Source organism: Aspergillus sclerotioniger (assembly GCF_003184525.1).
Source record: "Aspergillus sclerotioniger CBS 115572 chromosome Unknown BO94scaffold_1, whole genome shotgun sequence".
Taxonomy (NCBI): Eukaryota; Fungi; Ascomycota; class Eurotiomycetes; order Eurotiales; family Aspergillaceae; genus Aspergillus; species Aspergillus sclerotioniger.
Genome location: NW_020290991.1, coordinates 841,003 through 1,872,004, shown reverse-complemented (window position 1 = coordinate 1,872,004; position 1,031,002 = coordinate 841,003). Strand labels below are relative to the sequence as shown.

Genomic DNA, 1,031,002 nt, shown 5'->3' with positions numbered 1-1,031,002 from the left:
AGCGCGTGTAATCACAAGATCTGATTATATAAGTAAACCATTTTTTATACAGCCTGATAACCGCGAATGGGTGATCTTAATTAAATATATCAACACCGCCGGTGTGGTGTTGATGCTGTACTTAATTCTTAAGAGAAAGATTCATATAAGGATATGATATCAAGACCTTATTTTATCTGATTAGTATATTAATCTATCACTAAATAATTAGACTTTTAATAAGATTGGTTTACATTGGCTTCGTGAACACTTTATTCCTTCTACTAAGGACTGACGGATTAGACAATATAGTTTTCTAATTCTTGACAGACACGACTCCCATTTGACTCCGGAATTTGATAATATATATAGCTAAAATAATATTAATCTTATCTGCATGCCTCCGCATTCTTCATATCTTTATTAACTACTTAATATTGCTTACTTTATACTATTAAAATAAGTATATAGAAGTTTAATAAAACAGCTGATTTACCAGAGCACCCACTATATTAATAAGATTGATTTCTTGGATATATTTCTAGATATATATTCTCTTACTTTTAAAGAATTAACTATATATAACGTCTTTAAGGCTTCAGGATTGGTTCCATTCTAGCCAGATGAGGTTCTTGATAGGCTGGTTATATAGCTCCATGAGCCTACTCTAACCGGTAGTATTTCTACTATATTAACAGTGCTAAAAATATCTAAGAATACAAGGCAGTTGCGGAGGCATGAAACTACTATTAAAAGGCTTCTTCGTGAACGTACAATTAGCCCATCTTCACAGATGAAAGCAGTGTTATTCTATGTTATAAAAGGATGCGAAATCGCCTTTAACTGGGCTACTTTGCTTGAGCAGAAAGTCGACGAATTACGGGCTGGATTAGAGAGGCAAAACACTAAGAAGAAGAGGTCTTATCGCTAAATGGCCGGCCTTAACGGCCTCACTGTTGAAGAGGCTAAAATCGCGTTCAAACAGACTTGTGAGGCTGATTAAGTTGGAAGTCAGCTTGTAGAATCAGCTACAGGCGAGGAACAGCCTCGCCGCCGGGCACCATCTCGCTGCAGCGAGTGTGGAACAATTGGGCATATAAGAACAAGATGTCCAACACGTCAAAACACCAGTTAAACACGTTATTTTGTTGATATAGTGGACTATATAAGCTTCATCTTTTCATGGAGGCATGTTTGGCCGGGCGCGCCGGCCCACTCGCTTGTGCGGCCCACTCGCTTGTGGATTACGTTACTGCTAACGTAATCGGACACCGAGCCGGCGCGACACCGAGCCGCGTCTTGCACCCTCAACATCTTGAAGTCGAAGAACTCTTCCAAATTGCCCTATTCGCGATATATCGTGATTTCTTTAATATTTCTTTTCGTATATCAATATAGCTGATATAAATGAACGCTTAAATCTCGCCGTTAAAGTCTTTAAGAGTGGGAAGTTCTCTACAAAGGTTGCCTGCGCTGCCGCGTTTGACATCAAGATAAGCACTTTTAAAGATTGTTTAAATAGCATTAAATCACATATAGAAAAAGATGCCAATAGTAGAAAGCTATCTATAATTAAGAAAAACACGTTAAAGCAGTGGCTTCTTATTATGGCTTACCGTAGACTGTCTCTTAAAATCTGTGATATTTAATTCTCCGTCTAGCTGCTATATCAAGTAAAGTTAAAGCCAAATCAACACAGTATTATATTAGAATGTTAGATTACTTGTTATATTAAACATCATCCGGAACTAATATCTAAATTCATATCAAAGTATGATTATCAACATGCTAAATATAAGGATCCTTATCTTATTCAGAGATGGTTCGACCTCATTCATAATACAGTCTAAAGATATAATATTCTTGATAAAGATATATGGAATATGGATGAGATTAGATTTCAGATAGGAGTTACTTTAACTGCTTGTATAATCTGTGGCTTAGAAATATAAAAATCACGTGCAAAGTGTATATAGCTAAGAAACTGCGAATAAGTGACTTTAATTATTATAATATCAGCCTTAAAAACAGTTCTGCCACTGCAGATTATCTTTACAGTATAGAATCATCAATCAACATAATACAAAGTCTGTCCAAGATCATATTATCTGAGTATCAGCAAGAATGGCTGGACTATTAATAAGCTTGGTTTTGACTGGCTTCAGAACGTGTTTAACCAGTATACGGCTTCAAAAACTGTTGGCGAGTATCATATATTGATTCTTAACAGTCATAGCAGTCATGCAACTCAGCAGTTTGATCAGTTCTGTACAGCACGGAAAATTATTCCTTTATATATGCCTGCCCACTCATCCCATAAACTGCAGCCACTTAACATCACTTGTTTTAGACCATTAAAAAAGTTATATAGCCAGCGTGTATCTGAGACTATTTATTATAGAGAAGAATCAATTACTAAACTTGATTTCTTACAGTTATATCAGTGTCCACGCCAAGGCCTTCTCTAATATCAATATACTCAGTAGATTCCGTGCCACCGGCCTCGTTCCTTTAAATCCTCAAAAGGTGCTTTTAATGCTACAGATTCAATTAAAAACACTAACTCCGCTAACATCCTCGCATTCTAATCAGTCTTTCTATCTTGGAAAAACGCTTGCAAATTTATATAAACTCAGAAAACAGAGACAAGAAATACAAGAACTTGCAGATCAAGGCCTAGCATCAATAATTTCACACAAAGTTATTAAAAAGATGATTAAGGCTGCGGAACAGTCTATGCAGAACACAGTCCTGCTTCAACAACAAGTTAAGCAATTCCAGTCTATACAAGCAAGTAAAAAAGAAAAGGGAAAGGCCTCACGTCGTTATATACAGCAGGGAGGCACTTTGACAGGCCAAGAGGGCTTTAATATAGCTCAGATGCGAGAAAATGAAGCAATTCAGGCCGCAGCACCAAGGCCGGCCAGGGCACGCCGGCCAGCCCGCTGCAGTATATGTGGAAGTGAAGGACACAATCGTTTAAAATGCCCTCATGAAAACAACAAGAATTGATGTATACAGCCTTTTCTTGGTGGCTGAATAGCCTTAGGAAGCGGCCAGCGAGGCAGTCAGCGAGGCGGCGGCAGACCGCCGCCGGCTCGGTGTCCGATTACGTTATGATGGCTTCCTTACATAATCACCATCCTCTCACCTCGTTCATCTCCGCCTCACTTCAGCCGTCACCTCTGACCTCTACACGGTGTTTGTCACTGGTCTATGGATCGAAGTCACTCATGTGTTTCAAAAAAGATCTGAGCGTCTTTTCATAAATTCCCTCTTGAGTCTTGAGAAGGTCTCCCAGGATCTCAAACGACAAACACTAAGCGGCTATCATGACCACCCCTACGAATGACCAACCACTGCAGGCCCCAACGGGGTCAAATGGTCCCCCGCCTTTGAGGATTCGTCGCCCAAAAGTGGCGGATCCTCTCGTGCGACCGAAGAGAAGACCGGCAGTGAAACCTCCGATCCCAACATCAGCGGCAAATAGCGCATCAAGATTGCCATCCTCCAGGCCCGTCACTTCCAATGTACTCTCCGGGAATCGGCCCGAGAGAACTGGACCTGCGCATCCAAGGCATGATTTCGCGACGAACGGATTCAGTGGCCCATTGTTGTCCGAAAATTATGTTGATTACCCTATTGTGACTACAAGACGAGCATTGCGCGAAGGCCTGAAGCATCATATTGCAAGGTTCACGTCTAAGAAATCTGTTGATCCTCGCGATGAATCTCAATTTACTCGTCCCGTTAGACTCCAGCGCCGAGATCCACGAGCACGGTCGCATGAATCACATGTTGAAAGAGGCCAATTCAATTCAAAACACGGTTTCGAACAAAGCACTCAGATGGATGAACTTGAACGGGAGGAACTTGAGGCGAGGAAGGCAGCTCGCGAAAAAGAGCGTGCGGAAAACATGGCTCAAATAGCCCCCTCTGTCGGATCGGCGCCGAAAAGACATAACGCACCTAAGCAGAAAACTCAGCAGGTGGCTAAGACGGACATGACACCCGAAGAGATAGCCAGGACTCGGATCAAGTACGAGGAGGCCCTACCATGGCACTTGGAGGATTTTGACAACAAGAATATCTGGGTGGGAAATTACGAAGCCGCCTTGTCAGAGACGCATGCGGTATTTGTGCTTGAGAATACAGGGAGAATGAGAATGATTCCAGTGGAAAAGTGGTATCGCTTCAGTGCGAAGAACCAATTCAAGGCCTTGACCATAGAAGAGGCCGAAAGATTCATGGCTAAAAAGGTCAAAGACCCACGGTGGTTCATGGAGAAGCAGCAAGAATTGGCTCAGCGGAAGGAGCTTGAGCAGTTTGCTAAGCAGCAAAAAGTGTACGCCGGCAAACAGGGTACTCCAGGCGGAGTTGAAGGGTTAGAAGGAGACGAGATGGACTTCGAAGAGGATAGGTTTGCGGACGACGAGGAGCACGATGATCTTTTCAACGAGGACGAGGAAGCAAAAGCGGCTGAAAAGCGAATCAAGAAAGACCAGCTGAAGGCGAATGTGTTCGATCTGAAAATGGAAAAGGACTATGAAGAGGAGGAAATAAGAGAGAAAAGAGAAAAAGAAGCCCGTCGGGTGCTCGGAAAGAAAGTACGAAAGGCCCTTCAGAAGAGAGAAAAGAACTTCGACTATAGCAGTGGCTCGGATGCGAATCCTTATTCCGATGACGAGGTATGTTTTCTGAAACTTTCCACCTTCTTTCGGTTTTCTGTGTCTATGCGCCCATGTATAGCAGCCATCGCTGATCAGATATTCATCAACAGAGCTCGGATGAAAGTGATGCTGAACGGCCGAAGGAGGAGGAAGAGGTAAAAGTCGAAGAGGACAAGAGCAAGAAAGAGCCCTCTAAGGGTAACCTTACGCCATCAGGTCGCTCAAGACATACGGATTTGTTGAAGAAAGGAACCGCCACAGCACCTCGGAAGCGGCTTGGATCTCCGTCTGATGCAAGTGGGACAGATACTTCTCGTAAGAAGGGGAAGAGCAAGCACCCATCTTCCCAGCCTACACCCCAGCCATCTTCTCGACCCATGTCTCCAAACGCGTCATCATCGTTGCCAGTAAGCTTACTTTAACTCATTTTGGATCTGCTCTAGTCACTTATTCAGCCTAGGTCAGCAAAAAGCGCGTTAGGAATATGCTAGGGGGAGGTGCGGGATCTATCAGTGATGTTGACGGTGGTGCAGGATCAGGAGGGGAGATGAGCGAAAGTGGGAAGACCAAGAAATTGAAACTCAATCCTCCCTCCGTAGCATCCCAGAGTGTGACACCTCAAGGATCTAGGGCTGGAAGCCCGGTTCCCCTGGGTAGCAAGAGCTTCTCAGGAAGTCGTGCTAGCAGTCCAGAGTCATTGAGAGGTAAGTTGCTCGATTATATTGTGATGCCCCCAATGGTCTACAAATCGGCTTACTGATTGACCGTACACATATAGGTCCGACGCGCATTTCGACACCAGGGCCATCTAGTAATACCCAAAGCTTCCCGACACCCGCGGAAATTCATGCCGCCATCCCGCAATCCGGTATCTTAAGTAGCGACTTGCTAAAAATCTTCCGTCCTCGTATCGGGGAATCCAAAGAGAACCACCGAAGGTTTATCGCTATCGTCAAAGACGTGGGAGTTTACGGGAAAGAGGATCGGCTTTTACGACCTGGTTCACTGAAGGGGCCATGATCCTATCTATGTGACGCCCCATCAAACAGGGTTATATGCTACACATGTCTTGCAGCAATCGTTGAATAGATACGAGCAAGTAATGGAAGCCTAGAGCAGCTTTTGCAGCGGCTCTGTTATAATCGATTTTCTCTAGGCTGGACTAGCAGCCGCTGAACTTGTACGCCACGCTTTTACTAGATCAGGAAGCAAATGAAAATGCATTTACACATTCATAAGGCCGCTTGCCCACCCAGAGGTAAATTTCTGAAGTAAGCAATGAAAGCTGTCTAGTTTTCACTTATAATCTATGTTTACCTTGTCTCCCTTACTCTTTCCACTCTTCCTGCGAGTCTAATTGATATCCGCACTTCTACACCAATAGCTAAAGGCTCGACCGATTGAACAGTAAGATTGAAGGGTTTCTAAACACCAGCGCTAGAACAAGGCAACTCGAATTTTTAAAACAAGAACAGAGACGACAGGGTCACCATATATACTGAAAAATCTAGTCCTAGACACTAGTGGCCCCAGTAGGGCGTGAGCCTTCCCCGCCTTCCTCATACTTTTCCCAGTTTGCTAGAATGTGCGCAATTCTAGGGGAGTTGGTCAGTCTGTAAACATCCTCGAAGTACTCCTTTGTGATCTCGAACGGTCTAGCTGTGACGTTCGGAATGTATTTGCCGACCAATTTACTGGGGTCAATGGTGGTCTTGTTGATCTTCTTCAATAAGAATGAGCGGAAAGGCTTGACACCAGAACGAAGAAAGGTGCTGTGGAAAGGCACATCGATTCCTCTCAGAGGAATGGTGGCGAAGCCACGTTCAAGAGAAATTGGCCTAGGTTTCGACTCTGTTTGTTTAACACACTCCTGGATGATATTGACGAGGTGTGCCTTGACATCGTCCAAGGACATGCTTTGCATGAGCGCGGGGATGTCAATGTTTTGAGCTTTGAGATAGTTGAGCAAATTCGTAAGGCAGTCAAGTGCCCGGAGCTACAACAAGATTAGCACAGGACGCGCGGTAACTAAATAATGATGCAAGCACTCACATCACCAGCGGCAACATATTGCATGTTTGCAACGTTATAGTTGACAATCTCCAGTAGCCAGCCCGTTTGCTCAGAAATAACCTCAACCACATACTGTAGGGCTTGTTCATTGAAGGTCTTCGAGATACGGCTGGGGTTGACAGCACACATAGAGTAGTTCGAGCGACCCTGCTCGTCTCGCTCCACAGCAACCTGCATTGTCAAACCACGATAGAAAACAACGGAAACCAAGCTTTCGATGGGCATGACGTCGGCAAGTGCTGCAAGTGCTGAATACTCACCCAGTGAGTGACCCGCAAAGCTGCTGTCTCTCTGGACCAGACCCTTAGAGCGCATGTCCTCAAAGCTTGCCTTCTCCATCAATGTTAGAGCCGGCTGTGTGAACTGGGTTGCAGAAAGAAGTCCAGATGGCGAACGGTAAGTATAAGATGCCGTGTTCTCGTCAATCTCTTTGAATATCTTCTCTGATTTGATGGTCCCATCTGCATTGACAGTTTCAAAGGTCATTGACATGTAGTTCTGCCGGATAGCCTTTCCACGTGGACCGCCAAAATAGACGGTCAGCTCCTTGGGATTGTTCTTCACAATGTCAATGATTGAGAGACCGTAATTCTCAATGAAATGGCGGTCTGCCCGATCCCAAACCTCCCTGGCAACTGGACTGCTCGCGTAAAGTTCCATGCCCATGCCCTGCTCCTGGGATCCCTGACCGGTGAAGACATATGACGTGACGGGCTGTTCCACCTCAGCTTCACCCAGGAGGACTTTATCTTCGGTGTCTTTGTTGATAGCCTCGACCTTGATAATCTTACGACCGGCGATCATACCAACGTGCTGCAACTTGACAGTAATGACATCATTGGGCAAAACCATGCCGACCAACGACACATGGAAGCCTCGGACGCGGCCAACATTGTTTTCAGCTGCCCAAGTTTCGACGTAGCTGCGAACGGCAGCGCTTGTGTACATTCCATGAGTGATGGTACCGGGTAGGTTGGCGTAGCTTGAGAAGACGCGAGACACATGAATCGGATTATAATCGCCAGAAACCCGAGCGTACGTCTCATTGGAGGCAGGAGCGCGCAATTCTAATGCCGTCTTGCCGCTAAGGGGGATGGGGTTTTCGAAATAGACAGGCTGCTCAATAGATGTTCCATTCCGTTGGAGGTAGTCGATCACCGGGTTTCCATGAGAAGTGCCAGCTTCATAGTCCACAGAGGCCACTTGGATGATCTCCTTGGTGGGTAGTTCCAGGAGGACTTGGCCAATGGTCTGCACATTGCTGAACACGGACTTATTCTTAAATCGAATCAAGCTCTGAAGACGGAAGGTCAAGGTCTGACCCAATAGCTCAACTTCGGACTCATCCATTCGGAACCATTCTTTCGAGCGAAGGATGGCGACATCTCGGCTAGAAGCAAGGTGGACCTGCATGGGTACTTCATCCTTGCGCTGGAAAGTATTCTCAAAGTCCAGATATGCTCCACGGTACAGGAATTGGCTGGTGACATGCATGATGGGTTGACCATCTCTTTCAATCGTACCGCATACTTCAACCATTTTCCCAGACTCTTGGTTGATAACTGAGTTGATCTGAGCGGTGGTATCCAGGACATCGCCGACCTTGAGGGGTTGGGCTCCAGGAACCATCTTGAAACCATTTGACAGATGAACCAGCTTCAGCAGGTCACCATCGATCGTGCGTGGGAAGATGGGCTTAGTGATTGCCTGCCAACCTGCCACGATAGCGAAATCCATGGGAGCAAAGACCTCTTTGCCGGGGCGGTCAACAAAAGCTTCGCCAGTGTTACCGACAGCATGGACGAAGTCGGCAACCGCTTGGGATGTGATGGTGGTACGTCCGCCGTTGAAAGTTGCGGTAGTAGGAGTTTCAAACGGAACATCCTTGTTGCCAAACCACACGCGGTAGTAAAACTCCTTAATACGATCGTTACGGCTGTCCATGACCTCACGGATTGGTGCATAGCCTGCGTCAGGATGGTATGTGAACAAGAAAGACAGAGGCACAACAGCGGCTTCCGCCGTTCTTCCTTCATACATGGTGAGACTTATCTGGCTCTGCTCGTTCATCTTCACCTCAACCGTCTTGACAAGTTTGCCAGACTGATAAGGTTCCCTCACGATGATGGTTGTCTTGGAAGGATCTTCCGGAAACGAGATTTCCACATACATACCAGGAACCGGAGAAACAATCCGTTTCATAGGATTAGTCTGGAAACGATGGTCTTGAACGAACACATCGGCCAAAAACATGGCATGCCTCCAGGAATATGATGGCCCAGCAAGAAGACGCAACCAACGGTCCAGGTCAGGCAGGTCAGCAGACGGAGACGATGACAAGCGGTAGCTGACCTTGTTAGTGTCTTCCGAAATCGTAAGGCCGTCAATATCTGAATCATCATCAACCTGATGGAAACGTCCCCCAAAGTATTCGATGACAGGAATATCGCTATTCTCGCCGCCATAAACATCCTTGATCAAGCTTTCAATATGACCGTCATGAATACCGTTCAGAATATCCGCGATAGGCTCATCAATGACATTAGAGAACTTTGCAGCCATCGGGCCTTGCAGAATACATGTCCTGCCAACATCCTGGCCCACAACTGCCTCGAGGTCTTCGCTCTGCCAAAGGGAGTCCTTTTTAAACCAGTACTCGAAGTTTTCATCCAGCGAAGGGACAAATGGAACTGGTTTCTGACCGCGTCGTTGGCAGAGCAACAGGAAGTGCTGTACGTCTTGAGCATTAATCAACTGAGTAGAAGCTTCCGGATACGAAGCCAAGATGTTGTCAATGGCCGGGTACGGTGTGTTAAGCTCAGAATAATTTTGTAGTAGAGACGCTTGGCCTTCGGCAGTGGTGAATCTCTCTTCGACTCGACGAATGAAATCACCGGTCAATTTCTTCAGAGAATCATCGATCCATCTACTCTCATGTTTGACATACATGAGGTCCACCATGCGGTGCACCACTTCTGTGTAAGTCATATCTTCCAGGTCGACGGTCTCTCCAGATGCATTGCGACCGAACCAGACTTTATGGAAGTCATCATTGAGCTTCTGGATGATGTAGTTCCGGAGCTTCTTGAGCTCAGGAACACGCTTTGCCTTATCAAGCTTGAAGATTTTTTGATCCATTTCATGCCAGAACAGGACGCCTCTAGTAGCCAACTTGTGAATAGGCTCGCCCATCTCTGAAAGCACAGTGACAACCCCACCTGCGGAGCCTTTGTATGTCTTTTCCCAATCTTTGTCGTCAAGACCAGGAGCATCGGCAATGGCCTTCTTGGCGTTCTTTGATGTATGCGCTTCCTTGGAAATCATCATGCGACTACCAAATAGGCACCCATCAAAAGGCATTGGTGGGTAACCGAAGCTGGAAGACCATGTGCCCGAGAGGTAAGGATAGGTATCCTCGGAACCGCCGAAACCACTGCCGGCGACCAGCACAATATTATCACAGCGTCTGATGCGGCTGTACATTTGCAGAATCGGCTGGTGGAAGTCTTCAAAGGAATGGTGTCCCCCACCACGCCCTCCAGTCCATTGCAGAATAACAGGAAACTTGGGGTTAGCCTTAGCAACGTTGATGACTTGCTGGATCGCATCAACGGAACCTGGCTTGAAGGCAATATGCTTGATGCCAAGTGTTTCAATGTACTCGTTGGCCACCTCAATAGATGGCACACCAGCACCGATAGTCAAACCTTCAATTGGCACGCCATCGGCCCTTAATCTTCCAATAAGTGGAATTTGCCACGCCATGGCGCGAGGGTTGACGTAGATCAGGTTGATTGTGATACCGCGGCCCGGTGGAATGGCTTTTTCAATCTTGCTGATGGCCTCTGTCATCGACTTGGCATTGTAATAACCGCCACCAGCAAGTTCAATATGGTAGCCTGCATTCATCGTTGCAGCAATGAAATCCCATGGGACTGTAGTTGGTGTCATTCCAGCGACCATGATGGGAGGGATGCCTAGCAACCGGCTCATCTTGGTATCGACAAAGGTTTGCCCAATGGCATTCTTGACCAGACGCGGTCCATATTCCTTGACCCAATCAATGGCATACTTGACGGAGTGTTCGTCTCGATCAAACAGCTCAGGCTTGTATCCAACTTCGGCATTGGTGCCATCCATAGCCCCAGCGAGGACAACACGTACACCTGTACCATCCTTGTTGCGGTTTGTAAGTACACCGAGACCAGAGATCCCGCCAGGGCCGAAATCAACAACATGTGTTGCACCCGCGAAGACAGTTGCCTGTTCCCAATTAACAGCGTCGTGAGTGATCATACGAACCAGTGCTGGAACGACGTTAGATTCCCCAGTCTTGCTCAGATCGCTTCCAGATTTCGTGTCATAAACGGGAATGACAAGGGATTCAGCAGGGATCTCGATGTCCTCCAGATCCTCCAAAATTCGGTCATATGCTGGGTACAAGTACTGGCTGTGAAATGGAGCAGTGATAGGAAGAAAACGGTTGACAAAGCGAACTTTACGCTGAGTAAACGGCACCCGGTTTTGATCCAAGCCAGTCGGAGCTTTGACCTTGCGCAAGCGCAAGTTAAGACCGTAAAGAGATAGAGGGGGTCCAGTGACAACGAAATTGCGAGCACTGTTGACTAGCGATATGGAGATGTGGCGGTCTTCAGGCAGGTGTTGATTCGTAGTATCAATGTGTTCCTGAACCGCAGATCTCGGAAGGTCTCGAATAGACAGCATAGGCGTAGGTGTACCTTCTCCGTTCTCGATCGAATCCTGGAGGACAGATGGGGCGATGGATGTGCGAGGATAGGCTTGCTGACTACGGAGGCCAATCCAGAAAAGCATAGTCAAGGCATTCTTGGCAGCCTTCTCGAAGCTCTCCCAGGTACTTGCAGAGGCAATTGCCGCAGCCGTTATGACACCCTGAGAATGGCCAGTAGTTCCACTCAACCTCTCCAGCACCTCACCGGGTGTTTTGCCCAGAACCTTGCAGGTAACGACAAAGTGCGCCAACTGCACCAAGCCTATCAGCGGTAGGCTCACTGGAGCCGACACGAGGTAGTCAGTGTCTGGCTGAGAATCGCGATCCTGAAGCCAGTGGATAATATCCAAGCCTTTGGGATAGAGCTTGTTGGCTTCAGGCTCATGAGACAGAGCCTGCAGCAATTCGGCAGAAGAGGTGATAAGATCATCAACGAAGGAAGGGTAGGTGGTGTAGATTTCTCTCAATTCGTCAAAGTACTCCTCGATGTTTCCTTGCCCTCCGAAGACTGAGTAAATGCTCGCCTTCTCGTCCGAGGCATCTCGGAACAAGGCGGAGTCATACGGTTTAAGGGGACGGCCAACGGCTGTTCTCCCGGCATAATAAGCCTTTACAACCATGACTTTTTTGGCAGTGATTCCAGGAAGACTGGCAGCAACAGCATGAACATCATTGCCCCTCATAAAGGCGCGTTCAAATTCGTTGAGAGCCAGCTTTAGAACCTCCAAGTATGTTCCATGCGCATCATCCTCGCCTTCTTCAACTTCATATGCAACATGCCCGATATATCTAGCGACAAGCTCAGGGACCGAAGAAGGCTCATCGTCTTGAGCGAGCTCGTCCGTCGGCTGTGGTAACGAGGCTGTAAAGTTATCCTTCAATTGCGACGCATGGAAATGAAGAGAGGTCGGCACAAGGAAGGAGAACTCAAGTGACCCATGTGTGAGAATAAGGGGTCTCAATGACTGTGACGAGCGAGGGGTATTAATGCCCGTCTGAGGGCCAGTGGACGCTCCGTACATCTCGTGGATTCGTTTCTATCTCTATGTGGTGATTTGGGATAGCACAATTGGAAGCTAAGAGGATCGCGAGGTGATTATCAAAGAGGATGTATCGAGGGACTCTGTTACGAGTAAGTGTCATGCAAGATCCTTAACAGCAATTGAAAGGAGACGGATTGCAATGGCAAAGCTTTATCCATGAGGATATTTGCGGGGAAGAAACCCGGAGCAAAGGACAAGGTTTGCCGGCAGGGGGAGGGGTCGAGCGAGAATTGCGAAAAACGATCTGACTGCTCCGGGGGTAGCCTACCTAGTTCTATCAGGATGGGTCTTTTCAAACAATACTTGATCAAGCCTGGCCGAGAGTCATCGGCTGGTCCACCGTCCAACGAAGATGAGAGATGACGGTAGAAAATATGGGCAAGATTTAGAGGGGGAAATATTACAATATGAAAATCAGTAAATAGTTATAAAGAACAGATTGGACAAGGGTCAAACGAGGAGAAAGAGAAGGTGGGCTGGGTATGAATGGAGTGGACAGGGTGAACCAGGCCTTAATTGGCAAAAAAAGGTGTTCACCACATCCAGGTGATATTTTATTATTACACGTGCAGAGATAGGTCTGGCACCGCACACAACACTCTGTTGAACCGGCCGAGCGGAGGCAGAATTCCGTAGGTTTGGGCTGGTTGAATGGGAACTGACCGGATTAGGTATGGTGGGCAGGAGGATCTCCCCAAAGGTCCAAAATGGTTGGGCTGGGCCTAGGGCTCGATATGACAATACCTGACCACCTACCGGGTACTTCCATAGGCGCCCTCCAACTATGTAGTGCTAACATGGAGTACTAACTACAAGTAGGATACGGATTGTGGTAGTAAGTACCTATGCACCTATCTACTACCTACTAGTAATACCTGCATCTTTTCCGAACCTGCCTCCTCGTTCCAGATACTTTCAGATTTTTTCTGAAACGGTTACTTGAGATAGTCCTTGGAATTAATATTATACCAGTGAAGTCATTTCAAACCAAATCCATTTTTCATAAACAAGCATCTAGAAGAAGATAAATACCCAGGATCTATGTAGATGCTAGACAGCATGGGATTACCTCGATGGCGGATATAAGATAGATTGAAGTACTTCCGTGGTACTACTTACTAGATACTACTAGAAGTTACTATGCTCGATGTGTTCCAATTGATGCCTGCTTAGTGTATGCCTGTGGATATGATGTAGTCAGTCTAGGGTCCGATGGAGTACATATTTCCCAACTGTATCCATCCATATAGCCTAATTTGGATTTCTGACAGGACATTTGGGCAATGGTGAGAGCCAGGTCACGGGTGGCTCTATCCGTAGATAGTATCTATCTACTTACAGGGTAGATACTAGATAAGTCGGATACCTAAGTACCCTACTTCTCTATCCCATGATCCAATCCAAATTACTCCGTACAGATGAATAAATTACCGAGCATGTCTAGCTCAACCGTGCTTTAATCCGATTTTCCTTTCCTTTCCTTTCCTTTTTTTTTTTTTTTTCTGGAGGGGGGGGATCTTCCTCCCTGTTATGGCTGTTTCCATGGGTGTCTACTAAGAGTACTGGAGTAACCCATACTCCGTACTCCGTACCGCACGAAAGTAATCTCCCGCCCCAACACTCACCAAAAGTTCTTAGTCAAAATCCCATCCACCCATACTCTGTAGCCTTCTTCCCTGTGCATAGTATCTCCCAATCTCCTTTTTTGTTTATTATTTTATTTTATTTTATTTCATTTTTCTTTGTTCCCAAACTTCATCCGCTTTTTCTTTGGGACATCTCGGTTCCAGGACATCGGCGAATTCCCCCCACCGCCAGTGGTCCTAGGCTGGGGTGAGTGCTCATAATTCCTACCCTACGTTAACACTTTTTCCCTTCCCTGTCCAGCATCTTTTTTTTCCCCACCGGCTGTTTGTATGTGCGATTGATTGAAACGAGAAGCATAACCAACATGTTCTTCCAGTAAATTATATTATACTAACAGATATCTGTTCACTTAGGATTGAAATTGTTCAGCCATCCATCAACTATATTATCAGTTTAATTATTATTTTTCTCTTACCCTAAACCTCACTACCATCACTTCATCTTTAGCACTGGCCGCCACTGTCCCTGGACCACCTCTCACAAAGCCAATTCAAAAGTTGAACTTTGCCCCCATTGCATCCTTCGCAACTGTCTGATCGTCATACACGTACCCCATTGGGCTTTTACACGTTGCCGTTTTGTCAACTTGCCTCCAACATGCGGCCCGAAATCGAACAGGAGCTGGCTCATACTTTGCTGGTTGAACTTCTGGCCTACCAGTTTGCATCACCGGTAAGATGGATTGAGACCCAGGATGTCATACTCGCAGAGAAGAGAACAGAACGTATTGTGGAAATTGGTCCTGCAGATACGTTGGGTGGGATGGCAAGACGGACCCTTGCGTCTAAATATGAAGCATATGATGCTGCTACTTCCGTGCAGCGTCAAATACTTTGCTACAATAAGGATGCAAAGGAGATCTATTACGATGTGGATCCCGTGGAAGAAGAAGCAGCGGCTTCGCCAGGAGAGGCAGCGGCCAGCCCTCCAGCGGCCAGTGCCCCTGCAGCTGTGGCAGCTCCAGTGACAGCAGCTCCACCTAGTGCTGGACCTGCAGCAGCAATCGAGGATGCCCCGGTTACAGCTGTGGACGTCTTGAGGACACTAGTTGCGCAGAAGCTGAAGAAGAGCTTGTCGGATGTCCCCTTGAGTAAAGCTATCAAAGATCTAGTTGGAGGTATATCCTATCTTGCCTGACAATTCGCACATTGAATTGCTGCTAACTAGTATACTTCCAGGTAAATCTACTCTGCAGAATGAAATCCTGGGAGATTTGGGAAAGGAATTTGGTTCAACTCCCGAGAAACCAGAGGATACACCTTTGGACGAACTAGGTGCATCTATGCAGGCGACTTTCAATGGACAACTGGGCAAACAATCTTCCTCCCTCATCGCCCGCCTGGTCTCATCAAAAATGCCCGGAGGTTTTAATATTACCGCTGTTCGCAAATACCTAGAGACGAGATGGGGCTTGGGATCTGGCCGTCAAGATGGCGTCCTTCTTCTTGCTCTCACTATGGAGCCGCCCTCTCGTATCGGATCCGAGGCCGAGGCCAAATCCTACCTTGACGATGTCACCAACAAATACGCTGCCAGTGCGGGAATCAGCCTTTCGGCCCCTACAGCTGGTGGTGATGGTGGAGCGGGCGCTGGAGGCATGCTTATGGACCCGGCAGCGATAGATGCCTTGACCAAGGATCAGCGGGCATTGTTCAAGCAGCAGCTGGAGATCATTGCGCGCTACTTGAAGATGGATCTACGTGCTGGTCAAAAGGCATATATCACATCACAAGAGTCCCAGAAGACTTTGCAAGCACAGCTAGATCTTTGGCAGGCTGAGCATGGCGATTTCTACGCTTCTGGTATCGAGCCAGCTTTCGATCCTCTGAAAGCCCGCGTGTATGATTCCTCCTGGAATTGGGCGCGCCAGGATGCTCTGAGCATGTACTACGACATCATTTTCGGCAGACTCAAGGTTGTTGATCGTGAAATTGTGAGCCAGTGCATTCGTATCATGAACCGGTCGAACCCGCTGCTTCTCGAGTTCATGCAGTACCACATTGATAACTGCCCCACTGACAGGGGTGAGACATATCAACTGGCCAAGGAACTTGGCCAACAGCTCATCGAAAACTGCAATGAAGTTCTAGACGTTGCCCCTGTTTACAAGGATGTCGCTGTGCCTACAGGGCCTCAGACGACGGTCGACGCTAGAGGAAACGTCGGATACAAAGAGGTTCCGCGGGCCAGCGCTCGCAAATTGGAACACTACGTCAAGCAGATGGCGGAGGGCGGCCCGATTTCTGAGTACAGTAACCGTACGAAGGTGCAGAATGATCTTCGCAGCGTCTACAAGTTGATTCGCAGACAACACCGCTTGTCTAAGTCTTCCCAACTTCAGTTCAATGCCTTGTACAAGGAAGTTATCCGTGCTCTTAGCATGAATGAAAACCAAATCATGCCACAAGAGAATGGTTCTGGAAAGAAGTCAGCTAGGAACGGTGTTAAGCGCAATGGCAGTCCCCGCACGGGCAAAGTGGAGACAATTCCTTTTCTGCATCTCAAAAAGAAGTCTGAACATGGCTGGGATTATAGCAAGAAGCTTACGGGTGCTTACCTCGACGTACTGGAATCTGCTGCACAGGCAGGTCTAACCTTCCAGGGCAAAAACGTTTTGATGACTGGTGCTGGTGCTGGCTCTATCGGAGCAGAAGTGCTGCAAGGTCTGATCAGCGGTGGCGCTAAGGTCGTTGTTACCACAAGCCGATACTCACGGGAGGTCACTGAGTACTACCAGGCGATGTATGCCCGCTACGGTGCTCGTGGTTCTCAGCTTGTTGTGGTACCTTTCAACCAGGGTAGCAAGCAAGATGTGGAAGCACTTGTAAATTATATTTACGACACCAAGAAAGGGCTTGGCTGGGACCTGGACTTCGTTGTTCCATTTGCCGCAATTCCCGAGAACGGGCGTGAAATCGACTCTATCGACTCAAAGTCTGAACTGGCTCACCGCATTATGTTGACGAATCTCCTTCGGCTCTTGGGCTGCATCAAGACACAGAAGCAGAGCAACGGTTTTGAAACACGTCCAGCTCAGGTCATCCTCCCTCTATCCCCTAACCATGGTACCTTCGGAAATGATGGCCTTTACTCTGAGTCCAAACTCGGGTTGGAGACGCTTTTCAACCGCTGGTACTCCGAAAATTGGAACAATTACCTTACCATTTGTGGCGCTGTTATCGGATGGACCCGGGGCACAGGTCTAATGAGCGGCAACAACATGGTTGCTGAAGGGGTTGAAAAGCTCGGCGTCCGCACATTCTCCCAGCAAGAGATGGCCTTTAACTTGCTTGGTCTCATGGCGCCTGCGATTGTCAATCTTTGCCAACTGGACCCTGTCTGGGCCGATCTTAACGGTGGTCTACAGTTCATTCCTGACCTGAAAGACCTCATGACGAAGCTCCGCACCGAGATAATGGAGAAAAGCGATGTTCGCCAGGCAGTGATCAAGGAAACCGCAATCGAAAATAAGGTCGTCAATGGCGAGGACAGTGAAGTCCTTTATAAACGGGTGATCGCTGAGCCTCGTGCCAATATCAAGTTCCAGTTCCCTAGTTTACCCACCTGGGAAGAGGACGTGAAACCGCTCAATGAGAACCTCAAGGGCATGGTTAACCTGGACAAGGTCGTTGTCGTCACCGGCTTTTCGGAGGTTGGACCCTGGGGTAATTCTCGCACGCGCTGGGAAATGGAAGCCTATGGCAAGTTTTCTCTGGAAGGTTGCGTGGAGATGGCATGGATCATGGGCCTTATAAAACATCATAACGGCCCATTAAAGGGGAAGGCCTACTCGGGATGGGTCGATGCAAAGTCCGGAGAGCCTGTAGATGACAAGGATATCAAGCCGAAGTACGAAAAGTTCATTCTCGAACATTCTGGTATCCGGCTCATCGAACCTGAGCTATTCAAGGGCTATGACCCCAAGAAGAAGCAATTGCTCCAAGAAATCGTCATCCAGGAGGACTTGGATCCTTTTGAAGCATCGAAAGAGACCGCAGAGGAGTTTAAGCGTGAACACGGTGAAAAGGTGGAGATTTTCGAATTGCCGGAGTCCGGCGAATTCACCGTGCGCCTTAAGAAAGGGGCTAGTCTCCTGATCCCGAAGGCCCTTCAGTTCGATCGTCTGGTTGCTGGTCAAATTCCTACTGGGTGGGATGCCAAGAGATACGGCATTCCCGATGATATCATTGAACAAGTTGATCCAGTCACTTTGTTCGTCCTTGTCTGCACTGCCGAGTCAATGCTTTCAGCTGGCATCACTGATCCTTACGAGTTTTATAAGTATGTTCACTTATCCGAAGTCGGAAACTGCATTGGTTCTGGTATCGGAGGTACCCATGCATTGCGAGGAATGTATAAGGATCGCTATCTGGACAAGCCCCTGCAAAAGGATATTTTGCAGGAATCCTTTATCAACACAATGAGTGCCTGGGTCAACATGCTACTCTTGTCCTCTACGGGCCCAATCAAGACACCAGTGGGTGCTTGCGCCACGGCAGTCGAATCCGTTGACATTGGCTATGAGACGATTGTGGAAGGAAAGGCCCGCGTCTGCTTTGTTGGAGGTTTTGATGACTTCCAGGAAGAAGGGTCTTACGAGTTTGCCAACATGAAGGCTACCAGCAATGCTGAAGATGAGTTTGCCCACGGCCGCACCCCACAAGAAATGTCACGACCCACAACTACCACTCGTGCTGGGTTCATGGAGTCCCAGGGTTGCGGTATGCAGCTCATCATGAGCGCCCAGCTTGCGCTGGATATGGGCGTACCGATCTACGGTATCATTGCGCTGACGACCACGGCTACTGACAAGATTGGTCGCTCCGTTCCCGCTCCCGGGCAAGGAGTTCTCACCACAGCACGAGAGAACCCTGGCAAGTTCCCTTCTCCATTGCTAGACATCAAGTATCGCCGCAGGCAGCTTGATCTACGTAAGAAGCAGATCAAGGAATGGCAGGAATCCGAGCTACTGTACCTTCAGGAAGAAGTCGAGGCTATGAAAGCCCAAGCCTCCGAGTCTTTCGACGTCTCCAGTTACATGCAGGAGCGGGCTCAGCACATCGAACGCGAGGCTGTTCGACAGGAGAGGGATGCTCAATTCAGCTTTGGAAACAACTTCTGGAAGCAGGATTCGCGCATTGCTCCTCTCCGTGGTGCTCTTGCCACTTGGGGTCTCACCGTTGATGACATCGGCGTTGCCTCCTTCCACGGTACCTCTACAGTTGCCAACGACAAGAACGAATCCGACGTCATTTGCCAGCAGATGAAGCATTTGGGTCGTAAGAAAGGCAACGCCCTTCTGGGAATTTTCCAGAAGTACCTCACTGGACACCCTAAGGGCGCTGCTGGCGCCTGGATGTTCAACGGCTGTCTACAGGTTCTTGAAAGTGGATTGGTCCCCGGCAACCGAAACGCCGATAACGTGGACAAGGTGATGGAGAAGTTCGATCACATTGTTTACCCGAGCCGCAGCATCCAGACGGATGGCATCAAAGCCTTCTCTGTCACGTCGTTCGGTTTTGGTCAAAAGGGTGCACAGGTTATTGGTATCCATCCTAAGTACCTCTTCGCTACATTGGACCGGGCTCAGTACCAGGCCTACAAGGCCAAGGTAGAGGCCAGACAAAAGAAGGCATACCGCTTCTTCCATAATGGCCTGATCAACAATAGCATCTTCGTCGCTAAAGACAAAGCTCCTTACGAAGATGACCTTCAAAGCAAGGTCTTCCTCAACCCTGATTATCGGGTTGCTGTTGATAAGAAGACCTCGCAACTCAAGTTTCCTACCCAGCCTCCAAAGGCCAGCGACAAAGGAGTTGAGAGCACAAGGACAGTGGTCGAGTCGCTCGCAAAGGCCAATACTTCTGACGACTCGAAGGTCGGCGTCGACGTGGAGAACATTGAAAGTTTCAACATCGAGAATGAAACTTTCATTGAACGGAACTTTACTGCAAGCGAACAAGAATACTGCCAAAAGGCCGCGTCTCCTCGGTCATCCTTCGCAGGACGTTGGAGTGCCAAAGAGGCAGTTTTCAAGTCCTTGGGTGTTAGTAGCAAGGGCGCAGGTGCTCCACTGAAAGATATTGAGATTTCAAGCGATTCGACTGGGGCGCCCGTTGTCAGCGTAAGTTCTTCCATGTCGCTGTTCAAATAACCGAGTATCTTTACTGACGTGTGATGTAGCTTCACGGTGCTGCAGCTGAAGCCGCCAAGCAGGCTGGTGTCAAGCAAGTCAGCGTCAGCATCAGCCACAGTGATACCCAGGCAGTCGCCGTCGCCGTCTCCAAGTTTTAATGTGCTGATGAGGATTAATGGCCTGGATTTTTGTCAGGTACCTTGATTGTAATTTATCATGTCTCCTTGACAACTTCTTTAGACAGCATTAGATTGTCAATACAACAGGTGTGTAGTTTCAACAATCCTGGTACCCCTTTCATCTTCAATAGGTCGGGCTTTCGCGCCGCTTCGAGATGCCTGCAGTTCATGTACGAAACACCAGGCTCAATATTCCAGTGCCTTGTACGTCAATTACGCAGAATCGCACTGCAGGGATGTATGAAGATAGTAAAACTCTGGTTATACAGGGGGCGCCTGTCGATTAATGTGTCTGTAGACTGGGTAGGTCTGGCATGATGGTTTATTATAGGGGGGGCGCTACAGGCATACTGGCCAGGCTAACTGCACATTTTTTTCGTTCTCTGTCTACTTTGTCATGAATGGTTCGCTTTTAGAAACTTACTGTCTTGAATATAATGATATTCAAGTCTATACAAGAAGTCTCAGGCTGTTAAGTACAGAATTTATGTAGAAATGTATATAAGAATTTATGCAGAGACTTGCGTAGAGACTAATATAAGTCTTTATTTAGCTCTTATTCAGAGACTCATATAGGGATATATATAGAAGTTTATACAGACTCTTATTCAAGATTCTATTTAGAGATTTATTTAAAGATCTTGTAAATATATCAGTCTTTTCTGAGTCTTTACATAAATTTCTATATAATTTAGAGCCTATTTAAAATCTTGAAGAACTATAGAATATGATATTCTTCCTGGTAACTTCCTAAAGTAGTAGGCAGAGAGTCAAAAAAGCGTGCGGTTAGGTTAGCCTGGCCAGTGTGTAGCACCTCCCTATTATAACTAACATGCCTCCCCTTTCACTCCAATGGCACTACGGGACGGTCAGCCTGAACATGAGTACCTGAAGGCTGCTGCTACTAGTAATAAATGCTAGATGATTGCCTGCAGATGGTGAGTGGTACACCAGAACTTATAGTGCATTCGCAGAAGTCTAAGATAAGCGGCGTCTATATTGAGTTTTTTTATTGTAGACCAACCAAATCCATCAGTCATTATCTGCTTCCGGACGCTCGGCTTAAAGGACCCCAGTTCTCACGAGGATTGATTTGATAACGTACCAGTCGCTTCTTGGTCGTCTCCTTACCCAAAGCCTCATCGAATACAACCTCTAGCGTGCTGGGGGCAACTCTAGGACCGTGGAAAGGCTTTGTGTCCTGAGCATCCTTCTGCATTCCAGGTTTGTTGAGCTGAGGACCCGACACGGTTTTCCCTCCTAATGCTTGGTGGGCACGGGAGCGATATAACGCAGCCTCGATTTTGGTGATCATGTCTGTAGCGTCCTTTGCCTCCTCGGTGGCAGCCTCAATTTCCGATTTGAGATGAGCTAGGGAGGTATCTTCCTCACGCTCTTGAATGCTCTCTCGACACTTGGACATAATAACGGCACCGGGGCTCCCGGGCTTCAGGACGCCTTCTTTGATGGGAGATTTCTGCCTCACCCATTCCCTCATGATTTCCCAGGTCACCTCCCAAGGAGCATCCGTGCGAATTGTATTCGGCCTCGCATGACTGCGAGTTGACCGATAGCCTAGGTGTCGAAGAGCTCCACGCATGGCGTCAATGGAGACGGTTGATGTATGCAAGACCTTGGACAGGGCGCTGAGGCTGAAATAGAAAGGGTACTCATCACGGACGGCCGGATCCAGCCGCGGGATTATGGCAGAAGGATCACCGAGTTGGATATCTCCACCAGCTGCGCCGGTAAGTTCCGGGTCTACATCTTTCCTAGAAACTTCTAGGGTTAGATCTTCCTCTAGTGCGGTGGTCAACATGCCCTCAATCCTGTCAATGGTCTGGTACACATCTTTATCTGCGTGGGGGAGCATATCAAGGACCCTCCGAATAAAGTGAGCATTATGAAGGGGACCGGCCCACATAGGGCCACTTAGATGAGTCTTAGAACCGCAATGGGCACAGCGACTATCTGCTGCTGGCCCCTGAGCAAAGCCAAAATGGTAGAAAGGGTCACCCTTCTTGTCCAGCTTCTGTTTCGTCTGAGTTATAGGCTGAGTCGACCATGCTCCACAGCCAGAATCGCAATTATAAACCATCATCATATTTCCAGAAGAAAACTTGACTTCAGCCGGAGAGCGATGGACACGAACAAACACTCGAGCATAAAAATCAATCGATAGAGATAAGAGTGGCTCAATTGCAAGGCCATATTTCGCTGCAGACATTGCAAGCCCGTGTAAGATAAGACGCAGCCCGCCTTCATGGCAATGTGGTCCTTTGATGGGAATTCCACCATACAGGGCGAATGATTTCTCGGGATACCCATACGAGGCCCAGACGCCCGCATCAGTACAGGTCACACAAAGAAGGCCACCGTCTTTGACTCCTTGGACCGCAGCGTCCATGAATGGCGCAGCAGTGCCATAAGGGTCCAGATCGATCACATCGAACTTTCCAGTGTGGGGTTCGGCGATTGGAGTGGTTCCCTGGTGCTGGAGGCTGTACATGTAAGCGCGCGCATCCCCGGTATTGGGTCGAATATGGTCGCCGAGATTATTATATTTAATGTTCAACTTCATGGATTGAATTGCCGAGGGTGACAGGTCATTGGCGACAACATAGGAAGTGAATGGTATCTCCGATGCATATCGCAGCGCACGCAGACCCGTGGCAGAGAGGGCGTCTAAAATGGTAAAAGATGGCGCCGCGTCCTGCTCTGCGTGCTGCGAAGGAGCCTGGGAGCACCTGCTCTTTGCTGTGGCCTCGTCTTCTTGGGTTGATTCTTTGCCACGCCCCTCTTCCCGCTTGCGCTTCTTGCCTTTTGCGGAACACTCCGCGGCCTTTTGTTTCTTACGTTCGGCCTTTTGTTTCTTCAAAGCTAGCACATGCTCCCCATATGCGCGAATTGCAAGGACACTAAGGTCGCGGTTGAACTGCTGGATAGGATTGTAGAAGACTGATTGGGATTGGTCGTCAGCTTTGAGATCCTTTTTCGTGGCCTTTGAGGCGGCAGCTTGGGCAGGGGGGTTCAGAATGTACGCCAACCCTTCCTTCACTGCCCTGTATTCAGTGCCGTCGTACTGTATCAATTGCTCAGACATATCCTTGGCCGGGGATGGGGTAAAGTAGGATCGGCGGAGTGGCGAGCGGTTGAAGAGACAGGTGCAGCGGGCAATCGCGCGACGGGGGCTGAATCGAGGGTGGATGGGGAGGGTACGGTAAAGGGCACACAGGCGTGAGCGCATCGACCCCGTCTTGAGTGAAGACGGTTGACTTGGATCGGGTGTGGGGGGAGGGAGCGAGAGACCGAGAGGGTTCGAAACTTTTTTTTACTTTTCCAACCCCCGAAAGCACGGACCACAGCAGATCTGCGCTATCATCCATTTACATTAATCTTGTTATTATAATACATAATGTCGGCCGTGACTTCCATCGGTACATTAGTCGGTCAGAGCCAGCTCCCAATGACAGGGACCTGACTGTATATCTCATTCCACCCACTGGCCTCCCAGCCATAGCCCTGCCCGGCCCGGCCGATGATTACCAGGGCGCCAGCCAGCCAGACTGACGCGCCCACCGCAGCGATCCCGTTGACAGTCCACCACATCTTTTTCTGTCTGCGGACTCGTTGCTCGCTTTCAGAGTGTCCCAGGTATCCCTCTAATGAGCCTTTCTTTCGGGCTTGTTCCTTCCGGGCCGTGGTCACTCTCCAGCCCATCCAGGAGGCCCAGCCCCCAATGAAATGCCACACTCCGACGGTGACAAACATCATATAATAAAGATTCCAAAGGACGGGGGCTCGTGAAAATCCTTGGGCCACATAACCTAAACCAACTCCTGAGCTTCCTCCATCAACCATCAGTGGGGTGATGCGATTGACGAGGATATGGGAACCCAGTAGTGGGGCGAGAGTATATCCTAACCGGGCCTGCAGGCTCATTCGAGGCCAAAAATTCAACGAAGACCTTTGTGACCTTGTCTCAGCGCCGTACAGTCGCGCCCGCCGTGCAGCGCGAATGTTGCGCAAGGCAATTCCGGACGCAATGTGGATCAGAATGGGAACGGTCAGGACTAGGTGTTCGAGTGATGGAGACTGGTAGACGGGTCTCGTGAAAAGCAGAAAGTTTTCGCTATCGGGCACGGACCGAGTCGCGAGAGGAATGAGAGATGTGTTGGCCCAATGCAATGCAAGGAATAGGCTGGGTGGATATGTCGAGTAGCGTTGGAAAGCAGACACTGAGGGACACGTAAGGGTCATTGTTAGCTACCGCGGGAGATATTCTTGCCATATTAATCAATGTATGGAGATACTTAGCCGTACACCAGGAATCCCAGCTGTGCCCGCGAAGACCTAACTTGAGCGATGAGAACGTTCCCCCGGCCGTAGTCTGGGGTACCGCCGGGCGACTCTGTTTGTTGGGGAAGTATTCGCCAGATTCGAGGTCTGGAAATTCATCATCTACCGGCGACGGGTCCAGTTCTTGCATGGAGAATATGGAATTTGTGTTGATGTCATCCGGTCTGTGTGCCAGGCTTTCTTTAGGGGCTGCCATGGCGCGACAACGGCACTAGACGGCCAGGTTGTTGGAGTCTACAAGGGACTTTGTATGTGTTCGGTACCAGGTGCCAATTACCCCGATAAAAGAAAGCGTTGCGATGGGTTCTTGGAATCAGCATATGATCAGTGACCAGCGAGTACTGATTTAGATTCTCGGAAGCTGTTTTTCTTGGAAGTAGTATTGATTGATCGATCGATACTTCAGGTTTAGTCCTACTAAGCGATCTACCACGTTCGTGCGCTGGTGATTGGCCCGTCACTAACATTGTACGGTACCGCACCAGTATTAACAATAGTACTTGACCCTCCAGGGCGGTAGGTTTCCTCCAGCAGAAAGTAAACTTTAGTTAATTGGTCATCTCCCAAGGAAACATCCCGTAGACAAATCACAACCACTGGCACAGATCTTATTTGCCTAGCGAGCAATCGGCAGACTCTGGTCCTGTCTTGGTGCTTGCTCTGACTGACCATTCAAAGCGCTGTCTGCGCGCTTTCCCTCATAACGATGGCGCCTGCAAGTGCATGCATTCCGTATCTCTTTGAGCTACATGTCTTCCGACTAATCCTTGGCTGACGAGTGCATTATATAGCGAGGCTTCACCAACCCCACTCCTAAGGTGCGATTCGGTGCTAAAAGCAGATCAACACCTTTATGCTAATTCAGGATCCCTTCCTATCTTCTAGACCGAATCTGCGCGTTCCGCTCTGAGCTCTTTCACCTGCACTCTTTGCAACAAGTCCTATTCTCGCCATCCAGAATATGAAGCTCATATTTCTTCTTATGATCACCAGCATCGCAAGCGCTTACAAGATCTCAAACAATTATCACGGGATCCAAATGCTGCAGAGAAGGCCAGGCGAGCAGAAAGAAAGGCTGATGCAGAGGCCGGGTTAAGGGTACTCGATTCTTCCAAATCCATCCCAGCATCGACGGCTGGGACTGGATTTGGATCTGGGGGTAGTACTGGGGGTGGAGCCGGATTCAAGAAAGGGGGGTTCAAGAGTTCGTTTACCACCGTCAAAGGACCTGTCGCCCCAGCTGCGCCCACGAAGAAAAATGTTCTAGGTGGTGACGATGAAGACAATGGTGTTGCAGAAGCAGATGATGCAAGCCTGTACAATCGAAGCCAACCCACCAGACACGAAAGTGCCCAGCTTGATCAGGCAGAGAGCGATACTGATGAGGAATATGCCCATGATGTAATAGGTGGGATGTATTACAATCCACGGAATCCTACAAGTTGCCCCCCTGAGTGTGTTGGAGCCAGGAATGCCCCATCACAAACTTCCATCTTCTGACGAATTGGCCGTCACGAGGTGTGACATCAAATAGGCGATAAATGTCTTCTCTTTTTTGGGGGGGGGAGCCTTGGTCGATGATTTGGCAATAAAAAACCTACTCGATACGAGCAGCCCCATGGCTACATACGGGCTTTTTGATGGGATCCCATCAGTCAAGAACAGGGCTACCCGGTAAACGCCATTATGAAGACATGTCACATAATATATGGTCATGAAAAGGCATTTGGTTTCTAAAATGCAGATTGATGTTGATTGCGTTGTATAGTCGTACAAATTCCAGGAAATCGGGTGATGAGGCAGAATGGGAGAATAGGAGGAAATGGCTGGGACAATAAGAGGGTACTAGACACATAATTTTATTACTTCAGTTTTCCTTAAGACACCGTCGGTTCATGTACAGCAACCCACTTCACAGCCGCAGCAGCTTGGCAGCCTGGGTGACAATGGTGTCCTCCTGGGGGAAGCTCATTTGCTCAAGGCCGGCGGCGTAAGGGGTAGGCACCTCGGCACCAGTCACACGAACCGCAGGAGCAGTCAGGTAGTCAAAGCCGTACTCCATAGACAGCGCAAGAATCTCGGAAGAGACGCCGAACATGGGGAAACCAGACTCGACACACATGAGACGGCCAGTCTTCTTGAGCGACTGAATGATGGTCTCCACATCGAGGGGCTTGACGGACCGAAGGTTGATCACCTCCGCGTCAACACCGTACTTCTGCTTGAGCTCGGCAGCAGCATTGAGTGACTGTCCAACGCAGCGGGAAAGGGTAACAATAGTCAAGTCCTTGCCGGGGCGTTCAATCTTGGCCTTTCCAATAGGGAGGACGAAGTCGTTCTTCTGAGCGGCCTCGCTCATCGGGAAAGCCTGGCCGTACAACAGCCTACAGCGCTTTGTCAGACTCGATATGTTCCAAGATATTGCGATTATCACAGGGAACCTACTCGTTCTCAAGGACGACGACGGGGTTGGGGTCGCGGATGGCAGCCTTCAACAGACCCTTGGCATCCTCGGCGCTCCAAGGCGCAACAACCTTCAACCCAGGGATGCTGCCGTACCAAGCGGAGTAGTCCTGGGAGTGCTGGGCGGCAACACCAGCCGCGAATCCGTTCGGTCCACGGAAAGTGATGTTACAGGGCTGAATACCACCGGACATGTAATGCGTCTTGGCAGCGGAGTTGATGATCTGATCGATGGCCTGCATGGCAAAGTTGAAGGTCATGAACTCGCACTAGGCGATCAAATAATTCTTAGTATACCTTGCGTTTGCCTGATGAATGTTGCATAGTCAAAGATGGCAAGCCGGGGAACTCACAATGGGGTGCAGTCCGGCAAGAGCAGCACCGACGGCGAGACCACAAAAACCGGCTTCCGTGATGGGGGTATCGATGACCCGCTTGGGACCAAAGCGGTCCAACAGACCTCTCGTCACCTTGTACCTATACGAAGAGCTTGTTCAGAGATGCTATCCAATGACAACGGCCAATCCACGGGGAACGGGGTGGCATACGCTCCGTTGTACTGCGCAACCTCCTCTCCCAAAATGAAAGTTTTCTGGTTGCCCTCCAGCTCCTCGGCGAGCGCCTCGTTCAGTGCATCGCGGACCGTGACCTCCTTAGTACCGGTCTCGGTAGCGTATCCCCGGAAACGCAGAATTGAGGGCGCGCATGCGTTCTGGGAGAAAGCAGGGCGAAGAGGAGCCGAAGAAAGGCGCGAAGAAAGCAGACGAGCTGCCGGGCGGAAAAGTCGGGGAGCAGCCATGGTAGGAACTGTAGGGTATAGAAAGCAGGGAGAAGGGAACGAGAAGATCTTGACGGAATTACCGGACGGTTGGCAATTAGAGTCAAAGGAGTCAAAGGGGAACGGACAGCCGAAAGGGCCTCGTAACTCTTCCGGGTCGGGGAATCTTTTTCGTCGACGAGGTTCGGGGAAGATGGTTTTTGGTGAGAGCTTCGAAGGGACTGTTGGGTTAAGCGCTGACTAAGCCCGTCGCGGTTTCCTCACGTTCTCACCGGGCGCCTTCTTCCGTAGCCTCCGTTCCCTCCTGACTTCCTCCGGGACAGCCGATAAGCGATCCTGTTCCTATCGAGAGATAAGCCCGGAGTAGATATGCGTTGACGGCTCCCAAGGTGCTCTGTCGGTCAGTAAGTACTCCGTACTTGAATCACCACTCTCACTCCCCCAGCGCCTGTTTACTAACCGGAGGCCCTTCTACCCATAGGAAAATTGCTCTGTGTCGCTCGTTTTTTTGTCATCAACCATCCCTACCTTAGTTATCTGCTATCGTTTCTTACTATCCCGGAGGGGACGTGACCATGCTCCGCAGCAATTTGCTATCTTCCGCGTCCGTAGTCTTCCTCCTTTCCTCCCTGTCCTCGTGCGTCCGAGCTGTACAGCCGTCTGCGCCCGATCCTGTCGTGGCACCATTGCGCGATCTGAAATGGGGGCAGCTCAATTTCCTTCATACCACAGACACGCATGGCTGGCTAGCTGGTCATCTGCAAGAGTATGGCGCTGAAGTCTCCTCCGAGGCCATTTCCGGGCCTTACTGATTCGAGTCCACTATAGACCCTCGTACTCGGCGGATTGGGGTGACTATGTTTCCTTTGCCTCCCGCATGCGCGAGAAGGCAGAGTCCGTGGGTTCGGATCTATTAGTGATCGATACCGGTGACAGGGTGGAAGGAAATGGGCTTTACGACTCGTCGGAACCTAAGGGCATCTATGTCTCTGAGATCTTGCGACAGCAACACATTGACCTGATCTCGTCAGGCAATCATGAGCTGTATAAGCAGTCAACGTCAGAAGCCGAGTTTTACACCACGGTGGCCAATTTTCGTGGAAACTATTTAGCCTCAAATATTGACATCTTTCACCCGGTCCTCAAGGTCTTTGTACCCTTGGCACCGCGCTTCAAGAAGTTCACCACCAAGCAACAGGGCATACGTATTATTGCATTTGGATTTCTTTTCGACTTCAAAAAGAACAACAATAACACTGTTGTCCGGCCCGTGCAGAAGACAATCAAGGAGGAATGGTTCCAGGATGCCATTAGGGACAAAGAGGTGGACCTCTTTCTGGTGATTGGACATGCCCCCGTACGCTCGGATGAGTTTCATGACATATACTGGGAAATAAGATCTATTCGTTGGGATACACCAATTCAGTTCTTCGGCGGCCATTACCACATCCGAGACTACGTCCGATTCGATTCCAAGGCCTACGGCCTTGCCAGTGGCCGGTTCATGGAAACAATTGGATTCATGTCAATCGACGGTCTTTCTACTGGCACTCACCACATGCAGTCCGCCTTAGCAGCTCCCCGTTTCAATCGAAAATACATCGATAATAATCTCCTGTCTTTCTATCATCACACAGGTCTCAATGAGGACACATTCCCCACGGAGCAGGGAACAAATGTTTCCCTGATTATTCAAGATTCCCGAAGCGCCCTTCAGCTGGATAAGGTGCTCGGATGTGCCCCACGAGACCTCTGGATGTCCCGAGTCAAATATCCGGATGATGATAGTATCTATACCTGGCTAGAGAAAGAAGTGCTGCCTGCGTCATTGGGAGATGATTCTCGTGCTGGGAAGCCAGCACTCGCTATAGTCAACACCGGTGCTATTCGCTTTGATATATTCAAGGGCCCCTTCACCCAGGATACTACATACATTGTTTCTCCATTCACAAGCGGTTTTCGTTACGTGAAAGACATCCCATACAAAAAAGCCAGTTTTGTCAGCGAGGTGCTAAACAAGCTACCCGGGATCTTGATGCAAAACCATCAAGTTGACTTTCCAGCAGAGCAACTTGCACCCCCCGAGCAGTCAGCGTATACCCATGATGACGTTGGCGGTAATGGTGGTCGATCAGACACCAGTTTTCTTGCCAATCAAGCCTCATCCCTAAATAGTGGCTATGCTGAGCCTAATCTTATTCCCGGGTACACTACCAAAGACGATGGAGGCGCCGATGGTGATGACACTGTCCACTCGCGTATCCCCTTTTACCACGTGCCGAATTGTATCCAGGCATTGGCTTCCTCAGATACACCTGCAACTCCGGATACGGTGGACCTTGTCTATATCGATTTCATAGAGTCCGACGTGGCTATGGCGGCTACGTTCGCGGGACTGACTGTTGATTTCACGCATGATAGTGACGTCTATATGCCGTCTACAACGTTAACTACTTTGATATCGGACTGGATAAAAGATAACTGGGCATGTGATGAGGCTTGAGACGGCCCGTTCCAATTGCCTCACACTTCGTAACTGGTATATGGGCTTGGATCGTCTGATGGGGGGTCACTGGATTTTATTCTCTTAGACGAGTTGTTTGGTCTTTCGCACACAGCAAGATGGCAATGGTCTATGCTTAGATAGTTAGATGTTAGGTCTCTTCTCTAACTGGTGAGAAGGACTATGGGTAAGTAGGTAATAGATATCCATCAGCCAAGCTTTTCACATCCTTTTTGAGGGTTACTGTACTGGCATGGACTTTCCGAGTCGGAAGTCTAGTCTCAACGCCGCTCAATCCTGGCCCTCGTACTTGAGTAGGCCCTTGCCGCCCCGGTAACCGCTAAGGGTTTCCTGCACACCGGCTGTAAGCTCCGAACCCTCCGTGTCCCAGCTCCATTCCAATTCCTCAACGGGAATATCCTTGAATCTACCAGCCCGTGTCAACTGCAGCACATCATTGATGGTATTCTCCTTTAGCTGTGGGTTTTTATCCCCCCATTTGCTAACCCAGAAGCCATCGAAGACAAGGTTCTTGAAAATCAACAGTCCCGACGGCAGGGAAACCGGCTGCTTTGACATGGCGCCATAGGTGACCAGATGCGAGCCTGGGGCAAGAGTTTTGGCCAGAGCTGTGGCACTTTTCCCACCAACGCAATTTAGTGCCAGTCGAATGGGCTCCTTCCCCTTGCGTGTGAGTTCGTGCACGATGTTTCTGAATTCGCCCGACAGCAACTCGGTCTCCGTGACCACCGCGGTTGCACCTAGATCTCGGAGTTCCTCCTTCAGGGCTTCCGTCTCTTCCGGAGTCTTCCGTTCCCGAACAACGTTGATGGTCTTGATACCCCACTCTCGCGCAAGTTGAATAGTAGCGCGTCCAACGCCGCTGTTTGCTCCGTTTTGGATCAACCATTCCTCTCCTGCACGCATCCAGTCCCAGTTGCAAAAGTCTTTAATCATGCGGTAAGCTGTTACTGGATTGACGCTAACAGTACTGATTTGAAGCGGAGTCAGCCCCTCTTTGTTCTCAACCTTGATCAACTGCGACTCGTCCATCTGAGCGTGTGTGCGCCAAGTGCCTTGCCCAGTTTGTTTCATGACAACCCAGTCACCCTTGCTGAGGTTTTTGGCTCCAGAGCCCGTAGCAATGACTTCGAAAGCGCCCTCATTTCCGGCGACAGCGGATGGTTCCTGCGTACCGAGGGTTGTTTGAAAGGGTGGCTTGCTCGGGTATACACCCTGGATCTGGTTTACATCGGCAGGATTTAGCGGCGCAGCAAGAAGGCGAAGATTGACCTGAGTGCCATGAGGGGGGGAAATAGAGTGCTTGTGAAGCCTGCATGTCCGTCAGTTGTTTCGTCCACATTTGTAATAGCAATAACGACAGGTGGAAATTAACGCGGTCCGGAAACTTACTGCAGAACGTCCTTCGGTTCTCCGTATCGTGAGTAGATAAGTGCCTTAGATTGCGTATAGCCGTAGACTGAAATCCACCTTCTACTCCCAATCAGGGTACGAGGGCATGCTCCTCTCCATTGGTGCTTGCTCGCTGAGACCAACCGCGATGCAGCGTCAGTCTTCAGAAGGGACGTGGCTTGACTTCTGGAGGTCCCAACCGCGGACCGGATCAGGCTACCTGAAAACATTATTATCGCTAAGAGGTGAGGTAGTCAATAATGAGACTGGTGGATAGGGGGCGAGACGAGGACTAACAATTGTTGTTTCGCGAGGAAATTCCTGATGACGTCGTTCCTCCAGCCCTCGGGCCGACGGAGGTGAAGGTGCCGAGTCGGGTATTCTTTTTGGCCTTTCAGCGATGACAAAAACGAAGGGTTGCCCCCCCAAAGTTATGAGCATTGGAGACCACATGAAGCAGCGCATCCCACCAATGCCATCCTAGAGGTGTGGTGGTGAGCTCGACCCAGACAGCTCTCAAGGAGCCCCAGAGGAGTGAGTGGTCTGGTACCGTACAAAATGGTACAGTAAGGTACTGACATGACAGGGATTATGTACTGACCGCCCGCGATGCTCTCACCGCCCCGGGGATCCGCTGCATGCAATCAATCGACCATCCCCTCAATTGTCTGCCTTTAACACCCCATTGAGCTGTCATTGGTCTCAATGTCACTTCTGCGCGAAGCCGAGAGATGTTTCGCTAACCAAGGCTCTTATGCGGCTCTGAATGCGCTAATTGCCACCCTACATCAGTCAGGGCAATGGTTGGAACGAGTGAGAGATGCGGATGCGCGGCGCACCCGGGGTAAGCATGAAGGCTGCGTTGAGAGGATCCCCATCCTACTCGGAGCTGACCAGCTTACTTCTCTGAACAGGTGCACCTAAGTCCAAGGTGGATGGTCGATTGATTGCCTTCAAGGATAATATATGCACGCGGGACCTTCCAACTACATGTGCTTCAAACGCTCTGGACAAATTTATCAGTCCGTTTAATGCGACAGTGGTTCAGCAACTGGAGGATGCAGGGGCCATCGTGGCCGGAAAAGCTAACCTAGATGAATTCGGGATGGGCTCCCATTCTGTTCACTCGAACTTTGGGCCTGTCAGAAGCTTGCGCCGTAACCACGATGCGGAGAGTCTTTCAGCTGGTGGTAGCTCTGGCGGAAGTGCGGTTGCTGTTGCTACGGCCCAATGTTATGCGTATGTAGCTCTCCGGATCGGTCTTGAATCAAATTACGGGCAATTGTTTGGCCTAACATCGCTGGAACACTTGTAGGTCATTGGGAACTGATACAGGCGGTTCAGTACGGCTTCCCGCCGCCTATACTGGAACGGTTGGCTTCAAGCCTTCTTACGGGCTGATTTCCCGCTGGGGGGTGATTGCATATGCTAACTCATTAGATACGGTCGGAATTATGGGAAGCGATGTGTCTACCGTTCGCAGTGTCTTCGGTATGTCCTATATCTTACCATTCAGCCTCGGTCTTGCTACGTCTTGATTTGCTGATATGCTTTCGCACAGACATTGTGAACCAGCATGATCCACGCGACCCGACTAACCTTTCTCCCCCTACTCGGTCGCGCATCGACTCACATCTGAGCATGCTCACTCTGGCATCTCGGCGGACTTCTTCCCTCAAGATTGGCGTTCCCCTTGAGTACAATTTATCCGAATTGACCCCTTCCGCGCTCCGCGCGTGGTCTCGCTCTCTAGCCTATTTGCGGCAACAGGGTCATACTCTTCACACGGTCTCTCTTCCCACGACTAAACTTGCCCTGTCGGCGTACTATGTACTCGCACCTGCTGAGGCATCTTCGAATTTAGCGAAATATGATGGTGTCAGGTATGGGAATCGCCCTGAAGGGCCCGATAATACCACTTCAACAGAAGGCTACCTATATGCGAACACACGAGGTGAAGGGTTCGGTTCCGAAGTCAAGAGACGCATCTTGCTCGGGGCATTTAGCCTAAGCGCTGATGCTATGGATAATTACTTTATCCAGGCGCAGCGGATTCGCCGCCTTGTTCAACACGATTTTAACACCGTGTTCAGAGCATGTCAACCATTGGATTCTCCGGATCTGGGAACGAAATTAGATTCCGAGGAAGCTGGAGTAGACGTTCTTGTTTGCCCAACTGCTCCGTCGCCGCCTCCACGCATCTCAAGTCTTATGGGTCACGGTACAGTAACTTCATCCCTGGAAGCATATATGAACGATGTTTTTACTGTGCCCGCCAGTCTGGCGGGTCTTCCAGCCATATCCGTTCCGGTCACTACGGATGATGCCCAGAACCCTGAAAATAGCGACTTGGCTGGAATTCAGGTCATTGGCCAATACGGCGATGATGGGCTCGTGTTAAAGGTCGCGGAACTGCTCGAGGGCAAACATTTATAGAATATGGCCTCAATATACGTGGATGCCCCCAATCCGATTGTAGAAACGCATATACGACCGAATAGTGCATCAATATAAAAAGAATCGCGTGCCATTTCCTCAAGTACTTATGCTTACGACTGTTGAGAAAGGCTCAGATTAAGAACCCCACCCCCAAGATTGCAATGAAGACTAGGATGTTCCATGGATTTTTAGGGATGCTTTCATGCCAACACATGCTTACTAGCCATGTATGACACCTCTATCCCAAGATGTCGCAACACGGCCCACGAGGCCGAGGATCAAGGACCCGAATAAGCGAGCACAGAACGAGACTTCTGCGGTACGGCAGTCAAGACATTTCAATGTCCACATCTCCGATTACCGCCTCAGGTACAGTAGTCGGGGCCGCTTCTACCACAGATGTACCTGCTGCCTCGGCGCCCATGGCGTCCTCGAACGTGGTGTGGCCTGCATCGAGGTCCATGACGTTCACTGTTTCGTTTCCAGTGGGATTGGCAGCGGCCACACTCTGATTCTCTGAAACCGGAAGCGTGGCAGACTCATAAGCCGCACTAACACCACCTTTCAACACCTCGGAGCCACCAACCACCCCAGTACCGGAACCATCGATCTCCGCATTGTTGACAACGTTGCCGTCTACTCCACCCCAGACACACATCGCTTCAACCTCATCAACGATGTCAGCAACAACATCCTCAACTATTTGCTCATTGAAGCGTTCGCCTATTCCCCGGACTGGCTCGCCATTGTCTCCATGAGAAGGCGGACCTACCCACCATGGCCCTTCAAAGCGGCATTCAACAGCGCCTCCGCCGTAGCAGCTGACAGCAGGGTAATAACCGATCATCCCGTCATCTGCATTCTCGCGTTCGCCAATTCCCAAATTATTTGTGCCATTGGCGAGCCGGCTAGCTGGTGGTAGAAATGCATACAGTTCTTTGAAAGGGACCCCCATTTTGACACCGTTCTTGTATATTGTGATACTTGAACCGGGCAAGGTCCGCAAAGATGCATCTTCGCCGTTTAATGGAGATGGCGGTCCAAATGTAGGCGTCTCTTTGAGATTGAACGCATAGTCGCGAAGCTGTTTTGTTGAAAACACATTTGATTGTTGCCAACAGAAATCAGACTTGTAATGGAAAGGAATGCGATCACGAATAATATTCGGGGCTGACAAGACTTCTGAGCCCGGTGTTGAAACATCACCGTCTGCATTCGGATCATATGTTCCCTCAACAACTCTTTTGTGAAGCGAAAGTGGCGGGAGGGTAATAAGGAGGCCGATAACATCATCCTCGCGAATAGATTCGCCTTTGGGGAAGAAGTATTCGCAACGCATTCGGTTGACAACCTCGCCATTCACGTCACGAACACCGTAACCGTAACAATCAACACCAACATTGACATCGAGGTCTGCCTCCCTTCGTGCGAACCCAAGGCGTACATGACCTCTAGACGGCAAGCTTGTATTGCTATTGGAAGAGGCTGCTAGTGGACCATTCGTGACACCACTAACAATGCGCGCCTCGTAGTAATAGGATCCTTCTCGAGCGCAGACATTGGCGCGTGCAGTATGCCAAGGCTCATTAGAAGTGACTGCAAGAGCATCTTTGGTGAAGAAAATAGCAGCTGGAGAGTCTTCGAAGCTGAACCGAGCGTGGTAGGGGGAAACGTCAGTCTGGCGGTACTTGATATGTGGGAAACCCGGGTCAGCTATGGCATAGCTATAGCGGAAACCATTCTTGTTCGTGAGTTTGTCGACAATCTCGAAGAAGTCCCATCGTTGGCCGATAATATCCGACGCTTTCCGATTCACAAAGTTCAACTGACGAGGTTGTGGAGGTAATAGATCGGACGCACGAGGCTCGGCCAGCAATAATGGCCGTAGTATGCTGAGTTCTGCACTCGGAAGCGCAGTGTTCTGGACCGCAACTGTTCTCTTCTTGGGTGGCATGTTTTCCTGATCCAGGCCCTTGGCCTCACGCTTTTTGCGGCTATCACGTTTGGTGCGCTTTGACTTCGATCCATCAGCTTGCGTTGGGGCATGATTAGCCGGCACAGGAGAGGACCTTGCGTTGCTGTCTGGCAAGGAACCGACGAAAAACGGGGTAGCTCCAGGAGGCAAGATCGGAGAATTCAGGTTAGACGAGGGCGCAGAAGACCCAGTCGGTTGCGTAGAAGCCATTGTTAGAGTAGTCTCACTGTTCCAGAAATAGATACTACAGGAGATGATTCTGAGCACAGTCTTAAATTAGACGTTCTTCAATTTGAAGACCCTGGTCGCGGAATCCCGACAGCATCCGCTAGCTGTTGCGCATATGATTTTCTACCAGCAACGACGCCGCAAGCCGGTCTGTACCTCCCTGTGTTAGAGCCTTTTCTTTCAACGGTCAGCACTCGGGCTAGATCCACTTAGCCCAGAGCATCCAGAAAGCCTTGACGATTGATACGTGGAGTATGATACTAAAAATCAAGGATAAACCGTGGGTTGCAGACAACGCCTGTGGGAATAAATGTATCGCGAGGTCAGAATCAGGTACGAAACTAGTAGCTCAAAGACTCGTTCTATTTCCTCACGTGCGGATTCCAATGCTTATGAATATATCAATGGTAGCAGGTGCACCGTAACTCAAAGCACTGTGTACTTGGATGGAAAACGAGGAACAATTGGATGTGAGTGCCTTTCGACTTACCGAACGTGCTACTTGTCGACACGGCTCGAATTAGCCAGTAAGGGGTGAGAAAAATTCCACAGGTGACTTATAAAAGTGCGCATATAAGCACGGTCTCCTCGATTGAGCTCTTTGTATAAGTTGAGAAACCCCGCGTTCATCACATGGCTATTATTTATTCCTTAGATCCATGCGAAGAGCGGAAAGTAGTCTTGTCAGCGAATCGAGGCGGTCAGTTGGAGTAATGCCGGCAGGCATCGAAAGCGCAGTGCTCGGAGGGGGTAAAAGCGGTACATATTTGAGCCAACTAAAGACCTCTCTCTACCTCAGGCGGTGAGAAATGACTCCGCTTTTGCGGCACAAAAAAAGCTCAACAGAAAAGTTTAGGTCACATGATCTAGAAATTTACACACATTTTCCTGAGGTCGATACCCGTCGTTCTCGGTCCTTTCATGCTGGTGACTACATGGCACAGGTTCTAGTCACCATCTCCTGATTCGATATAAGACCCAGATCATTAACATACCCACGTCCAAAGGGGGAAAGTTACGATGCCCAAGGCCACATCCTCTCGCTCCGCTGCTGCCCGCCGGCATAATCCTCTAGCTGAGGATTATCTGACTGCCGGCCATCTGAGGACCCAATCGAGCAAGAAGACCAGTCGGAAGTCTCACCGGGAGGAAGATCAAGAAGATGGAGAGCGCTTTATTGATGCAAAGATGTCCCGGAAGATCTTGCAAATCGGGCAGGAATTGGCTGAAGAAGATGCCGCAGAGCAAAGAGTCGCAACAGGGGCGGCGACCGACAAGATTAATTCAGCCTTCAATTTTGAGTCTCGCTTGGAAGATGACGAGGTTTTATCGGATGATGAAAAATTTCAAGATGATCAATGGGACGACGATGAAGAGGAAAATGATGAAGTGGTTTGTCACCTGCTTCTAGTGGAGAAAATACTTGGGAGCTTACAGGCTGATATATATTAAACAGGAGGTCGATCCGGACGACCTTGATATGTTCCACAAATTTGTTCCTGGGGGCGACGAAGACCCGATATTTAACCCTAGTGGATCGGATGCTGAGGGTCAGACCAAGAACCTAGCCGATCTTATCCTGGAAAAAATTGCGGAACATGAAGCAAAGCAGGCTGGGGATGGCGCACCGTTTATTCAGGGTGGAGGTCTGCCGGAAGATGCTGTCCAGATACCAGCGAAAGCGGTGGAAGTGTACGAAAAGTGAGTGTGTGATTGTCCTATGCTCTACTCGCGCAAGGCTAATTTGAAAAAGGGTCGGCATGATTCTTTCTCGCTACAAATCTGGGCCTCTTCCCAAACCTTTCAAGATCCTTCCTTCCGTACCCAACTGGCCCACTCTTCTTCATATCACGCGACCAGAGACTTGGACAGCCAACGCTGTTTACGCCGGTACCAGGATTTTCATATCATCAAAGCCAGCAGTTGCGCAAGAATTTATCTCGACAGTGTTGCTTGACCGTGTCCGGGAGGAAATTCATGAAACCAAAAAGCTCAATGTCCACACATACAACGCATTGAAGAAAGCACTATACAAGCCCGCCTGTTTTTTCAAGGGCCTACTCTTCCCATTGGTTTCAAGTGGAACCTGCACCTTGCGAGAAGCTCACATTGTCTCGTCGGTTATTGCACGTGTCTCAATTCCTGTCTTGCACTCTGCTGCCGCCTTACTTCGCATGTGTGATCTTGCTGCTGAACAGTCACTGCGCTCACTGGAAAGCACTGGTGCAGTGAACATGTTCATTCGCATCTTCCTAGAGAAGAAGTACGCCCTTCCTTATAAGGTAATCGACGCTCTCGTTTTCCATTTCCTTCGCTTTCGTGCTAGCGATGGCGCTGAGGATTCCATGATGACCGATGAACCTTCTCGTGAAGCCAACAAGGCTTATAAACTTCCTGTTCTCTGGCACCAGTCCCTACTGGTCTTTGCACAACGCTACCGCAATGACATCACTGAGGATCAGCGGGAGGCACTCTTGGACCTGCTTTTAGTCCGCGGCCACAAGGATATTGGACCCGAGGTCAGACGGGAATTGCTAGCAGGCAGAGGGAGAGGTGTGGTTGCACCGGATCCAGAGAACCAAGGGGCTATTGATGCCGGCGATGATACCATGGATTTCACGTTATAAATGAATTGCTGCGAGACCAGTCTGAAGGTGTCTCGGGTGAGTTCAAAATTTTGCATCTTGCTATGATTCAATCACGACTCGTGACTGGAATGGGCGTTAATGTCGGGCTCTTGATTTGTCACTCCTATTTTCTTTTTCCTTCTCAGGCATATATTATTCCCACGGTTACACCTTAGTTTGGCGAGTTGTCCTCAGTTAATGGGCATGTTATGTGAGAAAGATGAACCCAATCAGATTTGGATGAGGATAAAAGCGGGTTATCATTTTACACCAAGCGCACAAGCTCGCATGTTGTACCCCACTCCTACGTTCCCGGTATCTAACAGTACCTTCTCCGTAGTCCGTACGTCCAGCAACAATAATGAAAAAGGGGGCCGCCCCAATCTGACAAGGGGGCTGGGCGCACCCAACTACGACCGCTTTTATCTTTAAGGGGAGGAGGTCCGTTTTACTATGTCACAGTAATTAGCAACATGCCATCCATATCATGGATAAGAAAATCACTGTGATATTAAAAGAGGGGTATACTCCATACTCTGTATAATCGGAGTAGTGGACATGCGACTCAAATGATTCTCGTACATTCCACCTGCTACCTAGATAGGCCAGCCAGGGCGGGAATGCGGGAATAACAGTTCCAGACCTCAAGGATTCACAAGGCTCCGGGCTCTCAGTCAACGAGTCAACGGCCGAGTCAAAGGAATGGCGCCACGGTGGATCGGTTCCACAAATCACTTCACTGCCACCAATGATGGCGCAATGCCCTTGGAAGTTGGAACCTCACTTCAATCTTCATAGGCTCATGGGCGGCTACTAAAAGTAGTGCACAATAGGAGCTTAGGCTGATTACGGACTCTGGAGTCTGGACACCCTACAATAATGAATAATCTAATAATATCTACCTACACTCACAGATAGGCTATCAGGGAAGTAGATAAGCTGAATGGTACTGAGCTCAGCTTACAGGAAGTACGGACGGAGTAAGTCAGGTAGGACGCCTGTCAGAGAGGCGGGGTGGTGACAAGACTGGTTGATAAAAATGGCATAGGCTGCATTATAAAAGTACGGGAATAACGGCACGGAGTAGGTGAATAGGTGCCTGATCCGCAAGGTTACAATTTATTACAAGACCATAGAACTCAGAAGAGGGATAAGGACTGAGATGGGGGAGGGTCCCAGGGGGGGAGTGTCGCAGGTATAGAGCTTGAGACGTGAAGAGGGGGGAAGGGGGATCTCCTGGGGCCAGTCCAGTCACCGTTACTTTGTTAGTACCACGGTGCTGACAGTATTTACCATACCATTATCGGGGCGGAAAGGGGTTCACCCACCCAACCGAACCATGAAGGGGCCCAGATGCCGTGTACGAACCCCGTAAGGTACCGGTACTTGGCTGACGACGATGACTCCGCCCCCTTACTGAAGGAGGCGGCCCTGAACAGACCACGTTGGCCTTTTAAAGAGTCGCTCTCTCCCATCCCAGAGCCGAGCAGAAAATCATCCTCAGCCCTTCCTTTTTATTATCCTTTGGTCCTTGAGGACACTTGTCCTTTTCTCGCCTGGCCATTTCCGTTTTCTGGTACACTTGACCCCAGCACCGCTTGGCCAGAGTCTGGCCCCCCAGCTTCTACCGTTATGACACCGTGGCCTGTGTTCCTGTGACGTGGGCAAGCAGACGTGATCAACCAAGCTACCCCTTCCACACCAAGCTGTGTCCACCTACATTACCGTCTCCCATAGGTTCAGTGTCATCTGATCGACTTGTTCTATTATATAGAAGATCACTGTCTGTCACGCTTGCAGGATGGAAGGCGGTTTTTCCCCAGCCAATTCTCTCGCCGGTTCGCCGGCACCGGAGATCCCAATGCTGACAGTGTCCCCGGCGGACACTTCATTCAACGACCCATCTATGAAGGTAGGGGATAGCAAAGCGGAAGAGAAGAAGCCGGTCAAGAAGAGAAAGTCCTGGGGTCAGGAGTTGCCAGTCCCGAAGACTAACTTGCCCCCAAGGTACGTCATATCCATAATGGTATGCACGCATGGTACTAACATAGGATGAAGGAAACGGGCCAAGACTGAAGATGAGAAAGAGCAGCGCCGTATTGAACGTGTTCTTCGGAATCGTGCTGCGGCACAAACCTCACGCGAGCGCAAGAGGCTCGAAATGGAGAAGTTAGAGAACGAGAAGATTCAAATGGAGCAACAGAACCAGTTTCTTCTCCAGCGGCTATCCCAGATGGAAGCCGAAAACAATCGCTTAAACCAGCAAATCGCCCAACTATCTGCTGAGGTCCGAGGTTCCCGCGGCAACACCCCAAATCCCGGCTCCCCCGCAACAGCTTCTCCCACACTCACCCCGACTCTGTTCAAACAAGAGCGCGACGAAATTCCCCTCGAAAGAATACCTTTCCCCACACCGTCTCTTACCGATTACTCCCCTACCTTGAGGCCTTCCACTCTGGCTGAGTCCTCCGACGTGACACAACATCCTGCAGCGGTGTTGTGTGACCTGCAGTGTCAGTCGTCGGACTCGAAGGAGAAGGAAGCGCCCTCACACTTTTTGACCTCGGACCAAACGCTGAACCTCACGCTGCCGATGATATTGCAGCTCCTCTTTCTGACGATGACTTCCACCGCCTATTCAACGTTGATTCACCCGTTGGGTCAGATTCTTCAGTCCTTGAAGATGGGTTCGCCTTTGACGTTCTCGACGGAGGAGATCTATCAGCATTTCCATTTGATTCTATGGTTGATTTCGGCCCCGAATCTGTCGGCTTCGAAGGCATCGAGCCGCCCCACGGTCTTCCGGATGAGACTTCTCGCCAGACTTCTAGCGTGCAACCCAGCCTTGGCGCGTCCACTTCGCGATGCGACGGGCAGGGCATTGCAACTGGCTGTTAGCGAGAAATTTCTTAAGGAAGACCCTTCGGCTATCGATGTTGGCGGAGTCCAATGGAGCTGGGAGTCCCTGTTGACCTTGGCGTGGACGATAGACCTACTCGAAAAGCCAGGACGACGCAAACGAATCTTGAGCGGTTTGAAATCAGCGCAAAACGGACGGCGAAGTAATATCGGGAAGTCTCTAAGGAGTACACGGAGTTCAGGGAGTTCACAAAGCACCCGAGAGGCGTTGACGTCTCTCCTTATGGGCAAGCATAGTTGAGGATCTGGCTGTAAATTATCATAAATCTTTTAATCCACTTCACAATCAAAGACGGCAGTCAATTACCTGCTCATATTTCTATACTCGTCCGGAGTTCATTCGAACTCACCCTCAGGGTGCATCGTGCTATAGTTGTAACTCGTGTTTTTAGGCATCAGCAACAAGGCTCAACCTTGCTGGTGTCATGTGCTCATAGGGGTAGTGGTACTTCGATACGGCGATCGGGATGACGTTGCCACGCAGTCCCCTCCAATCTATCTAGAATCTCATCGGCGCTGGATGTTGCCTCCCGCTCGCTATCTTTTTGAGCCCAACGTTTCCTGATTAACAGAAACCAACCTTTTGTCTAGATCTCCCTTGCGTGCCCCTTATCTCCTGTCTTTGGCCTGCACAATTTTTGACAAGATGGTTCGGAAGGATCCTATATTTGAGGCCCGTACAAATGTCAAGGTAGGTGGTGCTCCTTCGCCCCCCTTCCATCCCTCGCTCTTTCTCTCTGGCAACACGTTGCCTCAACATGGACTTCCAGCGCACCATTAGTTCGGTCAAATGTATACTGACAATCTCTATTGTTTCTTTGCTATATAGTTACACTCCAATCGATTGAAAAAGGAGGCCGCCCGCGCCGAAGCAACGTTCAAATCCGAGAAAGCAAAGGCGGACAAGGCCATGAAAAATCGTGAATTTCAGATCGCCCGCATTCATGCTGCCTCTGCTGTACGTGAGAAACGCAGACAAGTGACACTTAAAGCGGAGGCTGCCCGAGCGGATGTCATCATCAACGAGCTCAAGGCTGCGCAGAGCACTCGGGACACCTCGCGGACGCTTGCATTGGCATCACGGGGCTTGGATGCGGCGTCCAAGAGCGTGAACCTTGAAAGCTTGGTCTCTCATGCAAATAATTTTCTGGCACGCTCTGAAGATTTTAAGATCGCTAGCAATGCGATCGAGGATGTTGCACAAGGCGTCTCTTTGCGGGAAAACGGGGCGGAGGGTGAAGCCGATGTGGATCGCCTGATGGAGCAACTTGCTGATGACGCCGGTGTAGACCTACGGATGGCTTTGGAGCAGGATACTGTCCCTAAGGAGGACGTTAAGGTTCCAAAACAGGCCGATTCTGAGCTCGAGGATGGCTTGGATGCTAGGCTACGGGCGCTCAGGGCGACCAACTGAAATCTACCCTGCATCTCTCTCTCTCTCTTTTATACTTTCGCATTGCCGTGTTCGTTTTTATTCTTCCATCTCAGGCGAACTACAGGAGTAATGAACAGTGCTTTGGGAATGCTTGGTTGAAGTTTATTTGCTTTACATTCTGGGTGTGGCCCATGGGTGCCCTGGTGTGGGGCTACTCTATGGACGTTTACGATGTTATCCCCCATTGTAATTATACTCTATATACTCTTTGTGATCCTCCCTGTCATTATGTTTCTAGTAGCATTGCACTTTACGCGGGTCATCTCTGGGCATGCGTGTGAGAAATACCAAACAGTCAATCTTATAGCAAGTCCCCTGGCAGTTTGAACGGATGCTTTGTGTGCTGCAGGGTTACTTCTCATCCAGTTTGCCCTTGATCCTGCTATCTTTCATCTTCCCCTACATGTTTTGTGCTCCAGTCCGGCCTTTCTGTACAGGCGACTATTGACGCAGATCCAAACTATATGTATAGTAGTATACCGAGGTGTACTCAAACACCTGGTACAGCCTTTATGGGTCCTGGTTTCACCCCAGCTGGCGACAGTATCTGTGGGGGTGATCACATATAAAAAGAATAGAAATCCGTGTCAAGAACATAGTAGCCAGATGTTAATATGCCAGTGGGAATGGTAATATATAATATCAAGGAAATTGTCATCACCTGTCATCACCTAATGGTATGCTCTATGCCTCAAGGTTGGTTCGGTACATACATAGTACTATGCGTACGGAGTAATGCAGAATTTTACTTAACATTAAAGCATTTCTTTTGGCTTATATATTTAAAGTTATGAGCTGGATCCAATCAATCAGCCGGGCTAGCTCAATCGGCAGAGCGTGAGACTCTTAATCTCAAGGTTGCGGGTTCAACCCCCGCGTTCGGCTTTTTTTTTGGCATTTTTCCACCATCACCATTACTTTACCACTTTTCATGTCGAGCTTCCATCCCCCCTCTTCTCTTCATGTATGTCATTTTCATTATTTCTTCGCCGGGCCTTTGGTTGTGGCCCCATAAGGTCCTATAAGTAACAGTCGAGCCCTTTTGTCGGAGGTAATGCCGCTTTCTTCCGGGTTTGTTCCGGCGACGATATGTTTCCGAGTCCATCCACCAACCACTCTGAATTCTAGCCGCATTGTTTTCATGACCAGGTCCGTTCTAGGCTCAACCCTGAACAGTAATAGTGAGACATTCCTCAGCCGAAACATAAAGGCTGCGCCTGAATTTAACAGGCGATGGATAGTTCCACTGCATTGGACCCGAGAGCATCCCATGGTCGACAAGCTGCCTGCTTGAATTGCAGAAAAAGCAAGGTCCGCTGCAACCGAAGCCAGGGTGATGCATACTGCGGTAGATGCAAGCAAGCCAATGTAGAATGCGTCATACCTAATCACCATGTCGGTAGACAGAAAGGCGTCAAAAAGTACGCGCTAAATGCTTCGACAGTCCGACGACCTTGCAAGCTGACTTTTCGCAAAATAGCAAACGCAAGGGCCTTGAAAAAGCGATTCACCAGATTGAGCAAGCCATCAAGCGACCCAGGAATGACACTTCAGGGGCCGAGACTGCTCACAAACTCATATCAGACCTCCAAGACTTGCTCAGCAATACGCGAGAAAAACAACTCGACAGCGAGGTAGATGATCGATCCGAGGACCTCAACCGACCTTATACGTATCCTTCTCCCCAGGATAACAATGCCGGGGAAAACTTGTCCTTAGATGATGCAGAGAATCCTTTGCAGCTACTTGCACGTGCCTCGGATCTTCAGTTATCGCCAACTGAGGTGCGTGACGCATACAGATGGCCACCGTCAACGTACCCACAGCACACAGAGGTGCCGCAGAGTAATATCAATGGAAGCGTACCTGCTGCACAAGCGTACTTCGTCCCTATCCGGGCAAGCTTGGACATTGGCTTGGATATAGACCCCATCGACATTGGTCTCATCACCCTGAATGAAGCCGAATCGCTTTTTTCTTTGTATGCCTAATGACGCTTTTATAAGGTTCGTGGCTTACCACTGATGTTAGCTTTTACCAGAATCTCGCACATACTCGATGGGGCTTAGACCCCCTAGTTCACACCGTGTCATTTGTACGCTCCCAATCCGCATTCCTGTTTACATCTATCATGTCTGCGACTGCCTTGTTTTTACCATCTGCTACAGCACTTTCGAAGCGGCTTTCCAGGCATTGCAAGGCCTTGGCACAGAATGTCATTGCCCGACGCCACAGATCAGTCGAGATTGTTCTAGCCTTCATGGTGAATGTCCCATGGATGGAGCCAGGTAGTTGCCTAGGAGATGATGATACATGTTCCTATATTGCAATGGCTCTAGCTGTTGCGTTGGACCTATCATTGAACAAGATTGTGCTACCATCCACAAGCTTTGACCATGGTCTACTCAAAAGGCTTGCCAAAGCCGAGTCCATCGATGCAAAGAGAGCCCTGTATGTGGATGGATTTGATGGCATAGATCCAGACTCCGACTGGGGCCGGAGACTACTTCGGAGGCGAGAGAGGACCTGGATAGCACTCTTCGTTCTTGAAAGAGGGTGGGCGTCATTCCCGAAGCTCGGTTCATCCACATGAATTTGCAGCCATCTAATTCTTTCTCTAGCGTATGCCTGGCCCGCGGGCGAAGCTACACAGTGCCCTCGACCGCTCTTGTTGATCATTGTGATAAGTGGCACGTGTCTGACTTCGCAGACTCTCGTGATGGTCCGATGAATTCAATGGCTGTACTCCGACGGAACCTGGTAATTCATACCCACCTTTATCTTTCGCATTGATGGCGTACAAAAAACTCTCCTAATTTACGTCTTATAGGACGGCCTCTTCCAAAGGGTAAAGGCCAACTGCGATAGCCACCAGATCACTGATGTCGGGTCTGAAGTAGCCCACTCGTACGTGTGCATCCCATGATATGTTGATATGTCAATGGCTTACGAGGGATATAGAATCAAGAACATGATAGAAAGCTTCTATGACCAATGGTCTGAGGTATGGGCACCTGAGATTGGAGAAGGCCAATGTAAGTCAATTGCAAAATCGAGATAGGTCCCGATCTTCATACAATAGACGTAGCTGATTCTAAAAAGCATACTCTCTTCCGCCCTATGTTGAGATCCTGGTAACGCATACGAGGCTATCGACATACAGCGGTGTGATCAATCATCCTACAGCACCGGTCGAAGTTAAGCGTTTCTTCCGTGCCGCCGGTCTTTCTTCAGCACTGAATGTCCTGAGAGCAGCTATCCAAGGCGAGTCGCGATTGAAGTCTATGCCTAACAATACTGTTATCATGATATCCTTTGCTGCATGTTCCGCGCTTAGTCTCAGTATGATGCCAGCAGACTGCCGGTCCAGCCTGGCTCCGAGTGTTCACAATCTGATTGAAGAAACTGCCGGTGTCCTCGAACGGATCGGAGATACTCCCCGCCATAGAAATGGCGCGTCTGTCCTCTATGGGCGCTTCCTGAGAGCGCTTGTTAGACGCTTCCCGGTAAGCTCGGGCTCCCAGAATCCCAATGGGCCGCGAACGTTGGCCGACACGGGAACCCTACACCCTCCGTCGGACATGGATGGATATTGTCCCGTAAGTTCGGGGGCGCAAGCATCGTCGATCTCGCCCTCAATTATTTGGCCTGAGCCGCTCCGGTTTTCCACCATGTCCGATGACCAAATCATTGACGCAGTAAACCGAGCTGGCACTGCGTTCGGGACAAATGTACCCGATGTCCCACTCGACGATCTGATGAGTTGGGATTGGTTCGACGTCGGAAATGCGGCAGACTTTGGCTTCTGAATGATGGGAGGGGTCTTCTACGTGGGCTGGGTGGCTATCTACATGGTCACCCATGGGTCTCATGAACTAAGCGTAACCGATCGCATTCTGGTTCCGGACCGAAAGGCCCTGGGAGCTCCGGTCGGCGTCTAGAAGTAGCGCCGAGTGCCGAGGGTGCCGTAACCCCCAGCTTCCCATATTAACCAGCTCGACACCATGGTTTTCACAGCTCGGTCACTTTCTGTACTACTTTTCGACGGCGAATATTTGCCTCCATAGTCGCGAGAAAAATGGCAACGGTTCGACTGGCTGCGTTAGTCTCGTCGCGAAGGTTAATTGCTCAGCCGCGGCCTCATCTAGCAGTGCCGCAACTTTCCATAAGCCTGTTCCCTTCCTCTACGAGAGTTGTTGCTCGCGCCAGATCCACGACTTCTACAAGTGAGCAACCTCCGAGGGCTCCAAAAATTGACAGGAGTGCTTCAAAATTGTTCAAGAATGCGGACGCTGCCGTTGCTGACCTGAAGAGCGGGTCAACCATCTTGAGTTCAGGCTTTGGTTTATGTGGTGTTGCAGGTATGAACTCACCGTGTACACCGTACACTGTCAACTTATGCTGCAACATTATCGGCTAACCTATTGGCTGTAGAAACGTTAATTTCTGCACTCCACCGCAGAGGAGCGGCCGATCTGCATTCTTTGACGGCAGTTTCGAACAATGCTGGCGCTGCCGGGAAAGGCGGGCTTTCTAGTTTAACTGAGGCCGGACAGGTCAATAGGCTGATCCTCTCCTACCTTGGGAACAACAAGGCGCTGGAGAAGAAGTACTTGACAGGAAATATTGCCATTGAACTGTGCCCTCAAGGGACATTGGCCGAGCGCTTACGTGCCGGAGGGGCCGGAATCCCCGCGTTTTTCACTCCCACGGGGGCTCGTAAGTCTTAATCATCATCTACAGATTCATCGTTTTGATTATAGCTTTGCGGATCTTTCTGATTGGGTTGTTTTTTGCAGATACCTTGCTACAGGATGGAGAGATTCCGGTCCGCCTAGACACATCTGGGAAGGTGATCGAGCGTGGCAAGTCCAGAGAGACGAGGGTTTTCAATGGCAAAACATACCTGATGGAGACTGCACTTAATGGAGATGTGGCAATTCTCAGAGCCTGGAAAGCAGACGCGGCAGGAAACTGTGTTTTCCGGTGGGCATTTCCATGCCTTTTGTTAATGTAGGCCGACATGCTAATATTCTATGATGAAAGTTACACCACGAAGGCGTTTGGCCCTATCATGGCCAAGGCGGCAACACTTACCATTGTTGAGGCTGAGAACATCGTCCCTGTCGGCTCAATCGACCCCAACGACGTCGATTTACCGGGGATATTTGTTGACAGGATCGTCCCTGCAACCGACAAGAAGAGCATCGAAGTCAAGAAACTACGGTCTGATGGTGATGACAAGGCGATCAAGGCGGCGGAGGATGCTGCGACAGTCCTTCGAAACCGAATCGCTAAAAGAGCTGCTAGAGAACTCAAGCAGGGCTTCTATGTTAACCTGGGTGTTGGTACGTTAATCATCAAAAGCATGAGCGCTGGATGCTGAATGACTTGACAGGAATTCCCACACTCGCCCCCTCATTTCTGCCTGAAGAGGTAAAGGTTTGGATACAATCCGAGAATGGTATTCTGGGAATGGTAAACCAATCCCTCGGCTACGCAGGAGGAAGGAGACTGACAGTCATCCAAGGGGCCTTATCCGACAGAAGAGCAAGTCGATCCGTAAGTACCTCGGTGCCATCGAAACCTCACCAATAGCCTGTGTGTTGGCTTAACCGGTTCTGACAGGGATATCATCAATGCTGGCAAAGAAACTGTCACTCTTGTCCCCGGCGCTGCAACCTTTGACAGCAGTGAGTCGTTCGGCATGATCAGAGGGGGCCATGTAGATGTCTCGATTTTGGGGGTACGAGATACGCCTACGTTTCCAATATTGTTTTGGGTGACTGAAACTGACTGGGCGAGTAACACAGGCTTTACAAGTAAGTGCGAACGGCGACCTGGCGAACTACATGATCCCCGGAAAGGTCTTCAAAGGGATGGGGGGGGCCATGGACTTGATCTCCAACCCCGAGAAGACCAAGATTGTGGTAGCTACCAGCCATACGGCTAAGGATGGGTCTCCAAAAATCGTGGCCGAATGCAGCCTTCCTCTGACTGGGGCAAACTGTGTCAGCACCATCATCACCGAGCTCGTGAGTGGAATACCTGGGGATGACGGCGATGGTGAACATGCCGAAGGCTGACTCTGGGCTCTAGTGCGTATTCCAGGTAGACCGGATGAGGGGCGAGCTTCTGTTGACGGAGCTTGCTCCAGGCGTGGAGGTTGAGGATATCCAGAACAAAACTGGAGCGAAATTCACGGTTGCAGAACACCTGGAGCTAATGGAATAATGTGGGGTAGCTAGATGTACCTATACGAACCGAGTTCTACCTGTCAATACTAATGATCTTCCGAAATAAATACATCAATATGTCTTTTCAGTCGTACATACGCCAAGCGTTGGGGCCAAAATCAGGGATCGATCAATCTCCTTCATTCCTTCACTCCTTTATCCTCATTGCTTTGCGGGTAGCAGAATCACCCGGCTGCCTTTGGTCATAGACGTTGTGAAGCCTCATAATGGGAAATTTAATAATATACGGTAGGATCTTTATGAACTCGCTGATGGCCACAATTCTCCCCGCAGACTGGCATGAAGCATCTTGCTCGGGTTGGATATCAGGTAAGGCATCAATCATATCTGCTAGTAGATACAACCGGGTTAACTAACGTAATCGGTAAGCGAGCGGATCACGCAAGCGAGCGGATCACCTCTTACCATGGTTAAAATTTAAAAGCGATCTAAAGCCACCAAAACATGTATTTCTAGATAAAAACTAAATACGATCACGATTTAGACACTGGAACCTTCTATGCCCAATAACATGGTAATCACTACATCGTGGGGGCGCCCGTACGCGAGGCTGTAATATATCTAGTGTATCTGGTTCTTGTATAACAAGCCTGGTCTATATAACCTCTTCTATCTAATTCCTGCTTTGTACGAGAGCATGCCCTTCTTTAATTAAGAGGCCTTCTGTAGAAGCAATCTGTGTTTTTAATTATTTTCTTTTTTAAAGCTTTTTTTTTTATATATAGTCCATAAATCCTGGTTTTTCTTTACAAGAATAGTAGCTCCATTAAAAGCTATTTCAAACTTCTTAATAAGCTGATTTTATATTATTTTTATTAGATTAGAAGAACTTTATATATAATTTCACAAGAGTTTTTCAATTATAGATACTTACTTATCTAACTACTTAAGATTATACGGTGTTTTAGATGCAAAGATAGTTAATCAATTTAGAAATAGTGTAAGAATCTTTAAACATATATTCAGCTATGATAGTACATGTTCTAGCTATAAAGGAACTAGTCTAGTTACTGCAAAGCTATTCTGAATATTCTTTAGCTTAAAGTCTTCTGTACGGGTGTTAAAATAAACTTTAAGAAAGTTAAGCTTGTTAATATAGTTAAAATCAAGCTATATCTGATTTTTAACTAGTTGCCTGTACGCATGCTTTAAAGGTACAAAATATCTAATATTAAGAGACTATAAAAGATATAATGAGTATATTAATATATAGATTAATATGATATCATGTTTTATATATATCTAGTTAAATTAGAGAGTTAAATAACTTCTATAATCATTAAGAATTAATAACCAATATCTACCAGTTATATGGCTAGTAGTTACTAGGATACAGAGTTTTTAAAGCCATTTGTCAAACCCTAGGATCGCTTCTCCCTGTTCCTGTTAGCTTAGCTCCCGTTCCAATACGTACCTTCGAACTGAATCGAGGCAAGTCAGGCTAATGACTATCTAAGGTGACTGGTCCTGAACAAGAGAAGAGAAGTAAGGCCAGATAGTGCCGCGTAGCTATCCGTAAGTAAGTACAGATGAGTATTATTATTAAGCTTTACCAAAATATATGGTTACTTAAAGACAGTGTTATTGAGCACGAAGAACAGAACTAGCTAAGTATATGAAAGAGTGTTCTTATATCCTATTTTTTATATACTATATCATATATTATTCAGGATAGATTAAGGATTAATCTAATCATGTTTCTAGATTCCAGTATACCTTCCATATACTCTTGATAATAGATCTGATAGTAGATGATTATATAATACAGTGCTACTCCGGACGTTACTCAGACCGGGATTCTACTTGATAAGAGCTGTTGATTGCCTGAGTCCTGTCTTATTATCACTTTTCTGCTTATCCAGTCTGTTCTACTAGTAATCTGGCTAACAGGGATCTGTAACATCACTCTTCCTTCTTCAAGGTTTCTTATTCTTAAGAGATATAAAGATACATGTCTCTTTTATATATTGGTTAAGTTTTCTCAGTCTTTCTTTTCTTATGATGAACCAATATATCTTATTATTATACTAATCATGATCGGGTGAAGGAGTGTATTTGCTAGTTTAATAAGATCTATAAGAATAGTTTCATTATTAAGAGTTTCTATAAATATTATTTTCTAAAAATTATTTCTTATATTATAGATTTAAAGAGTTGAAATTATACTATCTATACTCATCGCGGTCAAAAATATAAAAAGCAATTTTATAATAATAGAGAATAAGATTAGTAAAAATAAAATTAATTAAATATATAAAATAAACTTGCTAAAGCTTTTACTAAACCGGCCTATATTATTATCAAAATAGCTTATTTATTTAAGTAACAACAGTTCCTAAAAGATCATGATAAATAGATATTAGATCATAACTTAAATATATTAGAGTAATTAGATAAGAAGGATTCTCCAAGCACTGAGAATCTTTAAGAGCTAGAGTGTCTGATTAATAAGTATGATACTACTTAACTTGCTGCTGTGTCAGACAATTCTAGCCTAACTTAGTTAGTTAGTTTCCCTTCTTTCTGGACAAACTTTAACCTGTTTATTAATAATATTACTCCATAAACTGATAATAGCCTGTCAAATTCTTGATAGGTTTCTACATGTTTTCTGAGATATTATATCCTTTTTATTTTACTAAGTATTATAATCTGCCACTAATCTTCTTGTGATTTAGGATCTTTTTAACTTTATATTCTTATTCTGTATTGTTGTTAATCTTCATATTTTCTGTAATTCTAGCATTCTTTAGTACAGGTTTTAATAATGAAATATAAAATACTAGATGAATTTTATTTATTAATTTTAGTAATCTTAACTTATAGTTGACCAGTCTCTTCTTATCTTTAATAAAAATAGTCCTAGCTTGTGATAGTCAAGTTTCTGACTTGATTATGTTATCTTAATATTTCTGTAAAGTAAGAATACTTTCTTTCTCTTTTTTAGATCAGGTTTCTGTCAAACCCTAGGATCGCTTCTCCCTGTTCCTGTTAGCTTAGCTCCCGTTCCGATACGTACCTTTGAACTGAATCAAGGTAAGTCAGGTATTGACTATCTAAAGGTGACTTGATCTGAACAAGAGAAGAGAAGTAAGGCCAGATAGTACCGCGCAGCTATCCGTAAGTAAGTACGGACAAGTGTTATCACTAAGCTTTACCAAAACATATAGTTACTTAAAGACAGTTATATTGAGCATGAAGAACAGAACTAACTAAGTATGCGAAGGAGTGTCCTTATATATCCGTTCCCTGTATACCTTTCTATATACCATCAGGTTTATCGTATACCCACTTAGTAGTTATAGATCATGATGGTATGTTATATATTACATACTTGTCTGTATACTATGGTCACATGATCCGTGTCATCTGATAGTTTGGGTCAGGATTTTCTTTGATAAGAGCCCCCTTCTGTCTAGATATGGCCTTCTGCCTGATATACCCGCCTTACTAGTTGTTCAGCTAGCAGGGGTCTGTAACACCATCTTCCCTTCTTCAAGGTTCTTATCCTTAAGAATATAAAGGTACGTGTCCTTCATCCAGGTCAACTGAGTCCTTTGGTTTTCTTTTTTCTCAAGATAGATCATTATATCTCTGTATAATTATTATAAGAAGTACTGTTATTAGACTGACTGGATTATTTGTAACAGTATCCAGGTCAGCTTTTCTTATACTTAATATAATTTCTACAGTCTTTCTTATTTTATAGATTCTAAAAACCGAAATTATGCAGCCTGCACTCGTCATGGCTGAAAATATAAAAAGTAATTTCACAATGATTCTGAGTGGGATAAGCTTTAATATAATAAAGAAAAGATAGCTCAAGAGATTGAAGAGATCAAAGAGTAGATTAAGCTATTATTTACAAAAATGAAGCGGTTGCGAGAACATTACAGATTTCTGAAGGATTATGGTAATTAGATGTTAGATCATGACTTGAATGTGTTAGAGTAACTAGATAATGAGGATTCTCCAAGCACTGAGGACCTCTAAGAGCTAGAGTGTCTGACTAATGAATATAATGTTACTTAACTTACCGCTGCGTCAGACACTCCTAGTCTAACTTAGTTAGTTAGTTCCCCTTCTTTCTAGACGAACTTTGACTTGTTTGTCAGTGGTACTGCTTTATAAGCTAGTAATAGCCTGTCAAATTCTTGATAGGTTTTTATGTGTTTTCTGAGGTATCATATTCTTCTTATTTTACTAGATATTATGATTTATTACTAATCTTTCTATAGTCTAGGATCTTTTTAACTTTATATTCTTGTTCTGTGTTGTTGTCAATCTCTATATTTTCTGTGATTCTAGTATTCTTTGGTATGGGTTCCAATAATAAGATATAAAATACTAGATAAATCTTGTTTATTAATTTTGGTAATCTCAACTTGTAGTTAACCAGTCTCTTCTTGTTTTTAATAATAAATGATTCTAGCTTGTGATGATCAAGTTTCTGATTTAGTTGTTTTATCTTGATGTTTCTGCGGAGTAGAAACACTTTCTTTCTTTTTTTTAAATCAGATTTTCTTTTATATTTATAATTATAGTATATCTTACTATACAAGTTTATAAACTTAATATTTTAGAATAACTGTAGATATATATTTCCTGTAAATATAACAATATCTTTAGCTATATCAGTAACTTGCTACTTCTCTAATGGCGTTTCTAGAAATCTTGGATGATATCTGTAATTAGTATAAAATAATAAGACCCTAAAAATTAAGTAACTAGTATTATTATATAAAAATTGTGTTATTAATAATAGATTTATTTAATTATCTTACTGATAGTTTATATAATGCTTCAGATATTGCTTAATTATCTGATTAATTCTTTCTATTTATCTATTTATCTGTAGATGATAAGCTGTTATTATTTATTCTTTAATTTTCATAAGATCTGCGAGTGATCTCCAGAACTTCAAGATAAATAACTTGTCTTAATTTAATATGATGTACTTTGATATCTTATAATATATAATAATATTTTCTAGAAATAGTTCTGTCATCTGTATTACTGTTATTATTATCTTACTCAGTATAAGATAGATGTATTTAGTAAGATAATTAATGATGACTGTAATAGTATTAAACCCTTCTAATTCTGGTAGTGGACTGATAAAGTCAATTATTATCTATTTTCAGAATTATTATAACGCCTTCTATACTTGTATTTGTCTGTAAGGTTAGTACTTTGTAGACTTATTTCTAATATAAGTCTTGTATTGTTTTATATAATCATATACTTTCTATCTGAGGTTTGGAATATAGTAATTTCTTATGATTAGTTTAATTATTTTTTCCATTTTTAAGTAATCCTTGAGTGATCTATCATAATATTTAGTTATAATCTTTATTCTTATTACAGTTAGTATAAAGATTAATCTATAAAAGTATGCTAGTTTATTTTTGTTAATAATAATCTTGTCTAATGAGTCCTTACTTATTTCTTAAAGTATTTTATTATTTTTCATGTCTTTAGCTAATCATTTGATTAGGTTATTATCTATTTTCAATATTGCTGCTAGATTAGTCTTATTATAGCTGATCAATCCATCCGTGTTCTGCTTCAGAATGGCTGGTTTAATAGCCTTTTTATTTAATTTATAGTCTGGCCTACGGCTCAGTGTATTTATATATTTATTCTCTATTTCTTTATAGTGTATGATTCTGAAGTTATATTATAACAGAATCTTAATTTATCGTGTCTATCTTCTAGTCAACTCTTTAGTTATTGTAAAGTAAATCAGGTTCTTATAGTCTGTCTTTATAATAATAATATGCTTTGTTTTTTTAAGATAGATTCTTTATTATTTAAATATTATTATTATAACTAGCAATTTCTTATCATGAATGTCATAGTTAAGTTCTACTTGAACTAACTTTCTTAAGTGAAATATAATCAGTCTTAGTTTTCTATCTTCTCCAGGTTGTGTTATACGCATACCAACAGCGTAGTCTGATACATTGGTTTTAATGGTTATTTCTTTTTCTAGATTATGTTATATAAGTATTAATAATATGATAAGTTACTGCTTGATGTTTTTAAACATGCTCTGCTGTGGTTCTTTTTACTGATACTTCTTTAATTTCTTTATAAGCTTGAAGAGTGGTATTATATGGATAGCGTATCCGTCTATAAATTATTAATAGTAGTTAACTAATCTAATAAACTGCTGTAGCTCTTTCAGATTCCTAGATTGAGGCTAATCCTGTATAACTTATACTTTAGCTTACTTAATATAAATTCTCTTTATGAATATCCAGTGTCTCAGAAACTCTGTTTTTTATATATGGAATTCACACTTTTTTAACTTATATTATAACTGATATAAATATAATTTATATAGAACTAGTCTTACATGTCTTATATATTCTTTCTCAGTCTTTAAGAAGATTAATATATTATCTAAGTAAGTAATTATAAATCTATCAAGATATTCTCTAAAAACTTTATTAATATATTACTAGAATGACGCTGGTGCATTAGTAAGTCTAAATAATATAATTAAGTATTTAAAATATCTATATTTTATTTTAAATACAGTTTTCTATTCTTCACTTTTTATGATGTATATATGATAATATGTATTTATAATATTAAGCTTAATAAACTATCTTATTCCTTATATCTTGTCTTGAATTTCCAAAATCAAAGATAATGGATGTTAATCTTTAATCATAATAATATTCAGTGACTGATAATCTATATATAACTGTAAACTACTGTTCTTTTTCAGTATAAATAGGACTCCATGTTTTACTGGTAACTTTAAAGGCCTGATATTATCTTTAGCTAGCTAGTTATTAATATATTCTTGTAGTATTTATAATTTCTTTTTAAATTTTAGATAAATCTTTTTATATATTAGTAACTTTTCTTTCTTTATAAGAATAATATGGTCATGCTTTCCGTGCTAAGATAATTTAGATTATTCTAGCTATTTAAATAAATCCTTAAATCTTTTATACTGTGGTAAAATCTGTATGTTATTCTTAACCATAGCTAGAAGTTCCTATAAATCTTCTAGTCTCTGGATAGTTGTCTTGATCTTTATATTAAAATTATTAATATTATACTTACAGTATTCTTTTATTATTATTAGTATCTATCCTGATAATTTTATAAGTTAATCTTTCTGTGATAACTTGATTACTGCTATTACTTATATAACTATACTTAAGATATTATTTTTCTTTAAGTTATCTCTAATACCTGGCACGTTAGGCTTTTATAGCAATCTTAATCTTTTTTTACTAGATTACTTAATCCTTGCTTCAGCTCCTTGCTGAGTAGCAGGCTATACAGATCCAGATCCTATATCTAGTTCTTACTAGTATTATCTTGGACAATCATAATTCATGAATTAAAGATTCTTAGTCTTTTAATTAATCTACAGATTATGATTCCTGAGTCATAGAATCCTTAATATAATATTATACTATCTTAAAGATATTATATTAAAGTTTATATACTTATAATGACTCTTTACAGTTATAAATATAGTTCCTAACTTGATTATTAATATAAGAATTTTCAAATTCTCTTTATTTAGTTCTGTGATTAGTTTAGATTCTTCTTTCTATTATCTAAGTATCTTAAGTTATTATATAAATCACGGGTTCATGAAGTTTCTAGTCATTCCAAAATCTACCAGTACTTGGGCTGGTTAATCTAATATGATTATTTAGATCTTCAGATATGGTCCTGACTCTATAACTACTAATTACTATTCTAGCCAGTTAGGTTCTAACTGCTGTGGATATCTTCTTAAAAATCTTAAGCCTTCTATTTTTATCATGTAATATATTATACACTGATTATTAAAACATGCTAGTCAATATATTGATCTGTGATAAGAATGTTTTTAGTATTTTTTATACATACAACCAAAGATAGAATATAAATAATAGCTTATTTTAGTCTTAACTACTTTCAGTATTTTAGATTGATAGTTAATAATATACTTTTAATCATGATATATTAAGCATGTATTTATATAATATATAAGTCAAGAGAGTTTATTATATTTTTAGTAATCTCTACTTTCTTTAAAATAAATATATAGATATGGTTTATTATATTAAGACTTTATTCCAGTAATGTTTATCTTCTAATTAATCTTTAATAATTGATAATAATAGTCTATATTATCTTATCCACATGTTAAATAAACTTCTAGGTAATAAGGATATCTCTATAAATATTATTTTTAAGTCTTATTCCATGATTTCCAATATTTTAAATCCTAATATAGGCAATGCTGTATAATTATCTTAAGCTCTGGGCAAAATCATGCTGGATTCTCTGAGATCTTTTTCAAGATACGGTCTAACTAATAAATAATATTTTTTTGATTATTTTTCTGGTTCTCCTTGTCCTTATCTTACTGTAATAAACAAAGTTTATTAATTTCTGATAAAGGTTTTTCAGGGATATTAGATATCTTACTAAGTCTCTTCTTACTAGATTTAAAGTCTTTAAGTAATATACTGTATTCTTTATTTAATAATTCATCTTTATTCCAAACTATACTAGGATAGTCGTTTCTTAAAACTGGCTTATAACTGTTATTATTAACTTCTATGGTCTAAACTAATAATACAGATAATCATCAATCCTCTTATTGATTAGATAGTACTATTAACTTATCCAGAATAATTTATTATCTTAACTAATTACAGTATATTCTATTCTCTGATAACTGATCATGCTGAATAATATATAGCTTCTTATTATCTAATATCTGTATTGCAGATTCCGTCCAAACTTCGTGCTGAATAGTAATAATATTATAGACTTCTCTGTCTTGATCTTGGTTTGTAGTGCTCAATTGCTTTTAAGACTGTTTCTAACTATAATTTTTTAATTAGTGACCTGCTTTGCCGCAGCTGAAGCACAAGTAGTCTTGTTTACACTGTTTGAGTTCCTTTTTAGACACTTGAGTCTGTTAAGTCTAATACTGTGCTACATCCAGCTCCATGGGTTTCAGCCTATAGGGATCTTCGTATCCCAAGCTTCTAGATTATACTGATCTTCTGTTGTTAGCTTAGTAATCTAGATGATTATTATATCAAGATATAGACCTGCTGGTTCACTGACCTTCTTATCATTTCATATTAAAGTTGTACAACTTATTATCAATCTTAATAACTGTTTTAATTATCTTAGCTAACATGTCTAGTCATTCTTGCTAAATGATCTTTTCTTGGATCTTTATCTTAAGTCCTTCTTTAAATTATAAGATATAAGTATTATCATCCCAGTCTAGATAATTAATAATTTACTAAAACTTTAAAATATATGCAGATATTGATCTTATCTATTTAAATTATTATAACTTTTATTTAATATTCTATACCACATTAATATCTCCAAACATCTGTTCAAGATATTATTTAAATCTGGCATAACTGGTGAAAAGTTGTTTTATATTATTATTCTAGTTACTTACTAACTTTTCTTATCACTCACGGATATACAGTTTAAACTAATTAAATATTATTCCAGTAAGATAAGTAGATATAAAAAAGATCTTATTCTTCTTATTCTTGAGTCTTTCTTTATTCATGTTAAGATACAGATTTAACTGGGTCAAGAAAGCTCTGAGCCGCGCTCATTTGCTGTCAAATAGCTCGGGTAGTCAGACCTTAATAGATTTAACTAATAAGCAACCTTCAAGTAACTGGTTCTATTGTTTTAAGACAGTGACGCTTTCTTATAACTGACTAACCATGTCCATCAGTTCCTTGGTCATCAGGCCCTGCTGCTGAGGCGCTCGCGATGTGTTTAATGCAGTCAACATAATGACTGGTTATTACTAGATAACACTCGTACTGACTGGTGCTCAATGTGTCAAACCCTAGGATCGCTTCTCCCTGTTCCTGTTAGCTTAGCTCCCGTTCCGATACGTACCTTTGAACTGAATCAAGGTAAGTCAGGTATTGACTATCTAAAGGTGACTTGATCTGAACAAGAGAAGAGAAGTAAGGCCAGATAGTACCGCGCAGCTATCCGTAAGTAAGTACGGACAAGTGTTATCACTAAGCTTTACCAAAACATATAGTTACTTAAAGACAGTTATATTGAGCATGAAGAACAGAACTAACTAAGTATGCGAAGGAGTGTCCTTATATATCCGTTCCCTGTATACCTTTCTATATACCATCAGGTTTATCGTATACCCACTTAGTAGTTATAGATCATGATGGTATGTTGTATATTACATACTTGTCTGTATACTATGGTCACATGATCCGTGTCATCTGATAGTTTGGGTCAGGATTTTCTTTGATAAGAGCCCCCTTCTGTCTAGATATGGCCTTCTGCCTGATATACCCGCCTTACTAGTTGTTCAGCTAGCAGGGGTCCGTAACAGTTTCTTTCTATATCTATAATTATAATACATCTTACTGCACAAGTTCATAAACTTAATATCTTAGAATAACTAGATATATATGTTTCCTGTAAATATAACAATATTTTCAGCTATATTAATAATTAGCTGCTTTTCTGATAGTGTTTCTAGAAATCTTGGGTAGTAACTGTAATTAGTATAGAACAGTAAGACTCTAATTATTAAGTAATTAGTATTGTTATATAAAATCTGTATTATTAATAATAAATTTATTTAATTATTTTTACTAATAGTTTATATAATATCTCAGATATTGCTTAATCATCTGGTTAACCCTTTTCATCTACTCATTTATTTATAGATAGTAAGCTATTATTATTTATTCTTTAATTTTTATAAGATCTACAAGTAATCTCTAGAACTTCAAGATAAATAATTTATCTCTATCTGACATGATATACTTTGATATCCTATAATTTATAACAATATTTTTAAGAAACAGTTCTATTATTTATATTACTATCATTATTATCTTACTTAATACAAGATAGATATATTTAATAAAACAATCAGTGATAATCATGATAGCATTAAATTCTTTTAATTTAGATAATAAATTAATAAAGTTAATTATTATTTATTTTTATAATTATTATGGCACCTCCTGTACTTATATTTATCCATAAGGCTAGTATATTACAGACTTATTTCTAATATAAGTCTTATATTATCTAATATAATTACATATCTTTTATCTGAGATTTGGAATGTAGTAATTCCTTATAATTAGTTTTATAGTCTTTTCAATTTTTAAGTAATCCTTAAATAATTTATCATAATGTCTAGCCACAATCTCTATTCTTAAAGTAGTTAATACAAAGATTAATCCGTGAAAATACACTAGTCCTTCTTTATTAATAATAACCTTGTCTGGTAAATCCTTGCTTATTTCTTAGAATATATTATTCTTTTTAATAGCTTCAGCTAATTATTTAATTAGATTACTACTTATTTTTAATATTACTGCTAGATTAGCCTTGTTATAGCTGATTAATCTATCTGCATTCTGCTTTAAGATAGCTAGTTCAATAATCTTCTTATCTAATTTATAGTCTGGCCTGCGGCTCAGCATATCTATATATTTATTTTCTGTTTTTTTACAGTATACAATTCTGAAATCATACTGTAACAAAATCTTAACCTATCTTCTGGTCAATTCTTTAATTGTCATAAAATAAGTTAAGTTCTTATAGTCTGTTTTTATAATAATAATGTGCTTTACTCTTTCAAGATAGATCCTTCATTACTTAAATATTATCACAATAATCAGTAATTCTTTATTATAGATATTATAGTTAAGTTCCGCTTAAACCAATTTTCTTAAATAAAATATAATCAGTCTCAGCTTTCTGTTTTTTCCTGGTTATGTCATATGCATTCTAACAGCATAGTCTAATATATTAATCTTAATAATGATTTCTTTTTTTAGATTGTGCTATATAAGTACTAGTAACATGGTAAGTTACTGCTTAATATCTTTAAATATGTTCTGCTGTGGTTCTTCTTACTTATACTTCTTTAACCTCTTTATAAGCTTGAAGAGTAATATTATATAAATAGTATATTTATCCATGAATTATTAATAGTAATTGACTAATCCGATAAACTGCTGTAGTTCTTTCAGATTCTTAAGTTAAGGCTAATCCTGTATAACTTGTACTTTAACTTGCTCAGTATAGACTCTCTCTATAAATATCTAATATCTCAGGAACTCTGTCTTCTATATATAGAATTTACACTTCTTCAGCTTATATTATAACTAATATAGATATAGTTTATATAGAACTAATCTTACATACCTAGTATATTCTTTCTCAGTCTTTAAAAAGATTAATATATTATCTAGATAAACAATCACAAATCTGTCAAGATATTCTTCCAGAACCTTATTAATATATTACTAAAATAATGCTGGTATGTTGGTAAGCCTAAATAGTATAATCAAGTATTTAAAATATCTGTACTTTATTTTAAATATGGTCTTCCATTCTTTACCCTTCATAATGTATATATAATAATATATATCTATAATATTGAGCTTAATAAACTACTTTATTCCTTGTATCTTATCTTGGATTTCTGAAATCAAAGATAACGAGTATTAATCTTTAATTATAATAATATTTAATAGTTAATAATTCATGTATAACTGTAAACTGCTGTTCTTTTTTAATATAAATAAGACTCTATGTTCTGCTGGTGACTTCAAAGTCTTAATATTATCTTTTATTAATTAATTATTAATATATCCTTATAGTGCCTGTAATTTCTTCTTAAATATTAGATAAATCTTTTTATATATTAGTAACTTTCTTTCCTCTATAAGAATAGTATGGTTATACTTTCTATATTAAGATAATTCAGGTTATTCTAGCTGTTTAAACAAGTCTTTAAATCTCTTATACTATAGCGGGATCTGTATATTACTCTTGACCATAGCTAGAAGTTCTTATAAATCCTCTAGTCTCTGTTTTAATATCTTGATCTCTATGTTAGAACTGTTAATACTATACTTTTAATACTTTTCTATTATTATTAGTACCCATCCCGATAATTTCATGAGCCAATCTTGTTATAATGACTTAGTTACTGTTATTATTTATATAACTATACTTAAGATGCTATTTTCCTCTAAGTTATTTCTAATATCTGGCATATTAGGCTTTTATAGTGATCTTAATCTCTTTATAGATTACTTAGTCCTTGCTTCAGCTCCTTATTAAATAATAGGCTATACAGATCCAGACCCCATACCTGGTCCTTGCTAGTATTATCTTAGATAATCATAATTCGTGAACTAAAGACTCTCAGTCTTTTAATTAATCTATAGATTATGATTCTTAAGCTATAGAATCCTTAATATAATATCATATTATTCTAAAGATGTTATATTAAAGTCTATATACTTATAATAATTCTTTACAGTTATAAATATGATTCCTGACTTAACTATTAATACAAGAGTTCCCAAATTCTTTCTATTCAGTCCTATAATTGGTTCAGATTCTGCTTTCTATTATCTAAATATCTTAAGTTATTATATAAATTGCGGGTTCATAAAGTTCCTAATTATTCTAAAGTTTATCAATACTTAGACTGATTAATCTAATATAATTACTTAAATCTTTAGATATGGCCCTGACTCAGTGGCTGCTAATTACTGTTCTGGCTAATTAAGTTCTAACTATCTTAAATATCTTCTTAGAAACCTTGAGCCTTCTATTCTTATTATGTAGTATATTATATACTAATTATCAAAACATACTAGCCAATATATTAATCTATAGTAAGAGTATCTCTGGTACTCTTTACATACATAATCAAAGATAAGATATAGATAGTGACTTATCTTAGTCCTAACTACTTCCAGTATTCTAGATTGGTAGTTGGTGATGTACTTCCAATCATGATATGTTAAACACATGTTTATATAATATATAAGCTAAGAAAGTTTATCATGTTTTTAATAATCTTTACTTTCTTTAAAATACACGTACAGATATGGCTTATTATATTAAGATTTTATTTTAACAATATGTATCTTCTGACTAATCTCTAATAATTAGTAATAATAATCTATATTATCTTATCCATATATTTAACAAACTTTCAGATAATAGAAGTATCTCTGTAAATATTATTTCTAAATCTTATTTCATGATTTTCAACATCTTAAGTCTTAATGTAGGCAATGCTGCATGATCTTTTTAAGCTTTAGACAGAATCATGCTAGATTCTTCAAGACCTTTTTTAAAATATGGTCTAACTAATAAGTAATATCTTCCTGATCATCTTTCTAATTCTTTTTATTCTTATCTCACTATATCAGACAAGATTTATTAATTTCTGATAAAGGTTTTTCCAGAGTATTAGATATCTTGCTAAGTCTCTTCTTACTGGATCTAAGATCTTTAAGCTAAGTACTGTACTCTTTATTTAACAGATTAAATTTATCCTAAACTATACTGGGATAGTTATTCCTTGGAACTGGCTTACTACTATTATCAATTTTTATGGTCTAAGCTAATAATACAGATAATCATCAATCTTCTGATTAACTTAGTAATGCTGTTAGCTCATCTATAATAGTCTGTTATCTTAATTAATCATAGTACGTCTTGTTCTCTGATAGTTATCCATACTAAATAATATATAACTTCTTATTATCTAGTGTCTGTGTTACAGATTCTGTTTAAACTTTATGCTGAATAGTAGTGACATTATAGGCTTCTCTGTCCTGATCTTGCTTTATAGCTCTTAACTACTTTTAAGACTATTTCTGACTATAGTTCTTTAACTAGTAACCTGCTTTGCTGCAGCTAAAGTACAAGTAGTCTTGTTTACACTGTTTGAGTTCCTTCTTGGATATTCTACTCTATTAAGTCTGATACTATGCTGTATCCAGCTCCATTACTTTTAGTCTATAAAGATCTTCATATTCCAAGCTTCTAGGTTATGCCAATCTTTCATTGTTGGCTCGGTAACCTGACTAGCTATTTTATTAAGATATAGACCTGCTAGTCTATTAATCCTCTTATTATTTTATATTATATTTATATAACTTATTATTAATTTTAATTATTACTTTAATTATCTTAAACAATATATTTAATTATTTCTGTTAGATAAGTTTTTCTTGAATCTCTATCTCGAATCCTTCTTTAAATTGTGTAATGTAGGCGTTATCATCCTAATCTAAATAATTAATAACTTATAAAACTCTAAAGCATACTTAAATATTGATCTAGTTTATTTAAATCATTATAACTTTTACTCAGCATTCCGTGCTATATTAATGTTTTTAAATATCTATTCAAGATACTGCTTAAATCTGGTATAACTAGTAAAGATTTGTTTTATATTATTATTCTGGTTATTTACTGACTTTTCTTAATACTCGTGGATATATGGTTTAAACTAATTAAATATTGTTTCAGTTAGGTAGATAGACATGAAAAGAATCTTATTAATCTTGTTTTTAAGCTTTTCTCTGTTTATGCTGAGATATAAGTCTAACTAGGTCAAGAAAGTCCTGAGCTTTGCTTGATTGCTGTTAAATGGTTCCGATAGTCAGACTTTAACAGATTTAATTATTAAGCAATCTTCGAGTAACTGGTTTTATTATTTTAAGATAGTGATGCTTTCTTGCAACTGACTAACCATACTTATTAGTTTTTATATCATCAGGCTCTGCTACTGTAGGGTGCATGATAAGTTCAAAGTAGTTAACATAATGAATAGTTATTACTGGATAATACTCATACTGACTGATGCTTAATGTATCAAACCCTAGGATTGCTTCTCCCTGTTCCTGTTAGCTTAGCTCCCGTTCTAATACGTACCTTCGAACTGAATTGAGACAAGTCAGGCTGATAACTATCTAAGATGACTGGTCCTGAACAAGAGAAGAGAAGTAAGGCTAGATAGTGCTGTGCAGCTATCCGTAAAGTAAGTACAGATAAGTATTATTATTAAGCTTTATCAAAATATATAGTTACTTAAAAACAGTATTATTAAGCATGAAGAACAGAACTAGCTAAGTATATAAAAGAATATTCTTATAACCTATTCTTTATATACTATATCATATACCATTTAGAGTAGATTGAGAGTCAATCTAATCATATTCCTGGATTCCAGTATACCTTCTATATACCCTTGATGGTAGATCTGATGGTAGATGATTATGTAACACAGCGCCGCTCTGGACGTTACTCAGACCAGGATTCTACTTGATAAGAGCTGCTGATTGCCCGTCCTGCCTTGTCGTCACTTTTCTGCCTATCCAGTCCGCTCCGCTAGTAACCTGGCTAGCAGGGGTCTGTAACACCATTATAGTCTAATTTTATCAGTTATCCAATTATTAGTATTAACTTTAATCTTCTAGTTATATGGTAAGACATTATCTTCATACCATTTCTTAATATGGATCTTATCTTTAAAGATAATATATAATAAAAGTGCCTATTCTGTATAATTAGAATACTTAATAAATATAATCTATTCATGATTGTCTGGTTATATAAGAAATAGCTAACCAACTATCTTAATTCTTATAACTACTTTTATAGTAATTATAAGGCTTATAGTAAAGCCAGTCTTATTAAAGTTATAGATATTTTTATCAGTAATTCCATACTGTATTCTAATAATTCATACACAGTTAAACTGTTACAGACCCCTGCTAGCTGAACAAACTAGTAAGGCGGATACGTTAGGCAGAAGGCCACGTCCGGAAGGCAAGGACTCTTATCGAGTAGAATCCCGATCAGAGCAACCTACAAACCGGGACGGTTACACAACACGTGACCACGACGGACATGTCACCGACACGCTATAACATGGCAGCGCTACGACAGGACATGGCAGCGCTACGACAGGACATGGCAGCGCTACGACATAACATATCGACGACATGACATATCATGGCGACGCCATGACGAAGGATAGGATATAAGGACACTCTTTCATGTACTTAGCTAGTTCTGTTCTTCGTGCTCAATCCAATTGTCTTTAAGTAACCATACGTTTGGTAAAGCTTAGCGACAACACTCGTCCGCACTTACTTACGGATAGCTGCGCGGCACTATCTGGCCTTACTTCTCTTCTTCTGTTCAGATCAAGTCACCTTTAGATAGTCAACAACCTGACTACCTTTGATTCAGTTCACAAGGTACGTATCGGAACGGGAGCTAAGCTAACAGGAACAGGGAGAAGCGATCCTAGGGTTTGACATAAACCACTTAGAAATTATCTTAGAATCCTTATACTTTGTATGCTGATAATTATACCAGCAAGAGAAGCAAGTTTTAAGTTTATTTTAATATTAAATAAAGTTATATGCCCATTTTTCTCTAACAGTCTAGATAAAAGTTATATTATACTTTATTAATAAAATATTAGCTATTTTTCATATATGAGATAGTCAGGGACCTGTACTATATTAATCTAGAAAAAGAATCTATTATATAAGTAATTTCTCTTTATTTTAAATTAGCTTATAGAAATTAGTATGTGTCTTAACACGAGAGGTAACTCCATTAAACCGCTGTTAAAGAATTATAAAGGGAATATTATAGACACGTACTGCTTTACAGATACTAGAGATTTGTTTCTTTTATAAAACAGAAATTATAAGTAAAAGCCGGCCCTCCTGCTCAATAGATTCTTTTGAATTCGTACGCGCTTTTGGTGGCATGGTTTCTGGTTAAATTTAGGTGTGTAATACAATCGCGACCAGAACGCGTGAGGTGATCCGCTCGCTTGCGTGATCCGCTCGCTTACCGATTACGTTAACTAATTAACTAGTTAATCGACAGAAATTCAATAGGATCCTTCCTATTTTGTCAGTTCTCTTCCTTTGCTCCTTTCTGGATCGGACCAAGGTAAGGGCTGCTTAGATCATCGGTCGCGAGGATAATCTCCCTATCACCAGCCATCAGTTTAGAATAGGCCTAAGTGTATTCTACCCCAGGTCGAGCGGAGCTAGCAATACTGGAGCAGAGACCTTCAAGGACACCATCTTGGGCGGCCCGGCCATAGATCCATAACAATCAACCCGCCAGTCACGCGGTGGAATATTGGTGCCAGGGAAGGATGGATAGCGGCGTGAATATCTACATATTTACGACCACCAACATCGAATTAGGGAGTCAAGGCTAATAAGCCACGATTTTGTACGACCGAGAAGGTCCTTAATGCCCATATTGGATCCGGACACCTGAACCTGTCTTATCCGCAGGGGATGTCTGGACCTCGATGTTCCAATTAGTTTCCAGCTCCTGCTGTCTTTGTTCGGGCGCCAGAACAACGCTGCCTATTGGGCTGCATTCCGGCCCCAAAATCCGTATTGACTTGTATGTGCACCTCATTCTTACTTCTAATACAGGCGGAAACCCTGCCAGTTTCTATGTATGTACATAGGGTTTATATAGCAGATGATCTATATAAGCCGGGGCTTCAGTGGTGGCCCCAAGTTGGAAAGCCTCGTATTGCCGATGGGCTAGCTCCAACGGCGCCTGGGACATCTAAGCAGTCTCTTCCCCTTGATCTGCAGGTGCCGGCCGCCTGGCCTGCTTCTCCTTCCCAGCAAAACTGAGCAGCATGCCAATATCATAGACGGCCTTCAAGATACCCGCAATAGTGAATGAAAGCCCGAAGTAGCCTCGATCGGCTAAAACACCGGTCAGAAGGGGCCCGAGACTCTGAGCGCAGGTTTTAACGACATTTATAGAGCCCATTATGGCTGTACGGCGGTCAGAAGGCAGTGCTGCGGCCAGGAAAGCCGATCGCGGCGCCACTTCCATAGTCTGACTGCAGGAGCGGAGGACCAAGAAAGTCAGGGCTAGGGGGAGAGCTGCAGGGACAGGAATGAGCGCCAGACACACGGCGGAGGGGAGATGAGTGAAGACCATCGTCTATTGGAGTCAGCTCGACTGGTATGGCGAGGGCCAGAGGGTTGATTGGATAAACAGACCTTGACATTGCCGATGCGCTTGGCAATAGACGAGGCAACTAGCACAGACGCCGCCGAGATGAGGCTTGTTGTGAAGAATATGGACCCGAGGGTCCCTTCAGGAAGGGAAAACTTGCGCTTGAAGAAGTATGTCATCCACGACCTGTCACGTGTGTCAGTATCAACGGACCATAACCCCCCAATCTGGTTGGAGTAAAAAAGCTGCTGCCCTTTCGAGGGGTGGTACATACAAAGATGCCAACCCAGAGGCGAACGAGTCCAGGCCAAACAGAATCGCAAGTCTAATGACCAAGGAAACGAGCTCTGCGTCGCCCACAAAGGAAAGTAGTGATTTCTTCGGACGTCGCTGGTCTGGGCTTGTGGGGTTGCTCGCTCCATTGGACAGCAGAGGTCGTGTCTCGCCCTCGCTAGTCTGTTGAGCACACGTAGGTTTCTTTTGCTTCTCTTCAGCTTCAACTGCCGAACTCAGTGCGATAGACAGAAGAAGCTTGAGTGCGCCAATAGCAGCGTAAGCGAAAAAGATGACTCTACACGCGGGAATGTAGGGCCATTCCCAGATGACCTGGAGAAGATTGATGGCCCACCCCCCGGTCATCATGCCCAGGGCAGTGCCCGCATTGCCGATTAGCGAGTACCAGGCGAAAATATCGCTCAGGATGTCATGGGGGGTCAGATGGGCCAGGGTCGATTCCTCAACGGCCCGGAAGGGACCAATTTCGTTTCCACTGCGAAGTCAATTTTGTAAGCGTACCGCGGCCGGTGGTGATGAGGAGCTATTTATAGCCGGACGTTTCTCTCGGAGGTCGGAGCACCCACCTCGGACTTATCACGCCAAAGACGGCGGCAGCCAGAAGAACCCAGTAATTGCCGACCGTGGCGAAGAGGATGCCGCTCCCGACCATCAAGGCTGAGCCCAGGGCCAGGACGGCCCGACGACCCATGGCATCGGCAGACAAGGTAAGGAGAAAGCTGATGGCGACATCCCCCACCAAGGTCAAGGTCATAAACAGGCCGATGCGGTTGTCGGCGATGCCCAATGCCGAGAGATAGGATGCTAGAATCAAGGTTGAGCCCCCGTAAGCAAAGAGCCGGACAAAGCGCTGGGCACAGAGCAGTTTCACATCGCGAGGGGATTGCCAGACCGAACTGAGGCCGAGTTCGGCGAGGATCTTGTGGTGCAGACGCGTTTCTCGCGGAGACGGGGGAGAAGCACGCGATGGGTCAGATGGGTCCATTGGGTCCATTGGCAATGGCGCGGTGGAAAGAACGGGGAAAAGAAGGAAGGGAAGGAGGGAGGGAAAGAAGGAGGAGAAGAAAAAGAGAGAATGAAGAGGAGGAGGTAGAAGAGGAGGTAGAAGAGAAAGGGAAAAGGCGGAGTTGATTTCCTGCTTCAGGCAGCGAGGCCGCAGCGACCCTCCCTCTCTCACAGTCTTTCTCACAATCTCATCTCACACTCACTCCCGCTTCATATAACAAATTGGGCGGAGAGAGGAAAAAAGGGTCATCAACCACCAAACCGAGGATCTCGTTCTTATGCCCATGTCCTGCTCACCCTCAATCCCATGGTTGGCCACCCTCATCATCATGTTCAGTCCATTCGGCCAACATGACATGGCCATGCCCTAATCATCCATCCTTTCCTTCCACATTCCCTGCATTTTTTCTTTCTCCCCTCCCTCAATGTCCCTCCCTCTCTTGCCTCCCCTTCTCTTGCCTCCTTCTCCTCTCCATACCTCTTGCCAAACTCCTAATCCCTCCCATATCCTTACATGACCTGCTTATTCCTTACCATGGTGCGCCTCCTCTCATTGCTTCCACTGGCACTTGCCACCATCCCACCACTCCCCAACCTCATCGTCCCCGAAGTCAGCCATACCTTCTACGGCTACCCGGACAACGACCCTCCAGGCCCGGCCATCTCCTATGACTGCGGTCGTGGCCTAACCGCGGCTGGCACCGGCACCTACGCCGATCCGTTGACCTTCGCCTCTGCTCCAGACGAGTTCGACTACTGCGAGATCATCTATGACCCCTACCTACGCAAGTACCTCCGTCATGAGGACTACTGCGTCCAGTGCGTTGCAGACTGGGAAACCAAGAAGTACCACATCGATGTCTGGACGGGCAGCAACTGGCTCAGTGGCGATGATGATCAGATCGATTGCGAAAAGAGCCTGACTCCTCAGGCAGAGTCGCAGAGTGTTATGCGATATCCTAGTTCGAACCTAACGGTGGACGGTAAGTCTTTCTCCACTCAATGCAAGGTAACCGCCGTGAGCATTATGTTGATACAAAGTCGGCAGTCACGCCTCTCTACACCGTGTCTGTCGACGACTCTTGCGAGGTGATTGCTCTATGCAATGTGGACCATGTTTATCCGGACTACGACCTAGACAATTAGTTTTAACATTGAGGACCCCAATTTGCTGCGACCTTCTTGAATCTTCCTGTTCTTCCGTTCATTTTTTCGTGACTAGTCTTTCCTATCCTTGTTTGTAGAACTAATGTTGTAGACTGAATGTAGATACTTACTAACCTCGCTGCAGTTCCCCCGGTTGTAGCTTCCACATTTCAGCCAGGTCATATGCACCAATTTAGTCACCCATCAGTACCCGAACGCTGAAATCAGGCTTAGAGTACCCATTCGTAGAGGTGTCCTATTTACTGGTATATCTACCTTTTTGTAGCCTCCGCGTCCTATTTTTCGTTCCCCTGCAACTGTGGAGCTAGTACTAAGTACATCGATAGGACTAGTAACGGTGGCCCACAAATAGGGCTGATACCCCCAACCAACCATGGACTAATCCATGAACCAAAGCCAAGCAGCACACACTTCCGTCTCCTTGACACCTCACTCTAAAACTTATCCCATGATGGGTATAGTAGCTGGCGTAATAGTCTATCTACCAAAGAGTCAAAATTTTAGCCTGTTCCCCACATAACCCACCCTCAGCCTTCTCCTTAATCTTTTTTGTTCTAATCTTTTGATTTTGTTTTTGGCGCGTTTAGGTAGATTCGCGTAAACCGGTTTCGCCAACTTTAAAAAGTCAACTGAGCCGGCGTCTGTTTCCATGACCTAATAACACGTCAGAGTAATACAAACTCTGAAACGGCGATATCATATTACATCCTCGATGGTCTAACGGTCATGATTTCCGCTTGTCAATCCCATTCGGAAACAAGCGCGGGAGACCTGGGTTCGACTCCCAGTCGGGGAGGTTTCTTTTTGGCTTTTTTTCTTTGCTTCCTCACTTTTTGGTGTTCATTTGGAGGTAGGCATTTCGCAGGCAGTGCTGATGGGGATAGATAGATATCCTAGGAAGTGATTGGGAAGAAGACGGCGGGAGGAAACCTTTGATCCCTGCCATCCTTATTATACCCAAGGTGAACCCAGCGAAGAATAAGAGGAATTGTGATCATAATATGGAACAGAATAAACGCAGATTTATTTACAAGGACCGACGCACTCAACTAGGCCCCCATCGCTGCCTACGGTACTTTAATTCCCGTCTATAGTGACGCCGTCGACATGGGACCTTCCGTCTTTGGGGGCCATTTGACGCGCCGCTCGGCGCGGACATACAGGTTGTTCGGCCGGATCAGCTGGAACATGGGATCGTACTCGATCGGGCCCTCGGTCTCCTTGATGAACTTGTATCGGTAGACGAGTTTTGGCAAAAACACCTTAACTTCCTGCAGAGCAAAGTTGAAGCCGATACACATCCGAGGACCGGCTGCAAAGGGAATGTAGGCCGACTTGTGTCGGTTCTTGACCTCTTCGGTATCCCACCGGTCAGGGTTAAACCGCGTCGGGTTATCCCAGACGTTGGGGTTGTTGTGAAGGTGGTGAAGCGCTCCAATGACAACAGAATCTTCAGGCAGCTTGTAGCCACCGGGCAGGATCATGTCCACTTTGGCCGTACGCCCAGGCTGGTAGGACGGGTTGTGTCTGCGCTGGGTTTCTTTGATGAATTTATCCATGAACGTAAGACGGTCCGTCAAATCAGCAGTGATCTGCGTGTCCGCGTCGATGTCATTGTCCACAAGCTCCTGCAGTAGTCTATCCTGTACTCCAGGGTAGGAGACAAGACTATAGATCAGCCACGACAGTAAGGAGCTGGTGGTGGTAAAGCCGGCTCCAGTAGCCACCACCAGAGCCTGGATCAAACTGGTTTTGGGCAACTTTTCGCCTTTGTTATCCGTCGCTCGGATGGCGTAATCTGCCCAGGTTAGTGAAAGTTTGGTAGAGCGTAATAGCCACCGTGGGGATTTACATACCAATCATGTTATGCGCTTTCAATGCGGCATCCTGAAGTGGAAGATCCTCGATGCCACCTCGGCTAGCATTTTGAATGGATTCATCGACAATGGCCCATACCTGGCCTCTGATATCTTTGAGACGTTTGGGGTCTCCAAAGGGCAATTTGGCATACCAATCACCCCTGGCAGTGATCTTTTTATTCAGCTCAAGTGACTCGGCGATCAGAAGAATCAATTTATGCGGGGGGGCGTTCATGGTCGAAAAGTGTTGGAAATCAATGCCCAGAACGAGCTTTCCAACTGCTTGTGACCCGAGCTTCAACATGTATTGATAGACATTCCACGCCTCACCTTGCTCGTCGAATGCATCGAATACCTTGAATGCATCCTCCACCGTCTGCTGCATGACTGGGGCATAATGACGGACGGCCTTTGGACCGAACGCAGGCGGGAGGAACTTGTGCGCAGTTCTCCATTCAGGCGTGTCGGTATCGCCAAGGAACACGCCCGCTTCTTTGTTTTTGATTGCGTGGAGAGGATGGGACTCATTGATTTTCTTGGTGAAGAAGTCGCTTTCTGAGAAAATGATCGCACTGAGCTCTGGGTCGTTGGTGTGGTATACAGTACGGCCATAATTGGTGGTCTTGAAGATGGGACCATATTGCTCAAAAAGGCGTTGATGATTTCCCAAGTGGTCGGGATAGATCTCAAAAAAGTTTCCCAGTATCGGGAGTCCCTTTGGGCCAGGAACCTCTTTCACCGGGTTCCCATCGATCGTAATGCTGATGGGTTCTGCCGAAGCGGCAATTTCGGCCACATTGGTGAAGATGGTGTACTCAGACTGGAACCCAATGCCTATGAAGGACATGCTGTCAGACCCCAAGAGATAATAGAGACAGAAGGAGGGGGAAACAATGCTTCGTACCATTGGGGTCGACTATCGCAAAATGCGCAGCAATCAGGTGTTTGAGCGCATCACAGTCCAGCGCCAGATCTACTTCGATCTCCCGTGCAGTCGCAACAGGTTCGCCTAAGAGATAGAAAAGCTTAGCCGGCATGGTAGCAACGATGTGTGAAACTTGATTGCCGGATAGATGGGGACATGGTGATTGCTAAGGGCCATTGTACAGCTTTATACGTGCCATCTGTAACAGAGCCAGGACGACGCGACAGACAAATCAGGGCGAGTGGCCATGTTGACGACGAACCCACATCAAGTGGTCGTGGATTCCACGTAGCGATAAATGGTATGGCTTGGGGTTTCAGTGATAGTGCACGAATCGCGTTCATTTCAAAGCCGTTATGTGCATAGAGGTGGAAAGCCTCGGTGCCTACCTCGGCTGTCTCGTAGAAAAACTCGAACTAGCTGCAGGGAAGACAACGATCGCCACCCCTCCCGACCCACTGGCTAGAACGTTTCTGCGGAAAGGGGGATGGCTTGGGTACTCCATATAGCCTGTCACTCGGTGGAAGTGGTCGCCGAGCAATAATCTTGAGCTTTTGTCGGATACGCCGTGCCGACCTTCCAGTCGGGCCGTTAGGTTTTAGCGTCAAACCTGGCCAATCTCCGAGGCGATTCTGCCAAGCCTTGCAAGCCTTTTAGCAACAACGCAACTGTGGATATCATGTTGACGTTTATGTCTCGTTTCATTAGGCGCATATCGTAGTTGTACCTCGGAGCACAAAAAAGAAGCAGTTATAATGCAACGGTTCAGGGTAGTTTTGTGTTTCCCGGGAATACGGTTATCCTCCACAACCATCTCAACCAGATTTCCTTCAGCAAACAATGGCCCAGACTATGCTCTCAGAGTCAAAATTCGACATAGGAGCTGACGCTCAACTTGCTGAGTATACATTAGCCGATGTTGCAAAGCATAACCGCAAAGGCGATCTTTGGGTTGCCATCCACGGGCAAGGTAGGACATCTTGCGGCCTTTAAGTGGTAGAAATCGGATACTAAGACTGTTGAATAGTTTTTGATATCACGGATTATCTGCAAGACCACCCAGGAGGTGCAGATGTTCTTATTGAGACCGCAGGCTCGGATGCCACTGCAGACTTTGAGGATGTTGGGCATTCCGAGGACTCCCGCGAGATTTTGCAGGAGTACTTGATCGGGACCCTGAAGGATGCAAAAGAATACGTTGCTCCAAAAGCAGTCCGTGTGATTGCCCAGAAGTCTGAGAAGACTGAACAGCCGACAGCCAATCGTTCAATCCCAGCGATCACCGGGGCCCTGGGAGCGGTGGCAACGCTGCTCTACGTTCTGAACCGGGGAATTCCCGGCGTGTTGGACATTAGAAGGATTCTCAAGGGAGTTACGCCACGAGAGTTCGGTGAATTCAGACTGGCGGGTGGGGGTTTCGCCAATGGATTCCTTGCAGCTACTCTCATCTCTTGCGCTATCGGTAGTGTCGTAGCGCGTCAAGCCTCCAAGTTGATGAATATCGAATCTGGGTTCATGCGCTACCCTCCGCACGTCAAGGCGCGAAAAGTGACCCGGGCAGACCCTCACATGGCCAAAGGGTTCCTTGACTCCAAAGAATACCAGCATCTACCTCTGGTTCAGAAGGTTATGTTGTCGCCAAGTGTGTACCGATTTGTGTTCGCTTTGCCTGATATGAAGGGGGTGATCGGTCTTCCTATCGGACAGCATGTTGCCATTCGCGCCAACATCAATGGCAACAGCGTGAGCCGATCCTATACCCCAGTGTCGAACAACCTGGACTTGGGTCGACTCGAATTGGTCATCAAGTGTTACCCGGACGGTTTATTGAGCGGCCAGTACCTTGCCAACCTGACTGTGGGTGACGAGGTGGAGTTTCGGGGACCCAAGGGGGCCATGCGCTACAGCCGAGGGCTCTGTGCCAAGATAGGGATGGTGGCTGGGGGAACAGGCATCACACCCATGTACCAACTCATTCGCGCCATTTGCGAGGACGAGCGGGATACAACCGAGATTAGCCTGATTTACGCTAGCCGGGCGGAGGGAGACATCCTGTTGCGCGAAGAGCTGGAGGCCTTTGCACGCAAATATCCCAAGAACTTCAAGCTCTGGTATATGCTCGACACGGCTCCCGAAGGGTGGATGTACGGGACAGGCCACGTGAACCCAACTGTGCTCGGCGAGCGGTTGCCTGCCCCATCGGCGGACACGAAGGTCCTGCTTTGTGGGCCCCCGGGCATGGTGAACGCGTGCAAAAAGGCCTTGGCTGGAATGGGATTCCAGGCGCCAGGGTCGATCTCCAAGATGAGCGACCAGATCTTTTGTTTCTAGGCAGTAGACAGTATTATTGTTAGCCCTAATCTATGTTTATTCATATTGCCCCGTACAGAAGAGGACCATTGGATTACCGTGGAAAGATCTGCCAGTTACTATCACTTTTACAGTATGGTGTACCGACTACCGGATACGCTGCTAGGAAATGATATATGATTGGTGCAGATGAAACTAGTGGATAGGAAGTACTACTAGGTAGGTACTCAGTGTTATGATTTATCAAGGGTCGAAACTCGAAAGGGGTTCAGGTCTCAACGTCCAACGGTCCACCTCTGATGTGACCGACTGACCGTGTGAGGTGTCAGTGTCAGTGAGGTCGTGGTTGGAAAAAGGCAAGCGCGGTCCGCGGTGGAGGCCGCACTTGCCCAGTCGGGACTGGCGACTCCCTCGGGGTTCCACTCCTTTTCTAGGAATTCCCATCCTTGATCCATCCTGGATTTCTGGACCTCGGCTGTTCACCCTTTCCCTTCGGATTAGTAGTTGGCTAATTTATTCAAACATCACCCGTTATAACGGGAATCCATTCACAATCGTTCATAAAAGCTATCTGTCACCACTTCAATATATCTGATTACTACTCCGTATCTACACCGAATTGGTTGCATCTCCACCAGCGATAATGCACCAATCAGCCGAGGTTCAAGACCCCCTTCCTTAATGCCTCAAATCAAATTGGAGCCCTTTTTCCGGGCTTACGACTCCCGGCCGGGTACTCGCTGTATCGCATCCACCACCACTGAAGCCCCAGACGGTTTGTGTGCGATGAGTCGGGATCATACTAAACAGCGGTCAGCGGGCCCCTGATTGAGTGTACCACCTCGGTGCATGCTTGAGTCGATAGTGTCGTTTGTCTATTGATGGACTAGTCTACCACCTGCAAACCACGTATTTGACGGGTATCAGCCATGGAAGCCACGATTTTCCAGGCCGCCTCTGGCAAGTCAAAAATATTCACGGGTTGGCCCAAATTTTGATGTGGAGTACCCGGAGTCTGGCAGAGGCTTGCCCAATTGCCACTCGTTTCCCGGGAGGTCAAGATGCGCGCAGAGATGTATCCTCGTTTTTGCGTTAGTCTCTGCAAGTTCGAGTGCGTTACTTAATGTTCTTCGGACTCATTGAACTGTCATGCTGCGTTAGTTATATACCAATGTATGCTCTCAACGTTCGGTTGCTTCCTTAGGGATGCCTGTGTCAGGCGACAAATCAACATTTCGGTCTTCTCAAGCCCTCTCTTGAACGACGACCAAAAAGCTGTAAGTATGGGGGAAGAGAGGCCCGTTTGTTGCTTCGAGGATTATCAAGGACCCCAAGTTGGCCTCACCCGTCAATCTCTTAGTGGCAGCAAGCGCGACTCGGCCAGCCTCAGAGGATAACAGTAGATATATGAATCTGGGGAAGAGCACTGGCAGTCCGCTCTGGCAGTCCGCTCTGGCCGCCCCTGGGACAAGCAAGCAATCGCCGTCGGGGGCGCATAAGCTTATGCGGCTTGGCGGACCCACCTCCCTTCAAGCGTTCAAGGTGGTCGCGTCGGACTTCTTACCTGCTTACACAGTACCTTCATCGCATGATCTCAAATTGTTACCCCTACCATCATCACATTGGAGACGAGTGTACAGCATTCTACTCGGTCGCTTTTTCTTCGGCGCAAACGATAACAATCAAGGGACCTAGGTAGCCAGCGATCGAGCGGGTCATAATGAATGCCAATGAAATGACACCGAGACCAACCAATTCTCCCTCATCACTTCATTTCCATATCCGCAGTTGTTCTTCCTGTCGACAACGAAAGGTGAAATGTGACCGGCAGCAGCCTTGTACCAACTGCATTCGCTCCGGCGTGGAATGTGTATATCCGCCTGGGCGGGGTAGGGCCCCCAAGCGACCCCGCGGTGCTTTGAATGCGCAGCTGTCGCAACGGTTGTCCAGGTTGGAAACTATTATCAGAAGCTTTGAGACCTCGGAAAACCAGAGAGGCTCCGCGCCCAACTCTATGGAGCCAACCTTGCGATCGTCAACGACGGAAAGTGGAGCGTCACAAGATCACCGACTCCGGCCTGGTCCCTACACGAGCAGTTTGGATGCGGAACTATCCATCGAGCAGCGCCTAGGGCGCCTACTTATCAATGAAACGCAAAGCTATTATGTCAGTAACGTGCTCTGGGCGAATCTGGGGGACGAGGTATGTCGGTGGCTCCGTGCGCCCACCAGAGGGCCCATCGAAAATCTCATTGTATAGCCTTTCAGTTAACGATGGTTCGTATAGATTGCCGAACTACGAGATCTGTTACATGAACCCGAACTGGAGGAAGACGACAATGCCCTTTCAGAGGGGTCCGTTCTGGAGCGACCTTTACCCTCTGGATCCAATGCCGCCATATTGGGGTTTCGGGCTCTTGCTCATTCGCTTCGTCCCTACCATCCACCGTTAGCGCAGTCAGTCAAGCTCTTTGAATTGTTCAGAGAGAATGTTGCGCCGATGGTGCGTATCTTCCACATGCCCACGTTGGCTCAGGGCCATTGGGATGCCATTGCATCTCTGGAGTCACTTGGTAGGGAGACCGAAGCCCTGTTGTTCGCAATATATTACTCCACGGTGATAAGCATGGACTCTGAGCAAAGTATGAGCACTTTAGGTGTCTCCAAGGCATATGCATCCGAGACCTATCTCTTCGCCACTGAACAAGCTCTGGCCCGTGCCGACCTGCTGAATACGCAAAGCGTAACGTTATTGCAAGCCGCCGTGCTTTTTCTATTTGCATTACGCAACGAAGACGATTCCCGGACTGTCTGGTCTCTAACGTCCCTCATCTTTCACATCGCACAGGCTATGGGTCTCCATCGTGATGGCATCGTGTTTGGGCTGAAACCCATGGAAACAGAACTACGGCGCCGGCTATGGTGGCATATTTGTCTGCTAGATGCCCGCTCGTCTGAGTATCATGGATGTGAGCCAATCGTGCGCGACTCCGCGTTTGATACGAAATTGCCGCTGAATATCGAAGATTCCGACCTGACTGCCGAAATGACTGAGCCCCCAGTTGAGCGGGAGGGGGCAACTGACATGTACTTTTGTCTCATTAGGTGTGAAGTCATGCGGACGATGTGGAAGCTTAGTTGTGTTTCTCTAAGCATGGGTAGTCCGGGGCTCTCGACTGGCAGACTGTCCCTGGAAGAACGAGAAGCCTTAGTCCAAAAGCTGCACGATCGGCTTGAGACACGATATCTGAAGAACTGCGATATCTCCAAGCCCTTCTTCTTGGCTTCGACCTTTGTTGCACGTCTAATGGTTGCGCGTGCGTGGCTCATTGCACGATACCCCCTGGGCGAAAAGGAATGTGGTGTTAACCTATCGGGTCCTGTGCGCGATCATCTGTTCTCGTCCTCCGTTGAGGTTTTGAAGTTATCCAGCCTGGTGCTCACAAATGAGCAGATTGCCCATTGGAGTTGGCACTCAAAGACCCACATCCAATGGCATGCAGTTGCTTTTGTGCTGTCTGAAATCTGCACCCGACCCCCTTCGACAGACTGTGACCGCGCATGGGAGTATGTCAACATCATATACAACAACTGGAAGATGAAAGAGAGTGGGAGAAAGGGTACCCTATGGCGGCCTATCAGGCGGCTGATGGCCAAGGCGCAGTACGTGCGAGAGATGCAAAAGCTCGACCCGCTCGGCCGATGGAAGCGGAGAGTGGCCCCAACTGATGAGATAATACAAGCAGTCCCAGGCCCCGAGACATCCTCGGGCACGGGCATGGTATACGACCTAGCCTGCCCCGGGATGGGGGATCTTCCAAGTAGTCTCCTGATGGAATCACTGGACCCCTTGCAGGAGCTTTTTCCCGGCGTTCCGCATACAGAGGGCTCTGTAGATGAACGAGAAAACATTGTCGGGTCAATGCTGCATCTCGATGCTTATTCCCAGATTCCTGGGTGGCTGGTACCAGAGTGGATTAGCGAACCACCAGGGGACCAGGCGTAGATCAAGCAGGGGACAGCGCTTCCCTTGATCACATAGTTAAGTCACAAGGTGGTTTCGCACCTTTTCCAGAGAAGTGCCACCATCAGTAGACTCCCAGTCCAATTTACTGGGAGGGGTCGGGGTCGGGTAAGCCTATGCGAGCGGAGCCAAATCTCCCTCAACTCTCCGGCCCGGCCATCGCTTGCGCATAAGTCAGGCTGGCCGAGCATCGGGCAGCATGGACACCTTTTAAATGAGGAGCTCCAATTTATTCATGGCAAGGCTTCTTACTATGTTCCTATCGCCGACTACCATCTTCAATCTCTGCCATGTCTCAACCCCACGGCCCAGAGATCACCAAAAGCGACGCAGGTTTTACGCACCCCCTGCTCTATGAAGCAACCTCGCCAGATACTTTGGTCGACTTTGATGGTCAGGATGACCCATACCGTCCCATCAACTGGCCCTTTCGAAAGAAGGCCAAAACTACGATTCTATACGGAATGACAACATGTTGGATCACCTTTGCGTCGGCCGTCTATTCAGCGGGGATGCAGCAGATTGCACAAGAATTCCACGTCGCTACAGAAGTATCCACTGCAGGAATCAGCTTGCTCGTGTTTGGCCTTGGGCTGGGCCCATTGATCTGGGCACCATTGAGCGAGGTCTATGGGCGGAAAATGGTCGCCATCGTGGTAGGCTTCTTCTCATGCGCCTGCTGGGCAGGCCCAGTGACTTGGCCGAGCTAATGAGGAATCCAGCCTTATTTTATAGCCGCAATCTTTTCGTTTGGGACAGCAACGGCCAAGGACATCCAGACCCTGTTGATAACCCGGTTCTTCTCTGGATTTTTCGGTAGCTCTAGTGTGGCGATAACGGGCGGTGCTATGGCGGACATTTGGAAGCCAGAGCACCGCGGTGTAGCTATCGTCGTCTATTCGCTCACTCTCGTCGGCGGGCCATGTCTAGGGCCCATCATTGGTGGCGCGATGGCATCCAGCTATCTTCGTTGGCGCTGGACGGAATACCTGACGGGCATCATGATGATGACTCAGTTTGTGCTGGACTTATTCCTGCTGGAGGAGAGCTATGCGCCCGCCTTGTTGGTTCACAAGGCACGCCAACTGCGACTGGAAGGCAAGAACTGGGCTTTGCATGCGAAGGTAAGCAAATGCGAATACGAGAAGACACCAGGCTGCGTCAGGCTAACAGCGGCATGATACCGATAGCACGAGGAATGGGACGTGTCCATCTCCGAGATGTCGCAGAAATATCTCATTCGCCCTTTCCAGACATTGGGCACCCCCATTGGCCTGCTCATGTCGTCCTACGGGGCGTTCGTTTACGGTTGGTAGTCACTACAGTTGCCGGGTTCTTCAATCGACAAGTATTAACTGCCTGCCAGCGATTCTTTATGTGAACCTTGAAAGCTTCGCGATTGAATTTCAAGAGATCCGCGGCTGGGGACCGGTTACCGGGAACCTCCCTTTCATTGCGCTCCTCATCGGAATCTTCTTCGCCGCCTTGTTCAACGTCTACAACAACAAATTCTACTTCAAAAAGCTCCGTGAGAACGATGGCAAGCCCGTACCCGAAGCCAGACTGCCTCCGATGATGGTTGGCGGGTTAGTATTCACTGGAGGCTTATTTCTCTTCGGATGTCAGTTCAGGCACGTTCCTCAGTCTCGTTCCTCCACTGACTATTTCAGGGACCTCATCGCCCAAAACCAACTACTGGCCATCCCTAATTGGCATCGCATTCACTGGGTTCGGGTTCACCACCATCTTCCAAAGCTCGCTGAACTACCTGGTCGACACTTTCCTCCGCTTCAGCGCCAGCGCTATCGCAGCCACCACTCTACTGCGATCCATCCTGGCAGGCGCCTTCCCGCTTTTTGTGGAGCCGATGTTCCGCAACATTGGGGTAGACTGGGGCATCACGGTGTTTGGCTGCATTGCCGCGGTCTTGATTCCAGTTCCGTTTCTCTTCTACGCGTGGGGACGGAGGATCCGCGCAAAGAGTCGATGGAGCAGCCATGCTGTATGATGTAGATCCTTGAGCCATGCCCATCTGGCAGCAGAAACATGGCTTGGGAGCATCTGCGGCTAGTCACAGTTATGCCTCCATACTCTTGCAAGTTGCGACTTCATAAATCCTAGACATACTAATCCGCTTCGGTTCATCTTTATTCATGTTCCCTGCTCTGTAGATGACTAATAAGTCACGGTCATTAATAATTGTTGGGGCCAACCACCAGGTACTTATTTAGCCACAAACCCATGAGTTTATAACCATATCTATAACTCACTAAGTATAGATGTCATTCAATCTTGCTCATGAAACAGCAATGAATCAGAAAGGAAAAAATTTTTTAAAAAAAAAAGGCAATCAGCGGTTGTTTCTGCGGGCAGATCCGCGTTGAATATACTGTAATACATGTCATAAAGATTGTAAGTAGGCCTCAGATAGCAATTCTAGGCACCCCTTCCGCCTTTATACCGCTTCCCCTAATAATAAGGATCTGAAACCATACATATCATGTCATCATGTTTAACGTAATCCACAAGCGAGTGGGCCCCACAAGCGAGTGGGCCGGCGCGCCCGGCCAAACATGCCTCCATGAAAAGATGAAGCTTATATAGTCCACTATATCAACAAAATAACGTGTTTAACTGGTGTTTTGATGTGTTAGACATCTTTGTCAAACCCTAGGATCGCTTCCCTGTTCCTGTTAGCTTAGCTTCACTGGTATACGTACCTTCGAACTGGGTCGAGGTAGTGTCAGACTGATGACTATCTAAGGACAACTGGTCTTGAACAAAGGAAGAGAAGTAAGGCCAGATAGTGCCGCGCAGCTATCTGTAAGTAAGTATAGACGAGTGTTGTTGCTAAGCTTTTCAAATATATGGTTACTTAAAGATAATTATATTAAGCACGAAGAACAGAACTAGCTAAGTATATAAAAGAGTGTCCTTATATCCTATCCTCTATTATAACATCATCATAATATATTATACTACTAATATATTATTTCATATCACTGCCATGTCCTGTTATAATGCTGATATGTTATAGTATGTTGGTAACATGTCTACTGTGGTCACGTGCTGTGTAACCATTCCAGGCGTTGATTACTTAGATCAGGATTTTACTTGATAAGAGTCCTTGTCTTTCCAGACGTGGCCTTCTGCCTAATAAGTCCGCCTCACTAGTTATTCAGCTAGCAGGGGTCCGTAACACTACTTCTCCTCCTTCAAGAGTTCTTGTCCTCAAGGAACATAAATCTGCGGTGCCTCTCTTTAAGATAAGTGTCTGGTATTATCTTTCTCAAAATTCTATCCAGATCATTAATCATGTCATCTAGTTCTTCTGTTCATAAGAAGAGCCTTTGCTGACGGATCGAGAATAAGGATTTTCTTGTGATTTTCCCTTACGAGCGCTGCATTCGTCTATACAAGGTGTGTATCAAATCTGAGAGTTCTGATCACTGTAGTGAGTGTGTTAAAACAAACAGTGTTTATTATAAGATGCCTAATCTTTCCTTCTCTGATGCTGAGTGGAAGCGCTTGGTTAAGGCTCAAAATTCTATTAAAGAAGAGGAGGAAGTTATTCTGGTGAAACTTCTTCAATTGCAGAAAAAAAAGTGGTTATTATAAAGATAAGCTGGCAATTTCATAGCACGTGATATAAAGGAAATTGAAGAGCTAGAAGAGCTTAAGAAGTAAGAGTAAAAGAAATATGAGATGTAAGAAAGATTGCATGATTAAAAAGCTACAATATCCGAGGCTGAGACTAGTACTGTTATGAGTGATAATGTTAAACTAGTTGCTATGTCCGAGCTTGATCTTAGTTTGTCCTAACTGATTAGCTCTCCTTCTTTCTGGGCAAATTTTGACTTGCCTGCTGATAGTATTGCTTCATAAGCTAGTAACAGCCTGTCAAATTCTTGATAAGTTCTTATATATTTTCTGAGGTATTATATTTCTCCTATTTTACTAAGTAATATAACTTACTGCTAATCTTCTTATAATCCAGGATCTTTTTAACTCTATATTCTTATTCTATATTATTATTGATCTTTATATTCTTTATAATTCTAGTATTCTTTGGTACAGGTTCCAGCAATGAGATATAAAATACTGGATGAATTTTGTTTATTGATTTTGATAGCCTCAACTTGTAGTTAACCAGCCTCTTCTTATCTTTGATAATAAATAGTCCTAGTTTGTGATGGTTAAGTTTCTAGCTTGATCATTTTATCTTGATGTTTCTGTAGAGTAGAAATACTTTCTTTCCTCTTTTTAAATCAGGTTTCTTCCTGTGTTAGTAATTATAATATATCTTGCTTTGTAAGTTCATAAACTTGATATCTTAAGATAACTAGATATATATGTTTCCTATGAATATAATAATATTCTTAGCTATATTAATAACTAATTACTTTTTTAATAGTATTTTTAAGAATCTGGGATGATAACCATAATTTACATAGAATAATAAGACTCTAATAATTAAGTAACTGGTATTATTATATAAAAACTGTGTTATTAATAGTAGATTTATCCAGTTATTTTGTTAGTAATTAATATAATATCTCAGATATTGCTTAATTATCTGATTAACCCTTTCTGTCTGTCTATTTGTCTGCAGGTAGTAAGCTATTATTATTTATTCTTTAATTTTTATAAGATCTGCGAGTGATCTCTAGAACTTTAAGATAAATAACTTATCTTAATCTGATATAATATACTTTAACATCCTATAATATATGACAATATTTCTTAAAAACAGTTTTATTATCTGTATTACTGTTATTGTCATTTTACTTGGTATAAGATAGATGTATTTAGTAAGATGATTAATAATAACTATAATAGTATTAAATCCTTCTGATTCAGGTAGTGAACTAATAAAGTTAATTATTATCTATTCTTATAGTTATTATAGTGCCTTTTGTATTTATATTTATTTATAAGATTAATATCTTACAGGCTTATTTCTGATACATGTCTTATATTATCTAATATAATCATATATTTTCTATCTAAGGTTTAGAATGTAATAATTCCTTATAATTAGTTTTATAGTTTTTTCAACTCTTAAATAACCCTTGGGTAGTTTATCATGATGTTTAGCTATAATCTTTATTCTTATAATAGTAGATATAAAGATTAATCCGTAAAAGTAGGCTAGTCTATCTTTATTAATAATAACCTTATCCAGTGAGCCCTTACTTATCTTTTAAAGTATCTTGTCTTTTTTAATAGCTTTAGCTAATCATCTAGTTAGATTACTGCCTATTTCCAATATTACTGCTAGATTGGTTTTATTGTAACTGATCAATCTATCTGTATTCTGTTTCAAGATGGCTGGTTTAATAGTCTTTTTATCTAGTTTATAGTCTGGCCTGCGGCTCAGTATATCTGCATGTTTGTTTTCTGTTTTTTTATAATATATAATATAAAAGTTATACTGTAACAGAATCTCAGCCCATCTTGCCTGTCTTTTAGTCAACTCTTTGATTATTATAAAGTAGGTCAAGTTCCTATAGTCTATTTTTATGATAATAGTGTGTTTTATCTCTTTAAAATAGACTCTTTACTGCTTGAATGTTATTATAATAGCCAGTAATTCCTTATTATGAATTTTATAGTTAAATTCCGCCTGAACCAACTTTCTTAAGTAAAATGTAATTAATCTAGGTCTTCCATCTTTTTCTGGTTGCGTTATATACATTCTAACAGTATAGTCTAATATATTAGTCTTAATAATGGTTTCTTTCTCCGGGTCGTGTTATATAAGTACTGGTAATATAATAAGTTACTGTTTAATATCTTTAAACGCGTGCTGCTGTGGTTCTTGTTACGGACCCCTGCTAGCTGAACGAACTAGTGAGGCGGACTCATCAGGCAGAAGACCACGTCCGGAAAAAGCAAGGACTCTTATCGAGTAGAATCCTGATCTGAGCAACCGATGACTGGAGCAGTTACACAGCACGTGACCACGTGGACATGTCACCGACACGCTATAATATGTTAGCGCTACGATAGAACATGGCAGTGACATGAAATAATATATTAGTGGCATGATATATCATGACAACGCCATGACAAAGGATAGGATATAAGGACACTCTTTCATATACTTAGCTAGTTCTGTTCTTCGTGTTTAATAATACTGTTTTTAAGTAACCATATGTTTTGGTAAAGCTTAGCGACAATACTCGTCTGCACTTACTTACGGATAGCTGCGCGGCACTATCTGGCCTTACTTCTCTTCTTCTGTTCAGGACCAGTCGCCTTTAGATAGTCATCAGTCTGACTTGCCTCGATTCAGTTCGCAGGTACGTATTGGAACGGAAGCTAAGCTAACAGGAACAGGGAGAAGCGATCCTAGGGTTTGACAGTTCTTTCTACTTATACTTCTTTAACTTTTTTATAAACTTGAAGAGTGATATTATGTGGATAGCATATCCATCTATAAATTATTAATAATAATTAACTAATCTAATAAACTATTATAGCTCTTTCAGATTCTTGAGTTAAGGTTAGTCTCGTATAGCTTGTACTTTAGCTTGCTCAGTATAGACTCTTTTTATAGATATCTAATATCTCAGAAACTCTGTTTTCTGTATATAGAATTTATACTTTTTCAGCTTGTATTATAACTGATATAAGTATAGTTTGTACAGAACTAGTCTTATATGCTTAATATATTCTTCCTCAATCTTTAAGAAGATTAATATATTGTTTAGATAGGCGATCATGAATCTGTTAAGATATTCTTTTAAGACCTTATTAAAGTATTACTAAAATAATGCTAATATGTTGGTGAGTCTGAATAGTATAATCAAGTACTTAAAGTATCTGTATTTTATTCTGAATACGGTTTTCTATTTTTTATCTTTTATGATGTGTATATAATAATATATATTTATAATATTAAGCTTGATAAACTACTTTATTTCTTGTATTTTGTCTTAGGTTTCCGAGATTAAAGGCAACAGATATTAATTCTTAATTATGATAATATTAAGTGATTGATAATCCATGTATAGCTGTAAACTATTATATTTTTTTAGTATAAATAGGACTCTATATTCTGCTAGTGACTTTGAAGATCTGATATTATCTTTTATTAGTTAATTATTAATGTACTTTTATAGTATCTGTGACTCTTTCTTAGATATTAGGTAAATCTTTCTATATATTAATGATTTTTCTTCTTTAATAGAAATAGTATAGTCATGCTTTTTATGCTGAGATAATTTAGATTATTTTAGCTGTTTAAACAAGTTCTTGAATCTCTTATACTGTGATAAGATATATATATTATTTTTGACTATAGCTAGAAGTTTTTATAAATCTTCTAGTCCCTGTTCTGGCATCTTGATCTCTGTATTAGTATTGTTAATACTATATTTTTTAATATTTTTCTATTATTGTTAATATCTATCCTGATAGTTTTATAAGCTAATATTACTGTAATAACTTAGTTACTGCTATTACTTGTATAACTATACTTAAGATATTATTTTCTTTTAAGTTACTTCTAATGCCTGATATATTAGGCTTTTATAATGTTCTCAACCTTTTTATAAGTTATTTAGTCCTTACTTCAGCTTCTTGCTGAGTAGCGGGCTGTATAGATCCAGACTCTATATCTGGTTCTTGCTAGTGTTGTCTTGGGTAATCATAATTCATGAATTAAAGATTCTCAGTCTTTTAATTAATCTGTAAATTATGATTCCTGAGCTATAGAATTCTTAATATAATATTATATTATCCTAGTAGTGTTATATCAAAATCTATGTATTTATAATAATCTTTTATAATTATAAGTATAGTTCCTGACTCAACTGTCAACGCGAGAGTTTCTAAATTCTCTTTATTTAGTTCTGTAATAGATTCAGATTCTGCTTTCTATTTTCTAAATATTTTAAGTTACTATATAAATTATAGGTTCATGAAGTTTCTGGTTGCTCTAGAGTTTATCAGTACTTGGACTGATAAATCTAATATAATTATTTAGATCTTTAGATATGGTCCTGATTCGGTGACTGCTAACTGCTATTCTGGCTAGTTAGGTTCTAATTATCTTGGATATCTTTTTAAAAATCTTGAGCCTTTTATTTTTACCACGTAATGTATTATATACTGATTATTAAAATATGCTAGTTAATATATTAATCTATGGTAAGGATATTATTAATATTCTTTATATATATAATTAAAGATAGAATATAGATAGTAACTTATCTTAGTCCTTACTACTTCCGGTACTCTAGATCAGTAGTTAATAATATATTTCTGGTTATGGTATATAGAGCACGTGTTTATATAGTATATAAGTTAAAAAAGTTTATTATATCTTTAATAATCCCTGTTTTTTTTTTAAATATATATACAGATATGGTTTGTTATATCAAGGCTTTGTTCCAGCTATATATATCTTCTAGCTAATCTTTAATAACTGATGATAGTAGTCTGTGTTATCTTGTCTATATATTAAACAAACTTCTGGATAATTAGGACATCTCTGTAAATACTGTTTCTAAGTCTTATTTTATGATTCTCAATATCTTAAGTCTTAATATAGGCAATGTTGTATGATTTTCTTAAGTTCTGGATAAAATCATGCTGGATTCTCCAAGAATTCTTTTAAAATACAGTCTAATTAATAAGTAATATTGTTTTTATCATTCTTCTAGTTTTCTTTATCCTTGTCTTACTATATTAGACAGGATTTATTAATTTCTGATAAGGGTTTTTTCAGGGTATCAGGTATCTTATTAAGTTTCTTCTTACTAGGTCTAAGATCTTTAAGCTGAGTACTATACTCTTTATTTAAAAGATTGAATTTATCCTAAATTATACTGGGATAGTTGTTTCTCGGAACTGGCTCACTACTGTTATCAACTTCCATGGTTTAATCTAATAGTATAAACAGTTAGTGGTCTTCTTATTAACTTGGTGGTGCTGTTGGCTCATCTATAGTAATCTGTTATCTTAATTAATCACAGTATGCCCTGTTCTCTGATAGTTGTCTATATTGAATAATATGTAGTTTCTTGCTATCTAATATCTGCGTCGCAGATTCTGTTTAAACTTTATATTGAATAGTAGTAATATTATAGACTCCTCTGTCTTGATCTTGGTATGTAGCTCTTAACTGCTTTTAAGACTGTTATTATTTCTGATTATAGTTCTTTAATTAGTGATCTGCTTTGTTACAGCTAAAGTATAAGTAGTATTTTTTATACTGTTCAAGTTCCTTCTTAGATATTCTGCTTTATTGAGTCTGATGCTGTACTACATCTAGCTCCATTAGTTTTAATCTATAGAGATCTTCGTATCCCAAACTCTGAGATTATGCCGACCTTTTATTATTAGCTCGGTAATCTAGTTGGTTGTTTTATCAAGATATAGATCTACTGGTCTACCAGCCCTCTCTTTATTTTGTATTATATTTATATAACTTGTTTTTAATCTTGATTATTACTTCAATTATCTATAATAATATATTTAATTATTCTTATTAGATAAGTTTTTCTTAGATCTTTATCTTAAGTCCTTCTTTAAATCATGTAATATAGGCGTCGTCATCCTAATCTAAGTAATTAGTGATTTGTAAAAACTTGGAAATATACTTAGATATTAATCTAATCTACTTAAGTTATTATAATTTTTATTTAATATTATATACTACATCAATATCTCTAAATATCTATTTAAGATACTGCTTAAATCTAGTATAACTAGTAAAGATTTATTTTATATTATTATCCTGATTATTTATTAACTTTTCTTGATATTTACAGATATATGGTTTAAATTAATTAAACACTATTCTGATCAGATAGGTGGATATAAAAAGAATCTTATTAATCTTGTTTTTAAGCTTTTTTCTATTCATGCTGAGATACAAGTCTAACTAAGTTAAGAAAGCCCTGAGCTTTGCTTAATTACTGTTAAATAGTTCCAGTGGTAAGATCTTAACAGATTTGACTATTAAATAATCTTTGAATAACTGGTTCTGTTGTTTTAAGGCGGTGATACTTTTTTATAACTAATTAATCATACTCATCAGTTCTTATATTATCAGGCCCTGCTACTGTGGGGCACGTGATGAGTTCAAAGTAGTTAATATAATGAATAATTATTACTGAGTAACACTTATACTGTATAGTACTTAATATATTAAATCCTAGGATCACTTCCCTGTTCCTGTTAGCTGTTACGGACCCCTGCTAGCTGAACGACTAGTGAGGCGGGTACTGTCAAACCCTAGGATCGCTTCTCCCTGTTCCTGTTAGCTTAGCTCCCGTTCTAATACGTATCTGTGAACTGAATCACGGTAGTCAGGTCATTGACTATCTAAAGGTGACTTGATCTGAACAAGAGAAGAGAAGTAAGGCCAGATAGTGCCGCGCAGCTATCCGTAAGTAAGTGTGGATGAGTGTTGTCACTAAGCTTTACCAAAATATATAGTTACTTAAAGATAATTTGATTGAGCATGAAGAACAGAACTAGCTAAGTATATGAAAGAGTGTCCTTATATCCTATCCCTTGTCATGGCGTCGCCATGATATATTATATTATCGATATGTTATATTATAGTGCTGCCATGTTCTGTTATAGCGCTGCCATGTCTTGTTGTAGCGCTATTATGTTATAGTGTGTTAGTAACATGTCCGTCGTGGTCACGTGTTGTATAACCGTCCTGGTTTGTAGGTTACTCAGATCAGGATTTTACTTGATAAGAGTCTTTGTCTTCCGGACGTAGTCTTCTGCTTAATGAGTCTATCTTACTAGTTCATTCAGCTAGTAGGGGTCCGTAACACTACTTCCCCTCTTTCAAGGTTTCTTGTCCCTAAGGAACATAAATCTGCAGTGTCTCCCTCCTGAGGTGAGTGTTTAGTATCATTTCTCAAAACTTTGTTCGGATTGTTGATTATGTTGTCTAGTTCTTCTGTTTGTAAGAAGAGCCTCTACTGGTGGATTAAGGATGAAGGTTTCCTTGTGGTTTTTCCTTATGAGTGCTGCATTCGCCTTTACAAGGTTTGCATCAAATCTGAAAATTCTGATCACTGTAGTGAGTGTGTTAAAATAAACAGTGTTTATTATAAAATACCTGATTCTTTCTTCTCTGACACTGAATGGAAGCGTTTAGTCAAGGCTTAAAATTCTATTAAAGAAGAGGAGGAAGTCATCCTGGTGAAGTTTCTTTGATTACGGAAATAAAAACAACTATTATAAAAACAAGCTGGCGATTTCATAACTCGTGATATAAAGAAAATTAAGGAGCTGGAAGAGTTTGAAAAGTAAGAGTAAAAAAAATATAAGATACAAGCGAGGCTGCGCGATCAACGAGCTGTGATATCCGAGGTTAAGGCTAATACTGTCACGGATAATATTGAACTAGCCGCCGCATCTGAGCTTAATCTTAGTTTGTCCTAACTTATTGATTTTTCTTCTTTCTGGATGAGCTTTGACTTGCTTGCTAGTAATACTGTTTCATAAGCTGATAACAGTCTATCAAATTCTTGATAGGTTTCTACGTGTTCTCTGAGATATCATATTCTATCTATTTTATTAGATACTTTGACCTGCCGCTAATCTTCTTGTGGTTCAGGATCTTTTTGACTTTATATTCTTCTTCTATATCATTATCAATCTCTATATTTTCTGCGATTCTAGCGTTCTTTGGTATAGGTTCCAATAATAAGATATAAAATACTGGATGTATTCTGTTCATTAATTTTAGTAATCTTAATTTATAATTAACCAGTCTTTTCTTATTTTCAATGATAAATGGTCCTAGCTTGTAATGGTCAAGCTTTTGATTTAGTTATTTTATCTTGATGTTTCTGCGGAGTAAGAATACTTTCTTTCTTTTTTTAAGATTAGGTTTCCTTCTATATCTATGATTATAGTATATCTTACTGTACAAGTTTATAAACTCAATGTTTCAGAATAACTGTAGGTATATGTTTTCTGTGAATATAATAATATTTTCAGCTATATTAGTAACTTACTGCTTTTTTAATAATATTTTCAGAAACCTCAGGTGGTATCCATAATTAGTATAGAATAGTGAGACTCTAATGGTTAAGTAACTGATATTATTATATGAGAACTGTATTATTAGTAATAGATTTATTTAATCATCTTACTGGTAGTTTATATAGTGTTTCAGGTATTGTTTAATTATCTAGTTAACTTTTTCTGTTTATTTATTTGTCTGTGGGTGGTAAGTCATTATTATTTGTTCTTTTATTTTCATAAGATCTGCGAGTGATTTCTAGAACTTCAAGATAAATAACTTATCTTAATCTGATATGATATACTTTGATATTTTATGGTATGCGACAATATTTTTTAAAAATAGTTCTACTATCTGTATTACTATTATTGTTGTCTTACTTGGTATAAGATAGATGTATTTAGTAAGGCGATCGGTGATGATTGTGATAGTATTAAACTTTTCTGATTCTAATAGTAGACTAATAAAGTTAATTGTTATCTATTTCTATGATCATTATAATGCCTTCTGTACTTGTATTTGTCTGTAGGGTTAGTATCTTACAGACTTGTTCCTGATATAAGTCTTGTATTGTTTAATATAATCACATATTTTCTGTCTGAAGTTCAGAATGTAGTAATTTCTTATGATTAGTTCAGTTATCTTTTCAACTTCTAGATACTCCTTGAGTAGTTTATTATAGTGTCTAGCCATAATCTCTGTCCTCATCTCGGTCAGTATAAAGATTAATCTATAAAAGTATGCTAGTCTATTTTTATTAATAATAATCTTATCCGGTAAGTCCTTGCTTATTTTCTGGAGTGTTTTATTATTTTTTATATCTTCAGTTAATTACTTAATTAGGTTATTACTTATTTTTAATATTGCTATTAGGTTGGCCTTGTTATAGCTGATCAACCTATCCGTGTTTCGCTTCAGGATGGCCGGTTTGATAGTCTTTTTATCTAATTCATAGTCTGGCCTGCGGCTCAGCATATCTGTATATTTATTCTCTACTTCTTTACAGTATATAATTCTGAAGTTATATTATGACAGAATCTCAGCCTATTGTGCCTGCCTTCTGGTCAACTCTTTGGTTGTTGTGAAGTAAGTCAAGTTCTTATGATCTGTTTTTATAATAATAGTATGCTTCGCTTTTTCAAGGTAGATCCTTTATTACTTAAATATTATTATTATAGCTAGCAATTCCTTGTCGTGAATGTCGTAGTTGAGTTCTGCTTGAACTAACTTTCTTGAGTAAAATATAATTAGTCTTGGCTTTCTATCTTCTCCGGGTTGCGTCATACGCATATTAACAGTATAGTTCAATATGTTGGTTTTAATGGTGGTTTCTTTCTCTGGATTGTGCTGTACTAGTACTGGTAATGTGGTAAGTTATTACTTAATATCTTTAAACACGCTCTGCTGTGGTTCTTTCTACCAGTATTTCTTTAACTTTTTTATAAGCTTAAAGAGTGGTATTATATAGATAGTATATCTGTTCATGAATCATTAATAATAGTTAACTAATCTAATAAACTGCTGTAGTTCTTTCAAATTCCTAGGTTAAGACTAATCTTATATGGCTTATATTTTAGCTTACTCAGTATAGATTTTTTCTGTAGATATCCAGTGTTCCAGAAACTCTGTTTTCTATATATAGAATTCATACTTTTTTAACTTGTATTATAACTAATATAAATATAGTTTATATAGAACTAGTCTTACATGTCTTATATATTCTTTCTTAGTCTTCAAGAAGATTAATATATTATCTAAATAAGTGATTATAAATCTATCAAGGTATTCTTTAAGAATCTTATTAATATATTGCTAGAATGATGCTGGTGTATTAGTAAGTCTAAATAGCATAATTAAGTATTCAAAATATTCATACTTTATTTTAAACACGGTTTTCTATTCTTCATCTTCTGTAATGTGTATATGATAATATATATTCATAATATTAAGTTTAGTAAACCACTTCGTTCCTTATATCTTGTCTTGGATTTCTGAAATTAAAGATAACGGGTGTCAATCCTTGATCATAATAGTATTTAGTGGCTGATAATCCATGTATAGCTATAAACTTTTATTCTTTTTTGGTATAAATAAGACTCCATGTCCTGTTAGTGACTTTAAAGACCTGATATTATCTTTAACCAGCTGGTTATTAATATATTCTTATAATATCTATGATTTTTTTTTTAGATATTAGATAAATCTTTTTACATACTAGTGACTTTCCTTTCTTTATAGGAATAGTATGATCATGTTTTCTATGCTGAGATAATTCAGATTATTCTAGCTGCTTGAACAAGTCTTTAAATCTCTTATACTATGATAGAATCTGTGTGTTACTCTTGACCACAGCTAGAAGTTCCCATGAATTGTTACGGACCCCTGCTAGCTGAACAACTAGTAAGGCGGGTATGTCAGGCAGAAGGCCACATCCGGACGGAAGGGGGCTCTTATCAAGGAGGATCCTGACCCAAACCGTCAGGCGACACGGATCACGTGATCATGGTATACGGACAAGCATGTGGTATATAACATACCATCATGGTTTATAACTACCAAGTGGGTATATGATAGACCTGATGATATATAGAAAGATATACAGGGAACAGATATATAAGAACATTTCTTCGCGTACTTAGTTAGTTCTGTTCTTCATGCTTAATATAACTATCTTTAAGTAACCATATGTTTTGGTAAAGCTTAATAATAACACTCATCCGTACTTACTTACAGATAGCTGTACGGCACTATCTGGCCTTACTTCTCTTCTCTTGTTCAGATCAAGTCATCTTTAGATAGTCAATACCTGACTTACCTTGATTCAGTTCAAAGGTACGTATCGGAACGGGAGCTAAGCTAACAGGAACAGGGAGAAGCGATCCTAGGGTTTGACATGAATCTTCTAGTTCCTGGATAGTTATCTCAATCTTTATATTAGTACTGTTAATACTGTACTCGCAGTACTCTTTTATTATTGTTAGTACCTATCCTGATAATTCCATAAGCTAATCTTTCTATAATGGTTTAGTTACTGCTATTACTTGTGCGACTATATTTAAAATATTATTTTTCTTTAAGTTACCTCTGATGCCTGGCGCGTTAGGCTTTTGTGGCAATCTCAACCTTCTCTTACTAGATTACTTAATCCTTGTTTCAGCCTTTTACTAAGTAACAGGCTGTATAGATCCAGACCCTATATCTGGTCCTTGCTGGTATCATCTTAAGTAATCACAATTCATGAATTAGAGACTCTCAGTCTTTTAATTAATCTGTGGATTATGATTCCTGAGTTATAGAATCCCTAATATAATATTATACTATTTTAAAGATATTATATTAAAGTCTATATACTTATAGTGATTCTTTACAGTCATAAGTACAGTTCCTGACTTGACTATTAATGTGAGAGTTTCCAAGTTCTCTCTATTCAGTTCTATAATCAGTTTAGGTTCTGTTTTCTATTATTTAAGTATTTTAAGTTATTACATGAATCGCGGGTTCATAAAGTTTCTAGTTACTCCAGAATCTACCAGTACTTGGACTAATCAATCTAATATAACTGCTTAGATCTTTAGGTGTGGCCCTAACTCTGTAATTATTAATTACTATTTCAGCTAGTTAGATACTAACTACCGTGGGTATCTTCTTGGAAATCTCGAGCCTTCTATCTTTATTATATAATATATTATATACTAATTGTCAAAACATGCTAGTCAATATATTAATCTATGGTGAGAGTGTCTCTGGTATCCTTTATATATGTAATCAAAGATAAAGTATAAATAATAACTTATCTTAGTCCTAACCATTTCCGGTATCTTAGATTGGTAGTTAATAATATATTTTTAATTATAATATATTAAGCATATGTTTATGTAATACACAAGCCAAGAGAGTTTATCATGTCTTTAATAATCTTTACTTTCTTTAAAATAAATGTACAGACATGATTTATCATATCAAGATTCCATTCCTGCAATATTTACTTTTTAACTAACTTTTAATAGCTGGTAATAATAGTCCGTGTTATCTTGTCCACATGTTAAGCAAACTTTTAGATAATAAGAACATCTCTGTAGATATTGCTCTTAAGTCTTATTTCATGATTTTCAATATTTTAAATCTTAATATGGGCAATACTGCATAATTATCTTGAACTCTGGGCAGAATTATGCTAGATTCTCTGAGATCTCTTTTAAGATATGGTCTAATCAATAAATAACATTTTCTTGATTGTTCTTCTGGTTCTTCTTGTCCTTATCTTACTGTAATAAATAAAGTTTACTAATTTTTAATAAGGGTTTTTCAGGGATATCAGGTATCTTGCTGAGTCTCTTCTTACTAGATTTAAGATCTTTAAATAATATATTATACTCTTTATTTAACAGTTTGTTTTCATTCCAAACTATACTGGGATAATTGTTTCTCAAAACTAACTTATAACTATTATTATTAACTTCTATAATCCAAATTAATGGTACAGATAATCATTAATCCTCTTATTAACTGGATGGTACTGTTAACTTATCTAGAATAGTCTGTTATCTTAACTAATCATAATATATTCTGTTCTTTAATAGCTGATCATACTGAATAATATGTAGCTTCTTATTATCTAATATCTATATTATAGATTCTGTTTAAACTTCATGCTGAATGGTGGTAATATTATAGACTTCTCTGTCTTGATCTTGGTTTATAATACTCAATTATTTTTAAGGCTGTTACTGTTTCTGACTACAGTTCTTTAACTAGTGACCTGCTTTGCTGCAGCTAAAGTACAAGCAGTCTTATTTACACTGTTTAAGTTTCTCCTTAGATACTTGAATCTGTTGAGTCTGATGCTGTGCTGCATCCAGCTCCATTGGTTTCAGTCTATAAGGATCTTCGTATCCTAAGCTCCTAGGTTATGCTGACCTTCTGTTATTGGCTCAGTAACCTGGCTGGTTATTGTATTAAGATATAGACCCGCTGGTCTACTAATCCTCTTATTACTTTATATTAAAATTATATAATTTATTATTAATCTTAACTACTGTTTTAATCATCTTAGTCAATGTGTCCGGTCATTCTTACTAAATGATCTTCTCTTGGATCTCTATCTTGAGTCCTTCTTTAAATCATAAAATATAGGTGTTATCATTCCAGTCTAAATAATTAATAACTTACTGAAACTCTGAAGTATATATAAATATTAATCTTATTTATTTAAGTTATTATAACTTTTACTTAGTGTTCTATATTATATTAATATCTTTGAATATCTGTTTAAGACGCTGTTTGAATCTGGTATAACTAATAAAAAATTGTTTTATATTATTATTTTAATTATTTACTAACTTCTCTTATCACTCGCAGATATATGGTTTAAACTAATTAAATATTGCTTTAGTTAGGTAAGTAGATGTAAAAAAGATCTTGTTCTTCTTATTCTTAAGCTTTTCCTTGTTCATGTTAAGATATAGATCTAACTGGATCAAGAAAGCTCTGAGCCTCACTCATTTGCTGTTAAATAGCTCGGGTAGTCAGATCTTAATAGATTTAACTAATAAACAATTTTTAAATAACTGGTTCTATTGTTCTAAGACAGTGATGCTTTCTTGTAGCTGACCAACCATATCTATCAGTTCCTTGATTATCAGGCCCTGCTGCTGAGGCGCACGCGATATGTTTAATGTAGTTAACATGATGACTGGTTATCACTGGATAATACTCGTACTGACTGGTGCTTAATGTATCAAACCCTAGGATTGCTTCTCCCTGTTCCTGTTAGCTTAGCTCCCGTTCTAATACGTACCTGTGAACTGAATCACGGTAGTCAGGTTATTGATTATCTAAAGATGACTTAATCTGAATAAGAGAAGAGAAGTAAGGCTAGATAGTGCTGTGTAGCTATCCGTAAGTAAGTGTAGATAAGTATTATTACTAAGCTTTATCAAAACATATGGTTACTTAAAGATAATTTGATTGAGTATGAAGAACAGAACTAGCTAAGTATATGAAAGAATGTTCTTATATCCTATCCCTTATCATGGCGTCACCATGATATGTTATATTGCCAATATGTTATGTCGTAGCGCTGCCATGTCCTGTTGTAGCACTGCCATGTCCTGTCATAGCGCTGCCATGTTATAGCGTGTCAGTGACATGTCCGTCGTGGTCACGTGTTGTGTAACCGTCCTGGTTTATAGGTTACTCAGATCAGGATTCTACTCGATAAGAGTCCTCGCCTTCCGGACGTAGCCTTCTGCCTAACGAGTCCGCCTTACTAGTTCGTTCAGCTAGCAGGGGTCCGTAACAGGTACGTCAGGCAGAAGGCAACGCCCGGACGGACGACCACTCTTATCGGGTAAAGTCCCGAGCTGAGTCATCACGTATCACATGTCATGTGACCATGGTATACGGACAAGCATGTGGTATACAACATACCACTATGGTCTATAACTACCAAACGGGTATACGGTAGACCCAATGGTATATAGAATGGTATACGAGGAATAGGATATATAAGGACGCTCCTTCTTATACTTAGCTAGTTCTGTTCTTCATGCTTAATAACACTGTCTTTAAGTAACTATATATTTTGGAAAAGCTTAGCAACAATACTCATCTGTACTTACTTACGGATAGCTGCACGGTACTATCTGGCCTTACTTCTCTTCTTCTATTCAGGACCAGTCATCTCTTAGATAGTCATTAATCTGACTTACCTTGATTCAGTTCACAGATACGCATTGGAACGGGAGCTAAGCTAACAGGAACAGAGAGAAGCGATCCTAGGGTTTGATACATTGAGCACCAGTCAGTATGAGTGTTACTTAGTGATAATTATTCATTATATTAACTATATCAAACTCATCATGCATCCCATAGCAACAGGGCCTAATAATACAAGAACTGATAGGTATGGTTAGTCAGTTGTAAAAAAGCATTACTATCTTAAAATAATAAAATCAGTTACTTGAAGATTGCTTAACAGTTAAATTTATTAAGGTCTGACTATCTGAGTCATTTAACAACAATTGAGCAAAGCTCAGGACTTTCTTGACTCAGTTAGATTTATATCTTGACATAAATAGAGAAAGGCTCAAGAATAAGATAAATAAGATTCTTTTTATATCTATCTATCTGACTAGATTAGTATTTAATTAATTTAAGCCATATATTTATAAGTATTAAGAGAAGTTAGTAAATAATTAGGATAATAATATAAAGTAAATCTTCACTAGTTATACTAGATTTAAGCAGTATTTTGAATAGATATTTAGAGATATTAATATAGTATAAAATATTAAATAAAAATTATAATAATTTAAATAAACTAGATTAATATTTAAATATGCTTTAGAGTTTTTACAAGTTATTAATTACTTAGATTAGAATAATGATATCTACATCGCACGATTTGAAGAAGGACTCAAGATAGAGATTTAAGAGAAACTTATCTAGTAAAAATAATTAAATATGTTGTTAAAGATGATTAAAATAGTAGTTAAGATTGATAATAAGTTATATGAATATAACATAAAATAATAAGAGGGTTGATAGACTAGTGGGTCTATATCTTGATAAAATAATTAATCAGGTTACTGAGTCAATAACGGAAGGTTAGTATAATCTAGAAGCTTGGGATATGAAGATCTCTACAGATTGAAACTAATGGAGCTGGATATAATACAGTATTAGACTTAACAGACTTAAATATCTAAGAAAGAACTTGAATAATATAAATAAGACTGCTTGTACTTTAGCTGTGGCAAAGCAGATCACCAGTTAAAAGACTATAGTTAAAAACAGTAATAGTCTTAAAAGTAATTGAGAGCTATGAATCAAGATTAAGGCAGAGAAGTCTATGATATTATCACTATTTAATATAAAGTTTAGACAGAATCCATAATATAGATAATAAGTAATAAGAAGTTATATATTATTTAATATAGTTAGTTGTTAGAGAACAGGATATATTATGATTAGTTAAGATAACAGGCCATCCCGGATGAGCTAACAGTATTATTAAGTTAATAAAAGAATTAATGATTATCTGTACTATTAGTTTGGATTATAGAAGTTAATAATAATAATTATAAGCTAGTTTCAAGAAATGACTATCCTGGAAAAACCTCTATCAGAAATTAGTAAATCCTGTTCATCGTAGTGAGATGAGGATAAGAAAAACTAAAAGAATGATAAAGAAGATGTTGTTTATTAGTTAGACTGTATCTTGAAGAAGATTTTGGAGAATCTAGTATAATTCTATCTAGAGCTTAAGATAATCATACAGTATTATCTATATTAGGATTTGAGATGTTAAGAATCATAGAATAAGACTTAAAAATAATATTTATAGAGATATTTCTGTTATCTAGAAGTTTATTTAATATATAAATAAGATAATATAGATTATTATTATCAGTTATTAAAGATTAGCTAGAAGATAAATGTTGCTGGAATGGAATCTTGATATAATAAACCATGTCTATATACTTATTTTAAAGAAAGTAGAGATTATTAGAGATATAATAAACTTCTTTGGCTTGTGTGTTATATAAATATATGCTTAATATATTATAATTAGAAATATATTATTAATTACTGATTTAAGATACTGGAAATGGTTAGAGTAAAGATAAGCTATTATCTATACTTTATCTTTAATTACGTGTGTAAAGAGTATTAGAGACACTCTCACCATAGATTAATATATTGGCTAGCATGTTTTAATGATTAGTATATGATATATTACACAGTAAAGATAGAAGGCTTAAGATTTTCAAGAAGATATTTATAGTAGTTAAAACTTAATTAACTAGAACAGTAGTTAGCAGTTACTGAGTTAGGACTATATCTAAAGATTTAAACAGTTATATTAGATTAATTAACTCAAGTATTGATAAACTTTGAAGTAACTGGAAACTTTATAAACCCGCGATTTATATAACAGCTTAAGATATTTAGATAATAGAAAACAGAATCTGAACTAATTGCAGGACTAAACAGAGAGAATTTAAAAACTCTTATATTAATAGTTGAGTCAGGAATCGTATCTATAATTATAAAGGATTATTATAAGTGTATAGACTTTAATATGATATCTTTAAGACAGTATAATATTATATTAAGGATTTTATGATTCAGAAATCATAATCTATAGATAGATTAGAAGACTAAGAATCTTTAATTTATGAATTATGATTATTTAAGATGATATCAGTAAGGACTAAATATAGGATCTGGATCTACACGGCCTGCTAATTAGCAAGAAGCTGAAGCAAGGACTAAGTAATCTATTATAGGAAGGTTGAGAATGTCATAAAAGCTTAACACGCCAGGTATTAAAGATAACTTAAAAAAAATAGTATTTTAAATATAGTTATATAAGTAATAGCAGTAACTAAGTTATTATAGAAAGATTAGCTTATAGAATTATCAGAATAAGTACTAATAATAATAGAAAAGTACTGAGAGTATAGTATTAATAGTACTAATATAGAGATTGAGATGACTATCCAGGGAATAGAAGATTTATAGGAACTTCTAGCTGTAGTTAAGAATAATATACAAATTCTATTATAATATAAAAGATTTAAGAACTTGTTTAAGTAGTTAAAATAATCTGAATTATCTCAGCATGGAAAGTATGACCATACTATTCTTATAAAAGAAGAAAAGTTACTAGTATATAAAAAGATTTATCCAATATCTGAGAAGAAATTGCAGATATTATAAGAATATATTAATAATCAGCTGGTTAAAGATAATATCAAGTCTTTAAAGTCACTAGCAGGACATGGAGTCTTATTTATATTAAAAAAGGACAGTAGTTTATAATTATACGTGGATTATCAGTTACTAAATATTATTATAATTAAGGATTGATATCTGTTATCTTTAATTTTAGAAATCTAAGATAAGATATAAGAAATAAAGTGGTTTACTAAGCTTGATATTATAAATATATATTATTATATACGCATTGCAGAAGGTAAAGAATAGAAAACTGTATTCAGAATAAAGTATGAATACTTTAAGTACTTGATTATACTATTCAGACTAATTAATATATCAGCATCATTTTAATAATATATTAACAAGGTTCTTGAAGAATACCTTGACAGATTTATGATTACTTATTTAGATAATATATTAATTTTCTTAAAGACTAAGAAAGAATATGTGAGGTATATAAGACTAGTTTTATATAAATTATATCTATATTAGTTATAATATAAGCTAAAGAAGTGTAAATTCTATATACAGGAAACAGAGCTTTTAGAATACTGGATATTTATAGAGAGAATCTATATTAAGTAAGCTAAAGTATAAGCCATACAGGATTAGTCTTAATCTAGAAATCTGAAAGAACTATAGTAGTTTATTAGATTAGTTAATTATTATTAATGATTTATAGACGGATATACTATCTATATAATACTACTCTTCAAGCTTATAAAGAAGTTGAAGAAGTATTAGTAGAGAGAATCACAGTAGAGCATGTTTAAAGATATTAAGTAATGATTTATTATATCACCAGTGCTTGTACAGCATGATCTGGAAAAAGAAATTATTATTAAGACTAATATATCGGATTATACTGTTAATATGTGTATGATGCAATCTGGAGAAGATAAAAAGTCAAGACTGATTATATTTTATTTAAGAAAGTTAGTTTAAATAGAACTTAATTATGATATTCATGATAAGAAATTGCTAGTTATAGTAGTAGTATTTAAGTAGTGGAGGGTCTATCTTGAAGAGATAAAATATACTGTTATTATAAAGATAGATTATAAGAATTTAACTTATTTTATGATAACTAAAGAGTTGACCAGGAGACAGGTAAGATAGGCTGAGATTCTGTTATAATATAATTTTAGAATTATATACTGTAAAGAAGTAGAGAATAGATATGTAGATACACTGAGCTGCAGGTCAGACTATAAACTAGATAAAAAGATTATTGAACCAGCCATTCTGAAGCGGAACACGGATAGGTTGATCAGTTATAATAAAGCTAATTTAGCAGTAATGTTAAAAATAGATAATAATTTAATTAGATGATTAGCTGATGATACAGAAAATAATAAAATACTTTAAAAGATGAGTAAGGACTTACCAGATAAGATCACTATTGATGGAAATGGACTAGCCTATTTTCATGGGTTAATTGTTACAGACCCCTGCTAGCCAGGTTACTAGCGGAGCGGACTCGTCAGGCAGAAAGTGATGACCAGGCAGGACTCGGGCAACCGGCAACTCTTATTGAGTAGAATCCCGGTTGGAGTAATGTCCGAGGCAGCGCTGTGTCACGTGACTATCTACTATCAGATCTACCATTGAGGATATATAATATGGTATACGGGATCCAGGAACGTGATTAGCTTGACCCTTGATCTACCCTGAATGGTATATGAAATGGTATATGAAGAATAGGATATGAGGATACTCTTTTATATATTTAGTTAGTTCTGTTCTTCGTGCTCAATATAACTGTCTTTAAGTAATCATATGTTTGATAAAGCTTAGTGACAATACTTGTCTGTACTTACTTACGGATAGCTGCGCGGCACTATCTGGCCTTACTTCTTTTTTTCTGTTCAGGACCAGCCATCTTTTAGATAGTTATTAGTCTGATCTATCTTGACTCAGTTCAAGGTGCGTATTAGAACAGGAGCTAAGTTAATAGGAACAGGGAGAAGCGATCCTAGGGTTTGACACATTGAGCATTGTCAGTATGAGTGTTATCTAGTAATAATTATTCATTATATTGACTATATTGAACTTATCGCGCGCCTTACAGCAGCAAGGCCTAATAATACAAGAACTGATAGATATGGTTAGTTAGTTATAAGAAAGCATCACTACCTTAGAATAATAAAACCAGTTACTCGAAGGTTGCTTAGTAATTAAATCTGTTAAGGTCTGACCATCCAAGCCATTTAACGGCAATTGAGCGAAGCTCAGGGCTTTCTTGACCCAGTTAGATCTATATCTTAACATGAATAAAGAAAAGCTTAAGAATAAGGAGAACAAGATCTTCTTCACGTCCACTTATCTGATTGGAACAGTATTTAATTAGTTTAAACCATATATCTGTAAATGACAGAAGAAGTCGGTAAATAATCAAGATAATAATATAAAACAAATCTTCACCAGTTATACCAGATTTAAGCAGTGTTTTAAATAAATGTTTAAAGATATTAATATAACACAGAACACTAAGCAGAAATTATAATAATTTAAGCAGACTGGATCAGTATCTAAATATGCTTTAGAGTTTTTATAAGTTATTAATTACTTAGATTAGGATGATAATGCCTACATGTCAAACCCTAGGATCGCTTCTCCCTGTTCCTGTTAGCTTAGCTCCCGTTCCGATACGTACCTTGTGAACTGAATCAAAGGTAGTCAGGTTGTTGACTATCTAAAGGTGACTTGATCTGAACAGAAGAAGAGAAGTAAGGCCAGATAGTGCCGCGCAGCTATCCGTAAGTAAGTGCGGACGAGTGTTGTCGCTAAGCTTTACCAAACGTATGGTTACTTAAAGACAATTGGATTGAGCACGAAGAACAGAACTAGCTAAGTACATGAAAGAGTGTCCTTATATCCTATCCTTCATCATGGCGTCGCCATGATATGTCATGTCGCCGATATATTATGTTGTAGCGCTGCCATGTCCTGTCGTAGCGCTGCCATGTCCTGTCGTAGCGCTGCCATGTTATAGCGTGTCGGTGACATGTCCGTCGTGGTCACGTGTTGTGTAACCGTCCCGGTTTGTAGGTTGCTCTGATCAGGATTCTACTCGATAAGAGTCCTTGCCTTCCGGACATGGCCTTCTGCCTAACGTATCCGCCTTACTAGTTTGTTCAGCTAGCAGGGGTCTGTAACACCACATCACACAATTTGAAGAAGAACTCAAGATAAAGATCTAAGAGAAACTCATCTGGTAAGAATGACTGAATATATTGTTAAAGATAATTAAAACAGTAGTCAAGATTAATAATAAGTTGTATAAATATAATATAAAATAATAAGAGAATTGATAGACTAGCAGGTCTATATCTTGACAAAATAGCTAATCAGGTTACCAAGCTAATAACAGAAGATCAGTATAATCTAGAAGCTTAGGATATAAAGATCTTTATAGACTAAAACTAATAGAGCTGGATGCAGTACAGCATTAGACTCAATAAACTCAAGTATCTAAGAAGAAACTTAAATAATGTAAACAAGACTGCTTGTACTTCAGCTGTGATAAAGTAGATCACTAGTTAAAAAACTGTAGTCAAAAATAGTAACAGTCTTAGAAATAGTTAAAAGCTACAAACCAAGATCAAGACAGAGAAGTCTATAATATTATTACTATTTAGTATAAAGTTTAGACAGATACTGTAACACAGATACTAGATAATAAAAAATTACATGTTATTTAGTATAGTTAGCTATTAAAGAACAGGATATATTATAATTAATTAAGATAATAGATTATTACAGATAAGCCAACAGTACTACTAAATTAATAAGAGAATTAATAATTATCTGTACTATTAATTTAGACTATAAAAGTTAATAATAATAGTTATAAGCCAGTTTTAAGGAATAACTATCCCAGTATAATTTAAAACAAATTTAAACTATTAAATAAAGAGTATAATACTTTATTTAAAGATCTTAAACCCAGTAAGAAAAGACTTAGTAAGATACCTAATATCCTGGAAAAATCCTTATTAAAAGTTAATAAACCCTATCCATTACAGCGAGACAAGGATAAGAAAAACTAAAAAAATAATAAGAAAGATATTACTTATTAATTAGACCATATTTTAAAAAAGATCTTAGAGAATCTAGCATAATTTTACTTAAAGCTCAAGATAATCATACAGCATTGTCCATATTAAGATTTAAGATGTTAGAAATCATAAAATAAGATTTAGAAACAATATCTACAAAGATATTCTTATTATTTAGAAATTTATTTAATATATAAACAAGATAATACAGACTATTATTATTAGTTATTAAAGATTAACTAGAAGATAAATATTGCAGGAACAGAATCTTGATATAATAAACCATATCTGTATATTTATTTTAAAGAAAGTAGAGATTATTAAATATATAATAAACTTCTTTGGCTTATATATTATACGAATATATATTTAATATATTATAATTAAAAATATATTATTAACTACTAATCTAAGATACTGGAAGTAATTAGAACTAAGATAAGTCACTATCTATACTCTATCTTCGGTTACGCGTGTAAAGAGTACTAGTAATATTCTTATTATAGATTAATATATTAATTAATATGTTTTAATAATTAGTATATAATATATTACATAATAAAGATAAAAGGCTTAAGATTTTTAAGAAGACACCCACAGCAGTTAGAACCTAACTGGCCGAAATAATAGTTAGCAGTCACTGAGTTAGGACCACATCTAAAGATTTAAGCAGTTATATTAAATTAACTAGTTCAAATACTGGTAGACTCTGGAATAACCAGAAACTTTATAAACCCGTGATTTATATAATAGCTTAGGATACTCAGACAATAGAAAGCAGAATCTGAACTAATTATAAGACTAAATAGAAAGAATTTAGGAACTCTCATGTTAATAGTTAAGTTAAGAACTATATTTATAACTGTAAAGAGTTATTACAAGTATATAGACTTTAACATGATACTTTTAAAACAGTATAATATTATATTAGAGATTTTATAACTTAGAAATCATAATGTACAGATTAATTAAAAGACTGAAAATCTCTAATTCATAAATTATGATTGCCTAAAACAATACTAGCAAGGACTAGATATAGGGTCTGGATCTATACAGCCTGCTATACAGCAAGAAGCTAAAGCAAGGATTAAGTAACTTATTAAAGGGAGGTTGAGATCACCATGAAAGCCTAATATACTAGATATTAAAAGTAACTTAGAGAAAAATAGCATTTCAAGTATAATTATATAAGTAATAACAGTAATCAAGCCATTATAGAAAGATTGGCTTATGGAATCATCAGGATGGATACTAATAATAATAAACAAGTATTAAGAATATAGTATTAATAGTATTAATATAGAGGTCGAGATGACTGTCTAGAGAATAAAAGATTTATAAGAACTTCTGGCTGTAATCAAGAATAATACACAGATTTTATTATAGTATAAAAGATTTGAAGACTTGTTTAAGTAGCTAAAGCAATCTAAATTATCTCAGCATGGAAAGTATGACTATACTATTCTTATAAAGAAAGAAAAGTCACTGATATACAGAAAGATTTATCTAATACCTAAGAAAAAATTACAGATATTACAAGAATATATTAATGACTAGCTGGTTAAAGACAATATCAGGCCTTCAAAGTCACTAGTAAGATATAGAATCCTATTTATATTAAAAAAGAATAGCAGCTTACAGCTATACATGGATTATCAGTCACTGAATATTATCATAATTAAGAATCAATATCTGTTATCTTTAATTTCAGAAATCTAAGATAAGATATAAGAAATAAAGTAATTTATTAAGCTTGATATCACGGATGTATATTATTATATATATATCATGGAAAATAAAGAATGGAAAACCGTATTCAGAATAAAGTACAGATATTTTAAGTATTTGATTATATTATTTAGACTTACTAATACACCAGCATCATTTCAGTAATATATTAATAAGGTTCTTGAAGAATATCTTAACAGATTTATAATTACTTATCTAGATAATATATTAATCTTCTTAAAAACTAAGAAAAAATATATAAGATATGTAAGATTAATTTTATATAAATTATATTTATATTAGTTATAATATAAGCTAAAGAAGTATAAATTCTATATATAGAAAACAGAGTTTCTGGAATATTAGATATCTATAGAAAGAATCCATACTGAATAAGCTAAAGTATAAGCCATACAGGATTAGCCTTAATCTAGAAATCTGAAAGAACTATAACAGTTCATCAAATTAATTAATTATTATTAATAATTTATAGACGGATATATTATTTATATAATACCACTCTTTAAGTTTATAAAAAAATTAAAAAAGTATTAGTAGAGAGAACCACAGTAAAGCATATTTAAAGATATTAAGCAGTAACTTACTATATTATTAATACTTATATAACATAATCTAGAAAAAGAAATAATTATTAAGACTGATATATTAGATTATATTATTAATATGCGTATGATGCAACCCGGAAAAGACAGAAAGTCAAGACTGATTATATTTTACTCAAGAAAGTTAGTTTAAGTAGAACTCAACTACAATATTTATAATAAGGAATTGTTAATTATAATAGTAATGTTTAAGCAGTAAAAGATCTATCTTAAAAAAGTAAGACATACCATTATTATAAAGACAGACCATAAGAATCTGACTTATTTTATAATAACTAAAGAGTTGACCAGAAGGCAGGCATGATAGGCTAAGATTCTGTTATAATATAATTTCAGAATTATATACTGTAAGAGAGTAGAAAATGAATATGTAGATATGCTGAGCTATAGGCTAGACTATAAACTAAGTAAAAAAGCTATTAAACTAGCCATCCTGAAGCGGAACACAGATGGATTAATCAGTTATAATAAAGCTAATCTAGCAGTAATACTGGAGATAGATAGTAACCTAATCAGATAATTAACTAAAGTTATTAAGAATAATAAAATACTTTAAGAAATGAGTAAAGGCTCACCAGACAAGATCATTATTAATAAAAATAGACTAGCCTATTTTCATGGATTAATCTTTATACTAACCACAATGAAAACAGAGATTATGGCTAGACATTATGATAAACCACTCAAGGGTCACTTAGAAGTGGAAAAGATGACTGAACTAATCATAAGAAACTACTACATTCTGAACCTCAGACAAAAAGTACATGATTATATTAAGCAATATGAGACTTATATTAAAAATAAGTCTATAAGATACTAATCCTATAGATAAATACAAGTACAGGAGGTGCCTGTCAAACCCTAGGATCGCTTCTCCCTGTTCCTGTTAGCTTAGCTCCCGTTCCGATACGTACCTTGTGAACTGAATCAAAGGTAGTCAGGTTGTTGACTATCTAAAGATGACTTGATCTGAACAGAAGAAGAGAAGTAAGGCCAGATAGTGCCGCGCAGCTATCTGTAAGTAAGTGCGGACGAGTGTTGTCGCTAAGCTTTATCAAAACATAGGTTACTTAAAGATAATTGTAATTAAGCATGAAGAACAGAACTAGCTAAATACATGAAAGAGTGTCCTTATATCCTATCCTTCGTCATGGCGTCGCCATGATATATTATGTCATCAATATGTTATGTCATAGCACTGCTATGTCCTGTTGTAGCGCTGCTATGTCCTATTATAGCACTGCCATGTTATAGCGTGTCGGTGACATGTCCGTCGTGGTCACGTGTTGTGTAACCGTCCCGGTTTGTAGGTTGCTCTGATCAGGATTCTACTCGATAAGAGTCCTTGCCTTCCGGACGTGGCCTTCTGCCTAACGTATCCGCCTTACTAGTTCGTTCAGCTAGCAGGGGTCTGTAACACCACTCCCCCTCTTTCAAGGTTTCTTGTCTGGTGAGCCCTTGCTCATTTCTTGGAGTGTTTTATCATTTTTCGTGCCTTCAGCCAATCGCTTGGTTAGGTTGCTCCCTATTTCCAATGTTGCTGCTAGGTTGGCCTTGTTGTAGCTGATTGACCCATCCGTGTTCTGCTTCAGGATGGCCGGTTTGATAGCTTTTTTATCTAATTTATAGTCTGGCCTGTGGTTCAGTGTATCTGTGTATCTATTCTCTACTTTCTTGCAGTATATAATTCTGAAGTCATATTGTGACAAAATCTCAGCCCATTGTGCCTGTCTTTTAGTCAACTCTTTGGTTATTGTGAAGTAGGTTAAGTTCTTATGGTCTGTCTTCACAATGACGGTGTGCTTTGCTCCTTCAAGGTAGATTCTCTACTGTTTGAATACTATTACTATAGCTAGTAATTCCTTGTTGTGAATGTCGTAGTTGAGTTCTGCTTGAACCAACTTTCTTGAGTAAAATATAATCAGTCTTGGCTTTCTGTCTTCTCCGGGTTGTGTCATACGCATATTAATAGCATAGTCTAATATATTAGTTTCAATAGTTGTTTCTTTCTCTAGATTGTGCTGTATAAGTACTGGTGATGTGGTAAGTTGTTACTTGATATCTTCAAACATGTTTTGCTGTGGTTCTTTCTACAGATACTTCTTCAACTTCTTTATAAGCTCGAAGAGTGGTGTTATATAGATAGTGTATCTGTCCACGAATCGTCGATAATAGTTAACTAATCTGATGAACTGCTGTAGTTCTTTCAGATTCCTAGGTTAAGACTAATCCTGTATGGCTTATACTTTAGCTTACTCAGTATGGATTCTCTCTGTGGATATCCAGTATCCCAGAAACTCTGTTTTCTATATATGAAATTCATACTTCTTCAGCTTGCATTATAACTGATATAGATATAGTTTATACAGAACTAGTCTTACATGTCTCTTATATTCTTTCTCAGTCTTCAAGAAGATTAATATATTATCTAAGTAAGTAATTACAAACTTATCAAGATGTTTTTCAAGAACTTTGTTGATATATTGCTAAAATGACGCTGGTGTGTTGGTAAGTCTAAATAATATAATCAAGTATTTAAAATATCTATATTTTATTTTAAATATAGTTTTCTATTCTTCACCTTCCACGATGCGTATACAATAATAAGTATCTATAATATTAAGTTTAGTAAACTACTTTATTTCTTGTATCTTATCTTGGATTTCCAAAATCAAAGATAACAGGTGTTAATCCTTAATCATGATAGCATTCAGTAACTAATAATTCATATATAGCTGTAAACTACTGTCCTTTTTTAGTACAAATAGGACTCCATATTCTACTAGTGACTTTAAAGGCCTGATATTATCTTTAACTAACTGGTTATTAATATATTCTCGTAGTGTTTATAATTTCTTTTTAAATATCAGATAAATCTTTCTATATACTGGTGACTTTTCTTCCTCTATAGGAATAATATAGTCATGCTTTCTATACTGAGATAATTCAGATTGTTCTAACTACTTAAACAAGTTCTTAAATCTCTTATACTATGATGGAATCTGCGCGTCACTCTTGACCGTAGCTAGAAATTCCTATAAATCTTCTAGTCCTTAGACAGTCATCTCAATCTCTGTGTTGGAACTGTTAATATTATACTCGCAGTACTTTTTTATTATTATTAGTATCCATTCTGATAATTCTATGAGCTAATCTCTCTGTAATGACTTGATTACTACTATTATTTATATAACTATACTTGAGATGTTATTTTCCTCTAAGTTATCTCTGATACCTGGCGCGTTAGGCTTTCATAGCAATCTCAACCTCCCTTTACTAGGTTGTTTAGTCCTCGCTTCAGCTCCTTGCTGAGTAGCGGGCTGTACGGATCCAGACCCCATACCTGGTCCTTGTTGGTGTTGTCTTGGACAATCATAATTTATGAATTAGAGACTCTTAGTCTTCTAATCAATCTGCAGATTATGATTCCTGAGTCATGAAATCTCTAACATAATATTATACTATCTTAAAGATATCATGTTAAAGTCTATATATTTATAGTGATTCTTTACAATTATAGACATGATTCCTGACTTAACTGTTAATATAAGAGTTCCCAAATTCTCTCTATTTAGTTCTATGATTAGTTCAGATTCTTCTTTCTATTATCTAAGTATCCCAAGCTGTTATATGAATTATGGGTGCATGAAGTTCCCAGTTATTCTAGAGTCTATCAATACTTGGGCTGGTTGATCTAATACGACTGCTTGGATTTTTAGATATGGTCCTGATTCTGTGGCTGTTAATTATTATTCCGGCTAGTTAGGTTCTAACTGCTGTGAGTATCTTCTTAGAAATCTCAAGCCTTCTATCTTTACTGTGTAATATATTATACACTAATTATTAAAACATATTAATCAATGTATTAATCTATAATAAGAATGTTTCTGGTATCCTTTACACGCATAATCAAAGATATTGCATAGACAGTGACTTATCTTAGCCCTAACTATTTCCAGTATCCTAGATCAATAATTAGCAATGTACTTCTAATTATAATATATTAAGCATGTGTTCGTGTAGTACACAAGCTAAGAGAGTTTATCATGTCTTTAATAATCTCTACTTTCTTTAAAATAAATGTATAAACATGGTTTATCACACCAAGGCTCTGTTCCTGTAATATTTATCTTCTAGCTAATCTTTAATAGCTGGTAATAATAGTCTGTGTTGTCTCATCCATATATTAAACAAACTTCCGGGTGATAAAGGCATCTTTATAAATATTATTTCCAAGTCTTATTTTATAATTTTCAATATTTTAAATCCTAATGTGGGCAATGCTGCATGATCATTTTAAGCTCTGGGCAGAATCATACTAGATTTTTTAAGATCTTCTTTAAGATACGGTCTAACTAATAAATAATATCCTCTTAATTATTCTTCTAGTTCTCCTTGTCCTCGTCTCGCTGTGATGGACAGAGTTTATTAATTTTTGATAAGGGTTTTTCAGAGATATTGGGTATCTTACTGAGTCTCTTCTTGCTGGGTTCAAGATCTTTAAGCAGTGTACTATACTCTTCATCCAACAGTTCATCTTTATTCTAAACTATATTAGGATAGTCGTTCCTTAAAACTGGCTTATAATTATTATTATTAACTTCTATAGTCTAAACTAATAGTACAGATAATCATCAATCCTCTTATTAATTAAATAGTACTGTTGACTCATCCGAGATGGTCTGTTATCTTAATTAATCACAGTATATCCTGTTCTCTGACAGCCAACCATGTTGAATAGTATGTAATTTCTTATTATCTAATATCTGCATTGCAGATTCCGTCTAAACTTCGTGCTGAATGGCGGTGATATCATAGACTCCTCTGCCTTAATTCTGGTGCATAGCCCTTAATTACTTCTAAGGCTGTTACTGTTTCTGACTACAATTCTTTGACTAGTGACCTGCTTTGCTGCAGCTAAAGCATAAGCAGTCTTGTTTACGCTGTTCGAGTTCCTTCTTAGATATTTAAGTCTCTTGAGTCTGATACTGTACTGTATCCAGCTCCATTAGTTTTAATTTATAGGGATCTTTATATCCCAAGCTTCTAGATTGTACCGACCTTTTGTTGTTGGCTCGGTAATCTGGCTGGTTATTATATTAAGATATAGATCTATTAGTCTACTGACCCTCTCATCGTTTCATATTAAAGTTATATAACTTATTATTAATCTTCACGGCTGCTTTGATTATCTTGGCCAAGATATCCGGTTGTTCTTACTAAATGATCTTTTCTTGGATCTCTATCTTGAGTCCTTCTTTGAATTATGAGATATAAGTATTATCATTCTAATCTAGGTAACTAATGACTTACTAAAACTCTGAAGCATACACAGATACTGATCCTATCTATTTAAGTTATCATAACTTTTATTTAGTATTCTGTACTGTATTAATGTCTCTGAATGTCTATTTAAGACGCTGTTTAAATCTGGCGTAATTAGTAAAAAATTGTTTTATATTATTATTCTGATTACTTACTGACTTTTCTTGTTACTCGTGGATATATGATTTAAACCAATTAAATACCACTCTGGTAAGGTAAGTAGATATGAAAAAGATCTTATTCTTCTTATTCTTGAGCTTTTCCTTGTTCATGTTAAGGTACAAGTCTAACTAGGTCAAGAAAGCTCTGAGCTTCGCTCATTTACCATCAAATGGCTCAGGTAGTCGGACCTTAACAGATTTAACTGATAGACGACCTTCGAGTAACTGGTTCTTTTGTTCTAAGGCAGTGACGCTTTCTTGTAGCTGACTAATCATGTCCATTAGTTTCTTGGTTGTCGGGCCCTGCTGCTGAGGCGCTCACGATATGTTTAATATAGTCGACATGATGACTGGTTATTACTGGGTAACACTCATACTGACTGATGCTCAATGTGTCAAACCCTAGGATCACTTCTCCCTGTTCCTGTTAGCTTAGCTCCCGTTCCGATATGTACCTTGTGAACTGAATCAAAGGTAGTCAGGTTGTTAACTATCTAAAGATGACTTGATCTGAACAGAAAAAGAGAAGTAAGGCCAGATAGTGCCACGCAGCTATCCGTAAGTAAGTGCGGATAAGTATTGTCACTAAGCTTTACCAAAACATAGGTTACTTAAAGACAATTATAATTAAGCACGAAGAACAGAACTAGCTAAGTATATAAAAGAGTGTCCTTATATCCTATCCTTTATCATAGCATCACCATGATATGTCATGTCACTGATATGTTATATCATAGCGCTGCCATGTCCTGTCATAGCGCTGCCATGTCCTGTCATAGCGCTGCCATGTCCTGTCATAGCGCTGCCATGTTATAACATGTCAGTGACATGTCCGTCGTGGTCACGTGTTGTGTAACCGTCCCGGTTTGTAGGTTGCTCTGATCAGGATTCTACTCGATAAGAGTCCTTGCCTTCCGGACGTGGCCTTCTGCCTAACGTATCCGCCTTACTAGTTCGTTCAGCTAGCAGGGGTCTGTAACAGTGCCACAGCAACTATAGAAATAGATAATAATTAACTTTATTAGTTTACTATCTAAATTAAAGAAATATAAGATTATCACAGTCATTACTAATCATCTTATTAAATACATCCATCTTGTATCAAATAAGATAATAATAATAGTAATACAGATAGTAGAACTATTCCTAGAAAATATTATTATATATTATAGAATGTTAAAATACATTATATTAGATCAAGACAAACTATTTATCTTAAAGTTCTAAAGATTACTTGCAGATCTCATAGAAATTAAAGAATAAATAATAATGGCTTACTACCCGTAGATAAATAAATAAATAAAAAGGATTAACTAGATAATTAAACAATATCTGAAACACTACATAAACTACTAGCAGAATGATTAAGTAAATCTGTTACTAATAATACAGTTCTTATACAATAATACCAGTCATTTAATTATTAAAGTCTCACTGTTCTATACTAATTACGGTTACCACCCCAGGTTTCTGGAAATATTACTAAAAAAATAACAAGTTACTAATATAGCTGAGGATATTGTCATGTTTATAGAAAACATGTATCTATAGTTATTTTAAGATATCAAGTTTATAAACTTATATAGCAAGATATACTATGATTATAAATACAGAAAGAAACCTGATTTAAAAAGAAGGAAAAAAGTGTTCCTACTCTGTAGAAACATTAAAATAAAATAGTTAAGTTAGAAGCTTGATCATTATAAGCTAGGATTATTTATTATCAAAAACAAGAAGAGACTAGTCAACTATAAGTTAAGGTTGCTAAAATTGATGAGCAAAATTTATCCAGTGTTTTATATCTTATTATTGGAACCCGCACCAAAAAATACTGGAATTATAGAAAATATGGAGATTAATAACAATACAGAGAAAGAATATAAAGTTAAAAGGATCTTAGACTACAGGAAGATTAGTAATAGATCATAATATCTAGTAAAATAAAAAGAATATAATATCTCAGAAAATACATGGAAACCTATCAAGAATTTGACAGGCTATCACCAGCTTATGGAGTAATACTATTAACAGACAGGTCAAAGTTCGCCCAGAAGGAAGAGAAACTAACTAACTAAGTCAGGCTAGGATTGTCTGATACAGTGGTAAGTTGAGCAGCATCATGTTTATTAACCAGACACTCCAGCTCCCGGAGATCCTCAGCACTTGAAGGATCCTCCTTATCTAACTGCTCCAAAATAGTTAAGTCGTGATCCAACATCCGCTCGCCACAGTCTTTTAGGAACTGCTGTTGCTTAAACAAACAAGTCATCTTGGCAGCAATACAGGCCTGTTCAGCAAGGGCCTTAGCAAGTTCATTTTGTATATCTAATTGATTATGTTTTAACTTATTCCACTCCCTATCACTGTGAAATTGTTTTTCATATTTTTAACTACAACAAGTATAGGTAGCATAATTTTGGCTCTTCGAATCCATAATGTAAGGAATACCTCTCAGAAAATAATATTTACAGGAACTCTCAATAATAAAGCTATTATCACGGATCTTGTTAAACTAATAAATATATTTCTTTACCCGATCATGATTAGCGCAATAACAAGACATGATAGGCCATCATAAGGAAAAGAGAAATTAAGAAAACTCAATCAATACAGAAGAAACACGCACCTTTATATCTCTTGAGAACAAGAAACCTTGAAGGAGGGGGAGTGATGTTACAGACCCCTGCTAGCCAGGTTACTAGCGGAGCGGACTCGTCAGGTAGAAAGTGATGACCAAGCAGGACTCGGGCAACCGGCAACTCTTATTGAGTAGAATCCCAGTCAGAGTAATGTCTGAGGCAGCGCTGTGTTACGTGATCATCTACTATCAGATCTACTATTGAGAGTATATAATATAGTATACGGGATCCAGGAACATGATTAGCTCGACCCTTGATCTATCCTGAATGGTATACGAAATGGTATATGAAGAATAGGATATAAGGACACTCTCTCATGTACTTAGTTAGTTCTGTTCTTCGTGCTTAATATAACTGTCTTTAAGTAACCATATGTTTAGTAAAGCTTAGTGATAATACTTGTCTGTACTTACGGATAGCTGTGCGGCACTATCTGGCCTTACTTCTCTTCTTCTGTCCAGGACTAGCCACCTCTTGGATAGTCATCAGTCTGACCTATCTTGACTCAGTTCAAGGTGCGTATTAGAACGGGAGCTAAGCTAATAGGAACAGGGAGAAGCGATCCTAGGGTTTGACATTAATCTTTATATTAACCATAATAAGGACAGAGATTATGGCTAGATATTATAATGAACCACTCAAAGATCACTTAGGAGTAGAAAAGATAATTGAATTAATTACAAGGAATTATTACATTCTAAACCTTAGATAGAAAGTACGCGATTATATTAGATAACATAAGACTTGTATTAGAAACAAGCCTGTGAGGTACCAATCTTATAGATAAATGTAAGTATAAGAGGCGCCATAATAATTATAGAAATAGATAATATTTAACTTTATTAATCTATTATCTAAATTAGAAAAATATAATATTATTATAGTTATCACTGATCGCCTTACCAAATATATCTATCTTATATTAAGTAAGATGATAATAACAGTAATATAGATAGTAGAATTGTTTTTAAGAAATATTGTTGCATATTATAGGATGCTAAAATACATTATATTAGACTGAGACAAGTTATTTATCTTAAAGTTCTGGAGATCACTTGCAGATCTTATAGAAATTAAAGAATAAATAATAATAACTTACTACCTGCAGATAAATGGGTAAATAAAAAGGATTAACTAGATAATTAAGTAATACCTGAGACACTATATAAACTACTAGTAAAATGATTAGATAAATCTATTATTAATAGTGTAGTTCTTATATAATAATGCTAGTTACTTGACTATTGGAGTCTTATTGTTCTATGTTAATTACAGATACCACCTCAGGTTTCTGGAAACATTATTAGAAAAGTAGTAAATTGTTAATATAGTTGAGAATATTGTTATATTTACAGGAAACATGTATCTCTAGTTATTTTAAGACATTGAGTTCATGAACTTGTATAGTAAGATGTATTATAATTATAGATACAGGAAGAAACCTGACTTAAAAAAAGGGGAGAAAGTGTTCTTACTCTGTAAAAATATTAAGATAAAATAATCAAGTCAGAAACTTAACTATTACAAGCTAGGACCATTTGTCATTGAAGATAAGAAGAAACCAGTTAACTACAAGTTAAGGTTGTTAAAATCAATGAACAAAATTCATTCAGTGTTTCATATCTCATTATTGAAACCTGTACCTAAGAACGCTAGAATCGCGGAAAATATGGAGATCGATGATAATATAAAGAAAGAATATGAAGTTAAAAAGATCCTGGACTATAAGAAGATCAGCAGCAGATCACAATATCTGGTAAAATAAGAAGAATATAATATTTTAGAAAATATATAAAAACTTATTGAGAATTTGACAGGCTGTTACCAGCTTGTAAAGTAGTATTATTGATAGACAGGTCAAAGTTCGCCCAGAAGAAAGGGAAACTAACTAATTAAGTTAGACTAGAATCATCTGACACAGCGGCAAGCTGAGCAGTGTTGTGCTTGTCAGCTAGACACCCTAGTTTCCAGAGATCCTCAGTGCTTGGAGGATCCTCATTATCCAACAGATCTAATATATTTAAGTCGTGATCTAACATCCGATCACTACAGTCCTCAAGGAATTTTTGATGTTTTCGTAAATGTTTTACTTTCGCGAATAACTGCTCAATCTGCTCTTTAGTTTTTTTAATCTCTTAAGCTATCTTTTCTTTATCACATTGAAGCTTATCCCACTCGGAGTCACTGTGAAATTGTTTTTCATATTTTTGGCCATGATGAGTACAGGCCGCACAATTTCAGTTCTTGGAATCCATGAAGTAAGAAAGACTGTGGAAATCATACCAGGTGTAAGGAGAATCAACCTGGACACTGCTGTGAATGATTCAGTCAGCCTAGTGATAATGCTCTTTGTAGTGATTACGCGGAGGCATGATGACTTATTCTAGAAGAAAAAGGAACTGAAGAACCTAGGTCAACGCACACGGGGACACGCATCTTTATGTTCTTGAGAACAAGAACCTTGAAGGAAGGGAGGTGGTGTTACGGACCCCTGCTAGCTGAATAACTAGTGAGACGGGTATGTCAGGCAGAAGGCAACGCCCGGACGGACGACCACTCTTATTGGGTAAAGTCCCGAGCTGAGTCATCATGTATCACATGTTAACGTATTCCACAAGCGAGTCGGCACCACAAGCGAGTCGGCACCCCAACGCGTTTTCACCGCGATCAAAAACCTCACTCAATTCAACCACTAACCATGCCTCCAAAAGCGCGTCAAAAATCAAGAAATTCAGCCGAGCAGGAGGGGAGAATTTTATTAGCAATCTCTGCTATAGAAAATAAACAAATTACCCAAATTACTAAAGCTGCACGTCATTATAATGTGCCTCGTTCTACTCTACAAGATCGACTACGCGGAAAAACAAATCGCTCAGAAACACGTGCCAATAATCATAAAATGACTCAAAATGAAGAGGAATCGCTTGTACAATGGATTCTATCGCTAGATCAACGTGGAGCGCCTCCCCGACCATCTCATATATAAGAAATGGCTAATATTCTTCTTGCTGCGCGCGATACTACCCCAGTTCAATCAGTCGGAGAGAACTGGGTCTTTAACTTCATTAAACGACAAGATCGCTTGAAAACTCGCTATACTCGACGCTATGATTATCGGCGCGCTAAATGTGAAGACCCCAAGATTATCAGAGAGTGGTTTAATCGCGTATAAATCACTATAATACAACATAGGATTGCACAGGAAGATATCTACAATTTTAATGAGACTGGCTTCGTTATAGGCTTAGTAGCTACTGCTCAAGTAGTTACTAGAGCTGACTACTATGGAAAGGCCTCTCTTGTACAGCCAGGTAATCGAGAATGGGTTACTTCGATTGAGTGTATTAACTCTACCGGTTGGGCGCTTCCTCCATGTGTGATCTTTAAAGGCAAGGTCCATATAGAGGGTTGGTATCAAGATATCAAACTCCCACGCGATAGTAGGATTGAGGTTAGTCCTAATGGATGGACTACAGATGAGATAGGCCTTCGCTGGCTTCAAAATCTCTTCATTCCTACTACTACTAGCTGTACAACTGGAAGATATCATCTTCTTATTCTTGACGGCCATGGCAGCCATCTTATGCCTTAATTCGATCAGATATGCAGTGAGAATAATATCATTCCTATCTGCATGCCAGCTCATTCTTCTCACAAACTTCAACCTTTGGATGTGGGTTGCTTTGCACCTCTAAAGCGAGCATACAGCAGCTTAGTAGAGGAACAGGCACGTTTAGGAATCAATCATATCGACAAACTTGATTTCTTAGAGGCCTTTCCACAAGCTCGTGAACGCGCTTTTTAAGCAGATACTATTCGAAATAGCTTCGCAGGCGCTGGCCTAGTTCCATTCAATCCAGATAGGGTACTCAGTCAGCTGAATATTCAATTAAAGACCCCTACACCACCAGGCAGCCGGTCAACTAATTTAGCGCCAAAAACGCCTTATACAACTAGGCAGCTTGACAAGCAGGTATCTACAGCAAAGAAGCTGCTTAAAGCGCGTACGCAGAGCCCTTCATCTTCACTAGAAATATGATTTGATAAGCTTATTAAAGGTCATGAATTACATCTTAATGAGCTTATTCTTGCACGCGAAGAAATCCGCAAATTACGCGCTTCTCATGAAAAGAAGCTTCAAAAAAAGAAACGCTCTACTAGACAGCTAGCTATTACAGAGGGATCAGCTATTAAAGAAGGCCTAGAGCGATTTCAGCGCGAGAATGAGGTTGATGAAGCTCAAAATACGCTTCCTATAGATCCTGCACTTTCTGCAGTTGAGCCACGCGTACGAGCGCCACCACGCTGCAGTAATTGTCATATTCTAGGACATAGACGGCTACAATGTCCTACTCGAGTTCCTAATTAGTTTTTATATAGAAATGCAATTATTTTGTTGATAAAGCCTTTAGTATTTGGCCCGCGGGCAGAAATTGGAGCGGGGGTGCCGGCTCGCTTGTGGTGCCGACTCGCTTGTGGAATACGTTATGTGACCATGGTATACAGACAAGCATGTGGTATATGACATACTATTATGGTCTATAACTATTAAACAGGTATACGGTAGACCCAATGGTATATGGAATGGTATACAAGGAATAGGATATATAAGGACGCTCCTTCTTATACTTAGCTAGTTCTGTTCTTCGTGCTCAATAATACTGTCTTTAAGTAACCATATGTTTTAGAAAAGCTTAGCAACAATACTTGTCTGTACTTACTTACGGATAGCTGCGCGGCACTATCTGGCCTTACTTCTCTTCTTCTGTTCAGGACCAGTCATCTCTTAGATAGTCATCAGTCTGACTTACCTTGATTCAGTTCACAGGTACGCATTGGAACGGGAGCTAAGCTAACAGGAACAGGGAGAAGCGATCCTAGGGTTTGACATTAGCTTAGCTTTACTGGTATACATACCTTTGAACTGGGTCAAGGTAGTGTCAGACTGATGACTATCTAAGGATAACTAGTCTTGAACAAAGAAAGAGAAGTAAGGCCAGATAGTGCCGTGCAGTTATCTGTAAGTAAATATAGATAAGTATTATTATTAAGCTTTCTGAATATATGATTACTTAAAGATGATTGTATTGAGCATGAAGAACAGAACTAGCTAAGTATATGAAAGAGTATCCTTATATCCTATCCTCTGTTATGGCATTGCCATGATATATTATATTATTAATATATTATTTTATATCGCTGTTATATTCTATTATAGCGCCGATATATTATAGCGTGTCGGTGACATGTCCACCGTGGTCACGTGCTGTGTAACCGTTCCGGACATTGGTTACTCAGATTAGGATTCTACTTGATAAGAGTCCTTGTCTTTCCGGACGTGGCCTTCTGCCTAACGAGTCCGCCTCACTAGTTGTTCAGCTAGCAGGGGTCCGTAACAATGGTGTCCAGTAGTAAGACTGTTCCTTACCTGTAGCTGATTCTATAAGCTGACTTTTATTAACTTAATTAGTCTTATAAGTCTATTTGAACACGATTTTAGTCTCTTTAATAGTGAGGCCGTTAAGGCCGGCCATTTAACAATAAGTCCTTTTTTTCTTAGTATTTTGTCTTTCTAATCTAGCCTGTAATTTATTAACTTCCTGCTCAAGCAAAGCAGCCTGGTTGAAAGTGATTTCATATTCTTTTATAACATAAAATAATATTGCTTTTATCTATAAAGATAGACTAATTATATATTTATAAAGAAGTCTTTTAATAATAGTTTCATGTCTCCGCAACTATCTTATATTTTTAAATATTTTTAATATTATTAATATAATAGAGATACTGCTAGTTAGAATAGGCTTATGGAGCTATATAACCAGCTTACTAAGAATCTTATCTAGCTAGAATAGAACCAATCCTAAAGTCTTAAAGATATTGTATATAGTTGATTTTTTAAAAACAAGAAAACATGTATCTGGATATATATTTAAAAAATCAATCTTATTAATATAATAAATACTCTAATAAATTAATTCTTCTATTAAACTTCTGTATATTTATTTTAATAATATAAAGTAAGTAATATCAAGTAATTAATAAAGATATAAAGAATATAGAGACATATAGATAAAAATAATATTATTTTAGCTATATATATTTTTAAAATTCTGGAGTTAAATAAGAGTTATGTTTATCAAAAATTAGAAGACTATATTATCCAATCCACCAGTCCTTAATAAAAGAAATAAAGTATTTATAAAGCTAATATAAACTAATCTTATTAAAAATTTAATTATTTAGTAATAAATTGATATGTTAATCAGATAGAATAAGATCTTAATATTATATCTTTATATGAATCTTTTTCTTAAAAATCAAGTACAGTACTAATATCATACTAACAGTATTAATATATTTAATTAAGATCATCTATTCGCGGTTGCTAGATTATATAAGAAACAGTTTATCTATACAGTCAGATCTTATGATTACATATACTGTAACTACTATATCTATAATAAAGCCTGTTTTATCAAAGTTTCAGATATCTTTATTAAAAATACTGTATTTCTTTCTTATAGCTTTAACCTGATCAAACCACTTATCTAAGAACATAGAATCTTTATATTTTATACGTTAGATATGATATCTTCAAGAGAATTAACTCTTTAAAACCAGTATATGCTTAACAAAGTTATATATCCAGTTTTCGCTGACAGAGACTGCGTAAGTTGAGGCACGTTTTTAAAGAAGAATAAATACTATATTCTAAATATATAACAGCCGAGGATGAAGCCTATACTTAATAAGTAAGAATATCCAGTCCTTTAAAGCCTCTTCTTCAAGAAGAGTCAGTTTTATAGACTTGACCCGTATATCTAAACATGATTTGACTCCTTTAATATATCGTTACAGAGTTAAACGCGGAACATTATAAGCGCTCACAGCTTTATTTATATATAAAATTCTGCCACTTTGAATAGCCTCAACAACTAGGCAGATACGGCCTTCTTGTTCCACCAAAGATTTTGACGATTGAGGCATGTCTGGTAGAGTTGTTGGTGGTTGAATAGCTTCAAGTTGAAGAACGCGAGAATAACGCGCGCGCCGGCCCACTCGCTTGTGGATTACGTTAACTTGACTTCCTTGAATAGCTAACGTAATTCCCAACCGAGTCGACCGCCCGGTCGACCCGCTCACCTCTTCCAAAATTCATCGCTTGTTCAACGCGTGACTATTCAAACAACCACCATACCACCAGTATCGCGTCATCTAAACCAAAACTCAGTAGAACAAGAGAGAAGGATTCAAATCGCTATATCCGCATTAAAAAAACTTGAAATCTCGTCAATTCATCACGCGGCAGAGGTTTTTAATATACCTTACTCAATATTACACAATCGAATGAAGGAAAAGCAATATCGACTCAAGCAGCATGCAAATAGCCACAAGCTCTCTAAAAATGAGGAAGCATCTCTGGTTAAGTGGATATTATCAAGAAATACACGTGGAGTTCCTCCTAGACCATCTTATATGACAGAGATGGCTAATATTCTACTTGATTCCGCAGCTCAACCTCTTAAAAAGAACTGGGTCTCTAGCTTTATTAATCAAAATCCTGAAGTTAAAGCCTGATTTGCTCGGCAATATAACTATTCACGCACAAAATATAAAGATCCAGAGATTATAAAGAGCTGGTTTCAGCAACTGCAGAAGGTTCGGTCAGAATAGAGGATCCTTGACCAAGATATCTATAATTTTGATGAGACAGGCTTTGCTATAGGTCTTATAGTAACTACTAAGATAGTTACTAGGGCTGATATACCTGGAAAGCCTTATCTTATTTAACCAGGCAACCGTGAATGAGTTACAACAATTAAATACATAAATTCAAGTGGTTGGATGGTCCCTTCATATATTATCTTTAAAAGTAAGCACTATATTAAGGGCTGGTTTGAAGAATACAGTATACAACCTGACTAGTGAATTAAATTAAGCGCAAACAATTGGACTACTGATGAGATAAGTCTCCGGTGGCTTTTAAAGGTCTTTATTCCTGTAACTACTTCTCAAATGATTGGCCAATATTGATTACTAGTCCTTGATGGCCATGGAAGCCATCTTACACCTTGATTTAACAAGCTTTGTAAGTAGAATAATATAATTCCTATCTACATGCCTCTTCACTCATCTCATCTTCTACAACTGTTAGATATTGGTTACTTTGGCCCGTTAAAGCGCGCGTACGGAGAACTAGTAGAGACAAAGATATACTTAGGATTCAATCATATTAATAAGTTTAACTTTCTCAGTGCTTATCCTAACACTCACCACAAAGTCTTTACAGTACAGAATATTCAAAGCGGCTTTGCTGCCGCTGGGATACTTCCATTCAGCCCTCAGCGTGTGCTTGATAAGTTGAATATCTTACTATCAACACTGACACCCCCCCAGAGCCCTGGTGGGAACTTATCTAGTTCCTCTATATTAATAACGCCTCAAACAGCTCACGAACTCTTTAAAAAAGCATCCTCTGTTAAGAAGATGCTTTGAAAACACTCTTAAAGTCCTTTAACACCTTCAAAAAAAACTTACAATGAGTTGCTTAAAGGTTGCAAATTAATAATGCACCAAGCAGCCTTCATAATAAAGGAACTACATGATCTCCGCGCAGAACATGAGAAAGTGAAGCAGAAGAGGAGACGTTCTAAGCGCCAGATAACTCCTAATAATGGACTATCAATACAAGAAGCGAGAGACTTAATTACGCAGAGGAATGAGCGATTGAATCAGGAAGGTGGTAGTAGTAGTAAGCCAAGTATTTCTACTTCAAATACTTTAGTTCCTCAAAAACGTGCTCCACCAAGATGTTCTGACTGTCATATCTTGGGGCATACTAGAACTAGATGTCCTAATCGCCATATTGCTTAGTTTTATTAATTTAATAAAGGTTTTAGTTGTTGGCGATAGCTTCAAGTTTAATGAGTATTGTCCGAATGGATGGGGTGTGAGCGGGTCGACCGGGCGGTCGACTCGGTTGGGAATTACGTTATATAAGAGCGGACTCTGATATTGTAAGAACGGCAGAAGCATGATTATATAAGTTGACTTACTTACAATCTTTTTGATATGTATCACAGTAATGGTGAATCTGTAATATCAGCTAGTATGCTTATCCACCCACCCACCCCACCAAATCCAAATACTTATATATCATTGTTGAATGCTGCTCTAACCCGATCCCATGATTTCCCGCTATCTAGGGATTATACCACTATCTTGATTGTTGCAAGCCAACCGGGGTACCTTATATGTATATCTATATTAGTAAAAGCACCCGATCTGAATATTTCGGGCGGTAGTCGGCCAAAACAGCAGACAGTAGAAGTAATATGAGGAATTATTTTCTGTCCGGACTGTGGTGCGTATCATCCTGTATATTTTATGTTATATATTTGGGAAGACGGAATGGAATCAATCTCTGGTATAGTACTTCAGATAATAGGTACGCCGCTTTTTGGACGGAAAATTAAATGTATTGAATGGGGAGAATCGAGGAGATTACTACTATGTTTTGTCCGGGCGGGGATCTTTGATGATGTTCGGATTTTGAATGATTGGAAACCGGTCGCGGGGTTGTTTGTATACATAGTACATAGTACTGGTAGACGGTTAAAATGGGTGGGTCCTGTGAAGGGGGCGGGGCAATTTAGGGGTATGTTGCCGCTGTCGAGATCGATGTCTTGACTCTTGAGGTTCTTGTATGGGGTCGGAAGATGGGAGTTGAGCAGATGCTGAATTGGGTGTGGAAGGTTACCACCAAGATAAACCGAATTTATCTTACTACTATGTTGTACTATGTAAGGTGCTCTTGTCGACCACTGTCCGAGATGGCATTCATCAAGCCGACATTCAAGCCGAACAAATGGTGCTGCATTTGGTTGATAGGTCCGAGGAAATGGTTCCTTTTTTCTTTTCTGGTAGCCTTGTGGGGAACAGATGTTGTCATAACCCCAACGGTGGCAGGGCTCGGCCGGATTTGCGTATCCGGAACTCTCCTGCCCCATCGATAGAGTGTGGCGGGTGGCTGTTCGGAACCAGTAGTTTGGGAGTATGGGTACACAGGATGGGGATGGGAATGGGGATTATTAATAGATCCCAGGGGTCTCGGAACTAAGTATCACTTAGTGCACATCGTTGAATGATGGGGGGTGCATGTTGAAGATGTAACCGGATGAAAAATCAGTCGGTTATGTCACAGCCAGGTGATGACGTTACTGGGCCAAATGCAGTGGGAATCTCCCCTCGGGATGCCGATCGGATCCAATCTTATCCGCGGCTCTCGATCAATCATACTCGTTGAAGTCTGAACTCTGAAGATGCCCTGGGAGGTCAACTCCACCCCAACCCCCCGGGGAATGGGATCCACCGCCCCGGCTGGTCGGCAGTGATCGCATCATTGCCGGTTCTCAGAGCCCTTCCAACTCAGGTACGTCATTGGAATCCGTCCGGTCTCGCCTCGCCACGGCTTCCCCTCTTCCTCCCCGAAGATATTTCACCAAGCCCATATCCGCCTGGCTCGGCTGTCGCCATCTGTACATCATCATCACCCTCAATCGGTCCCTAACCCATCCACTAAACCTCAGCCAAAAATGTCCACCGGTGCCACGACGAGAAAAATTGTCTGCTTCTCAGGTAGGGATTTCCGGTGGATCGCCCTCCACTGCGGCCGCTGCTAATCAACGACCTACAGACTTCGACGGTACCATCTTCATGCAAGATTCGGGCCATGTCCTCTTCGACAATCTGGGATGTGGCGCCAAACGCCGCCAAGTCCTCGACGAGCAGATCAAATCCGGCGAGCGCTCATTCCGAGAAGTCTCCGAGGAGATGTGGGGGTCGCTACGGATACCCTTCGAGGATGGCTTTGATGTGATGAAAGAGGAGCTAGACATTGATCCGGGATTTCAAGAATTTCACAAATTCTGTATAGATAATGGCATTGTTTTTAATGTCATCAGTGCAGGGCTGAAGCCAGTCTTACGTAAAGTGCTGGACACTTTCCTCGGGGAGCAAGAGGTACAGTTGCATCTTTCTCGTGGGGGAATCCACTCACCAGTGGTCATTCACTAATCATTTATTTGTAGGCTTCGCGCATTCAAATTGTCGCCAACGATGCGGAAATCAAGTCCGATGGGTCAGAATGGAAGCCAATCTGGAGGCACGAAACAGAACTAGGCCATGACAAGGCGCTATCCATTCAGGAGGGCCGCGCGCAGGCAGCCGAAGAAGCCTTGGAGAGCGAGATTCCCCTTATTATCTTCATTGGCGACGGTGTGTCGGACCTTCCGGCTGCCCGTGAAGCGGATGTCCTCTTCGCGCGCAAGGGGTTGCGGTTGGAGCAATACTGCATTGAGCACAAGATTTCCTACATTGGCTTTGACTCATTCTCCGACGTCAAGCGGGAAGTACAAGCCATCATGAAGGAGGATCAGCAGAAGACCGGGGGCGTGGGCAAACCCGCCCGGTTCAATCCCCGAGCCAATATGTGGCGGCGGATTTCCAGCAGGCAAGCTGTAAGTCGGCGGTCCGGTGTTGCAGAGAGATATCCTCAGAGCTGACATGATGATCCCAGGTTCCCAAATTTGTTGCGGCGACCCCATCAAGGGAAGACAGGATATTCCTCTGGCCAGAGAGCTTTTCCGATTACCAACCCCGGGGTGCGTCGGGAAATATTTCGGCTTGAAAGACGGGGTAGTGATGTATGAATGAATCATTTTCAGGCGTTTGGGGGCAGCGAGCTGGATACATAGATCTAGGAAGTGTTCGATGAATGTATAGGGTTTCAGGATGACTTCATGCGTGTCAGCTTATGCGCTAGGATTGCGACGGTGTCGGGCTAGGCGTATCTAAAATCTGTAGGTTTGTGCAGCATTGAATCTAGTTAAGAAGAGGGCAGTGGCCGAATAAGAATTCACAATGATAGGCAACCGATTGATGGTCGCGCCTGATCGCGCGACCGGGCAACTTCTCAGAGTTCAGTTCGCAGAGCTTGCTCCACGTGGAATGCTGGGTTCGGGATTTAAACAATTGCCAAGGACTAATAAGCTTGTCCATGGATGGCAGAGGTAAAGGGAAACAACATGGGCAGGTGATTAGCCCATCTGGGTGGAGTAGGGACAATCACCATTCTTCTATATACTGGCTTAAGAGAAGCAGTTCTGCTTCAGACGGTCAAGAACCATGCCCTCCAGGTTGTGTTTCGAGGTGATGCATACCTTGAGAGGTCGGTATATATTTGATGAGATGAGTGCTGTACCTCGGGCTCTATTTTGTGGATTCAGACCAACTCAGGCGGGCCTAGTCACGAGTTCTTCGGGTTAGTGGCCAGAGTCGGTAGATAGGAGACAACGCTATAGGGAAGTGGTCATATAGTATGGGGAGGAAGAATTCGCCGTTCTGTCGCAGATGAGTACTACATGGAAAGTGAAAATAAAAATAAACAGGGTATGGAAGAGTGGCTCAGCAAGGAAAATAGACAAAAAGCAAAAAGGAAATCTCCCCGACTGGGAGTCGAACCCAGGTCTCCCGCGCTTGTTCCCAATTGGGATTGACAAGCGGAAATCATGACCGTTAGACCATCGAGGATTGGATATTATGTGGGTTTGATGTTTTGCTCTATGTTCTAGACAAGGAAAGTAGTGGTTGAATGGCCGCTCTTATATGTTTTCATGTTGTTGGCCTCTTTTAGATGCGAATGTTTGATTTGCGTTGATATTTTATACAGACCAGGTGGTTTTGCTTGCGTAGATTTTCCAATATTGTGTGCTTCTCAGTCTTATCCCTTGCTTTTTTCTTTTCTTTCTTACTATCGCTGTCGGCTATCAGTATATATTTATTGTAACTATTTGCATCGGGCTGTTATAGTGGAACTACTAATACCAGAACCGCACAGGATCGAAATGTAGATAGAGTATCGAAGTATCTGACCGAAGTCTCGGCCACCATGCTATATGAAGACAAAGAAATATTCTCATAGACAGGGAAACAGTATAGACAGTGACCTGGTCACATGTTTGAGGAACTCTCTACTACTAGGACCCCTCCAAAGGTAGATTCATCACTCAAACAATGAATCGTACTATCAAGACTCAAATGCCATTGTATATGCCACATCAATTAACAGGCAGTTTATCTGACCATAAAGCATCGTGTTCTGGCTGATAGAAAAATGATGGTTGCGCCTGGGCGGATTCGAACCGCGACCCTCTCCTAAGAATATCGAGTACTACGGAGTACTCTGTGGCCCACAAACGACCCACTTAGCATACTGCGCTTCTTCCCAATGTATGCCTCAGGCCCCAAGCCTCAATTTCAAGTGAAGGCGTGCTGCCCAGCCATTGCACTGTTTCTCTTCATCGCATCGATGCATACCTCATCCTAGCTGGTCGACTAAATCCCACCGAGGACGCCCATACAAAGTCGTAATCTACCTTTAATAAATATTAGCTGTCTGATCGCTCTTCTTGTCTAGAAAGCGGACTAATCTCTCACTCTCACCTGGTTTTCAAGGTTCTTCAGGCCGCTAGGAATCAATGGTATTTACTCTGGACTTCTAGTTGCATTCTAGTCTAGACCAATTGCGTGAGTTGTACCTTACAGATTGGGCTTCTAAACATCGGTACACGCATGTCTCAGTACATCTATGATCTTGCACAGCACCATGAACTGACTGACAGTCCTGGACAGTTCCTGCATGCCTCTCATCGCCAGGGGTCTCGATTCACCCAACATACGTCAGCCTGCATTCACTGTCTCGGATAACCTCCGGAATTAGGCGGCCAAATTTTCCGAGTTGTCCAAGGCAGAAAGTAATCAGAGGTAAGATACCCGACCGCACGGCCTGCTTCAGACTGTGTTGAGTAAGACCAAGAAAATCGGGATAGCGGTCGGTTCTGCCCGCTCGCTGAAGAACCATAATTGTGCAGCCCAGTTTAGATGGTGGTAGAATCTACTCAAAGTTTGGGGTAACCACGGAACCACGACGGGTCAGGTACATGCCTGCCAATCTGCCATGCATGCAAGGTTCCAGGGGCTGACACGACTGAATCAAGAACACTCGTTCATCCGGGGATCCTCAGGGTCCCGCCGGGGTTTTCCCTGCTCGGGCCTTTGATGCGGAGTAACAAAGAGGGGAAGCGCACGGACAACGTCACAGCCTCGCCTGGTGGATCTTGAATCTCGAGACCACCCACCAAGCTAAGGATCTAAAGTTGGGCTGGCACATGGATGATGGTGCCAATTGGCAGCTGCGTGCAGTCGATGGGTTGACTCGGACTCGGGTGCGGACTCGACCATCAGTTGACGACTGCCTGATCTGACATCTCTCAAGCACACCACACACCCAAGTCCTCCAGTAGATTGCTGGCGGGACACTGGCGAGAGAGTCAATACTCAATAGCCACGAAGCTTGTCACATTCCACCAGTCTACCCAGGCACATGAGAAACGTGACTCAGTATGCCAGAGAAACACTGTTTTTGCCGACAGAATGGTGGGAATCTTCGAAGGACCAAAATTTCCCCCCCCCCACTGCCTCACAGAGGAATGGAACGGATCGGCATGTCGTACGACCGGACAAGAGTCCTAAATCTGGGTGGCCCGGGGAATAATGCTGGGGAAGCCCAGTCGAGGAATGTGTGATGCCGGTTAAAACGTGGGGTGGACAAGCCGGAGGTGGGAGGTCCCAAGACATCCGCGCAGCCACGCTCCCCTTCTCCCATCTCTCTCGTTCGACTCTCCTGCCCTCCCTCGGTGGTTGTTGTAGAGACCCACCCTTATCCTGCCTTTGAAGGCCAATTGATCGGTTAATTCCAAATGGATCCCCATTATAAAAGGCCTCGAATCCTTCCGTGGTGACAATGGCATCAATACCAGCCTCCTCGAGTGAGCCTGCAACATGGTGGCCTTCTCGACCCTTTCGGGCATCAGCGCCCTCCCTTTATTGCTCTCCTTAGTCCAACATGTCCACGGTATCTCGTTGGAGGTATCTACCCAGGGGGGCAATTCATCCAGCTCGCTACTATATGGGTTCATGTTTGAGGTATGCGCATGGCCACGACATCATCAGTCATTGGCCTTCCAGTAATTGACAGTGAGCCAGGACATCAACCACTCGGGAGATGGCGGTATCTACGGCCAGATGCTGCAAAACCCTGGTCTTCAGGGAACAACACCTAATCTGACTGCCTGGGCTGCTGTCGGGGACGCCACTATCGCCATTGATGGGGACAACCCGCTGACCTCAGCTATTCCGAGTACCATAAAGCTGAAGGTGTCTAAAGACGCCACCGGTGCAGTTGGGCTCACCAACGAGGGTTACTGGGGTATCCCGGTTGACGGGAGCGAATTCCAGAGCTCTTTTTGGATCAAGGGTGATTACTCTGGCAACATTACGATTCGGCTGGTTGGAAACTCCACGGGCACAGAATACGGATCTACGACCTTCACCCATACATCTACCGCAGACAGCTTTACCGAAGCCACCGCCAAGTTTCCTACGACCAAGGCTCCAGACGGCAACGTTCTGTACGAGCTCACGGTCGACGGCAGCGTGGCCGCTGGTTCCCCGTTGAACTTTGGGTATTTGACGCTTTTTGGCGAGACCTACAAGTCAAGGTTGGTTCTGCCGGTACCATGTAAAGGGGAATATGTACTGATTGTGTAGAGAAAATGGCCTGAAGCCCCAGATCGCCAACGTTTTGGCTGATGTCAAAGGATCCTTCCTGCGATTCCCTGGTGGCAACAATATGTAAGTCCTGGCCGGTGCTTATGTAGAACGGGTGCTCACTAGAAACAGCGAGGGATACAGTCCAGAAAACCGCTGGAAGTGGAACGAGACCATTGGCCCTCTTGAAGATCGTCCTGGACGCGAAGGTACATTTTATTTCTCTAAAAAACAATACCGTTTGCTGATCAGATATAGGCACTTGGACTTACTACAACACCGATGGATTAGGTAAGAACGGAATCTGATATCGAGAGCCTCGGTCTAACATATGCAGGTCTTGCCGAATACTTTTATTGGTGTGAGGATCTGGGACTTGCACCGGTGCTGGGTGTCTGGGATGGGTTCGCTCTTGACTCGCGTGGCGGTACTCCCCTGACGGGCGATGCGCTGACCCCTTACGTCGATGATGTCTTGAATGAACTCGAGGTATGTCGATTCCAAACGATGAAGAACTGCAGCTAAACCGATCCTAGTACATTTTGGGTGATACGAGCACCACCTATGGAGCAATGCGCGCCGCAAACGGACAGGAGGAGCCCTGGAAGCTCACCATGGTTGAGATTGGCAACGAGGACCACCTGGGTGGAGGCTGCGATACCTATCCCGAGCGCTTCACCCAGTTCTACGATGCGATTCACGCTGCCTACCCTGACCTCATCCTCATTGCCAGCACCAGTGAAACGGATTGCTTGCCCGACTCGATGCCCGAGGGAAGCTGGGTGGATTACCACGACTACAACACTGCCGATGGGCTCGTCGACCAATTCAACTACTTTGACAATCTCAACCGCTCTGTCCCGTACTTCATTGGCGAGTATTCTCGCTGGGAGATTGACTGGCCCAACATGCAGGGCTCGGTTGCCGAGGCAGTGTTCATGATTGGATTCGAGAGAAACAGCGATCTGGTCAAGATGGCAGCCTACGCTCCATTGCTTCAGCTGGTGAACTCGACTCAGTGGGTGGTGAGTCCCGGTGAGAGGGTGGATTTGAAGGCGAAGATAAGCTGACGTGTCGTAGCCGGACCTCATTGGATTTACGCAGTCGCCCGACATGACCTTTCTGTCGACCAGCTACTACGTCCAAGAGATGTTCTCAACCCACCGTGGTGATACCATCAAGGAGGTTACCTCCGATTCCGACTTCGGCCCTGTGTACTGGGTTGCCTCGAGCGCCGGGGACGCGTACTACGTGAAACTGGCCAACTACGGCTCCGAATCCCAGGACCTGACCGTGAGCATCCCGGGAACAACGACCGGAAAGTTGACTATCCTTGCGGACAGTGATCTCGAGGCATACGACTCGGACACGCAGACGCTGGTTATACCGTCCGAGTCCACCGTGCAGGCCAGCAATGGGACGTTTACGTTCAGCCTGCCTGCATGGGCCGTGGCCGTTCTTGCTGTGAATAGGGTTGAGCATTAGTGGTGTGAATGGATCTGACGTATCTGTTGGCTTTTAGATATTTGAATGAATTGCCCCTTTTTTTTTGTTGTTGTGGTCAGCATCCAGGACCTGACATAGCTTTAACAGTGAGGTATAGATCCAGGCTGATGCATCTCCCACGTATGGATGCACTGGTCCGCCAATGAGAGCGAACGCCACACCACGTGGGGAGCCCGGGTTGGAATCAGCCTGGAAGAACTGAGCGCCCCCAAGTGATATCTAATTTGTGTTCGCCACGTATAATGCGTAGGGATTTCCTTGCACTCGCACGATGCGCAGTGCCTCAGGCAGCGGGGCGTGTTTGTGCGGGCGGGCATGGAAGGTGTTCCTCAATCCATTTCTTTTGGTTGGTTGTGCTTGGATCCTCAACAGCTCACGAAAATTTTTGCAGCAAGTCGAGGAATTCTGGTACGTACCACGACCTGGCTAGCACTGTGTAGCTCCAACGGCGGTGGCCCCACCAGCAAGGCACGCGAAGGGAAAAAAAAATGGCCGCCAAGTTTGACAGACGACGGCCGTGCACGTTTTCGGGCGGCTTCCGCCTGCAGCTCCCCACGCATGGTTGGGCGTCGAGGAGGGAATATATTCAGGACCTTGGCTTGGATGGACCGGTCCCTGGTGATGTGCAGGCCTTTGTTGATTCTGTCCGGGTCGAGTATGAGGAGTATCAAGAATGAAATTCTGGTTAGGTGGAAACTGGAAAGAGGATCGGGGATCCCCGCCCGGTCGGGATGCAGATGGCTGGCGGCGTTGCGATTGGCTGCGGCGGCCCACTCCGGCGATAAGTTGATATCCAAGTTTTCCCCCGTTTGGTCTGGCCTCGTCCGGCCTTAAATTCCCCTCTCTTCCTGCCACCCGTGCTCTGCTTTATCTTTTTCTTTTTTTCTTCTTTGCGCCCTTTGGTCTTAGCAGTGAGCGACTTTGGAGCTTTGCGCTCACTTTTGCTGGCGAAAAGCTCTATTTGATACCCTTAATCTGCAGTATCTTGCGTCCTCGTCTCTTACAGCTTCCCCGCCATGTCAGCCGAGAATGAAAAGACCTCGGCGGTCGCCGACGTGCAGCCTCAGCCTCAGCCCCAGATCCAGGGCGAGAAGAACGAGCAGGTGCATACCGTGACGGAATCGCCCGATAATGTCAGCCAGGCGCAAGAGCAGCAGCAGCAGCAGCCGGCACAGAGTCGCGCGGCGAGGCTGTTCGCCTATATGAAGACCCGCGATTTCTGGATCGTCCTGATCTTGGGGTGAGTGAGACCCTTGCGGCAGAGATAGGCACGATGCTAACCAGATACCAGTCAAATCATTGCGCTGGCCGATATCAGTTCCTCCACCTTCTCTTCCCTCTTGTCCAACGCGGGAAACAGTATCCCGGCCTTTCAAACCCTGTGGAACTACATCCTGCTCAATCTGGTCTACACGAGCATCACCATCTACAAGTACGGCTTCAAGAAGTGGTTCCGGATGCTGTACCGGGACTGCTGGAAGTATTTCATCCTGTCCTTTCTCGATGTCGAGGGCAACTACTTCATGGTGCTGGCCTACCGCTACACCTCGCTGCTGAGCGCCGAACTCTTCAGTTTCTGGACCATCATCTGCGTCGCCATCATCTCTTTCGTCTTCCTACGCGTCCGCTACCACATCACCCAATACATTGGCATCTTCCTCGCATGCGGTGGACTGGGCATGCTGATCGCCTCGGATTACCTGCGCGGTGCCAACTACCCCGCCGAGGACCAGGTGAAGGGTGATCTGTTTGCGCTCCTGGCCTGCACCATCTACGCCTTCAGCAACCTGTTCGAGGAGTTCATGGTGTCGAAGCGCCCGATGTATGAGGTCATCGGCCAGATGGGTTTCTGGGGCATGTTCATCAACGGCGTGCAGTGCGCCATCTTCGACCGGGGCTCCTTCCACGGCGCCACCTGGAACAACAAGGTCGGTGGCTACATCGCCGGGTACACCATCGTGCTGTTCATCTTCTACACGCTGGCTCCCATCATGCTGCGGGTGTCGTCGGCCATGTTCTTCAACATCTCGCTGCTGACGATGAACTTCTGGGGCTTGATCATCGGTATCCAGGTGTTCCATTACTCGGTGCAGTTCCTGTATCCGATTGCCTTTGTGCTGATTGTGATTGGGCTGCTGGTGTACTTTGTCATGGAGGGCGAGATGGGCGAGGCCGCCAAGCCATGGCTGGGTGCTAACCAGGAGGCCGGTGTCGATGGCGTGGGTACTGGTCGTCGGGCGCAACAAACGGGACATGCGATTGTCTAGAGGGTGTGGTGGATATGATATGATATGAAGCAATATGGGCATGAGAGTAATGTGTACGAGGACAAAAGTTATTCCTTTATCTTAGATCTTAATATATATTAGACCGGCTGCAGTGCAAGACTGGTGGAATTAATCTATTATCTATGTGCAGTTTTGAGTAGTGCTATCTAAGCATTCACACGACTTACCACTGGTCAGTCAGTCCTTGTATGTCAACACTTAATAGTACTTTGTCTCTTTTACTCAAGTAACAGCGACATACAGTATCAAAGAAAACAGACCCCACAAAATCCCAACCCCAACCCCGACCCAAAAATAACACCGCAGAATAATCCAATCCCATCCCATCCCTCGTGAATGAACCCAGAAAACCAAGAACTCGCCAATCAATTTACTAGAGCCATAGTGTTTCCCTAATAAAACAAAATATTTACTCATCTTTCATCAAATGGGGCTGTGGTTTAGTGGTATAATATTCCCTTAGCATGGGAGAGGTCCGGGGTTCGATTCCCCGCAGCTCCATTTTTTGGGGTTTTTTTTCATCTTTGCTTTGTAGATGGGGGTAGGGGTGTGGGTTCCACTTGGTTTCTTTTTTACCCGTACTGTTATGTTGCTGTGTCCTATGGTCGATATAGTCTAGTGCATACTAGTACTACTATCTTCGTTTCATATATATAGTTTTAGTCATGCAGGCTTTAGCAGGGGCATGTTAGTTGTATTGTATTAAGTTTGGAAAAAGTATGAGAATGTGTGTGTTGGCTAATAACGGGTAAATTAATAAATAAGAATGTCACTTATACTTGCAGGACAAGATACCTAGATACATCGACCGTTTACAACTCTGTCCTTTCCTCCCCTCTCACCCAAGAGAAATCAGCCCTGATAGGTGTCTCCTCCACACCAAGAGGATGTACATCAGTCTCACACTGCGTCCCGGGTGTCGGGAGAGTACCGGTTTGGAAGTACTTCCGGATATGGTTCTCTGTGCAAATCGAACGGGATGCAAAAGAGCAGTGCTATTTCAGCCAGCCCTGTTAGAAGAGATACTACCGAGTAGGATAAGATAGGCAGGAAGGGAGGGGTAGACATACGCCTTCAGCGAGTTGTTCCAGAACCACGGACCCATTGAACAAGGCAGACATGGCGTGGGCGCTGATTGCTGTTGTTAGTATATAGGTCCCACGTGTATGAGGTGTATGGAATAAGTAGGCTTGAAACATACTCTGCAAGAGGGGTTACCGGATCTAGAGAATTACTGACGAATAAGATCGGCGTGGACATGCTCTCCGCTCCGATGGGTCCATTATCTAATTAGTATTCCAGAGCCAAGAGACAAAGAGGGAGAATATAATATAGATAGGAACCTACCATCAAAAGAGCCAGGCCCCCTCCCCTCCCAACTAGCACACGGCATAGCAAAATCCGCAAACGCATCCCCTACCCAATGGGTACTTTGCACCACGGGACGGAGATACTCCTCCCAGTATGTCTCCTTCGCGACATTAAGCAGTTTCTGATTCAGATCTAAGCATGCAATACCCGCAGTGACTTCAATTCGGAAGATATATTGACAGGATTCGCGACATGCTGGCTGGGATTGACATTCAGGATGGAGACAGTGAGGGGGTTGCATTTCGTTACGTAGCATGGATTTCCATTCCGCCATGCTGGTTGCGCTTCCCTGCTCGAGGTCGGAGAGGATGGTGGCGAGGATGGGGAAGAGGTCGATGGGGGCATATAGGGCGACTTTGAGGAGGCGTTTAACGTCCGAGTAGGTGATTATTTCGGGGCTTGGGTAGCCAGTTGAAAGAGGGGTGGTTTTGAGGTCGGTGAGAATGTTGGTAAGGCGTTGTTTGAGGTGGGTGGTTGCTTGGGTGTTGGTTTCGTCGACGGGGGCGGGATGGCTGGCGAAGGCGCAAGTGGGATAGCCTATTTGATGGCAGTAGTGGAAGAAACTGTCGACTACGCGATCGGCGTCGCGGAATGAGGTAGAGAGATCACTCAAGTACCATCCTGGTGCATCTACTACCCCGTCTAGTACCATGCGTTGGACTTGGTCGGGGAAGAGGCTTGCGTAGGTCATGCTGAGGAGGGTTCCATACGAGTAGCCCCAGTATTGTAGCTTCGTGTCTCTATGGGAATCCGGTCGGAGTAACTGGGTAAGATGGCGCAGATCATGTGCCGTGCTCCAGGTATTCATATACGGACCGATATCAGCACCCTGCTTGTGGGAATCCGTACACGCGGTGCCTAGGGCCTGCATGCGAGACCAGAGGTGATCGCCCGCACGGTCCGAGCTATCCACTAGACCTTCGGCCTGCACGGCTTCGTCCCAGAGGTAACTGGAAAGCAGATCCGGGAAGCATGTCAGTGGGGGGTGGGTATTTCCCACACCCCGGGGATCAAAGGACACGATATCGAAAAAGCGGGCTTGGTGCGCATCATTGGGGCTGTCAATGATTTTCTGGACTTCTTTACCTCGGACGAGTAGGTCCTGCACGCCGGAATCACCGGGGCCACCTGTTTGACGAGTGAGTAATCATGGGGGATGATAGCGATAGTACTGCAGTACCTGGGTTGATGATGATGGAGCCCCCGTAGCGCTCGTCGGTAGGATCAACCTGCGCGGACAGTTTGATGATGGCCAGGATGGCCGTGTCATTGGCATCGTTGGGTATTGGGGAGGCTGACCAGTCCAGGGGTACCTCGAGGCGTGCGCATTGATAGTCCTGGTAGCAGGGGACAAAGTTCAGGGTGGAGGCCGAGACGGTCTGGGGGAAGCTGGTTAGATTAATCCCGACAAATGACAGGAGGATGAAGAGGAACCCATACATTGCTCTAGGAGAAGTCTCCAGCTTGTACCACGGCGGGAAACATGGTGGATGGGCTTCCTGGAGGGAGAAAAAGAGGGTAGAAAGGAAGTTGGACAGAGAGGCGTAAGACCGGAGGATATCAGGACTCCGAGCCACGGCCGATTTAGCGTCATCCATGACCAGGATGGCATGCAGTATCAAGCCAATCGGCGGCTACAATAAGGGCCGAGGCTAGGCTGGAACGTGGCTACCTAGGGTTAGCGGAGATAGATAAAATATTTGAACAAAGGAGACGCGCAATGAACGGACGTCGGAAAAATCAAATGGGCAGTCAAGAGCGTGCGACAATCACAGTCAAGGGCGACGGATGCCTGTGTCTATGGGCTTTCGAAAGGGACCGTCTACCATATCCAACAACTCACTTGGAGGGGGTGAGGAGCTGGGTTCGAATAGAATGGCGGGTGAAGCCTGTAATGTATTCATTCCCAACGGTCACGATGCCCTGTTGGATGTCTAAGCCACGAAGTAGCGTTCTTAAGAGAACAAACTTGCCACTGTAAAGCAACATCTGCGATCAGTCATTTGCAACAGCTTTCTCGATTGGAAGGTCGGCTTCAATGGCTTACCTGCAACTTCGGCCACATGCCACTTCCTGTCCTGCCTGGATAGTGAAGCTGACAATTTTTCCGCATCGTGCTAGCACCTGGCCCAGAAAGGAGAAAGAGCTGTCTGTGCTCTAGCTTCTGGGGTTCCCAGGATATGCAAATGAAGGATGGGTCCAGATCCTAGTGACAATTCATTGCCGCTGTCTGCCGCTCAAGGTTGAGCCTTCATAGCTCACCACCGTCTGGTCTCTCGCCGACAGGGCATCGAGATCGGGAAGCAGAAGTGCGGTCTCCAGCACCTGACCATACTACTCTGGTTCCATTGCCTGACCACCGAGGATATTATTGTGGATGAACTCGTTGAGAAGCTAATGCTTCGGGGCACAATAGCCCATGCGTAGATGGAAACGGATATGGGTGCTCCCCGACACCAAGCAGAGCTCGCCAAGGATGGCTTTTAACAACGAAGACTTCGCCGAGCCCAGTACTGCAAAATTACGAGTCAACGTTTTATACACTGCGGATATGCGCACCACGAAACTGACCTTCCTTGTATGATGACCGCGCTGGCCGGTTGGATCTCGAGTGTGACATCGGACAGTATGGCTTCCTCCTGGGTACCCGCCCACACATCGCGAATATTGATGGCTGAGGTTCTCTAATTTGCATCCCCTGGTGTAGTCCCATTCGAGACGCGAAAGCAATTGAGCTCAGCCATGCCCTTGTCGGGGACATTATCCCTCTCGCAGAAAAAGCAGTTCAAGGCACCTACCCGGCGAAAACCCTGGTAAACTAAGCCTGGGATGCAGTATTCTACCACATTCCTGTAACCACGACGATGAACACCTTGTATCTTGATCTCTGGGCTGATGAAATGGCCGCCGCTACCTTAATGGACGTATATGCCCGATACGGGGCGAGTCTCACTCTGGAAAATATCCTTCAACATCTACCAAGAACCTGCAAGCGATGCTGTACTTGAAGATCCTCGCAGATGGACCAGGTAGTGGCGATGGTGGCACCGCATCCTTCCTCCTGCAGAAGACCGCTGTCGACGATGGTTCTTTCGATCCCTCGGTGGAGAGGATTACTCCAGCCACCTCCATGAATCATTGTTGGGGCCGGCCCAGAAGAAATCTCGCTGCTTTGGATGTACCGAGGAACTGAATTTCTATTCGTGAGTATCCTAATGGAATGGCGCTTCATGCTTGGTGAACTATGCAGCAACGGATCTCCAGCCGTTCAAAAGGGTATTCTTCATCTGTTTATGCTTCTTATATTTCCTTCTGCTCTTCCTTTGCGCTCTCGTTCTTATTTCTGACTTGCTCTGTAAAATCAAACCTGTTAGATCTCCAAATGCCAGTTAACCTCTGTACAATACCCTCACCTCGTATGGACGCACCTCACCTCTCAGTCTCTAGCCTGTAAGATGAACAGAATAGTCAGAAAAGACAAGCATCATAACATCCAGACACTGTTGCATTAACTCAAGGACGACACCAAGTGAGATGAACGAATCCCACCATGGATGATAATGACAGCAAAAGTGAAGCAGAAGATGGAGGATCTCAGCAAGAGACAAAGCCGACGGCATGCGATCACATGACTAGAGGCGATAGTGACCATCAGGCAAACAACAATCAGATCAATTGACGCTCAACGAGAGGAAAATTATGGAAATCAAACCATGAACGTCATTTAAATACCCAATAAGTTTAGTCAGGATGCAATGCCTAAACTTAATCCAGCAAATCACAGCAGGAGAATATCATATGGGTTTGTTTTGTGAGGGGTTATGCGATTAACTTGCGAGCAATAACGCAGTCTATGGGAATTTTATTTACTCTCTTGAGTATGCATAGACAGAAAAGTAGCCGCAGTTTATCTAGCTGAGAGTGTTGAAGGGGGAAGAGAGAGAAGAGAAGGACGGAGGAGGGGGGGGGTGGTGTGAGATATAATTTGGCGCCCTGCACGGGGATTGATAGAAAAAGACTCCAAGGTGAAGGAGGGAAGACCACCGAGAGCAAATCGACTCATCTGATAAATCATGTGCTCAGGAGACGACAAGTGGCCGTACAAGCACAAGTGAATAGCGAGGAGAAAATGAAGGAAGCTTGAAATCACAGAATTTCATGGTATAAGGCGTAATAAGACATAGCATATGCCACCTGCCTCGACAAACATTCCTTTCTCGCGTCTAGACCTTGGCAAATGACCAATTCCGCCTGGATTAACCACTGAAGCAGCTTTCACTGGAGCGGGGGGTAAAAAAATGGCAAGAACGGGGTTCGAACCCGTGCATCTCACGATAATGGATCTTAAGACCATCGCCTTAACCACTCGGCCATCTTGCCTTGTTTCCCTTGCTAGAGGAGTATTTTCCTCTCGCAAGGTTGCAATAGATTGGAGCTGAAGACACCTGGGAGGAAAGTGCGGTGTAAGGAAGCTCTACTTCTCGACGAGAGGGCCAGTGTATGAGCCATTTACGAGCATGTGCGGGAGGGATAATGTAGTTGGTGTCGGGGTCAGCTGCGGGGATCCTGCAGACTCGTGGATGGTGTTATGAGAGGTATCTAACAATCCGGGCATGGAGATAGGATCAGTCTACGGATAAGCTGGAAAATCACTCAATTGTTCCGACCTGTCTTGTCTGGGGTCACTATTCAAGCCATAGAACCGGGGCAACCCCGCTTAGGGCCGGGCCGCCTGGAGGAGGGAAGGCAACAATCGGAGATGAAATAATGGCAATGGGATACCTAAGGAATAGGACACTGCGTAATCGGCTGATAAGAAGGCAACAGGGACGGATCGGCGGACCAATGGGCCATTGGCGGTGGCAGTGACCAAGCCTCGGGAAGCGCAGCCAAGCTCGCCGATCCGCAGCGAAGGCAGCTTAGCACTTTGCAGAGAGGGGATGAATGATGATGTGATCCGTGCCTAGCGTGGCGCCGGCATTGACAGGTCGTACGACCTCGCCACTTGACAGACTGCCGGCATCCAATTCTGGCCAGCCGAGAAGATAAGTCTCGTGGGTCTCTTTGGGTCCGTCTGCTTTATCGCCCGTCTAGCCTGGAGAGCGACCGCGTACTTCGCGTCATCGCGCCGATCTCGCGATCAGCTGGGGCCAATCACCCGACATGCCTCACGACCCTACGCGCTGAAGAGGGTCAGGGCCAGCTGAAATGGTCGTCTGCCGGGCCGCAGGTGGGGACCTGGTAGATAGGCATGACGTCTCAGCTTCAGGTTCACTGGCAGTCTTAAAAGCCGGGGTCGTGCCCTCGTTCCTCTCTCCCCAGTTCTTCTCGGAACATCTTCAGGAATCTCACTTACCCATTGAACACTCACTGCTTCACTTGCCCATCATGGCTACCAAGATCAAGCTCATCCCAAACCTGAACTTTAAGCGGTCGGGGACCAAGTCCTATGTGCACATGATGCGCAAGTACCGCTTCAAGCCAACCAAGCCCGGTCCCTATACCCTCAGCAGCACGCTCCAGCAGACTGGTCGGCCATACACTGACAAGGCAGTTGGTGGACGGGCCCATATTCGCCAGGTGATGCGAAAGACGACCTCGGCCAGCGGCGAAGTCGGCGAGGTCCCTGCTGAAGACGTGCAGAACGACTCCGAGTACCTGGCGACAGTCGGGATCGGAACGCCTGCGCAGAACCTGAAGTTGGATTTTGACACAGGATCTGCTGATCTCTGGGTAAGAGCATTGATATTTCCTAGATAGATTCGGGGTAGCTGACATGCGGACAGGTCTGGTCGACAAAGCTCCCGTCGACAATCTTGTCGGAGAACAAGACTCACGCGGTCTTTAACCCGTCTGACTCCAGCACCTTCAAGACCCAGGAGGGTGAATCATGGCAGATCTCGTACGGGGACGGATCGTCTGCCTCCGGTAGCGTTGGAACCGATGATGTCAACATTGGTGGACTGGTCGTCAAGAACCAAGCCGTCGAGTTGGCAGAGAAGATGTCGACGGCGTTTGCTCAGGGCGAGGGTGATGGGCTGCTCGGACTTGCATTCAGCAACATCAACACCGTTCAGCCCAAGTCGGTGAAGACCCCGGTCGAAAACATGATTTTGCAGGATGACATTCCCAAGTCTGCGGAGCTGTTCACAGCGAAGCTGGACACCTGGCGGGACACCGACGAGGAGTCGTTCTATACTTTCGGATACATTGACCAAGACCTTGTCACGGCGGCCGGCGAAGACATCTCCTACACCCCGATCGACAATAGCCAGGGCTTCTGGCTGTTCAACTCCACCTCGGCGATGGTAAACGGCCAGACCATCAACCGGTCCGGCAACACGGCGATCGCCGACACCGGTACCACCCTTGCGCTGGTTGACGATGAGACCTGCGAGGCCATCTATGGTGCCATTGAGGGAGCTTATTATGACGAGGAAGTGCAGGGATACATCTACCCATCCTCAACATCATCCGACAACCTGCCCGTTGTCTCATTTGCCGTAGGAGATAAGCAATTTGTCGTGCAGAAGGAGGATCTGGCCTACACCGAGGCCAAGACCGGATATGTGTACGGTGGAATTCAGAGCCGTGGCAGCATGGACATGGATATTCTAGGCGATACCTTCCTGAAGAGCATTTATGCGGTAAGCCAATGCCCCCGAGGTAATGAAGTGGACACCTACTGACTGGATTGTCTCAGGTCTTCGATGTCGGTAACTTGCGGTTTGGAGCTGTGCAGCGAGAGGAGCTGCGCCAGAGCCTTGCGCAGTAAGTGGGCTGGCTCACCATGATGGTTGATGACTTATGTGACTTTATGTACTTTCAGTGGGTTATCTTGTCAGTTAATTCGGTCTGAAATACGATGCAACTTATAACGTAACCCATCTTGCTATTGGGAGAGTACAATGAGGAGCCATCTGATGGACGGGAATGTAAATGTTGGATAGACTTTGGATGACGTTCACGACACGACATACGGATACAATTCAGTTTAGCATTCATCTCGTTATATCAGATAATACAAATGATATTACAAGGAACAACTCCCTAGGCAGTCAAAATCCTCCTCCAAGAGACCGAGAAATTGACCAAAACAAAGCCATTGACAAGATCTAACAAGGTCGAGATAATGCCAAAGCAAAAGTCAATTTCTTGCCCGTGACAAGATCACATGATACTGTTCTCCTTACTATGAATGAAGCAGCTAGAATTCGCTCGCGACCAATCTCAATCTCGCCTCTCGAGTCCTACAAATAAGACAAGCTTAAGCCCTTTCACCAGACAATCGTGCACCGGGTAATAGAAACTAGGGCTGTACCTATTGACGCCACACTTGGCGGAACCTATTAGTTTCGTGGCTTATTTCTACTTCATATAGGGTGAGGAGAGAAGTCGAGCCCGTATATCGAATCTTTTGATCTTTTGTGTATTACTGGGCTATATTTACTGCCTCTATGACACCGGCTTTGTACGATGGCGAGGAGCCAAGGTATAGATAGGTATGTCGTACAGGCAGTGGGGATTCCAGAACCATGGATAGTTGGGATGGCTTGTAACCGTGAGACAGGGGGGTTGGTCGAGCGGTGGTATCGCGAGTAATGGTTCGATTTTTTCTTTGTGAGATTCATAGCAGAGGCCAGGACATAATGGTTCACTTCTCCAAGGCTTTGGGAGCAGATGACTCTAGTCAGTAAGTCTTCTCGGGTTGCTGTCTTGCTCCTCGCTCCGTTCGCAACACCGGTTTGCGTAACGTTTGGCGAAGGCTATGGACTGGGGCTCCATGCGATACTGATGAGAGACTGGAGAAGCACGTGAAGGATATCGAGAGATTATTGGAGGAATTCCAGGTCTCAAGCGACTGCTAGCAAAAGGATGTTCGGACGAAGGTGAAAGTGATTTGGGAGCAAGGCTAGGAAGTGTAAAGCGACACGCAATGTGCCAAGCAGCAACACATTAATGCCTTGCGTTTTAGCCTCTCGTTGCAGATGGCCATGCTGAATATGCAAGAGTATCTTGAGCTCTTTGGGAAACAAAAAGGTTGACCTGGGTCAGGATCTGCTTGCGCGATGGACATCACCTTGCTGATCTCGGATTTCCTGGAACACCTTCCAAATATAATAGGGAATCCACAGACCAACTTTTAACCTGAAGGTTCAAGTGGAGGACCAAGCTGTTTGGTTTCACAAAATTTCGTCTTTGGTGCGGAGCACGGTTCAGGAATACTTTCCAATGCCATGAAGGACAGTTACCAAGCCGGAGTACGACAGGAAGGCCCGGATTCTGTGAGACTTCGCAATGATAGTGCGCATGACCATGGCTCATCCATGCGAACCAGGCCTTGTTGCGTAACATGTCCGCATCCAAGACCAACTCCGCGCTATTTCTGAGACCTTGATCTACCGAGTAGCCTGACAAGATTATGTACGTCCTGGCTTTAATCAGATGGACACCCTCGATTGTTCCGATGTGGTGATCTATACCAAATAATTGCAAGCTCTGACTTCATGGTGTGACAAGGCAAACACGGAGATCCAGCGCTTGGTAGATTAAGTACGTTATATTTGGAGATCCGGTCATCGTATGTCATACTAATTCTTCCAATATGGCACCAGAGACATTGAAGTGAGCAATGATACCAGCATCAGTGCTATTGTGAACGCTGCGATCGAACAAAAAGTCTTCTGGCTTTCGCCGTCGCGGCAGGAAACAGATAGAAAGGAGGTGATGGACTGTGCGGTTTCCACACCACACAGATATTGCTCTATTGTTCCGGGAATCCCTAGTCTGTTCGTCTGTGATTTCCTTCGGTTGGAGCCAACAATACATAGATGGCTTCTTCGGCGCTTGTGTTATCTTTTCAAGCGCGTAACTTTGTCCAATAGGCCCTTTCTCTTGCGACTATGCATGTATCTATCCGCATCATGTGCGATGCTTGGCTTCCTGGCAAGGGTTGTTCAATTGCAATACACATTTCTGCAATCTGGTTAGCGCCGGGTGAGAGGAGATCAGAGCCTCAGACACCGATGACAGTCGTGGGACGTCAGGCACCGATATGATGGTTTCAGCAGTCGGATTGGCGACATGCGACCGAGGAAATGAAACGTGGGGAAAGGAGGGAAAAAATGAAAAGTTTCTGCGGCCGCCACGGACGGCCGCTGCCGAGCCGTTGATCGGTCGGTCGCGGGTTCGGCCATCGGCATCGGGCCCTGCAAGATGCAAGTTGCAACAGTGCAACTGGTCCGTATCCGTATCGAAACGCACAATCCTAGCAGGAAGTTGAACCTCCAAAATTCATTTCGCCCTCGGAATCCTTTCGGACCCACTGAAGCTGTTAGACCGCCGTGGGTCTATACTAGTTGACTTGATGCCTCCAACTGGTCCAAAGATGTCGTGATTTTGGTGGGATTCCATGATAGACATCAAGAAATTCTCATCTATCGCGTAAATAGTTGGAGTCTAGTCACCCTCTCATGTAATACGAGCCATTTTCGCGTGGTTACACATACAGCCCGAAGATGCCATGGATTCTGTTTAGGGGCTTGGAAGTTGGAGTAGCACCCAGGGTTATTGATTTCGATCGACACCCCAAGGACGAAGACAACGACTGAGAAAGTCCCTGCATGTCCGAAAGATATCCCTGCAGGGTGAGCAGGACACCGGCAGACTACCGAGTCTCTAGATACCCACCGGGGTGACGGGCTACTGCATGAGAATGTCCACCACTGAAAAGGAGTGAGTCACAGCTCACGGGGAATGATCCGGTCGCATTCGGTTTCGCATTCAATGAACAGGACCCGCTTAATTGGTGAGAGCTTTTCCTAGTCAGATCCGCTAGTGGAATGATAACGGAGGATCAATATTCCTTGACACTGGTCCTCTTCAGCAAGAGTAAAGGCTTCGGGCGATGCCCAAGGCTACCCGGGATGATATGAGTCGCGCATGGAGAGATCAGTTGGCCTCGAAGACCGATCCAACTGAAGGACGTCCTCCATCTCCATCCCGAGAAGGATGAGTCAATTCTAGAACAATGGCCGACTGGGATCGATTACGAAGTTTGGCCAGGCCTTCGGGGATAGGGTTGGGACCCCATCCTCAGGCGAATCCACATCCGGGCCTGGAAGAGTCGGCCCCAAATCTACAGACGGTTGACGTCCTCATTTCGGCGGTCAATGACCCAACCGTGTCATCCTCCCATTCGCGTGATATGGGCATTCCTGATTCTGGAGGGTGCCCTCGTCCGGTGATGTTGGGCCAGGCACGTGGGTGTGGCCACGCCTATCACAGCAGCAGGAATTTCTCCAGGTACCGCCGTAGACCGGTCATTATCACAGGGAAATTCTAGACCAGTCAATCGAACATTGATGCCTACTGTTGTCTGGGTATGCCGGAGTGGTTATGGCAAACACACACCCAGTCGGTCCGATAAAGTTTTCTTACCCGACACCTCCGGCTGGGAAGCATCCACGCAGCAGTGGCAAGATAGCATCCGGATGCCGGACAGGACGCCATGTAAACACCAATGGCAATCAAAGCGAATTAGCTCAATGAAAAGGATTGGTGGACTCGGAAACCTTGAGGTTATTTCTCCCCCGAGGTTGAGAGAGGGGCAAAGGAAAAGGGGAGAGGGGCAAGGATGGCGACCAGAAGGGAAAATGGCAAACAAAGAAGAACCTTGGAATCCCACTCACTATTGCACCCCCAGCCACTTCCCTAGAGTTTTTGCCCCTTTTTTGTCCATGGTCCGGGCGCATTGGCAGGAAACTACACAAGAGAACTCAGAATGAAATAAACGTGGTCCGTGGGAGGGGGATGATTTGGCCAGAGGAGTGTCAATTTGAAACTGGCATGGGAAAATGGACGATAGCTCTGGAAAATGGAGAGCGATGAATGCCCGACCAGGAGCTATGGCCTCTGGTCGCGTCGCGACAGCATCATGTGCAGCGAGTGGGTAGCTCTGTCCATCGATAACCACATTGGAAGGTTCTAATTGGCGAGGGCGATCCCGACATCCAGGTGATGGCCAGTGGATCCTCTGCAGAGCAGGGATGCGACGCATTGACGGTGTCCCTCGCCAGCTGCCCGAATGAGTAGTAGCAAGTAGATAGCTACATCATCATATCTATACCCATTACCTAGGGGATACGGTGTACTCCTATACTCCCACCGCTCTCTGCGACCGAGTGATAACAGGGATTGTCAGGGTATTGGATCAACCCCGTTAGCGTCTTATCACGCAAGATAAGAGCGTCAGCGCATTTGCCACAGATGTGACGGGATCTGCAGATAGCACCGGCAGTGGTTGGAACGATCGTCACCAGTGTACGTACGATGAGCGAAGCACGTCATGGGTAATGCAATGGTACGAAATGGATGTGTCACTCGAGCCACTTTTTTGAGGGGAATGATGATGAGTGAGGACAATCGATGGAGGGGGGAGAGTACGAGTCCCTGGGGGGGGAAGAGGGGAAGTCGGCTGTGTGAGTGTGACAGATGAGAAAATCCCCCCCACCGACCAAGAATAGAAAAATCCCAAACATATTCCCAAACCGGCGAGCTTATCAATTCCACGTGCCCGTGCACGGACTGCCGTCAGCTTCTCGAACGTCGCCGCCCTCCAGGTTTATTCAATCTCTGGAACGTCTCAACACTTTTAATTTACTTTGATTGTCTGATTTTCCAGAGGAACCACCCAGGTGGCCAATGGGAGGCGGCGAGGACCTTGTCCAACGCGTCTCAGGAACTGCAAAGCTAAGTTCGTCAGGACGGACCCGCGATTGGGCTGTGTCTGACTGTTTGTCGGCCTGAATCCCGGGCTGGACCAGCCGGTCTCCACCGGTCGATCCACCCCGACGGCGATTTGGCTTTTCAGGCCGGTTCTAGAGCGTTCGCCAACAAAGTTCTGCGCATCCCATGACCTTCTGGCTATCATGGTCTTTGCTCGCCTTCCTCCCGTATATAGACCAGCTCTCCGACAGATTTCAGACATGACGGCCAGACACAAACCAGCCAGTTCTCTATATTCCCCTCGGACTTCTCGCTCTCGCCCTCTCCCATCCTGGGAAGGCATTCTGCAGCTGCCCTTCCAATAGCTCGCGCAGAACCCACACCATACAATGTCCTACACTTCCTCCTCCCGCTTTTCCAAATCGACTTCTCCCGCCCCTCGTACCCGACGACCCTCCCCGTTGGAAAGAACCTCGTTGCATCTCCGCCTCAGTCTGCTCTCCGGCGAGAAATATGAACAGGAAAGCAGTGCCAAGGAACCCGATCTCCGTCGCTGCCTCAGTCATGCCCACATCCACGCCAAGTCCATGGCCATGGTCAAGCGCGACATCCGAGTCCACATCCGCTCCATGGGCATGCCCATGGACGATGACAGCGACGAGGAGACCATTGACCACGAGATTCTCCCTCCACCCCCTCGCCGATCGACGCGCAGCTCTTCCAAGTCCGCGCCTGCCCCACGGGTGACGGCGTCATCCCCCAACTCCAGCGAGAAATCGAGCCTGCTTGACAAGGGCCGCAAGTGCTTGGAGAAGATCTTTCCCCGCCGGAACGGCGCGCACTTGGCTCAGTCCCGAGTCACGGTCGTCGCCTGATCCCAGCCTTGATCGCTTGCTTGTCTCTCTCGGTTAGACATATCCACACCACTACTCATCGGTTTCGTCACCAACACCAATTACCAATGGTTCTTATCCAACCTCGGGGTAATCACGCCATGTCGCGTACCCGCACCCATCCATCCTCTTGGAGTTTGGCCACGTTCCAGACTGCGTCAGAGTCTCCCATCATCCTCCCGCCAGTCCGTCCGCGACTAGCGCGCTCTCCTCCGGTCGAGAGTCTGACCTGACGCGTCTGGGATCCCGAATTCCATCATCCACCATCCACTACTCTTCACATTCTTCCATTTGTGTCCTTGAAGCAGGCTTTGATGATCATATTCGGAAGTTGATATGTGCCTGTCTTTATCTTTGTGTTTTCTTTTGTCTGGGGTTATTTAGCATGCTGGGTTTCTGCAACAGCGATACCAATTTAGAATTTAGAACTTATAGATTAGAATCTTCTCGGCCCGGGGCCTACATTATGAGAATATCATCCAAGCCTCAAATCTATTCCCTTCCAGTGACGTTCATTGCTTATTTCTTAGAACTGCGGACTTCACATTCTCCACCAATCATATTAGCGCGATTCGTTCGGAAACAGAACCATCCAATAACCGCCCACCACTCGGGCATGCGATCAACGGTCGCACTCCTCACCGGCCGGACCTTCATGCCCAATGCGTGTGTTTGATCCTCCAATTCATCACACTGCAAACAACCCGCCGATCTTTGACACCATTGGTGCGCCACCTGGCGCCGACCAACTCAACGGACTCGGGCCGGGGGGGATTATTGAGGTGCTCTTGCAGCGGCTACGCGATATTCACCCGGATGGCGATAGGCCGAGGGTTCCTATCGATGGATGCCGGCACAGCTGCATCATGCATGCAACCCCCTCCTGGCCTGCGTTAACCGAGACGACTGTCGGTCAGAATGATGACTGCCTTTCCCGGAACACGTTGCGGTCGGACCGACATTCTCGGTGCAGGTCTCGCGAGAGTCGATGAGTATCAAAGCGCTGGTTAGGGAAGATGCCACTTCCCTTCATATGACGCGTCTATAGCGGAATTGTTTATTTCCGTGGACCAATAACTCCCAGCAGATAACATTGCCTACACACATAAAATAAACGCTAATCTGAAGGATACATCCAAATATCAACATCCAAGGCAAATGAAATGTCACGGACTGATTGATAGGGCTGTTTGAAAAGTATGGTATAGCATTTGGATGACTCCGCGCTATCCGCCAGCGGTCGCGCGGTGTGAAACATCAGTCGGTCGCATGCTACCATGGTTATATGACATCTTGGAGTTCGATAAAAGGTCCGTCAATGAAAACGACGAGCCAACCGGAGAAGTGAAGTGTGGCATGGGCGGTTATGAGTAGTACATCAAGAGCATCCTCGGTTTGTCTTCAGAGGTGGGGAAGAAACGTCCAATCCACAGTGCGATAAGCGCTCGCGTCGAGGGCTCTCAACCCGACAAAGGCCTCGACAATCAAATAAAGTCTTGCAGCCGCATATGTGCAAGCGAGGGGAAAGATGCTCCAGAACTCAGCTTTCAGCGGCAGTTCTTTAGGAGTCTTGACTGACTCTCTGGCCAGTCGTGCTTGCTCCACGTCCGCCAACTTGGACTTCCAGAATATCATACAGAAGAAGCGCTGCCAGCGTCCTATGCGGTACCAGGCAGCCGACGTTTCAAAGACCCAAAAAGCGACCGTGTTTCCGAACAAGAACATGCTGCTTACCCTCCACAGGATGAGCTCGATCGGTGTTGGGAATTCAAAATTCCAGCCAATGAGATGGATGGACGCATACAGCAAGGTTGCCACGCAGAGGATTATTTCCTGATAGCCCTTGAGGTCAGGAAGTCGGTCGTTTCCAAGTCGTGGGATCGGTCGCTCGAAGGGTGCGACGGGCATCTTCATGAAGGGCTGGACATTCAAAGACCAACTCGGAAGCAGGTCATCAATGAAGTCCAGTGGTGTCTGTTTGTACGGTCTCATGGCAAGCTCACCGGCTTCTCTGCGTATCTCCTCTAGGCTAAAGTGAAGCTCCAGCCTAATCGGCGTCCGCACATCGCTGGGCTTATGGAGCCAACAGAGACTCGTCATAATCGAACAGACCACAATGGCAAGAGCCGACAATTCTAGTGTTGTGATGGTGAGACCCTGAGCTGAGCGACCCAAACACTGAAGAAGCATCCAGCTGGTCTGCATACAGCTAACTACTTTCGCAACTGTATCTTGCTTGGACCGATCGGTTATTTCTTCTGAGGTGACCTCTGGGAAAGGGAGGTAACCATGGACTACCAGCCAATGTATGTGCTTGGCGGTTATCGGAAATGGAGGGCTGTCCGGCGACACGAGATAGAAACCACCCATGTCGGCAAAAAGCCCATGTCGCATTGTCCATTGATGGTATCCGGAAGCCTTGAAGGCCCGAACCGAGTCTCTGGCCCTGCCCCATTGCGCACTGGCATAGGTAAGGACAAACTCGGGACCAGATATCGCTACTGCCATCCAGAACAGGCGCCGACGAATGATATCCCACGGCTTCTCATTTTGTGCAGGCACGTTGAGACACAACATTGTGTAAGTGCAGATGAAGATGGTGAACAAGCCCGACCATATGATATCAATAGTTCCCCGACAGTCCGGTTGATAGACCCATCCATAAATGAGTCTATGGTTGGTTGCAGTCACAGTAGTAGAAGTCGTGACGCATGTTGTGTTGTTTGACATCGGACCCACCTTTGCATGGAGAAGGGCCCCTTGTCATGTGATATCCTTGGACTAAGAGACAAAGCAAGAGGAGAGATAGCACGAGAGCATGAGATATATTTCGAAATGTGTCTCCGAGTATAACGCAGGCGATTGAATAGGACGCCGTGTCAAAGCAGCTGAGAAGTCGCTGTTTGGAGATCTTTGCATCCATGTCTGGGGCGCCGGTTGGAAGGACTTGATATAACCACATGGTAGGGTCGCATGTCCAATATGTTGTCGCAGCTGAGAATCCATCCTTGCCAGGCATGAATCGTTCCCCTCCATGGCGCACCTATGGCCGGTGCAGCTGGTGTATGATCCCGAGCCTTAGATACAGATGCGCTACGTGGGAAGCACCTGTTTGGTGCCAACGACAAGGGGAAGGATAAATTTAGCTGAAACCGAGCACCCCAGAGAGTTCTGTCGACAAACACGACCTCCTTTAGCGCCTGTGGGACAGGAAAATGAATCCCATATAGGGCTGGATGTTGTAGAGGGGGGTTGACCCCCCAACAAGTGGCTCGGAACGGCCAGGCAAGCCCGTGCACTAACCCCGGTTGAGCTCCTCCAGGCGGGGGCTCGATCGCCAATTCGCCAGCCTCAGCGGCTAACTTGCTCAGGGACCCCTGTCGGTTCCCGTCCCTGGCGATGCGTGATAGGCCAATGGTTCTCATCCTTGGGCGGCAAAGCTGCCCTCATGCATGCAACCCCCAAAGCCCCTCTTCGTGGGCGCGGTGGACACAGCTCGATCATTCCGGTCAGACAAGTCTCCCCAGAATCACATCTCCCCAAGCATTCAGTACATCTGAACAACAACCACCCCCCATTCTGTTCCCATCATCCCAAGCAGGAAACACCCAATATTCAACATGCAATCATCTTTTGCCGAAAGTCCATCAATAGCGGAAGTATTGCCGCGGCATCGGAAAACGTCCCCATTCCCACCGGTAGCGGTGGTGGAAGAGCCAGCAACACCGGAGAAGATCCGGTTCGGGGACAGTGACCCAGTCCTGCTATCTTATGAGGAGATCCCCGAATGGTACCAAGACAATGAGTCCATCCAGCATGGCTATCGCCCCGTCTCCAATTCGACCCATGCATGCTTCGCCAGCTGGCTGTACCTGCACAATGAAACGGTGAATATCTATACCCATTTAGTCCCGGCCGCTTTTTTCCTCGCAGCGGAAGGCATGTTCTATCAATACCTCCAAGCCAGGCACCCCGAAGCCACATTGGGCGATCATGCGGTCTTTGCCTTCTTTCTTTTGACAGCCGTTATATGCCTTGGCATGTCGGCGACGTATCATACCTTGATGAACCACTCCCTCCATGTCTCCGACTTGTGGTTGAGACTCGATTTCGTTGGGATTATTGTACTCACTATGGGGGACTTCGTCTCCGGAATCTATATGGTATTTTACTGCGAGCCTATGCTAAGACATATCTACTGGGGCATGGTATGTTATTATCGCGGCTCTGACACATCGGCGCTAACCGATCCTTGCGAAGATCATCACCCTCAGCTGTGTGACCATCTTGATCCTTGTGAATCCAAAGTTCCAAGGTCTTCGTTGGCGTACCTTTCGTGTCTGCACGTTTGTTGGTACGGGACTGTCAGGTTTTGCGCCTCTCATCCACGGTATCAGCGTCTTTGGGTTTGCCAAAATGATGGAGCAGTCCGGCATGCCATATTACCTCGGTGAAGGGGTCCTTCTTATATTAGGTGCATTTTTCTATGCGGTCAGTACTTCACTCATGAAATTAGATACATCTAGGACAAGATACTCATGTTATCTTGCAGATGCGAATTCCTGAATCTCTGAGGCCTGGGAAATTCGATATCTTTGGCTCTTCTCATCAGATCTTTCACATTCTCGTCGTCCTCGCTACTGCGGTGCAGCTGATTGGTATTCTGTCCGCATTTGACTACAACTATAGGCACCGAGAATGTAGACACCCGTAAAGTGGTGCGTGTTGTACCCCAGGGTACCGTTGACTTTTAGGTCATGCTTTATGGTGGTTTGTATGTTTTGGAGTGCCTCAAGGCCATGCTATCATTTTCTATGTGACTTTTTTGTGCCTTTATATCCTGCTAGATCTCTCAGTACTGTCTAGATGTTTGATTCTGATGCAAGCCAGGCTAGCTCTGATATGTTCGTCCCTGTTTACTTCGGCTAGATGATGGCATACAAATAGAACAGTCAGTCATACAATTAGCCTCTCTGATCTGCTACACATATATACCAAGACTAGACAATCTATCCCACGAAGTGATTAGTCCCGCAAGAATCTACCAATAACTCATGCGCAGCGCATACTCAAAATCCAACGTCGCAAACCCATTCCTCGTCTCCCTTTCAAACTCCTTCAACGTTCGCGGCCCGAAATACAAATCCAACTGATCTTGGATGCCCCCCTTAAACTGCACCGCCTGTTCACGTATTTTCTCTAAATCAAACCGCTCCGGCGGCACTGAGCCCCCCGAATGAGCTCCATCCAGCAGAATAACATGAGAAATCACATTCTTCAAACTTGAATAAATTTCAAATGCCATAAAGATGCCCATGCTGTGTGCGTAGACTACCTTTTCGGTCTGATCGTGCTGCAGACCAAAGCAATCGAGAACCTCGGCGCATAGTCGGAGGATGAGCTTGGGGATCCCGCCTTTTTCGGGTTCCGGGAGAGCTGATTTGGGGGATTGGCCATGTCCGGGGAGGTCGATGGCGATGTACAGGTCTCCGGGGGTCTCGGGGGTGAGGCTGTGGGTAGTGAGATGGGTGATTAAGGGGATGTAGTGGGTTGCCTGGCAGCCCCAGCCGTGGATCATGAGGGAGAGGCGCTTGATCGGGGCATTGTGAGAGGGGATGGGAATGTTGGTGAGATAGGAGAGGTGGGTGGAGGGGATACGGTGCGATGGATTGCCATGGTTAGGATTGAAGTGCGTGCCTGTAGGCTAGTTTGTTGAACTGGATGGATTAAATGTAGGACAGATTGGCTAGTTCATTACTAGCTTAGCTGCCTGGTGGAAATCACTTGATCTCGGCCGCCGGAGATCCGCCGGTCGCCATCTTTCATATCATTCGGCTTCCATCCATCAACTCAGACGCAACTTCATCACGCGCAGAAAGGTATACAATCAGAGCACCATTTGCCATTTCACTTTCTTCTCCTTTACCATGCCCAACACCCCCACGGGCAAGAACTTCTTGTCCACCAGGTTGATGCCTCCCAGACTGTCCATCACCTCGCCCGCATACAGTTGCAGATTCCACCACTCTTCCTCGTCCAAGTCATCGATCTGCTCATAGGTAAGGTTCTCGCCGATGGCACTCCTGATTTCTCGTGTTGGGCAGATTCCCTGGAGGCGCGGGACTTGCATCAACCTCTCATATAACTGTTGGAGACGACCACTCCTGGATTCGCGAAACTGAACGAATTCCTCAAATGACATAAATGTGCTGATTTCCCTCTCCGTTACCAAGGGTGGGTTGAAATCCCTCTCGGCAATGCATATTTTCAGGGTCTGACGGCGTTTCTTGTCGTTGAGCCCTTCGAATTCTTTTTTCCTCTCCGCGTACGAGATCCGCTCTTCCGCCAGAAATTGTTCGGTCCTCTTGCGTGGCGGGTCACTCATGATATTCTGCACCAGGAAAACGGATACAAATGGGTTGCGTAGGCCGAGGCCACCCAGTTCTTCGGGGAAGAAAAAGAACGCATCCGGGATGTTGATCGCCCCAAATCGCGACGTGATCATGGTCCGCAGGTGCTCGGGAATACTGGTGCCCCCTGTTTCTGGGTTCCCGAATATTGTCTCTTGAATCTTTCTATAGGTGGTGAGAATGGCCCGAACATGGGGCTCCCCGAAACAGTAGGCGGGCTGGCCGAAGGTGTTCTTGAAGAACCGTCCGATGCAGCTATTCCAGGTGCGCACCCAGGAGATCACGCTATCGCAGCGCTCGAGCTGCTGCCTGAGTTGTTGGACGTGTGCATCGACGGGGCCCTCGTCGATCACCCAGGTTTCAGTGTCGGCGTCGAGTTTCAGAAACCCAAACGTAACCGCACCCTTGGGTAGTCGAGCAGCAATTTTGGGGTCTCTTGACTTCGCCAGATAGGCCGATCCTGTCTTGCTGTGGTTGAACTCCAGCCTTGTTACTTGGGCAAACTCATTCATCACCTCCCAGGCTTGCACACACTGCGCCGGCTCACCACACAGCCACAGGTCGTCATGCAGACGGTATAGGAGCATCCCCGTGTTGCGATTTACTGCCAGGTCCATGAAAAAGAGAATCAACTCACCAAGTAGCTTTTCAGAAGCATGAGAGAAGGGGATGCCTCGCTTCCGGATGCGCGGTCCGACCGGTTCACGTCCTTCGCAGGAGCTGTCCATGTTCAGGGGTGCTTCCAGGTAACGGTGATAGAAGTCGATCCACTCTTGTGGAAACCAAATATACTTCATAACCGCGATAATCGTGCTGTGAGGGAGACAGGTAGCGTACCACTTCATGTCCGACTGGACCACCGCGGCTGCCCCGTGCATATGTCGATGGAGAAGCGCCTCCGTGGCGATTTTGCGCAACAGCAACTGTCGAAAATTATCTGGCCTGGATCCCGCTGGACGGCTCCCAGTGTCTTCATCGTGGTCGTCATACGAATTACCCTTCTCACTTAACGTTGTCTCAGACGTTGGAAGCTGAGACAGGAAATATTTCTGCAGATAATCCTCTTTTCGCGTTCTCTCAACCGTTGTCCGGGGTATATCAGAGGGCACATAGTATATCCGTCGAAAGTGATCGCGCGCCGTCGGCTGAGCCTCGGGCCTCCAATTCCACACCGATTCCAGTTCAATAAATCCCGTCAAAAGTTCCTTCAGGCGGTTACAGAGTCGTGTACCAATGTACTGCAGGAAGATCAGCTGCAGGAGATCCTCATCCATCCAAATTCGATATTTGCCATTTGCCTGCTGCCGGGGTACCACGGGAATACCTTCCTCGCGGGCATGCCAGGCCCAGTTTTCCAAGTCCCCATATCTCATATTCAACACATCAGCAATCTCGGTCAAGGCGACGGGTGTCTTGAGGAATGACTTCATGATGGCACGCTTTTGCTCGCTGAGGAGGTCTGCGTTCAACAGCCCGCGCACACAGTTCGCCACCGCGCCCGGGCTGAACGGTTCCTCCTCTCGCCAGAATGTCAGGGTATCATCCGTGACCTGCTTGCGAAGCTCATTCAAGGCGTTCATACTCTCCTCATCCGGGAAGAGCTGGTCGAGGAACGTCCGAATCTGCGACTCGCTCGTCTCCAGCGGCTCAAATACGGATGCATCGAATGGATCGCACAGTTGCTGCAATCGCTGCTTTTGTCGCTCATCAACGACCAAGTAGTCATCGTCGATTGCCACGTCTGGCCCTTCTTGGCTGGGTGCAGTGGGGTCCACCCATTCTGTCAATAAGCGCGAGTATAAGTCGGCGAGGTCTAGCTTCCGGCTTTGAGCATTGAAGTCTATTGAGGAGCTGAGTCTCGAACTCCTGAAGTTTGGTTGGTGGGATTGACGAGTCATAGGTGGACTGATGAATCCAGCGCTCAATGTTGGCTATCGTTAAGTCGGTGGATGCTGACGGGTATAGCTCCTTTGCTCCGTCGAGGAGGCGTTGGAGTCGCTGCTGGGGGTTCTGGGTGACATGGGCAGCCTCCAGGACGGCTAATTTGCGGGTTTCAATGTTTCGGCGCCGCTTGTCGAGCTCACGAATTTTGCTCTCAGTCAGGGACTGCAGGGTCTTCGAGAGAGCGGAAACAGCGGGGGCCATGATCGATTGCACGGAGTATTTTCAGAGGATTGGTTCAACTTGAGAAAGGCTGTTTGTTGGCTGTGTCCATGTCATTTGGACGGCCACTATATATTTCTCCCCACGGCTTGGCAAACACTTCTGCCGCGCTTCTGCCTGCGCTTCTGCCTGGCGATCGGCATGCCGCTTGGACCTGCAGCGCATTCTATTCCATCTCTCCCCCCCATTGGTCGGTCTGCAAGGGATGGTAGCATCGATTGGGTTTACTTTTAGTTGATAAAGAAAGATTTGAGGACCTGGAAAAAGACGACATCCATAATGACGACTGCAACGAGGATCCTACCCTACTTCTCGATACTATACTTGGCCAGTCCCTCTACCCATTCCTGATGCCCCAATAGCATCGGATTCGGTTTCTTCCCTGCCAAACCAGCCGCCGGTTTCCCCGCCTGCACCTCCTGGGTCAAGATGCGCACCACCCCCCACTCCATATCCTCGATAATCCACGCATGATAGACCTCCAGTGCTGTCTCCTCGTCACCCTCCTGCCACGCGCGCCACGCCAACCGACCCGGTGAATTGGATGTCGGCGCCACCGATTCACACACTTCTGCTTGGAGCGGCGGGAAGCCGAATGTAGCGAAAGTGAATCTGTCGCCCTTGTTTTGAATGGTTGGGCCAGAGGAAGGGGGTGTTATTTGGTCCACGTTGGAGTAGTAGGATGTCCAGCGCGCGGGGTCGACGAGGTTTGGCCAGACGCGGGCGGCTGTTAGCTGGGGGACGAAGATTTCGTTGGACACGAAGTTTTCGGTGGTGCCGGGGAGGAAGCGATGGGGCCAGGTGATGGTGGACATGTTGATGGTGCAATCCGTACAGTGGTGTGCTATGCGGGTCGATGATTCTTTGGTGTTGGTGGAACGATGAGGTGGTAAAGGCGCGGATAACCAGAAGACTGAACTTGCCAGCCCGCTAAACTTGCATGGTTTGATGAGGACGGGGGAAGGGGGATAATATATGTTGGTGGAGGATATTGCGTCATGATGGTTTAACCCGGTGGCTGGCTGACTGTCATGGATGCGATCAATCCGAGGCTGCCGATCCGTGGATCTGCCACGGCACCAGAGCTTAACAGTGGCACCATACTGTCTGTTCAACTATATTATTGACAACTAAGTTAACATGCTAACACAGGTATAATACATTCATCATCGGTCATGCCAAAATTATACCAAGAACTGCTTAATCAACACATTCAGCTGCGCCGTCATGCCAGCATACATCTCCTGGCGCTTGGGCTCAAAGGCATCAAAGATCTCCTTGGCCGACCCGACGGCAATCTGCTCCTCGCCCTGCTGCAGCTGTCCCCAGACCTCTCCAACAAACTCGTTTAAGGGCATACCAATCAAGTGGCCGTCCTTCAGGTCGGGCTGGTGCTTCGCATCATGCAGCTCCGTCTGCACCGCCGGAGGGAAAATCTCAAACACCTTGACGTTTCCGGGTCCCTCGCTAACCTGGGTGCGCAGCGCAAGGATGAAGTGGTGCAGGGCCGACTTGGAGGCGCCGTAGTTGGGGCAACGCATCATGGGGACCAGCGCCATCTGCGAGGTGGTGAACATGAGGCCGGTCGGCTTGTTCTGGGCCTGGAGGTGAGGCAAGAAAGCCTTGCTGAGGTAGACGGGGGCGGTGTAGTTGGTGACGAGCTCTTGGTCGAAGATGCTGAGGTCGACGGTGGCGGGCTGGGAGAAGTCAAAGGGGCGCTGGATACCCGAATTGACGAAGACGAAGTCGATCTGGGGGTTTTCGGCAAGGACTTCGGAGGCAAATTGGGGGATCTGTGGGATTAGTTGGATCAATAATTATGGAGGTAAAGTGGGAGTTACCTTCTCCAAGTTTGTCACGTCAAACACCTTGGTCTTGACCTTATCCGGGCCGTACTGGGCGGCGAACTCGTTCAGGTTGGCGTCGCGCCGGCCGGCGATAACGACAGGGATGTTGTTTTGCACGAGAATGGTAGCCAGGGCATGTCCAATGCCGGAGGTGGCGCCGATGATGAGGACTTGGGAGTAGTTGAAAGGCATGTTGAGATGAATTGAAGGAGGATGAGAAGGGTTGGAGGTAATGGGGTGGAAGATGAAGGAGATGGAGGCTGATGGATGCAAGGAGACTGACTATTTAGCCGGTCCTATGGCCATATTTATGTCCGAGAGACCTGTGAGAGATTTCTGGATGGGGGCGTTCTGAATAATCGCCATCGGATGAGACTTTCGGGAATCTTCTCGGACCCTGCCTCAGGCGGCCCCAAGCGATGGGACTCGTTCCGCTCCGGGTTTAGTCTCCGTCAGTTGCTCAACTTTAAATCCGCCAGCGGACACTAGTCCTATTCAGGCTAACTGGTACTGGTCGATCAGGGCTTGCCAATGTGACATCATGGTCAGGCAACCCCGAGTCGACATGAAAAGGTGAGCTGCATGAGCATTGGCTGTTTTATCGCTTATTAGCTAACTATAGAAAACCAATTAATGTATTCTGCGGCTATACGACAAGTCTTAAATGGGACGTTTGAATGACAGCAAATTGGAGCACTCACCACCGATATGCCGAGCGGCCCTGACAAGATCCCCATACTCCACCTTCCCCGACCACTTCTCCATCAAGCTCAGTCCTGATAATCAATTCCGTGGTTTCCGACAGGCTTTTTTTGCATTATTCAGCCGAATTAATCATCGGCTTTGGCTTTTCGAAGATGCGGTCCTCCACAGCGCGCAGAACGGGCTGTCCAAATGTGGTTTAGCCTCCGCTCGGGAAAGCTTGGGCGGACTCTAAACTCTTTCCGGCCGGGCTGGCGGACGCTCATTTGTCATCGGTGTCTGCCTTATATCCATCATCTCGAACAGCATATAAATACTGGTAGACTATCATTCACTTCAATCCTCATCAATTCTTCACCTTGAAGCTCTATCCACCATCTTCCCACATACCACCCCTTCACTTCATCCTCCACAATGGCTCCTCAACTCGCATGGCTTGGCCTCGGCAACATGGGCAGAGTACATCCCCCTCTCCCATCTCCTCCATCGAATCCATACTAACCACCCATGAACAGGGCATGGCCAAGAACCTTGCAGCAAAGGGCACCCCCAGCCTCCCCCTAATCATCTACAACCGCAGCGTGGCCCGCGCACAAGACTTCCAAGCTGCCACCCCCAACACGATGGTCGCTCCCACCATCTCCGAAGCCGTCACCAAATCGGACATCATCTTCACCTGTGTCGGTGATGACGCTGCCATTCAATCCATCGTCGACGCCAGCATCGCTAGCGGCTCCCTCCAGAACAAGCTCTTCGTCGACCTCTCCACCGTCCACCCGGACACCACCACCTCCATCTCCACCAAGCTCCAATCCCACGGCGCCTCCTTCGTGGCCAGCCCCGTCTTCGGCGCTCCTCCCATGGCCGCCGCCGGCCTCGTCATCGCCGTCCTCGCAGGCCCCCGCTCCGCCGTCGACCAAGTCAAACCCTACACAACGGGCGTCATCGCCAAATCCATCGTCGACTTCAGCGACCAGCCCCCCGCCAAGGCCTCCCAGCTCAAGATCCTCGGCAACACCTTCGTGCTAGGCATGGTGGAGAGCATTGCGGAGGGTCTGGTCGTGGCCGATAAATGTGGTTTGGGAACCGACGCCCTGCACCAGTTCTTCGAGGCCGTGTTCCCCGGTCCGTACGTGGCTTATTCGGCCCGTATGCGCTCCGGCGATTACCATGAGCGTGCGGAGCCGCTCTTTGCAGTGGACTTGGCCAGAAAGGATGCTCGTCATGCACTCGACTTGGCTGCGAAGTCGGGTGCTACCATGAAGGGCGTGGAATTGGCGGATACGTATATGGCCAAGGTCAAGGAGCATATGGGTACCCGGGGTGATGTGGCGGGGATGTACGGAGCTGTGAGACAGGAGGCGGGATTGAAGTTTGAAAATAAGGAGTAGACATAGATACCATGACTATGGTAGGTTAGATTCGGTTATGAGTTATGTTTGAATTAGATTAATTCTTTGAGATGTACCTATCTACCACTTCCCTTTCCATAGGGACATTCTCCACAACAGCAACTATGCTCAAACAACAAGCACAACCCCCTACTTAATCCATCTACCAAAACAAACCGACACCCTAGATATCAAACCACATACAGAATGTTAAAAGCACATCCCTAAATCCTACTCCCAAGTTCTGCGCATAGTTATTAACCATATACCAGACCCACAGTACGCGACCTACCTACCCACCTACATCCATCCTTACGAACCGAATCAAATCAATTCAAGCGGCGAATGATAACAATGAAATAAATAACCTATCTATCCATTCTATCAAACATGCAAAACCAAAAAAAGGAAAAAGAAAAAAGAAATCTCCCCGACTGGGAGTCGAACCCAGGTCTCCCGCGCTTGTTCCTGTTAAGGATTGACAAGCGGAAATCATGACCGTTAGACCATCGAGGATTAGATATTATTAGGGCAGTATATTGTGATATATTACAGGGGAGGAGTGTTTATAGAATATAGAAAGGACATTAATGGAACTGTGGGTTTGGATTGTTTGGATTGGGATTGTCATGGGTTCGGTTGTGTAAGTAGTGTTAGGAGGGGTCTCTCGCTTTCTTTGTATCTACTTATTTTTTATAAAGTGGGTAGGGGTTTGGTTTTTATTATTTGGTTGTAAAAGGTGATTGGGTTGGGGAGATGATAATTATGGGATATTATGTAGATGATTTCACTGAATGCATTCTCTGTGAAGTATGTAGAATGGAAAATCAAATAAGAGTGATAATCACCATATCTCAACCATCTCCTCATCGTACAACTCCAACCCCAAAGAGCGGAACCACGCATGCATCATAAAACTATTTGCGACTTTGCCATTGAGCTCCGGTGGCAGAGTAAGTCCCCATAGCCGCTCTCTCATTCGGAGGTGGGTCTCGAATTCTTGAACGTCCCAGTGGCAGGATTCATCAAGGGATGGTCTCTGATCCAATCCATTTTGCGGCGAACCCATCCTCACAGCATCGCAGAAGTTGTTGTAATGAGTGGTCCACCTCCCAGCCAGTTGGCTACCCGGAAACGATGTCCAGCATCCCCTAAACACAGAGTCAGTGTATTCGAACATCCTCAATAACTGCTCTGTTGTCTGTGCCCATTTTAGGATATCTGGGAGATGCGCCAGTATCTGATTGAGAATAGGAGACCAATGGGGCGAGGGTGGTGTGTGTTCGGGGTTGATGCGATGCAGAAATGACCAGCAGAATTGACGTAGATCCCATGTATATGTGGATGGGAAATCTCTGCCGCAGTATTTTATGAGTAAGTTTCCATATCTTCTCATAATGGATTCGCCTTGTCGGTCGGTGGCATCCAATCTATTGACTTCTTGGAGAAGTTGCCAGATGGCTTCCTGATCGCGAAACATCCAGCCGAGTTCGCGGCTCAGTGTGTTCCATGTTTCTCTTAGTTTAGCTTCATGCAATACTAGAGGTGATAGCGATATCATTGAGAAGCTCAGGACCCGGTCCCGAATGGTCGAGAAGACAGGGGGTGTGTGATCGGCCGAAGCTTCCTGGATAGCTTGTTGTAGGATTAGGTGAAACTCCTGGATCAAATTATTCTCTTCCAGGGAGAGCGGCGAGACGGTATGATGTATATCATTCGAATTAGGCCATGGCACTAACAGACTCCGAGTAGGAGGCGCCCCGAGCGAGAGAGTGCATGCCGTTACAAGAGTATACCCCCCCGAGACAGGATTGTTTCTGAGAATGATGGGACTGCCACACCCACCCAGGATAAACAATCCGTCCTCCTCAGGCTGGTATTCCGGATCCGGAACAGTGATTATCAGGTTTGTTCTTTGTTCAAGTAATGAACTGACATGCGCATAGCGCTTGAATCGCTGGACTGTTCCCTGGATATTGCAGAGTCTGATGGCCCGTGTCCGCAGGACTGACGTATTCGTGCTCTTATGAACATCACATTCATGGTCAAGTAAGCCAGTAAAGAGCACATGCATTAAACCCGGTAGCACATTATCTTCCTCATCGAGCAAATCTTCGGATTGTGTGAGTATATCCGGGGTGCATGCTTGAGACCAGTCCGGAACCCAGGATGGAAGGTCGAACAACTTCTTCCGCCCAGCTAACCTGAGCACGTCCATGGCGTCACAGTATTTGACAAGGTATTCAGTGAGTCCAGTATATACCCTCTCAATAGGAACCGTATAGTCAGGGACGAGTCCACTTTCCGCTATCAAGCCAAGTACGGCAAAGATTTTGTCACGCGGGTCGAGGCACTTGTATGGTAATGCCTGGATTAGTATCCCTGAAAGGTCTCGATCAGTAAGCCCATACCACTTCTGATCTCGGAACAGCCAGTTTGGTATAGAAAGGTCTGGAGAGGCTTGTGTAAAAGGCATCTTGGGCCATGGCGCAAATTGCCTGCCACAGACTACTTCAAACTCCCGAGCTAACAGGACTTCTTGAACGGCCCATATCCTGAAAAAATATGGCCGGTTTAGAAGGCTTTTCAAGGCGCTTTGAAGATCCTTGTCAATATGCATTTGACCAACTGTCACGCCTGGTCCAGCCATTGCAGTGCTCTTGAGAAAACCCATGGCTTCGGCACTGTCTGCTGTTTCATCCCCTAAATAGGCTATGACGCTGGTCGCTCTTTGATAAATATGGCTTATCAAAGAGACTTGCTGGCTCTTCTCTTGCAGGTCTGCTGGGTTGATACATAATGAGTCCACCCAGAGTAGTCGGTCCACCGCCTCATCCCGAATGGATCGCAGCGCTTGCTCGCAAGTGTACGGCACGTAGACAACGTCCCAGTAGGTGCCCACAAACACCGGACGAAACTCGTCTCTGTCCCCCGTTTCGTTGACAGACGTGTACGATAAAGCCTCATATAACGGCACTGGAGAATGATTAATGCGCACAACTTCCAGCTCGGCATGCAGAGGACTGTCAAAAGTGCCAGCCTTCAGCCGTATTAGGCGTATACCGTCTTTAGACGTGATCTTTGGGAACCCCAGTCCTCGTAAGTCCGAGCTTGGCGAACCATTTTGGTGCTCAGTCTGGCCTTGCTTCGAACTTCCCTCGGGTATTTGGCCCTTCTGGCTAACGACTGATGGCCAGGCTAGATCGTAACTGTAACTTTCCAGTGGAGAAGAAGTAGGCAGCGTCGGACTTTCTTCAAATGTGGGGACAGCGAAGCAGTAGTTACAGCATATTATGCCGCTAGCGGCACTGACGTCTGGTCGTCGGCATCCGGACTCGTGCCATCGGTTCATTATGCATTTGATCAGGGAGGCAGAGGTGAAGGAAGGAAGTTGAGGCTGAGGACGTGGGGAATGGAGGGGTATGGAGGGGCGGATCTTTCACGCGCCCGCTAGTGTCAACATGTGACGCGTCAGCCTTGTGGCTCTTCATCGGATCAATGCGAAGCTTACAGCTCTCTATTGGATCAGTCCGAGGCAATGAGCCATGTCATAGGCAAACCACTATGCAATGAGACCGTTCACGATTAAATCGTCTCTCAGTAGACCTCGAGCAATCTGCACCCCTCCCACCTATAGGAAGAAACACCAATAATACTACGTCCGGTAAGGTCACACAAAAGCCCGCCATCTCAGCAGACTAATTCGCAGCTAATTCGACTCGACTGACCTCTGTGAAGAGATCAGCAGCTCAATGATTACAGTTGGTGCATTCCTAACTGTTGTAGACGAAGGTGAACCCAAGTGGATCTCTCGCTATTTTCTCGTCCACGGTAGTACTCCTTCTACCGTATATAGATAAAGAGAAGCCTCCAGTGACGGGGGATCATCTCAGTTTAGGAACGCAAGTTCTGTTCAGTGTTTGCTGGTTTCAAGTTGCTTCTGTAGTGCCGACCAATTAATCCTTCCAGATAGAATACCTTCCACACCGACTAATTGCTCATGTGGACTTTCACTCACCGTCCTCTGATCTTCAGCTGCACTGTCGATCCTCGTCATTCAGAACAGCAGATTGCCCTCCTCAGACAGGAGTCTCGGTAGAGAGAGCGTGGAATCTCAAGCCGGCAATAGTACCTTGAGCTTTGAGTTGTTTAAGATATGTACTCCGGGGCCCCGAGAAGCGCCGCCCGCGGAACCCAGACCTCGGAAGCGGCAGGCACGCTATATGGATATATAGAACGGTCATGCCCTAATTATTATTATAGTGTACACTTGAGTTGGTTTTACGTCGTCTTGTATCATATCAAGTAGACACATTTGTCGAAGATTATCGTTGATACAAGGTCGCGGTTCTTATCATAGTAAGAAGCTATGGCTCGCCCCAATGGAAGATCCATTGGTGTCATCTTGTTGCGATATACATGCTGTACAGACATCGAGTCAGGATTGGCCTGTGGGAAGCGATATCTTGAGAGCAATCAGGACCACCCTCTGAGTGATGGTAGATATGCAAAACCATCACCACTGGGTAGTCGAATACTTAGCAAACGACCATGGCTTGACAGGAAAATGGAATTCTCTCGCTGCTTCCCCATGCAATTGATTCCCACACAGCCCAAAAAGTTGGCCAATGAGTGTACTAGTACTGCCACCCGTCTAAATCGACTGTCATCAAAGCCGTCAATCTCAAAAAGCCTGAGACGCGCCGCCGGGTCGACACTTCGAACAGTATGGAAGTTGTAGCGGGGTATTGGGCGGTTGGACCAGCAGTTTAATATCGGAAACCCCCGCTACTGGCGGTCTAAGTATGCTTTGCCCCACACTTATGGACACTAGTATGGGTCAGATTCGTTTTCAGTACTGTGTATTATCGCCGTAAGAAGTGGGTGGCTAACTGGGTTATGGCATGTTGGTTATGGGAGACTGTTTTACTATCAACAAGAGTTAGCTTTTGTCCGGGTCAGCAGAGAGCAAGGCATGGGGTAACCGAGATTGTAAGGGACAATCAACGAAGGCCTGCTAAGTGCTAGCCAGTCATACCATCCGAGCCGATTTTCCAGATTGAGCAGTGGGCCCCATCGGATTCGAGGCCAAGATAGTCCGCATTGGCCTGGCAACTATCCCTGCAAGTCCACGTAGAAATTTACCCCAACCGATCTAGACCCGACATCGTGTCAAACAATCTACTTTGGCGGCTAAATCGGGGAAGCATTTTGTGACCCGCGCATAGAAGTTGGTTGTTGGTCGATTCGTCAGGGCTGTATAAATAGCCGCCACAGTACCTTTTCTTTGTCCAAAGCGGGCTTCTGACTATCTATTTCTAAAAGTGGGCCAGGTAGTGACCATGAAGGGATACTTGTCTTTAGGCCTAGCCACCTCGCTGGTGGCATCGGGCACGTCTGCACAGAGTGCCTCGAGTGTTGGAATCTCGTCAAGTGCAGCAGCGGCGACTGTTACGAGTCCCTCTGCTGCACCACCCTTATTCCCGGGTGAATCGGTCCAACTGACCGATGATGTCTTGACTAAGGCTACTACCGCCCTGAACAATGAGACTCTGTCGAGGACGTTTAGTTTCGGGGTGTCCAACACGACTAGCGTCAACGGAACTCGCGGCCATGTTTGCAAGGTCATGCCAGGCGATGCGGCGTGGCCTACTGAATCTACCTGGGAAGTTTTCGATCAGTTGCTCGGTGGAAGTCTGATCAAGCCTGTGCCTTTGGCAGCCTACTGCTACCCAGACTGGCCGGAGTATGATGTGGAAAAGTGCTCTGAGGTAGTATCAGATTGGCTTGATTCTTATCTGCAGGAAGTTGATCAGTTCCAAACCCCACATCAAGGCATAGTCACGTTAAGATGCACCAAGCTACGATGACCCTACCTCTATCATGCTACCCCTGTATGAGGGCCGCTCATGCATGCCCACTGGGTACAATTACACCAGTACATGTACGCAGGGTGCGTACCCAACGTACGTTGTCAATGTGTCCACCGTTGCCGAGATTCAGCTGGCCGTGAATTTTGCCCGCAACCAAAACCTTCGCCTGGTGGTCAAGAACACTGGTCATGATTTCAACGGGAAGTCGTCTGGTAAAGGAGCTCTGTCCATCTGGACACACTGGTTCAAGGACAAGGCATTTTACCCTGTATTCAAGGCTGACAATGGCTATTCTGGGCCCGCCATGAAGCTCGGTACCGGTATTCAAGCCTGGGAAGCGTATGAGTTCGCAAAAGTTTCCAATGTGACCGTCATCGGAGGTGAAGGTGCTACCGTTGGTGTTGCTGGTGGCTACACATTTGGCGGAGGGCATTCGCCACTAAGCAGCATGTATGGCATGGCAGCAGATCAGGTCTTGGCGATGGAAGGTTTCTTGCCCTTTGACTCAGACCTCACCCACCAGGATCAAACGCTGATAATTGATAGTTGTTTTGGCTGATGGTCGCTTTGTCACTGCAACTTCCAAGCAGAACTCGGATATTTTCTGGATGCTTCGTGGTGGTGGAGGCAGCACAATCGGTGTTGTGACGTCTCTGACGATCAAGGTATATCCGAAACTTCCCACGACAACAGTAACTTTCAATTGGACGATAAGTGACACGCCCAATGCAGATGCGTTCTGGGCATCTTTTCGGTCCTATCTGGACAACCTTGAGGCCTTTGTCGATGCCGGAACATACGGATACTATTATCTGGGTGCTTCTTCTCTCGAGATGGGGACAGCCTATGCTGGCGACACTGACTATTATTTCCGCATGGAGTCCTTTATTGCGCCAAATATGACAATTCCTGAGACGAAGAAGCTCCTCAAACCTTGATTTGATGTTCTCGATAGCCTAAACGTCAGCTATACTCCGTGGTACAACCACGCGGATAACTTGTATGATTCGTCGTTCACTTAATCATACGTGGATAAATCTGCTGACTTTACTAGCCACGACGTCTGGAAGGTCGCTTTCCCTCTAGAGGCTGGGGGATCAGACGTGGTCAAGACGGATTCGCGTCTGCTGCCTCGGAAGGTATTCCGCAGCCAGGACCTCCGGCACCGGAACTTCCTTGCCCAGAAAGATGCCATCGAGAAGGTATGTAAAAATGCAACACATTTATCCTATTATGAAACGACTAATCGATGTAGGGGCTGTTCATTGCAGGCTTCCACATCAGTGGCACAGGCATCGCTGTCGAGCCGCCGACCGACAACGCTGTCTTGCCAGCCTGGCGTGACGCTCTTCCTCACGTCATCGTCGGATCCGAATGGAACTTTACCTCCAGCTGGGGGACCGTCCATAATTCGTCCCTCTTTGTGACGAACTGGATGAATGCCCTGCGGGAAATCTCCCCCGACTCTGGTGCATATATGAGCGAAGCTGACTTGCTGGAGCCTAATCTCCAGGAGGCCTTTTATGGGGCCAACTACCCCCGCCTTTATGAACTGAAGCAGAAGTACGACCCGACTGGGTTGTTCTTTGCTCTTACTGTTGTGGGAGCTGAGGACTGGGAGGTCCAAGTCACCGACCCGTTGCCTTATTCGTGGAATAACAATGGGCGGTTGTGTCCGAAATCTTCCTGAGAGAAATGAGGTCAGTGCACAGAGCCCGTGTATATAGATGTCGAATACATCGGAATTGTTGAAGTCACGGCTTCAATGAGCCATTCCTCAACCAAGACAAAGTAGAGTACATCTTGGGTGTGTTAACAAGGAATGAGTAGACCAAATAGAAACCGAAACAAAGCAAAACCTACCACGACTGAAGGTGATTTGAGGATAAAGCTGCTACCAGGAAGAGGCAGGGAATGGGCGAGGGGAAGGAAGAACATCGCCGGGACAACATCGGGTGATGGAGGCTGCAAACCAAGAGCGTGACTTCTCAATGCAGCTAGCCCCGATCTCCACGAACTTCATCTTAGGCTTCAATTACAGTAAAGGCATTCCTCCAATCGAAAATCGCATGAAACCCCATTACTTACTCATCCTCAAACCCCATGATGACTCGATAATTGAAAAACCTGCACAGGCAATGCAGCCCATGCAGCGCCATCCCAAGCCCACCATGAGACGAGAGGCAAGTAACATTAAACCCCGGCGCGTACTTTTGCACCACCAGATAAATGACTCACTCTCCACGACGACCGAATAGATCTGCAGCCGCGACAATCGCGAAAATCCACATCTCCCCAGAAAACCACCTCCAACAAAAAACCAACGCGCCGACGCGAATTATGGTGGCCCGCAGACCAGCCCGACTAGTCAAGAGTCGCCAATCTGCGGTGCATCTGCCCTGCGTGTCAGCAACCTCGGCAGATCGATCATCCGGCGAGTAACTGGTGACTTGCTGACCTCGATCTAGAGCAACTAAACCAGTCACTAGATCGATTTTAGCGCAGACATGTTGCATCATCAGTCATATGAGCAGGGGGGAAAAAAGAAAGAAAAGAAAAAGAACATGCAGGAATTGCAGGACTTGCCAAGCAACAGACCTCCGAAACCAGTTACTGGTCGGCGTACTTTATCCCAAGACCGCACGGTACTTTTGTCAACGGATCGGATTTGACGACTACCGGGAAGGGAGGGGGGGGAGAAGATCGGCATGGCTCATCTCTGGTACGGAGGTCTCCGTGGCGAACGGCACTGCAATCGTACTTTTGGGCGCAGCAGATCGGGAACTCCCGGTCGAGCTAATGTTTCCATTCCCATGGGGTCGAGGTGACTCGTCATAGGGTTTGGTTGGGTCGATCTGGTCCTACGTGTCGAAACTCGAAAGACTGGTACTGGGCTGCCCAGTGGGACAGTTATTGATTTTTGTTTCTGTTTATATACGTATAGGTTATATTGGACCTGCCTGTGCGGTTTGTACGGTATTCATGCGACTGGTCGAGGGTGGCGAGAGTAAGACATTCGAACATTCCATCGGGGATGAGGAACTATCGAGCTGGGTTCCGTGGTGCTGGTTCGATAGGGGCAGACGTCATTGTACAGATCATCCTGGCCTTGCGACGCCGAACACCAGCTGAGCTCTCGTATGATTAGGTGAAGAAAGGGACAGCGGCGGCGGTGACGTCAGGGGGTAATATAAGTTATGGCGCATGGACAATGTCCCCCCACGCTATTCTCTTAGCACAACAACGGCTGGGATTAGGGGGTTGAAGGATCGACCACAGCCCACACGTAAAAGACAAAGTAAATAGTTCATCCTGGCATTCACCTGGGTCGGGTAAATGCATGTTAACCACTTTTGAGGTATCAACAATCAATAAAAGGTATATGATGAAGCAACGCTGGAAGCAAATCTATTGGCAAAACAAAGGCCATGAGAATAGAAGGGAAAATCAAGTAATGGCCAAAGAAAGTAAAAGAAGTGACACAGTTCCGATAAACACCCGATATCGCCATTCTTCCGATTGCTCATCACTGCTAGCTCGATGGGGATTGCTTGGACCGGGTGGCTATGCGCTTCTTTTCTTGTTCTAGAAAAGCCAAAGCGTTAGGGCCAAGGACTAGAGGAACTCTTCTAGAAATACACACCTCTAGCTTCATTGATCTGGCGAACGGTATCGTCATGGATTTTGGCCCATTGTGCTTGGTATGTAGCCAGGTCTGGTAATTCAGAGGCAGAGTGGTTGCTGCCATGGCTATTGGTTCCAGTAGTCCTGGTGGAGGTATTCCGGTCCATTGTGAGTCTTGTACAGTGGAAGCTCAGAGGCAAGGAAGAGGAAGAGTGATGTGTAAGGCAGGAATAAGCTTCACAGGTGAGGGATGGACGCGAGATAAGCTCCAACTGAAGGGCGGTTGTTGAAGACAACTTCTAGCAGGCCGTCGAGCATATTTATAGACTACTGGGCCTCAACATCGACCTGGGTCATCCATCCGATTCCATCGACCTGATAATTCACTCCGTGCCATGTGGCCGCCCCTCGATGAAGAGTCGACGGCTTGTGTATCGGCCTTGTTCGCCAATTCCCTTGCATTCCGTGGGATGAGCGAAATTCCGGAATCAAAGAAAACGAATGAATGACCCGCTGCAGATGGGGGAGCTTCCCCGTCGCAACGGAGTGGACGGGCGATGGAGATGCAGGTTAGGTTCGTTGGATACCACCGTCCGACGGAGGTGCGCCAGGTCCTTTTTCCTAAAGTGAACCAGTCGTAGCCGACGCGGCCTTGGGACTTCAGATCGCTCGACCCCCGATTGGCCGGGGAAGGCCAGAAACCAACATCGGAACAAAGTCGAAGGGCGGGACGGAACACGTAGTTCGCAGGGTGAGGGTTTGTGTGACGGACTGTCGGGATCAACGGTTTTGGTGTGATTGGCCTCTTACTCTCCGATCCGCTCACGCGGATGGCCTTCCGGGCTCGCTAGTTTGATCCGGGTATTGGGCACCGATGGGCCGGTTAGGCTATAGCAATGAATTCGATTGTGTGACGAGTGACGATGATGGTGTTGGATTTGGAAGGGTGGGCCTGCTGCGATGGCCGCGGAATGGGTTTTTGGTGAGTAAGAAGAAGGGAGGACGAGAGCGAGTGACAAAGAAGACGCCAGACGGCCGAAAGAAAAAATAAAATAAGAAAAGAAAAAAGCAAAGAAATGCAGATCGACACATCGATCCCATATGGAAGTTTCGCCCTTTCTTCTTCCAGTTGCCCCGTTTGCACTTGCAGACTCCACCGTGGATCCGTTTGCGAAGAAGTCAAACATGTTTAATTTGGTGGGTATCGTGATTGATCGTGTTCCGATCGGCTGGACCGCCGCGGATGGAGTCCGTCAGCCCGTCTATTGACCCATCCGCGCCAAAATGGCTGGGAATGGCTTCAGGCGATCAATAGTCCAATCGGGGAACGGGTTCCGCTGCCATCTTGCAGGACCCTGAGATCCACTGCTCATGGCTTCATGGAGTCCAGAGAAAAAAAAAGAGCACCATTGGTAGGTTAATTACGGGACTCTTCTAGGCCTTTCTTTTCACCGCCACTTCCGCAGCCCATTAATTAGCCCTCCAGCCTCAGAGGGGAACAAAGACGGCTTGTGTCTGCCTGTGAGGATCGGGTTCACCGCTAGACGAGTCAGCACCAACGGGCGCTGATAACCTTCTGGTTTCGGTGGATGGCCATTGGATCTGGCACTGGTGGAACCCTGCTGGGTTCGAACAGCTTCCCAGACGAACACAAGGTAGACATCGGTCGGAAACCATGGCAGACCAACAGGCATTACCTGATTCCAGGTACCAGCTGTCGTCGCATGCAGTCCCATCATATGACAGGATACATATCATTTTCGTTTCACCCGAAAATCCAGAGCGCAAATTTGATACGCTAGACGTGGCCTGTCATGTCGGTTTGCCTAGTGACGAGTGCCCTGTTTCGTTATAAGCTCTGCTTCCCACAGATACAGACAGGTATGTTATGCTGCTGTGTCACAGCAATGCTATAAGGCAGCGGGCCCTATTCGCATATTTTCCTTGGCTTTGGCTTCCTTTGTCTTCCTTCGTCACTTGCTAATTATAGGCAGTGTCGAGCCCACGAATCCCGTGTCTCAGCCTCCTTTTTTCTGGCTCTTCCCTGTCATCTCTTCCTCTGCCCTGGCCTACCTGTACGACCCCAGCCATTCCCTGAGGTGCTTCATGGCTCTCCCGTCCATACCCCTGTTGAGCCTGCAGTAGTTCCCACATCACAGCATCGCCAGCAGAACCTTGATCGAGTGAGGCATCCATTGTCCTTCTTGGGATCGTATCGAAAGTGTTGGACAAATCCGGCCTGTCGAGCAGCCCAACGAGCCACTGGCGCTCGGTACCAATGTTTCCATGGTCTGGACTAGGTCGGTAGTTGTAACCCACTTGTAGTGGGGCAAGGACAAAGAATGTCTTCAAGCGCGCAAAGTCTATTAAGATCTAATCGGGAGGACGTCAATCAGAGTGGGCCATTGGATGTAGCAACTAGCAAGGGGCGTACATACGCGTTCCACTGGAATTGGAAATGAGGCTGTAGGGAAGAAAATCAGTAGGCACAATGCTTACCTTGGTAGCCTAGACTGTGTCTTGGGAATTGCTCGACAAAACCCAGGTATGAAGGAACAGCAACCGGTCTAGGACTTTGGCACACGTCAACCACTGGAAATGGGTCCCGTGACCCCGGGCACCTGATCTCGGCTTAGAACCTCCTCTGTTTACACTGCCTGCCACTACAATACGCTCAACAATCGATTGTTCGGTGGCATCAATACTGTAATAGTGTCAAGACCATATCTGATGGGTTCTGATTTATAACATTATGTACGTAACATGCGTCCTATATTCATCATTTCCAAAAACTTACACAGGGAGGGACCGACTACAGCAATCCCACCTTCGTCCCATTCCTCGAACAAAGCGTCAACGTCAGACCCTCCTCCCATGGCCCGGGGTCCCTGCTTTCAAGCACGGAATACTTCTGGGCAAGTCGCACAGTGACATATCCCGCCTCCGTGAGGGCATACTGTTGGCCAACGCAAATACGCGGTCCCCCGTTGAACGGAAGATACTCCCATCCCGGACGAATGTCGGCCCAACGCTCGGGTCGAAACTCATTGGCATCCGGGCCGAAAAACTCCTCGCGACGATGCATCGCATAGACATGGTATGCAACGGTGCAGCCTTTGGGTACGAAGACAGGCGACTTGCCGTCGGGTCCGCCACCAACGGGAAGGATTGTGTCAGTATTGGCAAAGCGTGCGTTTGCCGGGACAACAGGGTGCAAGCGAAGAGCTAGATACCAGTCAGTATGGTTCCTGAAGTCGACTTTCTGTCTCTGGATGACTTACATTCGTTAAGGCAGAATTTCAGGTACTTCAGGTTACGCAGTTGCTCGTACGATGGCGCGCGACCTTCCAGGCTGGCAACCTCCTCGCGCAACTTGTTCCAAATCCGGGGGTTCTTCGCCAACATGAAGAATAGGTTGCTCAACAAAGAGGCGGTGGTATCCCGTCCAGCCAGAAGGACATTCATGAGCTCGTCGCGGATACGCCTTCGGTCACCTGTCTGTTGGGCTAGCCCGTGGAGGAAGAGGTATTTTCTCTTTTCTTTCGCACCGTGGCTATCCCCTGCCGTGAGCGCCTTCTCCTCGTCATACCGCCCTCGCACCCTTAGTGCGCTATCAACGAATTGCTCCACCAAGTTATGACAGATACGATTGCACTCCTCAGCCTTGCGGTCGCGACGGAAATGTCTGAGCTTACCCAGGCGTAGGTTCGTTGCAATGGCCTCTTGTGCATAGTTGAATGCCCCCGCGAAGTCCTGTTCCGTGCTGTCGCGGATCCCAGCGCGTCGCTTTTTGAGACTATGCACGCTGTGCCCAAAGAGGAACTCCGTCGCAGAGTCAATGGTGAACTCAAAAAATAGCTCTTGCAAATCAACGGTTCCCCCGTCGGTGGGGATAAGCGGGAGCAGATCGTCCATGAGTTCCTCAAAGATATCCAGATGTGCAACTTGGTCCTTCACAAAGTTCGGACGCACCATAGCACGCGATTGCGCCCAATGCTCACCGTCAGTTGTAAAGATGCCATGGCCCAAAAGCGGACCGGCCGCATTGATGCGACCAGCTAGGCCATAGTCTTTGAAGCGGAGTGACAGGATCGTCTTCACATTCTCTGGCTCGCACGTTATGATGATGGGGGTGGTGAGTCGTCGTCCTTGGTAGGTGTTGCCATTCTCCTTGAAACGCTCGACGATGCGCTCGAGAAGCTTGTGCTTCCTGGCGTACGTCAGCTGCTCGTGTATATTGTCGAGGGCAAAAAAGGGGTCCTTCCGAGGGTAGGTGGGTGGCGGTTGACAGTTGTTTGCTTTGGCGATGCGGCGCTGGGTCCATTTTCGTTGCAGGTAGGTCGCAGTATACCAGAGAAGGAGGACGGCGCTGGCAAGCGCCACGACTGGATAATGAGATTTGCCGGGATCCATGGTGACTTGTGATCTTGTCTGACTGTCAAAGGGTCCCTGAAGCTATGTCCACAGGGGAGCACCGACTCCTTTTAAGCTGTGCGTGGGGGGTGGATCAGATGATGGCATGCCGCGGTTCAGACGGAGTCCGGAGGGATTGGCACCGACGATGAATGGCGTCTCATGGCAAAAGGCTGAGATCATTGGCGAGCAGGGGTGGAGTACAGCCTCGGCGGCAGGGTTGCTGGGCTTGACACCAACCGCTCGTTCTCTTGTTTGCGGATCCCTTGCTTGATCCAAACAACGCGAACATGCTTGCAGGAAGAGCGGCCCGATTAGGGCACCCCGAGCTGCAGAAGATCCATCTCTCGAGTACGGTATTTCGACCCATGCATGGCGACCACACGACGAAGGACGATGGTATACCGTTCCAGCGTGATGCACCGATGATGGTCGTGGCCAAGTTCTCAACCATATCTGCCAAGGCACTGGTGAGGTTGCTTTTTCTCCCCTGTTTTACTCTATTTTTTCTTTTTCAATCGCGACGATCATGTTCCGATCGTGAAGATGACTTGAGTCCGTGACGCATAATTCGGGTACTTACCAAACCAGCCAAGCTAGTTACTCAGCGCGAGGGTGGTCCGGGACTGCGTCATCCCCGCACAACCGTGCACTCTCTGATCTGTACGTACATAATGCGGCATAAGAATGCGTCCAACGGACGAGTTGGTGTAACCGTCGAAGCTTGCTCGTGGAGGTGGCCTTGAACAGCCGCCCGTGCTGGCCAGCACTAGCCTCGGGTGCTGGCCATGTGTATCTTGCTGCCTGTCCTTTCCCACGTACGGAGGACGAGTGCCGACTACCGACTACCGGTATACGTTCACAGAGGACTGAATGCCGGGAGTAAAAATAGCCTAAGAGAAGCCACCCAATCCGACGCAACTCCACCACGAGCTCAACAAACCCACGACCCACAACCGAGGCAGGAGATCACCGCCAGTGCCTATGATCGTTAATCATTCTGCAAGATCGCAGCCTAGGTAGCTGAGCACTTCGTACTCCGTAGAATTGATCAAACACCGAACATACCTCTTCAAAAGGTTAAAAAAACCATGATCAAGTCACCACAAACTGATCATCCCTGGCCTCCAAACAAGCATCGGTCATCTTATCGATCGCCTCCGCCCTCTCCTCCTCGGTCACCCAGCCTCTTTCAACCAATCTCCCCAACGCATCCCCCACCCAGTGCTGACAGTTCCACTCCAGATCCAAATAACCATTTCGCACCGGGGTTCGCGCCACCGTCTCCCGAATTGCCTCCTCCTCTGCTTCGACGGACCCCGACAAGTCCGTCACCGGCACCACACGCACCAAATCCCCAAGTTCCATCGGATCGGCCCCCACGTATTCCACATACCGGAAGAGTCCCTGGGTGCCTATAATATGCAGGACGCTGCGGCCTTGCGCGGCAAATTGCACGTATAATGCGGTGTGGCGGTATTCGCTGTAATCAAGGGGATCGCCACGATAGACGAGGATGAAAAGTTTGTGGGACATGTTTATTTTTTTTTCGTCTTAGATTTGGGAAGGGACAGGTTGGTGTGATTTGAGCTAGAAAATTTCTGGAATATGGAGGGGGTGGTTGGTGAGGGGGTGGACGGGCGAGGTTAAGATGGGCTAGTAAGTGGTTTCCCGGTCGGTCGCGCTAATCGCTTCGGGTCGGGTTGTGCCTTGGAGCCTTGGGGTACCTGACGACGCCCGAGGGGGTGGTATATGTCACGCAGCCAGAGGGCGTGTGACCAATCAGTTTCTTCATTCATTACTCAGATTAATCCATCGAATATAGGTAGCTAGGTGGTGGTTTGTAGGTAGATAGCTATTGTTGAGAATTGTGGCGTTTAGACTTTGTTCTATTTAGTTATGTGTGAAGTGCATGCCATTGTTACCTACCTAGTAGGTTTGGATTACGGAGTATAGGTTTGGACTATTAGCTATTTATCCCGATTTTGGAGTTAATTTGATATATATTGAGGTAATATAACGCCATGGATGTGGCGAATTGCAATATATGCCTAGGCAGGTAGGTAGATTCCTTATCTATATGGCATGGCAGCTGTGATATCATCAAGGAGTGACCCCATCTGAGTTGTCGATGATTACCTAGTATATACATAGTACTACGGAGTACGGAGTAGATACTGTCTATGATATCAACATAGCCACCAATCCCCCCCTCCAACCACCCAAACAACAACATCCCACGGCCAAATCCACCCCGCCAAGCCCAGCCCAGCCCATTCCCACTCCGCCCCCAAAAGCAACTAAGTACCAACCTCAGACCCTGAAAATAGGAAGTATCCACAATCGCAAACTCAATCGCTTTCCTCGGGGAGAAAAGATACCCCGATCTGAATTTCATACTATCATATATTAATAGAAACTTAAAATGAACTTAAACTCAAAGCTCCCTGCTGCCTTGCTGCCCTGCACAGCCACGGATTGCGACGCGTTGCGGTCGTGATGTTTCGGGTCGGGTAGATCTTGATAGTAGTGGGTAGGGTTTGGTATGGTTTGTTGGGATGGGTGGGTGGTAGTGGTGTTGGTGGGGGGTGGGGGGTGGGGCTCATTGGAAGGAGGGGTGAGGGGGGTGTAGGATGTGTGTCTATGTCGTGTCTGGAGGTGCCGTTGAGGGGATATTAGAACTGTACTGGGATTGGGTTTGATGGGTTGGGGATGGGAGGCTGGGTGGGTTATTGGAGGTGCGAGGGGTGGACTGTTGTTTGTGGGCGGGGAGTAGTGGTTTTTGAGAGTGTATGAGGGTGGAAGTTGAGAGTTTGTTGATTTGAATGATGGCCGCGATTATCGAGGGACGTATGCTAGTGAGGTAAACACCAGTATACATTTCCGTTCGATGAATGCAATGGACAAAGTTGGATGTAATCCCGAATACACACTTCTAACTATGGAACTGTCATCCAATCCATCTACTCAGCTACATCTAGATCGATCTACCTTTCTCTTATGCATAGCTTATCGCAAAGTATGTCAGAGACTACGGTGAACTTGGCAAGAAGCACTGATCAACGGAATGTAATTGATTCTCCTCCGGGGAGACTACATCCCCTTAATGGTATGGAAGCTTCAAGTGTGACAGCATTCCATTACCGATGCACCTAGGCATTAACTACCCAGCAGATGTGCCTTGCAACCCACGATCACCTCCATGCTCAGACAACATTGTGCACATGCTGCTTACTTCTTACCACCCGAGGCCGAGGGAGGGGTGTGGGTGGAGCCACCATTGCCATTGTTGTGGTAGGTGCTTCCATTGGGGTTGGAGTAATAGTACGAGCCGTCACTGAAGACCGTTAGCTTGATCCAGGCTTATTCTAACTCCGGGACATATGACGAACCTGTTCGAGTAGTGGTAGGAGTTTGGGTTGGCAGCACCGCTGCCATAGTCGCGGGAGCACCAGTGATTGCCCTAGAATCTATTGTTAGTTGGTTCTGATGAGGCTAGGTGCTAGGTTTATTTGGCTGTTGGTGCCAGAGCCCTTGTAGCTATAGTCCTTTCCAGAGCTAGACATGATTGTTGTGATGAGTGATGTTGTTGAAGAGATTGGTAGATGGAAACGTCAAGACTGGATGGATGCAGTTGATGATGATGGATGGTGGGAGGAGGGGAAATACGAGTGGGAACGTGGTTTATATAGTGGGGTTGTACGGGATGGCGGAAGTCACTGTGTGGCTCCCTTCAAGAAAAGGTGCGAATTCCCAGTGGGTTCGAGGGATGGACCTTTCCATGTATCAGATTCTCTACTCTGGAGTGTTCATTAGCTTAGTTGACGTGTGCTATCGCGGGGTACATCGACTGATAGCATCTGGATTCCCGAGACACTAAGATGTGGATCTTTTCTCTTTGTCCGAGTCTGTCAGCATTTGGGCAGAGTTGAAAGTGACGAAATAGTCTTCGTCTACCACAGGCTCGAGTAATCAAATCTGGGACATTCAATCAGATAGGCTTAGAGCTAACTTTATTCAGTCAGACATACGAGCTACTATGATGTCGGCATTCCATGTATCTCTAATACATCTATGACTTCCCATACAAGTTAGTGAATTGAAATAACGACCAGGAAGAGGTAAAATGCCATGCCTGGCCTCAATTACTAGCACCTTACCAGATCAGGAGGCATCATGCCTCAGGCTGCTTCATCAAGCTGACTGAATAAGCTCTTACGTCAGCTATTTTCATGACGCCATACACACCTTCCTTTTTGGCATGGCCATTGAAGTAAGGCATGGCCTTTACTCCTATGCACGACAGTATCTCAACCAGATTGGTCCCATTTTCCTGCATTGGCGTCTACTATTTCAAAGGTTTAATTGAATAAGCTCGCTGTTACTAGTAGTGACCATGTTGTGATTGCAAGAACCTTGTCAGCCAATCATAGGCTTTTGTCTAGTGGATTGTTTCGCTTCAGATGGCTTACATATTGCAACTTCTGTGTGCCTAATAAAGTTCGATATTATGGTATTTATCGCATGTCGCATTGGAAGGCCTCCGATTATCCTGTTCCCTAAGTATGTACCAGAAATAAGAGGTAAGTTGCTCTCATCGGCGGCAATAAAGACTGATGGACACCCGGGTGCTTCCGGTTTCGATGTGGGTTATACGGAGAAATACGGAAAACTCCAAGTAAAAATTATCTCCTACTGGAAATTGTAGCAGAGGTAGGACAAATCCAAGCCAACCATTTCGAGTTAGCACCGTAATCGCACCACCGCCAGGAGAACCTTGCCACTCGAACTATCTCCGAACAGAGGTTCTGTCATGAAACTAACTATTCATAGTCATGGCAGGGTTCGCATTCTATCTTGACAGCCAGTCAGAGTCAAAAAGGACAAATCTGCAATCGCAAGAGTGGGCCCAAGATCTCTGGCAGGCCAGATTTCCCCTGAATGGCACACAAGGAGTACGGTGGGTCTGATCAGCACTAAGCTATCCAGCATATCTGATTGGTGTTGAGGTCTCACTCATCATGAGTCATGTTGCACTCATTCGCACCGCCTCACCACCATGTGGGTCATAGATATACCCGATCGGGTAATCACTTCAGAACCATTTTGTATAAAAGAAGTACATTTCTCGAAGATTTACACCAGCATCAATTCAATATCTACAACTTGACGAGGAAAGATTTTCTCTCTTTAATTTCTCTAATTCGCCATCACCTTATTAATGCCACTTGCACACACAACCACATCCTCAACACACAACAATATGAAATCTATCAGCCAATATCCTCTCCCAGCAGGTGCACACATCATCCCAGAACACCTCCTGGACCTTCGCTCTGACTCCGAAGTTGACAATGACCTCCTCCACCCCCGACCCATTACCGACGAGAAAAACATTTGGCTCTTTTGGCACAGCGGCTACTCCACCATGCATCCATATACCAAGCGCAACGTGCGTGCTTGGCACCGTCGCTTCTCCAAATCAGGCTGGGCTGTCCGTGTCATTGACTGCCTGCCATCCTCTCCGCTTAACATCTCCAATTACTTCGACATCAATGACCCGGAATACTTTCCTCGCGCATTCGCTGAAGGTACCATCACCGGTACCTACGCAAAGCAGCACACATCCGATCTCGTCCGATTACCCCTCCTACTCAAGTACGGTGGAATCTACGCCGATGTCGGACTCATCCAAATCGGCGATGTGGATTGGCTGTGGCGCGAGACAGTCGGAAACCCGGACTCCCGGTTCGAGGTGCTCTCCTACAATGCCGGCGACGTCAATGAACGCAGTCTCACCAACTACTTTCTCATGGCGCGGCCGAATAACCCGCTGTTTGAGCGGTCTCATCGACTACTGCTGAAGTTATGGGAGGGAAAGACCTGCACGGAGGGGATGCACCGCAGCCCACTGTTAAAAGATCTCCCGTTCATAGAAGGGTCGGGAAATCTGACGGAGCAGCAGTGCAGGGAGTTGACGGATTATATCATCCAGGGACAGGTGATGACGCTAGTCATGGGGTTGGTGGATGAAAAGGATAATTGGGATGGACCGAAATATATCGCGGAGCATCTTTACGGTATTGAGTTCATGCAAGGATCGCAACTGATCAATGCCATGACTGCGTGGGATGGTCAGAAGGCGTTTGAGCTGATCTCGTTGTCGTTGCCGAAGGAGGGCGAGGAAGAAAGCCCGGAGCAGAAGCAAGCGCGGGAGATTGTCGAGGGGTGTCTGACGAAGAGTTTCGGGTTCAAACTGGCGCACGGATACATCTTGGAGGTGATGAGTGTGACCCTGGGGTCGCTGTGGAGGGCGAACGACGGATCGGACAATGTGCCGGGGACGTATGCGCATTGGCTGCGACATGGGATTGTGTACTGGAGTCAGGATGTGCTTCCACCGACGCAGCCATACACGGTGCTTGAGCCGGTCAAGAGGGGGGGGCTATTGAAAGAGTGATACTACATAGATAGACTTTATACTACCCTTTTATCAGCAACAACCCGATAATCCAAAGAAGACAAAGAAATACCCACCAGCCACACCACGTGCAACCATTTCACCAGCCATATTATATAATCCACAGCCACAGCACCGGCCGCGGCACCGCCATCCAAACAAGGCCACCTTACCATCCATACAATCAATAAATCAATCAACGTCACTCACTCACCACCACGCCCATCGCGACCATGCTCTCCGGGATTCAAAATGTGCGGCAAACCGCCATTCAGCTACTCAACTTCGGGCTGGTCCTGAGCACCGCATTCATGGTACGTCCCCGTCCCCTTCCCCGAATCCAATTCCCCAACAACCAAACACACAGCCCACCAACCACCAACTAACAACAATGAACAATGAATAGATGTGGAAAGGTCTCTCCGTACTCACCAACTCCCCCAGCCCTATCGTGGTTGTTCTCAGCGGCTCCATGGAACCCGCTTTCCAGCGCGGCGATCTCCTCTTCCTCCGGAATACCCAACCGTCGTTAAACGTCGGCGAGATTGTCGTCTATCAGGTCAAAGATAAAGATATTCCGATTGTGCATAGGGTAGTGAGGCAGTTTGGCGAGGGGTGCGTATACCCACACCTACACCTATACCCAATCCCAATCCCAATCCCAATCCCTGCAATAACCCACCCACCTGAAAGAAATCACCAAACTTGACTAGAGCAATAATACTAACTATGAATATATTTATATCCGATAGGGAATCTTCGAAACTCCTCACAAAAGGCGACAACAACATCGCCGACGACACGGAACTCTACGCCCGAGGACAAGATTATCTCGATCGGGAGGATGTCGTGGGAAGTGTGTTTGGGTATATTCCCTTTGTGGGGTACGTGACGATTTTGTTGAGTGAGCATCCGTGGTTGAAGACGGTGATGTTGGGGGTTATGGGTGTGTTGGTGCTTTTGCAGAGGGAGTAATTGTTTATTTGTTTAATGAAAATTGGGTTTGTTTGTGGGTCTTTTTTACTGTTTGGTTGGGTTGGTATGGGTTGGGAATTTCATCTTTTTATATGTGATTGTTGTTTTTAGGGGTTTGGGGGGTGGTGTGGGGGTTGTGTAGTGCTGGAATACGTAGTATGATGGTAGTATTAGATGAGGTGAGATGGTGGTAGTGGGGATAGTTGAGTGATTTGGGGATTGGTAGTAGCTGGCAATTATTTGGATGTGTAATGTAATCGGGCAGAGGGGATTCAAGATATGCTCTCTGGTATATCTTTACTGTACTCCGTATGGGGAGCAGTATCACTTTCCTAGCCCTTAATTTCCCAAGAAAGATGGATACCTATCAGTTACTACTACATCCCAACAACACAACCAACTCTAACAAAATCAATTCTATACATCTCATCTCCCCCATCTAATCTATATACCCCACCACCATCATCAGAAAATCAACCACTATAATCCAAAACACTCTTAATCCTAACCGCCCCAGCCGAAATATTCCCACCAATACCCCCCTCATCCTCCTCCGCCTCAGTATACGCATTATCCACACTCCCCGCATCAGCCGTAATACTCGAGCAAGTCCCGCCCAAAACATCACACATCTGCAACCCCTGCACGGTAGCGCTATTCTTCTGGGCCTGAATAGCCGAAACATCAAACCCACTCCAGTCATCATTCACCGTGGATCCGAAATCAAACTCGCCCCAGGTACAATCATAGATACCGCTGGAGCCCGTGGGCAGGGAACTTCCCTCGGCGGCACCAAACGCCCCCTGGGTGTCTTCGTCAAAGGCAACGTATTTGGTGTCTCCTGGGGACATGGTGAAGGAGAGGGCGGAGTAGCCGTAGAAGCCGTCCATTTTGCCGTCTGGACCGTATTTGTTCCAGAAGACGACGGTCCAGGAGTCTGAGGAGGAGGAGGTGGAGGGGAGGGTGAGTTCCATGACGTATTTGTAGCTGGATGCGGAGGAGGAGGAGACTTCGAGCATGTTGGAACCCCAGGGGGAGCCGACGTTGCCGATGTAGGTGTCTCCGCTGCCGGTGGAGTTGGTTTGCGTGCCGAAGCCGGAGGTGGATTCGCTGCCGGAGGAGGGGGTGGAGGTCCAGTCGCTGGAGGAGCCGGAGGAGGTGCTGGTGGAGGAGGCGGAGGGGATGGAGATGGAGATGGAGGCGCTGGCGCCGATGGAGATTTGGCGGCGGGAGTGGCCGTGGGTGTGGCCGTGTTGGGGTTTGGTGGGGGTTGGGGAGGAGAAGGTAGGGGTGATGAGGGCTGCTGCGAGCAGGAGGGGAGTGGTGAAGTGCATGTTGATGTGAGGGATGTCGCGTCGAGCGATGTATGTATATATGAAAGATAGTGAATGTATGTGTGTATGTATGTATGTAGGATGAAAGAATGGATGTAACCTGTCAAAGGTACAACAGTTCTAGTAAAGACTGTGGGTAGTTGGGACACAACTGGTGGTTGAGAGGATAGACAGAGGAGGAATAAGAGGAAGAAGAACAAGGATTATATATCCATCCCTCTGGTGACCGTGCCATGGCTGCCTCTGTTCTGGAACCTGCAATCGATGCGTCGAGAACAGGGAGGGGCAGGGTGCGTCAGCTACATGCCATGGATTGACATGGTGGGGGACCGTTGAGGTGGAGGATGCAAGTCAACCAAGCAAAGTATGCCGATTGACTGGGACATGTAGAGCATCCACTGGGCTTTTGGACTGTGCAGTGGATGGTGTAGGGGTTAGGGTTTGTGTGGGTGGGATCTGGAAGTACCTGTTTCAGGCAGCGGCAGTGTAGGGTGCTGTTTCAAGTCGGCCATTATTGACAACTAAAAAACTGGCAGAGGATGTCTTCATTGTCTGTCATGATGGGTTGTTTCAGATTCAAGAGAATGTCAGTGAGATCGTTGGCCAGCGGGTCAGGGGTCAAAGAATAGCCGATCTGGACTGACTGTTGAACGCGTATTGAGCTGAGTGGAGCACTGTCTAGTGCGTGTACTAGACTAGGTAGTAGTAAATGGCTCACGGCTAGAACTTTACTGTTGTGTTGACTGTGGTTGCTCTGCATCCCTCCAATACCCTATACCCTAGATACATTTTGATTTTACCATACCCCATTCCCCTCACTTAGAGACTCACTCTTCACAGACAACCACGACAGCCATACAAAGCAGGATGAAACCAACAAGAAAGAAAACCACAAAATAAACCATCCACGCATCCCTCCCCCCGAACCACGGTTCTATTCTCTGGTCCAGGGGCTCGAACCCAAGAGTGGTCCGGCTAAACCATCCCCTCCACTCCTATTGGGCGATGCTTTAAATAAATCCAGGAGAATTTCCGCGTCCACCAATCACATTACAATGAGCCTACAATCCAAGCACGGGCAACGCCCATTGGACACCCGAACCATGGATCTACCACACCTATATTTCCTAACCCGGCCACGCAAGTGACTCTTGGCGGGGCCGCACACGTTTTTCGGGCTCGGCCTGTGCGCGCGTTCCTGGTGACCCGGCTGGTGTTTCCGTGGGAGAGGAAAGAATTTTCTTTATGTTACGATTGTGGGTGGAGGGATGTCGTTTGTTTATCCTAGAAGGAGTAGGTGGAGTTGCTGCTGTAGGGTGGGTGTTGTATGCGGGAATTCTGGTCTCCACTTGACACATCCAATGTTGGAATCGAGCTGGCTGGCTGGGATTGAGTTCAGCCACGGAGTCATGGCAGGCTTGGAGTCAGGATTGTTGTCGCGGCCATGGGGGGTTAGTGATTACGCGGTATACTACGCAGCACAGTGAAGGATCATCATATACTTCCCCCATACGCAGGTGCAGTCGTCATGCGAAACATATAATGGTGATCTCCAGACTCTGAGTCAAACCTTGTATGGTGGCGAGAGAAGCTCTAGCAGACTACCTGTTGTAGAAAACCTGGAGAAAGCTGGTCGAATCGAGATTGACTCAAAGTCTGAGCATGTGCCGAGTCTGGTTCCGCTGTATCCGGGCTGCTGCTCTGGAAGTCTGTTATTCAGCGGTGAGTGATTTTATGCGTAGGTTGAGTGTTGATATCATTGATGTCGGTTATCTGTTGGAATCTATTCACCTTGGGATAGTCACACTAGCAAAGAGGTATCTCTTTTGGTCTAGTTGGAAGATTTTGTCATTGTCTACTGCGTCTTCGCTGCAGGTGTTAAATGTGAGGTTACTTCTGCAAGTGGTAATAACCCTGGCACAACCTGCCAAGTGGGATTAAACCACAGCTGGTTGATAATGCATCGTTGTCTATCAACCGGGCTACAATGTATGATGTGTGTTGCCGAGATAGATATCTTATCGGGGCTGATTGAGGGCGAGTGCTATGACCTGAGGCTAAAGACGCCACCACCACTCGTCGATCCGTCGATCGTAGTAATCAGGACCGCTGTGTAAAACGACTTCATCTCTGAAATGTAGTATGGTTGGGGCTTCCTCGGTAGTATTCCTGTGGCAGAAAACCAGGCGACGATGGTAGCTACTCAGTCAGTATCCAGCCAACAGCACTCACTCACCTATCACCGGAGTGCCCCGAATTGACCAGCTCTCCATTGCCATCGCGGTGTTTGCGATGTCTTTATCATCTTCCTGTAGAATGCCTCCGCGTATGACCAGTATTGTAGGAGAGAAGCTGAAGAGCTGAATCGAAATCACGGTAATCCCATCTATGAGAATCGACGTATTAGTACAACCCCAAAACATTGCCGGACACAGTCAATACCTCGTGACTGTCCCGTCCCATTGCCAGTTCAGACTGACTTTTGTAGCAACTCACCAAGACCTTCCAACAAAACTTCAAAACCACCAACAAACCGTGCCAATCCTCTCCCTTCACGGTCGCAAGACACAAGGTTGGCACTCCATGTCCACAGACAACCACGGTGCGCTGATCAACTCTGTAAGGCTCTCCTCACTCCTCACTTACTCCTCACCCCCCACGCCTGACTCAATCCCAACTCCACCAGGATTCTCCCCCCTGTCCATCCGAACCGACCTTCCCAGTCTGCAACACTCTGCACAGCACAGCACTGCAGAAGCAAACTCAATTCCCGAATCCTCCATCAAGGCCGGTCTTCCGCAGCCCGGCAAACAACGCGGAGACCCACGGAACCCCGTCCTACACATGCCAAACGTTATCAAGCACAAACAACGCATACCTAGAACCAGTACCTCCAGCATGATCCATGATTTCTCCGGGATATCGAAGCTGTTTCATCGGAGCACCGACCCAACTCCAAATTATCATTAATTGCAATGATAGCTATCACCCTGTCAGCATCTAGTGCCGGGTAACTGCCTCGGTAATCCGAAGACCTAGACTAGACCGATCGTCTACCTTCCTTGGTCAAGCTGCAGAAATCAGCCCAGGACTGCGTTGGACTTCGTGTTTTGCCACACAGATTATGGATATTGGATATGGTAAGGTATAATACTGATAGCAAGGATTAACTTGCATATCCGGCGCATACCGCGTATAGCCAACCCATGCCCCATGTACCTTGCATCTCCGATGGGATGACCCTACCCCTCAGGGCGATTCGTATACGGGATATCCGGCCACCTTAGTCAGAAGGATTCGCTGCCGTTCCCTGACACATGCATTGGATTATCGGGATTCGGACCATCATGATAAGTGTGGGGTGTGCATGGGAGATAGCCCCCTCCCTACGGAGTAGCAAGCTGGCTGCTGAGTACACCGCAGGTCCCGGAGAACCCCTGAAAGAGCATAACTCCCAGATGATCACTTTCCGAACTCGGAGACTTGGAGCGATTCAGTGTTGGGATCAGCCAGATGTTGGCTGGTGCCTGCAGAATGGGGCCCGGCTGGGAGATAAATTCGCCGACCAGCCAGCCAATCACCGTCTGTTATATGGTTGTCTGCTCGATGAAGAAGGGATCGGCCCGACGGCGATCCTGATTGGATCCCACAACAACATCCTTCACTGCGTTGGGGGGCTCTGATTGGCCAGTCCCCTGTCACCGGCATTATCTCTGCAGAATTAGACTTGCGGGTTTAATATACCTTCATTGTCCATCGCCCAGGAGGTACTAGAGTATCGAGGATTCCCCACCACGGCGTATAGGTAGGGAGGTTACATCCGACGTCGGCCAAGAAGGCTGGAATCAATTCGGACTGGATAATACTAACATGGTACTAGTAGCAGGGCATGATAGCTGGTATCCCCGGCCAATGGACGAGCACCCCCGCACACACCCCCTCAATCTGAATCCCGTCCAGTGCTTATCATTCGCCCACAAGGCTTATACGAAGCTTGTTGTGCCTGCGCCGGCGCCCATCCCCTCCCGCCGGCTGGCCCTAGTCGGCGCCACCCTTGTCATTCATCCGTGCACAATGCCATAGTTATCTCCCATACCTCCTGTGCCAGATAAGCCCGCGCAAGCCAAGCCGTCGGACTTCCGTTCCTCCTCCACTGGTGGAATGATGCTCGCCAGATCGAGGAGGGAGGCGCGCGCTTTTGTCCGGAAGGCGTCCGTAAGGCGCCCGTACTATTGCTTGTTCGTCTGGATCTCACCCGTCCCTCATCCGTCCCTTGCCGTGTTAGGCCTTGCCTTACCAGAGTGTCTTACCGGAAAGGGGCTTGAACAATGAGGGGGGAGCGGATATGGCTGGCGAGCCGGAGCTGTACGGCTTGGAGGGGAGCCACTACTGCAACACAATCTTGGCTGGTGCTGAAGCGGTGCTGGCTGAATGGCATGGCTCCACTGGATCCTCCCCGGGCCATTCGTGATTCTGCAGCTATGCACGAACTGCACCGACGGGGAACGACTCTGCACCCCCGTTGATACGACGTTAGTAGCGGACTTGGAGATTAAACTCCGTCGGACTAGCTGAGCTGTGGTGTCATAGTCCGGAGATTGCATGCTATCGGCAGAGCAGTGCGGATGGCTTCCATGAAGTTGATACCAGCTGCGAAGACATAAATAGAGGTTGGAATCCTCCTCAAACTGTTTCTTCTTCATCCAGCATCGCACAGTCTCAAGCATCGCCTGGCTCAATCTTCTCACTCAACCCAACTCGTCAATCAATCTTCTTGAAGATCCTCTTTCAGTCAAAATGAAGTTCTCCACCCTTCTCACCGGCTCCCTCTTTGCCACTGCTGCTCTGGCTGCTCCTCTCACCGAGAAGCGCCGCGCTGCTCGTGCCGCCAAGAGCCGCCACAGCAACCCTCCCTACAAGGCCGGTACCGACAAGGAGATCCTCAAGCTGACCAACACCACCAACGTTGAGTACTCCTCCAACTGGGCCGGTGCCGTCCTCATCGGAACCGGCTACACCAAGGTCACTGGCGAGTTCACCGTCCCCAGTGTCTCCGCTGGCTCTTCCTCCTCCTCCAGCGGCTACGGCGACTACGGCTACGGCTACTACAAGAACAAGCGCCAGTCCACCGAGTACTGCGCCTCCGCCTGGGTCGGTATCGACGGTGACACCTGCGAGACCGCTATCCTCCAGACCGGTCTCGACTTCTGCTACGAGGATGGCGAGGTCTCCTACGACGCCTGGTACGAGTGGTACCCCGACTACGCCTACGACTTCGACAGCATCTCCTTCTCCGAGGGTGACTCTGTCAAGGTCACCGTCGAGGCCTCCAGCGACAGCACCGGTACCGCCACCGTCGAGAACCTGACCACTGGCGAGTCCGTCACCCACTCCTTCTCCGGCAACGTCGAGGGTGACCTCTGCGAGTACAACGCCGAGTGGATCGTTGAGGACTTCGAGTCCGGTGACTCTCTCGTTGCTTTCGCTGACTTCGGCACCGTTACCTTCACCAACGCTGAGGCTACCAGCGACGGTTCCACCGTTGGCCCCTCCGATGCCACCATCATGGACATTGAGCAGGACAGCACCGTTCTGACCTCCACCTCCGTTGACGGTGACACTGTTACCATCACCTACGTCTAAGTGCATCTTTCGGGATGATGCTTGCCATGCCATCTTGGCACCGACCTGACCAACCCTGGGGATGAAGCAAAATGAGTGATGAGTTATCCGGATGATCTGATCTTGTTTGAGTTAGTTTGATTCTTTGATGCTGATGCTTTTGTTGAGTGATTGTATCTACTTTAGGTAGAAGAAAATAAGTGCGCGCTTGCTGAATTGCTTTCCAGTAACATGTAGATCAATCTCTTCTGGACACATTGCCAAGTAAACCCTTATCCTTCATCCACAGTCCCTTCCTTTCCCTTTCATTCCCTCCCTCCAAACACATTCCCATCCATCTAAACAACGCAACTCAACATCCCATATATATCCCAAAAACCAATACCCCGAACCCACCACACCCTCTATAAAAAGCCAAGACAGAACTTCAAACCAAACCCATACATACATACACTTTCAAGATAGATAATTAGAAATAAACCCCCTTTCCACTCCATTACTTCCCAAACTCAGTTTATACCCCACCACAACAACCTAATCCAGTGCAGTACATACAGTACAATGCATTAACCGACCACATAAGTAACAATAACATAGTGAATACCCCCCCACATTACGCATCACCACAGCACGTCCCTACTGGACCAGGACTAAAAGTGAAGTTTTGTGATTTCTTTGACATCTCGGTTAAGCAGGGCGGCTGATTGGTCTGTTGGTGTCGTATCTGATTGATATCACCGGGGGGTTCAACCGGGGAGTAGGTAGTTGGGTCTAGAATCTGCTCATTCATTACTATGTGTGGGAACTTGCATCGCTCATTGATCTAGTTTCTTTGAGGCTTTGTTTTGCGGGGTATAGGGGCTTGTGGTGCATGGGTATTCTACTTTATCGTTGTATGAGACCGGGGGACGGCACGGTTTGTTGGTTCTATTAAGAGTGGTGTGTAGTGGATGACGCTTGTGGTGTTTATGATATAGTGAGTATCATGGTGTCGTTCCAGGCACTGGGTATCCTATGCTAGTGCTGGAAATATTTTCTCTTGGTTTAAGTGATAAATGACCTAAGTAGACTGACACAGAAACACACCCGCTTCCAATATATATTTACCCACACAATACAGAATAACAATGCCACAACCACTAACCAAGCCAACTCCCCTTCCCCTTCCCCTAAAAAGCAAGACCCATATCCCAACACACCAAATAATCCAAACAACCCCCCCAAAACCCCCAGAACCCCCCTCTCCACCATCCAACAACCAAAGTCACATGACCCAACCCCCAACCCGAACCCAAATCCACCCCCCTAAGCTTTACCTTATAGCACCACAAATCCTCCCCGTTCCCACCAAGCAAGCCCGGCTAGCTCAATCGGTAGAGCGTGAGACTCTTAATCTCAAGGCTGCGGGTTCGAGCCCCGCGTTGGGCTTCAATGGCGAGTTGTCCTTTAGCCCGGCTAGCTCAATCGGTAGAGCGTGAGACTCTTAATCTCAAGGCTGCGGGTTCGAGCCCCGCGTTGGGCTAACTATCTCCCATATCTTTTTGCCTAGCTCAAAGATTCCTCCTGTGTTGTGCTGGATCATGGTGTTCTTTTTTTTTTGCTATGTGTGGTGGGTAGGTGCTGCGGGCGGTGAGAATCTGCCTGGTCGGTTGGCGCAATGGTATTGTCCCGGAGCACGTGACTAGAATAGGTCATCTGCATCGGCATATTCTATAGGGGCCAACCGGGATTGCCACTCGGAGAAATCCCGAAGTCCGTAGGCGTTATTATAAACCTAGATGAGAATCTGACCAGTATCTGTGCATCTCACCCAGCCCCAAAAATGCCTCCACTTGATATCTGAGTCACTCATACCCAATCAAGCTCTCTGCTTAGAAGAAGAGTAATAATATTACTCGCATCTCGCTCTCGGCCTCGGCCTTCGGACATGGCTTACCCGAAATACTCAAACCAAAACCCCATACGGATATACCACCCAGAACAAAATCCTATATAAGGAATCCATCCCGTCCCATTACTACTGTAGCACTCGTACAACCCACCACCATCATCACCCATCACAAAGACTGGCAACCACAATCATACAATACAATGACCCCCTCAATCGGCCTCATCACCTGCAGTCAGCGGTCCCCCCGCGCCGGACCCCAAATAACCACCTTCATCCAATCCACTATTCTACAGTCCCATCCTACCGCAAACCTCACTGTCATCGATCTCGCGGAATGGAATCTACCCATGTACAATGAGCCCGGGATGCCCTCGTACATTACCTCAGCGGATGAATATGTCCACGAGCACACGAAAGCTTGGTCGAGGGAAATCGCCCGTCACGATGCGTTTATTTTCATCACTCCGCAGTATAACTGGGGGTATCCGGCCAGTGTGAAGAATGCGATTGATTATTTGTTCCACGAGTGGAAGGGGAAGCCGGCGTTGGTGGTGAGTTATGGGGGTCATGGGGGTGGGAAGGCGGCGGGGCAGTTGAGGGAGGTGTTGGAGGGGGTGAGGATGAGGCCGTTGGCTTCGGAGAAGATGGTTCAGTTGAGGTTTCCGAGTAGGGATGAGGTGGTGAGGGCGGCGGGGGCGCGGAGTTGGGGTTGGAAGGGGAGGGGGATTCTGGGCGGGTGAGAGGGAGGGGATTAGGGTTGCTTTTGGGGAATTGGTGGATGCTGTTGGTGTGGTTGGAGAATAGAATAGAATAGATTGGTGTGGATGGCTGGAAGATGCGATATGTAATGAATGAGGTTATGGAATTCGACTTACTGTGTGTCACGGTACCAGGAATCGCCGTGTGATCCAACACAGCCTACATCAGATGCTCATGTATAAGCACAATAGGTAGCACAAATCGGCCCATCCTGACATGCAGTAAAGTCCCGCGATGGCAGATTGGCTCATGCCCCCAGAAGAATGAGATGCCACTGTGATGGAATCTGCCCCGCAAGAGGGCTCACGAGGCAGATAGATGCAGGTACCAGGTACCAGGCACCCCTGTATATTCATGTTTCACAACAGACAGTGATCATACGAGGGATGCATGTGATTCCATGCTAGTCATCGGATGCCGGGATATACTACCATCCTAGATGATTGCATGTCAGTATATAAGCCATACGAAAGCTGTGGAAGGCTGCACGTACTTCCAGCCAATATCTTATCTGCAGCCATATCAGCCATCGAACTTCAACATTCACCCAAAAGCATACACTGCATACCCTGCATCCACAGCAATCACTCTGATGGTCTGCTTCCCTATATTCCCTTTCGTAGGCTTGATAACAGCCGCCGCTCTCCCCTCAACCCCCCTCCACTCGAGACGATCACCTGCGACATCTGCATTCTCGGGGGCGGAAGCTCAGGGACATACAGCGCCGTGAGACTAAAAGACGCAGGCAAACACGTAGTAGTGGTGGAGCCCAACAACCGCCTGGGAGGTCACACAGAAACACTCTACCTCCCAGACGATCACTATGTCGACTACGGCGTCGAAGGCGTCTTCAGTGACGAGTTATCCAAGAACTATCTCAGACGACTTGGAGTAGAATGGAAGAGTCTGCTTCCGTCAAATAAAAAAACCGAATATGTTGATTTCACGACCGGTGAACGTGTGGACCCACCGGCAGGCGTTGTCAATATACTTTTGTCCACATTCCATTACCGCTCGGCTATCAAGCACTGGACAGGTCTCTTGAAAGGGGTATACGACCTCCCTGACCCCGTGCCCGAAGAACTCCTCCGGCCATTTGGCGAATTCGTCGAGAAACATTCCCTTGATGCCGCCCTGCAGTTGATATTTTTATTCGCCCATACTGTGGGAAACATCCTCGAGTTACCCACCCTCTATGCCATCCAATTCTTCGGAGTTCCACATGTCGATGCCCTTCTGAGGGGATATATCACGCCCCGGAACGGCATGGATGAGCTATACCAAGAGGCAGGGAAGGAACTGGGCCGCGACGTGCTGCTTCAGACGACGGCAGTTGAGACGAAGCGGTCTGATTCCGGGGTGGACGTGACAGTGCAGCATGCGAACGGCACTCGCAAGCTCATCAAGGCGCGAAATCTCCTGATAACATTCCCGCCGATCATGGAAAAGCTCCGAGGCTTTGATCTGGATGCGGTGGAAACGGAGATGTTCGAAAAGTGGGTTTGGAGGAACTATTACGTGGCGGTGCTCAACAATACCGGGATCCCGGACCAGATCTCAGTCATCAATACAGACCCCAAAGCCGGCCCTGGGGATCTGCCTCACATGCCCTTTGATTACCTGCTGCAGTATATGGGGGCGCCCGGACATCTCACCAGCAAGCTATTGGGTGATATGGATTTCACTGCAGAGGACGCGAAGAATCTCATGGCGTCAGATTTTGCTCGCATGAAGGCCAAGGGCACATATCCGATCGAGAATCCTCATATTGTGGCGTTTGGCGATCATTCGCCATCAGCGCCGATAGTGTCGCCAGAGGAAATTCGCAATGGTTTTTATCGGAAGTTGTATGCGTTGCAGGGCAGGCGGAGCACGTATTATACGGGCTTGACGTTTTGTTCAGATTATTCGTCATTGCTATGGGCGTATTCCGACACGGTAATCGAGAAGATGAAATGGGGGATGTAGTACATAAAACTCTGATGTGAAGAAAGCCTGCTGGACGAGTCATTTTATTTCACGGAGCATCCCCGTCAAACTTAATATTCTAAAGTGAGCAGCATCTTGGAAGCTTCCAAACTCTCGCCCATCCGTAGCGGACCACAGCAACTTTGGAGAGTCTGGCTCAAGCCATGAACAGCATCTACGCGTAGCAGTTAGCCTAGCTTAAGCAAGACCCACAGCCAAAGGATCAATTAACTCAACGAGTCAAAAACATGCCATTTTTAGATTAAACAACCCCGCGAAAAGCTCCGAAGCTTGTGTGTGACACTGGCTATCACCCAGTAGAGTTTTTAATGCAGTAGCATAGCCGTAACACCCAGTATAGTAACTCCGGTGATACAGATAGCATTGAAATGTGGTGGCCGAGACATAGCTGGCTGGCTGTCACCATCCTAATGGAGTTAGTGCGAGCAGCCATAGAATAATGCAGTTGCCCCAAGACCAGATGACAGGTCATTTAATTCAGTGGATGCCGACAGTATTGTGGCTGGTTTTGGAGGGGAGTGGCCCATACCCTGGTTTGAGGAGACATCACATCAGTGAGCAGTGTAAGGACGGAGGAAATAATTGAATTCAGGCTCGTTGCTCAAGCCCTTCAATGACGTCGATGAAGGAGTACGCGTTATGATTAAGAGGCAATCATATAGCCCACCACCATCGCATAACATGCCGCTATTTGTAGACAGCATGACCAAAGTGCATCAATGTGACCAGTGGCCTGACACATAAGCCTGACACATCAATCTCCCCATCCAAAAAGAAGCCTAGGCCAGCTGAAATGACGCACTACGTCAGCGCAATCAAGTCACAGCCGGGCGTCGCCGATCAAGGAGCCAAGTGCCGATGCACCTTCCAATGAACGAGCCCAGCACAGACGGGATCGATAGGTGACGATAGCCGGTGGGCGGCTAAGAAACGCTAAGCATTGAGAATTAGGGCTGGTTGGTTGCGGCGATGGGATCCCGCCCGCCATCGGCCTTGACGGCCTCTCCCGTGAAGGGCACGTGGGGCAAACCATTCTCCCGCTTGGCTTATCGCTGGCTTGAGAGCGTCGCTCGATTTGTTGATGCATCTGACATCGCTTATCTTCCGACGCGGCTGGTGTGACGATCATGGAGCCGGCGGGGTTTATAAGGGGGTCGCCGTTACCCCTCGGAGTTTGGCTATTGTCATTGTTAAGCTGCTGACTGCATTCCCACCCCATTTCATCAGTCTCTTCCACAGCATTCAAAAGCAATTCTCATCAAAATGACTATCCCCCACTATGGCGTCTGGATTGCCCAGCCAACCCGCTACACCGCTCAAACCGAGCAGGAGGATCCCAAGTCTCCTCACATCTACCTCTATTTCAAGGATGATTCCTCATCCCGCAGGAACCTCGAGGCCGCCATCAATGTCAAGTCCACGGGCCAGGATTCTCGCCTGGTGTACTGGTTTGACCAGAGCTTCACCCACCCGATCACCGAGAAGTTGACCAACTTGAACGAGGGCTTCCACCTCCTCAAGTCTTATGCCCACCGCCGGTATCGTCGCCAGGAATCTGATCTTAGCGGTCTTGACTTCATCCGCACACAGGGTCTCGTGGATATTGAGGCGGGGACTGTCCTTTCCGAGGCCGACACTGGGCCGAACAATGCTGTTTTGCAGAAGTTGGAGCCTATCCTTAACGAGGCGATCAGCCGAGAAGCGACGGTGTACATCTTTGGATCATCCTACGGTTCGGGTATTCATGATATCCATATGAACCAGGGCAGTTCACCGTCGTATGAGAATGGGATCTATGAGGATGGCGCGTTGCTGTTCCGCTTCGACGATGGGCATTGGGAGGCGGTGTTCTTGGCTTTTGCGTCGCAGGAGATCCCAACGAATGACAAGGGTGAGGCAGAGGAGGGTAGCAAATCCTTGGCAAGCATTCTTGGGCAGTAATGTACCGGCGTTGACATTGGAATGATGTACGGTCATGTCTGTGATGAACCGTCATACCTGGAAAGTAACGATTAGTACAATGTGATTTTGAAGAGACACTTACGATACCTCAAATTCTGTTCCTGGGCTCATCGTCCATTATTTCTGGCACAACACCCTCACACTTGTTCAAGTCAAACGGCTCCCATTTAACCTTGACGGAATCGCGGCTGCGACTGTGAATTCTTTCTCCGTCTTTATTCCAAAGCTCAAATCGAAGGTCCGTAGGGCTCACGACAATCTTCACCATGAAGGTTGCCAACAGATATACTGGGCCTCGGTTGTACCAATGTATGTTTCTCGGTTGTTTGTCAACACTAGTCATGTCAACCTCCAGGTTGCAAACCAGCTTGGCCCCGGTATGCGACATGCTGTGGGGAAGCTTCTGCTTCGGGAGCGTTGACATGACGATCTGAGCCTTCCATGGTTCTGTTATATCTCGGGGGTAAACCTTTCGCTGGAATTGCTTGGATACTCCTGTTCGAGGGACTGGGTCACCCTGGTACCAGATGACGGGTTAGGTGATTATTAATGCAAACCCAGGAACTGCAGGTACCTGAAGAATAAGCCAATCAATTTGCTTTACCGCATATGTCCGTTTGTCGCGCTCATCATAGCGGACAGGTTCCCCTGTATGTTGCCTGGCGTCATACACCTTGTCGCAGATGACGCCGTAACTCACCCGGCTGCAGAGGGTTTGAATAGGAACGGCTCCCTGCTTCAGCTCCTGGATCCTATTCATCACCTGGCCTTGAACCACTGCTAGCTGACTGTAATCTTCGAATTAACGTGAGCGGCTTTGTAACCCAGGAGGGGCTCTTACGGTTCATCTACTGTGAGTACTTCGATGATGTTTGGGACAACACCTGGGGTAGAATATCTCTCTTTAAGCTTTGCTCTCAAGTATGGAGAGCTTCCAAAACCTCCAGACAGTACCAGAAAAGACTAGATCGAGGGTTAGTGTTAAACAAGCAACCCTGCTGGAGATACTCACGATCTGTTCTAGTGGATGAGTAATTTTCAAACGACCAATCTGCTCGTCCAGCAGTTCATACGTATCCCGGACTCTCTCATCGAAGATTTGCTGGATTTCGTCCCTGGATTGATCAGTTGTGTGGCTTCTCCAGCATGTAAGAGTTCAGACCTGCTTATACACATATCACCGCCTATGATACCAGCCTTAGGAAATTGCGAATCGCGGCCAAGAGAAGGCACTTCGAGCATTAAGCCCGTCGGCTCCATCCCCGGGGCCCCGAAACCGCATTTGTACCGCTCAAACCGACGGCCAGCCATCATATCCCAAGCGATGTCATTAGGCTCACCTGGGAGAATGTCGCGAATTTGCTCCAGCCTATCACAAATTACCCGGTGAACGTTCATATCGATCAAGACTGACCAGATCGGTTTCCCTGTTCCCAGTCAATTCAGAACGTAACAGTGTCTGATTCCAAGTAGTCTACCTTCAACAAATCCAAGTGGTACGAACTTGGTAGGTTCACCTTCGGATGAGACTAATTTGAGGACATTGACATCCTGCGACAGGACAGTCAGTGCTGTATCAGTATAGTGGCAGTGTGAGTCTACCATTGTACCTCCTCCCGCATCGCATACCAGAATCACATCCCCCCTCTGTCATACCCCGTTAGCATAACCGTGGCTCGATTCGCAAGGATACGCACGCACCTGATAGAGCTGTGCGCTGGCATATACGGCTGCCGCTTCTGCTTCTGTTAGCCCGATAATGGCTCTATGGTTCGGAGACTGGAGCTCGATGGACTCTTTCAGTTGAGCCACCATCCGCGGATCTTTCCAGGTTGTCGGAATGCTGAAAACAAATTCCACCTGACGGGACGAGAATCGGGGGAAAGAAACAGCAAAGTGCGATAAAGTGTATTCGTATACGCATCTGATATAATCTCGGAACCAACCGACCGCCTCCTCACGACTAGGTGAATCGGGACGGCTGTCGAAGAAGTCGGGATCGAGGTTTAATTTGAAGTATTCCTTGATATCTCCATTATCGCCATCGTTGGCTAAACAATTCTCGCAGAGAAACCCCCAGCTCTTCACTATTTCTGACCCAGCGACATATCGGATTTGGCTTGGGACTTTGTTGGCGAGCTCAGCGCCCAAGATACCTGGCCAGCGTTGGATGGGTTTGGGAAATGACCAGTCTGGGGCGGAGGAATAGGCAATTCCTGATTGAGGTGACCGTTAGCTTTTCACAAGCAAAACCCAGAAACGGGCACAAGGTGAGAAATAATGTGAGGAATACCAGTGCAGGTCATGCCAAAGTCGACGCCGACCACAATGTCCGGGGTCCAATTGTCCAGCTCCATCGCTATTATTCCAGTCTTCCTGTTGAGGATTGCGAATGAGACTTCCGGGCCGACAGACCTAGTTGAGCAACAGTGTGACTTATTGTCCATTCCGTGTGATGAGACTCCTTTCAAGAAGTTGGAGAGGCTGGAAGGTTGGGGCCAACAGGAAGAGGGTGATACGGTATGGTCAAGGGTCCGTTTGTTCGGTAAATTACCGGTCGCTGTCACCCCCGCCAAGATTGGGTCGCTTCGACACCATTATTTCACCGAGCAAACCCGTGGGAGGAGAGTCATGGGCACACAAACAAAACAGCATAGACCAGTCCAGTTCAATGAGATTTTCATTCCCACTCTCTGGCTGAAATGGTAATGCGCTCTTCCCATCTGCCATCCTTGCACCGTCATTCTAACTCCGCCGCCTCCCCATTTTCTTTCACATCGTGGTGGAACTTTTGCTTACTCTGCCTCCAGGATAGCATCTGACTTAGCTCAGTACTGGAGAGTCTGGGAGTGTGGCGTTTTGCGTCATGCATGACCTGCTGATCCCTGAGGACAGCCTTGTCGGAAACACGGTCGATTGTGGCCTCACGGCTATGGAGGAAGGTGATAACAGTGACGAGGCTCTGGTGGCAGACAACCAGGCGTGAGTGATGTGCTCGCACTCGCTGCGCATCCTTCAAGGCCCAAAGCAAACGCTTTCCCACACTAAGCGTGCTTTTTCCAGCCCCAGTCTCGAGCCCAACCCGGCAAGGCTCCAGCAGCCGAACCACCGACTTGAGGGCGTCTTCCACATCCGTGACCGTATAATCAACCCAAATCCGCTCCTCCGGTTCTAACAGTGCATCCTTGATGTCGCGCAGACGTCGGGCTTCTTGGATCTCTCTGTCAATGTGCTGGGTGGTCGCGAGCATGTCCCGGGCTTCTTCGCCTGTGGGATCTAGCCGAAAGGAGGTTTCCATGAGGAAGGCAACCAATACGGTGTCTTTTGAATGTGCTTAGAGGGCTTGAAGACGGGCCAGAGGGTGACCTAAGAAGGTTGAAGCGTATATATCATGTTCTCTCACATCGCTAGCAAGGTCGCATCAAACGGAAAAAGTGGAATTACGATACGATACAGCAGGTCAGATCAGCTGCATGACGGCGAACGAGATTCCTTTCTGATCCGAAGGCCAGGCCAAAGCATACAAGCTAATGCAAGGCTGACAGAAGAGAGTTGGCTGAGCCACGCGTTTGCCTTTAACCGGCGAAGATGACTGCAATGCGTTCTCCGACTGGTTCTGAATTAGGGGTTGCATTTCAAAGGCAGGAGGTACTGTGCAGAGTGATTTGCTGGATGCTCTCTTATCATCTGGCTCAGCCGACGCAGTCCCCGCTCTCTGGGCTGAGGCTACTTTCACTACTTTTGCTTACATGCCCAGAGGCTCTCGGCGTGACTGGCGTCTTAGACTTCTTTGCGAAGGAACTCCAGTCTCTGATGCTTTATCCTACTGCCATCTCACTCGTCCTGATGCCCATGATCCAGTGATACCCAGATCAAAGTATTAGGGCAAGATATACAATTAATGCCGGGCTCCTGCAGGAACCACAAAGAGTCCATTAATATCCATGCCGCTTATTTGTCTCTTAAACTAAGATCCGACCGAAATTGAAGCGGCGAGCATGGCTACAAAAACAGCCGATAACACTGCAGAGGGCTCGAAGACGTCTGTGGTCACTGTCACCAGAATTGTCGAAAGTGTACAGTTTCGACGCGCAGGATATTATCAGGCTTAAAGCGCAGGCAAGTGAAGCTCTTAACTAATTGACTAGTGGGTCTGATGATTGACTAGAGATGCAATAGTGCAATTTGCAACGTGCGAAGGAAACCTTGGGTTTACGACGTCAGGGGCATATGCAGCCTGCTGTCCGACTTCAACGTCTGCAAGCTGTCTCTACGCGACAGAGTGTGCAACTAATGGAGACACAGTTTTCAATTGGTGAGAAAACTTTGTCCTAGAAGATAACGTCAATTTTTTAACAATCAATAATGCCGCAGCTCTTCAGATCGCGTATGCCAACCCATCACAATTAAGAAAGGTTCTACAGCCACCAATGACTGGAACGTCACTGGATACTGGTGCCTGCAGTCCAGTGCTCCGAATATCCTTTACCGAACCCTCGTCGGAACAATGGTGCAAGACGCAACCCCCCTGGAAACCATCGTTTTGAGCGCCCCAACCCGCACAGTCCACAACACAACCACAGGTACGACCTCGGGCATAGAACCAAGTTATACCTCAACGAGCTTTTCTCCCACCATAACTTCCGCGATAACTTCCGCCGTAACTTCCGCTGAAGGGACTACAGGAGGGTCCCCAGGAAGCCACAGCAACACTGGAGCGATAGCGGGAGGAGTGGTGGGCGGCGTTGTCGGTGCAGCATTTCTTGTTGCGGCCGGATTGTTTGTTATGAAAAGACGCAAGAAGAAGGAAGCTGAGATGCGGGAGATTGGAACCGAATACCGAGAGCTGGGCAATAGGTGAGCTGGTATCAGACTTGCTTACAAGTAAGTGAAAACTGTAGATTAATGCTCATATAAGGAGCTGGTTAATAATATCGCTTATTCTAGACAATCTATTGATATCCCACTAAAAAAAGCATTCGGTCCGATATACGGTAACTTCCTTTCTGATGACCTGACATTTTCGGATGTTGCATATGAAGTGGCAGGGATATATACCCCAGAATTCTGGCCACCCGAGTTATACCCACAGTTTTAACCCTGATAGCTGGTTATCCCCACTCAGGTACCTATAGCCCAAACCTTCTTATTTACATCATCTACGATAACCCACATCTATCTTTCTTAGATCAGTCCCCAACATGGCTGATCTGCAATGCATGCATCTCCCCAGGGGGAGATTCGTCAATACTCGAAGCATAGCCAGTGCCGGACAACCTTCAACCCACCAGAAAGCCACAAGGGAACCCGATGAACAAACATCAACCACTAAAACCTTCAAATTCATCACTCTACCCGTAAAGATCCGTCACCTCATCTGGGAGGCAACATTCCCCGAGCCCCGCATAATAGGACACCGCACAGCTGCAGTCGAGAACAACACAGCACGAGAACTAATCCACTACCTTGGCGTATTAGGGAGCGTGGAAACCTACTCCCACGCAAACTACCTTGACATCCTCAATCACTCCGTCATAGAGCGTTGTTCCAACCCCATCACGCTCCAAATCTGCCGCGAATCCCGACTTTTCACCCTAAGAACCTACATCCCCATGATGAATGGCATATATACCTATGGATCATTCTACTTCGACCCCAGACGCGATATACTTCTTCTATGTTGGGACTTCGAACACCACAGACCCACTCTGGAGTCATGCTACGGGACCCAGATGCGCTATTTCGAGAATGTCATGGTGGATGGCCATTTTTGGGTTCAAAGTTATTCTACATATTATGAGAGGGCAGTTGCGACCATTCGGCCAAATCCCGAAGGTGGTATTTCTTGGTTGTTTGAAGCGATGTATGATGCCTGGGGAGTTCATCTGGATGCCTGTCGGGTTACGGCCGCGGTGAAGTTTGTTTCGGTGATTCTGAGCCGCGTTGAAGTCTTTACTAGACTGCATGGACGGCCGATGTTGGTGGAAAATACTAGGAAGATGGTGGTTCAGGAGTTCTTTGAGGATGTAGAGTCGGAGGATGGTGTGAAGAAGGTCAGTCTTGGGATTAGGGGTAGAGAGATGGCTTTTTACATCTATCTTAGCTTTGTGGAGATGAATTTCTGGGATGATGGGGATGATTGCACGATTGATGCTGTTCATCTTTGTGATTGTGATAGGCATTCTATAGAGGATTGATGGTGGTTTGCTGGCCTGGAGGGTTGGTCTGATGATTTACAATGATGATTTACAATGATGATAATGGTATGATATTTGTGCAATGGGATTTATGACAAACGTTCATGGATGACAATATTATGTATTTATTGATTCAATCTAGCGTAGATTCATGAAGAGTGTATGTTGCATTTGAATCCGGATCAAAACCCCAGTATCCTCAATTAATGCATCCTAATTCAAGCCAATTCTACCAGTACTCTCCACGAAGCAAATAGAACGAGAACCTGTTTCCTCCCATAACATTAACATGCCACTTAAAACCAGACGAATCCCACACCACCGCAACCATCTCGTCCGTGAAGTTGAAAGCGCTCAACATATATTTAAAGGACCGTTCAATGAAATCGAGCCTCACTACACAACCAGGAGAATAACAAACCTAACACGTGGTTTTATCGCTAAAAGAGGGAACAATTCACCCATCTTTAAAAGACGGCTGTAAGCTTCACTGACTTCTCTGTCAGTTGTATCATACAAAACTGGTTGCTTGTATTATGTATCTCTGATTTGGGGGTACATGGATTCTTCATACGTGCAGTATCTGTAGAGATAAACTTCAACCTGTAACAAGTGATAGCAAGGGGATAATGTGAATGGTTAGGGAAAGATCCTTGGAAGACACCATCTCAGGCATATTCACCTTGTACATATAACAATGAAAGAAGTCTCGAGAAAAGAAGCAAGCGTGTTGTATTACTATTGGACATGACTGCTGGATCTTGGTGATAGGTAGTCACGAAGACGTGGCTGATTTTTCGGGAAAACTGGAGGCAATTAATGAGGCGAGTTGCTCAATTCCCGAGCTGTAGTTCCAGAACGTGATCTAATGAGCTTGTCACTTAATATCAGTGTCTTAGAAGAGTATGTCAAAGGAAACCATAAAAATTCATACCCAGATCAATCATCCGTGTACATGTATTGGCGTGTAAGGAAGGACATGAGATACCTCATTGACACTAGATGTTTGTGTTGTATGTCCAGGAATCACTTCCCGGCAATTGTCAAGGTGGATCTCCAACCAGCCGAATAAAGACGGGAATTTCCAGTCTCGAGACACAAATCTCTTTGTGAGACAATTGCAGACCATCATTTGGTTGATATGTTGTCCCCATATATCAATACAAGTCCTGGCGTTTTGGCAATATATGTGTGCTTATATCATGTTCGTTGTATAGGATTCTGCTATAAGTCCATGTATTTTAGGCTATAGCTAAGCTCTGGGTCCCTCATCTTACCCTCTCGCCATTGTCATCATCTGGACGGAACTCGGCGTTGGTGGAGGAAGGCGACAAGAGCGATCAAGGCGCTCAGAATGCTGAAAGTCAACCTAATAACCTCTTCATTGTTCATAAAGATAGAATGACAAATCAAGTAATTGAGTAAGGCCAACTAGCCAATCGGTAAATAATCTCCGCATAAGGAGACACATATATGGTAGACCACGGGCATGAAAGGTCGATATCAGATTTATGTAGACCGGGAGATGAATGTACCATCTCAACAATCAACATAAAGAGTCAAGTCAGTAGTTCTATACGGTCCATACGTATGTTTCTCCAAGAACCGGGTAGTTCGATCTGTATCTCCGTACTCGAGATAATGCCGATCTAGGGTAACAAAATACTCGTCTCTATTCTTAGAGACAATAAAAGGCTTTTGCAAAGTAATCGAACTTGTGCATTAGCAAGGATGGCACTGTATATGCTGGACTTGGTTGTTTGAGCCCGAATTTTGTAAATTTACCCAGTTAGATGAACTAAATATATGGTGACATTATTCCTGAGCTGGATGATCGGGCTTTCGTATGACTGGCTGCCACTGGTATCTTCTAGTAATAAAGATATCCAGAGACTATCGCACTGATGCATTGCAAGCGGGTTTTGGTCGCACACCCGTATTTCAATACCTTCGATGTTGTATGCGAAGATCAACTCTGTGTCGTAATAGTGTCATGACAGCCGGTTACTTAAAGCATAATGCTATATTTCTTGCTGAGAGAGTAGATATCAATTGATATCAATAATATGGGAAGATTTCTCTGGGATGATGCAACGAAAGCTGATGATGAAGTTGGTCTAGGAGACATCAGAGAAAGATTTCGGGTAGCAAAGGACATATTTATAGGCGAAGAGGATAGACGTGAATAGAGACCACGAATAGTAACACACCTGATTTCACAGGAAGATGTCCATTCCATATCCCAGTATGCAAAACCTAATATACTCATTCCCCATATAAACCTTATGACTGAAGCGATGAGTAAGCATCTGCAATTCATCAGCACTACTATTCCTTCACCTTGACCATTCCCATTTCCAAGGTCTAGAAGAAGATGACGCAGCTGGCCATAGGAACCGAATTTAATGATTATTTACCTGAAAAGAGTGATGTTGTAACGGCAATACATAGGCTCAGAAAGGTGGTCAATGACCATGCCCCTTGATGCAGCTTCCGGATATTGGCAAAGTACGCCGCAGTGGATGATATAAGGTAAAATCAAAAGGGCTGTAAAGATTTGTTAGTCCTTTATCTGCGGCGTAGACACGAATTAGTTCTTATGATTGCAGAACTTTCTCGCGCAGGGTTGTTAATGCAAAGTTCGTCAAGATAGAAAGCCCCTTAAAGTGCGGTAGTGTTCCAACCGGATTAATATCATAATAAGCTTCACAAGGCCGGGCAAAAAGGATAGCTCTTAGCTCTAGCAGCACGGGCCTCGCAATATAGTTGTAGGTGCATTCCACCTGCAGCATCCCTGCTCTAGTCTTACGTATGCTGCAGGAGAGAACACTTAGTGGTGTGATATGTCTTGCACAGTCATGTACGTCAATGTAGTCTATTGGTGTACCTGAGTCTTTTGCTTTCGAATAGGTAAGGACTACCTAGTAGTATACACTACGCGGTGAAAACCTAAGTTGAATTGTTGACTATCTAAAAGATGCTCGCTCACATACGAAAATTCGAAGTCCTCATGGATTCCCAAACGAAACTCCTGTGGCTACATATCTGTCTGGCTTTCCAGCGCATCTTTGAACAACTTTATCAGCTGCAGTGTGATGTGTGAGCAAGAGTAACAGGACATTGGCAATGTATGAGAAAGAAGAACACTCACATATGAAGAGTACTGACGATCTTTTCCGGCTTTACGAAACACCTCCCGTCGCTCATCCAGCTGGTCTGGACAGCAATACAAGGTCTCTTCTAGGTTCTTATTCATCATAAGGTTACTGAGAAATGTCTCTGCACCGGGGTCATTGCCAACCCGTGAGATGAGGAATACAGCGCCCGCGGAACCCCCGGAGTGTTCATCCAGCCTTCTCTTGCAGCCCAGAACAATTTCTTCAAGACAGGATGCGTCTTCACCTTGGGGCTTAAGCTCAGCTCGGGTTAGTATCTGCATTGAGAATCTTGGATAGAATTACAGGAATACCCACATCTCCATCAGTTATGATGATCGTGATCAGAGGCTTCTCGAGCTGGTCAGATTCGAGTTTATCGAGAATGAGAGGCTTGACGATCTTGCTGCTAAGCACAGTCCCCAGTCGAGTCAATCCGGAATATTTGACAGTGTTCATCTTGGTTCGGATTCCCTCACTGGTCAGTTTGGTAAAGGTTTCGTTCTCTGGAGTGTTTAGGAAGCGAAGATATACGCCCTGTTCCTGAATACAGCAGCCAATTTCAGCGACATTTTGGCAAGTATCTTCGAGAGCCTGGATGCGTATACCCCTCCCTCTCTTCATTGAAGTGCTGTTATCTGGCGCGAGAGGTCAGCATTACGCCGTGTATCTTGGGGAAGGGAAGAAGCATACCACAGAGTATCGCAAAGTCATACAAGGCCATGAGGGCCAATTTTGGTGTGACTTCGGGTTCCAACTCGTATTTCTGGGTGAGATTCTTAGTTCGGGCAGCTGCATTCTTCACCAATTCCTCCACGTATGGGTCTCCCGGCTGATAGTAGGCCTGTAGGTTTTGCTCGATGAACTGCCAGACGTATCTTCGATAGTCCTCTTCGGTCTCTGGTATCTTGGCTTCGGGGAAAGGAGGCAACGGCATGTCTTCTGGGTGCGGAATCCCGAGTCGTCGGCTGAACTCCATGAGAAATTGATCGACAACATGAGCGACAATGTCATTTATGGCATCGTCTTCCTCATCACCAACGCTTGAGAGCTCATCGTGCTCATCGTCGAATTCCGAAGCCATAACTAGTTATCCGATCGGCACGAGGAACTGTTGCAGTAGTCGCTGTGAAAGTGATGACGAATGGATAGGATGCGTGTTCTCTATGCTTTTGATCTGGCACATCGCCACCCCAAGCCGGACAGCGCATCACTGCGATAGACCCTGCTGGGGTGCATGACTCTTCACTTTCCAGGAGAGTTTAGAAGCCCAATATCCAGATATCTGTCCCCAAGTTGGTACTGAAAACGTAAGGCGTCAGTCATGAAGAGGTGATGAAGATTGTTTGTTGAACTGGCAAAGTGTCGAAGAGGCTGGCTGACAGGTGGGGTTGGGCGGGGCAGCTATGTATCATGGTATCGATGGCCTGTACTCGGTCCGGTATTCTATACTAGCTCCGTTTTCAATGTTGCGCGGCAACCGCGGCGGGCGAACCTCCCTCCCATCTTGAAACATCCTGGACCATCTAAACCATCTAAACCATCTAAACCATCCGGAGAAACTACATCCCTCGTAGGGCGGGCTTACAATCCAACGGTTCATCCCAAAAGATATCCAGGACGACAAGCTTATCTCCTAAAAGTCTGCCTAAATGTTGTGATATGATGCCTAATGTTCGGTTGTACCAGCGACGGGCACCCAGATCAGCCACCATGTACCTTTCTCCTTACGGATGAGGGAAGGGTACCAGAAACCACCCGAGAAAATCACCCATTTGACGATTCAAATACATATGCAGCTGATACCGTCGATATGCAGAACCACAAACAAGCATAACGATGGGCTGAATGGATGACATCACCGTCCTGCCCGAGCACTGCCAAGTCAAGCCAATGGGTGTTGTTGTCTAATGCATGTACAGGGATGCTATACCAGAGGACAAAGTCTCCGTGACCAGAGAGGCCCGAGACACGTCACTTGGTCGGCTGGCCATTCTTCGTTATTTCTCCGGTGCACGCGCAACATGCTTCCCCAACGTGCAACTTACCACCTGCATATGCCTGGCGTGAGGTCCAGTAAAGGGCTTCGCTTGCAGAACTCTTTCAATGAACTATACTGATCTACATTTTCCCTTCGATCACCTGTTACCCCCTCGCGTTTCATATTATTCACATTTTTTTACACGCCCGATGCCTAAGCCCCCCCTGCAAGGTGGAGAATATTGCTGACGAGCTAGAATGTTACAGAGAGATTTGTGCCCTAAGTCCCCCTCTTTACTGTCTACTTTGGAAATTAAGATGATTAGAGCCCAGTTCGGGTGAAGGAATCCGATATTCGGTCTGATAGTATGGATAATGATCCTGATGAGCCCCGTACACGCTGTCCGGTTGTTGGGCGCTCCTGCTTTGCTGGGCTGCTTTATCTGGCGATGAGGCTACTTCAGTATAAACCAGCTTCCCGTGTATACCCCATACTGTGAAGTGTATCTCCGATGGTAATGGCTATATAAATCTGGATATACTCGCACTCAGCAATCCGTATAGGCGTACAACAAAGCGACAACATCTACTCGCAGCTTCTTCTTAAATCAGTTTTCGAAACACCACTTCACCCTCCCTACCGAAGACACAATGGCCCCGAACACACCTGCCGCCCCATCCCCACCCCCTGGAAATGGGACCGTTGCCCAGAAATCTGAGGACAAACTCATCCAGGACATTGTCAAGGAGATTGGCAATGCATCCACCAACGAGAGCCTCAGAGCCCTTTTTCGGAGTCACCTCACAACAATCTGCAAGGGGAAACTGGATGAACTCAAAAGCGAGGGTCCTAAATACCAGCGACTTATGTTGTCACACGTTGCCTATAAAATGGTCACATATGTGTTTGAAAAATTCCCCCATGAATTGGTCGCCGAAATGGACAAGTAAGGCAATCTCATGTATTACCTGATAATCAATCAGTCGAGGTAAGTCCTTATGAGCAAGCAGATTTTGTGTGATGGTGACAATGACTGATCTGGCTGTCGCCTTAGGGATTGTGTAGGGCAGGGCCTGGTTAGCTGGGAAACTGGGCGGTGGATTGGATGGACGAAGTTTGGTCATACCCGCTTATTTGTTCAACGTTCTGCATGTTTTGAAACGGAAGCTTTGGATCTCCTTGTCATTTGATAGCTTGAGAATGGTTATCACCTCACGTCACTGCATCACAGCTTGCCAAGCCGCTAGAAATTCTGGTAGATCGCTTAGATGTTCGTCGCTACGTGATTCGTAGGTGGTAAAAGCCATCTTACAGCATGAGATAACAACCAAAAGAGACAGGTGGGCTGGCCTGCCAGTGAAAAGCCGAGGTCTGAAAGGCTTCGGCATGGCTTTGCAAGAGATTATTCGGGATCCCCTCACTTGGATCGCGTCAACCATTGGCTCAAAAAACCAGTGTTCCGTCAGTCGTTCCACGTATCTCAGGGTGTGCTAACAACATGGTTCCTACGCTACCATGGGACAGTTAATAGCAATGCAAAGGCCACGCTGCCCAACGTTCGGGGTAAAGTCCAATCCTGTCAATCGGTAGCTGACATTCAGTACTTTACGGGGTGTCTTGGATGGCTTTGCGGCCCAACAGCCGGGACAGAGAAACAGTCAAATAGTCAAAAGATGGTAGCCCCCCTCTGCTCTAGTCGAGAAGCATAATTTTCTTTCTGTTCCTCAACAAACACCTTCGTCCTCATATATTCTATCCCCATTGTTCTTTACTGGATAGTCATGGATGGATATGGCTCTGGGCAGCCGCTCCAATGCGCCGACTATCGAGTAGGCTGGGTCTGCGCTCTGTCACTCGAACTAGTGGCAGCGGCCGCCATGTTGGATGTTGAACATGGCCAGCCATCCGACTTCATCTGGCAACCAAGACTGGACCACAATCAATACGTCTTTGGTCAAATTGGTAGCCACAATGTCGTTTTGGTGGTGCTTCCCGAGGGTGTATATGGACTTACCCATGCTGCACTTACCACCAAATTGATGGCAAATGCCTTTCCTTCGTTAGGCTTCGCTTTGATGGTAGGAATAGGGGGTGGGGTACCGAGTACGACCAACGATATTCGACTTGGGGATGTGGTGGTCAGCACGCCGGTTCCGGGGCATCCTGGAGTGTTGCAGTACGACTTTGGCAAGACAGGCCCGGACGGCGAGTTGGCCACCACCCGCGCCCTCAACAGGCCACCGCTCGAGGCCTTGGCAGCCATTTCCGCTATGAAAAGGAGGTATTATATGAAGAGGAGTGTCTTGACGAATCTCATCCAGGACGTTCTTCTGAAAAATCCAGTAATGAGCGAGGAATTCTCCCATCAAGGTGTGGACAGTGATGTTTTATTTCCTGTGGATCATGATCATGTTGCTGGGAATGATTGTGCAAATTGCAACCGGGGCATGGCTACGGTTCGCCCACCACGGCTAACGAACGAACCAAAAATTCACTACGGACTTATTGGCTCAGGAAACCAAGTCATTAAGAATGGAAGGTTTCGGGAAAAACTGAGGGAGAGGCATGGCATCTTGTGTTTTGAGATGGAGGGGGCAGGCGCAGTGGTAAGTCGTGGAACCAGCACCATTGTGAATCTAGCTCTAACACCAGGTAATTAGGAGGCGTTCCCATCTCTTGTTATTCGGGGAATATGCGATTATGCAGACTCGCACAAGAATGACTCGTGGCAGGGATACGCAGCACTTACAGCAGCTGCTTACGCCAGGGATCTTCTGCTCTTAATGGGACCTCCACCTGTGCCTGGTCGTGAGTGCTATCCCGTCCTGGTATCTATTGCGCTTTAGGATTGTTCTGATAATGAATGTTTCTCTCTATATAGCACCCCCAGCATATGTTGCCGAGACAACATATGTCACAGCGCATGTTAGAATGGCCTCGCCACCCCGCAGAGAGAACTCGGAAGCAAGACCATCTTCCCGAAGCCCACCCATCCCCGAGATTCGGTCCAAGCAGCAGCCTATAGAAGCCCAGGTCCAGGGCAATGATGCAAAAACACGGCTTTACTCGGACAGTCCACCCATCGCAGATGAGAAGCCCATCCGGCAGACAACAGACCCTCGACCTCAGAGAAACGATGAAAAGGCACAGCATCAGTCGGGCAATCCACCCGTCCCAGATGAAAGGCCTACTCGCTGGACAACAAACCCTCCACCCTCGAGGAACTGTTCAGGACCAAACTCTTCTCCTCCTAGACCACAGGCCCCAAATCCACCATCCAATCATCGGCAAACCGATCCCCATCTTCGCGCGGACTATGGAAGAAGACTTCTCCAAGCAGCCAAAGCTGGCAATATGCCAGTCGTTAAGAGGTTTCTCGACAGAGGAGGTGACCCAAACATGACTACCGAAGATTGGAACCTCACGGCGTTGCATTATACCGCCGGAACAGGCCACAATGGAACAACCCAACTGCTGCTCAAAGCGGGAGCCAATCCGAATGCACAGGCCAAGTTCACAAAAAACACACCTCTGTATGAAGCGGCTTCCAACGGCCACGTGAAGGTCATTCAATGTTTACTAAGGCATGGGGCTGACCTTATGAAGCGTTGCAAGTGGGAGAGAACCGCGTTGCATGCAGCCGCAGAGAAAGGACATATGGCATGTGTCGAGATTCTCGTGCGGAACCGGGCCGAACAGGACGTTACCGACAGTAACGGATCTACACCTTTGGACTTGGCGAAGAAAGAAGGCCATTTGGACGTAGTGAAGTACTTACAGCAGGTTTAGAATTTGCTGCTCTTCTGTCTATTTCTTTCTTGGGAGGTTGCGATATAGTTTGATTACCATGCAGCACCAGAATGAGTTTATGAATTGGATTGATAGTTATGATGCAACGCTATAACCGCAGTCAAAAAAAAAAGAAAAAAAAAATAGATCGAGCTGTCTAGGAAAAAGGGGCCATGTTCAGAGATACCACATGCATCAGGTGACCGGGGTTTGTGCCTCTTCCGATCCCTGTTGTGGGATCTCAATCCCTCTCTTCCTTCATCCGCAGGATCATCCAGATCATCAAAATTCATCATGTCTATCATCAGGTAGAAATCTTCGAGGCAACATTGTGCTATGGAGGTAGTCTACTTCCATAACAGCACGGCCTTTAACGTCTTCCCACTCTTCATGTCGGTGATTGCTTGGTTATACTGATCAATCGGATAGGTCGTAATGAGTTCCTCGATTGGATAGTTCCCCAGGGAGTGCTGTTCAATGAGGTAGGGCAGGAACTAGATTTCTTTAGTAATGCTGACTTCGTTGTCTTCGATAGGGCGGTCCTTACCTTCTCAGCCTGCCCATCTCCCTCGCAACACCCTACATATTGACGACCAAAGACCAACTGTGCGAATATATCCACCTTGGCTGTCTTCCCGGGGGTTGGAGCACCGACAGTGGCCAGTTTTCCTCTTGCCCCAAGTGCCTGGATTGCCTTCTCGACAACCGCTGGAACACCGGTGCAGTCAACTGCATACTGCACCCCAAGCGGTGGATAAATTGTTTGGATCTGCTGGATGATGTCCTCATCAGACCCGATGATCGTATGTGTTGCTCCCAGCTTCTTCGCCAACTCGAGACGTTCCTGATTCAAGTCCACTGCAATAATACATTTCGCTCCGCGCATTTTCCCGGCCATAATAGCACTCATGCCGACCGATCCAGCTCCAAATACCGCCAAGCTGGATCCGGGTTGCACATCAAGTGTGTTTATCACAGCCCCAGCCCCGGTTTGGAATCCACAACCCAATGGTGCAAATCGATCCAGGGGCAACTCGGGTGCCACCTTTACGACACATGAGACATGGACAACGGCTAAGCTGGCAAATGAACTTTGTCCAAAGAAGTTCCCTCGCAGGGGATCTCCGTTCTCAAAAGATAAGGTGAAGCTTCCATCGGGTCTTTGCTGGCCAAAATTGCTCGGCACAAATTGATAGCAGTAAGCCGGATGACCGCTAACGCATTGATCACAGGTCCCGCAAGATGCGTAGCTTAATAACACTTTGTCGTTTGCGTGGAGATGTGTGACACTCGCTCCGGTTTTCACGATGGTACCGGCTCCTATATGGGACTTAGCAGGGTTTCATGGAGATAAGCTTCGTTCACCATACCTTCGTGCCCGAATACGCATGGAGCAGTGGCAGGAAGTTGTCCGTTCATGCAGGATATATCCGTGTGGCATATCCCTGTTGCATAGATGTCGACAAGCACTTCATCGGCTCTTAGTTCACCGAGCTGGACACTCTCCATACTGAGAGGGCCATTGACCTCTCTCATAACTAATGCTGTGGCGGTCGCTGCCATGGTTTCGGCTGTTCAGATAAGATCTAAAGAAGGGATAAGTGGTTTGCATGAGGAGTCTCCCACGTTGAAGAGCAAGATAACGAAGGCTTCCGCCCCTATTTAAGTCCCAAGTCTGTTGGAGTTCTACCCCATGGCCCAAATTAGGGTTGAACGGAGATGGCAGTGATGTTGATCGGTCATAGCTCCTAATCTGCCGTGATCTGGACCCGACGTTCGGCTATGCATACCAGGCAGCAACCCCAGGTTTTGACCTGCGGGGGACGCCGGGGAGAGCAAAATTAAACTTTAATAAGCACTCCACTAGCGTTCAGGAGCGAAGTTAATCAGTCGGGTAATTTACCAGACTTGTGTCACCAATTATGAGTTGATGGTTCATAATTATCCGGTGGCCAAAGCCCACGCCAACGCTCAATCGTGTTGTAATTGGGTAGGTAAATATGATTTGGATACCCATGCCACTGATTACTTACAGAAGTTTTTGATTGATTCATCACATCCTCGAGCATACTCGATTTGATCAATCATCGCCCTTCTCAACAGGCTCATTTGCAGCCGTGGCAACCCCGAGTGTGGGTCCCGTGGAGAGGGCCAAGCCTCTGTGACGGCGATCAGTTCGCAGATCGGAGGCGGGGGTTCACACAGGTCACAACAAACTTTCGGGCGTAAGGCAATGTAACTCCCGGTTTAATCTGCCGTCGACGATCCACCAAGCCGAATCCCATCCCGACAGCAGTTCATTGGAGTTGTCAGCCGCGGGGCCCCGCGAATCCCACCCCGATGTTTCTCCTTGATGGAATGCGGGGATGGCACCAATCCGGACAATGAGAAAGTGCCCATTATTCAGTCAACCTAGCCGGGCCAAAATGACTCCGGGACATGCTCAGGCCGTCACACGCGTCACACCTCTCGTATTTGTTATAGTGGGATGGGGCACGTTCCCACCTTCAGTGGGGAATATACGAGGGGTAAGACGCTCGCTTAGGGTATAAATATGGGGCTATGGAGGCACAGTTGGAATGCAGCATTGAACCAGAATTGGATCAATACCCATGTGCTTTCGTACTGCTTCACAATCGTATCTCCCGACACTTGATTGAGCTACTTTATTCCGCCAACATGGGCTCCCTTAACAAGATCGACTTCACTGTGCGTTCCATTCTCTTCTCATCACCCTTCAAACAGAATACCTGTCTAACATCTGTATAGACCTTCTACAACACTATCAACAATGAACTCACAACCACCTCCACAACCCGCCACAGCCTCAACCCAGCTACGCGCAAGCCCAATCCCCCGGTGCCCATCTCCACTGCATCAGACCTGGACCATGCCGTAACCAGCGCCCGCACCGCCTTCAAGAGTTGGTCCAAACTCTCCCCATCTGATCGACGTGCCAGAGTCATCGCCTTCGGGGAAGCCATTTCTCTCCACGCGGGGGAATTTGCCGACCTCCTAGTCCAGGAACAAGGTAAAGCGCGCACCCAAGCCGCCATCGAAGTAAACATGTCCGGAACATGGTGTAAACAGATCCCGCAATTAGAACTCAACGATGAGATCCTTCAAGATACTGCTGACCAACGTGTTATTCAACGCTTTACACCCATGGGTGTAGTCGCGGGCATTGTACCCTGGAACTTTCCGCTGCTGTTGGCAGTGGGGAAGATCGCCCCGGCGGTGTATACAGGCAACTGTATTATTATCAAGCCGTCGCCTTTCACACCATACTGTGCCTTGAAGCTCGGAGAGCTGGCAGCGAAGGTTTTCCCACCCGGAGTGGTGCAGGTGCTGAGCGATGATGGGAACATTGGGCCGTTGATGACGACGCATCCCGGAATCAATAAGATTAGTTTCACTGGGTCAACGGGAACCGGAAAGCGGATCATGAGAGATTGTGCGGAGACTTTAAAGTCGGTTACATTGGAGCTTGGAGGCAATGATCCGGCCGTTGTCTGCGAGGATGTTGATATCGACGAGGTTGTTCCACAGGTATGTCCACCAGCCTGCCATCAGACTAAATTTCCTGCGGCAAAGATTCAGGTACTAACCTTCTCCAGATCGCAACCCTAAGCTTCCTCGTCTCCGCCCAAGTCTGTATGATGATCAAGCGCCTCTACGTGCACGAATCAATCTACGACAAATTCCTCTCAGCCTTTGTCAACTTCACGAAGTCTCTCAAGACAGGCAACGGCGCCGAACCCGACGTATTCTTCGGTCCTGTACAAAACGAAATGCAGTACGAGAAAGTCAAAGATCTCTTCACCTCCATTCAGACCGAGAACCTAAACCCCGCTCTCGGCGGAACCATCACTGACTCCGAGGGCTACTTCGTCACACCCACACTCATCGACAACCCCCCGGATAATTCTCGAGTAGTGAAGGAGGAAGCCTTCGGTCCGATTCTCCCGTTGATGAAATGGTCTACTGAAGATGAGGTTATCGCGCGCGCTAATGACTCCGAATCGGGACTTGGTGCCTCGGTGTGGAGCAAGGACGTGGACCGGGCGCAGCGGATGGGCGCGCAGTTGGAGTCTGGGTCCGTGTGGATTAATTCGCATTTCCAAGTTGCGCCAAATATTCCTTTCGGTGGCGTGAAGAGCAGTGGGATTGGGAGGGAGTGGGGAATCGAGGGGTTGAAGAGTTATACGCAGTCGCAGATGATGTGGGTGAAGAAGGCTTGAATTATTTACTCTTGAGCGAGATTTCTTGTTTGAACCAGAAGTATACACCGACTGTAATTATGGAATTGATAAGTTCATCAGGTTCCATTTGTGGTGAGCACCGCAGTATTTGGTTTTAGATACTACGAACGTGGGTAGAACAACAGACCATGGAATTTTAATGTCTTCTAATATCCTTCTATCTAGTCCTTATGATTCTCATAAATCCCCGTAAAAGATAGGCAAGACCAGTAGCTTCCTAGAAATATATAGATAGGAAATGCGACCAAACTACCCCACATTCCACACCAACCACACTCCTAGCTTTCGGCTAAGAGATTTGTATCTTCAAACCTACATAAACCACGAGACAGATAAAAAAAAAGGATAAGAAAGCCAAAAAAAAGCATCGTTTATATATGGCTGCGGGCGGTATCTGACTAATCATCACCACTGTCACCCACGATTTTCTAGCCACCCACAGACATCCATCCCTACAACCCTTCAATCCCTAGCCATCCCCACACTTAATCAACATGTCACTAACCATCCATTCAAAAATAGTAGACCTCGATCATCTAATACCAAAAGTAGTAGACAGCGAACAAGTAGGTACCTACACCCCCGTCATCATCTCCACCCAACTAACCAACTCATCCCAGAATCCGACATCTCAAATCTCATCCCTTGGGTATACCAACATTCCGACACCGCAGACGAAGACAATGCACTCAATTGGCCGACTGAGCACAATAAGTTTAACTTATTCTTCACTGAACTAGTATCTTACCGCGCCGAGCTAGAAGCCTATACCGCCTCTAGCGATGATGATACTGGCACCGGTACTGGCACCGGTACTGGTACTAAAGTCTCAAAAACCATAAACCCAATCGAAACAATCACCTTGCCCTGCAAAAGCTGAAAAAAAGCAGGAAGAGATCGATACCGATATTTTATCCATTCGCAGTGTCTTTTGTTGAGGAAGTTAGTGGAGGAGGTTTATTTGGGTTTGGATATGGAAGGTCAGAAACGTAAAGTTAAGTACGTTGGTATCCTTTCTCGATTTGGATTTTATTCGGTGGGTGTGATCTAATATTCTAGTCTAGATTTACTACCTCAGCGCAAGATATCAAATACACCATCGGTGGAACCCGCTACGTCAGTAGACTAGAAGGTGCCGCGAATATTATCGATCCTGGAGGTCACTCTCTCCCGATTATTGCGTTTACAGGGGTATGTATATATACAGTATCTCTTTGTATACACATCAACAAACTAATCTATCACTACTTCTATGCAGTCCTTCCCAAACCAAACACGGGCTGAGTTCTTAATCGAAACATTCAGTTCCATGCTAGCCCAGCTTACTCAGAAGCTGGAGCAGAAGACTGAGTTCCACGATCAAGAAGTCTTCGTAGTTGTGTTTAATGGGTTTGATTTTCATATAGCGCGGGGATTCTTTCCCAAGGATGTTATTGGTAGGGTCCGTGCGGAGGGGTTTTCGGGGAATGAGATTCAGTTGGAGTTTACTCGGGGGTTTAGGTTGTGGGAGAAGGGGAATTGGAGTGATGCGGCGAGGGGGGTGGGGAGGTTAGTGAGGTATCTTTTGGGGAAGTAATGGGTAAATTTTTTTTTTCTTTTCTGGGGGTGTTCGGTGTTGTTGCTATTAATATGCTAGGCGCGTGGCTATTCCCGGCAGTTCCCGTCTACCCCCGGCCCGCTGCTATTTATATACCAGCTAGATGGATCGATTGGCTCAAAGCGCATGATAGGATCTTATCTGTAGGGTCGCTGAAACATAGCCCCGCGTCGTGTGAAAGGGACTATTGGGTATTGGTGGTTCCATTGCCGACGTGGCAGGAGAGAATAAGGACAAGGCTGAGACGGCGAGACTCTCGACCCTTTGTCTTTTAAACGGGACTAAGGTAAACCTCTCCCCCAAATGATGTTTCTATGGGGTATTTCCGACTGCCAAAAAAGACAATCAACATGAGCGACAACGGGATATTCAACGATGAAGGTAAAAATGGCGTCTTCAATGCCAATAAACGCCACGCGCAAGAGGACACGGACACAAACAAGAGAGAAAAGAAGCGAGCTCGCATTATCAACACCCAAGAAAACATCCAGCTTTCGGGTCTCTGGACAGCAGGAACCGAATGGGTCGTGTGCAATTCAATTCTTCAAGCACGATCAGTCATTTCCGAACCGAATGTTTTGTCTGCGGGTGTTCCTGTGACGTCCAATATGTACCCTAACGGTATAGGGGCGCCTGTCCAGCTGAGTGGTGGTTTTGTGTATCCGGGGATTCCCAACATTGTCCATCATCCACAATCTCCGGTCCCCAGTACTCCAAGGAGGAAGACTATGGACTTGGTGCCTCGGGTAGTGCATGGCCGACTGAAGTTTTACAGGGAGAGTATGTTGAGTCTTATCGTTCCTGTCTGGGATAAAGGCTGATATGGATTAGAGAAACGGTGGGTGAAAAGGGCGGAGGTCGATACTCCGCGAAGTGCAGTGAAGTCGCAGTCGGGGGTGAATTGCCAGAACGGGGGTTTGCAAAGTAAGTCGGTAGCGCCGCTATCGTATCCTGTCTATCCTGTTCAGCCTGTGCCTATGGTTGAACCAAGTTCCCCATTCGGCGATGAGGACAACTCCTGGTCTTCAGGTCGGGATATGGAGCTTGAGGAAAGCCATTCAATCGAACCCCCAGACGAGATAGAGGATGAACTCCCTCAGAAAGAGCATGGGATTGAGGAGGACATACAAGAACTGAAAGAGGCGCAATGCGACACTTGCTTTGGAGAGGTAGGTTACCGCGCTGTTCAAGCTGGCGCATGCTAACTTTTGAAGATCGTCAGTACAGCAGTCTCCGCCTCCAAGGGAAACAATGACAAGCAGCCAGACCTTGTTAGCATAGAGCCTCTGGGACATGTGCTCAAATTATCATTCAGGAACTCGGGCGTTTACGCCGGCATCGTCCCCATGCCCGTACTTGTGAATCTTCTCGAGCAGTATACCCTCAAGCTCGTGGGAGCCTTGTCTGTCCCGAGTTCACGAAAAGGAGTTGTGTCTCAGGATAATCAGGGTCCGACCATTCGGATAATTCTTTATGGCCGTGAAGATGAGATGAAAGCCGTTGGTGCTGGTTTATCCGAGGCAGGTGTCTTTCTGCAGCACCCAACAGTCGCAGATTATCAACAACTTTTGCCATATATGAACCCGCAATATCTCCTACGGCCGGGTAATCAGATGCCAAAGCTGGAGTATCTCGACCTTTCGGATGGTGGACAGCCTTCCAAAGTTTTGGAGCCATTGGCTGAGGATGAGAAGAGTAAAATAATGCAGATCTTCGACTCCGCCAATTTAGTCCCTGATACCTGTCAGGCCAAGTCTAGTCCCAGATTAAAGTCCATCCTAGAGGAGTGAGTATTTCTCCGGTTTAAGCATTTAATGCTAATAAGGATACTTACTAGGCATCAGAAAGTGGCGCTCTCTATGATGGTAGAGAGGGAGATTGGCAGGTTCGAGGAGTTAAAATTCCCGTCTCTCTGGGTAAAAGATCGCGATCAAAGGTAATTTTGTCGATAAATCCTGAAGGTCGTATTATAACCGATAATTAGGTATCGAAATAAAATCACAGGGAAAGTTGAAGTAGAACCTAGACCGCTGTGCGGTGGTATTCTTGCCGATGTGAGCCCCCATTCCCGTGACCAAGTGGGCTGGACTGATTGTGAACTAGGACATGGGTCTGGGCAAAACTCTGAGCCTTCTTGCATTGGTTTGCTCATCACTCGATAGATTGGATGAGGAGAAGCAGCTGGGTAGTAGCCCTCGGGCAACCCTGATCGTTACGCCAAAGTCCAGTAAGTGAACCATGATCAATTCCAAGACGAAGTTAGATGTTGATTGCTTAAGCCATCCCTGGGTGGGAGAAGCAGATTAAGACGTAAGGTGAGATCGAGCCCAGCTATAGACGTATATCTAATGTGAATCTAGACATATTCGCCCGGGTCAGGTGCGTTATCTGGTATACCATGGTTCCAAAAGACGGCAAGCAGAAGAAGTGTTGTCGCAGCATTATGACATAGTAATCACCACGTATGATACCTTGCGACTGGACTGACTCGCGGGTCGTGGTCTAAACAGTGAAACTTGGTACAGACTCGTCCTATATGAAGGTAAGTGTAAATGTGGAATGGGGTCAGCCTAAGTGTAGCTATGGTCATTGATATTCGTGTTTAGCACATCACATCCGGAGCCGATCATCCCAAGTGTTCAGAGCGGTCACTTCTCTGAAAGCGTACTTTCGATGGTGCTTGACCGGGACACCCATTCAAAATTCGCTTGATGATTATGGTGCTCTTTTGAGCTTCATTGGCGTGCCTGTGCTTAAGGAAAAGTCCGCATTTGACTATTGGATCGCCAATCCAATGAAGGCAGATCCGAGCAACAATCTCCAAACTCTTCAGTATCTGGTGGCTGCTACTGCTTTTCGCCGTACCAAAAACATGGTTAAGGCGGTGGTTGAGCTACCAGCGAAAGTAGAGAGGATCGAGTCGGTCCAACTTGCTGACGCAGATCGGGAGCTGTATGAATTCTTCAAGGTCAAGGCAGCCAAGACAGCAAGTCAATTTTCCAGATCAAGGAAAAACCCCTTCAAGAGCCTGGACAGCAAAGCAGAGAACAACCTGGTTTTCATCAATTTCCTGCGACTCATATGCAATCACGGTGAACATCTTTTGCCTGCATCGGTAGTAAATGCGTGGCGAAACCGAGAGAAAGAACAAGCGGCAGACTTTAGAGCTTCGAGTGAAGGAGTCATGCTTTTCGGGGGCCGTTCCGGATCCACTGAACCAGGCATACATAAGAGTGGAAACATTCCAGATCGCGAGGGGAATAGCGACACAGACAGTGCCTGGTCTTTCCCCAATAGTCCAAGCAGTCTGCATGGGGAATCTGTCACAAGTGCCTCTTCTGGGATATCTTTTTCCCCATCAGCCAAGATGAGGGCCTTATTGAACAATCTGGAGAAAGAGCAGAGGGGCTCTTCGGGTAAAATTCTGAAGCCGATAAAGAGGCATGCATACTTGGTTTATCAGTGTGCTGGCAGTACATGGCTAACGTGAAATAGTGTAATCTTCAGTCAATGGACTAAGATGCTCGATCTAGTCGCCGAATTCCTGCAACAAGATCATTACGGGTATGCATGCATTGATGGCCAGTCGAGTCTGGCAGAACGTCAGTCGGCAATCCAGAGGTTCAATGAAGATAGTAACTGCACAGTAATGCTTGCCAGTATCAGCAGTGCTGGAGAAGGGTATCTATTGCGGCTCTTTGGTCAGTGAGCGACAATTGTAGCTAACATTCCTTCAATAGGATCGACCTTACTGCAGCAAACAATATTCACCTCCTAGAGCCCCATTGGAATCCAATGATAGAGGCACAGGCAATTGACCGGGTCCATCGAATCGGTCAATCACGCGATGTTTCTGTCACCAGGTACCTTGTTACAAACTCAATCGAAAGTGTACGAGATAAGCAGGCGATTCAGTTTGGAATCAGGCTAACCCGATTGCAGTACGTTCGCTGGATTCAGGAAGACAAACTGCAAGTCATCAGCCAATCTCTGGGCTCCGTGCCAATTTCACAAGCAGAGCTCGATCGTCGGCGGTTAAATGTAAGTCACTCCAAGTTTACCATTGTACGCCCAGTAGACTAAATCGAGTATAGAAGCTGCAGAAGTTCTTAGGCCCATCGAGTAAAGTTTAGGCCTCTACTGTTCTCAGCCACATGTTATAGCAAGAGATCAATATGTCTTTTAAGCTTGTTATGGGTGTGAGAATGTGTATGGCAATATTTTCGCATTGCTCGATAGTCTTCCAATTTATTCTGCATGAGAATCTCGAATAGATGTAGCCGATTACCAATGCTTCGTGAATACTGGACCACCACTGGCATAAGGGTATCTCGGGGGCCTGATAAAAGAACAACCAAACCGGTGAAACTGGTAAGCATTAAGCTTCTACAAAGAGAATGTACCGACGGGGAGAAAAGATTAAACATACCCTTTCAGCCGTTGGGTTGATCAAACAATCAGGCCTCTCCTATGGTTTCTTGTCTGTGCTACCAGCTCGCCCCAAGATATCCCGAGCCACCTGGAGATCCCCTGGGCGTCTATATCATCGGATGGCTTTCGTTTGCGAGAAACTCTGTCTGGATCTGCACCCGCAAAGAGGGGGAACTTCATGAACTCCGCGTTCTCCGCCGAGGATTTTCGCGCAGCATAATGGAGTGGTGAAATAGCTGAGGGGCTCTTCGATCCTTTGACATCTGCTCCGTGCTGTATGAGACCTGCTGCGAGGCAAATTGAGCATGACGATCTTGCGATAGAGCTCAACGCGAGTGTGAGTCTTGTCGGCTTCAGCTCTCTGCCTAGTCCCATGAAATTCCATAGTGATGTTAGGAATTTCTCCCGGCTCAGGATCTTGTTTGTTGCATTCAATGCTTTGTATCCAACAAGAGCCTAATGCAAAGATCTAGTCTCATCGAACTGCTCTTTTGGAGAAGCTGCTACCGCCGCCGTATATCTCTCACACAGTCTGTACATCTCTTCCGAGTCGGTCTTCACGAAAGTTGCGATATAAAACCCATGATCATACTCGGGAGTGTTTCCTGAGTCGATGAGCCATTTGACAAGCTCAATATTCTGAGCTGTTATAGCTCTACTCATTACCTCATAGCGCTTGGCACGCTCAAAGACCACCTGTGCCATTTGAATCGACCCATATCGTCCCACTACATCTGCCAAGAAGTATGAGTCGCTATCGTGGAGGCCCGGAAGGAGAAGCTCGACCATCCCGAGTTCATTTTGCTTGATTAGATCATGCAAAAGTGATCTCAGCTCCCGCCATTCCACAATGTCCTTTGTGATCAGCCATTCGGGCATCTTGTCTCTGTGGGCCTTCTTCATATGCTGATCTCTCATTCATCGGGAGAGGAACCCCGTGGTCTCATATTCACACCCCGAAACGCTGCATTTCCATGGCAGGGTGTGCTTACTTTCATGGCGGTCTCGCTCTGCTCTGGATTCGAAGCCATATTGTTGAAACGAACAGTTCAAGAAGCCACATCTGAACGGACGCTTGCCAAAGTCACGTTCGATGAGATGGCAGTCGCATTGCCGTTTATGACGACTATAATTACACAAAATCCGGTTCATCTGCTGGTAAATCATCTACGATACGTGGAATATGGAGAGTGGATCCAGATTGATCCATAATTTTCCTACTCTCGTCAGACATTTCATGCGATAATACTGAGCAGAGGCACATACCGTCACTGATACGATACCCTGTTTCTAGGCACCTTTGGCGAAACTGAGCTACATCAGAAAGGAAGTCGTATATATCCGGGTATTCCTTTTTGATAGACTGCAGGTATCCAGGAGTAGTGAAAGTGTCCCGATCTGCTGCAAATTCAACATTGCTTCGTTTTGTCATAAGTGACCTTAGACACTCTGCAAGCTGCGTCGGCAGTACCTCATCCCGTGACAGCTTTAAGTAGTCTCGTATCAGATCAAACCAGCAATTGACTGCGAGGTAATGCAGTCTGTAGCTTCCGTTTAGCAGGACACTGGTGATACCGTTGCTTCGAACATCGACATCGTATTGTCTTTGACAAAGGTAAGTAGTGCAACATACAGCTAGATCCAAGGTTCCATTGACCAGGTCGATATGTCCGTCCACGCTCGGACTGAAGAAATATCTACTCTCGTTAGTCGGTCGTGTTATACTCGAATGTCTTACTGCTTACTCCTTGACTTTGAAATGCACGAATTGTATGTACCCGTCCACCACCTCAATGATTGGTCCACATAGCTTGTTAAGATTCGGACTGACATAATCCCTTTCCAGAAGTTCAAGACTGCAAGGCTGGATCGTTAAGGCTTGTTCAAGTTCTGGTAGTGTTAGCGGCGTGGGCGAGCAACCGACCCATGCCAGTATTCTTCTGGCCTTGTCCCGCACGGATGGTCGCAGCTTGTTAATTCGTAGCAGTACTCGGGAGTATCTGCAACAGAGGTTGTCAGCCCTGTCCACAATATCTATCATAGAGCTCCTACGCATCATCCAAATCCTCCGGCAGTGTGCTCAGCTCTTCGCAAATCTCGGTGGCATCGTCGACGAGTTCAATACTGCTCAAGACAACTGTTGCATACAAGAACATTCCTACATGAGTGTGTAAGAAACAGGATCAACTAAGGGTATTCCATTACATACCTTTTGCTTTCGATGCAAGCAGTGTTAGGGAATCACTTATCTTATCCTGCATACTGGGAGGAAAGCTTCGGCTCTCGAATAGTTGCTCCAGCTGATGATTGACGTAAATCTGAATGCTTTCTTCATTCCTGTCATCAACTCGAATAACCTCTGATGTGGGTTGGAGAATAGCCGTTATATCTACCTCCTGTCTACTGCTGATTAGTATGCGGGTCTCCTGGCACTCTTGGGATAGAAGTAGAAGCTGCTTCAGAAGCACCCCCCGCTCTATTTCATCTATCTCATCCACACCGTCAATAACCAGAAAGGCGGTGCCAGCACAACCCAAAACTTCCTTGAGCAAGGCAACTGCCACAGTTACATTGCTCTTAATGTGTTCATGAGCCGAGTGGCAGAGTACATCCTGGAGGTCATCGTGTTGGGAGGCTAGTTGGAATATAAGCGAATGCAAAACAGAGAGCGCCGAAGTATTGCTTCGGAAAGTGTGACTCAAGAATGCGAAGGCAGTATGACTGGCTGTGCGTGCGATATCTACCACAGTACCGGCAAGAAATGTCTTGCCTAGGCATCCATCTCCGTTAATGGTAGTCGAGGAGTAGATTGGGATGCACGAACCTGCGCCTGGAATTCCCTGAAGCCAAAGAACCCTTGATGTCCGGTTGCCTGTATCAAGCCATCGCTTGAAGGTGTCGTCCTGGCGCAGCCATCCCCCAGTCCCTTTACAGACACGACCGTGATACCAATTGAGCTTATCATCATAGGTCCTGGGATTTATTTCTGTTTTGAGCGCTTGATATTTTTGTAAGCGATCTGCTCGTTCGGATTTCTTATAGTGCTCCAGGGCCCTCAGCCTGGCATCATGTTCCTCTCGAATATGTTCCAGACGCACTTCATTCCGCATCAGTGACGTGTGTCTTTGTATGTGAGCTTTTACCATGTCGATGTGGTCTCGTTTTCGTGGCCATAGCGACTCGAAAAAGTATTTCCAGCCTGCACCAATAGCGATTCACAGTCAGCTCAGACCATAACTTTGGCTCCCACAAGGTCTCTGGTAAATACATACGTGGCATGATAAAGAACTGCAAGCAAATCTGATAAAAATCGAGGATATCCCTGAAGAACAAGACCAGAACGTCGTAGATTTTATCGTTTCGTGAGAACAACACCGCAACTTCCTGGAACTCCGGCAACAATAACCCGATATCTGCCGTGGTATTCAAGATTGCGTCAAACGACTGAGTCGGAACACTAGTCCATTGTAGAAGCAGCTTGATCGGGCCCCAAATGAGTGCCATAATCTCGGGTTCGATCTGCACGAAAAGTTCAATAGCGGCGGTATACTCTCGCAGACGGTTGAGGTAAGGTTCAATCTTCGCCAAATGCCGAAGGTGTCCTTTCCTACCTTGTTCGGCTTGAAGCTTGTCAGTGAGGTCGTAAACGCCCTCGATAGATGTTACTAAGAGAATTTGGGCATGAATCTCATCGTTGTTCAGGTTCATTTTGAAGTCATGCATGGCCGTCTGGAACGCTTTCTGGATGACACTCTGTACAGCAGCCATGTTGCACAAATTGTCGCTTTATCTATGTCGCACACGGTTCTCTCTCTTCTGGGCGTCGTCCTTGACAGTATGATGAGCCACGGAAGGATTTTGCTCTTGTAGGGGGGTGTTGAAACCAGAGAGCTCCGTAAGGCTGGCGCCAACGATGATGTGCCTGTGTTTCGTGCCATGCTTGATCCTGCACTTTTCATCCAATCATGAGCACCCCGCCAGGAAACAGGCGCTTCTTATGTTGTCCACGGCCAGCTATGTTCTGAGGTTTACCAGGATTCTCCCATCATCGTGTCAGAGAAAACTCCAGACTGGCGGGAAATGGACGGTCGGGTACGGCGGACGATAGAGGCCATCGGGCAAGGCTGTACGGTTTTCGCTTTGGCCCTTTACCGCAGTGGCAGGCGCCCACACAGAAGCCCCGGGGAAGTCGTCCCAGTTCCGTCGAAATTGACCCTGCTCTGGTGCCTATCGCCAGGGACAAAGAATACTGTATGCTGTCCACGGTTACACTGAAGCCTCCATGACATAACATCCAAGTCACATAATGACCGAAGCAACTAGCTAGACCGAAAGAGATAATTCCCGGCTAAGGGAAGAATCACAAAGGTGGATGGATAGGTGCTAACATATAAGCCATGCCGCGCCAAACAAAAGAAAGTTCATGTTAGTGGATTGGAAGAAAAAAAGCTCAACGACCCAGCCTATGAATCTTTATCTCACACGGCTTGCAATATCCCTAGCCACATAGATCTGCCCATATAGATCTGTGACATCCACGAACGTCTTGACGATTTTTGCTGTCCGCTCATCGAGCCCTGTTTCATTCACCAATTTCATTAAGCCCTGGAAACAACACTCCCTCTCGTACTCTGCAAGCCACATCAGATCCTCTTTGACGGCATGTTCGGACCGGTCCTCGCTTGCCTGACCAGCGGGCCTAGTCGCATCCTCCCAAAATTCCGGGAAGTCCACACTGTTCAGGGTCCCTTCTTCCACATCACGCAAAATGCTCCCGTAGTCATTGTACTGCCTGCACATCGTGGCCAGGTGGCGACAGACACCTTCGGCGAGGTATCGCTGACGGGGACCTTGGAAAGCCCCGGGACAGGACCCGGATTTGTCCCGATGGTGGTAGTAGGTGATAAGGCATCCCAGGAACTGGAATGAGTATGGACAGCTGGTATGATCAGCGGAAGTTGATCGCACCCAGCTGAAATATGACGTAGGTGGATCCAGGAATGGAGTTGCACGAAGGGAGGAATATGTGGACTGTGATCGGAATCGCTGCGCAGTCTCGAGGTCGGCGAGGTGAGCCAGTAGAAATGTCTTGAGCTCGCGGGTTAGGGAGACTCGCGTTCTCGGGGATGAGTGCAGTACAGCTGGATGAGTGAGGATGTATGCCGTAAACTGGCGAAGAATGCCATCGATATAGGCGAGATTGAAATGCTGATGGCCTTGCTTGAGGGCGTCCAGGGTGGTTGGGAATGATTCCTTAGGGACGACTGAATGTGTGGCCTTCTCATTACAAAGTTGGTGAATGACGACACGAACATTGTTCAGTTCGTCCTTAGTGCATCCACCAATGACAGATTCCAGGAATTCGTCGACCTGGTAATTGAGCATTGACAACATCATCATCTCCCACATCAAGTCCGTTTCTAGTGGATTACCATTGCGTGCATTGCAGGCTGTCCATGTTTGCGGTATATATTCTAGATAGTTATCTGCGGACATATTATGTCGGGGAAAGATGATGTGTCTCTGGGAAACAAGCAGTGGAAACCACAGCCGGGCTTCAACCAAAGCCATGGTAAGATTCCAGCGAGGTTCATTCGCAAACAAGGGCAAACGGGAATAGAATCCGGAAAATCTGTGAATCGCCTCGATGGAAATGTCGACAACCTCAGTGTATGCTTGCTGGAATTCCGTGGTAAATATCGGGGCTTGGATGGCCGCAATGCAATAAGAGCTAGAAAGAAGTGAAGACTTGTACGAGACTTTCTCGATCCAAATAGTTTCTCCTTCTGCCCACCTGTGGAAGTTCGCCTCGAGGAATGCTCGGCCGTAAATAATACCGGTGCGGAGCTTCTCACCCACGTACCTAGATAGTGGGCTGTTGGATGCTGATACCAGGGTGAGAAGAGCATAGGCTGTGACTTCGGGGGATCCATTATGCCATGAGCCGTTCTCCGAGTTCTGTTGCTGCAGCGTTCTATGGAGGATTTCGCACAGTAAGATAGGTGCCATTTGAATGCAGTCTTTCGGCAGGTTGCGGAGGGGGCCTTCTTCCCAGAGGCGCAGGACATTGACGAGGGCGTTGGCCAGTAGCATCCGGGGGTATATTTGGCTTGTATTCTGGAAAGATCAGTTTAGCGACAAGTCGGTGTTTAGTCGTGATGGGCAACAGATTATAAGCCTACCCATTTATCCCGTAATGTCCCTCTATTGTGTTGCTTGTAGAGGAACATGAGCGTCATCTCAATCTCTGAAGCATAAGCCCCTGGATCTGGTGTGCGAAGCAGCGCACAGAGTACGTTGCAATTTGCACTGATACTCGGATCTCTCTCGTCAGGGTAGGTCCGAAAATGGTCGTCATCCCTAAAATGCTCGATCAGGCGATCAGGTAGCAAATGATAGCCTGATAGATTTAATGTCAAAAGAGTCTTTGCCGTATCGTCTGCGTCGGCCATCAGGGTGGGAGCTGTGAGCAAACCATTGTCAGATCGCCCACAATAAGCAAACAGGAAGTTTTCGTCTCCTCACCAAATCCGACGACTCCATTCTGGCTGTTGAAAAGGTCTTTCAAGTAGCGTGTGATTTTTCCAAGACATTGCTGGCCCGTTTCACTGAGGACGACATTATGTTCGAGAAGAGTCGAGGCCACCTACGAAGGGTCAATATCATGTGCGCTTCTTGGCTGCCACGGAGATAAGGCATTACCCAGGCCAACTCGAAAATGGTAGTTGGAAACGCACTGGGGACCGCTCCCGATCCCTTCCCCGTCCCCAACTCCACGGCAGCCCGAACATACGCTTCGGCATCGTCATCCCAGTGCGCGGCATGGATCAGATACGCTGAAGTGGACGATGGGGATGCCAACATGCTACCGAAGTCCAACCGATGTCGGAGTCGATCGAAGTCAATCAATCCGATAAATGCCTCCAGAGAATGCGTCAGCGTGGTGGCAACGCCCCCGTACAGAAGCTCGGGGGAGAATCGACGCAGCTTCGCTGAGTTTAACCTGCTCAGGTACTTCTGACCGGGAAAATCAAAAACAATCCCTTCATTCGCCAGATAGCGCTGATGTGCGGGGATGAGCAACTCGAGTCCCACGCGGTCTGTGGCTGCAACATTCAAAACCTGCAACTTGGTTCGAAGGAAGTCTGTGGCACGGGCAATGCACTCGTCCGGGTCATGGGTATGCTTCTCAGCGATAACGCCATATGTGGGATTGGATCGATGCTTTACCAAGGAAAGCAAGGCTGCCATCGTGTTGAGAATCTGATCGATATCTGATTCGGAGTTGCTTTCCCATCCCCCTTCCGGGGTCTGGGTCTCCAGCAGATGATTGAACGAAGACGGAAATAGCCATTGATGCGAATCATCGGTAGTTTTGGCTATCATAGAGACCCAGGCTGTGTCGTAGATTGAGCATGAGATGGAGCTCATGCCATAAGGATGGGTGCAGCTGTTGGCTAGCCTCTGTAGGAGGGCATCACAGCTCTGTTGGAGCTGATCACGAAAAGAAGCAATGGTCATTGTGACACACTGTGAGTGTTTCTCTCCTCTATTCCGATTGAATCTACTGGTTCTTTCTGGCGTCTGGCGACTTATAGCAGCTACACATACATCTATGATTTGGACCACCTCTTCCGGTTCGGTCGGGATAATGCGGCTCTGCAGATTAAGATACTTCAATCAAACTGCACGCTCGAGATATCCAGCTTGATTGACAACCTGATCAGGACGAGATATCACCAAGCAATTGATGCGGTGTCGCATGTGAAGGCTTGTTTGTGTTGAGAAATTAATTCACGATAGCATGCACACATCTGTCCGCACAGGCTTAGCAGCTCCCTTCTCAATATGCATGTTTGCTATCGCAGGAATGACAGGACATGCTATAGGTGGATTTACTCGGCAAATGCTTAGCCTCTGTCAATGGAATAACCGATCGACATATACCCCAGACAAGACCCACGCACTATCTATGTATCGCATTCCCTGAATTTGTGACGTGGGATTCGATAGGGAACTTGAAAGCAAACATGCTGACCTACCGTCCTATTAAACCCAAGTAACTTCTCCTCCAGACCAGTCTAGATTCCACTCAATCTCAGCCTTGTCTCTTTTGGCAGCACGGATCGCAACACATCATACCGCCCCAACCGATCACCGAACAAAGCCTCCCCTTCTCCGAGCGAGTGCTAACGAAGACATTGCCCCCAACTCAAGATGAGCCCACCCCAGCGCCTTATTCGGTTTGACACCTATGTCAAGCGCCATCCTTCCCTGTCAGCGGAGGAGTTTCATGAGTCAGTACTCTCTCGTAGCATAGCCTCTCCTTTTCCTTTCTATCTTTTTTTTTTCCAATTTTTCTATTCTTTCTTTTTTGTGGGAGGGGGGGGTGCTTGTGTGTTGATTTTTTCTCCCCCTTTCGCTGTCACTCTTGAATTCATAGTATTCATGGTGTATCATCCCGAGAAAATTACTAAGCCAGGCAGAATATGGACAAATGAACATGCTCAACTGCTCAAGAAATGGCTTGAACGCCACGGCGTCTACCGCTATACTCTGGTTGGTCCACACCACATGCCCTCCCGCCCGCAGGTACCCATGCTTGTGTCGCAAAACCAAAAAAGGGGGAATAAGAGCTCTCCATCTGGCTGATAAGCAACGCGAGAGAAAAATCGCTCACATGCTGACGATCCAACAGTTTCACACCCCACCCGCAATGGCAAGTGAATACCTTGGTGGCGGCGATCAGGGCTTAGAATTTGACGGCCACGCGGAGGTTCTGTTGGAGAGCTGGGATATCCTGGCTCGACTGAGAGCCGACCCCTATTACCAGGAGGTGGTTGAGCCGAGTGAGAATAAGCTGATTGACAAGGGTAGTGTGAAGCGCAGGGTCGGATACGAGGAGATCTGGGTCACGGAGGGGAAGGCGGTTTGAGTTGTTTGTGTCATACGAATGCTAGACTAGAGGTGGGAGTTGATTAGTCTGGCTCTGGACGTAGTGCGGGTTGCCTTTATCGGTAACCCGAAGATGATAGGTAGAGGCATGGAATGGAACCATGGACACAACTCCGGATCAGCCTACTCCGTACCTCTATGTAGGAAAGGCACATGGTTTACCCCAGCTATAGACACGTCACATTTTCATTTACTTCTGTCACATGTATTGTCTTTATTGCGAATTGGACAATGTTCCTAGCTGTTTAAGGCGCTCGCGTTCCTTCTCTTTCCCGGCTTATCGGCGATAACGCAGATGGTCTTATCACCTGGGAACTAATGAGAATTCGTACAGGGAAGCGGGCACACAGAATCACACAGCCCAGTCTAGCACCTTGCAAGGCTACATTGAACCAAGAAATCCGGGCAGCTTGAAAATGTGGGCATCCTGCATGATTCTACCATCTGCATGTGCTCTCAGCGACATATCCCGCTACACTGGAGTCCCAAGATCAGACCCCTTGGAGCTGCTGGGGCGAGCGGTACTACGCAAACGGGTTGTACTGAGCAGCAAGCTCGTAAGCTGGTAGAAGCCGTCCATACGGACCCGGCGGAAGAAGTACGGAATCGATGGTAGACAAGAGCATATTGAGGCAAGTAGGGGCTCAAGAGCGTTGAAGATGAGAGCCGGTGCCACGGAATCTGTTCCCCAAAGGGGAAGAGTCAATCAGAGGCTGGGGGGAGGTGGTGGATATGGGATACAGTGGTTTGTACTCACAGGTATCAGATTTGTGCGAGGTACCTGGTGCGCCTTCGATGTAGGCAATTTTCAAGAGCCCCATGAGGGTGGCCCTATTCAAGGATATCAGTTGGGCTGTATGTCGCTGGGATATCCGAATTAAGTGCGGAGCACTCACACAAAGCTGATAAAAAAGGTCAGGCTGACGGCAAACTTTTTTCGGGTTCGCATATGGAGTCTCCAGATCGTGGGCTGTGGTAGGAGGAAGAGCATGACATCGTGGACTGCATTGAGGATGCTAGCAGAGTACTCCAGCCGGAGACTCGACCGACAAGAATTTGTGAGACTCCACATGCTCGAGAAAGGCCGACATTGGAGGGAGTAAGCAAACAATAACGCAACGGCCCATAGGATCATCCAGAGGGACAGGATCCAGATGCAGATGTGGAATCCGCGGGCGGTGCTGGCGAAAATGCGGGATAGAAGAGCCAGGATGGACAGTTTGATGACAGTGATACAGATAGTATAGGCGTAGAGGTTGACCACCTCCCACTTGGAGTTTGAGGTCAGTGTGGGCACGAATGTACTGGAGGGGATGCTCGCTTGCCTTGGCTTGCATGATCAGCTCTTCCGGGGTCAGGCTAATGATATGCCTGCCGATGCCGTTGCGTATCTCTATGGGCCTCTATTAGCTGGGTGACTGCGATTATCAGACCAGGGTGCTCCCACCTCCAAGACTGGCGGCCATGAAGGGAATCAATAGTATGGCGCCTGCGATGGCTAGATAGTCATCTAGCGCCAGAGACAATCGTTGCATGCGTCTGGATATCACGCGGAGACTGATACAGCAAATGGCTAGAATAAAAAAGGTGATTGTGACAGCATAGCACGCTGCTTGCCGACTCTGGTGAATGTGGGCTTTCTCGTATTCTACATCACTGGGAGATAGGCCGGACATGTCTGATGGGTCACTGAGAATAAGAATGCAGATGATAGATTGAGAGATATAACTGTGGTTTGCATGATAGAAGACATTTGGTATGCCCTGGGAAAAAGGCGCCTGAATTATATGGAATCTTTGAGCAAGCAGTAAGGTAAGAGGGGCGAGGAGGTGGGGGGGGAGGGGGGGAGAAGTGAGGAGGTGTGTCAATTCCAGAGCAGCTGCATATGCAGCCTTCCCCTGTGTCTGCGGCGACATGCGTTATACCGCTCAAACCGCCCCGATGAACGTCTCGCTTATGACTGTTTGATATTTGCCATGTTGGGGGCTGTGACCGGTCGGAATCCCAATTTCTTTCTTTTCCAGTGCTGCTTGCCGGTGGTCACACGGGGACCCCACCCCTGCAGGTGCTAGTTCAGACTATCTCAATGGAGTAGGTACTCTCTTGGTCCAATTGCCCCTGGCTGGTGAGCCTCCATTACTTTTCTTTTGCTGTCGGTGAAATAAGCTTTCATTTCAAGACTCACGCTCGCGATTCTATCTTTTGCTCCCCCGATACGTACAGCATCATGGCTGACCTTGAGACCTCTGGGATGGCAGACGATATCAGCAGCACTGTGGCTGGAGAAAAAAAGACAATGACCAAAAAGACAATGACCACATTTCAGTATGCGATCACCATTGTGTCTCTTCTACTGGGCATGTTTCTGGTATGTACATTATCATTCATCCCTTGCTGCCCACCATCTCTCCACGATTTACTAACCTGATCGCAGACAGCTTTAGATCTGGTAGGCAACAAATAAACGATGCTCCCAACTTCATGAATTCCTAATAATCGATACCAAAGACTATCATTTCAACAGCTCTCCCCCGAATAACGCACGACTTTCACAGCCTGAATGATGTGGGCTGGTACGGCTCGGCCTTCTTCCTCACCATGTGTGTCTTCCAGACACTCTGGGGAAAGTTGTACAAACATTGTCCCATAAAGTACACGTTCGTGAGTGCGATTGTTAGCTTCGAGCTGGGAACCCTCGGCTGTGGTACGTTCACTGCACCCTAAATCGGCTGATCTTCAACACTCATCATTCCTTCAGCGGTGTCATCCAACAGTGCTGGCTTCATTGCCGGGCGGGCAGTCGCTGGATTTGGTGGTGCTGGCATTATCTCTGGCACTTATATCATTCTGGCACACATCGTACCCCCCGAGAAGGTTCCTATTTTCTACGGCTTGAACGGAATTATTTTCACTGTTGCTAGTATTGCAGGGCCACTTATTGGCGGCGCTTTTACATCCGATGTGACCTGGAGATGGTGGTAAGTAGCACCCTCTATCCATCCTACACAGACGACATAATTAATTAGTCGTCCTTAAAGCTTCTACATCAATCTACCCCTTGGGGGCATCGCTGTCGCTGCACTGCTTCTTACCCTCAACCTTCCCCGTTCTGCGCAGCCAGTGAAAGCATCGCCACTCGAAATTCTCTCGAAACTTGATATCCCAGGTTGCGTGGTCATCACCGGCGCTCTGATATGTTACCTTCTGGCACTCCAATCTGGCGGGATCACGAAGCCCTGGGATTCCGCGGAACCCATCGGACTATTAATTGGATGGCTAGTGTTAACTCTACTATTCGCGATCGTCGAATGGATCCAGAAAGACGACGCATTAGTTGCTTCACGATACCTGCGCAACAGGGGGGTGCTCAGCTGCTGCGTGTTTGTCTTCTTGTATGTCAACCCATCGCTCCCCAAGACAATCAAATGAAGGACCTAACCCGCAATAGTCTAAACGCAGCCAACTACATTCGGGTATACTATCTCCCCTTATACTTCCAAGCCATCGACAACGCCTCACCCGTCCGCAGCGGGGTTCTCCTCCTCGCCTACATTGTTCCAACCTGTACGCCTTCCTTCAATTCCCACACATCCCCATCCCCCACACTAACCACCTACCCACCATATCAGCTGTATTCACCATGCTTGCCGGAGCCCTCCTTAGCAAAACCGGCTACTACCAGCCCTTCCTGCTCGTCGGAGCCGCAATCGTCACCGTCGGATCCGGACTCATCTGGACCCTCAACATTGATATCACCTCCGCAAAAGCAATTGGGTACCAAATCCTGGCAGGCGCAGGCGACGGCATATGCGTCCAGGTCCCCGTCACCGCTGTCCAAGCCTTCGTAGACCAAGCCGACATTGCAACCGTGACGGCCCTAGTTCTATGTACCGTACCCACCACAACCCCCCCCCTCTCATATCATAGTCCAACACTGACCCAAGCAAAAGTCTTCCAACTAGGCAGCGGAGTTATTGGCGTCGCAGCCGGCGAAAGCGTCTTCTCCAACCAATTAATAAAAAATCTGCCCCGGGATGCACCAGGAATATCTGCATCCCGGGTTCTTGCCGCCGGGGCGTCACAGCTGGAGAACGTCTTCGGGGCAGAAGCAGTGAAGGGGGCTCGGAAGGCGTATATGGCAGGGATGAAGGATGCGTGGATTTTGACCCTGGGGTTATGCGGAGTAGCATTTGTGGTGGCGTTGCTAGCACCGTCGGTGTCAATTTTCGGGAAGACGGGGGTAAGGAGTGGAGATCTGTCTGAGGGGGAGGAAGGAGAAGAAGAAGAAAAAGGGAAAAATGGGGAGGTGGTGGATGTGGTGATCAAGGCGTGAGATGAGCAGGGAGCTGCAAGGTGATTTTTCTCCCCTCCATATATAGAGTTGGTATGTTGGTCAGGGATAACATATGTAGATTTAGATCGTAATAAAATACTAGGCAGAGTTTACTGGTTGTGGTGGTGAATACTATGGTCGGACTACTTTGCTCCCCTATCATTGATAGGCAAGGATTTGTATTGTGTGGGAAGGGAAAGAAAGGGCCAAGAAAATGAAGACTGGATTGGTGCTGAAGTTTTTTTCTTCTTGTCACTGAAAACCGAGTACGGTACTTCGAAGCCTAGAGGGACTTGAGAAAATCTGGCTACCTATCTCGGGAGATTCTGTAGACGTGAATGTTCAGAGGGGGGGGGTAACACCGGCCAGGCTATAGCCACACTTTCTACCTACTCGATCCTTGTATCTTAAGCAGTCTGTTCTATGTAAAATGAAATGGTGAAGGTTTTGCTGACTATTGAAAGTAGAAAAGTAGGCATTACATATCATGGTAGGCAGAGTAAGCGGAAAGTGTGGTTATAACGGACGCCGGTCTGTGTGACTGTAACGCTTCCCCCTTACCGCCCCTTCTATTTTTTGTATAGAGACCAAATCTGTCTTAACTAGTCACTTGATTCTTAAAGAACGTTGTGTTGTGTCATATCTCGCATATCATAATTCCACGAGCAGATATCATGTAATCAGCAGCAAGTATGAAAGTAAAGAACAAGATATTCCCGAAAGTCATTACGGTAAAATTCAGATGAATTCATCAAAGGTCAGTCGGTCCATCCGGCGAAGGTGCTTTCTTCTTCTTTTTTCGGAGCAACACGCGCGCTGTGGGGTTGGGAAAATTGTATTCAAATGCAGAAATCCCGTCTGGTCGTACCGTCTGGTCTAATTTGAAGTCGTACTCGGTTAACAAAGTACCGAGGACCATTTTGATGACATTCGAGGCCATGAATCGGCCCGGACACGAGTTCTGGCCATGGCCAAAGTGCAGAACTGAATTGCTGGTCGTTGCGAATTGATGTCGGTGTGCTTCCGCTGGAGTTTGTCGCATGCGGTAGTAGCGGAGACCGTCAAACCGCGTAGGGTCAGCCACACTGTCGTGCTGGATGGGGACAATTGCAAACTCGACGTGCGCGCCGGCTGGTAGATGAAGACCGTCGCTGAGCTGGGTAGCCTCGATGATCTTTCGCTTGTATCCCACTGAGATTATTAGCGGTTTACGAGTAAATTATATATGGCATGGGTTAGTTACTCACTGAGACTCGGCGGATGCATTCTCTGTGACTCCTTCATGAAACTGTCTAGTCTGCGCATGCGGAGCAGAGTTGTTTTTCGCCATCCCCCATCGGCTTCTATTGCGTCCTGGACCTCCTGTCGGAGCTCGTCCTGGTACTCCGGGTGGGCGCATAGGTCATACAGGCACTCGGTTAGTGCCATGGCGGTGGTGTGGTTAGATGCTAGAGAAAGTGATAGGACCATGGCTGCCAAACTCAGTGGCTCTGCATCGCGCCCTTCGGCTTGCTCGATAAGATACTGTAAGACATCGGGGAACTCGGACTTGCCCATGCGCGATATCTCATCGGCTCTCTGGGCGATAATACGTTTTCTGTATCGGATATATGGAAGCAAGATGCGCTTGGCTTTCCAAAAATTCCACGAAATTTCCCACGAGCAGGGAAGAAACCAAGAGGCCAGTGTTTTAAACCCATAGGGAACCAGTCGGATGGAGATGGCTGTGGCGAAGATGTTGTTTAGGTAGCCTTCGGCCGCGTTGAGCCAATGTTCATCGTCACGCAGCTCCCTACCACCGAAAATTCGGGCAGAAATCCGACCGACGATTTTGTGTAGAGTGTGGAAAGCTTCAACACTCGTCCATTCATCCTCGCTGATGGACTGTGGGATTTCTTTGGTAAAGGCGGCGTCCAGTTCCCTGCGCACGGTCGGGATTAGGATAGCCAGTTGCGGGTTGAGCTTCCGCTTCAGCACGTGAACGAATAAACGGGTGGAGTTCAGAATTTCCAAGTGAGTGAATTTGCTCTGCATGTTATCGAGATTGGCTTTCATGGCGTTGGCCCGTTGGACGGGAAGCTTCCGGATCTCATCTAGGTACTTATGCGGCAGGACGACGACGTCATTGCCGGTCAGTTTCCATGGCTGGTCCTTGTATTGGGAATAACCCTTCTGGAGAACGAGCTGGGCGGATTGGAAGAACTCCCATCGGGCCAGCCATGCGTGGCGGGATCCGACGAACGGCGCTGTCACGGCCGCATTGCCGGTGGTGGTGGTTGTCAGGAAGGTGGGGCGCATCAAAAGGTGGAGGAGTGAAGTTGTTGTCCCAACTAGTAATAGTAATAGTATTAGTACTATCAGTAGGGCTAAACCGATCGGCCATGGAAGTGATGGCACAGCCTTGCTCAGGTGGGTCGGCAGCGACTGGAGTTGAGTCGGATGGAAGCCGTCCATCCTGGATGGTCAGTCAAATTGAACAACTCAGATCAAGAGAGGCAGAGGAGGACTTATACCGTGGGCAACGACTGTGCTTTTCCCCAACGCTCTATCTCTCAATCTGTCGTGGCAAGCAAACATTTTGGTCGGGGGTGATGGACAAGGCTGCGTGCAGGACGTCCAGGATAGCATCGATTTTAGACCCCTGTTGCTGGTGGGCCCAAGACAAAGCGAGCTGGCCATCCATCCATCTGTAAGTTTGTTTGTCCATGGGTTGGTTAATCGGCTTGCTTATGTCGAGCCTCAGAGCCTTGCTCACCGTCACGAGAAACAAATCATCCAAACCAGCTCCCGCCCGCCTTTCTTCCCCTCCCCTCTTTCCTCTCCCTCTTTCTCTCTCTCTCTCTCACACACACACACATCCATTCGACTTTCCATCCATCCATCGCCATGACATTTGGTATCTCTCTGTGCGCAGCTGTCATAACAGCTCTACTGGTAGGCTAAATACGCAGTTCGTGTGTCTTTTACTCAATGCCTACTAATTGCGTCCTGACTGACAGCTGCCGGTCCTCGGGGCCATCCGTCGGCTCTACTTCCACCCGCTGTCCCGCTATAACGGCCCGCGTCTCTGGGCCTTAACCCGCCTCCCTTACATGTTCGCCTTCCGATCGGGCCAGTTAGCGCACAAAATCAAATCCTTCCATGAGATTTACGGTGACACTGTCCGCGTGGCCCCTAATGAGGTGTCATTCATCGATCCCAGTGCCGTAAAGGATATCTACAACCGTCGTCCCAATTCACACTACAAATCCCTCCCCAAGGACCCAGTCCGTCAGCCACCCCCGCGACCCGGGCAGCCCATCAACATCCTCGAGGCAGGCGATGAAGACCATACGCGACTACGAAAAGCCTATGCGGTCTCCTTTAGTACCCAGGCATTGACCGCTCAGGAACCACTGGTCACTTCGTACGTTCGCAAAATGATCGCCCAGATGAAGTCCTGGGCAAGCAGCGCAGCAATTGTCGACCTCCAAGACTGGGTCAGCTACTGTACATTCGATATCATCTGCTCACTCAGCCTTGGGGAAGACTTTGGCTGTCTGGACCAGGATCGATACCATGAATGGGTTGGGATGCTTGTCCACTCCCTGAAAGGCAAAGTCCAACTTGCGTCGTGCCGCTTCTATCCCTGGCTCTTCAACTATCTGGTCAAGAGGCTGCCTAAAAGCGCCATGCTTATGGCGGCAAAGCACCAGGCGACCACAAAAGAGAAGGTTCAAAAGCGCTTGCACACGAATGTAGACCGACCAGACTTCCTATCGCACCTTCAACGTTCCAAACACGAGCTCACGGACGGGGAAATGGAAATCAACGCGGCTACCTTGATCTTCGCAGGGAGTCATACGCTTCAGACTGGCATAACGGGTATCCTATTCCGCCTCCTACAAAACCCCGACGCGCTGTCTCGGGTGACGGAAGAGGTTCGGAGTAGCTTCGCAACGGCGGAGGACATCGATTACAGGAAGCTGTCGAAGCTACCCATCCTAGAAGCAGCCATCAAAGAAGGTATCCGACTAACCTCTCCCGTGCCACTGGGCCTTACTCGCCTCGTCCCCGCCGGAGGCCACACCATCTGCGACGAATTCTTCCCCGAAGGCGTAAGTACCCTCCCCTCTCCCCGTCCTATCACCCCCACCCACCACCAGACTAACCCAACCACAGACCATAGTCTCCTACATGCAATGGGCTGCCAACGTCTCCCCCCAAAACTACACCAAGCCAAACGAATTCCATTTAGACCGCTGGCTCAACTCCAACGAAGGCCCCTTCGCCAACGACCAGCGATCCGCCACACAGCCTTTCCTCCAGGGCCCACGGGATTGCATCGGACAGAATCTAGCTCGGATGGAGATCTCCCTCATCCTCGGGCATATTCTCTATAATTTTGATCTGGACTTGCCTCAGGGAAACAAAGGTCTAGGTAAATGGGAAGATCAAGAGACGTATGCAGTTTGGTTGAAATCGCCTCTCCCGGTGAAGTTAACGGCACGTTGATCGGGTCCTGCTGCTCCCTACTAAGAGACACCGGACGAATTCACAATACCATCTTCCAAGCTCAACGCTACGCTCCGGCACATATGAACGGAAACAATACGACAATAGATTCCCACAGCGACTTTCATATACACATATGGATAATATAGACGATCGATCTAGTATATAAAAAAACGCACATACACCAGTAAACAAGTCTCACCATTACACCCTTCATTCAGAATATCTCAACACATACTGCTACACATCATCCTCATCCGAGAAAAAAACAACCTCTCGAATAGTGCATCGTAACAACACACCCACCATGTTATTTCTTTTTTCTTTTCATAAAAATAGGAAGATACCAAATCCAATTCCACAAATATCTATCCATCTGTAACAACCGAGTTGATCTACGTAGATCAAGAATACCAAGCTTTCACCCGCAGAAATTACACATCCTATCCATGTCCATGTCCATGTCCTGACGTACCGGATTAATTCAAGTACTCCATACTGTACCATGTACTATGTATTATGCACTATGTAGTGCTGCATTCCATTCCTAAATATATCCCGCATAATCACATGCGGGGAACTAATCGTCAAGGAATCAAGAAAGGAGGCGGGGAAACACCAAATCTTGATTCCAACCTTCCAACCTGCCCATCTAGACCCTAACTATACCCGCAAGGGGCTAATTTACGCTCGGACCAAGAATGAACGGATACAACACATAATTCTCATTTTATGCCAGCCAAGTAGGAAACATCCCGAAAGAATCCCATTTCCATCTACCTACCTAAGGTAAACTTAAGGGATGAATCTATATCTATCCGAAATGCTTCTCAAAGTATTCCCTGACAGTAATCAGCTCAGGATCTGATTTCTCGCCCTTAGCTTCCAGAGCTGCTTTCTTCAGCGCCTGACTGGGTTTGATATCGTTAGGGGGGCCGAAGAAATTGCCGTTCGTGTATTGGGTGAATGTGAAGATGTCTCGGATTTCTTCCAGTGCTGGGACGCCGTAGGTGGGGAAGTCGGCGGGGGTGGTTTGGGGGACGAAGCGGGCTTTTTTGCCGGTTACTAGGTGGATGTCAGCCATGGTTTGATTTGGTTTGGTGATGGGGGCTATGGAGTAACAGGGGGGATACCGTCGGTAAAGGTCTGGGCCATGTCCTGGAAGGTGATTGTATCGCTGAAACACTGTACGGTTTGTCGATGGTAAGGTAGTGGGTCCAGGAACATGCCGTGAATCATATCGCCAAAGTCATCGGTGATGGAAATCCAAGGCACCTCGCCAGGACCGCCCAGGTAAGGGCTCGCGAAATTCAGATAGCCCTCTGGGTCTGGCTGCGTCGGAAACCCGCCAAAGCATGCGGCATATTCCGGGGAGAGAAAGTTTTCCATGTACCAGCCTGGGATTGCTCCGATGACGGCGTCGAATCCTGGCTGGCGCAGCGCGTGTTGGAAGACATTGTGTTTCTCTTCGTATCCCTTTACTAGAACTTTGCCGTTGGTGTAGTTGGCAGAGCGCTCGCACGTGCTGTAGATCATGACCTTGACGCCTAGGTCGGCGGCCAGAGAGATCAGGTTGCACCCGAAGATGGTATCATCGATTCCCTCGGGGGTTGGGAAGGCCTGGTGAGGTGGACCGGGTCAGCTTGTGATTGTCGGAGGGTCCGGGTGGGAGGAGCTACGTACCGGATCATGGTGGTTGGTGTTCAACCAGAAGCCCCAGGCACCGGTCAAGGCTTGACGCATTTCCTCTTGATTGAAGCCATCGGCCTTGATGACCTCGGCGCCGAGACTGGCGAGTTTCTGGGCTGGGGGCGAGGAAGGGTTGCGCGTCAAAGCGCGAACATGGAAGCCCGCGGTGCTTTGCAGCAGGGACCGAGCGACGGCACCGCCTTGGGCACCTGCGAGGGCATTCCCATTAGCCGGGAAACAAGGCCGGTAGAGAAGCTCACTCACCGGTGGCACCGTATACGACAACGGTCTTGGTCAGAGGGGCCATGGTTGTTTGTTGTCTTGTCCTCGTGGTCGAAGATGTGGTTGAAGGTGGCCTTGGGTGGTAAGGGGCTGTTCTGGCCCGTATTTATGCAGTCATTCCCGGGGCATGTGATAGCCGTCAACTGGCTACACCTCGAACAGCGGTGAACGATGGTGTTCATTCCACCTGCAGTCGATCGGTTCTAGTGCTGATATTGCCGCACTGACATCGATGGCGTACCACCATCCTCAACTTCCGAGGTGCCGATTTGCCGAGTTGCTCAAAAGACAGAAAGCTTCATCGGTCAGGCCTTGCGTTGGTTTCCACACGGGACGGCAGATTTGGATGTCTCTCTGCCGTCGTCATCATCTCATCCCTTGAATAGTCGGTGTGTGAGCCGCTCGTGCATGTACTCCTTACCGGAATTGTGGCATCAATTTTCCGGTTTCAACGGGCGCTGTCATGTTAATCCCCGTGTCCCGAAGAACTGGAACGGTCGATTTGAATCGGCCAATATGCATTCAATATGATGATAGATGTTTCTGATGGCGATCAGATGCAGAGGGATTAAAGATCAGGTATTCTATGCAACGTCACACAAGCAAGGGACACACTCCTTGGTGTCGTTATGCTAGAACGTCCATGAAGTGCGAGACTCCTAGTAACCGAGGCGTAGGAGATAGACCACTGAAGCGCACTGGTGGAAGAGCACAAGGTTGGGGTTTTCCTTGATTTCTCACTGCCATTGTTCATACCGCACGTAGCATCATGGAAGGAGATGGCTGCAGGTCAACCATGACGAATGGTAACATCGCGGCCAGGGAGAGAATGAGACCGAGGTCGAGGCCTTCCTTGATTCCTCACTGGGGTGGAATATGCCGCACGTAATCTTGTGGACGAAGAAGACTGCAGACCAAACGCGATCATGGTAACATCCGTGGCCCGGGAGAAGATGAGATCGAGATCGAGACCTTCCCAGATTGCTCGCTGCGCTAATTTGTGCCGCACATAACACCTTAGTCACTCACTATCCTCAGACGTAGAGACTGAATCTGCAATCAGGTACTCGGCAGGGCCTCATAGAGGGGGGATGCTGCACGTCATACTCGAGGAATGGTAACATTGTTGGTCGGGGAGAGGACGAGGTCGTAGACTATAAATCGAACCAAAGAGCCTGCAAACTGATCTGCCGGCTTCAACCCCAATAGTGCGACGCCGCCCTCATACCCATCTTCGATCCCGAGTATCACATATCTTGTCTTGCACGATGGGCTCGTGGGCATCGGAGGGCCTTGCCCACGCGTTGCAACGCCAGGTGGAGCTGTCTGAGGCCACTGTAGCCATTCGGAGTGGCGACCACGCGTTGACCTTCAAAGAACTACACAACCGGGCGCTTCATCTGGCCGAGCAAATCGATCGAAAACGACTAGGCACCGAGTTTCCCGTCTCCATTCTGGCTCCTCGGGGCATCAATCATGTGCTTGCCCAGGTTGCCGTGATCTATGCGGGAGGAAGCTGTGTCCCCTTAGATGTGAAGCAGCCTGACGACTATCTGGACGGCCTGCTCGCCCATCTCCACTGCAGCCTGGTCATCACCGATCCAGAGCACCAAGGCCGGCTCGTGGCATACGATCATCTGGTGGCCGATCATGAGGCCAGTACGCCGCGGATCCGCGCCGTGGATGATGATGCTTGGAGGCCATACCCCTCGGTCGAGGGGGCATGCTCACACATCTTCCACACCTCGGGGACCACGGGAAAGCCCAAGGCAGTCCAGGTCCTGGGGCAGGGCATCCTCAATTTAGCCTCCAGTGGGACGTATTTAGCAGAACGAGGGCAGCGATTTGCCCATGTGGGCAATGTCTCCTTCGATGCTGCGCTGTTTGAGATCTGGGTTTCGCTACTGAGTGGCTGCTCCCTGGTAGTCATTCCCCAGGAGGTGGTGTTGGAGCCCGTGGCCTTCTCGGATCGTCTTCGCTCGGAGAAGATCGACGTGATGCTTCTTACCCCGGCGTTGCTGACCTCCACCGCCAACGCCATTCCCAATGCCTTTGCCACTTTGCACACGCTCTATACTGGTGGAGAGGCGATCAACGTCCCGGCGGTGCGGACCATCTTCGAAAATGGTGCCCCGCAAAGACTGGTCAATCTATACGGCCCAACAGAGTGCACAGTGTACTGCCTCTGTCATAAAGTGTCGGCCGCCGATGTGGAGGACAACCACATTCCCCTTGGTCACCCTATTGACAACATGGATGCCTTCGTGGTCGATGACGATCTGAATCCAGTCAATCCGGGCGAGGTTGGGGAGCTGCTTGTGCGCGGGACTGGGGTTTCCCGGGGATACTATGGCGAGGAGGAGAAGACCGCAAAGGCCTTTGTGCGCGCTGCCCATCTCGCCGGATCAGAGAGCGCCAGCAGCCACTGCTACCGAACGGGAGACCTGGTGCGACGCAACGCAGCGGGCTCGTATGATTTCATCGGCCGGAAGGACAACCAGGTCAAAATCCGGGGCCAGCGAATCGAGCTGGAGGCCGTGGAGCTCCTATTGCTGGAAACCGGTCTTGTCCGCGCCGCCACTGTACTGAAGGTGCAACCGGAGGATTCCACCCTACCAGCCCTGTTGCTGGCCTACGTGATCCCCGCCTCGTCGACAGTGGATGCCAACGCAATCATCCGGGAGTTCATCCGGCGGACGCCACATATGGTGCCGCGAATCGAGTTTCTCGAGGAATTTCCCCTGCGTCTCACGGGCAAGGTCGATCGTAAGTTATTGGAACATCAATACCTCGACAAGATGCGTAAGGCTCGCCGCAGCCTCGTATCTTCCGGCAAGAAAGGCCCTCGCGGCCAATCTTTTCCTGCCCTGCTGGAGTACTTGGAGGTGCTCTGGCGTGAGATCTTATGTCTGCCCGTCGACCGATTGCACAACTCGGACGATTTCTTCCACATCGGCGGAACCTCGTTGCAGGCCGCCACCTTGGTCGCTCGGGTGCGACAGGCACTTGCCGTGGAGTTGCCATCTGCCGCGCTATATGAGCATTCCACGCTCGAGGGCCTAGCCCGCCTGGTGCAGAGTCTCCAAGCTGGGACGGTGCATGATGCCCACCGGCAGACCGAGGAGGTCTGGCGGGAAGACTGTGAGTTGGGCAAGGATGTCACGCCCCTCCCCGGTGCCCTCCCCGACTGGAAAAGCCCGGACGAGGGCCGAGTGTTCTTGACGGGGGCCACAGGATTCGTCGGGGCGTTTTTGCTGTATGAACTTCTCCAGATGCCGGCCGTCCGCAGGGTCGCCTGTCTGATCCGGGCCAAGGATGTGGTGACGGGCATGGCTCGGCTGCGACAGAATCTTGCAAAATATCAGATTCGCCTTGAGCCGGGAATGGAGGACAGGATTTTCATCGTGCCAGGGGACTTTGGGCAGCCCAATATTGGGTTGGACCCGTACCTGTACGAGCTCCTGGCGGCCTGGTCGAGTGTGGTCTTCCACTTGGGAGCCCACGTCAACTACGTGCAACCGTACTCCAGCCACCGCGCAGCCAATGTGCACGGCACGCTCCGCATGATCGAGTTCGCCAATTCGCAGCGGCCCAAGATGCTCCATTATTCCTCCAGCATTGCCGCCTACGGCCCGTCGGGTTTCGTGCTCGGGGCGCGGGCAATCCCAGAGGATGCGCGCCCGCGGGAGTACATGCGCGCTCTGGAATATGACACGGGGTACTCGCAGAGCCAGATGGTGGCCGAGACGGTCATCTGGAATGCCATTGACAACGGGCTCCCTGTCGCCATCTACCGGCCTGGCTTCGTGCTGGGGCACACGCAGAGCGGAATCAGCAATCCAGACGACTTCGCTGGACGACTCTTCAAGAGTTGTCTCGAGATGGGCTGCTATCCCATCCTTCCCGCCCAGCGCAAGGAATTTATTCCCGTCGATTTCGTTGTGGGCGCCTTGCTGCATATCGCTGCCTCTCCAGCAAAGCTCCGCAAGGCTTACAATCTCATCCAGCCTCGACACGAGGCAGCTATCGACATGGTCACAACCTTCAAGATCCTCAACGATCTATCACCCACCCCAATGCAGGGGATGCCGTATGCCGACTGGGTCCGACGCTTCTCGCTGGAGCTGCGAGACCCGTTACATCCCCTGATCCCCATGCTACAGGAGAAGGTCCTCGGGGACCTGACACGGTGGGAGATCCAGGAGCACATGGCTGTTTACGGCACGGACAATCTCCGGCAGGCGCTCGCCGATGCTCCGGGGCTGTTATACTGTGAGCCGATGTCGGCGCTGTTTAAGCGGTATGTCACGCAGTGGATGCCGTCCCAGTTACCGCAGAAATAATCTTCAATCTCCCGGTGGGTACGAGACCTCTATAATGTCCCTAATCTTTCTGTATTATTCCCTCGAAAGCGAAATTGAACCTTTTTCTTGCTCTTTGGCGTGTTTGGCATATAGGTGGTAGCAGACAGACACATAATGAGCTGCTAGGTCACAGAAAGGCTCTGTCAGCTGGCGCCAGTCGGGAAGGTCTTGTCCTCCTGCGATGGTCGTGGTACCAGGAGATAGATAAATAAATAGATTGTGAGGTCTTTCGCTTGTTCCGCCATCTCCACCTTGTAATCAAGGCCCGGTCAGATGGTTGTCGATGACCTCTCCTGTCATTTAGTATCTCTCTTTATGTTGGTCCAACTGTTGTGAGCCCTCCTGTTCCACTCAAGGCGAGTCCAGCTCATTCGTAACGGTGTTTCAAGCACTTTGGGACGACTGTTCGGGTATCGCGCTCCCAACCCCAGCCTTGAGGTCCGCCGCGTCACCCACAAGGCGCAAAAGCTGGGGCAATTTGGGGGTGCTGGTGAGAACCAATCGGTTTGACGCAGCGCAGATTGTTATTGTGAAGAGCAAGGCCGGTGAACTAGAGCTGTCAGCCTAGTGATACGTGCTTGCACATGATAAATTGTCTTGAGCTGGAAGAATGATATCTTTGCATATTAAACAAGCCTTGCAACAACGGCTCTGTCTATGATATGAGCATGTTCTTCATTTCGGCTCTAGGACCCGGAGTATACCTGTCGGAGATGACCAAGTGTAGAACCCTATTTCAGGTAGATAGATCACCATGACCTGGAGCACACTTCTTTGCGTCGAATGGAAAGATTGTTTGAGTTTAATCCGTTTCATGGTCTTTTCGTGAGCACCAGAAACACACCATGCGTGCAAGTCGTCAAATCAGATACTTTTTTCATCTGTCGACTGCGACACAAAGGGGGGATGACCCATGATAACACGCGGGATCCTCCCCGTTAATAGCTTTCTGCGCCCATGCAAGCTCTGGGCCAGATTTTGATCCCAGCCGATCCGAGGAAAGGTTAACCAAGAATATACCCCAGCCATCCGTCCACCAGCTCTCGGTCATCATATCAAGTGCAACACCATAATAGGCGAGGAGTACGAGGGCATTGGTATTATCTTCCATCAAAAGATCCAAGAATCCCAAGTCTACCACAGCAGGCCACCTCAAGATAGTTGAAGCGGGATTCTCCACCGTGGTTGACAGTTGCAACAATTCAAGTAGCTTCTGAGTAGCAAATTCAACCACTGAGCCGGTGCGATCATGGTAGTCTGCCTCAGCAGATCGCGCCTGGCCGTTCTTTATACTTTGTATCCGAGCATACAGCTCCCAGACATGCGTCGTCTTCGATGTTTGACGTGGCTGCCGATCAACTTGCAGTAGATCTCTCATGCCTCCTGCTTCAATCCATGGACGGGCCTCCGCCACAATAGACGCCACTCCCCGAACCAGCTTGAACACTTCAAGAACAGCCGAGACACTCTGGGCTCTCAGATTGACCTTAGGGCCATGCGCAGCAAAAGAGAACATGGCGACAAAGCAGGGCAAATGCGAACAAAGCATGGCAGTTTCCTGTGTCACATTTTTCAGCAGAGGGGTGCATAAAGATAGCGAAATGTTGTTGTGAGTCATAGCGACCTCAGTATACCGATGTCGTCGCTCAACAGGACCATGGTGACTGAGGTGGAGGGCCGATAAAGCCAACAAACTGTGCATCAGAAACGGGTATGAAAGAGCCACCTGCGGAACAAACTCCCGCAGTACCTTCTCCGTCGATATTTCGTGAACCAGTGTCTGTACGGTCGCCACATGCCAGTGGTTCAAGAGCTCCAGGTCGAGGAGGTGGAGCTGGGAGCTTTCATATGCAAGGAACTCCACCCGCCTATCTGACCTACCGGCCCTGTGATGTGCTGCTGTTAGTACGTCATGGCTGTTGAAGGAGCATCTTATCTTCTTCTTCTGGCAAGAGGCGCACATAGGCCGAGCCTCATTGCATTTGATCCTGCGTTGTTTGCATTGGGCGCAGCCGTGATGGGAGTTGGCATGAGTGCGTCGCGATGGCATATCCTGTATCCACTATGTATTGACACAAAGCCCTACGGACAACAAGTCGCTGTGAAATGTGGAATACCATGGGCGGGCAGGTTGAATGTGCGGCTGTTGAATGCAAGAGAATCCCGGGGGAAATCGCGATCTCGGCGAGGTGGACCCGAGACCTGAGGCAGCAAAGACACGGGGTGTCGTAAACTATCCCCTTTAAGGAATGGTTTGCGAAATCCCATAGTGGAGACCCGAGATCGGTTATGCTCGGCCAATCAGCAATTGCCTCGCTCTATTCTTATCACCACCGGCACCCAGTGAGCATCATGAACATCGCGTTGCCTCGACTGTCGGCCAATAAACTTCCACAAGCTCCATTGAATTCTTTTGAAATAGCCACACAGGGGTTAAGCTCCTAAATCTAGGCCCCTCTCGGATAATATTACGGCCTTCGCTATAATCCACAATGGCGTTCCTCTTTCTCAAAGGGCATGGTTTCGCCAGACGTGATCAGAGCCATGTGTCTACTTACTTAAATTTGGCTTATCTTGTGCCCCAGACTTCGTCAAGCGTGAAATATAAAGCCTGCGCGATTCTTCCAGGGGGGACACTACGAGAAGATAAGGGAGAGCGAGGTGAAAATAGAAATCACAATGGAACTTACAACTCGCTCAGGTTTTGAATACTACCGTTACGATCCCTCCCTTGCGGCAGCAGTGATATTCATCATCTGTTTTCTGCTCACGACTGCCTTGCACACATTCCAGCTCATTCGGACGAAGACATTGTTTTTCATCCCTTCTCTCGTTGGGGGATACTGTAAGTTGAGAAGACTCATGCTCTATACTCTATGCATATTCTAATATTCCTGTAGTTGAATGGATCGGCTACTGCGCCCGCGCCGTATCATCTAACCAATCTCCCAATTGGACCCTGGGCCCATACATCGTCCAGTCTCTACTCCCTCTTGTTGCACCGGCTCTCTTTGCTGCCAGTATTTACATGGAGCTGGGGAGATTAATTGTCGTTCTTCATGCCGAGAAGCATAGCCTTATCAGGGTGAAGTGGTTAACGAAAATCTTCGTTACAGGTGATGTTCTGTCGTTCCTCCTTCAAGCAGGAGGTAAGTACAATTTGACTTCATGATGATATCTTCTCAACACCAACTCACGAATTGTCTATAGGAGCCGGTCTCATGGCTAGCCACTCTCAAAGCAGCGCCACAAATGGTTCGCACATCATTACTGGCGGCCTCGTCATCCAGATCCTCTTTTTCGGATTTTTCATCATATCTACCGCCATATTCCACCACCGCATGGATTCGAGTCCGACGCCATATTCACTCAGCTCTGGCATAGATTGGAGAAGGCTTATCTGGGTGTTGTATTCCGTTAGTGTGCTCATTCTTGTGCGGTCCATCTATCGTCTTATTGAGTATATTCAGGGTTTCAGTGGGTATCTGATCTCCCATGAAGCGTATCTTTATGTCTTTGATGCACTGCTCATGTTTGTGGTCATGCTATTGTTTCATGTTGTTCATCCGAGCGAGCTCAATGCTTGGTTGAAATCAGGCGGGCTGGTCAGCAAGGGATTTCGATTTGAAAGACTACAGGGTGCTACGGGCAACCTCGCAGAAACAGCATAGACTAGATATTCTGAAGATAGTATGTATTGTAATTGGAGGGAACAAATTAGCATTCCATCCGGTGACAAAAACTTTGATACATAATGGGCAGTTATATAATCAGGTGACCCGGGCAACTTGGAATCCCTCCCCGCCTAGTAGTTGGTTCTCCTCACCCAGGCAACACACCACTTTCTCTGTTTGAGCATAACAGACGGTCTTTCATGGCTGCGTATCCCTTCTCTCTGTCATCGAGACCTGGTCCTGTTCTTGGGAACCTTCTGCTAATTACTCGTGCGTTCTGATCCAGAGCTTTGATGACATCTCTGATATCGTTATCTGTGGTTCGTGGGTTAATGGTACACATCCGAAGGCATACTACCCCATTGATGCATGTGGTAAACGCGACTGCGATGTTTTGATCGGACATCTCCTTCGATACAAGTTCGTTGATCTTATTGACATTGTCTGCATTCATGCCCTTTGGATTAAACCGAAAGTTGAGGACCGCCAGAGCATTAGGCGTTACTATTTCCCAGTCCGCTAGCTTCCTTATTTCACTCTCGACGAGGTCGGCGAGTTCGAACCCGCGCGAGATCATCTGATCAATCATGTCTGTTCCCAGAATTTGCAGCGAAAACCAGAGCTTCATATGCCGAGCGGGTCGGGACAGTTCTATCCCATAATTATAAGGGTTTTGGTTTCCACCATCTTCGAGGTCGCGCAGGAAATGTGCTCCCGCCGCAAAGCTCTTGGCTGGAAGGCTTTTCTCCTTGAAAACGACAAGGCTGCATCCAAGAAGCTGAAACAGCCATTTGTGTGGGTCCCAGGCAATGCTGTCAGCGCGACCCAGGCCTTGCAGAAGGTTTCTCTTGGATTCGCAAAAAGCAACTGAGCCTCCGTAGGCGGCATCAACGTGCATCCACATGTTGTGCTCCTTGGCTATATCTGCGATTGTATCCATGGGATCGATACTTCCGGTACTCGTTGTTCCACAGGTTGCAACGACCACATAAGGCTTTAGGCCATCTTTTATATCCTGAGCGATGGTACTGCGAAGATTATCCGGGTCCATTTGAAATTTTGCATTGCAAGGCACAGTCCGTATTTGGTGCTCGAGAAGTCCAGTAATACGAAGTCCCTTTGCAACACAAAAGTGCGTCTCATCTGACAAATATGCCACCGCCTTTGTACGCATGTCATCTTCCACAAGCTGATCGCGAGCGACAATCAATGCGGTTAAGCAGGCAATTGAGGCACCAGAAACAAATTGCCCTCCAGCTGAGGGGGGCATTCCAAATCTCTCAGCCACCCAGCGGATGATGGAGTTTTCAATCGCACTAACGCCAGCTCCCGATTCGGAACTCCCTGCGTAGATGTTGAAGGCGGTGGTAATAGCATCGCCGAGCCATGATAGTGGCGATGCTGGTGCTGGCACAAAGGAGAAAAACCTCGGGTGGCCAGTACTAAATCGATAGGACAGAATCTCTTCGGTATCCTGAATGACGTCTTCCAATGACCTCCCTTTATCTGGTGGGGATGAATTTGACAGATTGCCCTGCTGCTCTTTAGTCGGGCGCTTGATAATATTATCTTGGTCACGAAAAAGTTTGCACTTTTCGACAATTCCTGGAAGCTCTTGAAATGTGTTCCACGCTATCTTTTCCATTGTGAAGGGGTACTAAGACGGTAAACCCTGGATACAATTGTCGCTGTGATCCCCAGGGTCCCGGAGTCGAAAGATTGCCGCGAATGCAATTCTCAAAACTAAAGAGAATGCAGACATTTCTCTTGTATTTATAGCGCGAGCTTTTGTTCAGGGCTCGCCATTCATCCTACTGGCGAAATCGGCGCGGAAAACTGCACCTGGAAACTCGATTCGAGTCCACCGGTACGTTCCAGCCACATGACCTGCTGAACTCTGGACAGCCGGGGAATGGCCAAGCTTCCTCAAGGTGGAATACATCTCTTGGACTGGCTCTGGCATACTGATCAAGTTTGCCTATGGCTGTTGGACCCGGCATAATGAGGACCGTTAAGGTTTAGCTGGGGCAGCTTTCTTGGTATATGGATCCCAAGTCCTGTCTTACTAATATCGTCACTGTCTGGTTCAAGCTTATCCGGCTACCCGGTACGAGAATCAAGGAAACGATCGGGAAATTGAATGCTGATTGCAAACCAGACTTTTGCTGACTGAGGCTCGCAGCTGCCCTCGGGCCTAGATGGCACTATATCCGCCCTCTGTCCCTCACACAACATCAATAGTCTGGCAGTTTTGTATGAGCTCTGAGAGACCTTCTACAATGATCACCCAAGAAACTAACAGCGGTCTAACCAGTTCTGTATTGAATGAGAGGTATGAGGCCGGATGGCACAGGTAGAAGGATCTGCACACACCCGTCATTTCTACGACTGGTACTTACACGGGATTAGTATCTTGGTGTAAACCCACTAGTCGAACTCTTTCTATGGCATTTTGGCTAATATCCTGACCCTTTCGCTCTATGAGGGTTTTACGTTGCATATTGTCTGAGTCGCTATGCTATTTATGCCACATTAACCCGGTCGGTTGACCTGGCGTCACAATATATATCATCACCCACCAGGCTCAATGACGAAGACTCAAAATCCTGCGATTCCACAATATTGAAACTAAAAACATAGTAAGATATTCCTACAAACAGATGGGCCAAGCATCACATGAGTAAAACCCTGCTCAGGCAAGTAACGACAAACGACGACATTGATGAGATCAGGCCAAGTTGAGCATCTTGACAGCGTTGAAAAACCTAGGCATAGGTTCATAAAGCAAAATTTGGAGCATTTCCTTCATTAAGAGCTGATAGCTCAATGGCATCATTGGTCTAGTGGTAGAATTCATCGTTGCCATCGATGAGGCCCGTGTTCGATTCACGGATGATGCACAGCAATTCATTTTTTTCTGGTCTGCCCGCAGCACGGGCGGATCAGTCGCGTTTTACCTGCCCTATGGAGTACTCCACCTTTGTCTTTTTGGTTCACACAAACTCGAACCTGCTCAATTAATGATATACGAAGTTCTCAGAAAGACTTGCAGGTTGCGTTGCTATATAGTTGCGGGTTGTCTGGTCGGGTCAGCCAGACAGACAACTGGTGCCGAGGTTCAACTCCAACGCGACCTGATTTGGCCCGACCGTAGCCTGACCTGAGCTGACCTGAGCTGACCTGAGCTGACCTGAGCTGACCTGAGCTGACCTGAGCTGACCTGGGCCTGACCTGGGCCTGACCTGGCCCACGCTAATTTCTCGCCTAACCAGACCAACCCCTTTGGGACTAGGCTCATCTGACCAGGCCTGCGCCCCAGATGATCCCACCAGACCGCCCTTGTGGCAGTTGAACCCCAGTGGGACCCCCAAGCTACCAGGTATCTCATAGTATGTACTCCGTAGATTAACAGAATGTAGCAAAGGAGTTTCCTCTTGGATAATGAATCCATAGAACAGTAAGCACTTCCCGGATACAGAAGCTACCAGTATCGTTCCACCCACACCTCGTGCACATGAAATTAATTCTCCGAGATTAAAATTGACTGTGCCGGAACGGGCCGTAAAGGCGTGACTGAACGGCGGAGGATAACTGAGTTGTTTTATTGCTTGCACAGTATGGGGTACGTAGGACCAGTAAATCCCCGAGGTATTATTATGTAGATCGTCGACCTGGGGGGAATGCAAGGGGGATCTTCAGGACCGGAATGAATGCTATTACGTAGGCCGGCCCTTGCATTTGGCAGTGGAGAGATCATACCGACGAGGAATGTAAGCCAAGACTGCCTGCGTCATCATTGTCTGATAATCGTATCAATCAGATTTAATCATATTTAGCAAAATATCTCAGTCTCCTTCGGAGTTCCGGTTATGTGGTCGTCTGGGGAGTTGAAGATAGGAATGACTGTACGATGGGGATGTAGTTCCAGGGTGTCCTAGATCTGAAGCTTCTGCTTGGAGGAATTGGTGATCATATACTCTAGATTGCTTTGAACTACCATCCAGTAGTATGTGGTTGGGGAAATGGTGGAACGAAGTGGAGGAGTTGGGAAGGGGTGGAGGGTTCGGTGGTCTGTTCATCTGGAATAAACTCGACTGGACTTGTTAGATTTCATTCTCTCAACATAGTGATTTTGGAGAAGGAAGGCTAGAACTCATGCGTGCTTCTAGGATGATGTGTTGAAGTGTATGATCGGAAGTTGGCTTTGCGGTGGTGGTGGAATGCAGTAGAAAGAAGATGATGAAGTCTGACGGACTGGTGATGGTGCTTGTGTCAGGTGATTGGGCTCTCCTGTAACTGCCAGTAGTACCTACTATTCGGAGGATAGAATCCTTCACCATGCATCATGCAAGTCTCATCGACGAGACAGCTCTCAAATGCTCAAATGAGTCAAGTAATCGAAAGGATTCCTCATGTTGTATAGGATCTATCCACCATGATATCTTTTCTACGAAAAATCCCCTCAGTGAGGACAGCCCATCACAGTCCAAGCCAGCCTTCTTCTCTCTTGGCATAAGCAAATTTCATAACCGTCCGGTATGAAGTGTTTAACTCACGCATCTCAACCACGGTAAGCCTGGCAGGAATTATCTGATTAAGCTAAGGCCCCATTCTAGACCTTGACCTGTTCCATCAGATAAGATTTGTAGGGACTTGTGATGCAGTCTGGGCTTTCTTCCCGTTAGCAAGGTACGGCCTGATGCCGGGATGACGTTTTTGTTGTTTGCCCACACTTTTCCCCCTCAAAATCTCATCGTCTCCCTTCCTGCTGCTGTGATCCACCCTGGAGATTATTCTCGGATACTTCACAAGAGCAAGAGGTTTGATTAACCATGGTCAGTTCTAAAGAGACCCCAACTGCTCATGTTGCAGTCCAGGGCCCGCAAGGTCCGGGCGCACCGCCTGAATTAGACAGCCCGGGAGTCAAGCGGATTGAAGTTCTCTCATCTTACCTATGGAACATCGACCGTGTGTTTCTATTTTCTGGGATCTTTCTCGTCGCTTACGTCTACGGACTCGACGGTCAAGTGCGGGGCACCTACCAGGTAAACCTGCACTGCTTTCTCGATGGTCAATGTTGGACAAACCGCGCTGACTACTTGTAGCCATATGCCACCGCCTCTTACGGCTCGCACAGCTTACTATCGAGTATCGATATCCTCCGAGCGGTTATTGCAGCTGCAGCACAGGTAAATGGCCTTCCTCATCGTGTCGTCTAAACTACTAACAGGCCCTGCACTGCAGCCAACTGCAGCCAAGGTTGCAGATGTTTTCGGGAGGGTTGAACTGATTCTGGTCTCAATCGTTTTTTATACCATTGGTACTATGCTGCATCCATTTTGGCTGGTTGTGTGCTGACTTGCCAGGTACTATTGTTGAGGCGTCCTCAAATACGGTCGAGCAGTTTGCTGCAGGTGCTGTTCTATATCAGGTGAGTTTTGAACTTGTTTAGAATCAACATCCACTGTTCAATTTCGCTGACAATGAACCGTGAATAGATCGGATACACCGCTATCATACTGCTGGTGGAGGTTTTGGTTGCGGATATCACCTCGCTTCGCTCGCGCTTACTCTTCTCCTATATCCCAGCACTGCCGTTTTTGGTGAGGTCGACCGAATATAGAGCGGAGCCTCGAAGCTGATGTTCTTAGGTCAACACTTGGATCAGTGGTAATGTCACTGGAGCTGTTCTGGGAACGACCACATGGCGGTGGGGCGTAGGCATGTTTGCCATAATCTATCCCAGTAGGTATATGCCCGCATGCCATAGACAATGACTGAGGTTCCTAGTTTGCACAATTCCTTTGCTCGTCACTCTCTGCATCGTTCATCGCAGAGCGAAGAGTAGTGGCGCGTTGGATGATATTCGAAGTTCTTTCCGTACACTGGGTGCTTACCGGCTGGCAAAAGAATTGTTTTGGTACTTGGACGTGATTGGCATCGTCCTATTGATCGCCTTTCTTGCCCTGATCCTCGTGCCATTTACAATAGCGGGAGGCTTGGCTTCACAATGGAAGACAGCCAAGATTATCGCTCCTCTCGTTGTAGGGTTGTGCTGTATTCCGGTGTGGGTTATCTGGGAAAAGACATGCAAACACCCGATGGTCCCTTTCAAGGTAGCACCAGCTATTTTTTATCGATGCTCTGAGGCTAACATATCTTGTAGCTGCTCAAGGATAGAGCAGTCTGGGGAGCATTAGGGATTGCACTCATGTTGAACACAGGTACGAACGAGGTCTTTTTCATCATTCTGTCTGACGGGGAACAGCGTGGGTTCTGCAGGGCGAATATCTCTACACTGTTCTTATTGTTAGCTTTGATGAGAGTATCACGAGCGCAACGAGGATTCGATCTTTGTATAGGTGAGCTGATCGTACAACTCTATTGTCAAAGATTAACTCTTGCCAGCTTTGCCTCCGTGATCACCGGATTCCTGTTGGGATTTGTCGTCTTCAAGGTTAGACGACTAAAGCCATTCATCGTCGGAGGGACACTGTTATTCATGGTGGCGTTTGGTATCCTGATCTATTATCGCGGAGGGCCCACTTCGTCCAGTCACTCGGGCATAATTGGTGGCCAGGTGCTTCTGGGGATTGGTAGGCTCACACCTATAGCTCTCAGCGCCAACTGACACTATCTAGCTGGAGGGCTTTTCCCTTACCCTGCCCAGGCCAGCATCCAGGCTGCCACCAAGCATGAGCGTAAGTTTGAAGCACATCTCCCAGGGACTGTTCTAACGGCATAAAGATTTGGCGGTGGTCACGGGCCTGTTCTTAGCGTGCTATAATGTCGGTAGTGCTCTGGGAGGAAGTATTTCTGGGGCAATCTGGACCCAGGTTCTTCCGGGAGAGCTGAACAGTCGACTTGGTAACGCTACGCTGGCTGCTCAAGCATATGCGGATCCCTTCACTTTCAGCGCCACCTATCCCATGGGTACCCCGGATCGGGATGCGGTCGTTGCTGCGTACAAGTCCACTCAACGGCTGTTGTGCATTACCGGGATATGCTTGACCGTGCCGCTGGTCGCATTCTCTCTGTGTACCCGGAACATGGTTCTAACCAAAGAGCAAAGCTTTACGAACGCCGAGGAGGATAGTGACGGGGCTTGATCCTCGATCGATTATTAGGTGGGGTTAGATACAATGATCTTTCGGTCCACTGGGAGACTGGTTTGCTTAGAGGAATAGTGTGATTTCTACTCTGTTTTCCCGATCGCTTAGTGAAATGAACTGTTTGCTTGGGAATGATCCTGCTGAACCTATTATCTTGATATGTAGTTCATCTTCCCACATAAATAAAGATTGACTTTACCCCTTGCTGGGTGACAGGGGCATGGAAATTCCAGCACGTGGCTGTTGGGATGGCTTCAGAGTTCAGAGTTCTGACAGGTTCATGTGCGGGATAAGCGCTAGGATGCCCCGCGGGGGAAGCGATAGGCAGCATCCCCAGGCAAGTTGATTGGAACACCTAGCATCACATGACGCGGCTGTGTTGAGATGACGAAGGCAACTGTCCTTCAGCCCATCTCACATCCACCTGTCCTCTTACCGTTCCTCTTCCTACCCTTCCCTTCTCAGCCTGTCTCTGAAGCCGTCAGCTTCAGCCAACTATTCGAGCTCGTCCCCATGGAACAGTCGGCAAAACCTCCAACCCCACAAGACATACAAGGATTTGTGTGACTTGCACACGACAGCCTTGACTCACGCTGTGACACCTGGACGGTCGTAACCTTGCCGATCGAATCCTCCCGATGATGGCCAGCCTACTGCGGCCGCGCAAATCCCTTAGAGATTTTGACGACAAAATTCTCACCAATTTGGCGAGCGCCATGCAGAACAAAGCCACACCATCAGAGACATTCGTTGCGCGGGAAAGGCTTGCAGCTCTTTGGACCCAGGAACTTCTCAAGGACTTTATCCGTCTCAAAAAGCCGGGGTTCCGCGACGACGACATCGACGTTATCCAGCGTGACTTCCTGCAGATAATCTCGATCCTTTGTTATATCGGGTGGCCAGAATGGACACAGTTCGGAAGGATATTTTTTGGACACTATGGCATTGATGGGGAGAGAGACCGTACAGATGCAAGCATCGGCAAGTTCAGACTGGAGGATTTGGAGAACAACGCCTTTTTGGGCAGCCCGTGGGCACACAAATTCCTCTCAGACCAATACATCTTTCCCCAATCATCTTGAGAGAGGGAGAGAGTCTGGAGTTTGGCCGAGAATGGAGACTGCCTTTCATCAACGAGGAGTCCAAGAAAATTCTCCAGGGCGGATATGGGAGTGTCACCGAGGAAATCATTCCAGGAGGCTACTATCAACGGTCGCATGGCCTCCCATCATATGTATGCGTTTCTTTCGTTAGGACATTCCATGCGGAGGCGCTGACTTGTGTAGAAACAAGTCCGTATTGCCCGAAAACGCTTTGCTATCGGCCAGTATTTCCGTTTCGAAGTCAAGAATCTGAAGCACCTTCGCTCGGCCCTCGCACATCACGATCGTATCCTTCCTTATCTCGCCACGGTAACGGTCGGCAATGATTTCAATATTATCTCACCTTTGGCCGACATGGATCTAGAACAGTTTCTCAGTGGTGGACATGGCAGACATCCGAACAACCGTTGCCACACAATGAAGGACCTGGTGACAGAGGCAGCAAATGTGGCCGATGCTCTCAATTTTCTGCACGAAGACCTTCGATCCCCGGAGCTAGGACTAACGTGTTGCCATCGAGATCTCAAGCCAGCGAATATTCTCGTTTTTTTTGAAGGAAACTCGTTACCGACAGGAAAATGGAAGATAACCGATTTTGGGATATCCAGCATCCGGCAAACAGAAGGCACAAACACCTCGGTCAGACACACTTCGGTGCCACTCCTAGGACCATATCAAGCCCCGGAGGTATGCAGTGGCCGAGAATCTGGCCGCAGGAGCGATGTCTGGTCTTTTGGGTGCATCCTTGTCCGGGTCCTCTCACTAGGCCTTCAAGGCCAGCAAGGATTGAGTGATCTTGATACCAGAAGGGGGAAGGCTGCCGATGGCATCTTACCTTATGACCATGATTACTTTCACCGTGATGTCCCTGCCGTTCTTAACCCACATATCCAGGCCTGGGTGGAAGGCCTTCCAAATGCGCACAGTGAATACACGAGAGAATTTCTACTAGAGTGCCAGGCGGTCCTTTCCGACGTTCTTGCACTCGACTTTGAGAGGCGACCGTATGCAAGAACGGTCTGCACAAGGCTAACGAGGATCCAAAGTCTTGCACAACCAAGGAATGAGACCATATCGCCCGAGTTAGACCCAACGCCTCCAAGATCGTCTTCTGGGATGACTCCTAGCATCTCTGACGGCAGCACTCGTGACTCGACTAGTACAATATCTACCACGCCAGGTCTCGGGAAGTTTCTCATTCAAGCAATCAAAGAACAGAACATCATAGAATTACGAGCACTTCTGGATGCCAGAGCGGATGCCGAAGAGGTCTATGATAAGGACAGACCTCTGATACATGCTATATTGACCGGTAATGTCTATGTGCTCGATGAGATCTTCAGCCGGTGGCCCAATCTTGACCTCGAAGGGCTCAGCTCTGAAGGCAGTACGCCTCTCAAGCTGGCTGCCGAAACCGGGAAGGTAGAGCTGGTTGAGCTGCTACTCCGCAAGGGGGTCAACCTCGACGCTCCCTCAGCAAGTAACATGACGCCACTAATGGCCGCAGTGAGGCACGGCCATAAGCCAGTTGTTCAGAGCCTGCTGAATCACAGAGCCAACCCCATGGCCAGCTCGACAGAAGGAATGACCAGTCTTCATTACGCAGCCTGGGCAAATGTGTCGGCAGACATCATCCGACTCCTAATGGACAACATGGACGAAGTCAATGTACACGGTCTGGGCAGCGAGACGCCTCTTTTTACGCTTGTAAAAAGCTATGTTCCTTCTGATGAGGTCTGGCGGCAGAAGTTCACCGCTATGCTGGAACGGGGGGCTGATGTCAACGCAAAGGACGACAATGGGAATACTCCTCTTTCGTATGCAGTGAAAGAGAACTACGTTTCCGTTGCCCGGAGACTCCTTCGTGCAGGTGCGATATACGAGGACGACGTTGGTCACCAATATCCATCACAGGATATGAAGAAACTTCTCAGGGAACACAGAAATCCAAATACACGCCGAAACAGCTCTGATACTTTTGCATCTTCCGCATCGAGATAGCCTCGTGTGCTTAGACAAAGGAACCGAAATTAACTGCAGACAGATACCTTCATGACTGATACCCTTGTTGATATACAATTACTCTGACCTCGCCATGAATGTTAATGTAACTACCATCTACCCCTATCTTTCCTAGTTCTTGACTCCATCTTTATGGTATCCTAACCCCTCATACTTTACATACTTAATCAACTTATCAACCCAAGAAAATAATCCAAGTCCAAAGACAGACAGACAAACTCTTAAACTAATTCATGACCCAAAAGTAATATGAAAAGTAAACTAAGAATTAAAACCAGTAGTAGTATTTACTAATAAATATCCGTGGTGCTCCACCCCTCCCGAGAGACAAAAAAAAAGAAAAGAAAGAAAAAAAAAGACATTCCCCCGAACCAGAATCGAACTGGTGACTTTCTGATCACAATACAATATTACAGTCAGACGCCATGAACCAACTAGACCATCGGGGGTTTGCATGTGATGAGCATACAAATTTTAGATCTTATAGTAAGTAATTTGTAGTGGGCAGGTACAACTTCGCTTATGTTTAATGGATTGATTGAGTTGGGAATAACTGTACAGGTTGACTTTTGTGGTAACGCTGATGGTTAGGAAGATGGGCAGGGGATGGGAATGATCCTGTTTAAAAGATGGGGAGGCGGTTTGGTTTATTTTGAGTTGGCTTACAGGGCAGTGCAGTAGTGCATATATTTTGGAGGGGTGGGATATATATTTGGGAAGGGTGGGACATGTTTCATCGTGAGAGGTGGGAATTTTTTCTTGTCTCTCTTTTTGTTCATGCGTTCTCCTCCGCGTGGGTTTCCTCTTTCTTTAAGATCCTATGAACATTTTATAGTCTATGAATGGGTATATTCTATACAAAAAAAAAAAAAAAAAAAAAAAAAAAAATGAAATAGTACATCAAGCATCCGTCGTCAATCCAAAACAGCACCAGACCCCCACCCACATCAACTAATATATACAATCCAACCCACCATCAAAACAACAACCTACCTCCCCTCCGACCAAACCCGTATTGTCGCCCCCCACCACCAAAAACACACCGGCACAGGCACCAAAGCAACACACACGGCGCCCAGCACCGAAGTGGCCTCAGCGACCCCCAGTCCCACAAACATCTGAGTCGCGAACAACGGAAACGAAGCACCGAAGATACTCCGCATGGCGCCGTTCACTCCCATAGCACTATTTGCCATCCCCGTGTAGCAATCCACAATGTAACTGAACCCTTGGATGAAGAGGAGATACATGCCGCTACCGATGAGGAGGTTGGCGCAGACGGGACTCGCCCAGTAGATGCCTGGGGAGGCGGTCCAGGCGTACCAGAACATGCCGGTGGGGATGAGACATCCGCCGAGGATCATGGGGGGGAGACGGGCTTCGGGACAAAATTTGCCTGTGTCTGGGTCGTGACAGTGGAATCGGAAGTAGAGGTGGTTGTAGACGATGATTCCTACTGTGCCGAGGAATATGCCGACGATGATGCCGAGGAGGGGGAGGGTATTGAGGCCGGTGTGCCAGCCGCGGAGAGTGCCAAAGGTGTAGGGGTAGGATTGGTAGAAGAGGTAGAGGATGCCGTAGAGGAGGGATTGGTAGAGGGTTAGGAGGAAGAGGATTGGTTGGGTGGAGATTAGCCCTGTGGTTTGGAGAGTGTAAGTAGTGGGACTTTGAACGGGATGTTGAGGGAGATTGGGGGAGGTACGTACAAAAAGGACGAATGAGGTAGAGTCTCGCGACCTGCGCGAGATTACTTGAATTGCTGCTCTCTTCCTCTTTCTCGGGAGACTGGAGGCTTGGGGTTTTGTGCTGCTTGCGAGCTTGCAGAATGATCGGGGTATAGGTCTCTGGGAAGAACACCACGCCGAGGAGCGCAAGGCCCAGGCCGCAGATAATCATCACCCACATGGTCCAGCGCCAGTGCAAGGGGGAAGCGACGATGAAGCCGCCGAATACGGGCCCGAACGTCGGCCCAGAGAACATCAGTGCCACGGCGATCGCCATTGCATTGCCGCGCTGTTCTGTGGCGAAACAGTCGCTGACGACCCCCCCCATTACCGCAACGGGTGAGATACCGGACAAGCCCGCGAAGAAGCGTCCCACGAGGACGGTGGTGAGGTTGGTACCCAGGGCGGGCATCAGTTCGAAGAGTGAGGAGATGATAACCCCGATCATCAGCGGCCATTTGCGGCCGAACTTTTCGGACAACGGTCCCAAGGTGAGGAAGCCGAAGATGTAGCCCTAAGACGTAGATGAGTTTCCCGGACGTATGCAAAGTAGCTAGCCCTGAGGGTCAATACCACTAAGAATAATGTGGTCGTGAGAATAGCCACTTCCTTTTCGATGTTGAACTCTTGCATAATCTCGGTTTGTCCAGCACTCAAGATGCTGCTGGCCACCGTGGCTAAAATGTTCATGAGGCCAAGAATGATGATCGTCCGGACCTTTTTGGCTATTGGCCAGTTATGTGGGTGCTTAGGGTCGGCATTCTCGAGGTCAGCCAAAAGAATATCCGCTCCTTCGACATCTTTTTCAGCTACGGCTATTGCCGTCGAGGGTCCCATTGTGACGCCGATCAATGTGTCAAAGCACGCTTGTGACCACTACACCGGAAGATCAACACTCCACCAGGAATGTGAGCGAGCAAGTGGACCTGACGTTCTAGACCAAACTTAAATAGCTTCTAAGAACTTTGAATGCATTGACCTGATTGGCAAGTCAGGCAAGTATGAAAAAATGGATGGAACTTTTGATTGTATATCCAGGGTGCGGGGAGGCTCTGCTGAGCCCCAGTATATATTTGCGAATGGCAGACATGTCGACCCCAACTCTACACCCCAATTTGCACAATTTTCCGTGAGGGGAAATGTATTGCGTGAGGGGAAGAATTCATCTGCCGTCACTGTGTGAGGGCCAAGTGGGGCTCAAAATGAGGCTAGACCCGAGAATTGAACTCACAGAAACGTGGTTGAAGCTCCACCTCAGCCTTGCCATTGGCTCAGTCCAGCCCAGAACCCGGGCAAAGCCCGGAATAGAGTCATGCCAGCCGTCTGCGGAGATGGTTCGGTGATGGGTCGGGACGGAGAATCCTCCCACTAATTCTCCTGGATTTCAGGAATGTCACTCCAGGTACTTCTTGCGCAGACCGTCCTTCCATTCACTCAAAGAAATGACCGTGGGCTCCGTTGGAACCAGAGTGTTTACCAGTGGCGTGACGTACATCTCTGGGATGAACAAGAACTGATGCCCGTGACAAGGCTGTGCATGTGGACCTAGCTTTCGCCACTCTTCATAGCATTTGCCATGCAGAGAGACAGTTCCGGCACAGTCCACACATAAGTAACAGCTTCTAAGATCGAGGACGCTGGTGTTGTTTGCATCTTCTCCACACCAGGTGCAGGTATAGGGAGCGATGACCGCGCTGGCATCGACTTTCATATCGGCAGCCTCTTTCTCACTCGCTGTCCACCAGGAGAGACGAATCAGGTGGAATATTCGGCCAATCACCTTGGTGTTCTCCAGGTCCCCGAATGTGACCATAATGCGGGAAAGGAAGGAGAACGCTAGCCCGTCATTACATGGGTCTTTATCTGATAGCATCTCTAAAGCCATCTTCAGCAATTCTTGCACAGCTGCCTTGGCTTGTGGGACACCACGCGTCATGTATACGTATCTAGCAAAACAGCATGACACCACCCTAGACTTTGTATGGTTGGAGCGTTGCATGAACTGCTCGAACCTCTGACCCCAATCCTGATTCGAGTTGTTGGCAATTGCCTGTCTCAGATACAATTCGGCAAGTATGTCATCGGCTTCATTAGCCTCCCGAGGCTTGAGCGTGTACTGGGGCTGGGCAGCGTTGAGCTGCAACGATCTTTCCAGATTGTCGATGATATTCGCCGTAGCCTCCGCATCCGAAGGGAATCGCCTGAGAGCGGTCAAATAAATGGACGCACAGCAAAGTGTGAATTCACAGCGTATAAGGACATCGCCTTGCGCTGCCGCCGATTCCCAAGCTTGACGAAGAAGGTCCACAAGAAGACCAAGGCTCCCCTTTTGTAGAACCGCTTTTCTGGCGAGATTCTTGAAAGCTTCCGTACCGAAAATCCCAAGCCAAGCCTGAGCGACATGACGCTTCCATTTCTCAAATGACGAATTCATTTGGCGGATGAGATCCCAGAAAACCCCGCTGGGTTCATTTAATTTGTAGATGTTATTCATCATGGTCTCTGGGTCGGGTTCTAGTGGGAAGCCGTACTTCCACATATCATTATACGCCGCGATCGCTCGATTATGATATTCCGGCCCCAATTCCCAGTACCTGTTCCCCTTTTCAAGCACAAGGGACGCAATGATAGCGTTGCCAGCCTCCAAGCCCCCATCTACCTCCTTCTTGACCGACGAAATCAGACGGTCGATCAATTCGAGAGCCTTTGTGGAGTTCCTTTCGTGACGGAACTGGATCCTCAAAGCCAGGATACACTCGGGCATGATGTTCAAGGCCTCGCTGAGACGCTCATCTCTGATTCGAATCGCTTCCGTCATTTCCATCTCGCCTATATTCTTGAACTCGATCAGAAGATCGATGCTAGCTGCGATGCGAGCATGATATACTGCTTTGAAGTTCATCAATTCCACGGAAGGAGGATTAGTGGAATCTATTGTCCTTATGTAAGGCTGATAGTACTCATCAACCATCAGCCATTCTGTCAGCGTGGGAAGACGGGCCTCGCTCTCTTGATTGCTGGGTTTGGTGTTTAAAGGAAGCTGAGGCTCGGACGAGTCAGTTGATGACTATAGTTGCGACGTGCGAATCAGAAGCAGACGCACCTTGCTGATCCTGCGAATGAAGGCAGTTAAATATTCCATCCCGGTAAGAATGGCTTCATGGCTCTGCGCTATACACAATTCTAACATGATGTTTTCCGAGATCGCTTTGAATAAGAGCTCATATCGCGTGTCGCTTGAGTTGCAGAAGGCAGAGACGAGGTTCATCTGCTTCTGCTCAACAATGTCGGCCGTAACAACCGGGTCTTTGAACCAGGATGCAAGTAAATTGCCGCCCCTGTCGCTGTTAAGCCAGTCATCGCAGATAGCACGGAGCCACTGTTGCTGGCCCCTACCCTCCCCCATTATCCACCCCAATAGGCCGACCATCTTTTCTTCTGGATTGATCCAGAACATGGTCTTGATCCCCTTGGAGCTGGTGAAGAGTTCTGCTAGCAAGCGGCCAGCTTGTCGTTTTAGATCGGGTGCGACCTGAGATAGACCAGTGCATTTCAGATGACGCAGGAGGTTCTTGCCAGCGTACTGGATGAGCGAGTCGGCCGCCTGCTGGGTCGTAAGGATCTGTAGACAAATCAAAGCCATTCGGATGTGCGCGTTTGATTCGTCCTTGCATATCATCAGGTGATCCGGATTCATGGTTCCAATGCGCTTTCCTTCCAGAAAGGTATCAAATTCGAGCTTCCGAAATAAGGCCTCAGGACACACCTGGCGCAGGAAATGGTGAACAATGTCAATCTCTGCCGAACGAACGTCTCGTTCCAGCTCTAGCTCGCTTCTCTTGGGGATGCCTTCCGGGATGTCTGGTGATTGCCATGTGACATATCCCGCAGGGTTCAAATCTAATAAGGGATACCATCTCATTCTTTCCCGGAAGCTGCAGAACCAATCCTTCTGGTACCCGAGGCGTAAAATCTCGTCCATCTCTTCGGGGGTCCAAAGACGGAATCCATGCGTGATACAAACGATTGCCGCGTTTAGCTCGCGGATCTGGTCGCTGTCCAATTGGCGATTGAGTTCCGCGATGAGATTGACAGTCGTGGTTTCCCGACTATTCGTCAGGCCATTAAGGATCTCATCAATTTTGCCTGGGTTGGTCTCCATTCGGGCGATGTAATCCAACGTAGTCGTCACTTTCAACCAATCACCTCCACTCTTCTCTTGTAGCTCCTTCAAAATCTTTTTTCTATAAAGCTGGACGGTTGGATTTGTTTCCCTCCCAAGAGACGCCATTTGGTTCATCCGAGAAGTCGCATAAACAGCAATGTCTGGCTTGCTGTGATGGCCCAAGTCCACCTTTGCCACGCTTGGATTATCCCCTTGGGACAATGTCAGGAGATCATCTGGGCTCGCGGTAAGCATCAGTCTGATCTTGTGGTCCCGGGACCTGTTCAAGGTCCGTATCAGTGGAAGAAACGCCGCAATCCCAATCGATGAGCAATCTATAAGCACAAAGATTACGTGATCCATTCGCTTTCTTTCGTCGTTGTCGACCAGCAGCCTCGTCCAAAGTTCAATCGGGTCCCTCTGCTCGGGGCTACCGTACTCCTGGATAAGTGGCGCCATTGATTTTAACAAAGGAGAATAGTCCACCGCACACTGCCAAATGATACTGCGGACTGCTTGGCGGACCAAGCCGGCCGAATCGACCATGGAAGGAGTCAGGTCCATCTTTTCATGAAAATAGAAGGCCACCAAGCCCCGGGCCTTGGACGGAGGCAGGCGGTTGGTCAGGTTGGCCATCAGATACGATTTGCCATATCCCGCCGGGGCGACCAGGAGGCAAATGGTCGTTTGGCTGCCGTCCAGCCATGCCTGGAACGATTCGTTGCTGTCAATCCACTTGCCAGTGTTCTCAAATGGAGGCCGGTAGAGCATGCCTAAACTGCTTTTCATCGGCTCTTCGTTCGGGCCCAGTTCTCCCGGATGAAAGTCCAAGGCTTTCACCAAGCTGCGGCGCCACTTTCTCTCGGCATCCGTGGAGAAGGTGACTCGATGGAGATCATTGACCACCGATTCCACTTGATCCTCTCGCAGCTCACTCAGCTCGTCCATCAACGCTTTGATCTTATCATCCCCAAAGGTCTTTTCCACCGCACGTTTGAGGCGATATTTTCGACTCTGAGTCGCGTTGGCACATTCGCAGCAGATCTGCACTATCAGAGCAAAACGCCGGTGAATTTTGATCGCCAGCCCCGCGTTCACATACATGCCTTGGATATTCTCGAGTCCGCGCATGCAAGCATCCGCCAGCTTGCCAAGTTCCTCGGGAAGATTGGCATAATTTTGGATCCCAGCGACCAGGATTGCCAGACCTTTGAAACAAGCCGATGCGCCAGGAAATGCCTAGAAGCCAAATTCCAACGGTCGTCGAGTCAGCAAAAGCAATATTTGCCCCATTTTTCAGTCCTTCAGAAACGAAACATAACGAGGTCGTGGGACGTACACCAGAGGCGCTGTCGCCTGCGATCGAGTTCAGCGTTTCTAATACCTTCACAAAGCGCATCACAACTTTTTGCGATCGGGGATGATTCTTCGTCTGTTCCTCGCAGTGGGTTTTCAGCCTGCCCAGGGTGGCCCCTCGATTACCCTCGATATCTGACAAGTGCGACGAAAGTTTACTGATTTGACAATCAATGTCTGTCCACAAATTTGCCAATTCTTCTTCAGCCTCAGGGTTCATGTCTGTGTTGCCCAGGAAGGCCCGCAGGCTCTTGATCGCCGTTTCGGCCTCCATCGGAATTGCTGGACGGGTAGATAGTATCGAATACAAGATTACAAAGCTGGGGAAATCACGACAATTCAGCTGGCTTGAGAGAGAGGATGGGACGGGTACGCTTTATGAGATGGAGGGGAGAAATTTCAATGAAAGGCCCATTTTGTCCCCCAGCTGTGTTGGAGGGAAATGTGGTCAACAAATGCGGAAATATGGGAGCGGACAGTGTTTTCAGTGTATCACTGGCTACTTGAGGTGCCCTAGGCGAGGCTAGATCCTTGATCGCTGCAATAGCGCGATGCAGTATAGGCACCGGGCCTGTTGTTGGCGTGTATGTGGGTACCAAAGCTACCGGCCCGAATCAGATCTCTTTTGCGACAGTCACTACAGACCTCTGTGCATGGTCGTACAACGGGATAGAATAACGTGATGCGCAGATGTTGACAGAGCTGGGGCTCCGGGCAAGATGCGGCTCAATTTTGACCATGCGGAAGATTTTACAATAGTACTGATAGAAATTTGTCCGTGATTGGCGTGGAATCCGTACCAGGAGATTTCCCGGACGCAAGTCAACATCGCCGAGATACCGGATGAGATCAATGGCGAAGAAACGTTCAACGATATTGTCGGCAATAATTTGGTCCCAGGGGTCCCGGTTACTATTAGATGGTACCGAGAGGTGAAACGAAGCCACCGATGAGCTGCCGAACAATCTCCCGGCCAGAGTGGTATCCAAGTGGAATGTGTTTGATGACATTGTCAAGATCCGCAATAATTATCTGGCATTGGAATTGTTGTAATGACTTTCAGGTACTTCCGGCCCCTTCTTCATGATGCGACGGAGAACTGCAAAGCACTAATTGGGCAATTTGGCGAGATTGAAACAGATTAACGACTGATGGAGACGGCATCAACACCATCGTGGTACTATCGCAAATGCATTCCGCGAGCCTAGACATTGTCGATGTGGGCGAAACCGTTGGACTCTACACGATCACCGGGGTGTTTTCCACGCGCTGTCCTTTTTGGGGCCGCTTGGTCGTTCTAGGCATCATAATGATGTTGGCTAACTCGTTCGTGGAGAGGGTTGCAAACTTGAATTGACACTGCACCCCCACCGAAATTGGACTGCACCATCTCCAGCGTCACTTTTTGTCCGACAAGGTCGAGGTTTCTCTATCAAGAAAAGCAGTGGCGACGACGAGGTCTGCCCGTTCAGCACGGACGAGCTTGAATTGGCTGCGCACGGACCCGGCTCAGGATTCCGTTGGTCATGTTGGTGACTCCGGGCGGCAAAGCAGAGAGACTTTGTCCTCTAGCGTGAGTGCCATGAAACCGATCTCGTAATTGGATAAGAAGAAGGCCGAGAACAGTCTGCACAAATTAGTGTCGAAGTCAAGATAGGAAAATCAATCAATCAACCCGGTCGGAGTGATGTCGATGTGATTGAAAATCCTGTTCAGTTACGATACCGTGAACCTGAGCGTCCGGGCATCCAGCAAACTGCGATCATCACCAGAACTTTCGCATATCTTCTGATTAAATCGATAATGACTCCCTCATTTGACAACCGACATGCCGCGGCGCCTAATGAAATGTCCGCCTGAGCTGCAAAAATTTTCAGCATCGTGACAAAACCCCGAGGACGGGTTGGATGTGCCGAGTGAGCAAAGCAGACGGCAAGACGGCGAGGCGGGCGGTGTTGTGTTGTGTTGTGTTGCGTGACCGAAACCCAACCACGCTGGCCGTGAAGCGCACGCGCAATAACAAGGCTGACAGGCCAGACCAGACCAGACCACCTCAAGCAACTAGCAAGTTGCCGCTCAGCGCATCGCATTGCGCGATCGGGGCGCACAAGCCTCGCGCAGGAAGATAAGCACACCAATCAACTCCCCAGCCCTGATCATCTCCGACTTCTAGAACGTATGGACTTGAGCCCAAGTAAATTGGTCGGACACCACACTGCCTATCAGGGGGAGGGGAAGAAAGGAAGAAAGGAAGGGAAAGACGGGGCGGGTAGTACCCGTGACAAGCAGATTGTGGCGGGCACCTGACCTGTCGGTCGTGCCATGACCATCTATCTATCTGCCCACTAGCGAGTAGTAGATAGCTACACAGTACGTATCAGGGGTTATCCTTATCCTTGACGATCATGGTTACAAAACTGAATTGGAAAATCAAGTTTTTTATATGGGATGGATAGAATGTATTCATTTCCCTAATTGTTTTATTGTACGGTTACTACCTAGGTACCTATTGGGAAGGGTGTACGTATACGTATGTAGACCAAGAAAAGAAAAAGAACATGGAATGGAAGACGCGTTCAATAGTTAGCTAAGTAATAAGTAGGTATAATGTAGATCGTGACTATTTTGATAGCCATACTATGTCCACTGTACTACGTTGAGCGGTGTGGTGAGGGATTTCCATGTATACCTACCTACCTATACTCAGTATGGATGTCGGTAGGCTGGGTAACTACCTACCTACGGAGTATTCCTCGGAGTTGTACGTAGGAAGAAAAACTAACAGGAAAATTAAAACAAGAAACCGGAAGTTTCATCCTGATAGCGAGTAGACAGGAAGCAAGATATCCTACTCCGTATCAAATGATGCACACACAAACTCACACGGTCGGGATCACCACATTCCACACACTCCAGGGGTGGCTGGCTCTTACGTACCCCCCAACCCCTCACACAATCTAGATACTATCTACCATAGCCTCAATCGCCTCCTACAATAACCATTACATGTCAAAAACTACCATAGATCGGTTAACTCGGCGTCGGGTGAGTCAACGAGAAAGAAAAATTTAGTATGCGTGATTTTGATAAGGGTGGCGATGGGGGGCACGACGGGGACCCGAACCCGAAGAGTGGAGCTTAGAGCCACGTTCTAGTCCTGGTCCATCGCCCATCGGATCGAACGTGCCGATTAATTATTTTTGGAATGGGAGCGGGGGGTTTTTTTTTTCTCATGGAGGTAAGTAGGTAGGTGTGGTATATGGTGTTGGAAAGTTATATAAACGGGTGTAAATCCTCTGGGAAAATTGGATATCATCAGCATCAATTCAATCAATTCCTCTACTGTCTATTACCTCAAGAGCGCATTGCATTGCATACCAAACCTGCAATCAATCGTCATCCTCCACAAAACCATCTATCCACTCCGGAAAAAAAAAGCCACATTCCACAATGACTATCCCTTACCCCTTGATCGGCCCTGAATCCTACGGCCTCGGTGCCTCGTCTCGTCGTCGCAGCAGCAGTCCCAGAAGTCTCGATCAGAGTCACGTTGAAGCTGCGTTTAAGGATATGAAGAACGGATCCGAGGAGCATTTGGATTCTTGCAGCAAGTCGTCGACTAGTGGACATGGTTGGAGAGCTAAGTTTTCGCGGAAGTATGTTCCCTTCTTTTCTTTCTCTTTTCGTACTTGGTTTAGTTGTAGGGGCAGTGTGCTAATGGATGATGAATAGGTTCTTTCACTTCTAAGCGACACTACACCACACAACACGACATGACATATAATATTCTATCTACTGTTGTCGTCTGACGAAATGCAAAAAAGGGTGTTTGGATAGGTGAATAGGTGGAGAGCATGGAAGCATGGGTTGGAGTTCTGTTTTCTGTTTCCATTATAATGATTATGATTGGGATAATTTAGATTAGATAATACTTAATTAATCGCGGGTTATGTACGCTTATTACTACTCTACTACCATCTTTCTTGTCTTGAGTAGTATACATAGTAAAAGTAACTTGCTTGTTAATTCTACATTGCAATCACACAATAAAATATCCTAATCTATAACCCAACCCGAAAACAGCCCACACAATAGATAGATACTATGTAAATATTCTGTTGTCACATAGACATCATCACCTATCCCCTATTCCACAAAAACAAGTTTTTTCTACCCGTACGGAACGGATAACGGGTACGGGTACGATATCACACTAGCGCGAAAAAAAATTAAAAAACTTTTCCCGACACGGAAACACGGCTAACTAAAATAGACTACTCGGATAGAACGGCGATCATCCATCGGTAATAGCGGCATTGAGGCGTGGATTGGGCCAATCAGGGTACTTGGTGGGATTAGTATGGGTGTGTTAAGAGGGTGAGGATTAGGTAGTTAGTTAGTGAGGTGTTGGTGTCGGTGCTGCAGACTCCACTTGTTTATGTTTATGTTTATGGTTATGTTGACATGGGTCGGGGTCTTGCTATGGGGGCTTGGGGATGTTGGATTTGGAAGGGGGTTGGGGATGGTGGTGTGGTTGGGATTAATGATGTCAAGGGTGGAAGAAGGGGATTGTAAGTATGATAGCCCTATTGTGTGTACAAAGTAGGTGGGATGGATAGGCTGACTAACACCTATGTTTCAATGCTGAGTTTCAGGTTAGTTCTATGGCGTCACCTCAGCTTCCTTACCTACCAGCTAACAGCTACATGTCATATCTACTCCTACACATTACTTATGATGAGACAAATTGTTGTGTACCTCACGGTAAAGATTTTTTTTTATTTCCTCAATAGGATAAAGCATCAAAGTCAATTGCGAACTCAAAACGAACGCGTCCATCACCTCCATCATCCCCATCCACAAACCCATTGTGTCCCACCTCTTAACATCCCCCCCAACGCCCTATAAATAGTAACCAAAAGTCCATGATGCCAATGTGGAGCCATCACCCGCCATCATGATCGTATTGTTATCATCACACTCAAGCATTTTGACAGTAGCAGCTCAAGCTTTCCGATCAGTGCGTAGGGCGAGTGGGTCTCTTATGATAACCATGGCATCAAAAAACTTAATCCTAAGGCGTTAGTCTTCACCACCACCCTCCGTCAAAACACCCCAAACATCCCCCATAAAAAGAAGCAGGATCTCATCCTTTACTTCGACTCGGCCGCCTTCTTCTTGTTCTCCTCCCTCTTAGCCTTAGCCGACTTGGCAGCCTCATCCATCTGCTTCAAGGACATGAGAGGGGCCTTAATGCCGACCATGGCCTCCTTGACCTGAGTCTGATCAGTAGACTGCTGAGGAGTAGACATTGTTGCAGACAATGTTCTTGAGACTATAATTTAGGTGAAAGGGATGGGTATATGGATTCAAGGACAACTTCTCTTCGTCACTTCTCTTCTCTTTACTTTCTAACGCAGCTGGAGGAGTTGAGCTAGATGAGCAGTGGAGTTGAAGGATGAGAGGATGTTGATGAGAATTGATCTGGATAGCAGGCCATTTGGGGGCTTTTATAGACGATTTGCTCTTCAGAAGTGTCTTTCGACAAGGCATATTAGGTTGTACGATGAGGAAGATTCCATCTCCAGATTGCTACATTTCGGGTGCGGGATATCGGGGAGTGTTGGATATTGTGAGACATTGATAACGAGGGTCTGGGATATTAGCTTTGGGTTTCGGAAGTTTGATGGCATGTCCTAGAGGAGAGGAGATAATGGGAGACGCTTTGTTGGAATTTGTGTAGTGTGTTGGAGGTTGTATGGTTTGTAGAGGCAGTTGATCTTGGTGTCGCCGTTAGAATGGGCGATTTATGCCGACATTGGGCATATTTTGTAAAAGCAGGGCGGATGGCTTGGATCTAGATCAATCGACAAGTGAGATTCTCGTTGGTTAGGTATATTCGTGCAGGGAGGTCCCTGTAGTAAATGGAATCAAGAGTGAAGATTAAGGAGGTGGCATTGTGGCGTACATTGGGGTGAAGAATGGCTTTGTGAGTTGTAGACAAAGGTAACAAGCATAAAGGAGATAGACAATAGAATAGGTGGTTCTTGCCGGCATCAGGCATATTTTGTAAAAACAGGGCGAGTTGTTTGGGTCTAGATCGAGCGAAGGTTGAATTTCGCGTTGTTTGGGTATAATCGTGAAGGGAGATTCCTGTATAGAATGGAGCTGAGAGTGAGAAATGAGGAAATAGCATTGTGGCGTTCATTGACATAGAGAATGGCTTTGTGGGTTGTGGATAAAGTATGGAGAGTATAAAGGAAATGGACGATAGATGGCGATGGTTGAAGGGGAACGATGAAAGTGAAGAAGGGAACAAAGAGAGATGGAGGAACAAATCCGATAAAATGTAAACATCACAGAAATTAATGTGTCTGATTATCGGTGAGTCCAGTTGGAAGATACCTATGTTTAGGAAATCGTTGACTGGACTGGGCATATCCAGTTATGATCAATAATTGTGTACATAAAGTGCCTCCATGTGTAGCTGCTGATTCTTCGGTAGGTATGCTGGCATGCTGTATGTATATGATGCCGATCTAATGTCTATAGTATTGCCAGTAGCAACTAGTCTCCTCTCGGCTTCCCTCCACGTCCACCACGCCCACGCCCACGTCCTCGTCCTCCACGACCACCACCACGGTTCTTCTCAACTCCACCCCGTCGTTCTCCTCCGCCAGGGCTGAGCACATCGCGAGGCTTGCCTGGAGTACGACCCTGGGGTCTAGAGCTGCGAACCGAGTCACTTCCGGTCGCATAGTTAAATCCAGGCACGCCCTTCAGTCCCATCTTGCCAATAATCTTCTTGTCCATCGGCGGGGGTTCGGGGCAGGCCATACCGTTGATAGCCAGGTCGTTGGCGAGCTGAACAAGGCCGGGCTTATCCATACGAAGCTGCTTCATAAGACCCGATCCAGCAAAGAAACCAATGAAAGACGAGTAAGCACGTTGCTTCTTCTCTTCATCAATGGTGTACATGGCCTCTGTGACAGCCTCGGCGCAAGACGCAGCGCCCGCATTGATGGCGTCGGTCTGGGGATGAGGCTGGATGGGCAGGTGGCGATTGGCCTTGAGGAAGAAAGATTCGGCTTCGGTGAGGAGAATGATGGCGCGACCGTCATTGCCGGCACGGGCGGTACGACCGACACGATGAACGTACTGTTCGCCGTTCGATGGCAAGCCGACCTGAATCACCAAGTCGACATTGGGGAAATCCATGCCACGACCAATGACATCCGAGGCGAACAAGATACCGGCAGCCGCTTGCTTGAATTGCTCCGTGGTCTTCGTGCGAGCGCTCTGACTGAGTCGGGAATGGATCTCAAACACGCTCAACGGCGTCAAGCCCCGAGAAAAGGCAGCGGCGAAGAGAGCAACCATGTTGGCAGTGACGCCGAAGACGATGATTTTCGAGCTGGTCTTGCTCTCCAGCTGGATCAGGGATGCAAGAGTCGTAAAGGTCTCTGCCACAGACGGCATCAGCACATGGTACTGGGGAACTCTCTCATGCGTGGGGGCCTCATTCTTTTCAATGGTGGAAATGCTACTGTAGCCTGGCTTCAACACCACGTTGACCACATCCTTGACCTTGGGAGGAACGGTGGCGGAGAAGCACATGCCCTGCCAGCCAGTGCTCTTGGGGGGAATTAGTCGGAGGATTTGCTTCACATCAGCGAGGAAGCCAGCCTCGAGCATCGTATCAGCCTCGTCCAGAACCAGGGTCTGAATGTTCGACATCTTCTCGGCGGCAGATGGGTCAGACAGGTAGTCCTTCAGACGTCCTGGAGTTGCTACAAGAACAGACGGGGCTTCCTTCATGAAGCGGGAAAAGGCAGATGCCCGAGCCGTTCCACCAACCGCAATGTCGCATCTCAGACGGGTCGCCAGTTGCGAGGTCAGTTGGTCACACGACTTGGCAATTTGCTGAGCTAGTTCTCGCGTAGGAGTAATGATCAGGATGGCGACCTGACCTCTTGGTGGGGCCGAAAAGCCTTGAAGCAGACAGTGCAATGCAGGCAGCAGAAAGGCGAGGGTCTTTCCAGTACCAGTCTTGGCCTGGACAAGGCAGTCACTGCGCCAGTTGGGCAGCACGGTCAACACCCGGTGCTGGACAGGCGTCATATGCGTGAACCCCATTACATCAAGGGCCTGCAGGAGCTTGGAGTCCAGCTTCCCAGCCATGGTTGCATAAGGCTGCGCGCCATCGTTGATCCCGGGACCTTGCATGATGAGGCTCTATATTTCAAGATACCTGGATATCACAGGAGGAAATTCAAGGTCGTATGCACCTGGGTAAGTGACTTGTTACCTGCAGAAAGCAAGGTAGTAGGATTGTAAGTGAGTGAACTCTCTTCTCATTTCATTCTGGCTTTGATATGGGATGCTGGGCGTCAGTTGGGAAACAATCGGGATCTGGCTTTGTCGGCAGGTAGAGATTGTTGCCAAGCCTCAATGGGACCCACTCCCCTGACTAAGCTCACGTTGATTGGCCGTGGTGATCCCACACAGTCTCGGAATAGAGCGCAACATTCCATTACTCGGATAAGCTTAATTTCGAATGTCCGTCAGTAGTAGATTAAATTTGGACAGTGGACTTCTCACGAGATACGGGGAGGAAAAGCCCCCAGCCGGAACCAAGAACTTTCTAATTACATTACACATTACAGGCACCACGACTAGCCCATTCACTATGGCCCATGTACATCATCCATCGAGTATACCGAGCTTGCACGCCGTTTCTCCCCGCCACAAGCCCCTTTCAGCCCGTCTAGATGCTCCTTCATATGGTTTGATGTTTTCGTATTGACTAAAAATGTTAGCACTCCTGCCGTTCTTGTTTACCTGGGGACGCACAGATAAAGTTCATTTCCTCAAGGTTGACCCTTGCTAGACCGCTAGGGACCTGAAAGTGTCAGCAGTCTCCACTTCATTTGTAGATAGAACCTACAAATAAAAATACCAGCACAAACGCAAGAACATTCAATCCCCTAATAGTGATTGTCAGCAATGTTCAGGCAAAAAGGGAAATACTCACGTGAATAAGAACAGCAGGTTCGATTGTCCAGTAGCATCATTTAGGTTCTCTCCACCAAATGCAGTAGTCAACTTTGGAACGAAGAGAACTAGGAGCCCGAGTCTGAGGAAGTTGACCATGACACTAAAGGACATGCCGACTTCTATAGGGTCGTTAGTATTCAATGACGAAAGAAAGAAAGATAGTGAATGGTGGGGAAACACATACCGCGGAAAGCAAGTGGAAACACCTCTGCAGAAAGAGTAAACGGAACCGGTCCGGCCCCAATCCCGTAGAAAAAGGTAAAGAAACCAATCGTGAAGGTGGCGACGAGCCCAAGGCGGACACTGGTATCGTGGATGCGGAGGAACAGGCTAATGGCCAAGAGGGAGAAAAACATCCCCCCTAGGGAGATCAGGAGAAGGAATCGACGACCACGCCAGTCAATGTATCTATAGGCCGGAAGTGTGAAGAGGAAGTTCGCGAGACCAAATCCTGCTGATCGTTAGCTTTGAAACTGACAGAAGTGAGGCTAGTACCGAAGTTCAGCCATGCCGTTTGCGTATCTTCTGCTGTGAAATTGGGCACTCTCGAGGAACACGAGTCTCCATCACTACCCGTGGACAATTTACCAAAGAGCATAGACGAGTAGAAAGAAACCACATTTATCTGTAGACTCGTTTAGTCGATGAAGATCTGACGCAGGACTATGCTCACCCCACAAAACTGTTGTGCCGCCATGACCAGAAACGCAGTCAGACAAGCTCTGCGGTTTCGTGGCTTAGTCCAGAGAGCTTTCACTCGCTGAAAGAAGCCCATGTTCTTCAAAACCTCTTGGTAAGCCTCTTGATTGTACCAGTTCCCCGGAGGCGTATCCAGAAGCAGTTCTGTCTCTGTCTGCAGTTGACTATGTATATAGTATAGGTCACGCGCGGATTGGATGTCACTTCCACGGAGATGACGGAGGCTTTCGTAGGCTTTTTTGTAGTTGTTGGTTCGCATGAGGAATCGAGGGAACTCAGGACAGGCAAATACGAGGAACAAGAGGACGATGGCGGGAATCGCAGCTGATCCTAAGATAATCCGCCAGTTGTGGTCAACGATCCAAACAACAGCAAAGCCGAGAAAAATTCCACTGAACTACATTAGCTCTATAGCAGGTACACATCTGTTGGGGCTTACAAAGTATCAAAGACTTGCCACATCATTAGCAGCCGTCCTCTAAGATGGTCAACTGCTGCCTCAGCAGCAAATACAGGGGCGATTGACGCTTTTGCTCCGATCTAATCAACTTAGTGTCTATCAACTGTAAGTCTATTGGATAGAACTCACCCCAATTCCCAGAAGCAACCGACACACCAGCAGTTGCTGCCATGTTTCGCAGCGAGCGCTTCCTGTCTATCAATCAGCGTGGCCGAATCGAGGACATGACAGTCATACCAAGCACACAGACAGCGCAGAACACAGCAGAAACGAAAAGCGCAGGCCGCCGACCGTATTTTCCCTCTTGCAGGGGATCGCTCAACCAGGCCCCTCTAAAGCATCAGTCAATAAATAAATCTGCTATCAACGTGAGGGCACCCACACTAGACTTCCAGATAGCCATGGTGCCGCATCAATCAGTCCAGCCAGTAACTCATTATGCTGTAGATCAAAGGCGCATTTCCAGAATTTTGAGCTGGCATTTATGGATGACTGCTGCCATCCCCTGAATATGTCAGTCAATGGAACACACACCTTGTTGAGCCGACTCACTGGGTAATTGCAGCACACGCAGTTGTCAGGATTGTGACCTTGAGATCCTTGGATTGCTGAAAGAACTCAGAGTTCTTTTCGGCAAACAGAGCTTTCTTTTCTGCTTTAGTTAGACCGGGAATGGCAAGATTCGTCGGATTTTGAGCTATGCGTGCTCCTCGAATAAGCAGATCAACGTCTACGACATCCTCTAGTTCAACGCGATCGTGGAACCCGCGCACGTCCCTCTCAAGCTCGTCTGGCATTCGACTCCATAGTGGATTTCGGTGCCTGAGGTCGCCCAAAGTGAGTTAGATAGACGTGCGGTTAAGAATGTCCTGCCTGTGGATCGAGACGCAGGGAATATCTTACCGTCTGCCATTCGCTGTGGGGGTAGAATTGTCCATCTTGCTGACGAGTGGAATGCTGCACCTGCCGAGAAGCCAATAATTGCTGGGATATGCGAGTATTCAGGACATTGGCAAGTGTAAATGTACAACAAGGTGCTGTCGACTATTCGATTCAGGGGAAGAGTATTGATGCCAGAGAAGGAGGTAACAGGGAACCAATTCACCCAATAAAGGAATTCTCTTGAGTCATTGGATGCCAACCCATATTGAGACTCCCAAGGCAAGATATGAGGCTCAGGAGGCCCGGGGACGAGGCTGTGAGGGTCTCAAATCGAGCAACACCTCGTATTTCGAACGATATTGGCATTGATCAGCCTCGTGGCCATAAATCAACTGTGTATCCGTTTGTAACGCGCACGTCACATTACTCGCTTTCAGAGCGAGGAGCCGGGCTGGCCTTACTCTGGAAATCGTCTTAGTTCTGTCGGGCGCATAACGTCCTTTTCGGATACTAAGTCTTGATGCAAAGGACTTTTAGATTAATCAGTGGCCTGTGTCCATCGGAAGAAGTCGTAATGAACATACAACTCACAGAAAGATGTGTAATGACGGAGATAGGTGGCCGGGGACGGAGGGGTCGCAGCGCTCTGATTGGCGGCATTTCTCCAGGAAAATACAAATCTATGTATTTCTTGGTGTCCTCGGTGTGCCTCGTACATCTCAGACATATTGCTTTTCTTCACATTGGCTTATCCTTTGCCACGACATGCTTCGAGATCGTCTAACCTGGCGGAAAGAGCGGTAGTGATAATGCCCGTGTCGATGCCCCTCACAAGCTGCAAGTGATAATTATGCACAGTTGAATAGAATAATTTCCCACATTGTCTGCCCTGTGGCGTACAATGGGGAAGAAGGCTCCGCACGTCCGAGGCCTAACGAGATCTGAGGCTTCCCCGCACTCAACAGCCAATGGCTGGCGACTCACCGCGAGGCTGAGTCCTGTGGGATTTCAATCATCAGCAGACTCTTTCATTAAGGAATCAATGCATGGCGGTCCGAAGGAGCTCGCGATGGTCCAACTTCCGGGGCATCTCACCCATTCAGCCTCAACAGCCTGGTACAAATCCGTCATCCACGCCCGGTCATCCTACCCCCACACCTCCTCAGCCTCGTGCCCAGAGCGTTTGTGCTCGTACTATCTTCCTTAGTGCTTTTCGCCTAAGGGAACGCCCTGAACTCAGAAAGCCGCCGTCCGTCCGTTCACGTAATCTATCGATAACTTGTATTGCCTTGCCTCGTGGTCGCCATGGCTCAGCTTATCGAAAATATCATCAACCCGGACATCGTGGGGTACATCAGGAAGGAAAAGTTGGAAGCGAGGCTCAGAATCGTCTTTGGTTACGACATCAGAGTTCGCGTAAGCACAATTTTACCGATTCGTGGTCACAAGTAAGCTTATGGCTGACGGTTGCAATAAGCATGTCAACGAGCGCTTTGTATTTGACGCTCCAAGGCTTGTCACTAGGGTAAGTTGTAATCTACCGGTCTTTTGTTCGCTGAAATCACCGATTACTAACCCCAGCAGGATGAAATCGAGTAAGCGCGATCGACAGGTGCCACAGTAATCGATGCTGACGAGGCGATGGCATAGTGATCTGCGCGAAATTGACCGGGTGAACTGACGGAGTGAGACTATCCTCCTACCGAGGTCTCAATTACATGGAAACTCTTTCGGGAATATTATATTTGTCTGTTTTCTGCCGAGCGCTTTAAAAATAGGAGGCTGTGCGTCCAACAATATTGCTGTGAGGGCTGTGCCACCATGTATAGGTGAATATTGCACCTTATTGTTAGTGTCCTTGTTATATGGACACACGTAATTCTGTCTTGTAACCCAGTGTCATGTTGATTAGAGTCCATGGTGGGAAGGGGAGGGTATATTTGACCTTGCTAGGTAACCTTGGTCTCCGCTGTCATCGACCGCGGTTTGACGGTTATATGGTCAGACTTCAGTGAATATGTCAGCATCCAGTGCCAGAGACATTGATGGAGGACATTATGAATCAGTCCTACCTTACCTGCGCTACCCCCCTTTGATTGACCCATCCGAGAGATCCGAAATTCGACTAGTAGATTTCGCGTGTTAGTTATCCCATACCACTCTAAAACGCAGGGGTTCACTGACGGCAACAGCGGAGGATGCATCAAGGCATGATAAACAATTTACTGATAGCGAGAGATTTGAGTGCCATATATCAACGAAAGCCAAGCCACATGCACGCATTGTGTAAGTAATACGGGACAATCGAATCGGCATAGACTGAGCATGCCAGATCAATATGTTCTCGGAGCTCAATCACTCCATTGCAAATCACGGAACGAGCCTTGCGTTGGCTCATGAAACTATACGAGATAGATGCAGACTTCTTTGATATTGTCGTCTCGTTCGGTGATAAGCCGCGAAACTCGGATGCTGGACTGGGGGAAATGAAGGTGAAACAGAGAGCGGATGGATCATACGGTACCACTAAATGATGTGTGAACGAAAATCCAATTACTGATGATTAAAGACATGCAATATCTACTTACCCATGCTGACGAGTACAAAATCCATGGAAGTACAAAGTGGACAATACGCCAGATAGGCGTGTTCCACCGGTACAATCCGTCCGGGGATGGCAATATCTGGATATTTCTCCACGCTAAACCTAGTTCCAAGCTGCAGCTGCAACTTGAGGCAAGGTTGTCTGAGTATACAAGCGCTCTGTGGCAGGATTGGTTCTCGTTGCATTCTCTCGTTTTGTCTTCATACCTGGTGAACTGGAGATGGTGTATCCGAGGTCTAGGCGATCAACTAGAGAATTCTGCAAGTGGACCCCTGATACAACCTGACCAAAGATGCTAATATTGAAAAATAGGCAGATATTGCACTCACGCGCGATCTCTCAAAGTCGGAAGGTATTGATCAGAATGTCCTTCTCGAACTTCTCAAACCCCAGCATTTGGGAGACGTTATCCTACCATTGTCATCATGGATGGGTGTCGCACAGGCGACAGTAAGCAAGATGCAGGAGATAAACACCCTATTATACTCCAAAAATGTCTCGACCGAAGACAATTATGACAGGGTTACCGGCGATCTTGCATCGTACAAAGTAAATCTGGAGGGACACCTAAGAAGTGTGAGGGTATTGGAGAGAAAGGCGCAGGGAATTTCCGATTTGGTAGGTCCGATGGTGGCCTTCGATACAGGGTGTGACTAATGAGTCCATCATAGTTAGCTGTTGCTCTAAGTCAGAGAAACCAGGCAGTGATCATCGATATAAACCAATCGATGCTGAAGCTTACCGACGAGGGATTCGATGACAATGCTACAGTGAAGGTAGTGACACTTGTCACATTGATATACCTTCCTGCGAGCTTCGTCTCTGTATGTCAAGTCGGTGACTACTAATGGTAGCCTGGATAAGATGACTGACTTCCGAGCAGACGATACTTGGTATGAATCTGTTCGACTTTGGAAATGGAAAACTCTCGATATCACGCCAGTTTTGGATATTCATTGTGCTGGCAGTGCCATTGACTCTGCTAACACTGGCCATGTGGTACTTCGTTACTCAGCGTCAGTTGAGGAATAGACAAAAGATGAAGTCGAAGAGAAAGGAAGAGGAGTTGATGGTGTGAGTGTGAGGCAACATTTCGATGGGCGGTCACAGGGTTTGTTTCCGTGACAGAGAGCGGTACCTCTTTTTCAGAGCTTTATTCTTCACCTTCGCTATCTTTTCACATCTCCAGCAATTTTAATTCTCTTTTTCTCTTTCATCTACTGATTTTAATTTATCCCGGTTGCAGCATATAGCAAGCAAAACAGTACTGTACCGCATCCAAAATTCTCAGAAGACGAGTATATTCACACTAAACGTGGGGAAAACGAACAACATATCCGAGCAGTAGAGACAGATTCCTTTCTCGATCTTCTACCCCCGTACGGCACGTTATCTCATGGCCCGATGTTTTACCCAACAGTAATATCCGAAGACCCACTGCTCTCATAACCCTCCGTAGCCACAATCTGGTAATTATGAGTACCCAAGTCCATTCCCAACTCAGCCCACGCATTGAAATGGTTCTCAGTCGTCACGGTTCCTCCAACCCGCTTGGACTGCCGAACAGACCAGTACTGCGTAAATGTGGCGGTTCCCTCGATCGAAGCGGCGTCGGTCCGGGTAGCAGTGTAAATATCGTACGTTGCTCCGTCTGAGGTGACAGTGCCCTGGTATGTACCTCCACTCCCAGGATTATAGTCGCCGTAGGATTCCACGATGTAATACTCGATCAGAGGGTCGGTGGTCCAACCGTAGACGGAGAGGTAGCCGTTGCCATCGGGGGTGAAGGTACCGCTGTAGGTGATGTTCCTGAACTGATGTGAGTACGCAGTGTGCGGAGTTGGATGTCTAATTGGAATAATCCACTTACTGGGCACTTCCGGGGTTCCACCCTTTTCCACCGACGAAGTTGCTCACGTCGGACCACTCAACGGTATATGATCCGGCGTCACCGTTCGTGTAGGTCACATCGCCACCTCCATCGGTCCAGAAGGAGTAGTAGTAACCGTTGCTGTAGCCGGTAGAGCTGGTAGTGGATCGCTCGGAGAGCTCAGTTGAATGTTCCTCGACGGGGACTGCCAAGGCCTTTGCCGCTGCCAAGCAGGCGAGGATTTTGTAAGAAAGAACCATGATCAATCAACTAGATGGGAGTATGGTGCTTCCATCGATTTTTCGATGCTCATAGCAGGAATTAACGAGGGAAGAACCACGTCTATATACCCATAGCTCTGCAGAAGCCATTTAGCCGTGACGATGAGAGGTCCTGCCGAGATATTAAAGTGAAACTCATTCGTACCTGGAATCTTCAATTTGAAACGAGTTTAGGCTGGGCGGTGATCGTCCCTTGGCAGATGGGGAAATCGGCATCAGCACCCGATCAGCCTAAATTGCATCTAATCCTCGTGCTTGGTGAGAATAGGCAATGGTCTGGACATTGTGTTCTTATTATTGTGGAATGATATTTGCCTGCGGATGCATTGGCTCATTCCGTACCAGTCTGGCGCCATCAAGACCTCGATCACTATTAAGAATACTAAATTCGTACTCTACATATCTTCCACTGTAGTATAGTACCCTCAACTCAACTAATCAGTCAACTATTTTTTCCACTATCAATCTGATTTACTATCGCCATCGCCTCAGTGTAGTCAAGCTTGTTCATCGACTAAATCTTATAAGATTGCATACAAAATCAAGAAAAGCCCATTCTGTGTCATCGCCTGTTGTGCATTGTAGATGCTCAGGTTGCTGGTAATCCTCAAAAAGTCAGGCCCAGACTGCCTGCCAGAAGTCCATGACAAAATCCCCACCTTCAGCCAGCAACTCTTGAAAATCATCATTTTCACCAATTTGGCCAAGCACTGATACAATATAGGTCGTAACCAACATCCTCAGAGTATCATGAGGCCGTGTGCCTCGATAAGAACATCGAACCAGTTCAGCCATGTCACTTACATTGTCCTCACACACTCTGAATTCTGTTAGCGTTGTCGCCAGCTTATACAAAACTAGGTCCGTGAGTGGCAGGATCCCATATGTATCAGCCAAAATGTATAGGTTTGCATGCCCAAGAAAGACGGGTGTGAAGTCCTCTTGAGGGTGAGAGTTCCGCCTTGGAGCGAACTTTGCTTTCTGCCTTGATAAAAAATCGTCATGCGACTGTGTAAATCGCACACTGAGACTCGCAAACTTGTCCCGAAGGTGCCCGCTCCATATACTCTTTTCCCTGTATGGTAAAGTATAGCCGGCAAAAAAAGAGGGCTGCGCTGCCTCTACCAACTCTACAGACTCGGACGTTTCCTCTGCTGGCGCGTTGTCATCCTCGTAAGGGATTTGTTTCGTCTCGCTCGCTGGTACGACGCTCGAGTAGAACCTTTTACCCTTGCGCTTCTTCCTAGATCCTTTCTTCAGCACGGAGGTCCGTGCACTCAAAATACTTTCAGGTTGTGTCTCTGGTGTCTCTGGTGTCTCTAGATCTGCTTCGGGGTTCTGAGGCCCTAGCAGGCTGGCGCTCACAGTGGGGGCCAGGTAGGTGCCCGGCGCCTCGCTGTTGCAGGTGGGCGTTGGCACTGGCGCTGCCTCATCATCTGAGCAAGACGGCGGCGTATAATCGCCTACGTAGGCGAACTCGCAAAGACGAACGAACGTATCTTCCTCGACTACAGCCGACCAGTCGACTTGATGAAGCTTTGCCTCCAGCATTGTGCCATTCATAAGCTTGTCGAGCGCGGGCGACAGGCTGGCCAGGGGCGCGGAGTGCACGACGATTTCCTTTTTCTCCTGGCCGACTATAAAGGTAAAAAGGGATGACGAGATGTGTCTGCTGCATATAAGCCTCTTTTGAGCAGCTTGGGATCGTTATTCCGGGGCACTTACTTTCCAAAGTCGCTGTCCATGGCTGTGGTTATTACTGGATTTTGGATGGAACGAAAGAGTTGATGAGTAGTAGTAGTTGGGAGACGGTTGGAATAGGCCCACAGATTGACATTGCGAAACCCCGCTCCTTCTGTTGTTCAGAGTGACTCGACTGCGACGTCATTTATGTGGATAGTGCCATAGTAGACAGCCGTGTACAGTTACAATAGTAAATGGTAGGCTGTTCTTTTACTGTTTACTCCTCTCTTACTGGCAGTTATCATAAACTCGTGAGATTGCAGAAAAGAACATATCAACAAGGATGAAAGGATAATTCCACGTAGCTATCAACAGACAGAAGATATTCGTAGCGTATATACAGAAGCGGGTTAATGTATGTCGGATCATGTTTCCGACACTTGCACCATCCTGCAGCCAGTTGTTTGTGGGGCTCTCGTATTAATATATGGTGGCACCAAAAGAGGATATCAAGTCCTCAATTTCAGAGAGCAAGTGCTGCATTGTCTGTCTAGGCAGCTAAGCAAGATTATATCACATTGACAGTACCCAAATGACATGAGTAAAACCCATGAACAACAAAGCAAGAAACAGCCACACACAATTTCAAACAACAGATGAGAGAAATAATCCAAGCAAGTCTCGTCCCAAGATTTAGATCAATTACAAACATCCGCATCTCAACAATAATCCTTCGTCTCATAGTCCAGATAAATATGGTCGTGGCTGCAAGCCGAGTTGCCCCCCAAATAAAACGACGTAACTATGATCCCACAATCAGTATGTGTCACAAAATCCTGATGGTAGAGACTTACGATCAACAGGAAGGTTTTTGCTCGGATTCTTAATCACAACCTGACTTTCCTCTTCCGAGGTCAAACTGTTCTCGCACTTCAGCTGCTCTTTGTCGTAGGTCGTCGAGTTTCCTCCCAGCCACACATCGACATGCCAGATGTGGCTCGTCCAATCTCTATTGCACTGTTCGCAATAGTCTTCGTTGATTATATACTTTTGCAGGTACGGCGAGTAGACGATCTCGCATCTGTCGAACTCGCCTGGAGCCGTAGCGAAGGTGAGTGGGTTTTCGTGGGTGCCGATGCCACCAGCAGACATGCCGCGGCCACAGTCTTCCGAGATATCTGCTCCCGGAGGGTCGTTGTCGGGGTATCCGTAGAAGGTGTAGGATACTTTGCTGACGACATGGCATTCTCCATCGTGGGGAATGATTTGGTCGGTGCCGTTGCCTGGCTGGCTTCCTAGTCCGGGTTGAATGTTAGTTTCGTTGGAAGTGCCACCCCAGTGGGGGGTATCATCTCCGTTAGGAGAATCACCTCCGTGGGGGATATCGTCTCCGTTAGAAGAATCACCTCCGTGATAGGTATCTCCTCCGGTTTGAGTATTGCTCCCATGGTGAGTCTCACCGTCATTGTGATGGCCGCCACCGTGGTGGCTCTTATCGTGGTGGAGCTTCGGTGGAATCAGGACTGCAAGACAGATAACAACAGTGGCGAGAACGACGAGGATAAAGCACGAAATAAAGATGATCACAAGACGCTTGCGTCTAGCGCGTGGGTTCTCTGGCGCCGGCATATTGTTGATAGTCGGGAGCTCGTCTCTAGCCATGATCAGATATAGAGGTGGTAGTGTTAAGGTTGTAGCTTGAGGGTGTAGTATGGAGTTCGTAGAAACGTGTATAGAACTTGGAGAATAGAGAGGATTTGTTGTAGTGTGCAGGATGGAAACTGTGTCGAGGGAAATGGAGGGGTTAAATACCTGGAGCCATCTATGATATACTCATCGCTACGTCTCCTGGTTGAGTCACAACGTATTGTCAGCCATGGTTCGGACCCTTGCTATGAGGAAAGCTCGCGGTCAGCCTCTCAAGAACTATACAGAATCTATGTAGGAGCGTTGCTGTGCGAGCGAGATGCTTACGTTCAGGAAATCCCATCATGATGACTTTTTTGCTTATGACTCAGGGTAGGTGATGGTAGGATGACATATGTACGGACTCACCCTATGTGCTTCATTTCGTAGGATGTGTGTAGGATAATTTCAGACGACATGCGGAGAGCAGAAAGGAGTCTCTTATAGGATTGGGTGACAAAGAAACCTTCGGTAAGATTAAAATCAAACCCCTTGCTGCGGTTGGGTGCCAGGGTCTATCCAGTCAAAACAAAGATAATGAGGTCAATGCGTTAACAGCAGTCAGTTGGCATCCATGATGCATTTGATTATCAACCGCCTCGAAAATACATTTCACCTTGGTCTTTAGCATACTGCAACTGTCAGAATAAGAAAATAACAGCACAACACTATTCAGTCACAAGCGCGGAAACAGCCCATTTGAAAATCGCAGAAGGAAATGAATAAAGAGCCTTGTACACTTGAGTATGGCAAACTATCAACAAATGACACCACTTCCCATCATTGATCAGCTTGTTTCTACTATTTTGGGCCAAAAATTGTCACTGTAGGCCAGTAAATATTGGTCCGATGAAGCCAAACTCGACTTACTCTTCGATACCCTATCTGGAACTCGGGAGACAGCTTTGCTCACGAGTCGACCGGGCGCCCTCTTCTTCGATACGCCTTGCTATTACAAGAAGCCTGACCAGTTCTCCGCGAGCAATTGCCAAAATTGTGGGCAGGCCGGAGTCGACTGCATGGTGGATGTAGATCAATATACCCCATGAGTGGGGGGAAAGGAACGGCACGTATTGGTAGATGGCGTAATGCAAATTGTCGGCGTCGTGAATGGCGCTTTCCAGTCGCTCGACATATGTCCGGTATCCTCGAAAACACGGAAAGTAGAACCAGGTGGTGGACAGCTGCCACTGACTGACCTCGGGGTAATCGTCCGACATGTTGCGGTGCTTTTCGCAGGTTTGTTCAGATTAAGATGAGATGCTCGGGAAAGGAACTTGTACGAACAGGATTATCAGAAGTCATAACGATTCCTCACTTTTTGAACTGTCGAACATACCTGTAAATGCAAGTCCATGAAAGGAAAGAGAGTCTTTGATCCGGAGAGCTGGGTGCCTGAAATGGAAAAGACGGTGCTGGTATTCACGTAGCTCCAGGAGAGACATGCCCATACAGCAGCCATCTCAATTCACGGAACGCTCCTTGCCGACCGTTCTAAGTCATGACAAGATGTGGTACTATCAGGGAACGGGCAAATCCCAAAAAAAATCAAAAAACACTCTAGCTTGCACTACAAGAACTCATTTTCACACTGAGTAGCTAATGATGCTAGATCATATTAAGACTAGTAGTACTTGTAGTATTCTCCTTGACCCTTCTTGGGCAGACGACAGTACTGACAGTGTAACGATAAAAAACAGGGTCCGCGCCCTTGGTTTCCTGTGTTGAATTTATCAGCCTCGGTCCCTGTTCGCAAGGATGGATTCACATAAAACCAACAGCATACCAACTGATTAGATCGAGCTCTGATTGCACACACACGAGACCATAAAGAATATAATTGGTGATGTTATAATATAACTCTTCCAGTTGAGAAACGGGATGCGTGCCATACAGACAAAAACATTCCTGGTGGAGGAATAAAGAGGCATGGATAACTTCACCCTGTACAACTCGTGAATGTAATTTGACAAGACCCGACAGAAACCAACATCTATTAAATCGGATGAATGACTTGCTTAGATGGGCCTTCATGAAGCAAGAGCGCTCAATCATTCTTATAGAAATGGAGGTGTGGCCTAGATTACCTGAATTCCGAGAAATTTCCCTACGATTTGGTGGCATCTTCCACGTGGTATGACCCACAACTTTTACTATAAGACCCAAAAATTCTGTACCAGGCTTTTCAGGGAGATCCCAGAATTTAAGACTATGATTTCCAGGGGAAAAAAAAAGCAAACACGAGATAAATTCAGGGGAACTTATGCTACAAAGCACATTGAAATGATGAAACATAAGAAGCAGGCACTGTAAGCCGCGACTGATTTCTCGTCCAGGAGCATGGAAAGCTTCACCAACTCTAAAGAATCCTGGTAGAAGCTAAAATTAAGCATCGTGGGCGTAACCGGAGATTCTTCCGATGGTGGGGGGTCGAGGGTACCTAGGTTGAGGTCACCTGAGACCCCCGTCCGTCACCTGTCAAATCCGTGGGGTCCTTCGACTCGCCACGGCTTCTCCTGCAAGCTGCCCACTTCCTATCGCGACGCGCGTTCGCTCGCCAACCACAAGGCCGAGCGGGCTGCAGATGGCCACTAGTCATCACCTCATCCATCAGCACGAAGGCGTCAGCACCAAGCTTCCTCAGAGTCCACTCAGGCGGCCTGATGTGTCGTTGGAGCACCGTCCGTGCATCGGCTCTCGTCTACGATGACAATTTGGGTCCGTCGAACCAGCGGCTTTCGCTCACACTTGGTTGGGCATTTAGCGTCATATGAAGACCATGGGCTGATATAAAACTGAATACTGCCAGTATAGATCAAAGGAAATTGCGCACTCGCAGGGCACTCAGCACGCAATTGACGCTAGTAGCATGTTCCACCCGCACATAATGGCCACCCAGCGAAGGATCACTCGAAGTCATGGAGGCCCCGAGCGACGAGGTCTTTTATATCCTTGGGCTGAGCCGTCTGTTGGTTTATTCTGATGCCCTGCAGTTTTTCTTATTTGTCTCTCCACCTGTGGATAACCCAAGAGAAGCGTTACCATGGCACTTTGGGTGTTACCTAAACTCAATTCGCGACTCGGAACATTGCGAGCGTATCATTTGGCCGCCATCGTGTTGTAAGAGAGTCTTCCAATACCCGTTATTCACAGCTAATCCTGAGGACTCTGCTCAGCATCTCCTCTTTCTTGTCGGGTTATGACTCCGGTATCGCGGGCGGAATCCTCAGCTACAGTACCTTTGAGAAAGATTTTCGCTACACCAGCGCCCATGAATCCAAGGTCTCTTCCTTGACAGTGGGTCTTGAACAGTTGGGGTCTTTTGTCGCAGCTCTTGTCGCCTATTACCTTACCGATAAGTTCGGGCGCAAATATGTCATCATTGGCTCAACTGCTATATTCTGTGTCGGGGTCATCATCCAGGTTATCAACACCCACTCGCTTGGTGCCTGGTACACGGCTCGGATAATTGCTGGTATTGGAATGGGAGGCCAAAGCGTTGTCGTCCCTATGTACTCGGCGGAAATGACGCCAAAGGAAATCAGAGGACGCTGCGGTTCTTTCTATCAATGGCTATACACATGGGGTATCCTCGCAGCTTACTGGATAGACTATGTATGTTACTCGATGGATGTCTTCCAATTCTGGGCTAACATCAAGATACACAGGGTGTCGCTGAAAGTGCATCTATCTCGAAAACCTCGCGAGAATGGCAGATTCCTGTGTGTCTACAGCTTGTATCTGGAGGAATAATGGTGATCGGAGCATTCACACTTCCCGAATCCGTACGTTGGCTGTTGAGCCAGAATAGGGCCGACGAGGCTTGGAAATCACTGACTTGGATTCGCGGTGATGATGGAGAGAAAACCATTGAGGAGTTCCACGAAACACAGCTCGGCTTGAAGGCTGAAAGTGCAGCCAAGAAGAACTTCTCTCTTCGCGAATTGTGGGAACCGGCTAACCGTCTTCGCTTTTTCGTTGGGCCCATGCTTTTCGTGTTCCAAAATGCGACAGGAAGCAGTGCTCTGGCCGTCTTTGCACCCGAGTATTTCAAACTCCTTGTTGGCAGCGGTGGTAATCGCGACCTTCTACTTACCGGTCTCTTCGGCGCTGTAAAGTTCATCGCTTGCACATTCTTCATCCTATTCCTTGCGGAACGGTTCGGTCGCCGAATGTTGCTTACAGGCGGATCGGCCCTCATGGCTGTCTGTATGTTGATCACTGCATTGATCGTCAAGTGTATTCCGACCGAGTCGAATACATCAGTCACACCCGCCGGTCGAGCCACCGTCGCCATGCTCTATTTGGATATTATGGTATGCAGAGATTGCTTTTTCCAAAAGGCTCAAGTCTGACATAGAATTCTCTCTAGGTATACAATTGCTCATGGGGCCCGGTTCCCTGGGCGTATGTGCCAGAGATCTTCCCTACACGAATCCGAGCCCTGGGACTGGCATGCAGCATGCTAGCCCATTGGGCCACTTCGTTCTGCTTCTCTTTCGCCAGTCCCTACATGATTGACAATATTGGGGCAAACACATTCCTTCTATTCATGGCCTTCGACATCGCCGCTACAGTATTTTGTTTCGTCTTTGTGCGAGAAACACGCGGTCAGAACTTGGAAATCGCTGCAGGGACAGAATGGGACGTGGTCGAGAAGAGCCCTGATGGCTTGGTGTCGGCAAGCGAGAGGGGCGAACTGGACACCGGTGCGCCTGCAGGAAATACCGGGATTGCCGTGGCACCTGGGGCCGGCAAGCAGCTGGAGGTGGTTGCAGTGCATGACACTTATAGTTCAAACTTTAAGCGTCGGTCGTAAGGCTCGTATATAATTAGTGGTCAGTACCAGTATGAGAGAGTACCGTGCACATTAGAAGGGAATTCTGGAGATGCCAATAGCTTGCCATCTGCTATAGGGGTTCGAAACGTTTCGTCCACGGACAGTATGAGCATATAACGCTATTCCACCAAATCTATCCCATAATAGAGAATAAAGTCAGTCTTTAATGCGATAGTCTTGACATTGCTATAGCTTTTGCTAAAGGCCTGGGTTCGCTGGAGAAAAAGAGCAAATTATTTATCTGGGTAAGTTGTATGAGGAGAATCGCTGGTGCTTATCTTCCCCTTATCGGGTGGTGGGGCGGTGAGATCACGTGGATAGGTTAGTATCCGCCAATTGTTCACGCCCCCCATCCTTGGTGATCGGTCTCATTGTCTATCGCGTTTTCACATCCAAGGCACAAATTCATTACCTCACTATCTATGGGAGCCTGCCGATGGCATTCTAATAGATCTTGAGGGTAGACACACCCATCTTCCATGTATCTGGGCTTATGTCGAGTCAGACACTCGCGGGTCAAGAGCGGCAGCGCTCCCGCCAAGCGTGTGTTCCGTGCCGTCAGCGCAAACGAAAATGCGACGGGTCGCTTCCATGTAACACCTGCTCGGGTTATGGATACGACTGCGAGTACCAAGATGTCGCACAGCAAAGGTCCTCAAAACGCAGGGCTACCTCCGAAGGGTCTTTGCCACAGACAAAGTCTGTCCGTCTTTCCACTGAACCTGGCGATAACCCGGCAGTCCCGTCTCAGCAGGGCATCCTGGAGCCGTCGAAACAACGCTATGTCGGTAGGCAGTCATCGGTCGCATTCCCGCTATTTGTCGGGCTGGATGTGCAGGCGGCGGATCCCCCTCGTCTGCATTCCTTTGCGTACAATGCGGGCATCAGAAGGGAGCCTGAGTGTGCAGTGAACTTCCAGGTAGTTAATCACGTCTCGTGGGATACGGTTAAGAGTCTTATTGAAGTCTACATCTCGACAATCCACCCCGTCTTCAAATTTCTCGATGGGGACCGACTTTATAATCAAGGAGATGATCATTGGCACGGAAAACCGCAGGGATCGAGTTTCGAGGCTGTCATCAGTGGTGTTATTGGGCTAGCATCTCTGTTCAAAGGCACACTGGGCCAGGAAATAGAGATGCGGATTGTACGACATGCAAAGGATATATTGGAAGATTACTACGTTGCTCGTTCTCCCTCGATCGAACAAGTGGCAGCGTGGATCCTGCGGACGATCTATGTCCGGACAACCAGTCGGCCACATATCGCATGGCTCTGTAGCTGTACCATGATGCATCTGGTTGAGGCAACCGGCATACAGCACGAGCCAGGTTCCATCGTCCTACCCGGAACCGGGACATCTGGCTCAAGTAGCCAGCAAGGCTATGTCAAACGGATAGGACAGGTCGCAGAATGCTTGCATGTGCTGATTGCCTACGATTATGGCAGATCTGTCATGGACCTCAGCCTACATACCCAGGAACCGGTGTGCTTTTCCACGCCTGAAAATGATTTTACCCCTCAACTGTGCCAATTGGTTCAAGCCATGCCGGTGAGCAACATGACTCGGGACTCCGTTGTCGGGTCTCAGCTATTAGTGCTCGCTTTAGAGAAGGTGGCATCCATCCACGTTGACCATGATTTCCTGATGTTAGTACGGACCGATCTAGTTTTCTGCTTATATCGTCGTCTTCGGCTGGTGAATTTCCGTTTCCAACACGAGCAGCTGGATCAGGTGATTGGCAGCGGAATGGCTGCCCTGGAAGCAGCGCATAGGCTTCTCGATCATGGTCAGCCCTGGTGGAATGTTTTGGGCACCGTGTTCCAGTTCGTTTGCGTTCTCCTTGTGATAGACACACCGGTGAGCCTTACAAAACTTCCCGAGTCCACGAAAGTCTTGGAGGTGATTGCGGACCGTCTAAACACGCATCTGGCGAACGAGGCTCTTACAACTGCGAGAAAGTTGATACGTGCCTCGATGGATAAGAAGCGAAAGGGCCTGATGTGCCTTGAAAGGGCTCTGGGAGGTGGTAGCGAGCTTGCCACGGATAATTCAGCATATCCTTCCGTGCTGGCTGATGCACCTTTCGATCCATTTTCACAGCCTTTACAAGGTCCTTTAATTGATCTGGACTTTCTGCTTGACATGGACTTGATGCATTAACCGAGATCTACTCAACTCTAGGAAGGAATATCTACAATCTGTAGGATAGGGATTATGGTACATGATAACGGCTGGTCGTCTCAAGACTTAAACAGCCTGCTTTGGTTGACATCTCTTCTGAACACAGTTGCCTCGCCTGAACCGAGTGACCAGCATAAAACATGTTGCGAGAAGCACACCCAAGCCAGCCAGGCCGACACCCATATACGAGGCACCCCGATACCCTTTCAAAGTGTTCCTGCCGCCATCGTTGACGTATGACTCTACAGTTCCGGCAAATCCAAGACCCAGTGAGATGGAATAGCTGACCACAGTGTTCACAAGCGAGCCTGCCACGCCCTGGTGTTCCCGGGGCATGGCATTGCTCATGATCACTGTCCCAGATGGGAACGACATATCCCTGCACCAATCAGAGATGTTTTAGTGTGAAGCAATGGATACTTACATTCCCCATGGGGTGATCAGCATGACCAGAAATGCCTGTGACCAGTATATTTGGTTTACCGGAATCGTGGCGAGCAGTACTTGTCCGACCATGAAAGCGAGCATTGCGATGAAGATAATGATGCTGGGTGGAACACGTCCTAAGAGAAACCCGGTGACCACTGCGGCACACGCGCCCGAAGCCGAGGCGCCCGACCATTTTGCTGTTGTTAAAAGGGGGGAGTTGCCATCAATCACTTCAAGGAACTGGTAGTAGTAATATACCAGAATACCGAAGCTGGACCACCCGGCAGCAATGCAGCCCAAGACCCAGGCGACTTCACTTTTGAAAAATGACTTAGGGAGGAGTGGACAGGGCACCTTGCGCTCAATAATTAGGAAACCGACGAGCATCAGGACTCCCACGATAAGCAAGGCATACGTGTATGGCACGTTCCATCCGACAACTGGGCCCTGATTCCATGCGAACTTGATGAGTACAAGAGCAGCGATGCCCGTTGCGGCACCCATCACATCCAGTCGAGCAAATACCGAGATTCCGTCGTCTTGGGATTTTTCACGCGGCGTGGGAGGAATGATGAGGGTGCCAAGACCGGCGAAGATAAAGCAAGCTATTCCCATGATCCAATATCCCCAAGGCCACCACACCCGCTGGGCGAGCAATGATGAGAAGGTCGCACCGACAGTGTATCCGCCCGGAGCAGTCGCCCCAAAGAGGCTGAACACCATGTCTTTCCGAGGACCGGGAGGATACGTGCGGCCTAAGATAGCCACAGCATTAGGAAGAAGAAACGCTGGCCCTATGCCTTGGAATGCCCGGCAGCAGTTGAAGAATGCCAGGTTTGACCAAACAGAGAAACCTGCCAGAAGGGACCACAGACCGAACCAAGAAAAGCCGATGATGAAGAGCAATCGGTGGCCGTAGACGTCCCCCAGCCGCCCTGCTACGAGGATGAATGTCCCCACTGTCAAGCTATAAGCAGCAGAGGCCCAGGTGAGGTCTTTGGGGCTGGCACCAAAGCTATCGCTGATGATATGCAACGGCGCGATTGCGAGCGAGAGTCCGGCCTGGGTCATGAACTGAGCGGCGCAAACAACACCGATAAATGCGATTTCTTTGCCTAGCGACTTGGGCGGACCCTGTTGCGTAGGGTCTTTGAGTTCTGTTGAAGCGTCGTGCTTTTCTTCCTCCTTGGCCATTATGCAACTAGGATCTCCTGTGCCACTGACAAGTCGCACACTTCGGGAAAGTCTCGGAAGGCGATTCAAGGGGTATGGATTCCGCTAACATTTGAGGTCGCAAAGTCGTTGAAGAAGTCGAGCCTGAAACAACGAGCATCTTTAAAGAAGCGATGGGAATTTGTTAAGGGCTTGTTGATTGCCAACAAATCGCAGATGCGTCATGGTCGGGCGGGCCGTTCTGGATGAGGACGGCCCGCGCGGCTCGCAGCAGCCGCCGCCACACACCGATGGCCCGATATCGAACATTTCGATATCATCACGGTGGAGGTCACGAAATGAAGCCTATAAATACGACGGCATTATGGGCATATACTCCAACGCAGGGCATTTGTCTATCTGAAATCACATTCGAGCCCAGATAAAACAAACGACCAGGACGCGGCGAAAATGGAGGCCCTCCAACTGACTCGATCGTCTCCCAGCGGCGATCCTACGCTGTTGCTCGTTTCCCTTCCAATTCCAACTGTCAAACATGGACATGCTCTTGTCAAAATCCATTATTCTTACATTCACCCATCCGACCGACTCAACGCCAAAGGCGGGTTTCCGTCGACCGTCTTCCCTTGCATTCCAGGACGGGATTTTTCCGGCGTCGTTGTCGACATAGCAAGTGACGATGAAGCCAAGAGCTGGATTGGCAAGGAAGTCTACGGAAGCAGTGGATCAGCTCTGGGCTTTACGGTCGACGGGCCTCATGCGAGGTACTGCCTTATTCCGGAAGAAGCACTCGTCGAGAAGCCCTCATCTTTGAGTTTACTCCAAGCTTCCACCGTTGGAGTGCCGTTTGCCACTGCACTTCTCTGTCTGCGCCGAGCCCAAACCCGCAAGGACGACATTGTGCTCGTCCTAGGGGCCACCGGAGCAGTCGGCTCGGCAGCCGTGCAAATCGCCAAGGCAATGGGCTGTCGAACTGTGCTGACAGCCGCACGACGTGCGGACTCCAATCCTGATATTCTTCTTGAAGATGTCGACAATCTTCAATCCCGGATCCCAGGTTTGACCAAGAAGCATGGCGTGGATGTTGTGATTGATGCGGTGGGCAGCATCGAGTTGATGAGTGCTGCGATCAAGCAGCTGGCCGTGAATGGACGCTATGCCTGGATTGCAGCACCGCGAGGGACTGCGAGCAAAGAGTTGACGTTTGATATCTTCCAGGCGTATCGAAAGGCTATCCACCTTGAGGGCTGTAACACCGGTCTGACCACGATGGCCGAGGTGATGGATGATTTGCGTCTGTTGCGGCAGTGGTTCGACGAAGGATTGTTGAAGGTGGAGGATGACGGAGCGTTTCACCGGGTACCATTAGCGGCGGCGGTTGAGAAGGGGTATCTGACTGCCGGGGAAAGAGTGGTGATTGAGATGTGAGACTATCCGGATAAGTCATTTCCCTGTCTCTATTGCATTGCCTCTTTTATTGTAATTAGCTCTTATTTTTAGATCCACTCCAGAAACACGAGACTCCCAGAATTTTCTTTGTCTCCAGAACAGGTGCTTCCCCGCCTCGAAGCAATACCCTGGTCAGGGTCATGGAGGAATCCTTCGCAATAGCCATTAGCCAGTCGAGCTGGCTGCTTGGAGAGGGCAATTTAATAGAGTTCGCGTGCTGCCGACGGCCGACAGCCGATGAGGGCCCAGACTCGCCCGCACGGCCCGCAACCCACAATCCAGGCCGATGATTGGCTGTGCAGCTCGCTTCCTTTCACCCCGATTGCGAGATCTCAAGCTGCAATCCAATCCCAAATGACCCAAGGCAACACGACTTGACAACAACGCTAAGCTCATGCACGTGAATGATGACGCGCCACGTGGATCTCTCGGTTCTTCCGACTATCGCAATGTCGTTGGCTCATGCTGTTCCCAGCTTCCCCAGATCCCCGGCCATCGCCATCGCCATAGGGCAGGAAGCAGGGCAACTTTCAGGACCCTTCGCTGCAACGCTGACATGCCCCGTCTGACTCCGACCCTCGCTCTCAATCATTGTCTCCCTTTTCTCCGCGATATCCACGTGCTGCTGACCACTATGTCCGAGCGCTCCAATCGATTTGGCCACCACGAAGCTAACGATCCCCGTGTCCTATTTCCGGGGTATTACCCCGGGGCCACTGGGCCCATGGGGTGACTATGTGTCACGGGCGGCTAAACTAAAGACTAGCAGCCGAAATTTTTTTGGTGGCGTTTTACCACGCCCTCGACTGGTCATTTCTTCGTGGAATGAGAGTCAGAGCCAGCACGCCGGCCCCTTACCACTGGATGAACGAGAACAGCCAGCGTGTTGTCCCGATAATTGCCCGTTCTGGCCTTTCTTGGCTGTTGGGCGTCAATTCGTAACCGAGCCCTAAGCAGACGCCACAGTGCTTTGCGCGGGATGGTGAGAATCGAGGGAGAAAATGTGCTTATATATCTATTCCAAGGTTTCCCCCTCGTATGCTGCGTCGCTTGGCAAGGCTTGACTTTGATTTTGTGTGAGGTCTCGTTCTCGGCATCATGGTGGTCAGTCAGTCAGTCGTTGGTCGTGCCAACGCCGAGAAGCCTCATGGCTTGGCGGGTATGCTCAAGAATCCGTACGTTTTTGGTACGTGTGCGTTTGCCTCTCTTGGCTGCATCATGTATGGCTATGATCAGGGTGTCATGAGTCCGGTCCTGGTCATGGAGAACTTTGAGAACCATTTCCCGTACTTTATGGGCTCCACTATTCAGGGTTGGTTGGTGTCGGCTTTGGAATTGGGTGCTTGGGCGGGGGCCCTCTTCAATGGGTATCTTGCCGATAGGATCTCGAGGAAGTATTCTATGATGGTGGCGGTGGTGATCTTCACGTTGGGATCGGGGCTGCAGGCTGGGGCTCAGAAGCCGTCGTATTTCTTTGCGGGGAGAATTATTGGTGGTATTGGGATTGGGATGTTTAGTCAGGTATGCCCCTTCACCTTTTTCTAATGGAGATCGGTGTATGCTAATGGTGAGATACAGGTCATTCCTCTGTATCAAGCAGAAATCGCACCTCCCGAGCTTCGAGGCTCTCTGGTATCTCTACAGCAGCTATCCATCACGATCGGCACATCGATCGCCTTCTGGCTCGACTATGGTACATTCCCCCCTCCCTCCCATATCTTCCCCCTCACTCATCATATCAGGAATGCAATACGTCGGCGGCACGACCTGCAACCCCGAAGGCATCGACAACCCCTACCTCTCCGACGGCACCTACAACGCAGCCCAAAACCACGGCCACACCTGTCTCGGACAGAAAACCATCGCATGGCGTCTACCCCTAGCCCTGCAGATCCTATTTGCCTGGATCCTCTTCTTCGGAATGTTCTTCTTCCCCTTCTCCCCTCGCTGGCTGATGTCCAAACACCGCGAAGAAGAAGCCACCGCCGCGCTGTCCAAACTCCGAAGACTGCCCCCGAATGATCCCCTTCTGCGGGCAGAGATCCTGGAAATCAAAGCCGCTGTGCTCTTCGACGAGGAATCCGAAGAAGAAGCCATTCGTTCAGGTGGAAAACTTGCCCCCTGGAAGGCACTTTTCGCTCCGAATATGCTGAAACGTTTGGTTTTGGGATGCGGTATGCCCTCCTCCCCAACTCCCCCAACAAAACCCCCAGCTAATCTGGAAAATGAATAGGAACAATGATCTGCCAACAATTCACCGGCATCAACGCAGTCCTCTACTACGCGCCCCAAATCTTCGCCTCCTTCGGCTTCTCCTCCACCAAACAAACCCTCCTCGCCACCGGCGTCACCGGCATCCTCCAAATCATCTTCACCTTGCCTGCTGTCCTCCTACTCGACAAATTCGGTCGCAAGACATTCCTCATCGCCGGCGCTACGGGCATGTTCTTATGCCATATTGTCGTCGCTATCGTGGAGGGCTTGTACGAAGATAACTGGAACAAGAATGAAGGGTTGGATAAACCCCAGGGTTGGGTCGCTATTACCTTCATTTGGCTGTTTGCGGTCAATTTTGCTTATTCGTGGGGTATGTCCATCCCTCCTCCTTTTTTTATCCCCTAACAGAACTAGCTACTAACCAAAGTTCGAACAATAGGTCCGGTAGCATGGGTTCTCGCGCAAGAAATCTTCCCCAACAGTACCCGCTCCCGAGGCGTCTCCATCGTGGCATCCACAAACTGGATGTTTAATTTTGTGATTGGACTCACTACCAAAGACATGCTTAACTCGATGAAATACGGGACGTATATCTTCTTTGCAATTTTCAGTGCCCTGGGAGGATTGTTTATTTGGAGGTTTGCGCCTGAGACCAAGGATAAGACGCTCGAGGAGTTGGATATTTTCTTTGGCGGCGGGATGGATAGTATTGCGGAGAAGGATCGGGTCAGGATGCAGAGGATTAATGAGAGGTTGGGTCTTGCGGGGATGCAGGAGGTGGGGGACTTGGATGTGGGGGAGAAGGGGGATGTTAAGGGGGAGGTTGTTGAGATGTAGGTTTTTTCTTAGGGGGGAGGTTTTGGTGGGGATGGGGAGATGGGGAGGGTGGTGGTAATATTTCGGGTCTTTCTGTAGTGAGGTAGTGGTAGTATTAATTGATTGCTTACGTGCATTTTAATTTGTCTCTCTCTTGCTATATGATATAGTATTTGGATATGATGCTATATTTATTGAGTTGTGAATGTGATCCCTACTCTCTCCTAGGCTTGCACACACAGATAAAAGCAGCCTTATCTGGTAGCAGTAAAGAAATACAATTGCCACTCATATTCAACCATGAACTATTCTACCATTCTCTGGATTTAATTTCCCTTGAATTATATACTATATACTCTTTTATCTTTCCCTCAACCTCTACATATGTACCTGTACTTGTGCTGTACCTGTACCTGTATCGCACGTGCCCAAACGGCCCGAACCGCCGAGTCGGACAGCCGCCCCACCAGTCAGTGTTCCAGCTTGAGAGGCAGTTGGTGCCTGAGGCATAGATCCCTTGCGGCATGCGATAGTGTTGGGTGTTTAGGCATTACTCAGCAACAACCAGGATACACCAGGTTGCGTTATTGGGTTTGATGTTGTAGTTCAGATGGAGGATGGAGGTTTGGGGATTGTTGTTTGTGTTGTGTTGAAGGGTTGAGGTTGGTGTGGTGGGTGTGGTGGTTGTGGTCAAAAATGGTAGCTTAGGATGAAGGTTTGGTTTACTGTAAAGGATAATTAGAAGAATTGTGGATTGATCTGGAGGGGAATGTTGGAAGTGGTATGTTTGTAAGCGTTTAAGTGCCTGATTCTAGATCGGATAGATGGAGTGATGTTATGTTTTTTGCTATGGTTTAATTTGTGGTTGATTAGACATTATGTTCATTAAGGATATACCCAGAGGAATAGAATGGGCTATGTACATTGTGTCAAGTTGTGCTACAGCTGATCCAGGATTGACGATTCACTCAAATTCGATTGGCCATACCCATGAGCCAGAAGCCACGTTGCACCAGGATCGCCGTCGGCCAGTAAGTCCACTGAGCTCTGCCAATAGTCGCTCAGCTCGCTGGTGAAGTTATCTCCAATCGCGTGGTTGGCATGTAGTGGGGGAGGATGCTGTTGATGTAAGAACGTATCCTCTGGTGTGTGCACAGTTTGAAATAGTATGGATTGGATAGGACATACCTCATTTCTATTCATAGTCGATTGTTCCTCCTTGCGGAAGGAATGTAGCCTACCCGGAGACAAGCAGCTCCCATCATCCGAAGCAGTTATTGTCTCCAAAGAACCAGCCCCCAGAACTAGGCCAGGCTGGCTGAAAGGAGAAAGACTTTGCAGTTGCGGAATGCTAGGTTTACCATGAGACCGGCAACTCACCTTCCCTGGATCGTCAAACTCAGGAACAAGACCTCGAAAGTCAGGATACTCGCTGAGAAACCCCGAGTCGACAGCAAACGGACATGACACGGAATTTGGAGCAAAATGCTGCTGAAACTGCGCACTAACAGTCAATCTGCGGTCAAGGCCGATCTCGTACGCATCTTGGAAGTTGATTTGCGGCGAAAAGTGGAGATTTCGAAGAGCATTGACTGCAAATGTCTCACATGGTTCTGTATTCGTGCTTACAGCAGTTTTTACCTGGGTAGAAAGCAAATGAACGCGTAACTGTGGCCTTGGACTGTTAGATAATTCGGCCCGCGGATATGCACATACCATGGAAGCATGTCGATCGAAATATTATGAGGGGTGTTCATCTGAGCTGGTCTTGTCGAGTCAGAAAAAGTAATCGTTCGCGGCGACGCACTTACGTTGGACGTAGCCAGCCTGGAATCGACACCCACGACTGGCGACCTCCGTGCTGAGCGAGCAGAAACTAACTCATTAGCCATGTACATAACATGTAGCGATAAACTTACCAAAAAAGACATCTGCACAAGATATAGCAGAGCCAGCTGATCAATTGGTCTTGCCAAGGGTCGCTCGAGCATGAACCGGCGATGCAGGTGAGCCATGAGGCGCTGGATGGGTTCTTCCTCCCTACTAACAGGACCGTTCCAACCATTCAGTATTCCATTGAGTATAACATGCGTGTCACTGAGAGGCGATAAAGGGGTAGATCCAACCGTCCTAAGCGCTTCGTAGTCGCGGAAGATGTAGCTGATGAGACCAACATTGTCACTCTCTCCATGTATCGGTGCTTGAACAGGAGCAGCGCTGCCTAATTTTGACTTCATTTCCCCCGCAATCGCCATCAAATGGTCGGCCATGGTGCGCAACTCATTGCGCTCTTTGCGCATTTGCTCGAGCTCATCCGAAAGCTTCTTGTCAACGCCGCCTTGCAGCTGCGAGACCTGGAGCTCCAGCAGTGCAAGACGGTCCTTGTTGCGTTGTCGAGCGGCGCGCTGCGCATTTCGATCTTGGGCTCGCTTTTTCTCGAGTTTGGAGATTGTCTGCGACATTGTGTGAGTGGGTTGATGAGGAGCGGTGCAGCCAGCTGTCGTTGGTTTCTTGGAACACGTGCCCTGCTTAGTGAGCGGCAGGGATTCTTTGTCTACGCGGGCCCTTGTCCCGATACCGGTGGTGGTAAATCCATTTAACATTAATTATCTAGGTACATCAGATATGCTTCTCATGTCCCCCCTTTTTGTCCGCCCACTTAAGTACAGCATATGGTACCTCGTAGAGATCGGGGTTAAGTTCCGGCACTAAAGCGTTATCGACCGTCGCTTGCACGCGAGATTCTCCGCCCAATATACGGCCAATATTCTGCAAAGTACTATACATGGCGCCCATCGAAAGGGATGTATGACTATCAGAGTCCTGGGTGCTATCGGGTTTACCTGAATCACGGCTAGTCCAGTTCCATCTTCCAATCAACGATGGGTAAGAGGAGTAACACTCGAGCGAGCCATTGCGACAAAGCTGACTGAGTAGACCTTCGAACTTTACAGCCCGCTTGTCCGTGGACAATGTCAAAGTAGCAAGGATCTTTTGTGATGCCCTATAGGTGATAGCGTAGGCCCCGCTGCATGCTGCTTCTTCCATCTTGCAGGTCATTCTAACATGGTTTCCGGCGCCGTTGGGAGCATCATACGAATATGGTGGAAGGAACTGAGGAGGAATCGCCGTTATGTCATGAGGCATGACTTGGACCGGGGACGAGGCGTTGCATTTCACACCGCAATGACCGAGCCAGAGAAGGTCCCAGCTATCTCCATATGGTGAATATGAAGCATTGCCATTTTGGATTTTCAGAGCACCTTGTGCAAATCCCCTGAGTTGCGTCTTCAAATTGGCATCCCAATCAACATCGTCTTCGAATATCAGTGCACTTTCATGTCTATCTGCGACAATCCTAGAGTATATTAGATACTGTAGAAAGACTGGGTACCATAGGCCTACCTCTGCACGACATTTATGTGCGATCGGAAAGCAGCAATCTCATCACGGTCCGTCGGCCCTTTTTCCTATCTAAAGCATAAGTAGACCTACTTTGTGAGCCCATAGCGACAAACCTTGATGTTATCTTCGTTGTAAACTATCTCGTCAATGAAGTCGACATGGAAGCCTGTGGCCGACGAGCCAAGAACAATCGCATCGCGTCTGTCAGGACGTTGAGGGGAATCAATCACAAAAATCTTTTCAAACTAGTCATTGTCAGTATCGAGCAGATGACTAATGACTGGTGACTCGCATACCCCCAAGGTATCATTTTTGATCGCGTCCAAAGGGTCTATGACAGCTTCGCGTGCAACAGGTTGGCTCGTTGTATTGCTCCACTGAACCGATAACCAGAGCAGAACAAGGATAACGAAGAATGGAATGAGCACAGCTGAAGATCTCCGACGTGATGGAGGGATCAACCTAACAAGGGATCCGGAAGAGACCATAGTGCCAGATACAATCTGGAGATATTCAGAATGCGACCATGGACCCCGCGTTTTAACAGAAAGGTGAAGGAGAGCTCCGCCGGCTGCACGGGGATTCAATGCACGGTGACTGGATTGGCGTGATGGAACAACAACCGCCAGTCAAGTGCCTCGGCTAGGCGCCGTCTCAGACACTCTTAGCCTAATCCAGTAACAAGCGAACCGGTAAGCACTAGTCGGTATTCATTCCTGCGGTCGCACCACCCATAAATAGGAGATATGAGAGATTGCCTTAGCATCTGCGATTCTTCCCTGAACCTTGCTTATGAATACAAAGACCCTATCTATTGAATTCTATTTATTAGGGAGTTAAACATATAAGCGTAGAAAATTTGTCAGGGGTAGTCTTCACTAGCATCCAATCCGAAATCAGGATTCTTCCAATGTCTCCGTTGACAAGATAGAACCCGATGTATATGATGGCGGGGAGTGCTCCACAGAGCTTTGTATCTTGTCTGGTTCTCCAAAGTCCGCAAATATAGTGATGGGGATATCCGTAACATCAAATGTCCTCATATTTCCCGCACATTCAAAAACAAAGGTTGCACACAATCGATACGTTCGGCTGATGTTGAATGTGCCAAAGGATACCTCCGTATGCCGGAATATCAGAGGACCAAACACCTGCGCCAAGTCCACTGTCCCCGAGACAGGCATACCGAGGGAAGTCTTGGATAATATCTCGATCCGCTCGTCTACTTGGCCTGATAGGGCTCCCATCAAAGACGGTGCAGCTCGAGCGGCAGTCTGGCTGAGCACAGTAATAGACAAAGATTGCATCAGGATTTCTGGAGGGGAAGTGACGGAAGAGTCTTCCAGAAGAGGCGTAATCTCTAGAAAACATGGAAGTGGCGTAGATTGGATGACCCGATAAGCGCAGGTAAAAGACGCTTTGAAGCTGAACCGGGGCAATTGACTGGATGAAAGCCAGGACTGAATCTTTTCCTGCAGTTTCAAGCTCCTCCCTCTGTTCTCCGGGAGAAGAAGCATGCTTCGGAGGTTGAACACTTGCTCCTTTTGTTGCTGATATAGTGCCGAGGAGTTGTTGTTTCGCTTCATGTCCAATCTCGCGGAGAAGGGCATGAAGTTCAATCGCACGACTTCAGAGAATAGTGGCGGCTTCTTGCCCAGAAATCCCCGCTGTGGCGAGAATACTTGCGCCTGAATTTGGTAGTCGATGTTGCAAGTAAGCTTCCGTAAAACATCTGCAGTCTCTGCTGCAAAGGTCGGCGGCAGCGGATGATTGGCATCGCTGCGGAAAGGGAGCGTCTCGGGCCATTTCGACGACCCGAGAACCTGCGACGGGAAGACAAATTCAAACGGCCATTCATATGTGCCGGGGACGACCGTTTCGCCGTTCGGGTGCCAGAGAATTGCATCCTTTTCGAAAAGCATACATTTACTGCGATAGCTAGTTGTCGGGGCTGCAGACCCTTTGACTTTCTGTACCTTCGCTTTGGCGCATCCGGAAAACGTCACTCGAACATCCTGAATATCGATCGGCTTGGAAGTCTCAAAGGTAATGCGACCTCGGATGGTTTCGTTTCCAGAATAGCATGGCTGTTGGTCGTTTACACAGACTGTGAGAGGCATTTGGAATTGACCTCGAGCCAGGGATGGTAGGCTTCAACTGCGAGAGGAACTGATGGTGAAGCCAAACGGGGTTTCGGGGTGGGCGGTCATCTTTTATGGCGAGTGGTTCCAGGCCTTTGGTGGATATTAATGGTAGGTTTGGAGATGATCAGCAAATGATGTACGGATCCGTAACGAATACGCAAAGATTGCCTCTTCTGGAAGTGGCGGGAGCATCCCGTCGTCCCACTGGAAAATCCACTCCGATCCACTTATCTACTACTTGGGTTCCACCGTGATGATACACTATGCTTGATTAGTGATCAGTTATGCACATTGTTGTTTCTGTAATAATTTGTCACATGCTAGACTATTTGCTGGAAAAATATTAATTAGGGATAATCAGCAGTATCTCAACCATCAAGCTTTGCGCACAGGCCAGCTCGTGTTGGGGAGTTTCTGGGCTTGTCAGGTGCCGCAGTCTATACGCCGGGGGGATATCCAGGCTATTGGAATAACACCGATGGTGTCTCATTTTGGAAACGGAACCTTCCTTTGTTGTATGACTCACAAATCTTCGGATTCGTCCAATTCCTATGATAATAATGCAAATTGTTACTTTTAGGTTCCAAAAATCTCATCATTAGCTGCACCAGCCGTGGTAGATAATGAGCATCTCTCCAAGAATCCGGGAGATGCCTCTCACATGACTTCAAAAAGTGAATCAGTTAGATTAAGTCCACTAAATTAAATCATAATCTTTGTATCCCGAATAAACCACAACACAATCAGGCAGGTACAAAGGATCTATAAAATGTAACAATGAGAATGCCGACGTCAACAGAAGTGTTGCCAGACCTTTGTTCCCTGGGCTCCCCCCGCCTGACTTGCACTCCTCCGTCAGTCGCGGAAATCACCTCCGAATCACTGCTTCTCCACGCCCACAACTTCTATCTCTTGCCATTGGCGTGTTGCACAAAGGCCTACTTATATCTCTGGTATCCAGCATTCTCTCGTGATCTCACATATCCACGCACATCATGCCTCTAGGTGATAGTATGCCCCGTCACAATCTCCACTCCGAAGTCTTGGAGGCATCCCTGCCTGGGAAATTTCCTCGCCTCAGTCGAATCCGTCTCGATGGAGGTAGTACCATCGTTTTTACCTACAGCTCGCCGCTCAATAATGAGCCTATTGTATTCAACGTTCCCATTCTAAGTACTTCAACCCCATCGCATGATTCATTGGAATGATTTGCTGACTGCCTTGGAAGATGTCGCAGAATACCCCAACAAGCACAGCTACTTTGCGTTCGCAACCACCGACAACATCTCCAAGCCGGTTTCCACCTTTCTAGACACCGTGCAGAAAAAGTTCGACCGTTGCAAGCTGGAAACTTTCCTAGAAGGTTTTTGCGACTGCATCGATGACGCTTTCCTGGAAGACTCTCTGGAAGATTCGGACGAGGGTGACGATTATGATCCCAAACATGACGCCGCGGCCTCGGACGATTTCGATCCCAGCAGTGACGATGAAGATGTGGACTGGGGCGGATTGACCGATCCTCCAGTGATATCCCATTCAACAGATAAGAAGCAACTCCGGGCTGATCTTCGCGCAGCCAAAGCTGCAGGGTTTAAAGTTGGATATCTGGAAGATCCGGATAGCGCTTTTGTGGTATCGATTTCCTGCCGCGTCTCTAAGCTGGGGATTTCACAGGATGCCATGCAAATGTGGAATGTTTCTCCCGAGCAGTTTTTGGCAGTGCTTCTTCGCTATCCTAGGGGTTATCGTGGGATGAACCAGATCCTGTCACAGCCACAGACAGGCCCAGCTCTCCTCCAAATGCACATTGGCCTTTGCGATACATATAAACCTACTGTGCTGTCGGTTCCGGACACGGCAAACCCCGCCAAAGTTCATGATATATTATGCCCCAGCGTGTCAGAATCTACGCCAAAATCTGCCATTAAATCAACCTTCATCACGGAGCCAATGGAGACATTGCTCAATACCCGCTTCTTGGGCTTTATACGAAACCGACTGGAACATGGCTTTTCGTGGACAGGAGCGGAGCTGTACTACAATGATGCTCAGGGCAAGAAGAAACTAAAAGCCAATGATGTTCTTCTTGCCAAATATCGTGTTCCTGAGGAATGGAACAACTCCACGCCAAGCTTCGTCAAAGGGGACGAGCTCCGACAGACGAAGAAATCATCCCGACTATCCCTGCCTCTGATTGCTATGCAGTATGCCCTTCGTCGGTTTGTGAAGTGTACGGAATTCTGTCTTACTTGCCACTGCAAGATAGACGCCGGCTATGAGGCACTGAAGCCGTACGTTTGTTCCAAGCCGTTGTGTCTGTACCAATACATGCAACTTGGCATGGGCCCAAGGCTGGAATGGGAAATCACCTCCCAACCGTACGTGGTCGATATGCTCGTTAGCTTTGCTTATGCGAGAGCTTGGGCGGGGAAGCTATCCGATTTCCCCCAAGGACTCGACTTGAAGGTCCCCTGGGGGGCCCCGATGAGCCGAGGGACGAAGCCTCGGAATGCGACATTGGATCCTGACAAGATGACGCTGTCCATCCGAGCAAGACACGACCTCAAGGTTGGGGAATGGGTTGCCATCAAGGCGGGCAATGATTCATTCTCCTCGATCAACACTCCATCGCTCAGTTGTACAGTGCTGAGTACACAGAACAACCTGATACAGCTTTCGCAGCCAATTTCCACAGGCTTTGGCGACCAAAGTAATCATCGGCAATGGGAGAAAGTGCAATTTATGCCTTACCGTGCTAATTTTGATGACTTGTCAGCCCAGCTGAAGCAGCATGCTGTCACGGCGCTCCTCGACACGCTTCCCGATGTTATCTTAATGAAGTCATTCATTACAAGCGGTCCAAGGCCTGAGCAAAATAAACCTCTTGCATCCTGGACCGAGAGAATTTGTCCATCCGCGCTCTCTGTACTGCGGTGGATTGTTGCCTCCAACCAATCATGCATTGTACACGATGATGACCCCAATTATCAGGTGACAGGCATGGGTAACTACATGCAGTTCAGGCTCGCGCAGGGTTCTCCAGATAAAGAAGCCCGGTTCATCCAAGCAGTCAAGAGCAGCCCGGCGAAGCAATTTCCCACCATTTTTGCTTGGCATGGAAGTCCGGTTTATAACTGGCATAGCATCGTGAGACAGGGATTGAATTTCGATGAAATGTTGCATGGTCGCTCGATGGGAAATGGGGTCTATATGGCAAAGACCATGGCTGAATCACAGGGTTACACTGCCTCCAACACATCCGTGGCAAACTGGCCGCAAAGCCTGTTGGGCATCAGGTCCGCCGTTTCGTTGAATGAGGTAGTCAACTCGCCCCAATCATTTGTATGCTGCAATCCCTGTTACGTTGTTTCTCAGCTGGACTGGATCCAGCCACGGTACCTTTTTATCTCAGGCGAGGATCTCCCATCTCAAGGGGGAAAGAAGTCCAAACCATCAAAGGTCTACGAACAGGACCCACAACATACCCCCATGGGCATCAGCCATACTCCCGTTTCTATTCCTATATCGGCCCTGAGCTCCCGTGAAAAAAAAACCAACAAGCAAGCACCAACTCGTGCCAGCAAAAAGAGGAAGGTGTCGCCAAACTCGGGGTCCAAGACGTCGGACACAAGTGACGATTGCGATAGCGTGGCGACCCTGGCTGATGACCTACGTTTGCTCCAATCCGATTCGGAAAATGAAGCCGCTGAGCCGGACCGTGCGGTCGTGAAGAGAAAGACCCGAGCAGATTCTAAGCCCAAAACTGACTTCCGGCCTGGAACCCTGCAAACAAGTTCCCTAAAGCTCCTGGGGGCACCAAGTTACGCGACCACAACCGCGACCCAGTCACTACAGCGACATCTTAAGGATGTATTAAAGGTCCAGGATCGAGAGCCCCTACATGAACTCGGGTGGTACGTTGATCCGACGCTGGTCAACACCGTCTACCAATGGATTGTCGAGTTCCATAGCTTTGACCCTTCTTTGCCCTTAGCTCAAGATCTCAAACAAAACGAGCTCACAAGTATCGTCATGGAGATTCGCTTCCCGCCTGAGTTTCCCCACTCTCCACCGTTTTTCCGGGTCATTCGTCCGCACTTCGTCCCGTTTATGAACGGTGGTGGTGGCCATGTGACCATTGGCGGAGCCATGTGCATGGAGCTGCTCACGAGCTCAGGCTGGATGCCGACCCTGTCCATGGAGAGTGTACTTTTGCAGGTGCGCCTGGCGCTTTGCTCGGTAGATCCCAGACCTGCACGGCTTGACAATGTTGGAGATTACAACTTTGGCGAGTCGGTGATTGCCTACAGGCGAGCATGCCAGAGTCATGGTTGGAGGGTACCTGAGGATTTCAATCGCATTGAGCAGGCATGATGTGCTGCGGAGTTTGATGATTGAATGACATCTTATGGAATTTGCTCTTAAGTATTTCTGCGTTGGGATTTCAAGGGTTTAGTTAGGACTTAGGAGAGAATGCACTATTCAATTCCATAGCTTCATCTATTAACAGTATACCGGGTAACAGTAGCTCGTATGCTTCCATCAAGTTTGTAATAGTATCCGACGGTTATATTATCGTTTACTTTAATTCTAGCCCCTTCCTTTCACTTCCATAGCACATGCTTGGTCTGTTGTCTCATCCAAATAAGTATCCATCGTAATCCCGCCATGTCCTCCGTATGAGTTGTGAGATGAATTTAAGATGGAAATAAGACTATACCAGGCATATCCTGGCTCTTTTGTGCTCTTTATTTAAGAGATAGTATGTTGACAAACAACATAAAGAGCGAACTGCAGGACTAAATATGCAAGTAGTGCATTCCCAATCCACCTGCCCAGAGCCGTTTGCACAGCTCCAGTGCAGTCCAGAACAATCCAATCACCATAGCCAACACCATTAGAAGATTGACACAAGATGAATACCGTAAGCATTCACCAAGCGCTGACAAACTCACAAGCCCGGCGGCACCTGTAAACAGCCCACTTCCTTCAGGACCGGAATAGCCTTGTCAACCACCCACTCTGGGCACTTCATCAACGGCCCTCTTTCCTCACCATTTTCATAAAACACCAATGGCGATAAACTTTTGAATGGCTCTGTTTGCATTCGCTTGATGTTGAATGCCTTTTGCTGTGGTGGAGGTGGCACCGCTTTCAATACCGTGTCCCATGTCTCTGGATATCCGGCTGCGGGTGTGTGACCAAGCAGTGTTCGAGAGAAGAATGTGTCAGAGGTCTCTGGACGAGGAGCAGATCTGCTATGATAGTGCATCCCTTCTCTTGAGGTGATATCGCCGTCGACTTCGTGGATGTGACCGGACCCGGTGATGGGGTCTGTTTCGACGAAGATCGTGGTATGATAGCGTGGAGACGGCAGGTCGGGGTCTTGTATAGCCAGGTGGGTTTTGATGAGGTAGACGGAGTATTCTGCCATGCTGGACACTGTCTTTTCGTTGATGGTTGTTGAGAGATGTGGTTGGGATAAAGTGGCAGCCGCCGAGAGGCGATTGGCTGGCGGCTACGGCGTTGTTGGCCTGAGGATATGGAATATCGGCACGACTTCTCTTCCCAGAATCACTACTTTTCTGCTTCTGTTTCGTCAAGTTGGAGACTTCAACTTGTGGCTGCTTCCTTGGCAACAGGCAGATACCTCTCACGCCATGGCATCGCCCAAATCACGCCATATACCATATGGCATGGAATTGCACTGGACTCAGACCAGATTAACGGGAAACTTCACCGAGTGCAAAACAACATACATACTACTGTATCGGACAGACGTCACCGCCTTCAGACTACGTGAATACGTTGTACTTCTGTGTTGATGGCTGGCAGAAAAGAGTGAATCAGAATGGCTGTAGAAATTCTCCAGCTTTCTCTTTCTATAATCTATCACCTCAACTGCCATACTTCCTCTACTTCTTCACAATATCTCACATCATGGAGACACCTACTCCCGTGCAGTTCTTGAGAGCAGCACAAGACCGTGACTTCCCTCTCATCAATAAGCTCATCCTCTCTGGAAAGAGCGTCAACGAATACGATAAAGATGGCTACTCTGCACTGCACAGAGCCGTCATTCACGATCCCGATGACCTAAACACCATCTCCATTCTCATCTCCTACGGAGCAAACCAAGACATTGTCCGTGAAGACGAAAAGGCTTCTCGCTGGAAAACCCCTCTCCACTACGCCGCCATCCAAGGAAACGCCGAGCTCGTCGCCCTCCTCATCAACACGGGGGCTGACCCGGCTCCCCAGCACATTAGAGACTGGCGAACCCCTCTCGAAGACGCCATCAGCAACGGCCATCTAGCAGTCGTCGAGAAAATGCTCGAGTGTTTCCTATACGGACCCCAGGACCACAGACCCTCCAAGGGACTCCCCGAAGCCATCATCCTCGCCTCCAGACTATGGTACTCGGACGTCTTGGTCCTACTCCTGGAATACAAACGCCTCTGGCTCCCCATAAACACCATCCCCCAGAAATCCCTCAAACAAGCCTTCTGCGAGGCTATCCAATCTGAAGCCTGCGGGTTCAGCATGAAGCCATTCGACGAACGTATCGGCGGTCCAGGCGACACCACCCCCACCAAAGTGGCCGAGCTGCTCCTCAACGCCGGCATCAATTTCAGAGAAGAAGAGCTCGACCGACTCCTCTCTATCACCTGTCGAAACTCCAACTTAATCGACGTCACCTGTTTACTCCTCATCCGCGAACCAAATGTCACCAACTACCACATTGTCCGCGCCATCGACAGCCAGAGCCTCGACATGTTCAAACTCCTAATCACCCCCTTCCTCGCCACCGGCGGCAGACCCTCTGATGATAACGGCTCCGAACCAGACCTCGTCCAATACGCCGCCGGCCACGGCACCCTAGAAATCTTCAAACACATCTACACCTCCTTCCCCCCGACACCCTCCCCAACCCCAGACTCACTCCCCTAATCCACTACGCCGCCTGGGGCCTCCAAAAACCCATCCTCCAATACCTGCTCGACACGGGACTCTCCCACGTCCACGAAGTCGACCAATACGCCCACACCCCGCTCATGTACGCCTTCGACGAAGTCGACTCCACAAAGGAACCCCTCCGTCTCCCGGTCCTGCAATACCTCATCGAACAAGGCAGCGACGTGACCGCGGCTTCCATCGACGGCGTCACAGCCCTGCACCTCGCCGTCCGAACCGGCTCGATCGACGTCGTCAAATTCCTTCTCATCAAGGGCAGTAACCTGAACGTGAAATCCACTACCGCTGACAACGTGTATCTGAAGCGAAACCCCAACTCTGCCACTAGCAATACTACCCTCCACTCCACAACCCCACTGCACTGGGCCGTTGACGGACTAGCCACTGTATCCGTGGACGTGGTTGTGGCTTTATTGCGTTTCGGGGCTGATGTGAACGAGCCGGATGGAAACGGGGCTACGGCGTTGAATATTCTCCTTACGAAGGGATGGGGGTTTAATGAGGCTTGGGAGAGTAGGGCTGCGGTGGTGGATGTGTTGATGATGTATGGGGCCGATGTGGATGTTGAGGATAATTCGGGGATGACGGCTAGGAAGAGGGCGGAGGAGAAGCATGTTTTTCTGAAGATTAGGGGGTGATGAGCTGAGCTGAGCTGAGCTGAGCTGAGCTACCCTTGTTTCTCGATACGTTTCAAAAGTTGTTGTTATGGATGATGGTGATGATGGATTTGCGGAGAAGTTAGTTGTGGAACATGAAGGAACTGGGTGGGTGGTTTTTAATGGTGAGGGATTTATGTTTATCTGCTGGGCGAAGAGGGAGGTTGTATCTAACTGGGTTGAGATGGATGGGATGGGACGGATGGAATTTCGCAGATGGTGGTGTTAATGGAGGGAAAAGTACTCTGAACCATGAATGTCATGTAGTTTTATGAATGACAGTTAATTTAATTGAGTCTTCATCAGTATGTATGTAGTAGATTTAGATTATCTGTAAGGGGTTCATCAGTGTAGCCAGACATAGCAGTATGGTAGATAGAATAGTACCCAAAGGTATGATACATTGCTTGTGATCTCTAGTAATTGTATCAGTGTCATCCTCATCCGTTCATATCATCGACATCAACCCTCTGATCGTCGTGAGTGGTGCCCAACGTGATGGTCCGCATTCGACCACACGGGCATGTAGCCATCCAAACGTCTCCCTGGGACCACTCGGCCCTTTACTGAGCGTCAGATAAAGGCGGCACCCAGGAGAACCTCAGTCTATCTCCGGAAGACCCGTCGGGCCTATAGCCCTCTCGAAGCCCGATGCCGTATCGTCTGCATCCTGAAGCGTCGTGGCCACTCGCATCTCAGCGTAGCGCCCATACATCATCTATCCCAAATCCAAACTAACCTCTTCAATCACTCTCCCCTTCTTCTTCAGCCTCCCCCTCCTCACCATCAATCTCAACATCCAACTCCGGCAACTCAACCCGCGTACTCGACCCCGGATTCGCATTCGTAGCCCTCCTACTCCTCTGCGCCTGCTGCTCCCTCGTAATCGCCCGTTCACCCACAAACCTATCCCCGGGCCAAGGAATCCTACAAACCGGACAAACCTGGGCTTTCTGCATCCGAAAGAAATTCCGCATGCAATGATCGTGTAACCGTCCCGGACAATCCCTCTCTGCGCATCGTTGACCCTACCACCACCACATTAGCCAACACACCCACCCCATTCACCCCTCCCAAAAAAGATAAAAGAAAACTCACAGAAGTAATAACATCCCCACAAGCCTCACACCTCTTAATCCTCTTCCCCCTCACACCCACCCCCTCATCATTATACGTCGCCACCAACCACCCCTTCAACTCCATCAACCCCCTCGGACTCAACCCATAATACCCCCTTCTACTTTTCTCCAACCACCCTTCCTCAATTAACTGTCTAAGGACGGTTTCCGCTTGCGTCATGGTCAGGGACTGCGCTGCCCCTGCACCTCCACCTTGTGTTGACTCCCGTCTCGCCTCCCCAGATACCTTCGCCAACTGCAACGCCTGCATACTACTTATCACCATTGCCTCTTGCCTCCTCGTGTTGTAGGTCTCGAACATCGCATCCAGAAGCCGTTTCACGAAGGCGATTTCATCTACGGAGTGGGTTGTTGCTAGTTGGGTGAGGGCGTCGCTGGTTGTGTTGACTAATGCGTAGACTCGTTCTGGGGGTGCGGGGGTATTGTCTTGTTGTATGTTATCGAGTTCGATTTGGGGTAGTAGGCTCCGGATTTCAAGGTCGAAGGGGGATATGGCGCTGTTGGCGGAGGCGATGTAGGTTTCTAGGTCGTCGGGGGTGATGGTCTCGGGAGGGGTGGGTTCGTTGTCTGTTTTTTTGAAGAGAGGTTAGTTTTGGGTTAGGGGTGAGGAGGAGGAGGGGGGTGTAGGGGCACTTTTTATGGAGTATATGGTTGCCAGAATGGGTTTTGCTTCGGAGAAGGTTAGGGTGGATCGGGCCATGAAGGCTTGCAGGAATGCGCGGTTGCTGTCGTCGTAGTCCATTTTATTCTCTGTGTATAGGGTTGGGGGATGGGGATTGGTGTAGGGCGAGGAATGAGAATCTTATAGTTGGGGATGTGCGGGGATGGATCTGGTCTGGACAAAGAAATGATGCGACGGGCGACGACGCGATTGACACGCCGCGGACAGGCCAGGCCCCGCGTTATTGGTTCAGGGTGCCAAGACTGTGTGTGTTCTTACTTCTTTGTCGGAATCTACTTACTTTCATTGATACTCCAACTCCATACTCATACTGTAACCACAATATGCCATTCCAATCATTAATACACTCTTAGCAAGATACCAAGCCATAATTACCTCTCGAATAAACGCATTCAGTTGATATCACAACATATACTAATAAAACAAGCGGAATGAATACATCTGACTGATCAGTTAATTCTCCCCAACGCCGCATACATAACAACAACAAAGCAACAACCCAATCCCACTCCAATTAGAACCTCCTCCGAGTAGGCTCCGGACTAGGACTGCGACTAACACTTCTCGCATCCCTACCACGCTCCTTGAGCCACTTCTTCGTACTAAGCCTCAAATCCCGATCCAACTCATTACTGGGATCCTTCCGATGAATGAAATTGCAGAACCCGCCACGTACACATCCCTCCCCACTATTTAACCGACAACACGCTTCTCGGAAATCCGTCACCGGTGATAGTTCACAGTATATGGGCCGGGCCGCGTACCAACGCGAATTCAAAGCATCGCAGGCTGCCTGAGCGTCTTCTTCGTATTTGAATCGTGCGTAGACGTTTCCGATAAGATCTGCACAAACAAACATATACCCATTAGCCATGTTGTTCTCTTCCTTCCCCCCCCCCCGAACGAACCGAGGGATAGTATAGTATGGTATAGGTAAACTCACGATCATTATTATTATCACAAACCACCAATTCCTCCAATTCACCATACTTGCACATCTCGCACCACACGTCCTCATAAAACGCATCGAAATGGTTCTGTAGCTGACTCGGATTCATCTTGTTCTTCGGGTCGTACGCCGGGTTCTGGTACATGTTTGGCATCAAGATCGTCTGGGAGTATGAAGGCTTGACGTGCTTTCGGGAGCAGCGGTCGCCGTGTCGACACGCGCCGATCTTGTAGTAGAACGAGCAGTTGACTTTGTCTTGCTCTGTGCCGAAGATGGACGCGAGGTAGTTGGCCATGGTTGGTGATGTGTTGCGCGTGTTCGGTTGAAAGGAATGGGGGTTGGTAGGTGAGAGGGAGATGGAGATTGAGGTGAAGGGGATTCGGGGGGCGGAGAGGTAAATGGCGCAGGCGGATTGTTCGTACAACGAGTTTCCCCAGCTCTTGATTGCAGATTCTGGAGAGCTTCGATCTCGTGGCGGCTGCGATGACTAAGCTCGGAGAAGCTTCTGGTTGGTGCCTGAGGCGACGAGGGCTAGCTCCGTTGCTTTGTAGAGCACTACTTGATTGGATTGTTGGATTTATGGGTGTTTATTTTGAATCATTACGCTCGTATTGTGTTGTCATGAGGCTGTGCTTGTCAAGTCTGTATATGCTCTATAACCGACTCCGGACGTCGGTCACGTCCAAACCTAGCCCACTGACATCTGCTGCTGGTTGCACTCCCCTAACCATATCTGCAATGACCTTTCCAGTTCCCAGTGAAAGCGAGATTCCCCAAGGACCATGGCCCGAGGCGACAAACACGCCGCCTTTGCCGGCCATGCCATCTCCCACCAATTTGTCGTCGACTCTCGCGACATAAGGTGTGCCGCGCTCCGAAGCAGGACGGAAACACAGGCCTTCGCGGGTTATCTTCAAGTCGTCAACGCTCGGAGCTTCGTCAGATGCTCCGGCAGTGCCCTCTGCAATCCTTCCAAGCAGACGGACAGCCGCCCCCTTCAGTCTGTCCATCTCTTTCTGATCCATTGACTTGTGGAAGTCGTCTGGTCGTTCTGGGAGCGGGAGTGTCCTGGTATTCAATCCCGCAATGTAGATTTCACCTCCTTCACGAGAGAAGATCTCAGGACTGAAGCCGCAAGATGGGGGTAATGTCGTGAAGACAGAATGGCTCCCGCCGCCGTACGTTTTCTGCTCATGCTCCAGGGTGTGTCTAGGCGAGCGAAGAACAAGAGAATATCCGGCCAGCGAATATATAGGAAGAGAGATCTGGGACGATGGGAACAGGTCACGGAACACCTGTGGTGTCCATGGTCCTGCGCAAACCACGAGATTTGTACAGGGAATCGTGGATTCGACTTTCGTGTCCAAGTTGACGATCTTGACGCCGGTGATAGCACCGCTCTTATCTCTAACGAGAGACGAGGCTCTAGTAGGATGGTGTAGCTTGACTCCGCGTGACGTGCAAGCGTCCATCAGGAATCTGCACAGCCGCAAGGGATCACTAATTATCGTCAGCATCATCCTTCGTTGACGGATTCTCCAAGCTTACACCTGGGCAGTTGTTTCCGCATCGCTAATCTGCTCCACCACTGCGCCTTGCTGCTGGGTCAACCACTCTGGGACGTCGGGGTCGGGATACTGAGTTGTCCCTGCAGCCGTCTCTGCGCGGCTGGTGCCCGCACGAAGCCAATCGTCGCCCCGAGCACCACCTTTGTTGCTGGCCGATCCTAGACTCAACGCCACACCCTTCATATATCCCCATTTCTGTGCGCCTCCGTGCTCAGCAGCAAGGGACTCGTGTAGTTTGAAAGAGAGCTCTCCTAATGGCGCGAGCGTAGGGGCGAACCAATCCTTGGCCATGAACCCAGCGGCATAGCCAGAGGCGGAGCAGAAAAGTGTGGATGATGACTCAATGACATGGATATCGTCAGCTGGTTGGATTTGGGAGAGATAGTAGGCGATTGAGGATCCAATGATACCTCCGCCGAGAATCACGGTTGACATTTTGATGATGCTATTTGGAAATCTTGGTCAAGAATTCAATCAGCGCTTGGTCTCAGAGAAGACTCGAGAAGAGAATATGTGCGAGCACACCATCCGGATGCTGCAGCTTATATGGACGGAGCGGTTATGTCGGAAATGCCTACCGAAAATGGCGGTCTCGATCCAGGAACCAGAGTGGATCACGCCCTTCGAATGACCTCCTTGGGTCCTCCACGGTGTCATTGGCAGATCGCCGGATTTCTTCCGACCGGCCCGGTCTCTCTAGCCTTCGAGTATATCATACTTCTATAATCGATAGATAAGGGTGGGTATGTGGTAAATCCAGATGATTAGCGGGGTAAACCCATACTTAACCACGCGATAACGAGTGGATCGATCTCATCCTTTGATGATTCCTCGACAGGTTCTAGTATCTGGCACATCATCAGCCGGTTCCTCTGACCGGGCCGGTTGTTCCTCCATCTCAGCTGCATTCAAGTGAGCAGTTCTGCTCCGTTTACGGAGTCACAAGAGGTGCTGTTGTTGAGCTCAGCTGGGGTTCCGAAGCTCGGGTAGCTCGGGCCCACCAGCCGAGCAAATCCCGGAGTCCCCAGATCCAACTCTCATGCTACCCCGACTTGTTCGCAACATATTCTCCTCCGTTATCGGGCAATTCCTTTACTGAAGCAAGGAGTGGACAGTGTATCGACACGTGCTAATCAAGGTACAGCGGAAAAGGTTCCCGCGGATTCTTCGAGACTGCGGCAAACTCATGAATCCATTCTCTACAATCGGACTTCGGGTGTCAGCAAATCGAGAATGTAAATATACGCAAAGAGGTTTCCTTCTGGAAGGTACTTGGAATGCCTCGAGTGGTGCAACTTGAGAGACATGAGTAGGTGGAAGTATGATGCTTACTGCGTGGGTGCTGGATCCCTGGTAGGTGGAAGGCAATCTGTAACCAATGGCACCGCGCTCAAAATGCATATACTAAGCGGTTATGCCAGGTACGTCAATTATGATTAGAATATTGGTAAACTACACAGGGTTGTAGATCAAAGTAGCAAGCCCTGCCATGAGGTTGGGATATATACGCCAAGAACATGCAACAATACGACAATTTCATCACAGCTTTCTGAGTCGTTCATAGTCAATATAGAATAAAACCCGGAGAAGAATCTAGAGCGCCTTCAAGTCCCACCATCGACCACGTACATACTAGTAGTACTAGGCAAACGTTCTGTGCATGGCGGATAAGCGGAGGAATCGGCAGAACCCCACGTTCCCCTCATTACATCACCGCCAAAGCCCGCGATTTTCTCAAATGTCTTGCAGCATCTGGCCACGATCGTGAAACCAGCTCAATTCCTGTCCCACCACCCATCTTTCCCCGTTGCACAACACAAGCACCATGTCGAAGACCATCATTGTCACCGGTGCCTCCAGAGGTAATCTCCCCCATCTGCCCAAGTCCTCCAATTGCAGCACTAACACAATCACAGGAATCGGTCTCGCCATCGCAAAATACCTCCTCACCGCGCCCCAATCCCACAATGTCATCGTGATCGCCCGCAGCCGCGAACCTCTCCAGCAGCTCAAGGAACAATACAGCAAGCAAGTGGAGGTTCTAAATGGCGACCTGTCCGACTTTTCCCTCGGTCAGAAGGCCGTCGACCTAGCCCTCAAGTCCTTCGGTCGTCTGGACGGCATGGTCCTGAACCACGGCATCCTCGGCCAAGTGGGAAAAGTGATTGATGCGGATCCGCAAGAATGGAAGTCCGGGTTCGATGTGAACTTTATCAGTCTCGTTGCGTTTGTAAGTCTGATTGAGTTTTCAATGCGGCAGAGAAAGCTAGCTAACGCTGGATGTGGATAGATCAAAGCCGGTCTTCCCGCGCTTCGCGAATCTAAGGGAAAAATCATCTTCACATCGTCGGGTGCGGCAGTTACGGCATACAGGGGTTGGGCTCTTTACGGTGCGACCAAGGCGGCCATGAACCATCTTGCTTTGAGCCTGGGTGACGAGGAGCCTGAGGTCACGACGATTTCTATTCGGCCCGGCATGGTCGATACCGAGATGCAGCGGGAGTTGCGCGAGGTTCATGTTACGAATTTGGAGCCGCAGATGCATGCCAAGTTTACGACGGTGCATAAGGAGGGCAAGCTTCTCAAGCCAGAGCAGCCGGGCCATGTTATGGCTAAGCTGGTTCTAGATGCTCCTAACGAGCTGAGTGGAAAGTTCTTCACGTGAGTAGGAAAATTTCTTCTCATTATGACAAGCTAACGAAACTAGATGGAACGACAAGACTCTTGAGGCTTTCCAGTGATTACGGCTAGCTATTCTGATGAAGACAGTCAGTATATACCGTCGACAAACTCAATAGAACGTAATGAAGAATAGAATACAAGTCAGTCGAAAGATGAAAAGCAGGTTACATTTTAGAAGCATTAGGCGTGAGCCTTCATGTTTAGCATGGAATGTAAGGTGATCATCATGTAAAAAAGTAGACCACAGAAAAAATTGTATTTGCATACCTAAAATGAAAGTGTGGTTGTGGTATTTGCCGAGATGGTTATCCACTTGTGGATTGCAGAATCTGCACCTAAATCTTTTCCAAAGTCAGCAAAGCACAAAAAATTGTGTAAATGACAATTTTGGATTGAGAATGTATATCAGTGGTCCGTTTGGCTAGGACAGTGTAATCACCATTTTATGGTATGATAGGGGCGACAACAAGGTTCATCATGATAGTAAAAAGGAAGCAAAAAAAAGTGAAATACATACCATTGAGTTAGTCCTCAAAAATGTCGAAATTTGAGCAATTGACAAGAGTAAATCATTTCAACTCTTGTGCGAGAGCACTGGATGAGTGAAGAAACTGGAGAGAAAAAAAGGTTGCGAACCGAAAATATAAACCCATGAAAGCGGTGTGTTTCTGCCGCGCGGTTCTTCCGTTCCGTGACAAGTCCCTCCGCGCCGGGATTTAATCGCAGCTATTTATACCAGTTGCTCCCCGCGCACCGTCACAATACATACTTTCTACTGCGAACGGCCACCAAGTGTGCGGACACGCGTTTTGTTTATTTCCTTGCTTGTCGCCCATCATGTCGGATCGAGAGTTTATGTGTATGTTTTTTTTTGTTTAGTTATTTGCGCGATAGGATTTAAGCTGACTCGCGATTTTACAGCGAACGACGACTTGTCGCTTCCTAAAGGTGTGTATGATGGCGGCCTCTTCCGTGTCGCATCCACCACCCACGTTCAATATCAACGAGCTTTTGCTAGTTGTTGCTCGCGTCGGTAATTACAATAAATTGGGTAAATAACTAATCGCGATACAGCGACGGTCCAGAAGATCATCACCGAGATCCTACCTCCATCCTCCGGCCAGACGTTTTCCAAAGACGCCCGCGACCTGCTCATGGAATGCTGCGTTGAATTTATCACCCTGATCTCCTCCGAAGCCAACGACATCAGCGAGAAAGAAGCCAAGAAGACGATCGCCTGCGAACATGTCGAGCGCGCCCTGCGTGATCTCGGGTTCGGCGACTACATTCCCGATGTTCTTGCTATCGCGGAGGAACACAAAGAGCAGCTGAAGGTATGTGGCCAGGTTCTGCTCGCGAATACCGGCTGACAGTTGGACAGAATCGTGAGAAGAAGCAAAGCAAAATGGAACAGAGCGGATTGTCCGAGGAGGAGCTACTCCGACAGCAACAGGAGCTGTTCCGTTCCGCCACGGAGAAATATCACGCCGCTCCAGAGTGAAGGTTACGAGCTATACATATGGGTAATGCGGTTGGTCTCATGCTGGTCATAGAAGATCTGGGTTTGGAGTTCGAGACGTTACGACGGTGATTGGAGTTTGGGATCTGCTTGATATCTATATGGAGGGATTCAGTGGCTATATATTTACTTCTCTTTAGTCGATCGGTATGCTTGCATTAAAGTGCATGATTCTCAGGTGCATGTATCGGTCGGGTGTATCATCCCGCTTATAATAACTATACCCATGGTAATGATTAAATTTGATTTCAGAATACAACAGCATTGAGTATTGCCTGGCCTGTCGCTTGCGATGTCGTCACGTTCCTGTGGCGTAGCAGGTACCCCAAGCATTCTGTAGTAGTACAAGTACAAGTAGACAGCACGGACCGTGACCGCGGCGCGCTTAACCCGATCGGGCTGCCCGCCCAACCTCCAGCGCGCAAAGATCGCTGTTGCAAACACCGCGGAGCATAGCTTGCTACTGCGACATCTTCACATCCGATCAGAATGCCGCCCTTCAAAGATGAGCATGTTCTCGTACGTGATTCCTCTACCATCGATTTTCATAATCTTTCCAAGGTATATTCTGACTGACCATCCAGATAATTGCGCTAGGCTCGCAAGTGACCCTGGCGCAACTGGGTCTCCCAGAGTCATTCACGCCCGCCCGCTTTCGCTTCCCCACGCGTATGTTCCCCGCCGAGAAGAAGGGCGAATTTGAACCGTACAAGATCCGCGAGCGCCGACAGGAAGTCAAGGGCAGCAATGGCACCACCGCGCCTGATGTGGAGATGAAGGATGCTGAGTCGACACAAGACGGGACTGAGCAACCCGGAGACGCGCCAAAGAGCGAGGGCCAGGATACCAACGGGGCAGTCAAGCAGGGAACGACAACCGAGATCTTTTATGACGAGGACGTGACAACCGATGAGGGAGCTGTCTATCCGCTCCAGAACGGTCATATAGTCGACTGGCCGTGCTTCTTTGCTCTCCTTACGCACGTTTACAACCACTTGAGTCCGCCTTTCCATACCCCGATCATGCTCATCTCCGAACCGGCATGGTCCGCTCGCGATCGGGAGACCATCACACAGTTTGTCTTTGAGAAGTTCAAGACGCCCGCCTTTTGCATGATGGATTCCGCCCTTGCCGTGTGCTATGGATATGGTACCTCGACGGCTACGGTGGTTGATGTTGGCAAGGGGAAGGTCAACGTCACGGCTGTTACTGACTTTCTTGTGAACGAACACGGACGGGGCATCGCGCTGGAAGGCTGTGGTGGAGACTACATGACGGATAGATTGGTGGAGCTTCTGGGCTCGAAGGGATTCTCGAGGGAGATGTGCGAGCAGTTGAAACGGAGCAATATTACTGAGCTGTTGCCTCCTGGGACTCCTCTTCCCGGTGCCGCTGCAACCGCACGGCAGGGTGCTAACCCGGCATCTACCTCGAAGGATGCGTCGAATGAAGGGTCAGGAGCTACTCAGGGTGAAGGCAATGGCGACGGAGACGAAGATGAGGGTGTTCTAGATGTCGCAGCCATTGTCAGTGGTAACACGAGTGAGTTCCTTGCCAATCGGGAGAAGGAAAAGGCCGAAAAGGCGTCGGCCAAGAAGGGCGGGACGGACCAGTCCGGCAAGCCCCTTCGTCTTCCCAACTCCAAGAAAGAAAAGGCTTCATTCCAATTCGAGGAGTATGTGAGGATAGCACCAGAGACGGATACACCGAACGGGCCTGGGCGGTATATGCGTCAGTCCCGCGAGATCGAGGTCGGTGTCGAACGCTTCCTCGCTGCCACCCCAAAGCAGTACTTGGCGGACCGTCTGACCGGCGGCCTGCTGGAGGATATCGCGACTCAGATCCACCACACAATTCTTGCAGTGCCCGACGCGACGAAGCGAAGTGAACTCTGGGATTCGCTCGTCATTGTCGGCAATGGCAGCAAAATCAAGGGTATGCCGCTCTGTCATTGTGAAGATCTTTACTGATAATCTAGGATTTACGCAATCTCTGCTCGGCACCATTTCCCAAAAATACATCCTCTCCCCATCCGCTACTATGTTCACCTCGGAGATCCCGTCCAATTTCTCTACTCCTCTTCCCACCGGAGGAACCAACACCCCAGCACCCTCCGGCCAGCCTGGTCCGATGAATCACCCTGCGGCCCACGGTGTGAACCCACTGCTGGTGGCAGCCACACATGCCAACAACCCCATGCCAGGCACACCGTCGATGGACCCCGCGATGTCGCATCACCGGTCGACCGGGCATTCGCAAACTCCCACATCGGTCAAGACTCTGCGACCTCCAGAATACTTTCCGGAGTGGAAGGAACAGAGCAACACCAACGCCCCTGGCGCAGCTACCACTGGTGGGCCCGGTGCCCCGAGCAGTGGCCACGGCATGGAGGAGGCGGTGTTCTTGGGAGCACAGGTTGCGTCGAAGGTTGTTTTTGTGCTGGACCAGGGACTTTCCAAGGGGTTCATGAGCCGGGTGGAATATAATGAGAACGGACCATCGGCGATCCATGAATACACCATGTGATTATGATTGGAATCATTTTGAACTGATGCGTGTTTATTTATCAACTGAAAGCGGATTTTGACGGCCTGGTTATCTACTTAAAATGGTTAATTTTGTTCTCGGATAATGTACTTTACGTTGTCTAAGCAGTCTTCCTGCGACCACAGTTGGATGTTGGTCAGTCTGACTCGATGCTAGGATAGTGGATTTAGTGGGATGCTACCACATACTAAGTACTAGGTATATCCAGTAATCGCCCAACTGCTCACAATTGGCCAGACATCAACCGATAACCCTCAGCCTCATCACTGCAAGAACCCACCAATCACCACTTCAATCCCACAATCTAATTCACGGGCTCGATACTACTAGTAGTAGTTTACCTAGTAGCCTCACGTCAGCTCGCCGACAAATCAAGTTTCCCAGACTTAGTGAGCCGCTAATAGTCGTTATCCCAGATCTAGGTAATACCAGGCTACCATGGCGCCATGGTCTGTCTCAGCCAGCCTTGTTCCATGGTTAGGTGTCAATAATCCCACTGCCTTGTTAAAGGAATACATATCCCTGTTCTATACGGAATGGAGATAACACTACCTACACACGAGGCTTAAATGACGATCCCCTCCTTCCTACTCCTTCTCCCAGTATCCAATTCACCCCAATCCAAATTCCTATCCCCTACTCACCCCCAATCCAACCGTCACAACACAATGGGCGACAACACCACACCCACCCCCCCAACAGAAACAGGAACCGGAACCGCAACATTCCACCTCGCCTCCAGCGAATCCTACGCCCTGCAACATAACCACCTCGCCGCCTGCCGTCTCAACCTCCAACATTACCTCTGGCGCGAAGTCTTCCGCTTCAACATCCACCCCTCAATCCCCACCACCACCACCCCCTTAGCCATCGCCGACATAGCCTGCGGCACCTCCCTCTGGCTCATCGACACCGCCCGAGACCTCCCCCACGCACACCTCGACGGCTACGACATCGACCTCACCCAATCCCCGCCCCCGCAATGGCTCCCCAAAAACATCTCCCTGCATGAATGGGACGCTCTAACCCCAGCCCCGGCCCATCTGCATGGGAAATACGATATTATTCATGTCCGTCTCGTGGTCTTGTTCCTCACGGGTATCGATCCCACCGTATTCATCCGCAACATTTACACAATGCTAAAACCGGGGGGGTGGGTGCAGTGGGATGAGCTCGATTGTGCGAATATCTCTGTTAAAACTACCACCCCGGGTGTATCTGTCCCTGCGTTGGAAGAGCTAAAGGTTGCTTGTTCTGCAGACGGCAGGCATGATTGGTCAATTGAGTTAGCGGAGATATTAGCCAACCATGGATTCGAAGACACGAAGTTACAGTTCTTCGATGAGAAAGATGAGCTGGTCCGCGCATTTGGAGACCAGCATTTATTAACGATGGGGGAATTTGCGAATAAATTGGCAGGGAGGGGGGAGAAACTCGCTGCGGGGAGGTTTAATCTTCTTGTTGAGAGGGCGTATGGCGAGATGGTGGAGCGGGGTGCCGCGTTGGCGATTCCGAGGGTTGTTGCTTTGGGCAGACGGCCTTTATCATCATCATCATCATCATAGTCTACTATTTCATATTTGGCTTTGATTTTATATATAGAGTCATGTCTTCTTTCTCTGTAGGCTATCCAACCCAGCCATGTAATAATCTAATCCCCCAAATAAACATCAACCTCCACCTCCAAATTCTGCCCCTCAAACGGCAACGCCTCAATCCCCAACATAGTCCACGTAGGCTGATGATCCGGACACCACTTCTTCACATTCTCCACCATCAACCCGATCATCATCTCCCTGGTTGCGGGTAAATTCACATGGTAGGTGCGGATTTTCACGACGCGGTCCCAGCCGTGGGTGACGGATGCGCGGAGATCGGGTCTCGCTTGTTCGAGAGCGTAGAGGATGACTTCGTTGATGTTGGTGAAGGCTTGGGCGACTTCTTCTTCGATGGTCGGGGGGATGGTGGTTGAGGTGGGGGACATGCCCGCTGGGAGAGGTTAGTGGTGGTGGGTTGGGAGGGGGTGTTAGGGTAGGAGGGGATACTCTGGCCGGCGATTTCCATGCGGTCTCCGGCTATGCAGGCTTCGGAGAATCCGTAGGTTTCTTGGAAGTGTTGCCCGCGGCCGGGGCGGGAGAAGCTGGGGATGGGGGGCATGATGATTATGGTGTGGTGGTGTGTGGGTGGGTGGGTGTGTGTGTTGGAGAGGAAGAATGGATAGTAGTAGAATGTTTGGTATGTAGTAGGGGACGGTATCTATTTATGTGTCAATGGCGTGGTGTGAGTGAGGCTGTACCCTTGTTCACTTTGGACACTAGTCGCTTCGATAAGCAAGACACAGTACCTAGTGCTTACAGCCTTACAGTAGTCGGGCTGCTTGAATGCTTTCTATTGGTATATTGGTAGCCTTTTACATAGTATAGCGTCAAAACTTTCATATCCACATAATCCATAATGCCATCAATCTTCCGTAGAATATTCCATCGGTAACTCGGGCGTCGTGTTGAATGCCTTCAAATCCTCCCCCGTGCTATCCATCCCACTGGTAATATCCGACAAAGCGAGCTCGTTCTGCGGCACATACACCGACGACGGCATTCCGACGTAGCTGCTTCGGTAGCGATTGGTATTCTTGGTGCGACGGTAGACGGTAGCAAAGGCTGGGAGAGACCCGACAATGACGGCTAAGCAGCTATTAGCGTTCCGTACCAACTAGCAAGCAGCAAGCAACGGTCCCACCAATTCCCGCCTCGATCATTCCCCAGAATGCCAGCCAGGAACTACTCGGAGTGCTGTCGTTGTTGGCCCGAGTGCCGATCTGGACGACTCGCACCACAGCCATCACCACGCAGATGGTTCCCAGGGCAAACACGGCTGCGACACTGATCTTCTGGCCTAGCGGGAGGTGAAGCGACACCACCAGTCGCAGAGGCAGCACCATGACTATTCTGTCAGTAACGATTTCAACAGCAGATAATACGGAGTACATACTCATGATATCACTCAGAGCGTCAACTGCAAATGCATAGTACAGACTGGCAATCTCGGCCACGGCATCGCGATGCGTATCGCACGCCCCTATGAACTGTCAGTCTCCACTATTCAGGCACCACAGACAGCACTGACCAACAGTGAACCATGCATGCATGCTCTGACAGGAAGTAAAATTGGACACGATTGCCCCGATAAAGGTCCAAACAGACGTCAGCGAGGAATTTCACGATAGCTCGAGCGGACACACCACGAGGCAGAAGCCCATGACCATATACCACCACTTCATCTGACCCGGCAGATCTCGAAGAAGTCGGCGATAGAGAAACAGAAATGCAAGCTTGACCGACCACAAGGCCCCCCACAGCAACATGGTATTCGCAAAAAACACCTTGATCATGAACAAGGCATCCGACACCATGGTCGCCCAAGGAGCAATGTCGCCCGCTTCATACGCACTGATCTTGTATATGACCGGGGTGACGATAATATACGCAATACTCATGGCCAGGAAACAAGCCCAGGCCAGCAGAATGCAGCCATCTTCAATCTGCAGCGACCGTAGCTTCCAGACAATCAAACTAAACCGAGCCATGACCACCGCCGACGACAGGGCAATCATGGTATACCCGGTGGCCTGCACCTGACCAGCCGAGACATAGTTTCGCTCCATCGGGACTGATTCGGGAGCGATCGACCAGGAGATCTGAGGCCCGTTGACAGCAGGGATTCTTCTTCATATTCGACCCATGGTCGGGGGGCCACTGCGACCGATGACAGGATCCATTTACGAGGGCCCCGAACTAAGCTCCTGTCAGCCGCCATCAAGCGAGCCGGGCTGCCGCTAGGGGCAAGCCCGAAGCTATAGCGTTTGCAGCTGCCGTTGCGGGCTATAAAGGAATGAGCCCCCTGCGCAAGTCAACGCCTCCTGAAACCTCTCCGACTCCTGCTCCATTCCTTATCTGCGCTGGTTCCTGCCAAGCACCATGCTGACCGGAGCCCTGTTGATCGCCGCTCTGGCCGCCCGCGCGACCGCGCTGGACAACACCACCAGTCACATTGTGGCCAAATTGGCCTCGTATGGTGTTGACGCCTACGAGTATTTCAACTCGAGTGTGCTGTCGGACTCCTCGCTGCACTCGCGGTCATTGGGATTCTGCTCGGAGCTGGTGAGTGATTTTCCCCTTCCTTCGGACTAGAACCGGACGGTGTCACCCGAACCCTGGCTAGTCGCGAGGCTAATGCAAAGGAACAAATTGGCCAATTTCACTAACGGCGACAGTGTTCCGCGCTTCCCCGGCTCTATCCCGGACACGTGCTGCAACGCTCCACCTCCGCTTACTCGACCTGGGACGCCAGTTTCTGGTCGCAGCAGCAGGAGGAGGTCGATCCCGCTTGCGTTTTCCAACCGGCCACTGCCGTCGAGGTCGCCGTTGGCCTGCTGCTGACAGAGCTGACGCTGTGTCCGTTTGCTGTCAAGAGTGGTGGTCATGCTGCCTTTGCCGGTGCCTCCAACATTCAGGATGGCCTGACAATCGATCTGGTCTCGCTGAACTCCACGGTCTTATCCAAAGACTCCACCATTGCCTCGGTTGGCCCGGGCAACCGCTGGGTGGATGTCTATGACTGGCTTGAACCGAAGAACTTGTCGGTCATTGGTGGCCGCGTGTCCGACATTGGCGTGGGTGGCCTAACTTTGGGAGGTATGGATCGATCGGATACGAAAGCAAGCAGAACTAATCAGACTCAGGCGGCATTTCCTTCTTCTCTGGTATCCATGGTTGGGCCTGTGACAATGTGGCCGACTACGAGGTAATTTGCATTATTATCTATCCTTGATGGTGTCTGACTGGAGCAGGTTGTTTTGGCTGATGGCAGCATCGTTAATGTCAATCTGGACACCCTCCCCGATCTTTACTGGGCCTTGCGTGGCGGAGGCAACAACTTTGGTATTGTCACCCGCTTCGACCTGACAACGCACACCCAAGGCCTCATGTGGGGAGGCTCACGCGTCTGGTTGGAGAACTACCAGGCCGACATCTTGCAGTCGCTGGTTAACTTTGGCAATGATTCGCCCTCGGACCCCAACGCGGCGCTGATCGTGTCGGTGGCCTACGCAGAAGGTCTGTACCTGTTCGTCGCAGACCTGGAGTACGCCAAGCCGGTGGCCAATCCGCCAATCTTCGACGGCTTCAACAGCACCGGGGCTCTGGAAGACACCATGGCCATCCGCAGTCTTTCTAACATCACTCTCCTGTTCAAGGAAGACAATCCTAACGGTCTGCGCGAGAGCTACTGGACCGGCACCGTCCAGCTCGACTACGACCTGGCAACCAACATCACCAACATGTTCAAGCAGGAAATCGTTCCCATTCAGAACGTGACTGGCCTCGTGCCCGCTCTCGTCTGGCAGGTGATCAGCACCAACACCATGGAGCACATGACCAAGAACGGGGGCAACGCGCTCGGACTCGATGCGACGGACGGACCCTTGCTTCTGATCAACCTCGCCTTCATGTGGGATGATGAGTCTGATGATGCAGCAGTGATGGCCGTCCTGGGCTCGATCACGGCAAAGGCCCTCTCGGCAGCCAAGGCTCGGGGATTGGACAATGACTATCTGTACATGAACTACGCCAGTCAGTACCAGTCTGTCGTGCCGTCTTATGGAAAGACCAACCAGGCGCGCTTGCAGTCCATCTCGCGCAAGTATGATCCTTTGCAGGTGTTTGAGAATTTGCAGCCGGGATACTTTAAGCTTGATGGGGGGTTGGCTCTGTAATGCTGTGTCTTTCTTTGGCGGTGAATTAACATCACGGTTTACTATGTACAATAGAGAAAAGCAGGCGCTCAGTGCGGTTTCTGTGGAGGCTTGAGGCTTAATTCTCGGTATAATATGTCGTATTTTATTCAGCATATACTAGAAGTAGAGTAGAGAATAATATAATGCAATTCAGTGATACAGTCAAGTTATTGACTTGAACAATCAGTTTCTTACCGCTACTCAGAGATCTTCATCCCAGGATTCCATCTCAGCGCTAATCACCATCAAACAAATTCCTAGACACGCTACGATCCTTGGGCTCGGAGTAGACGGTCGATAATACAGTCTAGACCAGTACCAATAAATTACCCGTCTACTCATCTTGCTAAAGAGTCTATACTCCTCATGCGCGTGCTATCTATCTCCAGGCGATATTTCAGTACAACATGCAAGTATACACCTACTCGCCCATCAAGTGCCGCGAAACACTACCTTCTTCCCTATCAGCCTTCAAAGAAATCTGATCCCAGCTTCGCCAAGAAAAAGCTTGAACAAAAGAGTTGATACAAATACTCGAATAATTGCTTCCATAACTCACACCTCTCACACCTTGCCAGACACCAAAACGCCATCATATGTTCTCTGCTTTGAAGATGTCATAGGAGGCACTCATATTCGCTTGCATACATATATCAGGAATGACTTTAAGCCTTCTCGATAACCCGCTGACGCCTGCCATAGCCATATGGTAGCAGCCTTTGGAAGAATTCCTTCCATATCTTGTACTTTGTCCCTGTTTACCAATCAGTCCTCTAATACAAGCCTGAATAAATTGCAAACCACGACAATTCTCACCTTGCAGATCCCAAAGACTGTAATTAATGCTCGACAACCCAGTCTCAAGCATTCCCTTGACCTGTGCCAACTCGCCACGAACCTCTTTGACTGCACCAAAACCATTAGCAAGAGCATCCTCAAGCACAAATAACCACCTACCTAGATCCACCACTTGCCCAACCTCCCGGTCCAACTGCCGCGGCCCCTCTTCAGGCGGGATATGCAAAATCAACGCCTTTGCATAGCTCACCGCAGCAGCAATAGCCCTTGGCCTCCACTCATCATTCTTATGCGCATCCGCATAATCACTAATGCCCCTCACAACCAAACAAGGCAAGCAATTGACCAACCCGGCCGCCTCCATCTCAAAACACAAAACCGACCCTTTATATCTCTCGCAGATCCTATCCCTAGTCACTCCATCCCCAATGACCGTATTCCCCGACGCTATCGTCCCCACATGCACCACCGGTAACGTACTCGTCCTCTCCTTTCTATATATCTCCCCACCTGCATCTCCACAAGCCAAACACCCCCGACCCTCAACCCCATGATAAACCCCGGAACAAAACAACCGATCCTCACCCCAACGGGATACCTATACTCCTCACCCAACTCCTCCAAAATCCCCCCAAAACCTCCCCCCTCCTCTTCCCACGCGCACTCCCCATCAAACAATTAACCATCGTCACACACCCCAACAACTTCTGCGGCGGGGAATCCAATTGCACCCGTCCCTCACAATCATACGATACTATACCTCCGTACCCACCACTCGGCACCCCCACAACCACATCCCCTAATCGAATATCTGATTCTGCCCCCTCCGTATAGCGGGGAACCCCGCCCCCAATCCCAACTAACACCGCATACTTCACCCCCGGGAACGTCCGCCGGAGATTCTCCCCCACTGTTGCGGCGGCCGCGGTGCCCATTCTTCCCGCCGGAAGACATACCATCACGATGTTGTGGGGTCCGATTGCCCCGAGGATGTAGGCGTTGGGGTCCTCAGCGGGTTGGGATTGGGGAATGCCGTGCAGGGTGTCGAGGAGGGTGAGCGCGGCGGTGAGTTCGGATGGGAGGGCGGTTATGTAGGCGAGGTGGTAGGTGGGGTTGGGGTGGGGGGAGAGGGGCATTTTGTTTGCTGGTGGTGGGTTCGAGGATAGGTTAGGTTGTTGGGTGTTTGTTATGTGTGTAGAGATTGGAGTTGGGGGAATGGATGTTATATATGGATGGCTAGATGGGCGCTGAAGCGCAAGGCTGAAGAGGGAGGGGTTCGGCGGCTATGGCAAGTACATTGTATATTGGGCGCGTATGGAGGATCTATCTACCTATGCGTGTTGGTCAATTATACACTACCACTTGTATCAGCCTAGCTCTAACTGCATACCTGGTCTGTGCGTTTGGAGTTTAGCTGACCTGACCGGAGGTTCATCTGAAGTCATTTGAACCCGTGGGCCTGATCGGTTGAAGTGGGTTGGGCGCACAGACCAGGTAGGTACACTTTGAGCTGTAGCCGTCATCTGCGTATCTTGCAGGCTCCACTGGTACACTGTTTATAGGAGAAATGTTTGGCGGGCTTCAGAGCAGCATCTGGCGTGGGTGAGAAAGTGAAGCAGCTCACGGTGACAAGTCAGCCCAGCCGTGAACCCCCGCCTAGCCCCCGTATGAAGACTTCCAAAAAGAAATTCCGGCTTATGAGAAGGAGGGAAAGGATAAAGCAGAGGGGGGACAATTGTTCTCCTGTTGGGTCACATGTTCGAGCGACAGCTGCGTAGCGTGGGCCCGAAGCCAGTGGGTGACCTGACCTGACCTGACCCGACCTGACCTGGGTTTACATTGAAGGGTTCAACAGCTCGGCGCACCTTGGTTGAACCCCGAAAGCTCGAGCCTATCTTATCTCTTACCAATCTAACCAATGTGGGTAAGGTGTGTACTTATGTAATAACTTAGTAATTGATCTGTTTCCGCCACCCGCTCCGCATCTTCATCTCCGAGTCTCTGCGCAACATCGTGTCTGTGCTCCACTCCGTCCATCTTCTTTGATTCTCGAATAACCCTTTCAGGCGTTATACCCAGTACGCATCATGCCGCGCGCAGAAGCTGGAAGCACCAAGGCCATTGGCAACAAAATCAAGGCTGTATGTTTCCCTGTCCCGTTCTCCGCATAGGTTTGACAGCAACTGACATCGAACAGAAAGGCTTGGGCAGACTCAGATGGTATTGTCAAGCCTGTTCCAGGCAGATGCGAGATGAGAACGGCTACAAATGGTGAGGATTGCCTTGCTCTGGATTTGCGTTGTTTATGACATGTGCTGATCGTTACCAGTCACGTCCAGAGTGAAAGCCATGTGCGCCAAGTACTCCTAATCGGCGAAGACCCCAAGAGATACATCGAAGACTTCAGCAAAGAGTTTCTTAGCAACTTCTTGAACCTGCTAAGGACCGGTCATGGCGAGAAGAAGGTTCACATCAACCAGTTCTACCAGCAAGTCATTGCCGATAAGGAGGTTAGTGGTCTAGAGAGGTCTTACAGCGAGCTTGTTGCTGACGGCATGGATAGCATATTCACATGAACGCCACGAAATGGAAGAGTCTTACACAATTCGCTGCATACTTGGGTCGGGAAGGTCTTTGTCGCGTCGAGGAAACCGAGAAGGGTCTGTTTGTTTCGTATATCGACCGGAGCCCTGAGGCTATGAGACGGCAGGAAGCCCTTCTCAAAAAGGAACGTCAGGATCGAGGAGACGAGGAATTGGAGCAGCGACAACTCCAGGAACAGATCAAGCGCGCTCAGGAGAATGCTAAGGAGGAGGAAGTGGACCCCGAGGCTCGGATCCTGCAACGCAAGGAGGGTGAAAAGGTCAAGCTAAACATCGGGTTCGGGTCAAAGACTGGTGATTCTAAAAGCGAGTCGCCAAAGCCTGCGTCGTCGGATGAGAAGGATAGTGGCGCGTCGACTACGCCCGAGACGGCTTCCGCTTCGTCTGCTCCTGCTCCTGCTTCTGCCTCTGCTCCCGCTCAACCACAAGCAGCACCGAAGGTATCTTTGTCATTTGGCGGTGGTTCCAACAAGCCAAAGAACGTTTTCGCTGCCGCTGCGAAGAAGAACCCGCTTGCTGGGAAGAAGGGGTCGGTTCTGGAGCAACCTAAGAAGATGACGGAGCAAGAACGTATCATGAAGCAGGAGATGGAAGCCATGGAGCGGAAGCGTATGCGTGGTCCATCTGGGTTTCCTGATGCTAAGCGTCCGAGGGTGTCCTGAATGATTCTTCTGGGATAACAGCTTCGAGTGGGGTATCAGACTCCACAACCATCATCCGCTTCGGTGTCGCTCCGCCCAGTGATGTCGATCTTATGTTCTCGTCAGCCGCGTTTCTGACAACCACTAGAGAACCATATGCTGTCTTGTAACCGGGCTCTGACCTTTACGCCATGCTTTGGGCGGTATTTCCATTATTCCTTGGACAGTGCGTTGCGGTGGTGCATTTGATCTGAGGCACATATATTCTATGTCCAGGAAAGGCTTTCGCGTCAGTATGTTTCAGCGGCTACTGTCGTCTGCTTTGGTTACCTTGCTAGGCCGTCTCGATAGATTTGTGACTAGATATCGCTAGCTATTGTTGTTAGCTATAATTAAAATATTCGACATTTTCCATGTGTTTGTTTCTACCACGAATCTTACTTATCAGTCTGCCGTATGTATGTAAATGAGTTGTCGCATGAGTCAACTCCGATGTTGTATATCCGCGTGCGGCTACACAGGACATTGAAGTAGGATCTCTCAACACAAATAGGTTAGAGGCATACCAAATGATGAGTTAAATCATCTGTATATTGCAGACCCCTTCGCTTGTGTTCGTCTGGTTGTGTACACCCTAGAGATTACTATTTCCTGGTGCTGTTGCCGGTCAGTAGCTTCAATTTATTTCAGTATTGGCTGGGTCAAATATATATCGACACCCTCGCCCTTCACATCAGAAAAATGTTTGAGTAGAACTTCCCCAATTCCAATCAAATCCTGCACAAGACATACGGAAATGTGTTATTATCATCAAGAAGTGGACCATACAAGCATAGGAGGACATATGCTCAACTCTCTTCACTACACAACGGAGTAAGTCAATGAATGGTAGCTGCCAAGGGGTGGCTCAACTGGCTGGCTACTCATAGCTGCAAAGTTGCAGACACTTATCATAACAAGCCCGGGTGGTCTAGTGGTATGATTCTCGCTTAGGGATGGCATCTCGCCTACAAACCCAAGCATATCTGCGAGAGGTCCCGCGTTCGATCCGCGGCTCGGGCCTTGTATATCCATTCTTTTTTTGCACGGGAGGAGGTCTCAGTCTAATTTTGTTTTTGGATTGAGCCTAACTAACTAACTAATCAACTAACTATCTTCAGTAATTTCCATCATCCTTATCTCCCTCTCTATCGCTCCCGTACATACAGAGAGCACCACGACCACACCTTTCCCCCCCAGCTTAAAACCCAAGTCTAGACAGTCTACCTACCATCCACTGCTACTGACTGCTGCCTACCAGCCACGCCAAGCACACTCTGCATTACCCCACCAAGAACGTAACACAGCTTGACCTAACCAGCATACGAACTGACACCTAAAAGCAAGGGTCTATCAGCAACTGCCAATAACTGCGTTGTCACTTGTCACCGACTGATCCACCCACCCCGCAGTTCCTCGGGATCCTTGCCCGAAGTCCGGCATATCGCACCGCAGCTTTTCCTCCACCGACGGAGATCCATCCCTGATTGACTCACCTTCACTTTTACACCTACACATCACAATAGAATAACAGGTTACACACACTTACCTACACCGAACACACTACACAAACACAACACAATGGTTACACAATTGCCCTCCCCGGCGGGGAAACAAGTCACCCTTGCGTTCATAGGATGCGGTATGTTACGTTCCTTCTCCCCGGCCGTCGTAGCCAGCCCCCCTCTGTACTATATACTAATCCCAGCAGGAAACATGGGCTCCGCGATCCTAAGTGGCCTCCTGGACGCAACCCGCACCAGCGACGGCAAAATCAACCATTTCATGGTGAGCACCAAAACCGCCTCATCCGCGGAGCGTCTCCGAACTCAATACTCGTCCGACTTATCTCGGATCGAGATCGCGCACGAATCCAACCTCTCCGCTATGCGCAAAGCAGACATCATCCTTCTCGCCTGCAAACCCTTTCTAGCGAAGGGGATTCTCTCCGCGCCGGGCGTCGGCGAAGCCCTTTCAGGGAAACTAGTCATTAGTATCATGGCTGGGATGACACCAAAGGATATCCTTTCTTGTCTGAGTGATGTCGACCCAGGGAGTGTGAAGATCGTGCGGGCGATGCCGAATGTCGCGGCGAGGTTGAGGAAGAGTATGACTATTGTGGAGGTGGCGGAGGGATCCGGGCTAGGGGAGGAGGATCTGGAGATTGTGACGTGGGTGTTTGAGGCTATTGGGAAGGTCAAGTTCCTTGCCCCGGAGTTGTTTGATGTGGGGACGATGTTGGTGGGTGCGTCGATGGGGGTGATGACGGTGCCGGTGGAGGGGGTGTTGGATGGGTGTGTGGTTGAGGGATTGAGGAGGGGAGAGGCGTTGGAGATGATGGCGCAGACATTGGAGGGGATGGCGGCGTTGTTGAGGGAGGGGGAGCATCCGGCGATTCTGAGGGAGAGTATTTCGTCCCCGAGGGGATGTACGATCCAGGGAGTGATGACCGTGGAGAGGGCGGGAGTGAGGGCGACGTTTGCGGATGCGATGATTGATGGAACGAGGCATCTGGGGGGTAAGAAGTAGGCTTTGTTCGAGTGGATTAGATTTGATGTATAGATAGAGATAGACAGATAGATAGATACTTACTTATAGAATCCTGCTGATAGATACATGATAAGAATATCCCCCGACAACAACCCGCGGTAACCCTAACCGAGCTGACCGGAAACCACCTCCGACTGCATCAGACACCAGCTGTATCTACCTCATGCACGACTCAGCGATCCTTCCCCTCGCATCCAATCGGTCAGAAAACCGGCCGTCTAATCTACAGTACTGCGCTGGCAACCCCTCACGCCTACTACACAGCAGGGATGATAAATAAGACAGGGAACCAACGCCCTGCATACAACCTAGAAACTATACCTACCTACCTACCTCACTTACAAGTCACATTTCCATGAAATCAACCCTCTTACTCCGGCCTAAACGGCCCAGTCCTCTCTTCTACCAACTCCTCCACCCACCCACCCACGCCTCATCAAGTACAGCCCGCCATGTTCCATTTCCCCCTCCATCCGGCCCCAAAACTCCCCTCCGTTATCCGCCCTCCCGACAAAAACCTTCCTCCGTTCGCTACTATTCACTTCCGTAATGGCCTCTCCCCTCCTCCGCCCCTGCCTCTCACTCTTGAAATACATGGTCGACTCCCAGTCCATACTCTTCAGCCCCGGCAGAAACCCAGTGGTGAATTATCTCCTCAGACGAACAATCTACGATCATTTCTGCGCCGGGATCAATGAAAACGAGGTGCGGAATACCGTCCAGGAGATGAGGACGTTGGGTTTCAAAGGAGTGATTCTGGGTTATGCGAGGGAGTCGATCGCCAAAGTGGAGGATATTGATCAGACTCAGTCGGCGGAAGAGAAGCAGGAGGTGCTGGATCGGGCGGTGGAGGAATGGAAGCAGGGAACTTTGAGGACGTTGAGGATGTTGGGGAGGGGGAATTATTTGGCTGTTAAGTATGTCCCCCCCCCTCTTTTTCTGCGGGTTTGCTTTGTGGTATGGGAGATGTTGAAGATATACGTACTAGATTTACCGGCGCCGGACCCGCAGCCGTGGAGGCGCTCTCACGCGGTGACCCCGTCCCTCCGCCCCGGATCTACGAAGCCATTACGGAGATCTGCGATGCCGTTGCGGCGCAAGGCTCACGGGTATGGATCGACGCGGAGCAACAAATCTTCCAGTCTGCGATTGATGCGTGGGCGGTGGATTTGATGCGGAAGTATAACCGGGATAATGTGAATGCGGATGCTCCTGTGGTTTTGAATACGTATCAGGCGTATCTGAAGTCGTCGACGGCTACGTTGAATGCGCATCTTCAGCTCGCTGAGAGAGAAGGTTGGGCGATGGGAGTCAAGTTGGTACGGGGAGCGTATATTGCACATGATCATCGGGACCGGATTCATGATACCAAGGCCGATACGGATAAGAACTACAATCATATTGTGGAGAGTTTGATTACGAGACGGTATCCGTTGGGAGGGGAGCCAGGACAGTCGTTTCCCAAGGTGCGTCTGTTTGTGGCATCGCATAATGGGGAGAGTGTGCGGAAGGCGTGTGCGTTGTATAGGCAGCGGATGGTTAGTGGGTTGCCGTCGATCCCGGTGGAAATGGGACAGCTGCAGGGTATGGCGGATGAGGTCAGCTTGGGGATGGTGGGAGGGTCGAGTGAGGGGGAGGTGCCCGGTGTGTTCAAGTGTTTGGCGTGGGGGTCGACAGAGGAGTGTCTGCATTTCTTGTTGCGGAGGGCCGTGGAGAATCAGTCGGCTATGGAGAGGACGAGAGATACGGCGAGGGCGTTGAGAGGAGAGGCTTGGAGGAGATTGGGTGGAGGGGCTGTGTTGTGATGGATTGTGACCTGGTTAGCTGATATGATGACGACGATGATGATTTGATGAGCATCAATGGATAAGCATTCAGAGATAACCTGTTCTATACTTTCGGCTCGTGCATCCGACCTCGGGAGGAGTTCCGGACTAATATCTTTCTACCCATTAATTCCCATTAAATTATAGTCGGGCATCTTATCGATACACACGGATTACACACCCCATAGCTTATCTGCAGATCTAAAGGATCGGCCCCCGTCTACTCCGCAGGATCTCCATCGCCTCTACATAATCGGGGTCGTCCTTATCCAACACGGCCTCTTCCTCACACCCCTCCAGAATATCCAGCACAGTCTTGACAGTCCCACTCGAGAGTCTCATTGTCCACCAGCGTGGCGTTGACGACGGTCTTGACGGTCGGAATATCAGGCCTGCCGATCTGGCACACAAACACTGATTCGATGAACCCCAAGTTATCGGAGGGGAGCCCGCGGGACACGACTTTCTGAAAGGAGGGATGTTCGCCATCGACTTCGAAAATGAGATCCTCGGTGTCCGAGTGGAGGTGAAGGGCCCAGTGTTGGAAGTTGCCGTAGCGGGGGTGGTAGATGGCCACGGTGAGAAAGGGGGGTTTCATGGTTTTGGTATGACTGGTTGGAAGGGTGTAGTGTAAGTGGATGCTTAAGAGATAGAGTTTAAGTTAAGCGTAAAAAGCACGCGTATGTAGTGGATGGTTGTTGTGGAAGGCATCGGCATCTACATCCAGGATGGGGATGCAGGCAACAGCCTTGCCTCAGGCTGCAAGGCTGCCAGGCACGGATGTTTGGAATGGTTGCACCAGCTTTCCTCCGCCACCATCATTCATCTTTCACCTTTCACCATCTCCTCCATCGTCACTCGCTCATCGCATTCATCCCGTGTCTAACCTTGGGTATCTTTCTTGGGTTCCATTCCCTTTCTTTGTTCCCTCACCGACCATGCATTCACCCAATCAAACCCCCCCGCCCTGGCTTGCCCGTGGCACCGACCCCTTGGGCCCCTCGCGGAATCCCCGGACTTTCCGGCAGCCAGCAGTCCAGGGCCTTCGGTACCCCACAAAATGACGCTGTCGAGTCAGAATACCCGGCCCTGAGCACGGTGCCCAGCCATGACGAGGTTTCTCGGTTCCTTCCATCGTCACCCGCGGGGTAATCCGTCACCCGAGAGACACAATTTTCCAAGGGGTAGTGTATTTAATCTCCTGCTGTCGACCTGTCTCTCCTTCATTTCCCCGATCGCCCTTGGCATTCCCTGTCTTGGACACGAGGTGGACCGGCTACTGCAGCTCAAAACTCCGATCGGATCTCGCCTCGCACGCAAATCTTATTTATATCTCCTATTCTCCCCCGTCTTCCATTTCCTCGAGCGGAAAGGATTACCGCATAGCTTGTCGTTCGGCCATTGCAAGATGCAAGTCAAGGTATGTTTGCTGTCACGACTATGGGTCACAGCTTATTCTTGGTAGTTTTTGGCAACCTTGTTGCCGCTTTTGCTGCATCTTCCCGCGGCTGTGGACGCGTCCGCAGGGATAAATGAGCGCATTTCGGCGTCCCTGCGGAGACACCTTGGAAGAGATGTGCAGACAGACTCCAATTCGACTAACGTCTACCCGACCCGATTCTCTGGCGTGACCTGGGATGATGATCACTGGTTGCTTACCACCACCACACCCGACCAGGGCCATTACCAGTCGCGTGGCTCGGTTGCAAATGGTTACATGGGAATTAATGTCGCCAGCATTGGTCCTTTCTTTGAGCTCGATGACCCAGTAAACGGTGATGTCATTTCTGGGTGGCCCCTGTACTCCCGACGCCAGAGTTTCGCAACCCTCTCTGGATTCTGGGATAGACAGCCCAAGACTAACTCGTCAAACTTCCCTTGGCTCTCTGAATACGGTGATGACAGTGTCATCAGTGGTGTTCCGCACTGGAGTGGTCTGATCCTTGACCTCGGAGATGACACATACCTCGACGCCGAAGTGGATAACCGTACAATCTCGGATTTTGAGTCTACCTACGACTTCAAGTCGGGCGTGCTGTCCTGGTCGTATACCTGGACACCCGAAGGCAACAAAGGCTCTTATGCAATCGTCTATCGACTCTTCGCGCACAAGCTTTTCGTGAACCGAGCCGTGGTGGATATGGAAATCACCCCCTTGACGAACGGCAATGCTACGGTGGTCAACGCTCTGGACGGCTATGCGGCTGTCCGTACGGATTTTGTCGCATCTGGAGAAGATGACGGCGCGATCTTTACCGCTGTGCGCCCTTGGGGTGTGAACAACGTTACGGCCTACGTCTATGCGGGTTTGAGTGGCTCTTACAATGTCGACTTGTCGTCGCGTAGGATCGTCACAGACAAGCCGTATGTGCACACCAACGACTCGTCTATCGCACAGGCAGTCGACGTCAAGTTTACTGCAAACGAGACTGTCCGGATTACCAAGTTCGTCGGTGCCGCTACAACGGATTACTTTCTCCTCACACAGGAAACAGCCAGGGCCGCATATCTTGCTGGACTGGCTGAAGGCTACACCGTCTCGCTGCAGTCGCACGTTACAGAGTGGGCTGGGATCTTGCACGAGTCCTCGGTCGACCGCTTCATGGACCCGGCAACCGGCAAGCTGCCCGATGACAGCCACATCATCGACTCGGCGATCATTGCTGTCACAAACACCTACTTCCTTCTGCAGAACACTGCGGGAAACAATGCGGTCATCGCGGCTGGAATTCCTGTGAACGTTGACAGTTGCGCTGTCGGTGGACTTACATCCGATTCGTATGCTGGGCAGATCTTCTGGGATGCGGATCTCTGGATGCAGCCTGGTCTTGTCGCGTCCCACCCAGAGTCTGCTATGCGGTTCACCAACTACCGCATCGCTTTGCATTACCAAGCTCAGGCAAACATCGACACTGCATTCACAAGCTCGAAGAACGAGACTTCGTTTAGTTCTTCGGCGGCGATCTACCCCTGGACCAGCGGCAGATTCGGGAACTGCACTGCAACCGGACCGTGCTGGGACTATCAATATCACTTGAACGGTGACATCGGACTGGCGCTGGTCAACCAATGGGTTGCAAGCGGTGACACGTTATGGTTCCAGAACTATCTGTTCCCAATTTACGATTCAGTAGCCATTCTTTACTCGGAACTGGTTGAGCGTAATGGATCGTCCTGGACGCTGACCAACATGACCGATCCGGTAGGTAAACTGCGCCAGTCAAATGATCTTGCTGACTTCTGTAGGACGAGTATGCCAATGCGATCGATGGCGGCGCTTACACGATGCCGCTGATTGCCGAAACTCTGCAGAATGCCAACAAGTTCCGCAAGCAGTTTGGCCTGGAGCCGAATGAAACTTGGGAGGAGATTGCAGATAACATCCTCATTCTCCGCGAAAACGGCGTGACTCTGGAGTATACAACGATGAATGGGTCCACTGTTGTCAAGCAGGCCGATGTTGTGCTCGACACGTTTCCCTTGAATTTCGAGTCGGACAACTACACGGCTGAGAATTCGCTGACCGACTTGGACTACGTAAGTGATCATCCTGTGTGAATTACGTTTCTAATAATTGCAGTATGCAAACAAGCAATCCCCAGATGGACCAGCCATGACATATGCTATCTTCTCAATTATCGCCAGTGATGTCTCCCCGTCCGGCTGCTCTGCCTACACCTACCATCAGTACTCCTACGCCCCATACGCACGCGGCCCATGGTACCAGCTATCCGAGCAGCTGATCGACGATGCCAGCATCAATGGTGGAACCCACCCGGCGTTCCCGTTCTTGACCGGCCACGGCGGTGCAAACCAGGTGGCCCTCTATGGGTACCTCGGTCTCCGTCTCCACCCTGATGACACCCTCTACATCGACCCTAACCTCCCGCCTCAAATTCCCCACATTACTTACCGGACATTCTACTGGCGTGGCTGGCCAATCTCCGCGTGGTCCAACTACACGCACACCACACTCCAGCGGGTGTCATCTCCTGCACCACTGGTGAGCGCAGACCTCCTTTATGCCGCTACCAGCATCAAGGTCCAGGTCGGCCAGTCCACCGCCAGTGCAAACGAGACAACCACATACGAGCTTCCCGTTTCAGGAACACTGACCGTTCCCAATCGCATGATCGGGTCCGTCAACACAACTCCCGGTAACCAAGTCCAGTGTCATCCCGTCTACTCGCCGGATGACTACGAACCAGGCCAGTTCCCCATCTCTGCCGTTGACGGCGCCACATCCACCAAGTGGCAGCCGTCGACATCAAACCTGTCTTCATTGACAGTCACCTTGTCCACCACAACCAACCCGCAAGCAGAGGCAGTCTCTGGCTTCTACTTCGACTGGTCTCAGGCCCCGCCTCAGAATCTAACCATCATCTTCCACGATTCTCCCATCTCAAACCCCTCAACGCTATTCGCTGCCTCTACCTCAAACTCAACCGAATACCAAGTGGTGACATCCCTGTCCAATATCGTCCCATCCAAGCCATACGACACCATCTCCGCCGAGGAACTAAACACCGTCTCCATCCCCACCGGCAACACCACAACCATCACTCTGGATACCCCCATCCAAAAAGCCCAGTACGCCACGCTTCTGATCGCAGGTAACCAAGGCGACAATGAATCCGGTGTCGGTGCTACCGTAGCCGAGTGGGTCATTCTGGGACCGTCGTTGAACAGCACTTCCAGTTCCAGCTCGGCGGCACTGGCTCGGCGGAAGATGAGTGCCAGAAGCAAGGCCACCTTGGCTCGATACAGCTAATCGAATCGACTCTTTCCAGCTTACTCTATTAGTTTCTATATCCATGAGGATAATTCCTGTATCATAATTATTCTTATTGCAATCTCTGTTGCAGAGGTACATACATAATCAATTAATTAGTATTTTGATTTCATGTTCGATCATTCCTCGTTACTAGTCACCAACCAGTCCAGTCCAGTCCAGTCAGTCGAGACTGGTCCGGTCCGGTCCGATGTACCAGCTTCGCGAAGCAATGTATGTATGCTAAGTAATAATTACAAGAAGACAACCCACCAATCCTCCTTCCTCTCCAGGTTATCATCACGCTGTCCATCACTCACGTGGACCAAATCAACCCAACCATAATAGAAAACCCAACGAATGGATCAATTGTCATCATCCAGTGCAAACCGATCCAAGAACTTGAATGTTTTCAACCCCTCTCTCACGTCATCTACGAACTCTCCATCGACACTCTGTCCCACCACCACACCTTCCCGGGTACTTTCAATACCTGCGTTGCGTAGCGCGACCTTTCCAGTACCCACTGCACCGACTGTCTTTCCGAATCGGAATGCGTCGACTAGAATTTGCAGTGGCCGGCCAGCTGGGTATAGTGTGCTCACTATCGTTGAGTTCGCGGGGCACTGGGGCGCGGTCAAAGAGCCAGAGGCGAAGAGGCCCTCTGCGCCCGGGGCGATGATCACGGCGTCGAATTGGATCGCGTCGGAAGCGGAGTATGTCTGGTCGACGCCGTCGGTGAGACGTTCTGCGACGACGAGCACGTCGACTTCGTCATCGGTGAGGTCTGATGCGAGGGTCTTTGCGGCGGTGATGGAAGTAGGGGTTTGGACGGAGGCGAGGAAGCCGATTTTCAAGCCCGAGAGTTTCTTGAGTTTGGTTCCGAAGGTGCCGACGTCGGTTGTTTTGTTGTTGTGGTAGTAGGTTGGGTCTGGGGAGGGGAGGGGGATGTCGATGGCGCGGGCGACGCGACGGGCTAGGTCGTTGGAGATGCGGTTGAGTTGAAGGATGACGTTCTGGCGGACGATGGTGGATTTGACGTTGCTGGTTTCGAAGCGGATGGCGTCGATGAGGAATTGTTGTTCCGCTGGGACGAGGGAGTTGTAGAAGAGGCGGGGCTGGGACCAGACGTCTTGGAAGGTGGATGAAGTGCTACGCAGGAGGTGGCCGGCGGTGGTGCGTCCGGGGGTGGTGAAGAAGCCGTTGCCTGTTGTTTGGTTGGCTTGCTTGGGAGAGGCCGAGTTGAGGGTGTTGGGACTGTAGGCGTTTGGATTGAGTGGGATGTACATTTGGCCTGGGAGGTTAGTTGGTGGTGGATAGTGAGGGAGACAGGGAAGGGGGTGTTACCTGCGCCGTCGCGGTTGTTGTTGTGGACAGGTACACGAGGTTGGTTGATGGGCAGCTGCTCGAAGTTGGGTCCACCGTGGCGGTTCAACTGTGTATCAAGGTAGGAGAAGAGACGGCCTTGTAGGAGAGGATCGTCGGTGAAGTCGACGCCGCGGACGATGTGACCGGGTTGGAACTGGGGAGGTCAGCTTGATGCGGTGTATAGGGCTCCCACAGAGACAAGTGGGGAGGAGGATGGAGGAATCTCACCATGACCTGCTCAGTCTCCGCAAAGTAGTTGCGCGGGTTGCGGTTCAGAGTCATCTTGCCCAGCTTCGTGATCGGGACGTACTCCTCCGGCACGATCTTGGTGGGATCCAACAGGTCAAATCCGTAGCGCAGCTGGTCTTCTTCGTTCATGATTTGCACACCGAGCTGCATATGTTAGCTTCCATACCGCGCAAAGAGGTGTGTAGCACATACCTCCCACTCAGGGTACCGTTCCGCTTCAATCGCCTCCCACAGATCCTGGCGCATAAAGTCTGCGTTTTTGCCTGACACCTGCTGAGCCTCTTCCCAGACCATGCTGGCCTTGCCCTGCAGCGACTTCCAGTGGAACTTGACCAGTTTCGACGCGCCACTGTCCGTCACAAGCCGGTACGTATGTACACCAAAGCCATCAACATGGCGGAAAGAGCGCGGGATGCCGTGTCCAGCCATGGCCCAGAACAGAGTATGCATGGAGCTAGGCTGCTGGCTGAAGAAGTCCCAGGCCGAGTCGTGGGCTGTAGCAGCTTGAGGGATCTCATTATTGCCACTGGGCTTGACGGCGTGGATCAGATCGGGGAATTGGATGGCATCCTGGATGAAGAACACGGGAATGTTGTTTCCGACGAGGTCTAACACATTAGCACCATTTCGCGTGAGTAGAGAGGGGGGGCTCACCAAAGTTACCCTCATCCGTGTAGAAACGAGCTGCAAAACCGTGCACATCACGGGCCAAATCGGTACTGCCACGACTACCTGCAACAGTCGAGAAGCGCACAAACATGGGGGTTTCTTTGCCTTCTTTGGCTAGGAAAGAGGCGGCCGTGATGTTGGAGAAGTCACTGTAGGAAACGAAAACACCATGAGCACCGGCACCACGTGCGTGTACGGCACGTTCGGGAACCTGCATTGTTAGTGGAGCCAGTGGAGCCAGTGGCGTAAAGGACAAAGGCATACCCGTTCATGATCAAAGCGCTGGATCTTCTGGCGGAAGATGAAATCCTCAAGGAGAGTAGGACCACGTTCTCCGGCGCTCAGACTGTTCTGGTCCTCGATGGGGCCGCCCACGTCGGAGGTCAGGTAGGAGTTGTTGTCATTGAGGTAGTACTGCGAGAGGAATTCTTCGGTGGATTCAGAGGCATCGGAGGAGTCGCGACGAGAGAGCTCGCCGGTCATGTAGGGGCAGAACGCATTGGCGAGGCCAACGAGGCCGACAAGACCGATGAGACGCATGGTCGCGCGGGTGGGGAAAGGGATGAGAGAATTGAACTCGACAGTGAGGCAATTGAGAGGGAGGAAGAAGAGAGGGGAGGGGGGAAGGGAGGTTATAAGGCGAGGTGGGCAGTAACTGTTTGTCTTACCTGGTATCGTGTCGCTGACAGGGGCCGGTATGTACATTCACCACCCACGGCGGAGTACGGGCGTATACATCGAAGATACCCATGTTTCGGTAAGGAACCGCGGCGCTGTATCGGCCTGCAGAAAACGCGGCCAATCATTGGCGGGGGGATTCAGACCCATGCCGGGTTAGGCTTGGCGGGGGAGAGGCGGGCGCTGACTGGCGGGAGGCTTGGTAATCCGGGGGTCTGGATGGCTGCGACGCCCTTGGCAGCTCTTGTCTGAGGGTCGCGCAACGAGCGATCGACAGTCTCCTGATGACGTGATGTCTTCTATTCGAGGCAGTTTACAGTTTGAGAGACCGAGACGGGATCAAGGTTCCCACTAGCAACAACTCGGTTTTTCCCCTTGCTGTTCCGCAGAAGGGACCGGGATCAAGCTTGCGGGTGGTACTTGGGTGGGTGCCAAGTCCGACCAGGCCTCCTGCATAGTGACCTATCATCCCACGCGCATTGGCTAACCAGCACAAGTACCTCGTACAGTTTACACCAGTATGCACGCCACCAGACTCTTTATAAATAACCTCCAACGGTTCCTTACAGCATCGCTGGGATCACTCACCAGACCAGAAAGCCAAGGCCACCCCCGCAGCCGGTGTCTTGGTCCTGCAGCTACCGAGAATCCATCACACCGACGCGTCGTCGCCCAGCCCGAGTCCAAACGAAGGACGAGAACCACACAATAACAGTCTATTTTATATCCATCTAGTCGCTCGGACCTAGTTAATAAGAAATTAAGACGTGGGCCATACAGGATCCTGCCAGGTCCTTCCCCCCTTGATCAGCTTCCCATCCACCCCTTCGTCGCCCGAAGAAACATACAACACCTTTGCATACGCCGCCTCGTTCCAATACTGATACACCACTCCCGCCGGCACAAACGCCACATCACCCGTCTCCAGCCTCGCTGTCGGATATTCTCCGATCTGCACCCGCACCGCTCCCTCCAGTACTTCGAACGCCACGGGTCCGGACGTTGCATTCCATGTTGGGGCTGTCGTGCCCGTCTGCCGACTCAAGATGATGGTGGATATGGTATAAGTCAGATCTTGTGCCTGGGTGGTTGTTACCAGTGGCTGCACGATCTGGTACGCCCCATATTGTGAGTTCAGGTACTTGGGGCCGTAGTTGTTGGCGATGAAGTACGACTTGGTGGGTTCCCCCAGGGTGTTGGATTCTGTGTGCCAGCCTGAGTCAGAGGGGGCGGAGCCGTTGATCAGATCCCGACGGGGGTTGAAGTCTAATTGTGCGTAGACGTCGTATTGTTGCAGGTGGGAGATGGTGCTGCTGCCGGGGCCGGTGGCAGAGGAGGAAGAGGAGTTGCTGGAGCCAGGTACGTAGGGGGTGTCGGTGCCAGAGGTGTAGTTTGTCCCGAGGGCGTAGAAGAGGTCCCTATTCCTTATGGTTATTATGGCTAATATGTCAGATGGGGGGAAGACATACTCGAATCCACCGGGGACGATGACCCCGACCATCTCAGTATCGGGGTCTAAGATCTGAAAGGTGTGCGTTGTGTTTCGAGGCACAGACCCGAAATCGCCCTGTGTCAGGAGACGGCCCTCCTGCTCGTCATCCCCGTGTTGGGCCCATAGCTGGAACCGTCCTTTGAAGTTGAAGAAGTTCTCATAATGCTTTTGGTGGATGTGTGGGAGGACACCAAGGGAGCCACTAGAGGGCGCGTTGGTGTTCATCAACGTAAAGGCATTGCCGGATGATGGGCCAGTGACACTGAAGCGGTACAGCTGGGAGCCAATAGTCACTGCGTGGGAGTTCTCATAATGTGGAAGGATATAGGGGCGCGGGGAGGAGGGGGCCTCGGAGACATAGAGGTCCTCGAGGGAGAGGGCAGAGGTGAGGGTCAAAAGAGAGGAGAGGAGAAGAGAGCGCATGATGAGATGCTTTAGATCCTGATTAGATCTTTGCTGACTGCTGATAGGGCTATTCTCTGGCATTATTCTCCCATTTTATACCCTTTGCTGGGCCAACGGCGTCCGACGACCCGGAATGCCCGGATCGTCAAACAAGACTTCTGCGGATGGACAGAAAGGTTCCGACATATCGCTGCCTACTATTGCCGGGGTTGCAGCGAACCGGACAACCAGGTTGAAGCCACAGGGCAGAATGCCCGAAGCCTGTCACCAGCCAAGAGTCACCGGCCATGACGAACGCCGTGGGTCGGATATCCCGAGAGGAGGGTTGGGATCACCGGTCCACTGCAGGAACTATTCAGGCTAAGAGGTGCAATCCTTGGCAAGAGCCGTCACGATATTCCAGCTGTCTGTCATCTGTTCGATGGGTGTTGCGTATCTCATATCTCAAAGGCACTCAGCAAGAACTTCATCACGAATAGCGTCCTTAAGTACTCACCTCCTCACAAACCCCCGCCAAAAAAGTGAGCAAGAAACCTGAAGAACCCACGACCTCCGATGTCGATCACTGTCGATCTTCCAGGGCCGAAAGCACCGGGTCGTCAATTCGGCATTCAAACGTGCAACCCAAATGAGTAAGCGGAAAACTGCACGTTTCCCCGTTTAGCGTCACCGACAGCACGCTATCTCAAATAGGACTTGACGACATGGATGCCTACTTGGTCCCTGCATTGTCTTTGCGCGAGGGACATTCCCCCCGAGGATCGAGAGGGGTAGATACCACATAGTAGACTGACAAGATAAGTTTGCTAAGCAGAAGCCAGTAGACCTGAACCTTTTATTAGAATCTTCTTACCACAAGACTACATTTTGAGACTGTTTTCCCGTCCAGCTAAATCCTAGTTTCTCCGTAGCGTAGGTAGGTAGCCTGCCGCCAAGCCCGCCTTGACGTGAAACGGCCGCCGGTTTCCTTTTCTCTCAATTAGTACGGAGTAAATAATCATCAGTATTAAATTACCCAAGTAGAAAGCCGTTTGCTTTTATTCATACCCTCAACTTATCCTCGAACAAAAGAAAAACAACCCGTGGTCGAAGAAGGTGCGGCAGGGAAAAAGAAAAAATACAAAAAGAAGAATGTCCCTGGGCGGGGTCGAACCGCCGATCTCAGTGATTCCTGTATGATAGAACCATAAGCACTATGCCTTAACCACTTGGCCACAGGGACAGCTGTTACATGTGGGGATCTTCTTACTATGGTTTATAACAGACAATTTTATTTTTACCTACCCTACGCCAGCCAGCCAGCCCGGTGGAGTTTGTTGTTGGGGATTAAGGTCTGTCTTTGTGTTACTTGGGTAGGGGTTGTTTGTTTAGTATTAGTGTTATTATTAGTATTGTGGGTTTTGCTAGTGTACACATATTAATTAGAGTGAGGTACGTAGGTAAACTTCTCACTGTGGTAATAAGAAAAAGAAAAAAGGAGGTCCGTCTCCGACCATAATACATATCCGAGCGACGCCTTAATTTCAACAGCGTTGATCTTGCTGTGAATACCCATCCACCACCATTCATCAGCTCGCGTCGGTGAAAGAAAAAGTCGAACACTACTACTCAGCTTTCCCACAGTGAGTAGACCGAGTCAATATTCTTTAGTCAAACCAAGTGTTAGTCTTCAAGTCAGTTTTGACAGGACGGGGGCCATCTACTTACCGAACACCTTCTGCTTTGCTAGCTAGCAAGCAAGCTAGGTAGCCAGCCGGGTAGTCTTGTACTGCACTTACTACGCAGGTCTACTCAATTCTCGGCACCTTATCAAGCAACTCGTTCATTGCTGCCACTCTGAAGTGGACCTGGTTCGCGTACTGTCCGATACCTCGCACCGTGACGAGAGTCTCCAAGTCCCTTCTCTCATACTCCTCGGCAGGGACGTCGCCACCAACGCAGCGCAAATAAAGCCCCATCACCCCGAAGTTTCTGCTATCGTGGGGGAACACGTAAGTGTCATAGTGACGGTTGATCGTGCGGTGAATTGATAGATCCCAGGGGTCGGTGCTATAGATTGTTAGCATTTCGTCTCGTCTCTTCCAAGTCAACTGCAACAACAACAACAACAACAACACAAACAAACAACAACAACACCAAAGACAGTCAGTGGGTGGGTGGGAGGGGGGGTACACACATGTTAAAGATCGCCGTCTCCGCCAAGACCTTATTCCAGACCATACCCACCGGCTTCACCATATCAAGGACGATTTGGCGCACGGGGACATTGGGACTGCAAGAAAACACAAAAGTCTCCTCATCGACTTCCAGAAATCCAACGGGATCTTCCACAACGACAATATTGAACTCCTTCAGCAGCTCCACGTCACTCTCCGTATACGCCGGGTCCTGGACCAAGATTTTAATGTCCGAGTTCCCGGTCTTTCTACGCAGGACATCGCGAAGCGTCAGGAGAAAGCCATGTTGGAAAGAAATCCTCTGCTTCTCAGGTAGACAGCCCTGGGGATTGACAATGCTATTGCACGCAAATCCAACTATCTTGGTCACGGGCCCGAAGAACTCGGGAAGAGACTCCAGAGTAGCACGGATGTGCCTGCAAGAGTTGGTGCTTTCCCAAGCATACAGAAAAGAGAGGAACTCTGCAAGGTTCGTCGTTAGCGGAGGATTGATGGTTTCATGGATGTACTGGCCGGTTTGGAGGGACCGGTATCGCAGACGGTGGTAGATGCGCATGTTGAGGTAGCCGAGGTGGGGGAAGTGGCCAGCAACGCCGTCGAGGCATTGAATGGGGAGATAGTCGATATAAGGCTTGCCTCTGGAGAGTGAAATGGTTAGTATGAGGATTATTAGGAGGATGAGAAAGGGGAAGGGGATGAGTACGCAACCAACGCCACGCCATCACGAATTTCCACGACTTCTCCAGTGCGGACCTTGAAGTCAACGAGCGAGCCATCGATACCCTTGATGGTGATGACTTCACCCGCCTTACGTTCTTGGATCTGCTTATACACGTTGCTGATTAGTTCCTTCTCAAAGAACGGCTTCCCGTCATCTTGAAGGTCGTGATAGAGAGACAAGCAGTCGACTGGCTCATCGGTCTCAGCAGCTGGAGACTCAGGAGACAATGCACTTTCGCACATTATCGCTTGAGGAAGTGAGTTCTGTGCCATGATTAATGACACTGTCGGGATACGGAAGTCGTGATCTGGAACAAGTGGAAAGAAGCTTGAACTTGAATGAGAAAAGTGTTTCGATAACACGGGAACAAATCATGGAAGATGTGTATGGCAGAAGAAGAGAAGTGAAAGGAGCGCGTGAAGGAAGAACTGGAAGGGAGAACTGTAAACAAGCTCGAGGACCATGTGGTTGTTTGCTCTTCTCGCTTATACAGGTCGAGTGAATCACGAAAAGCCTCGCTTTTGGTGACTTGACAAACAGGCCATAGTGAGTGTTCATCACGTGCCCGAGCTTGTTCATACAGGATGGTTTGCACCGGATGGGATGGTTTGATTGTGTGCACGTGCTGCTTCTTTAGAGAATTGTTCTGTAACTACCGCTAAATTGATACTGTTCCTCAGCGTGCTGCGATAGTCAAGATAAGTCCATTGCAGAGTAATATCTATGAGATATCTATATCTAGACGATTAATCACAGAGCCCAAGTACCGCATGAAGCAGATACATGAAAGACTGACTGTTCTCCTAAGACAATAGATCCCATCCCATCGACCACTGCTCCACCACGAATCAAGCAACATACTCCTCCACCACCTCCGCCCACGGACTCTGCTTCTCCCCATACATTATATCCGACAGCCACTTCTGCAGCACAAATGCATACGGCACCGCATCAACCGGAACATCCACCTCATGTGTACCATAAGTAATGCAAGAGACCGGGGCAATGAAACACGCAGTCCCTGCAGAGAACGCCCCACGGAGTCTTCCCTGATTAGCTGCATCAACGATATCATGAATAGTGAACCATTCCTCCAGCACCTCCAGAGGCTCCACAACCTGGCTCGACTCGTCTGGCATATTTACCTGAAGCGGACCATTGGAGAGCCTCTCCCGAGCCAGCTCCAAGATACTGCGGCGTGTCACACCAGGAAGAACCATTTGATCCTCGAGAGGCGCAGTGACCATCTGTAGTCCTCCATCCATGGTCTCCCAGATGACGAAGAAATTGGCAGCCCCTGCCTCTGTGACCTGGCAATCGGGACCAAAGAGCCACAAGACTTGGTCGTAGCCCAGCTTCTGGGCTTTGTTCTGCGCTTGCAGAGATGGGCCGTAGTTGGAGCCAACCTTCACATGGCCGGTCCCTCCAGGCCAGGCCCGGACCATATCCTCGGTGCTGGACCAGAGGCGCAGATTCTTTGGTTTACGGGATGGTTTGGCAGATGTGCTGAGCGCATATGATAGGACGATGTATAGAAGAGCTTCCTGTGGGGTGTTTATGCCCAAGCCCTCGCTCGTGCCGAGTAACGTTGGTCGGATGTACATGCACTGACCTCTTCGGTCTTTCGATAGCCATTTTGGAGCTTCAACGGCACAGATTGCGCGGATCAAGTGGAGTAGCTCGTTAGAATCGAATTGCGGCAAGCCGATACGCTTAGCAGAAGATAACATGCGTTCGCAGTTGAGATCTGGTCGGAAAAGTCGCAGTTTTCCGTCAAAGCCCCGGTAGATCTTCAGGCCTTCGAAGCATTGCGTAGAGTAGTGGAGTGTGTTTGCAATGGGCGGTATAGAAAGAGGGCCGTAGGGGACGAGACCTGGGCTTCCCCAGCCTTTCTCTGCAGTCCACCGTGCTTGTATCATATGGTCCGTACAGGTTTTGAAAGACGTAACACCAGGGGCATCTGGAGCTGGCAGTGGCTTGGGGTCCGATGAGAGGGTGATCTTAATGCGTGAAGCGAGAAGGTCCTTCCCATCCTTGTCTCCGTCGCACCCATTCGATGAAGGGATAAGGGGCCTCTTAGGACCTTTCGGGATGCTTTCGTCGGAGACGTCTGTGGTTCCATTTTCAGCGCCATGGGTTAGGCCATTGCTCGGGTCAGCCTTGACTTCCTTGACTGGTTTTGTGTCAGGACTTTTTGATTGTGTTTGCTCTTCCGTAGAATTCTTTGCAATCATGCTTCCAAGGAGTTGAAGCTCCTCAGTCCTGTCATCAGGCTGTGTGCAAATTTCAAGAAAGGCAAGCTTGTCAGGCTCTTCATCAACCCTGTTCAGGGCTGACTTGAGATCTCCCTGCGTCTTGACTTGCACAGAGAACATTGCTGGATTGCCCTCCAGGTCTTCCTCTTCCTTTCTAGCATAGGGATTATGAGACAAGGAATGAGGCTTTGCAGAAAAGACACTAGCCAATTTAGCATAATCCCAGTTGGCAATGTAGTTGTACGGTCCTTCATGTACGGCAGTCTAAGTCTGTTGTAAGCAAGGGTTCTGGAAATGTCTTCAAGACATACCTACCTCAATCTTGTACCCCAGATTATTAAACACAAAAATGACTGGATTGACCTTCTGACGAATCATGGTACTGAGCTCTTGTGCTGTCATCTGAAACCCTCCATCGCCGATGAGGATTATAGATCGACCACGCGTGCGACCAAGCTGAGATCCAAAACCAGCCGGCAAAGCCCATCCAATTGCGCAATACGGAAATTGCATTTGACAGTCTGCTCCAGGAGGGAGTAAAATGTGATTGGCAACAAACCAGGATTCTCCCGCGTCGCAGAACAAGGTATCATGCTCCTTGATAAGCTCCTGAATACCGCTCATGGTGCTCTTCAAAGTCACGGGTGCCTCTGGTGTCTCTGGCCCGTCAGGAGGCAAACAACCGAGCAGCGGCTTCGGTCGAGGAACAGATTCGCTCTTGGAATCCATGTCGGACTCGATCAAATGCGCTACCAATGTATGGATTTTCACTGGCTCAATGCGCTTTCCTTCGGGGAGTCTAACCCAATCTTTATCGACGCTGATAATGCGGTGTTTTTCCTGGTGAATGTCCACCCTAAAGGCATGAAGGTCGGACCAGTTGCCGCCAATAACTAGCCAAAGGTCTGAGTTCATGACGAAATGCTCGCCTTCCGGGTTGGTCATTCCAGACCAGAACTGACCACAGTACTGTGGATGGGACTCGTTGATGCAACGTCCGTCCGGTTGACAAAGAACCGCACACCCTAGCTTATCTGCTAGAAGCTCGACATGATCATGATGGAGAGACCGACGTGCAAGGCTTCCAAGTATAAGAACGGGATTGCGAGACGAGTTCCAAATGTCCGTAATTGTGTTCACAGCCTCATTTAGTATGTATGGGTCACCCCTCGCGGCAACCTTCCTGCTTAGTGGTGACGGGTGAGCACATGCAGCAGAAACAAGGTTATTGGGAACCTCAATATAGACTGGCAAGGACGAGTCAAGGCATTTGCCTATAGTGTCATCCAACAAATCCACAGCAGTCTCTGCGGAGTCCAAGCGGACAGATGCAGCTGTAACCCCCCGGAATGCGTCGAGGCCTTGGTCTTTGTTCCTCGTAGTAGGCGCGTGATGCAAAAAGCTGCCGCTATCTAGCATACTAGTCCCTGGGCAACCGGCGAGGACAATCAATTTGATATTTTGCGAACAGGCGCCTGACACGGCATTGAGAACGGACAAACTGCCTACAATGTAGGGCACCACGACAGCTGCAATACGGGTTGGTGAAAGGCGAGCGTATCCGTCTGCGGCATAGCCGGTGTTTAGCTCGTTGCAACATCCCACCATGCGAAGATTGGGATTCTTCAGAAGGCCATCCAAAAGAGAAAGATTGGAATCCCCTGGGGCTATTAGTGAACCATATTAGAAGATGCGGAGTCGAATATCTACCTGGTACAACGAAGTACTCGCGGATGCCCAACTCCTCCAACCGGTAGGCCAGGAATGTACCAATGTTGTAGTTATTTTGGTAGAAGGTTGGTTGAGGATTTGGTGGATTGACTGGCCTTTGATGCACGGAATTTGGAATTTTGATGACCGCCTCACCGAGCAATTGATCCCCATAGGATAAGGCTGCCTCAGGGGATATCTCCTTAGGGTTATCCCTCCGCACGGCTTTGAGGAATTGAGGAAGCTGATCAAGACCCAGGACATGGCATGGCTGGTAGAACCTCTTATTCACAAAAATACGCATGGCCTCTTCTATTTGTTCCCGAGTTTCCCCACAAGGAGACGCTTTTATTTGCGCCATCCTCGACATCAGATTTGAAACATCCACACCGACTGGGGCGCCTGGAGGCAAACCCATAACAACAATCGTTCCTCTTGGTCGCACATACTGATTTTGTCAGATACCCTTTCACTGAAAATCCATAGGTAACCAACCTGAAGTGCTCCTTTGAGAAGCGTTTCGGTTCCCTCGATCAAAATGACGGCATCAGTACCACAACCGGTAATCCTTTGGACTTCAACGGCGACATCCTTCGAGCTTCGGTAATCCAGGTAGAAATCGACGCCAATCTTCTGCTTGTATAGGAGCTCACTATTCTCTCCGCTAGATATGGCCAGGACTCGACAGCCACGGGCTTTGGCATATTGGCATGTCAAAGATCCTAGCCCACCCGGGGGTCCGACGATAGCTTGCGCCGGGTTAAAGCGATCCATATTATCTTGGCTTTGATGAACTTACCCACGATATCATCCGTCTTTGCATCACTTTCCTGCACAGCCCTGAAGCATGTAGTTCCAGCGCAAATAATCTGACTTAATCAGCGAGGCTCCACATATTCGACAAGCATGCCTTCACTTACCGGGGCTACAGTATCAAGAGGAAACTGTTTCGGGATGCGCACAGCATGACAGGCTTGAGTGATACAGTATTCACCAAATGTTCCATCAACTGAGTACCCGGTCATCCGAGCGTGTGGGCATGAGGCAAAGTCCAACCGTTTATCTGCGTCACAAATTCCGCAGGTTTTGTTGATCCACTGAGAGTCTTAAAAGAGATATTTATAGAGGGAGAATGGCTGAATTACCTGAACCCCAACATGATCACCCTTCTTAATATCATTGACGTCGTTTCCGATGGCTGTAACAACTCCTGTGCCCTCGTGGCCATCTTTCGTTGTTCGAAGTCAGCATACCAGGGGTATAATCTCAACGGATTGCAGGCCTATATACCAACGCGATGTCGTTTCCTAGTAGACGAGTTCCCTATGCTAGTTAAAATCGGGTGTACGTGTGCTCAGCCTGGATGAGGCCCACCTTTCCATGAATGAAGGGAAGAGTGACAGAGGCCAGAGAATTTCAGGTTGACCAACACCTCGTCCGGACCGGGAGACAAAGCGGTATGGGCTCTGTGGTCTCGATCTAAGCTTTCAGAAGATGCGCTTAGACGATCGGTACTCAAAGAGAGGACAAAGCTCACTGGATATTTGATGTTGTTCGAGTGCCTGACTGTAAAGCATCGTTTGTGTTTGGGCCATGGTTGCTCGGGCATTCACTTATGCCTCTGAAGAAAAGCGTGTGGTAGAGAGATGAAACGAAAGCCAGGTATACAAAATCGTGAATGCTAATTCCACTTAACCAAACATGCTGAAATATCTTCGACCTATCGTTTCCCCGACGGTAGGCGCGCTTTTATAAACCCAGCAGAGACATGGGTGCTGCCCACCAACCGCATACTGCTTGTACTTTACTTAAACTCAAAGCGACGATTTCGTCCCAGAACTTTATGCTTCTCAGGAACCTGGCACTCGTAGAGCATGTGAATAAAATGAGGAAAGAGTCTACCGACCGAAGAGACCAGAGACCAGAGACCATGGGTACGCCTGGTTACATCATCAGCGAGAATTAAAGTCACAAACGATGAGTGGATGGGAGAGATCCCACGTGCCAGATACAGGATGGGCATCAACCCAATCGGATAGACCTAAACTTCAACCTCATATAGCAAGAATATAACTATCCGAAGGATATTTTTCGGTGATTCTAAAGGCATAATGTGCCTTATAGCAGGCTGTCTGGTCACACTTCATTGGACCTTGACCAAGAAAATTTGATTAGATCGCGCCTGGGCCTAGATCGTCGTCTTGTGGAGCCTTTTCATGGGGTGCCTGGGCCAGTCGTCTGACACACTGACGTCTATTTCTCCAAAACAGAAACTACTCCATTGCTGAATAGTGACGTATTGCCACAAAGCTGAATATTATTCCGAGTTTAACACATGCTCATGCATCATGTGACAATAATAGCCACTGTTGATGAAAGCTCTAGACTGGTGTGCAGCATCGTTCTCTAAAAATGTAAGTACTGCAGGTAGTTGTCATCGCAAGAGACATGCGGTGACCCATCTGTTTGTTCCATGTTGGCACAAGAAAAGTCCGCCAACCAGATCGGGAAACTTAATCTGAATGCAAAGTTGGACTCCTGATTCAGGCTTTACCTGCTACGTGTCAGCCACCAGGAGGAAAGTTCGTACCCCTTGGCACGCGAAAGCTTTTCCCTCCAAATGGGTTACCGCTGGGACAATCACCAGCTGGGCACGGGAGATCTTGCGAAAGATTTACAAGCATGTCTGTTGCCAATTTTGCCTTTAATACGAGAGTAGAGATGTCTGGTATCACTTTCGCCAGAGGTGATTGACGTGAATGGTACCAACGGCAAGTAGATTTTACTTTCATATGCCATGGTAATTGTGGTCGACTCATCGACTACCATGGGTAGTTGTTCAATCCGATGACTGGTTCCCAGCCAACTTCTCCCGCGTGGAAGCCAAGGAATTGAGCTGTCAGAACCCGAATATCTGGAAGACCTTGCGTCACCGACAAAGTCTATGCCCGAACAGTGATTCTCTCTGCAGCTTATCTAGATATAGCTAATCTGGAAGCACAGGGACATACAACCCACCAAATATTGGCATGAGAAGCACACAAATGCCTCAGTCGAAGACTCAGGTATAGATGCAGGCAATTGCATATCCGTGACTAACATCGATGAGGGCTTTTGGCATGATTAGGCTGCCCTGCAGGGCGGCATGGGATGACTCAACGATCTACAGCACCAGAGAGCAAGTCAGTTTGTGAGACGTAACAAGGCGGAATTCGCACTTAACTCTAGCCCAGTAACAGAAGTGTTGAGACAGGGATCCTCCTGGCATCAAGTTATAGGCCTGCGATCGCGGAGGTGCGGGGACCGACGTGGTACGACTGCTCCATTCTTGGGGTCTCGGAGCGCCCTCCGGCGATTAGTGACTTGCGGCACTTGCCGACTACCGAGAAAGGGAGCCCCAGAGTGAGCCAATCATGCGCCAGAGATCCACTGCGGATCTCCACTATCCGAGATGTGCTCTTTTTTTTTCTGCAGCACGCCAAACCCTCAGATACCCAATATGCAGTGCTTGGTAATCGGTTTGGGCTGTAGGACTTTCCTATGTCCCCCTTGGCTTCCCTTTATACCCCTGCGATATAATCTGTACTCTAGAGAGGCTTTCCCTATACCCCTTTGTGGCCTGTAACGCAGCTCGCTGAACATACCATCCACGCACAGGGAATGGCGGATATTGAACCTCATGCTCGCCCCAGCCTTGACCGGGGGGCGCAAACAACTCTCGAGAAGTCGGCCTCCCAAGTAATAGAAAGAGAAGAGCAAGATGATTTCCTCGACGAGAAATTCCCAGAGGGAGGCCTTCGCGCTTGGCTTGTGGTTCTGGGATCATGGTGTGCAATGGTTCCATCCATGGGCCTTTTGAATACCATTTCGGTCCTTCACGCGTGGACCTCGACACACCAGCTCGCGAATTATTCCGATTCCAGTGTTGGGTGGATCTTTGGCGTCTTCAGCTTCTTCCTGTATTTTGCGGGGGCCCAAGTGGGTATGTCATCCATCCGCGATATTTTTATAGACAGCAGCTTATACTTTGGTATCAATAGGTCCGATTTTTGATAGCCGTGGCCCGCTGCCAGTGGTAGTTCCCGGATCTATCGGCTTGGTGGTCGCTGTTTTCTGTTTCAGTGCAAGCACAGGTAAGCCTTATCCACAAGCATTATCGAAGAATTCCACTAACGTATAGAAGAATACTACCAAATCATGCTCTCATTCAGTGTGCTTGGCGGCCTCTCATCTTGCTGCCTCTTCACACCTGCTATCGCCGCTATTGGTCACTGGTTCAATGTCCGCCGTGGCCTCGCCACCGGAATCGCTTGTACGGCCGGCGGACTCGGGGGCGTTTTCTTCCCCCTAATCATACTCTATATCGCCCCGAAACTCGGATTTGCCTGGGCCCTGCGCATTATCGGAATTATCTGTTTCGTCCTTTGCGGCTTTGCGTGCCTCTTATTGAAGACACGTCTTAAACCCGACGCGAAGCGCGGCATGGCGATCGACCTTCACGCCCTCCGAGAGCCCAACTACGCACTGACCACACTCGCTGTCTGGCTGGTCGAATTCGCAGTATTCGTCCCATACACCTATATCTGCTCATACGGACTGTATGCCAACATCGGCGAGTCCCTCTCATACAAGCTAGGTATCTTCCTCAACGTCGGAGCCATCCCAGGACGTGCATTCCCTGGACTCCTCGCGGATCGAATTGGGCGGTTCAACGTCATGGCATTGACAGCGCTAGTATGCGGCATTATGACTCTTGCATTGTGGTACAAGGCTGGTACAAGTGATGCCGCCATCATCGCATATGCGGTTCTGTTCGGCTTCTGGAGTGGTGCGGCCATCAGCTTGACGCCTGTGTGTATCGCGCAGGTGTGTCGGACGGAGGATATCGGCAAGAGGAATGGGACGACCTTTACGCTGGTTAGCTTTGGAACCCTGACTGCTATTCCCATCGCAGGAGCGATTCAAGAGAGCAATGGGGGAGAGTTCTGGGGGTTGATCATCTTTGGAGGGGTGTTGTACCTTGCGGCGTGTGCTGCGTTTGTGGTTGCGAGGGGAGTTGCAGGGGGTTGGGGGATGAGGGTCAAATTTTAGAAGATAATAGAGAGGGAATATAGACACCTGATATAGGCTACCCATGATGGCAGAGATGGCGACTGTGGGTCTTGATTGTCGATGCCGAAATTTTTGCTGCCGGTGTGAGGTTGAGAGGATTCCACCGCTCCCTAGCACAGTCTCGTGACGTTGGTTTCTGCCTTAACAATTCAATGACTACTCCCCGTGATACGTCCACTCAGCTATCTAAATTTCTGTGGTAAGTTATGACTACACATGAGATCACCTTTTCATCGAAGCAAACAATCGAGAATCATCTCTCAAACTTTCCCGACAAAGATGCAACCAGGACATAATCAATGCCCTGTGAGGCAAAAAGTCCTCGAAAAACGACAAGAGGTACCCACAAGCCAAGTGGGTATAGTCTACATTAGGATGATATGAGACGTTACCTTGTGGCATCCTAAACTATTTGCCCAGAATCACTACAGGTGTAGCTATATCTCGATCAGTTATATCGTTTCGGCTGCATTCCACCAGCTTCTCCTTTTCTCATAGCGGGATTCTGATAACTTTCCCCCTATATTCATATTGTTTGATTGGTTGATGAGCTGGCATAGCACGATCGAAAGTCCGACAAAGCTTGGCAATTGCCGTCGTGTTCGTAGAGGATAGGGCCTGTGCAACTGGCGCATTGCTTCATCTTGCTTTCTTTGTTAGCATGACGCCTCCATTGGTCACAGCTTCACTTACGAAGAGATACCACTGCTCACCGCTTCATCGGTTCCAGCCGACTGGGGAACTAGGGTTAAGTCCGAGGAGAGCATGATTGGTAAGCCATAAATCGAACAAAGAACTGTATGTTTGACAACACACGACGTCAGAGTAAGGGGAATAGCCAAAGTCCAGACCAGGCCCCGTAAAGCATATAAGCCCTCCCGTACTACCTGGCATCGAATTCTCTACCATCCCAACAGCAATCGCATCCAATTCCTTACCGTACCATACTCACCACCACGATGTCCACCCCTTCACAAAAGACCATCACCATAATCGGCGCCACCGGCACGCAAGGCTCCTCTGTGGCGCGGACATTCCTCTCTCTCTCCAACTGGCGCGTCCGCTGCATCACCCGTACCACCACCTCTCCGCGTGCAACCGCTCTCTCCGCTCTCGGCGCGACCCTCATCCAAGCGGACCTGAACGACCTCTTCTCCCTCAAAACTGCCTTCGCCAACACGCACGCCATCTTCGTAAACACTGATTTCTGGGGCCTTTATCGCGCAACCTCCCCATCCAAGGACGCCAGCCACTCCGCCTACGCCAAAGAAATCCAACAAGGAAAAAACGCGGCCCTTGCTGCATCCACTATCCCAACCCTGGAACGATACATTTATTCTGCTCTCGGGCCGATGAAGAAGCATTCGGGGGGAAAGTATCCGCACTCGTATCATTGGGACGCAAAGGCAGAGATTGTAGAATTCATTGAGAGGAAACTGCCCGGATTGGCGGAACGGACTTCGTGTATTTGGGTGTGTATGTCTCGAATCCGCTGTTTATGCCGAGGGTGGATGCTCAGGGGAAGTTGAAGTTTGTGATTCCGTTGGGGAGGGGTGTGAAGGTGCCGGTTGTGGATGCGGGGAGGGTGACGGGGGGTTTTGTGAGGACATTGGTGGAGGAGGAAAGGCCGGGGTGAAGTTGTTGGCGTGTTGTGCGTGGTTGGAGGTGAAAGAGATGGTAAATGTTTGGACGAGGGTGACGGGGGGGGAGGCCGAGGTGGTAGAGGTGACGCCGGAGTGGATGAACAAAGAGCTGGGGGTTCCGATGGAGGTCTTGGATGCGCCGGCTTTCATTGAAGAGATGAGGTATATGGGGGGTGTGAAGGGATGGATTGAGCCCGGAGAGTTGAGTGAGAGATGGCAAAAGTGGTCGTTTGAGGAGTGGTTGAGAGGTGAAGATTGGGAGGGTATTTTGAGGGCTGGAATGGAGGAGTTGGAAGGGGTGAGCAGGAGCTGAGGGCTGTGTGAGACTGGATAGAAATTGGGCTCTTGTCTTTTGGAAATAATAAAGGACATATACCTAGAGAATGCCATATCAGGAAGCAAAAAGCGTTCTTCCAAGTTTGGTTGGTCAACAGATCAATACTTCTTATGACTAGTCCAGAATTAGGATGGTGACGACCCCAAGACAGACTATCCGCCCTTGCACTCGAACCAGGAAAGATCTTGGATGTGACACAGAAAACCGCAATTGAGGTAGAATGGGCTCATCAGTACACTCGTCACTCTCTGCTTATTCCGGTTTGTAGATATCCAAGCCAGTGGGTCAAAAGATACCAAGTTTGGTCAAGTTATAGATAGTAGCGACACATGATATACGATCGGAGGTACTCCCCAGGAGTCCATACCAGTTCTCTGTTTGCTGCCTTAGGCATAACAGTTGGTCGCGCTGCTCGGCTCCGCACATTACTTGGAATGTTGTTGTTTGGAAGCATAATAAGGCAATAATCCGTAGGACGCATTAGTAACAGCTCCTCGTTTGCTGATTATGGACACATATGCCCACCATGAGGCTTTTTTCCGACGATAAGCTGGCAGTCGTATACTGACTCGTGTTGTTTGAAGGACTGGGCGTGATGCACCAGGTAGACAGAGGCAAATTTCATAGTGCAGAGGCAGTGTAGCCGGGTATTTCCGGAAACGCGCTGTAGCCGAAGCAATTTACTTACTGCAGTAGCAAGTTTCCATAAAATTGTCTTCGAAGGAAGGATCACCGGCCCAGTCCTTTCCTGAGTCTGGGAAGACATCAATAGAGGCGTGATAGGAACCGTCGAAGGGCCTCCGGAGCTTGTAGTTTTCATACGGTGTTTCCTCTTCTAGACCGGAGTTTCTCGATTCAGAGAGGCACAGTTCACTCTGCTGCACGGGATGTGAGTCCACGCGCTAGTCCAGTGGCGCAGGACTGCACGTCCGAATCGTTGACTAATGCAAGCGCAAATGCAGCCCATTTTCCTCGTTTCACCTGCCCGCCTATGCAGACAGCCACATTGGATAAGTTACACCCGGAGTACCCGTTCGTCCCAGGCGCACCCTCGAATATGGAGTATTGGAAGCCTGGCGTCAGGAAAAGGTGCATCGGCCCATGACACATCCCGGAGAGCATCTGACAGTCCTATATCGTGGACTTAACTCTCGAACTGGACAAACGAGACACCCGCAGGCGGTGGGTGGAGCATCGTAACCGTATGACTCGAATATCTTTACCATAACAAACGTAATGCCGCTTGTATCCAGGTTTTCGGTGGCCCCGATTGGTGGATAGGAGTAAACCGGGAGCATCGCAAGTGGGTGTCTCTTCCTGACCGGGAGAAAAAGAAACGAGCGCAAACAGTGCTACCAGCCTCGTAAGCTGCAATAGGCTTCATTCTATGGGTGGGGGCAGATATCAACCCGCTGCCTGACCTCCCATGCCGACGAATTCATTGTTGGTGTTGAGCTCGACTGTGATACGTGCGCAAGGGTCTAATGGTGGGTAAGCAGTACGGGCAGAACCTGTAGCGTTGAGTTTGTGAGTACCCTGTTATCCGGATTGGGGGTCTGCTCATGCAAATCTCGAGAGCGAAAACTCTTACCTGCACTAGTGATCGAGGGCGAGGGTTCTGGTCACTAGAGAGTAGACGCTGGGGCGTCTCAGGCCGCCAGAGGTGTAGGAACAGCGTGGCCGAGCAGTCTGAGGACCTTGAGTGACGGCCGGACATGTGAGTGCCACCAAGGTGCTCATGCTCTCAAGGTGCTCATTCCCCTCTTATATTTTAAGGATCCCATCTTGAGCACGCGCAAAATAATTTCTCTTGACCTTCCCTTCCCTTTGGTCATGAATGCTGCTTTTCGCCCCCCTGGAAGGTGTCCCCAAGATGACGGGGATGAAGGAGGATGATCAGCACTCGTCGACCCGTGATGAGAACCCGCTCCAGATGGCGGCCGCCTGGCCTTTAGCGTGCTCCGGTCTGGCCGGTGGTGGGGAAGCGAGGTCAGGCAACGATACCTAGTCAAGGTCTACTAACACCTGCTACGAGATGGAATTACTACTCGTTCTGTAACTCGCCGCCCAGCTGCCTCCCCCCACAGCCACCCGAGCTAAGTGAGGGGTCATCGTCATGCTCGATGCGCTGTGGGATGGTCAGGACGCGCGGAAAGCGCAAGAAAATGGGACGACTGATCAAACTGGTTGCTCAGAAAAGACATAAATAGGGCTTCTTTCCTCCTGGTTACTGATTTTTCTACCATCATCAAGCTCCAGTTCCTCAAGCGAAAGCAAAGTCTACAAATCTCAAACCACTTTTGTACCTCTTACCGGTTTCAACCAATCTCTGCCAAAATGTCTCCCTGCTCCTGCAACTGCTGCTCTGGCAACTGCGCCAGCTGCTCTTGCTCCTCCTGCAGCGTGAGTCTCCCGTATCCCAGTCTCGTTTGCTGCTCTGAAGCGTGCCAATCTGACATGGTGATTAGCACTAAGGGCTGCCATTCCTCGCTCCCCGGCCGAATTACCACCGTGCCCCGGCCATCTATGCCAACACCACCGATTTCAGGTTGCATCTCGGGCCTGGAGACAATGTTCTAGGGTATATTGGGAAGGTTGATCGAGATGGAAGGTCCGTTAAGGGGGAGTAATTTGTAATGTGAATGAGATTATGGGTCTATTAGTCTTTTTATCACGTCACCTACGGTAATGATCAAGGTGCTGTACGCTCAATAGAAGACTTTTTGGAGGAAAGCTTGGCTATGCATCGATCTGTAGGGAATCAGCATACGTAGGAATCTTCCGAACAGAACCAAAGCCACACGCACGGTGGAGATGCACATGTCGGATGCATGCAGTGGAACGTTGTATAGAACTCCACATGCCATGATGTCAATCTTATTTTAACCTTCATAAGATGAAAGTTCAGGAATCTCATGGCCATTGTCTCCACCCTTTCCAGCTTCGCGTATTTTTTTCTCCAAACCAAGAGCCTAGCAATTGAAACCCTTCGAGGCGCCGCTACCCATAGGACAAGAAATAAGCGCAATGTGGAGCGCGAACCAACAGATGTTCCACTTCCATCTCCCGATCATTATATTGCAATCTTGGCAGGCAGTCTCTCGATCGCTTACGAGATGAACTGCACGCTGTCGGTCACATCCGCGTCAGCACTTTTCCCTAAGGGAAAGCTACAGTGCGACTGGCATTGACGGTTCCATGGAGGCTAGTATTCCTGTGAGATTGAAATAGGGGTCTAGCGACAGTGGGTTCTTTGCAGCATACATCTGCCGGTGGCGCACTTGATTAGGCTAGATTTGGCTCGATCTGATATGATGATATTGCGTGGTTATACCAGACAACGTCAAATGTTGCACAGTCCATCATGTTTCTCATAGCAGCTCCTGGTCACGTTATATGCGACGATGGATACCTGTTGAGCACATGGTAAGCTATGGTGGTGGAGCAAGAACCACTTGGTTCAAATTACCTGGCTGCTGTACCAGAGGGGCTAGTCAAGAAAGAAACGAACCTTGCTGTGAGACATGGGGCTAAAATGGTGGCAATATTATCAAGGAAGAGTAACTAGCAAGGAGGAGAACAGGTGCCCACTAGATATTGGTAGTAGGACTGATAATACAGATTTCCGAGCGATCTATTGGTCTGTCGCGCTTGACGGGCATCCGCGAAGTGTTTCGGTTCCTGGCCGGTAAAGCTACTTACTTAGTACATGACAAGCGCCGGAAAACGTCCATTATTGACAAGATCGGGTACTCTTGCCAGGTCCTCGTAGAATTAAATTTACGTTATCCTGAACAGAATCTTGAGTACCTGCTGGTCACAGGGAGCTGAAAGGATGGGATCCGTTATCACGGCGGAATCCGGGCATGGGCAGCAAACAGGCACACCAAACATGCGGCTAGAGGGGGGAGAAATGGATCGGGCCAACCGGTGGCGTGAACGGCGTGGGCGAGGGACCTTAGTGGAGGGGCTAGACTCCGTTTCGTCTCCTCCGCCGCCGAGCCGGTCCTGTCTTCCCCACTGCTATCCACGTCTGCCACTGCCACTGCCATCCTCTCCTCATCATTACCAACATGCTGTATCCACTGTTTTCCATCAAGGTCCCTGTCTCTTCGTTTCCCTCTCCTGATGCGGTTTCCAGCCTGGGGACGATGATGGTGTGATGTGCTGCAATTTGGTGATGCTCGTACGTGGTTCTCTTCCGAGGCGACGGGAAACACTGCTTTCTTCACTCAGGTCGCAAAATAACTTCGCTGGGGGATGTTGCAGGACGTGGAGGGTGCATTGCCATGGATTCATCAATTGGCTATCACTGGCAAAAGCAACCAAGAATCCCTGGTGAAAGAACGAGTCAGCGGCGAGCTATGGCTTAGTGTCGGAAGCCGTCTGCGCGCGCTCTCAAGGTCCTCACTGGGAAAATCTCTGACCTTCCCCTCAATTATATAAGACCCTGACGCAACGATGTGCCAAACAAAGGAATTGATCAGAGCCATCTACATCACTTCTAACTTCTTCCTCTTTTCTCCCGACTAATTCTTGCCCCAAGTTCAAAATGTCGTTCAACCCTAACGATGTCGACCTCGATACAGCCGACCCGACTCAGATCATCTGCTATCTCAACAAGTCGGAAAATGAGTACAACGGCCACCTGGGCGCCCGTATCTCGGCCATCTTCGTCATCTTTGTCGTTTCAACTGCAGTGACCTTCTTCCCAGTCATCGCCAAGCGGATTCCCAGGCTTCACATCCCACTCTACGTCTACCTCTTCGCTCGTTACTTCGGTGCAGGTGTCATTATCGCAACCGCCTTCATCCACCTTCTGGACCCCGCATATTCCGAGATCGGCCCGCAGACATGTGTCGGCATGACCGGGAACTGGGCCATTTACTCCTGGTGCCCTGCGATCGTCCTGACCTCGCTCATGTGCATCTTCCTTTTGGACTTTGGTGCCGAGCGTTATGTTGAAGTCAAGTATGGCCTCTGCAGGGAGGACCCGGAACCGATCATGACGAGCGCAGTCGACAACTCTACAGTGGAAAAGTCGTCGGCGGGAAATACCCGGAAGGGCGAAACGGACGTGGAGGAGTTGTCGCAGAGTGACACCTTGATCGAGAGATCTTTCAGGCAGCAGATCACCGCTTTCCTCATTCTCGAGTTCGGTGTCATCTTCCACTCCGTCATCATCGGTCTGAACCTGGGAGTTACGGGTAGTGAGTTCGCAACACTCTACCCGGTCCTTGTCTTCCACCAGTCGTTCGAGGGTCTGGGTATCGGAGCTCGTATGTCAGCCATCCCTTTCCGCAAGGGCAGCTGGCTGCCCTGGGTCCTCTGTGCGCTGTACGGCTTGACCACGCCCATCTCGGTCGCTATTGGTTTGGGTGTTAGAACCACGTACAACTCTGGCTCGTTCACAGCCAACGTGGTCTCCGGTGTCCTGGACTCTGTCTCCGCCGGTATTCTGATCTACACTGGTCTAGTCGAGCTGTTGGCCAGAGATTTTATCTTCGACCCTCACCGCACCCAAGACAACAAGCGACTGGCCTTTATGGTCATCACCATGCTCTGGGGTGCCGGTATCATGGCGCTTCTCGGCAAGTGGGCCTAAGCTGGTGGTGTCGTTACAAAACCATGTACTGTGTATAGATGTCTACCCTTGTGGCTTCCTTGCGGTGCTACCTGGTCCTGCTGTTCTCAAGATATCCATTGCTTCCGACTTTGCTTTTTATGCTCATAACACATCGCTTTGCTGTTCGAATACCCTTCTCATTCTGTGATCACATTTTCATCTACGCACATACCATAATACAGATTAGCTGAACAAATTGCTGAATATTGCTATACAAAACATCTTTCTATTCCAATGATTTTAAACCCTGCACATGTATACTGTACGACGGAACATGACGCGATACTTTTTAGGACCATCTCACTACTCGACCCCAACAGTATCCAAAGAACCTTAAGCAGGGCGATCGCGTATACTTTTTCTCTTAACGAATAAGCTATCCACTGAACACATGACAGTTCAACGTACCCTAAACTCCAACACATAAACCTAGAAGAAAAGGAAATGATTCACCAACCCATAAAAATCCACCCCTTGGTCGAAGCCCAAAATGACACCGGTGTCTGCTACAACCATACCTCCATCTACCCTACCGCTTAATTAAACAGCCTACTATACAAAACCCAAATCTTTATCTACAGGCTATGCTATAAAAACAACTTCGAAGCATTCACAAAGTATCTCACAGAACCTCACGCAGGGTCTTACGCAGGTTCACACGGGGTAAGATAGAAGTCCATAGAGAGAAAGTTAGTGGCCTAAGGCACACACAACCTTTCCCGCCTTAGGTATAAACATAATGCCTTAGACATCTATCTTAAGCGGTGAAGATTCATTTTATACCTTTCCTAATATGGTAAGCGGGGTAAGCAGAAATGGATCCATACTATAAACATCCTACCCTTTGTTATGAAGGAGACGTCTTATATAAGTACATCTATGAGTACAAAAGAGAGTCGAGCACTTATCATAATCATCTCATAAAACAAACCACTTCATCAGATTAAACACAAAACAAAACCAACCCTTCCTTAGACAATGGCAGCATATCTCTCCCTACCCGCATTCGAAGTCCTGATCGACTCGGTAGAAAATGACCCCACATGCACAAACGCAATCAAAGCTCTAACCAACGGCATCCTAAATTACTATTTCCCCATCACGGACGGGTGGATCGTGGCCCCCGAGGCCAAAAAAGATACGATCGGGGAGTTTATGGTGTTTCGCGTCAAGCGGCGATATCCTGGTGGTCGGAGCTTTGTTGATCATATTGTCGCTGAAGCAAGGAAGGCGGTTGATGGTTCTTTCGATCAGATGAGATTAGCTCTGGAGAAGTCTAGCCCTGAAGCTGGGCGGTGCTGGGGTGTTTATTTCCACGGTGTCAATGTTGAGTTTTTTGAATATCATAGGGATATTCAGGGGCTGATTCCATGGTGTCTGGCGCAGCCAACGAGGAAGGTATTTCATGTGCGAAATGATAGTCGGGTAGTTGATGAAATGATGCGATGTATGAGTCAACAAGCTCGTGAGTCTACTATGTCACTAGTATTTTAGAATGAGGTTGTTAGGAGGAAGAGGTGGGGGGAGGTAATTGCTTTTATTTGATTTTGTATGTTAGAGAGTAATGTAACCCGAAATTATGCACACTGTATTTTCTGTTTTCTCCTTCCTCACTTTTCCCGGCTGTGCATGTTGAGATCCCAGTCCTCGTCTGCTTCATCCAGAGACCGTCAAAAGCATTGAGGCCATTCATCGTTAAAACCCATAAGCCAGTCCAGAGAAAGCGTCCCCGAACGAAAGGGTGTATCTTATTTGCCAGATTGGACCTCCAACTTGAGATGTATCCTCTACATCACGGCCCGAAGTAAATAATTGGAGGCTCCTATTAACACCATTGATGGTGATGTTGCAGGATGGTCTGCTAAAGCCATAAGCTATAGAGACCATTCCTGTCATTGGAATGCCACCTGGCTTAGGATGTTCGCAAGTGTAACAGACGTACTTAGTACTAGACGCTTGGAGACTTAGACCAAGACACGTTCTGTGATACCACTTATAGCAAGTCGAGCAAAAAAAGCCTTCTGTATCAGGTTGGTCCCAAATGCCACAGCATGGTATTGATCGGTCGAAGTCTCGAACTCGCAAGTTACTGGAATGCCTTCCAGGCGAGTAGTACGATTCAGTTAGATACGAAAATGCCTGGGCGGCCGATACAATATCTCTCTGCGATAAGTGTTCAAGTATCATATCAAGAATTTCGTTCGGGAGGTGGGGGAGCCTTGACTTAGGCAGTGGCTTCCAAGCGGCCGAAGATAGAATTGATGTTAAAACTCGAGACCCAGGCTTAGGATAGTCTGGTGCACAGTTGCGAATGAGAGGGATAACAGGGGTCAATTTAACAGGTCCAGAGGATATTTCGATGAGCCTTATATCATAGTAAACCATGAGGATCATATGCGTAACATGGCTCCTGTGCGGGTTACGGGGCAAGTACCATTGCGCCTTTTTGATGGCCACACCAATAGCATTAATATCCTCATGTAGGACGATGAGGAAGCCATGGAACCAGAACACGTCGGATGAGGGAGCTGGCCATGTCGGGTGGTGAACAATGGTCACTTCTTTACCCTTGAGGTTGTAATTGGGCACCTGCACTTCGACATCCCATGCTGCGATGCGTAGGACAACAATAGATAGGGAACGATACAGAGGGGTTACTCTTTTCTTTCTCGGCGCTTCGTTCCAATTCTGCCCCCACTTGGCGATGAAGTCATTCATAAACAATAACTGCAGCTCGTTCAAAGACGTGGGCTTTCTCATATTGATTGTTAGATGTTCGTATATCAGTGTTTGGGTTCCGTTGTCGTCGTCGAAGTTCTGGGGGAAGAAAACACCATGGAAAGACTCAAGAGCCAATTCTGGTGTAAATGTATCGCCCGTTGGAAGATTTGTCAAGGTAGTTCGTCGAAACAGGGTTGAATCCCCGCCTTCATCCACATCCACAGCCCATCGGTCAACCGTGAAGAGTCCCAGATCCTTGTCAACGAGGTATGCGGAGCCTAGGTTGATATCAAGAGGACTGGGATAAGGTACACATTCCCATCCATCATAAATTGTTAGACAAATAAGTTCCCTGATGTTTTCCTTAACCTCGGGACGTCCTGGTTGGGCTAAGGTGTTCTGATATGAACGGTACCATTTCCCTACGGATGTTAACCAGGTGAAGTAGGTGCTGAGTTCCTTTTGATCTGATTCTTACCATCCTCACGTATGTTCAACACATGCCTTCAAGACATCGTAATAAGGCACACTGAGCACGACGAAGGCAGAGAAAGGCAGAATATCTCCGCTACCTAGGTAGTCTGAATGAGATGAGGTGGTGAGGTTGTGATGGAGGGGCTTGTATAACCCCGGAACAGGTTCATCCGGTCCGATGGCGTCATGCTCTATACCATCTTATGGTGATTGGCCTTAGGCTATAAGAATCAGGTAAGCATTACATTGCATGGGTTCTCCGCTTTCAGTGTAGACTGTCCCGAGTTTACCCCAGAGTGAGTGACAGCAACACAAACTAGTATATGGCTCAACGGAGCAAACCATCATCTAGCAAAGAGCCGCATCCAGGAAACTCCGAGTGGCTCTTCAGCCAAGCCGGCGGTTCCAGCGCTAGTCTCGGCTAATCCGTATGCAGTTGGTCGGCGTACGTATACCTTGGGTTATACGAGTCATAGAACAACAGGATCAAGGCATCTGGCCCACTATTGGATCTTTTTGGACCCCAAAGCTCCAGGAATCTAGAATGAGGCAGTAGCCTGTGGTGGGGCGAACTATGGATGAATGAACTTCCATAACTAAGGACTTGGATTATAAAAGGTGGATCGTTCCTCGCAATCTCAGTTCCCAATTACTCACTCAATATCCCTGGAGAGTTTGAAAATGAAGTCGTCTATTGTCTCCGCTTTGGCTCTTGCCCTTGGTGCCTTTGCCACCCCGTCTGCCAAGGTCGATTCTAGTCTGGAGAAGCGTAATCCTACCGGATCTTTCAGTTTGTATGCCTGGGGTGTGGCCTCTCGCGGACTGAAGTTCTTCTACTCTGATGGTATTTTTTTCTCTGCTCCAAAGGAATACTGCTAACTTGAGCATAGGTCTTGCGTATGCCGGTGATTCATCCCTCTGGCCTTATGGATCTGTCACTACCGATGTCACCTGTTAGTCTATTTCTCTCGAATTCAAATAATTTCTAACCGCACTCACAGTTGTGATCACCGACACTGAGTTGGTAACCACTGCCACCACTGATGGCGTCACTCTCGACTCCGATACTCTGTTCTATATCCGCCCGACCGCAGACGAGATCCTGCCTGTTGGTTTCACCGGCTACGGAATTGACACTCCCTCTGATGCTGCTACGGATAGCTTCATCTTCTATGGTTCCTATCTCATGTGGGAGGAGTCGTCGGGCGAGTTGTCTGATGTTTTCCGTCTGAAGGAAACGAACGTCTCGGACGTGTATCAAGTTTACTGGGATACTTCAAGTTTGGATGAGAGTGGATACTACTATCCTACTGTCAAGGATACTGCTCCTTCTGATTAGATGCTGGGTTAGCTAGAGTGAACTGTGTCTGGGTTTTGTTCTCTATGACATGTGCAGTAATACACCATAGTCTGTGAAGGCTCTGATGATAATTTAACTCCTGTCATGATGTTGAGGAATTATTCCAGGGTAGAATGGATAGATATGAATCGATCTAATAGAACTTTTGAGACATTAATATCCCCACATGCTAATGAATACCAACGGCAATTTACAAAAACTGGCGTATCCTATATGACTTCAGTCACTATATTTCTCCAATGATCAACGATGCAATTTTTTATCAGACACCTCAATAAAACAAAACCAATCTTTCTATTTTAAGAACTAGACAAAACCTTATACGCCCACCATGCAACCAATTGCACCCTCACTTCGCCAAAGCCTTCTCAACAGCCCTCAAACTAAGAACCGTATCTACCACACTCTCCTTCAACGACCGATACTTCAGTCCCAACCCCTCAATCGACGCCGAGTTATCAAATCCATACTTCGGCCCCCCACTTGGAAACCTCCCATTCGCCAACGCCTCACCCTCAGGCAAACCCTCCCTCGACTCGGGAAACTCCACCCCAAGCACCTCCACCACCTCCGCATTACAAAAGCTCCCCGCCGTCAAAAAGTACCTCTTCCCCGCCGTCTCCTCCTTTTCCACCGCGACCGCATGAGCCAGCGCCGCATCCCTGACATCCACCCAAAACTGACTCCCCGTGGGCGGACACTTCTCCTTAAACTTCCCATCCACAAAATCCCTAATCCTCTGATTCGAGGTATTCACCTCCCCCAACGACTTCAACGACGACGGCACCGGCCCAAAAATCAACGACGGATTCATCACCGTCAAACTAAACTCAGGCTTCTCCTTCTCCATGAACCCCCATGCCTCCTTCTCGGCTAACGCCTTACTCGTCCGATATCCCGCCTGACCTTGTGCATTTCCCGCACTTTCAGCATCCTCCCACGTGACGGGGTTCCAGTCCGCCTCGGAGTATTTTGACCTCGCTGGTTTCGAGGCGTTGAACATGGCTGCGAACGACGAGGTGATGACGACTCGCTTTACTGTGGGGGCATACTTGTGCACGGATTGGAGGATTCCCACGGTGCCGTTGACTGCTGGATCGAGCATGTCTTTTTTGACATTGTCGATGCTGTAGTGGAAGGGGCTGGCGGTGTGGATGACGGCTGTGAAAGGGGGGTCGCTAACCACGGCTTGGTCGAAGGCGTTGAGTTGGGAGATGTCCTCGACGATTTGGAAGGAGAGGCGCGAAGAGGGGATCTCGGGACGTTGGGATTGGAGTCGTTGGGCCTTTTCGGGGCTGCGGACGGTGGTTACCACCGAGTGGCCGCGGGCCAGGAGTGTGTCGATGAGAGCGTTGGCGAGGAAGCCGCTGCCGCCGGTGACGAGGATACGAGACATTGTTCTTTCTTTGGTAGGTTGGATGCTTTAGATATATGGAATGGAATGTAGTGAGGATAGATTTGACCTGATGAGAACAAGGATGGAAGGTTATATACCTATTCTCGATATTTGATAACGCCGATATTATCGCCGCGTAGGTCCGATCGCGGGTCCGGGCATGCGGTTAACACCGTGATTGGTAAGAGTTGGGGTAGTCTCCCGGGGCTAGTTCTGCTCGGGGCGGGACAATAGCACCCCGTTTGTTGGTTTAAAGCGGTAGACCTTGCGATATCAGCAGGATTGCTTGAAGGAGCGGCTAGTCAGCCGCTATCTCCATTGGGTGGAGATTTGCACGACGGGTTTAGGTTTTAAGATGTGAGTTGCTAATGATGATGGATCATCTATGGAGTATCTTGTGAGTCATTGATAATAGGATGATGTTCTAGATCTGGCTGATGAGCAGCAATTTATGACATCACCCTATCTGATGTACCCTTCCTCTATTCCGCTTTTCGTTCTTTCTTCTCAATACAGTTCATGCGAGTATGATGTTTTGTAACTGCTTCCTACAACATGTCTTCAAGTAAATACTTTTTGCACCCTATTACCCTGAACAAATGATACAAAATTATGATTTACCGGAAAAAATAATTTCACTGCAGCAGCTGGTTCGGCAAGCGGCCCGACCCGACTGAGGGGCATGCATAATTGCATATAGTAGAAGACAATCATCCCGAAGAAACAGATCAAGAGACACCTAACAATTCCAACTTGAAGCCATAGTACACAGCTACTATACATATACTCCCTTCCACCCTCAGACATCTCTCCAAACCAATACCCCCTCCCCCACATACACACCCAGCAAAAAGAAAAAAAAAAACCTCACATCCTAACAGCCCTCACCAACCGAACCTCAAACCCCTCCTTCTCCCTCCACCCATCCCTCAACACCTTCGCAATTCCCTCACAAACCTCCCCTAACCTCTCATACAACCTCGTCTCCTCCTCCCCACCCCCTCCCCATCCCTCCCCCTAAACTCAAACAACCCCCCTCCCTATCCCACCCAAACACCCCCAACCCCTTCCCTCCCCCACCCCCTCCACCCCCACCACCTCTGCACCCCCACCCCACTGACACTCCACCCCGGCTGCCCCCCCAAAACCACGTACACCACCTCCGGCATAACCCCCATCTCCAACACCTCACCCACCAACGCCGGATCCTCCCAAACCACATCCTCACTAATAGCCAAAAACCTGAGTTCGAAATCCAACCGAGCTCCCTTCCCACTTAAATCTGGCTCGTCAAGACGGTCGAACGGGCCGAGAATTAAGTCGAGGATGTTAGAGGAGGTGGTGTAGAGGATATCGATATGGGGGTTGAAAGGGCGGGTGTAGATTTCTGTTTGTGTTTGGTTCGATGGGATCTGGCGAACAGAGAGGTTTTGGGCTTGAGCCCAGGAATGTGCAATTGCGCGAGCCTCCCTATTCACAGCGAATAAAGGCGTAGTGACTTGGATGTGGTCGAGGAGGGAGAATTCGAAACGGACTTCGAGGTTGTCGGGGTCGGTGGGTTGGTAGAGTTCTGAGGTGGGGGGGATGGGGTAGGGGATCCAGGTTTTGGGTTTATGGGGGATGAGGGCGGGGGAGTTGAGGGGATGGGGGAGGGTATGGTGCCAGATTTGGTGGCGGAGTTCGGGGGGAGGTGGGGGAAGGGGTGGAATGTAGTTAGTGTTGGTTTTGGGTTTGGTGGTGGCATGGTTTGGATGGGTGGGTGGGTTAGTAGAGGAGGAATGGTTGAGAATAGAATCTAGGGAGTGATTAAGTGAGTGAGATTAAGAAGGAGATCATACAAGGCTGAATTGTGGCGGTGGTGAGGCTGTTCAATCTCACCAGTGCTGTCAGCCACAATTTGCGACGCTAGTTGGCTGTGAGTGGCAGAGTGGGGCGGTATGGCTGAGTGGACATTGGGGCTTGCCTAGTAGTTGGTTACGGATGGGCACCTTTTACTCGATATTTTGCTCGTGAGGATTGGGGTCCTTACATGGTTCAACGCAGTGGATCTATGTGTGTAATGTTTATAACTATGCGTGTTCTGAGCTACTGTGCTCGGAAATCTAGCCTTTTGTTAGATAGCTGAATTGGTAAGCTAGCTCGTTGCTGGTAGGATTCAATTTGGAAGGACACTCAGGGTGGCTGTTGACACTCGTCTGGCACACCCGCTAAAATAGCAGTATTTAATTGTCTGTTTTGTATAGTAAAGTATGAATTAACAATACCTCTCTTCAAAGCTTCAAAATTGAAGTTCTTGGAACAATTAGGTTGATTAGAGTCACTAGAATGATTGGCGTGGTTAGGGTATTTAGGTACCTTAAAGATCTTAGAAGTATTCTGATATGCAGCTTATTATGACATATTACTCACACAACGGAGAACAATGATCATCACCGCCTAAAAGGCATGGGTCAGAGTGCCCGCAAGATGAAAGCTCTTGCACGATGAATGATTCGCGGACCAGGGAACCCGCCGATAGGATCAGTCGTTCGATGCAGTAAACTTAGGCGCCAAGTCTTGCTCACAGACGCTGATCCCCACACAAGCGAGGAATTTGATTCCGAGCGCTTGACGTGGCGCGTCCCGCGGCCAAATTCTTCTGTGCATTTATTGAGCTTCAGGACGCCCAACACACAGCTACCCAGGAAAATCTGATGGCAATGTGTGTTGAAAAAGATTGAGGTAATGAAATGTTGTCAACACTTTCTGTTCTACGTCTGCAAATGAGCACCTACAGCGGAAGATTGAGAAAGGCATACCATGGAGATGCGGGGATGCTCGTATATGCCAAGAGGATCCAGTAGAGATCCGCTCAGCCAATTGATAGACATTTTGGATAAAACCCCGAAAGTAGCACGGACAGTCCTCCAACTGGGTAAATAAAGTGATTTGGCTACAACCCCCACTTCAGGAAAAGTCTCAATGAACCTATCCGAGTTCCTCAGACCATAAGTTCCTTACCATGATGACGCGCTAAACCCAGAATACTACATTGCAACGGCTACCACCCTACAACCCAGGGAAATTCCCTGTCATGACCGAAAGCGATCATGACGCTTTCTAATCGTGGATACTCCGCACGAGTACGGATGATAGATCCCCTTCATCACACCCAACGACCAGATCCTATCCGCCAAGAATAGATCATCTACCACCCAAGGAATAAACCCCTCACATTCCCAAGCCACGTCAACACAGGTATGGCTTAGCTGAACTTCCGGGCGCGGCCAGTCGAGATCTCAATCTATGGTCCCACCTGATGGATAGTCTCCACTATGGTACAGATCCCTCGAGGTGATAGGCCTGGGCGGGATCTCGGGATCTGAGCATCGATGAACTATGTCTGATGGGGTATAGATCACCGGAACGGGCCAGAATAGCTTTTCAGAGGGGTAACGAGATGTGATAGATCTGTATCATGGCGCAATTGTTGCTCGAGAGGCACGAGGGGTATTCCTCTGATCTGGTGAGGGGCAAGGCGAAAGTCTCCTATAAATACGTCAGTGCATCCTCACTTTCTGGAGATCAAACCAACATCCGTTTATATTTCTCTACTGTCAAGACACACTCTTCAAACCTTTCATCATGACTACTCGGCTGGTATTTCCCCCCAGCTATAATGCCCTTCTATAACAGTTGGACCTGACAATACCGCTTTAGAGTGTTAACATTCAGTTTACTCCGGATGGTTTTGGCTCACACCATCAAGAGGTCGATACGTAGGTTGTTCAGAGCGCTTTCCAAAAAGGACAACCTTGCTGAAGATTGATATAGCATTATCAGGGAAGATACTGGGTCTAACCAGTGGATTGCTACACCTACCATTCCGCCTGTGTATTTCGTTCCGTGAGTTGCCATGTTTCTATTCTCCTCTACGCTTCTTTTTTTTCCTTTGCTTTCCGGGTGGGGGTCTGGAACTGGCTAATAAGAGCTGTTGAATTAGGGGTTTGACCGAAGTGGCTATCAATAAACTACGGGTTATTCAGGGGGTTCTTGTTAATGTTCAGGAATAAGGATGATGGAGGGATATGTAATGTTCATAGTTTAGGAGTTGACAATGGATATTTTCCTCATCGATTTGACTTTTCCTTTTTTGATCAATTTTCTGTCTGGGGGAGCCCTTTTGCCCCGCTACAGACTCAGGTTAAGCTTCTAGAGATCGAAACCATGCGTAGGGGAAAAACACAAAATTTAACTATGATCAGATACAGTCTTTATACTAGTATCTCAACAAGGAGGATTCCCCCCGAGTCAGAAGAAATCCGACTGTACAAGGCGAGGTCACCAAAGGCTAGCTAGCCAGTAGGCGAAAATTCCTTATAAAACATGGTGATCCTAGGATCTTTCAGTGGAGGCAGCCCTTGTGTCGCCCACCACGTGTTGCATAAGAGGCTGGATGACTTGGATGTGATAGGCCATTTTGAGACAGTGGAGGAGTACACGTTTGCGATTTAATAGATATAGTCGATGGTAAGCAGCGGATGCGTGCACAAGCGCTCTCATTTCGTTATATTCCAGGTGTGAAAGAATCTCGAGCTTGAGCTCGGGTGGAAGAGTTGCAAGCCGTTCATTATTTGGCTCGGGGTTGTGGAATGCTTTTGACGCCATGGAAGTTTGATTATTGTGATGAGGCAAGATGTTCGGATATATGAGCAAAGCACATAATGCGATAATGGCAGAGTTTATAAAGATCTGTTGACTGAGTACAAGTCTGCAATATATGTAAAGATGCCGATATCTCGGACGATGTCTGCATATCGTATAGTAAACATCCTGCCAAGATTATATAAGTTAGTATTGTACGATTCCAAGCGATTAGTCTGTTCAATATGACCAGTCCATGTCTTATATCACCTATAAGGCTGAGAGTTTGCTCGGATTTAGTCTAGATGGAAGTTACATCCCCTCTGGCAAACGGCTACTCAGCGGAATGTCCGCATTATTGCCCTCTTATCATAACTTTTTTTGTCTTTGTCTTGATGATTTTGTCTGTTCTTTCAATTTCGATCTCTTTGTTAGGTAGGGGCCAATCATACGTTCTGCTTACTTCGTTTACCATGTTAGCCAAGCTTACTTCTTATAGCTTAATTATGATAAGATCTTGTGTCAGATACGTGAGGTGATTTAATAACTCATGTATATTTATCAATCTGTAATATAGAACAGACTGCTTAATTATGCAGGTTGAGTGGGTAGAAGGTGTGGTTTAGTAGCGGATGCCAGTGTAGCTTCAGCGCCTTCCTTTGTCTATCTAGCTATTTTCTTCGACTATTATACTTTTGCAACCATCCTGCCCTACTCCCCCTTCATCCAGCAAAATCATCCCATATAATCCACTATCCTAACAAATCATCCCGAACCCAACAAACAACCATCTACTCAACTCCCCATTCTATCCCTCTGTAACCAGTCCTCTCATGCTATACCCACTTCCCCACTTCATAGTCCCGTTACGATACCTTGGTACATACCGTACCATACCCAATCCCTTTCCTTCCCACCGCTCACCAATCTTCACATCCGCAAGACCAACCTATAAACCATAGGTCATTTCAGCTCACACTCGCCGGAGTTCGATTATCTACATCCTCTCCTCTTCATTAGCGTTGTTGACGCCCGCGATGATAGACCCACATTCCATATCCCTATGATATACTCAATGACCATGGCCGGGCAATTTCGCAAAGAACCCTTTCCCAATCCCCCAATGCACCAAACATATAGTATGAGAAATGCAGTGGTAGTTATTTGTCTGATAAGTTCATGGAGATCTGCTTGTAGAGGTAGGTACAAGTTGACAAGGTGGGAGCTTGATGCTGAAGACAGCGTGAAAGAGATATGCGGTTGAAGAAGGTGGGGGACTCGTCTCTTCCGCAGCGGATAGACGCAGGGTAATTTGCTGCGTCCGAACGCGTATATTTTCCTCTTGGCAAGGCTTCGGCAGGATGTTTTGAGGGAGATATTGAGAAGGAAGGACCGAAGCGAGGATGTCAGTTCAATAGAAGGTATGGTGTCTGCTTCCCCGGTTGTTACTGTTATAAGTACTGAAGGTTGTCTTTTTGGTGAGGATTGGTCTTTTGCCAAATGTGATGGGGTGTAATCTGATGCTGGCATTTGGACGGTAGGGAATATCCTGGGTGCCATCGTTGATTTTTAGTGGGAGTATTTTAGCGCTGGTATGCTAGGAGGTATACCCAGTTCTGGTTCTCCGTCATGATTGCGATCGGAATTATGTCCTTCCCTATTTACCCTCCGCAACGTGGAACTGACAGAAATGGCGCATTAACTTCACATGTCTGGGAATGAGCCATGTTGAGGGAATTAGACGAGTAATCATGTCGAGGGATCGAAGGGAATGGATTCTGTTCTGGAAAGACAATTGCGTGGTCTGATTGCCTTGACCGAGTTCTGTAGGTGAAGTGCAGGACCTAGTTTGGATGTATGTCTGCAGATCTGTAGGGACGTAGCCCGATAGTAAAGACATAAGAGTAGAGAAAGGTAGATCATTCCAGTTGAGAAGAGAAGGGGAAGACTAACAACACCCTTGAGATTGTTGATCGCTCGAGTCACTCGAATCTGCAGCATGCTTTATGGTATCTGTATTCAGCCCTCTACCGCCCTCTTCTGGCGTTATTGCGCTAATTCCTGAGGAACAAGGTAGGCGTTATCTTCAAACGTCCTGGGCCTTCTTCCTGAGTTTCTGCCCTCTGCACTACTAAGAACCGACCACTGTGGGTCTGCTGGCTTCGTTCAAGTGTCGATATTCAAGGCCCCCTCCAATGAACAGTGAATGTGCGCGAGGTGATGCCAGAGAGAGCAACAAATAGATTCGAAGTCTTGCATGGGACAAACACTATCCTGTTGGCCTTTATCGTAATGTTTATTTACCTCGGGCGTCGGTCTTCCGTGGTATCCTCGTTGAGGCGATGAAGGTGATTAGGCGCGAGGATGTGAGTGCTGATACTGTGGGATGCGATGTACTACTGAGTAAGATATTTGGCTCAGGTGTTTGGTTGAAGATGCGATGTCTTCGAAAGGGTATTGATTATGATATGAACCATTGCATCGTATTAGACGCGTCCTGCTCGACATTGTTCTTTGTTTTTCTTCAAACCCCCCATTCTCCTTCGTGTACACTCTGGTTCGATTGTCCATACCAATGGGGAAGAGGCGGAAGCATGAGGTGCACAGATTTTGAGAATAACTTGTTCTGGCAAACCCATTGTCTTAGAGAAGTACACCGCAGTAGGGTTCAGAAAGGCAGTACGGGACTATTGAAGCTGATAATCAAGGTAATTCTCAGGCGATGATGTATACCGGGTATAGATTTCCAGAGACGAGCCAATGTCATTAAAGTGTGAGCTGACTGGGCTAATTAATTCTGCTGAATATAGAAGAACAGAGGATATTTAGCGAAAGCACATGGGATAACATGTCATGAATGGACTGCTTCGGTTTGCGTATCCTCGGTTGTTATTTATCTGTGTTAGAGGCGGCCCAGGATATGATATGTTGAGTCGTACGAGCGCGTCATAAGTCATTGTAGTGAGGCTTCTATGACTGGCCATATTGCGTGTCAGTATGTAACTGCTGCAATATATAGATCCATGCTTTGGATTTGGAATTGGGTAGAAGCTTCGTTGACATATGAAACCGCATCCCAAGCATTGTAGTATCATAGTACTTCGGATCAATTGATTGATCTTTTTCTTTGCTTTAAATGTTGGACTCAGCGGACGAGTCTCGCCACGTCCCTTCTCATTATACTCAGCAATGAAATGTTGCTGATTGACAATTTGGCGTCCTCAAGGACAGAGTTCCTGGGACGAGTGGTTTCTGTATGTACTCCGCTGTGGTGGGACATGGGAGATGGTATTGGAGACAACATGTCCGATGGAGGTTCTGTAAGTATACCCGATATCCGTGATGAGATATTCGCATCTGGAATTACTTGCAACCCGCAAGCAAATTATTCTTCAACATAGCAATTGGCCCATGATGATCTTATTGTCTCCGTGACAACCATGATGACACCCAACAATCATGTATTGGTAGCGCCATTAATTCCATAGCCTGGAATGACGTCCTAGCATTGTGATGTTTTGCTAACCATCTTAACGAAACCAAAACCAGAGACATGAGGAAGACAGCTAGTTCGTGCTTTGTGTATGCACTAGTGTTGGTATACTCCTTAGTTTAAGCCATGATTCACACTCTCATAACAGTACCTTGGACGGGACATGGAGGTGCACACACGCGACCTACCCGTGGGCCCATCTCCACACTGGCATTTCAGCTTTAAGCCACCTTGGGTGACGAAGAGCTAACAAGGAAGTTGATTCTCTTACCGACCACCCAGGATTGTAGCAGATATCGATGATCTTAACACTTTCCCGATGGAGATATCAAGGCATCGGTGAGGATGGTCAAGCACCACTATTTCTGGATCCAGGCATGGATTCCACTGCTGGATTTGATCTATCTTGACTCTCTAGCAATGCGGACATATATTTCCAGGTGCACGGTCATAGCTGTCAATTGTGCTCTGTACAATCAACCGAGACATGTGCAATCTCGTTCAGGATAACTTTGAATAGGGACCTCGCTGTTCAGTCCCTTACCCTGTAAGAATTGGATGCTCGATGCTTGAATGAACATCGCAACAGGTAGTCGAGGAGTGCATCGGCGATGTCAGGACATGCAGTGAAGATTCTGGTGAAGTGCTATCTGCAGGGCTTTGTTATCGGAGAACATGGGGGTTGGTGTGTACGGTTCTCCCATCAGTCCGGAGCTCCTCTTCCTTCCAAGGATAAAGAGCCGGGGGCAAGGTATGTAGTGAGGCTTCAGAAGGAGTGCTCTGTATATAGATCCAGTTTCATCCGAATCAGACAGTAAACCGGAGAGATTTGAGACGATATGCGGCAACAAGTGAAGGTAAATATAGCCTCATGGTTAATGTTATATATATTTTCAAAGATGCATTTTGATCATAGATGTCTGAGATGGAAAGAAGGAGAACAAGTCGAGAGTCAAAGGGGTTTATATAGATTTCTGGTGGGGCAGTTGGGTAACGGAACCTGCATTTCAGGGGTAGGAATGTATCCTCATCATCTACAGTTACAGATCTGGGGCATGTGGCTGTCCGGAAGTTGTCGATGGATTAGAGGAACGTGGAGACTAATTGGCTTGGGTGGGGTATGTCAACTAGGGAATCAGTACTAAATTTATCATGGGGCTTGGCTATTTTTAGCGGAGATGCCATTTATAGGTATTGAATTTACGTGTGGCCATTAGATTGTATCTACAGATTATACAGCTTAGCTGTGAAGCCATTAACGTAGATATCATCAAATACATGAATAGTGTATAAACAAATCGTATCCTATGCTTATGATCAACACCCACTTCTCAACCAGCATTGCATGAAAACGGACGATTAATAGATCCCGTCCGAAACTTGGAAATCTACAAAAATTAGTCTCCATCATTAACACGCTCCAATGGGATAAACTTACCACCTCAGTCACACTTGCATACATCCCACAACCAAGCACAGTAACTCCCACAACAAACACAATCAGATTCAAGATTGCAAGACGAATATTCCGCTTCTCTAGCCAGGATCCTTCTTTGATAAGAAAGAACCACATCACAGGAGGCAGATAAAAAGAGAATCCAGAGACAAGCAAACAACCACAGATAGAGAGTAACTCAGAAAAGAAGGGAATGGCCTCGGCCACAATCCACGCGAGAACAATAATAAATGCCACGACTCCTAGCCAGGTCATCCATCCCTTAGCCGTATTGATATAACGAACAGTGGAGTCTTGATATATCCGGCCATGAATGAAGCGAGAGGCGACAGTGGCGTTGATCGAGCCCGAGATAAAAATAACAGGCAATGCCACACCAAAGGCAACCTTAGCAATAAGAGGACTAGCGGACAGCAGTGCTGGGGACTGGACATCCTGACCCACGAACGCGTAGACGAGTGCTCCCGTGATAGTGTATATCGTCATTTGCGTTAGGGCTAGAGCAGTGATAGACTTGGTAAAGTCTTTCGGGGTGTGCATTTCATCCATGAAGGATGGCTGGGCCGAGGAGAAAGCATAAGCGAATGCGATATTCGAGATAGCGACGAAAGCCTCGCTGAATGTTAGATTTTCTTTGGGCCATGCGGACCACGTTGTTGAGACATCGTGGCTTTGAATCCCAGTTGCGATCATGACGATCCCAATTGCCACTATGATGGAGGCAAAGTCGATGTACCCTAAGATGGAGATCTCGGCGAAGGACGGAGGTACGGCCAAGGCGAAAAGAATGATGGCGGATACAATGCTGAATACGAGAGCGCATACACTACTCTCGGTGATGGTCGCCAGGGCAAGTTTCCCCGTCAGACAATGGGATCCTACTGTCAGGGTCATGAGGGCCACAAATGCGACCGCAAAGATTTTGTCCCCAATGCCTCCCATGAGAAGGCGACCAAAGTCAACGTAATGTGGGAGATGTGGATACTTGAGCTTCACCAGACCGACGATGTAGCTAGCGTAAATTGTGATGACTCCCAATCCCACGGTCAGTATGACACCGGCAACCATTCCCATTGTTGCGAATGCCGCTGGAAGACTCAAGCTGCCTAGTGCAATTGATTGAACAATTAGCACTATTGTAAGGCGTTTCCAACCAAGACGATGGAAATGTTGTTCGCCTTGGATGGCTCGCTCGTGATCTTCCTGTAGGTAACCCTTCCCAATGACTTCTCCTTCGGATTGATCGAGATCGATCATATTGTCCACTTTTGTTTTGCCATTGCCGATATTATCGGCGGGGAATGTACCCGATACCATATTTTGACCAGGATGGGTATTGGAAAGAAACAAATAAATAAAATCCTCCCTTGTCTGAATATCGATTTATGAATTTGTAAAACTTCCCCTGGGATGATGCCTCTAATGAAGCACAGAATGTGAGTCAATGAAAGTACTTTTATTCGGACCAACAAATAAGGTTAAACTAACAAGATACAAAATGTTAAATAGTGTAATCAGCTTTATCAAAGTACTTATTGTAATCTGATAACGCGTCATCTTGGCACTGCATGTCTCTGACGCTGTAAGAACGCTAAAATTACAGTGGGGCAATTGCAAGGAAGGAGATAGACTGATTACAATAATAACTAAAAGACATGTGTAAGGGCGTCTCCCTTTCTTGAAAGGCGTCTGTGAGGGGTCCCATCATGTAACCCTGGCAAGGCCGATCATGACCAGCTGCCTCCAATGGCTCCCATCTCAGCCTGGATAGATAGTTCTCTAGTGACCATCCAGTGCTTGATAAAGAGACGGACTTTGCCGTGCCAAACTGATCATGTCACTATCCTTAAATTGGGGCTATTACCCCATCACGAATCAAGTATACTTGCATGTTACTTAGATCCCCTAATGCTCTCTATCTAATAAATAAGCCCCTTCTTTCAAGTCGATTAGAGACCAGCTCACTTAAGCAACCAACCCAACTCCAACCCCAGAATCCACAATACCCAAATATCCCTGATTCCAATCCACCTATCCCCTCTTCCAATACACATGCCTTTTACTATCTCTGACCCACCTCGATAACATCAGACTGCCCTAACTGACCCAGGTGTACCCCGCTCCGCGATCGGAGCTGTAGGGCCCAGAAATAAGATACGTATTTATGTGGCGATGGGACACGCCGTCTAGCCCTACCAGGAGACTGCTACTAGTACGTATTAGTAGCCGGCCAAGACTATGGATTCCCCACTCCGCCCTACGGTACCTAATCCACCGCGTAATCAGAGTGGGAGTACATTATGACTAGTAATCGAATCAAATATCAGTTATAAATAGGATACAATGTTGGATGGTGGCTAAGTTGGGTAGTTTGGAAGGTACATGCGAATAGGTTCTTATTATGGTTGGTTTGGTTATAATTGGGTTTTGGGATGATGGCTCTGTCTATATATGGGTATTTAGAATTGGGGTTTGTTTTCTTCTTAGTAGGTATATTGTTGTGCTACTGAGAATTTCTCTTGGTTAAAAACCTGTCAGGATCTGAGTACCTATGTGAATGAATAAAAGTGTCTGTCTACTGGTAGGCTCGGTGTTGAAATTAAGCCCGAGAGTGGGGCGATTACCAAGCGCAGTGCTCCGTACTGCGTATTGATTGATCGTATGTTGTGAGAGGAGATTGTAGATTACTATGAATAACTAATTCAGTTATAAATAAGATGCTGATACCCCCACGTTGAGGACCTTGATCTTTGGTTTTTGTGGTTGGGAGGTAGTTGGGTGACACAGCTAGTCATGTCACAGGGCGTGCTTCAACTGCTACTTGATCTGTAAATGGTAGGTCCATGCTTTGGGGGCTGTTGGAGTGGAGCTTATCTAAACAACTGGAGATGGAATTCAGTCATGATCACTCGGATGGATGTGTAGTATCTTGCTGGTACCATCGCTGTAATGGGGCGACTGGCCACAGGGTATCTCACTCTGGGAATCATCTGACATGATTGAGTGTACAGGATCTGAATCAATGCAGGCCTGAGACAATAATAATCATCCTTACCAATTGACTGGTATCTGCATCCTGGTATAGTGTGTTTGTGTGCGATCTCGGCGTCTAGTGATTCTGTGTAGTTCACCAGAGTCTTCATTCTATCACAATTGGACTTTATAAGTACGAGATGTTGCTCCAAATATCCCTTCTCTTGCGGAATCACTATACTGTGGCACAGCTTCACTTTCACAATGGCAAACAAAACAACCATCAACCTCCTTAACGCCAGCATCACCGACCTCAAACACCTCCTCGACACTCGATCCATCACAAGCGTCGAGCTTATCTCTCTCTACCTCCATCGCATCGGCCAATACGATCACCGAGGACCACAACTCAACTCTATCTCTCTCCTCAACTCCAATGTCTTCGCCGAAGCCCAAGCCTCAGATGACTACCGCGCGGCTGGAAACCCACCCCGTCCTCTAGAAGGCATCCCATTTACCGTCAAAGACTGCTACAAAGTCCAAGGCATGACTGTCGCTGCCGGGTCACCTGCTTTCGCCGACCTAGAAGCGTCCTCCGATGCAGCTATTGTGGAATCCCTTCGCAAGGCTGGAGCAATCGTCTTAGGAAAGACCAACATGCCGCCCATGGCAGACGGGGGTTGTCAGCGCGGTCTGTACGGGCGTTCCGAGAGTCCTTACAACCAGAAGTATATGAGCACTGCGTATGCCTCGGGTTCGTCGTACGGCTGTGGAGTCTCCACTGCGGCTGGCTTCGCTGCCTTTGGGTTTGCAGGGGAAACCGTCACATCGGGTCGCTCGCCAGCGTCTAATAATGCGTTGGTTGCGTACACGTCTTCGCGCAGTGTCATCCCGCCTCGTGGCATGTGGCCGTTGTATCCCACTTGTGATCAAGCTGTTCCTCATACTAGGACTATGGTGGATTTGTTTGACGTGCTTAATGTTGTTGTGGCGGATGATCACGTTGCCGGTGATGCGGATTTCTGGCGTGAGCAGCCGTATGTGTCCCTTCCGAAGGCTAGTGAAATTCGCCCGGTGGATTATCACTCCTTGGAGGATCCAGACGCGCTTCGGGGCAAACGAGTCGCTGTCCCGCGGTGTTTTATTGGGGTTGAGGGTGCTACCCCAAAGAATGCTTGCTCTGCTGGGGTCCGGGCTCTTTGGGACAGAGCACGGAAAGATCTCGAGTCGCTAAGAGCAACTGTCATTGAGACGGACTTTCCCCTGTTTGAGAATTACACCAGACAAGATGTCCCGGGACAGGCTATGAACGTCCCTGGTCTTCCGAAGGATTGGCCGGCTCTTGAGCGATGTGACATGATTGCCCTGGGTTGGGACAACTTCCTTCGCAGCAATGGCGATGAGAAGATCCCGAGTCTCACCTTTGCCGACGTTAACAAGATCCATCCGCATACTGCCCCCATGGATGATCCCTCTCAACACACCGAGTCGCAGAACCAGGTCCGCTATGAAGATATGGTCGAGGTGGTGAAGCGACGGGGTCAAACTGGTCCTGTTGATCTTCCGGGGTGTGAGGATGCTCTCAGGGCATTGGAAGCGATGCGGAAGAAAGACTTGGAGGACTGGATGACTGAGAATGATTACGATGTAGTGGTGTTCCCGACCAATGGCGATGTCCCCTTGGCTGACTCGGATGAGAACTATGAATCGATGCTTGACGCACTGAGAGACGGAGTCAAATATTCCAACGGCGGTCGCTCTTTGAAGCATCTAGGGGTTCCGTGTATCACTGTTCCAATGGGAAATTTGGAGGAGGAAAAGATGCCAGTCGGACTGTCCTTCTGTGGCAAGGCGTACCAGGACTCGGATCTCCTGCGATATGCCTTTGCCTATGAGACTGAGTCGAAGCGCAGGGAGAATCCACCGTTGGCACCATTACTGCTGACTGATGAGATGGTTCTTCCTAGTACCAGTCCGTCGTCTTCATATTCCGTCAAGCCAGACTTGAAGATTGCATCGACGGAGTCAATCCACGAGGACGACGAGAACTTGGACATTCGTGTGGTGACCGTGACTGGAACCTGCCATGTGGAAGGCTCTGGGGCAATAAGCTCACTTCGGGTCTTCACAAACGGTGAGCCATCATCTCCCGTATCCTGGGAGGGTGATAACTGGACATGGACGGCTCGTCTCAGACGGCCCAAGAGGGAAGACCGATACCCGCCACTAGGGAAAGTACCGAGGGATCAATTCATGGTGGTGGTGGTCGCCAAAGCTGACAGTGGTCGGTCATCTGGCTCGTTGATCTTGTTTGATTGAATCAGTCATGTCATGATAGTTGATTAATTGGTAAAATTGGCATACCCTCGATATATAGACTGCAATATAATATAAACTGCACCGAGAACCCCTCTGTATAGTGTATTGATGGACCACATAGCTCCACTTTGGATTGCCGGGAAAGCAGACGCGGATCTGTCCGAGCGAGGCGTCCTTAAAAGGTGGGCCATCTAATTTTGCATGTTGGGATCCGCACAACGGCAGATTGATCTGGTGCAGTTTGCCATTGATCGTGAGGCTGCTCGGTGAGAGAACGATATGGCTGAGATTAATATTATGGGATCTGTGGACAGGAACAAAAAATGGAATTACTTGCTCGGCCCAATGGAGGAGAGGGGGGAGGGAGGATACGAGCAGGCATGACGATGACGAAACTCGCGAACATAGTCAAGACGTAAAATTCTATGGCCCGATCCGTAGCAGTAAAAGAAAAAGGGAGAAGGAATAAAAAGAAAAAGTGAAAGCCCAACGCGGGGCTCGAACCCGCAGCCTTGAGATTAAGAGTCTCACGCTCTACCGATTGAGCTAGCCGGGCTAGTTCATATCTACCACGCTGTACTAATGTTAAATAAGGCTAAACAAAGCTATTGCAGTGCATTCCAGGCCAGGTGAAACCATGCTTGATTGGGAGCTCCAGCAGAGCGTGGAAGGTATACGAAGGGAGAATTTCAATCGCCGGGAGGAGGAGATATTCGCTGCTCTTGACTAAGAGATTGAAAGAGTCTTGACGGAAGTTGGACAGAACTGAGTTTGTGATTGAATGTTGGTGTGGTCTTATACTATAACTATATCTTCGCGATGAGTAAGGTAGGATCTCGATGCTTTAATTCCGTCACATCATCCTAAGCTCATACGTTGGATCTTCCTGCATGAATCCGTGGCGGTTTGAATTCACATCATCTAGTATCCACTACATCGAGCACGAAGGTGGTATTTCTCCCCCCCTGAAACTTGCATGCAAGACAGGACGCGGGCGCAACGGAAAGAGTTGCTGCCATACAATTCAGGCCCACTACGGCCGTTCAAATGCAAACACATTGACATTGATTCGTTTCATATTAGTTCTTCCCGCTAAGCAAGCACTCCCATCGGATCCCATCGAGGCAATACCTTTGGACTCTGGTCCAAAATGGCCCGTATCTCACTCGAGACAAAATCAGAGTCCACCACAGCCTGGAAGGTATATTCGTCCATCCACCGGTCGGTCATCACAAACCAGCCCTTATCTCCAGCACCCTCACCCCAGGAGTTCTCCACGCGCCAGCGCACCGGCTTGTCGCCTTCGATATGGACGCCGGTAATGACCATGGCGTGTGTCATCGATGACTCCCCACTCGCCAGCCTCTCGGCCTTGCTCATTCCCAGCGAGATGTTGAACCCGAGGGTAAGATCCACGATGTCGAGATCCATGGTTCCCCCAACGGAATCGGAGAATTTACCCACGTCACATCCGAAGAAAACGGGGTGTCCGGCTTTGAGCATGGCGATGACTGCATTCTTGAGGGTCTGAATACGTCAGTAACATGTTGACAATATAATTGCCTGTGTACACACCTTCATCTCCACGTTGACGTATGTCAGCGGCCGCCCTTCCAGGATATTACCCAACCGGTCCACCGTCAACAACCGGTTATACTCATTCCGGGGATCGTTGACCAGACTGAACATGCGAGAGGGGGTAACGGTAGCCTTGCGAGCAGCTGTCGAAGTCGTCGCTTGTCGAGCAAACTCACGCGGAGTGAGTTGAATCTCCTTGGATTTTCCATCCGCATCGTAATACTGCCACACAAACTCTTTGTCCGGGCTAGGGGGCGGGCCCAGGAGCAGCGTGACTAGACCATGGATTTCACGAAGAAACCGTTCCTTAGTCTCAGCCAAACCAGCACCACCGCCACGCACCAACCGACGAAGCACGAGGGCCTGCTCGCGCAACTTGGCTGTCAGCAACCAGTTCATCTTGGAGCTGTTCTGCGCATGGTAGGCATCCGGATACACATCGTGCGGCACGAGACCATACTTGTCGACCAGGTTGGCGACCATGTCCCACTGTCCGCCATCAGTGACGGGGTCTTGGAAGAGCTTTTGCACCAGCCGACCGGAGAGGTCTTCGTCAGCGGTGGAGATGATCTGCTCGAAGAACCAGTTTGACTTTTCCAGCTTGTCCCAGTAGAAGAGGTAAGCCTGGCTTAGCTCAAAATCCTTCAAGTTGTATGTCTTGATCAAGGGAACGCGGAAGATGTTGGTCGAGGCGAACAGCCAGCAACGGCCGGAGGAGCGTTGATTCGTGATCGGTGATCCTTCAACGGGCACCTTGAGGTTGAAGATGTGGCGATCGAATTGGAGAGCAGAGTGGTTTGCTAGGACATTGGTGTAGGGTTGAGTGGCGAGGCTGGAGATGGCGAGCCGGTTCTATCGCTCGGACGGTTAGCACGGCCGGGTTGAGACAGGAGATAAGAGAGCACTCACTTTGGCATCGCCCAGCAACGTCTCATTCCAGTCTTCTATGCGCTGAAGTGTGAGAGAGGGGGCGCGTTCTCGCTCCTCATATTGTGGTGCTGCGATTGTTAGCCTCTCTCTTATCCAACATGAGGAATCCATACGAGATTGCTTCAACTCAATGTAGACCTGCGAAGCATGAGAAACTCCATCTTCGATCACCCTCCTAGGGTAAGTCTTCTCATCCCGAATGGGCTCTGGTTTGGAATAGTTGGCTCCCATGATGAAAGTAGCGTTGGTGAGCAAAGTCAGGATGGGGGAATCCGTGGGATGGGGGAAGATAAGTGATAAGCACCACAGCAAAGGACCCGGGGAGCCAGAGCGGGGAACAGAACAGGATTAGGATAGCTTCGGAGGTTGCGATTGGCTTGTCGGGTCACTTATCGGTCTGGTGACCGTTGGTTGGCTGCTGACGGGTTGCAGGCGGCTAAGCAAGGCGAAGGAATGATCCCATGCCGAGCTTCTATCTCGACATCCTTGCGAATGCCAGGCGGCAGCCATTGCATCTAAAGCACTAATATTATTGAGCTATGAGTCATCCAGAAAGTGAGTGAACCTCACCCCAGACTAAGGAAATATGCAGGGTTTTGTGTCTCTTCCTGGATTCTATTTACCAATACCTTAACTTGATGTTAATCTGGTCCAACCCACAAATGTATCATTCATTATCCATGCGATATACTATTCAAGGCAATATAACGGATAAATTAATAATCTTACAAAGTCCAACTCGTCACAGATTCCCTCGGCCAAGCGCTGTCAAAAATTCTCAAGGCATCTTCACTCTTCCAGCCACACCGTTTTCTGCGTCCTTCGTCTAATATCTCCACCGTTAATCCACGGGAATTACGATCAACAAAACCGGTGTGAGCCATCTCCACGGGAATGTCCGGGTAAGAATCCACCTCGCACCAAGGCTGTCCGCGTGCTGTATATTGATACTGCTGGCCATACAAAGGGTGCAGGCTCAGATGCTGAAGCTGTCTGGTAGGTTGGCGGCGGGCGATGTAACCATATATTGCCTCGGCCAGTCTCTCATCAAGAGCACAGTTGATCATGCAATCGCGATGGTACCAGACCGGCATCTCATCCGGTACTTCCTCATCCCAACCCCGGGCTTCCCAGATCTTGATCTTTTCGAACCCGAGTAAGCTCCGCGGTGGGACAGGTTGCTCATTGGCGTGTATAAGGATAGACAGTTTAGAGCGAGGTGGAGAGTGTCGAGGGATGAAAATCAGGCCAACGCGGCGTAAGCGTCCGTTTCAAGCCCGCAGAATCGTTGGATACAGATGGTCAGCTCCCGCAGTGACGGGCACTGGCTGCAATGGGTGAGATATTCTCCGCAGGGAATATCGGGCCAATGGCTCCCTTTTTTGCAAGTCTTGCGAAGTCATGGTGATATCCGCGGCTATTTGGGTAACCCTCTGCAGATTTAGCACGTGTAATGTCGCTCCATGCTTGCCAAGGACCGCAGTGTGAAGAAAGCTAGCATCATATGTCAAGCGTTGAGCATCACTGATCAATTCCGGTTGCAAGAGTCAATCGTCTCACATGTGCCAGGATCCGTGTTTGGGTTGGCAGCGGAGTATCGTCGTACCAGGGAATGACGAGATGCCGATATAGAAATTTTCCGGCAATCCCATTCCAGCGCCGACTTACCTGGGACAGGGAAGTTTGCAGCGGGAAGGTTTCTGATTGGCTTTATATTTTACTTATAACATGACTTGCTATATTGTTATTATTCACTGCTTCGCCCTCCCAAGGAGAGCGGGTTGATATGGAAAATTGATGTGTGAATGTCGTCATACTTGCTCGTTTAATCCACGATACTGGGAGTGAAGTTTTGACGAAGAAAAACCCTAGAAGTATGAGAAATTACTCTCCTCGGAGATTGGCAGGGTATGGAAGGAAAGCCCATCCTCCTGAAGGATGATGCCTTGGAACATAGTATATCAAGCCATGGAATATTCCTGGACAGACTGTATATCTTTGATTGAGTCTCTCAAAGGAAATACATCGATTCACTCTATGTAGGGTAGTAGCTACCTACCATACTAAGCTACGAGATATCCTATAATTCTCAGTATATTTTTCGTCACTCATATATGATATAGCACATGATTGTATTCCCATTAACCACTATGCATATTCTCATTTTCAACCTCATCCATCATCCGGTACGCTCGGCCAGCCACATCCCGATACTCCTCCTTAAACCTCTCATCCCCATGCACAAAACCAAACTGCTTCTTCCACTCCCTCCACCTCTCCATACTCCACATCGCCCGATACACCTCCGGAATCCTCTCCCTCTTGCTACACTCCCGATACACAAACCGACACTCATCCACCCGAACCACCCACTCCGCCGCCGCAAGCATATAATTCCCCAACTTATTCGGCCCATCGATCGGCCGTTTCATCAAATCAGGATACTCGTAATCCCCAGGCAAAAGGTGCCGCAACGCCGCCATCCACCCACAATTCACAAGACCGAGGGTTGTGAGGCGCGCCATGGCAGAGTTATAATTCCGTAAACGATAGGGAGCGAGAACATCTACCCCTCATCCCTTCTGATTAACACTCGATCTCATCACCAACCAGACAAAAAAAAAAAAAAAAAAAAGGTGAGAGGGGGAAACATACAAACAATCTCAAAGTCAAAATAATCCGCCGACTCTTCCCAATTGCCATCATTTTCCTCAAGCGCCCACATCGTGACAGTGCTATACTTCTTCGCCGGGTCAATCGGCGGCCGCCCATACAACACCTCATGTCTTTCCATCCCGTGCAGTATCTGGAACATTTCCACAAGGGCATTCTGGCCTGCGTGGTAGGGCGGGAACGCTGAACAGAGTTTTGTGATTGCTTTGAAAAACATCTCCATCCAGACTTTGGGGTTCGGGGCTATTTGGTACATGGTCAGGTTTTGGGCTTCTTCTTCGGGAGTGAGGTTTCGTGGGTCGGGACGGGCCATTAGGGCTGTGTGTCTGGTGGCGCAGTCGGTGGTTATGTGGGTGTCGATGGTGGTGGCTGCTTCTTGGGGGGTGATTTGGCCGGTGACGAGGAATTCGAGGGTGTGTTTGATGAAGAGGGCGTCATTGTCGTCGTCCCAGGGCTGGTCGTAGAGTTTGAGGGCGAGGGGGGAGGTACGGGCTGAGGGGACGTAGTCGGGGTTTTGGATTAGGGTTGACATAGTGGGTTTCTGGTTGGGGGGATTGAGGGGAGGAGAGTAGTTTTGTATATGGGTGATATACTGTTGGACCCTGAACCCCGCAGAGGCTCAGTTGTTGGCATTCGGAGTGACTCAATTAGCACTGCCAGTTACAGCATGCTGTAGTCCACTTTGGGGCTGAAGCCAGTCAATGACTGTACTCAGCTGCTGTAAGGTCAGCCGTGTAGCGCTTACTGATGCGTGAGTATGTTGGACTTCGGGCATCTGATTGGCTCGTTCGGTTAGAAGAATCTGATCTTATGGAATTGATATTGGTTATTCATTCTGACCCTTTGTTTTACCTATGTGCATCGATTACACACATCCATCATTGGATCATTATTCGAGACTATGCTCCTGATGTTAAGACCGACATAGCTCCGAGCCTTAAATCAACGATCCAGCCTAGTGGAACCATCTGGCGCTAGAACCTGGGCTCCATGGTTTGCCAAGGATTGCATTGTGGGCACTGAGATGTTTCTGGAAGCCGGTGCTGCTTTATTCAAGAGCCGCTTTGTTTCTATATCGCGTTATCTCTGAGGCATTATCTTCAGGTATACCGCCGATCCGCGGACGGCTGGCTCTTGAGTTATACCTTGACACATAGTTGGCTGTGCTAGATCAAAGCAGGTTTTTTGCTGCCTGGGTCAGCCAGAACTTTCTTTCTACGACTATCTGGACAATCTAAGCTACTTTGGCACCAGTTCGACTGCGATATGATGTCTCCACTTCGGCTGAGGCGATGCGAGTTAGTCACTGCTTGGTACTCATGTCGGACTGTTATTGGAGGCTTTAACGCAGCTTCCGAGCTATCCGTGAGCTACTCGTAGTTGAGCTTTGACGAACATTGGATGGTAGATATGAACATGGCAATCCGATCTTATATCTGGTGGTGAATCGAGCATTGCTCAAATGCAATGGCATGCTAACAATTACAATTCCTATATTTCCTCACAACACTGAACATTCAAATCTTACCACCTACATCCTGTGGCGAAGCTCATCCTGCTGGATCAGCTCAGCGGGGCTGAGGAGCTAAATCAGCCCTAGTCCGCGTTAGTCTCGGCTAAGCCTTTGCCTCCACCACGAGTAGCGGTCAAAAGCCACTACCAACACACTACCAACACACTAGAGACAGCTAGACCAGCTAGAGCAGGTAAAGAACACTAATCAGTGTTGAATGCGGCCTGACCCGAACCCCTCCTTGTCAGTTCCGCACTCGCATGACGCGATTGGCACCTCGGAGCAAGACATGATCGTCCTGCCAATGATTAGCTTCACCCTAATGAAGAAATCTGAGTGATTGGCCATCGTGATAATGCAGTTACCTAACAGCCTACCATCTCCGATAAGGGTCCTCCGCATGCCCTAGATAGTCTACACGACGATGCAACCCCGACCGGAGTATACGGAGGTAAGCCGGTCTCCATTATAAATACGCTGAAGGAGCCGGATATTTTCAACAGAGCAGCAGCAACTCAGAGCAACTGCAACTGCACGCAAGATGAGGCTCTTCTCCACCCTCTGCAGCTTGTCCCTCGCGGTCTCTTCCCTGGCCCTGCCCACGTCCGACCATGTCGTGCACGAGAGGCGTACCACCACCCCGGCCAGATGGCAAAAGACCCGTCGGGTCACTGGACACGAGCATGTCTTGGTCCGCATCGGATTGACTCAGAGCAATCTCGATAATGCCTACGAGTATTTGATGAACGTGTATGTGCACCCCCCCCCACACCCCCCTCCAACCATCCTCCATACTAACCAGACAGGTCTGACTCTGTTTCTCCTAACTACGGCAAGTTCTGGACGGCCGAAGAGGTGGCCAACACCTTTGCCCCGTCGGATGAGACCGTCAAGGCAGTTCGCAGCTGGCTGGTCGGAGCCGGTGTGGATGAGTCCCGTCTGGCTCAGACCAAGAACCAGGGCTGGATCGTCTTTGGCGCATCGGCCAAGGAGGCCGAAGCCCTGCTGCACACCAAGTACTACCACTACACCGACAAGATCTCCGGCACCAAGGCCATTGCTGCTGAAGAGTATGTCTTTCCTACTTGACTCTGACACTAGATGCATACTGACCAACAGGTACCGCGTTCCTCAACACATTCAACAACATATCGACTTTGTCAAGCCCGGCGTGCTGCTGCCTCTGACCTCCAAGGGCCCATCTGCCAAACACACCAGCAAGTCCAGACCTCTTGGTAAGACCAGCGTCAATGCTTCCTCCCTCGCTACTTGCGACGAGGTCATCACTCCTGCCTGTGTCGCCGCCCTCTACAAGATCCCCCATGCCAGCGCCAATGTCAGCGCCAACAACTCCCTCGGCATCTTCGAAGAAGGCGACTACTACGCCCAGGAAGACCTGAACCTGTTCTTCCGCAACTTCACCCCCTACATTCCCCAAGGCACTCACCCCAAGCCCGCCTTCATCGATGGTGCCGACGCCCCTGTCAACACCAGTGACGCCGGAGCCGAATCCGACCTGGACTTCCAGCTCGCCTACCCAATCGTCTACCCCCAGACCATCACTCTCTACCAAACCGACGACATCAACTACGCCAGCGGAGAGATCGAAACTGACGGTTTCTTCAACACCTTCCTCGACGCCGTCGACGGAGTAAGCCCCCTCCCCCTCCTCCCCCCTCTACCTCCACCCCAATCTAACAACCCAGTCCTACTGCACCTACTGCGCCTACGGCGAATGCGGCGACAGCCCAACCCTCGACCCCGTCTACCCGGACAACTACACCGACGGGTACAAAGGCCAGCTCATGTGCGGCGTATACAAGCCCACCAACGTAATCTCCGTGTCCTACGGCGGCCAAGAATACGACCTCCCAGCCTACTACCAACAACGCCAATGCAACGAATTCCTGAAACTTGGCCTCCAAGGCACCTCGATCCTCTTCGCCTCCGGTGACGACGGCGTAGCCGGCCCCCCCGGCGACGACAACGACAACGGCTGTCTCGGTAACGGCACCATCTTCAGCCCTGCCTTCCCCAACTCCTGCCCCTACGTCACCAACGTCGGCGCCACCAAGCTCTACCCAAACCACACGATCGCAGACGGCGAAAGCGCCGTCGTCGACCCCGTCGGCCACCCCTACTCCATCGCCTTCTCCTCCGGCGGCGGCTTCAGCAACATCTACACCGTCCCGGATTACCAGGCCGCCGCGGTGGCAGAGTACTTCAAGAACCATAACCCGCCGTACCCCTACTACGAGGGCAATGCCAGCTTCGGGAAGAACGGCGGCATCTATAACCGTCTGGGCCGCGGATACCCGGATGTTTCTGCCAACGGCGACAACATCGCTGAGTTCAATGCCGGGGAGTTCATTCTTGAGGGTGGTACTAGTGCTAGTACGCCGATCTTCTCCTCTGTGATTAACCGGATCATCGAGAGACGGATTGCGGCGGGTAAGGGCCCGTTGGGATTCTTGAACCCGGTCCTGTATCGGAATCCGTCGGCCTTGAATGATATCACGAATGGGTCGAACCCCGGTTGTGGAACTGAGGGGTTCTATACTGCTCCTGGGTATGTCCCTATCTCTTCCTCCTTATTTGAAAAGTACTAATAAGATGAATTATAGATGGGATCCCGTCTCCGGTCTAGGAACCCCCAACTACCCCAAATTGTTGGATGTGTTTTTGAACTTGCCCTAAACGATTACGGATTATGATTAGATGGGGTAGTGGTGCAAGATAGATTAATGATGAGAAATATGAGACATTGTTTAGGAGACCCGCAGGAGTACCTAGGTAGCTTTTTATCACATTATGACTACTACTAGATAGTAGGTAGGCTGCAGGCTCATCACACGGGCGTCCGGCGGAGAACCGTCGGGATGAGCGGGTTTCTTATCTGGTGGTTGAAGACACGGGAGGGAATTGATCCCGTGTTCGGGACCAGGTACCTACATGCTACTACCTACATGCGGAATAAGTAGATAGGAACTAGAAAGATGAATTCTGCAAGCTGCATGTAGGTAATTATGCAGGTTTAGATTTCCCATCACCAACACCACCCCGAAAGTACTAGTTCTCCGTACCCCGAAGTTAGAAGATAAGTGGGTCACTCCCTCAACCACCCACCAACCATAGATAACCATAATGATCAATAATAATCCCGCATTCCGGAGAAAAGAAAAAGAAAAAGTGGAGAAAACGGAAAAAATCCAACCAGCACCACCAGCACCACCAGCCACAGTACGGAGTATCATTCATTCCACCTAACACCTCATTATCATCATCATCATTATTATTACAATTCCCATTCAGGAAATAAGAATATTACTCCTCATCCAAAATGTCTGCCGCGGTTAGTTCTACCCACCACCCAACTTCTCGGACAATTATGCATGCATGCATGCATGCATACAATTAAACCCGACGACTTACTCACCTACATAACCAACAACTCAACTAATCAACTAAACTAACTCAAATACCCATGATATAAAATATTAGGACTCAAAAGGAACCCAAGGTTTCTACGACGAGCTTAAAGCTCTTTTCCAGCAGGCTGTATATTCCCCATCCTACCCTACCCCATAAACATCTCATATCTCATCTAGAATAAAGAATAATAAGTACTAACAACGATAGGATAAATCCGGCGAGGGCAAACTCGCTCTCCCTGAATTCACCTCCGCCGTGAAGGGAAGTTCGAGTGGGAGTCAACTTAGTGATGCGCAGTTGGAGGCCATGTTTAGTTTTTATGATGAGGAGAAGACTGGGTTTGTTTCTTTTGAGAGTTAGTATACCTTTCTCTCTTTCTCTATCTCTTTTTTTTATTTTTTTAAAAAAAGGGGTTGTGGCTAATTGGGGTTGGTAGGTGTGTGGAAGAAGATGAATAGTATGATGAAATAGAGGTTCACTCTACCTTTTGGTTCTGGAATGGGGTATAGGGGATAGGTGAGAATGTGGGAGGGGGTGGGATGGGGATGGGGATAGGTTTAGCAGTCAATAGAAAAGGAAATTGTTTGTGTGTGGTTTGGTGATTGGTGAGGGTGTTGGATTGTAGGGTATGTTGTTTAGTATAGGATTAAGGCCGAGGGAGTAGGTGGGGTAGGGATAGGTGGTTGGGTGGATGGTATCCATGTGTTGAGTGGATATGTCAAATGGGTTGGTTAATAAATTCGATCTGCGTATGTTCCTTTCACTACTTTGGTACAAATCAAAACGATGATTGCCCTACTCAAATACAAACTCTTTCCGAGTCATAATCAAACAGAGTAATCAGTTACAACCAATCCAACTCGGCAAATCAAACAATCTATTGAATAAAGAAAGACATATCTATCGTAATCTATGAAATAATCATGATTCTATATACCGACTCCCAGAGCCATCACAACATTATCTACTCATCCAGAACAAACCGATCCAAGAAGCGGAAAGTGTAAAGACCCTTGATCACCTCCTTGGCAATCTCCGAGGTATCATTAGAGCCAGTGTACACTCCCGGCCGGGTAAGCGAGATACCCGCGTTCATCAAAGCCTGGCTACCACTACCCAGAGCGGCCACGGGCTTTCCGTAGCGGAACGAATCAACCAGGATCTGGAAAGGCCGGCCAGGGGGATACAAAGCGGACAGAGACGAGGTGGCATTGGCCTGGTTGGACCAGCTGGGTGTGGCAAAGATGCTCTGAACGCCGTCGGCGATGACCAAGGCGTCAAAAGCAATAGAGTCGGAGATGGAGTAAGTGGCGTTGACGCCGTCGGCATAAGCTTCGGTGACGATGTTCAGGTCGACGCCGGCGGCGGCGAACTGGGCGGCCAGGGCCTGGCCCTGCTTGATGGACTCGGGGTGGGAGTTGGAGGCGAGGAAGCCAACTTGGAGACCTTCGACGCTGAGGAGGGGCTTGCCGAAGGTGCCGACGTTGGAGGTCTTGTTGGTGGTGTAGTAGGTCGGGTCCGGGGTGGGTTCGTCGAGACCGAGACCACGGGCGACGCGCTTGGCGAGGTTGTTGTTGACCCTGTTGAGCTGGGTGACGACGTTCTGGCGGACGTGAGGACTGGCGACCTTGGAGTTTTCAAAGACAATGGCGTTGACGAGGAACTGCTGCTCGGCTGGGACGAGCGAGTTCCAGAACATGGCGGGCTGGGACCAGTGGTCATTGAAGGTTGGGCTAACCTCGCGGACGAGGTGACCGCTGGCGTAGCGGTACGGGGCAGTGAAGAAGCCGTGGCCGTGAGTCTGGTTGGCTTGCATGGGGTAGCCGTTGCTCATGCTGTTGGGAGTGTAGGCCCAGTTGTTGGTGGGAATCTGCTGCTGGCCGAAGCCGTCGCGGTTGTTGTTGTGGACGGGCTTGCGAGGACGGTTGACGGGGATCTGCTCGAAGTTGGGACCGCCGTGACGGTTGATCTGGGTGTCCAGGTAGGAGAAGAGGCGGCCCTGCAGCAGGGGGTCATCGGTGAAATCGATACCGGGGACGACGTGGCCAGGTTGGAACTGACAGGTTAGTTTCGTCAAGTGCACCGAGGGGATGGGGGATGGACATACTCCGACTTGTTCGACTTCAGCAAAGTAGTTGGTAGGGTTGGCGTTGAGCTCCATCACTCCGAGAGGGGTGTAGGGGACAACTTCCTCGGGGACAATCTTGGTGGGATCCAGGAGATCGAATCCAAAGCGGAGCATGTCAGACTCGTCCATGATTTGGGCCCCGAGCTAGATAATTAGCATAGTTAGATAACAAGGGGAAGGTCTTACCTCGTATCTAGGATAGCGGCCGTTGGCAATGGCGTTGTAGAGATCCTGACGATGGTAGTCGCTGTTCTTACCAGCAGCAGCCTGAGCCTCATCCCACACCAGACTGGCAACACCCTGCAGGGACTTCCAGCGGTAACGGACCACCTTGGAGGTACCGTTGGCAGCCACGAAGCGGAAGCTGTGCACACCGTAGCCGTTCATATGGCGGAACGAACGGGGAATACCATTGCCAGACATCAGCCACAGGGCGGTGTGAAGGGCTGAGCTCTGCTGGCTGAAAAAGTCCCATGCAGAAGTGTGAGCAGTGGCGGCCTGGGGGATCTCATTGTTGGGCATGGGCTTGATGGCGTGCACAAGGTCGGGGAATTGAATGGCATCTTGAATGAAGAAGGGGGCCATGTTGATTCCAACGATGTCTGTGATGATTAGCTGACTAGCAGTGACTATCACAACATAAGGTATTACCGTAGTTGCCCTCGTCCGTGTAGAAGCGACAGGCGTGACCGTGGACATCACGCGCAGTATCCACACTGCCTCGGAAGCCGACCACGGTGGAAAAGCGACAGAACATGGGGGTCTCCTTGTCACCCGCACTCAGGAAATCGGCTGCAGTGACGTTGGACCAGTCGGCATAAGACTTGAAGGTGCCGTATGCTCCAGCACCACGGGCGTGGACGACTCTCTCGGGAACCTACCACAGTTAGTGGATGTATTGATGGATTGTCTGGTGGTGGCATACACGCTCATGGTCAAACCGTTGCAGCTTCTGACGGAAGATAAAGTCCTCCAGAAGGGTAGGACCCCGAGCACCAGCCTTGAGACTGGTCTGATCCGAGATGGGAGTACCAAAGTCGGTGGTCATGTAGCTGTCAGTGTCATTGACATACAAGGTATTGTCAATGGCCTGTTCCACGACCTTGATGGTATCGGTCGGGTTGTCTGCCTCCTCGGTGAAGCTCATTTCACCCGACAGATAGGGACATTGAGCCCCGGCGAGGCCAGCAACGGCCGGCAAAAGCCAGAATTGACGCATGGCGAGGAGACTGAAGATCTTCTTGGGTCGTGGTCGTCTGGATGTCACTGGAGGTGCCTTCAGGGATCTTATGTAGCCATGCGGCCGATCATAGCCTTAGTTAAGCTGGGAATCCAGAATCTGGTTCGATGCAGGCACAGGCACGGAATTTGGTAATCCGGACACTCCTGTTGGGACCAAAGGATCCACCTGGGTCATGCAATCTCGCGACCGATGCTGATCACTTGCAGGCGATATACAGCTTCGGTCACGGTGAGAGACATCGTCCAAGGTCCCCATGTTCATGCAGGAGGTTCATCCGCTAAGCAGCTTGAGCAAACTCAAAGAGGCACATGGCATGGTGATAGGCTGCGGATGGCTTCACGTCATGCCATGTTGGGCCAAGTATAGCTGGTGAGCTGCAACCCGACTGGTGCGTTCCGACAGGATCCCGACCTGCCAAGGCCGGTCTGGGCATTATTCCGTTACTTCAGCAGCGTTCTGGACGCCGGATGCTTGGTAAGAGGCGGACGATCGAGTTGGCGACTCCACTGGTGGCCCGATTGGCGCGGCTGCTTGGTAATCCCCGGAATCTGGATCGTTCCGTTGATGATTCGTCCTCTGCCACTCTCGACTTTCTACGCACTCGGTCGCTGTGAATTCAATGACGTTGGCCACGCTCGCTGTCCCGCTCGCTGTCCGGCAGATGCTCGGTAATATTTCTGGCCAGTTTATCTCTGTTTACCTCATGAAGTGTCTGGACCACGTGTTAATCAGTCGAGTGAATAAGCCGGTCCAGTCCGGTCATGTGACCTGGCCAGCAATGCTCAGTCGGCCTTGTTATCAACGCCATGCTTGCTAATTCTCGAATTCTAGAGGTGCCTGATGACCATGGATCTGATCCGATCCTTTAACGGCTAATCATCCGCATCTCCAATCCTTAAGCGCCGTTACTAAGATTCAATACTGACCCCGCACTTGCCACCTTAGTCACCTGCTTCACCACCACTGTTGTATGCGAGTCTAGTTCGTGTTCCTCTCACAGTGACTCAGCATCATGACCAAGCACCCCGGATTGGACCCTGTTCAAGCAGATGCGGGGTGCGTCATCGGCAAATTTGCAGCCGTCCGTGCCCTTGCGCGTGTGACCGGCCCATTTTGGCCACGGGGGGTCGTATAAGATGGCCTGCCATCATCCGAAGGGTATGGCATGATCATTGTCTGATCACGTATCAGACAACTGCAAATATATTGAATTTCATCAACACCAATGACCGAGTCCAAGTGTCCATTCCACCAGCGCGGATCCAACGCCAACATCGGCGGTGGAGGCACTCGCAATACCGACTGGTGGCCTGATCAGTTGAGATTGGATATTCTTCGCCAGCACTCGGCTGCTTCGAACCCTCTCGCTCCGGACTTTGATTACACTGCCGCCTTCAATAGCCTCGACTACTATGCCGTGAAGAAAGACCTCAATGATTTGATGACCGACTCTCAAGACTGGTGGCCTGCGGATTTCGGTCACTATGGAGGTTTGTTCATCCGGATGGCGTGGCACAGTGCCGGAACCTACCGGGTCTTTGATGGCCGTGGGGGTGGTGGTCAAGGTCAGCAACGGTTCGCTCCTCTCAACAGCTGGCCCGACAATGCGAGTCTGGACAAGGCCCGTCGTCTGCTGTGGCCCATAAAGCAGAAGTACGGCGCCAAGATTTCCTGGGCAGACTTGATGCTGCTGGCAGGCAATGTGGCCCTCGAGTCTATGGGCTTCAAGACCTTTGGCTTCTCGGGTGGTCGTGCCGATACATGGGAGGCCGATGAGTCGGTATACTGGGGTGGAGAGAGAACTTGGATGGGTAACGACGTCCGCTATGCCGATGGCTTTCCAGGAGTCACCAAGCACGGTGCCATCGACACGGACGAGCCACCCCATCTCAACATCCATACCCGCGAGCTAGAGAAGCCGCTGGCTGCATCGCACATGGGTTTGATCTATGTCAACCCCGAAGGCCCGGATGGCAACCCGGATCCGGTCGCAGCGGCGCGAGATATTCGCACCACCTTTGGTCGCATGGGCATGAACGACGAGGAGACAGTCGCTTTGATTGCTGGTGGCCACAGCTTCGGCAAGACACACGGCGCTGCCCCTTCTGACAATGTCGACGCCGAACCTGCTGCGGCTGATCTAGAGGCCCAAGGATTGGGCTGGAACAACAACTACGAGAGCGGCAGGGGTCGTCATGCTATTACCAGTGGTCTGGAAGTCACCTGGACCAAGACTCCCACCCAGTGGAGTCATGGATTCCTCGAGTATCTGTTCCGCTTTGACTGGGAACTGACCAAGAGTCCGGCGGGGGCCAATCAGTGGCAGGCCAAGGAGGCAGATGATATCATTCCCGATGCTTATGACTCTTCGAAGCGACACAAGCCCAAGATGCTGACCACCGATCTCTCTCTGCGTTACGATCCGATCTACGAGAAGATCTCGCGCCGCTTCCTGGAACATCCGGATCAATTTGCCGACGCCTTTTCCCGCGCGTGGTTCAAGCTCCTTCATCGCGACATGGGACCTCGGACTCGATACATTGGCCCGGAGGCGCCATCTGAGGACTTGTTGTGGCAGGATCCCATTCCGGCAGTCGATCATCCTCTGGTGGATGAAGCCGACATTGCCAACCTGAAGCGCACCATCCTGGCCACCGGGGTGGATGGGTCCAAGTTTGTGTCCACTGCCTGGGCATCTGCATCGACCTTCCGCGGGACCGACAAACGAGGCGGTGCCAACGGGGCTCGCATTCGCTTGGCGCCACAGCGCCAGTGGGAGATTAACAATCAGCCGTGGCTGGAAGAGACTTTGTCGATTCTCGGAGCTATCCAGAAGGACTTTAACAATGCCTCGGCGGGAAAGAAGATTTCTCTGGCCGATCTGATCGTCCTGGCTGGTTGCGCTGCGGTGGAAAAGGCTGCTCAGGATGCCGGCCACTCCATCACCGTTCCGTTCACACCCGGCCGAATGGACGCTTCGCAAGAGCAGACCGACGTGGAATCCGCCTCTCACCTGGAACCGGTAGCTGATGGGTTCCGGAGCTATGGATGTTCCACGGCACGGGTGCGCGCGGAGAAATATCTCGTGGACAAGGCGCACCTGTTGACATTGACTGCGCCCGAGATGACTGTCCTGGTGGGTGGTCTGCGCGTGCTGAACACCAACTACGATGGGTCGTCTCATGGTGTATTCACCTCCACCCCTGGACGTCTGACCAATGACTTTTTCGTGAACCTTCTGGACATGCGCACGGCTTGGAAGGCGAAGGATGGAGACCGCGATGTATACGAGGGAACCGATCGTAAGACGGGCGAGAAGAAGTGGACGGCGACACGCGCGGACCTGGTCTTTGGATCTCACGCAGAGCTGCGTGCGGTCGCAGAGGTTTATGGCAGTGTTGATGGGCAGGAAAGGTTTGTCCAGGACTTTGTGGCGGCGTGGGATAAGGTGATGAACTTGGATCGGTTTGATCTGAAGGCTTGATGGTGTTTGCATGATTTTAGTGATGTATATTTTTAATGATGTAATCAATGAATTTCAACAATGATCAAGGTGGTGCCAGGGTTACCTGGCTAACGACATGTTCCTTCGGTCGAGTGGCTTGACAATTCACGAGCAGAGATAATACGAGCAGAACTTCCAACAGGCTCTGAAGTTGCACAGAAATGCAACTTCCCGAGGAGTGACTTGTCTCCGGCAGGTTTTCATCCGTCTTATATGCCATCTCTCGTGAGACGACATACCCACGATCCACTGCTCTTATCCCAATGACAACCTCATCATGCGTCTTCAGGGTATTCTCCTCTCGGCTGCCCTCGCAGCAGCCTCACTCGCCGACGTGGACGTCGCCATCATCGGCGCCGGCTTATCCGGCCTGTCAGCCGCCAAAGACCTCGCCGCGGCCGGCAAATCCTTTGCCATTCTTGAAGCCCGCGATCGCGTTGGAGGTCGAGTCCTAAATGTCGAGTTGCCCGGGGGTATTGTCGAGGAGGTAGGGGCAGAATTCGTCGGTCCGACCCAGGATCGTGTCCTGGCACTTGCAGCCGAGCTCGGGTTGACCACGTATCCCACTTACAACACGGGGAATTGCACCTTGCTGCGAAATGACACGGTGACCAACTATCCTTGCGATCTGGGGAGTGGTGGATTGCCTCCTGTGGACATGGAGGCGTTGATCGAGCTGGTCACTCTCCAGCAACGGCTCAACACCCTGGCTGCTGAACTTGATGTGCAGTCACCATGGAACCACATCAACGCTTCAATATTGGATAGCATGACGGTGGCTACCTTCTTTGCATCACAGCTTACTCTGTCGGATGCGCAATTTCTCATCGATACCGCCGTCACCGGGATTCTCTCCACCGAGACCAACGAGCCGTCCTTGCTTTATATGCTGGCTTATATCGCGGCCAGTGGGAATGAAACCACACTCGGAACACTGGATCGTCTTATCGGGGTGGCTGGTGGGGCACAAGAAAGTCGCATCAACGGAGGGACACAGCTGATCGCGTTAAAGTTGGCAGACAGACTGGGTGCAGAGAATATCTACCTCCAAAGTCCTGTCCGCAGGATTCAGCGCCACGATGAGGGATACCTCGTCGTCTCAGACCAGGTACAAATCACAGCCAAGAGAGTCGTCGTGGCAATGTCTCCTCCTCTGGCCGCACGGATTGTATACGACCCACCCCTCCCCCCAGGACGAGACCATCTCACCCAGCGCATGCCCATGGGCTCCATCGGCAAGGCAATCGCCATCTATCCGACCCCATGGTGGCGCAACCTGGGCCTCAACGCACAGGCCCTCGCCGATACGGGCGTCATTCGCATCACCTACGACAACACACCAGTCGATGAATCCTTCGGTGCACTCATGGGCTTCATCGTCGCCGACGAAATGCGACGCTTAGACAAGATGAACCAGACAGAAATGGCCGCCCTCGTCACCCAAAGCTTCGTGAACATGTTCGGCCCAAACGCCGCGACCCCAATCCATGTGATCATCCAACGCTGGGACCTGGAAGAGTACTCGCGCGGTGGCCCAGTAGCATACGCCCCTCCCGGCCTCCTCACCGACTACGGCGACTCTCTCCGCGATCCCGTCAAAGGAATCCACTTTGCCGGAACCGAAACATCAACCTACTGGATTGGATACATGGACGGGGCCATCCGATCGGGGGAACGAGTCGCAGCCGAGATTCTTCAAACCATCTAACCCCCAAATCAAAAAATCAATCAAATTCCTTCCTCATATACGTCGCCTTCAACATCACCACCCCCTCCAAATCCCTCACCTCATACCGATCAACCTCTTTAAACCCCACATACCCCAACCTCTCATACCACTCCTGATTACAATACGGCGGTCCCCCAGGCCCAAATCTATCCCGAATATGTTTCTCCTCGTACCAATACCGTTTACTCAACGACGTTAATGTAATTGCCTGACAGTGTGCATCCCCGTGGGGTTCTCTCCGCGCCATTCCCTCCACTACCTCCATTACTTGTCGTCCGAGACCCCGCGATTGATACTCGGGGAGGATGAAGAAGTTTTGAATCGTGAGGAGGGATTTGTCGGATCGAGCGAGGTCGGGATCTGCGGGGTCGGTGTATGCGTCCAGGGAGATGTGCCCGGCGTTTATCAGGGTTTCTTTATCTTCGGTGGGAATCATAATCCAAAAGAATCCTTTCAGACCTTCGACTTGTTTCTGTTTCCATCCGTCGAGATCGGAGATGGAACTGTCCCAGCCGCAGAGGATACGTTGGTGGTGGAGTGTAGTGTATTGGTTTTGTTCGTGGAGGTTGATGGGTGTGAGGTGGCATTGGGTTATTTTGGTGGTAGTCATTTTGAGCATGAGGGTATCTTTATTTGAGGAAGTAAAGAGAGGGGCAGGGGGGGGGGGGGGGATTTATATAACCCATGCTTAGTTTATTTCTATTTTATTCTGTTTAGTTTACGTGGGGTAGTTCATAAACCCGACCGTATCTATTCGTATTTCTCGACCCGCAATTTAGTAGTCTCTGACTCACATCCGCACGTAAGCACTAAATAATCTCAGGATCACATTATTGCGCGCACATTCTTTTACCTGAGTAGTAGCTTAGAATAGATATTACATCCCCTCCCGATATGTCCAACGAATCAAAAAAGCAAACGCACAAGAATAGAGTAAAGAAAAGTATTCACATATCTGCCTGATGATGCCACAGTTTTAATGCTTTAGTTGAATAGTACCACCCACCACATACGATATATGAAAATAGATAAAGGAGACCCGAGAAAAGGCAAGCTAAATGCTGGATAAATATTAATACCTACACCCGCGTGTATTTTTTCTCTAGCTTATTGTTTACAATTATGTTGTACTTGGCTTGATTTAAGAGCAAGTAGCTTGTTGTACCTAAGATGGGGTAGATAACTTGCATTCTGTGTATAGTATAAATCCCTCACTACCCATATCACCATGTTACCATCCATCCATTTACCCGAGTGCTCTGTAGTAAGTAAGTAGTTGTGATCATCCCAACCCGGAATATATTTCCCTCATCCCACCCAAACCCCAACCCAAAACTAAAGACCATCACTAAGCGGGAATCTCCCCTCACCGATCCTACACCCTAAACCCACGGTTCCTATCCCAAGCTAGCTATATAGTAGAATTGTATCCATGGTTCACCACCCGGGGAAATATACCCGCTCCCGGGCTAGACCCTACTGATCGACATGGGATCTTCGGGTGGGGGGATACGAACGTGTTTGTTACTTACTTACTACTGAAAAGAGTTGGGAGAGGGGTTTGGTGGGGATTTGTGGGGTGGAAAGGATAGTATACGAAGAGGTTATTGGAGAATTGGTTGGAGAATCGGTACTACGAGGATTATCTAAATGGAAGGTTATTTGGTGAGGTCGTGAGGTCGTGAGGGAGGAAGTGATCGGCGGATGTCTTAGTTGGGATTCTCCTATTTGGTGAGGGTGAAGAGGGATCCATGATAATACTAGGTAGGTACTAGTAGTAAGTAAGTTAGGTTAAGAGGTGGTTGTCTTGTTGTGACTGGGTTGGTGGGTAGATTCAAGATAGAAAAGAGGGAGGTAACGGAGTCAATGAACATCATCAAGTGTTGTATCACAAGGAATCTAATTCCGATCTACAAAGAGGTAAAGTGGCAAACTATACACCCTCCTTCCCGTAGTCCTTCATCTCCACTATACTCCCCCTCACCCCCAACAAATCCCTCTCGGTATCATTCGACCGTCTATTCTCCTGTTCTCCGTCCGTCCGCTTCCTCCCAACGGCAGCAACATGAACACTCGTTTCCTTCTTCCAACTCCAACTCCGACTCCGTCCCTGACTATGCCACGTGCGACTTTTCCCAGTCGAACTCTCCGTACTTCCATGCTGACTGCCCACAGACTGAAAGAATACCTTAACAGCAGGTAAACTCGAACAAGTAACCGCAATGTTAATCTCCATCATGGCCAGGATCCAACAATACCAGACTTCCCAACTCGCGTCATAAGATTCGTAAAACATGCGGTAGACGAAGTAGATTCTAATCCCGGCGACCACGGCAGCGAGATATCCCAGACCAAAGACCACGTTTAGGAGAAGTTTCTGCTTGATGGACATTTGTAATCTCCAGCAGAGGACGGCAGGGAGAGTCGTGCTGATGATGTCTTGGGTGAGACTGATGGCGGTGGCGGCGATGAGGTGCGCGGGTTCGTCGTAGCAGTGGTAATTCTGGGTGAGGGCGTAGGTGGGGTCGATTTGCATCCAGTAGGCGGACCAGGGACGACAGGAGAGGAAGATGACGATGAGAAAGGCGATGTTGTAGGCTACGACGGAGCCGATGCTCACGTAGATGATGGTGAGGAAGCTGCGGGAGATGGTGGTGCGATGGCCCATGCGGCGGTAGAAGAGAAGGACGGATACTTTGACGAAACAGGAGGCGAAGACGTAGAAGAGCTCTTCGGCGATGGCGAGTTTGCGTTCACCCAGGAGGAGAGTGAGGGAGTTGTCCCATGTGTGATGGTTTTCGCCGTAGACGTAGGCGCCTATACAAGTTAGGGTGGGTCATGATAAATGAATAAGGGCATACCTAGAGGAACAGCAATGCTGAGGCCGATAGTAGGAATCAGACATAACGCGATAAAAATATCGTCAAGACCGGCCTGTCGCTGGATCACACAGCGGGCCCACAGTCGAAGACTAACGGTGGCGACCGCAATGCCTCCAAAGATTGCGGAGAGAATGAGAGCTGCCGGACTATGGGATTCCGGGTCGATGGTATTAGGCGCAGGCCACGACTCGATGACCGAGAGTGGCGGATGGAGGCCCCCAGACATGATGAGAGATGAGTGAATTGAAGGTGGTGCTGATGCAGACAGCAGCGAGGGATGCCCTTACATACTGGTCGTGGCAAGGGTGTCTGGTTAGGGGCAAGTAGGTTTCTTCGGATCCTGCAAGCCACGACCTTATTGTGATAGACAGCAGGCAAACCGTAATCTACCCATGACACCCAGACTGTTGAACCGCCAATCAGCCGACGGAACCCAAAAATGAGATGGCGGCAGGTGGGCCCAACCCTAAAAGCGTGCCGATCAGGAGCGTTTCACCGTGAAACGCCCGCACGAACGCTTCCGGTGGTCCTGGCACCTGTCAACTCGAATGCACGGTGAGAGGATGTACTTGATGTATCCAATGCCGACCGACGTCAAGTCCCGGATTGATTGCACGGGTAACTCGGCTCGACTTTCGGCCGGATCTAATCCTGTGGAGGCTGGTTGTCAAACTTGTTCTGGCTGCTGCCGCAAAGTCCCCCGATCATATAATTCGACATCTGAAAATCCATCCAATCGTTGCGTCATCTGGCCGCGTGAACCCAGATCCTTCCATCGCCTCAGTTCGATCGCAGAAGCCAATCAGCAGTGACACACCCTCAGACCCATGGAAACGGGCAGAGTTACCGCCCAAAAACTGTGCCCCTGTGGAGGTTCCGTTGTCGGACGTTGATGAAAAGCTTGTCAAGACTGTCCCAGTGGACATTTGCCATGTTATACTTCTCATACCTCGACAGGTCTCTTTGGTAGTTAGTGATTGGTTCGCTTCGCTGACTCTTCAACAGACTCCAACTTGATCCGACAACGATTATTTTATCTGGCTCAAGGTTAAGCACCGCCTTGGTGTTGTCGCTCGGAACAGTTAGACTCAGCGTTGTAGAGATTGTTGAAAGCGAGAGTTGCTTATCATGACAGCCTCAATGCAAGTTCCATACTCTGAGCAGCGGTGGTGGATCTGGTATCGCTGCTGGCATGCCAATGTAAAACATTTCGATCGCAATTCATAGCTGTAGCTAACAATGTTTCAGTTCCTCCGTGTACGTCATGAGGAAATCCGTGTTTAGCTTCGTCATCGCAGCTCAGCTACGACAGGCTCTGGCTTGAGTACAAAATGAGGTCCTTGGTATCGAGAGATGACCGTGAAAATTATTCGTAGGAGATAATCGTGCTGAGATCAACAATCCAAGTGAATTGGGCAGACTGATCCGCTGGTAAAGTCGACTCGGCTATCTTCAACCCTTTGGGAACAAGAAATATTCGGTCGCTGAATTTTCATCTTGCTCGTTTGCGTCTTCGATCTTTCTCATTGTCATATGCTGGGGTCTTTGATGAATCTCACGGGGCAGACTTCATGTCAGCAACTTGGAATTCCAGCATAGTGCTGGGTGTAGATTCTTGTGCAGAAGACTTTTCCGAGTCTCTCATGGATGAGCCCCCTAAATGAAGCGAAGTGGATCTGCAGTCACTCACCTGATGTCATAGCTACGACAAATAACGCATCGAGGTCGGAGAGCGATGCGATGGTACTATTCATTCGCAGAAGTGATAATGTCTCCTACTCGACGACAACTATCGGATAATAGCATAGTTGGCTCACCGTTCCAGAGACCTTCGTGGAACCATGGCATAGATGGGTTGGATGAAGCTGCGATTCCCGGGCGGGTCATATGTGATGCAGCCATGTCAGCAAGCTGAGGAGGTGGAATACTATGTTGCAGTTCGCAGGATGACTTGCATCATCAGTTATTGGTAAGACTCAATACCCCTGACCTGGCATTGGTATTTCCACCAATCACGGGCTGACTGATCCTCACAACTGATAGCCAGAACAGGTACCTGAACATACACTGGATTGAGACATACGACCGGATCCCGCGGATCAATTAAACCCACATGCAGTGAATATGCCGAGTTCTCACCACCATTGATGGGTACGGAGGTGTCTCCGTGTTGGATCAGTCACGCATTCATCACCCGAAATTAATCTATCGCTTGGCCAATGTACTGAGAGCTCACCTCATCTGCAGTAATTTCAAACCATGAGGGGTCAATCCATCTGACATGCGTTCCGTTCCCCTTCAGGCATGGCAGTCTAATGCAGGGCGGAATCATGTCACGCATGAGCATACTTGATCTGCAGCGGAGCACTGTCTGAGCCATTCATTATTTAAACACTATCATGTCCATCCAGTCCAGTCCATCCAAACATCAGATTATCAACATGCGGCATACAGCAGCCTTTGTTGCTATCAGCTCCCTCGTGGACTTGGTCCAGGGTGCCGCCTCTCAGGCTTATACCTGGAAAAATGTGGTCACAGGAGGTACGTTCATCCCCCCATGCAGAACCTGCTAACAATTCAGGCGGCGGAGGCTTCACTCCAGGCATCGTGTTCAATCCCTCGGCCAAAGGTGTTGCGTATGCTCGCACCGACATTGGTGGTGCCTACCGGCTTAACTCGGACGATACCTGGACTCCATTGATGGACTGGGCCAACAACTCCAACTGGTAAGCTATTCATCCGGCTAGGAACACGGCTAAGAATATGCTCATTTCAGGCACGACTGGGGCATCGATGCCATTGCCACCGATCCCGTCGATACCGACCGGGTGTATGTGGCCGTGGGTATGTACACCAACGACTGGGATCCCAACGACGGATCCATTCTCCGCTCCACCGACCAGGGCGATACCTGGGCGGAGACCAAACTCCCTTTCAAGGTTGGAGGAAACATGCCCGGTCGTGGAGTTGGCGAGGTACGCTCTTCTTCGCTCTTCTTCGCATTTCTTTGATCGATTTGCTCATACTGACTATCCAGCGGCTGGCGGTGGACCCCAACGACAACAGCATTCTGTACTTTGGAGCCCGCAGTGGCCACGGCTTGTGGAAGAGCACCGACTATGGCGAGACCTGGTCGAATGTAACCGCCTTCAAATGGACCGGCACCTATTTCCAAGACTCCAGCTCCAGCTACACGTCCGACCCGGTAGGCATCGCCTGGGTGACATTTGATTCGACCTCTGGCACCTCTGGCTCTGCGACTCCGCGCATCTTCGTCGGTGAGTTCACCCCATACCACCTATACTCCAATCTAACCAACCAGGCGTGGTCGACACTGGCGAGTCCGTCTTTGTATCCGAAGATGCCGGTGAAACCTGTACGTCCCCCATCCACCCACCCATCCTCTTCCCACTAACTCCTCAGGGTCTTGGGTATCCGGCGAGCCCTTGTACGGCTTCCTCCCCCACAAAGGCATCCTTTCTCCCTCCGAACACACCCTCTACATCTCCTACGCCAACGGTGCCGGTCCCTACGACGGCACCAACGGCACTGTACACAAATACAACATCACCAGCGGCATCTGGACCGACATCAGCCCTACCTCCATGGCCTCCACCTACTACGGCTACGGCGGACTGGCCGTGGACCTCCAAGTGCCCGGCACCATCATGGTGGCCGCCCTCAACTGCTGGTGGCCCGACGAGCTGATCTTCCGCAGCACCGACTCGGGCGCCACCTGGTCCCCCATCTGGGCGTGGAACGGCTACCCCAGCATCGACTACTACTACACGTACGACATCACCAACGCGCCCTGGCTGCAAGACTCCACCTCGACCGACCAATTCCCCGTGCGCGTCGGCTGGATGGTCGAAGCCCTCGCCATCGACCCCTTCGACTCCAACCACTGGCTCTACGGCACCGGCGAGACCATCTACGGCGGCCACGACCTCCAAACCTGGGACACTTCCCACAACGTCACCGTCAAATCCCTCGCCGTTGGCATCGAAGAAATGGCCGTCCTCGGCCTGATAACTCCCCCTGGTGGTCCCGCCCTCCTCTCCGCCGTCGGCGACGACTGCGGCTTCTACCACTCCTCCCTCACCACCGCTCCATCCCAATACTTCCACACCCCGACCTACAGCAGCACCAACGGCATCGACTACGCAGGTAACAAACCCTCCAACATTGTCCGCTCCGGCTCCAGCGACACCGATCCCACTCTCGCCTTGTCCTCCAACTTTGGCCAATCCTGGTACGCCGACTACGCCGCCACCTCCTCCACCCCCACCGGCCAAGTCGCTCTCTCCGCCGACGCAGACACCATCCTCCTCTCCACCACATCCGGTGTCCTCCGTTCCCAAAACTCCGCCACCTTATCCACCATCTCCTCCCTCCCCTCCTCTGCAATCATCGCCTCCGATAAATCCAACAACACCTTCTTCTACGCCGCCTCGGGCTCATCCTTCTACCTCTCCTCCGACACAGCAGCCACATTCACCAAAACCACCACCCTCGGCTCCAGCACCACAGTCAACGCCCTCCGCGCCCACCCCTCCACCGCAGGCGACATCTGGGCCTCCACTGACGTCGGCCTCTTCCATTCCACCGACTTTGGGAAATCCTTCACCCAGATTGGAAGTGGATGTACCGAGGGATGGAGTTTCGGGTTCGGGAAACCGGAATCTGATACTTCATACCCCGTTCTGTTTGGTTTCTTTACTGTGGATGGCGTCACTGGATTGTTCAAGACGGAGGATGAGGGTGTAAACTGGCAGTTGATTTCCGATGAGAGTCATGGGTTCGGGGCTGCGGATGCGAATGTGGTGAATGGGGATTTGGCGACGTATGGGAGGGTTTTTGTGGGGACGAATGGGAGGGGGATTTTTTATGGGGATGCGAGTGGGACTCTTCCGAGTGCGACTGCGACTGCTACTGCCAGTGTGAGTGTGAGTGCGACGGGGGTTAAGGTGGGCTCGAGTACGAGTTCAGTGTCGACTGTAGGGTCGGTGACGAGTAGTACTGTTGGTTCTACTACTAAGTCGACGACTCTGACCACGACGACAAAGACGGGTGCGGCGAGTACTTCTACTACTACTGCAGCTACAGCTACAGCTACAGCAACAGCAACTGGAACAAGTACTGCATACGGTCAGTGTGGAGGGAGTGGGTATACGGGCCCGACGACGTGTCCGAGTGGGTATACCTGCACGTATGAGAATGAGTTTTATTCGCAGTGTGAGTGATTCTTTTCTTTCTCTTGATTCTTTAGTATGATACTAACGGGAGTAGGTTTGTCAAGTTGATGAGATAGGGCAAGACGGGATGAGACTTATAGTGTTGGTATTTGCATTGATAGTAGTCAATTGCTATGAATGAAATCTATCAGTATATACCTCCCTCCTCTATCTATATCCAAATCTATATCCATCAAGGATAGATTACTCCCTCCTCAAACACCCCCTATTCAAATCCTCCCTCTTCACCGACGGCAACCCCGCCAAATGCAACGTCAACTGAATCTCCCCCAACAAACTCCTCAACACATGTCTCACTCCCTCCTCCCCCGCAATCGCCAACCCATACACATACGGCCTTCCCACAAGCACCATCTTCGCCCCAGCGCCAACGCCTTAACCACATCCGCACCACACCTCACCCCCGAATCAAACAACACCTCAATCTCCCCTCCCACCTCATCCACAATCTCCGGTAACATCGTCAACGACCCCACCCCCCCATCCTGCTGTCTACCCCCATGATTCGAAACCACAATGCCCTGCATCCCATACCGCACAGCCAACCTCGCATCCCTCACCGACTGAATCCCCTTCAACACAATCGGCCCATCCCAATTCTCCTTTAGAAACTCCAAATCCTCCCACCCATGCGACCTCCCGGGAAAAATAATCCTCGCCCACTCCGCCGCCGCAGCACCCACATCCTCCTCAACCTCCATCCCATACCTCTTCACAAAATGTTCCCTAAACACCGGATCCGAAAACCCCGCCTCCACCCCAATCTCATCCGCCCTCAGAAACGGATTATACCCATTATCCAAATCACTCGGTCTCCACCCCAGAATGTACGTATCCAACGTAACCACCAAAACCGTATACCCGGCCCTCTTCGCCCTCTGCAACAAACTCCCCGTGATCTCATTATGTTCATTCCCCGGCCAATACAACTGATACCACCGCGGCCCGGTCCCATTCGCCCCCGCCACATCCTCAAGACTGGTTGCGGTGGCCGTACTCAACGTATACGGAACCCGTAGGGCGTTCGCGGCCCTCGCAACGGCTTTTTCGCCCTCCGGGTGGAAAATAGTCTGTACGCCTACGGGCGCGATCGCTATCGGGGAAGCGTATTCTTCTCCGAAGAGCGTGGTGGATAGGGATGGGAATGAGGCGGGAATGAGCCGGGTAGGGATTATGGACCATTGGCGGAAGGCAGAGCGGTTTTTGTCGTCGGTTTCGCGGGTGCCGGCGGAGCCGTGGACGTAGTTGAAACTGGTTGCTGGGAGGTGGGATTTGGCGAGGGGTTCCCATTCGTGGGGGTGGAAGGTTATGGGGGGGCGTTGGTTGTGGAGACCGTGCGTGTAGGTTTCGGTTTGGTAGGTGTAGGGTTGCATTTTCATATATTTCAGAGATTGTTGTTAGGTGGGAGGGTGGTTTGAGGAAGGGGGAATGGGGTGTGTGTTATGTGTAGGTGTTGAGGTAGGTGGTAAACCGGTTTGCTGTTATATCATTCAGGTGAGGGTATGACGACATGTAGATGGGTGGGGCGGCGGAGTTAGGGCGGAGCCAATTAGGTGGTTGGGTTTTGGTCAAGCTTCTACTTTGTCGGATTGGGGTCTCGGCCGAGTTTCTACCGTGTATGGGGGTTGTGACGTTGTAGCTCGTCTGGTTTGATCTCTTGCAAGTAATGCGACAGGGTTCGTAGTTGAATGTTTCTCTGTATGTATGGGATGGTCCTCGAAGGGAGTCATGGCCGCACTCTAGCGGGGTTCTATAGATGAAGGAATGATAGCTGCATTTACTGGTAGGTTAGTTGGAGGGATCTAAATTACTATGTAGGTGTCTCTGCATCTTTGGATAACAGAAAAACGAGACAGCAATCAGTTCGATAGGAGTGAATATGACGCGCCAATTCCATAGAGAATTTGGCCAGCCACGCTCGACAGTTTAGATGCTAAGTGGAATGTCTTTAATCCGGTGGGTGTTTTTCATAGGTGACTGATAGTCTAGTTGTATAGCAAAATTAGTATATTCAAGACGCCCTTGACATAAACCATAACCTATTATAATGATATCTGCAAAAATAGTATCAGCTTGTGTGGCTTCCTCCACCCCATCCATCTTATCTACCAACATTCCCCTGATTCTACTAATATCTAACTAATAATCATATCTAAATCATTAACAAATTGGAATCCAACCCTTATTTTCATCCCCACCCCCACAAGACCCTCCACGATGGACAATATCAATCCGATCACCCTAACCCCACCGATTATCTCATCCGAGAGGTCATGGGGTATGATGAAGTGGATACGAGATTTATTAGTGGAAGAACAGCCGGATCGGTGGGTGGATTATCAATTGGTGTGAGGGAGATTTTTATTAACAGGAGGAAGAGATAAAACGGCGGGCGGAAGAGGAGGTTATTAGAGTTGTGGAAGAGCAGGTGTTGAGATTTCTAGATTTGGAGTGGGATGCAAGTATGGATAGTAGTGACTTGTGGATGGTTTGGGGGATGAGTTTCTAGATGATTATGAAGGGTATCAGGTTGGGGGAAGATAACTTGGGTTGATGTATCGGCTGAATATTGTTATACATCCAGGAATAAGACTGGTTCATGTAGACTTCATCTTCAGTCTATTCCCTCAGTGATGGTATCTCCACTTGATCCGCCGCCAAGTTGCCCACCAGTCGATCAGGTCCGTGGCGTGGCCACAGTGGGTCGACGAGATGTGGATCGCGAGCCAAGTCATGATAACGCCACTGCTTGCCATCAATAGTTGTAGATCAACTTGCTGTATGGAGTAGACTAGACATATCTACTAGTACTTGTATCTTATGAACAGAACAAAACAAAACAATCATACATGGAACCGCTGCATTTCCCGACTCACCATCACACTTCACTCACCCCTCCAATCTCAACTCCAACTCACCACGGGCATTATCGCCACCATCCCAGAGTCAAACACTATTTATGCTCCCCATTGCCCCGCTCCAGCATCGCCTTCTCCGAATGCATCCACCTCGCCCCTGTTGTTCCAGACCACCCTTCCGCCATCCCGACTACCCCATCACAGCTTCATGTGAATACCACGTTTGCGGAGATATCACAGTACAGCTAATGGCCAATCATTTCCAAAAGAGTGACCACTGCTGTTCAAATGCTTCTACCCGAGCATTACCGCCAGTTGCCAAACAGCGCAAATCCACGGTCGCTACATCCCACGCTGGACACGCGTTAACCACCCAACGCGTAAGCGCGTGCCTGTGAAACATAGATAGCACGCACGGGATGAATCAATCAGCAGCCTGTCAATCAAGTGATTTAGAATAATATAACCCCGATCCGCATATCCGGTGCAGGGTTGATGTCACGGAGCTGATGCATTGACCAAAGGATATCTCTCAATCCCAGCGACTACTAGATATGGTATCTGGGGGTGGAGATTGTGATACACCAGATGGGATTATTGCTCCCTCGCGTTGGAATCCTGGTGCCTGTGGATTTGATTCAAGGGAATCTGAGACATGACAATCTTAGATCAACACACTTCTGCTTGGGAGTATACGTCATTGATTGGATAGCTGCTGGGGTTTGCTAAGGTATGAAATGTGAGAAGTATGGGTTGGTGTGTTGCTACTATTGCGGTGGCCACGCATCCACCGTTATCAACGCTGCAACGATCCATGAGTCATTGATCATCGGCTATCGGTTAAGTGGACTTTCTGTCTACTGTGTCTCTGTACTGTTAATGCTATGTAGATCTCCAGCCTGCTCATGACAACCGCCCTTGCGGACTCAACGGTGATCCGGATGATCATGACGAAGCTCTGCATACCTCCTACCCCTGAGTACGCAATGCGCGGAAATTAACGCCGCCGCATCAAAAAGCGGTCGCGAAGCCATTCCTTGGTCTCAGGGTGTAGTGCAGGACCTGATTTTCTCGGGCCGATAGTTTCGGCATTGAAGTGTACTATTTGTCGATCCGCAGCGGGAACAACGGTTACAGGGTCGGACTCGAGACAAGCAAGCTCCCGCCACGGGTTGATCCGGGTGGCTACAACGCCCTCGGTCGGTCCAGGGGATCACGCAAGATTAGAGTGCAGCTGGAGATTCCAAATTTTAGTGCTCTTCCAGACCCAATCGACTTGCCGATCGGGTCACACAAGCTCCAGCCCCTTCACAGACCACATGTCAGATACCGACCGAGTAGTCATGGTGGAGCGAGCAATCATTGCAGTTGCATTGTCAATAGCACGATCCACCGTGGCGAGCATGTGAACTTGACTGGATTCTATGATGGTTATTCAGCAGGGAGGCGAATCCACGTCGGATGATCCTGCGACAGGTGCTGCGAGCCTGCGACAGGGTCGCATACCGCAGGGAGATCATCCGCGACAGATAAGCTGAATAACTATTAATACACTAACCAGCAGCCAAGCGGCAGGGTGAAGGGAGTGACGCTGGACGCGCAATCGATGAAGACATGCTGCAACACCAGAAATTAGGGCATGGGGGTGCCTGCGGAGCGCGACCGAAAAGTCCGGACGACCAGAAAGTCTATCGCAGGCTCCAACAAACCCACTTTTCCTCAGATTCTTTACAGACTTTTCCTTGCGCCCCGCTATCTACTATTTAAAAATGGCTCGTCTTGCCAGTCCTTGTGGTTTCTTTCAGACAAACCATGGCTATTCTTGACGTTTTTCGAGGCCGTCAGCAGCAGCCGTCCCCCGACGGTGATGCCCCGGCCAAGTTTCCCCAGTTTACCATCTTTTCTCGTCCTGGCTCGTCGTTAGGGAACAGTACTCCCTCGTCCGGTCTAGCCACCCCGACCGAAGAAAAGGGTCTCACGGAATTAGGTCCATGTCCGGAGATCGGTCGTCTGGCTTCGTGGAAAGGTGCCCTGATTCTGCTGGTCACATCGGGCTCCCAATTCCTCGACAATGTCTTCATGACGAGTGCCAACGTCGCCTTGTCGTCCATTCAAGACGCCTTTGACGTGTCTGACACCAATCTCCAGTGGATGATCTCCGCATATACCCTTACCTTTGGTGGATTCCTGCTCCTTGCCGGCGTCCTCTCCGACCGGTGAGTATCCCTTCACCACTTAGACCCACCTATTCTAAACCATCCCAGCTATGGCCGCAAGATGATCCTCTGCCTGGGATTGACCTGGCTATCCATCTGGACCCTAGCCATCGGCTTCGGCCAATCCTTCATCCAACTCACCGTCTTCCGCGGTCTCCAAGGCATCGGGGCGGCACTCACAGTCCCGTCCGCGATCGGAATCATCAGCGCCTACTTCAGCGGACTCGATCGGACTCGCGCACTCTCCATCTACGCCTCCTCCGGCACGGTAGGGTTCTGCGTGGGTCTGATCTTCGGGGGTTCCTAACCTCCTCCCTGGGCTGGCGATACATCTTCTACTTTATCGTGATCATCACCGGGTCACTCGGGATCCTCGGTGCGGTCGTTCTCCCCAAGGATAACCTCGCTGGCAAGGAGAAGCCCAAGATGGATTACGTAGGGGCCATGCTCTCCACTGCGGGTCTGATTCTCCTCCAGTTCGTCCTGTCTAGCGGTGGAGTCTACGGCTGGGGAACACCCTTTATCATTGTCTTGTTGATCCTAGCCGTGGCTTTACTGGTGGCCTTTACTCTCTGGGAGAAATACATTTCCTACCCCTTGATGCCACTGGGACTATGGAAACTCCCTAACTTTGCTGGTCTCTGGATAGCCGGATTCAGTGAGCCTCCCCCTACCTCATCACTCTCATTCTATACAGCCCCACTAACCATGAAATCAGCCTGCTACGGCAGCTACCAAAACGTAATCTACTACATCGTGCTAATGGCCCAAGAAGTCGACAAGCTATCAGCCGGCCAAACTGCCATCCGATTCCTACCCATGGGCGCAATCGGTTTCATTGCGTCCATGGGCACCGGAAAGGCCCTCGAATATGTCAATGGGAAATATACCCTTCTTGCGGGGTTGGTGTTGACAGTGGTAGCTCCAATTCCTAGCGCTATTACCTCTAGTCCAGAGAATAGCTTGTAAGCCCCCCCCCCCCCCCCCCCCCCCTCCGCTTTCACCAGCAAACCCAAACTAACATGATAAATACAGCTGGCTCAACGTCCTCCCCACAAGCCTAATCAGCATAACAGCCGTCTCCCTAATCTTCGTAACCACCAGCACCGCCATTCTGACGACCGTACCCGTGAACGTGAAATCCCTCTGCGGGGGGATGCTCAACACGGCCTTTCAAATCGGGTCCGGCGTCGCACTCGCCATATCAGCAGCCGTCACAGAAGCAGTAGATATCAAAAAGGGACATGATCTGGCGCATCAGTATTCTACGGGATTGTGGTGTTCGGCGGGGTTGGCGGGGTTGGGGTTACTGATTGCGATGTTTTCGGTGAGACGGAGGGGGATTGGGCCGGGGGATAGGGATGATAGTGTTTGTGCTATTTGATTTCCTTCCTATTCCTTTACTCTTTGTCTTTTTCTTATTTGGGTTGGGATGGTTGGGTTGGGTGCTGGATACCCCGGTTTGCTTGATGGGAATGGAATGGAATGGAATGGAATGGGCGTTATGATAGATCATGATTCGATATGACATGATATGATATGTACAGAGCGATAGAATAGATAGATAGATATATATGCATGCATACATGCACTTATTCCTTGTTTTGAGTTGATTCCTTTCCCTACTCTAGTCTCACAGTGAATACACTGAATAAGAACACCAATTTCCTTTACAGAACCAAAAACGCATAGAACTGGGGTTGTAGCTCAGTGGTAGAGCGCTCGCTTTGCATGCGAGAGGTCAAGGGTTCGATCCCCTTCAGCTCCATTTCTTTTTCTTCCCCTGCCTCTTTTTTTTTCCCCTGTACGGAGGGGGGGGAAGAGTATGCGGGTTATCTTATCGCTTATCCATCCTGTTTATACTTTTTTTTTTTTTCTTAGTCCAATTCCTTAAAATTAACTTTTTGACGAACTTAAACATACCTACCACCTATGTACGTAGTAGGCTACTTACTTAGATGGTTGTTTATGTTAGTGGCAGGGATCTATCGATCGGCTTATTGAGAATATGCAATAAACCAGAACGATTATTTGAGGAAAAACAGGTTTCGGGATAGGGATGGGAATAAAAATAGTGTACGGAGGGTCAATCCTATGGCTGTATGAGAAAAAAGTTTGATTTACTGCGGGATCCACTTGCCTGTCCTGTCCTGTCCGGAGAATATTATCCTTACTCCCTTCCAGTACAGACACATGTAGAAATTATTAGACAAGCCCATAGATAGATAGATAGATGAATAGATAGTATCGAGTACATTCACCTACATAGATCATCCTCAACAAATAGAAAACTATCTGCATGGTCGGTGATTCTTCCACCACCTTCACTCTACTCTATTCTACCTTGTCTACTATCCTATCCTTTAATCACACTTCTACAAACAACCCATCCCCCACTACCCAAATATCTATCTACACTCCCCACAACTTAACATCCCTCAACCCCCCACAAATCCCCCCTCCCCCTCCCCGATGCCCCCTCCGAATCCCCCACCGGCGCCTCCACCGCAATAGGCCCCCAAACCAATCTCTCACCATTAACGCCCAACCTCGCCAGAAACTCCATCTCCATACCCCCATTCACAGAAAGTAGTGTCCGATTCCCCCTTCCCATCAACTTTACATCCGTCCATACTCCCACAGGGAGACTATAATTCAACGAGTACGGGTTCCCACCGCTCACTAGGGTAATATTCGATATGGATCCGTTGCCGTTGAGAAGGGTGGAGTCGAGACCGGAGAAGAGGATCCCTGGGTGGGAAGTGGAGGGGTTTATGGAGAAAGAGAGGGTATAGTTTCGGCCTTTGCTCTGGAGTGGGGTGGTGAGGTGGCAGGTTTCATTGAGGAAGAGGGTGTGGTTGGTGAGGGTGCAGCCAGCGCCGTGGAGGTGCGCGTGGTAGTTGTTTCCCGAGGTGTCGGGGATTAAACACTGGGTTGAAGTTGTATTGGTGGTGGTGCAAGGGTAATGGAAGATGAGATCTGAGGTAGAGGGAATAGATCTGTCGAGGTTCTGGGCTGGGATTGTGGCGTGGAGGGAGTTAAAGACGTAGTCGTATTCGGCTTCGAGGAGGTCACCGCCCCATTGTTTGTCCGCGAGAGCGGGGAGGACGTTACGGAAGGAGTAGTATGCCTCGAGGTAGGTGGTTGCATTTGGCCCGTAATCGTTCCAGAGGGCGGCAAGGTGGCCGAGAACGTTGGGGTTATCTCTTGGAGGATTATTGGTGGCGTTGTTGGTGTCGAAGATGTTAGGGGCGTAGGGTCCGTGGTTGGCTGGATTACCGTGGAAGACCCGTGTTTTGTTCAAGTGTTGGGGGTAGCTTCCGGACCACTTTCCCACGATGTAAAAGGCGTCGTCGGAGTTGAGGACTGAGTAGTTGTTTTTGATATAGTCGAAGTAGGGGTTATCTTCGAAGAATTCCCAGTGTTGGATGGTGACGGCGGTGGAGACGTTGGCGCCTTCGGAGGGGGTGAATGTGCCCCAGATGCGGGTGTTTTTGGTCGATTCCTGGCCGATGTAGGTGTGCATTTCGTTGACAAAGTGGGTGTAGTCGGATACGTAGGACGAGGAGTATTCGTCTGCCCCGAGGTGGACGGTTTTGCTGTGGAACCAAGGGAGGAAGGTCTTCCAGATGGTTTTCATCGTGGGGATAGTGTCGGGATGGCTGATGTTGAGCATGCTGAGGTCGGTGAGACCTAATTCTGGACGCCACTGCACGATAGAGAGGGCGTGGCCCGGGGCTTCGATCTCCGGGATGATGGTCACGCCGCGATGGGCGCATTGGTGTTGGATATGGTCGAATTGGGTTCTGGTGTAGGATTCGTTGGCGCGTTTGTTGAGGCCTGCGACGGTGGGATCGTCGGACCAGGGGCGGAATGCGGCATACAGGTTCATGGATTGTTCGGTGGAGTAGAGGTCGACGTTGTTGTAGAGGTTGTCGCTGAGGTGGAGATGGAAGACGTTTTGTTTGAAGAAGGAGAGGTATGAACACATCTCGATCAAGAAGTAGGGGGGGTAGTAGTGACGCCCGACGTCCAACTAATCGGTCAGCTTAGAAGGTGGCACGGGGTTGAGTCTTACCATGATGCCTCGAGTGCCCCATCCTGGGGCATCGACTGCCGAGCCCTGAGGAAGAGAGTGGTCACTGATGACGGCAGCCTGGATCAACGAGCGCGATCCCCACCAGACACCTAAGGGACTCGCTCCAGCGATGGTGATCCCGTTGCTGTGGACGTCCAAGGCGTATGCCTCCGAGGTAAAACGTCCTGCGACATCGTGGAAGCCAGTGTTGTTAACGAGAGTTAGGAAGATACTGTGGTTACCAGGTCCGCTGCCGGAGATGAGCGGCAGGTCAATGCCTAGAGAAGACCGGAGATCGTCTTGGAACGTTGCAGCAAATTCCTGCAACGTCGGTATTGATGTCTGGCCTTGGTTGTCCACAGCGTCGGCATAGCGGGCGTCCACGACAATGCCAGTAAGTTGGGATAGTGAATATGTATCATTTCGTTCGACAAAAGGAATAGTTGGAACTGTTACCAGCCGACCGAGCCCTATGACTATAAGAAGCTGCCATGGTTCGGAATGAAGAACATACCACAAGTGGCGAGGCCCAGGACAAGCCCCGATTTATAAAAATTGCAATGCATTTTCTGTGGAGTGTTCTAACGGTCGTGCTGCGGTATAAATATTGGTGATTGCACCATGTAACCTGCACGTACCCTGCCATTGCATGCAGCTAGATAACAAGGTTGCAATTGGCAAGGAATCTCGGCCGTCGGACTGCAAAGGAATCTGTTATCTATACTCCGTATATTAGAGGCCCAAACCCCGCACGGAACTACTATGAGGTCAGAGAATTATCGGAGTCCGATGTCGATCACCGGAGCATACTAGCAGTGTCACCTTCCTCATGTAACATGGTGCTATACCCACTATGATAGGTTGCAGGGATTAGATATTGCATTTATATGGATCTAGCGGAGTATGTAAGGAAACTAATTTAGCCCTCACTGCCGGCATGGCCCAATTAATTATTAACAGGATCATACTCTAATCAATTCAAGCTGAATCACCGTATATACGAATACTGACAAGCCAATAGGATACATATCCAAGCCTGTCTGAGCCAAGTAAGAGCAATGCGCCCAGCAATTGCAACGCCAGCCCTGCAATATAAAGCACATCTATAGTGAAAGACCCAGTGATAACACCATAATGACAACGACTAGTCGCTATCGCTGTCACTGTCACTACCACTCGGCAAACTGCCCGCCAAACTGGTCCTCGAACTCCCCCCTTTGACACCGAGACTGCTGCTCGAAGAACAGCTCTCTGACACGCTCGACGCCTTCGCATGTTCGCCCTTGCTCTTTGAACAAGTGCTCGAAGAACAACACACCGAACCACTGTCCGAAAAGGTACTTGCATAATCATCCAATTCATCATGCTTAGTACCAATCATCTCAGAGATCCCAGGCGACGAACTCCGCTCCGAATCCGCCTCAAAGCCACTTTCCCCAGCCATGCGACTTGATTCCATCGGTTCGCGTTGTCCCCCCTCCAAAACCACAAACCGCTCGAGCTGGGTCTCCAATACGTCCAAGCGATTCTGAAGGTCCTTTATCTGCGACTGACCCCTTCTGATATGCGATCGGAGAACCCGCAACGAAGTGGTGATTGCATCGAAATTCTCGTTCATGAGGGTGGATGTGGAGGGTTGTGGTGGCTCTGGGGCGGACAATTTGCGGCGTTTGGCGACCGGTTGGCTCATGCTGTGCAGGAGGGTTCTTTTCAGACGAGGGATTCTGTATTGGATGGGAGGGGACTTTCTCGGGGTTAATGCTCGGGGACTCATGTGAGGCAGTCGTGAGAAAGCTCACTGAGAAGAGGTCAGCGAGTTGCTGGGATTAACCAAGTAGAATACGGTATGGGTCAAGGATAAATATGATAATGGTGGATGAGTCCAGTGATATTCCTAGGATAGAAGGAAAGGGAAAGTGACGGAGGGAGAGAGGCGGGCTTTAAATAGGCGTGGGTGCCTCAGGAAACAGGCAACTGCCGTTTGGGGCAGGTGGCCGGTCGGGAGGACGCTGAATTTGCCATGAGAAGGTCATGTCGAGAGCACATCACAACACCTCGTATGTGGGGGAGATTGCTGGACTTGGTGCGTAGGTGTGAACCTAGATGTGGGGGTTCAGTCAAGTGCTAAAGTAGATTTATGGTAACTTCCTGGCTGGGGATGTGTTAGCACGACTCTAGAAATTTGAAGACAAAGTTCATTCTTTGCAGCAATCGGCAGGGGGGTGCCTCTTATAAACCTTTGTGAACCGGGACATTCCCTTTTTTTTATGGTCTGTGAAGGAAACTTCCTACAATGTATTATTCGGGAATAGTAGATGGGGCTAGAATGTTCGATAGACGATCTGTCAACCAATAACCATGTTCACCGTAAACCCAATAATATTATCATAGCGTATTATTCTTTTTATATCCAGGTCATTCAAAGCTATTTAACAGCAATCCACAGCAATTCACAGCAAGATCTACCCATACAATCATATCTCTAAGCAAATTCCTCACAACAACTATAAAAGCTCTCTGCATCACTATCCTCCTCCTCCTTCCCCTCCTCCCTCTCCTCCACCACCCCATTAATCGCATCACTCAACTCCAACTCCAACTCCAAATCCCTCTTCTCCTCCTCCATCTTCCCAATCTTCCCTTCCTCATCAGTCCCCAAAGAAACCACCCTACACTACAAACACTCACATTCCATCTCCTCCTCATTCTTCTCATCAAACACCCCTGAGGGATCCTCAACAGGAAATCCCAATGTCCTCGCAGTAGAATGAAAGTCCCACTCAAGAAGTTCCCGGTCCTCGACATCTTCGGGAATATAGCCCGGTTTATCGACCATGATGAAGTCGGTGTCGGGATCTATGATATCTTGGTCTTGGGTGTTGAGGGGAGACCAATCTGGGAAGGGGTTGAGGAGGGGCATTGTTCTTGTTTTTTGCTTGGGTCTTGGTGAGGAGGGTATAGGGTTTGTTCTGTAGTCGATATGAGAAAGTAGGTTATAGTAAAGCAGTAAAGATGTAAACAACCGACTAGTATAAGATACCTAGTAGAGTGTCTGTGGCTTGAGTTTGCAGAAAGATGGAAACATCTCAGGGAATACTAAGTTGATATAGACACAGTGAAGCGAGACAGGTGGCAAACTGCGACTCATACGTACGGAATTCTGACGGCGACGGAGACGTCAGTACCTTTATTGCTGTGCTCATGTTAGAAGAAAATTTCACAAGATATGCTCAAGATTACCTCACCAATCCTCCACCCACCAACAGTACAACCAAACATCCAGCAAAACAATAAATTCCAACAACCTATCTTAATCCATACACAACCCTAATAACCACCCCATCCAAGCACTGCCCTCCGATACCCCAATCCAACCAACTCCCGATCAATCCAATCCACCCAGAGTTCAGGAGAAGTATTACGCCAATACATCAAGTAATCCCATTCATGAAAACGTAGATCTTCTTCCACATCACGACAAACACATTCCCGGGGTGGACCAACGTCATCGTCATCGTCTTCATCGTCGCCGTAATAGTCGTACTCGGAATCGTCAATGTCGAAGTATTCGCTGTCGTTATCGTCGCTGATAGATGCGGTCTCAGGTAGGCTGTCGTCATCGTCCATGTCCGAGTATTCGCTTTGGCTGGAGGATGCAGTTGCGGTATGGGAGAATATGTCGAGGGAGGCGAGGGTTGAGGAGTCGGAAGAGTCCCCATCATTGTCATCATTATGATGATCGTGATCGTCAATGACTGTGCCGTGTGGACTGGGAGTGGTAACTGGCGAGATGCTCAAACCATCCACGGCAGTACTGTCACCATCACCAATAGTACCGGTGACAAGATGCGTTTCAGGCAAGTCTGTCTCAGTCGTAGACACATCGCAAATGAAGCACCCCGAACATGCCTCCACACTATCAGTCTCAGATGGATCTCTTTCTTGGTTGGTCTGGGGAGGCTGCGTCTGTGTCTGGGTCTCTGCGGTTCTGGTTTCCGGTTCTAGATGGGCATGGGGCATCTCAACTTGAGAGTCCGTGCTGGATATGTCGTTCTCTATCTGTATGACTTCTTCTCCCCGGACTCGAGTGCCAGACTCTGCGCTGTCCATCTCGTAGCTTGGCGAGCCAGATTGGGACGCCCGAGGAGCTTGGATTAACCGTGCGTAGGGAAATAGCTCGCTTCCGTCATCCATAGTTGGATGCGCTATTCCCCTGTTGGGAAGGATGGTGTTCTCTGAATGGGATATGAAGTCTTAAGAGGGTAAAGTTCCTTGCTTTGTATAGCAGGGGTTATTGTGTGACTGGAGGATGTTTTGGGGTCGTGAAGTCGTGGATGGTGATTAACAAGATGGAGGAATGGAAGGGGATGGCTGAAATGAAGGCGGGGTGTATACGACACCCTGATGAATGTTTTGGCGGATTAAGACGTCAGGGGTACCTTTTCCTGTACCTACCTGGAAGTTCGAATAAGGAAATGGAGAGATATACTTAATCTTAGTCTAAAACTTTCTATAACTGTATATAGCCGAGAGAAAATCTGGCAAGATGACGACGGTAATATGGCATGCATCGTCAGGTATCCTTCCAATGACGACAGATATACGTCCAGGGAGAATCCACATCTTCTTCATCGTACTTACGGTTCTCGCTGTGGATGGTATCTGGAAAGTCTTCCATGTTATCAACAGTTCAAGTACTGGAGAATCAAAGAATACCCAACATATAACATGATACGATGATTAAGATTGTTCAATGCGTCGATCAAGCAATTTCTCAACCTCAAGCCAATCCAAATGATCCACACTGGTCAACGGGAGCATAGGATAATAAAAGCTAGTGTAGACGCTTTCCGCATCCACCGAGAGGTCCATATCCCATTGTTGGGGCATATTGAATGCCACGGTCCCAGGGCCTGTTTCTAGCAGTGCGCTTTCATCCCAATCCCTATGCTCGGTCGTGGATTGTGGGAGAAGTGCGAGCCGTGAGCCCGTAGACTGAGGCCCGACCAAACTCAAGGCAAGGGCATCCTCTATTGGGAAATGATTCGGTCATACGTGAAGACAGGATTGTGTTATATGAGTCGTCGCTCGGCAGCAGGGTACCGGCGCGTATGAGGAATCGTAAAACGGTAAAAGCTTGGTTGAGGGCTGGGCTGGGGGAGGTTGGCTCTCCTGGCTGGGATTGACAAAACCCACCATAACCAGAACAAAGGCGGTGGAGAAAGTGGCATCTATATCGAAGAAGCCGTATCGTGCTGGATTGTCATATTAAAGACGGGGTGGATGATCAGGCAGGAATGCATTCGGATTTGGGCCTGGAGGGTGTATAAAACTGCTAGGCTTTTGACCGCGGCTTTGTTGCAAGTCTCACACAGTCGGGTTCAGACTGTGGAAACGGACTTTGGAGAACTTTTTGGTCTCAACGCCCTGTCGCATGTAGGAGGATGGGTCGGATGCATAGAATAATCGACTATATTTTTCTAGGTGTGAGAGCGTAGAACATGTACCATCGAGAAACGTACCTGGAATAGCATCAGATAAAGCGAGGCACCGGCTCGGGTCATGATTTGGAGAGGTCGGCTGAAATGGAGAGCCAATGCAGGAAGAAAGCATTGTCCAATGTCGTAGAGATCGTGTAGCGCTTTTTGAACTTGAGACACCAGTTCTGTCTGCCTGATGGATGCATTCCAGTACAAAGCTGCATCACGTTAATACCAGTGAATGAAAATCGAGAAAGGTAAGGATCATACATGACATGATAGGATCTGTGGTACGCGCAATACGGATATTGATAGTCAAGGCCAATGGGGATTGGAACCCAATCGCTGGTCGAGGGAGCTCTGCGCGTAACTGTCTCTCATCCGCGCCAGCTGCGAATCCTAGTCCAGAGGAAAGGCGACTGGTTATGTGACATCAGTCGGCTGAGTCGACCTTGCAGTCAGAGAACATACCGATTTAGCATATATAGTCCACCACAGTCGCACTCGATGGGCATTTTGTAAAGGTATACATGCCTGCTCTTTCGAGGGCTTGTCATAGCCCAAAGCTATTGCCAATCGCATGACAAATCCTATCTTTCGATCAGTCGTCAATGTCATTCAACGCTCACGTTCAGAATGGCAACGAATATATAGATGTGCGTCATGCTTCCGATCCCACCACTGCAAATACGTTGCAACAAGAGTCAGAATCTCCACGGCAATTACCCCCTCCTCCCCGAGTTGGTGTAGCGGAGGAAGCCGTTTCATGGATTCGGCAAAGGAACTCGCTCCAGGTGGTTGGGATGAAGGGTCCTCAACATTCATCAGCTGTGCCATCGCCATAACGAGGAGATACTCTGTACTGAGTTGCTTTTCGTAGCATCTGACCTTGCCCAACAGACCTTGGACATGCCTACACCGCAGTCAATGGGGATTCGCACAAGGCGTAAGCACCACATACGCCTCATTATACCGTCGGCGACCAGCATGGCCAAAGGTACATTTCCAGTTATGTCTGAGGCAGCTACGGGAGAATTTAACCTTGCGTCGGCGACAGGACTCGCATCTATTCCCAGTTAGCAATGGCAGTCACCGGAAGGAGATGCGAAGGGCCCGAGATTCACATACGCGTTGCTGGCACGAGTTTTCGGGGTTACCATGCTAGGCGTGTGTCAAGTTGAGGTTAGCGTTCATCGAAAACACTCGTTTTAGATAATTGGATCAGAGCTGCGCCCTTTGAGGGGACTCCGATGTCTCTCGATGTCATCGGCGAATGCTCGAAGGATCCACCGTGATTATATGATCCAATCAGAAAGTAGCACATTCCGCATAACGAAATAACCAAAACAGATAGTTCATTAAAGAAAATGAGTTGTACTTTCCGTATATAGATAAAAGCCTACACTATCATTGATTGTATTTCGATATAGACTGGTGACTACTCACAAGCTGAATGAGCTTTCTGTAAATCCACTATGGGTCCAGCAATGAGAGGCTCACTTGATGTCTGATATGTGCTTTGTTTTGGGGAAAAAAGCGACATGCCACGAGTTCCCTATCATTCTCATATGTGATTTTAACCGGCATAATATTATCGGCCGATAACCCTTATAAAGATGTGGCAATAGAAATAATTCAACTTGAGAAAAGAGGATATAAATATAGTATACAATCTCGCTGATGCCCAGAGCTCGGCGACTGAATCAGGGATTTTCGTGAGACACTGCAATAGATCGTTGTGGCACGAGGGTTGAAACCGAAGCCACTCATAAGGAAACGATAGCGAAAAGATTCCCCTGATCTGCAGTGTAACCACCATTTCTCCCACAAGGGTATCGGTGTAGATCGAACGTGACCGGTTGAATGGTCGGGATGTCAAGAGTTCAAGGTTGGATAAGGTGTTGATGATCATCGTCGTATAGTGGTTGGGTATCAAGACAGTGGCTTCGGCGCATTGGAAGAATCCGGTGTCGCGTTGGGTCGTGAGCATCATAACTTCAAGCAAACAAACATGGCCATGACAACACCACCTTGACCAGTGAACAGGTTGACAGAAACACTAAGGAAATTTTCACAATATATACAGACAACACAAACAAGTCTCCTACCACACTGACTGCATATCCTACATCGGCCATCACTGATTGCGGGGCTTCCATGTCGCAAGGGATTCGAATGCATTGGGCTTCGATGGTCGCTACAGGGCTTCAATGGCATTGTCGCAGGGGTCGTGGTTTTCGTTGGGTATTCGTATCAAACCGATAATGGCGCTGGGGAATCGAACACTCGCTGGGCAGGTAGCTGTTGCTAGGGATCGGGCTTGGGCTTGGTGTAGGGCAATGACAATCGAGGGATCTAACAGTCGCTGGTCCAGTTGCTGCAGGGCTCGTGGTATACGTGTCGCTCGGGATGTCACAGGGCTTGCCGCAAGGGTTCGGGTATCATGTCGCTGGGGGTGTGGGATTGGTGAGGCTGTCAGTTCGCGGGTCCATCTTTATCCTTCTCGCCGGCTTGGTTGCTTTCGGAGGCGGAATCTGCTACAACTGCTTCGGTGACGGGGCCATGGTAAAAGCGCTTGCCGCTGATGAACCAGTACACCAGGGCAAACAGCAAGACAAATACCAAGAACACACAGGCGTAGTTCATCTGAGATGGTCAGCCAAGAGAGCACAGGATGCAACAGATATCACTTACGTTGTCAGGAGTGACGGGGCGCTCCGTAGGCAGAACGAAGATAATGCTGACAAACAGTGTCCACAGACAGGCCCAGGCGTTGACCGCGTTGCTGAAGATGCCCATATGCCAGGGTCCGGGCTTGAACTTGCCAAACACGAGCTTACACAGAACAGGAATGCAGTAACTCCAGTCGAGGGCAATGGAGCAAAGGGTAAAAACGGCGTCGACTGCAGTGTATGAACCAAGAGCAATCAGGTTGATCGCAATGCAGAAAACCACCGAAATCCACACGGCATACAGGGGCGTTCCAGTGTAGGGGGATACCTTGACCCAGACGTTGGAAAAGGGCAGCATGCGGTCACGAGAGAAGGCAAAGACGGTTCGACCCAGCGACTGCATGGCCGTGAAGCAAACGAATTTGATAATGATCAGGGCGGAAATTGTGAAGAAGATTGCACCACCCTTGCCAAGGCTGTTGTAGAAGATCTGTGCAACTGGCTGCTCCATTGAAGAGTTGAGGATCTCGGTGGGGTTGCCCATGCAGAAGCACAGAACGATGTTGAACAAGAATCCAGCGAGATACGTAAACAGCATAGCCAGAGAAATCGCCCACGGGGCCTTGATCTCGGGGTTGCTGATTTCCTCGGTGATGTGCGCCGTAGCATCGTAGTCCGTCATGGTCCAGCTAACAGATAGGAAACCAAACAGAAAACTGAACCCAATGGGCTTCCAACCCGTCGTCGCCTCGACATGAGTGAAGACGTACGAAGCATCATGCTTATCGTCAGTCATGACAAGAAGGGCAATCGAACACGCGACAAGAATGCAGACGTGGAAGATGACATAGAACTTGGTCATCTTCTCCATCCAGTATGTCGACAGCGAATTGACCAGGCCGGTGAGGACAGTCAAAGCAGCCATCACACCCACCGTCGTACTGGTCTTGATCTCGTAATCGGGGCCCTTGCACATGGCAACAATGGCGAGGAGCATCTGCGCTCCACCATACTCCGACGAGGCAACACCGCATATTTGGCCGAGGAAATTTAACCAACCAGTCACCCTGCACAACATCAGTATTCATTGGTGACAAGATAGGAACGAGAGTGGATGTATGTACCAACTGATCGAAGGAACCCAATCGTGCGGAGCGAGTCTCGAAATTGTAAAGTACCTGAAACCAGTCAGTCATTAGTCATTCCTAACGATCGGGACACTCACAAGCCTCCAGAGGTCGGATAGGCGGACACAAGCTCAGCGACCGAGCACTGCATTGGGTTCGTCAGTCGTCTGTACCATCAATGCGAATGTTACATTGAATCACCCACCGCGATACACATGCAGCCGGCACCCGAGATCAGCCAACACCAAACCACCGCACTACTTCCTCCCGCTTCGAGAGGATATGACATGGTGGTCATGACTGTCGAAAACAGACCACTGATACTGACGGCGAACGAAAAGGTGGACAGGTAACCGAATTCTCGCTTGAAGACAGGCTTGTAGCCGAACTCTGCAACGAGCTGGGCATCGGCTTGATTCGATCCTGCGAGACGGGACTTTTCGAGCTCGGCCGGATCAGCCATGGCCGGATGGGCGGCGGCTTTGATGTCTGCCATAATTGCTGGACTGTTACGCACAGTGAGGGGACAGATGAGCGAGGGGTGAAGACGAGCAAAAAGAGAGGGCAAAATCTTTTTCTTAAGAGGAAAAAGATTTTAGCATCCTTGCGCGCAGTGAGACAAAATTCGGCCTAAGATAGAAGCGGTATAGTGACACCACGGCAGGACAATTATCAAGTTGCGCGTCGGTGGGACGAACGATCAAGAAGCTCAGTGGCTGCAGTCGTGGAAATTACCACTATGGGGCCCGTATTCCTGTCCCGGCCGTGCTCTACTCCATGGGACTGGAGTACGGAGAATCAAGGGGAAGTGGGCTCCGGTGGATCATCATGACATGCTGTCAGCCTTTCCTAGGCCTTCCGCGGGACTGCTTTTCTACACCCAGTTTAGTGGGAATACCGGAGGCTCGCTAACTGCCCCGTCCACGCCGGCGTTCTTTTCCCAGAGGCTACTGTCGCCTATCGCCGGCTTTGATTGGTTTGGCCGATTCAGCCACGACGCCACGTGGAACTTTCGGCGCTGTTGATGTCATGGGAGGGGAGGGATCTCGGCTAACATGCCTAGTCAGTCGAGGGGCACAACTGTTGGGGCTTGCAGATAGGTTGTGCTCGACGTTGAGAAGAATTGCAGAGGTGTTCTCCAACAATAACCCCGGTGAGAATGGGAGGAAGCCGGAGGACGAGCTAAGGTTGCATTCCCTGATTCCCAGGGCAATTGGTGGGGGCCACCGGCTTACTTAACGGCTTATCTTGCAGGTTACAACCCGACAGCCATTGGCGGATTGCCCGATAGCAGTGCGTCTTGGCTGCAGCCACGGGAAGGCTTGTCTCACAGCGATAAGCCAGTCACTGAGTTGACGATGGGCTGTTCGTCCAGACTGCTGCTCATTACTCACACGTGCGAGGGTGCCTGAACAGGCAAGGTTTTCCAGGGATGCAAGCCGGTATCGGCCGATCGACCATCCGCGACTTTTGGCGTTGAAGTATCTTTGCACGAGTTGACACTATCCTAACACGGGATGGCTCATGCCAAAAGTACCACTGGCAACAGGAAAAGCGCACTTGATCTGGAAATGGCCGAGTTCATCTCACGATTGGAGCGGAGCTTATCTTGGTCCTGCCGTGTGCGATCGGACCTCGGACCCTCTCGAGAGCTAGTCAGTTGGCGATAAGGTGATAACAACCCACTTGGGGCCAATGTCATTATCGGCTTTCCCAATCACCGTGTCGAAATAGACTGATAAGCTGCAGCTATTTTCTTAAAGAAGCATCGCTATGACTTGAATATGGATCTAGCGCCGTCTTTATGGCGCCGTGGAGGCGGTCCGGCGACCCCGAGGAGTCGGCCGGGAGAGCTTCCGGAATGGAGTTGTCGCTCTGAATTAGTGTATTGATTGATAGATGATCAGATGATTAGACTATCAGTCAGGGATGCTGGGGATATGATAGCATGATGATTAATCTCCTGACGATTGATGACTTGCGGTGGTTGATAAGACAAGATGGGGTGGAGACTGGAAGAACAACCGGAGACCATGGCGAAACACGCCTCGATCACCTGATGCAACTTGACAAACTGTTCAAACTCATATCTACCTCACATACAGGTGCTCTGTCCAGGGATTACTCTGATGATATCATGTCGGATTCTTCCAGGTGAAGGGTATATACTCAACCCCTACAGCAGCTGCAACCGCTTCGCAACCCAACAAGCGACCGATACAAATGCAAGCATACATCCCACAATCGAAAAGAACCACGCCAGGTTGTGAGTATCGTCTTGCCCCGGAACCTGCACATTCATGCCAAACAACCCCGTCACCATATTCAACGGTACAAAGATGGTCGCCAGAACTGTCACCTTGCTGAGCACCGCGTTGATATCAAAGCTCAATCGGATGTTGTTCACACTCAGCTGCGCCAGGAAATTCGACTGCGACCGTCCCACAATCTCATCGAAGTGCGACAGGCTGGTCAACGTGGTCACCAGGTGATCCTGCACATCGCCCAGGTAGACGATGAGATCACCGTCCGGGAACATCGGGTTCCTATTCTTCGCCTGACAACGCTTGACGAAGCCGTTCAGGACATCGTATTTCCCGCTCAGACAGCGGGTGAGCTGGGTGATGTTCTTGCGGAGGCTATCCACTTGGGGGATGAGCGATTTGACGTCGTCGACTCGTACGATGAAAACTTGGTCTTCGATGGCGTCGGCTTCGCGCTCTGCGGCGCGCATATACGGCTCGAAGCTGTCAATAATGTCGTCGCTTATTGTGGCTTAGTTAGTAAACTGGGGAATGGGAGTGTAGTGACATACATCAAAGCGTAGCAGATCCAGTCACTCGATACCATTTGCGTGTCTTGGGTCCTGCGGATCCTGTCCCGGACATGGGATATATGGCCACGTCCACTGGGCGAGAAAGTTACCGTGGCATTTTTGAACACCAGTATGTAGAACCCCGTGGAGCCGGGAATAGACGATGATGATTTAGTTATTCGCGAACTATCGTTATCGTTGCTAGAAAGCAGGGTCTGAAAAGAGATCAGATAGTAGTTCCGAAACGCTTCGATCTTCTCACGGGACTCCCGGGTCGCAATGTCCTCTGCTGTCAGAGGATGAAAAGACAGCGCCTGACAGACGGTGGCGACCTCCTCCTCAGTAGCATCACAGATGTCAATCCACCAAGTGTCATTTTCTGATCCTTTGGTGTCGGAGGACTGGGCAGATTGGTTAAGGAGAAGCCCATCCCATGTGGAGGAAGTGACGACCTTCTGGGTTCGACAGGAAAAGTGGGAGAAACGCGGAGTTTCCCCGGATGGCATGGTGAGATCCAGCTTGCACCGGCAAAGAGCTCAGGGGTCGGATAAAGAATTCATTCAAGAAAGACACATCAAAAAGCCGGACAAGCGCAAAAAAGAAACAAATTCAGCCCATCCTACGATAGTAACGCTCGGATTGAACAAGCACAACGTCAAGAGCGGACACGGTTGCATCCGTAGAATGTGGAGTCAAGAGAGCAGAAAAAGTGCACAGCCTAGCTTTCAGAAGAAGGAAAAGGAGAAAGAACATCCACGTTGCAGGCCGGGGTCAAGTGATATTTCACAGATTTCCGCAACAGCCTTGTAGGGCTGAAGGGCCTGTCCCGCCCGAGCAGCCAATGGTGGAGCCCATGCAGCCAGTCAGTGTTCGACTCTTGCGCAAACTGACCCAGTCCAGGGTTCTGGTTGGTCCGCTGATGAGGACCCCATGGGTACTTTCGGAATTTCGGAAGAGAGGATTTGGTAGGATCGGCGCATTCAGGCAGCCTTTGCGACCGGCCTGCCTGAAGGGGATTAGACGATACTATCTAAAGAATTAACGCCATTGGAAGGTCAGAATATTTACCCCGTCCGAGTGGTGTGGCTCGGAGAAAACCCGTTTCGTATGACGATACCAGGCTGCTACCTTGGCAATGGCGCAGCTGTCGAATATAACCAGGAGACATTGCTTTCCACCTGGAAGCACGTCTATCCTCATGTTTGAAACCTATTTGGAATTCCTGGTTGCTGCTGGAAGCTATATATTATACCAATATGTCCGCCACTATCGTGTAAGCTGCAGCACATCATTCAAATACGGCAGCCGAGCTGACCGTTGAAACAGATCAACCCTGACGGTCGTGTGGAGATACGCCTGGTTCATTGCGCTTCGTCCATTGGCTGTCCTCATGCTGACGGGGGCTGCCGTCTCCCTTGTTCGATCCGGGCTGTCAATTTGCAAGGATATCCCTTCCATGGCCTATGAGATGTGAGTACTGGCTCCTTTTCTCCTTGATTAACTCTGACCAGATCGGCAGATTTATGTGGTTCACGTCGTAGGGTGTATCTCACATCTGTACTTGTCTGTATTGGTACTGGAGTCTTGTGTTGGCATTTATTCTCTTAACTGCATGGTGGCGTAGCGAGGTCTTGCATTTTATAATCATTCCGCCCACTCGTACTCAAATCCACCAAATCCTATTCCTTCAAACCCTCGCATAAAAGTTGAGGCGTATTTCTCAATCGTAGGTGAACGTACCATGTTCGACAGCATATCTGCACCATCATCATCATGATGCTCGTGAAAGCCGTCCAAAGTTTAGGTCCTCTGTCAACGGTCGTTTTCTCTGGAAACAAAACACATCGAGCTTCCACATGGAGCTGTAGAGATATTTAAACAAACGCTAGCCTATGAGCTTCTTTATGTTGTCCGAGAAAACAATCAAAAAGACCGAAACTCGATTTGGTGGTTCTTGTTATATCTCATAGATACATGATATAAAGTGGGGTAATGGCCTAAAAGCCCAAGATAATAATGCCCATTTCACATGACCCAAACGCCCATACCGACAGTGAATATATATCCGGTACTGAAGGACAGGATCCTCAGCAAAACAACCACGTGCCTTACAACCCGAACTATCGGTGCCATATCACTATGGTACAGCAAACATATTCCACATAATTCATAAAATGCCTTTAAGACTACGTATTGTAGAAAATATGAGCTACAATCAAGGCAAACTGGATAATTCGCCGACCAATCAGAGGTATTTCGTCACACTTATCCACTTTTTCAATCCGACCAATCAAAATCTCCCGGTTGTAGGGTGCCTTGCAGCCTGAGGCGGGACGATTCTTTGAGGACGGCGGTTGCGCCCGTCAAAGCACTCAACATCCGTCTGCTCCAATGGATAACCTCATCTTCCCCGAACACGATCGCGTCTTTTTAGAACCCCATCTGCCACCCAAAGATGGAGATGGCGAATCCAAGTCGAGATCTCTCCCCTTCACCACCCTCACGTTTGCCACCTCCCTCGACTCATCATTGGCTCTCTCCCCCGGCACCCGGACGGTCCTGTCCGGGCCGCAGTCAAAAGCCATGACGCATTATCTCCGCTCCCGCCATGACGCCATCCTCATCGGCGTAGGCACCGCCGTGGCCGATAACCCGGGCCTGAACTGTCGAGTGGCGGGGGTGGGTGGCTACGGTAGCGAGGGTCTGGCCGGCCAGCCACGACCCATCATCATCGACCCCTCCGCGCGATGGGAATTTACAGCGGAGTCGAAGATCTTCGAGCTCGCTCGGAATGGGCGTGGACGAGCGCCGTTTATCATCACCGCTGCGGATACGGTTCCTCTGTCGGCTCAAAAGGAGGTCCTTGAACAACACGGCGGGAAGTTTATTGCGCTCCCGGTGGGGACTACCGCCGATGGAACGCATCGTATTGACTGGACCGCGCTGCTGGAGTGTCTTGTGCATGAGGGATTGAAGAGCGTCATGATTGAGGGAGGGGGTTCCATCATCAATTCGCTGCTTGAGCCCAGCTACCAGTCTTTGATTGATTCGGTGATTGTTACTATTGCCCCGACTTGGCTGGGACAGGGAGGAGTGGTGGTCTCTCCGCAGAGGAGGGTCGAGAATGGGGTGGTGGTTCCGGCCTCACGGTTGACGGGGGTCAAATGGTATCCGTTTGGGGAGGATGTGGTTCTTTGTGGGAGGATTAAAGGGTCTGCTTAAAGATGTTCTTTGTGGCTTTGGACAAAGCAAAGTTTTGGACAGAACAATGGGCCTGGTCAGTCCATAAAGATCCAAGGACAATAATACGGTAACCAGTTTGCGACTAGGGCGTGGCCAGAGGTTTCGTCTGCATTGATGCCGGCTGGCTCGATTGCTGGGTTCCTTGAGCGGAACAGTCCGAGGAAGGTATACCTGGGGTGATGTGAGGGCCAGGTCAAATGCATGAAATTTCAATCATACCGTGGTTTTAGGAGTATAGTGCCGATGCAGCGCGGTAGTTGCTATTCTCAAAGCGGAGCTTCGTAGCCATGACAAACCAGGATGGCAGACAAGTACCGGGGCTTTGACGGAAGTTGCATGATTCTTCCTTAAACAAGGAATTTGACACAATCAACACAGGCAACATGCCACAAAGGACTTCTTTGTTGACCCCCGAAATAATTAAATCATGATCCCGTTGAGAGGCATTCTTTAAATACTCAGCCGGTAACCCCCCGTCAGACTGACATTGAGGGAAATCCCAAGTCATGACTGTCTGCGACACTGCAACTATGGCTTTGGAGCTCCCCGATGAGATCTGGGTCAGCGTCTTTGATTACCTCGAGCCAAAGAGTGTCGCCAATCTTTCCTTAACCTCGTTTAGGTGGCACAAACTCTCCCGGGCACACTTATACCGAGAGCTCCACTGGCACTGGGGCAGTATTCCCCGCTATAGAATTGCGCAACATATGATAACCTTATTCCGCTACCCACATCTCCTGAAGTACGTTCAGGAAGTGGAGATTTACTCGAAGGAGAGCAGGCTTGGGGCCAACCATTCTCACGTTATAAGCTGGCCCAAGGAGCAACTGGACTATAAGCTTCTGAAGAGAGCTCTTTTGGATACCGTGAAGGGTACAGGCGTTCCAGACCAACGGGCATGGCAGGAAGCAATCGAAAATAAAGATCCATACGCTTATGTGGCTCTTCTTCTGCCCAATCCCCCAAATCTCAGGTCTCTCAAGCTCGACTACTCCTTTGTGGCCATGGGTGGGTGGCCGGGCCTGATGCTTACCCACCTCACCTCTAGTCAAATTGTCGACTCGCGCTTTGAGGGCGCATTCAACCGTCTCGAAGTACTCGACTATGGATCGAACGTGCCGGATTTGATTTACGACCACTTTAAGAGGGACCTTAACTTATTGCCAGATCCGCGTCCAGAGGAGTTCCTCGGACTCTTCCGGCTAAAGGGCCTCAAGCACCTTGGCGTCTGGCTACGATGGTCAAATGTTATGTTTGAAGCCTCCCCAGGGACACACTGGAACTTGGCGCAACTCCAAACTCTGGTCCTAGTCCGGTCCAGAATGGGCGAAGCCGCTGTTCCAAAGATTCTACAGCTGACGAAAAGCCTCCGCAGCCTCCACTTAGGTCTCGTGTATCGAAATGACGATCTAGTCTTCGATAATCCGGTTCAATATGTGCGGGATGGCTTGATGATGCTGATAGGTCAACTCGAACATCTATCAATCGACTTCCACTACCCTTCAAGATTTGATGGGGACTATGGGACTGCCGACGAATGGCAAAAACGGTTCGACCACTTGCATGCATTCTTGAAATCTTTCACTAAACTGAAAACGCTCGAGTTACCGATAGAGATGCTTTTGGGCTTCAAAGATCTGAGTCAGCAGAACATGTCCGGGCTCTTGCCGAAAAGTCTAGAGAAGCTCGCACTGCGGGATGACCTCATGGCCCTTGTCCCTGAGTCCTTTGATAGCACCGAGTTCGGAGAATGGAAGGAGAATAGCATGTTCGAATGTGTGCAGAGGTTTCTTAAACTGCCCGATCAGGCATTACAGGTTCCTCATTTGAAGCAGATCGTCATCCGGTTAGGTAAAGGATATGGCCCTTTGCTCTTCCAGCATTTCGAGATAGAGCTGCTCTCATGCACTGAATTGACCAAAGATTACGGTATACTGGTGCAAGGCCGGGCTGGCCACATGACACCAGGATACTGGACAAATCACGCTTTGAGGGATATCGATGAAGAAGCCGGTGATTATGATAAGAATGGCTGGGATGAGTTCTATTGTGTGGGATCGTCTACTCACACTCCTCGTTGGTTTGACCTCTTCGGATGTTCTTGATCAGGAGAAGCTTTTTTATATGGTGTACTAGAGTTTAGAACAGTTTCTCGAGGTCTTCAAAAGGTGCTCTAAAAGTCTTCCATATTCCCAGCCCAGTAAAGGAAAAATGCACACACGCGCAGGATTCCATCAGTCTTAGACAGCAGTAATCTCCTTGGCGTGTATATTCAGCAGTCGTGCATTACTTCCACCTACTCTCTTCCATCTGAAGCCATCGCACTTACAGAAAAATTACTATCTCACGAGAATTATCATTCCTAAACCCCACTGTTCCAATAACATCATACCCCTTCAAACCCACTCAGGCGTAGCCTCGTGTTCGATAGCATAGTTCCGTACCCAGCCTTCCCTCCTCTGCCCTTCTCCTACCTACCGAACCCAGCATCTTATAGCCATTCTACATGCACTTCCCGGCAGCCTTCCGAGAAACGTGCCCAATCCAACTACAGAAAATTATTAAAAACCAAATAACACGCTCAACATATACATACGCGTGTATTCCCAACCTGCACAGGGTTTCTCTTCTATACGAGGACACCTCCCGCGTGGCACCCAATCCCGAGGCTGAGCAATCCCACCTGACATACCATGCAGCCTCATGTCATCAACGAGGCTGAGATCAGAGGTATAATAACCCTGTCTCACCCCTTGACCGATCTACTTTACCTCATTCACCTTTCGTACTAATATCATAAACAATCCTCGGATCGGTTACAGTGTATATCCACCCATTTTCCACCTCCAAGATCATCAAGATAAAACATATTACACCCTACCTATCTACCAAACAACACATATAAATACCCACCATCTACCGAGAAAAAAAATAAGAAAGGGAGAGATGTGCTTCACATCCTCCACCAACGAACCCGTTACGCCGGCACGTCCGCGAACATACACCCCCTCTTCAACTTCCCGACCGGGACAAGGACAGACAACATCGGGATATAATGGGTCAAGAAGACGAAGGGGAAGAGGACGAAATTATGGATATTCTGGTCCTGGGGGAGCTGCTTGTGGGGGTGGTGGCGGTGGTGGAGGATGCGGTGGAGGAGGCGGCGGAGGGGGAGGCGGGTGTGGTGGAGGAGGAGGGGGGAGCTGAACATGTTTGCTCATTGGCGTCTATTTGCGTTTAGTGAAGAGTATACCTGAGCGGGGAAAGGGTTGTTGTTGATTGAGAATAGATGGATATTGTTTGTTTTGAGCGGGTAAATACGGTAGGGACGGGGGAATGATTGAACTTGATGGGAGTTTTGGTCAAGTCTGACTTCAAGTAACATGATTCATTGCACGAAGAGGCAAAAGACGCACTTCACAGTGTATGACGCAGAGTAGAGGATGATGTGAGCACCTGACATGAAGAACCTTAAGAGTTGAGGCTGTGGAGGAATGAGGTGAGATTCAATGCTGTGGGCGGAGCATCTCGGAAGTCGGAATTCACATTCTACACAATATTCATGGCCGGAAGGTCGGGTTTTGACATGACGCTGTTTGTACAGAGCACTGTACTGCCAAAGCTGAGCCACTTAGTCATGAATATGATTATCTCGCAGAAAACGAGGAGACCAAGTCACCAGGTATCTATCTAATCAATTTTCTTGAATACACAGACTACCTGATAGGTCTCTGCTGGTTCTCGGAATACAGGACAACACAACTACCCGGCAAATATCCGTCGCTTTCCGGAATACCCGCCAATATCCTGTCCCTGATCCTTTACCAACCTCTCCGATATTAAGTACAAGCAATACCGATAATCCTTGGCTACTAAATCATGCTGCAATTGGACAGGAGAGCAGCAACACGCCCTCCCAATGACATCTCGGAACGCAGCTCGGAACCGCCCTGAGCCCCGCCGGCTTAGCTTATCGATAAAAGAAATCCAGCTCCTCTCTTCTCTTCTTCTTCTTCCTCCCACTTTCCACTTCCTCCTCAAACTCGACCTCAATCCCTTCTCAATCCCCTCAATTCTCTCCCCTACACAGGGACCACCGTTCCAATGGACCGCGAACAATTCCGCGCCGCGGCCTACTCGGCCATCGACGAGAGTCCGTCCCCCCCATTCCCCCTCCCCACCATTTCCCCATCACCAACCTAACAACCCCCGCAGTCATAACCTACAACGACACTCTCCCCTCCCAACGCGTCCTCCCCACCGTCGAACCCGGCTACCTCCGCCCTCTAATCCCCTCCTCTCCCCCCGAAGACCCCGAACCATGGTCCGCCATCCAATCCGACATCGAAACCAAGATCAAACCCGGCATCACCCATTGGCAACACCCCAACTTCATGGCCTTCTTCCCGGCCGGCGTCACCTACCCCAGCATCCTGGGTGAAATGTACAGCGCCGCATTCACCGCCCCGGCCTTCAACTGGCTCTGTTCCCCAGCCTGCACCGAACTCGAAACCATCGTCATGGACTGGCTCGCCCAAGCCCTCGCCCTCCCCGAGTGCTTCCTCAGCACATCCTCGAACCGCGGCGGCGGCGTCATCCAAGTCACTGCCTCTGACACAGTCGCGACAATGATGATTGCTGCGCGCGAGCGGCGCGTCACGGAACTTGTTCTCGCTGAGGGTCTCAAGCCAGACACGGTCGAATACGAAGATCGGATGATGGACATCCGACCGAGGTTGGTCGCCCTGGCGAGTAACCAGGCGCATAGTAGTACGGCTAAGGCTGCGTTGTTGGCTGGGACTCGGTTCCGGAGCGTGCAGGCCCGATTGGAAGATAATTTGGAGATGACCGGGGAACGGTTACGGGAGGTGTTGGAGCAGGCAGATCGGGATGGATTGACGCCGTACTTCATTACCCTGGGTATGGGAACGACGAACTCATGTGCGCTGGATCGGTTCACGGAGATTAAGGCCGTGTTGGCGGAGAAGGAACATTGGAAGAGGATTTGGGTGCATATTGATGCGGCGTATGCGGGGGCCGCGTTGGTGGCGGATGAGTGGCAGTATATTGCGAAGGAGTTTGCGGAGGGAGTGGATAGTTTTAATGTCAATATGCATAAGTGGTTGTTGGTTAACTTTGATGCCAGGTTTGTGGGACCCCTCCCCCCCCCTCCACTGGCTTCCTGACAATTGAAAAAGTAACTAACGACTATGATGGATGATAGCTGCCTCTTCATCCGCAACCGCGAAGATCTCACCAACGCCCTAGACATAACCCCCGCCTATCTCCGCAACCACTACTCCGACTCCGGCAAAGTAACCGACTACCGCAACTGGTCCATGTCCCTTGGCCGACGATTCCGCGCCCTCAAGATCTGGTTCGTCATGCGCAGCTACGGTCTCAGCGGCATGAAAGCCTACATCCGCAAAACGATCGGACTCGGCGAAACATTCGCCAATCTAGTGCGTAGTCGCACCGATCTCTTCGAGATCATCACCAAACCCGCATTCGCGTTGACCGTGTTCCGGGTGAAGAGTCCCAAGTCTGCGATCGCGGAAGGAGGAGTCGCGCAGCCAGACGAAGCATCGAACGAGTTAACCAAGGAAGTCTACGAATTGGTCAACTCCCGAGGCGAGATCTTTATTACTTCGACGGTGGTGGCGGGCGTGTATGCTATTCGGGTGGTGAGTGCCAATCCGGCGGCTGAGGAGAAGTATATCCGGAGGGCATTTGAGATTTTGGTGGAGACGGCGGAGGAGGTTATTAAACGGGGGAATTAGAGATTGGGTGTATAGTATAGGATTTGTTTGGGTTGTCTAGACGGTACTTACGGTGTTGGGATCTAGATAGAGTTGGTTTTGTAGAATATGAAGATACGATATAATTTGTTGAACATTAGGATGCTAAGGAAGGAGAATTATACCTTAGTGGATGTACCACGTATACCTATTACCTCAAACCAAGGGAGGAATGAAAACCAGATGATATCATATATGTATGAATGAAAAAGAGGTGAACGGATAAGCAGGAAAGTCTGCACAATTTCCCAGTGGCTTAAAGCACATCACCAGCTACTTAAGGCTAGATGAAACCCCAGTAGGACAAAGTGATCAATCCACCAAGTTACAAAAATGACTGCTAGTGTTTCATTCATAGCACAGAGCATACAATCAGCAAGAAAACTAACAACATCACATTCCCAGATAGAATACAGGGTATGACTATGTAAAGCCAGTAAATGAGAAATTGGGGGGGTGGGGGCTAAGTACATGACCCGCCAGGATGAATCACACACACACACGCACACATAATCATCAGACATGGCTAGGCAAGGAGACACTGATCAATCCGCCAAGTCGCAAAATAACTACTCGTGATTTATTTATAGCACAGAACATATAATCAGGAAGAAAAGTAAACAATATTATTCCCAGATAGAAGACAGAGTAGGCCAGACCAGACCAGACCACGCATTAGACAAACTGCGGTAGGATAAGCCGCAACAGCGATTGCCTGTAATCCGTAGCAGGGAAAATGGTACCAACTCAATTCTATGCTATGGTAATATTTCATGTATGTAACAGTGAGCTACGGACTAGTGTACTTGAGCATATAGCTGGTCGTTGAGAGGACTAGTCGTGTTTTTTTTTTTTTTCTTTGATCAACGGCCTCGGATCTGCGCTTGGAGCATGGTATTCATCTGGAAGTGTGTATATCTAAGTATATAAAAGGAAAGGAAGGAAAGGAAAGGAAAGGAAAAAGACAAGATGCTTTAACAGACCATTCATGCGGCACCAACATGCTCCGGACCATGTATAGCCAAGTCAACCCGTGAACGCCGGTTGCTCTAATAATAGTCACAGTCATTAAATGTACCAGCATTGCACTATCATTGCCCAATCATTGCTAGGACGGTTGATAGCAGCAGGTCATTAAATGCACAATCATTGCACAGTCATTGCCAGGACCATTGCTATATAAACCTGGTCCCTTTCCTTCTCACATTCGTGAACATGGACCTTCCTACATCCCACTTCTGTCTTTCTTGAAAGCATCTATCTGTCTGCGTATCGATACATCAGAAAAATGTTTGACAAACTACCCAACTAAAACAGTTTCCTGGGGGACATCAGGCTCGATGAGAGTGATCTCCTGCCCGTTGCATCATCTGACATAGGGGAGTACTCTGATATTCACGACAGTTATATCAGCGATTCAGAGCCGCTCGCCGGCGCATCTCTCCTCAAAGGATTTGATGCAGACCATGTCTATAAACTGGCCAAAGATGGAGATGTGATGTTCGTTATCACGACCAAGGATCCTCCCACTCGGATCCGGGTGTCGTCCGAGGTGCTGATGCAAAAGTCCCATTTCTATGCGGCGCTATTGGGGCCGCATTTTCGAGAAGGCGGGATACTTCGAGAAACTGGCCGGTTCACAAAAACGTATGACAATATTAACCCTGCGGCATGAAAATAATGCACGGCTTAGCCTGGGAGGTCCCCGATCGCATGGATATCGAACTTCTCAAATACATTGCGGTCATAGTTGACACTTTCTGTCTTTTTGAAGTCGTTAAAGATTTTGTGGAAAGGTGGATAAAGAACGCATGGCAAGGGAACATTCCGACGCCACCCAGTCAAGATCTCGTAGACTGGGTGCCGTATGTCGCGTGGGTCTTTCGCCGATCTCCAGAATTCCAGCATGCAACTCGTTCCATCATTATGGAGCAGAGCGTAACTTTTAACCCCAAGCACGCCTATACCCCAGAAGAGCTGCACGTCGCCATGTGCAAAGTCCGGCGTCATCTTCTTTCTAGGATGAGACGTTGTATACGAGACCATCTCAAAGAGCTGGACGATGCGCATCACGACCCTGTGCCTGAAGGACGATGCCCATGTCCGCATAGCTTCATGCGAGAATGGAAGCGTGTTCTTCAAGTGGCCCGCTATCCACATCAGCACAAACTCTCCCCAGCCTCGATGCTCACGATGATCTATGAGATCGTAGGGAAGTTTGACATAGTGGTGGGATATAGTATCCCTGTATGCAGGGTAAATATCCACAGGGTCCTGGAGGCCTGTCGACAAGAGATGCGATACTGTCAAGGCATCAACTTCAATGGCCACCCCGTTCGATGCCCAGATCCACCACCAGAGATGGACTTCCGGGCAATTAACTGGCCCTACAACGCTTGGGTGGGGAAAGAGGGTTCGAGAACCGGCAAGCGAGATATCTGGAAACACCAGAGACGTCTGCTTGCTTCTACAGCAGCGACGCCGGGGTATGGAAGGGACCCAAACGTGGACTGGCGTTTGCTTCGTTTGGTTCTTCCCCGCACCTGACTGACTGACTGACTCGTGTCAGCATGACCGGTTCCCCTCTTTCCTCTTTCCTCTTCCCTCTTCCCTCTTCTTTGCTTCCTTGCATCCCCCCTCAACAAAGACACCACTATGCCTCTTGCCAAAGCTATCATTGATGATATCGTCCTGGCTGAATCTTCCGCCTGGGAAACGGTCGAGGGCAATGTCTATGTAAGTCCGCCATCTGGTAGACTGGCATGCCACTGACAGCTCAGTTTCCTCCCTCGGCCATTCGGGATCCCTCACTTCTGGTGCCGACAGACCTGGCAACCTTTTGTCCGTGGAAAGGAGACGCTTCGTATTATTCTCTCATGATTGGTAGTGAGTGTCCCATTCTAGAGAATAGAGTCATCCTGCTCGGGCGGAGATGGACAACGCAAGCGTGGCTAACACGTCGATCCAGACAAGACGGTTCCTAACGCAGCCTGGTATTATCCCAACCCATATGCCGCTGCCAGCAACATTAAGGATCACGTCGCTTTCTGTGCGTCCTATCCCCCAGCTATTATGTATCGGATAACAGGCTAATGACGCACCATGTTAGACACAAACAAGGTTAATGTCACGATCGAATAAGGGATCTGGGCAATGTGCTTTTCTATCATGTTTCTCTAATGACATTCCAGATTTTGCTTCCGAGCCCTCCACATTTCCTTCAAAGACCTTTTCGTAGATTTGTGTAAGAGTGTTCTACACCTTCCTCGTGATGCAGCTTGGCGTAGGCCTAGCAGCCGACCAGAGGTCCCGAGCACCGCTTATGAACATTGCATCATCCACGAGGCAGATCAGGGTCGGTCAACTCATTCAGCAACTCTGTCCAATCTGCCGCCTCCAGGGTGAGATCATTCCCAGTGTTGAGCATTTCCGACCAGATATCCTCCAACTGCTTACCGCCGATGCTGTCAAAAGTAGCCGCTGGGAGCTCTGGCGCGTCATCATTCAATGCAGCCGTCGAGTCGGCAAGGAAAGCCTGTGAAGTACCTTGGAGAGAAGGAGCTGCTTCTATTGCACTATTTGACGGGTTTTCTCCCCGCGGAACTAAAGAGTGCTTCCAATGCTTTTGGAGGACGCTCATCATCCCGTTGATTCCCTCTCTTACCAGAGAAGACGACTCTTGCGCCTTGCTCAGCATGCGACAGGCATCAAGCACTTCTTCCTTCCGCTTCTCGGCCAGAATATCATCCCAATTGAAACAAACATCTAACAACAGGATCACGGCGGCCGCGAACACATGATGCATCACAGACCAGACCACAGAGTTGGGAGGAGTATGGTTTGGTTCGTTTCCGTCCATGATCCGCTTGATTTCGAGCACCTTACGGGCGGACTGGAGGCAGATGACATGGGAATAAGAATACGCCGGTTCGCGAGCCCCCCGAATGAAAAAGTCTCGATGCAGACGACACAACCGGGAATAGAAGCCCTGCTGCAGGAGACAGCACTGCCATGCAATGGTCGGACGCTCTTCGTAGACGGAAGCAAACCGTCGTCTGGAAGCTGCATCGAGACGAAAAAATTCAGGGATTTCCGCGAGCGCTTCATGGAATTTTCGGTCCAGCTCCAGGATTTTGTCATAGCTTATCTCCAAACCATGTAGATGCTCATATGAAGTTGCATCTACTACATCCCGACTGACGAAAGCCAGCTTGAGACGTTGGAGAAAAAACGACATATCGGTTGGCGTCGAGCTTGGCAGCGTGACCACTCCATGCGTTCCAATCGCATCGTCATCGATGTTAGTAGGTTTGTTGACGTTCATGTGTTCTGGATGTATGAGATATGTCCATTCTTGAGGACCGGTAAGAAATCCCATTAGCCTGTGCAGAGTCAGTCATAAGCTATATGGAGAGGTTGGCGATCTTACCAATCGTAGGACGCCAGATCCCACCAGAGACGTCTCTTCAATTCCAGCTCTACTGCATCGTATGTACTCCCATCCCTTTCGTTCCGAAAACTTGGCGAGTCGACGCAATGAAGCATGAGACTTTTTGCCTGACTCACAATTGCACCGTGAACAAAGAGACCATTGACTAATGAAGGAATCTTCCAGTTAGAGACATTGTGCATCACGACCATGGTGGCCTGTAGGCCCTCCAATGTTGGTGATGCAGTGTAGTGGCTCTGGATTAAGGCTGCTCCTGTCAAGTAGACAAATTCCTGGCTACGGGCTTCCGCATCACCGGGAGCCTCCAAAGCCATCTGTAGACAGAGAGAACTGGCCAGAATGCTGAACAGCAGCGCCAGGTGGTTGAGCTCCACGGGCGAACCGTTGTCGATACAGTGGTAGATTCCATTCATAAGGCCCTCGACGCGTTTCGGAATTAAAATATGATAAAGGTAGTCCACATAGTGGTGATAATATCGGAAGAGGCCCAATGCCTCTGCCTTTGTGGGAAGAAACGAGACCAGGTTGACTGATGCTGGATTCTCATCGATGGCGGAGCGGCTCATGTATGGCATTGAAAGCAGTGGCTTTGGACCGGCCTCTAGATTCACGCTGGAGCTGCGTCTTCTCGCCGGATCACCCAGCCCATCTCGAAGCCATTTCGGGGTTGCTGTTGAGACCCGTTCAGCCAGGTGGATATTTTCCAGCCAGTCTGCGGTCCGTAGTGACTCTCTATTGTATGGAGCCGATGGGCTTGCGTGAGGCCGAGAGGACCTGTCCGTAGTCACCACTGGGCTATCAAGATTTGGGTGCATGCCACGTTCTACGACAGCTGGGGGCCTAGGTTGCGGCGCCCTCGCGATTGCTGGTCTGCCATAAATGCAGTCCAATTGGCGCGCCAAGCAACTGCTGCATGGCTGTTGACGGTCGCATTTGATCTTCTTGAGGCGGCAAGACTCGCACGACACGGGGTCTTGTCTGGGGGTGCGTTTGGGGAACCTGGAGGAATCGAGCAAATGTGAGTTCACTTTCCGCTTCATGGCGCGGATCAATCAGGAGGGTCCCAATCTTAGCGGACAAACAGAAGCAAGCAAGAGGGGATGTTGTTGTCAGGAGCGAAAGGCGGATTCTCCAGCCGGCGCCAAGCACGGCCCCCTCGGACTCTCCGCGGACTCTCCGGGCCGCATCTATACAGCAAATGCATGGCCATATATATCCAGGTTGCTTTGATACAACTTGATTCGTCTGGACAGAGCAACCCATGGATATTCAGTCTCAAGCTGGAACTTACTCTAATTCACTTGGAATTCGACACTTGACCCCTTTACTCACAATGGGTGCTCACGAAGATCCATCTAGCTCAACGCCCTCCGAATACACGTATGTCTACCTCCATTCCAATAGGACTATAGAGCTAACAACTCAGACCTCGAGCATGTCTGACCCTCCTAGGTTCTTTCTGCGGCATGTTCTGCACTGTCGGCTTCATGAACTCTTTTGGCGTCTTCCTCGAGTACTACAAAACAGCACAGCTCTCCGACCAGTCCGAATCCACCATCGCATGGATAGCAGCGATTGTGATCTTCTTCATCTTCGGCGTGTCTGTCATTTCCGGGCCTCTCCTTGACACCTTTGGTCCAAAGGTCTGTATACACATCTGTTCCAGCCATTTTTAATCTAACAACCCTCAGCTCCTCCTCTGTATAGGCTCCCTCGGAACCGTCTTCGCCATCATGATGACCTCCCTCTGCAAAGAATTCTACCAATTCATCCTCGCCCAAGGCATCCTCCTCGGAATCTCCTTATCCCTCCTCACCTGCCCCATGATAGCCCTAGTTGGCCAACACATCAAGATCAAACGCGGCGCCGCAATCGGCATCGTCGTCGCCGGTTCGTCCCTTGGAGGCGTCGTCTGGCCCATCGTCGTCAACGAGCTCCTCCAAAAGCCCTCCATCGGCTTCGGATGGACTATGCGAATCGTCGGCTTTATCATGCTCCCTCTTCTCATTATCACCTGTCTATGTTGCCTGCCACCACCATCACCACCATCAATAATACCCCCAAACACTCTCCCTCAAACCCCCGAATCCACCTCCACAACAACCACAACCACAACAACCACTATAAAAGAACCCTCCCTCCTCCGCTCCCCACCCCTCCAACTAACCTGCCTCGCCTTCTTCTTCATCTACTTCGGTATGTTCTCCCCCTTCTTCTACACCACCTCCTACGCCATCTCCCACGGTTTCTCCTCCAATCTCTCCTTCTACACCGTTTCCATCATCAACGGCGCATCCCTCTTCGGACGTATCTTCGCCGGCGTCATCGCAGATAAATACGGTCGTTTCAACTGCTGTGTTATATTCACGCTTCTGTCGGGCATTATTGCCCTCTGCTGGACGAAGGCTACGACTGTTGGAGGCCTCGTGGTGTATTCAGCTGCTTATGGGTTTACTTCTGGGGTGTGTATACCCCACTCCTTTCCCCTTTTCTTCCATGGATCATGCAGACGAAATGCTAACAATATGGGAAATGGAAACAGGCAATCCTCTCCCTCCAACAAGCCTGCGCTTTCCAACTCGCAACCCCAAGGACGGTTGGGTTGGCGGTGGGAGTGGTTATGGCTTCGACGGCGCTCTCGTATGTATACACCCACGCCCACACCCACAAGCCCATCCATGCAAAGAAAACTAAATAATTAACTAACTATGTATCTGTATTTGGGTAGTGCCATGGCCGGAATCCCAATTAGTGGTGAACTCAGCCAGAAGTACGGGTATCTGGCGCTGTCGATTTATGCGGGGGTGAGTTTGTTACTTGGGGGGTTGGTGTTGGGTGTTGCGAGGGGATGCAGAGTTGGAGGGTTGGGGTTGTTGTTTAATTAATCGCTTCTTTTTTTGGGGTGGGAGCTGGGGGTATTTATGGAGGGGAAGAAGGAAGGGGTTCATTTGTGGGTTTCTTGGGTAGTAGATGGTTGATACTTATACTACACATAGGGTGGAAGTAGAGGGTTATTTTGTCCATTTTAGATACTTGTAATAAGCTAGTCAGTCCTCCATGTAATCACCACTCCACTCTGAACCAACTCATCCGCAACCTCCAATCCTAAAAACCTAACAAACACCAACTGGAATATCCGTACTCCCAATCCGACGAGACCGATGATAAACAGCCCCAAATCCTAACCTCCGCTTCGCGAATCCCGTCCATATCTCACATTTATTCTTTCCCCCCGTTAAAGCAACATCAGCATCTAGGATAGCGTCCCGAGCTTGGATGAAATTCGGGTTACATGGTTGTCTGTACGGGTATTAGATAAGTTCGACCAGATGATGATGTGACTTACAATGCCATCCCATCCATCACCAGCTTCATGGACAGATATTTCCCATCCGTGGGCACGCCGTTACGCAACTCCGGTTTAGGACCATCATTCTTCCCGTGTTTGTCGATCAGGTTCCACATTACTTCGTACAACATCGTGGCCCAGACGGTGCCGATGTCGTGGACGCCGTCGAGGTAGTTCACGGTGCTATAGGTGAGGGGGTTTTCCGTGAGGGAGGTGGAGTATGGGTAGAGGCGAACGCCGTCGTCGTCGTTGGCGGACCACGCACCCACGGTGTAGGATGTCTCGCGCGTGTCGTCGGGCTTGAGCCGGATCGCTAGGCCCATGAAGTCGCCCCAGCCTTCGCCCATGCCGCCTGATTCCATGGAGTTGAGGCAGCCGGAGTTGTAGGGTCCGCCGGTGAGGCGTGTAGATACTTGGTGGATTAGAGTTAGGGTGGGGTGTTGGGGGTAAGTGAGGATGTGACTTACAGCCGTGGGTATATTCATGGATGACAATGGCGGCTTCGAAACTTCCGTCGCGGGGCCAATTGGCTTCGGTCCATATGTACATGCGCATGCGGCCGGGGATACCGTCCGGGGGAGTTGCAAAGTTCGCGTTGTTGACCCCAGAGCCATCCTGCGCATTGAGGATCACGTAGTCTCGGCCTCGACCGCCATGATTGCCGTTGTTGTATTCGAAGTTTCCGGCTGTTTCGGTGAAGCCTAGTGTGTATAGGAGGTCGTGGTAGGTGTTTACTGTGTAGAACAGCTGAACGATGGAGGCGTTTATGTACGACGATGGCTGGGTCATGTTGATTGAGTACGGCCATTGGAAGTTTAGTTTGGCATCGGACGGGCGATAGTTGAATAGGTAGGAACTGCCGCCGCTGGGATTCCACTGCGCGATAGCATTGTTTCCTTTAGTGGTGGTGTATTGCCTCCATCCATCGCCGATCCAGGTGAATTGCGAAGTAGCTAGGTCCCAGGGATCGGTGATAATGGTGCGATTTCCATCTGTCGGATCGGTTACGCCCCAGGGAATGTGTCTTGTCAGCTTCGTTCCTTGGTTGGAGACTCACACTCACTATACTTGATATGTTGCCTCGGCCACGTAGTCGATAACACCGTGGACCTCACTGGTAGTCTCTGCATCTATATACGTCAAGAACCAATGCTCGTCGACGTCCGTTTCTATTCTCCATGTGAGTGCGAGGCTCCCATCAGGCTTGACAAAATACACCAATTTCGCCATTGGATCGGATACTGCGCCTGATGTGTCTCTGAAAACGTAGGAATTCTGCTCGTCAGTAGCCTCTGTGGAAACGTTGCTGATAGCTACCGGAAGCCGCAAAGCGTCTTTTGCTCCTCTGAGAGCAGCCACTGGAGCTGAGAACTTGTGATCGCCCAATGGGTTGGTCTGAGGCAAGACTCCTGTAAAGAAAGAATTGCCAAATGAGAAGACCTTTCCGTCTTTCCCGATCTGAAAAGGTCAGTCCTGGTCAATCAAAGTGTATTGAGACGTACGTTGACGTTGAAATCCGCATTGTCAATGTCTATATCATGAACCGTCTGACGGAAATATACATGAGCAATCCCGTTGTCGCCAATATAATGATCATCGACGAGACGAAAGGTTGCCCCAGGAGCAATTTCTTGAACTAGTCGAGCTGCCGTCTCGGTATAATCTCCTTCGTATGCGGCGACTGTCAGGTTTTCCGTCGTCACAGCAAGTGAATTGACATAGTCAGTATTAGAAACAAAGCGGAAGGCGTTCAGATCGACGGCCACTTTGTCTGCATGTGCTACCTGAGCTGTAGGTAACCCAGCTGCAAGTAGAGGCAAGACCGATATGCCCCCTATCATTTGGATTCCATACATCGCTGGCCAGTGTCTCGAAGCTTGAGGTTCAGATATGATGGGCTTGAAAAGGTTGAAGATTCTCCATCTCTCTATGAAGACAGCAAGCCCGGAATTGCTCATATTAGTATTCATGCTTCTCCATGGTCTACCCCTATCAATGTACCACGCCTGTCCAACATTCCTGTAGATGTTTAGCACGGCGACGATACTACATTCCTATTTGGTCGACAGTTGCATAGCCTCCTAGTTCAGTCTCACAGATCGACGTACTGGGTCTGGAGAAGATACCAATGGTAGGCAAGTAGCATTCGTCAGCCAGAACCGAGATCAACTGCATGGTTGCATGCAGGGCCAAAGTAGCACAGCTCGCTCAGATGAAAAGGCAACTCGTACGACAGCTACTTTCAGTACCCTACCTAGACTTATGATTTGCTGTACCACGAGGGAAGCTGCCAGTAGCCGAGACGAGTACACCAGTCGACCAGCCATGCGACCTTTCCAGTAAAGGTCCGAGTACATCCAGTCATGTTCAAAAGCAATCCCACATTGCATAGACCGCATAATCCACTTGGCTCGACAAACAAGGACCTGGTGGCGAAAGGGTGTTCATTGTTCAAATCTATCTGTAAAATGTAGAACCTATATCTTTGCTGATTGCTCCAGTTTCTGTGCCCGATCCTTTGCGATGTCACACATGGCCTGAACCAAATGTTAGCGATATTCCATGTAAGAATAATTGACCTCCCACCTGGATAATTTCGTCCACCTCACGGTCGGCATCACCCCTGTCAATCCTCTGGCGCATCTCCTCCATGATGACATCCCTGTTGCGTCCATTTACAAATGTCCTAGATCGGAGAGATACGTCAGAACAAGCCCAACCAGCGAACGAGGCCCGACGTACACAAATCGCAAACCAGGGAACTTTTGCTCGTATTCCGCATTCATGACCTTCAATTTCTCCGCTTGTTCCTCTGCTCCACTGTTAAGGTTTGCTTGTTCCTTCTTACTTAATTCGCTCAAATGCTCCGTCGGGGCTCCCTTGGGCTGTCCCAGGCGGGGGTGCGACCCCAGAATGCCCACCAGGACTTCTCTGTCCTTGGACGAGTTGGCGGCGGACAGGGCTGACATGCGACCTCCAACGGCATCGATCAATCTGGAGTAGGAAGAGAACGTCTGGTTGGCCAGGACGGGGGCCATGAGGGTATGGAGTTCAGGCGACGACTCGAAGAGTGTATCCAGAACCTGGAATTGTTGCTCCTGCGGGAGTGATGTAATCGACGATAGTGGGGGGAGTGCGGAGGGCATGATGGCGCGGTGGAGCGATAGATGTGATTAGACAGTCACGTAGAAATTGCTGTAACGGGCTTATATGAAGAAGAAACCCGTCAACCGTGCGTTGGGGATGGTTGGATATATGGCGTCTCCAATTGTCCCCGCTTCGGCAGTCTCCGAGCGTTTGTCCCAGCGGGACGGAGACCTCCAGATACGGTCAGTCCCATCGTAGGCGGAGTCTCCGAGGGGATCCTGGGGATCGCAACGAGGGTGTCACAGACCTCTGGACTGAGCCTGAAGGTGCATTTCCTCATCATTCACCACTGAATCCCATGACAGTTCAATGACAGGGTCCGTTTGGCATTCCAATGGCGTTCTAGACCAACCACGGCTGGAATTTACTAGAGACCGAAATCTGGGGCGATGACAAGAATCGGATTGTCCATCGATAGTAAAGTGGGATTAAGTTTTGTGGGCAATGGCAACGAGTAAGAGTCCATCAGGGGAATTTCAACCATCGAGGTGGATGAGGATCGCCCATCACCCCGACCGATTTTGAGCCTAGCGGGGGGAAAGGGCAATACCGTCGCGTACGGCCGGCGTAATGCGAATAATTGCTTCACCTCCCTTGGATGTAGTACCACCGCCCTGGCAGCAACAGGGAAGGACCTGCAGATATCTAAGCCTTGACCCCTGCATCTCCAGTTTGCCCCGGCTGCCTTGTCTCCAATTGAACCAAAGAGACCACGAGAGGCATGAGTTTGTCAAAACCGGGCTGGGAGGTGATAGATCACACCGGCTGGGACCTGACGGATGGGGTGAACGCCATTGTTGAATGTTCATCTCCGATTCCAATAGTCCCACGGTCGGACGCTCCTCCTAGACTTCATTATTGGATTGGTCCCCCTCCGGCCCAGGTACACTCGGTCCCCGTTGCGCCCACTTGTCAATGGCCTGATTAATGGGAGAAGCACACACGATCCTATCATCCTACATTAATCTACTTCAACCCAGGATTACTTCCCCTTTGTGAACGTGGGGACCGACCGCCGAGTTCCGTCCCAATCAGCTGCGAGTGGAGGCGCCCAAGCAGCATCCACTGAGAGGAGCCCCTGAACGGTTCAACGCAACTCCTGAGAGGTTCGTGGGCAGACATTCAACCCGTCTTGGTTATGGATCAGCCTGATTTTATGAATAATAGAGAGTATTGGCCTAGCGTCCTGCCCAGAAGATCTTGGTCCGCCTTCTCACTTTGAGGAGTTGAGGCCCTCAGGCTCCATCGGATCACTGGCCTTCCCTATCGAGACCGCTTGGCTTCCTTACATCCTCAACCTCCGCTAGACCCTTCCTTTCCCCTCTTCCCCCTCTCGCCCCTCCTTTCCTCCCCAGGGCGCTCCTCGTCACCACTTCTCCGTGGTCTCTTGCGGTCCAGGGCATCTGCCTCCAATGCAGTTCCCGTCATGTCGCTTAATGGGCTAGATAATCCCGCTGTCATCGAAGTCTACCAGACTGCTCTGGCCGAAGCGGGAGGATGGTGAGTTCGTGACCTCGGCATGCTCTGCGCCAGGATCTCCGGTTGCAAGGGCGCCCGCCGCAAACCAATCGCATCCACAGTAACTAATGCGCATTGTTTGTGTTGTCTAGGTTTCTTCTCCGGTATGTATCAAGGGATGAGGTCGCTCTCCTTGATCGCGGGACTGGCGGGGTGCCCGACGTGCGCAACGCGATCGACAACTACGAAGAGAAGTCCCCGCTCTATGGCTTCCTCCAGTATCGGCGACGGAAGGTGGTACTCAGCTATCTACCAGAGGGCATGTCCCGGCTCCTGCAAGGTCTGTCGCTCCCTCGTCCATGGTGAATCCTACTGACCGGGTTTCATCCGCCTGCAGCCCGAACAACGGTACAATTCCAATCGGTTCTCGACAAATTCTCCCCGCATGACACGGTTTTCTCGGTGGCGCAGCCAACAGACCTCACGGAAAGCGCATTGTCCTCCGCATGTCTGCTGCATACTGCTTCCGGTTCAATCACCTCCTCCTCAAGCTCTCTCCGCCGTCGTCGATTGAAGGAGATCGCAGAAGATGCGGAGGAAAATACCGTAGGCAAGGACGAGGCGCAGATGCAGTCCCCGACCGATGGCATGCGGCAGAGATCATTCAGCCAACTCTCCGAGGCCACAGTTGTCCCACCATCGGCGGTGTCAAGCGTACAACAACCACCTGTTGCCGACGAGCCGAGCTCCAAGACCTCCGAGAGTGTCTCCCTTCGAGAACGGTCTCCCTCAGTAGCCAGGTCGGAGCGTGCTCCTTCCCATAAGAGCTTTCACGACGACGCATCTTATGCTTCGTCGGAGCCCCGAAAATCGTCGCAGTCCGCCCGACCCTTCGTCCGTGAGATCGAACGTGCAGGAGGACGCACAACGAAAGTCAAGCTGGGTCCCCGGCCTTCGGTAGACGGAAGTGGACGGCCACGGACTGCGGGCAATCTATCTCGAAGCGCCGAACGGCGGCCGGTCGCATCCTTACCTGCGGGCGTTCGGTCATCGTCGTTGCGCAGGGCGAATCCCAGTCCTTCTCGGCCTCGATCCCAGGGAGGCAACGGAGTGCCCGTGTCCAGCAAAGTGCCCGCTGTGCCTCCGTTGTTGGTACCCCCCTTGTCAATGCCTATCTCCCGACCCAAAGTTTCGCCCGGTGCCAAGTCGCTGAGTGCGCTCTCGTCCTCCACGACGTCACAGGAGAAGGAGCGGCTGATGAAAGCCCTTCAGATGCGGAAGACGCAGATGGAGAAGAGAGCGAAAGAGGGGAAGAACAGCCCGAAAATCGAAAAGGGAGATGTTGCCCAGCTGGATGCGACCGAGAATAAGGAGAACATCAGTCATATACAAGTTAAAATGAAGCACGACGGGGCCGAGGATCGAGCGGTCCACTTGGCAGGGCCGGACAAGGAACCCCTTTCCGAGACACAACCGACGGTGGTTCGCGATCAGGGGGCCGACGAGCAGCCGTCGCCTCCTAATCCTCCCGACGATACCTGCGCGGTGGATGAGACCGGCAGTGGTTCCCCTGAGCAGACGCACGACGACCCCTCAATAGATGGCGATGAGTTTCAGGCGGGAGCCCCTCGGTCGGAACCTGAAACGCAGACTGGCGACAGGGACTTGGGCGTGTCCAATTCCGGCGGCGCTACGGGTGGCCCCAGCTCCCCTAGGCTGCCTAGCGTCATCGCCGCTCCACTTGAGAACAATTCTGGAATGGCTCCGGTCGAAGAAATTGCTGGCCCCTCGCCACCAAAACCAGTCCACCACCCTCTTGTTCCTGGCGAACAAGAGGTTCAAATCATTGATCAAGACAACACCACCCAGTCGGAGGCTGATCGCTTCGACTCGATTTCTCGGTCCGACTCCCCACTCGAGAGTTTGCCCTCGACTTCCACCCCCATTGCCTCGTCGATCGCCGCTCCCCCTCCGCCGGAGCCGCAGCATGACTTGACCCCTGAATCCTGGAATGTGGAGCGACAGCACAGCACTCGAAAGGAGAAACGCAAACCTTACCTCGAGCCTATTCAAGTCCCTACCCCCGACTACTCTGATGACGAGAACCTTCTCTCAGACGACTCCTTCATGGAAGAATTGAAAAGTGCCACGGTAGAGGAGGCCAAGCCGATCTCGGTTGGCGTGTCCCCCCTCTCCCCAGGCTACTCCAACAGCAGCAACGGCAAGGTGTCTCCAGATGCTTGGAGGAATTCCCGCGCGGTTTCAAATCCTAGCGCCATTGGACACCAACCCCCCAGCATGCCGACCGCCATGGGCAGATCCGTGTCGACGACGGCCGCTGAGGCAAGTGCTACTCAGAATGCCCCGGTCCTGGTGGCGAGGAAGATCAACGTGTCCTCGGGCATCTCAAGCCGGATCAAGGCATTGGAGAAATTCTCAAGCACTCGCGACGCACCATCCACTACCAATAGCCTTGCCCCTTCTGCCGCCTCCTTCGAATCCCTACGCAAAGGCTACTCGGATGCCTCGTCCCGGCCTTTGTCCTCATACATCCCTGAAACCTTTTCGCGGGCGTCGAGCGTAAGACGACCCAATTCGCAGGCGGGTCCTGGCCTCACGCGCAGCGCCAGCTCCGTCTCGGTGACTGCTCGGATAGTCCGCGATCCAATTGCGGCTGAAGGCGACTCGACCGATCCTTCCGAGCCGGCCATCCTTAATCTACAACCCAGCCAGATCACCGTTGAACATGAAACCACCGAGGTTCATGTCTTGCCGAGCCTAGATACAGAGCCGGCCATTCAGTCGGAAGATGATACCTTGCCTCCATCCACTGCCGGGTCTGACCAGCAATCCTCCGAGTCGGTGCAGCGCCCCGAGAGCAGAATCTCCATCTCCCCCTCCATCAAAGAAGAAGAGGCATCGCCAGCCAAGTCGGACGATGCACCCTCCACCCCTGAAAGTCAGAAGCAGTCCCGTGCTACGCGGCTGCTGCGGCGCATGTCCTCCATCACCTCCCGTAAAAGCGTCGTCGGAGTGCTGAACCCGATCGTCAAAGGAGAGGGGAGTAATATCTCCGTCAAGATCGAAGAGCCTGAGAGGGTTGCCCCCAGCGTGACGGAGGCGGCCCCGGCGATCGATATCGGCGAGGTCAACGTGCAGTTTCCCGACACCCTCCTTTGGAAGCGGCGCTTTGTCCGGATCGATGACCAGGGGTATCTGGTGCTGACCCCTGGGAATGTGGATTCCAGTAACCGCAACTTGGTCAAGCGGTATCACATGTCCGAGTTCCGGACACCTTGCCTGCCCGATGAGGACCGACAGGAGCTCCCCAACAGCATCCTGCTGGACTTCCTGGACGGCAACACTCTGCAATGCGCCTGCGAATCGAGACAGGGACAAACCTTTGTGCTTCAAAGTAAGTCAACCTTTCAACCCAACCAAGACGGATCACTAACTCGAAATAGCACTGGTCGACGCTCACAGTACCTACCACACTGCCCCCCAGTAGCCTTCTGCCTGCTGAGCTGTGCCTTTCTCTCATTTTGACCTGCATATATTGCGCGTTCCTTCACCATTTCCTTCCTCACCCGGTGTTTTCAGCGGTATACCCCTCAAAAACGGTTTTCTTCTGTACCAACTGTTTTTGTATCCACAATTCTTCTCTCCCCGACCTTTTCTTTGTTCGACTTGATGAGGTGCATGATGTATGGCTTGTGCCTGCAAGGTTAGGATCTGGCTTGATATTGGCAGCATTCGGCGGTTGTTTCCTTGGTGTGGCGCCTTATTTAGGCAGCCTTGGATCTGTGTCCGGTGCCGTGGAACCTTTTTCGCATGCTGTTTGATCTAAGAATTGTAAACTTGGCATGTTGGCAGTTTGCATTTACGTACTTCTACTCCATTCACTGTACGCTGTTCCGACCAGGAGTCGATGGCATGTACTCATTATTTTGAGATGATCACAGGTGTTTAATTCCATATCCCAACGCCAGACTAGATATATACATATTTAAGAACGAGGAGGCGACCGGGCGAGTCTCTTCTCCTCCCAGTCTTCGAGGAACCGCTGAACCTTGGGGCCCCAGACCTCTTCGCCGGCCTCGAGATCCTTGTATTCGAGCACCTTCTCGGGGTCCAGCTCGAACTGGGCCTGGCGGGACCGAACCAGCGAGCTCATGAGCCCACAGCTGCCAACCGCCTTGCCTAGATCGTGCGCCAACGAGCGAACATAGAATCCAGACGACACCGTCATGGTGATCTTCACGGCAGCCGGCTGAGGCTGAGGCTGGGCCTCTGAGTCCTTCTCTGCAGTCTCCGAGGCGTCCTTTGCGGTCTCCGGGGCAGTCTCTGGAGCAGCTTCCGCCTGCTCAGTCTGTACAACAGGCGCGGCCTCCCCGTCAGCCACCTTTTGCTTCTTGGCCGGGGCCTCCGCCTCAGCAGTGTCCTCCTTCACATCTTCCTCCGCCGGGCGCTTCGCCGACGCTTCCTCAGCCTCAACCTTCTCGTCCCTCTCCACAACGGGCAGCTTATCCTCCTTCTCCAACAACTTTTCCGCAACAATCTTCTCATCCCCCTCCGCCTCCACCGTCGGCCACTTCCACTCATGTGTCCCGGGCTCAAACCACTCCACAACCCTGAGATCATGGACCTCCACGGGCCTGGACTTGATCTCAACCGGCGGCTCCTTACCCTCCCTCGCATACTCATACAACTTCTTTCCCTGCACTCTCAAAGCAGAGAAAATCGGCGGCCTCTGCATAATCTGTCCCCGGAACTGTTCCAGCGCCTTCTCGACCATCTCCCGCGTGATATGTTCATAGGGAGCCTTCTTCACCACCTTTCCCATCCGATCATAGGTATCCGTCTCCGCCCCGAATAGCACCACCGTCTCGTACTGCTTCGTGCAGGCCAGAAACTCGTTCAGGTGTTTCGTGCCCTTTCCGACGCCGGCCACGAGGACACCGGTAGCGAGGGGGTCAAGGGTACCTCCATGGCCGATTTTGACGTCCAGGCGTTGCGTGCGACGGCGTTTGCGCTGGTAGGTGCTTTCGCGCTCGCGACGGGCGCGCTCGTCGGCGAGCCAGGGACGGAAGGTCTCGGAGGGGTTGAAGTGGTGTTGGAGGTGGCGGACGACGTCGGCGGAGCTGACGCCTTGGGGTTTGTGGACGGCTGGATTAATCGGTCGTTAGATTCGCTGTTTCCGAGGGCATGAAAACAGTAAAGGGATAGTAAAGAGGGGCAATACCGAAAATGCCTTCGTAAATCTTTTCACCAGACATGGTGCGGCGGAAGGGTCTGAGAGCGCGACGGAAGCTCATCGGCGAGGACGAGCGGGTGAAAGCAAGATCAACTAACAAGATGACTGGCAGAAGGGAGAAAGAATGAATTGACCAGTCTAAACACAGCAACAGACTCAATGGAGAAAAAGTTGACCAACACCGCGTAGATGAATCCAACCAAGTGCCAACGGAAAGTTGAAGTTAAACCAAATTCCAGAAATATATTTTCGGCTGGGCGATAGCTCCGCGCCGTTGCAGCGAATCTCGTCGTAAATTACGGCGTAAAAACCCGGAATCCGGCCGCTGCGCACTAAGCCCAACGCAGCTGAGTCTTTGTAACGGTCGGTACGGGGCTGGCCTGGCCCTCTCCCCTCCGCCTTGCTCTGCCTCTGCTGCGGCCATCCATCCTCCCTCATCCTTCATCTTCTCCTCAGCTTCCCTTAACCCCTCCGCAGCGTTTATTTTCATAGTTATCACTGTTGTTAGCGCTATTGTTTACGCAAATCGGGAACCCCGCACTGTGACACCGAGCACACCATGCTGCCCCCACCGCCATGACCTCGCGAGAAGATAGTGTCCTGGCCGCCAGAGACTCGTCTCTCTTCGACGAGAACGACTGGGAGGAGTTCAGCCTGTCGGAGGTGCGCGTCCTGGTTCCGGGCAAATCCCGCTATGCGAATCTGTTGACGGCCTCGCCGGACAATCCGGTCCAGGTGACGGGGTGTTTGGATGAGGTGGAAGAGGAGCAGGAGAGTTTGGGTACCTCCCTTTTTTCTTGTCTATCTGTCTGTCCAGTGGGGAGATCAGTGGGGGTTGAATGCTTGTGCTAATGAATGTAGTCCTCGACCCAGAATACCTAAGCAAACGCATTGTCCTTGATAACGTGACGCATTTCGCCTACGGGCAGCATAATGATGGCGAGGTTGGGTTCTGGGTTGCTGGGCGGGCGGGCTGGTTTTCCATTTCCCCCGCTAAGGGATACAAGCCGATGTTTAATGATGTGGTGGAGGCCATTGATTTGTTGTATTTCTTGGCCGATCGACATCAGTCGAAGCGGAAAAGAAGGAATTGGAACCCTAGTGTGGAGTATTTATGTGAAGAGGTAAGTTTTCTTCATTGATCAAGGACGGTGTAGGGGAGTGGGGCTGATTTGGTAGTATGTGAGCCATACGCACGGCATCTGCGAGGATGCGGATGATTCCGCGGAGGTGTTTTATAAACATCATCATTTTCTCTTATCGCGGATGCTGAAGGGAGAGGAGAATCCCCAGTGGACGAGTACTAATATTTTTGAGCATCTGTGTGAGAAGTTTTCGGTATGTGGATAGTCTCGCTGGGTGGGTGTTTGCTGATGAGTGTAGGACGATTACGAGCAAATTAAAGCGCAGTATGAAGGGGTGAAGGAAGTCGAGTCGGAGGAGGAGGCCGAAGCCCAAGAAGAGGAGGAGGCAGAGGAGAAAGAGGAAGAGACATCCCATGAATCTGATCAAACTGGGTTGTCCAAGGGCCAGGCGGATGCCATCTACCAGGTGATTCTTGATCTGAAGGAAGCAGGATACCTGGCCAAGCGTCAACTGACTCTCGAGCTCCTCACCTCTACTCTGGTTGATCGCTTCGAGATCGATAGTGCCGAGTATGCACACGACCTGGTTGCCTCGCGGGCCGATGCCATTCTCGAACTGATGGACGAAGCAAAGACGTACAACTTTGACTGGTCCCGCAAGGTCGTCTATCGAGAGCTGAAAGCGGCAGGTAGGAAGAGTCGAGTTCAGCAAGTCACTCTTACCCCGCTTCGGCCTCGTCCGTCTGAAAATGACGGTTCATCTGGGGAAGAGAGCGAGCATGAAGACCATCCCCGCCTGCTCAGACGTCGGGTCCGCAAGTCCGTTCTGCGGCCGAAGAGCTCCGTTGCTACCAAACAGACTGGCAAACGGACGCGGAGCGCGGCTGCTGATATGGACGATGACTCGGACGAGAACGCTGATGCAATGGATGAGTTTGAGACCCCAAGCAAGGTCCGCGGCCATGATCTCGTTCGTGATCCCTTGTCAACTCGCGCAAAGCGCCGGACTCGGTCAATCCTATCCGAGTCGGTTTCTACGTATCAGAAGACGCCTTTACAGGAGACTCTTCAAAGCCGGAATACGTCTGTCTCTGTGGCGGATCACGATACCAATGCGGACGCCTCCGAGCTGGAAATCCCTCATGGCGATGGCGTGTTACCGGACACCTGGGTATGTCAGGTCCGCGGCTGCGAAAAGGTCATCCATAAGAGCAATTCCAAACGAGGCAAGGAGATGATCCAGGATCATTCTTTGGCGCATGCGGACGATACCAAGGCCAAGATTGATCTGGTGTTTGCCGAGCAGAAGCTCAACATTGGACTCCCGGTGGATAACCTCCTCACCCGCATCCGAGAGATGGGCGCGTTCGATGCGGAGCTTCCCGTGGATGCAGCTAATGGAACGAATGGCATTAGTACTTGACAGCGATAGATGATGGATATGAGATATGATAGACAGCATTGCTGAAGATGATGAGCGTGTGCAGAGATCTGGTCAGGTATGTGGTGCTGGACCCAAGTTCGACTGACAGGTGCTTACCAGGTGCAACCTTCCTAGCCACATCACCATAAAGCCAGTGGCACGCCTGAATGGAGACGGTATCAGAGGATTAATGACTCAGAGATGGCTCGGGATGCGGCGTTGAGTGATGATTGAAACAATAGGGCGGCGGTTTCGATTTACTGGCATGATGTGATACCACGATACCACTACAGATAGACAGTCACCATCCATGATTATCAATATACAAATAACTGTCTATGCTTTTATGACCCAACCAAACCGTACCGAGCAGCTAACAATAAACCATGAAACATCAGGCGCGGCCCTTGGCAGCAGCTCTCCTGCTCTTCCCGGGCCTCTTCGCACCTCCCTTGGCACCACCCTTCATCTTCTTGACGGAGAAGTCGCGCATGTCACCACTCGAGGCGGCGTCACCGCTCTTGGAGAAACGCTTCTTGCCACCGAAACCGAACCGCTCGTTCTTCTTCTGGCGCTTCATGGAGGGACCGTTTTCGCTGTCGCGGCCGCGCTTGCGGCTGGGCTGGGCGGCGGCGTCCTCGATGGCGACATCGAACAGGTTGTCCTTGTCCTCGGTGGGACCGGAGGTATCAGACTTGCGCTCTACAATAATTAGCACCTCACAACATCCCAAGCCACAAACAAAAAGACGGAGGACTCACTCTTCTTCAACGCATTAATCTTGTCCAACGTCTCCCGCTTCTCCTTAGCCCTCTGCTGCAACTTGGCCACCTGGACCTGTTTTCCGAACTTCTTCAGATCGCGTTGCTTCCTGGCATCTGCAGCCGCCTTCTTGGCCGCGGCCTCATCGTACAGCTTCTTCTTGATCTTGCCCATGTGCTCATCCGTCTTCACCATCTCGGCAAAGTAATCGCCCGGTCGTGTGAACATAACGCCCTCCTTCTTGAGTAGTCCGCGCGCCGTCGTAGCCGCCGCCTGGCACACCTTGTAGAAAGCCAATTCGCGGTTGAGATCATCGTTCGGGTCGGTCACCTCGATCGGCTCCTGGCTGACGAGACTGTTGTGCTCCGAGAAGGGTGTGGCGGAGGACAGGAATGAGATGCGCTTCAGGGAGGATGTGATGGCGGCCGAGTTGTTGATTGTGAGGCGTTGGTGAGTGACGACGTCTTCGCGTTCATCATCGGAGAGGTCGGAGAGCGGGATATCTTCTTCTTCCTCCTCCTCGTCTTCCTCCTCTTCCTGGGCTTCTTCGGCGTCGCTGTCGGGGGTCTCTTCTTCTTCCTCCTCCTCCTCAGACTCTTCCTTCTCTTCCTTCTCTTCCTTCTCTTCCTTCTCTTCATTCTCTTCCTTCTCTTCCTCCTTCTTCTCCTCAACCGGCTTCACATCACCCTTGCGCTTCCGCGCAGCCTTGACCAACTTCTTCTGCTTCTCGGCCTCATAGTCCCGGCCACGGTGCTCATCAAGAGCCTGAAGAAGTTTGCTCCGCTTGACCATGGTGACTGTTCGCGTGTGATGGAGAGTTGGGGAGAAGATGGGAGTGCGAGCTGCGGCTGGAACTTTTACTTGGAGCAACGGCGGGAATTTTTTTGGGATGGCGCTAGACTGGATATGGTTAGAGGTGGGCGCGGTGGGTGGAGTGGAGGAAGGTTGTTCCGTTATCGTTATCGCTATCGCTTAGTGTATTCCCCACGCTGATACGAGACGCTGTTGGGAATGTGAATGATACACTGTCGAGGGATTTCTTGTATTCCGAGTGAATATCCACGGATATCTCTGTTTCTGTGTCGCCCAGGCCATCCTATGACGACAATGATTTTGGAACGAGGACTCGGACCTGAAGTGGAGGGGCGTAGGAACGGACCTTAAAGTTCGTGGGTTCAGGAACAAGCAGCTAAACACCGAATCGTGGCACCAATAGCTCTGCTAGCATCACGTGGATACTCCTACCTGGATACAGAAGGATGAGCATAAAGTACAGGTCATTTCCTCTTTACTTCCCTTCAGCTACACCCTTTACTTCCCCCACCAATCCATACCATCCAACCCAGCACAGCAACAAACCCACACCATGGCCGCAACCGAATACTCAATCGACCAAGAAATCCAAAACCTCTTCGACCAAACCACCGCAACCCGCTCAGCATGCGATACCTTCGCCAGGGAGCAACTAGGTGGTGACATCGTCCCCGTAACCATCCAAGGCGTATGCAGCTATACCGTGATTGCCGGACCAAAAGGGGAATTCATCGCTCAATTCCGCCTTGAATGTTTCCAACTCAACATAGACATCATGAAACTAGCCGAGACCATCTACGGCAATCTTGTTCCCAAAGTTACCTATAGAGGACAGATAGGGGAAGATACTACCGCCACTGCCACCGAGACCAAACGCCCCCTACACATCTACATCATGTCCCGAATCCAAGGAATCAGTTACTTGGATTTCATCCTTGCACATAACGGCCAATTCTCCGAGAACTCACCCGAGTTCTTTGCATGGCGCAGGAATTTTGTCGCTGATGTCGCGAGGTATATACATCCACACCCTCCCACCCCGGTTCACACAAACATGCATACATACTAACCACACCACCCAGATTCTTCGCCCGTTCATGGAAAGCCCCTCAGGAAAATACCGTGGACGAAACATACAAGCAAACCCTCCACCAATCCTACAAAAAAGACCTAGACCTCCTCCTCACCTCCCTCCCCCCGCGCTTCACCCCCATAATCCAATCCACTCTGACCGCCTTCCCCTCCATCCCCTCCATCCCCTCCCTCCCCCTAGTCCTCGTCCACAAAGACTTCGGCGCGTGCAACATCCTAGTCACCGAAACGACCTGCAATCTAGTAGGTGTAGTCGACTGGGCTGAGGCCGAGATCGCGCCGTTCGGGATAAACCTCTATTCCCACCAGCGATTAATCAGTAAAGTGGATTTCAGAACCGGGTGGGTGAGATTCGATGATTATGCTGAATGTGAGGATGTATTCTGGGGGACGTTTAGGGAGGAAGTTGGGGGGGGGGGGGATGAGGTTATTGGGGCTATTATGGCTGCGAGGGTTTTGGGAGCGTTGTTGGATTGTGGGTTTACGAGTCGACTGGGGAATGTGTCTGAGCCGGTGCCGATTCGGGAGGATGATGAGGTGGGGAGGTATAATGTGCGGGATTTGGATGGGTTGTTGGTTAATACTGGGACGAGGTTTTTGGGGTTGGTTTAGGGGGGGGGGTTGGATTATGTGGTGGATTTATTGGGGATTGGAGGGGGGGTGACGATGGGTTTGGATTTACATTGATCAGTTCTTCTTGCAATTTCTCTTTGAAAAAATGTGTATGTATATTTAAGAGACTAGTATATCACTCCTGCATGTAATATATATAAAGGCGATCATCTAAATCCATTGACCCGACACAATCGCCCATCCTCCAACTCTGTCCACCGCTCACTTCCCACCCCGGTCCGGGCATAGAATATCTCATTCGGATCATATTTATCCTTGATATCAGACAAGGTTGCATAATTGTCCCGATAAAATACCCACTGCCAGTTCGGTTGATGAATATCCGCTTCGTTGAGATAGGCTCCGCTATCAGGGGATAATGCCTCTAGGAGGGGAAGAAGGACGTTTGTCATGAGGCGTTGGTTCAGGAGGTCGGCGGTGCGGTTGTAGTAATTGAATGTGCTACTCATATTGTTAGTATGGAATGACTATAGGAAGGAATAAGAGAAGGAACATACGTTCCCAGAACAATGTCGATCGCGATACCCCTCCAGGCCGGATTGACTGCATTATCGGGGATTGCGTTGCGCGAGGCATTCATTGATACTCCAGAGATAGCAGCGCCATAGTTTGCTATTGTCCTGAATGCGGTTATCAAGGCACTGGAGTTGTTCTCCACCGTTGATCGAGGAATCATGCGCCCCCCGATTTGTGCTTCTGTGACATTGCTCATTGGGTTCATGGCCACATAGCTTTCCCAGTAGGTTGGGAATTCACCAATATTGTATGCTGCCCGCACCATTAGCTTTTTCATACGAGGGTGTAGACAAAGAACGTACTATACGATATGTTATATCTCTTCAACAACTCAATTGTCGGCGACAACCACCCCTCCAGCTGTCCCTTTGTCCCCCCAGGGATCGTCGCCGGCGTCACGGTAAACATCTCACTCGTAGCCTCCCAAATAACCACGCCCCCGGCATCCGTGAGCGGTAATAACCCCTTCACAAACCTCTCCACGATCCCCCAATACACACCCTCCTTCACCCCCTCTGCACTGAAACTCAAATTCGCCGTCGTCGTCCTCAACTCAGGATACACCTTGCTCGTCATCGACAACACAGCCCCATAAGTACCCCCTCCACCCCCACACAACGCCCAATACAAGTCCCTATTCTCTGTCTCCGATGCAGTTAGCAGCTCCCCATCCGCAGTAACAACCTCCCACTCCAATACCTGATCCGCAGCGAGCCCAAACTTGGATGCTAGTTGTCCGTGTCCCCCGCCTTGCGTATATCCGCCTGCATAGCCAACAGATTGACAATTTCCGCCTACCAGGACAAAGTCTTGCTTATGGGCAGCGGCCATGGCTTCGAAGAACTGCACCCCGGCACCGACTTTGATGGCAGGTCCAGTATAGAAGGCTGAGTTGTAGTTGGATATGATCTGAATGTCCTTTAGATGGTGTGTCCAGAGGGCGAGGGCTCCCGCCCCGGTGGACTTGCCGAGGTAGTCATGACCGGTGTTGCGGATTACTAGGCGGATGTTGTGAGTTTGCGTGAAGTTGAGGGTCTTTTGGTAGTCGGATGCGGAGGTGGCGTTGACGGCATAGCGGATGAGAGGGCCGATGGTGCAGGGGGTGTTGCTGTGGAAGAAGGGGTTGCAGGAGAAGTTGGTGAACCAGGGGGCCATGGGGGAGGAGGAGGTTGTGTAGTGGGTGGAAGGGTAGTCCCAGATGGAGCGCAGGGAGGCACAGGCGGAGGCGTCATAGGAGGTGAAGGTGTTGTTGGTATGGCAGACACTACCTAAGGGAGTGGTGGCGATGAGTCTGCCGGAGATGGTGGTGTTGAAATCGTCCCATTGTTGAGGAGTAGGCCAACATGGGTCGGAAGGGAAGCAGCGACAAACAGTTGAGGCTGCTGAGGAGGACAGTAGAAGGAAAAATGATAGGAGAGAGAGAAGTAGGCCAACCATGGTGGTTGATGAAGATGATACAGCGATGGTGGGCTGATGGGTGATCCCAGCTGGCTTATTATGAGAAAAGAAAGAGGGGCGCATCTATGCGACAGGATAGTCGCGAATACGATGCCATGAGGGTCAGGTACGAGGGGCCCACTGGCGGCATGAAGCTTCAACTCTTACATTGTTCTCGAAGGAGTCGACGTTTCATCAGGGCGTCGCTAAGACTGCCCAGACCTGGATTGCCGTCAAGACATGCAAAGTCGGGGTAATATAGATGGAATGGAAGCCATCCAGATCCTGGTTTGACTGCCACGAGGTTCCACGTGGCTTTGAGCGATCCATCAACGGTGATGAGCCAGAATGGTCCTATGAGAGGTCAGAGATGAATCCACAACCAAGCCACATCTCCAGCCTACCTCGGATCAGTCAACTAATCATCCGTCAATCACTGCTCACTTTCTCCCTCTCAACAGCCACAGATATCATCCCATGGTGTCAGCGGAGACTATCGGGCCGATCCACGTGCGCTGAGCTATTCTCGCAGTCTTCTACATCGTATCAAAGCTTGGCTGCTGTCCTGCTGACCTGCAACGGAGATGGTTTGTCTGACCCTCCGCTTGATGTGAGACGAGCTGTTCCTCCGGTCATTCCGAAGCAGGCCTCCCTGTCGGACCGGGATAACCTGGAAGAAAGTCTTGGGTAGCATTGGCATGACCATACTAATAGACGCCAAGATCCCTCTGCTGGACTGCAACCTACTATCACTATACAGTATTCTGTGTCACCTGGCTGCACTGCGAGATGCATCGCCCGGCCCAGACCTGCTTTCACCCCGCTTCGGATCCGATGACAGATCTAGACGCGGGCATTTCTCCGTCGATCGTCCCGCCAATCGGACTGAGTTGACATCATATTATCACTGACACCTGCACGTCTGGCCAGACTGATTCTATCTGTATGGGGCGGTCAGGAGTTTCTTTGTTCGTTGTGTTGCCAAGAGACGGGGGAGAAATTGAGTTAAGTATCGAGTGGTAGCATTGAGTCTTTGAGTTTGTTTCTTTGTTCCTGATGTGATAATAGCCTGCTGATAGTGCTACTATAGGGACTCTATGATGTGATAATTAAAGCATGACCCCTAAACACACAGATAAGCCCCCAGTGTACGTATATTTGTCGCCTCCACTAACCACAGAGAAGCCCGTATGCGCATGCCTGCCCAACCTGCCAGACGATCCCTGTCACTCCAGCGCCAACCTTAATCGGTGGAACCTCTCCCCGTGCTATAGCATCCCCTTTTATATGCACCTCCACGAAAAGTCAACACGACATCCCTACCTCAAGCCACTCCCCGCAAACACGGCAACAGATACAACCCAACCAACCACGCACACCACACTCTCCACGCCAAGGCATCTCTCTCGACCGACCGACTGCGCAGTACCAGAACCACCACCATGCCTCCCACCCCCCCGACCAGCAAGTAACACCATCCCGGCAACGCCCAGAACCACACACAGACACCACTCCACCCCACCACAAATCCCCCAATCAACCCTCTCGACCACTGCTCCCCCAGCACCAGCGGGATCGTCTGCCTTGCACGTGCCCGATCCCCGGCCTGGTCCTTGAGGTCCTGGATCTGCATCGTCGTCAAAATCACCCCACTCACCATTCCTATCCACACATATCCCTGCTCTGAGGGTTGACTCTCGCCGCCGCACGCAATCCGTAACGACCCGGTATTATACAATCCGTACGCCACGGCGATGATTGCGTCGCGGATGATCTCGTCGCCGCCTTTAAGGTCGTTATACAGCCAAGTGAGCAGAAGAATGGGGGTGGCTTCATGCCATACACCGAGGGTGTAATTTAGGGCTAGCACGGCAGGGATGGCAGCCAGCATAAGACGGCGGGTTTGGGTGGCGCTGATGCGGTGGGTAGGCAGGGGGCGCCAGGGTTTGTTGAGCTGATCCTCGAGAATCGACTCGGGGAGACGCTGGTTGGCGAGGTCGAAGATGAAGACGGTGGCCCAGTTGAACAGGATGATGAGGGGGAGGCGGCAGAGGAGGGGGACAAACGAGGGGGGTGAGGGGGCAGTGGTCAGCGCTGACCCCGAGAGGGCTCCTAGAAAGCCAAAGAGAGAATTGGGGATCACGAAGGTTGGAAAGTTGCTCTCGGTAAAGTGCCAGATCAGTATGGGGAGGTGGTGCAGACGAAGAGAGGGTTCTTCCTTGGTGGGCTTCATCTTGAGCTGATCAGAGCAGGATACCTATCTGAGGATTGATGTAGCAACCGAGGCATAATGTCGACTGTATGACTCTATATACCATGAGGCTATCCTGATCGACGACGCAGTTGAGGCTGAACTGTTTTGATCCTGGGTGAGGCCAGGCTTTGGCACCTGCTTCATGCAGCAGGGTGATTCGGGATGGCCGGTGACAGCTCATCATCGCTGTGATGTGACAAACGCATCACAAGCCTCATCCAGGTGTCAAGTACTTGACTGGTCCATGATCACTGAATTACTGCACACTGCAGCAGTGATATCAGCAATGTGACACTGGTGCATATAGCACTTCGGTAAGCGCGGATGTAATATGGTAGGTAGATGACAGTAGTAGAAGAAGACAGACATATGAAGCGTGTCTCCTCCACTTACAAACATCATCATACTCAGGATGGATAGCTTACTCGCTCTGGGTGGTGGAGCCTTGGTGGGGATTGCCATCCACCACGGCCTCTTCATTCACGGAGAATGGCACGTCCAGGCTCCTAACATCCTCCTGGGTCATCTTCTTGCCTTTGCCCTGCTTCATGCCTTCCTTGACTCTGTGATATTCCTCTCCATCATCACAGGCTATCTCTCTGCTCTAATATCCAGCATCACAATCTACCGTGTATTCTTCCACCCTCTACGCCGTTTCCCCGGTCCCCTCGGTGCACGCATCACCAAATTATGGCACGTCTGGCAGGTCAGAGACTCCAGGAACTATCGAGTCCTAGACGACCTCCACACCCAATACGGCGACTTTGTCCGCACAGGTACCCCCATCCCCTCCATCCAAATCAGCATTCCCTCCCCCATAACATCATCAAATATCTAACAATCAACAGGCCCCAACGAACTCACCATCTTCCACCCAGACATCTTCCTAACCATCGACGGTCCCAAAAGCACCTGCATCAAAGCCGAATGGTACGACCTCCTCCACCCAAAACTATCTCTCGTGACAAGCCGAGATAAATCCACCCACGCTGCTCGTCGACGCCAATGGAACCGTGGCTTCACATCAAAATGTACCCCTCCACCCCCTTCCCCGTCCCCCAAGAGCAACACTTACTAAATAAAATAGCATTGGACCAATACATCACCAAAATCCTCCCCTACATCACCCAACTCGAGCACCGCATCAACCACGACATCCAAAACAACCACATCTCCAACGTCACCGACCTCTTCTACTGGTTCGGATTCGACACGATGGGCGACTTCGTCTTCAATAAATCCTTTGACATGCTGCATCGCAACGAATGGCATTTCGTAGTGGTGTTGCTCCGTCGTGCCATGTCCATCTTAGGTCCGTTGAGTCCGGTCCCGTGGTTCGTGCAGATTGCATTCAAGCTCTTTCCCAGGGTATGGATCCTAGGTGATTGGTTCCGTATGGTAGCTTGGTGTGAAGGGCAGATGAGGGAACGGATGGAGGTATCCCTATCCCTTTCTTATTCCCTTCCTTCCCTTCTACTTACCAGTTCGGTCTGATTCTAACCCAACCAAAACCCCCCAGCTCCCCGAAGACAAAACCCCAATCCCCGACGTAGCCCACCACCTCCTCCTCGCCGCAAAATCCACCCCCGAAGACTTCCCCTGGCTCTCCGGCGACAGCATCCTCGCCATCGTAGCGGGGAGCGAACCCACCGCCACAACTCTAATCGGTATATTCTGTGAATTGGCCCGTTCGCCACATCTCGCTGAGACAATCTACCACGAGCTTGAAACCGTGGATATCTGTGATCCGAGGGCAATAGCGAAGGAATGTCCGTTCCTGGAGGCTGTTATTTCGGAAGCGTTGAGGTTATATCCTGCCCTGCCGACGGGCGGGAATCGGAAGACTTGTGAGGAGGTGTTTGTGGGGGATGTGGTCGTGCCGAGGGGGACGACAGTTGTGGCGCCGAGGTGGTCGGTTTTTAGACGTATGCCCTAACCCCTCTTTCTTTGTATTGGGGATTGGGTTTGGGGGTGTGGGAATGGGCTAATAGTATGTATTGGTGGTGATAGGTGAGGATTGCTTCGAACGCCCTGACGAATTCATCCCTGAGAGATGGTACGGGAGGACAGAGATGGTTAGGAATAAAGCTGCGTATGCGCCGTTTGGGACTGGTATGTTCTTCTTTTCCTTTCATCCCACTGTATTTCGTTTGGATAGGTGTGGGTGTGGGTGTGGTGTTAATGAGTGCAGGCCATCATAGTTGTGTAGGACGGTTTCTGGCCATGGATGATATGAGACTTGTTACGGCGAGGCTGGTCAAGAAGTATCATTTGCGGTTGCCGGAGGGGGAGACCGGGGAGTGTGTGTTGGGGGATTTGAGAGATCAGTTTACGGCGACGCCGGGGAGGTTGAGGGTTAGGTTTGAGGTGAGGGGGGGGTGATTGTTTGAGATGGTTGAGTAGAAGATAAGATGGATTAGAGGTAGTTCCGTGGAGAAGGAATTAGGAGCGAGAGTTGGATGCGTTGAATAAACAATACAATCTGAGTATCCCGTCCTCATAAATTAGGCTTCATACGGTACCGGTCAGGCATGAAACGGCCATCCATAAACCCCCGCCATCAACTCCATCCCATTCTTTATCTCCTCCCCCTTGGCCTTCAACTCCTCCACATCCCAATTCGCCCACACCTGTCTGCCATTTAGGAATGCGGCCTCGGGACTCGCCAGCCAGACCGTGAAGTCCGCTGGGAGGTTCACTGTATCATTCATTAGTACAACAATAATCCAAAGTAATACCAGGGGAGAAAGAAATACCCGAATCCATAGGCAACTTCTCCTTATCACCCCCACTCTTCTTAAACACATCCGTCTCAATCATCCCCGGATGCAACGCCGCCGCAAAGACAGTCTGATTCTCAGCCGCAACAAATTCAAGCACCTTGTGCAGAGCGAGCTTCGAACTCAAATACGCAGAGAGACCCGGGACCATAGTCGCCGGGAAGGTTGTTGCGGCGGTGATGGCGATGATGGTGGCGTGGGTGGTGTTGGCGGTGGGGAGGAGGTGTTTGATGGGGAGGTAAGCGCCTTTGACGTTTGTCTTTATCCTGATTAGTATTTTGCAGTGTATAGGAGGATGAGGGTAAAAGATAGGAAGGGGATGTACCTCGAAACTTAACCACCAGTCCTCAGGAACCGACGATGCAATGGATGATGGACCAGAGAGGTATCCTGCGCCTAGGATAAGGATATCCCAGGGTCCGATTGTAGCAGCCAGTTCGGCAAGGCCCGACTCGTCTGTGACACCGAGAGCGTGGACGGAGCTGTCGCAGGTGAGAGCATCTTGGGTGGCTTTGAGGTTGGATTCGTTTCGACCGACGAGGATGATCTTGCTGGCGCCAGCGCGACAGAAGGAGAGGGCGGTTGCGCGGCCGATGCTGCCGCCCTGTACTGTGTCAGTGAGGGAGATGGGATGGGGAGGGACGGGACATACTGCGCCGGTGATGATGATGGTCTTTCCCGCGGCAGTTAGTTCCGGGCGCGAGGGAGAGATGGAGGGGTAGGTGTCATTGTGCCAGGTTGGAGTGAGGGAGGGAAGAGGGGGGTTCATTTTGATTGACTGTCTGTGTGTGGGGTCGGGTATATTGTGAGGTATGTGGATGAAGTAGGGAGTGAGTGATGCTGAAGTATGGAGAGGGTCTCGTATAGCTTACTCAGACCTGTCCAACAAGGGTAGAAAAGACCCGGGGGAAAGCAGCAGAGAAGCGGGAAGCCCCCCTGCCCTTTGGTAGGTTCGTCCCCTGTCACCTTTTCGCTCAGGCCAATCGCCACCCAACATAAAAGCAATAGTTATAAGCCGGGGGGATCCACTGCTCGTGTCAGTCCAGCCTGCTGCAGTCATGCCCTGCACTGTAACCCCGACAGCCACTGGCAGTCCACCCGACGTCGTACATGCCGCGGAGGGTATTGGTTTGCTGTGTGCCTCCTAGTTAAGGGTCCGGTCCCCGCCCGGCAACTTGCAGCATCTCCATCCAACTCGAGGCTATTTTCACCATGTACGGCTGAGGGTATTTCTGGCACTCACGCCTCTCCATCCATTCATTCATTCATTCCAAGTCGACCCAAGCAACATGGTCGGGCTCAGTGCCAACGGGATCAAGCTCCTAATATGGATAGTAGTATTCACCGTCCTGACCACCCTGGTGCTCGCCCTGCGATTCTGGGCCATCCGCCTCAAGCGCCGCTCCTTGAAACTGCACGATTATTTGGTCCTCCTCGCATATGTGAGGCTCCGATCCCCTTTTTATCCCCCACAACCACTGATCGGTTCAGATCAGCACCTGCTGCATGGCCGGTCTAACCTGGTGGGCCATTGCCAACGGTCTAGGCGCACATACTGAGGATCTCTCGACGTACGAACGGGGCGTGCAGTTTCAGGTACCATGCCTCCTTCCTACATAACCACCAAACTCCGAAAATTGACGCAGTATATAGTTAATAGTAGGCAGCAGCGTAACCTGGCTCGTCGGCACCGTGGCATGCAAACTATCCATGATATCCCTCTACAATACCCTGTTCCCCTCTCGACGCTTCACATGGGCCATCTGGGCCGTGACCGTCCTGGTGATCGCCTACTTCATCGCCTTCATATGTATCTTCCTGACGCAATGCCATCCGGTCTCCTACGGCTGGCATCCTGTTGAAGGAGGGAGCTGTCGCTCGCTCTTCATCCAGGAAATTCTCTCCATCACCCTCAACATGGTCATCGATACGTTGATCGCCGTGTTACCGATCCCTGCTCTCTGGAGATTGAAAATGGCTATTCGGAATAAGATTACTATTAGTGTCATGTTTGCGATGGGCTTGATGTACCCACCCAATCTCTTCTCCCTTTTGTGGTTAGCCGAGCGATGTACTAATTGCATTGTGTGGGTAGTGTGGTAGCCGTCATGGCCTTCCGGCTCGAAATCACCCTCAACCCAGCCACCAACGCCGATTTCGTCCAAGGTCTCTACCTCGTCGGATTAGTAAGTTTCCTCGAACTCTGGTTGAGCATCATCGTGGTGAGTCTTCCAACCCTGGCACCACTATTCCGGATGTATGTCGAGCCGGTGCTTGTACGAGTTTTGGGATCCAAAGGGACCGGGAGTAACCAACCGCGGCGGCTACGGGAAGCGCAGCATACCATTGGAAGTGATCCGCCCAGTCGGAGGAAGTACGCCATGCAGGATAGTTTTTTAGAAGAGGGGTATGAGTTCGGGATGGTGGGGCCGGAAACGAGGGTGAAAGTTTGTGGAGAGGGCGGGGCAGGAGAGAATAGTCAGGATTCGTTGGCCGAGTTGGTGGGGAAGGGAATCAGTGTTCGGCATGACATTCAGATTGAGAGGGAGGGATAGCATAGATTTTGTAATGGTGTTGGTGGTTATTGTATGTTTAGCATTCAATATAATGTCATCTTTCTCACCTCAGTTCCGAAAACTCGTCCCCGGATCTTCCCAGAATCAGTCCAAATACGATCCTGTGTGCTGAACAATGCATGAGTAAATACAAAGCAACAATAAGTGTTATGTGCCAAGATGCTTTGTCCTCGTTGTATCAGAGCCAAAAGCTTTTGCGCACCACACAAGGGAAAATAACAACTATTGTAAGGCCTACCGTAGAGCTACCTACGCGATCCTTCAATAACTTGGCAACGGTAATACATGTATGCCTCAGGCATAGTACAGGTATATTACTAAGCGGTCGGATGATGCATTGCAGCAAAGCGAGGGTTTTACGTTCCATATACCACCAATATTGCGCTCCTAGGCATCTGCAACTAGCTGATAGGTTCATTCCTACAACTTGGTAGTAACCACAAGTACAAGCAGTGCTTTGACACGTCTTTTTTATTAGGGAAGACGATCGACTCGGATGCAGAAATCGTGGGGCACGGCCGCGGCAGGCACCGAGCGAACAACCAAATGAGGGGATCGCTTTGCAACTAACCATCAAACCCAACGCCAGCCTCAAAACCGCGTGAATAGCTTCAAATTGTTTGGCTCTCCTTGAGATCTCAGCTTACATGTTACTGCCACCCTCGAAGCTCTGAACGTACCAAATTGGGCACACAGTTCCGACAGGGTCAGAAAATCCCTCTTCAGACCGGAGATGGAAAAACACATCGGCCAATTTCAGAGATTTCATGGACCCTGCAGCAATCCACAATTTGGTGGATCCTCGAGTGGGCCTTCAAGTACTAGCGGAGTCTAACCAGTAATCACACCTGGACAGCGATGGGGGATTAAAGGTAGGGTCTCAGCTATTCCCTCTCCCAGTTTTCTATCCATCAGTTCCTACCGACCAATTCCTAAGTCTCCTGTCACTTGTCTTTGGCAATGGAATCTGAAGCGGCATCTGGCATTAGTAGCTGCCCGACAGAAATATTGTACCTGGTGTTTCAATTCCTATCACCGGCCGACCTCCGAGCACTATGTCTTGTCAACAAGGCTTTTCAGAACTACGTCGAGCCACTGATCTACTCGAAAATTCAGTGGACTTGTTTAAGGCCGAGTTTCCTCCCCCAATCGCTCTTTTCTTACGGACAATACTATGCAGGCCTCAGCTGGCTACCTACATTACAAGTCTCCACTTTGATTGCGAGTACTTCCGCCGATGGGGCTTGGGAGGGGATCCTAAGATTGCCATTTCCGGTGAACTAGAGGAACCCATTGCATTCATCCGGGCGACTGGGGTCACCTATGGCGATCTTTGGATACAGGAATTACGCCAGGGTACATTAGATGCTTGGCTTGCTCTTCTATTGGCGCAATTATCAAATCTGAAAGGCTTTTTTCTCAGCCCCAATTTTACTCAGTAGAGTAAACTTGTCGGTATGTGCTCAGATCAGCCATACAGCCTATGGATGATAGGCTACCCGACTTTCATCATCTCCGAGATGTGTCTTATCATATCCATGCCGACGACACGTCACGCAAGAAGAGGGCCAAGAATACATCCGATGTCTTGCCATTTTTTTATCTACCGACTGTCCAACGCATTTCGGCCTTAATTGAGAACCCGGTTACGTGTATGTGGCCTGCAGCGCACTTACCTGTCTCGAATCTCACATCACTTGATTTGACCATTATACGGGAAACCTATCTTGGCGAAGTGCTATCCGTCACTAAAGAACTTGAAACCCTCCGTTGGGCCTGGTATTTTGATATTGATGTCCAAGATCAATTCATTACACCAATTGTCAACCTTGATCAGCTTGATACTGCGTTATCTCATGTTCGGGGTACTCTAGCGGATTTGACCATCTTAGCTGAGTGTGGCAGGGGATTCGATCCATTCCATCCTTCTATAAAGACAGTGGGATCCTTGAACATGGCCAATTTCAACAAGCTTAAAAATCTTCAAATTCCGCTGCCTTTTCTCGTGGGATTCGCACACGATACAACAAAACGATTACAGGATGTGGTCCCAAGGAATATCGAATATTTACTCATCACAGATAACTTGAGGCAACAGAATATGGATGTAGCTGATAGAACAGGTTGGCCTTTATGGGAATGGGACGACTTTGCCATTACGGACTTGATTCGATCATGGTTGGAGGATTGGAGGGCTTACACACCTCATCTTCGTGGTATTACTGTGCGACTAGAATGTTCGGATTGGGATATTGGGGAATGGCCCCCTGAGATGATACAGCAGTTCAGGGACCTTGGTGCTCAAGCAGGGGTTGAAGTTGAGATAATTGACCTGACATCTATAGAACCCTTATGTACATGGCTTAGTTGACAGATGATATATAATCACACTTGCTCATCCTTGGCCACTTTTAATAGTCAATGGTCCAACATAATCCATGACCGATCCCTGATAACCTAAGAGGTACATAACTGAATCTGGTCCTTGATTGATAGCCCCCCTGCGATAGTGCTCAGATCGTATGACTCTGGCGTAATGTTGATGTTCAACTCTGCCATTCCATATGTCTTAGCAAACAAGTCGCATCCCCAGATTTTCTAGACCATATATGTTAGTCCTGCCGCTACACTCTGCAAAGCAAAATAGCAGTCACAACCACTCACATTCTGAGGATTTCCACAAGGATCAACTTGCTTGAGCTTAGCTTCCACGCTGTCCCACATAACCGTAGCAACTCTTGCCTTCTGATCAACCAGCGGAGCGTTATGTATCGTATAATACATATGCGCAGCCATTACCTCACCAAATTTTTCTTCTCGTCTATGCTGCAAATCCTCTCCTGTATCATCCTTCCACATAATCTGGCAAAGCTGAAGAGTCTTGAGAACCTCTGTGTTGGCAAAGTTATACGAAAAAGAAGTCTCTCCCCTCTGCGAAGACGCTATGATAATTTCGTCCTCGAAAGCGAGGACTGTCAAGGCGTTGGGCTTGTTATTCCTTCCGGTAATGCTGTACAGGTCCATATCATCTTGGATCTCGTTGTACCCATCGAGTGCCATTTGCCAGAGTTGTGCGTCGGTGATGGTGCTGACTGGGCTGTTGAATGTGAGGTGGCTACTCCATAACCAATTCCGGCGGGTCTTTCGGCCGGGGATGGCGTTGATTGATGTCGGCCAGTTGGTTGCGAAGGCGTAATCGAGTCTCACGCCTAAAGGACCTTGCGGGTCGCGTCGTATAGACAGGTCGTATGGTTCTCGGGCGCTGGTGAATGCGCACCATATTACCAGGAGGAGGTGGAAGAGTTGGGATATAATCATGGTCTAAAGCCTCAGTTTTTTACTATTATCACTGATGATTTTAAAATGTCTGCACCCGTAGGAGAGGGATTCTTACCAAGAGGAACAGTGAGAATAGTGGACTTAAAACCACTGGTCATCTAAGATCCAGCAATCCGTGCCATTTTAAACACCGTAGCCTCGCTACACTTTCCATGTCGTATAGTACGGGTACACGCTACTATCATGGCCTACATCCATAGACTGAGACCCTTCGCCTATCAACCACACTATCCGATAGCTGCTGGGTCTGATGAGGGATTATTCTGTTTACTGTAGTCTATATCATAGTTGTCAACGTGGCTAACATGAGATATCTGTACTTGTATGGAGCCAACACACCCAATGAATAGCACAACGGTATCGATGATAGTACGATAGAGTGGTTGGTAGCATTGGCACGGAGATATCCGGTGCCATACTCACGAGTATTTACATAATGTGACTCACATCGGAGATTACTATCATGAACAGACTATTCCCTAGACATGAAATGGAGCCATCTAGTGATGAAGATAGAGAATTGGACTGGTAGTGTTGTTGTTCGGAGATGTTCGGATCTTCGCGATTGCTGCCAAGAACGCGCTTGTTGTGAACTGCTGGCTTGCTATGGGGTTGTTATCAGTCAGTATAGCTAGTGATTATGATCAAGTTTTTCATCGGAGTGGTTGCGCGAACTTTAATAATCAAACTGATTTCTTTCTTACAGCTATTCTTCATACTTACATACTTCGCATAGAAATCCCGCTACAAACCTATCACAGAGCTGTTACTTGAACCTCAAATAAGAGATATAAAGAAACCCCTGATAACGACTCTGAAATAATCTCAATAATCCCGAATTTTTCCTAATCTACCCTATGTGCAATACCAAAAGGATGTGTATTAAGTAATACCAAAAAGAACCCTTCCAAAGTACGGACCCTTGACATGGATCCAACGGATCAATGTTAAATCTCTGCACCCTAAGGCTATCAACTCAGCGCTAAGGAATTGACTGAGACCCTACCTCTACATTCTGCGCCTATTATAGCCAATCATTCCATGCATCGGATCACGGATGGCGGATTGTTAATCTCCCGAGCCCCAGGGTCCAGTTTAGCGCGCCTTGTGGGTCGGCTACACTTCGGCGGTTACGCGATGAGAACCACTTCTTTCCTCAACGGCATCCGTTGGCATTTGACATTTAAGATTATGTCTCACTCCCGTACCTGACTTCAACAACTTTTGGAACTGCTAATCTGTGAGCAGACACTACTGAAGTCATGAACCAATATCCGCTGTCAATAAAGCATCTCATAGGAACTATCACAATGGGTGGACCGATAATCCTCGGTCATGTCTCGCCAGACCTTCCAAAACGCGAGGGGAGCAGTGAGGAAGGAGCAGTAGCGCTCTTATGGATGGAGATGGCAGGCGGAGCTATACAGTACACTACCAGTGTCGGTTTCTCTGCATGGATATAAGAAGGCCATGATGTCGTTGGGATTTTGGATAGTATTGCATTCGCAAAGCCCTGTTTTTCCCTCCTCTCCTCCTCATCCTTTCGCTATGTACTCGCAACTATGGAACGGCCTAGCGGTCATTGCTACCCTTGGGAGTTGCGTCCTTGCGGATCATCGTCTACATCGGCATGTGCGAGGAAACTCAAGCGTGGAATGGGACCACTTGATGATGAGAGATGATGATACGACCGAATTCGATCCGACAGATCTTTCTTACATCCAGAGTATGGCCGCTATTGGTGACTCGTACTCGGCAGGAATTGGTGCTGGTGAGCGCCTGGGTGCTATTACCCAAGCGCTACAGCCGGAAAGTGGTAAGTGCTCTCCCTCACAAGACTGTAGCCTATGGACTGATAATCAATTCTCTTTCTGTATAGACTGGGCTTGTAGTCGTTACGATCACGCGTATCCTTATCTCATACATACTGATGAGCGCCTGGGCAATCAGGCATCACGGACCTTTCAGTTCGAGTCTTGCTCTGGTGCAGTCATAGCCGATGTTATCAACAACCAGATCCCTAGCATCAATGGGAACCAGCAAGTGATTATGCTATCTGCCGGTATGTGTGCCCAAAGCCTCTTTCTGAACTGGTCTAACGTGTCTAGGTGGCAATGATGTCGAGCTCTCAAACATCCTTAACCAGTGTATCTTTCAATGGGCCGTATTGAACTCCAACCAAGTAGCCGTGACCAAGGCAGCAGCTCTTGCAGATCCTGATTATACTTGGGCAGGGAGTTATGACTGGGACTCGTTAGGTCTTGGCTGCGATGGGCAGTTGGCTCGCACAAGAAACCTCATTGCTGGGGATGCCTTTAGCAAGAGCTTGGATTCTGTTATCGAGGCGGCCAAGGCAAAGCTAGGGTCAAAGTGAGTACAGTCGCTTTATTGGTATCTAAAAGCTAATTAATATAGGGGTATGATATATTACACTGGGTAAGTGCCATGCCGTCTATCACTTTGGCATCGTTGACAGGTTTATCAGGTATGCCAAATTTTGGGCCGAAGATCTATCATCTGCGTGTGATAGTGTTAGCTGGGCAACATGGATATATGTGAGTAGCATGACTGCAATACAGTATAATACTAACGTTTGTCAGAAATTCTACAACATCTTTCAGAACTCGCAGAAGCTTACGACAGATCATCGGAGAACAATGAATGAGCTTGTCGATTCTGTCAACGCGCAAATTGTTCGTCTCCTTACATTCCTTCACTGGAAGTTGTAACTAACATGGTTGCTCAGTCGGCTGCAGTAGATGGAGCCGGATCCCAGGTCAAGTTTGTCAATTATGACTCCTATGTAGGCTATTTCAATGGCCGCTTTTGTGAGACTGGTGTAGACGAATCAACAGCAGAAAGCAACACAAGGTTAGTGAAACGAACTGCAGTACCTAATATACTAACAATATTAGAACCGGCCTCATGTTCTACGAGCTCAATACTTGGGGATCCTCTCGGCCGCAATCCCTATAAACGAAGCCAAGACAACCCCTTGAATGGAACATTTGAGGGCTCCGTGAACCAACTCGCGCAGATTACACTGCTTATGGACCCAGATGCCACGTTGTCTGACCAGGCCTTTGTCTCGGACGCTGCTACTGTGGATGCCACTACTGCCATTCTTGGAGAATCGAAGATATCCCTCAGTGCCGAATCTTCGGATCTAGAAGTTCCGAATATCCTACCAGACGGGTACGTCTTTGGTTGTCATGACGGACGTTGATCTTTTGCTAATCAATGGATATGAACAGATACTGGCGTGTTTTCCATCCCCAGATGTTGCTTCATGAACTGATTGCCGAGTTGGTCATCTATGAAATGGTCAACTTTAACGAGCAAGATAACGGATACCCAGCAATTCCAGAGCAATTCACCTTTGACTCGTGCCCTTACTATCCTCCAACAAACGGTTCAAATGGGACTACAGACGGCCGTACGTATCACTGTCATATAACGTTAATGCCACTACTGACCTGATATCCCTTGGTTAGAGCAAATCGCTTTAGCATCATACATCAATCCCCTCTCTGACCCAGCTGCTTGGAACCGGATCATTGACTATCCAGGAGACAAGGTCACCGTTCTGGTCGCCAACATCCTCAACGTCCCGGACACGACGGTGGATGTGGACTGGCAGAAGGTCATCAACCGGGCTTATTCCGCAGGAAAACGCGTCCTCGGCTATGTACGGACAGGATATCTCGGTGTGAGCCAGGATCACTTCCAGACCCGGCTGGGTTCGAGCGACCTTGCTGACTGGGTCTCGCAAATCCAAACCGACGTCGACTAGTGGTACAAGTTATACCCCGGCGTGATTGGGGGCATCTTCTTCGACGAGGGCTGGAACGATTGTGGAACAGACAACCAATATTCAGAGCTGTATCGTTTCATCACCGATACTAAGAAGCGCAAACACCCTGGCGCCTTTACCGTCCTCAACCCAGGTGCTACCATGCCGCAGTGCTTTGAGCATAGGTCCGTCCAGCAATAGCTTGTCTGACGTCTGAAATAGAGACTAACAGAATACCAGTGCCGACACGCTCATGACCTTCAAAAACAGCTACGACACATACATGAACCACTACGTCGCCAACCCCGACTGGACCCCCAGCGACTCGCGCAAGCTCTGGCACATTATCTATAACGTCCCAGCGGACAAAGCCGGAGACGTTGCCGCGCTGGCCCGCGAGCGCGGAGCCGGCCTCATCCACATCACCGACGACAACCTCCCCAACCCATACGACACCCTCCCCGACGACACTTACATGCAAACCATTATGAGCGCCCTTGATGGTGGTGGACCAGCCATTGCAGACCCTTCAGCGTATTCAGATCCCGGCGATTCTGCATCCCAGCCCAGCTCGTTATCGGTTACCTTTTCCGACTATTCCTCCGTGACTCTAAGCTGGGATGCCAACTCCAAAACCCCCTACGCATACGCCGTCTGCCGTGACGGAACCGAAGTCGTCCGTCTCCCTGGCACAATGACCAAAGTCATCGTCGGCAACATCGACTCCGGATCCTCCATGACCTTCACCGTCCGGGCTCGAGGCACAGACGGCACCGAGACAAGCGATTCCAACTCCGTATCAGCCACCACCCTCAGCCTCCCCGACAACCAAGCCGTGACCAACGTCAAATCCCTCTCAACCGCAACCTCCACCACCGTCCAAGCCGACATCCTCGTCCCATTCGCCTTCGTCCGCGTCTTTCTCACCGACCCCGACACCCGCTGCTCCATGCCCTCCTGGCCCATCAACTACAATACCGGCAACTTCATTTGCACCCACTACATGGTCGAAGGCTCCGCCCTCTACCAATACACTGGCGCCAACCTCACCGACGGCCAAACCAACTACCCCTGGACCTGGACCTCCATCAACACGGCCCCCGTCTCCCGCAACGGCTACACCTACACCTGGACTCTCCCCATCGGCTCCTCCACCACAGACCCAAACTACTTCGTCGTCGAAGCCCAAGGCTACAACCCCATCACCAACGTCTTCCACCCCTGCCCCAGCACCGGCGCCTCCTGCACCGGCAAAGCTCCTTACGACTGCAAAGGCGAAACCCTCTGCAGCACCCTAAATGTCAAATGGTGCGACAAGGCCGTCAACTAAATGAATCGCGGCGTCACCCTCTACACATCCAACGCCGAAGCCCTATCCCTCTCCAGTAACTGCTGGGCCAACTGGGAGCAGTACGGATGTTCAGTACAAGTGCGCGGCAAAGACCAAAACATGAATAACTGTCAAATCACGGGCGATGAGATGTGGGAGGCATATCAGGATATCAGAAACATCGGGGGATGTAAGAAATGCGGTACTAAGCATTTTGGAAATGGGTGTTTGGTTAGTGTGGATTATTATTATGGATGTGATAATAGGGATAATGGGGTGAATTCGTTGGATACTTGATTTTCGTTTTGGTTTGGGTGGATGTTTGGGGGGCGTTTGGTTGGTTGTTTGATTAGTTTCTTGGGAAGAGGTACAGATTTCCTTTTATTATTTTGGCTTCATATTGAGAATAATTTTATTAGAAGATAAGCGCGAGATTTATGCGGCATGAAGTTATGGGTGATTGGCGGGCGATAGTGGCCATCGGGTATGTAAATAATTGCAATGCAATGCGATGCGGTGGAGTTTGGGCACACCCAGTGGGGCTCGGTGGGTTTCTGTCAATCTGGACCCACTACCCTGTGATGTGGGTGCGGGGTGGAGATGATCTGAATTACGGAGTACGGATATTGACATTTGACAGCCTTGATGTGGATCTAACACTTTTTATTGGGGTTAAGGGTGGATATACATTATATACAAAATAAAGATAGTGTTAAATTATCTGTATGGAAGTTGTAGAGGGTACGCTCAGTAAATGAACATTCGATTCCGTATGCTTAACTAGTGCAATGTAATGAAACATCAATTATGCAAAGACTAGTATGAAATCTCCTTCCTGATCATCGACTAGAATGGACAGAAGACCCAGCCTTGATAATATCCGCTGCCCTCTCCGCAACCGCATACACCGTCGCCACCGGGTTTCCATGCGGTGTCAACGGAAATACGCTCGCATCCACGACACGCAGGTTCTTCGTCCCGTATACCAACAATTCCTGGTCCACTACGCCGCCCGCCTCGCGAGGGAGCATTGCGGCTGTGCCGCATGCGTGGTGTGCGATCTGTGCAGTCTCGTGCAGCAATGCTTTGGTGGTCTCTAGATCAGTCGGGGCAGCAGGGGGCTGGAAAAAGTGCTGCAATGCTGGGAGAGCGGGGATCTGCTGCAGTTTCTGCACGTGTCGGGCCATGAGTTCCACGTCGAGTGGATGGGAGAAGAAGCATGCGTCAATTTTGGGAGGTACATCTGGATCCGTGGAGGTGATGTGGATGTTGCCGCGGGATGCAGGGAAGCATGGGATCAGGACGAGGATACCCACGGTGGCACCGGGCAAGATACCCAGGAGGATAAATGCGGATGCCTCGTTGGGGCTCTCCAGGATGCCGCGGAGAACTTTGTCGGGTCCTTGTTCACCAGACAAGAATCTGGCCGCAAGGTCAGCCTGCACCTCCTCGTCCAGCCTGACAAACGCCAGCGCTTTAACCCCGGATGCAACGTCTTCCAGTTCCGGGACCTTGTTCAGCGGACAAGGCAGAACACTCATGAGATGATTCTGCAGATTCCTCCCCACCCCGGAATTCTCAACCACCACCGGAATCCCCAAACTAGACAGCACCTCCCTATCACCAATACCAGAAAGCTCCAGCAGCTGCGGCGTATGAAAGACACCAGCGGAAAGAATCACCTCCCTAGTTGCCTTGATCGTCACAACCTCCCCATCACCCAACGCCACCTCAACCCCTGTAGCAACAACAAGATCAGAACCCTCCTCAAACAGAATCCGCCTCACCTTTACGCCCGTCAAAATAGTAACATTCTCCCTCTTCGCCGCCCCCACCCCAAACCGTCGATCTGCACCACTCCGCAACCCAGACCGCGCATCCACCGTCGCCGCATACGCCCTCGTCCCAACGCTCCTCTTCTGCACCAACAACTCCTTCGTAAACTCATACCCCTCTCCCTGAAACGCCTCCCCCCACGCCCTCAACAACGGATGATTCTTCTCCTCCTCAAGAACCGGATACGTCACCTGGATCGGCCCCTTTTCTCCAAACCCCTCCACCTCAACGCCAGCCGCACGACAAACCTCCACGTCTGGCGTGGACACATTCACCGACTTCTGCAAATACAGCTCCAAAGTCTCCCACTTCCAGTTTGTATTTCCTAGCTTCGCCCACGCGTCTATTCCTGCCGGCGAGGGAGGCACGTACACCGTTCCGTTGATGACGGATGATCCGCCGAGGACTTTTCCGGCGGGGTGTTCTGGTTCGCGGTTGTTGAGACCAGCCTGTATCCTATTAGCCTGTTTTCGGTCTGGCTAAGAAATGGATGGGAGTTGGGGGGGGGGGGGGATCATACCTGAGGCGCAAACTTCATATTCCAGTCCATCTCCGACCCCACCAGCCCATGCCAGGCATCTGGATCCTGGATTTCTGTATCTGAGCTTCGATCCGGACCGGCTTCGAGAACAAGGACATTCACGTCGGGGTTCTCGGAGAGACGGTTCGCGATGACGAGGCCGGCGGTGCCGCCGCCTATGATGAGGTAGTGAGTTGAAGAGGGGGGAGTAGTTGAAGTCATGGTTATATTCAGATCCACTCTGAGAAACGATCTTGTTGATATTAGTGTTGGAGATAGATGAAGAAGAAGTAGAAGATACTCTGCTGGCAGCTCAACGTCCTACTTATATGACAGACTGTCAGAGGGAAAGGAGTAAAAAGAGGGGCAAGATGGGTGGGTGGTACAGGGGTCGACCCGTCCAGAGCGAGTGAAAGAATGGCCCTTAAGGCATGTCAGCTTCCTTCGGGACTTTCCTCCCACTAGGATGAATAGTCAGCGCTAATTGCCGCTAAGGCATGTCTGGTGAGCCTAATTTCACCCCTAAAAGGATCAGGAGGTGGTCCCGGGTCAGATTTCTCGAGTGGGCGAATTGGAGTGGCTGTTGATTAGAAATGAAGGATGCAGGGTCCAGCCTTGTCTTTCATGATGTAGTTCCATGTCAGCATTCTGTAGTTTTTGCATCTGGCTGTGCATAGGTCTAGGACTCAGACACCTTCTTGATGTCAGCGTGTATTTTATACCTGTGTCACCGTTTGGCTGACAATATTAGCCGAAACGACACCCTAGTAATCCCCACTGTTTTACTCGTTTTACAGGCGGGACCTGTCATTCCCGCATCCAGACTAGTCTATGCGGCCCCACCCGACCCACCTGACAGTGTTGCCTTGACACCTGAAATCGAGTTCCACTTGTCTATCATTTGTAGGATACGGGGAAAGGGAAAGATAAAACCACTACAGAGATCCGAACCGCCATCTTCTCCTAACAATATTCCTAAGAAAAGTGGAGCACTCTACCCGCTCAGCAACAATAGGCAGTCAGTATTGGGAAATCCAGTACTAGTAGATATCAAGCATTTGGGTATACTGAAGGGGAGCACAGAAAGAGGTGAATTAAATTGGGAGAATAATCCATAAGACTTCTCCCAAGCGCAGCTTAGAGAATTTTACTCCTCAGCCACAGAATAGTCTATCCCAGATATCCCACAAATTACCACCCACACCCAACCCACAAATCAATCAAACCAACCCTTAATAAAATCCCAATTCCAACTACTCCTTCCCTCCTTCTCCCCTAGAACCCTCACTGCCTCCTTAAGCCCCATCCCCATAAACTCCTTCTCCTTCTCCCTCCCATTCTCCTCCAACCACTCCCTCCACTCATCCCCCAACCCAGACAACAAAAACTGCACTTTCATTGCCTCCGGCACACGCTGATCCCCCGGCGCAATCGCCCTATCGATCTTCCTTAGCGCATGTTGCATCTTCAACGCATAGCTCAAGACAGACTTTCCATTGTCATATCGAAGCGCCATTGCGGCTTTTATCCCATCCAACGGGTTCACAATATAGTACTTCCTGTCCAGGTACGTCCAGATGTCCTTTGCCGATGACATGTGTTCTACTTCGGCTAGGATCTGCGGGGAGAGGGTTTCCAGGATCATTATTCGAGCCCGGTCGTTGAGCGAGTTATGTGGTGGTCGGGGACATCGGTAGGAGGGGGAGAAGCGGAGGGGGAGGCTGAGTTCGAATTGGGGGAGTTTGAGTTCGAGTTGGGGGGTGCCGGGGGGAGGAGGATAGCGGGGTTCATCGAGGATGGGATCGGTGGTGATGGGCCTCGGGTCGGAGATGATGGGCCAGTAGCCGATTGAGCGCAGGTCAGCTGCAAGGGCTTCGCACCAGAGCTCGTAGTCGACTGGGCCGGTTAGGTGGGGGAGACTGGCGGTGCTGCTGGCGGTGATTTCGATCATGATGTCGTCGATCATGGTAGGATGATTTGGAGGTGTTTTGAGAGGTCCGATATCTTCGGGAGGTATGGTATCATCGAGAACCATGGTTTCATCGGGAGATAGTAACATTTTGTAGTTGATGAGTGTGAGAGAGACGGGGATAGAGAGAATATCAGCGACGATGGTGAGTACAATTCAGATGATAATGCTATGTAGGAGGAGGAAGAAGCGTCTTATATGCCGCTCTCAGGGAGCTTGGAAAGTCCACTGCTTGCATGCAACAAAGAATATCGGGGATTTCCTCTAAAGGCAGGCAGTCACCTCCTTCCATCTCTGCCAACCACATACTTCATCAGAACTACTAATTCCGATAATATTGATGGAAGTTCCACTGATATCTATATTCTGATGGGCTAGAGCGTATACTTGAAACCCGCCAACCCTTCAATAGGCTTTCCTCCGTTATCAACCCGCTTGTTCGCCTTCTGAAACTTCCAGATAAGCCCCCCAACAATCAATATAATCAGGGCATTAGCTATCATAGTCGTCAACAATCCGGGCCGGTAATTGGGGGCATCCTGCGCCCTGAAGACTGTCGTCCCGATGATTCCTCCAATGCTACCACCGCCGATCAATGTAGCGGATGTGAAGGCACGTTTCCATTGCCCACGAACGTTATTACTATTGAAGTGTTAGTATAATTGTATCATGAAGATTGAAACAAGAAACACATCACCTTTGCCATGATACCAAAGCCGGACAATTCGCGTTGGCTATAGTTGTCAACATCACTGCCATGAGCAGCCGAGCCAATTCACTCACCAGCGATAGTAGCCAGAAAAACGCCAAAGTAGCGTGGTCCCGATTCACTGAGATAGCCCAAAAGAGCCAATCCAAGCAGCCCCATCGCGGCATTTGCCGCAATAATGGGTCCTCGCAGGTGCCATTTGTCCGCGTAAATTGCCTCCACATACATCACAACTGCAGCAGCAACATATGGAGGTGCCACAAGACATTGGGCCTTTGCTACCGAGAACCCCATACTATCTTCCAAAATGATCGGAAGAAAGTACGCAATCGAGTAACTATTAGCGGTGGTTAGCATATACAAGGCGGCATACGCCCATAACTTACTATCCCCTGCGTTGCGGAGATAGCCTTTCAAGGTAAATGGCTCTGTGTAAACATCCGATCGATCATTCTCAATGGTAGCCACCACAAAGGCTGCCTCGGCCTCATTCAGGAAGTGCCATGACTTGGGCGACTGTTCAGGAAAGTCAACCAGGATAGCATAGGATCCAATTCCCATGACACATGTCAGGATCCCTTCAATCTATCCCATCGAACCTGTTAGTGATATGTATCAATAGCTTTCCATGAACGGAACACTTACGATGAAAATCCACCTCCAGCCGGCTCTTCCCGCAATCCCATTCATTTGCATCAACCCATAAGCCAGGATGCCACCAAACCCAGACGCCGTGCTCCCAATCAGATAGAACAGGGCATTCCGCTTCTGTAGCTCGTATCGCGTGTACCAGGTACTCAGAAGATAAACGCAACCCGGATAAAACCCCGCCTCTAGGGCACCAAGAATCACCCTTAGCCCAGCCAAGACCGGCCAAGTAGGCGACATGCCGAAACCCTATTCACATACAGTCAACACCACCACCCCACATCACCGTATCCTCGCAACCCATACTTACAATCATAACCACCCCCCACAGCAAAACAATGGCCGAAAGAAACAACCTCGGCCCCAACTTCCGAATAATCACCGTGGCAGGCGCCTGGAACACCGTATAGGTAATGAAGAACACCAACGAGCTAATACTGTATCCATTATTCTTGGCATTCATGTCCAAGTCCGTCTGCATCCTATCATAGAGTTAGCCAACTCTTGGCCCTGAAGCGGGGTTGGATTTCCATACCCGGCAACCGAGGCAGCCCCGAGGTTGGTTCTATCCAGCAAGCTGATACAATAGAGGCAGCCGAGTGTGACGACGAGACGGGCATCAATGCGTCTCATGAGTCGTTTTTGTTCTTTGGGGGTGAGGTAGTCGAGGGATTCGCCTTGGTGGATACTGTTGGATGAGGCGTCCTCGATGTGGGAGGCGTCGCCGGAGGTCTTTTCTGGGTCCATTGTTGTGCGTTGGGTTGGTTTCGAGGGATTGGGAAAGATACTGCAGGGGTGTAGTGGCCATGGGGATAATTTTCACAGGCATTATATAGCTCATGAAACATGATAGCTTCCCCGCATGACCCCGCAAATTGAGATCCCCAGATTATGCCGTCTCGAGCTAGCAGGGGTGAGTTGTTGGTTGATTGGACACGAAGCATCCGGTGCATGCAAGTGGTCGGGGAGTTGTCATCCCCGCTGCTGCTGCTGCTGCTGCTGCTGCTCCATGGTGGACGATAACTGAAAAAGAAGACATAAGAACCGACTTGAGGTGTTCGAATAAAGCTTTCATGCACTGTTACCGGTGAAGTATGAGAGAGGTGTGAGATTCTGTTGAAACCAAAAGTCAATATCCCATGAACCATGTGGATCAAAAGGTTGCAGGTTCGTCTTCTCTGCTCCAAGACGGGCCTCACATGATCTCGTTGATTTCCCAAACTCAATGAGAACTGTACCGCTGTTCATAAGCTGAGCAGTTGGGTACACCCATTCCAATGCATCTAGGTATATCGTGGAGCCAATGGAGTTTGCGAGTAACTGGATTATAAGGACCAAGCTATCTCCAGAAAGCCTTCACAGAAACTCTGCGCATCTCATCATAGTGGGGATGTCACGATCGAGTATAGGCTAGATAGAGTATATCGTAGATAGATAATATCGTACAGCATGCCGATACACATACAAAGAAACGAACACAACTCTAATGGTATCTAAAAGACAATCTCCTCCCGACATCACGCCAAACAATCAACCCCAACGCCAGTGACAATTTCCACCAGTCTAAAACCCTCCGTATGGATACTGATTGAGAGAACGATGCGGAGCAACATAATAGTCCCGATAGGGATGGTTCTCCATCGAAAAGTCCGCACTAGCCATGACCGGATTGATCACTCCAGCCGGCATTTTGGGACGAACAGGCGCATGGGCTGCGTCTAAAGAATGGTCGCCGTTTAACAACGCCAGAATATCTTCCGACATATGCATCGGGGGACCATGAGGATCACTCCAGCCCCAGGCTTCCTGGAGTTCCTTTTTCACGTGCTCGGCTTTCCAGCCGGTTTGCTTTATAATATTTTCGAGTATCTCGAAGGCTTCCTGTTGGGCCTCCCTTGTTGCTAGACATTCTGCAGCAATGGCTAGGAAGCGGATGGACAGACTCGCGACTCCGCTATGAGGGGTCAGCTTGGGCTTCTAGTGCTCGCATGGACTGGCGTTCGACTTACCGATCCCTTGAGTGTGCCACGAGGCCGCAAATGTCTCGTGCATGGCTTTGCTGCATGGTCTGCATCTCAGCACTGAATTCTGGCTCGACAGGGTTTGTTTTCGTTAAAAGAATTCGTGCGGTATGATATAACAGTCGAGCGATGATCGTAGAGCGCTTGATGAGCCTAGAAAATGTCAACAACCTTGTTTGCAGGAATTACTTGGATGCTCACCAGATCTCTGGAAAGACAGATTTCGAAGTTGTTTGCCATGAATGAAGATAGCCGAGAGGCATCATAGACCGGGGTACAGCTCTAGCCCACTGATCACACCAGTCATTGTAAGTACACCATTCCTGATAGCGCTGGCTGATCCGCATGTCATTGGCCGATGCCTCTAGTGATGGCGGCTGCGCTAAGGATCTGAAGTTCGCAATTTTTGCGCAGATAAAGACCATCTGGTGCGTCCATGCTTCTTCGTTGCCTGCAACACTAGGCTGGGCATGATTCAGGTCCAGTTCAACACCCCATCTGTCCGGGTCCCAGGAGAGTGTCCAATTGAAGTGCAGACAGTTAAGTAATTCCATGCTTACATTCAGCCAGAAACAAGCACCGCCAAGACCCGGTGTCTTCGCATTCCAGTGACACTCCTTGATCAAAGCTCTTGCACCAGCAATGTGACTCATACCTTGGATTGGTCTACCGGACATCAACTCGTATATATTTAGTAGGATCGCCGTTGTAGCACACAAGGCAGAGTCACGATCAGGATCTTGCAACGAGTGAAGAAGATATTGCGAGGCGACATTATGCAACTCCGCGGCCTTTTCCTCGCCATATGAGGCATCCACATGGAAAAGGTGCCGCGCACCGCATGCCAGGAGAGCTTTGAGGAGCATGGGCTCCTCTAATGCATGAAAAGGCAGTATATGCGTGAACTATCGAATAAGCTACTGAGCAAGCCTCATCGCAAGGGATAGTACTTACATGCTTCACTGCATCCATTGAGTCCATCCACAACCCAACCTCTTCGACAAAGACCTGTAGCAGATAAACCTCTTCTGGATTATTGAGACACGTATGGTTTGTGGCGTTGATATGACCCTGTTTCGTCGACCGAAAAGGAGCAAACGATGCAGTTGGGTCATAATATGGCGTGTTTGTCAACTGCGACAAACTGTTGAATGCGCCGCCCAAGTTCCCAGACTGGGGCGTCCCAAATCCTTGTCCAAAGGAAGCTTTCTGTGTGCTAGGGTTAGGGGTCAAAGAAGACCCTGTCGCAGTTCCCTTCTCCGGCGATGCCTCCGCTACCAAGGGAGGATATCTCTCAATCCCGCCCACATACTCCGACGCTATAAGTCGCGACTCATCCCGAAACGTCACGCCACTCGCTGGGATACGAACTACACAGTGCGGAGGTGTGGATTTCTGAATATCTATAAAGTTTAAGCGAATTCCGCGCCTGCATACTCTGCCCGACTTCCGGCAGTTCTGGCATCGATGCAGAGCCTCATCACATTTCAGGTGGCGTTCCCGACATGTTAAACAGCCTGTCCGAACCCGCCTGGGCTTCGTAACGACGATCTTGCCTTTGCGCTTGGCAACCGACGTGCGTGGTGTTTCCAAAGATGTGCTGTTCGGAGTGGATACCCCGCCCTCATCCGACGGACTCGTTCCTTGGGTATTGGCTTCGGTTGTAACAGCTGCACTGTTTTCATCGAGGTCGAACTCGAGTATATCGGTAATATGTCCGGATGCTGTCAGATCCAGTGTAAGGTCCAGATCCGACGGTGCAGAGACATGGTCGCTGATAGCTGAAGCCATATCAGGCTGTGCAATCAGAATCTATCCGTCGAGCCTCGACCGCAATAGATCCGTCCCAGTCTTCGGATATGGTCATCAGCAAGCCCCAGATTCAGCCCCCAAAAGTGTCACTCCCGGGCATTCTGGCCAACCACGAGATCGATAGTGCCGTAGGGCTTTCCTTCCAGTACCACTTCACATAAGTATCAGGGGCGGTTGGAGTAGACGAGGGTAGCCGAAGGCGACTAGGACCGATCGAAAGTTGTACGCAAATCTAGAGTGACACCGAAACGTGAATGCATAGGCACCGATACCTCGAAGCGGTTTCACAATCGCAGATCTGCGCAAACATACGGTTAGCATCGGTAAAGCAAAGAGCGACATCACACAGTCATAGACAGACCTGATGGTCGAGGGCAAAAGGAGCACAGTACAAATAACGGCGCAAATCCACAGCATCTGCCGCAACAAAGAGAGATGCCAGGGTCTCAAAAGATCCGCGGGGAGTCGTGAGTCCGGGACGGAGAGCTAATCCTAAAATGGTCTAGGGCAATCTGATCAATGCCGAGGCAGATTCGCCGATCTTCAACAGTCCAACTCATTTAATTGTATTTTGTGCTATATTTACCACTCAATGAGGGATGTCTATTGCGTTTTCCTATATGAACTAATTCCCTGATAAAAAATGTCTCGCCTTATAATCATAGCGCTATCATAGCGCTCTCAGTTTGTACCTAACATTACCTTTATCCAAAACTTTTGAAGCAATCAATCGTACTTTTAGATTCAACCCTCTTACGGCCAAGGATGGCTTTATCAAATGTTTATGTCATGGTCGTTTACTTTCGTTGGTCAACCGTCACGCACTGTGGCATATCAGCACCGTTGCATCCTCATGCTTTGGTTCCCAGTTTAGGGATCCGGGCTCGAAGGTGCAGAATAAGCATAAGAGCACCCCAGATAGCAGCAGAGAAGAAGGTAGCACGGAGGGCTGCAGCATACGCTCCAATCACTATACATCATGTTAGTATGGCTCGCTGCATTAGAGTGTGGACATACCTTGGTGCTGGTGCATCGGATCGAGTTTGGCGACAGCGTGGACAGATTTGCGGACGAGAAGGATAACATCCTCCTTATTTGGTCCTGTAACCATCTCTTCGAGGCGGTACAGGAGAGAATTCTGGAAAATCCAGCTGCTCGTTGCCACACCCATCACTGAGCCCAGATTTCTCCACAAACCCAAGGTTGTGGTGGCCACGGCTTGATCACCCTGATCAGTGGAGGCAAGAATCCCTACCATGATTGAAGGAAATGAGCACCCTTGTCCAAGGTTTGACAGCGAAACGCAAATCATCGCCAGCCAATCAGGCGTGTTAACACCCATTGAAGCGGCAGCGCAACCTCCCAAAACTAGAAAAATATCGCCGAACACGATAGTTGGCTTGAGCTTTTTGGTCCAAGTGATGATGAAGCCTGTCGAAACACTGGCAACGGTCACCGCAAGGGTTGAACCAATCAGTCTGAGACCCGAGTCAGTCGGACTAGCTAGCTTGACTGCCTGGAAATACAGCGGAGCGTTGAAGACCATGGTGTTGATGGAGATGGCCCCGAAAAAGTTTCCAAAGATGAGGCTGGCACGAGGCTCTTGTACCAGCAAGGATATCGGCATAACTCCGCGCTCCACGGTTCGCTCATATCGAACAAAAACAATGGCAAAGATAAAGGCTGAGATCAAGGACGTGATGACAATTGGATGAGACCAGCTGAACACATTGCCACCCAAATTGAGTCCCATGATCAATGAAGTCACACCAAGGACCAGTATAAGCGATCCCACGAGGTCAATGCTCCTGATAAGCTGCAGCAGAGACTTTCGTTCTGTCTTCGCTTTTTTCACGCCCAGGTCGGCAGGGGTTGTCCAGGCAGCCACCAGGAAATAGACAAAGATGAAAGGTAATTGCACAAGGAACGCACCTCTCCATCCAACCCGGTCGCACAAGAACCCGCCGAACGCCAGCCCCATGCAGCCTCCTGTGCCTAAGCAAAGGTTGATGTAGGACTGGTAGACGCCTCTGTATTCGAGGCGGACCAAATCACTGGAGAGAATCATGCCCATGGAGAAGACACCACCAGCTCCAAGACCGCAGAAGGCCCTGGCAGCGATGAAGCTGTATATGCTTTGGGCGGCTGCACACCATGCTGTCGTGATGAAAAAGACGGCGATCGCGAAAAGGTAGACCGGCTTCCTTCCAAATGTGTCAGATATGCGTCCAAACAACGGGAGGAAAGCAGTGGAGGTCAATAGGAATGCGGTCGATAGCCACGACGCGGAGTTTGAGGCCTCAAAGTAGGATGTTATAACGGGATGACTGGAAGCCATCAAGGTAGAATCGAAGAAGCCAATCAAATATCCCATCAGGATACCAGAGAAGATAAGCCAAAATCTCATTGGCGACACATTGATAAATCGTGAAGCATAGCCGGTGGGCTCACCTGGAGAGCCATCTTCAGAATCTCGGACTTGTTTGTGGCTCACAGGAGCAGAAGGGAGGCGTTCGAGATTAGGTTCGATGTCAAGCCCCTGGGGAATTGAAGTAACCCGGGAGAGACTAAGCAAGGCAGGGTCCTCTTCAGGAGCAAAGACAGTTGATGACAGACTAGGATCGACATCCTTATCTACATCTGTATCGGCCTCACTTGTGTATGAGTGTTGATGGGAGGATTCATTCAGCAACGGTGTAGACTCGGTTGCATCAAGGAATGGTGGCTTTCCATCTGCCGCATGGGGCAAAGTCATAATCGGCAGATGCGGTGTGGAAAACTGTACCAAAAGAAATCACTCTAGAATAAGCGTTTGTAGGGTAAAATATATTTAGATGTCATAAAGAAACCAAAATTGGAGTGGAGAGTTTATTCAGGGGGGGAAAGTTTTAGGAAAGAAGAAAGCTACAGCGAGAGGTGCGACTCACCTTGATACACTGGCAGGCCGAATTTTATAGAGGGATTTCTAGGGAACGGCACTAAGAATGCACGATGCAGCCGGGTCCATCCCGCATGGACCTACGGATGACTCGATACGGTCAGCCTTTGTCTCCATCATTTTATTGCACGAAAGACAAGCCGATTCTCCACAAAATTGGACGGCTGCATTGGTTGGTCCAAGGCACGAGGACCTGAAATTTTGACCTGCGCAAAGAATCTACTTTCAGGTTCCAGGATTGAGTCAAGTGAACTCAACAAGACATGGAAGATGTTTGGTAATCCGGACCAGCCGCATAGCTGAATCCAACCCCTCATCCCTTATGCACGGGACAGGATCCCTCTGAATCCACGCAAATGATGTCTTGCTCAGCCTGCGATTTCGGCCCACCCACGACATCACGTGTATTCCCGCATGCTGATTGGTTCAATCTCAGTCATCGGATCACAGACTGTGTATGCGACGCTGCATAGTCTAACCCGGATGGGAATAGTGGTCTTGCAGCGTATCCCGTATCTACTATCTAGTACTATCGATGTATTCCGGTAAGGCATCAATACCGAAGATGGGGGCGCGGCTCCCTTTGTCATTGTCTGGGGCGATTGCGTGACTGCTATATTGCGATTGATCAAGTATGTATTGATAATAAATATGATATTCCTCGGACAGAAAGCCGATCTCTGTCGTCGTCAGAGCAGCGTCTGCAAAGGCGAAACCTTTTTGATGTGAGTCGAATATGGAGAAAGGCATGTCGTCCAACTCGACGGGTCAGCCGAATGCTGTATCAAGTCACACATGATTATGCATGCAAGCCGGCATATCCAGCAAATAATACATTATGGACCCTATCACAGCTCTCCTACCGACATGGTTCAATCACAACTGCATCTTATATGCAACATGAAATACATCTCAGCCCAAAGCTAAGCAAAACCTACAAACCGAACAGCCAATTACCTCTGGTCCAAAAAGCAAGAGCCATCCCGTGGCCATTGTATGACATCTTCCCCGCATACGGGATGCATGAACAACCACCAGATAGCCTTCAGGCCGCCCTATCAGGCATCTCGAGTGTATTCCTTATCAAGGCGGCTGCGTCGTTTTTGAGAGATTTAGGAGATAGGGAACCCCTCCGCGGGATTTGGTGGATTCGGTCCGAACGGGATGCACTTCCGAGCCTCGAGGCAAAGCGGTGACAACTATGATTCATACGGTCACAGGCCACCTTTCCTACATAGTTCTAACCAACGGAATATCGTTCCGCAAGCTGTGCAAGCCTACATCTTTCTGGCTCCCTCCTGCAGCTGCTCCCTTCTCGGCCCCTATCTTCGAATCACTGAATTGCCCCTCCCTCCACCACAATGGCCCCACTTCGTATCGCCGTCCTTGAATGCGACACCCCGGTTGAAAAAGTAAACATCAAGTATGGAGGCTATCGCGGCGTTTTCTCACTGCTGCTCCGTGAAAGTGCCGCAGCTCTAGGCCAATCCGAAAAGCTAGACCCTGAGACTGGTCTGGAAATCTCAGGGTGGGACGTCGTGACTGCTCAAGAGTACCCTAACCTGGAGGATGTAGATGCGATTGTTTTGTCTGGGTCAAGTAAGTCCCTCAATTCCGTGGTGCATCTGCACTCTGCAAGGCGCGCGCAACCTGTGACTCATATGTCCTAGAACACGATTCGTTTGAGGACCACCCATGGATTCTCAAATTGGTGGAATACACCAAGAAAGCTTTTGAGGACAAGCGGGTCAAGATTTTTGCAATCTGCTTCGGACATCAGATCATGGCACGTGCCCTTGGCGCCAGGGTTGGCCGTAACACTGCAGGATGGGAGCTTGCAGTCTGTGAGGTGGACTTGACTGAGACCGGGAAGCAGCTGTTCGGGAGGGATAAGCTTGTATGTGTACTTCCCTTTGTTGTCGGCACTACCCTGCCAACACACTCACATCCATATTATTCTGTTTGGGAGGATTATGCTCTACTGCTAACGAATCATCTTGCAGCGCATCCATCAGATGCACCAAGATGTCGCCTACGGATACCCGTCGGAGGTTGTTTCCCTGGGCGCATCGCCAAAGTGCGCAGTGCAAGGCATGTATGTCCCCGGAAAATTGATCACTGTCCAGGGCCACCCTGAGTTCAGAGGAGACATTATGACGGAACTTATCACTCTGCGAACTGCGACTGGCCTTTTCTCGAAAGAACAATCAGAAGATGCTCTGGGTCGCGCTGGTATCCCACATGACGGGATTGCTATTACCATGGCGTTCCTGAAGTTCTTCCTTGAATAGAGTAGCCATCCAATTAAATAGACTGGGAAGAGTGCAGGCTGGTTAACGATGACTTCAACTCCAATAGCTATGCGCGAAACACATATAGAGAATCAAGATTGGATATCCTATCCATTAAAATGATGCAAATGGTTAGAACCTCCAACCAAGCGCGTCTAGCCAAATGACCGTAACGATGGTATAGAGCAACCAAAAGTTGGACACCAAATTCGCAAACCCATTTATAGCAAACCCCAAACGCTCAAAATCACAAATCCTCCGAAACACGAACATCCCAACCCCACTGCCAGAAAAAAAAGTATGCCAAATCACCCCGTAGCCGAAGGATCCTCCCTCTCCAAGAAAGTCGGATCCATCTCCACCTTCCTCTCAAACTTCGTCCACCAATCCCTGAAAGTCTTCAGCGGAACAACCTCCTGCCCCTTATTACTCGGATCCGACGACGCAAAACTAGCCAAGAAGTTGAACGCATTCCCAATAATCCGCTGTGCCAACACCTTGGTGGTAATCTCCTTCTGTTGCCGTGTGTGTCGCACCAACGCCCCCGGGCCAACCTGTTCCGCCTCCAACGCAGCGACCTGCGGTGCAACGGTTTGAACAGGCTCCAGCGAGATCCCCAACGTCACCATGGGCGTTGCGCCCATCATTCCCTCCCCATTTTGTAGCCCGGGGATTTGCGGTGGCTGAACTTTAAGTATCGCAGACGGTCGCTCGTTGGCTAGAGCTCCGATGAAGCGGAACTGAGGGGCGTTGTTGGGATCGGGGAATTGGATGTAGATTGCTGCGGCGGTGTCGGGGGGAAGGACGGTGCCGGGGAGGAAGAAGACGACAAGTTCGGATAATGATGGCGGAAGAGGGAAGTTGAAGGCGAACTTGGTGGTTTGGCCGTTTGGTTGTGTCTCGACTGCGACGATGTCGGTCAGACACGGCCGGTCTGGTATGATGACGGAGAACATGGCGGGGACGAATCAAGAGTGATGTATTGTATAGTATGTAGATGAGGTGTATGTGATGGGTTGGTAGGGTTATATGTACAGCTGGATTAGAGTAGTGAGGTGGAATTGCGATGCATCATTAAGGTATTGGAGCTCCCGAGCGGAGAAATAGATAGCTTTAGAAGAAATTCCTGGCGCGTTCCATGATGGAACCTCAAAGAAAGACTGGTGACGAAATGGTCGGCTTTTGCCCTTATCGATAAGGGCAGTCCCGCGCGCCCGGTCTTCGGAAGACGCAGGGCGGTGCTGCTGCTGGCAGCCCCTGTCGGTGACTAGTGACTCCTGTTGAGTAACAAGGCTGCAGTCGTTGTACATAGCTGTCATTTGTTAATATTTCTGTTCTGGCATCATGGGCAAGTCATACCTTGATCTGGTTAATGAGTGCGATAGGTGAGTCTCTCTTTGACTGCCTCGGCGGCTTTGCATCTAACTGAAAGATCTTGGTGCTAGATTTCCGTACTACGAAGATAACCCCGCAGTGTATCTCGAACATCTGAAGAACTATCACATTTTCAAAGTTGCCGGTTGCGATGCTGCTCTCGGATACATCCTGAACTCTACTGTAGAGAAGTTCTTCTCACTTTCGGACTGCTGGTCAATCGACACCGCGAACCGGACTGTCACCCTCGTCGCTCCTGCTGACGCTACACCTGAACAGCGCAGTCAACTGGTGGCCAAGTCCCTCGATAAGGCTGTGGAACTGGGAACGTTTGATATCCTGAAAGGATGGCGCAACGAAATGTACCCAGTCTACGGACCAGGCGGTGAATTCCTGCTGGAGATGGAACGGTCTGCTACTCCTTTGTTTGGTGTCGTCTCATACGGTGTCCATTCCACCTGTTACGTCGACGACGCGGATGGTCTTCGCATTTGGGTTCCCAGACGCTCGAGAACGAAGCAGACATATCCCGGTATGCTGGATAACTCTGTGGCGGGTGGAATGAGCACCACGGAGCATCCGTTTGAATGTCTCGTTCGTGAAGCCATGGAGGAAGCGTCCCTTCCGGAGGACGTTGTCAGGGCTAACGCTACTGCGGCTGGCTGTGTTACGTACACCTATGTCCGGAGCTCGAAAGCTGGGGGTGAGACTGATATGGTGCAGCCAGAGGTCGAGTATGTCTTCGATATCAAGGTTGGGGCTGACATTGTCCCTAAGCCCTGTGACACCGAAGTAGAGGAATTCAATCTCTACACGGTTGAAGAAACAAAGGCGGCAATGGCCAATGGGGAATTCAAGCCCAACTGTGCTGTTGTCTTGATTGACTTCTTCATCAGACACGGTATCATTACGCCAGAGAACGAGCCAGACTACCTGGAAATCGTCGCAAGGGTGCACCGCCGCTTTGAATTCCCAACCGCGTCCCACGTGATGAAGTGAGCTACAACTGACTCGAGAATAAGAATCAGACAATTGTTGTAGAGAAATGTTTAATGTTCTATTTGATATACCCAATCACCAATCAAACGCCGGCGCTGCAACCGAAGTACCCCAATCAATGCAAAGACTTTTCTGACTATCCGGACAGAACGGGCATATGCCCCATACTTCTGGAGACAAAATTCGACGGTCGCGGAAATTTATCTATTTCTTCAGGAGCAGATACACGTGGTCGATTCTCAAAGGTGCCAGCTTCTTGTAAGGACCTTCAAGGTAAAGCAACAGTCCACCGAAGGAGATGAAGACGGCCCTAAACGTATTCTTGGTCAGTCATTGTTCAAAAGGCCTCGGCCATGTCACAGGTTGAATCACGCGACTGCGCGATTAAGCGTGGGATCTTACATGTTTCCCTGGCTGGAACCCTCCTCGAAGCGGTAGACCTTTCCGTGGCAAACGTAATCGTAGTCGTTGGCCAAGGTGTTCTCGCCCATTCCAACCTCCCTCCAGCCCTTCGATCCAGAGTCTTCCTTGCCATCCAGAGACAGCGTCGACGCCAGGGCCATGGAAACGGATTCACCGACGGCACAGGGGTAAAGCTCGGAGTTCACATCGAGAGTGAAGTGGGTGAAGTTGTCGGTGGAGTTGCAGCTCAGACGCGAGACACGGTCATATTTCTGCGAGTTGATGGAGGTGATCGTGAAAGTGTCTTCGAAGAGTAATGGGTCGGACATAGTTGCGGCGGTGGCTTTGAGCCTTCAATCGATGCGCAAGTTTTCGCGAAAGGGTGAGAAGTCGACGATTTTGCGAATCTCAGAAGCCGAAGATGCAGGGATGTGCGCGGGTGACAGGAGGCGTGGTGGTAACAGCGGACGTGAAAGTGAGGGTTGAGAGCGGACAGCTTTTTTGCTCGACTTTTAGCGCGCCGCCGCTTTTACTTTCCGGAAGCTGCCCCGCAGCAAATCTTCAAAGTATCTGTCGGTCCACAGCTTTCATTACTCAACCAAATCACACAATGTCTTTTCGCAAAAGAAATATAGGACTCTCGGCAGGTGTTGATCGCAACGGTGCCGTCAATTCGAACGCGCAGCCACAACAGGCACCTGCAACGCCGGAATCGACACCCGGAGTTCGCCCCTCCCCCGACGATGGACGACCGACTACTTCAACAGGAACTCCATCGCTTGATAATCTCTTGGCTGGGCACGGAGGACTTCCCCTAGGAAAGATACTACTGGTGGAGGAGAATGGCACTACAGATTTTGCCGGTGCATTGCTACGGTACTACGCGGCGGAAGGTGTTGTGCAGGACCAGAAGGTCCATGTCGTCGGAATGCCCGAACAATGGGGCAGAAGTCTACCGGGGCTGCTTGGTCCTGCTGATGCTGTCGATGAGAAGCAGGACAAACGGAAAGGCGAGCGCATGAAGATTGCCTGGCGGTACGAGCGTCTGGGCGAGTTTGGCGCAGGAGTCGCTGGATCAAGAGGTAACTCGCATTCTATCCCAATATTATTTCAGAGCGGTTGCATTAACAAACTCAGCCTCCGCAACACCTTCAGGAGACCAGAGCCAATCCGCTACCGATGCAAATGTGGATAAGCGACCAGCATTCTGCCACGCCTTTGACCTCACGAAACGTCTCACCCACCCTTCCATAACCAACCTGAACTATATACCACTTGCGCCGTCGAACGAGCCTTTGCTCGTGTCGATTCAAAAGCGTCTCCAGGCCGCAATTGCATCATGTCCACAAAATACGGTCCACCGCATCGTTATCCCTTCTTTGTTGAACCCCACCATATACCCACCCGAAACCAGCCAGCCCGATAACCTTTTGCCATTCCTGCATTCCCTCAGGGCCATGATGAGCGCACAGGGAGCACGGATCACAGCAATGGTCACGTTGCCGCTATCTCTCTTCCCCCGTTCAACAGGCCTCGTGCGATGGATGGAAATATTGAGCGATGGGGTCATTGAGCTATGTCCCTTCCCGCACTCCTCCGACGCCCTCGCCACCTCCGGTGCCGCTACATCTCACGAAGAACCACCACAAGGCATGCTGAAAGTCCATCGGCTACCAGTGCTGCACGAACGTGGCGGTGGCAGTGATCAGAACATCGGATTGGATTGGGCGTTTACGCTTAGCCGGAAGAGGTTCGAGATTAAGCCATTCAGTCTACCACCAGACGAAGGAGACAAGGAAGGACAGGATGCCGCAGTGACGGGTGGAATGCCTAAAAAGGCAGATCTTGAGTTCTAGACCGCACGTGGGTTCAGACTAAGAACAACTACCCAGATCATTCCTCATGATCTGAGTTCCCCAGCATATTCTCCAGCTCGATCTGCTCAGACATGGCGGAGCCAGTGTTGCCCATCGATCGGAAGTAATGCCTCCCATATGAGTCAAGCCCCGGTTCTGATGAGAAATGAGATCGAAGACGAGAGAACCCAAGCCATGCTTCGTGGTGTCAGCAGGTATCATCGAGGATGGAAGAGCGGCGTTACCTAGGAGTAGCAGAAAGGGTGCGAAGAACACCAAGAATAGTAGGAAGAGGAAGTTCATTGCGAATGAAGCGGCAACAGCCACTGGATGAGCTTTAAACAATGATAAACCCCTTACGCGGGGATAGCTCTAAGAATCTCTGGGCAGCACAACCGTTGGCCATATTGTATGACTAATCAGTACTTTGCACTAGCTGGAATAGGCAAAGCGCCATTCGGGCAGCTGTTTAAGAGCTCCCCCACCGAATATTTTTTCTCGCTTCTGTTCTCATCACTCATTCAACGACACCGGGATTTGCTGGTCAAGTCCACGAGCATCATTCTTTCAATTCAATACTCTAATGCTGAGTTTTATTGATGGTAAGCAGTTGTCCCTTTCGCGTTAATTGTTTGCTTGCATGATTATATAAATACTATAATCTGTCAATCCCCTGAAGCTCAAAAATAATCTCATTAAACGAGCATATGTGATTGAGAAACGTATCGAAAATGATTAGCTTTCTCTTGCCGCTATTATTTCATCAGTCTTTGAGAAAGCCGAACGCTAACGTTCAATCAGTCGCAGCAGATACTTGATAATTGCCCTAGCCGCTAAAATGGACATCGAACCCACCCTTCCTATTCCGATCTCGTATATCGCGGGTAGCTACTTTCTCTTCTCTATTGATGCCGTTACGTATCTGAGACGCGAGTATCACATATGCGGCGTGTTAAGCGGCACATTGCCCCAAATCCCACAACAGAATGTCTTCCTGGGCTTGCCATTGAAGCTGATGCCTGAAGAGGCGCGGCTGCTCGTGGAGAAAGGTGTAGCGTGCATTGTAGACGAGGTAAAAGTCCAAAAGGATGGAATGCGATCCCTCATGGAAGAGGACCGAAAGAAGTATCTCCGTGAGCTAGAATCCCAGGGCCAGCATGCCATGCGGCTGCAGAACGATCGAAAGGAGCAGCAACGCGAGAAAGCTTTAAAGAAAATAGAAGAAAAGAAGGCCGCAAAGGCGAGAAAGTCGGAGCAGCCGCCTGTTGCTAATAGTCCTGGTGAGGGCTCGGTTGTTGATTTGTTCGCAAACGATCAGGGATCTGACCAGGCATCACGTCGTTCTTCGACTGCTGCTCCGTATGGCACGGCTATGGGAGTCACGCCTGCTACATCCTATCCGCCTCTTCCGTATGAGTCGTCTGCTGAGCAACGGCTGCCTCTTCCTGATGTGCCTGCCTCATACCCATTGTTCGCTCACCTGCACTCCGAGGGTTACTTTTTGTCGCCTGGATTGCGGTTCGGCTGCCAGTATCTCGTCTATCCTGGTGATCCCTTGCGGTTCCATTCCCACTTCCTGGGTGTCGCTGCTGATTGGGATGAGGAGTTTGATTTGATGAAGATAGTTGCTGGTGGTCGACTAGGTACGGGTGTGAAGAAGGGGTTTCTTATTGGAGGAGCTGAGGGCTCCGATGGGGATCCCAGTAGCGTGAGGACTTTCAGCATTGAATGGGGTGGAATGTGATGCTCATGTCCTCTACGCTTTATGGCTATTGATCATCTTGATCTGCTGCAGGTCGCAGCATACCGTATACCTGCGTTCAAGCAGAATCGCAGGGTCAGAGGACGTCACGCTGTACATCTACACCTAATCCAGCAGAGATGCACATGGACTTGATACAACCCGGTGTTGGCTTGTACGGCTCATGGTCCTCGTCCAACAAGTTCAGGAAGCGCTTCAGCTACTGGATCAGGATTCCGGAAGCATGTTTGTGCAGAACTTCGGACTTAACCAGAATTGAGAATTCATACCATGATCCTAAGACCTACAATCAGACAAAAATGAACTTGGACTTGTCTATTCCATTGATTCTCATGCACACTTCTCGTAGTTTCGAGTATACGAAGCTCTAATGCACTATGGCATGCCTCGTACCATTGTCGCCAACTTGCCGAACCAGGGCCCTGTCGACCTCGACTCTTCACTGGACAGCAAGGCTCTTCTTTGTAGTCATCGCTCCTCCGTTGACTCATATTGACGCGGATATTGCGATGCGTCATCCATGTGGTATGCTTCCCGTCACTGGTAAGAGCTGTATCAAAGCAAGCCAGCTTGATACACAAACTCATACCAGACGCGCAGACTGCAGGATGCGACGGTGCATTTCACAACGCACATCCACCTTATTGAGATGGCTCGTCTGGGTGTAGACTCGGCTTCTGGAGGATAGTCTCCCAGACTATTCCTTGCAATGCCAATATAAAATGATCATCACACCTGGTGATAAATTTCCCTCGGCAGTTCAAATATAATCCACATTCCGCCACTTGAACTTCTTATTCGCCCTATCAACCGGCCGATTCTGAAACTGACTGCCATGAAGCTCAAACACGAGCTCCTTTCCCTTGCCAGCACCAGCATCACCCACCTCCGTCGACGATGTCCCAGCCCCATCCACATCCATCGCCGCCTCAGACACAGGCAACGGCACCCAAAATCGAAAAATCGTCTGCTCCTTCGGAATAGCTACACAACCACAGTCAGCACAACCCCACCCCCAGAAACAAATCAGAAAAAAAAGGACAGACGTACTCTTAACCTCATCCCCCCTCGTAACAACCACAAACGTAAACTTCGTATCCCTAACCACAATCCCCCTAACCCCTACCCTCCCCTCACACCTACTCCTCACGACCTCCACCTCCGCACCATGAAAATCCGCACTTACAAGTTTACTTCCATGCGCGGTGGGATTCATCGGCGGCTTGAATTTCTTCTCCCCTAATTCTAACATCTCCTGCATATACCGCACCCACATCCCATGCAGTTCTTGGAATATGGCATATTTGCATTCTTCCTTGGGGAGGGCGTGGAGGCCGGTGGCGCGCTTCTCGCGCGCGGAGAGCGGTTGGGGCTTTTGTTTGCGTAGGAAGTAGGTCTTTTTGCGGATGCGGTGGAGGCGTCGGCGGGAACGGTTGTCGGAGGGGGTTGGGGAGGTGGGACGGATGTAGAGAGGTTTTTGTTTTATGCGTTCGGTGAAGAGCGTTTGCGCGGTGTCGGGGGAGTGTGCGCGGGTTAGGAGGGTGTGGGCGATGTGGGGTTTGGATGTCATTTTTGGGGGTTGGTTGGGTTGGGTTGGTTGATGCTAGGGGTCGTTGGTTGGAGGGGTGTTGGATTGGGGGGTGGTGGTGTAGGTGGTGGTGGTGGTGATGATGGTGATGGTGATGGTGATGGAGAGTTGGAGGTGTGGAAAAAAGATGTGGTTATCGGCCGCTGATAAGATCACATGCCGATTGGCTAACTACCATACTTCTGAGGTGTGCTTATGCTTTATGCATTGGGTTGTCAATGTCAATCTTCATTTCTTTTATTTTATCTCTTTGTTTTAAATCTATGACCAGTTACTGTACATGCTTGCTGAACATTGGAGGCTGTCTGAGAACAAAATTTCCGCTAGGACATATTTTGAGGCACGGTAGCCACGCAGATTCCTTTGACAAAAACATACTGTCCAGAAAAGCATAAAAAACTATCTGCAGGGCTTCATAATACTGAAGGTGATTCATTCATTTCTAGTTCTCGTCTTCTCAAATTATATAACTTGGGGAACTCTGTAATACTCGTTAGCCAATTGTTCCCTTACTATTTAGGCTCCCACCAGAGTTTAGGCTCCTACTCCAACCAATCTAGATATAACAGCATCAAGAATGAAAATATCCTTCACCTGAACCAAAAGCCTCACCATGTTAACCAACACTCTACCTCGCTTCCCCTCAGACATCCCCACAGCACCTCTCCTCCGCCTATCTCTATCGAAACTCCAATCCCACGACATCACCGAAACCCACCGTCTCCTCCAAGCATGCGAAGAAATCGGATTCTTCTACCTCGACCTCCAGGACACAAACATAGGCAACAATCTCCTCACCCTCTCTGACGAGCTCTTCTCCACCACCGAGAACCTGTTCTCACTCAGTCTCGACGAGAAACGGAAATATGTCTTTACCTACCCGAACTGCCATCACGGATACAGAATACACAGTGCTGGTGTAGTAGATCGTGAGGGTATCTTCGATGTTAATGAACTCTATAATGTGAACACATCCTCTACCCACTATTCCATATATGTCAAACTAATAACTCATCAGATCTCCAAAACCGACATCTTAAACCTCACACCACCCCTCCCCGCCCCTCCCCTGTTGCACTTGATCCGCCCAACCCTCAAATCCTTTATTCATACCTCCCACAGCATCATCACTCTTCTCCTAACCCTCCTCAATTCCAGCCTCTCTCTTCCCGATGCTACCCTTCCTAAGCTGCATAGCTTAACAGCCCTCAACGATGACCAAGTCCGCTTCGTCAAATCTTCCTCTCTATCCCAACCCTCCTCCACGCCTAAGATAGGCCGACAGACTGACTTCAGCTCCCTGGCTATCCTTTTCAGTCGTCCTGGTGGACTCCAAGTTCTCCCTCCCGGACAGGGTGCGGAATGGGCCTACGTGGAACCTCTCCCTGGTCATGTGATCGTTAATCTGGGTGATGCAATGGCGAAGTTCACGAAGGGAATGCTGTTGCCGAGTGTGTATCGGGTCGTGAGGCTACCGGGGGAGCCGGAGGGGTATAGTTTGGGGTATTGTGTGGGGGTAGAGGATGAGATTATTTCTAGGAAGAAGAGAGAGTTAAGGGAAAGGAAAGAGAAAAAGAAGAAGAGGGAGAATAGGGAAAGAGAAGAAAGACAGAGGCGGGAAAAGGAGAGTAGGGTGAGTATAGAGAGACAAAGAAAAGAGAGGAGAGAAAGAAGAGAAAGAAGAGAGAAGATGAGCTAATTCCTCCTTCGACGACACTCTACTATGATCTTATTTGAAGATACCAGTATAAATATTGCCCAATATCAAGATAAAAACTAATTCCCGATGACAAAGACACCCATTCTTCAGAACCAAAACATTTAAGCATAGATCCCTAAATAACCACCAATTCCACACTCGACATGTCACCTATTTCAACAGAATACACATACACACATCCAATTACATACCCACCTACAATACCACCAAAACCACCAAACCAAATCAAAACCCTCACACATCAGCATCCCCACCAACTACTACCTAAGCAAATAAGCACATTACATACTCCTAGGTGCGTAAGTAAAGCAGCCCGAAACAGTAACCCACAATCCTCGTAAAAAAATCCTTCCATGCAGCCATCCACCCATCCATTGCCCCATCCATCACCCAACCAGCCGCCTAATAATCTAAACAAAGTGAATGGAAGCATGGCTGCCTCCCCGCCAAGAAGGCAACGATGCATGATGCCTGGATGCATGCATGAATGAGTCAAACAGACCCATATATTCGTCCTCAGGGCGACATCCTATTCGGTTCCGGTGTGTTGGGTCAGCTTACACATTACCTTTACCTGCTTGTGACATATTTGTTTTTTTAGGATTGTTTGCTTTCGTATTTGTGGGGAGCTGAAGGGGAGGGTGTAAAATTGACTTGGTTTGTAAGGTATTGTTTTCGTGGGATTATACTTATTTATTATTATTTTTTTTCATTCATCTATCTTAATATGTTATAAGTATAATCCACAATCCATTAAATCACAGGTACGTAGCCCCCCCGTACAAAAAACAAGGACCCACCATCCCAAGCACCTCCCACCCGACATATGTACATACCAACCCAGTTCTAGAAAACCAGCATGCATGCATGGATTGTCCTTGTCTAGTGGCAACCGGGCAACCCACGTCCTGCAGTAGAATCCCACCGAAGCGAGGACAGTAAGCAAGACAAGAAAGCCAAGGCAGACAAACGAGCGGGCGAATGGGGGAAAAGTAACCATGCAAGTGACGCAACTAATGACGGGGGGTTTTGCAAGTTGGTTGGATGTTTTTCTTTTTTTTTTACGAATCTGTTTTTGGGTCTTTGGGGTTGGGGATTGTATTTTTTATTCCGTAGAAGTGATTATTATTGATGGGGTTATATCATAGTTATAATATACGTGCAATCTTATCAGGCACGGAGTACAAGTCTGCTATATAGTAATATGATGGATGGAATGAATCCAAGGTAGATAGTAGTTAACCGGCAGGCATTTCTCCGGCGGGTCGTGAACGGACAGACGGACGGATCGGACCGCCAGTGGGCAAACAGTCAAGTCCCAGTCTCATGATGGATAGTACACCTGGTGATAATGATGACAGAGATCAGCAGGATGATGGTGCTCAGTATTCGGAAGACCGGCTAAGTCAATACAGCCAGCCAGTCAGCCCTGTGTACTCCGTACGGAGTACCGTAGGTACTGAATCAGTCAGTTCTTCTTGATCGGCGTAAGGGGTATTCAGTAGCATGATAGCATCGTGATGATAAGGCTGTGGTAATGTTACACAAGATAACACTCATCGCTATCCTTCTCTAAACCAGTCCGGATCTCGGGCGTTATCCCAAATCCAACAGAAGACACAAATTCATGACCAAAGTACCCAACCCCCCCGATCACCACTACCCACTCTTCTACTACAATAAATTCGGTACTTTGTATTTTGTACTCAACCCCACCCAGCCACCCGCCTTGTCTCGCACACTCAACAGGTACCTATCTACCTACCTATCTATCTATCTATCAGCTGATCACCACAACGGCCACCCACCAACCCAAAACAGGAAGGAGACTCGCATGCAAAATTGTGGCCCGACTTACCAAATAAGGATTGAGATGCGCGTCGATCGCGAAACTATTTGTCGGGACTTGTTCGTTTGTCGGAAGGATCTTCATTCCGGGTTGGGGTAAGCGTAACGGCTGGGAGGTGGGTTGTGGAGATATGACAGCTGGTTGGGTGGGTTTTTGTGCTGTGTACTGTGTACTGTGTTGGATTTGGATCGCTGGGGGTATATTAGTGGCTTGCAATGGGAGGAGATAAAGTACTATTTTCATTTTTGTATGGAGTACACAGTAGATAGTGTGGTACAGAGATGTTTGGATGTAGGAAGGGATTACACAGTAGGGAGAGATGCTCGGCACCACCCCGGGTTATACTATGTGTAATACTGGGTTTGGGAGGTGGCTACTATCCTACGGAGTACTTTCATCTTGTAAATAATAGCATGAAATATAATAACCAGGACTGGTAGCCTCAGTGCCAACAACTCAACCCAAAGTAGCGGGTCGGATTATTCACTCTTCTGCATTGGAATTCTGCATTGATATTCCGTATTGGGACCTTGGCACGTCACCAAGTGCCCACATAGTATTTATCAAGGTGGGGTGATCATGCATTCAAAGGTACATTTGAGTAAAAAGGTAGAGGTAATAGAGACAAGACTGCATAAGATGTGTATAATCGCTCAAGATATTATCGAATATTCTTACGATTACCATGTAAACTGAATACCTCACGAGTAGTGGCAACCGTATCGTATATCATAAGCACCTAACACCCAGTTAGCATCGCACTACTGACCACCAGCACGATCTATTCAGATCCGTGCATGAACATCCGTCTTCCGGCCGAATCCTTGTCTCGCGGGATTTGGTCGGTGTTTGGGAAAGCCCTGCGAGTCAGGGGCTATTGACCTCCTCACTTCGGGGGAGATTTATTTTAGGAGTCCTCCGTAGTACGGGAACTATTTATTCTAATAAATTGCGGTGGTACCGGGAGATTGGTTAGCTGATAGGCTAAATCCCAATCGCAGGGAAAGTGGGCGCGTAGCGCTGTCGGTGCTTGGACTATTGCACAGTGGATAGATATCAGGTAGTCGGGTTGGACAGAAAGGAGTGTCCGTTACGAGGTTCCAGTTAGAGGATGAGAATTCCCCGTCGTGCATCATGCGACGCGCTATCCCTCCGTCTGAGAAACACCCAAGCGTCGGGAGCTGGTCCGCCAACATCGTCTTGCGGGGCAGTGGAGCCCGCGGTACCCTGGTCTGGATCCCTCCAGACCACCAATGCCTGGCGTAGCTTCGGACACACCAGTCTGTCGGATCTTCCGCCATAACATCCCGGCTAATTAGACTCCCTAGTTGTACTACCTGGTGGTCATGTAATATACGCAGCGGGGCGCGGGTTTAGGTTGGGACCACAGTGACTCCTGGACAAGTGGCTCTGCTGGCTAGTGAATTCGCCATTGTGCCACCTCGACGTGTTGGCCACGGCGTACAAACTAAGCAACTAGTAAGAGATTACACGGCCAGAGTATCAGCCGGAATCAGGTGTCACAGAGTAACATCATGGTTAGAACGATGCCAACTACCGTTGCATGTCAGTCTTGTGGCACTGGACGGCAGTGGATGCAAGCACATAGGTGAACAGACGCAACGTTGGCACTCAGTCCCAGTCCTGAGTCCACTTCGCTGCACATCGTTGTAGATTCATTGTAACCCAGCCAACTATCTACCCAGTGATCCTTACTTTTGCCAATCGCTCTTCAACCCGTCGAACAAGTTCAGGATCCGGTTTCGGCTTGTCTCGGCGGGGTCTGCGATCATCAGTATCTGCGTATACAGTAGTTACGAGCAAAAACTTACGGGTCTCGTATTGTTTCGGGTCCCTTTTCTTGCCCACAATTAGAGCACTCCCTCTCGCCCGATCGGTACAAAGTCGAACACTTGTGGCATGTATACCGTATGCGCTGCCGGGGCTTCTTCCACGTCCGTGCGGGAGGTTCTGCGGGAGCCACAACATCTCCAGGATAGCCATGCGGGTATTTGTCAAGTTTGGATCTGGGATCATTAGTTACATCGCCAGGGAGAACACAATGGGCTGGGATGACAAACGGTTCGCGAGGGCAGATCGTGCACCGAATATGCTGACAAGTAGTGCATTCCGTAGCATCCGGACCGAACACAGTACTACATCGATGGCATGTACGTCGAACTCTTTGTCGGCGTGGATGATGGACGACATCCTGGCCGCCGGTGCGCGAAGGCATGGTCAGAGGTGCCTTTGCTTTGGGCGGTACAGGGACCGTTTTGTGCACTCCCTGGGCGACAATGGCCTGAAGCGCAGCTTTCGTGTTGTCCCGGTGGTCGCAAGACTTTGCAGGGGGATGCTGGGGGCAGCTCTTGCAGCGGACGTGTTGGCAGTTGACACAGACTTTGTCGGGGCCGAAGGTGGTCTGGCAGCGATGGCAGGTCCGGCGCACTCGCATACGAATCGGTCTGACGACACGCTGCACGGTGGTGCCGTTGGGCGATCTCCATTCTCCAGGTTCAAGTTTCAATCCGTATTTGGCGAATAAAGCCCGCGCCTTCTCTTCCTGAAAGGCGCTCCAGTTGGTGAAAACGGTCGCGTCGGGCGTAGCTTTGCTGATGGCAATCTGCGGGGTAGCTTCGGGACTGTACACATGTCAGCGCCACCAGGACAATGATCTTGAAAGTAGACGTACGCAAGGGGGCTGCTGGACTCGGGTTCTCTAGATTGGTGCATGACTGGTGTAGAGGGGGCCCTGGCCATCGAGGTTCTCCTCAACACCATCTTCATGCGCTTGACATATTTGGACAACCCCTCTGGCTTGTCCTCTTTGGGGGGATCCCGCTGGGCGGACATTTTCTGGTCGGATCTGTCGGGGTTTGATGCTAGCAAGTCGGATAATTGTGACGTAGGACGATGAGACCGACAGTGGTTGTTTGGTGAAGCGCTATTTAAATCATCCCAGCTAAGTCGTGGTCGAAGTGTTTGAGAAAATAGGCGGTGTTGAGCCTAGATGGGGTACCGACAAGGTGGGTGGAAAACGAGGGAGCCACCGGTTAAGTATGGCAGGTCGCACGGGCGTGGACCGAAACCGTAGGCTTGGGACACCCGACGAGACGGTGAGATGAAAAACCCAACAGGAAGGGTCGCAGGGAATGGAACTGGAACAGCCGGGGGCAAATGCAACGGGTGATTGGTTGAATGGCGGTCAGATCCTGTGGACCGGGCGTGGATGTAAAGTGTAAAGAGACGTGACGTTGATTAGTTAGATAGGTGGTGGAGGGGAAAGCTTGAGAGAAGCCACAGGCCAACAAGCCAAAGGATGACGGAGAGGAGAGGAAGATAAAAGAAGGCAACGACAGCGCGAGCCGAATGTCAAATAGAAGCCGAACAGACTTTCTGGGGACTGAACGAGAGGGGGTGGGTAAGGAAGTGTATGTAAAGTCAGGTCGGAGTGGCAGGCGACTAACCTCACTAAGGGGAGTGGCACATGGCTGAGCCGATGCTCTTTTGATTCGTTCTTTTTCTTTTTTTATTTCTGTTTTTTGACTTTTATTTTATTTCATTTAATTTTACCTTCTCCCCTCCTACCTCCTTGATAAGAGCCCTCTTAATAATTCCCCTCCGATATTAAGGACAGCATTGAACCGATATTGAAATAATATCCAAATTAGGGAGCAGTGCTAACAAAGTCAATTCTGGAACCACTCCAGTGACCATCTCCTCGATAGTACCAAACCACAGCTGTAGCTAACTAGCTATCTACCTTGACCAAGTGAATTCCATGGAACTTGGAGAAGCTCCTCCGGAACAAAGGGAACAGGCGAAGCCAGGAAAGTCAGGTACGAAAACAAGGCCTCTGCATTGCCGATAGGCCAGCCTAGTTAGTAGCTGGTTGGTTGATATACGCCTCTTAATCCTCATGCAGCATGATTACCAGCGACTAGCGGGTGAACCGATGCGACGGGGCGCTTGGGGGACGCTGGGATGGAGTCTAATGCCGTGGCACCCTACCCACTCTGGAACAATGCCCGAACCCAGTGTCTCGCCGCGGTTTGAGTGGGTAGTGCTCTGTCTCCTGGCCATGGTCGGGGATGAGAAGCCATCCAGTGTTTGCTGAACATAGATGAAAGTAAACTGATATGAATGGGCATTGAATCTATCTGCACGGTCGGAGTCGGAGAGGAAGTTGATGTCAGCCGTATCGAACTTACCCCGTATTAGCCGATATGCTTAGGCTGCCAAAGACGGTGTATTTTATTTCGTCAGATACGCCGACAGCCGAAGCATGAAGACGATCGCGATGCTCCGTACTCTGAATAGTTGATCATGGCCCAGGGCTGACCGGACCGTTGCTATGCGTTATCAGACCCTTGAAAAACAAACTGACTTGACCAGACAGACGTTAATCAAATCGGAAGACATTTGACGTGCCGCCTCCGTAACAATAGCTGCCTAGCCTGAAGAAACCAGGACCATGAGATCATTGGCAGATTGCGAGGGATCCTTTTCCCTGGCTTCCTTCATTTGGCGCCGGGATAGCGATGCAACCTTCCATTCAGGACCGTGAAGAAACCTCCTGAGAAGAGTTTCGGCCGAAGGATAGGAGGAAAAACCTAATAATTTATAATAGATTAATAGAGGAGCCTATCCTGGACCTGTTCTAGAGCAGTTGCAGTCAGCGCCTCAGCAATGCCATTATCAACTATTTATCCGTGCATAAATCATGACAATAGCCCGGACAACCCCAAACAAGGAAAAGAAAGAAAAAGCCATTCCAACTCCCTCAGCTACAATAATAAACCAAGCTAAGCCCAAACCGCCCGAATTCTAGACTCACCCGCGCTGAAACCCGCCTCAGCTACCTACGGTATACTAGTACGTCTCCATACCGAGTTAATCCGAAGACCTTCTCTCCAACAGCCCGGGTACGTAAAGTAACCAACCAACCCGACCATTCAATCCCCGACCGCGCGCGACCGCAGCATTCCAACCATCCATCCATCGAGTTAGTCCATGCATGATGCATGACACAACCGACCAGCAGACGCCAGACGGTCAAGACCTGGCCCTTCGAATAAATTAGAAACGGCAACGGCTTCATGCAGGTTGGCGCCAACTCAACTCGCTACCGGGCTTCTCTTCGCTTCTAGATACGTCCAACCCCGACGGTGCATCCAGTAGATAGATAATTTGTCAGAAGCACCCGAAGAACCTTAACTTGCAGTCTGACGGGGGTATATATCGGAGAAATTTCACCCTACCGGGTTGGAAAGCCTTGGTCTCCACCGGTTGGTGGTTGGTTTGAAGAATCGCCTTGGGTTGGGTTGGGTGCCTTGTTCTTTTTGCCTGGGTGGTGAAGGGACACATGGCCTGATGGATGTACCACTCGGACGGTGTACTTGTATAGAGTAGGTGTCATTTTGCGTTCACCCATTATTGATTCCTTGACTGTGACCGCGACCGAGAGATTCATTCAATATAATTCACCGAATATTAGCCAGTACCTACCAGACTCTCCTCCCTCTCCCCTAACTAACCAATCTATACCAATACCAGAGACTTTGAAAATAGAATAAACTAAACCCATGGAACACCACCACCACCACCACCACCCACCGAACTAGCTACAACCAGTCCAATTAACAAAGAACCCCCCGAGCCAAACAATCGGGTATTACAGGGCTGAATCCAATCCAACCCAAGCATCCATCCATCACCTTGCACCCCCTCAGCATCCGTCAGCTTCACATCTGACCACCGATCTCCGCGATCCAAAAGGCGAGCTTGGGCCCAATCACCTCCGTCTTTTCTGGCTGGGATAACCAGTCCCGGCGGCGCGGAGAGAGGACCGAAAGGAAGCCGGCAGTGCCAGGTGTCAGAACTCCTGCCTGATGGGGTATGGTGAGGTGCTTTGCTTAATCTCCACTGTGGGGCGGGGAGGGAGAGATGTATGGTGCTAGTATTGGGGTTTTAGGTTTTACGGGGGGTTAAGTACTGCTTGGTTATATGACGGTGTATTGTGAATTGGTGTCCTGAGATAGAATGGGAGGGATGGTTATATTTGGATATGTTCTTTTTCGTCGGATGAGATGGGTATAGATGAGTAGATAGATAGTAATGATCATAAGTCTGCTCAGATAATATGTTATGATAATCACTAACTTACTGCCTGCCTATATCTAGATACCTACATAGGTGAGTGAGAGTCCACTTCTTCCAATACCATCACTCAATCAATCATCCCCATCATCTAGCACCTCTGTACAACCTACCATCCCCCATTGAGAATGACATCGATATCCATCCCCGCAAAGAACGAATCGGAACGACCGACCGACCGACCAAGCTTTCATTCCATCTACCTATCCTTCCATCCATCCATCCATCCCCAAGTACATTTCTCAGCTACCAGCATGAGAACAACCCATACTCCACCCATGTCGGAAACCTTCTCCCTCTTCCAATACTAATCCTCTCTCTCATACTCAGTATAATCAAGCCACTACTTCGGAGTAGTCACTCCCACGTAAACACCATTATCTACACCCCTCCCAGCCATCTCCTCACCCATCCACCCCAGTCCCGTCCCGCCTACCTAGTACCTCCCCATACATCTAGACAAGCAAACACCCGGACACAAACAAAGTTCAGGGCGCCCGAGTGGATCCTCGGTTACTTACAGCCAAATAGACCAGGCATGTCATGTCATGTCATCATAACCTGGAAAAAATTCCGCCGCATGCGGATTGTATTCCGGAAGAGGGAAGAAGAGGTGGGGTCGAACCTAGGTAGGGATATGATCAAGTTTCTATGTAGGTAAGTGATGATGATGATGCTGTTAGTTGATGATATGATGAGGTTATTTCTGTCGATCGGATGCAAGGGATCTGGGGATTTTGTAGTTTGGGGTATGTATGACAAATTGTGTGGGTGGGTTTAACCGGGGGTGGAGATGATGATGTGGTGTTTCTGATAGAGGTGGGTTATATGGCGGCTAATTGATTCCACCGATTGTTCAGCTTCATAGGAGGTATATGCAACTCATTGGAATAAATCTAGGTTGAGATGTACACAATGCCAGCACCGTCATTAAAGATGAATCTGTCGTCAAGACCTATATAAACCTGAACAAGGCCTGCAATCCAACTGTCTCACGTCGGAGGCTGCTGAAGCTAGTCCTCACTTTGCAGCTTCGATTCGATAGAGATAATATCATCCTCTTCGTACACTTCGATGACGCGGTTGACCTCCGCCGTGTTGCGCATCAACTCAACTGCACCAGCATACATCATGCGCATCGACGGGTTGCAGTTCTCGGGGAGGTAGTAAAGGAGGACGTAAGGAACCGTAAGGCGACCGGATGCCTAATACCAAAATCATCAGTATATCGTAACGAAGATCTAATGAGGGCTTGGAATCGCCTACCAAGGTAAGGGGGTAGCTGAGGAGGATAAACCGAGGGGACGATTCAGGAAGCTCGTCGGCTAAATCCACCATCTTGGTATAAACCTCGCCATCTTCTGGCCGGATCTCCTGACTCTTATTATCGATCACATCTGTGAACCTATTGTCAACCACCCACTGTTCCGAGATAACCAACGTAAACGAACACTGCGCGCCTTGCGATGACGGTTGTGCTTATGACAGATAGCGGGGCTATGAAGCAACGACAGGAGACGGGATCCTACAAATGATGGCCTGCGGGTCCTTGGCGCGGGAAGTTCCCAAGCGGAACTTGCGAAGTTTCTCTTTGGTCTCGGGGGAAAAGGAGTATAGGCGTGATTCAGACTGTAGGCATGATTTCAGGTTAGCAGGGGGATCGTCAAGACGGGCACGCGATGCGGGGCAAGTCTCCTCACCATGTTGGAAAAGGGGATGTAGTAAGAACACGGGGGAGAAACAAGACAGTCGAAGCGCTAAGAGCAAGAGAGAAAAACGGTGCCCCAGACGGGATGCGAGCGGGGATGAGAGCAGCTGGTTGGCGATGGTCTTGACCGAAGTCCAGGAGCAAGCAGGTGCTCCGCGTTTTCGGGCCGGTGGGATGAAGTTCCCCACCCGCTGCTGCTCGCTCCTCTTCTTCTCCTTCAATCTTCTCCCCGCCCGCGCTTGATCGTTACTCCGCCATCCATTTTCTTCCTCCTTTTCCTCATGTTCAGTCGTCTCGGTCAACTCACCCGCCATCTCTCGCGACCATCTCTCAATCTTCATCCCACCCCTGCGATCGCATCGCCATCTCTGATCTCGCCCGTGCTTCGTGCGCCCTCCCCCAAAATGACATCATCCGTCCTCCCGAAGAACAAGAGGACCATTCATACGGCGGCATGTCTTATCATTGGTGACGAGGTCCTTGGTGGAAAGGTAAGAAAGTACTGAGCCGGACTGGTAATCACTGTTCCGTCGCGTTCTTTAATTTGGAATTGTCGCGCATGCGCAGCGCACAATTTCCTGGCATGAACCAAGACTGACGTGTCCCGACTTGGACAGACAATCGACACCAACTCCGCTTTCTTCGCCAAATACTGCTTCTCTTTGGGTATCCAGCTGAAGCGAATTGAAGTCATTGCAGATGATGAAAGCGAAATCATTGAGGCAGTCCAACGTATGAGCGACCGTTATGATTTCGTCGTCACCAGCGGAGGCATTGGTCCAACGTCCGTACACCCCACATACTCTGAGAACCACGCGAATATGAATACTGCATGTGTCTTGAGAGCTGACTTGTATATGTCATGAAACCCAAAGCCATGACGATATCACTTATGAATCGATAGCCAAGGCGTTCGGACTGAAGCTGAAACTTCACCAAGCCGCCTTCGAACGTATGAAGCAGCTGTCCAAGCCTCACCCCATGCAGCCAAACTTCGACTGGGACACTCCATCGCCTAGTCTGACCGCGAAGTTGCGTATGGTCGAGATCCCCCACGACGAAGCTCTGCCGCTGGAGGAACAAGCGATTTTTGTTGCGGATGACATGTGGGTTCCGATCGCTATTGTCAACGGCAACGTCCATATCCTACCGGGTGTTCCTCGTCTATTTGAAAGGCTGCTCGAACACCTCAAGCCTAACCTGCTGCCTCGGTTGGTCAACCCCGAGGGAAAGGGCATTTACCGCTACCTGTTCAGCACGCCACTTCCGGAGAGCACAGTCGCCCCATACCTGACGGAGCTTGCTACTCGAGTTGCTTCCAAGAACGTCAAAGTTGGCAGCTACCCGCGGTGGGGAAATAAGCGCAACACCGTCACCCTTGTTGGCACTGATAAAGAGCTTATGGACTCGTTGATTTCGGAGGTTGAGCAGAACGTGGAAGGCAAGAAGGTCACCCGAGAGGATGAGCTTGACCCTCCATCTGACACGGAAGAAGGCAAATAAGTGAGACACCGGCTGTCACATACCTTACGTATACTATAGTTGATATGTAGACAATGGCACCCCGTTTTGACAGTATGGTTCATTCCCAATTGTATGGACGTTAAGGTTCCGCCCCGCGACGATGTTGCTCATTCTCCACTTCCACCTCGTAGCTAGAACTCGGTGAAGTCAGCATACCCATTTGAAGCATTCAACTGATAACATAGGAAACCGGCCACTAGGTCGCCAAACCCATGGAATCTCTAAAGTAACCCACCGATTGAGGCGATAACCGTAAAGCCCTAGAAACAATCAAGCCACGGCCTATAGGTTATGCCCCGTGGATTCAGTCTCCGAAAGAACAGTGCTTGAGCTTATTTTCACAGGTGTCAAGAATCCAGAACCAATAGGATTATCCAATATTCAAGTGTATACATGAAGAGAGAGAAAAAAAGACCAAGGTAGATATGCTTATTGGGCGCCGCTGTTGAGTGCAAGATAGGAAACACGGGAATCGAGGAGACGAAGAGGGAGGAACGTGGAAAGAGCAAGACCAAATTTGCCGAAGCGGCCGCCGCTCATACTTTCGACAGAATGCAGGATTGATTCCGAATCCATCTGAGCACCAGCAAGCAGTTAATACCGCCGTATAGCATTCAACAAGTGACAAGAATCACGGTTGAGAACAAAGTAATAATCAAAGAGAACAGAAGATGGAGGATATGCTCGATGCATATAAGGGTCAACGACGGATGAAAGTAGGCGATTAGAAAGCAGATTATCGGTGACTGCTGAATGTGCGTAGTTCAGTGCAATCGATGAGACATATGAAACGACGATTCTGCAGCCCAAGTATCACAGCGAACCGCGACAATAGCGTACCTATATTAATGCACAGATCTATTGACAGGTCCCGTTCTCGTCCTTTCAAAGATCGAGAAATCGTCAAGAAAACAATCTTTCAAAAAATAATAAACAAAATAGAGGAACAAAGGGGGAATCGAACGTTCATGGAGACGATGGCGGCATTAGGGTGGGAACAGACATCATCTGATAGCGAGGCTCGTATGGTATAATGATCAATCCAAAAAAAGCGTCGACACGCCACATTTCGCAGCGAGACAGTGGCCCGTATTTGTCGCTGATCTCTTTTCAGCCGGGGGTAAATGTAAGTGTTTTGTTTCCTTCCGTATCTCGACCTGTATGTATTCTTTTAGATCCAACGCCTGTCCCATTACATAATAATACATTTTCCACAGCAACCTGCGTCATCGCCAGGCTCGCTGACGTCCATCTTGCCTTCCGGAGCGCGTGAGCCCGCGCCCGCACCAGATGGATACGACGACATCTCCTTGTTGTACCGACGGATCTCGCGCACGAGGTCGTAGAAGGCGTTTTCGACGTTGATGCGGGACTTGGCGGATGTTTCGATGAACTTGCAGCCGAACTGCCGTGCGAGCGCCTCACCCTCTGTCGAAAGATAATTGTCAGCCACACCCTCCATGGGAAGCAGATGTCGGGTCAGGAAACCCACCTTCTTCGGAGACAGCTCTCTCCTTTTCCAAATCGCACTTGTTACCAACCACGATGATGGGGAAGTAATCCTTGTCCTTCACTCGTAGGATCTGCTGTTGGAAGGTCATGATTTCTTCGAAAGATTGGCGCGACGTTATCGAGTAGACTAGGAGAAAGCCTTCGCCGGTTCGCATGTATTGTTCACGCATCGCCGAGTACTCCTCTTGTCCGGCAGTATCTAACACATCCAACAATGCCACCTCCTCGTCAATGACGCACTGCTTGCGGTATGAATCTGTTCAAAAGACGAATCGGAATAAGCCACACGGTCGGTAAGCTATAGCAGAGCTCAGCGCCCACCTTCAATTGTCGGGTCATATTCATCCACGAAGTGGCTCTGAATCAATTGAATTGTCAAGCATGACTTTCCGACGCCACCACCACCGACAACTACCAGTTTATATTCTCTTAAAAACTATACGCGATTGATGTGTGAGCCATCCGTCACGTTGCTGAAGCGAGGAGTGGGAAGATCATCAGGGAAAACTGGGAAGGGAGGTGGTAGGAAGCACATGGAAGCCAATGACGGAAACTGGAAGCGCAGCGACAAGGCTTACCTTTGAAGCCATTTTGGTATGTTCTGGCCTGAATTATGCTGGGAGGGAGGAAGGGAAGGGGGGGGGAAGAGAAGCGGTGATCGAAGCTATCCCAACAGGAGCTGTGACAGCGGGTCGAAGGAGCAGCAACACAATTTTCTTTTGCAGAAGGGGACAAGAGTCGGGGCCCAGGTCGTCGGGAGTTTCGCGCAAAGCAGAGGCGCCTAAAGGGCAGTCCACAGCAACGGCGGGTCTAGTGATTACTAGGCCAAGCTTAAAGCAGCAGACGGGGGGGGGGGGGGGGGTGTAAAGTGGTGTGGAAGGAGGATCAGGGGGGGGTTCGTGGAACTTTGCAGCAGGCGGAATTGAAGGCGAGGCGGCAGGGTGCTGCTTGACTGCAGTTCGTCTTGTCCCAAATCGTCCAGATGGAAAGGGAAAAAACGAAAGAGAAGGGTACTAGAAACACCTTCGAGAACCAGGGTGGATTCAAGGAGGGAAAAAGAAGGAAGGGAAGAGACTGGGTGGAGAGACTGGGAGGGGAAAGGGGAGAGAGAGGATGATGATTAAGGAGAGTTAGGCCAACTGAGGAACGGAGGTGGGGATAGCAGACCAGCCCAGAAAGGAGTCTAGATAGAGAGCGAACCACCCAGGGAAAGGAGGTTCAGACTTCACAGACGCCAGCCAGAAAAAGGAAAAAATGGACGTCGTGATTGGTGTGGGATAACTATCCCTACTTATGATCTAAAAGAGCCTTCTTCCGCCTGTCGACCATCTGGATCGTGGATAAATTGATATGGTGCGGCTGCTGATTGGAAGGAGGGCGAGAAAAACTAGGGACTCGAGAGGCATAATCTCACCACCAGACCTAATCAATAATCCTAATATAATAATAATCTTCCTACTGCAGTACCTAGGCTTACTACTAGTAATAGGATCAATGCTACGACGACTCGGGCGATGGAGATTATTGGCGACAGAATGAAAGGGGGGAAGCGAGAAGGCGCGAGAGTCCGACAGACGGACAGCAAGTGGACAGACAAGTGGAGTGGATGTGGCATTAACCGGCGACGCGTGTGGATTCGGCCACCCAGCCAACTGTTTAATTTCACTGGTACCGCGGCTTGGCCCACCCGCCGATAATAATTAACCTCCATCGTCCGATCGTGAGATATGGACGGACAGCCTGGCCTTGAAGCCGTGCCAGCTACCCCAGAAACCACCAGAGCATGGTTCTATCAAATCCCTGGCGGGCTGGATCATCTTTGATCGGGAACAACGGTGCGTGAGTGGAGGCCAGGACAGGGAAAAAAATGAGTCAGTCCGGGGGGGGGGAGGAAGAAAAATGGTTGCATGGTGAGGTAGCCTGAAAAAAGGGGCCGGGGAATCATATTTCATCCCAGGGCACACAGATTAATGATCCATTGGGTTTAGCTCCTGCCAGCCTCCAAACTCCAAGTCCAAAGGATTATTATTATAATTATTGACCCAGCAAATACCACCGCAGCAGTCCGTAGTGACTTTAGTCTTTGCACAATCCGACTCTAGCAGTTGACGCCGACTCCGACAGGCCATTGATCGTATCGCCCACAGATTAATCTTCACCAGCTCCACCGCTTAGCGCCGGTCGTTAATGCTTCCAGCGTCTCCATCCGAACCCCCCCCCCCTGAGGGTCTTTTCCCCTGCTCACCTTAGTGACCTTACGCAACACAGTAAACGAACAAATAGCTCCCGGAATTCAAGCCAATCGCTGGGACGCCTGCTCGGTGGATTTGGTCGTTTCTTGCCTCTGCGTCCCGCTCCGGTTCCTTGAAAGTTGAACAGTTCAACTCCTTCGGACCCAGGGTGCAGTCGCCTTACTTACGCAAGCACTGTAAGAGAGACAGACAAGTGACAACCGACGAACACCCATTGATAATGACTTTCCCGTCCGGGCAGTTCAAAACTCGGAACGATCCATTGTACTAAGGGCCCTGGACGTTACAATTTAATAAGGAGGGGAACCCCCGATGGGAAGTTGTGCCGGGCATTCATCATTCCATCATCTCATCATTCCATCATTTGTGTGTTCCTTTCCCGCGACCGTTTGCTTCTAGAACGGTAGAACCATTCTCAGCCTTAACAGATGCAACGTGACAGCTCCGATTTGACACACCGACTTACATCATAAATCGAAATATTGAGTCTGGGTTTCTTTTAGCCTTCGTTCTGGCTGTCCCTGAGAGACGGAGGACAATGGATCCAGAAGGCGCCTAAAATAGGCCAAGGCCGAGGTCAGAAAGTTCTCCACGCCTCCACTTGCCCAAGGTGATATATTGGTCTGTGAGACCGTCCGATCCCATAATCCAGCGACGCTCAATCACGATTGGCGGATGAGGCAGCGGCCTCGACACTCCTTGCTCATTCGGTGATGGGCGGAGTCATCGGCATGGATAATACCCTCGAGTGTCAAAAGATGACGTCCCCCAAATTTAAACCCTACAAGTCCGAACACTTTTTGCATCCTTGCATCCAGCTGCAGGCTTGGGACGCTCTGCCTTGCTCTCATATCACTTTCTGCAATGTCGCTCGTTGATCTTCTTTAACACTGACCCCTACGGAGTAGAGCCGACTGAACCCACCCGTGTTCCGAGCCATGATCCATCACCTCATTGCCTGATTTTACGGACAAATGCTGATCGCGGAAATCTCTTCCATCCTTGCCGACACATCACATTGACAGCGCCATGGGCTCACTGTGGATGTCCTTGGCACCAGTCTGGGTATCTGATCCCCTCAGGTACAAAGTACAGTACCTGCACCGTCTCTGCGGGGTTGTCGTCGGGACATGCGACCGAGATCAGTACCTGTCAACTGCTTAGTCTACTGTACCAGTCACACTCTAGACCTTGTCCATGTGCCGAATGCCCGAATCACTGGCCTAGCAAACAGTTGCCTGCGTCAGTGATCAAACGGCAGAGCATTAGTGTCTGTGTCTCTGCGACGCTACCTGAAGTGCATACCCGCTGTAAACGCCGTTCTAAATCGCCCCCCAATGTTGGAAGTTTAGTTTATCTTCGAACAAAGTCAATCAATCAATCATCAAAAATTTCCACCATGACGTGGTCAGACAGAACCAACATACAGAGTGGGGTAATTTACTTTCCATCTATCATTCTCTCAAATCTCAAATCTCAAGTCTAAACTCTCAACTCGAGTCTCTCGCGCCGCTGATCCCCTCATGACGCATCCATCCCTCAACGCCATCCCGTGTGGGACACTGAACAAGACAGATGTCAACAATAACTTTGTTCCCTGACTGGTGCATATTCAAATGATCTGCAGAGTATCTACTCCGTACTTGACTTTGGCTGACACAACCTCTGAGCCACAAAGGGGTCATAGCTGCTGCTGCTGCTACTGCCCCTTTTCGGGTCCCTAGTACTACCTACTTAGATACTCAACGTACTAAACAAAACCACCACCAGGAACTAGTACCTACCTACCTACCTACCTACCTATCTATTTATCTATCCCATAATTTAAATTAAATAGTCCAACACTATTTACCTACATTGTCGCCAATGTCTTATAACCCCCACGTTAAGCACAGATAGATAGATAAATACTTAATCTTCACATGCTAAAGATAAATAACTCACTCGTTCCTTGGCCCCATGTCATATGCAGGGGCAGATAAAGCTTGGGAGGGAGGGGGGGGCAGCCCGGCCGGGGTTCTCCGCTTGCCGGCACGTCAAGCTCCGGGTCATGATGATACATACCTATCTATCTCGGGCCTCTATTTCCTTCTTGGAGGAAGTAGGTAAATTGGCATTAGATCGGACCTGGATGTTTTTTTTCTTTTGGGTTAGTGCCACTAGGTAGCTAACTAGTGTTATCGAAGTGTGGGAATGGATGGATGGTCCCTGGGTTTCTGGGCCCGTTGTTCAACTACGTAGAACTAACTAGCAGTTATTTGGTGCTGTAATTGAGTCATTATTGATATAGACTTATCGTCACTTAGTCCTTTGGGTACTTGTATATATCTACGAAATCTACGGCGCAAGAGATAAAGTACATATTTCTTCATTATCTGTTTCAAATAACAGTAAATACATGCCAGCGCAATTGCTAAGCTAGCTAGCTACCCAGAACTCCGAAACCAGTTCTTCGTAAAGAGTAAAAAAAAAAAGCCCAGCATTGCAGTGATGGAAGGTCCCAACAACAAACCGGGGCACTGTGGACATGTTTCACATATCGAAGATAAAGGAAAAAGAGAAGAGAGAAGAAAAGATCATATCTTCTTTACAGAGACACCGAGTGAAATGGTACAGGGGAATGTTAAAAGGGAAAAAACAAGGGAGAAGATCAGGTCACGACGCAAATAAAACAGCTCAATCCAAGTCATCAACATCATCGTTTTCTTCCTCCACTAGGGTAGAAGCATCATCAAAGGTGAACTGTCCAAGTGCGATAATAGTATCGAGTTCCGAGGCTCGAACGTCTTGGCTGGTAACTTCAACTATGAGATCGAATTCTCGGGGCAGGAGCGTGTCGGGGTCCTCTTCTTTCTCAATAATGAGCTCATTGTCTAAGGTGTTTTCGAATCCCTGAAGGATGATACGTGAGTTCTTTTGTGCTAGGGCACGGGCTTTCTCCATGTCTGACTGGGTTAGGGAGCTTGGGATGAGAGGTGTCACGGTCATGCCACATGGGTAGTCGGGTTCAAAGTGAACGGGTGTAGACCAGCTATACAATTCCGACTTGACTCGGTAAGACCAGGGACGACCGTCTTTGTAGACCAGTTCCATGTCGGATCTGGAGGCAAACACTTCGCACCAAGCGTACTTGAGTCTTCCATCAACGGCGTAGCTCGGAGACGTATGCCAGGGAGTTATAGGTGACGAAGTCTGTGGCAAGACGTTGATGGAGATCTTGTTTGACCCATTCGACGGGTGGATGGACAGGCGGACGTGGTTAGGGAAGTTCTTGCGAATGGCTTCGGCGAAAGCCTGTAGAGTCCATATGTTAGTTTAATGTAGTGTTGTATGCTATGGGTTTGAATTGGTTCATGACTTACTGCTCCTCTGCCGATCATTGTCTTGGCAATAGTTTCCAAGTTCTTCTTATGTTTCTTGTTGGAGATGCCATTGCTCTTAGTGAGTTCAAGGTCTTTGGTGAGGAACTTGATATATCCCCGGTAAGTGGTGCAGATGTCGACGTCGGATTTGATTTTCTCATCGACGTCAAATCCCAACGGTGTGTAGTTGTCAATCAGTCTTTGACGAAAATGCGGCGCGAGAGTCTCATATGTCTCGCTGTCAAGAACAATATCCTCGTTCCAGTGGATGAGGTTGCGTAATCTGACGAAGTCGATATGGTCGCACTCCTTTTCTGCTACCATGCCTCTCAACGCCTGGCTATACATCCAGACCTCGCTGTCAGGTACGCCGAGGATGTCTAACAGTGATCAGCGTGTAGACCCATAGGTATCCTGTTATCGACATACCGTTGTACACTAAGCCATCGGATGCGATGGTAAGTTGGGCTCCTGCAGTGTAGATCTCACCGATGGCCGCACAGAGTCCATTCAGGTGAGCGATCGATACGTCTTCACCCTTGTCCGGAAGACAACCTAAGGTCTTATTCTTCTGGTTGGGCGACTTGAATGGAAACGCCGGCATAATCATCTGAACCGGCTCCTGGGTGCGAATTTGGCCATAGATCATCGAGAGGAACTTGAGATTACCCTCGTCGGTGCGATCTTTTCCCCCCTCAGGCACCGGGGTACGGTATTGGCCGATGATGCTAAGGATGTCGACGGCTTTCTGTAAGGCTTCATGGTCGGGCTTGAACTCTGCAAAATGCAGAGTCAAGGCCGCCAACATTGCCGAGACCTCGACAGTTGGGTCCATCTTTTGATGGTTCAGTGTAAATACGTGAAGTCTGTTCTGCAGGTAAACAAGAACAGGTGATGAGGAACACGGTCCTACATAACACGAATGATGCAGGTCACGCTCAGTGATCACGACTAAGAAAAGCATGCACGACAACTGATCAAAACAAACTGACCCATTTACTTGGATTGAGATCCAGCAAATATGGGACTGTGATGTCAGTCATTGTCCTGGAGTATCATGCTTCAGTCCATATTGCGATGTGCCGGATGCAGTAATCGGCTTGCCTGCCGAAACCAGCAAACAAGCTTCTGATGTTCCACGAAAATCTTTTCCCTTTTGAAACAGCGGGACTCCCATCGACTTGCTCGCAATTAAGGCAAGAAGCCAGACGCTAAATTGACGACATGCTTGTTGCTGTCCACATTCGGAATATGGAATGCCAGGATGTGTCTGCTCTTGAGCCACGAGCTTCGCTACCAGCAGATTTTGCAGCTCAACGAAGACATGAGGCAAAGCCTTAAAGAATATGATGGGCTAGTCTGATTGTCCGGATCTCGATAGGGCAAGGCGGATTGGCTCCATGCTAGGCAGGGGTTTCAATGCAGAACTCGCCCTGAGTTCCTGCGTACAGGCACAATCATGGCTCTATTTACCCCAGTTGATTAATCTAATCCAATCTGTGCTCAAGCCATTGTCATTTCAAGGGCCGTTGCTTATTCTTCGAGTGGGTCGACAATGACTAGTGAGTCGATTATCGCCGCCGATGGTCGAGGAAAGATGCCGGCATCCCACCTCCTGTTTAGAAGTGAGATATACGATGAGGAAGGAGTCATCGTCAAAGAAATGGCTGTCTTGCCTATATCGACAACTCGGTTCTGAGCTAATCAGAAAATGTAGATGGTTTTAGCCATATTGCGAGGACTAGTTGACGCTGGTGGCTTGATATCCATGATCCATGCTTATGTCTCCTCATAGGGCTTATCCAATTAATCTGAGAAAAGAGTCAGTAAAGGAAAGGAGAAGGCCTGGGGGGTTTATATACTCAATCCTAGTAGAACCTGAAGGTGACTGAGGTTCTAATGTATTGAAGTCAAAGGGCCTGAATGGGAATGGATTATCCCATACCTCACTGACTTGCTAACGCCTTCATCAGTCAAACCTTGAAAGCAGAATAACTCACTTCACGTTAAAGTCATTGGGACCAATCACTTAATTATATCAATTTAGTCAATCTTGTCTCACCGCCTCTTTACCATATTTTTGATCAACACCGCCAAGTTCATCTAAAGGGTACACATAGCTAAACATGTTCATGTAGCTATGCCTGCACAGTTAATATCAAGCAATAAACACTAGTATCACAGATGCCTCCAGATTGTCATGGCACATTACAGTAACTGATGAAGACTAAATGGTTATGGCTATTCCGCAGAGCTATGATGATGAGTGACGCTCACAACAATGGGCTTCATTAACGTCATATTTACTGGTGTAGTGAACTGTGAGAACTGTCCTCATATACGTGAATACTTCAAGGTTGTTACTGCCTCCGTCACGGCGGGACCGTGAATTTGACTGCGACATAGGTTCGATGTGTTCACGGGCTGGGGTATACCATACTCTACTGTTAATGGGAGAGTCATCGTTTAGTGACTCCATAGTCGGCTTTATTTCCTTGTATGGAGATCACTGGGCTTAAACGTATGATGGCTGGCAAGAAAAAAAAAGAAGCTATACGGCTTTCTGTGCTTCAAGTAATCACCGTGAAGGTAGCAGTTGTTCCGGTAGAACTACTATATTTTCGAAAAAATGGTCTTGAAATGGAGTAATGTTCGTTTATATATCTAGGTCTACCAAGAATCCAATCAATTCTAACGGGGCTGCAACAAGTGAGCCATATACAAGATGGTTCTATATGCGCATATAATCTAAGACCTGCGGTGCATGGCAGTCGGCGATGCCTATGATATGAAGTCATCAGCACGGTCGTCGCTGAGCCTTGCATCTAATGGGTTGACTTACCTGGTGGCTTGGGAAGATCAGAGTATCCGCGATCACAACGTTCTCGCGCCGACCAGCGGCAAACACAACGATCTCGGCAATATCATCAGGGGTAAGGGGCTCACAGCCGCTGCAACATCTCCTATTAGTGCCTGACCATCTGCGTATCAAAGTGAGAAAATAAGGGATTTTACGCGTAAACGGCATCTGCCTTCGACTTATCGCCGTAGAAGCGCACGACGGAGAATTCCTGAAGAAAAAACATATTAGACGAGACCGTAGAATAGACATAAGCGGAATCCTTACAGTCTCAACCTGGCCAGGGTCGATCTCAATGACACGGATTCTTGTGGCGATGAGCTCCTTCCTCAGGGCATCGGTAAAAGATCTAATAGCCGCCTTGGTGGCGCAGTAGATACTACCACCGGGGTAAGGCTCGCGGCCAGCAATGCTACCAATATTGATAATATCTCCTCGACCACCGTCGGCTCTCGTCTTGAAGATGGGGAGGATGGCCTGAGTCATGTTGATCAGTCCAGTAACGTTGGTGGAGAACATGACATTGATGTCTTCAGGGTCGATCTCAGGGGCCTTGGCAACGCCCTTGACGAGGCCTCTGGTTTCTGTTAGCACGAATTTGAAGTTACAACGTGTAGGTGGCATGGTGACTCACGCATTGTTGACCAAGACATCAATCTCCTTAAACTCCGCGGGCAAAGAAGGCACAAAGTTCTTGATATCTTCCGGGTTGCTAACATCCAGTTGCACAGGCAACACCTTAACGCCTTCACCAACTTCTTCCTTGATCTCCTTAGCCAGCTCGTGCAGAGAGTCGATCCGTCTAGCAGTCACGATAATCTTCAAGTTCTTGGGAGAGGTGCGAGCAAATTCCTTGGCAGTGCTTCGACCAATTCCGGACGATGCACCAGTTACGAGGATTGTCTTGCCTTCAAGGCGCTTTGCCATTGCTGTAGCCATTGTGCGTTTGACGAATGTTGGTTGAACCGCAGTACGAAAGGGAAGTGGGGTGGATGCGGAGAATATCCCGGGCGAAGGGGAGAGCTGTCGAAGGGATCTGATTGTACTGTGGTATGCTCGGAGAAGTCGCATAAAGATCCTGGGTGGGGGTTAGGATCAAGTCAAGGAGAGCGGGAATCGAGAGGATGAAGAGATAGGGGCTGGCTGTGGTAGTCTTATGAATCATAGGCCGAAGGTCGGGATGGCGTGCGGGGGATCCGGCGAGGCCATTTCGTGATCCGGCGGGGCCTGGCCTCGGCTGATGGTTCGCCCGGTCGGACTTGCTTCCGATGCTGCTGAACTATCTTCCAATCCCACCTCCTCCATTACTTGCTGGAGTGGTGAAAGTCTATTGGAATGGATGCTTTATCCTCTTTTAATCTTCCCAAAGTCAATTAATTGGTGGAGTTAGGCTTATGAGAAAGCCCAGCATCTCCCCATATCGCAGGTATCTCTCTATCTCTTTATATATCAAGCCGAACGAACCGACTAAAGCTTTGGAGCTTTCTACGGAATAATTGCGGCAAATTCAATCGCTTTCTCCTTTAAATGATTCCACGCTGGTGGGCTTCATACCCTATGGCCCTTGCTGCAAATAAACGCATCTCGTAGGTGTGTACGGAGGTATGTTCCAAGAAGCCCGTCGCTCCTGAGAAGTTCAATTTTAACACAGTGCTGATAGGAACCTCCCTTTTCATGTCACTAAATCAGTTTGCAATCCTCGAGTGTGTTATACTTACCCTGATATCAATATATTCAACGTGCCTGCCCTGTTGATCGACAGTTTCACTCACCACCTGGCCTTCTTTTGACGAGTAATCGACGATTGAGAAGGTGTCGAAGGGAAGGTAATTATAATTGATTCAGCAAAGTTCTCCTAGACGCGAAACAGATCATGACTTGCTAATATTTACACGGGAGACCCTCCGCCAACGGGCTTTGGCCTTTTGGAATCTGCGATAGGGAGCATCACCAGGTCTCATGGCCTACACGATAAACAAACACCAGAGGACGAGGTGCCCAAGAGGACTTTCCCTACTGAAAGGCGCACAATTATGTCCATTATCCTCGAGCGGCTATAGGCAACTGACCTCGCACGGTCATGCAGAGTTTAATCAAAAGAAAACGGGGTCGAGTTAGAAGCTACTTGCATGCAGCTATCCAAACAGAGTCGACTATATCCTGCTGCCATGCTCCGTGAACAGGAGCAGCATATGTTACAGAGAAGGTCGTTGCGTTCAAGCCATCAACCTTACTCGCTTCAACTCGGAAGGGGATGTCTTGATTCGCGAAGTAGAAGCAACAGTATAGTGGGGGTTAACTGTAGCATAAGCTAAGGGCCTTGCTCCCGAGAGCTTCCGCGGAATAAGTATCAATCTAGACGTGGCGATCACTCGCTTGTTGAAAATGATCTTGAAAAAGAGCCCAAAGAGCAATTTGCGCCTGTAAAACTCGTCTACTATCAAGGTACATGCGAAGAGGAAAAGGTCTTCGCCTATGCTAACCATGAATATCATTGATCTGCAAAGGCTAGCTGTGGATCCGCATGTCCATATGACGAAATGCTTCACTGTCGGCAAAGCATTCAGCACTCTCTAGAATATGGCTCTATGTCGGGGGTGAACATGCTCCATGGCTACCTCAGATAATTGCTACATCTCTCTAGCTCACGGACTATAGCATCTACCAATCTAGAATATGCATCGCACTTGCACCTTACCAGCTCTCAATAACATTGACAGCAATTTCTTTCCTGGCACATTATCCACCATATTTCATGCACAATATTCTGCATCAATGATGTAAGTCAAATTGAAAAAAGGAGATCAGTGACAACTCTGGAGTTGACGTTCAGCCCGAGGGTATGATTTCTTTCTTTGGTCAACAGTCTGGCGAGTGACCGGCGCTCCTGGGGGTAGGATTTAGAGAAATACACTTCGTAGATAAGACCAACGAGATGACCTTTTCTGAATCCTCAGCCCTATAGATAAAGAGTGCCACGATTATTTGAACGGCGTCCGCGGGATAGAGTATTAAGCTGCATTCCATAACATACTAGTTCTGAATTCAAAAATCAATAAGCTTGAGCGACTCTCCAGTTAAGGATAGGTAGATTTGGAATCAGAAGTGTTTCGGCTGCTCATGCATTTGACCAAGGCACCGAGGTTATGATATACTCAGGTCCGATAACAACAGGAATTATTGAAATGGTGTGGTGGAAGGCGTGTTGGGTTGGGGGCGGCGGATCGTCAGGGATGGAGGGAGACTCAGGCTGGGCACTCGTTCACTCCCTGACCGCTTCACTTCCTCCTTTCCTTTTCTTCTCCGGTCGACGATCATCGCCGGCTTTTGACAGCAGCCCCGGACTCAGAGCCTGTGTCAATGAGAAACTTTTCACTAAAGGAACGGTTTGATGGGCTAGTCTGATGGCCCTAGTGACTCTATTGACATTTGACACTGGCCTATCTTGTTGTTGACACCTCACCCGACGATCTTCAATCCCCTCCTTCCTTCAGTTCAGAGCAATGGCGTAATACTTATCATCTTCACATGTTCTACTTTGTACCCATCCTAAGGAAGTCATCGAATGCAAGAAGCACCATTTCACGGGCGCTTTGGATCGCAAAGATTACATGAAGGGCATGGCTACGACTTACACGCACAATCCTGCAACAATCGACGAACGCCACCAATCGTTAAGTTTCCAAGGAATAATACCAGCTATTGAAACCAAATCTCAAAACAAAAGAAGCAATTAGTCACCGATTTAATTAGCGAAGAAGATCCAAATGGCTGGAATGAAACTCAGTGTTTCCAGAAGAGGTCACTGATGCGTTCATCTTTCTTGCAGAATCCTTATCAGCAAGCCATGTGCATCCTTCATGGCTCACTAGTGGCATCCCTACCGGCTGTCTGGTAGTGCGCATCCTTTGCCGCTTATAGCTTGCCCGGCGCAGCAATAGCGCGGCGCTATTGAAACTCGCCTTCCCTGTCCCCTTTGGACCTGCATAAGAGGACCCATCTTTTATTGATGATCATAGCCATATTCCCACAACCGCGTGCCTGAATATGGACAAACCCTTCAAACCCCGTAGGACAATTGAACGCCGAGGATGCGTCGAGTCTGGTGCCTTCGGAAAAATGTTGTCACCGGATCATCCAACCACGAGGACCAGCATTGGCAGCACGTTCACATATTATGTGCGCTCGATGCGAGGGCCGTACAACATACTCCACATGCGAGCTCGGAGCCCACGGGCTTGCTTCGGTCAAAGCATAGCAACGGCTGCGGGCTTCCGACACGAAGTCATGGGACCTCACTGTAGCTGGAGTCACGAGTCATGCGAGACACCCAACGTTTCTATCAACGACACAGGATGACAAGATATCTACTTTCTATGTGCGGAGTACAACAGTAGCATGTCCTTTCGCTATCCTTTGTTGACAACCACACTCTCTCGACAGGATGTTCTAGGCCCCTGGAGAATGCGGCAATACATAGATTCTAGCGAACCTTGCAAATTCAAATTCCTATGTTGGTCACACTCCGACCACGGCTTGATCTATGGCTAGGTTGAGATCGACGACCGCCGCTGGGATGTTGGAAGCAGGAGGAGACTATGGCGACTAGTTGTCGCTTGAATATCCAAGGTTCCAATCAAGACGAAGACCTGCGTAGTAAGTCGCCAAAAGCGCGGACACGCTGCCTATCGAGCGCTCAAGCCCACAACGAAGGTTTCCCCAACTTGTCGATCAACCACTGAGCAGACCGTGGTCAATCGCCTTGGTAAATTTCCGACGAGCGATGAACAAAGAGCAAGAAACAATGATTGACCGTCGTTGGCGATTGACCCGAGCAGGTGAACGTATTCGCCCGTGAAACAATCTCGACGCTAAGTAAAGTCAGTCTGCTCCACCGCATAGCAAATGGCCCCAATGGTTACTGACTGGCGGCAGCTCGCGATCTCCGATGTTGCAAATTTAACTTTCATCGAGGGGCGAAACTTTCGGGGGCTACCCGGCGTCTTCCACTAGCCTGGGACCCGACAGCATGTTTCCTCGTGCAATTGATGCTCATTGCCCTGAACATATGTTCTTCCCTATATCTAGATAGCCATGGATGGCCACTGCTAGCCAGGCAACAGTCCCTGGGACCAGAAATAGTTCATGCAAGGCATTGGACTAGAGATCTCGTATTTCTCCTCGTTGGGTGACCCACCGCCACGCTGGGTGGCAGATCATTTCTCATCCTGATCTATTCGCGGGAAAGGAAGAACATTGATGGACGAATGAACTCTAGGATCATGTCACACTACTGTTAGTCTCTTTGGTGCCAGAAGCTTCCTATACCGCTTGGGGCTCGCGTGCATCCACCATCGCTACCCACACCAGCACGGTTGCGGCCTGTCTCATCAACTTGAAACCGACGGCTAAACATTCGCAGCAGCGCCTAAGCCACATCGAGGGAATTCCCCCAGCTTTTCCATATGGTTATTGATCCTGGTCTATCTTCTGCACGCTTTCGATTCATGGTCTGCTCGCGGTCGCTCATGGGATACCAACGCCCGAGGATACGAGCCTGGAGGTGAAACGGGCATTTGCGTTCAACCTACTCTCTTCTCGGTGGAGCCAGTCCAACCGAATCAACGGTACCGTACAGGGGATATTGCCGAGTCCGTCCCATAAAAAAAAGGCACTATACCCCACGAGGGAAGTTCTCAAGACACCGTGGTGGCGTCCCATGGATCGATCACCGGAACGAGACTCCAGTGACAGGGCGCTGGATGCCATTCTGGGTCTCGCTCTACTGTTGACTCCGTCATTGACTAATGTATCCCTTCAACTGCATCCACTCTATCCACGACACCAGTGGAGACCCCGACTTAGTGCCTAAGATCATTACTGCAATTCGAAAGGAGTCTCCGTCATGTAGCCACATTGTGCCGGACAACACCGAGCTCAAATTGTCCACTACGTACGCTGCATAGATTCTTCCATGGCTCTCCAGCAGTCTAGCCGTCTTCGCACGCTATTTACTACTATCAAACTCTGAGCCATTGCGGGGGGTATCTGAGACGCAGAGCACCGAGCAGATAAGAGCAGGACCCCTCGATTTTTTTCGGGCGTGAGATCTTGGAAATCAAAGGTACCCCAGGAGCTCCCGCTAACCCACTCACTCTCCTTAAAAGCTTGTTGGTGCTATTCGACCCATGTGGTAAACGACGTTTCGACCTCTAGGTTCTAAGGACCTGGAGATTGCATATCTACGCAGACCGACATACAGACAGCAAATCAAAGCAATAAGAACATCGAGATTATCCTACATCACGATCTACACTCTTTCCCGGACACAGAACTGCGCATTTGGTTCACTCTTTTGTCGACATGCTGGATGAGATAGTGGGAAGCATTCTACTTCCCCGAGGTATAAACGATGATGCCGCCCGCGGACAACGAGCATTGGTGGTGACAGCCGTGCTGACCGGTTTTTCAATCCTCATTGTCGCTATGCGAATGTACGCGCGAGTTGGATTGATGAAATTGATTGGTCGCGAAGACTATATGATTCTTATCTCTTTGGTACAACGCTCCGAGACGGTTCTTCCGGGAGGCATTGGTCGCTAACTGTTCTGCCTAGGTGTTAGCATGTACGTATCTAGGCCTGGTCGCTGCAGGTAAGTCGTGGGTCATCCCAGAACCAACTAAGGCCCTCTCTCACATGCAACAGAGGTACATTTCGGCCTTGGAAAACACTCCGCCGACCTTTCCACACATGTCCTGAAAGCACAGTTAAAGGTAAAGCCACCATACACAACCAACCCCTTTGTATAGTGCTAATTCCTTCTTTAAGCGACTCTGGGCTGCCATTCCCTTCTATAACGCCAGCTTGATCTTTACGAAATTCTCCATTCTCTTTCAATATCTTCGGATCTTCCCCGACCGCCGCTTCCGCCTTGCCTGCTACGTCGCGTTGGGCATTGTCGCTACCTACGGAACATGGGCAGTTATCAGTGGTTTCCTGAACTGTGTCCCAGTGGCTAAATTCTGGAATAGCGACGTCCCCGGCTATTGTCTCAACTTCGAAGCAGTGTGGTTTTTCAACGCATCCATGAACATTGCCACAGACACAACCCTGTTGATCATGCCGATGCCTCTTTTGTCACAATTGCAACTTCCGCGCATGCAAAAATTGGCCCTTATGGGTGTCTTCGCAATTGGTGGATTGTAAGTCATGAATATTGACCATCCACCCAACGTATGCTAACCACCGTACACAGGGTCGTGATCACCAGCATCCTCCGTTTATCAAGTCTAAGAAGCGTAGCTCAAAGCAAAGACACATCCTGTATGTGGTCACCGGACCCTTTCATAATGCAGACACAGACCTAACAAATGAACCAGACAGCAACGTCGGAGCCGCCTACTGGACCGCCGCAGAATGCAATGTCGCTATCATCTGCGCCTGTCTACCATTCCTCCGCCCACTCGTCAGTCGCATCTTCCCTCGCTTCCTCTCAACCAACAGCTACACTCGCAATCCAACCATGTCAGCGAGCCGCATGACCGCTGCCCGAATGACCGCACGCTCGCATCGGCAAAAGGTCGAGCTCTATTCCCAGGATCGGGACTACGGCATGTACACCATCGACGTCAAGTCCGGTGAAGCAAACCATGATGGCACATTAGCCGGGATCGAAGTCACGACGACAACCATGATCCAAGAGTCGTCGAGAAACTGCAAGTCGACCAGTCAACGGCGATTGGTGGTAGATGATTAACGATATACCTATTTCACTCAAATACCCTCATTTTCCCTATCTACTCACGAGATTTCCACTGTTTTTGACATTTGCGTGATGCATGATACATGACCCTGCATCTTGATCCTCTTTTTGTTCGATATCCCAAGCCGCCGTTGTACTTGTACACTATTCTGCCACCTTGTACATTCTTCTCATTCTCAGGATGTTCAATCACTAATGACTATATGATTACATTACCAATCAACACCTTCAACCTTGCTCCATACACAATCTCTTCCTCTCACCTAAACAAGAAAAACAAACCTACACACACACTTCCAAATCCCCTCCAACAAACAACCAGACAAACAGAACATCTAGACAGACAATGATTAGACAACAACAAAACCAGCCCAAAAAAAAATCAGTCTAACCGCTCCCGTCTCAACCCAAAACCAATCTAACCCCCCCTCACTCCCCCTATCTCACCCGCCTCAACACCTAGTAGTGTACCTCCCTCCTGATAATAATTCATCCGCCCATCCCGTCCGTAATCTTATCAATCACATCACATCATCATACTATCCGGCTGATCTAAAACCACGTCTTATCTTGCTCTTCCTTTCCTCACCTCCCTCCTCATCGTACTTTCAAGGATCCAGGGAATTAATCATACCATATCATATCATACATACTATATCAGAACAAACCAATACTCCGTACAAAATAGCAAATACCAAATACCAGCTGGATGTACCATCCATCCATCTCCATCCCCCCGGGGGCCACGCCACAACATCCCAGAGAAATTAACCATCGAAGCTAGCTATAAGCAATATTACTACCCCACCAGAAACAAACAAACAAACAAACACAAATAATCCCCTTACAATAACCGTAATACTATTACATAGGTAGGTACTAGGTAGGTAATACTAACAGAAGTATCATTCAAATTCCGCTTACTAACAACCTAGTCGAACACATACATAAGCCAATGGAAAAACTTCGGAACGATGCTACGCTCCTACTAACTACCAAATTAGTCAATAGTATAGATACTAGTCACAAAGCATTTTACCAGTGGAGCTTAGTCTTAAATGAGTAAGGTGGGGAGGAGGGGTGTGATTAATAGGATGAGATATGATAGGGTAGGATAGGAAGGAGGAAGGGGGGCGGGGGTACTTACTTCATTCGGCATTCAGTGTTGAATAAAGACGGAGGTTGATTCTGATCCGTGATTAGGTAGATGGTGGGTGGTCTGATCACTGTAATCTATCTATGGCCGCTAGAACCAGGTAGGTATTTACGAGGCACTGCAATTGAATTACTTGAGAATAATATGGATTCAGAGGCCAGACAAGCCGATTTCGGGCCGAACCGATCTAAAATAACCTTATCAATCAGTGTTGAGATAAAGATTTCAGATAATCGCTACAGATTTAATCAAAGCTTTCATCCAAAGACATCTTGATAAGCCCATATTACCGTACCGAGATCTATTCATACCCTACGAAGACAGCAATCTCACCCGTATCCTGCGATTAGAACCTTGCCTCCCATCCGCCGGAACCATCCAAACAAGAAAAGGGGAGACTGAGAGAAGATGTAAACAAACAACAACAAAGCATGCCTCCTTATTGTCTTTCTTTTGTAGTCGCTTATCCCGCCAGCGCTTCAAACAAATTAAACCCAAGTAAAAGATAGAGAACTTTTTTTCCCTTAATAGTGCACAAGTCCCGTGAAACTCATCGTGTTGAAATGGTATCTCGTCAGAAAAAGTCTGCGCCAAGTGTATGATCGAACAAAGGTAAGGTAGAACAAAGCAATAATTTCCACACAATTTGATCCATGATCATTGCTGTCCCAATTCAGCTAATTCGCGCTCCTTCGCTCGCAGCATCTCACGCATTTCTTCCGCTTCTCGTTGCAACTTCAAGCGACGCTCTTCCCGGAGACCATCAAGCTCCGACACACCGGGCAACATCTGTGACGGCGGAGGAGCAAGCGGGGACGGTTGGTGAGGCGGGTGGTGCTGACGGCTAAGAGCAGCGAGCGAGGGATCTAGGCGCGAATCGTCGTGGTTGTTGTGGTTGAGGAGAGAAGAGATAGAACTGAGGCGGGCAGGGGGGGAAGGGTTGATAGAGGACATGATAGGAGGAAGTTGGTTGGACCCGTTCTCCAGAGTGGTGGGAATGGACATAGCCTCGGCTGATGACGCGGTCTCTGCAAGGGTCCGTTTCTTCGGGTTTCCCGATGGGTTTGGCGAAAGAGACCGCCGACCAAACTGAGACACCGGGGAGTGGCTTGGAGCACTGATGCGATCAGGCTCTAACAATCTCGGTGGCGGGGGGTGGTGCGGTAAGGAGACGGGCCCAGAACCAAATCCGGTAAAATCGACAGGCGGGGGTGCGAAACCAAACTGCCTTGGGGCGGCTGGTGAAATCCTTTCTCCAGACATCGGAGGGTAATGGTCCACCGGCTCAGCACTGTAGTATCGGTAGTGATCGTCGTGGACGCGAGCCAGTGTCGCTGGTGACGCTTCGGGTGACGCAGAAGAACCGTTGGACGATTGTGTAGCGGCGGTCGGGGAATGTTCCCGCAGAGCCGGCACAACGCGTTTCCGCCGCTTGATGATGGTCTTCTTCATTGTGGTGGGGCGATAGCACCCGTGGAGCTTGTAATATAGACCTAAACAAAGTCAGCCACTTCAGGGCTCAACCTGGCACAGGAGATAAGGAGGGAAAGAAAAACATACCACACGCATTGCAGATCGGATGACCATTCTCGTCTCGTCTCCAAAGCGGGGTCACTGTAGTTCCACAATTCTGACACGATACCAACATATTTCCTTCGGCCGGTGCACCATTCTTCCCGGGCACCTCCGACTCCGGTACAGGCAGAGGCTTTTCGCTCTCTGGATGAGCGGGTCGACCCCAAGCATGCACTGGTATAGTACCTCGGGCAGTAGATTTGTACACCCGGTTGTTGTAGGCTGGGCACCCGTCACACCCCTCAGCGCCGCCTGTGCCGTTGCAGTTACCCCCACCGGGGCAAGAACCCTTGGAACCATGGCAGCCTCCTTCGCTGTGTGAGTGGTGTGCCTCATGCTGGGGGATTATCGGAGGTTGCTGTTGTTGCGGTGGTTGGGGTTGAGTAGGTTCGGAACTTGTGTGTATACGGTTCCGCTTCGTGGGCCTGGCGACATTCCGGGCCTTCAAATAGAGGCCACAGGCATTGCAAATCATCGCTCCGGTCGGTGATCGTCGCCATAGCGGGGTGCTTTTCGTTCCACAGTTACTAAAAAAGGCCACCGAAGTCAGTACTGCCCACGCAATAACAACGGGAATCAAGGAACACTAACCTGCAAGAGTGTCCGAGAAAAGATGTGTCTTTCTGGGACTTCGGTGATGATTTATCTGCAAGAGCGACTTCGGTAGATTGCATCGTAGAACCGTGAATGGGTCGTTCGGAATCATAGGGGGTGGGAGTATGTCTCGCATCGAATCCTCGGGACGCATCATCGTCACGGTTGCGATCGATGAGGTGCTCTCGACCAGCCTGAGCAGACGAGATCAGCTGCTGAGCAGCGTCCAAGTCCTCCGCTGATGGATGCCGCGCAACCATATCCGGATTCCGAGGGAGCGATCGCACCGTCTCCATCTGGGGAATTGATGCCAACATTGCCAACCAAGGCCTGTGTGGTTATTTTCCTGCTTTCTCTATCTCCTAGCGACAAGGGCCCAGATCAAGGTACCTCCGAGAGGAGAGCGAGTCACTCGAGATGGATCGTAGTCGAAATAAGGGGAGGACCTGTCGTGAAGGTACGTCGCACCACAGTCGGGGGAGAGTAATGTATTGTATCACAAAGTCAAAAGTCGGTCAAGATGACAGTGCAGGGGAAAAAGAAAAGAAAAGTCTAACGACAGCCTGACTGGGAGGCAGGTAACTGCAGCTAGTGAAACTCCCAAAGCCAACCAGGCGGAGCCGGGGACGAGGAACAATGATCCCTGACAACGGCCAAAGCGTGCTAGAAGGAAGAAAGGGAGTCTTGGAAAAGTTGAGCGATCAAAAGTCAAAAGAGAAGATCAGCAACCAGCCGAACTGTAATGATGGACAACAGATCTGCCACGAAGAACCCGGGTGTTGGCCAATCCACGACTGGGTGGTCTGGGTGGCGATCCAGTGGTATCGGGTGCTGTGTTCCGGAATTCTGGTGCGAGCGAACAGGTGAGAAAGGCGGAAGGGACGAGAGAGAATTAAAAGGAGGACAGATCGCAGGTCGATGGGGGGGCAGAGCAAAAGTACGGGAATGGAGGAGGCTCAAAGGAACGGTCTGGAGAGATGGGATAGATAGATCGATCGTTGGGGGAGGGAGGACAGCGGCGACAGGAAAAGAAAGATCGGCGGGAACAGGGCGATCAATCCAAGGCGATGGAATGTCGGATCAGATATGATGAGGGGAGGGGGAGGAAATGGTTGAAAGGGGGGAGGAGAAAGGGAGAGAATCAGGGGGGGGTTGTGGAAAGGTTGGTGGAGTGGTGGATGAATGACAGGAAGGCGAGAGAGCCGAGGAAGCAGAAGAAAGATTGATAATAGTAGAGGCAGGAAGTGGGTAAGTACTATGGTGGATGGAGATGGAGATGATGATGATGAAGGTGAGGGTGACCGAACGCTGATAACCACGGGCCAGACCTTTTTCGGATGGATCTGTCATGAGACGGGCAAATAGAAAGTACCAGATTACTTACCAAGACGTCTCACGGTCTGTTTTTTTCGCTCTCTACTTTTAAGCGGACTTTCCCTTTTTTCTTTTTCTTTTTTTTTTCCCTACTTCGCGTGCTCCGTCGGTCTGTCACTCACTCCCAGTAGTGTGGTCTTATCAACGACAGCCCTTCTGTTATCGATCTCCCAGGGGGATCTACGACCGGGGCTATTCCTTTTTCCTCTGCTCGCCTGGGTTTTTGCTTTTTGCCCCTGCAATCTGTAGGCTAAACCGATAGTCTGACAAGGTCTGAAAGTCTGGAAGTCTGGATCCTTGCGATCTTTGTTTGTTCCCTGCCTTTCTCTGGGGGAGAGCCGGCAGAATTTGCGTGTGAGCTCGGTCGCGTAGTTCCCTCCCTTTTTCTCCTTCACAAGCCGTTTTCCATCCCATTTGCCTGCGGCCTCCCCAGATCGATTCATCCGAGCTCCACCGCTGCCTTTTCTGGTCTAGCTTACTGGGTCCAAGGGGCAGCGCGCCTTCCCGAACAGTCCATAGCGCGTCCGCTCGCGAATAAGCGTTATTCATCAGCCTATCATTGGCGCATAAAACCCTAGTGTGTCAGTCAGCGACATTCTAGGCAACCACATTGGCTGCTTCGGAGATTCCATCACGATATCCCGAGTGTCCATCTCCGCTCCGGTGGTCACACTATGGCTGGTTTTCACTCGGTTGTCGGCGGTACGAAGCACCGCCCTAGTGGTGCTAGTTGTTGGGCTAGGTAACCAAGTGCATAAGAATAGCAGCCCACTGGTCCCCTACGACCGTGTAAGGCTGCTACTGCCTAGCACCGGAACAGGTTGTTATCTCTCCGACGCGGCTGACGAAAGGCCCGTTTGATCTATCGTCCATGTGATTGGATCCTACCCACCCAACATCCAAAGTACCTTGCCTGCCTTTCTCTGTGTCCGGGTGCCGATTCGCCCTGGCGTATGTAGACTATCACCTTCTAGACTTCCAAAACCTTCCGACGCTGTCTGCGCAAGGCGCAGCTGCGTCTGACTGACATCCTGACACCTCCTTTTTTTGCCCCGGGGCCCGTCGACATCCGAGCCAGATGAATCTGATAGGTAACATTCGCAATAATTGAGTGGGGATGTGAAGTACCATGTCCGACCTCCTAATCTAATTTTTGTTCAACCCCAAAATTACCTCGTCTTATCTATCGTCGTTACCCAACCCTTCCAAGTTCCGACACCATGTTCATTTTTATTGGCACGATCGGCTCATCCGACACGCGTGGTCAACAAATCACCCCAATCAAACGCCACTAGTCGATCGTGGCGTGACGCCGATAACCTGACCCAGCGGCATGATATGATGTGAGATGGATATGATATGATACGATTCAATGACGCTAAACACGGCAACCTGCGTCGATTTAGGGTTCGACTTTTTTTCCCTTTCCCACCCATCTCTCGGACTCTAATTGCCGCCCTACACCGACTCGGGGGTTCAACGCGGAGCCCGTGAATCGGATATCATTCCTACTTGTTGGGTAAACTAAAACGGGGAAAGTCATCATCGTTTGCATACGCAACCGGATAACCCGGAACTCGGCTATTTGTCTCACATTTCTGAAGAGGTATACTACTGTTCATTATTGATTCCGGGTCTCATGACTACGAGCACTCGGGTCGCAAGGTAAGGCTGATTCTGGATCGAAAATAATCAATCAGTGATTGATAAAGTCGATGTAGAATCTTGGCGGGCTCTTGGCGCGATCTTGGCGCTGTCGCCCCGACAGACAGAGCGATCATGGACGAGGCGAGGCTTACTCCACTAGTTAGACTGAGCGTCCGCTCGGTGCAACGGCTTTGCGACGCTTGGGTCGATCATGCCGCGTGAGACATGTGGAGGAGGCAACGACCACAGCTGCAATAGGGCGCAGTGATAGGCTGTCCAAGAAGTAGTGTCAGCCTAGTGCTCGATAGTGAGATATGCTGCATGTGGGCAACAGGCAACTCAATCGAGATCCATACGCCAAGGGGGACTATGTGATGAATCATAAGCCCCCCCAACAGAATGTTCCATGGCCAAAGTGTGGTGCGCCGGTGCGGATTCAACAATGAGGCCCCGAGAAAGCAGTCCGTGAGCTGAGTGGGACGGCGCAGTGTTTTACCGCATCTGGAACAGGTGATAACGGCCCCGTTTCGATAACCCAGTCTACTCTGGATAGGCGAGGGTGCTCCATTCTCTGAGAACGAACCTGCTTATCTCCGAGCTGGGGTATTGCCATCTCCGAATTCTGGGACCGGAAGACAACGCCGAACCCGCTCGGGCTTGTGCAGCCAATGCCTGATGGAGAACGTCTGCGGACTGCACTACTATCCATTTTCCGCTTCTGATGCCTTTCGGTTCTCTTCGTGGGGCATTATGGACGGCTTACTTAGTTCCGGGATAGGTTTTCCGTAGTATGTAAAGGTGCAAATTGCCTCAAGCGGCAAAACGGATCAGATAACCTTACCCACCTGACATGGGTCTTTTTCGTCGGAGAATGGTAGCTGAGATTGCCCCATATAGTAATTCAAGACGCCGGGGCAATGCTGGCGTGGTCTACGATCGCTAAGTAGTGCTCAATTTGTACTCTGTACTGCTTGGCCATGGTTGAAAATTGTGGAGTGATGTCAAATTCAACAATGCAGTTGCCATCATGCCACGCGGCCAGATCTAAACTTGCAAGACCACATAAGACCGTGGGAGTATTATATATCATCTACTTATTATACAAAACTAATGAGCAGAAAATAGCGACATCCACTGCGGACAGACCATTGACCCCTTAAGACAACCTAGACCTTTAGAATACTCCCAATCACACCCACCGTTTGAGATAAAAGGATAACGTAATTTAGAATGATCTGGTGTTTTTTTCAGTCGACAAAACCGTCCTCCGATCCGATCTTCTTACTTTCGCTCCTTCACATCACTTGAATCATCGCTGAGAATCAATCATCGCGCTCGTCGATCATCAAACATCGCATCGAAGCTGTTTTTACTCCCACTGACTCTGACTCATGCTTCGAACGCCTCGTTTACAATCGCCGTATCTTTTGTCCTTGTCAGCTAGAGCATCCGCAGACGATAACCAACTCTGAAAAGACAAAGGAATCATGCGTCATACACCACCGCCCTATCACCCAAGAACACGTATTCACCGCGCTTAGACCTGCTCGGCGCCCCAACTCTGGTCGGCCTCACGCATGTTGGACGGGGGCTCGATGGAAGGAATGAACTCCAGGGCCAGGTAACCCAGGCCAATGAAGCCGATGATGGAGCCCGCAATGTATCGGAACCAGTGGTCGTGCAGCATGATCGATCCGACGAAAATGTAGACTGGGCATGTGGTCAATACACTGACAGCACTATCAGGCGTTCCAGAATAGTGACGACTTACAAGCACCGCGTCCCAGGAAGGAGAAAAGGAATGACGCATAGCGGTAAACGTAATCCGGGACGTTGGGCAGAAATTCCAATCCACCGACGACTAATGCGCAGCATAGCATGAGTATATGATCCTTAACCTTAAGCAGCTGACCGGTGTGATCACTCACTGGTACCAAAGATAATCACATAGACACCGACAATGATGGTGCTCATAGACGCAGGGAAGAATTGCGCAATACCTCCCAGCACCATGAGCACGCCAACGGCGATGTTAACGATCCGACTGTGGTTGTTCACTACATTAGGACATAATTCGTCTCAATTTATGCGGTACGAGGCCATGATCGACGTACAAGATGTTAGAAAGATCCATTTTCGCAACTGTCTGGACTTATGGAGCTTTTGTGCCTATATAGCCGGTTGTTGGGATATCAATATAGCGTTTAGGTAGGAGGGTTAGGGCTATCGTCGGTGGGAAAGATCGAGAGAGGATATTTCCTGTATAACACAGACGTTAGTCTTATTGACTCAACAAGATGAAGCGAATGCCAGTTCCGGTTATCGTCATTTGTGCTCCAGCAGGCAAGATACCATAACAGCTACGTCAGGTATTGTCGCGTGAGGGATAAACACTCGATTGGGCTGTGGGTAGAAGGATGACACATGAAGGGGGCCAGAACTCACCTTTGAACCAAGCTTCTTTGACAAGTAAGAGGAAGGAAGAGCACGGAAGGGAAACCAAGGAGATGGCGAGGCTCAAGCATCAGTTGTCGCGCTGTCGCAAGCAGCGGGTCCGCCAAGCCCGCCAACAGATGACTCAGCAGCACCCCGGGGCGTCCGCAAATAGGCGAAATTATGACCCATCTCGATCACTATTCTTGGATAGGGATGAAACTACGAAACAGCTGCTGTCTTGTCCTAGATGGCCATGCCAAGGGAGGCGAATGCTCCCTGTGACTGTCACAAGCAATGTACTACCTCATTGGCATCTTTGAACGCCATGGCCATCCCTCAATGATCACGAGGGCCGAGCATACGTCATATCTGACAGGCAGCTACAATTTAGCTATCGGAGGGATGACCATCACTGACGGGCATACTTGCTTTAGACGGATGCCTAATTAACTACCAGCAATGTACCGGAGCTATCTAGAACCCTTACACCAATCGTTCATACCGCCATGAGATCCCCCTGCCTTTTCTCCAGCCTGACAGCAGACAATCCATTGGCTAGTCGGCTCATCCTGGTCGAGTCATGTCCCAGGTCGGCGTAGATAGCATCCAGGTCCGTGCTAATCCCGGCCTTATCAGCCGTTTGCAAGCTGCGTCCATCCATAAACGGTGCCATTGACGGCCAAACACTCTGAACATTGTTGAAAAAGAGATCGGCTCCCAGATCGCCCAGTCCTTTGATCTCCTTGATCAATTGTCTCGTCTCATCTCGGTCATTATGGGCTTTCTTCAACAGATTGTTTAGATCACCGTCTGCAAGATACAATCAGTTATACCAGCCACAAAATCATCTCATGTACTCTAGGAAATAAGCAGACGTACCGTATTTTTCAGTGATCAACTCCGCCAAATCACCAAGATTCGTCGCCCCCTGCTCCCTATACCGATTATATCCCCCATCCTTGAGAACCATCGTTCTCTCCTCCCAACTACTCTCCCCCAGTTTCTGTATATCATGGTACCCAACCTCGATGACCTTCTTGACCGCACGCTCAGACAGATCATGCGAAATGGGCCGCGACTTCAACATCGCATCAATGGCCATGGCAAGGAGTGTCTCTGGAGAACTTTCCAGATGTCCCTCGGCGATTGCTGTACCGTGGAGAGGAGTTCGGCCAAACTCATCAACCACCTTTTCCAGTTTCGGCTTGCTTGATGCATCTTCTTCTTTTTCTTCTCCTTCGTAATCCTCTTCTCCTTCTGCGTCCTCGTCCTCGGGCAATCCTTCATCACCCTCTTCTTCTTCTTCTTCTTCTTCCTCCTCCTCATCCTCTTCCACAACCTCATCATCCTCCCCTTCTACACCTTCCTCTTCATCTTGTTCAACACCCTCAATATCATCCTCGAGCTCCTCGTCCTCGAACTCCTCATCATTCTCCTGGATCACATCATCTTCCTCAGCAGCAGCCTTTCCGCTAGACTTGGACGCTTTGCTAGGCGGTTGTTCGTTTTCTGCCTCGAGGCTTCCTTCACCGGTTGCTGTCTCGGAATCTCTCTGGTCGAGCTTTCGCTTGGGAGCATCGGGTGTATCCGGGTACTCCTCTACCTGTGGAGACTTGTACTTCATATTGACAAAGTTGTGTTATAAAATGATCTGGACGGAATTGGCGTCAATTTGACAGAATAAATTCCAATATGTGCAGCAATTGAAACAAGATACAATGAACTGTAGAAGTTGGAGCTGTCTCGGATAGGCAGGTAGACAGTCTGGGGTAAAAAGTTAGCTCTACGGGCTATGTCGTCATGATGAATTCAGACTCTGTGGCGGTCATTCAACGGTTGAGCCAGAACATTTCTGGAATTTTACGTACCAGTCAGTATCCGCGCTGAAAGATGGGTGAATTTCAATCTCTGATTTAAGTTTAGTTCAGCTTTTCTAATCGGCGCATACTATCTAATGCCCACAAGTCTACAACTTGGCTTTGTCCTTCCGGCGCAAAGTTTCCTGGACCAATTTGACAGCATCTCCCGCGCAACCATACGAAGCCTGGTATCCGAATCCACCATGACCGTAGTTATGCACGACGGACACGCCGTCGATCTTCTCTGCTTCAACGCGCGGCCCGCCCTCACGAAGGGGCCGCAGTCCAACTCCATGTCTAATTATATCCAGACCCTCGATGCCCTGGCCCTTCTCGACCAGCTCAGGGCATAGAGCTACTGCTCGTTTCATGATGCGGGTGGCTAGGTTGGGATCAGGCAGCGGATCCCACTGGTTCTTCTGGTACGAGCCTCCAATGACGGTCCCGCCGCCAGCTGCCCGAGTCATCATATAGACGACCTCATCCTCTCCATCATCAGTGCCGGAGATCGACACCATCTTCCCTGGATCGTTGCGGACGACGACGATCTGGCCGCGTGCAGGGTAGAGCTTGTCGTCATGCACCCCACCCAACCTCTTGGACGACAGCCCAGTGCAGTTGACTATCACATCGGCCTTTTGACCTGTGTGGTGTCCGGTGGCTGCGTCGGCTATGTGCTTGAGGACGGCTCGTTTGAAGACGACTCCGTTCTTCCGGCATTGGCCGACAAGCCAGGGTAGGTAGACTGCGGTGTTGATACACACGGATGTGAACTTGGATGCGTTGTCAATGCCGGGGGCTAGCTGGTCGGCGGGGATGTCTTGGAACTGCGGGGGGTTAGGAGCGTGGATGGTGAAGGAGAGAATGTGCACAGACGTCAGGAACAACATCCATATACCATGGGTCCTTCTGCACCAACTCCGAAAACCATTCGCCGGTTGCTGATCCCTGATCTTTTGTGCGGTTGTACACGATGGTTTCTGATGACGAGTGGTTTAGTATGGATTTTCAATGGGAGGGGGGTTTGGAGGCGTACCTTGGAAATGAATGCCCGCTTCGGGATGGTTCTTCGTCAGCTCTCTCAGAGCGGGCCAAGTGTCTCGTTCCCATCTCTCGTGGTCGCTGCCGGCCTTGCCCACACTACGAGATGTCCTCGGGTTAGACTTGTGAATTGGGTCGTGTAAGATGAAGGGTCGGACGGGCCTACCCTTGGAGGACATACGGGAGATAATTGGCACCAGCCCAAGGAGATGCATACTCGATGTCGTAGTCACCGGGCATGTGTTTAGCGAGAACCGTGATGCTATTGGAGGCATCTTTGGACAGGAGATATGCGGTGGTGAGGCCAGACACACCGGCCCTGAGATAACAGTTAGTATATCAACTGGTATCTTGTAGACTTGCGGGGAAGTAGTCCTACCCCAGGATTACAATGCGGTTGGTAGCCATCTTTGTTGCTGCGATGAAGGGTCCAATTATTGCTAGGATGTATGATGGAAGTCGCTGGTTACACAGACATATTTAAGAAGAAGTGTCTGGACAGGGAGATAGCAAGATAAAATAAAGCATGAGTCAAGCCAAGCGGAGGGATTGCGGAGGCATGATCCCAATCAGCCAGGTTATCGGAGGCCGATCCCGCCAGATAAGAACATTGAACTTGTTTCTTCGGGCCTTGTAAAGTACGGGCGGTTTCCGGTAATGTTCGTACAATACAGGGTATGGAACGCGTCCCGACCAACTGCGTACCGTACGGGCGAACCGACCGACACAGACTGGGCCGGTGGCATAGGTCAGGTTTTAGGACCCTGAGTCGTGAATAATGGGAGAAAGATGATGTGCAGGAAGGCTAAATCGGCGATGCTGGCGGATCTGACCATGACCTGCTCCAGTGGCCCCGTCCTTCAGGCCACTTCATCAGGTACGTCTGCATGGCCGGAGAGATGTACCAGCGAAGAACCAGTCCGTCTGGCCTGACCGCTCCCGACCGGAAAGATCCATCCAACCACTGAGGCCATCAGCGAACGGCGAGCGGCGTATGGACGTCTGGCGTCATCGGCAACACTTCACGGGTGTCCGAACCAATCATACCCGGCAGATTAGCTCACCGCCCCATCCTCGGTAAGGAACGGGGCTGTAAGTGGGAGTAACTTTCCACTTTCCGTTGTACGCAGTACACAGTAAGTAGTCGCAAGTCAGTAACGGGGTTCCTCCGCACTCTCCGTCCGAACAAGAAAAGTCTCGCCTGTCTCGCGTGTAGATCGTGTGTTGCTTTTCCCTCCCTCTTCCTCCATTCACCCCATTCCGGTCCACGAACGTTCAACCATTTCCCTTCCCCCCACCTCTCTTCCTATTGTCCCTCCCCTCCTCCCCTCTGCTCGACGAGGCTCTTCTGTGTTCCCCTTGCGCCAAATGAGGGCCGTTCGTCGGGCAGGGCTATTCACCAACCATGGCGGACGTTCCAAACGGTGGCAGAATCGTGCCTATAGTCACGACTGCCCGTCAGCATTACTCAAGCTCTCCGACAAATGAGGTCATGGTCAAAACTCCTCAGCAGCCCTCCGAGAAGGTGAAGCTGCCTCGCAATACGCGCAGCAAGACCATGGAGGCGGAAACTTTGGAGATTCCCTGCCTCAATGAGCTAGGGCTCTATGCTCTCCCCACTGAGGGTGATGGTAATGTTGTCCCTGCCATTGGATTCTCAGCGCCGGACTGGCCTCAATTGGATCGCGAAATCATGCTCCTGAACCGATCTGACTGTCGATCCTAGGCAACTGCCTCTACTACGCGCTCTCCGATCAGCTCTACGGAGATTTCACCCACGCCGACCAAATCCGTGACCGGCTTGCAGACCACATCTCTGCAAACAAAGATTACTTCATGAGCTTTATAGCCGCCGCCGGTGGAGAGCGTCGAGCTCCTCGACGGGCCGCGGCCGCGGCCGCCCGGCAATCTTACTGTTCCTCCTCGTCGTCTAGCCCAGCGCCTCCGTCGGCCAAGGATAAAGAGCGGAGCTTTGATTCCAAGGTGGCAGAGTCACGGAAGAAGGGCGTCTGGGGAGGAGCGGAGGAGATCCAGGCGTTCTGTCAATCTTTCAAGAGGGACGTCAACGTTTATACCATGTACGGTATTCAGAACTTTCGCGATGTCCACGCGCCCGCAACCGAAGAGAGAGAAATCGTACACATCGCATTCCATGTAAGTGGGCCTGCGCCGCCAGATTCCTATTGTATAATTGTCTAATCTGTCTAGGATTTTCATCATTACTCTTCCGTGCGACACAGCGATGGGCCCCATACCGGTCTGCCGTGTATCCCCAAAGTTGAGAAAGAGCGGGAGAAGGAGGCGTCGGCTGCTAAACCCACGATCGTAGACATGGCCACCCCGTGGAAAATTTCCGCTATACAGGCGGGTCTTGGGGGCAAGTTCGACCAGAGCGCCATAGTAGAAATGCTTCAGCAGTGCCGTGGGAACATAGATCGAGCGTTCATGAATCTACTTGGCGAGGACAATAACACGTCTCTGGCAGACGCGCCTTCGTCGAAGGCGATTATGAAGTCACGCCTCCAGCCCTCATCGAGGTCCTCGTCGCCATTCAGCACGGGCAGCAAACGTTCTGCAGATGAAAGCGATGCTGACGATAACCCTCGACCTGCTGTCCGACGCACCCGTGCTCGTGAGAATAAGCGACGGATCCTTCCGGATGTCACGGTCGGAATTGCATTCCGTGACGATCAGAATGACCTTGTGTCCTTGCGATTGCGGGTCAGCCCTGAAACAGTTGTCCAGACGCCTACAATCCGTCCAACCACTGAGCAGGCCGAGACAAGCTCTTTCGAATCTGCAACCGATAGCCCCGATCTTCTGGCGCAGGACAAGAAATTGAGGATCCGACCAAAGGTTGCTCCGAGTGAGACCCCCAGCCAGTCCAATGACTCCAGCGATGACAGAAAGCCCCCACGACGGAGCCAACGGCTTTCACGAAGTCGCACAGCGCCTCGAAGCAGTTGAGTCTCGCAACCTTCACAATACCTCACGTACATTTCTCATGCATACGACATAACGACACCATCCCTCACCTTCGCTTCATTGCTTTCTTGTACATTGCATTATGAGCGCGTTGGCTGTTGATAACGATACTTTCCTCGCTTTGATATTAGAGCATCGTCGACATTCTCTTTTTCCTTGTCCATACCACTGACGACTTTGGAGCGCTTACGACTCAACCTTTCCTCTCGCATATCCCTCTCCCATTTCAAATGACATAGTCAATGACGACTTTTTGACTTACCTACACGCGATGCATATGACACATCACATCTACATCCTCATGAGGCGTTATTGGACGGTTGGACGTTGCATAAATTCCATTGAATTTTGTCTTGCTTGCATTGGGTTGGTGCATGTCTCGGAAAAGTTACCCTCATCTATTGATCTAACCTGGCGGTCTTCTGAAGATTACATTCGCATTGCGGTTTCTTATGTGGTGATGGGACGGTTCTACCGAGATCCCACTTTGGTTGCATAATCTTCGATGATAGAGAAGATACAAGCATGCTACATCGCTCCTTATCCGCACTGTTACTTGTGAATAGATTGACAGGGGCAGGATCTGGTGATTTGCATGATGCTAGGATTTACTGTTTAGTTGGCTAATTTAGCTAGCTATCGTCCGGCTTCACTGGATGAAGCAATTTTGCTACAGGCAATATACACGTAGATCCGTGTACATTATTTTCCCATTCCTTCTTCCCATTCCTTCTTCCCATTCCTTCTTCCCATTCCTTCTTCCCATTCCTTCATATAACCTGTAGACAGTCCACTCAAAATCAAACTCCAACCATCGCACACCCACCCTTTCCACTTCCATCCCCAGTGGCCCCCTACACAACTCGAATCATAACTAACCCATACTACATCTAGCACTTAGCCTAATAATCCCCACCCGCCTACCTAAAACCAATTTAAAAAAAAGCTCCATCCATAAGCCCACTATCTACGGATCGCACAGTACACAATAATACAACCCAACCCAACCCAACCCAACACATACACATACACCTGTACCTCTACTCTACTCTACTCTACCCTATAAAGTGAAAGTAATCCAACACGCAACCCCCAACCCTCCATAAAGAGAACTCAAAAAAAGAAAAGCAAAAATGAAAATCCATAGAGTGGGGAGTTGATTGACCATTTATCTCGTCAAGAAGTTACTTCCACACACACACACACGGCGATAGATATGGCTGTTGATATTTAGGGGGAGTTTATATAGCATATTATTGAAATCGTAATTCATCAATTCCTCGATGGTCTAACGGTCATGATTTCCGCTTGTCAATCCTTTACGGGAACAAGCGCGGGAGACCTGGGTTCGACTCCCAGTCGGGGAGATTTCTTTTTTTCCTATTTGATCTTTTTCTATTTTTTTTTCCTTTGCGGGGCGATATAGGGGAAGAGAGGAGGAGGGATTCTTGGTTTTGTTTGACTGGGTCAGTACTAGTACTTACTTTTCTTGGAATATGGAGGTAGATACAATAAAAAAAGCCTTGAGGATTAATTAGATGGTTATTTGTTGTGTGTGAGTTCGGTTGTTTAAGATGGTTGTTTGAGTTGATGGTTTCTTACTTTTTCTGGTGGTTGGGTGATGGATAGTGTATGCATGTCGTTGCTGGTTGGTGTTCTCTGGTGTTGGGACTATGTACATTATGTGAGTGACACGCAGGTGTCTGTTCTCTATCCTTTATAGTATCGATGTCACAAACAAAAAGTAGAAGGGGTATGTGTATCTAAACGCTATGAACAGAAAACAATAAGAAAAGAAACGTAAAGAAGGTCGTTTGATGAGTGTAATCATAAGTAAAGTTGGCATGGTTGCGTTGGCTAGGAGTTCATGCTTTGATCATGTGCTCCGTTCGAGTAGAAGGGCATGGGATGGTTTTGTGCCGTTCTGCGTAGGAGGTGGAGCAGCCTTCTACGGCCCTGGTGCAGAATTTAAAATCCTGACGGTCTGGAAACCATCAGCGGTTCCATTAGAGGACTGAAGGGGGGGGCGTGTTCTCGACTGTCGAGGACATCGCATGCTCCTTTTCTCGGTAGGAAGCCTTGGGTTCGTTTAGGCGAATATAGGGTTGATTGGCAATACTCAATGTCAAGCATTTCATCCGTTCGAGACCTGAGTGATGGCCGTGTCCGGTCGCAAGCGGACACCAGGCGAATAGCAGAGGTTGTAGAGTTCGTCCACGTAGGTGCTAGTAGCCATGTCACCGGCTACCACAGTGGCATGCGAAGCATGTCTGCCTAGCGAGGATTCGAGTGCTGGTTCGGATAGCTTGGCAACATCGACCTTAACTTCCTTGCGGACCATGATGTCTCCCAGCTGCGAGAGCTCCGTCAGAGTTTCCTGAGAAAGATCCCGTCTCGTGGGATCCATATGCTTGCGTGGCCAAAGTTTCAAAACAGATCGGACGGACGGTGGCACGTCGGACTCGGTGGCGGAGCTGCTGCGTGCATTCGAGTAATACAACTCCCTGCCCAATTCCTTCGCAAATCCCTCGCTTCCAAGATTCGTATCGTTCAATTGTTGCTGAGTGCGGAAGAGGCGTAAAGGCATGAAGGTGAAGTCGGGGTTCGAGACCTGCGTATCCAGATTTCCGACTGCGCAGAATGATAGAAGGATACAGTTTGAAGCATCAGAGCCAGGTGATGTTCGACAGGGCGCAATAAGGGGCCGAGCTGAGAATTTGGAAGCCATGTTGATATCAGGAGGCAGTGCACTGGCAAGCGATGTCATTGCGTGGATCATATGCTCGCGGAAGTCATCGATGTCCCTATGAGACATGGCCGCTTCGGATTTCAGCCAAGTCAAGCAGGTAGAGATGGTCCATCCTTCCATGTGTGAGATTAGGTCGAGATGTTGGATTTGCATGCGTTTGATCGGTAAGGTTGCCGAGGGCAATGGGTTACCGGTGCCTTTTGCTGTTAGCACCTCAAAGTGATCAGAAATGGTAGGGCGCATGACGAAAGAAACGAGATGGACGCCAGGCTCGTAGTTGCGACCTCCGGTCGCATAGTCTCGCATGCCTTTGAGATGTCCGCCCAAGACCGGTAACGGAATGTGCATTCGATTCGACAGGGCTGAAGTGACATTTTCGATCGGGGTGAAACGGAAACCTGCGGCGGCCAGTCGATTTGCTTCCTGCTTCTCCAGATGGCGCACTGTGAACAACATTTGGCCCTTGCTGTTGCTTAGCCGCGAGTATCCCATCGCTCGAGAGAAGCGCGACGTCGGCGCAGTTGTAATCAACACATCGTCGTATAGCTTTCCCAGGGACGGTAGAGGCTGTCGAACCTCGTCGGCAAGATCCTGCGCGGTCACACAGAAGTGCCGTTTAAATAGCTCGTCGAAATCGCTCTGCAACTCAGTCTCCTGATCCGAAGGCTCTCCCTTGGCAATATAGTGTTCCGTTGCCTCCTTGTCCGTCTCAATTCGACTCCTCATGAAAGGAACAACATCCTTGACCAGGTTCCAGTGTCTGCTCGCTCGGAATGCCCAGAGGAAAGCGGGATGGCTTCGGGTAAGATCGTCATCGTTGAATGTCTAGAGTGGCGTAGGGATCCCGCATCAGCACATGTTCAGAAAACCTGGCTCGTGAACATACCTTTCCAATATAACGATCAACAATCTTCCGACTAGGAAGCAGCGCGTGAGGAGTGACCATGATCCGCCCTGACTGGTCAAAGAAAGCACAAGTCAGGACTAGCTGTCGGGCTTGTATGTTTAGTCGTCTTCGATTTCCACCAGCGGCTACAGCGCATGCCGTCAGAACTCCGCAAGCAGCGCATGCCTGTGCTTTGTTAATATCATCGCTAGCTGGTGCCCTCTTCTGAAGTATGGACCTACCAAAACAGCGCAGATGATGACAACCTGGCTCCGAGAAAGCTGGCCATTGTGTTGCATGGACTCGTCATGGTTGTAGTAGTATGTTCCCACCGCAGCAGTCCAGTGCATGCCCGAGACAGCGAGAGCGAGGACGCAGCCACAAATACCACGCCGCCACCAGCTATCCGTCCAGGTGGCCCTCCACCGAAAGAAGACTGTCAGGGCGACTGTGCTAGCAAATACAGCGATTATGGCGGCCCCCACGACGTTCGCAACTCGGTAGGTGCATGTGTAGTTGCTGATACCGAGCTGGCCGATATAATGCATACCACAAACCGCGCCACCAGTCAGTATACCACCCGCCACGATTCGAAAATAACTGGCTTTTTCGCTGGCTCCGATGCAATAAAAGGCGATAAGCAGGACGATGACTGGGAGTACAAAGGATACGCCGGTGAACTTCATGCTGTAAATGATCTGAGTCCGCATAGCCCCGTCTCCCAGGACGATGGCACGGTTTCCGATATAATGCATACACCAGATACCAACACCACCCATGGTTATGGAGGAGGTAAGCAGTAGATACCTGCGCAGATGGTCAGACAGATACGGGTTTCACATGCACGAGTAGATATCGTACCAGTTATACAGACCAGCTCTAGATGTCCGTCTATGGAGAAGCTCCAACGTTGTTGTGCATCCCATCACACTGACTAAGTAAGCCAGAAAGATGAACCCCCCCATGTAAAACACGTCGACATATTCCCCATCGGGGGATCTATCTGTGAGCAACATTCTCGAGGTGAGAAGTTTGATAGAACCGAGTATTATTCAAGACATTGACATAGGCAGGATGAGACGTAAGGCGAGAAATGACAGGGTAAGCCTAGCAGGGGCAGGCTTAGCCAGCATCAGGTGGGAATTCTTTTTAATATAACATTAAGATTCAGCTTCCAGGTGCTCCATGCGGCTGGCCCGTCCTATATGCTAGCCACTTTTTCCAGGTACCCGATTGACGGAACATAATGCCATTAAGAATAATAAAATAATGAGTAGACTAAATGAGGTTATGACCGAGTGGGAGGCGATTAATTCTTCGCGGTGGCTATGGATCCTTCCCTTTCCGCGTTGGCTTTGCACGGTCAAATTGTGGATGCGAACTCCAGAATGAGGACTGGGCCCGCTTCCAGTGATCATGATAAAAAAAAGGATGAACGCAAGTCTCCATCAAGGGCGTATCAGAGTCTGGGCTGTGGGTGATTGGATCACGACAATCGAGATCGAGGCTGCAATCAGGAACCATGGGGCACTGAGTTTGCCGACTTGGTCCCAGCCTTGCCTGGCAAGTCAGAAGCACGAATGAATGGTCGATAACCGTGGTCAATTTAGTCACCAAGACTAAGTTTCCCTCCCACTTTGTCAAAGTCAATTACTTGTCGAGCCAGATGGGTCTAGCTCTCGGGGGATGGCCGCTAAAGTCAACTTTGTCGGAGATAGGCCCAGAAGATTCAGCTGCGCCGCCTGGTTGCACTTTCGCTCTTCTCCGAAGGTAAATGTGCCGCAGAGACAACCCCCAGCACATTGATAGCCGGAAGAAGTTTTAGGGCGATTTGAGAGACATATTACGAATCTTCGACATTTGTGTAGTCTTCTCCTTATGCAGATCTCTAGGAGTCCGTCGGCTTACCCAGGCTCTGGTCAGTGATACGTAAGAAGTAAATAGCTGTGGTAGGAACGCCGTTCGGCTCCAGAAGACAAAATCAGATGGCGCGGGGCACACAACCAGGGTAGAGCATCATAGTTACAGTACATAGGACGCTTGGGGTTGGCCATGGGCAGTGTTATGGATTCGTTAACTGCCCGCGCCCACGAGGTTGACAAGGACCCTGAGTGGCCAGTGGACGTTTCAGCGGATTTAGCTCGGGGCACGTTCACTAAGAATCATGCGATTCATGGCACGGGTAAGACACAATCAATCTCGAGCAGGGGAAACAGGGAAGGGAAGCCGGCAGTAATCCGACGGATGGGACCAGATGGAACCGTTGACGAGCTGAGTGTGCCAGTGTGGCCGAGGAAGAGGGAGAGACGGAGAGAGAAAGTGAGAGAGAGATCCAGTGGTGGGCTCCAAGGCGGGCCACGGAGATGCAGTCCCGTTGGACCAGCACGCGGTGGCTAGCCCGCTTCCGGTGTAGCCTTCTGCCCCGTGACTCAGATCGTGGTTCGATCCCTCGATCGGCCATGCCTGATCGGGCTAGCTGGCCGAGTCACTGACCAGACTCGCCCCACTAGTCCCAGTTTGGTCACCACCACGCGCCTAAGCGATGGGCCATGACATCGCCTACACACAGGGGCAACGCCGTCTTTCCCGACCGACCGGGTGCCATACACCCTGAATTTTGGATGAGGAGACGTTAACGGTGTTTCATATAGGTATATCCAACAAGAATCGTTTGGCGCGCGCCCGACCCCTTGGTATCGTCATAGCTTCTTCCTTCCAGTCCATCCATGTGGGTTGGACTGTGGACTGTGGACACAATGCTAGGCGGAACTATCTAGGTGTAGTATCTAGTCCCCCCTTCGCGGTAATTCGACCTGCGGAGTTGTTTGGTCCCTCAGCCGCAGGTACAAAGTGCAAATACTAATTAGGCCTCCTGCTGGATGACTCGGTAGCCAATCGTCCGTCTAATCCTTTCGGTCTACTACTTCCGGGCCATCCTGGCGGTCTTGCGTAAGAACTAAAAGGCCAGGTTATCTATATAAACTTCATGATCCTGGTATGTCCGGCCTTGGCAAGATAAATCATTCGTAAACGAATGGTCCAAGCGAACCAATATCCAAACTCGGTGCCTCGGCATTTCACGGAAGCACATGGTAAGATAGCAAACGACTGCCCCCTCCCGGTCGATCGAACCAGAAAGAACAAACCATGGAAGGCACCTTCCATACCCATTCGATTGAAACATCGACGACCCACCGCAAGGGCAAGCGTGCAGACGACGCAGGGGCCAAACGCATGGATTCGTCACCTGTCAAGAGTTGCCGACTGGCCCTTGGCCCTTGGCCCTGGCACCCGAGTCATCAGATCCTTCCATCCTGCGACATAGCCAGGAAGATCCTCGATCCTTCTCCCCAAGGATACTACATTTAGATATGCGGAACTCACCCCAGACCTAGCCATCTTGTTTCTCTTCTAAATCAAATCATCGATCCTGCAACCCAGCTCCCCGGAATCCCTCGGCCCCAAAATTATCCAGCCGGGCTGGACAGGCCCATCACTATATTAACTTATATGACAGCCAATATAAGCCAATTAATTAATCACCCGTGCACGGAGACCGGATCCTTTCTGTTGGGTAATATTTCTCGGTATCCCCGCGGGCTCAGGGGATAACTAGGGAGAAACGGCGCAGCAGAAGTCGAAATTGCGTGCATGTGTAGCTGAATGATGGGGCTTGTGTGCCGTGTTCCTTTCGGGGCCCCTCCTGGGGGTCTGTTACAGTGTTGCCATTTGCTATTTGCTGTGCCGCCGAGACATGTCCGCACTCGGACGGGGCTAAGCTGCAGATCAATAAGGTACGGAGTCCTCCATAGTAGTCACTGTGGATGGACTTTCTGATCTGGGGTACCTATGGAAGGTGTAACGAGAAGTACGTTATATGCCATTGGAAAAGAAAACATACCGCTGATGCATGTAAGCGGTACCTGCATGCATCGCCCATGGGTTTATTTTCCGAACTAATAGATTGCGGCTACGGAGGGCCTACAAATCACCACTACATCCTATGCATGGCCCCTGTGTCCGAAGGAGTTCTGGCGTCTCCAGATCTAGACTCAACCAATTACCAGGTGAAGCTGCAAGTGGCCCCTATCTTCATCTAATTGCATTGAGATACAACAATACCCCTAACCTATCCTGACCTGGCAACCTAGAAACCCTACTAGTCTCTAAGCTACATACTTAGCTTTATCGAGCATATAGTAATCTCAGACTTATGGAGGACACTTACGCGTACTCGAAACTAACTTGCCAGTTAGCACGTGCTAAAAGCCTAGAGTGAGTTATGCCTTACAGATGGGCACCTCGGTCTTATCACCGGACAATTATATTGTATACATATCCTGGTATCAGAAACCGATTATGCATGTCTCAGATTTATCCATGCCTGAAGTAGGCAATGCGGCTGTGCTATTCACCCACACTAGATTAGATACCTGATCAGGATTAGTTTAGCACTTCGATCGGACTCCGATGAAGTAGGATATGAGATAAGTAGCATTCAATTGTGCTGCAAGGTATGTGTTATGCACTTACAGAAATACTGTAACACATCTATCTAGCTACAATAGCATAGCACTGTCCTAAAAGTCTTCCGATAGTGAAAAGTACAGACCAGTACTATCAAATATACACTATATCCCATCACGTCAATTAAAAAAAGAAATCCCTTCCAAACTGTATCCAGTACCAGTACCTTATCACATTCCTCTACCAGGAGACAAGTCATCATAATAAATAGATTCCAGTCAACGTATTCAATAACCATAATGTGAAGCTTGGCTGATACACTACATAAACTAATACCATTTGTTATGATCGATCATTATAAGAGTACAACTCAATTTATAATATGGAGTTACCCACAGACAATATATGAAGTAAGAAAGAATTGATATCTTAGATGTGCCAGGACAAACCACCTATCTAATATCCAGGATTCATCTCTATAAATTCTAGGCCAGTACTAGTAATCGATAAGTCCTACTTTACCCCCCTTGTTTTTTGTACCTACGAACTAAACCAACAGATATTATCATATCATTTGTAGATGATCCGGTCGGGATCGTTTGTCTTGACCTGTTATCGTTTCGATGAAATAGGGGATCTTTTCTAGGATTGATTCATACTCATGGGTGACATGCTATAGTGTGTTACTGAGATTGTGGAGCTGGATGGGCTTCACCGGTGTGGTTATCCTCGACTAAACGGTGATTTTTCAGTTGAATTGAAGTGGTCTTTCAGTTTGGAAGTTTTTGATGTTGGTACTGGTTAGTCGCGGACTTGGGCAGAGGACAGTACATGGCTGAGTAGAGTAGATACTGGAGTATTCGATCATTGCCACCGGATCTGTTTATTGATGAGATGAAATGAGAGATGCGGAAATGTAAAATGCAGGTACTATGAATAGCAAAGAAGCCAATCTTATCATTTCAGCTGTGACGTCTGCCCAGGGTGTGCATTAGCCTGCAGTGATGCATGACAAATGATGTGTTCAACAAATCATACTGATCACGACTCTGATGAAAATACTACCATCATCCATAAATACGCACCGAGAATACACCTACTCACACTACACAATACCAGGACAACCAAACAATATGCAAACAATTATGCGGGGTAAGAAGCCCATCAATTAAAGTTCATCTAGAACTAACAAAACAACCCCTCCTCATCATTTATCAACAACAAATCTAAGCAAGCAGAGCCTGAACCTTCACCTCCAGACCCTTAGGGTTGGCACCGGTGAGGTCATCGAACTTCTTGCCGTCCTTGAAGAGCAGGAAAGTGGGCATGGCACGGACACCGAGCTCGGCAGCAACGTCGGACAGCTCGTCAACGTCGATCTGGTAGAACTTGGCGCCGGCGTAGGTCTCGCTGAATTCGGCGACCTTAGGGGCGATGGCCTTGCAAGGACCGCACCAGGTGGCGAAGCAGTCAACGACGACGGGGCCGGCGGAGGGGCTGAGGACCTTCTCCTCGAATTCAGCCTTGCTGCAGAGACGATTAGTATTTGTTTTCCAAGGTTGAAGGACGAGAACGTTTCCAGGGGGGCATCACATACGAGGTGATGGAGATGACGTTTCCGTGAGACATGGTGGAGGAGTGGGAGAATTGGATGGAGGGAGAGTGAGAGAAAGCGCGACGGTTGAGGAACGGGGCGGGGATGTGGTTGACCGGGGTCGGACGCAGGAAGGAGGACGCTACTGCGGTTCTAGTGGAAGACCTGACAGAGAATCTAGCGGAGGAGGAAGAGAGGAGGCGACGGGAGGCCAGAGTGGATGGTTTAAAACTATGGAGGGTTGAGACGACGATTAGTTCCGAATTGAGGGGCTGCCCAGCACGGAGGGGCACAAATCGAATTTATAGTGGGTGAACCTCCCACCCGACATGACGTTGCGCCGCGGCTCTGGCCTCTGACTAATCGTTCGCCCGTCCGCCGAAGCCTCTCGGACGCCGTCGAAGGGGGAGGTCGCTTCTATGCACGCTTACCAAGGGGCGCCCCCTGAGAGGCGAAAGCGCATGGGATTTGTCAGGCCAGCAGCAGACATCGTGGCTGTAATTGAATTGAATTGATAAGAATATGGATGACAATCAAATTACGGGCCGGGGCCGACTTGGTTGGTGGACGGTGGTGAGGGAATGCACGAACGGATGGGTGAGAAACAAACCCCCAGATGACGTGCTCCCGTCGCTTATGAATCGCGACCGGTCTGGACGGGTGTTCCCGGCCTGAGGCAGCCACCGCCGCTGCTACCGAGTTTCTCCGATCAGGTGATCCAGGCGGAAGAAAATGGCAATACTCCGGACGAGGGGTGAATTCCTACCAGCAGTACCAGGAAGTTTATCATGACATAGTAGATGATGGGAGGCAAGAGTCCTTCCCGTGTGATATTTACAGGTAGATGACATCCATCTTTCGGAGAAAACAGGCCGCGGTAAATGCTCGAGCATATAGTACAGGAATCCCGCCACGAGCCAAGCAGACATTAAACAATACAAGGAAAACTAGAACAGATAAATTGTATCACAATATGTGCATTGAACTGAAGAACGAGATACTTCGAGTCTATCAAAAACACACAAGCGCCAACAACCACCAGGGTGCAATGATTGGGGCGAACTCATTCAAACTTCCGCTGATGTGGGGGTATCAACAAATTCGAAAACTAACAAAGCCCACCAACAAGACGAAGAGCACGGACAAGATCTGTACTTGACCCGATGAGAGCGTCGAAGAACGTAAACATGGCCACATCAAGTGTCATGGATCTTGTGAAAAAATCCACCGAGTAAGGGGGGGTGGGAAAAGGGGGGATATGGAAGCAAAGGAGCGACATAGGAAAGGTTTAACGAGCGACTGGGGTATATACTAAAAAAAAAAAAATATTAAATAACTGCACGTGATGACATCGAGAGATCTCAACACAGATAAAGGCTTCTCATCGAATCAAGGCCGTCACAGTTGTGATCAAAGCAACCTTGCGCGGAAATGGGTCTATTGGCCGCCTGACTCTGTTCGGCTGCCCGCTTTCGTGTCATCATGCGTTTCAAACTCAAATTCGGCAGAATGCTCTTCGATGGGGCTGAATTCCTCATCGGCACAGAACGACTGGACATTTCTAAGAAGTCCTTCGTTAGACTTCGGACGGATTGCTGGAGTCACGAGTACAGGTCTCCTTGCAATGTGATCGTGCCAGGCTTCCTCGGTTTGCTCTGGTACTCTGTCCATGTTCGTATCCTTGTCTGGCTGTGGGCCGGTTATATCAGTGCCAGCTTTCGGTGAATCATCCTGATGGGTTCCGAATCTGACGAGCGGTTCGCTGGTGGGGTTCTCATCGCCTTTGGAGGAACTCTCGCGCCCTTCTTCCACGATGTTTCGTGACGAGTTAAGACTGGTGCGTAGTGGGTTGCTTGCCTTTTTCTGAGATATGCGGCGCAGAAATTGCCCCGACATCCATGACCCTTCGGAGTCGACGGATGCTAAGGACTGGGACAGAGGAAGATTGTCTGGGTCACCTTCCCAGCTGTCGCCCGTCCAAGAATGGTGACGGTTTTTCGGAATATCCTGCGCCTCCGACCCAGAACTGGGGATGGGATATTGAGTCCCCATATTGATATCGGACATCTCATTCTCTCTTTCAAATTCGTCCACCACTTCCGGAATATCGGGAGATTGAAGACGTGAGTCCGGTGGAGACAGGGGCTCATCGCCGAAATGCTCGGTGAACTTCGACTGCGACCGCTTGATGGTACCTGATCCAAGGAATGTCCGTGGAGTAACGAACGACGGAGGCGGACCTGACGACTGTGTCTGAACCTTGAAGAAAGATTCATGGGACGGGTTCGAATGTTCGGGACTACGTTCATGGAAACGTTCACGATAGCTCCGCTTGAGACGTGAGCTGCCGCGTCGGAAGATGGAAGTAATTGTGTTGACACGTCCACTGCTATGGTCGGACAAGCGCCGATCCGAGTCGATGGTTCGCGATACATCGGATGTGGATTCTCGGCCAATACCATAGAGCTGCGAAGAAGTTGGACTGTAGAGTTCACGTCTAGATGGTGAATGAGAGAGGCTGCTGCCGGACATGCCCATGTCTTGCGACGGGGCAAAGCTACGGCGCATGACAAGCTTTGGTTCCCGAATAGAGCTATCGTCAATGTTGCCGAGGACGTGAACGCTCTCCATGGACTGGCGACCACCTCGTTCGGTGTCTTTAGAAGCCTCTCTCAACCAAGATCCCGAAGACTCTCCGCCTAGGAAGGCATTGGTTTCGTTTGTCCGGGGAGTGTGTTCGTCTAACCGGTCAGATGTAGCGCAGCTCTCAGCACCAGGCCGCCCACGTTGAGCTACAGATTGCTCTTCAGTCTCACCGGGCAGATTCTGGGGAACAGTATCAACACCTGCTTCTGCGTCTGCTTCTGTTTGTCGTTGTTGCTCAGCAGCCTGCTGTAGTTTCCGGTGTAGTTTCTCTTGGTCTTCGAGCTGCTTCCTCTCCCTGCGCCGGCGGTCCCTTTCTAGCAACTCCCGGAGAGCACCCGCATCTAAGTCATCGGCCAATCTATCCACTCTCTTTTTAGAATGTATATTCTCGTCGTGAGTGGCGAAGGTCGGTGTTTTATCCCTCCGAAATGAAGCCTCGGGCGGCCTTTGACTCTTCGCAGTTGACACCCGAGGAGCTTCCACATAGCGTATGACCGGACGCGGTGTCCACGCAGCGAACGTGTTAACCTTAAAGGTATATGATTCGAAGATGTCCGAGAGGGAGGATGCAGCCGAGTCACGCATCGAGAGACTACCGTCAGAACAGTGCCGATCTGAGCGCCGACTCTGGGCTCTGGCACCCCTGCGCGTCTCGATGGAGAACTGTTCCGCGGGCAACGGAGACGGACGGCGAGGAATATCTATCGGAGAAGAGGCAAGCATCCGAATTTCCCGCTCCCTGGCAATCTCGTAAGCCTTCCGCTTGCTCAACTTTTTCTTCAAAACTGCCGGCCCGGTATCGTTGCGCTTGGACCTCAACAGTGATGCAGACCGAGACAAAGAAGGCTGGTCGTGGCTCATATTGGAATATGTAGTGTAGGCGTCGGAATGCTGGCCTGCTCGGGAGACCGGGAGGCGGTTTTCTTTCATCGGGGTCGGCTGCTCACTATGTGACGTAGGTGGAAGGTATTGAGCAACTCGAGAGGACGTCGGGTGGGAAACATCGCGCAAGGAGCTCGGGATAACTTCAACTGGCTGGGCGTGTCTGTTCTTTTGACGTTTGGAGTGCTTGCGAGACAGTTTCCTGCTTAGCTTGCTGTCATCGAAGCTGTGGCGAGGTTCCTGCGACGACTGGATGTCGGCCACGGCAGGTGCATCCAGCTGGATCGTGTGCCGCTTGTTCTTACGACCAAACGGCCATATCGCCATGGCGTCTGATTAGAGATACCTCGTCCCGCTGACCAGTCAAACGTGGACGCTGATACTGTGGGAGGCGAAGTTGAACCGGGTGACTGGACTCATGAGGAAAGACCGGAAGGACTAGACACGCGACCAGCAGGCGAATCCGGAGTAAATGGCAAGGCACAGATAACAGCCAAAAATAAATAAAGCACCAGACAAGCAGGCTGGCAGAAGAAGGGAAGAGGAGTCACGATCCGAGGCGGTTTGTCTGGCAACGGAGGCGAACCGAGACATCCAAAGCGGTGGGAAGGGCTAGGGTGCGGCGGAGTGTGTGTGGGTGTAAGTAAGAAGTAGCAGGAGGTGTGTAAGGATGATCCAGGTGATGGTACTGGCTGCCTGGGTATGGACCGGGGGACTGGGGGGGAAGAAGGGGTCGTAGCAGGTCACTATTGGTTTAGAACGAACGGGTAATCGTAGCAGGAAGGAAGTAGTGGGAATTGGTTTAGTAGCAATAGTGAGACCCGGAGCCACGCCACATGGGGTGGCGGAAAAGATACCCAGTGATCTCTCTTGGGGTCACGAACGAAACAAGGAGGAGAAAGGAGAAGGGAAAACAGAAAGAGTGGGAAAGAGGGAAGGGGTGGGAAAGACCCGATGAGATGAAAGTGAGGAAGAAGGAAGAAAGGAGGAAGAGAGGGAGAGGAAAGGGAGACGAAGATGAAGAGCGAGAAAAGAGCGAGCGAGAGAAAGGCAAGTACCTACTAGGTTGATGAGCCCAACGAGCACCTACCTACCTACCTAGTACCTACAACCTACTCCGCACCTACTTACTAGCTACTAGCTACTACTGACAGCATGAGTACCAGAGAAAGTGAGTGGCCATAGCTAACCTAGTCTACACAGTCTCAAGTCAGTACTAGGTACTCCGTACTGGTCAGCTCAAAACGGTCAAGGTCGAGAGCGAGGGACTGAGAAGGCCGAGACAAACAAACCCGCCCGTTTCTGAACCAGGGGATCTGGTCGGTTGGTTACACCGTCGTCCCCCGGGGCCGGCCGTCACAGCAGAACCACTTGGAGCCAGTCCGAACCCACCATCGGTCGCTTGATTTTCTTCATTATTATTATTATTAATCCCCTCTTAGTTTAGTGAGTTACAGCGCTCCTTCCCTCTGCCTCTGTTCACTGTTCAGGTGATGGATTATATGCATCAACCCGTTCTCTTTTCCCTCCCCTCGCCCCCTCTCCCATCCCCAAATCCCCCCCCCCTTTTTCCTTTTCCCACCAATATATGTACTCAGTTGTATATCGAATAGGATTCTTGGGTCTCCCAGAGAGGTGTCCAGCACATACCTGCAGCTGCCACATCCAACACTCCAACAGCATCCGTTATTCGGTACCTCTTTACGTATCTAGCTAGTTCCCATTCAGGAGAGAGATCATGCGGGAACTCAAAAAAGGACGCAAAAATCGATTGTCGAAAAATTTCTTCCAATGTGGAGAAGAGACCACTAGTCACACCTAGAAGGCCAAATTGCAGCCCAATCCGATTATTGTTACCACCGACTAGGGGCAACTTCATTGGTACCTGCCTTAGGGACTGCCTAGCCAGTGATGACCCATGGTATCTGCCGTACTCCACACTCCATACTTAGAAACGGGCTAACCACAGGAACTAGTAATTTATCCGGATATCGTTACTGCACGACGCAGCCAACATACAGGATGTGCGAGCTCTTTCAGTACCACCTCAAGACAAGGCGGCAATCGATACAGCCTCAGCTCCTCTAGGCTGGAGGTAAGGCGTTTCCTCCCTTGAAGATCATCTTATATCTCCTAGTGGTCAATCTTTCGGGTACACAGTACGGAGTACGTCCTGCTACCTACATACACAGTAGTAACTAGCTAGTATCAACAATGATGTCATGGGCTCATCTCATCGTAAAAGCCATGCAACTTGATCGGAATTGAGTTTATCGAGATAAGAGAGCGAGATCTTGAATACGTACGCGACTGCTTCTTCATATTTTCTTAATCTTCCCGGCTGACGCCAAGGAAGCCTATCGAGGGTTAGTTACCTCCTGTATATTACCAAAATTAATGTGGTCGCGTCCGGTCGATGCTGACATGATCTGTAGAAGTAGTCACCAATGTAAGTACAACCGCGGAAGCACCGCTCATGACTCTCATACATACCTGCCTACATGAGCCGGATGCAAGCCGGCCACTTCCGCTCATCTTACCGACGGCAATAGCCACTACTCCGTACAAAGTACCTTTACTTCCACCCTCGTAGGTCCGACTCTGATGACGGGCAATAGGGGCGACATGCATGATTACTCTCCATGCCTACTGACCGATAATACTTGAAACCTCCGTACAGTAAGCACTACAAGGAATTTCACGCTTCTGTCTTACCTAAGCGGTCGGACCCCATCTTCACAACATGAGGAATGCTTGGAGGGGCTAAATGACGATGCAACGGGCTCCTGGGGTGGGGAGGGGAGGCCTTGGCCATAACCATGATGCTAATACCTTAGCTTGGCTTCAGCCGAGTACTATGTAAAATGAAGCAGACCATTACCAGGCGGTACGATCAGAGATTCAGACTTGCATAGGTATGTTGTTGCTTACTGAAGTACTACCGGTGCTTGCCAATTGGGATCCGATAGTATCTACTCCGTAGAATCCTAGACATATCCAGTGTTGGTACGGAGTACGGATGACTCCGTAGTGTCTTACATACTCCATATATCGTGTAGAATTGTCGAGGCTTCTATTATTATTCCGTACTGGTACCACCTTAAACAACGACACCGAGAAAAACCTTCTTAGTCAGGTACCGCACCTTTTGGGCTTCCATGCCCCCATGGACAGGGGTTATGGAGGACCACGATGTGAGTTCTTGTTAAACTTCCCGCTTCCAGCCCATCCAATTTCCGCTGGCTACAGACTAATAAACTGACAATTTTGACAGCCATTGACAGGTCCAGTATGCATTGGCCATAGCGTGCAGCACCATGACAATAACGTAAACGCCCGTAAACCGTAACGGTCGAATCTCCATTGTCAGTTAGGGAGCCGCTGTTCTCAATCACAGTGGGGCCCCCTTATTTTCCGACTAAAATCCTTCGGGTCCAAGGTTGAGAACTCCAGACTTCAGATTCAGCGCCGTGTCCGTTGATCGCCGTGACTATGATCCGGTTAAACCTCCTTCGAAATGAAATCCGTCGGCCTAAACAATCTCGAGCTGCGTCAGTGGCTCGCTCAAGTGACCTGCAATCAAATTGAGAGGGGTTCGACTCCCTGTTAGTAACTGGAGTCACCTCACGCTGGACCGGCAACGGAAATAATCTCCTGTTGTTTACTCCCATCCTTGCAGATTTATTACTCGCGACCGACTCACCTACAACCAAAGGGGAACAACCATCCAGCCCACTGGAAATTATTATCTCCACTCATAAGTTGGTATCTAACCGAAAGTGCCGAAGCCAGGCCCATGCGAGCCAACTTACGCGTGTGCTGCACGGGAACCTGGTAAACCGAAAAGCAGTTGTTGTGCGATCCATACACTACTACAGTACCTACTAGGTACACCATGTTACTGGCGTTTCCTCCCGTCAGGCTCCAGATTGCAATTGTGTAGGTAGGGTAGTGGATTTCAAGGCTTTCTCCCATCATTACGTATCACTTAGTTGCTCAATCCGCTGACTGTTATGACATCTGCTTGCCTAGTGCATAAATCTACGACTTGCCGACGCGCTCATCCTCTCTGCTCGTACCGAAGCTTATCCATCCCGCCTACTCAATACTTCACCCGTTGAGTTTTGACCACCTCCCCTTCGTGATAATACCATTGGTGATAAGGGTCGTCCAGTGCAAATCAGTGGATCGTCTGTTCCTGCGTCGGATTACTCAGACCCGGCCAGATCTCAATCCAGTGAGAGGAACAAGATGGGGAGGTGAAACATTCCGTCTGACTAACAGGCACTGAACTCTGAAGGAGGGAAACCCATGAAAAGCGGCGCCTAGCTCTTCTCGCCTTGCATGTGCGGAGGCGACAGCGGGTAGTATCACCACTCCGGCAGCCCTTGTTTATGGGTTTCACTCGGAGAGTTCAGCGTGGCTTACGCTCTAAAGTGCTCGGGTAAGCAGGGAAGTAGGTAACTATCCCAGTACCATGGTTTTAGGGTGGCTTAATTAAACGCACAGAACGCCCAGACTCTTCGTATCCGTCTCCCCCGTTCTAGATATGACTCCGCTATGCATGACATCCTCCGTAGTCCGTATGGCGTATCCAGATGTGGGTTTTCGTAATCAGAATTCAGTCGCTCGTAAATTATCGCCGAGCAGACTCGGTATGATCGCCTGTCTTGATAGGCGGATTAATTTCCCTTCTATGGGAATGGTGTGGGTCTACCTAGCATTAAGAGGCCGTTGTGTCTCCAACCGACCCAGGTACCTGAGGCCCAGTCATGATGATAGCCGCTGCTCTGTAACCTTTCCATATGTGTTACATGCCACCGAGTATACTGTGCAGGCACTGAGAGGTCAGATATGTATCTGAGTAAATAGTCATTGCCTCTTCATATAACATGCAGTAATATGCTGGCAATATGAATGCCCATTCCAGCTCTCGAGTGCATACACATACAGAATTCAATGCGAGAGGTTCTTTGTTCTGCACTGCACTGCATTGCACCTGCGCTCTGCACTCCGTACAGAGTACTCCTTGCATCTCAAAAATTTTTATTGCGTCTAAGATTTTTACAGTCCGTTGAGTCATAATAATTCCCGATGCCTCTATCTATACAATGTCGCATGTTATACTAGGGGGTGTGTATCCGGCACCTCAGAATGCCGGTGAGCCTTCATCCCAGGATATCCAACCATCGCACGACAACAAATGGCTCTATTCTTTTCCTATAGCAGAACGCATATGAGCTAACCTGATACACAACGACCAGAGCTCTGCGGACTCGATGGTCCTCCATCGACGTTTCCGTAAAAGGAAAGCCTTCCAACGCAACTGCCTACACCCATCCATAGACCCTGATCTAACACACCCAACACACGAGGGCTCCGATGCAATAGCAACAAAGCCAAAGCCAAAGCCAGACCTCACCAGATCACAGCCCAGTCTCAATCCAAGCTTGCCCTGCTGAGATACTAACCACTAGCACGAGGCACCTATGCACGACCCTAACCAAAGATCAACAACATCATGCAGCTACAAGGCGTACTTTCAAGTGTGAACGAACTCCTACATGACATGTCTAACGGTCAAAGCAACCAAACGTTGAGCCTACATGCTATACGACCACTGGAGCGGAGGATTAAGTTGCCTTTGGCTTGCCGACGCTAAAAAATTTCCTCCTCGTGATAGGAATCGGCGTCGAGCTAACGTTGAACTCTGGAGGTTGTAAGGCACCACGTCGGATTTGAGCTGGCAGAGTTACGGTGCACTCAGTCAGTGGGTGAGATCTGGATTGCCTTTGTGTCTTTATGGCGTCGACTAACGCTTTATGCTTTAGGTTGCCTTGCGATGTTCGTTATGTTCATATCATACTACCGTCTGTCTGTCTTAGTAGGTATTTACATGTGGCAGCATAACAAGGCATCCAACTTGAGGGTCCACATCAGAGCCCACCCGACTACCTACAGAGTGAGACACAAGGGTCTAGATTCAAACAGAAGAGTCCATCAAATCGTTAGTTTCTCGCGCCACGTTGGACTCCATACAGCATGTTCTGAGTCCAACAGTCCCGGTGCCATATATCAGTCGGCTTAACACCGGCTGATTCGAGCAATGAAAAACCAACGCCAAGGCCAACTGAAAAAAAAGCAAAAATAAAGAGAAGAATGACAGGGTGAGTACGCGGGAAAATAAAAATAGAAAGAGAATAAAGACCAAGATCCCGACCCATCCGTTCGTCGCCCACTGGTCCCTGGGAAAGACGATGATGGTGGCAGACAACACCCACTGATAAGAGTACAAGATGGTCCAATAGAAGATACACCGTGGGAATTCCTGCGGGAGCCGATAATATCCACCCGCGGCCAGCCCTCGCGCGGAACGACCAGTGCCCGCAGCATGGGGGATTGGATACTATACTTTCCGTCCATATAGGCATCGAGATGAGTGAAAGGAGGAGGGTAGTATTATATGTCCCCCAGTACAATAACAATAACACGTCCAATGTGGTAGGTGTATTCCTTCCCGAGGCTTTTTATTTATTATTGAGTGAACCTTTTTCGAAGCCGGTTCGGCTCGCGTTCCAGAACGCGATATCGACGGCTCACATGGCGGCTCAGGAATTTCTTTATTGACCAGGAATCACGACCATCATCCGTATGCTTATTGCCAGTTACATGGCCGAAGAAGGACCCGCGTCGTTTGCAGGGCTCCGGATGGAAATCCTTTTGCTCTGGGTGGTTCCGGAGTGAGGTTGTCATTGACTCTGCGCTCATCTTCTGACAGAACGCGCAGGGAACCTTGCGCACCGAACTAAGTGGTCCGTGATTTAATCGACTGGTCACCCCTGTACGCCACTAGATGGATCCAAGGAGAAAAAATTTATTAGGCAATAAGAAGTCTTATGGTATAGGCTGGTGGTCCGCTGGAGCTGCGTATGGACCGGGATCTTTGCGAATTTGGGCCGAGAGCAGGCAACGAAAATTGTTGAAGGCGGGGTTCGATGGGTGGCCGATCGATTGCACAATAGACGTGTGGGCTGCTGCTGTATATGACGCCAATGACTTGGAAAGACCGGGATTGTGAATTGATGGGCGAACTCAAAGATTATGGAAAGGATGGGAGGCCACAGGTCTTGGTAGTTTGATACGTACCATGTACAAGGTAACAGTGATAAGCAGCAAGAAGCTGGTTACCGTGAGGTCTCTGAGCTACGGTTATCACGATTACGGAATACTCGGTCAAGCTACCCTAGGAAGTAACCTTTACAGCGGCACAGGCAATACTTGTCGCGAATACTTTCGGGTCCCTCGGATGGGGGGGCGGCGGCGGGACAATGAAGGATGAGTGATCCATGGTTGGCGAAACTGGACTGGAACCAGTCGTGAAGCAGCACGGTTGAAAGCTCCAGTGTTGGGCCAGTCCCGTGAGAAAGCACGTGTTTTTTTTTTCAAACCCCACCCTGCTGACAGGCATTTCGCGAACTCATAACTTAGTCTTCTTCTAGAAGACTTCTTCGGTCAGCCTGATTTCCAGGCGTAAATCAGCATGGGAGAGAATGCATCGATTGCACATTTTTCTCATAATTAATAGTGCGGCGGTGTGATTCGTTCCTCTAGGAATCATTGATACCCGATGGTGTCGATAATGGATAAGCTTACCGGATCCATCGGCTGACGTGGAAGAGCTCCAGTGAAGACGGCTTGGCTAAAGGTTTGTCCGTTGGTGGTTTCGGAGTAGATAGGGCAGGTAGAGTGTTGGGCATAAATTATGACATCAATTGGATATCAAATTGTCGATCTGTTTGGTTGGTATGGAGTTACTGTGTTTGAATTGTGATGGAGAAATTGGATTCTCTTTCTCATGGTTCACCGCCAAGTCTGATATGATCGGGTCGGCGCATACGGAGTACTATCTATATAGTAGTACTTCCATACACCGCTCGGTTGGTAGGGAGAGATGTCACGACCAGTCTTCAGTGGTGTGTTGTTACTGGGGAGTATGTAGTAAATTAAGTGAAAGGGCCTCTGAATGGTACTCCTGTCAGTACTTTTTGTTTTACGGGTCGGGGTGCACATACTATGTATATATAGATGTAGATCAACTGCAGCGCTACCATATAGTAATTTCATCACATCAGATAGAAACCTCAAGTCGGACGAAGAAGTACTTCATACAGAGTACTTACCACATCATTAGTCTAATGTCCACCTTCCTGTATATAGTAAGTCCTACAGTAGTACATGAGGGACATTTCACGTGATGAGAGGTGCACCTGATGGCTGACTCTATAACTTAGACCTTGGCTGATAGTGCGTAATTTGAATACAATATTCAATAATCACAGCATGTTAGCTCAGGGGAAGAGCGCCGGGCTCATAACCCGGAGGTCCCTGGATCGAAACCAGGACATGCTAGTTATTATTTTTGTCTCTTCTTTTCTCTTTCTTGCATTACTATTCCTTTGTATAGCATATCTCAAATACCAAACTCATATAAGAAAGCATGTTAGCTCAGGGGAAGAGCGCCGGGCTCATAACCCGGAGGTCCCTGGATCGAAACCAGGACATGCTATATACATCTTCTGTCTTGTAATATGTTTTTTTGCGTTTACTTTTTCAGTATCCTATCATAATCTTCTTTTTGGTTCAACTTCCTATAGCCCCTTGGTCGTTGCTTCCATGCTCGGTGCTGCAACCTCTCATACCATCACATACTGAAGCTTAAGACCAGAGTCCCATGTCCCTTGTTGGAGTGAATATGCGGCCTGACTCTAGCTTCTGCGCAGCACGTGATGACCAGATGGCCGTTTGGCGGGACGCCAAGCCAGCCAAGTCGCAGAGGACGGGCGAGGCTCTCGACTGCCTGACTGACCACCGCCGCTGCCACTGCTGCTCTCGACCATTACTACTGACCCCCTCATTATTATTCCCTCCACATCACCGACCCCCGGATTGCGCAGACTGGCTTCTTCGCATCCTTCTTTTTTCTCCGATCGTCCCCCCCGTGTCGACCCTCCCCCTTCTTCTTACCTCCCCATCCGGGGGTCCCTGTGGCCGCCATGGCATCCCGTAGGTGTCCTTGTGTTGTTGAACCTCCCCCACATTGCCATATCGCACCCTTTCCCCTGTCCCCGGAGTTCCGTCGCTAACAGTCCCCTCTCTTGCCGCCCATTGAATATAGTGAAGCAATTCATTCGAAATGTGCGATCGGCCAAGACAATTGCCGATGAACGAGCAGTTATCCAAAAGGAGAGTGCGGCCATCCGTGCGTCTTTCAGGGAAGAGAGCCATGATTCTGGCGTCCGGTTAGCATTGCCACCACAACCCCTGAACGCGCTCGAACCAGCGTCTCATATACCCGGACAGGAGAAATAATGTGGCCAAGCTTCTGTATCTATTCACACTTGGTGAACGGACGCACTTTGGTCAGATTGAATGTCTGAAGCTATTGGCGTCCCACCGTTTCGCCGACAAACGCCTGGGATACCTGGGGACTATGCTACTGCTGGATGAGAACCAAGAGGTTTTGACGCTGGTAACGAACTCATTGAAGAAGTAAGTCCATACCTTGATCGGCCTACAGTACTATGGCTGACGTCTTACAGTGACCTTAATCACTCCAATCAATATATCGTCGGTTTGGCCCTGTGCGCTTTGGGTAACATCGCCTCCGTCGAAATGTCTCGAGATCTTTTCCCGGAAGTTGAAAACCTTATGTCCACCGCGAACCCTTACATTCGGAGGAAGGCGGCACTGTGTGCCATGCGGGTATGTCGCAAGGTCCCGGACCTGCAGGAGCATTTCCTGGAGAAGGCCAAGACACTTCTGTCGGATAGGAACCACGGTGTCTTGCTGTGCGGTTTGACCCTCGCAATCGACATGTGTGAAGCCGAGGAGGCAGAAGAAGGACAGGAGGGTGTTATCGAGATGTTCCGGCCCCTGGCCGGTGGTCTTGTGCGCGCTTTGAAGGGGTTGACGTCCTCGGGATACGCCCCGGAACATGACGTCTCCGGCATTACCGATCCCTTCCTCCAAGTGAAAATCCTGCGCCTTCTTAGAGTGCTAGGGAGAGGGGATGCCGCAACCAGCGAATTGATCAATGACATTTTGGCCCAGGTGGCTACCAACACTGACTCAACGAAGAACGTCGGAAATGCCATTCTCTATGAGGCCGTTCTAACAATTCTCGATATTGAAGCGGACTCAGGGCTGAGAGTGCTAGGTGTCAACATCCTTGGAAAGTTCCTGACCAACAAGGATAACAACATCCGTTACGTCGCCCTCAATACACTGAACAAGGTCGTCGCAATTGAGCCCAACGCAGTTCAGCGGCACCGCAACACCATTTTGGAGTGTCTCCGCGACCCGGATATCAGTATCAGAAGACGTGCCCTCGATCTCAGCTTCATGTTGATCAATGAGAGCAACGTGCGTGTTCTTGTTCGAGAGTTGCTCGCTTTCTTAGAAGTCGCCGACAACGAATTCAAGCCAGCGATGACGACTCAGATTGGTATCGCTGCTGATCGGTATGCCCCCAACAAACGCTGGCATGTCGACACCATCCTCCGGGTACTCAAGCTTGCCGGTGCCTATGTTAAGGAACAGATTCTCTCGTCCTTTGTTCGCCTCATTGCTACCACACCAGAGCTGCAGACTTACTCGGTGCAAAAGCTTTACATGTCGTTAAAAGAAGATATCTCGCAAGAAGGTCTTACCCTTGCTGCTACCTGGGTCATTGGCGAGTATGGTGACAACCTCCTTCGTGGTGGTCAGTACGAGGAAGAGGAATTGGTCAAGGAGGTCAAGGAAAGCGACATCGTTGACCTGTTTACCAACATTCTCAACAGCACGTACGCCACGCAAACGGTGGTGGAATACATCACTACGGCGTCTATGAAGCTTACCGTGCGCATGTCAGATCCAGCACAGGTTGAGCGGCTCCGTCGCTTCCTCAGCAGCCGGACTGCCGATCTGAGCGTCGAGATTCAACAGCGGGCTGTCGAGTACGTCAACCTGTTTGGCTATGATCAGATTCGTCGGGGAGTCCTTGAACGCATGCCTCCGCCGGAGATTCGTGAAGAGCAAAGAGTCTTGGGTGCACCGGCCAAGAAGCGTCAAAGCAAAATTCTGAAAGACAAGTCCAAGAAGCCTGCTAAGCAGGCGGAGCAGGACATGCTCCTGGACCTCATGGGCGGCGACGCCCCAGCGACCAGCCCAACCACCAACGGATCTCAGAACACGGCCGATCTGCTGGCCGATATCCTTGGCGGGGATTCTAGCCTAACTTCGCCTTCTCCGCAGCCCGCGCAGAAGCCAGTAGGATCCGTCAACACCAGCGCTATCATGGACCTGTTCAACACGAATGGAAGCACGCCATCCCCCCGGCCTTCCGAGCCCGCATCATCAGGCCTGGATCTTCTAGGAGGCTTGGGGTCTTCTGCATCGCCGGCGCCGGCTCCCGCACCGTCTGCGGCGCCCGCTCATACGGCGTTTAACAAGAACGACCTGTCTCTTACCCTCCAGGTCCAACGTGGCAGTGGGGGAAGTGCACAGATTCAGGCTCGTTTCCGAAACGTCTCCAGCTTTGGCCACTTCTCCAACGTTGGCTTGCAGGCAGCCGTGCCTAAGAGCCAGAAACTTCAGCTCAGTGCGATCAACAAGGCTGACCTTGATGCCGGCGATGAAGGCATCCAGATGCTTAAGGTTGCATCTCTTAATGGGGTAAGCTACGCGACCCGTGCCCTTCTTATTCATGCTGACTAACGCCCTACAGGCCCTCCCACCTAAACTCCGCCTTCGTCTCCGTATCACATACGCCAAGGACGGCTCCGATTCTGTAACTGACCAGGTAGACTGGAGCGAGCCATAAACGTAAAACCGTGGCCTCTCTTCCATCCACCTCCCGCATAATCACCCTACAGCTACCCCTTAGACCACCCGTCTAATCTACTCTATCCGCCTGAGCGTGTCTCCTAGCGCAGTCATCGTATTTGGTGAGGAAGATGAGAGCAGGCAAACTAATCTTTGGGAGAAGACTACGAGCGGGAAGCCAACACCTACTTGATCATCCATAGTTCCTCACCATTACATACATGCATGTTCATACATACCCGGTTCGTTTCTAGCTCACCATCTTCATTATCTCTTTCCTTTCACATTACATGTCCCTATTGCCTTTCTATGTAAATGTTTGGTGCGTTGCAGAAGCCTACGAGTGGCCATGAAACTATGATGGGGGTTTAATACAAAAGGTTAATTCCTCTTTCATGTTCATTACTAGCGAGATAAGTCCGCTGTCATATTTGACCAAGACCTGACGACCGGTAACTCAGAATGAAGTAACTATCCAGGTAAGCTCATGTCCCAGCAATAAATAAATCCCAGGATCAACAGCAACATCGACAGCAATTTATCAACTGTCGAACTTCGGTCATATATGATGTATCTGTTAGCTTAGGTCTTTATACCCGCTTTCTTCACGTTCTGAATCAAGGCATCCATGAATGCCAGTTATTGCATATCATTAATATATTGGTTCTTGAGTACCTGTATCCACTCTTGATATTCTTTAACCAACAAGACAAAAACACCTATCTAGTAGTTACTTATTCCTTCATCATCATCATCTCCTAGGCATGATCAATATAAGATAGAACACATACATACACACACAAATCAGTGTATACTTAACCCACAAATAACAAACCCAAAACAAGGAAACCTTACCATCACAAAAGATCATCGAAAACCGGTAATGTAAAATTAGTAATAAAACGCTGGAACTGGAATCTTTACCATATTTATGTATACACCAACCATACCACCTATAGAATAGGAATCTTCGGCACGCCACACTCGCTAACACCAAAGTATGTAGATATCTTACACAGCCTCGAATCACAGCAACTATCTTGGCTCTTCTTGCTCATATGATATACTGCGTGTTTGTAGATCCGTCATGTGAATATCTAGTCTATAAATATATCTCGATGATGTAAATACCCAGATGATGATGATGTAGATGACACCCAAGGACAATCCAGCGTACTTTGATGTGTGACCCCACGTGATCACCACATATACTTTATTCTAATTCGGTAGTTATATGTTGTTTTGCCTCATATGTCTGAGTTTATGACATAGGAAAGAAAAGGAAAGAAGGATACCACACTAGCCTAGAATGGAAGGTACGTGTGAGAGTACTCGTATAGCTAAATGTAAATGAACGGATAAAGGATGTATGGTTGACACTTCCAGTACAACGGACGTATATACGTAAGTACTGAGAAAATGAAAGAATGAAAGAATAAAGGAAGAAGCTTCCGAGGCTGCCATGCTACGTATACAACGTGGAATGAGGCGCAAAATGATGCAACGATGATGATGATATTCAATCTATCCAAAGCTACAATGAAATGCATATGATGGAGAGAAGCTGCGCTGCGGGAAATCGAGGCGGAGCAATATCTATGCTGTAAGAAGTATATGTCATGCGGTCTGTACTACACGACATGGCTTGATCATTGGAAGACGGAAGTCAAGGCTGTTGTCTTTGTCTCCGGTCACGTTACGTGGTTGAGGTGTCTACCCAATAATGAAAGGTAGCCTTACGAATTGGGACCGAGCCCGCGGACAAAGAACATGTGTTTCAGAACTGCATGGATACCCGATTTCTCCCTAGGTTCTATACACCCTAGAAACTCAAAACCAACCTGTCTATAACCTCGTTCGTTCATATTTCATTTCCGCTGTGTACTGTACTAGGTAAGTTTCCTCCCAAATCAATTTCGTCATTCGTAATCGTCATGTACTCCTAGATGCTCATTCCCACCGCCGTTCACCCAGGACCACCACCAAAATATTGTGAAATGCATCAAGTCAATCCGGCCCATGCGCCGGCAAAAGTAGCCGAAGTTATGGTAATAATAACAGGTATATCGTGTAAAGAGGCGAGAATATCAGGTTCAAAAGAAGAAAGGCAGATTATGACACTCATCGAAGATGGGATTGTGTATGAAAAACAATGTTATCCGAGAAGGAAGAGAATGTATTGGCGTTGAATGCCCAGTTCTGGAAGACGTCACAGAATGCTAGTACCCGGACAATCAAGTAGAGAGATGTCGAGTTTCAGCAGAGGGAGGGGGGACTTGTGAGTGTCACTGATGAGTGGAGCGAAAAAAAAAAAAGCGTAGATCAATGAATATATCAGGAAACCTCATCGCACATCGGGGTCGAGCATCGAATCATATGACTTCGGGACTGTCGTTATCATTTCTCATCGAGCAAAAGCGGATTGCCGCCGTTCTAAGGGTGGCATGGCATAGTCTCCATACGATTGTCGAATGTGAGGATCGCGTGATGGAATATGCTCCGGTCCCACCTCTCGCGCGTACCTGAACTCTTTCTCCTTTGGTGAGGAAACCTCGCGATAAAGAGGCCGACTGGAAGACTGCCTGGATGCACTTGGACGAGGTGCGGGCTCATAGCGTGGCGAGTGCTCCGTGGGGTAGGCGTAAGTACTGCTTCGGACTGGAGGCTTCGGCATAGGGCGCCCTGAAGCAGGACGTTCTTGACGTGGCGGTGAGTACCCCCTTGCGTGTCTCGGAGACTTCTGTGGTGGCGGTATGCTGGGTTCTACCACCACCATATCCGGATTCGTCAAGATCTTATACCGAGTTGACTTAGACGGGATCTCCCCAGATGCCATTTCTGGCGTACTTGGACTTGAGTACCCTGAATCGTATTTGTCCGTTCCTCTCAGTTTCGCTGCCCGCGAGCTAAGCTCATAGACCATAGGTCCGAGGCTGTCAGAGCGGCTAATGCCCTTGGGGCGGGAATGGGATTGTGCGGAGCTTGCAGACCGCGAGGGTTGCAGGGAAGGCCGGACGGATGGAGGAAGTTTGGCTGCAGGTGAAGTTGCCGCAGTCGGCATGCTAGGCACCTTTGTCTCGTAGGACCGGGCCGTGGTTTCGAGCTTCTCGTATGATCCACTGCGAGAGCTGGTCGTACGCACGCTTTCCTTGCTAGGCCGCTTCGACCTATCTGAGTGCCGTGAAGAGGATGACTCTCGATCTGCTGATTCGTAGTTATGACGGCGTGGTGGCGAACGGGACCCTTGCGGCCGACTATCGATCTCGATAGGCACGGTTCCCTTGGAGCGCATAATGTAATCTCGGGCTGTGGTGTGCAGTTTGTCGTGCTTCGACTCATATTCATCGGTATACTCATCGTTGTCGTATCGCGCCGGCTCGCGCCGGCGAGACGACTCTGTCGGTCTGGCTTTGCGGGAGGAAGAGTCCCGATTGCGCTTTTCGGAGGGCCGCTTGATCCTCACGTAAACCGACGAGGCACTTGAGTCGGATGCACCCCCATCATCATCAGAATCACTGTACGGAACGGCCCGGTCGTATTTCTCGAATGCTTCCCGTCTGCGTTCCTTGGTACGATACTTGGCGCGACTGGTGTGGGTCGTCTTTGGACTGTCGCGAGCCATATCCTTTGCTGCGCGAGCACTGGGAGTATCGCCTTTGGTTTTCTTCTTCTCATCTGATGGCTTGGTGGGTCGCTTTCCAAACTCGTCGTACTTGCGTGATGTCGATCGCGACCCTTCGGAGAACTGAAGATCCTCATCGAAATAGGGAGCATCGGCCGGGGTCCTCTCTTCGTATATCCGTCCATTGCGAAACTCACGAGCACCGCTCGAGCCGCTCGCCCGCGGGTAGGGAGATGCACCACCGATGTTGACAGACACTCCCTGTGCCTGCGCCTCGCGACGTAGCTCAGCTAAGCGAGCCTTCGCATCGTACTTTTGTCTTTTTGTCTCATCCGAAAGAATTTCGTAGGCTTGCTGCACTCTTTGAAACTCATCCTGAGCCTTGTTCCTCAGAGATTCATCATTGACCTTGACCTTGTCAGGGTGCCACTTTAGAACGAGCTTGCGATGGGCGGATTTGATATCAGCTAATATCGCATCTTTCGGAACCCCCAACACCTCATATGGGTTGATATCTGGCGTTGATGACATGGTCTGCAGAAGACTTGGGTAGATAATTTGGAAAACATAAACCAACCACCAATGCGATGCCGATGGTGTGGTTTAAATAAACTGGTTGATGAGATTGATGGTGGATAAAGAGCGATATAGGTGACAATTACCGCGGAGTGGCGCGGTATAAAAGCGGTGGTAACGGAAACAAAGGGAGGCGAACCTGGAGATGCAGTGACAGTGCGGATGTGTACTCCGGAAGGTACCTGAGAATGGGAAAGGCGGGCGGATAGACGGATGGGGTGACGTGGGTGTTGGTGACGATCAATGGCGCATAGTCAAGATTCCGATCGAAAATGCGGCCAATTCATGGAGAAGCCCGGAGAAGACAGAAGAAGGGGAGGATGCGGGATGACAAAAGCGAGGAAGAAACCGGCCGCAGGGGTGGATAAAGAAGGGGAGACAGGTGAGATTGTGATGAGTGATGAGTGAGAGTGAGTCGTGCAGAAGTTGAATAAGTTCAGGTCTGTCCAGTGTCCACAAGTCCGCCTGTGCAGTGCAGCAGCAGCAGCAGTAATAGCAGCTGGGGGAGGCAAAATAACAAAGATAGGTGTAAGTTATTAGGTATTATTACCGATCCGCGGTGTATGGACGTAATCCCGGGCGAGACCCAATGACTGGGGGGAAAAGCACAGGGGCAGTATTTGGCCCGGGTAATTGCGCCCAGGAAGTAATTGCGCCCAGGAGGTAAAGAAGGAGGGGTCCGACGGGCCACTGGTGCTAAATCCGTAGCTCGGCTTATGCGCTGGAGGGGGAGCGAGGAGGGGCGCAGGGTAAAACTAGTTAGCAGGCAGGTAGTAGGTATCTGCCCGGGAGAGGCGACCAACGCTGAGGGGCAAAATCCCAGAGAGGCCAGGGGAAAAGTCAAATTAGGGAAAGCGATATCATAGGAGGAGGGAAAAAGACGAACAATGATAGGAAGGATTAAGGAAATTTCCAAAATTAAAATTCAGAAAATAAAGAAAGCAGAGAAAGCCAAGTCAAATCACAGTCCGAATTCAAGCACGCTGCGCCACGCTGGTTCCCTGGGGAGAAGCTAAAAGTAGAAAGATAGCCAAAGAAGGATGGTCAGATGAAGTGGCACCACGTTTAGTCAGGATTGCTGGTACTGCCTAGCAGGTCAGAGGCCAGCGAGGATGAATAATGATGATGAGAAACGGATCCAACACGCTGGTGAAGCTCCTGGAAGACGCTCGATGATGCCACTGGGCGACTTTGGTTGGGTGGGCTTGCTAGGTTGGTGGCCCAGTTCTCAGTTGGGCCAAAAGGAAGTATATACTCCGTAGACCGTATAGTAATAGTAGCAACAGGTCGGAGTCCCTGATTATCAACAATTGTAAAAGCCAGGTGCGATCCTCTGACCTCTCTCCGTTGGAATAGTGATGATAGTAAAAATAATGATAGTATCAATAATGATAATCCAGGAATATTGTAAACAAAATGATGATAATCAATTCCTCTTGATATGCCGGCAGACTTCAAAGCAGCGGTGAACTGACACACTGAAACCAAGATGGAGTCGTTTTACAACGAATCTCAGGGCCCGCTTTGGTAGGGACAACAATTCATTCCGGTCTGGTAGAGGACCAACGATGGACGATTGTCAAGGAGCGGTCAATCGTTGATGCCTTCGTGGATGGACGTTGGAGAACTGATTCATACAATGTCCAGGAACCACATAAGAATAGAAGATAGAAGCCAGAAGCCAGAAGTTAAAAGCCGAGCCGGAGAAGGGGTTCTCGACCTGCAAGATGGAGGAATTGAAACAGGAACTGAGGTGGTACAAATACCCCGGTTGTGTTTTACTGTATGTTGATCTAAGATCCATCGACGAACTACATGGCAGTTACTACTTTCTCTCGGATTGTACCCGGTGGAGCAGGAGGAGAAGAAGAGAAAGAAGGAGAAGGTACGGAGTACGTGAAGACTAGTACTGACACTTTGTCCATAATGCCATTGGACTCCTCGTCCCATACTTAGTACGTGCGACTACTGCATCGAGTAAGATGGAATTGCTGGGCCGTTCACAGTCACATCTCCATCACGGTCAAGGCCGGCGCTTGGCTAGAAATCCATCTTGCCTGTCCCATCCTTAGCGTCAAAGTTACGACGCAGGCGGACCGAATCCATGGGTGTCTGCAGGACTCTTGTCTGTTTGGTCATCCACCTGGGCTTGGACTGGTGGTCCGCGGCAGATGAGCGAGTTTCCTCGACCGCGACCGTCATCAGCCTGAGCTGCGGGGCAACCCACGAGCGAACAAGACAAGAGGTACTCGGGAGGTGGTGGTAGATAGTAGTCTTTTCTTCCGCTGATTGATCCGTGAGAACCCCCACAGCCAACTAATCCGAGACTCGCTCGATCGGATCTTACCATCGGGGCTGACCACCGACCAGTCCAGTGTCATCCTTCCGGGCAGGAGGCAGCGAGGAAACCCCGCACGACCACCACTCATCCCTACTAACCTTCACACCACCTTGGGGCCTCTTTCCAGCCATTCTATAGGCCGAACCATCTCTTCCCACGACTATTGCCTTCACCGGGAGGGATTTACAGTCCAATCATGTCCGCAGTCACCTGCGCGCGCTTTTCTGCCTGCATCCGAACGCCCAAGTATTTCGGTCGCCTCACCGGATAGGATATGCTGGATTCTGCAGCCTTGAATTGGCTCAGCGAATTCGCTTCTCTCCTTCCTCCCCTCCTCTTGGCCGACCCTCACGGCATGCTCCGTATGGATTAGCGCCATGGAGGTGCCGGAATATCGCAAAATTTACTCATTCTTACATCGTACATATGCATGGGGTACCTCCATCTGCTTCAGGGACACCTAAAAGATGCGCACTGTACCTGGAGGGGCGCCCGTGGTTACAGCCATGATCGAGCCGATCCGGGCGCGCGTGAATTAGTCCCGTGGGTTGATCCCGGAAGGTTCCGCCCACCATGAGCGCCCTATTTACCTACCCTCGGTACCTGAGCGTATCGATTAGCATGCACGGCTACAAGTTGGCATCGATCCTTGGTGTGGCATGGTCTTCAATTCATCAGGATGGTTACTCCGTCACAAGGTGTATGTGCGCCCAGGGATTTTCGTGGGGTAGGGGCCCCAAATCGTGTAGATCTATCACTTCGATCGGCATCAAACGGTGAAAGTCAAACGGATTGGAGAGGCATGGCAGCATGGGTTTTTGGTCAATGCTTGGATCGTACTGGTGCTCGGCCTGGCTTGCACCACGCAATCGCCTGTCAGATTACCTTGCCTGTCCCACCCTGTGTTATCCGTGCCCAGGGCGCTGTGCGCCGAACATTCCTCGTCGAGCTGATTGTTCTCGAAGGAGTAATTGGACCCTGGACGAAGTCATCTGCACCCGACCCCAAGGTTGTTACATGGCCTAGCCAACAATTTGCGCCCACTGTCCATGCACTGATTGTCCCGGCATTAGTTTGCATCGCAGATGCTTCACTTTCGTGATCCCATCTATCCAATGAGGGCGTCTGGACGGACGTGGAATAAGGGGAAAGGGGTGCAGCTCTCCGTCAAGGCTTGCGCTTTAAAGTGTGATTGAAGGATAGTGATGCGAGATGTTAACAATAACCTAAAGCCAGCCCGCCGATTCTGAAGCTTTACGCGGGCGCTCTGGGCCCATCGCCGGCTCGGGCGCGGGATCATATGAAGCGGCTATTGTTTTGCCGTTGACACTTGACACAGGACCGATAATTGACCTTCCACTCAGCCGAGATGGTGTACAGCATTCGTATGACCGTCTCCGATGAGCGTTGGAATCCAGGCGTGTTCCTCCATGTGGGATGATGAGCAGGGAATTTCCTGAGACGGCCTACCGTTTGATTTTGGCTGACCACTTCGTACCTTGCTGGCTCACATCATCCGCCAACGCAAGCCTTCATGTGGGGTGTGGAGGCGCAGGTCAAACCGAAGGGCTCCAAGTGCCTCGTGGTAGAGTTACCTACGCTCTCGATGTTGGTGACACAGTAAGCATTGCGAAACATCCCGGTCACTTCATCAGCTGCACCCGGAGGTTACTACGGCTCTCACCAATAATACCGGCGAGTATCAATCCTGACTGCATCTTATCAATCCAGTCCGGCGGCTACCTAGCCGTCTTGAGCACTGGTCCTTACCCACCGGGCCCCATACAAAATCGATGACCACGGCTGGCTGGCTGGAAATTCATGCCTCTTTAGCGCGCCGACCTCAGCCCAGTGGCGTTGCTCGGTTTCATACTGCGTCCTGGTTTTCGCAGCGTCGTAACCAGCGGCATGCCTGAATTATTTCATACGTACGGATTACTGACGTACTTCTGTCACTTTCAGGCCTCTCAGTTGCAGCTGAGCACTAATCTACGTTAGCGGTTTCGTAGGCTCAGCTAGCGATCTCTCTCTTTTCAGCAGCGTTCTTGGTTGGGGGCAACTACTCGGATGTGTGAAAGTAAGTGTATCGTGGAGGTCTATGTCATTTGACAGGCGATGCATTGTTCTCTTTTCATGGAGCACAAAAACATGGGATCTTCGATAGGACTAGGGATGACTGAAAGCAAGAAAAAAAGATCTCCCCGACTGGGAGTCGAACCCAGGTCTCCCGCGCTTGTTCCTGTTAAGGATTGACAAGCGGAAATCATGACCGTTAGACCATCGAGGATACTTAATTAATGGTAGTTTTTTTAATCAAAACCTATAGGACTAAAATGCCGTAAATGCAGGGAAAAATCCAACTGACATCATAACCCATATGGAACATTCAGATCGACCAAAGACCCACTGTGGGTAAAACATTTCCATGCGATAATGGATTGGGAATCAACTTCCCCACGTACACAGTACTTCAAGTGTTCCCTTGATGCTATTCAAACGCCCTGGGAGCAGGCCGGAGTACTCACAGAATACGCACACAGTAGCAAGCCAGAAGTCTAAGAGTGGGCTCGTTTGGTCTCTCAACCCCGCCACATCACACCGTCTCCATTCATACGACAGCACCAAGCGCCTCGCCTCCGCGGGCTGTTCCAAACGAGCCCTGCCCTTTGTCCTTTACTGGTGGATGACCAAGAAAAGTCACACCTGCTCCCGGAATCTGTCATAGACCAAGAGTGCATCCAAGTCCATAGTATCATACCCACTCCAAGTGACTGGTGATGCCATGTCCTCTAATATAATGAGCGGAGGATGTCATTCATCGACATCATGTTTCAGGTGATCGCGCATGGCTGACCAGCCCTTAGGTGCTTCTTATTCGCTGCTTTTGAATTTCAACCAAAGTGGATATTATGGTTTACTCGTTGCTGGACATCTCTCCCGCCGTGTTGCCCCTACTTTCCCGATCTACTTGTTCGACCCCAGATTTGTGGTTCACCGAATGACGGCTCGACACAAGACAAAGAGTAAGGGAGCTAGGAAGCATCACCACAACAGCCACCGCCTTGCTGCCACTGAGTCATGATGTAACTTACTCCTGCTCACATACTGTGACTGACAACCACTCCCAGCCAGTTCGGGGCGAATACTCAAAACAGTATGGGGGTGAGCTACATGACTGAACTGTCCCCAAAATCCAAGGCAACTACCGATGCATCCCACCCAAAGCGGTCAGCCATACGTCAAACCGCAGGTCAAAGCTCAAGCAGCCTGCTGCACAGCAAGCGACATCCCACTTTGTAAAACCAATCATCCGATTCAATCCGAGCTTGAAGATTCAGGGCAGAAAGTATGGGATACACTGACTAGTCCGTGATATTCAGTTCCTGCTTTCCCTATTCCCAGACCGGGAGTTCTAGATCAACCACAATAGGACTATGGAACCGTTTCCCATCTCGGTGCGGCCAACTGGTTGCCATGATCGCTGCATTGACTATACATGTTTCGCGCCGCTGAGTGTATGGCCCGTCCTGATCGCCGCTCTGATGTTCTTTCAGGCATGAAAACGGAGAGGATGACGTTGGTTGATCGGCTTCGGAGCCTTGAAGCCTTTCCGACGGCCGCTCGGGCAACGGCAATAGTAGGGCATTCTGTGATGGTCCGAACAGTTGGCCGACAAGCGCTCGAATGTTGTTGACAGCAAATTGATCATTATCTAACTTTGGTGCCCTCTTGCCAGTGAGATCGACAAGGCTCTGTTTTCTACTTCCTGGAGGAGGCAGAACATTCCGGACAACTTGATCCTGCTGTCCTTGTCTGTCCACTGTTGCTGCTGTTGGCCTCGGATACCATCGCACCCTCTCAGACCCTCGAGATTCATGCACATGACCGCAAACTGCCAGCAGCGGTCGAACTTTGCTCAACGCACCCCGCAGGGCTTTGCATCCAACTGATATGCCTTCTGTCCGGCTATCGCAGTGAGACCAAGGTGGCGTGTGCGTTACGACAATATCCGTGTCCAATGGAATGATGTTCCAAAGCGCAACAGCATTTGAAGATTCGTACCCATATGCCCAAGACCCGGATGATTGGGAATATGGAGAACCAAAGATTTTGAAGACAGTATTTGGGCCGTTGGATCGCGTCAGCCGGACTAGTGCTGACTGATGCCTGAGATAAATTATTGAAGGTGATGCTTGAGTCACGATATCGATGCATTTCTGGGTATCTTCTAGACGCTGACCGTAAAACTGGGACCCGTATTCAGCATAGAAACCCGGGTCTAGTGTAATGTCATGGTTCCCTGGTGATCGCTTGTCTCAGTACGCACAGTTTCGGTAATACAGCCCGCCTTACCCCCTCAGCCCTACGAGTGGCCTTTCGAGTAAAGCAGTATAGAACCAGGGTTGGGTAGTCTTGGTGTCGAGGACAACTAACCGCAGATAATGATTTTGACTTCGAACTCAGCCGTAGCGATCCAACTCATTGTCTTGCGCAATTCGGCGGAGCTCCCGTGATTGGTGAGGTCGCCAGCATGGATTAAGACATCTCCAGCTGGAAGTTTGAAGCCAGCCTCTGACGGTGTGTAGGCGTGCGTATCGGAAACACAGACAAACCGTGTCTTCCGACGCATTTTTGCCCCCAATACAACCTGACTGGAATTGTCAGCTCAACCTAGCTTAGGGGAGTGTTCTATTTTGGTGAAGGCTCTGCTAGGGCTTGGTACTACAACGTACAGTACTGTGACAAGGCTTGGTTTTAAACAGATGCTGCTGTCACTCCACAGCCTTGTCGTCCAACGTCAGTTGCCTGATGAGGCTAACTAGATGCATGTCGGACATGAGCAAGGAATTGTCTAGAAGGATATAGGACCAAGCGCCATGGCCTGTACAACCCGACCGATGGAGAAGCAATAATCTTTCATCCAGGATATGGAACTGGAACATGATTAAATGCCAATGCAACGTGCTCCATGTGCCATCAGCCCATGCTGAGTCAGCGATCTGGCCAATGAACTCCGAGTCTCCGCTCCAAGTCATCCGGCTTCGGCCACCAATGAACGGGCGCTCCGAGCGACCCGAGTGGGACCGCATCTCACCATTACATGATTGATGATGGAGGTTCAGCGACCTCACGATACAACCTCCCCTATCCCCGTCTCACTACTGCCTGCTCAGCCGCCGGAGCTTAGGTGCACCCTTCGTCGTCGGTATACTTCTTTTTTGTGGCTGAGTACCTCTATCGGGCCCCTTTATCCATGATGCCTCGGTGGAAGCGCAGTAAAGCACGCCCCGAGAAAGATGCAGCGACCGGCGGCGGCGGTTCTGGTGCACCCTCCGACTCTCCTACTGCCCATTCCACTGCCGTGGCCTCCCTTCGCGCTGTTAGTGGTAGCTCTCCCGATGCGATGAGAACTACAGCAGTAACCCCGAACCAGGCACCATCCGACCCGGAGGCAATTCGAAAGCTGGCGAAGCAGCACGCCGAATTCGGACCCCTGGGCGATCCATCGCATCTCTATACGAGCGAGCACCCCGGTGGAGAAATCCCTGATCCAGTCATTGATGAGCCTCCGTACTTCTTTGTTTTGACAACGTACATAAGCTTTCTTGTCCTGATCTTCCTCGGTCACTTTCATGATTTTATGGACAAATGGTTCCGCTCTCATACCTACCGGCACTTGAGGCCCCAAAACGGCTATGCTTCATTGTACAGCGATTTTGAGAGCTTCTATACACGACGTTTGAAGCAAAGAATTAACGATTGTTTTGAGAGGCCGATCATTGGTGTCCCGGGCAGACATGTAACTTTGCTTGATCGGACAACGGAGGACAACCTACATTTCAGCCTTACGGGAACGACTACTGATACGCTGAATCTCAGCTCTTATAATTACCTTGGCTTTGCTCAGTCGGAAGGTCCATGCACCGACTTTGCTGAGGAAACACTCCGGCGGGATGGCATTTGCATTGCGTCGACTGCCGATGCTGGAATAACGAAGCTGCATGCTGAGGTAGAGGATCAAATTGCCCGCTTCGTGGGGAAAGAATCTGCAATGGTGTTCTCCATGGGTTTTGTGACAAATGCAACTATATTCCCAGCTCTCATGGAAAAGGGATGTCTGATCCTGTCCGACGAGCTCAACCATGCATCTATCCGATTTGGCGCCCGTCTGTCTGGCGCGGCCATCCAGGTCTTCGCGCACAACAACATGGCTGACCTTGAAAAGCGTCTAAGAGAAGCAATTTCTCAAGGCCAGCCTCGCACGCATAGGCCATGGAAGAAGATTCTTGTCACTGTGGAAGGCCTGTTCTCCATGGAAGGAACCATGTGCAATCTTCCCAGGATTCTGGATCTGAAGAAGAAGTACAAATTCAACCTATTTGTCGACGAGGCACACTCCATCGGAGCTGTTGGACGTCACGGGCGCGGAGTTTGTGACTACTTCAAAGTCGATCCTTCGGAAGTCGAGATTCTCATGGGAACATTTACCAAGTCTTTCGGAGCCAATGGTGGCTATATCGCTGCAGACAAGGCCATTATTGACAAGCTGCGCTGCACCAACGCCGGCCAAATATTCGGCGAGGTGCCGTCCCTTCCTGTCCTGGCTCAGATCTACTCCTCGCTTCGCCTCATTGCTGATGAGGATCCTCTCCACCCTGGCGAGGGACGGGAGCGAATGCAGCGACTTGCCTTCAATTCGCGCTACCTCCGACTAGGATTGAAAAGACTTGGTTTTATTGTCTATGGACACGATGACTCCCCCATTGTTCCCTTGATGCTGTATAACCCTGCTAAAATGCCGGCATTCTCGCGGGAAATGCTACGACGCAAGATCTCTGTTGTTGTTGTGACTTACCCAGCCACGCCCCTGGAGCTCTCTCGGGCGCGACTCTGCATCTCGGCCTCCCATACCAAAGAGGATCTCGATCGCATCCTGCAGGCGTGCGATGAGATCGGTGATGCTTTGCGGCTCAAGTTCTCCTCAGGAATTGCAGGTGGCCTGAGGGATCCATTGTTCATCGACGACAGCTCAAAGGGGCCCAAAACGATAGAGCCCCCTCGTTGGACTCTCGAGGAAGTCATTGCGAGGGGCACACAGGACGCGAATCTGCCTCTATACTGAACGAGCAGTATCCGTATAATGTGAATAAGATAGGATATATAACGCCGCGATGTCTTGAAACCATACACGCCAAGAACATAGCTAATGCCCCTTTTTTGGTTCGAGTCGTTACATTTATTTGTCTGCATAAGCGGACGGCGTGATGAGGGAATGCCCCGTTGCATTGTGATTATATCAATATTAATGTATACAATAATCTTTCTTTCTAGACAATATACACTCGTCTCAGTGGACCCGGAGATCTTGCTTCTTGGACTAGCGTCATTCCAGCTTAGCATTTCGCAACCTGCGCAGATAGTGTTTAGTTGTTTAATTAACCCCTAAGGAACACCTGGAAAAGCAAAACGATGGACGCTCAGATCACGACGCGCCACTGCCCCCATGAAGAAATGAAACAAGCGATAGACATGGCAGTGAGAGGTCAGGACTACCTACCAGACAGACATACTAGGCATACTACTAGGTATGAAGGCGGCAGCCATTCAGCGGCCCATGCCCACTGGCGGGACTGGCGTGGGAATCGTACCTAGTGGTCCGTAGTAGATATCCATCGTACTGACCGTTGTCTGGAATTCCGAAATTAGTTCGCCTGTCGTGGGAATGATGCTCTGGGCAACCAGCACCCCCTTTTGCTGGGACCAATGTTGATCACTTGTCGTTTCTTGTTATGGAGTAGTCTCCTTCCCTTTCCTTCTTGGCCACCATCCACCTTAGGACGGTCCTACCCCTGGTTCCGCCCTGTTCAATCTCGTGGTCTGGCACCATCCCGAGCCTCGCTACGGGCGGAGCTAAGCCTGGCCAGTTCCCTCCCCAACGCTAGATCAGCCCGCCAGTCATCTGCCATAGACACTCACTCGCCCGTTGATCACAATCCCCCCTCCGCTAAAATGAAATGTATTTGGAAACGCTGGTGGAGGTGTTGGAGCCAAAAAGATTCATAATCCCTGAATAATTGTCTTTTGCCAATCAGAATTCCCCAGTCACCGTCATAATGGCGCTTGCGCTTTCTCTCTAACGGAAATCCACCATTGCGGGACTCGGTGTCGGTGCTTTTCGCCTCATGACTCTCAGGAGGTAGGTAACTAACTAGGATAGCTCGCGACAGAGAAATCCATTTCACGGACCTAGCTCATGACAATCAAGTACGCCTTTGACGTAGTCAGTTCCGTGGCGACTCTCGAGACCTCTATCATCTCACGAGCAACGAGAGACCCTGCTAGCAAAGATATGGGAGCCTCAACCGATGGATCGTATGACGAAGGGATGAAACCCCGAACTACGGAATTGTAAGTACCTAAGTGAGTTAACTAAAATCCATGTCCCTCGCGTAGATACCTCTTGGCCCAAACCCGACCTTATGGAGTTGCTCCTCTGTTTGATCTGGAATGGGCCAATCATGACCGGACCCAGGGACAAAAGACATACATGGAGCCATGGATAGCAAGCTTTATGATGGCTGGTCTGGTCAGACCACCATGCGTGGAGCGGTATTCATGGGGTTGCTATCTAACCGTCCATGTATGTCTTGTACCTGCATGGACGATGGCCGCGATTCGGCAAGGGATGTCTAAACCGTGGCCAATGTGATATCATAGTCGGACTAATCATAATTTAAGAAGCTTCTTTGGTGGTGCATTGCCCAGCCGATGGATTTGCTAGGTGGAATGTTGGGGTGTCGATGATGTGGCTAACCACTCCAGAACCAACCTCGCGCGCTGGTTCCTGCATAACCAGTGGCGCTCCCACATCCGCTCCCACATTATCATTATCTAAATTATTGCTTACTGGCTCGCGAATGGACGTTGCCCCAGTGCGACGGTACCTCTGTAGATATCCCTGTTGATTATGGCTTTTGCATCTACGATCTAGTAAGAGGGTAAGGGTAAGGTATTGTGTAAAGTCGTTGCGATGCGGAGCGACAAGCCGAGTGGACCTTCGACACATGCCGGCAATTGCGATTGGGTTGCTTATGCTGGGAGCCCGATCGACCGGGTCGCCTGGTTCTTATTCAAAGGGAACGAGATTCTTGCTGGACATTCACTACGATCCAACCTAATAATGTGATGGGCCAAAGAGTAGATAGCTGTAGCTGTAGTGCATACTGATGTTCCGTGCTAGAATGAGTTGATGGGGAGAGTGGAAGGTGGAATGTAAGTAGGAAATACCTAGTAGGTATGGATGGGCTGTTTGCACCACCACAAATTGTCTGGGGAATGGGAACCCCTCGTGGGAGGATGGTTGGATCTTTATTATTTACTTTTTTGCTTGCTTTCTTTTTTTTTCTTGCCTTCCGATAATTGGGGTGTTGACAAGGAAAAAGAGACCGACCTCACCCACTCAAGCGGCGAACCGAAGAAGTACCACGACTGGGCAAGCAAGTAAAGTCGTAGGTCGTAGGTTGTAGTAGTAAGCTGTTGTGAACTCCGATGAGGCGGTGTCGCCCTGGCAGGTCCTCCTCCCCCCCCTAAACTAAAAACTAAACCTGCCATTTGCTACCTACCAGCAATAATTATCTAATGCTGGCTGGCCAGAAAGTGTGAAACGCCGGAGTCTTTCATTCTTCCTGTCTCCTCCTCTCTCCTCTCCTCCAATTCTCCACGTCCAGAGCCCCATCTTGCTCTTCGCTCACCTTGGTCCTTTTCCTCCCTCTTTCCTTGTTCATGTTCTTGTCTTTGGGTGCCAGTTGTACACTTTTCCTTCGGTCGTCCTCTTGCTTGTCCTTGTCGCAGTCGTTCCGTTCCCGTTTGCTGCTATCCACCCCCCTGTCTGTCTATCTGTGATTTTCGATGATTCAGTCGCCCCATGCTCTTTCAGCGTCGCGATCGGACTTTTTATGAGGCTATTTCGGATACAGAGGACGGACAACATTCGCAATTCCCGCCCCGAGACGTTGAGCGGCTTTAAGAGGACTATTTTAGCATCGTCAGGAACGAAACGCCGGTCCTACGCTGCCTGCGATCCCGATTTAATTCGCCAGCTCCTTGAATCCGTTCGACAGCTCGGCCCTCCTCCGCTATCCTCTTACCTGTCTTTTGAATTGTTGTCGCTCCTCTGGTTTCAACCTATAATATACCCCGATCTCATTGCAATTGGGAATTCTATTGGTACAGGAGACTTGGTGAAGCTGGAGTGTAACTTCTTCAGTTGCCGTCTGCTCTTCCACTGTTACTCCGCTGCTCTGTGCTCGAGACGACCGTTTACGACTCAACCATAACGATGGCATTCCTCTTTAAATCGAAGAAACACCAGCAGGGGTCTGGCCTACCTCCAGCGGCAAGAAATGTGCATACTTCAGAAGGGGCTACCGCAAACCCACCAGCGGCTGCGCCCAACGGCGCGAAAGAAAGGGATGGAGGACATTCCCAAACGCCGACACCTAGCAGCAGCTACAACAACTCTTTGAATTCAGTGAACGGCACAAACAGCCCCGATCACCCCCGTGCGCGACAAAGAGCTGAATCCGAATCGCAGGTTGGTCTCCCATAGCTTCTCCTGTTATGACTATTGGCATTGCGTCACATGTCTGGCTGCGATGAAATAACCCCAATTTTCGCGTCTTGGCTGATCTTGTGCAGACTCAACGACCCCAACAAGCGATGCAGAATACCTCTCCGAGCAATAGCCCAGGTGCATCATTGTACCCGTGGTCGCAGCGACGGATGAACTTTTCCTCTTCCCAGACGAACCCTTTCCCTCGTTACGGAGCAGCGATCAATGCGGTGGCGTCAAAGGAGGGCGATATCTACATGATGGGTGGGCTAATAGATGGGTCAACGGTCAAGGGAGATTTGTGGGTGATGGAAAGCAGTGGCGGAAACCTGTCCTGTCTCCCAATTGCTACGGTCTCTGAAGGACCAGGTCCGCGAGTCGGCCACGCGAGCTTGCTTGTCGGTAACGCATTCATCGTATTTGGAGGTGATACCAAGGTGGACGAGGCCGACACATTGGACGACACCCTTTATCTCTTGAACACATGTACGTCTACATATGTAGTCCCCCTCAACCTGGGCTTTTTGAAGGCTCCACGTGCTAACGCGATTGAATTCCAGCTTCGCGTCAATGGTCGCGATCCATTCCTCCAGGTCCCCGACCCGCCGGACGTTACGGTCACACTCTCAACATACTTGGTTCTAGGCTCTATGTTTTCGGTGGGCAGGTTGAAGGTTACTTCTTCAACGATCTAGTAGCCTTTGACCTCAATCAGCTGCAGAACCCCATGAACAAGTGGGAGTTTCTGATCCGGAACAGCCACGAAGGCGGCCCACCCCCTGGTCAGATCCCTCCCGCCAGAACAAATCATTCAATGGTGAGCTTTAACGACAAGTTGTACCTGTAAGTATTTCTCTGCCTCTACCTGAGCTGTTGAAGTTATAGATTCGGTTTCTGACCCTTTTGAAGGTTTGGAGGTACAAATGGCCTGCAGTGGTTCAACGATGTTTGGTCCTACGACCCTCGTGCCAATAGCTGGTCCCAACTTGATTGCGTTGGCTTCATCCCGACACCCCGGGAAGGCCACGCCGCGGCTCTCGTCAATGACGTTATGTATATATTCGGAGGTCGGACGGATGAAGGTATCGACTTAGGGGATTTGGCCGCATTCCGCATTACGACACGACGATGGTACTCCTTCCAGAACATGGGACCCGCGCCCTCTCCAAGGTCCGGTCATAGCATGACGGCATTCGGTAAACAAATCATCGTCCTGGCGGGTGAGCCGAGCTCTGCCCCAAGAGATCCCGTGGAACTTAGCATGGCGTACATCCTTGATACTGCCAAGATTCGATACCCGGCTGAGAACCAGAATGGCGAGAGAGCCCCGACTCAAGCAATGCGAAAGATGAGTGGAGATCGGGCAATGGCACAAACTGGCCGGACCTCTCGGGAATCGCAGAACCAGCCTCCTGACGCGCAACGACGTGGGCCCGGGCAGACACGGGACAGTATGATGACGAGTCCTACTGGTAGGCCAGGGCCAGGGGATACTGGCCCTACCCCAGGGCCGGGGTCTCGACTGCCCAGAGCATCGATAGCGCAGGCCCCTGCCGGGCCTCCCCCGCCCGGTCAAGCCCCAACCCCTGGTCCAAGGGGCAACACCCCTCAGCATGCCATGAACCCCCGAAGCAAAACGCCCACGAAAACCGACCGTAGCTATGGGGGCCCTCCGGTGGATATTGCCAAGGCCATGGGACCTGATAGAGATAGGGACTCCCCGGCTGCGAGAGACTCTCCAGCCGCGAGAGAATCCCCAGCTGCGAGGGACTCACCCAAAGAAAATCGACCAATGCAGGAATCGAGCGCTGGGTCGGGCGGTAGCCGTACGCCAACCCAACAACAGTCAAGACTGTCTGCGAAGGCTATGGAAGCTGGCGAGGCAGCTCCCCTCATAAGCGCACCGACTAGACAGCGGTCTTTGCGTCAGCACCGACAACGCAGCTCCATAGACAGTGCCGACGAGTCCATACTCGGTAGAAATGCTAGTATCGACGGTTCGGCGGAGTCGAGGAGTTACAGGAACTCAAAATCGGGAGATGAACCACGGTCGCCCAGATTGACTCCCCACCAGGAAGCACTAATCAAAGAACTGGAATCCGTGAAAAGCCGCAATGCCTGGTATGCATCCGAGCTTGCCTTAGCCAAGAAGGCCGGATATTCCCCCAACCCCGCAAACAACGGTGGCCTGGATGAGCGTGCAGCGGATGCATTTGCGGACGAGGATCGCCCATTGATTGAGGCGTTCCTTGCGATGAGAGCCGAATTGGCGAAAATGCAGGCGACTGTCGATCGCCAAGCAGCCATAGCGTCTAAGCGTGTTGCAGAGGTCGAGCACCAGAGGGATGTTGCTGTTAATGAGGCAGCTTACTCTCGTGCCAAGTTGGCTGCCCATGGTGGAAGCCATAGGGGCACTCCACAACCAGATGGACACACCCAGGACTCTGACGAGGCGACCGCAGAGCGTGGTACAGACATAACCCGAAGGTTGGCTCTGGCCCTCGCATCCCAGAATGAGCTCAAGTCTAAGCTGGAGGTGGTTTCCACCGAACTCGACCAGGAAAAGAGAGGCCGGGAACTGGCGGAGGAAACATGTGAAGCCACCAGGAGGCGACTGGCTGAGCTTGAAATGCATAATAGCAAGTTGGAGGCCGAAAGTCTTCGGGCGGAGCTCCATCAGCTGGAGGCCTCTGTCAGGGAAGAGTCCTTGTTGCGATCCGAGGCCGAGTCGGCCGTAAAGCAATTGTCCCTGGACAAGGAGGAACTTCTGCAGAAGCTTGACGAGTCTACCTCCCGCCTAAGAGACTATGGAAATAATCTCGGCAGCCTGCGGGAAGCCGTTACCGCCTCATCCGACAAGTCTCTTCTTCTAGAAAGGCAACTGGATGAGGAACGTGAGCGGCGTGAAGGCTTGGAAAGAAAGCTCCTACAGTTGCGGTCGGAGCACGAAGAACGGTCATCTGAGTTGGAGAACGCTACTCGTCGCCTGCGAGATGCAGAGGAGCTCATCCAAAGTCATTCGAGGGAAGCAGAGACTCACAAGAACGCATTCCTATCCGGTCTAGATCGCGCATCGTCCTTTGACTCTGATATGTCCTTGCGCTCCTTGTCAGATCAACGGGTGACTGCCTTGGAGACTCAGGTTGAAAGGGCGAACCAATTAGCGAAGACAAGCCAGGCTGCTGCAGACGAGGCGGCAGACAAACTTCGCCGCGCGGAGGAGAGGATCGCCGGGCTGGAAGCCTACCAGGAACAGGCCAGCAGGGAAGGGTTGCAACTCCGCAGACAACTCCAGGCAGCCATGAAGGAAAGCCAGGGCCACTCTGCTGAGAACAGAGACTTGAAGTCACAAATTGAAAACCACCAACGCGAGGCCGGTGCACTCGCTGTCCAGCATGCTGCTCTGAAGGACCTCCTGGGAGAACGTGGTGTCAATTACGCCGATAGCCGACGCTCACCCCTTGAGTCACCTGGCTCTCGTTTCGGAACTCCCGAACAAGGTCGGCTCCGCGAATTAGAACAACAGCTTACGACTAGCCTGAAGGCCCATGAAGAATTGAAGGCATCTTTCGAGACTCGTGAGCAGGAGGCAGACCGCGCATACCGAGAGAAGCTCGAACAGCTAGAAAACGATTACCAGTCGGCTGTTCACTACGTCAAAGGTACTGAGAAGATGTTGAAGCGTATGAAGGACGAACTTGCCCGATACAAGTCCCAGAACGTCAAGCTGCAGTCCGAACTAGACGCAGCACAGAAGGCTCTGGCCGAGTCGCCTACCGGATCTTCCGAAGCTCCCGCCGAGTGGGACGCCGAACGCTCGAGACTCGAAAGATCGATTTCTGACCTCCAAGACGACACCGCAGCCTCGATTGCAAATCTCGAAAGTCAAATTGCAATGCTGAGGGAAGAGGCTGCCGCCGCCGACGCTGACAAGAATAAGACTCAATCTCAACTCGAGCGTGTCAAACAAGAACTTGTTGCCGCTGCAGAGAAGAGCCGCTCTGAACTGGAGCAGCTTAAGCAGGAAAATGCCTTGCTTGAGAGTCGTGCTTCCGATGCCGAGCAAAAGGTCACCATGTTGCTTGATCAGGTGGAGGCATCAGTCGGGCATTACCGTCGGCAGTCTCAGCCCGTCCAAGGTATTAATGGCATCTCCCGCACCCACAGTAATGCCTCGAGTAACACAATCGGTGCGGGTCGTCGGTCCAGAGCCGATAGTGCCGTGTCCCAAGACGACTCTTTCCCGGACAACCGAAATTCAATGGCTTTGGACTCGCTCGCAAACGAGCTGGAAGCCCTGCGTACCCACTGGGAGAGCACCAACCGCAACTATCGGTTGAGCACACAGTCCGACTTCGATCGCACCCCAACCAAAGAGACCGGACTGAGCGACAGCCTAGCCGAGTGGCGGCGGCGTTTGGATGAGGACGAGACCAGCTCCACGGAGAAGATCCAGCCTCGCCACTCCGGCACCAATTTCGCAACGGCCAACATGATCTGAGCAGCCTAAACAAGGTGCCAGCCAGCTAGTCTAATGATCATTGAGTCAATGTTGACGGCTACAACACCCGCCCAGGGCGCAGCAGCAGCAGCTGGCAGAAATCGCCGGCTCGCTCTTTCTCGCTTTGCCTTGCCTGCTCTCACAAACCTTGTCCTTTTTTCCTTGTTCTCCTTTTTTCTTTATCCACACGCTCGAATCATTCCCCTTCGTTCTTTGTTTCCTTTTATACCCCCTTCACACTTTTACTTCCTACCTTGGACTGTACTATTACTTTGTTTACTTTTAACGAAGCCTCTGTCTGATCCTACTTACCCTTGATCTACTCAACCTACCTACCAACCTTAACCATTGAAAATCGTAATCCATATCATGCATGATATAACTACATAGTACTAAGACCTTTTATGCCTCCAACATCAACAACAAGTAACAACAAGCAACTTTGTAAGCCAAACAAAAATAGAGGAATTAGAATGAAGATCAGATCGCGTGAATGTGATTGTTAAACCCAATTAATGTATCTCGATCTTGGTCCCAGGTCAGTCACATCTATTTCATACCATCTTTCAGACAATAAAGTATGCCTCGTACGTAATGTTAGAATTACCAAACAGGGTAAAGAACCATGTGTTGTATTCGTGTTATACATTTTTAGCCATGAAAGAATAATAACGATGTGTAACTCTTGAGGAGTTGGACAGGTAGGATACGCAAATCTTGTATGGATGATGTCATACATGCGGGAAAGAAAGCCTTACAACTCTTTGGGTGACTGTACTACTAGATTGCTCCTCAGAAATACCCATGATGAAAAACAATCAGTTTTGTATCAAATTCTAGTTATCTTTCTATATTGGTCAAGTTCAGGGAATCAGGACATATACCAGCAGACCTACGCAGAGAATCCATCGATACGTTCGTAGCAGACATAGTGCGAAGTGAATAACTCACGATTGGATAGCGAGCTTGCAGGAAATGGCTCAGTTGCATGCTGCCTAGAGCACTTGCTACCCGACCTGTCCCACAAACCGCCCCTCTCAATATGGAGATGAGTGATCCTAAAAAGCGAAACGGTACACAAGGAAACTAACGAAACGACAGGAATTGACGCAATACCACCCCGGAAGCGACCCTAACCAGTTTCCGTCGCCACATACCCATTTGAGATGAACTTTTCCCTACCCAAAGCACTGCATACTACCCTTGCTTTTGGCAAAGATAGCGCAGAAGCGCCTGGACATGTGGGAAAAAGAGCCATCTCCAACACCTCTCCACCAGTCGTTCCTTCATTCCCCTCGTCCCCACTTGTGCGTCAAGAACAAAACTATGACAATCTGAGATAGCAACATGCAGAACAGAAAAGAAATTATGAATCAAGGGCAATGTATGAAATGGCTGTTCAGCATCATGAGAGGCTCTCGCGACAATGTCAGCGTCAGAGACATCTCCTTGTGCTTGAAGCGTAACCATTTGATGTTTGCATCTCCTTCCGTCTTTAACATCCCGATCGACGGCAGCGAAACACCACGCGAAACTTCAATGTGAATAGTATTTCATGTGGCAACCAACGATACCGGGAGGCTAAGACGTAGAATAGCCACAATTAGAGCGTTTTGAGTCTGCTACCGAGGACCTTTCGCATATAATGAACGTAACCGGAATTTGCAGGCGATCTTTTCGAGCGGGGTCGTTCCGAAAGGACCAGGCATTAGCCGATAGGCGAGCAGAGGATCTCAACAAACGCGACGGATCGAGACGGTGGGAACCGGAAGACGATCTTGGAACGGGATAACGGGCTAACAGAGAATGCAGAGAGGGAAATAGTAAAGAAAATAGAAAGGGGGGCCCAAGGCGAAACAAGTCCGAAAGGTTCACTGCAGGTTGCAGAATATAACCGGTATCATGATAATCCTGGGCTCCTCAGATAGCGTGGCGTCAACACACAGTAAGCTGAACGACAACCGAAAAGAAACGTCAAGCTACACTGCCATGCTGCACAAATCAGTACCACTGAGAACCGTACCCATCGTCCCGCTTCGCACGGCTACCGGCAGGGCCATAAGCACCTGAAGCAGCAACCTTGGAAGCAGAACGCAGCCTAACGCCGAAGACTATGAGATTAGTCAGATTCTAGGATTCAAGCCGACCTCTACGCACGGGGTCATAGTAAAGCACCAAACGCAGAGGAAAGGGGTTCCCTACAACGGAACCTAGGTTTCAGATACTCACATCCTGTCACTCCCTCCCACGGCCCGGTTGGTGTCCGGCGTGTTGTCTAGAGTTCCACGTTCGATGACCTTGCGGCGCTGGCTAGAGATCGCACCAGGCTTGGCGGCACCGGGGATGCCCAGGGGTGCCGCAGCAGCAACACCCTGACGGCGCTGCTGCTCTTCAGCCTCCTTGTCCTTCTTGTTGGCATCCACGATCATGGCAGCGTTCTTTTGGTATTTGTAGACGGTCCAGTCGAAGACATAGTCATACTGGAAAGACTCGCGGACGAACAGATCGCGGAAGATCTTGCGGAGGTAGGAGTAGTCTGGCTTGTCATCGAAGCGCAGGGAACGAGTGTAGTTCAGGTAGATGGAGAACTCGTTGGGGAATCCACGGCAAAGAACTTCAGTGGGCGTGGTCATCTTCTTCTCCATAATACGGTCGTACTTCTGCTTCTTAGTAGCAGCCTTCAGGCCTTGCCAGGGGAGGGTGCCACGGCAGAAATAGAGCATGACATATCCGAGAGACTCCATGTCGTCACGGCGGGACTGCTCAACACCCAAGTGAGTGTTAATACTGGCGTAACGAGCAGTTCCGGTAAGGTTCTTGTTCTCGCGGTAAGGGATGTGGAAGTGAGTCTTGGGGTCGCGGTACTTCTTGGCCAGACCAAAGTCGATGACGTTGACCTGGTTTCCACGCTTACCGATACCCATCAGGAAGTTGTCGGGCTTGATATCACGGTGGATGAAAGACTTGGCGTGAATGTACTCGATACGAGAAATGAGCTGGTCGGCAAGCAGGAGCACCGTCTTGAGCGAGAACTTGCGGTTGCAGAAGTTGAATAGGTCCTCCAAGCTGGGGCCGAGGAGGTCGATAACCATGGCATTGTAATCACATTCCGTGCCGAACCAGCGAACAAACGGAATGCCAACACCGCCGGCAAGAGACTTGTAGACGCGGGCTTCATATTCAAGCTGGGGGTGCTTGGCCTTGACGCTTTCAAGCTTGATAGCAATTTCCTCGCCCGAGATGATGTTGGTACCTGGACGACTAAGTCAGCCAGCTACTCTAGATAGCCTATCCAGCATCTCCGAGACAGTCACGTACCGAGGTAAATGTCACCGAAACTACCACTTCCAATCTTCCGGCCAATGCGGTACTTGTTACCGACACGCAAATCCTGCGGAAGGATGAGTTACTGGTATCAGAAGATTAAGGCACATTTGACACTGACCATGGTCGTCATCTTGACCGAATAGGCACTCGGCTGACTGGTGTGCTATGCAAACTGCAGAATTAGATTGTCAGTCAGTCACAGATCGATAGAAGAAATGAAAGGTTTCGATCGTTTTAGCGTGATGAAGAGAGTGGAAGGAGGGGGGGCGAATGCAAGGTAGGCTGTCAGAGGGATTGCAAAGTCACCAGAGGACTAGGTGCAGGGAGAGTCCCGGCGCGTAGTCACTTGGCAGAGTGAATCTGATGGGGCAGGTGGCCTGGGCGGGAGCAGACCAGAACCCTAAGCCAAGCAGAGTGGCCAGGCAACAAGAGAATGGTGGTATTGGCAAGTGCAAGTAGTAGAGAGACTAGAAGCGGACGAACCTGGTCTGGAAAACGGAAAGAGGAGATGAGATAGCGGTGATGTCGACTGTTGGGGGGGACCGACCGTGACGACCCGACCGGAAAGGCGAAAAAGGCGGAGAGGAAAAGAAAGGGGATCGAGCTGACAGACCTTTCTTTTAATGGCTGCCACGGCAAAGGAGACGGGGGAAAACAGAACAACGAACCTGCAAGATGCAGACCGAAAGGAAAGGAAAAGGGGGATATATCAGACTCAAGGACAAAGCCTCGATAATGGGGAAGGTGGGTTGGGGGAGGGGAGGAGGAGGGAGGAGAGGGAAAGAGGAGAGGGAAAATGCGAGAGTAAAGAGCAGCAAGGCCAAGCAGGTCAGACTTCAGAGGGAGGGGGCGGGTAAGGTAAGAGACTGATGATAAGTTTAGCAGGCGCCGGTCGGTGGTTGGTTGGCTGGTCGAGTTGGCCTGTTCGGGTCTGGCTTTTTGGTTTTGGACCCCCAGCGTATCGTAACCTGGTATTTTTCTCTCCCAGTACAGTAACCAAGGCTACCTATACTACAGCATCCGACTGATTCAAAGCAAGGCTGTCTCCTTTCATAGGCGGATCTCAGCGGCTGGCCTACCTGGCCAGCAAATACTGGTGACTACTAGGCAAGGATGGGGCCAGTCATCTCAATGTGATTCCAAACTCCTGGGGAGAAGACCAGAACAGACCAGGTGAAAATTGCAATCCATAATCAAGGTGGCTTAGGTAGGAGTCGGTGAAGCAACCCAGCACTCTGGCCAACATCAATTCTCTGCCCCCCTTCGGGATTTCACACAAAGCAATTGCACTTGACCATGGCTCGGATATCCCTTGAAGCTACTCTGCTTAGATGACCGATGCTTTTCTTAGTAACTACTAGAAGGTTGGCAGGCTGACAGCCCAGCAGGATTCAGGTCATGATGCATCCGGATTGTCCTAAGTAGTTAGGTGCCTAAGGCATGGTTACGTACCATCTCATACGTACTCTGTACAGATGGTTCAATGCAACTAAACAATAAAAAAGGCGAACGATGGCTTCGATTAAAACATTCTAGAAGTACCCAAGGTCGTGTCAGACGGCAAAAGACTTGCGACAGTGGCAAGAAGAAGGGTAAGAGCGAAGTGAAAATAACCTAGCCCAAAGCATGTTCCTACAAAGCTAGAACGCGGTTTGTGGCGGATTATTTCGCTCACACGCTACTCCATCCCACCCGCGCCCCCGAAGACCTCGATCGATGATGAGATGATATCTATCCCCTCCACTAGGTAGACATTTTTTCCCCTCACCAATGATAAATACCGCGGTAGATCCCTTAGCCTCCCCTCCGCCCCTCGCCCCTTTAAACTTTCAGGTGTACGGAGCATTCCCTCACCTAATCAGTAATCGCGTTGTCCCTTGGGATTACTCCATATCTGCCTCGGAATGGTACGTCCCATGGCCGACTGATCCCGGGCGGTGAGCAGATGACCCCAGATGCCGCATTTGCCCTCGTGTAGTAAATTAAATACGGTGGGCTTACGGGGCCCTCAATTAATGGGGTTTCTTGGGGCCCAAACGCGCCTTATCGGACCATCGATCAGTGCCTGAGACAGGCTGGATCGGAGAATACCTAACACGGCCTTCCTCCACTCCTGGGGCTTCCCGCAACAAAACATACATAACACCACTGGGCCAGATCAACGTGCAGCTCAAGTACCTATCTAGTACCCCGTCGATTCATGAACAAACACCTGTGTAGCAATGGCGATCAATGCATTGGCATCACCTGATCCGTTGAGGGTGATTTTAGTCAGGTCGTCATGTCTAAAGGGGAGGATCTCTGATCTTAGTGAGAGTAAATCCCTCAAACGTCCCGGGTCTAGTCAAAGTGGTCTCACCGCTAACGATGATCCCAATTCAATGACCACACATGATGGCCGGTCCGAGGTTTTATTGCACGAAGGGTTATTTGCCTGTCAGCCTTTGGCCAACACTGCATACTTGTTGCCAAGAACTCGAAGTAGTCCGATTGTGGGGTGTTTCAAAAAGAATAGTTGGCATATGTAGGTTGGCAGTACCCTCCATTGAGTCCATTCATCCACGTATGCACTACACCATCCACCCCCTCTCTGCATCATCACGTCCTAAACCTATGGATGTAATGCTGTAGTTGCCAGCCTCACTTCAACCAAACAAACAACCCAATATAGATTGCATCGATTGGTACCACATCCTACGCTTTTCTCTGCCTTATTTCCCGATTCTATACAAATGGAGTATCACCCTTACCTTAATCAATTACCTAGGGCAACACTGCCTAGACCTACCTACACCACGCAAGCTGTGCAGATATCTGCATCATCGTAATGGTACCGGCTACCTAACCACCTAAACTGGTTTCCCAGGTGATTAACCCAATCCTACCAGTAGTGATGCAAATAGCCTCTGTATTTTCTGGCCATGTAATTAAGAAACTGCCTTGGACAATGCCATTGCTTTGCCAATATGCCAGAGTGATGCCCATAGAATATCCTTTAAAAATGCAGTCATTCGCGGTCTTATTAAGGGATACCGACTTTTTTTTATAAAGGTCTAGGACTATAGGAGATAGGAAGTATGAATATCGCCTCAAGGTATTTATCCCGTCCTTCAAGGAGCAGGTCCAAGGCATCCTCAAATTAGGTATTCCTGGAGGGTTATCATCGGACGTTGCGTGATAAAATTCTGTCATATGGGTACACAACATACTACTCAGGGACCCTATTGCAGCAATAAGTCTACAGGATGAAAACGGTCACAAAGCAGTCGTCCAGCAAGGAATAATCTCTTATAAGGTGATAGTGAGTCCCGACTTCTTGGGATCATGTCGGGATCCCTGTTAGAGACCCCTGCTATCTCCCCGAATGAAAATATTTTCATCTAGCAAACCAATTGTGCTTATGTTTAGGAAAGTACTTCAGTGAGCGCTTCATCATTGCGATGACCAGATCGTTGACTTGATTGCGAATTAATGGTCAATGCCTAGATGTGACACCACATAGTTGTGAGCGAGCAAACTGCCAGAAAACCAATCAGCCAGAAAGGATAGTCAGCGTATAGTCGGGGCAAACATTTCATAACAGATAAATCGATTCATATTCAAATGGTTGGCAGCGATAGGTATAATGGCTCATTCCTGAATCTCCAATGACTCCGGGGAGGATCCAACAGAATCGCTCGCTCCTTATATAACAGACCGCAGTATACATATCGGAAAGCTTCTCAAAAGCACTGGTCATATACTCAAAACAGATTCCGACGCCCATGCACCAACAAAGCGACCCAAAAGAAAACAATCGCATCGTGGAAGTAGAATTCACAACAAGTCATCGTTACCAGCAGCTGCACACTCTTCAATTGCTTGGAGAACCTGACTTTCCCGGAAGGCAGGCCCTTGTCCATCGCACTGAGCAGTCCCCTGCAGTCGACCAGAGACATCACCGATATTCACCAAGCCGCGCTTGAAGAGCTCATGTCCCTGGATGAGGTCCCACGTGGCACCCGCATCAAGTAGTCTCTCCCCCGTTTTCCCGCAGACCGTTACGCGGTGGGCCGGACCACGACCCCCACCGAGGTCGGAACTGAGATCCGTGGGCGAGTACTTCATCGGCCCGGTCGTTGTCGGCTCCGGATCAGCCGAGTATTGATTTGAATGGCGAAGGGAGGTTGATGTTGCCCGAAGTATCTCATTTTCGGTTGTAAATTTGGCCAGTTCCCGTTTTAGCCGTTCATTGTCTGCCATAAGGGAGGTTGATTCATTCTCAAGGTTGCTGACTTTCTCCTCCAGTTCGCGCACATGGCGTTCCTTGCGTTCACGGAAGGCGCGCTGGCTAAACCAGGGCGACTAGATGTTAGCTCTGTGAAGATGAAAGCATTCCTATGCGTGCAACTACTTACGCAGCTCTGTTCTGGGCCTTCCGTTTGGATTGCGCCGGTGTCAGACTCTCCTTCTCCTCACTGCTACTTCGACCAAGGTTTTGATCTAACAGCTGGTCGTCTCCATCGAGCGAGGCCTGATCAAGGTGCTGGTTGGAAAAGTCATGGCTCGAGACCGAATGTTTCGTGAGGGACTCGGGGGGCGAGTGTGGCGGGGCAACGAAGGAAGCGGTAGTGTGAGGATCCTGAAAGCGCAAGTTCGGATCAAAGGTTTGGTAATGTTGTGCCCCCTTTTAACAATCAGTACTATAAGCAGATTGCACATCTAGCGTAGGTGAAGGAAAAGAAAGGCGAACCAAAGAAGCGTAAGTGCCCTGGAGGTTTTCAGCGTGAGGGGTCGGGTTGCTTTGGTCGGGGGTGGGCAGTCCGTGTACGCCGTAGACGGGATAAGGCTGCTGGTGGGAATTGGAATAGAACGAGTAATCCATCTCGCCTCGTCCCTAATAGATGGGAATGCTAGATGCGCCGACTGTGTCAACTAGTAAGGAGGGATAAGCCCCAGGAAAAGGGAGAGAGAGAGACAGGAACTGGGATCGAGTAAGCCGGGCCTAGAATTGAATAACGGCACGATGCGTGGACTCGGGATGGAACCGCGCAATGACAATCCCGCCCGTGCCAGCACCTGAGCCAATCATAAGCCGGACTCGGAACCGCGGAGAGGGGATCACGTTCCCCGCTGTCATTGGTCACATCCGAAATGGACCGCAGATTGATCGCGATAACTATCGGCTCCATACTTATAGATATAGAGAGGAATGGTGGTATAATAGACAATGAATCCATCAGTCTTCACAACCAGCCCTGAATACATGGTCCGAGGACTCGTCTACCTAGTATATTACAGATCTATACCATGATGTTGGCTATTATCGCTATAATACAGAGAAAAGATATGGGTTGTCAACACACCTGCGTCAATGAACGCGAACAACTCTCAACATACTAAATCCTCATGTGAGTATGTGGTCAGAGAAGGGACCACATGGACCTCTACATGTCATGCCAGGATGTAGAGATTCGGGGTGGTTAGTAGAATCAACCCTCTGCCAGGCAGTACAGCTCGAACCTGAATGAACTATAGAGTGGCAACTGGCTATTTACCGTGTACATGTCGGCAGAGATGTAAATTCGTGTTCGTCCTGTACAAGGGCTCATTGTGTGCAGTCACGCATACGGAAACGGCCACGACCTTGCATATTTTAGGATTTATATTTACCGAACACTCCACCTAATCCCAGTCGTCGTCATCGTCCTCCACGGTGGGTTTGGAGGACTTGATTTTAGATGGGCGTTCATCGTCCGACGAGTCCGATCTCTTCTTCAGACGAACATCGCTTTCTTTGACGGCACCCAATTCCAGGAGCATTTTCTCGAGATCTGCGAGTCGCGCATTAACGGGGAACTAACGGAAAACCTAGAAGCAACTTGGGAACGGCTGTATTTACCTTCAACTGTGGTCCTCGGCCCTTTCAGCTCTCTCAAAGTTACGAGTTGTCTCACAATTTCACCATTTCTGTAAACCAAGATCGTAGGGGTGTTCCTTTCCGGATATCCTTCGATGCACATATTGCCTCGGATCTCGCAGAACTTTATGTCACCAAACTTCGCCGCCAGTTGCCGCCATAGCTCTGTTAGCCGTTGGGATTCGACATTGGCGCTCGAAGAGCTCAGGTGAACCAGCACAAAGCAATTGTTCGAGGCTTCAGTCACCTCACGCCCATAGTCGACCTTTTGTAGGGGGTATACTTGGTTGTGGACGCTAGTCTGTTGGAGTGTAGATAGTTCAGCAAATCGTTTCTGGCTGGATCCGGTTGTCAGTCAGGCCGATCTTCCTGTTTCATCTGTCAGGGGTATGCGGGCGACCGTCATGGTACCGGTAGTGTTCCAGAAATGCCTCGTCTTCCTCGTCCTCCAGAGCGTCTAGCTCATCTAAATCCTTATCTTCTAGCCGGTTCTCATATGCTTTGCGCTCTGCCTCGACCAAAGCTTCTTGGATGAGAGGTTCGGGATCTTGTGGCTTTTCGGGGATAATGCCATGCTTGCGGAGAATGTCGTTCCTGCGGGGTGTGAGCCTGCATGTATGGCGGCGTAGAAGGGCGAGCATGGACTAACCACTCAGTGTCCTCGTTGGGGTTAACTTCGACCTGCATGGTTGCAAAGGGGCTGGGACAGCTCTCAAAAGATCTGAAACGAAATTGACAGGATCGTTGGATAGAAGTCGAGGAGCCCGTACTTTAACGATAGCTTCCTGTTGCCTGGGCGTGAACATGCCGCGTGTTTGCTCCGTTTGCAGGGCCAGCCACACCGCCCTGTGGCTCAGCCGCCCACAGACGCGGAAGGCCACCTGGAGATTGTTGGAGGCCGTCGGGAGAGCTGCTGTTGCTGCCCTGGCCAAAACACCCATCCTCCACCTCCATTGTCCTGTCGTGGTCTCATTCGGCTTCTTCCTCGGGACTGGGCAAGAGTCTTTATTTTCCAATCCGCCCTCCCCTCTTTTGCTCTCTCCCGTCCTCAAAGGATAATGAGGGCGCCGTAGTCGTGTACATACACCGCCTGCACAACGACTAACCCATCATACTGACCCGCCCTTATTCGTCTCCCATTGAACAACCCCCCGACGTCACTCGTACGGGGTTCTTTTCCAACCCAGAGAGCGCTATAGAAACCCTCTGCTGCTGCGGCATTTCCTGCAGCCCGTCACAATGTCTTACGTCAAGAAAGATGAGGACGCTGATCAGACCATGATCAAGCTGGATCGGACCTCCGTGTTCCAAGATGGTGAGGGTCTATCAATTTCGCCTTCTTCTGGAGTCGCATTAAGACCCTAAATATGGTTGCTGACCATCTTGTCATTTCTCTTGTCTCCTTATAGCGCGGCTGTTCAATTCTTCTCCCATATCTCCCCGAACATGTCGTACTCTCCTGACCAAGATCGCCGTCCTCCTTTTCACCGGAGAGCAATTCCCCACGAACGAGGCCACTACGCTGTTCTTCGGTATCTCCAAGCTATTCCAGAACAAGGATCCCTCCCTGCGGCAAATGGTCTACCTGATCTTGAAGGAGCTCGCAAACACGGCGGAGGATGTGATTATGTCAACCAGCATTATCATGAAAGACACCGCTGTCGGCAGCGACGTTCTATACCGGGCAAATGCCATTCGGGCTCTGTGCCGCATCATTGATGTAAGCGCATTGAGCCTTATGTCTTTGTTGTCGAATGATATGGCTGATAAGAGTTGTTCATGACAGGCTACTACTGTGCAAGGTATCGAAAGATTGATCAAGACCGCTATTGTCGACAAGACCCCGTCGGTATCCTCCGCTGCCCTAGTTTCCTCCTACCATCTTCTCCCGATTGCGCGCGATGTGGTTCGCAGATGGCAGAGTGAAACCCAGGAAGCCGCTTCTGGCGGGAAGCAATCGACCGGTTTCCTTGGATTCGGTGGCAGCTCTCAGGCTCATGCTATCTCGCAGTCAAACTTCATGACCCAGTACCACGCAATTGGTCTCCTATACCAGATGCGCTCGCATGACCGCATGGCCTTAGTGAAGATGGTTCAACAATACGGTGCGGCTGGTGTGGTCAAGAGCCCCGCTGCTCTTGTTCTTCTCGTGCGGTTGGCGGCCAAGTTGGCGGAGGAGGACCAAGGCTTGAGGAAGCCTATGATGCAGATGCTTGATGGCTGGCTCCGACACAAGCACGAGATGGTCAACTTCGAGGCCGCGAAGGCTATTTGCGATATGAGGGATGTCACTGACGCGGAAGCCTCCCAGGCGGTTCATGTTCTGCAGCTGTTCCTTTCCTCGCCCCGCTCTATCACCAAGTTTGCGGCAATTCGTATTCTGCATAACTTTGCAAGCTTCAAGCCCCATGTGGTGAATGTCTGCAATCCCGACATCGAGGCGCTCATCTCCAACTCCAACCGCTCCATCGCAACGTTCGCGATCACCACTCTTCTGAAGACCGGTAACGAGGCCAGCGTCGACCGCCTGATGAAGCAGATCTCCGGCTTCATGGCAGATATCACCGATGAATTTAAGATCACGATCGTCGAGGCTATCCGTACCTTGTGTCTCAAGTTCCCTAGCAAGCAGGCTGGCATGCTGACATTCCTGAGCGGTATTTTGAGAGACGAAGGTGGTTACGAGTTCAAACGCAGTGTTGTTGAGAGCATGTTCGACCTCATCAAGTTTGTCCCCGACAGCAAGGAAGATGGTGAGTTTTCTACTCATTGTGTTGACCTATTCTTAATGTCCACTGACGAAACTAGCACTCGCTCATTTGTGTGAGTTTATCGAGGACTGCGAGTTCACCAAGTTGTCCGTCAGGGTATTGCACCTGCTTGGTGTGGAGGGCCCTAAGACTTCACACCCAACCAAGTATATCCGCTACATCTATAACCGAGTCGTTTTGGAGAATGCCGTTGTACGAGCTGCCGCTGTGACCGCTCTGGCTAAGTTCGGTGTCGGCCAGAAGGATCCTGAAGTTAAGTCAAGTGTGTCTGTTCTTCTCACTCGGTGCCTTGATGACACCGATGATGAAGTACGTGACCGTGCCGCTCTCAACCTGCGGTTGATGAGCCAAGAGGACGAGACTGCCACCCGTTTCATCAGCAACGGTAAGCTTATCTTCAAGTTGACTTGCCTTGGCTGGGTTGCTAACGGTTATAGAATCTATGTATTCCCTCTCAACATTCGAGCATCAGCTCGTGATGTATGTGACATCAACAGATAAGGAGACATTCGCTGCAGCGTTCGACGTTGCCAGCATCCCGGTAGTTTCACAAGAGCAGGCATTGGCCGAGGAGCGGACTAAGAAGCTTACGAGCGCAACACCAACTCTCAAGGCACCAACTACTGGTCCGCCCAAGGGCAAAGCCAACGGCGTGGCCGAGGCCGTCACCGTGGCTGCCACCCAGAAATACGCCGAGCAGCTTATGCAAATCCCAGAGCTCAAGGAGTACGGCACTCTACTCAAGTCCTCTGCACCTGTTGAACTCACCGAGAGTGAGACGGAATATGTTGTCACGGCTGTCAAGCACGTGTTCAAGGAACATATCGTGCTGCAGTACGATATTAAGAACACCCTCCCGGATACTGTCCTGGAAGATGTCACGGTAGTTGCGACGCCATCAGAGGAAGATGTCTTGGAGGAGGAATTCATCGTCCCTGCGCCTAAGCTGGCCACAAATGGACCTGGCATTGTTTACGTCACATTCAAGAAGGTTGATGGCGAGCACAGCGTTCCCGTTACCTCTTTCACGAACAACCTTAAGTTCACTAGCAAAGAAATCGACCCGACTACCGGGGAGCCCGAGGATAGCGGGTACGATGACGAGTACCAGGTTGAAGATCTCGACCTCACCGGCAGTGATTATGTTATTCCTACTTTTGCTGGAAGCTTCGACCATGTGTGGGAACAGACCGGTGCAAACGGCGAGGAAGTCAGCGAGACTCTGCAGCTCAGCAACATGAAGGGCATCTCAGGTAGGCTGCTTTCCTCATACCAATATTATTATACTGCCAAAAGCTAACCTGAACACAGATGCCACCGAGCAACTAATCTCCACGCTGTCCCTGCAGCCTCTCGAGGGCACGGACGTGGCCCTCAGCAACAGCACGCATACACTGAAACTGTTCGGAAAGACGGTGACGGGCGGCAGAGTTGCAGCCCTGATCAAGATGGCTTTCTCCAGCAAGACTGGTGTGACCACGAAGATCGTCGTCCGGGCGGAAGAAGAGGGCGTCGCCCCTGCTGTGATTGCGTCCGTTGCCTAACCTCATGGACTTGTAAATGTGTAATGGAGGCATGTTCGCGAGGCGCACGAGTCCTGCATTATGAGATCGGACCTTCTTCTTTTGCTCCTTTTCTTCTTTTTTCTCCACCTATAATTCTGGAGCCGAGTTAGATGCGATGAATATCTTGCGTAGGCGTCAAACCCCTTTATTCATTCGACTTTTTCTATCTTCCTTATCTTGTCTCCCAGTTGACTGTATCATCTCTTTCCCCCCCATTTTTCCCTTGGTCACTGTTACTCTTTACTTTCTTCTAGCATGTTAGCATGTCTTGCTTTCTTCTCCAGCCACCTCCATTCTTCTTGTCCAGGTGGCCGGTCGGATGGAAGTGGCTGGAGCTGTTATGTAGTCAAAAGCGTCTATATATCTCCCACCTTTTAGAGTCCGCCTTTCTTCTTTCTTTCTCACTCATATCTGTCAATCCCGATATGGGAATCTCTTGGATGACTTACGAGATGCTCATCTATGTGCTGAGTCATAGACGCGTGGGCCTGCGTGTTCTTGATGTACGTATATGCCTTGCGCGTGAATCTTGTGTGGATAAATAGACGTCTCTAGTTATATTGTAGATGAACCGAGAATAAATACTAGAGACGGGCGGCATGAGCAAAAAGGGCCAGGCGATTCTATCAGCAGTAAAGCAGAAATGAAAAGCTTAATAACAATCAACATGTGTCTGTCTATACTAGCTGGTTTATGCAATGCATAATATAGGGCCGTTCAAATATAATAAACTCCAACCGTTAAATCCGAGTACTCACTCTTCTCTACTCCGTTATGGAGGGTGTCTGACTGTGACTGGTTCGCCTTCACAAACCGATTATATAGCAGCTCATCGATTTCCTCGTCTTCCATGATCCGCTTATTTGTGCAGAACACTTCGTGGAAGCCAACCGAGCGAAGATTTGCTAGTCCGTACTCCATTGCTGTGATTAGCGAGCTTGTGCTGAAGCTCAAACTCGCATCTAGGCTTGGAAATCCAAACTCGAGCGCCTCAAGCGGTAGCGGCGGGTGCATATGGCTCATGATATCGAAGAAAGAATCGTTGACCAAGTCACCGGGAATACTGAGGGAGGATAATTCGGGAAGAAAGACGGAAATAGCGTTGATAGCTTCGGGCTGAAGACCACGATTTGAACCGGAAATGGTGAAGCGTTTCAGGGTGGCAAGTTGGGGGTTGCTCATGAGGCTGCCAAGGTTGGAGACGGAGAGGTCTATGCAGTTCTTTAGGGTCAGGGAGGTCAATGTGCGGGGCCAGGAGAAGTTGGAGATGACAAGGGAGCGAAATTGGCCGCTGAACTGCAGGCGATGGAGCTTAGGGGGCCAGTCTATTGTTGCTGCGGAGTCGTTATGGTTGGTGAGGGTTGTCGTGCGGGGAAGACGAAGGGTGGTCAGTCGGGAGAGGTTGCTGAGAGCTTTCTTGAGGTTGGGAAAGGGTATCGGCTCGCCCACTAGGGAAAGGTCGAGGTGTTTGAGCTTGGTGCACTTGGAGAGAGCTGGAAGGCTGTTGATACTGTTATATGCTGTTAGAGTCTTGACCGAGGTAGGCGACGATGGGGTGGGAGGTCTGCAATAGAGCATATTGATGTGAACTTACGCAAAGGAAACTCGCGGAGCATGAAATACTTCCAAATTCTCCTTCACCCGGCCTAATAGTCGTGCCGTTAAACTGTTGGAGCTATGATAAACAAGGCCACTGAGGTCCAGTCTGCGAACTAGACTGCCCAAGTGTATCTTGTTCTTTCGTGCCCCGATTGGCGGGCTGATTGTATCGGTAAAACTCTTGAAAGCCATTCCGGCGCTCACCCGCGGCTTCTCATAGAGATAGGGAATCGCTACTGAGTACCATTGGCGCGAGACGAGGCAACAGGCGTGGAGGGTGGGCTGGCGGCGGGCATCATCTGCAGCGGCGAAGGAGATAATCTCCACCACGATTTCGGTGGGGAGATGGATCTGACGGGAGGGCATCAGGGGCAGTCATGAATGCCATGATATGTCAGCATGGAAGGCCGGTGTGCATTGGGAGGTATCATGCAAGTGTCTGAGGTCGACAGTCGCACTGTCGTTGAAGTCGTTGAAGTGGTGGTGGTGGGGAAGAGATTGGTGGGCTGAAATGGCGGCGGAGAAGACGGGGCCTGATGATATCATTCCGCCGATCCTCGCCCGACTGCTATCTCCGCCTTCCGCTCTCCTCGTTCTCAGTCATCCTGCCATCAACCGGACATCCATTCGCCGGTGATATCCATTCGCTCCCGTTAATTCCTGTTGCCAATTGTTTTTCATTAGTCCATCCTTATAATGAGATCGCAATCCCTTTGGCGGTCCTTTGGCCTGCTGCAGCGTGCGTCCACGCGCTCCTTTGTAGACGCTGGTTCGGGCCGGCGCGCCTTCCAGACTGCCAGTTCCCGCATCCCCGACTTCGCCTTTGCATTCGAGTAAGTTATTTGCTACCACACACATTCATTCAGCAGATGTGGACTAATTGATACTCAGCATTGATGGTGTGCTACTACGATCCTCCAAGCCCATTCCCGGAGCGGCCGAATCGCTATCCCTTCTCAAGGAACAGAACATCCCGTTCCTCCTGTTGACCAACGGTGGTGGAAAACACGAAACAGAGAGAGTGGCAGAAATAAGTGAGAAACTCCAGGTATCTCTGGATCCGGAGCTCATTGTCCAGAGTCATTCCCCCTTTGCGGAGCTTGTGCGCGGGCCGGACGAGCAGAGTGCTCTGGAAAATAAATGCGTGCTGGTGGTCGGGGGAGAAGGCGACCGATGCCGTCAGGTGGCTCAGATGTATGAAACATCTATATTGCTTTCAATGCACAGGAGAAATGTAATACTGACAATGAGTTCAGGTACGGCTTCAAGAATGTGGTGACACCCGGTGATATCTACATGGCAAACCCGTCTATCTGGCCTTTCAGGTCTTTCAAGGACTACTACGAGAATATCACGAAGCCACTGCCAAATCCTAAAGATCCTAGCGACCCCTCGAGGGGATTGAAGATCGATGCGATTTTCGTCTTCAATGACCCGCGTGACTGGGCCTTGGACGCTCAGATCATCACGGATATCCTACTATCATCGGAGGGCGTGATAGGAACAATCTCTGAGAAAAACGGTCGGTCTGACCTTCCCAACCGGGGATTCCAACAAGATGGCCAACCGCATTTGTACTTCTCCAACCCGGACCTCTGGTGGGCTGCGGCCTACCACCTTCCTCGCCTCGGCCAAGGAGGATTTCGAGAGGCACTGGAAGGCATTTGGGCGGCGGTGACTGGAGGCCCAAACAAAGGCGTTGAGTTGAAGAAGACGGTCATCGGCAAGCCCTATCAAGGGACGTATGAGTTCGCGGAACGTCAGCTCCTGCGCAATCGCGTCAGGATGTTCGGCTCGGATGCCCAACAACCTTTGCGGAACGTCTATATGATTGGGGACAATCCAGAATCAGATATTTGCGGTGCTAACAGTTACCGGAGTGGACATGGCAGCCAATGGCATTCGATCCTCGTGCGGACCGGTGTTTACAATGGCGGGGAGCCAGCGTGGAAACCAAAGACTATCGCTGATAATGTACACAAGGCCGTTGAATGGGGCTTGAAGACTTCCCAATGGCGGGCTTAGGGATTTAGATGGGGGATAGTGTTCTCACATTGGTTCTTCTTTTGAGCGATTATATATTAAGCAAACCGCATGAGCATTGGATTGCGGTTTCAAGATGGTGCACATGCATACGGGATAGACTGTTTACATATTACTATAGACATGTTTATTGTCGGGCATTCTTTTCAATGGAATCGGGAATAAAGCATGTAACGCAAAGCCCGTCTTTACCAAGATTACAGATAGAGATAACAAGAAGAAGATACACTCCAAATTCGAAGCATGTTTTGGCATTCGGTGCTGCCGCGCCTTGACAGCTATGTACTGCATAATTACATAAGCAATAGATACAGACATCTGCATCAGGTGATGCCCCTCCTAGGGCTTAGGGCTGCGGCATCGACGGCGGGGTGACTCAAAAGAGAAAGTTGAAGCTCCGTCAGGCCGCCGGACTAGTACCAGATTGCCTTGCTCCTCCCTCCTCCATCCACTCGCATACGCATCTACACCATCAAACATGGCGGACTCCGAATTGCCCACTCGCCCCAAGCCCGAGGAAACCCCCGCCGCTGCGGCCGCCCCCGCAGAGGGTGCCGAGGCCAGCAAGAGCGCCAGCAAGAGCGCCGCAAAGAAGGCCGCGAAGGAGAAGGCTAAGGCTGAGAAGGCCGCTGCTCGCGCTGCCCAGGAGAAGGCCCAGGCCGCTGCTGCCGAGGCCAATGACACCGCCAAGGATCTGTACGGCAAGCTCCCCGAGACCGAAGACGTCCTCCCCGCGACGCGATTCTCCGACATCACCGACGAGCACTACGAGCAGGAGATCACAGTGGTGGCCCGTGTGGACAATGCCCGTGTGCAGAGTGCTAAGCTGGCTTTCCTGATGCTGAGACAGCAGGGCCAGAAGGTGCAGGCGGTCATTGCTCTCACGGAACCCATCTCGAGACAGATGATCAAGTACACTGGTGGATTGAACGTCAACTCCATTGTCCAGGTCACCGGTGTTGTCAAGAAGCCCGCCGTGCCTATTTCATCGGCTACCCTGAGCAACCACGAAGTCCACATCCGCAAGGTCTACATGATCTCTGAGGCGGCTCAGATGCTTCCTATGCAGGTCAAGGATGCCGAGAGACCGCCCCCGGAGACCACTGAGGAGGGTAACGAGGTCGATGCGGATGGTACTCCCATCGTCACTCTCAAGACCCGTCTTGACAACCGGGTTCTCGATCTTCAGACCGAAACTAGCCAGGCTATCACTTGGATCTCCAGCGGCGTGGCCGAACTGTTCAGCGAATACATGATCAAGAGTGGCTCGCGGTGGATCTTCACCCCCAAGCTGGTGGGTGCCGCTACCGAGGGTGGTAGCAACGTCTTCGAGGTCAAGTACTTCAAGAAGAACGCCTACCTGGCCCAGAGCCCTCAGCTTTACAAGCAGATGTGTATCGCTGGTGACATGGAGAGCGTCTTCGAAGTCGCTCCCGTCTTCCGTGCTGAAGACAGCAACACTCACAGACACTTGACTGAGGTAGGTCCTAGATTCATCGGAAAGCTAATTTTCCCTGTCCATATGCTGACCATCTTAGTTCGCTGGTCTTGATTTCGAGAAGACCTTCCGCGGCCACTACCACGAGGTCTTGGAGTTCGCTGAGAACCTCCTTGTCTTCATCCTCACTCAGCTCAAGGAGCGCTACAAGGACCAGATCGCCGTCATCCAGAAGTCCTACCCCAAGGCGGGTGACTTCAAACTCCCCAAGGATGGCAAGGCCCTTCGGTTGAACTACATGGACGGTGTCGCTATGCTGAAGGAGGCTGGCGTCGATGTCTCTGAGCAGGAGCGCTTCGAGAACGACTTCACCACCGCGATGGAGAAGCAGCTTGGTCAGATCATCCGCGACAAGTACGACACTGATTTCTACGTGCTCGACAAGTTCCCGATGGCCGTCCGTCCTTTCTACACCAAGGCCTGCCCCGAGGATTCCCGCTTCTCCAACTCGTATGACTTCTTCATGCGTGGTGAGGAGATCATGTCCGGTGCCCAGCGTATCAACGACATCAAGGAGTTGGAAGAGTCGATGATCGCCAAGGGTCTTAACCCCAACCAGGAGGGCTTCGAGGACTACTTGGCTGCTTTCCGCCAGGGCTGTCCTCCCCACGCCGGCGGTGGTCTCGGTCTGAACCGCATTGTCATGTTCTTCCTGGGCCTGCCCAACGTTCGTCTGGCATCGCTGTTCCCCCGCGACCCCCAGCGCCTGCGTCCTTAAGCTGTGGGATAGAGCAATACATTGACAAGACCTGTATCTGGATACAAAAGAAATATAATGGAGCGACGAATTGAAACATATTAGCGTTGTGATATCAGTAGCACATGCATATCAGTCAATCCTCTGGCGTATAAGTCGTAGCAGACTCGATGTTGACAAAATTTAGACTAAACTATTACTGCTAATACGATCTAAAGAATCGATCAGTAAAGGGAGGGTTCAGCCTGTAGAGACAAAAGACAAGTGTTCAAAAAGGTAGTATCTTTGAGGTCAAACATTTAGACCAAACCTACCCTTTCCTTTTTCTTCATTTCTTTTCTACTGAATATGTTGGTTTCCCGCAAGATCGGGCAAGCGAAGGCTGCTCGAAGGCTGCTCAGAAGAATAGGCCTACTTCAACGGCATGACCATTCTTTTTTCACAATTGATCAGAAGGACCTGGTAGCAAGCCTGTCTGATTGAGCAGTCATGAACGCAGCGCCTGCATGGTGTCTACCCCAGACCATAGGTAGTATCCACCAAGACCCACCACCAAGTCCTGCTAGTTAACCCCCACTCGGCGCTATTGCGCATCTAGACTTCTCGGAACACTTTCTCAATTCTTGTCATGGATCTCACTTCATGACGAATGAGGGTATATTCTACTAGATATACTTTTGAGCATAATTGTGGTGTCACACTGAGTAGAGAAATCGCTACCGGAATTGGATAGTGAGGGTCTGTGGGCAGCATCGTGGTGCCTCTCTAGAGTACTTCATAGTGATGAGGGTGAAAACCATACAACAAGAGCACACATCGTTTACTCTTGTGGATTGTTGGGAGGCAGGAGTGTTCAGTATAGAAACTCAAGGAATATGCAGACAAGCTAAGGATATTTTTATTGAGTAGATTACCTTCCTAGTATTTAAGACTAGCTGCATGTGAAATAATATAGATCAGATTTACTAAGAGGAGATTCATCTACCGAGTTATACTACAATCCGACGTTATTTCCCCGTCCACCTAAACACCCTCAAACCACTTATGAGCCAATGCTTCACGAGCAGTAATCCGTTTCTCCGGATCAAAACTCGTCATGGCACAAATGAGATCCTTAACGTCTTCATCCACCCCCTTCCACAGAGAAAAAGGCCTGCGCGGATTATCTTTCCCGAAACCATCACGAACTACCTCAAAAATGCGAACCCAGGGATTATCATCGCCCAGATGTTTCAGAAAAGCGTCTATCCCATCCGCATCTGCAAAGTACGAGATCTGGCGCTCAATGACAATTGCTAATGGGATCACGCCCTCTTCTAATTCCTCATCCCCAACGGCAAAAATGACGCGTTTATGCACAGCGTAGATACACTAAATGAATTGTTAATAACCCCGCTATGTAAGGACATAGCAGTGTATGAACTTACGACAAGAGCAAACGAAAATATATCAGATGGTTTATTCAGGGGTCCGGATGCATGAGCCTCGGGGCTCCTCCACATCCAGTTACCCGCCTGTTTACCAATCATATGTGACCCGGGAGGGATATGCGCGGCATCTTCGAGATCTCCGAGTTGGACGTTATGAATGGTAATCCCTGCTTGGTGTTCATCCCAGTCGATGAAGATATTATCGGCTTTGATGTCTGCGCAGAATGAGTAGCTCCTCAAGACCTCAATGAAAGGGGGAGCTTACCCGTATGGACAATATCTTGATCGTGGAGGTCTGCGAGTCCACGCAGAGCATCTTTGAGAATCCTCTTTGTGATGTCGAGGGGGAGGTCTTTCTGAGCAAGGCACAGAAGATGGTCTTTGAAGTAATCAAATACAAACATTGATTTCTCGGGGATGGTGTCTTGGGAGAGACGGACGTGCTTAGCACTGTTGCGTAGCTTGCTGTTTATGTCTTCGAGATCCTGGTAGTTCACTGGGTGGATGTATTTCAGTATGAAGTTTTGATCCCCAGAGCTGTATATAATAGTTAGCAGGCAAGACATGAGAAGGGGTCGTTAAGGTCGACTCACTTAGCAAGATAGACTTGTCGTATGGGGGATGCTTCTTCCTGAAGTACTCGTCCAACTTCATATTTGCGGCCAGACTGACCGGTGTACATTTTAGGGTCTGCTGCGATGGAGGAGGCAAATGATGCTGTGGTTATTCTGCATCTAAGGTGGGCTTTTGATAATGGCCAGGAGCGTGATATAGGTATGGGTTTCGGGGCTGCGAGATTTGTACATGCTTGGCCTCTGTAAGAGCGGAGAGCTAAAGAATAGAGGGAGGTTAATGCTAACATTGAATGCAACTATATTAACATAGAGGGCTACAGTGCCTATGACTGACCCGAGTGCTTGCCCGACACACTCCCATGTACTTCAGTAGATCCGCTTTAGGGGTGGCCCAAGCTCCCGGTGGAACTTCGATCGGCCGGCATTTTCTCCGCCTCAACTTTGCTCCCTCAACCAGCCCACAACCAACCATGGCCAGCATGCCCGACAAACGCAAACCATCCGGTTCCTTTTCTGGATCCTCGCCCTATGCGAAGCGGTCTCGTCCTTCCTACGCTGAAGAAGATGACGAGGAAGAGACATCACAGCCGACCGTGACCCCGTACGAACGCCCGCGCAACCACCCCGTGTACGGACAGAAGAGCGCCTTTCCGGGTCTAGATGTCGCGGGAGAAGATGAGCTGTTTTATGGCCCAGCAGAGGATGGGATGGAATATCTGCGCATGGTCCGGTAAGCTGCCTCCTTGTTTGTTTGCCTGGGTTTTCCTTTATTCGCTTCTCGCTTGCTAAATGCCTGCGTGTTTCGAACTGTAGCTTGCGAAAGATCTCATACGAGGCTTCTTGATGAACAGCATCGTGACTTATTAATATTCTTGAATATTGCAGGTCGGAAGCCAACTCCCTCCCTTTTCTATTCACGGCACCGCAAACGACGGAACCGCCCACCGAGACGGATAACAAGGACAAAGAACCCCAACCGCAGCCACAAGAAGAAGAGAAACCTGCTCAGCCCGTTCCCGAGGGTGTTGTCGTCGATGGCGTCTTCTTTATACCTCCCTCATCCAATACCAAGACCACAGCCACAGCCCCTCGCGCAGATGTCGTCGAAAAGGGCATCTCCGACGCCCAGTCAAGCTATTACAATCTCCTCCACCATCGATTCCTTCTCCTTCGATCGATACTAAAATGCTCACCTCCTCCGGAAGCTATTGCTGCGTTGGACGATTCTCACCTGATAAGTTTACCGCGACATGCGAGAAACGCACGCAAGGAGTGGCGCAGGTTACTGCTGGCGGTGGATCCGCAGACTGTGCAGTTGGCGTGCATGGACATGGAAAGTGTGCTGGCGGTCTTAGGGATCATGGCGCGACTAATGTCGGAGAACGTACGGAGCGGAGATGCACAACGGGTCCGACGTATCGGGGCTTGGGCTTGGGGTCTGTTGGGGAGGTGCCGGGATGTTGGGCAGCTGGGGACGGAAGAGGTTGGGGAGATTCGAGAACTGGGGAAGAGGGCTGTGAAGATTCTGAGGAAGATGCGGGAGGAGGATGAGAAGAAGATGCGGGAAGAGGGAGATGCGTCGGATGAGGAGGACGATGAGGAAGATACAATGGAGCAGGGGGCAGAGGGAGACGGGGTGGTGAACCAAGTGGATGGACCAAGTGGTGATCAGGACCACGAAATGCAGGACGTGGCGGAGGAGCCTGCCGCCGAGGACCTGGAGGCTGCGAAGGCACGGCTTCAGGCGAAGATCCAAGGTGTGGAGGAGCAGCCCCCGGTCATCGAATCTGGGCCTGGGAATGAGGAAAATGCCACCGAAGTGGCGGTGCAGACTCGCGCCATGTTAGATATGATCATCACGGTCATCGGGGAGTACTATGGCCAACGGGACCTGTTGGAGGCACGCGAGTTGTGGAATGGGCCCGAGGAGTCCACCGCCTGACAAGTGACGGTGGAGTACTTCTGATGACCATAATCAAATGAACAAGATACCCAATGACATGTAAGAATAGTTGAATCAGTTGATGGCAGACAAAATGATAAATCGTTGCCTATCCACCCTATCCAACCCCTAGATAGTAAGTCGGCCCGGGGGGACCTTGCGTCATTGTTTGGTGTGCATCTAGCGGTGACTTTCTTATCGGCGCGCCATCCGATTAATCCACCGACAACCCGCACTCCCTTCTCCGCTTCACCTCCAACTCCAACTCCAACCCAACCTCCTCCTCCTCCTCACCTCCCTTATCACACCCAGACAACAACAACCCAAAGTAATGATCCAATAAACACACCACCCACCAACCTCCCCCAAAGAAAACCCCAAACAAAAAAAGAAAACAATGGCACCCCCCTCGAAATCACCATCCCAACAACCAGCATCTCCCCAACCACACCCCCCTACACCCTCTACAACATCACCCTCCGCCTGCCCCTCCGCTCATTCACCATCTCCAAACGCTACTCCGACTTCACAACCTTCCACACAATGCTAACCACCCAAACCAACCTCCCACCACCAGCCCCCCTCCCCCCGAAATCCTGGTTCCAAAACACCATCTCGAACTCCACCCTCCGCGAATCCCGCCGCGAAGCCCTAGAAACCTATCTCCGCGCCATCAACGAATCCGACGATGCGCGCTGGCGAAGCTCGCCCGCCTGGCGCGCCTTCTTGAACCTTCCCAGTCTGCCTTCTACGAACGGGTCGTCGCCGGCATCGCGCCTCCATGCGGCGATCACGGACCCCGCTGACGCAGAAGGAGGAGGTATCACGGACCCGATTCTTTGGCTCGATTGCTTTAGGGATATGAAGGGGCATTTGCATGATGCGAGATTGTATCTCACGAGACGGGACCAGGAGACAACGCCGCAGAAACAGCATGAGAGTTCGGCGAGGGCGAAGAGTGAGCTTTTGAGGGCGGGGGGGTTGATTGCGGCGTTGGAGAGTGGGTTGAGGAATTTGAGTGGGTCTGGGTCTGGGACTGGGGGGTTGGGGATGGGTGAGGATGGTGCTGGTGCTGGTGTTGGTGGAGGAGGGGGAGGAGGGGGATCCAGGCCGGGGAGTAAGTTAGGGAGGAGGAATACGGCCAGTACGATTGCGTCGTGGAGTGTGAGTGGGAATCATACGCTTGGGGAGGGGGAGATGCGCCGACGGAAGGATTTGTTGATTAATGCGCGGAAGGAGAAAGATGGGTTGGAGGATTTGTTGAATGCCATGGCGGCGAAGAGTCGGATTGATAGTGCGGTGGCGTCGATTCAGGATAAGGAGGCGTTGATGGGCACGAAAGGGGGGAAGAAGCCTATGAGGTCGTCGGGGCGGGTTCTGGGTAAGGAGACGGAGAGGACCCGCGAGCTGGATAATGCTGGTGTGGTGCAGTTGCAGAAGCAGATGATGGCTGATCAGGATATCGCGGTGGATGAGTTGATGCGGATTGTCAATCGGCAGAAGGAGCTGGGTATTGCGATTAATAATGAGTTGCAGGTGCAGAATGAGTTGTTGAGTTTGGCGGATGAGGATGCTACGAGGTATGTTTTCATCCTTTTATTCGATTGCTTGGGGTTGTGGTATGTGTGCTGACTTGGACAGGCTGGGTGGGAAAATTGATATTGGCAAGAAGCGAATCGGGCGGATCTCTTGATCGCGGGTTGTATGGTTCATCGGGAGGATGGTTATTTGGTGCGTATATTGATCTGATCTCGGTATATGTTATGCATGTGTTATGTGGTATAGCATGGCTTGTATAGTCTCGTTACTTGGCGCAGTCCTTTGGTCTTAGGGATTGATTGTCTGGGTATTGTACTCTAGCGAGCACGGCCTTTTCAGCATTGGAGTTTTTTTTTCCTTGTTTATTAATGAATACGTACTAGCAGCCTCTAGCAAATTGATGGTGCTAGACTTAGGTCCCACAAGTATCTAATCTGTTCATGTCAATCCCATCACGTTGCGGACATAAACTCCTTGGCCTCTTCCTCTGTCACTTCGGAGTGCTCCGACTGGCGCTGATCGATCAAGCCCACCTTGTTCTTCCTAATAAGCCACCATAGCTCACGCCGGTCTCCGCCAAGCTCCTCCTTCAACAGCTTGTTCTTGAGCTGCTTAAAGAAGTCGTTATACGCAGCAGGTTCCTCATACGATATGAGTTCTTCTCGCATCACTCCTAACCCCTCGGTGACCCGATCGTAGTTGGCATCGCCAAGGCTGTGCTTGACTTGATTTTCGATGATGGTGCTCATCTGCTGCACGGCCTCCTTGACTGTCTCAATGTTCTCCGCCTGCGAGAGCGTCTGCTTAAATTCAGGGATCGCATTCTTGGGTGAGATCTTGATGCGCTTCTCTTGGTGGAGGAGGCCGTCGACATCCAGTCCGGAAAGAGGCTTCTCTGCTTCGCGGATACGTTTGTTGCCTTTGGTTTTCGGTGGTACTGGATCCTTGTGAGTATATGTCTCAAAAGGATGGGGTGATACGGACCTTTCTTGACGTCAGATACTGCGATGAGCTTGTCTAGATACTTCTTCGACTTCTCCACTAGCTCTTCGGGTGGGTGAGAGAACTTCGTAAGGATTCCTGCAGGAGGAGAAATTGGGTCAAGAGGATAGATGGCACGATGACGGACTGCCGAGTCGATTCGATGCAGGACTGGGGAGAATGAGTCCTCGATGGGGAGGGATTCCGTGGGTTCCCTTTTGCATATTAGTAGGTAGGATCAATATGTCTGACAGTTTGGCCTCACCCGTTCTCATCTGTATCAGTAAGCTCCATGCTCTTTACGTATTTGTCCATGGCGTCTAGCAGATCGTCGCTGGGCAAGTTACGGTGCTGCGTCACCACTTTACCGGACACTGTGATAACTTTATCGAGTGGAGGAAAGCGGTATGTTCGAACATCTTCCGCAAATGGCAGCTGCGCTTCGAGGAGACATTCGTAATCGGGCTCGATTGACGGCGCAAGCAACACGATGACCGGGGCTTTGTTCTCTTTCAGCACCATACGGGCGACAGCATAACATTCCAGCTCAAAAAGCGCGTGGATGAAGGAGGAAAGCGCCAGAGCTGCTTTGTCATTGGCGCGCTGCGCAATTATGATGTTTGTCGTCGACATGTGCATGTATCGGTCGTACTGGATGGCAAAGTCCATTTAGCGCTATACAACCGAATCCTTGAGAGTGACTTACAGTCTCGCTCTGTATAAAACCAAGAAGCTCAATAGCCGCATAAGTCTCCAAAACTGTGATATTCTGGTCCATCTCGCTGATATAGACCGCTGTCCGCCCGTACTCGTAACCTTTGGCGAGGTCCTCTCGCTCCACCTCTCTTTTCCCACCTGGAGCAGTCTCATCGGTTATCTGATATGTTCTGGTATTGCGCACGCCTATAAGGGAGCTACCGTCTATCGGAGATTCTTGCGTGCCAGCCGCAGCCGTAGACGATTCGCGTTGTCCTTCTCGCAAGACGAACTGGCTCGCCGATGGAGGTTTGGCAACGTATGTCCTGTAGTACCGCTCGACTGGAATGCGAACTGCGGTATCGTATTCTGCTGGATCGCCTAGCTGAAGGTGGCCCTTGAAGGTTGCTGTTATTCTGGTGCTCTTCACGCGAGGCATCTCCAACTCTGCCACAGCCTGTTCCAACGTTCCATAAGCTCCATCGCAGTCTTCGGCGAGGCCTCGCAGGATTGTTTCATTCTCAGCCTGCAGTGAGAGTTATAGAAGGCCTAAATGTTGTAGGGAAGCGCGCAATACCTTGCGTGGGTCTTTATCCTCCTCCTTAACTCCGTATTCCGGATCATCAAAGTCAGGTCCCCTGCAGCAGGTCAGATTCCATTCTAGTTCGTCCGCCACTGGGCACCAACAAGATAATGAGTTCGATGTTGTCCTCCTTAATCTTCTTTGTTACCTCCTTGAGGTTAGTATCCGGATGTATCCGACCCTCGCCGTTGGTGACTAGGACAATTCTGCGCTTGTATTTCAATTTCTTGCATTGCGTGATGATCATCTGAATCGCGAGTACGAGGGCGGAGATAGCTAAGGATATCAGCTCAATCTAAAACCGTTTGATCTCTGTACTAGTAAATCAAGCTTACTGTCTCCCTTGTTTGTATTGCTAGGCTTTATTTGGTCGCTCAACTGCCGGATATCAGACATGAGAAACCTATACTTCATCAGCATCCCTAGACTCGAACCATCGTGATGCACCATACTGTTTGATACCAGACAGCACCGAGATATGCGAGTAATCGGGATCGTCTTCCAACTCGTTGGAAGTATCTGTTCCTGCATTAGTTCCGGCTCAACTACCGTATCATGAAAGCTCACTGTCGGTTCGAAACCCGATCACGCCAAGCAGAGCCATCTTGCGCCCCGTCGCCACCTACACAAACGAATAAGAATATGCAAAAGACATGACCGTATCGTAATAGAGACTCACCGTCCCTGTGATGCGATCCCAGACATACTGCATGGCCCATTCAAGATCCGTCACTTCGCGACCATGACGGCGCTCCCCCATGGACCTTCCAAAGTCCACGATGTAGACCGTTGCCTCTTTATCGGCCATGTTTGCGTAGGAGATAAAGATAAAAGAGCAACTCCATTCGATGCCGGGACCGCTAATAAAATAGGACACGAGCTCAAGGCAGAAAGGTGTAAAGCGCAGGCAGACGCGTGATATTTCCCGGTTAGGATCTAGGTGGAACGCGAAAGCACATGACATCATGCGATAGACAGGCGGAAGACACTGGCAGAAATGTGGGGCGGCAAGGGCCGCAGTAGACATGGAGACGACTCCCCTCACAGTGATTCATCTTCATTTACCGCAATGATGGTGGCAGCAATATGGAGTACTCCGGACATACTAGTGCCTACTTGGGTGAAGGAGTCCTCAAGATGAATTCTTTTTATTTAAGTTGCAAACACGAAATTCAACAGGAACTCAAGCAGAGTCTTGGTGGTGCCTACAGGCTCTTCCCGGGTTCACTGCAGTCTACTCACGTTGGAAGTCTCCCAGTATTTCTTGTGTACAATGCTCCAGCTTCCGGATTTAAAGTGACTATCCCAATATTAACGTTATGTCGGCTCTCTGCACCGTGAATTCATCTCAATCATTGATATAAAAGGGCCAACGACCTCGTCGCGGCAATACCTTTAATCTGCATCCTCTACGGCGTAAAGGTATCATCATGAGACTATCTTGTCACTACAGACCATCCTACTCAACTCCTTTGAGCCTATCAGGTGAGCCATTTAGTATGTCTGAGTCATCGCCCGAAGCCCAAGATCAAGAAAAAGGCCTCGACAGGCTACCAACAGAACTATTCCTCCTGTGCTCGAGGTACATGGATCGAAATGACCTCGCCTGTCTCATGCGGACCTGCAGGATGTTCCGAGATACACTAGGTGACACAATATACAGAGAACATGCTCTACCATCAGAAGACTGCTATAAGGAGTGGTGTTCACATGACAGCGAAGGGAAGACACATGGTAATAAGGGAAACACCTCTAAAAAAGTCTTTAAGATGAGAGATAATTTTGAGATGCCTTACGAGCCCCTGGCAACGGCGATATCAGACGGGAACTACGATCTCGTTAGACGCTTTATGAAAGCCGGTGTGAACCCCAACGCTGTGAGTCTGAATTCAATTTCTATGCTTCACATTGCCATACAGGAGCATCGCTTTGAAATAACTCAGCTCATGCTAGACTCCGGCGCTGACCCGAATATTGAATGTCTTGTCACTAAGCAATTGGCATTGGACTTCGTCACTCAAAGGCATAAACAGGCATATGCCTGGGTGGAATTGCTTCTTACCTATGGAGCAAATTTCACAAGAACTGAAACATTTGAATGGCTTTGCAAGACGGGACGAGAGGACTTCATTCGTCGAGCATTCAATAATGGGACAGATGTCGTCGATCTATCTGACAGCATGCACATTTTGCGCTCATGGAGACTAGCACAAGCAATGTCTTTTTCATCCCTAATGATGATTGAGACTCTCTTAGACCTGGAGCCTAGACTTACGAGGATCAACCAATATGGTGACGGTCTTTCTCTATTACACCTGGCTCTGGAAAGACATAGACCAGATGTTGCTTTGATGTTAATTGGTAGACAATTCAAGATATTCACCAGGAAGGATCCGTCGTTTGTGCGTCATGTGAAATGTCTTTACACAAGGATTGCTAGAGCTCTAGAACGAAATAGAGATTCGGATCCTGCCTGGACTAAAAACGCGGAGGATTTATTGGACATATGTGACCAAGAAGCATGGGAAAGTGGATTCAATCAGCCTGACAGATGTATGTGTAATAGTTGTTGTTTCAGGCTTGTCAATTAGGATTTGGAAATCCTTTGATGTGTCTTCGCTGGCTCTTGATATCCTCGAGTATTCCCCCTCTCCCTACACAGAATTACCTGTATCGAGTATCTTGCATGTACATTATTTGGAGGAATATTTGGAGGAATAACCCCTGCTATATATGAAGTGACGGACTATCATCTGTGGAATGAGACTTATGTATCTTTCCTTTCTCATAACATAGTACTCATTTTACATCTTGGACATACAAAGCCACATACTACACATTACACCCTAGAACTAAAAGACCAATAAAGTAGATGCTCCCACCACACCATGCCATATACCCCCTCAACCCACCCACCCAGTAAAATATCCAACCTACCCTACACAACCCCAAACCCCTCAAAACAAACCCCCCTAGCCACCCCCTCACCCGTAAACTCCACCCCTTCCTCCTCCAACATCCTCCTCTTCATCCCCACCCCATCCTTCGCATTCTTCGCCCCCGGCCCACCCCCCGAATAACCCACCAGTAGTTTCCCCCCACCCCCCAGCACCCGATGACACGGCACCGTCGGCGCAAACGGATTCAACCTCATCGCTGCGCCGATCGCCCGCGGACTAGTACCGAGGTGCTTGGCAAGCGCAGCATAGGTAGTCCATCGACCCGGGGGAACGGAAAGAAGAGCAAGGTAGACTTTCCGGCGGTGAGGGGGGAGGGTAGGATGGGAGGTTATCTTTTTGGTTATTTGGGTTTGGTCGGGTGAAGGCGATGGTGTTGTTGTTTGTGATTGCGTGGCGGACATGGTTGGTGGTGCGAGTGATTGATTGAACGGGTGGGGTTTCGATACTAGTAACTGAGAATGATATATTTAGGCGATAAAGAAGGAGGAGGGGGCGGCGCTTTTCTTTGTTTGTTTTGGATTCGGTTGATGGATCTTGGATAGGTTGACTCGTGGAGATGAGATGTCTTTGTCTTGTAAATGGTGGAGTGGAGTGGATGAGATAGGTACCCGCGTCGGTTTTCTTTGATTTGCGCGGATTAAGTTCGAAATTGAATTCGAAAGGATATAGATAAGTAGATAGATGATGAGGTGACTCTGTGTTTGTGTTAGTTTAAATCTTCCTTTGTAGTGTTGATGCTATATTTATACTTGTGGTTGATTGTTGGGGTGACTCCTACGCCGTTTACTTAGGTAGGTAGTACTAGGTGAGATGGGTGGATGTATGTGTCTAGATCGAGTCTGCAGAGAAGGAAGGGGTTTCTTTATGTGTCGGGGCCTGGGGACTGACTCCGCAACGTTGTGCTTGAATTGACGAATCGGGTTGTTCCGTGCACATGACTGATTGTATTGACTCTGCACTCGAGTGGAGTTGAAGGCGTTGGTATGAATCGCTCATTTTGTTTACACTCTTTATGTGTTTTGAAATATGCTGCAGGGGTTTTTGGTAAAGATGGTTTTGGGCTTGAGTCAGCCAGGGATCGTGTTGAATGGAGGGACATCTCTCCTGTTTTGGTGTGTGTGACCGACCGCGATAAAAATAGAGCTTAGGTGGCAGAAGGACTGCTGGTGGTTACTCCAAGGTATGGATTGGATTTCTATCGTGCTCCAAACGGTGTATTAGTGTAGATAGGATTTAGGAACCGTGGTTAGGATGACAATGTCACGCTCTAAGATGGTAATTCTAGCGTGAGAAAAGGCTGGAATCGAACCATGATGTTTATCCTAGAATGGATAGCTGAGGCGTTATGGTGGTAATAGCAGGTAATGTATTAAAATGCTGGTGGTTGGTACACTGCAATGTCTATGGTATATCAGACAGCAAGAAATGAAATGGTATATGCCAGAAGTAGAATAAGAAAGAGCCCTGAACGCCGTGCCGTCCTTAGGTCATAGACAACATGAAAATAGCGTGAGCGTGAGCATAAACATGATAAACATAGCAGACATAGACGGACGTGAAGTACCATGGTCATCGCATGGCAGGAAACAGAAGGGTATATATCAATAGCACAGCATCATGACGCAAGAGGGTATAATGACAAGGTAAAAGCATCATGACACTAAGCAGTTCGCGACCGCTTGGTCGTTCGGCGCTTAGGGACATCCCAGTGATGAAAGGAGCGCAGATGTTCGATCAGATGGTCGCGTCGAGGAAACCCATTGCCGTCCTTGCGCAGGCACTCCTGCACTGGACAGTCCTGAAACACGGGGTTGTGGACGCTGGTGTGATGCCGTTTCAGATCAGCTGGACGGGTGAAGGCCTTGCCGCAGTCTCGGCACGAAAATGGTTTGACGGGTCTGCTAAGGCATGTTAGTTACGGTCGGAAAGTTGTTGGCTAGGTGTTTATCTTACTTGGTGTTGTCTAGCGTGTCGCACATCTCCTCCGGAGAATATACGACCTCGTTTACGGGAGTAGTGGATTGGGGAGCAACCCACTCCCCGCTGGGTACTGCGATGGGAGGCGTTTGTGTTGATAGGAATGTGTACGCTTCCGGTGAGTACATGAGAGAAGGAGTGAAGTTATAGTAAGCGTTGTACGGTGACGAAGTGACGGATGATCCGAAGGAGGATGAGTCGTATGAGGATGGCTCGAAGGAGGGCTGGGTGAGGGGCAGTTCGGCCGTTGCCATGGTGTACATGGTACTATCGAAATATCCGAAAGACGATTGCATCGAGTCTTCGCTGCTAGCCGAGTAGGACCTTTGTTCTAGGGGAGGGCATGATGGGATGTTGTGGTTCTGCGCCGGCAAGGTCAGCGTGAGTGAAGAGGGAGGAAGAAAGTGGAGACAGATCGAGACCCTGATGATCGGGGACATACCATTGCAGTGGAGGCGAACATGATGTGATAGATTTGAGTTCAGTTGAGTAGGTTAAAAGAGAGACAGGACCAGCTCAATGGCCAAATTGTTCTGGAAAAAAAAGAGAAGACCTGCCTGGCCATCGTGACTGGGCCCCGGGTTTTTATAATCACATTTTTCTTCAATTCTTTGATCCAGGTCAACCTACGGAATACGTCGCACTTGCATTAGGCCAGGACAGTGGTCTCCACCATGGAGCCCAAACCGCCAAAGCCAGACGGTGCTAAGCAACACGAACGCACCCACGGCGACATCATCAGGTGAGCCCGCTCCTATGATCTTCCACTAAGAGCCCGCGCAGATTGGAGGGGGGAGGCCGGGAATGCAGGAGGAATCGCAGCCAACACACAGCCCCCCCGGCTCTACGATCTTATTGGTGGGGGTGAGCCACAAAAGTGAAGCAATCCTGGCTAGTGCTGACGCTAGAAACGACGAAGAAGCATTCGAAACTTCTTCCAGGCTTCTAGGGGCGATTGACCGACTGTGATTGGAGGCGTCGAGTCTTGGGACGGAAAATAACCAGCGACGGTGTCCACTCCGGGCCGAGAGAGGAGCCAGACAAGGAGACGGACTGACTCTGGCTTGCTGAAGAAGGGAAAGGACCGGAACGAGGGTCTGCCGTGACACGACAGCGAGACCGCAATATCGTCATAGGGTGCGATCCCCCACAACAACAAAGAGTCGGTGGAGACCGTCGGCCGTGCTGGGTTGGGCCTTGGGAGTCTGGGACGGACTGACGACGATGACCGGTGCTTTGGATCAAGACGCCAATTTCCCAGTCGGGACCACGTCCGTTGTTCGCCTTGTTGTGGTCCGACATGGCCATTCGTCGAGAGGCGCGCGGACCGTTCATCGGAGGGCTCCGATGGGAGATCCTGATCGATTGCACCCACGGTCACGAGTATATCCGCCAGGGTCACTGACAGCGGCTCCCAAAGACCAAAAGTACCACGAGCCGGTCACGAGAGCGAGTCTGGTCAATCTTGGGGTTCTGCCAAATCCATCGCGTGTGAGTGGATGGCTGGTGTTCTGCGGTGCTGCGTCGCCAGTTCCTGCTGGGCGGGAGGTTCTCTTCTCCCGACCGACCGAGGATGGAGCAAATCGGCACGGGCTTCCGGGCGCTTCGTCAACGCTTCCCACATATTCCCACTCGCCAACTGCGCGATTCACAGCCTTGTGGTTGGCGCCAAGCGGCGTCTGTCTGGGGAAAGCAGCAGGGACTGGGAGACTCGGGATCTATGACGATGATGACCTGGGGGAAGCGATGATAATATCGCACAGCCCCCCTTGCGGCCAGGGTGAGGTTGATGATGACTCGACTAGTGTGCAAGGCCACTGCCATTAATGCAGGTGTAAAATGCCTCATGCCGGTGCTAAATACATCGCTCAATCCCCCCCGCGGGATATTAACCGGAGAGAAGGTTCAACAAGTGAGGCGACTGCGGGATATTCTCCAGATTATCTCTCATTGCCTACCGCGAGGTTGACATTCTACAGAATCGGATGACAGAAGCATCAACACCACAACGCCCGCATTTGGTTTAGCCTGTTTTGCTACACCGCCTACGGATATGATGTGTGGACACTTACTATGAGAACCTAACAGATCTACAGACAACCCCCCAAACTCAAATCGAGGATACACGTATACTGGAATACGTCTAATAGACAGCACGGATGCCCCATGACAATGGAGTGAAGGTGTAAATCTCTTGCTTATAAGGCTTTGATGAAAAGTAATGAATGAAGGGGCTGGAATAGTGCAGATTTCTGACAGACATCTTATTCCAGCCCTAGTAGGCGGTGAGACAAACCACACTATCCTCCTTGCGGTGTTGCAGACACTTTCCAGGTTTGCCAGCACACCAAGTCCTGTGGGGTATTATTGATCGCGATAATTCCATCCAGAGTCGGGCAATCCACAGAGCCTCGCACGGAGGACATCATTCCGACGTCCGTAACTCTATCACTGGCAGCTACGGAGCTACCTCATTGGTCGCTATCTAGAATTGCCATTTCTTTCCAGAAACCCAAGTGCGATCTGGTACTTTTGTCTCTGCCTTATTTTCTTTTTCCCTGGCTTCACCATTGAATTACGTGATTACCACCCACTCCTTCCAATGGGTGCTTATTTTTAATTTCTTTGTCTTTTCCGTAACTAACGAACCCTGGTTTCTTCATCTCCACTTTCTGGGCTTTCTTCAACCTGACTCTGTGGCCCGACAGGGATCCCCAGCCGCTTACAGGCACAAAAAGTTAGTCAAGTCCGGACTTGATTATTCCATCTCAAATGGTCAATGTACGGTAATAACAAGCATCACTACCTAGATAAGTCATGGCTGCATCCCATCAGCTACCATGTAAGAACAGTACAGAACTCCCGTGTCTCATAGACTCGTCCCTGCATGCTCCAGGAAGACTTGGATGAACAACAAATCGTAAACAGATGGCAACACAATACTAATTGCATGGACAATGATGAACTGAACTCCCATATTTCCGCGCATCCTGCTAAAGGCAAACCCAACCGACCGAGGCACTTTTCCACTTATCTTCATCGGACCAGGCATGTACAAAGACCTTGTGTGTCGCCGATCACAATTCGTCCTCCAGATATTTGTAGACAAATTTGAAGTCAGCCTTGCGACGGTTCATCCTGTGACTTTGTTAGCGTGGTCTTAGACTGAAAATCAAGTCTCGAGAAGGAATCTTGAGATCAAGTTTTGAGAACCAGGTTGCACTTACCACGTGCTTTCATAGTCGAAAAACCGGTATGTACCCTGTTCAAATTCCTCCGTGATTGTCTTAGGTTCTTCGTGGCGTTGGAACCATGTCTGATATTGTTTGTGGAAGCGCCAGCTCTGGTTCTTAAGTGCCTTGGCAGCTAGATACTGCTGGTATGTGCCTTGTCGGTAATAGAAAAGGTAAAACAACGTGTCGGTGTCAATGCGCCCTGTTTCGTAGAGGCGCGGGTCATCGAAGATGGCGAGCGGCTCCTGGGGATAGTAGAGGGGTGTATTGTAAGGGTTCTGAGGCTTGTAGTGGCGAGGCTTCTCCGCATCGGCAGGCTCTGGACAGTTGGTGAGGGACGTGGCAAGCATGCGCTGCACTGACGGGGAAGGGTTGGCAGCACTTGCTGAGGCACGAGACCTCGTGACCTCGAAAGACTGGATAAGATCCTGCAGGCCGGGAGGCAGGTGGAAGATCGATTCCTCACTATTCTGGGGCTCTTCCTTCCTGCTCGCCTCACCATTCGTCGCGGGTTGTTCCTTGGCACTGGGGGCCTCGACTTTTTCCATAGTGTGTTGTGATGTGCTCGCAGCAGCAACGTTGGGACTGGCGGCGGGCGTTTTCGATCGGCCGGCGGGCTCCTCCGCGGCTATCGTGACGGCCGGCGTGACCTTGGATGCAGGTTGTGCAGATGCAACACTCGGTGAAGCGGTGGCTGAAGCTTTGCTTGCAGGCACAGCAGCCGGGAAAGCGGGGCTCGCGCCTGGAGGTGGCGGAAGTGGTGCAATGCCCACCCCGTTCTTGTCACTTGCAGCAGCGGCAGCGGCAGCGGACGCGTACTTGAGTGTTTCTCCGGGTAGGCGGGTAGGCGGTGGTGCAGGTTTCATGCCTGAGGCGGCACTCGTGGAGGTTGACGGGTGGAGTGTTGCTAGTACGGGCAGAGGGGACTTCATCTGCGCGGATGGCCTTCGAAGTCCAGCGCTCTCGCCCTTGGCTTTGGGTTTGATGTCCGACTCCTCTTCTTGAATTGATTGAGTGTCTTGTGATGACACCCGATCGTTGTCCCCTGTCATCCCGAACTGCACCTCCGCCTCATTATCCAGATTCAGGTCGTCATACAGAGTCTCATCCTCTCCAGAGTAGTCGAGATTGTGCCCATCCTCCACATAGTACTTGATGCTTTCCTTGATGTCCAGCACCTGACTCGTTTCGAGGTTGCCATTCTGCAGCGACCGTAGCAAGAGCTCCAACTTGTTGACATGCCACTTATGGCGCTCCGTTAACCGCGAGAGGTCCGATAGGCGATTCGTCTTGGCCACATCCTTCTTTCCCTTCTTCATTTGCATATGGAGTGTTTCCTCTTCGGCCTCCATAGCCTCGATCTTCTGTTGTAGCTCGTCCACCATGTTGGATAGGAAGTCGCAGGTCTCGACCTTCTCCTTTTCTTTAGGATCTAATCTCGATGCAGCTGACAGTCCTTCTTTCGAATATGCCTTCGTCTTCATCTCTTTCTCTACCGCTTTAAACTGTTCCATGCACTATGAGATGGGTCGGTTAGCAGCCCCTCCTCGAGTAAGCGCTTCAGCAGGAATCGAATAGCCCACAGTTTCAATGGCCCTGCGTTGCTCTAACAGCGGCCCCTTATCCTTGACCTCATTTCCTGATGCCCATGACTTGATTTGATCACGATATCGTTGTAGCTTCTTGATCTCCCGCTTCAAGTTCTCTTCGAGCTTATCCCGTTGGGTGATATTCGATGTGGATCGGATCTTCTCGTAAATGCCCTCGAACGTTTGAATGCCTTCAGCGACCTTCTTGAAGGTCTTGTCGATCTCCTGCTGCGTTTTTCGAGACGTCATGGCTGCTATTCACCATGAACAGGTCGCTCAATCTCGAAGGCTGGGGAGGATATGGGGAGGAGGAGGATAGGCCGAGGATAGAGGAAAGATGATGAAGGAGAGGAGAGGAGTGCGTGCACACAGGAAAGTCCCTAAAACCGCGTTGCCAGGCAACTCTTCACAACAAACGCGCGGAGCGTGCCTGTATATGTGAAGCTGTTCAGACGAGTGAATCTCCTGATACTTCGTCTGGTCGTCCAGAAGCTGGGATAGAGGCCTAAACAGGCAGGCGGTCACCGATGCTCATGGTCATGCCCCCATCGCATCCGAGTCTCAGGTTAGTGGAGGCAAATCATGACAGTCATTCTTTCATGATCGTGCAGATGCTCGTATCTTTTTCATACCTCTGGATCTGATTGATGTCTCTGTGCCCTAACCTAGCAGTATGAACAGGGCCTCCCTCCGGTTTCGCTAGTATCCTGAGAACATTGGGTCTGTGTGGTCCCGTTTTCAGTATCCCGCCGCATTGGGGTCCGTCCGATGATCACCAAGTTACTGACAACCCGATTTCATAGCAAGCGCTACAATTCTTTTGACAGTTCTCGAAGCTCATTTTCTTCAATCCTCGTTGTCTCATTGAATCTATAAGCTCGCCCCATCCAGTACACATCACCATGAAAGGTGCGCAGGAATCTTGCTCGACCCTGCAACCAGTGACTAATACGCACTCCAGCCGTTTTACAACGAGTCAAGTCTGCCTCGGTCACCGTGGATGGCCACCTGATCTCCACGATCGGTCAAGGAATACTCGTCCTGGCCGGCGTGGGAAGGGAGGATACCGAGAAGGATGCCGACTCAATGATCGGACGGATATTAAAGGCGAAGCTATGGCCGGATGAGAACGACAAGGCTGTAAGATGCGAGCAGTCCAGGCTCTGGGGATATCACATCTGACTAGATTCTTATTTCTAGTGGAAGAAGAATGTCCAGGATATAGAAGGGGAGGTACTCTGCGGTATGCGTCCCGTGATTAGGATTTATTGGCCAACCAGCCAGCCACTGACGTCTAGTCCAGTATCGCAATTTACACTCTATGGCCATTTGAAAAAAGGCAACAAACCCGACTTCCATGAAGCCGCCGATGTGGAGACCGCGCGCAAACTGTATGACTACTTTTATCAACGGTTGTGCGAATCGTACAAGCCCGAACGGGTTAAAAACGGGGTCTTCCAGGCGATGATGGAGGTTGAATTGAAAAATGATGGGCCGGTGGGTGTAGATTACCGCAGTGAGGATGCGGTGGTAAAGCTCTTGCTTCTCTTTCTGCTATCCCCGAGAAGTTCGATCAATGCTAACGGCTGTCTGGTTAGGTCACGATCGAGATCAACACCCAACTACCGAAGAAGGAGAAAAAAGAGCAACCAGGACAAGGGGAAGCGAAAGAGCCACAGGCGCAGACCTTTGAGTTCAAATTACCCGCGGAGTTGATGGAGTAAAAAACTAGTTGGCTCTGTGATTGTGTTTACGACTTTCATCAAATTGTATATATGAGATACCAATAGATGCGACAGATAAAATGAACTATGCTACGTGAATGTCTTTTGCTGGGGAGAGAACTACCCCTCTATGGCGGCAATCAGAGTGCCTTAGAGTATTCTCTGCGTCTCTAAACTTCAATGTAGTACATAGGGCCACCGCCAGCACGGGAATTCCTCAGAGCGCTGGGGAAACGATGATAGTAGAACTTAAAGATGTGCGATACAGAGGGTGGTTTGCCACGGTCGCCTGATTACAAAAACTAGATAGACAGGTTCATATCCAATTGATACATTTATGGGCCCGATTGCGCTGCGCATAACGCCATTCTCTCTACGTGACTTGATTTCTTCCTATGTGTACAGAGTGCCCTGTCTGGTCTGCTGAACCTCATTACCTAAAAGGTATTGAAAGCTACCTCAAAGCGAAGTGGAAAGTCCGTGCGTTGCTAACCCCCAAGGATGAACAAGGTCTTCGATAAGAAATCCGTTCGTGCACCGTGGAGCCGATGCAATGGTGGTAAAGGGGTTTTTTTTATGCAAAGCCGGGAATTTGGATAAGGAAAGATTAAATCATGCAATCATGAATCATGACGTCAGTCTCTCATGAGAAGAACTTCTGAGCCGTAGCCCTCTCTTTGGCCTGGCGGTCCTTGATAGCCTTCTTGACCCGGGCAACCTCGTTGGTGATACCAGCATCGCCGGGAGCCAATTGAGAAGCCTCCTGGAGATCCTTAAGAGCCTCGTCCTCCTCCTTCAGACCGCTGTAGGCGACCGCGCGGCGATAGTGAGCCTTGGCCTTGTCGGCATCCTTGGCGTTCGCAGCAGCAGCCACTTCAAGCGCATAAGTAGCCCAGGTTTGACCGTTCTTGAATTGACCAAGCTTGTTGGCGAGTAGGGATGAGTTCGAGTGCAGAGTGAAGCGGAGCGCCTTCATTTGGGGGTCCAAGTCCTTGGGGTCCTGCTCATCCGGCTCCGGGAACTCGTTCAAGTAGCGCAGACCCTTCTGGTACTTATCAAGACCGAGAGCGAGGTTTCCGCTCTTGAAGGCAGTGTTTCCGAAGTTCTTAAGCTCAGATGCGATCTTGAAGCAAACTGGGGCACTCAGTTCCTCGCCCTGGTGGTCATCAGGGAAGTCCTCGTAAGGATCGCCAGTACTGTCGGGGATTTGCTTGTCTGCGTTGTCGTAGTCGGAACCGGTGAGCTCGCCACAGTCGACGACAGTTACGTCGGTGGTAGGCTTGTCGGCCTGGGTGGACATGTTCTCAACCTTGCGAACAACGCTCTTGCCGTTGATCACCTCACCAAAGACCACGTGCTTGCCGTCCAGGTGGGGGGTGGGCACGGTCGTAATGAAAAACTGACTGCCGTTGGTGCCGGGACCGGAGTTGGCCATCGAGAGAAGGAAAGGCCGATCATGCTTGAGTTCAAAGTTCTCGTCTGGGAATTTCTCGCCGTAGATAGATTCTCCGCCCGTGCCGTTGAATGCAGTGAAGTCACCACCCTGGATCATGAACTGTTTGATCACACGGTGGAAGATGGAGCCTATTAGTGGGTTCAAGTTAGCGATCTAATGGCGATTGTGCATACGGGCCCGCCGTAGCGGGGGAGGGCAAGGAAAAATTGAAGATGCCGAGTTGGACCACCATACCCTTGAAGTGCAATGGCTTGCCCTGACTACCAATTCCCATTTCACCAGTGCAGAGAGCACGAAAGTTCTCCGCGGTCTTGGGGACAACTGATTATTCATGGTTAGAGTTATGCACGTATTTCCTCTACAGGAGGGACTGCACGGTACCATCGTTGAACTGCACAGGCGGGGTAGTTAGCAAGGCTGTACTGACCGGGTCGGGAAGAATGAAGACAGGGAATGCTGGACAAGAACAAAGCGAACTCACCAATTCAAGAGCAATGCGACCAGTCTTCTGTTTACCGATCTGAACGTCGAAGAAAACGCGAGGACGACCTGTGAGGTGGGCGCGATCAGTACTCTGCCGCTGAGGCCGCTGCCCCCACTTGAGAGATGAACGTACGCTGCGACTCGGCCATGATGGCGGTTTTGAGGGAGTGGTTAATGTGAAGGGAAGGAAGAATCGAAAGGTTACACAGATGGAGAAGCTCTAGATGCAGGCGGAGGATAGGTAAGAGAGAGGAGAAAGAGGAGGAGAGCTAGGGTGCGGAGGCAGACGAGGTAAAGAGGAGTTAGGTGGGCTGGACCAGCCTTTGGCTGCGATGCTTCAAGAAGCTTCCATCGCATCACCCCCCCCGTCGCCGGCCGCTTCCTTCCGCTAAATGCCTGCGATTTCCCCTCACTTTTTCAACTATCTACCTGCTACCACGGTAAGTACCTAGTTAGTAGCTGTCACAATCGTGCGATTGGAATTAGATGTGAGCGATCTAAATTCAACTACCCGTTAATCTCCAGTGGAGCATTGGCCTCCCTTCGATTCCGGGGAAATTGGCGATTCGGGTTTTCATGTTCCTAATCGTGATTTTGACTCTTCCGAGACATCGGAGGTTGCATATGAGATATTCTAGACGGAACTTCGCCCTTATCCTTTTCTTGAACTCCTTTTGGGCATTCAGTTCGGATGAATGCACTATTATTGCAATAAAGGTGAAGGTGCTAAGGCTCAGCTGGTTACTGACTCGACCCAATTAGAATCCCTTGACTACAACAAGCCATCCTATAGGAACGCCGCCGAAGGTACCTATCAAGATGACGGGACACGGTTTGTTTTGCCTAATCAGGAAGCCTATCTCGTGTAGTAGAATCATTCGCTCAGCTCAACGTTATGTGTGTCATTACCAATCAAGGCATGCCACTCGATATTAGTATTGATTTGCCTGGGCTTCGTTTGGTCGAGACGTGATCATGGAATTGTGTATAAAGATGCCGGAATGCTTTCCCCATTGACTCCTTCCGGGAGTTGTTCCTTCTTGAAGGTAACCTTGATGTAATACAACTCAACCAGTTCGTGAGATTCACCACCGCGGAGTTGGTACGTACATCTTGGCAATTTCTAACAAATTAAATCGTTTAATTTCGATCTGGGAAACTGTAATATTAGGTCTTGCTCTGAAGTGGGTTTTTGGATATCTCGAGCTAGCAGTTTCCCTACGCATCTACAAACTATTCTGGTCACCGCAACTGCCATATGGCTCGGTGCCTATAGATTACCAGGACGGTCAAACGCGGATACCAGGTTGGACAGCAATATAGGCACAAGAGATGGAATAAGCTGATCAGGCAACAAAGAGTATCAGGTGAGCTGGCTGTCCACAGTGAAGTGAAGTCTAGGTTTTTGCGAAAGACTATCAATACTAACTTAGCTCATTGCCCGATAAAGCGAGAAATATGAACACTGGAGAATTCTTTCATATTCAGGGATGGTGCGGGGAAACCCATGCAGCTGTATATGCAGAGAAAGACCTAAAGCAGGTAAATTGGCCATTAGTTACCTACTGCAGGCTCACATGGCAGTACAAATATAAGACGTCAAATTTAAAATCTCAATTATGATGAGTGGGTATATCAGCAGTTCGCCATGGACTAATTTCACAAACATCACGGCTCACCTACAGCCTGCTCTTGATCTTGGTCCATTCGGTTTCTCCAACCTCCTGAAAGTCCATGATTGCGTCAGGCCCTCCAAAGCGGTTCTGTGTCGCTTTCCAGTCTCTGTCAACCGCGGTCTCTGGTCTCCACCGAACAACATGCTTCAGCTCTTTCTGTAAGTGACCTTCCAACGCATCCACAATGAATCCTCCAATAGTGGGCATTTGCATTGCACCGTTTCCAGAGGCCCCGACAGCTACCAATAGCGAAGGGTGATCCGGATGCCTGTCGATCAAAAACGCGCGATCAGGCGTGTCAGCATCCCAGCAGATACGGGCGAACGCCAGTGGGCGGTCGGCAAGATGTGGCATTGTGTCTCGCAGGAAATCCTTGACACGAGCTTCAGCTTCAAGAGGAATCTGATGCTTTGCAAACGGAATGCTTCTGATCTCGCCCGATCTTTCAGGGTCTGGAATAAAGTTACAGTACCCGGGGTGCTCATCACAGATCTTGAGTTCGTTCTTATCCTCATCGGGTTCCATGAAGAACCCCTTTGCGATATTAAAAAGCACAGGTAGGTTTTTGTACAGCTTGGCCTCCTCAGGAGTCATTTGGATATGAGCGAGCGTCCAAGCGGTGGGGCGCAGCTGTTTCTTGAAGTCCAAGAGACGGTCACTGCCGGCACCAGCAGCCAGAATAGTTTGGTCTGCACGATGAATCACACCATCGGAGGTTTTGGCCCCAACCACGTCTTCGTTCTCGTATACCAGTGACACGACGTTTCCTTGGGGAGAGCCAGTGATGAAGTTGACGCCTAAGCGTTTGGCTTCAGTGTATGCAGAGAACATGGCCTTTTTGGCGTGGATCCACCCTGCACCAGACTTGTTCAGCCAGCCCTTCCAGCCGGGAAATTCGCCAGTGAGAACACCTGGAGGCATCGTCTTCCGGAAGTCTTCTGCTGTCTCCAGCTTGACGAAGTCTGAAACGGATGATTCGATTTCGTCTTTTCGGATGTGATCGATGAGTGCCGGGGTATGGCCAGATATGATCAGACCGGTTTCATGAAAATATGGCTTGAAAATAGGATCGGTATGCCAGGCTTTCAGAGCAGCGCGAGTGCAAGTCGCGAACGCAATACTCCGTGGACTTGTTTCACCCTCTATCTGGATTGTCAGAGCTGGACAAACATTGAGTGATTATATTGAAAGGCATACCCTTGGGCTCTTTGTGTTCCATAATTTTGTTGATATCATTGCCCGCCGCAATTGCAGATGGGATTGTATAGGGATCTAAAACAGTGACACGCTTGTATCCGCGGCGAGCTAAATGCAAAGCGGTGGAACAGCCCCAGACCCCTGCTCCTACAACAAGGATGGTGGAGTCATGAGTGACTGTGGAGGGCGCCATGGTCTCTGATGTTTTTGTTTGTGCTGTGCAGCGTTGGAGAGAAGGAAACTGTTCTTTGCAAGTGATCTCTACTTGGATGGGCACTGAGGCCGTATTTCAACGAGCCCATAGATCAGACAATATCCACTGAATGACAGCTAGTCGGGAGCATTGGGCACCATGGGGCTCTGGCTGAACCTGCGTCCGGAGTCCCTACTGCCGCCGAGATGGAACAAGTGACGAGCAACCAACAAGGAAAGATGAGCACCGAAACGGGGTCCGTCGCGGGGTTCCTGATACGGCTTAGCGTCCCGGTTGGACCTTCCTTGAAGCCTCCGTATCAATCAACGCCTCGTCCATCCTCCACTCATCGCCTGCAGAGTCGCCCGATATAATAGCCCCAGTTATTCTCCGGAATATTTCCGTACACACCTTCAAGGTTCTGACGGTGACGGTATCATCGCGTGTGGATGATATCTACTTCGTATCATGCCCAGGCCCTTGCCAACCGGCGATACCATGCAGCTTCTCCGCATTTACCTCCGGCTCGGCAGGCTTAGTTGATATCAACCGCATATGATAACCGTTCGTTTGGAGCTTCCTTTAGGTCTTTCACTTATCTTAAAATGGCTCTATCTCTCCTTTCCTCTTGGTGGCTGTCGCATCTCCACCGCTGTCTTATCACTTCGGATGTAATCCATTCAGCCGATACATAGTCTTTTGCCGCAGACTTCGGCAAGGATAGTGGCGGGCGAGAGGAGGCAAATGATCATCCTCTCTTATCGTCCTTGGCTAAACTGATATGCTCGGGACGGTCATCCAATCGGATGCCAAACAAGGATCTTGAAGGGCGCTTCATGCTTCGACGACCCCGTGAATGGAGGTTTAGCAGAGAGGTATCCGATACTAGTACTAGCCAGCTTTAAAAGACCGCTCAACCCCTCTCATGGCTTTCTTCTTGACTGTATATTGACTTCCCAAGTCAAGATGGCTCGTTCCGATGATATAGAAACCGATGTTCCAGGGACAGTGTACCTAGTTGATGGTATGTAATCCCATGCCTTCGACATCGGTTGTCACTAACATCGTATCTAGCAACGGGAGACTTGAGAGACGCAGCTCATGCTGGGCAGCAAGATATTCTGTTAATCCCTCAGCCCACATCTTCCTCAGCTGACCCTCTGGTGAGTTGCGAACAAATTCATAGACTTTTCACGGAAATCCCTGCTAACGTTTTCCTCAGAATTGGTCGCTATATAAGAAATACTGGACCCTCTTCCTTATCTCCGCTTATGCGTGCGTGAACTCCTTTGGTGAGAATAACTGGGGTGCAGCATGGACAACAATATCGGATGATACTGGTGTGAGTCTGTCGAACATGAACGGTGGCTCCGCCCTTAACTATCTAATGCTGGGCTTCTTCAACATCATCTGGATTCCCACAGCAATGAGATATGGACGCAAAATTGTGTACATTCTCAGTTTGCTGTTCGTTCTTGGTAGTGGTATTTGGGGTGGCTTCTACCAGGGTGTTGCGCAGTACTACATTATGATGACTATCAATGGCATTGGAACTGCGGCCTATCAGGCATTGATCCAGCTCACGGTATGTCATGTCCTTCAGATGCTTGTTGGTCATACGCTGATCGAAGAAAGATCTTCGATGTCTTCTTTACTCATGAACGCGGCCGAATGCTGTCCATCTACATCTTCTTTCAGCAGCTTGGTTCCATTCTTGGTTTGATCTGCGGTGGTTACATCTCTGATGGAGTTGGCTGGAGATGGAGCATGCCTATCGTGTCAATTGCTTGTGTCAGTACACCCACCTCTTTCTTCCGTATTGTTGAAGAGCTAAGTATTTACAGGCTGTCTTGATACTTCTATTCATTTTCACATTTGATGACACGATGTTTCCGAGGTATCGCTTTTCGGGCCAAATACCTTCTCGAACCAACAAAGTCGAGGACGAGGCTGCCCGTGCTATGTCTGATACGCCAACTGCGAACGAAAAAGATGCTAAGTTTGAATCTCCTATCACGGTCGTCGCTAGCCACACTGTTGGGGAAATCGACATGCCCCCGCGGACATATCTTCAGAAAATGTCTCCAGTTCACTACTTCAAAGACGATCATACAACCTGGTACCAGTACTTTCGACGCCCATTTTTTCTTTTTGCCTTCCCGAATATTCTCCTAGCTGGTATTCAATTCGCATTTGGCTGCACCGCCGGCATTGTCTCGTTCAATACGATCTCCGAGATCATGACGGAGGCACCTTACAACTGGAGCGCAGGCTCCGCCGGCTTGATTTTCTTAGCAGCACTTGTTGGTAACTTTATCGGGTATGTATTCATGTAACCATTTTGGCTATGAAGGAGTGCTGATATCATGAAAGGATGGGAATTGGATCACTGTCGGACTGGCTCGTTGTCTTCCTAGCGCGTCGCAACAAGGGTTATAAGGAGCCCGAAATGCGTTTATGGTCATATTCCATCTCGATCGTCCTCGCTGCGGTCGGCTACTTTGTCTACGGCTGGGGTGCCACCAAAGGCCTCCAATGGATGTCCATTGCAGTTGGCCTCTGTTGCATGATTGCTCAACAGGTCTCCGCCACCAGTATCGCCACCGCATATGCAATGGAATGCTTTGAACAGGTAAGCTTCCTGTATTCGCCACACTTGAACTTGATGGCTAATCGCCCCCGTCTCAGATTTCAGGTGAACTGGTGATCGTACTGGCATGCTGTTCATCTATAATCAACTTTGTGATCTCCTTCACTGTCCAGGATTTCATCGATGGTACCAACTACGGCTGGACCTTTACATTCTATGGCATTATGGTTGTTCTTTCCATGGCTATGGGAGCTCCGATGATTATCTGGGGTAAGGATTGGCGGCGGAGGTGTAAGCCGCGATACGAGAAGTTTTTGGCTGAGACAGGCCGTCAGTAAGCACTGGAGCGTGTTTCTCTCCATATATCAATGACTGTTATGACTTATCATTCAAGTAGTTGGTTGATATCAGTATCAGGATGTTTTTGTGTGCCCATAAACCAAAAAGTAAACCCGCTCTGTAAATGACAAGACCCGATCATGTGCTGTAGAATGATCCGAGAATTTCTGTATATCATATCCAATTTCGAAATGATATGGGGCAAATTACTGTAGCAGTATGAATTTCGGGCAGGATCAGAAAGCCTAGGAAGCAGTACATTCAATAAGCGTGTTTTCTACAAATTAGTTAAGTATCCCCTCATCAAAATCAGAGATTGAAGAATAATTACAACTAGATTGTGAGGACCTTGCCGGAAACGACCGCTATCGAGGCTATAAACAGCCCGCATTATCCCCCCTGTAACTAGGCACAGCGTCACCCACGTCCACGCCAACATGAAGCAAGCACAGACAATTTCCGTCGCGACAGAAAAAGCAGTGAGTCTTAAAGTGTCATAAGAAGTCTAGTCTCTGATATATGGTAATAGTTTTAATTGAGGAGCAATGCAAAGGGGAGGAGCATCTATATAGATATAGAATAGAGGAATTTATTAGATTCTCATCAACAAATACCTTCAACCTAGTCAGTTGTGCTTAGAATAATCATATAGAGCTGAGCCTGAAACAGGGAGGGGTGAATTGTTGACTGGTATTCCTGTGACCTTTCTTAGGTGGGCACACCAGGGCTCCATACAGCTCTGAAATACTCAAAGCCAATTCAAGCATTGGGGAGAAAATAGAATTAAAGAGTGTTAAAAAAGGAGGGAAAGAAAACCAGGTGGACAACTAGCTTCCAGGTTTGATTCGTTCAATAGAAGAGTCCTATAAAGCAGAAAAATCACAGAAATTGCGACTGATGAGTTCTCAAATATCTGTGGGCTGAATGTCAAGCTCCAATATGTATGTACAGTGCCCAAGCGCGCGGGTTATCTGCATATTAAGCTCGAATTTGTAGTGTAGCGTCTCGAACTGCTTCAGCCACAGCCTTATTGGGATCTGCCGAGCTGGCACGCCTCCGCACCAAGGCCTCGTAAAACGAGGCAGCCATATCGACGCATACTTCGTCGTCTGCCGACCACAGGGAGCCGACAACGTGAGAGAACCCGGCAGCCAGAAACCCGTTCGTGATTTTGAGGCTTTCATTCCTCAATGACTGGTCTTTGACTTCTGCCGTTGAGCAGGCGGATAGATAGGCTATCCAGGCTCGGGAGACGACGTTTGTATCGAGAAGTGTGGAGACCTTGAGCTGATCAGGTACCATGCCAGACTCCCCCCGTTTCTGTAAGAGGAGATGGCTGTCTGTAGGGTTTGTGGGATCTGAGTATCCATGACAGGCGAAGTGAACCATCCCTGTATCGTGAAGCTCGGAAAGGATGTCTGCAGTAGAAGGAAGGCCCCCGGCATTTCCTTTACATGGAATGTATGCCCTGCTGCGTGGAGGATTCCCTGCGCCTCACGGCGCACGCCTGAAAGTGGGTCATGTCCTGGGGTTTCGGGCATCGTTACAACCAAGAGAGATGAGGCTTCCTCTATGAGTGGCAGTACCTGTGCTGCTCTCGTGCGGGCGTTCTGCAGTGCCTTGAGAGTAGGAATATATGACGAGATTACTCGGTCAAGTGAGCTTCGCCCGTCTCCAATCAATGTAGGCTACACAGAAAACCCAAAATGATCTTGTGTATTAAGGCAATGATCTAGCGGCCTAGATTTGCAGTTCGGATAAGGTACATATCGTCGTCCGTGACCGCGACAGAATAACCGCAAAGGAGGGACCATATTACATAGAGAGTGTGATTCTTCCTAACCGGTACATACTCTGTGATGAAATGGGAAAGTCCGTGAAGGATGGGGTTATTATGGACGAGGACAGTCTCCAGATTTCGTAAGGTGACTGTCTAGGAATTACTGTCCTGCCCAGCTCCAACGACGGATTATATTAGGAAAATGAACTTAGCAGTCATTGTTACTGAGTGCGCCAATTCTGACTTTTTGGGGCTGACATAAAGAGTCAAGGAATGACCTCCATAATTTGGTTCGGGTCAAGAGCTTTCAAATAGCCCATATGACGACTCGCTATAGTAGCACATGTCATTGAATACTGCCTATCAGCAGCGTTGTCCCAAGGCGAGGGTCTTAGCTATAAGAGATCCCGGCATGATGTGATCCTATGCTGAAAGTATCCAACGTTTCTGGTCCTTAAAGCAAGCAACATTAGAAAGTAACTGAATCTAACACTTTCCCTAGTTACAGATTTAAACCCCATGAAACCACTCGTCACTCAAAAGCTGCCTTGCCGTAGGCCTGTCCCGAGGGTCAAGTGTCATTACCTTCAGATCAAATCTTCTGTCTTCTTCTGATATTTCTCGACGACTAGCTCTCAATAATGGTCGCATCGCTGTGGATGTTATGGTATCTTGGATCCAAGATAGCATTTTGGAGGCCCTCTCATCGAGCAGATCCGCATATGGTGGAGGAAATGGTCCAAAATAGATATGAAACTTTGTAAGTATTATCACTCCGTATGCCTCGTCGAAACAAGACACACCCGGATTGAAAATGAAGAAGTTGTTTCCCCATATAATAGATATAAGCTTGTAGAGGGGGAGGTTAGCAATGGAACCATAATAGTGAGATGAGAGAGTACCATCGTGCTAAATGACCATATATCAGTCGGTGTCCCCCATTGTAGACCAAGCGCGGCTTCAGGGCTTCTCCAAATTGGAGTTCCAATGAAAGGCCGACTTTTGCAAAATTGTGACTCAATGTGGGAGGCGCTCTCCAAATCAGATATCTGAACATCTGTGAAGCGTGATTCGAGGCCATAATTCACCAGCACGTTGTTGAGTTTGATGTCTATTTCATATATTTGAGCCGGGTTCCAATTTATGACGCATGTGACATACCTGTGTGGACATATCCAGCATCGTGGAGAACACTCAGACCTTCGAGAATCTTTTTGGACACGTACTTTATCTCTGGTATGGTAAGCCATTTTGCAGCAGAGGCTTTGAGCAAGTCGTCGTCAAGGTATTTTAATACTATGGCTGGCGGGTCAACTGGCTCTTTGATTCTGTCTAGTAACGGCCGCAAGCAAGTCGTCTGTGACTGAAATTTCTTTATAGTTCTCCTCTCATGGTCGATTCGTCGATATTGTGGATATGGGGCGCACTTGATCAAAAAAATTTGATCGGATTTGCTTCTGTAGATTGAATGAGTCTCGATCAGCGTTCAACGGTGGTAGTGGCCATACCTTGCCAGCCAGATGTATTCGCATAGCTTCTTGGTCACAGCATAGGTGTCCTTGTTTCCGATAAGCCTTTGGTCCAGCTCTAGAAGGGGAAGCACTATGCAACAGTTCCTTTCCTTGAGTGTGACGATATGCTGATATTGAAGTTGGTTGGAGTGACTAGATTTTAATGTTGAATCGATATGTTGTTTATGTGAAGCAATGAGTAGATTCTACTGCCTCCTTATGGAAAAATATCCAAGAGGCACGTGAAAACAGCTTCGATATCATTCAATGGTTGCATTCACAACTTAATAGTGGCACAAAGGCTCATGCTTCACCTAAGAAGCCACTAAATCAAATCATACACTATGACTATCAAGCCTGAGGCACGCCCGCGCTACCTAGCACCAATAGCATTCACTCCACACCAGCATTGATAACTCTCAACCTCTCCGCCAAAGGGCTTGGATCCAAATAAACGGTGAAAGATCGCATCTTGTCCTCATCCACCCGTTTCCCAAAAATGGCGAAGCCATTTATGTTGATGACCTTCTTTTCCGGGTCGGGTTTGAGGACGTACTCGATACTCGCCTCTTGGTAAATTCGATCAGGCAGAACGTCAATATGGCCGATGGTGTGTTTCATGCTCTCGAGAACCGTGGATTGTTGCTTGAAGAAGTTGATGATCGCTTCTTGACCTTTGAGTAGAGGATGTCCTGGAAATCGGAACTCGCAGTCGGGTGTGAAGAACTCTGGAATGGAGATGTCAGGGTTGAGCTGATCGTTCAAGAGGTGGAAGCTCTCGAGCCATGATTTGGCTGCTGCGGTCTGGGCGTTGAGGTCGGTCATGATCTGGACTGGAAGTTGGTTTCATTATGAGGGAGGACAGTGTCTGGAAGCTGAACCTACAAGTGAAGGTGTGGATGTTGGAATGAATGCTCCCAGCCTGAGAATGCTTTATATGGGCAGTGGCTGGGAATTGGGGTTATTTATATAGTATGTTGACTGAGCAACACTCATTGTCACTCATGATGACGAAGAGGCCTTTTCGGGTTAGACTGAAGGGTAAGGGCATGCCCATTGGCTGTTTGAGGAGCTTGATTTATAATGCTGGCTGTCAGTACGTATGACTGGGTTAACTGGACTGTATGTGTATGAAAAACATACAAAGGTATCAATCAATCCGGGGGAATTGGGTGAAATATTTATTGAGATCATAGATTTGCCACAGTCCAACATAGATCCTAGCGGACTGTGAGCTTGAACGATGGCCAAGTCTTAGCCCCCACCGTTAGATATTAGGCTAGCTGTAAAACTTACACCATCATTGGTCCTTAAACAAGTCTCATCATGATTCTCACAATATTCATCCAGGTTACTTGGATGGGCATTATTGGCGTGTGTCAAACAGTCATTCGTATCGAATGATTATGAGGAATAAACAAACCATAAATGGGAATACATACCAGCCTGTGCCGAATCCTGGATGATAACGCCCTCAATACTACTTAAAAAGAGTCAATTACTATGAATTGGAAGACAAAATCAAGCAGCGAATCCGATAACTTAATGGTTAGCAGCTTCAGCATCATTGGTCTAGTGGTAGAATTCATCGTTGCCATCGATGAGGCCCGTGTTCGATTCACGGATGATGCACTATAATTCTTTTTTTTTTTTGTTTATCACTCACTGTCCCTACCATTCCGCGAGACCAAGCACAAGGAAAGCGACCATATCCACATCCCAAGAGGCGATTATCCAGGTGGAGGATGTCGGATCAATAGATGTGGAGTACTTGCCGGCGGCTACCAGCTAGAGCTTTGCCCGATGGCCACTATGGGTTGCCGTACGCATGTTTGGTCTCCGCATCCGACCGAGGTTTCCTGCTTGCTCCATCTAATTGCCAAGGAATTTCTCCGCACGCACAGCCGAAGGAATCCATCCCTTGCGAATCAGATGTCATCTCTTTGCACTTCCTTTTTCCTGTCAGTTTGATTTGTTAGTGTTTAAGAATTTCCTAGTCTAGCAGCCCACTTTTTCGCTTCAGGCGGCATGGACTAGATGACAAGAACGTCATCAGAGGGGGGTTCTGGCACATAAATCTCGCAATCTCCGACCATACCACTAGGTAATGATCTATCAACGACAACTAATCTAGCACAACATCTCTAATGGCTAATGAAAGAAACACCCTAGCCATCCGCTGGCAAGACTTGGTCGCCCAGAAGCGCCGCGAATGCCAGGAGAAGATTCCTCCAGAATGGACCCTGAGTACAGATCTTCTGGTGGTGCCTCCGCGGCTGCTGGAGTATGACCTCCCGCGCCGTAGCGGTCTATTATCTGAAATTGAGTTGGACATTACCGAGAATTTCTCAGCCACGCAGCTCCTAGCCAAGCTAGCCTCGGGCGAGGTCAGTTCACTTGCGGTCACCACGGCATTCTGTAAACGCGCAGCGATTGCACAGCAGGTGGTTAGTAGAACCTTTAAGCCCAAAGGAACAGAGACTGATTTGAGATGTTCTTTGAAGATATCCTGCCTCACGGAGACATTCTTTTCGCAGGCCCTCGACCGAGCACATTTTCTTGATACCTATTTAGCGCGCGAGGGTAAACCCATCGGTCCGCTGCACGGTCTGCCTATCAGCTTAAAAGACAGTTTTTGTGTTGAAGGCGTGCAGTCTACCATTGGATATGTATCGTTTCTGAATAATCCACCAGAAACAAGAAATTCATCTCTCGTGGAAATGCTACTGCAACTCGGGGCAGTGCTCTATGTCAAGACAAATATCCCTCAAACCGCCATGGTATGTTAATGATTTCCAATCTACCAGCCAACATGCTGATGGATTGTCAGACAGCGGATTCTGAAAACAATATTTTTGGACGCACTCTCAACCCGCACAACACATCCTTGACTGCTGGTGGGTCCAGCGGCGGCGAGGGTGCACTTATTGCATTTCGAGGATCCATCCTTGGGGTGGGTACCGATGTTGCAGGCTCTATACGTATTCCGTCGCTGTGCTGTGGAATTTACGGGTTCAAGCCAACGGCTGACCGCATCCCATATGGCGGACAAGCTCGTGGGTCCATGAAGGGACTGCCAGGGCTCACTGCGGCTGCAGGTCCATTGGCGCACAGCATTGAGGACCTACAGCTTTTTATGAGGGTTGCGGTTGGTTATGGCCAGGCATGGGAGTACGACGAGACGGCTGTTGGGATCCCATGGCTATCTGATCTCCGGGTAACTGAGAAGAGGAAAGGAAGCTTGAGAATTGGGGTTTTGTCCGAAGACAGGCATTTCCCACTCCATCCACCGGTCAAGCGGGCATTGGAACGTGCGATCGCGGCCTTGACTCGGGATGGTCATCGCATCATCCGTGTCGGTAACCAGGACAAAGATGGGTTGTCCGTGGCATATGCCTCCCGCCTCGCATACCAGTACTTTACTTACGGTCCCCGCATAAACATGAATCACATTGCGGCTAGCGGCGAGCGACTTGTGAAGTCAGTGGCAAGGTTTGATAATCCTTTGTTCTCAGGTCCTCTACCTGTTGATCAAGAACTAGAACCATTCCAGAAGATTGAACAATTGCATATCGCTCGACAGCGCGTCAGCGATGCCTGGCGTCAAGTGTGGGTGGAGCAGAAACTGGATGCGATTCTAGCCCCAGGTGCTCAGAATACGGCAGTGGGTCATGACACCTATGCCTGGCCCCCTTATACGGTGATGTGGAACCTGTTGGATGTAAGTGGATATTAAGCTCTGTTCTCACTTGGGAATTGTGTGACTAACTTCAATAATAGTATCCGGCGTGTATCATTCCGTTTGATAAAGCTTCAAAGGAGCAAGACCCTGAAAATATGACGACAGGAGATGCAGTGCAGCCAGACTGTAGGCGATTGGTTGATATTCTTGCTGAACATGACTGACGTTACTGCAGACCACCCTGACGAGGTTGACGGTGCCCCATGTGCTATCCAGGTTATCACGCCGCGGTTTCAGGATGAGAAGTGTCTCTGGGCAGCGGATATTATCGATCGATCAATTCACGCATAGCCTTCAGATGATGTTCTGCTTAATAAACAGACGCAAGCATTACTATCGGACGCAAGAGTACACCCAAGCTTCTCTATAAGTACCTTGGATGAATCTCTGATCCACTACATAGGTGACTTGACACCCGGAGAATACAGTGTATTCCGCAGCAATTGAGGCAGTGCGATTTTGAAATAGTAAATCCTATATCAGGCCACTACTTAGGTACCTAGACATTAAGTACAAAGAACCCCAGCAACCTGATTGGGTGATAGTCACTTATCTAGCCAACATGAACATCACTCTTGGACCCTAGATGATGATGCGTGCGACTATTGCTAGTCCGAGCCAGGGCTAAGAGTCGGCAGCTCTTTCTCTATTAGGCAAGGCCAACCGAGCCATCTCTTTGCGCAGGTCTCCTGCGAGACGAGCGTGTATGCGGGGCCCTTCTATCATGACGGCATCTATACCTGTTAGTAAATGCCGGACAGCTACTTGCTTCCCGCTAGACACCTCACATGTCACACTGCCGACTCAATGTCTCCTTGTGATTGGAGGAGATGTGAAGCCTCATGCGGTAACTGACCCAGCATGATGCACCTTGACCAAATCCCCGATAACAAATGAGCGTTAGCGATAGCCAGTGGTTATGAACCTTGCTTAAGGACTGAAGTAACCCCGCATTTGATACTCCAACTGGCTGTTATCTCTGATCTCTTTTCTGCCGCTCCCATCAAAGATAAGCCCTCCTCGGACGCAGATTCCGCATGTCCAAATGGCCCTTGGAAAAGATGGGGGTGTAGAAGAACAATATGATGTTAAACTTAAATGCCACTACCAACCCATTATCCTACATCTCGATTACCGCGGCCTTGCGACGGCAAACTTGACTTCCACGCATCTAGCATGTCAAGTGACCAGATTGAAGAAGAGCCCTTGTGGGTTCCGGGGACAATCGCCCTCGAGGATGGTAAATCAGTCATCTATGTGGACATGTACAAAACTGACCTCAGTTAGTTCACAATACCAGAGTGATCCTCTTTCCCACTCCCTCTACTGACCCGGACGATCCTCTTAACTGGTCGACGGCACGGAAGGCCCTCAATTACACCATCGTCAGCTTATTTATTCTTTTTACTTTCGTGGAATTGGACATCGGCTTCACCGCATGGGGTCAAATGCAACTTCACGGTGAACAATCTTAATGCCGGTATGGCGGTCAATTATGGTGGTCTGGCTATTGGATGTTTTTTTTCTCCTTCCTCTAGCACGTAAATACGGTCGTCGCCCTATCTATATTCTCGCTTCGGTTTTCCAACTGGCGTCCTGCGTGTAGAATGCAGAAGTCTATACTTTCGGTAATTATATCGGGGCTAACCTGGTTTCCGGTCTGGGTGGTGCCATTAGTGAGGTCATTGTGCAAATGACTGTGGCAGACATTTCCTTCGTGCATCATCATGGTACAATGAACGGCTTGTTCGTGCTTTTCGAGTCAATCGGTGCATTTTTGGGCCCTGTTGCATCGGGATACATTGTGCAGTCTCAGGGTTGGCGATGGACATGGTGGTGGTGTGTGATCTTCTTTGGCATCATCTTAGTCTGCGTCATCTTCCTCTTCGAGGAGTCGAAATTTGTCCCCATCTTGGATGCGCAAGATATTTCTCCGGCCGCTCGACGAGTGACGGCCGTAGAATACCCTGAAAGTTCCCGAGCTCCCAAGGCCAAACGTCCGTCCGACGACAAGAAGGGCATTATCAAATCTGTGGTAACATACGACGCACCTTGCCCTGAATTCAAATCAAAAACCTACCTCCAGAGAATGGCTTTCGTCACACCATCTAGCGAGTCCATATGGTCTCATGCATGGTATCCAATCATAACTCTGTTTACCTTCCCAGCTGTTTCATATACAGCAATTATATACGGCTCTACCTTGTGCTGGTTTGCCGTCATGACATCGCTCCAGGCGACATATATGCTTTTGCCGCCTTATAACTTTAGTTCGATTGGTGTTGGCCTGATGAATGTGGCACCTATTATTGGGGGACTGCTAGGCTTCCCGTTTTCGGGCTATTTGAGCGACAGATCTATCATTTGGCTCTCTAAGAAGAATGGCGGCATTTACGAGCCCGAGATTCGTCTCTGGCTTTTGCTCCCTATGATCATCTTGGGCCCAGGGTCGATTCTGATGTTTGGCCTTGGACTCGCTTATGTACGTCATGACAATCAGTGAGTGTTTCGATCAAGCTAACATATCCCCATCTTTAAAGGGTGCTCACTGGTCCGTTCTAGCCATCGGCTACGGTATATATGGATTCGTCTTTTCATCTGCTGGTGGTCTCTCGCTGTCATACCTCATGGATTGCTACCAGGACGTAAGTACATTACACATTTTACGTTAACAACCTAGTGCACCCGAAATTCTTACCAAGCTCTTTTCCAGATCATTGGTGATACTCTAGTTGGTGTGGTATTCGTACGAAATGTGATCTCGGTTGTCGTTCTCTTCGCATTGACTCCCTGGGTTGACGGCATGGGCCTTCGGAACCTTCATATCCTGCTCGCCGTCTTGGCCTTTTGCATCTACTCACTACCAATTGCTCTTCTGATATGGGGAAAGAAAGCAAGGGCTGCTACCGCATCAACTTATCGGGAGATGGCGGCGAGTCAAGTTGACCATCGAGCAGTATGAAAGTCATAATATCCAAAATAAAGTGGTTTACGGTGCCACATCTTATTTCTTGCACAGCAGGTACTATTTCCAAATAGAGTTCTTTTCACTCTTGGGATGTTACATCGAATTGTTGTCCTACCTGAAGGGATTTATTTCGGCGGTGGTTATTAGCCCACTCGGCCTGTTATATCTGGTTTTCAAGTATGCCTGAGTGGACAAACTCCCAGATTTATACCATTCATCTCACCAGTTGCTCCATTTCTTGGCGGATTGCGTTCAACTTTGCGGTGGCCGAGGATCCACCCAGTAAAAGGACTGGCATTCGTGACCCATAGGCCCTTTCGACGAAGAAGAGAGATCCGTGCTGGGTAGTGTCGCCACAGCAAAGTCAAGAATCGGCAGTAACACCGACCAATTTTCTCGATAATAATTGACAAAGGGGATAAAGTCGCTGGGCCATGTACTGGTACATCATTCCTGTTTGTCCATCAATTTGCGGATGTGGATAGCTCGAGCCTTGTACCTCACCCCGAAAGCCAGCCATGATCTGTCTCCACTATTGATTAGAGAATCTGTAACGGGCTGAACAGTCTTAGTTTGCCGAACTCAGAGTAAGGTAAAGTTATAGTCGATCCTTCTTGGTTCTTTTTTCCAGTGGCACCACTCTTTGTAGTCAAAGAGAGCGAATTGAGTTGTAACGGACTAAACAGCATTGATTTGCCGAACTTAGAGCAAGGTAAAGTAAGAGGTGTTTAGCCAGTTATAGAAACCAGACACATGGTCCACGGACCGGAGGTTTGATCAATACTGATAAACTCGATGGTCTTGATTGGATTCAGATGACTGACCATATATAGAATACCGAGCAGGCAGTGCGATACTAGCCACAGCATGTATTTCTGATACTGTCAAGGGTGTCTCGTCACACACTTTCTAGTTTCACATTGACAACAGCTTTCTTCCACCTATCACTCTCACCTAGGCCAATAGCCTCTCTTTGTCGGACCCGTACTCAGGACGAGGATTTCAACAGCCACACTGGAAGAAAAGGAAAATCAGCCTGTCATAGAACAGAAAATATAATCAAACATTCTCCCTTTTCCTTTCTTCATCCACTTTTCCACAACATCGCATTTTATTCTCCCCGGTAAGGTGCCACACGGAATTATCGTTCCGGTAGCAGGCACGAAAGAACCCATGAGCCCGTACAAGACCAGACAGCTCGCGTAGCTTCGTCAGCTACTCAGAATCTTCCTGATTCAGTGCGTCTGGGTGAGGAGTTTGTTCGATCGCAAGTCAGCAAGCCGGCTTTGTTGTAATTCCGTAGTGTAGCGTCCAGATGGCATTTTCGAAAGATAGGGTATATATAGTATCAAATTCGTATCGATGAGCCTTGTGTGTTATAGGCGACGTCGAATTGCAGGATTAGTTACTGCAGAAGCGCGTCCAATGCCATCATTCTTGCCGTCGTGTAGAAGCGCCGCGTCCCGGGAATAAAGACGATATGTGTCTGTCCCCAAGCGATGTCATATCAAGGATGAGTCAGATGATGCAACGAGCTCTGTAAAGAAGGCCATCGTATCAGGGACATTGGTGAACGTCAAGCTCAAGGCTGAAAGAGGCGATATTGTAGTATCAAGAGTATCATGTATGTTTTCCCATCGGTGAATCATACTCAGATTGCCAAGATGGTGTATAGACATGCCTGATGATGATTATCCCGAGCAAACGAGAGAAAAGAGTACACTTTGATGGGGGTTCTTTCGCTCAAACCACCCCTTGGCTTTGGGTGTAGTATATTGTCAGTGGAGTTTTGTGAGGGAGGTGTCTCCGAATGATGTCGCAAATGTATATATAGAGAAGGGAATATCTAAAATTGATGGAAGGATTGCAGTGTATGAAAAGCTTCGAGGGGGTCACTCGACCCCGGACCTTAGTTGGACTGCATTCAATCTCTCCTATCTGCCTCTCTGGAGATCAATCGCAGAGAGCGCACGTCGATCTCATTGGATGCAAAGGGTCGTTGGTGGATTAAATCCCCGGAAGATGCAGTCCGATATTGGTGGCTTGGATTCGGTGTAGAGAAAAGAAAGAAGCACAGCAAGGAGAAAGGTACGTCTTAAATAGGTGCTCTTGATCGTTTCGTATCAAGAAAAAGGGGTGTTGTCTCCTAAAGGTAGGAAGTTTCCATCGGCAACTTTCACTAGTCGACATGGCTGCAACCGAGACATCCCTGCGATCTGTTACACATACGGATGAGAGTGGGTAAGAATAATAGGATGAATCCATTTGCTAGATGCCAAGCATCGATATACACTATCTACGCCTATTCACTAGTGAACGCGCAGGTCCCCATATCTAGCTTCACCGCGTCCGCCTCCGGCCGAATATCAAAGTCAAAGATGTCCATTGGCACTCCCAGAGTGGTACACGCATTAGGAATATCCACTAAGCCAGCAATATGTCCCTGAACAGGAGCACAGCTGAGTAGCAGATAGATCTGATAGTCACTGTAGCCATACCGACGGAGATACTCGATCACGCGGAGACAGGTTTGACGATACGCAACCGTGGCATCCAGATAGTGCTGCTTGCCCTTCTCATCGACAGAGAATCCTTCAAAGGTCAGGTACCGGCCGGGACCGAACTGAGGCTCGACAGGGCCGGGTTGAAAGATCGGGGACTTCATGCCCATCTTGGCCATGCCGTTCTTGATCACGCTGAATTTGATAGTGATCACGCCAGCCATTTCGATAGCGCCGCAGAAGGAGATCTCTCCGTCGCCCTGGGAGAAATGCAGGTCGCCGACGGAGAACTTAGCACCAGGAACGTGGACGGGGAGGTACACCTTCGAGCCACGAGAGAGGTTCTTGATGTCACAGTTGCCTCCGTGTTCGGGACGGCCCTATATTTATTAGTTCTAATGCGCGTGAATCCTGAATGGGCATTTAAAGCGTACAGGGATGGTTCGTGCGCCTTCATTTGCAATCTTTGCCTTCAAGCTCTCCTCCGCACTACCGGCATGCGCATTCTTCGGCTCTGGGGGCTTCGCAACGTCGCGTGTGGTTGTATTTGCTGCAATGAGTTCTCCTTCCCGGCGATTCCACTCTGCCAGGACCTCAGCGGAGGGTGCACAGCCTAAAATTCCTGGATGGATGAGACCCGCAAAACGAACATGGGGGATGTGGCGGGAGGAGCAGAAGATCCCCTCAAAGTCCCAAATTGCTTTGGCCCTATGAACAATCAGCCATCAATACCTGAAAGGGGGGAAAGTTATCCTACGCTTCTGGATAGATCTCGTCCAGAAATCCTCCTCCGTTATTTGCTGCAAAGACGCCCGTAAATCCCCACGGCTGCTCTTCGAAAGGCTGAACATCCTGGATCTCCACAAGAAGAACGTCACCAGGCTCTGCAGTCTCGATCTCAAATGGACCGGATAGATAATGGATTTGGGTTAAGTCAACGTTCTTGATGTCATCGGCAGAGTCATTATTCTTGATCTGTCCTCCGGTCCAATCCAAACATTCGATCTTCACAACCTCGTTGTTTGCAATTTTACCACAGGCAGGCACTGTTACCTCAGTTAGGATAAGCAATTGTGATAGTTGACAGTTGGAATCAACTCATCGGCGTACCGTCGGGGTGCCATCGGTTCTGAAGCAGTTGAGCATCAGCGCCTTATCCATGTAACTGTTCATGGCCAGACTTACGTGCAGACCAGGCTGCTCCCAGGCAGGCTTATTGAGGTCGACAGCGAGTGCAGTGCGGATCTTCTTGTGACCCATTTTGATCAGTGGATGATGCTATGCGGTAGCTAGTGGTAGGAGGTGTTGGCGGGGTGAGACGAATTAAGGTTGCCAACCCCCCTCAATTAATAGTTCAACTGCGCCTGCGACCTTCCCCTCACCAATGGCCGGCGGAGTCCAACTCTGTTTATCAAGACACCGAATAGGAATTACGGAACGCCCTCCGGCTGCTTTATCTTATCATCACTACCACGCTTATCAGCGGGGAAAGATGGCCCCGTCTCATTTCTGTCTATGTTAACAACAATACCAAAGCCCGATAAACAGGACACAAAATGCAATGTCCAGCACACTTGAATATATTTTCTCGGCTGACTTCCACGATCAACTTTTGTAGCTTGGGAGATACCCCCTTCCTAGCTCTCCTTCGAATTTCTGACCTCAAGCGAATTTCCGACCAGGGACCTCGGGCGCACTCGGCTTTTCCTCCTCCTGCGCTTTGTTAAGCTGGTCGATGTTATCCAACGACAGCTTCAGAAACTCATGCTTGTTCTTCCAGGTAACCTGGGTCTCAGCAAATCCCTCCTTCTCAGCAGGGCTCGGCGGGGGGTCCGTGACCTTGGTGACGAGATACGCCGTGGCTGCCTGTGCCACTCCATAAAGAAGAACCCCAATGAAGGGGGTCTTCAACACAACAGTGAAAGCAAAGGCGAAGCCAAACAGAACGCCCTCACGGTCGGCAAACCAACGTGCTCTCTGCTCATGGGTAAAGGGGACGCGGCTAAAGTACGGATCGAGCTAGTGGTCGTGTTAGACATGTTCGATGAAGGAAATCCACTTGACGACTTACCATCTCACGCATAAGCGTACGAGACGCATAAAAGCTGTGAAGGAAGGAAACGACGTAGCTTTTCGGGAAAATTAAGCCAGCCCCGAAGACGATTGCGGCAGGGGTGGTTCCCACAGCACCCTTGAAGGCATAGAACGAGGCAACTGGCGTTGCAAAGCGTCCGACGACGGGCACAAGCGATAGGATAGACACGCCCAAAAGCAAGGCCGCTCTTTGTCCAGACCTCCGAAGGAACAGAAAAATTCTCTCCTTTGCCGGCTTCCTCGGCTCAGTGGACTTGACCTTGCCATCTGCGGTTGAGTACAGTGACAGGTTCGGATAGTACATGGCGCGCAGAGTGTTGGGGTCCTCCGCCTTGTGCTTGTCGACATAAGTTGAGTCCACCCATTTCAATGACTCCATGAAGCTTAACGATCAACACATGAGTTCACGCTGCTGCTAAAGAAGGGCTGACTTACATTTCATCCAGAGTAGGGGTGATGTATCGCATCAGCGACATGATTAAGAAGGGAACCTGAAGAACGGATTTGGAAAGGAATTCAAGAGCATCAATGAGGGAGTCGTCCCAGGTCACGCTCTCGAGATCGATGATCCATGAGATGAACCAAAGGATGAACTTGAGTCCGATAATCTAGAGGGACAATTAGTCTGGTAGTCGTGGGCACTAAGAGTGAATGGACCGTACTGGAATCTGGATTAGAAGCTCGACGGCCACTCCGACTGCGACTGCAAAGGCAGCCTGTCGGAAGTGATCATACTTGAACAGGTCGGGATTCCGCAATGCGCGGACGGCTGGGGAGGTGAGTTAGCAGCGGGTACCATCTTGCCTAAAGGGACCATGCGGGTAGATATCTCAATGGCTGCTGTCGATCATGGAACTAGAGAATTCTGGCGTGCTGTGTGATCGGAGACCATCACAGCGTAGACCCCTTATGTCCCCAGACTTTTGCTCCCCCTGTCGCGCAAGGAGGGCCATTTCGCGCAGCCATTGGGCTACCCGAGTGTTCCGATTCTATCGCGGACAAAGGACACTCACTTGCAACAACCGTCAGCTGGAAGCCGCGAATCACGGCATTATGGTCGAAATTGCCCATATTGAAACCAAGTCTCCTGAGTACTCACGAGTGTCAGGGACAGGCTAGCAGAAGGGGGTGAATCGTCGTACTATTTATAGTTGTGCGTTGTCTGCCGAGGGGGGAACAGCCACAGGCAACCACATATTGAGACGGAATGACGCGCTCAGCTGTGGCTGCCAATTCCGATTGGCAGTATAACCGCTAGCCGCCGGCGGAATAACCGCCGGCCCCACCGGGAAGCGTAGGGCAGGTGACCGGCGCATAAAGGCCTGAGGCAACAATCGCTCTCCGCTGGGTTAGACCCGATTGGGGCCAAAGAACCGGGAATCCAAATGATTATTATTGAGTTCATCCAGCCAAGGGTCACTTGCGCTCTGCATTATCTCACCACCCGTCTCTCATTGTCTCTCCTCCCCCTGCTGATCGTCTCTCCTTATCCCTTCTGACTCCATTCTCTTGCTATATACTACCTAATTTCACCATACTATATTCAATGTAATCTTTTTTGTTCTTGGCCCGTTCTTCACCTTCCTTAGTCCCCATGAACGAGAATGTCTAATCTCTCGGATGCGCCACTTCCTCACACCCAATCCCTTCGCCGGTCTGCCACCCTTCCCTCGAAACTAAACCCCCGGCGTCGTCGGCAGTCGGAGTCACTGAAGCCATCGGAGAACGATCTATTCTACCACCCATCCGCGAAAGTCGTCCATTTTGCCCCTAGAGCGCTCGCTCCCATCCCCTCTAGCACTTCGCCCTCGGACTTTGATTACCCGGTCGACACCGTTGAAACCCTTCCTTGGAGATCCCCTACAGAACGGACGGTCGCTCTCGGACCGCTCCGGTTGGAAAATGTTCACGGCCTTACCGTCTTTCTCAAGTGCGGCAATGTCGTGCATGCGATTCTCAAGAACTCGCAATGTTGGTGTGTCGACGGCGAGTCGACCTTCGTCTTGCGCATTCGTCCTTTGACGTACTATCGCATCGAGCTACCTACTGAAACAGAGGACGACCAAATATTGGTCGTGGGGATGAAAAAGGTCCTACCAAAGGTTCTTCGTTATGAGGTGACCCCTTGCCCTTTCAAGAGGGGGTTTACCGTTGAGATACCGGAGGAGGCCAAAGCCCCCAGAAGGAAGAGAGCATGGCGCCCCAAAGGACGTCGGGACAGCGCTCCCATCACTCCAAGCTATCATCAGGGCGAAATCCAACACAAAGAGGAGCTTGCAAAAGACCCTGCGAGTGCCGGGGAAGACACGGATGGAGATGCGACAGATGACAGCGGTTTCACCACGAAGGGCAGTAACAGTACCATTTTGGAGACTATCCCGGATGATAACGAATCCCCTGAACTGCCTCAGACATCTGAACCAGTGGACCTGCCCGGACGCTCAGTACACGAAACAGAACAGAGTTTTCAGACCTTGCTGGCAAGGTTTGAGGATTACTCCGAACAACAGGTTGATCCTGAAATGATGTTCTCATCGAGCGTCGAATCTTTCCATTCTCTTGGGCCCTCATTATCTACATTACCGGACCTAGACGCGTGCTCTACGCCTACATCGATTGAAGGTACCGAGCAATTTCAGACCGAATATAGCGATAATCAATCACCGTCAGAAGAACACCCCTTTCGGGAGACAGACCGCTCCAGGGACAGACTATCCGTGTATGTGGACTGTTGGGATGACTTGTCATCTGCACCGCAAGATCTGTCGAGAGACTTTTCTCCTGAGCGGGAAGCCAAACCGATCCCGAACGTAATTCCCGACGTTCAACAGCCGGCTGTAACCCGCAATGGCGCGGCCGCGACCACCGATTCGAACCCAAATCTCAGCAGCATGAGCGTGGAGTTCCGCCGGCGCTCCAAGGCATCCCGCGAGCGAGAAGTTTCCCCGATGCCACCGGCGTCCTCACTGGCAATTGCGAGACCCGAGAAACACGATGCGGCGTCTCTCATTCAGAAAACTTGCACGCTTGTCCTGGTCCCCCCTATTCAACTACTGATTGTTCTCATTCATGTCGCCGCGCGCATCGTCATCGGCCCCGCTTTGAACTCCGCCATAGGCGATTTGAACCGGAATATCGAGTATGAAGTCACTGGTTCTCAGGACACAGTGGATGATTTCGATCTCCCTCTTCCTGATCGATCTAGGGCGTCGTCTGCCGATGAGGATACCAAAAACTGACATCTGTACCGACTTGAGTTTGCGCGCCCTTACCGTCTTTCATTCCGCCACTCTTTTTCCGCTGTTCATGTACCTGCTGTATTCTCCGCTGATGATTTGCTCGATTCCCTCTCATGTATTCTTCCAACTACGATGACGCATTTGTATGATCTCACTTTATATCTGTCTCTCCATCTATTCCCTTTGGTTCGGCATCTGTACGGATTGTGGGTGGGCTATCTCTGTATCTTGCACTGAATATGTACCCGTGTAATGTTTTCTTTGTATTCTAGCGATATCATAAAACCGGCTCAAAATTGTTAATCCGGTATATCATCACCCTATAAGCATGATTAGTCTAGTATATTCTTCGAAGAATGGTTCCATTCAGCCTAATCCCTCACCCATATCTACAAAGACCAGCAGTCAGGGGCATGAACATACCCAGTGAAGCAAACAAAAGAAACCCATAACGCCCATAATGCATCCTTAACATCACAAGCAGCGATATATCTATCGCCCTCTTCCGCATGGTGTCGAATAACCCCAGCCTCGCCTTCACCCAAATCAATCCAGACGCTACCACCATCCATCCCATTGCATCCCTTACCCGCCTAAGCCTTGGCTACCTTTCCAGCAGCACCGCCCTTGGCCTTCGCCTTGCCCTTCTTGCGATCCCTCTTCTTCAGCCCCGACATTCCCGCCTTGCACACCTCCGCATACCGAGCATAGAATGCCTCCAGCTCTTCCGGGCTCACTACCGTCGACAGCTTGACTTTCGGAGGCGCGGACTGGGCCTTCTTTCCTTGAGCAGTTTTGGGGTTCGGGGCGTTGGTGTTTCCGTCTGTTGCGCGGATGAGGATGGAGGGCTGTTCGGAGGTAGTGTCGTTGAGGAGGGGCTTCTGGGTGAGGTACACGGAGCCTCTAGTCTTTTGAGATGTGGTGGTGAGGAGGGTAGTAAGGGAGGTGAAGAACTGCATTGTTAAATTTGTCAATTAATATTTTCATCGAGAGAGCTTGAGGGGTAACAAGTAGTTACCTCCTCGTGGCCCAAGTGTGCAGGCATCTTTGCTGGATGTGTCGGAGGTGGAGTTTCAAGATGTGTGGTGTTGCTGTTGGTCTCGGAGACGTGTAAATTAAGTTTGTGAGATGTGGCTGGAAGGTTCTACCAGTGAGATTGAACAAGTAGAAGGAAGATCGCCGATTAGTCCTGTGCTCCAATGATTGGAATCCACACGCGATCTCGACGAGTCGGTGGGGGACACGAATCGAATCTCCGCAACTGCGCCCTCACCGCCTACGGTGTCCGCCTCCGCGGGACTTTTTTGAGGCGGCATAAAAAAAAAGTTGCGCCATTGCATCTATCGCAAAGCCAGATACAAGTCGATCGCCCATCATGCGGCGTACTATGCATAATACGACCTCCTTGCCGAGGAACCTGCGCGCGGAACTCGGGATCCGGGATACCTACGGCGAGAAGAAGAATAAGCGGAACGGACCTGCGTCGAGGAAAGAGCGCCGGCGGGAGGAGCGGTCGGGGAAGAAGCAACGGGCACCAGTTTCGAAGAAGCGAAGCTATCACCGTGAGGAGGTGGAGGATGATGACGATGAGGAGGGTGACTTTGATGGATTCGAGGATGACTTGGATTTAGCTGAGTCTGACGACGAGGCGCAAGCGCCGCCGCCTAAGGCCAAGTCGGAAAAGCAGCCCAAGCCTATCCTGAAGAAGAAGTCGAAGGTGGCTGAAAGCTCCGAGTCTGAGGATGAGGAGGACGAGGACGACGCCGGAACAACGCGACGCCCGATCTCGAAGACGGTTCAAGGCAAACTCGAGGAGGACGATGCGGAGATTGCCGCGCTGGAGAAAAAGCTGGGTCTTAAGAAGGGCAAGAAGCTTCCCAAGTCTTTCGACGAAGATGGTCTAGGTGACCTGTTGGGCGATTTGGACGACGAGTCTGCTGATGAGAACCGGAAGCGCAAAAGGGAAGCTGACGAATGGTTACGGAGCAAGAGGAGAAAGGCTCAGGGCTTGGAGCCTGAGGAAGAGTCAGAGGATGACAGCGATATGGGCGAGGACGGGCTCGAGGATTTTGATGAGGACGAGTCTATGGGTGACTTTGATGAGGATGAGGAGGGCGATGAAGATGAGGATGAGGACGAGCAGCCCGCTCCCAAGAAGAAGGAGAATCCCTACGTCGCCCCTGTTCAAGAAACCGAAAGCCGTCCCCAGAAGTACATTCCTCCTTCGCTTCGAGCTGCGTCCAACTCTGAATCTGAATCTCTCGTCCGGCTGAGACGACAGGCTCAGGGTCACCTGAACAAGCTGTCTGAAGCCAACATGATCTCCATCCTTGCAGAATTTGAGAAGCTCTACCGAGATCATCCTCGTCAGAACGTCACGTCGACACTGATTTCCCTACTCTTCGGGTTGATTTGTGAGAGGTCAGCCCTTTCAGACACTTTCATCATTCTCCATGCAGGTTTCATTGCTGCTGTGTATAAGATAGTGGGTATGGATTTCGGCGCGGAGATTGTGCAGAAGATCGTCGAGACCTTCGACGCTCGCGGCGATGAACGGGGCAAATTTGAAGGGAAGGAGACCATCAACCTGATTTCTCTCCTGGCGCAATTATACAACTTCCACGTTATCGGAAGCACCCTGATCTTTGACTACATCCGACTCTTCCTTCAAGAAATGACCGAGGACAACACGGAACTACTCCTCAAGGTCATCAGAAGTACGTCCTAACCCTCGAAGACCTCCCTAACCCATACTGACCACACCAGACTCTGGACCCCAACTCCGACAGGATGACCCTTCATCCCTTAAGGACATCGTCCTCCTTATCCAACCTGCTGTTGCCAAAGCCGGCGAAGGCTCTCTCTCCGTCCGCACCAAGTTCATGATCGACACCATAACCGACCTGAAGAACAACCGCCTCAAATCCAACGTGAACGCCTCCATCTCTTCTGAACACATTACCAAGATGCGTAAGATCCTCGGATCCCTCAACAACTCGCGGGTTATCCGGGCCTCGGAACCCATCAGCATCTCCCGCGATGACATCCACAACTCCTCCAAGAAGGGCAAATGGTGGCTCGTCGGCGCCAGCTGGCGCGAAGACCCTCTCGAATCCGCCCGCAAAGAGCTCACCAACCTCCCAACCAACAGCACCCAACCCGACGCCTCAGACAGCGAAGACGAGCCCGACCTCGCCAGCATCGCCAAAGCACACCGCATGAACACCGACGTGCGCCGCTCCATCTTCGTCGCCATCATGTCCGCAACCGACTACCAAGACGCGCACGTCCGCCTCCTCAAACTCCGTCTCAAACGCGCCCAGGAATTCGAAATCCCCCGTGTCCTCACCCACTGCGCTATGGAAGAAGCCGCCCATAACCCCTACTACACACTGATCGCGAAACGCCTCTGCGGTGAAATGGGCCGCCGCATTAAAGTCTCCTTCATGTACACCCTGTGGAACATCTTCAAACGCATGGGCGAAAACGGAGACATGGACGACGATGACGACGACAACGCCTTCGATGACGAGGATGACCAAAACAAACTCGAAATGAAATCCATCGTCAACCTCGCCAAGATGTACGGTTCTCTTATTGCAGACGGGACGTTGAATCTGGGTGTCTTGAAAATCCTCAACTTCGCTTACCTGCAACCGAAGAGTAAGACCTTTGTTGAGCTGCTTCTGATCAGCGTGATTCAACAATCCCAGAAGAAGCGGGGAGGCAAGAAGAAGAAATCTGCGGATGCGGAGGATGAGCAGGACGAGCAGGCGCTGATGGAGATTTTCCTGCGCGCGAGGGAGACGCCCCAGATTGTGAAGGGGCTGATCTATTTCTTGAGGAAGGTGGTGGCGAAGACGGATATTGTGCCTTCTGCGAAGGAGATGAAGGTCGTCAAGTGGGGGTGTAGGGTCGCGACGGATGCTTTGAAGGTGGTTGTTAAGGAGGGGGGAGCGGACTGATTGCATACGTACTGTCTGCTGTGAAGGCCGGGTCAGGCGTTTGGGTTGCATTGGAAGTGGGTTAAAAGCTTGTATATAGGTTCTTTCTCTTGACGATGGCTGAATGTTGAGCATGGTACATTAGGATTGCATTCGTCGTGTATTTGGGTATCATAGTAATGTATTGTACATGAGTGCTACGGCGAGTCTACGAGATTAGTTCCCATTCCATCCCAACGTGCCATTTACCTGCGGTTTGGAGGTACGAGCGGTCTAATGGGGATAAATCATCGAGTCTCAGGTCTGTTCCTGAGACCTGAGCATTTTGATGCTCGCCCAGGTCGACTTCCCAAGCCAGACCCCGACAAACACCGATAGTATCCCCGAGTTTGAGTTCGGGGATGCGAATCGTTGCATGGCGAGTCTGATGGGTAGGCTGTCGGGGTGGTCCGAGAAGAAGCACATTCTTCAACTGAGATTCATCATAAGTGACTGGCCCACTACTTACCCCCAGTGTATCCACAGGGTGGCCCTGCACAAACGCGAGAGAGCCACAACTCCTTAAAGCCGTCTGATGAGCACTATTTATCCGTACAGTGACTGAGTATTTCCGTGTATCCGGTGAGGATGAATCTGTTCTCTGGTAATAGCTCGGACTCGTCTGTTGTTGCTCTCGTTTTGCGCCCATTTCTAGGATCCAGCTGCGCACTTCCGCGGCCATGCCACCAGGCACATAGTTGGGCGCTGCGGAACGGCGGCCACCACGATGCCGGAGCGCACGAGACGAAGGCGAGAATGGAGTGGGGATACCGGTGAGATCGTCCTCCTCGTGAGTGGGGGACGGAGAACGGGGCAAAACGAATGCTGGTGTGCGTCGCTGCGAGAGTGGGATTGGGGTTGTTGCAGTTGAATTGGGCGGTCTAATACCGGACTGAGTCTGGCTACTTGGTGGTAGCTGCGATGCAGATAGGACAAATCGACGGGGCTGGAGAGGAGAGGGCATGATGCTTGCAGGGGTGGTGGGTTGTTGGATCTCTGGGGCGGATCGGACCGGTTTCCGGAATCGTTGTTCTGGGAGTGCTTTATTTGGCGTATGGTAGGAAGCCGAAGGAGTTAGATTGTCTGCTAGCGGTGGTGGGGGAGGATCCGGGGAGGACGTGGCGATTGCGTCGGCTCGTGGTTTGCTGCGTAGAATTGAAGAGGTGTCATCATTGCTATTAGTCCAAGAGACTAGACGTCTCTTTGTACGATTCCTTGTGGATCCAAATATTTCCTCGAATACGGCATCGAGTTCCCCTGGTTCGCCTGGCGAGCTGCTTTGGGGTTCCTCGTCGAGAATTCCCTCCTTTGAATGCAGGGGTGGTGTAGCGTCCTCGTCAGGCTCGGCCTCGGAATCTTCGATGATCTCCCTCTGGCGCGGGGTCGGTACATGTTCTCTTAAGCGTTTGGAAGTACGCGCTGTTGGGACGGGTGTGGCATATTCAAAGTCATCATGGTCAATGGATTCGACATCTTGGGATGGTCTTGATGAAGCGGGGGTTTGAGAGAGGAAAAATCGAGGGGTTGATGCAAACTGCGGGCCTGCGTTGCGACGCGAGGCACGGAAGGGCGTCTGGACAAGTTTTAGCTATGGCGTTTTGACAAATGGGGGTAAAGACGCGTACTGCTACCGGGGGCATTTAGGACAGGCTAGTGGGGAGAAAATGCGCGACAGCATGTCGGGACGCGTTGGGAGATTGAGAAGTTGATGCATCCAGTGTGATATCATCTGACATGTCATTTAGTTTCCGCTTTCGGCAAGCGGTCTACTTGATCCAGTGACAGACCCTAGTCCCAATACGGATCTAATCAGCTATCTGGTCGGCCTCGTATGATTGGCTCGTCCATATCCCTCTGCTTCATTCATCATCCCGGCGTGACCAAGGCTCCAACCTACTGTACAGATACACAGTTCTGTTGAACGTATACAATTCAGAGGAGGCACATGCTGTAAGAATAGTCACAGACTTTCGAATTTGTTCCCATCGAGCTTGTGGGCCAATCCAGACGAAGAATACAGTTATAATAGACTCGTTACCCCATTAATCATAGCAACCTAAACTCCATCTCCCAGTGGTATATATTTATCACACTTTCTCCTCAGTATTCGCATCCGGGGACATCGATTTCCGCCTATATAGAATGTCAGGTTTTATCTCACTGAGTCATGTGCAAAGGACGAGAAATACCTATTGAACTCCTCGATCATGGCTGCCATATTCCCCGCGCCACTGGATCGTCTGTCTGGATGGTCGTTTGCTGCACCTCCAAAGCTCCCTAATAGCGAGTTTATGGCTTGATTGCATCAATCAGCAAGTGCTCATAAGTGTTTTTGCAGATGTGGCGAATCGTACCCATCTGATTCTGGTGGCGTTCCTCTTCCGCAAGTTGCTGTTGCAGAGAGCTGCGGCGTCTGTCATGCTTGAGGTGGCCGTACTTCTGAACGAGATCCATGTTGTGAGTTGATGTAGTTCACGTAGAAATAATGTGGGATTCAGTAAATGGGGGATTTGATAGACATCTGCAACACACGGGCGGCCCTATGGGTTTTATGAGTGAGGTGGTCCTACTTCGACGTCATTGCATCATGGGTCCCTTGCACCATCATATGATTGCACAACCAAATATTGATCCCACACGAGGGAGAAATAGGGACCTATAGTCTACAATAGATCTCCAGCAGATCGCCATGCCATGCGTCATAGGTCGTATTGCGATCCAGGCCTCGACTTACCATTTTTCGGATCTACGGATATGCTTGGTAAACATCACCCGGCTGTCAAGTGAATTACAGACGCATTACTGACAGGGATTTTTGCAGGTTATGACTAGAGGCTTGTCCATTGTGAAGAATGCTGTTGATCATCTAGCTGCCATGTTTAGTACTTGGCAGGGGAGCTTATCTCATAACATCATATGTGAATGTTTATATATTCGTCATGGCCTTTTTATAGTATACTACTGCGCTACAGAGTAGTAGTATACATAAGTACACACAGTACAGCCACATATACATACACCAAAGCAATCAAAGAGCTAAGTAGTGGTACAACTCACAGTTCACAAAATACTACCTGTACCCCTCCAATACAGGTATCAAATCTACCAGCGACCGAATTGCCTCCCCACCTCGTGTCTCCAAAGCACCGCCACCCCGAGGAAGGTAAAGTCCCTTCCAGCCAGCATCAACCGCGGCGCGGTAATCCTTATCATAATCATCACCCACATGCACCCGCACCCAATCACCCTCCTGATCATTCCCCACCAGCCTCCTCGCCTGCCGCTCAGCCACATCGAAGATCACCGGACTGGGTTTCTCCTCCCCGGCCTCATAACTGGTGATCACCAGATCAACATCATTCACAGTGGCATCTTCCCCGTTATCACCATCCAAAACAGCATTAGTAGTGGTAACATTCCTCTGCTCAAAACCCGGCAAACTCAAACTCTCTATCCCCTCATCAGCCCTCACCCCTCCCACCTTCAACCCAAGTGACCTAAGCACAGCAGGCACCCGGTCATCCGAATTCGAGACCACACCTACAACCACCCTTTCAAACACCCCCAGCCCCCTCACTCCCCTTCTAACATCCTTCAACCGCTCAAAAAATACCCCCGCGTCTTCATAAAGCGCGTACCCTTCCCGACTCGCAAACCGATCCAGTAAACTCTGAAACAGTCCATCCGGTATATGCACTTCGCCTGTACTGGTTGAAGACTTCGCTAAGACCCGCTTGAAACACCCCCGCATTACCTCCTCCCACCACTGTCGGGGTCCGCCGTATTGACCGCGGAGGACATCCGCGCGGCCGTAGTTGGGGCGGAGGCGGGACTGCTCCTTGTAGACGGATTTGAAGGCGGACTGGATGCGGGCAGGGGTGACGGTGCTGCGGGGCAGGTTGAAGGCGTGGGCGACGGAGGCGTATTGGTCCGGAATGGGGTGGCGCGGGTAGAAGATTGTGTCAAAGGCGTCGATGGTGAGGAGGAGGGTGCGGGGGCGTGACATGTTTCTTGGGTTATTTGGCTAGGGAGGATGTATTTTGAGGTGAGTTATGTGTTGTTTTGCACTATGCTTTCATCTGGTAGGCTTATTGGAAGAGGGATAAGATGTGCACGGGCTCAGAAGGTAATGTTAGATTAAGAGGTGATGATACAGAATTTCTAGGTGGTTGAATGATATCAACATATAGTCATGTGACTACCCTGTCTGCTGGAGACTAGATCCTGGACAGTTTAACAGAAAACGGCTCTACAATGCCTCCTCTCAAGACCTAGGTTTGGGACTTCATTTCATTTCACACCTAGAGCTACGCATACGAAGCCCCAAGACAAGCGTACTCTGACGCCATCAGTGAACATGGACGTTTGTCCCACGGTCCCACACGTTCGGAAATGGGCATTCCGATGGCACCGCTGGCCGATGGTTAGCTCGGGGTTGGTTGCTTCTTCAAGAGGGTATGTCCGACTCTAAGGCCCGACGTCCGATGTCCGAGCACTGGAAGAGTTTGGCGGCAGATAAGATTAGATCGTAAATATAATGTACGACTACTTACAATGATGCCGACAATATTTGGTAGTAGGACAAGAACACCCAGGCCACTATCGCAGAGAGATTCTGGCTCAGACTTGGCTAATCGCGCCAATACCTTTGTTTCTGTTGGCGGCCAATCAATTGCCTTGCCACTGCATGTCATCGGCTCCTGGCTTCTAGGCAGCCATATTCGGTAAGGTTGATACGCTAGTTTAGTGCCGCAAGTCTTTTCACCAGCAATTTGCCATCCCGACGATGTGACACGCTCCATGTATGATCTCAAACTAAGCGGTAGATAGATATGCTCTCCTCACATGCCCGTGCCTTAGCCCCGAGTCCGATGTAGAACCCACGATTGGCTCTCCACCACCCCTCGCAGTGTGACCTTGAGCTAGAACTCCGACCGCCGATACCAATCTGAAGTGTCCCAACTCCAAATCGTCGTAATGTGGTAGAGAGTCCACCGCTAGTCCCAGCCCTGTGCTGACGCGTCCCTTAGTGCGTGTGTCTAATATCAACCAACGCCGAGCGCTTCTCCTATCTGGCCCAGCGCCGGTGCCTAACTGAGCTGGCTATAAATCAAGAAAGTTCCCACCGATAAGACTCGGCTTCATCCCTGTTTCTGAAACCATCACCAACACCAGACACTATGGGTGTCAGACAGCTTCTGCTATCGACCCTCTTGTGGGCCGCTAGCACCACCGCAGTGACAGAGTCGACGCCATATGCAAACCACCTCTTCAACACGATCCACTCCTCCATGCGACAATGGGGATCCTCCCTGCAACACAACGGCATGTCCTTCTTCTTGGCGACCGTCCCCGCCGGTACCCAGTTCTACCACGGCACGTCTATCGCCGAGGCTGTGAACGGAACGGAATGGCTCGCCTTCGAGCCGGAGCATGCCATGGTCTTCGCAAGACCCCATCATCCTCCCCCATCAACCGAAGATGGCAAGAAAGACCTGCGGAAACGCGAGTTTGAAGCCGAAGAAGAGGAACAGGAAGAGCAAGCAGGTTGGCTACACACCTATAACGCGGCCAAAGACCTGCGGCTGCTGTACGTCGATGGCATGGCAGCTGGCAAGACATCCAATGGAACCCTTGACTTGGAGGATAGAGTCTTGTTCCGGGATTCTCTACCGGACGGGATGATGATGGGGGAGCGTGAAAGAGCCAACATGTTTTGCCGCATGGCGCGCGAGGAATGGGATGATCGCTTGGATGGTTTGCTCCGCATGGAGGCAGGGTTTGAAGTGATTCTATGCGACTTTGCACGAGATCTCAACGAGGTCCGTGTTACCCAGGCGAAGCCGAGTGCTCCGTTTCGGGGTCCGGGAGGAGGAAAGAAAAAGGGCGGCAACGCTGGAGACGGAGGACTGTGGTTTAAGGCGATTGCTGCGCGGTATGACGGAATTGGAGGCAACCGGGTTACCTTGAATTATGACAGTTTCGTGTCCGCGTATACCTATGGACTGGACCTGTTCCACTCACCCAACGAGACATTCACGTTGCCGCGGTTGAAGCAGTTTTCTGTCCAGGAGTTGGACCCGATCAAGGACGGACTGAACGACCTCGTCCTGCAGCATGAAGCTAAGGAGGCCTCGTTCAACTGGCAGACCATCACGGACATGGTGGTAGAGAGATACGCGCGTGAGATCCGCTATCTCGCGTCCGGGAAAGTGTCGACAGTGGAGCAGCTCCATGCGGAGATTGACCTGGCCCTGGGGCCGTTTATCGATTACGGAGATCGTGATGGACAACAGGAGGCAGAGCGCTGCTCCATGCAGTTCATCCCTGGAGGCAAGTTAACGGATGGTATCGCTGCGACCGCAGTGCACTCGGTTACTCGTAGCATTTGCTCGACGTTGGTGGAGGCTGGGCAAGAGACAGACTACAAGACGGCAATCGGGTTCTTCCGGGACCTGATGGAGTACCTGTCCTGGTCGACTTGGAAGCAATGCAGCGGATGCGGCGACCACGAGATCTGCGTGGTTCCGATCTGGCCGACGGGCACCGTAGAAGACTATAACAATCCGCAATGTCGCGATGCGTCGCACCCCAGCAGCGACGGCCAGGCCTATTGGGGTGGTCGCGGTCCCGGAGGTCCCGGAGGTCCCCGTCCACCATCTTCTTCCTTGTCTTCCAGCTGGATTCAGAGGCTAGTCTCGTTCCTGCAGACGTTCCTTGGAGCAGCTCTGGGGATGCATTTCTAAGTGGATGAGCATATTCCAATTGACTTGTTTTTCGGGCACAGTATACTCCGCTCAGGGGTGCATGGATCCTTAGCAAATGAAAGCGAAAAGAAAGGAAAAAGAAAGGAAAGAGAAAAAAAAGCAATTGTGTCGAGCAGCCCTGTTTAGAGGCTCGGGGGGAGGGATTTAAGGTGACCGAGGCACTATCGCCCGTGCTGGTCGCGCTGCTTGCCAGCGCCACTTCGATAGTCGCTGCCGACCTGCATTAAGCACCGCGCCGATCAGCTGGGCCTAGACAAAGAAACACCACCCTCTCCCGACAGCCCACTTCTGTCATCTTGAACATCCTGTTTTTTGGTGCTTCTGTTATCTCAAATTGTCATTAGATGCTGTATCCTCTGTGGTCGGAACCAGGCCGCGGTGTCCACCCCGGGCAGCCACGTCGGAGCAGAATCGCCAGCTGAAAGCGAGCAGACCAGGTTAGCCATGTCAAGCATGCCGGGATAGTGATAACAAAAGCTTACCAACCCAACGCAGTGAGGCTTCATTCGGCCGCCTTCCACCAAAATTCCAAGTTGCCTTTCCCTAAAAGTTGTTTGCTAGGCACATAGTTTGCCGATGGTGCTTTCCTATACTCCAGCCCAATGTGTCATGAGCCCAAGTCCGGCAGTCAAGCGAACGTGATGGATCAATCACCGATCAGATTTGGCAAGCAGTGGATCCCCCGAGCTCCCCGATCGCGCAGAATTGCCATCGGTCTGCCGATCCTCCAGATCATGTCAGGTACAACCGGGTTCGCAGCCGATCAGCCACCAGAAAATAGACCTGGATAATGCCTGCTTGGCAGAAGATGCGTGAGGCTGGATGCTATCTCTATGTGTCGACAGAGTGAGAAAAAGGAGAACCAACCGAGGTCGAGCTGAGGATGCAGGGTATAAATACGACCAACTATTTCCTCCTCTCTGGTCATCGCAAGTCAAGCAAGTCCTTCATTCACTTCCGCCTTTGCTTCTCTTCCCTCGCTTAACGACCACCGTTCCTTTGTCGTTCTGTCCTTCCTTCACTCTCTCAACATGAAGGCGTCTTTCGTAACGGCCCTCGCCCTGGCCGCTTGCACACTGGCGAGCCCCGTCGGCCAGCCTCACGCTCGCGGCAACGAATGCACCTGCGGTGGTTCTGGTCCTAGTTCTGGCACTGAGCCTACGCAACCTGCACCGGAGTCTTCTGCTTCCCCGTCTGGTCCTTCCGGGGTGTCTACCTACCCCGGAACATCCTCCCAAGCTCCGACTCTGCCTGGCTACCAGCCTGCTCCTACGGTTACTGTCACTACGACCGTGCCTTATAAGCCTGTTCCTGAGTCCAGCAGCTCTTCCCAGGCACCTGCTCCTACCGCTCCAGCCTCTGAGTCACCTGCTCCGGAGACCTCTGAGCCTTGCACCACTCCTGCTACCTCTGAGCCCGCTGGTCAGTCTTCTGGCCAGCCTACTGGTCCTGCCGGCCCTACCGGCCCTGCCAGCCAGCCGTCTGCTTCTTCCTCTTCTGCTCCTGTTAGTGGGCCTACTGGGGAGCCTTCTGGCTCTTCCGGATACCCCTCTGGCTCCACCGGCCCTGCCAGCCAACCGGCTCCTTCTTCTTCCTCTGCCCCTGCCAGCCAACCCTCTGGTCCTACCGGTCCTACCGGCCCTGCCGGATCGCCTTCTTCCTCTAGCCCCGCTGGCCAGCCTACTCAGCCCTCCGGCCCCTCAAGCCCAGCTGGACCATCAGGAACGGGAAGCTCTGGCAACCCCGGCGGCTCTAAGCCCTCCTCCACCTCGTCTACGCCCAGCTCCTCGACTCCGGCTTCGACTCCTTCCTCGACCCCCTCTTGCGAGAATGGACACTGCCACGGCACCGGTCACCTCATTCAGGACCTGGGCCCTCAGGCCGATCACCTTTTGACCGTGATCGGTAACGGCACCGAGCAGCTGCTCATCGAGCTCAGCGACCCCGTTGCCGACCTTCTCTCCAGCCTGGGTCTCACTGGCCTCGCTGAGCCCGTCGGCCATATCATCAAGGACGCATCTACCATTGGCGAGCTGATCACGGATCTAGGAGCCCCCGTTGACCACCTCCTGATCGCCGTCGGCAAGGATACCGGATATCTGTTGATCGAACTGGACCACGACGTCAAGGATCTCCTGAACAGCATTGGTCTCAACTCTCTGGCTGACCCTGTGGGTGATCTCCTCGGCGCCATTGGCAGCAGCCTGAAGCGTCGTGAGGATGCCTCCAACCCGAACGGTCTCCTCGAGAAGCTGGGTCCTGTTGTTGACTGCATCTTGCGAGTTACTGGTGAGGACACCAAGGACCTCCTCATCAAGCTGAGCGACCCCGTGGCCGAGCTGTTCAAGAGCCTGGGTCTCACTGGTGTCGGCCGCAGCGTTGGTGAAGTGATCAAGTCGGCCGCGTCGGTGGGTGACTTGATTGCCGACCTGGGCCCGGTGGCTGACTGCCTGCTGACTGTCATTGGAGATGACGGCAGTGCGCTGCTGATCAAGTTGGCTCCCGATGTTGCGGACCTGGTGAGCAGCCTGGGACTCCCCGGAGTCGGACAGGCCGTGGGTGAGGTGCTCTACGTGGTCGGCGAGAACATCTGAGACGACAGCTCCAACTGCTACGATGATTGATTTGCAGCGCATTTGCGAGTGACCCTACGACTTCCGACCCCTGGCGCTGAAAATCACGGATGTGCTGGGAGTGGACTCTTTTTGGATTGTATACCAACTATATACTACTTGACATATCTATCGTAATTGTTAATTAATGATACCTAATTCGTTCTCCACCTCTTCCATGACTACATCCGCTTTCCTTCCACCCACCCGTCCGTCCCCCCTTCTTCCGACACCTGTCCCCCCATAGCGTACGTAATCGGACAATAACAATACCCGCCTTCCAGTCCAGTCCCCGGCTGTGAACTGAATCGCCCCACGGGGTCGATGTGCCGATGTGGAGAAGCGCACGCCAGTTTCAGCAATACGAACGCCTCGCCCTGGTGCGCGCGGGTGTAGGTCATGCTGCCAGGCTTCCTAGTTTCCCGGGGAAGCCTCGCCTCACGCGTGGTCCTCGGCCAGTGAGACGACGATGAAATCATGGCGATTGTGGGACGTGGGGAGGCCATTCCCCTCCGACGGGTAAGACTTAACCCGCCGTACTATGCCCGATTGCCGGTCGCGGTCAGTATTTAATCCTCCTTGCGACCGACCCAAATGTCTCTTTTCTCCTCCTCGCCGGTCTCTTTCAAGTATTTTTTCACAGACACATCTCCTCTCCTCTTAGACATCATGGCACAAACTCCACAAGACCTCAAAATTGCCATTCTGGGCGCAGGTATATGCTGCCTCCTATCCATCCAATCGCTGCGGGCCACGGGTATACTAACGCTCCACTACAGGCATGGGTGGCTTGACCTGCGCCTTGGCTCTGGCCAAGGAAGGATTCAAGCACATTGACGTCTATGAAAACGCACATGATCTGGGCTTCGTCGGAGCTGGTATCCAGCTGGCCCCTAACATGGCCCGGGTGCTGGACCAGCTGGGCGTGTGGAAGCAGATTGAGGCAGAGGCCGTCAACATTACCGAGACTAGCGTGAGAGGTATGATCTTTTCATAATTCCATTTGAAACACCCGAACCCCTAGCTAATGAACAATTTGAACAGTGGGTGCTTCGGATACGGAACTCGCCCACGTTCCGCTGGAATATATCCACGATACTTACGGGTATCCCCACATGGTTGGCCACCGGTCCTCGCTCGCCGGCGGGCTGTACCAAGGATGCCTCCAGCACCCGGACCAGATCCGCTTCCACTTTGCCACGACCGCCGATAAGGTTGTTTTCGGCACCAAGCCCTCCTTCACTGCTATTCCCCGCGACACCACTCAGCAGCCCTACCGTGTTGAGGCTGACATCCTCCTCGGTTGTGATGGCATCAAGTCCCAGACCCGCGTGGCCATGCTCGAGCTGCTCGGGATTGAGGCCCACGTGAAGGACACTCACCAGGCCGCCTACCGGATCATGATCCACAAGGACCAGATCAAGGACGACCCGGAGCTCCTGGCTCTCATGAACAGCAACACTGTCACTCGTTGGATCGGTGAGAAACGTCACATCATCGCCTACCCCGTCTCCAACAACACCATCTACAACCTTTCCACCACCCAGCCTGACATCAACTTCGCTGCTGCCACTAATGCCACCTACACTACCCGCGGTGACAAGTCCGTCATGCTGGGTGTTTTCGCCGATTTCTGCCCCATGGTTCAGCGCATGCTGAGCTACGTCCCGGAGGGTGAAGTCTGCGAGTGGAAGCTCCGTGTCCACGAACCTATCCCTACCTGGGTGCACGAGTCCGTCGCCCTTGTCGGCGATGCCTGCCATCCCACTCTCCCCCATCTGGCCCAGGGTGCCGCCCAGGCCATTGAAGACGGTGGCGTCATCGGTGCCGTCCTCTCTAAGCTTCCGGATACCTCACCCGCCTCTATCAATAAGGCGCTGAAGGTGTACGAGAAGGTCCGCAAGGACCGCGCCTACGCGCTCGTGGAGCTGGCTGCTGCGTCGGGTCGCGCCCTGCACCTGGGTGACGGTGCTGCCAAGGAGGAGCGTGATCGCCAGTTCGCTGCTCTGCGTCAAGGCAAGGGTCCTGTGCCCGACAAGTGGGCGGATGCGGACGTCCAGCGGGAGATCTATGGGGTGGATACGACCCAGATTGCCCGGGAGCGGTTTGATGAGCTGTTTGCCGCGTAAGCTTTGGCCTTGACCTCCTGCTTTGCATGCACGAGTGCGATGTATTTTGTATATAGAGCTGATGGATAGAAGGTCGGGTCGTACTGCGAAGCTGGCTTGAGGGGATGAGCGAGGGTTTGTTTTTATGGATATCTAGCATTGCTGCATTGCATACAATGATGAGTTATGATTCTTCTCATGTTCAGGTCTCCAACACTGCAGTACTGCATGATCGGTATTCTCTTCGTAGAGGGGGATAGATGGTGAGGAGTGTCTGGTTGTTGCTTACTACTATGAAGTCATTACCCCGGATTTCCCACCGCAGGTTTGACCACCCGGTGGCCCCTCCACAGGCCCGGAAACAAGACCCCTCGAGTTCATCTGCTAGCGTCAGAAATAGCAGGTACCGTACGACCAGATCTGAATTATATATCCTGTTTCTCTATTGTGGAGCTGGGCTGTACAAGGTTCGCTCCACCCCCGCGAGAACCGTACACCTTATAATCCCAGTGGAGGTTAAATTCACCCATGTCCGGAGATCCGTTTGCCGTGCTAGGATTTCATCATGATTAGGTTCCTCAGTGAATGTAAGTTCTCTCTCTAGTACGAGTGGATGTGTGCTGTCGATGGAGAAGAAGTGTTACGGCTTCTGGATGGTGGTTGATGGCGGACAGTTGTGTGTGCAGAGCATGTGGAGGAGGAAGAGGGAAAAGGAGGGGGGGTTTATGCTTGACCAACACAGTGTTTGCCTCAGGTTCCTCGCTACCCCTCCCGCAATGGAGGCCGCCTACGAGATGAACGAACTAAGATACCCAGGAAGGCTGAGTTGATTTTATTTTCATTCTACAGACTCCATTTTCTTTCTCTTATATTTTCTCATGCGCCACCAGCGCGCATTGAGGGTATCTTTAGGACGGATACATGCTTGTAACTATCTATGTCTATTAAAAAAGCGGCAAGTTGTGTCCGGATGGAATCGATCGGAGAGCGATGTATGACAGGTGATTAGCACGGCTAGGGAATAGACATATAGTACACGGCGCATAAGTTTGTTCTGGGGATACTGCTAGAACCTAGACGATCAGCACAAGCCTGCCCCTGGCAGGGATGCCATGTGGCAAGCTTTCTGGGCTGGACTTAGCGCGGTGGCGTGGAATGCAATCAGAATGTGACCCCGGTCGACCCATGAAACCTCACCTGTCGGAGTGCCGTGCTCAGCCAATCCCGACATTCTCAATATTCTGCAGTGACGCAGTCGTTATTATTAGACTTCCTTCACGCAAGCAATAAAGTTCCCAGCCAGTTCGAACTAGAATCTTGTCTTATCAGATGATTCTAGCTGATTCTGGCCGGGTGGTGGCAAGGCAGAGAAGCTACCACTATGTACCGAGGTGCAGTACCGAGGCCCCCAATGGTCGCTCCCAGCGTTCCAGACGCTAGTAGTAGTTGGAGTAAGAGGATCCCCGGAAGCTGCTGAAACGACCGAAAAATTGCAAAATCCGGCCATGATTGGGGAAGGCGACCAGGCTTGGCGCGCTTAATCATCCGGCGGGTGGCTGTTGCCGATTCGGGCAGGCGAGCAACGAACAAGGACAACCTTCTGGACCTTCTCGCTTTTTCGTTTCTACTTTCCTTCATTCGCTTTCTGTGACGGCCGGCAAAGTTGGACATGCAGGGTTCTCCCGATTCCAGCAGTACGCCTGACGACCTTTCACCCAAAACCGGTCTCGAGCTCGTTCCTCCCGGCAACTTGAAGATTGCCATCCCTCGGCTGCCCGCTTCATCCGTCAAGGCAAACCAGCGCACGGCACGCGCCTGTGTCGCCTGTCGCGCTAGGAAGACCAAGTGCGACGGTCGCAAGCCCGTGTGCCGGCAATGTCGCCGTCTTGAGCTGGTCTGTAACTATGCCGGCTCCAAGCGAGAACGCCAGCAGTTGGAGCTCGAGTCTGTCCGAACCAAAGTTGCCTCCTACGAATCGCTCCTGCGCGACATCCTCGCCGAAAGTAGTCGGCAAGGCACCTCTGCCATCGAGGACCTTATCGATGTCCGTGACCCCCCTTCTAGTCCCCGCGTACGTCATCGCCATGCTAACCCTCCCCGGTCAGAAACACTTCCAAGCATCTCCGGATGTCTTTGCGTCGCTTCTAGCGGCCAGATCCTTATCGGATCCTCAAATACTACCGCGGCAACAACCGGGGATTTCTTTACACCGCATGCACCTAACATTGGCCGCTAAAACTCGCAGTAACGCCGCCACTAACTCTCTCGTCGATACACCTCTGGTCCAGGTCAGCAACATCCAGCTCTGGACAGACCTTGTCAACAATACCACCGCCAGCCACCTTCTCTCTCTCTACTTCGCCTGGGAAAACCCGACATGGCACCTTGTCGATCAGGAGATGTTCGTGCGCGACTTGGAGGCCGGAAGAAAGAAATTTTGCTCCTCGCTTCTGGTCCACACGCTTTTGTTCTTCGGCTGTGTAAACGCCACTGCAGTCTGATTGCCTGAGTACTGAACGTCGGCCACTAACCATCTCGATAGAGCTCTTCTTACCATCTGGGGCGCATCACAGATCGACGAGAGGAGAAGGTTTTGGGTAAGAAGTTGTATTCTGCCTTGCAGCATCTTTGGCAGTCTGAAAAGGATGATGCCGGCCTTCCGACGGCGCAGTCCAGTATCATGATCGGGCTTCTTTGCTGTACCTTTGGCATCGACCGATTGGGGACCAGGTACATCATGCATGGTGCCCAACTCAGCCGTGACCTAGGGCTTCATCGCGAGTCGACCCCCTACTTCTCTACTGATGTTGATGCCGATGTCGATGTGATGTCCCGGTGCCACAAATTCGTTGCATGTGGCGTCTTCGATGTGCAGGCGTGAGTACCTTCCCCGGTTGTCTATCGGCACGGACTGATGAGGCGCAGACTCGCCGCGCAAGTTTATCGGAAAACACCGGTATGGGATCAGCCGCCAATCGCTACCTTCTCGCGGGAAGAAGCTGCGGCTTTAGATGAAAGAGACGACTGGAAACCATATCCTTATCTGACCCCTGTCTTTCGGCCCTTCTTCCACACTGCATCGCACTTTCGCAATGATCTGGTTGTGATAGTCAACGAGATTGCTAGTTTCGCATTGAAATTCCCGGATGCAACTCTCAATCAAGATGACTGGGAATACGGCCGTCGGACGTATCAGAGGTTACGAGAATGGCGGGCAGGTTTACCGTCTGTCGTCTTACCGGATGAGAACACTTCGCCGCACATTCTGACACTTCAGTAAGTCTTCCCTCCATGACCTTAAGTGCCATGCTGACGCCGGCCGCAGCATGTATTATCAAGCGACGGTCGTGTCACTATGCGAAATATATAACCTGAATGCCGACCCAACGACCAACCAGCAAACCGATCCCGACTTTGACACACAAACCATCAAGTTGCGGGCCCTGGATATAATTGGATCCCTCATTCTTCTTTTTCAAACCGCGCATGGGCTCAAGTCGGTCCCGATCGTGATGCTACATTACTTCTGCGTGGGCGGCGTCCACGCCATCTCGCAATTACGTCCTCTAGATATTAAGTGGAGTCTTGTTCTGGAGAGCTGCGTGGTCGGCTTATGGCACCTGAGCCTGGGATGGGGCCGACTATGTACTGCATTTCTCCGGACTATTGAACTCGTCATGAAAGCGATCAAACCGGACCCGACTCTCGTGCCGCCGAAGGTGACAGCCGTCTTGCAACTTTTGAGCACGAACCTCTGGACCGCGACGGACGTCTCTTCCCTTGCGGCCGATTATGTAGTGCACCATGTTCCTGCTCTTGCGGGACAAACAAGGTCACAAACAGGGTCGCAGTTCCAGGCTCAAGGATTGGAAAACTTGATCCGCACTATGGATAATTTCTCTATCAGCTAGAGTGCGATTTTGGGCATGGCAGTCTGCCGTGTTATCCATTTTGACGAATGTTCTCAGTACATGAACATTTTGCATCTTACAACAAGCTCGTCCAGCCACCGCGTCCTGGATACAGTTGCCCCGAGGACTTTGCTTAGCCCCTTCCATATATACGTGGGCTTGTTTGTCTTGACTTTCACCCGAATCTACGGCCACTCAGACAGGGGAGCAAATGAAGGCTTTGTCGCCATCCCTGTCTAAGACTCACGTGGTCGATCTCGCGCCAATGTAATGCGACCCCCAACTGTCAGTGGCAGCGTGGATTATATTCCATGCTGTTTATTAGGTACGATTGCGGATTTGATGGGCTAGTTGAGTTGTTTTTGTGATGGACGGGTATGTGATACATGTATATACCTTGGAAAGTAAACGCAACTAGAGTCCCCAGTATTACCGATAGAAGAAATATTTTTGATTTCAAGTTATCACATTGATCATATGACCATGTTTAGTGCAAGCCGAATTTTGTCCTCAAACAGAAATATACATCATTGACGGATAGATGATTAGACCAGATTAGTCTACGCCGAGACATCAAACCCTAACGCCCAGCCTTATCCCCTATAGGCTTCCCAAAACAAACCCATAGGACGCCTCCAGATTCACATACCCCGTGACCCAAGCAAACCAGTCATAAAGTAATAAACGCCAAATGGAACCCTCTACTGAGGACCGAGATAAACCAGCCAACTTACTCCCATTGCCCCTTGCCACCCAACTCCCCCAACCGATTCTTAGCATGTTTATCTAACAACGCAGAAATCCTTCCTCCATTGCTTCCTCTCTCCTTCATCCGCAACTGTCTCTCCCGTTCCTGTTCCCGCGCCGCAGTATAGTAATTCACCGCGCCCTTTTTCCCTCCTGCACCTGCACTTCCACTTCCTCCCCCGGTACTCACTGACGAGGTGGTGCTCGACTGTCTGGACTTAGCCCTAGATGATATCGTCGAGCTAGTTGCAGATGAGGTAGAGCCGGTAGTGGTCTTCCGGAGTAAAGGTGGACGGGTGAAGCCGGTTCCGTCCGCGGAGCCGGAGCCCGAGTGGAACGCTAGACGGTTTCCGGTGCTGTTGGAGGCGGAGGTGGCGGAGTTGGAAGAGGCTTGGCGGAGGAGGGCGAGACGGTCGACGACGGGGCCGCGGGTGCGGCGGGGGTGGAGGCGTTGGGATGGAGGGAGGATTTGTTCTTGTTGGTCGGGGTCTTGTTCGAATTCTGGGGTTCGGCTGTCTTCGTCTTCGTCTTCGTCGTGGTCGGGGGCGTCCTCCATGGAGGCGTCCTCGTGGAAGGAATCGTAGTCGTGGGTTTCGGTGAGGAAGGAGAGTGTCTCGCGGATTTCGGCGAGCGTGGCGGGTTTCTTGGACATGGCGCTGGCGGGTTTGCGCCGGAGGTGAGGGGGTGGGCGGTTGTAGGTTTCCTCGGAGGTGGGCTCCAGAGGGCGTTTTCTTGTGTTGATGGCGGTGGTGGTTGTGTTGGGGCGAGGTTGAGGTGCGGCAGTGTCTTGGGAGGGTTGGTCGTCGGTTTGTGTCGAGTCTTGCTGCTGCTGCTCATCGTCGAGGAACTCAAAACCAATGTCATCATCGTCATCGTCACGGTCTTCGACGGCGCGGAAGAAGGCGGCCTTCTTGGGGTTTTCGGCGATTTCTCCGATCTTCTCGTCGGCCAGGAGGGCTTTGCGCATGCGGGCGAACTCGCGTTGTTTCTCGCGACGGCGGGCGAGGAGTTCATCGTCCGAGTCATCGAGGTCGAATTCGTCGTCTGCGTTGCGTCGGCGACGGAGGGCACCGGTTGTGATGTCTTTCAGCAGTTTGGCGACTTGTTTTTCATCCGCGTTGCGTTGGTGGAGGCTGGGTGGTTGTGTTGTTAGTATGAGATGGTTGCATATGGTTAGAAGAATGGGGAGCTTACGCGTTCAGAGCAGCCAGCTGCTTCTCATCAACTGTTTCACCGCTATTGTCGTTGATCATTTGTCTGTCGTAGGCGTTTTCCGCATCTTCGTCCTCGTCGCTGGCGCCTCCCAACCCGGCGTATTCGTCGTCTGACTCCTCGGCGGCTTCTTCGACGATATCCTTGGCCTTGCTCTTGTTGCGGTCAAAGGGCACAGCAGGCTTCTTCGATACCTTCTTCATAATATTGAAGACGCTGGCGTCGATCTCAAAGTCCCCTCTCCCCTCTCCTTCGCCTTCCTCTTGCTCTTCGATCATGGAGAGGTCGGCAATTCGTCCGCGCTTGAGCTGCTTCATCCTCCGAGAGGGGGCGGGGGAGCTATCGTGGTCGTCTCGGTTGACAACAACCGTCTCAATGGTAGACTGAGGGGTGCCGAGGAACCGCTTGGAAGGATCAAAGGGCGAGAACACGAAGCCGGCATCTTGGGTGGGATCTGGGACTTGTGAAGGCTGGGTAGAGCGCGGAGCAGGGGACTCGGAAATTCGTGCATCAGATTGGGCATATCCTGCTAGCAAATCGGCAGACTCTGTCCTTGACTCCTGGCTGTCTTTGATGATCATCTGCGAGTCGGATTCTTGACGGTCGAGGCCCGGTTCAGGGAGAGAATGAGGGATTGTAGAGCTGCCTCCTTCGTTATCTTGATGGCTGCCAGCTATTGTGCCTGCGAAGGCCTGCGTCAAGCTCATCAGGTTGCTTGAGCTCTGGGTGGGGAGATGCGGCCGTTCAACAGAACGTGTTGTGGGAGTCACAACGGATTTCGCAGGGGTTTTTGGCTCTGTCTCATCGTCATCGTCGTCGTCATCGTCAATAACTGTCCTGGTAGGTCGCTTTCGTCGTTGCGTTGGCACATCCTCATCGACCGACATAACTTCCGTCTGATCGTCTTCTGACTCATCGCTCTCACCAGCTTCAGAGTCGATAAGCCCCTGTTCTGCGGCAGGCTTGGATTCTGCATTCTCTTCCTCGTCCTCATTCTCGTTTTCTTCATCGGCCTCTTCTTCTGAGCCAGAATAGTCCCAATCATTATCATCGTCTTCGTCGTTGCCTTTGAATGCTTTTCTTTCCATCTTTGCGATATCCTCAGCCTCTTTCCGTGCCTTCTCCACCAGATTTTCCAGTTCGTCCTCCATAGCAGCGCGCTCTTCGGCGGTTTCGATATGAACACCCTTGGCCCTGAGTTCCTGGATCCTATCCTGTCTTTCCTTTGCAGCTTGCTGCCTCGCCTTGAATAGTACAGTAGCTGACAACTGAGCGGGGTTCATGGTGGATTTCCTTGTGGGGGATGTAAGGTGCGCAAGGGCTTTCAGCTTGATCAAGGAAGCTGATTCCTGAACCTTCCTGGCTGGGACGTTTTCAAACGCTGCAATGCGTCTGGCCTTGGCAGGAGATGTGACGATCTCCAGCTCACTATCCGAGTCGTCCTTCTGTTGCCGGGCGACCTCTTCCCGCGTGAGACGAACGCGAACGGGCGGAACAGTTAATTCTCTCCTGGTCTTCTTGGATGATACCTTTTCAGGCTGCGTGGTGGCCTCATCAATTTCCATCCTCACAACGACAGGTTGCTCAGGCTGCGGGCGCGGGTTCGCAAGGATCTCCTCCAAGGTAGGGAACTCCTCAATCTCCGCAATCTCAGTTTCCTTGCTGATGTCTTGACCAGATGCCTTACCAGCTGGACCCAGAACAGGTGACGTACGCGGTGTCTCTTTGTCCTTTTGCGCCTCGACATCAGATGAGTTCAAAGAGCCGGCCGTAGTGGATGAGTTTTCTCCTGACGGACCAGGCACAGTCTGCTCCACTGATTGTTTGGATTTGAACCGAGCGAAAAAGCTTTCTTTCGTGATCTTCTTCTTCGTCTGTGCCTGATGCGCTAGCTGCATATTCCGGCTCATCCGCTGCGTCTCACGATTCATCTCCTCAAGGGCCTTCTTGCTGGCTTTTCTAGCTGGACGCGCTTGTTGCGTCAATTTTCGTCCAGAGCCATTCTCACCCTCACTCTCACTACCAGAATGAATTTGTGAGCTGAACTGTTCATGTTGCTTCGCTCTTGCTGCTCTTTTCTCAGCCTCGGCTTTCTCCTTCTCCTCACGCTCCTTGCGTTTCTGGGCAACAAGCGCCAGGAACCGAGAATTAGCCTTCGGCTGTGCGATATCATCTCCCGATCCTGCCTGGCTTTCAGCATCATCCCGCTCTCTCATCGGAGACGACACGAACAAGGGAGAGTCAGACCTCGCCGGAGAAGGCGACCGATCCGACTCATTTTGTTCAATTCTCGGATTCATACTCGCGACAGCTTTTCTGCCTCTCCTCCCCGGACCAGCCGCAGGAAGATCATCATTAGAATCGTCAGCATCATCCATCACCGCGTCACGGTCCGCGTCTTGCTTCTCCGTTCGAAGTGTCTTTGAGACCCGTTCGAAAGCCGTCTGCCCGGGAGTCGACGCGCTAGAATTCTGATTCTGAGCCTGAGCCTGCAGGCGAGCAGCCATGCGGCCTTTGGGCATGACAATGTCGTCCTCGTCATCATCCCCGTCTGACTCGAGTGTGGTTGTAGGGCGAGTAGAAATAGTGCTGTTTTTCAGCGCGTTGCTGAGTGTGGTAGTGGATCGGTCTGGTTTGGATGTCGTGACTTCATTGTCGACATCTGAGTCACTGTCGAAGGCCGCTAGCATGGCCTTGATTTTTCGTCCAGGCGTGAGCATCTCTGGTGAATTGGCGCGAGACGCGGTGCGCGTCGTTCGCGGCGTAGAGGGGGTGGATGACATTATTGTTGTGGGTCGGATATCAAAATAAGATCGTTATTATTTGAGAGTATGGGACATTGCTAAAAGTTCATGAGAGGCTTGAGGTCAATCGCAAGATACCCACGGTGGTGGGAGTGCAGGTCCACTGTGGAAGTCCAGGAATGGCGGAGAATCTACGGGGTTGTCGGACGCGCCGCGCGCGCGTTGCTATCACACGTGATCTGGCGATAAGCCTCGCTATCGACGAAGACTTGTTTGGGAAGTGTGGAGATAGTACGGAGTAGTCCGAGCGGAAAGGGTACAGTTTATAGAACCGAATGCTGGAAGAGAATAAAACTGCTTTATTCTTTATGATGCAGCGCCCCAGGATGTGTCTCGTTACGCCAATTAACACCGCCCCATATGAAATACAAACCGACGCTGTCTCAAATGCTTCCCGAAGAACAAAATCGTGCCGTTTCCATCAGAAGCCGTCGGCTAGAACGCATATGCTGTGTGTATGATGCTATTGGAACTGTGTCCAGAATCGTACTTCCCTATGATCAAATCTCGATATCGAGCTCCAGATCCAAGGCCGCAATGTTCTCATCATCCATGTTCCGGTGCCTGATGGACGCAACGCCACCTTTGCTGGTTCTCTTTTGAGTGCTCGCGGGGGTGGCGCTGCGGGCAGGGGTACTTGCTTTAGATGGTGTCTCAGAAGCAGTGTTATCCTGACTAGCGTTACTGTCCGGCTTCGGTGTCGAACCGTTTCCATTGACGTCGTAATGAGTCCTCGCTTGGGTTCTGACGCGCATAAACGGATTGAGGGTGGCTTCTCCACGAGCAACTGCTGCTGCTGCTTTACGACTTGCCTTGCGCTCTTCCAGTTGCGCACGACGCACGTTCTCGTAGTTGAGCTTCTGGTTGCGCAGGTTCAGTTCAGCAAGACGTTCATGCTCAGACGGCTTGTCCGCACGTGGCTTGGAGACACCAGTGTTAAGGGCAACTTTCGGTGTCGACATGCTAGCTAGTTCACCCTCCAATCTCTCAGCTTCCGCATCATCACCAGCTGCTCTAGCAAGCTTCAGTTGCTTTTCCGTTTCCACGCGTCTGAAGAACTTAGACTTGGTATCCAACGAGCCTTGCTTGCGTAACTTCTCATTCAATTCCTCATTTGTGAACTTGTGATTGAGTAAGCGGTTAATATCCGTTACCTTGTTGGCCGCCGCCGACCTCGTGGCCATCTTGCAGTCTTCGACGGCCATGGTTTGACGATACCGATTGAATTCTGCCTACAAGACATCAGTATAATGTCAAAGAAGACACTTGGATGGCAGTATACCTCTGTGAACGGGGAGTCGGAGCAAGCGACGAAGGGAAACTCGCGCTCAGCCTTTCCATGTGCCAGGACAGCATACTGGTTCGTTACAAACGACCTGCCGTTTTGCCCTTCCATAGCATAAGGCTTCCCCTCAGTGAATCCTACAGACATTAGCGATGGAAGCTTCCAATACGACCACAGGGACGGTGTCTTACTCTTAATCAAGCAAAGGCGGTATTCATTTTGGCCGGTTTCACGGTTCGGGCCTATATTGACACGGGCATAGCATCCGGAGATCGCGTCATCGAATCCTGGGTAGAAGCAGACTTGGGCGAAATTAGTTCGTCCCACACGAGCACGCTGAATGTCCCTAAGTTCGACAGGTGGATCGTCTTTAGGCAGCGATGGGGAGCGTTCCCGATCATCCCACTCGACTTCACTCTCGCCCTCTGCATCTTCGTCGGAGATCCTGTCATCTCGAGAACGTGCCTTCTGATCCTTGACTGGTTCACGGCGGCGGAGCTCATCGCGTTTGCCCTTCTGCTCTCGTTGGCGCTTGTAGGCCTCGATGGCATCTGAAGTTTCTCCGACTTTCCGGCCACCAAGCGTCATCTTCTGTCGCGAACTCTTGCGGTTGCCCTCATCCAGGTTTGCCACACTGGCCTTGCGTTTGTTCTTCTTCGCCTTGCGAGCTTCTTCGCGTTCACGGGAGGCTAAAAGGCGACGAAGTGCGAGGTCCTGGTTGTGGCGATCGACCTGTTGCGCACGCTCAGAGAGGATCTGTTCCCGTTGGATCTCGGGCATCGCCATAATCTCCTCTTTGTCCTTAACCGAATAGTAGAGTTTCTCGTAAGGGAATATAGGGCCTTCGTCTTCAGCTTCTGGGGCAGAGCCTTCCGAATCTGATCCAGAGTCTGATTCAGACATGCTAGCAGAGTCGAGCGACTCAGCAGCTGATCTAATGAGAGTTAAGTGTCAGTCAAGCCCTGACGCTGTAGTAAAGACCAGTTGTGGTGCCACAGAGACACAGCAAATCAAACATACATTTCTCCATCCTCCTCATCGTTTCTTCGCGACTTCCGGCCTCGTTTGACGGGCCTAGCAGTACCTTTGCGACCCATGGTTGTTGATGTGTTTGGAGACTGGGGGGAGGATGAACGAGTGGGAGATGTGACTCTCTCCTTAGAGGCGGGGGATGCCTCCTCGTCAGAGGAATCTCCCGCAAGAGCGAGGAGCTCGGCGTCGAGGTCGTCAGCCATAGTGAATAATGGCTGAGGTTGCCTTGGATATCAGGTACTGAATAACACGAGCGGTAAGGGAAGCGGCGCTAAGCTGCTCAAGAAGGAAACTGCTAACAGAAGGATAGGTGACTTCCAATCAACAGGAACAGGTGCCACCTGGGCCGCAGTCGCGCCGAGTGAAAAAAGGTGTTAGGTGGCCAGAGGGTAGCGAATCGGACAAGCTTGCTGCATACAAAAAGTGCAATACACTGGCAGAAATTGTCGTATATAGTGTCGCGCTATTGAGCGGAGGACAGTGGAGGCGAAAGGGTGAAAGATGTTGTCTGGGTGGTGTGTTAAGGCGAAAGTGGTGAGTGAAGTGAAAGCAGAACCGGGAAGCGAAAAGAAGCGATTGGAGCGATTCTCGAGGCTCGTTCATGACGTTCCGGTCCAGGGATGGCGTGCCAAGGCGTGTAAGCGCGCGGCTGCGGCTTATCGATCATGTTGGACCACCTCGGAACTCATGGCAGCATCTTGAAATCCTCCCCGGCCTAAAAATTGACCCTTGAGCCTTGGAGCAGCATCCAGTCTGTAAATTCAGCGTTTCCCACAACATGAAAGCCCTCGGTTTGCTCCGGAGGGGTCCGATCACCGCTTCACTCCGGCCAACACTTCCCGCAGTCCTTGACTTCCTCGCGCCTTCCACGCTACAAACCCGTCGCCAATACAGCTATATGGCTACGCAGCAGTCCAGAGCGAACCCCAGCACATCACAGCAGACTTATGGGTCGTCAAAGCCAAAGTATGTTCTTAACCAGAAACAACGCGAGTTCCTCGACAGAGCCCTCCGTGTCAACCAGGCCGGCGAGCTAGCAGCCACCTTAATCTACACCGCGCAGACACCACAAGTCGTGCGTTCTCATCCTCACCTACGGCCATTGATGAAACACATGTATGATCAGGAGGTCGGACACTTCAATACCTTCAACCATCTCATTGCGAAACATCGAGTGCGACCGACGGCTATGTACCCGGTATGGGAAGTTGCAGCGACATTTCTGGGCTGGTCGACCGGTGTGATGGGACGCGAGGCAGCTATGGCCTGCACGGAAGCCGTGGAAACAGAGATTGGATCGCACTATAACGATCAAGTGCGGGAAATATTGTCTTGGAAGGCGGAGGCCGAAAGCCGGGGTGAAGAGCTTGATGAGGAACTTGAGGAAATGCTGGTGACTTTCCGACGGATTCGCGATGAGGAGCTGGAGCATCTGGACCATGCTGTTGAAAACGATGCGAAGGAAGCCCGTCCATACGATCCGCTGGTCAACGTCATCCGCTACGGATGCAAGGCAGCCATCAAGATCAGCGAGCGGGTATGAACATCAATAAGCCATCTTCGAGATATTTGTCACGATACAGCCAAAAATTCTTGTAAAATCTTGGTTTACTGCTCCCAGGCGAGACACCACTGCTGACATGTCCGACATACTGTATTTTATTGTATTATATACATTCGATGCTCACGCTTAAAGCGTCTTCTAAGAGAGTTTCTACTCCTTGATACGATGCGTAACAAGTCTGCTCACTGGGTTTAAGTAGGCATAAAACCACAGGGTACTATCTTCAACCAGACACGCCCATATACCTTTAGCGAACGGGGCATTCTGTGAATGCCAAAGTCTATGGCCCCCACCTGTCTAGTCTTCCGACTCAGAGCCCTGATGGTTTTCCAGATAATCCAAGAAGCTCTTAGAAAACCGCACCACCTGTTGGTACACCTCCTCAAAACCATTGACACCGCCATAGTACGGATCCTGAACAACCTCACCACCTCCAACTCGTTCATGCAAGACACCGCCGGCACCAAAGTCACCAAACAGGCGCACCTCTGCTACCTTGGCGCCCGCCTCCCCGCTTGCCGCAAAGGATGCCGCAGTCGCTGCTCGAGTGCTCTTCGTGCCACGCGACGCGGGCACGGACTTATTCATAGATGCCAGAACTGACTCGCGAACATCCAACAGATCGCGTAAATTATATTTGTCCATCGCAAGAAGATAGTCAAAATCGAGGAAATCCTGCTTGGTGACTTTGCGGGCGGCATGCTCGTAATTTGTGACGTTGTGGCGGCGGAGCGTGGACATGGTACGGGAATCCGGGGATTCGCCGGCGTGGTAGGCACCTGTTCCGGCCGAGTCGATTTCTTTGATCAAAGAATGTGAGGAGGCTACATTTCGGAAGACACCTTCTGCCATGGGAGAACGACCTTTTGGGTTGGGTCAGCTTGAGGTGTGCTAAGTGCGGGGTGGGAAGGGGCGTACAGATATTGCCGAGGCAAACGAAGAGGACATTGACTTGCCGGCCAGCGGGGGTAGTCTTTGTAATGGTCATTATGGTTGTGTTCTTGAATAGCCTTTTCAAATCTATAAATCTATTGAGGAATGCGCTCAGCGAATGCGAACGAGAGATTGATGGTTGATCAAGTGGACAGTTGCAGAATCTTTATCGATAGCGGAGGGCGGTACGGCGTAGCTCTTGCCTGATTTATGTGGCATTCACACATAGTGACCCTGGGTTGTGACACAGAAGTTTTCCAGATCAACTCTTTCTTTGCCTTTCCTTATTCTCTGTGTGTAGTACTCTATGCATATGCAGACTAATGCGCGTTAGATTATAATCAGACCTATCGTGGACTGCTTGCTGAAGGTTATATAGATGGTGCTGAAACCAGTCCGCTTAACAAGGTTGCGAGCACACCTTGGAGTTGAGGTGGACTTGCATGTTACAAAGTCTCATAGACTTGAGGACCGAGAAATTAGAATTGTAGAGGATTTGCCATGTGTCCGACTGAAGGATTGACTTGCGCCACTCTTCTTTCCAGGACGTGGCTCTAGTTCCCGTTATAGGTCGAGTCAGCCTGATGGGGCAACCGATACGGAGTACGAGCCCGAGGAACAATCTAGGCAGCTATCTGTCATCAATTAGTGGAGCAACGTCTGCAGTAGGGGGCAAAGAATTGTAATTGTTCCTATGCGATGTCCTCTTAGCAGTTAAGATCCGTACTATACCCGGAGTGGTCCATGCTATTCCCAGTAGTATCCTCCGCAATATGACGTCCCCCGGGGAGATGGCCCGATGCAGACAGGCAACTGCTTTTTCGCTCCAATGGGGCGTATCTGAGGAGACAGCTAGGTAAGCTGCCTAGAGGATATAAAAAGAACACGAATGATTGATGCGACCAGTCACCCCGCTGTCTAACGTGCCTCAGGACACCGCCGCACAGCGGGTGGCTGTGAGCAAGGAAGGCTGACCAGCTGTTGGCCCAGTGATGAAGTGGAGTCTGGGCGAGCCATGGCGTTGCACAACTTCTACCCATGGACGGCTGGGCGGGATTGTTTCAGGGGAGGAAAATCACTCCGGGTGGGTGAAGACACCATTAATTGTCCTTATTGTAAAAACTGGGTATCCGCGATGAGGTAGCGCATTCATGAATAGTACATACTAGCTAGACAATGATTGTGTTCCCCGTGGGTGCCTGTAGAATCGGCCTTGTTATCGCGCAGTGGAGTTCTCGTCCTGTTTGTTATGACCCCGACTCGGGCTGGATGGCCCAATGGAGGAAAGTAAGATGGTGAACCCACCTGACTAGCCTTGTCCGCGATGGTTAGGCCTGCTGCTGATCCTCTCCGACGCCCTTCTGATTCGTACTTTGGCCCTTCCGCCGTCTTCAATCTATCCCAGTCTGCTTGCCGTCATTGATCGTCCCCGCGGTTCCTTGGTCAACGGGCCTCATCCTTTTCTACTTTCATCGCGTAGTGTCCTTCCTGCTCGTGGCGCTGCTACGGCGATTCCGATCCGCCGGCACCAACAGCCACGGTCCAAAAAAGCTGTCTTCCGCAACCATCGGTTCGACCTCGTTTCTGACATACTGACTCCAGTTATTCTACCGCAATAACTATCGACCCTCCCCCTCTCTTGTCCCGTACATTCCTTTCCCCATAAAACTAGACTCGCCTATCATATCCTGAAACTTCCGCCAGCAACGGAGCTCCCACGCTATCGCAGCGACCTGAACGCTCGCCGGTTCACATTCCACCGGGACTCCTGGCGCAATCTCCAGCCCGGTTCCCCTGGTCAGGAATTTCCAAGGGGCGTGGTTTATTGGGACGGTTGACTGCCCGAGGCACTATCGGCCATCATGTCCTATAATCGGTTGGGTAGGTTCTTAATAATTTCTCCGTCCGTGTGTTGTCTACTTTAAACAGATTGCGCGGCCGTGAGTTGTCGCGCATCTATCCCTTCTCCGCATCAATTTCCCTCCTGAAACCTTAGTGTCTGGAACGAGCCTTACCTTCGAAGGGAATTTGCTCGTATATCGGCGCGCAGGGCAGCAGACCATTTGACCGTTGCGCTGGCACCGTCGCCCTGCTATTTTTTCGAATCGCGCATCCGTCACAGGGCGTCTATACTGACAGCTGATTGTAGGAGAACCCTATGGGGAGGAAGACAGTCACTCCCCCATCATGAATCCCCACCATTTAGACGCCCGATCCCCTTCACCGGGGCGCCCGTTACATACTTATCAACTTTCGGATAATCCCTATATGCCTCAGGAGCACTTGGAGATGCCCTCCAGCGATCGGCTAGCAGAACAACCAACTGTGAGGATTTCCCTGGAGCTAGGAGGGATGATAAGGCTGACTGACCGCGCTCGTCGACTAGTACTCGGTTGAACGTCTCCCTAACTCTTATGGTCACAACGAACTCTACGAAGAGCACCAACCTCAAGTCTACCCTGGATACGAATATTCTGTGGAACCTGAAGCACACCACGATGCCTATTATACCCAACCCTACCAGCCTGCTGTAACCCCGCACGAAGACTATGATCTGGGGCAATATCCTGAGCATCAGCAATCATATACAGACGATCGTGTCCCGATCCTGCAGCCCGACAACCCATTTGGGCCGGATCCTTATGCCGATGAGTATGAAGATGAACCTACGATCGCTCCTACACCTAGTCCGGCGCCGGTCCGCCGATGGAAGACAGTCAAGGAAGTACAGCTCTTCAATGGTAACCTCGTGCTGGACTGTCCAATTGCACCAACACTGCTCAGTCAAGTCCCGCACGCCGAGCCTCCGGGCCGAGATGAGTTCACGCACATGCGCTATTCTGCAGCCACATGCGATCCGGCAGATTTCTTCGAGGAGCGGTTTACACTGCGCCAGAAGCTATTCGCCAAACCTCGGCATACGGAGCTTTTCATTGCGGTAACGATGTACAATGAGGACGACTTCCTCTTCGCCCGAACGATGATCGGTGTGTTCAAGAATATCGAATACATGTGCTCGAGGACGTCGAGTAAGACATGGGGCAAAGACGCATGGAAGAAGATCGTGGTCTGTGTCATCAGCGATGGTCGTGCGAAGATCAACCCGCGAACGCGTGCTGTCCTGGCTGGTCTGGGTTGCTATCAGGATGGAATTGCGAAGCAGCAGGTTAACGGCAAGGATGTCACGGCACACATCTATGAATACACCACACAGGTGGGTCTGGAATTGAAGGGGACCCAAGTCCACCTCAAGCCTCGCACTGGTGTGCCCGTGCAGATGATCTTCTGTTTGAAGGAAAAGAACCAGAAGAAGATCAACTCACACCGCTGGTTCTTCCAAGCATTTGGTCGCGTGCTGGATCCCAACATCTGTGTGCTTTTAGACGCAGGTACCCGGCCCGGAAAGGATTCAATCTACCACCTTTGGAAGTCTTTCGATGTTGACCCAATGTGCGGAGGTGCTTGTGGTGAAATCAAGGTCATGTTGTCTCACGGAAAGAAGTTGCTTAATCCCCTCGTTGCCGGGCAGAACTTTGAGTACAAGCTTAGCAACATCTTGGACAAACCGTTGGAATCTGCATTTGGGTTCATCTCGGTGCTGCCGGGTGCTTTCTCTGCCTACCGTTATGTCGCATTGCAGAATGACAAGAACGGACAAGGTCCACTCGAGCGGTATTTCCTAGGTGAAAAGATGCATGGTGCCAACGCAGGCATTTTCACGGCGAATATGTACCTGGCAGAGGATCGAATTCTTTGCTTCGAGATTGTGTCCAAGCGCAACTGTCGCTGGCTGCTCCGATACGTCAAGTCGTCCACTGGCGAGACCGATGTCCCAGACCAGATGGCCGAATTCATTCTACAGCGTCGCCGCTGGCTTAACGGCAGTTTCTTCGCTGCGGTGTATGCTATTGCCCATTTCTACCAGATTTGGCGAAGCGACCATAGCTTCATGCGGAAGTTTATGCTCTTCATCGAGTTCATCTACCAGACCATCAACATGCTGTTTGCTTGGTTTGGCATTGTAAGTAAACAGTCGGATTCAGTTGGACTGTGACTAACCAAAACAGGGTAATTTCTTTTTAGTTTTCCATATCCTCACGGCGTACCTGGGTGATGATTCCCTGCTGGGAACGGTTGGTAAAGTGCTCGGAGTGGTGTTCGAGTGGCTTTACCTTGCGACTTTGGTTACTTGCTTTGTATTGGCGCTCGGAAACCGGCCAGGCGGGTCGAACAAGTTCTACATGACAATGGTCTATTTCTGGATCGGAATCATGATCTACCTAGCCTTCGCTGCGGTATTTGTGACAGTGAAATCGATACAGTCGCAAGTGGAGAAAAACGGCTTCACGTTCACTGATTTGTTCACCAACTACCAATTCTTCTCTATTATTGTGTCTCTGGGGTCCACCTACGTCATGTGGTTCCTTGCATCGTTTCTCTTCCTGGACCCGTGGCACATGTTCACCTCCGTGAGTACTCTGCTCCCGGCGGCATTGGTCTTCCTGACGCTGTATAGTTCATCCAATACCTTTTGCTCACGCCGACCTACATCAACGTACTTAACATCTACGCCTTCTGTAATACTCACGACATCACGTGGGGTACCAAAGGTGACGACAAGGCGGAGAAGCTGCCCTCGGCCAACTTGAAACCGGGCGGCAAGGTGGATGTGAACATCCCGCAAGATGATGGGGATCTGAACGCACAGTATGAGGCGGAGCTGGCCAAATTCGCGACGAAGCCACCGAAGGAGGAGAACAATGTGTCTGAGGAAGACCGCCAAGCCGATTATTACAAGGGATTCCGCAGTGCGGTCGTCCTGGTGTGGGTGTTCTGCAACTTTGCCCTAGCCGCTGTGGTGCTCAGCGCGGCTGGTCTGGAGGAGTTCAGCACTGACAATGACTCGACCGAGAACACGCGCGCCACGATCTACATGGCGGTGGTCCTATGGAGTGTTGCGGGACTGTCACTCTTCAAGTTTATGGGAGCCATGTGGTTTTTGACTGTGCGAATGGTAAGTTGCTCATGCTATGCTAAATGTGCTCTGCTAATTGGAAATGTAGTTCCGCGGCGTTTAGTTTATTGGCGTTTGTTTTGGATGCCTGTGTTTCTCACGGGTGACGGATGGGCAGTATACCGCTGCAGGCCGGTATGGTATGATGATGACGAAGCGACAAGCAATGATGGTTCATGATCCACGCGGGCGACACACATACCCGGTGTTTGTTGATATGATTAGATAGTACTCGTATGTAACATAGTCAGATGCATATATGGTCTTACATGATCCTGCTACATAATCCGGCTCATGACTCGGTTTTTACCTAACTGCTATGCGTCATATAGCATTAATTTATTTTGTATTTCAACAACTAGCATCATTGGTCTAGTGGTAGAATTCATCGTTGCCATCGATGAGGCCCGTGTTCGATTCACGGATGATGCAAAGCAATTTCCTTTTTATTTTTTCTTCCCGTCCGAACCGTATACAAGCTACGCCAAATAACCAACAATCAATCCATTCGACAACAATAATAACACACACTACCCCCCAATTCCTCCTACATACCTAATCTTAAGTACTAAAATTCAAGCCTTCGAACCCACACAAAGCGCAATTCCCCCCAACACCAACCCCATCCCCAACCATGTCTCCTTCTCAATCACCTTCCGCTCTACATACCATTCCCCGAGCACGGTGAACAGAAACGCACTTGAATTTGCCAAGGGAACGGTCAATGATAGTTCTACTCCTGTTAGCAAATACCCGTCCATGTTTGCATATAAACCGCCCTTCTCTTGATAGTAATAAACAACCCCCAGGAAGGATAAGTAAAAATAACAGAAACATACCATGTTTCCCCACCAACAAAAAGAACCACACACTACCTGTTAGATTCACCACCAGGGGAATGGAATACGCGGGCGTGCGAAGAAGATTGATTACTGTCCAGAAGATAGAGGTGAGTTTTGTTCGGAGCCAGCTTTTGGGGCTGGTTTGGTTGCGTATCCAGGCTGGTTGGGGTGTGGCTGTGGCTGGGGCTGGGGGTAGAGTGTGGTCTTCTTCCTCTTCTTCGTTCTCGTCATTATTAGTGGTGTTTGTGTTGGTGTTGATGGGGTCGGTGATGGGGGTTAGGTGGACATTGTCGTTATCATTGTCGTTGTCTGGTTGGTTGGTGGTGGTGGTGGCGGTGGGTGGTGATTGTTGTTGCTGTTCCTGGCGGGCGGAGAAGTCCGCGGCGGCGCGCCGGATGAAGGGGGTTGTGAAGCCCCAGGCTACCCCGACTAGCAGGAACGAGAGGATGTAGTTAAAAATGGGGGGCTGGGAGGTTTCGGGTTCTGAGGGATCCATTGTTGGATGGATGGAGATATGGATTTGGTGGTGTGGTTGTTGGGAAGATTAATGGTTGTTGCAGTAGGCTTGGATGCGGATGCCGTCACCTTCTACCCCCTTTTAGTCCTATTCGGGTATGGTCATGGTGTCACCACTCTCCATCTCCATTCCAGGATGAACTTTTTGAACTTCATCATTTCTATCTATTATTATATATATTGTTTATGGTTGTTGGAATTAGGTCTCTTGGGGTTATTAGAGGCTTTTCTTTCTAGGGAGGTGCTACAGCCTTACCGGTCAGGCTACAACCACACTACTAATCCTATACTCCATTCACCTAACCAGGAAAGGCTTACTTTTTTACCTACTAGTAGGATCCTCACAGCCTTAACCTTCGACTGCCTAAGGCTGTGTTATAAGTAGTGCCTAAAGTCTTACATACGTAGCTGATGTCTGGAATGCCTGCTCGGGGCCTATAACATGTTTTATTCTAATATATAGTTATATCTAATATATCATGACTAAACCCTTTTCGTGGAACTCTCTGTGAGGCCTTTAGCAAGGTTATTTCTTAGGTGAGATTTCGTGAAATAAGACCTTTATGATGCCAGAATTATGCAAGGTCCTTGTTGAGGTAAATCCGACACTTTGAAATGTGTTCAAGAACTTCAACATACTTTCCAAGGCCCTAAAATCTATCTAGTAGAACATTACACAAAGGCTCATAGTTCCCAGAATGGTCTATAGTAGGATCCATAACCAAGCAGACAGAGTATGGGATTGATGTGGCTGTAGCCTAGCTCTTTGCATGGTGCCAGCTAGGTATGCAATGCGGATGCATGTCTGTTCTTGGGAGGTCATCAGACACTAAACCCTGTGAGATATCCAATATGGTTAGATTGTTCCAGGAGCCTGCAAGGGTTGTAAGGTGAGGCTACAGCACTCCATTTTTGTAGTGCTCAATGTGCTAAAAGATGTCTTTGTCTTTGATTAGGCAGCCATATAGACAGACCACCACTATCCCTCAACGCGTTAATGAGCATGTTCCAGGCCATATGCATACATACGCGTGAACAGCACAAACAATCATAAAAGACACCACGGAGACACCTCCCATATTTACATAAGCAAGGCTGTACATCAGACAACAACATATAACAGCTCTCACATCCACGCTGTCCTCTTCTAATCCTCCCCTCTGTACAGTTACTAGACTTAAAAAGAACACCCCTTCATCCCCCTCTCAAAACCATCCCCAACCAACCTCCCAAAATGGACATATTCACCCCCCACCCCCCACACCGAACCTTCACAATCGAAGAAACAGCCACCACCATAATCCAAACCCTAAAACAAGCCAACCAAACCCTCGGAGTCGCCGAGTCCTTAACCGGCGGCGGTCTCATGGCCGCCATAACATCCATATCCGGCTCTAGCGCTGTGTTCCACGGCGGAGTAGTCTCCTACGCAACGCCCTTGAAACAAGAGATTTTGGGTGTGGATGAACAACTTATTGCCAAAGAGGGTGTTATTCATGCTGAGGTGGCACGACAAATGGCAAAGGGTGCTCGGAGAATCACGAGCCATGGGGACAATAAGACGACGTGGGGGGTGGGAACAACTGGTGTTGCGGGCCCCACGCCGCAGGATGATAAACCGGCTGGGACGGTCTATATTGGGGTTGCTTCTGAGAGAAGGGTTTGGGCTTGGGGGCCTTTTAATTTTTCGGGTGGGAGAGAGGAGGTTCGGCGGGCGACGGTTAGGGAGGCGCTTTGTTTGTTGAAGGATGTGGTGGAGGGGCGGGTGTCGGAGGATATGATAGTATCTGAGGTTGAAGGGAGGGGGTGATGGGAGGGTTTGGGGTTTATCTGGGAATATGGATTTATGAGCAATTTATGGGGTTCATTGGGTTTATATTGGAAATATGGCAGCTTGGAGGCCTTTATAGAGAGAGATCTTGGCTTGATGATTATATAAAGCGTGGGTTGGAAATATCTATAATTTTCTTTATAGACTACCCAAAGCATTAGGGGTCTAAAGTAATAAACAGAATCCATGTGCATACACTAAGACGTGTAAAACAAACTGAACCATGCGGCATATAGCGATCCCGACATCGAGTTTAGAAACTTCGTTTTATCCAGGCGGTGTCAAGTTATCAGCCTTGATATAGCAGATGGTAAACCCCACATGGAGGAGCGAAAGAAACATCTTTGTTCCTGTCAAGGAATAACAGCTTTTTGAAGTGATTCAACGCTGTTATATCCTCTGCTGACGACAGTATGGTTTGACTGCAGGTTAACAAATAATACTCAGCCCCATGAAAGTCCTTATGCTCATATATGCTGAGATGATCAGAAAGCTGGCATAGAGCCTCCAATCAACCCCATAAGGATCTCCGAGAACATATCAGTATCTCCATTCTCGAAATTTCTGAGAATACTGGGATGTGCGTAGTCTCTTCGCCCAAATCCTGCCCGATTTCGTTCGCAACCCAGGTGTTGCGAGCGAACAGACAGAAGCCAAAACCTTGTAATCGGTGTTCGTCCAGGCTGGTAACTTGAGGATCCATGTGATCCGTATAGAAAAGGCAGGAAGTTTTAAAGATGCGCTCGCTCTGACGCGAATAAGCCCCGAAACTTGTAACGGTAGAACACAATGGCAACAAGAAGGTGTGAAATTGATCAAGCTTCCGTGTTGGAATCTGATTGAAGGAAGCAGACTGAAGCAGTCTAGGTCGCGATCACGACCAAAATGGGTTTGTACATCAAGCTTTGCTGGAGACAGGCAGATTAGATGTAGCCCAGTACAATTTCGATGTACTGGGTGAAGCTGGATTGAGTCACTTCGGACCTCACATCTCCGTCAAAGGGAAGTGGCGTGGGACGGGTCGGCGTGCACTGGGATATATTCTGGAACATCCCATATAAACGATTTTCATCCTAGGTAAACCATCAAGCATAGCATCTGTTGGGCCCACCATCTTCAATAATCAAACACCGAATCCTAATATTCGCCACCTGCAGCCATTTCTGCAGTTGACTCTGTATGCCTCTGCCCGTCGTTCAGCGTGATAGCCTGCAACGATCATCTTCTCGAACCGTATATGGCATTTTCAGCATGCTAGTGCAGCTGGCTTTCGGCCTTGACTTGTGGATGCCCTCGTGTCGGTACTTGATGAACCACCATTCCAAGAGCTCTGCCCTATAGGATTTTTTTCTGTTCAGAGTGGTGCTGCCTCTTTGTCTTCATCTTGTATGAATGTACAAGTCCGAGGAAGCTTTAGAATTGATGAATATATAGAAATAGGAGGGGCTATATATAGACAAGCATCTGACTGCAAAGATGATAATAACCACATGGCAGTAATGCACGTGGGAATATCCCATCTGCCTTCAGTCCTGCATAGTACAATGTGGCACAACTGCCTAAAATAGCTATTGAGAGCAATTTGATGACCGTGAACTGGAACGCACCCCGGTGGTGGGGAGTGTCATATATAGCCCTTCGTTTCCCCAGTATCTAAGGGATAATACCGATGCTTCATCTTGGAGATGATGTCGAAGAGGAGAATACCAATTTCTTAGGAGCAAATGAAAAGTAGTCCTCCGAGTGAGGGCTGGGTACCATCCTTGAACAAAGAGGCAGTGGCCTGAGAAAGTTATCTTTGGACGGAAAATTACGCAGTCCCCCGGGAGATCCCCGTACATCAATGGAGGTGGAGATTTTGAGTGTTCATACGATTTGAGGAGTTCAGACATCTGGTAATTATACCATCATCTTAGCGCTATGCGATAAAGGTCATAGGTAGGTTGTCTTACGTACGAGAAGAGGCCAGCTGGCTCTTAGTGTTTATAATGAAGCAGGTCTGCACCCGAATAGCTAATTCTGTCTAGCAACGTAGGGCATATAGAATTTATAGAAGTTGCACTCTGATTCATAGATACCGAGAACCCGAAAGACACGCTGCAGCACTTAGATCGATCACCCCCATGTTGGTCTGACAAAACAGAGAATTTCATGTGCTCACTTGTCACCAGTGTTATCAGGAGTGTCGTTTTCATCTTCTTGTCCTCGCTGATGTAGCAGATCTCCCAGAGAGGTGATCACTGTATCCATGGAGATACTGAGGCCAATGGACAAGTCGCCAGGGCTTTTCTGCATCTTATACACTTGGAAGATGATGTTCCGAGCCAATGTCTCAATATCACGGGCATTTGCCCACGACTCTGTCTTTTGAAGCCGGGAAAACATGCTCAACATGGTCGAATATTTCTCACCACTAGGATCTGAGCCATGTCGATCCACGTTTATATGGAGCTTCCTGAGCCGTGCCTCAAGAAACTCAAAACAATGCGCCGGGCCCATTGATGGAAAGACGATATCTGTTGGAAGACGAGATCGCAAGCCCGGATTCATCTGGATTAGCCTGTCCATGTCGTCCGAGTAGCCCGCAAGAACAATCACGAGTTTGCGAGCGTATCGGGGTTTTGTCATGCAGTCGACCAACTCGCCAATTGCTTCTTCAGCAAAGGTCGAACTGTGGCCAGTGGATGTGCCTGCTAACCGATAGGCCTCGTCTATAAACAGCACCTTACCCAAAGCTCGCTCAAGCAATTTGATGACTTTGGGTCCTGTTTGTCCAACATACTCGCCAGTCATATCCGTGGCAGTACATTCGATAACCTCGGAGGTGGACAGAAATCCCATGTCGTAGAAAACCTGGCCCAGAATGCGGGCGGTCGTAGTTTTGCCTGTTCCTGGGGGCCCCTTGAAGACATATGCAAATGGCACGTATGGACGCGGATCAATCTCGCGAAGTCGCATACCGGCTGCCATCTGCTGATAGTCCTTGAAGAGGGTGATTATAGGGTCCATGCCAATCATTGTCGAGAAAAGGGATTCACAAGCCTTGCTAATCTTGAAGGCTCTATCATATTCCGAATCAAAATCGACAGGCTCGATCATTTTCCCCTGCCGGTCGGAGACACCCTTTAGCCTCTTATTAAAGGCCGCTTTTGCTTTACCGAGCAGATTCTCCACATCACCCCCATTCCCAAAGTTAGGCCGATCTAGAGCCCGGGAAAGGACCTCTATGGCTGCTTTTCTGGCTTCATCGGTGGCTGTCAACCCATCGCGGGACATCTTCAAATCGAGTATTTCAGCGAGCTGGTCGACTGAGTAGTCCTGGAAGCGAAAGGCTTCCTCTAATAGAAATCGCCGTTGCAAGCCAGGGTTACTGTTGTCGAAAAACTCTTTCATCTGGTCCGGATAGCCGGTTAGAATGATGCAACGGTCCTCGCCCGGTTTACTCGAGATGTTTGCGACCAGCGTGTCCACAACGGCGATTCGATGCGAATCCGATTCATTGGTCCCATGTCCAGATCCCTGATAGAGCATGTGGGCGTCATCAATAACCAAAACCTTTCCCTCAGTGGCGCGGAGTATCTCTCTGGTGTTTGCTTCTGATTCGCCGGTGTGTTGTCCGATGAAATCAGAGGGATCCTTCAATACAACGTCGCCACTGGAGATAAGACCAAGCTCTGCAATAAGCTGTCCGTAGATTCTGGCCACTGTAGTCTTACCGGTACCTGGAGGGCCCAGAAATACCCGATTGAGAGATGTCTCGATTGGGGGCAGACCCTGGATCTCACGGTGATAATTGGTATTTGCTCGAAGTGCGAGGTCATCAATCATCTCTTTGACCTCCTGGAGACCAATCATACTCTGCAGTTGCTTCCAGCCCTCACTCCTTTCTCGCATGTCTAGTGGGGCTGGCCCGAGAAGGTCGGACTTCGTCAGGAAGTAGTAGTTGGGAGGCTTCTCACACTTCGCCGTCACGCCTCTCGATGACCGGCATAGCCGCGAGGCCTGACGTCCCATCACCTGCTCTAAGACAGTTCGTAGAGCCAACATATTGGTAAATGAAGTATCCGTCCGCCTGCGACAAATTCGACGAGCAAGAATTTTCATATTTTCACCATCCCAGCCCCCCTCGACATGAAGACTGCGCTTCTTCAGTATGCGAACCAACAGGCGGTAGATCTCTTCATTGGAGTAATCTTTGAGATCCATCTTCATGGTGAAGCGACGAGAGGCTCCCATGTCACAGAAGTCTTTGGGCGGTCCAATCAGAATTAAAAAAATCTCTCCAGTATAGTCCTCCATGAATGCAAGAAACTTGTCAAATGACTTGGGATCTTTAGTAAGCTGGTCGGCCCGGCGGATGAACATAACCTAACCCTGTTTAGTGCAAGGAAATCAACCCCAATGTAAAGAAAGACAGAACATACGCCATCGTCTGGGTACCAGCGAGAGAACTTAAGGTTTCTTATGTAGTATCCCGCATAATGGCTATGTTGCCGCGGTACAAGATCGAAGCAGGCGAGAAATTCTGCATAGAACTTGGCCACGATTGACTTCCCTATTACCATTGCCATTAGCCGAACGTTCTACCAAATAGAGTAAAAGGACTGACCAGTTCCTAGATTTCCAGTGATCACCATGTCGCATCGTGCTTTTTTGAAGTCTTCACCCCGGAATTTACCGGCTTCGATCCGGGCTTTGAGGTCCAAAAACTGCGCCTTGATCTCCTCCTGGCCAATCAGGCACATGACACGGTCCATCAATCTTTGTAGGCGTTGGCCGTTCTTGGAAGGGGTTATTCTTGCTAACCTTTTCTGTCTGAGCCATTCCAACCGTGAAGGTGAACCATCGTCCATCTCGTCGACGTTGGATTCAAAGTCTTCAAGGCTTTGATCCAAGAAGGTCAGATCGTTTTCTCCCTCTTCATTTGCATCATCAATGCCGGCTCCTTCTGGTAAATATACCCATCTTTTGAGAAAGTATTCGATATCTGTGCTAGAAACAGAGTTGGCGTCATCGTCTATTTCGTCGCCATTTTCATTTTCAGCTCCTTCGGCATTTTCGTCGTTATTACTGCCGTCTTTTTCGTCATTCGTATCTGAAATACTGACTTTTTTGCTATCCTGGTGGATTTTGTTCTGCTGGTCACTTTCGCTGCTGACACCTCCCTCGCCATTGCTGTTCTCATTGTTGCTTCTGCTACCACCTTCGGTGCGATCTTCAATTTGACCGTTGTTGGGATTGTCATTTGTATCATAACGGTCAACTTGGTTGTCGTGGTTATTATCGTTCACTAACTCGATGACCTCCTTTTCGGGTTCACCTGCATTGTCGGCTTGCTTCTTGTCGTCAGGCGACTTCCCAGTTTCATCCGGTCCTTCGCCAGCAGTACACCTGGTTTGTTGCCCCTCATACCTTTCGCTGGACAAATTCGCGTCCGCTAGACTGCCCTCATCAATGTCCGCTTGACAATACTCTTCATAACAACGAGGGCATTCACCCTTTCGCACACCATTTATCTCCTCGTTATTGTCATCGTGGCACGATTCACCAGTGTCTTTTGACGAGTCTTGATGGACGGTGTCGGATCCATTTCCCTCCAGGATACCGTGCTCAGGACTATCAGGAGAAGAGGACATATCGCTTGAGACGGGATACCCTAGGTGCTGCCAGTCATCAGGATTTGAAATAGCGCCCGCAGACTTGGGTGAATCGTTATCGACATTCGGATGGTCATCACTTTGTTCAGTGGTCGTAGGGACTGGTTCTTCGCCGATAATCTCCACGGTAACGTCTTCGACTGATGGGGCTAGGTCGTCTCCCATTTTGCTGTCAGCTCTCCTACTTGGGTTTTGGGTAGGTAAAGAGATAGAAAACCTAATGAACAGACTCACTTCTCTGCGGTAGATTCGGAGATACTTGTAGAATGCCTTCTCGTTGCGGTAATCAACGTTGTAGACCCTGCCTAAGAGACCAGGGAGAGAGGCAGTAGAGCCTCATTGCAAGGATCGTAGGCAGCGACGCTGTAGCCTTGGAGTTTCTACCTTTAGGGCGGGCATATTAAACCGACATATGCAGTGTGCGTTCTGGAGAATAGCCCGAGGAATCATCAATCGCGCGCCTGTGCATAGAGCTAACCCGCATGCAGTCAGCCAGCAAGTCCCCAGCCTTGCCACTTTTATGAGCTTGAGGCTCTGGGTACACTCAAAAGGAGACCGCCTTGTAGATGAGAAAAGGGAAATCGCAGACTGGTGACGTAACATGCTAAATGTAGTGCTGGACTCTGAAAAGGATTTTAACAAATGTGTGCAGGTATTGGAGAGCCTGGGGTCTTGAGTAAGTGCATAGATTCACCCAGATAGCTGTCTTCTGCTCTCTGCACTCACCAATGATCGGCATGAGCCACTCCCTTCCCCTTGCGTGGCCGGGGATTTCGATAACCACGTATCTAGTATTTCAGAGAGCCTCCTCTAGCACCATCTAGTGCAACATGCCTAGCTCTGGATATGCAACGAACAAGCATATCGGATTTACACGGGCCAGACAAGGCAAAAACACTGAGTGTTTTTCTTGCGTATCGGGTCCATTGGGTGGGTGGTATTACCTGTTTTGAGGCTGCTGGAAAAGACAACTAATTGTCCCTACAGTGCAGTGGGATGTTCACATCGCTCGACTAGGGGTGGAAGTGAGGCACCTCATGCCCCTCATGCGCATGCTACGTGTTTTCCTATCGCTACACCTTCCCCGAGATGAGGCCGGTTGAGTGATTCGCATTCATACACTTCGCCAGAAACACACCGCATCTAACCGTGTCTCTACATCCGCGCTGCTATACGAGCTCACTGGCTTGTGTCAAAGGAATGTACGCTGATTCTAGCAAATATAACGGAGGAAGTCCCATTATGATATCTGGCTCTCCAATCAAGTTTGGAGCCTAGACTCAACACCGAGAACAGAAAAATCTGTTCTGAGGCTTCTGTCCAATTACAATATTTAACTGCGGCGCATATCCATTTTTAAACACCTCGTCCCGTAAATCGTCCAGGAAAGCATCAAATTCCGCCGGAGTCTTAGCCACCCCGGGGATGCCATCGGGAGGAATCTTATGACTGAGACTGCGGAACCTCTCCACTCACATGTGAGCAGAGGGCACCTTCCAATGCTCCTCCCGTGCCTTTGCACCATAGCCCAAAGTGAACGAAGTTTGGTAATGTTGAGAAGCCCTGAATCTTGCAGCAACCCTTCCAATTCATAGGCAACATAGATGTTCATCTTGAAGGCGGCAGTACTCCATCTCTGCATTTTGGACATTTTCGCCAGTGTGAGGAATTTGACAGGGTCGAAATGTTTGTCGCGATCTACCCATTGGCGTTCTACGAGCTGCATCCAACCTCCAGGTTTCAGCAGCGAACAGAGATTGGACAGGGTCTGTGGCCACTCGGGACTTTTCAAACCCCAGATGAGGAGACGTTGGTGAATGATGTCAAATTTTTCAACCCATTGCAAATGCTCCGGTACCGGCTTGCGGATGTCCATCTCCCTGAGATCGATGGATGGTTCTTCGGCAGATGGGGGCGGGAAGAGCGCAGAGCCAATATCCACGCCATGGAGAGACCATGTCTGGTTGGGATAGAGCTCAGCTAGAGAACGAAGCCATGTGCCTGCTCCGTGCTTTATCAGTCAACGGGGCACTTTCTAAATACGAATCAACCTACTCACCATCTGCTGCACTGGCATCTAATACCCGCAAGTGGGGATTTGAATCCACTGGAGTGGTGAGCAGAAGACCTTCCGTGGCCGAGAGGATGAAGTTGTGTTTTGTGTCCTGAGACGCTCCAGCTCCTGTTGGTGGTGAGGAAGTTGATAGATCCCCTCGGTCCCAGCGAATGCATTCCCTTCCTGAGTGTAGGAAGCGACAGAGCTTGTGTCTTTCATGTCGATACAATTTCAGGTCAACTTGGAAACATTTTCTACCTGGTAGGTAGTCGGAAAACTCCCCTTCCCCCACCCTAGCCAAGAATCCTCACTTCGGCTAAGGTAGAGCTAACTGCGTGAAGTTGTGAGCTCAAGATGGACCCTGATCTGATCGCGGAGATCCGGGATCAGAGAGCATGTTAGCTTTGCCTGCAATTTGATGATGGTTGAATCGTCCCTGTCAAGTGGTCATGCATCCGCCAATTCGGCTGCGTTGGTGTATCTTATGCCCCACGGCTAATTAATCCAATTGTCTTTAGAACCCAACTAGAGTGCCCTGATCATTAGAAGTTTAAGCTTGAAGGATAGTATTTACACATAATACGTTTCTGAGAGGGAATTCTCTTTGATTATAACAGACTGGAGGGCTTTATTGGTTCGTCAGTCAGGTTGTGGCGGGATCCATTAGCTACCGCTAAACCACTTGCGGAGTAGAGATAAGACCAGACGCCGTACGGCCATTACTTATCGTCTGCCGTACCTCCTGCCCGTCACGCCGACTGACTCCGATGACTGACTGCGATATGACTGAAAGTCGCAATGCCTGCTGAACCAAGAAGACGTCACAATGGCCAACCACAGGCCTGCGAACCATGTCGCAAGTCCAAAATTCGTTGTGACCATGAAACCCCGAAGTGTTCGCGTTGCGTTGTGCGTGGATTAGATTGTGTCTATCATCCTGCTCCTATGACCAAGCGCCGCCCTCCATCTGCTTCTCACGCACCTGCTCACTTTGAAACCACACCGCTCGCAGACCTACTGACTGGCAGTACCTTTGTGCCTTCTACTGGCTCCCAGCTTCCGATCGTACCTCCACCGAGCGCAGAATCCTCCTCGCCGCTGGTTGCAGATCCCGGCTCCACTGCGAGCTCGGGACCTTCTGCTGGTTACAACACAGCACAGCGGGTCACTTTATTCCAGAAGGAATCTGGCCGACATGAAACGACCCGATTCTCCGCTGTGTTCTTCGAGAACGAGGACAGCTTTGGCCCAGCGATCCTTGATGCCGCGAACGTTAACCACGAGCTAGGCCGAGAGGTTGACGTGACAACATGGCCTCGCATGGAGTTGGCCGTCAATACCCTCATGAACTTCCCCACGGCTCGTACATGTGAAATGCTGATGACAGGTCTTCATCACATCCACGATGTCTGGGTGTCTCCAACCATGGTCCGGCACTGTCTGGATCAAGTATGGACGGAATACGGCAATTGTCTTGACCTGCGTAGGACACGGGATTCGGTATCGAGATTGGCAAATGATCTCTTTGCCAATGACAAAAAGCCCTATTTGAGGTTCAACCCTGATGACGACAGCAGTTTTGACCGCATCGGTTGGATGAACTGGTTTGCTGGTCCTCACTTGCGATGGGAAATGGTGGGGATCCTCTTCAGCTGGGCTGGAATGGCTTTCAGACACCGACAGGAATGGGACCCTGTCTTCCATTTACCCGAGCAAGAGGGGCGAAATCGCAACACTGCCGCAGACAAGATGAGGGAGTGTGCTGCTGCCTGTGTGCGGCTTTGCGAGGACCATTTCGAAATCAGTGACATCATGGTCATCTGCATGAAAAACAGCAGCAAATTGCAAAGCATTATCATCAGCGACGAAAGTAAGTTACCTAAATGAGCATAGAGTCTGGCAAGGTTAAACTGAACCTCATTTTGGGGTAGGTGATCGTATACGGGTCGACTATGGGACTGTTGGCAGTGCTTTTATAACAGCGGGATTGCACCGTCAGCCCCCCCTTGGGAAGGTCACGCCATTTTCCCAACACAGAGCTGCCATCGCGTCGTCAATGTACTATCTCGACAAATGCGAAAGTTTGTTCAATGCGCGGCCACCCATGCTGAGTCGCCATTATTGTCAGTGTCCGCTTCCACTTGACCTGTGCGAAGAAGATGTCTACGGGGGTCGGGAAAGATTGGCAGCCGCCGTTGCCAGGCTTGACAAGAATGGCTGGAATACAGAAGGCCACATTTTCACGACAACCTGGCTCCGAGCGCTTGCAATGCTAAGCCCGATACGAGAACGAATTTTGGAGCTCTCATTAAGTATTAATCTACAGTTTACGAAAGCGCAAGTCGAGTGAGTTTCCGGGAGTGTGATTCCGTACTTTTGGCTGATTTCGACTGTTTGCAGGGACATCATCGTCCAACTGAAGCAGATAGTTGCTTCCTACCCCCAGCATATTCAGTATCGTCGTAACTCAGGGGGATTATCTCGGTCAACTTCATACGTTCAAGCGCGAAGCGCTCATGACGCGTACATCATCACCCGCATACAACTGGATGTATTACAATGCCGTTTTCTCCTGCACCGTCTCCTTGTCTCGCGGCGTTTCAGCAGCGGTCAAGACTTGTTCGATACCGCCCAGGAGACTATGTCGGTTATTCTGTCACTGTGGCTGAATCGTGATCAGCTACATGACGTAAACTATGCCTTTGACTGGATTGTAAGTTCAGTCGGCCGCATAGATACGAATATCTGTCACTGATCGCCGTCTAGGCCGTGTCATACGGAGTTCCCTGCGCGGGAATCTTATGCGTAGAGCTTCTGCGAGCGAGTCATCTAGCACCACCCGCATTAGCTAACGATTCTTCGGCGACGGCTGCTGTTTACACGCCTGTTCGGCTTTCCCGGTCGGAGGTTATCCAAAGCCTGACGATGTTCGGAGCCTTGCTTGACTGGATACGACCTACCGATAATAATTCTCAGCTTAGTGTCAAATTCAGAAAGGTTCTCCAGCGGATCATTGACAGTGTGTTTGATACCCTGGGGCCGTTGCAGGACGGGCAGATCCGGGAGATGCCAAATAAGCAGGTGTATCAAAGACAGTACGGAGTACAATCCCAGCAGATGCGTGGACAAAACCTATCTCCCGCCACGGATGGTCAGTACGATATCGATCCCGCGCTGATCACAGACGACGATATGGACTGGTTGAACACTCTGGATTGGACGCAGGGAGGCTGGCTTGATCAGCCTTTTCTGTTCTGACCGGTGCCCACACACCACCATACTCAGCGGCGTAGTGCTGTATGCACCAATTATCCTTTTGTCTTGAAGCAATTTTGATCTCCCAATCGGTACGCGACTGGTAATCTCAAGACCAGATGTACTCAACAACGCCAAATCAAGCATTTCACAGCCTAATCAACATTCCATCAGCACAGAGACACCTGTCCAACGATAGATTTTTTAGATACCAACTCCTGGCTGCACTTAGACTGTCAGCTGTGCTGAGCTTTCGGAGTGCTCTCCTCCTGTCGGAGTAGCGTGGGGCAGTTGAACCGGAGTGGCGGAGTCAATGGGTTGATAAGGACCGGCCCCAATCTATGCAACACCGACGGCCGATGTGATCGCCGACCGGCAGGCTTACATTATTATCGACTATTCAGACGTTCCAGACGGGTCATTTGACCATTGAATGACCATAGTGGGGGGCCGTTAAAGCATCATCACCCGTCGTTGCGGATTCGCTTTGAGTCTAAACACCAGATCTGGCATTTCATATCATGTCTCCCCGCAACTCGTTCAATACGGGCTGCCTGCCTGTTGGAAACCCCACCGTGCCATTTTGGCATCAAGATATTCATGAGCTTCACGACCATCGGACGACGAAAGAGCTTCCGGCCTCTAGCGATGTGGTTATCATCGGTGCCGGCTACGCAGGAATCAGCACAGCCTACCATTTAGTCAAAGGCGAGGCCAGCCACAGCAAGCTCTCTGTGACAATATTGGAAGCACGGGGGGCCTGCTCAGGTGCCACAGGGCGCAATGGCGGCCACCTGCGGCCTGACATGTACGGCCACGTCCCTAAGTTCATGGACCGAGCCGGAATCGAGCGCGCCTTGGAGGTGCCCGAATTTGAAGTCGCACACCTAAACGTCATCAAGTCTCTGATTGAAAAAGAAAAAATCGACTGTGATTTCACCCTCACCCGGTCGATCGATGTGTGGTGCAACGAAGAAGCGGCTGCTAGAGCCAAAGGTGTGTATGACATGCTGGTCTCCTACAATCTGGAGTACATGAAGGATGTTTGCTTTGTGCTTGGGAAGGATGCAGAGGGCATCTCTGGTGTGAAGGGAGCCAAAGCATGTGCTTCATTTACGGCTGGCACTCTTTGGCCGTATAAGTTTGTGCTGCACCTCACCCGATCCATCCTGGAGACCGGCTTGGCAAACCTCCAGACCCATACGCCAGTCACGTCTGTCAGACGGCAACCCTCTGGCGAGTTCATCATTACAACCCCGCGCGGCGCAACCATGGCCCGACATGTGGTATATGCGAATAATGCCTACATCGCGGGCCTTCTCCCGCAGTATAGCCAAGCTATTGTTCCCTGCAAAGGATTGTGTACTCATATTTCAGTGCAAGAGGGCACCAGAACGCCACTCCTGAATAATTCTTACATTGTGCATGAAGAGGATGAGACGCTTTCGTATCTTGTTCCTCGCGCCGATGGTAGCATCGTTGTTGGTGGTGCTAATGCAAGGTATCGTTCGTTTCCGGAGCAGTGGTTCAACAATGTGGATGACTCCACCCTCATCGAAGAGGTGAAGCATCATTACGACGGTTACATGTAGCGGTTCTTCCATGGCTGGGAAAGCAGCGGTGCCCGGGTGGATAAAGTCTGGACGGGGATCATGGGATACAGCTGGGATTCCCACCCACATGTTGGTGCTCTGCCCGGGAATGATAGCCAGTATGTCCTTGCGGGCTTCAACGGACATGGGATGCCCGTGGTGTTTCTGTCGGCTCTTGGGGTTGCCAAGATGATCAATGGGGCCAAGTTCCAGGATACCGGTGTGCCGAGGGTGTTTCAGACTACCCAGGAGAGACTTGAGAAGGTGAAGGACGGTGTGCCGGGTGGTGATATGCTCACTATGAATGGATGATTCTGGCATGGAGTGGTGGCCTGGTAGTATTAGTAATGCAGAATAGTACCAATTCACATTTTTTTTCGAGTTACTGAGTGGTTCTGTGAGACTATGGGGCTTTGTTTGACCCGATTTGTCTCTTTGCTAGAAGGAAGAGTGCCTACAGAATACAACGCCAAGGAAAACAAATTGATGGCAAGTCACCAGCTGTTGCAAAAAAAGATAATATCTGCTCTCATTAATGCCTGTCTAATCAACATCTGTGTTCAAGCTGAGCTGTTCGTACTTCAAGAAATTTTCTCGCTCGCTCTCCAACCGGGCCAGGATGGCCGGGTAAGCGTCTGTGCCCAGCAAGATCCTCAACGGCGGGTTCTCCATGGTGGCAAGATCGTAAAATGCCTTAGCAGCCTTCCGGGGATCACCGGGTCGAGTTCCGTTCCGGGCCATCATCAGAGCTTTGGCGTCGATATGGTCGTACTCGGGATGCCGGTCAGTGAAGGCCATTGAGCGACCGGCCCAATCAGTCCTGGGGGAGATGATCGAATCAGAATCAAGTCACACACGCGCGCTTTCTCAGTCAACTGCAACTCACCTGAAGCCACCGGGCTCAAGGCAGGTGAATTTAATCCCCCATTCGGGCTTAACCTCCTTTGACAGGGACTCAGTGAAGCCTTCGACCGCCCATTTGCTTGCGGCATACATGCTAAAGGCGGCGGCTCCGCGCTGTCCACCAACGCTGGTGACCTGTTGGATGACGCCCCGGTTCAGCACCTCTTGGATCAGGTCATGACCGAAGCCGGTCGAGGTGCCGGTCACTAGGAAGACTTTGGGCATGATGTTGGAAGTATACTCAGTCAATTCAAATCGGCACAGCTATGGTATGGGCTCGCTCTACCGAGACTGTTCAAAGAGAGAGGAATGGCTGGGTGAGATGCTGAACTGAATGTTTTCTGAAGGCCGGTGCAACAGTTCTAAATAGAAAAAGAGCTTCTAGGCATGGTACCCCCGCATCGTTATCTCCCACCGGAGTGGATCTCGGCCTCCCACATGGTTCGGACTGGCTTTATCTCCTTAATCGGATTCCTATCTCTCGCACCTACGCTGCTTCAGCCGCTTCGTAATCACATCGACGCGGATTGGTCCTTTCCTTAGCCATTGGAACAGGATTCAACGACATCTCTACATTGGATGCAAAGATGGCTTATCTGCCTCGCTATGGTCATGAGATAACTCCCGCGTGGTGGTAGCTGCTCAGCAGCGAACGGACAGGGGGCGTCGGTAATGCTATAAGCTGTGGTTACGTCCTAAACGGCGCTCTCTCGGGTTGCTATAATTCAATCTCTTGAAGCCGTTCTCTTTTTTTGTGTCTTTCTTCTTGTGCGAGCGAGGCCGCTGAAACAACACCTAGCAAAATGTCTACGGCCAACGAATTCTCCAACGACAAGATGGACCAAGATAAATAGTCTGCGTCCCATGAGATGGAGGCATCGCTTGGCTTAGATGAGGATAATGGGGAGTTTGAAGAGGTCAAGGCCGTGCGGCAGGGCCTTCATCAGCGACATATCCAGATGATTGCCCTGGCTGGTACCATTGGGACGGGTCTCTTCCTCAGTTCGGGTCAAGCAATTGCTCGCTCCGGGCCCTTGGGTGCCTTCCTAGGCTACCTTATCATGGGTTGTGTGGCCGGCTTCGTCACCCTTGTCGTGGGTGAGATGGGGGTCCTCATTCCTCTGAACGGGGGCATTGTCCGCTACGCTGAATTCTTTGTGGATCCGGCGTTGGCGTTTGCTAATGGTTACAACCTGGTTTATTCGTACCTGGTGTCTATTCCCGCCGAGCTTGTGGCCGCGGCTGTGCTGGTGCAATTCTGGTCGGACCTGAACAGTGCGATCTGGATCACGATATTTGGCCTGGTCATGTTTTGCACGGCCCTGGTCTTTGTTCGCGTTTACGGAGAGCTCGAGTTCTTCTTCTCCACGCTAAAGATCTTGCTGGTTATTGGAGTCAACATTATGGTAAGAGGAAGAGCGGTTGGTATAGTGTGTCTCGCTTGCTGACATGTTCTTAGGTGCTTGTCATTACCTGTGGCGGTGGTCCTACGCATGAATCTATCGGCTTCCAATATTGGCGCAACCCCGGTCCTTTCGTTCAGTACCTTGACATAGGTGGTTCTCTTGGCCGGTTCCTCGGTGTCTGGACAGCCTTGAACAACGCCCTTTACTCTTATTCTGGAATTGAAACAATCACTGTCGCAGCTGGAGAGACCAGGTCGCCTAGACAGGCCATTCCGCAGGCTACCAAGCGAATCTTCATTCGTATCTTGCTCTTCTATGGTATGTTGCGCCCTTTTGCTCCTGCCCCAACAAATCAATGGATAAATGAGGGGGGGAGGAGAATATAGACGCTGTCAGGGCTGAGCCTTACATACTGCTTCCAGTCATCTCGATCTTCATGATCGGTCTCGTGGTCCCGTCCAATGATCCCGACCTTGACAAGTCCGGCGGCACAGCATCTGCATCACCGTTTGTGATCGCAGCCACTCGAGCAGGAATCAAGGTAGTCCCGTCCATCATCAATGCCGTCGTCATCACATCAGCCTGGTCGTCAGGCAACTCCAACATGCTAGGCGGGTCAAGGATTTTGGTCGGGCTGGCCAAGAACGGTCGCGCTGCCAAGTTCTTCACTCGCCTCAACCGCTTCTCGGTACCATGGGTCGCGATCTCACTCTATGGTCTTTTCATGGCCATGGGATACATGTCACTATCGTCGAGTGCCAACACGGTGTTCAACTGGTTGCAAGATCTGGTCTCCATTACCACTTTGACAAACTGGCTCACCATTCTGGTGACGTACCTTCGCTTCTACTACGGCTGCAAGAAGCAAGGAATCTCGCGAAAGACTCTACCATGGGTGGCGCCACTTCAGCCATACATCAGTTGGGTCTCGCTCTTCCTGCTCAGCCTTCTCCTTATAACGGGCGGCTACTCGACCTTCATCCGGGGATACTGGGACAATGAAACCTTTGTCTCGTCGTATATCAACATTCCTCTTTTCTTGATACTGTACTTTGGATACAAGGTAGTCTATAAGACTAGCATTGTTCCTTTGGAAGATATTCCAATCCAGCCGTTCATTGATATTGCCAATCGCAATCCCGAGCCGCTACCAAAGCCTAAAAAGGGGCTTCGAAAGCTCAATATCTTGTGGGGTTGAGGCAAATTCCGACTTTACCTATATCACTTTATCTCGTTTTCTTAATATTGATCTTTTGCTACTTTTGCTGTTCACATGAGTCTAAACCTTTTTTTGGAAGGGAGGTGTAGTCCATAGTACTATATATGTGTTCAATATATTGCTTTGTCTCTGGAAGATTCAAGCCTTAACTATCTCATATCAATGTAGCTAGCTATATGAGCTGAAGCCATTACAAACTAAGAGAAAACCTTGGAGCTGCAAAAACACTGATATAAAATGAATTTAATCAAGCAAGGACACATTAATGACACTGTATTGTACGACAAATAAAACTAGATGATACCTAAATACCGACATTCTATTTTACCTCTGTAGGTAGGCTTTGCCGACGATCTAACCTCTTCCTTCCCTTTGTGGTCTCTTTTTCCTACGTCCTCACCTTCCTGTATCTACAACTTTCTCGACACACTGGAAGCAGTACATCCGAGTCGCTTGCATCTAAATATCGCCACCTCGCATTTTGTAGTGAACGGAGTAGAATATGGTGGCCTCTCCTATCGCCGCCATCAGACCTCACCTACGGAGTGTTATCAGATAGTATAGATACTCGGAGTGGGGCCAGTCCGAAGAGAGCTTCACGGAGTCCCCGGAGTCATCGGAGTCCCCACACCGTTGTCACGGAGTAGCCCCGCTCATTCCTATCTTATCCTTATCCTCAACCTTATCGTATCCACCAAACATCATCATGGGGGAAGGGGGTAGAGGGTGGGAGAAAGCGTAGGACATGGCTGAATAGCATAGCGGGACTCTATACCCATCACACCCTCAAATAAAACAACCCTTCATCATCCCCAAGCCACACTACCCATCACCCATCACCATCCCCTTCAACACCCACCTCCTAAACCACCATTACCAACACCAACCACCAACACCCACCATGTCCCCTTCTCCCCCCAAACAAAAAACAAAAACACATAATCCTCGACGTCGTCGGCACCTGCATCTCCTTCAGCACCTTCATCCGCCGCATCGAAACCATCCTCGGCCCGCGTCTCCGCACCCACCACACCAACGCCCACATCTTCAGCTACGCCTGGATGCAAGCCTCCGAGCTCGAATACACCATGCTGCTTATGTCCTCGCGCTACACACCCTACAGCGAAGTCTTCAAAACATTATTCTACCGTGTGCTATACATGTCCGGGATCGAGAACCCGAGGGAATTCGCCACCGAAGATGAGCGCGATGCGTGCCAGGCCGCTTGCTCCTTGTTGGAATTGCGTCCTGGGTGTCGGGAGATGATGGAGAAGTTAAGGGGTAATGGGTTTGAGATTTGGTGTTTGACGACGGGGGATGTGGCGAGGGTGAGTGGGTATTTTGTTCGGGAGGGGGTGGAAATGCCTGTGGAAAGGGTGGTTAGTTGTGTGGATTTCATGGAGGGTGGTGGTGGGGATAGGTTGGGGGTGGTGAAGCCGTCGATGGGGGCGTATAGGAGGATAGTGGAGAGGTTGGGTTTGGGGGAGGAGGATGAGATGTGGTTTGCGGCGGCGCATATGTGGGATGTTAGTGCGGCTGTTAAGGCTGGGTGAGTTGGTCCTTTTTTTTCCTGTTCCTGTTCGTGTTTGGAGATGGAGATGGAGATGGAGATGGGAGAGTGGGTGAGAAGACTGTGGCTAACTTGATGATGATAATGGGTAGGTTCCGAGGCGCTTACTGCTCGGCTTATGAGAAGGAGTCGCGTATTGAGATCTTTGATACTCGGATGGATGTCATGGCTGATAGTTTGCCGGAGATGGCGGATAAGATTATTGCCATGACTTCGTGAAATTGGGTGAAACGGGTTCAATGTAATCGTTGTGGGTAGAATATTAGTTTTAAATTGAGCTGAGATATCCGTTGAAAGTTCAAAACATGGATGAACAATACTCCGTAAATATCGTCCAATAGGGGAGAATATCAGGTTGGAACATCTTCTACCTTCTACGCCAATAATGTAGTGGGATATACTATATCTCCTGGTCTACGCGGTGAAGCTACTAGTACGTAGTCATGGGTTTTAGTTGACTTGGTAAGTTATGAGATGCTTAGAGATAGTAGTTTCGACATATTATAAAGCAGTAATATCACCCAGATCTTATAATCTATTACGTTTGGCATCGACGTCTGTTCTTTAACGCCATAGTACGTAAGCGTATAATTTGCTACTTCTAGTCATCCAAACCAGAACTAGTAAAACACCAGAGAAAAAGACAATTCCAAAGTCCTAGTCAACGCCTCCATCTATCTATAAACAGACTGCGCCTCTGCAACCACCCCGTTCCTCTTCCCCGTAGACGACAACAACCGATCAAAGACCCTCTCCAACCGACCCAAAGCCTCATCAACAATCTGATAATGCACCACAACTCTCCCACCCATAAGCTTGAGCCCCTCCTCCTTGCCCACCCGAACCACTTCATCCGCCGTGATCCCACTATACGGCAAATCCAACAAGACCATATTAGTCTGCACAGGTCGACTGATGCTACCTCCACGCTCGACCCACATCTTCTCAATCAACTTAGCTTTCCGATGCGTCTCTGCCAACCGACCACCTTCACCGTTTGGCCCTTTGCCGAAAGTCTCCTCGACGGCCACGCGGGCCGCCCCCGCGATAATCCCCGCCTGTCGAATACCGCCTCCAATACTCTTTCTCACCCATCGGCAATGCTCCAGCGTCTTCTTGGGACCGACGATAATACTCCCAATGGGTGCGCCCAGTCCCTTGGAGAAACACATCTGGGCCGTATCGAAACACGCTAGGTATTCGGTCAACGAACCCGCTCCGGCTGCCACGGCCTCCCAGATTCGAGCTCCGTCTAGGTGCATTTTGATGTCGTTGGCGCGGGCAAATTGGGAGATCCGACGAACTTCCTCTAGCGGGGTGATAGCGCCGGCTAGGGTAATCTCCAATGAGATGACACGGGTCGGGGAAACGTGGATGTTGTTGCTGATGACTGCGTCTCGTTGGACGTCTTCGAGGGTTAGATACTGTCCGTTGGCTGGGAAACATGGCTGCATGTGTGCCTGGGATAGAGAGGAGCAGCCGCCGGCTTCGGAGTTGAGGATGTGCGATCGCTGATGACACAGAATGGCGTGCGGGGGTTGGGTCAGGAGCGAGCGCAGCGCGATCTGGTTTCCCATGGTCCCTGACATAACTAGGAGACTGGCTTCCTTGCCTGTTAGGTCGGCCATGAATTTTTCGAATTCCGTTGTCGCCGGGTCTTCTTGGTATACGTCGTCCATGAGCGTTGTTTGCGCGATTGCTTGTAGCATGGATAATGTTGGGGTTGTGATGGTGTCGGTGCGGAAGTCGTAAACCGCTGGGCCGGGACCGCACCAGGAGTTGGAGACATTGATCTGCTGGGTTTCCGTAGACATGTTGGTGGTAGTCGTGGCGAGGTGGGATGGCGTGGCGTGGACGAGAGGGATACGATGAGGCTGGACGTGTTGGGGATGGCGAATAAATGGAAATGAAGTGGTTGTATGCTTGTGCTCAAACTCCACCCCGCAGTCCATGATATCTCGGAGTACTCCGTATTCTATTCCGTACTCTATTCCGTGCTACTCCGAAAACTTGTACTCCGTCCCCGCAGCCCGGCGTGGGCCCAAGATAAGAGCTCTATCCACTCCGAGCTTCCGCCGGAATGACGCTCATTCTATCTAGATGATTGAGCGTATTCTACCCTTATCTGTATCATCTGGTTGTTATGGTCCTAGACTAACGCCAACATGATTCCAAATTGAGAGCCGCTCAAGTGGTGTGTAACCATGCGCATGAGATCAGGAAACTACTGCCTCAAGGAGGGATCAGATAACCCTACCAAAGACGCTGTTTCACTGGTAATCGAGGCTGGGTGAAGCGGGTTTTCTGAACGCTATTCAATCCTATCAAGCCAGCTTTCAATCTGGATATCCTTTGATTCTCGTTGTCTTTCCACATCCGAGTCCTCGTCATCAGGCTCTACTTTCTCGTCGATGCTTCCCAAATCCAACCAGGAATGCTGGTATATGACTCTTTCGTTGTGAGGGTACCCTGTCGGCCTTAGCCATCCAAATATCCCACATGTGGCTCCTTCGGAAAGTAATTCTGAGAAGAAATCATAGTCATAATCGTCGAGTGTAGCCGGTTTACTCCTCGCGGATGGATATGATGCGTGCTTAGCAGGCTGGATATTCTTATGTATAGTATCACGAATTGAATGGCCGTTCGTCAAAATCCATTCCCAAGATTCGTATTCCAGGCAGTGGCCGATACATTGAGCATGTTCTCGGACTGGCAGGTCTGTATCGCTCAGTTGTGTAAATCCAAAGGGCTTCCAACCCCAGATTGGAGGCCGTTCATGGAATTCGCAAGCCGTGATATATAGCAGCCGGCATTCATCATCGCGGCTTATTACTTCACCCTGACTGCTTCCCATTTTAGAGGTCAAGAAAGTCTGTCTTGTTCCCGTCCAGGCAGAAGCTGCAAGGTCGAGAGCCGTCATTCCTGTTCTTATGTCACGCAAGACAGACTTGGCCACGTCTGTGAGAATCGCACCGAGCCAGAGAGCGCCGAGTCGCGGCTGTCTGGTTGCCAAAAACGTGGCCAATAAGCCTTTCGTTGGTGAAACCGAATCAATGATCGCAAAAGCCGGATTAAGCCAGGCACTGATAAGATTGCACTCAATATCTGGGTTGAAGAAAGTGCTGCACAGGAGAGAGCGCAGGCCCCACACATTGAAACTGAGAGTCATGTACTTAAGAAGCAGTCCGTAGTGCTCGCTGAGAAGATCCGAAATAGAAAATGTAGAGTCGCCAACACCCTTTTGGGAGGAAATTTGTCTAGGAAACGGGAGCGAAACTGATCTTCCCCTCAGAAAAGGAATGTAGAGTGCCCCGGCAAGTGCCGCTGAACACTGAGCATAAAGCCCATGATACATACAGAAGCGGGAGAGGTATTTGAGAGCCGTTTTCGATCTCGGGGGATCCGACATGTTGATGTTTAAATCCCCCTTGGTGGCCAGGCTCATCCCGGCATCCTCTGCCGACACTGACCATGGCGACAAGTAGACATGGTTGTTATGTTTAGTGGTCGCGCTCCAACCACCATCAGAACACAAAACTGAGCGCCACCAGAAAGTTTCTTCCTCACCGACATCATCGTCTAGCTCAACTTGAACCTTGGGTTGCTTGGCCGACTGAGGTGAGCCCGCCGTGCCCTGAGAAGTGTAGTGCATTTGGCATTCGTGATCAACAGAGCGTCCAAGCAACTCAACCCATCGAGAAGAAAAAATATATGCCCAAGCGAGGTACAGAACTGACAGATAGTTCCCGTTGTCGTAACCTGAGAGGCCTTGGACTCCAAGCCAGTCCGAAAAAGGAGAGTCATCCGATAGCCTCACACCTGAAGGACTGTCTATTCCCAGTTGAAGTTGATCAGGTATAGTTCGAGGCGGTAGCTCACAGATGCCTTTCGAAGTCTTCCACGTTGACTGGCCCTGGATAAGAAGACTGCCTTTCCCTTGACTCGATGGCCACCTCTTGCAAACGAATGCGATGGGGTCGTTGGATGGAACAAGGCCGTCACCAAGGAAAGCCGGGGTCTGACAGACGAGAGATTTCAAATCTATGATATGCCGAGGTAACAAGTGATCTCCGTTTCCATCATTCAGATATGAGAACCATATCGTGAAACTCTCCTGGAGAACCTGGCTGAACGTATCTTCCCCAGGGCGCGCGGCATCGCTCATTGTGGCAGCCGCAAGTAAATTGCAGATTGTGAATAGAAAAACCAGCCAAAGGTGGTGAAAACGAAGGAGACGATGGCAAGACCGAGGTCTCTCGGTCGGGGGAATCAAGGGATTGAGTCTGGGGTTGTCGAGCGCGGGCGGCCTGTTTGTCATAGGCTAAATTTAGTAGCTCGCCATAGGTAGAGCTAGTTCTTTTTTCCTGCCAGATGAGATCCATCACATCACATGCAGGTTGTCTGTCAATCTTGGGCAGACAACCTGCCTGTCATGTGGGGGGGAAACATACAACAGAAGGGATTTTCTGGTGTTCACTCACTCGGAGTAACTTATCCCGCGATGTCGTATCCACTAGATGATCATTATTGTACAAGACCTGGTGGAGCTTGACGTCGTACTGTTCCTCCTCAGGAAGGGTGGAGGCTAGGATAATCAAATATAGAGTGAGAAGCTTTTTAAGAATGAGCTTGGGAGGGTGTTTTGGAGAGCGCCGAGTGCCCACACGGCCCGTTACTAGTGTCCTGACTAGGCGGCTTATTCCGCAGGCCGTACATACCTATACCAATGAGGCGTACTTGTCCAAGATAATCTCCCTTCTCCATGCGGTCCACAAAATTCCTCTAAGCTATTTACTCGTCATACTTACACTATGGGTCTTGCTGAGAGCCAGATGATTCTGACGAAACTCGATACTGCTTGCATTGAAGCAGGGTCCCAGGGCAGTTGTGAGATCAACAACATACTTTTCTATGTCTCTAAGATCATACTTGACTATTGCCTAAATTGTTTAGGAGAATGTATACTAAAGAGTGATAAGATGTATTGACTTTGATTCTTTGAGAAGCTATGTATGTTATCAAGGTCCTTTTATATACTAGGACGCCTCTCATTATAGTGAATGACTTCTAGTAGGCGGGTGGAATCACAAGATCCTTGTTCAAGCCTTTCGCGTTACCTGCAAGTTGGTCCGCTATCTTAAGCAATGAAACCTAGTCTCTCAACCTGCGAGCCAAGGATCTTGTAGAAGCTCCTGAGCTGTCGCTCTTTCCTCGGGTAGCCAAGTAAGAGCCCTTCTTATAAACCGAAGGAAGCCTGACTTGTCACTGAGTCGAGATTCTAGACTTTCCATTGTACGGTCATCTGGGATGGGTGCAAGGTCCAGCCATTTGCCTATCACGAGAATCATTAGCAGGAAGCAATTGAAACAGGTTCATTACAGAAAGAAACCACTGCAGATACGATCAACATACCATCATTATTCCAAAAGTCGTTCGTCCTTGCTGGATTTCTTTTTAGAAGCTCAGGAGGGGGTGGCCCCAATGCGGCGATTATCTGAGCGAGGTGTGCGGCATCATAGAGATCATCATCCTCATCGCGTGCTGTGAAAAGTTTCTTTGGCTCAAGAAGGTCCCAAGCCTGCATTCCAGTCCAGTCAATACAATATCATGCCCAAGGGAGCTAAAAGCGTGGGCTTGAGACCTACTGTAAGACCAATGCTCCAAATATCGACGGGATAGCTCCAACTGATGTAAAGTAATGTCTCAGGAGCCCGATACTCAAGATGCATGATATCACCGCCATGTAACTGTGAGCCGATCCATGCCTCACCAAAGTCGGACAACAGCATTGGACCTACTCTAGGATGCATCAGGCGTGATAGATAAATAGTCCGAGTAGAAGAGACTGGCTTGCGGGGAACTGGTGACACAAGTTCTTTGTCTTCTAGAGCCTTCAGTGACTGGTCATCCCAGGTGCCTAGGAGCATATTGCCAGGATGGATATCTATTATATTAGCAAGTTCTCTTCTTAGCAGCTGTTTCAGAAAAAGGAACCGTACCAGTGTGGACAATCTTCCCTTGAGTATGAAGAAAGTCTACAGCCTGCAGAAGCTCAGTAATAGCCCCTTTTACGAACATCTCATCAAAGCCGTCTTTCCGAAAAACCAGCTTCATATCACGCAGGCTCATCTGCGCTGGGACGGAAACAAGAACTGCATGGGTTCCACCTTGACTGGAAACTCGGAAAGAATCTAGCAACCTCCGAATATTATGCCGTCCTCGGTGTGTGCTAGTGTGTAAATGCTGGTTTATATGATTGTAGACTGGGACTTCGCGGTGAAATAACGAGGTATGCACATAGATCTTCAAAGCGACATATTGATTGTTTCTACACTGGTCAGTTCAATACTAGTGTATCGGCGTTCCATAACATACGTAAGATCTCGGGACAGCCATGTTGTTGATCAAGAACCAAAACCAAGTTTTGTGACTACTTGATAGCGGTTCTCAAAGATTTCGCCAAGTCGCACAGGATAAAATCGGTCTGCTTCATAGTCAGGCAGCTCCTCCTCCTCAACCATTTGATTGGATTGAATGATGTCGAATCCACTGGTCGGGAATTTCCGTGCATTCTGCAAAGCTTCTGGTATTGATGTGCTTGGGATGCTGGACCTTGTCGAGAAGGACTGCATAGATGATGCGTTTGCTGTCCAGGGAGGCATCCTTGATCGGAGGTGTGATTGAGACGGTATTGAAACGTCTGCATGAACAAAGATCTTTCTATACAGCAAAAATCTCGATAGAGATCTCTTTGTAGAGAGCATTGTCGTAGGCATCATAAGAAAGCGGATGCTGCCTTCAATTATGTGTGCCTATTAGCAAGCAAGACGCGGTGGATGGAATGATGTGACCCATCACGCAGATCCACCTACGGAGTGCGGAGTAGACCAATCGCGGCCCATTCCAACATCAACCTCAGGTTTCTCTAAGTAGTCAATCATGGAGTACTTTCACCTTTCTTTTTCTTTTCTGATAGGATCAAATGCGGTACCTAGAAATAGATTAGCTACAACTTCTTAGTATATTGGCATCAGATGGTAGGTTCAATCCTGTTGGGACATTACTATTCATCTCCGTCTGTTCTCCAGATAGACGCAATATATTGTTGTGGTCTATCTACTATAATGACATGTGACAATTTATACCAACGCAATTTCCCTCAGCGAAAATCTTGATATCCAGGTCAATCTTTTTCGGCGTACTGATCACCGATATAAAATTACACAAGACTATCTATTTGGATCTATATGAAACGTAATCTTATTTACTGACCCCAACAACAGAGAGAACGCATAGTGGTAGCATGAGGACCTTATCAATCAGATGACAATCACATTTCTGGGGCAATTTCAGTCGAATCAGCCTGTTATCCATCGCTTCGATGATCGAAAGTAGATTCACTTGGGCATGACAACCTCTACCTCCGGCAATGACTCTTTCTTTTCCTGTCCGTATTCCGTCTCCAGCGTCGTCCGCAATTCCACCTCCTTTTCCAGCCATGCAATCAAGAACCCCAACCCAGCAAACACGACGGAAATCTGCCAGACTCGCTGCAACGCCACAGTGTACGCATCAATAATTATTGGTTGGACCGCGGCCGGAAACTGCATGACAAATTCCCGAGACGCTTCTTGATACGCATTGCCAGTGTTTTGCAGCAGCGATGTGAGTGTCGAATAATTTTGCGCGCGGAGCCGCGCGGCAAACTGATTGTTGAAGATGGCAGCCGGAATGGAGACGCCCCAGACGGCGCCGAACGCCCGGCAAAAGGCCCAGGTTGCGGTCAAGGCGGCGACGTCAGCCTCAGCCAACACAGCCTGGGCAGCCGGCAGGGTTGACGTGACGATGAAACCCGAGCCGATGGCTGCCAGCAGTTGGAAGCCCACCCAGGCCCCGGTGCTGGAGGTCCGGTCGAGGAGGCTGAAGAGGCCCATGCTGAGGGCTATCAGGGTAAATCCGCTGATCTGCACGGGCTTGTATCGACTGGTCTTGGTGACGAGGCCGCCGGCGACGATGGCGGCGGGGACGCAGGCGATCACGGTAGGCAACACTTGCACCCCGGACCGGGTGGACGTGCTCAGCTGGACCCCTTGGAAGTACACCGGTAGGAAGTACAGCTGCCAGTACATGAGCATCCCATGCAGAAAGCTGATGACGAACGCCGCCACCGAAATGCGGTTTGCGAAGAGGCGAGGGGGCATGGTCGGCTCCGGACAGAGCTGGGGCGTCACCTGCACCAGGGCGAAGGCGATCAGGCCGACGAATCCCACCACCAACGGCACGAGGACATGCCAGCTTGACCAGTTGTACGAGGTGCCGCCGAAGCTGAGCGCGATGAGAACCGCTACCACCGAGGCAACCAGCACGGTGTTGCCTAGCCAGTCGATGCGCTTCAATTTCTCCGCGAAGGTGGTGTGTTTCGGGTATTCGACCCGGAGAAAGAGGACCATGAACACGATCGTGAGCCCGGAGATTGGAAGGCCGATGTAAAACGACCACCGCCAAGTGACGTGCTAAGTGAAGGCACCTCCAATGAAGGGCCCAAGGGATGACCCCACGCTGAACACGATGAAGATTAGCGCGGTCACTTGGCCTCGTTCTCGCAAGGGAACGAGATCACAGACGACCACGTCGATGAGCATGTTGACGCCTCCGAGGCCCACGCCTTGAATTGTGCGCCCGGCAATCAGCATCGCGGTCGAACTGGCACCGCCGCTGATTCCACTACCTAGAGCAAAGAAAACAACGGCAGAGATCAAGGGCCAGCGCCGACCGAAGACGTCGGCCAATTGTCCATAGAGAGGCTGGACGGCGGTGCTGGCGGGTGATTCAGAAATCAGAGAAAGGGTAGGGGATTCTCAAACGGGGACAAATACCGACCTTGATAAAAAGAGCGCATTCACAAACCAGACATAGGACTCTCCTGCTTTCAAATCGCGCGAGATAATGGGCAGAGCGGTCGATGGAACAGTGCATTCGACTGCGGTGAGGAGGGAGGTTATTGACAGCCCGGCAATTATCAGCCAAAATCGTCAACCTCGTTCAGCCATGTCTCGCTGGTGAATAGACAAAACCTATGGTGCCACCTGATTTTGTAGAGCTTCACTTCTGGTTACCCTTTCTCCAAGGTGGAAGTGACAGATGTTTGGCGGTAGCAGGGCGAATTGGGGAACGGCGACAACTATTTATGCATCTGGTATCTCCTGCTATATGTCAGCACTAGGACTGAATCCCTGGTGTTGTGCCTAATAGCTCAGCCTGTCACAGCTCTAGCTTGTGGCTAGGCTTTTGATGTTACACAGAAGGTACCGGCTAGTCCCATCATTAAAACCAACAAACCAACAAATCGAACACCCGCCCACTAACTTAGGCAATCATCTCCTTCCAAGCCAAGCAAAGATCATCCATGTTCTTTGAGCTGCCGCCTCGCTTGGACTGGGTCTGATGACGGGGTTGGTGCTCCAGTCTCTCCACCTGAATCCGCTGCGAGCTGCCGAGTCCAGCCCGGGTTGTTGAGTGTTGGTTCTACGGCGGTTCGACGGCGACGGAACCCTCGTCATCCAGCTGCTCCGCCATTACAGCTACCGGAGCTGGTCTATCCGCTGTGATGACTATGGGTGCTGGGTCTTAGTAAGAGAACAAGAATCACATTCTGTTCATGTCATCCACCACAGCTAGGACTAAGTAATCGGCGAAGACAGTGAGAGATCCCAGTAACGTAGCTTTGTTCAGATACGAACATCCTCGGGGGCAGAGGTCTTCTTGCTATCCTGACCCATGGCCGTAAAAGCCTCCCAGCTGGCACGCTCAATGTCCACGATCTTGCCCTCGTCAACAAACACCTCCTCCCAACCTGCGGTCACCGTGGCTCGCTCCTGGTCCAAAATATGGTCTTCCCCTGCGACGAGGCTCTGGAATTCCGGATCTGTGACAATTGCCTGTAAGGTTTCGGGGTCAGGCACGTACATCGATATCGAAACGTCGTGGTCGTCAATATTCTATCCGGGACGGACAGCCCAGGGGATCTTCTCGGTGATGAGGTTCTTGGTAATTGGGGGAGTGTACATCTAGAGAGAAGGGAGTGAGAAACACGGTGCGTATCGCTAGACAATAGAGCGAGTAAAATCGCTTGAAACTTACGTGTGCGATTTTGTAGGCACCGTGTCTTTCCTGGATGCGGGCAGCCTTGGGTGCATGCTCTCGGGTTCCGTATTCATGAAAGTCCTTCCAAGAGATGCCATCCTTCTTGTAGCGAAAGGAGGTCAGCTTGAGGACCAACTGCTTCTGGGGAGCCATGTGGGAAGAAGTAGAATGTTGTAGTTGTGTATTCGAAGAAAGAAAGAGGCGTGAGAAACGCAAGAGTGTCGGAGGAATGGACTGGAATTTATGTGTCTTGTGTCCTATCCCTGCACACGTCTGCTCTTCTAAGCGACTGGCTGGTGGATGATATGATTGGGGACTACTAGACCTGTTAGTTGAATGATTTGCTGTCAGCTGTAAGCTTGTACGTAGTTTCCTTAACTACCACCCCCATTGCCCCGCCTCCATTTATCTGGTAACTTCCAGACTGGGTTGATACTTAGTAACTATTTGCGCAGCCAAAGTCCGTCCCAGGACGAATCGGTGGGGACTAACAGATCAAAGTGCGGAGCATTCGATTGGAATAGATGAGATCTCCCATGCTCTCCTCCAGGCGTCAGCGAAAATATTAGCGCCGATAAAATAGTATCTTCCTCAACTGGGCTCCCCATCACTCGGGAAGCCAGTTTTTTCGAGCTGGAGGATAATTTACTGGAGCTTGGACCAAGCCCAGTCTCTTAACTGTGCTCAACTGGAGCCATTCGGGAGATTTTCTGACGGGTACCACGGGGTATTACAGAAAACCATTGTGGGCTTAATGTTGCGGATATCGACCTGACACGCCCCGTGGGCTGTCAACAAGCATCTGTTTTTCCTTTGTCTCCCACGCCGCATTCCTTTCAACTGTATCTCCACAACTAGTGTGACCAGCCTTCCGCAGCGTGACACGTACCCCCCGGCACCAGTGGCGGAATTCCTCCCGCTGTCCTTCAACGATGGTATTTTCGATCCGTTGGTTTTGGAGCCATTCTCGTTCATCTGGAGATTGATGAAGGAGCGACACCTGCTGTACTAACCTCTTTGGAAATCCCACCGCTTCCATCGTAATAGGCAATTCCGGTCACGTGGCACTGCTTTCCCACCGCTACTCGGTACTCACTGTCAGCTACAATTTCTTATGGTCTGCAGTGGTAAGATTTAGATTTTTTTTATCTCTTCGAGGTGTGAGCATATCAGGCTAGCCTATCCTTTCTCCTTGTTCAAGATAAGCAGGCCATAGATGGATATCCCTGGCCTGGTTGGCCCTTGCCCATCCAAATAGCACAGATGTGGCCGATCGGGTAATTAGCAAGGAGTACCTAGTAAGCGACCGTTTGGCCGGCCAGCTAATTATCTTAATGTGGATGGGCCAAACTTTCTCCATGTTTGCCTTCCTGTGAATCTGCCCATGTCGATGGGGGTCAAAAAAATACTATTTCCCTACTAGTACTTGAGTGTCTTGGCTTATCGAGCACCATTATGGCCGACATACCTTGTACCTACCTACTGCATTGTATTGTTGCATGCATGCTGAGCCCCAATTTACCAGGGACGGCACTTGCATCAGGCCGGTTCAAGGCCACCATAGTGGACCGTGGACTACATAGAGAGATAGAGAGGCGTGCTCAAGTGATTTTCGCCCTACCGGCCGTCAGCAAGACATGATCGGGGTTACTACTTAAGCCCTATGGATGTGAGTCATAAATCCGATTCTGGCCCCTCGCTTTGGCCCTATTCATGGCAGCGCAGGTGCCATGCTGCTTGATGGGCCCTGACCGTATGCTGGTGCGTGCCCACCTTCCATGAGTGATGACCTACTGTAGGTAGTAGGTACATCTGCCGACCTGAGTGGTATAATCAGCAGATTAGTCGTTGAATTCACCAGCGAGATATAATCATAGAACTCGAGGATTCCAAGTATCAGGGATCTTCTTCAGCGTTATCCATGGGTACTCACATCGACTATACTCCAGATACATTACAGCAGGCTAATTTTCAATAACATCAAGAACATCCATCCCAACTAAATACTATATACAGTCACCCCTTTTACTCCCCGATCCCAATCCCTATGGCCTCATCCTTTTCCCCGGCTAGACACCATCGTAAACTCCTGTGTCGAATGTATCGTCGCAACAGAGCCATCAACAGTCTCACTACCCGGACAACTCACCACCGAAGTCAACGGGTATTGATCATCGAATTGAATCTTCTTCTTCTTCGCTGCTTCGAGATCCCGATCCCGATCCTGATCCCCTCCAGCGGAATTCCCAGCTGATCGAGCGACAGTTGATGATGAAGACCACCTCGAGGACGCTGAGAGAAGTTTACTGACATAGAATTTGTAACTTGATAGAAGAGGCGTTTGTAGAACGTGTCTGAAGAATTTGGGTAACGATGGCAGACAGCCTGCTATAATACCGCCTCCGATTTCGGGTAGTGTGCAGACGCCGAGGAGGTAGATTTGGTAGGATTGATTGTTTTTGGTTTTGAGGAGTCGTACGGCGTAGTAGATTTTCAGGGAGGAGCCGACGCAGGCGCTGATTGTAATACAATTGGTTAGGATGTTGCTTAGAGGTACGGATGGCTGGATTGGGGAACGTACATTAAGCCGAATAGAAACGCTACAGAAACGGCGCGCTTTTTGCGGGGCGACATCTGGAGTCTCCAGACTTTGAGATGAGGGAGGATTAAAATTGTCAGATCGGATATCATGTTGATGATTCCTGCGACGAACATCTGGAGTTCTGTGTTTAGGCATTTGCCATCTGTGTTTAGAACGTCCCAGTATTTGGAGATGGGGTTGCAGGCGAAGATGATCGTGAAGGTAAAGGCGGTATAGTAGAGGATATTAATGCAGATGAGAAAGTGGCAGGTCCAGAAGAAGTAGTCTCGTTTAAGGCTGAAGATTTCGAGGAATTGGCGGAGGATGGAGACCTTGATGAAGCAGATGATGATGGAGTACATGACGAGGCCGCTGTGGAACCACTGTTTTGTATATTGATTAGGGATATGCGATAGTGACTTGCGTAGTTGACCCATACATGTAACAATCCGATCAGGTTCTTGACTTGCAGATTCCATTGGTCTATACCTGGGGCAATGTCGGCGACTTTCCATGCGATTGGGAAGTAGCCGATAGATAGTGCCTAGCCATGGTTAGATAGGGCGCGGTAGTGGAGAGGTATCATGTAACTATACCCAAGCTACAATCATGGTGTCTTATGCGGAATGTTAGCAGCCGATCAGTCTATGTGGAGCCGGCATTACTTACAATCCGATACTCTGACGGATCTAATAATAAAAACCTTGGTGTAGATGCGGATAGCAAACGTGATCAAAGCCAGACTCCAGAAAACGAGAATTAGAGCCCGCCCGACGGCTTGCAGATTTGGAGGATCAACAAGATTGGGAATGACTCCCGGCGGGGGAGAGGCAGCTGGGCCATCAAGGAGAGCTTGACGCTGTTCAGACGAGAGTGTCAATGTCATATTGTTAGTGAGACAGAAAGAAAAGTTTGATTGTGTCCGGGGTAACCCTCCAACGAGTCCATCAAGAGATTTATACCTTAAGATGATGCTACTCACTTCATGCTTCACGCAGGCTTTCTTTTTCTACCCCTCTTCAAGGGCTTATAGCATGCGTTGAGCAGGGAACTGGGCTTACAACTCGCAGCCTGCCACCCTCAGCCACCAACATGCCTTGATTACGCGCCTGTGGAATGTGCCATTGCCGGGTTTAGCGAGATCCTATGCCCTCTCTCGTGACAATATGTAAGCGCTAGTCGCTCGGTTCGATTTCAAGGCAGGGGATATCATCAGTCAGTGTCTCGTCTATTGGTCAAGATTGAAATGGCCCTTCTTCATATTTGGGGGCCGTGAGCGACATGACTCGTTTCACGGCCTCCTTGTCAAGCCTACCGACACCTAGCATAGACGATGCATATCTTAGGTAATAAGATAAGTCGTCTGTGTTCATATACCGATGACTTGAAAATAGTACATTGAGATCTGTAGAAAGCTAGGATAGATCTCGACTGCCGGTCTGGCTCCATCGGTACGGGAATTGCCCGTGCGGGCGGGCCGGACGAACCCGCTCAGCACGGAGCTTCCACCTAAAGCTTGCTGATCCTTGGTTGTCCCTGTAAATCTGCAATATGTAATCAAGGGGTAAAGTTAGATTGCCGATATGCACGGTGTTGCTGTAACCTTTCCTCATACATCTTATGTGTAACATAAGAGAGGCAGTGCAAAGACGCAGTCAGCCTTGGCCCCCAATAGCTAACGTGAGACACACAAGATGTATGCGTGCAATTCCACGACTTGGTCGGAACTATCGCTTTCTAAATGGAGAAATAGCGGATAAAATTCTTGCCGTCCTGCTCCGCCGAGTTTCTTGAATTCTGACGCGCCATGGATGGTGGATGGAATCGCGATCGAAATGCGGGTGGTGTCACACTCGCTGGTGGATCACGTTAGTGCAGCAGGCATCCACGCTATGCCACTCTTTCATACTTGTACGACATTCCACAGCCAATCGAATCGCTGTGTGATCCCTGTTCCCTTCCATACTCTCAACAATCATAGTGATCATGTGATCTCTCCCCTTTTTCTGGATGATCGGCACAACATCACATTTAACACAACACTCCCGCTCAACAACGGCCATTACAACATCATACCATACCCCTCAACAACCCATCTAAGACCCCCTCGCACCAATGACCCAACCAAATTCCTCATTCGCCCTCATAACCGGCTGTAGCAGCGGAATCGGAAAAGCGCTCGCGGTAGCATTCGCCGCCCAAGGCATCACAGTCCTCGCAACCGCCCGCCGAGCCGAATCCCTCAAAGATCTCACCAGCTCGCACGACAACATCGAAGCCTTCGAACTAGATCTCAGCATTCCCGAAAGTATCCCCAAGTTGAAAGATGCGGTATCCGAGCGCACCGGTGGGCGATTAGATTTCCTCGTCAACAATGCAGGCACGCATTACGCATCCACCGCCATGGACCTTGAGGTTGAAGAAGTCGAGAAACTATTCCAAGTCAACCTTTTTGCAGTCATGCGTCTTTGTCAGATTTTTATCCCGCTGCTTCGCAATTCGCCCCGCGGACGGATTGTTCAGCTGGGAAGCGTCACGAGAAACGTCCCGATGGTTTGGCAGGCGCCGTATAATGCCTCCAAGGCGGCGCTTAGTCAGTATTCGAATACGCTGCGTTTGGTGGGTTTGTCCGTTTTCTTTTGTGTTGTTTTTGGGGTTGGTGATTGACTGGATTTGGTGTAGGAGGTTAAGCCGTTTGGGATAGAGGTTGTTGAGTTGGTTACTGGCTTTGTGCAGAGTAATATTCTACATCATGGGATGTATGCTCCCGAGGGATCGCTTTATCTTCCGCTTAAGAAGATTATTGAGCATATTAAGTACCAAGGTAATGCGAATGGTATGCCGGCTGATGAGTATGCGAGAGCTGTGGTTGCCAAGTTGGTGAAGCCACGGGTTGGTGCTGAGATATGGGAGGGCGTTCATGCGCGCGCTCTTCGATTGCTTGTTGCGATTTTACCATTGCGGATATTTGTAAGTTTGATTCTTGTGATGGATAAGACTGGGGCTTGGTTCTTGACTAATATTTTTGCAGAATTGGTTCTTTTACAGAAGGTTTAAGTTGGGTCTTTTGGAAGGTCGCCAGGGCGATAAAAACAAGACAGTTTGATGGCTTATGAAAGCGAAAAGCTGGGTCTAGATTCGGCGTGTATTTGATATGATTCTTACTTGGACCTGTGATAGATCGTGTTGGTGGTATTGACTGTGCGACTGCTGCACAGTTCTGTAATGTGTGTTCTTGGAGTTTGGGGTTACTGTCTGATAGAACAGGTACTCAATCAAGGGAAACTATCTCGTCAACTTTTAGAACAGTCCATTCCTGTTGTCATTTGTCGAATTATCCAGTTCCCCTGGCCTTGGCATTATTTCTCATTGGCCTCTAACAAGTAAGACATCTTTGGTGGCCAATTCATGAAGACTGCTGAGCAATTCCTCCTCTTCGATACTCAAGGTAGACACTGCCGATCCCCGAGGGGACGGGAAATACTCCACATCAATGCCACACCTGTTTACCAAACTAGTATTTAGTCTCGCCAAGCTAGGTCAGGACAGGACTGAGATCCTACGTTGCTCCAGGTTCTGGGAGTATTCCCTCACTATAATACCGCCTCAAATGGTTCACAGTACAGAGTGAAGGCATGCTGAGACTACAGTGGCCATACGAGATCTGCTCCACGAGGCGAGCGCCTTCAAAGCTATTCTGAACTTTCTTTGCCGATACTAACGGACACACCGGATCCCGAGTCGTCGATAGTATTAGTATTGGCTCGGCTGTCCTTGTCCGGGGAAATCCGGGATGGTACCGAGGGTGGAAGTTATGGGTTGTTGGAATTGACCACGAGGCCCGATAGTAAATATCAGATCCTTGATACTTTGATACCAAAGATGACATTTCGGGTCGGGAGATCGTATGATTGTGGATTGGCTTGATACCATGAACTGGGGCCTCTTGGCCAGTTTTCCGGTTATCGTTCAAACTAATGAAGGTAGTTGAGTCATCCAGAAGAAATTTTAGAACCCATGACTCGGAGTATGCGCTGTAAGCGGGGGTTGTGTTGCCATTTAGAAGCTCGGCTAGGTTCTTTGCAAGAACGGGCCAAGTCGTCGGCTTGTATAGGGCGAATAATATCCCGTTGGTCACTAAACTTCGTCGCGTAATGGCTCCGTAATTAGTGCTGTTCAAATAAACAGGAATTGGCTCTTCTTCTAGCTCGCGTAAGAAGCCATCGATATAGGACCGTAGTTGACCAGCCGACTCGAAATGCTCTCCCTTGATTAAGTTCAACGGGCAAGCTTCTTTGGCTTCGAAACATTCTTCGATAAAGCCGGTAAAGATTCTGTCCGTGTCGATTAACGACTTTCCATACAACAAGGAATTGTACCATTCAGCCAGATTACTAACGCCATCAAGGACCATTCGGGAGACCCGGTCAGGAAACATTTGCGCATATGTTTGACCGAGTGTTGTTCCATCTATGCCTGTCAGTCAATTACCAAGCATAAGAACGGAGAGAATAAACAGACAACTAAGTCCCCAGTAGTACATCTTCTGCTGCCCGATAGCATCAAGAATAGAGTTCATATCAGAAGCTTTCTTGGCTAGCATTCTGATGATGGGTATCGAGAAAGCCTTTTCGGATGATTGGCTGAAGTGATCCACGGGAACATCCAGTCGGGAACCTTTAGCCACGTCAACCCGGTTCAGAATAGGCCAAAGCATTTGGATGAGTATGGTTACATTGGATAGTGTGGTTGTTGGCCTCGCCGCAGTCATTCCATTGCAATCCTGAGTCTGCATAAGAGGCCAGAGGTATATGAAATTCCTCCGCCAGACATGGAGCCACAAGAGCACAGCTCATACATAATGTCAACAATATACACAAGACAAGGCTATTCCAGCCTCCGGCACGAATCACCATGCCGTAGGGAAACCACAGTATGAGAATAAAGATACAAAGAATCGCAAGTGAGTACGTACCGCAGCAAGTGCTTGCCTTCTTTGTCTCCTCTCGGACCTCGCTATCCCCGGTCCGACTATTATTCCGCATCAGTATGTCAGATGAATGATAATAGACCGATTTAACTTGGCGAAATTCCGCCTATTTTCTAGGGCCTGTTTGCTCACTCTGTTCACCCATAAAGCAGCAATCCGCGAAAGTCTCATCTTTTAGTCGGCCGCACTCGATGGTGGCTGAGCGGACGGGAAGCCCTGTTTACCATACTCTGTGATTGTATTTACTATTTTCTCGTTGCTTTGTATTACAGAGAACTTTCAAGGTTCCGCATTTTCGCTGATCCCAAAGAGCATAAATATCTAGTTACAATGATCATAAATATGTTACTGATCTAGAATCCGGAAGGGTTTTTGGATTGACTTCTTCACTGCGAGACGACTATAAAAAGGATTCTGGGTAGCAGGGTTTTGGAGAGGTGGTCTCGGAGTTCTATTATAATACAGAGATATATATAGCAAGGTAGTGGAGACGAAAGGCACAGGAGTGATGAATCTGTTTCTTAAAGGTAATGCCTCATATGGCTTCTTCGTATTGATCTCTGTATGCTACTTGGGAATAGCTTTACCTAATATACCATGTTCTCAAGTGATTCTTTGAAATCGTTGTGTCACAGCACTTCTTAATTCCAAGCAGTCTGATTCCAGACAATAATTTCCAGGTCAAATTTCATTCGTTGGTAGCCACAAAGAGAATAAGCAACCTGACTGAACGCGATTTAACGTGCTTGAGCAGAATGAGGATAGATTGCGACAGGAACAGGGAAGACTCATATCCGAGATGTTTGCGGCGATCCGTAGAAAAAGCCCCATCAACACGTCCAACCCCTTCACCGGAAATCGAGGAAGGTGTCCTAACGTCTTGCCAATCGACTATGATCTCGTGGATATGTTCATCAAGTTGGTCGCAGCGAAGAAAATTAGCGGCTTTGCGAAACAGTATAAAGTAGGCATCGTTAATTAGCATTAGCTCTCGGGATGCAGTGTAGAAGTAAAAAGCCCATCATAGCAGAAAGAGGTGGGAATACGCTCTACTTTTTGTTTCCCCGATTATCGTCTCCAACTGGGTGGTGCCAAGGCCATATGACGCCCTTTTCCATTAAACGATGGGCTCTGGGAGCACCGAATCCTGCTCTTGGCCTCCACTGCAGCTCTCTCACTCCACTCCTGGGTCAGTCCCTTATTATAGACATCCCACAACCTCGGTAGGTATCGGACATCCTGAGCACAGTACCTTTGGATGTCTTTATTTAGAGGTCGGATGTTAAAAACCTCATAACTTCCTCCTATCTCCGGGGCAAACAACCTTCGTCCCCGTTCCTTTACCTCTTGGCATGTCCGTCGTTCCGCAAAAGACATGCGGATATCCTTTTCGAGACATCGTTTCAGTCCGTTGACGATGGGCCTCCTATGATCATGGGCTGCGAGCTCCATCAGTTGAAGATCTTGGACCCCGGCAAGCGTTACCCCGAAGTGGTGGTAGAGTGCATCAGCATCATTCCTCACGTCGAAAAAGACCTTGGGGATAGTAGATGATTCCAAGATATCCCGCATCGTGTTGCCGTTGGTCCCCTTTTGAGAAAAGGCTACCTCTTGGAGTGTGTAGATATCGATGAGGTACGTCTCGTTTAAATACCTCACATATATCTGAAGAATTGAGATACTTCCATGCCTCGAGAGATTAACCCCTTCGAGGTCAATGTAGAGCGAGGGGGGTGACACTGGTAGATTTACCAGTCTATCCACTAGTTCGGCGACTTCATAGCTCGTTGCAATGATATGATGAGATGAGTTCGTCTCCCTCTGTATACTCAGTGCAGCCGGCATATCTTCGGAGACTGAGATGTAGTCCAGCTTGTTTTTTCGGGAGGACACTGGAAAGACTCGTTCGAGAGGCTGTGACGTTCAGGGTAGCTCAGTCAATTGATAAAGTTGATAAAGATATTTTCTGAGTCTCAATGCCTGATTCGTCAAGATTAGCGAGGAACAATGTAGTATCACAATCTGTGTCGTGGGCAAATAGGCCTAGGGCACTGGAAAAATGCATTTTGGATAGAGGGGCACAAAGGAGCCCAGTTTATATATAACACGCAGCCTCGATGACATGGAACTAGAAAAGCTTGAGAATTTATTAGGTATCTAATGCCTTATCCATGGAAACTTACTGCATATTTTCCCAACAAAATATGGTGCAGGCCTGCTGCTGTCGCTGACAAGTTGACGTATATTCGGAACTATCCACCGCAGTCTGTACTTGCAGTAGGCACAATTATTAGCGATGATGAGGGCAGAGAGCACATTTATATAAGTTTAGGACATAAAATGAGGAAAGCCTGAGAAAGATTGAGAAGAATCTTTCTGCCTGACTTAAACAACAGAGTTGGCAGTCACTACCTCATCATGCAGTGAAATCGCAATATTCACTGATCAGAGAACCTGTATTCACATGACGACTGTGAAGCAAGTTCTTGTTTACCTGGGGCTAGTCACAAATCTGGACCTGGTCAAGTAGTATTTAAGGTTGGGGGTGTCTCTCGTATTCAGGGGAGTGCATAAAGAGCTCAGGAAGGAGCCATGCCACTTGTGGAAGATTCACCTGTTTCGTAGGAACGCTTCTACCAAAGTAAGCCAGTCGCCTTAGTCATTTTTACCTATTTGCTTCTTCATTCACCCCAGCCATTCCAATCCGATCAAATTCCGCCAAAAAGCCATTACTATCCCAAGGATCTATCCATTCTAGACTCTCACTCCCGTCTACCACCTTATAGACACCTTCAGCAATATGTACCCAACTAATCTGACTAAACAACCCCAACCCCCACAGCAGTATAACCAACCAACACAATATCCCTCCAAAAACAAGTAGTATACCCCGAAATACATCCCCATCCCCCCCCCAACAAACCCCCTACCGACAATCAAACGCCACATTACAACACTCCCAATCCCTCAACCCCTGACAATCCCTACAGACCAAATTCCTGCCCAAATCCGTCTTCCGTCCCGCATACCAGAAATACCCCTCCGGTTTATTGCCTCCACCCGTGAAATCCACCTCCACGGTCCAGGGCAGCAGCGACTGCACCGACAAATGGCCCTTATCGAAATTGAAAGGGGTGGTTCCGAGACCCCGGCAGGAGCGATCGTAGACGTACATTTCACGGATCTTGACGCTGCCGGAGGGTGCGTAGGTGGCGATGCCCAGATTGCAGTAGTTGGCGCCGGTGGGGGAACACACCACGGGGAGGGGCGAGTGAGGGGGGATAGGGATCGGGATGGGGATGTTTTGGAGGGTGGGGGAGGTGATGTCGTGGGCGGTGTTGAGGGCCGCGGTGATGGGATCGGTGGGGTGGGCGGTTGTGAGGGGGAGGATGGTGAGGAGGGGAGAATGAGAGGGAGGAGGAGGTTCATTTTGGTTGAGTGATTGTTGAATATTGTTTGTTAGGGTTGGGAGAGTGATTGTGGTGATGGAATGGAAGTAGATGGTCTATCCTACATATATAGCTACGGCTCATGGGACATGTACTGTTGTCTGTATGCTTTGTATCTGCCTAAGTGACAGGATCATGGCCATCACGAGAATTATGACGTGAGGCTGGGCGATATTCCATTCTGTCCGGGGGATTGCAAACCTGCCTACCGAAGCTGACGGGTGAGTGTGAATGTACCCCACACAGGGGCATCGAGAGGGCTGACACACGGTCCCGCATGACACATGCCTCCGTACTATGAGGTAAGGTGCAGATACATCGTGGAGGACTCCGATCCGATTTTGCTCATGGCGAGGTTTCGAAGACGATCATGCGGAGGCTGGTCCGGGATGAGATCTCGGTAGATATATACTCGCTTCAAAGCGATCGTATTTGTGCCCAACCTGTGCTACGGACCGGTGTGGTTTATAGTGCTGATTTGAAGTGATTGGGCAGTTGTTGCTTTTGCTAGGCTTCGGGATTGGTGGCCTGCATGATGAGTCGGAGTGCTGATACTTGGGGAGGGGTGAAAGTAAAGGGGGTGACAGTCGGGGTGGACTGAGTCAGGGGCATGAAAACCATAGTAAGACAAGTTCAATTCAATTCAATCTGGGTTACGCATCAATCACCAGGCATGAATCAAGATAGAGAAACACTCAATAGCGCGTGGCTCATATCACCACTGGTCTTCTCAACAACATCCACTTTGACATCCGACCCCTGCGTGCTCACCGTCCCCGTCCACACAGCAGAGAAGCGAGCTGCCGGTTTTAAGACAAGTTGTTGCAGCATGCTTCGTGTCTCCTGTCTGGACCCCCCGACCTGTAGTTCGTATCGGTAGTAGGTTCGGCTATCGGCCTGCAGGGTGGTCCGGAACGGCAAGCTTCCAGCGGCAACATCTTGAGGCGAGACATAGACATGATCCGGTTGGCTGCTGTTGGGGTCATCTTCGTCCACCAGGACAAAGTTCTTCGTGTCACTAAACACACAACTGTCATCATCCCCAGTATATAGCGAAACCGAGACTCCAGCCAGAGAGACTGCTTTATCAGTGTTGTTGGTGCCAATGACTGTAAGCTGGGTAGTTCGTCCCGGGGTTAGGCGAGAAGGTGTAAGCGAATAATTGAGCAGAGGATCAGCTGCTTCAGTAAATCCAGCAAGTAGTGGTTTGCCTGTATTGTCAATATACTTCTCGACGGGATCTGGCGGGGCACCGCCGCCAAATAGATGGACAAGGAAGCTGATGACTGTGAGGAGAACTCCAAGTATGATCAATACCCATCCGGCTACAGGAATGGCTGCCGCGAGTGTTGCACTCACAGCCCAGAGGCCGGTGCTGATACCGACGTCTGCTATGTCCAGGGCCACTGTCAGAAACTGAACCACCACTGACAACACGCCCATGACCTTGTCAAATGTACTGAGATTGTCCCAGTCATGAACGAGGTTAAATGTCATGGCAACAGCGATGCCCAGTCCCAGGGCCGCGGAGAGGATCTTCAGAACGTTACCCTGAATCCGGAACTCGGATGCGCTTTCTTCTTCCGCGGGAGATAATCCGTCCGGCAGCTCGTCAGGGGGGTTGTTGAAATCATCACCTGGCGTGACCTCCGTGGGGACACCGTCTCCAGCAACATGTTCGCCTATAGACGGACCAAGCCCATCCTCGCCGCTCACCTCCTCTCCCATAGCGGCCAGGTCTGGCGCACGCTCGTCGATTGCCCGATACGTTCCTTGGTCCAACTCCATAGTGTCCACTTGGTCAACGACGTACATGCCGGTTCTCCCTTTCCAGATCTTCCAAGTCTCGAAAGTGTTGTCGAGCCCCTTAGTCGCATCCTGCAGCAACTCTAGAACTGACTTCGATCGCTCGCCATCCGTCATATCATTCCAGTCATTGACCAGGCCTACCATGACTTTGGCAACCTGGAACATTCTAAAACCAACCTACAAGGATTGAGTATCAAACCAGTAATAAGAGGGTCGCAGGGATAGAATAAACTCACCATGCCTGTTGAGACTATGCCTTTTAGGTACTTGCTCGTGTTATACTTGTTTTGGATCTGGTTGAATGCCTGATTGACCCATTGATAGAGCGAGGCGCCATCGTACGCTTCGTCTAGGCTGGCTTGCGCTGCCCCCGTAGCCCATTTACTCGCCTCATCCAGCATATTACTTTCTCGACCAACAATATTTGCTGCGCGCTTCTCCGCAGATTGGCTGTGGTCCAGGTTATTATCCGTCTCGTATTGTTCCACGTCGTTCAATAGCTCCATCTGGACATCTCCGGGAATCGTCCCGTCGGGAGATATTGCTTTGATGATTAATGTAGATATTGCGCTTTCGAGGAACTGACGGGCTTCTTCCTGATCTGCCTTCATTGTGGGACTCTCCAGTCCGCGTTTCATCGTATAAGCCATGATCTTCTGCCACCAGGTATCCGGGAGATTGTTACTTGGATCCAGAACGTGCATTATCATGGCCTGTTGGTTGATGATATTTGTTCGCTATCACGAAATGGTCAGTGTTGGTAGAATTTATGGGACGTTTGGAAGGACTTAACTAACCACTCCAGTTGCAGGTTGAATCGGATTCTGGACGAAAAAGTCCAACACTATCGGTACCTGTAAAACGTTCAACATTCTCTGCGCCCAGTCTTGAGAGTTCTGTTGCAGGTAAGGAGTGATCCAAGTTTTATAGGATGTCTTGACTCCTTCCATTGAGGCAAGTTTGTTGATCTCATTGTACTCCGTTGCCTGAGCGAGACAGTTCTTCCCATTTCCATGCCACCAGTACCAGAGTTTCTTTTTCTCCTTGTCTGTGAACTTGCTTGCGTATTTATCGGAGGCAACAAATGATTGACACAGCCAGGCAGGGGCATACTTGGTGCGTAGAAAAGTTTTGATGTCCTCACTAAGGCCATCAGCAAGTTCGACGGGGAGGTCACCTGGTTTGCCCAATTGAGTGAAAGTCTCCCGATCATCCTGGTTCATATGATAGAGCATCATGTTTTGAATCACTGCTTGAGTAGCATTATGAACCTAAAGCACGATATAAGTTACTTGAAGGCAAAATAGTGGGCGATCATAATATCACACTGACCGTCTGATCATTGTATTCGTGGTGATCAATCAGGCTGGGTACATCAAGGCTCTGGTACTGATCAAGATGCGCTGTTGCCTCTGCCGGCTGTCGGTCGTTGGCCGTCAAGCTCCATAGAGACTGTTCCGGGGACTCTACAAAAGCTCGAGAGATTTTAGCCCTCACTCTCTGGAAGAATTCGACCTCTGAGTGCGCTTTTGTGACGGAAACGTAATGACTATCGAGCGTTACTGGCTTAAATATCATGCGCCGTTGCTAGAGGCTCTTACCGATTCCCTTTCATCCCACGCATGGAGGGATTGTATTCGAGAAGCACCGCTTTATTTTTGCTCGGGAATAAGGCATTGATTTCAACCTTCAGCTCCTGAAACAGACACGGAAGCGTCAAGTCGACATTCAGTTCTGATTTGAAGGTTACATTGAAATTGTTGTCCTTGTTCCAGTTCTCTGCCAGGAAAGGCATCCACGATGCTCGATGCATTTGAACCGTATAGAGTACATTGCCATTTTTGAGGTATGTCTGAGTGGCACGGTATAGTGGCTCAAGGCTTCTATTGTAGTTTTTGCTTATCTTCTGCTGAAGATCATCCAAGAGAGGGATGCGGGCTGTCTGGATGCTGTAACCCTCCTCGGTAGTAACGGAGCCGAAGATTATGTTTCCCCCGTCAACCGGGCTTTTCACGCCATTCCAGTCCGGGACATCGGCTGGCCAAACCTCTTTATCGAACTGTAACTGAAACGTATGATCGGCAGTGAACGGCATGGGGCCTTCGCCTGTTTGTTGTGCGCTCTCCTGAGTGGGGCAGATTGCAAGTGCACGGAAAGGATGGACGTCCGCCGTTGCATGGACGTCTCTTGGATCAGCATCAACCGTGAGGTAGACAACTCCAGAGCCAGATGCTCCATTAGGGTAAACACGCAAGTATGCATGTTCATATATATGCTGATGTGGGATCTTTCGAGTCCACCGGAACGTCCTGGCATTCTCATCACATGCTGTATGCATTATCACTTGACCGTCCACGACAATCCTCCCATCCACGACAACCAGGTCCGGCAGTTGATATCCGAATGGTAGAAGTTTTTCATGGCATGCAGTTAATTGAAACCGGCCTTCAATCATATTCAGGGAGCCTCTAGGTGTCCAGGAGAGGGGCTGTTTATCCAGTGATAGACGCCAAGGAGCGTGTTGGAGGTCATATATTTCGCGGTCCAGCCTGGTTTTGATGGTTTGAATGTCATGCTGTCGAAAAATCGGTGAAAGCTCCTTACAACTGGCGAGGAATGCCTGACGTTCGTCTGGGGGCAGATGCTGTAATTGATCTGCGATTGATCTCGCCGAGTATACTGGATCGTTACAGGCAACCAAATACCCATTGGCATGATGATATTGCACATCTCCTCTAAGCGATACTCTGTAAAGGGGTTGAGTAGCGTGAGGCATGATGTCAATCGAGGTGAGTTCCACCACTTGATACAAACCCTCATGGAGCCTGTATATGCAATGGCCAACTGCCAGTCGTCCAACGCGCTGGAAGGGATTCAATGCGTGGGCTGCTCGAGGGTCAACAGCACGTAAACCAGTTGTGGTTTCAAACACCTGCGATACTGTGGTGAACGCAGGCTCCCCATCTAGAGATGTCAGTGCGAAACAAACGCCGAACCCATGGTGGCAGCCAGCACTCACTGAATCCTACTGATGTCACTTCCTGCGACACTTGATACAATTGCTCAACTGCCTCATATCTCTCGGGATTGGCCGAGCAAAGAATCATATCGCCTTTGCGTATTTTCTCTATGGGAGTGGCTCCTGATTTAGCCACATGCACTCGGGTCTGCGGCATAAACTGTGATCCGCATGGCTGGGCGTCCCATGGGTCACATTTCCATAGGTGCAAGTCGGGTTTTGTATGGAAATTATCATCCATGACACGTGCTTGCCATTGTGAGATAATGTATCTGAGAAAGGAAAGGGCACTTACAGTTGGTTATCCAGTCATTAACCTCCGTCCACTTTTCCTGCGAAAATGACCGGTCTACAGCATGATTCCATTTGTCAAAGTGCAGGGCTTGGTAGTTGTCCGAAATTGTCTCAATCCAAGATTTGAATTGATTTATGACGTTCTCCTGGTCACTCAGTCGGACAAGGCTGTCAAGGATTGCACTGGAATAATCCTGGTCTGATGGTTCTTCGTCTCCGCGTGTGGAGCCGACATCATAGTGGTAGAATCCTTTCATCACTTCAGACGTCTCTGTGGGCTGTATGATCCCAATGGAGGTTTCGGGTACAAAGGATATTGTGCTCAACTTGCCGCAGTAGATAACATGATCGTCTGTCATCTGTGGATTGTTGGCCGTGTGATTCTTGTAGTTGACGCGCGACCAGCGTTGCAGAATCTGATAGCTTGGGCGTAAGGTATAGTGTTCCCCATAGCCGGGCATGGAACCCGGTTGGTATTTTAGATAATCCGCAACGAACATCAGGTAGGTTGGTAAGCGCCAGTCATGATCCTGTTCGGCTTTCCATATCAGGCCCTCAATGGTATCATCATCTTTCAACCAGTCGTATAACCACTTTTCGAAGTCTTCCATACCTCGAAGATCTTTGAGCGTTCGATGTTTCTTACTCGCAAGGTACGAGTTGATCCATTCCCCAAGGCAAAAAGCGAGTAGCATAGACATGGCTTCTAGACATCGTGCATCTACATTATCCTTGTGGCATTTATCAGCTTCTTAAACTCGGGAGTTCATATGAAAGTCCGATACTCACTGGGGCGAGACACTTCTTGTAGCCATGCTTATCCTTGCGGTCATCAACATTGAGGACGCCGTGTGCAAAGCCACAATTACTCAAAAGAGACAAGAAATAATCGGCGTTACCCAGTCCATCAAGGGACTGGCTATGCCAATCATTCTCGTCGCTATCTGGAGGGTAGTTAGGAGCCGAGTCGATGTCCCCACGAAGCTTCTCCACCATATGACTGTATTGAGCTTTATTGTGCAATCTGTTGCAGAAGTTTGGAAAGTCCGGCTCGCCAATTGCTTGTAGATCCTTGACTAGGGTCTCACAAATACCTGAATAGTCGATCGACAGCATCGTGGTTAGTCGGTGTTTATCGGGTTCGATCGGTCATGGTATGCTTGACAGGGGTTGAGGCTGTCCTCGCCATATGAGCCTGTCTTCTAGGTTTGAAATCTCAACATAATGACTTCATCTTGCTGGATAGTCTCTGCTAGGATGTAGGATGGGGACCAAAAAGAGGGGGGCGGGCATGTGAGAAGGATGGATCCTCCCCAACCGGAAGGGGTTCCTGCCTGAGGGGCTGACCGGGTGGCGGCCCTTCACGTCTCCCGACCCTATCATCCAGGAGGGGCCACAGCCACTGCTATCACACCCATTGGGATCTAGAATCATCTATTTTTGTTCATCTTTCACATCAGTCCCGATTGGTCCCAACGGCCGATGTTGTCAGTATACGATCACATCGGAGCAACTAATAGGTGAGCATGTGAGACTGCTCAGAGTATGCAGAAATCTTGCTGGCTCATGATACAAGTCCAATTGCAGTCATCCATATGATCTATCCTGAACCACACTGGCCCATCTATTCCGTCCCTAGTTTTTGGTCCACCATAAATCATGCAGCTCAAAGCCGGTAGATTCGGTCTGGTCAAGCTCCTGTCACCTCTGCTATTTTCTCAGCAGGCAATATCCCAGGTAATCAGCCCGATTGATACCCTGATATAACGCTTGCTGAAAGCCTCGCGGTAAACAGGTTTCGCTCACCTACGACACTAGCTGCACATTTGGTTGCCAGGATGTCCCTTACGAAGGAGACTGCGTGACAGCTAATTGTGGAGACAAGTGAGTCGCAGCCCGCCTGGGGGATAAGAGAGAAGGAGACAAAATAACAACGGATCCATATAGCGTGATAGGAGGGGCTAGTATCGGAGATGCCAGTTGCGACTTCTATTAGTCAGTTACCAGGACTCCATCCCTCAACAGAACACTAATCTTTTTACTTCTATGGTAGTGGTTGGTGGTGCTCTGAGGGGACCTTCGATGTTTCAATCGGTCCCGAGACTTGTTATAATATACCAAGCTTTGGCGGACCGTATCCGATCGCCGAATTCTCGGTGAAGTGCTATCCAGCTGAATATTCAGGCCCACGCCGGCCCAATGAGCTACGGAAGCAGTAGGAAGGAGGGATGCCCGGCATTTCTGTTTGATTTTCAGGTAATCTTTTGCACAGGGTATAGGAGGTTTTGGTCTATCGATTACGTTAGCTAGTTGATCCTAAAGACGAGTCGAATGAAGTCTAATCTAATGGGATTGTCCAGTAGCAGTGGCTCATACAAGTAAAGCACCAGAATCCGAGCTCACAATCCGTCCAGTAATGTTGGCATCCTTCATCACATACAGATAAGCCTCGGCGACATCTTCTGGCCTGGCAACCCGTCCCGTTGGCTGCTTTGCAGCGTAATATTGATACATCCCCCCTTTCTGCTCCTCATCCATCACCTCATTCCACATTGACGTAGCTACGAGCCCAGGACTTATGGCATTGACCCTGATTGGCTTCAGATCTAGTGCCAAGTTACGTGCGACACTGCAGATACCACCCAAATATCCGGCCATAGCCGTCCAATTAGGCGATGGATGTTCCCAAATAGTTCCGGTTGTCAGAGTCATTGAAGAATACGGATCAGGAGAGAGATACCGAGCGCCTATTTTCGCAACAAGTATTGCGGCGATAAAGCGCACCTGGCCTGCAGCGATGAGCTTATCCCGGGTGATGTCTTGAACGGGCATGATAGCCAATTTGTCTGCCGCCGTGAAGACGATGTGGTCGACCTGTTTGGTTTTCTGGAATAGAGTCTCTATATCTGCTTCGACAGTGTCTTTGGAAAGATCGCAGGCGTGGCCTTGGAGTTGGGCGTTGGGAAACTCGGACATAAGATTCTGGATGGTGCTTTCGATGCGTTCGTTTGAGGATGAAGAGATGGTGACTCTGGCTGATGCGGCCAGTGAGAGCTTGGCCACAGCGAGGCCAATACCGGAGGTGGCACCGATGACTAGGACATGCTTGCCAGCGAGTCTGTTAAAATTGTAGCCGCCTGTAGACATGTGGTCCCTAGCTTTATGTGTAGCCTGACGAGAGATATGGGGGTAACAATGGACGTAATTGCGAGGGGAACCCAAGGCGACTCTAAAGAAACTCATATATCGCTCGGATCTGAATTGACCTTATATCTCAAACACGATATCTTCAATCGGGTGATGTACTAGAGAACATGGCCATTAAGTCCGGTTAAGTCCGCATGTGGTGGTCTCCGTGTTCTTATCCCCTCTCATCTTGAATCTCAGGGCCCGGACTCCGATCCTTTATCCCCTCGGCTCTTTATCGAGGATGACTGTAGCAGGCTTGACTGTATCGAGACTGGGAGACAACCAACCAAGGGTCACCATATTGGAGAGATGCGATCTGATTCAAAGTGGTGATCCTCTTCCAAGTTTAGTAGATTCCCTGGCTTTGGTTTTCTCGAAACTTGATCCCACTCAGGTGTCCTTTTGTGTTTGTCTCCCTCATCTATCATCGAGCAAGGTGGCCACTGGTAAATGAGCAGTTTGCATTTCTGAGTCACAGCTCTTCTTTGAATCATTTGTGGTGTTTGCAGCAGTCCAAAGGATCCCGAGGCATGCAAACATAATGTTTGTTAGGTTTGTATCTTTGCTTCCGCTCAGTCAAACAGCCTAAACAAAACACATGCTACCCAAAAGTAACAAACAAGGCAAACTTTCCGGCTCAATGGTTGCTACCAAACCAAACAAACAAACCAAACAGTGCTGATCTTCCAATGTAGATGTGTGATCAGACATAACATAAATAAGGCCATTTCCCATGCCAAAAAATCAATACTACATCATCTTCATCATCCCTCACAATCATACCATCTATTCAATCGCATTTCAAACCTTCGACAACATGCATTCGCCCTTGGCTGAGAGCAGACTGGCCGGCTTTGACCTGGTCCAAGCCAACTACAAGACCATCGGCGATCACGGGATCCGGGCCGATTTCCTCATCCCCCAATCAAACTACACCGGCAAGCGGCCAATCATCATCCGGTTCCATGGCGGTGGTTTCGTAAGTATAGCCGGACTAAATCGCGTGAACTATCCAGGTTCAATTCTAACATACAACCAGATAACCGGAGATTCCCTCTTCATGGAATGGTTCCCCCAGTATCTCTTTGACATCGCGAAAGAGCACAATGCGGTCATCGTGTCTCCAAACTACCGTCTCATGCCCGAAGCCACGAGCCTCGAATTCTTCGACGACATTGAGGACTTCTGGGTCTGGCTCCATTCATCCACCGTTGCGGAGCTTCTGTCGTCCGGGCCAACTCCAACTGAGCTCGACCTTAGTCGCATCATCACCGCGGGTGAGTCCGCCGGAGGTACTCTGAGCATCTGCCTCGCACTGGCTCATCCAGAGGAAATCCGAGCTGGAACAGCAAGCTATCCCGGCTTGATCAGGACGGCTCCTGAGATCTCCCCCGAGCAGACAGAAGCACCCCGTTTGAGCGGACTGTCTCCGGATGAGGCAAACCGCCTTGTCAATGAGGCCATAAAACGCGCAAATCAGGGAGAAATCCGATCATCTGCCATGGTGCCTTACCGGCTGGATTTGATGCTTGCTGCCATTGAGACGGGGCGTAATTTCGAACTATATGAGCGCGGAACGGAGAAAGACCCTCGACGGACATTGCGGCATCCTATCGAACGGCTAGATGAGCCTGACTTGAAGTTTCCCCGTGGTGGACTCTCCATCCGGCATGGACTGGAAGACAACATTGTGCCGCCAGAAATCAGTCAGATCTTTGTGGACAAGGCGCGTGCAGTCATGAAGGGAAAGCCGGGGGGTGACAAGATTGTTCTGACGCTGCAGCCGGGTGGGCATGGCTTTGAGAACGATACTCGGGGTGATGAGGAATGGCTGCAGGAGAACCTGCAGTCAGCTATCGAGGCATGGTTGGAGTAGATGCACATGGAAGATGGAATTAGCATATAGTAATAGTCTTGCTTGAATAGCCCTAATGAACAAATGATATCCTTACATTATCTCATTCGTTCGCGGAATATTCTTTAAGACTTGTCCGCCCGAGCCAGCTCTTACTCCTGTCAGCTTCCAAAAAGCCTCTGTACAGCATGGTCGTCATCTGCGCGTTCTTCTTATTTTGCATGATCCCAGCCATGTTATCACGCACGCCACTCCCCGGATAATGAATCCTATGTCGGCATCTTTCCTCGTTTCTTTATTCAATACGGTGTCGATCCCCGGTTAAGTTCTGCCAACGATTCTTTCTGATCGCGTCGGCAGGTTGAATATGCTCTCCGCAATGGGAATCTGTAGCAGGATCCTTATTTGTAGCGGGTGCAAAGCATTGCAGAAAGTATCGCCCTCGCAGCGATATTTAGCTTCTGCACTGGCATTATTTCGGACTTCGCGATCCCCTAGCGTCCTGTTCGGAGGATCCTAAGAATATCAGCGTCTACATGAGCACGAGCATGGCAGTGGGGTCGAATTGCGAGCGTTTATCAGGTCTCCAAATTTAGGGGGTCACCTATTTGTTTGGGGGCTATTCTCTCTATTGGTGAAGCGAGTGTGAGGTAGAAGAAAGCTGCATCTTCTCGCGATCCCGTCAGCAGCCCAATCAGGGCACTAGCGCTTAGGCGGCGGCGTCTTTAACCGATTCCCTTCCTTCCTTGTATCTGTCACTTACAATCCTTTGCAACCCCCTCCTCCACTCCATGGAGACTAGCAGCTATAGTACCCCCAAACGTCGACGCCCCGCGCTGGCCTGCGAGGAATGTTGTCGGCGCAAGATCCGGTGGGTCAGATCCTGTCTCGTCGACCCCGCCCGTCTCATCAACCTCCAGATGCGATCGAGAGTCCCCTTGCACATACTGCAGTCGGTTCAGACGTGTCTGTAACTATCCTGCTGGTTCTCGCAAAGAGACCCCCAGGTATGACCGCACTAGCGATCTATCTGCGTCTAGATCGCAAAGTCCACCAGACGCACCGAATCACGATGCGCTTGGAAACCGCGTCACCGCGCGAGAGCCTTCCCATGGCTCTGCTAACGCTCACCAAGAACCGTCTCATCCTACACCATCGGTAGAGGCTTTGACAAATCGCATTCAGCAGCTAGAGAAGAAGCTCAGCGAGGCTCTCAGTTCGCAGACGGAAAGTCGATCACACCAACTCCCAACGGCGGCAACTGAACCTACCGCCATCAACGGGATATTCTCAAAGACGAGATTCTTTGGAAATAGCCAACGGTCAATCTGCGACCGTAAAGTAGGTCCTTCAATCCCAATCTCCATTTCGCGCAGGTCTAAAAGAGCAGTTTCGTCACCTGTTTGCCATGTTCTTCCGGCTCGACCCCCCCGAAAACTCGGAGATTCATGCCCTCGTCGAGCAAACTAAGCGGCTCGCACGAACGGTGAAAGCCCAGATAATACTCCATCAACCTGTCTGCTCCGACCTGCGCGGTTTGATTCCGCCCAGGCATGTGTCGGACCAGCTTGTGCGGGCGTATCTGCGAGCCATGGAGTCGGTCTACCGCATCGTGCATATACCGTCATTCATGCAGGCTTACGAACTATTTTGGATCGACTCTTCATCAGCTGCCCCAGCCCTCATCATCAAGATTCTGCTTATCATGGCCATTGGCAGCGTTTTCTGCCAGGACCATACCCAGGATGGCCTCCCCATCTCACGAGCAGTTGTCCTAAACTGGGTCTACACGGCGCAGACATGGCTCAGCTCTCCGTTCGATAAGTCCCGACTAGATCTCGATAGTCTTCAGCTACAGTGTCTCCTTCTCATCGCCCGTCAGATCAACCCAGTCGGCAGTGACCTGGTCTGGCTGGCTGCTGGCACTTTGCTTCGAACAGCCATGCACATGGGCTTGCACATCGATCCCCGCCATATCCCAAACATCTCCCCCTTCAACGCAGAGCTGCGACGCAGACTCTGGGCAACGGTCCTCGAAATCAACCTACAGACCAGCACAGACGCAGGAGGGATCCCTCTAATTTCCACTGACGACTACGACTGCGAGCCACCGATGAATATTGACGATGAACAAATGGAAAACCCGACCGCACAGCCCATGGAAATGTTCACCCAAACCTCCCTTCAAATTGCACTTCTCCGGTCTCTACCCATCCGACTCCAGATCGCTCGCTTCACCAACGATTTCCGTAGCGGTGTTTCCTACGAAGAAGCCCTGCGTCTCAGTGCAGAGCTCACAGCGATCTACCGAGATAACTCGACCCTGTTCCAGTCCTTTCACAAGGGCGTTTCTAAACCTACTCCATTCCACTCCCGCCTCTTCGACCTCATGACACAACGCTTCCTCCTCGCTCTCCATGACCCCTTCACCATCCGAGCCAAGTCCAACCCGACCTACTACTACTCGCGACAGATGAGTCTCCAGACCTCGCTCCAGATCCTCAGCCCCTTCACCTCCGATGCCCCTGACACCGCCGCCGATCCTGACTACACCTCGCTCCTCCTCATCGGCGCAGCCCTCTACCGCGACGTCACCGCGCAGGCCATCTGCACTATCGCTGACGAGAGCCTGGACATGCTTAACGGGAGACAGACGTCCCTGACGGCACTTGGTCCCAGTCCCGCGCACGAAACACAGCTCCTCGCTCTCCGAGCCATCGTGGAACGCTGCACAGCCTATTGCATGGAGCGGATTCGAGCCGGGGAGACTAACATCAAGGGGTACTTGATGTCGTCATTCTTCCTTGCCCATATCGATGCCCGATTGAGGAACGAACCGATAGAGCCGGTAGTGTTTGAAGCATTCCGAGCTGACTTGAAGAAATGTATCGAATTGCTGGAAGAATTAGTCGAGCGGGCCAGAAGTTCCACTTCCACCTCTCCTAACCTCCCTGTGCCCGAATCTGGTATTTCATCCAGCCCAGAAGAGAACCACGACTGGCTTGCAAACGACGAACTAGTATGTCTTCTCCCCAACAACACACCAACCATACATGGTACACTAACAACCCAGATGCCCGATCTAGGCCCCAACATGGACATTATCACCTGGCTCACAATGCAAGGAATGGTCTAATCTAGCCATAATTCTTCCAATCTCATCCCACCAATTACATTACATAGTACAAACTATATCATACCCCCCATCATTCCCCCTCCGAAAAAAAAACATTCAATACGTAAAATCATCCACATCCCCCTCATCCATCTCCAAATCCCTAATCGTCCTCGTCCCCCCCGCCAACGAATTCCCCCCACCCCACCAGACCCAATATCCATCCCCCCTTCTACATCCGGCAACGCGTACTCCCGTCCCGCACCATCCACCCTCCGTTCTTGGAATATCGGATCGTCGCCTAGATTCTGGTATCCGGAGCGAGTGGTTGTTTCGCCGGATGGGTTTGTGTGGGAGGTTGATGCGTATCGGTGGCCGGTTGTTTGGGGGTGGGTGGAGGAGGGGGTTGAGGTTGTGTTTTGGGTCGAGAAGGTGTTGCTTGTGTTGGATGTGGGGTTGTTGTTGTTATTGTTGGTGGTGGTGTTGTTGGAGGAGGAGTAAGAGGTGGAGGTGGTGGTGTAGGAGGAGGAGCGGTAGGACATTTTGTTGGGTCTTTGTCTTTGTTTCTTTGCGTTGGGTTCGTTTGGTGGTTTGTTTGTGTGTCGGTGGTGGATTGGACTAAGTATTATGTTGAACCAATGAGTCAATAAGTAAGTAGAGTAGAATCCAAGATAACTAAAGAATCAAAATTAGTGATAATAATGATTGATATGTCTGGTCTGTTGAAAATTCACAATGGTAGTAGTAGTGATGTGGTGATACTTTATAGGTAGAAGTTGAAGGATGTGGCGAGGGGGTGATGTCATCTTCTTCCTTGGTTCGAGATCCGGGTATCGATCTCAGACATACTATGTAGTAGATCGGTAGGTATTGGAGCACTGTTATGTCAGTAGTGGGTATTATGAGGTCAAGTTACTGTTGTTCTAGTTCTTTATTGGTTCGTCATTGCTTCATGTTCTAGACTCTACGTCCTGCGTTCGTTCTAGGCATGTACTATGTCAGCCAACGAAAGTACTGTGTATTTTCTGCCCTGAAGATTGATGCTAACAGGATTGTTGGAGAATGGGCTTTCTGTAATGTTGAACTGCCATGTAATCGCCTGGCCTTTCGACTGGTTGTCTTGGTTGTGCTAGACTGAGCGACGAGGCAAGATGCTACGTCGTAGCTAACAGGAATAGTAGGAAGCATCTCCAGTAGTGCACGGATCAATGGTAGGACTTTAGTATGATCATTCAGACATTTCCAGTTCGAGTCTATACCCTGGTAATTCACAGAAGGACAACATCGACACGGAAAGAACAAATCCTTCAAAAAAAAATGGAATACAAGACCATATGAAAGAATCGTCACCTCGCTTATTTTGACAGGATGAATATGAAGCAACTGGCCCAACACACAATTATCTATATAACGGAAGAAACGGAGTCATCGGCAGTGTAGTCGCTCGTTCGGTTTATGAAACATCGTGACGAGACTGGATCGATAGGCGTGGATCGAATCTGGATTATCGATTTCTAATCACCATGATCAGTCGACAGTGGCAGAGAAATAATGTCAGCCATACCTACTCTAAATTTGCTCGAGACCATGTATAATGTAGTGGTTTTGTATGTGGAATCCTCGTGAGGCATTCGAAGGTCTATATGAGGCCGTATGTGAGGCTTTCGGGGATGTTGTCAAAGTTGTCCTCGATGCAAGGCTGCCTAGTGTATTTGGGCGTCCAAAGGTCGGCCACCTCTCACTGTCGGAGGTAACCTCCATGCGAGGCTGCCTAACGCATTCTGGGTGCCAAAAGATTAGCTAGCTTCCATTATCGGAGCTGTCATCAACACGGGACTGTCTTACATATTCAGTATTTTGCAGAATCATCGGTGTCGTAACGTTCTGTCTCCACATTCTCGACGTGTCGGAGGGCAAGCCAACTCCCCTTGAACTGTTTTCAGTTCGGAGCTGCCTGATATTGAGCCGCCCCATAGAGCAGATGCTCGATGGGAGGCGTCTTGAAAGATAACTGAGATAACAGAGATCACAGATCAGTTAAGCTGACAATCGGCTCTGAGTAAGACTCACGCACCGCATAGCTTGGACAAGATGCCTGTGGGGTAGTTGTTTGTGTTATGTTGGAGATCAGATCCGCCCGAGAGCGAGGCCAAAGACCTTTCTGGGTCACCATGCGTCCAGGGAAGCCGCGCCCCAAGTCGGCTGCGTTGAGCAGGAAGGCTCGACCTCGATAGTCTAACGGTCACAAAACCCGCGAGAAGCCTGCCTGCCAAGTCAAATGGTGGCAGCGTACGGGAAATCATGAGTATGAGGCAAGTTCATGTAGCTGAGTAGTGGTGGTGGTGGTGATGGTGGTCATATCAGTCTATTCACTCCAATCTACTAACTAGTACTAAACACATCAACATAGTTAATTCAGCAACGGTAACAATGGTATCATAAGAATGAAAAGAGCTATCTACTCGCCCAGAGAAACAAAGACTATCTAACCGCCAAAGAAAAAAAGCTATCTAAACCCCCCAAAGAAAAGAAAACTATCTAATCGCCAGAGAAAACAAGACTATTTAACCGCCAATGAAAACAAGACTACCTAATCGCCAAAGTAAACAGCATCTATCGAAGAAGGGCATACTTCAATTTCCTGCCCGAACCAATGTCTATGGTATTAAGTTCCCGACTCAGGGCGTCAATATTGCCATCCATGTTTCCATAATTTCCATTCGGAATGCCCACTGGGACCGTAGATGGGATCAATGGGTTGCTGTGTTGCGCATATAAGCTCGAGGAGGAACTAGTCGAATATGTTTCGGACGCGGAACTCCCGTAGTCCGTTGGAGGACCGCGATAAAGAGGGTTGCGGAAGCGCACAACCACGCCCGGCTTTTTGGTTTTGCGTTCAGGCTCTGGGGCCCATGTATTGGTGGGAAGATGGTCGGATGGATCAATTTCTCGACCGTCATCGCCGATAATCGGACCCGGCTCCCGCGCCGCTTCGGCGCCGTATGAATCCGGTGAAAAGGGAATAGGAGACGCCTCCCGCCCCGTCATCGATGGGGGTTGGGGGCTCACCGACTTCCTCCGAGGGACAATTTGGTAATCGGGGATTGAACGGTGAACAGGTGGCGGCGGTGGAGGTCCGTCTTCTTCTTCGTCCTCCACTCGTGGTTGCAGCAATGCATGAGCAGAGGTGGACATATCGGAGAAAGGTGAAGGGCTAAATCCATGGTCGGCGCGTTCCCTCGTATGTGAATATTCCGGACGCAATGGACTAAAGCTCTCCTCGGAGGTAGACGGCAGCGAGTTGTATTTCACTCCCCAATGTCTCCAGTCTTTTACAAACCCATCCTTGTCCAGTAATTTGTTGATGTCAGGCGAGCTGCGATACGTTGTATAGCGGGCTGAGTCATCCGTGTCGTACCGCTCCGCTTCTACTGTCTCGACGTGTCGCAAGGCGGGCCAACTGCCCGTGTCCGAGCTATTTTCAACTCGGGGGGTTTTAGCATATTCCACATGGCGAGCCGCTGGCCAGCTTCCAGAGCTTTCTGTCACCACTGAACTGCTCCCCGCGAGTTCACAGTGGTCAGTAAAATAAGAAACTGATTCCGAACCAGAGTTCGAGCTGCCAGAGCGGGAGTCCGAAGGCAACGGGCGTCTCTTCACGTCCTTCAACTGCCTCGGCCCAGAAAGGGAAGACGAGCTGGTCGAAACTAAACCTGAGCCAGTCAAAACTGAACTCGAGCTGGTCGAAACTGAACCTGAGCTAGGCTTCTTTGTGTGAATCCTATCAACTGCGTGTGTTCGTCTTTCGATCACAGCCTCGTCTTCAGGTCTTGTGTCGTAATAAGTCATTTCGAGGCGCACTTCGCCGGCGTATTTTCCTCGAAACTGCAAGGGGTGCCAGTGATCGTTCTGACTGCCACCGGGGATGATGAGATCCTTGAGATCTATCCAGGTTTCACCGATCAAATCGGTTTTCTTCTCGTCGTTGAAGACCGAGACTTTGAGTTTGAAATAGTCCGGAGACCCGTGTACGGTGAAGCGAAGTTCTTGGTCCCTGCGTAGTGTTAGCACCCATCTCCAGCGACGCTTGATCAATGCCAGTTGCTGGTCATGACAAGGAAAACATACCATCTGGGAGTTTGGCCTCCTCTCACGTCGGTCTCCGTCTTTTTGGCTTCTTTTCCAAGGCGAGCAGCACAGTATGGGTTCTGCTTGCCCATTGTTTTTCTATTTGGCAAGTTTTTCGCGCGATCAACAATGACGACCAGCGTGCCAATCGCTGGGCCATCAACCGACATGTCCGCGAAGATTCCGGCCGCATGAGCAGCGTGAGCCATGGAGACCCGCTTGTGGGCTCTGGCGTCCATTTCTATCTAGGGTTTCCTGATCAGAGAGGATGTGGGTAACGAGTGTGATAATGTCACGAGAGTGTGTCACAAGAGAATGAGCGACGAGATGAGCGTTTGTTTGAATGGGTTTTGATTGAACGAGCAGCAAAGTAATGAACGACGATGTGGGTTCGCTTGATGTTGTTTAGCAGAGAAAGTGAAGGAAGGAGGGGAGGAAGGGAGAAGGTCCGCCGGCATAGTCCCCAGCAGCGGCCTTATCGATAAGCGGCGGGCCCTGATTGGGTGGCAAACTTAGGTGGGTCTAGCGGGAATTGGGGGGGCTGGGCGCGGTCCGAGCGAGGATGTGGCTGGGAGTGGGGCCTCATTGGCCAGCGCTGTCCGCTGTGACGTCCGCATTAGGCCAAAACCGCCTGATACAGGTATGCTTGGTTATTTACTTCCCAACAAGCGCTTGATTGGACCGACCGGCTTTTACTTTGACACATATGACACTAGGGTCACCCTGTAACAATAGCTCATCATGACCAGCCACGGATTTCCACGGTTGGCAGGAACGAGTATACAATGAAGATAGCCGCAAATCACCTCGATCCTTCCCTTCATTCTCCGTTTCATCTCTCCGCGATCGACTTGATCGTGCTACGATGCTTCCGATCATTCGTGCGACATTCTCCACAGCCTGAAGGAAAGCTAACTAACTAATCCTGGCCCACGACCAGACAGGCACGGGATGCCGTCGACGCAATGCGGTGCCTCTGGATATGGAGAATACCATCCGATGCTGCTACCGCCTTGCCCGTTAGTTGCAGCCCCATTGCAGAGTGTCAGCCTCCACTCCCTGTGCTGTCGCTGCAGGTTTCATTTTCCTGTGACTCCATTGCATACGTCAGTCCCAAACTTCATGGGCTGCGTCGATAGTGCAATCCTGGTGCCTGTGCCCCTGTACGGATACTCCATCCGTACCCTGTAACCACTAGCAATACCCGCTTGCCCCCAGCCACTGTGAATCGGCTTGGTTTGTACTTTGTAGGAAACCATAAGCGATTGGAGATCGCGTAGGCTGATGTCATGATGGGGCGGAGCGATCTCGTAGGGCGCTATCGATAAGTCTTATCGGGTGGTTGTTAGCAATGATCCCCGAGTCGGCTGTCAAGATGAGGAATGTCTACTCGGTATACTCCGTACTCTATGGCTACGGCGTACTATGGGATGATCATGGTCTAGACCAATCTCGGAGCTGCACCCACGTGGGAGGGCAGGCTGTTAGCCACTTAGCCTGGGAGCATTCCGAGAGACGATCGGCGGCTGGCAGCTGGGGTGTGGCTGATCGGCTTCTGCACGGCCGGGCACGAATAATCATCAGGAATGGGTCGGGTCGGGCGCTTACTGGCGTGCCTGGAAACTCCGGCCAATCGTCGCTTTTCTGGCGCTACTCGGAAAGTCAATGGAATCGCTAACCTACGGGAAATTGACTCCTGCGGACAGCTTCTAATGAGACCACAAAACTGAAAGTGAATTTCACCCTTCACTCTGATATGTTTCAACGTCCTAAACCGGTCAATAACAAGAGACGGGGAAAGCTCGGCGAAGAGACCAAGATGGCGAAGATACGAGACCAAGCTCCCCACAATTGATGCGTCGCTGGACCCCATGTATACCCAAAGTATAACTCAAAATCCTGCCCGATCATGTTGCAAACGGCCCATGTCTCACTCCACAGTGGTCCTTGGCTAATCTAAGCCTCCATTGCCTGACCACTGACGCCATTGACGTCCAAAGCCTCGAGTGGACCTCATGGTCGATTGAGCCGGCTCGAACGGGCTCGAAGGCATCGTCATTTTGCAGTCTGCAGTCCCTTGTTCCGAGGTGGATATCAATCCTGTTCGAGACCGTCCGTCAGTGTTGTTCAATGCTTGTGCTGGCTAACAGCTCACAGACTAGACAGGCTCGGGATATCCGACGATACAGACCCTCTCAGCAATAGTAACAGCACAGTCATGAGTGATCTTGCTGCTGCTGGACTATCCTAGTCTGGCTCAGTCAATCTGCAGTCAACGTATCAGTGCTTCAGTGTTTTGCTCGTGACGTGTTCTGGCTTTCAGCGGTGAGGTTACCTACACGCGCTGCTCTTGTGCTGAGTTAGGGAAACTACAACCTAGCAACTACTTTCAGGCCCTGAGAGATTTACTAGGATGGCCCAAGCATAGCTGCACTCATTCTACAAAGAACTCCAGACTGAAATTTGTCTAACACAGAGATATTATGGCTATTGTACATGTTTGTACATGTCGCGGTGGCCATATGGCGCTAAACCCGATTGGGATCGCGATAGACTTTTCCCGATGCGATTGTGCCTCGTCCAAAAAATTTCCCGACAATCTCGACGCCGACCACGCTTCAAGGCCGATGGGTGCTGGCCGATAACTCCTCCTATTCCCCAAATTAGCTGTCGCGAATTCCTCCCCGCCAGATCAAATAACTCCGACCTTGGCCGATAGCAGCCATGGCTGCCCCCGTCCTCCCTCTCCAGCAGGTCAAGCTCCCGGCCCTGCCCTCGACCCGATTGACGCCGGAGCAACAATACTGGAAGACCTTCAAGAACCCTCTCCTGATCCCCTCACCTGCCAATGGCCCCGTCAACCTCATCACCCAACCCTCCGCTCCATCCTCCGTCTCTGCCTTCCCCTCCCTCACCCAGCCCCCCGACGTCTTCACCGTGACCACCGGCGCCCGAGTCCAGATCTACTCCATCCGCACTCGCAAACTCCTCCGCACAATCACCCGCTTCGATGATACAGTCCGAGGCACTGATGTCCGTCCCGACGGCCGAGTCATCGCCGTCGGTGACGACTCCGGTACCGTCCAGGTATTCGACGTGAGCTCCCGTGCCATCTTGAAGACTTGGAAGGATCACAAGCAGCCCGTCTGGGTCACCAAATTCTCGCCCAGCGACCCCACATCCGTCCTGACTGCCAGTGACGACCGGACAGTGCGGCTGTGGGATCTCCCCAGCGAGTCCAGCGCCAAGGTCTTCGTCGGACACACTGATTACGTGCGCAGCGGTGCCTTCATGCCCGGATCCCTGGCCTCCTCCGGCCTAGTCGTCTCCGGTAGTTACGATCGGACCGTGCGACTATGGGATCCCCGCGTCGAGAACCGCTCCGCAATGACCTTCAAGATGGGCGCCCCGATCGAGACCGTCCTCCCCATGCCCACCGGCACGACGGTGCTCGCCGCAGCCGACAACAAGATCGCCGTGTTGGACATCGTGGCCGGAAAGCCCCTGCACATGATCCAAAGCCACCAGAAAACGGTCACATCCCTGGCACTCGCATCAAACGGCGAGCGCCTGCTCTCCGGTGCTCTGGACGGCCACATGAAGGTATTCGAAACCACCGGCTGGAACATGGTCTCTGGCTCCAAGTACCCATCCCCCATTCTCTCCCTGAACGCCATCACATCCGGCATCGCCCAAGAAGACAAGCACATCGCAGTGGGTATGCAATCCGGCCTCCTCTCCATCAAGACCCGACTCTCCGGCCAGCAGAAGATCCGTGAACGCGAACGCCGCAAGGAAATGCGGGCCCTGCTCGAGGGCAAACTGGAGGAACACGACCGCAAGGTAGCCAAGCAGAAGAAGGTCCGCGGCTCCGGATGGGAGAAGCGACTGCGCGGGCGCGATTTCGTCGGCGAAGGCGTGGACATTGTGATCGAGGGCCGGGACCGCAAGAAGCGGAAGAAGGAGCAAAGCTGGGAGCATGATCTGCGCAAGGCGCGGTATTCTGCAGCGCTGGACCAGGTCCTGGGGACAAGCGACAAGACGGCGCAGCTGACGCTGTTGACGGCGTTGCGACACCGGTCGGCGCTGCGGGCGTCGCTGCAGAACCGCGACGAGGTCACCCTGCAGCCGGTGCTGCAGTGGGTGCATAAGAGCATTACGGAGCCGCGGCTGGTGCATCTGAGCGTGGAGGTGGCGATGAATGTGTTGGACATTTACTCGGGCAATCTGGGACAGTCGGCTCAGATCGATAAGATGGTGGAGCGGCTGCACCGGCGGGTGCGCGACGAGGTGGAGATGGCGCATCAAGCGTGCCAGACAAAGGGCATGTTGGAGATGTTGCAGGCCGCGGCGTAGCTGGGCAGCATTGCAGTGAGGCGGTTTTTCTAGACAAAAGCAGCAACTGTTACAACATTTTGGATACCTGGGATGGAGTTTGGGTTTGGCGGCTAAGCACAGTATAGCAATGACAACATACACATTCATACATTCATTCTTCTACCTCAACACCCCTAAACACAGGCCTCTACTGAAACAACCTCGAAAACCCCTCCCCAGTAGGCTGCAACCAATTCCTCTCATCATACTTCCAACCCTCGGCCCCCTCAATAACATGAAACGTATAGGCAAAGCGACTCCTATCCCCGGTATTCCTCTCACTCTTATGCAAGACATTCCCATGAATCAAAACCAACGAACCAGCCTTAACATCCAAGATCTCCAAATCCTCCTCCTTCCCCTGATTCTCCCCCACCTCCTCACTCTCCTCCACCCCAACAGGCACCCTCGCCCCCTCATTCCCCTCAAACCCAGTCCCATTTCCACCCCCCACCCTCACAAACCTCCTCTTAATCCCCTCCCTCTGACTCCCCTTATACATCCCCAACGACGCATTCCCACTGCCCGCATCCTGCAACGCAAACCACCACCCCACCGCGCTCGGCGGATTCGTGTACAAAAACTCGCTGTCTCGATGCGACGGCACCGCGCCCCCAATCCCCGGCTGCTTGCAAATGACCATACTCTGCAGGACGCGCGGGTCTTTGAAGCCGAGGGATCTCGCGATGTCTGCGTTTTTCTGGGAGAGGCTGATGGCGCGGAATGGCGCGGAGAGGCTGTGGAGTGAATGCCCGATTTTGTTGACGGCTAGGTGCTTGGGTTTGGTGAGGGTGGGGGGGTTGGTGGGATCGGAGGGTGCGAAGGCGTCGGGTTCGAAGAAGAAACGTACTTTGTCGCCGGAGGTGAGGAAGTAGTCGTCGCCGACGTGTTTGCTGGTCGTGGAGGGGTCGTCGCCGGTGGTGAATTGGGTGAGGGGGTGGGTGTCGAGGGGGAAGGTGTCGAGGAGGTGGTGGGTTTCGGTTAGGCAGGCGGTGATTTCGGTTGGGGTGAGGTAGTTGGGGAGGACGAGGTAGCCGTTTTGGTTGAAGGAGGTTAGTTGCTCCGGGGTGAGGCCTGGCATGGTGGTGGTGGTTGTGGTGGTGGTGGGGTTTGGTTTTGTTGGAGGAGGGGGAGGAAGTGGTGACTGTAGTAGATAGTGGGAGGATAGAGATGAGTGAGTGGTAACTGGTAAGATGAGAGCGGGGCTTTATATGCGGGTGGCTTATCGGCTGGCGGAGGAGCTTCCTATCAGTTGAGGGGATCAGGGTCCAGTCAGGTAAGCGTTATTGCAAATGCGTTACCTGGCCACTTTTCGAAGGATCGGTTTCTGTCTTGGACACATATCTAATTGGTATGAGTCATTGGTTGTTCCAATGCTGGTGTCATTCAATGGCTACCTTTTGGTAACGCCATCGATCAGCTGCGGAGTCACCTGGTATCCTGGTAGGGTCCAACAGTGCAGTGCAGTTTGTAGAAGTACGAGGTAGAGAGGACATTATGGTATGATGAAGGAGGAGCCCGAGAGTGAATCTTTACTAGTATACTAGGATTCTGGTTACTAGTCGGGGAGGGTCGAAAAACGCAAGGCACCATCGTGCTGCCTACACACATAATACAGAGGCAATGGAAGGGGACTTGTATAGTGAAAGCTGTTCAATCCACCTTCTCTAAGTGCCAAACAACAGATAAGTGCTTGTGTCACCAGGTAATCAATATTAAGTGAATCAAAAGGTTCTAGGCTATCATCAGTGAAAACAATATAGTCACGCTGGATATTTGTTGTAACTAGTGAATACTTTTGTCTCTTCGATACACAGCTATTCTATATAGTAGATTTCTCGTCATCCACCTCATATAAACAAAGTCCACCTTCACTGCCTATGTCTCCCTCTAATATAAAAACCACCTCAAGTCATCCACACAAACATCCATCATCCACTCACCCATCTCCACGAGAGCAGAAAGCATCAGCACACTAACTGAACACCTCTCAGCCAAGAGCAAGCATGAACATCCCAACCCCCCCTCCATCGCCTGCCACTCCAAAAAACAAAACCACCACGAGTATCATCTGCGAATACCAGGCATCCTGCACCCTACCCACCAGCCCTGACAACCCCAAGCACCGAAAAGTCATCTCACACATCTTCGGGCGCAACAAGGGCTCCACCAAGCGCATCCCCCACCAGGCATGGATCCACTATTGCCGGAAGCATTACCAACGCGTGCGGTACCGAACATCCGACTGGGCCTTGCTGCAGTGTAACCTGGTCCTGGAAAGTCTGGAGAGGATGGAGCAGTGGGGAGAGATCCGGGGGTTCGAGGTGAAGGCGAGGAAGAGGGAGGTCGAGAGAAGGCTAGGGAGGAAGGTTAAGGGGCAGTGTCCGGTGCCGCGGTGGCTGGCTGATGAGTTGGGGAAGAAGTCGTTTGCGGAGGTGAGGGAGTTGGTGCAGAGGATCCGAGGCGGCATCGAGGCGCTTACTAGAAGTAAAAAGGGGAGCTTTTTTCCGGATATCGAGATTCTGCCAGTCTTTGCATCTGATGATGAACAAGTGTATAAGTGATAGTTAGGGGAAACCAAAGCCTTCGTCGCTCATAGAAGTAACTATATTAATCATCATTATACTGTCGTACTGACTATACCATCTACCTACAATCACCGTTTTCAGCGGAAAAGACCAACTATAACTAACAACATGGCTGGAAAATGTCACATACTGCAATCATCCACCAACGCCTCTCATTATCATATCATCGCATCATCATACCCTCACCGGTTCGATCAAAATGCCTGATCCGGAATCAACTCATAGCCTCCCTCCGAGGGCAATGTATGCGCCGCCAAGATCAACACCCCGGCGCAGAACAAACTCAGGCACCAGCTCACAGTGCAGTAGATCCACGACTCGCTCAGCCGCCAGCCGACGAAGAACCGCTCTTCGTTGTCGAACAGATATGCCTAGCCCCGTCTTAGTACACCACCGACGCAGTAGAGATATCCCACTCACCACCAGCGACATGCTCGCCGCCTGCACCACAGCCGACAGGATAATTAACAGGCTGAGTATCTTCCATCCCGATTCGCGCAGTCGCTTCCCACCCGACAAGACAATCAGATACGCGACCACGCTCATTCCCTCCAAGACGACGGCAAAGGACATCAGAAACCCGACGGAGCGCCACATGGAGCAGAAATAGCGGTCACCGGCGTGGCAGTCTTCGCGGTGGGGGAAAGACTCGCATTCTCCGGTTACGGAGGAGCAGCGACGGTGGAGGCCGTAGGAATAGTGGTGCTGGATTCTGGTTAGTGACTGGTCGCGCACGGGGGGTTTTTTTGAACACTGACATCGACATCATCATAAATGACCCATTTTGGGACGACGATGGAGGACACGGTTAGACCAAAAGCTGTGCGTGAAGATTAGTGGTCGTGTGCGCGACGCAAGGTATGCGACGAAGCATAGCTGCAGCTACCGCTACCGCCACGAGCTAGCTGGTTATCAACTAGCTAGTGGGTAGCGGGTTACTTACACGCGAGAAATACAATCAACGAGGCTGTATAGACAATAGTCTTGGTGAGGAACCCGGTGTAATTGCGATCTTCCCCTCGAGGCACCAGATGGAAATCCATCGCAGCGGGGGAAGGATGCGGCCAGAAGCGATGACGACAGTAGGCAGAAAGCCGTGCAGGCGACGAGGGAGGGAGCGGTGAGGAGGGGAAGGAAATACAGATGATGGGGGAAGGGAAGGATAGTATGCTAAGTAATGAAGTGGTTTATCTAGGTAGATGGATTGGAACACTGGTCGGAACCGAGACAAGGGGGAGGGAGGGAGGAAAATAGAAGAAAAGTGGTGGTGGAAGAGCAAAAGCCGGTTTGTTGTGAGGCAACGGCGAGCAGAGCAGGTCAGATCAGGTGGTTGACTGACAGACAGGAAAGGGTGCCTCGGGAGCTTAACCCCGAAGCATCATCAGTTCGCTCGTCCACACTCACTCCCGTCCCGATAAGACGTTGGTTCGTTCTCTTAGGTCCAGTTCACTTCCTTCCTTCCTTCAAGGTCCGCTCGGGGGACATCAGGACCATGAAATACCTCAGCATCCCAAAAAGGGCCGGGAGGGGGGGTAGCAGGTGGGACAGACAAGCTGACCCGGCCGTGGAGCAAAGCAAAGGGAGGATCAGAGAGGATCGGGGAGGATCTACTGGTATGATATCCCCCGTCCGACGTCCATCGTACCATCCCATCCCCCACCAACACTGCTCCATTAATTCCCTCATCTCCTGCGTGCAGCGTCCGCTGACGAGTCGAACATTCCAACCGCCAAGTGACCGTCGATCCACCGGTCAAAGCGCCCTCCCAGGCTTCTACGGCGGGGATGTCCTGCAAACAGCACCGCCAACCTGTTCCCGAACGTTGCACCGCAGCTGCTGCCCGGCTTCCATCGTGCCATTGTCGGGAGCAAGGGGCGGGCCGCGCACCGGGTCAGCAGAGAGCTTGTTTAAGGCAATTGAGTCTTCAACATCGCCTTCGGGTGACATTGGCCTATGACCTCCCCGACCGGATGGCCCGTCCTCAAGCTGGTGGTGGTCCACCTGCACCTCCCCGGGTTGATGCACGACCTATACTACGCCATACTATAGTCGCCAACTTCCACTCGTGATTGGCTTCGCTACCGCTCCGATATCAAACCAGGATTGGGCCCTATGCGGAAACCCGGCACTCCATTCCACTTCGTCCGCCATCCCCTGCAGTATTAAAAAAACCCTCCCCCGAAGAGTCACCCGTTCAAACCAAGAGAGACAGTTAATCTACATTCAAACTTCAGCCTGGAGCGTGGGGTAAGGCTATGGTAATACACAAAGCGGCAATGCAACGCATCAGCAAGAACATAACAACATCAGCACCGGCCGGAAGAAGTTCAAAATCACATCACGCGAAGTCGAAGTAAAGTCATTAGCAAGCGGAGAGGTAACGCCGTTCCCGCCATGCCATCCAGTGCGCCGCGTCCTCGCTCATCCCGCTCGACTCCGCTGGATCATGGCACGGAAGTCATCGTTGCTCTTTTTCGTGGTCTGCCCCTCGCCCGGGGTTGCGCTGTCGGTCGTCATCGTCGTGGTCGTTGTCGTCGTCGCGTTTCGGCCATTCTGCGAGCTCGTCGCCGCCGAAGGTCCGCCCGTTGCTCGTTTCACGCCCAGGCCGCCGCGTTTACCGCCTCGCGTCCCCGGCTGTGGAGGGCGCTTGATCGGCCCCGCGAGCGGGAAGAGTCCGCCCGGCTTGTCCTTGGACTTGCTGCCGCCTTGGCCGGGCCCGCCGCCCCTTTTCTCCGCCGATTTCTTCAACATCTCCGGCACTGTGCCCACGTGCAGTTTCCGTCCCGGAGTGATCTCCTGCCCCTCCAGCTCTAGGGACGCCTTGCCCGCTTGGTGGACATCTGCAAACTCGACAATCGCGCCTTGGTGATCGGGCCGCAGCACGATCTTGATCAGCTTGCCGTACGGCTCGACGAGGGCCCGGATACGGGCATCGTTGACCGTGTCCGGGACATTCATCAGACCAAGGGTGCGTGCCGTCCGTTCACTGTTCGGTACCTCCTCACTGGCCTCACGCCTGCCGCCGTTGACCTCGACCGACGGGGACCGGGATGATCCCACGCGAGACAAGATGGTCGTCGCGCTCCGTTTGGCCCCTTGCGGGGTAGACAGTTTCACGTGAAGGGGTCGCGACCGGAACTCTTGCTCGTGCATTGCCAGCGCCGCCTCGGCTTCCTCCTGTAGAAAATGGTTAGCGGGACCCTCGCACTCCATTCGGAATACTTACCTTGGAAGAGAAAACCACGTAGCAAAAGCCCTTGCTGCCACCGTCCACCTTGCGTGGGATGCGCACAAGCTCCACAGTTCCGAAGCGTAGGAACAACTCCTCCACGTCCTGCTCACTGGCTTTCCAATCCAGGTTCGACACATGGATCTCGCGTCCCTCGTACATTGGCCCGTGGCGGTCCTGCCTGCGGGTCGGATCCGAGATCTTAGCAACCAGATGCAGGCCATTGCCCACTGTCGCCCCGTCTAACTTCGTAGCGCTGTAAGCTTCTCCGGCCGTCTTGAACTGCACGTAACAGAATCGCCGGTGCGTATTATACTTGAGTGATGGGAAGCGGATATCGATGATCTCGCCGTGCTACTGTCGGTTAGCCAACGTTTGAATCACTGTAATCTCGAGGGGAAGTCACCTCACGGAACAGGTCACGAATGTACTGTTCATCGGCCGTAGCGGGGAAGTTGGTAACAAACAACGTTGACCCCGACCCGAATTGAACCTCAATCGTATGCTCGTCAATGATTTTTTGATCGCGCGTCTGCGCCACAACCGCCTCATCTTTGGAGTTGAACTCAATGATGGCGGTCTCCGACTTGCCGTCCTCGCTGGAAAGCATCTTGACACTATTGATCGTACCGCACTATGACACGGTTAGCTGATGTGATTCAACAGGGGCCGGGGACCAACTCACATGGCGGAAGAACTGTCGAACCTTGTGCTCGGTGATGCCCTGGGGCAGATTCTTGACAACAACCGTCGCATTTTCGCGATCGCGACGAAGCGCGACCGGCTCTGCTGTGTCAGAAATCGATGGTGCAGCTTCCTCTGCACGAGCTCGTTTGGCAGGCAACCCGTTCACACTGGTCTCCTCCTCCCGTTTGCGCTTCTCGGCCTGCGTGCTTTGATCCACTACTGCAGCTTGTTCAGCCTGCCGCGCGTTCGCCTCCCTTGCATCACGCTCGCGGCGGGCGGTCACGGCCCTCATCGCTTTGCGGGTCTCGAGAATCGCCAGCTGCAGCTCATCCGAGTCTTCGTAATCCTCGCAATGTGCAATGTAGGTTTGCATGATCTTCTCGGGCCAGTCGAGGTCCGTCCGCTTAATGGCCTGCTTCAGCACGGCGGTGGCGTAGCTGGGGTTCGGGGTGCGCCGGGCGGCATCAATCGACGTTTCGTTTTGGACGAACTTGCTCCAGGAGATCAGCTCCCACTCGTAATAGGTCAGCCAGAACTCGTAACTGTTACCCCGGCGTCCCACGAGACCCTTGAATGTCTCCCGCGCACTGTCCCAGCTGCCGCTCTCGCTCAGATAACGGATGTAGATGCGTTCCAAACGGAACAATGGGTCGCCCTGGTAGTTTCGGCCGTACTTCTTCTCGCCCAGTTCCTGGACGCTTTCGATCGCAGAGCGGATCCCGACCTCTGCCACGTCGATGTCTTCGTCAGTGGAGTCGGATAGGAAAGCTCGCCGCCGGAGATAGCTACACCAAGCCGTATGCACCTTGAGCACTTCCTCCATCCCACCGACGTCTAACAGGCCCGTACTTGTTGCCTTGTGCTTGATGTCGGCAATCTTGGAAAACGACTGCCCTTCCCGCTCTGAGCTGAGCAGGTACTGTGACCACAGGCTACCAGAACAAGGGCAGTGCCGAGTCGCGCGGTCGAGCGTAGAGATCGTGGTGGTGTTGGTATTGCCGTGCATGGACTCGTCGATGAGAAACATGATGAATTCTTCCCACATATTAGCGTCGGTTGGAAAGCGCAGCACGGCGCGCTGGTAAAGAGCGTTGACCAAGTCAAAATTCGTGTGCCGCTTCCTGCGGTTGCGGCTCAGCTCCCATTCAATGTACTCGGTGAACAAGGTCCATTCTTGGCCCATATCACGCGCCTCAGACACGTCGCGCAACCGAATCTCGAAATCCTCGCGGGCGGAATATGTATCCTTGCTAGCTGTGGCGTATTTTCCGACTGTCTCTGCCATTATGTTTTCATAGTTTGCGTTGTAGTAAGTCGAAATATACCCGGAAAACATCTGGAAGGTCGAGTCCCAGGTGGCGTGAGGGGTCGCAAGGCGGAGGTCAAAAACCCCTCTCACATGGTTGACCTTGTCCTGGGACGGATTGCGGGAAACATCTTGCGTGAGCAGTTCGAGGAAACGGTCCCAAACCAAATGGCTGTCGTGGATCCTCCAGCGCGTCGATTCGGCACCTCGTTGCCACACGTCGATGACGGACTGCCAAGAGAAAACTTCGCGACCGACCAAGCGGTCTTCTTCGGTCCACTGACTCTGACTAGCATCTCCGTTGGCGGAGTTGTAAAGATATAGGAGCCATTCGCCGTAGATGCCCCAAAGCTTAGTGCTGCCGTATTCTTCCTCGATCGATCGCTGACAGAGCTCCATAACCGCAATGCGCTCTTCGACCGATTGTGCCAACATGCTTTCGTCCTGGATCCACTCCGCCCAGAGATCCTCACCCATGGCGAACAACTTGTCCATCTCCTCCCGAGCCGTCCGCATGTCCTTGAGAAGATCATACTTTCGGGGATCGCCGTGGATGTCAGGATTATTCGGGGGGTATACGTGATTGACAAATCCTGCATGCAGAAGGCGAACGAAGCGAACGTGCGCGTCGTACGACTGGGGATTTTCCTGGATCTGAGAAAAGAGCTCCGTGGCCTGTCGCTGAGCAAAAGGGACCAAGGACGTGTCGAGATAACTCCGACGAGCGCTTTCACGCGGACCATCCGACATGGCGATGTCGAATGAGGAGCGCGGGGTAGGGGTGTTGTGAGAAATGGTGTTGACGTGGGGGTACATGGTGGAAGGGGACAGCTGGCTTTCGTACGACTCGGTGCTGCGCAGGATGGGGGCATTGGATCGCTGCGGCTGATGATGCTGCATTGACGCCAGATCTGCCAGTGTATCCATTCCGGGGGTAGAAGGTTGTCTTGGGGGAGGCAGATCAGTTGCCGGGGGGGTCCCATTCCCTCCTCCCACGTTGGGGCCGACCTTGGGACTTATCGCGGGCGGCGAGGGTTCAGGGAGGTGAGAATGGGCGTAGACGTGCTGCGCGAGCGGCGAAGAAGTCATGCCCTGCTTGTTCGAGCCGGGGCGATTCTTTCGCAAGGGCTTCGGAGGGGGAGGAGCAGAGGTCGGAGCAGAGGTCGGTACGGAGGAAGAAGCCGCGGAGGGCGTTGAACGCCCGGACTGTGAATTGGCATCCTGCGGCGAAAGGAGTGAATTGATGTCCATCATCAAGACTGTGGCCGGACTGGCGGGGAAGGACCAGGGAACGCAAATGCCAGAGCTGATCTTTGAGGAAGTCCAAGCGCCAGCGAGAAAGGTGCTGACGTAAGAAGCAGAGCCGAAGGAAAAAGGCAGAGCAAAGGCAAGGGAAGGGAACTAAGGAAAGGAAACCTGAATTAAAGAACCACCGCAAGTCGCCTCATCAACGAGTCCATTCCTGCTCCGGAACACAGCCTGTCCGGACCTGATGACCAGGCGAAGGTTGGCTGTCCAGAGTTTGGGTGTCCTTGTCCTAGGATGTGGATGGATGGCTGGATGGAGTGATTGATGGTGGTGGAAAGGGACAAGTTCCGAGGAAGCAGCCCAGTGGGATGGAAGGATGCGCGGTTGATTGAGGGAAACAAAGACAAGAAAAAAAATCGGGAAGGGGGAAGGAAATAGAAAGGAAAAGGGAAAAAAAACTATTAAACTAAAAAATGAACAATTGACAGATATGATAGATTATTGTTCTTTTTTTTTTCAGTTCTTCTTTTTTTTTCTAACCCTTGATTTCCTTTTTTTTTAATGATGATTTTCTGTTCTGGGCCGTTGGATTTGTCTGCAAGTAGACAGTAGGAGCTTGACGAGTTGGGCGCTTGCGAAACGCTGCTAAAGTGAGGCGCGGACGGAGGGAGAACGAGAACGAGAGCAGCGTGGAGGGACCGACAGGAGGGGACTGACGGGCTCAAGGCTCAAGCTCTCCTGGTCCGAGCGATAGCGATAGCGAACCTGGACGGCCTGGTCAGCGGCGGAGTCCCGGGCGGGAACTGATGGGGTTCTGGCCAGCAGCTGGAGAACATACAGGAAAACGTGGGAACAACGCGCTCGGGAAGTCCCTGGAAAAGATGGGGAGATGGGGGAAGAAACAGAGGGCGAGAGAGTAGTAAGAAGGAAGAAGAAGAAAAGAGCGCAGAGCGAGGAGGAAAGGATGTGAGGCAGATGAGGGCAGTGGATCGACGAGGTGGAGATGGGAGTTGAGCTCGGCATGGGAAAGCTGAGCAGCAGAAGCGCAATAAGACAGTAGTAATAATAATAATAACAGCGGCAGCAGCAGTAGCAGCAACCTCTGCATTCTGCACCCATCTATATCTATCGATTTACTCGACCCTCCACTCCACTTCGGGGGTCAAAAAACGCTCACCACGATCTGAAACCGATGCAGAGCTGCGAGACTACCCAGCTAGCTCGTAGCCACCTATGTAAGTGCCTGGACCATCGTCATTGTGAAAAAGAAAGGTGCACGGGGAGGTGAGGTTCCTGCTTTTTCCCCGCCAACGTCCTCCGTGTCCGCTCCTATACGGGCCCCCAATGGCTAGAACAAAAAGAGCATTGTCCACGACCCTCCAGAGCAGTTAGAGTGGTTGACAGGTTCCCTGTTACCAGTCCACTGCCCCTGCTCACCCCTACGCCAAAAACTTAATGCATGCTCACACTCGGACTCGAACCGAGGATCTCATCATTACTAGTGATGCGCTTTACCACTAAGCCATGCGAGCTGATTGGCTGGAGCGAGGTGAAGGCCTGCAATTATCTAAGTTAATAGACTGAGGCTAGCCAAAAAAGCAAAAATGCTCCCACGCGGATTTGAACCGCGGACCTCATGATTACTAGTCATGCGCTCTACCAACTGAGCCATAGGAGCTGATTGGTTGAAATAGTCCAACTCAATTTGGTTAATATAAACAGGTTCCCTGGAGAGACGAAGAAGACAAAAAATTGCTCCCACGCGGATTTGAACCGCGGACCTCATGATTACTAGTCATGCGCTCTACCAACTGAGCCATAGGAGCTAATTGATGTGATGTGTGCTTATATTAGCCATTATCTTCACATACTTGAATATTCAATTGGTCTGCCAGTATTGCCAACAAATACTTCTATGCGTACACTCCTTCAATAAGCAGAGTGCAGTACACTCCTGGGTAATGCATTCTAACTCCTCCGCTTAATTTTACGCATCTGGATGCCATTTCGTCTTATCTGGCAACCAAATGGCCATCGTCGGGCTCTTTGCCTGCAGACATATATATCCGCTGTTACTACTCGCTATATATAGTGCTTTCAATTCCCGACGGATGTTTCCATCAACCGCCAAGGGACCAGGTCAAAAACAACTATTGGCCGATAAATACCGTGCATTTCCTTCCATATTATCATGTGAAACCAGGGACTTCTGTTGAACAAGTCATACAGCCTACTCGAAAAAATAGCTCTGACTTGGAGGAAGAGATATAGAGGACAAGGCCATGTACACATGTTGCCAATTCGTTTGTTAATCCATCCTACTTGGTTGTACCCTGGATTTAAAATATTTCGACCTTCGGCCCCATGTGTTGCAGACATCCTCTGCCAGACATTCATTAGTACACTACGAAGGTACCATCCAAAGCCGGGATGTAGTTGCGCTTCCCGTAAGACCCCATTCCTCCTTTGGTTCCAACGTCACCCTTGCTACCTTTCCACCCGTGCCATCATCTTCATCCTGTTTTTTGAACGATCCAGAATACCGGATTCATGGAAACTTGGGGTGACGTTCCTTTCACTTATCCCCTCTCAATCATCCCAGAATCCTATCCACGATGAGCTTGATCCCATCCTCTCTACCTCCATCCACCTTGCGCTAATATTCTTTCTTCAAGCCTAGCTCCTCACCCTATATGTTCCACCCATAAAGGTTCCTTGGAAACCCTTTGCTAGTAAGCTTTTGTTGAGGACCGTAACGGAGGACAACAACTATGACCTATCTGGCGATTCATACGGAATAGACTCGTAACAATGTCTTCAACGACCAATTCGAGAAAGTCATCAGGTGTTTGCCACTACCCTGAGAGCTTTACCGTGAACCGGATAACACTGCTCCGTGGTACAAACATCTAATACAAATAGTTCTGGTGTATTTCTCAAACCCGAATACTACTCCACTCTGCAGAGGCCATCAGGAATGAGAAATGCAGCCATATGGCAGAAATATCTACGAACCCTGCCTTCCGAGCAGCTGTGTTGACTCGTCCACTTCATATAATTTCAAAGCAGTGTCTAGGATGGATGACTCCGAAGCCCACCCAGCCAACAATTCTACAGGCCCTGGGTCTTGCTTATCTTATAGTAGGGCGCTCTGCATCAAAACTGTTCGACCTCTACCCCACAGACGAACACAAACCAATACTACCGACGTCCACGAGGTTCAAACCGACGGTATCGATCACCCCATCGAGACGTACACAGATTCGAGAGAATACGTCAGCGGAGATTTACTTGGCAATGGTGCCTGGAACAAAACAGAGAAACTCGGGTACGATCAGACCACCCGCTTCCCTTGGCAGGATAATTTCAAGGATATTGGGTTTTGGCTCTAACTCAATGGCTGTTATCTAGACAGGCTCGTCATATCTCCCGCTTACTGCAAGACCTGTCAACCCTCGTTACTAATGCTCCGCTTGAAATATAAACACATTGACCGTCGAGATGTATATTGAAATTCCGTCTACAAGAAAAAAGCGATCGAAACCTGCTACCTTCAAGTGGGAGAGTCAGACTTGGATAGAACGTGGCTGAGTTTCCTACTCAAAGAATCATCATTTCAGGAGAACAACCAACTCTAACTAGGATTCGAGAGTCCCAGGGGATTCAAGGAACGAACATGGAAGGAGAGAACAGAATTCAACAGACATCACGGCTGGCGCGGAGCCTTGTTGTCTACGCAGCAGAGAAATTACCTTCATAGGGCAGGCAACGACAAGTTTTATTTTCTTGCTTTCTTCCAGCCGACGGAGTATGTATCCCCATCCTCCAGGATCCCGTGCGTATGTACACCTAGTAGTGAGCAAGACGTGGAATCAAAACAGGAACAGAGAGTAAAGCCAAGAAGTAACAAATAAAGTCGTAATATTATGACAACTGTGTACCTAACACACCAGCCATAATTTAGACAAGTAGTGGAAAAAAAGAGGAAAAAGAAATGCTCCCACGCGGATTTGAACCGCGGACCTCATGATTACTAGTCATGCGCTCTACCAACTGAGCCATAGGAGCGACTTGATATGATTGGCTCTTTGCAGTTTAAACTATGATCTAACATATAAATCTACATTACCATCTCACAAAGAACAACACGCAGTCCAATAGTAAAAATACCTCATGAATCTCACCTCAAGGTTCAGGTAAAACACTAAAAATAGCCTAAGCGAGAGCAACATGCACGATTAAGTTGCTTCGCAGCCCAGACTTCGTCACTGCACCAGCAGGGAATCTGGACTGGGATCGATCGTCCGGCAGTGCAATGCCAGGGGGGAGCAGCATCTTTGGAATATCATCCCACATACACTAATGGTCGAGGATCGCGACGGCGCCAGACACCCCAGTACACTCTAAGCCCCTAACGATACATCGTCACTTCTGATCCTTGTCCTCGAACATGGATAAATGCATGTACAAGTCCCAAGCACAGTAGCCGGCCTAAACAGGCAAAGCGGGATGCCCCGAGGCCACCACACCTTGTCAGCCTATGAGGTAATCGTACAGCAACGACCACCCCATGATTGGCGCGCCCCGAACACCCAAGCACATGACTGCGGCCCGGCTGACGCTACCCGATTAGGACTGACTCAGTGACCCGTGACCCTGAGGCTCGAGGCTCGAATCTCGACCCCAGAATTCTCAGGTGTCGACCGACGACTACAGGCCCATCCCTCCGGCGACCGAGACAAACCAAAACCGCACCGCGCCAAGGCGAGTCTTCGTCCCGACACTTTTTTCCCTTCTGATCTCCGGGATCCGAGCCATCAAACCACCAGATCCATCGTCCGTCATGGCCACAATGGGTGCTGTCCCCCAGTATGGGCAGCTAATCCGGTCCAGTAAGCCAATCCCCGAACATCCAATCCCACTTTCACCCCCCCAATTCTCACCTCTTCTCGCACAGTCTCTGCAGCCCGGCCGGGCCTCACCTACGTCCCTCGCCGCACTCTCGCCTACACTGTCCCTCGTCGAGCCACCGAAGACGGCCCCAACGGTCCCAATGACAAGACCGACCCCGAGTCCAAGCCCTCCACCTTGTCCTCCATCAAGAACTTCTTCTTCGGAGGCAAACCCACCGCCGCGAAACCCAAAGCCCGCAGAGCCGCCGCTCCCCACAAACGCGAGGGTTCCCTGAGCGCCGACTCCATCTTCGCTGAGGATGAAACCAGCCCTAAGCTCTCCCCCTCGGGCCGTACCCCGGCCGCTCGCAAACAAGCAGGGCAGACCGAGGAGGGAGACCAAGAGGTCAACTATTCGGTTGATGTTCGGAACCGGGATACCTTGCAGACGGTGCTGGATCCGAACCCGAAGGCGCGGATGCGCTGGGAACGCAAGATGGTGGCTCGTGAGATCCGTCGTCGGGGTCGTATTTCCCCGACCGAGTTGATTATGCGGACGGAGCGCGAGTCCCTGTCCAAGTCGCATTGGTTTAAGACTTCCGTGAAGAAGTTGGGGCCCCTGGCTCGGCAGATTGCTGGCAAGAATATCGATGATGCGATGTTGCAGATGCGTTTGAGTAAGAAGAAGGCTGCTAAGGAGGTGTTGCAGCATCTGGAGCATGCTAAGAATGTGGCTGTTGTTCGCTCCGGTATGGGATTGGGTGCTGTTGAGGGTCAGGCGGTTCAGAAGCCCGTTACGATTACCCTCAAGACTGGTGAGCGCAAGACCATCTCCGACCCGACTTCCATCTACATTGCACAGGCGTGGGTGAACCGTGGACCGTACGGATATGATTATGATCACCGCGCGCGTGGTGTCATCAACATCATGCGTCCGCCGTACACCTCGCTGTCGGTTGTGCTGAAGGAGGAGAAGACTCGTATCCGGGAATGGCAGAACCGGGAGGCCGAGGAGTTGCGTAAGCGTAAGGCCCAGCTCTGGACCCAGTTGCCGGATCGCAAAATCACGGCCCAGCAGCAGTACTACAGCTGGTGATTTGATTATCGAGTGTACGGGCACCGGGTGACATGTTTGATTATTTTCTTTTGGCGTTGTTTTGTGTTAAATATCTAGACCTAAGAAGCCTCTCGATCTGTGATTCATTCAGCATGTGTTTTATACTAAATCGCCACTCTGTTTCGGCAATCAGAGTGGTCGGTCAAGAATTCAATGTGTACAATACTATATACTCTTCCTCTCCATCCTCCTATCTATCATCTATCCAACAACAAAAAAACAAAGATTCCCTAATTAGGAACCCCAAACCACATCTCCACCTCCATAACCGGCAACTCCCCCTCCACCCTCTCCCCCCTAACAAGCACTGGAATAACGCCCCCCGTCTCCAACTCAAACCTCCGATGTCCCAGCACATTCAACAAACTCGTAATGGCGCCCGAATGCGCCGTCAACGACAAAAACACCACCTCATCATTCGTAAATATATCCTGCATCAAATCTCTGAAGCGTTTGTCCCGCGCCGAGTTCGATTCCCGGAGCACCGGGTCATACATTTCGTCAGTTTCCGTGAATCCTGCCTCGATGCGATAGAATGGGTATTCGGCCATTATGGCCGATTTGCTGGATCGGCCGTCGCAGGTGTGTTGGCCGATGGTTTCGCGGAGGAGCTGGCCAGCCACCACCATATATCAGATTTCCGGCTGTAATGGGTATTGTTGGGGGGTATAGGGGAGAGAAAGGATATGGGTAAGTACTTACTTCCTTAACAACAGGCCTAAACGGCTCTGTACCCTGCACCCCCAACCCCGAGAAAGTAATATACGCTGTCTCAAGACATCTATTCAATGGACTCACGTAGAAGGATTCCGGAACTGGAATGCCCTTCTTGAGTTGGGTGGCCCAGGTAGAGTGTGCGGTGCGGGCTTGCGATCTCCCGGTTTCTGTTAATCGGGCGTCGGTGTAGGTTGGGAGGAGGGAGTAATGTTTCTGTTTTCAAAGATTAATTATTCGTTGTTCGATATTTAATATGTATGGATTTGGTTGGGGGTTTCTTTGAGTATGGTATGGGAAAAAGGGGCGACATACATCCCATTCCACAGTCCCATATTCCCGTTCCGCGACATTATGATATCCCTCGCCGTGACGACCAAGAAAGAGGACCTTGTAGCAGGTATTTTCGTCGGAAGTGTCGTTAAGGGAGCGGATGTGGTGGGCGAAGCGCTCCCAGGGGGATTTTGTCTTTGTTTCTGGAGTGGTGGTGGTGTCTGTGGGGTAAGAGCGGGGGATGAGGCCGAAGTTGGAGGATGCCTGGGTTCCTAGTGGGTTAGTTTAGGGGGGAATTGGGGATGGATGGATGGACGGACGTAGTCAAAGGTGCTGGCGTTGGTGGAGGGTTCGCTTTGGTAGAAGAAGCCGGGGACGGTGGAGAATCGCCAATGCGATTTGGAGGGGGTGGAGGAGGCCATGGGGATTCTATGGGGGGTGGAAGGAATGGATAATTGGAAATTGGAATGAGAGATGATCGGGGATGGATGGATGGGTCTGAGGCCCGCGGAGGTCGGGACGGGGAGGGATGGTGATTGGTGGAAGCGGTTGTATAGCTGTGGGGACGGTTGATCAGGTACTCTCATTTACATCGATCTACTGGTTTGTGATTTCTTGATTAAAAAGGGTTAGGGTTGGATGAGGCACAAGTACCAGCATAGTCAGAATGAATTAAGTGCTAACTTTTCTCTGGTCTAGCAACACATGGTATCAAGGAAAAAGAAAAGAAACGCTAAATAGCTCGACAGAAAGCAAAGTGTATCTCAATCGAACACGCTAAACGTGTATCATCAGCACCAGCTCATTCCTTTCCCCATCAGCCAATGCTTATTGAAAGAGATCATGACGGATTTGCCAAATCTGGAGAAACCTCCAGATCTGCCAAAACATGAACTCAGCCGAGAAGCGAAGAAAATTGACAATTCCAGGAAGCGAGAAACCGGAAACACGCTTTGAAGTACCCGCCAGACAATAGTCCTTGACACAGATTGGTCGTGGACATCGTTGGCTGGTACATCCAAGAAACGGTGGGTTGCAACATGCCGTGTGGACATGGCTTGGTCTCCTGGTTGGGGAGACCAAAGTTGCTTGAATGTTTCGTATACCGTCCGGTTTCCCCTTTCGGCATGGTTGTCGTTGGGCCTGGATCTGATCGTAGATGCGTGGACCAACGAGCTGGACCTGGGTATGGCAATTGCATCGACAGATGCGTTGGGGGTGGATAGGACTGACGTCTCCACTGACGCGCGCCAGCGAGTGGAAACAGCCTGGACTGTCCGTAGACGGCCGGGTGCTTGAACGTGGCGTCGGCCATGGGTTGCAGCGTGCGACTTCTGGTCCGGTTGACTGGATGTCGAAGAGGTTTGCAGTCTCCCCGGCGTGGAGTTGACCAGATCGGCGCTGCGCCAGGACACCGGCGACCTTGGAGTTGGCTGGCCCGTGTTCGGACAGCCAACAGTGCTTTGACAGCTTGCGATTGGCCGGACCGAGCGTGGCGAGTGGTGTCCATATCGAGGATCCATCGAGGAACTGGTGCATGACACGCGGGTGGGATGCCGAAGCTGGACGGATTGATCTTCCCTTGGTCCCAAGCCCCCTGTCGGCTGCGAGACAGGTGACTTGTTAGCGGACGCTGGTATCGTCCTCAAGAGCAGTTGTTCATTGCCAGGGCGATGGATATGCAGTTGAGCGTTGACGGTCGACTTGACTGCCATGTCGGCAGTAGAAACAGCCTGTTGGCTGAGAATGGCATGAGAAGCGGCCTTCTCAAGGCAGTTGCACTGTAAACAGATTAGCATATAAATCATTATTCTGGCATGCCGGCTTCACCCACTCGCTTGTGTTGCTTCCTGTGCTTCTCACAAGCCCCGTACTTTCTGGCCTTGATGTAGTTCTCTTTCTGGGCCTGTGACCGAGGCTTCTGCTTTCTTGGGAGGTTGGTGGTTGTGTTCATATTCAAGTCGAGCACCAGTTCCATCCCTCCAACTGCAGGTTCAGGGTTCGAGGCAGGCGTCCGGGCTGTCTCGGATGGGGGAGAAGTCACCGGGGTTGCACAAGTACCACCCTGCGAAACACTTCCCGCCGATTCAGACCACCGGGGTGACGGGAATGTCGTGCTCGAGTTTGACGACATCTCCAGGTCCTGCAGCGCTGCTTCTTGTAGACGCTGCAAATGAATAGCGATTGATGCTTCCATGCGCTTCTCTTTGATGGACAAGGCGCCTGGATCAGCGGCGGCTTGTAGCTCCACCATTTGTCGGACGCTGGCATAGAATTGATCGTCAGCACTGCCCATGTCTTGTAGCCACGAGTCACCAAGTCCTGACCCGATCAGCCCTTGGCTTGGTGCTGGCGGCAGTGTGAGGAAGGACCCGGTGGGATCTAGCATAGGTTGCGAGGCATCCAATGCATGCCCCACATATCCTTCACAGGGCGCGTCGTAGTTGACGATATCGGCGAAGAGATCCTGGCCGCAGACTCCAGGATTCGGGCCCCAGTTGCAGTCATCAAAGTCCGCAAAGGTTAGATCCAGGTCCTTGGGAGAGACCGAATCAACCGAAGTGGGATGGCTTCCCAGGCCTCCATAAGGGACATCAAAAGAGTTGTCAAAGTCAAACCACTCTTCGCTAGGAGTCGAGTGACCGATGGACTGAAGCAACTGGTCGGCAGCCATGATCGAAGGAGGGACAAGGCCTTGAGGGGGTTTGACAGCCTGGGGATTCAGGGTGACTGAAGGACGTGCGCCTGATAAGGAAAGACGATAAACGAGAAATCTTTCCTACAGTTGACTCACGTCGAGCCCGATGCTTGGCAGTCCCTGGGGATGGCGACGAGGCACACAACAAAGGAAGGGAGATCAGGAAGTCCTTGAAGAGGGAATGAATCAGGCAGAAAGGAAGACGGAATGCGAAGGATGAGGGGACCGGCGGTGGTACAGTCTTACATACAACCGGCTGGGCGAGGCTCATCTCCTCGGGTCGGCCGCTAGGCCTCTTTCGAGACCCCGACGGTCTGCCGCTAAACCAGATTGGGACCCCGACACGCTCGCTCCGTGACGGGATCATCAATCTTCCGGGCTTGGATGATTGCTGCACTGCCACCCTTCATCTATTTTTGATTGATTCTGATGACCCTGTAGCATATTAGAATGTCCAGAATAGACACGGAGAAGCAGCAGGGTTGCATCATAGCTCACTAGCTGCATAGTTGATCAGGCTATGCTACACACCGCTCACATTTCTCGTCCATTCATTCTGCAATCCCAATCAAGGCTAGCTTCTTAGATCTCTTTCGAGTTAGACCATTCTAACTAAGTTGCTCGACAATGAACAGGCGTTCGTCCATACCGATATCGACGCTTCTGATATCCGGGGAAGCAGTCGTACCCCAACCATGGACCCATGGTCATGTGACTACTCGACTTATGGCCTTGATGCCTGAGTTGATGCCTCAGAAGGCTTTCCAATAGAACTTGGGATTCTTCGAGCATGCAGCATCCCGCAAAATAAAAAGCCCCCAGTCCAAGATGTATTGTATAGTCAGTTGTAATATCAAGGCACATCTTTCTAGCACGAGAAGATCTCTATTTTAGCCCAATCAATGTTATCCAGACTTGACCACCTCTCAAAATACAATACGCCAAACAAAGATCATATCACTCTCTCCATGCATTCATGGTTGACCCACTCAGTGATAAGCATCTTGATTATGGGGCTGATAAGGGGACATAAAAATGGATTAGCGGAGACCTACCTAGATCCTCTATTTAGATACTATGGCTTGACATCGAGCCTATTATAGGAACATCTACAGGACAATATAATCAGAACGATTTATAAAATATCATAGTATCTGCCCCGGATCTATATATGTAGCGACTGATAAATACCAAGGACCCATCATACAATATACAATGCAAATCAATGATGGCTTTCATGATTTGCTTGGATCGTTCTGGAATGGGCCTGATGCAGAGGCAGGTGATGATGGCTATATTAAGATCGTAAGATTCTCCATAAATACCATAGCCATTAAATAACAAGGGAAACGATTGATAAGGAACGCCATAATAACCCGAAACTTTCAAGATAAAGAAACAAAGCCTTGTTTCATATGCGTTGTTCCATGAAGGCTTCGATCTCATAGCGTCTTTATGCGTTTCATATTCATCTCTGCTTTTAGACTTCATTTCATGGCTTTGTCTCGGTCCTTGTCTGCTTGATTCACCGGACAAGCGTGGTCCAGAGATTTATCAGTTCGACCAAAACATGTCTATGTACCTAAGCCAAAAATGTGCAACGAATAAAGCAACTCGCAACAGTCGCTTTGTCTGGTCATCGTTTCATGCGTCTATTCTATAGGCTGCCCTTCATAATAAGTAATCAATAGGAAGGTCATTCGCTAGGGCCCTACTACTTAAGCCTCCGACTATGACCCAAGATAGAGATCGTCGTCACCGCAAAGCAAGACAGACATCTTGAGTGTGAACAAAACGTTATCATCATCATCACCATGGCCGATTCAGATCCCACCACTCCACCCGTGGTCGCCGTACCCGCCATTTCAAAAATCAAGTCCCAATCCAAGAAGACCTCGAAGCGAGATCGAAGCGAATCCGAGACTTCTCCTAGAAAGCGTCCCAAACTCCAACGCCAGGATGCACCTCCTGGGAAGCGTCCCAAACTTCAACACCAAAATGCATCTCTTGGAAAGAGTCCCAGAATCGAAAGCCGAACTACATCTTTACCTAAAATGCGCAGTGAAATTGCCCCTTCCATCTCCGAGCAAGATATACGACAGAGGGACAAAATCCTGAGCGCACTTATCTTCGACCTGAACCACGCGGCGGCGGCCTCGAAACTCTGCCGAGAGGGGAGACCGGCCAAAGTTACCAAATTATTTCATGCCTCGCAGAAGCTCTACGCATCTTGGATCGTGGAAAGAGCTGTTTCTCGTTTGTTGGGGCGTGAGAATCCACAGAGTCCATATTACCGACAGCGAGAAGCCGACCGCCTGGAAATGTTTGTTAAACATTTCGGCTGGAAAATGCTTGCGATCTGTGCGTATGCGGAATCTTTTCGAATGGTAATTCGAGAAGAGGAAAATTCGCAGCTGTGGCAGCTCGTCTATGTCAGAATCAAGAACTTCTCATACAATATTGAGGTCCAGGCATTCCTGCGCGGTCTGGATTGGTATTGCTTGTTGCGTCCGTACTTGGAGCATGATATCAGTGTGCCCGAACTCCACAAAGAAGATCTGGAGCGCGACAGGAAGAAGCTCGCCCAACTCGCACGACTCCGTCCCCACGACATTGTCGTTTATTCCAAGCAAAAGAAATATCGACAACCAAGGCACGAGGGGCGTGTCCAGAGAGACACAGATACCAGTATCTTCGATCCCAAGGACTGGCCTGCTGATCAGACCCAGGACCCGACATTGCGGGAGAACGATCCCGATGGCCTTTGGTATGGGTCATGCGATATGTGCGGTTCGCAAGATGTGTGCAGCTGCCGGATGAAATGGAACTTCTCCGACTATACCCAGCTGGTGGATACCGGCCTCAAAGGGATCGGGGTGTGCGCTCTTGCAAACTTCAAGAAAGGGGATATTCTGGGCGCATTTGTCGGGAAGATCATGCCCCCGGGTTACGAGGGAGACGCTACGTATGCGCTTCAAGTACATTCCAAGTCTTCATCTACTAGTGAAACAAGGATTGCTCTACTTTCTCCCAAGGACTACGGCAACTGGACTCGGTTTATCAATCACTCATGTGAGGCCTCCACGACGTTCGGGTCGAGGACGGTTGGGGACCGAATATTCATGACGATCGAGGCCGTGAGGGACATTGCTATTTTCGAGGAGATCACGATCCACTATGGGAAAGGTTATTGGAGTCAAGATAAGTGTATGTGCGGGGCGAAGAATTGTTTAGAGAGACAGAAGAGAACCTGAATAGAATAGATAAAATGAACGTTACCTCGGCTATTACCTCTGCCCTCTGCCCTGTGCCCTGTGCCCTGTACCCTCTGCCCAGGTCGTAGAATGTCTTCCATTTGGCCCCAAAGAAATGGCCATATTCTTGCAGAACTATCGAGAGTTGAGTTGAGTTGAGTTGAGTTGAGTTGAGCTGCAGGAAGTATCTACTAGGTACTAGCTTGCATGAACCCCGCACGCCGCCACCACCATGTGAGGGGTCACTTCCATTCCACCTCCCATCGGCCTCCTGCAAACTGGCCCAACCGCTACAACTTCTACTCATTTCTACCGAATCTTCTTTCTTCAATTGACCATTGACCATTGACCCTTGACCCTTGACCCTTGACAGACCAACCTTAAGACCTCGTGGCGCCATCCGTTAACCATCCGAGTGCAATCCCTGGTTAAGCCAATCCCGACCCAGCCTGTGGGAAGCCCGAAGCAAGGGGGGGCGAGTACTACCTCCGATCTTAGGCTCCTTCGCACCTGCAACGTGCTATGAAGATACTTTTGGCATAGGTCCAGATGCGCGTTTCGTCTGTCAACTGTCGGGGGCTCCTTCGGGGACCGTTCCTAAGGAGCGGATGCCTGGTGAGGAGGCCCTTGCAATCGGTGGCATTGTCTGGAAAACGGGACCTGCTAACAGAAAGCTATGCTCGGGGGCCTTTGGAGGTAGGCACGCACCATATCATTGCCAATGGATTCAGACCTTGCTAATCTGCTGGCATGATTCAAGCCTCCATTGCTGGAGACTACTGTCGGGGAGCACTTTGCGAAGATTGTCGACCAGTACGGCGATAGACCAGCGTATGTTCTCTAACTTGCTTCAGAACTGGGATCTCCAGAATCGGCATGCTGACCTGGCCAGTGTCATTTGCAAACATCAACATGATCGAGTGTCTTACACTGCCCTCGATGCCAAAAGCAATGCTCTTGCGCGTGGTCTCGAGTCCATCGGCGTACGGACGGGAGACCGAGTGGGTGTCATGCTAGGAAACTCCATGGAACACGCCATTGTATGCTGTCACCAACATTTACATTGGGTCTATCATACTTACCACCTACCGACAGGCAACCTATGCGCTGTTCAAGCTTGGCGCTATCCTGGTATGTAGAGCCTTGATTATCACCAGGGCGATATTCTGATCCAGCATAGGTCCCTATCAACCCATCGTTCAACGCAACCCAGGTGGTCTCTGCGCTGGCGCATCTGGAAGCCAGCCATCTCATCCTCAGCTCCGAATCCAATCTGCCGCGGAAAGATCCAAGGAGCAACATCCCACTCCTGAAGTACCTTGTTAAAGACCTCTCCAAGCCGAGCATCGAGTCAGAAGTGGTTCCCACACTAAAGGGCATCGTTCTCGTCGATAACTCATCTGGCCGCGTCAATACCTCCGACTTCAGAGGCCTTGCAGCCTACACATCGCTCGTTTCCGACGCCCCGTCTGACCGAATCTCCCTGCCACCTCGCAACTTCTCTCCCACCGACATTGTCAACATCCAATTCACCTCCGGAACGACAGCAATGCCAAAAGCAGCATGCTTAAGCCATCGTTCTATTCTAAACAACGGGTCCCAAATCGGTGACAGGATGCGTCTCACCCCAGAGGACATTGTGTGCTGTCCTCCCCCACTCTTCCACTGTTTCGGATCTGTCCTGGGATACATGGCTACCGCCACCCACGGCGCAGCCATCGTATTCCCAGAAGAATCTTTCAATGCCCGAGCATCTCTGCAAGCCGTTCAAGAGGAAAAGTGCACTGCACTATACGGCGTTCCGACCATGTTCCTCGAAGAGCTTAGCCTTCTCGATGAAGGCGAGATCCCGAACGAGGGGTTCCAGTACCTCAGAACCGGCATTGCAGCCGGAAGTAGCATACCGGCGGAGATGATGAAACGACTGCACAAGGTACTGAATCTCACGGAGCTCACAATCTGTTACGGAATGACCGAGACCAGCCCCGTTTCTGCAATGACCACCACGGACGACCCCGTCGACAAAAGAATCAGTTCCGTCGGCAGACTACTCCCGCACGTCGAGGCAAAGGTCGTGAACCTGGAAGATCGCAGCCAAATCGTGCCCATCAATGTTCGCGGAGAGCTAGCAGTGAGCGGGTATCTTCTGATGAAAGAGTATTGGAAAGACCCCGTCAAAACCGCCGAGGTCATGATTCCCGACGAGAATGGGAAAGTATGGATGCACGTAAGTACTACACTCCACTCCCAACACGATCGCCATCGCAACTCCTCCCTGACTTCCCAATTCAGACAGGCGACGAAGCCTCCATGTCCCCAGACGGCTACGTCAGCATCACCGGCCGCGTTAAGGACCTCATCATCCGCGGCGGCGAGAACATTCACCCCCTGGAGATCGAAAACTGTCTCTTATCATATCCCGGCGTAATCAACGTCTCTGTTGTGGGCGTTCCAGATGAACGATACGGAGAGGTTGTAGCCGCGTTCATTGTCCACCGTGAGCCCGAAGGAGAGCTAGCAACGGAGGAGAAGATCCGGCAATGGGTTGGTCAGAAATTGAGTAACCATCTAGGTATGTCTCTTTCATACTGTAAGCTTAAGCCAAACTAACCGACCTAGTTCCAAAATACGTATTCTTCCTCCAATCAACGGACGCATTCCCCAAGACTGCAAGCGGCAAAGTCCAAAAGTTCAAGCTTCGAGACATTGCCCTTGATATTCTGAAAAGGAGGGGTGACTCAGTATGATATCTTGACTGCTCACGGAATGGCAAGCTATATAGACATATGCAGGCTAGGGGGAGTGTAGGATATGACTACTCAGGCCATAGGAACATTCTGGACAGGGGAAATGTGACTAGTAATTCAATGGATACAAAGTACTGAATATGGATTCTCTGAACCTCACACTCCATCATACATAGTAACAAGTAACTGGAATGTTCCTCGCAACACTCCAAAGCTTCGTAAAAGCAAATATACCTATACCCAAAACACCAAACAAATAAAACCAACCACAACGATGAAAAAAAATCCTCATTGAACCCATTCCACAATAAACCAACAAGACTTAACCCCCAACCCAAATTCCAATACCAAAGCAAGACCAAGATACTCCAACCAAGAACCCATGATCAAGGCCCTTAATGGAAATATCCATCCCGAATCCACTCATAACATGAGTAAATCTCAACACAACAGATACATCCATACATCCAATCCATTCTTCGGTATATGTTGATAACCAAGGTAAATCGATATTAGGGCATTCTGCTCCCCAAAGAGGATGATTCGAGATAATATTCCAACGTGGTTGGTTATGGTGCTTGCTTCTTCGCTGATTGTCCAGTATGATAATCTGGATGTGGTTGGAGGTGAGATACTCGTCTGATTATATGAGGGTTTGTTGTGTGATTGTTGTTATGATTGTTGATGTATTGATAAAGATTGGTTTTTGGTGATGGTCCGCCCGCCCGCCCGCCCATCTGGTGGTCTCCCTGCTGAGGAATTATTTGGTTTGGTTTGATTTGGGGTGTAGTTATGCAGAGAGTACCGAGTGAGGTATGTAGTCGTGGTAATGGTTGTTGTTATAGTCGTAATCATGATGGTGGTGATGATGATGATGATGATGATGGTGATGATGATGATGGTGATGATAAAGGTTGGTTTTGTGGTAATGGTCCGCCCGCCCGCCCATCTGGAAGGCTCCCTGTTGAGGAATGGTTTGGTTTGTTGGTTTGTTTGGTGATGCAGGGAGGTCCAAAGTGAGGTATATCGTTGTCGTGAATGTGAGAGTCGTGATGATGGTGATAATGATGGTGATAATGATGGTGACAATGATAATGGTGATGATAGTGTTATTATCGTAGTCGAGTCGTAGTCGACAAATGGAGACACTCGAACAAATTAAAACGAGTTGTCTGTTGAAGTTGGGTGTATGTCGTAGGCATAATCTATCTGCCTAGAGAAGGAGGTTGACAAGGTCGAACAAAGGTATAAACTGAGAACACTAGTCGTCTCAGCTTGGACGCTCATCTCCACACCATCTCGGATATGGTGTGATGAGCGTCCTATAGTGGTCCATGACCATTTAGGTACGACCCCGACGCCCCATTATGGAGCGAGGAGGAGCAGGAAGAGCAGGACAAGCTCGATGGTCGTGTTTGATAGTCGGGGGATGAAGGGGAGGAGCGTTCCGAATGTATGCCGGAGAGCAGCACTCGATGTTTCTGACGAAAGGGTCTCTCAAGGCTTTATGGATGCTGATGCGGTGACCGGGATGAGGGTTCAACATCTTGAGAATGAGCACCATCAGCTGGATGTTTGGATAATGTCGGGGGTCGGAGATCGGGCCACAACGGGGGTAGCAGTGCTCAGTGATGACGCCGTTCGGATTGGCCCTCATGAACTCTCGCCAGCCTTTCACAAAGGCCAGATAGTCCTGGTCGGTTTCGACGGGCATCTCCCAGGGGAATGGCACGCGGCGGGTTATTTCCAGAGCCACCATGGCACAGCTCCAGACATCGACCTTGAACGGGTCGTAGTCTGCATGGCGGAAGACTTCAGGCGGCGCGTAGCCCGCGGTTCCGGGGCCACTATTATCTGGAGGGCACAGTAAGACCTGATGGGTCTTGGGGTCTCTGAAGATGTCGCTGAAGCCAAAATCGGTGAGTCGGAGAACGCTGTCGTTACCGAGGAGGAGGTTGCCCGGTTTGATGTCGAGATGGGCGATTCCCTGGCTGTGCAGGTTGGCAACGCCACGCAGGAGCTGCTTGAAGAGGCATAACTGATCCTTGACAGGATATCTCCTTTTCTCGAGGATGTCCCAGAGGTCGCCCTGGTTACAGTACTCCATGACATAGCTCAAGTTGTCCTTTCTGATGCAAAGGTCGATAACGTTGATGACGTTTGGATGGCGAGCACATCGGGTGAGGGTGTATTCTTTGTCGATTATCTCATTCCGCTTCTTCTTGCTAATGCCGGCATGCTTGAAGAACTCCTTGACAACATAAGGGTTCTTGTCGTCGCTTTGGCGTTTGTAGACGATGCGCGTTCGTCCATAGCTGCCTTTGCCGAGGACTTTTCCTCGGCACCTGAAGATGCACTTGCGGCTTTTGTAGTTCTTTTTGAAGTCCTTCACTTCTGGTGCCGGCAGTTCGCTGGTCGGTTGGTCCTCCATAAGGTTGAGGGCCTCGTAGTGGCGGCTTTGGGAAGAGTTGGATTCGGAGGAAGGCAGGTTCAACCCCTGGAGGCGATCCTCAAGCTGGTTGGTGCTGTTGTTGAGGAACAAGGAGGAGGGGTGATCGGAGGGCATCTCGGCGGTTTGTTTGCGTATCGAATCGATACGCTTTGGATAGGGATGGGTGGATCTTCTTTCGATCTACGGAGGTATGATATACCTGGAAAGGAGGTGGGTGTAGCGAAGGACTGTCGTCTATATGACAACGAGGGAGATAGCAAAGAAGAGGGAAATGCGAATATCGTAGTCAATAAAGCAAGAAATCGACTGGCAAGGCAAAACAAGCTTGTACTGTAGCTTGGGCTGGCAGCTATCTTGTAGAGCAAGTGTCGAACGATGGAATGCAAAGTGGAGGAGGGAGAGACGTCGAGAAAAGGGAGGGGCTCTAAAGTCAAGAGTCCCAGCAGGGCTATGACGACGGCCATAACGACATAATGAGATGATGAGGCAGGAGAACTATTAGACGACAGCAATTTGGTTAGCCCTCTGGAGGAGTCATTGCTCCCAAGCCCAGAGAGGTCCTTCATCCTACGTAGGTTGGACGGAACTGGTTTCCAGGAAAGGAATAAGATGCACGCCTCAAGGGTCGAGCACGTACAACTATCAATTGTATAGATAGATCACTATTCACAGCGTGAGAAGTGGTGGCAATGAATGGACTTTTGAAGAATCCGACATCATATTGACTATTGAATGGCAAGGCAGGTTGGTGACTCAACCGGACTTGAATGTGCGCAAGATATAGGTAATGGAAGCTGCCAGTATACTCTATAGATGTGAGTCAACATGCTATCCAAGGGATTGCCTCATGGTGTATACTCCCAACCTCCCAGCCCTTATGAACTATAGATAAAACATCTGTATAGTCCGCTACCATACCATCTCTCACGGTGACGGACAACCGACGTCAACCCGAAGCTTCTATATGAGTCAACTGACCCAATGTGGACAATGATTGGGGAAGCGATGAAGACAACCAGTGTATGAGACACGTGACGTAGCCGAGCCATATCCTGGGGACGAATATACTCGCCTCATAGTTTGCGTCTAGACTGCCAGATGCATTCCTGTCAAGGCCACTGTTTGACAAACCATTCTAGCATGAAGGCGAAAGCTCCTGTCCAAGCGAGACGACGAGTTCTCGGCGTTGCAGATACAGACGTCATTGGTTGAGTATTCCCTAGGGGTAATATGGACATGGTCCGTAAGCCCTGCACCTCCAGCGTAGCAGCAATTGCCCGCAACACATCAAAGAGCTGCAAAGCAGACATGATCAAAGACCTGCAGGTAAGTGCGCATTCTCAAGGAAAATGATGGCATATAGCTAGACAAGCAAGCCCTTGGAATGCTCTCGAGCCCATGGCAAGCACGAGAAAACCAAAGCACCTTGACCTGACAGCTCAAAAGTCCTGTACACCGGTCTCGCCCTGTAAATGGGATTTGATGTCTCCATCGTCCGCTCCATCCACAAGCCACTCCGGTTCTTCATCGTCAAAATATTTGTCTTGCTCGACGTTCCAATCATCGTATTCATCATTATTGTCGACCGTGGCATAATCAAAGTCGCTGTCCTCACCCCTCAGAAACCGCAGGGTCATCTCCCACCGCCATGCCTTCTCCCCTTCTTCCTTGTTGGGCGGAATTTCGTCGCGGTCCTCCGCGAGGATCTCTCCGTTCGGGCCCCGCGTATAGCTGAATATCGAGTGAGGATCGGGATGGGAAAGCGCCTCGAATTTGGCCTCAGATCTACACAGGTCCGCTTGCAGCACACCCGAGAAGCCTTTGGCACGTCCTTCCGCCTCCCTCTCGGCTGGGGTCTGGAACCGGCGGATTAAGCGATCATACAGTAACGGGTCTGCACGGCTGGAGTGTTAGCTTGGCTTGAACACCCCCTGTCTGCGACAGGGCGACTGTATATGGAATCAATCAGTCTGAGAAGAGGAAGACAGAGCGAGCGGACCGGCAAGCTCGAGATCAGCAGAGAAATACTCCGGGTGCATGTCCAGGTAGCGCTTGCGACGGTTCTTGACTTTGGTTGCCGCCGACGGGGACCGGGCTCTTTTAGCGGTGGTGGGCTCCATCTGGGGAGAGTCTGCGTCGGGATTGACGCCTGTACCCGTGGGGAAGTGAGGCATAATTGGTGGGGGATTGCAAAGCAGGCTGAAGAAGCCACCAGGATTCAAGGTATTCCAGGATTCCAGGTGGGACGTCGAACTCCGAATGTCGCGGGGGACTAAACCCCTTCGGGCCGGAAGGGCGCGGGCGGCAATTTATGAAGATGATCATCTTATTATTCATTGCCCAGACTTCATCCAACGAATGACAGTCCCCAGACCAGTCGACTTTCTATCTGAGAAGATTCGGTAAGTCTAGTCTCGTTCCACTTGTTTCAGACTGTGTGCTGCGGTGCTCAGGGTTGATTGTTTGTCTGGGTGCGTGGTTGTGCTGGCGTCTGTCTGTTAAATAGGAGCCAACTATTCAACATCTAACTATCGCGATGGACCTATACTGACTAGCTCTTCAGAACACTCTAATTGATCGGTCTCTCTGGATCCCATCCAGTGCCAGAGACCTGACACCATGTCTCTTGCTGGTCTCCTGCAGCAGCCCACCACCCGGCAGCTGCTGGTGGGCACGGCTCTGCTGTTTCTGACGGCCTTCTACTCGCCATTGACGGTGTTGATGCTGACTCCCGTCTATGGATCGGCTCCGGCGCATATTTTCCATGCCTATGGATTGGCGCTAATTGGTGCTGCTGGATGGTTTTTGAAGGATCACATCCAGCGACTGACCGGCCGCCAGGCCCTCTACCTGGTCCCAGTCGTGGCATTCTGGGTTCCTACTGTCCAGACCTTCCTGTTCGCCTCAAGCTCTGTCGTGGGCAACCCATTCGGAGCTGTAGTAACCGAGGTCATCTCCTACTACCCTCTGGTTCTGCTTTCTGTGGCCTCCGCTAGTAAGCTGGTCCAGGCGGGCTTGGATCTGGGCCGGCACGGTGAGGCAGTCGTTGAACATGTTCCTCTCGTGGTCACCTATGTCATCTACAAGACGGGCGAGAAGTTTGCCAAATTGTTCCTGGCTAAGTTTATTGGCACGACCTTCCTCTTTTCTCGTGTTGGTCTCCAACTTTTGCTGCCAGCCCTGTACTCTGCCATTGCCCCTTCCAAGCTCTTGCTCCTCGCTATTCCGTCCTTGCTCTTCTCCATGACGTCCAACGTGCACATGCACACCGGAGCATTGAACTCTTTCCTCAACGACGAGGGCTTCGACCTCCTGGCTCGTCAGGACTCCTCCACCGGCTATATCTCCGTCCTGGATAACCTATCAGATGGGTTCCGTGTCATGCGTTGCGACCACAGCCTGCTCGGAGGACAGTGGACCAAGATGCCGCAAAACTACAACCCGGCCGTTATGGACCCTATTTACTCGGTGTTCGCCATGCTCGAGGCCATACGTCTGATTGAAACCGATCATGGTGAGCCTCGCGTGGATGCCAACAGCAAGGCACTTGTCATGTAAGCCCACTTGCAACTACCACTACTCACCCAGAAGAACCCATCTAACACACGACCAGCGGCCTCGGCGTCGGCACCACCCCGTCTGCCTTGATTCATCATGGCATCGAGACCACCATCGTGGAAATCGACCCTGTCGTGCACAAGTTCGCCACCGAGTACTTCCACCTCCCCTCGAACCACATCGCCGTCATCGAAGACGCCACCGCCTTCGTGCAGCGCACTCCCCCAGCCCAATACGACTACATCGTCCACGACGTCTTCACCGGCGGCGCCGAGCCCCTCGAGCTCTTCACCCTCGAGTTCCTCGAGAACCTCGGCTCCCTCCTCAAGGACGACGGAGTCATCGCCATCGTAAGTTCCCATCTCCCCCTCCACACCCCCAAACTAACCCACAACAGAACTACGCCGGCGACATCTCCCTCTACCCCGCCGCCCTAACCGTCCGCACCATCCAACGCGTCTTCCCCACCTGCCGCATCTTCCGCGAGACCTCCGACTCCGACCTCACCACCGACTTCACCAACATGGTAATCTTCTGCAAGAAGAGCGCCGCCACCCCGCTCACTTTCCGCGCCCCCGTCACCTCCGACTACATGGGCAGCAAGTTCCGTCAGACCTACCTGGTCCCGAAGCAGGAGATCGATATCAACCGATTCGAGGCCATCGAAAAGGGCGGTCGTCGGTTCCTCCTCTCCAAGGAAACTCATCTGCTAGGTAAGTACCAGGATCGGGCTGCCTTGGAGCATTGGAATATTATGCGTCATGTGCTTCCGGACTTGGTTTGGGAGAATTGGTGATGGTACTTAGGTTGCTTATCTATCTACCCGTTTTCCGTGAAGGGGAAGTTTTGGATTCAAATAGTTGTATTTCTAGGTCATGTTTTTAGAAACAAAATCAATACATGTATAATTCTCGTTTATGATTATTTGATATATGGTTATGATAGCTTTGTCACTATCTCATGACTCTAGCTCTGGCTACGTCTACTAGAAGACGAACTAAAGCACATAACTTGTATAACTTGTTTCTATGATATGAGAAATACATACAAATAGGTAAGGAAAGAACATTCTGACTCCAGAACCCGCGCTAATGAAAATACCTCCCAACCATACACCCCATACACCCACCCACCTATTCATCAAACAACTAAACAACCAAAGCAAACATGATTAAAAAAAGAGGAAAAGGAAGAAAAGGAAGAAGAGAACGATATTATTCAAGAAAAAGGGAAAAAAAAAGAAATATGTGATTCATCTCATCTCCGACTCCTATAAAATCCAGCCTAAGCCATTCTGGTATCACAAACGAACGAGAAAGCGAAAACGAGATGTCACCAAGCTAGAGTTCCCCTCCTCCCCCAAAGCCCCCGCACCCTCATTCTTCATCCAATAGGTATGTGTATGTATGTACTGCATGCAAGGTGGAATAAAATTACAATCCAACAACATCGACAAGCTTCCCCCCCACAATTCGACGTCTAGTGAATTGGTGATGATGAAGGAGTTCATGCGGATGGGCTGCCGCGGGGACTGGCCCCGGGTTTCTTGACGAGACCGGCGAAGAAATTCGCCAGGGCTTGGTTGTGGGCTTTTTCGTCGCCGGCGGAGGTGGTGATGGTTTCTTTTCTTTGGGCGCGACTGGCTTCTCGTTCCTGGTTTCAAGGTGGTTAGGTGGGTTTGTTCGGGGTTCTGGTGGGCTGGAGGTATGCTTACTTTGAGCTTCCGGAGCATGTCGTCGGCGTCGACTTGGATTCCGCCCATGTTGAACTGCACCGGGCCAATGTGCTCGTTGACTCTGCCGTTGTCGTCTAGTGGGGACATCTCGAGCTGAGGGACCTTCTTCGCGGCGCGGTCTTTCTCGTCGTCCGCCTTCAATTGCTCGAGGACCTCGAGTTGCTTGGTCAGGAAACTTTGCATGTCGGATGTGTCCACCTCGACCTTGTTGCCGTTTCGCTGGCTCCCTGGATGTGCCATCGATGTGTCCCGCTTGGGGTCTGTGATGGTCTGCTCGAAGATAGTGACGGCGCTCGTTCCATCGTCCATTGGGTTCGTGCTTGGGTCTTCGGGCTTGCTGTCGTCGGCTCCGTTGGTGAGTGGCTCGGGAGGATCCTGGATCTCGATCGACCACGCTGTCGATACACCTTCCATGTCGAAGCCTTCGCGAATAATCCGGATTTTGCCCCAAGAATCCCAATTTGAAGGGACCAGGATCTTGTCCCGATCAATCACGTTATGTTTGAGCGACTGTCTTTTTAGTAAGGAGTGTATGCCAAGTGAGGAGTGTATTAGGCTCTGCAGGGAGTTGGCAAGAAAGGGGGTGGTGTAAATCAACGACGCGCCGTCTGTTCTCCGTTAGAATCGAGCTCGACCGGTGGACTGCTGTCCTTACGCTTTAGTAGTAGTGTTCTCATGAACTGGAGGATGAAGTCGAACTGCTCTTCGTGCCATCCATGGTCCTTCTCCAGCTTCTCAATCTTGTCCGCCTGTGTGATGGGAATAACCCGTTAATACGAGTGCTTCCCGAATGTCTTCAACGGACCAACGTACCCCTTGGCAGACCACACACATGGGGATCCCGAGCCCCTCGTCCCACTCGCCAGGTCCCAGCGGTATCGTCACAGGCCCGCCCGAGCTGGTAAACCCTTGTGCGCCCCCGAACTCGGATCCATGCCTCGTTTCCGATCCCTCCACTCCGTGAGATTATCTTCCATAACGATCTTCGTCTCGTCGTCGAGCGATATGAGCACGTGTCGGAGAAGGCGCACCCATTCCCGGAGTCGCCGAATCCATGTCCACGGGTCTGACCAGTCCAGCAGGATCACGACGAGAGTTTCCGGAATCGACTGAGGGGTCAGGAGAGGTTTAAGAAGGGGGGCGAACGACAGAGACGGCTCAGAGAGTAAGTATGCGGAGACGCGCGCCAGGGTATCTATTTGCCGAGCATCATTCATTCAGCATCCATCCAACACAGAAAGCTATTCTCATCGAACCAGGAGCAATCAATTACCTTCGTGGTCCGCATCGAGCACATCCTGATATGTATATCCCAAGGCGAACTGGTTGGCGACCGGCGGAACCCTCCCTTTTCGCTTTTCGTTCGACAAGCTGGGATCCGACGAATCCGCGGCGAGTGTGTCCAAAAACTCTCTTTGACTCTCAGGCGTGCCTCCTGGAAACAGCCAGCTATTAGCGACCCAGAACGTAAAATGTCGAGAACACCGTGGGTGACGGAAACCAGGGCTTCGCACCTAGGATAAGCAGATTCTTCTCAGGTAGACGCTTTCCATTCGCGACACTATCTAGCATAGAAGACCAGATGTTCTTCTTGGGGCCATCCTTGCTCGACGGCCGGCTATTGTTTCCGGTACCGAACCTGGACCCGGGTATTTGGTTTGATGCAGACATCGTCTGTTCGAATTCGACCGGGGTCAGTTGGCGCAGACCATGCCAAGTAATGTCCAAGCGGAGGTGAGACTATCCCGACGGCTTCGACGCGTGAGCCGCGGAGTTTGGAGGGATGGTGGATATCGGTGCAGCAAGCGGATTGGGGTCAGGGGAATCTGGCGTAGGGGTCGATCTGGAGCGATCAAGGCGAGACCGCGACCAAATTTCCCACCCGAATGAGCGGGACCGTAGATAAACTTGCCGTTGCGTGTGAATCACACCGACGGTGGGGTGTCGGTTCAGGAAAGGCGGTTCTATCGAGAAGAACGCAAGTCGGACTCCAGTAAACAACAATCCAAGTCGGCGTCCTTGCGGGTGGGACCCTCCCGCGGAGCCAGCCCGTGATGAGCTGAACCCGCCAGCTTTTCTGCGGCATGCGGCTTCCATCCTACCTCTCTCACACCTCTCCCCGCTCTCGCCACTGCTGTCCTTGGCCCGAACCTTGATTGCTGGGGTGTACTGGCTCGCTCTTGCGACTTCTTAGTCAATATGAATAACATCCGTCAAGTCCAGGCGCTCAATAAGCGCGAGCTGGAAAATGCCATGTACGTCCGGCACTTCCTCAGCCCAGATCACCGCTTTTGCTAACCTCTTTGGATGGCATTAGATCTCCAGAAGCTTCCTGGCATGCAGATTACAGAGACACCGCTTACATCTACATCGGTGGACTGCCGTTCGACCTTTCCGAGGGTGACATTGTAACCATCTTTTCGCAATACGGCGAGCCGGTCCACATCAACCTGATGCGCGACAAAGAGACTGGCAAGAGTAGAGGATTCGCCTTCTTAAAGTACGAAGATCAGCGCAGTACGGATCTTGCTGTCGACAATCTTGGCGGGGCAACAGTCCTGGGGAGGGTGCTACGCGTGGACCACACGAGATACAAGCGCCGCGACGAGGAAGAGGAAACGGACAATGTCGCAAGGCTTATGGGTGACACGACCGGCAAGGACCATGATGACAGGGACACGGATGATGAGCGAAGAAAACGGAGGAAGAGAAGGACAAGTGAGGGCGAGCCCCCAAGGCGGCCTTTGCTCAAGGAGGAGATCGAGCTTGAGAAGCTGATCAAGAACCACGACGAGGAAGATCCCATGAAGGAGTTTCTCATCGAGGAGAAGAAAGAGGAGGTAGCGCGGGCCTTGGAGAAGGTGCGCAGCAGCGAAAAGTCCTCACGGAGACGAGACAGCCGCGAGAGATCAAGCCGCCATCACCGGTCTCACCGTCGACGACACGACGATGACCGCGATTCGGAGAGAAGACGCCGGGATCACCGCTCGCCTAGGAGAGAAGACCGATCATCTAGAGCTAGGTCTCCATCTAGAAGGGAAAGGTCCAGCAGAGACAGGACGCCGGTCGCATCGCGATCCCCCGAATCACGAAGACACCGCGATAGACACGATCGGCAACGTTAAATTTCTGCAAAACAGCTATCTAACTATTAAATATGCTAATAATGGTTGAATCCCTAAACTAATCTTGGCAGAGAGCCACCAAAAAAAAACGATCTCCAGGACCTTCGGGGCGAAAGGGTCAGCCAATGCCTAAATTGGAAATGCAAGCTGGGAAATTGGGCTCCTGCTTGCCCATACGATCTTGGGCTCACATCTGGATCCGTGCTCATCAGCATACGCATTCTTGCCTGTGCTGGAATGACTGTTAGCCTGGCATAAACCGTATAGGTAGTGCTGTGAACATCAACTTTTGAATCCGTGGGAGCCAACGGAATCATCAGCTGCCTCCCAGATACCTCTTCCAGCCTTCTCTCAAACAGTACCGCTTGCCATCGTCCCCTTCGCGAAGAACAAACTTCTCCCAACGGCCATCCCTACCGGAACCGATAACAAGAATGGTTCTTTCATCAGGCCAACCGATCACACCCTTTGACGGTCCCCCGAATGAGGTACCCAGCGGCGGAACATAAAGTGAACCGGGCGGCGCTTCGTCGCCGATTTCAAAATGGGCGCTTGCGAACGAATACACATCCGAGAATACCCTTGGCAACAATGGGATCTTCCCAAGGATACCCCATTTCTGGTTTGTTGATTCTTCGGTCGGAGAAGCTGTAGATTGAGATCGGTGCATGGGGATCCGAGGATGCGGAAGGTCAAATACGTGCAGGGTCGATTTATCAGATGTCACAGCTAAGAGAAGATTCGAGGGCGAAATGGCAAGCGAGAATATCACTGCATGATCGACACCCCGTCGTAACTCAGCCATCTTGGTGCAGTTAGCCGTAGAAAACACCCGTACTAAAGTCCCCTAGATTGCATTTTGTCAATAGTCCGCGCCGCGTCCATAACCGTAGGAGTAGGTCCCTACCGCTTCACTCGCCGTTGCCAACACCTGACCGTCCGGACTCAAAGTCATCGCGCGCAACGGCGTACTGTGCGCAGGGATGATACTAACATTCCCCGTTTCGAGCTCCACCAGTTGAACCTGGCCAGGTGACCGACCCGGGAAAGCGAGCAACTTCTGCCCCAAACAAGCCAGCCCCAGTGGGTTATCTGTCGTCTCAAAAACAGACAGCTTCTGCGGAGGATTGGAAAAAGCGAAGATATGTATGCTATTTAAGAGAGCGACAACAATCCGTGACTTCGACAACCGTACACCTAGAACCGAGGTGCGGAATTCCAGTGTGATCACTGCTTTCTGCTTCGCATCGTCCCATATAACCAGCTGCGTGGATATGTGAGTATAAGCGGCTTCTCGCAAGCCAGATAGCTGCAGATTCTCGCGCACCTTATTCTGAGGGAACTTCGGCTGTCTTCCTCCGCCCACGATAGCTAGGTAGTTGGACTGGTTTAGCATCGTCACCACACCGATGCCGGCATTGAAATCTGGAAGGCGTCGATGGCCTTAGTTATCCGGAGCTTCAGGAGGCTGGGGATGAAACTGTCATATACCTCTTGATACTTTGAGTTCGCATGGTTGGGTATTGAAGACTGTCCATAGAGATCAATCTGTTCTCAGCTTGTTATCCTGGTAGGGAATCTAGTTGCAGGAGGCGCATGGCCCAGGACTCACCACAGAAGCCGGTGTCCAAGCCAACGGCAAAGCAAGAATTATCATTATTGAAGGTAGCGGAGAGTGAGAACGGCCCCACAGACTCATCGATCACTTGTCGGGTATTCATCCTGCAAGCCAGGAACAGAGGCCATGAGAGCTCTCGATGTTGAAAGTACAGGGTAGGCAGGAAACTAGAAGATCGACAGCGGTCGCTGACCTCACCCGGACATCAGTAGATAAGGTCCGGGGGTCCGCTTTTGGCTGGGGATGCCGGGACTGCAGCGGATTCCGGAGCCAATGAACTGCTGGCGCGGAATGGTGACCTGGCCAACGGAGCAATCAATGCACATCATGTTCACCCGAAGGAAGGAGATTCTCGATGAAGTCCAAGGAGAAAAAATAGGAGCCCTTCTCTGACAAGGGCGTATATTCACCACCTGTGTGTGATAAGGAAGGCCTGAATCTGATAGCATCTTATTTTATGCCTGAGGCACCTATTCCAGGCGGTATTGTATTCTTACCGCTACGGCGGCCCGCAGCGACCCACGGCGGCGGTGGAAACGCCTTCTGCTGCCCCCGACCCCTGAGAAGAACTGGGGGAGGCCACAGAAGCTAGCCAGACAATGCAGCAACCGCCCATGCTTTAAACCTCTTGGGTCGTCGCTCTGGACTCTGGCGAACGGGTTGGTGGAGAGTATGTGACTCGACTCAAAGTAACTAATCACATGTTGAGTCCAAGCACATTCGACGGTGTGGAGACCTGGAAGATGTGGTCTCCGTCGAAAGACAATAATTGATGATCACGGCGTCCCCAGATTGGACAGGTACCATTGTGGTGATGGAGATACCCAATTACCCAAATACAGGGCCTGGATTACCTGCCAACAGGTGTATTGAAGGGCCATTACTCCGTACAGTAACCGTGCCTGGAGCCCATCCATGGGTGGTCGTAAGTGGTACGACCAGTAAGTATCAGGTACTGTTCTGAGTTACGGGTGGTACCAATATTACCAGCTACCGAACAATCTGGAGAAGGAGCGACGGTGGTGATTGGACCAAGGGGGACTGCAGGGTGAAAGGGGGCAGCCGTGACCGTAAGAGGCGGAACGGGAGTGAAATCAAATCCCCCCCCCCTAACTCCCCTAACTGCCAGATCAGTAGCAAGTGCCAGCCAAACGGCTCTTGGTCACTCCAGCTTGCCAGAGTCCGTCCCGTCGAACCTCAGGGGAGCAACGCCGCCATCCATCTCATCCCATCCCCATCCCATTCATCCAACCTTCATTCCACCCTCTCCCTCCTCCTCCTCCTCCATTCCTTTCCTTTGGCTCAACAACACCTTCATCCTGGTCCCTGCCACTCGCTTTCTCTCATCCTTTTTCTTCAATTCCCTCTTCTCTCTTCTTTAGTTTCTTCCCAAGCCTCCCCTTTTTAATCCACCATGTCTTTCAACGCGGTATGTTGCTTCCTTCCCCTTTCTGGCCTTGTTGCTCTGAAGCCTATCCACGACCACCCCCTCTTTCCCCCCCCAAACCCACCCCTCCAATTGTCCCTAGGACCATTTCATTCTTTTCCTTCATGTCTTCAGGCTCTTGGCCAGAGGGTGTCCATGGTTAATTTCCTGCTCTAATCCCCAGATGAAGCTCCGTCGCAAGAAAAATGTCAAGAAGGGTATCCAGTTCTGTCTGATGGTCTGTGGTGCCAGCGGAACCGGTATGTGTTGGATTGTACAGTTCGCTTTTATTGCAGGATTGACCGGGTTTCTCTTTCGACAGGACGTACCACCTTCGTCAACACTCTTTGTGGAAAGAAGGTCCTAGAAGGCAAGGACTCCGACGACCCTGCCAACGCTCACATCGAGGAGGGTGTCCGCATCAAGCCTGTCACAGTTGGTAAGTCACCGACAAAGGGACTGGGGGGATACATGGCGCTAATAATATCCGAAAGAGCTGGAATTGGACGACGAAGGCACCCGCATCTCCCTCACCATCGTTGATACCCCCGGGTTCGGAGACCAGATTGACAACGAAGCAAGGCACGTGGACCTGGTCGCCTTTTCAACGCCCCTTTTCAAAACTGACCGTCCCACAGCTTCGGTGAGATTGTCGGATACCTGGAGCGCCAATACGATGACATCCTTGCGGAGGAATCACGAATCAAGCGTAACCCCCGCTTCAGGGACAACCGTGTTCACGTGCTCCTCTACTTCATCACACCGACCGGCCACGGACTGCGTGAGCTGGACATCGAATTGATGAAGCGCCTTTCTCCCCGTGTCAACGTCATTCCCGTTATCGGCAAGGCCGACTCTCTCACCCCCGCCGAATTGGCCGAATCCAAGAAGCTGATCATGGAGGATATCGAGCACTACCGCATTCCCGTTTACAACTTCCCTTACGATATCGAGGAGGACGATGAGGATACCGTTGAGGAGAATGCTGAACTGCGTGGTCTGATGCCATTTGCCATTGTTGGCTCGGAAGACTTCGTCGAGATTGACGGCAAGAAAGTACGAGCCAGGCAATATCCTTGGGGTGTCGTGGATGTTGAAAACCCCCGTCACTCGGATTTCTTGGCTATCCGCAGCGCTCTCCTCCATAGCCATCTGGCAGATCTTAAGGAAATTACTCACGATTTCCTTTACGAAAACTACCGTACCGAGAAGCTCAGCAAGAGCGTCGACGGTGCTACTCCGTACGTATTCTGGAGTGTTATCGTGATGATCAGTGAGGTCAAAGCTAACCCATAGCCACAGTACACAAGACTCTTCGATGAACCCAGAAGACCTAGCATCTCAGTCTGTTAGACTGAAGGAGGAACAGCTTCGCCGCGAGGAGGAGAAACTCCGCGAGATCGAACTGAAGGTGCAGCGCGAGATCGCCGAGAAACGCCAGGAACTGCTGGCTCGTGAGAGTCAGCTGAGGGAGATCGAGGCTCGCATGGCGCGTGAGGCAAGCCAGAGCCAGGTTGATAGCACCAACGGCGATGCCTGAACTCCCCCCGACCCTGTCCCCTGGGGGGAGACGGATCTTGCATGTTGACCCCAGACGCCGGTTGTGCCTATGTAATGAGATTCGTGGCACGGCAGTTGTGACTGTCGACGGGGATAATATTAGTCGACCGTTTATTCACGTTAATAGCTTTTATCTGAAAGGGGAGGGGAAATGCAACGTTCCGTTTATCTTGACGACTGGCAGCGTTCCCCTTTGTGACACAGAGGGATGCGGACAAGAGGTGATGGAATCCTGCTGCTGCTCTGTTCTTTCCCTCTCCCAATTTTGGCTTCTCTCATGTCTTCTTTAATCTGGTCGAAGGATCTCCGACTGTTTCCGTGCCCGTGTTGCGATGTTTGGGGTCAGAGATAGCATCTTTTTAATTGCTGACAGTTGTCGCTGGACCTGCATTAACTCCTTCTCATTGCCATCCCTTCTATTTCCATTTCTGCTTTTGTCGATGAAACCTGTCCCAATCTCAGCAGCGCAGCAAGATTCCCTCTTTTGTCGTTTCATATTCCTTGTGCTCGTGGTTTATGTCTTAATCTTATCATCATATGTCTTAGTTGAATAGTAGTATATGAAGAAAGGTCTAATTATTCTGGTAAGATGCAGTACTTGGAGCTTTGCCGTGTGCTCCCTACCATCTTTTAACAAGAGGGTACTAAGAATCATCACCAAACTTCATCGAACTTGTGAAAACCAAGTTCTTAGATCTCTGAGCACCAATGCAGCTGATCGATGATTGGTGGCGTTCTTTACTTGACTCCAAAGATAGTAGTCGAAATATATAACGAGCCGCGCCGTGAACCTGACATGATCAGCTACTTCAACAATCTTGACTATCTTATAATACCATTGATGTCTTCTTCTATTCTAAGATCTACATACTAGCTGATTGTCTTAGAATAACATCTAGATAGTAATACCATATAGTTATATGCCGCCCATGGAAATAAGCGATTCTTTCCGTCTTGGCATTGAAGATAAGAGATAAGTAGAAATATACAGGAGATCGAGTTGTCTAAACACTCATCTTTGGCTTAGTCTTTAACCCATGGTTTCGAGCATTGGTCTGGGTTCTGGGGTATAGGCTATTGTTGGGGTGATAATTGGGGGTTTGTCTATATTCGTGGTTTGGTTTGGGGTGTGCTGTGCGGGGATTGCTGGAGAAGGGAGTCTGGTTGGGGATTGATGGATGGAAAAGTTTATCTGGTTTATCTTGTTTGATGGTAGGGGATGGTGGAGTGGGATTTGGAGTAGGTAGGTAGAAAGGGGGATTTGCGTAGCGAAAGGGCAGGCAGGGCTTCTGGTGCGGTGCGTGTTGAATGGGTTGCTAGATCTTTCATTTATTCTATCCAAAACAGGGGAGGGGATAAAAGAAATGGAAAAAAATGAAAAGAAAAAGGAAAATGGGGAAAAAAAAAGGAATGAGAGTCATAGAAATCAAGGCACTAGTCCTGAGACTGCTTGTCATCTTCCCTTCCGAGCAAAGCCGATAAGGTCTCCAAAGGCCCGAGCCATGATGTTCGGCCACGGGTTTTAGAGAGTTCATGAGGGCGATATTCTTGGGAGCCTAGAACAATGGCTCCCTCTTTTGGAAGATCAAAATCATCACTGGGACGGCTTTTCGTGAGTTTGAGGACCCGGTTACAGGTCCCCCCAGTACCAGCATCGCAGGGTCCAAATGGATCAGACTTTCCCGTTTTTTCAATAAACAACTGATTTCCCAGCCTTGGCCTGTGATGATTTCCTCCGTGCATATCTGTCAAGTCGCGGATGCATGGCGTACTAGCTAAGAGATAGTTCTCACGCTGTGGCAAAGGAACCCATGCTCCACATACGCTTCCAGGCTCGGGCTGGATCGCATTTGCCATCCCCTGAGAAAACAGCACGAGCATGTCCTGATTCTCACGCACGACGTCACGCCAGCAACTTGCTCTTCCCAGCGGGAGGCGGACTTGTTTCTCCCAAGACGATCTGCAGGCAGCGATATCATATAACTCCCAGCCACGAATGCAATGGCTTTCCAGCATGCGGAAGGAAGAGTTGTAAACGCGCTGAAGTTCTCGTCGCTGCTCTACATAACGGAATATTTCCTTGAGCTTGGTCATGAACATATATGGCTTTTCGTCGCCCTCCGCTTCCCGGAGGACTAAGTTTCGGTTCGCGACGATTGCATTGTACGCTGCTTGTCCGCCATCATGTGACGCCTCTGCAAAAGGAATCACGGAGAGAAGAGTATCTCTATCTGCCTGTCGGGATGCCCACGCGTGGGCAATTTCCAGCACAGCACAGAGCTCGGGAATCAGAAATCCGACTTGGTTGGGAACATCGTAAAGAAGTAAAGGATTCCTCTGAGAGTTCAGTAGTCGATCTTCCAATAAGATATCCTCGTTCTCTACCGATGCAATTAATCCTCTAGGAAAGGTCACTCGGGACCCAATCCCTGCCCCAAACGAGCCTAGGCCGGAGAGGCTTATTGTGGGGGCAATCTCACGCTCGAGACGGACAGTAGTACGGGCCTTTTGAGCTTCGGACGAACAGATTTGGTCAAATTGAGAGTGCTTTGTCCCTGCATGCACACGAGCCCGCGTGCAGTATCCAACAAAAGCCCGGTAGCTTTTCAGCGTATCCACGTCCAATCCCACCATGTTTCCCCGAAGATCATCTGGAATTCTGTCCACCCCAATATAATTTTCGGGAGTTTCGGAGGCGATAAAATGCCACTGGACGCAGTTAGGACTTGACGCTAGTGTTGGAACCAACATCGTTGAATGCCCTTTCAAGATTATGCCATCCGGTAGTTCAAGAGGGTAAAGAATCCGTCCTAAGGTGACCATGACATCAAACGAAAGCTCAAGTCCGACCTCCGCCGTTCGGAGAGGAACGGGATAACCATGAGCTAGACTGCAGTTTCGAAACATAGGAAGCCAACATGAGCCTGTTTCGGCGTCGCTGATCGTGTAAGCCTCTCTCGCAATAGAATAACGACGACGCGGCGATGAGCCTTCGTTCCTCAGAACCCCTCGATATGCCGTAAGCGGGCTAATCTGGGATACTTGGAAGGTACACACTAGCCAGGAAAGTAGCTGGAAAAAGTTGAAAAGTTTCTCAGGGGTGCCTCGAACGTCTATGTCCTGGCCATTATCATTGGCCTCGATTGTATAACGAACCCCGAGATGCTTCAGTTGACCGCTGGATGTTTCTGTCACAAGTTAGATCATGCTGCAGAGAGAAGAAAACAATGTGTCTGATGTTGCCAACAGTCTACTTGAGTGTGGGAAACCTGCTTGTTGCTGTCACGAAACTGTCTCCTATGAGTTTCGCAGCGGACATAGGATCCGACATAGGGGTATGACCTGCATATTCCATAGATAGGGAAGAGACAAGGTCATCTCACCATGATTTATGACCTGGTTCTTGATTGCCTCAAGCACAGCTAGCCCATCAGGACCCCAGAAGCGACGGATATAGTCCTCGCAGGTGGTGGCATAGGCGTTATCAACGGTGCCACTTAATGTGAGAAGAACACCCAAATCCCAACAATCATTGAGCTCAATTCTGACGAACTTTTGCAGATGCCATTCAAGATGTACAGCACATTGAGTCAGTCCAGACGTATCCGTCAGTCCGAAAATATCATTCATGGATTCCTTGATATTGTTGAACGCCGGCCAGAGTCTGGGCGTGTGAAGTTGGGTGTTTGTCGCATCCTGGTTATTTGTCGGACCGGAAGGACGGGACGGTGCCCAACCTCCTTTGGTCTTTCCGAATGTCGTCAGAAGAGAGGATATGTATATATTCTACCAATTCTTCCCGAGGACGTACTTACCGCAGGTTTGCAGGAAGAGCAGGCTACATGCTGGCATATAACACAGTGGGGTTGATTTTCGAACAGCTTGGGCCCGTCTCCGCATTGGCAGCAAATATATAAGAAAGGCATGGGGGTAGATATGCAGGCAGAGGGTGCGTTCAAGGGACCAAGATCCAAGAGGATAAAGCAAGCGCGCAAGAAATGAAAGAGGCAATGGAAGATTCGGTCCAAGGCTGAACGGTCTGGCCTTTTATACGCTGACCGGGCTACGGCGCTAGAGAGCTGCGGGAGGCTGATTGGATGCTCATGCACGAGGCCGCGTGGTTTCAAGGCAAACATGCGTCGGATTCCATCTTATCTACAGACCGGAGTGCCAGCACCACCTGTTCTGGCCTTGTTGGCGAGATATTCTCCAAGCGAAGAGATAAAGTATACGAGTCAGTGATAGAAGCCCAGGAAGAGAGGATAAGATGGTCGCATGACAAGACAACAGGCGCAGCAGCGAAGGCAACTGGGTAATAGGAGGGTGGAATAAACATGTGGTATTTGCGCTTCATTGTACACAGAGATAATGATCAACCTGACCTGATACACACAGATCGAATCAACAACATGGGAGGTATTATAAAAAGGAGATCCTCGGAACAGCTCAAGAAAGTAGAGGCCGCAAATGGGAGCGAAATAGAGCGTAAACAGGACGCAGTGGACATATACCCTTGGTGACGAAAGGGCCATTCTAAGTGCAGTCAAGTAATCATGGAACATGTGCTGTCTCTTCTTCTCTCTCTTCCTACCTCCGTGGGCCTACTGTTGCGGCTTGTTCCAGAAATCCAAACTGGCTACCACGTCTTCACCCGATTCATCTTCATAGGCATACAGAATCTACTCCTCAGTTAGACATGTATAAAGAGACTCTCGTGAACAGGGAGCGACTGACCTCTCGGGTGGAAGAATGTAGCATGCGGATGTTCTTTCCGGTCATAATATGAACGAGTTCACTCGTTTCGATGTGCCGGATTTCAATGAAATTCGACTCAAACGCAAGAATATAAGGGTAGGAGAGAGCAAAGGCGTTGGGGTTACCCTCCCATGAAATCTTCCAGTCGGGCCGTGCGCGCCAGCCATTGCGGTTGACAAAGAAAGAAAAGTCACTGTAGTTCAAAAGGAACTCCCCGTTCATGCGTTCGATATGGATCGGTTTCACGTTCTCCTTGCGCGCAACGAAGTCGAGCGAGGTGTCAGCCTGATCCAAAAGGGACTGTGTCTCGGTGGTCTCGAGACTGACAACCTCGAAACCACGTGCACAGCCGACACAAAGAGTCGAACGAAGAAAGTGAATCGACGACGATTCGGCAGGAATGTAGAATTCCTGTTGTGGCTGTTAGTATGCTGGGTTCGAGAACGGATAGAAGACGTATACGCACCTTGAAGAGCTTCAGACTATCCTGGCCACTCTGGAACATCTTGCTAACAGCGGACTTCTTCTTGCCTTTCGCCAGGTTATCCATGGGCTCGTAGACCTTGATAGTCGTCGATAAAGCCGATGTCTTGACGGAGCACACCAGGTGGCGTCCAAGTCCGATCCCTGCCTTGAAGAAGTTTGCATGTCCTTGGATCTTCTTGGGTCGCTTTGCTACCGTATTCTGGTTTTCACTTATCTCGAGAGCATCCATAGGGTAAGACGATAACGTCTTATTCGAGAGGACCAGGAGTAGTTGATACTCCTCCAAAGTGTCCATCTGTGTAACCTGGCTAACGTCGAGAACTCGTCTGGGCTTAGCCGACTTATCCTTTGGCCAACGTTCAGAAAGGTAAATGCCGCTATCTGTACCATACACGAGCTTCCTGCCACCGTCTACGAAAAAAGTCATTAGCAAACCGACAGCTGACTGTCGAAGAGGTGCGACAACATACCCACTGGAACAAGGCAGTTCACCCGGTTGACGGACGTGAAGAACTTCTCGCAAAGAACAGTCTTGTTGTAGAAATTACTGTTCCGCTCCCTGAGCTTTCTTTGCTGCTCTTCCACCATCTCAATGAATTTCCTCCTCTGCGTAGGAGAAGTGGCGTACAAAGTCTGCTCGTACCCGCCCTTGCCGAGATGCCTAAAGGTGATGGGAAGGCCATCTTTGGTTGTAGGAGGGTTGGCAGCAGTCTTGTTGGGAAGTAAACTCGAGGATGGCCTCTTAGCGACGCCAACCCTGGGGATCACTTCATCCATTTGAGCGATGACCAGAAGTTCCAGAGGGATGGGTTTCCTGTATACTCGGTACTCTTCTCGCTTGTTCACGATTTTGATTCTCACCAGGAGAACTGCATGATCGAAAAGGTAGGCAGTGACCTCAGAACTGTCTGTGGGCGTCTTTTTGAACGCCATTTTTGTCAGCATTTGGCGGTTTTCTTCGGTCAGCTTGAGATCAACGTATTCGCCTGGGGGAAACTTCAAGGCTGAGTTGAGCTGCACGAGGTTGAAATGGTTTTCAGCCCTTCCACTCTCGGCATTGACGCGTGACAAAAAGTCCTTGATAAGCTTAATGGCATTAGGGATGTCTTGCTTGTCAGGGTTGTCGTCCGCGGTGTTTTTAGCCACCTGCTCGAGAAGCAAGGGGTATCTTGCTAGACGAGTGGTAGGCTTGGTGAGATATCCATTCAATTCCAATTTTCGTGATTCTTTAAGCCGTTCCGTCTCCTCAACGAATCTCGCAAAAGCCGGGTTCGATGCCTTTTCCTTCTCAAACTCGTACTTTCCGTATAGCTGATTGGCACCGTATTTGATGAACGGATCGAAGCGAGGCACATGCTGCAGGAATATGTCACCGACTGTCTTGACGACATGATTCTCTTTCTGTCGAGCGTTAAGAGCCTCGCACAATCCGCCGTTGACCTTCAAAACCTCCAAGCAGTTTCCGAATACGGTGCGAATGAACTTCTCTCGTCGATGTTCTGGGATTGGTGAGAGAGTAGCGTTGGCTGCAGACCGCAATGGCCTCATCCAGAAGTCCCGCAAGTACTCGAGATCCTTAACGAAGTCGCGTTCCGTGTACATGATCTCAAAGATGATTTCTTGACGTTTTTTCTCGCGATCGTCAATACTATCAGAGATCTCCTTAGGAACCATGTTGATCCACAGCTTTTGATTGTCGTTATCATCATCATCTCCGTGCAGACTGCCCTTGGAGGCGGACGAACGGAGTCCCGGCTGCGGTTTCAGGTTGAGTCTAGCTTGTTGTTCCAGCCTTCTGGGGCAAGCAATTGAGTAGCATAAGCTGTCACGGGTACATGTCGGCGAGTAGCATTCGGTCAATAGGGTGAAAACTCCATTTACATCCGAACTGGGTGCTTCCTCCCCCATGGTTTCTTTGAATTGGTAAATCTCACCGGGAGCATCTCGGAGCCGGTGATCGTATGTCACATCGTGGAAGAACTTCTGCGCATCCAAAGCGCGCCCCAGCAGAAGAGCCAAGTTGCGATCAAGAGTCTTGATGATGAAGCCAATCAAATCCACCGCCTCCGCACCACTGAAGGCATTCTGATATGACAGTCCGTTCTTCTGCCGTTCACCGAGCGCAATCCTCTCACGGAAGACGTCTGCCACTCGCGACAGCAAGGCTGGGTAAACTAGCGGCACTTTATTCCGACGAGAATTGCTTTGGACAAGAGTCGACTGGTTGCTTGGTTTCTGAGCAATCTGACTTTGCATGCTCATAGTACGATCCGGTACAACAGTGGATGCCATAGACATGGTACGTGAATTCATGGAACCATCGCTTGGGGGCCGAGGCTTTCCGCCGACATCGTAGGCGCTCGTCGCATCCGCCGGATATGGGTTTTCTGGGGGCTCGCTAGGACCAGAAGGCTGTCGTCTGGGCGGAATCACCCGCCCAGTCTGTGTCGTATGGGCATGGTCGCGATCAGTGGCATACGTGGTCAATGACATGGAGCGCTCATTGTGATGTCTCTCCGGGACTGGTCGTCCTTGGGGTGTCATAGGGGCTGCTGCGTTATAAGGCTTCTGGCGGGAATATTCTGCAGAAGTATGATTGAAGCCACTGGATGGTGGCTGATACATCGGTGGCCCTCCTAACCTTGCCATTGACCTTGATCTGTAGCTGTCTGAGTTCAGGGCCGGGTGGGGCGGCGGTCGAGCATAACCCTTTGGATCCGGGTATTGTGGCCCGGGGTTCGGTCTCGAATCCAGCCTTTGCGGTTGAGGGTAAGCAGAGCGTCCGGGATAGGGTCGCGGGGGTTTTGTGAAGGGTGCTGGGAAGTCATCGTAGCTGCGCCTCCGCCGTACGTTTGGTAGCGACCGTTCGGAGTTCCCGGGGCGTATCCATTCTGCATCTGGCGCGCGGGTGGTGGCGGACCCCTCTGCATTTGCGGGTGCGGCACGTGTGATGACATTGTATGGGCCCGATCCTGGGAGAACTGGGGAGTCTGGGAGGTCATAGTTTGAGAGCGTCCAGGTGCTCCGCCGAAAATCTCGGAAAATGCTGCATCACGCTGGAAAGCGGAGGGATGTCCGTAAGGCCGGTAGTTCCGGCCTTGCTGACCCCCTAAATCGGCCATGGTGTAGGATGCCCCCTCTTTGCTCCTCGCTCGGGGTTATTTCGTCTTGGAAGTGGCAAGGACGTGGGTGACACGACGAGGGAAAATGGTAAGGATAGAGAGTCAAGGAAGGGTATCGAGTCCGGTCGTAGAGAGCGTGCAGAGCGTCGCGAGATGATCGTTCGAACCGTGGAGTAAGGAGAAGGAGAGCGCGGGTGGAAAAAAAGAAAAGAGGTACTCCACGGGGCGACAATTTATAAGCAGGTGAAAAGAGAAATAAGACAAGAATAAAATCCAATAGGAGAAGAAAAGCCTCTACATGCAAAAGCCCCCTCGGTGTATCATGCCTTTAGGTGTCCAGGTGTTGGTGCGGTTTGGAAGCCTGGAGAAGGCGTCGAGACCGCGTGGTGTGTTAACGAACCAAGTGCGCTAGGAGCCTTGAGCGCAACGGCAAACCAGGGCCCCTGCAAGTTCATAACCTCAGCATGCTCCCTCGGGCGGGACCGATCGATCGAGACTGGGGCGTGCCTGAGGTTTGAGGGAAAAGGCCAGGCAAGACGGGGGGGTGGGAGGGGGAGGGGGTATCGAAAGAGGGAGGGGTGGAGGAGGAGGAGTGGTGAAGAGGGAGGAGTGGGGAGAGAGAGGGTAGGCAAGTAGTATTATTGTATGGGAAGATGGTGAAGAATGGACCGGCGGGCGTGTAGAAGAGAAGGAAGAGCACGGGGGGGTTGTTGGGTCGAACAGGCACATGTCAGTCCTAACCCGGATAGGCCATACCATACCTGGGTCGTTGTACGGTGGCCCGGGCGAACAACTTCGGTCAACCTCTCTCTCCGCCGCCGACCTGCGAAGCTAGATAGCTGGCTGTTCCGACTGACGTCTGGAGACGACCGTTAGGATTCTTCACCTGGCCACGGATTCGTCTCACTCCTCGCGTCACTTCTTTGTCCCTTCATTACTTCCTCCCTTTCCCTTCTCTTTCATCATCTCCCTTTCCTCTCTCCTCCCGTCCTCCCTCGGCGGACTCGGTCATCATGGCGGACAGCGAATACACCCCAAAGTTCGCCCCGTTCTTTTCCTTCGTAAGCTTCCCATCCAGATGTCTTCATTTTGTTGATTTCCCTGCATTGATATGATACTAATTTCCCCCAAAGGCAGGAATTGCGGCAGCTGTGAGTATCCAATGCCCGCCACCCGTTCCAATCACCGCACGCTAACCACCTCTCCAAAGATGATCTTCGGATGTATGTCGAATCACAGAGCGGGTGATATCGTTTGATCGATGAGGGACACACTGGCTTACTTCATTCTAGCAATGGGAGCCGCATATGGAACGGCAAAGTCAGGAATCGGTATCGCCGGTGTCGGAACCTTCAGGCCGGACCTGATCATGAAGGTATGGTGGTGCCTATCTCGGCATTCTATCGCATCCATCGCCGTTGTTTACCTCGCTAACTAGTCTAGTCCTTGATTCCCGTCGTCATGTCGGGTATTATCGCCGTTTATGGCCTTGTCATCTCGGTCCTCATTGCCGGTGATATGGTTCCTCCCCCGGACAAGTACATGAGTCTCTACACGTACGCCCCCTACAATTGTCATCCTACCATCGAACACGGCAATAGCTGATAAGAATTACTGGGAAGCGGTTTCATGCACCTGGCTGCAGGAATGTCGGTTGGCCTCGCAGGCGTGGCGGCCGGATATACTATTGGTATCGTCGGAGATGCGGTAAGCGACCGTTCCAGGGTCTGTCCCGCTTGCACGCCGTTGCTGATAACGAGATTAGGGTGTCCGTGCGTACATGCAGCAGTCCCGAGTCTATGTCGGAATGATTCTCATCTTGATTTTTGGCGAGGTTCTTGGTCTCTATGGGTATGTCCATTACCTCGAGGGCAACACCATGCTAACTGGGATAGATTGATTGTTGGCTTGATTCTCAACTCCAAAAGCTCTGGCTGAGCAGGTTCTGCATATTGCGTTTGGTGTTCCCGGCCGTTGGCCGCCTACGTCCATCGTGGACTCCTTTGGCTCCTATAGAGGTTCTATAACTATTGAAATGAGCGCAGACAGGTTGTGGGGAAAGAGCGGCAGTTCTGCTTATTGCTCAGGGATCAGTAAGTCATTGGGGCTGACTCTGGTATTGATGCCTTTCATCCGGGGGGTGTCTGGTGTCCTGTACTAGTACATTGCTTGAGTTACGAATAGCATATTACTTTTTTAGTTGCATCTCCGCGCCCCGCCATTTAGACCGTGTTTAGATAGATAGCTATCACATGGCTGGGGACTGGCTGGGGACTGGCCAGGGACTGGAACGAACAGGCAGCGGCGTGGGTGCCCCGCCGGCCGGTAACGTCAGAGTCTCCCGTAGCGCCGCCGGCTGGATGAGCCAGACCGGCCTCACCAAAGCTCTTCATCCCGCAAAATCCTCTTGCGATCCCCCGCGCCGTTGCCGCTCTCCTGATTAGGCTCTATGTGCGATAATACACTGTTTGAATTTCTCTGTCAGCTATAAGGGACCCGGTACTCACTCAATTGCTACCCCAGCGCCCCCCTGATTTTCTCCCCACACCTTCTTCCCCTCCCCGCGGTCCTCCGCGACATGATCCTTTGCCATTCCCCTGGCCACGAGAACGGTCGAGCCCGCTAACGACATGCAAAGCTCCTCTGTCCCGACGAGTCTATTCAAGATGGGGTCGGACGATCTGCATGAAAAGGAGAAGGACATAGTGTCTTCAGTCCGACCGCCTCATCAGCGACGTTTGAGCCCGTTCGTCATCGCAGGCCGTCCGGAGGAGAAGCAGCTGGGGATCTCGACCCGCCGGCTGAATGTCAAAGACTTCACACTGTTGAAGACACTGGGTACAGGTAAGCTTCGCTTCGTCGCTTGCGCAGCCTAGCCAGTGTCTGACGGTGGCGATCCTCGTGCCTAGGCACCTTCGCTCGAGTGTGGTTAGTGAAGTTGAATGAAGAAAGACAGCGAAGGAACCGGGTGTACGCACTGAAGATGCTCCGGAAGGCCGATGGTATGCTAGATCTCTGTTGAATGTCTTGTCGTTGCTCTTGACTAACAATTATTCTTTCATTGCAACGCGGCAGTTATCAAGTTGAAGCAAGTCGAACACGTCCGTAATGAGCGGAAGACACTTGCGGATGTTTCCGGCCATCCGTTCATCACAACTCTAATCGCATCATTCTCCGATGACCAGAATCTCTATATGCTGGTATGAAATCCCAGACTTTCTGTGTTCCACCACACGCAACCGCCCCGCCGACCCGATCGTTTGAGCTACATGGCATATCTGGTGTTTGGAACTAATGTCGTCATAGTTGGATTATTGTCCTGGCGGCGAGATCTTTAGCTATCTGAGACGTGCGCGACGCTTCAACGAAAACACCTCCAAGTTCTACGCCGCTGAGATCGCCCTGACAATCGAGTTCCTCCATGACGTGGAGGGCGTTGTTTACCGGGACCTCAAGCCGGAGAACATCCTGCTGGATGCCGAGGGGCATATTAAACTTGTCGACTTTGGTTTCGCTAAACAGGTTGGCGACCACGAAACTTATACTCTCTGTGGCACCCCCGAGTATCTTGCTCCGGAGGTCATCCATAACAGTGGCCATGGCCTTGCCGTTGACTGGTGGGCTCTGGGAATCCTGATCTACGAGTTCCTCGTGGGACAGCCGCCGTTCTGGGATCAGAATCCGATGCGTATATACGAACAAATCGTGGAAGGCCACATACGTTTCCCCCAGAATATGTCGCCTGCCGCACAAAATATCATATCGTTACTCTGCAAGACCAGCCCGACCGAGCGGTTGGGCTACATCTCCGGAGGCTCCGCCCGAGTCAAGACGCACCCATTTTTCGAAGATATAAACTGGGACGACTTGTTTTATCGTCGCATCAAGGGGCCTATCATCCCTCGGGTCGATCATCCCGCAGATACCGGGAATTTTGAAGAATACCCGGATCCGGATGTGAGGAACCAGAGTCCCTACACTGAGGACTTGAGAAACAAGTATGAGGCGCTCTTCGCCGATTTTTGATCGACTCGTCGAGTCGATTGCTCCCCCACCTGGATATTAGTTGTCGTTCCGGCGATGACCTGCTAAATGCGTTCTGATGCGCACCTGGCCCATGACTTCCACTCAGAGTTGTTCATCCTCACTATAATTTGGAGGCATGTGTGGTATGAAAAGTCTTGTACCGGGCCATGGCATACCCCACGAAGTCCTTGCTGTTTTGACAAGCATTTGTCTTGGTTTCCAGAAGGGCCTCCGACACCCGCCCTGTTTCACATCCTCGCGTGCTTCGATACTTTGGTACTATCTAGGGGTTTGCTCCAACCAAGTCCGATATTTCTTGATCGGGCTACAGGCGGAGACCGATCGGACACGCTACTAGCAAGCTACACAGACGAGTCCCAGTGACTTCATCCTCGTCTTGAACCCAGTTATAGCCTTGCTATTGTTGATTTCTGTGCGGTGTCTTTGACTACGAGTTTACGTGCTTTATCTTCTTTCTTTCTCTTTCTTCTATTTTTCGGGTTATAATTCTTGAGCGTTCTAAACTGCCAACGTCGACTTTCTTACACCTACAGTTCCGTGGATACATAGAACATGATGTCCGCCTCTAACTCAACAGTCAGTCAGAAAGACCCTCGGGGAGATGATAACTTATCCCGCCAAGTCCCGTTCATCCTGGGATAGTCGACCTTTCAACCATGATAATGACGTGACGGACCATGAGGTAATGAGTGTTCGATTTATTGCACATGTCTGTTTTCCTCTTTTGGGTATTTGGGTACTTTGGATTCCGCAATTGATCGATAAAACAATGGGCCCAGAAGGCCACGACAATCTAATGAGGTAGATCTAACGTTTGCTTCCTTCCACCTTGGATACGTTTATGGTTTAGAAATACACAAAAACACATATCAATACCTATAACTCCATTCATCCACCTCCTACCTAGTCCCATTAATCAACCTCCCCCCGCTCCCCATCTCCCCCGCAACAGTCACCCCCTCCCTAACCGCCCTCCCAACCACCCCCCTAAACCCCCCTCCTCAAGCACCATCAGTCCCCCCATCGTACACCCCCCCGGCGATGTCCCCCTCTCCTTCAACAACGCCGGATGCTCCCCGCCCAAAACCGCCTCCCCCACCCCCCTCACCACCTGCGCAACCACCATCCTCGCCTCCTCCCTCCCAAACCCCACCGCCACGGCCCCATCCACCAACGCCTCCACGAAAACCCCCACAAACGCGGGCGTTGACCCCCCCAACACAGTAAACGTATCCATCTGCTCGGGTCTCACGCGCACCGTACGTCCGATCCTCTGGAATATATTCTCCGTTAGATCAATATACTCGGTTGGGATTGGCGTGTTCGCGGACGGGAGTTCGATTGCCGTTATGGATTGGGAGATTGAAGAGAGGATGTTGGGGAGGGCGCGGATGGTGTGTATAGGGGTGGCTTTGGGGAGGAGGGAGAGAAGGGAGGTGGTTGTCCAGCCGGCGGCGATGCTGAGGAGGAGTTTGGGTTTTGGGGTGGGGGAGGGGGCTGTGGTGAGGGAGGATTGGATGTCTGGGTCGGTGAGGAGGGAGGGGATGTCGGTTGGATCACACGCGAGGAGGATTATATCTGCGGAGTGGATTGCGGTTGGGTTGGAGGTGGAGGGGAGGATGGTTAGTTGCGTTGGTGAGGTAGAGGTGGATTCTTGGAAGTGGGATTTCAGGCGTTGGAGGGAGGTTGGGCTGCGGGTGGTGGCGATGAAGGTGCGTGGGAGGGGGATTGCGAGGGGATTGTTGGTTGTGGGTTGGGCGTGGAGGAGGCCGTTGAGGATGGCGGTGCCCATTTTGCCTGTGCTTGTTAGATTTGGGGGTTTGATGGGAGGGGGAGGGATGTACCGCAGCCGATGATGGCGAGGGTTGGGGATTGAGATTGGGATTGGGGTTGGTCTGGGGTGGACATGGTTGTCTGTAGTGGTTGTTGGATTGTTTGGTTATGATTGATGGTGAGTGGTGTTGATGGAAGGGAGGGAAAGGAATGAGAAAGAAAAGGTGATGGGTGTAGTAGACGAAAAGGGAGCATGCAAGACCCCTCATTACCCCTCAAAAGGTCGATAACGGTAGCATTCCGATGTCTCCAAGTGAGTATACCAGCCATCAGCATCGGTGGGTCACCCTGCAGCCCGGCGGCTGTGCTAACTGCTCTTCCCCGTATGCCCTAGTAAAACCTACTCGCCGATACCAACTAGCTTTATCGCCTGCAGGGATCATCTCGTCGTCCAGACTTTGATGGCACAGGTCATGGTGTAGGTATCGGCTACACATGCCGTGGAAGGTAAACGGATCCAGAACTGCAGTACTAGGAGGAGATCCTTGACACAATCATGCATTCCTAGATAACAGCTACCAGAACAAAGCCCTAATTCGCCTCCTCATCTCCGCCTTGAGCGCCAAATGCTCCGTCTTCGTCCTCGACACTGCATCCCGATTCTCCGCTGCTCTCCGCACCAGATAACCCAGACACTCTCCCATACTGCCCCATGTCAAGCACTTGTACACACCCGGCGCCACATCATTCTGATCCTTCAACTGCAATAACCCGAAACTCACCCCGTCCGCCATTCCCATCAACTGCCCAAACTCCACTCTACCAGTCGGAAGCCCCGCATGCACACGAGTCTGGTGCAGTTCATGCGCAGCCACAGCACTCTCGATATTGTGCGTGGCCAGAAACAAGTCCGTTGTCGGAAACCTGCGTCCATTCTCGCCAAAGCCCTGATAACGCTGCTGCAGGATGCCCCGCACTATGGAGTCGTACGCGTTATCCGTATCTTGCTTCGTATCGTGGATGAGATGTCTCGGGTCAGAGCTCATGTATGCTCCCCGCACGAGTTTCAAGCCAAAGGTGAATCCTTCCTGCTCTGCTATCTGCATATGCGAGGCTATTGTGTTCGGGGTCCCCTTGAGATAAGCCTGGTATGTGTTGTACACCACGGCCTTCCCGTTTCGGTTGTACTTGCGCATCATGTCCAGGGTGAGGTTGTGGATCCCGCCGAGGAAGGAATGCTGTTCGGCGTCCATGAGGAGGCGGGCGTTTTTCTCGACAACCCGTTGGCATATCTCGTCCAGGGCTTCGAACATTTGTGCGGGGACGGACTCGCCGGAGGAAAAAGCCTGGGTGACTTTTGAACCAGCTCCGGTGAGCCTGATAACAGGGATTAGTGACCATTTAGAAATCGTATCAAGGAGTGACCTACTTTGGGGCCAGAAAGTCTCCTTCGCCAAGCATGTCCACTGTCTTCAGTACGCCTTCACGCCAGGCCTGAATGTATTCACATGAATGGGTACTAGCATCCCTTTGAGAGGTCTGGTTATTGGCGAATTTGATTTGATTTGTGCTCGAATCCTGTACAGTCTCTCGAGCGTAGGTCAAGATGACGCCTCGGAGTCCAGTGCTTTTGATCTGGCCAATCGTGTCTCGGACTTGGCTCTCACGTTCTCCTGCACAGAAGTGATCATAGAAAGTCTTCTTGAGGAACCAATGGATGAGAGGGTTTCGATCCACATCGAGTAAGACACCCCTTGGTTTGGTAAGGAAAGATAGAATGGATAAGCAAGGCACAAGAAGGGCCCGATGGGAGGAGACGGTTGTCACGAGGAGAGACCGCAGGAGGGTCTTGGTGGGGAGAACGGAGTGGGCAGGTGCAGTCGATGCCTGCGGTGTAGCCCGAGGCTGGGCTATGGACGAGGAGATACTGGGGGCTTTCTCAATGGTAGTCCCAGTAGAGGCATATCGAACAGAGTCGAGGACTAAAAGCGTCCTTGGTATGACACTGGATCTTGCCCTTTGGCTAACTGATGTCCTACACAGCAGGTTGGACATGGCTAATAGAGATGAGAGAGAGGAATGTGTTTGAGAAGATGGAGGAATTGTTGGCATAGGATGAGCATCTTTATACCTTGAGCTACCGGTGCGGGGTGTATTATCTCCATGTCCATGATAGGGATAAGCATATCATGAATTGATAAGATGACCAGTTGAAATAAATGGGTATCACTTATTGGTGCCCCAGCGGTATTGCCCCTATCAGTCGTTTTGTTACCTATGTATCACGCTGAAATAGATCCAGTTGGCGTGCATGGTGACCTTTCCAAGGAGGGACTGGGGCTGCCTGGTGAGGGGTAGCCTTCATTCAAAGATATGCAATGGTGTTCACCAAGACCTGTGCTTTTTCCCGAGTTACCAGTTTTGAACGCAAAGGCGATGTTCAACATTTCGTCTAGTGCAGGCTGAATCAAAGCCTATATAAATTCAACTTTGACACTGAGCATGATCATTTGTATTGTGAAGAGAAATTATATCTATATAGTCATGGTGTAACAAGGGCCTACCGTCCTGTTATGAGATGCCTGCGAAGGTCATTTAGGCATCATCCATCATCTCGGAAAACATTTCCAGCTCACTGAATCCGTGGCCGGGTATGCTAGGTACCATATTCTCGTTTACATCTGGATGATCAGCATGTCCCATTGCAACGGACATGGACAAACCTACCTCGCCCTGCTGAATGTAACATCATGACTAGCACTCTCTGGGCTGTATCAGACAAGGGTTAGTAAATTCGAGCAAAACCAGACCAGGCGGTAGCACACTTTCTTGATCGGCGCAGGTCAGAGTTGCGGCCGAATTATGCTGATGTATGTTGGCTCTATTCCGGGCTGTTTCTGCAACCAGGCATGGCCCTCCGATCTGGATATAGGCGTCATTTTGCCTATCCATATTTTTCAATGATTCAGCAGACACTGCCACCAACGTTAGCAGTGGGATTCTTGCTGGGTTTCAACACACCAACCGTCAATACTGAGACATGTCGACCTGGATGTGTTCGAAATAAGAAGGCGATATGCATTCCGTTCGAGATTGGAAACAAGCTTCAGGGTTGCATCAGATATGTGGTAGTTGTATACCATCAAATGACCCAACGCCCTATGAAAGCAAGGGTCCGTCAGGCTGACCACATCATTCTGTAAGGGAGGAATTCCACGTACAGTTCGAATAGTAGTGTTTCGCTTCTCTGAATTTGCTGTATCTTGAACAAAACCACACCTTCTTGCAACTTTCGTAGTTGCCCATGTAGATAGCTTGCAGCTTCGCGGGCTAGTAGCTATACTTCCCGAAGAAAGCCTAACGTACAATCTCTATCAAGGAGCATCATCTGAACATCCACCGCCTCTACAAGCTCTTCTTGCCCACTCTCATTTGCCAAGTTGCAAGATGTCTTAGCGATAGTCAAAGTTGTACTGTCTTCTGCAATACTAATATCGGTATCCTGATCCACTAAGTGATAGTATGTCAAATGTACGCTCAAAAGCCAGTGGGAGATGTCTCACCTGTTACAGTTAACTCTGTAGCTCTATCGTCCCGGGCGCCAAGGTTTTCATCTTTGGACATGAGTTGGAGAATCATTTCAGCAGATTCCTGATATAACCATGTACCTTTCGACGTAAGATGCCTGTAGTGAATTAACTGAATCGCTTCAACAAAGCCAGGTGAATATCGGTGACGATTGGCTATCAACTCCACATGTCTGACTTTACCATATATTCGGCGTGCCTCACTTGTCTCGTAAGCAACGCGTGACAGATCTAGCTTCTGTTACTTACCAGATCATGTTCACCACCGACTTTACCGGATGACCAGTGTATGGGTTCATAGATGGAAAGACCGCCAGAGATTCGATTTTGCGTTCCACAGATCGTCTAGCGATCATGGTAGCCAGCTGATCGATTTCACACTCAAATATAGACAAACCTGATATCTATCAGCAGTTTTCGCAGCGGCATACAATATAGTGAGACGTACAGGATGGCGAGACGTTGCTCAGCAACAGGGAGACCAACGTCGACGATTCTCGTGAGGACAACCATAGTTTCCACACCGTCGGCAGCCCATCTAACCGCACGATCATACTCATCGGTGACACTGTGTAAAGTATCAGCAGACTTCAAGAACCCAATGACTAGGTTGCGCACAGAAAAAGTGTGATAACTGAGTGCTGTGTACACCTCCACATTGGCACATGAAGATTTGAGTGGCTGGTTGGCCCCAAGGATCCTGGAGCCAGTCGGAAGCAAAACAAGCAGTTTCGCAGATTAAAACAGCCCCTTTTCGCTCATTGCCTTCCAAGAGTAATGAAAACGTTAGATCCGAGCATCATACATTCTCTTCTGACACTCTGGGTGACGATTGATTGGATCTCATTGTTCGCCCTTTCAATTCTTTTGTGAACCACTCATGGATTTCGCATAGCATTCCCCGAACATCGTCGACTTGATGGCCGAGGTTTTGATTTGACTCACTAGAACCATTAGCCAAAAACGCCAATATGAGATGCCTAATACAGTATGAGAGAGAAGAAGCATGGAAAGATCACCTATTCATCACCGCCACTGCCAAATTCAGGCTATTGACATGAACCCCGAGATTATGCTGAAGCCTGGCCAAGTCGCCGCCTTCTCTGGTCCAGCGTATCTTTTTCCAGTTTCTCCATATCTCTGCTCGCCACTCCTTTCGGTGCGATTGAGGTTGCCCCTCTTGAATGACCATATACTTGTCAACCAGGTGTTGTAGGTGTTCCAAGGTAAACCGGCAGTTTCCAATAATTTCTAAAATCCCTTCTACCTGGTCGCTCTGTTGCTGCGTGTCCGGTGCCAATGACTTGAATGAGTCTAAGGCTTTGCCAAGGGAGTAAAGCTGGTTCTGGACTTCATGGAATTCGGCTGGTGCGGCCTTCCGCCCGGATGTGAAGGCCTGCGCAATGTCGAAGGCCATCTTAGAGAGCGTCAGGATGTCCACAATCGAGGGCTGAAGAAACGCCATGACGACCGTGGGTGATGCTCGTTGCAATTCATAGACAAATCGAGAGCTTAGGAAGGATAGAGGGGACTCAGGTGAGCCCATCATTGGGGCCCGAGGAAGGCAACTAGAGGCTGAAGAAGCAAACATGGCCCCCCTCATTGGTTGGATAAGACAAACGTTTAATGGCAGAAGACATCCATGATAATAAATACCGCCCCCATCCGAGGAACCCCTCATCTTGCAGCCACCCCCCAAGGCCTTTCTAACCGCTCCGCCGCCATGGACGCGATCGATCGATTTCAGTCCGGCCTCTTCGTCCAGTCCCTGCAGCCGCAAAGTAACATCGGGGTTCGCCCAACCGCGTATCGTGATGCCACACTAGAATTCTAGGCGAGATCTGTACGCCACCCACTAGAGCAGCCACTTCCTAATCAGGGGCCAGAGCATGGCAATCTGAAGGAAGTTCCGCTTCCGTTGCTCGGCGTCTCGGTCGATGTCGACATCCAAGGCCGATTCTCCACCACCAAGATCACGCAGTGCTTTACCAATGCTTCGTCTTCAGCTGCACGAGATGCTCATTATCTGTTTCCGCTATACGATGGCTCGGTCATCACATCCTTTCGCTGCTGGCTAGGTGACCGACTTCTCGAAGGTTCCGTCAAGCCCAGGGAGGTGGCACAGGAGAACTATAAAGAAGCAGTCTCGCAGCATAAGGCTGCAGTCTTGATTGGAGAGGCCACGCCGGAGATCTTTGAATTGAATGTTGGGAATATCCCCGCCAAAACGACGGTGCGGGTAGAAATAGTGTACACAAATGTTCTAAAGCTAGACAACAGCACAGGTGGGTTGGTGCTAACCATCCCAACCTCTGTCGCTCCACGCTACGGGCACTCGCCAGTGACGTACTATCACTCAGATGGCACAAACCGGACGCTGTCTACGGATGGTCTTAAAATCAATATCCAGGCATTATTCCCGGCGCCAATTCGCAGAATGGAGTCTCGTACACATCCAATATCGGTCGAGCTTGGAGCGGTCACTCACCAAAGCTTCCAAGAGTTTGCAAAGAGTTCCACATCAAATGAATATAACCTATGTAGCGCACGAGCTAGTTTGGCAGACAGGTCCGCGGCTATGGACAGGGATTTTGTGGTTTTGATCTTGTCTGTCTCCCCGGAACTGACGCGATCCCAAGCAATAGCGGAAGCCCAGCCTGACAGCCCTCACCATACTACGGTGGCCGTTACACTTATACCCGGTACCATGTTTATGGATGACCTGAGTCCGACCGATTCAGCTGCCGAGATTATTTTCATAACGGATCAATCAGGCTCAATGGATTCGAAGGTCTCCGCATTGCGTGACGTTATGGATACATTTTTGCGAAGTTTACCGCAGAACTGCTCTTTCAACCTCTGCTCATTTGGTTCATCCTATAGCTGGCTCTGGCCTGTCTCTAAAGATTACAGTCAGGATACCCTGGATTCTGCTCTGCAGCACATCGAATCTTTTGGTGCCGACATGGGAGGAACGGAGATTCTTGAGACGCTGAAGAGTGTGCTTGATCATACCGATACTGGCAAGCATGTTCCAACAAACGTTATACTCCTTACAGACGGAGAAGTCTGGAACGTTGATGAAGTAGTAAAGTTTGTCAGAACTACGTCGTTGCTGCCAGACCGAAATATTCGATTCTTTTCGCTTGGTATTGGTGATAGGGTATCACACCAATTGATAGAGGGAATTGGGATACAAGGAGGTGGGTATGCTGGAGTAGTCGCTCAGTCTCTGGGTAATAACTGGCAAGGAAGAGTCATTCAGATGCTGAAGGCAGCATTGGTCCCATCACGCCTTCGATGTGAAGTTGACCTCGGCCCTCAATTTACCGGCCGAATACCCGGGAGTGACCAGCATAATCAGGACCGAAGAATTCCCTATGTTAGGGCACCATATCATATTCCACCATTAAGCATTTTTGCTCAGTTTTCAGTCTACTTTATGATAGAAACCAACGTCACACATCTGCCTGAGATGATCACCGTCAGTGCAACAACCGATGAAGGAAAAAGGTTCAGTAGACAGTTGCCGCTGCAGCACTGTTTGGGGATGACAGGAAAACATCATTTGGCTGCACGGGCTCTGATGAATGACTATGAGAGTTGCCAGAGCTGGTTGCATCTTGCTAATGTGAACTCCATACCAAATGCTGCTCATGCTGTCGAGGCCATGGTAAAACAGGAAGCACAACAACTAGGCCAGCATTGGTCCCTTATTAGCAAATGGACAAGCTATGTTGCTATAGAGCGGAAAGGTGCAGAAATGCAGCAGATCTTCATTCGCAGGGCTGGCATAATGGAAGCTTCAGACCTGGTGAGACCAAGACCAAGGGTGTGGGCATCTAGACCATTGCGACACATGCTTCCACCTGCCTGGGCAAGAGACTCTTACCGACCAAGGTGTCAAGCGCGTCTAGGAACCGGTCCGAACAGGTCGATAAAAAACCCCAATGTATCACAGAGAGTATCCCATAGATCTGATCCATCATACGCCCCGCCTATCCCTGCTAAACTGTAAGTCATAGCTTCATCAATCATGTACAGCTGACAAAATCTAACTCTTGAACAGGGAAAGCGAGGAGATAGATCGACCGGAAACTCACTGTGAGGGAATGCCTTCTCCAATCGATATCCTGACAAACGAAACAGTGTCTGTGCAACTTAAATCAAATTGTCTTTTCCATATTCTCTTACGCGGGCAGAAGGCTGATGGTGATTTTTCGATTGACTTCCGTTCTATAGGACGTCACTTGCACGCATGGTTCTTTGGGATAGTCGTGCAAGACTTGATGGATAACCTGCCATCATCGAGCCAACCCAAAAGCTTTCAGGAGCGTGAAAAGAGACCCATCGCTCTGATGCAGGATGTACTCGCGATTGTGTATATTACAGAGCATCATTCATCAGAAAAGAACCTGTGGGAGCTCCAGATCGAGAAGGCACGACGTTGGCTCATCAAAGTATTGGCAGAACTCATTGCACTAGAGAGGCCTGTACCAGCCGACGAAGATTCAGGAGATTTAGCCACGGAGGATTTACTTGCAAAGCTCGAAAACTTGGCTCGCTCACAGTTGAGGGAAATGCCTGTTTATAGGTAGTCCGCTGGCGATAGGATCGTGATAAATTTGCACACCCTTTTTGCTTGTCTTTCTGGAAAAATACTCCTACAGATTGCAGTTCGTTAAAAGCTTTTCAGCACAACAAACAATCGGAAGTTGGCTCTGTGGCATGTGTCTCAGAAACAACTAGAGTCCGAAATCTCAGTATAAACTGTTCCTATAAATCACTTATCACCAAAAGGAAATGTGGAAAATACTATATTGGGTGAGCTCCGCAACATCTACATCCTAGGTGGCCTATGTTACTCCACATTACATGAGACCGAACATGTTATCATACCACAATAGTAGATATTGTAAGATAGTAAGCTAACTCCAAGAAGCTAAGCCTCATACAAGGGGTTCACAGCAAATGCTACTATTTGGATTACTGTGTAGAGAGACACCTAGAAGGCGGTGAGGCACATCATTTTGCTGGACGGAGAACTTTCTGGGATCGAACTTGTCCGATCAACCCATCAAAATGAGTTCCTCTAGATGCCCCATCGGGTCTCCCTCTATTTTGAATGAAAGTACCTTCTCAAAATGATGAAAGCTGAGATTCCATCCTGCTTCCTAAATCAACATCCCGTTCTGCATATTCCTTCGCTTCCCCGCCGGAACCACAGGCGAGAGGTATCGCCCGACTGGCCGCCAAGAGGTGCCAGGCGTCCTGCTTGACTCGACAGAGTAAGTATCGACAGTCCGTACGCGCTGCTTCGGCCAAAGAAATCCCCATGTATGTCGCGTGGCTGTGATGAGCCACGTCATGCGACGAAATGGCAGCCTGAGAGCCGCAGACGTCGGCCTTGAAGCACAGGATTTAGTTTAGTGGCCGCCGAGATATCCGAACCGATAACGAATGGGCTCCACCATCGCCTCCTCGGCCACACCAATCCACAATTTCTGGCCATGTCGACGACTGCCTTTGAGTCGGAGGTTCGGATCCGGCCTATCATTGCGACATGTCGATCGGAAGTACGAACTCTTGTTTTGGACTGTCTATTCTGAGGCCTCAAGTCACATCGCAGAGTCCTCTGGAGATTTCATCGTGACTGATCCGATCCACATTCATTGTTGACTGTTCCCAAATAAGCCTAAGCAGCTTATAGTGTTCGGTTCCTGCCCGTGGATCGCTGTCCCACAATTCCGGCAACCCCTGGGTGGGAGTCGTGGCCATGAGAACAGGCCATGACGAGTCGACGCGTACGCAAGCTACAGAGTACATTCGCGGCAAATCTTTTCGTGAACCCGCTATTGGACATGTGTACCCCTCCAAAGGTCGGTCTCCCTCTATGCATTAGCCGCCCTCTAGAAATACATTTGAGACGAGCCGGGCTCAAATTTTCCTGCTGGAACTGTCGTTAGAGGTGACCCCAGGCCGGTGATATCTCGTGTCGCGGTAATAATGGTTCTCCCCCGTATCTGGGTGTGCTTTGCCGCGCTGGCTTGGGTAGCCAGCGGAGATTTTGTGTCTACCAACTACGAAAAGTACAACGAGGGAGCGCTCGGCCATCGTCCCCATCTGGAATTTCACTCCAGCAGCGAATATTCACCTCTCCTGCAGGTCAACATATGGGACCAGGACGCCATTTCCGAGACGGGATCTCATATATTTCTTCGACATGACGGTAACGACTCCTCGCCGCTGTCGTCACCGCTGATTCTGGACTCTAACGACTTGAGCGCCGTCTTCATGAACCGATCCTTCAAAAATGTTTTCGGAACTCGTGTCCAGGAGAATCTCGGCAAGAAGTATTTGACGTTCTGGGCCGGGGATAAGGGCGACGGGATTGGGGACGGTTATGGACTCGCATACGACGATACCTACCGCCTAATCTACAAGATATCTGCACAGAATATCCAAGTGCACAGTGACCTCCATGAGTTTGCGTTCACAGGTAACGGAACGGCCCTGGTCACGGGTGTTGACAGGCTTCAACGGCGTGCGTCAGACTTTCCCCAATGGTTGGTACCCTCCAGATTCGAGGTCCTGGACGCCATTTTCCAGGAGATTGACCTCGAGACGAACGAGGTACTGTTCAATTGGCGAGCTCTGGATCACATCAACCCCATGGACTCTTATGAGCCGAGAGGCCCAGGCTGGGATGCCTATCACTTAAACAGTATTGAAAAGGTAAGAGGATTGACTCCCAGCGGCAACAAACATGCTCTGACATGCCAATGTGTCTAGACTCAGGCAGGCAACTATCTCATCTCAATCCGTCATCTGTTTACCATATTCCTCATTGACGGGAAGACGGGTGATATCATCTGGAGACTGGGCGGCAAACGCAACGACTTTGTTGAGCTGCCTCCCGCTGAAGACGCCGAGTCTGCCCAACCCGTGCTGACAATGAGTTGGCAACACCACGCTCGCTTCGTCCCCGGAACCAATGAGACCCAGATGACCTTGTTCGACAACCACTCCAAGCTCACTACGCACGGCAAATGCGAGTCTGACTGCTCGCGCGGCCTGCATATCGCCATTGACGACACCTCCTCACCCCCGACCGTCCAGCTCCTGCGCGAGTTCCGTCACCCATCGCAGCTTCAGGCTCAGAGCCAGGGTAGTATGCAGCCCCTCTCGCCCTCCCCCGATGATCTCGGCAACGTGTTTATCGGCTGGGGGCGGTGTCCGACGTTCACGGAGCACAACTCGTCGGGCAAGACAGTCATGGACGTGCAGTTCTCACCGTGGCACAGCGACGAGATCCCCGACGCGCTCGACAACTACCGTGCGTACAAAATGGACTGGTCGGCCACGCCTTGGTGGGGTCCTGCCATTGCCCCGAGGAAGAACCAGGAGGGGGAGCTGGTTGTCTACGTCAGCTGGAACGGAGCGACAGAGGTAGCAAGTTGGGTTGTTCGAGGAGCGGCCAGTGATCTACTGGGCCAGAAAGACGAAGTGCTGTCGATGTCACGGCGGACTGGCTTCGAGACCAAGTTGACGATTGGGCAGACGGATTGGCGATACTTGTGGGCTGAAGCCGTGGATGGCAAAGGTCGCGTACTTCGGTTGACTGATGTTGTGGATCTGAAAACCACGAATCTATCGGTCGCCTCTGACACATACGACGATACTGATTGCTCGTTTCCTCCCTCGAAGGCGGAGAATCCTGCTCGGTCCCCAACAACTTTCCTGATATTCATGGGCACCGGTTTGGGGGTCTTCATCTTGGCGTCTATAGTGGCGGGAGTCTTCCTGTGGCGCCGGCGCAGGGACTACAACCACCTGAAGGCCGAAGATTTTGATCTCGACTTGGAGGAGGATTTCGATGATGTGCATAACGACGGCGATGATGTCGATGTCAAGGACGTTGACATTGACCCGCAACTAGGCGTGGACGAAGACCGTCGTGCTCTTATTCCAAAGGCGGAACCGGGGAAGTAGATACCGTTAGGCCAATATTTTCCTAGCAATGAAGTTATGAACAGGTTGAGGGTTTGACGGGTATGACAAGAGACGATGATCGAACACCGACTGGCTGAGGTGGCGGGGATCAAACTAGTGCCTCACTAGTAGCTGTGGCAAGGCACCCAAATTAACTCCTCAGACCTCGTCTTACTCTTAGGACTTGACCTCCTCCAGAGATTCGCCAACCCAACGCTGCAAATAAAATGGCCACTGATCTAATTGACACGCTCGAGGTGAGCTTGGAGGCTCTAGCCGACCTTCAAATTCCTCGGGATCTTTCCATCTCTCCCGATGATACGAAGATTGCCTATACACTCCAAGCTCTCAGCAAGACAGGCGATCATGCCACCTCCTCAATATGGATTGCGAAAGTTGGCGAAGAAAACAGCAGTCGCCGGTTCACTTCGGGCTTATTCAACGATGAACAGCCACAATGGTCTCCAGCTGGAACATTCATTGCGTTCAAATCAGATCGGCACCGGCCGGGGAAAAGCACCGCCATCTATGTGTTGCCAGTCGATGGCGGCGAAGCATACCCCATCACGCCAGTGGACTGCGAGAAGCCAATTGCGGCTTTTGAATGGGATTCCACCGGCACAAGTATCGCATTTACCAGCGCGGATGAGAAGACCGACGAACAGGTTGCAAAGGAGAAAGCGAAAGACGATCCGACGGTTTGGGGGGAAGACTTGGAATATCTCCGCCTGAGAATTGCTCATGTCGCAACAAGGCAAATCGAAACTATCGTCTGTGGCAATAGACATGTGCACGACTTTAGTTGGAGCCCTGACTCCAGGCAGATTTGCTTTACTACGCACAAAGGGCCCGATATCAACTCTGCTGGGTTTTATGGTGCAGAATTCTGGATTACATCGATATCTGGATTGGAGTCGAAGATGATTGTGGAATTCCCCGGACCAATCAACCAGATCGCATGGGGAAACTGTGGCGTCTACTTCATTGCAGGTCATGTCCCAACTCACTGTTTGACATCCCTTTCGCTATACGAACTCGAACTTGAACATGGTTCGTATGCAGAGCGAACAGATGGCAACGAAGAGCACTGTTGCATCACTCTTCGAAAGAATCCATCTTGCTTGTCCTACCGTGTCCAGAGGTACCTTGCCGATGAGTTCTTCTCAATCAGTGATGGCACTCGTACAAAGATCTATAGCGAAGAGTGTGAGATGAGCTCATTTGACGTTCTCAACACTCCGGATAGTACTGTCATTGTGATCACAAAAGGTGATGGGTCCAATCCCGAGGAGGTCTTTTCCGTCTCGGAGTGTGCAGGAACAGTCAAATTGTCCGCTCACAACCCCTCCATCGCCGCTCTCAAAATATCCAAGTCGTGGCCAATCTCCACTCACGCGGCAGATGGATACTATACTACCTTGACGGAATGATCTATGTTCCCTCCAAATACAAACCCGAGGATGGGCCACTCGCCACTATTGTCATCCCGCACGGGGGGCCATACTGGCGGGTAACTGCCGGTTGGTCACAAGGAGGCTTTCTATCCTATTTTGCAGTCACCCGCGAGGATTTCCACTTCCGAGGAGCCATCTGTGGGGCCGGTGTAGCCGAATGGACCTCCATGACGATGACGAGCGATGCATACTGGTTCCAGGGTGAAATGGCAGGTGGTGCTCCCTGGGATGTGGATGCGAGCACAAATACAAATACCAGTCACGACCCGACAACTAGCCCCACGGAGAAAAAATGGATCAGCGACACCAATGGCCGGAGAGGAAGCGCCTTATGGCACATGCGTAACGTGAAGACTCCCATCTTGATTCTTCATGGCGAGAACGACGTGCGGGTGCCTATAGAACAAGCCATAGCTTTCTATCGCGCATGCATCCACAACAATGTCCCTGTTGAAATGGTGACGTATCCTCGAGAAGGACACTTTATTGTCGAAAGGAGACATCTCCTTGATATGTGGGACCGGATGAGGAAGTTTTGCTATCGGAATTTACAGTGACGTGACCCGGTCCTGTTCTAAGAAACCTGCCGGGTAATACACAACTTGCAGCATCATCTGGAATCTTATATCCAAAATGCACTCCGTAATATTTGTAATTAATTACCTCCTTCCGAATATTGGCAAAACCACGTCGCTCGTCTCTTTCCATACGAAGCAAACGAACAAACAACCCCCTGAGTACGTCCATTTATCTACCTAGATCCTTTATCTCTATACATATCTATTTAAACGTCCCATTTAAATAGAATATACATTCTCTACATAATGTTCTTGAATGGTGAGGTTTATATTAGCTTCAGGTAATCTTAATCTAATTTAGTGTATACTGTATCGAGTGGAGATAAGATAAGAAACATTATAGTGATCACGCAATACGCAGGGTCTATGGGGTCATTACCTACTAGTTTCCTAACTAGCTATATATGATGCCATGGGACTACTTAGTAGATGGGTTTGAGAGGAGCTAGTAGAGAAAGTAGATACTAGGTAGTGTGTATTATTTGATGGCTTACGATCTGGGGCTGGGTTCTTTCATACGACTCAGTTGGTGTCGGGGTTAGATTGAGATTGTTAGAGACCGGAGTAGTGACGGATGGCAGAGTTAGCCGGTAGGAAAAGGTCTTTTAGTAAGTTGTTGAGTTGTGCGTGGATTAGATGGTTTGTTTGGTGTATGTTATGAATGTCGACTAGCCAAGGTTATAGTAATGAAAGTCTGTTTCTTCTTTGCTAGGTCGTAATCTGACCTACTGTAGAAAGGTAAGTAGTCTATGTGAAGGAGTTAAGAATCAACGAAGCTACCCCATCTTAACCTACCACGCTTCGCAAAACTTCCACAAACTCCTCTCTCCCCATCCCAAACCTAGCCTCCACCCTATCACTAAAATCCGCCCCGTACTGATTCTCCTCATCAAAGAGCCCGTATGTGCCTAACATCCGATACGCAGTACTATTCAGCCGATCCTCGACTCCATCGGCCGTATCTTTCTCCCAGAGCTGTGTGGCTGTTTTGAGCCATCCGTCTAGTGCAATGGCGTTAACTGTCCAGGGTTGCCCGTCAACATGGGTTTCATTTAACATGCTCAGTACCTCGTTTGAGCTGATTGTGTAGTCTGCGAAGTAGGCTGGTCTGTCTAGGTAGTTTTCTGGGGTAGTTAAGACTGCTAGTGTCGCTCGTCCGACCATATCGAGTTTGGACATGCTGATGCGTTGGTTTCCGGATCCGAAGATGGTGACTTTGTGGGTGGTGGGGGATATCCAGAAGAGGTTCTTGGGTATTGCTGTATGCGTATTTAGTCAGTATTGTGTGTAGAATGTTAGATAGGTAGGGGGCAGCTCGGGATATGCACGCACCCCAATCAAAGAACGGGCCCGTGATGATCGCCGTCCAGTGCAGGTCATCTCTTTGACCTATTAGTCCCTCAAGGATACGCTGAGCTCTTATCTTCGGCTCGAATATGAGCAGCTCCTCGGCGTTCTGGTGAAATGTATCGCTACTGAAATCTGGAGTGATGATGTGTTTGATTGTGGGCGTTTTGATCGCAGCCTGGATGATCCGCTCTTGATGAATTGTGGTACTGGGGTTAAATGCTTCGATAATGGCGTGCTGGTCAAGGAAGGCTTGTTTGAGAGATGTCGTGGAGGTATAATCCACCGTTATCTCCTGGAGGTGAGGGTTGGGTGGAAATGGCCATGGGGTGGAGGCATTCACCCGTCGGACGGCGGTTATCTCGAAGGGGGAGCCGGCGACTAAGAGGGCTTTGGTGATCTCGATACCGATGGGGCCGGTTGCCTGGATGGTGAATTAGCATTATTTGGTAGTTGTATCTTGAGGAAGGGCATGTGGGCGTGCGCTTACCCCCAGGATGACGATGTTGCGGATATCGTTGTTGGACATGCTGGAAATCTCGGTATGCAATATAAGATGGAGGAACAGATGGAGGAACAGACATGCATATTGAGCCTGATTTCATCTCCAGGTCCAGGATAATGGGTGCCTGTCTCATTTCTTCCTGGATGATGGTGCCCGCAAGACGAATTAGGGTTGGCGTCCGCACCCGCACCCGCACCCGCACTTGCATATTCTGAGGATATTGTCCAACCAATCAGATACCGCTATAAAGAGGTTGGAAATGCTCTTGAGGATTGGCGTCGAGTTTCCAGGCATCATCCACGCCACTCTAGCCTTGGTCCAACGGACGATTGTTTGGCCGATGAGTCCTTGACCAGATTGCGCAGAACCATATGACCTATTGAAATAGGAAGCTTTGATCCATCAAATCAGCCCCTCCGTATTTGTTTCCCGACCGGGCTACCATATACGGTCGCAGCGGATCGTATTGCGAATGAAAATCCAGTCAGATGACTGAACGTTTGAATGATGACCATATATAACGTCATGCTCACGGGGATAACGGCTTTAGTTTATCGTTACCTCGGAGCTAAGCGTGTATATAAGATAGGTTGTAGTCGTCATACAACCATATTCATAAACATACAAGTCACAATCACCATGGCGACTCACAAAGCTCTCGTTCTCCATTCCCATGACAAGCCCCTCGTTCTTGAAACCAGATCTCGTCCAGTCGCTGGCACAGGTGAGGCCGTGGTGCGTATCCTGGCAGCGGATATTGTGCCCTACATGGCTGAGGTGTTGAACGGCTCGCGCCCATATCCCCTTTCCTTTCCGATGACACCAGGCAATACAGCAATCGGAAGAGTCCTTGAAGTAGGCCCGGATGCCGTCGAGCTGACTCCGGGTCAGCTAGTCCTCTGCGACATCACCATTCGTGCCCGAGACAATCCCTCCGTTTCTATTCTGTTCGGAGTACACGGTGGTGGTTATCCAGCTGCACAAAAGCTTATGGATGGACCATGGCGCAATGCGACCTACGCCGAGCTCACGCGTTTCCCCTTGGAAAACCTATTCTCGCTCAACGAGGACTTACTATTCCGGAGAATGGGATACACACTGTCTGATCTTTGCTTTATGCCCGTCTGCCTTGTTCCGTTCGGTGGGTTGTCAGAGGTCAATGTGAAGCCGGGCGAGGTGGTCATTATTGCTCCCGCAACGGGTCGATATGGAGGTGCTGCAGTGGCAGTATCTCTCGCCCTTGGGGCTACAGTGGTTGCAGCAGGTCGGAATGAGAGCAATTTGAATAGCATGGCAGACCTATACTCTTCAACCGGAAGACTGAGAACGGTTGTCCTCAAAGAGGACGTCTCACAAAACACCGAAGCTTTCAAAGCAGCCGCAGGCAATCCACATGGGGCTGATGTGTTCATTGACTTTTCACCACCGGTAGCCGAGGGCAGCACCTTATTGACCTCCGCTATCGAAGCCTTGCGTCCTTTTGGACGCTGTGTCATCATGGGTGGCAGGCCTGGCAACATCATGGTGCCCTACTTAGCTGTCATGGCTAAGAGTATTCGGATACAGGGTCGCTTCATGTATGAGAGATCACAGATATTGGAACTGATACGAATGGTGGAATCCGGTGTACTTAGGTTGGGAGAGGCTATTGGAGTCAAGCAGGCTGAGGAGTTCGGGCTGGAATCTATTGATGAAGCACTTGAAGCCGCGGGAAGATTGAGAGGTTGGGGCAGCCATGTTGTGTTGAAACCATGAATATCTGTCGTGATGAGGTCATGTGTGATCAATAATGATAATTGTGGCTTCATGGCATTCTTTTGGGATCATGACGGGCTGTGCAAACGAGTATCATCATTACTGTTCATGGTCGGTGTCAAGGAGATAGAAATTTGCTGAGATCTTCAAGATGGCTTGCTGCAAAAGGTTTAGTTACCGATATTTTTCAGGGATTCATATCTTTACCTGCGACACCCCATCTACGTGACTGTAGCCTTAACATTTCCTTCAACGATATTAAGTTAGCCCTGCTCCTTGGAGACTCTTGTTTTGAAAGCAACTCCAATGCGGCCAGGTAGACTGATTGCGTCCCCTGCGGGTGGTGTGACTTAGGCCAACCGGCATAAATTCGGGGGAGAAAGTCATGTACGGTATCCACCATTATAGTGGTCATGGACTCTATGACCATCTGGGACTGATTCGTTGTTTCAAAGGACGGGGATATCCGGGAGCTTTCACGGTGCCATTGATGCAATATCACTAGAGAGCTAAGAAAAGGTAAGATAATAGTCATGGCCTCTGACTTGGGATGCGGACCTTCGATTCATGGCAAGTGCCTCGATGACTGAGTTCAAGCGGCTGGTCTCGGCTCCTAGGTTGATTTCAATGGCTCTCCGTAGCTGAAGATCCAGCACCCTGACCGGGGAATGAATTTCCTCCGGAGCCTGTGGTGGATCATTAATCAATTCTAGTACATGCCGTATCAAAATAGACGCTTGAAATTGGCGATAAAAGTTTGCTTGAGGGGGTGTTTCTTTGATTGTCGCATCCTGTTCACCAGAATCTCCTTCACACAAGTTCAAGTCGGACAAATAAGTTGACTCATTTGGTACTCTGGTAATTGGCATACGACCTGATGTCGGGGACGACAGACAGAATATCCTGGCTTGTCAATCAACTTAAACGGTTGCCCACATTGATCTGCATACCTCTCACTAATCACGACAGCCCACCAGGTACGAAGACCCTCTGTCTGTTGCCTCCAAGCAGGGTCCATCTCTATATCCCGTGGAGGTTCTTGACGGTGTAACCCCAATGTAATACTAGTGGAGACACAAGAGTAGATGGTATTATAAGCAGCGTTGATCATCCCATGACCATACTCGTATGTCGCTAGCAATATTCCGGCCTGGATCAGTCTTATTGACGGGGTATTGACATTGTCCGCGATTTCATGACAGAAGTAATGCTTTACAGCATGATATTGATCGTTAAACATACTTCCTTCCGGAGACTGTTTATCAGGACGCTGAACAATGAGACACATGCTCATTAACAAGAGAAAGTCAGGTGTAAACGGCCGCTCCCGAAACCCTTCCATAAAAGCCTCCTTGTGCAAAATTGGCAGCCATCGGTCAACCGTATCGAAGTAAGTCTCCACGTGTTCCAGATAAGGCGAAGGGTCATTATGAAACGAAGCGTAAGCATTGCCGAGCCACGAGGTCCAGGCTTTGGGATGGACAATTGCTGGCAGGGGTGGTGGGGATGGGTTGGAGGGTAAGTTGTCCGCTAAGACCTCGTAATTGCATTTAACCTCAAGTCTATGGGACTTTTAGCCGAATCTCGAATGCAGCCAGCTTCCAGGCTCCAGATACACTTGAGAAGAGTGGTCGTCTCGTACCTTGCACACCGAGCACATGTGGGTAAGGCCTTGTCACATTTCCTCTTCCCTGCCCTACAGGTTAGGCAGACACGAGAGGAGTATCCTGGAGGGGTCATCATCATAGTGCCGACTTTTATCGGATGCGTTCTATTCCAAGACTCCACCGTCCAGCAGGAATGTGTTGGTGGGAAGGATGGAGCCATGCTTCCGGGATGTGCGGTGGCCCGCCTTTGCGTCCACCACACCGCCTTTCGCCATTACCGTATTGTAGAATAACTCATCTCAAAGGATTGATTCAGTAAACCATCTTAGGTGACGATAACTTGTCACTTGGTCCTTACGTCATCTGATTTGTACTAATATTAGTTTCATTGGAAACACGTTGAGTCGGATGTCGCATAGTTCTGTCTTCCAGGCCCACAGTCCGCACCCGCACCCGCACCCGCACCCGCATCCGCAGCCTGTCAGGCGGCCAGCAACAGCATCGCTTTATATAGCTAAAACTATTAAGTTATGATTGGGTGATTGCAGAAAGTCCGGTATAGTGTGCGGATAATCCGCTCCGCAAATGCATCCGCAGGATTGAACAGAAGGTAGGCAGCAGAGTCAACCAAAATATAAATAGTACTAGACCACGCTTCCAAAATCCAAGAGTAAAACGAAGGCCTCACCCCATCATCTTGAAGTCGCAATACATTCATATCGAGAAATACCAGAATTCAATAACCGAGAATATAGAATTTGAATGGCCATCACCGCGGAATCTTTCATGCCTGATCTGTCTGGCCAAGTAGCCTTAGTCACAGGTGGATGGATATTCAGGGTTGTAGGTCTCCCTTTCATCGAATCTCTAGAATATCCAGAACTATGGACTGACCCTTGAATGCAGAGGCTTCGGTACCAGCATCGAGCTGGCAAGAAAAGGCGCTCGTGTTTATATTGCAGGCCGATCCGAGTCAAAGTACCAAGACACGGTCCAGACTATTATCGCTGAATATCCTGCCGCTGATGTTAGATTTCTTCCTGTGGACCTGATGGATCTCGGTAGTGTCTCGAGAGCAGCGGAGATTGTCATGCAGTAGGTTGTTTCAGCCTATCACAATGCTGAGAGACACATGTTGACGCGTGCCTTGATTGTAGACAGGAAAGCAGATTACACCTTCTTGTCAATAATGCCGGAGTATGATGTTCCTTTTTTTTAACCCTTGAGTCTGTGTCGCCGAGAGGACCTAACATGATCACCAGGTGATGTGCACTCCCTATGAAGAAACAAAAGATGGGTTTGAGATGCATATTGCGGTAAGAGACCCCGGAGCTCACGATCTACTCTGAGTGAGATATTAAGAGTTTGGTACAACAGGTCAATTATATCAGCCATTTCCTACTGACCAAACTCCTGTTACCCTGTCTGCTTTAAGCAGCGGATGATTCTGTAGCTGGAACTGTCCGAATTGTCAATGTATCAAGCGACGGGCATGAAAAGCTTGCGCCGAAACGGGGAATCATCTTTGAAGATGCCAATTTGAAAGGTGACTACTCGGTCTGGACTCGATACGGCCACTCAAAACTAGCCAATGTTCTTTACACAAAGGAGCTGGCCAAAAGATACCCAAACATCTTATCTTTTTCCGTACATCCCGGGACAGTCAAAACGTAAGTTCATGGATCAAAGGACTGAAGACAAGATACTGATTTTTGGAACGTTGGAAGAAATCTTTCACAAGGTCCCCTAGCTTCAATCCCTCTGTATCATTTTGTGAAGCCGTTGGTGGAGCTTGGGGCACCAGGCCCTCGGAAGGGGGCAGCAAATATCCTGTATGCTGCTGTCTCAGGATCCCTAAGTTCCTCAGATAACGGAAGCTATTTTCTTCCTGTTGGAAAAATGATAAATGCAAGTAGGAGCGGAGAGGATTTACAGATGGCACATAAACTCTGGGGATGGACTGAGGAAGAAATGAGAAGTAGGGGTTATTGAAGGCCGTGAATGAGAATAGAGTATCCATGAAGCCACGGTGGGTCCCTGATACATGCTACAGGTTTCAGCATGCAGCATTAGCCCCTGATATCTTTCTCAGGAGCGTGAAATACTTCCATCCCTGTCGCATAAGAGGCAGTTTGTCTGAATTAACTGCCATAAGTGCAAATGCCCTCTGAAGGATAAATAATCCCCGCTCGTTAGCGTCGTTGCATGCAGCCGCACCGGTGAAAACAATCCAGGTCAGCAACTCGGGATGATTGTGAATAAGGAACAATTCATCAATCTTCCCCAAGTATTGTTTAAGCAGATATAACCCCCACCTCGAGGACGCACATTTTCTGGGCGATAAAAATGGCCGGTCCATCAGCAAATGCCGGAATATTGAGGCCGATAGATTGCAGCATGCTCTCAATCTGCTTGGGTTATCGAACGCATCCGAGGGTGCATTAATGGACGTATTTTGGAGCCCTTGGTCGGAGGACACAAAGTGTTCAATATCGCTAGTGATTGTCTCAACATCAGCTTCAAAAAGATGATCCAGTTGCGAAAAAATTTCATAGATGTCTAAAATGGCGGACATCTCAACTTCAGTCAATAATGCCTCCCCTTTCTTGCATGTCGCGCTAGTTATTATGGCTCGGAGGATCGACTTGGGGCGGACGGTTGATGGATACAAACATGACCAAACCGGAATAGTGTCAAAAACACACGAAAAGAAGAGCATAGTCCTGTTGCATGATCAGTAAAGATGCGCTCGACTCGTAGGTTGTTGATCCTACAGTTTTATGACCCCTAATAACGGTCCAAGTTCGGATCTAGCAGCCGGGGTAGCTGACAGGAGCATCCTTATTATGCCCATCTGATGTGAAATAGCTGATTGTTTGTCAAATGTAGCCATCTGCAAGTTTGACCAAGTGTTAGAGATATTAGACATCTCAATAATAGGGTAGGGTTCAGTCGTACACTGTAAAATAACAAAGGAACCACGGTTCCTACAGTAGAGTAGCTTAGGTCAGGAGCCTCTCTGGTTAACCTTTCGTTAAGCAATTGAATCGTACGGGTTTGATGATGCAATGTGATCGTGCTGCTCTTGGTACCAGTCAACATGTCAATCGATGCCGAGGCGCTGAATAATGTAGCATGAAACAGGCAAGGGTCTTTCATGGCCTTAGCCATCCATTCAGTCCCGAGGTGTTGTGCTAGGCTTTGAGGTGCTATACTATTCGACAGGCTTAGCAACCGATGTGCAGACTAACTCTCCACGGAGATTAGTGATCAGCACTTTATAAGTAAAACCAGAATCAGGCGTAATGGTGCGTTAGGCCTCATCACACCCGAGTAGCGGAGTGATTGCAATCGACATTTGAGGGATAGCTCACAGAACTGAAGCAGCTTAGACATATACGGCTGGAACTGGATCGGATAGTCCGCTGAGTTGCCAAGGCTTTGCAAGTACTCCACCTGGCTATCGTAATGTACTGCATGGCTTCTGCCCTCTCCATGGCTTTGATCGGATTTCAACGATGGCTCTCTGCTTACGAGCATGTCATGCGAAGTCTACGTCAGGGTCAGCTGTAAATGAGATCAGCCCTACTCCCGCCACTCAGGAAAAAGTTATGCCTTACCTTGAGCAGCGGGAACAGACGGGAATAACCCTGTCACATTTCCTTTTTTGGGTTTGGCATCACCTGCAAGAGTGTGCATGATGTATGACGTTGTTGGGTTGTGCAGAAGAGGAGATCACCGCCGTACTTGGATGTGGGGACTCATACAAGCAATCTCGATCAGTCCTAAACAATTGTTAGAAGCACTGATCGAGCCCCAAGCGATATATTCGATGATATCGATAGCAGACGAAACCCATACTTACTTCTGACATCGAGTACATATCGGAAGAAGCTTGTCACACCGACGTTTACCTGCTCTACAGGGCAGACAAACAAACGACGCCCATTCAGCCATTTAATCAACCCTGGTAGCGGCTGTGTGGTCAGTATATTAGAGTAGCACTCATACTCCCGACGCGTGAAGAGGGAAAAGCAGTAGGTAGTTGAGGATGTCGAGGATTGGATCGGTCCGTGCTACCGATCAGCAGCGGCGCCATTCCGGATTGGGACGGGACCCATGTCCCTTATCAGGCATTGCCGGGAGGGGCTCCCGGGGGACTTTGTAGGCAGGCACTAACCCCCGCATTTTACCCTGGTCAGTGATAAGGTCTCATCCTTCGATTGCTTTCTCCCTCGCATCCGCCATTCACACCACCATCTTCCACCACCCAATTGACCTACTAGCCACGCATTGGCTTTGACTAGCACACAACCAGTAACCAAAATGAACGTCCGGAGTCGCACTGGTTGTTTAGCCTGCAAAAGTAAGTCCTTCGACTTGATTGACGGCCGCCATGGCCCTCTCCATCTGCGCCTGCTGATAAGACAACTCAGAGCGCAAGCGTCGCTGCGGAGGTAAGATCTACAATCTACTGCACTTGTCCTCTTCGTCTCTTAGCGCGGCAAAGCTTCCGATCTGACCAAATATCTTTTCAGAGGAGAAACCAGCTTGCAGGAATTGTGTTGTGCGCGGGTTCGAATGCCCTTATCTGTCAGAAAACTCTCAATCGATCACCGTTCGGTTCAAGATATCGCTTTGTATGGAGTCTCTTTTCGTCGTTTTGACCAGCATACTAATCAGCTTAGCAAATGGTGCTCGGTTACCCGTTGAGAAGCAAAGTCGGAGGCACTTTCTGACCATTTCCTCCGGAGATGTCTCCCTACTATCATCTGAGCATAATCAAGAAGATACACCCGCGAAGATTGACGATACTCGCACTAAAGCTATCCCCGACTGCTTCAACCCGGTCAGACTGGAAGCATCAATCTTCGCCACCCCTCTAGTTGATTGCACGGGGCTCGAGGAACAACTCTTCCAATACTGTGAGTGGATCGGAGATCAATGAGGTATTCAGCTAACCTAGCTTCCCAGATCTGCAGGTCATATGCCGAGTAAGAGTATTCCGCGATGACCCAAGAAACAAATTCCGATCTCTTGTCGTCCCCTTCTGTCGCGGACGAAGACCATTATTATACGCGGTCCTATCCGTGAGCGCCAACGACCGTCGCACAGAGACCGTAGCGACACACATAAACTACGAACAGCTCGCACTATCGTACAAATACCTCGCACTGAAATCACTCCGGAAATCACTATCCGACGTCAGCAACGCCAGCGAGGCACTCATGACCTGTCTCATCTTATGCACCCTGGAAATAGCTTCAGGCTGTCAGCCAGATTGGGTGCGTCACGTTCAAGGCGCCTTCGCCATTATCAACAGCTGCTCTAGCATGATCGACCCCGAAATCTTATTCTTCGCACGAAGCTACTTCCAATCCCGAGCGATCTTTTTCCGCACAACAGGCTCTCACAACACCTCCGACAAGGATCCCGACCCCCTCGCCAACCTCCAACCAAATATAAACCACTGCATGGACCTCTTCTCGCAAACCCCCTGCCTCAACACCAAGTACACCGACGAGCAAACCAAAATCCAACCCCACATCGGCTGCTCCCTCAGCCTCCTGGACATCATCGCCCGCGCAACAGACCTAGTCAGTCAAAAACAACAACTCCGTCAAACTGGCACCAGCTCCTTCTTCTCCGAAGGTGAAATGCTCCAACGAGTAATTTCACTACGCAGTGAACTCGACTCTCTCCCCAAAGAATACTCCCCTGACAGCGAATACCTCACAACATGCGGACAATGTTTCCGCTTAGCCGCAGACCTATACCTACAACTAGCATGCGACATCCCTTTATCCCAACCAACCCTCCAAACCATGCTAGGAAAGCTCCTCGACTATATCGGTCAGGTCATCCGAGAGGATCAGGAAAGACAGTTATTCCCAATGTGGCCGCTGTTTCTGGCTGGTTGTCTATCCACGTCGGATTATGATCGAGTGCGCGTTTTGAATTATTTCACTTATCTTTCTTATTCGTGGCCCGTTAGCAATGTGGCGATTGTACGAGAGGCAACGGAGACGGTATGGAAGTTTCGGGATTTGAATCCTCATGATTGTGGGAGTGGATGTGGGTTCGATTGGCAGATGATTATCAATCGGATGAATTGGAAGTTGGCGTTGTCGTAGCTGATTCCCAGCTGCAGAAATTATCATTATACGGAATAGAAAACATTGAGTTCATTCGCTATCATCCCGTAGAATACTCCCACTTCAAAGTGTATATCCTACAACTTCGGTCCCGGAATAAGTCTAACCTCCTCAAACTCCCTCGTCTCACCCAACCGCCAACTCACATCCCCATCCCACTTGCCCTTCTTCTGCGCACTCCCCTTCCACCTCCACCGATCAACTCCCTGCTTCCTCTCCCTAAGCAACGTATACACCCAATCACCCACAATAGGAAGCATCTTGAACAAATGTCCCGAATCGCCCGACAAAAGAACCACCGACCCGTCCGTCTCCGGCACAAAATCCACAATAAAGTCCGAATCACTCGTGTCGGCAAACCAGCACAGCTTCTTCTCAACAAAGGGTCTATCAGCTAGCTGTGGTAGCGTCTCACGAAGTAACCGTCTCATGCGCTTCTCATCCTCAGCCGGGAGAACATTCTCGCTTTCCTGCAGCGTGGCAGGCGGGTAAGACACCCCCGACGCGGGATCCGTGTTGATATACCCGCCTCCCATGGGGCAGATCTTCAACAGGTTAGTCTTCGGATCGGGCTCGAAGAAGAATCCCAGATCACGCGCATAAGTCACGGGAATACCGCGGAGCATGGAGGTCTCATCGTCAGTGAGTTTCACATGACCCAGGGACCAGGACTTGGCGACGACTTGGCTCCCAACCTCTGGGATAAGAGTTGCTGCGGCAGCGCCGATGGCCACGACGGCCAGACGGCAGGAGTGGATTTGACCATTACCTGTGCGGACTCCCGTGACTTGCTTCTTGTTTGTGTTGTCGTAGATGAGCTCGGTTACTTTGCCGATTTGGTCACCCAGGAAGAATTTTACGCCCCTTGCTGCGCAGGCTTCGTAGACTGCTCGGAGAGCGTTGGCGGAGTGGGCGTACCCGGCTAGTTGGTTGAAGTAGCCGTTCCAGCCGGGGAGGGGGCCGGTGAGTTGCCAGGCTATGTTGCGGATGTCGGTTGGGGTGGTGATGGTGGAGAGCTTGCCCTTGTAGGTGGGGTGGGTGCGGATGGAAGACAGGAATCGGTTCATGGTTTGGGAGGCTTTCTCGGGGGCGGAGCCGGAGACGAGGTGGAGGAAGCCGGTTTGGTGGTAGTGGGGGGCGTAGAGGGGGGTTTTCCAGCCTTCGATGGCTTGCTTTATTGTGGTGAGGATATGTTAGTTGTGTGGATGGGGAGGAAGGGACCGGGGGACATACGAGGGCCAGCTCGGTGTACCATGGGTCTTCATATTCTGCGCGCACGATCTTGTTGATGTCGTGGCCAGCGGAATAACGGGCGGGGATTTGGGTGTCTTTTTCGAAGACGGAGATGTTGGTGAAGCCGTTGCTGGAGAGGTGGAGGGCCGTGGCGAGGCCGAAGACGCCTGCGCCGATGATGGCGATAGGATCGGATTTGGAGGTTGATACCATGATCGTGCTCAACGATAGATTTGGGTCAGTGATAATGATGGGCAATAGTTAGTAGAAGTATGGAGTTTTGGTCAATGCATTGGCTGTCGAGGTACTATATATAGTGGTTTGTTTGGAATTTGAATCATACCATGTACACTATGTTGTGATCCTGAGAAGGTCGTGTACCTCCATCTCGGCCCACCAAACTGCAGGCGCATATTTTGACCATGAATTCACAGATAGCCAGCTTATCGGTGTGGCTCGAGCTCGGTGCATCCAGGATTGCGGGTTAGTGCAGGCGATACATACCGGTTACACTATCTTACAGATCGACGATCGAGATATATTATGCGGGGCGGTGTTTTGGAGAAGTTGGGACGATCCGAGGCGCAGTGGGGGGCTTAGCGTGGATGAGGATCGCCGGTTAGTTTATGCGACGGCCCTTGTATGTATGTAACGTTTGCCTTATCTACCCCTCAGCGTATTGATGTTTTGGCTGGTCTTTCATGCGGAAAGATCGATAGGAGATGCGGGGTGTCAAGCCTGTATCTTATCAGCTGCACTGCTTTGGAACGTAATTGCTGTTGATAGATGAGCGGTTTTGTGTTGTCCATTATTGATGCGGACCAAGGCTATGGATTCTGTGTCAATACTTCCAAGCATCGTAGGCCGAATTAGAATGCTGCTGGCACAGCATTGTCTCCAAGACTTGATGTACGGATGATGATATTGTCTTGACCTAATATGTGATCCTGACGAGGGGGAGGGGACGTGTAAGGCATGCTATCATCACCTATCCAGGAATTTCACAGCGTAGACTAAGGTGAGTTACGGAGAAGATGCTGCAGGGAAGCCAACACAAAGAGAATCAATCAATTGACACTGCTAATTCTATATGTACACCAACACCAGTCTCCTTTTGAATCATGGCACGCCCATAACCATTACATCCATTACTCATTGCTTGGGTACCGGAAGCCATTCAAGGGGAAGAACTCCTCCTTGATAGTCCTGGGGCTGGTAAAGCGCAGAACAACATTGGCGCTGCCAGCCTTGTCGTTGGTCCCACTAGAGCGACCGCCGCCAAATGACTGTTGTCCGATCAAGGCCGCAGTGGTCTTGCAATCTGTGGCGTAATGGTCAGTAGGAGTAAAGGAAGAGTAGCATAGATCACTTACTAATATAGAAGTTTCCAGCCGAGTACCGCAAGGTATCTTCGGCTTCACGGATAGCACGTCGATCAGCTGCAAATACAGCTCCAGTCAAGGCAAACCCGCCGCCACTCTGGTCGACCTTCTTGAGAGTCGAGGACCACTCCGCATCAGGGTAGACGTAGACTGCCAGCACCGGTCCAAAGATTTCCTTGTCGAACAGATCATGGTTGATGTCCTTGGCTCGGTACACAGTAGGGTGGACGAAATAGCCGGTTGAGCCATCGTATGTACCACCAGCAATCAGCTCCAATGAGCGATCCTTATTGCTGGCGTCAATGATGGACTTGATCTTCTCAAAAGACGCTTTGTGAATGACCGGGCCCATGAAGGCTCCCATATCCTCGGGTGACCCGATTGTGATATCGTTGATCTCAGACTTCAATTTGGTCAGGAACTCTTGTGCCCGGGACTCCGGGAGATACAATCGAGACGTAGCTGAGCACTTCTGTCCTTGATACTCGAATGCACCTCGAAGAGTGTGGAAGACAGCACTATCAATATCGGCAGTGGGGTGGACCAAGTGGAAGTTCTTGCCACTAGTCTCACCAACCAGGCGAGGATAGTCCCGGTAGACCTTCTTGCCGATGTTCTCGCCGACTTGAGCATACAAAGAACGGAAGACATCCGAGGAACCTGTAAAGTTGAGACCCGCAAACTCCCTGTGTCCGAGTACTGTCTGCGTTATCTGCTCTGCGTCGCCAGTAACGAACTGGATTACATTGGGAGGTAAACCAGCTTCGAGGAGAATCTTGTAGACGAGCGAGCTTGCGTATACATTGGAAGGCGAAGGCTTCCAGATCACAACGTTGCCCATAAGGGCTGGACCACTGACCAGGTTTCCACCAATTGCAGTGAAGTTGAAAGGCGACACGGCATAGATGAATCCTTCCATGGGTCTATAATCGACACGCCTGATGGGTCGTCAGCATCTGAACGTAATGGGGCTTTCAACGGTTTGCCTTACGTCCACATCCCATCAGTGCCCCGATCAGGCTGCTTCCCCAGGATATCGGCCGCATAGTTGCAGTTCAGGCGAAAGAAATCGGCCAGTTCTGCAGCGGCGTCAATCTCACCCTGCCAGACATTCTTCCCTTGTCCCAACATTGTAGCAGCGATGAGCTCGTATCGGTATTTACCCGCGACAAGCTCCGCGGCTTTAAGAAAGATAGCGGCCCGATCAACAAAAGGAGTGTTCTGCCATGACTCCTTGGCCGCCAGTGCTGATTCAATTGCTTCGTTAATTTGCGCTGGGGTATTGAGAGGATAGTTGGTGAAGGTAGTGGAATGTTCTGCGGGCAGAGGTTGTTGCAACGAATTCGAGACCGATAGAGCTTTGCCACTGATGAAAGATTGGCTTTCAAGTGGAAGTTGTGACTTCATCTGCTTCAACGCCTTCTCGACCTGCGCTCTTTCGGGGGATCCCCTGGTGTAGTCCAACTAGAGGGAATGGTCAGTAGTTTCTCATGCCACGGGGCTATAACAGACTCACATTGGGCTCATTCCTGGCAGCTGGTAGACGAAAAGGTGAAGTTGCAACACCCCTGGATCTAATGACAGGAATTCTTCCGACACGGCGTCCTAAGGAGCGGACGCTCGGTGATGGTTGAGACATGGAGAGCTTAAAGGCCATATTGAGTATAGGGGGAGGTAATGCGAAAAGAGTGAGTTGGACGCAGATCTGAGGGATACGATCATGGTGAACATCATGCTTCTTATGCTTCAGGCTCGCTATTGTATCCGAACAGGCGACGGGTTTAGAGGCCGAATTTCGGCGCAGGCCAAGCTGGAAGTGAGGAGAGTGAGGAGAGTGAGGAGAAGGCGGGTAGACTAACCGCCCGCTGGAGATCTCCCTAATGCCCGCGGCTCCTCCTTCGGCTTCGCATCCCGACCATCCCGATAAGCCAGGGCGTTATCGCGTCATCACAACTCACCGATAAGCGTCTATCGCGGAGCTGAACGAGTTATCCCAGGCTCAAGGGACCCCAACTGACCCTCTTGGAATAAAACATGTGCAGCCAAAAACGCCGCCAGGCTCTGGAGCCTGTCATTGACCTTGAGCCACGCTTGTCTGGGGCATGTTCAACGGTGGATGGAATGAGAGGTCTTCCCCAAAGCCCATCAGAAGAACTCGGCAGGAGAAGATTATTTCTTGATTGACACGCCCAGAAAGCGCGCTGTATCTATATAAGCGGACGGGCGTCTGAAGCAACCCAGTGTCGCGAAGCCCAAAATGTCACCAGATCGTGTCAAAGCGCAGCCATTACACACCGGTACCTGGAATAATAACTACTCGAGACAGCTAGCTGGAGACTTTGTCGCAGGGTCGCTATCTGCGACTATCATTGCTCCTGTCATTACTGTCATTGATCGGTTAGCCTGTTGAGATGGAAATCACAAAGAGCCATGCGCTGATGATAGTACTAGGAGTGTTGTTGAAAGGCTTTCCTCGAATCAATCGCTTCTGAGTACACTCCGCACACACGCAATTTGTTCCATCCTCGAACCAAGAAAGTTTTATATTTCCAGGCCATTCTTCATTGCCTGGTCTCTTTACGCAGCAACTTATGTCACGGCGAATGCCACCGATACGAGCCTCAGCCATTTCCCCAAAATAGCAGAGAAGTCAACGATTGCCAACATTGCAGCAACATTCAGCTTCCTCCCAACCTACGCTGTTAATGTGTCCATGGGGATTCTGAAGGATATAAGGTTTTCCCAGATCTATGGCGATCCAAAAACCATCCACAAACGACCGCCTTCGATTCCTCGTGCAGCATATATGGCCTTTCTTCTCCGCGATAGCATCACAATCTCCAGCTCGTTTACCTTGGCCCCTCAGGTGGCCTCGTTCATACCAGATTGGATCACTACCGACCTCCATGCCAAGAGGACGATCACCCAGCTCGCATTGCCCGCTCTGGTGCAATATTTGAATACACCACTTCATATGATTGCGTTGGACTTGATCGCCCGTCCGCAAGTGGCCACCATGGCAGAGAGATCGGCTCTGATACGAAGCGGCTGGGTTCAATCATCGTCGGTGAGAGCAGCGAGAACTCTGCCGGCTTTCGGGGTTGGCTGTGTAGTGAATGCAGATCTGAGAGCCCTCTTTCATGAACAGTGGATGATTAGATAGAGAAAATACAAAAATATCATCTGCATCTGCGGGATAACAACAGACAAGGATGCTTCCTCCAGCGACGTATAGGGGCAGCGCCAGCAGAGGATCGTCATCAGCAGACCAACTCACTACCAGAGGCGGCTGCGCTAACCGCTGGTTTTTGATTGCAGTAGCGCAAGGGGTGGAACTGTACCGTAAGGTTTGGTATCTGGTATCGGAGGCGGTCTCCAACTTCGGTCTTGCCATTTCATGCAGCTTTATCTCCTGCGCATACACTAACCGTTTCTCTAAGGGTTTGCTAGACCTGATATGACTTGACTTTCCCCCGTCCAGTGCTCTTCAACTCCACTCTTTCATCACCCAGCGCTATCGGTGGAGCTGTCTGCCCCCTATAACCCGGCTCGTGATGAGATAAGTACGGGATATCTACTGCAGTTACGTTGATTAGACGCCGATTACTCGGCCAATCTATCGTATCTCACTGACATATTTCCCCAGACGCTAGACTATGCTTACCCCCGCACTGTATCTTCCCGTTCGTCCATCTATCCAATCAGACCATGGCCCTGCCATATCTATCCACGAGCTTCCGCTGCGGAACACATTTTCGCCAGGTATCATTATCAGTAGTCTGTCTCGGTATCAAGAGGTCAAGTGAAAAGATAGGAGGTACGTCATGCCAATAGGATGTAGACGGATAGCCAGCAAACGGCAGGTATTGGTCGACTATGTCCGTAAGGAATGCATTATCGCTGATGCCTCAGGCACATGTGTTTCGACTGCCTACTTGGTCAACAGCATTACGAAGTGCTGGTCAATTGGCTCAAATAGACCAGGTATTCTCGGATCTGACCTGAAGGGCTCGTTAATCTTCCTTCTTGATCGAGTTCATCTTATTCCAATCTCTCGATACTCTCATATACTATAGCCAATCTACTTTCCCATCATTCGATTATATCAAGGGCATGAGTGCTACGATGGAATCTAGAGATCTTGCAGCGGTTCATGACACCAACGCCTACGACTATAACCCCAGAGATGTGGAGAAAAAGAAGCATCAAGACGATGCCTTGCCCGAAGAAGACCCTTTCGGAAACGAGGAGTTTGTGGAGGTGAAATATCGTACGTTGGGTTGGTGGTGAGTTTCATCTCTCCTATCCTTCGAGTAAACCGGCTATATCTGACCTTTCTGTCTATACGCAGGCAATGTGGAATACGTGAGATCCTCTCAATCCAAGAAGCCATTAAAGGAAATGGTCTAACCCTTGATATCAACAGTCATGGTCGCAGAAAATGTCTCCATAGGAATCCTGTCCCTTCCATCCGCTTTTGCAACGCTGGGTTTTGTCCCGTAAGTTGCTCGCTGACTTGCGAGGTTGAAAGCTAATGTCTCTAGATCTATCATCTTGCTACTTGGAATATCCGGCATTTCATGGTACACTGCCTACGTTATTTGTCAGTTCAAGCTACGATACCCGCATATTCATAGTATGGGTGATGCCGGTGAGGTGATTATGGGCCGATTCGGACGTGAACTGCTTGGTACTGGCCAACTGCTGTTCCTGATATTTGTCATGGCTAGCCATGTATTGACCTTTACGGTTCTGATGAATACTCTGACCGAACACGGCAGTTGTACAATTGTCTTTGGCGTCATCGCGCTGATGGTTAGTTGCATCGGAGCCCTACCACGCACCATGGGTAATGTATACTGGATGTCAATTGCATGTAAGGAACACCACCTTATACACCTGACGAATCCAAATCTGGCATCTGGCTAACTTACCTCTCTTCAGCATTTCTCAGCATCGTGGCAGCCACCGTGGCCACAATGATCGCAGTGGGTGTAGAGTATAAGGGCTCGGTTCCCCTTGCTGTGACCACCCATCTCAGCTTCAACAAAGAATTCTTGGCCGTTAGCAATCTTTTCTTTGCATACGGTAAGTCATATCAACTAATACTCCCCTTGATAAGGCCTGACTAACACACAATGATATTTAGTGGGACATGCCTCCTTCTTCGGGTTCATCTCCGAAATGGACAAGCCGCGAGACTTCACCAAGTCCCTCTCGGTGCTTCAAATAATCGACACGTCACTGTATCTAGCTAGCGCTATAGTGATCTATCGTTTCGTTGGTCCAGACGTCCAATCCCCCGCCTTGGGCTCCGCAGGACACTTGATGAAGAAAGTGGCCTATGGCCTAGCCATCCCAACTGTATGTCGTGACCCTCTCCAGTAGGACTCCTACTGACTCAAGTCTTTCAGGTTCTCATCGCCGGAATCGTCAATGGCCATGTTGCCAGCAAGTACGTTTACGTGCGCATATTCCGCGGCTCGGACCACATGCACGAGCGAAGTTTGCTGTCCATCGGGTCCTGGGTCGCCATTGGGGTTATCTCGTGGATAGTTGCATGGGTAATTGCCGAGTCAATCCCAGTCTTCAACAACCTTCTGAGCCTGATTGTACGAGGCCTTCACTCCTACCACACGATTAATATACTAACCCTCTCTACAGACCGCCCTATTCGGTTGCTGGTTCGCCTGTAAGTCCACAAAATGCCCTTCCTACCACAAACTCCATAAAATCTAACCACGCTCCACAGACGGATTCCCCGCAATATTCTGGTTCGTCCTAAACAAGGGCTCATGGTTCGCAACAAAGAAGAAGATCCTTCTGAGCCTAGCCAACCTCTTCATCTTGGCTATGGCTATCACAATCGTACGTTTCCATCAGACCTTTGCGTCACCTATACTGACAGCCCGACAGTGCGGACTAGGATTATATGTCTCCGGTGACGCAATCAGTCAGGATAGTAATAGCGCCGTCTGGACCTGTGCTAATAACGCTAACTGAGCTCATGCTCAGCCCTAGCTAAATCGGTTCGCCCCAGTGGTAAAATAATTCCACCACAAGTGTGATGATGAGAAATGTTCTGATTCTGTTTTGATGTCTCAGGTGGCATATGCTCGTTCAATAGTATAAGTTTTGTATTAAACAAATATTTTCCTAGCAAGAAATCCGAAGAAATTCATATACATGATTACTTGAAAGACACACAGTACGTAAACCGATCTCAACAATAAATCTCACTCTTTTTTCACAGCCGGAAAGAACAAAGCAATGCACGCAGGGCAAAACCCGAAGACCCACGATACGTATATACTCCTGTGGCCTTTTCTCCTTTGCTTTGCAATCTGAAAGAAACTAAATTGACCAACTAATTCAGCCCATGTGTCCCCAAAAATACCACGGCAACAAACGAACTACATTTACATTGTTTATACAGAAACTATTTCCTTTTTTTGTACGAAGCTAAAATGGGCAGTTTCTGGAAGTTCCATTGGGGCTTAGTTTACTAGAATAGGAACACGATTCGATATAATTGGTAGAGAATATATCTTATATAATAACGGGATGGATATTATTAGAAGTATGTAGTCTTTTTTTTTTTTTTTTTTTTTTTTTTTTTTTCATTGTAGAGTGTGAGGCGTGAAAGTATGAATGAATGAGTCAGATCGGAATACTGGTTCATCACTATGCTCGTTCTTCATTCCCAGCCGGTGGGTATTAGATTCTCGTCGTCACTTTTGATCCAAACAACTAAAATATAGGATATTTATATAAACACAGAGAAGAAGACTGAAACGCCCCGCAGGACGATACGGCGGTATCAAGTTGAAACGTAAGATAGGTGTAGAGTAAGTATTGGCGTGTGCTTGTCATGAATAGATGGGCAGATCTGAGAGCCGTGATTCGTAAGTCCATGTGCGATAATTCATTCTGACGAAGATCAACGTTGCTGGTGAACGTGGCCAAAGTCACCTCGAGTGAGCGGTGGATGCTGGAACTTTAGGCCGAAATGGCTGACTCAAATGGTTGCCGATGCAGACAGGGTGGTATACGGATGCGGGGTTGCCATGCACGCAGCCATGAGGTAGGTGTCCATGGTCGTATGTTCGTCCGAGGCAAGCTGGAAGAGCCTCGTGGTATACCACCGATGTTAAAGACTTGTGTCTATTATGGAAGGGCGTGTATTGTGTGGTAGAGCGATCCAATGTGTTGCTCGATTCAGGCGTCGGATCAAGTAATTGATCCTTGCGAAAATCGCGGTGTAGGAAAGTAGGAGATTAGGGGCTCATAGAGATGGGTCGTCCTTCCAGGTGCCTGGTAAACACGTCAGCTTCCATACCAGTTTGTGGAGAATCAGGACTGCATACCTCCAAAGTGATGTTTTACAAACGCCATTGGATCATCAATGTCGCCGGCACCCATTTGGTGCACTCCGGGGCTGAAGCTAGTGATGGGCAACACCACCACATCTCCCACCTTCTTATACCCTTGCTGGTTCGTAAAGTCTTCATAGGTGACATTCAAGGTAGAGCCGGGCTCAATGTTGAAGTAGTCCGGGTTGTTGAAGTACCGGAAAACGGCATCTGTCCAAGCGCCCGGGCCAGTGTACTCCATGACAGTCTTGTCCATCTTGCCAGTCTTCAGGATCCCTGCCTTCTTCATCCGCAAAGTCTCCTCGGTAATATATGACACGATATCACGCATGATGGGATGTCCCGGTTTGGCTTGGATGGTCCACTGACAGAATTGAATTCTGCGTGCATACCAGTCATGCCAGTCGGGACGGTCAGGATCAGCCTCGATGCCGACCACTGCCCCGACTGTAGCCAGGTCAAGCTCGGACGGCAGCCAGTCGGAGGCGGGCTTCAATGCTGTCGTATCGATATCGCTGTAAATCCCACCACGCGCCAGGAGGATCAAATAGCGAAAGAAATCGGCCTTCAAAACGGGCAAGGGCATGGAATCATAAGCCTCATACACATCAGGGACAGCGCCGAACAAATACTTGATCAGATGGCGCTGTGTGTCATCCGGAATAACCTCGTGAACGAATCCAGGATGTAACTCGGACCAGCTGGACTCTGGATCACGAAGGCTTTCGCTGAAAAACATGGACGAGGGCGTATACTTCCATGTTTGCCAGATGTATGCAGGGAACTTGGCTTCCAAGTCGTAAGGGAAATGGTAGCGCAAGCGATCGCGCAAGGGGGCGGTCGGTGGGGGCATCAGCGGTAGCTGTTGTACGGTGTCCTTGTCTCCACCCTTTTGATCACTCTTTGGTTGATCCTCATTGTAGATGTTTCCTGCGGAGGCCGAATCTGGAGACGGAAGGGAAGAGGCGGAATGCGAGGATCTCAGGTAGACAATGAAGGTAATCAACAGAACAGCCGCGAAGAGCGACTTCCGGAAGGTGAGCATCGCTGTGAAAGTATCGGGGAATCGCAAGTTAGCTGAATTGTCGCACAAGAACAATGAGCTGGCATGCAGCTGGACGATGTAGGATCGCTACCGGTTTCTCCGCAACCTCGGCCGACGATCAAAGAAGATCAAAGCCAGGCAACAACGTCACCAGATCGAGGTATGATATTTGGGTCCAAGTCCGTGTCGTCGAGGAAGCTGTCAGAAACCACGCATATCTATTGCCTGGTAGAATGCGACTGGGAGGATTGCGGTGTTTCGTAAGAAAAGCGTCAAAGTTTCGGCGGTTGCGCGGTCGCTATGGCCGGAGGGCTCCGTAAACACAAAGACAACAATTGAACAGCCCGGGCGATTTCAGAGCTACCTGGCAGCGAAGGATCGCTTTGAGGAGAGAAGCAAGCCAGGAGCAAGAGCCGCGGAAGAGAAAAGGCCAGATGGTGATGAAGGAAGAGGAGGGCGCAGAAGAAAGAAGATTGAGCTCGGCCTAAGCAGTGGAGCCAAGTGACGACGGCGAGTTGGTGGCGTCAGACGGCGGGCGCATCGGCTGATAAGCATTTGCCCGTCAACCCTCTTTAAGACTTTTTGCTGTGACTGGCAAGAACCGTCAGGGGCTGCCCTCCTGCATTATAAATTAGAAAGTCAACGCGTCCCTAAATAATAATCCATAAATCAATAATCTGGCAGTGCCACGGAAGATGGCCGTGGAGTCCACTGGTTCTGGTTCCTAGGATTGACTTTGCGACGTTGGCAATTGGCATCCACCCTCGTTCCTCTCCGCAACAGGAGATGATCGGCTGGTTGCTGCTTGATGGATGGAAGATTGCTCCGTCTGGAGGCCGGGGGTGCAGTTCCCCTTGGCCCCATGGCTTGTCTCAGTCTCTCAGTCTCACAGGAGTTGGCGGAGCATCTGGCAGTTCCGATAAACTTCCACATCGCATGCGAGGTGGTATAGCACCCCCGCCATCGGCTCTGTCGTGTCGCCGTTTGCGGCCTTGATCGCAACCTTTTCAGGGACGTCCAGGTCCACTGCTTGGTCTAGATCCTACAAGGGCCCTGCTGTGATACCTGATAAGGTTACTTCTACCCATCCAGACGACTTGACCCTACTCTACATCTCTGATACCTACCTAGTACCTACCTGGTCATCGGAAGAGAAGTGGGTTACGTATTCCGGGCAGTGGGTGTGGTGGACACTGCGTCAGCCCCGTGAAGCCGCGTCATACGCTGAGCCGGCCTGCAGGCCCGGCTTGGCTCCGGCGCTTACATTCTTCCACTGGCATGACTCGTGAAGACCATGAAAATGACTCGGATTTATCTCAAGTACAGAGTATCGGAAAATATCATTGCAATGTGTAGAGGGCCCTGCTTGCAAGTCTTTCACTCTGTATTGGTAGCGCCTGTTCGAGAATTGAATACTAGTTCTTTGTTCGGTATTGGTTGTATGTAACACTCGGAACATTCACTTCACTTTCACTTCACCAAGACCATCTCATCTCACGTCCTACCTACACTTCTCTCAACCATCATCTTCACAAATTATCTCCTAACTATCCTTCTCTTCCTGTGGGTCGTTCTCTCGCCATGGATTCTTCTTTTTCTGGCCTGTTCCTGTAGGTGGCTACTAGATTTTGTCGCAGTTATTAAAACCTACAAGAGCAGAGCCACAGGTGTTTCCAATACCATGAACAAAAGCCTCCTTGATGATGTGAGTCCTTCGTCACTATGTGAGCATCGGATTCGGACCTTGACCAGCCGCAACTGCCTTGCCTCATCAACATGACTTGCTCTTTCCTTGGAACTGTGCACCACAAAGGTTGAGCTCCCTTGATTACTATTCTCCGTTGTAGGTCTTCCTAATATGTCCATCTCTCGACAAAACACAGCTGAACAAACCGTGGCTAGAACAGGTCCCGATCGGGGGTAATGCCGCCGCATTCTTGATCAATAAGCAGAAGCAATTCACCATCACCTCTCCTCCAATCTCTCACGGTGTATCAAGTCAGGAGGTCCATTCTTCGTATGCTATGTCCTCGACATCAAGCAATAGTTGTCTGAAGTCTGATGAATTTCCCGAAGCTACGAAAACCGAGGTCAAGCGACTTGCAGACAATTTCTGCTGAAAATGCAAGATAGACGGGACTCAGGTTTGCGATGTCATCGCTAGAGAAGATATAAAAGTAGGTGATACTACAGCTGCAGTCTCGGACACAGAGGAATGACCATATCTGAATAGGTCGACATTCGGATCAGAGTAGGCTTTCTTGACTTCAGCTTGAGTTCATTCGCAAACGCAATAGCGCTATGTGCGACTTGTCACTTCCAATTTGATGAAACCAATGACCCTGGATTCTTCTTCATACCCATCGATCTGCAGTACTTTATAGACTTCGAGCTCAATGATAGACAGAGGAGGTCAACAGAAGATAATCTCGCTCGTCAAGCCCCAACCTCTTCGATGTACAGAGATCACCTAGTGGCTCAAGGGAAGATCGAATAGAGTGCAACATGTGGACTTTACCGACCAATCTTTCTGAAGGATTAGCATTTATACAGAGACTTGATTAAAGATCCCAGATTCACTAAGCCCAAACAGTGGCTTGGGGCACCTATTATACCATTATGTCGAGCTATACTAGCACTCGGGAGCGTCAGGATCGCCCTTGACGAATTGACTGTCAATCAACTGCAAAAGCTCCGAGACCTCTACTTTCGGCCGACAGAAATATCGTTGGATGCCAGGCTAGCGCCATACATTCTACGTCGGAGACGACGAACGGATGACGAGGACGACGATAACAGTAACAACGATGGTAAATTTGAACAACCTGAAAAGAAGTGATTAAAGCAGCTCTCGAACACAGGTGGGTCGGCCCGAGCATGGGAATAACAACGACGTGGATGCCCAGCAATATACCTTCCAGACAGATTGGATGTTCGGACCGAACTACACTACTGAACAAGCTATTCGGCGCTTTCATCCTGTGCCCGCTCATTTTTGAGCAATCATCGGCAATGGACTTTGGATCTATCCTGAAGCAATATACCTGAATGCTTCTCACGACCCAGGTCTGGAAATTTAATTTTCGACTGCTATTCCATGTTTTGATGGAATTCGTGAGCATGGTATTCAACGCGGATCTTACTTTGCTTCTCGAGAGAGTCAGGATGATGAAGATGAGGATTATCAGGACTATCCGGGCATGTATCACTCTCCATTTTTAGACTATTGCTTAGGGGGGCATTACAGCCACACCGGCCAGGCTATAACTGCATTTTTCGCTTACTCTGCCTGTACTATTAGACAGTCTTCTATACGGAGTACCAAAGTCTGCATTATATTCCAACCATTCCTATAGTCACGTGTGACACGTGGAGTGCCCCCGAGTGCTGATTGGTTGCGAGAGGCTGTCGGCCCGTTAGTTCGCCAGAAATAGCTTGGCGCCACTCAACCTTGGATGGGTTCCAGGATGCTACTGTAGTACTTACTCGACGGAGTCTGTATAAACTCTTCCGTGGGATGAAACCTCCAAACCTGCTTTCCGCCCAAGTTATCTACACGGAAGTGGGCTGTTGTGGTATATGATTTTGACCCGACCCAAGGTACTGACTCTGTGAGCTATCAATAGAAGTGCCACAGATCAAGACCGACCGCCGAAATAACGACGGCGTTGTCCAAGACTGACTAGATACCCGTTTTCCATTCTAGCTATCCGGTGGAGTTGCTTCCGTTCCAACCGAAGAAGCGAGCTCTTTGATTCTTCCATACTCGTGACTCAACATGTCTACAACTCCCAGGTCGCCGTTGATAGGCGCCGACTATCGACACGCTTGACGGTGGCTGATCGCCCCGACCATTGACGGCTTAGGAATGGTCAGACCGGCGAGTCTCGGTCGGGCGGTTTCACAATGGCTTGCGTGCTTCCATCCAGATTGTCACCACCAGGTCCTGTCACTTCCCCATGCGTCCGTTATCGCGGGCCTAGATCCCAGTCTTCTCCAATGGCTTCTCCCATTGGCTCAGATAGCTAGCACCTCGTACTCTAACATCCGACGACATACAGCAGATGATACCCTGCTAGGATACATTTCCTGGTTCGCGTGGGCGGATGTCACATTGCGGAAAATAGAGGCGGGTTGATACCATGAAAGGCATACGCTCAATCCTGTACCGCGACAGGAGCCCACACACAACATGGATCCAGTCCGCACAATCCAATGCAGGCGCAGAGGAGTGTATAGAGGGTATATCACCATCGAAGTCGCCTGGTCCAGAGCCGCAAGCAGGCGCCAAAGCCTCCATGATCTGGACGCGGAAGAAGGTGGTATGGCTGGTTATCCTGGTTTCTCTTGGTGTAGCCATTATCGTCGTGGTGATCACTGTGCCGGTAGTCCTCCTGGTCGATAAAAAATCGAACGACGATCCCAGCTACCACAATAAAGCAAATCGCCCAATCCGCGTCGTGGATGATTTTCCCGATCCTGGCCTGGTCCATGTGAACGGCACGTGGTACGCATATGGTACAAACGCCGCAGCCGATAATCCCAACGTCGCCCATGTCCCAGTGGCTACCTCGAAGAACTTCACCACTTGGTCCCTACTGCAGGGATACGACGTCCTACCGACCCTCAGCGGTTGGGAAACCAACATCAACCACTACGCTCCGGATGTGATTCAACGGGTGAGTTCGGGCCGTCATCCGAACCAACTCCCACTATCTAACAGCGAGCATAGGAAGACGGCCGATTCGTCCTCTACTACTCTGGCGAACTGAAAGACTGGCTACGCCACCACTGTGTCGGCGCCGCAGTCTCAAACGGAACAAACCCCCTGGGACCGTACGTGCCGCGCAACCAAACTCTCGCATGTCCCCGAGACCAAGGCGGCGCGCTCGACCCAGCCCCATTTAAAGACGTCGATGGAACACTTTACGTGGTCTACAAAGCGGACGCCAACAGCATCGGACACGGAGGGGACTGCAACAACGGCAAGAAGCCAATCTTATCAACGCCAATCATGCTCCAGCAGCTCCAGAGCGACGGAGTTACTCCCGTTGGTGACCCGGTTGAAATCCTGACCAACGAAAAGGTCGACGGGCCTTTGGTTGAAGCTCCAGATATCATCCGAACCGACCAGGGCGTCTACTATCTGTTCTTCTCGTCCCACTGCTACACCTCGCCCGAGTATGACGTGAAGTATGCCTATTCGACATCTCTCAGTGGTCCATACATACGGGCTGAGCGGGCTTTGTTTAAATCGGGAGACTTTGGACTCAAGTCTCCTGGGGGAGCGACTGCTTCTGTTGATGGAACGAGGATGGTCTTTCATGCTAATTGTGGGGATGAAAGGTGCTTGTATGCGGCTGCCATTGATATTAGCATCAATCATACTATCACCCCGGCTGCGCTTTGATCAGGAACATAGATGTTATAGCTCTCATCTTTAGTAGTATCATAGATCCGGTTCTGTCATGAAATAAAAGTCTTTATCAGTTCAAGAAGTAGATTTTCTCTACTGATCAAAGGATAATCGAAACCTAACACCCCCCCCTGCGGAAAGGATGACAGAGTTGGAGGGGGGAGTGTCTGGATAAGTTCGCGGAGCGGTTGAGAGAAGGGGAGGGTAATTTGAAAAGGGGGGAAATATCTGGGAGTTTTTGAGGGGGGTGATTGATTGTATGTTGGTTCTGAGTTTGTAGAGTGGTCGCTTTTTATGGGTTTGATTTTTAGGGGTGCTCACTTGGTGTAGTAGTTATTTTTAGGGGTTAGAGTAGCTCCTCTGAATGTCTACTCCATTGACAAGAATCGGGAACGTAATATTCATTACTGTAAAAGTTCCAACATCAGTGCCTTGTAATAGTCACTAATAGCAGCTAATAACCCCATTCTCTCATCACAAGGAATAATACTTGTACCCTCATAAGACAGCCCTCAGATTAGCTCTCAGGTTTTCACCGGTTTCCAGGCTATGAAGTGTGCAGAATGCACGTAGAGGCCGGATACCATGCAAATTTGGCTTTTGATTCGGATTCGTCACTGGGCTGTCTTGTCTCCTTTCCTCGCTTTCGTTCCCTCTCTTGTAGATGTCTCGCTTTCATATATCATACATAAGTCCAACTGTGTATACAGAACAAAACATCATCCACATCATGATGATGTTGTGCAAAGCAAGGTGTTGTAAGTGAACATCATATGACTGTTGTATACAGATCGTGAGCAATGCTAGTACAAGGTACTGAGCTAGGTATTATATTAGTCGACACAGGTGTAAGAGAGGGAAGTTGGGGGGAGAGGCGCCATCAGATTGAAAACTACCGTTTATTATCACTCTTCATCGACTTTGCTCGACATCGTTACCTTTGATGAGGCGAAACAGATGGAGCAGTGGGGGTCTCGGAGTAAGTGCTAGGAATTGAGATGTCATCATTGGCAGTCTGGGATGAGAGGGAGAGATATGCTTGGGATGTGATGAGAGGGGCTGATTAGTGTGTAGTGATAATAGAATGAGTATCAAACACTATATCAGGATGCTTCGTTAATGAAAGAGTGGGGGAAAATGAGCAAACCAAGGCTTATCCACAACATAAGAGGATAAGACCCTTGATGGGGGTAGGATGGTAATCGTAGTTGAGGCAACATGCAACAGAAATATAAAAGGATCTTCACTAATCTCTTAGATCTCTGTTCAGTCTCAATCACCCACACTTGGCCAAATGTCTCCTTCCATTCGAATGACTCGAAGGATGAAGTCCACCTGCCTGAAATGTATTCATTAAGTGTGTCTTGAGAAAGCTCTTGTGTGGTGTTATCATCATTGAGATTAGGAAAGCTGCTCTTCGCATCCGATCTCCTCGCATTAGAGAGATGGCTGTGAGAGACGATGATACCAGAGTTGCTGGTAATGATGCATTTGGCGGCGCGGTTCGGCGCGCATGCGATTTTGTAGCAGGCGCGGGACGCACGTGACTCCTGGGCGAGGTCGGTCCCACTGCCTCTGGAAATACGTAACGCCTCGATCGATGCTGCCTTGCACGGCTTTATTGCCTCGGATTATGGTATGTTCTTCTCCTGGCAGACTCTACTCTAAAGGGTTTGATACGGGTTCCCTCAATTGATGTGAAACCATCTCTAACTACAATAGATCCCTGCGACTATCTAATTCGAGTCGCCACCGTCAATTTCAGTCCGCATATAGAGAAGGAGGGGTAGGTCAAGGATGGCGTCCTGGATCCAGCGTCACGGTAGCTCGCACCAGTCTCAGCTGGCTGCTACCGCGGTGATTTCCGGGGCTGCGGTTGCGGGTGCGATCTTTGGCTACCAGGCGTTCAAGAGAAAGGAAGCGGTTCAGCGACTCAAGGCGTCCATTCCGGACGTTAACGATCAACATTATGCGGAGAAGGTATTTCTGCCCTTACCGGGGTCGATGGCGGTCTTGACTAATTGAGGAGTCAGCTTACAGAGTATGGCGTCGCAGCTGCAGCACAGCTGAGCAAGGAAGATGAGCGCAGTGCGGCTCTTGCTCGGAGGGCCCAGGAAGGAGACTACGATGATGGTACTTGGATACTTGCACAATTGCTATTGATTGTTCTGGGCTGACGAAACGCTATTTAGAGCTCATCCTCGAACAACTCGCCCGAAACCGTGTCTTCCTATCCGATGGGGGTCTCGCGAAACTCCGATCGTCATACATAATCGTGGTCGGGTGTGGAGGAGTCGGATCGCATGCCGTGGCATCTCTTGCTCGCTCAGGCGTGTCCAAGATCCGTCTGATTGATTTCGATCAAGTCACATTGTCGTCCTTGAACCGTCACGCTCTCGCGACGCTCGCTGACGTCGGAACGCCAAAGGTGCACTGCATTCGCAAGAGACTGGAGCAGATCACACCATGGGTCAAGTTCGACTGCCGGAACGAACTGTTCGGAGGCTCGGTCGCCGATGAACTCCTTGCGCCTTGGTCGTGGGATGACAACGACAAAGGACGCAAACCCGACTATGTGCTTGACTGCATCGATAATATCACCTCCAAGGTGGAGCTTCTTCACTACTGCCACTCGCACTCGATTCCCGTGATCTCGGCCATGGGGGCGGGGTGCAAGTCAGACCCTACGCGTGTTACGGTCGGGGATATCTCACTCAGCACAGATGATCCACTGTCGCGGAGTACTCGTCGGCGCCTGAAGCTGTTGGGTGTGAACACAGGAATCCCTGTCGTGTTCTCCACTGAGAAGCCTGGGCCCGGCAAGGCTACGCTCCTTCCCTTGGCTGACGCAGAGTTCAGTAAAGGACAGGTCGGTGAACTGAGCGTATTACCCGACTTCCGGGCGCGGATCCTCCCTGTGCTGGGCACAATGCCGGCGGTGTTTGGCTACACCGTGGCCAATCACGTCATTTGCGATATTGCCGCCTATCCGATGGACTACAGCGTCGGCGGAAAGGGCCGCGACAAGTTGTATGATGGAGTCTTGGCGGCCCTCCAGGGAACGCTAGAGCGCTTGGCCAGAGCGGAGTACGGCCCCAGCCTTGTCGGGCTGCGTCTGCCCATCAGCAAGGATGATGTTGGATATCTGCTCGATGAAATCTGGCGCGGCAAGAGTGTGGTCAGTGGCCTTCCCAGTCGAGTTAGTCTCGTGCCTTGGGAGCGCCCTGAGAGAGGCTTCAGTCCTGATCCGGAGTGGATGAAGGAGGGCCAAACGTTTGTTCCGCTGCAGTTGAAGGATCTAGTCTGCATGACCAAGGATGAGGCCACCCGCCATGAAAAGGAAGTTCTTCTTGGCGGCAAGAAGCTGGAAGAGGTATACGATGCGAAGACGATTGAACTGGTGCAGAAGCGCCAACAAGAGATGGAGTTTCACGAGCAATATCGGTAACGAGAGGAGATGCTAACGCGATGATGTATGCCAATCCAACATGTACAATATACTAGACGGCTGTGCACTTTCATTTGGGATAGATAAAATAAATGAGTCGAGTATATATAGCAACACATGAACCCCATGAGAGTCGAGTAGCCCACTCCAATCTCGGCTGGGACCCTGACGATTACGCGCCCACTCATAATAGCACAGCCTAGCCTGCCTGGGCCTAGTGGTGCATGGGCCGAGAGGGACGGGATCCCATTCTAACCCAAGGAGGCTAGCGTGGATCAAGGTGGCACGGGGGAGTGAGACCTGTTTCGAGTAAGGCGTCACAAGACGGACGGCAAGTTCTCCGTCGACATTCCACAGGCTGGCGGCTTTCTCTTTCGCGCTCGCTGATGGGCCCGGACGGCGTCTGTCCTGCCACCTTGAAGCCGTGTCGACGATCCATACCGATCGTCGCTATTTTCCTTTCTTCTTTTCCTTCTCGGTTGTTTACCCTTTCATACCCCCATTCCATTTACAGCGTCCCCCCCTCCCTTGATACCACCACTCACTGAACAACACATCATGGCCACCTACCACGACACCGAAAGCCTCGAATACTCCTCCGACACCTCCGACGATGGCCGTTTCTCGCCTCACCCCTCCAGCCGAGTCAAACGCTACGCCCGGCCCTTAATCGACTATGTTCGCAATGACTGGCAATTCAGCAACAAATACACCCATGCCCCCGCCGACGAACCCTCCGACCCCGCCAAATGCCTGCAGCTGGTCATGTCCATCATCACGGCCCCGCGCTTCCGCCGCTATGTCGTCGTGTACCTGATGCTCGTGATTACATGTACGGTGGGGTGGGTGTATTTCCTCTCTCCGCGGCTGGAGGAACATGCGGAGTTGCTGCGGGCCCTGGACCCTGAGGTGAAGGAGGAGGTTGGTGGGTGGTTCGGAACGAATGCGTTACCGAGTTTTGATAATATCGTTCAATTGGGGAGATTAGACGAGGGGTTGATCCCCACGGGAGAGAAGCGCTTGATTGTCATGGGAGATGTGCAGGGGTGTAAGACTGAGTGTATGCTTCCTTTCCCTCATCGTTATGTTAAGATAATAACACAAGGGATGATGAACAACTCACTAACATATATGATGAATAGTGGACCGCCTCCTCGAAGAACTTACCTTCAATCCAACCCACGACCACCTCATCTTCACCGGAAACATGATCAGTCGAGGACCTGAGAGCACTGACGTCGTCGATCTCGCCCGCAAGTACTCCGCCTCTTGTGTTCGCGGAAACGACGAAGACCGCGTCCTGGTTCTCCGTCATGACATGGTCGAAGCTGGGACGCTAACCGACACCTCCACCGACGAGTATCTCGATGGCCAGTCCTCGGAACAAGCGAAGCGGGAGCGCGATCTGGCGCGTGCATTGACAGACGACCAGGCAGAGTGGCTGGACGCATGCCCGGTGATTCTGGATTTAGGCCAGGTTCCTAATCTGGGCCGGGTTGCAGTGGTACACGGCGGACTGGTTCCGGGCGTGGAGCTGGAGAAGCAGGATCCGTATGGCGTGATGAATATGCTGAGTATTGATTTGGAGACCCATTTGCCTAGTTCAGAGCGCGATGGGATTAGATGGACTAAAGTCAGTCACCTCTCTTCCCCCTAGCCACTTTATGACACCTTGGAATAATACTAACGATGACTCAGCTCTTCAACAAACACCAATCAACCACCTACACGACCTACTCAGGTCTAAAGAACGCCGATATCGACGAAGCCAAATCCCGCACCACGACCGTCATCTACGGTCACGACTCGGAAAAATCCCTCGATATCACTACCTACACCAAAGGTATCGATACCGGGTGCGTCCGGGGCGGCGAATTGACCGCCCTGGTTCTGAGCGATAACGGGAAGGAGAATCTCATCCAGGTCAGGTGTAATAACTACCTTGGGTGATCTTCCTCTCTCCTCCGTATTTGTTTATTACCTGGTATATACTAGACTTGCGATACATTACTTTTTCGGTCTATCGCTACGCTACCTTGCATCTCCGTCCCCGTCTCTCTGCTGGTTTGAAGAGACGGGACAGGACTGTATCATTGTTCGTTTTGCTGGATTTCGGGGATCTTTTTTATTTATCTTGCATTTGGGAAATGGAGTTGGGACTGGAGTTCGGTTGGGTTTGTTTTCACATTGGACTGGACTGGACTGGACTGGACTGAATGGGTTGTTGAAAATGTGATCATGTGTCTCATCTAGATAGGTGAGTATTTCTGCCTGAGGTATACTATATCTATATCGGTTTTACCGAGGTTGGAAGTAGTGGTCCAGGTTCAGTATTCTCGGTTGTTGTGTACGATAGATAAAGAATGGGTATATTAACGGTTCCATCCAATGCTAGTAATATGGTATAGTATAGTATGTGTGATATAGTCAATAGATCCAACATATAATGTCCAAAAAAAAACCTTTTACTCGGGTGGAGATGAAGGCGGTTTCGGATTCCACTCCCCACCCGCTTCCCAAGTAGCTGGGGTCGTGAAATCCTCGTACCAGATACCCCCTAGGGCATTTACCTTGATATACCCAAAACGGAAGTATTCCGGTTCGTTGGCCATATGGCGGGTCCAGTTGAATGAGTCCAATGTCCCGTCATCTGACTTGAAGGTGCGGAATCGTTCGACATCGTTGACGAGAACGCTGATCCCGTCTGCGTCTGCGTCTGGTTCGGGGAAGTTGAAGATGATGTTCTGAGATGATAGGATGCTCGGGGCGCTGAGGATGGGCAGAACGCTTCCTAGCTGGGCGCCGTCGAGAAGAGCGGCGGAGGTCTGGAGGATGCTGTCGAAGCCCCAGCGGGCGATGCCGTTGATGAACAGTCCCACGAGGAGACCTTGGTATAGCAGGCTGGGGCGCGTTTGGAGTGTGGTCCCTGGGAGGAAGAGGAGACTGAGGACGTAGTGATGGATCCGGAGGTTCATGTGTGGGACGATCATTAGGGCGAGCACGCCGCAGCATAGGATTCCGTAGAGGAGAAGCATCTTGGGCATTCTGCCCTCTCTGCGGAAGGCGATGGCCTGGGTGAGGATGATGGTGCAGAGGAAACCGACGATGATGATGAGGGCCGGGATGGCGCCGGGTTGTTGTTGAATGTCGTGAGGGGTGAGACGAGAGATTGGGATTTTGTCGAATGTGTCCGTGTTGAGGGCGCCCACCCAGCAGCTACCTAGCCAGAGGACTGTCTTGTCCCAGTGTGCTTCTAGGTCTGTTAATGTCTTCCGGACACAGAAGTAGTACATTGCGAAGCCGACGAAAGCGCAAGGGAGGAACCGGCCCAGTGCGGTGGACACGACCTCGTAGTAGTCGGGAGAGTAGGGTGGATCCGAGGAGAGTGCAACCTGGAAATAGACGATGAAGTAGATGGAAGCGTAGAAGGCTGCGGGAGATGTTATGAACAGAGAGAGTAAAGTCGTGACAATGACAGAGAAAGTGAATAGCGGCCAGCGCAGGTCCTGGCAGCTTGCGTCTGAAGACTCTCCACCAAAGGTAAAGGAAAGGGGAAAGTAAGAGGAATACCCAATGCTGGATATTCCGTTGCGTTCTACTGATGAGAAATTAGTTCTTTCTCCTGTCCGAGACAGGACGCCGCAGCCGCCTTTCTGATGGTCAATTAGACCAGCATGTAACGCTGCAGGACAAATGGCGGAGTCTCCACGGTAGATAGCATCATTACCATCGCCGTCTGAGCTACCCCCGACAACGAGAGGACGATAATTGTACTCCTCGGCGCCTACGATATACGGCTCCAGCAAGATCGCATCTGCGCAGCCAGCGAGGCAGCGAAATGCAAACGCTCCCTTATCAAAGGGGCGACAGGAATCGCCATTGAGGCCACAATCAGTCGAGTTCGGCCTGTATAGAAATGATGAGATAGAGAACGGTACTAAAACCAAAGTAAAGGGGTCTGGGCCACATACCAGAGTCTAGCGTGACATGAAAGCTTGACAGGGACCCCATAGCCCGAGACATCCTGACCAGCTACGGAGGAATGCAGGATGGAGAGGAAGATGACCCCCCAGATGCATATGCAGGTTAAAAGTAGCCCGATTTTGGCGCGGGGGCTCGGGAAATAACGCTCCACGAGGCGGCCCGGCGCGGTTTGCCAACGGCGCAACCACGGGGTGATCTGATAGCGGTGTGGGTGGGATGGGCCTTGGATCCACGTGCGGATCCCTGAAAATGTGCAGGAAAATGGCTCCGGGGCTGGTCTGCGAGGGAGATGATGGGGGGTTGAGGTTGGCAGCAACGGGTCACTGGTGCTCTCCCCCTGGTCGGCCCGGGCGGAGTCGGAGCTTCCCCGCTCGACCCTCGCGAACTGACTGCTTCCCGAGTCGTTCTCATGGTCAAAGTCTGCCAAGGGATAGTCCTGGGATGCTTTCTCGAAGGAAGATGATGGAGATCTTAGGCGTTCCGATGGCATCGTTGCTCCGTGGATACAAGTGGGAAAGAACCGCGGGAGAAGATTCAAAGAAGACCGGATGGCCCGAGTCGCCAGTTAGTCATCAACCGATGAACAACGTTAACTATCCTCATGATCGATTAAAGATGCAACTGGCTATTCCTGCCCTAGAATACAAGAACTCACGAGAGCCCATGTCTCTGCACCACCATTTTCAAATCTCCCAAGGCGGTAATAAAGTAGTCGCCAACATCTACCGAGTTGCAAATCCGAGGCAGCTTGTAATGGGAACAGAAATCCCGGTCCGCAACGATGTCAGTCATGTCAATATAATGGTCAACGATAAACATCCACATTATCCGAGAAATCACAGCAGTACACATGGTTGGAAGGACACGCATCGAGCAGGTCAAGGAACTGAGGATTTAGACAGATCATGCTGCAAACTCTGTCAGTTCTCGAGCGCGCTAGATCCCTGTGCCTCGAACCATGTCTACTGCTGTGAATTTTTTAACAATGTAAGCTTCCTGGAATACTTTGCCAAGGAGCGGGGGTTAATCAAATCTGCTTTTTGTAGAGCGGGATCTTCATCCCAGTTGCAAGCTGCTTGCAGTTAATATTGACCTTTAATCTTTTTATATAGAGCCTCTTCTGTTTATACTTTTGCTTTCATCCGTCTGGTTTCGTATTCAAATCCAGGGATTTCCTATATTTGCTTTTATCACGGCTGGGGTGATGACATGTAGCTATCATCTCCGCAGTCAGGTGTCCAGCTGATCGGGGAATAAGCACAGCCCAGTCTCGCAGCCTCGCGGCCGTGGGAAGAGTGCTCTGCCACTGTCTTGATCGAACAGAGATATATATCCTTCACCATAATTTCGTAGGAGGCTTTCGGAATATTCATCTCAGTGAAATTAAGTACGGTGCCATTGATTCAGATATGGCTTCGTTGCTACCCAGTGACGAACCGACCGCATCTTCTCCGAAGACGGTATTTCTCACTTCTCAACAATGTATTGTTCATCTCAAACTTCTGGCCGCTTTTTCCGACTTGCGATGCACCATAAGCAATCACGATGGCCTCTTCGGGCTCCATGATGCAGACGCAGATCGAGTTCCCGCTCAAGACAAACTCGGGACCTTGATCCAGGAGAAGCGCTGGGCTGTGTACATTACACGCGCTGTAAAACGATATACAGCTTGGTGGCTGGACTGTCTCCTTGATCAGGAGCGCATCCCGACAATAGCAGACATTCGAAATGATAGATATGCGACAATTGTTAAACCCGAGAAAAGGCTGGAGTGGCAGGAGAGTATTCTCCCTCCCCTGGGTATGTAGAAACCTAGGGCAGAGCAAAAGTAACTGTATGCGCTAACCAGTGGCGACGGGTCAGATGTGCTTATGGTGTGGCATTCGCATATGCTGAATCCACAGAAGTATCTCGAGGACTGCATCAGGCATGGCAAGATGTATGTCTGGGGGGCTGACTTCCCGTGGGAGCTCGTTGATCGTCACATAGATGGCGAAAACTTCGAGTACGTACCAAGTGAAGAAGCGCGCAAGTTCTTCGAAACCCAGCTAGGCATCAACTGGGATAACTTACTTGATCCATCTACCACTACCGTCGAATGCCCTAAATGCAACAGCATAGTCATCGTCGACTGGACCAAAGGCCAAGTTTGGCCATGCACCGAGCATCTATTTAGCGATCTTACAGGATTTGCGGACAAAGGCTTCCGTGTTACCTGCCACGAGTGTCAGTTCTCAATTGACCATGATCATCTCAAGGTGGCCAAGTGGCGTCAGGATGTGCGTTCACTGCTGGAGCAGGACAGGCCTATGCCGGGATGCTTCTACAACATCCGTGGTGTTCCCTTCCCGGCGCCAGAGAGCTGGAAAAAGACATCATTCCTATACCCAAGCCAGCTCGTTCATGTTATCGGCGATGATATGTTGGAGTTCACTGACCCGACGGCCGACATATGCCACAATATTTCGGATCTGCGCGACTATATCGAAGAGAAGGCCAAAGAGCGCAAGACCCTTCAAATGGCTCATGATACACATCTGTTCACGAGCCAACCTGTTCGCGCCGAGAAACTCTGCATCCGCCGGATGATGTCCCGATACTGGGACAACTCTGGCCCATTTGCTCTCAACTTGACAGGCGCCGTGATCAGACAAGGAAAGTTCGTCCAACAGATGGACCGTATAGACTGGATTAGGTCTCCGACGCTTCACTCTACTATCGAACGACTGATGGCCAAATACCAAATTTTCTTCAAGATCATGATAGACCACCCAAGGCATATGGCCGTACCCACACTTGATGTGGATTTGGCATGGCACACGCACCAGCTCTCCCCGGCAAGATATTATAACTATAGTGTCGAATCAACCATTCGCCCAGTGCAATTCATTGACCATGATGATAAGGTCGATGAGCTGAAGTTGAGCAACGGGTTTGAGTGGACCTGTAAGACCTATCGTGAAGTCACCAATGGGGGCATTTATAGCGAATGTGTCTGCTGGTACTGCGAGGCGATCCGTTATCCGGATATATATGGGCGTTTTCGCGCCTCCGCGGCCATATCCAATGCTCGTAGAGCCGCTGATGAGCTTCACAGTCAGCCAAACATTGCCTCTAAGCCCAAGTTTGGCCCTCACATCTCTGCTCATAATGCAGTGCGCCTCCATCAATTATCCAAGTCCGAGTCAACAAAAAGAGAGGTCCGGGCCTTGCGTCTGTTCGAAGCTCACAAGAAGTCTCTCAGGCGAGCTGAAAAGCGCGCAAATTCTCTCGGCCATGCAGAAAGCCCGACGGCGTTCGCATCTGCCATCGCGGCCGTCAATTTTCTCATCTTACCAAATACCACGGCCGACTCTGCTTCCCAGGATGAGATAAGTATCTCATCTGAGGAGGACTCCGGGCTCGAAAAAATGGAGCACATCGGGAACGCTATTGAGAACTTTTTCGATAGCTTGGAGGGCCTCGTAGATGGACTTGGTGATCTATTCCCCGATCAGCCGAACTCAATGGACGCATCGCATCATGGAATTGGGAATTGTATTTCGGGAACTTGTAGTGTTTCCATCGCGGGTGGAAGCTGCGCGGCGTGTGGCAATACGGCTTCATGTGGTGCTTGTGGAGGATGTGGCGGTGGAGGAGGATGCGGTGGAGGCTCTGGAGGGTGTGGTGGTGGTGGCGGTGGGGGATCCTGCGGTAGTGGTAAGTTCTTTGTCCTGGTGTATAGCTCCGGGCTGAGCTGACATGTGCAGGAGGGTCATGATCTCAGAATTACGGTTCATAATACTAAGCCTGATCAAGTGAAATAGAAGAGACAGAGGAGTAGGGAAGAAGTAAACAACGGATGCTGGCTCAATCACCTGATCTACACAAGTCAGTATAGTGCCAACAATGGGATGTATTGTCATTGACGGAAAAGAGCCTGCGGCTTAGTTATTATATGTTGATGGAGAAGTGGTAGCGAGCAGGCATAGTTCTTCGATCCAGAGACCTGAAATTCAATATCAACTGCGCGTTGGTAATATAATGATATAAGTAAGTCAATTATCCAAGTCTTCTTTATCACAGGCTCACACCAGAACCTGGAAGATATAACCCGGGGTAGTAAAGAACGGATGCTTCACTAAGTCTAAAGAACAACCAGCTCCAACAATTGGTGGGTATAAGCAAAGAAACTCATGATATCATCTCCATATTCATAGTCGTGTTTCCCCAGAATATAAAACCATCTCCAGCAAAATTAGTAATGTTGGCAGTCATATTAGAAGCATTTAAAACGTGTCGCATGGAATGAGCGTTAGAGCCGAGGAGCAACGTGCCGTGTGGCATGCAAGCAACACCTCGAGACTCCGTAAATGGAAGTGTAGATAGCACTTGGTGCAATGGGCTGTGTGGCACGAGACGTCCCACACTTACACGGCAGAGCGGCCGAAGCGACGACGACCACTGGTATGAGATTAGCTTCATGACGCCGATATCAGTGACGGGAACTTACTAGGTAGGAGGAGTGGACTCCTTCCGGACCCGGAACGTAAACCAGATACCCTGTATCACAACTGTCAGTATGCAAATAGAGTCAGCACATCCCCAAGAGCAAAACATACCACCAGCGCCGACGCAAGCCAGACAATGGCAGAGATAAAGCTGAACGCCTCAGCTGCCTTCCATCGACTGCAGCTATCGTTATGATAGAGTCCGCCCCAGTGCCAGATGCTACCGCAGTTCAACTTGTGGATGGCGTCGACGAGGATACCAAAAGCCGCAAACCATGCGAAAGAGATGATGACGTCAACTGCGGGAAGGGTTAGCAACTGCGATAGGTACCACGTGTACGGGCGCGACAACATACATCCCCAGGAGAAGAAACCGGAGGAAAATGGTATGAGCCATATCAGTCCGAGAAGTATGGATAAACCAGCGACGACTTCGGTGTAGATCCAACGGGCTTGGGGCCATGAGCTACCGCTGTAGTGGGCGAGGTAGTGGCCGATGATACCGGCAACCACCTATACATTGACGTGGGGTCAGTATTGCTTTTTCGCAGTCTTCTGAAAGAATAAAGATCAATATGATGGATCATGTCGAATACATACCGCAGCGCAAACAATTTCCGCTACGCGGAAGACAATTGACACTAAACGTGAGATAACAGGCATGTTGACCGAAGTGGAGTCGATGCAAATGCAGGGTCGTCAATAATAGACAGATAGTACTAGCTTGGTTGGAGAAAGTAGGGGTGTTCCAATGAGATTGTAAAACTGCAGGATAACCAGCAAGAGTCACAAGAGAGGGAGACGAGATGGAGGTGGGATTTAAATAATAAGAAGCCAGACGACCAAGCTTCTGATCAGAGCCGATGATCCGCGACGAATTTTCACAGGAGGGGGAAAACTTCGAGTTCCCTTGCTCAGCGAAGTTCGTTTGTTCTGATCACCGGGTCTGCCAGTGACATGACATCGTTTTCTGGCCCATGATTGGCCCGCCGGGAATCTTGCGTCCTGCCCAACGTCTAGGCGCAACATTCTCCTCAACCGCGCTGGGTAACTGATCGACCCGCTGGAAGGGTGGATGCGTGGATGCGATGCAATGGAAGGTTTTCATTCGGTGACGACCATTGATCGGGTGAGGACCACTATGGCTGTGTTGCAGGTATCCTTCATCCATATCTTCTCAGCTATCAATGCTGACTCTACAAAGTACGCATAGGCAACCACAATTCTACTTGGAGACTTCCCCCTCCGCCTCACCTTACACAGCCACATCTCTAGGTAAACACGCATAATCTGCAGCCCGAAGATCCAGGATATCCCTTCCCTACCTACCTACCGGGCCTTCCGACTAAGGCTGGAGCTACTACGGTGCTATTGACTGTCCCTTTCTGTTTTAGGTCCAACTTGGCGCCGCTTTTTGCTCACTGAGCGGCCCGGAGTGTGGGGGGGAGTACAAAAGTACGTGTCGGCTGAGGTCTACCCTGAGTTCCCGATCGCTGTACGGTCGGGATATGCAGTACTTAGTAGTCTACTACTACAGTCTACTAAGTGCCTGCAGGTACCTTTTAGCCCAGTGGTCAGACTTCCGTTAGTACGTGTTCTGAGTGATTACTGAGCGATCTCAGATTGCTTCGGGAGTAAATATTAGAGGATGTGATTGTTACTTGTATTCCTGTAACAATTACTAACAAGCTGCATGAGCGTCTACTTCAGGAAAAGAGCACCTAATTCCTGTCTGGTGACTACAAAAATAGTAAGCCAGGCAAATGAAGTATGGTCGAAGTTGCGAATATGGTGACACCTATAAAGAGCATGGCTTGATTGAGGTAGTGCAAGTTGAAGGCAGATTTCTAAAAACATCGTCTTGCGTCTTGGGGTTTTCCGGCAGAAACAGTAGAGCCTTACGTCATAGATCATGACGGCAGAAAGCCACTTTGCGTTCAAAGTTCTGCCGGCAGAAAAACAACACCAGTTCCCACTCCATGCTTTTACGGTACGGAAGTTTACAGATTTTACGTCTTCTTTCTGTCCATATGTAAGCTTACATCGCTACAACCCTCTCTGTTACACGGCTCTGTAATGCTTCTTTCCGTTGCTTCTTGGTCTGATCAAGTTACCTTAGTTCCGCCGCTTGTGTTGCAGGCTCACTCGCTATCTACTATGCGCATCAATGCACTTGATTATTACTCAGAGTTTGCCCACAGTCCTGACTACTTTTACAACCGTCGAGTCAAAATAGTAGGACCCAATGAATATGATTATCCACATTTCACGCACCAGATCGAATATGATAATATAATCAATTAAGAGATTACAGTAGCAGATGGAAAAGGCAGCTACCTGTAGTTCAGTCGTGGCCTATTCCTTCTATTTCTCCTATTCCTCCTACGAGGATGACTATTTCTTAGGCTGGATTTATGATTGGCTGTGTGAGCAAGTAAAGTTGATTTAGTATAGAATCCCTCGCAGTTAGTTCACGACTATTAGGATTATGTTGTTTTCGGACCCTGATGCCAACCTACACTAGCCTGCACAGTACATGGATTATACACTATTCGTATAGTGTGGAGTGGTTGCCACTGAGCTTGATAGCTGGAAGTATATACGGCTAGGTGAACACACTAAACACGCTAACATATGATAAATAGCCATATAGGCCCCAAAATCTTTCTCATAATCTCTTCTACACATTTGTCGTCATTTATATTGCCTTTTTCGAACTCAAACCTGCAGTATTCTGTGCCGACATGAATCACGGAGCAATTGCCCGAGGGCTAATCACATATGCCAATCTTCCCTTGTACAACAGAGCTCGCGTGAACTTCCCTCCTCCTGCTGACTATTCACCGCCAAAAGAGTCCGTTGCTGTGCAAGTTCTTGAGAATGTTCTTAACAAGGTGGTGTTCACTGGTGACAAGTACAGCACTGTCTTTGTGAACTCTTAAATTCTTCCACACAATAATTCGGACTTGGCTTGCGATCTTGTTATACAGTATATGACCGATCACCAAGAAATCCAATTTTGTGCTTCATTGAGGCCAAGCGCACGATCAATAGGACTTCTTATATCACTACAACTGTCGAGACCGAAGCCCTTGATTATTGCAAAGAGTTCTTCCACAGCAACAGATCTAACAAGACCAAGTTTGTCTATGCTGGAACGCTCGTTGGGACGCATTTGAGACTCTGGAAAGCCCACCGTGGGAGAACAGAAGAAGAGACAAAGCTGGAAGCACTGTGGGGTAGTGACGACTTTGGAAGCAACGAGGACTACAAGGATTTAGGCAAGGATGATGATGGGGCAGTGATCAACAAAACCTTTCATGACATGATCGATATACCACCGGTGCCATGGATCAATGAGGAACCTGATGCAATCAGACCGACATCGCAGTCAGGAGCGTATCAACTCCCTGTCCTCAATCGGACAAGAGCCATGCCGCGGACCACTCCAAATCTACCATCACCTGGTCAAGTCCCTGAAGGGTTTGGAAAAGTGGTCAAATTTTTATCAAAAAGTCAACTTTCTTATTCATGGATGGAGGCTACCGGGAAGGTAGGACTGGGATCCCCCAGTGAGTGGATAGTTGCGAAACCATTTTACATTAATAGTGCCAAAAAGATTTACGCTGATAGGAACACGGAGAATCTTCCAGTTCAACTGTGAAAGGACATTGCTCACTCTTACGCATTCAACATGCTCCTCACAGGCCATATTCTTGTTTATTGTCTGTTTGTATGTATGATAGTACAGATTTGTCGCTACTCAACTTAGCAAAGTCTTCCTATCATGACTACTATCCGGATTTGTCGCAATTCAACGCTATATATTTTGTTGATACGTAGTGCTGTGTGTTCTTTCCTTTCTGTGCAGCCCCATGAATGACGGCAATTACCGACTGTTCTCTCATATCAGTAACATTCGATTACTCCTTCTACCTTTCGGCCGAAATATACTTTTGGAGATTCGACATCATGTAAAAGACAATGCCAAGGGGATTTTTCTGGATCTGCGATCTTGGTAGATAGTCATCTGACTTTCTCAGAAGCAAGGTATCATATTCTAAACTCGGATAAAGGCGGTAAGTAGCACACCGTGCTGCAGCTTTTTACTATTCACTGTGCACATTTGCAGACCGCTCCCGGAAAGTATAAATCACTGACAATGCTGCTTCATGCTATTGTTACATTTTCTCAGGCTTAACATCCCGCACTTCACATAATGGGACCCCCTATGCAAGTGCCTTGCCAGTACGTTAGGCTGCCCCATTGTGTACTCTGCGGACAGAAATTCAGTGAAAACAGTTTCTTCTGTTTAGGTATGTGACGTCCAAAAATAATCGAACTATATACTGATCCATAAAGTCTTACTGCTTTCTACATGCAAGGATCCAGTTGTGACTCAAGCTATAAGCTTCCAAGGTACTGAAGTAATTTACTTGAAGGAATTGTCCATTCATGTCTACAGTCATCCGCGACGAAGAGCAGTCTTAACTCCTGCTATGCACGTTATCTGCAAAGCAGCTGTAGTCAATCTTCCAAGTCGTCGCACTCTCTCAGATCTTATCCTTGCAACAACACCAATCGTCTGGATTGGGCTCCCAAAAGAGATCTATAGAACCTATGCACTCTCTTTTGATGCAATAGTCGCATTATTTGAAGATTCTCGCCTCAAAAAAACACGATGGCATACTTTTGGGATTATTGAGGGGATGCGGAAAGCTGCCAGTCGAGCTGAGTGCGATGATATGGGATTTCCTCGATCCTGGTGCCACCCGGTGTTTACTTGCACTTAATGCCACAAAGAGTATCTGGTCATACATTCCCCGTTCAGCTGGGTGTGCAACTATCTCTTTACACGGAGAGCTGATGGTATACTTCACCAATATCATCAAGGGAATCTATGTATGCGGCATTCGTCAAGGGCGCGCGCTTTTGGTCAGACAGGCAGTTTTTCAACCTCAATTTCGGTCCCATCTTCTTGTACCGCCTGTGTCTTCGGTTTTGGCATTTACGGACTCCAGAAGCTGAAGTTCTTGACCGGGACTGAAGCTAGTTCGAAGAACGTGGACGAACTAGAGAGCAGCAAGCTTCTTCGTGTTGTTTCGTGTCGAGGAGCAGGGCCAGTCTCCATTGAAATTTCCTGGGATGTATGAAACCTTTGATGTAAGACTAGTGCTCGATGCTGATGTCAATCTAGGTCTGGAAAATTTCTATGACCAGCTCTCACGATAAGTCGACATTCGGACATGATTTTCTTTGGCTATCTCCGGTACCTTACGGCCAGCTGCGTTGGCTCTCTCCGAAGCTTTTTTACGACTGGCCGCGCCATTTCCATTTTGCAACACAGTCTCAGCGATATATGAGATACGTATCTCTACAAAAGAATCAGGTGCTGTGCGGATTAACCGCATTCTGCTCCGATGAAGGACTTGTTGGTTTAGGAACCCACCATTACTCTACACAATCTAGAGAGCAGCTAATGGTATCATGGTACGGCAAACAACACGGTTGTCCAATCCATATTCAATTTGACTACTCAGACACGATAGTTTCTATCCATGTTTACTGGCATCAGAATGATTCACTGTCCAATCGTTACCTTGCTGTATGAATAGCCAAATCCGAGAAAGACGTCTGCTAACTTCATATAGATCACAACCAGCAGATATAGAGAGTACCTTCTTGGACCTTCTTTTCCGCCATCAGTGACCAGGATGAAGAGAATATATGGTCCAGGGGATGGAGAAATATTGGGCCTCTACTACGATATGTCTCCTGGTCTACCTAGCTTCACGAGCTTGGGAACAATCTGTCAGCCACTTAAGTACCCTCTAGAATTGAAGCTCCAGGATTCTATACCACAGATGAGACCGCATAATCCGGTGGTTAATCAGTTGCAGACTCCTGTATTCCTTCGTTTCTCCTCACAAGCCTCGTTTAGAAACATTCGAACAATCAAAGCGTGCTATGTGAACTCTCGCAGCACAGGACTACTTCTTAATTACAATGATGATACAATACGCATCCTAGGTCGATGGTACGAAAGTACACAGGTCCAGCCGGATATAGAAGAGATATTCCTACAGAATGATGATATATTACGATTCTACTTGACTTACTTTGACAACCGGTTGAGTCTTATTCGGATTAAAGCTGTGTCACGCACTGCTCCTCCTGAAAGGGACATAATGTTCGTTGATATAGTGTATGGTGTGAGTATAAATATTCACAATGTCTGACTCTGGCTAACAATCTGCAGGATGAAATTGTATGGGTGTTTTCGGACGTTTCTGACATCATCTTTTGTGATCGTGATTGAATGTTGAATGGACTAGAAATCGTGCCCAGACCTAACTCTTTCATCAAGATCTCCTCGGTGCTGGATATGTTCGGCTTGACGTATTTCAAATTATGACATGCTGGTATCGACCTAAATCCAAATTATTCCATAAAGCTCGAAACTAAGCATAGCTTTTGTTGTAGCAGCTGTCAGTATGTGCCGAACGGGAACTAATACAGCCCCTATCGCGATCCCGCCCGCAGGGTTTACCGAGCCCCATCCCATGAACTTGCAGGAAACAGCCAAAAGTTTCAGCCAACATAACTTTCGCTCAGAGATCGCAGGAACAAGAAACACCGCAGAGGAGATGTCAGCACAGAAGAGAGAGCCGATCACAAATACTAAATTGCGACCTGCAGAGAAAACAACAGATATTTTATAGAGCTTCTATATTCAAATAGCACGATTGGATTGTTTTTGTCCGTGTTGGGGAGGGGAGAAACACCTGAGCGTATTCGATGACATCAGCTGACTGTTCGGTCTCGGAAAAGGTGGTCTTCCGTACCAGAGTCTTTTCTTAGTTCCGACCCATCAATCCAGGAATAAGCAGCCGAGCGTGTAAGAGGATACAAAACAATTTATTCACGTGCTCTATTCCTCCTATTCCTCCTATTCCTGCTATTCCTTTTGCGCGCGCCTGCTGTGCGCTAACCAGTAGAGCTCAATAAGAGTATCAACTGTTTGTTTTTCGTGAGGACCGGTTGACTTTTTGACAATGTGATACTGTTCTGTTTTGCCTGGTACGCACTGTTATCGTTTGTTATCAAGGTGGCAATGTGAGGGTGATAGTTGAGCCACACTGTGGTGTGGTAAAAAACCAAGCTGGGACACTACAATACATACCATAGAAACTGTATCACTTTCATCAATGAACGAAAGTTACCGAGCGGTGAGCCTCATATCTTACCAACTTGAGAAGTCATCCATCAGGCGGTGAATTTGATCCAGGCGGTAGACTCAATCCAGGTGTTGTGTGCGTGCTCTGTGAGTGTCCCGTTCACGTGCTGCCCTCATAAAAGCGGCGGTACCCCAATCGGGTAAGCAAACGGGAGTTGCAGCAAAACAGTTAGTTCACTTATGCACTACTATTCTCCACTGTACCCAGCACTAGGCTATTGCTCCCTCGGCTTCAATCCACCGCACACCCACCCGCTAACTTCAATAGCTCACCAGCTTTACCCCGTCCGGTTTAGGGGATCGTTGCAGTCCCTTTTTACCTAATGGATGACCCGTGGTTAATATCCCGCCCTGCGGATGGAGTCATCAAGCCATTCGACCGACCGAGAATTAATTAAGGGGAAAAGCCCAAAAATCGACACACACAAACGAACTTACACCCAAGCAGCAGTGGCTGTGACGTCAGGGGAGTTGCGTGGCAGCCTAGAACACGGATGGACCGGTAGTTTGTACTTATGTGGCACTGCAGTCAACGTTGTACAGGGACTTGGCCCGGCAAGTACAACGTGAAGGAGTGCAGTAATAGGTAAGGGGTGCTTTCTGTATACCATGCCTGCTGAACTAACTTACACCTACGTCACTTTTTGCATTCCGATCATCTATACACGACGGGAGCTGACAGCAGCCCGGATTTCGGGGCCTAGCCGGTGTTCAGGCCTTTCCTGCCATTGGTGGACGTTGCATGATTGATGTATTCAGTGTCTGCGCAGCAGCAGGGTGGTGGCGGAGACATCCGCAAGACTGTCGGCAATTGTTACTGGGCCACATTCCAGGAATTGCTACATTGGTGTTCTACACAATAGCTGCTCATTTAGCATCTGCTTTCGACGACTCCAGATTAGCCTGCGCAATCCTTGGGGCGGAGAGACCCCGAGACTTCACGTCGTAACTAATACACAGTAGCGTTCGACGTGTGGAAACCTTAAGCTTACGGCAATCAAGGGGTGTGGAACACCGGAGAATCTTGCCAGTTCCCACGGGCCTTGGCTTTTCATCACCCTGGCCCCTACGTAAGGGTGCTACGGAGTATAGGGAGGATCCATAAGACTGTCTGGTATTTATGAGTGACATAACGCACCTGGTTCTCATTAACGATTTCGTATCATACTATTAGTACATCGAAAGCATAGCCGGCAAAAGCACCATGCTGTCGTCTCCAGGATGATTCGACTCCTGCGCACTGGAAGAGAAGAAAGAACAGGACTCTGGCAGGTAAGGGAATCAAGGAGGTAAAACATTAACGAAGAAGAATAGTGGGCCATCCACCGTCCTAGACCTGCTTGCGATCGGCTAGAAACCACTCCATGACCGTGCGGAAAACTCCCTTCGCACCGCTCTCAATAACATCCCCATGGCAGGGAATCAAGCGATTAAAATCCCACTTGTCAATTCGGCGTATCGACTCTGCGAATGCTTGGCGATCTCCACTAGACAGAACATACCACACGAACCTCTTCTGCCAAGTCGCAGGTGAACTAGCAGTCATCAAAGGAGAAACCATCTTAGTAAAAACCCCAGACGTGGCGCTCTCCTTGGTCTTCGAGTACTGCTCCCTCGCAGGCAGGTTGAACAAGAGGTCCGCCTCAATAAGCGTGCGAGAGGGCCGATGGTAAAAGACCAATTCGCGCGAAGGATGGCTATGCACATATTCTGTCTCAAATTCCGTATCAAATTCCCCCGAGATCTTTTGTTGTCCATTGGACTCCTTTCGGAAGACATGTTCGAAGGGCGCAGCATCTTTGACTTTGGGATTGGACTGGCGTTTTTCCCAGAGTCCTTCGGGAGCGATAATTGCAGCATCAGGGAATGCCTCTTTCCACGCGGTCAAGTGGATGTGATGTTCCAGATCCAAAGCCGCGATATACTTGACACTACCGCCTAGTCCGGCGATGGTGTCGCGTACTTCTTGGGTCAGGTTGACGGGAGAAAAAACTGCGAGGGAGCCTGTTTCCATTTTGACTATTTTCGCCAACGGATACTATTAGCACTAAGATAAACATGTTCCCGTAAGGTAGCCAGGATAGAAACATAGAGAAATGAGCTTGTAGCATAGCAAGGAAAATAGAATTGCGAACCCAGTGTACCACGTCCACCAAACTTCAGCCGACCGAAACGTGCGAATGGCAAACTCATGGTGACAACGTTAGAAGTTACATTGCGGATCACCATGACATCCGAAGGATTCGCAGGGAAAAGGCGGGGCGACATGATGATTGTTGTGCTGCAAAGCAGCGAGTTGGTGACACCAGATATTTGCTGCTTGGTGAGCTGCGATGCCTCCAGGTTGATGAAAATCAAGTGGTGTGACAGCTTGCACGAGGGAAGATAAGGCTAGTAGATCGATTGGGGGAGCTGCGCCTGGAGGCAACCACGGGCTTGATGCCTATGACGTAAGGCACCGTGGGCCCATTCTGTGTCCGCAACCAGCAGGAGCGATCGTGGCTGCGTGCCTGGGAGCTATTTCCGGAAGGCGCAACCTCAGGCCCTCGAAGGCTGGAAGGCTGGAACTAAGTACTCCATAACATCTCCACCAAGCTGTCAACCACATGCCGGTTGTCAGGGTCCTGTCAGCAGGGTGGGGGATGCGACTTAAGATAAAGTTGGTTGAGTGGCTGTTCTGGAGCCAATTACAGCTTGGCCAACCCAACAGTTTGCCCACCAGGGACCATTGTTTATCCCTCTGCACCAGTGCACACCAGGTGGTGGCTACCTACTGGTGTGTGCGTGAAGGATTTGGGGTAGGCTCTGCTTTTCTTTGATTGTGGATTGCACCTTAAATCTAACTCATCCAGAACACCCTTACACCAGTTATTTAACTCTTTATCATAAAATGCACACCAACACCTTCCACAACAAATGGGTATCACGCTATCCACTGGCACAAAAACAAAGCACTCCAGCAGTAAAAAGACACATCACTCCTCTCCTATGGAATTCATCTGGGTCATTCTCTATTAGCCTTGCCAGGATTGGGCCGTATCCTGGGTCTCCTCTTGACGATGAGGGATGATGGGGTCCTTGATATCATAGGCTTCAATCAAGTCTTGCCATACTTCAAAGTCGAGGCTGCAAATGGCTTGGTGCTTCTGGACCCCCTTTTTCTGGGCTTCGCTGGGCGCATGAGGCTTCGAGGCATCTGTCCGTGAACGATTAACTAGACGCTCAAATTATCGAGGGTACTGAGCAGGACTTACGTAAAGTGGCCAACCCACGGCTGTCCACTGACACTCCGACCATACCGTCTCTGACCAAGAAGCTAACGTAGAATAGGTTCTCAACGCTCTGTCCAAATGACTTCGGGTTAAGGCAAAACTGGAACAGAGGTATGCCTCCATCATCGGCAACATTGTTCTTAGCCATCACCTCCTGCACCAACTCATCGGTTGGTGGCTCGGATAATTGTGACAGTTGCCTATTTACAGCATCCTGGCCCTGGTTCTGTGTTCTCGCCAAGAGCCGATTTATTTCGGCACACATGGTCGTGAGGTTCGAGGTCTCTTGTCTGTCAAGGTCCTTTTCTTCAAGCGTTTGCGGCGCAACAGCCCGTGTTGGGTCAATCCGTTCTCGTGCTCTTCGTGTAGGTTGCTGCCGGATGCGTTTTTGTACCGACAGGGGTCCTAGAAGGAAACCAGGTACCGACGGTCGCGAATTACTACAAAAACAAGCAGCGCGTCCGAGCCAGTCCCAGTTCATTGCATCGCCTTGATCCTCATCACTGTCATTAGGGTCAACCTGGCTCCTTCCAATGCCCGTGCGCCGACGCTGTGTGCTGCTAGGAATTGAGGCTTGAGACTCCGTCGGGGCCCGCCGCATGAAAGAAATGCATTTCGAGACGAATTCGTCAACGTCTATTCCAGCGCTGGCATCCCCCAATACCAACTGTGCGGTCTTCTTGTACGACAAATCTGCCGCTTGAACAAGCAACCGAGAATCAATAGTTGCATCAGAGGTTTGCTTGACATTTTCAAATATCTCATTTGCTTTCTTTATGGTATCCCGAAGTCCGTGGTTTCCCGCTTGTAGGTATTCACTTCTGGAATCTACAAAGCCCAGTCAGATAACAAAATGAGCAGCGGGTCTAGTGATAGCCTTACCATTGAGGTCCCGCGTCAGATCTCTGAGGCCCTTACGAATCTGTCGTCGTTCTCCCTCGTCCTGATCTGGATCGTAAAACTGATTGGCATCGGTCCGGTTTGCCTGCGACGCTGCTAGACGCTGGCTACCCTGGATGTTCGAGTCCCTGGCTGAAAGTCGGGCGCGTTTGGCGGAGCGGGGTGCCATCTTTTGAGTTTGGTTTCTTTTGGTGATACCTGTCGATCTGGGGCGATTCTCCTTATCTGAGGGCGGTCCTTGTGCTAGTGACTGACTAGGAGATCCAAGAGAGGTGGAAGATGCCATGTCTCGAGGGGCAGAGATCCTGCGACAACAAACAACACGCGGAGGGGAGGGGACGGACAAAGAACGCGATCGATTGCGACCGCCTGATGTCAACTGGTCGGAGAGTAGAGACAAAGAGAGGGTACAAAGCGGACCAGCTAGTTACCCAGATAATAAGAAGAAAATGCGAATGCGACACGAGACTGCATGGACTATGGGTTCATCATATCCCCAAATAGCAACCAACCTGCGATGTTCGAACTTCAAGGGCCATCCGGGCATTTCTTTTTTGGTAACACGTCCCGGCCGAGGCGCGCCGAGCGCGTAGCGGCACGTGACCGGCCATCACCCCGCGTCATCGGGGCGGCTGGCCCCAGGCAACCGGCCAATCAACAGCCGCGGCTCCGTCGTCTCCGGCCGGAGCTCTCTATCCATGTCACTTCACTTCCCTTCCCCGGCAATCCAGTCCAGTCCTTCGCTTCGTGTTTGCAATGAAGGGCGTGGGGTCCGATTGCGGTGGATACGAACGGCCCTGAGCTAAGCATGGAGGCCTTTACCTTTACTGTTTCCACTCAGGTGGATTTCCCAATCCATGTAAAGATGTACGTGCACCTTGGTTTCTCAACAGCCGACTATTTCTGTCGTTCTGATTGCAAGCAATGATTCGCTGACACAGGATAAAGTGGCTCGTTAGAAGGAAAGCAGAAACAACTGCCTTTTTCCGTGCTTTTGAAGCGACCTGAATTGCGACACATCGGTTCCGCGCAGAACCCTGTCTCTGACCTTTTCGTGACGGTCCAACTGTGGTCAGATTCCAAAGCGCTAGGAGTTCCTCTACAGACCTCATACAAGGCCTTCAAGTCCGCTCGATCATGGAACGAATGGCTGCAGATGCCAGTCTCGATAAAGGATGCTCCTCTCAAAAGTCAACTGGCTATCACTGTCTGGGATCTCTCGCCGTTTGGCGGCGAAGGGGCACGGGGGCATTACGTACCTTTTGGCGGAACCACTATACCATTGTTTGACGAGGACGGAAAACTAAAGATGGGCAGGCAGAAATGCAAGGTTTATCGCCACAGAGCTGCGGACGGTTTCTCGTCGACAACTACGCCGTCAACCCCGCCACCGAAACGTCGAAAGACTAACGCCCCGGATCCGTTAGGTCCGTCATCGGAAGAGATGGAGCTGGAGCGCGTCGAAGTGCTGATCAAGAAGCATGAGATGGGAGAAATACCGCGCATTGACTGGATGGATCAAATGGTATTTCGTCAGCTAGAAAGGTTAAAGCTCAGTGCGGAGGAAGCTGCGAGGAAACGAGCCATACGTCTGAAAGCCACGAAACAGAAGCGCTCAGAGGATAGAGGTGGGGATGGAGATGACTCAGATGATGATAATGTTGACGACGAGAATTTCATTCTCTATGTCGACTTTCCGCGCTTTGATCATCCCATCGTCTGGTCGGATCATGAATACCCACCGCCTCCCGTTTCATCCTATCCGCAAAGTGCCCCTGCAAATGCAAATCCGGCCCTAAAGCCAGCTCCGGAAGTTCGATTCGGTCCGGGGATAGAGGGTGCGGATGGTGGTGGTGTGATCAGAATCTACGACCCTGAAGTCGGCCAGACCGGCAACCCATGTGAGGATAAGCACCGGAGACTGATTCGTAGCCATCGGACTGGCATTATGGATCGTGATTTGAAGCCAAACCCCAAGATCCGTGATGAACTCAACGTGATTTTATCGTATGAGCCAACGCAAGACCTATCCGCCGAAGAGAAAGATCTTGTCTGGCGATTCCGATATTACTTAACCCGCGAGAAGAGAGCTCTCACCAAGTTCGTCAAGTCGGTCAACTGGAGGGATGTTGGTGAAGCGCATCAGGCCGTTGAAATACTGCCCAAATGGACCGAAATTGACGTCGATGATGCCCTTGAGCTTCTTGGACCGACTTTCGATAATCCTGCAGTTCGTTCTTATGCTGTTGAAAGGCTTCGCAAGGCTGACGATGAAGAACTACTTCTCTATCTTCTACAGCTTGTGCAGGCGCTGAAATATGAGGACACTTCTAGTAATGAAGCTGAAGATGCCGCACACGATTCGTCTTTGGCCAACTTCCTTATCGCACGTGCTGCTAACAACTTCAAACTTGGAAACTATTTGCATTGGTACCTCATGGTTGAATGTGACGATGCCGGGCCGGGGACATTATCGGCGCAACGGAGGCTTTTCGCTCGCGTTGAATATTACTTCATGACCGAGCTAGAGAAAGTCCATCCAGAACATCGAAAGACCCTCTTGCGGCAAGGTGAACTGGTTACTGTTCTTACGAAAATTTCCAAAGACGTTCGGTTTTCCCGTGAGAATCGGGTCCTCAAGATCGAGCGGCTAAAGAAGTTCCTGAAGGATCCCAAGCACGACATGCTCCACATCGACCCCCCGCTACCGTTGCCACTGGACCCAGAAGTATTGGTCACAGGATGCTACCCCGACGAAGCCAACGTCTTTAAATCCTCTCTCTCCCCGCTGCAGGTCATGTTCAAGACCTCGGACGGGCGGAAATACCCTATCCTCTTCAAGATCGGCGACGACCTCCGCCAAGATCAACTCGTCATCCAAATTATCATACTGATGGATCGCCTCCTCCAAAAGGAGAACCTTGACCTCAAACTAACCCCATACCGCATCCTAGCGACGAATGCTACTGCCGGAGCAGTCCAATTTATCCCATCAGCCTCCCTCTCCGCAATCTCGGCAAAATACAAATCCGTCCTGGCGTATCTTAAAGACAACAACCCCGACGACAGCGAACCCCTCGGTGTCCGCAAAGAAACCATGGACACATACATCAAATCTTGCGCGGGGTATTGTGTGATCACCTATCTCCTTGGAGTCGGCGACAGACACCTGGAGAACCTCCTTCTCGCCCCCGACGGCCATTTCTTCCACGCTGATTTCGGCTTCATCCTCGGCCGAGACCCTAAGCCGTTTGCGCCCATGATGAAGTTATGTAAAGAAATGGTCGAGGGCATGGGCGGAACCACATCCCCACTCTATCTCCAGTTCAAACAGTACTGCTTCACGGCGTACACCACCCTACGCAAATCAGCCAATCTCATCCTCAATTTGTTCAGTCTAATGGTCGATGCTAATATCCCTGACATCCGAGTTGAACCAGACAAAGCCGTCCTCAAGGTCAAAGAGCGTTTCCATCTAGAAATGACCGAAGAAGAAGCGATTCGTCACTTTGAACAGCTGATCAGCGATAGCGTGAACGCCATTTTCGGTGTCGTCATTGATCGCTTACACGAGTTTGTGCAAGGGTGGAGGGCCTAGTCGTCAAATTTGTTCGGGTTTACATCCATGATATCAACCAATCTTATGGGACCATGGAGCAGGTACTGACAGGAGTTTCGTGGCGCAGAATCAAGTGTATGGTTGATACCCTACTTCAAAGTTGATACTCGTCTATGTTAATAACAAGGAATAGATCTATAGACATGTTTCGTTCCTCGTGTAAGGTATGATCGTTATAGCGTCGATGTCGTAAAATTGCCCTTTCCCTCAAACCATTTCCGCAAGACAAGCTGTAGCGATTACTTGTCGGTGTGGTGCAATCGACCTCCCGACTCTTCATCGGCACGACCTCAGACTCCCAACTCGACCCACTCATTACCTGTTTCATCAACGCGATTCCTATCAGCAAGACCTAGGTCAATCCCTTCGCTGTTCCTCATGTCCTCTGTCACGGCAGTATCAGAACCAGAGGGGTCCTGCGGAGTAAGAACTCCACCTCCTTGTTCACTGCGCATCTTCGCCTCAGCGTCTTCGTCGTCCTCCGGTGTCCCCTCCCTACATGCCCACGCGTCTACGAACCGCAACACTTCGCGCGGCCACCAGCGCTTCATGATCAAGAGACGGAATGGGACTAACGCGACAATGAGGACTGGGAATGCGGGCGCGCCGCGGGTGAGCGTGAGGATGAAGATGGCTACTGTGATGATTATTTGGAGGATTGTGTAGAGGTGGATGGGGATGTAAGAAGGTGTTGGGGTCTCTTCTTCGGGGGTGCTATGTTGTTTTGCAAGAGATGGGGGGAGAGGAGGAAGTTCGGAGGGCGGGGTGAGGAGGTAGAAGGTTCGGTAGAGGATTGGGCTGATATTGTTAGTTGGCTTTTGGCTTTATTTTGTTGCGGGGGGGTCATTGTAGCTTACTTGACGGATAAGCTCTGCTCGCCCATGAACATGAATAAGCCTGCTAGGACGCTTGTCGGAGTCAACCCGAGGACTATCATAAATGGCGGGCTGATAAAGAGGAGAATAACGGCTGAGTGGAGAAATGAGGACCAGCGCTGTTCGTAAACTCGTTTTACCTCGTACGTTTCGAGCTTTTCTTCTCCGTCGACAGTGATCGTGCGCTGTTCTTTCTCGGTATGCATTAGGGACTCTGAGTGAAGGGGAGCTTGAGGTAGAAGCCCATTGGCAGGTGGTATTCCAAGAATGCCGCATAGGGCTGTTGTAGTCCCTAGAAGAACGATATCCCAAGCAAAGCCGCCCGGCTTTTTGGTTCCATATCGATCGATTGTGCATATTATTGAGCTGACTTCGTGGTCGAAGAAGAAGAGAATGGTGATGATGATCCCTGGGACTATAGCGGCGAAAACCCAACCTACGGGTAGGTGCCAGAATTCGACGAGGAATCTGTCACGAGTAGGAGATGTAGGTGTGAAAGAGGTACTGACAGGGAGGGTCATCTTATCTAGATGGGCTAGTTCCCCGACGTGAGGCAATCCAATGAAGATGATGATGGAGATTGCAGCAGCGTATTCTGCTAGGCCCATTCGTATATATCGATGGAACAAGGGGCGCCAGCTTTCTGCTGTGGATAGGAATATCGCGAGGAGCATCGTTCCCACTGCACCTATGACAGCGTACAGAAATGCTGCAAAAGAAAGGCTCTCGTGGGCTCTTTCAAGCTCTTGAATAGCTTTGTGGAAGTAGATAATGCTATTGAGGAGAGAAAAGATCTCCGTTGCAAAGGTGGTGACATAGCGCATTGTCCAGTCATGGGCGTTGATAATGGCTAGGAGATAGTGAAGCCATGCAGCATGGATCAGGGACCAGGCCATGAACGGCAGGAATGATACCTGTGGAGATAAGCTATTGTTTATTGAAAGAATTTTGTTCATGTCATCTCACATTGAAGACTTCTTCGCACAATGCATAGATATTCTCAGCCAATACTGAGAATGGTCCAGTAACCCCAAGGATCGTCAGCGGTTGGATGGAGAGCCTGAGTGTCGTTGTAAGTCTTATGTCATACTATAGTAGATTATGCTGCAGGGAGCATGTCTTACAGTGAAAAAATAACTCCGCATAGGCCTGTACTGAATACGACTTCAATAGTCCCCCAGTTCTTGCCAGTAAGAACATAGAGATCACTCGCAAAAGTAATCCCCGGAAGGAGATTCGTGAAGAAAACGTAGACAGCACTCGCGAAGACTAGCTGATTGAACACTGTCCAATCGGATATATATCGGCGTCGCAAGTTCATGATATCCTGCTTTATCAGACGAAATGGCCGTAAGGGACCACCTGATGACACGGAGCCCCGTAGCATCCGAATCGCCTTGGGGGTATGTTTGGAGGGTGTAATGATGGAGTGCGCATCATCATCCTCATCATCGTTGTCTTGATCCTGATCAACTTCGCGATTGTGTTGGATATCATTGCGTTTCGGAGACCTCCGTTGCCTCCGGGGTCTATGCCGGAGAGATGAGGTCCGTGTAGACCGAGGACGAAAAGCAGATATCAACGGCATTGTTCAATCTTTGTAGAGAGCAATTTGATGATGATCTGGAGGGGTCAAAGTCGGTCTGGCGGGAAACCAGCGATGCCCGCCTTGGCCCTCATGACGTATCACATCCCCGATAAGAAACTCGCTGCACCATCTCCGAACCGAACGGATGAAGCCGCCTAAAAGCATATCAATTGACTTTAACCAGACTAATTATTAGTTTATCACGACTGCATCATAAATAGCATGTATCGCATGCTAAGCCACCTTGTCGACCTTGAGTAGAACACCATGTCTTAAAAGGGTAGGCTCTGTCTTGCCTATGTGCTGCCCTCACAGCCAGGACATTCGAGCTGAGTCGCTTTGTAAATGATTATCTTCAAGACTGCATCATTTTGCCCATACAGCACCTAGACTTCCGGCAGTTAAACATGCTCTGCCCTCAATGTTGTCATTCAGAGGTGCACCGGAGAGGGAAGGCAGTCCAAGAGGCACCGACAGCTCGAATGCGAACCGCCTTTCTTACCGCCTTCAAAGGCCGACAAAATCTCTCCCGCGGAGGAATTTCCTCAGCGTCACAATTCCAAAACGATGTCCTCCAGACCGCAACCACTCTGCACTGCTCCTGGATGATGCCAGCTGGATAGGATTTTCGAGGTCGCCGGAGACAAAATTACCCCACCATATCTTTATGGACTGATCATAATGGCAGCCAAGTTCATTCCGCGCCAGGCTTTCCCCAGTCATGGGGCTATCCCGAGGTCCTATTTCCTGGGCCATCATGCGGCGGGTCTGAAGAAGATGCAGAACATGCTGTCTTCGATCGACTATGTAGTCGAGTGTCGCGATTACAGGGTGCCTGTTACATCTATCAACCCCATGTTTGAGGAAGCACTAGGAAAGACACGACGATTAACCGTTTATACCAAGAGAGACCTGGGTGCTGAAACTGGGTCAAAAGCACAGAAGTTGGTGAGGAAATGCTCCAGAGACATATTATGGGCGTGGGATTGCTAATACTTCTTTTCCACGTGCAGGCAGAGAAAACCATTCGAACCTTCAATAAAAACGGCGCCACATTCTTCGTGAGCTCGTCTTCTCGTTCCGATATGGGCACCATCATTAGACACTTGCGTGACGATGCAGAAGGACCAGACAAGCTTGTTGGATGTCGGGTGATGATAGTTGGTATGCCCAACGTGGGAAAATCCACGCTGATCAACCACCTGCGTAACTATGGTGTGGGACGGGGCAAGGCTGTGCGGACCGGAGGCCAGCCTGGTATCACAAGGAAGATCGGGTCACCTGTGAAGGTTATCGAGAGAGAAAGTGGCTCCCATGTCTATGTATTAGACACCCCGGGTGTGTTCATGCCATACGTGCCCGACGCGGAGAACATGCTAAAACTAGCACTCTGTGGTTGTGTCAAAGATTCGGTCATCTCCCCGGTCACATTGGCCGATTATTTATTATATCACATCAACCTGAATAGCGCCGAGGTATATAAGCGATGGGCGGAGCCAACGAACGAGATCGTGCCTCTATTGAACAAGTTCGCCCAACAGACTGGTCTCCTGAGCAAAGGCGGCATCCCAAATACTGATCTTGCAGCACTGCACTTTATCCAGAAATGGCGTGCCGGCGACCTGGGCAAGTTCATGCTTGACGACTTGCAGGAGGAAGAACGTCGCCAACAAGCTGGCGAAGAGCGAGAACTACCCCTCAGTATCACCCAGGCCTTGAAGGCCGAAAAGCTGGCAAGAAAGCAACCCAAACAGTGAATAAACAACCATATAGAATAGATAATCCTCTCATCCATTGTACAAAAGAACGAATCATGTTGGTATCATCAATGAGCTTTTGCCTCCCCTCAGATGCATAGTAGACTGGTAGAACCGCAGAACGACGTAGGAGAGACAAGATGAGACGAAATCACACCAGATAAAGAACCATAACGCCTATGACAAGAGAAAAGAGACCCCGTAGAAAACACAGGACGACGGAAGAGACAGACGCCCAACGCAGTACCCCAAGCCCGCACAGCCTCACGAGATCTTATCCAACAATCTCCTCCTCCGTCGATCGACCAACTCCTCCTGAACCTCGTCCAGACTCGGCAACCTCCACTCAACGCCATCACCAGCATCTCCAGGCAACGGCTCCCAACCATCCTCAGCATCATCCCCCTTCCTGCGCAATCTCTCAACCGCCTCCTTCTCCTTCTGCTTCTCATACGCCAACAACGTCCCATCCTCCTCATCCAATCCATACCCAAAATAATTCGCATCGACCTTCTTAGTCGCAATCTCTCCTCCCCGTCCCTTCATCCCCTCTTCATCATCCTCCTCAGCCGGCCTCCCCCGTCTCGCCGCCGCCTCAAACATCTCCTTCACGCCAGGCAACTCCCTCGCACGTCCAAAATACCGATACCCCTTCCCACCGCCAGGTATCTCCCTCCCATCATCATCAAACACGCGTCCCGAGCCACGCATATAGTTGGGCCCGCCCAAGTTCCGAATCTGCATTTCCCACGTCCACTTCTCCTTCATCAACTTGTTGATCTCATCATTCAGATCCCGGATCTGATAATCGCTTAAACTGAGCTCCTGGATCCGAGACACCTTGCGCGAGATTTCCTTCAGCACCTGGCCGCGCCATTTCTCGCACATCGGGATCGAGTCAACGGATGTGATGGCTTTCGGGCGGCGCGTGCGCCCGATGTCGATGATTCCGAGGTCCGCGGCTTGTTGGGCCCGGAAACGGAAGAGCATCGACTGGGCTTTTTCGCTGTTACGCGCCTGTTCATTTGCAAGAGGGGGTTTGGTTAGCTTGGGGTTTTGGAAGGAGGGAAGGAGGGGGAAGATTTTTGGGCAGTCGGGTGGGCAGGATTCGAGGGGCGATTGCTTATATCGGGAGGGCAGTCTGTTCGAAATTGATAGTTTTTAGGGGCTGCTTACCATTGTGAAGAGCGGCGCGGGGAATCCCCGTTGCAGATGGAGCTTGTGGTAGAGAGGATGAGGTGAAGAATGAGAGACGCTCGTCTTGATCCAAGCTCGGGTGGGTTCATCCGCCCGTTGGCAAGCGAGCGCTAACAGATTCAGCCGCGCGGCTACCGGACCGGTGGTTCTTGGCTGCCAACCCGCTCAGGTTGTCTTTTCCTGTCCCCCTTGCTGGCAAGCCTGTGCATGCGTGCGTGTCGATTTAAGTTGTGGTGGCTAATTATAGCGTGGGAGATCTTAATTTACGGGCGCTAGAAATACTAGGCATTGCGGATACTGAAAAGGTCATGTCCCAATGGCAAATATACCGTAGGCACGAGAGTGCCCATTGAAATATATACTTGTGATCTTGTGCAGGTTCAAACATTATCATAAAATCATCAAAATGAAGGTATAATTCGTGAACAATAACATAAAACAAAACCGGAGACTGGGAAGAAAAAAGTCGTCCGTCGCAGATCACCAAGATGCATCATGAAGCGTTAAAGCAAATCATATAGCATACACGTCAAAATCATTCAAAAGCAAATCCAAGCGCCGCTTCCCTTCAACACTCCGTAGCCATGCAGGGCTGCCATCAGGTCATAGTCGTAATTGGTCGCTCAGGCCCTGGATGAATGTTTAGCGCCTGGGTTTAAATCGAGCCATGTGCTCAGCAGGGTCAACCTGCTAGGTCGTTATAATTCTTACAAGAAGCCTTTGGTGTTGCTAGGCATCCGCTGTGGTACCTCGCCTGAACCATACACGCTGCTCCCCCTCCTGCTCCCGGCGTCGCTGAAAGCTCCAACGTGGCCTCGTCCGAGAACGCTGCCCCTTTCAACACGGAGCGCCCGCCATCCGTCCAGTTCACGCTCCATCCTGAGCGACTTCTCCCGCTCTTCCCGGAGATCCCGCTCCACTCGACGAACCTGCAGCTGCGTTTCAGAGTCGCTGTGCTGGAGCTCCTCAATGTTTCGGAGAAGGCGCTCAATTTTTTCGCGGGCTTTGTTGACCTCGTCATTTAGCTGAGAATTCATCTTATCGCGACGATCAATCTGGGACTGCATGTCTTTGACTGTGCGGTCAACGTTCCGCAACGAACGCTGCTTAGAACTGTGCTTGGCTTCTTGCTCCTCAAGATGGGTTTCTAGCTATTACCAAATGGTTAGCATTCTTTGGGCTGGGGGCTAAAAATTTCCAGGGAACAACTCACTTCCTTGACTCTCTTGTGCAGGAATCGGACATCCTGGCTGCCTGATGAGTAGCTCTTGGTTTCGAGATCAACGCACCGCAGTTGAGATTCCTTCAGCTGCTTCTCTAGGGCGGCCTTGTCCTTGAAAAGTTGGGCGTTCGTTTCTCTTTCGGCAGTGACTTCCTTCTGCATCTCCATAGCCAGTGCCTCTGCCCGCCTCATCTTGCCCACCGCAGCCGCGGAAACATCCTCTTGCTGGGCAAGCTTGGACTTGAGTTCTAACAGCGCGCGGTCCATACTTGCAGCGTTGCGCATGGATGGACTCTCTCCCTTGGCGAGATCCTCAAGTCTCTCGCCCGCTTCAGCCAGACGCGTCTCCAGCATCTTCTTCTCCTTGAGCAACATGTCTCGCTCCGAGGTCACGTCGTCGACGGAGGTGCGAAGGGTTCTCACTTGCGACAGAAGGGAGACAACCCTGCTCTGAGCTTCATTGTGAGCATTCACGGCCTCATCGCGAGACGTCGTCACATCTTGAAGCATTATGTCCATTCGGGCCTTCTCCTTAGCCCAAGTCGAGCTGTTCAGGACTTCGTCGTCCCACTTGCTCCGCAAGGCTTCAAGCTCTTCACGGAGACGCGAGCTCTCTCCACGGACATTCAGGACCTTCTCGCGTTCCATTTCAAGTTCGTTATTGAGCGTCGTGAATTCGCGCTGATACTTTTGCCTGGTCTGCTCCATCGATGTTTCTTTGTCTTCAATATCGATGGCACGTTGGTTCCTATAGTCCTCAAGCTCATTCTGAAGACGCTGCTTGGCCTGGAGCGCACCCTGCAGCTCAGCAGCTTGATCTTCCATTCTAGCTTCGAGGGACTGAGTCTGACGTTGCAAGTCTTCAACAAGAGCATCCATCTGTTTGCGCTCGGACATGATCTGGGCGCATGTGTCCTCAGCCTCTTGGGCTTGGGATTTGGCGAATTGTTCCGCTCGGGTAGCCTTCAAGACTGCAATCTCGGCCTGTTCAAGCTTACTGAAATACTCATCGGCACGGGTCTTGTACAGGCTCATACTCGAGGCCAGATCTGCCGACTTGGATGTCTCCGCGTCAAGGCGGATCTGCAGGTCTGAAAATTCTTGTAGCAGTTGATTCCGACTGATAGCGTCCTGATCTCTTGCAACCTGCAGCTCCTGGAATTCAGAGCGAGAGTCACGAAGCTCGACTTCCAACGTAGCCTTGGCTCGCTTGAGCTTTTCAAATTGAGCCTTGGCGTCGCTGAACTCTGCAATGGCTTCGTTGTGTACCTTGAGTAAAGAACGCCGGGACTGCTCCTGGGAATTAATCAAGTCATACAGTTCCTCGTGCGACTTGGCTTGGACGTCCCGTAGAGAAAGGTCTCCTGAGCGAATGCTCTTCTCCAGGGCAGAAACCTTCTTAGAAGAGTCGTCGAGTTGGTCATGTAAGCGTCCGTTCTCGCGCTCTAGGAGCTGCATGCGTCGAAGAGAGGGGCTTTCTTCCTGCCACATATCACGGCCAGGCTTCGCTTGGACGAGTTGATTCTGAAGATGCTTGTTCTGCATCTCGCTCATTTGGAGTTTGTTTTGGAGCTCCTCGATCTCGGTAGCCATGTCCATGCGTTTCTGGTAGCCCACGGTATCCACCGTTCTGTCAGACCGGCCAGAGTCATTGGCTGTTTCGTTAAAGTTGAGCCTCCGGTTGGGTGTTGTGGGAGTGCCAAACTTCTTCACCATGACATTCTCGGAGTTCTTTCTGAGATGAGTAGGTGTCCGCGGGCTAGAAACCTGGTTCTGATCGATTTCCTCCAACAAGGCGCGCTTAGATGAGGCATAACGTGCATCGAGCTCCTTCATTTCATCCCCATGCCGACGTCGCATCTCAGCCAACTGGGCCTCCGCTCGACTATACTTCTCTTCAGTCACTTGCAACTTGCTCTGTGTTGTCTCCAGCAACTGCGCCAAATCAATTTTCTTTGCGAGATTAGGCTGGATCTTCTCCCAGGTTTCAGAAGAGTGATCAGACTCAGGCTCCACTATCTTGTGCAGTAGCATCAATTGGCGATGTAGATCTTCGATCTCCTTGTTAGCTGTGTCTAGAGAGCCTTGGAGTTTCCGCGTATTCGATTGTGCCTGGGTCCGGAGCTGTCTCTCGGTCTCGAGATTCCTGTTTGCCTCTGCCAACTGGATATTAGCAGTGGAAGCAGACTTCTCCGCATTGCGACTAGCTTTGTGTTCTCTGTTGACTTCGTGGTTCAGATCCTCCAGACTCAAGGAAAGCTTCTCTTTCTGTTTCTCCAAAGACGTGATGGTAACTTGCAGATCCCCAAGCTGGCGGGCCAGTTTCTTGTTGTCTTCTTCAAGCTTAGTCTTTTCCTTCTGAAGCGTGGTGACGCGGAGACGTTGGTTGTCACTAGCCCTGGAGGTCGACCTGGCGATGTCAAGATTTTTTTGTTGGATCTTTGTTAGAAGAGCGCGGTTGTCATTCTCCGATGCGGTGAGCCTGCCCTTGAGCGTCACTAGTTCTCTTTCTAGGCGCTCCTTGTGCTGGTCATGGCGAATGCGGAAATTGTCAGACTCAGCAATGGCGTGATTCAACTCTTGTATTCTGACCGACAAGCGTGATCTTTCAGCTTCCACCTCTTCCAACTGACGCGATTTATCTTCCAGGTCTTTTCGCACGCTCTCGAGGCGTTCGTTAGACTGCTTCATGATGTTGCGTTCAATATCAGCTTCTGCGTTTAATCGTGCATCCTCCACCCTAGTGAAGCGATCTCGGAGTTGAATCAATTCCGTTTGCAGTTCCTTGCGTGACTGCTCTGCAGCAACTCGGGCTTCTGTTGCCCGACGAAGGGTATCCTGCTGAAGGTACATCTCCTTTTCGATGATGATTTTTGATTCGTTCAGATCAGTATACTTGTCCTTGAGGTCGGCCAAAGTATGCTCGGCAAGCATTTGCACATCATCCCTTGACTGACGCTCCCGGCTTAGGTCTGCCTGGGCTTTGAACAGTTGGGCCTTCAATTCCTGAATTTGCTGCTCGAGAAGCTTCCGGCTTTCACCGGCTTCCGCGTCCTCGGAAATCTTTGCCTCCAGCAGGTTTTTGACATCGGCGGCCTCTCGCTCGAGCTGAACTTTCTCTGATTTCATGGCGTCCGCCTCAGCTTGGAGCTCTCTAAGACGCTTCTGCATGTCGTCATGGCGCGTGGTAAGGGAGACTCTTTCTGACTCTATGTGTCTCTTCTCTTCCTCGTACTTCTTGGCGTCATTTCGTAGAACAGCCATCTCGCTTTCCTTCCGCCTAAGCATCTCTTCGTAGCCCGTGGATGTTGCGGAGAGATCGGAGATCTGCTGTCTTATTGTTCGGTTTTCTTCGATCAGCTCTTTGATGTGTTTCTTCGACTGGTCTAGATCTTTTGAAGTCCTGGCAAGTTTGACTTCGAGATCTTGGTCTGTCTTCAAAAGCTTTGCTTCTAAGTCTTGCAGTTTGCGCTCCTTCAAGCTGAGGTGACTCTGAAGCATCTTAATTTCTTGGCCGAGGTCCTTGATTTTGGTATCTTTATCCGAAGAGGAGCTTTCCGTTTCAGCCAGCTTCTTTTCAATCTCTTCCAGGCGAGCTTGCATTTCTTGCTTCTCGTTCTCAAAGCGTTGGATAATCTCCCCTGCTTGTTCGAGTTGGGTTATACGAAGCTCGAGCTCATCGTCAGTTCTTTTCTTGACTGCAATCAGATCGTCAAGTTGATCTTCGAGGTTTTCTTGATCTGCGATAGCCCCAGCTAGCTTTTCGCTGAGTTCAACCTCTCGAACTTGTAATCTCTTGAAGATCTCCTCCTTGTCTAGGGCCAAAGCCCGTTCGCTCTCCAAGGTTTGTTGGATCTTCTGTATCTCGATTTCGGTACGGCGCCTCTCCTCCTCCAACTTCTGTCGATCCGACAAATCCTGGTCCATCTTAGCTTCTAGTTGTTTGATCTTCTCGTCCCGTCTCTTGACCTCATTGGCAGTGCGTGTTTCTCCCAGAAGAGGCTTCATTCTCGAGAACAATCTCCACCATGGGTTAGCCTTCAATTGGAGGTAGGTCCTAAAATTGTCCTGGATGATTCGAGTTGCCTCTGCCCGATACAAGCGCTTATTTGAGATTCGCCGCTGGACAAAACCCCGGGCAAGAGACTGAAAACGGGTCATTATGGTTCGAATGAGCTGGTCTCGCTTTTCTTCCAATTCAGCCAAGACACCGGCTCTGAAAAAGACCTTTGTACGGCCGACTCGATACCAAGCAGGGTCCAGCCCAAGCTTTTGCAGCATCACATGAGCAGCGTTTCGCCCATCCAGGTATCCCTTCGGCATAGCAGGACACAGCACTTCATAACGTTGACGGAACTCGGCGAAGGATAGCCGATTAGGGAATCCAGTGCGCGCAATTCGAATGCCTTCGAGTACACCATTGCAGCGTAATTGATCTAAGACGAGGGGTGCATTGAGCATCTTCGGACGCTTCTTATGGTTCGGTATGATGCAGCGAACAAAATGAGGATGTGTCGAGTGCAGCTGGTTCATGAGGCTGGATAGCTGTTCCTTGTGTCTTTGGGCAACTGTGCGGAAGAGACCTTTCTTCACACGACTCTTGGGGTAGTCGCTGTCATCGTCACCGTCCCTGCAGTCGGAGAACAAATTGGCCACATGTTTTTCACCTGACCTCGCCAGAAGCCGTGTTATATTGTCGTTCAATGGATCCTTGTTTTTCTCGAGCCAGCCATCTGTGCCATACTCGACTTCAGCAGCGTAATGCGTAAGCACAAATCCCTGGCTTAGGCGAGCAGCACGATACTTTGGTGATTTTCGATCCCAGAGCGAGTGCAGCTTTTCGGTGAAAGACTTGTCTGTGGCTTTCGGCATGACACAGTCCTCGTCTAGACACGAGAAGATACCAATGGGGTTGGTCAACTCAATGAGGTCAATCGTTGGCTGCAAGTCCTTTCCGAAGTCAATGAACTGCCATTCGATTTGCTCACGTGCATATTCCTCCTGCTCCAAGACAAACATGTGGTGATTAAAGAACTGCTGAAGCTTCTCATTGGTGTAGTTGATGCAGAGCTGCTCGAAGCTATTGTTCTTGAAGATTTCGAAACCAGCGATATCGAGAACACCGATAAAAAAGCTGTCGTCACCAGCCACTGTGCTCCGGTCTAGCTGGTTGTTGATTCGATCGACAAGGTTCCCAAACCCGCGCTCATATATACCCTTGGCGAGCGCATCGAGTGCTAGCCGAACTTGTTCCGGTGTTTGGACCTTCTCCACCCACTCGCGGCCTGCTTTGACCTTGGGATGCAGCAATCCCTTGACAAAGAGTTCTGGTGCTATACCAAGTAGCCGGCAAGCCCTTTCAACACTGTTTAGAGAGTCGGGTCCTAGTGCAGCTTGGTCAGCCCTGAGGCTTTCCTTGACGATGGTGACATTTCCCAGGTGAAGGACGGCCGCGATAGTGCGCAGAATGCACATCTGGTCTTCCTCCGAAAGGTTCATGACATGGAACGCCTCGATTAACAACTTCCATTCGTCCTCATCGGATACCCCGGCGATGGTGTCGTTGCCGTCTCGAGTATACGCGAAATCTTCGATCTGCAAGTCCGATAAGAGCAGCGCCTCCCTCAGCTTCCGGTCCGCACCCCGTAATAGCTGATAGAAGATATGATAGTTTCTTTCATGTGCGTTAGGTTTCACAACTCGGGACTTTTCCAATAAATACCAGTCTATCGAAGCACCCGATATCTGGCCAGCCCGGGTGAACTCAATCCGGATGAATTTCCCGAACCGAGAAGAGTTATTGTTTCTGACTGTCTGGGCATTTCCGAATGCCTCCAGAATGGGGTTTGCCCTTAGAATCTGCTGTGAAAGCGCAGACATCTGCTTGGTACCAGATCGAGCATAAGGGGTATCGGTCGTCGCGACGGCTGCCAGGTACTGTATAACCTTCTTAGTGTTCTCTGTTTTACCTGCACCTGACTCTCCTCTTCACGGCCAAGTTAGTATCTGAGGTCCATAGAAGCTCTGTGATTGAGTAGACTTACGTCACGAGAATGCTTTGATTCTCTCCTTCCTCGACAAGGTTACGAAACGCCTCATCTGCCATGGCGAAAATGTGAGGGCGGTTTTCGTCGCGGTTGCGACCCTTGTACATCTTCACATACTCGTTTGAGTAGATGGGCAACGGACAATACGGATTTACCGTAACAAGGAACAACCCCGAGTACGTCTATATCCAAACTTGTTAGCCTTCCGCATGATAAACCAGGCAAGGTACCAGGGAAACTCACGTAGATAAGGTCTGCTTGATACCGAGTGTGCAGGTTGTGCACTACTGAAGCCTCATTCAAGTGCGTGAGCTCGGCCATATCATCCGCTTTATCGAACTTCGCCGGGTTGACCTTGTCGACTTGGTCCGCATCGACCTCCCTCTGCTGTCGTGCCGTAAGCATTTCTAGTCTGACCGTCTGGGGATGCCGGGCAGTCATACCTCTCCATCGTCTGTCTGGACAAGCAATCGACCCCCTTCTTGCTCTTCCAATACAAGCCCGCGGACGAAGGCTTTCTCAGGATCGCGTAGCCAGACATATTTGTTCCCGGAGAAGTCATTATCTCCCTCTTGACCACGGATCTGATCTGCACCTCGGCGGAGCTCCTCTGACTTGATGAAGTCTGGCGCAAAGGTGCCTGACGCAACATCATTCCTTATCGAACCCGATCTCTGCCGATTTGTTGTCCGCACTACTAATGAAGACGGTGACTGTGAAATAGAGTTTCGAAATTGGCCCCGGGCCTCTTCGAATTTATGGGATGACGTGACCACAGCCGACTTGGGTCGTACGGTTCTTGTCTGCGGTGATGGAGTTGGGGACGGGGATGCGCGGCTGAATGGATTGGCCCGTTTCGGGGAGCCATTTAACTGTGAGGGAAGCATATCTTCGTTAAGCTCAGTGGAACATCATTCAATGAGAAGGTCGTGATCGTAACAATTAGGTATGAAAGTAATAGAGACTCAAACAATGAGCCGTCGGGTTGTGTCGCTAGGAAGCATCCAGGCCAATGGAAGGGCCACGGCGAGAGAAGGACGTCAAAGACGAAAACAAAGAAGGTAGAAGAAAGGTGGGCAGGCGTGTATGAAATGAAGCTGCAGCATACCTAGCAGCGGGAGGTGCAGGTTGACAGTCGCCCACTGACCACCTGCTCGCTCTGGGGCCCCTTCGGGTCCGCTGTTTGTTTACATCCGCCGTTCCTCAGGCTGCGGGCGCCGATCATGCGCTAGGCCCGATCAGTCGTGCACCCATCACGTGGGGACCCGCGGCACGAAACTCGATCTTTTCCGGGTTGGTCGGGTGTCCCGTCGCTCGTCGCTTCACGTTCTGTGCTTCCGCGGTCCCTTCGCTCTCAGCTGCTCCGATTATCCATCCTCTCGTCGCGTCCCTGTTTTTGTGTCTCCTTACTTCCTCCCACGGCAGGGGCAGAACTCATCCATCGGGATTGCTACGCGCGACCTCATGTATAGCCGAGTGTGGTCGCTACCGATTCAAACTTTCTCCCCGTCCTAGTCTCTTAGACTTGGATCCGATCGCTATCACTGATTCTGGCTTGAACGATGTGGGACGCCTGAGCACTCGCTTTAGCTGTGACGAGCTATTTTTTTTTTTGCTTACCGGACGCAGACATCACTCACATTGAAAGCGCGCACGCGGTCGCTCTTCCCCAACCATGTCTAATTATCCCCCGACACCGTCATTTGTGGGCCCGAATTATACACCTCAGTGGCCTCCCTCTAATCCGCCCCCGTCGACAGCCATGCCATCGTTATACCCACACAATCTTGGCTTTAGCCAAAACCCTTCGCCCGTTCCTCAACACCCGCAGGATGGTCTCAGTCACCCGTTTGATTATAATACCGACAATTTCAATGGAAATTCACATCTACCGGGATTAGGGGGCCCGGGCGCAGTTGGTCCATTACCGCCGCCCCCATTCGCCTTCATGGGCCCCTTTGCTTCTACTCAGTTCCCGCCTCCTCCGTTTCCTCCCCTCCAGATGCCACCACTGAGATACCCATCGATTCCAGTACCTTCGGCGCCCATCTATGATCCTACTCGCCCTGCAGTGGGCGATTACCAGATGGACCACTCTGCCCCCACCCCGCCGGTCCCTCAGCTGGCAACCGCTGGGAACTCAGAATCCGATCCTGACCGAGAAGAAGGTGAACTAACTGACCGAGAAGCGCCTTCGACATCACAGCCAAGGCAACGCGGCCCCGGCACTCAAATCCATCGAGTTATCAACGGTGACAGTGGCTCGATAAGGCGTGGCCAGGCAATGAAGTCGAATGGCCGAGGTTCATATGGTTCAGATGTCTCTCACTTGTCAGCGATGGCTATATCCGAAGGTTCAGCGCAAGGAAATCCGGATCTGGAGAAAGGCGAGGTTTCACCAGAGTCTCGCCCATCGTCCAGAAGCAGTGGATCTCGTATTATACCCTCTTTCACTGTCAACGGTTTACCTTGCTGATGTTTTTGCAGCGTATAACCCCGCACCTCCCAGCTCTACGGAACCACCTGTAGGCAGTATCAGACCGGAAGCCCCAGCTCTGTCAAAGCCGCAACACGAAGCCATCCCCGAGAACGGAACGAACAACGCAGCTTCGTGCGAGTCGCAGTCTTTGCCCAGCGGGGGAAGATCACCAGCACAGCTTCGCGTACAGGCACAAGGAGCCCTTTTGAGCTTGGCGCCTCACAACATCCGATATGGCGAGTTTGTTGGAGAGGGAATCAACCCGGTCATTCTTCGTCAACTCTACGAGGAAGTCGGAATCAAGATCACCACCCCGCAGCCGGAGCTTTCGGTGGCCTCCCCGCCTAGTGACATGTCCGTGGGATCTGAGCATTCGACGACTAGTCAGTCTGGAGAACCCGAGCCAGTAAACCGTCCACTCGGTAATTCGAGTGCGGATGGAAGCTCAGCACAGCAGTCCACCCCTACAGAGATCGTTACAGCTGTTTCACCTTCCTTACCATCGGACACGGCTAAGCCTATGGAGCGAAAAGAGGTTATTGCTCGTATGCTTGCTGCCAAGGCTGCAAAGAACTCCGGCGCGTCCGTGCAGGTTCAGGCGGAAGAGACCAATGAAGCTAGCGTACCTGACGGTTCAGGTCTGCCAGATGCTGACAACATGTCGGTAATCACCTCGCAAGATGGTCAAGCCAAGGAAAAGGAGGTCCGTGTCAAAGAGAAGAACAAAGCACAGACTGAACTTGCTAGACAGCGGATAGAACTGCTCAAGAAGCAAGGTTTGGTGAGGAATGGACAAAAGCCCCAGTCGGAGTCTGTGCCCCCCGAGAAAGGCCAACCACCCAATGCCCCTGCTCAGGATGTGGCTGCGACTTCTACTCCGATACCGATTCAACATCCATTACCTGAGCGCCCCCCAGATCCTGAGTCCAATGCTCCGGCTCGCATACCTGGGCTTTTCATGACGGAAGAACCCAATGATGAGAATACTCCTGCTTCAACCACTCAAAGCCTTGCTGATACGACACCACAAGCTCGTGTCAACCAACGCAAAAGGCCCCGAGCATCCGATTTTGACGAACCCGTTCCCATCCCCAAGAAATCTTTCAATAACGGCGTGAATCATGCAATCCCAGACACGCAAAGACTCATAATAGATATCAGCGATGATGAGTTCTATGGTGATGATGAATCCGACAGCATGGATGTGGACAGCCCTGCAGGAAAGGATTCGCAAGATGCGGATAGCTTGCTTCAGACATTTACAACCTCTGTCGACGCGATGCCCCTACGTCCGGCAACCGCTTCAAGTCAGGGGTTCTCTACCTCGGCTACCCCGCAGAGCTTGAGGAATAATGATCAGGAACACCAGGAACATCTTCGAAGGAAAGATTTGGAAATTAAAGCCATGCACAAGCGGATCGCCGAGCTTGAAGAGCGGAAAAAGGCCAAGCTGGCAGCCAGCCGTACACAGTCGCCTCGGGCTTCAGATGTGCTGGGACCTTCTCCCCCTGCGAATATTGTCCTAGCCGACGATGTCAGTCATGCATCGAGACCCTCCACTGATGCTGAGGACGGTAACAACCCTACTAGCACTAAAAATATACTCTCTGTCAGCGTGGATATTGCCCATATGGAGAGAATGAGGGACAAGCTGTTGCGCAAGCAAGAAATCGAGGTCGGAATTCCTGCACTCGAGAACGAGATTCACAAGTCGGAGGCAAGATTAGCCGAAGTCAAGCATGAAGAAGACCAGCTGTTATTGGAGATCACCAAAGGGAGGGAAGGCCGACAGCAACTCCTGGATGAACTGATGAATATCAATCTAGAACTGAACGGGCTGACCTTTGAGGATGTGGACGCTGCGATGCAACGCTCACAGACCGAAGAACAACCGTGCGAAGTTGAAGGTATGTCATATGCCTCCATATCGATTGACTAGGCTTGAGCATGTATAATTGATTCGTCTATGCTTATAGACCCAGTCCTCCAGGAGACAATTGAGAACGGGGATATGACGCCTGAGAATGCCCATCCCCCACAATCTGTTCAAGAAGAGAGAGAAGAAGAATCGACTCGTGTATCCGTCCAAGGTGCTCAAGCTGTACTACCAGTTTCCGCCAGTGGGTCGAGTATTGTGTCCAATGACAAATTGATGCATGATGTTAGCGATTCGTCTGGAGAGGTATCGAGCTCTGATTCCACTGGCTCAGCAATGGATGAGTCTAGCGATAGTTCTAGCGAAGAATCCGACCAAGATGAGCACCAAGCTCACAATCCCGTCCCCAAGACGACAGACGAGCCTGCAGAACCTGAGCCCCAGAAATCAGTGGAGGCAGGGGCAGGCCTTCACCATAACCTACCCGAGCGCCCGCTGCCTATGGATGTGGAGCCTCAGGTTGAGCTGGCCATCGATGAACAGGCTACTGAGAACCAGGACCAGGCTTCCCGAGAATCTTCCGTCTCGGATGGATATGAGCCTCCTGAGCCGGAAGTGACTGCAAGCCCCGCAGAATCTTCCTATTCCCCCCCTTTCAGTCCTGCATCTCCTGGTCCCGTCGAACCAATCGAGACCTCCACGACGGACAGCATGAAACAGGCCAATGAGCCGCTAACGGAAACTGTCCAGGCTTTGGATACTCAGCAACCAAGTACTTCTACTCAGGTTGGCATTCTGGATGTGCGGTGCACCTCGATCCAACCTAGGATGTGATGCTGACACTCAATTTAGAATCCACGGGAACCAGAGGAGTCTGAGCATAAATTCTCCCCTTACGTTAGTCCGCTGAAGTATTTCAAGGCGTATCGATACCACCCAAGCTTCACTGAAAACGTCTCGGACGGCTACCGTTCTCTAACATATAGCCACAACATTGATCCTATGAAAATCCTCTGCCCATTCGAGGCTTCCGGGGGGGTCTGCAACGACCGGTCGTGTGAATATCAGCATTTTCGTGATATGACTCTCAGCGGTGCGTCGACGGATCTGAACCATCACTTGCAACATCTGCCCACATGAATCTTGGCCATTGGCTTTCCTGGGGCCTTTTCTCATTTGCCTCACATTCCTTTTCTTGACCCCACCACTATCTACCTCTACTTTTCTTTGGTCTTGTTTGTGATCTTTTGTGTTGTGCGGATGCTGACACACAGGCTCGTTAACTGCGATAGATGACAAGATCCTTGTCCAGATGGGATCTCTCCGAGAAGGCAAGACGCCCGAGGAAAAGGACGAATACATCGCGGGGCTGAAGCAGATCATTAACGACATGCGACGCGACAAGGTGAAAGATTTTAACACCGTGGCCACAGAAATAGCCGCATACCGTAGACGCTTTCTCAAAGACCCTTCGCGGGTTCTGCCGTTGTAACAACATGAAGGCTCAGATGGTCGCTCTTCCTTGAAGAGTGAGCCTGTTTACTTTGACACAAGGTGAGCTGCCGACGTCGCGCACTTGTCGGTGCGGACGCCCAATCCAACTAGGAGCGGCTGCCTCTGGCTCCATCCCAGCAATGGCAGCGACACCTTTTAGATGGTGCCAGCTCTCCCTCCTGAGCCGGAAACATCATTCTCTCCCCCATACCTTCATTGCATTCCTTAGCACGCCCCGCGTTCTCCCTTTCTTACCCAATGAGATCTGGCATCTCGTTTTGAACGACACCAGTGGGCATTTCCCCGTTATCTTGTTTATCTATTGCTACTTGGCGTACAAAAGCGAGCCTGGAGTTGGAGGATCCGTTCTTTCTTTCCCCTAGGAAGTGGGCGTAAGTGCTTCTTCCCCAGGCCCGGTCCGACGAAGGGCGAAAAATAGGGCATGTGCCAGTTCTGGCTCTCCTTTTCCTTTGGCCAGATCTTCAAGGTATGGGATGAAACACATTGACAGCGAAGGACCCTTTGGACAGGATGGGATTGTACAGCAGGGCGTTTGGGGCATAGGAAGTCCATAGCGATAGCGAACTATTGATTCTTGATTCCAAGCCTCGTTTGCGTGGCTTTTGTGAGTAAATTAAAATAAAATCCCTCAAGCCGGAAAACAAGGCAGTGGACCACGAAAAATGCCTCTCCGCCAGCCAGGCGCAACTAGAAGCAACCAACCCACCCCACTCGAGGCTCTTAGTGTAAATAGTAGCAACCGGGCGTCTAGCGCCTAAACCGGGGCACTAGTCAATAAGTGAACTGTCTTGTTGCATATCCTGTTTAGTTGGCTGATTGCGGTGCTGTTGATTTTATAAGAGCAGTATGTACGGAGTCAGCAATCTGTATATCGGCGCTGCACCGCCCCGATCCGAAAGGGTGGGGCGGTGCAGAGTATAGATTGTTTTTAAACTGCTTACGACAAAATTACACTAACTTACTTAACTAATAATCATTAAACACTTTCTTCTAACTTATTATCATCATAACAACAAATATACGCCGGTTCGCATCGTACACCCTGAATAATTTGAGGGATCAGGCATCGATGGAAAAGGCCATATGCGAGCGTGAAGACTACCAACACCATGGCCCTCTGCAATCTTGAATACTACTTCGACCCGTCAAAAGCGGGTTCTCAACCTGGTCATTTAGAATGAAGCACTCTTCATACCCAACAGTTCTCATGCAGGATTTGGCCGAAATGAACTTCTCCTCGTCGAGGGCCACAACTTCCTTGTAATATGGGTCGTCGAGAGCGTTGGTGAAGCATTCCAGGGATGGCACGTAGAGTTGTAGATGGTGTAGGAGCTGCTGCATACCTGAGAATATTTAATAATTAATTCCATGGCGACGTAGCCAGTCACTGACTAGTGGTCCAGTGATGGTGGAATTGCTCATGTGTTATGTCTTCGCGCTTTTTGAGGAAGAGTGTTGGGCGGATAATCTGATCCGGGGATTGGGACATCTTTATATAGACAGTAGACAGGGGAATGAAATGACTGTGATATGATACACGGCAGTTCGAGTGACCAAGTAGCTATCTCTGCCTTGGGTTTCAGTCATGATATTATTCCGGTTTCCAACTCGGTTCTATGTATGTATGCTTTATTGTGATTGGTTTAATGTGGGACCTCTCGAAGTCAATCCCCAATATCCTTCCCCAAATTTGGAGAAAGATCATCCCCGGATACATTATTGAATGGCACCTAATGTATTTTCACCGTGGAAGCACTTTGGCAGGTACTCGCAGCTGTATCCCCTGACAGGTATAGGGATAGATATTATCTTCTTGACAATCCTCCTGTAGACTTCTTCCGTCTGTGGACGGGACTGATAGGATACTGTTAAACGTGTTGGAGAAGTGGTGGCCCGTTGGGATATTTGGGGAATCACTGAACTCCATCTCCTCTTATCTTGCTTAGGGTACTCACATCGGCAAGGTCTACATCAAGGTAGCTGATTCACAATAAGAAGTGGGGTAGTCAACAGTAGCTTAAAAGCACGGCTCCATCCTCAACAGGTATAGATACATGTGAATACCTTACTCTGAACATAGAATTATGTTGGTCTATCTGCAAATTTTGCATCCTTCTCGGTATCCTGTATCCTCATACACCATTCACTCGTGGCTGGCAACGCCATGGAACAGGGCCAAACGATAAATCCTCAGCGTTAAGATGGAATGAAATGCTCCCACTGCCCGATCTGGGCCCAACAGACGTTCTTGTGATATACCACGCACGTTCAATGAACTACCCCAAAGTCTCGACTATGTAAACCTTGTGCCATCATCCATTTTCGAGGTGGGGGTTACGATTGACCGAGTGAGTATAGTCGCGAATGAAACATTCCCCTGGAAATGTCCTGACCGCGTGGTGGTTCCTGGCTCAGATGGAGCCAGCGAAATGATCGGAACCGGCTGTCGCGGATCACGCTTCACCGTGGGAGACCGAGTGATGCTCCAGCACTACCCCGGGTTTCACGATGGGCCCGCTCCGCCAGCCGATCAAAAGGTTCCGGGCACACATATGGACGGAACGTTTCGCGAGCATGGGGTGTGGGAGGAGAGCGCTCTGCATCCAATGCCCGAGTACCTGAGCTACGAGGAGGCTGCCACCTTGCCTTGCTCTGCGCTGACTGCGTGGAATTGCCTCCGCGGACCCGTGCCCCTGAAGGCAGGGGATCTGTTCTGACCCAAGGCACTGGTGGAGTGCCGCTCTTCGCGATTCAATTGGCGTTGAAAATGGGCGCTACCGTGATTGCCACCACTTCTTCGGAGGAGGGAGCAGCCAGATTACGGGCCCTGGGTGCGCACCATGTCATCAACTACAAGATGACCTCGGACTGGGGTGATCAGGCCCGGCAGCTAGCAAGCAGCAGGGGATGTTGTTAGAAGGTTTTTGAGATTGGTGGTCCCGGCACAAGTGAGCAAAGCTTCAAGTGTGTGTCCTGTGGAGGAAAAATTGACATCGTGGGATTCGTGACTGGGCGTTGTTACAAAGAGGGTCTCAATCTACTCTCGCCTCTGCTTTATGTGTACACAGTGCGTGGAATTGAAGTCGGCACCCAGCTGGAATTCAAAGACATGGTTCGATATATGGAGGCGTGGAAGATTCGCCCAGTCTTAGATGAACGGCGGTTTGCACTGCAGGATATGAAACAAGCTTATAGGTACTTCTGGGAGGGAAAACACTTTGGCAAGATGGTCATCACATATAACCAGGAGCTGGATTCTGTCTATCGGTCTCAGGCGGCCACCTCGCGGGATCATCAACTTATATAGACTTTTTGAGCTCATTTTCTTCTCTTTCCTCGAATTCCTCATTCTTGTCTGGGTATGAGTGCACTTTCTCCTCAACAAGCTAATATAAAACCCGTTGAGTCTTTCCGGTGACACTCAGGGCAAAATGAAGGTCCCAAACGAGACGGTCCCCAATCTCGGAGAAACTGACTAACAATGTTCTCTGGCAAGCCCTTGACTACGATTCTCCAAAGTCCGACCCTGCATTTCTTCATCGTTTGGAGATCCCCGATCCTGTCAACGCCAGGCCTTCAACCCTTCTTGTAGAACTCTCGTGGTAAATGTCCTTCAGTGAAACGGACTGCATCATGAAAAGGTCCACCCAAGGAAGGAATTTCTTAGATGTAACGTCTGCCAACTAGACCAAAAACCACAGCTGGGTGCTGGTGCTGGTGCTGGTCAGTCCTCAATATTTAATCCCATGTTTCCAAGCCGCTGTGGGAGTAGATAGGTACTAGGTAGGGTAAAAAGCAGCACCAAGACGGGTCTAAAGTGGAGTGTGGTTTCTCCACCACAGCTAGTATTCAAACTAATTAGCTCTAGCACTGCCGCACGCCTAGTTCACTACTATCTCCTTCTCCTTCTCCTTCTCCTTCTCCTTACTATACACAATCCACTACCAAGTACTCCATAGATTAATTCTAGTAGGATGGATATCTACCCGGCTATCCGAGCCCCCCCTAGGCTCTCCTCCGTAGCAAATCCCAAGAACCTACCCTACCCCGTCCCACCCCCTAAGTAACTTAATCAAACCATTAGATAAAACTAATTAATAATGATTAAGTGAAACAAGATTAACTAAAGCTAGTAAATAGAAGTCAACCTTACCCATCCAACCCAAATTAGTTGATTCTCAAGTGGCAGTGTAAATTGGTCTTTGTTCTTGAGGGAATAATGGATAAAGGAATGAATGGGAGCCTGAGTCAAATATCCGGAAAGGGTTTAGTCTCGGGCGGTAGGTTTATGCAAGGCATGAGTTGGTTGGGGAGTCATTGGGTCACGGGTCGGGTCGGGTCGGGTCTTGTGACTGGGTGGTGACTCAGGCAGATAACTACTAGTATGTAGGTAGGTGAGATTGGAGGTACGTCAGTGTGGATGAGTATAGTGGTGGTGATGGTGGTGGTCCCGAGATACTCCGCGACTGTGTGCCCGGTTCATGCGGGTTGTTGTCATGGTGGTGGTTGTGGGTTTGGGATTTGGTCTGGGATTGAGAATTGGGGATCGGGGAGTGGTGGTTGGTGATTGCGGGTTGGATTTGGGATTAGTATGGGATTACTATTGATAGAATCGGGTAGGTGCTGTAGGTGATGTATGCGTATGTGATGCAATGCGATGCGATGCATAAACTGATGAAACGGGAATGTTGTAGTTCGTTGATTAGGTAGTAGTGGACTTAGAAGATAAGAAAACTGTTCTGGAAATTGTAGAGATTGCTGTCTGTTTGTGGTAAATAGTATGGTTGGTTGTATGTGAGGGGAAAGAGGAGAGGGACAATATAGCATTGTCTGTTTATGGCAAACAGTATGATTGTATGTGAGGGGAAAGAGGGATGGGGGAATAAGATAGAACGCAATCAGTGACGATGATGATGATGATGATGTCTTATCCTGCAGTGGACATATTCGGTTAAAGCGAGGACATCTGTAGGTACGGCGCAGTGCAGCGCCCAGGTGTCTCGGTACCTTGAGCGCCAGTAAGGTATAGTCAGGATCTGACGGGACGCTATGCAGGCGCAGGGGGGTAACCGTGCAAGGCGGTATGGACCGGTAATGTAGGTGAGGGCGCATGTACCAAGTACCTGTCTAGGTACTATCTCTATCTATCTATCTCTATCGATGGGCCTCGGCAAAGGGCAGCTGAGACATACCGCGCAGGAAGACTGCAGTGGGGAGGCCCCCAAGCTAAGCGTCGGTTGGTGGGGAGGTGCCACACTTGGTAAGGCTGTGCCAGCGAACTAGTCGTCCGCTGGCGAGGATTACCTCAGTAACATATACTATCTTAAGTCTCCAGGATGTTGCTTACCGGTGGATCATGGATTCACGTAGTGCTTACGGGAGTGCCTTGTTGAAGCCATGGAACGTGGTCGTCAGGGTATTGGTTGCTTGGCGGGGTAGCGGCGGCTTGGCCGGGCGGCTAGATATATATCTTGCTCTCGCGAGTCACCACGGGCAATCAAGATTAATCAGCCTTGGAGAAGGATGAGGATTCGATGTGGAGTGGCCTGGGGAGGTGAAGGATGGTGGGACAGCAGGCCAAGTCCAGGACGGAGAGTTGCAGTAAACCCAGCCCTCTGGAGTAAGAATAGAACTCGAGTTCGATGCTCAGTCACTGTAGGAGGGCACCTCCTACCGGATCGGGCGATGTGAGGTTGTACAGAACGGCGGAGCAAAGCAGATGGGACAAAGAAGTCTAAGACAACTTAAAAATAGCCCTCGGGAAAAAGCAATTCGGCCAGGATTCAATAGATCGCAAAAAGGCCGGGAGCGAAAAGGAACGTTAAGCGTAATCCGACCAAGGTCATGCCATGTGGCCGCTGGCATACGGGGGAGGGGGAGGGAATGTGGCCGTTTCACCATCGCGGTCGCACAGTTTAGTGTGGCAGGTCAGATCAACGGCCATCCATGTGTGGCCCCAGTTTCACAGCTGCCAGGGAGCTGAACGGCGGGGTTCGCGGTTGGGGAGCGCCAATAAGCCACGCATCGTGAGCAACGGTCGGCAGGTGTCGAGGCACTATCTTCGCATTTCGAATCCTGCCGAGCAGGTGTCGAGCTGAAAGATCGGAGTCACTTTCCTGGCCGGTGGGGATTGGGGGGGAACCACAACCGTTGCACTGCCCTTCTGGAAGGAAATCAGCATGTCCCTGACGCCCGTATCCGAAGTCTATCGTCGCAGCCAGTCATCCGAGCTGAGCAGCCCGGTTTCAAAAACAAAGTCGGGCAAGTCGGCGACCGCCAGTTTTCCCCCCATACATAGGGTTAGGTGCAGACAGCGACCCAGCGAAAGGGCGGTGGATTCCATCCCAGTTGCCAGGTGTGGCTGCATGATCTGCATGACACTGGCTGACATCTGGGCCAGTCAGTGCAGGCCCAATGTCAACCAAGACTTTGCGGCTCGGAGGGAAATGGGCCGCTCGTCGCCAGGCTGGATGGTGGTTGGCAGTTGGCATGGGCGTTCGAAGGGCCGTGGAAGGGGCGCAATACGGGGTTCGCCATGGACACGTGTGGTGGGCTGTCCGTGTTCCCCTTTCCTGGCTCCCCACCCATCGCTATACTATCGCTACTATTGCATTCCGAGACGCCGTAGATTCCGGGCTTGAGCGAGACGACCGTAGTCATGGTATTGATCTCGAGTACGAGATGCAATCCATCAATCGATGGGGATTTTCCGATCATGCCGTCATGAAGGATCGGCCCCGGTACTACTAGGTTGTTGTTCCTTTCTGTTCCTTTCACAATCCTCGATTACGGCTGTCAGGACCGAGTGGTAATTTACGGGGGGAATCTTGGTCAGAATAGTAGAATACTAGTAGATAGTGAAGATGCTTGTACATTATTGATGAACCCAACCGAAATCTAGTCTAACAGATCGTTCAACAAACAGTTCGCAATCATAAAACCACAGTGGAAACGACCGCGCGGAAAACAAGCGATTCTATCAGTCCAGAAATGTGCCCCACGGCCCACCAACCAACTCCAAGGCTTTCTTCGCGGCTGCTCCCCCGTCGAGTCCGGCTCGCGAGGGGCAGCCGCCCCAACTCTAAGTCGTATCTTTAGTACAGGTATCCCGGAACAATAACAAAACTAAAACAATAAGCCGGACAGCTGACAATGTATCGCGAAACAATATGCAACCGCTCATGCAGAATCATCTGGAAAAAAGAGGAGACTAGTAAAAGGAAAAGAAAAACAGAAAAACAAAATCAAGACTCCTGGTCATGTCTGTTTCATGTTCCATGCTGCTCATAACGTAAACGCTCAAATATACCCGCAGGTGAGAACTAAGGTGATCGTAGATTAAACAAGGCTTCGTCAGAGACTCGATGTCTGGCAGGAAACTGTTAGCCTGGACACCAACCAACCAATTGCTGTAATCCATACCTCAATACCATCATTCCCATAAATCATTTCGCCGCCTTGCAGCTGGAGCAGGCAATGTGCTGGCAAATCACACACTGCGGTTGGTTCTGGAATAGTTTCGGCCCATCTCCACACTGGCAGCAGAAGTATAGGTTGGAATGGCCGACGGTGCCCTGGAGTTGCTGATTGTTGATACCAGGCATGCAGTGTTTCCGTACATCAGCGTGGTACAATGTCGGCCGCTGGATTGTGTTACATCCCATGATAGAGGGCATGTTTGCGACAACGTTCAACGAGGGTGCACAGTGTCGGGAAACCGGAGCTTGAGGATACGGCGATACCTCGTGGCAGTGGTGTAGCGAAATCCCCGAGTTTTGAGTGTCCATTGAGCAGTCTTCGCAGCGTGGTTCACCGCACTGGGTGCAGGCAGTATCAAGGTCAATTTGGTGAGGCCCGTGGGAGCACTCGCAGCAGTACCAAAGACCAGACATGATGATAGGCGAGGTTGGATATATGGTTGACAATATTGGTAGAGAAGGTATAGTTGGGGTTTATAGAGTAGCAGGCTAGAAGCAATGGACAATGGAAGACTGTGTGCTTTGGATGGATGTGTTTGGAGCGGATGAGAGTGAGTGAGCCCATTGTGAAGGCTGGGTCTCGTAGGATATTTAAGCATCGAGATGCAGAGTAAGAGAGGGAGAGAGACATAGTAACGAAGCCACTAGCGATGATTCAGAGCCAGGCCACAAGGCGCCCTTCGCAATGGATTGTGGCTGATCTTACAGACAGCGCCCATGGTCTTCATCTCAGTCATCCACCAGGTGCAATACCTGATCAACGCCGGAGCCATTTAGGGTCGATCACCCAAAGGTGGCTTGGCAACCCCATTGCATTTTGGGACCCCGAAGCTCGTACCTGAGCAATCAGCAGTCCAAATCCGGATTGAATCATATTTGGACCTGTCTTACTAACGGACATCGTAAGATATGCTTGACTCAAAACATTGCTAGGGTCCACCGAATACCTTCGCGAAAGGCGGAATCCGCGAGGCTTGGAGGCTCTCGTCTTTGCCCAGGAGCCCGCCCACTCCGCCCAGGTCTCTCTCCCCCCTATGGCTGGTACTTAATTGCTCGCGCGACAAATTTAAATTGTTATTATCACCATTATGATCATTTTTTATTATTATTATAATTATTATTTTTTCGCACAATTTCCCTCTTCTGCTGATGATTATTCCCTTCCTTCATGCTTCTGGCCTTCGAGTATGACACTGCGGGACTGCTGGACAGTCTGCACGATGTTGCCTGGTTGCGGCCTTGGGCGGGCTCCACTTGGTCAGGAGCGCGTGCAATTCAGGCAACATCGCCCAGTGCCTCAAACATTCTAGATGCACACTCGAGACTCTGACTGTGACTCCGACTTTGACCGTTCATTTCCCCTAGTTGACGGGGGCCCGATAAGCCCGTTCGTGATGGTCCTGTCGGTCAAGCGTTCGCGAGCCGCGACCCCTGCTGCTTCAGGGTAAGCAGGCACCCATGCTAGTTCTGCCTAAGCCATCAAGCCCATGGATCACCCGGGCACATGCCCTCCAAAATGACGTCTTGTCGACTTGGTTGATGACTCGAGATTTAGGTTTTGTCATCGTTCTCTCTGTATCTCTCTGTCTCTTGCCCATTCTCTCATTCTCTCATTCTCTCTTGCTCTCTTGCTCTGTTGCCCTGCCTCCACTTTTTCTCTCCCCTTCTGTAGTTGAGGTATCTATTTTCGGATAATCCGATCTTCCGCGTGAGGCTCATGTCAGGTGCGGCCGCAGCGGCCGATGCTGACTTCCTTTCTTCATCGCAACCCACTAACATCATCCATCACTACTAGTGACCGACACTAGCTTGGTCTCGTCTGTCTATTCTGAGCTGAATCCTGCTGTGACCTAGGAGGCCTTATCTGAAGTTCAGCTCGACTGTGTACCTACTACGGTCCTGTCACCCACAATGGCACAGCGATGTTGCAGCATGTGCAGGGAAACTAGCCATGGCCCGTTCTAGCTCTTCGTGACATGGCCTAGCCAAATGCCTCATCCAGCAAAGTGCCCGTTGGGCGTTTGAACCGCAGTCATCTTCCCGATCACCCCCAGCTGTACTGCGTAGATGAAACCGTTTTGATGTCACCGCGCATCAAACCATCCCGGAGACTCATGGACGCCTTGAGCTCGGCGATGATCTACAGGCTACAAGATTGATGCATCTTTCAAACAGACACGAATATGGATCCGCCCAGACACCAGTCTCGAAGTTGTACCACACACATGTTGATGCCTACATCGGTGACTGTCTCGAAATCATTCCGATCGATCGAGTTCGTCACACGTTGATGAAGATGAGCAATATCAAGGTTAAGGTTCTAGGTAGACACATAATGACCAATGTCAGACGCGGTACAGCCTATGGCAATATGGACCGGTTGATTCATGAGATGGTCTGGCGGATAAAAGGGGTTGCCTTTTGGGATGGGCGGTTTTGAGGGAAATCAGGAATGTCCCGCATCTTCGGGAGGGCCGTAGGCATCATAAACGATAACTGGCGCCTTATCATCACGTGAGACAGCACATGACATCATGACGGAGGTTTGCCCTGTTTGCAACCCCCGTGCCTGTCACGTTCCTGGAAGCCTAACACTTCCATCAACCTCTGCCAACTCCAGTCGATTCTCCATCGTCAAACCTCGCTTTCCCCCCGGGCACTTGTCCCGTCCTTATTCTCTTTTGTTGGAATCTGTATATATTTTACGTTAATATGGATACACATGCGGGTTGCCCTCTCTGAAACTGGCTAGCTTACTATTCTCCCATGCGGAGGCGTTTGTAAGCCTTCCACGTTCCGTTTCAAATGGCGCGCCCCGACAAGCGCATCAATGTTGCGGTTGCCAGGGCCATTCCGCCTTTTTTACTGTGTGTATCGGTCTATGCAAGCTATATCGTCACCAAGCCGTTATGCAGTAAGTAAGTCCAGAATCCATGGTTTGCTCCTCGCTAATCGACCCGAATCAGTTGACTATCTAATCCGCCCCCTCCCGAAATATCATCGCAGCAGTCGAGTTGGCGCTGGTGCAGCCATCCTCGCCATTTTCTACATTCTCATTATCGTCGTTATCACCACTTATCTCCGGCTATTGTATAATGTCGTCCGCAACCCTGGCTACTTGCCCCGCGCCCCTCCGCCGATAAAGGGACAAGATACGGAACCATCGGATCCTCAACATCGCAAGAAGAAAAGGCACCGAAATGGAAGGACCCCCGAGAAGCCAGATAAATCAGAGGTAGATATTGAAAGGGGTGTTGATTGCAACGCTGATGGAGGCCCAATTCCATTGGACACGACCGCGTTAGAAAACTTTTATACAAAAGATGTTTTTGTTTGCCAAGAGGATGGAAGACCTCTATATTGCTCAACATGCTGTCACTACAAGACTGATCGAGCACACCACTGTCGGGAGGTAGACCGATGCGTGCTCAAGATGGACCATTTTTGCCCTTGGTGAGTACTGTCCCTTCTCGGTCCCTGATTGAGGCTGACAGTAGAGCAGGGTAGGAGGCGTGGTCTCTGAGACATCATTCAAGTTCTTCATTCAATTCGTGTTTTATACGATGCTATTCTGCACATTTAGTTTAATAGTCTGCGCGACCTTTACGGCCGAAATGAAGCGACAGGTGAGCAGAAACCTCCACCATCCAGTTTCTTACTAACCGTCATCTGTCGCAAAGACTGGTGGAGCCAATGTTCACCTTGCAATTGGTATTGGATTGTGCGTATTCCGCTCCCACAAATCTTTTTGGTTATTTTGTTTGACAATCAACAGGAGCTCTCTTTTTGGCCTTTTCACTTTTGGGATGACACTAAGTTCCTTACAACTTGCGATGTTGAACATGTCAACGATCGAGAATCTCAATCGTCGGTCCGCAGTATGGACCTTGGCTATACGCGTGCCAAACAAGATGTTGGCCAAGCTCAACCCGGAGTCGCGATGGGCTCCAACATTCCGCACCATAACTTATCCCCTCCCACCCGCGTCTCTTGACCCTGAGGCGGCGAGGGAATATCAACCAGCAGGGGAAAAACATGTCTTTGCCATTCTACAGACCCTCCCTGGCGAAAACCCCTTCGACCTTGGCAGCCCTTTTAGAAACCTCCAGCAGGTCCTGGGCTATTCCATCATCGACTGGTTGCTCCCTTTTAAGCAAAGCCCATGCGCAGACCGCACCACAGGGGGAAGCTTCTACGAACTCGGGCCAGTAGTGTCCCGACTTAAAAAGGAGGCTGGACTGGAACCTCCACGTGAGCCGCAGTCCACCCAAACCGATACACACAAAAGACATAAACGAAGACACAGCACACATAGACAGTCGCAGGAGTGACCTTGGTTGATCCATAGACTCACTCCCATTATATACACGGAAGTCATTAATCATTACAGTCTGGTCATTCAGGAGTTTTCCTACTTCTTGGTTCTTGTTTTGTTCCCAACCCAAACCAACTTCTTGGCTCTATCAAGTCCTATGCCATTGCAGAAGGCACCAATAAATCATATTTTAGCGGAGTATTCATACTAATTCGGAATAACTATTCCACCATACCGACCCAGGCTCCATACCGGTGTTTCATATAGACCACTCCGATTAGCCCGGAGAATACACCCGCACGTGGCAATAGCCTCATTTCGTGGCGTAGCCAATCCAGGGGACCAACTACCAATAATGTGTTCCGAGATACAATCTCCGAACTTTGTCTGGACAACGACTTGAGATGACATTCTTGATCGTCACTGTACATCTAGATCGTTTCATTCCATGCCCTAATGAGGACATGCATATCTAGTAGTGAAACTTACGCTACCGGGTAAGGTGAGTACGTACATATAGTCCCACTTCCACACCCACATCGGTAAGAAAACCCCCACGCGTAGTAATAATGAGACAGTTAATGTACAGATCCACAAATAGGCACTGCTGTAGTGTATTCTACCCATCGATTCAATACGTCATACTCGATACTCTTCATTCTTTCCGTACCGAATGATACTACAAAGAAGGAAATATATGTTACCTAGACTATTAGGCAGCAACAGGGTCTAGGCAGCACTGCCATCACTCATGAAGAAAAGGAAAAAGTCAATTGAGATAGGTATAGTCGTAAAAGTCACTCCAATACAGAATCTAGTATACACATAGTAGTAAGAAAGTCAACTCTAGAAACATAAACCCGAAAGTCTACTTGTACATAAAACAAAACATCAAAGCCCGGAATCGAAAGGTTCATCATGCTGTAATGTTGGAGGTCATCACACATTAGATGGAAATCGAAGGGGTAATCACTGTAGGAGAAAGAAAATATCACGAGAAGGAGAATATTAAGGGACAGCGAAAGAGAGATAAAGGAAGAAAGAGGTTAAGAAAGTTGTTGACAGGGAGTATACAGTGCCGATGGTAGTGGCTCATGGGGTGCGAGACATGTGCGGATATCATGTCTATGCAGCCTTGCAGTCATGGCAATTGGGGTGACTGCAAACGGTGCAACGACCAGAACTGAGAGCCGGGTTGTTCATTTGGTCACATCTACAGCATGTCCACCAGCCGGTCATGGAGAGGGCACTATCGATGATGGAGATGATGGTGGAGGTGGCGCTGGTTTCGTGGATGTGGTAGGTCATCGCTGAAGAGGTGTAATGTGATGAGTGGGATCTTTAAGGTTGAGACTAGCTGGAAGTGAAAGGGGTTGTTGGGATGGCGTGGGGAGTTCTGGCGGACTGGCGCAGTGATTATTTGGAGTAAAGAGGGTCCTTAAAGATAGGAAGATTGAAGTCTATCTATCGATGGCACACACAATTGCAATGTGATTGAATCCTTTGTAGAGAGGTTGATGTGGACAGTGGGTATTTGGCTTGTGGAAGACAATGGAATAGAAGAAGCCGTCGTAAATGCTAGGTACGCTGTTTATATGTGATGCCTACCAGTCCCAAGAACAGACGCGTGGAATGACGTTCAGTCTTCGGACATCGTTGATGAGTTGTGCAGGCACCACGGGCGATTCACCGGGGCGGACAATACCCTGCAGTTAAGGTGCCCTGGCCTGCAGAACCAGAATGAAGCCAGCACTGTAGGGCTTGAGAGAAAAGCTCAAATCCGAGCCCTCCGAATGGACTCGTCATGGGAAGTTACCCAGAGAATCGGGTTGGCCTAGGCACCTGCAGGCAGAACCTAATCAACATAGGTCAAACGGGTGGCCCGTTCATAGCAACGTTGTCTCTGTAGATGGGTCCAGGGCTGTGCGTGACCAGCAGGTGCTTATACCCGGTAGTACTGACCCGAAGGATTGAGTTCAGGTATCTGGGCAACGAGCCCTCAGGGCAAGGGGTGGCTTAGCTGGGTGGCTAGTGGCTTCAAGAGTCCCCGTCGAGTATGACCCTCATGCGGGGAAGTCCGGAGCAAAGGACCTGGAAAAATTGAGTCATAAGCATATACTCAGATCAGGAATGGACCAGAACAAGAGAACTATGCGATGGACTACGAGGGTGAGACGTACAGAAGAGTATAGGTCAATCAGCGTACTATGGCATTGTCGATGGTTATTGATCGTTCTATAGAAGGACGAGCGCAGTGAGGACACTTAGATGCTCAGCTGTCTAGAAAGGTTCATTAGACCCTGTGCGTGTCAGAGTGTTATGGATTGATCCCAGCAGTGTACTGGAGAGCCCACAGGGAGGACCAGGTCCTATAGCCCCCCGATTATTGTAGGACATTGCCAGGGTACTGAAGGGGTTCAAATAAAATCGCGCACTTCATTTCTCTTGCCCGGTGAAGCAAGTCATGAAGCACTGGAGTGGATAACCATGGCCGCAAGGACCTGCAACCGACCAGAGCACGCCCCATTGTTTCAAGGAGTCTAATTGATGCCCGAAATTATCGCATCCCCTGGCTTGGGATAGCGGGAGAAGGAGCCCTAATTATTGCTCCGCGAGAGTATAAGACGGCCTGATGGCGACGGGGCACAGTGTATCCGGATTCCGCGGGCGACTAAGGCTGCAATTGCCCGGGGCGCTACGTGGCCCTCAGCGGCGGAGTGGCAGATGTCACTCTCTCCTGAGAGATGCGTGCCGGACTCCCGTATACAGCTTCATCGGAAGGCTAGCACCGCCCGTTAGATCGACAGTGACCGGTGGTGGGCGTGACCATTCTTCTAGAAATTCCGCCCGACTCCACTGGCATGACCATTCACGGCCCTTAATCTTACTCGGGGAGCCACCAGAGGAGTGCCGAGTGCCTCAGAGTCGTCCGGGATGACATCATCCGCTCCAGCTTGGCGAGGCGTAACTGAAAAGGGTGGATACGAGGCCACGGATGATTTGCCCGGGCGTCCGGGCAAGTGGAGGGCTCCGGTACTGGGCGCGCCTGAGAGGGCGAGACAGTCATTCTGTGTCGGCTGTTGAGACTGGACTACTAGCGAGAAGACCTTCCGGCCAGGAATATTAGTACAACATCGATACTCCGCATCGAGGCACATTCGACAATTAGAACAGCAGACGGAAGAAAGAGGGGCAGTGGAGACGGACAATGTTTTGGGTTTGTTTCCGTGACTGCCGTCATCTCAGCTGTGAGAGAAACCTTGAATCTGTCTGGCAGGATGGAATCGGCCGAAATGAGAACCCGTGATGTGACGGAGAGACAAAGAGATGGCCAGCCAGTGGATAGAAAGAGGGGATGATGATGATGAAGCAAGGGAAAGAGAAAAGGAACCTGGTGAAGGTGCCGATACACAAAGTCACAAAGCAACACGGAAAGGCAAGAGTGGATGAGATAATCGCGGGTGGCAGCCAATCCGAAGTGGTGACGGAGGGGGTGCGGCTCCCACCCGCCCAATCCAGCAATTCCAGATCCGTGGTTGGACATGCATTCATTCTTTCTCCGGTTCCAATTCCACCTTCTTCATGCTCCATACTTACTACTACTCCTCCTCTGCTTGCTAATCTACCCACATCTGTTCAGCGCCTATCTCCATCTCCATCTCCATCTGATCAGACAATCCTGTAGATAGGTCTCTAGGAGATCACTGCTCCGAACGCACGGTGGAGATTTTCTGTGAATAATCATTCCTCGGGAGTGTTTCGGGCCCAGTTGATTGGGATCTTGCCGACTCTGATTTGTGTCGGCTGCTTCCCCTCGCGCATCTTGCGTCACACCTCTCTCCCTCCACCTCAAAATTATTGAAGATCGCTTCAAGCCTCTGCTTCATCTTCACCCCAATCTCATTCTGCCTTCCGACTAGCACGACTCCGTACTCTCTTGCACTTGCTCCTGCTAATCTACCCCTTCTCCTTGATCCACTCTCCATTTCTTGGTTCCATCAATCAGTGCGTGTCATCCTTCAAATATCACCGTCTGTTCCTCTCCGGTTGGCTTGTCACTTTGGGCATCGTCCTGTCAATTGCTGTCAAAAATTTCTTTTTCTCCATCTTCCCCTCCCCTTGTCTATCACGGGTCCAATCTTTGCCCCTCAGGCATTATCCTTATCGTCTACTCCTTTTTCTGGCCTGGTGCCTGAACGGCTTTTCTCCCCATCCACCCTGTTCGATTTTCTGTTCTCTTGGTTTCAGGATTTATTCTTTGAAGATCTACTTATCTAAACATTTTCTTACTTTTTACCTCGAGCTTGGCCTCAATACCTTCCACAGCGCTTCTTCGAAGGTCTTGCGTGGTCTGCACCCCACATTTCCTCGGTCGGAAATAGTGCTTTGCAGCTCATCTGTCTGCAAGGGTGCAAGATGGGTCCCGCTGCGCGTTACCGACCCATATCTCCCAGCGGCTCGCGTATGATCGATCCCATGCGGGCCTCCACTGGCACTGTGCAGCTCAGTGCCTCCTACGACCCCTACAACCTGTCCACCAGTCGTCCGGCATATGCCAGTTACCATCCCGATGTTAACTATGCCTCCTCCTACGATCCACGGCTGGTCCGGGAACCACGATTGGAAGCCCAGCAAATTTCTTCCACGACCTATAGAGATCCTGGTCAATCTACCAAGCTGAGGACTGAGTACGCCATCCGCCCACGAGTGCGGAGCAGCACCATGTCTGCTGTGGATCCTCGTTATGCCTCCGGCCGTTATGACACACCCGCATCGCCCTTGTCCAGAGCTTCGCCCGTGATTGTCTCCGGCCACCAGCGATCACCTAGTCCGCGTCGGGACCACGAGCACTATGTTATACCCGCATCATCATCGCACCGGCACCACCGGCGACACCACCTCTCTCACACTGATTACGCCAGTGATACCGGGCGGCTAGACCCTAATGACCGAGCGTCGCGGGCAAGGATTCCGCATGGTGGATACCCGGCCTATGAACACAGCCCTCGTTTGCGGTATCCCCCTACTGGGGGTCTCCGAAAGGGCGAGGATATCGACGACTATGATGCGTATTCCTATACCAATGCGTCAGAGCAGTTTGAGAAGGATTCCGTGGCCAGACTGCGATATGGACGGGGCGGCGCCTACCCCAGGGACAGACCACTCAGTTTAACCGGCCTTGATGACCCGCAATTGCTGCCGCGAAAGGAGTCCCGGGCCTTAGGGCCTCCGCCGTCTCAGAGGGGTTTTGACAAACTGGACCAAGGGGGGCGCGTGCGGCACTCGACACACGGCTCTGCTGACGGCGACCTAGACCTTGCGGGTGCCCGGCGACGGTCATGGCAGAGAGCTCCGGTGTCTCTACATCAGGACATCGATGAAGGCTATTCTTCCTATAGGGATGAGCATGATCATGGTCACCATCGCCAGCACCGCCACCGGCGGCACGATGACGAAGGGAGTAGCCGATACTCCTACGATGATCGTGCCTCAAGGAGATCCCCTACCACTCATCGTGCCGTAGCTTCGCCAAGCACCGGGCTGGGGACCGCAGGGCTGGCCAGCGGTTACTCTGATAACCTTGACTATGACCTCTCCTCCCACCGAACTGACCGCCATCGCTCCCGGGATCGGGGGACTCGTGACCATGAGTATCGAAAGCACCGCAGTCGGTCACGGAGACACTCCAGACGGCGCACAGGAAGCGAATCAGATGAGTATACATCGGACGAAGATTTGAAGAAATACCGCCGTGAACCGTCAGCGCACCGGAAGCCTGCTGGCTCAGATGGATCAGCCAGCGGCAGTGACCGGCCATCTCGATACCTGACCATCGACCACGCCCATCGTCAGCGGTCTCGCTCCCGGCATCCAACGGAGGATGCAACTCGTCCCAGGGAGGCGAGTAAACCTGAGGTCGGTCGCCAGGATGAGACGAAGAAGCTCGAGTCGGCCACGTCAAAAGAGCAGGACCCGCCTGCGCCTAAAGGAATCCTGAAGCCTCCTCGCGAGAAGTTTCCCGAGGAGCCCAATCCGGTTCGAGAAGGCGTGGCCCCATTGAAGGACGCGCACAAGAAAGGGATCCCTCCTGGGGCGAGATGGACCAAGATTGACCGACGGCTGGTGAACCCCGCGGCCTTGGATCTTGGCCGTGAGCGATTTGAGGAGCGAGCGGACTACGTGATCGTTTTGCGGGTCTTGACCAAGGAGGAAATCCAAGCGTATGCGGTCAAGACCCAAGAGATCAGAGGTATGTATCCAGGGCTCCACGGATCGACGGATCACGAGCATACTAACGAGTGTATAGACGCCCGCTATCATGAACTCGTCAAGGAACGCCGTCAACGTCGGGCTGAGGATCGTCGCCGCGGACGTGCGGTGGACACCTCGAGCGATGATGAAGACGATGACGATGAGGACCGGTCTCCCCTCGCCATCGAGGGGCCACCGGACGCGAAATCGGCGCCCAAGCCCTCCGGCGAGGCTGGTAAACCGTCTGTGTGATCTACAGTGCTTGGAGTGATTTGTTTCTTTGATTATTTCTCTTTGTTTTGCGCTTCCCAAATTGAGATGCCCCCTATTGTTCACGTGATGTCATGCTGGTCCAGATCACGAGCCGAAAGGCATAGAATGAGTGTACAACAGCGGACCGGCGTTGGTCGGGGAGGAAGGGATGGGTGTATGGTTAATGAAGTGCCTATTAGATGCAAAGACCTGAATGCAGGCGCAATCAAACAATTCAAGCAATTGGGAGTCTTGGAATCTCAGCTGGTTCTACGGCAGCTGGAGTATGTGCTACTCGGGCGTGTTGGAAAGGCTCACGAGGGTCGCGTTGGCAATGCGACGTCCCAAACCGGCGAAAAAGTAAAGAAGCCAACGGTCTTCTGACTCTGTCCAAGCCGCGGTTACACCGTCCCACCCGAGCCTCCTCTTTAGTGGCTGATCTCCTGCGCGTGTTGAAGGAGACAAACTTCAGCAGTTGTCCGTGTCCAAAGCCTTGTGTGACCTCGGACCGGATTGGGTATGCCTATTCCCTAGGTGCCCAGCTGGTTTTCTTTTTCGCTTCGAGTCAGCAGTCCCGCCACCGCATCCTCGGCCATATTCTAATAAGCCTCTCTGCTGATGACGAGATGGGATTCTGCATCGTGGCAATGTGCACGGGAAATACTAGGTTGGGTTGACTGGTTAACTGGCACGATGACGAGACGCCACCTGTCAGATGCCGAAACCAAATTCTTTATGGTTTCTTCAAACTTCCCTTCTTTATACTGTATGTAATCCGGGGGATTGCCACTGGGATTGGATGCTTCCTGTTCTGTCGATGTCGATGTATATCTACATAGATAGACAGATAGATGATAATGCGTCAGTAACGAACAATATATCCTTTACTCGATTCCCTAACACACACCAATAGATAGAGGATAAAGACAGTACAGTAAAAAAGGGAGTAAGTATACATACATACATACATACCTCCCTCCCTCCCACCCAAGAACCCATCCATCCATCCAGAACCAAGACCCAACCCCCATCAAACAAACAATATGATCTCAGTGGCGTCGCGTCGCATCGCATTACGCCGAATAACTCCAAGGGAACTATCGCCGCCGTCGCCGCCGTCGCCGCCGCCCAGCACTTCCTTCCTTACCTAACCCGACAATCTGTCGAATTAGATTCAAATCAAGTCCCATGATCAAACGGGACAAGCAATCAGACGGTCAGTCAATCAATTAACGAAAGGAGAAAATGCTCGGTCGTTTGGAAAGAAAGGTGAAGCAAACATGTTTGATTGATTAATGGGGGTGAGGGGGCCTATAGGTAGGTAGGAAGGAGAAGTGTGGCTTTCTTCGCGTGGGACGATGGGAGTGGTAGTCCGTAGGTACTGTGTAGATAGGGGGTTAGGTAGGTACGTGACTGGGTGGTCAGTTGAGGAGAGGAGGTTCATCCTATCATAGTCTGAGATGGTGTTGGTTGAGAATGGAATGTTATAGGCCGGTTGGTTGGTTATTTGGTTACCCTGTCGTTGTCATTATTATTGCCGTATGGAGTACTTGGGAGATTATTACTCCTTACCATACACATGTACCTAAGTAGACACCTAAGTAGGTACCTAAGTACTATAAGTTCATCTTCTCTCTACATACGAAGTACATGGGTATATACAAACAGCTAAGATTAGAATGTGATTGCACCGACAAATGTGCGTAGGGCTGGCCTGGCTGCCTTTTTCTGGTACTAATTTTCCGGTTGGAGGGAGTAATATATCCTAGTATTTCATGGGATAAGCGGTAATATAGGAAGGGATCCATGGGATAATCACCTCCTCTGTATGGGGTACCGAGTATTGATACTCCCCCTAGGTAGGTACCTAGGGATTAGGGATTGTATACTGGGATACCCAGGTAAATCCTCAAAGTTTCTGCATTATTGTTCAGAGCAGTTGCCGACTACCTACCTGGTACTTACTTCGAAGTTAAAGTTTGGCTGCGCTAGATTGAGTTTTCTTGAAGGTTCGGGCTCAGGTTCGTTTTCCTTGTTTTTGTTGTTGTAGATATATACTTTTGCTTGGATAGAAATGGAATGAGGATGTCAGGTACTCCCGGATGAAGTACGTACGTATCTATCTACCAACTGCTTAGTATTAATCATTATGCCAATGGACAAGTAGCTATCTAGGTAGGTAAATAGGTAAACCCCTATGTATGACCACCAATAAACCAGCCAAACAAAACAGCCAGAAAAAGTAAAAGGCTCGCTCGGGAAAATCCATCCTGAGATAGGTAGCCGAAAATCACCCGTTATTAGCTGCTGGCGTCCGAGCAAAAAGTAAGAATTATTATTATTATTTTTTTTTTTGGATTTAAAGGAGAAATTAGAATAAAAACCATCAAACAAAGAAACTAAAAGCTACTAGATACCAACCCCCCTCTCTCGCTCTCCGAAAAAAAAAAAGAGGGATGGCTAACCAATCACACCGAGTCAGTTAAATTAAGACCTACAACGCCTTATGTACCTAGTTATGCGGGCGCTGCTGTCATCTACCTATCTAGTATCTATCTACCTTTGCTGTATTGGGGTAGTCTTATTGTCTAGGTTAGCTTACTTGGTTATATTTCTGGATAGGTAGTTGTGGTTCGCAATTCAACTAATAATACTATCGTTAGTTAACCACTACTTTGCCTACCCACTATCTAAGCTGTAAGTAGGTAGGTAGTTAGTAAGTAGTAAGTAGTACTAAAAACCACCCACCCAAGAAATAATCTCGGCGGATGGTGGGGCCGGCGCTCCCGGTTGCTCTTTTAGCGGGTTGTTGTTACTGTTAGGTGTTGGGCCACTGCTGCTGCTGCCCTTAGGGCTCAGATCACATGTTCTGATTTGTTTTACGGGACTAAAATCTGACGGGTATGGACAGTACATATCTACGTATTAGTTTCACGGAGGTATTTACGTAGGTAGGTTATTGTTATAGGTACTTCGTTCTTAGGTGCGAGGTACTAGTCTAGTCTTAATAGGTAATTAGATAGAGAGTACGGAATAGTACTATATATGATCAAATAAGTGTGATAGATAGGATGAATGGATGGAAGGAATACCCTACATACGTAGTTTCATTTATGTGGAGATTTGGATCAACCACCAGTCATTATTATTATTAGTATTACTCTGAAGGTGGAATAGTACATAGGTCTAGATTTGGGGATGGAATTCGGAAGCCTAGTTGGAAGCAAACAAACTGTGGACATCTTTTCAGCCTTCCCGGTGTAGATACCTAGACGATATGGAGTACGTATCTAGCAAACACATAACTACCAAGCTACAGAACTATACTCCGTATAGGTAGGTCCAATAATAGATAGAAACACGGACAAACCTTTACCCTCGCCCTCTTCTTCTTCCCTTTGCTTTTCAAGTCTCAATTGTAATGTAGGTTGACTCCGTACCGTAAGCGGCTCTTTGGCCCGGGCGGTGCGGAGAAAATACTACCCAAAGAGGGGGTGTGTTGTGTGGTTGGCTTAGGATAGTTTTATCGGTGCGTTTTCCCGCCCGTGGATTCGTTATATAAGTAAGCTGTGAGTGGTGGTGTCTGGCCGGTGGGTGGTACATGTGGTAGGGATCGGCGGTGGTTTGGTTGTTTTGTTGTGAGGGGGATTTGCTTGGGATTGGATGGTGATTGATTGTTTGGATGTTTGTATTTATGGGTGTATGGGGATGGTTTTGGTATGGGTGTTACTGTATAATTCGATACTATCTGTAATTAGTATGTACTTGGGAGCATGTTGCGAGTTGTTAGATGGGATACTTCGATCGAGAGTATCATATTAAGATACTTCGTGCCATGTTGAATTGTTCAATAACTTATGGTATGAGTAGCACTATCATGTGTTCTATAATTTGTATGAGCATGTTCAAGTACCCGTACGCAAGCCGATCGGCCGAAGACTATACTGTGCAGGACATGCAATGTATAACTCTGCGTAAACATGTACTAAGATGTACTCAGCCTAGCTACCATGTACGTACGGTCGAATATCGGACAATTAAGCTTCGACGCTCCTGAACTCAAACAAAGGATAAGTATAGAACCGTCCGATCCATGGTTGTTCTTCACCTTGATTTCAAATCAGCGTTCCGTGGGCGGAATGAAGGTTTCTTTGTTCGTGGGCTAATAATTAGTGACGCAGGGTTTCGTTGCATCTCCTGCCAAGAAGGCCAAGCTGATTGATCAGATGGGTTTCTTCTCCATGGGGTGGGCATGTCTCTGGGCCCCTGGGGATGAAGTTCGTCGGGATGTATCATGTGCTAGGTATGTGCTATGTAAGCATGTTGATGGCTGTATCGTGATACTGCGGAGACAATTCGAGGAATCAGGTACAGTCTAGGTCGCAATCGATACATCCCACGCCCCCCCCCATCCTCACCCACACTAGAGTCTAGACAGGTGCTTAGTGTCAATCAAATGCCCTACGTATCCAGAGACCCACCCGCACAGAATAAAATGACTCCAAGCCAGTCAGTAGTCAGTACCTACCTAACGGCCAAAGAACATCGTAAGTTCGTCTAGCTCGCTGCGTCGAGCTAAGCCAGCCTGTTCGCGACGTTGCAGGATGATGTTATGATTACTTTTGCGACTTTGCCATAACCTAGGGTGCTGGTCCTGGTAGGCTGTCATGGGTGGAGTCGCACTGCGGGGCAAACATACTGATTGCTGGCCCGGCGAGGCACCGTCGGGTCGGAGATCTCAGCTGCGACATTATTCGGGCCTGCTATGGCTATAACATGGCCTGATATTGTTTGTGGGATCGGGATGATGAGGCCATGACATCGTCATTACATAAGGGTTCGATTGGCAGTTGGTCATGAGGAGCCGAAAGGCAAACCCGAACCTGATCGAATGGACATACCGACACAGCATTCGGAGTTTTTAATTTGGTTCATCAGATGCTGCAACGGCAAGCTTTTGACCATGCTCCGTACATAAGGCGGAGGGTCGTGACGGCACACAGGCACTTATGCATGCTAGATGACATCCTTGTAACAGCTACTTTGACAAGCTCGCTATCCGTAGATAGTTGATCGGTCGGACAAGGATTGTCCTTAGTACGGTCGTTAAGAGCAGCGGCCAAACTGATGTGCATCTGCCCCCAGCTGCCGATCACCACCTGAAGCATGCTAGCCAGGATGATTACTCAAAGGGAGGGAAACGAGACAGTCCCACCCCAGCAGGATGCGTCTTTTTTTTGCGGATGTCGTAGATTCTGGCGATCGGATGGATGGCACGCTGTGACGCTAGACTTTGAATTCGAGGTTCGAGAACGCCGGCGACTCACGTAGGGTGGTAGACGACAGGTAGGCTTCGCATAACCTGCCTGGAAACTGGCCACGGGATTTGGTGGGCTGTCGTGTCGTGTCGCTCCACGTCCGATGCCATTGGCAGGCCGTAAGTACTTGCGGTAGCGCAAGCGCCGGAGTTGTCCTCCGTCTCAAGCGAGCTCAGCTCGACGGCTCCAACCACTGGCTGGATGCTGTAGAACCAGAAATCAGAACCAGAACCAGCCTGGTTACTGTCATTGTTTCTCATTCCATTCCAAAATAAGCTGGCCTCCCCAGTCGATCCGATGATATCAAAGGGACTGGTTGATCCACCCAGGGGTGGGTGTTAGACAAGTCCTGGCCGGAGTCGGAAACGGAGCCCCCCGTGAATCGGCCTGAGAGTGGCTCAGTGACTACCTACTAGTACCATAGTACTGTAGTAGTCTGCTCCTCTGGCTAGTTCCTGTTTTGCGATCGGGGGCTCCGCTTTTTCCCTGGCACCAGCTTGCCTGGACTTCCTTGGTTCGCTATCGGTTTCAGCTGGAAATGCCATAGGATGAAGCATCGGGGCCGACACCTGGTCCGAAGGCCAGCCATGCGCGACCGAGGCTTCTAGATTTCCTCGATGTGTCGACGGCGGGAAGACGGCGAGTTCACCGCCTTGCCTGTCAACTGCTAACTCTCCCTCAGCAGCAATCATCTGCTATCTATCTCACTGCACTGACTGCATTGACTGCACTGGCACCATCCCCACTCGAGTACCTGCCTGCCTTTCCCCCGACTATCAAGTTAGCCCGCGCACTGGGCCTGCCTACCGCACCTAATCTATCAGAGTTCCCACAATCTAATCGACACGCCTGAATTTTCCGAGCACGGCCTCCCGACAGACCCATCCAGGGACGTCGCGGATGATGGCGGTCGCGAGTCTGGTGACGGCAAGGCCACCGTTGTAGATCAGTCCATTGCTTGACGAGTGAATAAAGTGTGAAAGCCATCAGAAGATATGAAGATCAACGGCCATCGCCGTCGACCAGACGGAGCATCATCCCCGGTTAGGTCTGGATTCGTAACCCTCCGGTCCATACTAGGTAGTCCGGCTCCGGCCCCAAATCGTTCGCCAAAGCTTCGCCCGTCCTTCCCCTCTTTTGTACAGTGTACCAGCCTAGGTTCCATCGCAAGCTCGGTGCTACTTACTTTGAATTAGGACTCTAGTCGCGAGGGTATCTAGTCGCTCGGATGGATCGAACGTCGCAGGTCTCCTTCGTTCTGGAACTGGCTGTCCAGGACAACTAGTAGTTCGGGGACGAAGATGGGGGCCAATCAAACAATGCGCCAGGTCTTCAAGAGAGAAATGGAGCCTGGAGGAGGGGTTCAGGACCCAAAAGAATACAAAAGAAAATAAAACAAAATAATAGGAAAGGCAGCACGAAATAAACCAGAGCCAGAGGAGGAAGGCCGGTGGGCGGCAAGCGACCGGCGGCACACGGAACTATGGGCGGACTTTAGCACCCTGCATCGATCACAATGTCAATGCCAATGGCAGCAGAGGCAGGTCTGACACCGTTGCTTGCGTTCAGCCCAAGAGCTCCACCAGCCCGACGCTAAAGGCAGCTAAGGTGGTGAGCATGCCACACACATGGCCTTTTGGAGGGTGAGATGGGCGGCGCAGCCCTCCAAACTGGTGCGAACTGGCTCGAAGGAGAGCTTCGATTACGACGACCCCCGCTAGCCCGGTTCGGGCAAGTCGTGAGTGCCTTCTTCCGGTATTATTCCCAATCCCACAACAATTTGGAGTCGATGACGGGGCATGATGACTGATGCTGATGCTGATGCTGATGCTGATGATGTTGAGGTTGGAGACCAGGCCTAAGTCTGGAGCTCCCCACAACACCACACCCCCTCCTCGGTTGGTCTCGGCCTCGACCTCGACAGCTACCTAGTACTAGATACCACGCCGCACAGAGGTAGCAGTTCGCGACTGTAGCCATCGGACAAAAGGCGTTCCAAGTTCCCAACAGTTGCAGTCTGCCCGCAGCAAAGTACACGGCATGCCTACTTAGCTCCTGCATGGTCGAGGAGGAGGGAAGCCTTCCCATTGTTGGTGCGCTGGACACAGCATCGGCCGGTCCCCCTTTTAACATATCATCCGAGACAATCCAGACGGCCTCATCGGGTGCCGTCCGATCCAACTTCACATGGGAGTGGTACACGAGGCCATTCTTATGCTTTTCTCGAACGGGAAAAGAACAGCGGAACAGCAATCGGGCCATGGCTCAGCAGCATTGCTGTAACAGTGTGGCTGGAAGTATCTTATCACGGGCGCCTATGAATCCTGTCCACTGTTCAGTTTGCTTGCTTCCGGAGGCTAGAATCGTCCAAACACCCGCTTTCTTTTTCTTTTGATTTCCCCCCCAATTCCAAGTGCCAAGATCCACCATCACCACCTCCACCACCACTTATGGAGCCCCGGTCTGATTGCACGGAAGCCTCGGTGGAGCCGACCCGTGACTTCTGACAGGCTAGGCTGACTGAGGGAGCGTCCGGGTTGAGAGGCCTCTGAGGACTCGACTGTCGACACCAGCAATCATCATTAAGTAGGGTAATTAGAGTGCTGTTGTGTCCACGGCCCCGTCGGCCCATCCGCGGCGCACCGGTGCCTCCTGGCCAACGACACTACACTTGGCTGCTAGGGTGACTCGATCGTCCACGGGTAGGTTCATCACGCCTCGAGTTAAGAAAGGTGTTGAAGCATGATGCAGGAAGCTAGTCGCCGGGAAGCGGCAGGATCAGGAGTCCACCAGCCTGCCAATGATGGATCGCCCGCTTTCCAGCCCAAGGGCTGGGGTTACACCGTCATTACTCTCCTTTCAGCAGCAGCAGCATCATTATCATCCGCATGGCGAGGGTGATTGAATCATTCGACCGGCCACCGTTAGGCTGTCTCAAGTTTATTTGAACGGGGCCAAGGAGGGGTGGCTTGGATTGGATGGCAATCGACAGCATCATCGCGCACATCCCTCAAACTCTCACATCGTTGAAAGGGTGAGCAATCCTGAAATCGATGGGGCGTACGGAGTACGGGATACCCCATACGTCGTTGGCTCTTGTGTATGTCTAGTAGCTGATCGTGATCGATGGAGGGCCCGGGAGGGGGTGCAATTCGTCGTGTGGCGTTCTGGGATGTGGGAACAAGGCTGACAGCAGCAAGTCAGATCGGTTGTTCTCATACCGGAGTGTAACCAGATCGAGTCGCGTATTCGGTATTATTGACCGGGTGTTCCGCGAACGAGCAAACCAGGCAGGCAGAGATGGGGCTACATCTAACAGAGAAAGGTCATTTTAGTTTTTTATTTAAAGAAAATGAAATGAGGAGGGGGAAAAAAAAGGCCGCATTCTAGCCGAATAGGAATGCTTGAGAAAAGAGTTATCAAACAAATTGTCTGGAACCATTTAACCCAGATCAGCAAACATCGACAACGTTAACAATGAAAATAACGTCCCCAACGACCCGATCGCCATCACTATCATTAAATGGATGGTTAAAGTAATGGTAACTCCGACGATCCAGGCAGTGTCACAGGCCATGTCCACCAAGTGGAGGCGGCCTGTCAGGGCATCGCTGTTTTGGTTTGTCAACCAAGCGTGTCATTTCACTCGCCCGCCAGCTATGATCACCATGGTGAGCTTCTACCATGACCCTTTCTCAATGACATGGGTATTTGGGATGTCCCAGCCTGCCGCTCATGTAGGTGGAACAAAGACCCCATCGGTGGTACCTGAAATGGGTCGCTGCGAGATCCAACTCCGATGCTGGACTTGGTCTCAAGGGGATCCCCGATCCAAGATATCGCTCCATTCTTCTCGAAATGAAAAGGTATAGTTCCTTGGTTGAATAAAAAGGTTTGAACTTTGAAGGGTGCCGTTCAATCCGGCGACCTAGATACCCATAAACTAACAACGGCTACTGTACAGTGCCTAATCCTCCCGGCGCCAATCTTCATTATTCCACACCATCCAAATCCTGCCCTCCCTTCCAAACCTAAAAAAAAAATGAGTGGGTATCGGAGCCCAAGATGCCAATGGGGAATTTTTTTTTTCCCTCATCAAGTCCAAACTACTACTCATCTTTATGCTCACTTTTTTTTTTTTTTTTTTTTTTTCTTCCTTACTGTTTTGTCTCCCATTTAATTTTAATTGACACTCTTTGTGAATGAGAGCCTAGAAGAATCATTGGGAGCAGCGTTGACTAAGAGGGGTTAATGCTAAAACAGCAGACAAATCATGATTAATGAGTCTGCCCAGCACGATCTGTCACAGCCATCCATGATAGGGACACTCACCCCTCCACAGGCACACACACCCACACACCCACTTGGTTTTAGGATGGGTGGCAGCTGTTAGTTACCTAGCTGCATGTTCTCCTACAGAGCTCCTGGAAGGTAGACAATAAGTAGTATGATGGTCACAATAATTATTCTAATAATTTCAGGGCTGTTATAATTACTCCCCTGCAGCATGATAGGCGGGGGAGAACTATGATGATTATCAATGACCACCCTCTGTTCATCCAGTACATAGGGCTTGCGATACAAGTGCGCTCTATCTACCATCCAACGACCACTTGATCAATCAACAACGTGCCTCCCTAAAAACACCACCTTCTTCTCCGGCTTCTTTTCACTTGTCCCCTGTCTTTCTTTGGCCTTCACTTTCGTCTCCGAGGAAGCGTTCAAGCACACAACCCCCAGCGAAACAACGGATCCGCATCTGCTCATCATCACCATAAGTTTCTCGACGCTTGGCGGCTTCTTCCGATTCTTTGTCCTTGGTCTTTGTCCGCCTTTCTTTTTTCCTGCTCTTTTGGCTTTTCTCATCGTTCCTCATACTCCGTACTCCCCGTTCAATTACCAGTTTTGCTGGCCTGTTTCCCTAGTTCAAAGGGCCTAAGGTACGCCCTGTTTTCCTTGCCAATGATCCCTAGCACCGGACGTCCTTATCGTCAAACAATTCTCGAATCCGCCCCGATGTCAGTGGTAGGATACAGGTAGACTGTCATCCGCTGCATCGAATATTTCTTTTTGCAGAGAACGTCCCCTACTGTATGCCGTACTCTGCGTTTCTTTCTTAGAATCCTGACTCTTTTTTTCTTTTTTCTTTTTCTTTTTTTTTTTTTTTCTCTTCTGGCATGTTTTCCCCGTCACCGCGTTGTGAGCACCGGCCACTGCACGCTGCAAATCATCTTGTCAGCGGTGCTATTTCCTCAATTGCACAGTGTCTGCTGTCAGGATTCATTCTGATCGAGTCAATCTTCTTCATACCTTCAACTCAAGTGTCGCATTCGGGTTTTGCTCCTGCGTCCTGCATTCATCCTGGTCAATATTACACCACCTTCCCGCTAGTTACAAGCTCATCCTGATATCCCCACTAGTCAGTGCATCCCTCTGACGCTGTCCTGCCCTCCCTCAGAGTCTACTCCTCTGCTTTTTTATTTTCCTCCCTTCCGTTTTAATTCTTATTTTATTTATTTATTTTCTTTTAATCTTTTTTCCCTCCTTTCTCCCTGCTTTAATTTCACCCTTCCAGAGCTCCTCATCTCCCCCATTCCTGTTCAGGAATAGCTACCACTCGGACGACTCATCTGGCTGAAGGATGGGTCGCCGGCGCAGCTAAATAACGACCCTGGACCCTCCACATTACACTTGCACTCGCATTGCACCGTTTAACCAGGCCCATTACCAGCAATTTCCCCTTCCACCCCCCATCCCCCCCTGCCCCAGTCCAGAGCCACACGGACCAACGAGCCACTACCGTTACCATTCAGCCTCTCATTAGCTTTTCTCCTCACAAGCTCCTCTGTTGCTACTAGTCTAGTCCAGATATCCTTCCCGCAGCCGTTTCTGCCCCCCCCCGCCCCCCTCTATCCCCTTCCCCGAACTATCTTCTCACGCGCATCCTTTCTTCCTTCCGGACCAAAGCTGAACTTTGTTTTATCCCTTCTCCCAGATCATTTATATGAGCTCAAGCCATTGAAGGAGAAAGCACTGCCAAACAGAAAAAGCTATACCATCCCCCGCCATTCGAGGTCAGTCATGACTGGCATGGTTCAGACTGACCTAGCTCATCCATCTGCACCCAAGTACAAGGACGAGCCCGTTGACGATCCTGTGAGTGACTTCTCGCTTGCTGAATGCTTGACCTCTGTTTTCTGCTTGTCATGCTGTTTTCTTTTTCAGTTTTTTCTTTCCCCCCCCCTGGTTTTCCTATCTTTGTCTTTCTTTCTTTGCCTGCATCCCCCCATGCCTTTTCCTTCATCCAAGGACAACCTAGTCTACTCCGCATCAGCGCTACCGGGAGAAACCCGGGAGTAGGTGAACATATGGGTAGAGTCCCCGCTCAATGAAACCGTATACGAAAGCCTTGCCGTCTCACGTCCCTATTGCCATGACGTTTCCCGCAGTGGGCCAACGAGCGATGCACGGACTCCTCGTCTTCCGCTGCGTGGCGAGTCTCCGCGGTGCCATACTCCAAGATCGGATAATCTCCATCATCTTATGACATGAGAGCTGCCAATGAGGCTGGGAGCTATTTCCGGGTCTTAGCCAAACTTTATCGTGGTCTCTGAAACGCGTCTGAAGAAAGTCATCGCTGACTCGGCCTTGACTGCTTCGCCAATTCGGGCACTTTATCCACACCTCACTTGTTCTTTTTTCTCGCGCATTTCATTTCCCTTGAAGGGGAGAGTAACCTTGGGTTACTTGCCAATGCCTCAAATCTACAATGGGTTGGAGACAAATCAGCCGGGTTTGCGTGACCCACATTTGGGTCTACATTTGCCAACTCCTGCCAACAATGCTTCCAGGTCGCAATGGTTTCCATTGTTGCTCGTGTGCATTCCCAAGAGCAGCGGACTCCTTCATCTAGATTACATTTAACTATCTACGTTACTTTGGTCGACGATTGCAATTTCTTTGGGACTACTGAATAAGCTTCCCCCAGTCTTGGATTCTCGCGGGCATTTGGATCTGATTACGTGATTTTTGTTGCCATTTCTTATACTTTCCCCTGCAACTTGCTTGAAAATAAACTAGCCTACTATTCATTGAGCATTGAAGTCTCAAGAGTCTCGCTTTTGGGTTGACTACCGATGACTGCGCTAACACAGTGGTTTGATCTCAGCATCGGCATCCAGGCCCGCAGCCGCCTCATCTTCAGCATCCCAGACCAACAGCGCTTGTCCAACCACAGAAACAACCAGGCTCACCACACCAGCCACCAACCACATTACCCCCCGGTTCATACGCACCTCACACGCTAGGTAACGGAGTCTTACATCACCAGCATCCCTACGGCCCGCCATCTGAGCCACCGTATTATCCACCCCACCCTTCTTACACTACGGCTACTGCACCAAGCCAGTATTCGTCTAGTGGTAAGTGCGAAGCAACGCTTATGTAGCGGTCGTTTGATAGTGTCACATTTGTCCCTTATCGAGAATGACCTTGGTCATGAGTCTTTACTTCAATTTCTTCCACCCTGGTCGACTAATTCAATGTGCAGGACCACCTGAGATGATGGCTACAGCTACGCAAATGCAGCGGCCATACCCTCCGATCTATCACACCCCTCAGTCCAGCTCTCCTGCTTCGGTAGCTTCACAAACGCACGAACAGCACAATCGCAGTCTTTATACCCAGTCCCCTCAGATGACATCCCAGATGTATACCTATCAGCCATACTCGCCAATAAACCCGGTGCAGCCACCACCCTACGGGCCGAATACATCTCCCCAAAATCACAGTCTCACATCCCAGTCGTTGATGATGCCCCATTCAACGAGCAGTGCGCAGTTGCCACATCATCCTCCACAAGCTTCAAGCGGGAATATATCGAGCAGCCCGAACACATCCACGGCGCAACAGCCAACTCCTCCTCAGAGGACAATGCTGAACCCACCGCACCCCACAACTACTGGTGCACCTATATCGGCTAGTACTGTTCACCATCAAAGCTCCAACGTCGGGGCAAGTTCTAGCGCGGCACCAGGTCCAATTCCCGCTACAACACCCCTGGTAGTACGACAGGATAGCAATGGCGTTCAGTGGATTGCTTTTGAATACTCCCGGGACCGTGTGAAAATGGAGTATACTATCCGGTGCGACGTTGAATCGGTTAATGTGGATAATCTTAGCCAGGAGTTCAAGACCGAGAACTGTGTTTATCCTCGAGCCTGCTGCAGCAAGGACCAATACCGAGGCAATCGGCTGGTATACGAGACGGAGTGCAATGCTGTCGGATGGGCTTTGGCGGAGCTCAACCCTGCCTTAAGAGGCAAGCGGGGTCTAATTCAACGGGCAGTCGATAGTTGGAGGAACAGCAACCAAGACCCTCGACTTCGCAGCCGGCGCGTGCGAAGAATGGCCAAGATGAACAAGCGACAGGGGATCCCCGTGCAACCACCGCATATGGCCCCTTCCACACCCGTTGCCCCCGGGGTTCCAAGTGCCAGCAGCATGCCCGCTCCCGCTCCCCGCCCCAGTTTGGGTCCATTGCCCATGGGTCCCCCCCAGCTCCATCACCACCACGCTCAGCCCGAAGGAAGTGCAGGCCATGAAGAAGTTAGCGGTATGTTCCACCACGCATGATGTGCTTGTTTCTGACACTGCTCTCCAACACCAACGGTGCTCATATTAACCCACCCTGTATCATTCAATTTGTTTCTCAAGTCCACGTCGGCGGATCGCCCCCGATGGACATGGACTCGATGCGTTTTCTTGTGAGAGATGGATGCTGTATCCCCTGTATTTCTATTTGGTCTGGAGAGGTTCTCGTCGCTTTTCGTCCGTTTCACTCATACCCGGTTCATGTTTCCCGTGCTATGCTACATTGACGCTGTACCCCGTTGTGCTTTCAAACATGACGTGCCACTTGCAGATTTGCGTAGGCTAATTTATATATTGTCCTATCATACATAATAGGTACCACTGACTTTACGAACGGTACCAGTCGCCCGCCGGCCCCGGATGGACTTCCTCAGCCGGGCCCGTCACCAACGGACATCCGCACGGCGCAGGTGTTCCACGGCTATTCCTCCTATCCGACTCCCGCGACTGCCTCCGGGGGACCACGTGGACCATCGATACCGCCCCTTCTTCGAGATAGTGGGATCGGGTCCATAGGGCGCCACCCGACCATTGCAACGTCCTCGAGCCGAATCGAGGAAGTGGACGATGACGACGATGAGCACAATCCGAGTAACGACGCGCTATTCGGGACCCTTCCCGAGGGCAAACGCCGCAAGTTCATCCTCGTGGACGATAATCAGCGCGGGTGTCGCGTCCGCGTCAAGGTGATGTTGGACCAGGTCGATATGGACGAAATTCCCGACTCCTACCGACTATCCAACTCGGTGTACCCTCGGACTTACTTCCCTGTTCAAATGAGAGACCCCCCTGGACGAGTCTTACCCGGCAACCGGTACATTAAGGACCACGTAGGGATCGATGACGGCGATGATGATGATGAGAGCTCAACAGTTGGGAGGATTATGGTCCCGGCACCCCAGATCGACGGGGATGGTGAAATTGCGGTTCCCAGACTGTCCCGGGGACGACGGAGGAGGGAAGTACTCCTGAACGATCTGGGATACCGAATGAGCTGGAGCCAAAGTCGAGTATTCGCGGGGCGGATGTTGTTCCTGCAGCGATCTCGTGCGTGATCTCCCCAACCCTATCCCCCTTGCGTCGCCTGCATGTCAGTGGCCACTTGATGGCGTCGATGCAGTCCCCACCTCGGAGACGGAATACCATGACTAACCGTTGTGCCTGTTTCGGGAATGCAGTTGACGCGTACCGGAACAAAATGCGCAGTACGATGCTGGCCGCGGGCCAGGAGCCGGTCTCCATTCCCCGGCATTTCGAGACTCGCGCGGGAAAGCGACGTTTCCTCGAGCGCAAGCGAAGAACGGCGGGTGCCCCGGTTCGGGGTGCCGGGCTGTCTGCCTCCCAGCGCAGTGCTGAAGAGGTCGAGGCGTAGATACACGATCCGGATGCCCGTGGCTGCCCTGGGTTTGGCGCTCGCGGATTTTCCTTGGACCTAGTCTCGTTACCCTTCCCTGTGCCTGATTCTTCTACCGGGCTGTCTCGGGTTAATTGAAGATGGGATGACAGCGACCATGGGCCGCTATGTAAAGTAATAGAGATTGTGGGGGACACCAGGAGGATCGGATATGGCGGTCTGATGGATCGGGCGTTGGATGTGTGATTTTCCTATGTGGTTGACATGATTGTGATGATTTAACGGCAGCTTCCACCTTGAAAATAAGATGAGCTATGACTTATGATATGATTTTGTGGCTAAACACAAAGTCGCCAATCATCTGCGGAATGCGAACAACGCCGATGCCTTTTCTTCGCCCACCCGGACGCCACTTGCGTGGCGGAGACGAGCCAACCTGATCGTGATTGCGGCCGAGCGCAGGCTAAAGACCGTGTCATCCTCAGGCCGTCTGGTATGTGGCATGGCTGTCTTACGTACTCCGTACTGTATCAGAATAATACGTCGACCTGCCGCATCCAGAATGCTCGGGACGTTTTTCCACTCCGAGGGTCTCTGGGCCCCTGGGGTGATCGAGAAGGGCACGTGCAGCCCCCGATTCCGATTAGCCCGACCGCCAGTGGACCGAGTCGGGGAAAGCCACTAAGCCGGGGCGGGGCTAGTGGCAGCTGGACCCTGGGTTTAGTACGACGCTGCGACAGGGCAGAGTTACATACACCGTACGGAGTGCAGCTACTACATACTAGTCCCAATGGTTGTCGGGGCCACTGCCGCCCACGAGGGAAAAGTAACTCGCTATCCTTTTAACCTCCCCTCATTCTCTTCACCACCGCATGCAGTCACTTAGTTCTCTGTTGACTTTGTCTCTCCATCCTTTAATTCCCGGTGGGACCTGTCTCTCCTATCCCGATCTTCATCCACCCGCCATTTCTTCCCCCTCTCCCTCCCCCTCACGTCCTGGATCCAAGACATCGCCGAAACCTAGTTTGCGTCCAGTCTGGGTGAGTTCTCGCCCTTCCCTTGTACTGCTGGTATGCTGACACTGCCGCTGAGTCGCAGTTGCCTTTGCAAGATCCGGCCGTCCGTCCGTCCGTCCGGCTCCAGTCCCTTGGGTGACTTCCGCGGGATCACGTACCAACAAGGAACCGTGGTTCCGCCTGGCTGTCAGACTGTTCTTGATTTAGTAACACCTAGCCCACTGGGCAGGTTCCGGCCATCAACCACTGCTAAGTACTACTTACGGCGGCGGCTGCTATTCCTGCTGCTGCTGCTACCTTCCCAGCGACCGCTTTTCTGCCCTTGCCTCGTTCTACGTGCTGTCTTAGTTAGGTCTTTTGCCATCTTCTTCTCCCTCTTGCCCTCCTTCATCTCCCCTTTTCAGCCACCAGGTTTTGACCGATCTTATTCTTATTTACTCTTCCCTACTGTCACGAATCTCTTCCCTAAGTCATCTAGGATATCTCGGTATCTCCCGTTCGTTACAATCTTTCAGCATGGCCGGTGCCAACCGGTCTTTTAGTTACAGTCGCGGCGACGATGGGTTGGTGAGGGAAGAGACGAGGGAGATTCCGCCCGTTCGTTCGGCACAGGATGGTCTCTACAGTACGTCGTATGGTGAGATGTCGCCGATTTCCGCTCGCGATCAAGCGCAGAGACGGCTGTTCGATCGCGGTTTGGCGTCAGTACCCGAGGGTCAGCGTCTAGAGAGACACTTTACTTCCACCCCGGGTATGGATAATCTAGGCCCTGCTGCTGTGGGCGGCGGAATCAGTGGTATCGCTCTTGGCGTGGCCAATTCTCATAATCGCCAGAGTGGAGTTGACGCTTTCAGGGAAACAGATGGTCCGGTTCACAATCTCCCCGCGGAACGGGATTTCAATACTACAGGCTCCGATAATCCCTACGTGCCTACGCCAGTGGAGGGAGGATTGTATTCCAGTTCGGAGACGTCGCGGCTTCGTGATTCCTACGGTTCTTACGTCGGAGCTGGGACTGGGGCGACTTCGACGGAACATGGAACGCCGGGGACTACCCCGTCTCAACGTAGCTTCTTTGATAGTCCGTACCAAGGTGTCGATGCGGGGCCATACCAACGGCACTCGGCCTACAGTTCTCATGACTATCCGCTTGTGATAAATCCGGACGACATTGCTGACGACGGCGACGACGGTTTCGCTGTCATCCCAAAGGGGGCTGCAGACTACAGGGCTAATGGCGGAGTGCCTGTTGAAGGGATTGGTGGCGCCGCAGCTGCTGGTGGGTTCTTTGGAGGGCTACGAGCACTTTTCAAAGGGAAAAAGGACCCCAATCTCCCCTACGGTGCTGTCTCCGGAGATGGCTTGGAGATAGTCGAGAAGGGCCAAGGGGGCACGCATATCATCGGAGGAGGTAGCCGAAAGCGCGGTTGGATTGTTGGGCTCGTTCTGGCGTCTTTGATCATCGGAGCTATTGTTGGAGGTGCTGTCGGGGGTACACTGGGCCATCAGGAACATGACGGTGACAAATCATCGGCGGGGGCAGTATCCAGTGGTTCGAACGATAGCGACGGATTGCTCGACAAGAATTCCGATGAGATCAAGGCCCTCATGAACAACCCAAACCTCCACAAGGTGTTTCCAGGTATCGACTATACCCCCTGGGGTGTGCAATATCCGCTGTGCCTTCAATACCCTCCGTCGCAGAATAATGTTACTCGCGACCTGGCGGTTCTGACGCAGTTGACAAACACCATCCGGCTGTACGGCACCGACTGCAATCAAACCGAGATGGTCCTCCACGCGATTGACCGATTGCAGTTGACAAACATGAAAGTCTGGCTGGGTGTGTGGATTGACACTAATCAGACGACGACAGATCGACAAATCAGCCAACTGTATAAGATCGTGGAAGACGCGAACAACACCTCTATCTTCAAAGGAGCCATTGTCGGCAATGAGGCTCTATATCGAGCAGGCTCCGACGTGGCGAGCGCAGAAACGAACCTGATCGGCTATATCAACAATGTGAAGGACCACTTTAAGCAGAAGAATATCGATCTCCCAGTTGGCACCTCGGACCTGGGCGACAATTGGAATCAAGAATTGGTCAGCACCACCGACTTTGTCATGTCGAACATCCATCCGTTCTTCGGAGGCGTAGAAATTGACAACGCTGCCAGCTGGACGTGGACGTTCTGGCAGACGCACGACGCCCCGCTCACTACAGGGACAAATAAACAGCAGATCATCTCCGAGGTGGGATGGCCGAGTGGCGGAGGCAATGACTGCGGAGCCGACAACAAATGCCAGAATGACAAGCAGGGCGCCGTGGCTGGCATTGACGAGATGAACCAGTTCCTATCGGAATGGGTGTGTCAGGCATTGGACAATGGCACAGAGTATTTCTGGTAAGCATAGCTCGCAGTCCGCGGTGGCCAGGCCTTTCTAATGATATGCAGGTTCGAGGCATTCGATGAGCCGTGGAAAGTTCAATACAACACGGAGGGCCAGGAGTGGGAAGACAAATGGGGCCTGATGGATTCCGCTCGCAAGCTGAAGCCGGGGCTCAAGATTCCCGACTGCGGCGGCAAAACCGTTACGTGAACGTACCTTGCGTGGTTCACGACCGTTCTTTACGTCCTCTACCTCCTGCTAACGACCTGTGTGATGGAATCGATGTATACAAGATATCCGAGATACACCATGTGTTATGATGCATTACGGCTTGATCAATTTAGCTCTGTGGGATCGGTGTTTGCGCTTCTGTCCTGAGACATGTATTCTATTGGGCTGGTGCATGGGTCGGCTGCACTCATTCTTTGCAGGGCATGCCGACGGCTGTATCACGCCGCGCGTTCTACGCGAGCTGGTTATTTGATGGCGTGCCTGTATATAGCGTGTTGAGCGTTTGATGTCGATGGGTCTGTTCCATCTAGGGCTGACGAAATACCATACCTACTTTGGTTGCAGCATGGTGGCGGGTAGACCGTCCGACGCTTGCGTAGGTTTGTTCGTAGATGGTAAATGGGGATGGCGGTATGTCATCGCCCGGTCATCCACCATCCCGGGCATAGTGATAGGCGCAAGGCGCCGCCTGTACGTATCGCACTCACTCGCGCTCGTCCCGGGGATAGTAGACGCGCATATTCCAAAAGGCATGTTCCTGCTCCTCAAACTGCGGCAACCGCACCGACCCTCTGCTTGCCACAAAGCGACTCACCACCTCAGACTCGACATCCTCCAATGGTCCTCCAAACATGAAAGCCGGATTCGACGGCAGCACCTGCTCCAGATGCGCGCGCTCCGCTCCGGGGCAGAACAGGAATGTCCGCGACGAGATCTGTTCGAATGCAAGCGGGGTCTCTAGAACGGTGATGTCGAGCGAGGCCAGAAGGGATTTATCTAATTCGTTGAAGACGGGGTCTTGTGCGTAGATGTGGATGGAGTGGGTTTGTTTAATAGTTTCTGTTGGGAACGAGATCTGCATTAGTAGATGCTAAGGAGGAAAAGCCCGGGAAACGAGGCACGAAGTACGGATACCTCTAGGTAGAAAGGAAACAAGATAAGAAAAGACAGGGAAGGAAATGCAATCCACTCACTCAACCAATCCACCACACTCACCAACGCAGCCAATTGGTACAAGGAGACAGTTCTCCGATCGACCCAACCGCCGCGCAGGAACCCGCTCAGACTTCCGAGCCCAATGCAGATGATGGAATCAACATCATTTTCCTCGGACTGTGTGTGTTGGAGTAAAGTCTTTTCCACGACGGACCAGGTGGATGAATCTTTCCAGGTGCGAAGGGAGGTTTGGAATTGGCGGTTCAGATCGTCCAGGGTGAGTTTGGAAGGGGCTTCGGCGGGGGTGAGAAGCGATGGGGATTCTTGTTGGTGGGTGGTGCTGGTGCTGGTGCTGGTGCTGGTGCTGGTGCTGGTGCTGGTGCTGGTGCTGGTGCGCACACAGCGGCGGGCATTGCCGCTGGTGGTGACATGCGTCCAGCCGGCGGCATCGGTGATTTCGAGGCGTTTTTGGGAGGTGGCCTGGGAGGACTTTTTGCGAGAGCTGTGGGGCATTTTTTTTTTTTTTTGGTTTGGCTTGGTTTGGGTTAGGTGGTGTTGGATTGGGAATTCAATGGGATGGAGGGACTAGGGAGGGAGTCAGTGGTGTTGGGTTGGAGGAAAGATGCATGAATGAATGGAGAGGAGGAACGGGAACGTGACGGAGAAGATCGAGTGGGCGGTAAGTGCGGGGATCTGATTGGTTGCAGGGGCCATCCGAGGAGGGCAGGCCGGATAAAGCCTGGAGAGAGGCGGATTGCTGGATGCTGGCTGGAGGAAGACGATGCATGAGGATCGTCCCATCACACTGCGATCACCTCCCCCTCCGGCCCCTCTCAGTCGATCTCTAAGCGCCGTGCCCGGATAGCGCCCGTCGTCCCCCTCTTTCGACTTTTCGACTTTTCTACTTTAGGGCCCGGCGCTACCACCAGCCTGGCCTCGACGAATGACCGGCCAGAACGGCCTTCTTTGGACGTGATGGCTCTTGCAGCCCGCGTCCTGGTCTGTCCTGCTGGCCAATCTGCGGCGGGGAATCCGTCTCGCTCGCCTCCTCACGGGTGCACCCCTATCACCATCTGCGGTTGAACGGTCGTCCCTCAACACTGTCCCTGCGGGAGTTGTCACATCGCGCTTTGCTCTGTGACTCGTCCAGACGGCCTGCTTTCCCCGCTGCATGGCGGTCGTGAGCGCCATTGCAGGAACCGGTCATGCCTCTGTCTCGACTCAAAAAGTCCTGTCAGCCCTCCTGGCGCTGGAGGCTTGCTTTCATGATGATCATTCCTGCAGTGCTGGATCGCTCGCCGTGATTGTGAACCTCTTGATGAGATTCTAGTCGAGGTTACTCAATCTCTCTTACCTGTGGCACACCTTTGTTCGATCCTTCTGCTCCTCTTCTCCTGCTCCCCTCCACCTCACCTTCACAATGAGAACCTTCACAGACTCGATATCCCAGTGGACGGCAGTCCTCATGCTGCTCTATCTGAGCCTGGTCAATGCTCACTCCATCATTACCTACCCCGGATATCGAGGCAATAATCTACATACCAACGGCACGGTCGAGGAGACGAACGGTCTGGGAGTCGGATATGAGAATGGCTCCTACGTCTACCCCTATGGAATGCAATGGATCTACCCTTGTACGCTCCATCCTTGACTCCCCGATTGAATCCCTATGCTAACGGTCCCAGGCGGTGGTATGCCCACCTCCCGCAATCGCACCAAATGGCCCGTCACCGGCGGTGCCGTCGCCTTGCAACCGGGGTGGTTCCAGGGCCACTCGACGGCCTTCATCTACATCAACATCGGCTGGGGCACCATCCCTCCCAACATGAGCAATCCCATGGTCTCTGTCTTCGAAATCACTGGCCCCACCAACAACCCTTATCCCGGCACCATCTGTCTGCCGCAAGTGCCCCTGCCTGCCAACATGACCGTCAGCCCCGGTGACAATGCCACCATCCAGATTGTTGAGGCTGCCAAGCATGGTGCTGCTCTGTTCGATGTACGCTTGCCTCGTTCTCCATGACAAGTTTGCTCTTGTACTGACCTGCCTGCAGTGTGTGGACATCACTTTCGCCGAGCCCGAAGACGTCGAGGAGGTCACGAAAGATAACTGCTTCAACTCCACGGACATTGGCTTCCGATACGTCTTCGCCTCGCAGTCGCTGACCTCTGGGGCAGTGTCCCGGATGACCAGTCCGGGCCTGACGGCCGTAGTGCCGATTCTGTTGATTGTGGTGCTGGGATCCCTTATGATGTAGATGCATGTCTTTTTTGTTCCGTCCATAACAAATACCCCTTGTCTCTGTCTCTCCTTAGTTATCATACCCCCATGGCTGAGAGTCCGGCCGATAGTGACTTATTATTCCCGGCATTTTGATGCTGAATGAACTTATGCTTGTTTGATGATGACATCTTGGTAATAATGGTTAATGGTTTACGTATATAACTGAATATTATTCCTACTACCTATCTACCTTGTTCACATCTACGAGAATATGTACAAGATACCTACTCTACAACCCCTTCACCAATCCCAATACCACCTCAACCACCACCTCCGGACTCTCCTGCGGCGCCCAATGCCCCACGCCATCCACCAACTTCAACTCCCGAAAATCCGAACACACCGTCCCATCCCGCATTTTCTCCAACGCCCCGGGCTCCTGATAAATGCCCCAATCCTGCTTCCCCGACACAAACGAACAAGGAATATCGATCTTCCTCCCCGCATACACCTCCCAATCCCAGATATACTTCCCCCCCTGAGCCGTGCGCACACGATACCAATTCAACGAGCCCTGGAACCCAGTCCGCTCATACTCCCGCACATACACCCCCAGTTCCTCCTCACTCAACCACTCCCGACACCTCTTTACCCCCTCCTCTTTCGCCTCCCGCATCAACACCTCCACCGCCTCAGGCATACTCGCTTCCGCCGGCATGACATAATAATACGGCATCCGCGCCAACTCCCCCGCCGTCCACCCGCTCAACATCTCCGGCCGATTCCCCTCCCACGCCCCGCTCTTCACATGGAAATACCCGCGCAGGAACGCATGCATCCCTCCCGCCGGATTCTCCATCTCCCTGCTAGCGTGCTCGGTGGAGTAATACCATTTATAGTGTTTTCGACCTAGAGCGAGAAGATCATCGTGCACGGAAGGCCCGCTCCCTCCATCCTCATTTTCCGCAGCTGGGGATGAAGCTGGAAACGGGGCAGTGTTAAGCGGCACCACCGGCGTGCCATTAAACGGATGACTTAGTAGCACCACACTTTTGAACAAATCCGGTCGAGTAACGGCGCATAATGCGGCCGTGACTGCGCCCGCGTCGTGCCCGACCACGCACTCCACGGAGGTATATCCTAGGGCGTGTACGAGGAGCACAACGTCTCGGACAAGAGAGGTGCCCGTGAAGGTCGTTAGGTCGACGGTGTCGAACGGGCGCGTGTCCCAGCCGGTTGTGCGGCCGAAACCTCGTGCGTCTGGGGCGACGACGTGGTAGCCGGCGGAGGCGAGAGCGGGGAGGACTTTGCGCCACGAGAAGGCCAGTTCGGGGAAGCCGTGAAGGAGGAGGATTAGGGGTTTGCGCGGGGAGGTGGAACTGGGGGAGGGGGATGGGGCGCCGGATTCGAGGATGTGGGTTGTTAGGGATGGAGTCGGGATGAGGCGGGTGGTGATGGTGGGGGGAGGGGGAGGGGGAGGGGGAGGAGAGGTGGTTGGGAGGTCATGATGTAAGTATTGGAGTGATTGGATATACTTTAAGGGTATGTGGATGGGAAGTGGACGGGATTTGATGAGATAAGATGGAGGAGGTTTGTGTGGGTTGAGGGAGGGAGATGGGGGTTATGTATAGGGGAGTGGGAGGCATATGATGCGGCGGGGTGATGGCTGACCCGAGGTAGAATGATTTTATCGTTCTACATACTCCAAGGTACACACATACATACTGTGTAGTACCTAGTCTACATCGTGGGAGAAGATCGATCAATAATGATGTGCCGAAGAAAAGATGACGATCCCGCGTGGTGCCCGTCCGGGACTAGTCTAGGCTTTGTTGGTGGCCCGGCTTGGCTCATGACGCAAGAGCCCAACCGGGAAACCGCGCTGCTGAACTTTGATCTCATCCCGGCATCCTTTTTCTCCTGTTCGTCCCTCTCGTCACTCGCTTTCCCCGTTTGCTTCATCTCCTGCTTCTCGCTGCATCCTTATTTCCCTGTCTGCATCTTCCACCCTCCTTACGCTCCCTCCCTCTCCTTCGCTCCGCCCTCCTTTCTTTCCCCCCCACCTCTCTCTCGTTCTCCGTCTGTTTACTTGCCTGCTTCTTCCTATCCCTCCGTTCTCCGTCAACAAACATCGACCCCCGATACCGCACCAACTACCCATTCTTTGCACCTCCCCATTTCTATCTATCTATATCTAACGCCTTTCACGACCTAAAACAAAAACGCAATCGCATACCTTCACTTACTCCCCTCTCGGGCACACCGCCTGAGCCATGTTCCGCAGAAAGAGAAGCTCCTCGCAACATCAGGTGAGTCTCTCATCCAATCACGCCCCAATGTCTATCTCCTCCGGCTGACGCATACAGCATCCACTCTCTGCCTCCTCGTCGCAATCTGCTCAATCCGCCGCCAGCCATGCCTTTCTCAAATCTCAACCCTCCTCCAGCAGCCTGTCCTCCGCCGCCGCAGCCGCCGCCCTGCGCAGTCTCACTCCGACCCCGACCTCCGTCGAAAATGTCCAGACAAAGCGCATGATGCAGCGCAGGGCCTCCGTCTCGTCCCAGGCGAGTGGTGTGCCCAGTTTGCGTCCGACAAGCCGGAATGGCCTGCGTCGCGCCAGCAGCTCCGCCTCCATGTCCAACCGCACCTTCCGGGATCAGTCGCCGCGACGGCCGGCCTCGAGTTCCGGCCCAGTCGATACCGCCCCACCACTCCCTTCCATCCCCCGAGAATATACCGCGCGGAACAATAAGGTTCAGCGTTCAACCAGCGTCGGACCGTCCCAGCGACCTAGTCCCCGCGCGAAGCCGTCAGCGGGGCGAGGAATGAGCGTCGACCGCGGCTCTGCCACCCGGCCTGCCACCCGCGCACCAGGGTCCACGCCGTCGCCGGACCTTCGACGACCAGGGAGCCGGAATTCCGTCAATTTCTCGTATCCGATGAATTCACGGCCAAATTCCCCCGATGGGCCCGCTGACGCGCTGGATAGACGTGATGCTTCCACGGCTGTATCGCTAGCGGGTCAGCTGTCCTCCCCAGATTCTCCGAAGTCCATCAATGCTAGCCCTCGATCGGCCAGGATGCCAAAGTCTATGGGCGTGTCCCCGGGAAGTCCTGGGCGGGGCGCACAGTCGGTGGGCACCGCAGTCGCCGCTGCGCAGGCTGCCATTGTCCCCCGGATGCAAGACATCACCCAGGTCCATCCTCCGTCTGCGCCCCCTCGCATCTCTGTCCCCCGTGAACAGACGATCCCCGACCAAGCCCCCAGTCAACCAGCCGCACCACCGGAACAAAAACAGCCTCCTCGCCCGCATCTAGTGAAACGACCTTCCACAGTCCCTGAAGACGCGAAGGGCGAGGAACGCGCGGAGTCAGATGTCCCTGGACAGCGGACTGTTCCACCTCGGGTTGGCAGTGTGACACCGGATGCTCCAGTAACGGTCAAGTTCCCACCAACTCCGGACGGAGGCAAGGCTCAGTTGCTGAGTCCACCCGTGAGTCCCCCGGAGCCGACTCCACCCGCTGATGTTGGCCGGGACAACAAGCCATCGGATGTTCGTCAGACGGGTAGTCCGGGGCGGTCCGCTCATTTCTCTCGTCACTTGTTGGTGGCGGCCTTTGCAGGTGAGCAGCTGCACCAACCTCCCCCCCGGTCTCTGTCGCCAGCCAAGTCAGCAATGAAGAACACTCGGAAGAGCTCCCTGTCCCCGGAGGGTCGAACCGAATCCGTTCTGCGGCCGGGACCGCCATTGAGCGAACTCTCCGATGGTACCTCTGTTGCCTCCGATGAAGGGTCCAAGCAAGGGATCCGGAAGAAGCCCATCAAGGTCAGTTTCGATGACGAGGCGGAAGTGGTTGGGGTTGCTGCGAGTCCGCCAACATCGCCAGATGAAGCAATTCCTGAGTCGCTTCCGGAGAAGCCCAAGTCCAAGAGCAACTGGTTTAGTGGGAAGAGGAAACCCACTCCGCTGAACACCGAATTTGACGAAGTGCTGAAACCCCGCCGGGCTCTCCCGTCGTTTGGTAGCATTCGAGCCGGCAGGGATGGTGACGCCCAGGAGAAAACTGTCCCCGAACTGAGCGACAACGAGTCGACAACATCGTCCGACTCGCCTGCGGAAGCATTCCGGTGGTCATTCTCCAATGACCACGCAGTCGGAGGCCTCATCGCTGATAATCAATCAAAGGACGCCGAGAAGCGCCTGCCACCGATGATGCTTGCCAACGCAGCCGAAAGCGAGTCTGAGGCCGAGAAGTCGCCGCAGCAAAGTCATTGCACTGGTCAACCGGATCTGCAAGAAACGTCAGTTGGACCGGCTGCTATCTCGGATGTTCCCTCCCATCCGAGTCAGGGGCGCACACCTGAGGCGACTTTGGCAGTGCCCAATATCATGGTCCAGCCGGCATCCCCGGACCCGTCAAAGGCACGCTCGAGCCTCGAGTGGTGTGAAGTTCCCGGCCGCTTCCCACGATCGTCGCTGGAATTTGACCCCAAGGCTAATGGTAAGGGGAAGGCAAAGGACAAACCCACCAGACACGTGGCCGGCGATGGCGCCTCGGGTATTGTCGATGATGAGGAGAGTGGCGATGACTCGGGCGACAGTGTCTACAGTGATGCTGAAGAGGGATTGGAAGGGAACGGTTACGGCTCTATCAATGCTATCGTCGACGATGAAACCGCAGCCGCCCCGGCAGCTCTCACAAGCGCAGTCCCGACACTCCCTGCAGAGACCGATGCCATCGAAGGGAAAATCTCGCCGCCACCTACTGACTGGCCGAACATCCCTGACACCTGCCAGATTGCCCGCACAGGAAGTACCTTACCAGATAAAGGTATGGCGCCCATACCTGAGTCCCCTGGGTCTTCCCATGAGCCTCTTGCGTTCTCTTCGCCTTATCCCCCTTTTCCCACCCAGTCACAGAGCCGAAGGAGCTCTTCTCAAGGAGACCTCTCCCGCTCCTCGTCAGTCACCGTGAGGCCAGCTAGACACTCCATGCTGGTTGGGGCCAATAACGACTCCAGCCTGGGCGACCAGACCCTGCGTGGTGTGAATGGGTCGGTGTCGTCACAGCGCGAGGCATCTCATCTACGTCAACGGTTTCCTCAGGATAATATCCCAAAGAGGCCAGTCTCATGGAGCCCAGCCCTTGCAAAGGGGGCTTCTCCTGACCTGGATCGAGCATCATATGTCAACGGCCAGAGCTCCCCAGCTTCCCCGAGGCCCCTATCCAGCGGCAGTGACTCCTCCAGCAGCTTCAAACGGGCTAGCCGCCATGCTCGAGTGGACTCGACCTATACCATGCGACGAACCATGCGGGGGAACACCCCAGGCCGCCCGGTCCCTAACAGAGCGACGTCTCCGCCGGTTGAGACTCGCCCGGTGTCTTCAGAAGCAGGGCTCGGTACCATGCGCACAACGCTCCGAGGGAATAGTTCAAAGCGGGAGAAGCCCTCGTTCTTCTCTAATAGTAAAGCACCCAAATCAAAGCTGACGAAGGCGTCCGGCGGGGTCTTCGCATCACGATTCCCGGACTCCGACTCGGATGATGAGGGATACGAGGCCTGGAGGTCACGGCATCGCTACGAGGATTCGAGCGATGAAGACACACGAAGCCCGAACGCCATGCGACCTGTCCGGGGCATTCCCCGTCGACAGGGGGCGCGCGACGGGGACTCGACCGAGCTGGAAGACAGTTCCGACGACGAGCACCGTGCACCTCCACGAGCCATCCCGCAATCCCCTGGCAAGTCGAACCCATCTCGGGACCCTGCACTAGCGGCCGTCGCTAAAAGCCGCGGCATGACGGAGGACGAGCTCGACGAATTCCTCCGCCAGCCTAACCGCGGCCGAAAGCCTGGACTGTTCCATCGCTTCAGTCTTCGAAAGTCAAGGTCTCCCGTCAATCGTGTTCAAGTCAAACCCAGCGTTGATAGCTTCGCACGAAGCGGACCCCTCTCGGAGCGTACACGACTAGATCAAGAACCGGCACGAGGAGACCCTCCGTTGCCGGGTCCTCAATCGAATATTGTCACCACCATCACAGCAACAAATCCGCCCCCGCCCCCCTCTAAGCTCCTGCGAAGGCCTTCTCAGAGGTCTGCCCGAGGCGACAGCTGGCCGCTGCGCTCTGATCGCAAGGAGTCTCGGACCGAGTCGCCCGCCCCCGCGAGTGGGCCATCTGAACGACTGGCCACGGTAGACGAAGCCAGTCTGAACGGTAGTACTGTCGTCCCTCCTACGCCGGGACCCGTCGCCAAAGAGAACGAGAACCCTTCGACTGGAGTGTCAGGGGTGAAGTTTGAGGGGCGATCGGCGAACATGGCAGATGTGACGATATCCTCATCCGGACGCAAGAAACGATTTCCCCGACTACGCAAGGCCTTGGGTCTGCGTAGTTGAACGGGGCTATTTGTCTTCTCATATATATACGATTTAGTGCTTGTGATCTTTTGTTTCTTTTCTCTTCTATGTCCGTTTTGATAATAATTGTTGTAATATTTTTTTTTTCTTCTGTTTTGGAATTGTTACGAGTTGCGACTAATCATAATCATAGTGGCAGCTGCCCCTGGGGGTGGGTTTCCCGTGGTGGACGGGTGATGGGGTGAAAGAGGAGGAACAAAAGTCAGAGAGCAGAGGGCGAAAAGCGGCCTTACGAGATACGGACAACAAGGTGGTTTGGAGGAGCGACTGGCGCTGGGATACACTATCATTTAACATTTGGGATTTCATTTTGGACTTGGATCGATACCCTCGTTTGGTTGCTATTCTGGCCGGGCTGCGACCCCCAATGAGCTAGGGCCGTCTTATTATTTATTCATTGGATATGATGCTATAATTACTATTTACTTGGCAATCTTGATTGACTGCCGTTTTTATACCTATGCCCTCCCATGTCCTCAATTCTGTAGATTCGCAATGCGTCTTGTCTGGGTTGGACCTGGGTTGTGCGGGGGCCGTTGCATGGACGTGCTGGTGGAGTCAGCATGTGAGAGGTCTCTTCTGGGGTTTATTGTCCGGCTGCAGCGATTGGGATTCATGTGCTGCCTGATCTGCGGACGTTGATGAGGGATTGCGACGGCTGGGAAACGGCCCCGACCCCGGGAACCGACCGAGGCGAGCAGTTGAGCAGTCGAGCAGTCGAGCAGCAGGCAGCAATGGCGTCCCGGCCACCGGAGATTAGTTTCCTGCTGGGGGCGTCTAGACCTCTGACACGAGCCGAGGGAGCTCTGGAGCTCTGGACACTGGGCAAGCAGGGACAGGAAAACCGGCGGGTTGGGGAAAGACCAAGCGCGACCAGCAGCGAGGCTGGTCAGCCGCGAAGAATGGCTGGCAAGTGGCAAGAATCGAGGGCCAGTGGAGAGAAGCTGGCCGGGCGCGGATGAGACCGGCTGGGGGCCAGGCAGCTTGATTCGCCAATGGCGGGACAACACGAAGGCGCACGGCGCACCAGCTGCAGCGATCCGGGCTGGGCGCGAGGAGAGCTGGAGCTGGCTGGCCGATGGGGAAGCTCAGGGCGAGTCAGCGCCACGGATCGGATCAGTCCATTGGGGCAAGCGATTGAGACCCTGGTGGATCAGGACGGACGGGGTGGTTTCTCTGGGAAACACGCCAGATGGTTATGAACGGGTGACTAGGTAGGTAGATAGGTACGGCGATAAATCCCAAACATCGGCAAGGAAGGTGGACGACGCATTGGGCGACGATCGGTTGGAGCTTGCGGGATCCAGATCCATTGGGATCCAGATTTCCCGATGTGACCCGGGGGGATCAAGGGCAGTTGCCATGGGGACCCGGGAGGGGAAGGGGGGGAAGGGGGGCTGGCCAGCCTCGTGGTGATGAGTGGTGACTCTGGTGAGATGGCTACCTATGCTGCATGTGATGATGTGAATTGAGTGAAGTGTGAAGAAGTGGAGCATGCGCCGATGCGTTGGAGACGGAGCTATCAAGGCGATGGCGTCAGGGAGGAGATGCCTTCGGGTATCTACAAATAGCGGGCGTCGTGCAATGGGATCCAAGGGCCGGGAACCGTGGATGGGACGAGGGCCGACCGTGGAAGCCAGCAGGAACCTCGGGCCAAAACTACTATGTATGGTGCATCCCGCAGGAGCAGAGGAGGTTGGCCGGGTGGTTGATTGTTAATTGTTATCTGTCTCCTCCATAGAGTTCAATTAGTGTGCAAGAACTCCGGATTATTGTATTGTGTATCTACTATCTAGGTAGACGCTGATAGCCAGAGCTGCTGAAGAGCGCCCGTCAACCCGCCCGATTGGGCAAGGGCAGGTAAACAAACGTACGCGTGGGTGAAACCGAACGGTGTTATTTTCACTGGGTGCAGCAACTCAGCCGGGCTACTTCAACTCCCTCCTCTCCATTCATCCATCCTCCTCTCTTCTTCTCCATCCCCATCCTATCCTATCCTATCCTATCCTATCCTAATCCTATCCCCTCTCCCACTTCTTCCTTTACATTCCACCCCCCCCCCCCCCCAATTCTCCCCCCTCTTAAGCTTAAGCTTATCTCACATTCCTATCCCCCCCCAGGAATTCTCCGCTGATTGAGATTGATCCATCTCGCCAGCCTCACTTCTTCCTCCATATCATTCTCCCCCGAGAAAGACTTCTCCTCCCCCCGTAACAAGTCTTTTCTTGTCTCGCCTTTCGAGTTGTTGCCCAACAGTTCGAAAGGGATTCGAGAAGAGACGCCCACAGGACAGCCAATCTGGACTTTGACGCCCGCGTCCCCATCCCCTTCAGTGTCTTCCCGTCGTCGTACCGGAGTGACGCTGTTCCTGGACCTACTCTTGCCACTGCTCGAGTAGAGGAAGAAGTCAATCTCGATCGCACTTCGCACGTCGAACGGGAAGATACTCGAACCTCTGCTCCTCTCCCCGACCCTCGTGTCTACGGAAAGGAAGAAGTCGACCTTCGCTTCGAGCAGGATCGTTATTCGTCCCCTGGCCGTGGTTCTCATCAAGACGTGAACGTCACTTTTGACGAGCGTGTGCACACCACCACCACTACCACTGCTCCTGGTCCTGGTCCCGTCCTGGTCCTGTTCCTACCTTTGGTCCTAGTGCCGGTGCTGGTTCTGCCTTTGTTTCCTCTGCAGCGCCACCTCCCCGGTATCCCGAAGTTGAGCTAGCGCGTGAACGGTGAGTCGGACTATTTCTTTTTCTTTTCTTTTTTTTTTTTTTTTGTGTCTTGGACTTGTTATTTGTTTTTGTTTTGATTACGGAGGACTATCATTACATTGAGCCGGTGGCTGCCTGGGATTGGCACGGGCACCTCCGCCGGCGCCAATCTGCGCCCAAGTGGAGAGACAAGAAGCGGTGTCACGGCCGGCCTTCAGCTAGTCGCGTCCTCCACTAAATTACGTGGCACCAAAACAAACAACCCGCCCGGCTTTTCTATTCGCATTTCCTCTTCATTGCCCGCTTTTCCCTTCCCTCTTTTCCCTTCGATCTCTCTCTCCATCATTCCCACTTCCCCCAACTTGGTCCCAGCTTAGCTACTTACCTCCCCTCCCCTCCTCCCACCCACTCACCCACCCTCCCCAAAACAAAAAACAAAAAGTATTAAGTCCTGTCCACCCAATCACACCATCCACCACCCCCCAACCCCCAACCTTGCCTCACCTTGCTGTCCCTTGCCTTGCTTCCCCTACCTTCTCGGACCTCCACCGGCTCCAATTATCATTCTCATTACCTTTACCTTTCCTTCTTCTGACTCGCCTGCAGGTTCCGTGAGCCCAAGGTCCGCTTCCAAGACCAACAGCCCACCTACGATCAAGCTCTCCAGAACCAGCTTGATCTCACTGAGCGCGAGTATCGTCGTCGGGTTAACCCTACCTACGACGTCACTTCCTCGTACGATCGCCGCTCCCAGGCTCCTGTAGACTCTTTCGCCGGCTCTCGCCAGCAGTCCCGGGACGTCTCGTACGACCGCACTCTTGAGACCAACATCGACGTCTCGTACGACCGTGCTTACCAGTCTAAGCCCGTCGACTCGTACCGTCGTGACCCCTACAACCGCCGTCAACAAAGTGTTGAGCCGGTTCCCCCGCCTACCAGCAACGAGACCTCTGTTAAGGTCCTGAAGACCAAGACTGTGATTGATTCCCCTCCTTCTCGCAAGATGGGCTATTACGACGACGACGGTAACTATCACTCCTTCCGTCGTGGTGTGGAGCGCGCTGCCGACCGCATCATGCACCCTTTCCACCACAATAATGGTCAGCAGAGCCGCCAGGAACTTGTCGTCGCTGACGAAGGCGGTCCAGTTCGTTTCCGTGAAGGTGTCCGTGAGGATGTCCGCATCGTTGAACCCCGTGCCGGTGGCAGCTCCACCACGGAGAGCGTGCCGATCCCCTGCCACTTCATCCGCATCGGCGACATCCTGATCCTTCAGGGTCGTCCCTGCCAGGTGATCCGCATCTCCGTCTCCCCCCAGACCGGCCAGCATCGCTACCTGGGTGTCGACCTTTTCACCCGTGAGCTACAGGAGGAGTCCAGCTTTGTCTCCAACCCCTCCCCCTCCGTCGTGGTCCAGACCATGCTCGGCCCTGTCTACAAGACCTACCGCATCCTGGACCTCCGCGATGACGGCAGCCTTGTCGCCATGACCGAGACTGGTGATGTCAAGCAGGGCCTGCCCGTTGTGACCCAGGGCCACCTGTTCCGCCGCATCCGCGAAGCTTTCGAGGATGGTCGGGGCAGCGTGCGCGCTCTGGTCATCAACGACGGCGGTCGCGAGCTGGTCGTCGACTACAAGGTGGTCCACGCTTCCCGCCTGTAAGCCCACCCGCCTTCCGGGTTGGGTTTAGCCCCCGTGGGTGACCCGCTGGCGTTGTGCCGTGGCACCCACCCGTGCTGCACGAACCACGGGTGCGCCCTGGGGTTACCGAGCAACTTCCGTGTGTTTTCTTTTCTGCGCCAGTGTGAACGATCCTTATGACCTGACCTGACCTTTTTGTATCTGATGGATTATGCAACGATGGGAATGGCCCCTTGAAAATGATGTATCTGGCATGGCCTTCTTGTATTTAGGATAATGGAAATGTAGATTTACTACACTACCCCTGTACTCTGTAGTCTCTAATGTGTAGAGCTCATTTCTACTTGTTGACGTTGCCGTAAAATATATCCTCCCACGTTCCATATTCCATGGATCGCGATCCGCCCTCCACCCACATTCCAACGATAACCTTAACATCCAAACTCAACAAAGTCAAATCAACATTCCAATCAACCTAAATCAACTACGTATCATCCACCTACATAAGTACTGTCCAAAAATCAAACGAACCACACCTACACCCATTCCTCCCCACCTTCCCCCCAGACTATCCTTCACCAACCCCCCACAACCCTCTCCACCATCTCCTCCCTCCATCCCCATCCTAATGCAAACGCTGCCCCGGGACCTAAGACCACTGTACTCAGCACCAACCCCCCGATCACTCTCCACCAGCATACCGGGGCCCCGAGCACTTTGAGTTCGCGGAATCGGAGTATCAGCCAGATGAGACCGCTTGCGTGGCCGACGACATGGTTGTAGTGCAGGAAGTGTGTCGTGATGGATGAGAAGGATGGTGCGGGTGTGGTTATAGGGAGGATACGTATGAGGGGCATTTCGCTGTGGAGGGACATTCGAGTGTAGGCAGATGTCAGGGTTGAGATTAGGGCGAAGGTTATGTAGCAGGTGCGGAGGGAGGCGAGGTGGGTTGGTGTTTTTGTTGAGTTTGGATGGTGGTGGGTGGGTTTGTCTGGACTAGAGCTGGATGGGGAGGTTCGAGATATGGGCTTCCGGTTTGTTACGAATCGGCAGAAGGTGTGGAGTAGCGGGATGAGTATGGGGAAAGGTTGCCATATTGCGTTGTAAAACCGTCGGGATGATATGCTGGATGCGAAGAAACTGGCGATGATTAGGAAGTAGTAGCCGAGCATCATGACGGGGAGGAGGGTGAGGGATGTGGATGGGTCTATCCTGCGGTTGGATCCTAATAAGAGGCGGGAGAGTGGTGTCCGGATTGAGGCATAGAGATAATACCAGGGTGCGATTCGGGCGAGGCCTTCTAACTGGGAAGATGTGGCAAAGGCTGCAGTGCTGTGTATTGGTCAATTTCATGTCCTTATCCATCATGAGGACCATAATACTCACATTGTCATGTCAATATACGACTGCGTGCGGCGATTACTCTCCAACAGCCAGATTCCATACATTGAGCCCATGTCCATGAGGAAAGCGAGTGCTTGGGCGTGGGACACGGGATCACTACCGCTGATAGCTGGCAACACACAGGTGACCAAAGGGTTGACGATCTTGTCGAGGAAAGGGATATGATAAAGAGGCGCTCTCAAGTCAACGATTTCTCCGTTACCGGTAATCCATGTTCCTTGTCCTAGGATATGGCGAAGCATGGGACGCAAAGCTTCGGCAATCGTGTCAATATTAAGCCTGCTCAAACTATAGCATCCAACAAGAGGGCCGATGCTCAGGAGAATGTACTTCCACATTGGTTCCAGCCTGATACGGTCAAAGTTAGGGACGAATGGTATGGCGCCTCCGTCTCCGCGTGGCCGAACCGGTACCGAGTCCAGTTTCTCCGCTCCAACGAGCGCCATCGTTGCCATTTCCACAGTAAAGTCTTTCAATATAGGCAGGAGATAGATTACTGCAAGCCTGTGCTTCCATGTTTTGATAGCATCGATTCTTGTCAGGTGAGCTGATGCTGCAACCATGTCTGCCGCGCGAGGCCACCGCAGATCCTGCCATTCTTGGAGACAATCCTCCAGCTGCTGTAGGGAGACATGTGCCTCGCATGACTTTATCAAATCCGTCAGATGGTTTGCGAGAAATGCGGCGCTTTCCATGGCACTATTACTGCCCTGGCCCATGTTCGGCGTCATCTGTTACCGGTCAGCATGGATTTGGAGAAGCAGCCCACCACCATTCGTACTTTATGAACTGAGTCTCCAATGCAGACAAACCTGCCCTTTGACCAATGCTTGAAGCAAGCCTCCTCCAATGGCAGATACGACTTGTGTTCTGCTCTTTCGTATATAGCAGAGAATGGGACCTTTCCTGCAGCAGGCTTATCCAGATACCGAGCGGCATGGGCCTCCATGTCTTCTGGGGTGAATTGAACTCGCTCTGGTCCTGAATACCGCTTGTCCATTTTGGCGAATAGGAACCAATACAGACGACCCTTTTTACCAGACATGATCACGAAAGCATAGTCCTTAGCCATGGTTCGATGGCCTTGTCCAACTTCGATACCGGGAGGTGTGGTGGAGATACCAAATACACAGGAATATTCCTTGATCATGGCTGTTTTGAGACCATATCAGTTTTGACCCTAGCGATGGGTTCAGTTCCTAGTCAAAAAGGGTTACATAGAACGTACTGCTTCGATCCCGAGAAACCTCGTTCTGCAGCGAGAGAGTTTCCAAGTAGCGCCATAACTCTTGTCGAACCTTGCTATGCACCCCATCAGCACCAACGACAACATCTCCTTCATATAATGAACCGTCTGTACAATGGACGGAGACATGTGTGGGGTGATGATCGACGCGGACAGCTTTCTTGTTGAGATGTACAAGGCTCTGATGAGGTCCTAGGTGTTTGTATAGCGTCTGAAGTAAGACCTGTCGATCCAAGAAGACAACAGGATAGCCGTGTCTACTCCAGGTTACTCACATCTGATCAATGGCCTAAATGAGCCATGCGTACCTTTTTTCGATTGTTTCGAGAGAGTCATCCTCGAAAATGGGCGCCCCGCTTTCGGACCAGATAAAAGAGCGCTTCAGAGGAGCAGTCGATGCTATACAGTCGTCCAACATGCCCAGTTGATCTAGGATGCGAGACCCATTTGGCAGGATACCGATGGAAGCGCCTTCCTGCGGTGCGATGTCATCGCGAGCCTCGAGAACCAGGAATTCAATGTTGTTCCTGATTAAGCAGTGCGCCAGTGTCAAGCCGGCGATCGAGCCACCAACAATAATAACACGGAATGGCTGCTTCCCGTTTGCGGCCATTTCTCGTTAGTCAATGAGTTGGAGCGTCACTAGATAGATCTGTCCAGCCCCTGGCTAGACCCGAGTCGGTGGGAGTGGCATGTTTATAAGAACGCTGGTCCCGATTTAAAGGCCGTCAAAAACATTTCTGCACGTTGAACAGGACCAAAAGAGCAAGGTTCATTGTTAAGGAAGGATAGGCCGTCATCAATCTTACACAGAGCTCGGCATCAGTGCCCCTGGTCCAAGACCGAACATTTGGACGATCACAACCATAAGTCCCGAGAACGAGAACACCAAGCAGATGCGGGTGCCCACTGAGTCAGGTGGGTTTCTCTAGTGCTTGGAGATCGTTATAGAATATGGCTAGACCTTGGTGATGCCAATCAATAGCACGTCTGTTCTTGAACGGGAAGAGAACAGGTGTCCCAGGGGCCTAAATGGGCAGCGGAAAGCTAAGTTGTAGGCACACCCACACATAGCCTCGATAACAGACAATAAGGGGTCATGGTATTGTGTTTCACATCTAAGGGGTATAATGGCCTAGCGCTTGGGGCGCCTCATGTGCGCCACTCGGTGGGTATCACATCATGCCAAAAAAGCAATGCCGCAAATGGCACCTGTTAAGAACTCGCCGAACTCGCCGGCATCGAGCTCGTATTTTCAACTTACTCAAAAGACCCTGTCTCATTGGAAGCAGCTCTCGAAGCAAAACGACGAGAAAGGCCTTCGTATAGAGGAGTTAAGAAGGTTATCTCCTTTTCCCCGACAAAGCGGGCCAACGCCATCGTATCGCGGCATTCGATAGCTCAGAGCACTACATTGCCACTAGAGTTATGATTACAGTTAGCTTTGGGTCCTTGGCTAGTTTTACAGAGATTATTCATAAGTATTGGCTGGAATAAAGTAGGGGTTTCACGCGTGAGGTGTGATCGGTGTGGTGGATTGGTAAAATAACCAGTTGTCGATTTGAACAGATACTTTGGCGATGATAACTGACCAAGATGACTTCGAGGTTACATCCGCCATTGACCTAGATCCAGACCTATTAGTACTCAGAGTTACAAGTAGCCAGGCCCAGAATAAAATCATCAGGGGTCAGTTACTTGGGAAGCTCACTCACCTCTTGAAAAAACCACGCTGCGTAGCTGAAATCCAGTCAACTGAATGGTCGGTGCCATTGTAAAATTGAGTCAATGTGGAATGAAAACTTGCTTGAAAACAGGTGGTTGGGCGCTTTGACTAACTGTGGAGTAGAGTCATTACGGAGATGTGATCAAGGGAAGGAGGGGGGTCTAGGATGGTTGGGCGTGTCGGTACGGAGGGAAGGGAGGGGGGCTGTCCCTCAGCGCACAGACTGAGAGCAGCCATCATATTCATAGTCCGTCTACCCGCAATGATAAGGCATACACCAAAAGAGTGGCTAAGTTAAGTTTCCTCCTACTTGTCTTTTGACTCCTTTATGTATTGTCCCACCCGTATTCACCCAACTGACTCTATACAGACTATCACCCACAAAATCCTTCATAGACATGCCTCCTAAGCCACCACTCTCTCAATCTACACCTTATAGGGCCTAATCGCCTGTGGCGGTTGAACGTAATCAAAGTGGCCCATTCCCGCCGAGAATCCAACATCCTGCGGTCCCCCGGCCACATGCCCACGCGGGCAGAGGAAGCTGTGCGGGAAGCCCAAGTCAAATTCATATCCGCTCTCGATTTCCTTTACATCTTCCGGGGTGAGCTCCAAGCTGAGGGCCTCAACATTCGCCTTGAGATGCTCAACCTTGCGCCCACCAACAACAGGAAAGAAGTACGGCGCCTTATGCATGGCATAAGCGAGGGCCACGCTCGTGATAGGTACACCGTGACGTTTTGCAACGTTGTCTAAAACAGCGGAGACGTTCCCTTCTCGTCCGGAGAGGAGGTGTGGTGAGTTGCGGACGCGGTCGCTGGCGTCGGAGGTAGGTGAGCGGATGTAGCCTGTTTTCAATGGCCTCTATTAACAACAATCCTTGATCTCGGCTTACTGTTGGGAGTGAACATACCATTACCAAGCACACCCCACGCATGAATCGCCATGCCCTCCTCACGACACATGGGGATCACATCCCGCTCCAGATCCCGGCACACCGCAGAGTACCTGCCCTGGTAGATGGAAAAGGGTCGCAGGCCATGTGCCCGGGCGTACGTATTGGCCTTGGACACGACCCAGGCTGGCGCGTCACTGATACCCAGATAGAGGACCTTGCCCTGGGCGACAAGGTGGTTGAGGGACTGCATTAGCTCCGGAATGTCCGTGGAGTAGTCCCATGCATGGACGAAGTAGATGTCGACGTAGTCAGAGCGGAGGCTTTTGAGACTGTTATTGATAGAAACGTGCATACTTTTCGTCCCGTTTCCGCCGTAGTTGCTTTCCTGGAGGGGCTGGCCGGTCATCGGGGAGAGGGTGTATTTGGTTGCGATGACCATCTCGGAGCGACGACCCCTTTGTTCCACCCATTCACCGATCCACTCCTCAGACTGCCCACCTTGGTAGGCGTTTGCGGTGTCGATGAAATTCCCTCCCAGCTCGTAGAAGGTGTCTAGGAGCTCGAAGGCAGTTTCTTTGGTGACGAGGCCGAGTCGGCCAGCCCATTTCTCGCCTAGGCTCATGCCCCCGAGGGAAAGAGGACTCACACGCACGGCGGCGGTGGGAGAAAGAAGGCGATGACGCCCGAGGAGGCTTTTGGGTCCAGGAGCGGAGGTTGCGGCCATTGTCAATATGATCTGTGGATATAGTTCTGAGTGATGCTGTAGCTGGTAGTCTGTGGATGAAGAGAGGATGAGTACACAAAGGACACCATCATGCTTCTCTCGCGGCCTTTTATAGCCTGGTCGTGGATGGTTCGATGGATGCGCTTAACAATGTGACTATCTTGTGTTGGTTGATGTAGTTCGGTGATAACCGATACTCGTGCCAGAGCTAGAAGCCGAGTCGGATTTAGGGTTTTGGAAGCCGCACTTTAAAGCCTTAACTCCATTATTGTTGAACAATCCACCGTAGGACCCACCGATGTTAATGCACAGTGCCATTTTGTATAATTGATAAGTGAAATGGGTTCTCCAGCTCTAGGTCCAGGATATGATCTAAGAGATGAGCGGAAGAGCCCTTGTCGCAGCGAAAATATGCTCCCTGCAAAGACGCATCTAAGCTAGGATCGCCTTTCCAGCACCGTCCGGCAACTCAACTCGGAACAGAGCAAACGGCCTCTCCTGATCTTGTCTCCAGAGCTGATTCTCTGTGAAATAGAGATAGCCCTTCTCAATCCCGGTTGAATTATCCTTCAAGGTAACCACGCTCATCGTATCCGTCCACCCCATTCTTGGATCTCGCACAAAGGTCTCCACGCTCACGTTCCCCGGGTAGAACACGTTAATCGCATTCGACTCAAAGCTCCCCATATAGATCCTTCCATCGGAGTCAACCTCGTACCCATCACTCATCCCCTTCTGGGTCAGCTTGGTCACGCTCTTCTTCGCAAGTGCCTGTCCTGCCGAGGATGAATCCCGCAGGAGGACAGTAGGGATGGAGTAAATGTCGCGGCCACTCACGACACCAAAGTAGAGCGTCTCGCCGTCAGCCGATAGAGAGATTCCATCGGTTCCTGTTGAAACGTTTACAGTGTCGCCCCAGATGAACGCCCGGAAATCGGGTTCTGCTTTGGTCAGCGCAAGGCCGTCAAGTTGACGCCAGGATTTTCCTGTTCCAAGATCAACCACCACAAGGCCGTTGCGACCTTCTGGGCTGGAATCAGTAAGGTAGGCGACGCCCTCTCCAGAGGTGCCGTTAAGGTCGGGTCGCAGATCAAATCGGACGTCGTTGGGGTACTGAATGTTCTATGTTAGAGTTCTACAGGGCTGGTGTAAGGAAGAATTGGCATACAGAGTCCGCATAAACAACATCCCGTGGGAACAGGATTGTCTTGAAGACTTGATTTGTGGTCAAGTCTACTCCGACTAACTTCGAGCCACCGTAGGAGGACAGGAGAAGAGTTCTGTTGACTGTGTTTGCACGGCCAGTGTCAAGAATCCACAGACGGTCTTTGGAGTCAACAACGACACTTTGAACACTGATCAGATGGTTAGGATAGTTGACTGTGGTCTGTATAGAGATAACGGCGGTTAGGCATCTGAGTGTTGGGAATCGCCGGTATGGTCTAAGTACTGACTGCTGGACTAGTAGAGTCGTTGACGGCTCCGCCTGGGGGGTAATTAAACTCTGCAGAAGGATACGGAACTTCAGTCGTTGGGTTAGTTAGTTCGGCCACTTGGTAACGCGTGTTGTTGGCATCCAGCCCGAGTGGATAGCACGAGAACATGCGGCCGGTTGAGGACACGGCAACGCCTGCGATACATTAGACTATCATAATTATCAGATACTTTAGGAGTGTACCTGTGGGGAACTGGTCATAGTATCTGTGAACGAGCTCCAACGAGGGCCCGTATACCCCCGAGTCATGGGCCAGAGAGCGGACACGCCCCGCAAGGAGGAGAGGCAGCAGCTGGGGGATGGAGACACGCATTTCAACGTTGACTTGAGTTGACTGACTTTTGTAGTGACTGCTGGAGTGAAATGGGTTCAATAAATACATCGCAGAAGAGGCTAAATCACTGGGGACGGATATGACGATATGTTAACCCAGACAGGTTTAAGTTCCGCACGGGTGGTTGCAGATGCCATGGAATAGCTAATCAAGATTGAAATTGTTCAGAAACGAAGGATCTTGGCTATCCAATGCTGCCCTGTGTCCCCACGGAGTCGGATGATAGTTGCATCGTGTTTCTTAAATGGGGCAACCTAGTCCTGTCCACAATCCATCATGAGCAGGCTGAGCACGCCATCTGGTAGTTCCTGTGTAGGTTCGCCACTTTGTCGAATATCAATAACGGAGAGGCCAAGATAGGTGGGATGAAGAGAGCCTGTTTCTGACGACTATACTAGAGAAGCTGGATTGGGTAAATTGCATGATCAGGTCAGAAATTCATATGTTGAATGCCTGCGCATAAATGTATCGGGGTTCGAAAGAGAGGCGGGTAATTATATATAGTATATTGCCTCGCCTTGCTGCCATCAGAGTACTGTATTCTCGGACTTTCCCGCCGTATCCCGATCAATCAAGTTATCTCCGACCTAGTAAACATGCCACCTATGTGCAAGCGCGTTTGGATAGACTTTACTGAGTCAACGCACCTTACTCCGTAACGCCGCTCGATCTCCGCTCGATCTCCGGCTTTGTCCGCGAGCCAGATCTGTCTATATAAAGGCGCCGACTGCCACCAACAGTAACAATCAACCAGCAATAACTTAGTTCGATCTTAAAATATGTCTCTTTCAGATCGCATCATTCTCATCACTGGAGCTTCCAAGGGCATAGGGAAAGCCATCGCCCAACGTCTCGCCGCCGCCGGTGCGACTATCATAATCAACTATCTCAGTGATTGCAACGGCGCCAACGAACTCGTAAACGAGATCGGACCATCTCGCGCCCTCGCCGTTCAAGCCGACGTCTCGAAGCCCAGCGAAATCCGCCGCTTAGTGGAAACAGCTGTCTCCCGATTCGGCCGCATCGACACCATAATTCCAAATGCGGGGATATTACCAATGAAAGATCTGGCAGCTACCACAGAGAGTGACTTCGACACTGCCTTCGCACTGAATGTCAAGGGTCCATATTTCCTTGCCCAAGAAGCCGTGAAACATATGCCGCCGGGTGGGAGGGTGGTCTTCATTTCGTCGACAGTCGCGGCTTTCTCGGGGGTGGCGCCGGCATACTTGCTTTATGCGTCGACCAAGGGCGCCATTGAACAGATGACAAGATTGATGGCAAAGGATCTGGCGAAGAAGAACATCACGGTCAATGCGGTTGCGCCAGGACCAACGAAGACGGAGATGTTTATGAAGGGAAAGTCAGAGGAGCTGGTGAAGGGGATTGCTGCCTCGAATCCGTTTGGTAGAATAGCAGAGCCCGAGGAGATAACTGGGATTATTGCGTTTCTGTGTGGCGGGGAAAGTGGATGGATGACGGGGCAGGTGGTCAGAGTCAATGGAGGGATGCAAGTATAAAGGAGCCAGTGTGGAAGAAATCCGCATATACCCCTGGCGGTCATCCGGCTGGAAGGGAAGGAACCCCACAAGCAAATCCTGTATATATGAGTAGAGGACCAAAATGGAATGACCAAACTACACAGAAAGTCGTGGTCCGTTGAAGAGTGTAGTAACACTCCTCCATGATCAGGTGATCTAGTCACGCTTCTTTCCCTCTATCATGGATGGATGACTGTAGCCTGCTTGCTTCACCCATCATAACAAATCCAATCCCATCAAGTCATCATGTCCCATCAAATTTCATCGAATTCCCTATCCGAGCGGGCATGTAATTCTTATCACATCCACTGATTAAGTTATCGCACTTTAGGAGAATCATTGATATTATACTATCCACAGGAAGTCACATACTAGTCTTCACACCCCATCCCAGGAGATACAGGGATGGAAAGCCGAGGAAGAAGGAAGCCACCATGCCAGGACCATGCCAGGACCACTTGGAGCCAATCCGGTAGCGAAGGGACCCTCAGCCCGACCCTGCCATAACGCACAGATCGAAGTGGAGAGCCCCCATCGTGTGCTGGTGATACAAATCCTGAACTTGAACGAACAAAGCCACATAGAGGTACAGCACCACGCCAGGAAACTCCCCAAAGTTAGTATACCGATAAACAATCGAAGCACTATCCAATTCGCGCCTGAACAACCAAGCAAATCATACTATATGAGCAGGGTACCTATCCCGCAAGACACGTAACGCCGACTTTATCCGTCAAGATGCTCCAGAAGCCATATTATACATGCCCACACATTGAGAAGAGACGAACCGGGTATCGAGCGCATCAAAAACTCCCTGACGAGGGGATTGCCGAAGAAGAAATGGGGCTTGGAGGAGTAGGTCGGCTACCTTTCGCCGAACTTGCCGTATTCCTGTTGCCACTTGAGGAGATGACGGGTCAACACATCCATCATCTCCACGCTGCTAAGGTCCTTGAAGTCTTTCTCCGCAGATACTTGCCCGGCAGAAGCACCCTCCAGGCCTACACTCTCGATGGCAGCGGAGAGGAGGGGGTGCTCGCTCATGAACCTAGCTGAGATACCGTTCGCCCGGTCACCATTGCTGGGTGGGGTAGTGCTCTCTCCTGCCACAGCCATTTCGACCTGCATGCGTGAAATAAACTCCAATATCGCGGTCACCCGTCGCTTCATCTCATTCATTGTGGTTCGTTGGTTCACATAGCGGGGCCGACTGGGCTTGCCCGACTCGGTACTGTTGATGTGTGTCCCATTAAAACCCACTCGGGGTGAATCCCCACCAATCTCATGCGACTGCCCACGCCGGGGAGATCTCGTCGTGGAGTCGGTGCCATTGGCGTCACGGTCCCGAGTATACTGATTCCGCCCGATGCGACCGCCACGGCGTGCAGGCGGACGGCCCGATTTGCGAGTGGACGGCCGCGAAGGCGCAGGCTCTTGGGCGGGGGCAGGTGTTTCCTCAGGACTTGGTTGTTTCGGTTCAGGTTCGTTTGCGGCGGGTTTGATAGGCGATCCTGCTTCATGGTCGGATTCGACGTCTTCCAAAATTAGTTCTCACGGTGAACAAACATCAAGTCAAGAAGAGCATCATGGCGACTCACCGTCACCCTTCTGCCGTTCAGATCTTCCTTTCCGACGACTTGCAGCCTCCGGTAGCTCAACCTCAGGTTCTTCCGGCTCTTTTGTTTCTTTATCACGCTGGCCGCGCGAAGCAGCTCGCTGTCGTCTGATCCCATTGGTGGCTGGCTTTGGTTTCGACTCATCTTCCGAGACAGGTTGGGATGCAGGGTTACTCTTCGAAACGGCACCTGGCGAGGGAGAGCTCGTGCGCTGTCGTTTGGTTGCTTGTTTATGCCTAAGGCCAATCGTATTAGCTTGACATCCGCATCATTAAATAAGACAGATAAAGATTTCAACTCACGCTTCACTATCGCTTCGACTTCTTTTGGGCCTCCGGGCTACGACATCATCTGCAGCTGGCTTCGTCTCTTCTTTGCTCTCTTCGATCGCCCGCCGAAGTTGTTCTTCTTCGTCATAAGCCGCATCGCGGCTATTCATTGTCGACCGGCGCTTGGGGTTGGCTGAGTCATTCTGTCGTCCTTTGGGATCCTTTGCGCGCCTCGAAGTTTCCCGCGACGATTCTCGCGAGGATGCTGCGGTGGACGGGGGAGGAGCGACAGGAAGATACTGGGACGAGTATTGTCTGCGAGACCGTAAGCGAACGTGCCACATGCCGACGAGAGAGATTATCCACAAGTGGGGATGGGTTGTTGAAATGTCCTTGCAAGTAAGCGCCCCGGGGGCTGTTGCGAATGACAAAAGATCGACGGTAGTAGCGAGACGCGGGAGGGCTGCTTGAGAAGCACGAAATCCGACCCATGGGAAAAGGCGATTGAATGAAGAAAAATCCAGTCATGCTTACCCGTTTGTTTCGCTGGTGATCTTATGGAGGTCCTTGCGACACTCTTCGCAAAAGTACTCGTCGGGGCTCATAGCCTCGTCCATAATGCCAACACAGCCACCGTGCTGCCAGACTTTGCACGAATCACATTGGATAAACATGCTCCCAATCTCGTCTGACATCAGGTCTGCTGCATCTGCGGAGAGATTAAAAGGCTCATCTTTGATACTAATACGCAGACCATCGCGACCACCTAGGTCACGACGTGAAAGAGGCAGACCCGGGTACTCCTGCTGTCCACAGAGACACCGGGTGATCTCCTCCTCCTCGTCTTCCTCTTCTTCGCCGTCTTCGTCATCGCCATCACCGAGTCTAAGATGATGGTCGTTGTCCTCCTCCCCTCGAGCACGCTGGCGCTGCCGTGTCTCTCGAAACTCATTTTTCGAGGCTGCGTCGGCGTCGTCGATAGACTGGGACCGATTGGTGGAGGATCGCTGAGGGGAGATCTTGTGGTTCGACCGGGTGCTTCGTTCTCGAGTCATTGAGTTGGAGGAACTGGAGGAGTTTGTATGCTGAAGGATGGCTGGTGAGGGCTGGGAGTTGCGGGCACGAGAGGAGCGACGAGGCGTCATGTTGGAGGGAGGTTATCAGCGGGGGGATGGGAAGAGCGACGAACTCTGACAAGACCACGGCTGTAAGAAGGAAGGTATCCGGTGGGGAATATAATTATAATGGGACTCCAGCACGACGTCGAGGAGAAGCAGCCTGCCCGTGAGCGAGCTGTCGCACACGGGTAGAGAGCTGGGAATCGACAGCGACTCGTACAGTAGTTAAGGATGACAGAGACGCAGAGAAGGGAAAAAAGCCGACAAGTCAAGGACTGACAAATGGCAATTGAGACCAAAGGGAGGAAAACATCCAAGAACAGCGCCTGCGAGCTTCAACGAAGACCGAGGACTACATAGTCTGTGGATTTGCACGAAAGGTTGGTGGGGAGGAGAAAAAAGGAAGAGGAGGAGCGAGAAAGAGGGAAACGGACCCAGAATGAGAGCGTGAGTGACGGCCGGCCGCCGGAACGGGTTTGAGCTGCGCGCCTTTGCGGTCAACGCGCATTGGGCCTTTCCCCGCTCCTCGCTCTCTTCTCTCCTCTCCCTCTGCTCTGCGCGCCATCCCTCCCCCTCGCAAGCCGGTCTCATCGCCAGAGGTTTGATACATTTGCGAGAAATGCGTGCTGCTCACCAACTGAGGTTCTAGGGGAAGCTTCCGCTTCCACCCAGTCGTCGAAGCCGGTCGCCCGGTGATAAGGGCTGAAGGAATGCTATGATGCCATCCATGCCACCGTCCTCCAAACCCCGCTTAGCTCTCAGCGCTGGCTAGCAACTACTCGGGATCGCCCTCAGACGTCCTCGGGAAAAGCAGCGATATTCTGCCCCTCTTTTCTTCTGCTACATGCCTTGGCCCTATCTCTACTGGATGATAACCCATGCGATCGCTACCGGCAATCTACGCAGACCCCTTGAGGTACTACCAGAAATTTGAGACTGTGCTGACTAACCCACATCGCCGTGACTCTACCATAGCACCCAGAGTATTGTTCATATTCGCTTTAGCTACGAAAGTGTGTCAGTTGTGTCAGTTGATCCTGTCTAGCGGCCAGCAGTTTCTTTGTTCTACCCCACTATCGTCCCGAGCTTCGCAACACGGCCTGTCGGATGGCCTCGGCTTGTCGAATGTCAAGATCGAAAAATAACAGAAGGAAGTTCTAATACGGGATCTTCATAGCTGTTGGGTTATACGGCAATATGATATTTGATCTGTTGGGTACAATCGATTTCGAGGGGGTCGGCTCAGCTTCGGACAATGAGAGCGACAAGCAAAAGCACGTGTGGCTTACACAATGGGTGATGGAATGAGCGTGGGAGAATGGGCATGGGTGATGCAAGGTATACCGGAGCAATGGTTTTGATGGGATTTTTGCAGGGTGCCTGGTATTTAACTAGCCAGACAATATGTAGCTTGGGTGGGGGATTCCAGGTCCTTGCAGGGAGGGAAGAAAGGATGGGGAGACGATGCAGGATACGCTATGATGGGCCGGAGACCTTATCCGGGAAGGCATTGATTGTGCATGGAAGAGGAGGAGTTGAAGCATACGCGGGAACTCTCCCCGAGCGTAAGCCGCGGTCATTGTCGCGCCGATGCGCGCGTGGATGGCGATTGGGGAGGACGACCATAATCAGCACTACTCCGTAGCCGTAGATAGGTAGTTGAGGCTTTGGGGCGCCCCCGGTCCGAAAGGGGCTAGCGGCATACGCAGCCTCAGGCACCCGCAGGTATCAGGCGGGTCAGAGAGGAAAGCGGATTAGTTATGGCAGTGACTTATTCATCATAATAATTATCGACGAGCGATTCGATTCCCAATCCTCCGCCATCTTCGTCCCCTATTCCTTTTCCCCTCCCCGGATTGTTTGTTGCTTGTTATATGCCACGGGCTCCGCTCTCGCCGGTCGTCTATCTTTCCCTCCTCTCTGCCCTCCCTCCCCTGTCCCTCTTTTACGTGGTCCGGGGTTGAACTGGTGTCATTTCTCGGTCCTTCCCTACCGACACCTCGGGTTGAATCGTCAAAAAGCCTGTGTGGGCGGTCTCGGTGCATGGTCTACTGCGTAAGTGCCTTACTCTATCCCAGGATGGCTGGGGGGCCTCTTGGGGGAAGCTTGGATGCCCGCGTGGGCAGGGCTCTCTCCAAACTCTGTGTGGTTGCGGGTGCCAGCGTTGTGAACATGACAACTGACTGTGGGTGCCAATCCAGTGCGGTCAAGGGTCATCTCTGTATTGCTCCCTCCCCCTCCCCTCCATATCCACGCCGACCAGCGTTAGAGTACCGTGTGGGGGACAGGTGGTCGTCGATAAATTAAAATAATCGGGGGGAGTGTTTTGAATTAAACAAGGAACAATCCCCGTCCAGGGACGTCGGCGTGGGCTGGGCTACAAGGAGGCATACCGCCGCTCGGCTGTGGTTCTGGTTGTGGAGGTCGAGCAAGCCGAGAATCTGGCATCATGACTGCTACTCTGAGTATGTCTTTTACCAAGGATGTCTGTTCCTCCGGGGAAGTAGCGTCTGGCCTTGTTGGTGCGTACAATTGACGGGTTGTCCCCCGATGCCGTGGGCGGATCGAAAATCAGGGTCTGCTGGCTGCTCAGTTGCTGATACTGCTCAACCGCAGATGGGATGTTTAACTCGGCCCCAGATACTCCGTCTCCTGTCTACCCGGATCGGCTGATCCGTCCTCTGCCAAAGCGTACCCTCCGCTCTCGCCTGTCCTCTGAAGCGGCCGAGTCTATCCTCTTCCCGCCGGCTCCTCCTGCCACCCAGCTATTTTACGGCACCTCTGTGGAGAGCGCAGACCTTGTAAACGACGCCAAAGTGTATGTGCAACAGAGCGACGGTCGCGACCCAAGCCCTGAGCGGGACCATCTGCCGTATGAGAACGGGGTCGAGTTGGAGAGCGGTGATGAGGACGGGCCCGTAGTTGTTCGTCGGAGTGCGGGTTTTCGCGGGTCGTCCTTGTCACCGTCAACCCCCAGCGCTGCCCCTCAGGCACTCCCCTGCAACAGTGAAGGGCCCCCAGTGAAGTCCTCTGCGGCAGGCCCCGATGGGTACGATGCGTTTGAAAACACTAACAACAAAAAGAAACGCAAAATCCCCACGCCAGGCAGCCTAAGTACCCACCACTCCACCCTCTCCCCCGAATTCTCCAGCATGGGTTTGGCCTCCTCCGTTCAGTCGTCTTCGACCACCGGCGAAGGCAGCCATGTGAGCACCTTCTACGGCACTGGCAGCCCTGCGTCTCCGATCTCCAGTGGCATGTCCGGTGCGGGCAGAGGTCGGCTTGGGCGCCATCCCCACCGCAGCAGCACAGGCAGGAACTCCTTGTCGCTTCATTCTCCGATCAGTTGGCCGCAGACCCCTACCCGGCGCGATGGCCTGTTGTCATCTCCCACAGGACCAACCAGTACGTGTCTGTCCAGCCCGCGTGGATTCGGGCTTCACTGACTAGGCGTTTAGGTGACTCCGCCGCGAAACCAGACCAGGGTATAATCTCTGCTGCCATCGCCAACGCCGCTGCGTCAGCTTTCTCATCGCCCCCGCCGGGCCCGGGCATCGTTAGTATGCTCGAACGACAAACGCAGACATCGACCAATACCCAATTCACCTTCACATGCGAATCCGACTCTTCGAAGGGCATGGCGCTGCAGACCCAGACACAGAACATGTACCCCGCACATCACCGGTCGGCCAGTACGCTCACTGCGGCTGTCCAGGGTCAACGGGGTTACTCACAGGGGACCCAGACAAGCCCCAACATTGCCTCGCAAGCGAACCAGTCTGGACCATATCCAAATCCCCAACAACCGCCGCAGCAGCAACCGCCAAATGCGGGGACGGAGACACCCACCACAGGGAGGAAGAAGAAGAAGCGGTCTCCGAGTAGCATTTACGCCCTTGCCGCGCGCCAACGCAAAATCCAGCAGCAGTATGCCAACCTGCACCACCCGCCCAGCATCGAAGACATCTGGATCTGTGAGTTCTGCGAATACGAGAGCATCTTTGGCCACCCGCCCGAGGCGCTCATTCGCCAGTATGAGATCAAGGACCGCAAGGAGCGGAAGCGGTTGGCGGAGAAGAAGCGATTGCTGGAGAAGGCCAAGATGAAGGGCCGGAAGGGCAAGAAAGCGACCAAGAACGCCAGCAAGCAGGCGGCAGCTCAGCAGGCCGCGTATGACCAGGGATACGACCGGGCGTCGGCGGACCAGTCTTCGGTGGGAGGAGGGCCGGGGGTGCACGATGACGAGTCTTTAGGCAACGAGTATGAGGACGAAGGGATTCCAACCCCACCTTCTGGACCTCCAAGTTCCGTCAAGGCCGCACCACCGCCGGGCCATCCGCCCAAGCCGGGCACTGCAGCGTCAGGCGCTAAGAGTACCGCCGACGGAGGGACGAGGCCGCCCTGACAATGGAGCAACGGCTATCGGGCGAGTGAGCGGTGATAGGCCGTTGCATCCTTTGGGTTTCACTTCTTTGTCTGTTTTTTTAGTGCGTATTGTTTCTTCCAATCCGTTGCATGGAGTTAGCCTTGTTCTGTTTTACTCTTGCCAATCATTTGCATGGATGAATCCCCGCTCCGGTTGATGAATGTCACGTCAGCGTCACACATGATTTCTGGTCTGGTTGGAACTATCATTGAGGAGCATCTATGCATATTGGGAATTGTCATTGGGGGGTAAGGGGGGAGGACCCGGGGAGATGGGATATTCTGGGATGCAGAGCGAGCATGGGTCGGGTCCTATTCTAGGTAGTGGTTATCCTAGTAGCGCTAAGGTAGATCTTGGGATGAGAAACCATTGATGTGCTGTGCCAAGGGAGTTTACTGTCCACCCGCCAATATCCCCCCCCCATCCCGCCCGGCGCTTCGCCGCGCAACAACCCACCAACCACAACCCCGTCACCACCCCCGCTGCTGTTCCTGTCCGCCATCCTGCAGCCCTGAAACCCTCATTGCACGATTTCGCGCGCGCAAGTCGATCACCACCACGATCTAGTTTCAGCCCAGCCCAGCAGCTCAGCACCTAGATCATCGATTGGATGATTGTGATTTCTGAAGATGATAAAAATAGCTTACGCGACATGCCAAACCTATTTGCAAAGGACAGACGGCGTTGAAGTACATTGTCCGGAGCATATAAAGAGGTAGATGAATAGTACTTTGTCTGGGTGTACTTCAGCAGCAGCAGCAACAACAACAGTCTTTGTTCCATTCTCTCTCTCTCTCTCTCTATCATCTATTCCTTGGTATCTATCTATCTCTCTTTGCTCGTCTTCTTTGTTCACTTTGGTCTGTTATACCATATACCTTTCACATTGTGTCTGAAGGACATTCTTTCCATCTTTCATTTTGATAGTGAAGGACAGACACCTCTCGACTACTCACTTTACTTATCTATGGGATTTTGCGCTGGCGCATCACCACACACACGTACAACCACAGACTCCCATCATCTTTTTCATCTGTGAACGATACATACAACACACACACACACACATCATCCATCACAATCAAACCAAACCAAACCCAACCCCCCAAAAAACCCCACCAAAGAAAAAAAAAACCCCCATCATCCAACCAAAATGTCCATCTTCCTCGCCCTCCGCCTCTTGAAACGCATCTTCCTAAAATCCAAATCCCAGGACACCAACAACAACCCCGAAACCATCAACCTAAGCTACCCCCCACCACCCAATCAACCCCCTCAACGCCCACGCCTAAAGCACTACACGGAACTCACCCTCCACTTCACCCAGCTCATCTTCGGTCTAACAACCCTAATCCTCTACGGGAAGGACGTGCACGCCTCCCACAAGGATAACAAACATGCCGATCCACGATGGGTCTACGCCATCGTGACGGGGATGATGGGGTGCGGGACAGCGCTGTTCTATCTTGTGTTGATGCACTGGGTGTTGAAGAAGCGGACGCCGTTGGCGGCGAGGATGAGGTGGAATTTGCCGTTGTTTGTGTGGGAGGCGGTGCTGTGTGTGTTTTGGTTGACGCTGTTTGGGATCTTTGGGGAGATGTATATTGGGGATTATGAGGATAGTAGTAAGGTGACGAGGATGAGGCATGCCGTGTGGGTGGATTTGGTTAATTTGGGGTTGTGGGTGGGAAGTGCCCTGTGGAAGGGGGTGAGGTGGTGGAGGGGGCAGAGGGCCGTGGTGGGGGTGGATGCAGTGGAGAAGGGAGAGGGAGAGGGGGTTTAGGTGGTGCATGTTAATGGGTACGGGAGGGTATGATGGGATGGGTTATGATGAATGGAATGGGTGGGGTGGAGTGGGATGGAATGGGGGAGAAGAGGAAGATACGGATGATATTGTTTTATTATGCCTGCAGTACATGTATGGATGCATGATTAATGTCTTGATATTGAACCATTGTTGCTTTGCTTATGCATGCTGTTCACTCAGCGGAGCTCGTCCTACTCTCTGATCTCCTCAATCTCTTCAATCTCTGCAATTTCTGTCTTGCTCTGTGCGGGCTGACGCCGGACTTGCTCATTCTCTTCAGTCCCTGGCTGTCGACTCCGCTCGATCATTAGACTGAGCTGACTTCGGCTGGGCGGCATGGAGAATGGCGTCAGCAGAGACGGTACATCCTCGTCCGTGCTGTCTTGATCAGTAGAAAACGCAGAGCTATCATCGTGGGATGGTGTTCGGAAAGGTACGGTGGAGCTCGGCGCCGTGGATGCATTCCCGTGCGAGTCTCCGAACCGGGAGGGGGAAAGAGTGGCATTGGTGATGGTGCTACTGGATTCGGCCCGGATCGGTTTGGGGGGTGCTGCCTTTGGCTCTACCTCGGGTTCGGGCGCTCCTATGGAAGAAACCAGAACCTGCTCCTGGCGCACTCGATCTGAGAACCGCTGTCGGAAGTTCTTATCCACAAGTTTCATGGAAGACGGTTGTTCGTAGTTCTCCGTCGACAGATATCGTGCATCGTAGCGGCGACATGCACTGGATGAGAAAAAGTTTGGTTTAGGGGGGGAGGACTTGATTGAATAGAACCCTCTTCGACGTGGTGGCGGGGGTTTGACATACACTTCTGCTGGACGGTCTGTGTCGAGAAGTTCCCTCAGATCAGACAAAAACAAGGCCGGGAGATCGGGTAGTTGCTCCTCCTGGGGTTTATCTTCGCTGACTGCTTTTTCCAACACGTCTTCTGCAAAAAGACCTTTGCTGGGTGGTCCAGTCGTGTTGTCTTCCGGAGACACAATAAGGTCTGGAAAAGGACATTTGAAATCCTCGCAGTGCTTACCGGCCACAGCGTCAGATACACTGCTGCTTTCCTGCGTAGGAGGGTTTTCATGATAACCCAAGGTCAGTTGTGGGGGGCTTGCTTGTGGGCTTTCTTGTGGGCTTTGGGCACGGGCAGAACTAGTACCAGACGACTGCTGTAAGGACTTGCGTCGCATGATGACAGGCCGACGCTTCATGTTCTTTGCCTTGCTCGCCACAACAAACGCTTTCTTCTGCGTCTGCCGGGGCGCAGTGTCGCCCATCGTGGGCGCGGATGGGGGAACTGGAGTAGGGGGATTCGATGGTTTGCGAGTGGTGCTTTGACCGTCAATGTCCGTGAGAAGCAGACGAGTTGTCTTGTGTGGTTCACCGCTGGAACTTCCGTTTCTAGGCTTCTTCAAGATGGGATGAAGTGGCACCTTGCTGCTACTACCGCTTGGCTTTTCCGAAATCTTTCTCTCGTTTTGTTCCGTGGATGATCGAGCTGCTTTCGCCGCCTATTGAGATTAGAAAAGTCCCTTGACATGTATGCGGACCGTGTGCTAGCTCTGCAGCATCCTTACCCTGCTCAACTGCACTAAACTGAACGGATTGGGATCGGAGATACGCAAAAACAGGTTGGCTAGCGTAGATCCCCGGAGACTCTGACTCAGGCACTGGCTACCCCATATCCTCCAGAAGAAGTTTTCGAGTCGGTATCCCACATCGTCATCGTGCGCTGAGGGATTGGCACTGTAGACTGCGGCACAATGAGACATGTTACGTTCACGACAAGGAAGGCGCGGACGAGCCCACCTCTCCATAGCTGCACAACATCTCCAACATCCACCGGGCCCATGCCATCCAGCTCCGTCGATACCTTGGTCGCCGTGGTCAGCAAGCCTTTGGGGAGACTCTCCATGATGAGAAGTGCCAAGGCTGTGGTCTAGCTCAGAAGTAAGTAGGAGCTTGAACTCAAATCTCGTCCCAGCCAGCTACATGGTCAACAAAAGGAAGAGGCCGGGGGATTGCATGTGAGTGAAAGTGAGGTCAATGTCAGCACTGGCCGGGCGATGCTGTCAGTGTTGCGTCTGGCGGTGAATTGAGGGGCAGGGTTTGCCCGCCAAACGCAGGGGGGAGGGAGGAGGGGGGAAAGGGGTCCTGAGGGAATCGATCGCGATAAATGGCGGGAAGACGAGGCCGGGGCGAGCCAGGGGAAATTCTTTGTATTTGAAGACGGCGGTGGTTGGTGGGCGGGCCTGGGGGAGGGATCAGCTGCAAGGGCAGGAACGAAGACAGGCCGGAGATCTCCAGCCTGCAGCCTTAATGGTCGATGAGGCAAAAGCTGCCCGCGTCCAGGTGACCCGGCTGGGTCGGTCCATCCACTCTTCCCTCTTCCTGCAATTCACTCCCAGCCTGCACGCTGACTGCAGCCTGCACCTCTGCATTCCCCAGAAGAGGTCAAGTTGACCTGTCCATTTTGCTGCCTTACCCCGGGGCTTGCCGGTGCTGCCCAGTGAAAGGGGACAAACGAAACCATCCGAGCAGCACACCCCAAGCACAGGCCATGGTTTCTTCCTATAGTGCCCAAACCAGGTGGAGCCCACCCACTCTTCAAATCCAGACAACAAGCAGCGGTAGTACTGACCCAGAGCAGAGTGAGTCGTCAAAAAAAAGGGATGGATCACACTGTCGTTAACCATGGTCACCAGCAGCAGGCAACCAAGAGGGATAACCCAGTGCCTCCGTCAACGTCGTCGGCTTCCCAGCAGCGATCACAACACCCGCTGTTAGCGCCCCCCGTGACCACCGGCACTCAGAAGAACCTCCAATCCTCCACCCCTGATAGGTCCCGGTCCCGATCCTCCCTTTCATACTCCGATTCCCATCGTCCAGGGGCTGACAGGACAGGGATCCAGGAACACAAGAAGATACCAGAGGCCTGTCAATTTGTTTGACCCCTATATATGACTAAGCTATGGGCATGGAGGACAATCATTGCAGGGGGGCACGGTGGCCAACTCGAGGACACCGCGTGGCCCGATTTCCTGCAGACACTCGCTTGCTGTTTTACGACGCCCGTTCCTACACGAGGTGAGGTCAGCTTACCTCGCACCTTTTGGGACGTCCCACCACCAGCTAACTCCCTCGCACTGGGCCGCGTCACTTGCCCTCCGGCGAGGTACCGCCCCTGCCAATTCAAGGAATATGGGGCCGTTCCCGAAGGAGTGGAACGATTCTTCCCTCGCTGTACGCTGACATTGACCTGGTATAGATCTGCAGAATGATTCACATTTATTCTCCGCTTACGATATTTCCAGGAAATGCATACCATCCCTGGCTCTCATTGGCTTGAGAAATCCATGGTGGTTGGACACTATTCTCCTTGATATGTCCGCGGATCGACAAATTGCTCCGAACCTTGTGGCAACGATGTTCATCCCTTGTACATATACCCAGATTGAGCTCTATGGTGTCCAGCAAGGCTTCGTGGGATTTGATCGTTCACCTGGTATATCCGACACCGTCGGTCCAGCTTGGATCTCAACCCGATAACCATCTCCACAAGGGAGATTGACAGATTCCCGGTTTTGCACATGTTATATTAGCATATCACCAATGACAAACCCTTAGCACGGCACAAGATACATGCTGCATGGTCTGATATAATGTATAATTATAATCCCTATCTGTGTAATTTTACCCCCTTTACATTAATATATCACAGCTTCCCAACGCACACAAATAGATTCTCGTTGGCATACATCACTACGTCACGGAGAAGGATGCACCGTCCCGGTGTCAACCCCAGATTGTGGGGAACTGGTCCTTATTTGCATAAGGCTCGGGCCGTACGAATTTAATTCCCAGAGCTTGACGGATACCATCTCCGCAATCAGTCCGATGATCTTCAGTCTCATGTTTCAGTATTATCTCGATACTATAACTCCTGATATACTCTCATTCACTGAACAGGATAGTGCAAGCTTGAGGTGCTAAACGAATGGGTTAATCCAAACCCCGACCCCTGTGTCGAAGACTGGGAAAGACTGGTCTTGGCCTGCTTCCAGTGATGATACGATTGCAGGACCAAGACAAGTAAGCAGGACGTGACCTGATCACCTGATCAGTATTAGTCCTGGGGACTCGCAGTACTTTAAAGGGCTGTATTAGTTCAGCTTACTTGGGTTTCATGTCATTTGTTTCGATACGTAACTTGGAATAGCCATAGAGTGGAAGATTATTGATTCCCCGACGCCCCTTCTTCAGTACAGATACTTCGTTCAGGTGGACAAGATAGATTCCATCATGGTACCTTGCACTGCTACCTGATTCAACTCTTCAGATAAACATACCTCAATCCCACGCGGATCGCTCCATTTAAAGAAAATCCATTCGGGCGAGGTGATCCACATGGCCAGCTGCCAGTGAAACATACTGCCACATATCAGGATACATTTCCACCCTGTCGGAGATTTGCAGACTCTGATTCGCAAAAGTAAACAAGACTTTCATCCGCAGTGAATCGGCCTCGTTCAATTCCCGAATGAGTCGCTGAAACAAGGCGGCTACGTAGTCGATCTGTTCCCCCCATGTTGGCTCCAGTTCATATACCGCAATTCCGTCGAGGATACACAGTATTTGCACATCATGAGGCACTTGCAAGGCCAGACGTCTGAATAAATCGCAAAGTGCTTTTATATTGTTAGCCTCGCAGGCGTTGAGGAAACCTTTATTGAGAAATTGTAAGTTTAGGGAGGTAAGCTTGTCACTGAAAAGAAGCTGCGTGATGAGGCTTCGCATCAGTCCGGTGGGACCGCTGAGTTCATCGTCTCCATTCTTGTCATCATGTAGCGATGCAAAGAAGAATAGAGGTAGGCAGTCGGGGCTGTTGATCAGGCTGGATATGAACGTCGAGACAAATACGGACATCGGGCTGACCATCGTTGCTGGGCTGGTGTCCAGACGACCATCCACTAATAGAAGGGATGACTGTGGGGCACGAAGCCACTCAGCAAATTCATCAGTCCTAGCAAGCCATCCCACTCGCCCGAGAGACCGCGATTTATATTTGCTGGCTTCTTGGAGGACAATATCAAGGTCTTGAGGCGCAATGTGCGGCGAGATGCCAAGTATTCCAAGCAGTTCAATTGGTGTTACCGTTGCTGTGGATTCGGTATCCCGAGAACTCGTGCTGTAGAGTGAAATGGATGAGCGAAGAGCCTCGTTCTCATGAGTCAGATCTGAGTACGCTGGTAGACGTCAGTTGGTTAGGTTGTTGTCCAAAGCATCCCAAAGAGAAAGCTTACCACGCTCCAAGCGAAATATCTGGCTTTGTTGGGTCTCATACTCTTCTCGAGACTCCTTCCACAGGGCCCTGAACTCGTATAAGAGCCCGGTCATCGCTTGCGCGCCAGATTGCTCCTTGTGAAAGGCAAAAATCTCCCTGTACTCAGCTCCAAGTTGCTTCTTTACCTCAGCGACTAGGACTTTTATGTCGCTGCGTGCTCCATGAAGCTCATCATGAAGGACCTTTATGTTCTCATTTGCTTCCAAACCCAATCGGTGAGACTCCGTGCTGTGATAGGCCGTGGTCGCTGAATTCTTTAGCTTCATGCGCTCCAATCGCTCCTTGATGGTCGCGAAGTAACGGTTCCAGTCGGATAGAACTTGATCGACCGTAAGCGTCTCCCGAATTCTTAAAGTTAGGACTTCCTTGACCTTTCGGTACCCTGATGATCGAGATTACTCATTGTTCAGGGAATGCGGATAACAACAGGGACATACATGGCTGCCTCTTTAGCAAGACATCAAGCAACCCTGGCAACGTCCTGACAAGGGTCCTGCAAAAATCCTTACAGAGCGCCTCGTCATCTTCGGTAGGATCTAAGTAGTTGTAGGCCGTCTGGATCGTCAAAATAGTCTCGGGAACGGTCTCGAAGGCTTCCAAGATTTTGCCTCTATTTTCGATTCCTCGCTTCGTCGTCTGAGCTTTATTTGTCAGTGAAATGTAGCATTTCAACCCAATGACAGATCGCATCACCTCGAAAACCAGGCCCAACACCCCTTTTACAACATTCAGCCCGTATTCGTCTGGTATGACATCCTTGAGCGGCGACAACAGCTCCAGACCCTGGATAGTAGCGGACGCAAAACCGTGGCGAGATGAGCCTGCTTCCCTCGCTTCATCTAGTGTTTTCAGAACCATCTGCCATGAGTATTGATAAAATTTCGGCTCGTCGGGTGACGCGGTGGTGTCATGTTGTTTTAGAAGATTTTCCAGATCTCTGTGAGCGCATTAGATCGTGGAAAGATCAACGGACAGCGAGTCGTACCTGATAGTGGCCAGCTCGGCGGGGACGTATCTCTCCTGGAGCTCGTCATATTTGCTCTCGACGGCGAAGGCGGGGTGAAAGTCGCGGCCCCGCTGCTCGATCCACGCCCGGCTTTTCGTATTCCCAGCCTCGTCAGCCGCGCCTGCCTTTGGCTTCCGCAGCCCATGGAAGAAATGTGCCATCTGGCAGTTAGGAACTCAATCCAGGGATCCTTATCTGCTTGTTGCTGCTATATGCAGGGGGTCATTGCTGATTCTGTACTCAACGCTCCGTCCCACTCTCCGAGTAAATAGTGAGTTGCTATCTATACTTAGCTCTCGGCTTGCTTTTTTCTGATACGAGTTTCATAAGCGCTAGTGAGACTGATCTTCTGTTCTCCCCCAATAACAGGCCGGCCGCTGTATGCACTTGACCAGCAGTGTTTTCGACCTTGCTTTTTGCAGACCATGCCGTTTATTTATTCGTGAGTTGGGTGGCTAGTATCGCTTGGCCCCTGACAGTTCACTATGGCAGTGAGCACTAGTCTGGATCCCGAGTCCGGTGACACGCCACATTACGAGGCACCGGACCATGCTGCAAAGCTGCGAGAGACTTATCTCAATTGTCGCCAGCCGAGGTGGGGAATTGGCCCCCACTCCCCTGTCCCGACTCGAGGACTTGAAGATGTCTGATAACAAGTTTATATATCTGCAGGACGGCTGCACACGGAGCACCGCGAGGGATATCCTCTACTCAGAAGTGACATTTCTAGCAGACTAAATTGAGCGCAGACCCGCCGCAGGGTCTTAATTGCAACCGCCATGGAGGCCACAAATCGGCCAGAAAGCCCTGGACACTCTTCCACGAAACAATTAGACGACTCGGATGCATTGCATGAGGTCAACACAGCGGAAGATCCGAGCCCCCAACAGGAAGCCAGGTCACAGAGTGCCCACCAAGATGCTGAGCAGCTGGAAACTCATCGTGATGATACGGATGATGCAGATGACACGGATGACGACAGCCAGACAGACGGCGAAGAGGAGCACGGTGTGGACGAAGAAAGCTGGAATGCAGAAGATGCATTCAGAGATCGAAACATTAATGTGGGAGTTAAATATTATGATTACCAAGGATTCATGAACCGGATGGCGGACGACAACGGCGACTACACGATTGAAGCTTTGGTCAGTATCTCTGCCTGGTGGAAGGACTTGGAACGGGAGAAAAAAAGGCGCTTAGCGTATCCTGGACCTCCCACCGAGTTTCACGAGATGGCAGCGCCGTCAGAAGGAGTCGCCGAGACCTTGCAGCTCCAGAGAGTGCGGATTCGCTCCCCGGAAATCCTTCGACGGCTTGCCGAACTCGGGGAGTGGAATGAAAGTAGCATGGCCCCTCCAAAGTCAGTTTGTGTGTTTTGCCGCCCATTTCATGCTTTGGCCTACTTTCACAGAGGGATGAAGCAAAAGCTGGAGAAACTGGTGTCTGACCAGCAAGAATCGGATGCGGCGTCTGACTCGACCGCCATCGACGAAATGCGATGCTATGTCACCTTTGTGGAAGAAAGGATACTGCCTTTATGGAAGAGATTCGAGCATGTGACTAGGAGTACCCCGAACAAGATCCGATACGACGAACTCTCCTTCCTCTTCCGCCCGGGGGACTTGGTCTATGTCCCATCTGTGGCTACTAGTACCAAGGCACGCCATCAGTCTGCTATTCAGAATGTGTTCCGCCTGGCATCTCTCCGGCCGGAAGACCACATGTGGCAAACGGACCCCGGGGGCTGGTTTGTCCCAAACTCTTTAGCGAGGTGGAGTATATATTGCTTTGATCATGACGGGGAGGAACTAAGAGTGATATGGCAGTCGCTGGAAATCCCTCACTTCTCCGGCGAGCAAGATGTCACTGCCTTGCCATGTTACCCTCTGAGATTTCACCCCGACCATGCAACAATTCTCAAAGCGCAGGCCGAGACCGGGAAGCTCTTCAAGGAGTTGGTCAAAGCGCAGAACAAGCATCAGTACTATTCCGGGTGGAGCCTATCAACAGGTATTTTCAAGGAGAGTGTTGAGACCGATGAGCCCGAGCATATAGAGAGTGAGGTAATCATTGACATCAAAGAGGCATCGAGACACGTCCCAGAGACCTATCCCGTCGACACTAAACGGTATGAAGAAACGTTCCACGATTCTTGGGCCACGGTTGTTGATGAAAACGTCTCTTTCCGACTATGGGGGAAAGATCAATACCCCCGGTTCCATGAAAAGAACGAGGATTTGCTGGTTCGAGAAGACTATACATATGCGAAGGAAGCACAAGCCTACAAGAACAAAAACCCCTACATAGACAACAACGACACATTCTCGAAGCAAACATGGTCCGATGAGGACTTTGCTCTTCTTCCAAGAAGAGTCCTCGGATACGTTCTACGCGAGAGGAGATTTACGCGGCTGGATGTTCACAGTTTCGACTTACGTCGAGTACTCGACGAGAAGATTACGCTGGACCATGTGCAGATAAAGCCTGGACACAGGAGAATTATCCGATCAACGGTGTCATCACACTTTGCCAAGGTCCAGCGCGAGCGAATTCGTGATACCATCTTATATACTCCCGATATGATCCGAGGGAAGGGACGAGGACTAGTGATCCTCTTGCACGGAGCACCTGGAGTAGGTAAGACAGCAACTGCTGAGGCAGTGGCGCTGGAGTTTGAGAAGCCTCTATTTCCTATCACGTGCGGCGACCTAGGAACAACTCCGGAGGCTGTCGAGAAGTCGCTGAAGGATATCTTTCGCTTTGCTCATCTCTGGGATTGTATTCTGCTCCTGGATGAGGCCGATGTTTTTCTCACACAGAGAGATCGAACTGATGTTGAACGAAATGCTTTGGTTTCAGGTATTTACCAACATCCACCTCCAACTAAATCCAGCTAACCCTGTGCAGTGTTTCTAAGGGTGTTGGAGTACTACAGTGGTATTCTCTTCCTTACTACGAATCGGGTGGGGGCCCTCGACGAAGCATTCCGTTCACGAGTGCATCTCAGTCTCTATTACCCTCACCTGAACTGTGACGATACTATCTCCATCCTATCCAGCAATCTGGCGCGGCTTCCTCGGACGGACAAGGTTCCAAAAGGAACTACTATTGGAAATGGACATATCCACGTGATGGATAAGGAAATTATCGAGTTTGTTAAGACGGAATACGAGAAAACCTACAGGACTCATCGACGAGGCCCATGGAATGGGCGGCAGATCCGCAACGCCGTGCAAATAGCATCTTGTCTCGCCCTCTTCGACCAACGGGACAAATCGACCGACAATGACCTACCGGTAGTCCTCACCGCAGAGCACTTCCGGACAGTCAACGATACAATCGAGGAATTCGACCGATATCTGGTCAAGGCCCGACGCGCCGACGATCGTAAACTAGCCCACATGGAAGGCCTTCGATACGATGCGTACGAGCCCGGCCTCCCACGGGAACCCGCTGCATACGATAGCTTCAGTGGATACGACTCCGACAACCACCCAGTGGAACAACCTCCTCGACGTAACGTGGTAGCCCGAACACCCCAAAGACAGACTCCATATGCAAGCTCAGCAGGTGGACGTGTCACAGCTGGAAGATACTCCTCCGGGCGCAAACGAGGACCGATGTACGAAACCCAGCGATATCCAGAGGACGAATTCCTCGATGACGACATGTATGCCCCGAGTCCCGCTCCCGGACGTAGATTCGAAGGCGGCCCTGGCTCCCACGTGAGCGCCTCTGAGCCGCCTCGCTCGAGGGCTCCGCCGAGATCATTGCCAAGAAAAGAAGAGATGTATGACGAGGACATCTACCCAGAAGTCGAAGATCATCTCGAAGAGGGCTACCATTTAGCGACGGAAGCAGAGGGACCGCGATCGACCCCTCGCAGTGTGGCAAGGAATGCCAGATATGTTGGAGATTATTCTCCTGCGCCAGGTCGCAGGACAAGGGCGTCATACCTGGAAGAGACTGGTGCTCCGCCTAGGCCTCCGCATCTGGAGGTGGATTAAGAGCTGGAGGGGTTTAAAGAATAATGATTCAATGCATTTTGGGACTGCATAACCTATATCTTACGTCCCAAAGTCTGCATATCCCGATGAGTGCTTTTGCTTCTACGCGAATGTACAAGCCCATAACCAATAATTCTAACGGTTCCCAGTTGATGAAGGTGAGTCTAGGTGGGGTTTATACCTTACAGTTATATTCTCAGACACTGCAAGGAAACATATCTTTATCATTCTAGAGAATTAAAGACCAGAACAAAAGTCATCAATCCTCCCCGACTCAACAAGCTGCATGAGCTTATTTTCCTCAGCAAAAAGCAACATATTCGATGATCCTTGCTCAAATGCAGGCCAGGAGAAGTAACTACTGTTATTGGGATTGGCTGCAGCATCTCCGATGGAAAGCCGGACTGGACCGCGCGAAGGGTCCTCCGCAAACGAGAGCCACAGTGCTTCCATGGCATAGCTGACGTCCCACTCATATTGGGTGGACGGACCACCGTACTCGTAGTGTGTGCCGAATAAAAGGGGTAGTTCTGAGCTATGGTAGGCTCCGAACCAAGGTAATGGTGAGATGTTGGAGAAGTTTCCTGCGTACTGGTACCGGTATGTGGTGAGACCTCCAAGATTGCGGTTTTTGACTTCCTCCGCGACGGGACAGGCGATTATGGACTCGGTTAGGTTGAAGAGAGTGGCTTCGCTGGGTCCGCTGGGGGTTAATGATACGAACCCGGCGCCTTCATTTGTATTGCTCCCCGTTAACAGAGGCTGGGCCGGTCAGTAGGGCTGCTATGGTAGGGAGTTGGGGAAGGTTGGCTTACAATTTTGGCGACCTTTCCTTCAACTGCACGCTCGGTCCAATTTGCAAAGACGGTCTTATTATCGACAGATGGCATGAATGAGATTGAGGGTGAGCCTGAGTAAGTTGAGAGAGCAGTCTGCAGTGTTCGTGCAGACACATTCTGCATACAGCTGATCTCTTCTGTAGAGAGTCCACCGCAGCCGACAAGATCGGCCAAGAAAGTGAAGTTCGTATGGGCGTAGTCTTTGTTGTCAATGATACCCGGAGCACCCGAGTCAGCTATAAGAGCAGCGACAATAGGGTTGTCGGGATATCCGTAGGAGTAAGCTGTGACACTGCCTGCTCCAGCGGACTGGCCCCAAAGGGCGATTCGCGCGGGATCACCGCCGAAATTCGCAATGTTGGCCTCTACCCATTCGATACTTCATGACATGTCTGTTAGCATGTAGTCCCCTCTATTATCTCGTAGGTACTTACGCCATTCTTTGGTCCAGAAAACCAACATTCTGATCAACTAGTCCTGCAGCGTTTGGGAAGCCAAAAACATTCACCCGATAGCTGGAACACTGTCAGAAAAGCGTATGGTCTGTGTAGGCACTCCAGTCGCTTACTTCATCACTACTACAATATGGGACTGTGTCCTCTGTACCCATTTGTCGGGGATCTTGTACAACGAAGCTTCACCTCCACTCGTGAAACCCCCTCCAGGGATGTAGAGCAACACTGGAAGTGGGCGTTGTTGCGATTGGATTTTCTCAATGCGAGGTGTCCAAATCGACAGGTAAAGACAATCCTCCGAGTCCCCTCCAGCAATTCGAAACCCCTTCTCATAGGTTGTGTAGATTGTGGAGGTATTGCTGGTCTGCTGGATACAGGACGAAGGTAGTGCAAACGCATTAACCGTCCCGTTGGACTGTTTCCTTACCGGACTACTAAAACGAAGGTCACCCACTGGAGGCTCTGCGAAGGGGACACCAAGGAATTGTCGAACATCAGGGGCTGTCTGGTTGAAGAAGCCTTGTATAGGGCCGCTAGAAGTTTGAACGAGGAGTCCTTCCCCATTCGTGTCCCTTATGGCTGGGGAGATGGGGGAGGCCAAGCCCCTGGATATTAAAGAAGCCGTGAGTGCACAAACACGTAAGAATAGCATATTGATTATGCGTTTGTATGAGGATTAATCTGGAAAGTTGGGCAGAAGGAAAGCTGATTATATACCTTTTCACAGCAGCGCAGTAGGCCCCCCCCCCCACCTTGCGAGAATGCTAGGCAGCGGACTTCCAGAATAGTTCAACTGCCCATGAAGGGGGTAAAGGTTATAAAGCTCCCCTCTTTCAGGAAAAGATATCAGCCGTCAAACTCTTCCATTTCCCCAGATGATGCCATGCCTGAGTCCGAGGTGCCGAACCTGGTCCACTTTGTCAGGCAGGCTTCCGTCAATCCCTCAGTGAGTCAGAATATCACAATATTTGCTACTTCAGTATGACGATAGTTAAGTCCTGTCTTTCATAGTGTTGTGTGTCGCTCATAAAGCCATGGAAGTCGATGCTGGGTATTGGGGATGTGGTATCCATAGCTCATCAACAATTCGCTTCGAGCTCCGCAATCGACCCATCTTTCCGTTGACAGAAGCCGAAGACTGGCCAAAGTTGGAGTATAGTCAGCGTCATTGGCGACAATTCCTTCAGACCACTTGCAGGGATTCATGACCGGACCCTGACGCTCGGATCTAGAGAAAGCATGAGGAACAGAGATGCAGGGTCATGGTTGCGGGGTAAAGCTGGGGTAAATCCTCCCCCAACCGAGGCGGGGAATAATTTCGGCTGAGCCTTTTCCCTCCGGACAAATCACACCAGCTCGTCAAACTCCCACCAGCAACCTACAGCGGATTAATATAAATTGAGCTCTGTCGGTCAGCCGTACTAGTCCATGTTTTTCATTCATCAGGCAATGCGCAACCTACGCAACCTGCCCAAAGGAACGTATACCCGCATCTTCCCTCTTGACCAACATACAGCCTTGCCTATCAGGCATGGAGATGGTTGCACCTTCACTTGTGAGATACTATATTGTGCATGTAATTGCCAACACAGCGGTCCTGGCCGGATGTCAATTCGGGAATGAACCGGGACTGTGTCTCAATATGAAGACATTGTGACGAAGGAATGCGATTGTTAGCATTGTGAGAGAAATTCCCAAAGATCAGAGACAACATTTTCGTATTTCCAGTCGACCAACACTGCAGATAATTTGAAAGGGTACTGGGGATGGCGAGAGAGTCCAACCGAGGCAGCCTCGTAGGGCGGGTGTAAACCTTCCCGATCCGGTTAAGCCACGCTTGACTGGTTCTGGACATTCCCCGCTGAGCGTCATCCGGGTTGCCTAATCTGGAAGACCGGACTTTGTTCCGTACCTACCAGGATCCTCTAGTATCCCCCAGCATCCCGCAGTCTCCTGAGAGTGTTCGGCACTTTGGCCTTACTTGCCGTGCAAGGCAAGATTCCATGTATGCATCTCGCACCAAGATCCTAGTCTAACCCCTCTGACCCGGCCATTTCTGAGTCTAAACCCTGCTGCAGCCCCTGAGGTCCTCTTCAAACAATGTGCGACACCCATCAACGCAAAAACTGGCATTTTCATTCTGAAATTGGTCCTTGTGGGTGCAAGTAGTATGGTGGGATTCTATACTTTCATCTTGGAATCACCTAAAGTTAAGTCGATACTCCATGAGAACCAGTACATCCTGACACCTTAGTGGTTCCAGATATGTTCTTCGAGAACATACATTCACCATTGGACGCTGTAATGATTGATACAAAGTGCTTCATGTAGTGAGCTCGTTGTGTAGTGCTCGGTCAAGCAGAGCAATCGATATGCATGCCTCCCATGGCCTGCTTGATACAATCCAGGAGGTTGACGGCGTGTTACTCAGTGTTTTGGCTGATTGAGATGGATCGTATCATAATCTCACTCCTAACCAGCAGTATCTAATAAGGAATCAAGACACATTCACATGTTGCTCTGATACTATACGATACAGGTGCTTGTGGCAATCTTTCAGTGGATTACCAGCTCCCCTGGGCCAGTTGTAGAATGATAGGACTGTATTTACTTGTTTCATGCGACCGGAAGGCAGGATACCACAAGACAAAATTAGGCTTTGACTAATGTGTTGGATAAGGAGAAAGGCGTTAAGCATAAAGGTTTCCCGGGAGGTAATACTAACAGGAAGAGAGGTTACTGGGAAAAAAAGGAAGTACCAGAAGCGGGCACCCGACTCTCAGACCGTGCTGTCCGCCTGAGTCGGCGCTAAGTGTTCTCCTCGCAAGGATTGCCAGTGTCAGACACAGTTTCCTCCATACAGATGGATCGTACAGGGCTGCGCCAAGTCTGGCATCCTACGGTAGGCAGTGGGACTTGGAGTGTCCAACATCAGTTGGAGATTGGCCAATACCGGAGATGGTATTGGATGCCTGAGTTGGGCATGGGCTGATATTTGCAGCCTTAGACAGAGGGTGAGAGTAATTCTTTATCCGTGGAAGGCGTTGCAAACGCAGCTTTTCGCTATCCACATCAATCCGGTTTAAAACATAGCACCTTATCCTGAGCTGTGTTTCCATAACCTGACACAAGTAGGGATGTGGACTTGCAATGCACCCTACAGTCTTTTTTGTAATTTTTGGCCCCTTTGTCTGGAGGGGTTCAGATCCAGTGAATACCTGGGTTGACTGGGGGAACTGAAAAGCATAAAATACCGCCATCCCACGCATAAGCCTCAATATTAAGCTTAGTGGGTATTGGTGAGACCGGGTAAACGGCCTCGGTAGTGGATGCACCTGCGCTGACTCTTCAGTCCAGCTGACTGGTCCCTCCTACCTTTCCTCGGGGAATAGGCAGAATCAAAGACAGCACACAGCTGAGCCTGGGTTACACAAGAGTGCATGCTGCTTATAAAGAATAACAGGGCGTACAGCACACCGGAATAAGTAAGCAGTTCCATCTCTAATAGACTTGGGTAGGTAGGTCGCCCTGTGGGATAAGCAATATTAATAAATGCCTCAGTGGCGTTGGACCATTGAGCGGCTGGAGACCGCCATGGCGACACAAGCAGGCTAAGCATTTGGACTCCATGGGAAAAACTCCGAGACAGCGAGAGGATCAGAATCTGACCCCCCGATCGGACCACTCAAATCCGCCTGCGATCCAGTTGCCCCGGCTTGGCCAGATCCAGCCATGGTGGGGAAATCCCGTGGTGTCAACAGTCACGCGGCCCTCCCAACATTGGCGCGCCATGACATCGTCCTTCCCATGGCCTGACCGCTCAGGCGCATTCCCACCTCAGCTCCGTCTCTCTGCTTTTTCCCGGCCTCCCTCCTCTCCCGGGCATCCTGGAATGCACTGATGACCTGTTCTGTGTACTGACTCGGTGAGCCGCTATCACATTCCCATTATGACTTCATCTCGCGTATGATGTACTAACCTTACTATAGCCACCTCCCAATCAGTCCCTCAGGTTGAGGTCCGATCCAAGACTGCCGGCCGGACGGTGGACCTGAGTATCGGACAACATCCGTTGCTCACGCCCTCGGATAAAGGATTTCGGTTTTCAAGACACGATACCGCCCGTAACGTGGGTCTGGCCTGTACTGTGTATCGGTCTATCGGAGTGCCTGGACGCGGGGCTAAAGCCCGGGGTGCTTTAGTATTGCGGAGATAGAGGGAACCACGGTTGGGATGCCCCAGAGGATCCCAGGCCTTCGATTGGTGGAATGCGGCAACTGGAGCCGAACTAACCAGGCCCCCGGCCGTCGGAGAGTCGCCGCTAGTTCAACAACAGTTAACCAGTGCTATGCATAAGATCCAACCATGTGGCGTCTGGTGGAATATCAGACACATTACGGAGGCCGTACGCCGTTCGGTTGAGACCCAAGGATCCCCCCCCGGTGAGAAGGTGAGGTATCGCTTCCATTCTACCCCGTACAGAGGTCTCCATCCTGGACTCCTGGTTGCACATCGGTATCCATCTCTCCCTTGCATGCGGGGCCATGGCAAGCTGATGAACGTCATCCCGGCCAGATCGTTCGGCAACAGTCCGGTGTTTGGAGGGGGTGGACGATTCATCAGCCCACGTACAGAGACCCCCACGGTTGATTGCTTCTAGGACTAGTGCTCTGTCTCTTGACTTTTCTACGAGCCGGCCCCCAGGAGTAACAATGGCTGCTCTCTCTTTTCCTTTCTATCTTCTGCCTTTCCCCCCTTTCCGGAGCCCTCCCTGCAACACCTGAGATCCCCCTTCTTACGGAACTTAGGCACAATGCAAGGTCAAGCGCTCCGTTACGCGCAAATTCTCTTGGTTGCTTGCCCCTCCTTTATCTTATTCGGTTACAACCAGTCGGGCGTCGGAGGTCTCGATGATTTCCCCTCCTGGGTCAAAGTGTTTCCAGAAATCGATACTATCCATACAACAGGGGCCCAGAAATCCCACAATGCCACTGTCCAAGGTGCTGTGGTCGCGTCGTACACAATTGGGGCGCTTTTTGGATCTTTAATTTGCATGATCGTTGGAGACATGCTTGGTCGTCGCCGTACGATCTTCTGTGGCGCAGTGATTGCATTGATCGGCCAGGCGTTGGAGTGCACCGCGTACTCCCTCGCTCAATTCGTGGTCGGCAGAGTGGTTCTGGGATGGGGTGTCGGCATGCTGAGTGCAACTGTACCGGTCTGGCAATCGGAGTGCGCGCCTGCCGCTCAGCGAGGACGAAACGTGGTGTTGACCGGCATGTTCATCGCCTTTGGTTTTGCCTTGACGCAGTGGGTCAACTTCGGTTTCTATCAGATCGAGAATTCTCCTGCTTCGTGGAGAGGCTCTCTTGCTATCCCAGCATTGTTTTCTTTTATCATCATGGGCAGCATCTTCTTCCTTCCCGAGTCCCCTCGCTGGCTCGTCATGAAGAATAGATCGGACTTGGCGCAATCCACTCTGGCGTCTCTGAGAGGCCAAGGGATGGACTCGTTGGAGGTTGTTGGGGAACTTCGTGCTTACGAGATTTCTCTGGAAGAATCATCGAACCACACACTTAGACTCGCAGACATCTTCACAATGGGAGAGGAGAAGCTCTTGTATCGGTTTATTTTGTGTATCACCCTCCAGTTCTTCCAGCAAATGACCGGTGGGACCCTCATTTCAGTCTACATCCCTCTCATCTTCCAGACCGATCTTGGACTCGGTGCCAGTCTGTCCAAGATCCTGGCTGCATGCGCGTTGACGTGGAAATTCCTCTGCTGCTTTGTGGGCTTTGCCATCATTGACCGCATGGGACGGCGGACGGCGTTCATGGTCAGTGGCGGCGGCATGGCCATGTGCATGCTGGCGTTGGCGGTCTCGAACTCCTTCACCAACAACCATACGGCTTCCATTATCTCCGCCCTGTTCATCTTCATTTACAACTTCTTCCTTCCGATCGGCTTTTTGGGCGCTAACTTCCTTTACCCCGCCGAGGTTGCCCCTGCTCGTCTTCGAGTCGCCATGCAGGCTATCTCGATTGCCAATCAATGGCTATGGTATGGAGCTTTTCCTCCCTCCTCCAATCTCAGCTAACCCTTTCTCTTCTAGGATGTTTGTCGTCGCAATGATTACCCCGGTCGCCATTGACGATATCGGATACCGCTACTATATTGTGTACGCCGTCATCGGTGGCATCATCCCTCCTATAATCTATCTATTCTACCCCGAGACCAAGGGCCGGTCCCTTGAAGAGGTGGACGAGATCTTCCGTGATGCTCCCTCCATCTTCGCCGCCGTGTCGATGTCGAAACACCTGCCGGTCGGAGACAGGATTCTGGAGCGTGTCATGGAAGAGAAGGCAACGGTTGAAGAAATAGAGTGAAGGAACACAAGACGAGTTTAGACGAAACTTACGATATTATCATGTGTGCCGATAGACATAGATCTGCACTTTCCAATGCTACAGACATCTGCGATGCCATGTATTGATGTGAAAAATTACTCGCTCTTGAAGGGTAGATGTATGGCTAGACATAAGGAAAGCGCCCAGTAATGGGACGACAGGATTATCCACCCATCGCGATGTCCCAATTTTGTGAATATCTCCTTTCCCGCCCAGTATTTTCCACCTGCTCCATTTTATCTCCCCTTCATCATCAATCACTCTTTTCTAGGGCGTATCTTCCGGGACGAGTAAATTTTCAGCTCAAACACAGTGGCTAGATTCTCTGTATCTCGCCAGATCCACCACGGATGTGATCCCCCAACTTTAGCTAAATCCACTTTTCCAACCTAGCCATGCAATATTCATCGCGAACAATGGACACCAGGCCACCGAGATTGAACATGTCTGATGTGCGACCTGGCCTCGCAGGATGAAATAATCCAGAGCGGGTACTTTGCCGACAACTGATATCATAAGCAATCTTTCTGCAATCTCTTATGCAATCTTTTGTGCATACATTGTTGATCATTTATGTAGGAAGCCGGGTCTAGACCATGCAGTATCTTTGAGTGGTTTTCTAGATAGTTTGTTGCTACCAACTGGCTTCTCATACTGGCTATACTAGTTCAATCCTCCACAATTTACCACAATGGTCTACGTCTACTCAGGATGTGAAAGCCTACTACTCTCATCATACGTGCCAATGTGTCTCTTCGTTGAACTGGCCGATTTCCCGGACCGACTCAAATCGATGGACGGAATCAAAAGCCAAATCACAACAATACGTAGTCAAAAAAACCCACAAGCTCTCAGCAAATCCACGTCGTAGCTTGGACTAGTACCATCCTCTCCCTCTCTCAAACCCCCCAAACATATGCCTTCATAATTGAATCAGCACGGCGATTGCCCTTCGCCAGAATCTCATAATTCTCACAAACATCCAAAACCTCATAATTCTCCACCTCCTCCCCCCTCGCCTGCTCACAGCACGCACAGGCAAAGGTACAATGACCCACCACCCCAGGCCTCAACTCACTCCTCTGCTTCTCGCAGCACCCACAACCTCTAGCACAACACCCACCCCGTTTCGCACAATCATCTCGCAACCGCTTCGACAGCTGCCAATTCTTCCTCTTCCAGTGCGCCTTGATCGCCCTACCAAAAGGCTTATCACCTTCCTCCTTGAGCATGGACTGATACGTCTTCTCGACCGCCCCAATGTATCTCTCCAGCTCCTTCAAGTTCAGTTCGACCGCAATGAGCTCTTTCTCGAGATTGTCTGCCACGTTTCCCCCAACGATGTGGTCCAGCTGTTTCAGGATCGTCGCTCGCCTTTCCATAAACATGCCCTCGTATTGAGCGTTCATGCGTCGGCTGAAATCGTTGGTCAGAAGAATGGTGATCGCCTCGATCTCTTTGGCCGTCAGCAGGCCTTGTCGGTTTTGCTGGATCCGACGGATTCGTTGGGCTAGTTTCCATGCTCCGGTGGTGTCGAGACCGGTCTCGAGGAGATTGAGGATACGATCGAAGAGGGGGGACTTGGGAGCCATGGCTTTGAGATGAGGGTTTCCTTGACTGGAGTGAGTGATAGGGAAGAGGGCTTGAGGAGTGGGGATAATGAAAAGAGGGGACTGGAGGTCATTTAAAAACCGATGCACGCTCGTTGGGGGTTACCTCCATGCTTGATGTCATGCTCGCTAAGGGCCGGAAATTCATTTCGCTCAACTCAACTTGTCATTTGCGTCCATGGAATGTCCCGCTGTTGTCAAAAGCGAGAGATTTCATTTGACAGGAACACATGGGTTTAACTCAAACTAATACCATTTGGTCGGTATTACCCAGAGATGATGTAGTAGTATGACTGATATTCCGATAAATCAATACGTATGGAGAGGATCACCAGGGAAGATACCACCCGTTCCATGTAACATTAAGCAATCCGTTAATTGAAGCGTAGAAGGCAGAATCATCACTTCTCCTTAAATCCCATCCAACCCCAATATAACGAGATACGAGATACCACAAACGACCAATCCATAAGAACGTCCACTGCCCCCTCCCCACAACCATCATCCTCAACCAACGCCACCTCAATCCAATCCAACCCATCCATCTACTCCCTCCTCAACTCGTTACGCATATCTTCCCACCAAACCACCAATCAGTCAGCCATCAACCCCAATCCAATCCATTCCACATCAAAACAAGGCAAGCGAAAACCCCCACCCAAACTCACCAAACAAAAACGTGAAATCAAGTCCCATCATAAGCCCCCAGCCATCCACATCAAAGTAATCTTTGATATTCGCATCATCTTCGAACGCAGCCTCCGGAAGCATATCGATTGTTTCGATGGCCGCGGACAAGAAATTCATTGCCAGGGTGGCGGACCATCCGTTACCGGGTGTCAGGTGGATGAATCGCATGAAGGGCTCCCAACCGCCCAGAGCATCGACGATTTTTTGTTCGTGGGGGGAAAGAGGACGGGGTGCTGGGGGGGGGGGGGGGATTGAGATGAGGTTAGGTTTGGGATGGTGAGTGGGAGGGGGGTGGAACTTACGGGTGGTTGGGCATGTTGATTGTGATGATAATTGTGTTTTGTTAGATGGAGTGTGGTTTGGAGGGAGGTTAAGGGGTGGGATACTTTGGGTAGAGGGAAAATGAGGGAGGGAGGGGGGGGGGAGGAATAGAAGGCTTGGGGTGGGGTTATATAGTACTACTACTGGTATAACACAATGCTTGGGCGGTAGTGAATGAAGGGTATAGAGCATAGGGATGGATGGATGGAGTGGAAGTGAATAGTAGCTTCAGGGCGTGATTGATTTGCTTTAGTATACATTAGAGTGTAGTAGTTTGTTGTCATGGAACTCTTGGGTTCACCTGGAGTCGGTTGTAGGGATTGTTAGAGGTTTGTGAATAGATTCATGTTGGGTTGTGTGTTGTGTTCTTATGATATAGCCCCTGTGCACTTACTACAAGACTTCTGCTAAATGCTAGCTAGTAATTCTCTTACTACTTTCTCCCCCTTCCATTCTCTGGCCTTCCATCCCAATCAAAAGTCTCAAACAATTCCATTTCAAGCGGTGAAAATTCTGCTACAACACTCAAGGCGGGGCAGGTGGTACAAGTGAAAAAGTATAAACTGGTTGTAGCCTGGCCGGTATGCCTTGTAGTGCGTCCCTCATTCTTCCTCTCTTCCTCCTCAAAAGGTCCCTCTGTGGTTATTGTGGAGAGTATCAAAACCCATTTGTTGTCTTCACCTTCAGACTCGCTAACCAAGCGACATCCTTTCTACATCCGTCCCCGACCTGCATTTGCGGCGTTTTCCACAAGAATCATTCTCCTTCCAACCCGTACAATGGCCGAATCGGAGAATTGTTGCTGCTTCCCAAGACCTCTAGGCGAGGACACCTATGTCCATTGGTCTCGAATGGACTTTGGTTGGGAAAACGGATGCCATATCGCCGTGATAGGAGCATCAGGGACCGGCAAAACCTCCTTGGTGAATGCCCTGAGGGGATATCGAAACGGAGAGCATGGTGCGGCTCCAGTGGGCAGATCATCTGGGACGACTCGCGAGATACACAAGTCTCTTTTGAGTGATCGAACCCCTGTTTGGGTCCATGATATCCCTAGTGTTGATATGGACACGGTTGGGAAAGTGGGCTTTTTCAAGCAATACCTACTCGGCTTATATGATTGCGTTGTGGTGGTTTATTCGGGGTGGCTTCAACCGGTATGTTATGGAACCATGGATGTCTACTTGGGGGTTTCTTATATGGCTGATGCTGCTGTGAAAGGTTGATTTGAGAATCATCGAGGCCTGTGATTATCGCCGTGTGTCGGTTTGTCTTGTTCGGACCCAGTCCGACCGGTACATGCGCAAGATTATGGAAGATTGGGTGGCCTGGTCAGTTGATATGGCCAAAGATAGTCTTTCCAGGGACGCCCGTAACGATGTCGATGAAGCTTTTAAGAAAGCTGATCTTCCTGACAAATTGAAGCGAGATGTGTATCACATTAATAAGAATGGTTTGTATGGATACGTAACGCTTGGTCAGTCTGGACAATTTGGCGTCCATGAAGATTGTTTTGTTGAGAGACTGCATTCGTTTAAGAGACCTTATGAGTTTTGAGTATCCATATTGGTATTATTACGAGGTCTTTCAGCGGTGCCATTTGCATCACTACAAGAGTGGTTATTATTGTTTGGCTCTGTGTGGTCGGTCTTCTCTTTCAGATTGTTTTTCTCATGGCGGTATCTCTTTCGGCTCTTTGAGATTGTATGCTGTTTTTCGAGCCAGAAACGCTGTCATTGGTTTATCTTGATAGTGGCTTTATTGAAATGTGCTTCATATCACCAAACCAAATGTACTTGAAACAATATTGGCTAAATAACGCCATTCGGGTATAATGCATGACTCAACACAACTCCGCAATAGAAAGTCATGCTCACAAGAAAAACAATCTATTTCCCCTCCACCACTCACACCAACACATCACCACTGAAATCCTGAACATGCAACCCCGATGTAAGAAAGACAGAATGCCGGTAAAACTAATCTCCACCAGAAGGTCCACCGGCACCAACTTCTCAACTTGCTTGGAAGAATAACCTAGAGCATGCAGAAGCGTCTGCTTTCTTATCGTGGCTTCCTTCTCTTCAACCATCTGCTTTCGTCACTCCTCTTTGTTCATGTGACACTCCTTCAAGAAAGAATTCGCCTTCTTGATCATATCCTCCTGGTCCTAGGTTAGGCCGTTGAACGTGCCAAGCGCTGAGTCAACCTCCTGTCAGTCCGGTTGATACCAAACACCAACAGCTAATTTCTGGGTGAGCTCAAGTCAGGATACAGAGCAGTTTGACGCGCGCGAATGCCTCGTGTCTTTTCTTCATGATAAATTAGTGGATTATCGCTCTTGTGGATAGCTGAAGCTAGTCCCCACTCGTAGTTGGATCAGCTTGTCATGGCAATGAGGAGAATAATCAGTATTCTCACGAGCATAGTCACATTGGTACGTGATGCTCATCGTTCACATGCTCCTGCTCACCCTGTGTGGTGGTATCCGTGGTTTTGCTTCCACACTGGCGAGCAGTACTATACCAATGTCTGCCTCTGGAATAGACATGTCACTTATACAGATGATATCAGGGTTATTCTCATGAAGTTGGACAACCGAACAGACCAAAACATGGAATGTAAAATGTAGGTCGACGCCTTTCAACAAGGATGAACATGTCTTTCATGATTTGTCAATAATATCGGTGCCCCGTAGATAGACATACGTAAAGCTTTGATCGTGATGTTGCACGTTTCGTTCACTTGGTAATGGGTTATCTGTAGGATAGTTAGAAACTCTGATCATCGGGGTGGTGATCTAATCTGGGAGTATACTACACCATGTTATCGTCCGAGGATAGACCACAGAGTTTCATGCTCAGGGTGTGTCAAATGAGGACGGCCAATAACCAGCCACATTATATACCTGCATGGACTTGTCGACTGTATCTTTTGGGACTGTCCAGATCTTTGCCATGGTCCCTGACAGCACCCACAACATGTAATGTCCGACAAAGTTTGGTGGGGCTGAATCTGGATTAACTACATAGTTAATCAAGGTTCATTCCCCGGTCTTCCTGGGTGAGATTTTGTAGTGGAAGTATATATGTGGCTCGGAAAATTAGCACATTGATGAATTATCTGAGGGTCTGTATATTTGGATTAGATGAGGGATGGTGAAGAATATGAAGCAAGTAAGAGCAGGGATTATGGGCCCTTATGTAGGGGACGAAATGGCGGGTAACGTGATGAAGAAAAAGTCATATTCCATCTGTAGGTGGGAAGATCTCGAAGTGCTTTCTATCAGTGTCTGCTCTTTGCGTGTTTCTGGCGCTAGTTGCCTACTAACTCGATTTGGATTATGGGAGTGGGTATCAAGGTGCCGTGCTTTTGGTAATGTGGGAGTTCAGTCAAGCTGCGGGTCATCTCTTATGCTGGATAGGATGCATGCGCCACAAAGTATGGAATAATTCGTAGGGCTGAATATTTAACATTACTCTGGAACGCATATTGCGGCTGTAGTGGTGGTATGGTCTTCTTAGTCTGCACCTGTTTGTTTCTTCCAGGCTGTATGGGGTAGCCATGTGCAATGAGTGCACTGAAGGAATATTGTGAATGCCATGTTTTTTGTGATTGGATAAAGTTTCAAAAGATCTTCCTCAATATAATACTGTCAATTGAAAGGTACATAGTATGTGAGGAATGACAACAAACGCAAAGAAATCGCATCATGCGTATTGGTGACCTTTCTATCGTTTCAATTAATTGGTGTTCCACAGCAACAAAACCATCCGTACTTTAAAGTATCCTGGTATGCTCCGAGAACGGCCCAAATCAGAAATTTCTTCATAACAAATGCAACACATAGATCATCCCAGAGCTCAAGTATTAATTAAACACACCGCTAGAAATCAAACCCGTCTCCGAACCCAGTCCCGAAGTAATTTCGTACACCATGTCACGTAGAAAGAAAAGAACCCCAATGCTTTTAGGTCAGGGTGTAGCCACCGTCGACGCGAAGGTCAGCGCCCGTAACGTAGCGGGACGCATCACTGAGCAGGAATGTCACGGCGCCCATCAGGTCCTCCGGTGCACCCATCTTCCCGGTGGGAATCAGGGAAATCCACTTGTCGCGGAGCTCGGGGTTTTCGTCCAAGATCTTGCGAGTACTAGGCCATGTTAGTATCTGTCACATTTGCAGCTAGCGCGGAGACTTACAGTGCAGTCAGCATGTATCCAGGGCTGATGCAGTTGACGCGAATGTCGTGGCCGGCCCACTCAACGGCAAGGGAGGAGGCAAGGTGACGGACGGCTGCCTTGGCCGCGTTGTAAGGAGCCTGGGGCTGGGGGACGTTGACAATCGCACCAGACATGCTACCGATCATGACCATGCTACCAGAGGCCTTACGATCCATTAGGTGCTTGGCAACACCAGTAGCGAACAGGTAGGTTCCATCCACGACGACACCCCACAGCTTCTGCATCCGGTCGTGGGGGTATGAAATTGCATCAAAGTTCTCAGTAAAACCGGCGGAGGTAACGAGGTGATCAATCTTTTTGTGTTTCTCGAGTACTTCTGCGATGGCAGCGTTCACAGAGTCGGGCTTAGACACGTCTGCATAATGAGCGGTAACAGTCGGCATCCTGTCATTTCCATCAGTGTCTAACTTCTTCAGCTAAAGGTTGTCTAACGTACTGGTCAGCTTCTAATCCCGGATTTTCTTTCTGGAACTGCTCCACGAGCTTCTTAGCCTGGTCCTCGGCTTCCTCCTCTAGGGTGCGTTAGCAATTGCAAGTTTGCCCTAATGTACAAACACGTACTGTTCAAGTCGACAATGGCCAGGTCAGATCCCGAAGCCACAATAGCCTGAGACATGGTCAGTCCCAGGCCACGAGCACCTCCAGTCACGAGGGTGACTCTGTTCTCGAGGGAGAACTGGGCCAGGGTACGCTTGAAGTGCATTCCACCACGGCCCTGAACGATCGGAGACCGGGGCATGTTCTCATCATCGGGATACTCAATCTTGACATTCTCGTCGGTACGGGCAAAACGGCCTTCCTTCTCGCCTAATGTGCCCTCAGGAGCCTTGGTAGTTGCTGTTAATAAGGGATCCTTCTTAATCTTGTCATCATCTGTGTTGAAACGAGAGGCGGTCGAGGAGAGGGGCCGGACGAATGTGTTCAGCGATGGCCGTGCCAATACAGCTGGGCGTGAGGATTGGAAAACTGCCTTCGCGGCTTGACAAGCGACCGGGGGTTTGAACATTGTGTATAGCGACAAAGAGACTGAGAAACAACTATGTGATTGACGTCAGTGTTGGACAACGGCGACCACGTGGCAAAGGGATGGACCGATGTAAAGCGATCAGAAATCATAAAGCTGGGGGTCAAGGAGAACATGCACGGCGACTTACCTTCTTATATGCGGTAGACAGGTGGATGGGAACAGTGTGATGAAATTCGCTTCTACTTTGAGAAAGGAGAGTCGCGAAGCTCAAGGCAAAACACTTGGATCGATCGGGACGTGTGTCCACAAGGCGGCAACCCAATGGAACAGAAAAGAAATTGCGGAGAGCTCCCAAGGAGGTGAGTGGGCACAAGAGATTAATCCCAGTAAATAAAAGAGCTGGGAAATGTGAGAGGTAGCTAGGGGAGCATCGTGGAGCACCGCCAGTTGCGGTGAAACAGGGGCATTGCCAAGGGCAGCGAGGACGAGTCAGACCAGCACGACTGCCGGCATGATCCAGCTGACTGGCTGGCAGAGTGAGAATGGTCGATAGAATTCTTCCATTTTCGTTTTGGTGGTTTGTTTTTCTGTTGTCTCCGGATCCAAGGTGATGTCAGGCGGCGATGGAACCGTGGGCCAGGCCCCAACCGCCATGCAGCGATCGGACCGGGATCTGCAGTGGAGCGCCTTCCTCTTTCTTCGCCCCCGTGTGACTCGGCCACGCCTCCCCAGATTAGAAGCAGATACAGGAATTCCCTTCGGCCCTTCTTTTTCTTCTACCAAGTTCCTTATCCATGTTGGTATACACTATAACACCATCTGCTGACCGATCACCCCTCGGACACCCCAGAGTCCCGGTCTCGGGCCTTGATTATTCAGGATGCCGTGACTGCCAGCCCGAATGCAATACCAAAATGCATCGGATCCCCGAACTAAGTACCGGTATGAATGTTGCTTCTTAGCACTTGTCTTGACTTCAATGGTTCCCCATCCCCTCTGTCCACCTGACCAATATCCCTTAAAGCATAAGCAAGCATCTAAATATATCTCCTATCACATTGGTGACACCTCGCTTGAATCTTACCTAATGCAATTGGAACAAACCGTTCCTTATCAACCACACCAGAACTCTACCCCGGCCTGGAACCATGGTTAGCTGTCATGCCTGCACGCAACACGGCCTACACGTACTTTCTGGCCGCAGATGGCCATTGCCGCACACGCATGGGATCTTCCTCCTGAGCGGCAAAAATAAACATCCTGACCAGCAACATATCCATAACAACAATGGAGAAGGGCTAATTCGCCACCTCCTGGGCAAGGAGATGAGCAGGCAGGCAACATTGAACTTTGCCCTACCCCGGACCTTGGCTCCAATTTTCTCCTCCCCCAAGTCAACAATTAAACGTAATCCTACCGTGTTTCTGGACGGGGCCCCATATATTGATGGGTCCTGGTGTGGAGGCTGGTGACTCGGGCATCCCGTGCGCTAACCGGTGTCTCAGAAGTGGGGACGCGGATGGTTCGCGGACTATAGCTAGCTTCGTCTAGATCCATCCAAAATACTTGGTGCAACAGCTGTAAAAGCTGTTGTTTTGTGATGCTACTCTGATGTTAAGAGTGAACATACCATACACAATACAAGTCCGAAATTAGATGAATGGCTGCGTGGGCGAAAGAGTTTGCCCCAGTGGGTTTGTGCAGACTGCAGTGCCGTGCCGGGGATGAAGATAGTCAGATTGCTACACGGGTCATATCGTTATGCCGAAAAGGCTGGACTGGGGTATTGCGTCTTAGGTGTCCCCATGACATTCAGGCCCGGGACCTAGCTTCCGCGCCTACCCTATCTGGACACGGCGACGGGTCTTCCGTTGCAATGATTCGTGTCCATTTATCATTGTCACCGGAGATAAGTCGTCTACACTATACTCTGCAGTAACTCCATACATGCATCCAAGCCATTATTCCATAAGCCCCAGATTTTGTTTCCACCACAAATGACCACTTCTCATCGTCGCTGTCGATGCAGCCTCGTGACTGCGCATTCCTTACTCACCGCTCTCTTCTTCAAATTCAACCAGCGGTGTTCCGCTCTTGCATTGGTCCTGCAAGGTACCTGTTAGTCATCGCCAGTAATGGGTTGGGACGGTGGAGATTTTTGAGGTCCAAAGATAATCTCGTGGAAGATTGATGACAGGGTCTGTGCACTGCCCGTGGCGCGAGGAGGTAAACCAGCTGTCTCCTGGCAAGCCTTACCAAGGTCTGGCAGTTCCAGACTTCCAAGTCCTGGTCGTCCCCGGGCTGCGGACAGGCAGTAATCCCATGCGACAAAGCTCATATGGAGGACACCAATCTGGTGGCTGGGCAATAATAGAGCAGGGGAGGGGCTGTGTGACTTACTCCTTGTTGGTGTACCACTTTACAGATGGTTCCCCTCTGCGGACTGCGGATGACCGTTTCCATCTTCATACTCTCGATCACGACCAGGGGCTGATCCTTTTCAACCACATCGCCCGCCTGGACTTCGACTCGCAGTACCTTGCACGGCATTGGTGCGAGAACGCTGTTCGTCACGTCCTTCATTCCCAATGCCTTCTCCATCCACTTGGCCCGGGGTATAGCCAACCGATACTGCGTCCCTCGTTGGAAAGCGATGATTGTGTCCTCGTCGCGGATCACCGTAGTGTCCAGGCGGGTGTGTGGGAAGAAGGAGGTGACAACCCGGGAGGTCGGATCTCTATGGCTCACAACTTGTTCAAATGAGTGTCTTCCAACGTCGATATTGAACGTGTTGGACCCCGTTTGTTGGACCCGAACATCAAACTTCGAGTCGTTCTTTGTCCCGGGACTTAGCTCGGCCAATGAGATCTGACGTGCCTGGTACCCCGGGCCAAAGCCTACAGCAGAACCCTCAAATTCGGCTTGCGTTCCCGTTCCAGGTTCGGAATCATGGTGGAGACAGGCCAGGGCCACTTGAGCCAACACCTCGGGCGCAATGGCCTCCCTTGTGAATAACTCTTCGCGATGTTTCTCGATATACCCGGTTTCCACATCTCCGCTGATGAAACCAGGGCTCCGGCAGATGGTCTTCAGGAATTCTATGTTCGTGATTGGACCTGCGATTTCATACTCCTCCAGCGCAGCTGCAAGCTTGCGGATCGCCTCTTCCCGCGTGCTGCCTCTCACAATCAATTTCGCAATCATTGGATCATAATGCGCCGAGACATCGTCGCCCGCGACGAACCCCGCGTCAATCCTAACATCATCGGTGGTGGCGGGAGTACGGACATGGAGCAGGGTGCCAGAGTCCGGGATAAACCCCTGGTCAGGGTTCTCCGCGTAGATTCTAGCTTCGATGGCATGTCCGCGGCTTGCCATGAATGCCTCCACATCTTCCTGACTCAACGGAAGTGGAGCGCCTTCTGCTACCTTGAGCTGCCAGTGCACAAGATCCTGTCCGGTAACCATTTCGGTGACCGGGTGCTCCACCTGGAGTCTAGTGTTCATCTCCATGAAGAAGAATTCGCCGGTGTCGTTGTCAAAGATGAACTCAACGGTGCCGGCACCTTCGTAGCCGACAGCCAATGCGGCCGATCGGGCTTTAGCCCAGATGTCCTTCCTCGTTGCATCAGGTAGATGAGGAGCCGGAGATTCCTCGAGAATCTTCTGGTGTCTTCGTTGTATGCTGCAATCCCGTTCGCCCAGAGCAACAGAGTTCCCGTGCTTATCAGCGAACACTTGGACTTCGATGTGACGGGGGGTGGTGATGTATTTCTCCACCAGCACCTGATCGTCCCCAAATGAATTGAGTGCTTCTGATTTTGCGGACTGCAGCTGGGCTTGGAATTCGGCTTTGGTGTGAGCGATACGCATTCCCTTGCCGCCGCCTCCCTTGATCGCTTTAATCAGCACGGGGTATTTGATCTTGTCGGCCTCGGTTTCGAGAAAGTTGACATCCTGGTTATCACCATGATATCCCGGTACACACGGCACACCAGCCGCGGTCATGATCTTCTTGGATTGGCTGCACAGCCGTCAGTACTGCTCACAAGTATACGCCAGATCATGTTACCTCTTATCTCCCATGTCTTCGATGGCCTTCCACGGAGGGCCAATGAAGACCATCCCAGCCTCCGTGCATTTTCGCGCAAAGGCCGCGTTCTCACTCAGCTGGAATGGTCCGAGCGATTAGTATCATCGCTCCCTATGTGTAACGGACACCACTCACAAAGCCGTAACCTGGGTGTATCCCTTGGCAGCCTTCCTTCTTGGCAATCTCAATAATTCGATCTCCGTCGAGGTAAGCGGAGACAGATCCCAGGTTAAAGGCAAAGGGCGAGCTCAGCGCGTGTTGCGCCTTGCTATCCGGATCAGTGTAGAGCGTCGTTACTCGGATTCCGTGTTCAGCAGCGGTCCGTCCAACACGTCTGTAACAGGTAACGCAATGTTAGCACCAACAAACCACCATGATTGGCAGACGCACAATGCAATTTCTCCTCTATTCGCAATAAGAATCGAGTCCAAGGATTTTTGGGACTTGGGGGCCGTGGAGGACACGGTGGAGGCCGCTCTTCTGAACCTCCGAGCCACTGGCGGCCCCAGGCGGGACGAAGTGCGGAGAAGAGACGAGAGCGGCATGGTAGTGTAATGAATGATAAGAGACGCCGCTGGTCAGTGCCACAAGAAGAAGTCAACACCGCAGGCAGAGCGTGTTCATAAAACCACTGGCATATTCGAAAGTGTAGGCCACCAGGTTCTGAGGAATACCAAATCCAATGCGACCGCAGCCGAGCTTCTTGTACGGCCTGCAGTGCACCCCTTGAGCCGACGCAAAGCGCGGCTGCGGGGAAACCCGGCACGTGATGGGCGCGATCCACCCGCCGGTTTTTTCAAGACTCCAACCAGCCCATTGCATCACTCCTAGAGTCCCAGGCCACGCCCGTCGCATAGATCTGCGCTTTCTGTGTTTACACCACTCTGGCCGAGACAGAATTGGTCGCTTGCTTACTCCGTCAGGCGCTTATACATCTTCTATTCTGAGTTTGTTCTTGCGCATTGTGTTAACCGTCCTATCCTGCCCATTCATCAGTCGACTACCGACAACCCCCGATTCCTTTCTGCTTACCACCTTCACTTCCACCACCACGCATACTCATACACCTCGCAACCATGTCCGACGATGAAGACTTCTACGACGAATACGACGAAGACATCTTCTGGGTTGAAGAACCCGACCCGACCGTCGCCGTATGTCCCCGTAACAGATTCTTCCCCCCCTAAACACATACTAACACTGCCCATCCACAGGACGACCTCGCTGCAACAGCCACCGCCACAAACGACTTCATCTTCTACGACGACCCAGCCCTCGAAGCCGAAGATTTCTTTAGCGACTGGGACGATCTTTCCGACGACTACTACGACCAAGACCCCACCGTAGTCCGCCGCCAGCGCGCCCTCAACGCCTTATCCCAAATCCCAGCAGCGGGTATTCCGCCCACGAAACGCAGCCACAAATCTACTACCAAGACCCCGCAGTTCGACATCGCAGCGTTCCAGGGTGTTGTGTGGAGAAGTCCTAGCGATGAGGTCAAAATCGCGCTGCATGAGCCAGGCGAGGGAGAAAAGGTGGCCCTGTTGAAGAATTGGAGGGAGGTTTTTCGGAATTCGCATCCCGCGATTGGGCGCGTCAGGGTACGAAAGGATGGGAAGGAGTGGATGGGTGGGGCTGGGGTGGTGGCTGCAGAGGATTTGTATGGGGATGGGGATGAGGATGAGGCGGATGCAGACGTGGAGGATGAGGATGAGGTTGAGGTTGGGGTTGAGGATGAGGATGAGGATGAGGTTGAGGTTGAGGATGAGGTGGAAGTAGAGGTGACAAATGGGCTAAGTAATGGGGCAGTTGTCGAAACGCCTGCTGATTCGGAGATTGTTGAGCTGGAGAAAGAGGCTGAAACCAATGGGGCCCATCCCGATGCGGTCGAGCCAGCTGATTCTCTCCAGGTGAAGAATTCCAAGCCAAATGGTGTCACCGCTGCGGCGGATAAACCGGCGACAAGAGGTCGGAAGCGCAAGGCTGAAGAAGCCGACCCCGTTCCGGAAGTGGAACCTACCAGCAGGCCAAGATCTAAACGCATTGCAACCCAGAAAGTCGGGGAGACGAAAGAGACTCACTCAGCACCGTCGGGTCCGGTGCGGCGGTCGGCCAGAAATAAAAAGTAATTTGAACTCTGTATAGAAATGAGATTATGAGAACATGAACATACAATTTGACAATGGTATGAACCCTAGACAATCCGCTCATGTAAGTCTGGTGGTATATATGACACGAGATAAGAACGAGTAGGGCAGGACATGGGAATCAATGACAGGAATGAATAGATGTCTATGCAAACTCCTTGTTAAATGCACGTCCGATCACCATCCGTCGGATCTCGCTCGTCCCAGCCCCGATCTCATACAGCTTCGCATCCCGCAGTAACCGTCCCGCGGGGATCTCGTTGATGTAACCGTTGCCTCCCATCAGCTGGATTGCATCCAGAGCACACTCTGTCGCTCTCTCCGCGGCATAGAGGATAGCACCGGCGCAGTCTTGCGTGCGGATCAAAGTACCAGATGACTCCGCGGCCGAGTTATCGATCTGTCGCGCAGTAGCGTACGTGTAGGCGCGAGAAGCTGCAAGCTTTGTGTACATGTCTGCCAGCTTACCCTGGATCAGCTGGTTGTGGGCGATGGGCATACCGAACTGCTTGCGGACGTGAGTGTAGGGGAGGACGAGGTCGAGAGCGGCTTGCATGATACTGTGGGATCTTAATTTAGTATCGCTGCGACCGAGGGATGGGAGAAATGATGGAACGTACCCCAACGGACCAGCGCTAAGAACAAGACGCTCCAGATCCAGGCCCTCCATTAGAACCTTCACGCCGCGGTTCACCTCCCCAAGAACGTTCTCCTTCGGGACGAAGACGTCCTCGAAGATGAGCTCACCGGTGTTAGAGCCGCGCATGCCTAGCTTATCCAGCTTGCGGGCGCAAGAGAATCCTTTAAAGGTCTTTTCCACGACGAAGGCCGTGATGCCCTTAGAGGCTTTTTCGGGTTCCGTCTTTGCGTAGACAACGATGTAGTCTGCGTCGGGGCCCTGTAAGTTGTACACATCGCCTGGTTAGCCATTGAATTCTCATCTGGGGAATGAGGAATGGGAAGCTCACATTGGTAATCCACATCTTCGTCCCGTTCAATAGCCACCCGCCGTCGACGGCCTTGGCCGTTGTCTTCATGCTAACAACATCTGATCCAGCAGAGTGCTCAGACATTGCAAGAGCACCGACTTTATCGCCTGATAGGAGTCCAGGAAGGAAACGTTCCTTTTGGTCGGTTGTCCCGTTCAAGGAGAGCTGGTTGACGCAGAGCTGAGAGTGTGCGGCGTAGGAAAGGGCAATGCTTCCTGGTTCTAACGGTGAGAGACTTATCAATGACAAACGCATCAGGAATCTTTACCGGATGCGCGACTAATCTCCTCCATGACGATACAGTGAGCCTGGTATCCCATTCCCAGTCCACCGTATTCTTCATTGGCCGTGATGCCGAGGAACCTGGGGATGATGTTAGATTGACTGGTCCTGAGTTACACGCATAGTTATCTTATATTATTGGAGGCACCCACCCAGCATCACCAAGCTTCTTCCACATCTCCGCCGGAAACTCATTCTGGGCGTCGGTCTTCGCGGCAACCTCTTCGGGAATTTCGCGCCCTTGATTCGCAAACAACGATCAATATAGCCGAGCAAAACATGTTGAGGGGTGATACACACGGGTGAATTCTTGTACGCGCTCACGAAGCTCCACCAGGTCCTCTTCTGTAGGAGGGACAAAGTCCTTGGGGTGTTTGGTGACAAGGGTGCGTAGTGCGGGGGGCTGGATGAAGGGTTTCCTCCACCGGGCCAGTGTCCGGGACGAATTGCGGACGAAGAAAGGGAGTTTGGGGCGAGCGGCCATGACGCTAGGTATACAATAGAAGACAAATGCTGGATCTTTGAGATTGATTCAAGACGAGAAGAGAAAAAATGGCTAGGAAGGGAGGGAATTATGCAGCTCGGATGACGGCGTGGAGGATAGTTGATAAACCCGGGGGTGAGCACGGTTACCCGCGGCAATCATCGCCGCCCTTCTCCGCAATTGTCACCTGCCTGTCCGCCGGCGTCGATTCGGCCTCTGCACCATCTTCCTCCATTGCCAACTACAAAAGTCCCTCGTGTGGCTCCTCCGGCTTGGGTACGCTATGCTATAGTCTGCACGCAAGAACCTTTCTCAAATACCCTCTTGTCGGCTCCCGAGCATCGTCAGCTCATCCCCGTCCAGCATCCCCGCAATGCGCGCTCCGTCTCCGCTTCTGCGGAGCCTGCGATCCAAACCACCCGCCCTTCCCTCACGCTGTCTTCTCGCGCGACAACGCCCAACAAGATCACCCTTCCTCTCAACCACCAGATGTGTTGCTAGCTACACACATCCTCATCATGCATCTGCTATCTCGGTTCTTCCCACGGCAGTGGACACCTCGTCCTCCGATTTCAAGGACAACGCCCAGCAAATGCAGGAGCTCCTCGATCGAATGACCAATCTCCACAGCACCATATCCCAAGGAGGCCCGCAAAAGGCAAAGGACAAACACCTCGCTAGAGGGAAGATGCTTCCCCGCGATCGAGTCACCGCCCTCATCGACCCAGGCACCTCGTTCCTGGAACTCTCTCCCCTCGCAGGCCACGAAGTCTACTGCGACGACGTCCCCGCAGGAGGTATCATCACAGGGATCGGAACAGTCGAAGGGGTCACCTGTATGATTGTGGCCAATGACAGCACTGTCAAAGGAGGCACATACTACCCAATCACGGTCAAAAAGCATCTCCGCGCACAGGCAATTGCGCAGGAGAACAAACTCCCCTGCCTCTACCTCGTCGATTCTGGCGGCGCCAATCTCCCTCACCAAGCAGACGTCTTTCCAGACAAAGAACACTTTGGCCGCATCTTTTTCAACCAAGCTCGCATGAGTTCCCTGGGCATCCCCCAAATTTCCGTTGTTATGGGTCCCTGCACAGCCGGGGGAGCGTATGTTCCCGCTATGAGCGACGAGACCATCATCGTCGAGAACCAAGGCACCATCTTCCTGGCCGGACCTCCTCTCGTCAAAGCTGCCACGGGCGAGGAAGTCTCCGCCGAAGACCTAGGTGGTGGCCACCTCCACAGCACAATCTCAGGTGTGACAGACTACCTCGCCGTCGACGACGCCCACGCCATCATCCTCGCCCGCAGATCCATCTCCAACCTCAACTACCCCAAGACCAGTCTTCCACTCCAGAACCTTCCTAGCGATGCCATCAAAGAGCCCCTCTATGACCCAACAGAGCTAAACGGCATCGTGGGTACTAACCTTCGTCGCCAAATCCCCGTCCACGAAGTGATCGCCCGCATCGTGGACGGCAGTGAATTTGCCGAATTCAAGCGCGACTACGGCATCACTCTCGTCACTGGTTTCGCCCGGATCTTCGGGCACCAGGTCGGCATTGTCGCCAACAACGGTATTCTTTTCTCCGAATCCTCTCTAAAAGGCGCACACTTCATTGAGCTCTGCGCACAACGCAAAATTCCCCTGATCTTCCTCCAAAACATCTCCGGCTTCATGGTCGGTGCAGATGCGGAGAAGGGTGGAATTGCAAAGAATGGTGCAAAGCTTGTCACGGCCGTGGCGTGCGCAGACGTCCCTAAGTTCACAGTCGTATTCGGTTCCAGCGCCGGCGCGGGAAATTATGGAATGTGGTAAGTCCATATGCATTGATCTATTGTATCCCTCCATGCTGATTCCATTGATTCCCAGTGGCCGCGCCTACTCCCCTCGGTTCTTATTCATGTGGCCCAACGCCAAAATCGGCGTCATGGGCTCGGAGCAACTCTCCGCCGTCATGGAAGCTGTTGGCCGGACGGCGGATCCGGACTTGAAGGCTCGGATTGATCGCGAGTCGGAGGCAGTCTTTTCGTCGGCCAGACTGTGGGATGATGGTGTCATTCCTCCGGCGCAGACGAGACGCTTCCTGGGCCTGGGGCTGGCGGCTGCCGTGGGTGGGAAGGTGGATGATGTCCAGACTCGGTTTGGGGTGTTCCGGATGTGAGGTACATTTAGTATAGGCCATGGTACTACCACAGGGAATCTTTCTATTGATTTACGTCCTGTGCATCGTTTAAGATTTATATTATCTACCATTAACTTGTTGGCACTTACCGGTCCCTCAGATGAGTGGTTCTTTTGCAGTGTGAGTAGCTCTAGCAATCATCTGCATTCTGAGCCATGTCGACTGAAACAGAATTCTTTTTCAAGGTTCAACTTGAATACTGATAGCGTTGTCTATTGTCAGAAATATTCTTAAATGACAATGCTAAATACAAACGGCATATTTTGACATAGATGTCTGCACCCCTTTTTTCAACCTGAAAGGAAAGGGGGAACTAGGCCTGTTATTCTCCAGTCCAGATAATTTACAAATGCGATTGACTAGTATGATTGGCCTCCCTGAGAAGTAGGTCATGGGACCTAGGCTGTTCTGTGGGGTATCTGGTGCTGTCTGTGGTGGGAAGTCCCAGTCACGCCGGGGATGGCGACGCATTCAATGAATGATGCCGCAACAGGAAGTTCCTTTCATCTCATCTCACAAGGACTAAAAGACGCTGGGTCCTTAGGTGATGGGATCTACTAAGAGATCCACCCCTTTATGGCCCCAGTTATCCTCGTAAAGGATCGCAGGCTGAAGCCATCCAGGATCTGATATACGCCGTACTCTCCATCCTATGCTCTACACACTAGCTCTAAACCACAGCTCTCGCACCCCACGCATGATCTCACAATCGATCCAACTCCTTCTTAGTGGTCTGATCGGCTGCTGCTTGCTTGTCCCGGGCGCCTGCGGTCCTGCCAGTCCGACACTAGGAGGACTTGCCAACTCACAGCCACTTTTCCCACTCATCCTGATTCTCAACTCATATCGAACGCAGATTAGGCAGCAGTGGTATTGAACTATAAATTGAAGAGATCTGTCGGGTTCAGCTCAGATCCTCAGTCTTCAAGACACTCCTACACCCTCATTTGTTCAACTATTGACTTGAGATATCACTTGCACAATGGCACGCTACCCCGAGCATGTTGGCATCAAGGCCATGGAGATCTATGTTCCGGCACAGGTATCATCTTTTCTGACAGCTTGCATCAAAGCCAGTCTCTGATCAAAGCAGTGCCTGAATCAAACGCTCTTCGAGAAGCACCAAGGCGTTTCGGCCGGCAAATACACCATCGGACTAGGTCTCCAGTACATGAACTTCTGCACCGATAGAGAAGGTAAACCCACCATGTCCTCATCATAACTCTTCTGGGATCAATTAAGCTAAACCATTTATGCAGACGTCTGCACTCTAGCCCTAACAGCCGTCTCCTCCCTCCTTCACAAATACAATATCGACCCCAACTCCATCGGCCGTCTCGAAGTAGGCACCGAGTCCCTCATCGACAAAGCCAAATCGATCAAATCCGTCCTCACAACCCTCTTCGAGCCCTCAGGCAACACAAGTATCGAGGGCATCGACACCATCCACGCCTGCTACGGCGGTACCAACGCCCTTTTCAACGCCGTGAACTGGGTCGAGTCCCGTTCCTGGGACGGTCGAGACGCCATCGTCGTGGCCTCGGACATTGCCCTCTACAACGAGCCCTCCACCCGTCCCACCGGAGGTGCAGGCTGCGTCGCCATGCTTATCGGTCCAAACGCAGCCCTCTCCCTCGACCCCAGCATCCGCGGCGTCTACATGTCTCACACCTACGATTTCTACAAGCCAGACCTCAAAGCCGAATTCCCTCTCGTTAACGGCCACGAATCCATCACCTGCTACCTCCGCGCCATTGATGAATGCCATAAGGACCTCCTCCGTCGCAGATCCAGCAAGGAACCCGTCCTCGACCTCTTCGACTACATGGCCTTTCACACCCCCAACTGCAAACTCGTCAGCAAATCCTACGGTCGACTCAAATACAACGACATCCTCACATCCAACACAGATACAGCCATACCCTTCATCCCCTCAGACCTCCTAACCCTTCCCTATGAGTCCTCTCTCAAAGACAAACCCCTCGAAAAAGCCCTCATCTCGCTAACAAAAGACGACTTCAAATCCCGCGTCGAACCATGTATCCTCGCCCCTTCGCTCTGCGGAAACATGTACACAGCCAGTCTCTACTGCTCCCTCATCAGTCTCATAAGCAGCATTGACCTTACCACCGCCCAGGGAAAAACCATCGGCATGTTCAGCGTACGCTCCCCTCCCCTCCCCCAACAAACACCCCATCTACAAACCTCACTAACCCAACCCCTCTCCTTTGATACATAAAAAGTACGGCAGCGGCCTCTCCAGCACCCTCTTCGCCCTAAAAATCACCGGCGACTTGACCCCCATCGTCCAGAAAATCAATTTCATGCAGCGTTTGAAAGAGAGATATATTGCCACTCCGGAGGAATATGAAGCTGTGAGTTGAACTCCGACTCAATAAAACAACTGATTAAGCAAATAAGCTATATACTAACTCTATTGATTGTGGTAGGCCTGCGCCCTCCGACTCCAAGCCTACGGAAGCAAGAACTATACCCCTGTTGGGGATGTGGATTCCCTTGCACCGGGGACTTATTATCTGGAGGGGATTGATGAGGTGTTCAGGAGGAAGTATGCTGTTAAGAATTAGGGAATAGTTAGTTGTGGAGGTTGACTGGACTTTGTCTGGGGAAGATGTGCAGCGGTGGGTTTGGAGTTTGAGTCAGGCATGAATTAATTGTGGAGAGGAAAGGGGATATCGAAAGTATGACATCAGCAGAGTAGAAGAAAAAAAAAGCTTTATGCAACTATGTGACTGTGGCTGCGATGGATGGTTCTTTGAGGGGGTTGGGTAGTCACTACCTATAGTATGTTCGGGGGGAAATTGGGATGGGATTAGATTATCATATCCAAGAAGAGGTGCGAATTCTATGGTAGCCTACAGAACTTATACAATACGAATCAACACCATCAACACCTAATGAAATCAATCAGTCCTGCGACGTATTTCTATCTGGCGCTCTGAAGGGCACATGCAAGCATGCAGCACAAGCACAAGGACAAGGCATGTAACATAAGTACTCGAAGAAACATCACTAATAATGAAGAGGTCAGAAGAAAGGAAGAATGGCGCAATCGAAGGATACACATCTATAACTGTTAGGTTTGCGCCGCAATCCATCCGATTTCTTCTGCTCTCCAGCGATATCCAGAATGATAGGAAGAAAGGAAGAATGAAGAAAAAAGAGGGCAAGCCTCGCTGTTCGCAAAACAAGACAAAAACTCGCAGAGAAAGATTTACACTTTTTCCATTCCTCCAGCATAAAATCACAAATGCATGCAAATTTCAAGTATGAAGTAGAGATAGAAGAAAAGTAGAGTAATAGGAGACAAAGTTTCGGCTATAAATCACATCTATCGTTGGAGCACGTTGACAGGCGTATGATGAAAACTGACATAGAGTAGTAGGTGGTTCGACATTAGACAGGCTTTGTAGACGGGGTATGTGCATTGTGCAGTGCAGCAGGTAAGTCATATGCGTAGTATTGAGCGATGGGAGTAAGAGTTGGCCCACGCTTGCTTCGTTCGTTTATGGGGTGCTTTCGTCGTCTCCGTGGTCGCGGTTTTGGGTCATTATAGGATCACGCAAGGACCCTTGCGCCGGTTCTGGCGCTTCTTATCCTTACGTCGGTCCTGCCCTTTGCCGCCCTCCCGTTTGCGGTCCGAGTCGGAGCTCTTCGAGTTGCCTTGCAGGTCCTTTCGGATGATCTGTCGGCAGAGATCAATGAAGACCTCGTTGACATTGGCGCGTCGACGGGCTGAGGTTTCGTAATAGGGGGCGTTGCCCCAGCTCTGCGATAGGGCGAAGGCGCGAGCGCGTTGCACGGCGCGGTCCTCTTCCAAATCGGACTTGTTGCCCACAATAACAATGGGTACTTTTTCATCCTCCTTGATACGGATGATCTGTTCGCGTAGTTCGGATAGCTCGTTGAGTGAGGACATGCTCGTAATCGAGAATACGAGCAGGAACCCTTGACCTTGTTTCATGTACAACTCTCTAAAAACAAAGAGGTCCAACGTCAGCATGGGGTCGGAAGGACAACGGTTGAAAACGTCCCGTGTAGCTGGGCGGGCGAGGGGAACCAGGATGGGCTCGGTGTTTACCTCATGGCCGCTGGTGAGATGTCAGTACCAAAACAGTGATGCGATCGAGTTAGCGGGCAGACTTACTGAACTGTTCGGTTCCTGCGGTGTCCAAACTGGATTCAAGGTCGGTCAGCAATCTTCATCGACACGGTGACGCTTTGAGGTAGTCCGGAAGTCATTTCGCTTCGCGCAGGACATACATTTCCAGAATACATTGCCGGCCCTTAAATCGTGAGCAATTATCTTCAGCCCCGGGTTGAAGTCCAACTTACATCTACCTCAATCTGCTTCCGGTAGGAATCCTCAATTGTCGGATCGTAGCTCTCAATCCAGACATTCTGCACGAATTGAGCTACCCAGCGTCAGCAATGGTTGTGGAAACCTCTGCGCCCATAGCGGAGGTACGCGACCAGGAGCATACCGGTAAGACAGCTCTTTCCCACACCTCCTGTTGCGCCGACGAGGACCCATCGTCAGTGGTGAACCTTTCTTGATCTCCATGACGGAAGTATGTACCCACCAGCGCCTAAGACAACGATATGATATTCCCGCCTGCCACAAAAAGATCCAGAGATTAGCGAACCGATCCATCGGGAATTGTGATATAAGCCCGGAGTGGGACTTACTGGGGCCTCATTGAGACGATGTCCGTATATCCGGCGATTGAAATTGTAGGGTTTGAGGCGAAGGTGAACGGGTCGAGTCCGATAAGCTTTCGGTGACTTCAGAGGCCAACAATTATATCGTCTGATCCTGGGGCGGAATCAGTGGTCAACTGGAAGGTAGACTAGACCCAATCCGAATGCTGGGATAGATAAGGCTTGTTCCTCGGGCAGGTTATCGGGGGAGGACGATGGATTCGGACCCAATGCGCGCCGAGGGATCAAACTGAACGGGTAAATTGGGGATGGGGTGGACTGGGCTCCCTTTGAGGGGGGGCGGGGAGGTGTGCTGGGAGAGCAAGGGCAGCAACACGCGATCCGTTACATCGGTCTCAATGCCAATCAATTCCCGACCAATTCCCCGGGAGCTGGCAGGATGGGAGCGCCAGGTGTAGGGAAGTGTAGAGCAAGGCCGCGGCGAGGTGGACAGGAGGGTAGGGAGGGTCGCTAGCTGGAAGTCGACAGATCGGTCGGTGACTTTCGGGGGAGACTAAGAGAGAGGAGGATGAGTGAGTGAGTGCGCCAGAGGCCAGCCAGACAGGGTAAGTCAGCGAACGGAGTGGTTCGGTTTGTGGGGAGCAAAGAAAGGATTGGTAAGTCCAAGAGAAAGGGTAAGAGACAGAGACAGAGAGAGGGAGTGAGAGTGAGAGAGACAGAGAGCAGGAGAGAAGAGTGTCGAAGGGCTTACCGACGGGAGGAAAGATATGATGCAATAACGGCCTAGCGGAGGACGATCGAAAGTGCTTTTCTTTTCCCTTTTTTTTTTCTTCTTTTGATGATGATTATTTCTTCTGTCGAATCCCTTATCCCCGTTGCAGGCCTGCACGAGAGGAAAAGCAAAAAGGCACGGCAGGGTCTCCAATCGCGGCGGTGAGACTCGAATCCAACGGCGATTTGTTGTGCGGCCGCTCTAAAACCTTAAGCCCCTAGTGCACTCGAGGTTAGCATCACGCTGCTGGCCTTCCTCTGGCCATGAGGTTCTTCGGCCCCCGATCATCCAAGACGGCCGCAGATGTATACTAGGCGCTGCTATAGCCCTGGGGGGGGGGAAACCAATGTCGCGGATCCATGGGGGCAGAAGTCACATCAGCCTCCCTTGTCGAGTCTGAGATCAGATCCTCATCCCCTGCTCTCGCCCCATCGGATTCGATACGAGGCAGCAAACCGTAGAGCGTAGCATCAGGCGGATGGGGGCAGAAAGTCCAGCGCATCCCCAAGAAGGGGGGCGGCATGGCTTGGCCAATTATTGAATTTATTGATCTTGCTCGAGAGGTTGCGACTCATTCTTGCCCCCAGGATCTGCGGCCCTGACCAGCCCAGGAGAGCCTGACAGAGAGGAGGGGGGTAAGAGGGGAATGTGATGCTGAAGGGACAAGGCGTGGATCATGATGAATGGGGAGAGTGAAGGAGAGAGATGGAGGCAGCGACAAACATAAGGGAATTATTCCCTTCACCTTACCTCAATCTTCAGCATCAACAGCTTCACATGTGCCAACAAAAACCAGGAAACCCCAAGGATCACTTGCTGCAAGGAAGAAGTCAAGAAACAACCAGAACAAGTAAATAAATGGGCGCTGAGCGTGCCATGGCGACCTCCGATCAATATATACTACAACTATCTAACTACGGAGTATTGACCGGCCATCTCCTAGCTAATAGCCACTACTATAAGTACACTAACCCAACTGCTATCTCTTTCTTACACAAAAGTCCCAAATCAAACCCACCTCCGCCTCGCCCCGAACAAATCCAAACCCCCTTCGTCCTGCTATCTACTCATCTCTATCTAAGACTACTATCCCGGTCATCACCACCACAAAAGAACCTCCCTTCATACCTCCCCCCAATGCAAGTCTCCTTCCTTCAAACACATCCAATCCAATCCCAAATCCCAAAGTTACCTGTCAGCAGCACCTCCATCTCCACCTCCAGCACCAAAATCAAAAATCAAAACAAAAGAACGATAATAATAATAATAAACTCAAACACTTTTCCGATTCCAGAAACCGGAAGCTGATTCCGGGCCAGCTCATCTCTCATCTGTCAGGGACGGACGGACCAAATCCGACCCTACGTATCTCATCAGCCGTACTTTTCGGCGGTCATCTAAAATCAGCACTAGAGAGATAACCCCAGCTAGCCTATTGGCCTCCCCCCCAAAAGTACGGAGCACCGCGCGGACTTCCGTCGATGGGTTCCGGGCTAGGCCTTCCGATGTTATATTGAATAGAAACCACGCGCATTGCGCGCTAGGGTCAGACCACCTGACGGGAGTTGTGTGTCAGGATGGAAAGGGATGTGTCACATCGGGATGGTGATGGATGCAGAGGAAAGCAAACATTGGCTTGAGATGAAATTACATGCCGGGGAGGGAAGGGACAAGGTCTATGCATCACATGTAGGTGAGGCGTCCGGGCCGGGACTTGAGCACACACTGGCCACCTCCCTGCATATGGGATCTGAAGTGCTGCGGCGTCGGTACATATGACGTATGTCACTGAACGGGTCATCAGCTCATCTAGGCAACGATGGTGAAGGCTGGCTGCCCCGAGGCACCTGGGTGCCGTAAGACTGGTGATGTCGGTTAAGTAGGGGCTATATTAGACCATGATATAGTGTGCTGTACAGAAAACAATCAAGGCAAGACAATAGACAAACATCTCATGGCAAACAAATATACAGGATAAGGCGAGCAGAACAATACACTTGTCTCGCACCGGGACGGGGTCATTAAGATCTTCAAGCCGAAACACGCAAGCCACCATCATTAGCTTTGCTAACAATGCCGGAACACCTTAGGGAATGCGCTCTAATCATGCATGTCGCAATCGGTGCAGTCCCGGGAACCTCAAGCCGGTGCATGTGCTCTCACACCATTGACCTTGTCCATTAATGTCTCATCTTGAGTCCAGGAGCTGTACTGCTCTAGCGCGTCAAAGACGTCACTGAACACCAATTGGTCCACATCGTGCGCCCACAGGAAATCGAGATGTTCGTACTGGGGGACCTTTTTTGCCACGGTCCCGCGCGGGAGCTCGGACAGCATCACATCAATATCGACGAGACTATCGCTACCACCATACAACATGACAATAGGTGTCTTGATGTTCTTAGTTGGGTATTTGACCGGCTTGTAGAATCGCTCGCTCGCCACAATGCTGAGCGGGGCATGAATCTCATCATCGTAGAACTGGAAGTTCCGGTGTCGGATGATCTGGAACCAGTGGACAACTGACTTAGTGCTAGTGAAGGAAAAAAGATGCAGGTACCCTGCCAGCTTCTGCCAGCGGCTGATATTCTTGCACCTCCAATTGAACAACCCCCGAAGTGACGTGTCAATAATCCAGACAAAGATCGGTGGATAGAGAATCGTCTGCCACATCGTTGTTGAGCTAAGGATGCTGCGTCTGCCGAAAAGCAGAAACAAAAAGTTTGGCGAAGCCTTCATGAGCGAATCCACCAGGTGGTTCGGTAAGCCTGTTGGGGCCATGGCCGGAGCGAGGGCCACAAACACATCGATCTTCTGATTCAAAAGAGGATGGATAGAAAGCGTCGCAAATGCCTGCGCTGTTCCCTGCGAGAACCCGACGTATGACAGGGAGGGCTGCCCTGTCACTTCGAGGATGTACTTGATACTGTCTGGAATATCGTGGAACGAGAATTGATCTATCGAAAAGTCCCAAAACTCATTCGACAAGGGGGAATGCTTGACGGACTTCTTCGAGTACTTGTTCCCTCGATTGTTTCCCAGCCACACGTCATAGCCCCTTTCTACCAATTGGAACGGAAGGCACCGCTGCTCCTCCGACAGACAGACCCAGACTTCACTGCACATCATGAGGCCATGGTGGAGATAGACCACCTTCTTCCTGATGCTCCCCTCACCCTGATTAACACGCTTGACCTCCTCCCCTTTCCGATAGGGCAAGCGGTGCAATCCAAGCAGGTATCCATCCCCTGTCTGGACAATATGTTCCTCGGCCTGGTACCCGAATAGCGCGCATATATCGGTGAAGTCGGACGCCTGCGCAACGGCCGCAGCAACCTTCTCTTCTTTACCGCGTTTGCCTGGGTCCTCCGGGGAGATCAGAAGGTTGAAGACGGTCTTGGAGCGATCGTAACAGAACCTAATGATAGGTTCGGCTGCTCTGGTTAGCCTTCCGAACGTAGAACATATCACCAACACGACCACCAGGGGGGTCACTTACGGAGACAGAACGTTATGATGTGTATGATCCATTCCAGGAGCACCAAGACCAACGAGCCAAAGAGAGCCAAGTACTCGAACCAAAACAACCGTCCAATAAACGGGACGCGGGCCATGGTGATAAGACCAAGGTCTGCAGCGCAGTATCAGGATAAGAGCAGAGAAATGGATTAGTGATCACCGACAGGTATGAGGCATAGTGCGTAGAAGCGGTGCTTCAATGGGCCTGGGCTGCATGGCTGTGGTGGATGGAGCAGGAGGACGAGCAGGTCAGGCTCCCCCAGACGTCATGGGGGCCTTCTTTCATGTGATGCTTACCTAATCCGGGGCAGCCGTTGAGTTTGCCGGCCTCCATTTCTCCAGGCGTTGCTGTTGCTGTTGTTGCTGTTGTTGCTGTTGCCCTTGCCCGAGCAATCGGCTCCTGCAATTCCAAAATGCCGAGTTCCTGCCAAGAGATAAGTATGTTGTAAACCTTGATCCCATTGATTACTTGCCTTGGATGCCATTGGATCTTCACCCCGGCTTCCGAGAACGCGATCCCCTGGGTCACTCAGTACTCCAGCACCATGGACATGCTAACCAGGATTGCTTAAATGAACAGGAAATGCTCTGGCGCAATGCCTCCAAGAGTCCGACTGCATCATGGTCCAACGGCGCTCGCCGCGGGAATGCCTGAGTGAGCCATACGTCGACGAACTCCCCATGCGATGCCAGCAGCTGCGGAAAGGTTTCGGCGAGTGCAAGTAAGTCATCTGCTTGGCAACGACGGTCAAGCATCCTCTTAACATTTCTCCCTGTCAGGCGCGGGTTGATCGATATGCGTAAACGGTTCCGCGGAAACCAGCCCATTTCGGTATCGAAGACGGAGAGCGCAAACTCTGGCCCATCCCAGCAACTATATGCAGGCAAACCGGCGTTCGAGACGGTCAAGGAGATCAGTGGTGACGAGGTGCAGATGGATCCGGAGAAGACCCGCGGTCTGTGAGGGGGACACGGGAGGCTTCTTGATTTGAAGGTCTGTCGTGGAGGTGACACAGCCGATTCCTTTCGCACTGTAACATCATTGTTTCTACTTGTTTTCTTTTGTTGGCATGGCTTGGAGTTTGGACGATTGTGGGACCACCCTGATATGATTGTCGGTTTATACTAGAGTGTACATATGCAATAGGTCTTCTGCACTGGCCGACCTACTAGAACTGACTTGGGCATCTACGATTGGGCATCGTTAATGCGTCATGGACGCAATGTGCATATTTCATTTACTAATCTTTCAAATGATACATTACTGCGTCTTCTTGACCTTCGCCGAGGTGGGCTCCGAGTAGAGCCACACGAACACGAAGGCCAGGAAGCCGCCGATCACAGACCAGAGGCCGGCGATCCAGACCCAACCTCCGCTGATCTTCCAGCTGCGGGGGTACTCGTTGTGAGCAAAGTGACGGACCGTCACCTCGTGCTTTTCCTCGATGTTGGTGAGGAACGGGCGCTTGTAGTTGACCCGGAAGGAGAAGATACCGTGCTGGTCAGGAACGGTAAATTGCGCGCTATAGATAGTGCTGTTCTCGGTGCGGGAAGAAGGCTCCAGCTTCAGGCGGTGGAAGGGAGAAAGCATGGTGAACTCGAGCTGGAGGGCATCGTTGGCGGGGACCTCGAAAGGCACGAACTTGTCGTAGCTGTACTCGGAGATCTCAATGTTGAAGACCTATAGGACACGTCAGCAGGTGGGCCGCTATGTTGCAGATGGTAGCCACATACGGTCTCGTTCTTAATGCGGTAGATCGTGGGGTTCAGGTCCTCGGAGGTAAGGTCGTCCTTAGCCAGGTGGTGCTCGATCTTACCAACCTTCAGGACACCGGTCTCCTTGAACGTCCAAGCAGTCAGCTGCTTGGCGAACTCCTGGTTGGCGGTGCCCGTTTCCTTTCCGTTGCCGGGAGCCTTCACAGTCGCGGAGAACCACTTGTCCTGGAGAGACTCCACAGAGCCAAGTAGGGTGAAGCGAGAGGAACCCCTGGTCTGCATGGCCGAGACAAGAGCCAGCTGGGACCCAGTGGCCCAAACATCCTCCACGGCACCCAAGTCTTCCTTGGGGTTGTAGCTGTAGGCAGTCGCGGGAGCGCGCAGGATAGGCGCAACCAGAGAATTGTCACCCAGCGTGTGAGGAGCAGCCCTGGGCAAAGCCAGGACACCCTCTCCGTCGAAGTAAGCCTTGGTATCAGGCCTCAACTGGCCGGGGCGCTGGAGAAGCAGAACATCGTGCTTATCGGTAGCAGAAAGGGTATCGTAGTTGAAGTGGTCGACAACAACGGACGAACGGTCGGTAGCCAGGTGAAGATCGAGTTCCAGGAGCAACGAGCTGATGGCGCTAGGGGTGGTGGACTTGCCCGAGAGGGCGAGGAGGACGTTACCGTCCTTGTTCAGGAAGTCGACGATGTTCTTGGGGCTCAAAGAAGGTCCAAATCCTAAGCAACACAGTCAATTGCTTGTCCATACCCTTCCAACCATTGAGGCTCAAAGACAGCACTAACCTTTGGACCTGGGAGGGAGCAGAAGAAGGTGGTCGTAAGCTCTCTCTCCAAGATCGAAGAGGGAGAGCTTGTCGCTCTTGGGCGATTCGAAAACCAGCTCATATCCTCGAGCTAATTGCGAACATCAGCACCAATCGCCTTGCAGAATACAAAGCAACAACCTACCTTCTAGATCACTCCAAAACGTGGAGTAAAGGTCCTTCTCGGCAGCATCCTCCAAGACGACCAGCAGACGGTTCCCCGAACTACTGAGCGCATGTACAACAGCCAAGAAGCAGAACAGAAGGAAGGAAAGGCTCCACCGCATGATGGAAGGGTTTCCGCACAGCGGAGCAGGCGAGCAATTGAAAACAGGTTAGAAAAACCAGCAAGAACAGCAACTACAACTCCGCAGCGATGGGTGTCGAGGAGGAGATGTTCCTGACTTTCACAGCTGGGCCGAAGCGGACGGAACAAACGGGCGACGTGTTTGGACCGTGTGCCAAGACCGCCTCGCCGCATCCACTTCGTTCGGCTTTCGTCACCTTCAATCAACCTCCATCGTTCCCCTCTCCGTCGCATCCTCTGCCTGGCCTCCCCTGCCGCCCTTCCCCCCCATACGTGCCCTCCGCGTCTGCCAGATCTCCGGCACTCGTCCACAGCTTCGGTTCATCCAATTGGTCTTCCTCCCGGTTGATCCGCCCTCGCGCCCTTCCTCCACCGACCTCCGCAGAAAAACTTCTCTCCCATCTCCGACCTCATATCGCAACCATGTCTACCCCTCAGTTCTGGTCGACTCCCCTCCGCTACCTCCGTTGGGCCTCTCACGAACGCCCCGCCATCTTCTACTCCCTCATCATCGGTTCCATGGGTCCCGTCTCCCTGGTCGCCCTGCCCCCGATCAGACACGCCCTGGGCGACATTGACCCCGAGCCTATCCCTATGTCCTACCCCAGTAAGCTAATCTCTCCTCTCCTATCCTACCGGCGGATTCAATAAGGCCCTACATGTCCGGCCTCTATATACCCCTCCACTAACATTATCTCCCCGCTTATAGTTCCCCCGGGCCCCCGGACGATCCCCCAGGGCTTCGATGACGAGTAAACCCGCGATGCTAGCATTCTGATTTCACATTTGGTTTGATTGGTCTGCTCGACTGGGAAAGAAAGTTTTTTTCAAGGCGGAACCAAGGATCGTGTCGTTGGGTGGTGCAACCTAACGTAGTAGGGCTGATAGAAGGGATAACCGCGGGTCATCATCATCATCGTCGTTGCTCTCCGGACGAGCCTTGTCTGAATCTATCTTTCTCAACCCTATCTACTGATTCCTTACGGGTGTCTTTTATACCCTTGTGGCCTGTTGGGTTGGGTAGTGTTGTGAGCATGACTGGTGTATTGTATATGAAAATGACTACAGAGCGGAGTTAATGTTATCTCATCTTTTTTTTTTTCAAAGTTTTTGTTCCTATGTAACAGCTTTTGGTCCCTTTCCTCTGGGATTATTTTTGGGGTGTACACACTGGATATCAGACATGTTTTTTAAGAGAGTAGAGAGTTATGTGACCGTGGAAGGCGAGCTTGATAGCAATCGCGATACTGGGGCAGATTATGAAGATCAAGGTTCGCTGGGCCGATAAGGTCCCATAATATGTGGAACACTAGGCGTTCAACCTATGTTTGACAAGGAAAGAAACAGAACAGAGGAAAGGGCGTGGACAAGATAGACACGAAGTAGAGAGGTTAGATAAGACAAGATCTGCACATCAAGTGAGGTTCAAAGTAGGATTCTGCTGCTGCGGGGAACAAGTCGTGGCTTCGAGATCCACCGGCAAAGGGAGAAGAGTGTTATCGAAGACATTGAGCAGGCCGAGCCCATAAAGTTGGTTTTGGTAGAGGGCATCAGTGACAACGTCGAAGGGGGTGAAGAGTGGCCGGGATGGAAGTATCGGGACAAAATCTGGGTCCATGTCCCAGGTCGTGTCTGAACTCAAGAAGCTGTTCATCGAGTCGAGGGTACTGGTGAAACTGATATCGGCTAGGAGCTGGCTGGGGCTGGAGCTGACCATCACGTCTCCGTATGTTGGGACGGTACTTCCAGTATCTGGCTGGCAGGGCGGGATAGGCGGCAAGGACATGACATCGTCCTCGGTCTGATAATGATCAGCGTTTTCCAAAGTATCCACCTTCCAGGGAAAGTCTTGATTGTAGAGCTTGCAGCATGTGAGATAAGGGAGTTCGCCCCAGGCCTTAGGGTCATAACGGCTTCGATTAACCAGCAAACTTGCAGCTAGATTCTTCACTTGATCCTTCAACTTTGTGAGCCTTTCCTCAATGATCTTTACCTCGCCATGGTCGATCGGGAATAGTAGGACGAGGCTGCTCTGATCTATTACCTCGAGGTAAGCACGGCCCCCGGAGCCAATGGCACGGTAGAAGGTAGCTCCGCCATCCAGGGCACGATGATTTTGACTGTCAGCAATGGTTTGGCATAGCCACTGCCTGAAGAAGGCTATTGCCATCCACATGTAAACATCTCTGCATTTGGAATCGGCCGGGTTGGCGTGGCGGATGGCACCTGGCTGATGATTCAAGATTCTCTGTTCGACGATCTGTTTTAACATGAGAACCTCATCATGCTTTTTCGAGCACAGCTGGAGAGCAGATTCAGACAGCGACTTGAAGCCGTCATCGGTAAGGGAATTCCATCTCCCTACCAAATGGATGACCGATTCTTGGAAGATTAAGGTCGACTGGATTTTCATGCCGAGCTTGTTCCAATTGATCGGGTCGTTGGCAATGCAATGGTATAGCTCCTGGTCATACACTTCGAGAGCCGTACCAATAGCGGGGAAGACGACATGGGTTGCTTCGATATCTTCTCCTAGCTCAACCAATTCTAGACTGTTCTTCAGTAAGTTGCTGGGGGTCCCACCATCATGCAGCGTAGGATTGATCTTGTAAAACATCTTGAACATGTTCTCCCAGCACCGGCGAGTCTTCTCCGGCCAGACAGGGAAAGAACTCAGATCAGCGAACCCGATGACTTCATTGTTAAAATAATGCGGTTCCTAGGCGTGTATCCGTCAGGCTGTAGTCCATGGATATCTCAATGATGACGGCTTACCTGGATTTGAAAGACACCTAATTTATGAGCAGCGTCGCCGACTAGATTGATCTCACGGATACCTAGATGGTTCATTCCCTGTATGTATGGCAGTGGACCTATTTCATGGTAAGGGGAAACCAGGTTTCCAAGAACCTTCGAGGCGGCCGCAAGCACTTGAGAGTGAAGTCTGTAGACATCTGGTTGGACTGTGAGTTTGATGTCGCCATCAATGAACTTTGGAAAGGAACTGTGCTCCATCTTGGGACAGCCAGCCAGCGCTGAACGGCCAGTGCACAACGAAAACTGGCGGCGACAACTCTCGGCAACAAGTCTCGGCGATGCCAAATGCTGAAAGGTGAACGATGACATCGCCATTTAGTTTGTAGAAACCACTTTAGGACACTGTGTCCAGCTAATCCTAAGCGAGTATGGAACTCCCCAGTGAATGAGGGTGAAAAGGGCCAGGCCAATGCTTGTGTTACGGATACTACTTACCCACAGCAGCTGTTGCGCAACCCTCATGGATCCAGCCCATTCACGGTCACTTCTAGTCGGGCATGAACAACCGCACCGATCAGTGTTTGAATAGTGAATTTGAGCAGGTGGAGGCTGTGGGTCTAATCGAATTGGAGTGAAGGCACCCTTATAGGCAAATTCTGAAAGACTTAAGCAAGTGATATTCTATGATCCCAAAGTCAGCCCAGCATGGTCACCGCAACGCCGTCCAGCCAAATCCCACTTGCGGTTGGCATGCAGGGGGGCAAATACAAGATAACACATTTCAGTGGACGGTGGATCAATTATTAAACCCTTAGGACCAATGCAATAGCCAAAGAACCAGCGAAGAACAAGGAATAACGCCGTATATGCTCATATCTACATATAGCTCGTGGACAGCATCACTGTATGTCATCGAAGCCCCTAGCTGGTATTTTCCAGAAATCAGTGGGTGCTCCATCAGACTCAACATGTAGGAGATGGTTGAAAAACACCGATCAAGAAATAAAACTGTGGCACAAACGCAATCAGAATACCACGACCAGTACACCCCAAAGAAACCAGACATTGGAACCACAATCCAGCAAGGCAAGAAGAAAGAGACCAAGCACAGCGACGGCTGGCATTACAACACACAAATCCAAAATGCCTCCTCGTAATCCATCACGTAAAAGTTTGGGTCGACCAAACTTGACACCAGAAACTGCCGTCGGACCTCGCGCGCCAGAGCGATAACCAGGCCAACTCGGGCGCAAGGTAACGTCGGTAGAGACGTTGAGCGGAACTCAAGAGTAAATCAGGGAGAAGATGAATGGCGTCCAGGTGAAATGATATCCAGCGATCCTAGCATGTGGCTCCGGTAATTGCAAATTGCTTCCCACAAAAGATTATGCACGCTTTTTCTTCCGGTCTCATATTCCCATAGGCTAAAAAAAGGAAGAATGGTCCATAAAAGGTTCTGGAGACAAGCAGAAAGGTGGAGTGCCTGCGAATTCCAGGGATGATGCGGCCTTCTAGGGACAGAAAGTGGATTGAAGTATACGCCTAGGCTAGCAGGTAGAAAGCGGACATTGACTTTCTTTACCTAGTACGGCGTGGGGCTTCCCCGCCTCTGGCTGGTTGTGGCCTATTGCGGTCTGCAGGTGGGTATGTCGACTCAGGAGTGTATCTGGGATCCATTCCTATCCGAGGGTCCGGGGCTGTGGTAGCAGGATAAGGAATTCCAGAGGTAACGGGAGAGTAGTCCGGTTCGGGTTCATAGCCTGGCCCGGGATACCTAGGGGCATTGTTTCGTCCGTTTTCATAGCCATAGCCAGTGCCATATGTGTATGACGATGGGTGCATCTCAGCAGTCACCGCAGGCTGGCTGGAAGTAGTGTATGGAATTTGCGGGGGAGGGTACGGGTTTGGGGCCGTTCCATAGGGTGAGTGGTTTGCAGGGTAAGATGACGCAGGGGGGTACGGGGGACTCTGAGTCGCCGCGTACGGAGGTTGGCCATATGGGTCCACCACAAATTGCTGAGGAGCTGGGGGAGGTGCCGAGTAGGCAGGTGGGGGGGATGGGCCCCCCTGCTGACGCCCTTCATGGACGGCAGATACTGGGTAGCTCGCTGAACCCATGTTAGGTGCCTGGGAATAACTGTAGTCTTGATTGTAACTACCTCTGGGATAGCCTTGGTCAGCCCGGCGTAGAACGTCCGCCTCCCACCGAGCAGAATCGGCTTTGAGGTCAGCAATCATCTCCTGCATCACCAGCCATCGTTAGTTGTGCATGTCCTTCCAGCTGCCAGGATTTTCACGGGAAATAAACGTACAGAGGTGAGGTTCCGGTAGGCACGAATGAAAAAACCCTGACGACCCTATTTTTCATTCAGTCAGTTACTGCTTCAGCCAAAATATATATCCCGCCAATAAGACCGCGGTGTGTTTCGGCATTCAGAATCTTCATAGAAAAGCATCGGGGCACAGACATTATGGTTTCCGGGTCTTACGAGCGCATCATTTCCAAGGTAACGGCATATGTCTGCTTGGATGACTTCGCGGCTGATACCATCGCCAGGAATGAAATATTCGTTTTGACGCTCCGGGCGCCCTTCAAATCCAAGACGGCCAGTCATTTTTTTGTCCAGGGAGATGGTTTCCAGTATTAATGTATTATAGCAACGGGTCCAAGTGGCCAAAATGTAGTCCGGGATATCAGGAAGAGCCGACGGGTCCAGAGGAAGATGACGGTAGATGGTCTCTTGGGTTGATTGGAAGAAGAAACAGCACCAAGTACAGTTCTATGAGGCAGCGTCCGGGAACTCCAAGGCTGATAACTAAGGCTAATCCGACTTTTGGTTGACACAAGCACACATGCAGAACACGAAGGCGAGGTAAAGAGCTGGAATCCAAGGGTGGGTTATATGGCTCTTTCTCCGACAGAATAAAAGAAACAAATCCCGGTGAGAGCGTTTCTTGTCCACGGTAGATGTCAAGGATTGAGTCAAGTCAAGGTATATGGGTCACTTCCAGCATTAAGCAAGTCGCAAACGAAAGAGACAGGACTGTCCTTCTAAAGGGCCGGCAGGCGCGGTAGAGATGAGAGCTCAAGGCGTGAGATTGAATTGAACGATGAGGATCTCAGGGGAAGGTGAGAGAGATTGGGAGAGGGAGAGGGAGATGGATGGTCCTTTTCCTCCTGCGTGGGATCTCCGACTCTTTCGATAGTAAGTTTCTTCAATTGGGACACTCCCGGTCACAGACTCGATTACCTTTTGAGCTGGTGGAGAATTACCAGGCTAGAAAGGAAAAAGAGAAAGAGAGTGAGGGAGAAGGGTGAGGAAAAGGAAGAAATGGAAAAGTAGGAAAGAGGAGATCGGAGACCGGGGGGTTGGAAGAGAGGAAGGGAAGAGGGAGAGGGAGAGGAGGAGGGGGTGTGTGGTTGGATGGGGTGGATTGGGAGGATTGCGGCGACGAAAGAGAAGGAAAAGGGAAAATTGAGACAGCCGGGGAGATAAGAGAGAGCGACGGAGCGAGCGAGAAACGAAACCTAACCTGCAGGGCGCGGCGGCGAAGGAAGGAGGGGAGGAAAGGCGACTCAGAGAGGGCGAGGGAGGGGGGGGCAGGCAGCCAGTGGGTTCTCGGTGGTGGTGTCTTTGCCAGGATTGATTGGGCTGTTGGGCCGGCTTTGGGCTGCCCGGTCATGTCTGGTGCCACGACTTGACTCCACCCGAGCGACGATTAGACCCTCTCCGGCAGCACGATGAGCGCGCGATGACTGCCACTAGAAACTTGCGTCGACTAATGGGGCGTAGCCGCCGGGGTCATGGAAGGCGACGGTGCAGACGATTTTCCTGCCCCTACCCGTGCGGCTTGATTGTGAATCTCGCGGAGGATGATGCGGTTGCTGACGACGGGCAACCACAATAAAGCGGATGGCGACGAAGATCCTATTAGGGCGGCAAGCTTTTCTTCTTTCCTCTTTTATGAAGGACGATTAATCGTCATCGTTATTACTATAGTACTAGTTAGTACGGAACACTCATCAGAGTCCTTACTAAAGATGGCCCATCGTATCAAATCAAATAATGGGTAACATATTATCAATATAAATTAGGATTATGTTTATTATTGCTGTGTCCCATAGTTGGGTACTCTGGGTACATATCCCCGAAAACAATAATCACGAGCCACGGTTGAACCGCGGAGAAATACGGCCAGTTTGGGTGTCCGTCTATGGATCCATGGAAGGGCATTGAACTGTAAGGATTCACTCTCCGATCCAGGGATCATGGGCATCGATATACTGTTACTGGATAGCCTCATTATTGTCCTGTCCATTCGGCAGTAAAGCAATAGTCGCCTGCCTGCGGAACTGCGTACGCCAGTTCGATTGCCCCGTTCACCAACCAGATGCACGATGTGCACGACTTATGCGACCGATCTCGTCTGACCAGAGTGTTGGATGACTCAGCCCCGAATTGGAGTACCGGCACCGAAACTATACATTCATACTCAGCTGCAGTGACAGTCATGGCAGAAAGCTACAGTTGGAACCATTTGCTGCTAGACATCAATAATCTAACGGGAAGG

At 49.7% G+C, this 1,031,002-nt stretch overlaps 370 protein-coding genes and 24 non-coding genes across 394 annotated transcripts; 188 read left to right on the top strand and 206 right to left on the bottom strand.

Moving 5' to 3' along the window:
• Positions 1-3,161: 3,161 nt before the first annotated feature.
• BO94DRAFT_506341 (transcription factor IIF subunit TFG1) lies at positions 3,162-5,877 on the top strand. Its single transcript, XM_025609570.1, has 4 exons — positions 3,162-4,667; positions 4,760-5,056; positions 5,110-5,353; positions 5,428-5,877. The coding sequence occupies exons 1-4, from the start codon at positions 3,312-3,314 to the stop codon at positions 5,667-5,669; spliced, it is 2,139 nt and encodes a 712-aa protein (XP_025473557.1). The 5' UTR covers positions 3,162-3,311; the 3' UTR covers positions 5,670-5,877.
• Positions 5,878-5,888: 11 nt separating this feature from the next.
• BO94DRAFT_530154 (tetrafunctional fatty acid synthase subunit FAS1) lies at positions 5,889-12,595 on the bottom strand. The gene is made up of 2 exons (XM_025610625.1): positions 6,702-12,595; positions 5,889-6,645 (listed from the first exon to the last, which is right to left on the bottom strand). The coding sequence occupies exons 1-2, from the start codon at positions 12,492-12,494 to the stop codon at positions 6,163-6,165; spliced, it is 6,276 nt and encodes a 2,091-aa protein (XP_025473556.1). The 5' UTR covers positions 12,495-12,595; the 3' UTR covers positions 5,889-6,162.
• A 2,164-nt stretch (positions 12,596-14,759) lies between these two features.
• BO94DRAFT_453151 (trifunctional fatty acid synthase subunit FAS2) lies at positions 14,760-20,456 on the top strand (the record flags this gene model as incomplete). The annotated part of the gene is made up of 3 exons (XM_025607554.1): positions 14,760-15,279; positions 15,341-20,286; positions 20,346-20,456. 3 exons carry the CDS (start codon positions 14,760-14,762, stop codon positions 20,454-20,456), a joined length of 5,577 nt encoding a protein of 1,858 aa, XP_025473555.1.
• A 970-nt stretch (positions 20,457-21,426) lies between these two features.
• On the bottom strand, positions 21,427-23,770 carry BO94DRAFT_530152 (tRNA (guanine26-N2)-dimethyltransferase). Its single transcript, XM_025610624.1, has one exon. The coding sequence runs from the start codon at positions 23,722-23,724 to the stop codon at positions 21,517-21,519; it is 2,208 nt and encodes a 735-aa protein (XP_025473554.1). The 5' UTR covers positions 23,725-23,770; the 3' UTR covers positions 21,427-21,516.
• A 74-nt stretch (positions 23,771-23,844) lies between these two features.
• Positions 23,845-25,194, bottom strand: BO94DRAFT_530151 (MCP1 family protein). The gene is made up of 2 exons (XM_025610623.1): positions 24,801-25,194; positions 23,845-24,715 (listed from the first exon to the last, which is right to left on the bottom strand). The coding sequence occupies exons 1-2, from the start codon at positions 25,030-25,032 to the stop codon at positions 23,928-23,930; spliced, it is 1,020 nt and encodes a 339-aa protein (XP_025473553.1). The 5' UTR covers positions 25,033-25,194; the 3' UTR covers positions 23,845-23,927.
• A 236-nt stretch (positions 25,195-25,430) lies between these two features.
• Positions 25,431-26,685, top strand: BO94DRAFT_481888 (putative C2H2 finger domain protein). The gene is made up of 3 exons (XM_025608872.1): positions 25,431-25,557; positions 25,628-25,654; positions 25,722-26,685. Exons 1-3 carry the CDS (start codon positions 25,543-25,545, stop codon positions 26,334-26,336), a joined length of 657 nt encoding a protein of 218 aa, XP_025473552.1. The 5' UTR covers positions 25,431-25,542; the 3' UTR covers positions 26,337-26,685.
• Positions 26,550-28,261, bottom strand: BO94DRAFT_530149 (pyruvate dehydrogenase (acetyl-transferring) subunit E1 beta). Its single transcript, XM_025610622.1, has 4 exons — positions 27,848-28,261; positions 27,653-27,776; positions 27,282-27,568; positions 26,550-27,220 (listed from the first exon to the last, which is right to left on the bottom strand). Exons 1-4 carry the CDS (start codon positions 28,096-28,098, stop codon positions 26,749-26,751), a joined length of 1,134 nt encoding a protein of 377 aa, XP_025473551.1. The 5' UTR covers positions 28,099-28,261; the 3' UTR covers positions 26,550-26,748.
• Positions 28,262-28,704: 443 nt separating this feature from the next.
• BO94DRAFT_530148 (Ser/Thr protein phosphatase family) lies at positions 28,705-30,806 on the top strand. Its single transcript, XM_025610621.1, has 2 exons — positions 28,705-28,843; positions 28,906-30,806. Exon 2 carries the CDS (start codon positions 28,955-28,957, stop codon positions 30,578-30,580), a length of 1,626 nt encoding a protein of 541 aa, XP_025473550.1. The 5' UTR covers positions 28,705-28,843; positions 28,906-28,954; the 3' UTR covers positions 30,581-30,806.
• On the bottom strand, positions 30,417-32,298 carry BO94DRAFT_530147 (enoyl-[acyl-carrier-protein] reductase). Its single transcript, XM_025610620.1, has 2 exons — positions 31,994-32,298; positions 30,417-31,913 (listed from the first exon to the last, which is right to left on the bottom strand). The coding sequence occupies exons 1-2, from the start codon at positions 32,221-32,223 to the stop codon at positions 30,872-30,874; spliced, it is 1,272 nt and encodes a 423-aa protein (XP_025473549.1). The 5' UTR covers positions 32,224-32,298; the 3' UTR covers positions 30,417-30,871.
• Positions 32,299-32,698: 400 nt separating this feature from the next.
• On the top strand, positions 32,699-34,429 carry BO94DRAFT_453268 (glutamyl-tRNA(Gln) amidotransferase subunit HER2; the record flags this gene model as incomplete). The annotated part of the gene is made up of 4 exons (XM_025607556.1): positions 32,699-32,837; positions 32,908-33,232; positions 33,309-33,484; positions 33,555-34,429. The coding sequence occupies 4 exons, from the start codon at positions 32,699-32,701 to the stop codon at positions 34,427-34,429; spliced, it is 1,515 nt and encodes a 504-aa protein (XP_025473548.1).
• Positions 34,430-34,594: 165 nt separating this feature from the next.
• BO94DRAFT_20324 (SPRY domain-containing protein) lies at positions 34,595-36,880 on the bottom strand. Its single transcript, XM_025606109.1, has one exon. The coding sequence runs from the start codon at positions 36,615-36,617 to the stop codon at positions 34,761-34,763; it is 1,857 nt and encodes a 618-aa protein (XP_025473547.1). The 5' UTR covers positions 36,618-36,880; the 3' UTR covers positions 34,595-34,760.
• A 775-nt stretch (positions 36,881-37,655) lies between these two features.
• On the top strand, positions 37,656-39,262 carry BO94DRAFT_453407 (snoRNA-binding rRNA-processing protein ENP1; the record flags this gene model as incomplete). The annotated part of the gene is made up of 3 exons (XM_025607564.1): positions 37,656-38,027; positions 38,092-38,336; positions 38,389-39,262. The coding sequence occupies 3 exons, from the start codon at positions 37,656-37,658 to the stop codon at positions 39,260-39,262; spliced, it is 1,491 nt and encodes a 496-aa protein (XP_025473546.1).
• Positions 39,263-41,063: 1,801 nt separating this feature from the next.
• On the top strand, positions 41,064-42,422 carry hacA (transcription factor HAC1; the record flags this gene model as incomplete). The annotated part of the gene is made up of 2 exons (XM_025615340.1): positions 41,064-41,269; positions 41,321-42,422. 2 exons carry the CDS (start codon positions 41,064-41,066, stop codon positions 42,420-42,422), a joined length of 1,308 nt encoding a protein of 435 aa, XP_025473545.1.
• A 113-nt stretch (positions 42,423-42,535) lies between these two features.
• BO94DRAFT_20104 (putative SNF7 family protein Fti1/Did2) lies at positions 42,536-43,691 on the top strand. The gene is made up of 2 exons (XM_025606098.1): positions 42,536-42,872; positions 43,011-43,691. The coding sequence occupies exons 1-2, from the start codon at positions 42,828-42,830 to the stop codon at positions 43,593-43,595; spliced, it is 630 nt and encodes a 209-aa protein (XP_025473544.1). The 5' UTR covers positions 42,536-42,827; the 3' UTR covers positions 43,596-43,691.
• A 737-nt stretch (positions 43,692-44,428) lies between these two features.
• Positions 44,429-44,501, top strand: BO94DRAFT_t17. Its single transcript has one exon. It is a non-coding gene; the product is annotated as a tRNA-Lys (tRNA).
• Positions 44,502-44,745: 244 nt separating this feature from the next.
• Positions 44,746-47,560, top strand: BO94DRAFT_19917 (uncharacterized protein). Its single transcript, XM_025606091.1, has 7 exons — positions 44,746-45,037; positions 45,097-45,597; positions 45,648-46,172; positions 46,238-46,376; positions 46,447-46,523; positions 46,578-46,651; positions 46,719-47,560. Exons 1-7 carry the CDS (start codon positions 44,850-44,852, stop codon positions 47,423-47,425), a joined length of 2,211 nt encoding a protein of 736 aa, XP_025473543.1. The 5' UTR covers positions 44,746-44,849; the 3' UTR covers positions 47,426-47,560.
• Positions 47,561-49,921, top strand: BO94DRAFT_19918 (3-oxoacid CoA-transferase). Its single transcript, XM_025606092.1, has 9 exons — positions 47,561-47,977; positions 48,051-48,335; positions 48,416-48,602; positions 48,663-48,964; positions 49,015-49,094; positions 49,147-49,178; positions 49,245-49,362; positions 49,430-49,651; positions 49,716-49,921. Exons 1-9 carry the CDS (start codon positions 47,695-47,697, stop codon positions 49,848-49,850), a joined length of 1,644 nt encoding a protein of 547 aa, XP_025473542.1. The 5' UTR covers positions 47,561-47,694; the 3' UTR covers positions 49,851-49,921.
• Positions 49,922-68,036: 18,115 nt separating this feature from the next.
• BO94DRAFT_530138 (putative MFS transporter) lies at positions 68,037-70,063 on the bottom strand. The gene is made up of 4 exons (XM_025610619.1): positions 69,583-70,063; positions 68,997-69,491; positions 68,767-68,908; positions 68,037-68,707 (listed from the first exon to the last, which is right to left on the bottom strand). Exons 1-4 carry the CDS (start codon positions 69,705-69,707, stop codon positions 68,318-68,320), a joined length of 1,152 nt encoding a protein of 383 aa, XP_025473541.1. The 5' UTR covers positions 69,708-70,063; the 3' UTR covers positions 68,037-68,317.
• Positions 70,064-70,556: 493 nt separating this feature from the next.
• BO94DRAFT_580610 (uncharacterized protein) lies at positions 70,557-71,167 on the top strand (the record flags this gene model as incomplete). The annotated part of the gene is made up of 2 exons (XM_025615339.1): positions 70,557-71,004; positions 71,070-71,167. The coding sequence occupies 2 exons, from the start codon at positions 70,557-70,559 to the stop codon at positions 71,165-71,167; spliced, it is 546 nt and encodes a 181-aa protein (XP_025473540.1).
• Positions 71,168-71,894: 727 nt separating this feature from the next.
• Positions 71,895-71,984, top strand: BO94DRAFT_t18. The gene has a single exon. It is a non-coding gene; the product is annotated as a tRNA-Asp (tRNA).
• A 220-nt stretch (positions 71,985-72,204) lies between these two features.
• Positions 72,205-74,492, bottom strand: BO94DRAFT_571017 (cytochrome P450). Its single transcript, XM_025614851.1, has 3 exons — positions 73,952-74,492; positions 73,045-73,881; positions 72,205-72,986 (listed from the first exon to the last, which is right to left on the bottom strand). Exons 1-3 carry the CDS (start codon positions 74,082-74,084, stop codon positions 72,277-72,279), a joined length of 1,680 nt encoding a protein of 559 aa, XP_025473539.1. The 5' UTR covers positions 74,085-74,492; the 3' UTR covers positions 72,205-72,276.
• A 330-nt stretch (positions 74,493-74,822) lies between these two features.
• BO94DRAFT_481850 (putative cytochrome b5 reductase) lies at positions 74,823-76,310 on the top strand (the record flags this gene model as incomplete). The annotated part of the gene is made up of 2 exons (XM_025608871.1): positions 74,823-74,942; positions 75,000-76,310. Coding segments are annotated over 2 exons (1,424 nt in total), but the record flags the coding sequence as incomplete, so codon positions are not given.
• A 1,707-nt stretch (positions 76,311-78,017) lies between these two features.
• On the top strand, positions 78,018-80,288 carry BO94DRAFT_453082 (putative C6 transcription factor; the record flags this gene model as incomplete). Its single annotated transcript, XM_025607549.1, has 2 exons — positions 78,018-78,485; positions 78,570-80,288. The coding sequence occupies 2 exons, from the start codon at positions 78,018-78,020 to the stop codon at positions 80,286-80,288; spliced, it is 2,187 nt and encodes a 728-aa protein (XP_025473537.1).
• Positions 80,289-80,322: 34 nt separating this feature from the next.
• Positions 80,323-82,598, top strand: BO94DRAFT_530134 (MFS transporter). The gene is made up of 5 exons (XM_025610618.1): positions 80,323-80,962; positions 81,029-81,430; positions 81,497-81,614; positions 81,673-81,927; positions 81,977-82,598. Exons 1-5 carry the CDS (start codon positions 80,597-80,599, stop codon positions 82,312-82,314), a joined length of 1,479 nt encoding a protein of 492 aa, XP_025473536.1. The 5' UTR covers positions 80,323-80,596; the 3' UTR covers positions 82,315-82,598.
• Positions 82,599-126,765: 44,167 nt separating this feature from the next.
• BO94DRAFT_530131 (putative 2,3-diketo-5-methylthio-1-phosphopentane phosphatase) lies at positions 126,766-128,452 on the top strand. Its single transcript, XM_025610617.1, has 4 exons — positions 126,766-127,217; positions 127,276-127,601; positions 127,670-128,098; positions 128,158-128,452. The coding sequence occupies exons 1-4, from the start codon at positions 127,175-127,177 to the stop codon at positions 128,266-128,268; spliced, it is 909 nt and encodes a 302-aa protein (XP_025473535.1). The 5' UTR covers positions 126,766-127,174; the 3' UTR covers positions 128,269-128,452.
• Positions 128,453-129,080: 628 nt separating this feature from the next.
• On the bottom strand, positions 129,081-129,170 carry BO94DRAFT_t16. The gene has a single exon. It is a non-coding gene; the product is annotated as a tRNA-Asp (tRNA).
• Positions 129,171-131,116: 1,946 nt separating this feature from the next.
• Positions 131,117-133,788, top strand: BO94DRAFT_481840 (Arabinosidase A). Its single transcript, XM_025608870.1, has 8 exons — positions 131,117-131,624; positions 131,685-132,199; positions 132,249-132,332; positions 132,381-132,457; positions 132,507-132,539; positions 132,586-132,737; positions 132,785-133,273; positions 133,329-133,788. The coding sequence occupies exons 1-8, from the start codon at positions 131,481-131,483 to the stop codon at positions 133,731-133,733; spliced, it is 1,899 nt and encodes a 632-aa protein (XP_025473534.1). The 5' UTR covers positions 131,117-131,480; the 3' UTR covers positions 133,734-133,788.
• Positions 133,789-133,810: 22 nt separating this feature from the next.
• Positions 133,811-134,679, top strand: BO94DRAFT_19659 (uncharacterized protein). The gene has a single exon (XM_025606074.1). It carries the CDS (start codon positions 134,070-134,072, stop codon positions 134,586-134,588), a length of 519 nt encoding a protein of 172 aa, XP_025473533.1. The 5' UTR covers positions 133,811-134,069; the 3' UTR covers positions 134,589-134,679.
• Positions 134,620-136,149, top strand: BO94DRAFT_506273 (DUF914-domain-containing protein). The gene is made up of 2 exons (XM_025609569.1): positions 134,620-134,994; positions 135,046-136,149. The coding sequence occupies exons 1-2, from the start codon at positions 134,771-134,773 to the stop codon at positions 136,019-136,021; spliced, it is 1,200 nt and encodes a 399-aa protein (XP_025473532.1). The 5' UTR covers positions 134,620-134,770; the 3' UTR covers positions 136,022-136,149.
• A 322-nt stretch (positions 136,150-136,471) lies between these two features.
• On the top strand, positions 136,472-136,543 carry BO94DRAFT_t19. The gene has a single exon. It is a non-coding gene; the product is annotated as a tRNA-Ala (tRNA).
• Positions 136,544-136,854: 311 nt separating this feature from the next.
• Positions 136,855-138,855, bottom strand: BO94DRAFT_453924 (alpha/beta hydrolase; the record flags this gene model as incomplete). Its single annotated transcript, XM_025607585.1, has 5 exons — positions 136,855-137,037; positions 137,113-137,173; positions 137,244-137,328; positions 137,390-138,541; positions 138,594-138,855. The coding sequence occupies 5 exons, from the start codon at positions 138,853-138,855 to the stop codon at positions 136,855-136,857; spliced, it is 1,743 nt and encodes a 580-aa protein (XP_025473531.1).
• An 835-nt stretch (positions 138,856-139,690) lies between these two features.
• On the bottom strand, positions 139,691-140,277 carry BO94DRAFT_19587 (uncharacterized protein). The gene is made up of 2 exons (XM_025606064.1): positions 139,985-140,277; positions 139,691-139,926 (listed from the first exon to the last, which is right to left on the bottom strand). The coding sequence occupies exons 1-2, from the start codon at positions 140,172-140,174 to the stop codon at positions 139,808-139,810; spliced, it is 309 nt and encodes a 102-aa protein (XP_025473530.1). The 5' UTR covers positions 140,175-140,277; the 3' UTR covers positions 139,691-139,807.
• Positions 140,278-141,712: 1,435 nt separating this feature from the next.
• BO94DRAFT_t15 lies at positions 141,713-141,793 on the bottom strand. The gene has a single exon. It is a non-coding gene; the product is annotated as a tRNA-Leu (tRNA).
• A 663-nt stretch (positions 141,794-142,456) lies between these two features.
• Positions 142,457-144,246, top strand: BO94DRAFT_530127 (pepsin-like aspartic protease). Its single transcript, XM_025610616.1, has 3 exons — positions 142,457-143,146; positions 143,200-144,060; positions 144,117-144,246. Exons 1-3 carry the CDS (start codon positions 142,622-142,624, stop codon positions 144,186-144,188), a joined length of 1,458 nt encoding a protein of 485 aa, XP_025473529.1. The 5' UTR covers positions 142,457-142,621; the 3' UTR covers positions 144,189-144,246.
• Positions 144,247-145,266: 1,020 nt separating this feature from the next.
• BO94DRAFT_19536 (uncharacterized protein) lies at positions 145,267-146,235 on the bottom strand. The gene is made up of 2 exons (XM_025606061.1): positions 145,897-146,235; positions 145,267-145,844 (listed from the first exon to the last, which is right to left on the bottom strand). Exons 1-2 carry the CDS (start codon positions 146,001-146,003, stop codon positions 145,490-145,492), a joined length of 462 nt encoding a protein of 153 aa, XP_025473528.1. The 5' UTR covers positions 146,004-146,235; the 3' UTR covers positions 145,267-145,489.
• A 3,148-nt stretch (positions 146,236-149,383) lies between these two features.
• BO94DRAFT_19466 (uncharacterized protein) lies at positions 149,384-150,217 on the top strand. Its single transcript, XM_025606056.1, has one exon. It carries the CDS (start codon positions 149,530-149,532, stop codon positions 150,013-150,015), a length of 486 nt encoding a protein of 161 aa, XP_025473527.1. The 5' UTR covers positions 149,384-149,529; the 3' UTR covers positions 150,016-150,217.
• A 909-nt stretch (positions 150,218-151,126) lies between these two features.
• On the bottom strand, positions 151,127-152,816 carry BO94DRAFT_530125 (uncharacterized protein). Its single transcript, XM_025610615.1, has one exon. The coding sequence runs from the start codon at positions 152,608-152,610 to the stop codon at positions 151,435-151,437; it is 1,176 nt and encodes a 391-aa protein (XP_025473526.1). The 5' UTR covers positions 152,611-152,816; the 3' UTR covers positions 151,127-151,434.
• Positions 152,817-153,413: 597 nt separating this feature from the next.
• Positions 153,414-154,911, top strand: BO94DRAFT_19295 (hemolysin III family protein). Its single transcript, XM_025606045.1, has 3 exons — positions 153,414-154,241; positions 154,294-154,524; positions 154,586-154,911. Exons 1-3 carry the CDS (start codon positions 153,654-153,656, stop codon positions 154,745-154,747), a joined length of 981 nt encoding a protein of 326 aa, XP_025473525.1. The 5' UTR covers positions 153,414-153,653; the 3' UTR covers positions 154,748-154,911.
• Positions 154,912-154,986: 75 nt separating this feature from the next.
• BO94DRAFT_619840 (alpha/beta fold hydrolase) lies at positions 154,987-155,727 on the bottom strand. Its single transcript, XM_025616894.1, has one exon. It carries the CDS (start codon positions 155,609-155,611, stop codon positions 155,075-155,077), a length of 537 nt encoding a protein of 178 aa, XP_025473524.1. The 5' UTR covers positions 155,612-155,727; the 3' UTR covers positions 154,987-155,074.
• A 141-nt stretch (positions 155,728-155,868) lies between these two features.
• BO94DRAFT_530123 (uncharacterized protein) lies at positions 155,869-158,629 on the bottom strand. The gene has a single exon (XM_025610614.1). It carries the CDS (start codon positions 158,339-158,341, stop codon positions 155,921-155,923), a length of 2,421 nt encoding a protein of 806 aa, XP_025473523.1. The 5' UTR covers positions 158,342-158,629; the 3' UTR covers positions 155,869-155,920.
• Positions 158,630-158,719: 90 nt separating this feature from the next.
• On the bottom strand, positions 158,720-159,539 carry BO94DRAFT_530122 (uncharacterized protein). Its single transcript, XM_025610613.1, has one exon. The coding sequence runs from the start codon at positions 159,419-159,421 to the stop codon at positions 158,912-158,914; it is 510 nt and encodes a 169-aa protein (XP_025473522.1). The 5' UTR covers positions 159,422-159,539; the 3' UTR covers positions 158,720-158,911.
• A 251-nt stretch (positions 159,540-159,790) lies between these two features.
• On the bottom strand, positions 159,791-160,789 carry BO94DRAFT_506251 (putative short-chain dehydrogenase/oxidoreductase; the record flags this gene model as incomplete). Its single annotated transcript, XM_025609568.1, has 2 exons — positions 160,448-160,789; positions 159,791-160,399 (listed from the first exon to the last, which is right to left on the bottom strand). Exons 1-2 carry the CDS (start codon positions 160,643-160,645, stop codon positions 159,791-159,793), a joined length of 807 nt encoding a protein of 268 aa, XP_025473521.1. The 5' UTR covers positions 160,646-160,789.
• A 780-nt stretch (positions 160,790-161,569) lies between these two features.
• On the top strand, positions 161,570-162,546 carry BO94DRAFT_580590 (NAD(P)-dependent oxidoreductase; the record flags this gene model as incomplete). Its single annotated transcript, XM_025615338.1, has 2 exons — positions 161,570-161,614; positions 161,671-162,546. 2 exons carry the CDS (start codon positions 161,570-161,572, stop codon positions 162,544-162,546), a joined length of 921 nt encoding a protein of 306 aa, XP_025473520.1.
• A 426-nt stretch (positions 162,547-162,972) lies between these two features.
• On the bottom strand, positions 162,973-163,062 carry BO94DRAFT_t14. The gene has a single exon. It is a non-coding gene; the product is annotated as a tRNA-Asp (tRNA).
• Positions 163,063-163,255: 193 nt separating this feature from the next.
• BO94DRAFT_481807 (uncharacterized protein) lies at positions 163,256-165,944 on the bottom strand. The gene has a single exon (XM_025608869.1). The coding sequence runs from the start codon at positions 165,896-165,898 to the stop codon at positions 163,391-163,393; it is 2,508 nt and encodes an 835-aa protein (XP_025473519.1). The 5' UTR covers positions 165,899-165,944; the 3' UTR covers positions 163,256-163,390.
• Positions 165,945-167,888: 1,944 nt separating this feature from the next.
• On the top strand, positions 167,889-170,278 carry BO94DRAFT_562120 (FAD-binding oxidoreductase; the record flags this gene model as incomplete). The annotated part of the gene is made up of 6 exons (XM_025614269.1): positions 167,889-168,361; positions 168,408-168,907; positions 168,966-169,299; positions 169,375-169,419; positions 169,474-169,621; positions 169,675-170,278. 6 exons carry the CDS (start codon positions 167,889-167,891, stop codon positions 170,107-170,109), a joined length of 1,935 nt encoding a protein of 644 aa, XP_025473518.1. The 3' UTR covers positions 170,110-170,278.
• Positions 170,279-174,606: 4,328 nt separating this feature from the next.
• Positions 174,607-176,536, bottom strand: BO94DRAFT_19123 (cytochrome P450). Its single transcript, XM_025606037.1, has 2 exons — positions 175,325-176,536; positions 174,607-175,268 (listed from the first exon to the last, which is right to left on the bottom strand). Exons 1-2 carry the CDS (start codon positions 176,454-176,456, stop codon positions 174,856-174,858), a joined length of 1,545 nt encoding a protein of 514 aa, XP_025473517.1. The 5' UTR covers positions 176,457-176,536; the 3' UTR covers positions 174,607-174,855.
• Positions 176,537-177,204: 668 nt separating this feature from the next.
• BO94DRAFT_18922 (uncharacterized protein) lies at positions 177,205-178,437 on the bottom strand. The gene is made up of 2 exons (XM_025606032.1): positions 177,525-178,437; positions 177,205-177,471 (listed from the first exon to the last, which is right to left on the bottom strand). Exon 1 carries the CDS (start codon positions 177,990-177,992, stop codon positions 177,552-177,554), a length of 441 nt encoding a protein of 146 aa, XP_025473516.1. The 5' UTR covers positions 177,993-178,437; the 3' UTR covers positions 177,205-177,471; positions 177,525-177,551.
• A 1,072-nt stretch (positions 178,438-179,509) lies between these two features.
• BO94DRAFT_619831 (uncharacterized protein) lies at positions 179,510-180,981 on the bottom strand. The gene is made up of 3 exons (XM_025616893.1): positions 180,676-180,981; positions 179,849-179,919; positions 179,510-179,793 (listed from the first exon to the last, which is right to left on the bottom strand). The coding sequence occupies exons 1-3, from the start codon at positions 180,793-180,795 to the stop codon at positions 179,688-179,690; spliced, it is 297 nt and encodes a 98-aa protein (XP_025473515.1). The 5' UTR covers positions 180,796-180,981; the 3' UTR covers positions 179,510-179,687.
• A 634-nt stretch (positions 180,982-181,615) lies between these two features.
• On the top strand, positions 181,616-182,965 carry BO94DRAFT_530111 (capsule polysaccharide biosynthesis protein). Its single transcript, XM_025610612.1, has one exon. The coding sequence runs from the start codon at positions 181,720-181,722 to the stop codon at positions 182,914-182,916; it is 1,197 nt and encodes a 398-aa protein (XP_025473514.1). The 5' UTR covers positions 181,616-181,719; the 3' UTR covers positions 182,917-182,965.
• Positions 182,966-183,063: 98 nt separating this feature from the next.
• Positions 183,064-184,319, top strand: sec11 (signal peptidase complex catalytic subunit SEC11). Its single transcript, XM_025616892.1, has 3 exons — positions 183,064-183,230; positions 183,323-183,531; positions 183,669-184,319. Exons 1-3 carry the CDS (start codon positions 183,150-183,152, stop codon positions 183,889-183,891), a joined length of 513 nt encoding a protein of 170 aa, XP_025473513.1. The 5' UTR covers positions 183,064-183,149; the 3' UTR covers positions 183,892-184,319.
• Positions 184,320-184,364: 45 nt separating this feature from the next.
• On the bottom strand, positions 184,365-185,237 carry BO94DRAFT_592765 (uncharacterized protein; the record flags this gene model as incomplete). The annotated part of the gene is made up of 1 exon (XM_025616159.1): positions 184,365-185,237. The coding sequence occupies exon 1, from the start codon at positions 185,223-185,225 to the stop codon at positions 184,365-184,367; it is 861 nt and encodes a 286-aa protein (XP_025473512.1). The 5' UTR covers positions 185,226-185,237.
• A 4,698-nt stretch (positions 185,238-189,935) lies between these two features.
• BO94DRAFT_530107 (A4/G1 family peptidase) lies at positions 189,936-191,059 on the top strand. The gene has a single exon (XM_025610611.1). The coding sequence runs from the start codon at positions 190,023-190,025 to the stop codon at positions 190,866-190,868; it is 846 nt and encodes a 281-aa protein (XP_025473511.1). The 5' UTR covers positions 189,936-190,022; the 3' UTR covers positions 190,869-191,059.
• A 1,143-nt stretch (positions 191,060-192,202) lies between these two features.
• Positions 192,203-192,275, top strand: BO94DRAFT_t20. Its single transcript has one exon. It is a non-coding gene; the product is annotated as a tRNA-Lys (tRNA).
• Positions 192,276-192,296: 21 nt separating this feature from the next.
• On the top strand, positions 192,297-192,369 carry BO94DRAFT_t21. Its single transcript has one exon. It is a non-coding gene; the product is annotated as a tRNA-Lys (tRNA).
• A 293-nt stretch (positions 192,370-192,662) lies between these two features.
• Positions 192,663-195,514, top strand: BO94DRAFT_570995 (uncharacterized protein). Its single transcript, XM_025614850.1, has 3 exons — positions 192,663-193,289; positions 193,553-193,614; positions 194,079-195,514. The coding sequence occupies exons 1-3, from the start codon at positions 192,939-192,941 to the stop codon at positions 195,463-195,465; spliced, it is 1,800 nt and encodes a 599-aa protein (XP_025473510.1). The 5' UTR covers positions 192,663-192,938; the 3' UTR covers positions 195,466-195,514.
• A 618-nt stretch (positions 195,515-196,132) lies between these two features.
• BO94DRAFT_18710 (uncharacterized protein) lies at positions 196,133-196,920 on the bottom strand. Its single transcript, XM_025606017.1, has one exon. It carries the CDS (start codon positions 196,703-196,705, stop codon positions 196,307-196,309), a length of 399 nt encoding a protein of 132 aa, XP_025473509.1. The 5' UTR covers positions 196,706-196,920; the 3' UTR covers positions 196,133-196,306.
• On the top strand, positions 196,656-197,705 carry BO94DRAFT_18557 (YukJ family protein). Its single transcript, XM_025606006.1, has one exon. The coding sequence runs from the start codon at positions 196,750-196,752 to the stop codon at positions 197,425-197,427; it is 678 nt and encodes a 225-aa protein (XP_025473508.1). The 5' UTR covers positions 196,656-196,749; the 3' UTR covers positions 197,428-197,705.
• Positions 197,537-199,805, bottom strand: BO94DRAFT_453098 (Hsp70 family protein; the record flags this gene model as incomplete). The annotated part of the gene is made up of 9 exons (XM_025607550.1): positions 197,537-197,965; positions 198,023-198,236; positions 198,290-198,411; positions 198,461-198,563; positions 198,611-198,875; positions 198,927-198,999; positions 199,051-199,095; positions 199,150-199,664; positions 199,742-199,805. 9 exons carry the CDS (start codon positions 199,803-199,805, stop codon positions 197,537-197,539), a joined length of 1,830 nt encoding a protein of 609 aa, XP_025473507.1.
• Positions 199,806-200,041: 236 nt separating this feature from the next.
• BO94DRAFT_18574 (uncharacterized protein) lies at positions 200,042-200,891 on the bottom strand. Its single transcript, XM_025606008.1, has one exon. It carries the CDS (start codon positions 200,744-200,746, stop codon positions 200,189-200,191), a length of 558 nt encoding a protein of 185 aa, XP_025473506.1. The 5' UTR covers positions 200,747-200,891; the 3' UTR covers positions 200,042-200,188.
• Positions 200,892-201,446: 555 nt separating this feature from the next.
• On the top strand, positions 201,447-202,309 carry BO94DRAFT_580576 (uncharacterized protein; the record flags this gene model as incomplete). Its single annotated transcript, XM_025615337.1, has 3 exons — positions 201,447-201,524; positions 201,628-201,763; positions 201,831-202,309. 3 exons carry the CDS (start codon positions 201,447-201,449, stop codon positions 202,307-202,309), a joined length of 693 nt encoding a protein of 230 aa, XP_025473505.1.
• A 67-nt stretch (positions 202,310-202,376) lies between these two features.
• On the top strand, positions 202,377-203,756 carry BO94DRAFT_18606 (2EXR domain-containing protein). The gene has a single exon (XM_025606010.1). It carries the CDS (start codon positions 202,650-202,652, stop codon positions 203,643-203,645), a length of 996 nt encoding a protein of 331 aa, XP_025473504.1. The 5' UTR covers positions 202,377-202,649; the 3' UTR covers positions 203,646-203,756.
• Positions 203,757-206,544: 2,788 nt separating this feature from the next.
• BO94DRAFT_506218 (uncharacterized protein) lies at positions 206,545-208,159 on the bottom strand. Its single transcript, XM_025609567.1, has 4 exons — positions 207,494-208,159; positions 207,119-207,438; positions 206,797-207,060; positions 206,545-206,730 (listed from the first exon to the last, which is right to left on the bottom strand). The coding sequence occupies exons 1-4, from the start codon at positions 207,882-207,884 to the stop codon at positions 206,683-206,685; spliced, it is 1,023 nt and encodes a 340-aa protein (XP_025473503.1). The 5' UTR covers positions 207,885-208,159; the 3' UTR covers positions 206,545-206,682.
• A 1,017-nt stretch (positions 208,160-209,176) lies between these two features.
• Positions 209,177-209,772, top strand: BO94DRAFT_18492 (uncharacterized protein). Its single transcript, XM_025606001.1, has one exon. It carries the CDS (start codon positions 209,432-209,434, stop codon positions 209,729-209,731), a length of 300 nt encoding a protein of 99 aa, XP_025473502.1. The 5' UTR covers positions 209,177-209,431; the 3' UTR covers positions 209,732-209,772.
• Positions 209,773-212,676: 2,904 nt separating this feature from the next.
• On the bottom strand, positions 212,677-214,133 carry BO94DRAFT_592747 (NAD(P)-dependent alcohol dehydrogenase; the record flags this gene model as incomplete). Its single annotated transcript, XM_025616158.1, has 3 exons — positions 212,677-213,064; positions 213,118-213,890; positions 213,941-214,133. 3 exons carry the CDS (start codon positions 214,131-214,133, stop codon positions 212,918-212,920), a joined length of 1,113 nt encoding a protein of 370 aa, XP_025473501.1. The 3' UTR covers positions 212,677-212,917.
• Positions 214,134-215,198: 1,065 nt separating this feature from the next.
• Positions 215,199-216,811, top strand: BO94DRAFT_619819 (aldehyde dehydrogenase family protein; the record flags this gene model as incomplete). The annotated part of the gene is made up of 3 exons (XM_025616891.1): positions 215,199-215,279; positions 215,340-216,119; positions 216,188-216,811. Exons 1-3 carry the CDS (start codon positions 215,250-215,252, stop codon positions 216,809-216,811), a joined length of 1,434 nt encoding a protein of 477 aa, XP_025473500.1. The 5' UTR covers positions 215,199-215,249.
• A 515-nt stretch (positions 216,812-217,326) lies between these two features.
• On the top strand, positions 217,327-218,532 carry BO94DRAFT_570987 (uncharacterized protein; the record flags this gene model as incomplete). Its single annotated transcript, XM_025614849.1, has 6 exons — positions 217,327-217,402; positions 217,453-217,658; positions 217,758-217,831; positions 217,897-218,023; positions 218,091-218,380; positions 218,469-218,532. 6 exons carry the CDS (start codon positions 217,327-217,329, stop codon positions 218,530-218,532), a joined length of 837 nt encoding a protein of 278 aa, XP_025473499.1.
• Positions 218,533-218,779: 247 nt separating this feature from the next.
• BO94DRAFT_580569 (DEAD/DEAH box helicase) lies at positions 218,780-222,562 on the top strand (the record flags this gene model as incomplete). Its single annotated transcript, XM_025615336.1, has 14 exons — positions 218,780-219,209; positions 219,261-219,598; positions 219,644-220,215; positions 220,267-220,365; positions 220,414-220,483; positions 220,533-220,656; positions 220,709-220,739; positions 220,790-220,891; positions 220,955-220,971; positions 221,036-221,902; positions 221,963-222,110; positions 222,170-222,320; positions 222,372-222,470; positions 222,524-222,562. 14 exons carry the CDS (start codon positions 218,780-218,782, stop codon positions 222,560-222,562), a joined length of 3,087 nt encoding a protein of 1,028 aa, XP_025473498.1.
• A 316-nt stretch (positions 222,563-222,878) lies between these two features.
• Positions 222,879-226,886, bottom strand: BO94DRAFT_562110 (NACHT domain protein; the record flags this gene model as incomplete). Its single annotated transcript, XM_025614268.1, has 10 exons — positions 226,133-226,886; positions 225,685-226,059; positions 225,070-225,630; positions 224,913-225,018; positions 224,606-224,860; positions 224,127-224,557; positions 224,037-224,077; positions 223,795-224,015; positions 223,368-223,773; positions 222,879-223,316 (listed from the first exon to the last, which is right to left on the bottom strand). The coding sequence occupies exons 1-10, from the start codon at positions 226,626-226,628 to the stop codon at positions 222,879-222,881; spliced, it is 3,330 nt and encodes a 1,109-aa protein (XP_025473497.1). The 5' UTR covers positions 226,629-226,886.
• A 447-nt stretch (positions 226,887-227,333) lies between these two features.
• BO94DRAFT_592717 (Ent-kaurene synthase) lies at positions 227,334-230,381 on the bottom strand (the record flags this gene model as incomplete). The annotated part of the gene is made up of 4 exons (XM_025616157.1): positions 227,334-228,977; positions 229,043-229,323; positions 229,386-229,506; positions 229,563-230,381. The coding sequence occupies 4 exons, from the start codon at positions 230,379-230,381 to the stop codon at positions 227,334-227,336; spliced, it is 2,865 nt and encodes a 954-aa protein (XP_025473496.1).
• A 696-nt stretch (positions 230,382-231,077) lies between these two features.
• On the top strand, positions 231,078-231,799 carry BO94DRAFT_481773 (EthD domain-containing protein; the record flags this gene model as incomplete). Its single annotated transcript, XM_025608868.1, has 3 exons — positions 231,078-231,157; positions 231,347-231,419; positions 231,559-231,799. 3 exons carry the CDS (start codon positions 231,078-231,080, stop codon positions 231,793-231,795), a joined length of 390 nt encoding a protein of 129 aa, XP_025473495.1. The 3' UTR covers positions 231,796-231,799.
• Positions 231,800-232,831: 1,032 nt separating this feature from the next.
• On the bottom strand, positions 232,832-233,491 carry BO94DRAFT_453324 (uncharacterized protein; the record flags this gene model as incomplete). The annotated part of the gene is made up of 2 exons (XM_025607561.1): positions 232,832-233,085; positions 233,263-233,491. The coding sequence occupies 2 exons, from the start codon at positions 233,489-233,491 to the stop codon at positions 232,832-232,834; spliced, it is 483 nt and encodes a 160-aa protein (XP_025473494.1).
• A 551-nt stretch (positions 233,492-234,042) lies between these two features.
• Positions 234,043-236,148, top strand: BO94DRAFT_580563 (MDR family MFS transporter; the record flags this gene model as incomplete). Its single annotated transcript, XM_025615335.1, has 8 exons — positions 234,043-234,183; positions 234,250-234,264; positions 234,324-234,519; positions 234,574-234,793; positions 234,854-235,207; positions 235,264-235,379; positions 235,445-235,702; positions 235,766-236,148. 8 exons carry the CDS (start codon positions 234,043-234,045, stop codon positions 236,146-236,148), a joined length of 1,683 nt encoding a protein of 560 aa, XP_025473493.1.
• Positions 236,149-236,656: 508 nt separating this feature from the next.
• BO94DRAFT_506209 (cytochrome P450) lies at positions 236,657-238,446 on the bottom strand (the record flags this gene model as incomplete). Its single annotated transcript, XM_025609566.1, has 2 exons — positions 236,657-237,339; positions 237,396-238,446. 2 exons carry the CDS (start codon positions 238,444-238,446, stop codon positions 236,900-236,902), a joined length of 1,491 nt encoding a protein of 496 aa, XP_025473492.1. The 3' UTR covers positions 236,657-236,899.
• A 555-nt stretch (positions 238,447-239,001) lies between these two features.
• BO94DRAFT_530099 (cytochrome P450) lies at positions 239,002-240,948 on the top strand. The gene is made up of 3 exons (XM_025610610.1): positions 239,002-239,082; positions 239,148-240,245; positions 240,310-240,948. The coding sequence occupies exons 1-3, from the start codon at positions 239,035-239,037 to the stop codon at positions 240,640-240,642; spliced, it is 1,479 nt and encodes a 492-aa protein (XP_025473491.1). The 5' UTR covers positions 239,002-239,034; the 3' UTR covers positions 240,643-240,948.
• A 418-nt stretch (positions 240,949-241,366) lies between these two features.
• On the bottom strand, positions 241,367-242,638 carry BO94DRAFT_506202 (NmrA/HSCARG family protein; the record flags this gene model as incomplete). The annotated part of the gene is made up of 4 exons (XM_025609565.1): positions 241,367-241,707; positions 241,776-242,262; positions 242,326-242,540; positions 242,596-242,638. 4 exons carry the CDS (start codon positions 242,636-242,638, stop codon positions 241,457-241,459), a joined length of 996 nt encoding a protein of 331 aa, XP_025473490.1. The 3' UTR covers positions 241,367-241,456.
• A 986-nt stretch (positions 242,639-243,624) lies between these two features.
• Positions 243,625-247,405, top strand: BO94DRAFT_18351 (non-ribosomal peptide synthetase). Its single transcript, XM_025605992.1, has one exon. It carries the CDS (start codon positions 243,882-243,884, stop codon positions 246,954-246,956), a length of 3,075 nt encoding a protein of 1,024 aa, XP_025473489.1. The 5' UTR covers positions 243,625-243,881; the 3' UTR covers positions 246,957-247,405.
• BO94DRAFT_18350 (Zn(II)2Cys6 transcription factor domain-containing protein) lies at positions 247,406-249,118 on the bottom strand. The gene has a single exon (XM_025605991.1). The coding sequence runs from the start codon at positions 249,025-249,027 to the stop codon at positions 247,855-247,857; it is 1,173 nt and encodes a 390-aa protein (XP_025473488.1). The 5' UTR covers positions 249,028-249,118; the 3' UTR covers positions 247,406-247,854.
• A 538-nt stretch (positions 249,119-249,656) lies between these two features.
• On the top strand, positions 249,657-250,648 carry BO94DRAFT_592712 (RTA1 domain-containing protein; the record flags this gene model as incomplete). The annotated part of the gene is made up of 3 exons (XM_025616156.1): positions 249,657-249,822; positions 249,878-250,126; positions 250,188-250,648. The coding sequence occupies 3 exons, from the start codon at positions 249,657-249,659 to the stop codon at positions 250,646-250,648; spliced, it is 876 nt and encodes a 291-aa protein (XP_025473487.1).
• Positions 250,649-250,799: 151 nt separating this feature from the next.
• BO94DRAFT_506196 (pyridoxal phosphate-dependent decarboxylase family protein) lies at positions 250,800-252,296 on the bottom strand (the record flags this gene model as incomplete). The annotated part of the gene is made up of 1 exon (XM_025609564.1): positions 250,800-252,296. The coding sequence occupies one exon, from the start codon at positions 252,294-252,296 to the stop codon at positions 250,800-250,802; it is 1,497 nt and encodes a 498-aa protein (XP_025473486.1).
• Positions 252,297-253,480: 1,184 nt separating this feature from the next.
• On the top strand, positions 253,481-253,551 carry BO94DRAFT_t22. The gene has a single exon. It is a non-coding gene; the product is annotated as a tRNA-Gly (tRNA).
• A 1,932-nt stretch (positions 253,552-255,483) lies between these two features.
• On the top strand, positions 255,484-257,760 carry sit1 (putative siderochrome-iron transporter Sit1; the record flags this gene model as incomplete). The annotated part of the gene is made up of 12 exons (XM_025615334.1): positions 255,484-255,696; positions 255,757-255,840; positions 255,896-255,971; positions 256,018-256,082; positions 256,150-256,254; positions 256,303-256,396; positions 256,442-256,767; positions 256,818-256,875; positions 256,920-257,013; positions 257,060-257,247; positions 257,293-257,352; positions 257,399-257,760. The coding sequence occupies 12 exons, from the start codon at positions 255,484-255,486 to the stop codon at positions 257,758-257,760; spliced, it is 1,725 nt and encodes a 574-aa protein (XP_025473485.1).
• Positions 257,761-258,194: 434 nt separating this feature from the next.
• Positions 258,195-259,146, top strand: BO94DRAFT_530094 (uncharacterized protein). Its single transcript, XM_025610609.1, has one exon. The coding sequence runs from the start codon at positions 258,402-258,404 to the stop codon at positions 258,843-258,845; it is 444 nt and encodes a 147-aa protein (XP_025473484.1). The 5' UTR covers positions 258,195-258,401; the 3' UTR covers positions 258,846-259,146.
• Positions 259,147-261,250: 2,104 nt separating this feature from the next.
• On the bottom strand, positions 261,251-261,337 carry BO94DRAFT_t13. The gene has a single exon. It is a non-coding gene; the product is annotated as a tRNA-Tyr (tRNA).
• A 523-nt stretch (positions 261,338-261,860) lies between these two features.
• Positions 261,861-263,694, bottom strand: BO94DRAFT_18013 (putative MFS transporter). Its single transcript, XM_025605971.1, has 3 exons — positions 263,186-263,694; positions 262,595-263,126; positions 261,861-262,524 (listed from the first exon to the last, which is right to left on the bottom strand). Exons 1-3 carry the CDS (start codon positions 263,447-263,449, stop codon positions 261,878-261,880), a joined length of 1,443 nt encoding a protein of 480 aa, XP_025473483.1. The 5' UTR covers positions 263,450-263,694; the 3' UTR covers positions 261,861-261,877.
• Positions 263,695-268,577, bottom strand: BO94DRAFT_18192 (uncharacterized protein). Its single transcript, XM_025605977.1, has 4 exons — positions 268,117-268,577; positions 265,716-268,016; positions 263,844-265,658; positions 263,695-263,778 (listed from the first exon to the last, which is right to left on the bottom strand). The coding sequence occupies exons 1-3, from the start codon at positions 268,405-268,407 to the stop codon at positions 264,006-264,008; spliced, it is 4,245 nt and encodes a 1,414-aa protein (XP_025473482.1). The 5' UTR covers positions 268,408-268,577; the 3' UTR covers positions 263,695-263,778; positions 263,844-264,005.
• Positions 268,578-271,583: 3,006 nt separating this feature from the next.
• Positions 271,584-271,881, top strand: BO94DRAFT_580550 (uncharacterized protein; the record flags this gene model as incomplete). Its single annotated transcript, XM_025615333.1, has 2 exons — positions 271,584-271,789; positions 271,866-271,881. 2 exons carry the CDS (start codon positions 271,584-271,586, stop codon positions 271,879-271,881), a joined length of 222 nt encoding a protein of 73 aa, XP_025473481.1.
• Positions 271,882-274,425: 2,544 nt separating this feature from the next.
• On the bottom strand, positions 274,426-276,530 carry BO94DRAFT_18002 (DEAD/DEAH box helicase). Its single transcript, XM_025605970.1, has one exon. It carries the CDS (start codon positions 276,357-276,359, stop codon positions 274,701-274,703), a length of 1,659 nt encoding a protein of 552 aa, XP_025473480.1. The 5' UTR covers positions 276,360-276,530; the 3' UTR covers positions 274,426-274,700.
• Positions 276,531-276,740: 210 nt separating this feature from the next.
• Positions 276,741-279,414, bottom strand: BO94DRAFT_562097 (MFS transporter). The gene is made up of 13 exons (XM_025614267.1): positions 279,253-279,414; positions 278,902-279,171; positions 278,732-278,854; positions 278,587-278,681; positions 278,479-278,540; positions 278,329-278,429; positions 277,864-278,281; positions 277,686-277,815; positions 277,375-277,641; positions 277,168-277,309; positions 277,081-277,120; positions 276,987-277,035; positions 276,741-276,939 (listed from the first exon to the last, which is right to left on the bottom strand). The coding sequence occupies exons 1-13, from the start codon at positions 279,285-279,287 to the stop codon at positions 276,821-276,823; spliced, it is 1,851 nt and encodes a 616-aa protein (XP_025473479.1). The 5' UTR covers positions 279,288-279,414; the 3' UTR covers positions 276,741-276,820.
• A 1,122-nt stretch (positions 279,415-280,536) lies between these two features.
• On the top strand, positions 280,537-280,912 carry BO94DRAFT_580546 (uncharacterized protein; the record flags this gene model as incomplete). Its single annotated transcript, XM_025615332.1, has 4 exons — positions 280,537-280,647; positions 280,709-280,756; positions 280,816-280,826; positions 280,882-280,912. The coding sequence occupies 4 exons, from the start codon at positions 280,537-280,539 to the stop codon at positions 280,910-280,912; spliced, it is 201 nt and encodes a 66-aa protein (XP_025473478.1).
• Positions 280,913-281,021: 109 nt separating this feature from the next.
• BO94DRAFT_592680 (uncharacterized protein) lies at positions 281,022-282,914 on the top strand (the record flags this gene model as incomplete). The annotated part of the gene is made up of 7 exons (XM_025616155.1): positions 281,022-281,372; positions 281,424-281,517; positions 281,564-281,751; positions 281,801-282,100; positions 282,153-282,454; positions 282,508-282,660; positions 282,720-282,914. The coding sequence occupies exons 1-7, from the start codon at positions 281,249-281,251 to the stop codon at positions 282,912-282,914; spliced, it is 1,356 nt and encodes a 451-aa protein (XP_025473477.1). The 5' UTR covers positions 281,022-281,248.
• Positions 282,915-283,141: 227 nt separating this feature from the next.
• Positions 283,142-283,966, bottom strand: BO94DRAFT_619798 (glycoside hydrolase family 11 protein; the record flags this gene model as incomplete). The annotated part of the gene is made up of 2 exons (XM_025616890.1): positions 283,142-283,645; positions 283,707-283,966. The coding sequence occupies 2 exons, from the start codon at positions 283,964-283,966 to the stop codon at positions 283,246-283,248; spliced, it is 660 nt and encodes a 219-aa protein (XP_025473476.1). The 3' UTR covers positions 283,142-283,245.
• A 636-nt stretch (positions 283,967-284,602) lies between these two features.
• BO94DRAFT_552276 (uncharacterized protein) lies at positions 284,603-285,732 on the bottom strand (the record flags this gene model as incomplete). The annotated part of the gene is made up of 3 exons (XM_025613592.1): positions 284,603-285,237; positions 285,274-285,656; positions 285,713-285,732. 3 exons carry the CDS (start codon positions 285,730-285,732, stop codon positions 284,603-284,605), a joined length of 1,038 nt encoding a protein of 345 aa, XP_025473475.1.
• Positions 285,733-286,389: 657 nt separating this feature from the next.
• BO94DRAFT_440050 (uncharacterized protein) lies at positions 286,390-286,915 on the bottom strand (the record flags this gene model as incomplete). The annotated part of the gene is made up of 2 exons (XM_025607501.1): positions 286,390-286,472; positions 286,525-286,915. Coding segments are annotated over 2 exons (474 nt in total), but the record flags the coding sequence as incomplete, so codon positions are not given.
• A 1,322-nt stretch (positions 286,916-288,237) lies between these two features.
• BO94DRAFT_541503 (uncharacterized protein) lies at positions 288,238-288,576 on the bottom strand (the record flags this gene model as incomplete). Its single annotated transcript, XM_025613049.1, has 1 exon — positions 288,238-288,576. One exon carries the CDS (start codon positions 288,574-288,576, stop codon positions 288,238-288,240), a length of 339 nt encoding a protein of 112 aa, XP_025473473.1.
• A 1,616-nt stretch (positions 288,577-290,192) lies between these two features.
• On the top strand, positions 290,193-292,360 carry BO94DRAFT_530086 (sugar porter family MFS transporter). The gene is made up of 5 exons (XM_025610608.1): positions 290,193-290,295; positions 290,350-290,476; positions 290,533-290,971; positions 291,025-291,672; positions 291,729-292,360. The coding sequence occupies exons 2-5, from the start codon at positions 290,400-290,402 to the stop codon at positions 292,173-292,175; spliced, it is 1,611 nt and encodes a 536-aa protein (XP_025473472.1). The 5' UTR covers positions 290,193-290,295; positions 290,350-290,399; the 3' UTR covers positions 292,176-292,360.
• A 133-nt stretch (positions 292,361-292,493) lies between these two features.
• On the top strand, positions 292,494-294,581 carry BO94DRAFT_17839 (putative C6 transcription factor). The gene has a single exon (XM_025605958.1). It carries the CDS (start codon positions 292,690-292,692, stop codon positions 294,358-294,360), a length of 1,671 nt encoding a protein of 556 aa, XP_025473471.1. The 5' UTR covers positions 292,494-292,689; the 3' UTR covers positions 294,361-294,581.
• Positions 294,404-296,218, bottom strand: BO94DRAFT_17855 (MFS transporter). The gene is made up of 2 exons (XM_025605965.1): positions 294,806-296,218; positions 294,404-294,760 (listed from the first exon to the last, which is right to left on the bottom strand). Exons 1-2 carry the CDS (start codon positions 296,002-296,004, stop codon positions 294,448-294,450), a joined length of 1,512 nt encoding a protein of 503 aa, XP_025473470.1. The 5' UTR covers positions 296,005-296,218; the 3' UTR covers positions 294,404-294,447.
• Position 296,219: 1 nt separating this feature from the next.
• BO94DRAFT_17848 (quinone oxidoreductase family protein) lies at positions 296,220-297,619 on the top strand. The gene has a single exon (XM_025605964.1). The coding sequence runs from the start codon at positions 296,434-296,436 to the stop codon at positions 297,409-297,411; it is 978 nt and encodes a 325-aa protein (XP_025473469.1). The 5' UTR covers positions 296,220-296,433; the 3' UTR covers positions 297,412-297,619.
• Positions 297,620-298,530: 911 nt separating this feature from the next.
• On the top strand, positions 298,531-300,486 carry BO94DRAFT_552270 (sugar porter family MFS transporter; the record flags this gene model as incomplete). The annotated part of the gene is made up of 5 exons (XM_025613591.1): positions 298,531-298,953; positions 299,011-299,125; positions 299,175-299,606; positions 299,666-300,019; positions 300,089-300,486. The coding sequence occupies 5 exons, from the start codon at positions 298,531-298,533 to the stop codon at positions 300,484-300,486; spliced, it is 1,722 nt and encodes a 573-aa protein (XP_025473468.1).
• Positions 300,487-301,461: 975 nt separating this feature from the next.
• On the bottom strand, positions 301,462-302,933 carry BO94DRAFT_481725 (uncharacterized protein; the record flags this gene model as incomplete). Its single annotated transcript, XM_025608867.1, has 5 exons — positions 302,385-302,933; positions 302,277-302,341; positions 302,182-302,232; positions 301,707-302,140; positions 301,462-301,607 (listed from the first exon to the last, which is right to left on the bottom strand). Coding segments are annotated over exons 1-5 (1,239 nt in total), but the record flags the coding sequence as incomplete, so codon positions are not given.
• A 117-nt stretch (positions 302,934-303,050) lies between these two features.
• On the bottom strand, positions 303,051-304,443 carry BO94DRAFT_506161 (uncharacterized protein). Its single transcript, XM_025609563.1, has 4 exons — positions 304,167-304,443; positions 303,984-304,115; positions 303,871-303,935; positions 303,051-303,823 (listed from the first exon to the last, which is right to left on the bottom strand). The coding sequence occupies exons 1-4, from the start codon at positions 304,356-304,358 to the stop codon at positions 303,085-303,087; spliced, it is 1,128 nt and encodes a 375-aa protein (XP_025473466.1). The 5' UTR covers positions 304,359-304,443; the 3' UTR covers positions 303,051-303,084.
• A 233-nt stretch (positions 304,444-304,676) lies between these two features.
• BO94DRAFT_530081 (uncharacterized protein) lies at positions 304,677-306,087 on the bottom strand. The gene has a single exon (XM_025610607.1). It carries the CDS (start codon positions 305,988-305,990, stop codon positions 304,767-304,769), a length of 1,224 nt encoding a protein of 407 aa, XP_025473465.1. The 5' UTR covers positions 305,991-306,087; the 3' UTR covers positions 304,677-304,766.
• Positions 306,088-307,027: 940 nt separating this feature from the next.
• On the top strand, positions 307,028-310,388 carry BO94DRAFT_592665 (putative ubiquitin conjugating enzyme; the record flags this gene model as incomplete). The annotated part of the gene is made up of 2 exons (XM_025616154.1): positions 307,028-307,187; positions 307,243-310,388. 2 exons carry the CDS (start codon positions 307,028-307,030, stop codon positions 310,386-310,388), a joined length of 3,306 nt encoding a protein of 1,101 aa, XP_025473464.1.
• A 191-nt stretch (positions 310,389-310,579) lies between these two features.
• BO94DRAFT_530080 (uncharacterized protein) lies at positions 310,580-311,495 on the bottom strand. Its single transcript, XM_025610606.1, has one exon. It carries the CDS (start codon positions 311,446-311,448, stop codon positions 310,966-310,968), a length of 483 nt encoding a protein of 160 aa, XP_025473463.1. The 5' UTR covers positions 311,449-311,495; the 3' UTR covers positions 310,580-310,965.
• Positions 311,496-311,625: 130 nt separating this feature from the next.
• On the top strand, positions 311,626-313,737 carry BO94DRAFT_592658 (ankyrin repeat domain-containing protein). Its single transcript, XM_025616153.1, has 2 exons — positions 311,626-312,790; positions 312,952-313,737. The coding sequence occupies exons 1-2, from the start codon at positions 311,955-311,957 to the stop codon at positions 313,625-313,627; spliced, it is 1,512 nt and encodes a 503-aa protein (XP_025473462.1). The 5' UTR covers positions 311,626-311,954; the 3' UTR covers positions 313,628-313,737.
• A 211-nt stretch (positions 313,738-313,948) lies between these two features.
• On the bottom strand, positions 313,949-315,623 carry BO94DRAFT_619787 (uncharacterized protein). The gene is made up of 3 exons (XM_025616889.1): positions 315,418-315,623; positions 314,744-315,351; positions 313,949-314,673 (listed from the first exon to the last, which is right to left on the bottom strand). Exons 1-3 carry the CDS (start codon positions 315,524-315,526, stop codon positions 314,389-314,391), a joined length of 1,002 nt encoding a protein of 333 aa, XP_025473461.1. The 5' UTR covers positions 315,527-315,623; the 3' UTR covers positions 313,949-314,388.
• A 357-nt stretch (positions 315,624-315,980) lies between these two features.
• Positions 315,981-316,848, bottom strand: BO94DRAFT_506148 (zinc finger CCCH domain-containing RNA-binding protein; the record flags this gene model as incomplete). The annotated part of the gene is made up of 2 exons (XM_025609562.1): positions 316,410-316,848; positions 315,981-316,309 (listed from the first exon to the last, which is right to left on the bottom strand). The coding sequence occupies exons 1-2, from the start codon at positions 316,708-316,710 to the stop codon at positions 315,981-315,983; spliced, it is 630 nt and encodes a 209-aa protein (XP_025473460.1). The 5' UTR covers positions 316,711-316,848.
• A 202-nt stretch (positions 316,849-317,050) lies between these two features.
• On the bottom strand, positions 317,051-318,428 carry BO94DRAFT_530079 (NAD(P)/FAD-dependent oxidoreductase). Its single transcript, XM_025610605.1, has 2 exons — positions 317,964-318,428; positions 317,051-317,915 (listed from the first exon to the last, which is right to left on the bottom strand). Exons 1-2 carry the CDS (start codon positions 318,416-318,418, stop codon positions 317,069-317,071), a joined length of 1,302 nt encoding a protein of 433 aa, XP_025473459.1. The 5' UTR covers positions 318,419-318,428; the 3' UTR covers positions 317,051-317,068.
• A 1,248-nt stretch (positions 318,429-319,676) lies between these two features.
• On the top strand, positions 319,677-320,833 carry BO94DRAFT_530075 (SDR family oxidoreductase). Its single transcript, XM_025610604.1, has 4 exons — positions 319,677-319,845; positions 319,900-320,213; positions 320,274-320,644; positions 320,691-320,833. The coding sequence occupies exons 1-4, from the start codon at positions 319,809-319,811 to the stop codon at positions 320,722-320,724; spliced, it is 756 nt and encodes a 251-aa protein (XP_025473458.1). The 5' UTR covers positions 319,677-319,808; the 3' UTR covers positions 320,725-320,833.
• A 596-nt stretch (positions 320,834-321,429) lies between these two features.
• On the top strand, positions 321,430-322,168 carry nctB (negative cofactor 2 transcription regulator complex subunit NCB2; the record flags this gene model as incomplete). The annotated part of the gene is made up of 4 exons (XM_025610603.1): positions 321,430-321,524; positions 321,587-321,613; positions 321,740-321,999; positions 322,047-322,168. The coding sequence occupies exons 1-4, from the start codon at positions 321,503-321,505 to the stop codon at positions 322,164-322,166; spliced, it is 429 nt and encodes a 142-aa protein (XP_025473457.1). The 5' UTR covers positions 321,430-321,502.
• Positions 322,169-322,637: 469 nt separating this feature from the next.
• On the top strand, positions 322,638-324,958 carry BO94DRAFT_530072 (putative chromatin remodeling complex subunit (Arp9)). Its single transcript, XM_025610602.1, has 3 exons — positions 322,638-322,703; positions 322,769-324,119; positions 324,163-324,958. The coding sequence occupies exons 1-3, from the start codon at positions 322,674-322,676 to the stop codon at positions 324,708-324,710; spliced, it is 1,929 nt and encodes a 642-aa protein (XP_025473456.1). The 5' UTR covers positions 322,638-322,673; the 3' UTR covers positions 324,711-324,958.
• Positions 324,959-325,399: 441 nt separating this feature from the next.
• BO94DRAFT_570953 (class I SAM-dependent methyltransferase) lies at positions 325,400-326,296 on the top strand (the record flags this gene model as incomplete). Its single annotated transcript, XM_025614848.1, has 1 exon — positions 325,400-326,296. The coding sequence occupies one exon, from the start codon at positions 325,400-325,402 to the stop codon at positions 326,294-326,296; it is 897 nt and encodes a 298-aa protein (XP_025473455.1).
• On the bottom strand, positions 326,291-326,916 carry BO94DRAFT_530071 (RidA family protein). Its single transcript, XM_025610601.1, has 2 exons — positions 326,777-326,916; positions 326,291-326,720 (listed from the first exon to the last, which is right to left on the bottom strand). The coding sequence occupies exons 1-2, from the start codon at positions 326,886-326,888 to the stop codon at positions 326,383-326,385; spliced, it is 450 nt and encodes a 149-aa protein (XP_025473454.1). The 5' UTR covers positions 326,889-326,916; the 3' UTR covers positions 326,291-326,382.
• Positions 326,917-327,129: 213 nt separating this feature from the next.
• BO94DRAFT_506128 (uncharacterized protein) lies at positions 327,130-328,704 on the bottom strand. The gene is made up of 5 exons (XM_025609561.1): positions 327,973-328,704; positions 327,858-327,924; positions 327,723-327,809; positions 327,471-327,674; positions 327,130-327,415 (listed from the first exon to the last, which is right to left on the bottom strand). The coding sequence occupies exons 1-5, from the start codon at positions 328,393-328,395 to the stop codon at positions 327,192-327,194; spliced, it is 1,005 nt and encodes a 334-aa protein (XP_025473453.1). The 5' UTR covers positions 328,396-328,704; the 3' UTR covers positions 327,130-327,191.
• Positions 328,525-330,679, top strand: BO94DRAFT_530066 (FAD-binding domain-containing protein). The gene is made up of 4 exons (XM_025610600.1): positions 328,525-328,891; positions 329,005-329,425; positions 329,473-329,534; positions 329,581-330,679. Exons 1-4 carry the CDS (start codon positions 328,709-328,711, stop codon positions 330,502-330,504), a joined length of 1,590 nt encoding a protein of 529 aa, XP_025473452.1. The 5' UTR covers positions 328,525-328,708; the 3' UTR covers positions 330,505-330,679.
• A 184-nt stretch (positions 330,680-330,863) lies between these two features.
• BO94DRAFT_552258 (5'-methylthioadenosine/S-adenosylhomocysteine nucleosidase family protein) lies at positions 330,864-332,459 on the bottom strand (the record flags this gene model as incomplete). Its single annotated transcript, XM_025613590.1, has 3 exons — positions 330,864-330,908; positions 331,574-331,864; positions 331,935-332,459. The coding sequence occupies 3 exons, from the start codon at positions 332,457-332,459 to the stop codon at positions 330,864-330,866; spliced, it is 861 nt and encodes a 286-aa protein (XP_025473451.1).
• An 884-nt stretch (positions 332,460-333,343) lies between these two features.
• BO94DRAFT_530063 (putative C2H2 finger domain protein (Kin17)) lies at positions 333,344-334,973 on the top strand. The gene is made up of 4 exons (XM_025610599.1): positions 333,344-333,464; positions 333,521-333,594; positions 333,653-333,833; positions 333,887-334,973. The coding sequence occupies exons 1-4, from the start codon at positions 333,411-333,413 to the stop codon at positions 334,586-334,588; spliced, it is 1,011 nt and encodes a 336-aa protein (XP_025473450.1). The 5' UTR covers positions 333,344-333,410; the 3' UTR covers positions 334,589-334,973.
• A 553-nt stretch (positions 334,974-335,526) lies between these two features.
• On the top strand, positions 335,527-335,629 carry BO94DRAFT_t23. The gene has a single exon. It is a non-coding gene; the product is annotated as a tRNA-Pro (tRNA).
• A 558-nt stretch (positions 335,630-336,187) lies between these two features.
• Positions 336,188-337,135, top strand: BO94DRAFT_541480 (pyrroline-5-carboxylate reductase; the record flags this gene model as incomplete). Its single annotated transcript, XM_025613048.1, has 2 exons — positions 336,188-336,248; positions 336,318-337,135. The coding sequence occupies 2 exons, from the start codon at positions 336,188-336,190 to the stop codon at positions 337,133-337,135; spliced, it is 879 nt and encodes a 292-aa protein (XP_025473449.1).
• Positions 337,136-337,500: 365 nt separating this feature from the next.
• Positions 337,501-338,961, top strand: BO94DRAFT_592624 (putative proline oxidase Put1; the record flags this gene model as incomplete). Its single annotated transcript, XM_025616152.1, has 2 exons — positions 337,501-338,073; positions 338,145-338,961. The coding sequence occupies exons 1-2, from the start codon at positions 337,706-337,708 to the stop codon at positions 338,959-338,961; spliced, it is 1,185 nt and encodes a 394-aa protein (XP_025473448.1). The 5' UTR covers positions 337,501-337,705.
• Positions 338,962-339,055: 94 nt separating this feature from the next.
• On the bottom strand, positions 339,056-339,673 carry BO94DRAFT_530061 (uncharacterized protein). Its single transcript, XM_025610598.1, has one exon. The coding sequence runs from the start codon at positions 339,578-339,580 to the stop codon at positions 339,269-339,271; it is 312 nt and encodes a 103-aa protein (XP_025473447.1). The 5' UTR covers positions 339,581-339,673; the 3' UTR covers positions 339,056-339,268.
• Positions 339,674-340,390: 717 nt separating this feature from the next.
• On the top strand, positions 340,391-343,753 carry treA (alpha,alpha-trehalase treA; the record flags this gene model as incomplete). Its single annotated transcript, XM_025613589.1, has 4 exons — positions 340,391-340,402; positions 340,448-342,184; positions 342,229-342,519; positions 342,563-343,753. The coding sequence occupies 4 exons, from the start codon at positions 340,391-340,393 to the stop codon at positions 343,751-343,753; spliced, it is 3,231 nt and encodes a 1,076-aa protein (XP_025473446.1).
• A 102-nt stretch (positions 343,754-343,855) lies between these two features.
• cat1 (catalase catB) lies at positions 343,856-346,634 on the bottom strand. The gene is made up of 6 exons (XM_025616888.1): positions 346,304-346,634; positions 346,025-346,250; positions 345,563-345,978; positions 345,350-345,514; positions 345,101-345,275; positions 343,856-345,047 (listed from the first exon to the last, which is right to left on the bottom strand). The coding sequence occupies exons 1-6, from the start codon at positions 346,577-346,579 to the stop codon at positions 344,119-344,121; spliced, it is 2,187 nt and encodes a 728-aa protein (XP_025473445.1). The 5' UTR covers positions 346,580-346,634; the 3' UTR covers positions 343,856-344,118.
• An 818-nt stretch (positions 346,635-347,452) lies between these two features.
• On the bottom strand, positions 347,453-348,972 carry BO94DRAFT_530058 (cupin domain-containing protein). Its single transcript, XM_025610597.1, has one exon. The coding sequence runs from the start codon at positions 348,630-348,632 to the stop codon at positions 347,478-347,480; it is 1,155 nt and encodes a 384-aa protein (XP_025473444.1). The 5' UTR covers positions 348,633-348,972; the 3' UTR covers positions 347,453-347,477.
• A 774-nt stretch (positions 348,973-349,746) lies between these two features.
• On the bottom strand, positions 349,747-349,836 carry BO94DRAFT_t12. Its single transcript has one exon. It is a non-coding gene; the product is annotated as a tRNA-Ile (tRNA).
• A 565-nt stretch (positions 349,837-350,401) lies between these two features.
• BO94DRAFT_453567 (SRR1 family protein) lies at positions 350,402-351,754 on the bottom strand (the record flags this gene model as incomplete). Its single annotated transcript, XM_025607571.1, has 3 exons — positions 350,402-350,663; positions 350,791-351,429; positions 351,495-351,754. 3 exons carry the CDS (start codon positions 351,752-351,754, stop codon positions 350,402-350,404), a joined length of 1,161 nt encoding a protein of 386 aa, XP_025473443.1.
• Positions 351,755-352,360: 606 nt separating this feature from the next.
• Positions 352,361-357,072, bottom strand: BO94DRAFT_619770 (uncharacterized protein; the record flags this gene model as incomplete). The annotated part of the gene is made up of 10 exons (XM_025616887.1): positions 352,361-354,031; positions 354,083-355,428; positions 355,478-355,925; positions 355,973-356,226; positions 356,277-356,346; positions 356,398-356,574; positions 356,623-356,705; positions 356,768-356,800; positions 356,852-356,956; positions 357,015-357,072. The coding sequence occupies 10 exons, from the start codon at positions 357,070-357,072 to the stop codon at positions 352,361-352,363; spliced, it is 4,245 nt and encodes a 1,414-aa protein (XP_025473442.1).
• Positions 357,073-359,137: 2,065 nt separating this feature from the next.
• BO94DRAFT_453392 (putative oxalate/formate antiporter) lies at positions 359,138-360,568 on the top strand (the record flags this gene model as incomplete). Its single annotated transcript, XM_025607563.1, has 3 exons — positions 359,138-359,459; positions 359,494-359,610; positions 359,658-360,568. 3 exons carry the CDS (start codon positions 359,138-359,140, stop codon positions 360,566-360,568), a joined length of 1,350 nt encoding a protein of 449 aa, XP_025473441.1.
• A 980-nt stretch (positions 360,569-361,548) lies between these two features.
• Positions 361,549-362,545, top strand: BO94DRAFT_562068 (NAD(P)-binding protein; the record flags this gene model as incomplete). The annotated part of the gene is made up of 3 exons (XM_025614266.1): positions 361,549-362,063; positions 362,096-362,201; positions 362,228-362,545. The coding sequence occupies 3 exons, from the start codon at positions 361,549-361,551 to the stop codon at positions 362,543-362,545; spliced, it is 939 nt and encodes a 312-aa protein (XP_025473440.1).
• A 4,450-nt stretch (positions 362,546-366,995) lies between these two features.
• Positions 366,996-368,432, top strand: BO94DRAFT_17334 (ZIP zinc/iron transport family). The gene has a single exon (XM_025605930.1). The coding sequence runs from the start codon at positions 367,122-367,124 to the stop codon at positions 368,172-368,174; it is 1,053 nt and encodes a 350-aa protein (XP_025473439.1). The 5' UTR covers positions 366,996-367,121; the 3' UTR covers positions 368,175-368,432.
• Positions 368,433-369,080: 648 nt separating this feature from the next.
• BO94DRAFT_17329 (uncharacterized protein) lies at positions 369,081-369,704 on the top strand. Its single transcript, XM_025605929.1, has one exon. It carries the CDS (start codon positions 369,174-369,176, stop codon positions 369,687-369,689), a length of 516 nt encoding a protein of 171 aa, XP_025473438.1. The 5' UTR covers positions 369,081-369,173; the 3' UTR covers positions 369,690-369,704.
• Positions 369,705-369,890: 186 nt separating this feature from the next.
• Positions 369,891-371,339, bottom strand: BO94DRAFT_592595 (uncharacterized protein; the record flags this gene model as incomplete). Its single annotated transcript, XM_025616151.1, has 1 exon — positions 369,891-371,339. A coding segment is annotated over one exon (1,449 nt), but the record flags the coding sequence as incomplete, so codon positions are not given.
• Positions 371,340-372,054: 715 nt separating this feature from the next.
• Positions 372,055-372,900, top strand: BO94DRAFT_530051 (uncharacterized protein; the record flags this gene model as incomplete). Its single annotated transcript, XM_025610596.1, has 3 exons — positions 372,055-372,234; positions 372,281-372,343; positions 372,392-372,900. Coding segments are annotated over exons 1-3 (560 nt in total), but the record flags the coding sequence as incomplete, so codon positions are not given.
• Positions 372,901-372,987: 87 nt separating this feature from the next.
• Positions 372,988-374,189, bottom strand: BO94DRAFT_530050 (SDR family oxidoreductase). Its single transcript, XM_025610595.1, has one exon. The coding sequence runs from the start codon at positions 374,144-374,146 to the stop codon at positions 373,100-373,102; it is 1,047 nt and encodes a 348-aa protein (XP_025473435.1). The 5' UTR covers positions 374,147-374,189; the 3' UTR covers positions 372,988-373,099.
• A 997-nt stretch (positions 374,190-375,186) lies between these two features.
• On the bottom strand, positions 375,187-377,016 carry BO94DRAFT_619764 (2EXR domain-containing protein; the record flags this gene model as incomplete). Its single annotated transcript, XM_025616886.1, has 3 exons — positions 375,187-375,941; positions 375,985-376,051; positions 376,945-377,016. The coding sequence occupies 3 exons, from the start codon at positions 377,014-377,016 to the stop codon at positions 375,187-375,189; spliced, it is 894 nt and encodes a 297-aa protein (XP_025473434.1).
• Positions 377,017-377,723: 707 nt separating this feature from the next.
• Positions 377,724-378,241, top strand: BO94DRAFT_530049 (uncharacterized protein). Its single transcript, XM_025610594.1, has 4 exons — positions 377,724-377,785; positions 377,846-377,904; positions 377,960-378,031; positions 378,129-378,241. Exons 1-4 carry the CDS (start codon positions 377,771-377,773, stop codon positions 378,196-378,198), a joined length of 216 nt encoding a protein of 71 aa, XP_025473433.1. The 5' UTR covers positions 377,724-377,770; the 3' UTR covers positions 378,199-378,241.
• Positions 378,242-383,593: 5,352 nt separating this feature from the next.
• BO94DRAFT_506089 (uncharacterized protein) lies at positions 383,594-384,975 on the bottom strand (the record flags this gene model as incomplete). The annotated part of the gene is made up of 2 exons (XM_025609560.1): positions 383,594-383,650; positions 383,701-384,975. 2 exons carry the CDS (start codon positions 384,973-384,975, stop codon positions 383,594-383,596), a joined length of 1,332 nt encoding a protein of 443 aa, XP_025473432.1.
• A 1,980-nt stretch (positions 384,976-386,955) lies between these two features.
• BO94DRAFT_481650 (amidase family protein) lies at positions 386,956-389,010 on the top strand (the record flags this gene model as incomplete). The annotated part of the gene is made up of 1 exon (XM_025608866.1): positions 386,956-389,010. One exon carries the CDS (start codon positions 386,956-386,958, stop codon positions 389,008-389,010), a length of 2,055 nt encoding a protein of 684 aa, XP_025473431.1.
• Positions 389,011-389,493: 483 nt separating this feature from the next.
• Positions 389,494-389,566, bottom strand: BO94DRAFT_t11. Its single transcript has one exon. It is a non-coding gene; the product is annotated as a tRNA-Lys (tRNA).
• A 232-nt stretch (positions 389,567-389,798) lies between these two features.
• BO94DRAFT_530048 (C1 family peptidase) lies at positions 389,799-391,800 on the bottom strand. Its single transcript, XM_025610593.1, has 4 exons — positions 391,632-391,800; positions 391,498-391,586; positions 390,586-391,440; positions 389,799-390,537 (listed from the first exon to the last, which is right to left on the bottom strand). Exons 1-4 carry the CDS (start codon positions 391,747-391,749, stop codon positions 390,103-390,105), a joined length of 1,497 nt encoding a protein of 498 aa, XP_025473430.1. The 5' UTR covers positions 391,750-391,800; the 3' UTR covers positions 389,799-390,102.
• A 1,840-nt stretch (positions 391,801-393,640) lies between these two features.
• Positions 393,641-394,723, bottom strand: BO94DRAFT_619760 (uncharacterized protein; the record flags this gene model as incomplete). Its single annotated transcript, XM_025616885.1, has 2 exons — positions 393,641-394,084; positions 394,174-394,723. 2 exons carry the CDS (start codon positions 394,721-394,723, stop codon positions 393,660-393,662), a joined length of 975 nt encoding a protein of 324 aa, XP_025473429.1. The 3' UTR covers positions 393,641-393,659.
• Positions 394,724-396,214: 1,491 nt separating this feature from the next.
• BO94DRAFT_530045 (S53 family peptidase) lies at positions 396,215-398,487 on the top strand. Its single transcript, XM_025610592.1, has 5 exons — positions 396,215-396,454; positions 396,511-396,774; positions 396,824-397,355; positions 397,411-398,273; positions 398,329-398,487. Exons 1-5 carry the CDS (start codon positions 396,246-396,248, stop codon positions 398,399-398,401), a joined length of 1,941 nt encoding a protein of 646 aa, XP_025473428.1. The 5' UTR covers positions 396,215-396,245; the 3' UTR covers positions 398,402-398,487.
• Positions 398,488-398,932: 445 nt separating this feature from the next.
• BO94DRAFT_619758 (uncharacterized protein) lies at positions 398,933-399,646 on the top strand. Its single transcript, XM_025616884.1, has 4 exons — positions 398,933-399,056; positions 399,206-399,262; positions 399,344-399,491; positions 399,573-399,646. The coding sequence occupies exons 1-4, from the start codon at positions 399,045-399,047 to the stop codon at positions 399,605-399,607; spliced, it is 252 nt and encodes an 83-aa protein (XP_025473427.1). The 5' UTR covers positions 398,933-399,044; the 3' UTR covers positions 399,608-399,646.
• Positions 399,647-399,879: 233 nt separating this feature from the next.
• Positions 399,880-402,533, bottom strand: BO94DRAFT_562059 (heme-dependent catalase). Its single transcript, XM_025614265.1, has 5 exons — positions 402,190-402,533; positions 401,916-402,141; positions 401,451-401,866; positions 401,244-401,408; positions 399,880-401,192 (listed from the first exon to the last, which is right to left on the bottom strand). Exons 1-5 carry the CDS (start codon positions 402,481-402,483, stop codon positions 400,101-400,103), a joined length of 2,193 nt encoding a protein of 730 aa, XP_025473426.1. The 5' UTR covers positions 402,484-402,533; the 3' UTR covers positions 399,880-400,100.
• A 995-nt stretch (positions 402,534-403,528) lies between these two features.
• Positions 403,529-406,408, top strand: BO94DRAFT_17127 (catalase/peroxidase). The gene has a single exon (XM_025605926.1). The coding sequence runs from the start codon at positions 403,733-403,735 to the stop codon at positions 405,989-405,991; it is 2,259 nt and encodes a 752-aa protein (XP_025473425.1). The 5' UTR covers positions 403,529-403,732; the 3' UTR covers positions 405,992-406,408.
• BO94DRAFT_17111 (flavin monoamine oxidase family protein) lies at positions 406,141-407,728 on the top strand. Its single transcript, XM_025605925.1, has one exon. The coding sequence runs from the start codon at positions 406,290-406,292 to the stop codon at positions 407,718-407,720; it is 1,431 nt and encodes a 476-aa protein (XP_025473424.1). The 5' UTR covers positions 406,141-406,289; the 3' UTR covers positions 407,721-407,728.
• A 25-nt stretch (positions 407,729-407,753) lies between these two features.
• On the bottom strand, positions 407,754-408,351 carry BO94DRAFT_580493 (GNAT family N-acetyltransferase; the record flags this gene model as incomplete). The annotated part of the gene is made up of 2 exons (XM_025615331.1): positions 407,754-407,766; positions 407,834-408,351. The coding sequence occupies 2 exons, from the start codon at positions 408,349-408,351 to the stop codon at positions 407,754-407,756; spliced, it is 531 nt and encodes a 176-aa protein (XP_025473423.1).
• Positions 408,352-409,668: 1,317 nt separating this feature from the next.
• BO94DRAFT_530039 (uncharacterized protein) lies at positions 409,669-411,140 on the bottom strand. Its single transcript, XM_025610591.1, has 3 exons — positions 411,089-411,140; positions 410,603-411,027; positions 409,669-410,558 (listed from the first exon to the last, which is right to left on the bottom strand). The coding sequence occupies exons 2-3, from the start codon at positions 410,847-410,849 to the stop codon at positions 409,675-409,677; spliced, it is 1,131 nt and encodes a 376-aa protein (XP_025473422.1). The 5' UTR covers positions 410,850-411,027; positions 411,089-411,140; the 3' UTR covers positions 409,669-409,674.
• A 1,924-nt stretch (positions 411,141-413,064) lies between these two features.
• BO94DRAFT_570928 (putative endoglucanase) lies at positions 413,065-415,866 on the top strand (the record flags this gene model as incomplete). The annotated part of the gene is made up of 6 exons (XM_025614847.1): positions 413,065-413,164; positions 413,205-413,349; positions 413,400-413,598; positions 413,661-413,901; positions 413,946-413,999; positions 414,047-415,866. The coding sequence occupies 6 exons, from the start codon at positions 413,065-413,067 to the stop codon at positions 415,864-415,866; spliced, it is 2,559 nt and encodes an 852-aa protein (XP_025473421.1).
• A 93-nt stretch (positions 415,867-415,959) lies between these two features.
• BO94DRAFT_530038 (lactate 2-monooxygenase) lies at positions 415,960-417,322 on the bottom strand. The gene is made up of 2 exons (XM_025610590.1): positions 416,259-417,322; positions 415,960-416,232 (listed from the first exon to the last, which is right to left on the bottom strand). Exons 1-2 carry the CDS (start codon positions 417,249-417,251, stop codon positions 416,062-416,064), a joined length of 1,164 nt encoding a protein of 387 aa, XP_025473420.1. The 5' UTR covers positions 417,252-417,322; the 3' UTR covers positions 415,960-416,061.
• Positions 417,323-420,316: 2,994 nt separating this feature from the next.
• On the top strand, positions 420,317-422,336 carry BO94DRAFT_562054 (MFS general substrate transporter; the record flags this gene model as incomplete). Its single annotated transcript, XM_025614264.1, has 5 exons — positions 420,317-420,952; positions 421,001-421,232; positions 421,349-421,610; positions 421,671-421,917; positions 421,988-422,336. Exons 1-5 carry the CDS (start codon positions 420,549-420,551, stop codon positions 422,334-422,336), a joined length of 1,494 nt encoding a protein of 497 aa, XP_025473419.1. The 5' UTR covers positions 420,317-420,548.
• A 312-nt stretch (positions 422,337-422,648) lies between these two features.
• Positions 422,649-422,720, top strand: BO94DRAFT_t24. Its single transcript has one exon. It is a non-coding gene; the product is annotated as a tRNA-Ala (tRNA).
• A 607-nt stretch (positions 422,721-423,327) lies between these two features.
• BO94DRAFT_592580 (beta-hexosaminidase) lies at positions 423,328-425,596 on the bottom strand (the record flags this gene model as incomplete). The annotated part of the gene is made up of 4 exons (XM_025616150.1): positions 423,328-423,348; positions 423,447-424,988; positions 425,031-425,500; positions 425,545-425,596. The coding sequence occupies 4 exons, from the start codon at positions 425,594-425,596 to the stop codon at positions 423,328-423,330; spliced, it is 2,085 nt and encodes a 694-aa protein (XP_025473418.1).
• A 302-nt stretch (positions 425,597-425,898) lies between these two features.
• Positions 425,899-427,253, bottom strand: BO94DRAFT_530037 (uncharacterized protein). Its single transcript, XM_025610589.1, has one exon. It carries the CDS (start codon positions 426,802-426,804, stop codon positions 426,175-426,177), a length of 630 nt encoding a protein of 209 aa, XP_025473417.1. The 5' UTR covers positions 426,805-427,253; the 3' UTR covers positions 425,899-426,174.
• Positions 427,254-428,357: 1,104 nt separating this feature from the next.
• BO94DRAFT_541451 (uncharacterized protein) lies at positions 428,358-429,224 on the bottom strand (the record flags this gene model as incomplete). Its single annotated transcript, XM_025613047.1, has 1 exon — positions 428,358-429,224. One exon carries the CDS (start codon positions 429,222-429,224, stop codon positions 428,358-428,360), a length of 867 nt encoding a protein of 288 aa, XP_025473416.1.
• Positions 429,225-430,355: 1,131 nt separating this feature from the next.
• On the bottom strand, positions 430,356-431,243 carry BO94DRAFT_17034 (uncharacterized protein). Its single transcript, XM_025605922.1, has 4 exons — positions 430,982-431,243; positions 430,781-430,929; positions 430,553-430,728; positions 430,356-430,500 (listed from the first exon to the last, which is right to left on the bottom strand). The coding sequence occupies exons 1-4, from the start codon at positions 431,065-431,067 to the stop codon at positions 430,450-430,452; spliced, it is 462 nt and encodes a 153-aa protein (XP_025473415.1). The 5' UTR covers positions 431,068-431,243; the 3' UTR covers positions 430,356-430,449.
• Positions 430,841-431,394, bottom strand: BO94DRAFT_17051 (uncharacterized protein). The gene is made up of 2 exons (XM_025605924.1): positions 431,045-431,394; positions 430,841-430,909 (listed from the first exon to the last, which is right to left on the bottom strand). The coding sequence occupies exon 1, from the start codon at positions 431,351-431,353 to the stop codon at positions 431,129-431,131; it is 225 nt and encodes a 74-aa protein (XP_025473414.1). The 5' UTR covers positions 431,354-431,394; the 3' UTR covers positions 430,841-430,909; positions 431,045-431,128.
• Positions 431,395-432,985: 1,591 nt separating this feature from the next.
• On the bottom strand, positions 432,986-434,772 carry BO94DRAFT_454426 (amino acid transporter; the record flags this gene model as incomplete). The annotated part of the gene is made up of 5 exons (XM_025607608.1): positions 432,986-433,156; positions 433,205-434,249; positions 434,307-434,360; positions 434,408-434,454; positions 434,515-434,772. The coding sequence occupies 5 exons, from the start codon at positions 434,770-434,772 to the stop codon at positions 432,986-432,988; spliced, it is 1,575 nt and encodes a 524-aa protein (XP_025473413.1).
• A 1,410-nt stretch (positions 434,773-436,182) lies between these two features.
• BO94DRAFT_530032 (magnesium transporter CorA family protein) lies at positions 436,183-437,872 on the bottom strand. The gene is made up of 2 exons (XM_025610588.1): positions 437,125-437,872; positions 436,183-437,074 (listed from the first exon to the last, which is right to left on the bottom strand). Exons 1-2 carry the CDS (start codon positions 437,628-437,630, stop codon positions 436,486-436,488), a joined length of 1,095 nt encoding a protein of 364 aa, XP_025473412.1. The 5' UTR covers positions 437,631-437,872; the 3' UTR covers positions 436,183-436,485.
• Positions 437,873-438,304: 432 nt separating this feature from the next.
• BO94DRAFT_530030 (uncharacterized protein) lies at positions 438,305-438,822 on the top strand. Its single transcript, XM_025610587.1, has 3 exons — positions 438,305-438,397; positions 438,451-438,594; positions 438,644-438,822. Exons 1-3 carry the CDS (start codon positions 438,381-438,383, stop codon positions 438,663-438,665), a joined length of 183 nt encoding a protein of 60 aa, XP_025473411.1. The 5' UTR covers positions 438,305-438,380; the 3' UTR covers positions 438,666-438,822.
• A 685-nt stretch (positions 438,823-439,507) lies between these two features.
• Positions 439,508-440,797, top strand: BO94DRAFT_530029 (RibD family protein). The gene has a single exon (XM_025610586.1). It carries the CDS (start codon positions 439,516-439,518, stop codon positions 440,344-440,346), a length of 831 nt encoding a protein of 276 aa, XP_025473410.1. The 5' UTR covers positions 439,508-439,515; the 3' UTR covers positions 440,347-440,797.
• A 100-nt stretch (positions 440,798-440,897) lies between these two features.
• BO94DRAFT_619740 (F-box protein) lies at positions 440,898-442,472 on the top strand (the record flags this gene model as incomplete). Its single annotated transcript, XM_025616883.1, has 1 exon — positions 440,898-442,472. The coding sequence occupies one exon, from the start codon at positions 440,898-440,900 to the stop codon at positions 442,470-442,472; it is 1,575 nt and encodes a 524-aa protein (XP_025473409.1).
• A 1,927-nt stretch (positions 442,473-444,399) lies between these two features.
• Positions 444,400-446,258, top strand: BO94DRAFT_619739 (putative aromatic-L-amino-acid decarboxylase). Its single transcript, XM_025616882.1, has 3 exons — positions 444,400-444,520; positions 444,583-445,513; positions 445,592-446,258. The coding sequence occupies exons 1-3, from the start codon at positions 444,472-444,474 to the stop codon at positions 446,145-446,147; spliced, it is 1,536 nt and encodes a 511-aa protein (XP_025473408.1). The 5' UTR covers positions 444,400-444,471; the 3' UTR covers positions 446,148-446,258.
• A 1,124-nt stretch (positions 446,259-447,382) lies between these two features.
• On the top strand, positions 447,383-449,159 carry BO94DRAFT_592565 (uncharacterized protein). The gene has a single exon (XM_025616149.1). It carries the CDS (start codon positions 447,837-447,839, stop codon positions 448,710-448,712), a length of 876 nt encoding a protein of 291 aa, XP_025473407.1. The 5' UTR covers positions 447,383-447,836; the 3' UTR covers positions 448,713-449,159.
• BO94DRAFT_619738 (DUF427 domain-containing protein) lies at positions 448,798-449,561 on the top strand. The gene is made up of 4 exons (XM_025616881.1): positions 448,798-448,901; positions 448,946-449,051; positions 449,134-449,214; positions 449,275-449,561. The coding sequence occupies exons 1-4, from the start codon at positions 448,821-448,823 to the stop codon at positions 449,304-449,306; spliced, it is 300 nt and encodes a 99-aa protein (XP_025473406.1). The 5' UTR covers positions 448,798-448,820; the 3' UTR covers positions 449,307-449,561.
• BO94DRAFT_570916 (Zn(II)2Cys6 transcription factor) lies at positions 449,282-451,684 on the bottom strand. Its single transcript, XM_025614846.1, has 2 exons — positions 450,595-451,684; positions 449,282-450,547 (listed from the first exon to the last, which is right to left on the bottom strand). Exons 1-2 carry the CDS (start codon positions 451,653-451,655, stop codon positions 449,500-449,502), a joined length of 2,109 nt encoding a protein of 702 aa, XP_025473405.1. The 5' UTR covers positions 451,656-451,684; the 3' UTR covers positions 449,282-449,499.
• A 264-nt stretch (positions 451,685-451,948) lies between these two features.
• BO94DRAFT_580472 (putative MFS monocarboxylate transporter) lies at positions 451,949-453,622 on the top strand (the record flags this gene model as incomplete). The annotated part of the gene is made up of 6 exons (XM_025615330.1): positions 451,949-451,995; positions 452,042-452,258; positions 452,307-453,077; positions 453,158-453,255; positions 453,344-453,423; positions 453,612-453,622. The coding sequence occupies 6 exons, from the start codon at positions 451,949-451,951 to the stop codon at positions 453,620-453,622; spliced, it is 1,224 nt and encodes a 407-aa protein (XP_025473404.1).
• Positions 453,623-453,635: 13 nt separating this feature from the next.
• On the bottom strand, positions 453,636-455,873 carry BO94DRAFT_562048 (extracellular metalloproteinase). Its single transcript, XM_025614263.1, has 5 exons — positions 455,467-455,873; positions 455,033-455,422; positions 454,432-454,996; positions 453,962-454,376; positions 453,636-453,915 (listed from the first exon to the last, which is right to left on the bottom strand). The coding sequence occupies exons 1-5, from the start codon at positions 455,818-455,820 to the stop codon at positions 453,729-453,731; spliced, it is 1,911 nt and encodes a 636-aa protein (XP_025473403.1). The 5' UTR covers positions 455,821-455,873; the 3' UTR covers positions 453,636-453,728.
• Positions 455,874-456,374: 501 nt separating this feature from the next.
• BO94DRAFT_16889 (2-oxo-4-hydroxy-4-carboxy-5-ureidoimidazoline decarboxylase) lies at positions 456,375-457,374 on the bottom strand. The gene is made up of 3 exons (XM_025605913.1): positions 456,707-457,374; positions 456,551-456,650; positions 456,375-456,501 (listed from the first exon to the last, which is right to left on the bottom strand). The coding sequence occupies exons 1-3, from the start codon at positions 457,108-457,110 to the stop codon at positions 456,442-456,444; spliced, it is 564 nt and encodes a 187-aa protein (XP_025473402.1). The 5' UTR covers positions 457,111-457,374; the 3' UTR covers positions 456,375-456,441.
• Positions 457,375-458,259: 885 nt separating this feature from the next.
• On the top strand, positions 458,260-462,557 carry BO94DRAFT_530022 (putative GPI-anchored cell surface glycoprotein). Its single transcript, XM_025610585.1, has 4 exons — positions 458,260-458,611; positions 458,722-458,909; positions 458,967-461,984; positions 462,034-462,557. Exons 1-4 carry the CDS (start codon positions 458,538-458,540, stop codon positions 462,075-462,077), a joined length of 3,324 nt encoding a protein of 1,107 aa, XP_025473401.1. The 5' UTR covers positions 458,260-458,537; the 3' UTR covers positions 462,078-462,557.
• Positions 462,508-464,075, bottom strand: BO94DRAFT_530021 (pseudouridine synthase PUS4). Its single transcript, XM_025610584.1, has 2 exons — positions 463,812-464,075; positions 462,508-463,735 (listed from the first exon to the last, which is right to left on the bottom strand). Exons 1-2 carry the CDS (start codon positions 463,843-463,845, stop codon positions 462,576-462,578), a joined length of 1,194 nt encoding a protein of 397 aa, XP_025473400.1. The 5' UTR covers positions 463,846-464,075; the 3' UTR covers positions 462,508-462,575.
• Positions 464,076-464,399: 324 nt separating this feature from the next.
• On the top strand, positions 464,400-466,331 carry BO94DRAFT_552221 (uncharacterized protein; the record flags this gene model as incomplete). Its single annotated transcript, XM_025613588.1, has 4 exons — positions 464,400-464,604; positions 464,685-464,947; positions 465,003-465,161; positions 465,207-466,331. The coding sequence occupies 4 exons, from the start codon at positions 464,400-464,402 to the stop codon at positions 466,329-466,331; spliced, it is 1,752 nt and encodes a 583-aa protein (XP_025473399.1).
• Positions 466,332-466,593: 262 nt separating this feature from the next.
• On the bottom strand, positions 466,594-467,941 carry BO94DRAFT_570911 (EBP2 family rRNA-processing protein). The gene is made up of 2 exons (XM_025614845.1): positions 467,093-467,941; positions 466,594-467,033 (listed from the first exon to the last, which is right to left on the bottom strand). Exons 1-2 carry the CDS (start codon positions 467,883-467,885, stop codon positions 466,726-466,728), a joined length of 1,101 nt encoding a protein of 366 aa, XP_025473398.1. The 5' UTR covers positions 467,886-467,941; the 3' UTR covers positions 466,594-466,725.
• A 73-nt stretch (positions 467,942-468,014) lies between these two features.
• On the top strand, positions 468,015-469,610 carry BO94DRAFT_592531 (uncharacterized protein; the record flags this gene model as incomplete). Its single annotated transcript, XM_025616148.1, has 2 exons — positions 468,015-468,920; positions 468,989-469,610. Exons 1-2 carry the CDS (start codon positions 468,460-468,462, stop codon positions 469,608-469,610), a joined length of 1,083 nt encoding a protein of 360 aa, XP_025473397.1. The 5' UTR covers positions 468,015-468,459.
• Positions 469,611-469,775: 165 nt separating this feature from the next.
• Positions 469,776-471,745, bottom strand: BO94DRAFT_530018 (FAD binding domain protein; the record flags this gene model as incomplete). The annotated part of the gene is made up of 3 exons (XM_025610583.1): positions 470,450-471,745; positions 470,129-470,399; positions 469,776-470,072 (listed from the first exon to the last, which is right to left on the bottom strand). The coding sequence occupies exons 1-3, from the start codon at positions 471,582-471,584 to the stop codon at positions 469,778-469,780; spliced, it is 1,701 nt and encodes a 566-aa protein (XP_025473396.1). The 5' UTR covers positions 471,585-471,745.
• A 906-nt stretch (positions 471,746-472,651) lies between these two features.
• BO94DRAFT_570909 (UbiA family prenyltransferase) lies at positions 472,652-473,817 on the bottom strand (the record flags this gene model as incomplete). The annotated part of the gene is made up of 1 exon (XM_025614844.1): positions 472,652-473,817. The coding sequence occupies one exon, from the start codon at positions 473,815-473,817 to the stop codon at positions 472,909-472,911; it is 909 nt and encodes a 302-aa protein (XP_025473395.1). The 3' UTR covers positions 472,652-472,908.
• A 433-nt stretch (positions 473,818-474,250) lies between these two features.
• BO94DRAFT_453973 (benzoate 4-monooxygenase cytochrome P450) lies at positions 474,251-476,220 on the top strand (the record flags this gene model as incomplete). The annotated part of the gene is made up of 6 exons (XM_025607588.1): positions 474,251-474,614; positions 474,687-474,869; positions 474,926-475,275; positions 475,358-475,763; positions 475,849-475,950; positions 476,030-476,220. The coding sequence occupies 6 exons, from the start codon at positions 474,251-474,253 to the stop codon at positions 476,218-476,220; spliced, it is 1,596 nt and encodes a 531-aa protein (XP_025473394.1).
• Positions 476,221-476,285: 65 nt separating this feature from the next.
• Positions 476,286-477,546, bottom strand: BO94DRAFT_530014 (SDR family NAD(P)-dependent oxidoreductase). Its single transcript, XM_025610582.1, has 4 exons — positions 477,271-477,546; positions 476,944-477,222; positions 476,595-476,877; positions 476,286-476,536 (listed from the first exon to the last, which is right to left on the bottom strand). The coding sequence occupies exons 1-4, from the start codon at positions 477,385-477,387 to the stop codon at positions 476,364-476,366; spliced, it is 852 nt and encodes a 283-aa protein (XP_025473393.1). The 5' UTR covers positions 477,388-477,546; the 3' UTR covers positions 476,286-476,363.
• A 361-nt stretch (positions 477,547-477,907) lies between these two features.
• Positions 477,908-479,173, top strand: BO94DRAFT_580460 (uncharacterized protein; the record flags this gene model as incomplete). The annotated part of the gene is made up of 4 exons (XM_025615329.1): positions 477,908-478,060; positions 478,110-478,214; positions 478,272-478,645; positions 478,714-479,173. 4 exons carry the CDS (start codon positions 477,908-477,910, stop codon positions 479,171-479,173), a joined length of 1,092 nt encoding a protein of 363 aa, XP_025473392.1.
• A 1,076-nt stretch (positions 479,174-480,249) lies between these two features.
• BO94DRAFT_541430 (uncharacterized protein) lies at positions 480,250-481,565 on the top strand (the record flags this gene model as incomplete). Its single annotated transcript, XM_025613046.1, has 3 exons — positions 480,250-480,550; positions 480,618-480,649; positions 480,675-481,565. 3 exons carry the CDS (start codon positions 480,250-480,252, stop codon positions 481,563-481,565), a joined length of 1,224 nt encoding a protein of 407 aa, XP_025473391.1.
• Positions 481,566-481,651: 86 nt separating this feature from the next.
• Positions 481,652-482,512, bottom strand: BO94DRAFT_541429 (uncharacterized protein; the record flags this gene model as incomplete). Its single annotated transcript, XM_025613045.1, has 2 exons — positions 481,652-481,792; positions 481,859-482,512. 2 exons carry the CDS (start codon positions 482,510-482,512, stop codon positions 481,652-481,654), a joined length of 795 nt encoding a protein of 264 aa, XP_025473390.1.
• A 1,569-nt stretch (positions 482,513-484,081) lies between these two features.
• BO94DRAFT_552214 (fibronectin type III domain protein) lies at positions 484,082-487,953 on the top strand (the record flags this gene model as incomplete). The annotated part of the gene is made up of 13 exons (XM_025613587.1): positions 484,082-484,349; positions 484,524-484,595; positions 484,642-484,903; positions 484,949-484,969; positions 485,019-485,088; positions 485,155-485,226; positions 485,280-485,404; positions 485,471-485,728; positions 485,788-485,969; positions 486,028-486,296; positions 486,327-486,511; positions 486,567-487,634; positions 487,713-487,953. The coding sequence occupies 13 exons, from the start codon at positions 484,082-484,084 to the stop codon at positions 487,951-487,953; spliced, it is 3,093 nt and encodes a 1,030-aa protein (XP_025473389.1).
• A 468-nt stretch (positions 487,954-488,421) lies between these two features.
• BO94DRAFT_562038 (GMC family oxidoreductase) lies at positions 488,422-490,390 on the bottom strand. The gene is made up of 2 exons (XM_025614262.1): positions 490,013-490,390; positions 488,422-489,941 (listed from the first exon to the last, which is right to left on the bottom strand). Exons 1-2 carry the CDS (start codon positions 490,232-490,234, stop codon positions 488,496-488,498), a joined length of 1,668 nt encoding a protein of 555 aa, XP_025473388.1. The 5' UTR covers positions 490,235-490,390; the 3' UTR covers positions 488,422-488,495.
• Positions 490,391-491,228: 838 nt separating this feature from the next.
• Positions 491,229-492,071, bottom strand: BO94DRAFT_592509 (uncharacterized protein; the record flags this gene model as incomplete). Its single annotated transcript, XM_025616147.1, has 1 exon — positions 491,229-492,071. One exon carries the CDS (start codon positions 492,069-492,071, stop codon positions 491,229-491,231), a length of 843 nt encoding a protein of 280 aa, XP_025473387.1.
• A 284-nt stretch (positions 492,072-492,355) lies between these two features.
• BO94DRAFT_592507 (phthalate transporter) lies at positions 492,356-494,085 on the bottom strand (the record flags this gene model as incomplete). Its single annotated transcript, XM_025616146.1, has 6 exons — positions 492,356-492,623; positions 492,679-492,715; positions 492,765-493,275; positions 493,336-493,587; positions 493,649-493,820; positions 493,874-494,085. 6 exons carry the CDS (start codon positions 494,083-494,085, stop codon positions 492,356-492,358), a joined length of 1,452 nt encoding a protein of 483 aa, XP_025473386.1.
• A 584-nt stretch (positions 494,086-494,669) lies between these two features.
• On the bottom strand, positions 494,670-497,591 carry BO94DRAFT_506030 (Zn(II)2Cys6 transcription factor). Its single transcript, XM_025609559.1, has 5 exons — positions 497,533-497,591; positions 496,314-497,469; positions 495,561-496,264; positions 495,348-495,512; positions 494,670-495,292 (listed from the first exon to the last, which is right to left on the bottom strand). The coding sequence occupies exons 2-5, from the start codon at positions 497,148-497,150 to the stop codon at positions 494,902-494,904; spliced, it is 2,097 nt and encodes a 698-aa protein (XP_025473385.1). The 5' UTR covers positions 497,151-497,469; positions 497,533-497,591; the 3' UTR covers positions 494,670-494,901.
• A 431-nt stretch (positions 497,592-498,022) lies between these two features.
• Positions 498,023-499,926, bottom strand: BO94DRAFT_453944 (putative MFS multidrug transporter; the record flags this gene model as incomplete). The annotated part of the gene is made up of 2 exons (XM_025607586.1): positions 498,023-498,141; positions 498,189-499,926. The coding sequence occupies 2 exons, from the start codon at positions 499,924-499,926 to the stop codon at positions 498,023-498,025; spliced, it is 1,857 nt and encodes a 618-aa protein (XP_025473384.1).
• Positions 499,927-501,388: 1,462 nt separating this feature from the next.
• On the top strand, positions 501,389-502,600 carry BO94DRAFT_16679 (type 1 glutamine amidotransferase). The gene is made up of 3 exons (XM_025605908.1): positions 501,389-501,708; positions 501,780-502,006; positions 502,113-502,600. Exons 1-3 carry the CDS (start codon positions 501,471-501,473, stop codon positions 502,398-502,400), a joined length of 753 nt encoding a protein of 250 aa, XP_025473383.1. The 5' UTR covers positions 501,389-501,470; the 3' UTR covers positions 502,401-502,600.
• Positions 502,478-503,527, bottom strand: BO94DRAFT_16662 (OPI10 family protein). Its single transcript, XM_025605907.1, has one exon. The coding sequence runs from the start codon at positions 503,354-503,356 to the stop codon at positions 502,709-502,711; it is 648 nt and encodes a 215-aa protein (XP_025473382.1). The 5' UTR covers positions 503,357-503,527; the 3' UTR covers positions 502,478-502,708.
• A 124-nt stretch (positions 503,528-503,651) lies between these two features.
• BO94DRAFT_16587 (thiamine pyrophosphokinase-related protein) lies at positions 503,652-504,942 on the top strand. Its single transcript, XM_025605904.1, has 2 exons — positions 503,652-503,785; positions 503,846-504,942. Exons 1-2 carry the CDS (start codon positions 503,745-503,747, stop codon positions 504,771-504,773), a joined length of 969 nt encoding a protein of 322 aa, XP_025473381.1. The 5' UTR covers positions 503,652-503,744; the 3' UTR covers positions 504,774-504,942.
• On the bottom strand, positions 504,764-505,647 carry BO94DRAFT_530004 (DNA-directed RNA polymerase core subunit RPB8). The gene is made up of 2 exons (XM_025610581.1): positions 505,176-505,647; positions 504,764-505,083 (listed from the first exon to the last, which is right to left on the bottom strand). Exons 1-2 carry the CDS (start codon positions 505,502-505,504, stop codon positions 504,978-504,980), a joined length of 435 nt encoding a protein of 144 aa, XP_025473380.1. The 5' UTR covers positions 505,505-505,647; the 3' UTR covers positions 504,764-504,977.
• A 9-nt stretch (positions 505,648-505,656) lies between these two features.
• On the top strand, positions 505,657-507,394 carry BO94DRAFT_530003 (elongator complex protein 4). Its single transcript, XM_025610580.1, has 3 exons — positions 505,657-506,257; positions 506,313-507,233; positions 507,281-507,394. Exons 1-2 carry the CDS (start codon positions 505,786-505,788, stop codon positions 507,029-507,031), a joined length of 1,191 nt encoding a protein of 396 aa, XP_025473379.1. The 5' UTR covers positions 505,657-505,785; the 3' UTR covers positions 507,032-507,233; positions 507,281-507,394.
• A 129-nt stretch (positions 507,395-507,523) lies between these two features.
• Positions 507,524-509,152, top strand: BO94DRAFT_530002 (tRNA splicing endonuclease subunit SEN34). Its single transcript, XM_025610579.1, has 2 exons — positions 507,524-507,633; positions 507,833-509,152. The coding sequence occupies exon 2, from the start codon at positions 507,870-507,872 to the stop codon at positions 508,773-508,775; it is 906 nt and encodes a 301-aa protein (XP_025473378.1). The 5' UTR covers positions 507,524-507,633; positions 507,833-507,869; the 3' UTR covers positions 508,776-509,152.
• On the bottom strand, positions 509,103-510,472 carry BO94DRAFT_481568 (RNase P/RNase MRP complex subunit). The gene is made up of 2 exons (XM_025608865.1): positions 509,844-510,472; positions 509,103-509,777 (listed from the first exon to the last, which is right to left on the bottom strand). The coding sequence occupies exons 1-2, from the start codon at positions 510,361-510,363 to the stop codon at positions 509,554-509,556; spliced, it is 744 nt and encodes a 247-aa protein (XP_025473377.1). The 5' UTR covers positions 510,364-510,472; the 3' UTR covers positions 509,103-509,553.
• Positions 510,473-510,990: 518 nt separating this feature from the next.
• On the top strand, positions 510,991-512,164 carry BO94DRAFT_570894 (putative oxidoreductase, 2OG-Fe(II) oxygenase family). Its single transcript, XM_025614843.1, has 2 exons — positions 510,991-511,345; positions 511,400-512,164. The coding sequence occupies exons 1-2, from the start codon at positions 510,995-510,997 to the stop codon at positions 512,078-512,080; spliced, it is 1,032 nt and encodes a 343-aa protein (XP_025473376.1). The 5' UTR covers positions 510,991-510,994; the 3' UTR covers positions 512,081-512,164.
• A 3,285-nt stretch (positions 512,165-515,449) lies between these two features.
• On the bottom strand, positions 515,450-517,007 carry BO94DRAFT_16512 (uncharacterized protein). The gene is made up of 3 exons (XM_025605901.1): positions 516,643-517,007; positions 515,783-516,592; positions 515,450-515,733 (listed from the first exon to the last, which is right to left on the bottom strand). The coding sequence occupies exons 1-3, from the start codon at positions 516,801-516,803 to the stop codon at positions 515,649-515,651; spliced, it is 1,056 nt and encodes a 351-aa protein (XP_025473375.1). The 5' UTR covers positions 516,804-517,007; the 3' UTR covers positions 515,450-515,648.
• Positions 517,008-520,979: 3,972 nt separating this feature from the next.
• BO94DRAFT_529995 (GMF family protein) lies at positions 520,980-521,845 on the bottom strand. Its single transcript, XM_025610578.1, has 4 exons — positions 521,810-521,845; positions 521,639-521,738; positions 521,376-521,506; positions 520,980-521,314 (listed from the first exon to the last, which is right to left on the bottom strand). The coding sequence occupies exons 1-4, from the start codon at positions 521,810-521,812 to the stop codon at positions 521,123-521,125; spliced, it is 426 nt and encodes a 141-aa protein (XP_025473374.1). The 5' UTR covers positions 521,813-521,845; the 3' UTR covers positions 520,980-521,122.
• A 208-nt stretch (positions 521,846-522,053) lies between these two features.
• Positions 522,054-523,393, top strand: BO94DRAFT_529993 (flavin adenine dinucleotide pyrophosphatase). Its single transcript, XM_025610577.1, has 3 exons — positions 522,054-522,308; positions 522,435-522,601; positions 522,693-523,393. Exons 1-3 carry the CDS (start codon positions 522,222-522,224, stop codon positions 523,318-523,320), a joined length of 882 nt encoding a protein of 293 aa, XP_025473373.1. The 5' UTR covers positions 522,054-522,221; the 3' UTR covers positions 523,321-523,393.
• A 1,061-nt stretch (positions 523,394-524,454) lies between these two features.
• BO94DRAFT_16333 (Ras family protein) lies at positions 524,455-525,688 on the bottom strand. Its single transcript, XM_025605883.1, has 4 exons — positions 525,432-525,688; positions 525,175-525,289; positions 524,834-525,109; positions 524,455-524,769 (listed from the first exon to the last, which is right to left on the bottom strand). The coding sequence occupies exons 1-4, from the start codon at positions 525,441-525,443 to the stop codon at positions 524,534-524,536; spliced, it is 639 nt and encodes a 212-aa protein (XP_025473372.1). The 5' UTR covers positions 525,444-525,688; the 3' UTR covers positions 524,455-524,533.
• Positions 525,689-529,558: 3,870 nt separating this feature from the next.
• BO94DRAFT_570889 (isocyanide synthase family protein) lies at positions 529,559-531,510 on the bottom strand (the record flags this gene model as incomplete). The annotated part of the gene is made up of 4 exons (XM_025614842.1): positions 529,559-530,399; positions 530,468-530,847; positions 530,897-531,338; positions 531,460-531,510. The coding sequence occupies 4 exons, from the start codon at positions 531,508-531,510 to the stop codon at positions 529,782-529,784; spliced, it is 1,491 nt and encodes a 496-aa protein (XP_025473371.1). The 3' UTR covers positions 529,559-529,781.
• A 1,705-nt stretch (positions 531,511-533,215) lies between these two features.
• BO94DRAFT_570888 (oxidoreductase, short chain dehydrogenase/reductase family) lies at positions 533,216-534,494 on the bottom strand (the record flags this gene model as incomplete). The annotated part of the gene is made up of 5 exons (XM_025614841.1): positions 533,962-534,494; positions 533,595-533,904; positions 533,483-533,538; positions 533,310-533,448; positions 533,216-533,248 (listed from the first exon to the last, which is right to left on the bottom strand). The coding sequence occupies exons 1-5, from the start codon at positions 534,396-534,398 to the stop codon at positions 533,216-533,218; spliced, it is 975 nt and encodes a 324-aa protein (XP_025473370.1). The 5' UTR covers positions 534,399-534,494.
• A 5,196-nt stretch (positions 534,495-539,690) lies between these two features.
• On the top strand, positions 539,691-541,084 carry BO94DRAFT_552196 (PTH11-like integral membrane protein; the record flags this gene model as incomplete). The annotated part of the gene is made up of 6 exons (XM_025613585.1): positions 539,691-539,885; positions 539,944-539,980; positions 540,034-540,101; positions 540,157-540,530; positions 540,584-540,651; positions 540,708-541,084. 6 exons carry the CDS (start codon positions 539,691-539,693, stop codon positions 541,082-541,084), a joined length of 1,119 nt encoding a protein of 372 aa, XP_025473369.1.
• Positions 541,085-542,903: 1,819 nt separating this feature from the next.
• Positions 542,904-544,732, bottom strand: sreA (siderophore transcription factor SreA; the record flags this gene model as incomplete). Its single annotated transcript, XM_025613584.1, has 3 exons — positions 542,904-543,739; positions 543,807-544,348; positions 544,413-544,732. 3 exons carry the CDS (start codon positions 544,730-544,732, stop codon positions 542,904-542,906), a joined length of 1,698 nt encoding a protein of 565 aa, XP_025473368.1.
• Positions 544,733-548,973: 4,241 nt separating this feature from the next.
• BO94DRAFT_453140 (TVP15 family protein) lies at positions 548,974-551,496 on the bottom strand (the record flags this gene model as incomplete). Its single annotated transcript, XM_025607553.1, has 6 exons — positions 548,974-549,146; positions 549,208-549,297; positions 549,365-549,480; positions 550,418-550,682; positions 550,752-551,171; positions 551,259-551,496. The coding sequence occupies 6 exons, from the start codon at positions 551,494-551,496 to the stop codon at positions 548,974-548,976; spliced, it is 1,302 nt and encodes a 433-aa protein (XP_025473367.1).
• Positions 551,497-551,778: 282 nt separating this feature from the next.
• BO94DRAFT_529981 (FAD-dependent oxidoreductase) lies at positions 551,779-553,609 on the bottom strand. Its single transcript, XM_025610576.1, has 5 exons — positions 553,152-553,609; positions 552,954-553,091; positions 552,768-552,871; positions 552,608-552,711; positions 551,779-552,558 (listed from the first exon to the last, which is right to left on the bottom strand). Exons 1-5 carry the CDS (start codon positions 553,178-553,180, stop codon positions 551,839-551,841), a joined length of 1,095 nt encoding a protein of 364 aa, XP_025473366.1. The 5' UTR covers positions 553,181-553,609; the 3' UTR covers positions 551,779-551,838.
• Positions 553,610-554,177: 568 nt separating this feature from the next.
• On the top strand, positions 554,178-555,739 carry BO94DRAFT_580433 (OTU domain-containing protein; the record flags this gene model as incomplete). Its single annotated transcript, XM_025615328.1, has 3 exons — positions 554,178-554,403; positions 554,499-554,926; positions 554,981-555,739. 3 exons carry the CDS (start codon positions 554,178-554,180, stop codon positions 555,737-555,739), a joined length of 1,413 nt encoding a protein of 470 aa, XP_025473365.1.
• Positions 555,740-557,034: 1,295 nt separating this feature from the next.
• Positions 557,035-557,124, top strand: BO94DRAFT_t25. The gene has a single exon. It is a non-coding gene; the product is annotated as a tRNA-Asp (tRNA).
• A 709-nt stretch (positions 557,125-557,833) lies between these two features.
• BO94DRAFT_15938 (MHYT domain signaling protein) lies at positions 557,834-560,504 on the bottom strand. Its single transcript, XM_025605858.1, has 4 exons — positions 560,254-560,504; positions 559,635-560,199; positions 559,393-559,578; positions 557,834-559,331 (listed from the first exon to the last, which is right to left on the bottom strand). Exons 1-4 carry the CDS (start codon positions 560,406-560,408, stop codon positions 557,892-557,894), a joined length of 2,346 nt encoding a protein of 781 aa, XP_025473364.1. The 5' UTR covers positions 560,409-560,504; the 3' UTR covers positions 557,834-557,891.
• Positions 560,505-565,085: 4,581 nt separating this feature from the next.
• On the bottom strand, positions 565,086-565,488 carry BO94DRAFT_580431 (thioredoxin family protein; the record flags this gene model as incomplete). Its single annotated transcript, XM_025615327.1, has 2 exons — positions 565,086-565,386; positions 565,457-565,488. 2 exons carry the CDS (start codon positions 565,486-565,488, stop codon positions 565,086-565,088), a joined length of 333 nt encoding a protein of 110 aa, XP_025473363.1.
• Positions 565,489-565,958: 470 nt separating this feature from the next.
• Positions 565,959-566,578, bottom strand: BO94DRAFT_529976 (uncharacterized protein). Its single transcript, XM_025610575.1, has one exon. It carries the CDS (start codon positions 566,380-566,382, stop codon positions 566,146-566,148), a length of 237 nt encoding a protein of 78 aa, XP_025473362.1. The 5' UTR covers positions 566,383-566,578; the 3' UTR covers positions 565,959-566,145.
• A 173-nt stretch (positions 566,579-566,751) lies between these two features.
• On the bottom strand, positions 566,752-569,563 carry BO94DRAFT_15814 (uncharacterized protein). The gene has a single exon (XM_025605851.1). The coding sequence runs from the start codon at positions 569,306-569,308 to the stop codon at positions 566,891-566,893; it is 2,418 nt and encodes an 805-aa protein (XP_025473361.1). The 5' UTR covers positions 569,309-569,563; the 3' UTR covers positions 566,752-566,890.
• A 7,755-nt stretch (positions 569,564-577,318) lies between these two features.
• On the top strand, positions 577,319-577,390 carry BO94DRAFT_t26. Its single transcript has one exon. It is a non-coding gene; the product is annotated as a tRNA-Met (tRNA).
• An 85-nt stretch (positions 577,391-577,475) lies between these two features.
• BO94DRAFT_t27 lies at positions 577,476-577,547 on the top strand. Its single transcript has one exon. It is a non-coding gene; the product is annotated as a tRNA-Met (tRNA).
• A 487-nt stretch (positions 577,548-578,034) lies between these two features.
• BO94DRAFT_453734 (AP-1 complex subunit gamma) lies at positions 578,035-580,844 on the top strand (the record flags this gene model as incomplete). The annotated part of the gene is made up of 5 exons (XM_025607578.1): positions 578,035-578,056; positions 578,157-578,280; positions 578,342-578,530; positions 578,581-580,696; positions 580,749-580,844. The coding sequence occupies 5 exons, from the start codon at positions 578,035-578,037 to the stop codon at positions 580,842-580,844; spliced, it is 2,547 nt and encodes an 848-aa protein (XP_025473360.1).
• A 2,406-nt stretch (positions 580,845-583,250) lies between these two features.
• BO94DRAFT_453818 (DnaJ-domain-containing protein) lies at positions 583,251-584,999 on the bottom strand (the record flags this gene model as incomplete). The annotated part of the gene is made up of 2 exons (XM_025607579.1): positions 583,251-584,325; positions 584,368-584,999. 2 exons carry the CDS (start codon positions 584,997-584,999, stop codon positions 583,251-583,253), a joined length of 1,707 nt encoding a protein of 568 aa, XP_025473359.1.
• A 2,959-nt stretch (positions 585,000-587,958) lies between these two features.
• BO94DRAFT_541397 (uncharacterized protein) lies at positions 587,959-588,487 on the top strand (the record flags this gene model as incomplete). The annotated part of the gene is made up of 2 exons (XM_025613044.1): positions 587,959-588,085; positions 588,135-588,487. The coding sequence occupies 2 exons, from the start codon at positions 587,959-587,961 to the stop codon at positions 588,485-588,487; spliced, it is 480 nt and encodes a 159-aa protein (XP_025473358.1).
• Positions 588,488-589,582: 1,095 nt separating this feature from the next.
• BO94DRAFT_t10 lies at positions 589,583-589,672 on the bottom strand. The gene has a single exon. It is a non-coding gene; the product is annotated as a tRNA-Asp (tRNA).
• Positions 589,673-589,815: 143 nt separating this feature from the next.
• BO94DRAFT_529966 (uncharacterized protein) lies at positions 589,816-590,604 on the top strand. Its single transcript, XM_025610574.1, has 2 exons — positions 589,816-590,408; positions 590,514-590,604. The coding sequence occupies exons 1-2, from the start codon at positions 590,231-590,233 to the stop codon at positions 590,549-590,551; spliced, it is 216 nt and encodes a 71-aa protein (XP_025473357.1). The 5' UTR covers positions 589,816-590,230; the 3' UTR covers positions 590,552-590,604.
• Positions 590,444-592,327, bottom strand: BO94DRAFT_15468 (Metallo-dependent phosphatase). Its single transcript, XM_025605835.1, has 2 exons — positions 591,820-592,327; positions 590,444-591,685 (listed from the first exon to the last, which is right to left on the bottom strand). Exons 1-2 carry the CDS (start codon positions 592,013-592,015, stop codon positions 590,778-590,780), a joined length of 1,104 nt encoding a protein of 367 aa, XP_025473356.1. The 5' UTR covers positions 592,016-592,327; the 3' UTR covers positions 590,444-590,777.
• Positions 592,328-594,754, top strand: BO94DRAFT_15467 (putative serine palmitoyltransferase 1). Its single transcript, XM_025605834.1, has one exon. The coding sequence runs from the start codon at positions 592,640-592,642 to the stop codon at positions 594,506-594,508; it is 1,869 nt and encodes a 622-aa protein (XP_025473355.1). The 5' UTR covers positions 592,328-592,639; the 3' UTR covers positions 594,509-594,754.
• Positions 594,755-596,590: 1,836 nt separating this feature from the next.
• BO94DRAFT_529961 (uncharacterized protein) lies at positions 596,591-596,936 on the top strand. Its single transcript, XM_025610573.1, has one exon. The coding sequence runs from the start codon at positions 596,687-596,689 to the stop codon at positions 596,888-596,890; it is 204 nt and encodes a 67-aa protein (XP_025473354.1). The 5' UTR covers positions 596,591-596,686; the 3' UTR covers positions 596,891-596,936.
• A 788-nt stretch (positions 596,937-597,724) lies between these two features.
• On the top strand, positions 597,725-602,498 carry BO94DRAFT_552180 (putative cell polarity protein (Tea1); the record flags this gene model as incomplete). The annotated part of the gene is made up of 11 exons (XM_025613583.1): positions 597,725-597,979; positions 598,084-598,483; positions 598,558-598,840; positions 598,907-601,798; positions 601,820-601,881; positions 601,906-601,958; positions 601,989-602,066; positions 602,088-602,112; positions 602,137-602,187; positions 602,209-602,401; positions 602,435-602,498. The coding sequence occupies 11 exons, from the start codon at positions 597,725-597,727 to the stop codon at positions 602,496-602,498; spliced, it is 4,356 nt and encodes a 1,451-aa protein (XP_025473353.1).
• A 2,218-nt stretch (positions 602,499-604,716) lies between these two features.
• On the bottom strand, positions 604,717-606,439 carry BO94DRAFT_529959 (casein kinase 1 family protein). Its single transcript, XM_025610572.1, has 3 exons — positions 605,944-606,439; positions 605,817-605,889; positions 604,717-605,751 (listed from the first exon to the last, which is right to left on the bottom strand). The coding sequence occupies exons 1-3, from the start codon at positions 605,953-605,955 to the stop codon at positions 604,724-604,726; spliced, it is 1,113 nt and encodes a 370-aa protein (XP_025473352.1). The 5' UTR covers positions 605,956-606,439; the 3' UTR covers positions 604,717-604,723.
• Positions 606,326-606,828, top strand: BO94DRAFT_529958 (uncharacterized protein). Its single transcript, XM_025610571.1, has one exon. It carries the CDS (start codon positions 606,449-606,451, stop codon positions 606,680-606,682), a length of 234 nt encoding a protein of 77 aa, XP_025473351.1. The 5' UTR covers positions 606,326-606,448; the 3' UTR covers positions 606,683-606,828.
• Positions 606,829-609,184: 2,356 nt separating this feature from the next.
• Positions 609,185-610,813, bottom strand: rsmA (putative bZIP transcription factor (Fcr3)). Its single transcript, XM_025610570.1, has 3 exons — positions 610,558-610,813; positions 610,223-610,491; positions 609,185-610,155 (listed from the first exon to the last, which is right to left on the bottom strand). Exons 1-3 carry the CDS (start codon positions 610,687-610,689, stop codon positions 609,642-609,644), a joined length of 915 nt encoding a protein of 304 aa, XP_025473349.1. The 5' UTR covers positions 610,690-610,813; the 3' UTR covers positions 609,185-609,641.
• BO94DRAFT_15163 (uncharacterized protein) lies at positions 609,303-609,717 on the bottom strand. The gene has a single exon (XM_025605802.1). It carries the CDS (start codon positions 609,625-609,627, stop codon positions 609,400-609,402), a length of 228 nt encoding a protein of 75 aa, XP_025473350.1. The 5' UTR covers positions 609,628-609,717; the 3' UTR covers positions 609,303-609,399.
• Positions 610,814-611,112: 299 nt separating the features above from the next.
• Positions 611,113-612,489, bottom strand: BO94DRAFT_529954 (phosducin family protein). Its single transcript, XM_025610569.1, has 4 exons — positions 612,374-612,489; positions 612,136-612,318; positions 611,707-612,062; positions 611,113-611,638 (listed from the first exon to the last, which is right to left on the bottom strand). The coding sequence occupies exons 1-4, from the start codon at positions 612,409-612,411 to the stop codon at positions 611,490-611,492; spliced, it is 726 nt and encodes a 241-aa protein (XP_025473348.1). The 5' UTR covers positions 612,412-612,489; the 3' UTR covers positions 611,113-611,489.
• A 391-nt stretch (positions 612,490-612,880) lies between these two features.
• On the top strand, positions 612,881-616,181 carry BO94DRAFT_15106 (coatomer subunit gamma). Its single transcript, XM_025605800.1, has 6 exons — positions 612,881-613,039; positions 613,134-613,444; positions 613,511-614,477; positions 614,533-614,880; positions 614,933-615,748; positions 615,807-616,181. Exons 1-6 carry the CDS (start codon positions 612,964-612,966, stop codon positions 616,037-616,039), a joined length of 2,751 nt encoding a protein of 916 aa, XP_025473347.1. The 5' UTR covers positions 612,881-612,963; the 3' UTR covers positions 616,040-616,181.
• Positions 616,182-616,691, top strand: BO94DRAFT_15102 (uncharacterized protein). Its single transcript, XM_025605799.1, has one exon. It carries the CDS (start codon positions 616,324-616,326, stop codon positions 616,603-616,605), a length of 282 nt encoding a protein of 93 aa, XP_025473346.1. The 5' UTR covers positions 616,182-616,323; the 3' UTR covers positions 616,606-616,691.
• BO94DRAFT_529952 (F-box domain protein) lies at positions 616,590-618,143 on the bottom strand. Its single transcript, XM_025610568.1, has 2 exons — positions 617,655-618,143; positions 616,590-617,570 (listed from the first exon to the last, which is right to left on the bottom strand). The coding sequence occupies exons 1-2, from the start codon at positions 618,023-618,025 to the stop codon at positions 616,778-616,780; spliced, it is 1,164 nt and encodes a 387-aa protein (XP_025473345.1). The 5' UTR covers positions 618,026-618,143; the 3' UTR covers positions 616,590-616,777.
• Positions 618,144-618,272: 129 nt separating this feature from the next.
• On the top strand, positions 618,273-622,062 carry dps1 (putative aspartyl-tRNA synthetase Dps1). Its single transcript, XM_025614261.1, has 5 exons — positions 618,273-618,492; positions 618,551-618,853; positions 618,916-619,633; positions 620,214-621,182; positions 621,241-622,062. The coding sequence occupies exons 1-5, from the start codon at positions 618,356-618,358 to the stop codon at positions 621,916-621,918; spliced, it is 2,805 nt and encodes a 934-aa protein (XP_025473344.1). The 5' UTR covers positions 618,273-618,355; the 3' UTR covers positions 621,919-622,062.
• An 805-nt stretch (positions 622,063-622,867) lies between these two features.
• Positions 622,868-624,230, bottom strand: BO94DRAFT_529949 (kinase-like protein). The gene is made up of 4 exons (XM_025610567.1): positions 623,921-624,230; positions 623,593-623,864; positions 623,325-623,542; positions 622,868-623,268 (listed from the first exon to the last, which is right to left on the bottom strand). The coding sequence occupies exons 1-4, from the start codon at positions 624,007-624,009 to the stop codon at positions 622,921-622,923; spliced, it is 927 nt and encodes a 308-aa protein (XP_025473343.1). The 5' UTR covers positions 624,010-624,230; the 3' UTR covers positions 622,868-622,920.
• Positions 624,231-624,356: 126 nt separating this feature from the next.
• BO94DRAFT_481492 (uncharacterized protein) lies at positions 624,357-627,842 on the top strand. Its single transcript, XM_025608864.1, has 5 exons — positions 624,357-624,632; positions 624,788-625,831; positions 626,279-626,887; positions 626,990-627,424; positions 627,486-627,842. The coding sequence occupies exons 1-5, from the start codon at positions 624,373-624,375 to the stop codon at positions 627,535-627,537; spliced, it is 2,400 nt and encodes a 799-aa protein (XP_025473342.1). The 5' UTR covers positions 624,357-624,372; the 3' UTR covers positions 627,538-627,842.
• Positions 627,656-630,584, bottom strand: BO94DRAFT_14986 (ATP-dependent DNA helicase 2 subunit KU80). Its single transcript, XM_025605793.1, has 10 exons — positions 630,323-630,584; positions 630,211-630,265; positions 630,096-630,162; positions 629,979-630,046; positions 629,748-629,919; positions 629,638-629,698; positions 629,071-629,586; positions 628,630-629,015; positions 628,368-628,579; positions 627,656-628,320 (listed from the first exon to the last, which is right to left on the bottom strand). The coding sequence occupies exons 1-10, from the start codon at positions 630,449-630,451 to the stop codon at positions 627,836-627,838; spliced, it is 2,151 nt and encodes a 716-aa protein (XP_025473341.1). The 5' UTR covers positions 630,452-630,584; the 3' UTR covers positions 627,656-627,835.
• A 489-nt stretch (positions 630,585-631,073) lies between these two features.
• Positions 631,074-632,364, top strand: BO94DRAFT_541383 (ankyrin; the record flags this gene model as incomplete). Its single annotated transcript, XM_025613043.1, has 2 exons — positions 631,074-632,196; positions 632,222-632,364. 2 exons carry the CDS (start codon positions 631,074-631,076, stop codon positions 632,362-632,364), a joined length of 1,266 nt encoding a protein of 421 aa, XP_025473340.1.
• Positions 632,365-634,263: 1,899 nt separating this feature from the next.
• BO94DRAFT_580413 (C2H2-type zinc finger protein) lies at positions 634,264-635,043 on the bottom strand (the record flags this gene model as incomplete). Its single annotated transcript, XM_025615326.1, has 3 exons — positions 634,264-634,501; positions 634,557-634,942; positions 635,023-635,043. The coding sequence occupies 3 exons, from the start codon at positions 635,041-635,043 to the stop codon at positions 634,264-634,266; spliced, it is 645 nt and encodes a 214-aa protein (XP_025473339.1).
• A 742-nt stretch (positions 635,044-635,785) lies between these two features.
• On the top strand, positions 635,786-636,812 carry BO94DRAFT_529946 (uncharacterized protein). Its single transcript, XM_025610566.1, has one exon. It carries the CDS (start codon positions 635,805-635,807, stop codon positions 636,405-636,407), a length of 603 nt encoding a protein of 200 aa, XP_025473338.1. The 5' UTR covers positions 635,786-635,804; the 3' UTR covers positions 636,408-636,812.
• A 425-nt stretch (positions 636,813-637,237) lies between these two features.
• BO94DRAFT_529945 (CCR4-NOT transcription complex, subunit 3) lies at positions 637,238-640,014 on the bottom strand. The gene is made up of 3 exons (XM_025610565.1): positions 639,397-640,014; positions 637,808-639,330; positions 637,238-637,718 (listed from the first exon to the last, which is right to left on the bottom strand). Exons 1-3 carry the CDS (start codon positions 639,649-639,651, stop codon positions 637,658-637,660), a joined length of 1,839 nt encoding a protein of 612 aa, XP_025473337.1. The 5' UTR covers positions 639,652-640,014; the 3' UTR covers positions 637,238-637,657.
• On the top strand, positions 639,991-641,139 carry BO94DRAFT_529943 (D-aminoacyl-tRNA deacylase). Its single transcript, XM_025610564.1, has 6 exons — positions 639,991-640,122; positions 640,206-640,311; positions 640,364-640,542; positions 640,603-640,645; positions 640,706-640,932; positions 641,001-641,139. Exons 2-6 carry the CDS (start codon positions 640,305-640,307, stop codon positions 641,124-641,126), a joined length of 582 nt encoding a protein of 193 aa, XP_025473336.1. The 5' UTR covers positions 639,991-640,122; positions 640,206-640,304; the 3' UTR covers positions 641,127-641,139.
• Positions 641,140-641,579: 440 nt separating this feature from the next.
• On the bottom strand, positions 641,580-642,884 carry BO94DRAFT_529942 (uncharacterized protein). The gene is made up of 2 exons (XM_025610563.1): positions 642,817-642,884; positions 641,580-642,710 (listed from the first exon to the last, which is right to left on the bottom strand). Exons 1-2 carry the CDS (start codon positions 642,854-642,856, stop codon positions 641,770-641,772), a joined length of 981 nt encoding a protein of 326 aa, XP_025473335.1. The 5' UTR covers positions 642,857-642,884; the 3' UTR covers positions 641,580-641,769.
• A 1,614-nt stretch (positions 642,885-644,498) lies between these two features.
• On the bottom strand, positions 644,499-646,320 carry BO94DRAFT_481479 (NAD(P)/FAD-dependent oxidoreductase). Its single transcript, XM_025608862.1, has 2 exons — positions 645,939-646,320; positions 644,499-645,883 (listed from the first exon to the last, which is right to left on the bottom strand). The coding sequence occupies exons 1-2, from the start codon at positions 646,129-646,131 to the stop codon at positions 644,745-644,747; spliced, it is 1,332 nt and encodes a 443-aa protein (XP_025473334.1). The 5' UTR covers positions 646,132-646,320; the 3' UTR covers positions 644,499-644,744.
• Positions 646,321-647,097: 777 nt separating this feature from the next.
• On the top strand, positions 647,098-649,059 carry BO94DRAFT_454042 (putative MFS transporter; the record flags this gene model as incomplete). Its single annotated transcript, XM_025607592.1, has 7 exons — positions 647,098-647,155; positions 647,206-647,294; positions 647,354-647,716; positions 647,767-647,922; positions 647,976-648,451; positions 648,505-648,763; positions 648,820-649,059. 7 exons carry the CDS (start codon positions 647,098-647,100, stop codon positions 649,057-649,059), a joined length of 1,641 nt encoding a protein of 546 aa, XP_025473333.1.
• Positions 649,060-650,038: 979 nt separating this feature from the next.
• BO94DRAFT_592448 (CHAT domain-containing protein) lies at positions 650,039-650,560 on the bottom strand (the record flags this gene model as incomplete). Its single annotated transcript, XM_025616145.1, has 1 exon — positions 650,039-650,560. The coding sequence occupies exon 1, from the start codon at positions 650,447-650,449 to the stop codon at positions 650,039-650,041; it is 411 nt and encodes a 136-aa protein (XP_025473332.1). The 5' UTR covers positions 650,450-650,560.
• A 790-nt stretch (positions 650,561-651,350) lies between these two features.
• Positions 651,351-652,437, bottom strand: BO94DRAFT_453890 (serine/threonine protein kinase; the record flags this gene model as incomplete). Its single annotated transcript, XM_025607582.1, has 4 exons — positions 651,351-651,689; positions 651,743-651,951; positions 652,002-652,297; positions 652,349-652,437. Coding segments are annotated over 4 exons (933 nt in total), but the record flags the coding sequence as incomplete, so codon positions are not given.
• Positions 652,438-652,606: 169 nt separating this feature from the next.
• BO94DRAFT_529937 (nuclear transport factor 2 family protein) lies at positions 652,607-653,255 on the bottom strand. Its single transcript, XM_025610562.1, has one exon. The coding sequence runs from the start codon at positions 653,174-653,176 to the stop codon at positions 652,745-652,747; it is 432 nt and encodes a 143-aa protein (XP_025473330.1). The 5' UTR covers positions 653,177-653,255; the 3' UTR covers positions 652,607-652,744.
• Positions 653,256-653,912: 657 nt separating this feature from the next.
• Positions 653,913-653,983, top strand: BO94DRAFT_t28. The gene has a single exon. It is a non-coding gene; the product is annotated as a tRNA-Gly (tRNA).
• Positions 653,984-654,498: 515 nt separating this feature from the next.
• On the top strand, positions 654,499-656,384 carry BO94DRAFT_454040 (general amidase-B; the record flags this gene model as incomplete). The annotated part of the gene is made up of 5 exons (XM_025607591.1): positions 654,499-654,798; positions 654,856-655,131; positions 655,182-656,072; positions 656,132-656,219; positions 656,269-656,384. 5 exons carry the CDS (start codon positions 654,499-654,501, stop codon positions 656,382-656,384), a joined length of 1,671 nt encoding a protein of 556 aa, XP_025473329.1.
• Positions 656,385-657,269: 885 nt separating this feature from the next.
• Positions 657,270-659,055, top strand: BO94DRAFT_552162 (sugar transporter; the record flags this gene model as incomplete). The annotated part of the gene is made up of 6 exons (XM_025613582.1): positions 657,270-657,333; positions 657,381-657,554; positions 657,632-657,672; positions 657,700-658,575; positions 658,634-658,738; positions 658,807-659,055. The coding sequence occupies 6 exons, from the start codon at positions 657,270-657,272 to the stop codon at positions 659,053-659,055; spliced, it is 1,509 nt and encodes a 502-aa protein (XP_025473328.1).
• Positions 659,056-661,327: 2,272 nt separating this feature from the next.
• Positions 661,328-662,867, bottom strand: BO94DRAFT_529933 (acetamidase/formamidase family protein). The gene is made up of 5 exons (XM_025610561.1): positions 662,748-662,867; positions 662,673-662,691; positions 662,320-662,608; positions 661,997-662,270; positions 661,328-661,942 (listed from the first exon to the last, which is right to left on the bottom strand). Exons 1-5 carry the CDS (start codon positions 662,820-662,822, stop codon positions 661,364-661,366), a joined length of 1,236 nt encoding a protein of 411 aa, XP_025473327.1. The 5' UTR covers positions 662,823-662,867; the 3' UTR covers positions 661,328-661,363.
• Positions 662,868-663,020: 153 nt separating this feature from the next.
• On the bottom strand, positions 663,021-664,223 carry usgS (transmembrane protein UsgS). Its single transcript, XM_025610560.1, has 2 exons — positions 663,634-664,223; positions 663,021-663,581 (listed from the first exon to the last, which is right to left on the bottom strand). The coding sequence occupies exons 1-2, from the start codon at positions 664,033-664,035 to the stop codon at positions 663,225-663,227; spliced, it is 759 nt and encodes a 252-aa protein (XP_025473326.1). The 5' UTR covers positions 664,036-664,223; the 3' UTR covers positions 663,021-663,224.
• An 856-nt stretch (positions 664,224-665,079) lies between these two features.
• Positions 665,080-667,238, top strand: BO94DRAFT_529931 (uncharacterized protein). The gene has a single exon (XM_025610559.1). It carries the CDS (start codon positions 665,261-665,263, stop codon positions 666,893-666,895), a length of 1,635 nt encoding a protein of 544 aa, XP_025473325.1. The 5' UTR covers positions 665,080-665,260; the 3' UTR covers positions 666,896-667,238.
• BO94DRAFT_529929 (signal recognition particle 14 kDa protein) lies at positions 667,221-668,105 on the bottom strand. Its single transcript, XM_025610558.1, has 2 exons — positions 667,914-668,105; positions 667,221-667,848 (listed from the first exon to the last, which is right to left on the bottom strand). Exons 1-2 carry the CDS (start codon positions 667,938-667,940, stop codon positions 667,489-667,491), a joined length of 387 nt encoding a protein of 128 aa, XP_025473324.1. The 5' UTR covers positions 667,941-668,105; the 3' UTR covers positions 667,221-667,488.
• A 165-nt stretch (positions 668,106-668,270) lies between these two features.
• Positions 668,271-670,860, top strand: BO94DRAFT_505899 (MIF4G domain-containing protein; the record flags this gene model as incomplete). The annotated part of the gene is made up of 2 exons (XM_025609558.1): positions 668,271-669,612; positions 669,662-670,860. The coding sequence occupies 2 exons, from the start codon at positions 668,271-668,273 to the stop codon at positions 670,858-670,860; spliced, it is 2,541 nt and encodes an 846-aa protein (XP_025473323.1).
• On the bottom strand, positions 670,601-672,574 carry BO94DRAFT_14468 (uncharacterized protein). The gene is made up of 2 exons (XM_025605749.1): positions 672,504-672,574; positions 670,601-672,451 (listed from the first exon to the last, which is right to left on the bottom strand). Exons 1-2 carry the CDS (start codon positions 672,516-672,518, stop codon positions 671,048-671,050), a joined length of 1,419 nt encoding a protein of 472 aa, XP_025473322.1. The 5' UTR covers positions 672,519-672,574; the 3' UTR covers positions 670,601-671,047.
• A 391-nt stretch (positions 672,575-672,965) lies between these two features.
• BO94DRAFT_580395 (uncharacterized protein) lies at positions 672,966-673,332 on the bottom strand (the record flags this gene model as incomplete). The annotated part of the gene is made up of 3 exons (XM_025615325.1): positions 672,966-673,011; positions 673,068-673,155; positions 673,233-673,332. 3 exons carry the CDS (start codon positions 673,330-673,332, stop codon positions 672,966-672,968), a joined length of 234 nt encoding a protein of 77 aa, XP_025473321.1.
• Positions 673,333-673,877: 545 nt separating this feature from the next.
• BO94DRAFT_529926 (putative haloacid dehalogenase-like hydrolase) lies at positions 673,878-674,997 on the bottom strand. Its single transcript, XM_025610557.1, has one exon. The coding sequence runs from the start codon at positions 674,882-674,884 to the stop codon at positions 673,949-673,951; it is 936 nt and encodes a 311-aa protein (XP_025473320.1). The 5' UTR covers positions 674,885-674,997; the 3' UTR covers positions 673,878-673,948.
• An 872-nt stretch (positions 674,998-675,869) lies between these two features.
• BO94DRAFT_14563 (uncharacterized protein) lies at positions 675,870-677,936 on the top strand. The gene has a single exon (XM_025605761.1). The coding sequence runs from the start codon at positions 676,059-676,061 to the stop codon at positions 677,622-677,624; it is 1,566 nt and encodes a 521-aa protein (XP_025473319.1). The 5' UTR covers positions 675,870-676,058; the 3' UTR covers positions 677,625-677,936.
• Positions 677,937-678,556: 620 nt separating this feature from the next.
• BO94DRAFT_14484 (uncharacterized protein) lies at positions 678,557-680,414 on the top strand. The gene has a single exon (XM_025605752.1). It carries the CDS (start codon positions 678,677-678,679, stop codon positions 680,237-680,239), a length of 1,563 nt encoding a protein of 520 aa, XP_025473318.1. The 5' UTR covers positions 678,557-678,676; the 3' UTR covers positions 680,240-680,414.
• A 483-nt stretch (positions 680,415-680,897) lies between these two features.
• BO94DRAFT_529924 (putative monooxygenase) lies at positions 680,898-682,495 on the top strand. Its single transcript, XM_025610556.1, has 3 exons — positions 680,898-680,972; positions 681,037-681,237; positions 681,302-682,495. The coding sequence occupies exons 1-3, from the start codon at positions 680,927-680,929 to the stop codon at positions 682,384-682,386; spliced, it is 1,332 nt and encodes a 443-aa protein (XP_025473317.1). The 5' UTR covers positions 680,898-680,926; the 3' UTR covers positions 682,387-682,495.
• Positions 682,496-683,810: 1,315 nt separating this feature from the next.
• BO94DRAFT_561983 (putative C6 transcription factor) lies at positions 683,811-686,718 on the top strand. The gene is made up of 5 exons (XM_025614260.1): positions 683,811-684,409; positions 684,471-684,860; positions 684,908-685,242; positions 685,291-685,641; positions 685,691-686,718. Exons 1-5 carry the CDS (start codon positions 684,035-684,037, stop codon positions 686,274-686,276), a joined length of 2,037 nt encoding a protein of 678 aa, XP_025473316.1. The 5' UTR covers positions 683,811-684,034; the 3' UTR covers positions 686,277-686,718.
• A 67-nt stretch (positions 686,719-686,785) lies between these two features.
• On the bottom strand, positions 686,786-691,113 carry BO94DRAFT_481446 (uncharacterized protein). The gene is made up of 2 exons (XM_025608861.1): positions 688,218-691,113; positions 686,786-688,156 (listed from the first exon to the last, which is right to left on the bottom strand). Exons 1-2 carry the CDS (start codon positions 691,016-691,018, stop codon positions 687,007-687,009), a joined length of 3,951 nt encoding a protein of 1,316 aa, XP_025473315.1. The 5' UTR covers positions 691,019-691,113; the 3' UTR covers positions 686,786-687,006.
• A 204-nt stretch (positions 691,114-691,317) lies between these two features.
• BO94DRAFT_529920 (RNA polymerase-associated protein) lies at positions 691,318-693,900 on the bottom strand. The gene is made up of 4 exons (XM_025610555.1): positions 693,345-693,900; positions 692,516-693,258; positions 692,322-692,461; positions 691,318-692,271 (listed from the first exon to the last, which is right to left on the bottom strand). Exons 1-4 carry the CDS (start codon positions 693,557-693,559, stop codon positions 691,540-691,542), a joined length of 1,830 nt encoding a protein of 609 aa, XP_025473314.1. The 5' UTR covers positions 693,560-693,900; the 3' UTR covers positions 691,318-691,539.
• Positions 693,901-694,066: 166 nt separating this feature from the next.
• BO94DRAFT_529919 (demethoxyubiquinone hydroxylase family protein) lies at positions 694,067-695,057 on the top strand. The gene has a single exon (XM_025610554.1). It carries the CDS (start codon positions 694,135-694,137, stop codon positions 694,897-694,899), a length of 765 nt encoding a protein of 254 aa, XP_025473313.1. The 5' UTR covers positions 694,067-694,134; the 3' UTR covers positions 694,900-695,057.
• On the bottom strand, positions 694,999-696,353 carry ltpA (tyrosine protein phosphatase LTP1). The gene is made up of 3 exons (XM_025608860.1): positions 696,275-696,353; positions 695,839-696,173; positions 694,999-695,783 (listed from the first exon to the last, which is right to left on the bottom strand). Exons 2-3 carry the CDS (start codon positions 695,906-695,908, stop codon positions 695,218-695,220), a joined length of 636 nt encoding a protein of 211 aa, XP_025473312.1. The 5' UTR covers positions 695,909-696,173; positions 696,275-696,353; the 3' UTR covers positions 694,999-695,217.
• Positions 696,354-697,252: 899 nt separating this feature from the next.
• chsA (chitin synthase class I) lies at positions 697,253-701,159 on the top strand. Its single transcript, XM_025608859.1, has 6 exons — positions 697,253-697,734; positions 698,003-698,178; positions 698,240-699,874; positions 699,921-700,322; positions 700,370-700,867; positions 700,917-701,159. The coding sequence occupies exons 1-6, from the start codon at positions 697,716-697,718 to the stop codon at positions 700,929-700,931; spliced, it is 2,745 nt and encodes a 914-aa protein (XP_025473311.1). The 5' UTR covers positions 697,253-697,715; the 3' UTR covers positions 700,932-701,159.
• Positions 701,160-701,228: 69 nt separating this feature from the next.
• On the top strand, positions 701,229-701,299 carry BO94DRAFT_t29. Its single transcript has one exon. It is a non-coding gene; the product is annotated as a tRNA-Gly (tRNA).
• Positions 701,295-702,260, bottom strand: BO94DRAFT_529916 (uncharacterized protein). Its single transcript, XM_025610553.1, has 2 exons — positions 701,707-702,260; positions 701,295-701,600 (listed from the first exon to the last, which is right to left on the bottom strand). The coding sequence occupies exons 1-2, from the start codon at positions 702,203-702,205 to the stop codon at positions 701,443-701,445; spliced, it is 657 nt and encodes a 218-aa protein (XP_025473310.1). The 5' UTR covers positions 702,206-702,260; the 3' UTR covers positions 701,295-701,442.
• Positions 702,261-703,383: 1,123 nt separating this feature from the next.
• BO94DRAFT_619657 (CinA family protein) lies at positions 703,384-704,035 on the top strand (the record flags this gene model as incomplete). Its single annotated transcript, XM_025616880.1, has 1 exon — positions 703,384-704,035. The coding sequence occupies exon 1, from the start codon at positions 703,460-703,462 to the stop codon at positions 704,033-704,035; it is 576 nt and encodes a 191-aa protein (XP_025473309.1). The 5' UTR covers positions 703,384-703,459.
• Positions 704,036-706,213: 2,178 nt separating this feature from the next.
• On the bottom strand, positions 706,214-708,421 carry BO94DRAFT_505869 (P-loop containing nucleoside triphosphate hydrolase protein; the record flags this gene model as incomplete). The annotated part of the gene is made up of 1 exon (XM_025609557.1): positions 706,214-708,421. The coding sequence occupies one exon, from the start codon at positions 708,419-708,421 to the stop codon at positions 706,214-706,216; it is 2,208 nt and encodes a 735-aa protein (XP_025473308.1).
• A 2,572-nt stretch (positions 708,422-710,993) lies between these two features.
• Positions 710,994-712,327, bottom strand: BO94DRAFT_619655 (uncharacterized protein; the record flags this gene model as incomplete). The annotated part of the gene is made up of 4 exons (XM_025616879.1): positions 711,886-712,327; positions 711,773-711,820; positions 711,236-711,714; positions 710,994-711,179 (listed from the first exon to the last, which is right to left on the bottom strand). The coding sequence occupies exons 1-4, from the start codon at positions 711,986-711,988 to the stop codon at positions 710,994-710,996; spliced, it is 816 nt and encodes a 271-aa protein (XP_025473307.1). The 5' UTR covers positions 711,989-712,327.
• A 240-nt stretch (positions 712,328-712,567) lies between these two features.
• Positions 712,568-715,286, top strand: BO94DRAFT_592414 (uncharacterized protein; the record flags this gene model as incomplete). Its single annotated transcript, XM_025616144.1, has 4 exons — positions 712,568-713,639; positions 713,701-714,115; positions 714,170-714,482; positions 714,536-715,286. 4 exons carry the CDS (start codon positions 712,568-712,570, stop codon positions 715,025-715,027), a joined length of 2,292 nt encoding a protein of 763 aa, XP_025473306.1. The 3' UTR covers positions 715,028-715,286.
• Positions 715,287-715,545: 259 nt separating this feature from the next.
• BO94DRAFT_552146 (NAD(P)/FAD-dependent oxidoreductase) lies at positions 715,546-716,928 on the top strand (the record flags this gene model as incomplete). The annotated part of the gene is made up of 2 exons (XM_025613581.1): positions 715,546-716,586; positions 716,617-716,928. The coding sequence occupies 2 exons, from the start codon at positions 715,546-715,548 to the stop codon at positions 716,926-716,928; spliced, it is 1,353 nt and encodes a 450-aa protein (XP_025473305.1).
• A 231-nt stretch (positions 716,929-717,159) lies between these two features.
• On the bottom strand, positions 717,160-717,744 carry BO94DRAFT_541350 (NAD(P)-binding protein; the record flags this gene model as incomplete). Its single annotated transcript, XM_025613042.1, has 2 exons — positions 717,160-717,436; positions 717,503-717,744. 2 exons carry the CDS (start codon positions 717,742-717,744, stop codon positions 717,160-717,162), a joined length of 519 nt encoding a protein of 172 aa, XP_025473304.1.
• A 556-nt stretch (positions 717,745-718,300) lies between these two features.
• On the top strand, positions 718,301-720,136 carry BO94DRAFT_592404 (putative amino acid permease). Its single transcript, XM_025616143.1, has 3 exons — positions 718,301-718,925; positions 718,979-719,243; positions 719,348-720,136. Exons 1-3 carry the CDS (start codon positions 718,389-718,391, stop codon positions 720,121-720,123), a joined length of 1,578 nt encoding a protein of 525 aa, XP_025473303.1. The 5' UTR covers positions 718,301-718,388; the 3' UTR covers positions 720,124-720,136.
• A 937-nt stretch (positions 720,137-721,073) lies between these two features.
• On the top strand, positions 721,074-721,933 carry BO94DRAFT_453571 (HAD-like protein; the record flags this gene model as incomplete). The annotated part of the gene is made up of 2 exons (XM_025607572.1): positions 721,074-721,693; positions 721,807-721,933. Coding segments are annotated over 2 exons (747 nt in total), but the record flags the coding sequence as incomplete, so codon positions are not given.
• A 390-nt stretch (positions 721,934-722,323) lies between these two features.
• BO94DRAFT_529913 (putative L-allo-threonine aldolase) lies at positions 722,324-723,580 on the bottom strand. Its single transcript, XM_025610552.1, has one exon. It carries the CDS (start codon positions 723,526-723,528, stop codon positions 722,389-722,391), a length of 1,140 nt encoding a protein of 379 aa, XP_025473301.1. The 5' UTR covers positions 723,529-723,580; the 3' UTR covers positions 722,324-722,388.
• Positions 723,581-723,967: 387 nt separating this feature from the next.
• On the bottom strand, positions 723,968-725,879 carry BO94DRAFT_481421 (uncharacterized protein; the record flags this gene model as incomplete). Its single annotated transcript, XM_025608858.1, has 1 exon — positions 723,968-725,879. The coding sequence occupies one exon, from the start codon at positions 725,877-725,879 to the stop codon at positions 724,026-724,028; it is 1,854 nt and encodes a 617-aa protein (XP_025473300.1). The 3' UTR covers positions 723,968-724,025.
• Positions 725,880-726,702: 823 nt separating this feature from the next.
• Positions 726,703-728,346, bottom strand: BO94DRAFT_561971 (kinase-like protein; the record flags this gene model as incomplete). The annotated part of the gene is made up of 6 exons (XM_025614259.1): positions 726,703-727,046; positions 727,127-727,292; positions 727,360-727,658; positions 727,714-728,042; positions 728,090-728,096; positions 728,127-728,346. 6 exons carry the CDS (start codon positions 728,344-728,346, stop codon positions 726,874-726,876), a joined length of 1,194 nt encoding a protein of 397 aa, XP_025473299.1. The 3' UTR covers positions 726,703-726,873.
• Positions 728,347-729,111: 765 nt separating this feature from the next.
• BO94DRAFT_561970 (MFS general substrate transporter) lies at positions 729,112-730,849 on the bottom strand (the record flags this gene model as incomplete). Its single annotated transcript, XM_025614258.1, has 4 exons — positions 730,752-730,849; positions 730,595-730,694; positions 730,273-730,531; positions 729,112-730,227 (listed from the first exon to the last, which is right to left on the bottom strand). The coding sequence occupies exons 1-4, from the start codon at positions 730,762-730,764 to the stop codon at positions 729,112-729,114; spliced, it is 1,488 nt and encodes a 495-aa protein (XP_025473298.1). The 5' UTR covers positions 730,765-730,849.
• A 593-nt stretch (positions 730,850-731,442) lies between these two features.
• Positions 731,443-732,010, bottom strand: BO94DRAFT_561969 (uncharacterized protein; the record flags this gene model as incomplete). The annotated part of the gene is made up of 3 exons (XM_025614257.1): positions 731,443-731,652; positions 731,728-731,781; positions 731,855-732,010. 3 exons carry the CDS (start codon positions 732,008-732,010, stop codon positions 731,443-731,445), a joined length of 420 nt encoding a protein of 139 aa, XP_025473297.1.
• A 1,868-nt stretch (positions 732,011-733,878) lies between these two features.
• BO94DRAFT_619646 (uncharacterized protein) lies at positions 733,879-735,324 on the bottom strand (the record flags this gene model as incomplete). The annotated part of the gene is made up of 5 exons (XM_025616878.1): positions 733,879-734,373; positions 734,439-734,821; positions 734,878-734,982; positions 735,035-735,054; positions 735,108-735,324. The coding sequence occupies 5 exons, from the start codon at positions 735,322-735,324 to the stop codon at positions 733,911-733,913; spliced, it is 1,188 nt and encodes a 395-aa protein (XP_025473296.1). The 3' UTR covers positions 733,879-733,910.
• A 1,109-nt stretch (positions 735,325-736,433) lies between these two features.
• On the top strand, positions 736,434-737,728 carry BO94DRAFT_529909 (SDR family oxidoreductase). Its single transcript, XM_025610551.1, has 3 exons — positions 736,434-737,057; positions 737,121-737,408; positions 737,470-737,728. The coding sequence occupies exons 1-3, from the start codon at positions 736,554-736,556 to the stop codon at positions 737,542-737,544; spliced, it is 867 nt and encodes a 288-aa protein (XP_025473295.1). The 5' UTR covers positions 736,434-736,553; the 3' UTR covers positions 737,545-737,728.
• A 76-nt stretch (positions 737,729-737,804) lies between these two features.
• BO94DRAFT_505852 (uncharacterized protein) lies at positions 737,805-739,362 on the bottom strand (the record flags this gene model as incomplete). The annotated part of the gene is made up of 4 exons (XM_025609556.1): positions 739,174-739,362; positions 738,960-739,115; positions 738,002-738,908; positions 737,805-737,940 (listed from the first exon to the last, which is right to left on the bottom strand). Exons 1-4 carry the CDS (start codon positions 739,352-739,354, stop codon positions 737,805-737,807), a joined length of 1,380 nt encoding a protein of 459 aa, XP_025473294.1. The 5' UTR covers positions 739,355-739,362.
• Positions 739,363-740,072: 710 nt separating this feature from the next.
• BO94DRAFT_14286 (ribonuclease H-like protein) lies at positions 740,073-741,660 on the bottom strand. The gene is made up of 2 exons (XM_025605733.1): positions 741,612-741,660; positions 740,073-741,556 (listed from the first exon to the last, which is right to left on the bottom strand). The coding sequence occupies exon 2, from the start codon at positions 741,271-741,273 to the stop codon at positions 740,497-740,499; it is 777 nt and encodes a 258-aa protein (XP_025473293.1). The 5' UTR covers positions 741,274-741,556; positions 741,612-741,660; the 3' UTR covers positions 740,073-740,496.
• Positions 741,661-742,007: 347 nt separating this feature from the next.
• Positions 742,008-743,489, bottom strand: BO94DRAFT_592378 (uncharacterized protein; the record flags this gene model as incomplete). Its single annotated transcript, XM_025616142.1, has 3 exons — positions 742,973-743,489; positions 742,421-742,933; positions 742,008-742,061 (listed from the first exon to the last, which is right to left on the bottom strand). Exons 1-3 carry the CDS (start codon positions 743,018-743,020, stop codon positions 742,008-742,010), a joined length of 615 nt encoding a protein of 204 aa, XP_025473292.1. The 5' UTR covers positions 743,021-743,489.
• Positions 743,490-743,503: 14 nt separating this feature from the next.
• Positions 743,504-749,280, bottom strand: BO94DRAFT_570823 (uncharacterized protein). Its single transcript, XM_025614840.1, has 8 exons — positions 748,789-749,280; positions 748,001-748,730; positions 747,706-747,954; positions 746,288-747,650; positions 746,019-746,235; positions 745,484-745,957; positions 744,923-745,423; positions 743,504-744,863 (listed from the first exon to the last, which is right to left on the bottom strand). Exons 1-8 carry the CDS (start codon positions 749,113-749,115, stop codon positions 743,556-743,558), a joined length of 5,169 nt encoding a protein of 1,722 aa, XP_025473291.1. The 5' UTR covers positions 749,116-749,280; the 3' UTR covers positions 743,504-743,555.
• A 191-nt stretch (positions 749,281-749,471) lies between these two features.
• On the top strand, positions 749,472-750,326 carry BO94DRAFT_529906 (uncharacterized protein). The gene is made up of 4 exons (XM_025610550.1): positions 749,472-749,736; positions 749,795-749,883; positions 749,947-749,994; positions 750,053-750,326. Exons 1-4 carry the CDS (start codon positions 749,659-749,661, stop codon positions 750,216-750,218), a joined length of 381 nt encoding a protein of 126 aa, XP_025473290.1. The 5' UTR covers positions 749,472-749,658; the 3' UTR covers positions 750,219-750,326.
• Positions 750,327-750,369: 43 nt separating this feature from the next.
• On the bottom strand, positions 750,370-751,146 carry BO94DRAFT_552135 (oxidoreductase; the record flags this gene model as incomplete). Its single annotated transcript, XM_025613580.1, has 1 exon — positions 750,370-751,146. One exon carries the CDS (start codon positions 751,144-751,146, stop codon positions 750,370-750,372), a length of 777 nt encoding a protein of 258 aa, XP_025473289.1.
• An 800-nt stretch (positions 751,147-751,946) lies between these two features.
• Positions 751,947-753,129, top strand: BO94DRAFT_481408 (uncharacterized protein). Its single transcript, XM_025608857.1, has 2 exons — positions 751,947-752,167; positions 752,228-753,129. Exons 1-2 carry the CDS (start codon positions 752,006-752,008, stop codon positions 753,062-753,064), a joined length of 999 nt encoding a protein of 332 aa, XP_025473288.1. The 5' UTR covers positions 751,947-752,005; the 3' UTR covers positions 753,065-753,129.
• A 705-nt stretch (positions 753,130-753,834) lies between these two features.
• BO94DRAFT_561963 (uncharacterized protein) lies at positions 753,835-756,246 on the top strand (the record flags this gene model as incomplete). Its single annotated transcript, XM_025614256.1, has 4 exons — positions 753,835-753,914; positions 753,964-754,384; positions 754,434-756,062; positions 756,117-756,246. 4 exons carry the CDS (start codon positions 753,835-753,837, stop codon positions 756,177-756,179), a joined length of 2,193 nt encoding a protein of 730 aa, XP_025473287.1. The 3' UTR covers positions 756,180-756,246.
• A 29-nt stretch (positions 756,247-756,275) lies between these two features.
• On the bottom strand, positions 756,276-756,873 carry BO94DRAFT_619639 (uncharacterized protein; the record flags this gene model as incomplete). The annotated part of the gene is made up of 2 exons (XM_025616877.1): positions 756,411-756,873; positions 756,276-756,321 (listed from the first exon to the last, which is right to left on the bottom strand). The coding sequence occupies exons 1-2, from the start codon at positions 756,698-756,700 to the stop codon at positions 756,276-756,278; spliced, it is 336 nt and encodes a 111-aa protein (XP_025473286.1). The 5' UTR covers positions 756,701-756,873.
• A 1,679-nt stretch (positions 756,874-758,552) lies between these two features.
• On the bottom strand, positions 758,553-760,690 carry BO94DRAFT_619638 (uncharacterized protein). Its single transcript, XM_025616876.1, has 2 exons — positions 760,287-760,690; positions 758,553-760,212 (listed from the first exon to the last, which is right to left on the bottom strand). The coding sequence occupies exons 1-2, from the start codon at positions 760,523-760,525 to the stop codon at positions 758,772-758,774; spliced, it is 1,680 nt and encodes a 559-aa protein (XP_025473285.1). The 5' UTR covers positions 760,526-760,690; the 3' UTR covers positions 758,553-758,771.
• A 2,320-nt stretch (positions 760,691-763,010) lies between these two features.
• BO94DRAFT_580362 (snoRNA-binding rRNA-processing protein UTP15) lies at positions 763,011-764,642 on the top strand (the record flags this gene model as incomplete). The annotated part of the gene is made up of 1 exon (XM_025615324.1): positions 763,011-764,642. The coding sequence occupies one exon, from the start codon at positions 763,011-763,013 to the stop codon at positions 764,640-764,642; it is 1,632 nt and encodes a 543-aa protein (XP_025473284.1).
• Positions 764,643-764,694: 52 nt separating this feature from the next.
• BO94DRAFT_529902 (phytanoyl-CoA dioxygenase family protein) lies at positions 764,695-765,991 on the bottom strand. Its single transcript, XM_025610549.1, has one exon. The coding sequence runs from the start codon at positions 765,742-765,744 to the stop codon at positions 764,812-764,814; it is 933 nt and encodes a 310-aa protein (XP_025473283.1). The 5' UTR covers positions 765,745-765,991; the 3' UTR covers positions 764,695-764,811.
• A 678-nt stretch (positions 765,992-766,669) lies between these two features.
• On the top strand, positions 766,670-767,227 carry BO94DRAFT_580360 (putative pathogenicity factor; the record flags this gene model as incomplete). The annotated part of the gene is made up of 1 exon (XM_025615323.1): positions 766,670-767,227. The coding sequence occupies one exon, from the start codon at positions 766,670-766,672 to the stop codon at positions 767,225-767,227; it is 558 nt and encodes a 185-aa protein (XP_025473282.1).
• Positions 767,228-767,445: 218 nt separating this feature from the next.
• BO94DRAFT_580359 (uncharacterized protein) lies at positions 767,446-768,294 on the bottom strand (the record flags this gene model as incomplete). The annotated part of the gene is made up of 4 exons (XM_025615322.1): positions 767,446-767,622; positions 767,672-767,956; positions 768,010-768,071; positions 768,195-768,294. The coding sequence occupies 4 exons, from the start codon at positions 768,292-768,294 to the stop codon at positions 767,446-767,448; spliced, it is 624 nt and encodes a 207-aa protein (XP_025473281.1).
• BO94DRAFT_529900 (uncharacterized protein) lies at positions 768,195-768,978 on the bottom strand. Its single transcript, XM_025610548.1, has one exon. The coding sequence runs from the start codon at positions 768,897-768,899 to the stop codon at positions 768,687-768,689; it is 213 nt and encodes a 70-aa protein (XP_025473280.1). The 5' UTR covers positions 768,900-768,978; the 3' UTR covers positions 768,195-768,686.
• Positions 768,979-769,672: 694 nt separating this feature from the next.
• BO94DRAFT_453918 (U6 snRNP complex subunit PRP24) lies at positions 769,673-773,727 on the bottom strand (the record flags this gene model as incomplete). The annotated part of the gene is made up of 4 exons (XM_025607583.1): positions 769,673-770,428; positions 770,478-770,834; positions 770,887-771,114; positions 771,166-773,727. 4 exons carry the CDS (start codon positions 773,725-773,727, stop codon positions 769,673-769,675), a joined length of 3,903 nt encoding a protein of 1,300 aa, XP_025473279.1.
• A 1,454-nt stretch (positions 773,728-775,181) lies between these two features.
• Positions 775,182-775,253, bottom strand: BO94DRAFT_t9. Its single transcript has one exon. It is a non-coding gene; the product is annotated as a tRNA-Thr (tRNA).
• Positions 775,254-775,326: 73 nt separating this feature from the next.
• On the bottom strand, positions 775,327-775,399 carry BO94DRAFT_t8. Its single transcript has one exon. It is a non-coding gene; the product is annotated as a tRNA-Thr (tRNA).
• A 75-nt stretch (positions 775,400-775,474) lies between these two features.
• BO94DRAFT_t7 lies at positions 775,475-775,547 on the bottom strand. Its single transcript has one exon. It is a non-coding gene; the product is annotated as a tRNA-Thr (tRNA).
• Positions 775,548-777,716: 2,169 nt separating this feature from the next.
• BO94DRAFT_t6 lies at positions 777,717-777,789 on the bottom strand. The gene has a single exon. It is a non-coding gene; the product is annotated as a tRNA-Thr (tRNA).
• A 435-nt stretch (positions 777,790-778,224) lies between these two features.
• Positions 778,225-779,937, top strand: BO94DRAFT_481396 (mitochondrial 54S ribosomal protein uL22m). Its single transcript, XM_025608856.1, has 2 exons — positions 778,225-778,613; positions 778,679-779,937. Exons 1-2 carry the CDS (start codon positions 778,565-778,567, stop codon positions 779,707-779,709), a joined length of 1,080 nt encoding a protein of 359 aa, XP_025473278.1. The 5' UTR covers positions 778,225-778,564; the 3' UTR covers positions 779,710-779,937.
• A 23-nt stretch (positions 779,938-779,960) lies between these two features.
• Positions 779,961-781,166, bottom strand: BO94DRAFT_619632 (phosphoglycerate mutase family protein; the record flags this gene model as incomplete). The annotated part of the gene is made up of 4 exons (XM_025616875.1): positions 781,038-781,166; positions 780,760-780,981; positions 780,433-780,660; positions 779,961-780,341 (listed from the first exon to the last, which is right to left on the bottom strand). The coding sequence occupies exons 1-4, from the start codon at positions 781,137-781,139 to the stop codon at positions 779,961-779,963; spliced, it is 933 nt and encodes a 310-aa protein (XP_025473277.1). The 5' UTR covers positions 781,140-781,166.
• A 342-nt stretch (positions 781,167-781,508) lies between these two features.
• Positions 781,509-783,637, bottom strand: BO94DRAFT_505829 (uncharacterized protein; the record flags this gene model as incomplete). The annotated part of the gene is made up of 2 exons (XM_025609555.1): positions 782,552-783,637; positions 781,509-782,498 (listed from the first exon to the last, which is right to left on the bottom strand). The coding sequence occupies exons 1-2, from the start codon at positions 783,389-783,391 to the stop codon at positions 781,509-781,511; spliced, it is 1,830 nt and encodes a 609-aa protein (XP_025473276.1). The 5' UTR covers positions 783,392-783,637.
• A 2,514-nt stretch (positions 783,638-786,151) lies between these two features.
• BO94DRAFT_529892 (SET domain protein) lies at positions 786,152-786,671 on the top strand (the record flags this gene model as incomplete). The annotated part of the gene is made up of 1 exon (XM_025610547.1): positions 786,152-786,671. The coding sequence occupies exon 1, from the start codon at positions 786,199-786,201 to the stop codon at positions 786,667-786,669; it is 471 nt and encodes a 156-aa protein (XP_025473275.1). The 5' UTR covers positions 786,152-786,198.
• A 276-nt stretch (positions 786,672-786,947) lies between these two features.
• Positions 786,948-789,561, top strand: BO94DRAFT_529891 (putative AMP-binding enzyme). Its single transcript, XM_025610546.1, has 7 exons — positions 786,948-787,365; positions 787,430-787,500; positions 787,562-787,709; positions 787,765-787,800; positions 787,850-788,896; positions 788,962-789,241; positions 789,289-789,561. The coding sequence occupies exons 1-7, from the start codon at positions 787,219-787,221 to the stop codon at positions 789,414-789,416; spliced, it is 1,857 nt and encodes a 618-aa protein (XP_025473274.1). The 5' UTR covers positions 786,948-787,218; the 3' UTR covers positions 789,417-789,561.
• A 1,197-nt stretch (positions 789,562-790,758) lies between these two features.
• On the bottom strand, positions 790,759-791,982 carry BO94DRAFT_453586 (putative serine/threonine protein kinase; the record flags this gene model as incomplete). The annotated part of the gene is made up of 1 exon (XM_025607573.1): positions 790,759-791,982. The coding sequence occupies one exon, from the start codon at positions 791,980-791,982 to the stop codon at positions 790,759-790,761; it is 1,224 nt and encodes a 407-aa protein (XP_025473273.1).
• A 1,325-nt stretch (positions 791,983-793,307) lies between these two features.
• BO94DRAFT_619629 (uncharacterized protein) lies at positions 793,308-794,114 on the bottom strand (the record flags this gene model as incomplete). Its single annotated transcript, XM_025616874.1, has 2 exons — positions 793,868-794,114; positions 793,308-793,762 (listed from the first exon to the last, which is right to left on the bottom strand). The coding sequence occupies exons 1-2, from the start codon at positions 794,040-794,042 to the stop codon at positions 793,308-793,310; spliced, it is 630 nt and encodes a 209-aa protein (XP_025473272.1). The 5' UTR covers positions 794,043-794,114.
• A 189-nt stretch (positions 794,115-794,303) lies between these two features.
• Positions 794,304-796,340, top strand: BO94DRAFT_481381 (spermidine synthase). The gene is made up of 3 exons (XM_025608855.1): positions 794,304-795,422; positions 795,482-795,776; positions 795,824-796,340. The coding sequence occupies exons 1-3, from the start codon at positions 794,488-794,490 to the stop codon at positions 796,220-796,222; spliced, it is 1,629 nt and encodes a 542-aa protein (XP_025473271.1). The 5' UTR covers positions 794,304-794,487; the 3' UTR covers positions 796,223-796,340.
• A 592-nt stretch (positions 796,341-796,932) lies between these two features.
• On the bottom strand, positions 796,933-798,832 carry BO94DRAFT_552122 (dynein family protein; the record flags this gene model as incomplete). Its single annotated transcript, XM_025613579.1, has 7 exons — positions 796,933-797,079; positions 797,141-797,769; positions 797,817-797,910; positions 797,971-798,019; positions 798,047-798,356; positions 798,435-798,596; positions 798,676-798,832. 7 exons carry the CDS (start codon positions 798,830-798,832, stop codon positions 796,933-796,935), a joined length of 1,548 nt encoding a protein of 515 aa, XP_025473270.1.
• A 528-nt stretch (positions 798,833-799,360) lies between these two features.
• BO94DRAFT_420010 (uncharacterized protein) lies at positions 799,361-800,280 on the top strand (the record flags this gene model as incomplete). Its single annotated transcript, XM_025607398.1, has 2 exons — positions 799,361-799,416; positions 799,479-800,280. Coding segments are annotated over 2 exons (858 nt in total), but the record flags the coding sequence as incomplete, so codon positions are not given.
• Positions 800,281-800,416: 136 nt separating this feature from the next.
• Positions 800,417-802,341, bottom strand: BO94DRAFT_13681 (phosphatidylinositol-3,5-bisphosphate binding protein HSV2). The gene is made up of 6 exons (XM_025605698.1): positions 801,899-802,341; positions 801,778-801,816; positions 801,614-801,711; positions 801,194-801,550; positions 800,574-801,133; positions 800,417-800,518 (listed from the first exon to the last, which is right to left on the bottom strand). The coding sequence occupies exons 1-5, from the start codon at positions 802,005-802,007 to the stop codon at positions 800,603-800,605; spliced, it is 1,134 nt and encodes a 377-aa protein (XP_025473268.1). The 5' UTR covers positions 802,008-802,341; the 3' UTR covers positions 800,417-800,518; positions 800,574-800,602.
• Positions 802,342-803,210: 869 nt separating this feature from the next.
• aspA (putative septin AspA) lies at positions 803,211-804,870 on the top strand (the record flags this gene model as incomplete). Its single annotated transcript, XM_025609554.1, has 5 exons — positions 803,211-803,590; positions 803,653-803,769; positions 803,825-803,912; positions 803,969-804,571; positions 804,627-804,870. Exons 1-5 carry the CDS (start codon positions 803,515-803,517, stop codon positions 804,868-804,870), a joined length of 1,128 nt encoding a protein of 375 aa, XP_025473267.1. The 5' UTR covers positions 803,211-803,514.
• A 1,454-nt stretch (positions 804,871-806,324) lies between these two features.
• On the bottom strand, positions 806,325-808,520 carry BO94DRAFT_580346 (uncharacterized protein; the record flags this gene model as incomplete). The annotated part of the gene is made up of 2 exons (XM_025615321.1): positions 806,325-808,078; positions 808,274-808,520. 2 exons carry the CDS (start codon positions 808,518-808,520, stop codon positions 806,325-806,327), a joined length of 2,001 nt encoding a protein of 666 aa, XP_025473266.1.
• Positions 808,521-809,491: 971 nt separating this feature from the next.
• On the bottom strand, positions 809,492-813,253 carry rom2 (putative Rho guanyl nucleotide exchange factor (Rom2); the record flags this gene model as incomplete). Its single annotated transcript, XM_025613578.1, has 5 exons — positions 809,492-809,569; positions 809,625-810,056; positions 810,112-810,542; positions 810,602-812,886; positions 812,982-813,253. The coding sequence occupies 5 exons, from the start codon at positions 813,251-813,253 to the stop codon at positions 809,492-809,494; spliced, it is 3,498 nt and encodes a 1,165-aa protein (XP_025473265.1).
• An 817-nt stretch (positions 813,254-814,070) lies between these two features.
• On the top strand, positions 814,071-815,456 carry BO94DRAFT_529879 (V-type proton ATPase proteolipid subunit). Its single transcript, XM_025610545.1, has 8 exons — positions 814,071-814,314; positions 814,387-814,404; positions 814,464-814,476; positions 814,546-814,628; positions 814,697-814,809; positions 814,876-814,960; positions 815,019-815,104; positions 815,149-815,456. The coding sequence occupies exons 1-8, from the start codon at positions 814,267-814,269 to the stop codon at positions 815,189-815,191; spliced, it is 489 nt and encodes a 162-aa protein (XP_025473264.1). The 5' UTR covers positions 814,071-814,266; the 3' UTR covers positions 815,192-815,456.
• Positions 815,457-815,883: 427 nt separating this feature from the next.
• BO94DRAFT_454434 (cAMP-dependent protein kinase) lies at positions 815,884-817,279 on the top strand (the record flags this gene model as incomplete). Its single annotated transcript, XM_025607609.1, has 4 exons — positions 815,884-816,097; positions 816,187-816,255; positions 816,329-816,453; positions 816,560-817,279. The coding sequence occupies 4 exons, from the start codon at positions 815,884-815,886 to the stop codon at positions 817,277-817,279; spliced, it is 1,128 nt and encodes a 375-aa protein (XP_025473263.1).
• Positions 817,280-818,252: 973 nt separating this feature from the next.
• On the bottom strand, positions 818,253-819,208 carry BO94DRAFT_580341 (pyrroline-5-carboxylate reductase family protein; the record flags this gene model as incomplete). The annotated part of the gene is made up of 2 exons (XM_025615320.1): positions 818,253-819,097; positions 819,145-819,208. 2 exons carry the CDS (start codon positions 819,206-819,208, stop codon positions 818,253-818,255), a joined length of 909 nt encoding a protein of 302 aa, XP_025473262.1.
• Positions 819,209-819,648: 440 nt separating this feature from the next.
• On the bottom strand, positions 819,649-821,128 carry BO94DRAFT_552114 (FAD-linked oxidoreductase; the record flags this gene model as incomplete). The annotated part of the gene is made up of 2 exons (XM_025613577.1): positions 819,649-820,450; positions 820,503-821,128. 2 exons carry the CDS (start codon positions 821,126-821,128, stop codon positions 819,649-819,651), a joined length of 1,428 nt encoding a protein of 475 aa, XP_025473261.1.
• Positions 821,129-821,668: 540 nt separating this feature from the next.
• Positions 821,669-824,206, bottom strand: BO94DRAFT_592285 (uncharacterized protein; the record flags this gene model as incomplete). The annotated part of the gene is made up of 11 exons (XM_025616140.1): positions 821,669-821,754; positions 821,801-821,842; positions 821,899-822,048; positions 822,099-822,270; positions 822,295-822,410; positions 822,440-822,583; positions 822,637-822,758; positions 822,910-823,005; positions 823,058-823,265; positions 823,606-823,640; positions 823,680-824,206. 11 exons carry the CDS (start codon positions 824,204-824,206, stop codon positions 821,669-821,671), a joined length of 1,698 nt encoding a protein of 565 aa, XP_025473260.1.
• Positions 824,207-824,383: 177 nt separating this feature from the next.
• BO94DRAFT_552113 (VIT and vWA domain-containing protein) lies at positions 824,384-827,258 on the top strand (the record flags this gene model as incomplete). Its single annotated transcript, XM_025613576.1, has 5 exons — positions 824,384-824,441; positions 824,520-825,823; positions 825,845-826,674; positions 826,730-826,872; positions 826,903-827,258. The coding sequence occupies 5 exons, from the start codon at positions 824,384-824,386 to the stop codon at positions 827,256-827,258; spliced, it is 2,691 nt and encodes an 896-aa protein (XP_025473259.1).
• An 858-nt stretch (positions 827,259-828,116) lies between these two features.
• On the top strand, positions 828,117-830,766 carry BO94DRAFT_13397 (arylsulfotransferase). Its single transcript, XM_025605674.1, has 3 exons — positions 828,117-828,539; positions 828,826-829,395; positions 829,453-830,766. The coding sequence occupies exons 1-3, from the start codon at positions 828,450-828,452 to the stop codon at positions 830,650-830,652; spliced, it is 1,860 nt and encodes a 619-aa protein (XP_025473258.1). The 5' UTR covers positions 828,117-828,449; the 3' UTR covers positions 830,653-830,766.
• Positions 830,767-830,879: 113 nt separating this feature from the next.
• BO94DRAFT_580336 (S9 family peptidase) lies at positions 830,880-832,663 on the top strand (the record flags this gene model as incomplete). The annotated part of the gene is made up of 2 exons (XM_025615319.1): positions 830,880-831,982; positions 832,054-832,663. The coding sequence occupies 2 exons, from the start codon at positions 830,880-830,882 to the stop codon at positions 832,661-832,663; spliced, it is 1,713 nt and encodes a 570-aa protein (XP_025473257.1).
• An 807-nt stretch (positions 832,664-833,470) lies between these two features.
• Positions 833,471-834,560, bottom strand: BO94DRAFT_541308 (NAD(P)-binding protein; the record flags this gene model as incomplete). The annotated part of the gene is made up of 3 exons (XM_025613041.1): positions 833,471-833,943; positions 834,017-834,455; positions 834,522-834,560. 3 exons carry the CDS (start codon positions 834,558-834,560, stop codon positions 833,471-833,473), a joined length of 951 nt encoding a protein of 316 aa, XP_025473256.1.
• A 615-nt stretch (positions 834,561-835,175) lies between these two features.
• On the top strand, positions 835,176-836,291 carry BO94DRAFT_561943 (putative isopropanol dehydrogenase; the record flags this gene model as incomplete). The annotated part of the gene is made up of 1 exon (XM_025614255.1): positions 835,176-836,291. One exon carries the CDS (start codon positions 835,176-835,178, stop codon positions 836,289-836,291), a length of 1,116 nt encoding a protein of 371 aa, XP_025473255.1.
• Positions 836,292-836,350: 59 nt separating this feature from the next.
• On the bottom strand, positions 836,351-838,102 carry BO94DRAFT_13350 (uncharacterized protein). The gene is made up of 5 exons (XM_025605665.1): positions 837,934-838,102; positions 837,242-837,853; positions 836,850-837,194; positions 836,499-836,800; positions 836,351-836,450 (listed from the first exon to the last, which is right to left on the bottom strand). Exons 1-5 carry the CDS (start codon positions 838,035-838,037, stop codon positions 836,410-836,412), a joined length of 1,404 nt encoding a protein of 467 aa, XP_025473254.1. The 5' UTR covers positions 838,038-838,102; the 3' UTR covers positions 836,351-836,409.
• Positions 838,103-838,588: 486 nt separating this feature from the next.
• BO94DRAFT_561942 (NAD(P)-binding protein) lies at positions 838,589-839,890 on the top strand (the record flags this gene model as incomplete). The annotated part of the gene is made up of 7 exons (XM_025614254.1): positions 838,589-838,721; positions 838,807-838,993; positions 839,056-839,095; positions 839,161-839,214; positions 839,263-839,266; positions 839,337-839,568; positions 839,626-839,890. The coding sequence occupies exons 1-7, from the start codon at positions 838,661-838,663 to the stop codon at positions 839,888-839,890; spliced, it is 843 nt and encodes a 280-aa protein (XP_025473253.1). The 5' UTR covers positions 838,589-838,660.
• Positions 839,802-841,540, bottom strand: BO94DRAFT_13320 (uncharacterized protein). The gene is made up of 5 exons (XM_025605663.1): positions 841,519-841,540; positions 841,273-841,465; positions 840,857-841,144; positions 840,673-840,791; positions 839,802-840,621 (listed from the first exon to the last, which is right to left on the bottom strand). Exons 2-5 carry the CDS (start codon positions 841,393-841,395, stop codon positions 839,955-839,957), a joined length of 1,197 nt encoding a protein of 398 aa, XP_025473252.1. The 5' UTR covers positions 841,396-841,465; positions 841,519-841,540; the 3' UTR covers positions 839,802-839,954.
• A 612-nt stretch (positions 841,541-842,152) lies between these two features.
• Positions 842,153-844,065, top strand: BO94DRAFT_505793 (Zn(II)2Cys6 transcription factor). The gene is made up of 5 exons (XM_025609553.1): positions 842,153-842,264; positions 842,335-842,355; positions 842,437-842,538; positions 842,587-842,823; positions 842,873-844,065. Exons 1-5 carry the CDS (start codon positions 842,225-842,227, stop codon positions 844,030-844,032), a joined length of 1,560 nt encoding a protein of 519 aa, XP_025473251.1. The 5' UTR covers positions 842,153-842,224; the 3' UTR covers positions 844,033-844,065.
• Positions 844,066-844,130: 65 nt separating this feature from the next.
• BO94DRAFT_481352 (NAD(P)/FAD-dependent oxidoreductase) lies at positions 844,131-845,533 on the bottom strand (the record flags this gene model as incomplete). The annotated part of the gene is made up of 2 exons (XM_025608854.1): positions 845,287-845,533; positions 844,131-845,225 (listed from the first exon to the last, which is right to left on the bottom strand). The coding sequence occupies exons 1-2, from the start codon at positions 845,497-845,499 to the stop codon at positions 844,131-844,133; spliced, it is 1,308 nt and encodes a 435-aa protein (XP_025473250.1). The 5' UTR covers positions 845,500-845,533.
• Positions 845,534-846,363: 830 nt separating this feature from the next.
• BO94DRAFT_481348 (L-glutamate gamma-semialdehyde dehydrogenase) lies at positions 846,364-848,469 on the bottom strand. The gene is made up of 4 exons (XM_025608853.1): positions 848,185-848,469; positions 847,660-848,132; positions 846,660-847,606; positions 846,364-846,607 (listed from the first exon to the last, which is right to left on the bottom strand). Exons 1-4 carry the CDS (start codon positions 848,323-848,325, stop codon positions 846,435-846,437), a joined length of 1,734 nt encoding a protein of 577 aa, XP_025473249.1. The 5' UTR covers positions 848,326-848,469; the 3' UTR covers positions 846,364-846,434.
• Positions 848,470-848,597: 128 nt separating this feature from the next.
• On the top strand, positions 848,598-849,949 carry BO94DRAFT_561937 (uncharacterized protein). Its single transcript, XM_025614253.1, has 2 exons — positions 848,598-849,065; positions 849,120-849,949. Exons 1-2 carry the CDS (start codon positions 848,926-848,928, stop codon positions 849,829-849,831), a joined length of 852 nt encoding a protein of 283 aa, XP_025473248.1. The 5' UTR covers positions 848,598-848,925; the 3' UTR covers positions 849,832-849,949.
• An 832-nt stretch (positions 849,950-850,781) lies between these two features.
• Positions 850,782-852,671, top strand: BO94DRAFT_453193 (amino acid transporter; the record flags this gene model as incomplete). Its single annotated transcript, XM_025607555.1, has 10 exons — positions 850,782-850,954; positions 851,020-851,033; positions 851,095-851,167; positions 851,213-851,544; positions 851,613-851,756; positions 851,818-852,032; positions 852,083-852,280; positions 852,333-852,360; positions 852,421-852,536; positions 852,585-852,671. 10 exons carry the CDS (start codon positions 850,782-850,784, stop codon positions 852,669-852,671), a joined length of 1,380 nt encoding a protein of 459 aa, XP_025473247.1.
• Positions 852,672-853,908: 1,237 nt separating this feature from the next.
• Positions 853,909-855,310, bottom strand: BO94DRAFT_13256 (glycosyltransferase family 32 protein). Its single transcript, XM_025605658.1, has 3 exons — positions 855,178-855,310; positions 854,036-855,088; positions 853,909-853,982 (listed from the first exon to the last, which is right to left on the bottom strand). Exons 2-3 carry the CDS (start codon positions 855,084-855,086, stop codon positions 853,954-853,956), a joined length of 1,080 nt encoding a protein of 359 aa, XP_025473246.1. The 5' UTR covers positions 855,087-855,088; positions 855,178-855,310; the 3' UTR covers positions 853,909-853,953.
• Positions 855,311-859,000: 3,690 nt separating this feature from the next.
• BO94DRAFT_529869 (glycoside hydrolase family 43 protein) lies at positions 859,001-860,553 on the top strand. Its single transcript, XM_025610544.1, has 2 exons — positions 859,001-859,765; positions 859,819-860,553. Exons 1-2 carry the CDS (start codon positions 859,385-859,387, stop codon positions 860,494-860,496), a joined length of 1,059 nt encoding a protein of 352 aa, XP_025473245.1. The 5' UTR covers positions 859,001-859,384; the 3' UTR covers positions 860,497-860,553.
• Positions 860,554-862,115: 1,562 nt separating this feature from the next.
• Positions 862,116-863,963, top strand: BO94DRAFT_529868 (tRNA threonylcarbamoyladenosine dehydratase). The gene is made up of 4 exons (XM_025610543.1): positions 862,116-862,138; positions 862,225-862,482; positions 862,536-862,635; positions 862,695-863,963. Exons 2-4 carry the CDS (start codon positions 862,300-862,302, stop codon positions 863,948-863,950), a joined length of 1,539 nt encoding a protein of 512 aa, XP_025473244.1. The 5' UTR covers positions 862,116-862,138; positions 862,225-862,299; the 3' UTR covers positions 863,951-863,963.
• A 135-nt stretch (positions 863,964-864,098) lies between these two features.
• Positions 864,099-866,376, top strand: BO94DRAFT_529867 (putative serine/threonine-protein phosphatase). Its single transcript, XM_025610542.1, has 3 exons — positions 864,099-865,010; positions 865,093-865,583; positions 865,649-866,376. Exons 1-3 carry the CDS (start codon positions 864,509-864,511, stop codon positions 865,898-865,900), a joined length of 1,245 nt encoding a protein of 414 aa, XP_025473243.1. The 5' UTR covers positions 864,099-864,508; the 3' UTR covers positions 865,901-866,376.
• On the bottom strand, positions 866,012-868,504 carry BO94DRAFT_13115 (LCCL domain protein). Its single transcript, XM_025605644.1, has 2 exons — positions 867,922-868,504; positions 866,012-867,856 (listed from the first exon to the last, which is right to left on the bottom strand). The coding sequence occupies exons 1-2, from the start codon at positions 868,422-868,424 to the stop codon at positions 866,416-866,418; spliced, it is 1,944 nt and encodes a 647-aa protein (XP_025473242.1). The 5' UTR covers positions 868,425-868,504; the 3' UTR covers positions 866,012-866,415.
• Positions 868,505-869,195: 691 nt separating this feature from the next.
• On the top strand, positions 869,196-871,958 carry BO94DRAFT_13063 (uncharacterized protein). Its single transcript, XM_025605641.1, has 4 exons — positions 869,196-869,734; positions 869,798-871,633; positions 871,684-871,804; positions 871,853-871,958. The coding sequence occupies exons 1-3, from the start codon at positions 869,344-869,346 to the stop codon at positions 871,692-871,694; spliced, it is 2,238 nt and encodes a 745-aa protein (XP_025473241.1). The 5' UTR covers positions 869,196-869,343; the 3' UTR covers positions 871,695-871,804; positions 871,853-871,958.
• Positions 871,959-872,215: 257 nt separating this feature from the next.
• BO94DRAFT_619603 (MARVEL domain-containing protein) lies at positions 872,216-873,549 on the bottom strand. The gene is made up of 5 exons (XM_025616873.1): positions 873,025-873,549; positions 872,781-872,937; positions 872,536-872,723; positions 872,427-872,476; positions 872,216-872,377 (listed from the first exon to the last, which is right to left on the bottom strand). Exons 1-5 carry the CDS (start codon positions 873,085-873,087, stop codon positions 872,344-872,346), a joined length of 492 nt encoding a protein of 163 aa, XP_025473240.1. The 5' UTR covers positions 873,088-873,549; the 3' UTR covers positions 872,216-872,343.
• Positions 873,550-875,141: 1,592 nt separating this feature from the next.
• On the top strand, positions 875,142-875,481 carry BO94DRAFT_529864 (uncharacterized protein). The gene has a single exon (XM_025610541.1). It carries the CDS (start codon positions 875,169-875,171, stop codon positions 875,364-875,366), a length of 198 nt encoding a protein of 65 aa, XP_025473239.1. The 5' UTR covers positions 875,142-875,168; the 3' UTR covers positions 875,367-875,481.
• Positions 875,482-877,089: 1,608 nt separating this feature from the next.
• Positions 877,090-878,311, top strand: BO94DRAFT_12683 (uncharacterized protein). The gene is made up of 4 exons (XM_025605617.1): positions 877,090-877,571; positions 877,622-877,914; positions 877,974-878,029; positions 878,076-878,311. Exons 1-3 carry the CDS (start codon positions 877,329-877,331, stop codon positions 878,002-878,004), a joined length of 567 nt encoding a protein of 188 aa, XP_025473238.1. The 5' UTR covers positions 877,090-877,328; the 3' UTR covers positions 878,005-878,029; positions 878,076-878,311.
• A 2,680-nt stretch (positions 878,312-880,991) lies between these two features.
• On the bottom strand, positions 880,992-884,457 carry BO94DRAFT_552091 (putative nuclear protein Qri2/Nse4; the record flags this gene model as incomplete). Its single annotated transcript, XM_025613574.1, has 5 exons — positions 880,992-881,680; positions 882,720-882,857; positions 882,916-883,761; positions 883,816-884,087; positions 884,438-884,457. The coding sequence occupies 5 exons, from the start codon at positions 884,455-884,457 to the stop codon at positions 880,992-880,994; spliced, it is 1,965 nt and encodes a 654-aa protein (XP_025473237.1).
• A 78-nt stretch (positions 884,458-884,535) lies between these two features.
• Positions 884,536-887,598, top strand: BO94DRAFT_619600 (phosphatidylinositol 3-kinase VPS34). Its single transcript, XM_025616872.1, has 2 exons — positions 884,536-884,700; positions 884,782-887,598. The coding sequence occupies exons 1-2, from the start codon at positions 884,642-884,644 to the stop codon at positions 887,429-887,431; spliced, it is 2,709 nt and encodes a 902-aa protein (XP_025473236.1). The 5' UTR covers positions 884,536-884,641; the 3' UTR covers positions 887,432-887,598.
• BO94DRAFT_529860 (uncharacterized protein) lies at positions 887,588-890,342 on the bottom strand. Its single transcript, XM_025610540.1, has 4 exons — positions 889,452-890,342; positions 889,294-889,387; positions 888,310-889,241; positions 887,588-888,250 (listed from the first exon to the last, which is right to left on the bottom strand). Exons 1-4 carry the CDS (start codon positions 889,913-889,915, stop codon positions 887,743-887,745), a joined length of 1,998 nt encoding a protein of 665 aa, XP_025473235.1. The 5' UTR covers positions 889,916-890,342; the 3' UTR covers positions 887,588-887,742.
• A 187-nt stretch (positions 890,343-890,529) lies between these two features.
• BO94DRAFT_481316 (putative GTPase MTG1) lies at positions 890,530-891,672 on the top strand (the record flags this gene model as incomplete). Its single annotated transcript, XM_025608852.1, has 2 exons — positions 890,530-890,863; positions 890,929-891,672. The coding sequence occupies exons 1-2, from the start codon at positions 890,597-890,599 to the stop codon at positions 891,670-891,672; spliced, it is 1,011 nt and encodes a 336-aa protein (XP_025473234.1). The 5' UTR covers positions 890,530-890,596.
• A 132-nt stretch (positions 891,673-891,804) lies between these two features.
• Positions 891,805-892,923, bottom strand: BO94DRAFT_12491 (pre-mRNA-splicing factor ISY1). The gene is made up of 2 exons (XM_025605597.1): positions 892,849-892,923; positions 891,805-892,689 (listed from the first exon to the last, which is right to left on the bottom strand). The coding sequence occupies exons 1-2, from the start codon at positions 892,849-892,851 to the stop codon at positions 891,937-891,939; spliced, it is 756 nt and encodes a 251-aa protein (XP_025473233.1). The 5' UTR covers positions 892,852-892,923; the 3' UTR covers positions 891,805-891,936.
• Positions 892,924-900,051: 7,128 nt separating this feature from the next.
• BO94DRAFT_12467 (type II myosin) lies at positions 900,052-901,225 on the bottom strand. The gene is made up of 3 exons (XM_025605595.1): positions 900,582-901,225; positions 900,382-900,525; positions 900,052-900,320 (listed from the first exon to the last, which is right to left on the bottom strand). Exons 1-3 carry the CDS (start codon positions 901,023-901,025, stop codon positions 900,132-900,134), a joined length of 777 nt encoding a protein of 258 aa, XP_025473232.1. The 5' UTR covers positions 901,026-901,225; the 3' UTR covers positions 900,052-900,131.
• A 675-nt stretch (positions 901,226-901,900) lies between these two features.
• Positions 901,901-905,327, top strand: BO94DRAFT_454319 (uncharacterized protein; the record flags this gene model as incomplete). The annotated part of the gene is made up of 3 exons (XM_025607605.1): positions 901,901-902,573; positions 902,626-904,524; positions 904,594-905,327. The coding sequence occupies 3 exons, from the start codon at positions 901,901-901,903 to the stop codon at positions 905,325-905,327; spliced, it is 3,306 nt and encodes a 1,101-aa protein (XP_025473231.1).
• Positions 905,328-907,106: 1,779 nt separating this feature from the next.
• On the bottom strand, positions 907,107-907,497 carry BO94DRAFT_580315 (EthD domain-containing protein; the record flags this gene model as incomplete). The annotated part of the gene is made up of 2 exons (XM_025615318.1): positions 907,107-907,351; positions 907,401-907,497. 2 exons carry the CDS (start codon positions 907,495-907,497, stop codon positions 907,107-907,109), a joined length of 342 nt encoding a protein of 113 aa, XP_025473230.1.
• Positions 907,498-908,219: 722 nt separating this feature from the next.
• BO94DRAFT_552094 (zinc-dependent alcohol dehydrogenase family protein) lies at positions 908,220-909,315 on the top strand (the record flags this gene model as incomplete). Its single annotated transcript, XM_025613575.1, has 4 exons — positions 908,220-908,305; positions 908,362-908,673; positions 908,712-908,850; positions 908,926-909,315. 4 exons carry the CDS (start codon positions 908,220-908,222, stop codon positions 909,313-909,315), a joined length of 927 nt encoding a protein of 308 aa, XP_025473229.1.
• A 2,774-nt stretch (positions 909,316-912,089) lies between these two features.
• BO94DRAFT_592236 (uncharacterized protein) lies at positions 912,090-912,758 on the top strand. Its single transcript, XM_025616139.1, has one exon. It carries the CDS (start codon positions 912,188-912,190, stop codon positions 912,647-912,649), a length of 462 nt encoding a protein of 153 aa, XP_025473228.1. The 5' UTR covers positions 912,090-912,187; the 3' UTR covers positions 912,650-912,758.
• Positions 912,759-913,082: 324 nt separating this feature from the next.
• Positions 913,083-914,063, bottom strand: BO94DRAFT_529856 (uncharacterized protein). The gene is made up of 2 exons (XM_025610539.1): positions 913,431-914,063; positions 913,083-913,376 (listed from the first exon to the last, which is right to left on the bottom strand). Exon 1 carries the CDS (start codon positions 913,898-913,900, stop codon positions 913,454-913,456), a length of 447 nt encoding a protein of 148 aa, XP_025473227.1. The 5' UTR covers positions 913,901-914,063; the 3' UTR covers positions 913,083-913,376; positions 913,431-913,453.
• A 2,046-nt stretch (positions 914,064-916,109) lies between these two features.
• BO94DRAFT_12377 (DHHC family palmitoyltransferase) lies at positions 916,110-917,920 on the top strand. The gene is made up of 4 exons (XM_025605592.1): positions 916,110-916,400; positions 916,453-916,939; positions 916,989-917,112; positions 917,167-917,920. Exons 1-4 carry the CDS (start codon positions 916,292-916,294, stop codon positions 917,815-917,817), a joined length of 1,371 nt encoding a protein of 456 aa, XP_025473226.1. The 5' UTR covers positions 916,110-916,291; the 3' UTR covers positions 917,818-917,920.
• A 4,297-nt stretch (positions 917,921-922,217) lies between these two features.
• Positions 922,218-925,497, top strand: BO94DRAFT_552082 (uncharacterized protein; the record flags this gene model as incomplete). Its single annotated transcript, XM_025613573.1, has 5 exons — positions 922,218-924,051; positions 924,109-924,223; positions 924,506-924,606; positions 924,627-924,705; positions 925,359-925,497. The coding sequence occupies 5 exons, from the start codon at positions 922,218-922,220 to the stop codon at positions 925,495-925,497; spliced, it is 2,268 nt and encodes a 755-aa protein (XP_025473225.1).
• Positions 925,321-925,925, bottom strand: BO94DRAFT_12255 (uncharacterized protein). The gene is made up of 2 exons (XM_025605583.1): positions 925,878-925,925; positions 925,321-925,821 (listed from the first exon to the last, which is right to left on the bottom strand). Exons 1-2 carry the CDS (start codon positions 925,884-925,886, stop codon positions 925,531-925,533), a joined length of 300 nt encoding a protein of 99 aa, XP_025473224.1. The 5' UTR covers positions 925,887-925,925; the 3' UTR covers positions 925,321-925,530.
• Positions 925,926-929,628: 3,703 nt separating this feature from the next.
• BO94DRAFT_541281 (uncharacterized protein) lies at positions 929,629-930,315 on the bottom strand (the record flags this gene model as incomplete). Its single annotated transcript, XM_025613040.1, has 2 exons — positions 929,629-929,859; positions 930,037-930,315. The coding sequence occupies 2 exons, from the start codon at positions 930,313-930,315 to the stop codon at positions 929,629-929,631; spliced, it is 510 nt and encodes a 169-aa protein (XP_025473223.1).
• Positions 930,316-935,704: 5,389 nt separating this feature from the next.
• On the top strand, positions 935,705-939,647 carry BO94DRAFT_454115 (uncharacterized protein; the record flags this gene model as incomplete). Its single annotated transcript, XM_025607598.1, has 5 exons — positions 935,705-935,779; positions 936,792-937,044; positions 937,173-938,237; positions 938,591-939,322; positions 939,454-939,647. The coding sequence occupies 5 exons, from the start codon at positions 935,705-935,707 to the stop codon at positions 939,645-939,647; spliced, it is 2,319 nt and encodes a 772-aa protein (XP_025473222.1).
• A 1,514-nt stretch (positions 939,648-941,161) lies between these two features.
• bgt3 (putative cell wall glucanase) lies at positions 941,162-943,458 on the top strand (the record flags this gene model as incomplete). Its single annotated transcript, XM_025616138.1, has 2 exons — positions 941,162-943,053; positions 943,105-943,458. 2 exons carry the CDS (start codon positions 941,162-941,164, stop codon positions 943,247-943,249), a joined length of 2,037 nt encoding a protein of 678 aa, XP_025473221.1. The 3' UTR covers positions 943,250-943,458.
• A 296-nt stretch (positions 943,459-943,754) lies between these two features.
• Positions 943,755-944,719, bottom strand: BO94DRAFT_570769 (SRR1 family protein; the record flags this gene model as incomplete). The annotated part of the gene is made up of 2 exons (XM_025614839.1): positions 943,755-944,126; positions 944,267-944,719. 2 exons carry the CDS (start codon positions 944,717-944,719, stop codon positions 943,755-943,757), a joined length of 825 nt encoding a protein of 274 aa, XP_025473220.1.
• Positions 944,720-945,130: 411 nt separating this feature from the next.
• On the top strand, positions 945,131-946,533 carry BO94DRAFT_570768 (copper acquisition factor BIM1-like domain-containing protein). The gene is made up of 3 exons (XM_025614838.1): positions 945,131-945,840; positions 945,892-946,205; positions 946,261-946,533. The coding sequence occupies exons 1-3, from the start codon at positions 945,627-945,629 to the stop codon at positions 946,462-946,464; spliced, it is 732 nt and encodes a 243-aa protein (XP_025473219.1). The 5' UTR covers positions 945,131-945,626; the 3' UTR covers positions 946,465-946,533.
• Positions 946,534-946,664: 131 nt separating this feature from the next.
• Positions 946,665-948,217, bottom strand: BO94DRAFT_619586 (alpha/beta fold hydrolase). The gene is made up of 2 exons (XM_025616871.1): positions 948,134-948,217; positions 946,665-947,809 (listed from the first exon to the last, which is right to left on the bottom strand). Exons 1-2 carry the CDS (start codon positions 948,151-948,153, stop codon positions 946,720-946,722), a joined length of 1,110 nt encoding a protein of 369 aa, XP_025473218.1. The 5' UTR covers positions 948,154-948,217; the 3' UTR covers positions 946,665-946,719.
• A 147-nt stretch (positions 948,218-948,364) lies between these two features.
• BO94DRAFT_619585 (uncharacterized protein) lies at positions 948,365-953,295 on the top strand. Its single transcript, XM_025616870.1, has 2 exons — positions 948,365-948,739; positions 948,797-953,295. Exons 1-2 carry the CDS (start codon positions 948,704-948,706, stop codon positions 952,829-952,831), a joined length of 4,071 nt encoding a protein of 1,356 aa, XP_025473217.1. The 5' UTR covers positions 948,365-948,703; the 3' UTR covers positions 952,832-953,295.
• A 958-nt stretch (positions 953,296-954,253) lies between these two features.
• hexA (putative Woronin body protein HexA) lies at positions 954,254-957,393 on the top strand. Its single transcript, XM_025614252.1, has 4 exons — positions 954,254-954,547; positions 955,251-955,373; positions 955,430-955,583; positions 956,169-957,393. The coding sequence occupies exons 1-4, from the start codon at positions 954,517-954,519 to the stop codon at positions 957,223-957,225; spliced, it is 1,365 nt and encodes a 454-aa protein (XP_025473216.1). The 5' UTR covers positions 954,254-954,516; the 3' UTR covers positions 957,226-957,393.
• A 359-nt stretch (positions 957,394-957,752) lies between these two features.
• Positions 957,753-960,467, bottom strand: BO94DRAFT_561910 (FAD-dependent oxidoreductase; the record flags this gene model as incomplete). Its single annotated transcript, XM_025614251.1, has 5 exons — positions 957,753-958,536; positions 958,591-959,339; positions 959,390-959,760; positions 959,837-960,111; positions 960,163-960,467. 5 exons carry the CDS (start codon positions 960,465-960,467, stop codon positions 957,780-957,782), a joined length of 2,457 nt encoding a protein of 818 aa, XP_025473215.1. The 3' UTR covers positions 957,753-957,779.
• A 1,539-nt stretch (positions 960,468-962,006) lies between these two features.
• On the bottom strand, positions 962,007-963,254 carry BO94DRAFT_619582 (aryl-alcohol dehydrogenase; the record flags this gene model as incomplete). The annotated part of the gene is made up of 2 exons (XM_025616869.1): positions 962,494-963,254; positions 962,007-962,428 (listed from the first exon to the last, which is right to left on the bottom strand). The coding sequence occupies exons 1-2, from the start codon at positions 963,200-963,202 to the stop codon at positions 962,007-962,009; spliced, it is 1,131 nt and encodes a 376-aa protein (XP_025473214.1). The 5' UTR covers positions 963,203-963,254.
• A 292-nt stretch (positions 963,255-963,546) lies between these two features.
• Positions 963,547-965,482, bottom strand: BO94DRAFT_529840 (uncharacterized protein). Its single transcript, XM_025610538.1, has 4 exons — positions 964,881-965,482; positions 964,657-964,832; positions 964,371-964,589; positions 963,547-964,315 (listed from the first exon to the last, which is right to left on the bottom strand). Exons 1-4 carry the CDS (start codon positions 965,008-965,010, stop codon positions 963,635-963,637), a joined length of 1,206 nt encoding a protein of 401 aa, XP_025473213.1. The 5' UTR covers positions 965,011-965,482; the 3' UTR covers positions 963,547-963,634.
• Positions 965,483-965,692: 210 nt separating this feature from the next.
• Positions 965,693-966,700, top strand: BO94DRAFT_529838 (NAD(P)-binding protein). Its single transcript, XM_025610537.1, has one exon. It carries the CDS (start codon positions 965,811-965,813, stop codon positions 966,549-966,551), a length of 741 nt encoding a protein of 246 aa, XP_025473212.1. The 5' UTR covers positions 965,693-965,810; the 3' UTR covers positions 966,552-966,700.
• A 736-nt stretch (positions 966,701-967,436) lies between these two features.
• BO94DRAFT_453307 (putative transcriptional regulator (Cti6)) lies at positions 967,437-969,602 on the bottom strand (the record flags this gene model as incomplete). The annotated part of the gene is made up of 4 exons (XM_025607560.1): positions 967,437-968,122; positions 968,171-968,424; positions 968,491-968,772; positions 968,992-969,602. 4 exons carry the CDS (start codon positions 969,600-969,602, stop codon positions 967,437-967,439), a joined length of 1,833 nt encoding a protein of 610 aa, XP_025473211.1.
• Positions 969,603-969,701: 99 nt separating this feature from the next.
• BO94DRAFT_10941 (uncharacterized protein) lies at positions 969,702-970,310 on the bottom strand. Its single transcript, XM_025605493.1, has one exon. It carries the CDS (start codon positions 970,164-970,166, stop codon positions 969,801-969,803), a length of 366 nt encoding a protein of 121 aa, XP_025473210.1. The 5' UTR covers positions 970,167-970,310; the 3' UTR covers positions 969,702-969,800.
• A 1,471-nt stretch (positions 970,311-971,781) lies between these two features.
• Positions 971,782-974,392, top strand: BO94DRAFT_10964 (uncharacterized protein). Its single transcript, XM_025605494.1, has 2 exons — positions 971,782-972,980; positions 973,034-974,392. The coding sequence occupies exons 1-2, from the start codon at positions 972,197-972,199 to the stop codon at positions 973,978-973,980; spliced, it is 1,731 nt and encodes a 576-aa protein (XP_025473209.1). The 5' UTR covers positions 971,782-972,196; the 3' UTR covers positions 973,981-974,392.
• Positions 974,393-974,981: 589 nt separating this feature from the next.
• BO94DRAFT_10777 (uncharacterized protein) lies at positions 974,982-975,891 on the top strand. The gene has a single exon (XM_025605489.1). It carries the CDS (start codon positions 975,155-975,157, stop codon positions 975,782-975,784), a length of 630 nt encoding a protein of 209 aa, XP_025473208.1. The 5' UTR covers positions 974,982-975,154; the 3' UTR covers positions 975,785-975,891.
• A 108-nt stretch (positions 975,892-975,999) lies between these two features.
• On the bottom strand, positions 976,000-977,714 carry BO94DRAFT_580294 (GATA-like domain-containing protein; the record flags this gene model as incomplete). The annotated part of the gene is made up of 3 exons (XM_025615317.1): positions 976,000-977,310; positions 977,377-977,552; positions 977,609-977,714. The coding sequence occupies 3 exons, from the start codon at positions 977,712-977,714 to the stop codon at positions 976,000-976,002; spliced, it is 1,593 nt and encodes a 530-aa protein (XP_025473207.1).
• A 620-nt stretch (positions 977,715-978,334) lies between these two features.
• BO94DRAFT_529832 (uncharacterized protein) lies at positions 978,335-979,496 on the top strand. Its single transcript, XM_025610536.1, has 2 exons — positions 978,335-979,061; positions 979,114-979,496. Exons 1-2 carry the CDS (start codon positions 978,760-978,762, stop codon positions 979,346-979,348), a joined length of 537 nt encoding a protein of 178 aa, XP_025473206.1. The 5' UTR covers positions 978,335-978,759; the 3' UTR covers positions 979,349-979,496.
• Positions 979,497-980,173: 677 nt separating this feature from the next.
• BO94DRAFT_453448 (uncharacterized protein) lies at positions 980,174-982,310 on the bottom strand (the record flags this gene model as incomplete). Its single annotated transcript, XM_025607566.1, has 5 exons — positions 980,174-981,045; positions 981,103-981,525; positions 981,581-981,779; positions 981,846-982,080; positions 982,129-982,310. 5 exons carry the CDS (start codon positions 982,308-982,310, stop codon positions 980,174-980,176), a joined length of 1,911 nt encoding a protein of 636 aa, XP_025473205.1.
• Positions 982,311-982,928: 618 nt separating this feature from the next.
• Positions 982,929-986,156, top strand: BO94DRAFT_552067 (AAA family ATPase; the record flags this gene model as incomplete). The annotated part of the gene is made up of 2 exons (XM_025613572.1): positions 982,929-985,008; positions 985,057-986,156. 2 exons carry the CDS (start codon positions 982,929-982,931, stop codon positions 986,154-986,156), a joined length of 3,180 nt encoding a protein of 1,059 aa, XP_025473204.1.
• A 237-nt stretch (positions 986,157-986,393) lies between these two features.
• On the bottom strand, positions 986,394-988,102 carry BO94DRAFT_561901 (carboxylesterase; the record flags this gene model as incomplete). Its single annotated transcript, XM_025614250.1, has 4 exons — positions 986,394-986,918; positions 986,972-987,374; positions 987,430-987,510; positions 987,564-988,102. 4 exons carry the CDS (start codon positions 988,100-988,102, stop codon positions 986,394-986,396), a joined length of 1,548 nt encoding a protein of 515 aa, XP_025473203.1.
• A 4,065-nt stretch (positions 988,103-992,167) lies between these two features.
• Positions 992,168-993,921, top strand: BO94DRAFT_10494 (general substrate transporter). The gene is made up of 2 exons (XM_025605477.1): positions 992,168-993,510; positions 993,563-993,921. The coding sequence occupies exons 1-2, from the start codon at positions 992,264-992,266 to the stop codon at positions 993,834-993,836; spliced, it is 1,521 nt and encodes a 506-aa protein (XP_025473202.1). The 5' UTR covers positions 992,168-992,263; the 3' UTR covers positions 993,837-993,921.
• An 835-nt stretch (positions 993,922-994,756) lies between these two features.
• On the bottom strand, positions 994,757-995,621 carry BO94DRAFT_592154 (uncharacterized protein; the record flags this gene model as incomplete). The annotated part of the gene is made up of 1 exon (XM_025616137.1): positions 994,757-995,621. Exon 1 carries the CDS (start codon positions 995,447-995,449, stop codon positions 994,757-994,759), a length of 693 nt encoding a protein of 230 aa, XP_025473201.1. The 5' UTR covers positions 995,450-995,621.
• Positions 995,622-997,257: 1,636 nt separating this feature from the next.
• On the top strand, positions 997,258-998,035 carry BO94DRAFT_580288 (uncharacterized protein; the record flags this gene model as incomplete). The annotated part of the gene is made up of 2 exons (XM_025615316.1): positions 997,258-997,635; positions 997,700-998,035. 2 exons carry the CDS (start codon positions 997,258-997,260, stop codon positions 998,033-998,035), a joined length of 714 nt encoding a protein of 237 aa, XP_025473200.1.
• A 2,413-nt stretch (positions 998,036-1,000,448) lies between these two features.
• Positions 1,000,449-1,001,726, bottom strand: BO94DRAFT_454048 (putative D-arabinitol dehydrogenase ArbD; the record flags this gene model as incomplete). Its single annotated transcript, XM_025607593.1, has 4 exons — positions 1,000,449-1,000,629; positions 1,000,679-1,001,104; positions 1,001,157-1,001,232; positions 1,001,282-1,001,726. The coding sequence occupies 4 exons, from the start codon at positions 1,001,724-1,001,726 to the stop codon at positions 1,000,449-1,000,451; spliced, it is 1,128 nt and encodes a 375-aa protein (XP_025473199.1).
• Positions 1,001,727-1,003,331: 1,605 nt separating this feature from the next.
• On the bottom strand, positions 1,003,332-1,006,437 carry BO94DRAFT_529824 (acetyl/propionyl/methylcrotonyl-CoA carboxylase subunit alpha). The gene is made up of 5 exons (XM_025610535.1): positions 1,006,171-1,006,437; positions 1,005,916-1,006,114; positions 1,005,760-1,005,857; positions 1,004,088-1,005,711; positions 1,003,332-1,003,792 (listed from the first exon to the last, which is right to left on the bottom strand). The coding sequence occupies exons 1-5, from the start codon at positions 1,006,323-1,006,325 to the stop codon at positions 1,003,736-1,003,738; spliced, it is 2,133 nt and encodes a 710-aa protein (XP_025473198.1). The 5' UTR covers positions 1,006,326-1,006,437; the 3' UTR covers positions 1,003,332-1,003,735.
• A 175-nt stretch (positions 1,006,438-1,006,612) lies between these two features.
• BO94DRAFT_529822 (uncharacterized protein) lies at positions 1,006,613-1,007,956 on the top strand. Its single transcript, XM_025610534.1, has 2 exons — positions 1,006,613-1,006,934; positions 1,006,995-1,007,956. The coding sequence occupies exons 1-2, from the start codon at positions 1,006,857-1,006,859 to the stop codon at positions 1,007,907-1,007,909; spliced, it is 993 nt and encodes a 330-aa protein (XP_025473197.1). The 5' UTR covers positions 1,006,613-1,006,856; the 3' UTR covers positions 1,007,910-1,007,956.
• BO94DRAFT_529821 (isovaleryl-CoA dehydrogenase) lies at positions 1,007,918-1,009,761 on the bottom strand. Its single transcript, XM_025610533.1, has 6 exons — positions 1,009,499-1,009,761; positions 1,009,351-1,009,438; positions 1,009,185-1,009,279; positions 1,008,896-1,009,131; positions 1,008,548-1,008,825; positions 1,007,918-1,008,487 (listed from the first exon to the last, which is right to left on the bottom strand). The coding sequence occupies exons 1-6, from the start codon at positions 1,009,680-1,009,682 to the stop codon at positions 1,008,073-1,008,075; spliced, it is 1,296 nt and encodes a 431-aa protein (XP_025473196.1). The 5' UTR covers positions 1,009,683-1,009,761; the 3' UTR covers positions 1,007,918-1,008,072.
• Positions 1,009,762-1,009,915: 154 nt separating this feature from the next.
• On the top strand, positions 1,009,916-1,012,246 carry BO94DRAFT_570748 (putative 3-methylcrotonyl-CoA carboxylase, beta subunit (MccB)). Its single transcript, XM_025614837.1, has 2 exons — positions 1,009,916-1,011,497; positions 1,011,556-1,012,246. The coding sequence occupies exons 1-2, from the start codon at positions 1,010,056-1,010,058 to the stop codon at positions 1,011,845-1,011,847; spliced, it is 1,734 nt and encodes a 577-aa protein (XP_025473195.1). The 5' UTR covers positions 1,009,916-1,010,055; the 3' UTR covers positions 1,011,848-1,012,246.
• A 356-nt stretch (positions 1,012,247-1,012,602) lies between these two features.
• On the top strand, positions 1,012,603-1,014,727 carry BO94DRAFT_529819 (hydroxymethylglutaryl-CoA synthase). The gene is made up of 5 exons (XM_025610532.1): positions 1,012,603-1,012,910; positions 1,012,962-1,013,064; positions 1,013,128-1,014,029; positions 1,014,112-1,014,243; positions 1,014,319-1,014,727. Exons 1-5 carry the CDS (start codon positions 1,012,851-1,012,853, stop codon positions 1,014,454-1,014,456), a joined length of 1,335 nt encoding a protein of 444 aa, XP_025473194.1. The 5' UTR covers positions 1,012,603-1,012,850; the 3' UTR covers positions 1,014,457-1,014,727.
• Positions 1,014,728-1,015,284: 557 nt separating this feature from the next.
• BO94DRAFT_10182 (putative RAS small monomeric GTPase (Rsr1)) lies at positions 1,015,285-1,017,029 on the bottom strand. Its single transcript, XM_025605459.1, has 8 exons — positions 1,016,579-1,017,029; positions 1,016,473-1,016,504; positions 1,016,374-1,016,400; positions 1,016,225-1,016,304; positions 1,016,153-1,016,175; positions 1,016,037-1,016,065; positions 1,015,971-1,015,980; positions 1,015,285-1,015,863 (listed from the first exon to the last, which is right to left on the bottom strand). The coding sequence occupies exons 1-8, from the start codon at positions 1,016,587-1,016,589 to the stop codon at positions 1,015,440-1,015,442; spliced, it is 636 nt and encodes a 211-aa protein (XP_025473193.1). The 5' UTR covers positions 1,016,590-1,017,029; the 3' UTR covers positions 1,015,285-1,015,439.
• A 2,264-nt stretch (positions 1,017,030-1,019,293) lies between these two features.
• Positions 1,019,294-1,021,070, bottom strand: BO94DRAFT_10065 (sterol esterase). The gene is made up of 2 exons (XM_025605448.1): positions 1,020,823-1,021,070; positions 1,019,294-1,020,757 (listed from the first exon to the last, which is right to left on the bottom strand). Exons 1-2 carry the CDS (start codon positions 1,020,935-1,020,937, stop codon positions 1,019,463-1,019,465), a joined length of 1,410 nt encoding a protein of 469 aa, XP_025473192.1. The 5' UTR covers positions 1,020,938-1,021,070; the 3' UTR covers positions 1,019,294-1,019,462.
• Positions 1,021,071-1,021,463: 393 nt separating this feature from the next.
• Positions 1,021,464-1,021,806, top strand: BO94DRAFT_580278 (PET191 family protein; the record flags this gene model as incomplete). Its single annotated transcript, XM_025615315.1, has 2 exons — positions 1,021,464-1,021,564; positions 1,021,623-1,021,806. The coding sequence occupies 2 exons, from the start codon at positions 1,021,464-1,021,466 to the stop codon at positions 1,021,804-1,021,806; spliced, it is 285 nt and encodes a 94-aa protein (XP_025473191.1).
• A 252-nt stretch (positions 1,021,807-1,022,058) lies between these two features.
• Positions 1,022,059-1,023,767, bottom strand: BO94DRAFT_481230 (dolichyl-diphosphooligosaccharide-protein glycotransferase). Its single transcript, XM_025608851.1, has 4 exons — positions 1,023,512-1,023,767; positions 1,023,347-1,023,457; positions 1,022,577-1,023,280; positions 1,022,059-1,022,523 (listed from the first exon to the last, which is right to left on the bottom strand). The coding sequence occupies exons 1-4, from the start codon at positions 1,023,651-1,023,653 to the stop codon at positions 1,022,104-1,022,106; spliced, it is 1,377 nt and encodes a 458-aa protein (XP_025473190.1). The 5' UTR covers positions 1,023,654-1,023,767; the 3' UTR covers positions 1,022,059-1,022,103.
• Positions 1,023,768-1,025,087: 1,320 nt separating this feature from the next.
• BO94DRAFT_580275 (uncharacterized protein) lies at positions 1,025,088-1,026,688 on the bottom strand (the record flags this gene model as incomplete). Its single annotated transcript, XM_025615314.1, has 2 exons — positions 1,025,088-1,026,392; positions 1,026,449-1,026,688. The coding sequence occupies 2 exons, from the start codon at positions 1,026,686-1,026,688 to the stop codon at positions 1,025,088-1,025,090; spliced, it is 1,545 nt and encodes a 514-aa protein (XP_025473189.1).
• A 1,147-nt stretch (positions 1,026,689-1,027,835) lies between these two features.
• On the bottom strand, positions 1,027,836-1,029,345 carry BO94DRAFT_9513 (putative transcription factor RfeG). The gene is made up of 3 exons (XM_025617755.1): positions 1,028,899-1,029,345; positions 1,028,743-1,028,787; positions 1,027,836-1,028,671 (listed from the first exon to the last, which is right to left on the bottom strand). The coding sequence occupies exons 1-3, from the start codon at positions 1,029,043-1,029,045 to the stop codon at positions 1,028,009-1,028,011; spliced, it is 855 nt and encodes a 284-aa protein (XP_025473188.1). The 5' UTR covers positions 1,029,046-1,029,345; the 3' UTR covers positions 1,027,836-1,028,008.
• Positions 1,029,346-1,031,002: the final 1,657 nt, after the last annotated feature.

Coding starts and splice junctions, on each gene's coding strand:
- BO94DRAFT_506341 (XM_025609570.1), top strand. CDS start 3,312: ATGACCACCCCTACGAATGACCAACCACTGCAGGCCCCAACGGGGTCA. Junction 5,057..5,109: donor ACGCGTCATCATCGTTGCCA/GTAAGCTTACTT, acceptor TATTCAGCCTAG/GTCAGCAAAAAGCGCGTTAG. Junction 5,354..5,427: donor CAGTCCAGAGTCATTGAGAG/GTAAGTTGCTCG, acceptor GTACACATATAG/GTCCGACGCGCATTTCGACA.
- BO94DRAFT_530154 (XM_025610625.1), bottom strand. CDS start 12,494: ATGTACGGAGCGTCCACTGGCCCTCAGACGGGCATTAATACCCCTCGC. Junction 6,646..6,701: donor AATATGTTGCCGCTGGTGAT/GTGAGTGCTTGC, acceptor ATCTTGTTGTAG/CTCCGGGCACTTGACTGCCT.
- BO94DRAFT_530152 (XM_025610624.1), bottom strand. CDS start 23,724: ATGCGCTCACGCCTGTGTGCCCTTTACCGTACCCTCCCCATCCACCCT.
- BO94DRAFT_530151 (XM_025610623.1), bottom strand. CDS start 25,032: ATGGCAGCCCCTAAAGAAAGCCTGGCACACAGACCGGATGACATCAAC. Junction 24,716..24,800: donor GCACAGCTGGGATTCCTGGT/GTACGGCTAAGT, acceptor CGTGTCCCTCAG/TGTCTGCTTTCCAACGCTAC.
- BO94DRAFT_481888 (XM_025608872.1), top strand. Junction 25,655..25,721: donor TCACCAACCCCACTCCTAAG/GTGCGATTCGGT, acceptor CCTATCTTCTAG/ACCGAATCTGCGCGTTCCGC.
- BO94DRAFT_530149 (XM_025610622.1), bottom strand. CDS start 28,098: ATGGCTGCTCCCCGACTTTTCCGCCCGGCAGCTCGTCTGCTTTCTTCG. Junction 27,569..27,652: donor TTGCCGGACTGCACCCCATT/GTGAGTTCCCCG, acceptor TTGATCGCCTAG/TGCGAGTTCATGACCTTCAA. Junction 27,221..27,281: donor GTCGTCGTCCTTGAGAACGA/GTAGGTTCCCTG, acceptor AAAGCGCTGTAG/GCTGTTGTACGGCCAGGCTT.
- BO94DRAFT_530148 (XM_025610621.1), top strand. CDS start 28,955: ATGCGCGAGAAGGCAGAGTCCGTGGGTTCGGATCTATTAGTGATCGAT.
- BO94DRAFT_530147 (XM_025610620.1), bottom strand. CDS start 32,223: ATGTTTTCAGGTAGCCTGATCCGGTCCGCGGTTGGGACCTCCAGAAGT. Junction 31,914..31,993: donor GAACCGAAGGACGTTCTGCA/GTAAGTTTCCGG, acceptor ACGGACATGCAG/GCTTCACAAGCACTCTATTT.
- BO94DRAFT_20324 (XM_025606109.1), bottom strand. CDS start 36,617: ATGGCTTCTACGCAACCGACTGGGTCTTCTGCGCCCTCGTCTAACCTG.
- BO94DRAFT_20104 (XM_025606098.1), top strand. CDS start 42,828: ATGGTTCGGAAGGATCCTATATTTGAGGCCCGTACAAATGTCAAG. Junction 42,873..43,010: donor AGGCCCGTACAAATGTCAAG/GTAGGTGGTGCT, acceptor TTTGCTATATAG/TTACACTCCAATCGATTGAA.
- BO94DRAFT_19917 (XM_025606091.1), top strand. CDS start 44,850: ATGGATAGTTCCACTGCATTGGACCCGAGAGCATCCCATGGTCGACAA. Junction 45,598..45,647: donor GCCGAATCGCTTTTTTCTTT/GTATGCCTAATG, acceptor CACTGATGTTAG/CTTTTACCAGAATCTCGCAC. Junction 46,173..46,237: donor CTCTTCGTTCTTGAAAGAGG/GTGGGCGTCATT, acceptor TTCTTTCTCTAG/CGTATGCCTGGCCCGCGGGC.
- BO94DRAFT_19918 (XM_025606092.1), top strand. CDS start 47,695: ATGGCAACGGTTCGACTGGCTGCGTTAGTCTCGTCGCGAAGGTTAATT. Junction 48,965..49,014: donor CTATGTTAACCTGGGTGTTG/GTACGTTAATCA, acceptor ATGACTTGACAG/GAATTCCCACACTCGCCCCC. Junction 49,652..49,715: donor GCACCATCATCACCGAGCTC/GTGAGTGGAATA, acceptor TCTGGGCTCTAG/TGCGTATTCCAGGTAGACCG.
- BO94DRAFT_530138 (XM_025610619.1), bottom strand. CDS start 69,707: ATGGGTCGTCGGGCCGTCCTGGCCCTGGGCTCAGCCTTGATGGTCGGG. Junction 69,492..69,582: donor TTTGGCGTGATAAGTCCGAG/GTGGGTGCTCCG, acceptor TTGACTTCGCAG/TGGAAACGAAATTGGTCCCT. Junction 68,708..68,766: donor AGCGCATCGGCAATGTCAAG/GTCTGTTTATCC, acceptor TGACTCCAATAG/ACGATGGTCTTCACTCATCT.
- BO94DRAFT_571017 (XM_025614851.1), bottom strand. CDS start 74,084: ATGCCGGCTAAGCTTTTCTATCTCTTAGGCGAACCTGTTGCGACTGCA. Junction 73,882..73,951: donor TGCGATAGTCGACCCCAATG/GTACGAAGCATT, acceptor TGTCCTTCATAG/GCATTGGGTTCCAGTCTGAG. Junction 72,987..73,044: donor GAAAGCGCATAACATGATTG/GTATGTAAATCC, acceptor TAACCTGGGCAG/ATTACGCCATCCGAGCGACG.
- BO94DRAFT_530134 (XM_025610618.1), top strand. CDS start 80,597: ATGTCTCAACCCCACGGCCCAGAGATCACCAAAAGCGACGCAGGTTTT. Junction 80,963..81,028: donor GGAAAATGGTCGCCATCGTG/GTAGGCTTCTTC, acceptor TGAGGAATCCAG/CCTTATTTTATAGCCGCAAT. Junction 81,431..81,496: donor ACTGGGCTTTGCATGCGAAG/GTAAGCAAATGC, acceptor TGATACCGATAG/CACGAGGAATGGGACGTGTC.
- BO94DRAFT_530131 (XM_025610617.1), top strand. CDS start 127,175: ATGTCCACCGGTGCCACGACGAGAAAAATTGTCTGCTTCTCAG. Junction 127,218..127,275: donor AAAAATTGTCTGCTTCTCAG/GTAGGGATTTCC, acceptor AACGACCTACAG/ACTTCGACGGTACCATCTTC. Junction 127,602..127,669: donor CTTTCCTCGGGGAGCAAGAG/GTACAGTTGCAT, acceptor ATTTATTTGTAG/GCTTCGCGCATTCAAATTGT.
- BO94DRAFT_481840 (XM_025608870.1), top strand. CDS start 131,481: ATGGTGGCCTTCTCGACCCTTTCGGGCATCAGCGCCCTCCCTTTATTG. Junction 132,540..132,585: donor CTACAACACCGATGGATTAG/GTAAGAACGGAA, acceptor TAACATATGCAG/GTCTTGCCGAATACTTTTAT. Junction 132,738..132,784: donor ATGTCTTGAATGAACTCGAG/GTATGTCGATTC, acceptor AACCGATCCTAG/TACATTTTGGGTGATACGAG.
- BO94DRAFT_19659 (XM_025606074.1), top strand. CDS start 134,070: ATGGAAGGTGTTCCTCAATCCATTTCTTTTGGTTGGTTGTGCTTGGAT.
- BO94DRAFT_506273 (XM_025609569.1), top strand. CDS start 134,771: ATGTCAGCCGAGAATGAAAAGACCTCGGCGGTCGCCGACGTGCAGCCT. Junction 134,995..135,045: donor TGGATCGTCCTGATCTTGGG/GTGAGTGAGACC, acceptor ACCAGATACCAG/TCAAATCATTGCGCTGGCCG.
- BO94DRAFT_19587 (XM_025606064.1), bottom strand. CDS start 140,174: ATGTCCCCGACAAGGGCATGGCTGAGCTCAATTGCTTTCGCGTCTCGA. Junction 139,927..139,984: donor GCGGTCATCATACAAGGAAG/GTCAGTTTCGTG, acceptor GTAATTTTGCAG/TACTGGGCTCGGCGAAGTCT.
- BO94DRAFT_530127 (XM_025610616.1), top strand. CDS start 142,622: ATGGTCGTCTGCCGGGCCGCAGGTGGGGACCTGGTAGATAGGCATGAC. Junction 143,147..143,199: donor CAGGATCTGCTGATCTCTGG/GTAAGAGCATTG, acceptor ACATGCGGACAG/GTCTGGTCGACAAAGCTCCC. Junction 144,061..144,116: donor TCCTGAAGAGCATTTATGCG/GTAAGCCAATGC, acceptor GGATTGTCTCAG/GTCTTCGATGTCGGTAACTT.
- BO94DRAFT_19536 (XM_025606061.1), bottom strand. CDS start 146,003: ATGACATACGATGACCGGATCTCCAAATATAACGTACTTAATCTACCA. Junction 145,845..145,896: donor TCAGAGCTTGCAATTATTTG/GTATAGATCACC, acceptor GATTAAAGCCAG/GACGTACATAATCTTGTCAG.
- BO94DRAFT_19466 (XM_025606056.1), top strand. CDS start 149,530: ATGTCCTACACTTCCTCCTCCCGCTTTTCCAAATCGACTTCTCCCGCC.
- BO94DRAFT_530125 (XM_025610615.1), bottom strand. CDS start 152,610: ATGTTGTGTCTCAACGTGCCTGCACAAAATGAGAAGCCGTGGGATATC.
- BO94DRAFT_19295 (XM_025606045.1), top strand. CDS start 153,654: ATGCAATCATCTTTTGCCGAAAGTCCATCAATAGCGGAAGTATTGCCG. Junction 154,242..154,293: donor GACATATCTACTGGGGCATG/GTATGTTATTAT, acceptor ATCCTTGCGAAG/ATCATCACCCTCAGCTGTGT. Junction 154,525..154,585: donor TAGGTGCATTTTTCTATGCG/GTCAGTACTTCA, acceptor GTTATCTTGCAG/ATGCGAATTCCTGAATCTCT.
- BO94DRAFT_619840 (XM_025616894.1), bottom strand. CDS start 155,611: ATGATCCACGGCTGGGGCTGCCAGGCAACCCACTACATCCCCTTAATC.
- BO94DRAFT_530123 (XM_025610614.1), bottom strand. CDS start 158,341: ATGACTCGTCAATCCCACCAACCAAACTTCAGGAGTTCGAGACTCAGC.
- BO94DRAFT_530122 (XM_025610613.1), bottom strand. CDS start 159,421: ATGTCCACCATCACCTGGCCCCATCGCTTCCTCCCCGGCACCACCGAA.
- BO94DRAFT_481807 (XM_025608869.1), bottom strand. CDS start 165,898: ATGAACCGATGGCACGAGTCCGGATGCCGACGACCAGACGTCAGTGCC.
- BO94DRAFT_19123 (XM_025606037.1), bottom strand. CDS start 176,456: ATGGATCCCGGCAAATCTCATTATCCAGTCGTGGCGCTTGCCAGCGCC. Junction 175,269..175,324: donor GAAATTCTGCCTTAACGAAT/GTAAGTCATCCA, acceptor ACTGGTATCTAG/CTCTTCGCTTGCACCCTGTT.
- BO94DRAFT_18922 (XM_025606032.1), bottom strand. CDS start 177,992: ATGTCCCACAAACTTTTCATCCTCGTCTATCGTGGCGATCCCCTTGAT.
- BO94DRAFT_619831 (XM_025616893.1), bottom strand. CDS start 180,795: ATGCAGGAAAATGGGACCAATCTGGTTGAGATACTGTCGTGCATAGGA. Junction 179,920..180,675: donor GCGTCATGAAAATAGCTGAC/GTAAGAGCTTAT, acceptor AATAGATTCTAG/GGCAATCACTGGTGCTCCCG. Junction 179,794..179,848: donor TCCTACCACTACTCGAACAG/GTTCGTCATATG, acceptor AACGGTCTTCAG/TGACGGCTCGTACTATTACT.
- BO94DRAFT_530111 (XM_025610612.1), top strand. CDS start 181,720: ATGAAATCTATCAGCCAATATCCTCTCCCAGCAGGTGCACACATCATC.
- sec11 (XM_025616892.1), top strand. CDS start 183,150: ATGCTCTCCGGGATTCAAAATGTGCGGCAAACCGCCATTCAGCTACTC. Junction 183,231..183,322: donor TCCTGAGCACCGCATTCATG/GTACGTCCCCGT, acceptor AACAATGAATAG/ATGTGGAAAGGTCTCTCCGT. Junction 183,532..183,668: donor GTGAGGCAGTTTGGCGAGGG/GTGCGTATACCC, acceptor TATATCCGATAG/GGAATCTTCGAAACTCCTCA.
- BO94DRAFT_530107 (XM_025610611.1), top strand. CDS start 190,023: ATGAAGTTCTCCACCCTTCTCACCGGCTCCCTCTTTGCCACTGCTGCT.
- BO94DRAFT_570995 (XM_025614850.1), top strand. CDS start 192,939: ATGACCCCCTCAATCGGCCTCATCACCTGCAGTCAGCGGTCCCCCCGC. Junction 193,290..193,552: donor AGGGGAAGCCGGCGTTGGTG/GTGAGTTATGGG, acceptor AGAATAGAATAG/ATTGGTGTGGATGGCTGGAA. Junction 193,615..194,078: donor GTTATGGAATTCGACTTACT/GTGTGTCACGGT, acceptor CTGCATCCACAG/CAATCACTCTGATGGTCTGC.
- BO94DRAFT_18710 (XM_025606017.1), bottom strand. CDS start 196,705: ATGGGGTGGGAATGCAGTCAGCAGCTTAACAATGACAATAGCCAAACT.
- BO94DRAFT_18557 (XM_025606006.1), top strand. CDS start 196,750: ATGACTATCCCCCACTATGGCGTCTGGATTGCCCAGCCAACCCGCTAC.
- BO94DRAFT_18574 (XM_025606008.1), bottom strand. CDS start 200,746: ATGGAAACCTCCTTTCGGCTAGATCCCACAGGCGAAGAAGCCCGGGAC.
- BO94DRAFT_18606 (XM_025606010.1), top strand. CDS start 202,650: ATGGCTGATCTGCAATGCATGCATCTCCCCAGGGGGAGATTCGTCAAT.
- BO94DRAFT_506218 (XM_025609567.1), bottom strand. CDS start 207,884: ATGGCTTCGGAATTCGACGATGAGCACGATGAGCTCTCAAGCGTTGGT. Junction 207,439..207,493: donor TGACTTTGCGATACTCTGTG/GTATGCTTCTTC, acceptor CTCTCGCGCCAG/ATAACAGCACTTCAATGAAG. Junction 207,061..207,118: donor TCATCATAACTGATGGAGAT/GTGGGTATTCCT, acceptor ACCCGAGCTGAG/CTTAAGCCCCAAGGTGAAGA.
- BO94DRAFT_18492 (XM_025606001.1), top strand. CDS start 209,432: ATGGCCCCGAACACACCTGCCGCCCCATCCCCACCCCCTGGAAATGGG.
- BO94DRAFT_530099 (XM_025610610.1), top strand. CDS start 239,035: ATGACATTTGGTATCTCTCTGTGCGCAGCTGTCATAACAGCTCTACTG. Junction 239,083..239,147: donor CTGTCATAACAGCTCTACTG/GTAGGCTAAATA, acceptor CCTGACTGACAG/CTGCCGGTCCTCGGGGCCAT. Junction 240,246..240,309: donor ACGAATTCTTCCCCGAAGGC/GTAAGTACCCTC, acceptor ACCCAACCACAG/ACCATAGTCTCCTACATGCA.
- BO94DRAFT_18351 (XM_025605992.1), top strand. CDS start 243,882: ATGGGCTCGTGGGCATCGGAGGGCCTTGCCCACGCGTTGCAACGCCAG.
- BO94DRAFT_18350 (XM_025605991.1), bottom strand. CDS start 249,027: ATGCCATCGCGACGCACTCATGCCAACTCCCATCACGGCTGCGCCCAA.
- BO94DRAFT_530094 (XM_025610609.1), top strand. CDS start 258,402: ATGATGGCCAGCCTACTGCGGCCGCGCAAATCCCTTAGAGATTTTGAC.
- BO94DRAFT_18013 (XM_025605971.1), bottom strand. CDS start 263,449: ATGGGACCCTCGACGGCAATAGCCGTAGCTGAAAAAGATGTCGAAGGA. Junction 263,127..263,185: donor CGACCACATTATTCTTAGTG/GTATTGACCCTC, acceptor TCTACGTCTTAG/GGCTACATCTTCGGCTTCCT. Junction 262,525..262,594: donor CTACCTCATTCGTCCTTTTT/GTACGTACCTCC, acceptor TCCAAACCACAG/GGCTAATCTCCACCCAACCA.
- BO94DRAFT_18192 (XM_025605977.1), bottom strand. CDS start 268,407: ATGGAGGCCGAAACGGCGATCAAGAGCCTGCGGGCCTTCCTGGGCAAC. Junction 268,017..268,116: donor CAGGCGACAGCGCCTCTGGT/GTACGTCCCACG, acceptor TTTGGCTTCTAG/GCATTTCCTGGCGCATCGGC. Junction 265,659..265,715: donor TCATTCGCAGGATCAGCAAG/GTGCGTCTGCTT, acceptor GACTCGTCCGAG/CCTCAGCTTCCTTTAAACAC.
- BO94DRAFT_18002 (XM_025605970.1), bottom strand. CDS start 276,359: ATGCAAGGTCCCGGGATCAACGATGGCGCGCAGCCTTATGCAACCATG.
- BO94DRAFT_562097 (XM_025614267.1), bottom strand. CDS start 279,287: ATGGACAATTCTACCCCCACAGCGAATGGCAGACG. Junction 278,430..278,478: donor GGTTGCTTCTGGGAATTGGG/GTGAGTTCTATC, acceptor TAAGTTGATTAG/ATCGGAGCAAAAGCGTCAAT. Junction 278,282..278,328: donor TGGCAAGTCTTTGATACTTT/GTAAGCCCCAAC, acceptor AATGTAGTTCAG/TGGAATTTTTCTCGGCTTTG.
- BO94DRAFT_530086 (XM_025610608.1), top strand. CDS start 290,400: ATGGCACTTTGGGTGTTACCTAAACTCAATTCGCGACTCGGAACATTG. Junction 290,972..291,024: donor CAGCTTACTGGATAGACTAT/GTATGTTACTCG, acceptor CAAGATACACAG/GGTGTCGCTGAAAGTGCATC. Junction 291,673..291,728: donor TGCTCTATTTGGATATTATG/GTATGCAGAGAT, acceptor AATTCTCTCTAG/GTATACAATTGCTCATGGGG.
- BO94DRAFT_17839 (XM_025605958.1), top strand. CDS start 292,690: ATGTCGAGTCAGACACTCGCGGGTCAAGAGCGGCAGCGCTCCCGCCAA.
- BO94DRAFT_17855 (XM_025605965.1), bottom strand. CDS start 296,004: ATGGCCAAGGAGGAAGAAAAGCACGACGCTTCAACAGAACTCAAAGAC. Junction 294,761..294,805: donor CTGATCACCCCATGGGGAAT/GTAAGTATCCAT, acceptor TGATTGGTGCAG/GGATATGTCGTTCCCATCTG.
- BO94DRAFT_17848 (XM_025605964.1), top strand. CDS start 296,434: ATGGAGGCCCTCCAACTGACTCGATCGTCTCCCAGCGGCGATCCTACG.
- BO94DRAFT_506161 (XM_025609563.1), bottom strand. CDS start 304,358: ATGGTCTCTTCCGGATCCCTTGTTAGGTTGATCCCTCCATCACGTCGG. Junction 304,116..304,166: donor TCAAAAATGATACCTTGGGG/GTATGCGAGTCA, acceptor GACAATGACTAG/TTTGAAAAGATTTTTGTGAT. Junction 303,824..303,870: donor CACATAAATGTCGTGCAGAG/GTAGGCCTATGG, acceptor AATATACTCTAG/GATTGTCGCAGATAGACATG.
- BO94DRAFT_530081 (XM_025610607.1), bottom strand. CDS start 305,990: ATGCCTCTCACAGTCTGTGTAAACGACCAACAGCCATGCTATTCTGGA.
- BO94DRAFT_530080 (XM_025610606.1), bottom strand. CDS start 311,448: ATGGCAGAATACTCCGTCTACCTCATCAAAACCCACCTGGCTATACAA.
- BO94DRAFT_592658 (XM_025616153.1), top strand. CDS start 311,955: ATGGAGACACCTACTCCCGTGCAGTTCTTGAGAGCAGCACAAGACCGT. Junction 312,791..312,951: donor GACAGCCAGAGCCTCGACAT/GTTCAAACTCCT, acceptor CCCCAACCCCAG/ACTCACTCCCCTAATCCACT.
- BO94DRAFT_619787 (XM_025616889.1), bottom strand. CDS start 315,526: ATGGACTACGACGACAGCAACCGCGCATTCCTGCAAGCCTTCATGGCC. Junction 315,352..315,417: donor AACCATATACTCCATAAAAA/GTGCCCCTACAC, acceptor TCAAAAAAACAG/ACAACGAACCCACCCCTCCC. Junction 314,674..314,743: donor GTGGGGATGTTATTACTTCT/GTGAGTTTTCTT, acceptor TGGTGGTGGTAG/GGTCAACGATGCGCAGAGAG.
- BO94DRAFT_530079 (XM_025610605.1), bottom strand. CDS start 318,418: ATGTCAACCGTGATTCTCGGCGGAGGTATCATTGGATCCTCAATCGCC. Junction 317,916..317,963: donor GCGGAAACAACTGCCCAGGT/GTAAGCTTGGAG, acceptor GACGATAATTAG/TGATCCCTTGCGGCTGTGCA.
- BO94DRAFT_530075 (XM_025610604.1), top strand. CDS start 319,809: ATGTCGAAGACCATCATTGTCACCGGTGCCTCCAGAG. Junction 319,846..319,899: donor TGTCACCGGTGCCTCCAGAG/GTAATCTCCCCC, acceptor ACACAATCACAG/GAATCGGTCTCGCCATCGCA. Junction 320,645..320,690: donor CTGAGTGGAAAGTTCTTCAC/GTGAGTAGGAAA, acceptor TAACGAAACTAG/ATGGAACGACAAGACTCTTG.
- BO94DRAFT_530072 (XM_025610602.1), top strand. CDS start 322,674: ATGCCGCCCTTCAAAGATGAGCATGTTCTC. Junction 322,704..322,768: donor TCAAAGATGAGCATGTTCTC/GTACGTGATTCC, acceptor CTGACCATCCAG/ATAATTGCGCTAGGCTCGCA. Junction 324,120..324,162: donor CAATGGCAGCAAAATCAAGG/GTATGCCGCTCT, acceptor CTGATAATCTAG/GATTTACGCAATCTCTGCTC.
- BO94DRAFT_530071 (XM_025610601.1), bottom strand. CDS start 326,888: ATGCCCCCCATCCCCAGCTTCTCCCGCCCCGGCCGCGGGCAACACTTC. Junction 326,721..326,776: donor CATGGAAATCGCCGGCCAGA/GTATCCCCTCCT, acceptor AACCTCTCCCAG/CGGGCATGTCCCCCACCTCA.
- BO94DRAFT_506128 (XM_025609561.1), bottom strand. CDS start 328,395: ATGGAGCGAAACTATGTCTCGGCTGGTCAGGTGCAGGCCACCGGGTAT. Junction 327,810..327,857: donor GCATGCATGGTTCACTGTTG/GTCAGTGCTGTC, acceptor GACAGTTCATAG/GGGCGTGCGATACGCATCGC. Junction 327,675..327,722: donor CGCTCTGAGTGATATCATGA/GTATGTACTCCG, acceptor CTGACAGAATAG/TCATGGTGCTGCCTCTGCGA.
- BO94DRAFT_530066 (XM_025610600.1), top strand. CDS start 328,709: ATGCTGACCGGAGCCCTGTTGATCGCCGCTCTGGCCGCCCGCGCGACC. Junction 329,426..329,472: donor GGGTGGCCTAACTTTGGGAG/GTATGGATCGAT, acceptor AATCAGACTCAG/GCGGCATTTCCTTCTTCTCT. Junction 329,535..329,580: donor ACAATGTGGCCGACTACGAG/GTAATTTGCATT, acceptor TGACTGGAGCAG/GTTGTTTTGGCTGATGGCAG.
- BO94DRAFT_530063 (XM_025610599.1), top strand. CDS start 333,411: ATGCCGCGCGCAGAAGCTGGAAGCACCAAGGCCATTGGCAACAAAATC. Junction 333,465..333,520: donor TTGGCAACAAAATCAAGGCT/GTATGTTTCCCT, acceptor GACATCGAACAG/AAAGGCTTGGGCAGACTCAG. Junction 333,595..333,652: donor GATGAGAACGGCTACAAATG/GTGAGGATTGCC, acceptor GATCGTTACCAG/TCACGTCCAGAGTGAAAGCC.
- BO94DRAFT_530061 (XM_025610598.1), bottom strand. CDS start 339,580: ATGAAACCCCCCTTTCTCACCGTGGCCATCTACCACCCCCGCTACGGC.
- cat1 (XM_025616888.1), bottom strand. CDS start 346,579: ATGCGTCTCATCGGTCTTGTCGGCCTCGTTGGCCTCGCCAATGCGTTC. Junction 345,515..345,562: donor AACGGTACCCTGAGTGGGAG/GTATGTGCTACA, acceptor TAACATATGCAG/CTCGGTGTGCAAATCATGAA. Junction 345,276..345,349: donor CGGAGACTGAGCAGGTCATG/GTGAGATTCCTC, acceptor TGACCTCCCCAG/TTCCAACCCGGTCACATCGT.
- BO94DRAFT_530058 (XM_025610597.1), bottom strand. CDS start 348,632: ATGCGCTCTCTTCTCCTCTCCTCTCTTTTGACCCTCACCTCTGCCCTC.
- BO94DRAFT_17334 (XM_025605930.1), top strand. CDS start 367,122: ATGTCGTTCAACCCTAACGATGTCGACCTCGATACAGCCGACCCGACT.
- BO94DRAFT_17329 (XM_025605929.1), top strand. CDS start 369,174: ATGGCAGCATATCTCTCCCTACCCGCATTCGAAGTCCTGATCGACTCG.
- BO94DRAFT_530050 (XM_025610595.1), bottom strand. CDS start 374,146: ATGTCTCGTATCCTCGTCACCGGCGGCAGCGGCTTCCTCGCCAACGCT.
- BO94DRAFT_530049 (XM_025610594.1), top strand. Junction 377,905..377,959: donor CACCATCAAGAGGTCGATAC/GTAGGTTGTTCA, acceptor AGATTGATATAG/CATTATCAGGGAAGATACTG. Junction 378,032..378,128: donor CCGCCTGTGTATTTCGTTCC/GTGAGTTGCCAT, acceptor CTGTTGAATTAG/GGGTTTGACCGAAGTGGCTA.
- BO94DRAFT_530048 (XM_025610593.1), bottom strand. CDS start 391,749: ATGGGAGCCAACTATTCCAAACCAGAGCCCATTCGGGATGAGAAGACT. Junction 391,587..391,631: donor CATTGAGTTGAAGCAATCTC/GTATGGATTCCT, acceptor TAACAATCGCAG/CACCACAATATGAGGAGCGA. Junction 391,441..391,497: donor CGTTGCTGGGCGATGCCAAA/GTGAGTGCTCTC, acceptor TCCGAGCGATAG/AACCGGCTCGCCATCTCCAG.
- BO94DRAFT_530045 (XM_025610592.1), top strand. CDS start 396,246: ATGAGGCTCTTCTCCACCCTCTGCAGCTTGTCCCTCGCGGTCTCTTCC. Junction 396,775..396,823: donor AAGGCCATTGCTGCTGAAGA/GTATGTCTTTCC, acceptor ACTGACCAACAG/GTACCGCGTTCCTCAACACA. Junction 398,274..398,328: donor GGGTTCTATACTGCTCCTGG/GTATGTCCCTAT, acceptor GATGAATTATAG/ATGGGATCCCGTCTCCGGTC.
- BO94DRAFT_619758 (XM_025616884.1), top strand. Junction 399,263..399,343: donor AAGCTCTTTTCCAGCAGGCT/GTATATTCCCCA, acceptor TAACAACGATAG/GATAAATCCGGCGAGGGCAA. Junction 399,492..399,572: donor TGGGTTTGTTTCTTTTGAGA/GTTAGTATACCT, acceptor TGGGGTTGGTAG/GTGTGTGGAAGAAGATGAAT.
- BO94DRAFT_562059 (XM_025614265.1), bottom strand. CDS start 402,483: ATGCGTCAATTCTGGCTTTTGCCGGCCGTTGCTGGCCTCGCCGGGGCT. Junction 402,142..402,189: donor AACGGTTTGACCATGAGCGT/GTATGCCACCAC, acceptor TAACTGTGGTAG/GTTCCCGAGAGAGTCGTCCA. Junction 401,409..401,450: donor GCCGCTATCCTAGATACGAG/GTAAGACCTTCC, acceptor CTAATTATCTAG/CTCGGGGCCCAAATCATGGA.
- BO94DRAFT_17127 (XM_025605926.1), top strand. CDS start 403,733: ATGACCGAGTCCAAGTGTCCATTCCACCAGCGCGGATCCAACGCCAAC.
- BO94DRAFT_17111 (XM_025605925.1), top strand. CDS start 406,290: ATGCGTCTTCAGGGTATTCTCCTCTCGGCTGCCCTCGCAGCAGCCTCA.
- BO94DRAFT_530039 (XM_025610591.1), bottom strand. CDS start 410,849: ATGTCTGGGGGCCTCCATCCGCCACTCTCGGTCATCGAGTCGTGGCCT. Junction 410,559..410,602: donor CAGCATTGCTGTTCCTCTAG/GTATGCCCTTAT, acceptor TAACTTGTATAG/GCGCCTACGTCTACGGCGAA.
- BO94DRAFT_530038 (XM_025610590.1), bottom strand. CDS start 417,251: ATGCAACCCTACACCTACCAAACCGAAACCTACACGCACGGTCTCCAC. Junction 416,233..416,258: donor TGAGGTGTGGTGCGGATGTG/GTTAAGGCGTTG, acceptor GCTGGGGCGAAG/ATGGTGCTTGTGGGAAGGCC.
- BO94DRAFT_530037 (XM_025610589.1), bottom strand. CDS start 426,804: ATGAGTCCCCGAGCATTAACCCCGAGAAAGTCCCCTCCCATCCAATAC.
- BO94DRAFT_17034 (XM_025605922.1), bottom strand. CDS start 431,067: ATGACAAGCCCTCGAAAGAGCAGGCATGTATACCTTTACAAAATGCCC. Junction 430,930..430,981: donor GGACTATATATGCTAAATCG/GTATGTTCTCTG, acceptor TCACATAACCAG/TCGCCTTTCCTCTGGACTAG. Junction 430,501..430,552: donor TTTATCTGATGCTATTCCAG/GTACGTTTCTCG, acceptor AGAAAAATATAG/TCGATTATTCTATGCATCCG.
- BO94DRAFT_17051 (XM_025605924.1), bottom strand. CDS start 431,353: ATGGCGATGGCACAGCTGATGAATGTTGAGGACCCTTCATCCCAACCA.
- BO94DRAFT_530032 (XM_025610588.1), bottom strand. CDS start 437,630: ATGCCATCCGGGGAAACTCCGCGTTTCTCCCACTTTTCCTGTCGAACC. Junction 437,075..437,124: donor TGGATCTGCTACGCTTTGAT/GTATGTCACTAC, acceptor AGCCACAATAAG/CGACGACATTATTGACAGCT.
- BO94DRAFT_530030 (XM_025610587.1), top strand. Junction 438,595..438,643: donor CCTTCCATGGCCTATGAGAT/GTGAGTACTGGC, acceptor CCAGATCGGCAG/ATTTATGTGGTTCACGTCGT.
- BO94DRAFT_530029 (XM_025610586.1), top strand. CDS start 439,516: ATGGATAACCTCATCTTCCCCGAACACGATCGCGTCTTTTTAGAACCC.
- BO94DRAFT_619739 (XM_025616882.1), top strand. CDS start 444,472: ATGGACCGCGAACAATTCCGCGCCGCGGCCTACTCGGCCATCGACGAG. Junction 444,521..444,582: donor CTACTCGGCCATCGACGAGA/GTCCGTCCCCCC, acceptor CAACCCCCGCAG/TCATAACCTACAACGACACT. Junction 445,514..445,591: donor TTGGTTAACTTTGATGCCAG/GTTTGTGGGACC, acceptor GATGGATGATAG/CTGCCTCTTCATCCGCAACC.
- BO94DRAFT_592565 (XM_025616149.1), top strand. CDS start 447,837: ATGAAAATAATGCACGGCTTAGCCTGGGAGGTCCCCGATCGCATGGAT.
- BO94DRAFT_619738 (XM_025616881.1), top strand. CDS start 448,821: ATGCCTCTTGCCAAAGCTATCATTGATGATATCGTCCTGGCTGAATCT. Junction 448,902..448,945: donor CGGTCGAGGGCAATGTCTAT/GTAAGTCCGCCA, acceptor CTGACAGCTCAG/TTTCCTCCCTCGGCCATTCG. Junction 449,052..449,133: donor TTATTCTCTCATGATTGGTA/GTGAGTGTCCCA, acceptor ACGTCGATCCAG/ACAAGACGGTTCCTAACGCA.
- BO94DRAFT_570916 (XM_025614846.1), bottom strand. CDS start 451,655: ATGAAGCGGAAAGTGAACTCACATTTGCTCGATTCCTCCAGGTTCCCC. Junction 450,548..450,594: donor GATCTGGCGTCCTACGATTG/GTAAGATCGCCA, acceptor GACTCTGCACAG/GCTAATGGGATTTCTTACCG.
- BO94DRAFT_562048 (XM_025614263.1), bottom strand. CDS start 455,820: ATGTATGGAATCCAAATGATAGGGGGCATATCGGTCTTGCCTCTACTT. Junction 454,997..455,032: donor TGGCCGAGGCAACATATCAA/GTATAGTGAGTG, acceptor CAAGGAACGAAG/CTGACAAGACACATTCCCTG. Junction 454,377..454,431: donor CCATGAATATACCCACGGCT/GTAAGTCACATC, acceptor TAATCCACCAAG/TATCTACACGCCTCACCGGC.
- BO94DRAFT_16889 (XM_025605913.1), bottom strand. CDS start 457,110: ATGCCCTCCGCACTCCCCCCACTATCGTCGATTACATCACTCCCGCAG. Junction 456,651..456,706: donor TTCCCTGGTTTGCGATTTGT/GTACGTCGGGCC, acceptor TCTCCGATCTAG/GACATTTGTAAATGGACGCA. Junction 456,502..456,550: donor AGGTGGACGAAATTATCCAG/GTGGGAGGTCAA, acceptor CATTTGGTTCAG/GCCATGTGTGACATCGCAAA.
- BO94DRAFT_530022 (XM_025610585.1), top strand. CDS start 458,538: ATGTCGCTTAATGGGCTAGATAATCCCGCTGTCATCGAAGTCTACCAG. Junction 458,910..458,966: donor CATGTCCCGGCTCCTGCAAG/GTCTGTCGCTCC, acceptor ATCCGCCTGCAG/CCCGAACAACGGTACAATTC. Junction 461,985..462,033: donor ACAAACCTTTGTGCTTCAAA/GTAAGTCAACCT, acceptor AACTCGAAATAG/CACTGGTCGACGCTCACAGT.
- BO94DRAFT_530021 (XM_025610584.1), bottom strand. CDS start 463,845: ATGTCTGGTGAAAAGATTTACGAAGGCATTTTCG. Junction 463,736..463,811: donor GATTTACGAAGGCATTTTCG/GTATTGCCCCTC, acceptor CGATTAATCCAG/CCGTCCACAAACCCCAAGGC.
- BO94DRAFT_570911 (XM_025614845.1), bottom strand. CDS start 467,885: ATGGTCAAGCGGAGCAAACTTCTTCAGGCTCTTGATGAGCACCGTGGC. Junction 467,034..467,092: donor GATTAATGCGTTGAAGAAGA/GTGAGTCCTCCG, acceptor TAATTATTGTAG/AGCGCAAGTCTGATACCTCC.
- BO94DRAFT_530014 (XM_025610582.1), bottom strand. CDS start 477,387: ATGAACCCCCCTCTTCCCTCCCTCACTCCAACCTGGCACAATGACACC. Junction 477,223..477,270: donor CCATCATCATCACCGGCGCA/GTATGTCCCGTC, acceptor GACACAGTACAG/GGCGGCAGCATCGGCCGCGC. Junction 476,537..476,594: donor GAAGTTGCCTATGGATTCGG/GTATTTCTTTCT, acceptor TGAATGATACAG/TGAACCTCCCAGCGGACTTC.
- BO94DRAFT_562038 (XM_025614262.1), bottom strand. CDS start 490,234: ATGACTTCAACTACTCCCCCCTCTTCAACTCACTACCTCATCATAGGC. Junction 489,942..490,012: donor ATATGAAGTTTGCGCCTCAG/GTATGATCCCCC, acceptor AATAGGATACAG/GCTGGTCTCAACAACCGCGA.
- BO94DRAFT_506030 (XM_025609559.1), bottom strand. CDS start 497,150: ATGGCTTCAGCTATCAGCGACCATGTCTCTGCACCGTCGGATCTGGAC. Junction 496,265..496,313: donor CAATGGATGCAGTGAAGCAT/GTAAGTACTATC, acceptor CTTATTCGATAG/TTCACGCATATACTGCCTTT. Junction 495,513..495,560: donor TCTGTCTTTCCAGAGATCTG/GTGAGCATCCAA, acceptor GACATTTTCTAG/GCTCATCAAGCGCTCTACGA.
- BO94DRAFT_16679 (XM_025605908.1), top strand. CDS start 501,471: ATGGCCCCACTTCGTATCGCCGTCCTTGAATGCGACACCCCGGTTGAA. Junction 501,709..501,779: donor GATTGTTTTGTCTGGGTCAA/GTAAGTCCCTCA, acceptor CATATGTCCTAG/AACACGATTCGTTTGAGGAC. Junction 502,007..502,112: donor TGTTCGGGAGGGATAAGCTT/GTATGTGTACTT, acceptor ATCATCTTGCAG/CGCATCCATCAGATGCACCA.
- BO94DRAFT_16662 (XM_025605907.1), bottom strand. CDS start 503,356: ATGTTCTCCGTCATCATACCAGACCGGCCGTGTCTGACCGACATCGTC.
- BO94DRAFT_16587 (XM_025605904.1), top strand. CDS start 503,745: ATGGGCAAGTCATACCTTGATCTGGTTAATGAGTGCGATAG. Junction 503,786..503,845: donor CTGGTTAATGAGTGCGATAG/GTGAGTCTCTCT, acceptor TCTTGGTGCTAG/ATTTCCGTACTACGAAGATA.
- BO94DRAFT_530004 (XM_025610581.1), bottom strand. CDS start 505,504: ATGTCCGACCCATTACTCTTCGAAGACACTTTCACGATCACCTCCATC. Junction 505,084..505,175: donor GGTTCCAGCCAGGGAAACAT/GTAAGATCCCAC, acceptor GAATACGTTTAG/GGCCGTCTTCATCTCCTTCG.
- BO94DRAFT_530003 (XM_025610580.1), top strand. CDS start 505,786: ATGTCTTTTCGCAAAAGAAATATAGGACTCTCGGCAGGTGTTGATCGC. Junction 506,258..506,312: donor AGGAGTCGCTGGATCAAGAG/GTAACTCGCATT, acceptor TAACAAACTCAG/CCTCCGCAACACCTTCAGGA.
- BO94DRAFT_530002 (XM_025610579.1), top strand. CDS start 507,870: ATGGACATCGAACCCACCCTTCCTATTCCGATCTCGTATATCGCGGGT.
- BO94DRAFT_481568 (XM_025608865.1), bottom strand. CDS start 510,363: ATGACATCCAAACCCCACATCGCCCACACCCTCCTAACCCGCGCACAC. Junction 509,778..509,843: donor GAGGGGGGATGAGGTTAAGA/GTACGTCTGTCC, acceptor GTGGTTGTGTAG/CTATTCCGAAGGAGCAGACG.
- BO94DRAFT_570894 (XM_025614843.1), top strand. CDS start 510,995: ATGTTAACCAACACTCTACCTCGCTTCCCCTCAGACATCCCCACAGCA. Junction 511,346..511,399: donor ATGTTAATGAACTCTATAAT/GTGAACACATCC, acceptor ATAACTCATCAG/ATCTCCAAAACCGACATCTT.
- BO94DRAFT_16512 (XM_025605901.1), bottom strand. CDS start 516,803: ATGTCCGCCCAGCGGGATCCCCCCAAAGAGGACAAGCCAGAGGGGTTG. Junction 516,593..516,642: donor GAGTCCAGCAGCCCCCTTGC/GTACGTCTACTT, acceptor ACATGTGTACAG/TCCCGAAGCTACCCCGCAGA. Junction 515,734..515,782: donor CCCGAAACAATACGAGACCC/GTAAGTTTTTGC, acceptor TGATGATCGCAG/ACCCCGCCGAGACAAGCCGA.
- BO94DRAFT_529995 (XM_025610578.1), bottom strand. Junction 521,507..521,638: donor GGACCCGCAGGCCATCATTT/GTAGGATCCCGT, acceptor ATAGGTTCACAG/ATGTGATCGATAATAAGAGT. Junction 521,315..521,375: donor TCAGCTACCCCCTTACCTTG/GTAGGCGATTCC, acceptor TTTTGGTATTAG/GCATCCGGTCGCCTTACGGT.
- BO94DRAFT_529993 (XM_025610577.1), top strand. CDS start 522,222: ATGACATCATCCGTCCTCCCGAAGAACAAGAGGACCATTCATACGGCG. Junction 522,309..522,434: donor ACGAGGTCCTTGGTGGAAAG/GTAAGAAAGTAC, acceptor CGACTTGGACAG/ACAATCGACACCAACTCCGC. Junction 522,602..522,692: donor AGCGGAGGCATTGGTCCAAC/GTCCGTACACCC, acceptor TGAAACCCAAAG/CCATGACGATATCACTTATG.
- BO94DRAFT_16333 (XM_025605883.1), bottom strand. Junction 525,110..525,174: donor ATATGACCCGACAATTGAAG/GTGGGCGCTGAG, acceptor TCTTTTGAACAG/ATTCATACCGCAAGCAGTGC. Junction 524,770..524,833: donor GAGAGCTGTCTCCGAAGAAG/GTGGGTTTCCTG, acceptor ATCTTTCGACAG/AGGGTGAGGCGCTCGCACGG.
- BO94DRAFT_529981 (XM_025610576.1), bottom strand. CDS start 553,180: ATGGCTACCAACCGCATTGTAATCCTGGG. Junction 553,092..553,151: donor AACCGCATTGTAATCCTGGG/GTAGGACTACTT, acceptor CTGTTATCTCAG/GGCCGGTGTGTCTGGCCTCA. Junction 552,872..552,953: donor GCTGGTGCCAATTATCTCCC/GTATGTCCTCCA, acceptor GACATCTCGTAG/TGTGGGCAAGGCCGGCAGCG.
- BO94DRAFT_15938 (XM_025605858.1), bottom strand. CDS start 560,408: ATGTTGCTCACAGATAGATCCCCCGATGGGGAATATGTCGACGTGTTT. Junction 560,200..560,253: donor AGAGCTGGTCTGTATAACTG/GTACGATATCTA, acceptor CCATCTGCGCAG/GTATCTACTGCTTACCTCCT. Junction 559,332..559,392: donor TTGATCGTTATATTGGAAAG/GTATGTTCACGA, acceptor ACGCCACTCTAG/ACATTCAACGATGACGATCT.
- BO94DRAFT_529976 (XM_025610575.1), bottom strand. CDS start 566,382: ATGTCTGCTTGGCTCGTGGCGGGATTCCTGTACTATATGCTCGAGCAT.
- BO94DRAFT_15814 (XM_025605851.1), bottom strand. CDS start 569,308: ATGGCGATATGGCCGTTTGGTCGTAAGAACAAGCGGCACACGATCCAG.
- BO94DRAFT_529966 (XM_025610574.1), top strand. CDS start 590,231: ATGGCTGACCAGCCCTTAGGTGCTTCTTATTCGCTGCTTTTGAATTTC. Junction 590,409..590,513: donor GGCTCGACACAAGACAAAGA/GTAAGGGAGCTA, acceptor AACCACTCCCAG/CCAGTTCGGGGCGAATACTC.
- BO94DRAFT_15468 (XM_025605835.1), bottom strand. CDS start 592,015: ATGCGTCGGAAGACACGGTTTGTCTGTGTTTCCGATACGCACGCCTAC. Junction 591,686..591,819: donor AGTCAAAATCATTATCTGCG/GTTAGTTGTCCT, acceptor AGCGATCACCAG/GGAACCATGACATTACACTA.
- BO94DRAFT_15467 (XM_025605834.1), top strand. CDS start 592,640: ATGATGCCTCGGTGGAAGCGCAGTAAAGCACGCCCCGAGAAAGATGCA.
- BO94DRAFT_529961 (XM_025610573.1), top strand. CDS start 596,687: ATGGGCTGTTTGCACCACCACAAATTGTCTGGGGAATGGGAACCCCTC.
- BO94DRAFT_529959 (XM_025610572.1), bottom strand. Junction 605,752..605,816: donor TTTCGGTGACATTTACCTCG/GTACGTGACTGT, acceptor TTAGTCGTCCAG/GTACCAACATCATCTCGGGC.
- BO94DRAFT_529958 (XM_025610571.1), top strand. CDS start 606,449: ATGGCTGCCACGGCAAAGGAGACGGGGGAAAACAGAACAACGAACCTG.
- BO94DRAFT_15163 (XM_025605802.1), bottom strand. CDS start 609,627: ATGCGATTGTTTTCTTTTGGGTCGCTTTGTTGGTGCATGGGCGTCGGA.
- rsmA (XM_025610570.1), bottom strand. CDS start 610,689: ATGGATTACTCGTTCTATTCCAATTCCCACCAGCAGCCTTATCCCGTC. Junction 610,492..610,557: donor AGGGCACTTACGCTTCTTTG/GTTCGCCTTTCT, acceptor GATTGTTAAAAG/GGGGCACAACATTACCAAAC. Junction 610,156..610,222: donor AAGGCCCAGAACAGAGCTGC/GTAAGTAGTTGC, acceptor GCCCTGGTTTAG/CCAGCGCGCCTTCCGTGAAC.
- BO94DRAFT_529954 (XM_025610569.1), bottom strand. CDS start 612,411: ATGCAGGTCGAAGTTAACCCCAACGAGGACACTGAGTG. Junction 612,319..612,373: donor CCCAACGAGGACACTGAGTG/GTTAGTCCATGC, acceptor CACACCCCGCAG/GAACGACATTCTCCGCAAGC. Junction 612,063..612,135: donor GCATTTCTGGAACACTACCG/GTACCATGACGG, acceptor AACCGGATCCAG/CCAGAAACGATTTGCTGAAC.
- BO94DRAFT_15106 (XM_025605800.1), top strand. CDS start 612,964: ATGTCTTACGTCAAGAAAGATGAGGACGCTGATCAGACCATGATCAAG. Junction 613,040..613,133: donor GACCTCCGTGTTCCAAGATG/GTGAGGGTCTAT, acceptor GTCTCCTTATAG/CGCGGCTGTTCAATTCTTCT. Junction 613,445..613,510: donor CTCTGTGCCGCATCATTGAT/GTAAGCGCATTG, acceptor TGTTCATGACAG/GCTACTACTGTGCAAGGTAT.
- BO94DRAFT_15102 (XM_025605799.1), top strand. CDS start 616,324: ATGTCTTGCTTTCTTCTCCAGCCACCTCCATTCTTCTTGTCCAGGTGG.
- BO94DRAFT_529952 (XM_025610568.1), bottom strand. CDS start 618,025: ATGCCCTCCCGTCAGATCCATCTCCCCACCGAAATCGTGGTGGAGATT. Junction 617,571..617,654: donor GCTCCGCGAGTTTCCTTTGC/GTAAGTTCACAT, acceptor AGCATATAACAG/TATCAACAGCCTTCCAGCTC.
- dps1 (XM_025614261.1), top strand. CDS start 618,356: ATGAGATCGCAATCCCTTTGGCGGTCCTTTGGCCTGCTGCAGCGTGCG. Junction 618,493..618,550: donor GACTTCGCCTTTGCATTCGA/GTAAGTTATTTG, acceptor ATTGATACTCAG/CATTGATGGTGTGCTACTAC. Junction 619,634..620,213: donor CAAAGACTATCGCTGATAAT/GTACACAAGGCC, acceptor ACTCGCCCCAAG/CCCGAGGAAACCCCCGCCGC.
- BO94DRAFT_529949 (XM_025610567.1), bottom strand. CDS start 624,009: ATGTACACCGGTCAGTCTGGCCGCAAATATGAAGTTGGACGAGTACTT. Junction 623,865..623,920: donor CGACAAGTCTATCTTGCTAA/GTGAGTCGACCT, acceptor TATTATATACAG/CTCTGGGGATCAAAACTTCA. Junction 623,269..623,324: donor TATTTTCGTTTGCTCTTGTC/GTAAGTTCATAC, acceptor CAATTCATTTAG/TGTATCTACGCTGTGCATAA.
- BO94DRAFT_481492 (XM_025608864.1), top strand. CDS start 624,373: ATGGCCAGCATGCCCGACAAACGCAAACCATCCGGTTCCTTTTCTGGA. Junction 625,832..626,278: donor TTGTGGAATGGGCCCGAGGA/GTCCACCGCCTG, acceptor CCCAACAACCAG/CATCTCCCCAACCACACCCC. Junction 626,888..626,989: donor TCTGGGTCTGGGACTGGGGG/GTTGGGGATGGG, acceptor GAATACGGCCAG/TACGATTGCGTCGTGGAGTG.
- BO94DRAFT_14986 (XM_025605793.1), bottom strand. CDS start 630,451: ATGGCCGATAAAGAGGCAACGGTCTACATCGTGGACTTTGGAAGGTCC. Junction 630,266..630,322: donor GGGATCGCATCACAGGGACG/GTGAGTCTCTAT, acceptor TCGTTTGTGTAG/GTGGCGACGGGGCGCAAGAT. Junction 629,920..629,978: donor CAATACAAACAAGGGAGACA/GTAAGCTTGATT, acceptor TGATATCCTTAG/CTATCTCCGCCCTCGTACTC.
- BO94DRAFT_529946 (XM_025610566.1), top strand. CDS start 635,805: ATGACCGGTGCTTTGGATCAAGACGCCAATTTCCCAGTCGGGACCACG.
- BO94DRAFT_529945 (XM_025610565.1), bottom strand. CDS start 639,651: ATGACGTCTCGAAAAACGCAGCAGGAGATCGACAAGACCTTCAAGAAG. Junction 639,331..639,396: donor AACGCAGGGCCATTGAAACT/GTGGGCTATTCG, acceptor CCCATCTCATAG/TGCATGGAACAGTTTAAAGC. Junction 637,719..637,807: donor TTCGACTATGAAAGCACGTG/GTAAGTGCAACC, acceptor ACAAAGTCACAG/GATGAACCGTCGCAAGGCTG.
- BO94DRAFT_529943 (XM_025610564.1), top strand. Junction 640,543..640,602: donor CGGATGAGAACGACAAGGCT/GTAAGATGCGAG, acceptor TCTTATTTCTAG/TGGAAGAAGAATGTCCAGGA. Junction 640,933..641,000: donor ACCGCAGTGAGGATGCGGTG/GTAAAGCTCTTG, acceptor CTGTCTGGTTAG/GTCACGATCGAGATCAACAC.
- BO94DRAFT_529942 (XM_025610563.1), bottom strand. CDS start 642,856: ATGGGAATTGGTAGTCAGGGCAAGCCATTGCACTTCAAGG. Junction 642,711..642,816: donor CAAGCCATTGCACTTCAAGG/GTATGGTGGTCC, acceptor ACCCACTAATAG/GCTCCATCTTCCACCGTGTG.
- BO94DRAFT_481479 (XM_025608862.1), bottom strand. CDS start 646,131: ATGGCGCCCTCCACAGTCACTCATGACTCCACCATCCTTGTTGTAGGA. Junction 645,884..645,938: donor GGAACACAAAGAGCCCAAGG/GTATGCCTTTCA, acceptor CAATCCAGATAG/AGGGTGAAACAAGTCCACGG.
- BO94DRAFT_529937 (XM_025610562.1), bottom strand. CDS start 653,176: ATGACCGACCTCAACGCCCAGACCGCAGCAGCCAAATCATGGCTCGAG.
- BO94DRAFT_529933 (XM_025610561.1), bottom strand. CDS start 662,822: ATGGGTCACAAGAAGATCCGCACTGCACTCGCTGTCGACCTCAATAAG. Junction 662,271..662,319: donor GACGAGATCTATCCAGAAGC/GTAGGATAACTT, acceptor GATTGTTCATAG/GGCCAAAGCAATTTGGGACT. Junction 661,943..661,996: donor AAGGCGCACGAACCATCCCT/GTACGCTTTAAA, acceptor TAATAAATATAG/GGCCGTCCCGAACACGGAGG.
- usgS (XM_025610560.1), bottom strand. CDS start 664,035: ATGGAGTCATTGAAATGGGTGGACTCAACTTATGTCGACAAGCACAAG. Junction 663,582..663,633: donor GTACGCTTATGCGTGAGATG/GTAAGTCGTCAA, acceptor CACGACCACTAG/CTCGATCCGTACTTTAGCCG.
- BO94DRAFT_529931 (XM_025610559.1), top strand. CDS start 665,261: ATGTCTAATCTCTCGGATGCGCCACTTCCTCACACCCAATCCCTTCGC.
- BO94DRAFT_529929 (XM_025610558.1), bottom strand. CDS start 667,940: ATGCCTGCACACTTGGGCCACGAGGAG. Junction 667,849..667,913: donor CACACTTGGGCCACGAGGAG/GTAACTACTTGT, acceptor TTAACAATGCAG/TTCTTCACCTCCCTTACTAC.
- BO94DRAFT_529926 (XM_025610557.1), bottom strand. CDS start 674,884: ATGTCACGCCCCCGCACCCTCCTCCTCACCATCGACGCCTTTGACACA.
- BO94DRAFT_14563 (XM_025605761.1), top strand. CDS start 676,059: ATGGGTGTCAGACAGCTTCTGCTATCGACCCTCTTGTGGGCCGCTAGC.
- BO94DRAFT_14484 (XM_025605752.1), top strand. CDS start 678,677: ATGAAGGCGTCTTTCGTAACGGCCCTCGCCCTGGCCGCTTGCACACTG.
- BO94DRAFT_529924 (XM_025610556.1), top strand. CDS start 680,927: ATGGCACAAACTCCACAAGACCTCAAAATTGCCATTCTGGGCGCAG. Junction 680,973..681,036: donor AATTGCCATTCTGGGCGCAG/GTATATGCTGCC, acceptor GCTCCACTACAG/GCATGGGTGGCTTGACCTGC. Junction 681,238..681,301: donor TACCGAGACTAGCGTGAGAG/GTATGATCTTTT, acceptor CAATTTGAACAG/TGGGTGCTTCGGATACGGAA.
- BO94DRAFT_561983 (XM_025614260.1), top strand. CDS start 684,035: ATGCAGGGTTCTCCCGATTCCAGCAGTACGCCTGACGACCTTTCACCC. Junction 684,861..684,907: donor GCTGTGTAAACGCCACTGCA/GTCTGATTGCCT, acceptor CCATCTCGATAG/AGCTCTTCTTACCATCTGGG. Junction 685,642..685,690: donor CCGCACATTCTGACACTTCA/GTAAGTCTTCCC, acceptor CGCCGGCCGCAG/CATGTATTATCAAGCGACGG.
- BO94DRAFT_481446 (XM_025608861.1), bottom strand. CDS start 691,018: ATGTCATCCACCCCCTCTACGCCGCGAACGACGCGCACCGCGTCTCGC. Junction 688,157..688,217: donor CAGCTGGCTGCTCTGAACGC/GTAAGCTCCCCA, acceptor ACAACCACCCAG/CCTCCACCAACGCAACGCGG.
- BO94DRAFT_529920 (XM_025610555.1), bottom strand. CDS start 693,559: ATGGCTGACGACCTCGACGCCGAGCTCCTCGCTCTTGCGGGAGATTCC. Junction 693,259..693,344: donor GATGAGGAGGATGGAGAAAT/GTATGTTTGATT, acceptor AACTCTCATTAG/ATCAGCTGCTGAGTCGCTCG. Junction 692,462..692,515: donor CCGCCTTTGCTTGATTAAGA/GTAAGACACCGT, acceptor TAATGTCTGTAG/GATTCACTGAGGGGAAGCCT.
- BO94DRAFT_529919 (XM_025610554.1), top strand. CDS start 694,135: ATGAAAGCCCTCGGTTTGCTCCGGAGGGGTCCGATCACCGCTTCACTC.
- ltpA (XM_025608860.1), bottom strand. CDS start 695,908: ATGACCATTACAAAGACTACCCCCGCTGGCCGGCAAGTCAATGTCCTC. Junction 695,784..695,838: donor CGTTTGCCTCGGCAATATCT/GTACGCCCCTTC, acceptor CCAACCCAAAAG/GTCGTTCTCCCATGGCAGAA.
- chsA (XM_025608859.1), top strand. Junction 699,875..699,920: donor TGTTTGCTTGGTTTGGCATT/GTAAGTAAACAG, acceptor TAACCAAAACAG/GGTAATTTCTTTTTAGTTTT. Junction 700,323..700,369: donor CGTGGCACATGTTCACCTCC/GTGAGTACTCTG, acceptor GACGCTGTATAG/TTCATCCAATACCTTTTGCT.
- BO94DRAFT_529916 (XM_025610553.1), bottom strand. CDS start 702,205: ATGGATCCCTCAGAACCCGAAACCTCCCAGCCCCCCATTTTTAACTAC. Junction 701,601..701,706: donor TTTGTTGGTGGGGAAACATG/GTATGTTTCTGT, acceptor TAACAGGAGTAG/AACTATCATTGACCGTTCCC.
- BO94DRAFT_592404 (XM_025616143.1), top strand. CDS start 718,389: ATGGAGGCATCGCTTGGCTTAGATGAGGATAATGGGGAGTTTGAAGAG. Junction 718,926..718,978: donor TTATTGGAGTCAACATTATG/GTAAGAGGAAGA, acceptor ACATGTTCTTAG/GTGCTTGTCATTACCTGTGG. Junction 719,244..719,347: donor TCGTATCTTGCTCTTCTATG/GTATGTTGCGCC, acceptor TACTGCTTCCAG/TCATCTCGATCTTCATGATC.
- BO94DRAFT_529913 (XM_025610552.1), bottom strand. CDS start 723,528: ATGTCTACGGAAACCCAGCAGATCAATGTCTCCAACTCCTGGTGCGGT.
- BO94DRAFT_529909 (XM_025610551.1), top strand. CDS start 736,554: ATGACCCAACCAAATTCCTCATTCGCCCTCATAACCGGCTGTAGCAGC. Junction 737,058..737,120: donor ATTCGAATACGCTGCGTTTG/GTGGGTTTGTCC, acceptor GATTTGGTGTAG/GAGGTTAAGCCGTTTGGGAT. Junction 737,409..737,469: donor TTTTACCATTGCGGATATTT/GTAAGTTTGATT, acceptor ATATTTTTGCAG/AATTGGTTCTTTTACAGAAG.
- BO94DRAFT_14286 (XM_025605733.1), bottom strand. CDS start 741,273: ATGCCGGCTGCACTGAGTATACAGAGGGAGACGAACTCATCTCATCAT.
- BO94DRAFT_570823 (XM_025614840.1), bottom strand. CDS start 749,115: ATGCTGTCGATCGACTATTCAGGTATTTGTGAGACCCTAGTCAAGGAT. Junction 748,731..748,788: donor ACAAGAAGTGTCTCGCCCCA/GTGAGTATCGGA, acceptor AAATGCCACAAG/GATAATGTAGATGCACGATG. Junction 747,651..747,705: donor AGTGACATCAGTAGGATTCA/GTGAGTGCTGGC, acceptor TGACATCTCTAG/ATGGGGAGCCTGCGTTCACC.
- BO94DRAFT_529906 (XM_025610550.1), top strand. CDS start 749,659: ATGCAGCTCAAAGCCGGTAGATTCGGTCTGGTCAAGCTCCTGTCACCT. Junction 749,737..749,794: donor CTCAGCAGGCAATATCCCAG/GTAATCAGCCCG, acceptor CGCGGTAAACAG/GTTTCGCTCACCTACGACAC. Junction 749,884..749,946: donor ACAGCTAATTGTGGAGACAA/GTGAGTCGCAGC, acceptor GGATCCATATAG/CGTGATAGGAGGGGCTAGTA.
- BO94DRAFT_481408 (XM_025608857.1), top strand. CDS start 752,006: ATGCATTCGCCCTTGGCTGAGAGCAGACTGGCCGGCTTTGACCTGGTC. Junction 752,168..752,227: donor GGTTCCATGGCGGTGGTTTC/GTAAGTATAGCC, acceptor ACATACAACCAG/ATAACCGGAGATTCCCTCTT.
- BO94DRAFT_619638 (XM_025616876.1), bottom strand. CDS start 760,525: ATGGACGCCAGAGCCCACAAGCGGGTCTCCATGGCTCACGCTGCTCAT. Junction 760,213..760,286: donor GGAGGCCAAACTCCCAGATG/GTATGTTTTCCT, acceptor AACACTACGCAG/GGACCAAGAACTTCGCTTCA.
- BO94DRAFT_529902 (XM_025610549.1), bottom strand. CDS start 765,744: ATGCCAGGCCTCACCCCGGAGCAACTAACCTCCTTCAACCAAAACGGC.
- BO94DRAFT_529900 (XM_025610548.1), bottom strand. CDS start 768,899: ATGGTACGATGGACGTCGGACGGGGGATATCATACCAGTAGATCCTCC.
- BO94DRAFT_481396 (XM_025608856.1), top strand. CDS start 778,565: ATGGCCACAATGGGTGCTGTCCCCCAGTATGGGCAGCTAATCCGGTCC. Junction 778,614..778,678: donor TGGGCAGCTAATCCGGTCCA/GTAAGCCAATCC, acceptor CTTCTCGCACAG/TCTCTGCAGCCCGGCCGGGC.
- BO94DRAFT_529891 (XM_025610546.1), top strand. CDS start 787,219: ATGCGCGTTTCGTCTGTCAACTGTCGGGGGCTCCTTCGGGGACCGTTC. Junction 787,710..787,764: donor ACTCCATGGAACACGCCATT/GTATGCTGTCAC, acceptor ACCTACCGACAG/GCAACCTATGCGCTGTTCAA. Junction 789,242..789,288: donor GAAATTGAGTAACCATCTAG/GTATGTCTCTTT, acceptor TAACCGACCTAG/TTCCAAAATACGTATTCTTC.
- BO94DRAFT_481381 (XM_025608855.1), top strand. CDS start 794,488: ATGTCTCTTGCTGGTCTCCTGCAGCAGCCCACCACCCGGCAGCTGCTG. Junction 795,423..795,481: donor AACAGCAAGGCACTTGTCAT/GTAAGCCCACTT, acceptor ACACACGACCAG/CGGCCTCGGCGTCGGCACCA. Junction 795,777..795,823: donor ACGACGGAGTCATCGCCATC/GTAAGTTCCCAT, acceptor AACCCACAACAG/AACTACGCCGGCGACATCTC.
- BO94DRAFT_13681 (XM_025605698.1), bottom strand. CDS start 802,007: ATGAATACCCGACAAGTGATCGATGAGTCTGTGGGGCCGTTCTCACTC. Junction 801,817..801,898: donor CTTGGACACCGGCTTCTGTG/GTGAGTCCTGGG, acceptor CTCTATGGACAG/TCTTCAATACCCAACCATGC. Junction 801,134..801,193: donor TGGCAACGGCGAGTGAAGCG/GTAGGGACCTAC, acceptor AATGCAATCTAG/GGGACTTTAGTACGGGTGTT.
- BO94DRAFT_529879 (XM_025610545.1), top strand. CDS start 814,267: ATGGCGGACAGCGAATACACCCCAAAGTTCGCCCCGTTCTTTTCCTTC. Junction 814,629..814,696: donor GGCCGGACCTGATCATGAAG/GTATGGTGGTGC, acceptor TAACTAGTCTAG/TCCTTGATTCCCGTCGTCAT. Junction 814,961..815,018: donor TTGGTATCGTCGGAGATGCG/GTAAGCGACCGT, acceptor TAACGAGATTAG/GGTGTCCGTGCGTACATGCA.
- BO94DRAFT_13397 (XM_025605674.1), top strand. CDS start 828,450: ATGACGAGTCGACGCGTACGCAAGCTACAGAGTACATTCGCGGCAAAT. Junction 828,540..828,825: donor ACATGTGTACCCCTCCAAAG/GTCGGTCTCCCT, acceptor CCTCTCCTGCAG/GTCAACATATGGGACCAGGA. Junction 829,396..829,452: donor ACTTAAACAGTATTGAAAAG/GTAAGAGGATTG, acceptor CAATGTGTCTAG/ACTCAGGCAGGCAACTATCT.
- BO94DRAFT_13350 (XM_025605665.1), bottom strand. CDS start 838,037: ATGATGATGACCCCTCCAGGATACTCCTCTCGTGTCTGCCTAACCTGT. Junction 836,801..836,849: donor GCACTTGCCATGAATCGAAG/GTCCGCATCCCA, acceptor ACCTTTTCTTAG/CTCTCTAGTGATATTGCATC. Junction 836,451..836,498: donor ACGTAGATGGGGTGTCGCAG/GTAAAGATATGA, acceptor AACCTTTTGCAG/CAAGCCATCTTGAAGATCTC.
- BO94DRAFT_13320 (XM_025605663.1), bottom strand. CDS start 841,395: ATGGAGAGGGCAGAAGCCATGCAGTACATTACGATAGCCAGGTGGAGT. Junction 841,145..841,272: donor GTCTAAGCTGCTTCAGTTCT/GTGAGCTATCCC, acceptor GTGGAGAGTTAG/TCTGCACATCGGTTGCTAAG. Junction 840,792..840,856: donor TTCCTTTGTTATTTTACAGT/GTACGACTGAAC, acceptor TCAAACTTGCAG/ATGGCTACATTTGACAAACA.
- BO94DRAFT_505793 (XM_025609553.1), top strand. CDS start 842,225: ATGAACGTCCGGAGTCGCACTGGTTGTTTAGCCTGCAAAA. Junction 842,265..842,334: donor TGGTTGTTTAGCCTGCAAAA/GTAAGTCCTTCG, acceptor AAGACAACTCAG/AGCGCAAGCGTCGCTGCGGA. Junction 842,824..842,872: donor GGAACAACTCTTCCAATACT/GTGAGTGGATCG, acceptor CTAGCTTCCCAG/ATCTGCAGGTCATATGCCGA.
- BO94DRAFT_481348 (XM_025608853.1), bottom strand. CDS start 848,325: ATGGCCTTTAAGCTCTCCATGTCTCAACCATCACCGAGCGTCCGCTCC. Junction 847,607..847,659: donor GGCACTGATGGGATGTGGAC/GTAAGGCAAACC, acceptor ACGACCCATCAG/GCGTGTCGATTATAGACCCA. Junction 846,608..846,659: donor GGCTGGAAACTTCTATATTA/GTAAGTGATCTA, acceptor ATTACGCCACAG/ATTGCAAGACCACTGCGGCC.
- BO94DRAFT_561937 (XM_025614253.1), top strand. CDS start 848,926: ATGTCACCAGATCGTGTCAAAGCGCAGCCATTACACACCGGTACCTGG. Junction 849,066..849,119: donor GTCATTACTGTCATTGATCG/GTTAGCCTGTTG, acceptor TGATAGTACTAG/GAGTGTTGTTGAAAGGCTTT.
- BO94DRAFT_13256 (XM_025605658.1), bottom strand. CDS start 855,086: ATGCTCACCTTCCGGAAGTCGCTCTTCGCGGCTGTTCTGTTGATTACC. Junction 853,983..854,035: donor TGTAAAACATCACTTTGGAG/GTATGCAGTCCT, acceptor CGTGTTTACCAG/GCACCTGGAAGGACGACCCA.
- BO94DRAFT_529869 (XM_025610544.1), top strand. CDS start 859,385: ATGATCTGGACGCGGAAGAAGGTGGTATGGCTGGTTATCCTGGTTTCT. Junction 859,766..859,818: donor CTCCGGATGTGATTCAACGG/GTGAGTTCGGGC, acceptor CAGCGAGCATAG/GAAGACGGCCGATTCGTCCT.
- BO94DRAFT_529868 (XM_025610543.1), top strand. CDS start 862,300: ATGGCGTCCTGGATCCAGCGTCACGGTAGCTCGCACCAGTCTCAGCTG. Junction 862,483..862,535: donor ATCAACATTATGCGGAGAAG/GTATTTCTGCCC, acceptor TTGAGGAGTCAG/CTTACAGAGTATGGCGTCGC. Junction 862,636..862,694: donor GGAAGGAGACTACGATGATG/GTACTTGGATAC, acceptor AACGCTATTTAG/AGCTCATCCTCGAACAACTC.
- BO94DRAFT_529867 (XM_025610542.1), top strand. CDS start 864,509: ATGGCCACCTACCACGACACCGAAAGCCTCGAATACTCCTCCGACACC. Junction 865,011..865,092: donor GCAGGGGTGTAAGACTGAGT/GTATGCTTCCTT, acceptor TATGATGAATAG/TGGACCGCCTCCTCGAAGAA. Junction 865,584..865,648: donor ATGGGATTAGATGGACTAAA/GTCAGTCACCTC, acceptor ACGATGACTCAG/CTCTTCAACAAACACCAATC.
- BO94DRAFT_13115 (XM_025605644.1), bottom strand. CDS start 868,424: ATGCCATCGGAACGCCTAAGATCTCCATCATCTTCCTTCGAGAAAGCA. Junction 867,857..867,921: donor TCATGTCACGCTAGACTCTG/GTATGTGGCCCA, acceptor ATTTCTATACAG/GCCGAACTCGACTGATTGTG.
- BO94DRAFT_13063 (XM_025605641.1), top strand. CDS start 869,344: ATGGCTTCGTTGCTACCCAGTGACGAACCGACCGCATCTTCTCCGAAG. Junction 869,735..869,797: donor GAGTATTCTCCCTCCCCTGG/GTATGTAGAAAC, acceptor GCGACGGGTCAG/ATGTGCTTATGGTGTGGCAT.
- BO94DRAFT_619603 (XM_025616873.1), bottom strand. CDS start 873,087: ATGCCTGTTATCTCACGTTTAGTGTCAATTGTCTTCCGCGTAGCGGAA. Junction 872,938..873,024: donor CGGAAATTGTTTGCGCTGCG/GTATGTATTCGA, acceptor GTCAATGTATAG/GTGGTTGCCGGTATCATCGG. Junction 872,724..872,780: donor CGGTTTCTTCTCCTGGGGAT/GTATGTTGTCGC, acceptor CCCTTCCCGCAG/TTGACGTCATCATCTCTTTC.
- BO94DRAFT_529864 (XM_025610541.1), top strand. CDS start 875,169: ATGAATCACGGAGCAATTGCCCGAGGGCTAATCACATATGCCAATCTT.
- BO94DRAFT_12683 (XM_025605617.1), top strand. CDS start 877,329: ATGCGGCATTCGTCAAGGGCGCGCGCTTTTGGTCAGACAGGCAGTTTT. Junction 877,572..877,621: donor CCATTGAAATTTCCTGGGAT/GTATGAAACCTT, acceptor ATGTCAATCTAG/GTCTGGAAAATTTCTATGAC. Junction 877,915..877,973: donor GAGCAGCTAATGGTATCATG/GTACGGCAAACA, acceptor CAGACACGATAG/TTTCTATCCATGTTTACTGG.
- BO94DRAFT_619600 (XM_025616872.1), top strand. CDS start 884,642: ATGGAGGCCTTTACCTTTACTGTTTCCACTCAGGTGGATTTCCCAATC. Junction 884,701..884,781: donor TTCCCAATCCATGTAAAGAT/GTACGTGCACCT, acceptor CACAGGATAAAG/TGGCTCGTTAGAAGGAAAGC.
- BO94DRAFT_529860 (XM_025610540.1), bottom strand. CDS start 889,915: ATGCCGTTGATATCTGCTTTTCGTCCTCGGTCTACACGGACCTCATCT. Junction 889,242..889,293: donor TGTGCGAAGAAGTCTTCAAT/GTGAGATGACAT, acceptor TTATCTCCACAG/GTATCATTCCTGCCGTTCAT. Junction 888,251..888,309: donor GAGCAGAGCTTATCCGTCAA/GTAAGCTACAAT, acceptor TAACAATATCAG/CCCAATCCTCTACCGAACCT.
- BO94DRAFT_12467 (XM_025605595.1), bottom strand. CDS start 901,025: ATGCTTCCCTCACAGTTAAATGGCTCCCCGAAACGGGCCAATCCATTC. Junction 900,526..900,581: donor TCCAGACAGACGATGGAGAG/GTATGACTGCCC, acceptor ACGGCACGACAG/CAGAGGGAGGTCGATGCGGA. Junction 900,321..900,381: donor ATCAAGCAGACCTTATCTAC/GTGAGTTTCCCT, acceptor GTTTGGATATAG/ACGTACTCGGGGTTGTTCCT.
- BO94DRAFT_592236 (XM_025616139.1), top strand. CDS start 912,188: ATGTCCCTGACGCCCGTATCCGAAGTCTATCGTCGCAGCCAGTCATCC.
- BO94DRAFT_529856 (XM_025610539.1), bottom strand. CDS start 913,900: ATGTCTGGTCTTTGGTACTGCTGCGAGTGCTCCCACGGGCCTCACCAA.
- BO94DRAFT_12377 (XM_025605592.1), top strand. CDS start 916,292: ATGGCGCGCCCCGACAAGCGCATCAATGTTGCGGTTGCCAGGGCCATT. Junction 916,401..916,452: donor CGTCACCAAGCCGTTATGCA/GTAAGTAAGTCC, acceptor GACCCGAATCAG/TTGACTATCTAATCCGCCCC. Junction 917,113..917,166: donor CGGCCGAAATGAAGCGACAG/GTGAGCAGAAAC, acceptor TCTGTCGCAAAG/ACTGGTGGAGCCAATGTTCA.
- BO94DRAFT_570768 (XM_025614838.1), top strand. CDS start 945,627: ATGAGAACCTTCACAGACTCGATATCCCAGTGGACGGCAGTCCTCATG. Junction 945,841..945,891: donor AATGCAATGGATCTACCCTT/GTACGCTCCATC, acceptor TAACGGTCCCAG/GCGGTGGTATGCCCACCTCC. Junction 946,206..946,260: donor ATGGTGCTGCTCTGTTCGAT/GTACGCTTGCCT, acceptor ACCTGCCTGCAG/TGTGTGGACATCACTTTCGC.
- BO94DRAFT_619586 (XM_025616871.1), bottom strand. CDS start 948,153: ATGTATGTGTGTACCTTGGA. Junction 947,810..948,133: donor ATGTATGTGTGTACCTTGGA/GTATGTAGAACG, acceptor CCCCTCCCCCAG/TTCCACCTCCCCGCGCAAAC.
- BO94DRAFT_619585 (XM_025616870.1), top strand. CDS start 948,704: ATGTTCCGCAGAAAGAGAAGCTCCTCGCAACATCAG. Junction 948,740..948,796: donor GAAGCTCCTCGCAACATCAG/GTGAGTCTCTCA, acceptor TGACGCATACAG/CATCCACTCTCTGCCTCCTC.
- hexA (XM_025614252.1), top strand. CDS start 954,517: ATGTATGGTGCATCCCGCAGGAGCAGAGGAG. Junction 955,374..955,429: donor CCTTCGCTTCGAGCAGGATC/GTTATTCGTCCC, acceptor ACTTTTGACGAG/CGTGTGCACACCACCACCAC. Junction 955,584..956,168: donor GTTGAGCTAGCGCGTGAACG/GTGAGTCGGACT, acceptor ACTCGCCTGCAG/GTTCCGTGAGCCCAAGGTCC.
- BO94DRAFT_529840 (XM_025610538.1), bottom strand. CDS start 965,010: ATGCGTGTCTCCATCCCCCAGCTGCTGCCTCTCCTCCTTGCGGGGCGT. Junction 964,833..964,880: donor CTATGACCAGTTCCCCACAG/GTACACTCCTAA, acceptor AATGTATCGCAG/GCGTTGCCGTGTCCTCAACC. Junction 964,316..964,370: donor ATGTTGTTTATGCGGACTCT/GTATGCCAATTC, acceptor TAGAACATTCAG/TACCCCAACGACGTCCGATT.
- BO94DRAFT_529838 (XM_025610537.1), top strand. CDS start 965,811: ATGTCTCTTTCAGATCGCATCATTCTCATCACTGGAGCTTCCAAGGGC.
- BO94DRAFT_10941 (XM_025605493.1), bottom strand. CDS start 970,166: ATGAGACCGGCTTGCGAGGGGGAGGGATGGCGCGCAGAGCAGAGGGAG.
- BO94DRAFT_10964 (XM_025605494.1), top strand. CDS start 972,197: ATGTTTAACTCGGCCCCAGATACTCCGTCTCCTGTCTACCCGGATCGG. Junction 972,981..973,033: donor ATCTCCCACAGGACCAACCA/GTACGTGTCTGT, acceptor CTAGGCGTTTAG/GTGACTCCGCCGCGAAACCA.
- BO94DRAFT_10777 (XM_025605489.1), top strand. CDS start 975,155: ATGTCCATCTTCCTCGCCCTCCGCCTCTTGAAACGCATCTTCCTAAAA.
- BO94DRAFT_529832 (XM_025610536.1), top strand. CDS start 978,760: ATGACTAAGCTATGGGCATGGAGGACAATCATTGCAGGGGGGCACGGT. Junction 979,062..979,113: donor TGTACGCTGACATTGACCTG/GTATAGATCTGC, acceptor CGATATTTCCAG/GAAATGCATACCATCCCTGG.
- BO94DRAFT_10494 (XM_025605477.1), top strand. CDS start 992,264: ATGCAAGGTCAAGCGCTCCGTTACGCGCAAATTCTCTTGGTTGCTTGC. Junction 993,511..993,562: donor ATTGCCAATCAATGGCTATG/GTATGGAGCTTT, acceptor TTTCTCTTCTAG/GATGTTTGTCGTCGCAATGA.
- BO94DRAFT_529824 (XM_025610535.1), bottom strand. CDS start 1,006,325: ATGCCGCTCTCGTCTCTTCTCCGCACTTCGTCCCGCCTGGGGCCGCCA. Junction 1,006,115..1,006,170: donor AATAGAGGAGAAATTGCATT/GTGCGTCTGCCA, acceptor TACCTGTTACAG/ACGTGTTGGACGGACCGCTG. Junction 1,005,858..1,005,915: donor TACACCCAGGTTACGGCTTT/GTGAGTGGTGTC, acceptor GGACCATTCCAG/CTGAGTGAGAACGCGGCCTT.
- BO94DRAFT_529822 (XM_025610534.1), top strand. CDS start 1,006,857: ATGTCCGACGATGAAGACTTCTACGACGAATACGACGAAGACATCTTC. Junction 1,006,935..1,006,994: donor AACCCGACCCGACCGTCGCC/GTATGTCCCCGT, acceptor GCCCATCCACAG/GACGACCTCGCTGCAACAGC.
- BO94DRAFT_529821 (XM_025610533.1), bottom strand. CDS start 1,009,682: ATGGCCGCTCGCCCCAAACTCCCTTTCTTCGTCCGCAATTCGTCCCGG. Junction 1,009,132..1,009,184: donor GGAGATTAGTCGCGCATCCG/GTAAAGATTCCT, acceptor CGTTAGAACCAG/GAAGCATTGCCCTTTCCTAC. Junction 1,008,488..1,008,547: donor CTTAGCGCTGGTCCGTTGGG/GTACGTTCCATC, acceptor AAGATCCCACAG/TATCATGCAAGCCGCTCTCG.
- BO94DRAFT_570748 (XM_025614837.1), top strand. CDS start 1,010,056: ATGCGCGCTCCGTCTCCGCTTCTGCGGAGCCTGCGATCCAAACCACCC. Junction 1,011,498..1,011,555: donor GCGGGAAATTATGGAATGTG/GTAAGTCCATAT, acceptor ATTGATTCCCAG/TGGCCGCGCCTACTCCCCTC.
- BO94DRAFT_529819 (XM_025610532.1), top strand. CDS start 1,012,851: ATGGCACGCTACCCCGAGCATGTTGGCATCAAGGCCATGGAGATCTAT. Junction 1,014,030..1,014,111: donor AAACCATCGGCATGTTCAGC/GTACGCTCCCCT, acceptor ATACATAAAAAG/TACGGCAGCGGCCTCTCCAG. Junction 1,014,244..1,014,318: donor CTCCGGAGGAATATGAAGCT/GTGAGTTGAACT, acceptor TGATTGTGGTAG/GCCTGCGCCCTCCGACTCCA.
- BO94DRAFT_10182 (XM_025605459.1), bottom strand. Junction 1,016,401..1,016,472: donor TATCGTTGTCTTAGGCGCTG/GTGGGTACATAC, acceptor TCGGCGCAACAG/GAGGTGTGGGAAAGAGCTGT. Junction 1,016,066..1,016,152: donor CGGCAATGTATTCTGGAAAT/GTATGTCCTGCG, acceptor CCTTGAATCCAG/TTTGGACACCGCAGGAACCG.
- BO94DRAFT_10065 (XM_025605448.1), bottom strand. CDS start 1,020,937: ATGGCCCGCGTCCCGTTTATTGGACGGTTGTTTTGGTTCGAGTACTTG. Junction 1,020,758..1,020,822: donor CATCATAACGTTCTGTCTCC/GTAAGTGACCCC, acceptor TAACCAGAGCAG/CCGAACCTATCATTAGGTTC.
- BO94DRAFT_481230 (XM_025608851.1), bottom strand. CDS start 1,023,653: ATGCGGTGGAGCCTTTCCTTCCTTCTGTTCTGCTTCTTGGCTGTTGTA. Junction 1,023,458..1,023,511: donor GTTTTGGAGTGATCTAGAAG/GTAGGTTGTTGC, acceptor GTTCGCAATTAG/CTCGAGGATATGAGCTGGTT. Junction 1,023,281..1,023,346: donor GCTCCCTCCCAGGTCCAAAG/GTTAGTGCTGTC, acceptor TGTGTTGCTTAG/GATTTGGACCTTCTTTGAGC.
- BO94DRAFT_9513 (XM_025617755.1), bottom strand. CDS start 1,029,045: ATGACTGGCCGTCTTGGATTTGAAGGGCGCCCGGAGCGTCAAAACGAA. Junction 1,028,788..1,028,898: donor TAAGACCCGGAAACCATAAT/GTCTGTGCCCCG, acceptor AATGAAAAATAG/GGTCGTCAGGGTTTTTTCAT. Junction 1,028,672..1,028,742: donor CCTACCGGAACCTCACCTCT/GTACGTTTATTT, acceptor CTGGTGATGCAG/GAGATGATTGCTGACCTCAA.